Genomic DNA, 1,153,433 nt, shown 5'->3' on the forward strand with positions numbered 1-1,153,433 from the left:
AACATAGAGTCAAAGTCATCGTGAAAAAATCAAGATGAAACTATCCATTCATGGCAGTGCTAAAAGGGTCACCAGAAAGGGACTGCCCAGAGCAGGGCTGCCTTGGGCCAGCCTGTAGTGTGTGGTTCTTGATTTCATGCAGGAAAGATTGCACAACAGGAGTCCAGGTGATTTTGAGAGCACGTTTATTCAAGTTGGGCCAGTGAAACAGAAAGGACCTAGTATAGAAGAAGCAACAGGAGAGAGCTTAGGTAGGGCTGCTTGGGCTCTCCAGAAACTCATAGGAAAGAAGTGAGCATAGGCTGGGCTGTGCTTAGCTGGGCTGTGCTTACTGGAAAGTCAGAGAAAAGGGGCCTTTGGGTTTAGCCGGAGAGGAGCTGACACTGCCTGATGCTCCCCTACTTGCAAGTCTCCTGGGGACCCTTAGAGTTTAGGAAAGTTCACGCCTAAGAAAGAAAAGGCCTGGGCTTGCTCCTGAGAGAGTTGCCCCTGGGCCTTCAGTCTTGAGGCTTTTTATCTCTTCTAAGCAGCTGAAATCTTAGGGGAGGTCTCAGGGGACTGTTTTAGTAGACTACTGTATTCATCAGTTTTCCAGGTGTGTTTGTATTTGTTTTTGTTTTGGGTTTTTTTTTTTTTGTAAATAATAGGTTGAGGTGCCAAAATGAATGCACAGAGGGACCAGGGTCATTTCCTGGTCAGCTTTCCTCTATCTTGGATTTGTTTGGTTTTAATTGTGTGTTTGTTTGTTTGTTATTCTCCTGACTTCATGTGTCCTTGGGTTTGGCTGGCACTAATGGCACTAATTGGGTCTCTGTTATCTATCTCCCAGGGTGATTTAAGCTATTTGCTCTCTGGTTAGGAGTCGAGGTGTAAACCATTTGCTCCCAGGTGTCCTTGGTTAGGGAAGCTAAAATCCTGCAATTTACTAGCTGGCAGTAAATTGCTTGAATTGTTTGGCCCCACTTGTCTTACCATCTGTCTCAGTTGCCTTTCTCATACTTGTCAGAAACTCTCCCAACTTCTAACTCTCCTGCCTCAAAAGGATGGGGTTCAAGGGGCAGAATCAACATTGCCTACGTCCGACAGGGAAAATACAGTTCAGGGAACACTTACACTAAACAATTAGAGAGAAATTGAGGGTTAAATTTGCTGTGCTTGCAAAGAAACATTCAGGAAAATGAAGAAGCAATTATCAGTGAGCGAAGTTTCAGACTTCTTTTGCTCACTGTTTTTGTACTCTTATAATGAACGAGCAGCATTGTTAAGAGCACGTTAAAGTGCCTTAGGATAGCACTGGCATCCAGCCAGGAAATTCTGCAAATGCAGCTCTAAGGGGAATAAAAAAGAAATACAGAAGCAGAATGGAAGTTGCATCTTGTATTCCTTTTGTCTCTTTTGTACAGTCCCAGAATTCTTTTATAAATCAGTTACTTCAGCAATGGGACTCAAATTCTGGATTTTCTCTGCCAAAGAACATAAGCTACCGAGGCCATAGTCAGAGAACGACCTTCCGTGGCTGGTGTAAAATGCACAGAACAGCCCATCAATTACATTTGTCCCAGTTCTGACAACCCCCATAGGATTACACTGTAACAGAACTAACAAATAACATGCACATTTCAAAGATGTTTCTTATTCCCCAGAGAAGGAAATCTAATTGTGATGATATTATAATATCATAGACCTCTTCTTGGAATTATTTGGTGGGTCTCACTATAGTAAGTATGCTCTTTGAGAATAGGTATATGCAATCTTAACATTGAACACAGAGCAAAACTATCTGTGCTGGTGATGAAGCAAAAGACAGAGGAAACTCTAAGACATCAGAGTGCAGACTTCTGCAGACAGACAAAGGGCCAGGTGAAGAAAAAGAGCCAAGTGAGGGCATCCTTTGGGTCAAAGCTGAATGATCTAGTGATGCAAGGGATAGAGGAGAAGCTGCATCCTACACACAACACATTTTTATGAGTTTGAAGAGCTCAGGTAAGAGAGGAAGGATCCTTACAGAGCCCGGTAATTCTGTTTCTCAGATGGCAAAGTTTGGGGGGATGGGAATGCTTAGGATAATCTAGACTTTCCTAGGATTTATATAAATAATCCCTGATGGCTCACATTTCATTTTGCCTAATAATTCTGTTCCTGTGGAGATTGAGTTTCTGCCATGAAGCCAGACCTCTCTGGTGCGTGTTATCACTCTGCATTGTAGAGACAAAGGGGATCAGCTGGGGGTTCTGGAGGTGCTCAACGCTGGCTTATCAAAACATGTAAATTTCTGCCCAGGGCTGGAAAGGGGATTACAGATGTAAGCTGTGGGGAGGAAGATATCTACAGTCCTTGCACAGTGGCAGCCAAGTGTAACCGAGCGCTTCACACAGGGGAGAAGTTGCAGGTTGTGTTGATGCACACATCTGTTTCAAATTGGGAATGAAAGTCCTGAACATTCTTCTGGGAAAAGAGAAAATCAAGCAGGATAAATTCTTCATCACAACGTGTGACTAGCACTAGAAATAGAAAGAGACAACAGGCCACCACCACTACCACTACCACAGAGTTACAGCAAAAATCCAAAGCAATGAGCATGTGGAGAAGAAAAATTAATCCCTTCTCTGATAAGTAAAGTTACAGCAAAAGTGCTGGAAGGGTAGTAACAAACAAACAAATGCACCCAAAAATAAATAAACGACTCTAGGTTGCAAATGATAAACCCAGTGATTAGTGTAGATTATAACAGTAAACTTTCGTGATTCTGAAGGGCATCCAGAATGTCAAAGAGGGATAGACTCTGGAGTGGTTGCTACACATCGCCTCCCTGGAACAATTTCCCACTCACCAAATTGGGAAGCAGGGCAGAATATCCAAAACAGTCTTCTTGCCCCAGTGTAAAAGAGCTCCAAGGGTGAGTGCTCTTCTCTAAAGCTAAAATGGAAGGCGTAACATCTTCTGGGAGCTGAACTGGCCTTTTATCTCCTTACGACTCCACTTGCCAGTCTCGCCTCTCCAACAGTCCATCAGTTCCTGTTTCTGCAAACTCACTCATCTAGGCTGAAAACCCCTACTGCTACAAGGGAGGAGAGAGAAGAAGAGAGCACGAGAGAGAGACTGAATCCTACACTCAGGTCATTTGATAGGTTAACTTTCCTATTGTCCACATGACATTCTTGGGGAGGAGCATGGAGAGAGGCAAGTGTCCAACAGGGTTGAGGAAAATTCCCTACTGATAGAAATGAGGGGGAAAAAAGGCTTCTATGACAAGTGCATAAAGCTAAACTGACTGCTACTAAAACAAAGAAAAAAAAAAGTTGAGAAGGAATCATGTATATGATTCTGTCCAAAACATTTTCAAGAGTCTAACTTGGGTAGTAGGTGCTATAAAATTGTTTATGCCTATCTCACTTCTGCCTTGTATGATAATAAAGTAGTGTATATTTTATTTATAAGTGAGACTTTGGAGTTCCGCTGCCTGATGCTAAGTCCACCAATTATGAGCTATGGGTCCTTGGGAAAGGATGGGTATGTGTATTACATACTAACTACATAATTTGTTTATTGTGGGACTGAAATTATGAATAAATATAAGTGTTATTGAAAGATATACACCTACTTTTGCCCACCCCTGTATACTTAGCACGTAGCAATAATGTTTGCTTATAATGATTGTTGTTTTATTTGGCTATTATTATACTAGAGGCCCGGTGCACAAAAAATTGTGCACTCAGGGGGAGGGGGGTCCCTCAGCCCAGCCTGTGCCCTCTCGCAGCCTGGGACCCCTCGGGAGATAACGACCTGCTGGCTTAGACCTGCTCCCGGGTGGCAGAGGGCAAGCCCAATCCCTAGGTGCTGCCCCTGGTCGGGCTCAGAGCAGGGCCAATTGGGGAGTTGGGGTGCCGCCCCCTGTCATGCACAGAGCAGGGCGGATTGGGAGGTTGCGATGCCACCCTCAGTCACACTCAGGGTAGGGCCGATTGGGGGGTTGGGGCACAGCCCCCTGTCACACTCAAGGCAGGGGTCGATGGGGAGGTTGCGGCGCTACCCCCTGTCATGCACAGAGCAGGGCCAATCAGGGGGTTGGGGCTCCGTACCCTGTCACACACAGAGCAGGGTCAATCAGGGGGTTGGGGAGATCCCCCCTGTCACTCACAGAGTAGGGCCGATAGGGGAGTTGGGGCACCACCCCCTGTCACACATAGAGCAGGGCGGATCAGGGGGTTGGGGCGCCGCCCTCTATCACCCACAGAGCAGTGCCGATCATGGGGTTGGGGCACCGCCACTCTCACACTCAGGGCAGGGCCGATGGGGAGGTTATAGCTCTACCCTGTCACACACAGAGCAGGGCCGATCAGGGGGTTGGGGCGCCGCATGCTGTCACACACAGAGCCGCAGGGCGATCAGGGGGTTGGGGAGCTCCCTCCTATCAGGCACAGAGCAAGGCTGATCAGGGGGCTGGGGCACCACCCCCTGTCATGAACAAAGCAGGGCCGATAGGGAGGTTGTGGCCCCGCCCCGTCACACAGAGCCGCAGGGCAATCAGGGGGTTTGGGTGCTGCCCCGTCACGCTGATCCCGGTGCCAGGAGGCCTCGTGGCTCCGCTGATCCCGGTGCTGGGAGGCATATTACCCTTTTACTGTATAGGATAGAGGCCTGGTGCATGGGTGGGGGTGGGCTGGTTTGCCCTGAAGGGTGTCCTGGATTAGGGTGGGGGTCCCCCCTGGGCTTCCTGGCCAGCCTGGGTGAGGGGATGATGGCTGTTTGCAGCTGGTCACATACCCTTCAGGGTTGGGGCCCCCACTGGGGTGCCTGGCCAGCCTGGGTGAAGGGCTGAGGGCTGTTTTCAGGCTGGGGGGTGACTGAAGCTCCCAACTGCTCCTTTTTTTCTTTTCTTTTTTTTTTTTTATTCTGGGCCAGCTTTAGCTCTGACTCCAGCTCTGAGGCCTCTGCTGCTGAAAGCAGTTATCTGGTTTGTTTGGGTTCTATAATCAAAACTCTGTATCAACTCCAGCTCTGAGATCCCTGCTCACTGAAAGCAGGTTTCTGGGGTTTTGTTTAGCTTCTATATTTGTAACTATGTTTCAAACCAAACTCAGAGGCTGGCAGCGGCAGGCGGGGAACGTTGGAGTCCTCCGTCACTTAAGCAAGCAAGCCTCATGTTAGTTTCAAGCTGCCTGGCTGCCGGCCACCATCTTGGCTGGCAGTTAATTTGCATATCTCACTGATTAGCCAATGGGAAGGGTAGCGGACATACGCTAATTACCATGTTTCTCTTTTATTAGATAGGACTAGAGACCCAGTGCATGAATTCTTGTACCAGTGGGGTCCCTCGGCCTGGCCTGTGGGGTCGGGCCAAAACCAACTCTCTGACATCCCCCAAAATTCCCGGATTATGAGAGGGCACAGGCCAGGCTGAGGGACCCCACTGGTGCACGATCAGGGCCAGGGAGGGATGCAGGAGGTTGGCCAGCTAGGGAGGGACTGTGGGAGGGCTCCAGAGCGTGTCCAGCCCATCTTGCTCTGTCCCAATGGGCCAGACCCCAGCAGCAAGCTCACCTACTGATTGGAGCGTCCGGCCCCTGGTGGTCAGTACACGTCATAGCAACTGGTTGACTGTCTGACCCCTGGTGGTCAGTGCAGATCATAGCGAGTGGTTGAGTGGCCTTAGCATATCATGAGCATATGTCACTTTGATTGGTTGAACGGCCGACCGGTCAACCGGACACTTAGCATATTAGGATTTTATTATATAGGATAGTGATGGAAAGCACCTTGAAATACATTTGTGAAACAAGGAAAGATACAAATAAAGAGAGTGCACACAAATGAAGTATGAAATTCAGCTTTCTTGACAGCTACTCTCCTAAAATCCTAAGATTAATTGACTTAAGTGGTTGTCATTAATATTTTAGCACATTTCTCTGATTTTTTCTATGAATATATGATTTAAATTTACTCACATACCAAAATATATTAGTTGTTAGTGAATGGAAAAGTGATTCCTTTTTAAGATGTAAAATATTTATTCTCATAGCTGTTTTCAATCATGTGGATTTTTCTTAATAATATGTTAATGCAAAATATAACTCTAATTAAATCTTAGCAAACATTTTAAAAATTCTGTATTTGTTTGACTTCCTGGCATTCAGATGAAGGTTCTCTTAGGGGAAAAAACACACACACACAAATAAACAGAAAACGTTTCTTCACTTTAAACGAGTCACTAAAAACACTATTAAGATTTATATTATCTGTACAAAGTAATCACAAAATTTCAATGTGAATTAAATTTAAAAAATAAGACAGGAATGTCTCCAACCTATTGGTATTTTATTCAATCTAGCAAAGTAAATTTTGAAATAGCACTTATTTCCACACTATGTTACACGGACAGATTTATGCTTTATTGATACTGTGACATCTATGTTACTATCTCACTTCACTATTTAAAGATACTTTGTAAACATCAGAATTGAAAAAAAAAAATGGTTTCATAGATACCAGTGTAAATCTTAAAGGTAAATTGGTGGATTTAGTTGAACAGAAGATGCATAAACCATGAGTTCTCAATTGTAATGTACTTATTTCAATATTTGGAAACACCGTTTTGAACACGCTATTCTAGCTAAGCTGAGAAATCGACTCTGATTTTCCACCGAAGTAGAAGGAAAATCAGCCTATATATATTCATCTGCTGAGGAACATGAAACTGACTTTGTGAATGGTGTGTTACCCACAAGTTGGGTACAGATTGTCATTAATGGAAATAAGTGGATGTGGGGAGACGAACCCTGCAGAGAATATCTTTAGCACACGCTCCAGTAAATATACACCTGTAAAAAACTATCATTATGCACACTAATGCTAATATAAAATGAATTCTGTGAAATGCCAGTGTGCTGGGACTTCTCACATGGCTATGAAAAGGACATTAGGTTGGTAGACACATTTTTGTCTTCAAGACTGTCATATTTAGGAGTAAAAATATTAACTTTACCTTTAGTTAGATTAATTTTTTGATTACCATACCACCAATCACTCCTAAAAATAGTTCTTTCATCTATTCCCAGTCATTACTAATTTATTCACTATGGCCTGGGGTATTCATATCTAAAGAAACATGAAAAAAAACAAAAACAAAAACAGAAAGTCCTTGATGGTATTCAACCTGATTATAGGGAAATTTTGCCCTTCAAAGTATCACCAAATGATTTTGTTTAATTCAAAGAAATAATGTTGAGCATGTAAACATCAAGCCATTGGGCAATAAATAATACAAAGGACCAACAACCATATCCTTAGAAGCCCGGTTATTACCATGTTTTAGTGTGCTCCAAAGAAAATCTGGAGTGGTTTCATCCCTTACTTATGCTACAGTCTATTCTATTAAGCAAGTTCCTTACAGGTAAATCTTAACAAATCTGTCGATCAAAATTTGTAATTTTCTCTCAGGAATATACTGATAGGCTATGGACGGTAGGATAATTTGAGTTATAAACACAAAGTTGAACTAAAAAGATTCATTATTGTCTCTGGCCAGGTACTTAGTTGGTTAGAGTATTGTCTTAATATGCCAAGGTTGAGGGTTTGATCCTGGGTCAGGGCTCATATGTTATATACTAGAGGCCTAGTGCACAGATTCATGCACAGGTGGAGTCCCTCAGCCTGGCCTGTGCCCTCTCACAATCTGGGACCCCTTGGGGATGTCGAACTGCTGGTTTTGGCCCGACTTCTGCAGGCCTGCCCTCAGGCTGAAACCGGCAGTCTGACATCCCCTGGGGGATGTATCAGTGCTGAAGCAGCAGGCAGCAAGGGAGGAGCCCAAGCCAGGGCCGGGTGCCGCACTGCCACTCATCCTGACCCCGCTGCATCTGCTGCCACTGGGTAGCGCTGCCACTGAGGCGGGAGAGGCTCCCACTGCCACAGCTGCATTCGCCAGCCATGAGCCCGGCTTCTGGCTGAGCAGCACTCCTGCTGTGGGAGCACACTGACCACCAGGGGGAAGCTCCTGCGTTGAGCGTCTTCCCCTGGTGGTCAGTGCGCATCATAGTGACTGTCAACCGATCCAGTCATAATGGTCATAATGGTTGCTTAGGCTTTTATATGTATAGATGTGACACTAGTTTATGGCTTTCCAAGTCCAGACAGTCATTTTCTTTTGGGGAGAGAGGTATTAGTGATCAGGAAAGAACATGAGAGGGTTTTAGGCACCGGCTGTGTTCATTTTATATTGTAAATTAGAGATTTGTGATTTTTTAATATGTTGCATTTAAATTAAAAAGCATATTTTCTCCTATAGTTGTGTAAATATGCCAAGTGATTCATGTCATGATTTTTCTAGATAGCTTTGAGGAGGACAATGAGTGTTTCACTGAACATGGTTGATGTGAATTCTTTTTTTTTTTTAATATATTTTATTGATCTTTCACAGAGAGGAAGGGAGAGAGATAGAGAGAGCTAGAAACATCGATGAGAGAGAAACACTGATCAGCCGCCTCCTGCACATCCCCCACCGGGGATGTGCCCGAAACCCAGGCACATGCCCTTGACCGGAATCGAACCCGGGACCTCCCAGTCCGCAGGCCGACGCTCTATCCACTGAGCCAAACCGGCCTCGGCAATGTGAATTCTTATTCTGACACTTTCACTGACATGTATATTCCTCCAGAAGCAAGACAGCCCCTAAGTATCTTATATACTTCATCTATAATTACAGTAATTTAAAGTTTCTCTCATATCCAAAATTTCATAGCATTTTCCTAAAAATTTTGCAATCTAACTCTTTATAAAAATCCTCATTATTTACTGCATTCCTAAAAATTAATATAAACATTGCTCTAAAAAGTATATTTAAAATCATTAATCCTAATGTATTTGAAGAAACCACTGAAAGAATCAAGCCATTGGGAAGTTTTAGGATTCAATATTATCCCCAAAGCCATGGAGTAGGCCCAATCATTAAAATATTTACAATATGAAAGCTCATGTACTTTGTCAAGTGCTTTTAACATTTACAAAACAGTATCAGGTAAGCTGAGACAGTTGCCTAAGTGAGCATGATTATATGATGGATGATGCACTAACAAGGCAAATACTTTCCCATGGGTCTAATCTAGCTTCTCCTTGTACTCAGTGGCTAATTAACACGTGTTAATAATTTTTTAAATATTCATCAGAATGGTGGCTAGTTGCATTTGATTATTTAACATCACCAAAGTCCTTTTATCTATCATCTCTAAATGACAGGCATGGCTTGGTTTAGCCAACAAAGTACTCTACTGCCAAGATTTTGACTTGTGATTAATCCAATTATCTCCTCTGCTATAAGGAGAAAAGATTATATTGGATGGTTTTGTTTCCTGCAGCAAAGTAATTTTCTGCATGAGCAGCAATAATGTAATGTGGGAGATTTTAATAAGAGGCAATTATTTTAAAAATTAAACCTTAAACAGAATGCAGATTGTAATAATATGGCAGAGATGGGCACAACATTATGAGTCACTTTAACAACTGTTAACCTTGCAATGTGCTCCAGTGTGAAACAGTACAATAAAGGAAACATAACCGAAACAGAAAAGATTTCTGTCTCCCACAAATGCACATGCAATACTGAAACTGACAAGGTGATATTCTCTTTTTATGGTATTCAGTAATTTAATGAGCTACATTGCTTTCATCTTTGAAATTAAAAACCTTTTTTTTTTTTTTTAAGACAAGGAAACATTATGGAAAAGGCACATGATAATGTTTTTCTTACCAAAGAGAAATGGTCATTTTTGAGGTTGGAAATTGATCCAGGATAAAAAGTGAGCTTTAGCCCTGACTGGTTTGGCTCAGTGGATAGAGCATCAGCCTGCGGACTGAAGGGTCCCAGGTTCGATTCCAGTCAAGGGCATGTGCCTTGGTTTCGGGCACATCCCCAGTGGGGGGTGTGCAGGAGGCAGCTGATCGATGTTTCTCTCTCATCAATGTTTCTAACTCTCTATATCTCTCTCTTCCTCTCTGTAAAAAAAATCAATAAAAAATATTTTTTTTAAAAAAGTGAGCTTTAGTGAAATTAAGTCCCTGAGTGTGCTATGGAAAAATAGAACCTGGACCTCGCGGTGATGGTATGTAAACTGAAATTATCAACGGTGGTGATCTTTGAAGGTTCCCTGGGATCTGTGTCCCCCTCTTATCCATTTCCATGTGTCCCATGAAGAGGAGAGAAAGCTTTCACCAAAGAGAGGCAATGTGTACTAATCTTTTGCAAGTTAATCCTCTTTGAAATATTATTTAATTATATTTGAGGTAATAATTGAAGAAAAAGAACAAGCATAGCATATATAAAAAGCTGAGAGGGAAGAAAAACACAATAAGTGCTTGGTCAGAGAGGAAACCTTATCCATTTACACATGAACTTTTCCCCCATGAGCCTACAGTTGTTTATTTTATTCCTTTATTTCCTCATCCCAGAAATTCTTCCCTACCTCTACTGTCTTCAAAAATTGCTTCAAAAGAGTTAAAATAAATGAAAGTAAAGCTCTGTCATTTTTAAATACTTCCATTCTAACTTGTAAATATATATACTTCACCAGTTTCTTAACTCTTCAAATTTCCATTTGAATGACCCCTTAGTAGTAATAAAAAGTTAACATTTTTGTCCTAGCTTGTTTAGCTCAGTGGGTAGAGCATCGGCCTGTGCACTGAAAGGTCCCAGGTTAGATTCCAGTCAAGGGGGCAGCTAATCAAGGATTCTCATCATTGATGTTTCTATTTGTCTTTCCCTCTCCCGTCCTCTCAGAAGTGAATAAAAGTATATATATAGTATTTTTGAATTTGTATAAAGTTGTGGGTCTTCTGCTAAGTACCCTATATAATAAAAACCTAATATGCAAATATACTGAACAGCAGAACAACCGGTCGCTATGATGCACACTGACCATGAGGGGGCAGATGCCCAATGCAGGAGCTGCCCCTTGTGGTCAGTGTGCTCCCACAGGGGGAGCGCTGCTCAGCCAGAAGCCAAGCTTATGGCTGGCGAGGGCAGCAGTGGTGGTGGGAGCCTCTCCTGCCTCTGTGGATGCACCAAGGACCCCTTGGGGGAGGTCCCCCTGCCACAGGTAGTGGGCCTAAGCCAGCAGTCAGACATTCCCCACGGGGTCCCAGACTGTGAGAGGGCGTAGGCCGGGCTGAGGGCACAGGCCGAATGTCATGCACTGGGCATCTAGTCTATAATAATCTATAATAATAAAAGCATAATATGCTAATTAGACCGGAGGTCCTTCGAACGTTCTTTCTACCGGACAAAGCCACAGCAGATGGGGGCTGTGACAGAGGCGGCAGATGCCCCCAGTCACAGTGGCGGCAGGCAGGGGCAAGGGCCAAGGCCCTTGTACAAATTTTGTGCATCTGTCCTCTAGTTTTATATAAAAGACCACAGTCATGTCTATCCTAGTTGCTACATTCCACTTATGCTCTAAATCCTCCTCAGCCAGGTCCTTCTTTCCACAGCGCCTGTTGACACTTCTGTTCATTTCCTCTAAAATTAAAATATTCTAATAGATCAATGAATATGGTGTTAAATCATTTTAAAAATCACTGATTATATAAACTGGCAAAGCCATCACTAAAACATCATGGTACTGGCTTAAGGACAGACATAGCCAATGGAATGAATTTTAGATCCAGAAATAAACCCATATACCTATGGTACAATTCATTCTGACAAGCATGACAACATTGCTTAATAGTGAAACTATTGTCTTTCCAATAAACGATATTGTAACAATTGGATATTCACATGCAAAAGAATAAAACTGGACTTCTACCTCACACCAACTATAAAATTAACTGAAAATGGATCAATGAATTAACTATAGTCACTGAAAACATACTAAATAATAGAAGAAAACATAGGGTTACATTTCTGTGACTTTAGATTTGGTAGTTAATCCTTATATATAACACCAAAAGATCAGCAAAAAAACACACACCCATAAATTGAATTTCATCAAAATTAAAAACTTTGATGCATCAAAGGACCTGTAATAGTTTGCTAGTGCTACCATAACAACATGTGACAGACTGAGAAGCTTAAACAACAAAAATTTGTTGAAAAGAACAAAAAACAGCCAGCACATGTTAATTTTAAAAAAAAATCTCATAATTTTCTCTAATCTCATATCCCAGATTAATTTGTGATTTGTAATTCAGGTAAAGCAAATGATTTATTTATTAAAACCGGACAAGAGTCACCAACCTTCCAGCCTGTGATACATATGTTTCGACCTCTCACTACTCTGCTAATACCATAAGCCAAGTGTGTCTTTAGGTACTTTTTCTTATAGAGTCACCATGGTCTCTATTTGTGTATGTAATGCTTGGCTGTGAATAACAGTCATAGAAAGAATGGCTTAAACTGTAGAAGTTTATTTCACTCTGACAGTAATATTCACATGCAGGCAATCAAGTTGGCCATGAACCAGGTTGCTTCCCACTTCTTTCTCTACCATGCCCGTTACAGCTCTCATCCCACGTAAGATTATAGCCTTCACATTGGCTCATTTCAAACATCAGTGTAGAAGATTCAAAACTGCATCTGCAGCGCTGCAGGACATTTTCTTGGGATGGGTTGCTATGTAATAGTTCGCTTTTGTGCCTTTGGTTGCATGCTACTCTTCAACTCAAAGCCAGATGAGAAATGTATATTTTATTCCAGTTGGCCTTGATGCCAATTAAACATTAGAGGTGCTGTATGAAGAATAAGGTCATAAAGAGAGAGTAAGCAGTCTCTGCATAAAATATAGTTAAAATTATTGTAAAATATGGCACACTTACTGTTCTTTAAGTGTGCCATATTTTATAATAATTTTAATAATTAATGAGATAAACTTTACATGATATTAGGAGGATGTAAAGGGAGTGTGGGCTCCTGACTTTGTGCTTTCTAAATTTATTTTTTCTTTTACAAATTTTTACCTGTCATGAACCTTCTTTTCTCATTTTTCTTTTTCCTTGCCTTGTCTAGCCACTTTCTTCAGGATGTCATCTTCAGCTTGGAAGCCTGTACAAGTTATCAGGAGAGAGTTGACCAATAACAGACAATGAAATAGCTTAATCTGCACTGTCTAATAGCAGCCACTATTCCTGGCTGATTTGGCTCAGTGAATAGAGCATCGGCCCAAGGACTGGATGGTCCCAGGTTTGATTCCAGTTGTACCTTGGTTACATGCTTGATTCCCCTGCCTGGTTGGGGGCCCATGCAGGAGGCAACCAACCGATGTGTCTCTCACATCAATGTTTCTCTCTCTGTGTCTCTCCCCCTCTCTTCCACTCTTTCTAAAAATCAATGAAAAAATATCCGTGGATGAGTATTAACAACAATAACAAAAAAGGAGAAGCCAGATGCTTTACCTTATATTTATATTAACTAAGTTTTTTTAAAGAAATAAGATATCAGTTTCTGAGATATATCACCCACACTTTAAGTGCTCAACCCATGAGGCTCATGATGGCCATGTTGGATTGCACAAATATAAAACCCTTGTTTTCATTTAGAGAAGAATTGTAAGTTCAATTAGACAGGGCTGAGCTTGTTTATTTAATAGGAGAAGAGGAGCCAAAGAAAGATAAGAGTTCTTCCAGTTTGGAGTTCATGAAACAGCATTTTTTTTTTTTTGCAAAGAATAAAAAACATTTTTTTCATTAATAAAACATAAATTATAAGGTCATGTGTAAAAGAAGATGTAATTGGATTTTTAGCCAAAGGCAAGATTATGGCTTTTTATGTCATTCTAAGTAAGTCTGAATTTAAAATCTAGGCAAGGTCATATTTCTAAAATGTTCCTGCAAGCACGAATCCATGAGATATTAATTGTGACTGATACAGAATAAGCGAAGAACAGGTTCCACAGACAAAATAAATGGGAGAAAGAATTTGCTACAAATATACCTTTTTACTGGGTGGCCATTCACATGATCATATTACATCTCCTAAAAATTACAATCTGAAACTTATTTAATGTATTCTAATACCCAAGGAGACTCTTTGGGTATTAGAATACATTTAAATGATAAGTTTTTCAAAATGATAGATTTTCCTCTTTTGATCAACTAGTAGTAGAACCTAGTCAGGTATAAAGGTTACAATTGTAAATGATAAATCCTATAGGATTCTATGCCAAAGAGGTAGTATTTAACCACAGATCATTCACTTCCAATTATGAAAAGAAAAATAATATTTTGAATTTTTTCTTCCTCCAACAATGTAGTATATGTTTTCTTTAGATATTGTGTTAGTAATTTGTCCCTTTTTGGCCTATACAATTTATTAAATATTAAACCTTTTTAGATGTATCAGAGATCCTTCTAGAATCTAGGTCAATCTGACATGTCAGTTTATCATGCAGATGAAACACCAAGTCCCCCACTATCACGTGGACTCCTGACGACAGCTGTACTAGAACTTGTAAAACTAATCACCTGGCATCACCCTGTTGGTATTGCAGCCCACAGATTTAATAGCTACAATTAAGCTTGTTTTCTTATGAGGACAGAATTACAGATGTTTATTTTGTCCCTGATGGTCCAACTGATTATATTTCCATCGACTCTGAATTTGTTTGGTTATAATCAGAGTTTCCTCAGCTGGCATTTTTTTCCCCAAATTAGTAAATATATATGCTATTGTGACTCCTGGCAACCAATGGATATTAGACCATTTGATTTAGTTGTAGCTATAAGCTGCCTATTTATATTCACTGGTACTTTAAGACATTTTTTTGCCCCCCAAAGGATTTAAAATTAATTTTTAAAAATATTTTCATTGATTTCAGAGAGGAAGGGAGAGGGAATGAGAGATAGAAACATCCTATATAATAATCCTATATAATAAAGAGCTAATATTTAAATTGACCATCACTCCAACACACAAGATGGCCAGCAGGGGATGGCAGTTGTGGGTGATCAGGCCAGCAGGGGAGGGCAGTTGGGAGGGACCAGGCCTGAAGGGGAGGGCAGATGGGGGGGACTAGGCCTGTAGGGGAGGGCAGTTAAAGGTGACTGGGCCAGCAGGAGAGGGCAGTTAGGGGCAATCAGGTCGTCAGGGGAGGGCAGTTAGGGGAGACCAGACTGGCAAGGGAGGGCAGTTAGGGGCAATCGGGCTGGCAGGGGAGCAGTTAGGCATTGATCAGGCTGACAGGGGAGTGATTAGTGGCAATCAGGCAGGCAGGCAGGTGAGCGGTTGGGAGCCAGCAGTCCTGATTGTGAAAGGGATGTCCGACTGCCCATTTAGGCCCGATCCCACTGGGATCCCTCTAGGATCCAGTCGGACATCCCTCGAGGGGTCCCAGATTGGAGAGAGTGCAGGCTGGGCTGAGTGACACACACACACACACACACACACACACACACACACACACACCAGTGCATGAATTTCATGCACTGGGCCTCTAGTCAATAATGACAGGCAATCATTGATCATTTGCCTCTTGCATGCCCCACACTGGGGATTGAGCCCAAAATTCAGGCATGTGCCCTGCCTGACCGGGAATTGAACCATGATTCATAGGTCGATGTTCAACCACTGAGCAACTCTGGCCAGTCTAAAATTTCTTTTTGACACTACTTTACTGAATGTAAATTTCTTTCTTTCATATTTTATTTGCACATATTATTTGGGTGTCAATTCAATGCATACCAACATGCTTTTATAAAGTCTAGATTTCTTTTTGTTGTTATTGTGTTGGCTGCTGTCATTTAAAAAAAATCTTTATTCTAGATTTTTATGCTTATTTAGTAATAAATTATAATTCACATAGTTATATAAAATACCTATGATTCTTAATTATATTATCTTGTAAATACACTATTTTGTTGCATTTTTGTCTTTTTTCTGTTGTGTATAGATGCAAAAAACCTCTTGAGACAATTTAATTTTTCTTTCCTGTTTATAATTCCTATCTGCCTATGAATCTTATTCTGAGAATCAAGAGGTACACTGCTTATGAGAATTATAAAGCATGTATACTAAGAAGTGTGCACATATATGTGTGAATGAGTTAGTGTGTTTATGTGGTGTGCTAAAGCTACAACTTCCACTCATAAGATGGATTACTTCAGGGGATCTAATGTACAGCATAGTTATAATAGTTAATAATAGTGTGTTATATACTTGAAAGTTGGTAAAGCAGTATATTTTACATGTTCTCACCACAAAATAACGGTAATTATGTGATGTGATGGAGGTGTTAGCTAATGCTATGCATTAATCATTTTGTAATATGTAGGTGTGTCAAATTAAATGTACACCTTAAACTTATATGGAATTATACCTCAATTAAGTCTCAATAAAGCTGAAAGGAAATAATATACACTGAGTGGCCAGATTATTATGACCACCTGACGTTTGTAGGCAAATTAGCTATAATTTCCCACTGAAGTTGCTAGTGGGCCAGACCATTATAAATAGGGAAGCAGGTTGTTTACCATGACAGTAGAAGTGATTTGTTTATGAAGATATGGGTAAACAATGTGATTTAACAGCCTTTGAATGTGGGATATAAATATATAAAGCAAGTGTAAATAATAATAATAATACTATAAACTGGAAAATATGTTAAGAGAGCCACATAGTTGCCCTGGCTGGTGTGGGTCAGTTGGTTGGAGCATCATTCCATCTACCAAAGGATGGCAGGTTTGCTTCCTGGTCAGGGCACATGCCCAGGTTGTGGGGTGTATCCTTTGTGGGGGGTATAATGGGGGGAGGGGGCTGATCAATGTTTCTCTGTCAATGATGTTCCTCTTTTCTTCTTCCTTCCTTTCTCTCTAGAATCAATAAAAACATATTTTTAAAGAAAGAAGCCTTAAATATCATCATAATTCCACCTCTAATGAGAAAGGTAACTGTGTACATCTCTCTGGGATAATTTTTTTCATATATAAAGCTAGAAATTATTATACATTTCTCTTTTTCTTTTTTAAAAAATTATTGGCTGATATTGGTTAATGATATTATATAGGTTTCAAGTGTTCAATTCTATGTATATCATCTGTGTATTGGGTGATGGGCACACAATGCAATATTGCTCTTTTTTTAAGATGAATCATTGAAACTATAGTCTCTTAAAAATTCTTCAAAATGTTTTATAGTTAACTAAATTTGAAACTATTTCCTGTCAAATCCTTATGTCGAAGAACCACAACTGAGAAAGACTTCTTTTCTTGTATCTCTTATTAGTAATGCCTGGCAGATTCGATATTTTGCTGGAATACCAACTAAAACTTTGAACAAAATCTTTTAAGGATCACTTTCATATCTAAAACATTATCATTACACTAGCAGAATTAAACTAATAAAAAACAGCCATCTTTTAAAAAATTATTCTTTGTTTTAATTCTTTATTAGATTTTTGAAAAAGGTAAGAAACCTACTATTAACAATTCTTTGCACACTTATCTCACAGCAGCCCAGAGAGTGAACAATGAGCTTCTTTCAGGTGTACTTCCTCTGAAGGATGGTAGGCCTATGGTAATCAAAACTGTCTATATTTTAAAAACTTATAATGGTCTTCACGGAACAACAAACTAACTTTTTCATGCTTCAGATAGAAAGCAACATAAATTTAATTGCAATTTTATAACTATATGAGGTTAATAAATAAATTAAAAGTCCTATAATTCTTATGACTGGGAGTATTTCAGTAGTTTATAAAAGTTATAGGGCAATTAAAAACTCTGCTAAACAGAAAGGATAATGTACAATTGAAACTCATTATTCCAAACATAGTAAATCTGGAAATGTCAAAGATATACACATAGAATTTTGGATGATTAATTCATAATATTTCAGAAAGATTAGACAGCGATCAATGTGCCCCTATCAATGAGGTTGTTCCAGGTATATTTTTAAATAGAATAGAAGAGCTCCCATGATATCACCTTCAGAAGAAGGATATGGAGTTGAATTGGCCACTGGCAATTTCTTATTCCTCTTTTCAACATTCTGATGAGGACTCGGAAATGGAACAGAATAGAATCCACACACACCAATGCTCTTGTATATGTATAACATGATTTATAAAACGTTCTTCAAATAACAATGAAAGGAAATCAGCATATGAGTAATTACAAACGGGATCATCTTAAGGAATTTATAAGGACAGGAAGCCTACAACCCAGAATGAATTTGTCCATCAATAACACAAATAGCACCATGTGAGGATACAATGACAAGGTACAAGGCAGAATGGACTTATTTCACAGAACCTTGGAACTTATCCATGAAAATCATATGCTTTCTCTGAAAGGACATTTAATGTGCATGGAAAATAGGGCCATTTTCATGACAAAGTCCTAAGTGAGAACATTCACGTCATCAAGTATGCTTCCTCTAAAGCTAAAATATGAAATGGCCTTCCAATTTTCTTCACTAAAAAATATATGTGCTCTGTTTCATTTTTACTTTGATGGATTCTTATAATAAAGGCACCTATTTTAACATATTATCAGAAAGTATAGTGATTGTAGTACAGCTGAAAGAATATTAAAATATACAATTGCTGCCGAAACCGGTTTGGCTCAGTGGATAGAGCGTCGGCCTGCGGACTGAAAGGTCCCAGGTTCGATTCCGGTCAAGGGCATGTACTTGGGTTGTAGGCACATCCCCAGTGGGAGGTGTGCAGGAGGCAGCTGATCAATGTTTCTCTCTCATCGATGTTTCTAACTCTCTATCTCTCTCCCTTCCTCTCTGTAAAAAATCAATAAAATATATATTTTTAAAAAAATAAATAAATAAATAAAATAAAATATACAATTGCAAAACATATTCAATATTAAAGTAAATGCCATGAAAATTAAAAGATATAAGCATTACCTTCTATCCTATATTTGGTTACCAATACAGGAATTAAATTAATAAATTATTTTGAGTCAAATTTAGAAAAAAACTTGTTTTTCTTCTGTGTGTCATATTTAAAGTATTTATTTTATATGCTTAGGTCTTGATGAATGTACATGAATAAGTATAGTTTCAGCAAACTTGTTCACTTTAAAGACTTTTAGACATACTTTCTCAAAAATATTCTTAAAATGTCTTTTATGTAGGACTTTATAGCTATTATAACTTCATGCAGTCCAAGTTGCATACACAAAAAGTGAGGAAAAATAAAAGCTTCTTATAAAATGAACTAGTTTCCTAGATTTCTATGTAGTTATTAGGCCTATAACTTGTAGCCATGTCTGCAAACCTGGAGATGTACTTGTCTGTATGTGGGAAAAGGTTTAGATTATAATACTTTTTAACATGGCAAATTACTCTAGATCATGTCATAAACACTTAGCCTTTATGCAGGAAAAGTCCAGAGGAAAATGCAAAGGAGAAAAATAGAGCTACAAGAACTTTGCAAAGAAAAATAAATATATAAAAAGAGGCAAGTAACTGTTTCTCACAATGGTCTGTTTTACAACATATAGAGAATACATGGAAAATATGTCTACTTATTGACTTTTGCCATTAGGAACTGCTATTCATGCACTAGAACAAGGGAATTCATTTTCTCCATAACAATATAACATAATGAGTTTTTATTATGAATTGTGCCCTCAAATTTAGAACTGTTTTCTCTATACATTCACATTTTCTAAGTTTTCATATATTCTGCTAAAAACCCATTTCTGAACCTGCACCTGGTTTTCCATTCCCACATTGATAATGCACATGTCTAAAAGGTACTGGGGCCCTAGCCGGTTTGGCTCAGTAGATAGAGCCTGGGCCCACAGACTGAAGGGTAATAGGTTCAATTCCGGTCAAGGGCACATACCTTGGTTGCAGGCTCGATCCCTGGCTCCAGGTCCGGTGCATGCAGGAGGTGACCAATTGATGTGTCTCTCACATTGATGTTTCTCTGTCTCTTCTACTCTCTCTAAGACAGCGGTTCTCAACCTGTGGGTCGCGACCCCTTTGGCGCTCGAACGACCCTTTCACAGGGGTTGCCTAAGACCATCGGAAAATACACATATAATTACATATTGTTTTTGTGATTAATCACTATGCTTTAATTATGTTCAATTTGTAACAATGAAAATACATCCTGCATATCAGATATTTACAGTACAATTCATAACAGTAGCAACATTACAGTTATGAAGTAGCAACGAAAATAATTTTATGGTTGGGTCACAACATGAGGAACTGTATTTAAAGGGCCAGAAGGTTGAGAACCACTGCTCTAAGAGAAAAACAATCTATAGAAAAATATCTTCGAGCAAGGATTAGAAAATAAGGATACTGGATAGTCTATTGTCATCTTAGAATTTGCTCTTCTTCATTTATTATCTCTAAAATGCATAAAGCCACAGAATTACCAGACCCTTCCATTGTTTCTTTTCTGCCATACCCGGTAAATCACTGCCTTATCTCTGACTTAAACCTGTAGTATATCTTCTCTCCATCTGAAGCACCATAGTCTGAGGCCCCAGCTACTCTGCTTCTCTCACTTGGATCACCAAGCTAGCACTGAATGGATCTCCTTGATCCCAGGATTATCCTGATCCAGCCACATCTTCCAACCTACGGGCCATGATTTTCAACACTGCAGCTATGACTATCTCACCCCCCTGCTCAATAGCCTTCAATGACTTCCAGCTAACTTCAAAGAAATGTTTGCATTAGAGAAAGATGTTAAACCAAAATATTTTTTCCCCAAATACCAGGATCTGACATCATTTAAGGATCCTCTACCTTTAGGAGAGAGGCAGAATTTCATGGATAATGGGGTAGTCCTTACTTTGCTATGAATATCAAGATAGTGTTGCAGTTGTGCACTAAAAGTCCAGGTAATAAAAATAAGCTAAAACCAAATTCTCTTGATGTTTCAGGTTTTCTCAGAGGAGAGGAAGATTCCTCAGAATTCCTAAAGTAGAAATTTTATGTTAGGATCCAAGCCTGGTTGTTTTTAGATCAAATAGTTTTTGCTGTTGTTGTTGTTTGTTTAGTTTTTTAAAATTATTGTTATTGCTCTTTTAATCTGTAAGGCAAATGAAAACATAAGGTTTCAAAGAGTGATCTGCTGAAAGAGGAGAGATAAATGGCTATAATTTTTATAACTGAAGGGTGATGGGAAAAGGAAAAAATGGCAAATATGAAGATGGATCTTGTCTTTATTTTCGGATCTAGCTAAGGGTGAGGTGAAAATACAACTGCTGATAAGACTAGAAGGCTGATGTCTCTCTTTTAACCCTGCAATGTGGAAATACTGCTCTTCTCAAAGAACCCTACAGTTGCTCTAACAATCATTCTAATATGATGTCTGAGTGTAGAACTTATATAGACACGCCTGAGACAGTTCCCCTCTTCCTGCCCAGACAACACTAACATACAGATCACCAAAAATGTCCGATATGCCCCAGTAAGGAAAAAATAACGGAGCTGAGCAATCTGGATGGAAGAATCATGCTGGACTCCACAGTAGGAGAAGTGGTGTGAGGAGACCGCCACATGGACGAAGAAGGGCCACCGCTGGGCTGTAGAAGTGCAGATGCACTCACAGGAAAAGAAACAGTTAAAAAAATAAGGTTTAAAAATTGTGTATGAGAACCCAAAGCATAGGCACCTATCCAGATTTTTTTAAATGTACAAATTGAGCTTAATAATGTTACTTTTTGCATGCAACCCACACTCTAGCTATAACAAATTTCTTAACATGTCTCTGTCTATTGCTGTTATGACAAATTAACACAAATTTTGTAGTTTAAAACAACACAAAGTTATTTTGCTACAGTTCTGAAGGTCAGAGTCGGAAAATCAAGGTGCTGGTGTGACTGGGTTCCTACTGGAGGCTCGAGAAGATGATCTGCTTTCTTGCCTTTTCCAGCTTCTAGAAGCTTCTGTTTTCTTTGGCTCATGAGCCTTCCCCCCAGTACTCTTTCCCCTGCTTCAGCATCACTCCTCTTTTCATCTTCATCACTTTATCTTTTCTCCTTTTATAGAAGCCCTTGGATCAAATTGGGACCGCCATACTATTCCAGTTCAACCTTCTCATCTCATGAATCTTATTTTAATCATATTTTCAAAGTCTCTTTTGGCACGTGATGTAAACATATTAACATGTTTCAGGGGTGAACCTTTTGGGGGCAGGGGGTGGGTAAAGGTATAATAGAGCCTACCACACTCTGCCAGAATTTCCATTCAGATCATTTTAGAGGTGTGTGTGTGTGTGTGTGTGTGTGTGTGTGTGTGTGTTTAGGCTTGGATGATAAAAGAAAAATGGAGACTACATATACAGAATAAGCAAAGGAAAGATAATGGGAAGGAAAGAAAGAAGGAAGGAACCAAGAAAAGAGAAGAAAGGAAGCAAGTTTAGATTATTACAGCAAACAAGAAAATATTTATTGATCAATTATTAAAAATAAGACTGCAGGCTGAAACCGGTTTGGCTCAGTGGATAGAGCGTCGGCCTGCGGACTGAGGGGTCCCAGGTTCGATTCCGGTCAAGGGCATGTACCTGGGCTACGGGCACATCCCCAGTGGGAGATGTGCAGGAGGCGGCTGATCGATGTTTCTCTCCCATCGATGTTTCTAACTCTCTATCTCTTTCCCTTCCTCTCTGTAAAAAATCAATAAAATATATTTTAAAAAAAATAAGACTGCAGGATAGCCAAAATTACAGTTAAATTTTGAAGGGGACATTTCAAATAACCACTTCAACATCTATTTACATGTGCAAGGACATTAACGTTAATGTATTTTAATGCTAACAAAAGAACTTTAGATCTTCTTTGTTAGTGACTTGAAATCATTTTAAAAGCATTCAAAAGTAGTCATATGTTATCTTTACAATATGTCTAAAACAGGCTTTCACTTTGCTAGCACAAAAACTATACTGCTGCCAGCTGGATCACGGAAAATAAGAAATGTAGGATGTTCCGGTGTATTCTTAGCTCCGCAATATTATCTCTCAATTTGTCCTACTGAGTCAGAATTACTGACCCTCAGGGCATGGAGACAGATCTATTACTCTCCCATTTCACAAAGCATGGTGTAACATATAGAACCTATCTGCTAACATAAAAGAACTTCCTTGTTAAACCTAGATATAATGTCTGCTTATTGGATATTATTCAAAGCATGACTCTTGTTAAAGAAAAAGTCATTTATAACTGTGTATTTCAAATACAAAAGGTATAGATAGTCTCTGGCACTAAGTAGGAAAGTAACAGGTTCTTGCTGCATATACTATTTGTTCACTATGTATTTCTTTTAAAAAATTCATGCCATGAAGGTATTCCATCAGTGGCTGTATGTATACAGTTTTCTCCTAATATACAGGGTTTTTTTTTTTTGAAGAAGTCATTTACTGTTGAGATGGTATATGTCTCCGACATATCTCTTTTTTTAGTGCCTCATAGAAAAAGTAGCTCTTCATTTATTTCATTACTGAAGGAGAACCCAGCAAATACTTTAAGCTGATTCATCTTAGCAATTTCTGTACTCTCACCTGCTGTAGAGCAAACCTCCCACATGGACTAATTTGTTCTAATGCTCTTCCTTTCAGAGTTACAGCAATATTTTCAATTACCCTTAAAGCAGTATTTATTGAAAAAGAATTGCATTTTACTTTATTGCCTTCTAGTATTATATATATTTTTGCTTTTTACCATGGGAGAAAGCTCAAGTGCTTCCCAGTGATATATGATGTTTTGGATTTTGCTATTATATAAAGCATTAAAAATGATGTCCAAATACTGTTATTATATTGCCAGTAAGATAACCAGTAAACCACTGTGGATACAAAGGCTCTTGGGGTCATTCTTCAATCCTTTCTAAAACATTGACAAGCTTATCATTTGCTCTGTAAATTTTTTAAACATCCAATTAACCACATCGTTGCCATTCTCTTCAGCTTCTACTCAAGCCTGCAATGGCTTTTTTACTGTGATTTAATTTAAAATTCTTTGAATCAGAGGATACAAGGCTCAAAATAATCTGACTCTCCACTCCCAATTCCCCAAACTAAACTCCTGCCAGCTCCCCTCTTTGTCAGACATTTTGGCCAACTTGTTTTTCAAAGTGTACCTTGCTCTGATCTCTGAGCATCTGCAATTCCCTCTTCCTGGACCACTATTCTTCTGCCCCCAAATGTGTGGAGAGCTTGCTCTTATTTTCCTTTAATAGCACTATCCTTGATCACACTTTTGAATATTGCAAGTCCCTCCCCCCCTTTTTTGCCAGCACCACTAGTTATCTCCTAATATCCTGCATAATAAATGCCTAATATGTTCACTGTCTGGTCGTCCAGTCATCTGGTCCACCAATCCTATATAATAAAAGAGAAACATGCAAATTAACCATCCCTCTGCTGTGCTCAAGCCACGCCCACCAGCCATGCCCACCAGCCAATCAGGAGTGAGTATGCAAATTAACCCAACTAAGATGGCAGTGGCCACGGAGCTGGAGCAAGCAGGAGGCTTGGGTTGCCCCCGGCGATGGAGGAAGCCAAGCTTCCCGCCTGCCCTGGCTGGCCCTCAGCTCCACTCAAGGCTACAAAGTTTCAATTATAGAAGATAAATAAATCCCCGAAGAAAGAAAAAAGAAAGAAAAAAAGGAGAGGCTGGGAGCTTGGGTTGCTGAGGGGAGTGGCCAGCCTGAAAACAGACAACAGCCCCTCACCCAGGCTGGCCAGGTACCCCAGTAGGACACCCCACCCTGAAGGGGCTGTGGTCAGCCTGCAAACAGCCATCAGCCCTTCACCCAGGATGGCCAGGCCCCCCAGCGGAGACCTCCACCCTAAAGGGACTGTGGCCAGCTGCAAACAGCCATCAGCCCCTCACCCAGGCTGGCTAGGCACCCCAGTGGGACCTCCCTACCATGAAGGGGCTGTGGCCAGCCTGAAAACAACCCTCAGCCCCTCACCAAGACTGGCCACACCCTCATGGGGTAAGGGTCCCTGCTGGGGGGCTTGGCCAGCCTGCAGATAGCCATCAGCCCCTCACCCAGGCTGGCCAGGCACCCCAGCGGGATGCCCACCCTGATCTGGGACACCCTTCAGGTCAAAACAGCAGGCCCCCATCCATGCACCAGGCCTCTATTCTATATAATAAAAGGGTAATATGCAAATTGACCCTAACAGCAGAAAGACTGGGAATGACTGGGCACTATGACACACACTGACCACCAGGGACAGACGCTCAATGCAGGAGCTGCCCCCTGGTGGTCAGTGCGCTCCCATAGGGGGAGCTCTGCTCAGCCACAAGCCAGGCTGATGGCTGCCAACACAGCAGTGGTGGTGGGAGCCTCTCCCGCCTCCTCAGCAGCGCTAAGGTGTCCGACTGCAGCTTAGGTCTGCTCCCCGCTGGCAAGTGGACATCCCCCGAGGGCTCCTGGGCTGCCAGAGGGATGTCTGACTGCCAGCATAGGCCCGATCCCCCGGGTAGCAGGCGTAAGCCAGCAGGTAGATATCCCCCGAGGGGTGCCAGACTGCGAGAGGGCACAGGCCAGGCTGAGAGACCCCCCTGAGTGCACCAAGTTTTGTTCACCAGGCCTCTAGTCAAAGTATAATATGCTAATGATATGCTAAGGCCACTCAACTGCTCCTTATGACATGCACTGACCACCAGGGGGCAGACACTCCAACAGGTAGGTGAGCTTGCTGCTGGGGTCCTGCTGATCAGGACTGAGCAAGACAGGCCAAACACACCCTGGAATCCTCCTGCGGTCCCTCCCCTACTGGCCAACCTCCCGCATCCATCCCCGGACACGATCGTGTAAAATATTGTGTGTAAAATATTTGCTCGTGTAAAATATTTTGTGTAAAATATTGTGCCCTCTGGCAATCCAGGACCCCTCGGTGGATGTCGGATAGTCAGTTTCAGCCCGATCTCTCAGGCCAGGCCAAGGAACCCCACTGGTGCAAGAATTTGTGCACCAGGCCTCTAGTATTGTATAAGTAACTTGTTTCATTTTGTATGTAAACTTCTACTGGAAAATAAGCACTCTGAACACAGCAATTGCTTTTATATGCTTGTGTTTATCCCCAAAGCCTAGAACAGTGCTTAGCACAGAGGTAGTCAATAACTGTTAAACACATTTCTACTCTTTTAAAATAAGGGGAGTTTTGCCATCTTTTGTCTGAATTATCAGTTATTTTTAAATTGATTGTGCCACTTACATTTTTATGTCCTTCTAACATCCATTCTCAATACAATAGGTATTTGTGTAAAATATTTGCTCAACCAAGTTTGACAAATGGAGAAGTGGAGACTAAGAGGATGCTTTGGATCTGCAAGGTCTAAGACAAACAGGACATACTGGCAAGAAATGATTCTACAACAAGTGCATCCACAGATGATGGTGCGGCCCAAATTGAGTTTACTCTGTGCATGAGCTAGATATGTACAGAGACAGAGAAATTACTTCACAGGCACAAGATTTGTTTTCAAAGTTATGTTGTTGATACAGCTACAAAGGAAACTGGTAAAAAGGTAGGGAGATTTTGTTGGAAAAAAATTATAAATGTTATCTCTGTAAAATTAGAATATTATCCTTATGTTATGTGAATATCATCTCTAATAATTATCTCCCAAGAGGCAGTGACAAAACACTAACCAAACACATTTTGAAACAGTTGATAAGAGTAAAAAATAACAATATGTAAAAAGAGTGGAATGCCTTTTGAAAATCATAAACCACTAGGCAGTTAGCATTAAGCTAATACCCTGAGGTAATACAAATGTTTCTGGGTGGTTCCAATTGTTTTCAGGCAGTAGGGGGTTTTTAAAATCTTGAAAGCTTCTGTCATGAAGCATAATGCTGCAATGGAATTAGGAATGCTGAAGCAAAGATTAAAAATATTAAATGCTGATGATAATACATTTAATATTGTTTAAAAACCAAATGTTTCTCCTCAGGAATGGTTATGATATGTGTCAATTAGAAGCCAAACCCAATCAGTTATTTTCTATATAACAAATCTAAGAGATGATAGTTCAAAGATGAAAATGCCCAACACGACATGGGACGTTAAATTATATTATGGTGTATATGATTAAATATTAGGAAACTAAGGAAAGTGTATGTGATTTGATTATCTAAAGATATATTTATGTAAATATATAAATATCAATATGTGTGTATATTTTTATCTATAACTGTCTATCTTTGATATGATATTGATAATAATTTAAATACTATTTGTCACCATTGTGGCCTTGAATACAGAAAATATGTTTAATTTATTCCTGCATTTTCCAATTATACATAGGTTTTATTGAGTTGAATTAATTATTAAATTATATTTTATTAATATTCTATTAGGGTAGATATAATTAAACATTTTTTAAATTAGATACACAACATTTAGAAAAGTTTAGTTAATATAGACTTTTTACAATTTATTTTGGCATACATATATAACCTTTTCATAAAACATGAACTAAAAGTGTGTGAACTTTTAAAAATTTACGTTAAATATGTGTTTGATTACAAGTTTCTGTCAGGCATCCTTCAACAAATAAAAGCTTTATTTATACATTTCTCCACTTAGCAGTATGTACGTGTTAAGTATCCACCATGTGCCACACAAATTATACATGAGATGCAATCTGCAATGCACTTATTTTAAAGTTAATTAGAGTTAATAGATGCATAAAATCTGTATAGGTTAAATGTTCACAGGAATTGACATGTTAAAGAAGTTGCTAGACTTAACAATGCAGGATATTTAAATATAACATGAGCTTTAAAGGTGAAAAGAGCCATAGCCGGTTTTGCTCAGTGGATAGAGTATCGGCCTGCGGACCAAAGGGTCCTGGGTTCAACTCTGGTCAAGGGCTCATACCTCAGTTGCAGCCTCCTCCCAGGTGCCAGGCCCTGGTCAGGGCTGGTGCAGGATATTTCTCTTTGTCTTTCCCTATTTCTTCCACTCTCTAAAAATCAATGAAAAAAAATCCTTGGGTGAGGTTTAAAATAAATAAATACATAAGTAAGTAAATAAATAAATGTGAAAAGAATGTGTGTGTGTGTGTGTGTATGTGTGTGTATGTGATTATCTGTAGTCAGAATGCATCCTTTCATTCTATAATCATGTAGTTGAAGTATAACTTCATAACTTTTAAACCATGTCTAATAATGCTGGTTAACATTTTATGTCTTCACATCTTCACTCCTTAGAGAGCTAAGAGCTTTATATTTCCTCACCTGAAAACCTCAAGGGTTACAAAGGTTACAAAAATGGGTCTGGGAACAGTTTCAAGTATTGTAGACATAATTTAAAGACCTCCTTTGCAAGAGTGAAAAAACACTGAACCAAGAGCTAAAATAAATTACAGTTTAAACAGTGTAAGACTTCAACTTCTTGCTTTGTCCCCTCAATGTCTTTTTCTCCACCTATCATCCTTTATTACTCGGAAAGTGGAAAGAACATAGGGTAAATCTCTCTTTTGACCTCTGCACACTGCTCTTCTAACTGGGACTGTTGTAATTTTTCACTTTTATACCATCTGTTATTTCTTTAAGCCCAGTCCCCAATTCCAAAGCTGATGCATTTGTTTAGCCCAAGTGGAGAGACTGCCTGAAGACAGTGTGTCCTTCTTGAGGTCAGAAACCCTAGATAAAGTTGAGGAACTTGTGTTGGACAGGGACCCTGACATAGCCACAAAAGATTCCTTGACCTGATTACATTAGACTTAACTGATGAAAACAGGGCCAAATAACAAATCAGAGATACTTGTTTCTAAGGTTTTCATAAAACTGTGTTTAAATAAAACTGTTCAACCCCAAAGAAAAACATTCTTATGTTCCATTCTTATCAAGTTTTTACTTGGAGCAATAAAACTCAGCCATGCACCATCTTATAAGAACCTCATCTCCATTCCAGCAAAAAATATGTTCTTTGCTTTAACTACCTGGGCCTATTTCCAAGTCATATAAGAATTTGATTCTCCTGTAAATGCATGTGAAACCACTAGATTCTGCTGTCTTTCGAACCTCCTGGGACATTATGTTTCCCATCTTCCTCCAAAATATGCTTTCCTTAGAATGTTTCAGGCTGAAGTCCAGTTTATTATTCAGCATTCTACTCCTTCAGCCCAACCACCACTTTCCCATGCTGTATAGTCTTCTTTGGTGTTGATAGTCCCTTGGAAGCTACTCCAGTCAGACTGGCCTCCCTACGGTTTATTCAACATGGCAGGTATCATCCTGCCTCAGGGTGTTTGTATCTTCTACCTTCTCCGGAGATGTCTTCTGTATTTATTTGCTTGGTAATTGACATCATCTTTTTCTAGATCCTGGGATGCATGGGAGCCAAAGCAGTACTGTAAGACTGTCTGCCACGTGGCGGCCTGAGGGAGATTTACACGTGGCCTACACACAGGTGATACAATAACTGTCCCTTCTCGTGCTAGGGAGATTCCTCAGAAGTGACGGCCTTGGAGAATCACACCTTGTTTATCCAACCATCTATCAAAGAATATGTTGGTGTTTCCACATCTCGGCCACCGTGAATAATGCTGCAATGAACATAGGGATGCATACATCTTTACAAAAATGTTTTCAATTTTGGAAGGAAGATACTTAGAAGAGGGGTTGCTGGGTTTGTATGGTAACTCTATTCTTAATTTTTTGAGTCACTGCCATACTGTCTTCCATAGTGGCTATACCAGTTTACAATCCCACCAGCAGTGAACGAGGGTTCCTTTTCCTCCACAACCTCTCCACACTTGTTATTACTTGTCTTACTGATGATGGCTATCCTAACAGGTGTGAGGTGGTATCTCATTGTAGTTTTGATTTGCATTTCCCTAGTAGCTAGTGAAGTTAAGCATCTTTCCATATATATGTTGGCTATTTGTGATCTTCTTGGGAATAGTGTCTGTTCAAAAGCAAAAACTTACAGACACAGACAACAGTATGGTGGTTACCAGAGGAAAGGGGGATGGGTGGACAGTAGTTAAGGGTAAAGGCAGTAAAATAGCTGGTGCTGGAAGGAGATTTGACTTTGGGTGGTAAACACACAATGCATGCAGTAACAGATGATGTATCATAGAATTGCACATTTAAAACCTAAATAATTTTATTAACCATTGTGACCCCAATAAGTTTAATACAGTTTTTTTTAAATTAGATTTCAAACAGTCAGAAGTAAAATTTTAAGTGGAATAGAAATTTAATGAGCTTATCCTAAGTGCCCATCAACAGATGAATGGATTAGAAAACTGTGGTACATCTACACAATGGAATACTATGCTGCTATAAAAAAGGAATTCTTACCATTTGCAACAGCATGGATGGAACTGGAGAGCATTATGCTAAGTGAAATAAGCCAGTAAGTGAAAGAAAAATACCACATGATCTCACTCATTTATGGATAATAAAGACCATAATAAACTGATGAACAAAAATAGATACAGAGGCAGAGCAGCATTAAACAGAATGTCAAACTGTAGTAGGAAGGCTGGGGAGGGTTGTGGGGGAAAGATATCAACCAAAGGACCATAACCAATGGACACAAGACACTGGGGGGTAAAGGAGGCTGGGGGAAGGTCAAGGAATGGGGAAAAAAGGAGACAAATGTACTCCTCATACTATTTTAAGCAATAAAAAATAAAAATGAAAAAAAGAGCTTATTATTTTGTTGCATAATTTTTGGTTCTTAAGGATAATGCCAACTTTAATATAAATTATTTCAATACTGATGTTTAAATATTACCCCCTTATATTTTCTCTTTAAATATCTTTCTTAAACTGATAAACACACTTGTCCAGAAAGTTGCCTTTAATTGGAAAGGAGCCATATTTTCTAATATTGGAGATTATACTCACAGATGCTTGCATTGTATTCCATCCTATCTAATAAAAGTAATATGCAAATTGACCAACACACAGATGGCCACCCCCATGTGGTCAAAGATGGCCTGCAGGAGAGGGCAGTTATAGGTGACTAGGCTGACAGGGGAGGACAGTTAGGGGCAATCGGGCAAGCAGGGGAGCAGTTAAGCGTCAATCAGGCTGGCAGGGGAGTGGTTAGGGGGTGATCATGCTGGCAAGCAGAAGCAGTTAAGGGCAATCAGGCAGGCAGGCAGGCGAGCGGTTGGGAGTCAGCAGTCCTGGACTGTGAGAGGAATGTTCCACTGCCCATTTAGGCCCTAACCCACTGGTATCGGGCCTAAACAGGCAGTTGAACATCCCTCGAGGGGTCCTAGATTGGAGAGGGTGCAGGCTGGGCTGAGGGCAACAGCCTCCACCCCCCCACACACACACACACACAAATTTCGTGCGCCGGGCCTCTAGTATGATCATAAAATGGAATAGTAAGATAGCAAGATAATGTTCTGGGAGTTAGGGAACCTGGTTCTGCTGGTAAATCATCTCTCTTGGTCATAATTTCCTTAAATTTTCACCTACAAAATCATATCTTTTTTAAATCCACAAACATAATTGAATTAACTTGATTTACAATGAAAGCACATCAAATTTAAATTGGCAGATATCTGACATTTAGAAGTCATTTCAAACATAAAGTATGTCACACTAAAAACACTCTTCATTATGATTTTCTTATTTTTGCCAATGATCTTTCCTTTTAATCATTCTCATTTTAAATTGTGGAGTCAACCCTGACTCTAAGTTCTCATAATTTTACATACTTAATTGCCTAGCTCTGTTGAGTCTTATTCACTAGGACTGATCAGCAATATTTTTTTTTTATTGTCTTTACCAACTCTGCTATAATCCATTTTAATTACAAATATACACAGTCCCAAAATTAAAATGTCTAATGCAATTTTTTAAAATTTCATTTTCTAGGCAATCTTGATAAAATAGCAAACCCCTAACCTAGTAGTTAAATATTTTCACAAGAAAACCTTTTCTAAACTACTCCATGAAGCGGTTATAATAATTATACCTTAATTTTATACTTTGATTACTTTCATTGTCATAATAATAATTTCACAAGGTAAGCACAATTATTATCACCATTGTGCAAATGACAAAACTAAAGTTATAAAACCTGCTCAATGCCAAACTATTATGATCAGACTGATGGTTTGAATTCAGGCTACATGAGTCAAGTCTGCCCTGTTACCTGCATCACAATGCCATCCACCTTAGGTTTTTTCAGGCTCTGAATGCTTATTTATCTCAGTATGTCCTACATTTAACATACATTCTTTGCTCATTACCTCTTATTCAAGAATATCTGTCTTAAAAAAATTGAGGAATCTTTATAAATCTGGTCTTGTTACTTTGCCCACAGTGATCTCTTTCCTCCTTTACATTTTACCTACTGTCTATGGTAGTCTCTTGTTATCACTATGATGCTATCTTCTGTAGGAATGCAAAGTATATGTTGTGTCACCTATACTATGAAGATTGAATGTGTCATATCACCGAAGTGCCAAGTGTGGAGTCTTAGACATAGACCTCTTCAATAAAAATATTTGAATGCATAAACTCACATGTATTCAAACCAGTTATAAAATCTGCACAAAATAAGTTTGACACTATACTATGTCTTGGTGTAAACACAAAGTAAATAACTAGATACTGTATATAGAAACCTTAATATACATTTGAGAATTGAGCACAATTTTCTATCTGGATTTATGAAGAACATTATTTTCTAAAATTGGATTTATTTAGGACCCATAAAAGTCAACCTGTTATTTTGTGGAGCAACAAATAATCATACATCTAGACAGTAACTTTCAAGATAAATTTACACTAAATATTTTTTGCTGATATACTATGGATATTGAGTTTGTCTGAGAATGGTTAATGAAAACTCAAAAACTTTCTTATTTAATATGTTAAATTTATTTACATATTTATATGAATAAACATAAAAAGAAAATATATGCTTTATTAAAAAGAATAATGATGAGTAATTTAAAATAGCACACTCATATACCTTTGAAAAATATTTATAATTTATAAACTTCAAGGGAGTCTTGAATTTTTGACCTATTTATTTTAAATATGAAGAAACCAATTACTGGGAGGTAAAGTGATATGTGCAAATTTACCCACATAAACGAACATTAGCAGAAAAATTCTAACTTAGAAATGCAATTCTGTATCCCAATGTGTAGGGAGCGGCTATAGGGTTAAGCCTCGGACTGACCTGTGGCAGGGCCACAAAGTCCCAGCTTGGAGGGCAGAGCCCTCCTAGCATAATTAACCTTGACCTTATACTAGTAGTCATCCCTTGTTCCTTTCTAGGTAGCTAATGGGCTGTGGGAGGTGCAGCAAGTGCTGCCAAAACAGGGTGAAATTGCGAGAACATTGTAAACATGTTGACCACTTCTCATTTTGCTCTTTGTGCTCTGACTATAAAATAAAGCTTTGGCTTACAGGCTGTGTCACTGTTTCTGCATCCAGGCACAGTGATCCTACCTGGCCCCAGCTGTATTCTCTTGTCCGTCTTCTTTAATCCTTCATTGCCTCTCCTCAGGTTCACCCCTGGCTGTGCTGGACATGGTTCACTAATGTTATACCACACTACTTTCCAAAATTATAAATTTGAAATTATTTTTAAGTTTTCATATTATATATTTTATTTCACTTAATCATAGATTATAATGGTTTTAAAATATAAATAAAGATAGAGCTTAGTGAAAACTAATTAGATACAGTGCTGGTGATTTCAGTGCCACAATATCTAATTGTAATTAGATCATCATTACGGTTTTGTGAATAATTTATTTAAAGACATATATTGAAATTAAAACCATCACTTGTAGCTAATGGATATTCTTAATTTCACACATTAAGAATACTTGAAAGTGCTCTTTCATAAATTATAATTGAATTAACACAATAAAATTTATTTAGAAAAAAAGAAAAGGCTATTACATATACTTTGTGTTTTCTGAATTCTACTATTTTACTTTTTGCTTGCTAATATTGAAAACCTAAATAACATAACTAGACATGCTTTTGTTAAGATTGACTCTTTTAGAAATATCACTCCTTTCTTGTTTTACACAGTGACCTTCACATATATATTCATCCTGTTCTTCAGATGTTTTTAAAAAGTCAATGGATTTATTTTGTTCAATCTACCTTCCATGTTCCATCATGGCTCTCACTTTCATCCTCCATGTCAGCACTAAAGGGGACTGTAAAATGAACCTTGTAGTTAATAATGGTTTTTAAGGTTTTATTTCAAATCTCTTATGTTCATATCTTTAAGTTAACATAGTGGTAGTGTGATTTAGCACAGTTGCTTTTTCTAAAATTCTACATTGCTTTAAAAGTAGACTTCTTAATACCTCTTTTTCTTTGAATATATGAAACACTAGAGTTCAAGAATTCACAGATAAATTTTCCCAAAGAGATAAAAAGAGTGAAAAATGTGGCCATGCTTGAAGGCAGACAGATGATGGGAGCAGGCTGCTGGAAGTTAGTTTTTAATGATTTTTTTAGAACTGCAGATAAGAGAGAGAAGGCAGTGAGTGTACGAGATGCTGATTCAAAGAAATCTGGAGAATACTTGGCATTTAATAAGTTATAGTCAACAGAGTTGGAATGGTAATAGGGACTGCTTAGAACTTCTTTGAAAGAAAGCTTATTATGAAATTACTTTTGTAAAGGTATATGCTGATGTCTCTTCTTTGAGTGAAAATCACGATTTAGCTAATTCTCTGCGTATTTCCATCATTCTCAGTAATCCCTCCTGATCTGCGGAATCAGAGATGCCGATCACTGACAATTTTCTATGGTTCAATCTACAGTAATAAACTAGTTCGTATTTCATATCTGCTATTTTTTAAAAAAACCATCTTGATTCTCTCTGTTAAGTTCCCTAATTCCTATTAATAAATAATCATATTTCTATGACAAAAAACTGGTAGGTCAATCTGAATATATTCCAACTGAGAAATAGTATCACATTTTTAGAAGAAACAGAAAAGGCAATCTTGTTAACACATTGTAGTAATAAGCAAACAAAAACTCAATTGAATCAGATCAAGATAGTGCTAACATATGAATCAACTGAGCCTGTCAAGGTGCTTCTTTTTTGATGTGTGTGTGGGGGGGGGGGGTGGGGGGGGGCGCACACGTGTGTTTATTTAGTACATCAACAGTTGCTCTCAGTGAAGTCTGGAATCTGTTTAACATTCATATTCAATTGCTTCTGTAATCATTTTTTTATTGTACTACTGCTAGTTTATACTTTTCTTATACTCATTCTGCAAATTTCCAGTCCTCTTTCCCCTTAAATAATTTCTAGGCCTTTCATATTTGTTTTCCTTCGCTCCCAGTGGAACTTCTGTCATTATAAATACTAGATTGACATTGTTAGCAAGATAGGCTTCTAATTTTTTCTCCCTGTGCTCAGCAGTCTGAGACTCTTCAAATCATGATAGCACCAGTTGCACCAAGAGAGATAATTTGGGCCTAATTAACTTTTGTTCATTAAAAATGACCTTGTTGCAGTGAAACAGGCCTTAAACAGCCTCAGCCTTCCCAGAGATACAGTTAGAAAAATAGCAAAAACGGATGAGACCTATTGGACTCTTCTAAGTCTTTCAGTCATATGACTTAGAAAATATTAGATTCTGATGGTATTATTAATATTATCATCTTTAACAAGATGATCCATTTGTCTTATGATGCACATACCTGTTTTCTCAGTGAGCACTTTAATATTCCTAAAGATTCACTGCCCTGTGATGCTGCTGTCTGTGCTCCTTCTCGTGACAATTATGTGCATTAATAGGATATGTGAAAAACACAAATTGCTGTAATGCTATGATATGCTGAATTATACTATATTAAATTACAGTGCATTATCCTTTTGACAAAAATAATTTTGAAAATATGGTGATGAAGGGAGAATAGACTTTGGTGAGCACACAATGCAGTATACAGATGATATGTTTTAGAATTTTATTCTTGGAACTTATATAATGTCATTGACCAATGTCGCTCCAATAAATTCAATAATAATATATATGTTAATTTGGGGTGCTTATATTTAATCTTCTTTGTTTATTTTTTTCCATAGGTCAAACACATAAAATATTTTTAGTTTTTTGTTTTAGTTATATTGTAAATCTATCAAAAGAAGCATGACTACAGCAGGATTTGGTAAAAAACATTTCAAAATCATATAATTTACCACCACTAACAGCTCTGTTAATCTGGGAGAGGTTAGTTTACAAAAATAATATGTATTTTATGGATTCCCCTTCAATATATACTTAGATTTATGTCCCACAAACAGTCATGTGTGTGTATATATATATATATATTTATATCTCATTTAAAAGCATGCAATTTTGACTATTATTTCACATTTTTAAATGATCCTCTTCAACCCTTTCACTTTCTGCTATTTTTACCAGTTCTTTCCATACTCATCATAAATAAATGTAACAGACCCATGTATGAACTCTCTCATTTACAATGTGGGTGCACAATGTGATCAATAAATATTAGAATCAAATACTAATTTATATTCAGTGGAAAAAAATATATACTTTATCATTAGAAGGTTCTACATCATATTTAGACATGAAGGTATTTATTTTTGAACTTAATATTTCTAAGACAGTGTTTACTAATTCCAATTGCAGATATCTATATGAAGGTAAAGGAAGAAAGCATATGTTTAGCAATAATATGAGCTTGAATTTAAACTTAAAGCTTATATTTGCAGATCTATGGATAAAGCCATAGAGAATATGATCTTGCTTAAAAGAGGTCTTTCTGACTATTTTAGAAGAAATATTATATTATGAAATTGGTTGGGTCTCACTAACAATTATACCAATGTTCATGGTCACCTTGGGTAAATCATCCTTCTCTAGGGCCTCAGGGTCCCCCATCCTGAAATAAAAGGAAAATACTAGAAGCCAAGTTTTAAAACCTAAACCCAGAAAAACTATCCTAGGAGCTTTTTAAAAACATTCATGCCCTGGCCTAGTCCAATGACCAGAATTTGGCTGGGGTATGTTTGAGCATCAGTATGTTTTAAGTCTCCAGAAGTTTTATAAAACTGGATTGGATGATCTTCAATTATTTTTTTGTAGTTCAAAGAAGTATAAAAAGAGATTAATAAACTATATGTTGATATGATCTAGTCTTTAGAAACCAGTGAAACTAAAATATATCCTTGAAATCTTGAAATGCCTATGCTATTTTTTTCAAAAGATAATTCCTATTCATTTTTTACTATTATGCACCACCGCCTGTGAGCATCAGCATGCGTTTCTACGAATAGCGTCTGCCTGGAGTTTTTAATGACTGAGGCATCCCACACTTGCTATTCATCAAAAACACACACCCTGTGGGTAACCACTGTACAGTTTGCCTTCTTATGAAAAGTAATAGCAATTTGCTAAAGCAGTACAGTGAGTGCTGCAGACCATAAGCTTATTGCTCCAATTACTCTTCAGTTCTTGGAAGGGAACTAGCGAAAATGAAATCTAGTCTTAGTTATGTTTCAAAGACATTTCTCTGCCAAACAGAGGTATATCTTTTCAATGATGAAACAAAAAATTTCAAGGAACCTACCAATTCAACTTCTTCCAATGCATATATTTAGCTACAATGAGTAAAGCAATACTAAGCTTAATAAGGCTGCAACTAGAAAAAAGCATGTAGTTAAAATAAGGAAAACAACCTTTATAAATATAAAAGTATTCAAAACATTGTATTTTTATAAGCTTTAATTAAGCTTTTTCAGTGAGTATCAGAGTATTTATCTTTTTTAGATACCAAGAGATAATTTAAATATATATTATGTATAATAATGTGTATTTATATTTTATACTATAATTATATATAAGTAGTATAGATATACATAATTAAGATAGGTTAAATATTATATTTGCCTATTTCAATAAATAGCCATGCTTCCCACTATAAATTATAAACTAATATATTCATATATTAGGAATTTATCAATCAGCTATTATAGAAAAGAACCAGGAAACAGAGTAGCTTACACAAAGAATTTATTTTGTACTCATATTTGTGTGAGTCAGCTCTGGATCTGCTGAGCTCAACTCAGATCAGCTACTTGACTGTAAGATGTTAGTTGGGTTCAAGTCTATTCCGTATATATCTACATTTTGGGATCATGATTACCTGGGATAAGTTTTCTTGTGGGGGTTGATAGAGCAAAAATGACTAAGACAAGACAGCCTCTAGCAATCTCATTGTGGAACTGGAATGATGTTACATCAACCATATATAGCCATAGAAAATCTTATGACAGACAATGGATTGAGCTCAGTGTTGAGCATCAATCTATGAATCAGGAGGTCACAATACTATCCTAGGTCAGGACATATGCCCAGGTTGGGTTGCGGGCTGGATCCCCAGTGGGGGGCAGGCAGAAGGCAGCCAATCATTGATTCTCTCTCATTATTAATGTTTCTATCTCTCTCTCTCTCACTTTCCCTTCCTCTCTGAAAATCAATAAAAATACATTAAAAAAAAGAGTGGATTCATAATTTGTAAGTAATATCTCAGTTTTCTCCATTAGTTTGTTAATATATATATATATATATATATATATATATATATATATATATATATATATGAAAATATGGCTGGTACAAAACAAACACTAAAGATACAATAGTGAGAAATATACATATGGCTCTTCTTTCATTACATCCAAAAATCAGTGGAACAGAGAAAGATACTAATCAAACAGTTATACAAACACATCTATAAAAATATTTTATAGTACAATTAAAGAAAAACTCTAAGAGCTATAAGGTATATAATATTGAAATCCAAGAACTCTCCCCAGCAAAAATAATATATGAGATGAGAAATATGTTTTATGTTATCTAGCAAAAAATGCTGTGGCAGAGACAAGAGTGTTTGAGGCAAATAAAAGAGTACAGTCAGGCTTCTGTATCTGCAGTTCTTCATTCAAACTGAACTATGAATTGAAAATACATATTTTTTTAAAAATTGTGTTGTGGCACTGGCTGGATAGTTAAATGGTTATATTGTCATCCCAATATGCTACAGTTGTGGGTTCAATCACCTGTAAGGGAACATAGAAGAATCAACCAATGAATGCATAAATAAGTGGAACAACAAATCAATGTTTCACCCTCTCTCTCTCTCTCTCTCTCTCTCTCTCTCTCACTTACATCAATAAATAAAATAAAATAGTTATGTTGTTGCTGATAGGTACTATGCAGTTAGAACTATAATCATTGTGTATGAACTGAGTATGTACAGACTTTTTTCTTGTTATTATCTATATATATAAAAGCCTAAGCGACTGTTCGACCATTTCACCAGTAGCTATGGTGCACAATGAATGCAAGGGGACAGACACTCAATGCACAGGTATAGAAACATGGAACGGACTGATGAATCTCAGAGGGAAAGTGGGAAGAGATTAACCGAAGATCTCATATGCACACTAGAGGCCTGGTGCATGGATTCATGCACCAGTGGGGTCCCTTGGCCTGGCCTGCAGGGATTGGGCCAAAACCAGCAGTCCAACATCCCCCAAGGGGTCCCAGATTGTGAGAGGGTGCAGGCCAGTCCGAGAGACCCCACTGATGCATGAGTCTGTGAACCGGGCTTCTAGTTTCTTAAATAATACAGTATAACAACTATTTACATAGCATTTGCGTTATATTAGATATTATAAGTAATCTAGAGATGATTTAAAGTATACAGGAGAATATGCATTGGTTATATGCAAATACTACTCCATTTTCTATAAGGGACTTGAGCATCCTGAGCATTGTTGGATTTTGGTATCCACAGGGAGTCTTGCATATACCAAGGGACCACTATGTGCAAATATTTTATTATGACAGGGATCATGTTTGTTTGAAAGAAATTTAATTAAGAGAGTTAAGAGAGATGAAAGAGAACGGCATGGGCTAGAACTGTAAAAAGAGGGAGATTCAGACTAATAAAGGTCTCAAATGTTGAATTTTTACCTAAGAGCAACAGGAAGCTGGTGAGTACTCTTGAGCAAACAGTCAGATGTAAAATATTCGTATTTTCATTTAAAATATTATTTTAGATTTATTAAAGATATTGGACTACATAAGAGTGGATTTGGAATTTGTTCACTCAAAGGACAATTTAGCCTGTTCTAGTTTGATACTGCAGAGATAGGGGCACTGGGGAAAAATTTTGAAGATAAAAGTCAACATACTCAGTGAAAATTTAATTGTAGAGTTGGAGATAGAGAGAGAGTCAAAGCTTACTCCTACAATTCAGGCTCATAAAACTGGGTATTTCATGCACTTTTAAAGATAGTTTTGTTTTACTTCTTTTTGTCGTTCTCTTACCTAACTGTTTTAGGTTGCATTGTCACTGGGCCATGAAACTGCATATTCAGTTACACTACTACTCCAGGATATTTTCTTGTCTGCATATTAGAAATGAACTAGGAGGTTTTTTAAGCAAAAACAATATAATCTATCTGAAAATAACAAATATCATCACTAAAACCATCTCAAAACAAACAAGACTTACTATAAATAAAAATTATTGCTAATATTCTTAAAGAAATCACAGATTTACTTAGCTAAAAATCACTACAAATGATAAAAATGATCAGTTCAATGCTTCTCTGTTGAATTAAAGCTATTTTTAATTGGGTTAAAATAAATTATTTGTGTGAACTACTCTGTGTTCAGGTTGTTTAGTTGAATTGAAGTTATTTTTAATGAAAAAATGGACATTCATTAATTTTCAATTTTAGGCCACAATACTGGTTACAAGGGAGTAACATTGTTTTCTACTTTATGCTAATCACTACTTCACTACTTGAGCAGAATTATAGTTTTGCTTCTTCATTTACATCAATGATTTTTTCTAAAATCTATGATTATCCAAGTATATGGGGGAAAACTACTGGTTATTAATTTGGATAATTATCCACATTAGTCATTCCTTTGAAAATCTTTCCCTTCAGTAACTTTTGGAGCTAAAATAATTTATCTGATAATAATTCATAGTTGATTGTATTATTAAATTACAGAGATGATAATTGGTAATTTATAACCATGTTAATGATCTTCTAATGTCCATCCTCAATCTGATGATGTAGCAATACACAGAAATTATTAGATTACTAAAATTAAATGTACTATCTTGAAGGCAAATATATTTTGCAAGTTTTACTGAATTCCTAATACATGTCATGGCCTGTGTGGGAATTGGAAAAACATTAACCTCATCTTCAAGGACTTTAAAATCTAACACCTATAAATGTCTACATATTTTTAACCAATATTTTATTGATTTCAGAGAGGAAGGAAGAGGGAGAGAGAGATAGAAACATCAATGATGGGAGAGAATCATTGACAGTTGCCTCCTGTACGCTCCTCATTGGGAAATGAGCCCAAAACCCTGGCATGTGCCCTGACTGGGAATCTTACTGTGACCTCCTGGTTCATAGGTCGATGCTCAACCATTTAGCCACACCAGCCTGGTCTACATATTTTTATGTTATAGCATGGCTTCTATCTTTTAATACAAAAATTTAGGGCTATAAATATTGATTAATTCTATATAAGATTATATAATCATATTTGTTTTGGTTATTATTGTTCTTTTATTTATGATAATTTAAAGTAGTAAATAATAATTTGAGAACAATGAACTAGATTTCTAAAAAGATGAGGAATTTTCTAATTTAAGCAGTATAGAATAAAAGCTTTTCAGGTAAATTAAATACCTAAAGGATGACATTGATATCCAACAGAACTGAGATACTAGTTTTGTAACTTGAAAAATGACTTCATATCTTTTACTTTTATTTTCATTTAAAAATAATAATTAAAACAAAGCTAACATTTTTAGGTGCTTATATATATGCTAGGCTGAGAACTAGGGTCTTAAATCTATTGTCACCTTACTGAAAATCCTATGTTATAGCTGGCACTATTTTCATCCATCACCTTTTACAGAAGAGGAATCAAACCTAAAATGCACAAACTTCTTAGGGGGCAGAGATAGAAATGTAACTCATGTTAAATTCAGAGCCCATGAAGGTCACGGGTTCAATTCCATTCAGGGCACAATTCTTCAGTTGCAGAATTTGTTTAGGATATTTAGGGTTAATATTTTTTCTCACGTATTGTTTTCCAAATTTTTAATTGTCTGTGTTCTGTTATAACTCAATTTCTTTAAGATAATTATTTTGATTTCACAGATCTGCATTTTTTGAGTCAGTTGCTGAAACTTTGATATTTTGATGCTTTGGTTGGGGCATGTTGCACTGAGTCTTTGTAGATTTGATCTGGGAACTGTGCAGTGGTGGTTGGAGGTACACCTCTCCCAGTCTCATAATTAAGACTGGCTTTGACCAGGAATGATCACCAACTAGCCCAACTTCCAGCCCTCCTCCATGAATTTGCCTAGCCTTGTGCACATACATCATTACTAACTGAAAGTATTTCTTTTTTCAAGAGACCATGATCACTTGCACTCCCTGATTTCTGACTGTTTTACAAAAATACTCCGATGCTGGAGGATGTTTCATTTCTTTCCCTTCCTTTTAGTAGATCAGCCTGGGGTTCTGTGCGGTCTCCCAGGCTCACAGAGCTGAGCCCGTTGCAGCAAGCTTCCCTTTCCTTCGTCCTTAGCTGTCCCCCTGCATCCAAACTATGCCAGTTACACCAGCTCCTTGGGTGAGCCAAAACAGAAACAGATCCTTCAGGCAGCTTGCTAAAAGCTTGGGGACACGGAGTCACTCTCCACGCTTTCCTTCCCCTCAAGAGAGAAGTCATAAGCAGAGGTGATTTCTCCCCGCACTGAGCTGTGCTGGTGTGAGGGAGAAAATGATTTCCATAGAGTAAAAGTGCTCATTATACCTCTTTCAATGTGACTGTTCGCAGTAAAATTTGTGCTCATCTTGGGTACTGCAACCTTTTAACTGGAATCTGGATTTCTCCTAAAGCTATTTTGGACTATATATTATTGTTAAATAAGTGCTCCTATGGGAATAAGGAGGGTTCAGAATTCCTATTTCACCACTTTATTGCCATTATTCTTTGCCTAAACGTTTTAGTTGAGTTATTCATTATATTTGGTTTTTCATCTTTAGTGCATTCTATGAAAATAATGTTAAGAGAGAATGATGGCAAATAACTTACATCCCATTTGCCATTAGTCAGCAGTGGCTGTTTAGTAAGATAAAATAGCGCAGCAGGAAGATAAAGTTCACAGTGAATTAGCAACCTCTGCCATTTCACAGGATGAGGACATAGTAGCACGTATGTCTGATATTTGCTATTTCTATAAAGAAACACTGCCAATTAATATGTCTTGCATATTAACAATGATAATGATTACAACAATAATACAGAAACATCTAGCTCAGTGGTCGGCAAACTCAGTCAACAGAGCCAAATATCAACAGTACAACGATTGAAATTTCTCTTGAGAGCCAAATTTTTTAAACTTAAACTGTATAGGTAGGTACATTGTTATTAACTTAATTAGGGTACTCCTAAGGCTTAGGAAGAGCCACACTCAAGGGGCCAAAGAGCCGCATGTGGCTCGAGAGCCGCAGTTTGCCGACCACTGATCTAGCTGATACTGAATACTTTCTGTGGTGATAAGCACTACAATAAGGATTAAGCTAAGTACTTTACAAGTACTGCCAGCCACATTTACTTCTCACTGTAGGTGGGAATCTATTATACACATTACCCTTGAGATATCTGAAGTTTAGAGAGGTTAGATAATTACCAAAGTCACAAACTGAGCACATTTCAAATGCAGGTTTGTTTTTAACAGGCACCTTGTCACCTGCCAAGTAACAGCATACACCTAGAATCCTAGATGGTATTTTACAGTTTTTAAAGTACTTTCTCATAACCCACCTGATTTGTCATGTAAGAGACCCTTAATGAGGTTGTGGTTGACAGGATAGGTGATATTGCTCATCTGACTTGTCAAAGGAGATAAAAGGCTTTCCTTCAATTGATATGCATGTGGCCTGAGCTAGAACGAACCGGATATGATGAAAAGAATCAGAAGTCGGAGATGTTATTAATTTATTCTTTCATCTTCTGTGCAATACTCATTAATTGTCTTCTGTGATGCAGATGACACTGAGCTTTAATTCTCCTTTGCCTTTGTTTGTCTTCAGGATGTTGGGTCGTTTACTGCATCATGATTTTATAATATAAGAGCAAGGGATACCTATTCAAACAAATTCAGATGCAAATTCCAATTCATGATCTGCCCATTAGAAAAGCACACCATGTACACGGTTGCCATTATCCTTTTGATAACTTTTGTAGACTAAAAAATCTGCATTGATTAATTCTTGGTATTCACTAGATAATAATATAACAACTTTAAAAATAAACACAGATTTAATACCCATGATAACTCTGTAATGAGGTTACTATCATTATTACCTTCATTTTTAAAAATAGTTTTACAATTGAAGCACAGCGAAGGTAAGTAACTTTCCCAAGGTAGAGTTTGGATTGTAATCCAAAGACTCTTGTTTCCAAAGCTTGCTTGCATTCACAATTTATAATGAAACATAATGTTGTTCTGAGGGTCAAATTAAAGAGGGCAATAAATGCAATACACCAAACATAGTCTGAGACATAGTATATATTCAATAAATGTTACTATCTTTTCCTTGTGAGCCTAGGTTTTATGATTTTCATTATATCACTCTGCCTCTATAAATAGTGACAGAAAGGAATGCTGTGTCAGAAAGATTCTAAACAAGGGATCATGTAATTTACATCACAGAAATAGCCAAGGAGGAAATGTGGCTTTCTGTAAGAAAACAATTTCCCTGTAGCCCCTTTCCCTCTCCAATCTGCATTTTTATAAGATCAGGTCATTGAGTATGATTTCAGTGGCTTGTGTTCATACACAATTTCAAATCTAGATAGTTAATTAAACAATACATTATTTAGCTGGAAAGAAAAAGCAAAATATATTCTCAGTCTACATTGGAGCATATCAGAAATAAATAAAACTTTGATATAAGAATTTAAATATTTTCCTTCCAGTTCATTGAACACTTAGAATTATTTTGAATTCAGAATGTACTTAAAAATAGATATGCATAGTAATATAGTCCCTATTCTTTGAAAAAAAGGCTAATTCATCCTTTATTGATCCATTGATTGGTTGATTGAATGAATAATATTTTTGGTCATTGTATATTTACTTCACTACTGTTTGTTAAAGGTCTATTTCCTTAGGGAATGAAAAGCTAACAATTATAACCTAATTCCAAGAGCTACAGAATATTCTCAGGCTATTCCAGGATAGAAACCACATTTAATAATCCAATAAAGACCCCAGATCACTTTAGTAAAGTTGGTAAAAACCAATATTTTTTCATTGTGTTGAGTGTAACAAATTAAAATATATCATGTCATCCATGAAAGTGGAATCAGAGACTGCTTAATTTTTCTAATACATATTTTGAAAGAACCATAATGTTTCATTTCTCTGACTTTTTTCCTACCAAAAAATAAATTAGAATACTATTTTCCTCCATGCAATCTAAAAGCTCCCCCTACTGTTGGAGAAGCTGTTAAGAAAACATCTTTCAATTTTAGCTTCTTCATCAAGTCAAACAACCAATGCTTTGTTCTATTGGTAGGACTAAAACAAGAGGGGGAAATAGAGTTGTGAGGTTCAACCTGCCATATACCTCAAGGATCATATGGATTGAATATGAGAAGGAAGCTCTACTATTTTGTTCCTTCAATCTGCCTCACCTTATGCATATGTTAAATAGTGTGAACATTTCACCATGCTAGTCATTAAAAATACCTCTTTTTAGGATAATATATCTCCTTAATCAAAGGCAGTTCATTCCTCTGATGCTCAAAACAGAATTAAATGACTTCTCCTATGCTGGAGGAAAAAAGCTTATTTTGGATTGATGAGCAAAGGCAAATCTAAATATGAAACTTGACTTATAATTTACAGGGTAACTTTGAGTACCTGGGGTCAGATAGAATTGGTAGAAAAGAGTGGGACCATTTAAAAAGTATTGATGGGACTGCCCTGTTTCTTAGGCTGGGTTCTTTCAGAAGTGGACACTGAGATAATTTGAGTACAAGTAATTAATTTGGAAATAATCTAGGAAGCAACAGAAGAGAGTGGAAAGTAAGGGAAGATAAGAAGAAAGCCAATAAAATGTGCCTCATGGGACTGAAAAGTCCTCCTGGTGAATGAGGCTTGGTTATGGAAGCAAACGCAGAGAGGTAGCACATACCTCAGTGTTGCCTTCTTGGGGCAAGAAAGCCAATCCTCTCTCTGCCATTAGTTGATGGATCCCAAATGTGGCTCAAACCATTAATTCTACCACAAACCAAGCTGGCCTGGAGCAGGTGATGCACACCCATATGCCCAGCAAACAACAGCAATATCAGAGAGTCACAGGTGTTTTCAGTAAGTGGCTTTGTGCTACATTGACTTGAGTTTAAAGGGGACGCAGCCTCAACAATATCAGCTACATCTGGTTGAAAACACACAAAAATTATTCAAAGGCTCTTTCACTCCTTCTATACAGAGCCATATTGTCACGGCAACTTGAGAATTTAACATTTTGAGTTTTTAACAGTTTGTTCACCTGAATTTGGGGGTTCTCAGTCCATTCTCCTCTGGGTATTGAGTCTTTTCGGGAAGCTTCGTGCATCGGGGCATGTGGGGGCTCAGTGGGGCAGAGAAGGGTATTATGAATACTGCATAGAGACACCAGCCAGAGGGTACTTTTTTCTTACGCTGTTTTTTTGCATCTGGGAGATAACTATTTACATGCACCTGGTCAATGCTAAACTGAGGAGACTGAGCCTGTGGACATTTCAGCTACACAAATAATTCCAACAAAGGTAAATTTTCCATTAGAACTTGTCTTTAGACTCTAAGAAGGTTTCATCCTAGTTGAAATCAAAGCAAAGAATATAGACTCTATAAACCAGGCATACCTAGTCTCATTGACTTCTCAAAATTGTCCTTCAGGGAATGTTTGACATTGAGTGTAAGAAAGGTAACTGTCATTGTCCATTATAAATTTCAGTCAGGTCATTTCTCCCTTATCTTCAAGTCAATCTTCACTAAGACGCTATTTAACATGTAATAGGAAGCTTTCTATCAACAGTGTCTGCTAAGGAACAAATGCCAGTCAAATTCCTGACAGCAAACTCCAAGACAAGCCAGTAGAATTCATCTATGTGGTGGCATGAAAAGAAAAACAAAACTGAGGATAGCTTTAGGTACTTATGGGACGATATCAAGGACTCCAATATTAGAGGTGTTCTAGAAGAGAGAGAATGGACATACAATTGATTCAAATAAATAATGACTGAAAATATCCCTAATCTAAGGAAAGACACAAACATCCAGATTCAGGAAACCCAGTGTTCAAAATAAGATGAGTCTAAAGAACCCGCACAGATGCACATTATATTTAAATTGACAAATGTTAAAGACAAGGAAAGAATCATAAAAGTAGCAGCAGAAAACAACTTTATATGCAGGGAACCCCCATAAACAAAAGAAGTTCCAAAGGGAAGTGATAAATACCTACGTTAAGAAAAAAGAAACACCTTAAATAAACAACCTTACTTTATAGCTCATGAAACTAAGAAAAAAAAATAAGCTCAAAACATGTAAAGTAAGGAAACAACAAAGATTAAAAGTGGAAATAAATGAAATAGAGACTAAAAAGGCAATGGAAAAATCAATAAAACTAAGAGCTGTTTTTGTAAAAATACACATTATAGACAAACCTTTAGCTAGACTTAATAAGAAAAAAGAGAGAAAAACAAATAAATAGAATTAGAAAAATTAGGAATTACAACTGGCACCACCCAAAGACAAAGATTTATAAAAGAATACTATGAACAGCCCTAGCTGGTTTTGCTCAGTGGATAGAGTGTTGGCCTCCTGACTGAAGGGTTCCGGGTTCAATTCTGGTCAAGGGCACATGCCGGTTGTGGGCTCAATCCCCAGTAGGCGGCGAGCAGGAGGCAGCCAATCAATGATTCTCATCATTGATGTTTCTATCTCTCTCTCTTTCCCTTCTTCTCTGAATCAACAAAAATATATTTAAAAAAAAAGAATACTACGAACAATTAATTATATGTCAACAAATTGGGCAACTATCAAAAAATGGACAAATTTCTGGAAACATACAACCTATCAAAACTGAATCATGAAAGAACATACAATCTGAAAATATCAATTACTAGTAAAGATATTCCATCAGTAATCTAATACCCTCCAATAAATAAGATTCAGGACAAGTTTTAAAAAGTTACAGAATGAAAGAGCATTGTTCATGATACACTGATTGCTTCAAGTTCTTTGGCATTTTTTTCCCATTGAGCAGTAGAATCCATTTTCTCTCCCTTTGCATGTCAACTAACATGATTTCTTTGACTAGTAGAATGTGGCAGAATTAAATCTATGCAAGTTCTGGGCTGAGCATTTTAAGAGAACTGGCAGCCCTACCCAGTTTAGCTCAGTGGATAGAGCATTGGCCTATAGACCCAAGGGTCCTGGGTTCTATTCCGGTCAAGAGCACATACCTTGGTTGCAGGCTCCTCCCCAGCCAAGCACTGGTCGGGGTTCCTGAAGGAGGCAAGCAACCGATATACAGTGGGGCCTTGACTTACGAGTTTAATTCGTTTCGAGACCGAGCTCGTTACGGAGCTCGTTAAGGAGCTCATTAACTCAAATTACTCTGTCAACTCAATGCAAAAAATCAGCCAAGAGACTGCTGATATCTCAAAAAACTCGTTAGTCGGGACACTCGTAAGTCAAGGCCCTACTGTATTTCTCTCACATCAGTGTTTATCTCGGTCTTTCACTCTCTCTTCTACTATCTCTAAAAATCAATGGAAAAATATCTTCAAGTGAGGATTTTTTTTTTAACAAAAAGAGGACTGGCAGTTTCTACCTTGGAATCTAAGAGGTCATTTTAAAACATTTGACTACGGCGAGAAGGAGAGATTTCATGGTAAGCCCTGATCAGATAGGAGCAAGGGACCCGGCTGGACTGAGCTGCCTATTCACCCTGCAAAGGTGAGAGGTAAGGATGTGATGTCATCTGGGATGCTCCTGCTCAGAGATACTGACAGCTGAATGGTACTACGAAGAAACCTAGCTTACCCCACATGGAGCTAAACAATCCTTGAGGAAAAATCCTGACTCACAAAAATCTCCACATACAGCAAAATGGTATAGTCTAATCCATTAATTTCTATAAAGATTTTTCTAGAATGTAATAAATAACTGGGGTACCGTTTCTCCTATCTTATAATAGAAATTGATTTTTTACTTAGAATTTTGTTGAATTACATTTGAACAGTGTATCACATAACATCAAAATTATGTAAATGTGCAGATTTGCAAACCTGAAAAAAAGCAAAAACCCACACACCTCCATGAAGTAAAATGAATTTTAGTTCTGTATGTTTCTCTAAAAATGCATGTATCTAGGTGCAGTGTGCTTTTGTAGTGAAGGGGGAAGGGGAGAGGGAGGTGAAGACCTTTTTATTAGACCAAACACTTCTTTAAACCTAGCCCAAAAGAATTCCCCAAAAGTCCAGCTGTTGGAACTATAAAACAATTTCTTCAAAAAGATATTTTTTCTCCTTTGTTGAAGGAATGTGTCTAGCAGAAATTCAGCTAACAATCAAATACTGCTCTTAGACAACCAGTAGACAAGATGAAATTTTCCTTTTAGCCAGACACAAAATAAATATTGCAGAAATCAAAGTAAATCATAAAATATATGATAGATTGGAACCCAACATTGCCTGTTCTGTCTATATAACATATATGTCATTGGTTGCCTTCAGAGCCTTTATTATCAACAAGTAAAAAAAAAATTTCTCCTAGGACTGGAGTAGAAAGCCTTTTCTTAGAGACATATAACAAATGCAGAATGGCCATTTTTGCTTTTATGGCAAATTGTTCCCTGGACATAAGCAACATATATTGCATTTTTTTGGCTCACTCTAAAATACAAATTGAATCATCGTCTGTATCCTCAGCCTATCTAGTTATTAGTATAGTGATTCAGACCTTGGCGTCCACCGCTGAACTGCGTGAGTTAGTATCTCAGCCACAATCCCTAGCTATGTGTCCTTGGAGAGATTATTGAACTTTTCTGTGCCTAAGCTTTCTCCTCTGTAAAATACTTACCTCACTATGTGTAAGGGGGAGGGAGAATTTTAGGATTCATGTTAAGCACAATGAGTGGGTTTATGGAGTTCCTCATACTTCTTTTCTAAAAGTAAAATTCTAAACTGTTCAAATATAAAGTGCTTATTTTTTAAATTAAATTTATTCGAGTGACATTGGTTAATAGAATTATATAGGTTTCAAGAGTGCAATTCTGTAATATGTCATTTGTATACTGCATTGTGTCCACAATCCAAGGTCAAATCTTCTGCCCTCACCATATACTTTTAAAATATATTTTCATTGATTTCAGAGAGGAAGGGAGAAGGATCGAAACATCAATGATGAGAGAGGATCATTGATCAACTGCCTTCTGCAGGCCCCACACTGGGGATCATGCCTGCAACCCGGATATGTTTCCTGATTGGGAATCGAACCTTAGCTTCCTGATACATAGATCGACGCTCAACCACTGAGCCAAGTAGGCCGGGCAGTCACCTTATATTGACCATCATATCCTTTTCTACCCATCCAAACCCCTTTACTCTAGTAACCACTGAAGTGCCCTTTGATATATGATTAAATAAAGAAGATTAGGTACATATACACAATGGACTATTACTCAGCCATAATAAAAGATTAAATGCTGCCATCAACTAAGCAAATAAGTCAAACAAAAATGTCAAGAGCCATATGATTTCACTCAAATATGGGATATAAAATTGAAAGCAACAAATGAGCAAACATGCTAATTATATTTTAATAAACTCAATTTGGAGAAATAAAATTCATAAATGATTTTCTTAGAGATTTACAAACCACTTTTCTAAAATAACACCCAATCAATATTTTTTAATGTGTTGTCTTGGATCATAAGAATCAAACTTACCTTGTCAGTTATTTAAAAATCTTACAATAAGCTGCCCTGGCTTGTGTGACTCAGATTTGATTCCTGGTCAAAGGCACATACCTAGATTACAGGTTCATCCCTGGTTGAGGCACATGTGGGAGGCAACCAATTAATGTGTTTCTCTCATATCAATTTCTCTCTCTCTCTCTCTCTCTCTCTCTCTCTCTCTCTCTCTACCTTTCTCTCCCTCCCTTCCACTCTCTCTAAAAAAAATCAATGGAAAAATGTCCTCAGGTGAGGATAACAACAAAAGAAGTTAAAAAGAAATAAAAATAACATAAAATCTTGGATTACAAGTCAAATCTACTAAGCAGAAATGTGATTAGAAGTTTTAGGAGAAGAATCTTCACTTTAAGCCCTGTCCAGGTGAATACAACAAATACAACTCACACTAGAACTTTAGAACTATTGATAGAGATATTCTAAATCTTACTGCTAAATTATGCTGACCAGCAGCACAAGTAACCTGCTCTTATATAGAAACTAGGGGCCCAGTGCATGAATTTGTGCACCTTAAAAGGAACTGTGGGCCATGAGGCTGTGGTGGGCACAAGGGGCAGGTCTTGGCCCATCCTCCACACCCTCACCCGGCCCCTCTCTTCTGGCAGCCCCACTCCTGCTGCTGCTGCTCCCATATGCTGTGCGAATGGCAGCTACTGCCCTGATAATGCCTCAAGAGCAGGGGGAGGTGGAGAAGCCCTGAGGGGCAATCGGCCTGGCAGCCGCTGCTCACACCCGCTGCTGGCGCCAAGCAATTGGGGCTGGCACCAGGCCCCAGCAGTGGGTGTGAGTGGGGCTTGGGCCAGCAGCAGGTGCAAGCACCTGGCAGGACCACGGCGTGCGAGAGCAAAGACTTTTCAGTAACTACCAGAGGCTTGCCCCAATGACAGTGACCGGCGCCCGCCTTGGTCTGGCGGCCCTGCTCACCTCCTCCACCATCCCACTGCAGCTGATGCCCGCCATGTTTCATGCTCTGCTGCCTGATGCCGATGCCCGCCATGTTCCCCGCACGTGCCCCCTGCCCCCTGGTGGTCAGCGCATGTCACAGCAACTGGTTGTTCAGCTGTTCGGTCTATTTGCACATTAGGGCCATATATATATATACATACATACATATATATGTGTGTGTGTGTGTGTATGCTTTCTGGAAATACAATTGTAATTATGCAATTGAAATAACTGAGGGATATTATCATCTATATATATATAAAAGCTAAGCAACCGTTTGACCGTTTGACCATTCAACCGGTAGCTATGATGTGCACTGACCACCAGGGGGCAGACGCTCAACACACAGGCATGGAAACATGAACAGACTGATTAATCTCAGAGGGAAGGGTGGAGGGGTGAGGGTGGGAAGAGATTAACCAAAATCTTATATGCACACTAGAGGCTCTGTGCACAGATTCATGCACCAGCGGGGTCCCTTGGCCTGGCCTGCGGGAATTGGGCCGAAACTGGCAATCTGACATCCCCCGAGGGGTCCTGGATTGCAAGAGGGTGCAGGCCAGGCCGAGGGACCCCACCAGTGCATAAATCCTTACACCGGGCCTCTAGCTGTACATAAAAATCTTCATCCTGTATATTCTAAGAATGGTGTTTAACATGTCACATAAAACCACTAAGGAATTTATTTATTATGAAAGTATCCAGGATTAACTTTCTCACGTCATTAAGAGATTTTTGTTTTCTGAAAAGGTGTTGTAAAAACTTGTGATATTTAATTTAGTACATGTACAATTAAATTTATTTATATGCAAGAGAACTGAATCACATATATACTGTCACCAAACGAAGCGGGGGAAAGTTTGACAACAAACAAAAGAACACATGGGGCAAGTCAATGGAAATGGGAGATGTGTAGGAATTTGTTGTGCTTTATTTCCCCTTCCTTGGCAGGCTGATTTGTTGAAAACTATCAAGAAGAGCAGTTTTCCCTGGAGGAAACTGATTCACTTATAATGGAAAGTAATTTTAGTTATTTATAGGTTCCAGAGAAGCCTTGTGAATTCAATACTGGCTTGTTTATCTGTGGGCGATGGTGTTGTTTTTCCTTCTGCTGGCATCTTCAACTTACTTCAGCCAGAATTGCCCCATTTCCCTCTTTATGATTCCTCAGTGTGCTGATATATTAATTTTATGAACAAGTTATGCATTTTGAAATTTGTTCATCAAGCTCACCTGCCAGTTACAAGTATTGAAAGTTGTAACTGAACATAATTCTCTTTGTGATTTGGCTGCCAGAAAGCTACAAGCTGATTTTGCCATCCAAATTTAAAAACTGTACTGAATGTCACTGCACACATTTCTACGTTCAAGCTCTTACTGGCTTAAGAGCTCTCTATTGTTTCTATCCTGCTGATCTCTATGTTTTTATACTGTAGGTATTTTTGTAAACTACCACCAATCCCTTTGAATATATGGGGACATTTTTTTTAATGGCTACTTTGATAGATGAAAATTTACATTATTATTAGTATTTACTCTCTATTGTGTTTTTTCTTCAACAAGGGCCAATATATGATAGAAAATACTTGTGTTTATGGGCTTAAGTCTGATCATCTGATATAACTGAGATAAAGCTATCTAAGTATAATCTTCTGCTTTTAAATAATAAAAAAAATTCCTGAAGTAAAGAAGCAGAGGCACTATTAAAATGCAGATCATAATTATGGGGCAAACATTTTGAAATTAAACAGAATACACACTCCTAGCAGTAAGTTTTAAATTTTCATAACTCCTTAGTGCTATCCGCTATTGGCAGCCCGATCTTAAAAAGCTTTGATTAAAAATTCTCTGATTTACTTTGAAATCCAAACATGTAATTCAGATTCATCCCCGAGGCATACAATTTGCTTTGGAGAGCCAAGACAGCTTGCCAAAACATTCTTATCACTCTTCTTATGCACTAGTTTGGTGTATTTCATTTCAAAACGTAGCATCTCTTCCTTCAGTGTTGGTACTGAAGTATTTTTCTGCATGTTTTAGTAATCATTTTCTCTCTCTCTCTTTCACAGTACCTGAAGCAGAGGGGTGGTGGGGAGTGGGGGAGTGCGTGGGGGAGTACATAGAAAACATCCTTTTGCTGACAGAATAAGACCATTTGTGATTAAGATATTTCTAGAAAATGACATGATTGTGTATTATAGTGCTTACTACACTCAAAAAGAAAGACAATTTCCCCCTAAACGGAAAATATTTTATTTGACCAATCATCTCTTGTTAACTTATATTCTGTTTAGCACAAGGGGGCCAATCAGATCCCATTGTTTTTAAATGAATGAGGTCTCTGAAAATACTCATTCCTGAGCTGTTAACTGTGGGATCCTGTCAATACCTGGTTTTTATATTTTACAATATCCTGAGCAGATGTCCCAAGTTTAACAGAATGCTGTACAGCTCCTATGGGAGCAGCTCCTGGTAAACGTACTAGCTACTTCATGTTTACTCGTTGTTATCTGGCTTCAAAAGCCTGCTGTTCATTTTTATTTTTTACATGCCACCAAAAGGCCCAACAGTGACTAATAAGGCAGAATTATTTACAATGTAATTCAAAGAGAAGTTGCCAAACTGGTCACCAAATGGAGTTATTATTCTATTTGGATTTTCAGATGGAATTTGAATTATTCACTGAACTCATACTTATGGTCTATTATATGATTAACTGCATTTACTTCCAAGAGAACAATTGGCAATGCAAGTTTGCACTTCATCATCCCTATGGCTCTATCTTATTCTACATTAACTTGATGTGATTTTAGTCATGTTTAATGAGTTTTATCAATTTTGAAAAAAAATTAATTATCTTAATTTTGGTTACTGGTCTTTAGTTACATCCCCAGATATAAATAATAAATCCCTTTCAAAATTATTTCTTGAACAGATGCTTCTCTTTCATTAATATCTTATAGATCTGTGTCAAACCTAGAACTATTCATTGTTTTTAATTAGTAGACAACAATTAGCACACACGTATGCATGTAGATAAACAAATGTGCATCCATAAATATATGCATTGGTTTATATGCAACTATAACAAACACACATGTCAATTAAAGCTAAATTGTTCAATTGAATTGGACTGAGTAGAAATTTAACTTGCATGTTTCAAGTTTGTTGATTCTGTTAAGTGAATATTTTCTTGTTAGAATGGCCTGTTTTCCAATGTTAGTTAAATTGCATAAAGAAATATGAAAGTTTTGTAACTTATGATATTACATCACATTTTTATTTTGGATATCTGAGGATCAGACCAACTACTATCAAAGTCTTTTAAACAATTAACTATTTTCTCTTCCCACATTAGCTAATCCTTAATTGAAGTCAAATTTTAAATCACTACTCTGTTATCTGATAAATATGTATTTAATTATAAAACAATATTCAGATCAAATATAAATATGCAGATTTTTTCATGCTATCATTTTTGGTAATATATAAAATACTTTCAAGTATGGAGCACAACATAAAATTTTATTGCATGAATTCATCAAGCACCATTATTATAAAGGTAATTTTTCAACTTATATCCTATTAATTTGACAAATTAACATTTATGGCAAAATATTTTAAAAATTAGCATTTTAAGATACAGTCACATTGTGAAAAGGCAAAATTCTTATTATATATATTAACTGCACTAAACTTCTAGAGCTGTCATAACAACGTACCACAGACTTGATGGCTTGAAAAACAGGCATGTATTTTTTTTTCACAATTCTGTAGGCTGAAGTCCAAGATCAAGACATCAGCAAGATTGGTTTCTTCTGCGACCTCCCTCCATGGTTTGCAGAAAGCCCGCTTCTCTGTGTCTACAGGTGCTCCACCCTCTGTACCTGTCTGTGTCTTCACTGTCTCTTCTTATATTGGTTTAGGGTCCACACTAATGACTTCATTTTAACATAATTATATCTTTAAGAACCCTATCTCCGCCCTAACTGGTTTGGCTCAGTGGATAGAGCATCGGCCTGCGGACTGAGGGGTCCCGGGTTCGATTCCGGTCAAGGGCATGGACCTTGGTTGCGGGCACATCCCCAGTAGGAGGTGTGCAGGAGGCAGCTGATCGATGTTTCTCTCTCATCAATGTTTCTAACTCTCTATCCCTCTCCCTTCCTCTCTCTAAAAAATCAATAAAATATATTTAAAAAAAAAAGAACCCTATCTCCAAATACAGTCACTAGAGGTTAGGATTTCAGTGTAATAATTTTAGGAGAACATAACTGGGCCCATATCCCTTGTTCTGTGGCCTATTCCATCTCCCAGGCAGTGAGAAGGCACCAAATTCTTCCTGTGCTTTGAATCTCTAATGTTCTCTTTAGCTACCAGCTGGAACAAATTCTGTTTTTAAAAGAGTTCACCTACTTGGAGTCAGACCCACCTGGATAATCTGATTATTTATAGGTCAACTGAATCTAGTCTTTATTTACATCTGTAAAATCCCTTTAGAACAGCCCTAATTTCTGGTTTGGTTCAATGAAAAAGCATTAGGAATCTTGGGGTGAGCTTCATCTTCAGAATTAAGCCTTCCCTGAGCATTTACTACTTAAAAGACTATTAAATCCATAACACCTAAAATTAAAGACAATGACAAAGCAGATGTTATCAATGCCTTTAGTGTATGAGAAAATTGAAGCTTATTAGTTATTTCATATTATTTATTTATTTTTGCCTCAAAGTACTCCATTTAGCTGAATCTGAATTTAATCCCAGGAATATCTGTTTATACACCTCATACATCATGAGGGGCCAATTAAAATCAAATTACAGGTATTGTCAAATAAACAAGTATTTAAGAGGAAATAAAGATATTTAAAGATCAAAAATTCTTACTAAGCTGCAAGGTATGTCTATATTAAAAATGCTTAACTCTAATAAATATTTTCATAATAGAAAAGTGAAGAAACCCAAGACTCTAAAGACATCTTTTCCCCTCACTCCTTTCTATTGTCTGCCAATTTTGTAACCTGATAGCATTTGTTCAAATGCTTAAGCCTTGCTTCTAAGTCTTTTACTTTGTAATTGTGGTTCCTCTCCATGGGTTTTATGTTATACAGGACTAGTTTCGATTTAGTGGTTTGTGACATTTTCAGATTTCAAGCACCCAGTCAGTTTTGAAGGATTAGAAATTTAAGCTTCTTAATGTTTCCTGCAAAAAAAGGTTTTATTAGAAGTAAGCTGGAAAAAATTACTTCAAATTATTTTTAGAGTATAGAACTTAGGTATCTCCAATGTGTAGCAATACGTTTTTATTTCCTTATCTAAATTTTTAGTATGTGGTTTTTAAAATAATTTAAAATATTTTAAATAAAACAAAAAATCACTGAAGTATTTTTATATTTGATCCTTCTTATGCCAAATTTAACTGAAGAATTCATATAAAAATATGAACCAGAGAGGGAGGGCAAAAGAGTTCATTACTAACCCTACTTCAATTTTTCTAAATTTAGTGTTTAGTAGGTTTTGCTGACTAGTTTGTTCAGAAATTTATCTTGCCTTGTATGTGATAGATTGTTCTTTCTTACTTGTTTTGTGTGTGGGGCTTCTTAGTTGTCATTTCTCTTTATTGAGAAATAAAGAAGGTACATGCCAGAAAAGTCATCAATTGTAACCCTGTAATTCTATAACTCTTATTGAATGTACTAGTATGCTGTTTGTAATCATCAACACAATCTAGTATAGAATACATGCATCACCATAAAATTTTCTCTTGGCAGTCAACCCCAGCTCCTATATCCAGTGCCAGGCAACTATAGAACATATATATGTATATATACAGGGTGTCCCCCAAAAATGTATACACACTTTAACAGCTGATAGCTCAATTGATGTTTCTTTCTTTTCAGATTTAAGCCATTGTAATGAATAATTATTCAAAGTGTATATACATTTTTGGAACACCCTGTATATCTGTATGTATATATGTGCATATAATATTTGTATAGATATGAATGAATGTGTGTATATGTGTATATGTGATACACACAATATTTAGCGGGGTATTTTTGTAGAATTTTCATTCAAATGCAATAATGCAATATAGTCTTTCAGTTTGGTTTTTCACTTAGCATATTGTTTTTGAGATTTATGCATCTGCTGGATGTGGTATCTGTGGTTTGTTCCTTTTTATTGTTGAGTAGTATACCACTGTATTAATACACTATACTTTGTTTACCCACTTACCAGTTGCTGATTATTTAGATGCATCCAATTTCTTCCTATGAACATTTTCTACAAATCTTTGTGTGGATATATTTGTTAATATTGCTTGGGTAGACCGCTGGGGGAATAATCCTGGATCATATGCAATTATATATTTAACCTTAGGAAACTGTCTAACTGATTGCTACAGGACCTGTACATTTTAAGTTTCTACCAGCAATGTATAGGGGTTTTGTTTTCTTCACATTCTTACCAACACTTGGTATTGACAGTTGTGGATTATAGCCTTTCTTGTGAATGATAATGCTGTGTCATGTTGGTTTTAATATGCACTTTCCTAATGTAAAATGATTTTGAACATTTTTTTTTGTTAATCCTCACTGGAGGATAATTTTTCCATTGATTTTTTTTTTTTTTTTTTTTTTTTAGAGAGAGAGAGTTGAAGGGGGCTAGAGGGGGGAGTAAATGAGAGAGAGATAGAAGAAGAAGAAGAAGAAGAAGAAGAAGAAGAAGAAGAAGAAGAAGAAGAAGAAGAAGAAGAAGAAGAAGAAGAAGAAGAAGAAGAAGAAGAAGAAGAAGAAGAAGAAGAAGAAGAAGAAGAAGAAGAAGAAGAAAAAAAGAGAGAGAGAGAGAGAGAGAGAGAGAGAGAAGAGAAGAGAAGAGAAGAGAAGAGAAGAGAAGAGAAGAGAAGAGAAGAGAAGAGAAGAGAGAGAAGAGACCAGGAATCAATCCCAAAACACTTCAGTGTGAGGACTTATGCTCTAACCACTGATCATACCAGCCAGGGTGATATTAAACGTTTAATGTAAACAGGCATTTGTGTATTTTCTTTCTTGGAATGTCTACATTTGGTTTGTTTTTCTTCCTATTATCCAGGTGGTCCCAACCTAATCACAAGGGTCTTTTATCAGAGAGAGACAGGGAAAATCAGTGAGAAAAGATGTGATGAAGTGGTGGTGTGACTGGTTCCATTGCTTTGAGGAGACTGAGATCAGAAGAATGTGGGATGCCCTAAAAGCTGTTTTTCCTTCAGCACTGTTTGCCAAACAGTGGCCACATACCATTTGCATCAGAACCATCTATAATTCTTATTTTAAAATGAATTGAGATCCACCTTTAATCTGCATCCCTGAGTTTGGTGAGCAATTCAAATTCTATTTTTTAAAAGCACCTCATCTGATTTTCTTGGACACTTAAGCTGTTCCCACCCTTCTACCAAAAGCTCACTCATAATACGCTCCCTCCAACATGGACCTCAACGTCCAGTCTTGCTGGTACCATTATGCTGGTGAGTGAAGCCAGCAACTGGGGACCATCCTTGGCTGTTCTCTCTCAAATCTTAGATACTCTACATTGTTTTTTCTTTGAGGGAGGGGTTAACTTGACTTCGTATCTCTGATATAACACCTAAACTCAGGCTTTCATTGGGAAAACTGACTACTGAGAATTTCAAGGGAAAAAGATAAAACATGAATTTCATTTTTCTCAGAGTAGCCTTTTCCTACTAGTTCAAATGTGAAGATCCGCTTCATAGTTATGAGACAGTCAACCAAAGTAGCAGGTGTAATTTTGTTTAAACTTTCAAGACTCATCATGCAAACCATACTTTCTCCTAAATTTTAACCTACGTTGTGAAACTAGTTTTTCTCACTGAATGGAATATTCAGAAAAGTGAAAGCATACAGGGTCTTAGTCACACTGGTCAAGGACTGAGTCCATAAAAGGAACAATGATAGGAGAGACAATTTTATTGTGTGTTCAAAAAAACTGTTCTTAAAATTTATTGATAAATGTAATAAGTGAGAGGGCAAGATTATATATTAACTAGAGGCCCAGTGCATGAAATTGGTGCATGGAGGGGGGGAATCCCTCAGCCCTGCCTGCACCCTCTCCAATTGGGACCCCTACACCTTTTTCTTATCTAGCTAACCTCTTCACATTTTAAAAAAATAAATGAAATACCACCTACTCTAGGAAACCCTCTATGAACAAATCTCTTTACAGGCTATATTAAGTATTTTCATAGTATACCATTCTTTTTCTTTAGCAGCAACTTAGAGTGGATGCAATCTGCTTCTCATTCTTGTCTCTGAATTCTTTCTGGTTGCTCTTGTAATAGCGAAGCTTATCCAATTTACATTTGCCCTTCAAAGGCTTAAATCTGGTTCAGTTTCTAGTTGGCTCCCTGCTTCTTTTTAGCAATAAATTTGGGTTGCGATAGTAAGCCTCACTTGTAATCAAGCCTGTAGGTCTCCCTATCTGAATATTTCTATAATACCTATCACGTTAGCATACCAGAGATTGTGTTCATTTATAGAAAAATAACAATAAATGTCACCTGATCATTTGATCTTCTAATAATATTTTATAGCAAGATGTATCATTCTAGTAATGTAACTATTATAAAACTGAGGCGTACACAAATAGATCACATTGAACAATACAGAATGTCTCAAATATCAAAGCATAGTACACTTAGAGCCTCCCTTGTCCTGTGCCTCAATTATCATAGCATAGTACACAGTTCACATGAAACTCAGCCTCCTTTAAAATAGGAAGGGATGCCATACTCATGAAGCAGCTACTTCCACACATATTTTTTTTTTTAATTTAATTCATAGCACATACTCTTCGTACTAATTGTTGGAAAATCACCCTAGCAATTGCCTCTGTTCCTCTCTGTGTTGTTGCCTTAGACACTTTTATCATCCACTTTCTCTAATAAGATTGTGAATTATTTAAGGGCAGAGATCATGACTTGAGCTTGGCGCCTAGATAAATACTCAAGTGCCATCCAGCCCGAATGGCTGTGATGAGAGAGGCCCACCGTTGCTGGAGACCTCTGGTTTTTACTTAAAGGGCCTCACTTGTTCTGGGCCGTTCCAGAGCGGTGAGTAGTGGCTGAGGGAATTTGGGGAAACCAGGCAGAATTTTCCTCCTGTAGATTTTGCTAAGCTGGCTCCGGGGCCACCGGGCAGCTTCTTCGCCTGAGACCACTGAGCATCTGTCCAATTAAAGCCAGACACACAGCAATAACAGAGGCACTGGTCTCCGATGGCTACTGCGTGGGGCTCAAACCCCAGGCTGCAGGAGCTCACCCCGCCCCCTGTGGTCAGGGCCAGGCCGATGGGTGGGCCCGGGCCGGGGCTCCTGACTGGGGGGAGAGGGAGGTTTCCTGTGACCCAAGAAGCGATCAACCGAAACATCAGAGACGCACAGAGAATGATTCAAAAACACGAAAGACAACGCTGGCGATTCCTTCAATCTCCGGAGCAAAAACAAACCAAAACAAAACCCTGAACTTGTACACGCACGTTCGGAAAAACGGGAAAACGTTGCTCAAGGGAAAAGGGATGCAGACCCAGGCAGGAGGGCGGAGGGCTGCGGCAGCACCAAGGACAAAGGCGGGGACTCTGCGCCAGGCCTACGCTGAGCGCCGGAAGCCGAGCTGCGGCCGTGGGGGCCACACACAAAGGCCAGCTTTTCTCGCTACGCAGCGAACATGGCGGAGCGCTCCGGGGCTCGGGGCTGCAGTGCGCACGCTGGGGCTGGGGCTGGGGCTGGGCCGAGGCAAGCGCTTGCCGGCCTCTCCTCCGCCAAGGCCTCCGGGCCGCCACCAGCCCGCCTGCCTGCCCCCTTTTCTCACCCGCAGGGCTGCCCCTCACTTACCGGCGGCTGGCGAGCGCCCGGCTCCTGCAGGGCCCCGAACAGGTCCATGGCGCAGGCTGGTCCATGGCGCAGGCTGGTCCATGGCGCAGGCTGGTCCATGGCGCAGGCTGGCCCATGGCGCAGGCTGGCCCATGGCGCAGGCTGGCCCATGGCGCAGGCTGGCCCGTGGAGCGGCTTCTTCGCCCAGGACCACCAGGCGGCTTCCTCGCCCAACCGGGAACCTAAGGTGCTTCTCCTGGGCGGGCCACAGCCGCAGGCACCCAACCCAGGCTTTGTCCAGAAGACATCCGGTCTAATTACCATCTTTCTCTTTTATTAGTATAGATTCTGCATGACTTAGAATATGTTTGCCTATGAGTGGTCATCAAGATATCCACAGTTTAGACAACATAGAAATTTCTGTCACAACAAACAATCTGAGGATAGATGACATAGGGAAGGTGGGGTGTGGCATTTTAGAGGGACAAGCTTAGAATAAAAATACAGTTTTTAAAAATATTTTTATTGATTTCAGAGAGGAAGGGAGAGGGAGAGTAAAACATCAATGATGAGAGAGAATCATTGATTGGCTGCCTCCTGCACGCCCCACACTGGGGATCGAGCCCACAGTCCGGACATGCACCCTGACCGGGAATCAAATTGTGACCGTCTGGCTCATAGGTCCATGCTCAACTATTGAGCAACACTAGCCAGGCTAAAAATACAATTTTTATTTTTTTTCTCTTTTCTTCCTCTCTATCTCATTCCCCTTCCTTTTACTAACTGAATATGTAATTAAATAATCAAATGTACATATGATCTGGCTAAGATTTTGTTGCAGTTTTCAGTTGACCAGGCAAGAACAAAAAGACTTTTACTGGAGCCTTGAACCTACACACCTGGCCACGAGGAATGGGGAGGCTGATTGATTAGGTCTCAGAAACACTGGGATGATGCACCCTCCTGTTCCGGCAACCAGTAATGAAGACATTTATCAAGAGCCCCAACAGGGACTCAAATTCCAGAACGTCACATCCCCAGAAACCCCTTTGTGCCCTCTGCCCACATCCCCTTCCCTTGACTCCCCTATGTAAGCTCACTTCTAACAAGCTAAAGGGGAAGGTGGATGTTAGGGTTTTCACCTGTCACCTTCCCAGATTTCCAGCAGCTGATATAATTAAATGTGCACTTATCATCCAATCCCTATCTCTATTTTTTGGCTGGCAGGAGAGCCCCAGACGCCATTGATCTCCAGTTTCAGCATCTTGTTTTTAGTGCTCATTTTTAAATACAGCGTTTCCACTTGGAGTTCCATGAAACCCTTTTGAGAGTCAACTACTAAGTCCACATATCAGCTAGCATGAGGGAAAAGAGATTAAAAAAAAAAAACAAAAAAAACAACTCGTTTATTTTCCCTTTGAGAACAAGTTTTATTCACCACTTCCAGTAAAATTTCCTTGACCAGAACTTAACCACATGGTTGAGCTTTTTAAATGCTCAATATTGGGCCATTTATCCATAAAATATTCAAAGACTTAAAAGGAAGAGAAAATGAAGATTGGTGCACAACTATGAGTTTTTATGAAGGCTGTGCTCTTATAATCTTCACTCTCTAAAATTTGTCTTTTATTGCCACTTGATTTAGCTAAATTAAAAATCATATGTGTGATGCATTTGCAATATGTAGAGACATCCTAACCTTGGCTGTGCACTTGGCTTATTTTATTATTTAACTTTCACTTCTGGACAGAATCTTTATAGTTTTTATTTTTAAAAGTAACAGATGTGCTTATAAAACTCCAATAATAGTAAATTGGTTTCCTTTTCAACCTGCATTGCTAACTCAGTCAGATCAAATGTTTTTTAAATGCCAATTATGTCCTGTATGAAGTAGTTACTTTCCCGAGTTTCGAGGAGTTATCTTCATAAAAATCAGGATGGTTTGCTTGCTTTGAATTAGAGTCACTCCCTCAGCCCGTGTTCGCTGGAATTCCTAAGGCAATCATCTTCAAAGTTTTTTTCTCAGCTGGATGGATCGTCTGCACAGCATTGCACAGAGCTGGGGCTCATTCATTCTACATGGACCTAACAAAGTTCTTTCTGCAATTACCGAGCAGGTAGCCTGGAGTCAGGCAGTGGCTTTCCATTTTAAACCTACTGAAAGTTGAATTTTCATTTAAAAACACATCATAGAGCTGCAACTTAATCTGAAACCCACAATACTCTAACCAAAAGAAGGAAAATGAATCAACTTCTAAAGAAATTGGCAGAACAAAGCTGATATTTCTAATATGATAGAAATAGTGGTTGTAATATATTCCTATGTCACACAATTAAGATATGAATCTCTTATGGGGTTTTTTTGTCCTTGTTGGAAGAATGTCTAATCTTTGACAAATGTATTAATAAAACCATCTCTAATACCTAACTGTTAATAAAATGGTTGGTTTTCAATCAAATGCTATTTTTATGTTCTTAATACTAAACTATAAAAGTAAAAAAAAAACATTCTACATGAATTTGGTTTTGATACAAAAAGCTACGTCTTTAAATGTAAAATAGTCACCTAAGTTAAAACACACTAGTTTATTTTTAAAGTGACATAAATACAGGAACCATTATTATGTATGTCTTACATATTAAATTGTCAATAAATGGTTGCTAAATAAGATGCAAATTAATGGATAGCATGTTAAAATTCATAATTTAAACCTAAGACTTTCTCTAAAGTGATAACTGTTTGTGAATTTTAATCTCAACACATTTTACATTTGATTTTGTTAAAATTAAAGTTTGTGTTTGACTTTTATAATTGTGATACACACTGATTTCACTGAATTTAAATGCCTTGTTTTTTACTTATATGCAATATGGATTCTTTAAGCAGTTCACAAGCACTTTTATTAACATAAATAACTATACAGCATTTTTATATTATCTCCGTTTAAGAAATATAATGAAGTAAAACTAGATTAAAAATTTTGGTGAACCCACCAGTGAGAAAAGCATTGGCTAAATCATGAAAAATATAAAAACTGAAAATAATCTATTCATGTAGCTGACTTTAAAAGCAATTGACATCAGCAGGTCATAAAAACAATTAAAGTAAGTTATATAAGCACAATTTTATTTTAGGCAATAACTAGTAGGTTGTAAAGAAAATATATAAATATATGTCCAATAAAAAATCTCATTTGCTTTATTTTTGTCCTATTGAATAAAAATATTTTTCACATGATCTACTTAGCTTTTAGAAACTCATGAATATTTGTTTTTATATTACAAACAGTAAAAGAGAAGAAAATATTTATGTATTTTTAAGGTGTTTGATGAGAACTAAAGAAACAGATGTTTGCATTCTACCTTACCTCTTAGAATTGCCTGTAGTTGAAGGTATTGATTTCCGTTCTCAGGCATAGCTGAGGATACAAGGCTACACCCTAGTAAAGCACAGGACTTAATCTCCTAGTCACCTCTAGTTCTGCTGTGACCCTGCAAACATAGTTACAGTTACTAGCTCCTTGGAAACATACAACCTTTGACAAATTTTAATAAAAATAAATGTTTTTGATGATCATGTCAAGAATCTCTTTGGCAAGAATATGGATTCATTTCCTGCAACAAGTTTTGAGAACTCTGCTACCTCCCTTTCCTTTCTGACACCCTTCAGGATAAGAGTAAATTACTTGCTTTTTTTTTTCTACCAGTGGGAGAATGCATTCATTTTTCCAAGAACTGTGTTCTCAATTTCTGACAGAAAATCAATAACCAATTTCCCTCCAGTTGAATGTAAAATAAATGAAAAATAAATTGAAAAGAGAAAAAAAATGGTTTTGCATCTGTTAAAGTAAAATTCATTTTCTTGCATTTAACTTTTGTCTTTTGTCATACAGTGGAGGATGGGCTTATTACCTCTATTTTTATGTCTCATTAACTTGTGTGTCCACCCATTTGGTCATGCTATACTCAAAATAATTTAGAACATTATGCCATCCTCAATTGTTAATATTCCCCGATTAAAACTCTTATCATATGCATATACTAGTACATTTTGTTAGTTTATCCATGTGCTATGGAATAAAAAACAGAACATAAGAATACATTTGTCCCATGGAACTTCTTTACTGAGAGGTGTGAATTAAATCCATGATTAATAATGTATCTTGAAAGAATGAATGAATAACAATGAAGGTACCCAAGAGAATATAAACATGCATTATTATTGCTTAGAGCAGTGGTTCTCAACCTTGGCTGCACATTAGAATCACCTGGGAATCTTTTTAAAATCCTGATTTCTGGGCCTCATCCTCCGGAAATTCTGTTTCTTTGTTACTAATGTTGTGGCCTCACCCCATCACAAAGAAACAGAATTTCTGGAGGATGAGGCACAGAAATCAGGATTTTAAAAAGATTCCCAGGTGATTTAATGTGCAGCCAAGGTTGAGAACCACTAGCTTAGAGTGACTTGAAAATCTTGACAACTTGATAACAAGAAAAATAAAATAAATGATAAATGAATCCATTTGTATGAAAAAAATTCTAAAAAGTATAGTGACCTGGAAATCACATTCTTTGGAGACACATTCTTCAAATTCCCAAATACTCCTGGGTTGCAAATATTATGCACTAGTGTGAGACACTGTGGGGTTGGCACTCCCACACAATAAAACTATGAAATAATACTGCCAATATAAGACACAAGAGGAGGGATGAAAATCTGTGGAAGAAAGAAAATGAATACTCTATAAAGTTGGACTCTTTTTTTTTTTCAGAGATATGTAGGACAGGGAGTGATATGTGGCAGTGATTGGGGAAAAATCTAGGAGCTATTTTTAAAACAACTTCTACATGGAATGGAAAATGAAATAACCTAGAGATAAGTAAATGATTCCCAAGCTTAGGTATGTCAAGGGGAGACAGAAATGAGATGGAAAGAGCTTAACCATGGAAGTTAATCTAACACATGTCCATATCAGGGTCCTGAAAATTATTAGCTTTGAGACCATGGGGAATCATATCATTTCTCAGTGCCTCAGTTTTCACATTTAAGAAAAAATTAAAGGTTGAAATGTAATAACTAAAAAGTTGATGGAAATACATTTTCCTCTGAGCGAACTGCAAAGTGAAACACGGCATGCATGTTGCAATAAGAAAGAAGTTTACTTTTTAATGTACTGATTTTATGCAAGATTAAAATCTTAAAACAGGATGGCCCACTTCAGAATTCAGGCATCTTTGATACTGAAATAAAGAGATAGGAGAGCACAGGTATTTCTTTAAATTTATATAGTCCTTTGCAAGGTAGAGGATTGGAAGCTTTTGTATATAGATCACTGTTTTGTTACTGCTCTTTTTACTTGGTTTTACTTTTCTCCTTAGAACTGTCACTTAAAAGGGATGTGACTATTGGTATGTTTTGAAATCAGGTTGAGAATTTGTATTTGCATTATGAAATGAGAGGTATTACTTACATGGGACTGTGTACATGAAATGAAAGATAAGCATATCGCTGGAAATGAGCACACTATGTTATTACCAAATGTTTATTCAAGTCTTCTTCCAATACTAAAATGTATATGACTATGTCTCTGAAAATAAGAATTGACTAATCTCTAAGTATTTTTCTAATTTAAAAATTGTACTATTTCTACAGAAAGTTTCTCTAAGCTTGTAAATTATTCATTTTACTTGTATGTAGGCAAGGGACTATTCTTACAAGAGTAATTGCTGAGGCAAAAATGTCACATTCTTATTAGAACAAAAGATTTAAACATATCTGTAATATGCTTAATGTGACTTTATCTTATGTAACTAGTTTACATGCTCCATCATAAGCCTGCATTTTAAGGGTCATTATTTGAGATTCCTCTTCATTTCTGTGTCTTCAGCTATAACATTCAAATGTTGGGCACCTAATATACTTACTTCATTTTATTTTGCATATGACCTTTTCACTATTTCAAGGATTTAAGGAATGTTATAATTCATTTATAAATTGTAATGAGGAATTTTGCTTTGCTCATTTTTTGTGTCCATCAGTTTAATCACTTGACAAAAACGATGACTTTCCCACATTACCTTCCTAAACAATAACTTGGTATACCATACTGTTATAGTTGGACAAATATGTATATAGCACTTATCAAACATCAAATCCTACCTTCACATAATAATCTCATTGGATTAAAGAAATGATAGACCCACCATATTTAATATTTTGAGTGATATAAATAAATGTAAGTATACACACACACAAAGAAGCAAACATTAAAATTCATGCAGAAAAAAACATTATGCTCACAAATGTTACCACTTAGACGTAATGAGTCAATTCTTTGCGAAAACAAACTAGCAAAACTCATACAAGAGAAATAAGTAACCTAAATTTCCCTGTACCTATTAAATTATTTAAATTCATAATTAACTTAATCTATAACTATAAGCTAACAACTTAAAAATAATTTCATCAAGGTATTTAACATAAAAACCCATTTAACAAAAAATCTAACAGCCATTCATGATTTTAAAAATCTCAGTAAATTAGAAATAAAAATATATGTTCCCAACTTGAATTAAAGAATCTAAAAAGAAAAAAAAATGACTATCACCCTGAAGTTTGGGCATGGCAAGGAGGTCTGCTATCACTATTGCTAGTGAACATGTAGTACAATAAGCACATTTTTACATAGAACAAAAACAGAAGAAAAAGAAAAAAAGAATATATTAAATAGAAATAAATAAATAAAACATTTGTATTTGAACACGATATGAATGTATAAAGTCATATCATCTACTAAAAATCTGAAATAATAACAAAATATAGCAAGAACACAGCATACAAGTACAACTTAAACAAAAGGCAATTGATTCCCTATTATCAGCACTAACAATGAAAATTTTAATATAACATTTATAATACTCACCAGAAAATAAATAATTAGTGATAAATCTACTAAATTGTATATAAGTTCTATATGCAGAAAATTGCAGAAATTATGGTAGAATTCAAAGAACATCTAAATCATAGGAGAGATAGTGTGTGTTATAGATTTGAAGACAAATTATTGTTAATATGTTAGTTCTTTCAATTTGATCTATAGATTCTATGCAATTCCTATCAAAATCCCAGCAAGTTACCTGATAGTTATAAACGAATTGGCTCTAAAGTTCATAAGGAAAAGCAAAAATTCTGAAATAACCAAACCAACACTGAAGAACAAAGTTGGAGTACTCACACTCAAGATCTCAAGACTTTCATAAAGCAACAGTAATCAAGACAGCATGATTTTGCAAAAGAATAGACACAGGGAAACAAGGAACTGAATAGAGAGTCCAGAAATAAATCCACACAAATATAAAAGGTCAAAGGAATTCAGTGGAGAATGGAGATTGTCTTTTCAACAAAGTGTGCTGGAACAATTGAATGTTCATCAGCAAAAAAAAAGTGCTTAACACACACAATATAACTTTCATAAAAATTAGCTCCAAATGAATTTGCCTCCATAAAATGGAATGATATTCAGTGATAAAAGACAATGAGCTATAAATAATTAAAACTAGAAATGAAATATTATTACTGATACACACAAAAACATAAATGTCTTTAATTTATATTAATAAGTGAAAGAGTCTGCATGAAAAGGCTGCACACTGTCTGATTCCATTTGTATGATAGTCTGGAAAAGGTAAAACTATAAAGACACTACACATACCAGTGGCTGGCAGGAGTCGGGGAGGGAGCCTTTGAGCACAGGCGATATTTTTTAAAGCAGTAAAACAATTATAGATGGGACTGTGATGGTGGATGCACAACACTATGTGCTTGTCAAAATCTATAGAACTTTACAGCATGAAAAGTAAACCTTAATGTATGCAAATTAAAAATATATAGTTTTAGAGGCTAGAGGATTGAATGGTTGAATGCAGAATGTGGCAATATAATCTGTTCAGCAACAGGATGAAACAAGCTCACTGAAGCTGGTAGAGTGGAAAGGTTGTGACCTAAGTGACTTTGGAAATGAGTAGAGTCAATAAGACTAAAGGAAAACAACTCTGATCAAGTTGTTTTGCATGAGGGTATGAGTTCCTAATTCTGACATACTGTATTTATGTATGCTGAAATCAAACAATTAAGTGAATGAAAAGCAGATATTGGGGAGCAGGTTTCTTAGTTTTGGAGTAAGATTTTACACGTAAGTGGGAGAGAGAAGGCTATACTTAATGATGTGATGTAGTGTGATCCAGGTGGTAATGTATTAGAATTGGAGACGTTAGCATGAACAAATTTTTGTTTAATAAAGTTACAGATGGTTACATATAGAAGTGTGTTTGTATAGAGGTTGGAGTACAGCGTATTTTCTTGCTCTGTTATCTGAGAGGACCTAGAATCACAAATACCTCAGTAGCAAGGAGGACAATTAACATCTAGACCTTTGTCTGTAATACAATTTTTCAATAAAAAGATGCAAAGATTTTATGAGGAATGGCTGATTCTACAAGTAGGGCAGGAAATATACAAGTTGATTCTAGAACTTGTAGTGGCAGATAGTGAGAAGTGCTCAAGGCATATAAGCAAATAAACTGAAAACAAAATTAAGCAGTAATGGGAATATGTATAAGGCACACTTACCAAATAAAATAGCTTTATAAATGAAGTAGTATTGGATTATGAAAAAAGTATACAATACATATCTGAGTCCATATTCAAATAAATGATTGAATAAATAAATGGAAAATAGTGAATTTTCTCACTCTTCCTATGTACATCTCTACGAATCAATCCTGTTGAAGTATTTTGACAGTTATTGCTTAAAAAATAGTTACATGGTTCTCTTGATGCGATGTGTGGTGAGTGTTAATGTATAATCAACCAAATCCATAATACAAATATTTTGATATTCATATTATGTGTTAAGATCTCTATGATTATCAGCTTTATGTAATCAATATGTACATGGTTTAATAAAATTCATGTAATTCTAATGCAACTTAAGAGTCAAGAAGTATTAGAAGAAACTTAGTTAATACCAAGAGCAACAAGTTAATTTTACCAAGAGATTAGAATAGAGGGAGGCTAAATTGTTGCTCCATATGACATTTCCAGTTAGGGATAGAATTTGGTACAAAAGCAATTTTATATTATTTCAAGTGTATCATTGTTTCACTCTTATGTGTTGATGGAATACTTCTTTGAGAACAATTAAAGGTTGCATTTTATAAATATGTCAGTGGCATACATGTGTTAAATATATATGTATGTATTTCTGTGCAAGTAAACATTCAATGTAATTATGAAACTATAGCATAACCATCGTTAATGACCAAAATTTCCCATGTAAGTTCTAAACATTTTTATATTGCTTAATGAAGACCAGTGGCTGTGTTATTATAAATAAGGATTCCAAAAAATTACGTGTTGAAATGTTAATTTTAGTGCTTTTGTAGTGTAAAAAATATCTCATACTTTCAGTTTATAAGCACCAAAGACCTCTTTTCAACAAATCACTCTTATGGTTTCCCCTTGGAGCTGAAATTATTCCTATTCAAGATTTTATTTTCCTCATGTTTATTTGTTTGGTCGCTTGTTGCAGATCAAATAATTTTTAAAATTCTGTTAAAATCTGTGTGCTTGATAGGGGCTGAATTGGCTAGCCCTCAAATTCATATTTTGAATTCCAAACCACCAGAACCTCATAATTGAAGTAAAAAGAGGTTCTGTGAATAGGCTCAGTATGACTGGTGTTACTAAAAGAAGAGGAATGCCATGAAGCAGAGGGAAGATGCCATGTACAAGCCAAAGAGAGCAGGCCTTAGAAGAAACCAAAGCTTTGAACTCCTTGATCTTGGACTTCTTCCCTCCAGAACTAGGAGAAATAAAGTTTTGTTGTTTAAGCCACCCAGTCTGTGGTACTTTGTTATGGCAGCCCTAGCAAAATAATGCAGCGGTGCAGCAAAAATAAAAGATGGGGGTACCTAAAAAAGCTTGTTAGTTTGGAGAAAAGACCCACCAATTTTATGTGTTTGCTTAGTATCTCATTCCTGTGGCTTACCATGACCTGCCCCTCACAGGTTTTCTCCATGCCACCATTTTTCTGCTGTATCCCGGTGTGCAGCAGCAGTTAGATTCTCTCACAAGATGCAAAATGCAGTCATTCCTGGTAAGAACTAGTTTGTCAGCCCTAGTGATCTTGCAGTTCAACCCCCTGGAAAGGCATATGCATCAAATCATGTTGCAAGGAGAAATCCCGAAGTTGCCTTCATTTTTTCTCTAGAATAGTTATCATATCACCAGCTTTTTAAAAATAAATATTTTCCAAACCATATTATACGGCAAATTATTGGGCTACATAAGTATTCTAATGCAGTTCCCAGGGGTGAGACAAAGGTAATGAGGTGGTGAGGGGATGAAAATGAGGTCAACAATTATTCCTAATAGAGACAAGAAGGCAAGTATTAGACACCAAAAAAAAAAAAAAAAAAAAAAAAAAAAAAAGGGATGGGAAATGCAGATTCAAATGGCCAAATTGCCACGGGATAATTATTAGTTATATATTTTGAAGTAAGCACTTAGTAAAGAATAGGACTGAATATAAGCTGCCTAGATTAACTACTTTTCTATTTGTTTTCCCCGTGTGTGAATTTTTATTTTCACAACCTTACAAATATAAATATATTCATAAATATTTCATAAATATAGCTAGATATGATGGATAGATCAGGATGAATCTATACAAATTTTTTCCTATATATAGTTTCAATACTTCTGTAGTCACTGGTATACTTTAAATATTAAGAAAAAATACTCTTACTTGATAGTTATCTGGCTTGTTAAGTACATTTTTAGCTAGTGCACATAGATCATTTGAAAATAGTGTATGCGTATAGTTTGTCTGAATGCTTTACAATTTAATATTTCTTAGAAATCTGTATCAAATTAAACTGTAAAAGTTCTTTATAAAATAGTTGTAGGGATAATTTATATTGAAATTATTGCAGATCATAGTGTAACGAAGCAATTCGGAGCCTCAATAAAATAACATACTCACAAAGTTGAAGTCCATGTTAATAAAATAAGTAAATAAACTGTCCGGCTTTTCGCTTGTGTTTATTTTAGGATTTAGTTATTGGTTTGAGTTTTCTGAAGTCCCTGATATTTTTTGTTTAGTGTTGTATAATAAATACTTTTTAGGAATGCTATAATTCCATCCTGTATTATTTGATATGTATTTTAGTTTATTTAGTCACCACATAATCACTAGCTTATAAGAAATTCTGAGAAGCTATATAATTAATTTATTTTTCATGTTTAAATTAATGGTGCTTCCCCCCACCCCCCCAAATTTTTTTTTTTTCATAAAAACACAACTTAGAGTTTTATCTATGAATGAAGACTTCAATGGTCACTTGTTAAAACCAACCTTCCACACACCACCAGCACAGTATTAAAACAAAACCAATGTTTATTTTAATGTGGAGTTTTAGCCCTGAGGCCTCTCTTTATAAAGAGGGATTTTTAAAAATTTCATTTCTTAAAAGTTTATTGTTTTGATAAAAAGTAACATTTTAATGAAGAGCTTAATATGAAGTAATGGTAAGATCAAACATTGCTTTTAAAATTCAGAACTTACATATAGAATTTAATATCACATATATCTCAATTTTATGAAAGGGTGGGGAAAACAAATGTGTTTCGGCATACAGTTTTAAAAATTTTTGAATTCTAAGAAGATGGAGTTCGGAAAGTACATTTTGTTTTTTTTTTCTCAAAAGGAATTAGAAGTCAGCATGTTGCTATTGCTCCCTGGCATATGAAGACGCTGTCTTTGTTTTCTGTCCTCTGTGTCTCTGAGTCCTGCAATGTCATCACAGCAGAGTGTACTGTACACCACTTTAAATGATAAGAGTTTCAATAGGCACTTTAGTGGAATTAAGAAAAATCTAACACTCTTCCACCATGATGCCACCTAGCTATCTTCATTCTAGGTTGTCATGTCAGTAAATTGTGTTTAATAGGCCTGAGCTTGTCTCAGTGTGTTTCCAAAACAACAAAACCAAACCAAGCAATTACATATAATAGGATTTATCTTGTGTTGGCAGAATAAACCAAAACTGACAATATGATAAATATAGCAACTTGCTAGAAACCAGATACTCAAAGACATCTTGTCCTATAAAGCTGTGGGGGGGTGTGAGTATGTGTGTGTGTGTGTGTGTGTGTGTGTGTGTGTGTGTGTGTGTGTGTGTGATTTCTTTCTTTTTTTTTTTTTCTTAAATTTCTCCTGTTGATATAGTCTTTGCTTCTCCCCTAAGTGACTTTATCAGGATTATAACTCTCTTCTTCGCCAAACATGTCTGCCAAGACTTTAAAGCGGGGGCCCCAGTCTGTCAGATAGTCATAGTCCTGGTCAGCTTCCGAGGTGAGAGAGTCTATGGAGCTGAGGGAGTCTGCGACTGATCCGTTTCCCTCGTAGGCATATGTTGCCAACGAATCATATGGTGGGGCGGTTGGGTCCACATCATTTTCCTGCAGCCTTTGATGAATGAAATCCCTTATGTCTGTGTTATCTTCCACTGCAGGTCTCTGCCGAGGTAAACAGAGGGAGTCTGGCTTTATGTCTCTGCGGATTTTGTTATCTTCAATCACTTTTGGGTTTCTCAGAGCACCAATGTCAAAAGCCTGGGTGTCCTCCTCCCCGCCTCCTTCATCGTCATAATGGATAACGTTGTCTCTGATGTCTTCTTTAGAGGTCATTAGGGTGTCTTTCTTCTTCTGCCTTCGCAGAGCAACATACAGGACCACTATGACTAGAAGACAAAACATGGAAAGTTGAGAATTTGTCAGTTGATCGCCTCATAAAAATGAAATTGATCAGGGCTGACTGATTTTATTTAATAACATACTGTCACTGAAATCAAGAAGAATCATGTCTATGCTTATGTTTTTTCATTGTCTAAACTCAATTTAATTTTAAAACTATAACTAATAAGAAATCATAGCCACATTATTCACAGACTCAAACAAGTATAGCCTTGTTATAGCAAATATAACAGGCATTATATTTAAATATTTTATTGTCTTGTAAAAAGTGTTTTACAAAGATACAAAAAGAAGAATATTATTGCCCAGCCAGAGTAGCTCAGTAGTTGAGTGTCGACCGACCTATGAACCAGGAGATCATTGTTCAATTCCTTGTCAGGGCACATGCCCCAGTTGCAGGCTCTACCCCAGTGTGGGGCGTGCAGGAAGCAGCCTATTGATTATTCTCTTTCATCATTGATCCTCTCTGAACTCAATAAAATATATATTTAAAAAATAAAAGCATTGTTTTTGTAAATATATAGAGAGCTGTATAGCGTTGATATTATGAAATGTGAATATTATAGCTCATCAACAATAATTAGGTATTATTCATACCTAGATTTCCCAATTATGCTAACATTTTTTTTAATGAAATAAACACAAATCTTTCTGTGATAATCATTTTTAAAAGCAATAAATAAGAGATAAAGAGAAGAATATACAATGTAAAGGCCTTAGTTTTATAAGCTATTTATCTAAGAGCTCTAATTATTTAAATTCTGTGTCCTACTATATCGAGATGTTTTCCAAGCCAAATGCCTCGCATCCATATTACCTTCATGAATCATGATCATACTTTGAAGTAGTTAACTAATATACTTTCATTATTGAATACCTCTTTGTTTCTATGTTGACTCATCGCTATCATTAAATCATGTCTCTCTTCTATGGGTAAATAGGCACAGACTCAAACCATGAAGTCAGCACTCAACTTCACTTGTCACATATCCCCTCTTCTCCATAGTGATGGTAATAGTTGAAAGACAAAATGTGTTTGATTTACCACAGAAAAGCCTGGAAGATTCTTGTCATAGGATGATGAAAGCCCATTTATTCCTTCTTCCTCCAAAATTAGAGTTTGATGAATTGAAAAGACGGGGGAGAGATAGGTAGAGCTCCTGCAGAATAGGCTCCTCCCAGAGTTTAGGCAACTTTCAGAACTAAAGGGAGTCTTTATTGTTTACCTGGGGAGTACATGAGAGACTGCAACCTCACAGAGAGGCCTGGCATATAAAATAGCTTTAGCATTGCCACGATCGAGAGGGAGACTAGACAGATGTGCCTGAAGGCTGCCTAAAAGGTATCCACGCACCACAAGATTCTTATGCTTGCCCTTACCTAGGAAGGATATGAAAATGGTTAAGAATAAGCTGGAAGATGTCAAGGAGCCTGACATTAGTTAAGAAGGTCAAACAATGGATGGAATTTTAAGCAGAGCCTATGGCAAGACTAAGAGTGCCAACATATACTGCTGTCTACTAGCAAAGTAACAAATCTAGACCAGTGCAGGTGCACTGGGGACACTCAGTGTTTGGATGAATAAGTGATGGACGGCAATGCATAAGGTTGACCTGAGCAAGAATAACTGCTACACTGTAACAGCAGCCGTGGCCAAAGGCAAGCACCCAGAAGATGTCACGTCATGCTAGGTTGATATGCAAAACTCTATGATTCAAAGAGCTTTTAGAGAAAAAAAGAGTGTGAGAGAGGACTGGTTGATTTGAAGTTAAACACCTAATTGATCATGTTCTATTTCAGATGTGAGAACATTATTTTGAATCTTCCCTTTTAAGGTTTCTGTCATCAGCACAAACAGATGCCAGACATAATTTAACATAAATTATAATGATATGAAAATACTTTGTTCTACACACCAGGGTACTTGTGTGGAATTAATATTTACATCATGTAAATTGGACTAGAACTTTGCCCTCCAAGCCAAGTGAGATTATGACCCAGAAACTGCTCTTCACAAACTATTGTGTAATGCCTTACTCCATCCTTTACCTCCCAGTGTGTATTTTATTTTGTTTTCAATCCTAGGAATAAAGGGCGGTGTCTACATTTGTCTGGATTTTGTGTGGTTAAATAATAAACATCCATATATAAACTGATTCCACAGTGTCTACTGTGTATCTGTTGCAATTTGAATTTAAAATAATGACTAAAATAACCCCAGAAAATCTCTCTTCACTTTTCTTATTCCCTGGCAATAAATTAATTCTGGAAATGGAGTCAGCTGAAGAGTTGATGGAAGAGGGAAATCCCTAACTAGGTTTGTGTTTATTCTCCCAGAGATGTTACAGAATACATTCACTTTGATCCCTTTCATTTGGTGTACTGCTAGATATTTCAGTGTGGTCGCTTCTGTTCCAGTGGAAATGGCTAGAATTTTGATGTGAAAAGATGTGAGAAAAGTGGAATAAAAATCATTTCTGGCTGGCTGTTTGAACAGAAAAAAATAAATTAGAGGTTCCCTTAGTTTATCTCTATTTCTTTCTTCCCCTTCCTCATTTCTTCACTAGTATTTATTAAATTAATGTTTGAGAACTATTATTCATCTGGTGTATTTTTAATGGCTATACAGTATCTTAGGGAGTAATAATCACTAGGATGTAAAATAAGTGGAGAAGCCAGTACAGTAAATAGGATATTTGTTACAGAAAATTTCATTGCGGCAAGTTTCACAAACTGTTATTGTTTGGAAATCCTCTAAGGCTTGAACAAACTTTTGTATTTTTGATTATGTTATTTATTTATGCCTGATGCTATACATCCAAAATAGAAAATTAACTTTCATAAACATATAATTCAATATAAGTAGGTAATCTTCCTTCTAACCCAATATAGCATCTCAGTGAAGAAATGTTGATTTACATTGTAATTTGAGGACATGCAGGAGAGAGAGAGGCAGAGGGAGGGAGAGCAAGTGAGAAGACGAGGAAGAAGAAGAAGAAGAAGAAGAAGAAGAAGAAGAAGAAGAAGAAGAAGAAGAAGAAGAAGGAGGAGGAGGAGGAGGAGGAGGAGGAGGAGGAGGAGGAGGAGGAGGAGGAGGAGGAGGAGGAGGAGGAGGAGGAGGAGGAGGAGGAGGAGGGGGGGGGAGGAGGAGAAAAGAAGAGGGGGGAATGAGGGGAAGGGGGAGGGAGAGGAGGGAGAGAGGGAGGGGGAGGAGGGAAAAAAGAGAAATGGTTAATATTGAAACCCACCTAAGAGTATAACAATGCACAGCAGGATTGCAATCAAAGCCCCAGTGCTAAGTCCTACAGGTAGAAAAATTGCTTCCACATTACAAGACAGGATGGTACCATCAGAGTCACATCTACAAACTCGAATAGTCATTGTGCTAGTGCTGCTCTGGACAGGATAGCTGCTGTCTTCTATCACAACAGGGAGGAAATACAGCTCTTGTTGCCTCCGGCTGTATCCATTTCTTCTGGCTTCAATTCCAGCTGTGTTGTCTACAAAACATGACATTTATGAAAAGATGGTTACTATGAGCTTCACCTCAAAGTGGATTTCTGCTAAACAGTAAGAAGCGCTTTCTAAATTAATGAAATACATCATATTTTAATTCTTTTGTCATGAAAGATGCCAAAAATTAAATTAGTAAAAGTAATCCTTAGGGGAAAAAGAAACATTATTCTTCTCTGGTAAAAGAATTCATTTGCTATTTAGAAAGACTATAATATGGTGTACAAAAAAAGAAATATATGTGTTTACCTATTTATTATGACATCAAAATCTCATAGAGAAAAAATGCTTCTGTGAATATTTTCTCACATGATAGCAGGACAAATTATTAAAAGAATGAATCTGAAAAAAATCTTACCTTACAACCTATTATTTAAAAACACAACAAATATCAAATTGCTATTTCAGATTAACACTTGATTTTCCCCCAACAAATTATGTCTATATATAAACTTTAAAATTTGAATGTTAGAGTAAAATCTAGGAAAATAAAGTGTGTTAATACCATTAAGATTCATAAAATTTTTAAAATACCACCATGAATTACAATAATCACCATTTTAATTACAAAAAATATTTTATTTTTCATAAAATAAATAATAGCAATATTTACTTGGAATAGTCCAAGACAATAGCATTCTAAATATTTAATGTACTGCTACCTGGAATTTGGTATTTCTCATATATGGATTTCCATATTTTATGAATTGAAGTGCTTGTAGGAAAAGTATTGATGTTCTTCTTTGTGTCCTTTTACAAAGTTCCATGGTAACAGGTAAATTTTTATGTGGTACTTACTTCTGAAGTCACGGACTGTAAAATTTGGTTTGATGGCAGCTTCAGGTGATACTCTAAAGGAGAATTGCTGCCCAGCAGGGGAAAGATCTCGGTCAGCAGCACTGACCAACTGAATGATCTGAAACAAAGTGGAGATGAAACTTGAAGTCAGTCGTCAGTTTCAAAGGGAATTTTACATTCCAGGCTAAAAAGTTTATTTAATGAGGCAAGCAAGTAGACAGAATTGACACATTGAGGATTCATATCAGTAAATCAATTATTTACAAATAATTTTAATGTACACATATGTAAACATTGATAGCGTATGGGTTCACTCCAAATCAATAGCTGCATAACTCAAAAGCTTAATAGCATTGTACTCACCAGTAGGCAAAATAAAATTAAAATGTACTTACTTGCATTTTAAATTAGATGAAATAAGTGCTTTTGAACCAAAGTATGAAAATGCTTACTGGAACAAAATCTGTGAGTATTTAAAAACCCTGACATTAGCAAAATTTCAGCATAGTTATTTTGTGAGAATGAGTTTTACTTCATAAATAAATAAAATGATGAGAGAGATAAAAGGATGCACATTTGTTTCTGTTGTTATGTTTGCTGTCCCTCAATGGGTAAAAGTACATTTTTTTCAGGGTTTTTTTAAGAAGAAAGCAGTTTTCATCCAGTTTTAAAGATTTTCCCTAAATTGTCCCCATTGGGTTTTATTGTAGTTAAAATTCTGATACTTCATTAAGATGCCTTTAAGAATTTGGAGATTAAAAATTACTTCTGAGAGCCCAACTATGAAATTGATTAATTCATTTCATAAATAAGCATGTCAGAATGGTTTTGAGGCATTCGGTTATTAATATATCCAATGGCTTTGCCTCAGAATAAATTTCAGGAACTTTGTGTGAGAAGGTGAGAGCCTTGTGCTGGCTTAGTGATCATGCTCCTTAACTTCATCTGAATCCAAAGAAAGACCTTAGATTTAGAATACCACATCCTGGTCCCAGTGGGCAAAGCATGCATCATGTCATCTCAGGTTGATGGCCTTAAACATGTGATTTAATCTACTACTTTTTGTTTTAATTTCATACTTAAAATCCAATTTTATGACTCTGATCAACCTTCTGATGTAGATGTGTGTGCATACATACACACACACACAGACACACAGACACACAGACACGCATCTGAGACTTGGAGTATCTGGTGCAGTATCAGTAATTTGTAATTTGACAAACTCATCCTCTAATGAGAATTCCAGTTCATTGGTTGAGTGTGAATCAGTTGCAGGATTATCATAAGTGAGACTTTAATTATTAAACACCAAAGGTCAGATCATGGAATATGGTAATTTAGCCAAAGAACCACCCTACAGGCCCCGTAAAACTTTAACTTCACACAAATCCATATGCTCAGATCTAGATCTCATCCATAAAATCTAACTTATTGGAACACTAATAAGTTTTTCAAGTTTTGTTTTATTTTCTTTTAACTACTTACAAGTAGCATAATTATTTACTAAATTAAAGGTATGTAACATTAATGCATATCAAGAACATAACTTTTGAATAAAAAAAAGTCATTCAACCATCAAAGAGACATGACAATTAGAGCATAACTGTCACTTACTTGAAATTATCACTTGGGAATAATTGCCCTAAGGAAAATAATTCCCATATAAATCTTTGCTGATCTAATATATAAAAGTTTACTGGTATACACAGCCTCATCTCTTTCTCTTTTCTGTTTCTTATTTTCATACATACATACATACATACATATTCAATTATAATTCAGAAAAGATAAATAGTTCGTATGCATAGTTCCTAGGTGAAGGGAAGAATGGCTGAGGTCAAAGCAGAAGATGCTCATGTACTGCACTCTCCGCAATCCCAAGAGGCATTTCATGGTTACGCTTTGTACATAAATGTATCCCAATAGGGCACACAAGCCCAACAGATAGATATTAGCAAAAGATTCTCCGAGGATACATGTATTTCTCACCAATTTGTCAAGATATTTAAAAAATGAAGTTATCTCTAGTAACTTCCACTACTCCCAAATTTTTAAACCCTTTAATTTACTCGGTAAACATAGAAGCCTTAAGTAGAGCTCTCTTTCCAAAAGGCTTTCATTTAGTGCATTGCAAGTTTCCGATTGATATGAAATAATTAATGTCCCTATTTACTTAAAAATAAAGGATTGACTTTTGGGGATGGGGAGGAGGGATCTGAAAAGTAGAACATGACTAAGTTAAAGTAAACTTATAACTCCCCAACTAACTAAATCAGGTTGTGTATTTATATAAACATTTATGCAGCATCTACTATTTCAGACACTAAAACAGGCATTGGGCTCATCCTATGTAAATTGTGGGTACATTTAAGGTGTTTATCACTTGGGAAAATGTGACTAAACTAGTCATGCTGAAATAAAATTAATAGTTTCCCCTCAATTATCAAAAGAAGGATTAGAGCAGCATCATCCACTATATGTTTCTGTATTTTCCCTGACCAAAATTACAGCTATTCACACAACATACAGCTATTACACACTTGAACTAGGGCAAGCATAAGTCAGAACATGGATTTTTTTTTTTAAATTTAATAGCCCTATGGTAATGGACATCACAGATTTAAAACTATGAGGCAAATGTCCTATACAGCATAGAAGACAGTCAAAATGAAATAAATAATATAGATTAAAGAATGCCCTTTTTAAAAAATACGTTCTTTTTAAATATTAAGATTTTTTCAAGTAAAAATTAAAACTTCATATTTTCTTAAAGGAGTAGTTACACTACTTAAAGGTGTTTTGAATATAGAACAAATTATAGGATACCAACATATTTTTTCTTTTGGAACCTAGGTGCACAGATTGGTTTAGTCATAATTTTTTTTTCATGAAATATACTTATCTGTTTATGCCTGATAACCATTATTGTATTTTACTCATTCAGTCACTCATTCATTCATTTATAACAAGATAGAAAAAAACCTGGAGGCCCATGATCACCAACATAAATCCGAAGACTTTGACAGAAACTTTCATTACTGTGTGTGTACATATTCATGTATGGTCTTACAACCTAAAGCACATGCATGTAATAGGCCTTTATACACTCCTAATTAACAATATTGATAAGATACCTGTCCTGGTTTGGCATTTTCACAAACAGAAGTTTCATGCGGCACAGCTATTTCTGGTGGAAATTCATTGACATCTAGGACATTAATCAATATGCTGACTTTGCTGGTTAATAATGTGTTACCTGTTAAAATATAAAAAGAGAAAAGATAATTAAAAAATCTGGTCAGTTATTGCTTATACTGAAAATAGCATATTTTTTTTTAATTCAGCCTTTATTTGGAATCCCAATGACCCACTGAGGTGTTGTACTGAGTATAAATAAGAAAGAGATGAGTAAATGAGGTACCAATGTTTCATTCTCAGAGAACTACCAGTGCACTACACCAGTGTGTAATCCTGAAACTCACCACCAAAGTAAGGCCAACCTTTTAGCTGTTAGTTTATCATGAGCAAGGGTCCTCAAACCTTTTAAACAGGGGGCGAGTTCACTGTCCCTCAGACCGTTGGAGGGCCGGACTATAGTTTAAAAAAAAACTATGAACAAATTCCTATGCACACTGCACATATCTTATTTTGAAGTAAAAAAACAAAACGGGAACACATACAATATTTGTATTTGCATGTGGCCCGCGGGCCGTAGTTTGCGGACCCCTGATCATGAGGGTCAACATCCGACCAGGGTTAGTTCATAGAACCAATCACCAATAGTAATAGTTTTCACTGGATAAAACACACATTTTTTATGTTGTGTGCCGGGAGCCGGTCCATCCTTGCTGTTTCAAGGGACCTGGCATATATGGCATATTGTTCTTAATATGTTTGCTCACCTTCTTGGCACTATGTGTTTTAACCAAGGTCTCCTCTCTGAGAAAGGTTGTTTCCCCAGGTAGGGATTTTCCCCTGAAGTTAGGGAGGGAATAAAACCTCTTAACTAAGTGCCAGGTGGGTAATTAATCACTTTAACTACAGACAATCGTGCTTAAGCTACATAATCTTTACTCCCTGGAATGAAGATAAGAAACGCCCTAACCTTTGTAATAGAGATTGATAGGATTGAATCAACTGGTATAAATACAGATGCAACAAGACAGTAAGACCCAGAACTTAGAACTCAGAACTTAGAATGCAGAACTCAGAACACAGAACGAAGAAGACAGAACTCAGAAGAAGGAACCTACACAGACAGAACTTCGATGGAGAGAAAATGGCAAAAGATCCTGCACTGAACCTGACTACAGAAATTGGCAAGAGAACCTGACTAGAACCTGGTGACTGAACCTGGCTGGAGAACCTGGACAGAACCTGGCTGGAGAATCTAGCAAGGGAACATGGCTACAGAACCTGGCTGGAGAACCTAGCAAGAGAACATGGACACAGACCCTGGCAGGAGATCCTAAGCAGAACCTCTCTGGAGATCCAGACCAGAACTTGGCTGGAGATCCTGGCTAGCCTGCTGATCAACTGAACGCTGTCTCCATGTCATTCCTTCTTCGCCGACTCCGTCCACACCTTTGGGGACCCCTGGACCTGCTGGGGCAGGACCCCGGCAGTTGTGTCCACATAATTAAAACATTATTGGTTAGAATCATTTACATATTTAAATAACTCTCTCAAAAAGATTTCTCCTGGAAAGAATGATGATAAATGACAAAGAGAATGAAAGAGAGGTGGCTTTTTATAAATAAAAATTAAACAGATGTAAGGATGTAAAAGTAAATTACTTGCTGATGACTCAGTTGGTTAGAGTGCTGTGCCATGCACCAAAGGGTCATGGGTTGGATTACCTGTCAGGGCACATAGCCAGGTTGTGGTTCAGTCCCTGCTGGGGTGTGTTTGGGAGGCAACCAATCGATGTTTCTCTGTCTCTCTCTCCCTCTCCCTTCCTCTCTCTCTAGAATCAATGAAAAACACATCATACAGTGAGGATTTCCCTCATACCTTTCTGTGTGAAAGTATAATGTCTTGCTTATTTTCCATATTAACATTACAACATGCTATTCTTATTGCTAGTTTACCTTGTTTGAAGCCCATCTGATGAATATTTTTTCTTTGTGAACCTTATGCACTGAACACAAATATGTAGCAATAAATAAGTAAATAAAGAAATAAGTAGTAAAATGTCACGGGCACTTTTATATTCATTATAAGTATAAATTTGCTGAAAAAATAAATGTTATGATATAAATATCTTCATTTAAGGTGTAACATTATTTATTTCCCACAAGTACAAAGCCAATCAATTTATTTATTAATTATGAACATATCCATTTGTTGCAGAGTATGACATCCTGGGCATAAGAGACATATATGATGATGTCCTTAATATTAAGAACTTCATACCTGAGAAGATTGCTAAGGTTATTGTGATCATCTATTTTACAAATGAATAAAATAAAATATAGTGCATGATGTCAATAAATTTTCCATGTAAAAATGTTGCCTAGTTTTGCATTCCATTTTTGGTATGTGATGTTTAAGATGAATTTTCTGTATATACCCTTTTATTTAAATCCAAATTTCAACCTTCAGGTGAAAATCTCATCATGTAGTTTAATTTCCTAAGAAAATTGGATACTAATTAAGAAAAAGAAAAATAAGAGTAGCATTACCATTGTATATGTGATTTTGATGGAGCAATTATACTGATTTAAAGTACTGTTGCAGTTTAATTAGGGTAGTATACCATAAGCAGTTGAGTAAGTCTAAAATAAAATATAAGGTATTACAACATAAATTTGAATTCCATTATATTTACACAGCATATAATAGTGGAGAAAAATGGTATCATTTCTAAATTAAGTTTATGATTATATTGGTGTTAATGATTATTATTTCCATGTAAATGATACATTGCAAGACTTTATGAAAGGGTATGAACTTTTACCGTTATATAAATTATATAAATGAAGTGATTCTCTCTTCAAAGTGTTACTCTTACAAGTACTACTGAAATGTTGCCAATACTGTACTAGTATAAATCAAACTTCCCTTTCTTTGAAAATACAAAATAGTTTCATATAGTTACTTGGAAGGGGGGGAGGAAATTACAGAACAGTAGATAAAAAACCTAGACTCACATGTAAAGTAAGGTATCCATGAAAAGAAAGAGAGGGCAATTATTTGAACAATAGAAGGGAAAAAATAACGTTAATCTAGAATTAAAATCAATGGTTATATTAAGTTCTCAAAAGTCATCTGCACTCTAAGAGTTACTATTCATATGACTGATTCCACTGTTTTGCTCCCTAGTCATCTTTTGCAACCTCCACCTGGAGGTTATATGAGAGCACACTTAAATCTGAAGTCTCTATAATTCAGCATAATTTGTATAGTTATAGTTTATTAAAATTCTTTATTTTAGTTAACTTCTAACTACTTCTAAACTTTACTATTCTCAATAATAGACTTCAGTCTTAGTTTTCCATAACCCAAAACAAATAGTGCTTTGCATGTAATATGATATTGTATGAAAGTTTATAAAAACAAATGTATAAATTAATGTTGAGCCTGAAAAATAGTAAGCCTAAAGTTTGATTTTTCTGTACATATGAAAATCATATCACTTGCATTATATTGAATTAAAAAGAATTTATAACAAGATAGATTTATATGCCAAATAGACTGAAAAAATAATTAACTAACAATGCAATCACAACTCATAATGATATGTATACATAGAAAATTTCCTCCAAATATAGTATTTCCTAAGTTAATTCACTGATTTTTGACCTATCCCACAATAACTGGAACTAATCCATTATCATCCAGATAATTACATGACTAAGAAAAGAATTATCTTTGGTATCATCTGTTTATTTTACAATTATATAAAACATGTTCTAGGGTTCTAATGTAATTATTCTTAGTTATATTCCTTAATGATATGTATTATAGTAATAGCAAAAAAAATAGAAATATTTTCATGTTGAAAATTTCTGATAATTTGAATGAAGTGAATTTTTGGAGCTTCTGTCTCTTTAAAAAGTCTCAAGATTAGCATAATAAAAACAGCAAAGTAGTAACGCATAAAAGAATTACTAGAACTCTAATAAAATTATTTGGATCCCCAACTATAGCAACACTGATTAATGACTGCTTTTTAATTAATTGGAAGTTGTTCAATCATTGTACCATTTCATTTCACCTGAGAGTTTTTATAGAAGATACAGGGACTAACATATGCTAGTTCAATCTGCAATAAGGTATATTTATACAATTTTGTTCTTCTTGGCAGGGCAAGTATGGGCTATTTATTTCTCAGTCATTCAGTATGATGATAGTTTTCTGCTCAGCTGGCTAGTTCAATCAATGAAAATAGCCTTATGCATAAGAATATGAATAAAGTTTACTTTTAAACTCTGTGAATTCAAGCAAAATAAAGCCCAGAATAAGCTATTCTTTTTCTTTTTCTTTTTTTAAATCCTCACCTGAGGATGATTTCTAGAGAGAATAGAAGGGAGTGGGGAGGGGGAGAGGAGAAACATCAACGTGAGAGAGACACTTTGATTTGTTGCCTTCTGCATGGCCTTGACCAGGGGTGGGGAACCTGCAACTGAGGTACATGCCCTTGACCTGGAAGCTGTGGGCCAACATGCTAACCACTGAGAAAAACTGGCCAGGGCCACAGTAAGCTCTTCTTATTGCAGAATATTTAATTAATGCAGGGTATGTGTTTAGCCTCTTTATTTTTCACACAGAAATACAGTGTTTACCCCAGCAGACTTATCAAGGGTTCTAAAATCCATCCACACAGTAGTGTTTAAATAAATACTAGACTAGACCAGGGGTAGATAGAGATTTTAGAAATGTTAGCTTACTCCTATATTCTGTATAGATAGATAGAGATGATAGATAGATAGATAGATAGATAGATAGATAGATAGATAGATAGATAGATAGATTGATTGATTATGGGTGTAAGTCACAGTTCTGCATATGTTCCAGTAAGGGCCAACATAATTTATGACACTCCACACACTTGGGTCTCCTAATTTTCATTTAAGTAAATACTAACTCAGTGGGCCAGCATGTGCCCTAATTATATTAATAATATTAAAAATAGCATTCCCTATGTTTGAAAAATCTAAGTCTTTGAGGATCAATGGCCCTTGCTTCCACTATAAGGATCCATAGCCTCCTTGCATTTCCCAAATAGTTGAAGCTCAACACTCTGATTTAGGTGCCAGGCATGCTCCTACAAGTGCCTTATAGCATGATGATGGTTTTATGGCCTGGGTAGCCATTGGGAAGAAAGGCATCCTCTAGAGCTACAATACAGGTGATCAATGCACTATCCACACTTTCACCTGGAGTTAAGGTACTCCTACTTCAAAAAACATGCACAAGTTTTGTGTGTGCATTTATAAGAAGGTTTAGGTTAGATTGGACAGTATCCTAATAGTAATCTATGGATACTATGGCTTTGATGAATAGAAGAGACTGCCTCTGGTCAGCTGTCACTATGTCCAAGTCCTATACTCAATATCTTAGACAACTCATTTTTTCACTATATTGACAAACATCTTAGGAAACAAAAGCTAATGTACAACATGGTTAAACTGCCCCCAACATTCTGGTTGAATGAAGAAAAAGGAACTCTTACCATTTGCCACAGCATGGATGGAACTTGAGAGCGGATAAATACCACAGGATCTCACTCATTTGTGGAATATAATGAACAACATAAGCTGATGAACAAGGACTGATCAGAGACGGAGAGGCATTGATTGGACTGTCGGGACTTGGAGGAAGGGTAGGGGAGGTGGGGGTAAGGGGGAAGATCAACCAAAGGACTTATATGCAGCATATAGCCTAATCAATGGACATGGACAACGGGGGGGTGAGGGCATGAGCGGGGGTGGGGGGGTGGGGGGTAGAGGGTAACGTGGGGACAAGGACACATATGTAATATCTTAATCAATAAAAAATATATTAAAAAAAAAAGAAAGTAATGCAGAATAGCATATGTAACTGTGACAGGATGTGATACTGGAGGGAGGAAAGATGACAAGTGTGAAAGGAGGTTTCGGGGAAAACAAAGAGGATGGGGGCGGGGACTCCAAAGGGGAGACTGGCGGTCTGTTCTGCTGATAATATCTCTGCGCAGACTGGATCATCTGTGTTCAGAGCCTAACTGAGCAAGGAGGGCAGGGGATGGCAGAAGAAGGATGCAGTAGAAGAGTAGCCTGTAATGTGCCTACTTAGCATGACAAAGATGTGTGAATTTCCTCAGGGTCAAGTTAGTACAGCAGAAAGGAGCTGACATTGAAAAATTATGCTATTAAATCACCAAAGAAGACTGCCTGTTCCACAAGGGGATGCTGGAATTAAAAGGCTGTAAGGTCTTCTGCTGGTGGCCATATCAAGTTCCTATGCAGATGGAATGAGAGATACTCCCTCCCTTCCAACCACCACCAGCAGCATTAAATAATTAAAAAAAAAAATCACAGGAGAAGACAGTATTTGGGCAACTGCCTTACTGCCAATCCATTTCAGTCATAGAGGCAGTGGAGACCAAACACTATATGGGGACAGATAAGGGAGATTTGTGCATTTTTATCTCCCTATCTCTTTTCCACTCTAACGGACTAGAGAATCTATTCCCACAAGCAAAGAATCACGGTTCTAATTTATAGTGTCATTGAGTTCTGCCGTTATCTATCTGCTGCGTAAAACAAATGGCCCCAACGTGTAGTTGCTTGAAATAATTACACTTTTCGTATTTCTCACAATTGTGTGGGTAAGAATCTGGGCAGGCTTTGGCTGGGTAATAGATTGCATTTCACATGGTAGCGACAGCAGTTACGTTGCCGTATTCAGCTAGCAAATGGCCTGGACTAGAGGTTCCAGGTTTCACTCACACTTCCAGAACACGGGCAGGTATGGTTAGAAGGTGGAGCTGACCTTGGATGGTCAGCCTGAGCACTGGCCTCTCTAGTGTGGTAGCTTCAGGGTAGCCAGCCTTCTCACATGACAGGTCACTGTTCCAAGGTACAAGGCAGAAGCTACATTGACGTTTCTGTTAGGCTTACCTTTAGTAATTAGAATAACCTGAAGGGAAGGAAATGTGCTAAAGACCTCACCAAGGCCTGGGAATAGGTGTCTGATTATTCATGTTTTGAAGCAGTTGCTGAAGATAAACAAAAGTGTTTCTTATTTACCCCCCAGTGAGCTGAGATTGATCAAAAACCCCTCAAACAGAAACATTCACAGCCAGCTCTTGCCCCCCCTCTCCGCCCCCCGCCCCCCCACACACACCTGAGAGGTGAAATTAGCTGCCTAAGTATTTGTATCACATGAACAAAATTAAATAGGCCTGAAACAAAATGGATGATACTCAGAAGGGATTTCCCCAAATCTTTCAAGAGATCATAAGCAGAAGGGCTGGAAAGATACACTTTTGTTGCAAACGGCTGTACTGATAGCCAGATGGCACCATGCACACCTAATCTGTTACCTTAGGAAGTTGTGATAATACCCTTGATCATCCAGCCAAACAAAGAAGACCTATAATCACTCAGTCCTGGGGATTCTCTTCTGGTCCAGGCAGGAATCAACTCAAGCAGTCATTTGTAACCATCCTTTAGATTCTGAGTGACTCCTTGAAGAAGAATACTTAATACTCCTATGTATTCCACAGTGATATTCATTTACAAATTAGATTCTAATGAAAGCATAGAGAAGGAAGAGGGGTGATTTTTAAAATGCAGTCTTCAATTTCAGAAAATATTTCAGAATGGGTGATTTTATAATTACTTCCTGCTGCCTGGCCAATGAAGCTCCCAATCATATAGGGGGATCTGATGTGGAAGAGAAGTGGGGGGGTCTGGTGAGATTTTGAGGGTGCAGCGGGGAAAGGGATGAGGTCCCACAATGAAATGCAGCGCTGGATTTTCATGCAATCCTGCAAACAGGGCTCGCTGGCAGCTGTCACAACCTCTCCGGACTGACGCTCTGAGGGAAAGGAACAGCTTTCGGAGTTTCCCCAGGAGACCACTCAGCTGTCAGTCCAAAAATGAAAAACACCTCAGCAGGGACTCGTTTAAGAGTGTTAAATCCAAAAGCTGCAGTATAACACCGAGTCCGTCTATGCCATACTTACTAACTTTACGCGCAATTATGGAGAAATTATACTGTGCCGTGCTTTCTCTATCTAGCAATTCATTAGTGGCAATGGTTCCTTCGGTTCCATCGATTGTAAAGTAGCTGTCCCCATCACTCTTCCAGTCTATGAAGTACCTGTATATAAAAAGGAGGAGATGCAAATGCACAATGATTACACATTAATCATAACGGCAGTCAGGCTAACTTGACACAGTTCCTTATTTTTTCTCCCTGTAGCTATTACCCACCTTGCAATAAAGAAGAGTGTAAATGACAGCTTCTTTATTGCAAAGTCAGTATGCTCAAGGGGAAAGGGGAAATAATGAAAGATTTAGTGCTCCTGCTGTTCATATTATTTTAGGGTCTTGACACCTTGAAAGCTCAGCAGAGACGAAAATTCTGAAGCTGACCATGGGTTTCCTTAACCTGCTGAATATTAAAACTTTTTCGAGCCGTAAAAAATCCCTTAATGGTGGCTTTGGGAAGAGCTGGGGGTGGGAGAGACATCTGGAAACAGCTGCAAGGAACTTCGGCCAGAGCAGAAGTAGAATCTTTGTATTCACAGATAGGGAAAAGGGCATCATATTAAGGAAATTGAGAGGACATTTTTAAACTGACAATGTGGCAAATGCACAGAAATCTTTTCCCCAAACACATATAAAAGGGCCATTGTTATTTATTGTTCTATAAATCTGGACACCTTTAAAAAAAACAGTGACCTTGGTTAATACTACCTTTTTAATCTTCTTTATTAGCTAACCTTCTTGGTAATAACAGACACTGCTATTTTAGCTACTGGACTAAAAAATCCAAGAAAAACAAAAAACAAAAAACAGACATTGAATTTATATAAATCTTTAGGTAATGAGAGAAATATAGTGGAGCGCACGCACACACACACACACACACACACACACACACACACACACATATATATATATATATATATATATATATATATATATATTCAAACTTATATTTTCAATCATAATAATAAACATTTTGAAATTTTACCATGTATTTGACATTGTTCCAAATATGTATGTATGTATATTTATTAAAACCCCACAAAAGCCCTAAAAGTGAGTATTATTAATCTTCCCATTTCATATATGAGGAAACTGAAGCAGGGAGACATTAAGAAATTCTCCCAAGTTCACCTAGTTAGAAAGTTTTAGAGCTGATATTTGAATCAGGTCATCAATGTTTTTCCTTATAATTATTATTATAGAGTAGTACCAATTCTAAATAAACATTGTACATGATAGGGCTTTGCTAACCAAAAGGCTCAATGCACCATATATTTATCACCATTATTCTGGCCAGCTGAATCAAAGCAAGGCCACTACAAACCATGGGTGAAAGCAGATGGCATCTTCATAATTAGCCCATCTCAATCACCAGGCCAAAGGAAGTGATCTATTTGTTCATCATAGTCAGTTTGTTAAGGTACCTGTTTCAAAATAGCAGGCAAACTGGTCATTGGAAACTAGGGCATTTGGATGTCATTTTGGTGCTAAATCAAAATTACTTTGCCTTTCTACCGTAGATGAGATTTATAATTCTTGTCAATATTTCTTAGAAACTTATTTCTGAACCAGAAGATAGCTGAGAATTATAGGATCAGCGTAGGAGTCATGCTGTTAATCTGCCTTTGACAATTCTCTTGTTGATTTGAGGGGTGAGAATGCATTGATGTCTAATGATATCAATGTTGTATCCTGTCTCATAAGAATGTTCTCAAAAACCATAAATGAAGTTAAGGCACATTTGAAAGTCAGGGAGTACAGGGTATAATGAGTTTAATTCTCTCTATCACATAATCTTTTCTGGACAAGAGAGCATTTCTCAAAGTAGCCCTTTTCAGAGCCTTTACTCAGTAGAGTCCATGCCTAAATTAAGGAGAAAATTGCTATGGAATCTCTTTCATGACTGTAGCATTTTTGGAAGAATGTTGGTGTAGATTGTGTTCATTTGTACAATTTAACAAATATTTGCTCAGTGTCCACTATGTTTTAGACCTCATACTAGGATTGAGGCATATTATTTTAATAAAGTACCATCCCACCAATGAAGAGTCTTGTTGGATAGACACATATCAACAGATTTCAACATCTGCTAAAAGAACAAAGAAGACATTAGAGAGTGCCACGAAAAGACATGCAGTTCAAGCCTATTGGTTCAGGCAGACTTTCCTGCAGGTGATGTTTGGCTGATATTGGAAGATGGTAAAGGAATTTTTGAGGAGAAGAGTGAGGCAGACAAAGTGAGGAGAGGCAGAAAGGTTTTTCAGGAAGTTTCAAAAGGAGTTTAGCAAAGCCATGGAGTTTGTGTTAGGAAACTGACTACAAGTTGTTGGGAATTATGGAAACATATCTGAGAGGCACAATAACTTGAAAAAAGGTAGGTGATTTAAGTCATGAGTTATAATAAGGAGATGGGCTATGATCCTGTGGGAAATGAACACTATCAAAGGGTATAATTAGGGTATGGATTAAAAGTTAAGGCCTTTTAATGGTCATTGTGGTTATATTTATTTTATTTTTTTCTACTGTGTTTTAAAGATTTGTGAAAATTTAAAATACTGGTAATATCCAGTATAGACAAATGGGCAGTGTCACTGTTTTGCTCCATGCCATTTTGTTTTAACATAGATGAGAAAACAGAATTGATGCCGGCAAGGGCCATGTGTGTGGGGATTTTGCACTTCTCTCCCTGTCTGCATGGGTTTTCTCTAGGTGCTCTGGTTTCCACACATGTCCCCCGTCCCCGGAAGATGTGCCTATGAGTTGAATTGGCCTGTCTAAATTGTCCCAATCAGAAGGAATGTAGGTATGTTGTGAGTGGCTTTGTGATGGAAAGGCATCCTGTTCAGTGTCAGGTGTATTTTAAGGTGACCAGACTGTAAGCATTACCTTGTATACCAGAATCTTGCTGAGAGACAAGGGTATAAAGGGGTATAAAGAGATTGATTCAATGGGTTATGAGAAGTACTTGAAATAACTAGGGATATGCAGGCTGAAAGAAGGAGACAGAAGGACATGCCAGCTGCCTTTGACTTCATAAGGATGCTGACGTAAAGCAGGTGTTAGATTTACTTGTCACATTCCAGTGGAATAGAGATAAGACAGGGGCATTGAATCTATAGAAATTATTCAGATAAATGTAACAAAGACATGTCAGAGCTGCCCAAGGTCATAACGAGTATCCTCAGGGAACAGTAAGCACCATGAGTAATGAAAAATTGACCAAATGCTTGGTGCAGATGGAGTAGAACAAATTTAAGCATGGTTTGAGATTCTGAAAGTACTTGTCAATGCTGAGATGCAATTACTATTACCCATATAGAATGAAACCTATCTCCTTTTCTTTGCATGGAATGCAATGCTTTTCTTTTTTTAAATTAAATATTTTTATTGATTTCAGAGAGAAAGGGAGGAGAGAGAGATAGAAACATCAATGATGAGAGAGTGACATTGATTGGCTACCTCTTGCACACCCCTACTGGGAATCGAGCCCGCAACTCAGGCATGTGCCCTTGACGGTATTGGAACCCGGACCCTTCAATCTGCAAGCCGATGCTCTGTGCACTGATCAGAACCAGTTAGGGCACAATACTTTTCAATTACTGTTTTCTAACAGCAATCTTGTTCTGACCGTTACAAACATACTCTCTCCAAGCACTCCAATAAATTATCACTTTACAAATATAAAATTATTTTTTCATAACCTATTTCAATAATATCTTAGTGTCTGCTCTGGGTTTTATTATATAAAGCTTAACATTGTATTTTTATTCATATTAGTTTAATTCTAGTCAAATATAGAAATTTTATTTCTATGTAGCTATCTTCTATTAAGTATATATGTATACATATGTTTACATACATTTTATCTATATTACATCTATATATTCAAAAGCCCAATAAAACATTGTTATAATTATTGCTGTTTATAATTTTATGTCTATTAAAGCTAAAAAATAAAGAAAAACAAGTATCTTCAGAAGATCTTCTGAGTTCTCTATTCTTTTTTTAAATATAGATTTTTATTGATTTCAGAGAGGAAGGGAGAGGGAGAGAGAGAGATAGAAACATCAATGATGAGAGAGAATCATTGATGGGCTGCCTCCTGCACGCCCCACACTGCAACCCAGGCATGTGCCCTCACCGGAAATTGAACTGCTTGAACCTACTGGTTCATAGGTCAATGCTCAACCACTGAGCCACGCTAGCTAGGCTGAATTTTCTATTCTTATGTTCGTCTTATAACCCTGGGAAATTCTCAGAGTCACTGTTCCAGGCATGGGTGAAGGCAGAGGGTGATTTCCTTTTGGCTTCCCAGGAACTAGCAAAATGGAGTGAGTGATTGGGCCCCATATCATCTGCCTGCCAGGGGTAGAGCCTGTGTCTTTCCAGCAGGGTTGGGTGGGGGAAGTGAGCAGCCCTCCTCCCAACCACACTCACAGGAATTTGTCTGCTGAGACTCAGAGTTGGGGGGATGAGAAACCCTGCCCCGCAGGTAAGATGTTACATCTCATTGGGAGCTGAGGGCAAAGGAGTCATGTTTTCTCAACCACATCAGGCCAGTGTGGGTTTTCCATCCAGCTGAGTTGGGAGATGGGAGTGGGAGGCAGGGCTCAGGTCCTGTGTCATGTGCCGCAGTCTCCTGCCATTCTTAAAATGTTTTAGTAGATTTTCTTCAGTAAATATTTCTTCCATTTACTATTGCTTTTAGAAAATTTCCAGGGACAGTAAATGGTAGATTTTTATTTTTAAATAATTTTAAAAATATAATTTTCACCATTTATGTTTGTTTCACTGGGAAGTGTCTGCAAAATAACATCCCAGATCCTTGGCAACACAGAGATGAATAAAGCTAGTCTCAGGAAATTCAAAGGGCCTTGGGGAAGAAAGACAACCATGTGCACAGAAAGTATATAAACTGCCTTATACTTGCCAAAATCTACCTCAAAATTGAATGCTGTTACTTAAATACTATATTAAGTTCAATGCACAGATTTTATTTTCTCTACCTACCTAAGAGCTAAATATTTCTCCTTCAAAGCAATGCATTTAGGGTTTTAAGAATGTATTCTTTAGGACAATCATCTACTTTTGGTTTCTTAAGGACTTTCTTCGTTTTCATACTGAAAACACTAAATCCCAGAAAACTCTTCAATCCCAGACAAAATTCAGACAATTAATCACCTTACATCTAGTTAATTATAACTTACAGCAATGTTATAATTTACAAAGCTGATTAAAAAAGAAATATATCTTTGTACAATCAATCACTGTACACATGTTATTTTTTATTGTAACTAAGTTTTTCTTGGAAACATTAAAAAATTCATGTATACGTAAAATGCTGTGTCTATTTTTTTAATGCTTCTACACATGTATCAATCCAAATCCAATTATCTTGCAACTTTAGTAAGCAAATTCATGTATTTAGTTCAGTCTAACACTGACATAGAATTTGATTCTATAAATCAACCACCATTGAGAGGCAGTGAAATAACACATAAAGATGCTGACTTTCTGAACAGACAGAACTAGAGTGATATACTAATTCCTTCACTTACCTTGAGCAATCAGGTTAGAAATTTCCCCCTAATGCCTGTTCTCTTTGTCTCCTATAATATTTGGAAAACAATATCCATCAAACTGTGCAATAGTGAGTTCTTGTAGAGATGAAATGAGATAAGAGAAATATGCTTTGGCATAGAATTGTGTGTGTGTGTGTGTGTGTGTGTGTGTGTGAGAGAGAGAGAGGGAGAGAGAGAGAGAGAGAGAGAGAGAGAGAGAGAGAGAGAGAGAGATATGTATTATTTTCTTTCTCTCTCTGTCCACATTATTAATAATGGTGTATGACCTTCCCCCAAAATATTCCTACCATACAAATGTTTGCTTAGTTCTGGAACCAAGTAGGACCATACACAGCCTTCAACTTTAAAATACCTGAGTCACAAAGCTCCCACACAATCCCCAGAAGCAGAAACCATGAGCACCAATATCCAGCCCAATTCCACACTGTGGTGCTTTTGCTCTGCTCTCATTCACTATTTGCTGGCATCTAATTTTGACCTCTGTCATTTTGTGAGGTTTGATACCTTCTTTCCTCCAGATGTTATTCCCCCAGAAAGCTCACTGCCTTTTTCGGGAGTTACCTGAAACTTATTTGAACATTTTCCACTCAGCGGTACATCTTCAGCATCTTCCCACAGCTGGTCAGACTCCAAGACTATAGGTCTAGGACTAGGTCCTGGCATTTTCCTGAAGTCCTGCCTTTATGTGACTCATCTCGGTGCCTGACTGAATGGTAAATGTGAGACAACCACCATTTTTTATTGTGATAATTTTCCCAATATAGCAATGAGTTGATATTTATAAGAAATGATCATCAGTAAATATAGATTTTTATTGATTTCAGAGAGGAAGGGAGAGGGAGAGAGAGAGATAGAAACATCAATGGAACCTCCCTTACATTTCCTGGACAATTCAGAGAATATATGACTCAGTTCTAAAATGTCTAGATAATCTTTAAGATGTATACCTTCAGAGTGAACCACCAATGTGTACCTTGGTTTTGTGACAGTCCACATTAAATCTTAGGGTAGAATGATATTTTAATTAAAACTAATCACCAGAGTATAACATGAAAGCTCTAGTTTGGCCTAACTCACCTGCTTACATGAGCAAAATCCTTAAATACAGACTTTAAATTATACTTATTTGATGAGTAGATGAAATATCAGATTCAAATAAAAAAACAAAAAAAGTGTTCATGACCTATATAAAATGAAGCAAATCTGTAATTTGGAGATGTATGTGTAGTAACTGTTGCTAAGAAACCTGTTTTAACAATTGAACAGAAATCAAAAATTAAAATATTAACTTAATCTGTATAGGCTACTTGACAGAGTACAATTTTATTACTTTTCTATAAATTAGTTTTCAGAAGTGCTTTTAAAAATTATTCTCTTTATTAGGTAAGCATTTCTCTTAATTTTTTTTCCTAATAACTTTCTCACATTTCATGGAAAAACTAACTTTGACCCAACTCAATTCTAAGACACATTTTGTAAAACATATCTGAAGGTATAGTTTTTCTGAAAATATTACATCTCACTCTTTAAAGCTATAAAGATGTAGGAATAATGATTCAGGTCACAGTAGGAAATATTCATTTGTTAAAAAGTGATACTGTTATAGGCACTTCTCACCGACATCAGAGAAGTGTGACTGGACAGGACAGCCCCTTGAGCCAGTGGGAAAGGGCTGTCCCCAACCTTGATGCTCGTCTTCTCATATACAGGAATTTATATGAGAGACCCTGACTGCGTTGTGAAAAGCCAATTTGTTAAAACAATTAAAGCATGCACTTTTATTGAAAAAAAAGCAACAGCAAAGCAAGTGAACCTGTACATCTGGCTTATGAAGCACCGACGGGCTCTCAGCTAATATGAAGAGCAGGCTGGGTGGGGGCCCGAGGCATCATACACCCTCCTGTCCATGATCTCAAAATTCCTCTGCTGACTGTTTGGGTACAGATTAATTCTCAAGGTCCCTTCATTTACTTTGTTGTGGCTTCCCCAGGATTCATGAAACGACCTGGCAACTTTATCTTGCCAAGCCTCGAGACTGCTGGCTTCTCTGCTTAGAGGGTAAAATGGCCCTTTTTTTCTTTCCCCTTCCCCCCTCCCTTTCTGCATTCTCTCATCAGGTAGTTTTGTGGGTTTTTTGTTGTTGTTGTTTTTTAGCTATTTGCTCCGGTGTCCTTGGTTGGGGAAGATAATGGTTTGTTAGTTACAAGCTGGCTGCAAATTGCCCACGCTGTTTGGCCTTGTTTTAACTTTTCTGTGCAGTTTCCATGTTTGTCCTGCCCTGGAATCCTGTAACAGTTCTAGCTGGCTCCAAAGGTCACGTCCTTATTTCCTCCTTCCTTTCACCCCTTGCCCTGTCTGCCTAATCCTAATTCTAACTCCTCTCAATAATAAATGAGGAAAGCTTAAGCAATTGGAGGGAAATAAAAATACAACGCATAATTTTAATAAATATTTGATTCTGATATATTTATCTTTCTTTAGAGATATATTTGAATATTACATCCTTCCAAATGCAAAGTTTAAGAAACCCAAAACAGTAATTCAGGAGAATATATGCAGTCCTATGTTCATTGCAACATTAATTATAGCCCAAATATGGAAGCCACCGAAGTGCCCATTGGTAGATGAGTTGATTAAAGATAGTGGTACATATATATAATGGAATAGGGGGGTAAGAGATCAACCAAAGGACTTGTATGCATGCATATAAGCATAACCAATGGACATAAGACACTGGGGGATAGGGGAGGCTAGGGGACTGTCAAGGGCGGGGGGGAAAAAAAGGACGCATATGTAATACCCTTTGTAATACTTTAAGCAATAAAAAAATAAATAAATAAATAAAAATAAAATAAAAAAGAATGAAATCTTTCCGTATTTGATGGCTGGATGGATGTAGAAGGTATCATGATAAGCAAAATAAGTCAGACAGAGAAAGACAAATGCCACATGATTTAATTTATATGTGGGAACTAAAGAAGAAAATGAGCTAACAAACAAAATAGAAACTAACTCATAGACACAGAGGATGAATTAATGATTGCCAGAGAGAAGAGGCATTCGGGGACCAGGTAAAAGAGGTAAAGAAATTAAGAAGTAAAAACTGGTAGTTACAAAATAGTCATTGGGATGTAAAGTACAGTATACGTAACATGATCAATAATATTGTAATAGCTATGTATGATGCAGGTGGTTACTTGAAACACTGGAGGGGGGGGGATCACTTTGTAAAGGATATGATTGTTCTAACTACTATGCTGTACACCTGAAACTAATACAAAATAACATTGAGTAAAAATTCTACAAGATGAAAAAAAAGGAAATTAAGGGCTGGGCAGGAGAGATCAGAGAAGGGCTATTTGGATTCATTACAACTAACTGAACCCTGCTTCTAAACTCTTTGAATCCTTGATTAATGTCATTGCATTCTGGCTCTTTGCTGTGTGCAGTGATGATAAAATAGTTACATTAGTAAGTACTCAGTAGTATAGAATAGCAGAGTCCCAAATAAACACCTCACAAAATAAGCCTGTGAAAAGACAGTTAAGCAAAATAAAATGAAACAAACAGACCATCTCTAAATATATCAAGTAGTTTTACATTTTGATGCTTATTTTGCACAACATATTTTTACTATCAATCTTAAGTCAACAAACATGTTTTCAGACCAAGAAAAGATGATTCATACCCTGTGTTTCCTCAACTGATGATTCAAGCTTATTGTTTACTCCAAGGACATGGAAGAAAGACAACTTTCATATTGACTCAAAGGCAGTTTTATCTTTGGACAACCCCTCGTGGGGATCCATCTGTGTCTACAGCTTTAGTGAGTCAGTACCCTTTAGAAGGAAGACTGGGGATACTACTTTATTTCACATAAAATAGCACTTGTCAGACACTAGCTCCTGTGACATTAAAAAAAATGGATTTATAGATGGAGAGTTTCTCTAAAATGTAGCTTTCCTTTATTTCTCACAGGAGGGTCTTGACTCTAACCACTTTCCTATATTTGAAAGTGAGTTATGTTCACCTTATCTTTACCGAATGTAAATTTTTACTTATAGACGCTCTGATTTTTCTTTTCAAGTATTAAATTAAATCATAATTTATTAATATTTTGATATAAACATGCTTTATCAGTCCTCAAAAACAGGGCATACAGTAAATTTAAACAACCTAGCATGTTCTCCAAGATAATGTGTCCACTATGTCCCAAGAGTCTCCTCATTTATTGCACTATAGAGAGTTTCAATCCATATTTATTTACTTTCATATTACTTCCTTTACAACCTTCAATATTTCTTCTGCAGCTGTTTATATTCTTGAAAGTACCTGTAAATGTACTTACTGGACATTTCCCGCTTTCATAATTATCAACAGGGGCTTCAGGAACAAGATTGATGAATGACTTAGTATATAACAACTACTAACATGGCAGATTCTTGAGAATGCCCCTACAGACGCTGGTAATAAATATAGTTTCCTGGCATTTAACTGGAAGTGAATCATGTTGGTATATGGACGTGTAGAACAACAACTTGAACCCAATGAGTAAATTAGCCAGCATTCGACTTGACATGTAGGGCACTCAGCAATTGCTATTTGCTTCCCTTTCCCCAAAACAAATGTTTTTTTTAGGGTTCTCTTCTGATCACAGACAGATATGCTTCAAGAAGGAACATATTTGAGCCACTCTGGAGGATGGATTCAGATGAATACAAAGAGCAGATCTTACACACTCTCAAGACATTTCCTGAGATTTTCCTATATGCTATGAATATGTTGAGGCTATGGCTTTATGGTTAATCCATTTTTTAAAATCAATAATTACCCCATGGCATAAAATCTTATTCTATATATGTCCGTATATTTTCCCTATAATAATAGAGTAGTGTTTTGCATTTTTATGTAATACTTTCAAAAATAAAGATTTAAAAAACATAAGTATCCTATCTAATAAAAGAGAAACATGGTAATTAGCATACGACCGCTACCCTTCCCATTGGCTAATCAGGGCAATATACAAATTAACTGCCAGCCAAGATGGCGTCCTGCAGCCAGGCAGTTGACACGAACAGGGAGGCTTGCTTGCTTCAGTGACGGAGGAAGCCAAGCTTCCCTGCCTGCCTTGCCGGCCACTCAGCTGCACTCTAAGCAACATTGTAACAAATATAGAAGCTAAACAAAACCCCGGGCTTCAGCCAGCAGGACTGCAACATTGTTTCAAATACAGAAGGTAAACAAAGGCCAGAAACCTGCTTTCAGCAGCGGAGGTCTCATAGCTGGAGCCAAGCCTCAGAGCTAAAGCTGGCCCAGAATTAAAAAAAAAAAGGAAAAAAGGACAGGTTGGGAGCTTCAGTCACCCGCCAGCCTGAAAATGGCCCTCAGCCCCTCACCCAGGCTGGCCAGGCCCCCCAGTGGGGACCCCCACCCTAAAGGGTGTGTGACCAGATGCAAAGAGCCATCATCCTCTCACCCAGGCTGGCCAGGCACCCAAGCGGGACCCCCACCCTGATCCAGGACACCCTTCAGGGCAAACCAGCCGGACCCCACACGTGGACCAGGCCTCTATCCTATATAGTAAAAGGGTAATATGCCTCCCAGCACTGGGATCAGTGGAGCCGCGAGGCCTCCCAGCACCGGGATCAGCATGACAGGGGGCAGTGCCCAAACCCCCTGATCGCCCTGCGGCTCTGTGTGTGACAGGGGTCGGGGCCACAACCTCCCTATCCGCCCTGCTCTGTTCATGACAGGGGAAGGTGCCCCAACCCCCTGATCGGCTCTGCTCTGTGCGTGACAGGGGGGAGCTCCCCAACCCCCTGATCGCCCTGTGGCTCTGTGTGTGACAGGGTGCGGTGCCCCAACCCCCACCCATCGGCCCTGCTCTGAGTATGACAGTGGTGGCACCCCAACCTCCTGATCCGCCCTGCTCTGTGTGTGACAGGAGGCGGTGCCCCAACCCCCACCCATCGGCCCTGCCCTGAGTATGACAGTGGTGGCACCCCAACCTCCTGATCCGCCCTGCTCTGTGTGTGACAGGGGGCGGTGCCCCAACTCCCCTATCGGCCCTGCTCTGTGAGTGACAGGGGGGAGCGCCTCAACCCACTGATTGGCCCTGCTCTGTGTGTGACAGGGTATGGAGCCCCAACCCCCCCGATGGGCCCTGCTCTGTGCATGACAGGGGGTGGCGCCGCAACCTCCCCATCGACCCAGCCTTGAGTGTGACAGGGGGCGGTGCCCCAACCCCCAAATCGGCCCTGCTCTGAGCCTGACCAGGGGCTGCACCTAGGGATTGGGCCTGCCCTCTGCCACCCAGGAGCAGGCCTAAGCCAGCAGGTCGTTATCTCCCGAGGGGTCCCAGACTGCGAGAGGGCACAGGCCAGGCTGAGGGACCCCCGTCCCCTCCGAGTGCACAAATTTTTGTGCACCGGGCCTCTAGATTTTTTATAAAAGCCTACTTAATGCTTCTTTGGTATGGTCTTGTATACTATGTGTAGGCAGGTGGTATGTGGGCATGTGGCAAGGACTTTAAAGGTAGATAAGAAGCAAAGTTGAATTAGAACAAGTCTCAAAATACATTTCAGGATCAATGTATGAGTGAGGAAATGGGTAAACCCCACCAGGTTTCAGTAGTGCATGTGGAATTTATGGGTTTGAGGGGATGGGGAGAGAGATTTTTACACTTTCTTACTCCATTGATGGCTTTGTTGACTCACTACCCTACAGCCGTATGTCAATAGAAGCTCCTGGCAAAGTCTGGGTTTTGAGAAATTCCATAATTCAACTTATCCAAGGGCTGACTCCAACTGTGCTTCCATCAGCAGACACAATTGTGACAGCGAGAAAAGGAACTGCAGATTGCAAATGTTTTTCAAACACGACTTTGGGTGAAAGGCAGAGACATTAGAAAAATGTATTCAATGCCTATTATATTCCAGTCACTGTAAAACATCCTATCATTAATCATGAGAATCAACCTTTGAGGTTGTATTATTAAATCCCTTTTAGAGATGAAAGTTGAGATCGGTTAGCTTGAGTGGCATGTCCAACATCACACCACTACCAAATGGCATTGCAAGGATTTACTGTCAGAGGTTTTTGTTCAAATCCTATGGCTTTTCCACTAATATCAATGAGAAGCCACTATATTTCCCTGTAGGTTTGGACAAAGTATTTTTTAAATGCTTTCATTTCTTTTTCTGCAGAAAAAAAAAAAGTTGTTTTATCTTACCTAACAGCACTACTGCCCACATCGAGGTCTTGTGCAGTGACGGCGCCAATGATGGTGCCAACGGGGGTGTCTTCGTAAACCTCCATGGTGTAGAGCGGCTTGCTGAAGACCGGCGGCTCCTCCACGTCCAGCACGCTGATCTTCACGGTGGCCGTGTCTTTGAAGGGGCCCGCGGAGTGAAACCGGTGGTCAAGGTGAAGGTTGGAGGCTTCCACTTTAAAAGTGTACGCCTTCTTCGTTTCAAAATCCAATGGCTGTAGCGAGGAGAAACCAAGCGTGAGGAGGTGCGTTCACATAAAAGGCTCAGAGATGGTGGACAAGGCTTCATTCAGGTCGTTTGCAAGCAAATGCAAATTGTACTGTTTTCAATAATTCACTGTCCTTGACACTTAATGGGTAAGGGGATGTTTCAAGAAAAGAATCACCCCCCCTTGTAGAAGATGCTGGGTAACTTGTAAAGATAACCAGTTGCACACATAAATAATGACATATACGTTCACATCCATGCTAAGTAGGGTTTGTTCATTTTATCTGAGCGGTTAAAACAGCAAAAGAGCAACTTTTAAGGGAACTATTTTCTGCTCTTATACAATGCTGACATCTAGTGGAAGTTAGCAGTAATTATAACACAAAATTGAAACTGGGTAATTAAAGATACTCTTTAGATCCCACTTAAAAACTTGGTATAACAATGTATGTCTCTTTTTCTTGGACTAATTTTCCTATTTCGACAAAAATATAATTTTATATTAAACACTTTTAAATGTGTAGATCTTTTCACTAAAAAAGGACTGTATCAAGATTTACAAAACTTGCACAGTGTTAATTATGAAAATAGTTTTAGTCTTTTGTTTTCTCAGCATTGAATATATAATTATTAGACCCTAGAATTATTAGGCATTGTCAAAATGTTTTTTTACCAATAATTAAGCTTTTGAGCATATATAATCAAATGAAAGAAAACTGTGAAATATATTTGGAAGTCATTTGTCACTCACTGATTCTCTATTTTAACTTTATTACTGCCTGTATTCACTTTTTTTCCTGAATATTAGTTTTATGCTCCCAATAACTGAAAATATTTTATTCTAGAAATATGGTGTTGCTGTGGAATTTTATATAAATGAAAACGTTAAGGCCAATGAATCTGACTCCTGACCACCTATGAAAAGTTAAGACAATGTGAAATTAACATTAACTTCAAGATTTACTGGGACCTTTAAAACTTTCACTTTCTAAATTAATTCCTTCTAACATGACTCCTAGGACTTGCTAGACTTGCTAATTGCTGTGTGGACCCATCTGTTCGTTGCCTCAGTACTCCTGGGGGAAATAAAGGAAGTCTATTTCTCTCTTTCAAGGACAAGATTGTTGTTTTATGTGTTTTCTCTAAGGATGGAAAAGGAAAATCTAAAAATTACCGTGAAATCTTCAAAAACTCTCACAATTCCATGAAGGTTATTATACCAAATGGCAATTCCTCTTGGACTTGACATTGTTTTTTTCACAGAAATTTTTATTCAGGATCTGTTTATTTTTCCTATAATTATTCCCTTTGTTTTATTTTATTCATTCATATTTTATTCATATTTTATCCGCTTTATATTTAATGCTTTCTTTTACTTTTTAAGATATTTTTAGTTGCTCACCTCATAACTATTTACATATTATATCAATTTTCTTCCATTTCCATCTCTTTCCTGTTTGGGATCTAGATTTATCTTGAAGCCAATAAAAGTAAGGAATGTCATACTCACATGCCATGGTTGATATTTTAGTTATTGGTTATGTCTTGAAAAAGTAGAGGAGACAATCCTATAATGCTTTTGTTTTGATTGGCCAACACCTTCTTTTGTTAAAGGTAGCAACTTATGAAACTCATATTTGCAAAACAGATTGCAAAACATTATTCAGGAGAAAAACATGAAACTGCCACAAATACAACTGGAAATGTTTAGCCCAGAATGAAGAAGATCAAAGCAAGACAGGGCATATATTTTCACACATTGAAAAGCTATCATGTTAAATCAGGTAGGCTTATTCTATTTATTAGTTTCTTATAGAATTAACTAGAGGCCTGGTGCATGAAGTCATGCACCAGTGGGGTCCCTCGGCCTGGCCTGCTGGAATCAGGCTGTAACTGGCTCTCTGACATTCCCTAAGGGGTCCCAGATTGCGAGAGGGTGCAGGCCAGGCTGAGGGACCCCATCAGTGCACGATTGGGGCCAGAGAGGGACATGGGAGGTTGGCCAGCCAGGGAGGGGCTGCGGGAGGGCTCCAGGGTGTGTCTGGTGCTTCTCACTCAGTCCTGATCAGCTGGACCCCAGCAGCAAGCTAATCTACCAGTCGGGGCGTCTGCCCCCTGGTGGTCAGTGCACATCATAGTGAGCAGTTGAGTATCCTTAGCATATCATTAGCATATTACGCTTTGATTGGTTGAATGGACAACCAGACGACTGGACACTTAGCATATTAGGCTTTTATTATATAGGATAACTATTTAAGTTATTAAAATGGTAACTTCAGATTTCAAAAAGTAAGAATTGTTTAACCATTCAAATTTAATTAATTTTAAAATATTAATGGCCTATGTGGTGGTCACCTAGCCATCTTGAGGACAGTAAGATACAATGACAATTAAGATTTGCTCTCTCTTTGTATTCAACAAACTCAGAGAAAAACATGTTATCTTGTTTAAAGAATGAGTTAGAAGAAATACTAAGTTCCATGTCATTTGAAGTTTTTTGGGGAAATCTGATGAGTTAAAAGATATCTGAGACAGATGGATGTATAAGACAGAGTACTAAGTAATCCAAAGTAAAGAACATAGAAAGGTATATTTGTTTTTGTTAGCTCTATATGGTCAGTGAATGTAAACAACATGATTTTTCTGTTATAATGATCCCTAACTTCTAGGGTAAGACTATTTTGACTTTATCACCTTGAGTCCTTTTGCCTAGAAATTTTTTTGAGCTGCCCTGGTTTCTACTTCCTTTTTTATGTCCCAGAATTAACTTTTATCCTAGAATGCAGGAGTCATTACCAATTGTTCCTCATTACGCTCTCTACTTTTTCCTAGAGATTGAAATGCCTCATTATCTATATGATTAGGCAACTTTTTCCAGATAAGTCCTCAGTTTTATTTACCAATTTGTTTAAAATTCCACAGCTATCTGATGGATTTGACTCTTCACATTAATATATTTTTATTGATTTCAGAGAGGGAGGAAAAGGGAAAGAGAGATAGAAACATCACTGATGAGAGAAAATCATTGATTAGCTGCCTCCTGTACATCCCCTATTGGGGGTTGTTGAATCCACAACTCAGGCATGTACTCTATCCTGAGTGTGTGTGTGTGGTGGGGTGCATGTGCTCTATCCTAAGTGTGTGTGTGTTGGGGTGGGCGGGCAGGAATTGAACTGTTGTGACCTCTAGGTTCATAGGTCGGCACTCATCCACTGAGCCACAACAGCCAGGCTTGACTCTCCACTTTAAAGTCCATTTCAAGCCTAGAAATGAAGGGAGAATTCTCATACCTTTCCTACATTTTTAAAGGGAATCAGACACAGTCTATGCCTTTTAAGATCTCTTTACCTATCACAGCAGGCAAACACTTGGTGGTCAGGGAGATACACAGCGAGATGAAAGAAACTTTCTGTGCATACATGTTTTTATTTTCATTTTTTTTTACAACTGAACACTGATATTCTGAAATGATCAAAGAACTAAAGAAACCATAGAAGAAATGCTACAGTAATATCCTAGAAGGCCTTCCTTCTTCATGACCCTGACCCTTAGGCAATGCCACTTTATAAAAACTGAGCAGTTCAGAAAGAACAAAGACAAGCAACACTGATCTCTCTCTAGATGACTTTATCCAACCCATATCACTGAGTATCCTCCACTTTTTGTGGAGGGAGACATGGGGTGGTGTCAAGGAATGAAATTCATCTACTTTACAATCAACAAAGACTCTGATATTTGAAATAAAAATAGAACAGCCAGGATTTCATTTGCTAGAAAAATAAAATAAAATTCTAAGACAGAACTCTATATTTATAAAGGTGAGCTAATTTACTCAATGTCAAATACAAGAGAATAACTTCCTGAGCTCTTCCAGAATTCATCATGTTTCTAGATGATGTTGAGTGGAAATGCATAGCTAGAGTTATATTTTGAGGAATTGGAAAAACAGGGGCTTAGACAGAATTCCAAGATATCCATAGGATCCCTGTCCCAATGACCTGTACTTTTGTATAATCCCGTGTCCTTGAGTGTGCAAGAGGCCTGTGAATTGAATGGGATATCACCCCATATATTTGCTGTTTTATGGAAAAAATAATTATGCAAATATAATTCAGATTCTTACTGGATGTTGAGTTAATAAAAAGGGAGACTTTACTTGAAAACTCTGATCTAATCATGTGAAGTTATAAAAGAAAGGCACACTACAAGGGGTTTTCTAGGGCTGTGAGTAAACTTGTGAGTGTAGGAGTCCTCCTGGCAACTGCTTAAGGGGTGCCTCTAGGAGATGAAACTGAACCTTGGCCAGTAGCTAGCAAAAACATGCGGACTTCAGTCTTAAAGCCACAAAGAGAAGAATCGACTCTCAACCAGTTGGATGAAGGTAAGGTATAAGGCTCAGAGAATAGCATGACAGTGGTGGAAAGGAGTAATGAGGAGGTAGCTTAACCCATGAAGGAAATATTAACCCTAGTCAGGAGAAGCCAGTGGCTGGGTCATGTTTTACTTTGCAAGGGAGGTCAATGGCAATGGAAGCAGCATAAGAAAAAACCCTTGATTTCTGGTTTAAGGAACTGGAGAGGAGGTGGGGCCTTACCCAGGTAGAAGAAAACATAAGCATGTGTGCTGGTGTTGGGAGAAGAGAGGGAATTCAGCTTTAGACATTTTGAGTTTGAAAAGACTATGCAACACACAGAAATGTCTACAAGGCAGCAGCTAATCTGCCTCCGTTATGTCAATTTGGGGCTAATTTAGAGTTGATGAGACTGAATGAGGAAGTTAGGCAGATGCTAAAAAAAAAAAAGGATGAAGACAATTTTCAAAAACAAGAACATATTGTTTGCAGAAACAAATAATAAACACCACTTAATTTTCTTTGGAATTCTGCATGACAGACTAGCTAAAAAGAAGAGTATTTTAAATTTAAATTCAGGTGTATATCTGCCTATATATAAAAAATTAACCACATGATGGTGCTCTGCTACCAAATCATGTGAACTCACTTTCATGCCATGTAAGACCACAGAAAGAAATGAGTTTTAGTGACTAACAGGGCATAAGGAAAATATAAATGTCCAATGGGATCAGTTGAGAGCGTCCTTATTAGAGTCCTGGGGAAGAGTAAAGTGCTTTATCTCTTATGTTTTTATTTGTTTGTTTTTTAAATATATTTTTATTGATTTGATTTCAGAGAGGAAGGGAGGTAGAGAGATAGAAACATCAATGATGAGATAGAATCATTGACCAGCTGCCTCCTCCACGACCTACAATGGGAATTGAGCCCGCAACCCTGGTAGGCGACCTGACCGGGAATTGAACCATGACCTCTTGGTTCATGAGTCAACCCTCAACCACTGAGCAACACTGGCTGGGCTTATCTAATGTTTTTAAGAAAAAAGAAAATAATTCTTTGTTGGATTCAGTGGGATCACAGCTATGTTTATTTAAAATGAAGTAATAATGCCAAGTAACATCAAGACAATAAGAGTTGTTTTTTATTTCCTAAAAGTTTTATTATTTTAAAATAAATAGGCTATTATTTCAGCATTCTTTATCTTAAACATGATATCATTACTTATTAGTTCCCAATAAATACCTTCTGTAGAAGTGATATGGAACTATTTGAGAAATCACACAAGATACTGATTTGTCCTCTTACTTAATTTAAGTATTCCTCCTACTACTTAATTGCCTAAATTTCTTAATCAGTAACAAGAAAACCATACTGCTTGTCTCTACTTCAGTTTCACCCTAATAAAGAAGCTTTTTCTGGCCATTATGAGATTGCCAACACCCTCCACTATGTTGGTTATCCCTTCACCCTGCTTTAAGTTGTTCAAACCTGAATTTAGCACTGTTGACAGAGCTTTTTAATTTGTTTATTGTTCTCACTTCTTTCACTCCTCCAGTAGTAGAGCTTGACCACATCAGCATTCCTCCATTATGATATCAACGACGCTCACCAACAGTGTGTGAGTTAGATATTTATATTCTCAGAAAAGTCGTAAAAGGGGCAAGACCAAGCCTGGTGGTGATAAAGTTTACTTGTACATCCTATTTTTACATTAATTTTTAATCTACAATTGTAACAATAAAAATTGAAAATCAATTAAACTCTGGTAGACTTTTTAATGATCTAATCAAATTAATAGGCGTGACTGTTTCAACAGAAATATATACCTGTTGAATCACAGATAAAAAGTGCAAGTGGGAGTGAATGTTTTATAAACAACTGGTCTTTTTTCAAAAAATTGAAATATTGCTAACTGAAGGAAAATTAAAATTGTTGTCATTCTCAAGTTTTAGTCTTTCTGTTCTTTAATTGTGATCGAGTAGTCAACTGTCTAAAAACTTGTCTATGTACCTTTTTTAATTTGATGATTCCTTCTTGAGTATCCTCATCTGTGACGATGTCAAACAAATTTCCCCCATCTCCTGGGACAATATTGTATTCAATTTCTGCATTTTGTCCAAAGTCAGGATCCACAGCTCTTATTCTTCCAATAGCTGAGCCAATAGGAGAAGATTCAGGAACTTTCAGATGGAAGATGCCTGGTGAGACATAGAAATTGTGTTGACAGTAGAGTTAGTAAAGTATGCAATAAGATTCCTAGGCTGGAAAAATATACACTATAGGATTTATTTATAGGAAGTAAATCAAATTTAAAGCATATTTGTAAAAAATGAAAGGCAATAAGCTGTCAAGTTAAGGATTATAATTAGGAATAATTGATCCTTTCCTAGAATTTTAATTGGGTATTATAAATAGTAGTGTGTGTTAAAGTTAGTGTGAGGAAATATTTTACATATTAACAGCATCCAAGGTACCTAATATTAATGTGAAGGTGGTAACATCTATGAAATTAAATTGTAATTAATACAAAAGAATGCAGGGTATATTATATAGATGATAGAAGATATACATATATTTAAATATTTATAGAAAACAAAGGTTATGTTTTCTAGCATAAATAAATATGCAATGTATATAAAATAATATAAATATATAATTAGATAGACTACTTACTCAGTTAGGATAAATCATTAAACTAAAAATGGCATGTAAAATGATTATATATCTAGGTAACTGCATTCCACACTTTAATCTATGATGGACTTAAGTAGAGTATATTATAGACTAATATTCAACTTATGTTTACTAAATCTGTACTGGGTATCTGCTAATCACTTTTACAAACTTTTAAAATTAGGATATAGAGTTCTAGCTCCCATATTTTTAGCATAAAAAATCAAATCAAATAAAATGCTTATATTTTTACCACCAGGTGGAGCACTGACATTACAATTAACTTCATACTGAGTCAGAAAACCTAGAAAAATCCCTACCTATATAAAATATACCAGAATCATAAAAATTATAATGTCCCACAAAAATGAAAACATGTATATTATTTAAAAGACTTTTCAAAATTTTGTAAGATATAACATGAAGAAAAATATAGTATAAGCTATTTCACTGACATCTTATCAAAGTAGGTATTAATGAATTAAATAGCAGTCTGTTCAAATCAAAATAAGGGAAAAAGAAACAATCAACAGTTTATGGAGAGTCTGAAAAACAGTTTCTTTTTTTTTCCCAATTATTTTTATTGGCCTTATAGTTCTTTCACAATCAGTTTCAACATTTGGTCATTTCACTAGACCTGGTAGCCCTTAAAATTTGGCATCTGCCCTTCCCCTCAAAAAAAGATACACACCAGTTGCTCTTACAATGTTAAAATTAGCCTTATTTTTCCAATGGACATAACCTCAGTGGGGCATGCAATATATTTAGTCTCAAGAGAGAGAAATATTTACCTAAAATGTCTTTAGTTCCATGTGAAGGACAGAAAGTACATTTTACCATTTTACAGTGGTATAAAATACTTTTTTAACTAACTAATTAATTTAATAATTATTTAATAGTATGCCAGCCTCCAGAGAATGAATATATGAAGAACAAATTTAAGAAATAAACAAATAAGTATAAATAAATAAAAATACTCCACGTGGCAATAATAAAGTGTTATTATAAACATTATAAAATAATTTTGGTGTAAGAAGTTATATTAATCAAACTGGACACTTCTCATAGGCTAGGCTTATATTTTATTAGGTTTTATTCCCTAAACACTTAATACTGTGGCTGTCCTATAGAGACACTCAGTGTCTGAGGATTAAAGTAGGGTTTGAACTTGAGGCAAGCAGAGCAAAGAGAAAGAATAAATCATATTTTACGTTGTCTACAAGAAGACTGAAGATATTCAAAAGGAATTTTTCTTAGTTTAAATAACCATGATTACATAAGTAATACCTCATGTGAATTTTGCAACCAACTTTCTATCGAGCGTAGGTATTTTCAATAGCCATATCGAACCCTGATCCTATAGAAGCACTCCTGAGATATTAGCAAATGTGAGGATGCACGAATTCCTGTTTAATGTTCCAAAAAGGTGTTTGACACCATTATTTTAACTTATACTAAACTTTTCAGGGTCAAATTCCAAATATAAAAGACTAGGCATAAATATGTGGGCTATTTTTGTTATCCCTTTTTCTTCCTTTTTTTTAAATTGATTTCAGAGAGGAGTGGAGAGATAGAGAGAGATAGAAACATCAATGATGAGAGAGTCATTGATTGGCTGCCTCCTGCACATCCCACCCTGGGGATGGAGCCCACAAACCCGGCATGTGCCCTGACCTAGAATTGAACTGTGACCTCTGGTTTCGTAGGTCTATGCTCAACCACTGAGCCATGCTGGCTGGGCCTTCTTTTCTTAATGTCTATTAAACAGAAATATGGTTTATCAAAAGGGTCTCCACATCCTTTGCCTCTCAGTTTGTGATGGTGATAAAGAACCAGAAGAAACACTAAAAACCTTGAATCTATACTATGAATGGTCATGGTCTAATCTCAAGGTACATTAATACTTGTTAGGGAAATACTTATATTTTGCTAATAAAATGGAGCAACTGAGTTCTATGTTGAATAATGGATTGTAAATCCTCCTCCAACAGGATATATAATTAGGAGGCTTATGATGGAATAATTATCAAAGACATAGCTGGCAGGTAGATAGCTGAGAGATATAGAGAGCTGTCATGTCTAATGGTTTCCAGATTTCAAACACAGCCACCAGCAGAACTGGGTAGTGATGGTGATGCCCCCCTGGAGAGGGGAAGAGGTGTGGTTGTGGTGTTGAATGGAATCTTTAGAAAAATAGGGGCATCTAACTTTAAAAAATCATGGATATTTACTCTATCTGATCAAGGGGAAGAATTTCAAGTTACATGTTAGGTTTATGAGTTAGCTTTCTATGAGGACATTTAAAAGCAAAAATAAAAGAATCAAAAGTCAAGGGAGATAATCTTGTCTGGTGTCATCACTTAGGAATTATGGTTAGCGAAGGTGAAGAGTTCAGCCAGAATTGAGAGCCTCCAATGTCAGAAGAATTTTAAAAACTCTGAAAGGTAACCAGAAGAACATTAGATAATACACATTATGGACAAAAGAGTGTCCCACCTTTCCAAGACAATATGCTGAGATATGAACTTGATGTTTTGCAAAAGCACATTTTATAAGGCCAATAAAAATAAATGTGAAGACAACTATTTATTTTGGTATTCTATCACTAGAAGTTCAGCAGTAGGCTTTTGTTGTTGTTGTTTTTTAAGTTGCGAGCATACAATATGCCTGACAATTTCATAATGGCATTGGAAAACATGCTAAATTGAAGTGGTAGCATTGTCCAAATAAATTTTGATTCCATAGTATTCCAATAACATGCCCTACCAAAATTAAGATATAAGAGAAGCAAAACAGTGATTCAACACCTACATCTTTTACATGCATTGGGGTTTTAGTGTTCATGAGACACACATATACAGAGCACTGTACTTTCTGTTCTTTACATAACAGAAATACATTTCAGGAAGGTGGAAGACACATTTATTAAGATAAGAATTTCTCAATAAAATATTGTAGTTGATAAAACACCTACAGAATATGGAACAAGGCAGAGAAACTGCATTAGTCATGTCAGATTGTTTAGGTTCTGTCGTTTTATTTCCGATGACTTGACATTTTATCATTTCTAGAAACTCAACAGCAATAAAGCCGGGGTCATTCAGATTAATTCAAAACCGAAGTAATCTTCCCCTGTGCCAAAGTCGGACCACTTATGATGTACTATGTAATTACACTGCCAACATCTTCTGGGCGCCCTACTTTTGACGCATATGAAATATTTTAATGGCGCTACCTGTACAACACACATTAAGAAATAAAACAGGTGACAAGAAATTGTTCACAGACTCAATCAAAATGTGTACTTACATATTCATCAAATATACATGCTATGCTTAACAAAATAACCCTGTTCCTGTGGAGAAGGAGAAAATTGCATGTAGTAAACTAAGTTGAAATTTAATAAAGAAATTATGTACCATCTTACAAATTCTATTCCATGTTTATTCCAAAGTAAAGGTATCTGTTACTCAGTTATAGGCTAAGTAAGTATCCTCTCAGTATTCATGCTGTTTTAAAAAATCACACTTTGATTTTTATGACTCACTGTGTGTGTGTGTGTGTGTGTGTGTGTGTGTGTGTGTATGTCAAGGGCATGCATTGATACCTAAGGACAATACATATACATTATAGTCCCTCTTTTTTCCCTTGAAGGAATTTTAAAGTTTTGATAAAAGTACCAAAATAGATATATTTACTTAACAAAATATAAATTAATGTTATAATTCACTAAGAAATAAAGATTGTAGAATCTAAAATATAATTTAAGTGAATTAATTATATAGTACTGTAAAAACTTTCAGTGATAAGAATAGCATATAAAAAGACAAAATAATCTATTACAAATTATCTTTTGACATACATTTTATTTTATGCTTATATAGTAACTATTCTAAAATTACTCAAAAGCAATATATGAAAAGTTAATGTTCAACTCCACTTAAAAATTAGCTATAAGACACGTAACTAATTTGGAGGTAAATAGTATTTTAAAATACTAGAGTCTTGCCTGGCCTATGTGAATAAGTGGTTGAGCTTCTACCTATAAAGCAGAAGGTCACAGTTCAATTCCCAGTCAGTGCACATGCCTGGGTTGCAGGCTTGATCCTCAGTGTGCGGTGTGCAGGAGGCAGCCAGTCAATGATTCTCTCTCTATAGCTCCCTTTCCTGTCCTCTCTGAAATCAATAAAAATGTATTTAAAAATATTAGAGTTCTAGAAGTATTGTAATGCTTAATTAGAAATTATTTCAAATTATTAAGAATGTTAAACATTGTTAAGAACTCAAAAATATATATTGAGACCACCTAAATAAACAATTATTTGAAATACAACATTTTTATTAAACTTTAGAAAATAAATGCATATTACCACAAACTGTTGATTCAGTGATTGAATTCAGGCATTAGCTGTTTCTGATAGTGATCCTCCATGTTTGCAAGTGTGTGTCTGAGATTTACCATCTAATTACATAGAAAAAAGCTGCTTTGTTGATATTTTTGGCTTAATTACTAAAGCAAATATAACATCACATGAAATGATTTCACCTTATCCTAAAAAAATTAATCAGGAAATAAAAGCAAAAATGTATCTTTATGAGTAAAAAGTATCTTTGTATAAATGGTATGTATACCTGTTATAATCTCTTATTAGCTATTTGTCTTTAGGCAAAATACTTAATCTTTCTTTTCCTAATCTGTAAAATTGGGAAAATAATAACAAGTATAATTTTATTATAATTTTTTATTAGTATACCTACCTAACTTGTAGATTTGTGTTTAAAAAGTAGCATGCAATAAAATTCAGTAATATCTAATATTGCTAGTTATTTTTTAAATAGTATTTTTGTAGATATCTCTCTAGCTATATATATAAAAGCCTAAACGACCAGAATAACTGGAACAACCAGAACAACTGATTGCTAAGACGTGCACTGACCACAAGAGGGCAGGATATGCCCCCTGGTGGTCAGTGTGCTCCCATAGCCAACCTCCCCGATCTGGCCAACCTTGCAAGGTCTTTCTCCTCTGGCCAGCAGGCCCCGATTGCCAGATTGAACCTCATGCGGTCCCTCCCCACTGGCCAGCCAACCTCCCGCAGTCCCTCAGTCCGCCCCCACCAGCAGACCCTGATCTCCTGATTGGGCTGGTCCTCGGACTGGGATGGAGAACTGGGGGTGGGTTGCGGCAGATGCGGCCCCTTTTCCAGGGGAGGTGAGGGCCAACTTCCTCTTCGGGGCCAGCCGCCAACCTCCCATCCCCCGTCTGTCCACCTGGCCAGCAGGCCCTGATTGGCTTGCTGCCCACCCATTGCAGTGGTGGTGAGGGAAGGAAGCGGGGGGGGGGGGGGGTCAGGGAGTCCTGATCACAGGCCAGGCCTAAGGACCCTCCCCATGCCACGAATTTTATGCACTGGGCATCTAGTATTATAATATTTTCCTATAGGAATGATAATAATCAACAGGAAACTGTCTATAGGGGAATGGAGATGAAAGAAAGGGAGGTGTTAAATAGTTCTGAACAGTCATGCTAATTTTAACTGAAACACTTTCCCATATGTTGAAAATTGAAGGTTTCAAGAATAAAAATATATTGTTGGTTGAAGAACATATTATACCCTCTATTTTCTTGAAAGCCTGAAGCTTTGTGTGTTTTCAATAAGCCTGAATTAAAGTAATAGAAAAATAATCCACAAGGAAGAATGAGTCTGATTTTTAAGAAGTTGGATTCAAGCTGTATTTTAGTCAAGCATACTAAACATACAGTGAATGGAATGACTCAGTAATGGGAGAGAACTCCACTCTAGCTCATAGAATGAATCTGAGATGAACAAATCTGTGGAAGTGTCAAGTATTTGCATCAAGAGTTTTACTGTATTGGCTAAATCACTTCACCTTTATAAAGGTTATAATTTCCCAGACTAGATTTTAATTAAACATGTACATGAATATGAATTACCATGTGCACAATCTCCAACATATTAATGCATTAAGTTCTATAAATTCTATTTAATGATAGCAATATTTCTTTTCTCAGAGCAATGAGAAATTATATTCTTTATTAAATTCTGAGATGCTAAACACAACACAAAAATTTAGGGATAGATATTGCCTTGATCTTTTTAGATTCTTTGGATAGTAGATTAATTGCTAAATCTTCCAATAATTCAGATGACGCATATTTGATTCAACTACAATTTTTAATAGCCTCCTCCATGGAATGATAAAGAAAACTCAAACAAACAAACAAAAAAGATTGTGTTTGCTCTGATGGCATTTCTAGTCTAGTAGGGGAGTGTAATGTGATCTATAATAACATATATATATATATTATAGGTCTTCCTCAGTCCCTGGTTTTTGGTACAGAGTTCCTAAAACCCTATGAGAGCTAGAAAGGTTTCTTTAGTTATGTTAATAAGGTGACTTTTACATCATACATAAGGATGAGGACTAGTTGCAAAGAGACCCAACCCTGTGATTAAAAGGAAGGGGTTCAGCCCAGCATTGCTCCTTGGTTGAGCATAGATCTATGAGCCAAAACCTGCAACCTGGGCATGTGCCCTGACCTGGAATCGAACTGTGATCTCATGGTTCATAGGTCAACACTCAACCACTGAGCCATGCCAGCTAGACCGAGGAATCAATTTTGATCACTAACCTCAAATGCATCTTCAAAATTGGCTACAGCTTGGCAAGAGGGGCTCAGTGGTTGAGCACCTACCTATGAACCAGGCGCTCACAATTTGATTCCTGGGTTGTGGCTCCATCCCCAGTGGGGGTCGTGCAGGAGGCAGCCAATCAATGATTCTCTCTCATTATTGATGTTTCTATCTTTCTCCCTCTCCCTTCCTCTCTGAAATCATATGTATATATATATTTTTAAAAAAAGATTAACTGAAAAATATGCAAACTAGTAAAGGTAACCATTTCATCATGACTCTTAAATTGAACAACTCTTCCTAAACCTCTGTTTTACAATTGTTACTATTACATTTCTCATTTTTGTTGTATATTTCACAGGAAAATATAATCATAGCACATAGAAGATAGCTCAGCTTTCTGAACCTTCAAACCATCTCACATGTGTTACTGTCATTTTACAAAAGCCCAATATGCAAATGTAATTAACAATGTGCTTGTCTTTGTCTCCTATTGTTCTTTAAATTTTCTTCGGTGAGAGTAAGCTTTGTCTTTTCTGCCCATTGTTAAATAATAGACAGTCTGATGTTCAATTTAATTTCCCAAAATCTAGGTTTGGGCATCAGAATTGTTCAGTCTATCATAGTAATCAGTATTTCAATTCTCATACAAAAGTAAGACATCTCCTGTCTGCTACCAATCTCCAAGCCACACTGGGCCAATTGCAGATGGAATTTGGGGTATGAGTGGCTTGGCAGGCTTTCCTCTGTCTCATCCTTTGCTTGCCAGGGTGATTTTGCCTAACCAGAGGAGGCAGCAAAGCTAGGGAACTGGGCTGTTCTACTTTAGTGGATAGTTTTGTCTCTCTGGGACTGACTCTTCCTGGTGGCACCTTTGAGGGGGCTCTTGGAAGCTTTTCCTATTACAGACGCCGACAAAGGCATTCCCTCTACTTTGATATAACGTCCTCCCTAAGCTCTGCATCTCCTCGCCATCCGTTCCACACACAGCGCCTCACTGAGGAAAATCTCTCCGGCAGGTCTTAAAATGACTCTGGGCTGGTTCTCCTTTCTGCTTACACATTTCTAACTCCTTCTTTTGTTGGCTGTCATTACTTTCCCAGAAGGAAACCTGTTCTTCTGTCTTTCTCTTTCTCAAAACACTTTAGCAATTTTAAGCATGAGGCAGGTATCAGTCCATGCATTTTACCCAGGTTTGGGTCTTTATTATTGGTCCATGTTGAAGGGAAGGCTTCCCTCTCCAGACCTGAGAGGCGAGAGAAGGGCAGCCCTAATCCTTATTTTTTATCAGATAAGGGTTCCGCATGGCTTCTCCAAAGAAATCTTTCACACAAAATTTCCCTCCATCCCACACCCCATAAAAAGTGTGTTAAAAGGATACAAGTAGGGTTGTTGTGATAGATTTCTTCCAAGAGTCTAAAGGGCATCCTGACATTTCAATTGAAAATTCGGTTTTGTTCTGGGGCCACACTTGGCTATGTGGTTCCCATTTTATCTTGGCTTCCAGTGGAAACGTCAACATTAATCTATGGTTATATCTGTGTGCCTTCCTGCTCCTTTTCTCCAATTTCAATTGAGATGACCTTTTAGTCTGTTTCCTCTTATTAAACTCCAGCAATTTGTAAGTATCGTACTATTCACTACAGAGTCTATCTTCTCTTCATTCGGTACTTTCTTCTCAAATGAGATACTTCCAAATAGCTGCAAGCTGCTCATATTTGCTCACATTACAAAACTTTTCCCTTGTCCCTACATCTGATCCTAGCCAGCCTCCTGATTTGCCTTTTCTTTTCCAGCAGAACTTCTCAAAGATAGTCCTTGTTACCCATTCCTACCAGATAATCACTCCACAAAGCAGCTTTCATCTAGTATTTCAACCAGCCACTCTACTAAAAACAGTTTCCCCTGAAATCTCCATGACAACCTTGTCCATCAATCCAGTGACAACTTTTTTAGTTGAATTCATTATAAGCAGCACTGGATACTCGTGTGCATTCCATCTTTCCTGAAACACTTCGCTCCTTAAAATCTGTGACACTCTTTCTGGTTTTTCTCCAAACACATCTTCCTTCTTCTTAGCTTCCTTTGTTGGTGTTCGCAAGTAGAATCTGGATAAGTAATTCTAAAATTTGGCTGCATATTGGAATGATGTAGAAAGTTTTTTAAAAAAAGAAATAAAAAGACTGCCCAAGGGATTCTAATTTAATTGTTCCGAGTTTAGACCTGAACAGCAGGATTGACTAAACTGCCTGCTGTTCTGCTTTGCAATCATGATCAGGAACCATTATCTCAGGCTGTTTTATCCAAGTTTTTATTCTTCCCAAGAATTTCATCAGTCCCATGACTTCATTTTTTATATTCATGCTAAGACTTCCTTACCTTTTAATTCTGGCCTGTATACATATTTGAGTTTTATACATGACAAAGCATCATCTGATTCCAGTACTTCACCTGGATATCTATCTCCAAGGCATTTCTGCCTGAACATATTCAAAACTAAGCTCATGGACCTGCTATGCCTCCAGAAGAAGGCCCTTTTTAATATCCACTGTCGCAGCAAGTAACATTACAATCTCTCTATCTCCAAAACTAGAATCCTCTCTTTCAAAGCACATTCATTAAAATTGCTGATTGTCTTACCTCTTAAAAATAACTCAAATCTATCCACACACTGCCATTTCAACCATCTGTGCCACAATCATAGAAGGATTAAATAACTCATAGTTCTTGTCTGTATCACTGCAATTGTCTGCTAACTCTTGTCCAGATGTCTGTTCTTCCCACCCTCCCCTCACCGGCAGTCTCTTCTGCATGGCAAGGGTAAAGGGGTCATGTTTATCACTCTTAATAGAAACTTCATTCCTTCTACCATGAAGAGGACTGGTGGGAGAAAATGCATACACTTTTAGAAAATCAACATGAAAGAACGAACTTTTAAAATAGATAGTACTTTTTAGGTACAGTAGAATAGGCACAATAAGAATAGCAATTATTTGTATAGTGCTTTCTATTTTCCAGGAACTTTTCTAAACACTTTCTCTTAAAAACTAATCTCATCCTCATATGAAGACTGTGAGGTAGATACTATTATTCTCAGTTGGTGATATCCTAGTAAATGTTTAATAATAAGGTCAGAGAGGCAGGGAGGACAGTTGTAAGCCCTTCATTTTAGTATTTATGCCAGTGTGGCATCACTGAACACAGAGTTGGGAGATGTACACAACTGGATCTAAGGTCCTGGTAGAGCCAGCTCCAGCACATCACTCTACCTTTCTACAAATGAAGAAACTGAGGAGCATACAACTGGGCACTCCCAGGCAGTGAGATGAACCAATAGAGTGTCATTTCTGAGCTAACCTGCAATCTCTCATTTGGTCTTCCCATTTCATTTTACTTGGTTTTATTGCCTGAGTGTTAGTCAAATAGAGACAACATTGGGTTCACATAGAAGGTTGTGTGTGTGTGTGTGTGTGTGTGTGTGTGTGTGTGTGTGTGCGTGTTTTAATGCAAGACATTCATTTTTTTTTCTTTTTTTCTTAAATCAGCTATACTAATGAATGCAAATTCCAATTAAGGGTGGATTGAGTGGGTAGGATTTACCTGGTAAAAGTTTCATTTTTCAGTGCTTCTTGAGCAAAATCAATGAAGATATAGAGAAAAGAGAATTAGGAGATCTAAGAGTGTTCTGGGAAAGAAATATTGCCGGGAGCCGGTCCATGCTTGCTGTTTCAAGGGACCTGGCATATATGGCATACTGTTCTTAATATGTTTGCTCACCTTCTTGGCACTATGTGTTTTAACCAAGGTCTCAGAGAAAGGTTGTTTCCCCAGGTAGGGATTTTCCCCTGAAGTTAGGGAGGGAATAAAACTTCTTAACTAAGTGCCAGGCGGGTAATTAATCACTTTAACTATGAACAATCATGCTTAAGCTACATAATCTTTACTCCCTGGAATGGAGATAAGAAACGCCCTAACCTTTGTAATAGAAATTGACAGGATTAAAATCAACTGGTATAAATATGGATGTAACAAGACAATAAAAAGCAGAACCTCTCTGGAAATCCAGACCAGAACTTGGCTGGAGATCCTGGCTAGAGGTCCTGGCTAGGCTGCTGATCAACTGAACACTGTCTCCGTGTCATTCCTTCTTTGCCGACTCCGTCTACACCTTTGGGAACCCCTGGACCTGCTGGGGTTGGACCCCGGCATCTGGTGCCCGAACAGGGACCCCTAGGTAAGCCCCACTCTTGGGATGGATAGGACTCCACCGTAGGAAGAGGGTGGATAGTCTTCGCTGACTCCGTCCACACCTTTGGGAACCCCTGGAACAGGATTCCCCTAGGTAAGCCCCCCCCCATTGAGAACCCCCACATTCGGGACGGATAGGACTCCACCAGGGTACTTCAGACCCCCCTATAGAGGATAAGTAGGGTAAGAAGGTGGATAGTACAGAACTTAGATTGAGAAGATGTGCCATACTGAGTCCAAAGAAAGAAGACTCTGTATTGATTCTTAGATGGAGAAGATGTGCCACACTGAGTCTAAAGAAATAAGACTCTGTATTGATCTTTTAACACATATGCTTGCTAGCAGAGGAATTAAGGTTATTCCCAGTCAGACAGAACGTTTTATACAAGAAGTATGTCCATGCTTTTCTGAGGAAGAAAAGGTAAATGTAAAGGCATGGGAGGAGGTAGGCCCAAGGAGCCTTATCCTTAACCCTACTGCAGCCTTTCCACCCCGGAAAGTGCAGGATTGGCAAGCTCTCCCTGGGGTGATAGATCAGGACTCAGGTAATAGCGGAAAGCGCCAATCCTACTCTTAAAATGGATACAAGAGAGCATTTGGGGTTTTTCTTTTTAATGCCTGCTTTTAAAAAATAAAAAAGGGGGAATTTGCCGGGAGCCGGTCCATGCTTGCTGTTTCAAGGGACCTGGCATATATTGCATACTGTTCTTAATATGTTTGCTCACCTTCTTGGCACTATGTGTTTTAACCAAGGTCTCTGAGAAAGGTTGTTTCCCCAGGTAGGGATTTTCCCCTGAAGTTAGGGAGGGAATAAAACCTCTTAACTAAGTGCCAGGCGGGTAATTAATCACTTTAACTATGAACAATCATGCTTAAGCTACATAATCTTTACTCCCTGGAATGGAGATAAGAAACACCCTAACCTTTGGAATAGAGATTGATAGGATTGGAATCAACTGGTATAAATACAGATGTAAGAAGAAGACAGAACTAAGAAGACAGAACTTAGAAGACAGAACTTAGAAGACAGAACTTAGAAGACAGAACCTACACAGACAGAAGAACTTCGCTGGAGAGAACATGGCAAAAGATCCTGGACTGAACCTGACTACAGAAATTGGCAAGAGAACCTGACTAGAACCTGGTGACTGAACCTGGCTGGAGAACCTGGGCAGAACCTGGCTGAAGAACCTAGAGAGGGAAAATGGCTACAGAACCTGGCTGGAGAACCTGGAGAACCTAGCAAGAGAACATGGACACAGAACCTGGCTGGAGATCCTAACCAGAACTTCGCTGGAGATACAGACCAGAACTTCGCTGGAGATCCAGACCAGAACTTGGCTGGAGATCCTGGCTAGAGGTCCTGGCTAGGCTGCTGATCAACTGAACGCTGTCTCCGTGTCATTCCTTCTTTGCCGACTCCGTCTACACCTTTGGGAACCCCTGGACCTGCTGGGGTTGGACCCCGGCAAAATATAACTCTAAAGATAAAATGACTTCTGTTTCTGCATCCACATTTATTATACCTCTTCTGTCTTTCCAATCCTCTCATCCTTATTACCTAGCTTCTAGCTTTCAAGTACAAATGTGTAAATTCAATAAATACATATCTATATTTCCTTGCAAAATGAATTTCTTTATAATATTTTTCAAGAAATTGCATTGGAAATCCCAATCAAACCAATTACAGATGAGCAAGGAAAAACAACCTACTTATATTACTTAATGAATGCCAGAATGAAAAGTGTTTCTGATTCTCAAAAATATCTATTTTTAATAAATATGATTTATATACTAACCACTCTCCCCATTACATAATAGTAAACATGATGAAGAGTTGGCAAGAGTTCACAACATTTCAAATGCATCAATAGCTTTCCATTGTACATCCATTTTTCTGGCGTACATTTAATATTTCCTTAAAAGCTCCATTAAATATGTAAACTCTTCTTTTGTCCTTGTAGATATAATTTCTGATCTATCTAACAGAACCCAGTAAATGGGTACTTCTCTAGGAGGTGTGAGTGATATTTCCCAATAATTTCACACACACGCACACACACACACACACACACACACACACACACACACACACAAGCCCCGTAAAGCTTTATCTCAAATTATCAGTAAATTTAGCATCTTATAAACTAAGCTCCTGACAAATATTTGGAAGTGAAATACACAAGGTGATATTTATTCACCCAAAGCATTTATTTCTCACAGAAATTTTCCCCATTGATTTTAGAGAGTGAAAGAGAGAGGGGAAGATTTTACCCATTGATTTTAGAGAGTGAAAAAGAGAGGGGAAGAGAGGGGGGAGGAGGGGAAGAGAGAGAGAGAGAGAGAGAGAGAGAGAGAGAGAGAGAGAGAGAGAGAAACCCCAATGTGACTGTGACAGAGATACAACAATTGTTTGCCTCCCAAATGCACCCCAACCAGGGTGGGGATTGGACCTGCAACCCAGGTACATGCCCTTGACCAGGAATTGAACCTGTGACTATCAGGTACGCAGGCCTATGCTCTAACCAATTAGAAACACAGGCCAGGGACTCACAAATATTTTTTGAAATATTATGAGTCTAGAAAAATTAAATTTGGTGGTACAGTTTTCTCTCATAATATTTTGGTTTCTGTTAGCCAAACTTAATTTTTAACTGCACCTAATTAATTGATTTGCAAATTTTATTTCTAAATATTCATCACATATTCATATATTGTGTATGTACACAATGGTTTACATTTTCTGTAATGGCATGTCTTTTATTATTTGAAAGCTCCCTATCTCTTCCAATTTTATTGCTTATGCCTAAAATGATTCATTTTCCTACTACTCCTCATCTCCCTTTGTGCCGGGAGCCGGTCCATCCTTGCTGTTTCAAGGGACCTGGCATATATGGCATACTGTTCTTAATATGTTTGCTCACCTTCTTGGCACTATGTGTTTTAACCAAGGTCTCTGAGAAAGGTTGTTTCCCCAGGGAGGGATTTTCCCCTGAAGTTAGGGAGGGAATAAAACCTCTTAACTAAGTGCCAGGTGGGTAATTAATCACTTTAACTACGAACAATCGTGCTTAAGCTACATAATCTTTACTCCCTGGAATGAAGATAAGAAACGCCCTAACCTTTGTAATAGAGATTGATAGGATTGAATCAACTGGTATAAATACAGATGCAACAAGACAGCAAGAGCCAGAACTTAGAACACAGAACTTAGAACACAGAACTTAGGACACAGAACTTAGAATACGGAACCAAGAGAGACAGAACCTAGGCACAGAACCTACACAGAACGTTCTCTAGAGACAGAAGAACTTCGAGGGAGAGAACATGGCAAAAGATCCTGGACTGAACCTGACTACAGAAACTGGCAAGAGAACCTGACTAGAACCTGGTGACTGAACCAGGCTGGAGAACCTGGACAGAACCTGGCTGGAGATCCAAACCAGACCTTCGCTGGAGATCCAGACCGGAACTTGGCTGGAGATCCGGGCTAGAGATCCTGCCAGGCTGCTGATCAACTGAACGCTGCCTCCATGTCATTCCTTCTTTGCCGACTCCGTCCACACCTTTGGGGACCCCTGGACCCGCTGGGGTTGGACCCCGGCATCCCAGATGCCAGCAGCCTGGCAGGATCTCTAGCCCGGAGTCGGCAAAGAAGGAATGACATGGAGGCAGCGTTCAGTTGATCAGCAGCCTGGCAGGATCTCTAGCCCGGATCTCCAGCCAAGTTCCGGTCTGGATCTCCAGCGAAGGTCTGGTTTGGATCTCCAGCCAGGTTCTGTCCAGGTTCTCCAGCCTGGTTCAGTCACCAGGTTCTAGTCAGGTTCTCTTGCCAGTTTCTGTAGTCAGGTTCAGTCCAGGATCTTTTGCCATGTTCTCTCCCGCGAAGTTCTTCTGTCTCTAGAGAACGTTCTGTGTAGGTTCTGTGCCTAGGTTCTGTCTCTCTTGGTTCCGTATTCTAAGTTCTGTGTCCTAAGTTCTGTGTTCTAAGTTCTGTGTTCTAAGTTCTGGCTCTTGCTGTCTTGTTGCATCTGTATTTATACCAGTTGATTCAATCCTATCAATCTCTATTACAAAGGTTAGGGCGTTTCTTATCTTCATTCCAGGGAGTAAAGATTATGTAGCTTAAGCACGATTGTTCGTAGTTAAAGTGATTAATTACCCACCTGGCACTTAGTTAAGAGGTTTTATTCCCTCCCTAACTTCAGGGGAAAATCCCTCCCTGGGGAAACAACCTTTCTCAGAGACCTTGGTTAAAACACATAGTGCCAAGAAGGTGAGCAAACATATTAAGAACAGTATGCCATATATGCCAGGTCCCTTGAAACAGCAAGGATGGACCGGCTCCCGGCATCCCTTTGCATAAATTATATTTCCCGTTATTTCAATGATAGCTTATAGTTAATTTTTGTTAAATTATTTTATTGTTTTTCATTGCCATTTTTTCACAATTCTTTAATAATACATCTTGCTTTTGCAATGGTCTAAAATATTTTGGTACACATTTGTTCTCACACTGTCTAATTCTTACAGGTTTCAGAAATCAGTGTTGGTGCTATTTCCTTTAAAATCCTCTCAGATCTACTCTGTAGTTATTTGGGTGTCCATCTTATACATTCAAATATCATTCTGTAAATAAGGTTATCACTTATTTTACTTTAGGTAGTATAATTTCCCACCAACTTAACCATCTCCTCATTATACATAGAGCTTCTGGAGGAAAGGGATTAAATTTTTTTATCCCCTTAATGCAATACAAAATATTGATATAGACTTTTTTACATTTACATTTCAATAAAACTAGCAATCAATGCAACATTATTCACTGAATGATGTAATTTATTTTCTCTAGCATTTGTTAATGTGATATATTTCTTATGAACAAAATCTTTTATTTCTATGGTTTTTGGGTTTTCTTATAATTGGTTTAACTCTTCTAAAGAAATGTTTTAGAAGTCCAATTTCTTTTCCTATATGAACACACTAAGACCAGTGATAAGGCAAATATGAAATACAGAAATTTAAAACATTTGAAACAAATGGTGACTTTATGATGCCTTCACCTCTATGATTAAAAATTACCCACCCATCATAAGTTTATGTACAGGGTGGTGCATAGTAGATTTGTAGTTGTGAGTGTGAAAAGCACAGAGTTTATTCTTATATTGTTATTAATTAAGTATTGTATTATTTTCCATATGAATAACTGTAGGCCTACTTTTGCCCCACCCTGCATTTAAGTTTTTACATGGTTAGATTTTATGTTCTCATATCTTTGTTCATTCTCTTCCCTGGATTTCTTTGTATTTAAAATTTAAAGAGAGTTGTGTCTTCTATAATCTGCCTAATTTTATCCATGCCTCAGACTGCACTTACCACTTCTATGTTTATGTCCATCAGAAATTTTTTTTTGATTCAGACTTCTCTTTGAGGATCCCTCTATTTTCAACCATCTCCTGCTCATCTCTACTCAAATGTCATCATAGCAGCTGAGAAACCACCTTTCTCTTCAAATTTTTTTCTTCACAGGCTCTTTATCTTACATATCTCTGAATCCCCTATATGACCAAGTCCTTTCCATTCTGCCACTGAAACATCACTCAATTCTGCCTCTGCGTATCTCCTCAAAACAACTGCCCTGGGTGTGTGTAACATCTACACTCTGCTTCAGCCTTTACCAAGTTATCAACGTTACTTTTCTAAGATACTGATATAAAATATTGCCCCTGTATTCAAAACCACACAGAGATACATAAATACATGTTTCTCTTTCAGAGTTGTGGCAATCTATAACCAATATCGTTTTTTATTGTGAAATTCTTACTGTATATTTCTTTTCAACTTATATGTTATTCACAAATATTTTCTTAACTAGTGGCCTGGTGCATGAAATTTGTGCACCGGGGGGGGGGGGGGAGGCGGGGGTGTCTCTCAGCCAGGCCTGCACCATCTCGCAGTCTGGGAGGTTTTGAGGGATGTCCTACTGACACCTCACGAAGAGCGAGCCTAAGCCAGCAGTTGGACATCCTTAACGCCGCAGCAAAGGTGGGAGAGGCTCCCTCCACTGCCGCAGTGCTCGCCAGCCTTGAGCCCAGCTCAGGGCTTCTGGCTGAGAGGCACTCCCCCTACAGGAGAGCACTGACCACCAGGGAGCAGCTCCTGTGTTGAGCATCTGCCCCCTGGTGGTCAGTGCATGTCATAGCAACTGGTTGTTCTGCTATTCAGTTGATTTGCATATTAGCCTTTTACTATACAGGATGATCCCAGTAGGATCTAATTACCATATCCTATTTATGGCAATAATTATTTTGATCATATTTCTATTTTGGAGTATTATTGCATTTGTAATATAGGTATTACATGTATGTAGATATTTATCTTATAGTTTGCCTTGTATATATAATATATAAAAGATGAAGGAATTTTTAATGTACTATAATATAATTTTCATAGACTGGAAAGATAATAAAATAAATAAGCTTTTAAAGGATACTAGGGAAATTATATTAATAATCAGTATATACTTTTTAATCTGAGTAAAATTGCTTCCTTTCACTTCAGTCATTTTTATATTCATTATAAAATTAATATATAGCAGAAAAAGACTAAGTGGGGAAAGTGTGGATATTTTGCTTTATGTGAATTAAGCACATCACTTAATTGATTTGATTTCATAATGCATAACTTAGATCAGCTTGTTAGATAGTCATTTAAAATTCAAATAATGGAAACGGTCAACATGCTTACTTTAACAGATGGAGACCTGCTACAGATATCTCCTACTAGAGTAGATGGCAGCTTCATAACTTGATGGAAAAGATTTTGCAAAGAAAGTATTTTGCCTTCATATGACTGACCTGAGCTCTTTTAACATGCCAGGTATTATTTATATTGATGAAACGGTATTACTACCCTTTTTATGGACAGTTTTCTGGGATATGTGCAGGATTTTTTTTGGCTAAACACTACCCTCAAAAATTGCCTTCTAAGAAGGAGAGTGATCAAATGTTAGAGCTCAGAAGTTCCTGCATAAAATTAGGTCTTGGTTTTTCTCACCTAGTTGCCATGTGATCTTGGAAAAGTTACTTAAGATTTTTTAATCATATAGCCTTACTGTTTTTTATGTAAAATTGAGCTAGTGCTATACTATTATAATAACAATTAAATGGAAACATATGTGCAAGTCACTTTGCATAGAGCATGACACATAGTAATGTATGCGTCGATATCATTATCACCCTGAGCATATCAAATGTGTAGGAAGTTCTGATATCTCACAAACCATCTATTTTACAACAATAAAAGAGCAAATGATTTATATTTGAATGATACAAATATATATGCTTTTTATTTTCATCTCTAACAGATTTATAGAAAAAAATGAATGCAATGGGTGTTTAACAATGTCACATATGTAAATGTACACACAAAAATCCCAAAATATGATTAGTAAGTGTTAAGAAATTATCTTGTGCCTTTTAAGCAATGAAAAATGTAACTCATGACGTTCCTCTAAAGGAAGATATTTTTTTCAGCGTAATTGCTTAACAGGCATGAACAAATTTAGCTAGTTATTATTTATGGATAGAATATATGTTACCTTGACTTTTACATTCAAAAGGCCATTATTTCAGTTTGTAATTTTATGTCATATATGCAGTTTAATTGCTCCCCGTGAGAAATATTCCTGCAAAAAGAACATTGGCTTCTAAAGAGATGGCTTTCTGTTTATAAATGGATTCTGTCTTTTCCCCTGAAGGATGTAATTCAAAATGACAGCACAGTAAAAAGGGCTTGACACAAAGGCATGTAACATTTCAAGGGGATTAATTTTTTATTCATGCAAAATGTGAATGCTCCTTTTCTTCTCATGATTTAAAAATATCTCTCACCTGTTAAAGTTCAGACTATAGTTCAAATATGCATGTAACACAAGCAGAAAATAATTGATCACAGGGATCTACTTGGTATATTTCTTCTGCCCTCTCTTTTCTCTGTTTATGGTGACAACTCAACATATGTCATGCAACTCTTTTGCAGCTTTGTTCTAATGAACGGTTTTAGAGCAACAGGTAAAAGAAAGTAACAACTTTTTGATTTTCACATTAAGTCAAGTTAGAAGGAATGCAGCGTTCCAACAGGCCCATGGCTTCATCCAGATTCCCTTTCATAATTAAGATTTGGAAGTGACCTTCCTGATTCAGTGGGGCCTTTGCACTCCATCCTGATTTCCTGAGCATACTAGTTCCTCTCCCCTGGAGACATTTCCATTTCCCTGCACCTACGGCCTTCCCAGACTTTGACAAACTGCCCTCCATCCATACCTGCAAGAGCTCTATCCTTTCATTGGCCGAGTTTTATAGTCCTCATCTGATAAAAGCTCCACTATCCTCCTTGTGGATAAGAATACTGACACCCTCTAGGAAGATGTCTTCTCTTCCCTATACTCTAGACTGAACATACTTTATATGCACAAAACCCAAAAGAGGACCCAGGTTCCCAATGCCACATTGTATCAAAAGCAGAGTATCTCCCAAACCATCTTCCTTAATTAGCTATTACAGCTGGTCACATATATGCAGTAGGAAAAAGCAACAACAGCCTTGCTTGCTGGGTTGGGAACATATTCCTTATTATTCTCATGTGCTAGATAATCAGATGCATATTTCTTTCTCCTTTTTTAACATTAATTTATATTTTTTCTGTTTCCCTTAATAGCGAAGTAAGGGAACGTATTGCTCTAAGACGCTCTGTGTTGTTAACCACAACAAATGCTATCCAGTCATTTTTCATATAGATGTGGCATTTGCTAAAGTGTGATGATTTCTAATTGCCACTCATAACATTGGCAAGTAAAATTTATGGTCACTGAGTAAATATATTTCCATAAAAATGGATAATAAATTTAAGGAAAAAATGACAAAGTAGTAAAATATGGAAAACAACATAGCTGAAGGAATAAAATGCCCATTTCATTAAGATTCTCAGTGTTACATAACTTTATTAGATGAACTTAAACTCTGCTTCTGGAGTCAGAAGAGAATCATTTTCTGTTTTGTTTTGTTTGTTTTTTAAACTGTTCCTGCAAATGAGTACCTAGCGATTTGCTTGAATTTCTTATTTTACCAGAAATAGAAACATGTAGTTTCTGTATCGGAAGTCCCAGGAACACTGAACTAATCCTTGAAAAAGTATCAGAAATTGAACAGGTACTGATGGCTGTTAAATGTAACACTGCAAAAGAAAACTAGATAAAATGCAAGTGAGAGGTATTCACTTTCAATGAGAAACTGAGTAATAGAGAAGATATATGTATGAATCATTCTATTATCATTGAAACTATAGCAATGTTTACCTATTGCAAAATCAAAATAAAATAGAATTAAAGTAATGTAAATAGCATCACTTTAATTTCTCTGATAAAAAAAAGTATATGAGGATGATTCAACACATAATCACTAAAAAGACGGCAGAGAATTCTTATGGTAATTAAATGATATAGCAAATAACATGGTGACATATATGTGAAATATGTCTTAATACATTGCAATTGTCAAGTGTATTACCTTTCAGTTAATGAATTAGAGCAATATCCCAATCTATTGTGAATATTTTACTTCCACAGAAATTGATAGCATAAGACTTATGTGTTTTGACTCATTTATGTTATTTTCTATTAAAGTCACACTGTGCATGAGTCTAATGGAAAACTGAAAATCTGAAGTCATTTAATTTTTATCCATTACTCTATGCTTATCAAAGACCAAAAGTATCTGAAAAACTATTGCAATCCCGGTAGTATTGGTTGAAATGTAAGAGCATTTTTCAAAAGCTGCACTGATTTAGACTTAACAGGAAAGAACATACTTTTGGGGAATCGAGGTGGATTGTCATTGACATCGGTGAGGGTGATGTTGACTATGGTCGTTCCGGCTAACCCTCCCAGTTGTCCGCCCATGTCCTTGGCTTGGATGAGGACTTGGTATTGTTCTTTGACCTCCCTGTCCATGTTTGGCAAAGCTGTTCTAATAACACCTTAAGGAAAAAAAATAACAAAAGATAAATATCACAAGTTGTAGTTTCCAAAAGAAAATAGTCCACAACAAGAAAATGATTCTACCTAGATTCACTAGCAAGGACACAACAACAAAAATTATGTGTCTTTTAAAAATTGAAACACCCAAAGTGTGGTTAGGACATAAACATGTTATGGTGACAGCCATATAATGAAATGTGGCACTGTGGAATGTGGTTGAAGAATAATGCGTCAGCTGTAAAAGGTGGTCATTTATTAGTCAACCGGGTCAGTCGTTATTTATACAGAATGATCCTGTCTTTAAAAGAGAATGAAAATGTTCAATTATAGATGAATATACTAAAAACATTAAGCGATTACACTGAGTGAGAGATTTCTAAAGATGACCATTTCTTTCTTCATTCTTAATTTTTTTAGGTTAAATCCATTACCATTTTAAACACACTAAGTATCCCCTTCGTATATTTTATTTTGTCTTTAGAGATTCCTCTTAATTATTTTAGCCACTAGTTTTTTTTTACTTAAGTCTTATGAAACTTTGTTACAGAGACCTTGTCTCTCTTATCACCAAGTTACCTCCCATTTAGGATAGTGCCTGCCATTTAGAAGGAATTCAGTTAGAATAACTGACTAGTTGAAAGATTGGCTGAATAAATGAATGAATCTATAAATAACTAAATTTATGATTATGAATAATATAGTATATACGCATATCCTATTTTTCCACTCTGTGCCCAAGTGTAGAATTAATTTCTATTTCTATTTATTCATAGTGAAATAACTAAAACCTTCTGGATTTGTTGAAATAACATTATAAATAAATTTTATGCCAAATTCCAATCTATAGCCAGTAGTTTTAGCAAAAGATTGCAGAGGATTTATCTTAAACCCATGTGTCTTTGATAGCGTTGTTCCTTAAATAAAGTAGCACATGTGAGGACAAAGATAATATCAACTCTCAGACACAGACACAAAATACAACCTCCGAATCATAAGCTAAATATCAATCCCCATTTAATCTATTTTTTCCACTATCAATTTACCAAATCTTGTTTTGCTGCTAATTCAAATTTAACTACAATCTAAGATTTCTTCTAACCCTTGCCAGGAAATAGTTGCAAAAAAGGCAAGCTCCATTTTTTGCTACTGTTGCTTTATTCATGCATTGGCACTGACTTTTATTCCAATCTGTTTTTCCTCTTTTAATTTCAGTTTTCTAATGTTTCATTCCCAAGTCTCTTAACTAAAAGTTTTCACCTCTGCACCTCAATGGCCTGTCCTACATGCCTTAAGCTATATGACTTCTGCCTGCATTACAATGCTTATATTTTTAGATAAATGCCTGGGTTTTAATTCATATGCATGGTGTGTTGTCCTGTTGTTGACCAGATCTATCTTTACTCAATTCATTCTCAATATGAAAAATGCATATGTATATATTACTCAATTAATTTCTAATATGAATATTTCCAATATGAAAATGTATAAATGTGTTATACACACACACACATATATTAGGTTGTTATTAAAGAGAGCAAGTAAGCATTAACAGACTTACTTAAGCCTAGATTTTTTTCTTTCTGGTGATCTGTGACAATTGCCAACATGACCTCAAACTGCCCCGCCCTCCTGCTCCATCCTGAGTCCGGTAGGGGACCTTTCTGCTCCTTCTAGCCCCACTTCCGGTGTAATGCTGCTCAACCGGAAGGCGTGTTAGAAGTTAGAGAGCAAACAAGGCCCTTCACGTAGTTTCAAAGAAATCTCATTGATGAGTATGATGTGCTTCTGCTCCCCACAACCATTTCCACTGAAAACCCCTGTCCCCGGGAAATAAAATATGACACTGATAGAATTTAAATTTTTAGAGTTGAATCTAGGGATTCAGGCAACGTTCAATGTGAGAAGAGAATCTTGAAACATTGTGGTCCATGGAATCAGCCTGAAGGGAAACAGACCTACTTTTCAAGAAGTTACTCTTCTGGGTACACACTGCTTATTACCTGCTTAACTTTTAAAGCCAAACAAACAGAAGGGCAGTGCGTGCTCTTGAGCAGGGAGGAACCTTGCCAAGGACCGGGCTTAAGTGCTAGTCAAATGTAACCAGCAGAGAGAAATGCTGCATTCTGTTATTTCAGGTCCTAGGCCTCAGTTCATGAGCCCATCTCTATTTTTCCATAGTTGTATATAAAGATGCAGCGACAACCTTCTGTAATAATAGCTGCAGCCTAAAAAGAAAAAAGAAAAAGAAAAAAAAAAAAAACACCACACACACACACACACACACACACACACATGCATTTTCTGGAACAGTATTAGTACTTTGTAGGAGTGCCACCACAAACTTTAATTAATCTGGAATACATCCTATTTATTGGGGGGAAAAAAGAGTAGATAGGTAAATATTCATTGGCTCCTAGTAGGTTTTGAGTGTGTTAAACCTAATAAACTTTCCAACATATATAATTAAGATGGTAATTAGAGTAAAAACAAGAATGAAGAAAATGGATTTTATTTCTGCCAAAATTAATGGAAATATATGGCTGAGGGAATTATAAACTTAAAAATATATATATATATCCAGGAATGCAAGTCTTCCAGGGGATATATTCGCCATCTGCAATCACCACATATTGTATACAAGATCCTTAATCTGGGTGGATATCAGCCTATTTTGTAAAAATGTGTTAAATATGCTGAAAACAAATTGAGATAAAAATAATTCCATACTACATATGAGGAAGAAAATATTACATGTGATAATCCAGGATATTTATATAAGCTTTTCTTGAATTGAGGGTAGGACTGAGACATGCAACAGTAGATTCTGTGACCATTTGTATTAAAATATGCTTCATTCAGGCCCTGTTATTAGGTTTGAAGGTATAATAGCAAACACTCTTTCACTTATTCCCCCAGATCCACTTCATACACTTTCCTAGACCTCTGTCTGTTCTCTGGCTTCTGGTTGCCTTAGGCCAATTGTCAGGAGATGGCATGGTGTAAAGGAGAATGAGGTTGGGGTATTCCTTTCATGGAAACCCCCCTTTTTCCTGTCACAGTCCCTCACCCCACAGTGTCTCCAGGCCCTTCTCATTCCTTCAGCCCCAGTGTGGCTACTGAATGTACTTGTATTCCTCTTCCAGATTCTGGCCTGTCCCCATGGTTTCCCTACAGTCTGCTCACACTTTAATAAAGAGCTCTCTTATTAAATGAATCTCAAATTGCCCAATGGGGTGCCATCTGTTTCCATCTGGGATAATAATTAATACAGTCTCTGTACAAGATTTTTGTGTGGAATGCACATCTAATGGCTATGTGTTCATGTGGGGTGGTGAGGAGGCCATAAAGAAGTACTTAAATAATTAAGCTAATTTCAGATGGTGATTAGTGCTATGAGGAAAAAGAAATCAAGTGCCGTTAAACACAGTGTCAGAAACCTACTCTCGGGCAAAGCTTTAGAGCTGCAATCTCAGAGAAGTGGAGAAAGCAGACCTGGAAATAACATAGGGTAGGGTACCCCAGGGAGGCAGAGCAGGGGAGCACAGCCCTTCAGAGCACCCAGGGAGAGCCCAGGTGGCCACAGCATCCTGCCATGGGAAGGGTGGTATCAAAACAGACCACAGTGGGGGAAGGAAGTCACAGTGCTTTTCAAAGATAAATAAAATTTCTGGGAAGCATCTTGAAAATCAACAAGCAGAACCATATCAAACTAAACAGCTTCTGCCCAGCAAAAGAATCAGTCAGCAAAATTAAAAAGCAATCTATAGAATGGGAGAGAATATTTGCACATCTATCTTTGATAAGGGATTATTATCCCAAATAGGAAAGATTCATATAACTCAACAACAACAACAAAAAAACAAAAAATGGTTAAAAATGGGCAGAGGAACTGAATAACTTTTTTACAATGAGGTTATACAAATGGCCACATGCAAAGGTGCTTGACATCAATAACCATCACGGAAAGTCAAATCAAAAGTGCACTAAGGTATCACAGGTGTAAGAATGGCTGTCATCATAAAGACAGAGATAGTAGTAAATGTTGGAAGGAAGCTGAGAAGAAGAACACTTGTACACTGTGGGTGGAGACGAAAATTGGTGCAGCCCTTATGAAAAATAGCGTGGAGGTTCCTCACAAAATTAAAATTAGAACTACCTTATGGTCCACAATCCTACTTCTGGACATATATCTAGAGAAAATAAATGTAGTAAAAATAAAAATAAATAAAAACAGAGGCTCATAGACTATCTGTGCCTCCATGTTCATTGCAGCATTATTCTCAATAGCTAAAATATAGAAATATCCTAAGTATCCACCTGTGGATGATTGGATAAAGAAGACTGGACACAGAGAATAGAATATTATTCAGTCATGAGGATCAAGGAAATCCTGTCATTTGAACAACAGGATAAAACATTTGCTCATTACTCATCATCTGCTTTAGCATTGCCAGCAATTTAAAGCGCATAATCTCACAAAGCACTACTCTTATTATGGACAGGTACTAACATCTTTTTTATATATAAAATGAATTTTTTTCTTCCTGGAATTCATACCAGCCATTGACAGCCGATTTCTCCAGCAGCACAGAACACGGCTAGTGCGTCTTGTACCTGACAGCTCTCCAGCTTCCTAAAGTCATGTAGCACCTCCCCCCAGAGCACTTCCCTTTCAAGGTCAAATATTCTTAGTTCTGTCTGCTGACGTTCCATGACTTTTGAAATTAGGCAAGTGAAGTTCACACAGAGTTCTCACGAAGTGTGGCAATGGTTCTCACAAGGAAACCATTGTCTGCAGAATGTTTTTAGTCAAGTAATTTTACTACAGATATGCAAAATATTTTAAAATAGCTAACCTGTTTTTTTCATCTTAATACTTGTCTATTCCCCTAACACATTTCCTTCCTTACATTTATCACCATCTATTGTTTTTCTTTTCTTGTTAAGTTCCTATTAGTCCTTGTACGAATGGGGGGTAGGGGGAGAGTAATGATTGTTTTCTGTAGCAAATGCTCTTTTTTTTACTCTTGAAGAGAAAAAAGTTATATCTCTCTCACCAGCACCAACTGAGGTGTGTGAATCCTGTAAGACTTAACTCTGAATTAATATTAAAAAGCATTTTCAAATAATAAAGCACTCTTAAGTATTTATATAGTTACTATAAAATATAAACTCTGGACAGTGCTTTACTTTTAAATGGGGCTCAAAACACCAACACATTTTTATTTTTTTATTTTATTTTATTTTATTTTATTTTATTTTATTTTATTTTATTTTATTTTATTTTTCTTTATTGATTAAGGTATTACATATATGTCCTTATCCCCTGGTGTCTGTGTCCATTGGTTAGGCTTATATGCAGGCATACAAGTCCTTTGGTTGATCTCTCCTTCTTATCCCTACCTTCCCTCTGAGGTTTTAGCATCTGATCAATGCTCCTCTGCCCTGGATCTGTTTTTGTTCATCAGTTTATGTTGTTCAGTATAATCCACAAATGAGTGAGATCATGTGATATTTGTCTTTCTGTGACTGACTTATTTTGCTTCCAACACATTTTTAAAGTCCTGAAAAAAATTATTATTAGTCAGGATATGGCAGAAGGTTTCATTTAGGACAGAGCCTTGAAGATTATAATTCCTGAAATAAAGGTGATAGTCAAATTTAAAAAGCAAAAATCTCAAGAAAGAGTAATTTCTCTCAGCAACCTTTATCAGACTTCCCTGAACATAAGCTAGGAGAGGTTCTCAGAGCACATACCATCAGAATTGTGAATAAAGGACAAAGGGCGGAGGCGAGTATCTTATGCATGGAACTCCATTCTCACTTAACTGTTTTCATATGAAATCTAGAAATATGTTTAAATACATAAAATAAACACTCATAAACACACATTATTTTTGACAATGAACATAATATTGTAAAGAGTTCCGAAGATAGATGGTCATAAAGGTTGCACAACAATGTCAATGTGCTTAATGCCATTGAATTGTACACTTAAAATGGCTAAGATGGCAATTTTATTATGTATATTTTGCCTCAATAAAATTTTTAAAGTTCGGAGAAGTGAAAAATTAAATTTAGATAAATTATATCATAATGTTCTCCCAAGTTGGGGCTCAGATAATTTAGGAAAATACAATATATCACCACATGATACCCATAGTAGCAGTATCTAGTTATCCACATCAGACTAGTTTTTGAAATCATTTAGGGAAAGATTTAAATAATTTAAAATAATCTTAAATATAATTTCAGACATAGGGTACATAATTCATGTTTATTTTCTTCAATTAAATAATTCTATAATCAATTATATGGAGATATTTAACATCTTGATTTCTTACACTATGTAAAATATTACAATGTCTCTTGCTTGATGTTTTATAAATTGTGAATGTTTTTCTAATTAAATGTTAAGTGTAAAAATGTATGTCATATAGCATAACATGTTAATATAATATGTAATAGGCTATAAAATTAACAATGTCAATGTTATTTAATATTTTATAGATTTATCTCTATTTGTGAGTTTTAAAAATATTTAATGGTATTTTAAGGCATATAAATGAATATTTGAACACTAATTCAGAAAAAAATTTTCAGTTAATCCAAATAATGTTTGTCACACAACAGTGTCAATAAAGAAATCTTTAAATATTTTTTCTTTATTTTAAATGAAAAATAAATGGTTATATTTATCTCTTCATAAATCTTAGGCAACAGAAGTTTTGATGAGACTCTTTCTTTAAAAATTGTTTTCAACTGCATCTATACTCAAATGTGGAAACTTTTAAGATAATAGTTTCTCATGCATTTTATTTAATAAGAGCAAAAGGAATCATAAAAGAAAGCTATATGGCTGGAACAAATGGAGACTATTTCTGAGAAATTGCAATTATGCTTGATTTTTTATTTACTCTTATTAACCACAAGGTGATAAATTTGACAAGAAGTCTTCTTAATGGTTTCTGTGCATGAAAACTAGTTATCATTTTATTAATGAAGCGTTTCATCATCCACTCTTTTCCTGTCTAGTGGTCTGAGGTATTGTTAGTATCAAGACTTCTGTCTCCAGTGAAAATCAATGCTTCAAAAAATCTATTCCATAGTTTATGCCAAAATTGTTTCATCTTCAGTTCTAAATAATAATCATTATGTAAAAAATAAAAATACGCAATTATAAACCATATTATGAATATACTACTTTTCTATGATATAATATTTTCTAAAGACATTAGAATTTATTCGAGGTTGGTTATTAACAAGTAAAGTCAAGGGAATGTAAGTGTTTGACTCATATAATTGTATCTGTCTAATATTAATTTGACTTTAACAATTATATTTTTATCCATGCAGTCTGTTTAAGTTCATCTTTGTATGATTTTATCTTACATTTTCTTAAAGATAGATATTGGCTCCATCTGTAGTCATGTCCATAATATCAAGCCCTTCATCTTTCTGCTCCCACATTTAATCTGAGTACATAAACTCACCTAGTCTATAGAGTTAATCACTGCAAGCCAGTAACTATACTCTAATACCTCACCAATCTCTCACCTCTTTTCTCATTCCTCCATCCCCTCTGTCGCTGAGAAGTGCTTCTTAGAGTTTGAAAAGATGTAAGACACATGTATTGTTCATACTTCTATTCCTATTAGATTACCCATTATGGTACATTTAGAAAAGATAGGTAATTATGTAAGAAAAAATAACCCATCATGCTTCCGCCTGATAAAAGGATGTTTAATATTTTAGATAACTTCCCTTCAATATTTGTTGATATATTTCTCCTATCCAGCATGTAAAACAGTTTCTCTCAAAGCATGGGGACCTCATTTTATTTAAAAACAAATACAAAATATTTCTGTCTACCCTCCTGCCCTTTCTAGACTTCCCATAGATTCTTATATATTTGTTTTTGAAAACAATTTAAATGTCTTTACTTAAAAATGAGACTGGTTTTAAAAACAGACTAGTTTGGTGTTTCTAGTTTTCCAACCCTATCTTTTCCCTACTAGAAGCATAAAACTTTATTAATCCAAGTCCATCATTCATAACCTTTGATGAAAATAGCAATAAAAGCTCCATGATCATACCATATGTCAACAAGGCCCAAACTGAACATGATTGAACCCAGCCAAGAAAACCTGAAATAAAGGTCTGTTTTAGCCAGGATAATAAAAAATTTTAAAAAGCAAAGACTTTTGAAAATGTAAAGTAAATCATACAGAGAATTCTAACTAGCAAATGTGGAGTTGACACACATATGTAAGAAAGATTTATATTTACACAAAGATTTATATTCAATCCAAAGGAAATAGTTCTGCAGCAGTGAGGTAAGACCCTATTTTCCTTTGCTTAATTGCAGTGCATGCAAACTTTATTGTAGTATTAGAATAGGCAACTTCCCATGCCAAGATTTAATTAAAGTTTAAATATTTGAAGGTGGTAATGTTATTTCTAATAAAAAATTTACCTGTCTTGGGATCAATAGAGAAATAAGGTTGTCCCTGAAGAATGCTGTAAACGACTCGAGCACTGTTTCCATAGGTTGGGTCATCTGCATCCGTGGCCTTGACCTGGAGCACATATGCACCTGGAAAATAAGAAGATAAGACTCTAGCATCTTTATTTGACTGAGATCAAGGCCATGTACATTATCTGCTGGGCTTCTTTTGGGGGGAATTTGGCATTACTCTGTGAGCATATGATGTCACTGATAATAATTTAGCCATTATAACCAAAATGTTAGGCAATGATATAGTTCGTGCAAATGATGCATGCTTTAAATATCAATTTTAAAAGCTGTGTCCACTTCCAGTAGCTAGATCATTGAACTAAAAGTCATCAAGATAATTTTATTGATTTGTACCCCATAGAGAACATGCCACTGCTTACATGATCTCTTCTGCTTACTACATATGCTTTAATTTCATGATTAGGACATCAATAGAAAAGCTAAAAGGTTTAAAGGCTTATTGAACTTTCAAGGGTGTAAGTAATTTGCAGTTGCAATTTAAAAATCAACAATTACATACCAGCATTAGGGAACCTTTAATTAGGATAGTATTTGAGAAATTGAGGAACCCAAAATAATTGCAAACATAACTGTGAGAGCACCTCTCTGTCTCTAGACTGCATTAACCCAAAGGCTCATTGACATAGAACATTAAAGACAGTCCTAATTATCTGTAGCATTTCTCATCTTTTTTGACACTTGGTCATATTACTTATGTACTAAGAGAAATTGAAGGAAATTTTTTTAGTCTTCTATATTCATAGTCATACTTGAGTCTTTACAAACTTTGTTTGACTTTTTATTAAGTATAGTTGTATACAAACTTATATTGGTTATTTCAGTTTCGAGTGCACAGAATAGTTGTTTGGGATTTTTATACCTTACAGTGTAATCATTCCATTAAATCTAGTAATGATGTGTCACCTTGTAAACTTATTACAATATTATCCATCCCTTCCCTTCTGGTAACCATCCATTTGGTCTCTGCCTCCTACAACTTTTTAAGTGAGTACCTCTTCTTACTGTCCTGTTCAACGCCACTATTCTGACTTGAAATAAAGTAAAAGCAAAAATATCAAACTAGAAGTAAATAAATTAATATGTTGCTAATGAAGGAAGGAAATCTCTACTGAGCATAAAGGAGTAATATGTGCACCTCAAGTTATACAACCAGCAGCACCCCTTTTACCTTTTGGAGGAGTCAAAAGTAACTGCTCAGTTTGGGGAATATAAAATTGCTACTTTCCTTTCAGTTGCTCAGGCTTTTTTTTTTAAAGAAATATTTTGAAACAATGTCCAAATTTTACAATCAAAGTATTGAAGTGCAGTGATGTTAAAGTAGGCATTAATTCATTGATTCATTCATTTCTTCTTTCAATAAACAAGTGTGCAGTGGAGCACACCATGGTACTACTCCGAACATACAATAAAATATATGTTACATAATTACTTACTCTGTCAAATGCCATGTCCAGCATGACAGTTTTATATTCCACTCTTTTGTGTGTGTGTGTGGGGGGGGTATCTTGGGTAGTAAATCAACAAACTTGCTAGAAATACATGGAAAATATAAGTGGATTAAAGTGCATCGATGGCCTGTTTGAAATATCTTTTATTAATTTCCCTGATGAATATAAATATTCCATTTTTTTGCTTTTCTTTTTAAAAATTTTTACTTTTATTGTTGAAAGTATTATATATGTCCTCCTTTCCCCCCCTTTGACCCCCCTCCCCCGGCTTATACATACAAACATACAAGTTCTTTGGTTAATCTATTCCAACCCACTCACACCCGCCTTTCCTCTGAGATTCAACAGTCTGTTCCATGCTTCTGTGTCTCTGGATCTATTTTGATATTCTATTAGTTGAATACATTATTTGCCTTTTCTCATCCCTGCAACTATCTCAGCTGGCTTGCATCCCCACTTACAATTGCAAGGCTGAAAAGCATCCCTAACTTGCTTTTTCCTCCACCTCTTTTTACATAAAGGCATCAGAGTCATTGTCCCATAGCACAAAATCAATCATGGTACTCTCCTTCATTAAAAATCTAATGGGTTTCTCTTCCTATTAAAAGAAAAATAATCTAAACCCATTGACATGCTATGGATAGCATGGCATGAATGGGTTTCAATATCCCTCCCAGAGTATTTTCCAACTATGCTGCCAGGGGCCTCCTGCAGGGACCACACAGACTTACTGACTGTTTATTTGAAGCTCTTTCATTCCTCTGTGCTCCTGCCCAAGAGATCCTGTTACCTGGAGGACATTCACCTCCACCAGCTGGAGAAATCCTACTCACCCTTGATGTCCCAGCTCCACTGTCTTTTCTAGGAATCCTAGTTTTTCTGCAATAAGTAGAGATATTTTCTCCACCCTCTGTACTCTCGTGAACTGTAAAACCATTTACATCAACAGTTCTTCCACATTTACTCTTTGTATATGTGGTGCCTGTCATGAAGTGAGCCCCGAATAAATGTTTATCAATTTGATACTTATCGTGCTCATATATACACACAAAGGACACACATACTATACACACAACACTCTAAACGGGTGATCCAGCAGCTAGTTATGGCCTTTACAGGATTTTAAAACACTAAATTGGGAGTTTAACTTGTCTTGAATTTGCAAATGTATCGATGTTCTCACTTCAGAAAGCAGAACCAAAAATGAGTGACAATGCATTAAAAAACCCCATTGCATAGCCACAATATGCAATGTAAACCTAGGGGATTTAATATAAATACCTTTGTGAATAACATTAACCCTTCACACCGATGAATAAGCAGGAAAAGAGAGAGGAATTTCACATGGCATATCATTTCCTTTTTGCTTTTACTTTATGTATACATTGCATTATAAACAAGAAATAAAACACTTAGAGTTAGATAGAGAATCATAAATACGTAGAAATTGCTTCTGAAACAGAATTTGAAAATATATGTACATATTATTACATAAAAAAGGCATCAACAGCAGAGGAATGTAAAGCATAAAGGTCTTTAGAGCCAGGCCACATAGAGTGTGTGTGTGTGTGTGTGTGTGTGTGTGTGTGTGTGTGTGCATGTATGAGATTCCACAAAGATATTGGAGGTCTGCTAAAGGAGAATTTAATTATAAAGTAAAACTAAGCATAGATGCACAGCAGGTGAGTTTAGTATTTAAAGTAACTGGGTCCTTTAATCCACTTCACATTAGATTTCACCGCACTGCCCACTTGGCTTTTCCTTCTGAGGATTCTCTTACTGCGTTTGCCCCTGAAAGTTGTAAATGATGCCTCTGACCTCTTTGTCTCACACAAGGGCTGCATATAAGGCATCTACAAGGACGAAGAATACCAATTCCTGAGCCCCCATCAGAAAGTCTAATTTAATTGTTCGGGGTGTGCCAAGTATCAGAACTTTTTACAACCTTGGCAGATAAGTCTAATGAGTACCCAGGCCTGAGAAGCTCAGCCCGATATAATTTCTCTAGAAACTTTCCCCAACAGAAGAGGTTGCATTGCTTGCCATTGTGAAAGCCATCTTTGCTTCTGGAGCCCTAGTGCCTAGGTTTGAATCGTACATCGACCTACATCTACCACTGGCCAAGTGTGTGACCTCAAGCTAATTAGTTAACCTCTCTGTTTTAGATTCCCCATATGCAAAAATGTGAAAAAAAATAGTATCCATTTCAGCAGTATTAAATTAGTTAATATTTTTCAGGAAATTATGCATTTTCCACATCGTATGTGCTATTAAATTGTATGTAAATAAAATAAATACATATGAACTCACTTTCTCTTCTCCTGCACCACGCATAGGGTGACAACTCCCAAATGTGTAACACTAGCATGATTCCTATCCTCACATCCCACCCCTCAATGTTCTTATACTGATCTAGACTTTATCTTCTGTATGTTAGAAAATGCAATTTTGAGAATACTTATTTAAAATGTATCAAAATGGAAATGAGACTAGGATGGTTGGATTACTTCCTTAGCGACTCAAGAAAGAAGAGTTTGTGTACTTGTTTTTTTCTTAATTTCTTTATTGATTAAGGTATTTCATATGTGTCCTTATCCCCCCATTATCCCCCCCAAACCCCCCACCACCACTCATGCCCTCACCCCCCTGTTGTCTGTGTCCATTGGTTAGGCTTATATGCTTGCATACAAGTCCTTTGGTGTATACTTGTTAAATTTGTGTGAAATAACCAGAACTTTTAATGATTAGAAAGAACTTCTGTCATAACAATTTCCTAGAATGGAAGTAATGTCCCCTTCAGATGTACTACTAGGATCAGAGCAGGGAACTTGGTTTCTCTCTGAACCCAATTCCGACCCTGTTCAGCCTGGCCTCACAGTGTCCCCCAGCAACCCTAATGCTGTGACAACAACTTATGATTTGTTATTCAGCCCAAGAACCCAAAAGCACTCTAAGGTTATAAAATCTCATCCTAGCTGTGTCCTAAAAATTTTAAACTATACATATTTATACCTTGTGAGTCAACTGTACTTTGATGGATAAGTGAATCCATTTTTATGAGCCTTTTATCTCTCCTTTGTGTGCCAAGAATTCTATACCAGGAACATCAGTACAAATGCTAATGTCTGTTCTCAGTGAGACCTACTGAATTCCGATTTCCAGTGATGGTGCCAGTTGCCGCCTTTGTGCCTAGTGTCATTTGAAAATTATTTTCACAGGAAATTCCATAAAACTCATGATGAAAGATACTGGTTTGGAATTCATTCACTCAGCGGCTCTAAGCTATAACTCAGTAAACTTTGCTTCTTTTTTTTTTCTGTGCAGCATTGTATTCTTGAAGGATAAATAAAGCCTGTCTGATTCAAATGCCTCTAAGCAAGGTGTTAAGGATGGTTATTGTGATTAATTAGCTTTTCTAATACACACCATACATGCCTAAACTTAATTGTTTTTATTTGATTCAAGGATTCTGCCATGTTAAGGGTAAGAAAGGTCTTTCTACCTATTAATCAACCCAAGAATCCATGCATCCATTCATTTATTCATCTATCCCATGTATCCATCATCTCTCTCTCACTCTATTTCCATTATCTATCTATCTAGTTTTAATGGAGGGAAAAATACAAATTGAGTGTATTTGTGTGTGTATGTATGTGTGTGTGTGTGTGTGTGTGTGTAAAAACCAGAAGTCAGAAGTACTGAATCATACAACCAGCTCTGTAATGAAATAAATGATCGTTTGCAAGTTATTTTAATTCTGTAAAGATAATATGATTTCAGTAGATGGTGTAGTGATTGACCCAAATTAATCCCACCTAAGGTTAAAAAGTGTTTATATACATATTCATATATCACTATGCCCCTCACACTTCCTTACATGTTAGATGAAGCTTAACTCTTTTGAAGGTGTTTGGCTCAAGTCTAAACAAACAAACACAGACTTTTTTCTGGCTAATAATGGTTGATTAGGGGGTGTAAATATAACCCATTCCGAGTTAATAAAAGCAGAGATGTTTGCTGAGACCTTCTAAGAAATGCCCTCTTTCTCTTTTTCTCTGGACACAGGTGTGCAAATGTGTGGAACTTCATTACCTACTGCAACACCTTGGGGGAAAGTGGCTAGAGACAGTCACACATGAGAGGCACAAACTTGGGAATCCCAGGAAAAATAAATGCGGACTCTTGATCAAACCCCGATGAAGCTTAACCCCAAGCATTTTGATGATATGAGACCATAAATTCTTTTTGTGTGTGAAATTTTATACTTTGATTTAAATGGGCATTTCTGTAACTTTAAATTAACAACATGTTGGCAATTCACTTAAACACTCTAACCTTCTGTTATTTCTAATCCAAAATGAGAGTATAAATGGTCAGGATCTCATGAAACCCATTTGTGAGTTAATGCATATAAATTGCTTAGTATAATAACTGGCACATAGGGAGCCTGTGTGAAATGGTTGTTAAAATTCTTCTTCTTTAGAAAAAGGGGTAAGATTTCATTGGTTTCCTTCTAATTGCAGTAAATATGTTGTACAAATTGAAACAATATCCAATCTTAACTATTTCCAAAATAACTTTGTCATTATTGCAGATTATTGGTCTGGTTATAGGATTTTGAACATTATCACTGCTCTGTCCAAATTCCTCAGTGCTGTGCCATGAACCACTGCATTCAGTCTGAACTCTTTCAAGACTGTTCGCAGTCTGATTGATAACCATCGACATTTTTTCATTTTACAATTTAACTCTTCAGCTTCTTCAGACCTCCTCTTCAGGGAAATGTGTTGTATCCACTGTCCAACAAACATGGGCAATGAATTTTTGGTGAACTCTGAGCTTCTCATCTAAGAATTGGAAACATATATCTAAATTCCACAAAAGGTTTGCAAAGTATAAACTAAGTACATAAATCGCCTGCTCTGGTGTCTGCATCTCAGTCTCTTCCCATAACCCAGTCTACCCTTGGGAGGACGACAGACAAGCCCATTCACTGTTACACTTTCACAGAGTACTTCCATCTCTTCCTTTGTTTGAAATCTTGCTTTCCCCCATCCTAGTACTTCCTGTTAGCACAGTGTAGGCCCACAACTGTATTCCTTCAACTTCCTATTCCTGCTTCTGCTTCTCTGATCTTTCCTGTTTGTCTTCTCTGGGGGCATTTAATTGGTCGAAATAAAGCTTCTTCTTCAAGTTGCCTCCAACTATGGTTGGTTTCCTCAGCATCATTTGTTCTCAGCTCTCCCCTTTTTTTAGTGATCACCATTTCTTAGTGATCTTTACAGAACCCTTTTCACACACCTCAACTTTTGTCTCTCACTCTGTATGCCCGACTCTACAACCTCACTCATATGCTCCCCTAGCCTAGGGACTGGATCATCAGCTATATTTCCCAATAGTTTAAATCACTAAACTACTAGTTAACTAGAACAAGGTACACTCAATTTCTTAGTTACATTCTAAACTTTTTTTAATCACTTAGGGTTTACACCTTGTCCCATCTCTATTGAATATACATTGATAAATTACGTTTGTCTTCTTCATTCTTTCACTATTTTCCTTTAAAATTTTACTACTTCCACCTGAATTTTAGAGTTATAATATTTAATAATCCCCTGGTTGCCTGTCATAATCAACTACCATCCACCCTGTACACTTTTAGCCATATTTGTCTTTCAAAAATGCAAGCGCCCTCTTTAATGCTCTCTTTGTGAATCTGTCCCTACCTACATTTCCAGGTTCGCCTATTGCCACACTTTTTGTCTACTACTTTCTTCTGCCTCGATAGAGTATTACTTCCCTAAGACACAGTGTTCATTCCTATCCTGCTCTTTGTATGTTCTGTTATGGATATCAGAAATGCTCTCCTTCACCAAAGTGACCTTCAGCCCAAATGAAAGACTGGCCTCAGTAGATCCTCTTCCAGAACGTCATTTCCATATGTTCAAAGAGCATCTTGTTTCACATCTCGCGTGTTTCCACTGGGCAGCAAGCACAGCACACAGAAAAAAAAAAAAAGACTGCTTATAGTTCTCTTTGGAATCCCTGTACCCACTACGGAGCTTGGTATACAAAAGTACTTAACACATGTCTCTTGAATAAGGTAAATTTATAAAAAACAATGAGTTTAGCTTAAATATTTTTGATTAATCAACATTAAAGGTTTATAATGAAGCTTTATGATGTATTTTGACTCAGGCAAAAAGCTCAGCATCCTATCCTGTCAACAGTATGACAGTGATGCTGCTCTGCTGTCTGTTACAGAAATCAAAGGAGCAGCTTCAAATCCTTGAGAACACTCAGTGCCAGTGGCAAAAGAGTACAATAAATCAATTACTAGCATATTGGCAACCCTGACACATCAAGCCATGTGAAGTCTACAGAAGAGTGTACAATTCTACTCTCAGTTCCAAGGAAGGAGACAGACTTTTGTAAAATCAAGGGCTACCTTGAGGTCATATCTCTGGAAAATTTATTATAAGACAGCCTAGAACTTTCTTTATAGCAGTTCACTGGAAGGAAGTGGCATTGATTATTGATTCATTCATAAATTCTGAGACATGATTATGCCACTTGATGCTGCAATATTTGCAAAAGTGCTCACAGATCCACATGTATAATGATAGAAAGCACATACAACTAAGATTTAATAATAACTGTAGCCATTATTGTTGAATAATCTTAGCCAATAGAGAATGTGTGTTGTTTGTGTTTCAGGACTGTGATTTAATATTAAGGTTTTGTTCCTTTTATGTTGCTGTTTTAAATGCTGTAGTGATTGAGACTGAGGTATGGTTTTAATAATTGTTACACACAAAAAAGGACTTGGAAATCTACTTGTTTTGCCAGATTCATTGTAACCCAATTTATCAGGGCAGAACTGTGTTGTAGCTAACAAAATTCAATTACTAGATTTAATATGCCTTCTAATACAAATTCTCCCAATTGATTAACTAATGATATAATAGTTAAGCAACACAATCTGATCTAAAATGGGCATTTTTGAATAAAAACTTTAGGTCCCACTATATGAAAATATTTTTTGATTCTAGACAAAAGACCCTGATTAGTGTGATAATCGATGAAATTAAACATTGATGCAATTTTCAACTTTATTTCACTTTACATAAGTTTCTATCAAATGTTTACTTTATATGTTTCTATCTTGATTTTAATTTAAAAAATGATCACTCTTATGGTGATGTACATTTTCACTTATAAAAATACTTTAAAAGTTATTCTCTGTGTATGTGGTCAGAAGTTATTTGCTTGGGGAGCCTTGTAATCATTGCATCATGGGCTGTGAACATGTTACAGGTTTGGCAAGAGTTTAACTGTCTTTGCCCATGAAGCAAGGAGCCAGAACTGTGGCTATCAGATCCATGACTCAATTACCTCTGGTCATGTATTGTGATATGATAACATCAGTATTTTGTTAATATCAATATTTATGTGACCAAATGTAATATGAAAGGAATAGAAAGTTCTTGGGTAGGATTTTTATACATTGTACTGATTTAATTGGATAATTTTATTTTTTTATTTTTCTAAACTTGACAATATCTGTGACTTTCCATTTATGTTTCTATTGTGCTCCAACTTTATCTCCCCACTTAGAATTTCTTCCTGATAATAATGCTTTGAATCTCCTTCATTTCCCCATTATTTTACCCCTTACTGAGTGCAAATTATAGACACTATTTAGTATGATAGATAAAATATTTCAACATGACTTTTACAATTATTTAATATAGATGGAAAACTAAATGCATAACCAAAATAAAATAAATTTACTATTATGAATAAGTAGCTGAAGGAAAAATTCATTCCATTGTAATAGGCCAGTTAATATTTCTCTACCAGTAAATGTGTATCTTATTTAGAATATAAACAATGCTTTTTTTAAAAAAAAATTCTCACCGGAGAATATTTTTCTATTGATTTTCAGAGAGAGTGGAAGAGAGAGGGAAAGAGAGGGAAATATTGATGTGAGAGAAACACATCAATTGGTTGCCTCCTGCATGTGCCCCGACCAGGGCCCAGGCTGGGGAGGAGCCTGAAACCTAGGTACCTGCCCTTGACCGGAATCGAACCTGGAACCCTTTGCTCCCAAGGCCAATACTCTATCCACAGAGCCAAACTGGCTAGGGCAGCAATGCCTATTAATAATAAATGTAACTAAATTGAAATCATTCTATTCATAAACATTGTAAACTGCTTTTTGAAAATTTAACAATATAGAATGATAAGCATTCAGTTTTTAAATATTAGTGGGTGACATACTTTTAATAAATATACAACTATTTCCAAATAAATAATTATACTATTTTTAAAGCCAATCCATTATTAATGGTAATCTAGTTTATGTTATTAATTACTATTACAAACAAAAAGATAATATATATCCTTGCATATACAAATTGATTAATATTAGATGATTAATTTATTTCTAAATAAGCATTACATATTTAAATAACAAAACATATTTGTTTAAATATTTCCGATAGGAAATAAATATATTTAAGATACTACTCTCATATTTTTAATTAGGAAATGAAAATCTCAGCATACTTCATTGTTCATAAAGTTTTTATATTTTAATTATTAAAATAGTTTTTCAATAAATGAAAGAGAAAAATGATACCAAAATTTTTCAAAAAGTGGAATTGGATCATTGAAAGTACTTGTGGTCTTAATTTCTGAACAAAAAGAAAGTATAAGGGATATTTTCCTTTTAAATATTATTATAATGTCTCCCAAAAAATAGTGGGGAGAAGGAGATTTGGTCCCTGGCTCACTGCAGAGGAATATTGCAATTCTGATCAGGAGCCCCACCACTCTCAGAACACATTCCTGCCGTCACCCCGGGTTTTAGCAAAGCTGCAGCTCCTTGCACCTGGGGGAGCCACTGCCTTTGTGGGCTCATCTTTTGGAAGAAAAATATTACCCATAATATGCTCTGAAGCTCGACTCTGAAGCTGCTTTTACAGAGGTAATGTGAACAAAATACTTTACCTAAAAAAGCTTCTGCTCAGACTATGCTTCCACATGTGTGCAGACTTGATAACACATGTCATCACACAATCACGAAGGCGTATTCTCCTGTCTTTTGCATTCTAGACATCAAAAAGATGTGTTTGTTTTTTTCTATTTTCTCACACTCCGCTATAGGAAGTAATCATATCCATTAAAGCAATACCACTGTTTCAGTACATGTGATGGAGAACAGCTGCCTTTGCCTAAACTCCTTTTTGTGCTAATATCAGAGGCCAGAGCTGCCTTTCTTAGCATATCAGTTACTCCACACTGGCCAGGTTTGACTTTTATTGCCTATGGAATGAGGTGAAGTATCGGAGGCAGTCTAAGATACCAACCATTATAATACGAGCTCCATTTGACCAACAAAATATAAATCTCAAAGCTTCATTCAATGTTTCAGGAAATAGGAGAAGGAAATTTAAGTAACTGACACCTAAATGAATTAATTCCAGTAATAATGTTGCATTTTTCCCTTTGCCAAATTATAGTATACTCTCACATGTACTTGTGTGTATGCGTGTATTATGTGTATTTTTTTATATTTCAAGAGCTAAACAACTAGTTTATTTTACTTAATTGTTTATATTTGTTTTCCTCACTCATCTCCCCATCCCAGGTACATCATCTAGTACTGCAACCACCACAAGTATTTAATGAATGGTTGCTTAAAATAACTGAATACTGTGTGTTTTTTCTTTTATAAATGGAAGTCCTAAATAGATGTATAAAGTCAATTATGTGGTGTAATAGTTCATGGAGATAAGAAGAGTAAAGAAAACTGCAGTCTTTCAGATAATTATTTGATTAAGAAATAATTTTAATTGGTATGCTTCTCATGTGCTTTTACTACACTAACTTACTTTGGGATTCACGCTCAGTGTGGGGGGATAAAAATATTTATGTGTTTTACATTTGTTCATTTGAATCAGCATGTTATGAAATACAGACCTGTTCCACACCCATTAAAGCACAGTTTTAGAGATAGAGTGACTCTACATCTGTAGGCGTTGTAGAAGAGGCGTACATAAAGTAAGAGAATGCTGGTGATTTTATAGTTGAAAAGTCGGATAGCTCAGTAAAGCTCATTTTAAAAAGAAACTGCACCAAATATACAAGGCCATTTTCAAGTTTAGCTTATAAAATAAATGTAAGTAGTGCTATTTAGGGGGAAAAGTGAAAAAAAAAGCTAAAACAGAACTTAAAGTCATTAAAAAATTAGTATAGTTTCATATTAAAGAAAAACAACAAAATGAGGAAGCAACTTGAAAATGACAAAAATCTGAGTTTTACCCATCTTCACAGAAGGTAGACTAGAATTTCAATAAGTGATGGCATAAAGTTCAAAAACTATGAAATGTGTCTATATCTAAAATACTTTCCCTCCAAAATGACTCACCAGCTATATCTTTCATATATCATAATGATAATTCATAGTTTCATATCAAACATGTCTCCATTCATTTTAGGGTAGATAACATCAGATAAAGTAGAACTAAGAGAAGACTATGAGTTCTGGAAAAATGCATCTTTAGGTATTGGATACTATGTTCCAATTCCCTTTATACATTGAAAACAAAGTTAATTTACAAATGTGGACGTTTAAGGCCCAGGCCTATTTTTGGGAATTCAATAAGAAATATTAACATTGGCCTTCATAGACTCAGGCCTTTTGAGCTAGAAGTTTCTTAAAATAAAATCTCTTTTTAGCACTTTCAATTTTTGAAATGAGGAAAACAGCCAAAGAATGTCATTGAATTACACCCCAATGTGCCTTATTACTATGAGTGTTGGGGGACGAAACTAAATCTCTTCATTCTTGATCAATGTTTTTTTCTCTAATATCTTTATTGCATCAACATTTACAAAAATAATTTACTTATTTATTAATTTCTTAGAGAAAGGAAAGGGGAGAGAGAGAGAGTGATCTGCTGTACCACTTCTCTATATATTTATTGGCTTATTCTTGTATGTGCTCTGCCCGGTATCAAATCTGCAACATTGACATAATGGGATGACACTCTAATCAACTGAGCTACTTGGCCAGGGCTCCATCAACATTTCTTAAACGGGCAAATCATGAAGGCAGGTGGATAATGTGGCTAGTGAGGCAAACACAATGGCAATTAGTGATGTTTGCCTCCTTTCCTCTTGGTCCTTTTTATAAAATAACACTCCGCAAGCCTCTCCACGGACTACACGATAATTAGTGGTCAATTGTTGGATTAAGTCATCTATATTTGGATGTGGCCAAAGTAGCTAAATTTATCTTATGTCAAACAGTGAAAGTTTTCTTCAAACCAATCAATATTCCATAACTAGGTTCTATTTATAATTAATTCTTCTTGTGAAATGTACCTTATTAATTATTTGGAAATGAGGAAAGAGTATGTGGATGGATCGAATCAAAACTTTAAAGGAAGACAGGAGGAAAAGTCAAATGCAAATAAGTTGATCTTTTAGTTTCCTATCCTTATTCATAGAATAACTGAAAAACACAAAACTACCAAAATATTAAATAACTATGAGTAAACCTGAAAACATCTTGAAAAAAAATCAACATAAAACTTCTGTTATTTCAAAGGAAATTTCCACAAAATATGAACTGAAATGTTGCTTAATGAGGGAAAAAATACCCTAAAAGACACACACACAAACACACACACACACACACACACACACACACACACACACACACCTGTAAATAAGCCCCATTGGAAGACATTGTCATTTTCAATGACCCCTCAACTGATGGTCAGAGATTTTCTCTGTAAATCTGATGGAGAGACATTTTCACTATCCATCCAGGAGTTGACATTCATTGGTCCGAAGTATTGGCTGCATATGACTCTGGACATCTAGAAAGCTTCTGGCATTCTCAAGCTTATGTTATCAATCTCTTTTATATTTTGCTAACAAAAAGATCTCCAAGTGATGCCTTCTGTTACTGAAGAGAAATGAGGCACAGAATGTCGTTATGTTGAATGAAAATTTACTGACAAAGCCGATCTGAAGTTCCTAGGGACAGAATCATTAGCCAATCCTATATGCCTCAAAGTTTCTCAGTTACCCAAAACTAAAGCTGACAGAGAGAATTGTCAGGTATTTTTTTTCATTGTATTTAAGACAAGTCTGAAACAATCATTGAAACACCAACATATTATGTTAGTTATGAATACATATTCTGCAATAAAAATGTTGTTTATAAAATGTCACAAATATTTCTAGCATAATTTATAAGGTAAAAACTCAGCATTACAAAAACACTTATCAGAACATTTAAAAATAAGTGTAAACATGGCTCACCTAGATCTCATCATTTGCAATGCATTAGACTATATATCCCACTACTCTGACCCTAATCAAATAATTCCAAAAGATTGACTATTTGAGTACTTATATACCATTATTAAATTATAGAACACAACATCATTAAAATGGTAAAGAAAACTGGATAGGTTATATGCTACTTAATGTTTATAATAGCTTTGATATTTTTATTAAAGTCATCAGAAAATTGACATGTTCTTTCTTAATGACACGTGTGACCTAATGTATTAAAAGTACTGGTTCAAATATTCAACAACTTCTTAAATCATCAGAATTAATCAATTGGTTGGTTTATTGTGAGAAGAAATTATAGAAGTAATCCATACTTGTGGTATGAAATATATATTAATAGTTGAAGAAACAATTTGAAGAAGGAAAAAATAAATTTGGTAAGTGAAAAAGCTACCATACAACTTAACTTTCTCATGGGAACACAAACAAAAAATATTGGATCTCAGAGATGAGAACAGGAAAAGGCATTTCTGTGGCTTAACCTCACCAGCCTTTCTCCCACTGTTCGTCTTGTTTTGCAGGAAAACTTTACTTCTCAGTTCCTGCTTCCCTTTCTACCTCTATGATTTAATTTACACTCTTCACCTGGGGGTTCCTCTCTCTTATGCTTTTATATTTGCTGTAAATTTATCCTTGAAATCTAAATTTAAGTATCATAACTGATAACCAGAATGGTGAGCTGAGGGTTTTTTCCCAGGGTCGTGTCTAGTGATGCTGAAGAATGAGATCTGCAGGCCAGAAGATTTAAGCAAAATGTGGAAAATTTACTACAAACAGATTCAGACTCCCCACGGGGAGGGGGAGCAATAATGGGCTCCCTGTGAAGCCTGATACTATAGGGGTAAGTATTGGCTACAAGCCTGCTCTATAGCTACCTGTGTCACCACCTGATTGATTCCCTCATTCTTCTTGCCTAGCAACGGACCTGAACTTTCTCTGTTCCTATGCCTCAGTTCACCTTGTTGCTGCAGGCCCTCCCTTGGTGTCCCATGCCTCCCACTTTGTGTTCAAAAGCATTCTATAATTTCTGCATGGTTGGTTTCTGTGGTAAGGCTTGCTCAAACTGCCTTGTCTGCTATGTTCCACCTGCCTGTGTTTCCCACTGGAGCCCTGCCCTGTATGCCTGCATCAAGCTAACTCTCAAAGCCACCATAGATGTATCTGTGACCTTTCTGGCTAGAGTGAATTTCTCCTCCCTGGTACTTCCACAGCACTCTTTACTTACATTAAATTATTTATTGTACATGACCGTGCTTTACAGATCTTAATGTACAGAGTTAGCTTCACTCCTGGCTTGTACATCGCTTGAAGGCAAGGGCAATCTGGTTTATTTTGCATCTCTCATGATAACCAGAGAACCTGGCCTAGTGCCACCTGAAAGTAGATACTTGATGCAACGTATTAAAAGCAGGTCCTGAGCGTGGTCAATCCAGACCCTAATTGGGAGGCTGGGTCAAAAGGTAAAGGGTTTAACAAAACAAAACAAGCAAACAAACAAAAAACAGACATAGACAACAATGTGGTGATTGCCAGAGTGAAGGGGGGGCTGGGGGTGGAAGAGTGCAAAGAGAGGATAAACGGGGGGCAGAAATAGACTTCGGGTGTTGAGTGCAGGATGCAGGGTGCTGTTTTTATCAAGTCTTCAACCTCACTTTAAGTCCTACCTATAGGTGTGATTTTCCAACAAATTTGAGTTCCAAAGGAACCAGATGTTTACCCTTAACGCCATCTGTTTGCAACTATTACAGGCTTGGCAAATAATATCACAGTCCTTCAGTCATTTATATTCATGATGAGGTTTAATTATTCCCTTAACAATTTTGCTCTATCCGCATATTACTTGCACTATCATCAATATGACTTGAATATCCTATATAATAATCCTATATAAAAAAGGGTAATATGCAAATTGACCCTAACAGCAGAATGACTGGGAATGACTGGTCACTATGACACACACTGACCACCAGGGGGCAGATGCTCAATGCAGGAGCTGTTCCCTGGTGGTCAGTGCGCTCCCACAGGGGGATCTATGCTCAGCCACAAGCCAGGCTGATGGCTGCCAGCACAGCAATGGTGGTGGGAGCCTCTCCTGCCTCCTCAGCAGCACTAAGGATGTCTGACTGCAGCTTAGGCCTGCTCCCTGCTGGCAAGTGGACATCCCCTGAGGGCTCCTGGGCTGCGAAAGGGATGTCCGACTGCCGGCTTAGGCCCAATCCCCCCAGGGAGTGGGCCTAAGCCGGCAGGTGGACATCCCCTGAGGGGTCCCAGACTGCGAGAGGGCACAGGCTGGGCTGAGGGACCCCCCCCACCCCCCAGTGCACAAATTTTTGTGCACTGGGCCTCTAGAATAAATATATCACATACAACTCAATAGTGAAAAAATAAATAATTTGATTTTAAAATGGACAAAAGAACTTGATAGGTATTTTTACAAAGGGGACATACAAATAGCCAACAGGTAGATGAGTGGTGTTACACATCGCTAACCATCAGGGAAATCCAAATCAAAACCACTAAGAGATAACACCTTACACCTGTTAGAATGGCCATAATAAAAAAGGCAAGAGATAGCAAGACTTGGCAAGGATGTGGAGGAAAGCAAACTCTGTGTACTGCTGGTGGGAATGTAAACGGTTATAACCACTATGGAAAACAGTATGGCAGTTCCTCAACAAATTAACTGTAGAACTACCAGAATGGGATTCAGCAATCCCATTTCTGCATATATATATATATATATATATATATATATATATATATATATATGCAAAATAAATAAAATCACTAACTCAAAAGTGATATCTGTATTCTCATGTTTATTGTAGCATTATTCACAAAAGCCAAGACAGGGAAACAACCCAAGGGTCTGTCTATAAGTGAGAGGATAAAGAAAATGTAATACATGCACATAGTAGAATATTATTCAGCTATAAAAAGAAGGCAATCCTGCCATTTGCAACAACAGGGATGAACCTAATAAGCATTGTGTGAAGTGAAATAAGTCAGATACAGAATAACTAATACTGTATGATTTCACTTATATCTGGAATCTAAGTAAGTCAAACTCATAGGAACAGAGACTAAAATGGTGGTTTCCAGGGGTTACAAGGAGGAGAAAATAAGATGTTAGTCAAAGGTATCCTGGGCTCTAATGTATAGTATGGTGACTATAATCAACAGTTTGTATTATAGACTTGAAAGTTGCTAAAAGAATAAATCTTAAATATTCTCATTGCAAAACAAAACACAACAGGGAAAACTTGTGATGTGATGGATGTCTTTACTAACTTTATTGTGGTAATCCTATATATACTAGCACATATATATATATATATATATATATATATATATATATACACACACACACACACACATATCAGATCACATTGTTCACATTGTATACCTTATTTTATAGTGTTATATGTTATGTATCAATTATATCTCAATAAAGCTGGACATTGAAATAATAAAATACCTACCAGTCACTCTTTTATTCTCTTCCCTTTTCCTGCTTTACTTTTATAGCACTTATAACCGCTTTAAAAAAAAAATAAGCTAAGACATATGAGAGCCTTCTAAATTTTTCTTTCTTTCAAAATTCACTGTCTAGCAAACACTGGATTCTCAATATTAAAATTTGGAAGAAAAGAATAATCTGAAGGAGAAAGTAAAACAATAAATAGAAATGAAAGTTTTAAAATCTGATAATATGTTACTATATGCAAACATTTATATTTATAAAATTGTTTAAACTACTAAGCTTTACCTAATGCTTAAGTCCTTTAAAAGACTAGTACTTTAGGTAGTTTTAGAACACAAAGTAGTGTTCTAAACTAGTTTAAGTTAATTTCTTGGAGTAGAATATTTAATGTGTATATAATTAATGAAGCAGACAGGTCAAGGTCTTTTCATAAGATCTGCTGTGCCTCTTAATGTTCTTGACCTATTTATTCATTGAGCAAACTCTTGTTTTTACATATTTAGCAAAAGTTGAAGTTTGTAACGCTCTGTGTCCAAATTAATGAGGTTTTGACACAGGCTTTATAAGATGGCAACACGTTATTAGCCCAGAATAATAAACAGATACTCAAATGAGAGAACTAGACAACTCTGAAGTTCTTCTTGTCACCTTACTCTCCAGGGAAGTGAAAGGTGTTAAGAGGTGCTGAAAAATAATCAGAGAAGAGTCATTTTCTTACTCTGTTGTCTGGCTTGATTTACAGAACGTAACCCTTCAGATTGCATTTTTTCCCAGCTCCCAAAGGAAGATATTCATTTTTACTGTGTTTATTAAATCACAGAGTTTAGGCAGTGATAAGAAATTGGGCCTGACTCTATGTGAGTCCATAGGCAGTGCCAGCGTGTCCTTCTCTTTCTCAGCTACCATCACTGCCCCCACCCCTCTCAGGATGTTCTGTCATCCCTCACAGATAGGAAGTAAGAAATGATGGCTTTGTCTAGATAGAGCCCAACTCTGTGAAAATCAGTTGCAGATGTGGTCAACGGGCTATTACAAAAGACAGCTTTAGTTTTATAGAAATATAACCTATATTGATACTGTTTTTTATTGGGAGACCGATTTTAAAAAGTCCAACAGCATCTCACCATGCCCTACAAAACCTGCAGTGTTGCAGTTATGTTAGAAGATGACAATGTGAATGAAGCATTTTTTAAAAAGACCCAAATTGGGATGGGTTAAACTGAAAATCTTTCTGCCAAAAACCTCTTGTGGGGTTTGTTTTGGGGGGGTGGTGTGAAGATTGGTGGGGGGAGGGGGAGGGGGCTGGAGGGAAGAGAAAGATATGGCAGCTCAAAGCCAGTGACCCAGATAGGAAAGAAAAGGAGAACCGGGCATGATTTCCTCCCTAATCTTGAGAGCAGTGGGTGAGATTGAAGTGGAGACTGTGTGTGGAACTGCAAGGCAAGCACGTGAAATATAATTTGCTGCCACGTTGGCAAAGGGAGGGGACGGACTGCAGGTGGGCTCCGGGATAATCTGCATCATGCCATGTAAGCATGATGGAAATAGCTTCAGAGAAGCGTGTGATTGCTGCAACCAATTTAACGCTGGAAGGAAAATATGATTACTCTGTCTCTGGGAGTTCCTGCCCCAGCCCTATCCCAGGTGGGAATCAAAGAGTAACCACTTGCTTGCTTCCTTACCCAAACCTTAGGGCAGCCCATGGCCTCTAGGTCAGGATACTGGTAGAAATGGGATTCAAAATAAAATCCCTGCTGCTCTTCCTGGCTTAGACTCATCACATTTCAGTAGTATGTTCTAGTATCTGCCTGGAAAAATATCTGCTCAGACATATTCTGCCCAAATACTTTGCATGCCCAGACTACTATCACTTCCTCAGTAAACCTCAGTTTTCTCTGTGATAAAATGGATATAATGATAAGAGTTTTAAGCTCAGAAGAGTAACTGGTGCATTTTAACTGCCCCGGTTAAGTGAAAAATGTTTTACGTGTCCCCTCTCCTACTTGTTGAAAAGATGGATCATTTCTTTGTGTTTCTCTAAGGGTGGCCCTTGGGGTATTCGTGTTGATGGGAAGTGGTGAAATAACTCTGCAAAGCAGAAAGGGCCTTTGGTTACTTTTACTTAAGAGGTCATTGGATGGCAGAGTCGCATCATAGCCCTGGGCAATAGGGAAAGAGGAGGCAGATTAGTGCAGCAATTGGTAATTTAGAGAGACAGAGTTGAAAGGGTATTCTTACAGAGTTAGTTGTCCTATATAATAAAAGGCTAATATGCAAATAGACCGAACTGCGGGACAACTGGTCACTATGATGTGCACTGACCGCCAGGGGGCAGACACTCTATGCATGAGCTGCCCCCTGGTGGTCAGTGTGCTCCTACAGGGGGAGTGCTGCTTAGCCAGAAGCCAGGCTCACAGCTGGCAAGCACAGCAGCATGGGTGGGAGCCTCTCCCACCTCCACGGCAGCGCTATGGATGTCTGACTGCCGGCTTAGGCCCAAGAGGGCGCAGACCAGGCTGAGGGACCCCCTTAAGTGCATGAATTTCATGCACCAGGCCTCTAGTATGTTAATAATTGTAACAGTTATTATCACAGTAATGCTTTGTAACAAATACCCCAAGATTCATTGTCAACTCAATAAGCAACTACTCCCATGCTCATGGCTATGCAGATTCAAGCTGGGCTATTCTGATAGGCTGTTTTAGACTGTGCATCCAGACTGTGGGTCCAGCTGTGCTTGGCCACCTCTATGGGATGGGCTAAGGGCTGATCCACGTGCCTTCATTCTGGGGCCCAAGTTGACATATTAACAGGTATCTGGCAGCATCTGTCTTTGTGGCATTTACAGAGCATGAAAAGAAAAACTCAACTGCGTACTCAGATGTCTTCTTGACTTCTGTCATCTCTTAACATGCCATTGACCTCAGCAAGTCACATCACCAATCCCCAAACCAAGGAGCAGAGATATCTCTTCTGCCTCTAGTAGGACAAAGTCCTTACAAAGGACATGGATATGGGAAGGGGTACTCATCTTTGACACAGTGTTACTCTGGCCTTTTTTTTTTTTAATCATCAATACATTTCCAAAAAAGGCTGTACTGTTATCGAATGTTTCTGAAATCAGATTGTGGGTATAGTCTAGATGTTTGCTTCATGTAACTGTCTGTGAGATCTTCTCCAACGTAGGAGCAGGGCAAAAAGAGTGTGGCCAAAATGGCACATATTTGTTTTACTAGGATTTCTCTGATTTAATCGTTTTCTGGAGCTCAGTGTTGGAGAATTATGTTTCTTTCTTTGCTTGTGCCTGTTATTCTTCTGTATTCTCTTCTCAGAAAAAACAGACCAAATAAGACCTATAAAGAAAACCCCTCTTCTATTGTTCAATCATTTAGATTTCACCTGTCTGAGTATCACCCATCTGAGTCTAAAGAAGCCATAATCCCATTATCCCAGTATCTACCTTTCCTGTTTCTGTCTATTGAATCCAGAATGTGTTGTATAATTATTATCCAGCAATAATTATTCACTAAGGTAAAGCATTTATCCACACCTCTAAGATTGCATCACACTTTTGCTTGTATTTAAGTTATTTAGTTAATGTACCATTGGATATGTACCAGGTTGGGGACTACCCCAAACTCTTCACACCAGGCAGTGCTGAGGGGCATCCAGGTAAATATGATCTATTTCTCAGACAAAAAAGTCAATTTTGTAAACTTTGTATTTGGTTCGCAATTTTGCACTGTCTGGTAGTGAGAGATAAGTTGTCACCCATTACAATTAAAATCAAGAAGAAAATATTTAGCCCAGGCAGTGTTGCTCAGTGGTTGAGCATCCACCTATGAACCAGGAGGTCCTGGATCAGTTCCTGGTCAGGGCACATGCCTGGTTTTCGTGCTCTAGCCCCAGGAGGGTGCATGCAGGAGGCAGCTGATCAATGATTCTCTCTCATCATTGATATTTCTACCTCTGCTCCCTCACCATTTCTCTCTGCAATCAATAAAACTATATATTTTTAAAAATAAAAGAATATTTAGTTGCAATAAAACAATGGTTCCTATAATTTGAGATTTCTCAAACCAGTATCCTTTCATTATCTTTATAACAACAATAACAACAATGCTAATGAAAGCTTGGAGTCAGTAATAGGATTGTCCATGTTTTATTTTACTGTAAAAAGGACAAAAAAGAAAAATAAACAGTGCAAAACTCCACTACAGCTTACAGGTTCGTTTCCCTAGAGATATTTGTAGCCAAAAGGAAAAAAAGGAAAAAGGTTAAGATATATTCTCATGATAAAAGGCAATGTAGCTCATGGGGGGAAAGCATGGCTTTTTCCTGATGCTGTCCCATTTTGTCACCCATTGGTGATATCATCATAGACTGGAACCGAGAAATCATTTTCTTAAATAGTTTCATGTTTAACCTACCCATTTCAAGAGGTGTTGAAATTCCAAATGCTATGAGGGCCAAATGGAAATCTTTGGTCACAGAGAGAAAATAGCTGTTATTTTACACAGAACTAGACTGTTTGAGTTTAGAAAAACCTATGCTTCTCTGCTATTTACTTCCTATAGGACTATGCTTAGCAGTCATTTCCCATTTAACACTCAGGCCACCACTTACCTAAATGAGCTGCCATGTGGAAAATGTGTATGTACTTGCAGGCAGAGCATCCTAGCTGCATTATTCAGAACTCTTCTGGCTACAAGTGATAGCAAATCAACTCGAACTGCCTTAAGGGGGAAATGGACTTTATTGATTCACATAACCTGAAAGTCAAGAATGGTCTGGCTTCAAGCATATCGGATCCAGAGGCTCCACGGCTGTCATCTGGACTCGTGCTTTCCACCTCGGGGCTCTGGTTTCATCTGTGGTGCCCGATTTCTCAGACAGTGACAAGCCTGCCAGTGGCTCCAGGTTAACATGTTGTCTCTCGGCCACTTTAGGAGAAAGGAAATGTCCCTTTCCTACAAGACAATTCCAGTATAAGCCTTAGAATTGGGCCTGGTTGGCTCAGATCACTTTGGCCTGAATTGAGTGCCATCCCTGAACTTAACTGATTGGCCAAATTGGTTTGACCTCTGGAGCTGCCGCTGCCACTGCTGCAAGCCACCACAGAGGAGCGGGAAAAGTGAGAACGAGCCAGTTCCCATGAGAAAAGCAAGTTTGCTTGTTTGTTTGTTTATTTTTTGTTAATCCTTACCTGAGGATATTTTCCCAGTGATTTTTAGAGAGAGAGTGGAAGGAAGGGAGAGAGATAGGGAGAGAGGAACATCCATGGATGTGAGAGAGACACATTGATTGGTTGCCTCCTGCACACACCCTGACAAGGGCAGGGGGTCAAGCCTGCCCTAAAGTACATAACCTTGACCTGAATTGAGCCAGGGACCCTTCATTCCATGGGCCGTCACTCTATCCACTGAGCCTAGCCAGCTAGGGTGCAAAGGAAGAATATTGATTCCTTAAATCAAAGGAAGAATAATATGCTAGGATGCTCGGTAGGTGAAAATGCAGATCCCACCACTCTAAAAAATCTAATTACATAAACCCACCATTGAGGCTTATCTACAACAGAAGTCATTCCTTCTTCTATGCCAAGTGAGAGGCGATTGATAAGCCCTAGAGTTTGCCCTTCCAGAGGCCTCAATAATTCAGATCCCAAAGGGTAATGGAGCTAGAAGACCCAACAATACAAACAGAATTAGCAACTTCTATCTCTGGAATCAAAATGTTCTTGAGGGAAATTTCCTGAAGGCTTTTGCCTAGTTACAGTCTACAAACTAGTAATGTGTTTTGTAGTGTTTAAAAGAAATTATTTTGCAAAGTTAGTTTATTGGAAATGAAAATAACATGTGTTGTCTTCTTCCCCCTAAGCAAGTATTAAATTTTCTCTTTACAAAGGCCTCAGATAGACATAATCAATGTTTCTCTCCACTAATGGTCATTCCATTATTATCTTAGCTTAACTGGTCCTTAGTAAAATCCTGAGCTCTTCATTAAAGTCAGAATCTAAATTCTAATACATAGCAGTTTCAAATCCAAATACATCCTCTAAAAACAAAATCATCCTCAGGCTATAAATTAGAGGTCACTTGATGCTTATTTTAAAAGACTTATTAGAATTCTATAATTATTGATCACTAGTTGACTTTTACCTGAGATTTGATAAAAGAAGGCCTGCTATATTCAATGATACTACAATACTACTGTCAACAATTTTCAAAATTATTATTAATAAACTACTATAATAAGGTCTGTTAGAAGATACAAAAGAATAAACATGTTTGAAGTTATCAAAAACTTATGTTGGAGAGGTTCCTTATGAAAATTAACAAAATATAATTTAAAACTATGAACTAAGGATGCATAATATTTAACTTTGGCATAATTTATCCTAACTACAAGGAAATCATACTTGTATCTATACTTGTATTTCTTTGTTCTTTTAATCACATTCACTCCTCTTGTAAAATGGAAGCAAAATTACTTTATATGAGGTACTATATAACTATTCAAATATTAATCCTTGTGTGTAATACATTCATGCTATATATTTTTTCAAGTTGAATTCAAATTCAAAAGTATTTTTTCTTGTTTTTTCACCTGAAAAAGTTTATAGCTTCTGTGGTCATATTAAATTTGTTTGGAATATGGTGGTTATATTACATGGGTTGGACTACTTTAAACACCCTGATTGCAAAATCTCTTGCCTAACAGAACCCTGAGACTTACAAAGAGAAACTAGTCCGTGCAGTTTTTGTAAAGCTCTCATTGTAAAAGTCAGCAGAATAGCAAGAGAGACTGTTTCCAAATATGTACAGACAAAATTGTCAGCTGCTAGATATTCCAAGAAAAAGCTAAGAAGCAAGCGTGTGACTTTAAGATGGTAAATTTTGACACTTTTTGATTTTAGTAAACATTAGGTACGTTGGACATATGTTCAAAACAAATACTTAGTATGTTTTTTTGAGTGAAAACTAAATAATACACAGGAAAGGAAATGGACTGGAAAATTGTTAAGCAGCCTTACGTTTTGTCCTTGGGACGTCAACAACTCCTATCCTATCCATCAGCTCTGCACTAGGTCATTTCAAACACACCGCATGCTTTTTAGTGAAATTCTTGCTTTCTCAAAGTTTTGATTGAAGTCCCAACGCTAAGAATAAAAGGTGTCAAACTTGCCATATTTGTAAAGTTTTGAAAGGAATTTTGCCCCACAGCAGTGGTTCTCAACCTGTGGGTCGCAACCCCTTTGGTGGCTGAACAACGCTTTCACAGGGGTCACCGAAGACCATCCTGCATATCAGATATTTACATTACGATTCATAACAGTAGCAACATTACAGTTATGAAGTAGTAACGAAAATAATTTTATGGTTGGGTCACAACATGAGGAACTGTATTTAAAGGGCCAGAAGGTTGAGAACCACTGCAGCGTGATCAAAACCAGCCTGCCACAAGTGGACCATCACCCTCCAGGTTTTCTTAGGACAAAGCATTCCCGGGGGTGTCAGTAGAAAAAGTGATTTCAGAGTAGCTCTGCCAATACTGACTACACAGAACCATCATTAAAAATGCTCAGGCCATACCCGAAACACTACATCTCAACCTGTGAGGGTGGAGCACAGGCATGGGCAGTTTTAAGGCTCCCAGGTGAGGGGCTCCAGTGCGCAGCGAGGTCAGAGACCATCCATGCAGTGTTCCAGCTTTTCTTTCTCTCTCCCCATGGTGCTCAAGACAAATGAATACTTTTGGAAAGCTTGAGAGGGCTCAACCAGTACACTGGGGAGCTTGGGGCTCAGAAGGATCGCTGACGCACACCTGAGGAATTTTATAGGCAGGGGGACCAAAAAATGGGGCCTGGTATGAGAAGGAGTGAACTGGAGAACTACTAGAACTGCAGCAGGAAGGAGCTGTACTACCAACCATGGTTAAAGGTGCTGCCGTATGGGAGCTAGACGTGGAGAGCCTAAAATAGAAATATTCTTGAGTTGCTTTGAAAAGAATTTCATTTAAAAAGAATGTCTAAAAATGGTGAAAACTGTGTACGTGGAACTTATAAGTGCCAATGCTAACAAATGGAGCACTGCCTAGGCCAGAGAACGGAGTCCCTATCCCCATTCTCCCCAGGAGATTATAACCTACAATCTCCAATCCCTAGCAGCCCACTGGACATCCAGGGCAGGGGCATCCTTTGGACTTTGAGTTAGCCATACCTAGAAAGCATCTATCAATATTAAAATTATAATCTTCTGTAAACTTTGCATTTCTCCTTGACCTACTCCCCATTCCCAGCGCAGCATTGGAGAGACCAACAGCATGACAGTTAGTAGAGAAAGAGGAAGGATTTTAGATAGAAAGAATAAGGGAGAGGAAACTAATGATATTCCAACTTCTCCAAAGCTAGCTTCCAATAAGACCTGATCTGTGAGCCAAGGAAGATTTGAACCCAGTGAAAATAACATTTGAAAACTGGCCTGTTGAAAACAACAACAACACAAGATACAGTCAATATTCAAGTTGTAATCCAAAGGCAAGAATATTTTAATGGAGCTGTGTGAAGGTAGTGGAGTAGAAAAAAATAAACTTGTTCTATAATTGCAGTCTCCCTGAGTCCATCTCCTTCAATAAACATGTAACTTAAGTTCCTAATGATACTGTGCTTAGCATAAAGGAGGCTAAGATAATTATATGTCTGTGGGTATACGGCTTGTCTGACATACAACACTAAATTTCTTGTAGACAGAACGCACAAAATCATCATCATTACAGTTGATGTGACATTATTATATTAGTGGTAAAATAGCAATTGTCTTAAGATCCAGTATCACTACGCCTAGAAATCATAGATGTTCAAATGATTTAGTGAATAGATCGATGAATAAAGAAATATGCAAATATAAGTTAGTGTATCATGGAGATAATCACTTTTTTATTATGTAGTAGTAGAACATCTACATTTACATATGTTTGCTAGTTGAAAGTATTAAAGTCTTGCTTTCTTCTCTCCCAATACCTCCACCCCTGCCCTGGTCCCTTAACTTGTGTTTTGTTTTCTTTTTTCTCTCCTAATCTATCTTGCCCACTTCTTTTTAGTCTTAAACACACACACACACACACACACACACACACACACACACACACACACACAGTTACAGGGGTGGGTCAGAGTGGTGACGTATGACTTTCCTTGCTCCATACCTCACACCCTTCCTTACTCAGTCCTTTACCCCAAGTAGGGAGCATGCATTTGCTGCTCTTCCACTGATGCGCTTGGTGTACTTGGGAGAAGGGATAATGGCAGGGGCTGTGACCAGTCTTCCATAGGTAATGGCTAAATCTCTCTAGAGCTGGAATTTTGTTTTTGAAAACCTCCCTCTCTGCAGATTATAACCTACAATCTCCAATACCAATTTTATTAGAGACGGATGTGGTATTTTGGTCTCCAAATGCTTCCCTCCTGTGTTTATTCTCACCGGGCTCAAAGTTCAGGTCAGAAGAGGAGTTATTCAGTATTTGCCTTTATCTTTCTCCTCATGTAACTAGTCAGAGCCTAGCAGTTTAATTCCCTATGGTTGTTTGTTTGTTTTCCCTCATCTTCTTCTTGCCATACAGCTATTACTATTGTTATTCTGTCAAATACTGTATCTCACTCAGAATGTGTGACCCCTAAAGTGCTGGGGAGGCGATCACGCTCCTCCAGTCTTTTGCGCAAAGTGCCTGGAGCACTATTGCGCTCCTCTTGCAGTGCCACTATTAGATGCTGGTAGTTCACTCTTTATTGACAGATGGCACCTAAGTGCAGATTACTTATGATGCCGAATGTCTGTAATTCTAAAATTGACCACTGGCATTTATCTGCCTAATTTTTTACAGGTACTACAATTTTATGAAGTTTACTCAGATTTTGTAGCCCTACAGTTTCGAAATGGCATCCAGTTCTAAGTCTGCTTTAATTAGTGATGATGATATTGCTAAATATGTCAATTCTTGCTGTGAAGATGACGATTTTGTGGAAGATATTGGAGAAGGGTGTCCCTCTATTTTAACATTATATGTTTTGTTCAAAATTTTTTTTCTACTAGTATTTTATAATACAATCAGCAAACAATATATGTCAAAGATGAAAACAAATGTAGTAAAGGTTTCCTTAAGTTTTTGAATATGTAACTTCATTTACTTGCGATTCATAATTTTTTCCCCTAAACTGCTGTAAAATCAGCAAAAATACTTTGGCAATTTTAGTATAGTTCCTAGGATATTGGTTGGCACTCAAAGGGTTAAGTAAATTTGACCTAGCCCTTACTAATTTCTAGTCTTTTTTTTTTAAGCTTATGCTGTAAAATATGATATTTGTTGTCCCAAAGACAAATCTAATTATGTTATTTATTGATGAAAAACTTTAATGTCTACTGGTTACCTTCAGGAAAACAATGCCTTTTCAGCTCCTTCCCAGGATGGATTACTCAACCTGCCTTTCCAGGGTTTGGCTCTGGTTCACCCACACACATTCTCTCCACACTGGCCTACCCACCCCTAACAATAACAATCTATCCAGCATTACTACCCACATTATCTCTAAATTTGTTAGCCTTGTAATAATCATACAGTTCAAATGTTTCTCATTCTATAAACAAATACCACTCTTGCCTCCTTCCCAACTTAGAAACAGTTGGTGTGTTGGTTAATTTTATGTCTGAAGTTGGTTAGACTATGGTACCTACTTATTTGTCAAACATGAATGTAGATGTTGCTATGAAGATATTTTGTAGATAGAGTTAATACCTACAATCAGTTGAGATCAGGTCAAAATTTCCTTCAATAATTTGAATTGGCCTCATCCAATAAGTAGGTTTTAAGATAAAAACTGAGGTTTCCTGGAGAAGAAATTCTGCCTGAAGTTTTTCATATCAACTCCTGCCTGAGGTTCCAGCCTGCTGACCTACCCTATAAGTTATGGGTAAGCATGTCATGTGAGCCAGTTTCTTAAACTAAATCTCTCAATAGGTAGGAAAATGGATGGATGATAGATGGATACATTTCATATATATATATATATATATATATATATATATATATATATATATATACATTTATGCCATTGGTATATTATGCCATTGGTGTTTTTCTGTGGGGAACTCTGATTAGCTCTTTTCTGTATTACTATAAAATGTTGCCATCTTCTCAATTATAACACCCATTTATTCCTGTCTAAATTTTATCACTCCTGTGCCTTTCAACTCTTCAAAAATGAACTTTTTGATATCTGCTTATACTAATTTGCATCTAGAACATTCACAATAAATACTTCATTAAAGAGAACATATTAGTGAACCCATCTTAGTTTTCTCAGGTCAGAAGCCCCACTTCAATGTTTACTTTTGTTCATTGCTTTGCTTTTATAAAGAGGGATTGACACTGTATGTTATCTTAAGAGACTGAAAGTGGGAGGAAAGATGACTTCATGCATATTGAAACCTATTAAGTACAACATGCAACTTATTCCCTTTCTGACAAAGAAAGGGCCCAACAACAAATACTAAGAAACTACAGTTTCAAAGTATGGAAATTATGTCACTTGTCTTCTAATTAACATGTGTGAAATATTTTACATAGAAATGTGATTATGGTTTAAAGATGTTAAAACTCAAGTGTTTGATCATATTTACTTAAAGTGTTTACTGTAATACAAGCATTCCTTACCAAAACACAAAGATTCATGTAGATGGTTCAGTTGTAAGCCTATTCTTGACATTTTTTGTTATTTCTGATTTGACAATTTAAAATATATTTTATTGCACAGAAAAACAAAAACACATTAACGCCTCAGTTCTACCTAAAATGTGCCATTATTTCATTTGCCTATTTTGCCTCTTCTTTCATGCAAATTTTTCTTAACTTCTCTTAGAAAAATTGTCAGGCTTTAACCCTCAAAAGTTCCATGTGCCAAACTCAATCTTTTGTAGTATTTATTGGCACCAGTAGATGTCACCACTCCCTTCCCAAAAGCGACCATAGATGGCCTTGATTCACAGAAAAAACAGACTGATAAATACATAATTTATTAAATCTAAAAGTCAACACTGTCTCTGAGGAATCATTTGGATACACTACAATTTTAATTAGTGTTTATATTTACTATTTAAAGATCATTATAAGCCTGTCACATGAGGATCAAGCACTGACAAACATTTTCACAGTGAGCATTGGTTAGAGTTCAGGTTAAGGCTTCTAAATTACTTCCCTGCAATTATTTAAGGAAAGAAATATTTCTACATCTACCACCACTGTTGATGCTTCCAATGATGATATTAAGGTAAGAAATAAATGAGAAGTTATTGAACACGGTTTATTCATTTTACAGTTTCTCATTCCTCTTTTAGTAATATTACGATATATTATTTAAAACACATTATTATGTATACATAGATCGTACACGGACTGCACACACATTCAGATTATTGTATGCGACTTTCATTCACTCACTCATTTGTCTACTCATTCAACAAATATTTATTGATACCAACAAGGCCCAAGTACTGTTTTAGGCACTTGGATTAATTAGTAAACGGCAAAATCTGACCAATGCTGGATTTGGTGAAATGTACATGTTCATGGACATGTAAAAAATCTTATTTATAACAAATAGAAGGGTTTTTGACTGAAGAACAGTGACGTGCCTTTAAGGCAGATATCTTCCATCCATGAGAAGAGGTTTTGAAGTGTTAGAGGAACTTTGAGTTACCTGGGAACTGCCTAGCAGGAGTCCCCAAAGTCAAGGTCACTTTTTGTGACTGGCACAAAAGCCGTGCAGAGAAACAGCGCGGCGTCTCAGGGTCCTACCTATTGTGACAAGTGTGAAGCTGTGTGGTGTGTTCATTCCTCAGCTCCTTTTCCTGAGCATCGGACACTCCAAAAGCATGTAGGAAAGTAAGTGCACGACACGGCAAAGGAACGAGGGGGGGAAAGCGTGTCCCGAGTGTTTTAAGATCACATTTGCTTCAGCAAAGGAAAAACTTCCTCTGCAACAGAGACTGGAGCTACAGATTCTTCCTGATCCTCCATCTGGCGCTCAGGTTTTGGGTACTAGGCACACACAGAAAAACCTCTCCCTCCAAAGCGTGAGCCTGGTCATCTTTCTCCCGTGTCTGTTCTCGAGGAACATAAAGTTGATCCACAGCATTTGTTGAGGACTTTATTCTCAGGAAATGTGAGGAATAAAAAATAGACATTTTTAAAGACACAAGGCCTACTACCCCACATTTTAGAAATACAGAATGACTATAAGGTTTGAGTGCTACTATCTTAAATTCTTTTTTAAAGCTTCACATCATAAATGAGGTAAATGAATGTAGGGTTAGCATTATCTGTGTACTTGTCATAACGTCAAGATGAGTTTAGCACGGAGGAGCCTACATCTGATCCTACAATGAATCTATTCATTTTATTCCTAAAGAAGTAGACCTGCTCATTTTTTAATATAACTTAGTACACCCTAAAGCAATTTCCCTGTCTGTCTTCCTTTGTTTGCTCCTGTGGGACTCTCTGTTGTTGTTTTTTTGTTGTCTTTTTTTCCAATAAAAACTGTATGAGGCCAGAAGCAAGTGTTAGAGACCATTATCATCTCATCCTTGAAGATCCTTTTCGAATTAGTAAAGTGCTTCCTTGAGTCACAGCAGAGTGCACTGGGGTTAGTCCAATCACCAGATGAAAAAGAATCACATCCTCTCTGTCCCCTCACCCTTCAGCGATGCCACTTCCTTTTCCCTTTTAGATATGATGGGAGAAAAAAATCTGCCACCACAAATTTCCCTCTGAGTAGGGTGAACTGACGTTCCGTTTTCCGTGCATTTTGCTGACTTCAAAATGAACAAAATCCATCTCTGAAACTTCAGGGGCATTAAGAAGAGGCATAGAAGACCATTTAAAGCTTTTCCCTGTGGAAAACTGCTGGTTTTCCTTCCGTTGGCATCTGCTAATTTTAAAGCGCTCCTTTATCTGTGTTTCTTCAGACTACCTAACTCATTGGCAGAGTCTCAAATTGTTTTTAACCAGGGAGAGAAAAACACAAGAGTCTTTTCATGCAATGTGCAAACACCAAGCTTGTTATCATACGTTTTTGTACTCTGGGGGATGCCCGAGGTAGACAACTTTAACTGGTTCATTTCAGAAGAGTGTATCATATTAGGGGATGACCTTTTTCAGAAACATTTCAATAATTAAAAAAAAGATACTTGCATCTCATAAAGATTGTTCACTCATTTGGCAGAGGAATAAGGGATAAACATGATTTCTGTATTTCACCAATCATGCTTGGGGGGTGATTTCTCTCATATAATTATTTCAAGTAGTAATATACATTATTACCTTAATACAGGTTCCTGCTGCAGTAGAAATATAGTGGCTACCTGAGTATAGATTGTTTCTTGCAAAGTTGTCTCATACTTAAGCACAATGCTATTCAGAGTGAGATGAATATAATGGTATTCAGAGTGAGTTGAATATTTACACAGAGTTGATGCAAGAGATTGCTATAAAAATGCTTTTGTCAAATATCATCCAATATCACTTCCTTTGGGTATGTAATTGAGATACATCTAACCTTCATAGTTAAATTCACACATTCTAAGGATGGCAAGAAATAAAGAGTCCAAAATCACAAATTCTACCCCTGTATTCACTACTTAATACCTTCTTGAACATGAGGACAATTGCTAAAATTTGCTAAGTATCAATTACCTAATCTTAGCAGATGTAACGATTCATTTATTCACTCATTTGTTTAAAAATATTTATTAAGCCCAACTGGCATGGCTCAGTGGTTGAGCATCGACCTATGAACCAGGAGTTTATGGTTCGATTCCTGGTCAGGGCACATGCCTGGGTTATGGTCTTGATCTCCATTTGGGGGCATGAAGGAGGCAGCCAATCAATGATTCTCTCTCATCATTGCTGTTTCCATCTCTCACTCTCTCCCTCTCTTTTCCTCTCTGAAATCCATAAAAATCTATTTTAAAAATATATATTAAGCATGTTTTCTGTGCAACTTTATACAAACTCTATTTATAACAATGGACTGATATGAATATTAAATAATAAGATAGTTATTATAAAATAAGTACCAAATAACAACACATTATTTTTTATAAAATAAAAATAATTTTAAAATTACAATTTACTGTATATAAAAGCATAAAAGAAAAATGGGAACAAAGGGTCCATTCGCAGGGGACTTCTCAACTAAATCATGCTATAGCCTCACAGTGCAGCTTTTAGATTTTTGCAAGAACAAGGAAGTATGAACTGATATGGAAAACTGTCCACGATACACTATTAATGCATAAATGCAGGTATAAGACATGCTCCTGTTAAAATTTTTTAAAAAGGATACAGGCACAGATATTCATGCATATGCCCACAACGACACATTATACGTGCATTTGTGTATCTTCAGATACGTGCACACGCGTGTTTTCTGGTGGGAAGAGGGGCTTGTGGAAAAGAAAAGAAGCTACCTCCTTCTCTATTTCCTCCCCATTCTTCTTCTTCTCCTCTCTCATCATTCTCTACTTCCACTTATTCTTTCCTTCTTCTTCTTGTCTTCCTCATCTAACTTACTCTTCTAATCATGTTTGGATGGTTTACCATTTATTGCATAAAGTTTAAAAAATTCAAGTGATGGGATCATGGACTAATTTGATATATTTGCTTTCATTTTCTATACATTTCTATACTAAACTATGTGCTAGCTTAATTAAAGTGTCTGTTCAGTCATGGCTTAGCAGGCATTAGCAAGCTTTAAAACTTTACAAATCTGCAAGGGAAGAGCAGGGGAAAATGATTCTTGGTGAAACGAATGCATTTTTGGCGAATAAAAATGTAACATTTCCCTCTTGACTTTTCCCCCCTCACATTTCTCAGTTAATTGAGGGAAAGTGTTTAAACAGTCATAACTCTGTCTTCCACTTCCCAGGTGCTTTCATTCACTTATTTATTCATTCATCTATTTTTCATTTATCTACTTATTTAATTAACAGACATATATATTAAATATATACCTTGTCTCAGTCACTATGCTATGTGATAAGCATACAGCGATGAATAAAGTATAAAGCTCATGCCTCTTAAGAAGCATAAAGGATCCAGTCATTTAAACTAAAATATCTACAAGGTCTGTGAAGCCCTGCAGTAGATGTATGATAATTGTGGAGGAATGGGAGAGGGAAAAATAAGATAGCTAAAGTCTGCTTTTTGTTGTTGCCCGGGAAATCTTAGCAAAAAGGATACACTTCACTAGAGTACTTAGAAATCATGAGGTTTTGTGTTGAGGGCCAGTGATGATGTTTTGGTATTTATTTTCTGGTACTGAAATTGGAATCTGAGGGAATTCTCGCTATTTATAATGATTTTGGTATTGCAAAGTGACAGATTAATAAAGTAATGATCAATCCTTAAGAAAATAAGTTATGGTAATCAACTGGTATGTGAATGGGGTAAATCATTTTAGCAAAGAAAATGAAAAGCATAGCCAAGCAGGATTAGAACAGTCTAGAAGATAGCTATGTCAGCAAGGCAGTGATGTAGGAGTTCCCTGAGCTCCTGTAAGTGCTGAGAATTGTGTGATGAAATGAATGCACAACAGAGAAATGTGATAGAACAAGAGAAGTCCTGGGGGTCAGGTCCTGAAGATGTGATGTTAAAGGGGGTTTTCCTCTAGAAAATGGGAAGCATTTTATAATCAGAAAAATATTGGTTCAAAATTTGACAAGGCAGTAACTTTAGTTACTGTTAACCATACATTTCCTCTAATTAAACTTTTCTCCCCACCCTGACCCTCATTCTGTTTCTTCTCACAAGTCCATATTCAATACCTCAAGAAGTAGAGTCCTTCTTTCTTTTCTTTTCTTTCTTAATTTCCTTCTCTTCTTCCACCAGGTTTGGAAGGAGAGCAAGTGATTGAGTTAAAATTCTTTGAAAAATTCTGGACTATTTTAAATATCTACCTAGTGGAAAATCTAAATACATTCTAATCTATTCCACTCCCAGGTAGATACAGATACTTTAAATGAGCACAAAGATATATTTTGAAACCTGTTCACAGGAACGAAACACTTTATAATAACAAAACGTGGAATCAACTTAATTATCCTTTAATAAGGACACGGATTAATCAGTTTCAGTATGTCCATGTCATAGAAAAGTATACAGTCCTTTACAATATGAGTCAGCTGCATATGTACTGAAAAGGGTATAAAAGAACATCACGTAAGTATATATGTACCTTAATAAAAGTTGTACTAAAATGATAGATTATATATATATATATATATATATATAGTTGAAATATCTCTATAAAATATAAAATCAAAGAAAAGTACTTTGAATATATAGTACATAAAAAGTATAAAAAATTAGCTGCACTTTGAATTTTATGTATTCTGAGTCTTTGAATCTCTTCAATAATATATGATAATCATAGTTTTACAACACTGATGAGTTCATAGGCATAAATATTTTTTAGGGCTTAACAGAACCTTTGCCATATATATATTTCCAATTTATTTCACTCAATGTATTAATTACATTTATTGCCTTATTTTTCCTTATTAAATTAAAGCATTTGCATTCATCATAGAAATTAGTTTTAGATTACAGAAATTATTTTAATAATAATCAAATAATGCATCTCAATTACTAAAATATACAAATAAAGGTGTTGTATAAAAGCAATGTACATAAATACCTATATTTAAGACAAAATGGAAAAATGAAAAATTTTATTTAAGATAAAAATTGCATTTATGTTTTTAACTCTGAAAACCTAAATATCTATTCAAATATTAATTCTAATGACTTACAAACCTTTATTTCTTCCTTGGATATGCTTTGTTAGTTTTTACCCAACGAACCCACATTTTTTCTTTCTTCCTAATAATTAAACATATTTGAGACAAGATATAAAAATAATTTCATATGTACTCATGATAAATAGAAAGATTATAAGCTATATATAAAGAGCTATGGTTTATTGAAAGTCAGTCTTAAATTCCAAAAGCAGGACAAACTTCCTTAGGACTTTGGATTTCATACTGGAGGGAGTACAATTCTGTTTATGCTTAAAATATATTAATTTTATTATCACTTTTTTTTACAAAACTAAAACCTTTGAAATTTATGTTTATTTGGCCTAAATGTGATCCCTTTCTCCCTCTACATCTCTTCCTCTCTCTCTATCCTTCACACTTATTTAAAATGAAAAATCATCCGTCTGAGATTACAACCAGAATTCCAGAAATGTCTGTAAACCATCATTAAGCCTATTTTTCTCCTGGAAACTATTATGCTCCTGAGAGAGTCAGACTCCCCAGTTTTAAATTTTCCCTTCACTTCAAAAGGGATTGAAGTTCTAAATGAACTTTTGTACATCTATTTTAATATTCACCGCTGCCCGCAAGCTAGCTGCAGGTCATTTCAGTTACCAGAGGCTGCACTAATTTGCAATATCTTTCTATGACTGTTGGTAGGTAAAATGTTGCAGGCACCTGCCTCCAGCCAAGCTTTAGGATAGCAGCATAATCTCTGAGAGAAAAATGTGAATTAACCTAATTATCTAAACATCAAAAGGAAATACACCTTACTTGACAATTTTTGAAAAAAGATAATGGTTTCTGTGATTTTCCAACATTTATGAAAATATAGAAATTAAGATAATGGAGTCACTTAACCAATGTGCATACGTAAATCGATCAAATCATTTTTCATTATATGAAAACTTTTTTAGTTCAAAGTTTCAAATTATGAATGATTTGTCAATTTTTGCTGAAACCAAACTTGAAACATGTGACTGGTCATTCCCATTAAGAAACTTGACCCAAAGTCTGTTCCACTGTGAAGCTTATATTAGTGATTGTGTGCTTAGATGCAGTTTAATTAAAATAAGTTTTTGGACCAAAACATTTGCACTATATACTTGGCAAATTGATTGGTATTCTTTGGCTTTGCAGTAACACATAAATTAAGTGACAAGGTATTTAGTAGAAAGATTCTGTGAAGTCTCTCCACATTGAATCAGGATGAACAAAGGGACCATCCTCAAGTTTCAATGTGGAGACTGCTGTGGACAGCTGCATCTCCTAATTTAGTTTCCTTCTAAATAACAAGGAAACCATTTTCCCCTTTATTGATTAAGATATTACAAATGTGTCCTTATCCCCCCAATGTCCCCTCATCCCCCTAATCCTGCCCTCACACTCACCCCCTGTTGTCCACATCCATCGCTTATGCTTATATGTATGCATACAAGTCCTTTGGTTGATCTCTCCCCGTCACCCCCACCCTCCTCTATCTTCCCTCTGAGTTTTGAGCATCTGATCAGTGCTTCTCTGTCTCTACATCTGTTTTTGTTTATCGGTTTATGTTGTTCATTATAATCCACAAATGAGTGAGATCATGATATTTATCTTTTTCTGACTGGCTTATTTCACTTAGCATAATGCTCTCCAGCTCCATCCATGCTGTTGCAAATGGTAGGAGTTCCTTTCTTTTTACAGCAGCATAGTATTCCATTGTGTAGATGTGCCAAAGTTTTTTAATCCATTCATCTGCTGATGGGCACTTAGGCTGATTCCAAATCTTAGCTATTGTAAATTGTACTGCTATGAACATAGGGATGCATGTATCCTTTCTGATTGGTGTTTCTGGTTTCTTGGGATATATTCCTAGAAGTGGGATCACTGGGTCAAATGGGAGTTCCATTTTTAGTTTTTTGAGGAAACTCCATACTGTTCTCTACAGTGGCTGCACCAGTCTGCATTCCAACCAGCAGTGAACGAGGATTCCTTTTTCTATGCATTCTCGCCAGTACTTGTCATTTGTTGATTTGTGGATGGGAAACTATTTTTAAATATGGAAACTGAAGAATACCTATTGTGGTAGACAAAACAATGGTTTCCCCAAATGACCACATCCTAGTACCTGAAACCTGCTGATATGTTACCTAAGATGGAAAAAAAGGATGTTACAGATGTGACTATTTGTGGATCTTGAGATGGAAAGATGAGCTTGAGTTATCTGGGTGGGCTCAGTTTAAGCACGAGAGACTTACGTGTGTAAGAAGGAGGGTTAGCTTGAGAGGGGAGATGAGGGCACGGAAGCAGAGGTTGAAGCAATGTGATTTTAAGATGGAGAAAGGGGGATATAGTTGGTCTCTAGAAGGTAAAGGCAAAGAAGTGGATTAGAGCTTCCAGAATTAAGGCAGCTTTTTATTTAATCTATAAGTCCATTTCAAACTTTTTACCTCCAGCATTATAAGATAATAAATTTTTGTTTTAATCCAATAAGTTTATGGTAACGTGTTACAGCCATAGCGACTAATACAGGTGTATTCTATTAATTTTTTCACATACTTCCTTTTTTAAATTAAGAGAAATTGTGAGAATATGTGTTCATATATATATATAATAATGTATCAATTATTCACATATATGTATTTATATATAAACATAAAACAGATACGTATTTAAAATTCTAAAATATATTGCAAGACACAAGAAACATAACACTCATTTTTATTTGTTTAATGGTGTCTTTTTTTTTTCTGGACATTTATGTATAGTTTATTTGTGATTTGCTAGACTAGCCTGAAAGACAAACAACAACAACAATAAACACACTGGTGTAGGGGCAATGTAAAATCTCAATATTTACTATCAAATCAGCATCAACCCCCACATGACCTTTAGTGAGTTAGCACTGACTAGTGCGAGTGACACATGAGCAGGACGCAGAGTCCATATGTTTCTCTCCCTATATATATATATTTTTTTCATTTAAGGTTAGCAGGGAAAAAAAGCTATGGTAAAAAATGTAAGTAGGCATATATACATAATATTTAATTTATTCTTAAACTAGTATGCAGCCAATTGTTGACATATATTTAAATCCAAACTTGACTTTATTTTTTTTCCTGATAGTGATTTTATGTGTGTGTATGGTACTGCTCTCTAATAATGGTGTGGAGGGAGAATATAGGAACCTAAGGTGTTTATCAATTAAAGTTCTGACTTAACCAAAACACCGTAGTCAATGCCAACACACTAGGTTCGCCTAGGGAGGTGCCATTATTTTAGAATTGCACTCACTAGTGTAGCAACTCGCAAATGAACTGTACTTAAACTTATAAAGAACAGACACAATTACCGAAACAGAAAAAAAGGAGTTAATACTGTAGTGTTGTTTTGTAAAACAAGTTAGAATTTAATAATTAACTGTAGAAATTATTTTCTTAATCATCCCCTTATTAATTTGGTAGTTTTCTAAAGGGAAGTTTTATCAATGAATTGGCATGACCAGCTAAAAAAATGTTTCAGGGCCTAGTGCAAAATTAAAATATGGGACACCTTGTTCAAAAATGATTAAAACATCATCATGGTGACGGCAAAGATTTAACGGAATGCAGGGCCCTTCTAGCACAGGACCCTGTGCAAATGCCCAGGTTACACATCCATAACTGAAGCCCTAAAACTGAGTTAGTCATAAAAGTTTAAGGTTAGGGCCCATATCCATATTTTCATACACAACAGCACACAGATATGTATCAATAGATGTGTCTATATACAATCTCAGAATTAGATTTTAGAGGGATTTTATAGATTATCTACTCAAACCTTGTCTTCTTACAAAGGAAAAAACTGAACCACAAAGCACTTTAATTCTATCAGCACTTGATCTAAGAAAGAAGTAACATTATTCTAAACACACTTAAGCATTTCTCCTGACTGCCAGGTTAGTGCTCTTTCTATCATGGTAGTAGACCTCCCTGCTTTCGATCACTGCATAATTCTACATAATTCAGTGTTTGAAATAATCTTTGAATAGATTGTTTCATGGTGAGTTCCACAGGATAAAGAATGCTGATGACATAAAGAGAGTACAAGAATTTTAAGGGAATTATGTGTACTGATTATTATGCAGTCGTGAAAACACAAAAGTAGAGTATTATATAATTTGTTGTCAAAACTGGGACCCTTTTGAGAGTTGAGACAATAATATGTTGGGAAAACAATGAGAATAGTATTTCACTAAAGTGTAATGACGTTTTTTAAAAGCAGTGCTCTCTTTATCATTTATATTATTTATTTATTATAATTATATATCCTTTTTTTCTAATTCTCATGGTTTGGAATATACAGATTTAATATTTCTATGGGCAATTCATATTATATTGATTGAATTTAGGAATAAAAGGTAGATATGATAGAAGCTTTGTTTTTTGGAGGTTTGATAAAAATCACAACATGATGTTTCTCAAAGCTATGAAAAAAATTATAAGCAAATCGACATCAATTACAAGAGAAAATTCCGAAGTGAGACTGAATTCTGAAACCCTGTGTGTTGCTTATAACTGTCAGAGCATCTGTTTGCTTTTTTATTATAAAACAAGAGAGATTTTGCTACTGGATAAACAACTGATGTTCTGAAGGAGGAAGAGATCAGTTATTAATTGAATCAATGTTTGGCCGGTCTCAGTAGCTTTTACTCTCAAGGTACTGTTTGACTATGATTGTGAACAAAGACTTTATCCTCTATTAAATGCAAACAGAAGAGGAGCAGGAATTTATAAGGAGACAGAGGAAAGCTGTGTGAGTGACATCGTTTGATTTGTTTGGGAGAAGCACTTGCCCCAGCAGACAATGTAATTCACGTCGAGTAAAGCGATTATGCAGTGTGTTCCCTTGTGACATTCATAGCCAAGAACTTTAGCGGCGGATAAATGACTTAGAGCACTAATTATTCCGTTCCAATTATTTTAGGTGTTATGTTGGACTGTCATACATTTAGTTCCTTAATCCATATACAACCTTAAGTATCCCTATTTTACAAATGAGAAAATAGGTGCTTGTAAGTGTCAAGTCACTTGCCTATAGTCATTCAGGTTGAAATTAATGGAGTTAATAATGTCTTAATCAAATGCCAATCTATTTTCACATAAAACAGAGGTTCCAAGATGTTTCTAAAAAAATGAATCATTGTTACTTGGGGGTCCATTTTGTTTCCAAATTAGGACACTTTTTTGTTGTTGCTGTTATCAGTATTCTGCAAACACTCTTTTAGCCCTGCTCTTCTCAGGTGTACTAATCCTTTTTAAAGAGACTTTCCAAAAATTACCTTCACGAAAAATAAACAAGTGGAGCTCCCAAAATAATCTTTAGAAGTATTCCTTCTTTTTCTATTTACCAACTAATAATCTTATTACTGTAGTAAAAGCACTCTAAACTACTTAAGAGCTTTCCCAGGTTTAGAAGTTTTAAACCTGCTTCTGTCATTAGAAATTAACATATGAAGACAACATTTTGCCAGTTGGGTGTGGGTCTCTATTTTGGTTCAGGTGACACACAAATCATATTTTTAAAAAAACTCACAAAACAGAATCTCTATATATTCCATTCATGCAACCTTTTTACAGAGTAGATATCTATTAGAAAAGCAATTGTTCATTCTGGTGTTTAGAATGCTTTGTTGGTTTAAGTATGTACCAGATTACTTTTTTTAAAGAATCAGGGATAAGAAATTTAGGTAGCAAAAGTTATATAAAATTGGATAATTCTAGAATATCTATCCTGACTAATCAGGCAAAAGTGAGAATAAGAAAATGATACTCAGTTTAAATAATAAGTAAATATATTTGACAATGGAAATATAAACATAATCATATGTGTGAATTGGTTCAAATTAAGGCTTCTAGATAAATAGGCACTTAATATTAATTATAAAAATATAATTAAATATAAATATATAATTCATATTATATTATAGAACTTATCTTCTATAAAGATGATACATTCTTTCAGAAAGGGAAGAAAAACAGCTTCTTTTCAAAAGATTTGGGAAAATGGAGTTTCTAGTACTTGTGATAACAATGCTTTTAGTATAAATTATTTCATTGTTAAACAGCATATACTTGACTAAACAGGCAAAAAGAGGAAAAAAGGGCATAAAACCAAGCTTTTAGATATTCAGGCTGCTACCAATTTCTTTCTTGTCTAATTTAAAATGTGCAGTAGCTAATGATATTTTGGCACTTTCTTAGCATCAAAGCATTTCAAAAAATTATCCTATTACATTGTTTTTCCTTATAAGCAAAATTAGCATGGATGACAGTTTAATTGCTATGCTGTCTTTTCCTCTCCAGTGCTGTGGCCAATTAAACAAATTGTATCACATTTTGATATTCTTCTTTGTTAATTATTTGTAAGTGGTACCTTCTGATTTCCTTACTTTCAAGTTTTAGTTTCTTGGTCAGAAATGAAAATAGTGGCAACCTTGATAAACTCTCTCTGACCTTACTTTATGGAACAGCTTTCCTGTAACGGTTATTGTGTAGTGCACGTTAACACTGGCGGTTGTTATTAAATTTGTTTTCAGTAATTTTTCAGTTTTTTCACCACTCATATCAGTGAGGTGAAAGAACTTATGAATCCTGAAAAATCATTTGGGGTAGGAATGTTTCACCCCAATCTGAAGGTTGCCCTCTTTCAATCTTCTTAGATTTAGTTTTTAACTTACACTTTTAATTTTAAAAAAGATATGGTTACATAACTGAAAGAATAATTATATTTTGCAGGGAAATAAAAAAATATTTTATCATGAACTACTACTACTTTAAAACAGCACTTAAGTAATTTTAATAAAGTTAAAACTATTCCTTTCAGGATGGGCTAAATGGAGCATCTGATTTTATTCCTCATGTTATTGTGAGATTTACTTACACTCCTTATTTTATCTCTGTTCCTGTTTCTCTCTCTCTCTCTCTCTCTCTCTCTCTCTCCTCTCTCTCTCTCTCTCTCTCTCTCTCTCTCTCTCTCTCTCTCCCCTGTGTTTTTGAGGAAGTGTTTTCTAGAGTAAACACTTTTTTTTCATAGATATATTATATTGTGGATCTTAACCTCATCTCTGATACTCAATCCACTAACTCATGACTCAACAAATTTTCCTACAAAGGATTAATAGCACACACTTTAGTCTTGTTGCCCACTCTGCCATTATAGTGTGAGAGCAGGCACAGACAATCCAGAAATAAATAAGCCTGTGTGTTACTGTATTCCAACACACACAGGTGTTGTGCTGGGTTTAGTCCATGGAGCATAGTTTGCCCCCCTGCAATAGACCTTTAGAAGGAATGCTTTCTGCGGGCAAGGGTTTGGTCAGATTTTTCTCACTGTTCTACTCCTAGTACCTAAAATTATCTGGTAACTTAGAGGTATCTCATTTGAATCTGTTAGACATCCACCTAGAATAATATCATTGGCAAAATGCAATACTATGTGATTTGGAAAACACTTGGATCCTGTAAAAATCAAAGTTTCATTTTTTTTTCAATTGACTCAGGTGCCACGCTTGATTTTTATTGTGAATTTGGGTAAAATGAACAGATTTCCCAGGTTAACTCCTACACAGATTTTTACAGAGTGGCATGCTCTTCACTGCCTTTGAATTTGAATTCCATGTGCTTGTCATACTGAGTTATAGACAGACACAGGCTTCAAGTCCTCCATCGTGTTTGGGTTAAAGATCTCATTAAGTTAGTAGCCCCGCCATCGTGACTGTCTTTGAGTCTGCTCACTTGATGGACTATTTTCACGTTGATGGCTGGGTGTAATCCACCAGTGTCTGGTTGCCTGAAGTTATCATGTGTAATACCAAGCTTAGTTTAAGCCCATCTTCTGACCTCAACGCAAAGCAGAAACCAAAATTGTTTTGGAAAATGTAGCTGACATCCACAGGGACTACCCAGTACAAACAGCTGAGCCTCACAAAACTCCTATTGCCCTCAGGGTTTATGTAGGTGCCACTGCTCTCCCATGAGCACTTGCCGTAAAGCAAGAGACAATCGGGCCGAGGTAGCCTTTGGCCTGCGTTTGTGTACAGACACTAACCAGAATAGAGCAAATAAGAAAAAACAGTCCCTCGCCTGGAAGACGGCCTTAAAGAAAAATGATGCTCACAGCTATCCTGCCAGTAGCTGGCAAAGCAGTTTTTACAAAACATATTTAATGTTTACAACCGCTTGGAGGCTGGGGAAAGAGTAATACTTTGAAAATATGTTTAATGTTTTGCAGTACTCAGTGGCCAAAAAGCAACTCCTGCTAACATATATTTAACGCTTAGAGTCATTTGGCTGTTAGAGAAAAAAAAAGGAACTTCTTGTTAATTTTTAACATTTATTGCTGATCAGTGGCTGCTAAAGCAGCTATCAGTGTAGCATGGTTTATGTTTGGGGACACACGGTGCTGCTACAAAAACAATTCATACACTTCTCTCCAAGCCATAAAAAAACTGTCAATACCATTACCTTTGCAATTGTACCACTAATAAAATCAAAGGAATCAAACAGAGGAATAAAATGCTCCCTGAACACACAGTCATAACAGCCCATGGCCGGGAAAATAGCTCGGCCAGGCTTGTGGTGTGGACAGCACGCTGACCCTGGAGGGATCACCAGGCCCTGCTCAGTTTCAGCAAAGGCTTTTCAGTGAGTCAGCAGATTCCAAAGCAAAAGTGTCATCTGATAATTGGTGTTTCTTATAAATCAACAGCTTGTCTCCACACATTAAGGTAAAAGAGTGCTCTGTGCCAAAGAAATTTTGAATTGGAATAGAGAGTCTGTTAGGTTTTTGAATAGATTTGGTGGGGTTTGCAGAAAAAAAAACCAAAAACAGTCGTAAATATTGAGCTCCTGTCAGAGGGAGTGACTCTATGGGAAAAGAAAAGGAATAAGATTATTAACTGGGTCCTCTACATCTTGGGCTTTTTGCCATGTAGTTTCTTGAGAATAGAAAAGCTACTGTGCAGCATGAAAAACCAGTATTGCCGGGGAAAAATGGATTGGGGCCTTACCAAATACGTCCTGGGTCATCTTTGGCTCTCACAAAACAACTTGGATAGCTCAACAAATTGAGAAGGAAAAACTGAATGAAAGACCACTGTTTTAAACACCACTTATACAAGTGAAAATACAGTCCAGAGGCTGTCAGTTCTAAGGACACTCCAAGTCCCTTTAAGAATCAAAGGTAACTCCTTCCTCTTTGCTGATCTTCTGGAAAAATTCAGTCTTCAAGCTTAGCAGGTGTGGGAAGAGGTAGGCTTTCATGCGGGCAGACAGATGGGAATGGAAGAGTTGGGCTGCAGGTGCAATAGGCCAGAGCAAGAGGTTGGAGCAGACGGAGGAAGGTGTCAGCAATGGGTATCAGAGACCTGTGGATGCGAGGAAGGCGTCTGTGGGTGGGAACTCAGAGCGCTAGTGAAGTGAGCAAAACCTCCAGTGAGAGAGAGAAAATAGTGGAAACAGCCAGCTCAGAATGTCAAAGCTGGAATGGAGTCCTTGGGGAATGTGCAAGGGGTTTGAAGGGTCAGTGATAATGAAAGATTGGTTATACATGGGGGCTTGATCGAATAAGAAAATATATTCAATATAAAAAGCACCAGATTTCTCATTCTCAGAGAAGAGAGTTATAAATTATAAAAGGAGTGAAGAAAAACTGGAATAAATGATGGTGTTGGATTGGAGTTGGGGTACTGGAATGAAATCATGGTTTTCAATATATGTAAAAAGACACACAAATATCTTCTCTCTCTCTCTCTCTCTCTCTCTCTCTCTCTCTCTCTCATATATATATATATATATATATATATATATATATATATCTAATGATTAGATAGATGCTTTTGTTGTGCCTATTGAAAGGGACTGGGGGTAATGACACTCCAATAGCAAATAGCAAAGAATACATATAGAAACCAGATTTTGGCTTTTAAATATTAGTCTTTATATAAGAGGGCTTCTTGTAAAAATAGCATATTAAAGGACTGGGGCAGGCAAAGTGTGTAAGACAAGTCCAAAACATAGTTTTGGGCTAGAAAGATATAATTAAAATAAATAAGGGAAATATCTAAAGGACCAGCTCAGCTGAGTTAAAACAAAACAAAACAAAACAAAAAACACTGAATTTAGTAAGTCCCCACAAAAAATTACTAACCCAAAAATAAAAGGTATAATAAATTGCAATTAATTTTATTCTAAAGAACCTTGGAGTCATTCGTACTTTCTGATACACAAGGGTTAAGTTTTCATATGAAAATAAAGATCAAATAGTAAAAAAAACACTGCATGAAATTTTCATAATGATTAAATGAAGTAGGGAATGGAAATCTCTATTTAGATCTTTTGGCCCCTAACTATAGCTCAGAAAATGGTAGGTCTTACTACATAAATTATGATTCAGAATTGACATCAATAAAACGTGTCATAGCGACCTGATTTCCAAAACAGCTGTTTCATAATGGCTTACCTCAGGCAGAAGAAGATAATACAAGTATGAATATGGATTTGAAGATGTTAGACCTATCAGTACTCTGAGAGGGAAAGTAACTTAAAACAGACCACACTGATTCAAAATTACCAGATATGGGAGAGGGCACAGTACTGTAACTCACTGTCACTCCAGTGACCTTAAAGAATTAAGACCACATTCATAATACCAAATTTGTCTCTACGGAGTAACTCTGAGTTGGGAATATCTGCATCATAAGGTAATTTCCTTAGGTCATAGTAAAAGCACTTTAACTATGAATGTTACTTCCATGGCATCTTGGATGTCACACAAGTTAGTAACAAAGTGACCTTTCTCTTAAACAATTCATAGATTCACTAGAATTTTCTTAAACTTTCAGGAACCAAATATATTTCACAGTCTTACAGATCTCAAATCCTGATTTTCCTCTGAAATCTTTATGTACCCTGCTCAACACCATTTCCCCTTTTGTACAGTTTTGTTCCTTATAATTTTCACTGTAGTTAATCTTTATTAAAGGTTTAATTGTTCATATTTTCACATGTACACTTCCCTATTGCTAAACAGGCACTTGTATAAGCTTTGTTTCAATATTTCAATATCTCTTGATATTTTATAGTAAAAATAAGAATAGCTATTTTACTATATGTATTTTTAGATTGTGTGATTCTTCTCTTTTATTGAAAATGAAGTGGGAACATTCTCAGTTATTGGGAAAGCATAGTTATTTCCTAGAGAATATCTCAAACACAGTGCATAAAACTGAAGGTGAGATTTACTGAAACAATAGCTGTACTGGCCAATATAACATGGTAAGCTGCATTTGGCCTTGATCAAAAATTATTTTTAAATTCTAAGAAAAATTAAAAATAAGTGTTGGACAAAGTGACTTAGAGCAGTGAAGCATTTCCGTAGGGTAAGAAGGCTATGCTTAGGAATGGAGTTCAGGAGCTCTGGGGACATCGGTATGATGCCTGGGTACGCTGTCAGTTTTGGTTAGCTTTAGGTCGGCCATATAAAAACAAAAACATCAAATGCCACAGATCCAACTGGGTCTCCGGTGCTTTTTGTTATATGTGTATAGGCAAGATTGTGGGACATGGCAAAATTAGTGCCTGGTAGATATTAAATTTGTAATATTTAATTTGGATGTGGTATTTAGACTTTTTAGTATTTATTTGGAATGAGTATATTATGGAGATACAATACAGTTTTCTGTAGCTCTTTCTAATACCTCCCGGAAGCACAGCAAACCATGTCTCAACCCAATAGCATACAAAAGCTATTGTGTTCTCCCTCACCTACCACTTGCCTGATATTTCAGATTTATTTCTCTCTTCAAACACGAGCTGTGAACTCCTTATTTAAGGGCTCAGACTCTGTAGCTACCCCTTATCCTAATTGGCACAACAAAAACCTTTGTAAGATAATTTTCTAATACTGGAGAGAAGTGTGTATGTTGGTTTAAGGATGCTGTTCAGGTAATAAAGTGTCACTGAGGGTCATGAATTCACACAAATATCTCCAATTTTCATGAAGACTGAGCAGGTTACTGGTAAACCATTTATTACTAAAGGGCATTGTCTTCTTAAAAGCCATACTTTTTTTTCTCAAAATATTACCTTCATTCCCCGCCCCCGTAAAATCAAAGCACAATTTTAAGAAATTGCTCTTCCCCTTTTCAGGGTATACTTTTCTAATAAGATTTCTTCCAATTATTTTTCTAAATCTCTAGCAACCATAGCACCACATAAAAGAGGCAGCTCAAAAAATGTAGCAGATGTGGAATAACAGATATGCAGCCTGAGTACACATACAAAACTTTTAAGTCTAAGTGAAGTACTCTGAGCTAATTTCTCAGGTCAAGGAGAGAGATGGTCTTTGAATGCCTGATAAGGTCACAGACACAATTTCAATTGCATGCATTTATGATCAATCCCTGTGACAACTCCTGTAGCCAGTACCCTGCTTCTGCCCTTAGGGTACTCGGTGCAACATTCCTTGTGTGTCTACCATGCCTGTAAGGGCAGCAGAAGCCCCCTGAGGAATGTCAGACTTGGGAAATATTAGCAACAGCTCACATAGGAGTTTCAAGTTGTTACTTGGAAGTGATGAGTGCTTTCTCTTACAAAAGAGCTAGAAACTAAAATTTACTTTGAAATAAGTTGATGTATTGGCAATGGTGACAGAAATAATCGTTATAATTTAAAATTGTCAGTAAATCTGGAACCTTTTACTCATCAACCATAAAATAACTATTATAGGACTTTATCAGTTTAGGTTGTTATTGAAATGTGACTTCATTTTTTTAATATATTTTTATTGATTTCAGAGATGAAGAGAGGGGAGAGTGACAGAAACATCATTGATGAACGAGAATCATTGATCAGCTGCCTCCTGCACTGGGAATGGAGCCCATAACCTGGGCATGAGCTCTGACTTGGAATTGAACTGTGACCTTCTGGCTCATAGGTCGATGCTCAACCACTGAGCCATGCTGGTTGGGCTGATTTTACATTATTATTAATTATAAAGAATGAAGATGATACTAAAAGCTTAATTGCAAAATTACTCTAATACTGACTTCATAATCATATTTGTTTCCTAGGGTGATGGCTTAACCACTATGGTGACCTAAGGCTACAAAGAAAACAATATCACCCTTCTGGGATTTCCAATGAAAGCAACAAAGGATGCAACACACCCCTTTCCGGACCACCTTCAGGCTCAGCTGTGACACATGCTGTGGATAATTTACTTTCAGCCAAGGATTACTATCTGCTATTTGTTGAGTGTGGTGGTTACCTCCAGCTATATAGGTATCTGGAATGGTAATGCCATCAATTTCAGTGCAAAGGGAGGACTTTTGTGAGTTCAGGGAAATGTAAATATGGGAAAGAATGTTTTATGTCCTAGATATTTATTTATCTACTTATATATTTAGAATTCAGCAAAAAGGAAAAGTTAAATAGAAAGAAAATTGGAAAAAAATAAATGAAACTGTTGTATCCTCTACAGCAGCAGTTCTCAACCTGCGGTCGCAACCCCTTTGGGGGGACGAACGACCCTTTCACAGGAGTCCCCTAAGACCATCGGAAAACACATATATAATTACATATTGTTTTTGTGATTAATCACTATGCTTTATGTTCAATTTGTAACAATGAAAATACATCCTGCATATCAGATAATTACATTACGATTCATAACAGTAGCAAAATTACAGTTATGAAGTAGCAACAAAAATAATTTTATGGTTGGGGTCACCACAACATGAGAAACTATATTAAAGGGCCGCGGCATTAGGAAGGTTGAGAACCACTGCTCTACAGTGAAAGAATACGCTTCTGGATTACAAGTAAGATGTTTACGTCAACCTGCAGAAAATAAATGTGAAAAGGTCTTGTAGCATCTGATAGAACTTTGGTTTGTTTACTCACCCACAGGAGACATTTCTGGGACACTAGCAACATATGGTCCATCCAAAAACTTTGGCTCATTATCATTAATATCCTGCACTTTGATGATGAATTCTGATTCAGGCTCCAGGGGCTTCCTGGTTTCTATGTCCACAGCCTGAGCACGAAGCGTGTAGAAAGGTTTTTCTTCTCTATCCAGGCTCCTTATTGCATGAATGTCCCCTGTAGTTTCATCAATGGTAAAAACGGTGCCAGCGCCATCTCCAGAGAGGGTGTATTTAACAGTGCCCTCGCCCTTATCTAAGTCAGAATGGAGCTTTAGGGAGAGAAGCGGAAAGGAGGGGGAAAGAGAGAGAGAGAGAGAGAGAGAGAGAGAGAGAGAGAGAGAGAGAGAGAGAGAGAGAATATGAACACCATTAAAGATAAGGTTCTAGGTTAAAAAATCATACTTGCAGTATAATTTTTAATCAGAAAAGGTAAACAAAAACAATATAATTCTTTTTTTATGTTTTTTTTGTTCACCAACTTTTTAATTATAAACATTTTAAACACACAAAAAAACAAAGTTTGAAAAATATATGGCGAACACCTGTATATCCCAAAGACTCCACCATTCACCTTTGAATCTACTTGACTTCTCACAGAGATACATCCCATATCTGTCCTTCATTCCAGCTTTCTCTCAATCCATCTTATTGCTTAGTACATTGCAGATATCAGGAGTACAGCCCCCAAATACATGAGCATGCATAAATACAAGGATTTCGAACACTTGTATCCATTCGCTTCTTTTTTTTTTTTCCTTTATTGATTAAGGTATTTCATATGTGTCCTTATGCCCCTCATGGCCCCCACTCATGCCCTCACCCCCCTGGTGTCTGTGTCCATTGGTTAGGCTTATATGCATGCATACAAGTCCTTTGGTTGATCTCTCCCCCTTACCCCCACCCTCCCCTACCTTCCCTCTGAGGCTTGATGGTCTGATGGATGCTTCTCTGTCTCTGGATCCTATTTGCTTCTTTTACATACTTTTGTTCTTAAACTCTACATTTTAGTTTAGGCTCAGTAAGATAACATCATCATTCAAATTAATGTTATTAAAATAAATATATCCATTTTGTAAATTTATATTGATATCAAAATTTGCTCTGAAAGTATATATGTATATAAGTATAAGCAAAGGATTTAGACCTGAGCATGTTATCTAATTAAGAGAATGAGAACACAATAAGGGGACACTAGATTTTGATTTTTCTTTGAAAGTTTCTGTATATTTTACTCAAGTCTAAGAAAAATGCTATGAATGATAGGAGGAAGCCTCTCCCCCCACCCCCCGCCCCAATTCTTCATAAACTTCTGTGAAGCATAAGAAGGTTCAAACGTAAAATCAAGCTGTAGATAAATCTTCTTTGAACCTAGGAATTTCAAATTACAGATTCCAACCATACTATTAAAAATATCCAACACATTGGGTATTGCTTTTGCTTTCAAATTCATCTAAAGATATGAGACAGGCAAATGCTCAATGCAAAAGCAATGACTTTATAAACTGTATCCATTTTGTCAACAGCTCAAAAAATATGTGGTAATATTGCAGAAATGGAGTGAAAATTCTAAATAGGTTTTTACAATGTGATCCAAGTAGTTACCAAAAAAATCTTCATTTAGCTCAAATCAGAACCATTTTCTTTTTGAACTGACATAATAAAAAAGCAAATGTGTTTTCAGCTCTCTCCAAAATCCAAATTAAATTCAATGTTGCTATTCCTTCCTCTTCCACCTTTTCCTTTTAATTTAAATCTGAGTTTTGTAGAAATTAAAACTTCAAACAATATTTGAAGGTTTGGGGCAGGGGGTGGGGGCAGGGCAGGCTAGAAGGAGGCAATGGGGGAGGGAGGGGGACATATACTTTCAATGATAAAAATTAAAAAATATATATGTTAAATTTTGAACTGAAAATGAACTTATTTAATGTAAAGCTCTTGAGAAGATCAGAATTTTTATAGTAGCTCATTGCAGGATAATACCTTAAAGGAGATCACATGCAATAACCTGCATTGGCAGGCAATATTCAAAGCCAGTTATTCAGTGCTGATTAAGTCAGGCACATAGGTGTCTAGCTTACACTATAGGTGTTTATTCACAATCCATCTAATATTAAATAAGTGGTGTTCACCTGATGTTGGGAACTGTAAAATCTTCTTCATATTACATATTAAATAACTTGTATAGAGAATGTTATAAACTAAAGTGAAACTCTCTTACTTAGAGATAACTTCTTTAACCATTTTTATACACTTTCAGTTATATCTATTCATGTTAATAAATGTATATGAATAAATACCTATCTAAAATGGTTCACATATATTAACATATTCATATATTTTCTCATGTCTATGTAATTGTTTTCTTATTGTATATACACATATGCATAATTATTAAAATGATAAATGAGTTACCCTAACTGGTTTGGCTTAGTGGATAGAGCGTTGGCCTGTGGAATCGTCCCAGGTTCGATTTCGGTCAAGGGCATGTACCTTGGTTGCGGGCACATCCCCAGTAGGGGGTGTGCAGGAGGAGGCTGATCAATGTTTCTTTCTCATCGATGTTTCTAACTCTCTCTCTATCCCTCTCCCTTCCTCTCTGTAAAAAATCAATAAAATATATTTTAAAAAATGATAAATGAGTCAATACTTTCAATAACAATATATTATAATGATTTTCAGTGTCATTTGAAATTATTCAAAATTATTTTTAAATTTCCATATTATATTCATTTAAGGAAGTCAATGGATTTTGCTTATCTCTTAATAAAAAATATGATGAATGTGTGTGTCCAACTTTTTAGTTCCTCAAAATACAAGGGTAATTTTTAAGATCAAAACCATGATCATTTTTATCAACATTTTTGAATCTTGAATGATTCCAGAAATTGATCTCTATAGATGAATTTATTTTTAATTTTTCAGCATGGGAATCTAATTCAGGCTTAGCTTACACTGCAAAGCTACAGCTTAGTTCATTTGCATGAAGAAGGGAGGGTGCAGAAGGGGAATTCTTGTGCTTTGCCTCATCTCTGAGTTGTGTTCAGAAAAATCACATAATGCCCTTTTATACAGAGGCTTTAAGCTACACATACAGAAAGCTAATAACTCCTTCAGAGCCATTTAAAAATAACAGCGAGCGGATGTTTCTTATTTCAATTATTTTTAAAAAGCTTTTTCTGTGTAGGTGATGACTCTTTACTGACTGACACAGCCAACTCCAATAAAATCATCTTCTAATAATGACACTTAAAATAACATTTGTCCTAGAAACAGAGTTCCATAAATGGTGGATGTAGAAATATGCGGTGTCCAGGCAGTTGTTTTGTGGAAGTGGTGTTGTTATTTTCTGCTGTTTTCCAAGTCACCTCAGATGGAGCGTGAAAATGAGATGCCAAAAGAGGCTTAAAAAAGATACCAAGGTCTAGCGTCAGAGTGTAAGTGAAACTGAACATTAGGGCTTAAAAGTTTTGAGAAAGCTAATCTAAAGTCAAGTACTTACTAGCATATCTCTGATTATATTTTAGAAACCGCTGCACAAAAGAAGGAATTTATTCTTCTTTTCTCTGGGTTGAAAAGTGCACCTAAGAGTATAAAATGTTTTTATATTACCATGTCCAGCAGTGATTTTATTTTCATTTGCTATTTGCCCGGATAGGGGATGGTTACTAGGCATGGGGAGAGAATGGGGTTTGTTGAAAGGAGAAATTGTTTTATTTACATACAGGATGTATTCAGATAAACTTGCAAAAATGAATATAAGGCAATTTTATGTGAGTTTCTTTGGCTGAAAAAAATTCATTATGTATGAAACAAATGACTTTTGCTAGATTCTCCTTGGTGACCTTATAAAATACTAAGTGTTTTTTGTAGTTGCTTAGGCTTCCTGTTAATGCCTGCTCTGTTCTCAGGAACATCACAGTGGCTATTGTTATTAGCTACAGTGCCATTAGACTGTTTTTAACTCCTTGTTTATTGACAAAGGAAGACCAGACCCAAAGATGATTTATAACTCTGTCTGAGTAATGGAATCATGCAAACGTTTTCTCTTTCTGAAGCCACTGAATGCTCAAGAATATTTGACAACTATTCCGTTCTGTTCCCGGAGGGGACTCATTTGTTCTTCCTCGCTTGATTGTTGCCATTCCAGCAAGAGGAATACTACTTTACAAGGTTGGGAATTCCCTTCAACAGCCCAATGTGAGTTGAGAACTCCCCTGCCTGGGTTAGAGACCCAAAGCTATTTATCATCTGGAAATATTTCAACTTCTATTTAAGAAAGTAGAAACCCATTTCAAAAAGGCCCACATTTCCCCAGAGGTATGCTAAGGAGGAGCAAAGAACAAAGGCTATTTACCATGCTTGGGAGCAACAAAAGCTAATGTTTTAGGACATATTACACATCCTGTTGCTAAAAGGAACCAGCAGGCCCCAAGTGGAATCTCTGAGCTGTGCCCCACATCACCCAACCAAGTCAATTAACCTAATTGTCTCAACCTCTCCCAGGAATGTCACCTTTTTAACAAGTCAACCTGGAACTACTTGGTCAGCACTAGAGAGATCACCTGCCAGACGGGCTCCTTCCTTTCCCCTTAGGAGGGTGATCTTGCATGAAGTGAAGAGTACTTTGCTCATCTTTCTTCTGCCTCCTTTCCATCCATAAAAACCTTCTCCAGCTCAGCAGAGCTCCTTGCTCTTTACTGTATGGGAAGCTACCTGATTCATGAATCACTGAATAAGCCCATTTGATCTTTCAATTTACTCAGCTGAATTTTTTTTATTTAACACAGCTAAAGAGAAAATATACTATCCGCCCGATATTCTCTTTCATCCTTCCTTTTGTCCTTGATTATTATATGTGTGGTCATATGTGAGAGGCATCCTGTTATTTTTTTTTTTCAGAGTGTCCTATTTTACAACTTGAGCTCACTCAGATTACATTAAATCATTTGAGAGTGTCACAATATATTAACAGGTATTTCTGCAAAAGTTTGAGAGGTCATTGGCATGGTGCCTGGATTTAGAAGGAAAAATATGGAAGGAGAAGGTTAAAATAATTTTTCATACCTTTCCAAAGCTGTAGAACATTTTTCGCAGAGCCATTTTTTAGGTAACAAAATATTTCCAGACAATCAACTATTCTGGTCAAACCATCGTTAATGGAATCTCTGTTTTTGAAATAAATTGCATTTTATGTATGGTTTTAAATGTGGTTATTTTTTCAGAATACTAGGTAGATTTTTATGTTTTATTCTAGATTTAAAGGGACAAAAATGATGGCTCATTAATAACAATGATACATTGTTATATTTATATATATTATTTGTTAATTTGTTATTGCTAGTATTAATTTCTCCACATTATTTTTATTATTAGCACTTACTCAATATCTGTAATAGTTTTATAAGCTTTATTTAATTCTCAAACTAATCAGTGATATACTAACTAACATGATAATTCCAATCAAAGAGATATAACTAAATTCAACTAGTTCAAAATGTAAAAATTATATTTCAAAAGCTGTATGTTGTACCCTAACCTCTTTGCCTAAGCATTTAATAGCTCTAATACAGCAGTCAGAGACAGATCTTAACTCTAATGTAAAACATAGACTGATCTAAAATCTATGAACCTGAGCAGACAGACATTTGGGGTTAAAATTCCAAACCCATTACTTCTTACCTGGATGTTACTGTGTAAGTTACTAAATTTATGTAAATGTTAGAATCCTCATATGTAAAATATGGATTCTAATATTTACATTGTAAAATTTGGAGGATATTGTAAAGAATTTAACTTCATAACATCAATTTCCCTTCCTTCCTCTCTAAATAAACCCTGTAAAGTCAGATTTGTTTTCAGTTATATTAATTTATATTCATAGACACAAGAAAACTAATTGGATCTGAAATAATGACAGAAAACCCTATCAGGCTTCTACTTTTTGCTAGGCAGTTTTCCAATGGCTTTGAGTCTAAGACCACTTTGCAAATCTAAAACCACTCTGATGTTCAGAACAACCCTATGAGTACAGCTCTAATCTTAGCCCTTATTTTGCGGATACAGGAATCATGGCACAGAGAGGCAAGGTTGCCTCCAGACATACAAAGAGAAAGATACAAAGCTGAGATTCAAATCAGGTAGTCTAACCCCGTGTGTCTTTGGGACTAGCACTAAACCAAACTCATTCAATTTGATTACTATAATATAACTTTTCTTTACTTTCAAAACTAGGTCTCTCTTGAGACAAATTTAAAAAAAAAAAGATCATCAAAATCTTTGGTTCAAGAATTAGATAAACCACAGATGCAAAATACCCAGAATTAGTTTTGTGACATCAGTTTGATTGAGGAAAACCAAATTCTATTCTTATGGATGCATTACTAAAAAGAGTTTAATTCAAAAATGCTTTAAGAACTTGTATGCATAACCCATGGAGACAGACAATAGGTGGTGAAGGCCTGGGATGGGGGTTGCGGTGGGCTAGAAGGGGTCAAAGGGGGGGAAAACGATACCTGTAATACTTTCAACAATAAAGCTTTAAAAAAATTCTCTGGACTGCCCATTGTTGATTCCAGGAGATACTAGAATAGAGATCATAACTTAGTACTTGCTCTCAAGAAGAAAGGAGTACAGTTGGAAACCATCCTATATTAAAAAAAGGGTAATATGCAAATCAACTGAACAGCTGAACAACCGGTCTCTATGACGTGCACTGACCACTAGGGGGCAGACACTCAACGCAGGAGCTGCCCCCTGGTGGTCAGTGCACTCCCACAGGGGGAGCGCTGCTCAGCCAGAAGTCGGGCTCACAGCTGGCAAGTGTTGCGGTGGTGGCAGGAGCCTCTCCCACCTCCGCGGCAGCACTAAGCATGTCCAACTGATGGCTCCTGGACAGCAAAAGGGTGCAGGCCGGGCTCAGGAAACCCCCCCCCCCCAATCCATAAATGTCGTGCACCGGGCCTCTAGTCTGTATATATAAAAGCCTAAGCCTCCGCCAACCAGCTGACCATTTGACCGTCCAACCGGTAGCTATGATGCACACTGACCACCAGGGGGCAGGCACTCAATGCAAGAGCTGCTGAGCTGCAGTGACTCCCTCTTGCAATACAGGACCCCTCGGGGGATGTCAGAGAGCTGGTTTTGGCTGGATCCCTGCAGATCAGGCCGAGGGACCCCACCTGTGCATGAATCTGTGCACTGTGCCTCTAGTATGTATCAACAATAATATTCATTCAAAAAGGTTTCTTTTTATAGTTTTGTGCTTCTCAAATCACACCTTCCTATTGAAAATTTAAAAAGCATATACTATATATTTTAAAAAGCATGTTATGTTTGTGTTTTATTTAAAATACCAATTTATATATTCATAGTTAGAAGTAATTCCAATATATTAGGTGTCAATTATATATTTAGGATAATTAATAGTCACCTAAAAAAATGAACATTTATTTTGAAGAGAATATACTTGCTTTTAAATCAAAACCTTTCAATTGAAACTGTTCTTACTAAGTTTGTACACATTTTTTTAACATAGTTTGCTTTGAAACATATAGAAATCCATTATGTTAAGAACATACTGAAGTAACTCCATTTTTTATTGTTGACATTATTACATATGTCCACATCCAAACCCCCTATCCTACTCACCCAGACCCTCTCTCCCCATCCCTTTGCTCATAACTATATTATTGTCTGTGTCTATGTATTATACCTCTATGTTCTGTGGCTAATCCCTTCACCTTATTTTATCCAGTCCCCTTCCTCCTTCCCCTCTCCACTTAGTTAGAAAAATAGTCACTAACATGTATATTTTCATTCTCACAATTAACTAATGACCTTATAAGTAGATGTGGGGAATGTGAGGATATTTAGGTGTGTGTGTATACATGTTGTATGTGAGGGGGAAAAAAGATGAAAAGAGCTTTTGTGTTTTAACCTGCTCACATATGGACATTTTTTGCAAACTGAAAAAAAGACTATGTAGATATACATACTATAACAATGCTCCTTAGATAACGCAATCTGAAATTCTGTTATCTGCTTATTTTCAAGGGTGGTTTGAAGGTGACCCATTTTCTGTAGCATGCATTGCTGTAGGAATTGCTTTATGTCTTAATCACAAAACTACCTCATTGAAGTCTTTTATTTTCTTTCCTCACTTTATAATAACTACTTTGAATGGATTTTGAAATTATAATATTACAAACACAGAAAAAATAAATCCAAGTACAGATTGTGTTTTTTGTATTATGAGTCAAGCTGTTTTATGTCAAACTTACTGTTAAGTATTCATATCTCTCAGTTTTGTATAAATAAATATTATCTTATTATCTTATTTAATCTGTATGTATTAAATAATTCACTTTTTGCCAAATAGTATGAACGTGAATAATCTTAATGCTAAATTTCAATATGTTAAACAGAAACAGTAACTGCTCTGTATTAGAAATGCAGTAAGTTGAACCTTGTTTCTGAGTGCAGGTTAACCAGAGATTTTTTTTTATTCTAAAGATCTCATTATAGACACATTAAGGAAGAAATAATTCTCAGGGCTCACTTATTTCCCACTAGGGCTAATAGGATTCTGAAGAAACCCCCAAAGAGATAATACTTTGACTTCAAATATAAAGAGAAAAGAAAAATTAAAAAATAAAATAAAAACATCTTTCCCAGGTGCTGGAAGCTCAATTTTGACTGCTTTTCACAAATATATATTATTGGATGCCTGAGTGAAATAAGTTGATTTCAGGCTATTGCATTTATAAAGGTCAAATAAAAAAGAAATTCTGGATTATAAAAGCAGATGCTTAATTTGATATTAATGGAGACCTTAAATCAAAGTTTCATTGTTTTCAAAAGTTACTAAACCGCTTCGTTATTAAATTTTCCCAATAATTCATTGACTATATGGAATTAAGTTGAATATGTATGTGTGAATACATCACACTTTACTAAAGCTAACATATGAATATTATAGGTTGTATAGTTGCATTATTTCCACAATTACAACATAGTTTTTTCACTTAACTCCTTTCACTGCTTTTTATAATTTTCAGGTCCATATATCATTAGCTGCTGATTAAGTTATAGACAGAATTTCTGAGATTAAACAGGGTCCAATTATACTTGATTATATTATTGTAGATCATAAAACTTGTAGTTCATACAGAATTAAATTCAAATCAAATCTTCATTCTTCATTATGATTGTGTTCAGACACAGGGTGTGGTCAGCAGGGTTGTACAATGTTGCCCAGGATTCCGCTCCCCTTGGTGTATATTCTCTGCATAACCCCAGGACTGCGAAGCCTGTGGATTTAACTCTAGGCCTATGTTCAGTGGCACTGACCTAATCACAGATGCCCTTTAAAAGCAAGAGGGCTTTTTCCAGGTGTAGACATAGAAGTCAGAGACACATGCCCTAGCCGGCTTAGGAGCACACAAACACCCATGTGGGGAATTGCGGATACAGAGGGGTGACCTCGAGGAGCTGAGGGCAGTCCCCACTTCACTGGTGGTAGTAGAAAGGGATTCTGTTTCCTGTTTTAGATCAAAGTGAAATATCTCTCAATCTTAACTTTAAAAAAAAAAAAAAATATATATATATATATATATATATATATATATATATATATATATATATATATATATAAAGGGAGAGGGAGAGAGAGAGAGAAACATCAATGATGAGAGAGAGAGAATCATTGATTGGCTGCCTCCTGCACACCCCCTACTGGTGATTGAGCCTGCAACCCAGACATGTGCCCTTAACCTGAATCGAACCAAGGACCCTCCAGTCTGCAGGCCCAGTCTATAGTTGGTTAAATGAGTAAAAATTGATTGTATTCTTTAATGAGTACACGCAGACCCACACTCTATCCACTGAGCCAAACCAGCTAGGCCCAATCTTACCTTTTGAATGAGGGAAATGAATGATCTAGTGTGATGAGTGTAGGATTGAGGGCAGATCTTTCATCATGTAAATTGTTGTGGGAAGTGAAATGAAAGGTGACTCACTGTACAGACCCTTAGGTTGTATCATAGGCCTCTGCTCTGCCATTCAAATAATAACAGTTAATTAAACTTGAATCAAATGCATGGATTCAGTACTTTCATCACACTCCGTGCAGGTATTCTGTAAGCCAGCTGTCCTAAGCATTTCTTTAAACATAGAATTTTCTGTAATGAAAGCTTCGCCGCGACATCATTATGCAAAATATATGTTGAATGAAGCAGGGTCAGTGTGCACAGTTTCTTCCTACTCCCCTTCCCCAATTCAAAATCACAGATATACAGTGGAAAAGGCATCACCATTCACAGAACACTTTTGAAACCCTCTGCTTGAACCTTTCTGAATCCACAACATAGCTACTGCCCAAGTCACTCCCCTACCTTCTGGGTGGAAAGCAATGTGCTAAACATGATTTCTCTTTAATTCCTAGTTTTGATTCCTCTGACATAAAAAATACAAACAATACCATATTTTAGCTTACAACAGGCTTCACTTATTGCCTTATAAAATGTTGAGTACTTTCGCTTCTATGATCCTTCTGTTCTTGAAGATATAATGAACTTGCCATCCCTTTTATCTCCTGAAGCCTTCTCTGAGAAGTTGCCATGTAATTTGTTGGTTTTGAGTACATACTTGCTGCTAATGATGCTTGAAATTTATTGACCCTCTTCCTGGGAAGGAGAATAATGAGGCATTTGAGCAGCCAGCTCAGATATATATCAGTTCACATACAAAAACTGTCTTTAAAAACTGCCCAACAGAGGTGAGGGCTATGTCTTTCTTGTTCTGGAACTATTTCTACCAGGACTCTTGAACTGAGCAATCCAGTGCGTTGCGTAATTAATTCCTGGACTGGAGAGAATGGCCACCCTGGCTGACACCCCATTATGTTGGTCATAGGCATCAATTAAACCAAATTGGGATACCCTGGGACCAGGTATTCCCATCATATTTTTAGTGTGATTTGAATTGTTAGGAAGGGGTATAGATTTAAAAAGAAAACAGTGTCAAAGCAATGGCTTCTGTAACGACATCCGATCAGGCCTTTGGGACTGGAGAGCCCTTGGAGAACATTGTTTCAATTACTTCTTTTCACAAATGAGGAAATTGAGAATCCAAAAGGCTAAGTGATTTCCTCAATATTATAGAGCTAGTTAATTACAGCAATCAAAATAGAAACTGGGTTATCCAACTCTGCCCAGAGTTCTTTCCATTAAACCAAGTAAAATTACCTGCTCCTATTTTGGGGCCACTTGGAATTGAAATCAGCCTTATAATGTTTAATAGATCAAAATATTATTGGCCTATACAATTTTAAAACTTTAAAAATAAAAAACAACAACCTAGTTTTCTAATGGTTGCAGGTGAGATGAATTACATTCAAAGTATTTCATTATGATTTCATATGTAAATGTGTTACAGAATTTATATGGGAAAAAGTCAGTACCACCAAAAGGCATCAGGGACTGAGAACAAATCGATGCTGGCTTACAAATGGCCACATCAATTTCCAGCTCCATTAGCAACACAGGAAAAATAACGAAGAGGAAAATTAGTAGACATAAGCTTTATTGTGTGGGTAGAGAAGGATATATATCAAACGAAATGGGATCATTTGATTATTCATAATTATACTAATCTTTTCTATTTAAATAATTTATAGAGGTGTACTAATTATTTTATAAGTATTGTCTTCTTTGACATCGTTAATAATATTTTTCCTTCTTAGCAATGCCAATGAGGAGCCTGGAGCTGGGGATATTAAAATATTTCTCCAATATATTGCAGCTCGAAAGTTGAGAGACTGGAAACAAAACTCACGTGTCTGACTTAGTCTAAATAATGCACTTTCTCTTTCATGTTTTTTTTTTTTTTCCATTTCATTTTAACCTATTTTGGAAGTTTTCTTTAACAAAAATAAAAATATTTCCCCCCTCATATTTAACTTTTTAAATGGCCCAAAACTTGTAGACATGAAGAGCAAATAATGTAAAATATTTTCTGCACTTCACATTTTTATCACGTTATATTTTGTAGAACATAAAATTTTATGAAACTATAGTTACATGCTTGCAATGGATTTTAAATCTCTCTTCATTTTCTATGTCATGAGTAAGAGTTGTAAACCTGAAAAATTAAAGCTGCAATGTAATTTATCTTATCCATAAATACTTGACTATAGGTTGTGCAATTTTGAAGTAAACAATGATAGATAAGACTAAGAATGATATTTCTCCATGGGAAGCTACCTGATAAATACCTAGAAATGCCATGACATCATTGTAATTATGTCACTTGAATATAGAAAGAAAACTCTCCCCTACCTTTACATGCAATGAATAGTTATGTATAGTTGGTTCAATGAGTAAAAATTTATTGTATTTTTAATGAGTATACAAATCTTTCTCACTCTTCCTATTATAACATATATGAAAATGTCAGATAATGCATATACGTATGTTTGATAGTTGTTTTTCTTTCTATTGTAAATACAAAAACCAAATAAATCTAAATTTTCAAGCTAATGCATTATATGTAAAGTATTATACCTGATTATTTAGAAATACTTATAAAAACTACAGTAATCACACTTCACAATATTGTCTTCAATTTTAAAATAAGAATTTTAAAAGTTATTACATGTTATAAAGTCAGTTGTGGACTGTGGATATATCTCCTTAGCCAGAAACTTGCTATAAAAAGTGAGTTTTAAAAATGACTTTTCTTCTTGTGCACTTTTTCAATCAGGGAGATTGAGCTTATAATACAAGGCCAAGGCCTATGTCTGAGGAGACAGAAAGGAACTTCAATGTTGGGGTATAAATTGTGCTTTGTCCTTCTTATCCTAGATATCTGCTAATTTTCCTTCTCCCTGATCCTATGCGTTTAATCATGATAAGCACTTCTTATCCACAAAGAAAAAAAGCAGAGCAATGATAACATTTAGCCATGTAGCAGCAACAACAGTCGAGGGAAAAGGAACAAAACTAGAAATTTTATTCTTTATTAAATCTGGAGTAAGTTTAAGCTTTCAAAATTAAAAACAAATATACATACTAGTATATATACACACATATATACTCTAGTGATAATGCAATTCTAGTGCCTTCTCCATAAATCATGTATGGTTTGTACTACTAGTAACAACATAAATTTTATTTTGCATATTATATCCCAGGCTGATTTTATGGAGTGCAGAGAGCAGAGTTTCCTGCTTGAAACAGTCCTAATAACTTCATGTCATTAATAACTGTAGCATCAACTCATACATAAAAAAAGTTGTTTCTCTTAAGTATGAGGAAAATTTGCCTACTTACTTGGAATTCTCTGAGTACAGAATCATTGATATTATCTTTTTTTGTTCAGTTGACTTAAAAATCGTTTTATTCAGAGCTCCCTCGTCATCTGTCTCTCTCTGCAGTGACTTGTCAATGTCAGTTTCAAATTGTACTCGTCACACTCTCGATGCTACAGGTCGCCTGCATCTGTCAAATGTGACCAGGCAGAGCTGCCATAACAGAGCATTTTGGATTCAAACAGCTGTGGTACCTTCTGGTCTATGGGTGTCGTCATCCTCACCATACTCAACTGTTCTATCTTTGGCCAGGGGCCTCTTTAAAATGACTCTGATAAGACAGTAAGTCTTTACAAAGTATTTCCAGGGCCAGCATTTCAAGAAGAGTGATAGTGAATATTTTCTCACATTGAACATTTAAAATTATAGGGGCAATACGATCCTTTGTATCATTAGAATGAATATCTTTGGTGAACCACAGTTAGTCTCCTGAAAAGTTAGTCCACCTATAGTACATTATCTGGCACCATTTACATTTTGCAGCTAGACATTTGCGGGAGAGACCAACTTTCATTTACTAAACTTTCTTAGCTGACTCTCATTAGTTCTTCTTCAAGTATCAATTCATGTAGACCTATGGATCCACCATGAAAAATTGTTCAAGAATGTCTAGATATTGCCCTGGCTGGTTTGGCTCAGTGGATAGAGTGTCAGCCTGTGGACTCAAGGGTCCCGGGTTCGATTCTGGTCAAGGGCAAATGCCCGGGTTGTGGGCTCGGTCCCCAGTGGGGGGCGTGCAGGAGGTGGCCTATCAATGATTCTCATCATTGATGTTTCTATCTCTCTCTTCCATTCCCTTCCTCTCTTAAATCAATAAAAATATATTTTTTTTTAAAAAAGAATGTCTAGATGCTTTTTGTCACATCCTTTTATCCAGGTCTTAAAAATAAAGCATGGACATTTAAAAGACAAACTGGAGGCAGCGTTTTCTAACATTCTTATTATGTTTAATATTATATGATTCAAAACACGAGTCTAAGAGCAAATAAAAATGGACTTTTCTTTCCAATTCAGAATACAAACCCATTGAACTATCTCTTCAGGTTTGGAGCCCCATCAGTTCACACTACACTATTTTCACAAGAAATATGATATGATCTGAGAAGAACTGCAGCAGCCTGAAACATATATTCCCAGGACGTTTCTCTAAGAGTACTGCAGCCATTAAGTGTCTTCCATAATGTCTGTGATAAATCTTACTATTAGTGAACAATATCAGTTAAAGGCATCGATGGAACTGCTGCTAGTTCAGCCTACAGGTTCTCACCTGTTATGGAATTTTCCGGTCATAAACGTGGACAGGCCAATCTATTTAGATTTCTCTTAAAGCAGTAGACTCACAGTGGTTCTCAACCTTCCTAATGCTGCAACTCTTTAATGTAGTTCCTCATGTTGTGGTGACCCCCAACCATAAAATTATTTTTGTTGCTATTTCATAACTGTAATTTTGCTACTGTTATGAATCGTAATGTAAATATTTGATGTGCAGGATGTATTTTCAGGGGTCGCGACCCACAGGTTGAGAACCGCTGGCTAAGGCTTCATTTTTATTATTGTTTTTATTTTATGTAGATATAATGTAGGATATCATTTAAAAGCGGTCTTTGGAACTGAATGGTCTGAGTTGGTGCTATGATCTTGGGCGAAATAGTGAACTTCCTATGTGTAAAATTGGAATAATAGTGTTAGCCAATAAGAATGTTAGCTAAATAAGATAATAAAAGTAAGGCGCTTCACACTGAACAAAAAGTAAGCACTACTAAGCCTTAGCTCCTATTTCCTTCCAGCTGCTAATGCCTACTTTCTTGTCCCCATTGTGACTGGAATAAATCTGCTCTTTGCTGTTATTACTGAAGTTTAGTCATGGTCAAACCCTGCCCTCTGCTTCTTCTTATGCTTAATGTTCTTCTGTCCTTTTATTTCTATACTAGAGGCCCGGTGCATGAAATTCATGCAAGGGACTTGGCCCTTGCAGCTGCGGAGGCTTGCGTCGGCCCTGACAGCCCCGGCTTTGTCTGGAAGGTCATCCAGAAGGATGTCCGGAAGGTCTTTTGGTTGTTCAGTCTAATTAGCATATTACGTGTTTATTATTATAGATTGATAGCCTGAGCCCACATCTATGTGTGCTGGGATTTGCCTGAGATCAAGGGTTTTCTGCAAGACAAAATAGATCATGGGGTATGAGTAAATCTTTGAGAGACTAGGAAGACTAGACACAGGCATGCACTTTGAGCTGGTTAACCAAAACCAGAAAGAAAGGGGCTGGACCAGACTTCTTGATTCTTGCTTTGGCAACTCAAAAATCTGTCCATCACCATGACTGTTTCTCAGTATAAAGTGATCTAATTATTGCTGACTCAAATCTCTAGTCATAATGTGCTAGTTATTACTGATTGGAAATATTTCATCAATCAGGAGGACCTTCGCATCTCACCATATAGAAGCAGCAAAGATTATTACATTCCATGTCCAAATGATGGCCAGAATAATGCAGGAATGTTTTTCCTGCCATAGATATAAATGCAGTCAATGTACAATTCATTTTACTATATCGCTCGCCTATAAAAGTATATTAACACTTTATTGAACACCTACTCAGCTTAAAACAGACCTGTAGCTGTTCTTAATCCCAACATATTATTTACTTAGAATTGTTTTCTTACATCATTAGAAAAAATGACAATCAGGAAAATTTCATTGAGAGTTCCTATTTCTGAAATTTTATTCAGTCATTAAAAATCATTACTAATTACATGAATTTTGAGAAAAATGGGAAGTCATTTGATATGTGTGCAGCTACTCTACGCAAAATAATGTGATCCCTCTAAAATTTCTCTTATTGAATAAATTAGAAAATAAATGTCAAGAAATATTAAATATCTTGCCCAATCCTACATAGCTAGAAGATAGGGAGTAAAATGCAGTTATATAATAAATTTTCTATCTTTATCTTGCAGCTTTCAGTAAACTATTACTCCAGAGCATTAAATCACAAAATGCAGTGAGATATGTTATCTACGATTTTACTAAGTCTACCTGAACGTCTATATTTATCAATCCCTTTGACAATATCTCAGTTTGTCTTTTGGATCTGATTGCAAAGTTGATGAGTATGGCAGTCACTGCCAGTGGCCTATTTAATATTCATTTCCCCTTCATTTTTATTAATATAATCCTTCCATAGTGATGGAATCTATTATCAATGGGCTGTGTCTTGGCTAGCAGTTTGCCTAATTAAAATGCTCACCTTCCCATAGTACTTCAGAGCCAGGGTAGATATGGGATTCCATTTTGGCTAAGGAGACAAACATGAACAAAACCTTTGGTGATGTTTAGGAAAATTTTTTTAAATGATCAAACTCATCTGGTATGTACTTTTTGCTGCTTTTCTTTCATTTTTTTCCTCTTTTTTCCTTCCCTTTTCCCATATATTGCTGACATAATGGCTAGATACATAGACACTACTTTATGAGCATAAAGGAGAAAGCAGGAAGTTTAAGGTGATGAATTGGAAAATTAAAATGATATTTTTAATGTTATCTTGGACTTGCTGGACCAGGCCCAAGATATTTATCTCTGGGTGTTTTTTTAATACAAGAAACATAAATCTCTACTTGCTTGGAAGGTAACAGTTTCTAACTTAGTAGATATTTTTCTTCATGCAACAGTATTTATGTCTGTAAAAATTATTTCCAATTCATAGTAAGAATCAAATCTCTGTAAACATATACAAGAGAAAAAATCTTAAACTCATTTAATTTGCTCTATAAATAATTGATAAATATAACATCGACATGTTCTAAACATGTTTGACTGAGCTCTTTGTATGTTTTTCTAAATAAATGTCTCATTAAAAGAAAACTTAAGAGCTCTCTAATCTCATATAATAAAGAGCTAATATGCTAATTAGACCAGATGGCAGAACGACCTTTTGGAACGACCAGTGGGTGGGGGGCAGGGCCGCGAGGCAGCAGGGCCGCGAGGGCCAAACCCCTTGCACGAATTTCATGCATCGGGCCCCTGATAAATAATAAAACAGCTGTTTTGTAAAGAATTTTAAGACATAAAACTTAATGGGAATTATCTATAATGAAAATACAGAGCTACCTTCTACTGCAAATCAGAAAACAGGTCTGTATATTCATTTACATAAAATTGTTTTGAAACTGGTGTTTAATAATGCCATATTTCTTGTTTGATTATATTTTAAAAAATATAATATTTATATTTTATAATATTTTAAAAATAGGTTTTTATTGATTTTAGAGAAAGGAAGGGAGAGGGAATGAAAGATAGAAACATCGATGAAAGAGAAACAGCTATGGGCTGCCTCATGTACGCCCCCTGCTGGGCATAAAGCCTGCAACCAGACATGTGCTTTGACCAAGAATAGAACCTGTGACCTCTTAGTGTCTGGGATCAATCACTGAGCCACACCGACGAGGCAAAATTTATGTTTTAAAATGATAATCAGTTCTTTATTAAATTTCTTTTCCATATCCTTCTGCAATGTAATTAAAATTCTATCAAATCAATTACAAATTATCTAGTTTTAAGCTGTATGTTTGAGCATCTGTATGTAATATGTTTGGACATAGTAATTTTCATTTAGAAGCATGTGGTCAATTACTATAATACAGAATATTATGTAAAATGTGTCCATAACATTTCATGTTTCTCTACTAGCCCAGAGACTCATCATGAAATAAAATATTTCATTAGTGTATAGAAACAAGATTTAGTGAGCACAGCAATATTGAAAAAAATCAATATAATTAACATCACATAAGCTCATATTTTCTGATTGAAGTATGGTTCTGTGAAAGCTGATTCAAAGTGTATACAAATAGAAGTATTTATTTATTGAGCACCCTGAGAAAAAGTTTAAAACACATTCATAACTGACGGGTATCTGATTGGCCTTGTTTGAACATTATTAATTATGCTTTCAAAAATAATATCATAAAGTTGAAGAAAAATATTAAAACAAAAAAATGAGCTTTTGATTTAGTATACATATGCCTAAAAAGTGAGCATTTTTCATTTTAATGGTACCTGTGTGGGAACTACATGAGTGTTAAGGGATCTTACTGCCAGTCAAAGAATGGAATTTGCTTCTATAAATTTATGAATAACCCTTGCCTTATATTATAGATAACATTTTAGAATGATATAGTTATATTAAATATGTATAAAAGAACTGTAATCTTCACATTTTTTCTAAGTATTGATGTGAATAATGTGTTAGTTGCAGAGAATATCAAGGGCTTATTTAACTAAAATTAATAAATGCAGTCAGATTTCACTGTTAATGAAAATATGATTATTTTTTCTTTCATTGCTGTCACATTATCAAAGTAAATAAAACAATCTTAAAAACCAATCCTTAACACTCTAAGTAAATATTCCTTTTACAGGTCCAGTAATTTAGAAGCTAACAATTTCATTTAATCATGATTCTATTGCCAAGGAGAATATGTCAGAATAAACATTGTTACTGGAAATCAACTTTTGAAATAGATTTGGTTGCATTCACAGTGGGTTGACCTTCTGAGCACTATGGGAAATAATAATTTCATTGAATAATTCCAGTGCTGCCAGATCTCCCAATGTGGGTAATTGACACATACATAAAGGAAAAATACCTGACTGCCACATGAAAAATAAATGTGGAAATAATAAATTAAAACATGTATTTAAACAGCAAATCATAAAATCAGTACCTGACCTTCTAGAAAAATTACCATATTGTCCAACCAGCTCAAAATTAGAGTAATAGGTCTAGAATACAGCAACTTTAGTTCTTTTTTACCTGTCCCCCTAAACCACAATTTTGTCTTAGCTATTTAAGGTAAATGAGAATACATTTTAGTTTAGCTTATTCCTAACAAAAGAGTTTACCGATATAGAATTCTGTGAATGCATTTGATTTTATTTTTAAAATTCTGTGTCGGTGTAGTTCAATGCATGTATTTTAAGTAACATGTCATAGTTATCATTTCTTTATTTTGGTACATAGTCCTGAAAGATGCATTTTCTAATAAAATATTCTACCTGGTAACCCATCTTTTAATATTGTATCCTCTTAGCATCTTTGTCCAATCCTTCTAATTCACTCCCATGCCTTGGTGTGTTTGTCTCTATCAACTACACATTATTACCTCCACTATTTATACACAAGTTATCCTTATCTCCAGACTGTGAGTGTCTTAAAAATTTTAAAGGTAATATTTCCCAATATGCATCTTAATTATTTGTACTTAGTAGCTAAATAAATGGTTTTTATTGTTGTTGTCGTTTAGCTTTATGAGTCAATGAATGAATGAATGGCCAGTAGGCCAAAAAAATGATTTAGATTTATTTGAAACCAAATCCAAAAATATAATATTTAATTTCTTTTTGAAATGTATTATTAAAAGCATCATTCTGTGTTCAAACATTTTTGGCTAAGTCATCTTTTTTTCTCCTCTTTTTCCTGAACATTGAAGTAATAAATGCATTTTCAAATGGTAAGAATTTGACTAAGAACCAGATAATCTATTGCTAACACACACACACACACACACACACACACACACACTAACATACCTTGAATTCTGGGACTACACTGAACATATTTATTTTTTTATCAGTGAATGAAAACTACAAATATCCTCATCAAATTCCCCATTCCATTTTTTTCCTCTCCTTTCTTTCAGTACAGTCAATCATTCCTTTCTCGTCTCTGTTCATTTCCAAGCTGAGAACATATGGTCCTGCATTTTCATAAGACACTTGTCAAACATCAATTCTTTTGACACTCTGCCTTTTTGTAATAACTGTGAAAACCTATTGTAATGCCAACTCTCAGTGCATGTGATCCACAAATGGAACACTACTGGAGAAAGGCAAGGACTAAAGTACATTGTGGCCAATATAAATGGCTCTTATTTCACTCAGTGAAAGCTAAATCCTTGTGATAGTTTTCAAGACCCTCTGATTTTGGACCCCTACAGTCCATTCTCACTCTTTCCTTAACCTTGTCTCTAATCAAGCTCCTCTGTCTCCCTGGGTTCCATACACACAAACCTGCCAACTTACAGAACTTGCACTGGCTGTTTGCTTGCCTAGAGTGCTATTTCTAGCTGTCCACATGACCAAATCTTACTTCCTGTAGTCCATATCATTGTTCATATGGCACCAATATTAAGAATCTTGTCAAATCCATCTCAAACACTGCTGATCTTTCTCACTCTGGTCTACTTGTTTATTAAATAACACTGGTCACCTTTCAACATACACCTTTTGTTTGGCATTCATTCATTCATTCATTCATTCATTCATTCATCTTCTTTTTTTTAACCACCCTGCTACACTGTAGTTCCTAAAAGACAGGGATATTGTCTGTTTTATATGCAAATGTGCCCCAACCATTCAGAATACTGCTTTGATCACTAGGATTATTCAAAAAAAAAAATACTTGTTAAGCTAATGAATGCACGCATAATTACTACTCAGAATGCTTTTTTAAATTACCTAAATTGTGCATCTGGTCAACTTGTTCGCCTACTCTCTGCGGTGTTTATTTTAAATCTGCTGAGCTCACTTAGAGCCTCTAGCACATTCCTTTACCTGGGCTGCTCAATATGGTTATCCATGGGCTCAGACTGGCTTAATCCGATGGAAAAGTTTTCAGTCTTCCTCAAACAGCCTTTGATGTTGTTTACCATTTAATTTTTAAAATCGTCTGTTGTTGGCTTTTGAGATACTGCTAGTACACTGACCTGGTTTTCCTTCTCCCCATCTGAAGCTCTCATCCATTTCCTTTCCAGGCTTATAGTTCACCTTTCTCCACCTACTGTGTTTGAGGCCACCTTCTCCTCTTAATTCATTAATGTCATTCACTTTCACAGCTTTGATCCTTATTAATACACTCAATTTAAAATAATAATGTAGGCTCTTTGACTAAGACCATGAAATGCACTAGTGTATACGCTAAGTTTTTATCTTAATTATTTTTCTTTTAGACTTTTGTTCAAGTATGACTTTACCATCATGGAGGGTGGTGTTAGTATTAGCCTAGCATTTTCTGAAATTCTCATGATGCATAAATGTGACTACATCTTAAGCTAATAAAATAAATAGTTAATAAATGTTCCCCTTCCTTTTCACTCTCTTTCCATGCAAGTTTTCACAAAAAGACCTTTTTCTCCTTTTTCCTTTGACCAGGAGAAGGTTGGACTAAATATTTATGGCTGTTAATCCCTGTCCTTTTAATTTTGTGTAGTTCATGAGTCTTGAATTTAACCAGGGTTGACTTAGCAAGGCTTTTATTCTGGGTGAGAGCCCCATTTCACCCAAATCATGAATGCTCTTTGCTTCATGGAACTCTATTGCTTTTTTTCCCCCAGAACCAATTATATCTTAGCTGATCTCTTGCCCTTTTAATTTTCCCCGATAGTTTTCAGAATAAAATGTGCAAACTGCTAATGCATTATTACTCCCACTTTCTGCTTATCCAGTCATGGATAAGGAAACAGAATTGCCTGTCTCTGGTTTATTACAAATTTACTATTCTCATTTATACCCAATATCAAAATTTTCCTTGCCCTGGAACAGCAATGCTCTCTGTCATCTTTGCTATTCCTATAAGTCTCTTTTAATGTACTGTCTAAATTTATACACATATCATTTGATATGTGTGAGTACATCCATCTCCCCAGAGACTTTCATATTTTGTGTCTCTGCTTCAGAATTTTGGGCCTAATTCCTACTCCTTCATATACTAAAGGTCTATGAGGAATGCTTGCCATTGAGGACTCCTTGAAGTCGCTCTGTGAGCAGAGGCGAAATTACCTTTTGAATCATAAATATGTCCTCACCAGGCCCTGGATTAACTTTCAAGTATATGATTGGCAATTAATCCTCAATAACAACTCCCTGCACTCTAGTTCCTTTTCAGGGGAAATAATCACAAACGTGCTCCCATCTGTGTATCTGGGAAGGATAGTGAAGATAAGCAGCATTTAAGAAGGATTGCTTGAAGGACAGTGGGCCAACCTTTTCTTCCAGATACTGGAAATTCTTTTTTAGAATAAGTTATGCCAGCATAGAACACTAATTCTCTACCATATAAAATCTACATCTTATAGAAATGCTTTTACAAAGTGTTTTTAACAGACATAAGGGGGGACATTACAAGAAAATGCTCTTTAAAATTTACCAGATTAGTTATAATCCTATATAATAAAAGACTAATATGCAAATCAACCAGTTGCTATGATGCGTACTGACCACCAGAGGGCAGACTCTCAACACAGGAGATGCCCCCAGCCTGCAGGCCCCGACCAGCAGTGGCGGGGGGGGGGGGGGGGGGGGGAGGTGGCAAGCGGGTGGCGCCAGGCCAGGTAAAGCGGGTGCCAGCAGGGGCCCCCTGATCGCCCAGCCAGTTGCCCCACAGATCGGCTCGCAGATCAGCCCTGATCATCAGCCAGGCCTAGGGACACTACCCATGCACGAATTTCAAGCACTGGGCCTCTACTAAATATATATTTGCTTAAAGTGTCTTAACCACAAGGATATTGGTGATGATCATTGTTTTCATTACTGGGTACCCTCTTCAAAAAGACTAATGGGGAATTTTTTCTTATCTGACTTAAAGGAACAGTTTGTCTTTTTACTTAGCAAAAACAATTGTGTGTGCACATGTGCATGTGTGAACAGCTCACGGTTAACTTCTGGAAAGTCTGAACATATAACTGTGTCAGATTTCCTAAAAGCAGATAGCAATCTTAAAACCTCATGTGAAACCTGCTTTCAGAAAAAAATTTTTCCTGGCTTGGATTTTGTATACAAACTTAATCCATGATTTCATAAACTTTTTCTTACTTTAATTTTCCTTCTAGTCTAATGTCCTCAGTCAATTAATTTTATTTTATTTTATTTTGAAAAAGTATATGCAATTATAAGATATATTAACCCTTCCTGAAAATGCATAAAATAAGCAAATATGCAAAAAAGATTAATAATCTTATGCAATTTAAATCTCATTCTTTCACATACTATCAAACTGCATGCAGTATTTTACTTTTCATATATATATTTCATATATATCTATCTATATATATCTATATATATATATATATATATATATATAGAGAGAGAGAGAGAGAGAGAGAGAGAGAGAGAGCATAAATTTGTTTACCAAATAAAGAAAATTAGAGACTGAAAAACAAAGTCAATATGTTTTGTTTCTTTTAAAGAACTACTAGAGTTTATAATCAGGGTGGTTTTCATCTCAATAAAGCCAAGTCTCTATTTTCAAAATACAGATTAATGGTTTCAAAAGTAATTGTATTCAAAATGTCTATAAATATTGATGTAATTAAAATACACATTGTATTTTTGAAAAGTTATTTTAATTATTAAAATCTGGAGATGTCAGAAAATGTCTGCTTTTTGAGCTTCTGTTTAAACAGCAAATGCCACACTAGATATACAATGACATGTAAATTCCATTTTCCGTTGTTTGTACTATATTTTTAAACATCAAAAGAAAAGAGAAAGATGAAAAGTTTTTAGCATTTTACTGTAATATAGATCTCAAATAGTTGGAAAAGTTCATAGATTTAAAAAATTCATTTCAATCTGACAAGGAGAATAATTGATTTGTGATATGAAAGAGAAAATGATGAATTAATATATTTTGAATACCTATTGAGATATATAAGCAGAATGGAAAAGTTCATCATTGTCTCTCCAACTTACACCATATATTTCTTCTATTTTCAGAGTTAAATTTGTTTGTTTCTCAGTTGACAGCTAGTTATAGGCAAAAAGCTTTTACCCTGATGATTTTCAGAACTGCTAAAATGTCTATGTGCAATTCCATAGAGAATTATAATAGCCCTTAGTGGCATAAAAGTATTAAAGATGATTCTGTATCTTTAATATAGTATACTGACTTCGATTGGGTCATATAACATTTAAAAATAGAGAATGCGGCCTGGACATTGTGACTCAGTGGTTGAGCATTGACCTATGAACTTGGAGGTCATGGTTAGATTCTGAGCACATGCCTGGGTTGCAGGCTCGATTCCCAGTGTGGTCCTTCAGGAGGCAGCGGATCAATAATTCTCTCTCATCATTGATGTTTCTATATCTCTCTCCCTCTCCCTTCCTCTCTGAAATCAATAAAAATAGTTTCAAAAAAATAGAGAATGGGGAGGGAGACAGAAAAATCTTAATTTTAGTGTAGCCTTTGCTACTTAGCTTGATATGTGACATAGAGCAGGTTATTTCATTACTCTCAAACTATTTTCTCTGCGTTGCATGAAAATAACAATGCTACCCTTTTTTCATGTGGGAAATAAACTAATATCCATGAACTGTTACTTGGTTTTAGTTATTTTAAATTCCTAAGTAGCCCTGATCCTATTTTTATATAACAAATGTCACCTGTAAATGCAAGTACAGTGTTTTCCTTATTTGATAGATTTATTCACATGGAAATTTTGCTACAATTCATACCAACTTACAAGGTGTCAGGAGAGGTGACCAAATTATATGGATATGCCAAAGCAAAGTGTTGAAATTTTAAGAATTCATCCAGAGGATCATGCATGCTTGTTCTTAAATGCTAAAATTATAAATAAGTAAACAGACAATGATGGAGTGTAAATCCCAATAAACATCTATGCAATGTTCCATAACACATGAAGTACTTAAGAGTCTCTAGTATTATGACTTCTCATATTGGCTGTGATAGTTATCCATAAAAGGAATACAGGCTAAGTTCCCACTTCTTAGCATTTTTTTTTAGAATAAAGAAATAAAACAAAACAATCAAACAAACAAACAAAAAACTTGGTAGTAAGATCCTGTGAGTGAAAACTTAAAGCTTTTGATTATTGTTTTTCCAAAAACTAATTAATGTTTATATTACAAATATATTTTTGGAGGTGGCCCAGATATCTTTTGTGAATCTCATTTTTAAGTTTCTCTTATTTGAATATACTTCTTTTTTCAGTATCAGCTTCTAGAAAGAATAGTGAAGTAAAGAAAGAAAAAGGATCTATATCTTAAGAAAGGATCTGCCTTAATAATATGCAAATAAAACAAGGGAAGCACTCTGGTCTCATATTTGCTTGGAATATCTCATAATACTGTTATAGGCACCTGCCACTGACACCAGAGAGGGGTTGCAAGTTAGGACAGCCCCCTGAACCAGTAGCAGTGGGCTGTCCCCAACCTCCATCCTTGTCTTCTCATATACATGAATTTATGAGAGACCTTGACTGCCTTGTGAAAAGCCAATCTGTTAAAGCAATTAAAGCATGCACCTTTATTGAAAAAAAGCAAAAGCAAAGCAAGCAAACCAATACATCTGGCTTATGAAGCACAGACGGACTCTCAGCTAATCTGAAGAGCAGGCCGGGTGGGGTTTCGAGGCATCATATACCCTCCTGTCCATAGGCTTCAAAATTCCTCTGTTGACTATTTTGGTACAGATTCATGCTCAAGGTCCCTTTTTACTTTGTTATGGCTTTCCCAGGATTCATGAGAAGCACCAGGCAACTTTTTCTTACCAACCTTTGAGACTGCTGGCTTCTCTGCTTAGGGAGTAAAACTGCCCCCCCTTCTTCCCCTTAACCTTTTCCCTTTCTATTCTCTCATTAGGGAGGTTTGTTGTTGTTATTGTTGTTGTTGTTTTAACCATTTGCTCCTGTGTCCTTGGCTGGGAAAGATAATAGTTTGTTAGTTACAAGCTGGCTGCAAATTGTCCACACTGTTTGGCCTTGTTTTAACTTTCCTGTCTCAGTTTCCTAATTCCTCCTGCCCTGGAATCCTGTAACAGTTTTAGCTGGCTCCAAAGGTCACGTCCGTATTTCCTCCTTCCTTCCACCCCTTGCTCTGTCTGCCTAATCCTATTTCTCACTCCTCTCAATACCATTTATGTTTGGAAAACAATGAAAATTCATTGAGTACATGTTGATTTAAAAATAGAAATGTTCAGGATGTATATATAATATACACATATATTTACATATTATATCTCAGTTATATTAAATGACTTTATATATCTAGGTTTTACATAGAACATGTGTATGTGTGCTTATTCTATTGAATATGTAATAATTGTTGATAGAAAAATCCTTCTGTTATTGGTACAAGTTACATGTAACTGGCTCATTTAAGATAGGTCAGGCCAATTTGTGCTAGATATGGATGGATCGGTGTTAAATAACAGCATGCAAAGAGTCATCCTACAATGCAAACAGAAGCATAGACAGAAACAATTCACAATGTAAGAAAAGTCTATATTATTCATAATATCATTCATTTGCCTTCCAAGTTACCTGGCCTACCATGGAACCATTTATTTTAAAAAATTACAAGAAGCCCATCATGACCATTTCAAAATCTTATGGTATAGTCCCAAACATGTCTATGTTTGATGGTACTGAATTTCAGCAGAAAAAAATGTACAAGATGCATGCACTATAAAATATATCATATTTATGCAGAATATTTCAAATTTTAAATATGTATATATAAGACCGAATTAATGTAGCTGAAGTAAAATGTTATAACTATAAGCTCATTCATGAATATCATGATAACCTTCAATGTAAATTTAAGGAAGCAAAAATAATGGAAAACTTTCCAAAAGCTTAAAGCAGGAGATAAAACTGTAGAAGTGTTTGCTCAACCGTTAATTGTGAATCAATTTGTTTAATTTTCTCACAGTTGATTTTGTTTAATTAGAAGATGACATTAACTAACTGCAGTTCAAGCTCATTGCAAAGATAAAAGAGGGTCTTTGACATACTGTCTTTCCTACTTAAAAAAAAATATTTAGTTAGTGGTTAGTACACATTACTCTGTTGTATTGTTTGCTCTGAAAATAACATTTTAAATTTCAGAATATAGTAGCTTATCACAAAATAGAGATATACATATTGCAGCAATTTTTTGAACGTTAGTGCTAACATAGCATGAGGGAAATGTAATTCAACAAGAGAATTGAAATTTTACATTTTTATCTCTAAAACTGAATAGTGATTCTCTGGAAATGATTTGCATTAATAAAATCTGTCAAAATTTGTTGAATATATGCAACATTTAGACAAATGTCACCATTATCTCTTGCTCAGACATGGTTTGAAGCCCATGTCCATCATGCTCTTTATTATATCATCCATGCATATTAAGACAACAATGGCTTTCAGCTATTCACATACATAATCATGATATAATGTCTGTGGCTTTAAAGAGTCCCAGTAAAATGTTGGATATATTCTTTTTCCAACTTTGTTCTTTCACAGTGAACAGATCATTATACTGGAGATTAAAGCAAATAATCAGTATATACTCATTTAGCTTACAGTATCATATGTAATGCTCACGGATGGTCAAAAAAAGGCAAACTTACCTGAAAAGATCTACCAAATAGCTACAATGTGTGATTAGTTTTTTAAAGGTAAATGGATTGAGGAATTTGTATAATAGCACCCTACTTGCTAGACATCTCCCATGGTCGGCAAACTGCGGCTCGCGAGCCACACGCGGCTATTTGGCCCCTTGAGTGTGGCTCTTCCTAAGCCTTAGGAGCACCCTAATTACATTAATAACAATGTACCTACCTATATAGTTTAAGTTTAAAAAATTTGGCTCTCAAAAGAAATTTCAATCGTTGTACTGTTGATATTTGGCTCTGTTGACTAATGAGTTTGCCGACCACTGACAAATCTCATTATGTGGTAGAGTACCCATTATACAATATTCTCTGTAGAATTATATAAAGATAATTTCCTCTTAAGGTTTGGCCACTGCTAATAGCTAGACTGAATCAGATTAATTGTATATGTCATTATTTTGAAATTGCTGTTCATTGATATTGGGGTCACTGATTATATTGCAAAATGGAAGAACCCATGTACGTTTCCCCAGATTGTAGTATGTGATCTTCCTAGGTGGTCAGTAGTAATGGAGACACTTGTTTAAAAGTGTGAACGGAGCACTTTTGTGATGCTTGCTAATCCTAACAGAATCATTGCAGTCAGGTGCATGTAGGCTTGCACAAGCCAAGTAATTTGCAATTTTTCCAGTTTGCCTTTATAGAACAATTTTTATGAGATGTTAAAAGTTCTCTAGATCAACTGGCATTCAGTGTAGGAATATCTTACTCAGCAATACCTGCATTTAACCAATTCTGCTTCAGTAATTTGCACTCTTCTTTGAAACAAATCTTGCACTTATAGACAACTTTGACTGACATGTCATTGTGTTAGCCAAAGAGGTTAGTATTTTAGACAGTAACTGGAGTTATTGAAAGCACATTTATTGACCTTGTTTACTCTGTGCTGAATACCTTGTTCCTATGAAAATTGACTCGTCATATGCAGAGGAAGGTTCCAGCATCTGTTTCTACTCTAAGACCCACCATCACCAACTGAATGTGCCTGGAGCAAGAGTGGACTCCTGGATCAGTATGGGCTATAATATGCACTTAGACCTAGGCTACCTTGCATGACCCCAGATTCCTTTCTCTTATTCTCTCTCTCCTCTTTTTCCATGTACCACCCTTCTTTTGCAACTCTTTCTCCCTTGAACTTTGACTAGAAACAACCTGGAGAGCTTACAGAAAGAATTGGACCAAAGATCAGACACAAGAGACATCAAAACCTATACAAATTCAATTGTTCCAACCGCAACTTCATTAGCCACTGAAGGTGAGGAAAACTACAACGTGAGCTAGACCATAAGGCCCCATATCTCTCACTTCACCTCACTCTATAAAAACGTTAATCCAGCTGCTGAGGACATAAACTGGTCTCCAGACGCTCCTAACTGTGCAATGAGCTGAATAAAGTCATCAATCTCTATTTGAATAATAAGAACTTGCTTTGAAATTTGGGAAAGATTCTATTATCTGTGAATTTTGGACAAGATCCTAAAGAGACTACTCTCAAGAAATGTCCTTCTATTTAATGGAGAAAATTTAAACGTTGGGGCCAAGAGTACCATGCACTTAAAGAAGCAAATAAAAGAAAGGGTTAAAGAGAGTGAGACAATGAGAATTAACAGATAGGGGAATATCTGAGCTGCTTTGATTTTTTTTTCAACCGAGGACTTTGTTCGCTTTGGCTCTTACCATTATTTAGTCTAGGTTATCTGTTTTTCTTGGATATTAAGAAAGTATTGTGCTTTTTCCAATATACATATTTGCTTCCCTTGGTTAAGCTAGTTATAAGTGCATCAATCTTCAAAATCAAAAGTAACTTAACAGACACAGTTTTGGCAAGATAAGTTGCATCCTACTTTCCTCTTTATGATAAATATTGATGAGTGCTTACCCTAAAAGAGTCTATGAGAGCTCACCCCCCAAAAAGTATTCAGCACATGTTTCTTAATAAGAGGAAATAGTAACATTTTACCTAAACACCCTTCTTAGAACTGCGGATGCAGGCCTCAGAAGCCTGTCTGCTGCAGAAGCCACTATGGAAGCGGCTGAGTCAATGGCCCAGAGAGCTGTGACCAAGGGTTTCTCAGGGATCCTCCTCAGAATCTCATTTTATCAAGTGAGCAAATCACATGCGAAGGAAAGAATGTGAGTAAAAAGAGCAACATACTGGAAAATAGGAAATAAAAATGTTACTGAAATGGAGTACAGTGAGTCAATGGCCTCTGAATAGTGAAAACAATCTAAACCTCATATTGGCTTGATGAATCCTAACTTCAGCTAGACAATTTGGTTCTGTCATTAGAGCAAATAGGATAGCCATGTGGCTATTCACATTAGACATCCTATTAAAAATGAGGATTAGTTTATTATATCATGAATGAAACTGATAGAACAAAGTATTCAATTTGGCTATTTTACTTTTTCAAAAAATAATCTCTGAATATTAAGGCCTATATACCTTCTTTCTATCCCATAATTTTCTTGGTCCCACTACATAACTTTGACTTAAATTTAAAACCAAATCATAGAAGCCACCTAAAAATCAAATGATGTTTTGATTTTTCTCTTCTTTTGATATCATGTATGTAAATTACTCTCAATAGATGCAGTCTGATTTATTTCCCAATAATATGTGGACTTTATCTCCTTGTCTTTTGCTCTATTCCCATCATGAAGAAAGACACCATTATTGTATGCCTAAAGTACTACAAAATGATCCAACTGGTATCTTTCCTTCCATCCTAGCCAGTCTTCTGACAGTAATTTTAAAGAGTGACTAGAGGAACTTAAAAATAAAGCAAACAGCAATTAGGTCATATTCCCATGTCAATAAGTTTCAACTATATATTCAGTAGCATAGCATCCAATTCTCTTACTCTGCAAGGCCATGCATGATCTACCCTTGACTTCTGTTGCATTCTCCCTCATGCTTACAACCTCCCAGAGCATCCAGATCCTAAAAATCAAGATCTTGTCTGACTGAAGCCCTTTACATATGCCTGTCTACTTTGTAGAACTGCTTCCTCACTCACACTAATGAACTTTGGAAAGAATGCTCTCCACTTGGGTATCATTCATTTAAATATCCCATTATTTACGTTTTTAATTATACACGTCAAAATTTGCTTAATAACTGGTACATAGAAGTATTCAAAAAAGTAAGTGTTGAATAAATAAGGAAACAGTTTCCTAGTTTTGGGTATGTATTCCTATGATTAGACAGGGTCTTTGGTTTCCTGAAGCTTTCATTCTCTCCGGGATGTATAGGCGGCTTTCTACAAAGCTAGGAGGAATGAACTAAACACTATGACACTAGAGGAACTTAAAAATAAAACAAACAGCAGACTGCAATAGAAGTCAAGGAAGAGAAGATATTAAGTGTATCATGGAGATAAAACATGTCTTCAGTAGCATATTAAAACAGGCTCGGGTAGTCTTGGCTAATACACTAATTCATAAATATAGGAGGTTTAATACAATAATGGTTTAACTACCAGTCATGTATAGCTAAAGAGTAATCTAGCTTGTTAAAACCAATAGTATTTATTTTATTTTCTCTTATTATTCTAATAATTTTTACCCTTCCTTTTCTCATAAAACCACCATGCCTTCACCCTGTAATCAAGACACAATTTGAGTTTCTGCCTGAATCTGTGACCCCAAATTGCAATTCTTTGATTTCAAATAAGTACTATTGCCTTTCACTTTGACTTTTTCTTTTTAGGTTAACAATTAGTAAACAGAAAATCCAAATGCATGCATTGCCTTGTACCCTATTATATTATTTAAAAATTCTAAAAATTTCAATTAGACATTTCTATCAATTATTTTATTTTATCTTTATAAAAATGCATCTAAAGAATGGAAAAGGGACATATGTGTGCTTAGTGAGTACTCATTAGCAATTTTCCTGCCCATCTAATTGGTTCTAAATCTAAAAAGAAATAAAAAATAAAAATAAATGTTGAATTAGCTATGAAGGCTGAGATTAAAACAGAAACAAAAACAAAATACTACCATAACAGACGTGACTGATCAAGCTTGTATGAAAAGAGAAAGAAAAAAAAACACACCACCAGAATTAATGAAACATGACTGGCATTGACTAACAGAGAATATAAATTTCTTAACCCAAGGAATTTTCTTTCTTGAGTCTTTATAGTGATTACTTGATAAATCTCATAGTTAGGAAGATAGAAAAAATATAAACAATATCTATTATAGATAGATATAAACATTATATGCAATGATTATATGTATCTCTATTAAAACACATATTTAGAATTATTGATGTGAGGCATAAAAGAAGTTTCTGCAGCCAGAGGGTGGCATTATTGCAGGAAATACATCTTGATTCCCTATTGCATGTTAAGTGTAAGGGATTCAATTTTGAGAAAGGTGGTCCTCTTTTTTGCTTATCAAGATGTTACATTAAATGAAGAGATAAAAATATACAAAGAAGGAGTCCCAGTGCAAAATGCTGAGAGCAGAAGTTCAAGGTGCAATAGGGCACATAGGACAGGTGCATAGCCTTGCCATGCTGGATCAGAGGAGAACAAGCAATAAGTCAGGAAAGTAGAGAGACTTTCCCCCCAACCTTTCTATTGTTAAAATAAACACTCTTACCACATGCCATAAGACTATATCTAATGAATATCTTATTTCAAAAAGGGGGGGAGGCAAGGGAGGTTGATTCAAACTTTTATATTCATCAATAACAAAGCTATAATTTTATAATGAGTACAAATGCAGAAATTTTAGCAATGCATTTTCTTACCAAATGCACTGGGATACCTAAATACTGTGAGTGAAATGTATTCTCTCCTGTACGCCCTGCCTCCCACAACCACATCAAAATTACAACTAAAATACAGAACCGCCGGAAAGCTGGCTGAATGGAAGGCCTACAACAAGAGAAGTAAAGAAGGGAGCACACGGAGACTGGCAGGAGGTGCTGAGGCTCGGAACAGGCTGGGCCGACACCCATGTGGGTTGCTTCTTCAATCTGGAGGGAGATGGTTTCTAGGGAGGCCCCCAGAGGAGCGAGGGTTCCCAGCCCCACCCCACACCCCCAGCCCAGGGCCCCAGAGCTAGGAAAAGAAGTCCCTACGGGCAGTAATAACTACAGGCTGTAAAAGCCAGTGCGGATTAGGGCTCAGTGACACAGAGGCTGCAGGAGACCCAGCTGCTGCTCTTAAAAGGCCTGCACACAAACTGAACTTACAAGCTCATGCTTCCTCTGAGCTCCAGTGCTGGAAACTGGACTGTCTGGCATTGAGGCAACAACTCAGGGCTTTCTTCCAGAAGGAGGTGCTGGCAGTGGTCATTGTTCCTATGCTGGGACCTTCCTGGTCTCAGGGCTGACTGGCAGCCATTTCTGTTCACTCCACCCTGGTGATTCCCTGAGACCCCACCCCACCTAATTTACAACCCTACACTAACTGCCTGCAGTAGCTTTTGCATAGGAATGGCCTGTCCTTGCTCAGGCTAAAACCTGTCAAACAAGCTGCTGCTGGGTCGGGGAGCCCCAAACCTATCAATAAAAGGCCCAAGACCTTGCACCAGCACCAGCCTGCCTTACTTCACAGCTGAGCCTCATCTGGGCACTTCTAAACCCAATAAAAAGAGGAGGAATCTGTAGATTTCTCCGTAGCTCCTGCTGGGTGGCCCCAGGCGGTGGCTGACTTTATACCTCCCTGGAAACCCAAGAGCCAGGGTACCCAGTGGTCAGTGTCAGACCATACCAGATTACAACTCTACACATCCATAAGTGACACACTCAAGGGGCAGACTCAGTGAGCACCAAAGCCTCATTGAAGCAAGTCCTGCTCCTTAGGGGTGTCTCCTGTACAGCCGCTCTCCCACTGTAGTCACAGCTGGTCCTCATAGCCAATTGGTCTGAAGGTCATTTCCTCCCAGTGACACTAATAGAAATTGAGGCTCAGCTACAATGAAACTGAGCACACAGCCCACAGAGGGGTGCACATAGAGTGTCCACCTCAGGTGATTGGGGAGGCTGAGCCACTGGGCCTTAAAAGACACCTACTACACAAGGCCATTCTATCAACTCAAGGAGACTTAACAGCTCTACCCAATACACAGAAACAAACACAGGGAAGCAGCCAAAACGAAGAGCCAACGAAACATGTCACAAATGAAAGAAATGGAAGAAAGCAAACTACTGGATATAGAGTGCAAAACCTTAGTGAGAATGCCAAAAAAAAAAAAAAAAAGAAAGAAAGAAAGAGAAAGGTCCAATCAGAAATTAAGCATACACTGACTATAATAAAGAATAATATACAAGGATTCAACAGTAGATTAGAGGATCCTGAGAATCAAATCAAAGATTTGAAATATCAGAAAGGAGAAAACACCCAATCAGAAGAACAAAAAGAAAAAAAAAAGAATCCAAAAATATGAAGATAGTATAAGGAGCTTCTGGGACAACTTCAAACATACCAACATCCAAATTATGGGGGTGCCAGAAGAAGAAAGAGACCAAGATATTGAAAACCTATTAGAAGAAATAATGACAGTAAACTTCCCCTACCTAGTGAAAGAAATAGACTTACGAGTCCAGGAAGCACATGGAATCCCAAACAAGAGGAATCCAAAGAGGACCACACCAAGACATATCATAATTAAAATGCCAAGGGCAAAAGACAAAGAGAGAATCTTAAAACCAGCAAGAGAAAAACAGTTAGTTACCTGCAAGTGAATACCCATATGACTGTCAGCTGATTTCTCAACAGAAACTATGCAGGCCAGAAGGGAGTGGCAAGAAATATTCAAAATGATGAATAGCAAGGACCTATAACCAAGATTACTCTACCCAGCAAAGCTACCATTTAGAATGAAAGGTCAGATAAAGAGCTTCACAGATAAGAAAAAGCTAAATGAGTTCATCACCACCAAATGCTTATATAAAATTCTGATGGGTATTCTTTAAGAAGAAGAAGAAAAATATAAAAAAAAATATGAACAACAAAATGGCAATAAATATATATCTATCAACAATTAAATATAAAAATCTAATAAATAAGAAATTTAATGAACAGAATAAACTGGTGAATAAAATAGAATCAGAGGCATGGAAGTGGAGACTGATGAGTCTGAGAGGAAAGGAGGTATGGGGGGCAGGAAAAGATTAAACGAAGATCTTATATGCATGTATGCATTACCTATAGACACAGACAACAGAGTGGTGAAGGCCTGGGGCAGGGTGGGAACCAGGAGAGGGGAGATATGGGGGGAAAAAGAGGGACATCTGCAGTAATCTCAACAATAAAGATTAAAAAAAGCAATATTTTTAAATCATCAAAAACAATAAAGGCAGTATTGAATTCATTCCCAAAAAATCTACTTAATTTTGAAGGTTATTTGAAAAAGAGATAATGCCTCTGCAATGATTTTAATTTATTAATGATAACTATGATTACCTTATTATTTATTATATTATTATTATGTATCACCATTCTTCTGGAGACAAAATTAACAGGGATGGATATTGAAATATGAGGATGAAGGAAGAGAGAGAACCCTTAGAGTCAGGTAAAATAGTCCTTATATGTAAATGAAGTGGCAAGAATCACTCTCAACTCCCCACCGAGCATGACAGCCCACCTGTGCCCATGCTATTCCTTTACGTAAATGTCTGGATGTTCCCTTTTCAGCCCTTACTGCAACTTGTAATTATAAACATGCATGATGGTTTGATTAATAGCATGGTTCTTCCTATGAATGTAAGGAGCATGAATATTTTCCTACTTGTCTGGCACATTGTGAATTCTCAACATACTAGTACATTTAAATAGTCTCTGAATAAAAGATTAGAAAATCATTTCTGAAGTTAGTTGAATTCTGATTATTTTTCAAGAGTGAAAATGCTCATATTTTTTTTTCTATTTTATAAGGAAAAATTACGTTATTCATAGTGTGTTTGCAAGTGCCCGGAGAAAGACATTCTATGCTAGGAACTGTGCAGACAGATGACCTAAACTGGAGATCCCACAACAAGATCAAGATTCCTACTCCCTCTAGATGCATGCCATGAATGTGCAAAGAATAATTTTCTAGTATCACTCTTTTACATAGAAAGTATATTATTACATATAAAGTACAGATTGGCTAACCCAAAGTAAGCCTTATAGAAAAATCAAACTTTCCTAGTTGAAAAATGGTTTACTGCAATTTTTGAGGAACTGTTCAGGGGGAAAAAATAAGACAACTATGAATTTTCCAAGCAGATAAGAAAAATGTGTTAAAAAGTGAAAAACAAGTTATTAAAATTATATTGGAGGCTAGACTATCACTCTTGATATAGGTAACTTTAATAATCTATAACTTACTGTGTTCTGAATAAGCAAATGATAGCAGATAGTCCATATAAATTTCCCATATCTGCTTATGTATAATTATCCACTAGTGTTTTGGTTCCTGGTTAGACTGTATTCTGGATGTTGAAAAGGTCAGGCTTTCTGCTCTATAAGTGTTTTGGGTCTTGTGGAAAATTGGAGTGATGTGGAATCGCAGTTCTTTTTCTTTAGCACACAAAGAACTAGTCAGACAGCAGAATAAAGTAGGAATTCCATCTTATTAGTCATCAGCAGATCAAGGATAAAGATCCAATTTATATAAATTATTAGATTCATTAACCTTGTGCAGCTAAGTTAATCTGGCCTTATTCATATTGTACAGCATAATATTAACTGCCCTACCAACATTCAATCTTATAAAAAAGAAGTAAAGAACAAGAAGTACTCTAACTGTGGAAATTACTAAGGAGCTACATCATATTTGCTCTTTTATGACTTAATACAATGAAAACAGCAAATGTAATAGGACTAAAATATACCGAAAACTCAATTACCAACAGAAAATCAGATAATCAATCATCAGGTATTCTAGATGTGACCTCAATTTAGAATTAAATATTGATGAAAAAAGGTTTAATTTTTGGAAGACTGGCATGGCTCAGTGGTTGAGCATTGACCTATGAACCGGTTAGGGCACATGCACCAGTTGTGGGCTTGATCCCTGGTGTGAGGCAGGCAGGAGGCAGCAGATCAATGATTCTCTCTCATCATTGATGTCTGTTTCTCTCTCCCTCCTTCTTCCTCTCTAAAATCTCTCTCTCTCTCTCTCTCTCTCTCTCTCTCTCTCTCTCTCTCTCTCTCTCTCTCTCTATATATATATATATATTTAAAAAAGGAAAACAAGGTTTAATTTTTTAAAAGGTTTTACTTCTTTTTTTAGTACTAAAAACACACACAACACACAACCCAGAAGAAGAGTCTAAAAAGCTGATCTTGATTTAACATTATGGAAAACTAAAACCTTTCAGATATGGTAAAAGGAAACTTTACCACTGTTACAACTCCTCACTATATTTATGACACCAGTTAAGCTGTACAATCGCCAGCTGCCAGAATTCATTAGGTTTATGTGAGAATCCTCCTGTGAAGTCTCAGAAATCCATTGTTTGATTCTGAGTCTCCATCATTCCTATCAATTAAGATTAAACTAGTAACAACTACCTCCTTTTGGATAGAGGCAGCTGGCATTGACATGTAAGGGCCATTAACTGGATCCTATTAGGCATTTGTAGGGGGGAAATAAACACAGTATCTTAGATGGTATGACTGGTGCACGGAACTAATAGTGGAAATGCTTTTTACTCTGGCTCACTGTTTATCAGTTGATGCATGTGCTCTTCTAGGAGAAAAAATATCAATTTTTGAGCTTTGCCTTAATACTCCAAACAGCGCCTATTGCTTATGGTGATTGAATGCTGAGGATCATGGAACATGCTGAAGATGAAAGCAGTAAAGGATTACATACTGCTGCATCCAGGGACGGTAGGCAGAGTCACTGGGCAGAAACAGGATTTATTTCCAATATGATATGATAATGATCATATTATGAGCTGGTCCAAGATAGAACCTTGTCAAAACTCAGAAAATGGGAGACTGTTTCAGAAAGCCATAAATTGAAAAACATTTTCTCTAGTGGATAGTCATTTATGGAAGGACAGACGAATGGAATTTGTTATTGGGTTCAGTTTAGAACTATTTTTTATTTGGTTGAGTTATTTTAGAATAATTACTGCATGTAGATTTTTAGAGTCATGACATTGCTAATGAGCCTTATGTATACAGGGCATATTTCTTTGTCATCTGGAAAAAGCAAGTATTATTAGCCTTTCGGGGTTGTAAAATTTAATCAAGCTTTAATTGCTGTTTTAAGGCACTATAAAGTTTCCCCTTAATAAAGATTTCATGTGGGAAAAAAAAGTTAGTTTTCTAAACTAGTATCTCCCAGCCAAATATACCAAAGGACAGCTTTGGGATAACTCATTGCCTTGATTTAATACTGCTATTTTTCCTAACCTAAAAGAATTTTATTTTTGATAATTTAGAAAATGAATATTTAATTTAGAGAAGGGCTATGAGAGGAAAATTAATATTTAGCTATAATCCTCACCTGTAATTTTTGTTATTAAAGTCTAAAATCAAGGATGGAGAGAAATAAGAATACAAAAAAACTGAATTTGGGATGTTGGATCAACACAAATAAATCATATAATAGCGCAGGCATAAAATATGAAAATGCCTGAGAACCATAATCTTGAAAATGAAAACCCAGTATGGTAGGCAAAACAATGAGCGCTCCCTCTCTCTCTCTCTCCTTCTCAAAATGCCCACATCCTAATCCCTAGAATTTGTTACCTTGCTACTTTGCCTAAGCCCTGAATAGGTTACCTTTCTTAGCAAAAGTCCATTTTGCAGATGTCATTAAATTGAGCATTTGAGATGGAGAGATTATTCTAGATTATCAGGGTGGGATCAAAGTAAACAGGTTCTTTATGAGAGTCAAAGAAAGAGATTGGCTATGGAAAAGTAGAACTAGAATGATATAATCTGAGAATGATTGCAGGCAATTGATGGATGGCTGCAGCTGTAAGCCAAGGAATACAGGCAGCCATTAAAAGCTAGAAAACACAAGGAAACAGATTCCCCAGAGCTCTGGATGAAACATTGTCCTCCCAGCACCCTGAACTCAAGTTCAGCTGCTTTTCATTCTAAAATAAATCTCTAATTTGTACTTTTCTCTCCAGGCCTCAAACTTCTTACCTATAAAACTGTAAGATATTACATTTAAATAGTTTTAAACCACTAAATTTGTGGTAATTGTAACAGCAGCTACAAGATAGTAATAAACCCCACTCATTCACTATTATTAGAAAGTAGCATTGCCAATATGCCTAAGTGACCTTTATGACCGGTTGACCAGTCACTATGACAACACACTGACTACCAGGGGGCAGATGCTCAACACAGGGGCTGCCCCCTGGTGGTCAGTGCGCTCCCACAGCCAACCTCCTACAGCCGGCCAACCTCCAGCAGTCGTCCCCCCCCCCCCCCCCCCCGGCCGGCCCTGATTGGCCCCAATTAGGACTGGGCTAGATGGCCCCTATAGGCCTCGATTGCCTGCCAGGCCAAGAAACCCCACCCATGCATGAATTCGTGCACCAAGACTCTATAAATATAAGAGCATGCCTAAACAGAATTTCAAAATTATAAACAATGTTGAGAAACCTATTGGCTGTTTATCTGTTCAAATATCATAGCTACTCTGAGTTGAAAATCAAACAAAAAACCTGGACAATTATACATTTGGATGGCTTGAACAATTTGACGACTACATTCAGTACCTATTTGATAAAAATGTTTGCTTTGCTGCCCCATGGCCATTTAGCAAATAGAAAAACGAAAAGTGGCCCAACAGTACAGCAGTTCTGGAAAAGTGGAAAGACCCCTAAGACCCTAACCCAAACAGCTCCATCCTCTTCCTGAACCCACTTACTTGCTTCTAACTCGAAAAGGCCATTTAATGTTCTTAATGCTGCTTTTTTTTTTTTTTTAAAGTCTGTAAGGTGGGAGTATTACCCTGAGGAATCAACAGCTAAAGTATGTGTGAAAAGCAGCCTGGAAGAGTGGCCCGTGGTTGGAAGATGTTAGACGCCACAATGTGAGGCATTTTCACATCAAATCTGATTCACAGAATCCCCCACACTCCAAGACAATTTTTTTTTTTCTCATGGCTCACCCTCATTTACTTTTCCTTTTACTTTGGGAGGCAGAATATTGCTTTCATCTTGAAAGTGTTTTCCCCAAATTACAGAATAGCTCATCATTTCTGCCATGTAATTTCATGAAGGGGCTAGAAATCCACTTGGTTAAATGTTGGAAGCCCACCTGCTCAGATGCGTAAGCGAAGAAATGGTATCTGAGCGTCTCTTTAGGAACAGCTGCTGCTCCCTGCAACCCCTTCTTAACGGTTTCCTGGCATCTCCCCAACAACTTAAGCCTGAATTCTGAAAGCATGTACTACTCAGACACAGTCCGCAGATCTTTCTGCTCAATAATGTCTAACATTTAAACAACCCGATCCAAGATTTTTGTCTGTCTATTACATGCAAGTATCAATGAAAATTTGAAACCTAAAAGTAAAGACTTGGGAGAAGTGTCTGTTCAGGGTTGGGGGAGGGGATAGTAAAGGCTAAAGGGGTAGTAAAAGGGGTCAAACACACAGTGATGAAAGATTTGACTTTGGGTGGTAGGCACACAATGCAATATACAGGTGATGTATCATAGAATTGTACACTAGGAACTATATAATTTTATTAACCCATGTCACCCCAATGTGTTTAATTACTAAATAAAATTTTAAAAACCATAATGAGGAAATACAAATAAAAGAGAAAATCTTTTCTAAAAACAATAATAACAGTAAAGACTCCCCCCACTCTTTGCCCTAGCTATTCATCGAAATTTTTTCAGTATACCTTTGTGCCAAGCACTTGGTCATGTCAAAGGCATTCAAAGCTGAGTTTCTGCTACATGTAGATGCCTATATACACTTCCTGTTTTCAACTGCCCCTATGTGCTGTTGACTTCCAAATTCCTATCCCTGAGTCTACCCATTTCTTCCAAGTAAAGTTAACCAACATAGCCAAAATTATTCTCATCTCATTCATATTTTAACAGCTCAGTACCCTTCTAACATTTTCTCTTTCTATTGACAGAAGGATAATGTGTGTGAAATAGTCACACTCAATGCCTCTAAGCTACAACCAGTGTAGTAAGGAATGTAGGGTATGATAGCTATTTGGTTTTGTGTTTCTTCCCTATCATCCCCTTTTGCTGAGAGACTTTTGGTTTGACTCTTTAGATAAATATTAATCTGGGGACGATTGCCAATTGGGATACCCTTGTTTTCAGGGCAATAATATGAAACAAACTAGATAAATCATTGCACTACATTCTCACTGGACACACATTGCTCATGGAGAAAACCTAGACCTGGCAAGGAAGAAGTCTGTTTCCTCTCTCATTATATGGCACATTAACTGACTGCAGCTATTGCTTTCTACTTGTAGTGACACATGATTAAGAGAATAATGAGAGGTTCTGAAACTTTTAGAAAAAGACACACAAAATTGAAAGTACTGATGATTCTTGAAATGTTTTAGTATATTCATAATTGTTTAAGGAATATCTTCTTAGTTCAAGATCTAGTCATGATTAATTTTTCCTGGTGAAAGAGTGAGTTATTGACCACAAATAACAACGTAGCCAAAGGAAGAAAAAATGCTGAGTGCATAAAATATAAAAAAATATAAAATAATTGATGATCAAGAGAATGAGAGAGGAGAAATATATAAGAATAGAATCAAGAAAAGAGAGTGTATATTATTATATGGAAGAATTTTGGTTCACATGACAAACAAGCCCAATTTTTTCAGAGCATAGAACACAAACAAACAAGTAAAAAGCCTTTATACAACATATTTATAAAAGTTTCAGAACTACTCAGACAGCATGAGTGAGAACATTATGCAAATAATAATAAGGACCATGAAAAAAACGAATGACAACCCAGCATAGAACTGTGATGTGAGTAGCCTATGCAAGAATGAAGATCTGTGTATCCAGGAGAAAGATGGATCTATTAATATTCCAAACACACTATAATTTTCCATTATTTATGACTTATACATATGAAATATACAATTTATAGCTTGTTGCTTATACTCATGCTTGAATTAACTCTAGGGTAATTTGCATATAATTCTCATTACAGAGTATGGATTCAATCCTTGTCAACAAATTCTTAGGTTTAGAAAATTTATGAATTAAGGATTCCTGGCTGCTATTGACACACATATATGCTGGAGTTAATATATACATATGCTGGGGATTAGTGGTCCATATCTATTACCAACATAACTCCAGTGCCAGAATTTAGCAACTCGTACAAAATGATTTTTAAAAAGTATTTCTGTTGATTAAGCTTTATGTCATTGCACAACTACACTACACATCATGCCAACCAGTAATTCTGTGTCCTTCTGTATCTTCCTCACTCAAGTTCAGCTGCTTTTAATTCTAAAATAAATCTCTAATTTGTACTTTTCTCTCCATGCTAACTGCTAATGTCTTAGTGCAAGCTCTGATGTCTGTGCCAAACTCTTCATGAATTCCCTTCCTCAAGTTCAATGCACATTCAATGTACTTCTATGTTCCCATCATGGAGGCCTCTCAGAATTAATATGTGATAATTCCTCTCTTTTGTTTTAAACCCTCTAGGAAATGCACTTTGTTTTCTATAGAAAACAAACTAAGTGACTTATTGTGTATAGACTAGCCCTTATGAGGTGGCTTATCTGGAACACTTTCACATCTAAAATGTTTTTTGCCTTCCTAATCTCTTAATTTGTGCTCCTTCAGATGCTCTAAACTTCTTAGAGCAGTGGTTCTCAACCTTCCTAATGCCGTGACCCTTTAATACAGTTCCTCATGCTGTGGTGACCCCCAACCATAAAATTATTTTCGTTGCTACTTCATAACTGTAATGTTGCTACTGTTATGAATCGTCATGTAAATATCTGATATGAAGGATGTATTTTCATTGTTACAAATTGAACATAATTAAAGCATAGCGATTAATCACAAAAACGATATGTAATCATATATGTGTTTTTCGATGGTCTTAGGCGACCTCTGTGAAAGGGTCGTTTGACCCCCAAAGGGGTTTCGACCCACAGGTTGAGAACCGCTGTCTTAGAGTTTCGCTGAAGATCTGCATTTGATCCGCTTACCCATGCTTTGTAGACACAGCTTTCTTGGCTGTATCTCCATTTATTTCCTGTCCTCCACAAGTTGATTTAAATACTGAGATTCTATTACCAAAAATTAACCTCAGTTATTACCTTATACATACAGCTCACTGGGTTTTTTCCATCCTCTCCTTCCCCCACCTCCTTTTCAAAATTCTTAGGGCCTCACAATTGTATTGTAATTTACCCATTTCTATAGCTCATCTGTAACCTACATTGCATAACTTTCAACATTGTGTATTGTGTTTATATAACTTCAAATGCATTTGATTATGAGCTCCTTATGATATGTTCTCTGTCTAAAATACAATCTGACACACAGTAGGTGTTCACAGAGATTGGCTTAATTAAATCAAACAAAGTTAGTAATCTACTGGCTAGGAGGTAGTTTTCTAATAGAAAGTTCCAGTTCAACTTTTTATTGTATATCACAACAGTTAAACACTTTCAAACAATCATTACAAGCATTTTCTACTTAGTATGTCAGTTCATCTGCTATCCAATTATCACACTTTTAAGCCGTACACACCTGGAATAATTTAGTCTTGGATCACTGTGACAATTTCAAACTCTTTTCTGTGGCACATTATGAGCAATTGAGGAAAGTACAGTCTGTTCTCAATACTTGGTATTCCATGGAGAGTTTCTGAAAAAACTGACAATTTGGAACCTAAAATTCCCTGGTGGGAGCGCATCCATAAAACCAGCAAATATTGTGAGAACTTCATCTGCCCTGAGTGCACTGATCCTAAAATTAACATCCAAGAGGCGATTTTACCACTAATCAGTGTTTTGTTGAACTCTAAGCTAATACTTTTCAAAGTGTGATTATTGGGACATCTATATCTGATGCATGAGGGTTTCCTGTTTAAAATGTAGATTCCGCCCCATCAGTGTAGCTCAGTGGTTGGGCATTGACCTATGAACCAGGAGGCCATGGTTTGACTCCCGTTCAGGGTTCACATGCACACAGTTGTGGGCTCAATCCCCAGTGAAGTATGTAGGAGGCAGCAGATCAATGATTCTCTCTCATCATTGATATTTCTATCTCGCTCTCCCTCTCCCTTCCTCTCTGAAATCAATAAAAATACATTTTTAAAAAAATGTATATTCCCATATACTAGCCAAAACCCACTCATGCTCTGTCGAGAAGGAATCTGAAAATCGGATTTTCTTCTTCTTAGAACACTTTACTCTAAGCAATTATGATAAAACCTAAGTAACTTCTGCTATAATAAAACCTGACAGCTGTTCAGCAACATGGATGACTCCTCCTGAAGATGGATTCACCTGAAGTTGAATCCTCCCACAGCCCCACTCATGGTATTATTTGAATGCTCTACCTCTAACCTTGTTACATAGGAGCCACTTAATAAATAAGAGCTATAGTTATTCTTTTTCTATATTATGACAAAGTCAATTCTAGGAAAAACTCAGAGTCTAAATAATGATCTTTTAAAAAATTATATTGAGTTGCCGTTGTTATTGAAATACAGTATTTCCTTCTATAAATAATTATATATAGGGATTGAGCCTGCAGTTGAGGTCTGTGCCCTGGACTGGAATCAAACCTGGGCCGATAGGCATCTTCAGTCCGAGAGCAGATGCTCTATCCTCTGAGCCAAACCAACCAGAGATGGGCATTTCTAGTCAAACAAAAAGAGAGTGAGAGAAGAATGGTGGAAGAGAACAAGAACTGGAAACCACCTTTCAGAAAGTGGGTAGGCTGTGGTTTCGAAAGATGTATTTGGGGAAAGCACATAAATGATATGAGAGAGAAACTACTAAGACTTGAATATTCCTTGGGGATTGTATGTTCATTCATTGTACCCGAAAGTAAAGGATTTGAGTATTTTCTAACTTCTCTTATCATGTGGAATTTTTCTCGTCTTTTAACTACAATTCTGCTCTGGGATTTAAACATGTGGGTCATAGCTTCATGCATTTCACAAGCCCTTGCTTAAAATCTTGTGAGTAAAGGAAGCAATGTGCGAAAAGCCTCAGAACTTTGCCTTGCACAAAGCATGAGTAAAACTCAGCAATGCTATCTACGAAAGGTACTTTTCTTCAATTTTTTCTCTCCCATAATCTTGTTTAAAGCTCCATTGTTTCCGCATATCCACACAGCATTAAAGGAATAGGAGTTTGTTACTATTTTATTTTACAGTGTGTTGGTCTCACTTCAACGAGTATAATTGGTAACCTAGACCTATGTTTTATTATCTTCTTCCAGCCATATTTCACAAAATAATGTTTGTGACTATTTTCTTAGAAATCATTCACCTATGACAGCTCACCCAGCCTCCCTCTAATCTCCCTTCTATTCATGAGGCCACTTATCCAGTTGTGTGGCAAAACAGACCTGAAATTTAATTTTGACTATTTTTGTGAACACACATTGAGGTGTCTGTTGTGTTTGCTTGTCTGTTCCACCCCTTTGCATTCTAACAAGAGGATAACATAACAAATTTTACTCATTTGTTTCGATTTGCAAGATCTGTTTTTCCATAACCATCAACAGATTGTATCCAAAAATTGTTTTGACAAATGGAATATACATTTGTTGTTTTCCACATAACTTCTGCTGTCAAGCTTCATGGGGTTGCTTTCTAGGTAAAATAAACATTTATTACAATTGTTCGATTTATCTTAAAGTTTGTTGGAGCATAAGAATTAGTTTTTAAACACTTTATCATGACAGTAAGCAAAAAATAACAATTTAATGGCATAAGATAGAACCAAGGGACTATCAAAGCAGAATTCAAAACCTCTCAGGTATACCACTGTATATTTTGCCATCCAATATTTACGTAACAAGAATGTTTTGCACTTACATTTTCAAATGGATACTGGAAGATTTTTCTTATCTCTAAGTACATGTTTAATGATTATATAGTTCAGTTTTTTTTGTTTTTTTCATATAGGAAATCTGAGAATCTCTGGTATTGGGAGAAGAAATCACCCCAGATAAGTGAAGGGGTATGTCTGAAGTACCACTCTGCACTGCTGACTTGTTAGAAATATGTGGAGTGGTGTCCGGTGAGGCTTGCTGCTCTAAAGCGCTTCATCTCCACTGAAACATAAACTCCCCCACATGCTCTTTTCCCCATAATTGAGTAATTGTGATGTCCTTCAGGCACTAAATTAACATGTGTCTTAAGTTATAGCCCATTCAACATCATTTTTTATCGCCTTGAAAGTTACATCATGAGAATGACTAATATGTGTAAGGCTACATGCCTTCCCAGAGCTCCTCACCCAAACCAGGGCTCATTTGGGAGCCTGCTTTACTCTCTGCTAACGTGCTTTCCATGTCAGAAAGCATACTAAACACGTTCAAATGCTATCCTGGCGAGGCAGGCACATTGCCCACTCTTCTGGTTAGGAAAACCTATTTTTTGACTCAGCACCCCAATTTTATGAGTTGCCCAGGACAAGTATCAGAACTTCTCTACATCTCCAATCTTTACCCTTCATGTGCAGAAAACCATAGCACTCCACTCTTGGAGGTGTTGGGAGAATTAATGAAATAAATGCTGAGTACTTTCCATGCAGAAATCAGAAATTATTAAATTCTGGGTATAACTGTTGCTGATATTATGGCTCAAGTCTAACGTTTACCCTATCACCCCATCTCTCACCGGCATTTTTAAATGCATCCCCTGTTTAAGCCTTGCATAAAAGCCATAATTTCCTATGCCTGAATCCTTACCTCTTAAGTAACATCACAGTAATCAGTTTATAGTCAGTGAGCATGACCTTCCACTGTTATGGGAAATGCTGTCATTTCTCAGAAGCCAAAGTAGTGTCCCAGAGCAACAGGGTTATCAAAGTAAGCTACAACTTTAAGGATCTAGACTCATTTTATTAATTTTTATTCTTTATTTATGCATAATTTAATTTTTTGCTATGAACCCTGGTCAAGAAAATGTATGGTCTACGTTTGCATAGGACCTCTAAGCTACACTAGAGGTCATTTGCTAACCACTAGAAATACTTCTCTGTTAAGAAACTTTTTGAAACACCATCTCCCCTCCATTACTTCCTCTTCCACCTTTTCATCTTATCAACTTTTATAAAAGTTGTAAATAATTCCTAGAGCTTTTGGGACCAGAGAGCTTGTAGTTAAATTCTGTCCCCACATAATATTTTCATATACTTGGTGAAGTTTTGACTTTTACACATTGAAAGCTAGAAATTTTTTAAGTAGAAACTAGTTCTTCCTTCTTAAATAACTAGCGTTTACTTTTGGCCCAAACATTTTCTTTGATCTGGGAAGAATGAATACAATGGCCTACTTTAGTCACACAGATATATCATACAGAATCTTCCCACTGATGTGAGGGTTGCATTTTCTAACAAGACATTGTGGTTTGGCAAAGGTCAGCTTAAATCCTGGCTGATACTAATCTTTAAAATTAGGTTGATTTTGTCCCTATGTATTTCATTTGAAAGTTTATAAAAGAACACAATACTTTTCTAGTAGTAATATGGAAGCTACTCATGTGATTATGCCCAATGTATGTGGAATCCATGATTGAGGCTAAATGATCATAAGACTATCAGGAACCTCTAAGAAAAAAAAAATAATGATCAGGAAAATTCTGTATCAAAACCAAGCGTAGACCCTGGGAGAATGGCATTAATTCATCCTAGAACACAGTTGATTCTGGATGCCCTGCCAATCGACTGCAAAGGGCATGCCTCCAGCAAAATAGCTGCAAGCATGTTGTGGTTTAATAAAGCTGGAACAATATGGTCACAGCCTTTAAAGCCAGGAAGTTATCTAAATGATGTACACATTAAGGTGGTCATATAAATTGTCATCCAACAGGGATACTTTTGCATGTAAATATGGGTGCTATTAAGAATTTCACCCTAACATCAGGAGAAGCACTATATCTGAATGGATTATTGCTGAGAAAAAAAACAGTTTTTTGTTTTGTTTGTTTGTTTGTTTTTTGTATCAGGAGGAGCAGCCCTGGCCCCGGAAAATCAGCAGAGACCTGCAGTGCAAAGCCAGGCAGCACTGGGACAATGACATTGCTGTGCTCTGCCCTTCACTGTCTGCAGAAGCGGCTGCAAGGGAAAGGTGCAAGCCGCGTGGGAAAGGACCGGACACTCTGCCCAAATGGCACATGGGACGCGTTTTCTAATCATCTCAAAAGAGCAAGTAAGAGTGACCTAATTTTGAAGCTCCGCATTATCGAAGTCTAGGACTTAATGGGGAGCAATTTGAATCCTATATTTTTCCTCTTGACAACATCCACTCTTCCTTCCTATATAAGCTTCTGCTTTAGTCATCCCTAAATTCTCATGCCCCTGCTCTTATGCATTTACTTATATACTATTTGTTCTTCTGAACTCTCACCCAGGAAGCTTAGTATATTGAGAGTGTACATAATTATTTTTCTGTAAGTAATAATTTCACTTCATTGAACTGGAATATTCCCTTATTTAGTTAATTATTAACTTAATAACTGCTCTGATTTAAAAAATTACTTAGTGATATGTACTCATAGCCATTAATGAAGGCATCACTTTTGAAATATGAATCTGGCTACACTTCAGAACTGATTAAATAATAAATATTCAATAATTATTCTGAAGTATCTTCAGAACCCTATATGATAACTAAAGTTTGGTACTTAATCAAAGGCTGCATGTGACAGAAAAAATCTAATCAGTGGAAGCAAAAACTAGAAATATACTTGACAAATTAATTAATAAGCCCATGTTTACACATATTAATAAAAATATACCCCAATGAACACTAGCATCCTAAAATATGAAATCTATATTTCTTTCATGAAATGCACACTTTTCAATTTTATATAAATTGCAAAGTTTATGTGTAATTGTTTATTGCAATAAAGATAAAGGAGGCAGACATCATACATAATAAATGTTTAAATCAACCAAGAAAAGAAAATTGGGGTATTTTAAATGTGTTTAAATTATTTTTCTTCACTATGTATATTACCATTTATTTTATACTTAGTGTGCTATAAGACTCTGGTCTTGATTTTGTTCATTTGTTCACATGAATATATTTTGTTTAACCCAACGTCCCCGATACAAACCCTGAATAAACTTGTTTCATCCTTGCTTTGTGATAGGTATCACTGCACTCTCAACAAAGTGAACTTAATGAGTTATAGTAATAATATTCCTACTTATTGTGACTATGTGTTCAAGATCATATGGATGATGTTGTTCTGGTCATATGGATGTACTTAGATAAGGGAGCCAGAGACTGGGACATGGGCATGCTGGGAGATTCTTGGCAATCTCAGGGTAACAGTGGAAATGGGAATCTGTGTCTTAATCCATAGAATATGATAGATTCCATATATTTTTTTTCTTTTCTCAAGGAGTGAGATGTCCATTATGATGAAGCTTAAGAGAAAAAAGAAAGAAAGAGAGAGAGAAAGAGAGAGAGAGAGAGAGAGAGAGAGAGAGAGAGAGGTCATGATTTGTCCACTGGCAAAGCAAGTCAGTTAATTGACAGAAGAAAGTAAATTATTTCTAACTTTACTAAGTCACTACATTATATGATGTTGCTTTCGTAAGTCAACACATGATATAGCATTGGGAGACAATTTTCCATCACCCCTTATGTTCCTGAAGGTCTTACACAGAAAGCAGTAAATGTCTTTTTTAAAAAAACTATGTATACATTTTTGTTTTTGTTTTAAATAATTTTTATTTCTTGAAGTATTACAAAGAGTATTACATATGTCTCCTTTCCCCCCACCCCTTGACATTCCCCCGGCCCCTACCCCCTAGTGTCTTGTGTCCATTGGTTATTCCTCTATGCATGCATGTAAGTCCTTTGATTGATCTCTTAACCGCCCCCCACAAACCCTCCCCAGGCTTCCCACTGTAGTTTGACAGTCTGTTCAATGCTGCTCTGCCTCTGCATCTACCCCTGTTCATCAGTCGTCCCCTTTATCTGTCCCAACGTCACTGGGGCCGTCTTGGCCTCACCGGGGCTGTTTCAACCTCACCGGGGCCATCCCGTCCTCACCGGGGCCCTCTCGGCATCACTGGGGCTGTTTCAACCTCACCGGGGCCATCCCAACCTCACTGGGGCCATTCCAACCTCACTGGGGCCGTCCTGACCTCACCGGGGCCGAAAAAACTATGTATACTTTTAAGAATGTTTTTACATATAGCAAAGCACCTTGAAAAGTTGAGATGGTGTCTTCATCCAAGGCAAAGGGTAGACATACTTACTACCCAGTGAACCAGAGGTAATGTCTCCTTTCCCTCCCAAGGGCAGGAATTATCAGAGTTCCTCTGCCATAATGCAGCCCACTACATGAGCAGCATCTACCTGGGCCCATCCTTTTTGCCCTTATGGTGTGTGGAAACTGACTCAATTACACTGGTGTCATCTGCTTATTGTACTGTGCGTGACAGTGTCCCATTTCTCTGACCCAGGTATCTCATGCCTTCTTCCAGCATTCATGAAACTGCGAAAGACTAACAGTTCTTGATAGTTGACATAAGACAGCATAAAAAAGCAATGGCATTCTTTAATAATGAGTGTGAGTATACATTAAGAGTCTTCTCTAAAGTGGTTACACTGATATATGTTATATAGGAAATGTCCTTTAGGCCATTTCTATAGGAATTTTCAGGAGTAGAAAATGATTGCTTTCATACTAGTAATCTCATGTATTAATCATATTGATTAACTATCAATAGCAATAAAATATGTGGTACTTCATGAACAGTGAAATACATTCAGATGGTACCTTCCATGACAGTTGTTTCACTTTTTCTCAGAGTCAACAATGAGGACTTTTTCTTACAAAATGTACCAAAAGAACCCACTCATATTTCAAGTGTAAGTTTGAGTCAGATAACTGTGTATATATCCAGAAAGTCAATGTTGCTGGAAGATATGAACACTGAATTTTTATTATTTAGGTCATTCTATATCCCCTACTTTTCTGTTACCTTTTCATACAGGTGACCTTTCCCATGGTGCTTCTCTAATAATTCCATTAGGTTAAATCTCTTCTCACCTGGTATAATATGCAGGTCATAGATTTTTGTCAATGTTAGCCTTCAGACAGCAACATTTCCAAGGAATCCAACTAATATTTTATAGAAAAGATTTCAGTAACACACACACACGCACACACACACACACTGAACTGCAATGTGAGGTTTGTGACATATGTGCTTGAAATATTTCTGATGAATATACAACCTGGATATGTGATATCACACTATATTATTAGTGTGTATTAGCATACTTGTGCTTCAGCACTTTTGTGTAGATAATCACTATATAATACTTGGGATTTAAATCAAAGCCTCCTTACTCTTTATTCAACTGTTAAGTAACTATAGTCAAGCAAAATTAATAAATAATACCAAAATATTTTAGAAGAAAAAAAGATTGAAATATATTAGATGTAGGGTAGAAAAACAGCAGGAGGAGGAAGAGGAGAAAAGAAGAAGGAGAGCCGAAACTGGTTTGGCTCAGTGCATAGAGCATCGACCTGCGGACTGAAAGGTCCCAGGTTCGATTCCAGTCAAGGGCATGTACCTGGGTTGCGGGCACATCTTCAGTGGGAGATGTGCAGGAGGCAGCTGATCGATGTTTCTCTCTCATCGATGTTTCTAACTCTCTATCTCTCTCCCTTCCTCTCTGTAAAAAATCAATAAAATATATTTTAAAAAAAAAAGAAGAAGAAGGAGAAAAAGAAAAATATTGCTCAGATATTTTTTAATTATTTTTTTTAATTTTATTGACTTCAGAAAGAAAGGCAGAGGAGAGAGAGAGAAAAAAACATTAATGATGAGAGAGAATCATTGATCAGTTGCCTTCTGCACACTCCCTACTGGGGAATGAGCCTGAAACCCGGGCATGTTCCCTTGTGGGAATCGAATTTGAGACCCTTCAGTCTGCAGGCCGATGCTCTATCCACTGAGTCAAACCAGCCAGGGCGAGTGCTCAAATCATGCTGGCCATGTTATGTTTGAAATGCTGGCTTCAGTAATTCATATACTGACTTAAAGATAGTTAAATTTTATTCAAGGCAGTGCCAATTCAATTAAAGTAAACACATTAAAGCTTTATGGCATAGCTATTATAAAGTAAGCATGCCAAAAGCAGAAAATAAATTGTAAAGGAGAGAGAACTAGAATACAGTGGGCATTGATGATTTGAAAAGTACTATCTTGTATTATTTAGTTGTTCAAGTTCCATTTCAAGCAATTTTCCTTTAATACATATTGCTATCTAGTCATATCAAAGATGATTATTTCAAAGACACCCTGATGTGTGAGAGAAACTATAAAACTCAGGGATATGTTTAAGAACCAAGGTGTGCATTAAAATATCAGGCTTATCTAATGGTTTCTTCTGATGTTTTGCTGCAGAAAGAGCAGGTAGCTAAAGATGCTTTGATCAGCAGCCAGGTCAATACATTTGGCATTGTAAGGATTAAAAGACCTTGATATAGGGCACTTGAATATACTACAAAGGTTCTCAGATATGTAAGTGAGGCAGGAGTCAAGAGGATGTGTAAAGTTTTAAATCTGTATGAGTGTGAAGAATGAGTTGGTATAATGAACCTTGAATATCAAATGAACAGGAATTACTCTGATATTGAATGTTCACACTGTAGGAATAAATTGAACATGAAAACTACATTATGAGCTTTTCTTAAAGCTACGTGACTCACCAAATAGATGGATATATAGATAGATAGACAATAGTTGAGCCATGAAAACACTTCTAAATGTGTCAGTATAACTTTATAATATAATTTGCATTTTTATTGGGTGCAATGGTTATATAGGAGTCAGATTTTTGCCCTAATAGTGTATTAATTTAGAAGACATTTCAGGTAGACAAATTATTTTTGTATTGCAATTAGAGCTATTTTAATAAGCTATCTTACTATCTTTATTTTTCCTTTTCTCTCTTATTCTTTTTACTAATCCAAAACCAAATTCTTCATATAATTATTTTTTCCCTCCACCCTCCCACCCACACCCCCAACCCCACCCGCACCCCCTTCATATAATTATTAAAAAAATATTTCCACTGCCTTGACTTTCATATATATATAAGCATATATTTTTGCTGCTAAATCTCTGTGGAAACTTAGTATTTGTAGTTCCACTCTGGTTGTCATAGACTTCTCCTTTTTTGTATCATTCTCTCTATTCCATCACAATGGCCCTAAAATTCTGCAATAATAAATTGATACAATCATCTACTCCTTTTTCTTCTTTCATACACTGCCTTGATGGTAAAGAAAAGAACTAATGCATTGCTGTTAGTTCCACCACCTGAAAATCGTTAAAAAGTAATTTTTCTTAAATCCTAAGAATCAACCAGCACTTCTTCCTTCCACAAACTGGCCATCTCATCTTCATCACCATCTGACTGGGTCCATTATTTCTGTGAAAGGTAATTGTATGTGTTAATTTAGCTGGGTCAAGGTGCCCAGATAAACATTATTCTGGATGTCACTGTGAAAGTGTTCTTTAAAAAAAATGAAATTAACATTTAAATTGGTGGACTTAGAGTAAAGCAGATTACCCAGCACAAGGGACGTGGCCTCACCCAATTAGCTGAAAACCTTAATAAAACAATTATGGGCCTCTCCCAACCAATAAGGAACCTACCAGCAGACCTTTCAGTTCAAACTACAGCTCTTTCTGGGTCCCTGCCTGTCTTCCTATCCTGAAGATTTTGGACTTTCATGTCCACAATAACATGAGACAACTATACTTAAAATATATATATATATATATATATATATATATATATATATATATATATATAAAATTATATGTATATTCTATTTATTTTGATTTTCTGGCGAACCCCAACTGATACAAATTTTGGTACTAGAAATGGTTATAGAGACACAAAATCTTATGAATGAGTTTTCTTAATTGATTCTGTGGTTTCTGTAACTGACTCTCTAATCTAATTGGGCTCAAATGTACTAATGACTCTGTTTCCAGTAGTTAAAAAGTGCCCATCAGCAGATGAGTGGATTAAAAACTGTGGTAGATCTACACAATGGAATACTACACTGCTATAAAAAAGAAGAGACTTTTACCGTTTGCAACAGCATGGATGGAACTGAAGAGCATTATGCTAAGTGAAATAAGCTAGCCGGAGAAAGATAAATATCACATGATCTCACTTATATGTGGGATATAATGATCAACATAAACTGATGAACAAAAATGGATCCAGAGACAAGGTGGCACTGAGCAGACTGTCCAACCTCAGGGAGAAGGCAGGAGGGGGGGGGGGGGTTAGAGATCAGCCAAAGGACTTGTATGCATGCATTTTAGCATGACCAATGGAAACAGACACTAGGGCAGTGGAGGCTTGTCCTCAAGGGTGGGAGTGGCGGGGAAGGGGTGTTGGGGTGTTAATCCGGGGGGAAAAAGGAGACATGTAATACTTTCAACAATAAAAGTTGTTGGATTTTGTTAAAAAACAAACAAACAAAACAAAACAAAATAACCAACAATGCTGGTAGCCCGCAGTGTGGTCTAGCAACAGAGATATACAAAATGTCACAATTGCATACTCCTAATTAAACAATTATAAAAGTTAAGAATCTGGGTGATCATTTATATGATATGTTTTTGTCAAACTCATGATTATAATCATATGGCTGGTTGTGCCTACTGTCCCTACATGCCTTAGTTTGTTTGAGCTGCTATAACAAAATACAATAGAGCCAGTCCTATATATATAAACAACAGAAATTTACTTTTCACTGTTTTGGAAGCTGACAGTCTATGATCAGAGTCTCCGAATGATCTAATATTGGCCATCTTTGGGATTGCAGGCTTCTGGCTGTGTCTTCACATGGTAGGAGGAGCTGGGGACCTCAGTGTATCTGGTTTATAAAGGCACTAGTACCATTCATGAGGACCTGATCTTGTGTACCTCGTAAAGGCCCTGCTTCCTAAGATCCCTACCTCATGCATTAGAATTTCAACAAATGAATTTGGGGAGACACAACTTTCAGATCATAGTACTGGACAAAGTGTGAAAAGAAACACATATACTCAGGGATTTGAATTCCCAATTCAAGTGCCACAAAATAACCTGACAACCTCTATGCCACAGAACTGAGATTGCTGAAAACAAGCACAGCATCTCATCCTGTGAGTCACTGAATTATAGTGCAAATTGTCTACTTTTAAAGTGAATGCACTGATGGTGAAGGAATGGCATCCTGAAAGTTAGAATGCAGATGTATGGGAACACCATGTTGAAGATGGAGACATTGAAATCATAAATTCTGAGGAGTCTTGTTGGCCAGCAAAGCTGCCTCTCCATCAGCATCTGAGGAGATTAACCCTGAATGCCTCAGGGCCTCCCTTGAGTCAACAACCGTACAAGACTCTACTGATTCATCATGAATCCATCCATCTTTACTCTAGATCTATAAATGCACTCAAGTCTCAGGAGTCCCTGAAAGGTGACTACAAAGTGTAACCCACAAGGAAATGCATCACACACCAAAATAATGACTTGCTTTTTCTAATTAATACAGACAGAAATCCAAAATACACATGTGAGAATAGATATTAAATGTGTGAGCTTGCCCTAACTGGTCTGGCTCAGTGGAGAGAGCGTTGGCCTGTGGACTGAATGGTCCCAGGTTCAATTTTGGTCAAGGGCATGTACCTTGGTTGTGGGCACATTTCTAGTAGGGGGTGTGCAGGAGGCAGCTGATTAATGTTTCTCTCTCATCGATGTTTCTAACTCTATTCCTCTCCCTTTCTCTCTGTAAAAATTCAATAAAATATATATTTTTTAAAGTGTGAGCTATTGAATGAAGAAACATAAAGTTGGATCAGATTGGACTTATTGATGTGGGCCAATTAAGCAAATATCCCTCATCTAATGTTGCATTTAATTCTGTAGTTAATGTTGCAGCTTCGGGGTTAGGAAGTGATTCAACAGTTTGCTTGGCTGAAACATGGAGCAAAAGGTTGCCCACAGTGAATAAATTTGAAATTCCAGACCTGCCTTGGCTTATTGCAGAGGAAGGAATTGCAAAGCTTAGGGAAATTGGAACACTAACAAATCTGTCATTTAAGACCTACTCACCGACTCTGGAGGTGCCAGAGGACACATCTTTCACCATGACTTGGAGAAGCAAGCTTGAAAGGGGAGCTCCTACATCTTTGAAGAGCTCTGTGATGGCTTTTCTCTGCAGGCCAGGACCAGTGAGAACTGATCCCATGGAATTGGGAAATCTACATGCAATCAGAATAATTGTATCCTGGGGTGACAGGGATGGGTGGCAGCATTCAATGGTCAAAGGCAAGGTGGGTATGGTTGCTATAATGGACAGCAGAGATAAAGCAGCTTTCTGAATACTGGGACACTCTGAGACCTATGGCACTGGCATTGTTCCTAGATGTGAAATTGATAGGAAGACTATGAAATGCTTACTTGACCTGTATCAGCAAAAAAGTTCTAGTAAACACAAGTTTAACCCGAATCATAAAAACAGAGAGTTATAGCCCCGCAATCAATTCCCAGACTCAAGTTATAGACCCAGAATCCCTTGAATGGAAAAAGGCCTGGTCTCCTTGAGGAAGGGACTCATTACACTATAAATTATAAAAAAAAAAGTTACAGTTAATCTTTCTTCCAGCTTTCCCAGGAAGATTTTACTAGGGTTACTCTGCATGGGGGAAATGAAAAAAATCAGACCTTTAGGGAACTACTGGACACTGGCTCTAAACTGACACTAATTCCAGAAGATGCCCAAAGTCACTGTTGATCCACCAGTCAGAGTAGGGGCTGAAGGACGCCAGGCTTCAGTGGATTTTAGCTCTCTTACATCTCTCAGTGGGCCCTACATATCCTCAAATCCAATAGAATTGTTTTCCCAGCTCTGGAATACATAGTTGGAATACATTGGAACAAATATACTCCATAATTGTGTGTATATACTTCTATGTATATACACACATATATGTATAATATATATAGTTCATAATTAGAATAACTATACTAAGTTTATCTGTAATGATTCCTTGAGTCTCCAGCCTACCAGCCTACTCTGCAGATTTTGGACTTGCATCTACACAGTCATATGTGACAAATTCCTTAAATAACTCTCTCTCTCAAGGACTCTCCATTTCTCTCTCTCTCTCTCTCTCTCTCTCTCTCTCTCTCTCTCTCTCTCTCTTCCTCTCTCCACACACACACACACACACACACACACACACACACACACACTATTGGTTTTGTTTCTCTGAAAAACACCAGCTAATAGAGTATCTGTCACATCACACCTGGCATATCATAGATCAATCTCTTTCATTTACACTTTTAAAATGTATTCACTGTTCCCATCACTTTCTCCCTCCTTTGAGCTCTAGGGAAAACCATTAAAGTCAATTTGATGAAGGTCACCTCTGGCTCACTAACTGCCCAAATCAGTACAGGCTTTTCAGTCATTATTTAATTTGACTTGTGGAGTTTGACATTATTTGTCATTTCTTATTCTTAAAGCTTTCTTTTAATTTATTATCCATGAAACTATCTAATTCTTCTTTATCTGCTTTGCAGCTGAAAATCAGTTTTCTCACATATTCTCTTTAATTTTTTCTAGGGTGTGTTACCCATTTATGCGATTTTGACTTCCATCTATACACCTATTATTCCTATATCTTTATGTCTACTGCCACAGTTTGGTCTTCTTGAAAGGATGTCAACATTAACATTTCTTCCCTTTAACCATAACAATTGCTGAGGCTAATGTCCACTAAGCTGTTCAGAACCCTCCCACCCCCAGAACTTTCTACATGAATAAATTATTTTATATTTGAACCTAGGGAAATCAAATTTTACTCTCATTAAATAAAGCTCAGATGATGGGAAGTATACAAAGTGATGTTTTCCATAGATGCTCTAATTGCAAAGAAGCAAAGCTAAATTTGAAGCTCAATCATAGTAGTTTGGCTGATTATTGTGCTTAGTTTTTTTGCGCTTGCTTTTTCCTTTATCTCTGTATACTATATTATTTATAATACCGTACTTTTCTACAAACTGTCTCAAAGCCTTTCTAGAAAGAGCAAGAGCATAAATATATTTATATATGTTTACACACATATAATGGCTTAAATCGGTCCCCATGTTATCATATTACTATTCCCACATCTAGAATCATCAAGACAGAGTTAATTAAACTTTAACCATTTTCCATGTAGAAAGAAGATTTTGGCAACGGTTGTTTCATTTACATTAGAAACTCACAAAGCCTCAGAACCCTGGGTTCATATTACAACTTACAGATGTGGGGCCATCTGCCTGTGAAAATGTCTTAATTTAATAATAGGCTCAAAGTCATACTTCTTTCTTTTTAATCTATTTATAAATACTAACTAATCTTGTAAATGAGTTGGATGAGTTCCATTCTATCATAGCAATTACAAAGGTAGAATTCTGGAATACCAAACAAAACTTGCATAAGCAACTCCTAGCTCCATTTTACTTAAGTCCATTAGGAGGTGAAATGCTACTCTATTTAGGACAGACTAGAAGTCGTTTCATTAATTTTTCAACAGAATGTCCATTTTCTCACCTCAAAATTGAGCATCTAAAGGCTACTGAACTGCTTTAATCCAAACCAGAGCTTCCCTTTTCATCAGACATGCACCAGGAACTTCAGTTCCCTGTCTATCTTCTGTCATCAGCACAGTTGGGATAACTGACACCCATGAGGCCGTTTTAGAGCTGTGCTACCCTTTCATTTGTCTTAGATTTCAAAACTCAACCCTTAGATTAAATTAACAAGTTTACCAGCACAATATGAACCTATCTCACCCTAAAAATGTTTTAGTGATTATTATATTCCACAATGATTGTAGGGAGAAAGAGTATAAGTAGAAACAATGTGTAGCAGCACCAGGGGACTTCCATGTTTTGGAGTACTTTCTTCAAGGTTTTCTAAGACTGTTCTTGTGCCCAGGTTTACTTGTGGACAGTGATGCCATCGGGGTGTGGTGCCCAGGGCTGGCCGGGAACTGCTTGGGCCTCCGTGTCCATTTCTCCCATCAGTGTCCGTTAGGCTCTCTCTGACTTCCTCCTCAATTTTGGAGGTCACCAGATACCCCGTGGAGCACCAGGACTGGCCCTAAGGAGCTGTCCTATGGTCACGTGCCCAGGCCCTGATTCCTAGTAGGTGGGAATCCTGTCAAGGACATTGCTCCTGCTTAATGGCCCTGAAGATTTTTGGCAAGATTATAAGAAACTGAATTGCCAGTATGGTACTCAAAGACTGATTTGATGTGACTAGATTTTACATGTACAGAGGTATCCCACAGGAAATACTCGTCTGCGAGCTCATATGCCTCAGGCAGCCTTGGCTATGTCTTCATTTCTAACAAAGGTTTCTATTTAAGGACTTTCTGTACCATCTTATTCAAAATTCTTTGAATACCTTTCCAAAAAATTATAAAAATGTGCTGCAAAACATTAAGATCGTGAATGGATTTTCTTCTTTGACCAAACATTGAAATCATAAGACTCGTTATGTTTATCATTAGTTTAGAATTCCAGAAAGTTCAGAGAACTTTAATGTTCTAGAGACATGCCTTTCTATATATTGGCTACTAATACCCCTCTTACTATGGCTTCCCTTTTCTGTCCTTGGACTTATTTTAAACTCTCTTTACACATATCTGTTTTTTTTTTTCTTTTGTTCAGACCATAGCAAAATCTTTTAGAAAATTTAAAATCAGAATAAAATGAAATATTTAATGTTCCAGAAAAAAATATTTTTTCTAGGGCCATTGATAAGTTCTATCTATTCTAGACATAGGTAAAAATATTTTATTTAAGGAAAATAATAGTACAGCTTAAATGTGCGGAGACATTTTCCATCAACTATTTTGTAGTGAAAAAATGTCCATAAACTTCTAATATGACTAGAAAATATGTGCTGTGCTGAAGATCAATGTGTATGCATTTGGGTTCCAACATTTTTTTCACCTGACCGTAAATAGCTTCACAAATAGCTTGCAAAGCATATAATAAAGAAATTATTTATAAAGCATAAGCAAGCCAAGTCAAATACTTCAGAACCACAATTCTAATTATATGTCATGTTTTTAAGGTGAAGAGGAAGAAAGATGTCGTGGTCATTCAAGGATACCCACAGCAGTTTAGAATATTTATACCTGGTGATTTTTTTCCTTTTTTCTTTCAGAGGTAAACAATTTCAGAATGGCTATGATGTGCTATAATAGCACTTTTTAAAAGACTTTTATATATTTCAACTTTATGTTTAGCGAAGAATGTAAAGAAGAAAAAATATATTAACCAGGGATAATCAAAGTAAAGTTAGATTAAATTATATTCCCAAAAGCTTACCCGGGTCACTGAGTCAGGCAGAAAAAAACAGGTTTCTTGAATGTCATTTCCAGTGTTCAAGTCACTGGTTTGTTCCAACTCCTGCGCCAAACATCCACACACAATACACAACGCATAAGAACCCTTGCTATCAAGGGGTTGTCAAAAGAAACAGGCCATTACCTTTCCCACGTACTGAGGTTCGGAGCCCATGTATTCTTCCAGCACAAAGAACTGGTTCCATACCCAGCCACGTTTAACTCGTTGGAAATGCATTCGCCGCCCTGGCAGTTGGATAACATTCTCTCGTGGCTCTGTGGCTAAAGTTTGCTGTAGCTGCGGTGGGGGCGGTGTTAGGAGGCCTCCATCAAACAGGACCCAGAGAAGCAGGGATAGGCAGTTCCTTGTAAGCATTGGCAAAGGCGTTCCTACAGCAGGGCAGTCAAAACTCCAGCACTTACTGTGGAATTGTGGAATCCAGGTTTGAGGTGTCTGTGGCCTCCCCCTCTTAGCTTTCTGTTTTAGTGCAGAAATGATAATGCAGGCATTAATCCTTTTGATGAAACGGCTTCTGCAGTATTATATTCCATCTAAAGGGACCTATAAAACAGATTAACAGAGATATATTAAATTGCTAAAATCGCATGATAGTCATCAAAACTCTCATTATATCTGGCAGTATTGGAAGAAACAGAGAGGTCTTTTAAAAAATATATTGATAAATGTTCATTGCTATTCAACCTGTTAATTTTGTGAAACTAAGCTTTTTACAGACTGGAAAGGTATTAGTTACAATGGAGCAAAAGGTGTATCATGAACAGAAGCAATATTTTGTTTAATTCAATAATAATTTTAAAGATAAAACAGGGATCACTGTTTTTAAAGGGAACCGAGGGTAAGGTTTTGCAACCTCAGCACTGTGGACATTTTGGGGTGGATGATTCTTTGCTGCTGGGAGCTACCTTGTCCATTTTATGATTTTTTTGAAGCATCTCATTTCCTCTGGTCAACAGATAACAAGTAGCATCCTCCCCACACCCCGTGTGACACACAAAACTATCTACAGACACTATCAAATATCCCCTGGGAAGAACAAAACGGGCCAAGATTGAGAACCACAGATTTGCAGAATAAGAAAAAAGCAGACAATTTTTAAAAAGCAAAAAGTTCCCTAGTAAATAATACAAAGAATAAGACCATTCAGGAAAACAACAACAACAAAAAAAAGATAAATTACTAAATGTAACAGTAAATGATTGTAATAAAATATAAACTATTGCTAAACTGTCAGATGACTTTACAAGCTTTAAGTTTTAAAAAATATGCTCTCTAGCCTTCAATACCAGAAACCCTAGCTATGTGGGAATTATTTTGTAGAGTTTGTCCAGCTCAGAGCAATTTTGGCTCCCTACCAGATGGACAACCTCTACTCTGCATGTAGGTAAAATGAGATTTAAATTTCCCCTTACAGCAAACATTTCCCCCCATTCATTTATTTAAGGTTTACTGAGTATCTACAATATACTAGGTCAGTGATGGCGAACCTATGACACACGTGTCAGAGGTGACACGCAAACTCATTTTTTTGGTTGATTTTTCTTTGTTAAATGGTATTTAAATATATAAAATAAATATCAAAAATATAAGTCTTTGTTTTACTATGGTTGAAAATATCAAAAAATTTCTATATGTAACACGGTACCAGAGTTAAGTTTGGGTTTTTCAAAATGCTGACACACCAAAAGGTTCACCGTCACTGTACTAGGTCATTTGGTATACAGTAGAGAAGAAAACAGAGATAATTCTTGCCTCTCTTAAATCAAGAAACAGCAAACAAATTAATGGTTACAAAATTAACAAAATTGGGTAAATGTACCAATGCTGTAAAAATAGGCAAGCAGAATATCCTGATGGCAAAACTTAAGTTAGCAAATTCAATTTGGTAAAAGCCTGTGATATGTGACAATTATAGTAACAGCTACAGGAATAGGGGCATCCCTGTATTTTGCAAGCAAGCTGAAAAGACATGGCTTGATTCAGGGTGAATTTATACTTGGCATTAGAGGCACAGTGTTCACAGCCTATGAGGTTTTCAAGAGCCAGAAATGTTGGAGGCTGGAAATTACATATAATACTTCCAAAATAAGAGAACTAAAATCAAAATCAATGCCTGTTTAATTAAATGTTTATAAAGAATGGCATTTTGTCCACCTGTCAATTCAGTTCAATACTTATTCAGTTACATATAATATAATAAAAAGTACAATGCACTCTTCACAAATATTGAAATATCAACATTTAATGTGGAAGCAATTCCCCATGCTTGAGATAAGATGTGAGATGAAGTGTTTTACTCTAAAAGCATTCTATAAGGACACTCCAAAATAGGGTATGGCATTTTTTAATAATCTGAATGGATGAGACTTTTAGACAGAATCATAAATAGTATATACTTTATTGCATCTTTTCATTCTGGAAAATTAATGTTCATAAAAAGTTAACTTCGACCTATATTGTCCAATATGGTAACCACTACCCATATGTGGCTATTTGGTTGAAATTTGGCAATTGAGATTGTGACGTGCTCTGCTTTTAAACTGTATACCAAAATTCAAAGACAGTATGGCAACTAAGAATTTAAAATAGCTCATTATTCATTTCCATATTTATTATTTGTGACACACTAATATTATCTTAAATATAAACTGTGATATTAATTTTATCTCTTTTTACTTTTTAATGTGTTTACTAGAAAATTAAAATTGTATTTGCAGCTCACATTTGTGGTTTGCATTATTTCCTGTTGGACAGCATGGATTTAAACAATAGAGTTTAAATTGCAGGCTGTGATTTCTACTTAAGTCATTTATTCTTAGCATTCAAAATGAAATTTCAAACGTGAAACTGTATCATGCCTGTGTAACGATATATTTAAGAGGTTAGAGAATGTTTGCAACTGTTTTCAATAAGCCTGTGTAAGCCCAGTGCTCACATTTCCTTCATCTGTTTTCAAGTTTAAATTGCTAACAAGGACATCCAATATGTTTTAATTTCTTGAACGTTCAGCGTCTTCTATGATTCTTCCTATACTTATGCAGTCCTTGCTCAGGCGTGCTCAGACACATGGGAAGGGAAACACCAATAGAGAAGATGAAGGGTAAGACCTCTACCTTCCAAAACCTAGTCTAGTACATGGAGCACATTAGATTGTATTTCTACCTTTCTATTCCATGAAAATTTTCTCCTCCACTTTTTAGAAGGTGTGAAGTATCAAATTTTAAAGAGCAAGAACACCTAAGGTTATTTCCCTAAATAGGAGTCTTTTTATTTTATAGTAGAGATTTTTGATGTTGGACATCTGGCTATTTTCATCATCACTGTCACCACTTTGATTCCAGCTGCCCTTTCCCCTTTGGAGCCAAAGGTGTCTAAAATATGAGTTTAATTCCCTACTAGAGTAATCTTCTAGAAATCCTAAACTACCCATGGCATTTCCCACCTGTTATGCTAGAAAGTGTGTCTGCAATATGAGGGGATTGACTTACAAATGATTGATAAGTAGACAAGAATCTATAATAATAAATGCATAATATGCTAATTAGACCAGACATTTTCCTGGACATCCTTCTGGACAACCTTCTGGATGAAGCCGGGGCTGCAAGGGAAGCCCGGGTCCCGGGCACCTGCCAGCAGCTGGAAGCCCAGGTCCCAGGTGCCAGAGGGAAGCTGGTGCCAGCAGCCAGGGGAAGGCAGGCCTACTCTTGCATGAATTTCATGCATCGGGCCTCTAGTTTGAATATAACACAAAAAGTATGTTGTTTCCTAAGGTAATTTCCCAGCACATTAAATATTTACATCATGAAAAGCAGAAGCTACACACAAAATATTGTAATTAAGGCTCAAGTTAACTGGAGCCATGGAGGAGTACAGCATGGAACACGATTCCCAGTTCCCTCACACACACATTCTGCTCTCTGCTTTGGCTCTTATTGAACACACTCTACCTCGGCGTGCTGTGTTCTCTACATTGTGTGTGCGTACACTTCCCTCTTCATCTTTCTCTAAGAAGGCTGATCCTTACTTATCCCTGCCACCAAATCACTTTTACCATTTTCCTTAAAACAGAATCAAATATTTACACAAATAGTTATTAGTGCTTTATTCTTGTATGTTCAGTACCCGTGCGACTGCTCTGTGAAGGAGATGGTCTCATTGTACCCATTTTACAGATAAAACAGGAACAGAGCAGTTGAAGGACTTGACCATGGTCCAACCTTGAACACCTAGAGGCAGCTCTGAATTGGGGCAGTCTGCTCGAGAGCCCATCCTCTTGCATGCTGTCCTAGGCTGCCCTGTATTAATGAATGCATAAACAGAAGAAAGCATCAAGGCTTTCAAATCCTAGCAAGACAAGCAATATGAGTTTAAAGACTTGAGTTTCAATATCTGTTTCCCAAAGCTAAGTAGGTGTTTCAATACAGCTTAATTTTTCTTAGACTCATTTAGATCTTGTGTAGAATTAGAGGATCTAATCTATCAGGTCAATAAAGTCCCTCTGAAGTCAGGGTACTCAGGACTCCCAGCACTCAACTTCCAGGATATAAAAAGAGACACATAATTCCAGGCAGAGGTGGAAAAACACACACCTAAAACCAGTAAGTGACAAGGCCAGGATGTTAACAAGATTGGATGGTGGCTGCAAAGTAAGAGACTGCACAGCAGCCCAGCTAATCCACCCAGCAAGGTGCTGGACAGGCCAGGGGACCTGGCATAGGTGCTGCACAAAAAGGAAGGTGAGTGGTGTCCAGCTGTGCAGGCTTCTTGCAGTTCCCTTGGACTGGGGCTGCTGGGCAGTAGTCAGTCAGGTGAGAAGGCGGCTGGTAAGACATCCTTGACAACTCTGGATCTGGAAGTCACTTCCAGCCTTGGTATGCACAAGTCATAATAAAATGCATGAATAAAAAGATGGGCTCTAAAACAAGACAGATCTGAGGAATCATTTCGAATGAATTCACAGCATTGTTTTATGCTCAGTACTAAAATCTGTTAAGCAGCATTTGAATTGTGGGGACACAATCAACAATGCTATGTCTGTGGAGCTATATGCGTGATAAAATAGAACACTTCATATTTCATCACAAATAGAAAGTGTGTGCGTGTGTGTTTTGTAACTCGTGTTATTGCACTAGATCCTAAAATCCCTTCCAAGACTGTAGCACTGCAGTCCCTCAGGGAACAGATGAACAGAGATTATTTCCAGCACAGGACTCTGCTCCCAGAAGATCCCAGCCTCCAGCCAGGTTTCAGCGGGAGCTTTGAAAGGGTTGTATCACAGCAAAAGTCATGCAAGGAGACTGAAGGACTCTTATTCTTAAGCGAAAGGAAAACAACTCCCCCAGGCCCAAAACACAGCCTGACTTATAAGAAAAAAACTATAAAACCGCCAACCTGGGTCCACTTGCCCAGCACCAAAGGTGCTGTTATCAGAGCAAGAATAGCAGACTGGTTCTGGGGTGTCAGCACCCTCGGGGAACATGGGAACCTTAAAGAAGACATATTTGATACCAAGACCATCACCAGGGCTGTGCTTTATTCCATACATTGGGTTTGGGATATAGTGTTTAAATTCGGCCCTAACTGGTTTGGCTAAGTGAATAGAGCATCAGCCTGTGGACTCCAGGGTCCCAGGTTCGATTCCGGTCAGGGGCATGTACCTTGGTTGTGGGCACATACCCAGTAGGGAGTGTGCAGGAGGCAGCTGATCGATGTTTCTCTCTCATCGATGTTTCTGACTCCCTATCCCTCTCCCTTCCACTCTGTAAAAAAATCAATAAAATATATTTAAAAACTAAAAATGTATATTTGTCTGTTATTCCTAAAATTTTGTAGAGGCGAGGTGGCTTTCCAAAGACTTTTCAAATCTGAGTCTCAGGAGTTAAATATTCCTTTTAGCAGAAGGGCATTTTTTTTTTAATTGTCATATACCAAAGCAGGGGATACTTGGGTGTGAAATAGCCTGTGACAGCTTTTCTGTTAAGTGTGCCCAAAGCTAAGAGATATAAAAAGGCTGTGGTTGCTGTTGGTATTTATATAGTTTTGGGTGTGTTTGCTTTTAAGAACAACTTCTGATGAAAAAATCTTATTTCATGTAAATTACACGCAAGGTCTGCCTTTGTTAGATGTTTTCTTAGGCTGACAGATGCGTTAATTATTACAAATGGTCCTCTGTGAAGGGCAACATTCCAAGGCTGCCTGTGTATTGGAGAACTCTTTCAAGGTGACTATGCCTCTGGCCCAGCTATAATGTTTAATGTCAATGTAAAAAAAAAAAAAAAAAAAAAAAAGATTTACCCTCTTCTCTCAAGTGAAAAAAAAGGAGATTTTAATTTGAAATAATGTCATGAAAAAAATATATTTTAATTTGAAATAATGTAGAGAGAGGCCTTCTTTTTCATATTATGAAAATAGAGTAAAATAATATATGTAATCCAAAAATTATTAAAATGTCAATCATAAACTTTATACCTCACTTTATAGAAATGTTTACCTTCTACATATACGATTTACAAGTGATTTAACTATATTTTAAATTCTCTGCTTCATAGTGTATAAGTGCATTATCTTCACTAATCATCTAAAGATTCATGTGATAATTTAAGAATTTGAGTCCTAGCCCTAATCGGTTTGGCTCAGTGGATAGAGCGTTGGCCTGCAGACTGAAAGGTCCCAGGTTCAAATCCGATCAAGGGCATGTACCTTGGTTGTGGGTACATCCCCAGTAGGAGGTGTAGGAGGCAGCTGATCGATGTTTCTCTCTCATCGATGTTTCTAGCTCTCTATCCCTCTCCCTTCCTCTCTGTAAAAAATCAATAAAATATATTTTTTTTAAAAAAAAGAATTTGAGTCCTAGAAAAACTATCTGAAGGTTTTAACAGAGACATTGTGATGTGACATGTTTAACCTTCTTCAGAAATGAAAGCAGTTCTTGGAATGCCTTGGGGATGAACAAACATTCCTACTAAACCTCATTTGGCATTAGTAAACTCACATCAAAATAAAATTTTGCCATCTCTGTGGTTCAGCAAAACCCTAACCCCTGTGGGAAACTGATATAGGGTTGAGCCTCGGACTGACCTGCTGGCAAAGTCACAAACAAGTCCCAGCTTAGAGGGCTCAGTCCTCTTAGCATAATTAGGCTTGACCTTATAACACTCCCCAGATCTTACCTGGGAAACTAATGGGCTGAGGGAAGTACAGGGAGTGTAAACATGATCAAAACAGGTGAAACTCACAAGAACTATAGCTTTGGTAACCACTGCATTGTTTACCTCAGACTATAAAAGGTCAGTGCGGACTGAGCACTGGTGGAAGTCCTTCCTCTTGAGTTGGACTTACCCGCCCGGTCCCCCAATATTTCCAAATTATCTCTTGTCTTTTCTATTTCATTTGTGTGCGGCTCCTCTTCCAGATATTGAACCCTGAACCACTCGGGACGTGGGAGGAAACATTTACGACAACCCCAACTCTTTATTTTATAAATTTGACACTGAGAAGTAGAATAGCAAACAAATTTCTGTTGCCCCTTAGGAGTAAAACAAAGATGCCTAAAAGTGATAATTACTCTATGGTCTTAATTTGTGGCGTTCACTGATTCTTACTCTCTGATTTGTCCTGATCCTACTCTCTAATGCACACACATATACATATATACATGTATAATAGCATATATTACATGTATAATAGTATATATGAGAGGTCTAGTATATATTATACATGTATCATACATATATAACATGGGACATCTTTCCAGTAAATGATGACAAGGGACACAGACAAGAGATTTGAGAGCACATTTGCTCTCACGATAGGAGTTTCACTACATTGTTAGAACACCCTTGATATGGCATTTTACCTTTTTGATCTTTCTCAGAAAAACCCATAACACCAGTCTAATCATCAGAAAAGCATTACACAAGTCCCAACTGAGTGACATTCTGTAAAATACCTGAGCAGTAGTCTTGAAAACTGTGAATGTCATCAAAAGCAAGAAAAACCTGAAAAGCTGTCACAGCTAAGGGGAGCCTAAGAAAACATGACAAATTAAATGTGATGGATGAGATCCTGGAACAAAAAAAAAGAACATTAAGTCTAAGGAGATATGAATAAAGTATGGATTTTAGTTAACAATAATGTATCAACATTGATTATTTAATTGTAACAAATGTATAATATTAATGTAAGATATTAAGTATAGGGTTGGCTGGGTACAAGGTACTATGAATCCTCCTTACTATCTTTTCAATTTTTTCTGTATATCTAAACCTGTTCAAAAAGTAAAGTTTATTTAAGAAAAAGAAAAGGAATACATAGGATTTGTAGCAAGGATTTATTATTATTTTTTAAAATAAATCTTTATTGTTGAAAGTATTACCTATAGTCCTGTTTTCCCCATTGATCCCTTCTAGCCAGACCCAGGCCTTCACCACCCTATTGTCTGTGTTCATGGGTTATGCATATATTCATACAAATTATTTAGTTGATCTCTTCCCTCCCACCCAGCCACCCTCTCCCACTGCCCTCTCAGGTTCCACAGTCCTTTCTATGCTGCTATGTCTCTAGATCTATTTTGATCATCAATTTATTTTGTTCATTAGATTCCACATATAAGTGAGGTCAAATATAATACTTGTCTTTCTCTGACTGGCTTATTTGGCTTAGCATAATGCTCTCCAGTTCCCCATGTTGTCTCAAAGGGTAAGAGATCTTTCTTTTTTACAGCTGCATAGTATTCCATGGTGTAAATGTACCACAGCTTTTTTATCTACTTTATCTACATGGTCTCTTTAAATGACAGAAAACAATTCAGACTTCACTGGATAATTTGTTGATGAATTAATGATTAGTATACAGAAAAACAAGCAAACAAAAGGCAATTATTTATTCTGTGGAAATAAACAAAAAAATTACCACATATGAAATTAAATTACATCATTAAATGTTATATTGAAAAGTAAGACTATAATTTTTGCAAGATTACTTTAAGACATAAACAACACACTTGGGCAAATATATATTTATTAGACATATGTGTTTAGTCAATGCTAGAAAGCAAGACAACAGATTCAAAATGGAGTCACTTGTGCTAGGCCCCATGTCAACAAACCAAGACTTATTTTCAGTTTCAGCATCTCTTTTCTAATGGCTAGATGCAATGCTGCCGATTTATGAATCACTGAACCAAGCCAATTAGATCTTCAAATTTATTCAGCTGAATTTTTATTTTAAAAACCAAATCAGTTCTTAAGAAATTAGAACCCTTTTTTTATAAATTGAGAGATTGTGGTCAAATAAATGAGATGTTTTAAAAATATTTGCTGATAAATGGCTGTTATCTCATTATCTGGAGGCTTGGTTATGGCTAAAAATGGTGCAACCTACTTTCTAACAGATACAAGAAACAATTACATAAAGTAATGGGACAAGAGCAGGAGAAAAACTATGTATAGATTTAGAGTCCTCTTTGGAGATTACCTTTGTAAATGATGGAAATCGGTACTAGGAATAATTCAAGGGCTGAAAGACACAGAATCGCCATTGTGATTACCACTGCACCATGCCTGGAAGTCTACTTTAAGTAGGAAAATGGTTTGGGTTTTTATTCTGCATTCAAATTCTGTATCAACAAAATAAGGCAAAATGCTCCAGCTGTGGTAGACTGAAGAGGGCTTACAGGAAGCCAACCACTAGGGACTGATGGAGAGCTGCTTGGATAATTAGCCTAGAGTAGGATTAGATTAATCCCACTTTTAGCAAAACAGCCAAGACGGTGAGGGATCTTCAATTTCATCACACTCCTTCAATTTCATCTTCCTGAATTCTCAATCATATGCAGTTTAATCAGGGGAGAAGAAAAACAAAAAGTGGTACATTCTGAGATCGGAACTAAAGAGTAGGGTACCGTACTTCTGGAATGGCGCAGTGAGGCATTCAGCAGACGCCCTCCACAACACAAAAGCAATTTTACTGATGACATTATTTAAAAACAATCATTTTAAGTTGCTGGAAATTGTCTTAAGTATATACAGCAAATGAGGAAACACCCATGCAAGGAAATCTATTCATTCTTGGTACGAATTACAAGAGTCTGTGACATTGAACCCTGACCAGCTTCCTTAGGTGATATTTTAAAATTTACACACCCCGGGTCTGTGTTACAGAGCTCTCTTCTCTGGGCAGGTGTAGCCAAGAAGTCCGAGGCTCCCTCTCCCCCCAGTTCCCAGGCTGGAGCTATGCTTTCAGCCCTGGAAGGAAGGCTGGCAGCAATGTTTCTCGTGCTCCCCTCCCCAGCCTGAGTAGCAGAAACCCTATTTCAGGCAGGTGGGATGGAGAGTATTAGACTCCCTTTTTCACCAACCCTACTCAGAGAGTGAAATTCTACTTCACACACACCAGGTAAAGAATACTAGGGCCTAAGCATTCCACTATCTCACTTGTAGGGCAAACATTCCACATGTGTAGCAGCAAAACAAAGACTAGGACTGCTACCTCCCACCACCACCACTGCCCACTCCTAATGAGGACAACAGTGCAGAAGTGAGTCCTCAGTTCCCAGCTGTTTTGCTGGTGCAGACATTCCTCGCAGGAAGAAAGAAGGCCAGAAGGACAGAGAGCCCCACCTCTCTGCCTGGTGGAACACACTTTATTTTGAACAGAATGCAAACTCCTTATCTGGGGAAATTGTTGAAAATAATGGAGATCTTGGTGGAGAGCAATTATGAGGAAGTTGTAGACCTATGATACAAGCAAATGGCACAACAGCTAGAAGCTTAATAGAGAGAACTAGGCAGAAAGACAACCAAGAAGAGCCCTAGGGGAATCAGTAAACTCCGGGGGTTGGGGAGGTTGTGCACATATGCTAAGCTGAACTCCTTCAGTGGCGATCACTGGAGGGGATGAAGCAGATGTGAAAGCATTCTCCAGACCCATCAACACAGGCAGGAGCCTCACTGGCACAAGAGGCTTTGATACATCTTCCAACACTGACTGAGCAATACGCCGCTCTGACCCAGGGCTAACTCCCAGGAAATCAATCTTAAAAATTATACTCATCCCTTGAAGTCTGGGAAATGTGTGTATATCCAACCTTGTGCCCTCTCATAAGCAATTAAAGATGAAACCTTCCAGGTACTTGTCCCCAGCTAAACACGGAGCAAAAGTAAACATAAAAATACATGCAAATTCACTGATCAGTAATAGCATCCTACAATCACATATATTCAATGTTAGAGAGTAAAAATGTAAGTGGCAAAGCAGGCTCAAAAACAGCCATTGAACAATAGGTGGCTTATGCATATGCAGGGTCAATACCACATGTAGCCAGGTTAAAAGGTCAAGTAAGAAAACAATAGGAATGAGGATATCAAAGGTTGCACATTGTGGATGTAATAGACATTTCCAAATGAGTTCATCCAATTCACTGAGCAAATAAATGAGCAAGCAAACAACAAGAACAATACAGAGGGGAGGGAACTGGAGTTTCAATGTCCACTGCTGTTACAACATATTATTTATAAAGTTCAGTTTTCAACAATTATATGACATGCAAAGCAGAAGGAAAGTGTAACCCATACCCTGGGGGGGGGGGGGGGAGGGGAGTCAGAGAAATATGTCTTCAAAGGGGCCCAAATAGTGAACTCAAAATACAAAGGCTACATCAAAATAAAAAGCTTCTGCACAGCAAAAGAAACCATCAACAAAACAAGAAAGCCCACTGCATGGGAGAGCATATTTGCCAATGTTATCACCGATAAGGGTTTAATCTCCAACATTTACAGGGAACTCATACAACTTAACAAAAGAAGATAAACAATCCAATCAAAAAATGGGCAAAGGACCTAAATAGACACTTTTTGAAAGAGGACATTCAGAAAGCCAAGAGACATATGGAAACATGCTCAAAGTCACTAATCATCCGAGAGATGCAAATCAAAACAACAATGTGGTACCATCTCACACCTGTCAGACTGGCTATCATCAACAAATCAACAAACGACAAGTGCTGGAGAGGATGTGGAGAAAAAGGAACCCTCCTGCACTGCTGGTGGGAATGCAGACTGGTGCAGCCACTGTGGAGAACAGTATGGAGTTTCCTCAAAAACTAAAAATGGAACTCCCATTTGACCCAGTGATCCCACTTCTAGGAATATATCCCAAGAAACCAGAAACACCAATCAGAAAGGATATATGCACCCCTATGTTCATAGCACACAATTCACCATAGCTAAAATTGGGAAACAGCCTAAGTGCCCATCAGCAGATGAACGGATTAGAAAACTGTGGTATATCTACTCAATGGAATACTACACTGCTATAAAAAGGAAGGAATTCTTACATTTGCAACAACATGGATGGAACTGGAGAGCATTATGCTAAGTGAAATAAGCCAGTCAGTGAAATATAAATACCACATGATCTCACTCATTTATGGAATATAAAGAACATTATAAACTGTTGAACAAAAATAGATAGAGGCAAAGAAGCATCGAACAGACTGTCAAACTACAGGGGAAAGGTAGGGGAGGGTTGGAGGGGGTGGGTAAGAGATCAACCAAAGGACTTGTATGCATGTATATAAGCATAACCAATGGACACAAGACACTGCTTGGCGGGGGGTGGTGAGGGCAAGTACCTTGGGGTAGGGGAGGCCAGGGGGAGGCCAATGGGAAAAAAAAGGAGACATATGTATTACTATTTGTATTAACTTAAACAATAAAAAAAAAAATACAAAGGCATTAAGCAGCTATACCAATCATGGACTTTTGACCTAATAGCTCTCAGCCTGAAGTGAAGAAATAAAGAACCTAGGGGCCCATTTACAGATACATCTTTAGCATCTTTATATAACATCATTCAATGAAATATTATTTGGTTCTGAAAAAGAAAAAAGTACTGAAATGTGCTACAGCATGAATAGACCTTAAAAACATTATGCTACATGAAAGGCACTAATCACAGGAGACTCTATATGTGGATTTCATTAATAAGTACCCACCACTGCCACTATAGCCTGAGAGAAATCATCAAAAATATGTAACCAGCCTTAGCCAGTTTTACTCAGTGGATAGAGGGTGGGCCTGTAGACTGAAGGGTCCCAGGTTTGATACCGGTCAAAGGCACATACCCAGGTTGTGTGTGAGTTAGATCCCCAGTGGGGGGCATATAGGAGGCAGCTAATCAATGATTCTCTCTCATCATTGATGTTTCTCTCTCTCTCTCCCTTTCCTTTCCTCTTTGAAATCAATAAACATATATTTTAAAAAATGTAACCTTATAGGGGTGGCTCTGGTCTAATAGGACTATACCTTAAAAAATCAGGCAGTACACAGGATTTGGCCAGCAGACCATAGCTTGCTGACCCCTAAAATCAGAGATTTCTTTGAGTAGTACCTTTTGAGAGGTGGAGTGGAAAAATAACTTTAAAGTCGCTGATAATTAGATATCAGCATCATACTTCCATCTCAATAAGACAATTGAGTGTGTTTAATTCTCTTTCAAATACATGAAATGTTTTACAATAAGCTTTGGAATCCAGGGAGGTGTTCAATAAGACATTATGATGCCCAGGGAGTTTCCTCTATCTTTATCCAACACTTATTCTTTGTGAGGGATGAGCTTTCAAATAATATCCCTCTATTGTCATGTAAGGGTAAGTACCATTCAACACACAGTAGGAAACACGCCACACCCCAGAGTGAAGAAGAGACACTAACCTGCACTGACCTAAGTCATTAGAGGCTCTAAGTAATGTCCCCAGTGGGACGTAGGCATGTTCCCTACTCTTGTGATTAATGAATACAGTATTTCAGCAGATGCCTGCTCTGCCTTTCAGCACTTGCACCAGATGGGTGACAGAAAGGAAAACAAAAGCCATAATTCCATGACAGCTTCTAATATTGAATCTTGATGTATCTGGTCTCAAGGAGCAGATCTAACGACATTTCTATCTTTTTATGATTTTTTTTTTCTTCTCTCACCCTGTCTCTTTCTCTCTTAGGACTTGTCATGCTCTTAACATTGGTGAAAAATACATTAACATTGAACTCTAGGAGAGGATGCAGGTAGCTCTCATTCTTACAGCTGGCAATCGAATGATGGGGTTGGGGGAGGGAGGATCTTGGCACCTGCACAGCTGCTATGCTGCACAGACTTTCTCCGATGATAAACAAAGTGTCCTCTACTTGCTGGTGTGAGCACGTAGATGGATATTGACTTGGGCAGGTGCTGAGCTTTTCATATATTGCATTTCATTCCCTCTCAAGTGCCACCAGAGTCTTTCTCACTTCTCACGCAGTTAATCATTCATTGCTTATTAAACAATTAATAAAGTCCAAAATCTCGATTGCTTTACAGATTAATAAATCCATTCAAAATGTCTTGGTAATCCCAGGCTTTAAAAGTCAGAGATTCTGAATGGAAGGTTCTGTGTAAAAGGCAGTAGAAATAACATAGCATTTCTATTTCTTACTTAATCAGAAGGTTATACTTTTCACTTATTCCATATGGTGATTTGGAATTCAATGTTTATTCAAATGCAACACCAGTGACCTATACGAACATGAAGTAACGGAACCATGTAAGTAAAAGAAGTCGCAGCTGCTTGTCGGGTCAAGATTTTGGCAATGAACATAAATTTGTCAAGCTATTGCACTTTGCATCATTATGGTTTGGAAGAAAAATCAATAATGCATTTGTAAGGGTCGTAGTAATTGAAACAAAACATAGAAACAGTCTGTGGTGAGGCCACATTTTAGTTGAACTCACAATGGCATGTTATAAGAAAATTCAATGGCAAACCTACAGCTTTGTAGATTGAGAAGCTAATCAATCAGTTCTCGAAAACTTGCAAGTAGAGACATATAATATAACACCTATATTACACTGGGTATAGCATACAAAATAGATAATTATCTGTTATCTTTGTAAATATATTTAAAAAGTACTTTTTAAAGTTTGGCAAGCAAATATCTATTGCCAGTTTATTTGCAGATGTTTGAATTAGATCATATAAAAATTAGCATCATCATACATGGTTTTGGATCTAAGTTTGGGAAATACTCATTATTGTGATGTTTGCAGTTGGAAAGAGATGCTGCTTCATTTGGAGCCAGATTAAATGAGGGAGGGAGGCAGGGATAGAGAGAGGAAGAAAAGGAAGTTAAAAATTAGCCTTATTAATATCAGGGCTGTCCAAGAAGAACAGTATACTTTGAAAGTCTATACAATCAGACATCTACCTGATAGGGACAGAACTGTGTGTATGTGAAACGTTGAATGAAAACAGCAAATTTCCCTCCAAAGTAAACACCTCAATAAATACTCTCACCCAAAGTAAATGAAAAAAATGGAGCCCCTTGCCTTCTTAAATCATTATTTCCAAACTTTGTGACCTTTAACAATCTAATAATAGGTTAAAACATATAAAGTCATTTTAATTGGACTTTGTAAATTATCTCAGAGGTTTCTCATCTTTCATTACATGTAAGGCCCTTGGTTTTCCTGTATAATTAATTCTGTTTTCGTTTTTGTCCATTTTTCAATGAGAGAAATTAATATGTTATGGCGACTATAACAAAGACCATGAACTGGGTGGCTTCACCAACAGAAATGTATTACCTCATAGTTTAGGAGACTGGAAGTCTGAAAATAAGGCAATGGCAGGGTTGGTTTCTTCCGAGGATGTTGAGGAAGGATCTGTTCCATGCCTCTTTCCCAGCTATGGGTAACCACAGGAGTTTCTTGGCTTATAGATAACGTTCTTTCCATGTCTTCACATTGTCTTCCCTCTCTGTGTGTCACATCTCTATGTGTCCCTATTCCCCCGACTTTTAATAAGGACAACAGATGGGTGGCATTGCGAGCCACCCTAATGACCTCAGTTTAACTTGATTGTCTCTATGAAGACTGGTTTTCAAATAAGGCCCCAGTCTGAGATACTGGGGAACTTCAACATGACTTTTTCTGGAGGGCCACACATTTCAACTTATCACAGGTGAATCAATCTTTTTTTCTTTTTAAATTTTAAGAGCTTTTTAGGTATATATAACATTGTGTTGTAAATATTATTTCTAGGTTAGTATATGAATTTATTAGTTTTTGGATTGTTATAACAGTTTGAATTATAAATTTTTATGCTCAAGTTTATTTTTCTTTCAATTGTATTTCTGAGTTTTTCCACTTTCTGATATTGTCATTTACTACTCTCACTTACTTGTTATGTAACCCTTTGACAATCTTGGGATGCATTTTGACATACAGAATGAGATAGGAATTCAGCTACATTTAGACATAATATCTATTGACCTAATATATTTTATTAATCAATAAATGCAATAATGTTTTAGTATAATAAGAGTAACTATTTATCGAATTTGACTATATTCTGGGTGCACTTCTAAAAACTTTGTTACTAGTCATTAATGCTTACAAAAATGCTTACTTTGTATCATTCCTATTTTACAGAGGAGGAAACTGAGCCACAGTGAGATTCAGCCTGCCTGTCCTACGGGCTCCACATCGCCACTGCTCCTAGTTGACAACAAGTCCAAGAGCTATTCAAGCACCAGAAAAGGATGCACTAAAAGATACTATGTATCCAGGAGATAATTATTTTATGCATATGCATCCCTTTCCTCCTCCTCCATGTGTAATCACACAGTGGTACCGATTTCATATAGTGTATGAAGATGTGACTATTGAAATTATATGCATCCCAGTAGAAATGAAATCCTGAAATGAGAAGAGTAAGATCTCATAGGTGAGCCTTCTGGCACCCGTCAGCTGGTAGAATAGGCAACTGTTTTTTTAGTTTGTTTTGTTGTTGTTGTTTTGTCTTATATCCTCTGGACTTGGTCTTTTGTAGTCCTGATTTCTTCATTTCCTTCTAGCTTCCTATTCTCCCGAGTCCCAGCCTTCTGAAAGCCCAGTCCAAGTGCATGAAGTATGTAAAAGATCGCTTGTAGGACTTGCCACAAGCAGAGCCACATTTCTATTCTTTTGAAACAGATCTTCTTCAGAGGTTTGATAATTTGATTAAATCAGTAGGCACCAGACTAACTTCAATGCAAGGAGCCTGAATCCCATGTGACACCAAAATAGAAAATTTAATTACCTCAGTAAAATAAAATGAAATTATATTAAAGAACATTGATATATAAAAATATTCACAAGAAATTCATAATAGCACACAATAAAAATATATGAAAAAAGAGAGCAAGTGATAATGTAAAGGGTACTCATTCTTAATCAGTAATTATTAAATAATTTTCTTTAATTAATGTGTATACATAATATGATGACCCGTTCTCCCATGGGTCCCTAAGGTGATGGTCATGAAGAATTTTATCACTGCATTGTTGGTGGGTAGCTAATAGAAGTGATACATAGCTATGTATCACTACAGCAGTAAGGATATAAAATCTGTACAGGCATAAGATGAAATACTATAAAGCAATCAGAAGTAATGAACTAGATTTACATGTAGCGACACAAATAGACTTCAAAACCGTAATGTTGAGTGAAAACGCAGAAACAGAAAAAAATTTTGAACAAAAATAATGTCTGCAATATACGATTTAGAAATAAACAAATGACACCACTATTTCTGTGACACTATCTAAGGCAAAGTTTGGAGATAGGATTGGAAGGACACCTATACTCTTGAATCACTGTTTCTAAACATGTGGAGGCAAGGAAGAGAGACAAAAGGAAATCATATAAAGAGTGAGAGGTATTACAATGGGCAATGGTGCTAGTTAGCCATGACCTGAAGCACATGATCACCTCAGTTTTATACGCCTGGGGTCTGATAGAGAGAACAATGGTAGCTAGAGCCTTGTCATGTGGGCAACAGAAGCCCAGAGTCCAACAGAGTGATCAAGTGATTTCATTGCCAGAGAAATGTCACCCTGAGTGACAAATGATGACGGGTGGCAAAAGTCTTCTCTTTAATATCTTATGTCATAACAGGTTCATAATAAATTTGGAGGGGATCTGAAGTATTTATCAATGTTTATTCAGTAACTCCCTCAAGAAAATGAAATTTTGAACACTGGTAGTATATTATTTTTAAAATTAAAACCATATCACAAACTTGAGAGAATTACTTTTAGATTTTAGCCTGCATAATCTAAACTAATTTAAACATTTTACCAGGGAATAAACAGGCTATTTTGAGTCAAATACTGGTAGAGAGACCCATCATTAAAATGTGTGGAAACATTGCCTATTTTGCAAGGGGCTGATTATCATACTTCATACTACTGTTTGTGATATTTCATTTGAGGAATATAACTGTCCATGCACCTCCCATGTTTCTGCAGATCTTGCAAATGAGGCCCTTTTAGATTATCTTTTCAAGAACGGAAGATAGAGATGGGTTATTTCTCTGGAGCAAAGGATAGATCTACTTATAGTCTTGGTAGGCAGAGATTATATCTGCCTCCAGAGCAAGTCAAGCACCCTTACTACCCATTATAAATGATTCAAGTTTCCAAGTTCAGGGGCCCTCTCCTGCCAATCAACTCACTGTGTGTGCAGATGGCCCTTGGTTCTTTTCACATCACCTTATGGGAATCAAGGTTCAGCGAATGGCACAAGAAAATGCTGTAACACAGAACACTGCTGTCACTGTGAGTAATTAAGTACATTGTCTCTGACCATGAGTCCCATGCCTTCCACCTGCACCCCTGAAACTGTGGCAGGCTAATTTGTCAGCTTGCAAGTAGGTAAAACCTCACAGTTTTTAAACAATAACCAAGATAAAAATTTTAAAAAAATTAAAAACAAAACAAAACACTGGAAACCCTCTGGACTCTGAATGTTTGAATCTGTGCCTACATAAAAAACAAACATATTTTATTTATGGAAGCCATTAGAAGGGGCTCCTTAGATTAAAAATGTGTACATCCATGAATTCATCACAGATAGTTAAAATAATTACTCAATTAGATCACATGATCTGAATACTCAGAATGTTCCCTAAATAATTATATTCCTACTATTTTCTCGAATGAGCGGGGGATATGGTTCTGTGACCAATTCTGACTTCTTAGGGGGATTTCCCCCATACCACCAAGCAATTCTGGGAGACTAGCTGGGTGTACTACAATTCAACTTTATTCTGACACTATCCAGAGATGACATCAGACCCCACTGGTAAAGAGTTCAGTCCTTCAAGACTTTACCCTCATACACACTTCAGATACCAGTCAAACCTGTGCTTCTGACCCACTGGATATAGATCAGAGGTTCTAACAAAACCCTCTGCGGGTTTATTTAATTTACTAAGGGGTCTCACATATCTCAGAGAAACATTATACTTATTAGATTAGTATTTTATTGTCCAGCCAGGTGGCTCTGTGGTTGAGCATCAACCTAGGAACCAAGAGGTCAGGGTTTGATTCCTGGTCAGGGCACAGACTAGGGTTGTGGGCTTGATCCCCAGTGTGAGGCATGCAGGAGACAGCCAATCGATGATTCTCTCTCATCACTGATGTTTCTATCTTTCTCTCCCTCTCCCTTCCTATCTGAAATCAATAAATATATGAAAAAAAGAGATTAACAGTTTATCATAAAATGAATGTGGAAAGGGCTCAGAAATTCCATGCCCTGTCAGAAATGCCACTGTCCCTACATTCTTTTAGGTTTTTATGGAGGCTTATTACATAAAATGATTGATTAAAACACTGGCTTCTAGCAATTTATTAAAACTCTATGACTCTGTCTTTCCTGGAGGTCTAGGTGTGAAAGTCTAAGTTCCAACCCTCTAATCACAAGGTTGGTTCTCCTGACATCCAGCTCCACCCTTCAGTGTGGTCTAAGAGTCAACACATCAACATAACAAGAGACATCTTTGTGTCTCTCAACACAGGGTAGGCCAAGTGTGGAAGAAGACCAATTATATATGAAAAATTTAATTTGATCACATAAATGACCAAATATATATTTCTCAGAAATCACAATATTGCAGCAGGTGATGTAGTAAGTGACCCCTTGTCCCTTTCCTATGATCTATTTTCAAGCAATACCACTGTTCAGGTAACATTCATGTTATGACCAAATGTGTATTCACTTATCAAAACATCGATAGAAGGAAGTTATAGAAAAAAGAGATATGCTTTCAAAAGTTATGCTTTATTCTAAATAATTAAAATATTAAAAATTTAGGTAAGAGGAATATGATCGAATATAGCTTTTCCATTTTTACAGAGACCAATCCTTTAGGCTATGATCATAATCCAGAAACAACTCTATACTTAGTTGAATAATGCAATTTGAGTATCACTATGTACTCAGTACTCTTAGTTAGAAGTGAATTTTTCATTGACATAATCACATTCTGCCCACTTAAATATTCCCCGTGCAGTTGCACTTTTATATAATATACTTATTTACCATCTGTCCTCAATTTTTGTCAAGAGATGCTTCATATTTCCCAACACTTTACATGGTAATGTTGCTACCCCAAACGTCATTTTTGTTAATACACATCTTGCTTATGTACTGTCAATAAGACTTCCAGGCTCTTACTAGCTGAAGATGCACTGCCATTGGAAGCTTTATATCCACCTATCAGAAACAGAGAAAGTGCCTCTCAAGTCATCAAATTTATGTAGGACTTGGAATGCATAAACACACACACACAAATACTGTAATGATATTAAGGAACGACTTGAAATAAATGACTCTGGCTGTGTAAACATACATGTGAGTGACTGGATTACACATATTTCATTTTCAATTTATAATGAGATATAAAAATAATTTAATAATACTTTATTATTTACTTTTTTCTTTAGGTTATTCCCCATAAATTTATAAAATAAAATATTAATTTATTGAGCGACTATTCAAGACTGAGGTAAATTAAGCCCTCCCTGCTATTTATTTTTTCTGATAATTTGAAAAGAATATTAAATATACATATAGAATCTTAAAAAAAACAAAACACAAAACACAAGACTCCAACTAGATCGAATGATCGAATTACGTTGCCTAGCTTTTACTAAAAGACATTCCTCTGATGTGATAAATTTTTATAAGCCTGGGAGGGTTTTTCCTCCAGACAAGGATCTAGTTTTTCATTTCAAAAAGTTATATATATATATATATATATATCCTGGTGCACGAAATTCGTGCGCAATGAAAGGGAATTAATTAGAGGAATGTAATTTGGACTATCTAATATTAATAATATGTGAGCGTGAGGCAGTCCACATTTCTGAAATTCAATGACATGAATTTTAGCTATTACTTTGCCAAATAAATGGAATTTACAGATATCATTTAAAAGAGCATTCAGCTTAATATTAAAAACTCTGGCTACCAAGTCAGGTTTGTTTTCAACTTTTTGCCAGCATTGTAAATTGTTTGCAATATCTGCCCATTTGGGGTTGCATATCATGGTTAAGAATAAATCGGGCTTGCCATACTTCGTTATAATTGCCATAGCATCCTGATATCGCTGCTGCATATTTTGGGGACTACCCTCAAAAGATGATGCAAGTATTATCATTTTACCAATCGGCACATTGTCATTTTCAGATCTAGATTTGAGATAATCCATCAAACCACTATATTTTTCAACTCAACTTAGATTGGTTTACTTTGATGAAATTTATCTGATTGGCCTCCATTTTTTAATAGGAATCCACGATAAACTGTTGAGTTAATTTTCCTGCATTTAAAATAGGATTGAACGTGTCCTGCACAGAGAGATGAAATCCATAATACTGCATTGTGTGACTCGTGTCCTTACATTTTGTCTAGTAGTATTGTCGACGACACTGTCGTCTCTGAGTCTTAATGCAAAATCTGTTCCCCAGCCTTTTTCACCGTGTGGAAAAAGAAAAGGATACGTCATCGCATCTAGTGTAGGAAACAGGATATTGATTTGTTTCATTTGAGTGGCATTTGGATTATTGGGATCCGCTTTACAATGAATGAGCAAGTCCCTTTCAAAAGGAGTTCTCCATCTTCGTTTCTGAATATGACAGCAACCTCGGTTACACGGGGAGAATTATATCTACCCGGGTCACTGTTACGATAGTACTTAATCACTATTGTTACCTCTGTGGGAGCAATACCTTTTGCTGCTGCTTCAGATTGGGCTTCCTTTTCTACCGCATGTAGCATCTTGTACGATTTTGTTAATTCATTTATTTCATGCATGAGGATGTTGATGTTGATCATGAGTCTTTCTGGGCAGCCCTGGTTTTCTGGCATTGCTAATCTTTTACTTGTAGCTTTGGCTGTATCCAAAATATAGAGTTGAGCAAACTTCAGAGAAACACCATCTGAAGGATGTAAAGTTCCAGTACGGTGATAAACTTGTCTGTGATTCTAAAACAGTATGGCCCATATCCTGATGGTGATGCAATATTTGCACCCATGGAAGCAAAAGCAAAAGAACTATTTATGAATCGAATATTTTCCATGAAATTTTTATTGTCAGAATCTTCGTTTGTCATTAATCTTTTTAAATATGCCGAGTAATCTTAAAAATGTATATCATTTGGACAGACTTACCCTTTGCTCCAACATCAAATAAATTTCCCATCGGATGGTTTTTCATCAGAGAAATGTAGTGATAGACAAAATTCACATTGAACAATCATTCCACCACAACTATGTTCAAGAATTGAATCTGCATGTGCTCTATTTTTGCTGAGAAGGCAGTTCCTACCAGTATTGGTAATACTTGTTGATGACTGTTCTCCAGACATATTCTGTCATCACCACCGCCTTCTTTCAACTTCAAAGGCACGTTGGTCTTTAGACATTTTCTGTTGATAACGCTGGTGTTTGTTGGCATCAGAGCGACATTTTTCCAGTAGCTGGTGTTCAGATATATATTGTCACAGGTGCCACCTTCTTTTAAGATCAGACGCACACTGCTTTACAGACATTTTCTGGCGATAATGCCGGCATCTTTTCGGCTGCAGAACTATGTTGTATCAACAGTTGTTCTTTGGACATAGTCCCACCTCTCTACTGTCACGGTCTGAGATGCGAGTGAATGAGAGTCCTGGCTGTCAGGCCACTGAGAGCTGTCTGACCAATGGCTGATTCTGGCTGATTCTGTGGGGATGGGACTTCCTCCTCCCTGCTGTCAGTTTCCACAGCTGTGATGAGAAAACTGGGGTGACAGAGGGAGCCGCGCCTTCCAAGCTGCCCTCTCTCTCACTCTGCTCTATGTCCAGTGGTCTCCTGCTCTACCAAGTCCTCCAATCCTCCTGCTCTACTGCTCTCCTCACTGGCGAAGGTCCCAGGAGCCCGTGCATGTGGCTTGGCATGGCAAGCCTCACCTCCTGGGCCACCAATGGTCCCGGGAGCCCGTGGCCGCCTTTGCCTCCTGAAGCACTTGACACCTGTGTATGCAAATTAACTACCATCTTTGTCAGCTTAATTTGCATACTCACTCTGATTGGCTGGCCAGCATAGCAGAGGGATGGTTAATTTGCATGTTTCTCTTTTATTACATAGTAGATATATATACTGTATATATACCCCCCCACAAGCTTGAAGGGTTGTACTCATGCATGTGGGTGCATGCTTTCATGCTGTTTCCGCCAAATTCTCACTCTGCCATCTGCATGGTGCAACTGGAAATGTGATTCATCGGACCACATGACTTTTTTCCAATGCTCGACTGTCCAATCCTTGTGTTCCTGTGCGAATTGGAAATGTTTTATCTTGGTAACTGCAGACAGCAAAGGTGTTCGAACAGGCCTTTGGCTATTTTGCTGATACTCGCTCCAATGGCTCCGAGTGCCAACATCATCCCACACTCAAAGGCTGTTAAATCACATTGTTTAGCCATATCTTCAGAAAAAAATCACTTCTACTGTCATGGTAAACAACCTGCTTTCCTATTTATAATGGCCTGGCCCTCTAGCAACTTCAGCGTGAAATTATAGGTAATTTGCCTACAAACATCAGATGGTCATAATAATCTGGCCACTCAGTGTGTGTGTGTGTGTGTGTGTGTGTGTGTGTGTGTGTGTGTGTATATATAGATATATATATATAATGCACTCATATATTTATACACACATGCTCAAACACTTCTCTTCATCATGTTTATCAGTTTTGACTACTCTTACAAGACACAAGAAGGTACGGATTCAGTTATATTTTCTAATTGGATGATGGTATGAGTCCCTGACTGAAACTAACTTAAATACATAGATCAATAGAGTTATGTAAACCTTACTCTTAAATATTTTGTAATCTAGATTAATTATATGGTCTATCATGGTCTTTTTCCCCTCCCTCAACTATCAATTATATTTAAAAACTTTCAAATACTAAGATTATGTAGATCTCCAAGCTCAGCAAATCTTAATCAACGTATTTACAAAATAATTAGCAAGTATCAGGTAAGCACACAGTTTAATGGTCAAAGCCAAGTTTTGAGGTAAAAACCTGAATTTAATTACCCATTCTAACTTTTTGTCTCTTTAACATCATGCAAGATTTTTGTTTTATTTTTGCTATTTCTTAGGAAATCTCCATAAACATCCATTTCTGTTAAAGGGACAATTTACTAGATATTTTCTGTTCATAATGTTGTTGTGAGAGAACATATGCAAAGAGATCAGCACTGTCCATGACATACAGTGAACTTTCAATAAAGGGTAATCGTGGTTATTTTAATATTAAAATAAAATAATGACCAAAGAAGCAGTTATTCAAATAGATACCACCATAGAATATATTCTCAATGGTTTTAGAACATTTACATAGTTACAAGTATATAGTTCTACTCAGTTTCAAAAATGTATATGATAATAAGATCAGAATATACATTATAAGGTTAGTAGCTATAAAGGTGTCAGAATGTCATCAACTGCTTCATGGGACCATTTTTCCCCTCATTGGCTGTATTTCTGTTTGTATCTTCTGTTCATAAAATAGCCTGTTTAATTTCTATACATTGGCTACAATATTAGGATGACAAGTGTTTTCCTTTGATTTTTTAACCAATTGGAAATGCAGCAAATTTGAAAGCAAGGCTAGCACCATTTGCTTTTTATTGTAATTGTAACCTTTGGCAGTGGTTTTGCAGGTGTGATCAAGGTACTAAGTGGTAAACTTTAAAATTAAGAAAACGAAGATAATACCCATGTACACCATACCCAATTTCCCTTATTACTAATATCTTACTTGGGTATGGGGCAAATGTAACATGAAGTGAATCATCAGTGAAACAGTTAGAGTGAAACCTCACTTCTCTAGTATCTCCAATATCCAACAACGCTGTTCTAGACCAAGTTGTTAAAGGAAAAACTGGACCAGTTGTGGCATAAAACTTCAGATATTGAGCTGACCATCCTTTCAAGAGTTTAACAATATTCAATAGTCTACCATGTAAAAAGGAAATCAAATTCATTATTATACACTGCCAGCACTAACACAACACCCTGTTCCTCATGACTGCGACCACCACCATCCATCCCCCCCCCCATCCAAACCTATATTAAACATCAGCTTCTTTTCTTCCTTGCCAGTATGAGAAAATGTTGAGGAAAAAGTCCCCCTTCAGAAAAAATAAATAAATAAATAAATAAATAAAAATTTAAAAAAATAATAAAATTAAGAAAACTACACTGGGCTATAGGGGCAGGGCCAACCTAAGCATGTGAGCCCTTTAACTCAGATATTTCTTCCTTAAGCAGAAAAGGAAGTTTAAAAGGTATGGTAGTGGGGTTAGTCAGACTCCAAGCATCGGAATAGTTCATACCATTTGGGGCATTAAAATGAAAGGGGAGCAAGTGCCAAGGCAATGGGACATCAGTCCTATGACTGAACTCTACTAACACCCAGTGAGTTTAGGAAGAGAATTTGAGCCCAAGGAAAAGTGTCACCCTAGCTAATACCTTTTAGCCCAGTGATGCCTTAAGCAAAGCATCTGCTAGGCCAGTGATGGTGAACCTATGACACGTGTGTCAGAGGTGACACGCGAACTCATTTTTTTGGTTGATTTTTCTTGTTAAATGGCATTTAAATATATAAAATAAATATCAAAAATATAAGTCTTTGTTTTACTGTGGTTGCAAATATCAAAAAATTTCTATATGTGACATGGCACCAGAGTTAAGTTAGGGTTTTTCAAAATGCTGACACACCAAGCTCAAAAGGTTCGCCATCACTGTGCTAGGCCCTGTTGGACTTCTGTTCTACACATCTGGGAGGTAATAAATGAGTGTTGCTGTAAGCCAATACACTTGGGCTAATTTGTTACAGCAGCAACGGGTGACTGACACAGAGATGGACATCATCTTCATTCAGCTTTCCTGGAGCACCCACAACACTCACTTTAGATGCTCTTGGATTTTTCCAGCATTACTGCTACCTAAGATTTGATTGCTTTTTGTGATTTTTTTTTCTCTTTTGTAAAGAAATAAGTGAAAAGAAAAAATGTTATGGTGGAATGAGAGATAGGAGTGACTCTAGGCTTGTGTCTGCCTTGCTGCGGTTGGCAAACTCACTCAAGGCAGGCAGGCCCCTGCACCACAAGCTCATCACCAGAACGCAAACAGTTAACCCTAATTTTCATGTCAAGGGACAGGGGCTACAATTCTGTGAAATGTTTATTGAGCTTCAGGTATAATCTGAATTATTTTCTAGTAGCTTTGAAGAATATGAATGAAGTTTAAGACACAGAGACAGCTTCCATAGAGCTTATTTATTTTAAGAAACCTAAATAATATATAAAATCCTAATGAATGAGAACATAAAATCAAGTTCTAGAGTGTGCGCCTCAGGATCCAAGGACTATTATATTCCCTAAGTGTATCACTGTTACAGATGATTAGCCTTTGATTTAAAACGCTGGACATAACCCAGTTCTGAACGAATGAGTGGAAATGCCATTCACTTTCAATTCATAAATGTTAATGAGTATTTAAGTGCTGGGCTACATTAGAAAAACAAGGATAAATGAGACAAAACTCCTGATCTTTAGGAGGTTACAGCATGAAAGGTAGACACATATGCACACTAATGAGAGTAACAGCGATGATAATATTAATGCTAATAACAGTAAGTTCCCTTTATTGAGTATTTTATATACCTAATTTTACATATATTATATCACGTAATTCTTATGATAATTTTGAAAGTTTAAGTACCATAATTACCCTGATCTAGTAGATAGCAAAATAATAGCACTAGTGATATAATTAAATTATATATATATATATATATATATATATATATATATATATATATATATATATATAATGGTGAAAAAATTATTCATATCAGGACCCCAACTTAGAATCATGCAGAATCAAGTCATCATCCTGTAGCTTTTTTTTTCTTTCTTTCTTTTTTTCCCTGTAGCTTTTTCAATTCTCTCCTAAGAAACATAGGTCAAGTTATTTAGTAGATGTACTTAGATATACAATCACAAAAAGCACAAATGTTTAAAAACCAAATTCTTGATTTTTAAAATTCAAACTGTCCTCTGTACCGATTCCTATTCATGTGAATGGTACCTACATCTCAGTAGCTGCACATGCCAGACACCACTTAAATTAAGCTTAAGTGAATCATTCTTTCCCACTTCCTCTCCCACCAAATACAATTCCAGTCTAACATCCACACTGCATTTATTAACTTGATCTCTACAATCACCATTTCAAGACAAGTCACAATTACCTCTTGTGGTTCTGACCTAGACCAACACATACCACTTCACAATTAAAGCATTGCAGAGACCTCCTGACAAAAATATATTGAAAAATAAAAAAATTAGAAAGTAACTTCAAAGTCTCAAATAATACATTAACTGTACTCATATACCTTTCAAAAATTATAGTGTTTTTTTTGTGTTTTTTTTTAATTCCCAGCCTTCTTATTCTCTAGGATCCTAAAATGCCAAGGAACTCCCACCATTATACTTCTAAACAATATTCTTTCTCTCCCTTATCCACAAACTTCCGTTGACCTTGTATTAACCTTCTTCACCCGCTAGTACATTATTATCTCAGAACGTGTCATAAGCAACTTCTTTAAGAAATGTAATGCTCCAATCATCCTGAATTGCTTTGCCCAATACAACAAGAAGAGGCTGTATATTTGGTGAGGGGAAAATTGGGTGTGAAGTAGTTTTGGCCATTCGGCCACAACCAAATGTTTTTTTAGGGGAGTGAGCGTGGACAGTGAAGATGATAAGAAAAAGAACAATGTGAATGAGATGATAGTAGTGAGGCTGCTATTATATGTCTTATGGGTTTCTAATCAAGAGAGTAAGCACGGACAGAGTAAAGCTCACTTGCATCAGATGTAGTTCTGGATCAGTTTCAAATCCCCTCTTCTTGGTATGAAGTTGTGAGTATTGAAATTCTTTTTGCCTTCAATGTACTCATATCACTAAACAACAGTGCTAAAAGCCTCCACTTATTTTTTCTTTTCTTTTTTTTTTTTAATATATTTTTTTTATTGATTAAGATATTACATATGTGTCCTTGTCCCCACGTTACCCTCTACCCCCCACCCCCCCCACCCCTGCTCATGCCCTCACCCCCCCGTTGTCCATGTCCATTGGTTAGGCCTATATGCTTGCATATAAGTCCTTTGGTTGATCTTTCCCCCTTACCCCCACCCTCCCCTACCTTCCCTCCAAGTCCCGACAGTCCAATCAATGCCTCTCCGTCTCTGGATCAGTCCTTGTTCATCAGCTTATGTTGTTCATTATATTCCACAAATGAAGTGAGATCCTGTGGTATTTATCCGCTCTCAAGTTCCATCCATGCTGTGGCAAATGGTAAGAGTTCCTTTTTCTTCTTCCTCTTCTTAAAGAATACCTTTCAGCATTTCATATAATGCTGGTTTGGTGATGATGAACTCCTTTAGCTTTTTCTTATCCGTGAAGCTCTTTATCTGACCTTCTATTCTGAATGATAGCTTTGCTGGATAAAGTAATCTTGGTTGCAGGTTCTTGCTGTTCATCACTTTGAATATTTCTTGCCACTCTCTTCTGGCCTGCATGGTTTCTGTTGAGAAATCAGCTGACAGTCGTATGGGTACTCCCTTGTAGGTAACTGACTGTCTTTCTCTTGCTGCTTTTAAGATTCTCTCTTTATCTTTTGCTCTTGGCATTTTAATTATGATGTGTCTTGGTGTGGTCCTCCTTGGATTCCTTTTGTTTGGGGTTCTCTGCACTTCCTGGACTTGTAAGTCCATTTCTTTCACCAGGTAGGGGAAGTTTTCTGTCATTATTTCTTCAAAAAGGTTTTCAATATCTTGCCCTCTCTCTCCTTCTGGTACCCCTATAATTCTGATGTTGGTACGCTTGAAGTTGTCCCAGAGGTTCCTTACACTATCTTCATATTTTTGGAATCTCTTTTCTTTTTTCTTTTTCGGTTGGGTATTTTTTGTTTCTTTGTATTTCAAATCTTTGACTTGATTCTTGGGATCCTCTTTTCTGCTGCTGGATCTCTGTAAATTATTCTTTATTTCAGTCAGTGTATGCTTAATTTCTAGTTGGTCCTTTTTCATGTCCTCCATGGTCTCCCTATACTTATTGAGGGATTCATTAAATTTATTGGCGGTTTCCATAAAATTCTTGAAAAACCTTATAACCGTGGCCTTAAACTCTATATCCAATCGTTTGCTTTCCTCCATTTCTGCCATTTGTGACCTGTTTCTTTGTCTCCGCATTTTGGCAGCTTCCCTGTGTTGATAGAGTGGCCCTGTGCGCCAGGTGTCCTGTAGGGCCCAGTAGCTCAGCCTCCCCAGTTACCTGGGGTGGACACTCTTGGTACACTCTTGGTGCCTTGGTTGTTGTAGAATCACTGGGAGGAATTGACCTCCAGGCCAATTGGCTGTGAGAATCAGCTGTGTCTAAAGTGGGAGAACTTCTGTGCTGAAGACACCCTTCTGGGGCAAGACTTGCTTCAGTGGGGCTTTGGTGCTCACTGAGTCTGCTCCCTGAGTGCGTCCCTTATGGATCTGAGGAGTTGCAGTCTGGATGGACCCCCTCTGACCACTGGGTACAGTGGCTCCTGGATCTAAGGAGGTGCTAATTCAGCCTCTGCCTGAGGCCACACAGCAGGAGCCACGAAGAGGCTCAGCTGTGAAGCAATGCAAGCCGCTGCGGGGACTTGGGCCTTCTCTTGGAAGTTCCGGGTCTGCCTGGCTGGGCTGCAGTTAGGTACATTCACATGCAAAAGCCTCTGCTGCAGCCTGGGTGGGGCGGGGTCTCAGGGAGTCAGAGGGCGGAGAAAGCGGCCATGGTCGATTCTCCGCCCGGAGTCGCGTGTCTCAGTGTCCCGGTAACGGCTGCAAGCACCTCTGAGGGAAAGCCGCCCTCAAGTTCGCTCGCTGCCGGACAGACCAGCTTCTCCCCGTATGAGACCTGGGTCCCCAGAGACTTCCCGGAACCAGAGTTCAGAGCCGTGGGGAGTTTGTGATTCAAAAAGACAGCCGTGTCCTCAGGCGCCACCCCCTTTCCTTGCGCGCGCGCGCCGCTGTACCTCTGCACTTCACCTCCGCAGAGCCTCTGGCTCTCAGCGTGTTTTTCTTTCCTTCTAGTTGTGGAATTTACACTCAGCCAGCCTTCCTGTTTTTTTGGATGATGTTTGCTCAGTCCTTTGCGGTAATTTTCAATTGTTGTATGAGGCGATAATTTCCCGGTGTTTACCTATGCCGCCATCTTAGTTGCCTCTCTTTTCTTTTTTTTTAATCTTTATTGTTTAAAGTACATATTTCATTTCCTAAACGTCAATGAAATAACTTGACTTTGAATGTACAAGCTAGAGGTTCTTGTCACAGTACTTTATGTCTTCATAGTCAAAAAAAAAACAAAGAAGAAAAAAACACACAAGATTGTTTAATAGGATGTCTTATTTGTTCCTATATGAGGTTTATATGTCTCCCTGCTTCCATATGTGTGGGTAATTTTTTTTCAAAATGTTTATATTTTCAAGATTTGAGTTTTGATAAAGCCATACAATTTTTTTGTTGTTGTTTTGCTTTGTTTTGCCTTATCCTGTTTATCCATCTTTTTCTGTTTTTACTCAGTCCCAGTTATCAAGTTGCTTATCATGGACTTTATTCCATTTCTGATCACAATATCTATGGGGAAACACTCCACCATTTTTCCATTCTGGACTTGAGGCTCCAATGTTGAGATGGGTTCCAAGTGAATCATGCCCAGTCTCTCCCCTGGTTGCCATCAGGCCTGGCCTCTATCCTCAGTTCAAGCACATCGGTGAGATTTTGAGATGTTCTCCTCACTTTCTGACAGACTACAATCTCTTCTGCAAAGAAAAGTCCTATGCTGACTTCTTGAATGTTCTTTTAATTTATTCCAAAATGGGTCTGGATGATACTTGTTGAATTCAGGGGTGAGAAGCTGCACCTTTCTCTATTTCAGATTTTATTGCGATATTTAACAAAAACAAAAAAAGTTTGCTTATTTCAGTTTGGGGGAAATAAATTCTACAAGCTGTTTTCATATTATCAACTTATTTTTTCCAAAATCTATATTATTTTTTTAAGTAAAAGATACCAAGGGTTTAAATAAAGCTCATACAGAATTAAAGTATACAGAGATGTGAGTATATAAAGTGGGCATTTGTTAATCTGCATTACAGTAATGGATTGCACTCTCCGCGCACTGCACGCTGCTCCTTGGTGCTGAGTGCAGCACTTAGGGAAATGCACTCAGCCTTCAGGTCGCAGGGACTGGAGATCGTATGAACGGCAACCTGGAGCCATCAGCTCTCTAAGTGGCCCTTCTGTCCATCCTTCTGACACATAAAAACTAATGTGTTCTGCCATGCTCCTCATTTTCTACTGTTAGGTGTTATGAGGCACTAAGAAAAAGCTCCAGTCTGCCTCACATCTTCCTTTGGTTTGAGATGAAAAGAATGACAGAAATTCTATACAGCCTGTGGAGGGCATTGGTGTACCCCTGTCGAGGTAGTGCACATTGTGTTAAATCATCACTTTATCGTGCCTATAAATAGTTCACATATACTTTTGATAAAATATAAAAAACAATTCTATCAAGAAAAAGTGTGCTAAACAAATGTCATGTTCTTTGCAATCGAGCATGTATTTGTTGTGTATGTCTGATACATTTTAGAATTTTTTCTACTTATAAAGTAGGCAATGACTCTATTAGTGAATAGCTGAGGTCTCTCCTGTCTTCAGGCTCACCCCTGCCTCCACCTCAGCTGCCTGCAGAAGTGGCAACTGCATCACAAAAGGCTGATGAAAGGTTTCGCAAGTGCCAAACTGCTAATTGTTAAGATCTCAAAGAAAATGACCATTTTTTGTTATTATCTCCAGTGCCATACCAGAGGCTGTTAAACAGGTTGCCTAATGTTCCCTACACATTGATTCATTCCAGTGTTAGAAAATGAGCCACGGGAAAAACAAAATGCAATCAAACAGAGAATGAACAAAGGAACATGTGTTAAAAAAGAGACTTCTGGCTAATTTCACAGACAAGGATAAAAACTCTCACAGTGTTTTTATGTGGGAAGGGTGTTGTATAGTCATAGCGTTTTACATATAGTAGTTCTAAGCCTATCATTAACAACTGCACTGGGCTGTTTCAAATAAGCACTTGTGAAGGGAAAATACAAAAAGGGAGAGAGTTGTCGAGTACAAGTGAAAGAGAAAAGTAGGTTAAAAAAAAAAGAAATAATTAAATGAAAAAGAGAATTTCAGGAAAAATATGATCAAATACATGAATTAAAAAATGACTTTAGTGTTTTTTTTGAACTGCAGAATACTTACCAAATTCTTTTATACATATATATATATATATATATATATTGATTTTAGAGAGGAAGGAAGGAGATAGAGATAGAAACATTAATGATGAGAGAGAATCAATGATCAACTGCCTCCTGCACACCCCCTACTGGGGATTGAGCCCACAACCCTGGCATGTGCCCTTCAACCCCTCATCGGAATCAAACCCAGGACCCTCAATCCACAGGCTGAGGCTCTATCCACTGAGCTAAACTGGCAAGGGTCAAATTCTTATATTTCTTCCCCTCAAGAGCTTAAAGTTAGCAATATCCATGTCTTTCGCAATTTCCATGCACTCTAAAACTTCAAATTCATCCACACACTTTCAGAATATCTGGTTATGCAAATGAGTCTCGGAACTGGTAAATTTATATTACTGGAGGGTGTCTTGCAGCATAGGAGGCAGTTGTGTTGTATGCAGCCCTGGGAAGAGCATTAAATGAGATGTTATGAAGGCAATATAAGCAGTGATTGTATGTCTGAACCTTGGTTTACAAGTAGAATTAGATATACAGTGACACTTTTTGACTCAGAAATTGCTTGACATTATCATTGTGTATGTTTAATATGCTATCCTTATGGGGATATTTTATGAAAGCTATAGGTTGTGACCTACTGCTCACTACACTTAGTTTCTGGGGTGCCAAAGACTGGTGAAGGCACCAAAGTGCATTGTTGCTCTTTATTGGACCTTTGCATGTATCAGTCATGACTCCAATGCTAACAGCATCTGCTCTTTTGTTAGATTGATGTTCAAGGTTAGATAGGCAGATGAGCTTCTGATCTTGACCAGAAATGATTTCCCCACTGCTAATTAGGAGAGGAAAAGAACAAGGTAGAGGTTGAACTTGTAATTAATAGGCATAATAGATGCTGAGGGTGCATGAGTATTAATAATACTCAATAAGATAATGCACTCTATTCTTCAATTGACAAATTTACATAGCAAAGAGACTTGTTATTGTCAATCACACAACATGTAAGATAGAAAGTTATTTCTGTTAAATATAGGTGTTATTTTTTACATTTAAAAATATCTTTTATTTCACACAGATGAAAAAAAGAAAAAAGTATCACCCAATTATTTTTTAACACATGATCCTTCAGGATAAGTAAATATATCCTCCTATAAGTACATACACTTCACTGGAAATATAAACTCAATATTATGATAAAGAATTATCAATAGAAATGAAACAGAACTGTTTCATTATTTTTTGCTCATTTATACCTCTTTCTCCAAGATAATCTCTCACAGAGGATTTTTTTTTCTCATTTAACCTTCTCTTGCACTGAGAACCACAGTTCCTGAAATTTAGAGGAGGCGTTAGTATTTACAAACAATAACTACTTCTGAACACAAGCACTTAAGACTGTGTTTCACTTTTTTCTCAAGTAAGTTTTCTAAATATGCTCTAGTAAGCACATCTGAATATAAATATGTGCTACCTTCTTTGTGTAAAGGTACATTTTAAGATACATGAAGTATAACATTGCCCTTAAGTTGTTAGGTAGCAGCTTATAAAGACAATAGCTTGTGCACAGATGACCAGAATGTAAGACTTTAAGTGACAAGTGAAAAAAATAAGTTTAAACTGCAAAACCTACTTGGGATGAGGAGGAATAATAAGTTCCAACTTGAAAAGAGCAAATATTTTTTAAAGTAAGTTGTATGAAGGATGAGTCAGATAAGTACATGTATGATCAAGCTAGAAAGGGGGGGGCATACTACACATGGGACAGTGTTTCATAGTGAAAGTGTGAAGGTTTTGCATGTGACCAACTAGATCGATTTTACTACTTGTGTGACTATAGCTAGTTATGCAATATCTCTGAGGTTCCATTTCTTCATCTGTAAAATGCACAAAAACAAATCCGACCTCATAGTATAGCTGTGAAGGTGAAATGAAATCACGGGTACAAATGCTAGGCAGAATGGCCCACAGAACGCACTCTATGAATGATACTTATAATTTTTATGCTTATGATTGTGATCATCATTCCAGAAAGTGAGAACAATCTCAGCAAAAATATAAATTTGAGCAAGCTCTGAGCAAAATTCTTGTAATGGGTTTATCAAAGGGTGCTTGAGAGCAGTCTGTGGGAAATAACATTGACAAAAAGCACTGGTTGGAATGAACGTAGAAGCTCCTTTAATGATAGAATCAGCATACTGGGCATGCTTTTTTATCTGTCTATGCCTGGCCTTCAGCTCCTGCTTGCTGTTTTCCAGTTCTTAATAAATAATTGTTTGGTTGTTTTTCCTTGATTAAAATGAAATTTTAATTGAAAACTGGCAAGCAGATCAAAGAAGCAAACTGAGTTGAGCTTTACTGATATTATTACTTAGCAGCAATATATAGGGTACATTAGAGAAAATAAGAATGGAACACTATTACAATGTTTAAGGCTAATTGTAAATGTAAACTGTTTACTGCAACTATTAAAGAAATATGGTCTATTTGAGAGATACATTCAAATAAAAATCCTAATATTTCACTAAAATACTAGTAAGTTGCATAATATATGCAAGGGAGGAGTTGAATTATATGCCGAAGTTTAAATTTGGGGTTCAAAAGGTCTTGGGTAAAAGATACAGTGTGTTAAATTTGGCACATGATGAGTTTGTGTACAATGGCAGGATACAGCATTTTTCCAGTTAGACAAACTAAAAAATAAGTGAGAAAGATATTTAGAAAGCATTAGCCCATAAGTATTGAAAAAAGCATAAGAAAGAAACTTATCAAAGAATTCTGGATTCAGGGAGGTATTTGAAGAGATCACAGAAAGGTAATAGCAGCCATAATAAGGAACCAGAAGTCAGAGCCAGAAATCTTAAGTCAAGAACAGACAACATTCTAAAGAGACAGGAAAAAAAAGGGGGCAGTTACTGGAAAAGTTGAGAGTCATGGGAGATGCTGGCCCACTAGTGATTTTTTTGTTTGAGTAAGTTGCAATTAAAGAGTAGGGATGAACCTTAACTTAGAATGTAAGAGATGGGATGAATCATGGAAGCAGAAACAGTTAACATCAATTACTACATAAATACATTTTTACAAAAGAAGCCAGGAACCAAAGTAGGTAAAAGCTTAAAAATAAAGTTTCTGTTTATTTTAATATTTTTATAAGGGGGAAATATTTTTAGACTAAAAATTTGTGTATAAAAAGGAGAAGAATACATTTAAGTAGACATAGAAGTTCTCCAGTCCTCCGTCCTACCAGCGCCTGACCACAGGCAATCACTGACCTAGATACCATCACTATGGATAAGATTTATCTTTGCTAAATTGTATATCAATGGTATTATAAGTAGGTATTAATTTGTTTCTGGTTTCTTTATCTCAGCATAATGATTCAAAATTTTCCATGTCATTGAGTATATGAGTCATTAGCTCCTTATTGCTGTATGTATTTCATTGTACTAATAATATCCATTCAATTTATTTCATCCAATTTATCCATTCAATTATTGATGAACTTTTGGGAGGTTTCCAGTTTTAGGCTAATAAAACTACTATGAACATTTTGCACAAATATTTGTGTAGGTATGTTTAACTGAGAGTTTTATGTAATTAAAAATAATAATAATAACAACAACAACTACCTTTTAGAAAACTGGAAAAGTGGGGATCTGGAGTCTAGCCTTGGTTACTGTGTTTAGAGGGGGTAGTATTTTTCCTACTTATTAGACACCATTACCATATGTGCAAAATGTTTCCTCACCAATTCTTTAGGTATGTTGGCTCTGCAGACAATTAATTGTGTGGCGCTGATTGTAGTCCTGACCCATGTTGAGTCAATAGTTGATGGATAGGATAGACTGGTTTGAGCTGCTAGTATTAGTAGTCTTGCTCCTGCATGCCTGTCTCAAAACGATCACAGAGTTTTAGAGCCAGAATGGCAACATTCCTCTCCTGAATGATTAAATGGCTCTACTGCTATTCCAGGTCACTTGCTTCCTTGGTGAGACAGACCCTGAGCCTGGCTCTTTCCTCTCATCCTTGCACAAACTTTCAGCAGCCAAATCTCATTGGAAAGGAACAATGTCCATGGCAGCATGGGGGAGTATTTCTCCATCTGTGTCATGTAACTGCAAGAAGTACTCGCAGATATTCCAGACCAAAGGAAAGAGGAATATGTACACCAATTCCTTACAATTTTCAGAAATATTTGTTGGGTGGAGAGTCCTGGCTAAGAATTAGATCTGGCCTGATATAAAGAAACTAGAGGCCCAGCGCACAAAATCATGTGGGTAGGGTCCCTAGGGCCTAACCTCCTGCGATCAGGGCCATTGTCTGCATGTTTGCCAGTCCCCAGGCTGAACGCTGCCTCCACCACCCGGCTGTCAGGCCGTTGGGATCACCAGCTCATCCCCGGCTGCTCAGGGGGTCAGGCCTGCAGGAAAGCAGGCACCAGCAACTTCACCTCCATGCGCGTGGGCCGGGCTGGCAGCTGATGGAACATACTGCCTGCTCAGGGTCACTCACACGGGCACCGCGGCCGCTACTGCCACTGCTGCCACTGCCGCTGGGGCTTGCGGCGCTGACAGAAGCTGCAGGGTGCACCCATGACCTACCCACTCCATGGTAAGCAGTCATGAGCAGGCAGTGCGTTCCTTCAGCAGCTGGCCGGGTTCACTTGGAGGTGAGGTCGCCGGCACCTGCTTTCCCGCAGGCCTGAGCCCCCGAACTGCCGGGGATGAGCTGGTGATCCCAACGGCCTGACAGCCAGCCGAGTCCTCCTGCCACCTACCCCAATTCCCCTGTTGATCCATCAGAGACTGTGGGCCAGGGGCAGAGACCAAGAGGTCAGCTGTTCAGCCCGCTCACCAGTCCCCAGTCCCACCCTGCTCACAGGCTGGAGAGGGGGAGGGACAGAGAGGTGCTCAATGAACCTCATGGTGACCGGTTGTTTGGTCATTATGGTCATCACAGGCCCTGGCTTTTTATATATAGACTAGAGAGCTGGTGCACAAAAATCTGTGCACTCGGGGGGGAGGGAGGGCCCTCAGCCCGGCCTGTGCCCTCTCGCAGTCTGGGACCTCTCAGGGGATGACCACCTGCTGGTTTAGGCCCACTCCCCGGGGGATTGGGCCTAAGATGGCAATCAGACGTCCCTCTGGCAGCCCAGCAGCCCTCAGGGGATGTCCACTTGCCAGTGGGGAGCAGGACTAAACTGCACTTGGACATCCTTAGCGCTGCTGAGGAGAGGCTCCCGCCACCACCGCTGTACTGGTAGCCGTCAGCCTAGCTTGTGGCTGAGCAGAGCTCCTCCCATGTGAGAGCGTCCGGACCACCAGAGGGCAGCTCCTGCATTGAGCGTCTGCCCCCTGGTGGTCAGTGTGTGTCATAGTAACCAGTCATTCCCAGTCATTCTGCTGTTAGGGTCAGTTTGCATATTACCCTTTTACTCTATAGGATAGAGGCCTGGTGCATGGGTGGGGGCCGGCTGGTATGCCCTGAAGGGTGTCCCGGATCAGGGTGGGGGTCCCGCTTGGGTGCCTGGCCAGCCTGGATGAGGAGATGATGGCTGTTTGCAGCTGGTCACACCCACTTCAGGGTGGGGGTCCCCACTGGGGTGCCTGGCCAGTCCGGGTCAGGGGCTGAGGGCCATTTTCAGGCTGGTGGATGACTGAAGCTCCCAACCTCTCCTTTTTTCCTTTTTCTTTTTTTATTCTGGGATTTATTTACCTTCTATGGCTGTTACTGGAGCTGAGAGCCAGCTCCAGATCTGAGGCCCAGCTCCAGCTCTGAGGCTGCGGCTGGCTGAAAGCAGGTATCTGAATTTGTTTAGCTTCTATAATTGAAACATTGTTGCTATCACTGCTGCTCTAAGCTCTGAGACCGAAGCTGGCTGAAAGCAGGTTTCTGGAGCTTGTTTAGCTTCTGTAATTGCAACATAGTTGCTTAGAGTGAAGCTCAGAGGCCGGCAGCGGCAGGCGGGGAACCTTGGCTTCCTCCGTCACTGGAGCAAGCAAGTCTCCTGTTTGCTTCAGCTGCCTGGCTGCCGGCCGCCATCTTGGTTGGCAGTTAATTTGCATATCGCCCTGATTAGCCAATGGGAAGGGTAGCGAAGTTATGGTTAATTACCATGTTTGTCTATTATTAGATAGGATAGATAAACAATCTCAGATCCTTGGCTGGTTCTCTGTTAGCTGAGGGGAGGTTGGGTTCTTTTGAAAGGCATTATAAACTGGCCCTTTTTCTTAAGCAACAATGTGCATGATTAGCTGGCAGAAAGTTATAGAAAGGAGAATTTAAGTTGTTTACAAAATGTAAAATGTATATCTCTATAGAAAGCCTGGACAATCTTTACAACGTACATTATCTTTAAGAACTTACTTCTTTACAATAGTGCTTAATTCAACCCATCTAGATAGATATAGATAAGATAGATAGATAGATAGATAGATAGATAGATAGATAGATGATAGATAGATGATAGATGATTGAGATATAGATAAATAGATGATAGATGATAGACAGATAGGTAGGTAGGTAGGTAGATAGGTAGATAGATAGATAGATAGATAGATAGATAAATAGATAGATGATAGGTAGATGATAGATAGACAGACATATTGAAAGCCTTGATTATAAGTGCTACAACCCCACTGGATTGTTGGTGATACAATTTTCTGAAGCGGAAGAAAGAGCAAAGCGGGCTTGGGAGACCTGCAAATAGAGAGCTAAGCCTGGGAGCTAGGGCATAGCAACGAGGTGCCTTCCCTACTGCTGTGTTTACATTATTTTTCTTTCCCATTAAACTCCTGGACCACTTACAATAAGCATCTGCAATTTTAAGTTATTGTTGTTTTTTGTATTCTTAGTTCTGTTTCCCTTGAGTTGATGTCGATTTCCGTGACATCTGATCTGCAGCAGCCTGTACAGGAGGTATTGTGAATTAATAGGGAGGAAAAAACAACACATGGATTGAGGACAACAGGAGACAAGCAGCAGACAGTAGTGGTTTAAGGCAAATATTAATGAAGATGTTCCAGACTATTAGCAGGAAAGTCCCAGGGGTGATTGACATTTGTATTCAGATCCGAGTAAAACAAAGAAACAGGACCTGATCCAGGCAACATCTTTTTTTCTCAAATACTTTCAACGAGGAAGACCATTGAAGAAGAAGGAGAGTGGAAGGTACTTAGGCTACATGTGGTTGTCATCCAGCTCAGCTATGCAACTCAGGTTCAGAATTCCTTCCCGGCCACTGATCACACCAAATTCCAAGGGTTCATGACCTTCTATCCAGTGCTTTTCTCAGGGGCTTTTGTCTTGATCAAAACTAGTTTATTTTCAATAATTTCCAAATCCATTCTCAAACAAATATTCTTTCCAGAAAATATTTTCTTATAGAATTTGATAAAAATCTAAAATGATTGTATTCATTTGAGTTTTTTGATGGTCATCCCAAACACATACTAGTACACTCAAATTTAACATAGTTAGAGATTGACAATATATAATATAAAGTTGTTTTGTACATTCATATGAAATATGTACAATAGGTTGCTAATATTTCTATTTAATATTTCTGAAGGGGCGCTAATGCCATTCATGAGGGCTCCACCTTGACTACCTCCCGAAGACCTCACTCCAAATACCATCACATTGGGAATTAGAATGTCAACATAGGAATTATGGGGGGACCCAAGATTTAGTCATTGCAGAGTTTATACATGAATACTCATGCACACACATAACTAAGTGTATACTTTTATCAATACCACAAACAAGTAAAATAAAACCCAACAGTCTGCTTAATCAATTAATTAGGTTATTTAATCAGTGTAAAATATTGCTAATTTTTAAACAAGATAGTTAATGTCACTTTCAACTATTCTCTTCCACTGATAAGGGTTTAAGATATATTTGAAATAGAAGAATGGTTGAGGATGAAGAGCAATCACTTCTTGATAGCATGCCAACAGTATGAATATTTGCATAGTTAAAACCAAGGAAGAATTATCAAAGATAAAAATAATTCTATGTATTACTATTATCTTAAATCTTCAACTCCAAATAATCCTCTGTCTCTTTGTGAGAGCCTACACTTATTTTCCACCAACGCACAAAGTTGGCATGAGCATTTGGACTTCATGACACCTTCAGATTCCATGAACGGGGAGATGACAGAGAATTCTGCATCACCTCTCGCAGGTGAGAAAAGCCAGGTGTCAAGATGCACTGCTCTGGAGGAAGAACAAGGTGAAAAAAGATGACCTGTGATCATTAGCTTGCAATAAACATGACTAATTGTCAAGGCATCAGCTTCATTCAGAGAACTCCAAAGCTCTTTCTTTTCTTAATAAATTATTTTCTAGGATGATGGATGCCGCTGTGGAGCCCACAGGGAGAGCTGAGAAGAGCAGTGTGAAGGGAACTTTTGTCACTGTGGGAAAGTGAGTGAGCAGTGACATTAGGTGGGCTGTGACATTGACTGAAATAGATTCACTCGGAGAGACGAGTTAGATAGATCTTTGATCTTTTTATAAGAAGATGGATTGAAAAAAAATTTAAGCAGGAGGATAGGAGGGACTGGATAAAACTAAATGTCTTTTTTCCCTTTTTGTATTCTTACAATGTCCTGGTTCTTCAGCCTAGAGCTTTAAATATTTTTGAAACTACTTTCTGGAGAGACTGTCATCTTATAGTAATTGTGTGTGTATTGAGCTCCTGAAGCTACGGATGCTTTATAAAGCTACAATGTAGATTTATTTCTCTCCATAATCCCAGTCACTTTCCCTGTCTCCAAGTAAAAGGCAAGAGATGTAACATTTCATTGTTAATTACAGCAAGAGCAAGCTGGCTGCCAGAGAATAAAACTCCCAGCACTTCCCCCACCAACGTGCCGAGATTTCAGCCATTTACTCATTAAACTTATGATGATGATGGAGCTTTTAAAACCTGCTGCTTACAGCGGACAGTAGGCCTTAAAATCTGTCATAAATTGCTCAGTTGAGGATATCAAATGGTAAGGAGAGTGATCCAGTTTAAGAGCCAACAAATTGGGCCATAAAAGAAAGTTGTGTCTTTAACTGAGCTTTCATTTTTACAAAGAATATGAGGGCAACTCTGTGACTATAAGTGGATGCTGAGGGACTGTTTAACTGAGAGTAGTTATCTATAATAATAAAAGGGTAATATGCTAATTAGACCGGAGGAAGGGAAGCCTAAGTCCCAGGTGCCTACAGGTGGCCAGAGGGAAGCTAATCTGGGTCCCAGGTGCCAGAGGGAAGCCGGTGCCAGCAGCTGGGGGAAGGAAGGCCTACCCTTGCACACATTTCATGCACTGGGCATCTAGTTCATAATAAAGGCTAAATGCACAGGGTTGGGGGGACATCAAAGAAACAAAAGTACCCCAAAGTGCCTTTTGGTTTTGTTTTTAAATAATACAGCACGGACCAGTAAGAACAACTAAATCCACTTTCCAAAGTGTATTTTCCTTAACATATTAATAAGAAACTACATGAGATAAAACATGAGAGAATCATTCAAAATGAGTATAAATCAAAGATTTAAGCACATGAGGAAATGTTCCCTTCCATCTAGTAAGAAATTTAGACATGCACATTGATTTTGATGTTTTTCATTTATTTATTCAACAAATATTAGTGATTACTTATTATGGATCAGCTGGTTTTTCCTATGGTCTTTGGAATAAAAGGGTGTACTAAACAAAACAAAAAAATCTTCCTTTGAGGGAGAGAGATAGCAAAAAAAAAAGCAGTAAGCATAATATGTACTTAAGTTAAATGGCCTATTTAAAAGGGATGAGTCATTTTTAAAAATAGGAAAAGTGAAGCAACAGGTGAAATGGGATAAGGTGAAATGGTGGTAGGAGACTAGGAAGATGCAAGTTCACCTAAAAGGTTATGTGAGCAAACATTTGGGAAGTGAGGGAGCTGGCACTGCAGACACTTGCTGGGAGAAGAGCTCCCCAAGTGCGTGGGTCACCCGAAAAGATCGGATTTGTTGAGAAAGCACATCTCCCAGTTTTAATCAATAGAAAAGTCAGTAAAACAAAGAGCAGAGGAGCGGCTGGCTGGGTGATGCCCCATATGAAGCAGTTCTTTTTAATAATTGTCAGGGCTAATCAGAAACTGATCATGCTACCCTACAATATTTATAACCACTAAGCACCTTTTCAAAGGCCTACATATGGCACCACAATGCCATTATAAAGATGGGCTTGTGTCAGAAGGTTGACATAAGCATGGTGTACATACTTCTGTCAATCTTCAATTATATATGCATAACAACAATATGCTATACAAAGCTCATATTCCCATTGACAATGACTTCTGCTCTATTCATGTCAAGAGAATAATTTTTCTACCATTGTATTGCCATACTAATCAATTATTTAGAGTCTTAAAGTTCTGGTTACAACTTTACCTGGGTAATGTAGCTATAAGGTTAGAGAGAAAAAAATACTTTGGTGAAAGCATCATTAAACAAAAATTGGAAAAAAATGTACTATTTCGATACAGGCGGTATCATTTAGAACTTGAAATCCTGTAATCCAATCCAGGCAAAAATAAATGATCCTGGAACTGTATGCAAGAGAACAAGAAATGATCAGTAGCAAATCACTAAAATGACCTGACACCAGTTAATAATATCACAGATTTATGAATCATTCTAAAATCTAATTAACTGTTAGTCAATTAAGACATGCAAGCCTGGCCAGCATGATCAGTGGTTTATCATTCGGCCTGTGTGGCTCAGTGGTTGATCCTTGACCTATGAACCAAGAGGTCAGCGTTTGATTCCTGGTCAGGACACAGGGTCGGGTTGCGGGCTAGATTTCCCAGTGTGGGGCATGTAGGAGACAGCCAATCAATGATTCTCAGGATTGATGTTTCTATCTCTCTCTCCCTAACCCTACCTTTCTGAAATGAAAAAAATATATATTTTAAAAAAGGCATGCAATTAACTATATGTTGTATGAAACTCTCTTTAGCCTGACCTTCCAGTATGATTTGCAATTTTTGAGAGCCTCTTACAAGCCAGAACTTGCTTTATAACTTTTCAAAGAAGCAGTCTTGACAGCAAACACTCAGAGTATGAATTACAGGCTTTGTTTTCATATTTCATACTTTAATTGGCATTCAAGTTTCAATAGTAAGTTCTGTGTGGCCCAGAGTATGTGATTGTGCATGAAAGTTATATGAGGCCAAACAGTAAAATATCAATAGAATTCTGAATCTTTATAGAAGCTGTTTTGTATCTCCTGGGATTGATATTAATGCATATTTTCATTTTATTTCTCCCTTTCTCTCTTTCCCAATTTCCCTCTCCCTCTCTTTCAACTCTGACAGCCTGGGTACTGCTTTAGGACATTTACTAAATATACCACTATGCTTTTCTTAGTGATTAATGACAATTAGGTTTAATGACTATTTTTCTTTATTATAAGTTCCCCTTTACATTTGGGATTTTAATTCTGAAAAATAACCATGCACAGTCATGGCTGTTTGTTCCTCTTAATCTGTCCCAGTAATTTCCCAGGAGCAAATGGTGCAATTGAAATCTTCACCTAACTATTCTCTTTCCATTGTAATTGGTGGCATCCATTTTTGAAACAAGGTCTATTCTTGAGCTATTGTAGTTTGGTAATTTATGAGAACCCTTTGCCAAAAACAGGCACATGGGTTCTATAAATAAAGCAGTCTGATGATTGCTTGAACAAAACAGAGCCGGATGGATGACTGGCAATAAACTCTCATTAAGGTTAGGATACAAATGTGTCTGTAGTTTCTCTGAATAACCATTTTATGTCTCATTATACACTACTATGCATTCCAGAAAATGGTAATTTTGAAAGATACCAGCCAGTTGTTTAAACAAAGATTAAAGAAACATAGTATTTAAGGTATATTTTATTAAGTCACATATTTAAATAAAAAGAGAATAAATGTGCATTGATGAAAATATTATTCATATGGAAGCAATAAGATTTCCACTGTAGAGCTAGAGCTAGTGCATAATTTAAAAGCTTATTCCTTTTGTGATAACTTCTGTTATTTAAATTCAACTTAACCTCCCTTGTCTTCTAAAACTAAAAAGAGGACTTGTGGGCCCTTATTGTTTTTACTCACCTTTTAAACAAAATTAGTATTTCAGTTTGGCTTAGGAATTACAACTTAAAGATTTAAGTTCTAAAGATTGCTCATTTATAAAATGGCTTATGTACCCCATCTGCAATGTGAAAGTTTTAGAAATATAAAAGAAAAATGTGAAAGCTTTGTTATATTTAAATTGATAATACAAAGTATAGGGAGTTTAAACACAACTATATTTACAAATTCATTCTGATATATTTCAGTTTTTGTTGTTGTTAGTGAAATTTTTGTTGCTTCTCCTTCTTAAAAATTGCTCCTAAAGCGTTTTTGTTGATATTTTTAAAATTAAAATTGGAAAAATTAAAACAAAATGAAAATTAATGTGTAACTTTTATATTTAGAAAAATATAACTTCTATATCTATTTCATTTTCTTTGATATCAATGGAAGCCTTTTTAAAATTAAGTTAAACACATTAAATACTTATTTGAATAGGTGTAAGATCAAACAGATTTTGAGCCATTTCTACAGGATCTTATTTTTTAACATGCAAACAAAAGCTGTAATTTAATACTTATTCCTCTCCAACTTTTGATATGACAAACCCCATCTTTTTTTTATTAACTTGTAAATATGTAGGACACATTTATACACATGGAAAGACTAGATATGAATGGGAATCCTGTCAATGAACAAATGTTGCCCATCCCATTAGCAATAATAAACTAAAACCCTACTGACAAAATAGTCAGATAACCAGATACTCTAAGAATTTTCAGTTTTGGTGAAATATGGAATCATCAGTTTCCCCCCAGAATATTATTTCCTTCCACTAAAAAGCAATAATAACAATAAGTCTTGATGGTCAACTCACTATAATTTATTAATTTAATCCTCATGCTTCTTATAGTTATACAAATAATTTTTATATCTAAAATATACTTACCACTTAAGACATGTTCCTATGTAGATGAGTATTCATAGCAGAAAGCCACTAATCAATTGGTAAAATTAGTATCGTTAATTACATTGCTTTAGTTAAGAAGGGCCTGAGTGTTTAAATTGTAGGCTTTCAGGAAGCATGTGTAGGCAGAAGTGTGATCAGGTGTCTGCAGTGACTGTACATTATGCTTCCCTTTAGCTGGTGTCATCGCTCTGTTACTCTCATCTATTCCATAATTTCCACAGAAAGAAAGCAAACCACAACAACCCTTTAAATTCTGGAAATGTATGGCAAACTGTCACTGCTCTGTTACAGAGATGTTTATCTCAGGATTTTCCTGGGCTCACAATTTCTCAATAGGTCTAGCCCTCCTTCCCACATGCAAAGAAAACCCCAGTGATCAATGGGAACTACAGGGCTTATAACATCACAGCTTAATTCCTTAGATTAGCACTGGGCTCAAACCAGCAAAGGGATCCTGAGAAATTACTCTAAGTGTATTTAAAAGTGCCTAACTTCATCTTCCTCCTCTCCGCTGACATATAAGCCAAGGCTACGAGGCTTTATCTTAATCATGTTTGAGCTTGAGAGCCATCCGTTGAAAGCCTGTCTCAGTTCATAGATATGAGAGACTGTAATATTTTAGCAATTCCTACTGCCAAGTTGCTAAGCAATAAAACTCTCTTGGTCCTTTCCTGCCAGTTCACCAGGAAGAACTACTTTAGTTTTGCTTAGTCTCTTGGTGCAACAAATGGGAGGCAGCTGCACCAAGCGGACTTTCAGACACACGCTGCCAAACAAATCCCTGGAACTTTCACCCCTTCGCATGGCTAATTGAGATGGCTTGAAGCAGAGAAATCCTAGAAAAAGCATGCCTTACATAACAGGGATTAAATTTATACAAATTTGAGCTCATGCTAGCATCATGCTCTTTTCCCTTAGTCCCTTTAGCCAAGGTAAACATACATGTGAAGATTCCTCAGCTAAAGATACATTTCTCATTCTCTGTCATGCTTGTCAAGCTATGGACCTTAAAGTAAACACATATTTCTGCTCAATACTTACTTGTGTTTTCAAAGTTTTGATCACATGATGGATGGATAATGTGCAAAAGGAAAGAAGTGTATAATGTAAAAACCTACAGTTCCACTTTCATGTAAGTCTAGTCATGGTATAAATTATTTAGATCTTTCTCTGTGTGTGTGTATGTGCATATGTGTGTGTGTGTGTGTGTATATATATATATATGTATGTATATATATGTAAATGTATATATACATACATAAATATCTATATATGTGTGGATGTATATACATATGTATGTATATATACATACATATGTATATATATATATATACATACATATATATGTTAAAAATTTTATTCTACAAACTTACAGCAAAAATTGACACCTTTCTTTATTACAGTTAGTATTTTCATTAAAATTGTGTCAGATCCGCCGAAACCGGTTTGGCTCAGTGGATAGAGCATCGGCCTGCGGACTGAAAGGTCCCAGGTTCGAGTCCGGTCAAGGGCATGTACCTGGGTTGCGGGCACATCCCCAGTGGGAGATGTGCAGGAGGCAGCTGATCGATGTTTCTCTCTCATCGATGTTTCTAACTTTCTATCTCTCTCCCTTCCTTTCTGTGAAAAATCAATAAAATATATTAAAAAAAAAATTGTGTCAGATCCGGAGTCACCAACATGCCATTATTTACTTTTTCTAAGAAAAGTATGGGGCCACTTCTCATTCCATCCTACACTTCCCATTAGGGCAAGACACAATCAACTCTTATGTGAATTACTACTGTAGCCTCCTAAATTGTCGCCTGTTCCAGCTCCCTAAAATCATTTCTTCCTACTGCAGCCAGTGATTAAAATGTAAATAATATGTCTTCCCCTGCTTGCCACCCTCCATTGACATCCCATCACACAAGGAATAAAATAGAGGGTTTCATGGTACCTGAAGGACAGTGCGATGCAGCTTGTTTTCACATCTATGCATTCATTCCCTTGCTGTCCCCTCTAAACCTACACTCTTGTTCTGCTGACCTCAGTCCCGTTTCCTTAACAGGTCAAGCTCATCCCTGCCTCAGGAACAACGGCTTTGCTCTACTTTATGCTTGGAAAACTCTTTCTCTAAACAGTTTATTAAGGTCCCTGCTCAGGTATCCTCTTCAAAGAAACTCTGTTACTTATTTGACTTTTTTTAAAACTTTTCTTCAGAGCTTTTATCAATACTTACTATAATACTATATCTATGTACCTTACTTGTTTCCTTTATCTTACTTTTTTTTCTCTTTCTGTAATGCAAGCTACTTGAATCAGGATTTGTCTCTTTTTTATGGTTGCATGTACCCCAACATAAATGAATGAGTGACTAAATAATTATGGTTGCTCTATCTTGTGACTGTCCTTACTATTCTCCAATGTGAAAAGGGCAATCTTTTTACATGTTAAGCTATTCTTCACTTGAGACTTTTTTTTAAAAAAAGTTAAATGTACAATTAAAAACAGATATTGCCTTTTTCAAATGGTAATCATTTTTATTCAAATTAACTTAATTCAAATGGCAATCATTTTTCACCTTCCTTATTATTTATGCATTAAATGTCAATTGAAATTATTGTGTTAAGTTCCATGAAATGTGTATTTTATGTCATTTTCAAATACTGTCTGTTTAAATAAACTATATATTCTTATGAATCAACCATGATTATGGCAATCTTATGAAATGTAACTGAATTTCCAGGTATGGAGATTAATTTTCTATGATAAAAAGAGGAATAGAAGTCTAGAAAGAAATGAAGCACTGAAACTCTAAGCTATTAAATTACTCATTCAAAGAGGTGAGGGATTCTGGGGACATGATAACCTGAATCTACTTCAACTCCATGTCAAAAGCCAGTCACCTTTTGAGAGAAAATAGCTATTGCCATTTGTGATAAAATCATTAAAATCACATATACACAATCATATAAATTGTATAATTCTTAATTGTAAATAATTAATACATGTAATTATCTATCTATATAATAGAGGAATATGCAAATTAGCCACGACACAGTAATGTCACGACCAAACAGCAGGGACCTGAGGATGCATGGCACCTGGCCAGAACGGGACCACAGGCCATGCCCCCTGCCCCGCAGGACTTGACAGAGGACCTCAGGCTGTGCCTCCTGACCGGGCGCCTGGCTGGGAGATCTCAGGCCGTGCCACCCACCCAGCGGGGCTTGACAGGGGTCCTCAGGCCACATCCCCCACCCTGGCCCCAGACCGGGGTATCTGAGGCTGCGAACTCCCCCCGCCCCCCGCCCAGAGGGGCTTGATGGGACTGGCCTGGTCTGGGTCTCACCCAATGGGGGTGAGGCCAGCCAGGTCTGGGTCTCCTGCATTTTCTAAGCGCATGCAGATAGTGGGCGGGGACTTGACTCTAGGGTATGCAGCATGACCCAGACTCTGATAGGAGGAAGATGTTCATATACATTTTACTAATTTTGTTTCATCACTGATACTTCTATTATAGAGAAAGGGCAAATAGCAATATTAAAGTATTTCCTCTAATTAATTCCCTTTTAATGTGCATGAATTTTGTGCACCGGGCCACTAGTAATTTATATAATTGTGTATGTAAATATATACGTATACACGTGTGTAAGTATACACATAAAAATATAAACTTAAATTATTAAAATATATTCAAGGCCATACAACTAGTTATTAGGAGATTTAGGATCATGTCATCTTTTAATGAGGTCTCTGTTATTTCTATCAGATTTTTCAGATTGTTCATAAAGAAGGTTCTTAGTTACTATGAAACTACTGTGAGTGATGGTGAATCAGGCACCTTGATCCTGATAGGCGCTCAACGAATTCACTAGTCTCTCAATAAGCAAAACTCTAAAGCAGTCATTCCCACTGAGATGCTTTTGCTCATGATATGCTGTCATGAATACCAATTCTCTAACTCTTCCAAGAATAAATATGCATCTAACCATTTCTTACCCAGTTAGATAGGAATAGAGACAAAAAAAAAGAAAAAGAAGGTGGGGAGTATATGGCGCATAATGGCAAATGAAAATGAGAATATTCAGTCAAGTATTTTATTTCTAAAACAGGGAACTATAACAGGAAACAGTTTCAAGGCAGTCGGACAGTAGGGACACAGCAGGTATGAAATACACATTTGTTAACAGAATGAAATGACGCACTGATGAAGGAAAGAATTATCATGCTCACAGATGAGTAGAGAAAGGAGATGATTTAAGAGTTGAGGTCAAGAGTATTGAAATTTCTGAAGCACAGCACAGCTCAGAAATTCAATCTGAATATATTCCAATTCAGTGCCTTGAAATAGTCATAGTGACTGTCTATCTCGTTCCGTCATACAAAAACAAAACAGAACAAACAAACAAAAACCTCAAAGCATTTAAATGTTTTTCCAGCATGAAAATGTGCCGGGTTGTAGTTTATGTGTGGCCACTATCCATATTATTTCACTGACTTTAGTTTACCATGGATTTAGTTTAATTTTACTTATTCTAATTTTTAAACGTAATTTTCCCCTCCGAAGCAATCCAAAGAGTGAAGAGTAAATATGCAGGGAGACTGCTTGAGCGAAAGGGGAAAAAAAAAAACTGCTTTTAAAGGAGCACAACTAAAAACAATTAAAGTCAATATGTTTAATTACTAGTTTTCTTATTGTATATTTTAGCCACAGAGAAAATATTTTAAAATAACATGTTTCCATTTCACATAGTATCTTATCTAATAGTTTTAAAAACAGACAGTTATGATACAAGAGGTTTTGGTAGTGCACAGGGGACTGTTCTTATGTTTTGGGAAATAGCACAATATTTACCAGTGTGGTTCCATGCTCAGGGAGAGACAGACAAACACACAGTTAACTCCAAGTTCCGGTTACCTCATCCTAAGAACTCTAACCCATGGGCTGTGCGGTGACCAAGTCTTTCCTATCTCTTTCTGGAATTCTCTGGCCTGCCCATAATCCCAGGAGACTGGATCCCAAAGCGAGAACTTTGTCTACATACAGTTACTGATGGACTTCAGAGAAAAGGAAGCACTAAGAACTTTCCAACCTCACCATCCCTTGTTTATCTCCATCCTTAAAAAAAAAAAAGACATTATTTATCAATTGCTTAGTATTTAGCAGAAAATGTTTATCTCTGTTTTACAGAAGTGTGAAATGGTAAGGATGTCAGGATGAAGTGACTTGCCTAAGGCCATAGTGTCAAGTAGGAATTTATATTCACCTTAAAATTTAATGTGCAGATGAATCCCCTACGTTCTTGATAAAATGCAGATGCTGAACCAGAAAGTCTGGGTTTGGGTTTGAAATTCTTCCTTTCTAACAAGACTCCCAGTCACAGGTTCCCTGAGGGTGGCTAGAGGCTTTGCCACATGGCTTCTTTTCCTATTAGAACAGGAACTGGGTCCCTGGGATCTACGGTTCTAAGAAACTCTGAAGGGAGAGGTTAGTGTATTTATGGTCTCTGCCATCAACTTCTTAGTTTTATATTCTCGATTGGAAACTTGATAACCACTTCACCTTGAGAAAACACTTAAACTCTCTAAGCCTCAGTGTCTTCATCTGTAAAGTGGAAGCTAACAGTAGAACCCTTTCATTATAAGGGTTCAAGACCAAATTAGAAAATTTGTGTACATAGGAATATAGTGCCTAGTACATAGGAAATGTTCAATATATATTAACTGATATTTGAAGTTAAGAAATGGCTTAGAAAATTCAAGAAGAAATTCCCTCCACTGAACTTCATCAACTCATATAACATTGTATTGTTGGGCCATTGCCATGTATAAAGCATTGGCATGAATTGAACCACTTAAAACAATCCAAATTTATAGTTGAACCACTTTTATTGGTCAGGAGTCTGGTACATTTTAGCTGGGTGTTCTACTTAGGGTCGTATAAGGTCGAAATAAAAAATGTTACTCAACAACATCCTCACTTGAGGGCTCAACTAGGGAAGGATGCAGTTGCTTACAAAATCCCCGCAGGCAGCTGGGAGAATGCATTTCCCTGTGGGTGCAGGACTGAAGTTCTTAGTGTTTGCTAGCTGTCAGGTGGTGACTGATCTCAGCTCCTTGAGGCTGCTTTCAGGTTATGTCGTGCGGCTCCCATCTCTGCAATAAAAAAGCTTCCCTCACACTGAACCTCGCCCACATCAAATCACCCCGATTCTCCTTCTGCTCCCAGGCACAGAGAACTCTGCAGTTAAAGGTCTCCTGGGATTAAATCATGTCCTATCTTAAGGTCAACTGAGCATCAGCCATGACCAAATTGCTGTAGTAAACTCTGTCATAGTTACAGTCCCCAGCATTATGCAAGGGGTGTACCACAGTGGGAGGGAGATCTTGGTGGGCAATTTAGATTATTGATTACACCAAGCATAATGAGGGCCACTCCTGGTATATGATTGAAAAGCTCGAAACTTTTAACTTCTCAAGTAAAAAGTAAACATTTTAACTTCATTCAAACTATTAGGAAACATGGATAGTTAGAAATTCAGTTTTAAGCAGTCATTAAGATCTTTTAAACATGATACCTTCTAAACATAGTATTAAAGAGCAACTGAGAATATTCTGTTTTTTAGAGAAATAATAATCTTCTTGGAATGAGGAATGATATATTTTGTACATGTTTGGGATTTTGTAACAGATCATTGAACATAAGATGTTTTAAAGCACTTAAAAATTCCTAAAAACAAGTCACATTTTTTACCAAAGGAAAGAAGTTGATATTGGATGAGAAATATTGCATAAGCATCTAGTTAACGTGTTGAAGGAAATATACTTCCAAACAATAGAAGGAAACGAAGGCCACACTGATTAAAAAAAGATTTACAGACATGAGCTGCATGCACTTGCTTTATGGACTAGAACAATTCTCTGCCTTCTGGAATTGGAGAATATGCAAGGGCTCATTCCGCCTTATGGGCATTTCAGAGCTTTTAATCTAATAAAACCTGTATGTCAGCCGGTAGCGTGTCAAAGTCTCATTACCCTGACTGCTCGGAGCTTGATGTGGAAGGTTAAGTCCTTGCACAAATGTACCCCTTGGGGTTCCCTGAGGTGGAGCTGTGCGGGTTTGCATCTGTACTTACTGACAAGAAAGGGGAAAGAAAAGGTAGCATTACGTATTCTGTTCCTGTTTTCACTTATGCATTCACGAAGCACTGGGGATGATAAAAGTGGAGATTCCGTGGCATGGCCTAAGGACTGTGCAGGAGCATGCTCTTTATCTTACTTGTCTCATCAGAAGTCAGTTTCTAACCACATTCCGTAGACAAGCCTGCTTGCTCCCTCTCTATCATAGTATCACTGGGACTTACTCGGAGATCTCTGGCGAACAGGTGCAGCTTAAGTGATGCAAAAGGAAGGTAAATGTAAACTGTACCTTACTGAAAATGGTTATATCAAGACAATAGGTAGAGACTTTTCAAATACAACTTAGTGAACATGAGTTTTACCAATGAGCAGACAACTGGAAAACAGTGTTACTAAGTCCTTGTTTGAATTTTACGAAGTAGCATCTACCTATGCCCAAAGAAGAAAAATATATAAATAAGGGAGTATTTTCTGCCTTTAAATAATTGAGGAAAAAAATTAAGGGACATGCATCATTTAATGTAGTGGAAGAATGAATGTTATCTAAAATCACACAAATTTTACATTTAAAACTAAGAGGTTGGCTGGGTTTTGCTAATGTTTCAAAATTTGAAATCCTTTAAAAAAAACCTCAATGAGCAGTAGAGAACTGAGAAGTTTTAAAGTAAATTTCGAACTGCACTTAATCTCGCATTGTCTTCTTAACCTTTTTGACATTTTAATTGCTGTGTCATTTCTCACTAAGATAGAAAGCATTTTTTTTTACATATGCATAATGTAGTCTGTATAAAGTGTATTGATAAAGTATGATGGAGAGGCAGGATGGTGGAATTTTCCCCACTGCAACCTTATAGAATCTCTCTCTCTCTCTCTCTCTCTCTCTCTCTCTCTCTCTCTCTCTCTCTCTCTCTCTCTCTCTCTCTCCTTTTTACATGGAGAGAAGAAAATGTGTTCTTCAATGTCTCTATATTATATTAACTCTAGTATGGGCATTTATAGGTGAAAAAAATATAGTTCGACAAAGAAAAACTAGAAATGTGTCCTTCATTTCTGCATGGGAGACACTGCAGGAAATCAGTACCTCCCTTTGAGTCTGGTGATCTAGTTGCTTCTGAGAAATTTACATTTCCCTGACAGGCACTCTGTAAGGTCTGGTTTACCTGGGTCACAAGAGTCCACATAATTTGCATCTTGAGTAATTTCTCTTTCCTTTCACCTGTTCCATGAGGAAGGAAGATTGAACCAGGTTATAAAAAGGAGCTCATTATGTCTGGGCTGAGAAGAGTAATTTTGTAGGTGTTCCTAGAGTGCAACAGTATCATATAATGATAACATTTCTCATAGATCCTCAGACCTATCCATACAGCAGGAAATGAAAGTCACACACACCAAGGCATACCTGATGCATTTGACCTGACATTTACCAAAAAATATTGAAATGCCTCATCAAGGTCATTGGTGAAATATGATCAAAAGATGGATATACAGATCATTTCCCAACATATATGCAAGAGGAAAAACATTTAGCTTAGTTTTCATAAATCTGAAAAAAAAACTCCTATATCTTATTCTGTCCTTTAAAAATTTATAAGGTCTAAATGTCAAATAAATACTTATATAATTATACAATAATAATACCTGTATATTTTCATAATCTGTGTAATAAGTTTAGTTTAAAAATAAATAAATATAAAAAGGCAATGCTGAAATATTTTTTAATTAAAAAAAATAAAATACCATTAGTTATAATCGACTCTTTAGTATACCTATTTGAAACTTACCTATGGCTAATGTGAGTGAGTCTATTTGGATATTAATCTTAATAAGATAATTGTCACTGAGTCTAAAAATATAATCTAGTTCAATGTTTTCTCTGCAGGATAAAGATTATAATGAGATCCAAATATTATTAATGTTCATCCTATATTCATGAAAACTAATGTCTGGGTATAGATGAAATATCTTATTACAATTCACTATATTATATTCAAACCTAGTATTTTGGGCCTCATATATAAAATGGAGACTACAATTTTAAATGAGATATGTTGACAATGGTACATAAAGAAGGGAATGAAAGATAAAGAAAATACTGCTTTTCAACAGTAAATATGGTAATTTATTATCTAACTACCACATAATGAAAATGGCCAGTTTTTTTACAATAAAACTTTTTAGGGTAATGGGAATATGTATATGATTATACACATTTTGCTAATAAAACCTTGTTATTTTAATCAGAAAATGGAGCACAGAGGTAATTCTCTTAAAAATCCCTTTTCAATATAGAACCATTTCCCCCTCTAGATATATTCATCAAAATCATATTAACTCCTTTTTCATCTGTATGTATGTGCTACATAGTCCAGATAAATTTTCCCTCTGGCAGTTCTTTGTCTAACATAATCAGTGTTGACAAACACTATTAATCTTTTTAGTGCCCGCCAAGTAAAATTTTTCATCTTAATGCATGTGTCTGCACTGCAGATATTTAAATACTGGATACATACTCTAGCAAAAACTCACCTGGGTTTTTATCTGACAGACAAATCGCTTATCTATTTTGCTTAACCCCATAAACTTAATTACAGCCTACTAATTGGATAGGTGTGAATGCACTGGAATCAATTTTACCATGAAATAAATTAAATTGTTTGTTAATCAGATTAAAATTATTACTCCTTTCGAAAAAGGCAGATTGATGAACAACATGGCCATAGTCAAAAGACAGGGTGTGTGTGTTTGTATGTGTGTGTGTATGTGAATACTTAATGATCCCATAGTCTAATGTGTTAGACAAGCAAACAGTAATAGATGTGATAACAAAAAAATATGAGGGTGGGGCGGCCAAGGTGAGGTCAATGGAGGAAAAAGGAGACCTATGTAATACTTTAAACACTAAAGAATTTAAATTTAAAAAATAAAATCTGTACCAGGTCATAGAAAATTAGAAAAGCTTCACCCAGCTGTTGTTCTTTGGTCCTAGACCTGTGTTCCAGAAGCTCTGTAATTTCTCAAAGAATATTTTAGTAGGGTAGATATCATTTGGCAATGCAGTTAAGATTGAAAATGGGTTCAATCTGGTAGCAATATCTCCACAGAAGGCATTTTTCTTTTTACAGGAAAACAAACAAAACAAATATTTAATGGAAGTGTTTTCCAAGGGACAGTGTGGTATCTCTCTGGCTGAATATTTTTAGCAACTTTCCGTTTTTATTTATTTATTTTTATTTACTATGTTCTTATTGATTTTAGAGAGAGGAAGGGAGAGGGATAGAGGCATAGAAACATCAATCAGTGATTGGCTGCCTACTGCATACCGTCTACTGGGGATCGAGCATGCAACCTGGGCATCTACTGACCTGGAATCAAACCAGTGACCACTTGGTCGACACTCAACCACTGAGCAACATGGGCCTAGTTCTCAGTTTTTATTTTTATATTAAGTAGTCACATGAATGATGTTTAGCAGGAAGAGATAAATCAAGTAAACCATTCTTTCAGATAAGGTAAGTTCCCATGGGTATTGACATGACCTTAGATGAATAGAAAGATTAAATGCCATGAGCAGAAAATGATTAAAGCTAGAATACCCTTGGCAAATGTGTTGGAGAAAATTGGCTTTGTGTGCTGTAAGTCCCTTTTCTGGTCCCCTGTATACATATGACCGCTGGAATGCACATGCTCTGTGACCTTGCCCAAATCCTTAGGTTTTCATAACACTACTCAGGAGAAGATACACAGTGAAGAAGATGCATGTGGAGTTGAGTTATGAAAGAAGCGTTGCTATGTTCATGCTGCATATTCCCATTTGTGTATTTTATCTCTAATAGTGTCTTCAATTTCAATGAGTTCTTTGTTAGCAAGATATGTTATAGGGTTTCCTTGACCTCTTCTGAAAATTCAGGTGGGGAATTTTATATGAATTTCAGGTCCTTATAAAGAAATGAGTCCATTTTGGAAGCCTAAAAAATAAATTACTTAAAAGAGGTTAAGTGTTTGTTAAGCATAATAAAAAAATAGGTTGAAGAAAGAAATCCAAGCACTTCAAGTATATTCATTAACTGAAGTTAGAAATTCAATTTAAAACTGAAATTTCTAAAAGTTTAGATCCTATATAATAAAAGCCTAATATGCAAATCGATCGAACGGCAGAACGGCAGAACGGCAGGTGGATCGACTGGTTGCTATGATGTGCACTGACCACCAGGGGACAGACGCTCATGGCAGGAGCTGCCCCCAGCCCGCAGGCCCCAGGCCAGCCAAGGTGGGTGCCAGCGGGGGGCCCCCGATAGCCCTGCTGGTCACCCCAGAGAGGGAGGTGACCAGTGGTGGTGGCAGGGGGCGTGTCCAGCGAGCAGGTGGAGCAAGGCCGGCCAAGGTGATTGCCAGCAGACGGGCCCCGATTGCCCCACAGATTGGCCCTGTTCACTGGCCAGGCCTAGGGACCCTACCCATGCACAAATTTCATCTATTGGGCCTCTAGTCTATATATATAAAAACCTGAACTAGCTAAGACTGAACGACTGGTCGACTGGCCACTATGATGTGCACTGACCAACAGGGGGCAGACCTCAAAACTGGATCTGTCCCTGGTGGTGGGAGTGCCACTCAGCTGACTGACGGCAGTCAGATGTCGGGCTCACGGTTGTGGGTGTTGCTGCAGTGGCATGAGTCTCTCCTGCCTCTAAGGCAGCGCTACCCTGCACTGGAGGCGGCAGACACAGCAGGGCCAGGATGAGCAGGAGCGGTACGGCGCCTGGCCTGGGCTTGGGCTCCGCCCCAGCCGCCTGCCCCTTCGTGCACTACTGCATCCCCTGAGGGGTCCCAGATTGTGAGAGGGCTCAGGCCAGGCTGAGAGACCCCACTGGTGCACGAATCCATGCACTGGACCTCTAGTCTATATATACAAAAAGGCGAAGTGTCCGTCCAACTGGTAGCTATGATGCACACTGGCCATTTAAAAATAAATGGCACCGCAGACCTGGTGCCAACAAACCAACACTCGGCTTCCCCCAAGTGGGAGACAGGCCCCGCCACCTCTGCAGAGCAACACCCGACCAAATCACAGCCAACACCACCAAGACCCCATGGCACAAATGCGGCCCACAGCCTAGCCCACCCTCGAAACGGTCACTGTGGGCACTGGGTAATGACATCACATAGCAACGCCTGGCTTCCTTCCCCAGCGACTAGCCTCCTTAGAGTTTCTTCAGCCAAGGATCCCAACTTGCTTTATAGAAAGGTGCAAACATTTTCAGTTCAACCAAATGTCTGTGAAGCATTTTCCCTGCCTCAACTCATTTGATCCTCACAGAAGCCCTGGAGTAGCTAGATAGGAGACTTGGTAGAATCCTATTTTCTTTTAATTAGCAGGAAAACAGAGATTTAGAAAGCTTAGAAACTTGACCTGACCGAAAAGAAATAAGAAATGCTGGAACTTGAAAATGACTTCAGGCTTTCTCACTGCACAGAATATAGTCAAACACTGCTAGAGTTAAATATTTTACCCTTTGTTCTCCCTGCGTGATCTACAATAATAATCTGCTTTGTGTTGATATTTACTGCTGTTTTGCTGACAATTATCTGAAAGATACGTTGGGGTGCTTCACTGGGCTGGAAAAAGTTTAGCTAAATCAGAAAGCAGGTCTACCTAATTAAGCAAGTTTGTCTGTATGTATAAAAGGCTAAGTTGATTCGTGCATTCGTGATACATATGAAGCTTTTTGGCACACCTGTGTTTTGACCTGTCACTGTTGATCGTGAATTTAGTTGACACTTCTATTATAAAGGGCAAATAGAGATATTAAAATATTTCTTGTAATAAATTTCTTTTCAATGTGCATGAATTGTGCACTGGGACACTAGTATATATAAAAATATAATGCGTGGTAGCTTAACTATTATGTCTGATTAACAAAAACATTTATGCTATCACAGAATGAGGGAATCCCTTTCTACTAAACTGCTCTTGTCAAAACCACATCACCCCATTCTGAGCCATATCTGACATGATTAAATACCTTCTTCTACCCGGCTGACATGGCTCAGAGGTTGAACATTGACCTATGAACCAGGAGGCCACGGTTCAATTCCTGGTCAGGGCACATGCCCGGTTGTGGGCTCAATCTCCAGTGTGGGGTGTTTAGGAGGCAACCAATTAATGATCATCTCTCATCATTGATGTTTCTATCTCTCTTTCCTTCTCCCTTCCCCTCTGAAATCAATAAAGATATATTTTAAAAATAAATAAATAAATACCTCCTTCTTACATGGATTTCAGTGCAGCACATGCTCTTCACCTCACCTCATAGATTATTCCTGACCATCTCTATTGTCCGTTCCTCCTTATCATTCTGACCTTCTAATGTCTTATCTAAGGACTCAGACCTTGACCATTTATTTACTCTACTTATATATATTTGAATAGATTTAGCATCTAGTATTAGTACTTAAACATCCTCAATATGATGATAACTCCCAAGCATATAACTTCATCCCAGACCACTCTCCTGTCCTGTGTATTTTTGTTAATGATACAAAGACTCAAGTATCTACTTTCCACTCAACATTCACCACTTGGACGACCAACATGAATCTCAAACATGGCATGTATAAAACTGAACTCTGCTCTTCCAACCTCCATACAGAGGTTGGAAAAAAAAAATCATACAGAAAAAAAAAATCAGACCCACAAATGTGAAGTCATTCTTAAATCCTCTCTTTATTCTATGTTCTACACCTATTGCATTAGTAGCATACGGTCTAACATATTCATATTTTGAAATTTTTCACCACTTCTGCTGCTTGCCTGGATTATCAAATCAGATCCCCATGAGTTAGGGAATTGATCCAGCATCAAGCTCAGTAATAACTTCAAGGACACAAGGAAACAAGAGATACGAGCGTGGCAGAGAAATTTCTAGGATCCCCAGCGTGACTCTCTATGTCCATTTTTTATCTTGTAAAATGTACATTTTTCAAGAAATAGATGATAATTCTAATAAAGTATTTGGTCATGTCACTTGAACAGAGAGAACCATTTTTCTCTATTTCATACTTTATAGTTTATAATTTACATCATATTATCCATAGTGTTAGGTCCCATAAATCCATATATTTCAGGTCTGTTTACTATAAGAAATCATAGTATAAGTAAGAAATGCTGCCAACAACTTTTATAGTAAGCACTCTCCTCCTAGCACAACGCATTTAGTTTAATTGCCATGAGGTCTGTCATTGTCATGTCTAATAGGAGATCAGACTTCTCACTGAATTTGTTTCTCTCCCAGGTGTTTTGCCGGGGTAAAGGGAATTAATTAATGGAAGACGTGCTGTATGAACAATTATGTCTCACCTCATAATAGTATCTCTGCTTTCACTCTTATCTCCCCAACCATAATCTGTTCTCCACACAGCAGCCAAAGGGGCCAGTGAGAATGAAGGTTTGGTCAGGTCATTCCCTTGCTCATCATTCTGAAATGACCTACTTGGTATTTCTTTCAGGAAGATAGACTAGTTTCTGACAACGGCCCCATATGACCAGTCTCTGTTTTCTCTCTCAATTCATCCTCTATTGATCCCCCTTAATTTTCTCCTCTGTAGCCACACAATATTCCTAGATGGTCCTCAAATATGTAAGGTGTGTTTCTCTTTCTCAATAAATAAATCCTTGATGATCCTACTTAAAAAATTGCAATTACCTACCCTCCTCTGCCCATTCTCTCTCTCTCTCTCTCTCTCTCGCTCAAATCATTCGAGGTCTATCCCCTTACTGTGTTTTATGTTTTTATCCCTTATCAATTATCACCTTACTTCTTTGTTCTGTTTTTAAAATATATTTTATTGATTTCAGAGAGGATGGGAGAGGGAGAGAGAAAGATAGGACCATCAATGATGAGAGAGAATCATTGATCTGCTGCCTCCTCCTCGCCCCACACTGGGGATTGGGCCTGCAAACTGGGCATGCGGCCTGACCAGGAATCAAACTGTGACCTCCTGGTTCATAGGTAGATGCTCCACCACTGAGCAACACCGGCCGGGCCACTTTTCTGATCTTGTTGTTCTTATTAACTCTTCCCTGTATTATTTTACTAGCATACAAGTTTCAGAAGGGAAAGGATTTTACCGCTTTTATTCACTGATGTATCTATACCAAACACCCACAAGAGGACCTGGTATACTCTATAGCAGACAGTAAATATTTTTGAATTAATACATGACTGCACTAGGAATGACATAGCTGCTCATTTAAATTGGATCACCCCTTGATAGAGGTTAATGTTGTATGCATTCCCATAGCGTATTGTCTTATAGTCCATAGAGAGAACAACTTATCCTAAAATAAACTTCATTTAAAAAACATTTTCTGTTTCTAAAATTGTAGTAATCAAATAACCAAATTAACATTTTTCAAGTATTTTGCTAAAAATATTTGTGAAGAGTAGGTCAATAAGAATAAATATAATCATTTTTACAGTCATGCATTGTTAAGTCCTTATATTGCACAACTTTGCTAAATTATAAAAATATATACACATATTTAAAATATTTTGACAGAGAGAAAACTACACAGTTTAAAACTAATTTAAAATGATTACAGAGAAGAGCTTCATTTTATAGGAATGCTGCTGTTCTAATGTATTTTATTTCAGGAGCATTTTCAATTCAATGTTTATACTTAAAAAATCACTAGCTTTTATAAATGATTGCTTCCTGTAGAGAAAGAATAGATTTTACAATTTTTTAAAGTGAAAATGACTGCCAAAGTCCATTCAAATCTAAAAAATCTTTTAAAAAAATATATGTTTACTGATTTTTTTTTTTGAAGAGAGAGAGGAAGGGATAGGGAGAGAGAAACATCCATGGCCTTGACCAGGAATCGAACTGGTGACCTTTTGGTGCATGGGAGGACCCTCAACCTACTGTACCATGCCAACCAGGGAAAATCTAAGAAACATTTTAATTGATGAGTCATATTATTTATATACTAGGGGCCGGTGCACAAATCCGTGCACTGTGAAAGAAACTGTGGGCTGCAAGGCTGCGGTGGGCACAGGGGCGGGTCTCAACCCATCCTCCGTGCCCCGACCCAGCCCCTCCTGCCATGGCTCCCAGTCACCTGTCTGCAGCAGCCCCGCTCTTGCTGCTGCTGCTCCCAGGTGCTAACAGTGCCAGCCCCACTTGCACCCGCTGATTATGTGAAGAAATTGGGGCCAGTGCCAGCAGTGAGTGTAAACAGGGCTGGCGCTCTCAGTGGGTGTGAGTGGTAGCTGCTGCCCAGATCGCCCCTCAGGAGCAGGGGGAGGTGGAGAAGCCCTCAATCGGGGCTGGCAGCTGCCGTTCACACCCACTGATGGCACTGAGCAATTAGGGCTGGTGCTGGGAGGTGGCAGCAGGTATAAACGGCAGTGGGTGCTAGCGCCTGGTGGGACCACGATGCATGGGAGCAAAGAATTTTCAGTAACCATCAGAGGCTTGCCCCAATGACAGCGCCCAGTGCCCCGCCTTGGTCTGGCGTCCCCGTTCACCTGTTCCACCATCCTGCCGTGACTGATGCTGCCATGTTCCATGCTCTGCTGCCTGCTGCAGATGCCTGCCATGTTCCGTGTGCACCCCCTGGTGGTTAGTGCATATCATAGCGACTGGCTGTTTGGTTGTTCCGCTGTTCAGTCTATTTGCATATTAGGGATATATATCTTGAGGTTCAGAAGAAACTTGAATTGTTGATTCTCAATCTTAATGTTTCATATGGAAATATTTTAGAAAAATATAAGGGAGTGTTAACTACGAAAAATAAACTAGCCTAAAAAATCATAATTTACCTTTTGTAATCATATACCTTTAATAGCATGAAATACACATATGAATGAGAAAATAGAGACCTGAATTTGTGTAGATAGACTCATATCAATCAGCAGGAGAAAACACATATAGAAATGAATTTGGATTTGGTTTGTGAGACACTGTGTTAGAATATCTCCATTTGTATTCTGAGGGCTGCTGGTCACTTGAATGATTTTAAAGCAGAAGAACATATAAATGCCAATCAAGGAAATTACTCACGGGAGTCAATGCCTTTCTGAAAGAAAGATACCCCAGGGAACTAGAATGACCTTACACTGCCAAACCAAAGCAGATTGAAAAGTTTAATGCCCAGACAGATTTCAACAATGGTAACGGTATTGGTGTCCTTGGCTTGTCCCTACTCTGGGGAGTTATAACTTTAAATGCTTGATTTTTGTTTATCATGACAAGTTCTTTAAATATACAGCTCTTTGGACTCAATATCTCTGGCATGCCCCATTTCCCTTCTGTAGATCTGGAATCAACCATAGAAAATAAAAAGTGGCAAAAATGGCAATATCTATAAAGACATCACTTAAATCTGTAATTCTATTTCAGGACTATAACACTACACATTTATAGTGCTATAAACAGAGAATCATATCATAATGAAATCTATATTTTCTCATTTTATATAGGTTTCTCTATTTTCTTTTATGATATATTTTGTATATCACTCCTCTGGGTCTGGTTCATTAATGCCATTACGGTGGCACATAAATATATATCTGACCCAAAGGGTGACATCAACCTGTTTTTTCTCAATCATGTTGATTTTTTTAATCTTTCCTCACAACACCATCAATGAATGGATTCGTTTCCATTGCTTTTAAAGGTCATCATTTTCCTCCTACTTCATATAACTGCCAGGAATGGCACCTGAATGAGGACAAGAGAATTCTCAAGGCACCTGGGGCGGGGAAAGCTGAGGGTGGGCAGGGGGAAGGTGGAAGGTTTTACTTTTATTTATTTTTTTAATATTAATTGTGGGTTCCGCACCAGTATCATCTTTGTTCTGGTTAAGTGTGACTCTGAACTTTGTGGATTGATAGTCCCCTATGTTTATATGCATGTAGATAATGTGCACATATGTAGTTATGTATTAATTTTGAATGGATCACAATTTAAAATTATGCGATTCTTCTCTTCGTGTCCAGTCTTCCATTATGATACCACCAGACTCCTCTAAACCAATTACTATTGTCCATATTTCTGAATTCTATTCTACAGTTGGGAGCTCAAGTTTCCGACAAATGTGATATGTTCTATTTATACATAGTGATTGCTCATATATTTTGCTTCTCTTTGGAAATCTTTAACAGACTTTGCTATCTTAAGCTACTTGAGGGAAAGAGTCATTTAATTTTAAAACAGTTTACTTAGCATTCATTACAGAGTCAAATAAAGCAGATGGATACACATTTATGGTAATCTTAATGCTTATTTCTCTCCCGCTTCCTTTATATTCTATTAAAAAAGTAAAAGCAAAAACAAAATGTGGCTTTTGTTTGTGTGTTTTGTACTTTGCGACTCCTGCCATCGGGACTCTGCTTGCAGCTTGCAGCTATAGACACATGTTATTTGTGTTGCACATGATTCAACTACTGTTTTGATTTACGTGGTACAATGTCTGATATATGTCATGTATAAACATAAAGGGTCTAATATATTCCTTCAAACAATAATCAAGGTAAATAATGTGTGCATGGGGCATACACTGCAGAAATAAATACCAGGAAGAGACAGCAGCCCGTGCTGTGAGGCACACATCTCCCTGGGCCATCTCCCACTGACAACAACTACCCTCCACCAGGGAAGAATAAGGACCCTTTCTTATGTCAGACCAAAGGAAAGGACTACTGCTTTAGATGCATTTTATTTTATTCTTTCTATCTCTCTCTCTGTCTATCTGCATACCCAATCTCTATGTCTCTTGTCTAATTCATCTTTTTTAAAAAAACATCTATTTCTATTGGTTTCAGAGAGGAAGGGACAGAGAGAGAGAAACATCAATGATGAGAGAGATTCACCAATTGGCTGCCTCCTGCACACCCCACACTGGGGATCAAGCCCGCAACCCCAGCATGTGCCCCGACCAGGAATAAAACCCTGACCTTCTGGTTCATATGTTGACGCTCAACTCCTGAATGGGCAAGCTAATTCAACTTTTTAGACTTTGTATGTTTCCCTTTCCTCATGGTATGTCTGTCTTTCCCTTTTTATGCCAGTCTCTGTCGTTCTTTTGTGTCTCTCTCTCTGGCTCTTGATCGCACTCTACTTCTCTGTTTGCTCTTTTCTCCATTTTTGTGTTTGTGTGTCTTTCTGTACGAACGCACACATACACATCTCTTCTCGTTTCCTCTTTTTCATTTTACCTTTTCTCATATTTATATAGAACTATAGGTAATAATTCACACTTTATAGGGTGAACTCATTACTGTTCTGCTCTCTTGCATAGTGAAAATCAATCACACTCACCTACTTACTGAGCCGAAGTTCTTCCTTACAGTTGACAAACCTCCTAAGAGTGTGAAAATGAAGAGTCTTATCCATAATGATGACAGCATGCATTAGACTTGCCTAGTGCCTTTTCAGTCAAATTGCAATACAGCCCATTTAGACCTCTGACTTCATGAATGCAAACAGAATTTTTTTTTAACACAGTGACCTTGACAAGCTTCACTGTAAAGTTTGATTCTGAAATAATACCACCAGGAAGAAAAATAATTTACATCTAGCATTCCCATTCCATGCCTGCATTATGCAGTATAGGTGAAATACGTGATTTGTTGAATGCACATTATTTACTAAACACAATTTTAATTGCTTTATATATAACATCTCATTTTATTGTGTTACATATTTATCTGAGTTATTTTTATTTTATACATGGGTAAACTTAAGTTTTAAGGAAGTAAATTCTGTCATAGGTTTACAAAGTGTATGTTAGAGCCATGGGTACTGAAAATATACATGTCTCTTCTTATTAGTATATATTTTCCATCAGCCCATGTCCAGGACTTCCAAATTCCTATGAGTATTTTATTAAATGAATTTCCTGCTTATTAAAAATGTGCTTACTTGGAATATCCCACTCTTTTATTTGATCATTACAATCACTGTATGAGTATTACTAAATTATTAGTATCTTCTCCCCAAAGCTAGCATATATTAAATTCTGAATGGGTAAAATGCATAGTTGAATAACATATGTATAAGAGTAGAAACCTGAGTGTCATAAAAAATTAGTTAAAAGCATTGTTGGGGAATGATAATAGCCAGCTTTGTTTCACCATAAGGTATTTCACTGAGGGCATTGATATCCAAGAGAGAAAAACACACACAATGTAGTTAAACTTGAAGTTGTTCTGATTTTCTAAGGATGTTAATTTTGAGGCACTGAATACGCTGAATGATTCACCTGGCTTGCCACATTCCATTGCAACTGACATTTGCTGAAAATCTCATGGCTGGGTTCTATTAGGTGATTTTACTTCTCTGACAATTTTAAGCCTCACGGCAATTAATTTAATTGTCAACATTTATTTAATTGACCTCAATTAAATAAATGGCTAAGCTCTCCCTAAAATAGTTTTGTGTGTTCCAAGTTAGAGAAGTGAGAGGTGGTAAGTAAAATGAGGATTCAAAACAAATTATTTTTTTCAAATCCTATAATTTGAACCAAATCACCATTCTTTCCAGTCCACCTCCAGACTGAATTTTGTACATCGAAGGAATATATCTAATTTAGCAATGTACTTTCCACCCACTGGCAGCAGATCCATCTCCTGATAATAACCTTAATAGTAACATTTTTTTTCTAGCTTTCAACTAGATTGAACCATAAAATTAACATTTATATTATTTTACTCATCATCAGTATTTATAGTTAATTAAACTTTTAATTAAGCAGCACTGTAAGTTGTCAGAATTCATGAGCATCTCGAATCATAAGGTTGGTAGATATATGTTTAAATGTAGGTGCTGTCAGAGGCACACAGCACTTATTTTTGCCATTTTTAAGAGTTAAAATTAGACATGCTTACATATTATTTAGAGAGAAAAAAACACAATTTAAGAATATCTAGTTCAAGAACCAACCTGATCCACCTAACAGCAACCTTGACAGGGAATCAGGACTTTGTTTCTATTCCTGGCTCTGCACTGAACCAGTCCTTCAGGTTTAGCAAGTAGCTCACTGGTTCTGTAAGTTCCTGTCATTATCTCTAACACTGAGATAATAACTCTGACCTACCACACAGGGACACACAGGGATGGGTAATGATTAATTGGATAATGTCTGTTAAGTGTTTCTAGCTATTTAGAATACATGCACTATATGGCTATTAGGTGTTGTTATGTATGTTACTCCAATGTAGTATCAGTGACTGACTGCTCCATAATTATGAGGAAAATCACTTCCTCTGATACTATGAGTACAATACATATTGATCTAAAAACATGTTCTTTGTAATGCATTTAGATTTTCTGAATGAGCAAAGAGCAGCATCCTACACTGCTTTTAAGTTGCATATACAATGGAGCTCACTATCTGCCAGACACTTTTATAAGTACTTCCTCCTTATAATATTTCTGTGGATAGATGCTATTTACTCATTTTTTTTTTAAATATGAGGAACCTGGGACACAAACAAATAACTTTCCCAAAGCCACAGAGCTGGTAATGGCTAGAACCAGTGCTCAATGCTTAGAAAACTGACTTCAGGCCACCTGTGCTCCATCACAGAATTATACTTATGTTTACACGAACATTACATTTATCTCTCTAGTCAAGAACTTGGAAGTGTTTGTTATATATCACTCACGTATCTATCTCACTGAAGAGAGACTATGTGAGATCAGTCCAGAAGAGCTACCAGGGACAAAAACTTCAGAACCTACTGCCGTATAAAGAAGGCAAGAGTGGGAGTCAGAAATGTACTAACCTGAGCTTCCTGCCCCATAAAGCCTGCCACTTACTTCCTATTCTTGGGGATAGATATTTTTTTAAGTTTAGTGTTATCTTGGATGTAGGTGTTCCCCATGTTTTTAAACGCAGATAAAATAAAGAAATGCTATATGAAGTTATTTTATAGCACTTGGGAAAGAAAAGGATGTTTTATTCTCTAATATTTTATCAGAATAATTTGGGCAGCAAACAAAATAAAACCCCAACACAATGTGTTTAAAATAAGTGATCTCTCAAAACAAGGAATCCAGAGATAAAGTGGTTTACTTTTGCTTTCTATGAGATAGCATAATATCATTTGTACTGTTTTTATGTAATGCAGCATCTTCACCTCATTAATAAAGACCTAGACTCTTGTCATATCTGTCCTCTATATTCTTCACCCGTGCTTTGACTAACTTTCTTGAATCCCCTAGTTTCATAAATAACTGGTTTCCTGATGCAATTATCATTTTCTTAACAAGGAAGAAAGGGCTGCATTTTGGGTAGACAACTGTATAGATCCTGCTATTAGTTTTATATTTCTCTCAATGTACTTCATTTTTTTTTGTTTCCCATCCTTGATATTCCTAACATAAGAATAAAAGTGTTTAAGTGTAGTAATTTTAAACATGCCTTGATGCAAGTTTTACAAAGCAAAATAACAAAAAGATTCTGTGGCACTGCACTGAACTTACTGTTCTCCTAATTCTGTGACTCTGGGGATGACCCACAACCCATCTTCCTTCAAGTTCAAATGATGACAGTATCCAAGATTCAATAATCAGACCCACTGGCATTCATGTCTGAAGTGCATGTTCTCCTAGATGTCAGATCAACATGTAAAGTTCAACACAGACACACATACAGACACAAACTCCACTTAATCACTCTGTTCATTTCTAGATTCTGCCCTCTGTAATATATTATTTACATTTTGGTTTTTAAATTTTTATTTAGCATAGTTTGGTGATGTACAGTTACACACATACAAACATAAATATTATATATTATATGTATATGTAGTTTATATACTTAAAGTATAAATATACTACTGTTGGAATGGACTTTAGGAACTCTAAGTCTAACCCTCTACAATAGTTATGCCAAATCCTTTGAAGAATTAATTGATGAACACAGCATTGGTTAACACTTCCTTTCTATGAGATAGCATAATATCATTTGTACTGCTTTTTATTATACTGAACATCCACTGTATACTATAGTTATTCATGTAATTATATTGCTACTTCTACTAGACTATAATAAAAAGGCACAACTAACCTTTACATAAGCTATAATTTTCTCAGTATTTTCCATTGTACATTTTTCAGAGCTAATCAGTATCATATGACAAAAGACTACAGTTAAATAAATCTGAAGAACACTAATTTAAACAAAATTGTTGAGCCCATTTAAGTTAATATGCAACATTACATTCCAAGTGGAATGAACATAGTATGCTGTATTTCCCCAATATATTTGACCAAGAATCATTTTTTGTTGGTGTTAAATTTCTAGCAGGGCGAGTGTACTGTAAAATCCATGAGGAAATGCTAGTGCCATGAGTTGTAATTCATAAAATACTTTCAAAATATATTGTATTTAATTTTCACCAAAGATTTGAGGTAATCAGATCAAGAAGTTATATTGCATTTATTCTGTTTAACAAAACTTGAAGTTAAATATAGGTTTCATCACAAATTCAAAACTAAAATGGACTCATAGTTCAACTAAATCCTGTAGTTTGTTCACTGTAGACATTTAACGCATGTGTATATCTCCATTTTCTATGTCCTTCAGCACCTGAGACAGCGCCTTGTACCTTGTAAATAAAAAAAAGTTGATTCAAATTCCATTTGATTTTATAGTAAATTACTCTTAGTAAAAGACATGTGTAATCAAGAAGTATTACTGTGTACTTAATATTCTGTGCACATGTTGACATACAAAATTATTTTTATTTATTTAGTTCAAGATCTATGACATTTCTAAAAGCTTGTCAAAATGAAAGCAGATTCTGTCTTCTTTTCTATCAAGACTACCTGTTTAGAATATAGTGAGAAATCAGATGTAAATCATGAATTATAAAATCTGTTCTGACATAGCTCTTGGTAAGAAATGGGATGATTAAGCCAGACTATAATGAATATAAATGGTGTTCTACCTGCTCTATTAAGTGAACCAGAGGAATTAGTCAATACAATTTGTCTTGAGGACAAGTAACGATGGAGTCAAATGCACCCTTTAAAGGACTATATTATTGTGGATTCATAATTAACTAGCATCCCTACACTCTGATCAATTAAAATACAACAAATATGTTTTCTTACACATATACATCTATAGTCAACTGAGTTTGCAAAGCTGAAAGCTTTAGTAAAATATTATATATTGTATTCATTATAAAATCAACTTAGCTCTTTTATAAATATAGGACACTAGGACCAGCTTAATGCTTTAATGCCTTCATTTACTTTCTTTATTAGTCTTCCCTTCTCTCAATAATGTTATTGTTATAAATGATCTATATCTAATTACCCAGAGTGAAATTGAAAATTTCAAATAATGGTTAATTAAAATGTATATTAAATAACTTATACTTTTCAACAAAAATATTTATGTTTCAATCAGACTTTTCAAAATAAATGACAAAAAATGGCTTTGTAAATTATATAAAAATAAACACATTTCTTCCTTTAAGGGCAAATAAACTCTTCATTCATAACTGGTTTATCAGGTGTCAATATTTTGCTACATATCACACACATGATAGCATTAATTTAAAAATCTGTATAGCCAAATGTTCCTTTTGCAAAACAAGTATTTACCCATTGTCAGATTAATGAAATTTGAATAAATTTTTTGTCTATAATACAAACAAAAATGCAATAGCTTCTATGTCTACAAGGTGGGGGAAAATAGGTTCACAGCTGTGAGTACACAAAGCACAAGGTTTATCTTTGTATTAGTATTTATTAATTATTGCATTATTTCTATACAAACTGCTGTAAACCTACTTTCCTCCCACCTTGTATTAGGTTATTTTGTCAAATTCTGGAGCCACATAGAAGTTCAAGACAAAAGAAAAGTTGACTTAAAAACATTTGGAAATCTGAGAAATGAAATATGCATATATTTCTTTGCCTAATTTCTGAGTTTGGGTTTTCCTAGATATCAGAAGAAAAAGTATATTTTTATAACAAAATTAAAAAGAATATCGTGTTAACCTTTTTTAAAAAACACAGCTAAAGATTTATAGGTTGAATTGAACACTCCTGAAAAAGGAGTTTGTAGAATGGCATCTATGTAGGTCAAATTGCAATGGGAAGTGAAAATGCCAGTGGGAGACTGAAGTCTAATCAGGATGAGGAGAGACAAGTCAGGGTAGCCCCAGAGGCTCCTTTCCCCCTCCCTTTCAGTGACTTTGCAAGCAACTGGTTCAGCACCTGAACTAGTTAAAAAAAGAAAGAAAAAGCAACAATGCGATACTGGAGGCACAGCTCAAGATCTTTCTTCCTTTCACTCAACCAGAAAGCACTAGTTATAACAAAGTTTTCAGATGTCATTGTTCCTTCCTCCTAAAAATCTATCCCCATACTCTATCTTTAATTTTTATTCCTTAGTATTTATAAGATTCTGACATTATACATGCTTACTTATTTCTTGCTTCACTGAGTATAAATGCTGTAAAACAGGGCATTTGACTTTCTAGTTTATTACTGCATCATCAAAAGTTAGCATATTGCAGACTCTGAAGAATTATCCATTAATTAAAGTGTTTATGTAAATCAAATGGTCATAGTATGGCAGAATCAACAGATCCCCAAATTGTATAATACATAAGAACAAACTGAAAATGGGTAAAATACTTAAATAAGTCAGAGAACCATAAAAACCCTAGAAGAAAACATGTGCAGTAAAATTACAGACAACTCTAGCTGGGTTCGTTACATAGAATGTCAGCCTGCGGACTGAAAAGACCCAGATTAGATTCTGGTCAAGGCTAAGTACCTCCTTTGGCCCTGACCCTGGCCCTCGCCCTGGTAAGGACTTGTATTAGAGGTAACGAATCGATATGTTTCTGTCACTTCGATATTTCTCTCTGTCTTTCCCTCTCTCAATGGCAAATTATCCTCAGATGAGAATTAAAAAAATTGCAGACATATCTCAGAGCAATATATTTGCTGATATATCTCCTAGGCCAGTGGTTCTCAACCTTCCTAATGCCGCAACCCTTTAATACAGATCCTCATGTTGTGGTGACCCCCAACCATAAAATTATTTTCATTGTTACTTCATAACTGTAATTTTGCTACTGTTATGAATCGTAATGTAAATATCTGATATGCAGGATGTATTTTCATTGTTACAAATTGAACATAATTAAAGCATAGTGATTAATCACAAAAACAATATGTAACTGTATATATGTTTTCCGATGGTTTTAGGCGACCCCTATGAAAGGGTTGTTCGACCCCCAAATGGGTCTCGACCCACAGGTTGAGAACTGCTATCCTAGGACACGGAAAAATAAACAAATGGAACTGCAGCAAACAAAAACACTTATGCAAAGCAAAAGAAACCATCAACAAAATTAAAAGAGAACCCACTAAATGGGAAAACACATTCATCAATGATATATCTAATAAGGGGTTACTTTCCTAAATGTATAAAGAACTTGTACAACTCAACATCAGGAAGATAAACAATCCAGTTGAAAAAAAAAATGGGCAAAGTACCTGAGTAGACACTTCTCCTAAGAGGACATACAGAAGGCCAATGAACATATGACAACATGCTTAATGTCACTAATCATTGGAGAGACGCAAATTAAAATGACAATGAGGTATCACCTCACACCTGCCAGAATGGCTACCATCAATAAATCAATAAGCAACAAGTACTGGTGAGGGTGAGGAGAAAGGGAACCCTAGTGCACTGCTGGTGGGAGTGGAGACTGGTGCAGTCACCGTGAAAGCAATATGTAGCTTCCTCAAAAAATTAAAAATGGAAATGCCATTTGATCCAGTGATCCCACTTCCAGGAATATATCCTAAGAATTCTGAAACACCAAACAGAAAGGATATATATACCGCTGTGTTCATAGGAGCACAATTTATAATAGCCAAGATCTGGAAACAGCCCAAGTGCCCGTTGGAAATGAGTGAATAAAAAAGCTGTGGTACATTTACACAATGGAATAATATTCAGCTATAAGGAAGAAGGATCTCTTAACCTTTGCAATAGCGTGGATGGTCCTGGAGAGTATATGCTAAGTAAAATAAGCCAGTCAGAGAAAGACAAATACCATATGATCTCACTAATATGAAGAATCTAATGAACAAAATAAATTGATGAACAAAAACAAAACTAGAGCAGCTGTGGGCAAACTACGGCCCGCGGGCCGGATCCGGCCCATTTGAAATGAATGAAACTAAAAAAAAAAAAAAAAAAAAAAAAAAAGACCGTACCCTTTTATGTAATGATGTTTACTTTGAATTTATATTAGTTCACACAAACACTCCATCCATGCTTTTGTTCCAGCCCTCCAGTCCAGTTTAAGAACCCATTGTGGCCCTTGAGTCAAAAAGTTTGCCCACCCCTGAACTAGAGGCATGGATACATGAAACAGACTGACAGAGTTCAGAGAGGGGGAGGTATGTGGGAGGGGGTTGGATAAAAGAAAGTAAAGAGAGTATCCAAAGAACATATATACATAACCCATGGGCACATACAACAGTGTGGTGAAGGCCAGGGGCAGGGGGGTGGGAGGAACTGGGCAAAGTTGTGCAAGGAGAGGAGTGAAATGGGGGATATCTGCAATAGTGTCAAAAATAAAAAATGTGTATAATGCTTCTAGAATCTTTCTGTTTCAAACATAAATGGCTTAGCTTTGCCTTTGTTGTTGTTAATTGTTTTTATCTTTTTAAAAATATATTTTTATTGATTTCAGAGAAGATGGAAGAAGGACAGAGAGATAGAAACATCAGTGAGAGAGAACCATTAATTGGCTGTCTCCTGCATTCCCCCTATTGGGGATTGAGCCTGCAACATTGAATATGTGTCTTGACTTGACCGGGAATTGAACCTTGACCTCCTGGTTCATAGGTCAATGTTCAACCACTGAGCCAGGACAGCTGGGCTGTTTTTATCTTTGGAGTGAAATAAGAATATAATGGGAAAAACAATCAAAAAACTCCTCTATTTGGGGTATGGGGATCACCTGGTAGAATTTGATGACTGAAAATCTTGCCTCCCAGGGAAGGAGAGTGTGAATTCCATGCTTAAATTATGTATCACAGCAAGTAGGTGTAGTGTCAATTTAGAAAACTGCATGAATTCTTTGAAAGTCCAACTACTGAAAGAAAATCCATATTCAAGCACAGACTTTAACTTGGAGTTACTTTTCTGTTGGATCTATGCATACCTTTGAAAGTGATTAAAGCTATATAAAGATTTATTTTGGCATTTAGAAATTAATCACACACATGGCTGGATTGCAGCCATTGTGACTGCTATCCTAGGGCAACCTTGCTCTGTGACACTGAAAAAGTGATTAGAGCCACCCACTTACCACACAGCCAAGCACTTACAGACACGCAACCTATAAGGGGCTTGCTTTATAAATTCGTTCTCTAAAATCATTAACCAGAACTTCCTTTCTTAGCTTTATCAAATATGTATAAGTTTTTACATAGGACAGAGAGATCATTTTGACTGATGAAAAAGTATCTAGCATTCATAATATAACTATTTCAACTCTTAATACCAATAATAAAATAGCACTTTACTATTTCCAAATTATGAAAAAAGACAATAGGAAATGTTGGTATCACTGCTGATAATAAAAGAAAGGGAATGATTTGACTCCTGTACACTGTTCCAGCTACATCTTTCTGGTTTGGTTTGGTTCCACAGCACGCTAGAGGAACACCAAAATGTAATCCTGAATAGCCAAGGCTTTCTCTTATCTCTGTAGGTTTACTACATCATGCCTCTCTGCCTCGCAGAATTTTGACATTTTTTTTTTCCGGACAAACTTCTATTCATATTTCAAAATCAGAGCTCAAAGTGCAACTCCTTCCGATGACTACTACCTTCTTCCCACCCATCCAAATGAGACCCTATCCATAAGAGAGAGGACTCAACTCAAATACTGAGGGTATCCTGACATGTCACCGAATAGTTCATGGGGATGCTATTTGCTCCCAAATCTTGAAAACTCCGAGGTTATTATGAATTGTTTTAATTTCACAATGCTGAAGGGCAAGCCATGTTGTTTTGTGGGTCTTTTACACCAAAGGAAACTAGAAAATATAAAAGAAAGTCTTAACAGCATTGAGTTTGGGACTAAAGGGACTTTCCACTTCTATTTTTTTTAAAATATATTTTATTGATTTTTTACAGAGAGGAAGGGAGAGGGATAGAGAGCCAGAAACATCAATGAGAGAGAAACATCGATCAGCTGCCTCCTGCACGCCACCCCACTGGGGAGAAGCCCGCAAACAAGGTACATGCTCTTGACCAGAATCGAACCCGGGACCCTTGAGTTCGCAGGCCGATGCTCTACCCACTGAGCCAAACCAGTTCTGGCTCCACTTCTATTTTATATATACATATCTACTTTCAAATTTAACTTAATGAATCTATTATATATTAATAGTAACAAATGCACTAAAATGACTTGCATTTTTAAAATCTCTCTAATAGTTTAACTATGAAAAAACAGTCTTGCACAGTGATTAAGATTTTGAGATAAGGGCTTTCTCTAACAGGCCTAAGCTCAAATTCAAGTATATGTACTCAAAGTGTAGTTCATCATCTAGAATATGTGGGTGATAATACCTATCTTCCGAGTGTTCAAAATGATCTGATATGATAATTTTACTTTCTCCATTTCAACGTGGATGACTTTTATCTCTTCTTCTTGTCTGATTGCTGTGGCTAGTACTTCCAGTACTATGTTGATTAAAAGTGGTAAAACAGGACATCCCTCTCTTGTTCCTTATCTTAGGAGAAACACTTTTAGCTTTTGCCCATTGAGTATGATGTTAGCTGTGGGTTTTTCATATATGGTCTTTATTATGTTGAGGTATGATCCCTCTATTCCCACTTTGCTAAAACTTTTAATGATACATGGATACTGGATTTTATCATATGTTTTTTCTGCATCTATTCATATGATCATGTGATTTTTATCCTTCATTTTGTAATGTTGCAGACATAGAGAAGTACCCAGAACATAACAGGCAGTCAGTAAATGGTGACAATGAGGAAACTGATGATGAATGTAGCATGTCAGATTATGCATTTATCAATACAAAATGGAATTCACCTCTATGTGCTTAAACAGCTATTCTTCATGGTATTTTCCTCCGAAGATAATGAATGTAAGAAAGGAAAACTAATTTGAATGTGATTATTTGTACTGTTAGCAAATTTGGGTTTATGACATATTATAGGCTATTCTTTGAAGCAGGTTAATTGCATTTCTCCAATAAGAGAGATGTGATACTATAAATATAAAACAAAGCTTTTTGGAATTTGTCTTAAAAGCATTTAATTAAAATTAAATATACCCTATGATATTTTCACATTACCTAGAAATTAAAATATTTAACTTAAATGTTTCAGAAGTTAATTATTTTAATACAAATATAAAATTCAAATTATAATTCTTCTAAGATTCAATAAACTACTTTTAAGAAACTGTTACTCAATTAAAAGTTGTTATTTTTTTTAATTTAGTTTATGGCACATAGGTCCTATGTGCTAGAATGTTTTTTTTAAAAAGTTTCTAAATTTGATCATATTAGTACTCCCACTGGATTAAAATCAATAGTAGTGCAGAAATAAGTAAAGACACAGGAACAAATCCTATATAATAAAAGCCTAATATGCTAAGTGTCCAGTCATCTGGTCAGCCATTCAACCAATCAAAGCATAATATGCTAATGATATGCTAAGGCCACTCAATTGCTCGCTATGAGGTGCACTGACTACCAGGGATCAGATGTTCCAACAGGTAGATTAGTTTGCTGCTGGGGTCTGGCTGATTGGGACTGACCAAGACGGGTCTGACACGCCCTGGCAATTCGGGCCCCCTCGGGGGATGTTGGAGAGCTGGTTTTGGCCCGATTATGCAGGCCAGGCTGAGGAACCCCACTGGTGCACAAATTCATGCACTGGGCCTCTAGTTCAAAAAAAACTCACACCTAAGTTAAGTGACTGAAAACATTTTTCCTTCCATCTATTGAATGAATACCTACAAACTCCTAGACTTTAGAGATTTGGGGAGGCAATAAGGGTGGGGAAATTATGTGATGTGCATCTTAAAGATTGAGTAGCATTAGTTCACCAAACAGAGTGGATAGTTAATATCAAGCAGAAGAAGCGACTAACATATGCAAACAGAGAGAGGAGTTCAAGGTACAGTTAGACAAACTGTGGTTGTTGTGTGGGAAGCCTGCCTCAGAAAAATGAGTCCAGGCAGGAGGACAGTTGAGGATGGAGTAGATAAAGAAGAGTAGATCCTACTCATTTCACTTATTTATCAAGACACTTGGAAATTCTCAGAGATTTTATATTTCTCGTAACTTCTACTGTGAACATGGATGGCATCATAAATAGCATAAAATGTAATCTAGATTATCAATTATTTACAGCCTAACTTTGCTACTTTTTCTATGTAAGTTATCTTACTGTAGTTCAATGTCCTCCATACTTCTCATTTTCAGCTATATTTTCAGTAGATAACCTTGTCAACTACTTAGGAGAGAAAATTAGATCTGCACATTGAAATTACCTTATTATTCCTTAAATATATAAATTCACCTAAATCTATAATGGTCTTTTAATTTTTTTTTTCCTTTTATGGTAGATAAATCATCTATTCTCCTATGTAGGACAATCTTTTAACAAAGTGTTCAGTATTTGGTGGAAATATTAAATTTTTAATGCAATGCCTTCAGTGCATACAGTGCAGTTAACCACATAATCTATAATAACTTACTGCTTTAGATCTGGTTGTTCTTCCAACTCAAGTTCACATTTTTTATTAAACATTAATCAGCACAGTATTTTGGGCAACTTGAATTACACTTTCTGCCTTTTATATGCCTCACATTTCTTAACTAAATCTTTCCTCTGGGTACATAAACCATTCAAGTGATTTAATTAAACAAACAGACCCTGTAATAGATAGTACACCATCCTCTTCTCCAGAAGAATTAGGTACTCTCTGAATCTCCATCCACTTCTTAATCTCACTAACATTCTTAACTTACTGTAGTTTGACTTCAGAAGCTTATTATTTACAAAATGTTATCCATACAGCTCTGTGGACAAGTCTAAGAATCACTGGCAGACTTTATTTTTGTACTCATAGCCCCAAAGATACTTGATCACTCGCTTCATTCTAAAACTTTTCTTCTCACATTTATCACATGACACTATCCTTCTTCCCCCTCCTCCACGTGGAGTCTTCTCAGACTTATCTTCTACACAGACATTACATGATGAAATTCTTAAAGATTTACCTTTGGCTTTTTTCCCTTTGAAATCTATATTCTCTCCCTATATAATTAAATTCATGCCTACAGTTCTAGTTATTATTCTGTGTCAATGTTTCCAAAATTTATATTTTAATCTTGGTTTTATTTATATATACTTACAATATAAAATTTTCAGTTTTACCCCAAATATTCAATTATTGCCATATGTTATTTGGCATCATCATGTTTTATGTTGTATAGGCACATTAAACCTAATGTACACAAAAGCAGGCATCACCACCTGGCCCTTTTTCTCCCTTCAATACCCAGCCTCTTTCCACTCCCTGATCAGTGAATGGTATCTCCATTCACCTATTAGACATCTAGGAATCACCCTTGAAATATTCCTCTCTGTGATTCCTCTTTTCCCATCGAATCCATCAACAAGAGCCTTAACATTATTAAGCACAAGTTAAAAATCTCCTATAATATGCCTTAAGCCCTGCCACCTCTCTCCATAATCCTTATAATCTTCATATCCCAAGCTATCTTGATCTCTTTCTGTGGATACTTCCATGCTGTCTCCCCGTGTCCACTTTAGTCTCTTTCAATCTGTTTTCTAATCATATCACTTTCCCCCTCTACCCTTAAACCCTTTAACTGATTTCCTTTGAATAAAGAATAAAGACCAGACTTAGCTTTTTACAGCCTTGATTAATTAGTGATAATCTCTTATTTGTTCTCTGTATACTAGCCTTTCATTTTTCAAATTGTCTACGCCCTTTCCTCTTTAAGGGATTTTGTTCAATGTGTTTCCTTTGGATTCCTTTTTTTTCTGACCTAGCTTTTACTACTCTTCAGTTTTCTACTTAAAAATTTCCTTGCCTGACTTCCCAGACTCCTCAGGTCATTTCGGTATATGCTCCTGACATATGCTTGGCTGTAATTTTGTATATGTTTGCCAGGTTATGGATTAAGGTCCCTGTCACTTCTATTACGGGCAGCTTCAGTACATAGCCTGGCAGGTAGTTCAATCACCACAAGTGATCACCTGGAAGAACGAATATTTAATGTTCTGGCATTAAAGGTATTGGAGATACTTATGTGGGCAGGAATGTGCTTAATTTGTTGTTTGTAGAAAAAATAAGAGAATCTGAAGGAGCAGGGTTCCAAAAAAAGGAACATTGGTTAGGATGTTAATAGTCTAGGTCAGTGGTCAGCAAACTCAATAGTCAACAGAGCCAAATATCAGCAGTACAACGATTGAAATTTCTTTTGAGAGCCAAATTTTTTAAACCTAAACTATATAGGTAGGTACACTGTTATTAACTTAATTAGGGTACTCCTAAGGCTTAGGAAGAGCCACACTCAAGGAGCCAAAGAGCCGCATGTGGCTCGCGAGCCGCAGTTTGCCGACCACAGGTCTAGGCTCTTGTGTAGACTGAAGATATTGACTAAGGCAAAGCAGTTGGCTTAAAAAGGAGAAGGTAATACTGAAGAAAAGTATTCATGAAAATGTTTCAGGGCTTGTTTCTGGCTGACTGAGTTGGACCAGAGAAAAGGGACCACAGGATCAAATGGCGGACCCTGTAAGCTATAATCAATTATAGAGGAGAAGGAGAAGTTAGCGGTAATTTCTTAATTATATTTTACAAAGGCAGAGTTAGAGTCGTTTGATATGGAGAATTCTGGAAGAGTATGGAGATAAGTACACAGTGCTCAAAGAAAATAACTGAATGGTGAAGCAATTTGGGAGTCAATGGTAGAGGTAGCAGAGATATGGACTTAACACATAGAGACTGCACCATGCGGACAGTTACATTTTAGAAGGAGAACACACATATTTGAGCCTAAGGACATGAATAAAAAATTAGCTACAAGTGTGGAAAGAAGAGAATTGGTTAATAACAAGCAAGCAAAATGAGACATTCAAGAAGAGAGTGGTGAATCAAGATGAGGACTAAACAAACTCGTGCCCATAATATTTGGTAATGAGAATTTCTTTCTGGAATTATTGAGTGAATCACTATTTGAGTAAGATAGATATAAATGAATCTATTCAAGTTTAAAAGTAACTGCTATACAAAGCACCAGAAGTTATAGTACAAACTACTCTTTAAATAGTTTTGGTTGTAAAGGAAAGGGAGCAATTTTAGAAATCAAGGGAGGTAAGTGTTTTTTTCTACTGAAATTTAATGAAATGAACAACAAAAAAATTACCCTTATATAGTATTTATTATATGGTATTCAAGTCACCAAGGTCCCTTCCTAACCCTGCAGTGGGACGAAAGGGCTACTGCCGGTAGTAATCTAGAGGATCATCAGGGAAAAACTCAGGAAAACAGAATCAGTTAAGCAAAACAGAACTGACTGAAGATCAAGTGAATTGTTAAAAATTCAGAACGCCAAAGGAAATTCTGCAAGGTCATCAAACTGAAAGGATCAAGAATATAGTTAAAAAAATAAAAAATCCCTCCAGCTAAGGAAATGAGCACTCAAGGATGACACTACGTGATGACGACTAGAATAGAAGGAGTTATTAATGGCTTATTTTTATGTTCTGATCTAATATATGAAGGATGACTAACTTGCAAAGGAGGTAAAAATAACTTGGTGCTCAGAAAACCCATTCAGAATTAAAGAGACCTGAGTTATGTGAATCAATAAGGATTTGACTTAAGACAAGTCACTATCTCTTAACTCAGTTTATTTATAAAATGGGCAGTAATGCCTACTCTTAAGATTGCAGAGGGGATTAAATAAGATAATATACCTAAAACGTTTAACATGATAGAGCTGATAAAAATCATTCTTGTTCTTTATGCACTACTAAATTGAAAGGAAATAGTGAATCTGATTGATAAAATTAAGCCTCTGTTTTTGAAACTAAAAATAGCTTTGCATATCCAAAAATAGATGTTCTTTAATTGTCACTAATAGAAATTGCAGTATTCACTTTTTCAATGAACTGAAGTTCAAGGCAGAATAGAATTTCAGAGCCATAAATACTCCTTGCCTGGAGCTCCTGGTTCATTCATTCCTTGAAAGCTAGAACAAGATATTTTCTTCAGGTCTAACATTTTCCACTCCTCGTAATTGTGCATTGCATGGCCCAAAACAAATGAAGAACAACTGCTTTTGATATATGTGAATGCACAAAAATGAACAGAGCAGTTCCTAACTCCAAAAGGAGAGAACTAACTAGAAAAGATCTTTTAAAAATTGCTTAAACATTATGTATTTTTCTCACTTAGAGCCCCAGAACTGCTTTCACATATGCAGAATAAGATAAAGTCAAGGTGTGAGCTGGCCATGCTTGATATCCTTCTGTGAATGTTACTCCCCAAACAGTGACCCACCCACACTCTCCATTTTCTCCATGTGGAAAATTAAGCCAACTCAAGACTTTTCCTTAAAGCTTAGTTTTATTAGCCACAATCCTTGCAAAATAGTCAGTATTTAAGGAACGCTTTTTGGTTGCTTTGTTATTTTATCAAGACTCAGTTTACTATCTGGAGATGTTTACTTACAAATCTTCTTCCACTCTCCTATTCCTTACCAATAAAATATTTAATTTGTTTATCTGTAAAAAAGAACAAAATCTTCCTCGTTGATATTAACTTTATCAAAAATTATAATTATTACCTGATTCTTGCAGGGCACACATAAGCTCTTAGAATGCAACCTGAGCCCTAGCTGGTTTGTCTCAGTGGATAGAGCATCAACCTGTGGACTGAAAGTTCCCAGGTTTGATTCTGGTCAAGGGCACATGCCTGGGCTGTGGGCTCGATCCCCAGTGGGGTGCATACAGGAAGCAGCTGATCAATCATTCTCTCTCATCATTTATATTTCTATCTCTCTCTCCTTCTCCCTTCTTGTCTGAAATCAATAAAAATATATTTAAAAAGAAGAATGCAACCTGAATCCTAAATTGTTTGGAAGAAATAGTTGTGTGCTACAAAAGCAAAAAGATCTTTACTTTGATGTTCACAGTGTGTCTCTTTCCATGTAACAGGGATGATGCTATTTATCACTCTCAAGCATATTTAAGTGCATAAACGAAAGAATGCTGGTGCCTCTATCTCTGAAGGCAAGTGAAGAAACTCCATGGAAATAAATATATGACCATACAGCTATGTTTTTATTTTATACTAGAGATTTGTGCACTCAGAGGGTTCCTCAGCCCGGCCAGAGCCCTCTCACAGTCTGGGAGCCCTTGGGAGAGTGGGCCTTAGACATCAGTCTGACATCCTTAGTGCTGCCATGGAGGCCAGCTTCTGGCTGAGCGGTGTTCCCTTGTGGGAGCACACTGACCACCACAGGGCAGCTCCTGCATTGACCGTCTGCCCCCTGGTGGTCAGTGTGTGTCATAGCAACCGATCATTCCGCTGTTTGGTCGATTTGCATATTACCCTTTTATTATATAGGATTGTAGCAGAAGATTTAGTGATAATCCATCACTGAAATATAACATGAAGGAAGTGTGGCGGGATTGGTTCCGTTAACATTCATTCCACTAAAGAGATTTCTACCTGCATGAAATTGTCTGTGTATTCTAAGGTTCACCAAAGGAAGTATATGTTCTGCTATTTTCACTAAGGATTCTACAAAATCATGTTAAGGGACTTTTAGCAATGATTAGGAGATCTTAATCAAATCAAATGCATTGACAATTCCCAGAACTCTCTGAGGAAAAACACTTGACTCATGTGTTTGGTTCTAAATACACCTGATAGAAATTCCCCTCATGGGAATTTTCTTTCCTTAAGTTCCTGGATAGGAATTCTCTGGCAGAGTAAACTACCAAACATGATTAGGAATCTTAAGTTTGTACTGCTTTCTTGTGCATGAAACATAAAATTTAGGTAAAAGTAACATTTCCTCTCTCAAATTCAGTTTAATGTACATATATAAGAGGAACATTTTTAATGTCACAAACTATTATCATTCACTTTTTTTAGAGAGAGAGAGAGAGAGAATTTTGAAACATAGATTGGCTGCCTCCTGCATACCCTTTACCAGGAATCGAACCAGCAACCCAGGCCTGTGCCCTGACCAGGGATCTAACTGCCAACCCTTCAGTGTACAGGAGAATGCCCAACCAACTGAGCCACATTGGCCAGAGACACTTCTTCTTTATTTGATTTCATAGAGAAAAATTTTGCAGTTCATCACTAAAAATACAAATATTGCTGAAAGAAAATGAAACTCTATTTCTATCTTTTGACAGTAGTGTGAGAGATACAGCAGCCATTCTGTGGACACAATCTATAGCTTTTTACATACCTGCAAGAGACACTTTGAAGAAACAAATTAATTTTTAATAATGCAGTTAATAGAAACTTGAATATTCGTCTCTGAAAACTGCAGTGATATAGAATTTAAGGTATGTTAGAGAAAGTACTCAATAATACAGGGAGCATTAATGAAAAAGAGTCAACAGAGTATATTTCTTGAAGAAAATAATTTTAACTATAAGTTTAAGGATGCTGTTAAGCAACCAAGTTTAAGCATTCCCGAATATTTTACCTTATTTAACATATAAATTTATGAAACAAAAGGGATATCAAAATAAAAAGCTTCTGCACAGCAAAAGAAACCATCAACAAACCAATAGAGAGCCCACTGCATGGGAGAACATATTTGCCAACGTTATATCTGATAAGGGTTTAATCCCCAACATGTAGAGGGAACTCATACAACTTAACATAAGGAAGACAAACAATCCAATCAAAAAATGGGCAAAGGAACCTAAATAGATACTTTTCAAAAGAGGACATTCAGAAGGCCAAAACATATGAAAACATACTCAAAGTCACTTATCATCCTAGAGATGCAAATCAAAACCACAATGAGGTCAGAATGGCTATCATCAACAAATGACAAGTGCTGGCGAGGATGTGGAGAAAAAAGGAACACTGGTATACTGCTGGTGGGAATGCAGACTGGTGCAACCACTGTGGAGAACAGAATGGAGTTTCCTCAAAAAACTAAAAATGGAACTCCCATTTGAGCCAGTAATCCCACTTCTAGGAATATATCCCAAGAAACTAGAAACACCAATGAGAAAGGATATATGCACTCCTATGTTCATAGCAGCACAATTTACAATAGCTAAGATTTGGAAACAGCCTAAGTGCCCATCAGCAGATGAGTGGATTAAAAAACTGTGGTACATCTACAATGGAATACTACGCTGCTGTAAAAAAGAAGGAACTCTTACCATTTGCAACAGCATGGATGGACCTGGAGAGCATATGCAAAGCAAAATAAGCCAGTCGGAGAAAGATTAATATCACATGATGTCACTCATTTGTGGAATATAATGAACACCATAAACTGATGAAAAAAATATATCCAGAGATAGAGAAGCATGGAACAGACCGTCTAACCTGAGAGGGAAGGCAGGAGCAGTAGGGGTGGGTAAGAGATCAACCAAAGGAGTTGTATGCATGCATATAAGCATATCCTAACCCATGGACATGGACAGTAGGGAGGTGAGGGTATGTGCTGGGGAGTTAGGGGGGTCAGGGGGTGGGAACAGCCTGGAAGAGGTCAATAGGGGAAAAAGGAGGCATATGTAATACTTTAAACAATAAAGAACTTAAATTAAAAAACGAAAAACAAAATGGCTATTAAGATTGAGAATGCTATACTAAAAAAAAGGAACTCATAACAATAAATCATTAGGATATGATCTTAAGTTTTCATTTGCTAAGTCGAGATTTCTTTTTTTTCTTAAGTGTTCTTTTTATAAATTATTGCTGTTGCCAATACATGCCTGTGGCTTGGTGAGGGATTATTCTTATGCAAACACTCACACAAATGCACATCAGTCCCCTAGGAGCAATGGAGCTGCCTGGCACCTACACAGATGGCGCTTTAGTTGCTGGCAGGTGATGAAGGTGGGGAAAGACACTTGTCATCTCAAATCCCAGAGACCAACACTTTCAACTCAGAAATGAAAATATCTCACTTATAAATCCCTCAGGCAGAAGAGGCTGCCACAGCAAATCCTCCTAAACCCCGCCTCTACGCTGCATGTCAGTCGAAAGAACATAAAGAGGTTCCCTTTGTTTAATAAGCAACTGCAAGTTTTCCTCTCATGCTTCTCATAGCTCCTGGCATTCACAACAACAGTGGCCATTTCATCAAGATTCCTTTTAAACTTGTGAATGTTAGCTGAATATCTCAAAAAGGCTGAGTCCCTTCACTTTGAAGTCCATTTTGACCCCAAATACATGAATCTGGGCTGCCTACATTTTTTTTCCTGTGCTGTCACGTAATATATACTCCACATAAAATAAAGAACATTGACCTTGAAAGAGAGAGAGGGGAAAAAAGGAGGAAAACAAAACCACAGTTAGCAACCCAGAGCAGAAGGTAGGCTCTGTCAAAGTGATTTCTTATTCCATTTTACCGACGCAGCGTCTTGCTTTATCACCTTGAGTTCGTGTCTTACAGCAGAGGCAACCCACTTGAACCGGTAAGTTGCTCAGCTAACGCATACGTGTGCTATTCAGGTTGTCACTGTGATAAAAAGTGAGAGAGGTATTCTGTAGGTGAAATACAACTTAGATGGGGAGAAGTGGGGCCTAGAAACATTCAGTCCTGGGTAATTAACAGTTCTGACTTTTTTCTGGTCATTTTCCTTTCTTTTAAGGGGTGATGTGCAGACGCCCTAAAGCTGAAATGGGCAGGGTGGTTAGTGTTGAAGGCATTGACTTTATATCATCCCAGGCCCTTCCTCCAAGTCAACATCAGAAATACAAATAGGGAAAACAGTTCCGATCTTTACAGCTAAATGTGACAAACTGTCACCTACCTGCAGCAAAAACTCACAAAACTTCTGTAAACACCTCCTGCCTGTTAGCATGTCAAAGGGCTTTGTGGCCATCATACCCTCATTTTGAGGCTTTGGCTATTTGATTATCCTCAATTAAAACTCTCTCAGAGGCAATACTGGCAAGCATTTACGTATATACTTCCCTTAGAGGCCACAGGGGAGGCACGGATTTTGTAAAGTAGGCTGGGTGCTGTTCTGTGCAGCGTCAGGAGGCGATGCTGAGTAGGAGTAATTCTCTTAATGCGAAGCTATCCCCATTAAAGCATAAACCGTACATGTGGAAAGCGATTTGCTCAGTAGCAGAGAACTAACAGGGCTTCTTATTGTGATTCAGTAACAAGGGAACAGTGGCGATGCAGTGCTGAAAAAGCTCCCCTAACTCTTTTAATTTTGTTGAAATGTAATTTTCTTCTGTGAAATCAATGTGAAAAGTTGAAATCGTTTTTATTACACTTGGAAGCAAGATGTATATACGTTTCATGTAAATTAAAATTTTCCGACTTCAATAACTGTAAACATTCCTTCATTTGCACTTTCCCAATGTGAATTAATAAAAGCACGAATCTATGACAGAGCCGGCAGACACTGAAAGTGACTCCACAGCTGGGTCAAAAGTTGATGTACTTAAAAGTTCTAATCAGTTCTGTGGTATTTTATACACTGCTTACATGTCACTAACAGTTGATTACAGTTCAATAAAGATTTTATGCCAACACGAAAGATTGATAAATATTAATAAATATATTGAATATCAATAGCAGTATTAATAAAATCCTTCCCATATAATATGGTCAAAATCAATAATAGCATATAAATGTAACAGATGTTGAGATACTATATATTATATGATACCAAAGTCAAAAATCAATAGTAGCAATCAAGGATTCTATTTTATTATTTATACTAATAATAAGTAGATGTTTCATCTGTATCGTATTTTATCAGAGATAACATGAATCAAGTAAATGTTAGAAGCCATAAATGATTCTAATACATTTATAAAAACATATTTATTTGTTAAAATTGGTTGGTAGCTCATTTCTTTTTATGGCATTATCCACTTGTAAAAGACAAGGAACAGAAATATCTTCCCTTTTCGTCCGTTTTTAATGGTAGCACCCAGTAGTGAGCCACGTCATTGCCTGCAATGCACACTCCACAGAGGAACTAACAACGACACTAGAGCACACATGCGTACTCTTCGACCCCCCGATCCCCACCCCTAGACCCATGTGCCAAATTCCACCAGCTCCAGTGTGCTTTTCTCAGCCTGCTCCCTTCACAGCTGGTGAGTTGACACTTTCCATCGCTTCACCTCTTGGCAGCAGATGCCTCTCACTTAGGCACAGATGCTGAGTGTTCACCCATCACTAACATTAGCCTTGTGTTCTGGACTAATTGGGCCAGCAAAGTTATAATTAAGATTTGAATGATTAGATAACGGATATGATTACTTTTGTAATTAATCCTCATATTGAGTCATCATGATCTGTCCTGGATAATGACCACTGGTCTATACTTTATGAGATGATTCATTTGAAAAGCAAAGCGTTACTAAAAATATCCCTACCCCTACCCCAGAATGAATGTGTTTTTTTTTAATATGACACTATATATAGATATATGATTTTCATTTTTCAAGTAAATTTTTTAGTGATATATTGGCTGACAAATTATCATTTTAATTCATGCCAACTATTTTTTGTTTGTTTGTTTTTCAAGAATCCCACTTTGGCTTCTGCATTGTCTTGGTACTGTGTGACAACATTTAAAAAAATGTGTTTTTTTTTTCCCGCCTTTCTCACAAAGTTTACAATGACATGAAAGCATAAACATAAAAACACATTGAGAATGAACCCTGTCCTCTCTCTTGTTTGCACGTATCTACAAATGTGTAATTTCACATGGTTTGGCCTTGAGTTTCTCCTCCTATCTCTCTCCACATTCTGTTCATATTTGCATACCAAGTAGTAATATGGTAGAACTCTGAGGCTAAAAAACACTTAGAGTCATTAGTCCAAAGCAGACCTCTTAGATCTCTCTTCTCTGCTGATCTGGCACAAAAGCTGGCCCATCTTGATCTATCTGTTTCTTAGTAAAAACACCACCAGCTCTGAAACCAGTTAATGTCTCTCACCTCTCCTTCTCATGACCATTACACTCCAATCTATCATTAAAAAAATGTTGACTTTTCTCTTCAAATATTTCTTAAGTCCGCCCATTTCTCTCCATCACCACGATGTGGGGAGATCCTGATATATTTCTTAAGTAACGTAAGAGTTGTCCTCCCTCATATTTGCCTCATTTCCAACCTCCTCTAAAATTGTCAGAGTCCTCTCTTATTTGGTTGCACACCTCCACCTCTGCTTTGCCCTCTCTGGTGCCTCTCAATCCTTTGCATACACCAATTTCCCACGTGCCATTGCGTGAACTTTTAGCATTAGCCTGGCACAGTCTCCTTTTCCCCTCCATGCAGTTAACTATACATCCTCAGATCTCTGTTCAAAGATCAATTCTTCCAAGGCTTCTTTGTCTCTCTAAACCAGCGGTTCTCAACCTGTCTTTCACAGGGGTCGCCTAAGACCATCGGAAAACACATATATAATTACATATTGTTTTTGTGATTAATCACTATGCTTTAATTATTCAATTTGTAACAATGAAAATACATCCTGCATATCAGATATTTACATTAAAATTCATAACAGGAGCAGAATTACAGTTATGAAGTAGCAACGAAAATAATTTTATGGTTAAGGGTCACCACAACATGAGGAACTGTATTAAAGGGTCGCGGCATTAGGAAGGTTGAGAACCACTGCTCTAAACTAAGCCATGCCCTTCCTTTCTAGACTCTCATAGCACCATTCACATTTCTTTCAGAGTACTTGCCACACTTGCATCTATATGCTTTTTTTGTGTGTGATTACTGTAGCTTATAGTTACATTCCACTATTTAAGTCAATGAATCATAAGTGGATACTGTACTCACAAAAGGGCCAAAATGTGTAATTAGCAACAAAAGATGGGAAAGGGGAGGACAGAGTTCTTTCTCTGTAGCAGCAGCGTGTGAGCAATGCAGACCAGGTCAGGGGACAGTGTTGCCCAGAGGAGTTGCCAACTCCCAAGAGATGTCAGCGGGGAGAGCCTCACGTAGTAGATGGCAAGAGGTCAAGAGAAGGAAACACAGAAATCCGATTTCCAAAACCATGAATGAGCACCTGGGGAGCTTTCACAAGCAGGTGCAGCGATCAAGTCAGTGGGTCCTGAGCCCTCATAAAGGTGGTACTTGATAAAAAAAAAAAATAAGACTCTATTTTATTATCCAGGCCTAGACATTTGAGTTGTCCTAGGTCCTCCATAAAATTTAATTTTCCATCCTCTGGGTAAACAGAGGTTTTCCTAGCTTGACATTATTAGAGATCCTGGAGGGCAAGGTTGTAGCTGGGTTCAGGGACATGATCCTGAGATCTCTGACACCTAGAGAGGTTGAAAGAGAGGGGGATGCCAGCCAAACATGGGGACCTGGGCCATCCAGTTCATATAATACCCACATCCCAGAAGCCATGTGCCTGCTATGGCCTATCATTCTATAACCACCTCTGAGATCATTAATAGTACCTGCATTCGAGTAGAGAAGGGAACCGGGTCCTTCAAAAGCAGATTTCCCAAAGTTACACAAGTAGGAAGTGGTGGAGTCACCTTGAAAATTCAAACTGATTAACTGTAAAACCCTTTCTTTGAACTGTTACGTCAGCACCCATTCAGGCGGACTTTGCAGTGCTGGATGCCTTCGTGGTGACACCACTGAGGTTGGGAAAGGCAAAGAAAAAAACAGTTATTTTATCTTTGAGAACTTGCTATTCATCAGGCACTATGATGAGTGTTTTCTGAAAGTTCTCATTTAATTCTCAAAACAACCAATGAGGAAATGTAAAAGTAGACTATATGTTATACCTCTTAAACGCCAAGAAGCAAAGAGCTCACTGACTCATTCTGTTGCCACCGCATTCATTTCTTTGAAGAGGGTTTCTCTTCCATAATTCTCTCCAAAACAGCGCATGTTTCGCCATTTTCTCCCCTTACTTTCTTGTTACTGAATTTAGCTCAACACTAGAGAATAAAAGCCTGGGATAAAATGTTCCCTCTTTTTTCCGAATGGTAATACACACACATACACACTCACACTGATATGCACACCTTCACACACCCAATCATGTTTTCTCAAATGTAACCATTAGCAATAACACATTAGCAATATGCATTTATCTTGATGACAAAATTTAACTCACGATGTCTAGATAGGTTTAAATAATACTATGTATAAGAAAATGCTACATCTCTCTTTTCTGCATACTACACAGAAGTCCTGTGGTAATAGTGTGTATGCATTTTGGTGCATATGTATGAATGAATTAAAACTAATATATATATATATATATATATATATATATATATATATATATATATATATCTATGTCTCTCTACACTTTTAGACTTTTCTGAATTGCTTTCTGAATGCTCTATTTCAGTAAGCATCTGACATGCAAGCCACATATATAGTCAGAAACTGCTTACACTAACCTGACCTCAATACACAGCTTTCAGAGTCCCCTTACTTGGTGCCGTAAAGAGGGATATCTGCATGGGACAAGGGATTTTATTCTAACATGCCAGTTGGTCCTAGAGCTACTCCCGAAGCACCCTCAGTCTAGGTTATGCCTTTCCCTTGTTGCCCCTGTTTGTTCTCCCTCAGTGACTGTGAATTGGGGACACAGTGTAGTTGCTTGTGAGGTCTTCTGTCCCTTTGATTATCTCATGCAACAGATCTTTCCTTTATTCCTTTTACCAATGCTGGGTATTCAGTCCCAATTTCTCTACCCCAGCCAATCCAATGAAAACAGACCATGATATTGATTAGCAAGAAATTGCTAGTGCATGTCTAACACGCGAGTCTTCTGTCCCCCAGTTTGAAGGGTGGAAATGTAGACTTTGTCCTGGAGTTCCAGGGAGATACTCTGAAGGGAAGCAACTTTCCCAGCATTGCTCCTGTTCTGTTGAGGCAGCTCCTCTGTTTTATTCTAAATTGGCTTTTATTGTTTTGTATGAAGAGCATGTATTTGTAAAGTGTCCTTATTACAGAGTCCTCATCTAGCATTATGACATTATCACTTTTTCCTGAAGTACATCTGTACAATAAAAAGTTTTGGGCAATTATTTCATTTCTTCTTCAACTGCTCCCCAGATGATCTCCTCACACAAAATCATTACCTTTAAAATTAATAAAGTATCAAAACAAGTATAGATTTTACGATTTATACATTTGTCTGCTTCTCACAGAAAATTCTTACACATTTCTGCATTTCTTTCCCTATATATCTGTGTGCAATCAGTTAGAAGACTATAAACGATTTTGCATGGTGCTCTTGACTTGCATATTGTGGTGAAAAACTTCATTATGATTATGATAACAAAATAAGTATTATTTCCTTCACAATAAAAATCAGTATTGCCCTTACTGGTTTGGCTCAGTGGATAGAGCGTTGGCCTGAGTACTGAAAGGTCCCAGGTTCGATTCCAGTCAAGAGCATGTACCTTGATTGCGGGCACATCCCCAGTAGGGAGTGTGCAGGAGGCAGCTGATCGATGTTTCTCTCTCATCAATGTTTCTAACTCTCTGTCCCTCTCCCTTCCTCTCTGTAAAAAATCAATAAGATATATTTTTTAAAAAATCAGTATCAATCTTATTTGAAAAAAATTATCCTATATAATAAAAGGTTAATATGCAAATCAACCGAATGGCATGGAATGACCGATTGCTATGACATGCACTGACCACAAGGGTGAAGATGCTCAATACAGGAGCTGTCCCCTGGTGTTCAGTGCACCAGAAGCCGGACTCATGGCTGTCGAGTGCAGTGGCAGTGGCAGGAGCCTCTCCTGCCTCAGCAGCAGTCAGACATCCCCCGAGGGCTCCCGGACTGTGAGAGGGCACAGGCCAGGCTGAGGGGATCCCCCCACCACCAGAGTGCATGAATTTTGTGCACTGGGCCTCTAGTAATAAAATAAAGTTCTTAGCTACCATGTGTAATAGATCATTTAAAAACATTTAAAAATAATTCTATGTATGTCTATGTATGCATACATACCTATCACTATCTCTATCATCTTCAATTATCTATCTATCTATCCATCATCTATCTATCTATCATCTATCTATCTATCTATCTATCTATCTATCTATCTATCTATCATTTCCTTGTAATTATCATTGATATCAAGGTGGCCATTCCCAGCAACTCAGAAGCCTCCCTGTTTTACCTCTTCTTAGTCATTCTGCCTATTATTCAATTAAGTGACTCATGCTATAACATTATTATTCTTTTCATGGTATTTTCATTTTACATCATTACTACTGAGGTTGAAACTATGCTTCAAATGTATCTTGCACACCAAGTGAACATCTTTTATGAACATGATGTATCAATAATAGCTATGCTATTTGACACTTTGCCTAGTGGAAAATGCTAGAAATAAGCATTTCTGAAATTCTTCAATATTATTATCATAACTAATGCCAAAAGAGCATAGTGCTTAACAAACTGTTTCTGCTATTTAACGTTCATCTAGCAACCTAAATGCTAAGCTTGCTCCATTCACATGTGTTGTTATGTTCTTGTCAGATTTAGATAAGTAGCTCCAGGACTTATGGAAATTCTAGTTTTCATTACTTCCCAACTTCAACAATTCAGCTATATCCTGTAAGTAGTTCATACACAAAACTCAAGTGCTAATTTTTGAAGACATCTTTTACTTTCATTGTTTGTGGCTCCATGTGGACAAAAAATGTAGTTAATTCTGGAATTTCCTCTTAGAATGCAAAACGTGTGAAGCATTTCAGTCACTGTTAACACTAGCAGGGTCACTCTCCTTACCACCCAATCCTAATCTTAAACTAACCCCTCAAGATTTTGAAATGCTTACCCAGCTTAACAAAGTTTAATTTTTGATGCTGGGTACATTGTACATGAAGCAATAACATGCTGAGGATGCATTGTTTTTTTATTTTTATTGCATAATCTCACTTTTTCATAACCAGCTGAAGGTAGTCAAAGACTATTTGACTTACATGGTTCCAAGGAGTATGACACCTATGAGTACATTGTTCTCCTTATAATGGGAGAAAGTTTTCTAGTCTGGTTTCTTTGAAAAGCAAAACTTCAACTTTACTGCTTTTATTCAAACCAAAATTGTCCAATTCCTTTTTTTAAAATATATTTTTATTGATTTCAGAGAGGAAGGGAGAGGGAGAGAGAGATAGAAACATCAATGATGAGAGAAAATCATTGATCAGCTGCCTCCTGCATGTCCCCTACTGGGGATCAAGCCTGAAACCCAGGCATGTGCCCTTGACTGGAATCGAACTGGGGACCCTTCAGTCTGCAGGCCTATGCTCTATCTACTGAGCCAAACTGGGTAGGACATAATTGCCCAATTCTTGAGTGGAAAACAAGTACAACAGACACACACAAAAGACAATAAATACTCTGTCACTAGGTGTGTAGCTACTTAGTCACAAGAGATAGGTAATCCAAGAGTCTGTGCAAACTGAACTTAGATATAGAAGGGAGTGGGTGTGTGAAAGGGCTAGCAGCTTGGGAGATTGATATGTTGCTCAAGACCAAGCATAATACAATCAGGCTTGGCCAGTGTGGCTCAATTGGTGGAGTGTTCTCATGCACCAAAGGTCACTAGTTCAATTCCTGGTCAGGTCACTTGCTGAGGTTTCAGTTCAATCCCTATTAGGGGACCTGCAGGAGGATGTTTTTCTCTCACATTGATGTTTCTCTCTCTGCCCCCCGCCCCTCTCAAAAGCAATAAAAATAAATTTTAAAATGAATAACGTGAACATCATTACACAAACTTGATTTATTTAAGCAGATCAGTCTGACGTTTTCATTACTTCACCTAAAAGTTTTTGTGTTGTGTGAACTGTTCACTCATTGCTGCTAAACTCTCCCCCATGTCTGCAGACTAGAGCATAATTGGGTCTGCTCTTTATTTCCAAAATATCTTCAAAACAAAGTTGCATAGCATCCAGTAGAAAAAAAAAATCCTGACGCCTAATTGTACCTCTAAGTAGATACAGAATTATGAGATTTTAAAGCTGTTCTTTTTTTTTCCTGATGAGCTGTTTCTCTATTATCTTAACATTATGTTCATCCTTAGACACCAGTCACAGCATTTATCTTGGTATTTTGTTTGTCTCTGCCTTTCAGATGTTTGCCTTCAGGGGCACTGATAAAAAAAACCATTATATTGGGTGGATCTACATTAAAAATCACTTCGTTTCCTGACAAGCTATTTAAGATGTCATTTGTGCTTTGTGAAGGATTTCAGGAAAATGCAGGCACCGAGACCCAGGTGACCCTCCTCTGGCTGCCAGGGCTGCCGTTTCCTTCTGCGGATGATGGTTCCAGGGAAGATGCTTCTAAGTCTGCGAGAGACATACTTTCCAGAGTGAATGCTGTTGCTGACTCTCTATTGATTTCTCCTTCCCCCATATAAAGGCTGAGTAATCAAATCCAGTTTAATAATTGTAAAATTAAATAAAAGAGTGCAATCATTCCTTAAACAGGAGGGGTCAGAGAGTATCTATTTAGGAAGTGCTTGGTGACAGCTGATTCTCAAGTATAGCCGATTTCTGTTGTTTGTTCTGCCAGTTATTTTCTCTAAAGAACTAAAAGCCTAAGAAAAAGAACTAGCAGAGTCCCCTATAGTCCTCTATATCATCAATTTATTATATCAGAAGCCATAAGAGTGGACTTTGAGTTAAAATATGCATGTCCATTGATCACAAATGAATCTGAAATGTCACCTAGTTATTACATAGAGAGGAGCTGATTAAAAACAGGTGACCTTTACCAATGTATGTGAACAAATTTTACTGTTCATTAAAGTGTGAGATATACACATAGTCCAATAGGTGGATATAATATATTAAATATATTAAATAAATTTCAGTGGCTACAGGCACGGCGATTTTTAAAATTACTATAATTATTACTAAATTTTTTGTGTTTTTTGACATTTCATGAAGGTGACTTAGAGAAGCAACATTTTTTTCAGAATGGCAGAAATTTAACTGCTAAGGTGGAAGGAAAAAGCTTATGAATAAAGATTGCTTCTGAATTCAGAGAACTGCATTACTTGCCTCTTTTTTTTTTTGTAAACAAAGGATTTGTATACATTAGTGCCTGTCACTGGGAGCACAGTTGCGAATGAAATAGGTATAAAGTCTGCATCAAAGAGTTTGGATTTTAGCATTTTTAAATGTTGTAATGAGTTCTGTGATTGGAGTTGAAGGACATAAAATGTGCTATGGAAACTGAGAGGGGGAGCATTTCAACTAGACTGGTTGGGGCCAAAAACTATTCTAATAAAGTGACAACTTGAGTTTTGCCAGTGAAGAAATCTTGCATGGAAAATGTCAACTTGATATGACAGGCAGCAATCATGAAACTCAGGGACAAGAAACCAAAAGATGACTGGGAAATAGACTGCTAGAGGGTAGGCAAGGTAAGGGAAGATGCAGCGTCCAGATGTTGCATACAAATGGATACCACAGGAAGGCTTGGATTAGATTCTAACCAAGAGGGGACACTGAAAAGGATGCCTTTAACATAGAACAATATAAGCAAGTTTATGCCGAGAGGGGTCAGTCTTCTGACAGTAGGGGTCACTATTTTGTGCAAAGGAGGAGGATAATAAAGAGACCACCATCAAGTGACTGATGAAGGTGGTATGAACTGTGGGGAGGCAAGGATGAAAATTCATGTGAGAGAGATTTGGAAGGCAAAACTGAAAGGCCCAGAAATTGACTGTATGTGTAGGGCGTGAGAAGTGGTAAGGCAAAGATGATTGCTAAATTTCTAACTTGACCCATTGGGGGTCATGACTGGAAGATTCTTTGATTCCTCTCTTCCTTCATCCTTTCTTTTTTTCTTTCCTTTCCTTCCCTTTCCTTTTCTTCTCCTTTCTTCTCTCTGCCTTCTCCCTCCCCTCCCCTCCCCTCCCCTCCCCTCCCCTCCCCTCCCCTCCCCTCCCTTCCCTTCCCTTCCCTTCCCTTCCCTTCCCTTCCCTTCCTTCAACAAGTAGGTATTACCAATATGATAGACAATGATCTAAGTACCAAGGCATCAGCCCTTAATAAAATAAGGTATGTCTTTTTAAATATATTTTTCTTAATTTCAGAGAGGAAGGAAGAGGGAGAGAGAGGGAGAGAGAAACATCAATGATGAGAATCATTGATGGGCTGCCTCCCGCACACCCCCCACTGGGGACCGAGCCTGCAACCCAAGCATGTGCCCTTGACCAGAACCGAACCCGGGACCCTCCAGTTCGCAGGCCAACACTCTATCCACTAAGCCAAACCAAAATAAGGATTTTATCTTCACAGAGCTTATGGTCTCATTGCAGAACCTATTGTCAGGCAATCAGTATTAAATGTTAGATGAACAGCAAGGAGAAAGAAATGAGGGGGGTGATATTTTGTACTTAATGGTTAAAAAAAATTTTAAAAAAACCCTCTGTGACTAAATTATATCTACTACTTAATTTTAGTGACAATTAACAACAAAGTACTGCACAAAAGAGACAGTTTCTGCCAAACAGAGTAACACTTAGATTTTACTTCTGAAATGAAAGGGTCAAATGTTATTCTCGAAAGAGTGTGAGTGACATTACATTTAAATAGTTCTCCTTGAGTTTGATTATCCAGCAAGAGTAGAGGCAGGTTTGGGATATTTAAATTGGCCATATAAATCATCCAAAATTTGTGTCTGTATTAACGAAATATGATATTTTCCTTAGGGTTTTATCGATAACAATAACATGTGGCTGTTGGAAACAGTAGGTGAAAAAAGTTAGAGAACTGATATCAATTTCCTTGTTGTTTAGTTTTGAGAGAGAAGAAGGTAGTTACACTGACAAACAGCAAAGCCTCAGTACCGCATTTCTAGGATGAAGGGAACTGAAATGGTGTCTGAGAAGTCAGCAGTTTCTGATAAGCTTTAAACTTTGGTGTGGAGTTATCCTGGGTGTTGCTAAAGCCAAAAATTTCTAAACATTGGGAAGTGGGTTTGGAAGAGCAATGATCACTCTGCTCCCATTTAACTGCAAAGAATTAAATTTGCTGGTCATGCTTACCTAAATGTCTTGTTTTCTAAAACATTCAACTATTCTATTTCCAGAGTGGGTAAGTGCGAATCAACAATAGATTAAAACAGCCCTAGCTGGTTTGGCTCAGCGGATAGAGAGTTGGCCTGCGGACTAAAGGGTCCCAGACTCAATTCTGGTCAATGGCACATGCCTGGGTTGCTGGCTTGATCCCAGTAGGAGGTGTGCAGAAGGCAGCCAATCAATGACTCTCTCTCATCATTGATATTTCTATCTCTCTCTCTCTCTCTCTGAAACCAATAAAAATATTTTTTAAAAGAGGGAAAAAACCCCAATAGATTAAAACAGACCAACAAGAGTCTCAATTTTGACCTGGCTCTGAACTTCCCATGACCCTTCTTTAAGGGAGAGAGCATGTAGAGTTTTATCAAGGTGAACTGGGCTGCAAATCTCATATTTGGTAGGTTCTTGAACATTTTGCCCACCCATGGTAACCTTGGGCAGGAAGGGGAAGTGGGGGCAGAATGAGAGCAGCATTTCTCCTTGACCAGCAGCACGGACATACCGGGGATATCGTTGGCCTGCACAATCTCAGGTCCCCCTCCACAACCACTGAACAAGAGGAACAGATAACTTGCTATGCATAACGTGCAGAGTTGCTGTTCGACAGCAGCAATCCTCTACCTTGTTGGCATATTAGAATTACCTGGAACATTGTTCAAACCCTGGTGATCTGGCCACATAGCTGTCTATTCAGATTTCCTCAGAACAACCTGTGTATGCCTCAAGGCTGTCACTCCTGAGAAATTTCCCAGAACTACTAAAATCTGTACTCCAGGTATGAGACCCAGGAACCTGCTGCCTTAAGACACATAGCCACCAATTCCTACATATACACCAAAATATCACAATGCATGGCTTGGAGGAGAAAAACAATGAATTCCATCACAGAAAATACATCTCCACTATGCTTATTAGTTGAATCAATATACAAAATTGGGAATACTTTTGTATAAATATGTATGCACATAGACATGGTAATTATATAGCTATACATACGCATACATATATCTTCATGCTGATGAATAACTTCCAACATTTATAATTTTAAGAAACATCCACTTATTGGTCTAAATGCAATATGTATATATATCAATATATATATATATATACAATTTTTTTCTAAAATTCAAATTTACTATTATAAATACAATGTCTGGAAGTGGTTCCAGAAGCATCTGATAAGGTTCAAGCATGAACTGATTTTAGGGGGAGAGAATGTCCCTAATTTTCGCTACTTGACATATAAGGTGAGAAAATGATAACAAAGTTTCTGATTTATAATAACAACTATCATTTCCTGAGCACTTGATCAATTGTAACTATGCTTTATCAATTAACTCTTTTATGTATCACAACACTACTATGGGATTGGTACTGTCATTAACTCCATTTTAATATTCATAAACACAAAGTTTAGACACATTCACTGATTTGCCCAAGGTCAGTAATCTAGTTAAGTCCCTTAGTGGGATTTGAATCCATGTAGCTGAACCCAAAACCTGAACTTGAAGCAGCCACTATACATATCTGCCCCATCCACTATCAACCAAGACTATGAGTATATATATATATATATATATATATATATATATATACATATATATATGTGTGTGTGTGTGTAATCTAATGAAAGAGAAGCATGCAAATTGACCATACCTTCTCTATGCCCAAGCCACGCCCACCAGCCAATCAGAGCAACTATATGCAAATTAACCCAACCAAGATGGTGGCCAGCAGCCATGGAGCTGGAGCAAGCATGAGGCTTGGCTGCCCCGGTGATGGAGGAAGCCAAGCTTCCCGCCTGCCCTGGCCGGCTGTGGCCTCCTCTAAAGGCAAAAAAGTTTCAATTATAGAAGATAAATAAATCCCAGATACCTGCTTCCAGCCAGCCTCCACTGGGAGCTTGGGTGGCTGGGGGCCGTGGCCAGCCTGCAAACAGCCATTAGCCGCTCACCCAGGCTGGCCAGGCACACCAAGGGACCCCCACCCTGAAGGGGCTGTGGCCAGCCTGCAAACAGCTATCAGTCCCTCATCTAGGCTGGCCACACCCTCATGGGGTGAGGGTCCCCGCTGGGGGGCTTGGCAGCCTGCAAGCAGCCATCAGCCACTCACCCAGACTGGCCAGGAACCCCAGCAGGACCCCACCCTGAAGGGGGTGTGGCCAGCCTGAAAATGGCCCTCAGCCCCTCATCCAGGCTGGCCAGGCACTCCAGCAGGGACCCCCATCCTGAAGGGGGTGTGGCCAATCTGAAAATGGCCCTCAGCCCTTCACCCAGGCTGACCAGGCACCCCAGCGGGACCCTCACCCTGATCCAGGACATATTTCAGGGCAAACCAGCCAGCCAGCCTCCACCCATGCACCAGGCATATAATAAAAGAGTAATATGCAAATTGACCCTAACAGCAGAACGACTGGGAATGACTGGTCACTATGACACAAACTGACCACCAGGGAGCAGACGCTCAAAGCAGGAGCTGCCCCCTGGTGGTCAGTGCACTCCCACAGGGGGAGCTCTGCTCAGCCACAAGCCAGGCTGACGGCTGCTAGCACAGCAGTGATGGCGAGAGCCTCTCCCACCTCCTCAGCAGCGCTAAGGATGTCTGACTGCAGCTTAGGCCTGGTCCCCGCTGTTAAGTGGACATCCCCCGAGAGTTCCTGGGCTGCCAGAGGGGTGTCTGACTGCCAGCTTATGCCCGATCCCCTGGAGAGCGGGCGTAAGCTAGCAGGTGGACATCTCCCGAGGGGTCCCAGACTGCGAGAGGGCACAGGCCGGGCTGAGGGACCCCCCCCTGAGTGCACAAATTTTTGTGCACCAGGCCTCTAGTGTGTGTGTGTGTGTGTGTGTGTGTGTGTGTGTATATATATATATATATATATATATATATATATATATATATATATAATGTTGAGCCAGTTATAATCTTTTCGTTTGTAAGAAATACAGATGTGAATTCAATAGATTAATGGGACTGACACAATAGAGAAAAATGTGGAAAACCAGAAAAAGTCTCACCACTGCATGGCATGTTTGGGATATCACTCAAGATAACCCAGCATCATTGCCTCCTCAAGGGAAAATTCCCTCCTTGTGCTTAGCTATCATGGTGAATAAAAAAGAATGTGGCTCTTCTAATTAAAGGCTAAGGGGATTAGCCTTTTTTATTTCCTTCCTATCAGCCTAATGACTTTAATTTATTCATAATTTATACAGACCACTATCTCTGTTTCTCAGTTTTGACTCCTGCCCATTGACTGCCAGTTATCCATATTTATTCACATTTAAGGTCATCAAGTTCAATATTTGTTATGTAATACAGAGTTGCTGTTAATGGCAGGTGCTTTTGTAAGACCACACGATAGTTGCTGGCCACACTAGAGATGGCTGTCTTAAATCCAGGCACATTCATTTTTGTTCAAATCTACTGTGACCAGCTAGGCCTAGAAACATGGTCATATTTTCTGGGTGAAGAGACCTATGCGTTGTGGACATTCAGCATAATGAGCTCCCCTGTAATACTGTGCTTGTTTTTAAATCTCATATTCATTCTTTTGAAATAGTATTAAAGAAGATTATCTATATATACTTTGTTTTTCTATTACTCATATACACAGCTAGAATAATCCAATCGCTTACTATAAAACCTAGAGAATGGAAAGTAAACTGGCTGATGATTAGATATTATAGACAAATATTTCTTGATTATTCTTCTAAACAAACTGAATTCATTATTTGTAATATCTGGTATATTGTCACATTATCAACACAATAATTTCTAGCAAATATCTGTAAAAGTGGGAAGTTTATATAAAGTGAAGAGAACAAATAGACATTGAAATGTGTTTTAGTCCACTTTCCAACATTCAATTCCAAATGTTAATTTCTTTCCTTTTTAATATTGTGAATGTCTTTTGCCATGATCATGAATTCTCCTTAAATTCCTTTTTACTCTTATTTCAATACAATAACCTCATTGTATCTATATCTATTTTTATTTGATATTATCCTGAGAGTATGTCAACTCCCTTTGGAAAGATGTACATATTAAAGATTCTAAATTTCAGTCCTGAATATCCGTATGGGAGAGAGCCTTTTCTGTCAATACTAATCAGAATTAGCTTGATGCAAGGACTGGAGCACTAACCTCTTTTAGAACCCAAAGTGGCAGTGACATTCACAAATCATTTATTTTGAGTTGGCCAAGAGCTAAACTATTCTGAAGGTAATATAACTAAGCTGTACTATCTTAATAATCATCTTAAAATATTCATCAGTATTATATCAAATATTGGAAAAGGTAACCATAAACAAGGTGATAATGAAGTACAACAAAGATTGTGAGCTTTGGGCACAGCCAGATGTGAGTTTGAATCACGGACCCAGTAACTTTGGTATGCCCTTAGCCCAATTACTTCTTCACTCACCACCTGCATCTCCTCATCTGGAAAACTTCAATGTTATCATTTTGACTTGAAAGTAATACACTCATACATATAAAGTTTAGAGCCTATGTCTGACATTTAGGAGTCATGTTAGACACTGCCTGTCCCCATTGACTTTTATTGAAAGTACCACATACTGAGAAACAGGTTATAAATCTTAAGGAGACTTTTATAACATTTCAGCAGATTTATTTGGTTTACATTTTGAAACCGTCTACTCTTTAAGTGAGGTTATCCTATAAAATGTTTTCTGATCTCATGGAAGTAATAAATTACCATCAAAGAGATGAAAAATGGGATTCGATATAGATTCTAGGTGGCACCTAGCAATAAGTGGAAAAAAAGGGAAGTGTGATTGAGGAAGCAGAACTACCAAATATGAATAGCTCCTAATTCGCACTTGTACACAGAGTTTTCTCCATTCCCTTTTTAGGCAGTATAATGCAAATTAATACAACTACAACAGTAACCTCCTTAAAAAACTTTAGGTACATCTTTTGAATAAAAACTACAGGTATTTTTATATTTTTAACATAAATATTTCATTTTACACTACACATACCTTCAATGGTCAATACATCAAGTAAGTAAAAGTTCATTGGGTATAGGATACCACCATCAATTTCAAATGTGGCTCAAGAAATAGTCCCAAATACAGAGGTGTTTTGAGCAATGTACCAATTTGTGACCAACAAATGTGGCCCTATTTGGTTTATGTTGCCTCTCCCTGTTTATCGAAGTTGCTTAACAAAGGAAAACTCCTCCAAAGACCCAGGGACAGTAACCGTAGTCAACACACTCTTCTCTCAAGGGTCATTGAATCACTAGAGAAACCATTTCCCCCAGAGAAAAGAGAAGTCTCAGTGCAACAGAGGTGATAAATGTCTTCAGGCTTTGGCTAAAAACATACAACCAGCAAGTACATGTCAGCCCCTATGGGGATTCTCAAAATAGTTTATTCCTGTGAGGGAAACAATAATATCAACATCAGCCGGAAAAGCTCCCCAGAGAATTTCAGAGAGCTAGCCAATTAATATAAACCATGTTCTAACATGTTAATAAAATATCTCACCTCAGCATCTCCACAGGAGGAAAGTGGAATCAACATTTCATGAAATAGGAGAGGTCTTTCTATTAAGCACATTAAAGATGCCATGATAAATCTTTACATCATAGAGCAGCTAGATATTTACATAGTGCTTTAGCATAATTGATTTGTTATTGAAATTCAATATGTGTAAGTATGCATCTTAGAATGATATATATTTATATTTATATTTTAAATGATGTTTGTTTCATTGTTTGAAAAGCATTTTCAAGTTCAAGCACTCCATAATAAGGTAAGTGGTTGCTATTATTCACTCAGGTGCTCAGAGTGCTAACCAATCAATTAGTCATTTATAATTATAGTGATAGAAGTATTTTATAATTTTTGATTATGTAGAACTTTATCATAATGTGGCATAAAACCACCAGGCTCTATTTCTATGTAAAAAGAAAGTAGAAAAGAAAAAGTTTAGGTAATTTAATCTAACTTTGGGAGAAAGTTGCTTCTATTCTCTGTAGATGTTTTTAACAAACATGAGAAAAAATGGGTTTAGAAAAAATAATGTGTACTACTTTTCCTAAATTACATAGATGATTGTCCTAAACTATGTAAATGCAAGAATTATCTAATTTCATCTAGTTGAATAACAAAGTGCAACTTCAAAATTCTAATAAACACATAAACTTAACCTCTTGTTGAAGAATTCTTTGCAAAGAAGTTAACTTTCTCTTTTATTAACGTATTTCATAAAATGAATCCATCTCTCTTGGGATGGATTTATAGTATCAGAACTATAAATCATATCAATGATATATCAATTGTTCTTAGTTCATTTTTCTTAATAGATACATCAGAAACTATATCATTTAGATTTTAATTCCTACGTGGACACTTAAAACATTCAAGGAATTAATCCCAGATCCTTAACCCAGCGAGAGCTCAGAAAGCTGCCCAAGATTTCAAACTCTCATTTGCAAAATTTCTGCCCATCTAATTTAACTTCGAAGCTTTTAGAATCAGAGATTCTACCCTTTGACATCAACAAAATACTTCAATCAAAATCAAGTTACCTTAGCACTGCATGGTTCTCTACATTATGAAAAAGGTGAAATTCACTCTCTCTCTTTTTTTCATATCTTCTTTTATTTTCTCCTGATGGAAGGCAGGCTGCTATTATATCAAAAGAAAGGGTCTGAACGCTCACTATCGAAAAGCCCGTTTCACGCTAGGACCCCTGCTTGTAAACTAAGCCTTCCCCACACACACAGTCACTTGCTGCAGTGCAGAACGTCGGCTGAGCCGGTCAGAACTTTCAATGCAGAAACCCAGTGCCATGCAGGCTCCCGGCTCACGCAGCACTTACCTTAATTGAAATATTCCCCGTGAAGGACGTGAGCAGCCAGTCCAATCGCCCGTGCGCGGGGTGGGGGGAGCCAAGTTTGCAATCAGCCCCTCCAAGTAGCTGCCAGGTGCCGCTTGTCCCTGTGTATGCTGAGCCCCTCACTGTCTACGAGGACCCCTTGCAAATCAATAAATCAATGGAAAGGCTGAAACCCTCCGAGGTTCCGGGGAGGGAATGAGGACCGAGCGATGCTCCTGCCCGGGAGACCCTCCCAGAGCGAGCTGCCTTGGCGGGCTCCCTGGCTGCTGTGATGGGCTCCTGCCAGGTCCTGGGAGCCGGAGCGGGGCGATGATCACTGACCTGATTAGCAGGGACGGCGCCCCGCGTACAAGCCACGCGCCCGGAGGGTCGCGGGTCTCCTGGGAATCGGAAAAGGCTCCGAGGCCACTTGGGGAGCTCGTCTTTTTCAGCCTAATGGATGGACAAAACTAAGGCTGTAATGTTGCAAGGAGATTCAGCACAGTGTGGAGCCACGGGAGGACTTCAATAAACGTGCTTTCTTTCTCCCGCTGTTTCGCAAGGTGCATTTGTGTTAGCTATCAGGTACAGTCGACCAATAAATGGGCTGAAATGGGCTGGCTGATGGAGCTGATGTGCAAGACAAGCCGAAAGCTGGACAGTGTTCAGAGCTCTGGGATAAAAGGGATCGCTGCGCTTGTCTTTGCCCCAAGCCTGATACATACTTCAACCTCTGCTTAAGGAAAATGCATTTAAGGGTTTCTCACAGACCCCCAGAGTGCAAGTCTCTGATTTAGAAAAAGGAGGTATTCCTACTAAATTAGCATGTTTGGCAGTTCCTTAAAGACAAAGGACCCCAACCAAGACATAGAGAATGCAGCATTGCTTCTGTAGTTTTGCAAATAGCATTTTAAATTAGCATCACACTGGCAAAGATGTTTGCTTTATGCTATTAACCTGAGTAACATGGAAGGTGTGGGGGGGGGGGGTCTACAACATTACCCCTAAGGGAAACATCTCTTCTATTATCTGTTAAAGTACTAATTATCTAAAAACAAACAAACAAAAAAGCAAGCATATGAGAGAATCAAAATGTCAAACATTTTTAATGTAATCATGTGCCATTGGCAACCTGCTGATATCCATCCCCTGACCACCTTACATTAAAAGTTACCACTTCCCTGAAGAGTGTTCATTTTTACAAAAAGGTCACTTAACTATATGCCAAGGCCCCACATGGTTAGTTTTTGACACCTTTCACTTCTGTAGGAGAAAATTATTGAAATAACATAAAAAAAGACAGATGAGAAAGTCATTTACACGTCTGAGGGTGAGAAAAATCTTCATTCCTATGAAGAAAACTGACAAGTGTCCTCTCACAAAGGTACAGTGTGGTAAGGTCAGCATTTCCGTTTTCCAAGTGGGTCTCACTTGGGTCATATGGCATTCCCTTGCTGTGTGTGTGTGTGTGTGTGTGTGTGTGTGTGTGTGTGTGAGAGAGAGAGAGAGAGAGAGAGAGAGAGAGAGAGAGAGAGAGAGAGAGAATATTGTCATTGAAATATTTTAATATTTGGATTTACTTTAGAAAAGCCCTAAATTTCAGTAAAGGAATGCACAAAACATAATGGAGAATTTGTTTGCCACATGCAATTCCAAATAAAGTTTTAAAAATTGTATTTCATTAAAATATAGGCTTCATGATGGAACTTCTTGGACACAATAAAACTTCAGTGTAACAGATTTGCTGTGACAGAGCAGGCACTTGAACTTGGAACAGATGAACCAGGGAAAAGCCCCAGGAGGGCTGAACTGTGTCCCAGGCAGAGGAGGTCTCTTGCTCCCTCCGCTGGTGGAGGGTGAGAGCTAAAGGTGAAGAGACCTCAGGAGAGAGAGGGTAACTTCTGCAGCTGCCGTGGAGCCTGAAGCTCATTACCCAATTATAAAGTGGCATTAGAGTATTGTAGTAGGAAAGAGGCTGCTTAAATGGAAATTGATGCACATAAATACACTGTAAGTAAATAGTGCAGGAAATGTACCTGCTAATTTCTTCTGCAACGATCCTGACTAGTTGTTAACACAGCACGTGTAAGTGCGAATCTGATGGGGTCCACGTTTCCGTGTTTAGTGGTCAGGCAATTAAAGCACTCTGTTTTGTATTGGTCTAAGTCTCATTCTGAGGCACTTAGACAGTGACCTCTTTTTTAAAAACTTTTTAAAACAAGTGCACTTGAGGTTAAGCTAACTTTAACCACACTGGATAGTTTCTACCTAGAAGCCCTGATTGAATAAAGGTAGCTCTGATGGCCTGGCCGATGGCTCAGTGGTTGAGTGTCAAGTTGAGTGTCAGCCTAGGAACCAGGAGATCATGGTTCAATTCCAGGTTAGGGCAATGCCTGGGTTGCTGGCTTGATCCCCAGTAGGGGGCGTGCAAGAGGCAGCCAATCAATGATTCTCTCTCATCACTGATGTTTCTATCTCTCCTTTTCTTTTCCTCTCTAAAATCAATAAAACTATATATTTTTTTTAAAAAAATAAACTATGGAGCTGAAAAATTCATATCTAGTTTGTTCAAGTTTATCTAGAAGTTACTTCAACCTACTATTTCATATGGTCTACTGAAATTCACAGACACGTTCTTTATCTTACAGAGAAATGTTGTGACCACACTTTTCCAAGGCTTCTAATAAATACTCTCTCTTTTTTAAAAAAATGATAACTCAAATTAAATCAGCCCTTACACATTGCCAAGAAATGTCCCACCTATTATCTCATTGGATTATTACAGGAATCTTATGAAATAGGTTACGATAAGTATTTTACTCATATTTTAATGCAGGGACCAAAAAAAGCAAGTGATTGTCCTTTGGTCTTGGATACTTAGTGGAAAATCTGCTGTCCTCTTTTCCAGGCAAGGCCCATTGTTCCCCACCTTGTTTAACAAAAATGTTCTTGTGAGTCATGTGGTAATCGATAATGAATCTAAATGGATTATCTAAATGGAAGCCACTCTTTCTTCACTTATTTGGTTTTATTCTTAAAAGTGAGAATTGTAATAAAGAAAAAAATCCTGAGCTGGTAGGAAGCTGGAGATTTATAGGTGCAGGGATTTCTTCACTTAGATTGTGCATAGTCTTTCCTTCACCTTGACTATTATATTAAGACAGTAGTTTATATATTGGTCTTAAAATTTTTATATGAATCTCATCTTGATTTTCTATAAACTTCAGGTTCAAATATTGCCTCTCTGTATCTTTCGGTAGTGATTTAATCATCAGGGAAGCAGAACTCCCACATTAAGGCTAATTGTTTTAAATATATCTAAGAAAATAAACTAGCAGCTTAACAAAGTAATAACAAATTGATCTTTCAGCAGCAGCAGCGAGCTAATACTAACACAAGAATGCTTGCTGAATACTAATAGATTCTCATATACTACACATATGTCATGGAAGTGAATGCCTTTGATTGACCAGTCTTTAGGGTAACTTTTCCCATGCTTGAGGCAGCATCACTCATATATATTTATGAATGTGAGATAATACTAACTTCTGGAAATAAAGAAAGCTAGACTCGACATCAGAAAGTTTGGATTGCAGTCAAAATTCTGCAATAACTAGCTTTATCACCTTGAGTCATTTAAAAAGCTTCCAGTTAATTTCATTGGAAAATGTAGAAATTAGACAATATTATCTCTAAGATTTCAGCCAACTATAAAATTATTTGATTAATAATTTGTGATAACCTCTTTACTAAATCAGAAAAAAAAATCAGGCAATCAAGAAGAAAAGCTTTCAGGCAATTATGCTTTTTCTTCTTTCTCATGCCCTATAATGCCCCTAACATTTTTATTTTGTTCTATAAATGAAATTATGATAAAAACATTCTGTTTTCATAGTTCGAGTAATTTAAGAATTAGGCAGAAATCATTGATTTGAAATTGGACCTGGAGTAGATGAAAAAAAAAGTCAAGAATATAATTTTTTAAAGTAAGTGCATCCATTTAAAGACACATAGTTATTATATCCTAGAGCCATGGTCGGCAAACTGCTGCCCGCGAGCCACATGCGGCTCTTTGGCCTCTTGAGTGTGGCTCTTCCTTAGGAGTACCCTAATTAAGTTAATAACAATGTACCTACCTATATAGTTTAAGTTTAAAAAATTTGGTTTTCAAAAGAAATTTCAGTCGTTGTACTGTTGATATTTGGCTCTGTTGACTAATGAGTTTGCCGACCAGTGTCCTAGAGGCCCAGAGCATGAGATTCATGCACTTGCAGGGGGGCGGGGGGTGGGGGCGTCCCTCAGCCTGGCCTGCGCCCTCTCTCAGTCCAGGAGCCCTCGGGGAGTGTCCCACTGATGGCTTAGGCCCGCTCCCTTCGGCAGTCAGAAATCCTTAGCGCATATCCTTAATATATAATATTTAAAAAAAAATTGTATTTGTAAAGCCACAATTCTATTTCAGTAGGCAGTTGTTTTAAAATTAAAAACAAAAATAAAATAAAATGAAAATAGAATTCATAATTAAAAGGAATAACTAGCTTTCAGTAGACATAATTATTTGGCATTGTCCCCCTTTCCTGTTAGCTTGAATTTATTCTGCTTTGTACCTTTAGGTCTGATTACTAAATGAATGCAAAATGAAATAAATAATATAAAAACATTAATAATACTAACTTCAATTTATATCAAATTCACTTAAAGCTACTGAAAATTAGTGATGACTACAATTATGTATATAAAATCCAAACCACACCAATTTTTAGCCACAATTAAACTATGTTACTAAACAGATATACATTAAATACTATTTAATGAACAGTGTTGCTTAATACATAGAAAAAGGGGCATATTGATTCCTTTAGTGAGTAGCATTTTTACCCTTTCTGAGCGTCAGAAAGGAGGGAAGGAAGAGTGAGTGTAAAGTTGTGAAATGTACAAAGATCTGGGAGCATTAATGTGATAAACCATATCACATTAATTTGCTGTTCATTAAAAATTTCTAAGATTAAAAAATCTTAATTTAGGTGAACCTAGTAATTTGAAAGTATATAACTACAGTATATATAATTGTTTAAAGACTTTTTCTACCACCACATACTTATTAACATTCTTAACATTTAAAAAAATATTCCTAACAATTGTCAATGATGTAGAATATCTGTAACTCTCACATGCTACTCATAGAAATATAATATAGTGAAAACACTTTGGTAGTTTCTTAAAAATTTAAACACATACCTATTATGTGATGCAGCTGTCTGACTCCAAGGTATCTACCCCAAAGAAGAGAAAGTACATGTCTATTCAAAGACACGCACACCAACAATTAACTTTATTCATAATATCAAAAAATTGGAAATAATCCAAATGACCATCAACAGGTGAATAAATAAACTGTGCTACATTTATTCAATGAAATAGATTCCAAGGAACAAAACTACTAGGACACTCAGAAATGGAATCACTAGGCCATTATTCTGACTGAAAAAACCCCGAGATAAGTAAAAATATATAATTGATATGGAATCCAAACATGCTGACAGGAGGGAGAAGAGTAGCCGAGGAGGATGGTGATGGGATGAGAGGTGGCAAAGGGGCACAAGAAGCCGTTTGGGAGGATGATTATGCATCTTGATTATGATGGCAATTTCAAAGGTGAAATCTAAAAAAATTTTCTAATTTATACTTTATGTGCAGGAGCTTTTATAAGTTGTGCTTCAATAAAGTTGCAAAGACACACGCCTTCCTCAGTTATCTTTAATAAAATACTACTGTAATTTAATTAAACTGTAAATGCCATATTATATCCATAGTAAGACAACAGTTGGCATACCTCAAACCCTATGTCCTATTTTCTAGAATAACCATATTGAAGATAAAATAAAATCAGCTACTTTATATTTCCAATAGTTTCTTAAATTGTATAGAGCATCCTCCAGTCCAAGTTTAAAACAAGTTTAAACTTAACGTCCGGGTACCTATCGAGATAATATTTCAGCAAAATTTTGTATAAGGATATAAAGACCTATTCGATTAAAAACAATATCCTCTGAGGAATGCTGAATTATTTCTTCATATGATCATATCATTGTCCATTTGTTTAGAGCTTCTCTTTAATGTGCATTGAAATCTTACCATAGCATATCTTTAGCATTTCTGCCACAGCAGGTGACTGTGTTACAGAAAAATAATTGGGCTTTCTCAGTCTCAGGCTGCATTTGACAAGCCTTAAGATGAAAAGACTTTATCACTGCTTTTGTATTGTTACAGAGTGGCTCCAAAAAGAATCTCCCACCTAGTCCTGTTTGTTTACTTACTAATTTGAAGTTTTTCTTTGGGTTTCATGGTGACTCCATTAACTCTGAATACCATGTTTCACTTTATCCTCAGTCACACTGACTGTAATACCCAGTTTCCTCTCATGTCTACTTGCTCTTTTTCACTTTAGGCAAAAGTCAATAATTTTCTGCCATAACATAAAGAATAAGTGATTTCTATCTGTCTTGGTGACTCTATTTCCTCATTAAAAATAATTTAAACTCTCTGCAGTAATACAGGGTTTGAACACATCCCACGCTTTTGGTGAACAGTCTGAAATAAGACTTTTACTACCTTGCATACATCAAATATATGGATAAGTTTTTGGAATAATGGTGCAGTTTTAACAATAGTGAAAAAAATACAGGAAATCTGATGACTCCCTGGGATTACAACATCAAAGAAACAGAATGACAGCAAATGGCAGTTGTGAACTATTGGGCTCTTAGTTTATATACATTTCCCTCAGTTTCTTCAAATTAAAAAGGAGGATAATTATTATGAAATGAGTTCATGTATATATAGAAACTAGAGGCCCGGTGCACAAAAATTTGTGCACTCAGGGGGGAGGGGGGTACCTCAGCCCGGCCTGTGCCCTCTCGCAGTCTGGGCCCCTCAGGAGATAACGACCTGCTGGCTTAGGCCTGCTCCCAGGTGGCAGAGGGCAGGCCCAATCCCTAGGTGCAGCCCCTGGTCAGGCTCAGAGCAGGGCTGATAGGGGAGTTGGGGCGCCGCCCCCTGTCATGCACAGAGCAGGGTGGATCAGGAGGTTGCAATGCCACCTTCAGTCATGCTCAGGGCAGGGCCAATTGGGGGGTTGGGGCACCGCCCCCTGTCACACTCAAGGCAGGGTCGATGGGGAGGTTACGGCGCCACCCCCTGTCAACCACAGAGCAGGGCCAATCAGGGGGTTGGGGCGCTGCCCCCTGTCACTCACAGAGCAGGGCCCATCAGGGGGGTTGGGGCTCCGTACCCTGTCACACACAGAGCCGCAGGGCGATCAGGTGGATGGGGAGCTCCCCCCATCAGGCACACAGCAGGTCTGATCAAGGAGTTGGGGCGCCTTCCCCTGTCATGAACAGAGCAGGGCGGATAGGGAGGTTGTGGCCCCACCCCCTGTCACACACAGAGCCGCAGGGCGATCAGGGGTTTGGGCACTGCCCCCTGTCACGCTGATCCCGGTGCTGGGAGGCCTCTCGGCTCCGCTGATCCCAGTGCTTGGAGGGATATAACCCTTTTACTATATAGGATAGAGTCCTGGTGCACGGGTGGGGGCCAGCTGGTTTTCCCTGAAGGGTGTCCTGGATCAGGGTGGGGGGTCCCCACTGGGGTGCCTGGCCAGCCTGGGTGAGGGGATGATGGATGTTTGGAGCTGATCACACACCCTTCAGGGTGGGGGTCCCCACTGGGGTGCCTGGCCAGTCTGGGTGAGGGGCTGAGGGCTGTTTTCAGGCTGGCGGGTGACTGAAGCTCCCAACTGCCCTTTTTTTTTTCTTTTTTTTTATTCTGGGCCAGCTTTAGCTCTGGCTCCAGCTCTGAGGCCTCTGCTGCTCAAAGCAGGTATCTGGTTTGTTTGGGTTCTATAATCGAAACACTGTATCAACTCCAGCTCTGAGATCCCGGGCCAGCTGAGAGCAGGTTTCTGGGGTTTTGTTTATCTTCTATATTTATAAGAATATTTCAAACTGCAGGCTCAGAGGCCGGCAAGGCAGGCAGGGAACGTTGGAGTCCTCCGTCACTGAAGCAAGCAAGCCTCATGTTAGATTCAAGCTGCCTGGCTGCCGGCCGCCATCTTGGCTGGCAGTTAATTTGCATATCACCCTGATTAGCCAATGGGAAGGGTAGCATACGTATGGCTAATTACCATGTTTCTCTTTTATAACATAGGATAAGATTAAGTGAGTTATTAGACATGGAGAACCACTGTTACAAAGTGAGGGCTCGGTAAATATCAGCACCTTTTATTAATCATGCAATCTATGTACAAGCAAACCATAGACATTGTTATTTCATCTGTGTGTATGTCAGTGTACTGTGTAAAAGATAAGGGCTCAATTCTCTCTTTTTGTTTTGCAACATATTACCACATGGTATTTTCATTGGCTTTACATGACTAATGCTGATGGACCCACCTTGAAGATTTAGTCTAATTTACTAGATTATTGCATTCATGTCCTCACTAGTAGTACCTTAGAGTGTTGACATTATTTAATTACGGACCTCACAAAGACATTTGTTGGCCAATAATATCTTAAGCTCAGCTCCAAAAGCTACTACTTCCATCTACCAACATGTCTTATGGATAGTGATTAAGAAAAACAGCTGAAAATATATTATTACAAAACTTTAATAATTGACATTATTATAAGTCTCTGGTTGCTTATTGAATAAAATGTAAATTTCTTGACTATAATTTAAAATTCTCCTTGATTTCCCAGCATTTCAAAGAGAAAATCTGGTCTCTTTAATTGTTATGAGAATATAATTTTCCATTCGGTATGGTTTTATTCCTGGGGCTTAATCTTTCCAAAATTCAACATGCTTTTATGTTAAAGGACCTATACTATTTTATAGTTCACACAGTGTTCAATGTAAGTATTAGACACAAAATAGGCACTCAGTAAATATTTGCTGAGCACACAGTGTAATGCCCTATTGAACAAAATATTGGTTTTCTGTAACTGGCAGATGTTCACCTGCTCCATCATTTTACTCCGTTTAAAAGCAGCACAGAAAAATCTTTAGGGAATTAGATTTCCAGATGCCTGCGCCCTGCTTGGGAATATGAAAAGCTTCACATCACCACACCAGACTATTTCATTGAGGCCATTCTCTCAAAGGGGCTACAAAGCAAGGACCATTTACCTTTATCACAGAATGTGTTTTTTGGTGTTTTGTTTTTTGTTTTTTTTAAATCAAAAGACCAACAATAGGGTTCTTGACTTCTAATGGAGAAAACACCAGTTATTTAAGATGCCTTTTAGTGTAAGTCATATTTTATAATGACAAGCCTACTTTACAATCTAATTGAATGTTTTTAATTCACATACTTTCGCTGAGTATGTACTCTTCTCCAGGTAAAAGATGAGTTATTTTTTTATTTCATAAGATTGTCCCTCTAAGTTTTTTTTTTGTTTTATTAATTTTTAAACTTAGTGTTATGGATATGAAGACATGAGAATCATATATTATTAATGTTTCTTGAGATAATTGATATCTCACAATTTATATCTTCATTTATAATTAAAGCACACAATTTATTATATTAACGACAGAGGACAAACATACTCGAAGTTAGTTGTGAAATGATGGATTGTAGTAAGTTGTCACACTGCTTTTACTAGCTTTAATTAAGAAAAAAATCACATAATTATGAAACTCGCTCTAAAGCAAGATGACTTAACAACTATTAAATACATAAAATTCTAGTAAGAACAAGAGTAACCCTTTTGTAAATAGTTTGAATAATTCTAATTATTCCAGAATTATTGCAATGCAAACTTTATGTTTTCTAATGTTTACATTTAATAGGAAGACTATTATCCTGTTCTAGTGAACACTGATTGCTTTCAAAGTGAGCAAGCTGATGGAATAATTCAGGCTTTTCTGAACTGGGTTTTGACATATCCTTGAATGGAAAGCTTAGTTAAGAATCTCAATGGAAATGTCCCTCATAGGACCATCTACTCAATTCAGTCTATTTAAGAAGAGGTAGGAACATAGATGGCTGTGAGGTCATAAGTTTGTTAAAATTCTGATGTTTTATGGGTAAACACTTAATGCTCAGTGGGCCTGAAGTTTGGTGGTAATATGAGTGACACAGGGACACAAATGAACCCTGAAGCCATCTGAAGTTGAGGCGTTCCCTGTAGTTGCACTAAGCTGAATCTCTTGAGCATATATAACACAGAGAACAACACCAGGATTTTAGCAGTCTCAGACATATATCTGTGGTCGATTTAGTACAGAAGGGTCCTCTTTATGAGTGATCTTTGCTGGTGTGGTTCTCAGATGAAGCAAGCCTGGAGTGTGAGTGTACCACTGAGGTTGCGAACCAGTATGTGATGTGGGAACATCTGCTAAGGGTTCTTAGGTTTTACATTAGGCCTTCAAACCATTGCTGTTATGTAAGCAAGAGAGATGTACAGTATTCGCACAGGAAAAGGGAATTCTTATAAAAGAAATTCTGCCAAATCAGTGTTGGGGCTTGGCCCACTGAAGCACCGTGTGCAATGGCCCCCCAGTACTCCAGGACTATTGTGAGTAGATGAAGTCAGAAGAAAGACAGATGCTCAAGTTACTATAAGAGGGGCTGAGGGTAACTAAGGCACCTCTGCAAGCTGCCCTGAGAGGCAAAATACTGGCAATGAAAGACCCAGCACCCAAACTGCAGAACAAGATACGTGTAGGGTGTTTTCCAGGCAGCTGAGCCACAAAGAGGGTCAGTGCCATAAGAAGGACGCTCCAGAAGAAGCCAATTGTCATCAGGAGAGTTGTCTCTACCATTGAGCATGAAGGAAGATTTCCCGAGGAGAAAGGGAAGAATTAATGAGGGTCACAGGCAACTACCTAGAGCTGTTTCTCAGTAAGGCTTCAACTCTTATAAAGAACTAAGTTGTAGAAAGTTTACTAGTAAAGCAACTTAGATATATTTATTACCAGGTAAAGTTACTTGGATTAATTTAGGGTAACTTTCCCCAGATCAGCAATGCTAGAAAGTGCCCTGAGATTGAAATTCGGCAACCACGTCAGAGCCTTTTCTTAAAGTCGTCCTATGTGTATTCTGATTCCATAATATATCCATTTATAGTGTTGTATATTTTTCAAAAAGATTGCACATGCATTATTTCCTTTGCAAAGTACTATATGTGTAAGGTAAGAAAAATCATATTATTATGCCCAATTTACAGATGAAGAAACTGAGGCTAACATAAATTAAGTGCATCCTATTTGATGTCACAGAGATAAAACGTTAAAAATAATAAATTACAACTCAGGTTTTCTGACTCCCCATTGACATAGAGGTTGGTGAACTTTTTAAAAAAGAACATAGATAGTAAATTTTCTTGGGATTGTAGCAAAGAGGCAAAATTGAGGATATCTTGTAGGTACTAATATAATAATTTTAAATATAACCATTAAAACATCTTTGTTTGTGGTCTATAAAAATACAGATGTGGGTCTGATTTCATCCTCAGGCCATAGTTTATCTACCCAAACTACATACCAACACAGGTTTGAGTAGTTATGTGCAATAGCACCTAAATTTCATAGTGATGAGTTGAATAGTGCCAAATCTTGTGCACTTCTTTTACTCAACTAAGTTGTGCTTTGAGTAAATTTACATAAATAAACCTCAATTTATGCAGAACACATCTATATAAAGGGCTAATATGCAAAGTGTCCCGTTGGGAGTTTGACTGGGAGACAGAGAGTTTGATCGCTCGCTATGATGTGTGCTGACCACAAAGGGGCAGCACGGAATGAAGGAAGGCCCTGACCAGCGGCCAGCAGCCGGGGAAGGAAGGTCCTGGCCAGCAACCAGAAGGAAAGCCCCGGCCAGCAGCCGGAATGCCCCAATTGGCCCTGATCACTGGCCAGGCCTAGGGACCCTACCCGTGCACAAATTTTATGCACGGGGCCTCTATTTATGAAATAACACAATGACTTCCATAAACTAATAAAATAGCATCTGTTTCCAAAATGCTATTCTATATTTTATATATATTTGCATTTTGATTTCAGTTAAAAAGAACATCAAATATAACCCCTTTAAAAATAAAATTATTATGACTTACAATAAAATAAAATTATATTTAAAATATTTTCTCCATAAGTAAAATTAGTAGATTGAAGTAATCCCATTGTTTATGTTGTAGTATTTCCAAAAGTACCCCAAAAGCGAGCAGATATCTGAACTCTCCACCATGACAATATGGTTGCATACTCAGTGATGTTTCCAGAGAATGATGAGTTTGTGTCAACTCAATTATGGTATTTTCTTAGAATAATGTAGAGAGGAAATCTAAGCTAGTAAACATATATATGAAAGTATAATTCTTGAATACTATTTTCCTTCATTAAGAATTTTACCTGAGCATGTAAACTTCAGAAAAAATATTTTTACTCAGATACAAATAAGTGGGAACTCTTATTAAATATAAAAGCAGGAAAAATATCAATATGCTCTTTCATATAACAATTAAAACCTGTTATTTTGTTCACTATGAATAAACGAGGAATCGAAGATAGTGACAGCAATTACTGGTAACACAACTGACATGACATTTGAAAATCGCTAAAAAGAATTATAGCTTTGCCGCAAGCTTTTAATATGTTTTATCTTGAAACATTCAAAACAATTCCACGGTTTATTAGAGAAAAGCCTATTGACTGCACATTCGTGTAGATAAATGAATGGCCTTTACGTCCTCCTCTGGTTTGTACACTTGGATCACCCAGGGAGAGAAGCGTCAGCTTGTCATTCTGTGGTGTGATATGTGAACGGAAGTAATCTTAGGGAAGGCTTGGAATGTAAGTCTACATGAAAACAGCTTCGCTCAGGAAACCCAGGAAATCGCAAACATTTGCCAAATTAATAGGCTTTGCCTTTTACATCATCGCATATTTAAGGTCATTTTTTTTTTCTGAATATGAACAAGCAAGACACCGAGCAGAAGGAATTGCAGGAATGCGGCACTTTGTGTTTGAGCTGAAGCCATCTTACTCTCCTGACTGTGATCACCCATGAACAGCTCTAGAACGTGAAGTATGAGTTGGCTCTGAACTTACTGCAATGTTTTTCTAAAAGATGCTCGTAGAATGCTATTTGTGTTGTCGATGTCCATCTGATACTGGTGTACTAACCTGGTTATTATTTAACAGGAAAGGAGTGAAAGGGGAGACCGAATAGTATAGCATGCCATTTATTCAGCTTTGTCAAAAGCTAAGTTTAACACTGTCCAAATCGGTTCCCTGCTCGACAGGGGGACTGGACAAAGGCACTTTAGATGCAGTCCAGTAAGGTCTGAGTGACATGGGAGGCTAATTGTCCATCAATCACACCTGGAAACAGGTGTGGCCAATCAAGCCAGAGAAATCTGAACATTTAAACTTCTAAACAAAAAAGTGAGCTCTCTCTCTCTCTCTCTCATGCACTGGCCTTGGGACTCCTGCTGTAGAGGGTTGACTCCCCTCTGCCCACATGGCTCAGGGCCACGTGGGACTCCACACATGGACAGATGGACTTTAATCTGGCCTGAATGCTGAACCACACCCGCTGCAACATGGAACGGGAACGCTGGACACTGCCCTTGTTTCTGGCTATGCCACGACGCTCTACCCACTGAGCCAAACTGGCTAAGGCAATACTTAGTTCTTAATGCTAGTTATAATTAACTGTTATTATTAATAGTTAGCTTTAATAACAAGGAGAAAAATTTTCAAAAAAACAACATGTAAATATTAAAGTATTTGAAAAGAACATTGGCCAAATATAACTCTGAAGTAGCTCCAGAAGATACATGCAGATTTTAGGCCATGGTTGGGGGTATAGACTTTTTTCTAAGAAAATTGAGCTTCACAAAATTTCAAAATTATTATCTTAACATGTGTTACCAGGTACTGTGAGGTCTAATGGAAAACTGAAATTATCTCTATGTGCATAAAAAGTTTTTCCTTTCTCTTCCGGTATAAAGAAATAAATAATAAGTTACTCATTTTTTTCATAAAGAAAGATTATCTTTTACTCTCCTGACCTCTGATAATCAAAACAGGAATATAAAATGATACCAGGTAGCATACATTTTTATCATGAGCTTCAAGAATTACCATTCTGCTCCCATTAATGAAAACATAAGCATGATTTTAATTAGCCTGAATGTGCCCTGGAAAAGCATAAATCCCTTAATCAGCTTTGAGACATGGAGGGTGGTCACCACCTCTACCTGCCAAATTCATCATATCCTATGGGAAAAATCTTATTCTTCTAGTTCTTTCTTCAAATTAAAATGATCATTTCCATTGTAAACATAACAAAGGTAAAATGAATTCATTGAAGAAACACTTTTTGTTTCACTATATATACACCAATTTTAATAGTTATATTAATACAACTGCTTTTATATCTCCTTGAAAGGTGATATATTTTTCTCTTCATAATTATTGGTACTATAATTCTTCAACTGAGTAGATCTACAACCAAAAGTACTACTATTTAGGAGAACTGTACACTATCCAATCCACAGCAACAATTATCACCCCCTCATCCCAACTTTGCAAAGTATTTCTCTTCTTTTAGTGCATTCACTGTCATTGTGAGGGACTTTTCTTTTTAGTAAGGTGATTCCAACTTCCTCGAGTCCTCTTTATAATGCTGCATTTCATTCTCACTTTTTAGAGTGAAAAGACGATTATACCCATTCTTCAAATACACGCACAATTTAAATCTACTTTATTTTCTCTACTTTTACCAAAAAAATTGCTAAGCATCATATCTAAAATAAAATTTGGCTTTGTTCATGTGACATTGAAAGAGCACAAAAGTAAATACAAATCATGTAATTTACATGAATGCCTCAGATAGAATTCCAAGTATTCAGTTAGTTGGTAAAATATTATATTTTGTAATGATATTTATGACGTCAGCAAAGTAATTCCCCCTTGATTTCTAAACTTTCAGGTATGTTTCCCCAAATAATTCTAGATCACCATTTTTTGAAAATACAGAAAGCATTATTTCTTTTACCTTATAGTCCAAGCCCATGTCAGAAATCTGTGCCCTTTAAGTGCTTTTCCTACTTCATCTGCAGTTTATTCTGCAGATAAGCTTTGTGTTTAATCTATCAGTGAGGTCAAGAATGCCAAAGTCTTGCCTGGCCAGTGTGGCTTAGTAGTTGAGCATCGACCTATGAATCAGGAGGTCGCAGTTTAATTCCCAGTCAGGCCACATGCCCGGGTTGCTGGCTCAATCCCAAGTAGAGGCCATGCAGGAGGCAGCCTATCCAATAATTCTCTCTCATCATTGATGTTTCTATCCCTCTCCCCATCTCCCTTCCTTTCTAAAATCAATAAAAATATATTTAAAATAAAAAAGAATGCCAAAGTCTTTCATGCTATGCAAGCTGACCTCTTCTGATTCCCACATATATACATACTTTTCACTATTTTATAGCCACACTATACTATATTATTTCTCGTATTAAAAAAATTGTGTGACATTAGTTAACAGGATTATATAGATTTTCGAGTGTACATTTCTATGATACATGATCTGTATTGTGTGCCCACCACCCCAAGTCATGTCCTGTCACCATATAATTGCCCCCTTTACCTCTTATATTAATATTAAATATATTTTGTTAGTTTTTAATCTTTCCAAGTGACATTCTAAAGGTTAATGAACCGTTCACACTGCCAACTAAGCTATGGAATGATGCACATAAAAATGGACAACAGACATATGAAAAGAGGCTCAACTTCAATAGCTGTTAGAGAAATGCAAATCAAAGGTAAGAGATACCACCTCACACCTTTTCGGAGGGCTATTATGAACAAGACAAGAAGTAAGTGTTGGAGAGGTTGTGGAGAAAAAGGAGCCCTCATTCACTGCTGGTGGGAATGTAAACTGGTATAGCCACTATGGAAAATAGCAAGGAGGCAACTCAAAAAAATTGAGAGTTTCCAACCCCTAGAACTTTTCAAAACATTTATTCGCAAAAATATAGGTATGCAAATGTTCATTGCAGCATTATTTACGGTGGCCAAGGCATGGAACCACCCAAGGGTTCTTTGGTAGATGATTAGATTAGAGAAGTGGTTCATATGGAATACTACTCAGCCATAAGAAAAGATGAAATAGTGGTTTATTGGTCTATCCGACTTATGACTGTGGTAGAAATAGAAACCTCTGCATCCTCATAAAAGATCACAATTTAAGAAATCTACCATTTGTCATAAGAAATATATGTGTAAAATGTGCTGGCTAATTATTATTATTTTAAATATATTTCTAGATTTCAGAAAGGAAGGGAGAGGGAGAGATAAATAGAAACATCAATGATGAGAGAGGATCATTGAGTGGCTGCCTCCTGCATGGTCCCTATTGGGGATGGAGCCCTCAATCCAGGCATGTGACCTTGACCTGAATCAAACCAGGGACCCTTCAGTCCACAGGCCGACCCTCTATCCACTGAGCCAAACCGGCGAGGGCAGGGGTGGGCAACCTTTTTGTGATTGTGTGCCAAAACCAGCAAAATCTCTGACTCAAAATTCTTCTGCGTGCCAACCCTAATTTTTTGAGAACATGTTACGCCTATTTGATATCTCTTAAGGTGTACATATGTGAAGAACCTTGAAGAAATAATAAAATTCATTCGAGCGACAAAAACACAGTATATGATGATGAAAAATACATTTATTTTTGAAGGTATACATGTACACTGATAGTCCGACAGAAAACTTTATGACTCCGTTTGATATTATCAGTGGGACTTTCGCTGCTGCATCACTGATGACAGAGATTTTACATCAGGTTTATATTTCGTGACCTTCAGAGATATGCACGAGCTACTACTTTCATCCATCAGGCTACTTCTATTATGAGACTTAACAAAATTAATCACTGAGAAAAAAGATTCACAAGCGTATGTGGATGAAACCAAAACACTGGTGGGATCTAGGAAGGCAGGGAGAGTTAAGGCAGAGGCATAGAAATTGCTCTTCCCCTCTCTCGTCAATCCATGTCTATGGTCTTTAAGATAACTTGTTATGTAAAATTATTTATTTATCTAAGATGCACCTACATTGAATTTATCTGAAAAATAAAAAAGTCGATATTAAGAAAAAAATTGTAAATGGAAGATTATAAGAGAGGGTTTCGCATGCCAGCAAAAGTTCCTGGCGTGCCATGTTTGGCACACGTGCCAGGGGTTGCCCACCCCTGGGCTAGAGCATGGCTAATCATGGTGTGAGAGCCTCCCTGAGCGACTGAGGATTGCTTCTAATTTTCAAGGAGTATCACCCAAACACTTAAGAGCACTCACAGATGACATAGCTATAATTTGTATCAGCACTTCTTGAGGGGCTGGGCCATATATCCATCAGTTTAAAAACATATCAAATGCTTTTGTTCACAGGCCTGGTAAACAGGAACCTGTCAGGAGACATACTCAGGATGCTATCTGAGCAACTGCTTAACATGTACTACAATAAGGCATGGCTTCTGCTCCAGATATACCTCTCATCCTAATAAGTGCCTACTCCAAAGTCAACCACATCTGTTCCTTTTAGGGGAAAAACAGGGTGGCTTCACGCAAATAAAGCAACTGAAAAAAAAGTTAAAGAAAAATCAGTGAAAAGTAACACATAAATAAATGAGGGTGTGATGATGATGCTATCAAAATGTAGCATCTGATTTAGAAAATCAATTTGAGACAATAATTTGAAACTTCAAAAACATAAAATACTAAATGGCTGAAAAGGATTTGGTTGTTAGGGATAAGAACCTCAATTTATTCACAAGAATATGCAAAAAATCCACACAGGCACGCAAGCACTCACATACAAAAAAAAAAAAAGAACATTGAAAAGAGATGAATTAATGCTCCTTTTTATTCTGTACTTTTCAAGAACAAAAGGCAAATTGTTGATCGGCTAGAAAAGTAATTTACATGAATGCCTCAGATAGAATGACAAGTATTCAGTTTGTTGGTAAAATGTTATATTTTATAATCATGGGGCTACTTTTTGTTATAGCACACTGCATAATACTGCTTTCATTATTTTCCCAATATTCTTAATATTACATTAGAATTGCACAGGTTGCCCTGTTCATATTCTCATTTACTAAAAATGGATCCATGCCAAACCAGTTTCTGTTTACAAACTATTGTCACAAAAGTGAGGGTTCAAAATTATTTAATAGCCAAGATGATTCATAGAGAGGAGACAGCACAAAGCAATTTGCACATCTCCTTTACTTTCTCCAGCCTGTTGCAAGAAATAGGTGGAATGCTAACTTATCTCCCTTCTTAGATTTATGTATAAATAAAATGGACTAATAACAGCTAGTAAGTCACACTGAAATGGTCAGATTAGTGTGTTCTTTTATTGTTTTCAAATAACAATGCCCTATCTTGTGACTTGAGTTACAATGTGCACAGAATATGATAAAATAATATTATATCCTCAAGATAATGACCATGATGACACTGGGAAACTATATATAAAAACAGAACCCATTTCATAAAAACCATGAAATTTTAATCTATTTTACTGTCTATTAGTATTACATATTTGTATGTAATAGATTTATCTGAAAATTAACAATAAAGAGGAAAATTTCCACTTTACAATAGTGATACTAGCTTATAAATCAGAATAGAATTTTGAACAGAAGAACATCTATTCACTCAAACTGGTTCCGATGGGGTCGGTATTTTTAAACACCAATAGCAGAGAATTTAGGAAGAATAGCCATAGTTTTCTTAATTATTTTAACAATTATTTCTTTCTTTTTAATGTAATGGGTATTCAACAAACAGTTCATGAGGGGATTTTATATTTAATCCTACTAATGAAATTAAATGAAAAAGATATATAGTATCATTAAAGTAGGGTGTAAGAAAAATGCTAGTTCTAAAATAGCTATTTAGTAGGTACCAAGAGATGTATATGAAAACCATATTTCATGCTGTAACCCTTTTATTGAAAACTATTACACTATAAGGCATATTTATCCCTTTATCCCAGTAGAGGTGTCAACACAAAGCATATATTTAAAAATAAAAATTATACTCTTTGTAGGATATTAAAAGTGGCATCTCAATAAACAAAATATAAAAAGTTAAAAATTGTAACACTCTACCATATATAGACATAAAAACAAAAATGCTTGACTAGCTTGAATTGCAATGATAAAATCAAGTACCATTATGAATGTATTTTCTATGTTCCAAACTAATTACTAAAATGAATGAAATAAGGAGAGTGATCATTTACATCATACATGAAAAAATAGGCAAATTTCTTGGAAAAGGAAGAACATAAACAAGAATACACCTATTTCAGAAGTTATTTTAGAGACTCCCTAAAATATCAATAAAGTTTTTTTATAAGAGCCCTATAAATATAATCTGTAAGAATTATTCATTTTCATTCTTAAGGACCATGGGAAAAATGTGCATTTCATTATAATGGATATATAAGATTACTTTTAAAAAGTAAAAGGAAAACAAAACATGATTTTATTTTCTATTTGGTTAGTTGATATTTGGTCTGAAAAGACATATATACATCTTTTTTTATATAAAAACAACAGGAAACCCTTCTGTGAATTTTAATTATTTTCTTAAGGGCAGCATGTAACAATGCTATTGTTTTAAAAATCTATATGGAATTATTTTCTATCACCTTTAAAGCAACGTTGAGTTATAAAATCATAGATCTATACACCATTTCCAGGGTATAATGGCAAAATAAAAATTCGAAGACCTATAAATGATAAAAGGCACTCAGTGAATTAAGTATAAAAGCCCTTATGTCTTACCAATTACTGCCTAATGAACAGAAAACCATTGCATTTGGCAATGACCTTTGGGAGGACATCAAGGCACCAAAATAATGGTGATTAAATACAACATTAGAAAAATTTAACACTTGGTTATTTTTCTGTCTACAGAAATTGTTTTTGTATTAAAATATTGTTCTGGAAATGGTCATTTTAATTTCTAGATGATTCTAACACGTTGTAAAAAAAGAGTGAGTCTTCATAGTTGAGAGACAAGCCTCTCTCCTCTCACCCCCATGCTTTCTTTTTCTTTCTGCCTTTTCCTTCTTTCTGGGACACTTCAATTCACTATATATTTATTGAGGTTCTACTATAAAAATACCCAGCCCCTTCTATATGTGGCTATTTTCGATGGCATTTAGGGACCTCGTGGGCATGCCTAAGCGGAAGTTTTGTTCCTGAGTGCTTCCGTCTAACTTGGCCGCTTGCTACCATGTCCAGTACACTGGAAGCATCATCCAGGTCCACAGTTTGCTAATAAAAATGTCATCGGTAATTCAATATTACTGCCGTTTTACTGTTGGACATAAAAATAAAACAATATTAATGTGAGTGATCAAACACCAAATGCCATTTCTTCAGAGTCAGAATGGTATTTTATAGGGACTCTCCTAAGTTACAGTATTTTCTGAACAACATGAACAGCAACATTTTATCAGTGTCATGGTTATATTTTTGATACTGAATGATATAAACTTGGACAAGAAAAACTAGATAAGGCCTATAAATTTCAAGACAACACGCAGAAATGTGACTCATATTTCACAGAACTTTAGGTGGGAACTAAATTGGTTGACACTCTTCTCTCCTATAATCACAGTACCATAAGCCATTTTGAAATGCAATTCAAAGGACATAATTTCATCAATTTATAATAATTATAAATCTATAGTCCTAACAGTACCATTTGCTATTAACTTTGTAATATCAATTTGAATCTATTTATAAAAAAGAAAGTCTATAAAATGTCTACATTTCCTGCAAGCTGATATAAAAAATTTTAAATGAAGAAACTACAAATATCATGACAGCCTTGGCCCGGTAGCTCAGTTGCTTAGAACATTGTCCAGATATGCCAAGGTTGGGGGTTCCATCTCCAGTCAGGGAACATACAAGAAAGCAAGCAATGAATGCATAAATAACTGGTACAACAAGTCGCTGTTTCTCTCTCTCTCTCTCTCTCTCTCTCTCTCTCTCTCTCTATCTCTATCTCTATCTCTATCTCTCTCTCCCCCCCCCCACTGTCCCTTCTTCTCTCTCTCAAATAAATATTTATTTTTAAATATCATAACAGTTACCAATTTCATTAAAATTTAAATTGTGGGTTTTCAGACTCATTGTTCGCAAAAACAACCCTTTACATATCACTTTAGGATATTTAATTACCCTAAATAATACTTACTATGAAGAAAAATATAAAAGTGATACAACAGTAGAAGAAAAATTTACACATATATAGGGAGATATATATATATATATATATACTATTTTGAATCTACATCTAAATATCTATGAATATGTGCATATCTGTGTGCGTTTGTGTTAGTATCTTTATTTTCTATCTACCCATGCTTTTATATGAAAGACTGAAAAATCATATACCATAAAACATAGACAAATAAAGGAATATAAAAATTAAAATCATAAATTAAAATATAAATTAATTTATATTTTAAAATTTAAAATATTTTATCCCATTTGAAAGACAAAGGGTTTTGTTTTGCTCTTGTTTTGCTATATAAATGTTTATAAAAGTCAACAAAGTCTGACAACCCAATAAAATTTTTGGTAAACAACTTACATAGGTAGTACATGGTGTAGAAGAATAATACATTTAAAATGACATATAAACATATAAAATAATGTCTGATCATACTCCAAATAATAATACAATATTATTTACACATACCTGCACTTTAGATAATCATCTTGCATATATGCTATATGATTTTTATTATTTATTTATTTATATATTTTATTGATTTTTTTAACAGAGAGGAAGGGAGAGGGATAGAGAGTCAGAAACATCGATGAGAGAGAAACATCGATCAGCTGCCTCCTGCAGTCTCCCTACTGGGGATGTGCCCACAACCAAGGTACATGCCCTTGACCGGAATCGAACCTGGGACCTTGAGTCCGCAGACTGACATTCTATCCACTGAGCCAAACCGGTTAGGGATATTATTTGTTTTTTTCTAGGTATGGTCTTTTATTTTTCTAAATCTTAACTTTATTAAGACAGCATGGTTATTTCCCTAGTAACTATAAGAAAAAAAAAGTAAAGAAGAGATCATATATGTAGTATAACTGGAAGAAATATTCAAGCATCAATTACTAGTTTAGATAAACTAAATATTAATTATTGGCCCATTTTTGTAAATGCTATCCAATTTGCTTTAATGTCTTTTGAAACTTCACCCCTCAAAAATAATAAGGAAAAAATAAGTACAACTATATACTGTCAAAATACATCAGTATAATATGATATGTCACATGATAATTGCTATATATAGTAAACAGAAACAGATCACTATTTTCAGTAAAGAAACAAATTATTTTACACAAACTTCCTTCAAATGACCTCTTTTGGTCAACATTAATTTTGGCATTATTTTTCTAATTTTAGAATCCTACATTAGAATAAATGAAAGCAGGTATAAAGAATTGATGGGGCCAACATAAAATGAAAGAATAACAGAAAAAAAAAAAAGAGAGTAGTACATATCACATTTAAAGGAATAAAAATGTGCTGGTGATTTGACTTTTCAACTGACATGCCCAAATTGTTACACCTCAGATTGTCCTGTAAAAAATTAAGAGCAAAATCACTGATAAAACATATCGACAAGGTGTGTGTGTGTGTGTGTGTGTGTGTGTGTGTGTGTGTGTGTATAGTTAGTTTGGGAAGAGAACTAACTCTGTGGACCAGAAGATGTTGAAGGCAATATTCTGAACAGGACACACACCACAGAGGCCTTATTATTACATATACTTTTTAAACTTAGTCCTTACATGATTTTCCCATATATAATGGCAGCCTATTATATTGCTCTCCTTAATTGCTGTATTTGTAGGGTAGGTAGACTAGACACAGCAAAAATTACCTCGGAGAGGTTGCTAATGTAATTTCCGAATGATTGACCTTCCCTTATCACTGACATTTGTGCATTTTTGAATCTAATTGAACTGAGCACAGTAGAAGACTCAGGCGTGGAGCCAGTGTTCTTCCTGCCTGACCCTGTTCCCAATGCCAACTCCTGAAGGAGCTTTAAGAGCAGCCCAACCTCGCCAGGCGACTTTGAAAGTAGATTCTGCTTCTGAGAAACACAAAACAGTTACGCACCTGCTGGAACTGGGAAGCCCTGCTTACAGAGTTTACACATGTTAAACAGTTGGCAAACAGTGGCATTTGTCACCTGTATGGGTTTTCCTGGTGAAGCCGGTGGAACAGATTGAGTTTCTTTGGAGGAAGCAGCTGGAGTACTAGTCAAACAATTCATCTTTTTTTTTCGGGGCCTGATAATTATGAGAATTCAAATGGATAATTAAAAATCCTGTGTGTCCCATATACCATTCCAGTAATTCTCAGTGTGAACAAAATCCATGAGAATATTTTTGAGCCCTGAAATAAAAACCTTAATTTCAAAGCAGCTTAAGCTATAAAAGACCTTACTATGAAAACTGTTTTGAATAGGGGGAAGATTGTGGCAAGGAAAGAAAAGGCGTTGGGATACTTTCCCTTGCCAGTACTAAGAAAGGAAGCAAAACTATTTTTTTTTTATCCATTAGGTGTGAAATAAGGTTTTTGTTTATTATAAAAGTTGATATGGCCAGAAGAAGCTCAAATGTACCGAGGGGACTGTATATATATTGCGTGTATTCCAAAATTCATAGGATAATATATTACAGTAAGAGCCCTATTACATGTATTTTCATTAAATTGCACATTTATGGTCATCTTATCCATTTTGAAACGGAGAACTTGGCTACTGAGCAAGCTCCAAATGCACAGTAGTAGCCTAAGACATCGAGTAATGCCAGCATTTTTAGGTATTAGAGAAGATCCTGCTACCTTTTTTCTCAAAATAAGTACATTTTAAATATAGATGGCTGGGAAAAATATACACTTTGTTTCTCTTGAACTCTCCGTAGAAAATATTATTTGGTGAGTGTTAAATGAGATATAAGAATCTTACATAATAAAACCCTGATATGAAAATCGACCGAACAGCGAAACAACCAGCACAATGGCCGATCGTTACAATGCACACTGACCACCAGGGGGCAGAGGCTCAAAGAAGGAGCTTCCACCAGCCCGCAGTCCCCAACCAGCGGTGGTGGCAGGGGGCAGAGGGCAGGGCCAGCAAGCGGGCAGCACCAGGCCAGCCAAGGCGGGTGCCAGCGGGCCCCAACCCCCCCACCCCCGATTGCCCTGCCAGTTGCCCCACAGATCGGCCCTGATTGCCGGCCAGGCCTATGGACCCTACCTGCGCGTGAGTTTTGTGCATCGGGCCTCTAGTGTCTAATAAATGTAGATTTTTGTACTGACTAGACTCAGCATAATAAAAATTCACATTAATTACAAAAATTAGTAAAATGTTGATTCTTCAGTGGGAGCATGACTAAATAGTTCTGAGAATCATCAATATTGCTAGAAAGAAGAAGAATGATCTCTCTCTCTCTCTCTCTCTCTCTCTCTCTGAAACATTACCAACATAAATTAACCATAATTAAATATAAGTCCATTCTTGAACCAATTCCTCTCCAGAAAATAGGATTGATAGTAGACAAAATAATTTGAGAAATGTGTAGTGATAATACACTGAGGAAGAATAAAAACCTTCTGATTGAAATTGCTTTGTATCAGAACTATTATAAGATTCACTTGCAACATAAGTAACTGCAGCTTACTTGCCACCATAGCTACAAGAGAGTTAATTAAAAAGTTATTGATAAATATCTACAGACTAGAGGCCTGGTGCACAAAATTTGTGCACTGGGGGGGGGGGGGGTTGAATGTCCCTCAGCCCAGCCTGCACCCTCTCCATTCTGGGACCCCTTGGGGGAGGTCCAACTACCAGTTTAGTGGGATCGGGCCTAAACTGACAGTTGGACATCCCTCTCACAATCCAGGACTGCTGGCTCCTACGCTTGCCTGCCTGCCTACTTGCCCATAACCACTCCTGCCTGCCAGCCTGATCACCCGTAGCCACACCTCTGTCAGACTGATCAACACCTAACTGCTCCCCTGCCAGCCCAATTGCCCCTAACTGCCCTTTCCTTCCAGCCTGGTTGCTCCCAACTGCCCTCCCCTGCCAGCCTGATTGCCCTTAACGGTCTCTGCCTCGACCCCCACCACCATGGCTTTGTCTGGAAGGATGTCGGACGTCCAGAAGATGGCCAGTCGACCTGGTCTAATTAGCATATTACCCTTTTATTAGTATAGATAGATTATATAGGATAGGATTGCTTAAGTGGGGGGGGGAGCCTTTTTCAGCAGGAGGAGATGCTCTTGGCAGACAAAAACACATAATCCCTATATCTTGACTGATAGCCAGCCATATGTGAAAGCAGAAAGCAGTCATTAAAAAATTGAACCCCTTTCTTACACTTTACACCAAACAGCTGTTGCCCTTAAAACCCCTCCTCAGCCCCCACCTTAGGTTCTGCCTTCACAGTTCACCCAGATTAGGTTCTGACTGGTCACTTTTGATGTCAGTTAGTGTCAAAAGCTCCGCCTCCTAGGCAGCCACTGGCTCCTGGCACGTCATACAGGTTAGGTTCTGATTGGTCAGTTTCTATGCCAGTCAGCATCTCTGGGCCTGATCAAAGAGGTGGGGCTGATTAGCAGCCTCTGCAGAGGCCCAGAGAGAAACAGAGGCCTGGCTGCTGGTGAAGCCCGGAGAGAAAGAGAGAGGCAACAGCTGACCAACAGCTGCCACAGAGGCTGCGGATCAGACCCTGCCTCTCTCTCTGCAGGCTTCTCTCTGGGCCTGATCCGCAGCCCCCTCGGCAGTCAGTGCTCTGTCACCACGGCAACCCAGAACTGACTTCCGATGTTTGGTCAAGCCTTCATAGTTAGGGACCCTGGACCCTAGCTCTTTACATATATAGATACATATTATAGTTTAAACTAATTTCAAACACGTTTATAGCATTTGAATTATAATAAGGAAACAAAGAATACAACTTTTGCATAAATTATATATTTAATTTCTTAAAATTAAGTTTGGGAATATGCACAGTCTTTTTGGAGGGCCCATTATAAATTTTCATAATATTCACATCACATATGAAAAGGTTTAAATATAGTTGTTACCATCATTTATAGGTGCAGGTACAGTGATGAGATCTTCACCAGCATATGCTCACCTAATTTTTAAAAAGTAATCAGTGTCTTTCTATAATAAGCTCTAAAAATAAAACCACTGACAGTATGTTTTATTTGTGTCTATTTTTATCAAACTCACTGTGATACTCTTAATCCAAAAGTACTTTCCTACATTTGTATTAAATATTAATTAATCAAGAAGAGTGTGTTAAAGAGCATAGTGAGGGCACTCAAATGTGAAAAATTATGCAATTATTCCAGCACTTATAAATATATCTAAACAACGCTGGATGTTTAACCCATTTTACCAAATTAAATTTGCACATGGATTCTCAGATCTGCATGCTTGTATTTCATTTACTCTAAAATTCCACTTCTTTCAGTGTTTTTTCATTTGAGGCTATTGTATGAAATCATGACTCTCTGCAGACATTTTATCAAGGGACAGAACTAATAAATTCCAGGTGCTTAGCTTTTCTAATGATTTAACTAATATAGTTGTGTCGGAAGAATAAAAAATGAAGATGTGCATACTCAAATCTCTAATCTCACGTCTCTTCACACGCACAGTCTGTACCAGTGGTTCTCAACCTTCCTAATGCTGTGACCCTTTAATACAGTTCCTCATGTTGTGGTGAGCCCCAACCATAAAATTATTTTTGTTGCTACTTCACAACTGTAATTTTGCTACTGTTATGACTCGTAATGTAAATATCTGATATGCAAGTTGTATTTCCATTGTTACATATTGAACATAATTAAAGCACAGTGATTAATCACAAAAACAATATGTAATTATATATGTGTTTTCTGATGGTCTTAGGCGACCCCTGTGAAAGGGTCTTTCGATCCCCAAAGGGGTCGTGACCCACAGGTTGAGAACAGCTGATCTGTACTGTGATGGGGCTGGAGAGCACTGGTAAACCTTATTTCCTAACTCCCATTTCCTGACTTGGATTGCTTATTTGGCTACAGCAGAGAGAGTGTATCACAAGCAGTGCTATCTGGTTCTAACCATCCTCTTCTCTTAGCTCCATCTGAACTAAACATACGTCCTCTCAAAGACTCCAGTCACATCCAGGATGCTCTTTTCACAGAGAGCTGAGCAACAACTCTGAGGTTGCTTCCACTGAACTAATAGCTTTGATAAAGCCAAGCATTTCTCGTTTTCTCTTCAGTCTTGTCTCCTATAGTAGGTACTTCCTGCTGCAGGCTTTAGTTCTGATTTATCTTCTTTTTTTTTTTTCTTTCTTTTCAGTGGCCCAGCACCTCTAACCTATATTAAATGGTGCCTGTTGATAGATCTTGATTACAGTGCTGTAAAAGAATTTCCCTCTCAAATATTAATCTCAATCTTATATTTTTGTTGAATACATAACAATATATGATCCCTTCACTCATACCATTGCTTTGAATTAGGTGGACTGATATAGAAAAAAATGAAAAGGTAAATGATGGAAATGTTAGCTCAGTTATCATCAATTTGTTCAGTAGAGCTTTTCTAGGAATGGATATTTCAAAGGGACATAAAGAAAGTAAGTTTCTCAAGAAGTAGAAAATCAGACTTGTATAAGAAAAGCATTTGAGGCAGAAGGAACAGTAACTGCAAAGACCCTGGGGCAGGGCAGGTTGATGTGCTGGAGGGACAGCAGTGAGGGAAGGCCTTGTGGCTAGAGCACAGTGTGTGAGAGGAGGGGCCAGGAGAAGACATAAGAGCAGCAGCAAAATGGTTACTATGTCCGACCTATTGGTTACAGTTTGGGTTTTGGATTATATTTCCAGAGAGGTGAAAAGCCATTGACGTGCTTGAGAAGAGGAGGGAGTCATTCCTGTTTAAACTCTAGCTACTGTAAAAAGATGAGCAGGGAGGGTCTGAAATAAAACTAGGTGACATTTGGAGATATTCTCTCCAATAAAAGCTGAAGATGGTTTTGACTAGTGGTCAGCAAACTGCGGTCCCTTGAGTGTGGCTCTTCCACAAAATACCACGTGCGGGTGCGCACGTACAGTGCAATTGAAACTTCGTGGCCACACTCAAGCGGCCAAAGAGCCGCATGTGGCTCGTGAGCCGCAGTTTGCTGACCACTGGTTTTGACTATTGTCAATCTATAGATATTACAAAAAGCATTTTGATTACAGATCTATTTTTGAGAAAGTCTAATAGGACTTATGATGGATTATATGAAGAACAGTAGGGACTTCAAGACTATGGAATAAAATTAGCAAAATTACAACATTTAATATAAAGTGTTAACTGAGTTAGTAGTAAATATCTATGCTAAAACTAGCGGAAATATAATAGAATGAAGACACAGGAAGACTCTTTCTATTAGGAAACAATTTTCACAAGGACTATAATTAAATATATGTCATTACCATAAGCATTTAAGGTACACATTTTTTTTTAAAAAAATATATATCTGAGGATAAAAGGAGTCTTTCATTCTGAGAAATATCCAGTAGGATCCAATACAATCCTCAGTTATAGGTAGGCATTGGCAAGTACATAGATAAATAATAACATTACACCAGTGTCTAGTGCTGTTTTATTATAGAACTGAATAGTCTGCGGTATTCTAAAAGATTATCTCTCTCAAATATTAAGGAGCAAAAATTGGATGTAAATTTAAGTTCTGAACAAAAGAACAGAAGTATATAGACAGGCATATGCTCTAAATTTAGATGAACAAATCTTGCATGGGTCCATGAAAAAGTCAATGCCCTATGTGAAGCCCCAAGAGTTTAAACTTGGCAATCAACCTTTTGTAAGGTAGGTCATTCTAATATCAAGACTATCTCATTTTCAAATTTTGCCTTATTTTTACTTATTAATATTTCAAATCCTAAATACCAAGAGACTCCCAGGAATATTTTCAGACTTCTTGTCCCATTTCAGGGGATATTTCAAATCAGAGAGAGATTATGTGTCTGCAACCTCTGTAGGCCTTTCTTATTTTACACAAAGGGTACATGTGCATAAATTTGCTGAAAAGTCTACTTTCACTTAACTGAGAAGACATGATCAGTTCTGGATCCCACACTTTTGGTGAATCCCATGAATGAAATTTAAAATAAAAAGATAAATTGATATATAGGAACAGAATACAAGAATCAGATATTTTTGTATGTGCACTAAGGAATCTACTAAAAAAATATTTCCAAGTTTTCTTTTTTTATACATTCTTTAAGTTTGGTAGCTGTGTATTAACTATGGCTAAGTTTATAAATTACTGTGAACCCCAAATCTGAACTTAAACTATATGTTTATCAGAAAAGTAAGTGCACATTATCACTAAATACTGTTTCCTTTAACCATTTATATTTCAAATACACAAAGAAAGCTCTCAATAAAAACGTTAGGTTTTGCTGAAATCTAAGCTCTCTTTATTATGCAGACATCTAAGCTGCCATTATATACAACTATACTCAACATTTTATTTTTTCTTTCTTTCTCCACTTTGCCAATCCCTAAATACGCTATTTGAAATGGAACTTATATGAGTAATGGACCTATTACACTCTTTACAATTTTTCTATGAACACCCTACCCCCAATCTATATTGCCATACAATTGTGATTACATGACTGATATCTCTTTTACTGAGAGAGGGAAAAAAATACCAGGAAGTATCACTGAACATAGTGTCGATTAACTTTAAATTCATAGAATAGCTGTGAATCTCAGAGTCATACAGCCCTTCACTAGACCCCTGTGAATTAGCTGTCATGGTAAGGAAAGCATAACCATTTGCCACAGGTATGCCCGGAGTGTCTGGACTCCAGGGAGAGTGCAAGAGAAAATGGAGTAGACGCCAAAGAGTGTGATTGGAGACAGCTGCATGGGGAGAGGAGATAAGGTAGTGGAAGTGGAAGTGGAGGTGAGATGAGAGAGAATGAAAGCATTGACAGCGACAGCCACAGACTGTGGAGAGATTAGGTTTACAGAGTAAGATCTGTATCCACAGCTTCAATCTGGGAGAACATTTCTACACATTAAACAGCCTCAAGGAGATAGCTTACTCTTAGCAACAATAAAATGCCAGTACTGTTATTGCCGCCTAGGTGTCTGAAACGATATGCTTACAATTCATGAATGGAATCACCAACTAACTGTATTTCTCCAAAGGATAGGAGACACAAACATTGCAGAGCTAACACGGCTGCATTTGTTATTATTGTCCGCTCAGGTTTAAGATGCTGAAATTAATATTAGTTACTAAGGTTGACTTTTATTAGAACGGTAAACAGAGAAATTCCTCTATATCATTTCTAAACATATGTATTTTAATTGTAATGAAATGTACTTACAGCTTATTAATCCATTTCTGTATCAATCCAGCATCTACATAGCATTATATACATTGAAAAGATAAAGCTAAGGATGGAATTCTAATGCAAACAGGGGTTATGAGAAGCCCCTTAGAAGAAGCGACATGAATCGAATCTTAAATAATAGCCCTGCTCAGAAAGTGGGGTGTTTGAGAATAATTAATAGAACTTGCAAAAGCCCTGGGTCTGGAAAAAAACAACATAATATTTATAGGGAATTTCAGACAATTTAATATAATTTGATCTAAGAATGCATTAAAGAGTTGTGGATTAGGGTACAGATTTTATGTATATATCCCCATAAAACTTAGTGGCTTAAAACAATTAGACCATTTTCCTGTTATGTTGGACAGGGTTTCGCAGGGACCATTCGGTATCAGCACTCGGAATCACGTGAAGGCTCCCGCAGTCCCGTGCCGTGTAGTTGATGCTGGCTGTCAGCTGAGACCTCAGCTGGAGCTAAGAGGAGAAGCCTTACAGGTAGGTGCTGGGTTCCAAGGATGGCCATTGCTTTTTATCACCCAGCCTTAGAAGTTATGTACTGCTACTTTCACCATATGATATTCATCATAAGTTACTAAATCCAATTCATATTCATTTGGAGGGAAATTAGACCCCGGTCTCTCAACGTCTAATTGTCAACAACACATTGGAAGAAGAGCGCATGTAGGAAAGCTTTTACTCCTTCATTCCCCAGCTTCCTCCAGCTCCGCACATCTCATTCTCTTGGCTGCAGCCGCAGTGACTTCAGTCCCTGATATATGTAGCACGTTTCCTTCTCTCCATAGGCCTGTATGCTTGCTGTTCCCTGTCCTGCATCTCTTTTTCTGAACAACTCTTCTTCATATGTGAAGTCTTAGTGTAATTGTTCCTTTATCCAGTATTTTTTCCCAGCCCTCAGTTACCAAAATTCAAAAGAATAATTCAAACATTTTTTTCATCTTGCACCTTCATTTAGTCCAATCCCTGAAACTATGGTAATTTTCTCTCACACTTATCTATATTAATTATTCAAGCATATTGCCTAAAAGTTTATGCACAATCAGGTTACATTGGACAGTGACAGGTGATTACTAGAATTAGTGGGGTGATAACAATGTAAGGTATAATAATGTCGAATTACTATATTGTACACCTTAAATCAGGGGTGGGCAAACTTTTTGACTCGAGGGCCACAATGGGTTCTTAAACTGGACCGGAGGACCGGAACAAAAGCATGGATGGAGTGTTCGTGTGAACTAATATAAATTCAAAGTAAACATCGTTACATAAAAGAGTACGGTCTTTTTTTTTTTTAGTTTTATTCATTTCAAACGGGCCAGACCCGGCCCGCAGGCCGTAGTTTGCCCACGGCTGCCTTAAATGAATATAAATACTGTAATCCTATATAATAAAAGCCTAGCAACAGAACTGTGGAAAGGCCAGAATTATCAGTTGACCACTTGATATGATGGGCGCTGACCACCGGGGGCAGACGCTCAACACAGGAGCTGCCCCCTAATGGTCAGTGCACTCCCACAGTTGTAGTGCCACTTGGCTGACCAGGATGAGTGGTGCTCTCACAGTGGGAGCAACTGCTCAGAAGGCAAGTCCACAGCCACTCGGCTGACCGGGATGAGTGGCACTCCCACAGCGGGCCCATCCCCACAGGACATGCTCCACACCAGTGCACAAATCCTGTGCACCGGGCCTCTAGTATAGCATAACCATACTTAAGTAAAAATAAATACATAAAAAGAGAAGCTAGAGCAGGACAGGACTACAAAGAGTGACTTCAGTGCAGAGAAAAGCCACACTGCTTCTCAAGTTCATTTTCCTGCTCCAATTCTTTTCAAACAAAAGCACCCCCAACATGTGATTTCTGACTGTGATTCTGACTTGTGGATCTTTGTGAAAGACTCTGACAATTGTAAATGCATAATATACATGTTCAGTGACACCACTTTCCAGTAATGATCTTAAACTTTTTTTTAAAACTTTGTTCTAATTTTTATGTCTCGTTTTTCACTAACCACTATTTCTATCCACTCACTTCTATCTGGAGAATATTGCATAAAAATTCAAAGGGAAAAAGAAGGAAGAGGAGGAGGATCAGGAGGAAGAGGAGAAGGCTAATGAGGAGCAGGAATATTTAGATCTCTGAAATTTATAACGAAAGGTGAATATTACGAAACCCATGAAATTAGAGTCAATATTTTGGAAATCAGTGTAATTAAAGTATGCTGGGAGAGTTTATATAAATAAAATACCAAAATCCTTTGAGCAAAAGAAACAAAAAGGCACAAGAAGATATGTAAAACATTTTAAAACATGTCATTTATCAGGTTATTCACACAGTGCTTTTATGATAAATTATAATTATTTTTATTAAGCTGACAGTTGTGTCACTTATTTACTCAGTTAATTTTAGGGTACATTAATGAAAATTTCCTTATTTTTGCTTAAGAAACTTGAATAAGTAAATGATATAAGATTTTTTTTTATCAGTTATAAACTAAAGCTAAATAATGTTCTTTCTTAAAATAAGGTTACTTTTTATACCATACATCAAATATAAATAAAATATTTCAAATATTATACTTCATTTTAGATATTATGTTATTAAATAATTTTATGTTAATATATCACATCACATACTATATTATCCTAAAACAAATCTCAGAAGTTAGTCAATGTCAGTGGGTTAATTTAATTTGAATATTTCCTCTCCACACACAAATGGAAAATTTTAATGTGCTTCCTTGGATATTTTAGGCAAATAGCACAGGTTATGGTAATCAGTGGACTTGTCTCATTGAACAGTACATGGACCCCAAAAGTGACCCATGATAATTTGGAAATTAGAACAAAAACGAAAAAAATGTCCTTCACCAAGATAATCTGAGGCATACTCATCTAATTAATCTTGACCTTCATTGCCCAGTAAATAATTTTTGAAAATTAGATATATGCATATTATTCATAACCAACAAGTTATTTTTATTATACTCTAAAAAAAGAAGAAGATTTTGATGGAGAAAATATATTACTATAGGCTTTCAAATGTTCTTACCATGTCCCAGTAGATTGTTAATCCTCCATCTGAAGACTGAGTCTGGTCTAAACTAACTTAGTTATGAAGCATAACCTTATTTTCATAAATACGTTGGTTATCACAGATTGCAGAAATACTTTCCTAGCTCTGAAACATTTCAAAATAAGGTAGTGAGAACACCATTAGCTATCTTTTAAACTATGGGCACTTTATCCATCACAAAGGAGCATTGGTTATATCAACACTGTTGATTTTAGGTTTTAGTGTATTGACCACAAGGGAACTACTATTTTTATGGACTCAAATTAAGGATAATGAAATTATCATAAATATAACTAAAATACATGCTATGTTGCTATATTTCTTTCACATTATTCCTTGATGTGCAAGCAATCTAAGATATGCAGAGGACTTGTTTTTACTAGCACTGATGTATGTTTTATGATATTTATTTTAGAGACTAAACCATTCAAGTGTAATTAATTCGGCCTCTGCTGAGGTAATCTTTGAAGTTGGCCAAATTGAGGATACTCAGATGTAATTCTGGCAAATTAATAATAAAACATACACAGAGATTATTAGTAGAAGACCCTAAAGGTGAGCAGAGCTGTTCTTTAACAGATGGAAGCAACAGGGCAATAATGCCATTAAAAATACAGAGACCTAGGCATCATGGCTCAATGGTTGAGTGTCTACCTATGAACCAGGAGGTCATGATTTCATTCCCAGTCAGGGCACATGCTTGGGTTTCCGGCTCAATCCCCACTAGGGGACGTGCAGGAGGCGGTCAATCAATTATTCTCTCTCATCCCTGATGTTTCTCTCTCTCTCTCTCTCTCTCTCTCTCTCTCTCTCTCTCTCTCTCTCTCTCTCTTTCTCTCTGAAATCCATAAAAATATTTTTAAAAAATACAGAGTTAGAAAATTTTCTTCCAAAGTCCATTGTGTGTCCTTTTAAAGCTAGAAATAACCATTGAAGACCATTTCTGGTGGTATAAGAAAATAAAAATGGACTATCCTTTGCAGTCATGTCATAAAGATTTTTTAAAAAATAATCTGTAAAAGGTATCTTATTGTTCAATGTGATTTTTCATAAGTTTGAAATAAGAGGATTTGAGAAAACAACATCCATTCTCATTTAAATGTGTATGTGTGAAGTTTAATAGCAAGACAGTTGTCTAAACAAAGAATAAAACAGGATTATCAAATACTGATTTATTTATCTATTGACACTGATCATTTTGAGAAATATGGCTCCACCCCTCTCTCTAGTGTCAGTTTTGAATTATCTATATATATAAAAAACCAGCAACCAGAACACAGTAACAACTGGAAGGACAGAACAACCAGTTGCTATGATGCCCACTGAGGCCTGCAAAATGGCCCAATCAGGGCGGGGCTGGCCAGCCAACCCTCCTGCAGCCCCACCCCCAATCGCCCCCCACCCCAATAGGGGGCAGGGCCAGCCAGCCAACCTTCTGTGGCCCCTCCCCCCAGTAGGCCCAGCCCTGATCCTCCCAGATTGGGGCTGGCCTGGCTGGACCCCACCTGTGCAGGAATTCATGAACTGGGCCTCTAGTTATGATATAATTGACATACATTATATTTGTTTCAGGTGTGCAATATAATGACATGATAGATACATGTTACAAAACGATCACCACAGCATATCTAATAGACATCCATCACCACATGTAGTTACAACTTTTAGGACCTCCTCTCTTAGTAACTTTCAAATATACAATATACAATACAGTGTTATGAACTGTAATCACCATATTTTACATTACATTCTTATTTTATAACTGAAAGTTTATACCTTTAGACCACATTTGCCTATCCTCTACCGAGGCCCTCCTCTGGGAACCACCAATCTCTTCTCTGTATCTGTAAGTTCAGTTTTGTTTAGATTCCAGATATAAGTTACATAATATGGTATTTCTCTTTTCGATGATTTAATTTCAGTGACCTTGACTAACACCAGATGCCTCAGACTAGGATACAATTTTTACAATCCAAATTTTAAATAATTTTCATTCTGGAAAGAGATGCATAAAACAAACAAATCTCGGGCTACCTATATTGTACCTTGTTTTTTGATTTGTTTGTATTTGCAGTGGTGAAGAAATACTTAAAAATGTAATTCTCACCAGCACAGAGTTAATTTAATTTTTGAATATTAAATTGAAACAAGTCAGATGACAGTTGCTACCCTCAAAGGAAACATTTTAACATCATAAAATATGTAAAAGATCAATAAGACCACTGAGTTAATTCTTAAGACAAGTTAAGCTTGTGCCCTTTAATGTTCCTTTCATTTTTTTTATGCTAAACAGTACAGTGTTTCTGTATTTATATTAAGGAATTCAGGTGCTCCTAATGTATGCATACAATTATAATTGCATCCTTACAATTATTTTCAGATGCTCACATATTAAATACCTGTGCTTAATTATAATATATGAAAAAATTTAATAGATGCTTCATTGTTCCAAGTAAATGTCTTTAGTCTTCTCAATAATTGAGGCCTGAATGTTTTCTAAAGCATCTATACTATTCAAACATTTAAATCAAAATTGTTTGTAGATTTTTTTGAAACTTACTGTATAGAACTTTATAATCACTATATATTAAATAAAATCCATGCAATATCAACCTATTGTTGTGTGCCTTGGGTGTATTATGAAGCTACTCTAGATTTAAGTTTCTTATTTGAAAATTGACAGTTTTCATGAAATTTGAATAAGATGAAATTAGAAAACAGGAAGCATTCTGCTTGGACCATAATGGGTGCATAGTAAATACCTATTCGTTGATTAACATTTGAGAACATTCTTTCTAACTTTAAGCATGATTAAAAATATATCCATTGGGGGTAAAATCAAGTGCTAATAGTCTTATAAACACTGAAGTGTATGTATTTGCTTAGTAATTATTTAAATTTACTTACCCGTCCCTTCCCCAGAGTACCTGGGGAATGAGAACCAGTAAAGGAGAAATTCCTTTGTTGGGCTCATGCCCAGTAGAACTCAAGATTGTGCAGGGGGAGGTCCTTCTACTCGGAGGCATATGCAGTAAGAGCCAAAATGGTGACCATAAAGGGGAGAAATCTAGCCTGGGAACAGGATTAGATCAGATAAGGACATGAAACCCCAGAAGATCCAGGAAAGGAGCTGGATAGGGGGAGGGGCCAGCACAGGCCTGTGAAGAGCCGGGAAAGAGAGTGGCTACTTTGAAAGAAAGCTTATCCCTTTCTAACACAAGGAGGTATCACCAAAGCTTCACAAGGCCAGAGGTTTGCCCCCTTTTCCCACATGTTCTCTCTGTGCAGCAGCCACACAGGTCCAACTGCGGGTCCAAGCACCAGCATGGGTCAGCAACGCAGGCCCACCAGAGCACAACCAGCGGTAGAGACGAAGCTAGCAGTGCGGGACAGAGACTGAGCTAGACTACTGAAGCTTTGGCACGGGCTGAGCTGAACTACGGAAGCTTCGGATGCCTTGGTGATGCGGGCTAATGGCACAGAATCCTGGGCCCTGGCCTGGCCCTTCTTCTGGGCTTGGTGAGAACAAGTGCAGGGTTGAGGCCCTGGAGGCGGAGCTTATCCTGCAGAGAGAAGGTGCTCAACCACCTGGTCCTGGATGAGACATCAGCGCCTGGGGCAGCCTTTGCTTTTGACCAGTAAACCCTGGGACAGTTGCTCACATCCTCTATGTGTGGGTCCCTGACATGCTCTTCTCCCAACTTCACAAGAACCCACGACTGTGAAAGAATCCTATTTCCACAAAAAACAGACCCCGTACAAAAGACTGTGTATAATGTCTTCACAGATGTTAGACTATCCTTCATGCAAACAATTTGGCTTAAAAATAAATATCCAAAAGATTTACTTATCTTCTGAGTTATCTATTTTTTTCTTATTATTAATTAACTTATTTCTTGTCATCATTTATCTTTTTTTTCAGTTCTTGCTCTCCTTTTCATCATTTTTCTTTCAGAATATACAAGTTTTTAATAGCTACTTTCCCTGTATCTGTTCTTTATCAAAACGATGACCAGATCATGCCTACTGCTATGCTACAGTTGAGGTATTGTCAGCATTTTCATAATAAAAAACTGCTCTTCCGAGGTTTATAACTCAACTGTAAAAATTCACACCGGCTCATCTTGTCACATAAGGTCAGAGCCTGGAGCAATTTATTTTACCAATTTTCAAACAGATTAATGTCAGCAAGGCTCTAAGTTGTGCAAACATAAATCAAACACTGAAGAAATGCTTCCCCCCAAAATAATAGTAACCCTTTGGCTGATACATCTTTTAAAATTATTTAGTTCTTGTTAAATTTTCTTATGTCCCACACAGCTGTTGAAAAAAAAAATAGTTCTAGGAGAAAGAGGAGGCAGAAAACGATGGCTTTCCTCCAAGCCACTCACATTAGCATATGTGGCCATAAAATAAATAGCCTTCATGGCAGGTGGCTTCCCCTCAAACACCCCAACTTCTCAGTATTTTATATAGGCTGCTATTTAAAATATGTTAAGGCTTCTTTTAGAGAAAGAAGCTGTCATAGCTACACCTTTGCAAAACCATTTCAAAATTCCTACAAAAGCCAAAAACTTTTTCTCATTTTGTAGAATATTGAAATTACCAAAGCATAGAAAGTTATATATAAAAAAACTATTCCACTGTTTCATATTAATGATGATGCAATTCTCATTCTGTTTCAGTAGATATGTTTCCAAATGTAAAGTCACAAATATTAGTGAGTTTATCACTATGTGGATGAGAAAGGGGCCACGTGCTAAACCTGGCAAGCTCGGGGGAGGCCGTCATGGTGGCCTTACAAACTTAGAGACCTAAAGTAACCACATAAGATGTTCTGAAATTAAAACTTTCAAACTAAAAACAAGTTACGGTGCTTAGTCATGTCCTAGGCCAGTATCTTTCCTGACAAAGGTCAATTTTTGCCTTAATTGAGCCTGTCTATTGTCTTCTTCCAACTTTTTGCATCTACAGTAACATTTATACCTTTGGGATGTCAGGGTAATTTCCTTTTTGCCAGACCTCTCACTGTACCAGAGCAGAGACCACAAAACCCTTCATTGTTTTTGCCATCCATTTAATTATTAAATGTTAGCTATCCTACACCACCTATGTGAAAGAAGTATGTGCCTATTCGTTTTACTCTTTATTCAGTCTCAGAGATTTCCCTGTTTTGCTTTTTCCTGTCTCCCTAATCTATCACCAATGGATTTTATGTGACCACCTGAGACCTCCTCCTCTGATTGTAATGTGTAAAATAAGATTCAAAACTACCATTCTCTGGAGCATTTTCTCAATCTGTTGAGATTTTGCTTCCCTGCAATTGTTCAGTTGGCTCAAATAAACTCATAAAAATTCTCTACAGGTTTAAATGTATCTTACCTTGACAATTACCATGACTGGATCCAGGAATTGGCAAGGCTGTGGGAAGGTAAAGGTTGGATGTGTCTTCTCAAGATACCTCCTTCTAAAATCATTCATAGAGTCTGTAGGCGACTATTGTCAAGCCATATTAATGCTCTTTTTTGTAGAACAACAACAGAATTAACAAAAATAAATAGAAAAAAGATAAGAAGAAGAGTAGAAGAAAATGAAAGTACAAAGATTTTATTCAACAGGAGTACTGCCAATCTGGAAAATTCAGAAGCCATTCACATAGAAAAACTATTATGAAGAGTGTAAGCTGAAAGGTTTATTATTAAATACAATGCAGGCACTTTTATGCTAAAATTCAACTAAAATCTCATCAACCAAATATCAACCTGGCCTTTTTGTAATTCCATTCTATCTGGGAAGTACATGCATTGATGTTTTTATCTGAGATGATATACTTTTTATTTTGATCTTATTACATTCTTTTTTAAAACTTTATAGTGCTTATATAGCCATAATAATGATAAATATCACAATCATAATAATAGCTGGAACTTACACAGTTCTTACTATGTGCTTAAACTATCAGTATTTCATATTCACAACAAATTTCAAGCTAAGTATTATTATTATTAATTCTACTTTATACACAAGAGGGAACTTTAAGTTAGCAAGTTGAAGTAACTAGTCTCATGATTATGAGATAGTAAACCTAGAATTCAAAGCCAGGAGGCAACATATCTACATAATGTGTTCTTCACCACATTATGTTAGATATTTCTCATTTTAATATGTCATTTGCTAGTTGCTTTTTTAAAACCTATTTCTCTAATGTTAGAAAGAATGGTTGTTTCCTGCCGTTTCTTTTAAGAAACCGCATTGCTTTGTAATTTCACATATATGTTTGCTGGTTTTCTATTATTTCCTCAGATTGTTGATTGAAAGTGATATTCCTCAGGAAAAAAAATGTGTACACTTATTTAACAGGTATTTTTATTATGTTATATTTATGAACATAACTATTAATCTATATCCTTGTCAATAAGAATAGGTATGTTTGTATGTACACATAGTCACAGACATACATATTCCTTTCTAGTTGAATAGCTATGAAATGGAGTCTCATTCATTCATTTAATCATATGTGAAGGTGGACGTTTTTTAAATATTTAAATAATGTATTTCCTCACTGTGTTCATAATCTCCATATTGCTGTATTAAGTCTATGTTATCTTTAGTGAGTTAATATGCATTTGTAGTACAATTTACTAGGTTTAGTGACAGCGGCTTATTTTCATAAATACATAAGTTGGGTTATAGAGGTATGAAGTGTCTAGGACATACAAGAAAAGGTCCAAAATTCAATTTGGCTTGAACATTATCAACTAAGGCAGAGGGTAGTTGTCAGAGGCCACTGTTAGGAGATATGATTGGGAAAGATCATGGCAGCCAGATCATAGTCCTACGTGCCAACAGATTTGAACCTTGGAAGAGCTTGAGAATGAATCACACCTTCTTGAGCCTATTAGAGACATAATCACAGCTCAGATCTTACTTGTTTTTTTTGGTTACATTGAGAAAGAAAACTGGTTTTGGCCTGGCTGGCTAGGCTCTGGTTTAGCTTTGACCTATGAACCAGGAGGTCACCGGTTTGATTCTCGGTCGAGGCACATGCCTGGGTTGCAGGCTCGATCCCAGTTTTGGGGCATGCAGGAGGCAGACGATCAATGATTCTCTCTCATCATTGATATTTCTATCTCTGTCTCCCTCTCCTTTCCTCTCTGAAATCAATAAAAATATTACAAAAAGAAAACTGGTTTTGGATGAGAATCTGAATGGGAAGGACTTATCACCCCCTCCCTCAGTCCATGGTTCACATTGGGGGTTCATGAACTTGGGGGGAAACATATACATCTTTGTTCTCACTGACCTCAAACCTAAATTTAGTGTTTCCTTCAATTAAGTATTTTGGCAACAGACACAGCAGCAGTGTCAATCCTACTACATTATCACTAAAACAGTCCCAGTTATTGTCATTTCACCTACAGTCATTGCAAATATCTCAAAATACTATTTAAACTCAATGTAGGAATTATTAGCTCCACCATTAGGTGTTCTTTTTTTTAAATAAATCAAAACTTACATGTAAATATTACTATGTCACATGGTTTAAGTATTGATAAGTATATTCCAGATAAATATTTTTTTTAATAAATATATTTTATTGATTTTTTACAGAGAGAAAGGGAGAGGGATAGAGAGTTACAAACATCGATGACAGAGAAACATTGACCAGCTGCCTCCTGCACGCCCCCGACTGGGGATGTGCCCGCAACCAAAGTACATGCCCTTGACCGGAATCGAACCTGGGACCCTTCAGTCCGCAGGCCGATGCTCTATCCACTGAGCCAAAACGGTTAGGACCAGATAAATATTTTTATCCTAAATTTTTATTTGATAACTTGAAACATTATTCTGAGAAGAATCAGAGCCCCTGAAGGCTGAGTCCCTGAATGAGTGTGTGATTTAACCAATATTCAGGCAATGAGGGCCTACCCAGAATAAAAGTCTTCAGATGGTGGGGGAAGAGATTACACATCATAAAGAAAGCAGAAGAGCTGATTATCTCTCTCTTTGTATATCCAGTCAGTTCAGGGAGGGCAGAGTGAGCATTTTGGGCTTTAATCTTTCATTTCAGAAAGAGTACATCCAATCTTATTTCATGCCCACCTCCCAAAGTCCAGGAGTGTTTTCAACATAAATTTATTTACACAAAGCTAATGATCACTTATGATATTGTGGGTACCAGTGAATGCCCTCTGAGGTATATGATGGTAGATTTTGACCTTGATAGCAATTTGACTATGAGATCATGTTCCATTTCCTTGGTTTCAATATAAGATTTGTTTTCTTGATATCAGAAAAAAATGTTTTCTTCATTAACTGTAACTATTTCTAGTGTTGCTTATGTGAGGCAGAGTGTGAGCTTGCATGGGCCCTGCTGGGAATCCAATCTGTATCTGCAATGTATTATAGGCCTGTCACCCCAAATCATTTATGGTGAGACATTCTTTGACTTATAGACATTTATCAAGTTCATGCTGCTGTAAATGACCCTCAGTTTGGAAAATGAGAACAATCTTCACAAAAACTTTTTTCTGAATAGTTTCTGTTAGTTTGACAGTTTCTTAGATAACTGAGAAACTAGACACCAAACTTTAAGGACAACAAATTAAACCAGTCAAGAGTTCTGGCCAGAGAACAGTGGATGTGTGGGAATTGGTCTCTGACAAAATGCTACATACACAGTATGAATGGGGTATCTGTTATATATAACATCAATCAGCAGAAGGCTAGGATGCTTAGAGGAAATATAAGAGGAAAAGGAAGTTGGAAATAGAAGAAACATAGGGTGTTTTTATTTTATTTTATTTTACTTTTTAAAATATATTTTTATTGATTTCAGAGAGAAAGGGAGAGGTAGAGAGAGATAGAAACATCAATGATGAGAGAGAATCATCGACTGCCTGCCTCCTGCATGTCCCCCACTGGGGATCGAGCCCACAACCAGGGCAGGTGCCCTTGACCGGAATCAAACCCAGGACCCTTCAGTCTGTAGGCCAACGCTATATCCAATGAGCAAAACCAGCCAGGGCAACATAGGGTGTTTTTAAAGCAGAAATTATGATGACTGGTTATAACACAAACATTTTTCTTGCCAATTAGTGTAGAAATCAGGACCTCTGAAAAACCTCAAATAATCAGTGAAGATGCAATTTTGTTAGACTCTAATACCTTTGTTGTAATTTGCTCAATTTCTAGGATACTTAACTGGTGGTTGTAATATTAAAATTTCTCTTTAAAAAACAAATTTTTTTTTTCTTCTCACATTTAGTTTCCTCATTTAGGAAAAGCATTGATAGTGAGAACATCCAGCCTCTTTCGTCTGGCTATGCGATTTTGACAATATTCAATTAACTCACTGAAATCTGTTCATTTTTCAGGGTCCTAAGTTGCAGATGAGAAGTCATGGTTTCTGTTTTCCAGGAACTCTAACTCAAATTAGAAAAGAGTGGATGTGAAAACAATTTTAAAGTTCAAATTAGAAAAAAAATACTAAAGTAGAAATTTACACAATTGGTGTCACCCTTACTTTAAAAATAGCCTCCACTCAAAGGAATTGTTTCCTATCCTAAGCAGTTCTAAGAGAACATAGAAGGCAAGACATTAAAAAAAGTATAAAAGAGAACAAACATGTATAAGAAAAATCAAATATACAGAATTACTATCACTAGAGATTGAATAAGCTTAAAAATAGGACCACATGAAAAACCTCTTAGTCATTGGGTTGACTTAATTTTGGAAATTACATCAATGGTATATTAAATATGTTAATGTACTATTATATCTCACATTAAATAGAATATGTATTCTCCCTAAAAGACATAACATTATGCTTTGTCAACTTTTACTTGAATATTAATCTCAAACTTGCAGTTTAATTTTGTTTCTCATCCAGAACCTAATACTCTTGTTGCCCCTTGCAAAGCTATCAGTCCCTAGGCCTGGTACCCGCAGTGCCTGGTGGGTGAGCACACAGCTGAGAACACTGTAAACTAGTGGGGCCACACATGGCCTTTAAGCAAGACTTTGAGACTTCAGAGACGGCATGGGGTTGCCAGTAAATGCAAGGATACCTCGGGGCAGGAAACTGGCAGGGCCAAGCCTCATGGGTGGCATCTTGTATTGGTGGAGGAATGTGAGGTTCAGTGAGATAGCCAAGCAATGGGGTCCACAGGCAATTGGGACATTGTTGAAAATTATAAAGCAAGAATGCTTGCTATCTAAAAATTGAGTCACTTACTAATTTTCTTTTTTTTAATTTTTTTATTGATTTCAGAAAGGCAGGAAGAGGGAGAGAGAGAGAGAGGAACATCAATGATGAGAGAGAAGCATTGATCGACTGCCTCCTGCATGCCCCACATTGGGGATCGAACCTACAACCCAGGCAATGCCCTGACTGGGAATTGAACCGTGACCTCCTGGTTCGTAGGTTGATGCTCAACCACTGAGTCACACCGCCTGGGCTCACTGAGTAATTTTCAGCTGCAAAAATTATTAATTATAGAATTCAGTATGGTACATATACACCTCTTAAAAATTACTGAAATCATAAAAATCTTTTATCTATAAAATAATTTCAGTAGCCCGTCTATATGTAGGGAATTATCTTTCCAAAATACGGTCCAGCTTTACTTTTCTTATAAATTACAATTCACTTTAGGCTTTAAAATCCCTGAAGAAAATAGTTGAATCAGATTATTTCTTTCTATGATAATTTTCTATTTCATAAGTCACATGGTGTTAGCCATAAAAAATAAAAATTCCTTCTTAATTGTATTAGTGCCTTTCTTCTTTATTTCATGCCTTCCACATTTATTTAACATGCACAATATAGATGTTCAATATGGTGCTATAAGGCTGTAAAAATAATAATAAAGAAAATAGAACTTGTGCTATCATCTTCTAACAATGGGGAGAGACAGGTTGAAATAACTAATAGTGTTTCAGGAACCATTACATATGGCAATACAGCGAGTGGTTATTTGGATACACTATTGTTTTTATCTGGGAAAGTTATAGTTTTGGACAATTTCACACATTCAACTGTAAATGCCAAGATATTGGAAACAGTATCCAACATTTTACTAGAGAATTAAATTAACTTTAACATGCCAAGTCTAATATCTTCTTGCATGTCATTGGTAAATGCACCCACTTTTAGACAGAGGACATATGTAGAAGTCTTAATGACTCACCTTTCTTTCTGGGCATTTAAGCTATACATCCATTTTATTTTTAGAATTGAATGAACATTTGGATTATGGACTACAATTTAATCTGTACATAGAATACCTTTTTTATATTCTACTGATCAATGATATTCCCACTAGAAAAACACTTACATCCAACTAAGATAAAAGTAAAAGCTTCCTTTGCACTCTGAATTGTTTCAACTCACTACATTTCAATTTATTGTAGGAGAAAAAAGAATTTTAGCATCTGAAAATTCCTCTACTTGTTCTCTTTTGACAAACATAATTTGGATTTCTGTGAGTCCTATTTTAGATTGACTGAGATACATGCAGAGTAAACCATACCAATCATTGTTATGCATTTTCCTTTCTAAGCTACACGATTAAAAACATACACCTCACAATTATGTACATTTTTACAATTTTGCAACAAAACATAAGGCACTTGTATTTTAGAAAATCTTAGTCGATTTAATCTTCCCACTCTGTCCTCCAGTGTATCCAAAGCTCCTTCATTTGTAGCATATCTTATCATCACTAATACATAGATAGTGCAATTTGTGTCCGTAGAGAAATGATGGAGAGGTTGGGAAAGCAATAAAGGAGGTAAACCCATTTTTCTTGGAGAAACTACTTGTAATATTGTCTGACTGGTTATAAGTAATCTGTTTTAATTTCTCAGTACTCCAAACCCGCTATTGCTTGTTAGTCAATAGGCCATGGCTTCTTGAATTCAACACGACCAGGAGAAAAATTGAAATATTAGAGAACTGGTTATTTGACTTACAATACTATGAAATCGGACTGCTATGATCTAGACTGCTACAGACAGCCTTCCTTCAAATCCCTTAATACAGGGGTTCTCAACCTTCCTAATGCTGCAACCCTTTAATACAGTTCCTCATGTTGTGGTGACCCCCAACCATAAAATTATTTTCGTTGCTACTTCATAACTGTAATTTTGCTACTGTAATATGTAATTATAGATGTGTTTTCCAATGGTCTTAGGCGACCCCTGTGAAAGGGTTGTTCGACCTCCAAAAGGGTCGCGACCCACAGGTTGAGAACCGCTGCCTTAATACCACTGAATACCATTTCGTTTCAGATCATTTACCCTGCCTGCCAAGTAGTCATCCCATTTTTGTCTTCCTGAGGGACTTCATTCAAAAGGCATGCGCTTCTGAACGCTCCATCAATGAACTCAGAGGAAAATTCTGATTGATATTTGCCAATCATAGTGGTTCCCATTCACGACTCAAGCCAATGAGGGATAGATGGAGAATTTTGCATAAGTTCTTTTGCTCATTAAAAGTAGGCAGCAAAGCCCAGCCAGTGTGTCTCACTGGTTGAACGGAAACCTATGAACCAGGAGGTCATGGTTCCATTTCTACTCAGAGCACATGCCAGGGTTGTGAGCTCAGTCCCCAATGGGAGGTGTGCAGGAGGCAGCCAATCAATGATTCTCTCTCATCATTGATGTTTCTATCCCTCTCTCCCTCTCCCTTCCTCTCTAAAATCAATAAAAACATTTAAAAATTAAAAAAAATAAGAGAAGCCCTAACTGGTTTGGCTCAGTGGATAGAGCACTGGCCTGTGGACTGAAAGGTCCCAGGTTCGATTCCAGTCAAGGCATGTACCTTGGTTGCGGGCACATCCCCAGTAGGAGGTGTGCAGGAGGCAGCTGATCAATGCTTCTTTCTCATTAATGTTTCTCTCTCTCTCTCTCTCTCTCTCTCTCTCTCTCTCTCTCTCTCTCTTCTCTCTCTCTCTCCCCCTTCCTCTCTGTAAAAAAATCAATAAAATATATATATTTTTAAAATAAATAAGAGAAGACAGCAAAAAGAGAAGCATTTTTATTTCCTGAATATCACAAGATCCACCTTGAGGAAGGTATCAAAACACGGAAGAAGATGAAACCAAAAAAAGCTCAGAAAATAGATTTGGAGCCAGGATTGGAATTCCTGTGGTTCTTTGCATGTACAAAACCAAAATCCTTTTAAGTTGCATTTTCGTGTTTTTTTTTTTTAATGCCTATTATACATGATCAATATGGAACTTTCTAGGACCATATAAAGACATACAAGAATCTCATCAATCACTCCTTGGGACTGATTAACATATATGTGGTAGGTGTGAATGGGAGTGTGTAAGGGGGATCAAAGGGACATGAGGAAAATTTTGTTAGAAGTATAAACACTGCAACTGTTCTCTTTGGATAGTCTATTTTCTTCCATTTCTCAAAATATCTAATGCAGAATAATAATACATTGTTGACATCCATAACTATATCTACCCTCTATATATATATAAACTGTCCTATAATAAGTATGTTTTTCTTAACTGCTGTTATACATGGTTTTCTCATATCCATATTAGAGCAATTTACTGCACGATAAAACTAATGTGAAAGTAGCCACGAAGAACATAATGGAATCAAATTCCTTGATCTTAGATTAGAGCAAGGCAGTCAGTTAGTTGACAGGAGAAACTCCAGACAATAGTTCCCATCCTTCACCTGAAATGACACCTTGCTTACAGAATATTATGAGATCAATTACACATCTCCTTATGGCATGCATAATTTATATTTTTTGTATTAAGTCAAAAGTAAAAATGCACCAAATATGTTCAATGAAAAATTTTAAAAAAAGACGTTAGTGCCACATAAATGTCTAGCTCAAATTTGGGACTAATTTTAATTTAAAAAACAAAAATCACCATCTTCAGGACACAAGCACTTACTAGAAGGATACTTCAAATTATTAAATTGTGATTGGTACTGCTTATTTCAGTATGGATAATTGCATACATATTCATATATTTTAAAGTGGGTTTTTTTATTCTATGTCCTCTGACTCACTATTTGCATAAAGGTATCTTGTATATCAAAGCCATCTGTTGGAAGGGCTGCAAATATGGAATTCTGTTTATTGTTTGAATGTCTTATTTCTTTTCTCTGTATCCCACATTATTCATTGACATTCTCATGACATTCTCAATATAGAAACTATAGAATAAGGTATCCTCTTTTCATTGCATTCATGTCTTTCCTTCCCTGTTACTAAAAGTAAAGGAATCCTCTAAATTGGGTTCAAGGATATTTAAGTCTGATATACATTTTGAAAATACTTTAATTTCAATTTTATTTTCCCATATTATATAATAAAAGGGTAATATGCAAATTGACCCTAACAGCAGAACAACCAGAACAACCACTCGACCAGTCACTGTGAGGCGCACTGACCACCTCTCGGTCCCTTTACCTGGCCAGCAAGATCTGATTGCCCAATGGTGAATGGGGAACCAAGGTTGAGTGGTCAGGGATGCAGGCAGTGCCAACCCAAGGCCGCAGCCCTACCGGTTGCCCATTCATGGAGGGCAACCCTTGGGGGGGGAGGGGGCGGTAAGTGGGCAGAAACAGCCGACTTCTTGGTCCCTTCCCCCAGCCATTAGGCTTTGATCACCTGATGGTGAATGGGGAACCAGGGTGGGTGGCGGCTGGGGGATGGGCCAGCTGGGGGCAGCCAGAGAAGATGGCCAGGCCTAGGGACCATACCTGCATGCGAATTTCATGCACCGGGCCTCTAGTTGTATAAAGAGCACACTCTTTGTACTAGGAACACATTGTTCATCACAGTTTTTGTTAATAAGTGGAATTTACTTTTAGATTCAAGACAAGGTTTTCAGTTCGAGAAGCAACTTACTATATGTGAATACCTGAAGCAGTAAATAAACAACAATGCTCATCCCAACTCCTTATGTAGGATGAGAGATCAAATAATACTACAATTGACCCTTGAATAACACAGAGGTTAGGGGCATAGAATCCCCTGCTTAGGCACAAATTCACATATACCTTTTCATGCATTCACAGCTTAATTACTAAAAGCCTACTACTGGCCAGAAGATTTACTGATAAGAAACTATCGATTAATATTTTATATGTCATATGTATTATGTACTGTATTTTTACAATAAAATGAGCTAAATAATAGGAAATGTTATTTAAAAAATCATAAGGAAGAGAAAATACATTTACATTATTTATTGAAAGAAACTCCTGAGAAGTGGACCCACATAATTTACATCTGTGTTGTTCAAGAGTCAACTGTACTTACAGTTCTAGAAATTTTGTGTGTATAATCTCATTAATTAATCTTTCTCTGACTAGGATACGTTTTAGCTTGTATATCTTAATTTGATCAATGAAGATTCTTATCACCCTATTTGAACATTTACTGCCTAAAAGAGAAAAAAGTTGTGTTGATAGAATTGCTCTTTATCTCCACTCTCAAGTAGTGCCAGGGAAATCTCCAAAATGTCTTTCTTCACTTTATTTTTTATAAGCAAAATGGGAAGGCTGATTAGCCTGTTTCCTCACCCTTATCTACCTACTCACATATCTTCCTTCTACTCAAAATTAAAACTTAACAGGGGAAAAAATAAAAATCTATAGTAGTGAAGAATTCTATCTTTTTATATTTAAGTTGTACCAAATCATGGCACTAAAGTAGAGAAATCAGAAATATTCATCAAAAGAATTAACTTGGAACTTTAAACTATATTTTTATTGATTTCAGAGAGGAAGGAAGAAGGAGAAAGAGATAGAAACATCAATGAGAGAGAATCATTCATCGGATGCCTTATGCACATCCCCACCAGGGATGAAGCCTGCAATCCAGGGATGTGCCCTGACAGGAATCCAACAGTGACCTCCTAGTTCATAGGTCAATGCTCAACCACTGAGTCATGCCTTGGCTAACTTGGGATTTTTAAAGGGTATGTGTATATTCTTTGGAATTTGTAACCACATTTATAAATAGTTAAGGCCTCAAAAGAGAAAGATTATAGTAGCTAATATTTATTAAGAATTTGTTATACCAGGCACTGTATTATGTGCATTATGTGTATTATTTCAATTATTCTTATGTGTAATAGCAGCTAAACAATACTACTGAGCAATTATTTAAGTTGTCATAATATGCCATATATTGTGCTATGTACATGCCATATATATTCTATTAAAGTTCATATTTTACATACTTTAGGATAAAGACATGAGCTTTTATGTGAAAATAGTAAATGAGAGTCCATTTGAGTATTTCCAAGCAATTTTACAATCTATAATAATAAAAGCATAATATGATAATTAGACAGGGCATCCTTTCGGACAACCTTCCAGACAAAACCAGGCTGCAAGAGAAGCCCAGGTCCCAGGTGCCTGCTGGCGACTGGAGGGAAGCCCAGGTCCTGGGTGCCAGAGGGAAGCCAGCGCTAGCAGCTGGGGGAAGGAAGGCCTACTCTTGCACGAATTTCATGCATCGGACCTCTAGTACAAATCATAACAAAATAATCATAACAAAATAAATATAATTTTTATAATACAATTTTATTGAAGTCTCCTTATAATTAAAAAAAAGGTTTTACCACATACTCTATAATTTTTACTCTTTAGAAATATCCCTATATTAATATGTAAGATTTACTTGCCAATAAATTGAAATCTTGGCATTATTCTGTTTTAGACTTTAGAGTTGGAATACAATTTTTTATGAGTAGATTTTATGGCAAACAGATACATTAAACATAAATATGTTTATGTATATTATTTTTACTATTTTTGTGTTACTATTTTCAATAACTCAGGCACATACATATCCTTATTTGTCTGCATATTTGGGATATATATTGCATAACCCTAAAAACCCAATGCACACATGAGTCTATGTAGATCATCTGTACGTTGAATGACATAGAACATTAATAAGAGTCTTTTGGTCTAGAGAGAAACTTATATGAGTATTCTAATAAGAGTCAGTAAGAAAAGAGTCAGTTAGTTTAGTGGTAAATTTTACCATCTTACTACTCAAAAGTGAATTTACCTGATAAATTGGAATACAATTCAGAAGTGAGATTTTAAAGTTATATGCATCTCTTGATTTTCATTTCTTGAGCTAAATTTCAGGTGCCTTCTCAAAATAAGATCTAATAAAAACAAACAGCCAAACTTGGATTTTATAGTATATTGTATAAAATCCAATATGAAGAAACCATTTAATAATGTTATTTATTTTGATGTAGTAAATGTGTACAATTAGAGATTATGAAAAGTGCACCAATTTCTGAGTCCTATATCTTGCAATTTCTGATGATAAAAACCCTTCCTTGAATAACAGCCACATTTAAAAAAAAAACACTAAAACTAAGACTCTATTCACTTTTTATGTTTTAGTAAACAAAATCATGTTATAGAAATAGAAAGAAAACAAAAATTATTTTAGCCATAAGAGAAGAGATATATTTGTAATTAATTTTTCATCATGGAAGTTGAGCTTTGGGGACTGCATTACAATATTTAAGATCAGTGTCAGAAGATTTGGAATCAGGTGCTGAAAACTATTCCTAATAGAAGCAGCTTAAATCACTGATCCGTATCCCTTCATTTCAATAATTATGAAATTAGCCCAAGCTCATTCATGTTATTGAATAACTGTAAAGGTGATGGCAGTCCTTTCATTGGGTGGCTTCCATCAAAGTCATAGAAAGAACAATACAGATCAGATTTCCTGAGGCTGGTGATAAAAATGTGACATTTAACCAAAGTTATTTGAAAACTTAAAAGGCTGATTTAGATTAAGAGAAATCACTACATCCAGTTTTTGCCCACTTGGCTCTTTTTATCATGACAAAGAAGCATACTGCAAAGCAAACATATTCAATACTTAAAATTAACACTTGTCATAATGAAAAATGGAGAACTATGACAATATTGTTTTTCTTTTCTTCAATATGACAACAACGAGTCTTGGAATTGATTAGAGAATATGGACCATATCCGTTCCTTGTGATCCTTATCTATGTAATCAAACTGAGGTTGTATTAATCAAGATTTAAGTGTTCTGAAATTGAATAATTTTAAAAAGGTATCATTGTACTTTCTTGCTGGCATTTGAATTATTACCTTCATTCTATAAAGCAGCATTTTTGGACAATAGGACATTCAAAAAACGGATTGTGGGGATGGTTAATAAAAACATTTCATAATGTATCTTAAATCTGAATATGAATAGAAACTTGAGGTATGGGAGAATAACAATAAATCAGTCAAAACAGCATAAGATATGTCTATCAGCTCAAAATATCCTGGAATAATATTCTATGTTATAGGGATCTGATTGGTTATAAATATTGCTGTCAAAAAATTAGTAGTGCATCTACTTGTTATAACCCATGCTCTTGACAGACCACATGTAATCTGAAACACACCATGCATGTGATGTAAACGGAAAGATTCATTCACTCCCCATTAGCAGGAATAATCATGAGCTCTTTGAAAATTAACATAACAGTAGGCAAAGCGCTCCATCTAAGAAAATACTACTACTACTAGAAATTAATAATAATAATAATAATAATAATAATAATAATAATGGCAGTTCCCAAAACTTTCTTCAACCTGTTCTACTGAAGTAGACTTGGGCCATGAAGGTCCAGGCTTGTTTGGTAGAAATTGTGAATCACTGAACATATCCTGGGAAGGTCGGGTGGCCAGAGACAGGCCACTCTGCCTGGAGATTTTATCTCTTAGACATCTGGTACTACTCTCCCTTGGCCAGTGGCTTTCATGACAAACAGATGCTCTGAAAAAATAGCCAAGTAAAGTTGATGCAATATTTGAATCCCTCCCCTCTCCTGGACTTGAGTGAGCAAAACATCGAGTTAATTAGATACTTAAATTTACAGAGAACAGATTCATAGACACAGAGAGTGAACCAGTGATTGGCAGAGGGGAGGAATTTGGGGGAACTGGGTAAAAAAGGTGAGAAATACAGACTGGCAGTTATAAAACAGTCACGGGATGTAAAGTATAGCACAGGAATTTAGTCAATAATATTGTAATAACTAGGTCTGGTTCCAGGTGGGTACTGGAAAGCAATATTAGGGGGAACACTCTGTAAAGTATATGACTGTCTAACCACTCCAATGTAAACCTTAAGTTAATGCAAAATAATTCTGAATGTAAACGTAATTGAAAATAAAAATTAAAAAAAAAGTATTTACAGAAACTGACCTTGCAGAAATAGAAACTGCTCCTCTTCTAATGGTGATCATGGTAAAACTTCAACACAAAACAAAAACTATTGGGGAAAGGACATTTCACTAATAAACGGATGAGCAGAAAGACTATTACTGCATTGCCAAACAACAAATGATAGAAGACTATAATAGCCAGTACTAACAGAAAGAGACACATATTGAAACTGAAAGTAAAATAGATGATTACAGAAATCAGTAATTCAAAAGCCAAGTTACTTTTCATTTAATTGAATAAAGCAAAGTAATAAAGCTGATGAAAATGCTGGTGTGACATTCAAGATTTGAGCTTTGTTGATTTTGCCAACACTTTACAGTCTATTGAAGATTTGTTGGTTCTACCACCTGGCGTAACTATTGAACCTGTGTCAGCCAGAAGGATGGGAAAATGAATCAAATAAATGAGATGATGTAGACAGTGTTCAAATGAGTATCTAACTCTCCCTCTTTGCAAAATGCTGAGTTATACAAATGACAAGACACAAATCACCTGGCTCTGCTGAGAGAGAAGGAGAACATAAGGCATTTTAGAGATCTTTCCAGCCGTAACTTTCTTTTAGTCAGATTTTGGCCCTTGAAAGGATGTTATGTTATCTGAAAGTCATGTTATCTGAAAAATCAACTTATATGGAATATAGTATACACATTAGTTAGCATTCAACAATATCTTAATTCTTTCTAGTTTCATAGATTTGTCTTAATATACATAATTCTGGGTGGATTTTGTAACATGTATCCCACCTTCTAGATGTACCCTACTTTTGAACGGTAAATAACTTTGCTTTCCAAAGAAGAGAGGTAAAGATAGCTGTAGGGGGTCATTATTTAAAGAGACCAATGTAAGCTAAACTACAGAAAATAAATGGATGAGCATCATTCACATCTATCTCTTTGAGTGAGTTTACAAGGTCTTGGAGTGGCTCTCCAAAGACATTGAACAGCACAAGTCACAAATTTATCTAAGTATTTCCACTTCAAATTTCACAAACCTTTGTTATTTAAAATAGCTGGCAAAAAGCTAATCATACAGATTGACAAGATATATATTTTATTCATACATATAGACACATTTTACAGATTTACAATATGTGTAAATATTTATCTGTACTTAAACATTCATAGGTTTTACCACCCAAAGAAATGTTGGCATTACCACTAAGAGCTGGAAAAATGTGAAATACAATATAAGTTGAAGAAGAAGGAGCATTAGCAGGATTTAATGGATGTTTTAGACTCTAAGATGGTTATGACTAGTTTCAAATACTATTTCCAGGAAACAGTGGTTCAAATTTAGTGGCAGGCTTTTTTTCTGTGTTTTTTGTTTGTTTGTTTGTTTTTGTTTTTTGCTTATTTTTTAAATATATTTTATTGATTTTTTTACAGAGAGGAAGGGAGAGAGATAGAGAGTTAGAAACATCGATGAGAGATAAACATCGATCAGCTGCCTCCTGCACATCTCCTACTGGGGATATGCCTGCAACCCAGGTACATGCCCTTGACCGGAATCAAACCTGGGACCTTTCAGTCCACAGACCGACGCTCTATCCACTGAGCCAAACCGGTTTTGGCTGTTTTTTGCTTTTTTGATGAAACTATGTGATCACCTGTGATGGCATAAAATTTTAATTCAAATTTTATGGTAGTGATTTTTGTTTTTTCCTATTAATTTTCTATGAATAAAGAAGAGGTGAATAACTACAAATTAGTTCATTATATTAAGCTGATAAAGAACATTTTTTTTGTGGAGATTGTTTTATTTAGTGTGTATCTGCTTTAAATCTAAAAGAAATGGTAAAATATGTTGTATGTACATGATTAATAACAGGTCTAAAATTCAAATAAACGCTCCTGTTACTTTTAAAACAGTTTTAATATATAAACTGGGTTACTGACTACATTTTTATTGGTTATCAAGGTGATGTTCAAGTTAATTATGAATATAATAAAGAATGAAAAATTTAAACTTCAGCATAACAGAGCAAGAACATTTTCTCCTTGACTCTATCAAACAGATTTTAAAATATGCCTTTAAAATAAATTTATTTTTTAAAAGATTATATGATGAAAAATGCAGCAAGTAGCACAAAAAAGGTATGTATTTGTTATTTATTGCTGCATAAAATATTACCACACCACTAGGGAGAAAACAATACGCAGCTCAAGGTTTCTTTTTTTCTTTCTTTCTTTCTTCTTTCTTTCTTTCTTTCTTTCTTTCTTTCTTTCTTTCTTTCTTTCTCTCTTTCTCTCTCTCTCTCTCTCTCTCTCTCTCTCTCTCTCTTTCTTTCTTTTTTAATTGAGGTATAATTGACATGTAATATTACATCACTTTCAGGGGATACAACTTAGTGATCCCATATTTGTACTTATTGTGCAGTGCTCGCCACAATAATTCTAGTTAACATCCATCACCATTTACCATTTCTCTGGGTTGGGAATCTAGGCACAAATTAATCAGTCCCCTACAAGCTATAATCAAGATGTTAGCTATGCTGTTTTATTTTCAAACTGAACCTCAAGGATCTACTTCTCAGCTCACACACTTTTGGGCACAGTTAAGATTCCTGAGGGATACTAGACTAATGGCCTCAGTTTCCACTTGATTTGGTTGAAGCCACAAGTGGGCCATGTCATGTGGACCATGTAGTGTGACAGCGATTTTCATCAAAGCAGGGAAGCCAGATAGGCAGTAGAGAAAGTCTGCTAGTAGGTACAAATCAAACCTCATCTAAATAATCATGGAAATTACATTCTAAAACTCTTACTAAATTCTATTACTTAGAAAAAAGTCTCTAGGCCAGTCCACATCACAGGGAAAGGATTCCACATAAAGTGTGCATTTCAGTCGGTGGGAATGATTGAGGCAAGCTAGAGCCTGCCTGCCACAGCATAACCACGCCCTCCTTAAGGATTTGCTTAAGTGATGAGACACAGTAGAGAGAGAAAAAAAAGTGGGGGTAAAAAGGAATAAAAAAGAAGGCCAGCAGAAAGAGATGATAGGAAAATAAATAAAATAAAATTAATAAAGGCAAATGTGGATAAAAAGAAGGAATTAAAAAATAAATGGAAAAAAAGTAGAATTAAAGAAAAGTAAAAAAAAAGTGAATCACTAAATTTTAAGTCTACTATTGAGGTTGAAATAGCATGCATTGAGAAATAGGATATTCATCTTACAAGGTTATGAAATAAAGTCACCCAAAATCAATTAGTTCTCTCTCAAAATGGGAGAAGTGGAGAATATTTTATAATTGCATAAACATTCCTCTGCTTGGATAATAATGGCGAAGTATGTGCATCTTTTATACCCATTATAACAATTATTGTAGAAACTGAAAGGGGGAAAAAAAGGGCCTTGGCCATGGTTACATGCATAATAATTTTTTCAAGTCTGTATTTGTTTCTTATTTGCTCCTAGTTCAACCTCAGAAGTTTAGGAGTATCAAGGGCTACATTGTAGGAAGTTCAGGCATGCTTTTAGTTACATAGTTCTTTGCAAATAATTTATTTATTCAATGTAGCTTTGAAACAGCTTTGCTGAGCCTCATTTCTTCAGGTAAATGTGCGAAAATTAATAATTATTTCAGTTATTATGAGCATTAACAATAAAACTACTTAGCACTTTGCTAAACACTTAAGTGATGTCTGTTGAGTTAATGAATAAATATATATCTACTAGAGGCCCGGTACACAAAAATTTGTGCACTGTGGGTGGTGAGGGGGAGGCTTATGCCCTCTTACAGTCTAAGACCCCTTGAAAGATATCCACCTACTGGCTTAGGCCCGATCCCTGAGGTATCAGACCCAAGCTGGCAGTCAGACATCCCTCTGGCAGCCCGGCAGCCCTCGGGGGATGTCCACTTGCCAGCAGGGAGCAGGCCTAAGCTGCAGTCAGACATCCTTAGCGCTGCTGAGGAGGTGGGAGAGACTCCCATAACCACTGCTGTGCTGGTAGCCATCAGCCTGGCTTGTGGCTGAGCAGAGCTCCCCCTGTGGGAGCACACAGACCACCAGGGGGCAGCTCCTGCATTGAGCATCTGCCCCCTGGTGGTCAGTGTGTGTCATAGTGACCAGTCATTCTGAGTCATTCTGCTGTTAGGGTCAGTTTGCATATTACCCTTTTATTATATAGGATAGAGGCCTGGTGCATGGGTGGGGGCCAGCTGGTTTGCCCTGAAGGGTGTCCCACATCAGGGTGGGGTTCCCGCTGGGGTGCCTGGCCAGCCTGGGTGAGGGGCTGATGGGTGTTTTCAGGCTGGTCACACCCACTTTAGGGTGGGGGTTCCCACTGGAGATCCTGGCCATCCTGGATTAGGGGCTGATGGGTGTTTGCAGGCTGGTCACACCCCCTTCATGGTGGGGGTTACCACTGGGATGCCTGGCCAGCCTGGGTGTAGGGCTGATGGGTGTTTGCAGGCTGCTCAAGCCGCCCCCAGTGAGGACCCTCACCCCATGGAGGTTTGGCCAGCCTGGGTGAGGAGCTGATGGCTGTTTTCAGGCTAGCCATGCCCCCCCCCCCCCCCCCCCCTCCGGAGACGGAAGCTACCAGCCTCTCCTTTTTTTATTTTTTTTTATTCTGAGATTCATTTACCTTCTATAATTGAAACTTTGTAGCCTTGAGAGGAGCTCAGAGCTGGCCAGGGCAGGCAGGAGGGAAGCCTCCTGCTTGCTCCAGCTCTGTGGCCACAGCTAGCTGAAAGCAGGTATCTGGGGTTTATTTATCTTCTATAATTGAAACTTTGTTGCTTTGAGTGGAGCTCAGAGCCACCGCAGCAGACAGGGAGTTCGCTTCCTCCATCATTGGGGCAACCAAGACTCCTGCTCGCTCCAGATCCATGGCTGCCGGCCACCATCTTGGTGGGGTTAATTTGCATCTAGTTGCTCTGATTGGATGGTGGGCATGGCTTAAGGCATAGCAAAGATATGGTCAATTTGCATGTTTTTCTTTTATTAGTGTAGATAATAATAAAATGGTAATATGCTAATTAGACTGGACATCCTTCCAGACAAAGCCAGGGCTAGAGGGAAGCCAGCCCAGGTCCCGGGTACCTGCGGAAGGAAGACCTACTCTTGCATGACTTTTGTGCATCGGGCCCCTAGTATAATAATAAAGGTGTAATATGCAAACTGACTGAATAGCCCAACTGTGGAACAACCATCCAGACAGCCTTCCAGGTGTCTTCAGGACAAAGCCTGGGCTGTGAGAACCGACCCGTGGACGAATGTCATGAATTTGACCTCTAGTGGGATTATATAAACCTCAAGTTAAAATGAATTAGAAGGAGAAATCTGGTTTTTATGATTACAGACTTGCCCTAAAGGGTTTGGCTCAGTGGATAGAGCATCAGCCTGCAGACTGAAGTGTCCCAGGTTTGATTCCGGTCAAAGGCGTGTACCTTGGTTGCAGGCACATCCCCACTGTGAGGTGTGCAAGGAGGCAGCTGATCGACATTTCTCTCTCATCGATGTTTCTAACTCTCTATCCCTCTCCCTTTCTCTCTGTAAAATATCAATAAAATATATTTAAAAAATTGAGTCTTGGTATCAAAGTCAATTTTCAGTTGTGAACATGTGCTTTTTAATAAATGAGTTCTCTTTTTATTTAAATGTATACTGAAGACTTTGGGAAGGGTACTAAAAGATTGTCAGATCCTTCATTAACTCAACATTTACTTACTGAGGGTCCCTACACACCAGGCCCTTTCATGGTTCTGAGGAAGAAGCAGAGATGAAGGGAAAAGTATGGCCTTACAGAGATGATTTTCTTGAATGTGGCTAGACTTGCGTGGGATAAACTCATATATACAAAATCTAGTTGAAATTATCTTTATATATTTTGTATTTACTATTATAACAACCTTTATCAATTGTTATTAACCTTAATAAGCAGCTTTATGCTATGTAAATATTCTTATTTTCATTTATAATATACATTGATAGTTATTTATTTCTTGTAGCCTCAGAGATTTCTTTGTGCATATTATCTTGTGCATTGTTTCTCAATTTCTACAGATTTAAAATATCTTAGATGTAATGCTTGTCCAAAACACTATAAGTAGAAATGATATTAAAAATTATTCTCACAAAGACAAATTATGCAAAAAAAAAAAGAAAAGAACAAATGGTATGCTAGCAATTGTCCCCTCTTCAATTAATCAGATACTCAATTGGCTTGAAAAATATGTATATCATCTAAGACAAGCTATCCACCTTGGCTGGCACCTAAGGTATATGGTCCATTCTTTACCTTCTAGCACTTTTACTATATAAACCTAAACGAATAAAATGAAATTCTAGACACACAAGGTTAAAGAAAAGAAGAGTCAGGTTTCATCTTCTGCAATAATGTTAAATGGTCAAGGTTAAGACCCAAAATAATATCCATGTTTTGTGAAATATAAGGGAAATGTGAACCAGAATGTCAAGAATGATGAATATAACAGAAGTCCTCTCATAGAGAGAAGGTTGCCTACACAGCATTTTCCACAGATAAATCACACATTCCTTTTTGCTCTTAGACCAAGCAGTGAGTCAGTAATTTTCAGTAAGGCTTTCCGTGACCATTTGAGTTCTTATGATCACATATTTAACTGAATTTGGTTGTTTAAAAATAAAAATGTTTTTAACACTTCTAACAAAAACCATATATGGTATATATTTGGAGTTTGTAATACTGAGACATTGGGAATATCATGCAGTTTGTACTAGATGCTTTGCCTTTCTATCCCTGAGAGTTAGAAAGACCCTGGGTGATTCAATAAATATAAAAAAACCCACATATTTTTTAAACTTACACTATATAGGTAGGTACATTGTTATTAACTTAATTAGGGTACTCCTAAGGCTTAGGAAGAGCCACACTCAAGGGGCCAAAGAGCCGCATGTGGCTCGCGGGCTGCAGTTTGCCGACCACAGTGGTGGATCAGAGAAGCAAATCAAGCTGGCTGACCAGGAGAGAATAATGAACTAGTGGTACAGACAGCAGTGCATGTGAGAGATAAAGAGCCTGGCTCTGCCTCTCTCCTTTGTTCTAGCTTCCTGACCGTTTTCCTGTCCTTAGTTCCCATGACACATCCCAATATCCTTATAATAATATTTACCTTTTGCCACTTAAGTGTGGTTATTTAGGTGCATTGGTCCTACAGCCAAAAGAGTGCTAAACAACAATAGGTTTTATTAATATTTCCGTATGCGGCCTGAGGTTATTTTCCTAAAGTAACTCAGAAAGAGGATTAAAGTTAATAATATAAATGCCAATTCATATTTCCAAATATAAACTTTGCATAATATGAGCTTAATTTAATAATATCACAATATAGCATTTTGTATAAAATATACAATATGACATAAAATATAAAAATAAATTTGTTATAAGTTTGGGTTCAGATTTTTTTTTTTCCCCCTTTAGTGATTAAGGCAGTGGTTCTCAACCTTCTGGCCCTTTAAATACAGTTCCTCATGTTGTGACCCCCAACCATAAAATTATTTTTGTTGCTACTTCATAACTGTAATGTTGCTACTGTTATGAATCGTAATGTAAATATCTGATATGCAGAATGGTCTTAGGCGACCCCTGTGAAAGGGTCGTTCAACCACCAAAGGGGTCGCGACCCACAGGTTGAGAACCGCTCTATTAAGGTATTACATATGTGTCCTTATTCCCCCATAGCCCACCCCCATCCCCACAAATGCCCTCACCTGCCCTGGTGTCTGTGCCCATTGGTTAGGCTTATATGCATGCATAAAAGTCCTTTGGTTGATCTTTCCCCTTACCCCCACCCTCCCTTACCTTCATTCTTGGGTTTGATGGTCTGATTGCTGCTTCTCTGTCTCTGATTCTTTATAATGGTATATTCTGATGAAGACAGCTATCAAAATGATAGCTATTCATGGGTTTATGAGAAAAACTCTCAGTTTTTTTCTAGGGTATAGCTGATCTTACGTGCAGGCTATGGAATTTAGCATGCTTGGATGTTTATAGAGTATAAACCACTCAACCAGATGAATCCTGGATAGTGCACAGAGGATTATGAGTTAACTTCTACCTAATTATGACCCTCTGGGTACCCTTAGAAATAGTTTCAGACTTTAGTGTCCAATAAGGTGATCCCCTTGGATTCCATGATGAAGATGTTTGATTGTTAGGTAAAATGTAGATGCATTCTCTGGCTCATGAGAACACATGCAGACATGTCCCCCTGTCTCCTAGATGAACCTTATCTGTCTTGACTTGAGGTTGAGGAGAATTAGAAAAAAATCTACAGCTTATTAGAGGACTAAAAATAGCCTAGGGTAAAAATGCTCAATTTATTTAAATTGTCTATGAATATAAGTATACAGCTATAACATATATATATATATATATATATATATATATATATATATATACAATATCCATTTTAATATCTATTTCTATACCTGCATCTCTCTTTTATTTATATTATTAAAGTTAGAAATGGCATGTGATTTCGGCAGCAGAGAAAAAGAGAATAATTATGACAGATTTGAGTGAGCTGCGTTTTGGTGCATAATTGGTGTTTTTGAATATGTTGCTGAGATATAGGTGAGTAGCTATTAGAGAAAGCCTTACTGTTTAATGTCATGTTCTGACTTGAAATGCCATAGGTTATACTAAAGATCAGTTATAACCCCAAGTATTAGAAATACTCCTGTTGTGTTTATGTTAAGTTTTAAAAATACCACATATCCATTCATCATACTGACAGAACCAGTATTTTATAAATAAATAATAAATAAATAAATAAATAAATACATTAGTTATGAAAACACTACCAACTATAACCCAGGAAATGTTTTCAATATTAAAAGCATTTACTTTAGAAAACATGCAGTAGTAATTGCCTTCTCTACCCATTTGAAATACAAATCTCCCAGACTCCTGTCAGTTTTAAAACCCAGGAATATGTTTCTCAAAAGAAGGGGAGCCATTCCTTTGAAATGTAATCATCAAGAAAGATAGACTTGTGAACAATTCCTGCAGAGCTAATGTATCACATGGTGACTACAGGCAATAATACTGTATTATGTACATGGAAGTTGCAAAGAGAGTAGATCTTAAATGTTCTCAGCACACAAAGGAAATGATAACTGTGTGACAGTGTGGAGGCTAATGCTAAGGTGGCGATCATTTTGCAATATATGCATGTATCAAATCAACCCGCTAGACACAGAGGCAATGATTTTCAATTTGTGATGGATACTTACCAATTAGAGAGAAACATTACTTTTTAGCTTTCTGCATCTCCTATTATTAATTAATGTCTAAAGTCGAAAAGCAATTTTGCAAGAACTAAAAATGAAATATTTGTAAACAAACTATGGGATAGACATTAGTTTGTCCTACTTAATTTGATTCCTATATTTTCAAGTACACATGTTATTTATTTGCTTTAGAGAAATTGAGTTTTTATCAATAGAGGAAATTAAATTGTGCTAATCTGCTTGAAGAGTGAAGTTGGTTCTGGTGTAAGAGCCTGCAAGTAATTTCTGTAAACTTTTCTCAATAAACCTTTCTAACCAATAAAAGTTTGCTACCTTGTTCAATAAACAATTAAATACTGAAGACACTACAGCAGGGCTTTACTCCTATGTCTAGTACTATCAGTGTACCCACACAAAGGAAATGGTCACTTTACGAAAGAATACAAGATGACAATGCTCTCTTTTGAAAAGTAATTATCACATATATTTCTATTGTAATTGCAAGGTGAGTTATGTATATACTAGAGGCCTGTTGCATGAAGGGATTCGTGCAAAGCTTTCCCTTCCCCTGACTGCCGGCACCGTTTTCCTCCGGCACCCGGGGCCCAGGCCTTCGCACCAGCCAGAGTCGCCTTAGGTCTTCGTTGCTGCCCAAGCTGGAGCAGCCTTCAGTCTTTGCTCAGCTGCTTCACGCCTACGTAAATTAACTGCCATCTTTGTTGGCAGTTAATTTGCATATCGCACTGATTAACCAATGGGAGGAGTAGCGAAGGTATGGTCAATTACCCTGTTTGTCTATTATTAGATAGGATATGTATGTATGTGTATATGCCTACATGAGTTGAATGACACCATGTAATCGAATTATGTGAAGCTTTTAGAAGAAGATATAAACTTATGCTGCTGTTTGATTATAGTACAATCATAATTCAGTACTTTATTATCTTTGTATTGATTTCAGAGAGGAAGGGAGAGAAACATTAATAATGAGAGAGAATCATCGATCAGCTACCTCCTGCTCACTCACACTGGGGATTGAACCCACAACCCGGGCATGTGTCTTGACCAGGAATCAAATTGGGACCTCCTGGTTCATAGGTAGACACTCAACGACTGAGCTGGGCAGGCCAGGCATAATTGAGTACTTTACATGCATTCCTTCCACACTCATAGATTTGATCTCAGTTAATAATATATATGGCAAGAAAAACAAAACACGAAAACAACAGCACCATGCTTTCTTATTATCTTGACACTGTTTCTATGCCCAATTTATTACTATATATATATATATATATATATATATATATATATATATAGGCATTATAATTTACCTTTAATTATTAAGTAATTTAAAACAGATTAAAGCATTTTGCTAACATTGTATTAGACCCCTCATTTGAAGCTGAAGATTCAAAAGATTTTTAGAATTTCAGATAGTACTTGCTCAGGAGTGCATGCTACTCAAGACATTAGGAGAATAAGAAGAATGTAGATCAACTGTTGAATGGGAATCTATGTACTTAAACAAATGTGTGAATCTCAAATATCTCAAAGCAAAAGAAAAGTGTTCTAGAATGGTGCTTTTTTTAAAGTGCTAAAGTTAGACCAAGGTATGCAGTTTTATTTTAACAGACATTTAAGTTCATTGAAAAGCAGATATTTAAATTCATTGTAAAGATAAGAAATTCATTATGGGTCAAATCAAACATTCCTCTCATGTTATGTATGTTTTGTTCATGTTATATTGGCTTTATTTTAAAAATTGTAGTACTAGTTTCCTTTAATTGGTTTGCATATACTATTTCTTCAATGAATGAGTTATGATTTAAAATATTTTCAAGTGGAGATAGACTGTTGACTTTAAAGTTAATAAATCTGCAATTTCTGTCTTTTATTTTCAAATTTTGAACTAAATCTTTCATCCAGAGATGGGAGATGTCAATTTTTTTAAATTTCTTTATTGATTAAGGTATTACATGTGTGTCCTTATCCCCCCATTGCCCCCCTCCCACCTCCCCATTCATGCCCTCACCCCTCTGTTGTCTGTGTCCATTGGTTAGGCTTATATGCATACATTCAAGTCCTTTGGTTGATCTCTCCCTCTTACCTCCACCCTCCCCTACCTTCCCTCTGAGGTTTGATGTTCTGATTGATGCTTTGTCGTTGATTTTAAAAAATGCAATTAGCATTTGTTGATTATAAAAATAAATGGAATAAAAAGAAAACCTTATTGTTCATTGACTCATGACCACCCTTCCATCACATCTGTTTTCCCATTTTTATAGCCCTATTTGTAAATATAATGGCATGGATTTAATTCATATTTTAAAATATTAATGAGACTAAAAGTTAGAATCTCTACTATCATAACAAGCACTTAGCAATTAGAAATTATCAACAAACTTAAAGGACCTGGTGTTTCTTTGCAGAAGGAGCCTGCCTTTTCCTGCCCTAACCGTTCTGGCTATAATCTTCTGGCGATATACCTATTCATGAAAGGCTATTACACCTCCAGAGAGATGGGCCAGAGAATTTACGGAAGAAATATACCATTCCTAGCACAAGGGTTTTGTAGGATAGAGACGGTTTGATAGAATTAAGATGGTTTTACATATTTTCCCAAATTTTCTAAGAATTAAACCCATTTGGTTATTTCCTCCAGAAATGATCAGGTTCAGGAGACAAATTTAAATTAACCAAATTCTAAAGATTTATATATTTTTGGAGCTTAGACCATTCTGGTAGTACTCAGGCTACTTGTGAACAAATTCATAAAAATTATGAAATTCTGCTGCCAAAGAAAGATGTAAATATTATTATTTAGATCATTATGTTTGGAGTAGCATAATGTAATACCAAGACCTTCTTTAAAGGATCTTGGAAATGTCAGAGTCTTACCATATTTGACATTAGTTAGTTTTGCGAACCTGAGTAAGTCACTGAGTCTCTTTGGCCTCTGCTTTCTCTTGGCTGAGAAAAATTGCCAGGTGAGATTTCCAATGTTTCTTCCAGGTCTAAATTTTTATGACTTTGTGCTCTGATTCAACTCCCTATGCCTTGCTGTTCAAGTTGTTACACAGATAAATCAGTAGTTGTGTTTTACTTACTTTGCCAAAATGCCTTTTGTTGTTTGGGAGAAAGTCATTTTTCATTCCTTTTTTTCCTTTCTTTTCTTGATGCTATGTTAAGAAACAATTTTAGTTTGGTGATAGGTGATGGCTTGGTAATATTTTTTGACAGTCATTTTATTTCTCCTTTTTTGTGTGTGTGTGCGTGTGTTTTGTTTTTTTTGAAAAGTCACATACTCTTCAGAAAAATAAATCCAAAGCAATTTAACTAAAACATACACCTGATTTCCACTGAGGTCCAGAGATACTGAGGCTGGTAATAGATTGAGAGGTTATACTACTACATTTTAAAATGCCTACATTTTCATTTAAGCTAAAATAGATGGAATTTATTCTTTTATAAGTTAGAACAGTAGTAGGTGTGAATAAAAACTTAAGGGAATGATATTTGGATGAAAATAAAATTACTCCCTACAAAAATAGCAATGTCTAAAAGGTGCATTTGCATTAAAGATGTGGACAGCCAGAAGCCACAAAGTAAAAGTGTGGGTGCCATTGGGTCTGTGGTAGGCACTTTGGCTATGTAAAAGCTACAACAGCATTTATTAAGAACCCACAATATGTATGCCCTGGTTCCTCTCCTCGGTGCAACATTTACAACTGGTTCCTCTCGATTTTTTAAATGATTGTCTAATATTAGCCAAGGCAAGTGGATGTTTCTCCCATCTGTGGGTCCAAATTAAATTTCCCCTTAAATCCATTCCTTCCAAAGGTCAACATCATGAGCTACTCTGAGAATTCCCGACCAGGTTATTACTCCTGTCGCATTCAGTGAACTGATGACCAGCCCTACCATCCTCTGGTTTTCAATGGAAAATGTGAATCACAACAATTTTGAAGCCATATGTTTTTAACCTTTTGCAATAAAGTTCAATTCTCAGCGCTACATATTTCATCATAATGTTGTGAAATGCTATAAATCATTTCGTAAATGCAAGAATGTGACCATGAAGAATTGGATATGTGTATTTAGTATGTGTAACGTTGTTTCCATACAGCATCCATAATGGTGATGTAACAAAACTCATTTGTCTCTTAAGCAGGTTTAGTATTGTCCTGTTTCAAGGAGCTGAAGCAGAACTAATGGCATTCCTGACTTTTATCAATTTTCCCCAGACTTACTTGTTAAGGCACATAACTGATACTTAAATATATATACCTTCAATTAAATAATATTTATGCAATACCTTTTATAAGAACCAATAATATAAACTAATATTTTGCATAGGATTAACAGAGCTTTGACATCACGAATTATGACCATAAAATGATAAGAACAATTAATTTCATTTATAATAAGACTTAAAAACTTTAAAAACATTTTATTGGATTTTATAAATTTTATCTTTCATTTCAGAGAATAGGTTCAGTAATATATTTTTGTTGAACAAGATTTTCTACTAGAAACTATTTAAATCCCACACATTCTTACTGAAAAACTGTTAGGTAGATACTAGAATACAGTGACTATTAGGGCCTATAAAAGTATCATCCTTATCCTCAAGAGACTGCTAAGATTTAAATATATATATATATATATATATATATATATATATATATATCCATTTGTCTATCAGTTTTGCAGGCCATCCTGTGCACTTGGGACCTGTAGCTATGCCATGTCCAGAACTGATGTAGTTCTTTCAGATGCGATGACAAGTATAATGAAAAGCATTTACTGCCATCAAATATGTAGCATGGAAGCATAAATGAGAAGACTAAAGCATCAAGTGAAGAAAGTGTCATTAAGAGATAATAAAAAAAAATCACTTTCCACTACAAATCCACCTAAAGTTTAGCTAATGACAAAAAATAGACTACAAAGTTCCAGTGGAACATAAATATGTGACAACACCTCTAGTCTTATGATAGACTTTTTAACTACTTAGACATGTTCACTCACCTTTAGCAGGAATATACATTAAAGTAATTTATTTAAATTAATTAACTGAATTAATAAAATATATAAAATCACCTTGTTAGTTTTCAATGTTATACATTAAGATGGTTATTGAATTTGTAAACAGGGAATCTAGATGGAGATGTCAAGGAAGTAGTTGGAAATGCTATTCTCAATTTTAGGACAGTCTAAGAAATTTGAAATATTCTACACGAAATTCACATCGTTGTAATACTAGAGGCCCAGTGCACAAAATACATGCGGTGGGGGGGGTTCCCCTCAGCCCAGCCTGCACCCTCTCCAATCTGGGACCCCTTGTGAGAGGGGTGTCTGACTGCCGGTTTAGGCCCGATCCCCATGATTGACACCTCTCCAATCATGGGGATCGGGCCTAAACCGGCAGTCAGACATCCCTCTCATAATCTGGGACAACTGGCCCCTAACTGCTCACCTGTCTGCTGCCTGATCACCCCTAACTACCCCCCCTGCAGGCCTAGTTGCCCCCAACTGCCCTCCCAACCAGCCTGCTCGCACCTTACTGCCCTCACTGCTGGAATGGTTGCCCTCAACTGCCCCCCACTGGCCTGGTCACCCCTAACTGACCCCCTGCCATCCTGGTTGCCCCAAACTGCCCCCCCACGCCATTCTGGTCACCCCTCACTGCCCCCCCTGACAGCCTGGTTGCCCCACGCAGCCTGCCACTCAGTCATTTGGTCGCCCCTCACAAACCCCGCTGCCGGACTGGTCACCCCACAGAGCCTGTTTGGTCGTCTGTTCGGTTGCAATGGTCACTTAGGCTTTTATATATATAGATGAGAAATCCTTGAAGGAGTAAAACAAGGTCACACATAGGTTTCTCAATTACATGTATATTCAGAGAAAAAGGAACCAAAAATGAGTGATTTTGAAAATAAGAGCAAAATGAACACTTCATGCAATTATATGAAAGAGGAAAAACTTTTAGGAAGAAATCATTATCAATGTCAAATGTCTAGAAATGTCAAGTCACTTAAAGAATGCACATGTGCACACACACACATGCACATATATGTACACAAATACACACTCTTAGCTAAGATATTGTTGGAAATCTTTAAATACTAATTTTAGGCATTGGAATTAATGTTAACCTGAATTATATATGAACTGAACGTAGTTGAGATTTTGGAGACACGGAGTGTATACTGCTTTTGCCAATATTTGTCTGAGAAGGAAAGAAAAAATAGAAGGAGAGCTAGGGGTAGTAAGTAAACAAAGAGTGAATACAAATATTTTAAGGCAAATATTTTAAGTTAAAAGCATGAAGAGTGTAAATTCGATTTAAATATCAAATAATTATGATAGGAAGACAGCTCATTGAAAAAGGAACATACATATGAAAAAGAATTTTTTTTTTTAAATTTAGGTTCCTTGGAGTGAATTCAAAAAGAAAATTTGTGACAAATTGTCACACAGTGACAAATCTATACTTATTACACTATACAATTCATTTCATTAAAAGCAAGTGTTATCTAGTTTACTGATTATATCTAAATTGAATAATTACTTTTACTCACATTATTTTAATATTATGAATCCACTACCATAGAACACAGGAGAGCTTTATAATATCAAGGCCACATTTACTTAAAAACATTGAAAATTATAATACACAGACTAAATGAAAATAGAGCATATTTCCATCTGGAAAGTGATGACTATAAAAGTAATGAAAGACATGTGAGTAAATATATACTATAAAGATAAAATTTTGCTTGCTGCTATGACAATTTCTGTATTATAAAGTTGGCAGTGACAAAAACAAAACCCAGCATAACTTCACAAAACAATAAACGTATCATTACTAACATTCTCATTATCTAAGTACTCCTAGAATCATGGCTATTTTGAAGAGATTTGTGCCACAGAAGCTAATTCATGACTGACTATCTTATGGCCATGTAGCTTTTAGACCTAGACAACAAGTGAAACATGACATTTCAATTATGTTCAACAGTGTTGAGTAGAGAACACTGAAGCTGAAGTCTGCCAACCCATCAAGTCCTTGTAGTAACTTGTCATCATCATTGAGTCTCTTGCATTGTAGATCAGGGATCATTCTACCACATCATATTTAAGATGCAAAACTCATGAACTAACATATTTTGAGACAATTTTATTTTTAAGTAAAATAGCCACATTTTTTCAAAGTTCATTATAATAAACATGTTATAACAATCCCCAAGGTACCAAACCACTACCACTATTTCCTTCTAGGATTAATGATGTGGTCCACAGATTATAATGATTTTTTAAAATATATTTTATTGATTTTTACAGAGAGGAAAGGAGAGGGATAGAGTGTTAGAAACATCGATCAGCTGCCTCCTGCACACTCCCTACTGGGTACGTGCCTGCAACCAAGGTACATGCCCTGGACCGGAATCAAACCTGGGACCCTTGAGTCCACAGGCCGACGCTCTATCCACTGAGCCAAACTGGTTAGGGCCAGATTAGAATGATTTAATAAAAGGTTTCTGACAGGTTACCCAGAAAAATGATAAGGTAAATTATCAAATAATCTAGAAATACGCTAGGTAAGGCAGCTATATGATTTAATATACCAGCCAAGATACTTTGCAGGATTAAGGCAAGGTATAAATATTTGTGTGGGAGAAATAGGCATGAACCAGGTCTATTCAGGACACACAGTCTCTTGAATATAGATCACATTTATTATAATATTTTTTCCTGTTTTGCTGTATTTAAGAGAGCATAACCGACTTTAATTAATCCTTCCCATCAAATATTTTAAGTATTAAGTGTCTTTTATAGAAGCAAACTCTCCATATCACCTTTCATGGTGAAGGGTATGTGTGTTTATACCTATGTGTATGTGAACACACACAAAGATATCTTCATTTGACTATCAGTAGTAGATGCCTTTTTTGTAAGACACTCTAAAATCCAACTTCAAAGTCATACATGTATTTATCATTTACTTGGCGTATATCCAAAACTATTAACTAATGAAATGTGAAATCAGAAAGGCACAAAAGGGCTAAATTGGAAGCAAATAAGTGTGATGATGGCATTCAGCATTCAAATACGTATGTAGGAGATATGAAGGTGAAGAAACAAACTTTCTTGTGTCTTTTACTGTGTTTATCAATGATATGATGTGAATAATCACTATCTGTTCTCATTTAAATGTACAAGTTCCCCTTGGGCATCAATTATAACCTAACTGAGGACATAAGCAACAGCTAAAACCTGACAAATGTGTGCGTAGAAATCCCCTTGAAACATAATCACTTTCTCATCAAAGAAGAAGCAAGGATATTATAACCAGGCAACTGGGACACCTTGTCAGTTATGTATAAATTGGGCAATAAAGAAAATAGCTTGACATCTGGGATGCCACATCCACAGAGAGTTGCTAAGGGAATGGAATCTTCAGTTCAATTTGGACTTGTCTGCCGTAATTCCTCAACACTAGAAGACGCCAAGTCACATGACAGAATTAATCAACAAATATTCAAACAGCCAAACAATAAAAATATTGCTAAAATTCTGCTCATACTGTAAAAACATTATTTTTTAGTTTTAAATAAGAATATTTGGAAAAATAGGCTTGAAATATATTGATAATATAGAAAAAAAATCCAAGAAATATATTTGAACATTTTTAAGTCTCCATATATATATTTCTACTCATGTTTGCTCCCATATATCTTTTTTTAAGGTCCCATATATCTTTTTTTTAAAGTCCCTAATATCTTTTTACCCCCAGGAGGTCTTCACCTTAATCATCTACTGTTTTCTCCAACAGAACAACACTAAAACGGAATTTACTACTTTTTACCACTTTACCCTTCAGTATTTCCTATTTTGATAAGAAAGTCCAAAATTCAGGTACTTGAGTATTGTCACAGGTTGTGTTCTCTGAAAGCAAATACTGAGATGGTGTTTGAGGTGTGAGTTCTTTTGTTTGTTTGTTTTGTTTTTGTGTGTTTGTTTTTTTGTTATAGAATCATCCACTGTTGGAGGAAGGGAAAGGAGCAGCATTGGGCATATGGGGAAGCATGGAATGCCATTTTGGTAGGTGAAGACTCAGGCAAAGGTCTGAATCTAGAATGGCCATCAAATGGCCCTCAGCTGACTTCAGATGGTTGGGCATTTCCCCTCTTTGATGCGTCATTGGCTGTAGGGTGCACTCTTGAAGGGAGAGGTGCAACTGTGCAGAAACCTGGGGACACAGGACCATGTCAACCACATTCTATATCTTACCCCCATAGCCACACATTCACTCAGTAGGTCTAATCAATGTTGATTTTTATATTTTTCTGCTGCATCTTTTATAGCTTAGCTGTTACTGTCTTAACTCTGGCTGCTTGTCTGTTTTCTAGGTATTTATGCCCTGCTGGGGTCCAATCCCAGCAGGTCCAGGGGTTCCCAAAGGTGTAGACGGAGTCAGCGAAGAAGGAATGGCACGGAGACAGCATTCTATTGATCAGCAGCCTAGCCAGGATCTCTAGCCAGGATCTCCAGCCAAGTTCTGGTCTGGATCTTCAGCCAAGTTCTGTTCAGGATCTCCAGCGAGGTTCTGGTCACCAGGTTCTAGTCAGGTTCTCTTGCCATGTTCTATCCAGGTTCTGTCTCCAGGTTCTGTAGCCAGGTTCTGTCTCTAGGTTCTGTCTCTAGGTTCTGTTGCCAGTTTCTGTCCAGGATCTTTTGCCATGTTCTGTCTCTAAGTTCTGTCTCTAGGTTCTGTGGCCAGTTTCTGTCCAAGATCTTTTGCCATGTTCTCTCCAGCGAAGTTCTTCTGTCTCTAGGTTCTGTGTCTAGGTTCTGTGTCCTGTTGTCTTGTTACATCTGTATTTATACCAGTTGATTCCAATCCTATCAATCTCTATTCCAAAGGTAAGGGTGTCTCTTATCTCCATTCCAGGGAGTAAAGATTATGTAGCTTAAGCATGATTGTTCGTAGTTAAAGTGATAAATTACCCACCTGGCACTTAGTTAAGGGGGTTTTATTCCCTCCCTAACTTCAGGGAAAATCCCTACCTGGGGAAACAACCTCTCTCAGAGAGGTGACCTTGGTTAAAACACATAGTGCCAAGAAGGTGAGCAAACATATTAAGAACAGTATCCCATATATGCCAGGTCCCTTGAAACAGCAAGGATGGACCGGCTCCCGGCAATGCCCATTTCTTTGCTTACATTATGCCAGGACAGCCTGAAAAAACATCTGCTTTCACGCACTGATTACATTTCATAGCAACTTGCCCCTGCCTTCTATATAGGTCCACACTGACAGAAGCTAACGTTAACAATCATTCACTTGCACTTTGACCAATTCAACTGCTGTAATGCCATCTCTGTGCTATGATCTGCAAGTGCTTTATGTTTTTGTTCAGGTTCTCTTTCCTTTATTCATGTTTCCTCTTGCCCCCTTCATATCAAACTGTTAAGCTTCACTGTCACCTAAGAACGCTTCTGCCCACCGGCAGGAGTTTATTTTCTTCCTTGAACCAGCTCCATAATAAGCAAAAGCTTCAGCGCATGATAGCTCATCTCTTTAGCAACAGTAGTGTAACATCAATGTGCACACTTTATAATGAAATGTATGGACACTGGCAGTAGGTTTTGCCTTGAGGTTTAAGAAAAATGAGACTCACAGAGCTTGAGGGGAAGGAGGGAAGGGAGGAGGAAGAGGGACAGAAATTTGGGGATAGACGGACAAAGAACCAACGGGTTAAAAATGAGGTATTTTAAGTCACAGAAGAATTTTAAATAATCTACTTGCCAAATAACCATGTGTGGCATCAACAAAGCTACTTAACTTCTCTTGAGTTTGACTTAAAAATATACAAAATGTTGCTATTAATACATCATAGAAATGAAATGGGGATTCAAGTCAGTTTCTGACACACAGTTTGTGCTCAATTAATTATAACAACTCTGGGTTGTGAGGTGAGATGACTGAGACTTCTGTCTGTTCTGCCTACTGGCAAAACAACCTGTTTTTTTAACAAATTATTTCAAAGATTGTGTGAAAAGTCAAGTACCTCAGTGCTACATAACATACCATGATAAATATTTGGTTAAATATTTAAATACTGTTTTAAAATGTTGGCCACATTTTAATTAGTTAATTTTTTAATATAGAAAAATGTAATTCATCAATGTAAAGTTCTGTGGGTCTTTTAATAAGATGCTATTTTCATCCAAGCTTATATTTAGTTATCCACTAATATAAACACTTTCTGAGTAAAAGCTAGCTGCTTTAGAGAGTGATTCTGGAATCCTTCATCAGATCCATGGGCGAAGCTGATTCAAAACAATTTTCTAAAGAGGATTTGAGTCCTAAATGTGGCCATGCTCACATCACAGCTCACCCCAGATGGCTTTTACTGAGTTTGTTTTTTTAAATATATTCTTATTGATTTCAGAGAGGAAGGGAGAGGGAGAGAGCGCTAGAAACATCAATGAGGAGAGAGAATCATTGATCGGCTGCCTCCTGCATGCCCCACACTGGGGATCAAGTATGCAACCAGGCATGTGCTCTAACAGGTATCGAGCCGTGACCTGGTTCATAGGTCAATGCTCAACCACTGAGCCAGGCTGGCTAGGCAAAGAGTTTTTAAGCCTCCATAAAAATATTATAACCCTAACCCAGCCGTGGGTAAACTACGGCCCGCAGGCCGAATCCGGCCCGTTTGAAATGAATAAAACTAAAAAAAAAAATAAAAAAGACCGTACCCTTTTATGTAATGATGTTTACTTTGAATTTATATTAGTTCACACAAACACTCCATCCATGCTTTTGTTCCAGCCCTCCGGTCCAGTTTAAGAACCCATTGTGGCCCTCGAGTCAAAAAGTTTGCCCACCCCTGGCCTAAACCCACTTTGACTATTCCTAAGGAACATGGTTCTGAATTCTCATGGCTAACTAAGAGATATATTTCCTGCGTTTGCCAGGAAGCAAATACTCAAATCAATGTCAGCCAAAATTTACTGAAATAATTGTGACACTAAATGCTTTTCAAGGATGCAGTCCAGCCTGTCTTTTTAATTGGTTTTATGCACTTGTGATTGTGTGCGTATAGGAAGGTGTCACCAGCCTTAGGTACCTTGTTGCCAAGTCTCTTTGAAGGACATTAGAGTGGCTGAAGGAAAGGATCTGGATGCCTGAGTGCAAGAGATTTCTCTGTTTTCCTTTGGTGCATCCCAAGTACCTAGTGTTTGTGTCTCACACATAGTAGGTTGAATAAATATCTGTGCATGAGTCCACTTGAATACAGTGCCTTCATCAGGAGACCACTCACTATAAGTATCTAATTATTATACCAGGAAGTATCATGTTTTCCCAGGACAATTCCATTATTTTCATATCATGGCCATTTAAGATTGTAATTAAAACGAGTTCCCATTCACATAATTTTCAAAAGTCTGAAGACAAACTTCTATTCCATCTCAAGCAAATTATATATGCCACTATGGTGTTCAGTTTCATCCTAAATCCTAGTGATACTTTATGGTGAAATTTTAATTTCTACATTTTTTTTGCTGATTTTATTTTAGATTCTTTTAAAGTTATTTAAGATGCTTTCTGGCCGAGGCCGGTTTGGCTCAGTGGCTAGAGCATCAGCCTGCGGACTGAGGGGTCCCAGGTTCGATTCTGGTCGGGGGCATGTGCCTGGGTTGCGGGCACATCCCCCGTGGGGGGCGTGCAGGGGGCAGCTGATCGATGTTTCTCTCTCATTGATGTTTCTGACTCTCTGTCTCTCTCCCTTCCTCTCTGTGAAGAATCAATAAAATATATTTAAAAAACAAACAAACAAACAAAAAAGATGTTTTCTGGAATAAACAAGTTATGTCAAAATAAAGAGGGAGTGGAAAGCCCAGCCACATGAAGCTAGCTGAGGGCCAACTGACGGGCCACTGCATATCTACTCCACTCCTAATAAAAACTGAATTTTTTGACAAATTATTACCAAGATGATGGCACCTATATAAAGCACAGATTGAGTTATTTTTAATAAAAAATATATCCTTGAGAATGGGCATGGGATTTTTTAAGGGTAATAGCATTGTTCTAAATTCAGATGACTACAATTCTGTGAATATACTACACATAAATGTTATATTTATGTAAATTTCAATAAAGCCATTTTTCTTTAAAATATTGTTATGGCAGCAACAAGAAAGTAATGCAAGCATATTACCACAAATCTAGTAGCTTTAAAGCATGACAGGTTTGTTCTCTGAAAATTCTGGAGTCAGAAGTCTGAAAGCAATTGCTCTGGGCTAGTCAATGTCACAGCAAGGATGATTCCTCTGGAGACTTCTAAAGGATGATCCCTTTCCTTCCTTTTTCAGCTCCTAGTGACCACTTTTATTCTTTGACTTGTGGCTCCTTCCCACATCTTCAAAGTGCATCACCCCAGTCTCTGCTTCCCTCATCACATCTCCTTCTCGTCACACTGACTTCCCAGGCTCAGCGAGATAATTCCAGATAATCTCCTTAATCTCTTTACCTCAAGATCCTTCACTTGACCACATCTGCAAAATCGCTTTTTGTAAAAAAGGTAACATTCACAGGTTCCAGAAATTAGGACATGGATATGTCAGGGAGGCCATTATTCAGCCCACCAGAATGTCCTAGTGCAAATATTCACACATGCACACACACACACAATCATGTTCTAAATGAGAGACAGATATAGAGAAAGGTAATCAATGATACGGTGTGATAGAATATCTTCAACAATGGAGAGATGCAAGTCACTTAACAAACAAGGTTTACAATACAACACTATAAATCACATGGAAATACCAAGGTCAGTTCCACTTACATTTTGAGTTGGAATCAAAACACAGTTCCAGTAATAAAGAGAGTGTTCAACAAAATACCCCCAGTTCTCTAAAGTTGTTGTGTAAGACGATCAGTTTAGCAAAATCACAAGAGTGTGCATTTTTCTAAATATCCAAAGAATATTGAGGATTCATAGAGGAGCATATATATATATATATATGTATGTATTAGAGGCCTGGTGCACAACATTTGTGCACGAGGGGGGGGGTGGTCTCCTCAGCCCAGTCTGCACCCTCTCCAATCTGGGACCCCCTAGGGGGATGTCCCACTGTGGGTTTAGGCCCAATCTCTTCGGGACTGGAGGACTCCGGCTGGATGAGGCGGGGCTGAGGGGACTGGGCACCACCATCTTTGTGAGGGCGTGACAGTCTATTATCATATTCCCTCTTTATTAGATAGGCTATGTATATGAGTGCCTAAGGAGCACAATTATAGTCAGGTCATGAAAAAAGGGGAAAAAAGAGAGCAAAACAAAAAAACAAAAACAAAAGTAAATAAAAGAATGGATATCTTCAAATATTTAAAACACAAATGTGGTTAAGCTGCCAGATATAACTTATGAGCCTCAGACTGTAGATTGTAAATTTATGATGCTTTAAGGTTGCCACAGGTCATCAGAAGATCCTCATGCCAAGTTTGTTTCCCCAAGGATCAGCAAGTATGTTGTTGTATTAGATTGTCTGTGTAAGTTAACTTTCTTCCAAAATAAATGTCTCCAACAAGATTTTTTTCACTGAAGGAGAGTGAACCAAACGGGAAGCTACCATAAATTCTTTGGCTCCCAAGTCCTCCCATTAATAAGCAAGTAAAATATCAAGTTTTAAAAACAGCCAGAACAAAACCTCAAACACGAAAATATATAATAAGTTATAAGATAGTGGTTCATCTCACCCAAACTTACACTTTTAATTTGATAATGCCCCAGATTGACATTTTTCTTTTTGGCATGCCGAAATTTCCTTTTATTTCAAGCAAGCCTGTCCCATGGCAAGCATCTAATAGAGAGAAAAATGGATCTTGTTATTTCTATGGCCACCTTGAGGGCACATTGCAGCTTGCAGAGCACATGGCGATACTTATGGTGTCAATAACAACGTCTAAATAACACCAGTTTTAATCATAGTCATCTTGTATCGTCATGGGTGCTCCCTGAGCGCTTTTTAATTTGATCATATTGAACTGTGCTGTCCTGATTTTCATGAATTAGGGCAAAGTCACCCTTACTCACCATCTGAAGTCTCAGATGTTGCTTCCCACTCAGTAATGAAAATGAAAATTATTTTCCTTGGCAACTCAGATGATATTCTGGTTAATTATGAGAATGTCATTCTTAGACTATTTGCATATTTGATAGCTAGAAACCCCTCTACTTTATTGCCAGTTTTTTTCCTTAAAATATTAGTTTCTTACTTTACTTTATGTTATTTTGTCTTATTTTAAGAACTTACTAAAGTTGCCTGAAATTCTTTTTGAAACAAAGGAAGACAGTAGTATACATTTAAAATATATTTTCATTTTTATTAATTTTATAATACTTATGCCGGGTCTATACATCTAAATATAATATGTTCCCCAACTTTTATGTTTATAAAGGGCCAGCTTATAAGATGTAAACTAAAACTCATAATGATAATTGAATTAATTATCTTCTGGAACTTCTCAAGGATTGCCCCCAAAGTACACTGAATTTAGAAGTAGATATGTACTTCTTGTCTAAAAAAAAGAAGAAGTTCATTCAGAAATGCATTATTGGCAAAAGATTATATATGTAATTAACAAAATAAATTATATCTTTAGAAATTATGAACAAAATGGATTATTTTGAGTGGCTATGTTATTCAATTGGATGTTCTTGACAATTATGTTGACTTGATTATTGGATGGCTACACGCAGAATGCACTGATATAATAGACTTCTTTCTAAGGTAATTGCTTTCTAATGACAGACTGCACAGCTGGTCACTGGTCAGTGGCAGAAACTATAATTTGCTTTGTGATGACCTCTCACACTACTACATTTTCTTATCTTTCTCACTCTCTATATTAACAATGCTGAGTTAAAAAAAAAAAAATCAGGATGCTGCATATTATTAAGTTCTGCTGATTAATAAATACAGAAAATGTTTAAATCTTCTCATGATAAAAGCAAATACAGATTAAAGCAAATGTATTATTTTAAAAATGTCATGAACACCCTACAATCAAACAAAAGTTTCTCACATTACGTATTGTTTAACTTTACAAATTTAACAAACCCCTAACAAAAGATAATGCCTGATATCTGCCATTTATTGAGGATGGAATTTATTGTATGAGCTTAACAAACACCATTTTATGTAATCATTTTAATAATCCTGTAGACAGTCATATGTTGGAAGATTTTTGAGAAGAGGAGTTCATGGTCATAACAACCATGGCTACACCTTACACATTACCATATACTGTGCTTCCTGAATGTACAGAGATAAACCTATTGGTCTATGTTGTTCCAATAGAATGTAAAAATCTTTGTATGATATTGCTTATTTACTACTGATTAAGAGACAATAAAGATCAGTTTTATATTTCCTGGTATCAGAACCCGGGATTGCAGGACTAATAGTTTACCTAAGGGTGTTCTAATTACATAGCTACTCTAGGTGATTGCCGGGGCCCTGGCTGGCCAGGGGTTCCCAAAGGTGTGGACGGAGTCGGTGAAGAATGGAGCTAGTCTCCGTGGATCTTCCTGTACCTGGCTGAGGCCACAGAGAAAGATCCGGAGGCAGGCTGAGCCTTTATTTTTATAGTCAGAGGTAAATAAGGTAGTGGTTACCAAAGTTACACTGTTCTTGTGAGTTTCACTTGTTTACACTGTTCCTTGTGAGTTTCACTTGTTTTTGTTCTTGTTGCACTTCCCTCAGCCCATTAGCTTCCCATGTAAGATCTAGGGACTGTCATAAGGTCAAGCCTAATTATGCTAAGAGGACTCTGCCCTCTAAGCTGGGACTTGTTTGTGACTTTGCCAACAGGTCAGTCCGAGGCTTAACCCTATATCGGCTCCCCACAGGTGATGAAGAATATGACAGGAAATGTTTAATAAAAAAATGTTACAGATGGCATATCTGAATCTGTGAAATGCAAACTGACTTTAATGAAACTGCACAGTCATGTTTGATTATCTTTATCTTAAACTTTAAAGAAACAGGGTTTCTAGAAAAAACAATCTAGGCCAATTTTATGATCTTGTCTGTTAGCAAGTCCCTCTGAAACGTGGACAAAACAATTCATCTTAATGCTACGGGTTTTCTAAAATATGAAATGACTGTTTTCAGCTTTTGAAATGTTGAATTGTTAAAGTTATGTCATATACTCTTAGAACTGAAAATGTAACAACACAACTTAATGATGGGCTCAATAGTAGAACAGAGATGACAAAACAGAGAATTGCTGAGCTCAAACAAAGAACAACTGAAAAACAAAGAGAAAATAGACGAGAGAGAGAGAAAGATGGGGGGGGGGGCTCAAGATCCTGTGGGGCTATAACAAAAGATCTCACATTCATGTCACTGTAATAGAAAGGGAGGAGAATGAGGGTGAGGTTAAAAAATGCTAAAAAAATGATTATAAAATTCTAACTTTTTTTTTAAGATCACTGATGAGAGAGAACCATTGACTTGTTTGATCTGTTGCCCCTAATACACCCCACATTGGGGATTGAGCCCGCAACCCTGGGAATCTGATTGTGACCTCCTGGTTCATGGGTTTACACTCAACTACTGAGCCACACTGGCCAAACTAAAAACTTCTAAATTTAGCAAAAAGATATAAACTTACAGACTCACTTAGCTGAATGAACCCCATCTCAGATAAACCCAAATAGATCCTCCTGAAAATGCATCATAGTCAAGCTTCTGAAAACTAAAACAAAGAAAAAAATTCAAAAGCAGCAAGAAAAAAAAAAGTATGCATAGGAGAAAACGAAGATGAATGCCAGTGAATTTCTCATCACAGACCATGGGGGCCAGGAAAAAAAAGTGACACTGTTGAGAAGATAATTTGTGTTGTTTAATTCACCGGGTCTGTGGTATTTTGATATGGCAGCCCTAGGAAATGAATACATAAGGTATCTGATGACGTCCCCTCTATGGAGAGTTTACAGATACAGGAGGATGAGTAAAGGGCACTCCAAAATGCATGGGATGGGAAGAAAGGCAAAGGTTGCCTAAGAGGATTGAAAGTTACAGTTGATGAGATGAAAGGGAATCCTAGAGCATGTAAACAACACCCCCAGAAAGAAGTGAAGGGAAATCATAAACAGAGGTCATTACATGAGTGTTTTGTTTTTCTCAAATCACTAATTTTACCTTATCTTTGTATACATGTTTGAATCCTTGAGTGGATGAAAGCAGATGTGTCTGGGCTGTCCTTTTATACAGATAAAAAGATCATTTACCCCTTTATCATGGCAGTAAAACCAGTGTATTCAGAGTTTAGATTTTGTTTCAGGATGATGAGGTTGCTTTTATATAAAGGTTTCTATTCATTTAATAGAAAGAGATTGATGAACCTACAAAGATTAAAAGTGGGAAGACTGGCATCATACTTGAGAGCAAAATACTGAAGTTATTAAGAAAATGTAGTCAACTGGGAAGTCTTACATGTGTATAATATTTAGTCATAAAAATGAAAGCGGAAAGGTTAAGGTTTGAAATAAGCGTGCATAAGAAAGTGATAGATTGGGGAAAAAACTGTGGATTCTATTCTGGTTAAAGAAAAATTACATTTTGGAGGGTTAGGGGGAAAGTTGTGGGGGCAAATAGTTTTGGACTTCTAGGGGAAAACAGGAATATATTTTGAAAAGATTGCAAGTTGGTAGAAGAACTGTAAGTTTAGTAATAAAAAAAATGGTGTTTAGATTTTGTGCTTAAAGAACTGGTGGCTGCATTGCCACACAAATTTTGTAAACTCCATTAGTGAGGTTTGATATAGAAAATAAAATTTTCATTTATTTTATCAAATACTGTTGCAGACTGCTAATACCTCATATTCCATAGTACTGGGTTTTTGTGGCTAAAGGGCCACCCAGCTGAAGTATACATTTATTTTCCTCCCTTATAGCTACGAGTGAAAAACTGACCATGTCCTGACAATAGAGTGTTATATGTGCCACCACCAGATCATACTCTTAAGGAATTGGGGCTCTTCAGAGAGAATATGAATATCTGTAATCACACCAGCCACAAAGGCATGGCATGCATCAAGGATGCCAGACTATTAAACTCCAATTCATTCTCATTTAAGAGAATTCTAAAAAATTTTATAGGTTTAGTCTTAACATCCTATATAATAAAGATGTAATATGCAAATGGTAGTTACATAAGGACCAACCGCTTAACGACTGTATCATGGGTCAGCAAAAGGCTGCTATAAGCGGGCAGCCGAGAGCTACAGGAGGGGGCAGGGAAGCAAGCTATGAGGAGGGGGGCAGGGGGGAACTACAGGAGGGCAGGGAAGCAGGTGGAGAGATACAGGATGGGGCAAGACAGCAAGTTATGGTGGGGCAGAGGAAGCTACAGGAGAGCGGGGCAGCAGGCGGAGAGCTACAGGAGGGCGAAACTGAGGTACTGGTGCACGGATTCATGTACAGGGCTACTAGTATTAAATAACTCCTAAACTCTTTGGGATACAGTTCAGATACAAATTAATCTATCCTATATAATAAAAGGCTAATATGCAAATTGTCCCCTCAGGAATTTGACCAACCAGGAGTTCAACTGCTGGCTATGACATGCACTGACCACCAGGGGGCAGCACAGAACAAAGGAAGGCCCCAGCTGACAGAAGGCCCTGATAGGCCCTGATCACCAGCCAGGCCTTAGGATGCTATCCATGCATGAATTTCGTGCACTGGGCCTCTAGTTTCCAAATAAGCCCCCTGTCCCATATACTGACTCTCACACATACTGTTTAAAAATTATCTACCTTGTACCTTGTAGCTACAGGAGAAGCCCAAAGCGAAATAAGCACTTAGGCATTAAATAGTCCTTGTTCATGCCATTAATAATGCTAATAGTAGAATTTTAATAATATTAATGATGTTATGACATGTCTGTATGCCTTTGCAAAGATAGACTTGATTTTGATACACAAGCAAAGAGGGAAGTTAAAACAGCTGTGAATTGGCATCAATGTATTGCCATAGAGAAAAACTTATTTTAATCAGTGTGTTTGCTCAGAAGTTCACTTCTGTGTTTAGATAATAAGTCCGATAATCCTCCAAGAAACTAAGGCAAATGTTTCATTTTCCGGCCTGTCCGTATAAGTTCTCCTTTCTTCTATCTTAATTTACAAAGCCTGGAATGCCTTAATAGGAAAGAATTGTTCCAGTTGCTTGCAGGAAATTAAAGACCTGAAATCACCTTCTTTTTGAAAACAATCAGTAGCATAACCTCTGCGTGCCAAGCGGACTGTCAAATGAAACCACTTTAGAAAGCAGTCCCCCTGTGTTTAGGCTTCATTAGCCAGTGGGAACAAAGGAATTCTGTTAATACATGTACAGCTGCCTGTTGTGCCTCTTTCACAGGCTGCAGAGAAATCACACGTCACTAATAAACTGGCCAATTCCCTATTTTCGGGCTGCCTCTGACATCAGCAGCTCCTGCTTTTTGCCTTCTGCGAGGATTTACACGCTGCATTTGCTGACCCAGTGTTCAGGAGCTTCTGTGCACCGTCACAATCATACTGTCCACTCAGAATGAAAGTTCATTACCCACCCCACTCCCCCCCCCCGCCCCCAGCAAGTGAAATGTGTTCAGGGAGGCTCTCTTAGTCCTACGTGAATATCACTTATCAAAGTTCCATTGGAAGATTTGGCCTCCAAAGTATAATTTTGTTCTATAACGAATGCTCACAACAGTTTCATGTGTATGGATTGAGGGAACCCAACTAATAGGTGTCAAATTGTACCGGAAGCCATTGTCCGCTCAGCCCTCAGGCCATTGCTGGCCACGCCAGATTTGATTTTTATTCAGCATAGGTCTGCTGCGAGGGACCCGCAAGACCATTCTTCTGATTTGTCTCTCAGGTAGAATCCCTTTCAGTGTGTCTTGTCTGTCCAAACATATGTGCCTGTGCAAGTACATCCGTATATGTACAGACATAGTTCTCAAATGTTAAACTACTTTAATTATTTATACATGAGAATCTTCAGGTCTGTGTACATCAATCATTGAAATATATATTTCCAGGATGAAGAGAGTTCTTGATGTCTTACATACCAATTATATGCTACAAGTCTCTGCTTAGGAAAAGAATTTTTACATTTTTGAGGTTCTAAAAAAATGATCATTTATGACAATCTTATTTAGTATGACTTCCCATAACCTCAGTTTTTAAGAAGAAATGGAACTCTCATCTTATAGCCATTCTGACTTATATAGCAAAGTCATGGGAACACCAAACCTTTTGATTTAAAATGAATCAGGAAATATTTTAGACATGCTAATTCAGCACTGTGAGTTAAAAGAAGAATAAGCGATGCAGATGGGTACCCTGATTATATGAATTAGAACAGAAATAGAACCATTGGTGGTTCTCTAGAAATAGGAGAGAATGCTAGGATGTTGCCTGGCTGGCATGTCGCCTGGCGGGGTGACTGTGGGGAGGGGCTGTGGATGGTGGGCCAGCCTGCCCAACCCCTGAATGGGGTTGGGGGGCTGATTAGGGCCAGCAGCTAGGGGGAGGGGCTGCAGGAGGTTGGCTGTCCGGCCCCACCCCCTATTGGGGTAGGGAGGCTATCAGGGGTGGGGCTGGCTGCAGGGAGGGGGCTGCAGGCTGATCAGGGTGGTGGAGGCCCATTGGGGATGGGGCTGGACAGGGGGAGGGGCCACGGAGGGGTTAGCCAGCCACCCTGCCCTGGATGGAGTATGAGAGGCTGATCAGGGGCGGGGCCACCCAGGGGGAGGGGCCGTGGGGGAGGCGCTATGGGAGGTTGGCTGTGAGAGCGCACTGACCACCAGGAGACAGCTCCTGCATTGAGCGTCTGCCCCCTGGTGGGTCAGTGTGTGTCATAGTGACTGGCTGACCAGTCGTTCAGGTTGTTGGGTCGTAAAAGTCACTTAGGCTCTTATATGGAGAGATGTCCAGTAATACAGGGCATCACAGTCTAACCATGTCGTAAGTTCAGAGAGGGAAAAGAAATTACTCTGAGTAGGTCTGTGCTTCTACATACTAGCTTGCATAAAATAAACCACAATAAATATTCTGACTAAAGGTTAATAATAAAATAATCTTCACTCTGCAAGACTTTAATTTTAGTACAAGGACCAACTAATGATAGCAAACAAAAAAAATTATTACAAAACAGTACATTCAGTGCTAAATGCATCACTACATTCTTTGCAGTTTTATACTTCAATAGCATTTGGTTGGTCTGTTGGCTGAGTTAAATTGTTCATCGTTATTATTATTATTTTTTTTAGTAGCTCAATGCAGGTCTTTTCTTCATATACCCACCCTTCTATAAAATACCAAGCAGCAAACTAGTATTAAAGCAAATGCAGGTTAAGTTCAGAATGAGAAAATCCTCAGGATGATTAGAGGAGAGGAAGAATGTAGAGAGCTCAATTTCAGATCAAAAGGTGTGTCTCCTGACCCGACAGAACAATCAGTCTTTGGCTTTTACACAACAAGCAAATTCGAAATGCACTTCATAAATAGCAAATAAATGAGCAGCCTCAGAGGATCATTTTAATGAGTGTGACTCTCCTGATGGCAACCACACATTCCGTATTCACTGCAGCTTCCTGTGCAGGATGCAAGTCAGGAAAACTTAAAAAGCACTTAAAAACCAGAGCAGACAATGAAAAGCAGAAAAGGCCATTGAGGTTTGCTGAAACAGAAGCCTAACAATATGCCTTCAAACGACACTGTGGAGGCAGCCCCAGAGGAGACGTCTCATAGAGTTAAGGCCGTTCTTGAAAAGGTAAAAATATCAGAAGCAGCAGAGAAAGATCCTTTTAAAAAATACTGGAAGTTTCTTAAATATGTTTTAGTTTTTAAAAATAAATGGTAATCTGCTTTGATGTAATTTTACATTTGAATGCATGAAATACTATTCATGTGAAGGTTAGAACTCTAGAAATATTTTACATCATTATTTACTCTGCTCAGTCGGCTCCAGTGCCAAGTACCCAGTGGGAACTCAATAAATACAAATTGATGATGACGATGATAACTTCTCTGAGACACACACACAGGTTGACAAATCAGTTATTAAGTCCCTATGCATTTTAACTTGGAATTTGTCTTTCTAAAGAACTTGAAATGAGATTTATTTGGGATCTGTCTGCTATATTCTGATGAGAAGTGAAGAAACTGCAGACACAGACTTTTCATAGCGATGATGCAGGGTTTATTTATTAGGCTCATTCACTGGGCAGGTTAGTGAGCTATCCTTTCTGTTGTCACCCACTCCGTGCTGGGGCAATGAGCCCCTGTGACACTACAAACTCAATTAGAGCGTGGATTAATATTTTATACATGAAATTCCACAAGTTATACTTGGTTGAACTGAGTAACTGAATTAAAATATGGCTTATAATTAAATCCTTATCAATCCCCCTGAGAGCACAGCCAATCTGTAGAGCTGGTAGGTCCTCAGTTCTCATTTAAAATGCTGAAGTGACTTTTCAGGTAGTAAGAATCAGTTTTAGGCAAAAGACAATTGCTTGCTGCAATACAGTCACATTTGTAATTGATCAGCAATGGCATGATGATTTATCATTCATGACATGATACTATACCAGGAGGCTTAACTTAGTGGGGTATTCAGGCTCAAATTGGAAAACATTTCAGAATTAGACTAGATCTATACTCCATAAGATATTTTAAGTTTCTTACCTATAAAAATGTAGCAATTAACCTAGGCCTACTTCCAATAATCATATGATTCAGAGTATTAAAATTACATATATATATATATATATATATATATATATATATATGCTTTTGCAGGCATATCATTGGAGTTATAAAAATATTTTTAATTCACTCATGACATGGAAAAATGTCATCCTGGGTCATACTGGAGAAGAGTTACTTATTTAAACTGACTACTTTCAGACTAGTTTTAGGTTCATGAACACTGACTTACTTTTTCATTAAGAAAAAATCAAGTTCAATTTTATCCAGTGGTCTTTTGACTGTAAACTTCTTGCCTATTATCAGAAATCCAAATACAAGATTATAAATTTTATGTTTATTAGCAAGTTATTTAATATAAAGCATGGAAAATAATGATGAAAAGGCTCAAATTTGAAATGGGTTTCTATTGGAAGAATCAAGCAACATATCCCCAAAAGTTGCTCGATTCTTTCTATCCAGTAGAGGCATAAAATAAAGACAAAACAAAACAAAAAAACACAAAATGACATTGAAATAAAGAGACATGGACTTGCATCACAATAAATATGAGACTGAGCATTGGTATGTTCTGCCTTTTGCTTTAAATTATTGAGAGGGAGAGAAGACATGTTATACATCACAGACTAGTTTAGATCTCAAAGAACTGCTTAAATTTGGCCAAATTATTTGTTTTCTTGAATCTCTAATTTCTTTAACTGTAAATGTTAATAATAGTGATTTACTTACCTCAAGTAGTCATGAGACCATTACATTAATAAAGGTGAAAGAAATTTCTTAGTAATTTAGTCCAAATAAAACATGATCTTATTATAACTTTTTATCTACTAGGAAAATTAAATGCTGTTTTACACTTTTTAGGTGTTGAAAGGCATGAAATATATTTATTTTCTTAATACAAAGCATTCACAATAATGACCAGATGTCAGTGAAAACAATTTTTGAAATGATGTCCTTATAATAAAGAAATTTTGTTTAGATGATAGGTCATAAGTAATCAGAGATGCAAACTTTACTTAAAAAGTTTCTAGGGCCGAAACCGGTTTGGCTCAGTGGATAGAGCGTCGGCCTGCGGACTGAAGGGTCCCAGGTTCGATTCCGGTCAAGGGCATGTACCTGGGTTGCGGGCACATCCCCAGTAGGAGATGTGCAGGAGGCAGCTGATCGATGTTTCTCTCTCATCGATGTTTCTAACTCTCTATCTCTCTCCCTTCCTCTCTGTAAAAAATCAATAAAATATATTTAAAAAAAAAAAAAAAAAAAAAAAAGTTTCTAGGAAATAGAATGTCAGGAAGTATTAAGACAGATTGTACCATTTTGTTCAAGATTTTGGAATTTTTATTTTATTGGTAAATTAACACGTGTGTGTGTGTGTGTAAAACAAGACCATTTATCCTTCGTGAGAAAAAGTATCCTAGGACTATGTATACATAAGCGATATTTTAAAATAACCTTGTTTTATAGCATCTCTTCTATGGGGTGACAGTGTACACCTTATAAGTTGGAATGCATAACATAAACTCTGTAAGTCATATTTTAAAAAGTTACTAAATTATCTAGTCCATAGATTACCATTACTAAGGGTGAATCACAAATTTTAATCTAACAAAAAAGAGAGTATATATGAGAAACCACTAAATTTTGACAGCAGAAAATATATGTATAGTGCTAATTTACTTATCTCAAATAGCCAGGAGGCCCACTGAATTAATAAATCCAAAAGAAATATAGTTATATGTATTTTTTTCAGTTTAATGAGGCTTTAAAAATAAATAAAAGGACATAATCAATTATAATTTAATGTTCTCTTCTATGTTTGCTAATAATAGAACATAACACATCTCTTTATCCCAAATCTGAAAATGAGGTTTCGATCACTCTAACCTGTAATCAAATATAATAGTTTATAGAAAAATAAGGAGCCAGTTTACATTAAATAGCATAAACTGAAGCTGGCTAACTGAATAAAGCATCACAGGAAGACCATTATCTGAGTGGGAGGCAGGTTTAATATACTCTGTACCTGTAAATGCCATTCATAGAAAATTGACTCAAGATTTACAGCTACGGGTAATAATTCAGTGTCTGTGAAAACCAGGCACATGCCTCAGCAGCAGAAATTAATCCACAAAAGATGGTAATGTTATATTTCTGGGTAGGAGAAATATATCTGCTGATGACCAAAAAGTGCATCAAAAAGTGGAAAAATTAAAAAAAAATATTTGTTTAAATACCAATAATGTTAAAATAAAAATCATAGCAAAAATATGTCTTCTGATTGCATTCTGTACTGATTTTGTTATGTAGTAAATAAAAGTAATAGTTCTAAATAACAAAAAAAAGCCTAGAAAGTATATTAAAAAGTCTGCTTTTAGAAGGAGAGAAAAGTTTAACTAGATAATATTTGAAATATAAATAACGAGGGTTTTATCTTGTTGATTTCATATAAAACTCTTATGAAAAAATATATTGTATGTAGCAAGTAATATAAATTGTCCTAGACACACTGGATTGTAGAAAAAGAAATAGACATAAGGAAGAAATGTTTCCTTTTCAGTTGTAAAAAATTTTGCATGTAAAATCCTGTCAAATTCTGTATCTATATTTGGTAGTGAAAATATATCAAATATCAAGTCATTTTTCTAACACCATCACTAATATTGATCATATGAAATGGCAAGGTTTAATATTTCAAATATTCACAAGACACAAATGTATACTTCATTTCACTTGTTCCAGCTATGTATACTTATCTCGAAGCCTGATTATGAAAATAATTGTCATATATGCAAAGCAGCAATTTGAGGCAAATAATTTTGTCTATGAAATCTTGTTCTTTATGATCAATAAAAAGAAAAAATATATATGTATACATATATGTATACACACAATATATATACACACACACACACACACACACACACATACACACACATTTGGGGCCAGAAACAAAAACATTTTTTATTAAGTGACAATTTTATGTTATAGTACTTATTTCTCATTTTGTTAGGAAGGACATCACTCTTTAAAGGGCACAAAAGTCTAAATAAAACTGTATTTCCTGGTTGACATGAGACACTTAATACAATATCAATGTCTAATTGGGATCACAGGAGGTCAGATGGCTTTGTCCCCACACTCAGGAACTCTAATATACTTAATTAGAGGCCCAGTGCACAAAATTTGTGTACTCGGGGGTAGGGTGTCCCTCAGCCCAGCCTGCACTCTCTCGCAGTCCAAGAGCCCTCAGGGGATGTCCGACTGACAGCTTAGACCCACTCCCCAAGAGTGGGCCTTAGCCAGCAGTCAGACATCCTTAGCACTGCCGTGGAGGTGAGAGAGGGTCCTGCCACTGCTGTTGCAATCACCAGCTGTGAGGCCAACTTCTGGCTGAGGAGCGCTCCCTCTTCGGGAATGCACTAACCACCAGGGGGAAGCTCCTGCATTGAGCAGGATCCAGCCAAAACCTACTCTCCAGCATCCCCCGAGAGGCCGTGGATTGCGAGGGACCCCACCGGTGCACGATTGGGACTGGGGAGGGACACAGGAGTTTGGCCAGCCAGGGAGAAACTGCAGGTTGGCTCTAGGGCATTTCCGGCCTGTCTTGCTAAGTCCTGATTGGCTGGACCCCAGCAACAAGCTAACCTACTGATTGGAGTGTCTGCCCCCTGGTGGTCAGTGTATGTCATAGCAACTGGTCAACCAGTTAACTGTTTGCCCCCTGGTGGTCATATCAAGAGGTTGAGCAGCCTTAGCATACCATTAACATATTATGCTTTGATTGGTTGAATGGACGACCAGAAGACCGGACACTTAGCATATTAGGCTTTTGTTATATAGGATAGCAGGTCAACATGAAATGTATCTAAACATACAAAAAGAGAAATAGGCTATTTGCATATTAGCCTATATAATAAAAGGTTAATATGCAACTAGACCAAATGGCAGAACAACCGAACAACTGGTTGCTATGAAGTGCACTGACAACCAGGGGGCGCATGCGGAACATGGCGGGCGTTGGCCATGGTGGATGGTGGAGCAGGTGAGCAGGGGCGCCAGACCAAGGTGGGGCACCATCATCGGGGTGAGTCTCTGGTGGTTACTGAAAATTATTTGCTCCCGCTTGCTGCGATCCCGCCTGGTGATCACACCTGCTGCCAGTGCCAGAGCCACCACTCACACCCGCTGCCAGCACCGGTCCCGGTCCCACTCGCACCCGCTGCCAGCACCGGTCCCAGTCCCACTCGCACCCGCTGCCAGCACCGGTCCCGGTCCCACTCGCACCCACTGCCAGCACCGGTCCCAGTCCCACTCGCACATGCTGCCAGTGCCCGAGGCAGGTCCCGACCACTCAGTGCCATCAGTGGGTGTGAGCAGCGGCTGCCAGCCCTGATCACCCCTGAGGGCTTCTCCACCTCCCGCTACTCCTGGGGGTGATCAGGGCACAGCCACTGCTGGCACCCACTGCTGGCACCAGCTCCAATCACTCTGCGCCATCAGCGGGTGCGAGTGGGGCCGGCATCGTTAGTGTGTGGGAGCAGCAGTGGTGGGAGCAGGGCTGCGGGCAGACAGGGGACCGGGGGTCATGGTGGGAGGGGCCGAGACTTGCCCCTGTGCCTACCACAATCTCACAGCCCACAGTTCCCTTCAAGGTGCATGAATTCGTGCACTAGGCCCCTAGTTTTCTCATAACACACATAAAAGTAATTTTTCGTTATAAAAATAAGCAAACAAGTGGCATCTATTAAAAGGGTAATTTTTCTTAGAACTGTCAGTATTTTGTTATTATGTAAAAACTGAGAGTTCATCCAGAGGGCCATTGAAGAAGAGTTAAATATTTGTCTCTATGTGTCTCCATGTGTGAGTCTATTCTATATAATAAAGAGCTAATATACTAATTAGACCGAATAGCAGAATGACCATCGGGATGACCTTCTGGATGACTGTCCGGACGACCTTCCGGATGAAGCTGGGGCTGCGAAGGCCAAGGCAGGCCCGGGCTGCGAGGCCCGGGCTGCGAGGGCCGAGCCTCTTGCATGAATTTAGTGCAGTGGTTCTCAACCTGTGGGTCACGATCCCTTTGCTGGTCAAACGAAACTTTCACAGGGGTCGGCTAAGATCATCCTGCATATCAGATATTTACATTACGATTCATAACAGTAGCAAAATTACAGTTATGAAGTGGCAACAAAAATAATTTTATGGTTGGGGGTCACAACATGAGGAACTGTTTTAAAGGGCCAGAAGGTTGAGAACCACTGATTTAGTGCATCGGGCCTCTAGTGTGTATATAAAGTAAGAGTTTTCTATTAAAAATTGCAATTGCATTTTGGAGACAATTTATACAGAGACGAAGCCTTTCAGTATATTTTCATGACTTATCCATGTAATATAAATTTTTCCTTTGGAGCATCATGGAAGGCTGATCCTAGTTGAAAATAAAGGAATATATATGTTTCTTTTTACCTCTTACTACACCGTTACTTCCTACATCTTGAAAGCATATAAATCTTCTTTGACTTACCATTCTATTTGAGTCATTTCCTGCTTAAAAAAAAAAAAAATCTTGGATCACTCCCCTTTTCCCAGAGTATACATTAGACTCAATTTTTAGAAGCCCTGACTTAAGGAAAGTATGCTTTACTTAAGCAAGGTCAAAAATGGCCTTGTCCTGTGTTCTGCCCTTCAGAGATTTTGCTAGTTCTAATCTGATTAGTAGATTCCAAAAATACATTTCTCTAACACAATTAAATGGATTATAATGGTTTCATATGTTAGCTGGCTATATGTACATTTGAAAATAGATTTATGTACTGTCATGAAAAAGTATAAGTGCCTAAACTAAGAATATGGACAGCATGGCCGATGGAAGGTATTTGCAAATGGAGGTTGGGACACTGGCTTTAGATAGAAATAAAAGAATAAAGGCTTAAAAGGCATTGCTTTCAACAGCCTATTTTGAATTACAAATTGTAGAGGCCCACAAACTCTTTATTTTCTAAACTTCTATTAGAGACTTAAATGATTGATTCCAACTAAATTCATGTTATTTTTTTTCTAAAATATGTGATTAGAATTCATCCTACTACTGTTCATACACAGCTACTAGTTATTGCAGGATGGTTTCATTTATCACTTACAATATATGCTTTAAAATATTGTTTCTACAAGACATATCAGGAATCTAAATCAGGAGCTTATACAGGAATTTATTTGTTCAACACACATTTTTTTATCCTCACCTGAGGATTTTAATTGATTTTTTGAATGCGGGGAAAGGAGAGGGAAAGAGAGAGGAGAGAGAAACATTGATTGGTTGCCTCCCATACACACTCCAACTGGGGATTGGACCCACAACCTAGGTATGTACCCTGACTGGGGATCAAACCCATATCCCTTCAGTGCATGGAAGGATGCTCCATCCAATTGTGCCACACCAGCCAGGGCTAACACACATTTTTAAAGGTAACTCGTAGATGTAACCTACCATTACACAATCCTAGAGAGCCTCACATCCAGTCCTTGATGACTGGGTAACACTTTTGTCTCTGGTCATGTCCCACAAGTAAAATTGAATATTTACATGTGGTAAAACTAGTAACATTTTAAAACATAGCATTTACCTATAATAGGTGAAACTTTATGAGAACAAGAAAAGTGGCTGAATGACATGGTAGCAGATTGAAGAGCTATCTGTGTGATAAAACTATTGCATTTGGTGTCCAAGTAGTTGTAGAAAGGCAAAAAAATAGAAAAATGAAGAACATTTTGAATAGTTAGCTGTGGCAATAGAAACTAGTCAAAGTATGTCCCACTGGGTTATGGGGAGGAAAATAGAGAGAAGATGCTATTTTGGATTTGGGATCAGATCTGTCACGGGCTTTTAAGAAATCTGGATTCAGGGCTTGAATTTTAGGAATTTTTGCATATGGGGTGTTTCAAGGAAGTGTGAGCAGCTACAGAATCTAGGGAAGGAAACTTGAGTCTATTGCTATCTAAATGGCATATCATGATGCTAGTAAAGAAAACTGTGAAGGATCTATGGAGGGCAGATAAACCAGAATAAGAAAAATGAGAATTTAAAAATAAGGGTTTTCAAATAAGGCTGAGTAGTTAAAATATTCCAGGCTTAATGAAGTGACGTTCAATTTAGAATAAAATTAACCTTGATAGTTCATTATATAGTGTGCTTAAATAAAATCACAGAAATTAATGCTAGAGGAAGGTTAAGGAGATATAGTTTAAAAGCAAACAGCATTCTACCAAACTGAGAGTAGGAGTCAGATTTAAATAGGATGGGACTCACAGAGAAGTTGATAAAGTCCTGGACTATAGAGACTCTTCCTTTGAAAGGCTGGACTAGGAAGGGAACAAGAAAGCCCAAAGCTTTGGAAAGTAGAGACACATGTGTGTTAGGCAGAATTCAAAGATGGTCACAATGAGTTGTCCTTTCATAGAACCCTCTGCCCCCAGTGCCTGTGCTTTTTTTAACTAATAGAACGTGATGAGATGTCATTTCAGTAATTATGTATAGAAGACTCTTAGATGGAAGAGGGAAATTCTGTTGGTGTGGAAAGAGTAAGCTGATACATTGTGAGGGGGTCTATGGAGGACCACATACAAGGGAAATAACGGATGAACGGGACCTCTGGGTAGCAGCCAGGAAGCAGTGGCTTCAGTCCTACAACTGAAAGGAAGGAAAATCTGCCAGTAACTACTTGAGCTTGGAAAATGATGTAGAGTTTGAGGCACCATCAAAGTCCTGTGACACTTCCACTGCAGCCCTGTGATTCCTTAGCAGAGGAACCAACCAAGCTGTGTCCCAACTCCTGATCCATAGAAACTGTGGCATAATAAAGTTTTCTTGCTTAAGTCACTAAGTTGGTGGCACAGTATAAAAATGATATAGTCTGAAGAGGAATCCTGTATGCATGTCTGTCTTGAAGATAACAGAGCTAAGTGACTCAACAAACAGAAAATGCTCCTGAGCCTGTGTGGATATCCTAGCTGACACTGTTGTATAATATTATACTTGTCTTGCAGGGTTGCTGTGAAGTTAAGTGAGCTAATTCAGGTTACATGTTTGGCACATGGTAAGTGCTCAAATAAATGCTAGCTATGCTTATAAATCTTTGAATTGGGGTGGCTTTGGTTTTGTTTTTCCTTAAAGAAAAATAACTGATCTAACTTGCAGGGAGAAGAATGGACAGAGGAAGCTAATGATTCATGAGAAAGAAATTGTTAGACTACATAACCCTGAAAAAATATTGGGTCCAGAGAACATGAAATGTGAAAAATGAGGTAAATAAATGTAACTATAAAAAAACATAATCTGGCTTTACTTCATTTTGAAAAGTGAAAATATAGTTAGGTGATTTGAATGAAAAAATTCAAAAGTCTTGGGAGGGTCCTCAAAAAACAAATGAAGGAAAACAGATGGCCAGTATCAGGATATTATTAAGCATCATTTCTTCATTTACATTAAAAAGCAGAAGAATGGGAGATACACATGCATATATACATAGAAAAGACTTTTCATACTTATGTGTTGGGATTCCTTAAAATGTAAACTTATGCCATAATTATTGAGCTTGTGCAAGAAGTTATACATGTATGTTAGTGTATTCAAAGATATCTGTTAAGTCTCTTATTTTTACCACTTACAAGAAGGAAATAAATTAAAATTAATTGACTTGAGTATTTTTATACTTACAGAATATCTTTTAAACAAAAATGTTAGGGATATTTTAACATTATATATGTATATGAAGCATTAGCACACTTAAGAAACATATTTTTCCCTCAGCCTTTCTTAAGTTATCAAACCTATTTTCTTCAGCCCCAAGGGTAGTATGCTTCATACTATTTTCTACAAATACTGTTTATCAAACTGTACTTTAGTGAATTTCATAATCAGAAAATGTTTTTCAAAGGATCTTCATTTATTTGGAGTTACTCACTTATTTACCTATTCATTCATTTATTATCAAACTAGAGGCCTGGTGTACGAATTCGTTCACCTGTGGGGTCCCTCATTCTGGCCTGCGCCCTCTTACAATCCGGGACTCCTCGGGGAATGTCAGACTGCTGGTTTCAGCCTGATCCCCACAGGCCAGACCCCACCCTCTAGTATGCATATAAGATCTTTGGTTAATCTCTTCCCACCCTCCCTCTTCCCCCGTTCCCTCTGAGATGCATCAGTCTGTTTCATGTTTCCATGCCTGTGCATTGAGTGTCTTCCCCCGTGGTGGTCAGTGTGGGTCACAGCTACACTGATCGATCAAACGATCACTTAGGCTTTTATATAGAGAGACTAGAGGCCCAGTGCATGAAATTCATGCACGGGGGGGGGGGGGGTGGCCCTCAGCCCAGCATGCACCCTCTCCAATCTGGGACCCCTGGGTGGATGTCCGACTGCCAGTTTAGGCCCGATATCACAGGGTTCTCTCACAATCCTGGAATGCTAGCTCCTAATCACTCACGTGCCTGCCTGCCTGGTCCCCCCTAACTGCTCCCACCGTCAGCCTGGTCGCCCCTAACTGCCCCCTCTGCCAGCCTGGACACCCCTAACTGCCCGCATCTCGGCCTGGTTGCCCCCAACTGCCCCCCCCCTGCTGGCCTAGTCACCCCTCACTGCCACCCCTACCAGCCTAATCGCCCCCAACTGCCCCGCTGCCAGCCTGGGCTCCCTCAACTGCACCATCCCCCGCCAGCCTGTTCATCCCTCATGGCCCCCTGCCGGCCTGGTCACCCCACACAGCCTGATGTTCAGTCATTTGATCGTCCCTCACTAACCCCCCCCCCCCCCCGCTGGCCTCGTCATAGGCACCCATCTTGTGAGGTGTGAGGTTTAATTTGCATATTACCTCTTTATTATTCAGGATATCGACTGAATGCCTACTATGGCTGTTTTGAGAAATGAAGTCAAATATTCTATAGACAATAATTCTATTATGTATCTCAGTCATGTAAAATTTTCTAAAATATTATAAACTGCTATGGATGCTAGTAGTGAATATCTCCAAGAGCTTTTCCATCTCATTTTGCTGAAGGCTATGTCATGTTTCATTTACTTGTCAGAATGACTTTGAATACTGAACCAACATACTTAATATTTTCCAAGAAAACCATTACTGAGAATCTGTTGTGGTTTTGACAATTCCTTGGTTTCCTTATAATTGCAATATAAATGAGAGATTTTGAGGTGAACTTTTGGGTGTGGATGTTTAATGTTTATACAGCCTGTCATCTGGTTTACAGATATATAAACATTCTATTAATCTATGAAGATGATTCTATTAATCTATGAGGCTGTGTACTTTCTGAGCTTCAGCTAATTAATTCATTTTTAATTTATCAATAATCAGAAATCACAGTATGCCTCTGTTTGTCCATGAAAATAAGCTGATGATTTTTCAATTAAAAAAATTATCAGACATAATAGCACTTTGTAGGATTTGATTAGTTACTGAAAAAACAGGCATGTTTTAGAGCTAGCAAAACTAAAATATAAGAAAGCCTTTGGACTTCTGATAAGATTGTACTGGACATATTAAGATGTGATATAATGACCAAACAACAATAAAAATGACAAAAAAACACATAGTTATCATTAAGAAACTAGTTTAAAAAAAACACAATGACAAATTTTTCTAAGAGCAGGTGTTGGCTTATTGGCTTGCTATCATTAACAGTTCTCATTCATCTCCTGTGGCTAATTTAGGTGAGCAGTAGCTGGGGATATTTACTGAATAGATTTGATAAATATCCTGAGCAACATGATGGATGCTAATATTACAGACAGAAGGTGTCAAAGTCATGCATCCTTATGTATCATTACATCAAACACTGATTTTTTTTCTGTCATCTCTTAGCAGAAGCAAATAAAAGTTCAAATGACATTTTCTACAAAAATATTGAAACCCAATCCTAAAACTCATATGTAACCACAAAAGACCCTAACTTACCAAAGCAATCTTAAAAAATAAAACCCAAAACCTGGAATCACATAGCCTACTTTTAGAGTATATTACATAGCTCTAGTAAACAAAATGGTACGACATTGATATGGAAACAGACACATAAATCAATGGAACAGAATCGCTGAGAGCCCAGAAATAAACCTATGCATATATTGTCAATAAATTTTCAACAGAAGTGTCAAGATAAATGTGAAAAGTATAGTATAGTCTATAAATAATGAAGAAAAACACCACCACCAATATCTTCATGTAAAAAAATGAAACTGTACCCCCTATCTTATATCATACACAGAAATTAACACAAAATGCCCTAAAAACTTGAGCATAATACCTGAAACAGTAAAACTTTTAAAAGAAAACATAGGTACATAGGTGGTATCTCCTTGACATTTGTCTTGCCAATGGTTTTCTTTGGATTTGACATAAAATGCTGTTTAACAAAAGAAAAATATAATTTCAAAAAGTTTCTACCCAACAAAGAAAACCATCCACAACAAAAAAAGGAAACCTATGGTATGGGAGAAAATATTTGCAAAAAGAAAAATTTTAAAAATCCACAAGTGACCCAATTTAAAAAATGGGCAAATAACCTGAATAGACATTTTTCTAAAAAGTCATCCAAATGGCAAAAGGTACATGCACAGATATTTGACACCGCTAATCACCCGGGGAATGAAAATCAAACCCACAATGAGATCTCACCTCATACCTGTTAGAATGACTATCCTTAAAAAGGCACGAGATAAATGCTGGTGAGAGTGTGGTGAGAAAGAAACCCTTGTACACAGTTGGTAGGAATGTAATCTGGTATAGCCACAATGAAAAAAAAAAGTATAGTGTTTCCTTAAGAAATTAAATGGGATATTATCAGTTTAAAAAGAAGAAAATACTGTCATTTGTGAGAATATAATGAACCTGGTGGACATTATGCAAAGTGAAGTAAACTAGACAGAGAATGATAAATACTGCCAAGTACATTGGTGGTTGCCAGTGGGTATGGGAGAAACAGGGAGAGGTTGATAAAAGCATACGAAGTTTTGGTTATGTTGAATAGGGCCTAAGAATCTGACATGTAACATGTTTAGTATAATTGATAATACTGTATTGTGTAACTGAAATTGGCTAAGAGAGTAGAAGTTGTGTTTGTATTACCAAAAAAGATAAATACATGAGGGATACGACATGTTAATTAACTTGATGGTGAGAATCTTTTACAATGTACTATTCATATAACCGATCATCATGTTATACACTTTCAATATATTACAATTTTACCTGTCTATCCTTTCTCAACTAGCAAAAAAAGCATGAAGAGCAACATGCAATTCCAAGGATTACTTTCACTCGGGCATGAAATATGAGATCCTTGCAGAGATGTGTCATGAACCTCACTGATCTTTGTAAATACTTGTAGGGACAACTAGTTCACAAGCTATTGAGCTACCTCATCTCTGAATAGATAATATAAGTGTGTATGTGTGTGTGTGTATCACCCAAACTTAAAATTCTTTTCATCTTTTCCTCACTGAGATAGTTTGAGCCACTTAAATAAGTTATGAAACTTTTAAAATATGATTCTTCCCAAGACTATTCATTTCTGTAACATAGATTTCAAAATCACCAGTGTTCTTAGCAATTTTGATTTTGAAATTTGCAAATTCAAAATAAAACAGATGTTGAACTTACCAGCCCCTTCTAGCACTGATGAGATGAGGGCTGTTTAAAAAGGTCCATGATAATCACTCTTTCATTAATGGATTCCAAATGACTTTATTTAGTTCTTTTTTAATTGGGACATTTATATCATGCCTTGGCTCTCCCTGAGCTTGCAGTCAATTATAGCCCTGTATCTGCAGTACTTTTTTCACAGGAAATGTTGCTAAAAAAGTCCTTTCCCTGACCTTTAACAGTCACCTTGGTCCGTTTGAAAATTAATGTGGAAAGTTCTCATATGCCTTGTTACATAGTGTACATCATCTCAACCTGGAAAAATTTTCTGCAACACAACTTCAAAATCCAAGGCACCAAATTCCTAAGGCGATTTGGGTCAGCTGCCTTTTCTTGCACTTGTACTGCTACCTCTATGACAGTTGCTAATTCAAATGCTACATGCATTATTTAGCATTAATAAATATTAATCTAGCAAAGATATTGTAATTAACCTTAGATTGATGACTGCAATTCTAGTAATTGTTTCTCTTTGGGTATGCTTGCTCAACCAATTAAAATCACCTAATTGTATTATCATAACTTTCCATTTCTTCATTTTTCAGAATAAAATATTTAAAAATCAAGATATATTACATATAACCACAGCAATTTCAAGGTGGTTCACTCTACTAATTATATTCAAAAAAGAGAATGGAACTAACTGTCATGATGTTCTGATATCAAGATTGCCTTTAGTGAACACCACATTGTTTCTTAAATTACATATGTGTGTGTGTGTGTGTGTGTGTGTGTGTGTGTGTGTGTGATGTCATTCTAGAAATTTGCCTTGGATTAAGATTAATCTCAATTGTCCCTAGTTGAAAGAAGACAATTTTCCACTTTTGGAAAGTTTATCATTTTCATCTTTAGGTTTATTTACATAATTTCTTAAATAATTTCTAAAATGACAAGTCTATTTCTCCCCAGACTATTCTCAAATTTATTTCAGGTCCAAATTTAAACAAACAGTTCCTATCATTGAGAGAACACTACCTGACTATAAAAGTGTCCTAGATATATGTCACTTACCACCTGAAAGTATGTGGATGCAATACCCAGGAAATAGATTCTAGGTTTCGTAACACAAAAAATAATACTTCAAAAATTTACTGAAAATATTTAGTGCAGGAAATTTGGTGTATCACAGGAAAGTTGAACGTGAAACATGGCACTCACTACAGGAGCCCTTGACATTGCTTGATAGTTGAAAATTGTTCGGGAATGATTGCCTGCTATGAGCTCTTTTTAAAGGGTTCTATTCATGTACAGTACAACCAGCTGGAAAAGTCAAAACCCTTAAAGTTGCGGAGTTGGGGAGTTTTATATCTTAATGATTCTTTGAAATGTTACTCACTACAGAGTGGAGTGTGTAGACTTTACCTATAGGTAAGAGAGAACCAGAGAGAGAGAGAGAACCAGAGAGAGAGAGAGAGAGAGAGAGAGAGAGAGAGAGAGAGAGAGAGAGAGCGAGCCAGACATGAGCTCTCCATCTCTATTTATGGTTATTTTACTTGAAATAAGATAAAACAAGTTTCCGATGGAATTCCCTCATTTATAAAGTGATCTAATATCTACTGTGATTATATTTCATACTGTATCAATATTTAATGCTATGATTGCTTACTTACAAATTATTTTACGCTTTTGATGGTGACTATTATTGCTTATCACATTTGTAGCATTGTCATTAATATTACTATTAGCATTACTATTAGTTTTACTAGTAGTTTTACTGTTACATTACAAAGCTTTTGAACATCCAGTATGATATAGTCTGCAATAGAAACAGAATTAGGCTACCTCTTTTGGATTTCAATCACTCAGAGTAAGCTTTTCTCAGTGGACGTCATGGACTTGGGTTAAGCATTCGGTCTGCGGGGCGCTTGGCTCTCTTTTATGCTTCATCTTCCAGTAACTGAACCTGAAGCTCATGCCTAGAGAACCTCACTGTGATAGGCAAAAGCTGTTATTATGGTGAAGGCTGTTTGTGCAAAGTGGTCGGGAAGTGGCGTCACAGTTACAGGCAGGAGCAACTACCACAGTTCTGGGAGAGCTAGGACCTGGACAGTCGCATCCTGCCACCCCCAGGACAGGCTCCTGCCCTTTTGCTGAAATAACCACTACAGCTTCCTTAAAGCCGGAGAGGTAAGGAGAGAGAGAGGTGTCCTCACTCTGAAACCTTAGGGATGGCCCTGAGGTTCCTGTCAATTTCCTGAAATCGTGTATCCTGCTTTGTTTATTTCTGGTGTGGGAAATTGTTTTGTCTGCTGAATCAAATTAGCGCAACACTACACTGATTAGCACACAAGAGGACTTCATGTTTACTTAAGTTTTATTTATTATTTAAAGCTTCAACTAGAAATGTATTTTTTTTCATGGAATTATATAGCATGAGAATAGACTGAAAAAATTAAGTGGCTGTTCATTTATAGTTCTTCCATGCATATAAAACCATGAAGAGACTGCATTTTATACTTGAAAGCAAGGATGTTTGGAATCAAAGCATTACTCCGGGATTAGCTAGCTCTATGACCCTTAGTGTTCGGCTTCAGTTTTCTCTTCAGTAAACTGGCACTAACTGCATGAAATCACCAGGATACAGTAAGGATAGAATTAGCTCACCTATTTACCAGATATAGATGGGCTCTTCATTATGCTAGGCACTATTCATTGAGTCAGAATTCAGCAGTAACCAGGAGATACCTTGGACCTTCCATTTTAGTGATGGCAATGCAGGGAGTATGGTTAGAAAAGAGCTTGGCAAACAGCAGGCGCTCAATAAATTCTACTCTCTCTCCTCTGCTCTGGGCCACTGTGTGCAGACACTTCCTAACACAATGGTAATCTCCTTTAGTTAATGATGTAAATCATACTATACCTGAATTTCTATCAAAATGAAATTATAATTTCTTTTTTCTCTATTTATATGTCTTATTCACATTTTAATTCTGTTTATAGAAGTTTGGTTTCAAAATATTAAATTGGCCCAGCTGGTGTGGTTCAGTGACTAAGCATACAGACCTATGAATCAGGGGGTTGCAGTTTGATTCCCTGTCAGGGAACATGCCTGGGTTGTGGGCTCCATCTCCAGTGTGGGATGTGCAGGAGGCAGCCATTCAATGATTCTCTCTCACCAGTGATGTTGCTATTTTTCTTTCCCTCTCCCTTCCTCTCTGAAATCAATACAAATATATTTTTAAAAATGTTAAACTGCATTTTTCTCAGGGAATATAATTCTTACACATCATCTCAATTTCTCCCTCTCCCAGTTCAATATGATGCCATAATCTCTCAGCCTGGCACTCAAAGCATTTGTCAATTGCCTTTCTCACTCTGTCTCTCACTCTGCTCCTATTGCACCAGTCAAGATAGATGGTTTGCCCATTCTCAAATATGTTCTTTACTGTTTTGAAACTTTAACTTTTCAGTTGGATATCACTATTTTAGAATCCATGTCTCACGATAGATCTAGTCTATCCTATCTTTAAAGAATTTTTGAATGAGGACCTCATTAAAAGTGTAATTTCATGAACAAATAAATGAATATGTGCATCTCCTAGTTCTAGACCATGAACTCTTTAAGAGTAAGGGTTTCTCATTTTTTTTAATATACAGGTTCATTTAGCATATGCTTTTATACATTTATATTTTATATTTTATAATTTAGTTGAAATAAATATAACTACTTAGTTCAGTTACATTCGTAATTTCAACAATGGGTGAAATGTGTATAAAAATATGCTTCTAGATATTTGACTTGCTAGGATTTTTATTTTTCTATTAAACAAATTATAGAAAAATTATTACAGATGTTATAATAAAATAATTAAATTTGTTGACTCAAATGCTTAGTGATAAATATCCTTAAAAATGTTTAAAGTTAGAAAAGTTTTTTAAAAAAGAATTTACCCTTATTGTATTTACACATAAATGATAGTTCCATTAATTTAATTGAAATGTATGTCAAATTGGAACTGCACACTTAGAGTAGGATTGCCAAAAATTGTAGTAAATAAACTAAGTAGAAAAACATATGGAAGGAAAAGAGAAATAGGTTAATTCTCTTTTTCTTTTTAAATTGGATATCATAAGATAGTTCAGTTGCTCATTTTAATTGAATATTCAAGCAACATTTAGGGTTTGTTTAATGTATAACTGATTATAAAATAATGTAAACTTATTTACTAAAGAATGTTGGAGAAAGAATTAAATTTATTTGTATCTGCAAAATACTGCTCGATAGTCTCTTTTTGTGTATACAACTATCAATAATCATTCACAGTTGTAGTAATCTGAAAACGCAGGTAGACAAGTGCTTAAGCATGAAGTCAAGACATTTAGTCAAAATGCTGTAGATTAATGTTATATGGAATTTAAGTCTAGTCATTATTGTAGAGTCATCTACTTAACTCGCTTTAGGTTTTACATTTGTACGCAGTGGTGAGGAAATCTAGACAGTGGATGATTGGGTTTTCACAGAACAGAGTAGTAGGTTCTGTAGGCTAGTACCTGTAGTCCCAAAAGAAGCTTTTGCTAACATACATGTAAAACACGTTTTTCATTTAAACTTAAAACAATGGAATTTAGGCAAAGGGTTGGGCTTCATTGAGTAATGCTTTTGGCTTCAACCATTTTAACCTGCTTATACAGTGGTAGATTATATCCAGGTAGATGTAAAATCTCAGTGGGAGTAAAACTACAGAGAAATATTACAGCATGTTCATTATATAAGAGCTTACCAAGATTACATTCTAATTTGTTTGAATGAAGAAAAACAAAAACAACAAAGAGGGAAACAAATAAGGACAGGTCTTTAGGTTCATTAGACAAATAGACAATGGAAGCAAAGATAAAAGGAATAATGGGACTAATGGGAAGGCTTCCAGCAAAGATAGCTAAGAACAAAGGAACCAAAATGGAAGCCCTGCCAAGCCAGTAAGTAAAAAGGGAATAAATAAGCATGCAGTTTCTTCAAATGGTGAGTTGGCTGAGCAGAAATAAAATAAGAATTGGTACTTTATCACATAGCTGTAAACTTGTTTCTTTGCATTTGAGGATAAGAGAGTTGAGTCTATTACTATACTGTTTCAAAATCATATGCCATTTGTCACTTCGAAATTAGTTGATTTAACAAAATGCAATCATACTTTCTAAAATGCAAGTATTCAAGGCTGAGTCTATATACATACATATATCTTACCAATTTATATACATTGCAAAGTCACATTTATAGCATGCATTATGAAAATTAGAATATTAGCAATAGCTTTTTAGTACATTCATATCAAATATCATTTTAAAATATTGCATTTATACAATTCTACTATGGTCTTTGATTCATGGTCCATGAGGGAAGGATCTCTGTCTTCTCCAGTTATTAAAGTCTGTAAACTGCTTTAAATAACATCTTCAATTTAGAAACCATTTATGCATAATCATGATATGAATAAAAAGTTCTAGACTATTTTGACAAATAGCATCTTTCCTTACTCCCAGATTCAATGCCCTAGATACTACTAATTGCAGAGGAAATTAACTCAGCCCACATTTCACTTGGGAAAGAAAGGCAGTTAATTCTCTGAATAAAACAGTATATTTTATGTCACCATCGCATTACATTTTGTTTTTGGTGTCACTATTGACTTTCCAACTTATTAAAATAAAACCAAGTCAATAAAGACTTTCTGTTTAAAGTCCAGTTATATGTTTGGGATCATTTTTAGCCATGTGTTTACTTGGAAATCCAGCAGGCTCTTTTTTTCTAGCTCTCCCTTTACGTTTTCAAAAAGCTGAATTATTTTATACCTAGTATCTGCCAGCAGTAAAATTGAATCCATTCCTGTCTACCAGCCTTTTGTTACTCAGTAATTTGTGTTAGTAGCTGCTTATCCTCTTTCCTCTTTCATATTTCTGACTCTTTTTTCTTCTTATACGTTGCCTAGCATTAGGGGACATGGTGATACTGAAGTTGTAAAAAAATTACTAAAAGAAAAGGGGAGGAAAAAAACCTTACAATATAGAAGTCACTTTCTGCCAGCAATAGAATTACAGAGAAAGGAAAAAGTTGAATTCTGACAGGATTAGCCTGCTGACTTGCTGGGTTTATGAGCCCTATAAAGAATACCAATAAGAGAAAAAATAGAAAATAGGAGACAGTGTTATAAATCTGACCAACTGACTTCTTCACCAAGAGCTGGGAAATAAGATCAAGTTCTGGGTTCCATTAATGGTTAGTATGTCACAAAAAAGAATCAGTTTGCCATCTGCTTCTCTGCTCGGGATTAATAGAAACACTGGAGGTGGAGTTCTTTTGTGAAATAAATATGTGATGTGCAGCAGAATAATGTGCACCCTTTTTCCCCTCTGACATCTGGGCATTATACTAAATGCAAGTAGAATGGGTTATACATAGACATTTAAAAACTGTTGAGGTAGTTTATCTAGTGTGGGAACTAGTAACACAATTCACTGAGGTTTAAAATTAAAAGACTAAGCCTAGATCAAGATATAGAGTGATTATTATAAGACAACCTAATGTGGAAGCTCAAAATTAGTCCTGCGAACCACACAGTCCATATAATTTTGGATGTGCTCAAAGTCGGGCATCAAACAGGCCCTAACTTATGCTAATCAAACAGTGCTTATCTACTTATTATATCAATTGGATGCCCTTTCTAAAAAACACACAACTATATAATTGATTTTTAAAATTTTTTAAAATTTGATGAAGTATGGAATTCCTTTCTGGAATACGTTACCAATGCACAGCCACAAACATTTTCCACAAAATTACAAAAAATGAATATAACCCCGATATCTGCCCAAGAACCTTAATTTAACCATTACGAGGACTTACCTGTATTGTCTAATTTTTTTTATACTTACCAGTTATGATTTACAAGAACAAATACATGATCTTATAAGAGCAACAGAATTATATAGTTCCTAAATGTACCACATTGTGGGATTGGTAAACCATATTATGATCTATTCAAACAGTAGAATTTATTCCACCTTTAGAATTGACATTTTTATTCAATAGGTTAATATTTTAACTGCATAGTTTCTATTACTAGCCACAGTCAAGTTTTAAAATGTGGATACTACTCATTATTGTTATTAAGAAAATATATAAATATATGCAAAATGAAAGTTTCAGAAAAATACACTCTAAAACTTCATAATTATTTTTGTTTATATTTGGTTTATAAATTTTGCCTATCTAAATTACCAAATTTTTCCAAAGTATATGTGTAGAAAAAATGTACTGATTAAAGACATCCTATTTTAGTGGCATATATTTAAACTGCAGATATTTCTGAGAAACATAATGTACCATGTAGCTACAACTGTGTGTATATAGATTGTAAATGGATTGCTTGAAAGAAGATGAAACTAATTTAGGAAGAAATACAAATATAAGTAGTAGAAAAGTTACCGATGCTGAAGCCTTTATCCCATGCCCAACCACTAACATAAAGGGGAGAAAAATATGCTAATTCCCCCATAGAAGTGATAAAATTCAAATTCAAGTCCTGAAAAACACTGTTCTAAGAAGTGAATCTTATCTGAAAGTATATCCTATTCCTGGATTCAGGAGTTCAGAAGAGTTGCTATCAGATTATCAAAGGAAAACCTGGATCAAATTATAGAAATCTCCTACATATTAGGTGAGGAAAAATAGAAATGGGTTTGACAAAATAAGGCAAGAAGTAATTTTTTTTCAGTATATAAGCACCACCACCACTATCACCACCACCATCATCACTGCCTTCAGTGATACAAAAATAAACTTGGAATGAATGAATAAATAAATAAATAAATAAACAAACAAACAAACAAATTTGGGAGTCAGTAGTTTTGAAAAGTTGCTATCTGCTACGTCTAGATGTTTAAGCACTCAACTAGAAGATAGCAGACCATTTCAGAAAGCATAAATAAATTAGAGAGAAATATCAGAAGGACAGGCTACCTGCTCTTGGACCTGACACTAAGCAAAGCTACCGGAAGGTGATTGGGTGTCAACATCAAAGCTAGATATGAACAACAAACAGAGGCTTGACCATGGAAGAAGTAGTGAAAGAGCTGAGTAGTGTTACTCTGTATTCTGTGTCACTGATGAAAGTCAGCTCTCAAGGCAAGACTGTCAGATGAATTACATTGGGGTGGGGGGGGGGAGAATACTTTTTTAATAGGTAAGAAGAAACAGATGTTTACTGATGCTTACCAAAGCTATATAAAAACTGTGTCATCTGCCCATATATCCCAGAGTCCTACATAAAATGAACAAAAACCATCTATGTAATGGCTCAGTAACTTTCAAGCAGTTTTTGCTTGCATGATTTCTTTTGATCTTTATCGCCAGAATTAAGAATATCACTGTTGACAAAGGGGGAGGCTGACACACTAGAAATCTAACTGAAATGATGGAGGCCATCTGAGTTCCAACAGAGCTGGGACTCACACCATAGACTTCTCAGTCTAATTGCCCTATTCAAGCCACGTATCATGCTGTCTTTCATGACCATAGAAACCTGTAAAGAGAGCAATGATTTATAGCCAGACATGCATTTCGAGTGTGATTTATTTCATTAACGTAAAGTGATTTTGGATGCCTGCTCCATTAGGCATCATAATGACTTTCATTACTAAACACATTTGCATTTTGAAGTAGAAATGGGTAATATCTTCTTTTTTGTGGGTAATTTACTGCCAAGAGGGGGATTTTCTCATTATATAGTAATAATGCTCTTAATTAAATGTGCTCTGGCAACACTAGAAATAAGAATGTACTTTGCCTTTAGTGAACTGAATTTGTCACCTAGGAACAGTCTTGGTACTCTGAAGTCCTAAAAAAGAAATTAAAGGATAATAAAAATTGATTAAGTTTTTTTTTAAAAAAATAAAACTTCAAATATTAAATACTGGTACCTACTCAGCCTTTTAATTTAAAAATATACTATCTATCTATCTATCTATCTATCTATCTATCTATCTATCTATCTATCTATTTTAATCCTCACCTGAGGATATTTTTGCATTGTTTTTTTAGAAATAGTAGAAGGGAGAGACAGAGAGAAACACTGATGTGAGAGAGACACATCAATTGTTGCCTCTCACATGCCCTGGATCAGGGCAAGGAGCCTGTAAACGAGTGCCCTTGATTGGAATCAAACCCAGAAACCCTTCAGTCTGCATGCCAACACTCTTAGCCACTGAGCCCAACTTGCTAGGGCTAAAAATATACTATTTTTAAAATTATATTCTTGTGTCTTTTAAAATAAACAGTATTTGTTTAAAATGAAGTAACTTTTCCCTGTAAGTGTTCATTGGCTTTCCCAGGCAAATGTAAAATACTGTCCTGAGAAAAAAGAGCCTGACTCCATATCTGATCTAGGTCATTATGCAGTGCCAAGTCTCCCACAATGTTGGCATTTTTAGCACCTCCTTAGATCCCTTAGGATGCTGTACATGGGTATGAATCAAGCAACAAACACAATACTGTAGGTGCTATGACTATCTATGACTAAACAATAGAAATTGGTGTATATCTTTATATAAAGGTACAGAAATAATCTCTGGAATGGGTTATCCCACCAGTTAAGCTGATGATTAGTCCACATGTCCCACTACTGGTCTATTGAAAATGCCCATTAAATGAGCAAACCATTGATCATTCTTTTATTATTAATTAATCAACTACAATGTAAAAACAATTAGAATGGTCAAACAGACTTTTTCAGCATGGTCAAGTACAAAACCTTTCCTGCCAAAAGCCTAAGAATGATCAGATGTAAATAAAAGCCAATATCAACAATGTATTTGTTTCAATCTTAGCAAAATCAAGGCAATTCATTTGTGTTGTTTATGTAAATTTGGGGGAAGAAGAGAAACACTGCATTCATATGAAAGCCTCTAATAACCATCAATGAAACATTATAGGTTTAAAAACTTTACTTATGTAATACTATAAGTTTGAAAATGCTAGCACACTTAACATTTAGATGAACATGGGTTTCATTATACTGTTTACTGGAATTCAAAGTCAACAGAGTTGTCATTTAAAAATACATTTATCATTCCCTTTCGAATGTGTATACAACTGGCATGTTAACTCAATGTACACAGTCCTTGGGGTTTAAATAGACTTTTCATGAATTATCCACCTCATTTCTGGAGTAGTTCAGGTGTTTACAGTCTGAGGATCAGTAAACCCAATAGGTTTACTGATCCTCAGACTGATCAATTTTATGGTCACTCAAGTTTCTGAATCACAGCAACTGCTGGTCTCCTAATCTCATTTCTATCTCAGTCTTATAGCTGACATGATTTTTTCCATATCAACCCCATTTATCTAGAATTCCAAAACAAACAAAAAATTTTTCATATACGATAGGTAGTAAACTTTACCTATCTGGGGAAATGGATGAAGGCTACATGTCAGAAAAAAAGAAAGTAAAAATTAAATATGAGATTTGTTACTGTTTAAAATTCTTTGGCCATTTTATCATTGACCACCCGTCTGAATTAGTATTCTTATGAACATGTCTTCTACTACATAACTCCAAATCTCTTTACATATTCTGCACTCCATCCCTTCCCCATTTCCCATACCCTTGCTTTGCTCTCTCCCAATGGACTGCCTTCACATCATCACCTGGGACCATCAGAATGGCTTCCCTAAAAATAATTAAGTAAACCTTCTTGAGAAACTCATCCCAAATGTTAAAGTTACCACTTTTTCCCTTGCTATAGACAGACGGTGTTTATCAATATAAAGAACTATCTATATCGAACAAATAAACACATATATTCATAACATAAAAATAGTTATTGCCCAGCCAGTGTTGTTCAGTGGTTGAGCATGACCTGTGAACCAGGAGGTCATGGTTAGATTCTGGTCAGGGCACATGCCCGGGTTCTGGGCTCAATCCCCAGTGTGGGGCATGCAGGAGGCGGCTGATCAGTGATTATCTCTCATTATTGATGTGTCTATCTCTCCCTCTCCTTTCCTCTCTGAAAACAATACAAATACATTAAAATAGTTATTAATATCTACTATCAAGAAATTTTAACATTTAGAAAAGAAAAAGAATGAAGGTAGTAATAACTACTCAAAAATATTTCTCATCTTTAAATGTGTTAAGTACTTTACTTGCATTTTTAAACATTTTCATAGCAATTCCAGACTATTTCCATTATATAAACATAGATACATGTGCGTGTATATATGTATATATGTATTATTTGGGTTATTGGTTCAGGTCATATTGAAAATTAGTGTTGAACCATGATAGACCCCAAAGATATCCTGTACTCCTAACAACTTCAGTGCTATTTTAATTAAGATATGGAATCTCAGATCTTAAGTACCAAATGATTTTCTTACATCATGAGCTATATGTACAAATAACTAAAAACAAAACTGTGTATGTGTCAGTTGATGATCTGAGGGGAAAAATATGCTTTTGTTGGAGAATAATACCAGTAAAAACTAAAATAATTAAGAAAAACAGCTTCAGTGAAGTTATTTTGTAATTATTCTTGAACAATTGGAAGACTTCAGTTGAATAGGACTTTTATAGATATGTATCTATGTGTAGCTAGATAGGTAGACACCATATATATATATATATATATATATATATATATATATATATATATATATGATGAAAGGCGCGCCGCCCGCCTCTCCAGGCGGTGCGGGAGGAGGAGTCAGGCCGCTGGGCTCTGGGATCCCTCCGCGGCCGCCGGCCTCCCCGGAGCGGGTCCGAGTGTCCGGACCGGCTGCGTGGTGGCCGGCGGCGGGCCGTGGGGTGGGGCCAGGCGGCGACCGACCGCGGGGGAGGTCATGGGAGCGGAAGGCCTCACCGCCTGGCTCTTCCCTCCCTTCCCCCGTGGTCGGCTCCCCGCTTGCCCACGCTGGGGCCGGGGGTCCATGCGGCCCTTGGGGCCCGGTCGGGGGGGCTGGGGCCTGCGTGGGCCAGCCGCTGGGCCCCATGGGGGGGGGCATTGGCTCCCTGGCCCACGGCGGGAGCCCGGCGTGGGCTGCCACCCGCCCGCTGCCCCCCGGACCGGGCCCAGTGCAGCAGCGGCGGCAGCGGAGTGGGGCGCGTGCCCTAGCTCGGGGAGGCCGCCATGCTGCAGTGCACCGGCCCCATGGCCGGGCCTGCTCCAAGCGGATGCTGCTCCTCTGGGGCTGGGCCACTCCACCGGCCGCACCCCGTTTGCTGGGCCTGTGCCGCCCAGACGCGCTGGAGTCCCGGTCTGCCCGCAGGCCAGCTGCGGGTGCTGTGCGGGAGGGCCATCCTGCCTTGTGGTGAGTTCGAGCGGCAGCAGCAGGAGCCGGGCAAGGACTGCGCCCTCCATCTTGCCTTGGGTCCTCCATCTTGGGACAGAGCCATGTGCGCCCTCCATCTTGCCTTGGGTCCTCCATTTTGGGAGGGTACCATGTGCTTCCTCACGGGAAGAAGCCGCTGCTAGCCACACCCAGGATTTCTCTGGACTAACCAATAATAATCAAGGGAAGTGCACGCCATCACTATGACCGACTCGCGCCTGGCCAATCAGCGGGGCCCACAGTCCCCTCTCCTGCCCTCAGTCCACCCCCCTTTAAAACCCCCTGTCCCATCAGGCGTCTCTCTCTCTCGGCCACTGGAGCTTACCGTTGCATCGGTGAGTGTGGCAGGGGAGCCAAACCTAGGTTTGAAATAAATGACTCTTTGCTTTTGCATAGGACTGACTGGCTCCCTGGGGGTCTTGGGAACTTTGAATTCTGGGCACAACAATATAATTTGTGTTCTCCTGCATTTTTAAAGAAGACAAACTGATAATATAATTATTTGTGATAAGCAAAGAGTGAGAATGGCAGAAACAGAGAAAAACATCAGAATTACAAAACTGTCTAGGTTGATATTCCCAAAAGAGATGAGTGTATTATTTATTCTTAAAGCTACTGTCAATTATCTCTGATTTCTGGTGTTTACTTATACCTGTTTCTAGGTGGACAGTTGGCAACTATTTTTAAACTGAAATAGTGATAGAGATTGTTTAGATTTCTAAGTTGTCTGCTCACAGTATTGCCTTATCAAATATAAACTCAAGACTTCAAATATCAGATAATATAGTCTGTACAATAATAAATACCACCATGATTGCAAAAAGGAGAGACTCCAATTAATATAAAAATACCCTGCATTTAATGAAGAGAAATTATTGTCAATATATAACCATATTACTCTCTTTCTGTATTTTGTAGAGAGAGGGAGAAAGAGAGAGTGAGAGACAGAGAAAAAGAGAGAGTCAACTGCTGTCATACTAATTCAAATAAAAAAGCCTTAGATTGACCAAGGAAAAGGCTCTTTACCAATGGGATGTATAAGCCAGCATGCAATTAATAAATTTACATTTATTATTGACAGTTAAAAGTTGATCAATTTCTCCTTCAGGTAGAGAGCATACACAAAACTCATATTGCTTGCATTATGAGATAAAGAAGACAAAATAGATGGACAAAGTAGAGTTATAACAGCAGGCTTTATCCTGATAAAATTTCCTTTTTAAAAATGCATATTGACAAATATTCTTAACATGTAAAAATGTAGAATAATTTTGTTTTGTATTTTAATGCATATTACATTAAATATGGTCTTTGAACATATAATCACCATTGTTAACAATATAGCTCTTTCTGTTATGCTGAAGTGCTTTGATAAATATAAACAGAATTAAATTATTTTATGTGCTAGTACACCAACAGTTTCCTCAAGGTGTCTGTATATCCTGCAATGGGTAGACTGTCTTAATGCTAAAAGCAGACAGGCATGCATACCCTGCCTTGAGAGAAACTGACAAAGGTCAGTGTCCTCAGGTCTGTTCCCTGACAATCTGAGGTGTCATGAATCTGGATAAGTCAGCAACACAAGACACATATATAAGCCATGAAAAAAATTAATAAAAATAAACATTCATAATATTTTTCTAATCTGGGGCCTGTTGTTACAGAATTGAATTCGGCTGAAATTGTTTATAGAGAAAGTCCTTTTAGAACTTAACTAAACATGTGATTTGTTTCTGCCTTGGTAACAATAAATAAATTGATGGTAGTTCATATAAATTTGATTCACTAAATTCTAGTTTTATTCATAATGTTTTACAAAAATCCAAACTACCAAACTAGTTATTTAATGTGAGAAATAAATGCACTATTTAGAACAAAACTTTTGTATTCTCATATCTCAACCTTGAAGATATTTGAAGAATAATAACTTTATATAATTATAATAGACAAATAGATGAAACTGTGCATGAGATAAATATATATTTTAAATTAAAAACTTTTAGTGATATGAAGAGAAATAGATAACTGAAGTAAAATAATTAAAATGTAACACTTAACTGAGTTTGTAAATGAATAATAAAATAGCCTTATAAGTTTCTTAAATTTGTTAATATGCCAAGTTAATGGAGAAATGCAGATAGTGTTTATCAGCATATGTCTTCCCAGGTGTATTTAAATTTGTATTAAATATGTTTATCTTAAATGGCTGGTAGTTAACTTGAGAAACACTGAACTTAGGGAATAAAAACTACTATTAAAATTACATGCCAATTGGGCCTATTATGTAGGCAGAGTATAAAAAATATTTGTGTGATGTCTAATGAAAGGCATGAAGATGACATATTTGCTCTTATAAAAAGCCTTTCTAATAGCTAGTCTTTATTGGTTAAAATTATCTTCAAAAGGTAAAACTTTGGGATTTTGTAAGCGCCTTCTTTTGCTCCACCCAACCCTTAAGGTAGGTGGTGTGTGTGTGTTTAATTGATTTCAGAGAGGAAGAGAGAGGGAGAGAGAGATAGAAACATCAGTGATAAGAGAGAATCATTGATTGGCCATCTCCTGCATGCCCCTCACTGGGGACCAAAGCCAGCAACCTGGGCATGTGCCCTGACCAGAATTGAAACTTGGACCCTTCTGCAGGCGAATGCTCTATCTACTGAGTCAAACAGGCTGGAGCAAGGCAGGTGTTATTAAGAAGTTGAAGAACTTGATTGCTGCCTTGCTTAGCTTGGGTTGCTATAACAAAATACCAAAAACTTGGTGGGGCTATCTACAAACATTGTTCAGAGTTTTGGAAACTGAGAAGTCCAAAATCTAATCAGGCAGATTCTTTTTTTTTTTTTTTTTTTTCCGAGAGAAAATGCTGTTCCTGGCTTGAGGGAGCAGCTCAAACAAAACCTAATCATCTATTATCAGATAACACTGAATTAGACAAAGAAAAATAGAGATTCCTTAGTAAATTCCTCATATTCTGTCAATTTCATATTGTTTTTATTAGATGATGTTCATAAACAGTGCCGTATCCTGTGGCTTTAGAGGCATTTCTCCTTCTCCTACCCCACTGAGCTATAAGAGTGTCTGTGGTTAGCAGTAAAGCAAGTGTTGAAGCGGATACGGAGGAAGAGATTTAATACAGCCCAGGGTTAAAAGCTATGATTGTATGGCTTTTTGCCAAAAATATACTGCATGTAACAGAATAAATAAAATATTTAAGTTTGTTTTATTTTGTTTTCAGGACACTGTCCATTATATGTTAGAAGGGTTGGGAAAGGGAACAAAAAAGAAAGAGAAGCTCATGTGTCCTCAATAAGATGGGTAGGAAAAAAGTCTATGCATTAATAAATGGTGTAGCCTAAGGGGTTAAAATAGCAAGCAAAACGATTTCTAGGGGAATATATTAATACAAGGAGACCTGATACACAATCTAATTTTGTATATCTCCTGGGAAATCACTTACCTAGTTTGTGAGAGATTTGTGATGAGCGGTTGGCGGGTGGGATTCCACAGGGAAGACTTTCTATGTGACAATTTACAACAGGAAATCAGGAGGCTTACATTAGAAGAAAGCTACAGGTGAGAATAATAAGTGTTGAAGATTGGGTGGATCAAGCAATGGAATAGTTGTAACATGACCAGGAGGTGGGAAGAAATGTGACTCAGACATCTTGCTACCAAGAAGAGTGCTAGTCACATAGTCACTACTCAGATTGATTAAAGAGTGAATGAATGGATGGATGGATGAACCAACGAATGAATAAATGGTGTCAGAGAACTTTCTAAAAATAATAATGGATCAATTGTACCTTATAAGCATGCCATATCTATATAATACTTTTGTAAATTTGGTCTGTGGTAAGATGGTTCTAACATGAATGTGAAAATAGAGCGAATATTGAACAAGGCTGAACCTGGGGCACAGGTAGTGTTGAAAATAGAATAAATTAGGTTAATAACAAAACTCAAGTATTTCAAACTTTTGTCCACACTGATATCACGGTAAACACACAGCAAGGAGAAAAATCAACAATAGAAAAACACACATATTTGTTCTTTACATACAAACATATTAAGTCACACTTCAAACTAAACTGTGGATTAATGGTATCTATGGCTCTCTTTCTTTAATATGGCTGAGTTTGCTCAACTTTAAAACTCAAATATTTGCATTCACATCACAATAACTGTGCATTTCCCTCTTTATTTATTAATATGTTTATGTCTCCCTCTGGTAACAGATACAGCCATGACAAATTTTCTGAGCATCAGCTTACAAAATTTGGAGGATGCAAATCTTGTTTTTCCTTATTAATGGGTGATAACGTAAAAAATATAGTGAAACTCAGGATGTAATCTCTTTAAATATCTATAGAATTGGGTATAACTGATAAATGCTACCATTCCAGTAAAATTATGTCATTTCTATTCTTTCAGTGGTACATTTGGTTTGTATTATTTAGAAGGCAATTTTGTCACTGACATATATTCAATGCTATTAATAAATTACTTCCAGATGCCCAACTCCAAGATTACATAAGATGAATCAGATATGTATGTCATTTCCAAAGAGCTTATTCTCCCCAGGGAGATAAATGATATACATAAACAAGCATATGATAAATAGAGACTAATAAATGACACAGCATAAGAAAAAGGAAAGAAGTTCTGTAGATGCATAGAGAAAGTTAACTGGCTAGATTAATTAAATCTCCACGTTGAAAGCTATCTTCTTAAAGAAATCCAAAATAACTTTGATTTCAAAATTAATTGATCTACAAAAGTACAACTCTCTGTAGCTATTCTTTTTAACCACTTCCTCACCCCCACATTCCAAAAAAAAAATGATTTGATGTCATCTTCCTGCCAGTTAATTTCAGTTATTCATGGCCAAGTAGGAAACATACAAACAAAAATAACACAAAAAAATTAGTCTAAGCTACTGTATTGATTAGCGGGGGTGGGAAAGGGTAGGAGGGGTATTTACACTTGATTTTATTTAACATGTTTCCAGTGATTATTTTTTTAGTTGAAACAGAAGAAATAATACTCAGTGCATTTATCTAGAAAATCTTTCTGAATAAACGACTTTAAGAAACTAATTTAAGGGGAAAATTAAGCTATTTCGTTTGCTTGTTTGTACATTTTTTTATTTTGTTTTTAATCTTCACAGAGTAAAATAGTTTGTCCTTCCACTGCTTCTCCTTTCTGCACTTCCTTTGCTTCAGGCACCTAGTGATCTAATTGATCTAATTCTGTCCAGATCTTTCCCTTCAGCAATCGGGGATGGGCAGTGGGAAGTGCTGGAGAGGTGAATTGTTGGTACAAAAAGGTAACACAGAGCCAAGAACAGGAGCTGGAGCCAAGAAGAGAAGCATTATCTGTCGGAGATATGCTTAAGTTTTCTGTCTAGTGTATTTTATATTCTTTCATTCTGCATTCCCACAAATATTTAATAATGCATATATTAGTTGGTTATAGTTTCAGAATTGGATTTGCATTGCTTGAAATGAAACATATTGCTAAGTTTGACCTAAAGGCAGATTCTGTGACAGCAGAGAATGCCCAAGGGACCTCATCGCATTTTGGGTTATAGTTTCTTCCATATGTAGTGTAACATCAGAGGTCTCTTTGTTGTCCTATTTCTGTTTGGCTAATGGCTTTATATTTTAAGTTCATATTAGGCAAACACAGGAATCCACTCCTCTCCAAGAGTGGAGATTGTACCCTGGTCTTTTTGTTATTCTAGGGTATGTTCATTTTTTTCCACATACGTGAAGGTTCATCGGTATTTGCAATATTTTTGAAAATATTTTTAATTGATTTCAGAGAGAAAGGGAAAGGGAGAGAGAGAGAAACATCAGTGATGAGAGAGAATCATTGATTGGCTGCCTCCTGCACACCCCCTACTGGTGGTTGAGCCTGCAACCCAGTCATATGCCCTGAACCAGAATCAAACCTGGGACCCTTTAGTCTACAGGCCCATGTTCTACCCACTGAGCCAAACCAGCTAGGGCAATATTTGCAATATTTATATTATGACATATATATATATATATATATATATGTATATATATATATATATATAGTGGGTTCCTTCTGAATCTGAATTAAATACTCTTTTAGTATAACACACTGTATCTATGAAAACAAATAATTCTATAGATGAAACAGATTACCATATATTCCCCCCTACAAAATATACATTTAGATCAGCCTTTTCATTTTTGTCTATGAATTGTCACCAGAAATTAATTATACTCATCAAGCATTGATATTGCAACTACATGAAAAATGTTAAATGTAACTTCTTTAGCCTTTGATTTCTATAAAAACATGTTAAAACAAATTGCTTTATATTTGTGAAAAACCAAATACATGCTCATTAATAACCATCAGTAATTATATACACACTTGAAATTACATTTTACTGTATGGCTTTGACTAGAACTTTTCTTTATTTTTTATTATTATAAATTTATGTTTATTGCTGAGGGTATTACAGATGTCCCCCATTTCCTCTCTCTTTGACCCCCTCTACCTGGAACCCTCCCCATCTGGCCTTCACCTCACTATTGTCTATATCCATGGATTAGGCATATAAGCATATAAATTATTTGGTTAATCTCTTTCCACATCTGTCAGTCTGGCCAGGCTTCCAGGTCTCTGGCATATGCACTAACTTTATTTATGTGGAAAATGAGTATGCATTAGTTCAGGAGAACAGAATGTCCAGCAATAGCTATAGAGCTTTAAAAAAGTTTGGTAGATCAGTACATCAACAAAGTCACCAATGACTCAGTTTTTCTTTGTAAACTGGTGCAAACATTGCAAGCTTTAGTCTAATATTAGCTTTCCTGATGGAGGAGAATGGCTTCCAATGCAGTGAGAGCCAATGCTTCCTTACTTGCATTCAGTGTAAAGGAAAGCAGGGACAACCATAAAAAGTTGTCATGAGCATTTACTCTTATTAAATTAGTTTAACTGAACGTTTCACAACTGCGTAGAAGAGATATGTTACACCCACTAACCCTCCTGTGCCCTTTATTGCCATACAGTCTATATCTTTCAACACCGTGCTTCCTGTGCCAAATTTCTAATGTAATACTCGCAGTTTTCTGTAATAATAAAGTCCTATTTCATTTCTCACTAGAGGCCCGGTGCACAAAATATGTGCACTCGGGGGGCGGGCGGAGGGGCTCAGCCCAGCCTGTGCTCTCTCGCAGTCCAGGAGCCCTCAAAGGATGTCCGACTGACGGCTTAGGCCTGCTCCAGAGCAGGCCTAAGCCGTCAGTCGGACATCCTTAGCACTGCCCTGGAGGTGGGAGAGGCTCCTGCCATCACCACTGAGCTAGCCAGCCGTGAGCCTGGCTCAAGGCTTCTGGCTGAGCAGAGCTCCCCCTGTGGGAGTGCACTGACCACCAGGGGGCAGATCCTGCATTAAGCGTCTTCCCCTTGGCGGTCAGTGCATGTCACAGCGACTGGTCATTCCGCCATTTGGTCGATTTGCATATTACCCTTTTATTATATAGGAAGGAGGAGGATTTGACTACTGGCACTTGTGCCATAGCCCCTCAAACCATATTGGATGGGGGGGGGGGAGGGGGCGTGAATGGCACCTAAATTCCTAACACTAAGAGCTGACATGTACTACATTGAACTTAGTGGACATCACAATACCACAGGTGATGTGTTACACCTGGAAATTCATGCTATGCTGCATTGCTAATCTGCTGAAATTTTTGTAACGATTAATTATAAATATTACTTCATTCACTAATGAAGAAAAATAGTTTTGAGAATACATCTTTTAAGGTTTAGCAAATGTATTTTATGAATAATAACGTGTTCTTTCCCCCCACAACTTGTGCAAAAAACATGCTTAACATTTACATTTTAATATCTTTAGTGCAGATCCTGAATATTATCATCCCATCATGGAACTGTTGTAAATTGCACAGGTGGAAGCACTGGGTATAGAAACAGAATCAGTTGCTCTTCAGAAGCTATTGATATTCAAGACAAAATGCATTAATGTACTGGAAGAGAATCAGCTGAAGGACTTTTTCCTCATTTTCAAAATTCATATTTTTCCTCTGATAAATATAGATCACATATATTATTATAGCCTGCCCAAAAATCACTCCATTGAAAATATTTATGCAGTATTTTTTGGTTTGGTTAATGATGAATGTCTTGGAATGCTACCATTAACTGAAGAAGCAGTATCATAACTCAACTACAATAGATATATATAGCAAAAGTAGTTTTGATAAGTAAGATCACACAGTTTATAGATTTGGAGAAAAATAGAGTTTTGGTTCAGATGGATATATATGAAGAATTATGAATTAGGATTTAAGTCACCTAACATAACCACTCATATTATTTCAAAAAACAAAGGGAGGATTATTTTATAAGTATTTGCACTCAAAACAACGTGTCCTGTGTGTGTTTTGCTGTAGAATGCCACTGAAGAGCGTCTCCTCATTTGAGACACGAATCCTTCCTAGGAATAAAATCAGCAGCAAAACATTTTTGAAAGTTATAATATGTTTTTGGAGAACTATACAATGTTTGATCCAAATTTCCTAGTGTTGAATTCCTACTTAGAGCATAAAACTTTTCTTTATAGGTCACAAAGTGTAATGAGTCATATATGCCTATGTTTACTGCCTGGTGAGCAACTTTTACTTGAAGTAACTTCTAAAGTTAGGCAAATACAATTGAATGGATGCTACTTGCTTTTAATCTAATAACTCCATCTATTGTTTTATAGATATCCATGCTTATTTTGTATCATATTAAAACTAAAAAAAAAAAAACCCCACCCATTTATTAAATTTAAAAGTGAATACTATAAAGAGTCTGAGAAACAAAGACAGTTGTTCAGATACTAGACAAAATAAGCCATGGAGAATTGGAGAATTGTAGAAAAAAATTCACAGCAGCCTTGAGAAAAACATAAAAACGATGTTGCTATATATTAAGAAAAATGCTAAGTTATGGCAAAATAAAACTGATAGAAAGAGATCAAACTCTACGATAAATCATTTTGGGATAAAATTAATGTTGAGTTACTCTGTGTATTAGACAAGGGGGGCACATATAGTCAGTAAATATGAAACTAGCACCTTCACTCTTTATAGCTAGAAAAACAACAGATATTTCCAAGCTTTCCATATCTCAAGGTTTCAAGTTACTGTGAATGGCCAGTCATGATCTAAGTCTGGGTCACCCACTGACATGATTAAGTGACTCATTTGCCTTGCAATAAAAAGAGTGGCAATTGAAATAACAGAAATTTTACTGAAATCAATGTTTAAACACCTGTCCTTAAAAACTATGTTTTCCATTTATCTTCTGTGCAACATGAAGCCTCTGGTCCTAATTTATTTCCATAATAATGTATTGGAAATATTAATGCACCTTGCAAGGAGTTATTGTGAGGCTCTCGTGACAGAATGCGTTTGATATGTTTGGTAAATTGTGAAACCCCACTAAATCTTTAGAAATACTAATTTTACCACTAATGCAATACACAATGCAGTGAAGACATACAGGTGTATATATTAAAAAAGAAGAATAAACTCAAAGAAGAGCTCAGAAATAATGAGACTTTTGAGTTAATAGACTTGGTGGCAAAATTATTACTCCTCATGCAACATTAAAATAACTTGATTAACACTCACTGGGGACTTTTAACATGTATCATACTAATTATTTCTACAGAAAGGCTAACATAGCAACATTTCTTTGTCCCTTCTAAATTATTTATTCTCAATGGCTCTTTTATTAAATATCTCTCTGAAATATCTGAAAATAATAGAATGAACTCACTATATCTTTCTTAATATACCAAATCTGCATGCAGTTTTATCAAATACAATGTTTCAACATTTGTCACAATATTTTGTACTTATTATCCTATATAATAAAAAGGTAGTATGCAAATTAACCCCCATGCTCTCACAAGATGGCTACCTATGACCAGGATGGCAGGGGGGTTAGTGAGGGACGACCAAATGACTGAACAAGCAGGCTGCATGGGGCAACCAGGCCAGCAGGGAGGTTAGTGAGGAATGACCAAACGACCAAACTGAACAGCAGGTTGTGTGGAGTGACTAGGCAAGCGGGGGATGGAGGCTGTGAGGGGCAACCAGGCCAGCACAGGGGACAGTTGGGGGCAACCAGGCCAGCAGGGGGGGCAATAATAGGCGACCAGGCTGGCGGGGGGAAGGGGAAGTTAGGGGCAACCAGGCCGGAAGGGGAGGTGAAGTTGGGGGTGACCAGGCTGGCAGTGGGGGGAGTTAGGGACAATTAGGGTGGCGGGGGGGGCGGGGGGGCTGTGAAGGATGATCAGGCCAGAAGGGGGCAAGGCAGTTAGGGGTGACCAGGCAGGCAGGTGAGCAATTAAGAGCCAGTGGTCCAGGATTGTGAGAGGGATGTCCGACTGCTGGTTTAGACTCGATCCCCAGGATCGGGCCTAAACCAGCAGTAGGACATTCTCCAAGGGGTTGCGAATTGGAGAGGGTGCAGGTTGGGCTGAGGGGATTCCCCACCCCACCCATGCATGAATTTTGTGCACCAGGACTCTAGTTAAGTAATAATATGATATAACTTCAATAAAATGAAATATAAACTACTATATATCTCATAATATAATAAATTATTGTCAGGCATACACATGAAGTATTACACACATTCAGGAAATTAAGCCATTTGAGACAATGTGGATATACCTTGAGAATATTGTGCTAAGTGAAATAAGTCAGATAGAATGGTGGTTACCAGAGGAAAGGGAGTAGGGATAGTTAAGGGGCTAAAATATATGGTGACAGAAAATGATTTGACTTTGGGTGGTGGACACACAATGCAATACACTGATCGTATATCACAGAATGCTACACTTGACGACTATATAATTTTATTAACCAATGTCATCCCAATAAATTTAATAAAAATATCATAAAAAATAAAAACCTGAAAACTTTCCCTAACCGGTTTGGCTCATTGGATAGAGCATCAGCCTGCAGACTCAAGGGTCCCAGGTTCAATTCCAGTCAATGGCATGTACGTTGGTTGTGGGCACATACCCAGTAGGGAGTGTGCAGGAGGCAGCTGATCGATGTTTCTCTCTCATCTATGTTTCTTACTCTCTATCCCTCTTCCTTCCTCTCTGTAAAAAATCAATAAAATATATTAAAAAAAAACACCTGATAACTTTTAAAATGTAAAAGTCATATATATGTTTATTATATATACTAGAGGCCCGGTGCACAAAAATTTGTGCACTCGGGGGGGAAGGAGGATCCCTCAGCCCGGCCTGTGCCCTCTCGCAGTCTGGGACCCCTCGGGAGATAACGACCTGCTGGCTTAGGCCTGCTCCGGGGGGCAGAGGGCAGGCCCAATCCCTAGGTGCAGCCCCTGCTCGGCCTCAGAGCAGGGCCGATTGGGGAGTTGGGAAGCTGCCCCCCGTCATGCACAAAGCAGGGCGGATTGGGAGGTTGCGATGCCACCCTCAGTCACGCTCAGGGTATGGCCGATTGGGGGGTTGGGGAACCGCCCCCGTCACACTCAAGGCAGGGTCGATGGGGAGGTTACGGCACCACCCCCTGTCAACCACAGAGCAGGGGCAACCAGGGGGTTGGAGTGCTGTCCCCTGTCACTCACAGAGCAGGGCCCATCAGGGGGGTTGGGGCTCCGTACCCTGTCACGCACAGAGTAGGGCCCATCAGGGGGTTGGGAAGCTCCCCCCGTCATGCACAGAGCAAGGCCGATCAGGGGGTTGAGGAGCTCCCCCTGTCACTCACATAGTAGGGCCGATAGGGGAGTTGGGGCACCGCCCCCTGTCACATTCAGGGCAGGGCCGATGGGGAGGTTATTACCCTTTTACTGGGAGGCATATTACCCTTTGACTATATAGGATAGAGGCCTGGTGCACGGGTGGGGGCCGGCTGGTTTGCCCTGTAGAGTGTCCTGGATCAGGGTGGGGGTCCCCACTGGTGTGCCTGGCCAGTCTGGGTGAGGGGCTGATGGCTGTTTTCAGGCTGGCGGGTGACTGAAGCTCCCAATTGCTCCTTTTTTTTCTTTTTTTTTATTCTGGGCCAGCTTTAGCTCTGGCTCCAGCTCTGAGGCCTCTGCTGCTGAAAGCAGGTATCTGGTTTGTTTGGGTTCTATAATCGAAACACTGTATCAGCTCCAGCTCTGAGATCCCGGCAGGCTGAAAGCAGGTTTCTGGGGTTTTGTTTAGCTTCTATATTTGTAACAATGTTTCAAACTGCAAGCTCATAGGCCGGCAGCGGCAGGCGGGGAACGTTGGAGTCCTCCGTCACTGAAGCAAGCAAGCCCCATGTTAGCTTCAAGCTTCCTAGCTGCCGGCCGCCATCTTGGCTGGCAGTTAATTTGCATATTGCCCTGATTAGCCAATGGGAAGGGTAGCAGAAGTATGGCTAATTACCATGTTTCTCTTTTATTAGATAGGATAATGGTGAAGTTGCATCTTGTTAAATTAAGTTAGGTACCCCTTACTGTTTTAGCAATTCATGTAATTGCCCTGTAATTTTGAAGATGTGCATAATAAGAATGCACAAATGACAAAAATTATTTTTATGTAAACAGTGTAATACAGAAATCTCAAATTCTCCTGTCAAAGTCAATATGCTCTTAAGTTTGAAAAATCCTGGCTTACTGCCTTGAACAACTTGGAAAATATTAGATAATCAGCTTTTAGTATATTACATATACTCATAAAGCATGTAAATGAGATTCAAGGAGGTATTACATAAGAAATGCTGGAAGATATGATACTGAGTTGCCCTTTTCCCCCCCTCTATGATAATAAAGAAGACAGATTATGACAATGTTCATTTAAATAGGACAAAAAGATAATTGATCTTAGCATAAAAGAATAAAAATTGATGTAGTTGATCACTACTGCAATGTATTCTATCTTTCCCTTGGGGAAAAGTGTCATTCTTAAATATGCTCATCAAAATTGAATCAGAATTTTGTACTTATGGACTCTCTTTCCTCAGAATATGCAAAACTATTATGCATATGTCCAAATATCCAAGCAGTTGTCAATTACAAATCACGGCCTTTGTCTAAAGTTTTAACTTCCAATATCACAAAAGTGTCAAAAGTACTGTACAATGATGCACCACATATGAATGTTGTGTCAGTGACTGACTGCATATAAGGTGGTTGTCTCAAGATTATAATGCAGCTGAAAATTTCATATTGCTTAGTGACATCATAGTCATCACAATGACATAGTGCAATGCGTTACTCATGTGTTTGTGGTGAAGCTTTTGTAAACAAATATAATGTGCAGCCAGTTATATAAAAGTATAGCATGTACAATTATGTTCAATACATAATTCCAGATAATAATAATAAACAATTATGTTACTGGTTTATATATTTCTTATACTATGCATTTTATCATTGTTTGAGGGTGTATGCTCTCTACTTGTTAAAAAATAAAAAGTGGTTGCTGTAAAACAGTATGCTACTCCAGCAGCAGCCTTATATATCTTGATTACCCAAGTCTTTTATGGTATCATTTTACTCTTGTGCTTGACCTAATCTGGTGTTGTTTTGTACAGTAACATGCAATAAAGGCTTGTTGCTTAGGAGAAATAGGCTATACTATACAGTTCACCACCAACCTGATGTGTAATAGATTATACCATCTAAGTGTGTGGATGTGTTCAATGACAAAATCACCTAGTGATGCATTTCTCAGAACATATACTTGTGAAGTGGTGCATGACTCTATTCAGGAAATTTTTTTAAATCCTATAACTAAATATTGTCTATTAATAAAAACTGCATTTCAACCTTTGGGTTGGTCTTTCAGTAATATTTTTCCATGTGAAATTTCATGTTATTTTGGGACATTTTGTTTATTTCTTTTTATGTAATATTTTATTCCTAAAACTTTTCACTGTTTTTTTTTACTGAACCTCTTGTTATTCAGATTTTGGATGTCATCCTGGTCAAACATCCCTTTTCTTTTTTTTCTTCTGTCTTATGATTGGTTAAAATCTAAATAGGAAAACTCTTCCCATGAAGACTATATAACTTCTATTACCATTCTTGGTTTTGGATAGGGAATGGACTTGGGGAATTCAACTTTCAGTATGTTATTATTTAATTTATCCTTTCATTTGTATGTTGGACATCTACTATTAAATATATATGTTTTCCTAAGTCTCAGAAACCAAAGAAACTTCCCCAAAGTATATACTTTCAGTCTTCTGTGTAGACCAGATAGAGACTTTCATATGGCTATATGAATTCAAGGAGAGAATCAGGGAATCTATGATATAAACTTGCAAGTAATTCTCCTGTTGTGAGCCCACTGTCACTTCTTTCTGGAGGCAGTCAATCGCACCAGTCACCGAGTGGTTAGTAGGCCCTACAGGGTTGCAGTATGAGTATTGCAATGGGAGGCTTCTTGGCTTTCTCCTCTGCCATTCATTTCAAGACTTTAATTTCTCGGGATCCAGTGGATAAGTTTTCTTAGTGCATCTACATTTATTCTTCAAAGTTTTATTTTATGATGTATCTTCTCTGAATTTCTTCCCAGTTGCTTTATAACACTAATAAAATATTTTAATGGGTTTCTTAGGAGGTAAGGAGGGTGGTATGTCTTTATACAAACTACTATCTTTAGTCAGAAGCCTTCCTTCATCTTGTAAATGTAATGTCATCAGAATTTAGTATTAGTGCTATATTTTAAAAAAATGGAAAAATATTGCTTCAAAGAGCTGAGACTAAATCAATCTTGGGCTTATATTAATTGCAAGAAAATGTGCTGCCATTACTGAGGATCTGAAAATGAATGAGTCCCTGCTCTCAAAGGAATATCATGATAATTGGGAAGATTTAAAAACTACTTCCAAGTGACTAGATGTTATGAAAAGTGAAGGAAATATCATTATAAATGTGTGAATACCAATCCAATGTACTACATAGAATATGATATACACTTAGAATAATCCAAACGACTTAGTAAAAAAGTGTCAATCAAAATGAATTTTGAGAATGTTAGGACAATTCTCACAGTTAATAGTAAACATGGGAAAGGTCCCATCAGTTGTCCTTAAACCTAAACTATTTTTTGGTTTGTTGCAGTGGCTTTAACTGGAAACAGACCACTGGTATCGATAAGTAGTGGCATTGACTTTGTTACACAATAACCCATTGGCTGCAATCTACAAACTGGATGGGGGTCTGTTATCCCAGTGGATGATGCCTGCCTCAGGACCATCCCAGTTATAACTGGATTTATTTGGGCTCCTTCTGCTCTAAAAGGAGAGAGAGAACTCTAGATAATTTAACTTCTAAAAGAAGAAAAACAAACACCATTTGAGTTCACAGACTTGAACCACTAAAGGGAATTTCTGGGATTCCAATTTGTCTCCAAATCTCTTTTAAAAAACAATGCTTTATAAGAGTCATGGAAGTAACCAGACTACTTCATGCTATAGTTCAAATAACAGAGGAACTAGATAGCTGTCCCTAAAACCATAAAACTATTTTATCAAAGAAGTTCATGAAAATGGATAGGCGGTGTTTCAAAGAGGACAATTGTAGAAATAATTATTCCTATTTGAGGTAGAGTTTATACTGCCTTCAGTATGATTATTGAATACACATTCCTATAGACTTATATTAAATATTACTAAATACTTAAAAAAATCCTGAAACTAAGTAATTTGGCTAAAACTACCTAATAGAATTTTATGAATTCTTTGGACTGTTAAATGAAACATATTCTTGAACTTTAATTTGCATTCTCTTGAACCCTTTCTTAGAAGTGAACTACAAATTCTGATTATAATACTTCTTTTGGTATATGCAGTGTTATAATCCTCAAATGAGTGACTTTAAGAGAAGTTAATGTTCTGTGCAATTTCTAGCCAATGAAATGGCAGAACAAATAATCTTCCAGCAAAGAGAACAGAAAGTCCTGACACAGATACTGGAACAGCAACTTTCAAACATTTATCACATGGCTACTCTATACGTTATACATACAGGTGGGGCACAAGTAGGTTTAGGGTTGTTTGTATAGAAAATATTACAGTGATTATTAAGTAATAACACAAGAATAAACTCTGTGTTTCGTGTATTCACAACTCTAAACCTACTTGTGCCCCACCCTGTACATGAACCAAATCAACAGCTTATAATACTAATAATCGATTCCAAAACGTTTACTTTAAAGTGTGATAGCCTCAGCCTAATGCAACAAACTATTGGTGTTTCAATATTAGTGTTACAGTCACCCAGTCCAGGCTCTAAAACAAATCCTATAAATATCCTCTCCAAATCCTCGATTTGTAGAGATAAGTAAGACAGTTCAATTTGATATTCTTCCTGACTGCAGTAATTGTAGTAAATTTAACTCTGACTAACACATTAAAACAAACAAATAATAAAAAGCAGTTTGACTTTACCAAGAGCTACATGCATCAAAAGAGAGTCACTGCTATAAGGATTCTTAGAAAATAAACCTCACTTTGGGATCAAACTTACAGAACACATAAGAAATCTGAATTTGTTTTAAAAAATTGGTATTCTGCTTCCCTGTGAGTTTTATTTTGTACTCTATAGTATCAAAATATATACAGTAGAAACGTACTATTTTTTTCACCTGTGAAACATATAGATTAAAAAAATCAGAAAATTAAATTCTATTAATTTCTAATAAAGTATTTTATTAAAATAAAAGCATGCTATTTTAGGAGGTGTTTAGTTAGATATCATATGAAAATTGATTTGAGAATAACAAATAATTAAAGGCCAATATATAAATAGTAGAGACCCAGTGCATGAAATTCTTGCACGGGTAGGATCCCTAGGCCTGGCCAGCAATCAGGGCCAATCTGCAGTGCGAAAGGCGGGGCGATCAGGGGCCCCCCGCTGGCACCCGCCTTGGCTGACCTGGGGCAGTGGGCTGGGGGCAGTTCCTGCATTGACTGTCTGCCCTTTGGTGGTCAGTGCACATCATAGAGACTGGTCATTCTGCCGGTTGTTCTGCCATTCAGTTGATTTGCATATTAGGCTTTTATTATATAAGATAATTTCCTGAGATTAAAACACCATTTTATTTTAAAATTTGATAAGAACATTAATCAAGATTGAAAATCCTAAAACAAGGGGAAAAGGGATATTTTGATGTTTGCATTTGTTATTTTTTGATACCAGATATTACTTTTTTAAAAATATATTTTTATTGATTTCAGAGAGGAGAGGGAGAATGAGATAGATCAATGATGAGAGAGACTCATTAATTAGCTGCCTCCTGCATGTACTCCCCTGGGGATAGAGTCCACAACCTGGGCATATGCCCTAACCAGTAATCAAACTGTGACCTCCTGGTTCATAGGTCCCTGCTCAACCACTGAGCCACCACATGGCTGGGCCAGATATTTCTGTATAGACCCCAATTTGAAGCATCTTTTCAAAATTTAATGGCATGTTATATACTCTTGTTATTTACAAAATAAAGTCAATTTTAAAAGTTTTTAAAATTAGAGCAGCTTTAATTCTAAAAAGAATATTACTACCCATATGCAAAATGCTTTTGGGAAGGGATATTAATGTTAACTTAAATATAGCTCTTCTGATAACTCAAAAATGCAATTCAATCGATATTAGGTATTACAAAAGAAGCTCTGAGTAGCTATGAAAATCTATAGCTGGAGGGTTTATATTTATTTTTTGTAAATGCATTCAAGGAAAGGAAATAATACAAGCAAAGCACCCCAACTGGAGTTCAAACAAGTGGCCATCCATTACAGGTTTTTAAAGCATTTTAAACATCTTTTCTTATAATTCTTGACAGCTGAGGGCAAACAAGGTTCTTTGTTAATTTATGTCTAAGCTGATACCTCTAAAGATCCTCTGAGATTACTGTAAGCTCCAACTAATGTCCATTTCCTTTATGCTACATTTGGGCTTTCAAGAGTTATGTCCTCGTGGGTGGCTATCAGTCTCCCAGAGTCATTTACCTGAATACATAAAATGAAAAGTGACGAGCTTCTGGGTTGGACTTACTATTTGGCACATTAAGCTAATTTATTATAGATTAATCTGACCTTAACAATACCACCTCCTTTTCACTTTATTTTACTTTTCAAGAAAGAAAAAATACTTAATGGATAAAAACAAGCAGAAGTAGGTTATATGTGACAAAATAGTTTATGTAGTGCCATGTTTCATACATACATATATTCTATGTACACATAAAACCCTTAGGAAGTTGAAATCATGTACAGTCATGATGAAGCTTTAATTTTAGTTTGAAGACATAGTAGTCTTCATCATTGTACTTAAAATAAATAAATAAATAATATTTTTATTAAAGTAAAAGTTTTACTTGAAATATCAATGTAGGCAAGAAAATAAACACACTCTTTGGTATGCATAAAAATAGAACACTGACTTAAGTTTTATTTATTTTTTATAAAGAAAGTATATGTAAAAAAAAAAAAACCCAATAACTTGTATGCATATATACATAAACCATGGATATGGGCAATAGGATGGTGAAGGCCTGGGGCAGGCATTGGAGGTGGCATACAAAAGGTCAGTTGGGGGGAGGGGAGCAGGACATATGTAATACTTTCAACAATAAAGATTTAAAAACAAATAAACCAAAATAAACAAAAAAGAAACTACGTAATACTATGATTTATAACATGTGATAAATAATGCACTCAAAATCATTTTTGAGATAAAATATGACTATTAAAGACCATATAAAAACATAGACCCAAGCACTGTGTTCACATAGGCACATAGATATTCTAGCATCCTTGGAGACATAAACCATTTAATCCTTTTCTGCATATACCTGTAAGTAGGCTTGCCTACAAGCCTCTAAAATTTTATGGAAAACAGTTATTATGAAAGAAAATGGGTAACATGGCAGTAGGATACATTTATCAAGACTCTAGACCTGCTTACATGTAAATTCAAAACATATTATTAATACCTATTATCAGGGCTCAAACACAGAAATCTAAAAATAAATATTTAAATATATATATATATATACTAGCGGCCCAGTGCATGACATTTGTGCACTCAGCAGTGGGGCTGGGGGGTGGGGGTCCCTCAGCCTGGCCAGCACCCTCTCACAGTCTGGGAGCCCTCGGGGTATGTCTGATTGTGGACATCCTTAGCACTGTCGCAGAGACCACAGAGGCTCCCGCCACTGCCGCTGGGCTTGCCAGCGTGAGCCTGGCTTCTGGCTGAGCAGCACTTCCACTGTGGGAGCACACTCACCACCAGGGGGCAGCTCCTGCATTGACCATCTGCCACCTGGTGGTCAGTGCACGTCATAGTGACCAGTTGTTCTGCCATTCTGTCAATTTGCATATTAGCCTTTTATTATATAGGATGGAGATTATATATATACACACACACACACACACATATATATGATTTCAGAAAGGAAGGGAGAGGGAGAGAGATAGAAATATCAATGATGAGACAGAATCACTGATTGGCTGCCCAGTATCACAACCTGGGCATATGCCCTGGCCAGGAATTGAACAGTGACCTCCTGGTTCATAAGTCCTCCTGATTCATAGGCTGACACTCAACTGCCTGAGCCATGCTGACCAGACTAAAAGTAAATCTCTTCAATTGAATTTATAGTCCATTATTATCCTTAAATAATCACTTCTTAGCAGATAAATTGTGGCTTAACAATTTTGAATTTTCAATAATAACATTAGGCAAATTAAAGGTTGTGCTACCTAACCCTTTTTATTTAAATAGAAAGTAAGTATAAAACCAGGTCTACAATAATACTTCAACTTACTTCAAACTTTTTTCTGTGAAATCATACCAAAATCTGAAGCTTCTTTTATATAAATTTTAAGAAATAAAGTAAAATTAGTCTATATCTGTCTATACCTATAATTTTTAAAATATTGTATTATAGGCATAATATATATATATATATATATATATATATATATATATATATATATATATACATATGGTTTAAAAATAACAAAACTGTGTCCTCTAGTTTCAGGACAGCAGCTGGTTTGACAGTTGCTATATTAACAGTGGGAAGGACAGAATCATGGCCAAGAACAGAAGGGCAAATCCTACTTACATGAAAAGCTGCACATGAGCTGTATACAAATCACTCCAGCATAGTACTTTTAAATCTACTATCATAAATATAAGTTATGCCTGAAGACTCTGGGAACTTAAAATAGCAGCCTTAATATCTTGACCTAAAAAGCATGACTCAAATATTAATTTTGAAAACAAAAAGTTTACCTACTAAAGATTCAGAGTTGGATTAGACCTTGTTTACTTGGGGTGATGCTAAATTCTATAACGGACTTAGTTATAGAGGGTTGCAACTCCATTGAGAGATCTGGGAGCCCTATGGTAGCTCTAGGAACAGGGTGCTGTGTCCTCTATGGTAGAGCTAAGTGCAGAGTGTTGTAGAAGGCAGACATCTATGAACAGGAGTATGTCCTATATGAGGTGACATTCAAAATGAGACCTGAAGGAAAAGTGTGGGGAATCAGGGAAAGTCATTCCAAGTAGTAGAAAAGGTTTCAATCCAAATGCAAAATAAAATTATCCTAAGTCATTTATCATTTGTTAGTAATTCATTTATTCAACAATTATATATTGAACACCAGCTATTTGAGTGCAGATACATATTTAAAAATCTTTATCAAAATGTTAGTTTATCAAGTTTTATTTAAACTTTTTTGAGGCTATAAAAAAAAAAAAAAAAAAAACACAACAAATTTCCTGACTCTTACTCCTCTTACGATTAATAATAGAAACTTTTTCTTTAATGGTGATTAATTGTTATGACCACAGATTAAATATTTTATAACTATATATTAAAAGGGTAAATATATTACTCAAAACACATTGCAAGTGAAATAAGTATATCTCCTAAATAATCAATATAAAATATCTATTTATCACTGATAAAATTTTTTAAAATATGTCCCTGTACAGTTCAGAGCTAGAAATAGGAAATCATATACTAGTAAGGACTCAAATCTATACCCCATATATATTATGGTCAATATATGACAATCAAATAAGACAAATAATAGCAGAAAAACCTAATAAAGAGTGTGTTCCTATTATATAAACCTTAAAATTAAAAACAGGATCAGTTTTCATCAAGCAGCAAGTTCCTGTTTAAATAAAAATAATACTTTGGTGACTAAAATTTGAAAGAATATTTTATATTATATATAACATTATACTAATTATATATCATATTATTATTTATACCAGGAATTTTCAAACCTTTTCATCTCCTGGCCCACATAAACTAATTACTAAAATTTTCAAGCACACCAAAAATATATTTTTTGCTGTTATGACAAAAAAAAGGTGTAATTTTGATTCATTAACAACAACAGCTATTGTTGTATTGGTTGTTGTAATTTTTTTATTTGAAAATCTAAGAGAAAAGAGGTCAGTGCCCCTGACTAAATAGTCAGGTACTTTGTGTTTTTAAAATTTTTACAGCACACCATTTGAAAATCCGTTATATAATAGGACCTGAGGATTCAGCAAGGGGCAGCAATAAAATGCACCCTTATCCTTTCTCTACAAAAGCAATGGAAAAAAATATCCTCAGGTGAGGATTTAAATAATAAATAAAAAGAAGTTATAAGTAATTGATATGAGCTAAAATTAGGTTTCTCTAAAATGTATATGTTGAAGCACTAATTTTAGTACCGGAGAATGCAGCTGTATTAGAAGATAAAGTCCTTAAAGAGGTTATTAATTTAAAATGAGATCATTAGTATAGGCCCTAATTCAATATGACTGGAATCCTTACAAAAGGAAATTAAGAAACAGACTCAAACAGGGATGACCACAGGAAGATACATAGAGAAGATGGCCATCTACCCTCTACAAGCCACTGAGGGAGGCCTCAGCAAAACAAACCCTGCTGACACCTGAACTGGACTTGTAGCACCTACAGCTGCGAGGAAATGCATTTGCATTGTGTAAGTCACCCAGGCTGTGGTACCATTCTATGGAAGCTCTAGCAAACCAAACAGAGATCATTAACATAGATTGTGTATTAACTACATTAGCCACTCTTAGGAAAGTCTGATAAGGAAGAGAGTAACAGCTCAGAGATGAGCACTTGTGGGAGAGATGAGGCGGAATACAGTTATGTTAAGGGAGGCCATCTCTGGAAGCAGCATCACTTATTCATAGCAGCCCAGTAACATGGCTCATTGCCGAGTTGAGATGTTAACTGCTGCTGCACCTCGCAGAGAAGCACTTCTAAGCCCTGCCTCTCAGGGTGGAGCCCTAGCAGGAGCCCAGACTTGCCTCAGGTCTTTTCCCAGCACCTGCTGTGATGAATTCTTAGCCAAACAACAAAAACCAGCCTAGTTTGGATTGCTGCTTCACACCAGCCCCTTTAAAATGATTTCTAGTTACTCATCACAAAATTAGGAGATATGGGGTTGTGAATGGAATCCAAATCATGTAAGTCTTCATGCTTAAAATTTTCATCTGTTAATATGATTGGTGTTTTTGTAAGGCAATCCTCTCTGGATGTCTTCGTGTTTCTGCTTGATCTATACAACTAAGCAACATATATTTGCATGCTATAATGACAGCGAATGTCTCCTCTCTCTTCCCACAGTCCCAGCTGATCTCTGCATTCTAAAGGTGGTAGATGTACGGAGCTTTTTTTCCGCCTTTTCACCAGAGACCTGGGCTCCTTTTCAAAGGATAATAAAACCTTTCTTATCTCTCCAGGAGACAAAGTTTACATTCCTGGTTATAGAATTTCTCCACCTGCCCCAAGAGAAGATCTGTTTACACAGAATAAAAAATATGCTCTTTCTCTGAACAGCAGAGGGGAGGAGGAGATTTGTCAGAACCTGCAGAAGTTTTAGGATTCATAATTTTGGAGTTCGTCTCCTGAGGTGCAGTCCCATTGTACCCCCAGGGTACATTTGGCTTTTATTGCATAGCCCCATGAGGGATTAAGGAATGGGACACAGCAACAGCATTAGGGATTCAGTGAGTAAGTAGGAAGGTTCTTTTTTTTTCTTCTGTCACTGATCAGTATCTGGTGCTTCTACGAATGTGCGTGCGTGCGTGCGTGTGTGTGTGTGTGTGTGTGTGTGTGTGTGTGTATCTTCCAATCTAATTTTTATCTATCATATAGCTATCTATTATCTATCTATCTATCATCTATCTATCTATCTATCTATCTATCTATCTATGCAAGTTAGGGTAACCTCTCAAACTCTTCATGGTTTTGTGACTTGAAATATATATATTCAAATGAATATGAGAGACAATATGTAAGAAGTGTATTAGATTTTTTGAGAATTTTATAGTAGGAAATAAAAACAAAAATACATGAACATAGAAATATTGCAAGCCAAGCCTGCAGCCCCTCAAAACATTCCGTAGGCCAACAAACCTACATCAATATCATTGTCATTTTAAAGCCCTTCAGCTTCTAAAAAGGACATCTGTTTTATTGCCAACATCACATGTGGACAGAGATTATAATGGATAAAAATAAACCTTCCAGAAAAAGGGATCCAGAGGCCACAGAGGACAGAGAAAAAGGGAACTCCTGCCAGAGAGCAAATCCAGCCAGGAGCAGATGGCCGACCAGGACTTAACTATACCTGGCAGTGCAAGGAGTCCTCCTTCCTTCTCGGACTAATGACTTGACTGCCTTGTATTTCCCAGGCTTGCTTTTTCTGAACTGGGGTTATAAATGGGTTGCTCATTACCTCAATACAACTGTAAACTGAATGTGTTAGGGACACATAACTAGAATTTCAATTTACAGGTGTGAAGCAAATGTTTTGACCTACAGCATTTCTTGAATAGAAAATGTTAACACCAACTTCCGTGTTTTATCACAGCCATTATAACCAACAAAAGCTATTAAAAATAAAATGATCTTTGATTGACCCCGCTGTGCTGGAACCTCACTGGCCTGACCAATGAACAAGGACTCTTGATTTAATCATTTGTATGCAGACTTCTAAACTTATTCCTTCCTAATTAGAGAACACCTTTTCAATATCATTAGCATAACTAAGAAGAACATAACATACCTTTTCACCCTATCCAGCTATTAGTCACCTCTAATTTGCACCTTAGTGAATCACTCTGAATCTTTTCACTGGTGTGTCTCCTTGTCTGGCAAAGTAAGTTGTTTGCATTTGTTTTTAATTATAATTTTTTTAATTACTGAAGATTGTTAGATAGAGGTTAGAGTACAACAAAGAGCTATATGTGAACCTGATACGTGGGACTATATATCACATATAGATTTTGTAGGTTGAGTTGGAGCTTTAGGACTTTTTTTTTTTTTTCTCTAGGACAGAGGCTGAATGTGTGCACTAGAAATATGAATGGTATGTCATTATAGTTAAAGTTTCTAAACCCATAGCTTTCAGCAGAAACTTAATATTGTTTTCGCTTCTTTGGTATAATGAAACTGTCAGGTGTTTTTCTATCCATATAATATTTTTTTAGCCTCATCGCTACATGTGGCTATGCAATAAATAAATAAATAAAGTTTTTTAAAAAAATAAAAAGTTAACCAATTTCCAGGAACATCTTTAAATAATCGTATGCCTCTTTGTCCCTTCTCTGACTTGTTCCTTCCTAATGGTTAGAGGCAAAGGAGATGGATATGGTGGGTCAGCAAACTTGGAAGTGAGTTGACCTTGGGAATGGAGGCAATATAATTTGGAACCGGATAAAAGTAATGAATTTTGTGTGTGTACCTCTATACAACTGAATTTCTGCATGAAGAAAACATACTCCTATTTTGTAAACCTATCTGTGATCCCTGCTATCTCTAGTCAAGCTTATTAACTAAGAGATTTGGCAAACTAAACTCTTAGCTATTTTAAACTTCCCATATGTTTTGGACAACACTGGTACTTTTCTTCTATGCATGAAATCTATTCGATAGTACAGCCATATTTTGAAATTTACAGTCACATTTATACTTGCCATATAAGATCTAACACTTAGAGCTACCCACCTTCATCACAAAATTTTGCCCATTCACTAAAACCCACAAAACCTACTTTTGGTTTAAGAATCTTTACTCACTAAAACATAGTTATCTATCACTGATGTCTTCCCACTCTAATTCAGCATTTATACTTCACAGCATGCATTTTTATACAGCACAAGTGGATTATATTTTACAGTAGTTTCATAATATTTTATTGTCATATTTTGACAGTTATGGTAGGAATATGATAGCACTAATTTAAACAACCAATAAGCACTTATTATAGATACAACTTATTGAGGTGGATTACATGCCAGTTTTCAAACTATCACACAAATGTGTTAGTGAGTAGAATCCCTAAAGATATGTCTAAGCCCTGGCTGGGTAGCTCAGTTGGTTATAGCGTTGTCCCAATATGCTAAGATTGTGGATTTCATTCCCAGTCAGGACACATATAAGAATCAACCAATGAATGGCAGGCATAGTGGAACAACAAATATCTCTCTCTCTCTCTCTCTCTCTCTCTCTCTCTCTCTCTCTCTCTCTCTCTCTCTCATATGTCTCCCTTCCTCTCTTTCTCTCTATAAAATCAATTAAAAAAAGATATGCCTAAGTCTTATCCCCTCAAATAAGACTTATTTGGAAAAAATATTATTTTCAGGTCTATCTAAAGTAAGGATCTCAAGTTGAGATCATCACGAGTTAGGGAAGGCCATGAATTCAATGAGAGAGTCCTTATAAGAGTCAAGAGATTAGAAGATACACAGAGACACACATAGGGGAGGGCCATGTCCGACCCAGAGACACAGAAACAGACACGGGAAGGTGGAGGCTGAGATTACACCAATGGCTCCACATGACAAACAATGCCAAGGTTCTGCCAATCACCAGAAGCCAGGAGGAAGCCTGCAACAGTTTTTCCCTCAGACATTTCCAGGAGGATCCTGCTGGCACTTGATTTTCAATTTCTGACCTCGAGAACTTTGAGAAAATAAATTTCTATTGTCTTAGGCATCTACCGAGGAAGTAGGGCACTGTTGTTACAAACCCCTAAATTACCTAAAAATGAAGAAGCAGTGGCTTTGGGTTTTGGCTAATAAGTAGAGGCTGGAGGAAGCTGGAGGTACATGATAGAAAAAGTAACATTGTGAACGTATGGCGCGAGAGCCCAGAAGGAACTGGAGAGCAAGTTTCTATCATCTTAAGGAACACACGTTTTCATGAACAAATATTGGTGGAGATACGAAAGCTGATACGAAAGCTGTCACGAAATCAAATGTGGAGCATGCTATTATAAATTGGAGGGAATGTGATCCTTGTTGTAAAGTGTCAGAAAACTTAGCTGAGTTGTTTTCTACTGTTGGGGGTTCTGGTGTTGGATGTAAGTGATGAGCCTGGATATATGTCTGAGAGATTTCTAAGGAAGGGGATGAAAGAACAGCCTGGTTTCCCACTGTTTATAGGAAAATGTGAGAGCAATGAGCAATGATTCAGTGCCAAGATTACAGGGAGGGGCATGGAACACATTCTCTTTCAGAGCTTCTGGAAGGAACCAACCTTGCTGACACCTAGATTTCAAACATATGACCTCTAAAACTGTGAGTATATGCTTTTATGCCACTCAGTTTATGATAATGTATTATAGTCATGCTAGTAAGCTGTTGTATATTACATGTGGGAACATGGAGCCTTATTAAGTTTAAGTAACCTTGCCATGGCCATATAACTATTAGGTAATAAAGTAAGCTTTTGCACCCAAGCACTCTATTCTACAGAATCAATTATTTAGGGGAATACCTAGAGAGACACTTCACTTTTTTGAGCAGCTCAACATGTAGTCATGGACTGAGCAGATAACCAAGGGACTCATTCAGTTTGTAGTCATTCCAGTGTGCTCCAGAAATAGGTTTTAGGCAACCACAATGCCTATAGAAGCTATAAGATGCCTGGAATCAGAATATAAACCATAGTATGTATCTATGATCAGAACCAAGGCATAGACAATGAAAGATTGCAGAGCAACGTCAGCCATAAATGGCACTACCTTCATAGAATTAATGTGAACCAGCCATGTGAAGACCCAGAGGCAGCATGGCAATTCATCATTTACATTAAGGGCTTAATACAGTTGATGAACTTTCCAATTATGGCAGCATCACCAGATTTTCAGTGCTAGTATAAAATAAGTAAAGAAACTAGGAAATATGTTTCACACTGGTAAGATATTATATTGGGACTTAGAGACCTGCCATTGTTCTGATTCTTAATGAGTCAATAATTAGAGGGGTACTCTAGGTGCATCCTATACCTCACCCAGCCTGAGATTTTGTAAATGACCATTAAATGATAATGACTGTATAGTTAAATATAATACTGCATTCGACTACATTATGCTAGGTGTTATATAGTAACTAGAGGCCCGGTGCACAAAATTCATGCACTGGAGGAGCGGGCGAAGGTGTCCCTCATCCCAGCCTGCACCCTCTCCAATCTGGAGTCCCTCTCACAATCCGGGACTGCTGGCTCCCAACCACTCTCCTGCCTGCCTTCCTGATTGCCCCTAACTGCTTCTGCCTGCCAGCTTGATCACCCTCTAACCCAGCTGTGGGCAAACTACAGCCTGCAGGCCGGATCTGGCCCGTTTGAAATGAATAAAACTAAAAAAAAAAAAAAGACCGTACCCTTTTATGTAATGATGTTTACTTTGAATTTATATTAGTTCACACAAACACTCCATCCATGCTTTTGTTCCGGCCCTCCGGTCCAGTTTAAGAACCCATTGTGGCCCTCAAGTCAAAAAGTTTGCCCACCCCTGCTCTAACCACTCCCCTGACAGCCTGATCGACATCTAACTGCTCCCCTTCTGGCCCAGTTGCCCCTAACTGCCCTCCCCTACAGGCCCAGTCACCCCTAACTGCCCTCCTCTACCAGCCTGGTTGCCCCTAACTACCCTCCCCTGCAGACCCAGTTACCTCCAACTGCCCTCTCCTGCTGGCCTGATCACACACAACTGCCCTTCCCTGCTGGCCATCTTGTGGTGGCCATCTTTTGACCACATGGGGCGGCCATCTTGTGCAAGGGTTTGATGGTCAATTTGCATATTGCCTCTTTATTATACAGGATAATATGAACTTGACAAGTTGCTTCGAAGTTCTTCGGGTAGGCAAATGCTAAGATGTGAGGAAGAATAGGAAGAGCAACTGTAGTACTTTTTAAGAACAATAATCTTAAAATCAATTTTTATCACTCATATTTGCAATACCCAATCTATACTAGCAAATATTAGGAATTACTAAGTTATTAGCCTTAGGAATTTTAAATATTTTTATAATTTTATATATAAAACATGTATTTATGTGTATATAAGTAAATTATATATGGATGTGTGTGTGTATATATATATATATATATATATATATGCATATATACATATGCAATTTAGAAGACTGAATGGCTTTTGAGGACTTGTTATCTAAGCTCTCATTTTGAATTGAGGAAATTCAGATTGGGGGCACAGAGAAGCTCACCTATATACATTATGGTAGAGTTTGGACTAAGCTAAGAATCAATGATTCACACTCTACCTTTTTTATACTACAAACTCCAATATTCATTTTAATTATATAAAAAATATAAACTTGGGTTTCTATTTCCAAGTTTATTTCATCCTTATAATCAAGAACCCTGCCTTATTTGCCTTTTTATATTTTTTTATTAGCTAAAATATATAGAAGCAGTGTCATAGGACATTAATGTGTAAAAAAATGTTGTTACATACTTGCCTAAATTATGTGTTTGATTAAAACTGCTCTAACAGCCATGCCTTTCTAACCAGTAAAATGAGTCTCATGCATCAAGGTAATGACTAGACCTTTCACATGATATATTGCACAGTACAATACCTATAGAAATGAGCTCGGAAAGAATAATTACAAAGGAAGTGTGTGTTTGAGGAACAACTTTACAATTAGATCATGCCGTTATTTCTGTTTTCCCTGCACATTCTTAGTAGCCAATATGTTGTTTTAACAATTGTAAGATATTAAAGACTATTATATATGAAAATGAGTGTTCATCCATGAAGAATATTTTAAAGTTAAATACCTTCCATCACTTTACATTTATGTATCAAAAGTATATAACAATCATTTTGCTTACAAGCTAGTCTTATTTCCTAAGGCTAGTTTATTTATCTTGCTAGCTTCATTGTTTTCATCTCCTCAGTAACTTGATACCATAGCACTGGGAATCAGTACTGAAAAAATATATATTTAAATAAAGCGCTTTTAAAAATAAACAAGACTCATCAGGATTTTTACAATATTATTTCAAAAACAATTAGTTGGCATATCTTTCTGAAACTTCAAAAGCTCTCAAACATTACAACCCAGAAGCAAAGGGTTGGTGTCCAACCAAAATTCTATCCAGCCAATGATAGGAGCTCAGTGGAAAAATCAAAATAACTCGAATCCTAACTAGTGGTTCCTGATATAGAGAGTGGGAAGTAAAATGTGTTTTGGTTTTTTTTTAAAATAAATTTAGTTCCCTAACCGGTTTGGCTCAGTGGATAGAGCGTCAGCCTGCGGACTGAAGGGTCCCAGGTCCGATTCCGGTCAAGGGCATGTACCTTGGTTGCAGGCACAACCCTAGTGGGGATTGTGCAGGATGCAGCTGATCGATGTTTCTAACTCTCTATCCTTCTTCCTTCCTCTCTGTAAAAAATCAATAAAATATATTTTAAAAATAAAATAATTGAATAAATTTAGTCACGCGTGACTTAATAGTGTCAGAAGGAAGTCAACTGTGATAAACAAACTGACTTAATGAATCTTAAGTCCTCAAAAGAAGAGCAAAACCAACCAACACTGTCATAATATTTATTTTTATAGTGTACTTCTATATATTTATACTGTGCCTGTACATGGTAAAATGTTTTAATAAACATAATCTCTTTATTTTAATATTAATCTTTACAAATCCCTATTTGTTTGTAAGTCAAGGGTACACTTTCCTACTTCTTAAATAAGAAAATAAACCATTAGGAAGGAAAGTTGTCTAACTAATACACAGCCCAAGTGCAATGGTAATGAGAGTCATCACTCAACAATAGGTCCGCTCAGTTCCTTAATCTTCTCACTATCCTGATTGGTAGTCAACAATGTAAAAGTGCCACCTACATGGTAATAAAGGTTAATAGATTAATTGTAAATTTCTGAGCTGAAATGTTTCTGAAAGGTTTCATAATATTTGCAATTTTTGAACCTGGGAAATTGTTTAAAACTGAGGCTCCCCAAAATATATTATTATTTTCATTAAACAGAGATTGTTTTTAAGAGCAAGATTTTATGCCAAAAAAAACAACACAAAACAGTGATCCCATAAGCATACTTCAAAGATACTCAGAATAAAGCCTCTAAGTTTAGAGAGATTGATAGTAGCAAGTGTGTGGTAATATAGAGAAATATCATACCTGCTTATTGTGTGTTGATTATGCAATAAATAACCTTTAAAATGTTCATTTAGAAGAAGCAATAGGCAGTAGAGTTGAAAGGATCTCTACCCATAATAAATTTTTAACAAGCATATGAGCATAGGCCTTGAGAAAATAAAGCAACAAATACACACAAACTCATACTGGGAAGGATAGTGGCAAACATAGGAGCATCTAAATCAGAATTAAATGCTATTATTTTCTTCATACATGGCTATGACCATTTAACTAATCCTAAGTAATGAAAAAAATAGAAACTGGCTTCAGTTCTGTACCTGTTTTAGAGACTGCTATTAGGAATGAAAAAAAAAAAATCAGTCTGGGTCTCAGTAGACTTTGCATCTGTGTAAACACATTATACACAAGAGCTTACACCAAGTTGCCTTTCCATATGGCCAAAGTTATGAGAAAATGGAATAGATTAGGAATAGTTAGAAAGACATGTGAGTCTAACACACATAAAAGATGTCTTCTAAAGAACTAAGAACATTAAACTCGGCAATAAATTTACTCTGTTAAAGGGGATTGCTGCTGCCTCTGATTGTGAACAAGTATTCTATATAATAAAAGGCCAGCAACCATAACAACGTAACAACCAGAACGACCAATCGACTAGTTGCTATGAGGTACATTGACCACCTCTCGGTCCCTCCCCCCAGCCCCCAGGATCTAATCGCTGGATGGCAAATGGGGAACCATGGGGAACCAGGGTGGGTGTTGGTGGCAGGGCAAGACTGGGGACTGGTGAGCGGGCGGAACAGTTGGCCTCTTGGTCCCTCCCCCAGGCCTGCAGGTTCCGATAGATTGCCAGATGGCGAAGGAGGAACTGGAGTGGGTGTCAGCAGTGGGGTGGGACTGGGGACTAGCGAATGGGCGGAAGATGGCCCTGATCACAGGGTAGGCCTAAGGATTTTGTGCGCTGGGCCTCTAGTCTAAAAATAATTGGTCAGAAAAGTAAAAGTAAGCCACATAATAGGAAAGAAGATGACAAAGGAGAACATAAAATACTAAACTTCATTTGTAAATATTTATTTAAAATAACTAAAAATATATTAAATATGTTACATAGTATAAATCTTTCTCAATTAAAGATTAATTATAACAATTGACAATCCATATTGCAGTGACTATTACTGCTCATTATACTACTTTAAGGTAGAATTATCACCTCCATTTTATAGGTGAAACTGAGGTTTACTTCTTTTTTTTGGTTAATCTTCACCAGAGGAGTTTTTCACATTGATTTTTAAAGAGAGTGGAAGGGAGGAGGGGGAGAGACACACAGAGAGAAACATCGATGTGAGAGAGACACATCGATTGGTTGCCATACACATGCACCCTGACCAGGACTGGGGACCAAATCTGCAACTGAGGTACACGCCCTTGACCAATATCAAACCTGGGGCCCTTCAGTCTGCGAGCTGATGGTTTATCCACCGAGCCAAACTGGTTAGAGCTACTGAGGTTTATTTAAGTCATTTGCTCAAATATGATTGGTGGGTGGTAAGGGATAGATTTAACACCTTCATCTTTCTAACAGTCCATGAGATCTAGAGATTATCTTGGTAAAATTCTCCATGTAATTTTAAACCACAGCCTTCCCAAGGGTATATTGGTCAGCACAATTTAAACAAAAGATTAGTCTATGTCACTTTATTTCAACATCACTTCTGCCAGAGGACAATTTTAAAAATACGTAAGTTACAGTGCTCAAATCAGCATAACACATTCACTTCTTTTATTGGAAGAGTGTGCTTATTTTTAAACTTACATATTTTTGACCCAAGATTTCTGTTGCTATATTTTAGAAATCTAGACAAGACAGCTTAAATTTACATTACACTTTAATACAATGGCCATCATTCCTATATAGCTTCCTGGGAAAATAATAGCTTTAAGGATAGGTTTATGTGAATTTCCACCAAGTCTATAGGGGAACACCAAATTACTCTATCTGTGGAGGTGACAACTAGGTTAGATTAATAGGATAATTATTTAATTCTGTATTTCAATATTTTCTTAATTGCAACATTTTGATTTTCTTTTCTAAAGGCATTCAACTTATTTAGCTGCCAAGTGACAATAAATAGGTACATTACTGCTTTTTATTCAGTGTCTTTCCTTCATCCCTCACATACCAACCAAAATTTCCATCATTTTCCAAGCAAATATCACAATACCCTGAGCAGTGTTTTCTAATATGTACTATGAATAAAATCCACTAGCTTCAACCATTCTAACCCACATAGGAATAAAAACACATTTCTTGCTGTGTTTTTAAGTGAAATATTGATCATCATGTTCATATAATATTATTATAAAAACATGTACATTACTCAGCCTGGGTCCATATGGTATTGAATTAGAATTCAAAATCCTATTACAATTCAGAAATGTGTGCATATTTTCAGTTTCTTTTATAGGACTACCGACAGTTAATCATTAGGGTGAACCATTACTTTTAGTATAATGCCAAAACAAATATCTATGTGTTTAATAAATATGAGACTTATTAAAAATTAATGTTAATCTGTACCTTGGTTATTTTATCTTCATAGAAAGAAATTCTGGATAGGATTATAGCACATAAAATGATTTGGATAATAAAAATGCTACTTCAAAATATAAACTAAAAACTACACTTTCTTCACAAAAGTAGTCATTTAATTCTGGCTTATATTACTTATAACTCTCTTTAGGATTTGGAGGTTTTCTCTTTTATATAACCTTAACGACAATCATTAAAGGAGGATTACATGTATTATATTCATTATTGGGAAGGAAAAATGTGGCATAGTTAAATGAGAAAATAGTCATGTTATAACAAGATGCCTAGTGTTGAAGATGACAAATCCCTGCCTACTCCTTGGTTGATCAGGCTTTGTATACACAACCATATTTATGTAAATCCCTTTTGTCTTTGAGAAAATGTTGTTCCTTTGTTCCCAAGGCCAGATTCAACACCTTTGTTGTATGATCCTATTTTTTCTTTCCTTTTGTAGGAACTTTGTTCCATCTATAATCCATAGTCTATTGCAGTGATGGAGAACCTTTTGAGCTCAGCGTGTCAGCATTTTGAAAAACCCTAACTTAACTCTGTTGCCATGTCACATATAGAAATTTTTTTAATATTTGCAACTATAGTAAAACAAAGACTTATATTTTTGATATTTATTTTATATATTTAAATGCCATTAAACAAAGAAAAATCAACCAAAAAATGAGTTCGCGTGTCACATCTGACACGCGTGTCATAGATTCGCCATCACTGGTCTATTGTATTTTTAATATTTCCTTCGCTCTTTTCATTAAATTATTAAAATGCTTAATAGTCCTCTATCATCAATATATCATTCAATACTTTATCTGCTTACTTCTATCACTCCTAGCTAGTTGGTAGTTCCACACTGAGAAACTTTGAGGCTGGAAATATAAATTAGAAAATCAACAGAATGGAAATAATTTTGGAGCTATGTGAGTTCAAAATGCCGCCCAGGGATTATGAGTGGCGTGAGAAGTCCAGTGCACTAGAGAGTAGGAACAAAGACAGATATCTTATACTTGTCTAGAAAATTTACAAGGCAACTAGGAAAGAGTGTTAGAAAGGATACTGAGAAATTATAGTTACAAGAGAAAAGATTGTCCAAGTTCTAAAATGCCACAGAAGGGGAAATAAGATTATTTAAATGAAGATGATAGCAAGCTTATTGACAGATGATTCAGTGGAAGGGTGGAGGTAGAAATGAGATAAATACATAGTGAGGATGCAGACACATTGTTTTCATATTTCTAGTTCAATTAATATGTCTGTGATGAAAAATTATAGAAAGATAGTTATGGCATGTGGACTTAAGGAAAAGTTGTGTTTTATTTTAAAAAGCTTTTGCACAGCAAAAGAAACCATCAACAAAACAACAAGAAAGCCCACTGCATGGGAGAACATATTTGCCAATGTTATCTCTGATAAGGGTTTGATCTCCAACATTTATAGGCAACTTATACAACTTAACAAAAGGAAGATAAACAACCCAATCAAAAAATGGTCAATGAACCTAAATAGATACTTTGCAAAAGAAGACAGAAGGAAGGCCAAGAGACATGAAAACATGCTCAAAGTCACTAATTATTTGAGAGATGCAAATCAAAACAAAAATGCGGTACCATCTCACACCTGTCAGAATGGCTATCATCAACAAATCAACAAATGACAAGTGCTGGCGAGGATGTGGAGAAAAAGGAACTCTCAGGCACTGCTGGTGGCAATGCAGACTGATGCAACCACTGTGGAGAAATGTATGGAGTTTTCTCAAAAAACTAAAAATGGAACTCACATTTGACCCAGTAATCCCACTTCAAGAAATATATCCCAAGAAGCTAGAAACACCAATCAGAAAGGATAAATGCACCCCTTTGTTCATAGCGGCATAATTCATCATAGCTAAGATTTGGAAACAGCCTAAGTGCCCATCAGCAGATGAGTGGATTAAAAAATAGTGGTACATTTACACAATGGAATACTATGCTGCAGTAAAAAAGAAGGAATTCTTACCTTTTCCAACAGAATGGATGGAACTGGAAAGCATTATGCTAAGCGAAATAAGCCAGTCAGAGAAAGATAAATATCACATGATCTCACTCATTTATGGATTATAATGAAGAGCATAAACTGATGAACAAAAACAGATCCAGAGACAGAGGAACATCAATCAGACCATCAAACCTCAGAGGGAAGGTAGGGGAGGGTGGGGGTATAGGGGAGAGATTAATCAAAGGACCTGTATGCATGCATATAAGCCTAGCCAATGGACACAGACACCAGGAGGGTGAGGGCATGAGTGGGGGGATAAGGACACATATGTAATACCTTAATCAATAAATAAATTAAGAATAATGATAATAATATGATTTCCTTATATTAGCATACCATGCAGGTACGCACTCACACAAATAGTGTATTTCATACTACCTTATCACTTTTTTAGTATTTTATTGGAGCATTTATTTTTAAGTTTGTGAATTTTCTTCAGAATTTTATGATATGTTAATGTGACTATTCTGGAAAAATAATTCCAAATGAATCTAAATTTTCTGTTTTTTATTGCTAATTTTTGAATGCTTTCTTTGTCTCTTTATATATCACCAGTATTTTGTAGTTTTTATTTTCTATAAACTATTAAATGAAAATTTTCCTAAGTTTGATGATTACTTATATTGAGTCCCCAAATTCAAACAAAATAAGTTATACTCAGGTAATTTATGTATATAATTTATGTGTGTACTTGAGTGAACTTACTTCACATTTATAATTATACTAGAGGCCCGATGCAGGGTCCCTCAGCCTGGTCTGTGCCCTCTTGCAATCTGGACCCCTCATGGGATGTCAGATAGCTGATTTCTGCCCAATCCCTGCAGGCCCGATCCAGACAGGAGGGAGCCCAATCCTGCATGTTGAGTGTCTGCCCTCTGGTGGTCAGTGAGGGTCATAGCGACCAGTTGACGGTCATTCAGTTTTTCGGTCATTCAGTCGCTTAGGCTTTTATATATATATATATATATATATATATATATATATATATATAGAGAGAGAGAGAGAGAGAGAGAGAGAGAGAGAGATAGAGAGAGAGAGAGAGAGAGAGAGAGATACATATATATATATATATACACACATATATATAGATGCTTATATATATATATATATATATATATAAAAATGGATGCATATATATATATATATATATATAGATGCTTTGTTTCAAACTGAAAACATTGGGAGTTAATAGGTAGGCAACAAGATGTAGAATTAATATATTTTAAATATTTCAGCCATAAGTTTAAATAATCAATACAGATGTGACTGAAATGACAACATATTAAAGAAATTTGGCCATTTGGTTTTACACTTATTTTAAAGTCAGGAAGAAGAAGATTGATTTGAGGAAAACAATATTCATCTTTAATCAATCTATACTTCAGTGGTAGGAAGGACTCACTTATTCAAACTCTTGCAATATTATGACATTGCTATTAGAATAAAGGTTAACAAGTTGTATATGACAGAGTTAAGTTCCTATGTTGACTAAAGATTTTACATTATATATCCCTATTTCTACACAATAAGTGATACCCAGTAGCTAAATATATTTTTTTAAAAGTTGCTTGGGTTGTTTAAAATTTTAGGGGGTAAGGTCGAATTGAGGGGTTTTCCTAGAAGTTAATTTTTCAATGTATTTATGAAACATTACTAAATGTTAACATTATATAGTTAAAATTAATAGCCTCACCGTGGTCTTTATTATATAACTGGTTCAATAAACAAACAAAAGGGTCATTGCATTTTAACATTCTAACATTAAAGTTCCAATCAAAATTATTACCTTTCAATGATTAAATTTGGATATCAAATGGAATGCAGTTTATCTGGATTTACCTTTTCTTCCAAAATAAAATTTTATTATAAATAGAAAATGAAGGAAAAAAACCTGTCAGGGTATTTTAAAAGATTTCCCGAGTTGATTAAAATATTCAATAAATGGCCCTAACAGGTTTAGCTCAGTGGATAGAGCGTTGGCCTGCAGACTATAAGGTCCCAGATTCGATTCCAGTCAAGGGCATGTACCTTGGCTACGGGCACATCCCCAGTAGGAGTTGTGCAGGAGGCAGCTGATTGGTGATTCTCTCTCATCGATGTTTTTAACTCTTTATCCCTCTCCCTTCCTCTCTGTAAAAAAATCAATAAAATATATTAAAAATATATTCAATAAATGAATAACATTGCTTCTTAGAGCTATATAACCAGAATGAATCTGCTTATAGAGTAACTAAGACACTGTTTTAGCATTCGCTGACATTCCTCAGATGCACCTATTCTATTACAAAAAAAAAATTATCAACTCATATTCAGAACGTATAAAAATGTCCAATGTAAATATAAGCTTAGTTTCCTAGAATATATGTTTTTATAATAGTATTATCAAAATGTATATGTGCTTCTATATGTATGTATCATAGTATAAATATATGTATAGCACTATATATATACATATGTATGTATATATATGTATATATATATGTATATACATATAATAAAAGCCTAAGCAACCCTTATGATGGAATGACCAGAATGACCATTTGCTATGATGTGTTCTGACCACCAGGGGGTAGACGCTCAATGCAGGAGCTGCCCCCTGGTGATCAGTGCACTTCCACAGGGGGAGTGCTGCTCAGCCAGAAGCCGGGCTCATATCGGTGAGCATAGTGGCGGTGGCAGGAGCCTCTCCCGCCTCCAAGGCAGCACTAAGGAGCAGCAAGCAGAGCAGTAAGGAGCAGCGAGCAGGTGGGCCATAAGGAGCAAAGGAGCAAGGGGTCCCAGAATACGAGAGGGCACAGACCAGGCTGAGGGACACCCCCTCCTCCAGTGCACATATTCCGTGCACCGGACCTCTAGGATACATATAATCCTATTCACTCACCGATCTTAATAAAATCCCCCACTAAGCTGGGAAAATAACAGTTCTTTAGGAATGTGTGATGATCCCAATTACTTCAAATCAAAACTACCTGTTCTTGAAGACTTCAAAGTCTCTCTTCAACCTTAAACCATTTTTTCACATTACATCTTAACTAAAACTCAGGAACAGACCAACCTCTTATCCCTCATGTAAAAAACTTTATGAAAATCTCAGAATCTCAGTAGATTTACCTCTTGTTTAGCCCTAAATTTTCTTTCTGTCAATCAACAATCCACCTTCTTTTAAAAGTCTACTTTAAGCAAACTTCAAAGAAAACTTCTTAGTTATCACTACTTTTGCATATCTTTCAATGATGCTTATTAATTTCTTATTTTTTCATTTCAATTTTTTTCTGTCTACACCATTTTCTTTTTCCACTGTAGAACCATGTATACCAGTATTGTATTCTGACTCAATCAGTCCTTTATAAAACAAAACAATGTATTAATTAATCTATGTAACAAAAACAGTATCCATAGAAATTACTCTTTTTTTGAAGTAGAGGTGTTTCTACTAAGTTATTCATATTGGAATCTACTGAATTTTGTGGTCTTTGCAACATCTATACAAATATATTATGGCAAATTTGCAAGTTACAAGGTTGTATCTGTGACCTTGAAACAATCTGTATAGTTAATTGGCATGTTCAAAGTCATAGCGTACCCAATTAATACTGATGGCCAAATAATTCGATATTAAATAATTAGATATTAAAGACAGAAAGACACTAATAAATACTCAATGGAAGACACCTTCTGTATTATCCTAGGGCAAGGTATTGGTTACAGTACCTATCATTTATCATGATCAAGACCATTTTTCTAATTGCCTTTTATATACCCCAAAGATTATTTTACTACTTAAGAAAATGCTTCAAATAATTGTAATCCTAGTGGAGGAGTGATTTTCTGCTGAATTAATTTGTTGGAAGTACTCTCTCACTGACTTCCACACTCCAGGAAATGAAGCTATTTGAGGGATGCGAATTAGTAGTGTTTCCAGTAATAATGGGATCACTCAAACCTCACAAGGACCACTTGAACTTTGGGGTGCACAGCTGAGAGATAAAAGACTTTTCAGGGTTACAGCTATCAGATAAAGAGAAATAGGACACTGGTGGCTATCTTATGCAAATTAAAAGTACAGAAAAGAAATATATGATATTTAAATATCATGTTTTTAAAAAATGAATAAGAAATCATATTCATTTGAATAAATAGAAAAATTTGGGGAAAATTCTAGGAGTTTTACTTTATTTGCCTGCATTTTTATATTTCTTCTCAATTATTTTGTTTTCTCACTGAGTGTTGTGGTTATTGAAAATCAACTGCAAGATTACAACTGTCTCTTCTCCTATCTTTTAGAGCAAATGTTAACTCTGAATTGGTATACTGCAATGAAGTGTTCCCAAGCAGTTGAGAATCTATACCTGGAATAAGTGGCCATCACACTGTAGAAATGCTGGCACATGGCATTGTTTATCATCATATATATGGGACAGCCAGCAATGCTTTGGTTTTGTGCTTTGTCTACATAAAGCTAAATTTAGAAACTTTTTTTTTTCTTGGCAAGTAGCTCACTATCAAGCTCCTGCTGGTTAAACATTTTCCAGAGGCTTCTTTGTAGTTTGCTGTTGCTTTTATTTCAAGTAAAAGAGAGTGAATGTCAATATTTTCCAGGCATAACAAAATGTGATATTTCTATTAACGAATACGAACATAATAAATTAAGAAAGATTCCTATGCTCATATGTTTGCAATGGCCTTAAAATTATATTTAATATTGTCTCCATAGTTTTGCCTTTTCCAGAATCTCATGCAGATTGAATTATACAATGTGTGCAGCCTTTTCAGAATAGCTTCCTTCACTTAGTTCTATGCGTTTCAGGTCCTTTTATGACTTCCTATCTCATTTCTTTTTAGCACTGAATAGTATTCCATTGTCTGGATGTACCACATTTTATTCACCTACTAAAGTATGTGTTGGTTGCTGCCAAGTTTGGGCAATTTTCCATGAAGCTGTTAAAACATCTGTGTGCAGGTGTTTGTGCAGACATACATCGTCCACTCTTTTGTGTAAATACCAAGGAGCATGACTGCCGGATCACAGGACAAGAGGGGCTGTCCCATTCTCATCCCCACCAGCGATGAATGGGAGCTCCTGCTGCTGCACACCCAGGCAGCATTTCTCCCCTCAGTGCTCCAGGCTGTAGGCTTTCTGAGAGGTGCAGAACGGTGTCTCATTGCTGTTTCAATTAATTTCACTTTCAAGCATATTTTAACAGATGATATGGGGTACTTATCAAATAATTTATTCCTCATATTTTCTAATACATATATAGAAAAATATTTTTTTTTTTTTTAACATCCCTTATATTGCCCCGTAACCCTGTGCTTAACTTTCTTCTCCGACTCATTTCTCTTTATACTTTTTGATGACTTTCTTTTGAACTGAGGTCCAATATTGAATAAGCTCATATTTTCACCATTTTTAATAAAAGGTTTTTTTCTGCAAACACACATTCATATTCCATTCATTATCATTCTGCTGTCTGTGCGTCATTTATCAATTCAACACACATCAACTCAATGGTAGTTTGTAGCTGATACAGTGGTTGTGTTGAAAGTATAAAAGCTAATAGGAATGCATTCTTTAAGGAGTTCACAATCTGATGGATTCGATAGATATGGTAAATGAATCTATAATATGAATATAATAATATTGAATAAAATATTTTAATTTTCAAAACAAAGCTATAAATATATTATGTGGTAGTCTTTAAAAACAAACAATTAGCCGAAACCGGTTTGGCTCAGTGGATAGAGCGTCGGCCTGCGGACTGAAAGGTCCCAGGTTCGATTCCGGTCAAGGGCATGTACCTGGGTTTCGGGCATATCCCCAGTAGGAGATGTGCAGGAGGCAGCTGATCGATGTTTCTCTCTCATCGATGTTTCTAATTCTCTATCTCTCTCCCTTCCTCTCTGTAAAAAATCAATAAAATATATTTTTTAAAAAAACAATTAAAATAATTAAATGCATTCTCAAAAAAACCCACTATTTACTTATTGTCTGGGTGGGAATTCAAACACAGACACATTGGCCAGAGGGTAATGTACTTTAACTAATTGTGCACACAGTTTTACTGTGTGGAAATGACTTTTTGAAATTCAAATTGATTAACAAGTTGTAGCAAGAACATTAAAACTCAGAATTCAGAATCGCAGCCTTTTAAATCCAGAAGGAAATGTGTATCATACCTGATTCCTCTGTGATGTAAAGGAATCAGTTTCTCATACTCTGGGTTCTATAAGTTCCCTCAATTTTCTTGGCCACAATTGATTCTCATGATGTATATAAGTACATCAACATTTATGTGGTAAGCTTGCTTTCGGTAAATATTTTTTCAAAAGGACCAATGAATTAGAAAGATTCATCAGCAACGAATCCATAAATATTGATAGTGCTGTTTAGAATATACAATTTGTGTGGAATGCTAATGTTACCATCATAACTAGCTAGTTATTAATACTGATGATAGCAAAGGAGCAAAGGAAGGTCAGACATGACAATGGTCGTCTGACAGCTTCACCAGGAAGCTGCACTTTCACATTAAGCACCGGGATCCACCAACCCATTCCTTGCCAATCACTAGGGAAAGGGGTCCAAAAAGGCAAGATGAATGCATGTGCAGTGAACCCGGGTGACATGGGGTGGGCGCTTTCCTGACAGTCTAACTTGGAACAAAGATAATTGGCTAGAGGGGTTGGAGCCACCACAACTGTGCAAAATCTTAGGAGGTTTAAATCCCCAAAGGATCTCTCTCTCTCTCTAGTTCCCCTTGCTTTTGCCCCTGCTTTCTTACCTTCCCTGTTCTGTGACCCATGCTAGCCAGCCATGTGGCCCTAGAAGACACATGAGCCATGGCCACAAAGACCACACACAATGAACCGCAGCTGGGAACCCAAGCTAAACTAGCCAGATGTTGCACTGCACTGTGCAAATGTAGAAGGCGGGGGGGCTCTCTGGGCAGTGGCTTTGATTCTAGCTCTGCTGAAGACAAAATGGGACTTTTTCCACAGCTGAACTGAGGGAGATGAGACCTTAGAAACTCTGTGATTTAATTCCATCGAAATAAAGCTTTTCATGATACCTCATCCTCCCATGGGGCCTAGGGAAATTCTTAGTCCCGCAGCACCCCAAGAAGCCCACTTCCACCAGTAACAGATAGAGACATGGAGGGCACCCCACCAACAAGACCAATACTTGTTGAAACATGGATACAGTAGATATGATTTAAGAACATGAATAGAGAGAAGAAAAGGCAAAACAAATAAGAGTTCTCCCTTCACATTTTTATAGTCTGGGTGCTTGGAGTTTGATATTTACCAGGATCTCCTTTACACAATTCTTTCTACCGACACACATACACCTACATCTTCACCTATGTGACCCGATACATTTTCTTCCTCCATTTCAATTTCCTTTTTAGTCCTAAATTGTCCTTCTTTCCCATTGACTGACTAGATATTTTCATTTGCGTATGTCACAGGAACTCAATAAGACACATGCAAAATAATCCTCAACATGTCACTCTCCAAAAGATCTTTTAGCTCTATTCTTCTCAGTTAAATAGGATAATCATCAACATGCTCGATCATAATGCTTTCCTCTCATATTCTTCGTATCTGGCCATTATATTAGCCAGAAAATATCATGGAGTTTACATAATGTCATTCAACATAGGATCTATTATCTAATCTTATTCACACTCCCAAGTCCATTGCCCACCTTTAAATTACTTATTTTCCAAATGAGAAATATATTTGTTTTCCTGTGCTTCTGTCTCAAATTATCTCAGGAGAGTTGTGCTATTTTTTGGCACTATAATTCATTGACTAGAACATATTACTATTCATGTTGGTCTCAGCCCTTTTCTCTCTTCCCTACCAAAATTTTCCAAGATGCTAAAGTTGTTAGTCCATGTTGTTAAGGGAAAAATTTGAAATTTTTTTGGGTTGCTGATGCTGTGCAAAACAATGCAGCTCCATAGGATTTTCATGACAAACCCAACTGGAGCACTATCTGACAAGACGCCCCTGCCATTTATTTAACCATATGTCAACTCAGGTTATTTGTTTAAGAAATAATTATATAATGAAAGTAATTTTTTAAAATAATATAATTACAGAAAGATCCAAAGTAGACTTATACTGAGCCAGTAGTTTAAAAACATGGGAAAAATAAACAAATATCAAATTAAAGTAAAACTGTAGTCTTATAGAATTTTATAGCGGTGAAACCTAAAATATAAATATAAAGGGGTTTCTAAAATCATATTTTTAGAAGTCCATGATGAAAGCTGTATTGCTAATAATCTCCACCAAAGAATAAAAAAGTAGGAGAGAACAGTAAGGGATAGGGGAGAGGAAGGAGGAAAAAGGGAAAAAAAAGAAAACGAAAAGCAGAAGGGGGAGGAGGAAGTAAATGAAGAAGAAAAAGATGATAAGAAAAAATAAAAGGAAGAGTTTCCTATGGTGACAAAAGTTTAAGGAAACAATTCTTAGTTAATATATTTTCCAAGATTTTAATACATAATATTCCAATATAACTAAAGTGTCAATTAATTTTACCTGCCATACACCCAAGGTTAATAATTCTTAGCACACAGAAATTTATCTTTGTCTGCTGCCTGCCGGGATCCAACCCCAGCAGGTCCAGGGGTTCCCAAAGGTGTAGATGGAGTCGGCGAAGAAGGAAGGACACGGAGACAGTGTTCAGTTGATCAGCAGCCTAGCCAGGATCTCCAGCCAAGTTCTGGTCTGGATCTCCAGAGAGGTTCTGCTGTTTATTGTCTTGTTACATCCGTATTTATACCAGTTGATTTTAATCCTGTCAATTTCTGTTACAAAGGTTAGGGCGTTTCTTATCTCCATTCCAGGGAGTAAAGATTATGTAGCTTAAGCATGATTGTTTGTAGTTAAAGTGATTAACTACCTGCCTGGCACTTAGTTAAGGAGTTTCATCCCCTCCCTAACTTCAGGGAAAAATCCCTACCTGGGGAAACAACCTTTCTCGGAGAGGTGACCTTGGTTAAAACACACATCTCTAAGGGGAGCAAACATATTAAGAACAGTATGCAAAAAAAAAAAAAAAAAAAAAAAAAAAGAACAGTATGCTATATACGCCAGGTCCCTTGAAACATATGCTGTGCAGATGTTTCTATCCTGCAGCGACTGTGTCAAGCAGCAAGGATGGACCGGCTTCCGGCAGCTGCCCAATGTGTCTCAGTGGTTGAGCATTAAACTGTGAACTAGGAGGTCATGGTTCGATTCCCAGTCACAGCACATGCCTGGATTGCAGGCTTGATCCCCTGGAGGAGGGAGAGGGGGTGGGGGGGGGGTTGAGGGGGAGTGTAAGAGGCAGCCAATTAATGATCCTCTCCCATCATTGATGTTTCTAGCTCTCTCTCCTTCTTTCTTCCTCTCTGAAATCAATAAAAATATACTTTAAAAAACAAATTTATCTTTGTCAAACCTATTTTTTTCCAAACACAAAAAATCCTTTTTGTCATAAAAATTACTTAATAGAACACATTTTGGAATTGATAATAGTTCAATTCCCTAGATCATTTATTTTTTACCACATAATTTTTTCAGGATGTTAAAATCTCTGAATCTCCAGCAACTAGCAGAGTGCTCAGCAAAGTAGGCTCACTAGATGTCACTTAGAAATGTCTTAATCTTTATTCTCGTCCAAATTAAAATATTTCTTTTTCCAGGAAGCTTTTCCAGACCCATCACACCTGGTCAGGTCTTAAATGCACTTTATACTTTTTTCCAGAGTCTCTAACACAACTTTAACTAAACAATTAATAGTGTCATTATTAACATAATTTTCCCCTATAGAATGGGAAGAGGAACCAATTCTGACTTACTGACCATTGTACCCATAGTACCAAACACTGTTCACAGGACTTATTAGATGCTCAAAAAGAAGCTGTTATTGATTGAATCAAGGCACTGATGTTCAGAGAAGTGATGTGACTATCTCCTATAGAACCAGCCAATGAATAAGGGGCGAGTTCCAGCAAGAGTGCAGATTTAAAACACAAATCACAACTCTTGCTTTTGGACTTAAACCTTGTTTCTTTTAAAATGGTAGCCACAGGCACTCTTGGCTATTTTAATTTGTATTTGTAGTTAAATTAAATAAACTTAAAATTTTAGAGCCTTATTCACACTAACCACATTGCACATGATCAAGGTCTACGTGCCCAATGGCTAGCACACTGAAGAGTGCAGAAGAATCTTTTCATGTTGGCAGGAAGTTCTACTAGACAGCACTGCTCACCCTTGACTCTCTCAAAAATATGCAATACAAAAATAATAAATAGCCCTCATCAAGCTGAAATAATAATTATATTTAATTATTTACCTAGCCTGGAATTCTTTATTCTTAATTATTTTTAAAGTATCTACAAAACTTCCAAAAATATCACTTGTGAAGTAAACTTCAGTTTAGCAGTCAATATATAGTTTAAAATAATATAAATATGATAATGTGAAAATGACAATAAGCCTCTAATTTATCTATGCTGATGACAGTAAAGAATTACGGTCATTTTGATAAGAGAAATTTAATTGAGACAAACAGTGTAACATTGCTTATGTCTACAAAGCACAATGGAGATCAGGTTAATTTAATCATCATGGATAAGACAAACAAATAGAAAGGGTAAAGAAATGCATGATGACCTCCAATATTAATTTTGGATATGTAAATTGACTATTATCTGGTTAATGAAAATAATTATTAAAATTAGTGCAGGTAAAGTCAAGGGTGTTTGGATAGTGACAAAGTATATTATATAGGAAAAAATAATCTGACTCTTTATTTTAGGAAAAACAGAAAAGTGTTACTCTACACTTAAGAACTATCCTTAAAATGTGAAAATGGTTACATGAGTAGAAATGGGTTTAGGTTTTTTGGGGAATGATGAATTTTAAGGAAAGAGTGAACAATTTCACCACTTTCTATGCTACCAAATTGAGAAGTTCTTTAAAAACGGAAAGCTATTGCTCTCAATAGAGGCAATAGAAACATTTTCTCTTCCAAATAGTAAGGCATCCTTCTAAATATAGATCTCAGGAAGTCTTGATCTTAGAATTAGGTGCTCTTGGAAATTGGCATTTTGAATCTTTTGTTCAGTAAACAAAAACTCAGAAAATCTGGGGTCTGTTGCCCAACTGCATACAACAAATAAGTGTGCAGAAAAGTGAACATTCTTCAAAAGTATTCAGGGTGGTGAGTAGGATGTTAAAATACCCACGAAAAAGTCAGTTAGATTTTTCTGAGGATTTGATGATTCCTAAATGAGTCCTGAATTAGGCAGTGTCATCTAGGTACTTTCAGGAAGCTTGATGATTCTTTTTATTAATGATCATGGGGTGATGTTCATAGGACAGGAAGCTCTCTAAGACAAGTAATTCATTGAGTCCTTTTTATTATATACATTTACACTTGTAACTGTCACCACTGACACCAGCAAAATAGTAATTATTAATACAGTCTTTATATTCCCAGTAGTGAGCGCCAAATCTGTATAGAAGCTACAATCCATTATTAGAGAGAAGATAAATTTCAGTCTGATATTCAAGCTTATGAACTTGGTTTTTGTAAGTAGACTAGTATATTGGAAAGGGGTAGAGGACATGTAGAATGACGCCCCACTGAAGTAGGTGTGACATGAAACAGAAAGCAAATAAAATAGTGTTGTTAATGGGGATTCATTCACATGGCAAAAATTGTAGAAAAAGCTTCATTTAGAAGGGGAATGCAGTTATTCCTTGGGCTATATCCTATATAATAAAAGGCGAACATGCAAATCGACTGTACAGTGGAACAACCGGTCATTATGACATGCATTGACCACCGGGGGCAGACAATCAACACAGGAGCTGCCCCTTGGTGGTCAGTGTGCTCCCAAAGGGGGAGTGCCACTCAGCTAGAAGCCAGGCTCACGGCTGGCGAGTGCAGCGGTGGTGGCGGGAGCCTCTCTCGACTCTGAGGCAGAGCTAAGAACCATTTGGGGGATGTCCAACTGCCAGCAGGGCCTAAGCCGGAAGTCAGACATCCCCCAAGGGTTCCCAGATTGCAAGAGGGCACAGGTCAGGCTGAGGGACCCCCTCCCCTCCACCAGTGCACAATGCCATGCACCAGGCCTCTAGTAATAAATAAGAAACTCAAAGTGTGACTTAACATGCAAGGTAATATATGTTTGATTGAAATGTACTGAATGTTAATGCAGGATGCTGGAAAATATATTATCCACAATTAATAGCGACAACCACTGTCCTTTTAAAACTGGACATTGTTATGCTTTTGAACTTCTTTCATTACCCCAGTTAATTCTAGTTTATAAAGTTGTCTCAGTTTTCCATTGTTACTATAATAAACTATCACCAACAGCATGTAAAATGATCACGTTTATTATCTTACAGTACAGAAGCCAGAATTCCAAAATTGGTTTCAATGGACTAAAATCAAGGTGTCACCAGAATTGTGTTCCTTCTCTAAGCTCCAGGAGTTAAAAGAATCTACTATAAATCAGAATGATGAAGAAAAAATGTAAAGGAATATAAATATAATTCCAGATATTAACATTAAAAGATGAATGCTTATCACTGCTTTAATAAAAACAAATCATTTTAATAATGTTTTCTAAATTTCAGTTTAGTTAATATCTCTGGAATATGATCAATAGATTACTTTAAGTGATGATAGATACCACCTAATTTAAGGTTCTAAGAAAATCAACCTGTCTGCCATAGTGAATGAAATCATGGCTACTATGATAAAAGATAATTTATTATTTATCATGGTTAAACTCACAGTTCCACAACAAAACAACACTAAAAGCTTAAACATTTTATGTTATTGGGAAAATTAATTGTGAAAAGAAATGCTTCATATAATTATTACCTTGAAAATTGGCCTTTCTAAATTTTGATAATTTGTTCAAAATTAAGGCAGTTAATTAATAGTTAGTATTCAAATCCAGGCTTGTTGGGGAAAAAAAAGATATGGTCCAGATATATCTTCCAAAGTTAGTGACTTAACTGTCACCATTTCATTTTTTTCTTTGTCTTTACAGAGGATCAGGATAATTTTCTTCTGGCTTTCTAACTATGACATCAAACTCAAGAAATTATGTGTGTTTTCCACAATGTCAAATACAATTTTGGTTATTAAATATTCTTGTAGCAAAATAATTACATGGTACAGAAAAGCAACTCAAACACCAAAAAGAAATGATGAATTATTGCTTTCAACAATTAAGTAGTACTAATATTTCATTGTGCATATTTTTCTTGAGAATGGAACAGCTATAAAAAGTGCGTTTGGATTTTTAGTTAGCATGTAATGAGTTTGACTGTAGTACTGGACATAGAAATATATTTATTTATGCCTTTGGTTAGTGATAAAAATGTTAAATGTTTAGTTTATGGTTAAAATACAAGAGATCCTTTCTCCCAGGAAGTATGAAAAACAGGAGATTTTTTAAAAAAAAAAAATACTATACTAAGTGAAAATTGAATAGCTATATATAAAATGCTATTTAATTTATCTCATAGTATATTTTTCATGATTATATTACCTTCATTCATTAAATTATGAAAGTCTGTGTCAGTGGAGAAAACAACTTGTATATGAAAGAAAGAAACAGAAATAATCTATACTATTACTTCCTCTTAGCATCGGTTTTGCTGACTCTTTTTACACATTTTGAAACTTTCAATTATGTGCTGTCTTTTGCTCTTAAATGTTTACATATTTAATGGGAAATTTTAATACTATGAGGCACGAATCTGGCTGAGATCTCAGTGACCTATATTATCTCTCATTGTGACACTAGAGACTTGCTGTGATCTTCCTGCTTTTCATTCAGTTCATCTTGCTGTGCAATTGCTTGTGTATGATCACAGGATCTAGTATAAGACTACACTCCATTGGTCGCCATCACTGGGGAGAGAGGTTGTGAGGATGAATCACAGAAAATCAGGAGCCTTGAGAGTGAAGAAGGAGCGTGGAGTCTAATCAAATCATAGATTGTGTTTGACTGACTGGAAGTGGCTGAGAATCTAAGAGAAATCAGCTTTCTATCAAAGGGTTAAAGAGCGCTCCTGGTTCCAAACTTGGGTAGGTATAATTTAACTCAATGATTAATCTGATAATTTTATTAAAAAATAAGTTTTTATTGATTTCAGATCAAAAGGGAGAGAGGGAGAGAGAGAGAGAGAGAGAGAGAGAGAAACATCAATTATGAGAATCATTGATCAGCTGCCTCCTGCATTCCCCCTACTGGGGATCAAGCTCGCAACTCAGGCATGTGCCCTTCACGGAATCAAGCCAGGGGCCCTTCAGTCCGAGCTCTATCCACTGAGCCAAGCCAGCTAGGTCAGTCTAATCATTTTTAAGTTAGTTGGGATGTGCTTTCTTTTTAATGTGCAGTTTGACATTGGCACTGTATAGGCCAACTTTAATTCATGTTCTGTTAAGCTGAACATCATTCATCTGGACTCCTTCATTTTGTTGAAGTAATGTTTATGCCCTCAAAATCAGATTTAATGGAGAAGGTTTATGTTAGATAACATCTATGCATATCTACAGATGCAACCTTTTCATTTAAAACAGAAGTCTAGCTAAAGATAATAACTTAATTTCAAGTGATTTTTCCTGTGATTTGCTTCTCACTCACAGACTTTCTATTTAGGCTAACATTGCTAATACTAACATTTCACTAGGTCATACATTTATGAATCATCTTGTGGAGAAGGTTCAAGGCAGCTTTTGCAATTAATAACTAATTAAGTCAAAGGCCTAGGGCAGTGATGGCGAACCTTTTAAGCTTGGCGTGTCAGCATTTTGAAAAACCCTAAGTTAACTCTGATGCCGTGTCACATATAGAAATTTTTTGATACTTGCAATCATAGTAAAACAAAGACTTATATTTTTGATAGTTATTTTATATATTTAAATGCCATTTAACAAAGAAAAATCAACCAAAAAAATGAGTCTGCGTGTCACCTCTCACACGCGTGTCATAGGTTCGCCATCACTGGCCTAGGGTGTCATATATATAATGAGACTGAGTGACTTGTTAACTCCTAAATCTACCATGAAAATAGAAAGTAGCATACCAATTATATGTGTGCTAATACTTAAGGAGTGTCAAATGACAGGTGTCAAATAAGTGACATATTGTGAATGTAAGACTTTCAAGGACGCCTTGCAGCTTTATTAATCCATTGAGTTTCTATAACATCGGACCAAAAATATTAAAAGAATTGATTCCATGTTGGATTTGATTTAAAATATATCCTCAAATTGTCACTATCAGGGATACAAATATATATTGAGTAAAGTTCTATTTATTCCACTTAGATTGTATGCATCAATCACTGGTTATTAGAAAATAAATACAACCTGATTGATTAATACAAGTTAAACAGACATTAACTATAAACTGAGGAGTTTAAAATTGCACACACACACACACACTTAGAATATTATTGCCATATATTTTATTTCTCCTTTGCTGATTCCATGGGGCAAAAATATTAGAGTTCATAGAAAAAAAATTCTTCATTGACAAAGTTTGTTCTAGTTTATCTATCTATATATATAAAAGCCCAGTGACTGGAATGCTGGAACGACTAACGATCTGTTGCTATGATGCACACTGCAGCTGGCCAACGTCCCACTGACCCTCCCCCTGGTCAACCACCCCCACGATTGCCCCCCCCCAATTGGTGGCAGAGCCAACTGGACAACCTCCTGCGTCCCCTGTCCCCTGCTGGCCCAGCCAAATCGGCCTCCATCAGGGGTGGGGGCAGCCAGACCCTATCCGTGCACGAATTCATGCATCGGGCCTGTAGTAGTTGTATAATTAAGCTGATTTATACTAAATACTTACCATATTTATAAAACTATATCCCCCTCAATGGGACTGAATGATATGAAAAAGGAAACCTGCCGTCTGCTTTGTTCCTAAAGATGCAACAATCTATCAAAGTTGCCAATGCTGCCATACAGATTTTAACATTTTTTTTCATATAAAATGTCAGCAAATATGTTTACTTGCCTTTAATCGTCCAGGTGAAAAAAAATGACTTGGGTGGAATGGGAATAACCTATATTTCTCATAAGCCCCACTTATTGCAGTTGCTTAGCAGAGTATTATATTTTGAGATTTATAAACAGAAATGTACTAATGAAAACAAATTTCATTTGAGGAGTATTTAGATAATGATTTATGTAACTATGAATTAAATAAACTATTCTGAATATTATTAACTATTCCTCTTGACACAAAAAAATTAAGGGAAGAAAAACACAATTAAGAAATGTGTTCTATACTATTTGCCTATACATCATCTGCCATAAGCAGAAAAATAATATATTACCAGAAGAGTAGAGAGTATAATGACATTTCTGGGAGAATGTAAAACATAAAAACACAATTTTCTTTTTTTTTTTTTAAGTGACTCATGTTGCTAATATATTTCTATTTCCCAAGATATCACAGACATTATTTTTTCTTTTATAAACCAACAGATACAATTTCGTAAGTATTTTAGTAATCGTACAATGAGTATACTATATTCTCAAAATGAGTTGACTATTTTTTAAAAATATTTGGAAGTAATATTATCTAAAATAATGAAATACTCCATATTGTTTTTTAAGAAGGTATATTAATCAGAGACAACACAATATATCTAAAAAGACAAATGAGTTAGCAAATTAATTTTTGATGTAAAAAATGTAAATTTGCTGCAACAAGAAAAATATTTCATACACATGCCACAAGTACTTTGTGAAATTTATTTAGATATAACATATAATACAACCAACGTACAGTAAACACAAAGAACTGTCTTAGAACTCTCTCTTGAAAATACTTCACTTTGTTTGGAAACTTGAATAGACAGGAACCCTACAAAACACTAAAATTCTTAAACAGATGACTGAGGGCTAAAAGGGAAATTGAACCCCAGGCTTAGAAAGCTCCATATTGATTGGCACTGCCCTGGAGATTTAGCATTGCTATCATGTAGGTATGAATGCACTCTGACGCTTGCCTTTCCTCTCAGGTGGCACTGTATCAATTCTTCAGAGTGCCCCCTCCACTCTAACACCACCTGGATATCTTACCTGTGGTTATGTTGTTTACTTAAAAGTAGGTTTTAAGCCTCTTAGCATCTCAGAGTATGCTCTGAGCGTCTTTCCACTGATGTCTCTGAGCTTTCCTCAAATGAAGCATGGTGTGTTTTCTTCAAGGGTCCTTGGAAAACATCCACCATCCTCTCTCTAAGAAATGCTGGACACGCAGGCACATCCACTCAAGTAACCTCTGGAACAATTACCAGGCCTTACCTCTAAGCCTCGGGAATACTTGAATTTGAGTCTGACATATCTGTTGTGTCCTTGAAGTTCAAGAGACTCAGGTCAGTTCTCCATGCAGACACATCAAAGCTGCTGTCCCTAGGTTGTGGGTCTACAATTAACTAAATCACTTCCGCATTTTTCCACTCTGAATACCCAACTCTCACACTAATTCACTTTTAGACTTTTATAACTTCCAAGGAGTATATATTTCCTACACTTTTTTCAGGACATTTATTTTTATGTAAATTATATGATGTAATAATTTGGGGTCTCTTACTACTGGGAAACAGCACCTGAAATAATCTATTCTGTCTAATAAAAGAGTAATATGAAAATTGACCATCACTCCAACACACAAGGTGGTTGCCCCCATGTGGACACAAGATGACCGCCATAAGATGGCCGGCAGGGGAGGGCAGTTAGGGGTGACCAGGCCTGCAGGAGAGGATAGTTGGGGGGGGGGGGGCAGGCTGGCAGGGGAGGGCAGTAAGGGGTGACCGGATCAGCAGTGGAGGGCAGTTAGGGGCAACCAGGCCTGCAGGGGAGGACAGTTAGGGGCGAGCAGGCCAACGGGGGAGAGCACTTAGGGGCAATCGGGCCAGCAGGGGAGCAGTTAGGCATTGATCAGACTGGCAGGGGAGTGGTTAGGGGGTGATCAGACAGGCAGGCAGAAGTGGTTAGGGGCAATAAGGAAGGTAGGCAGGTGAGCGGTTGGGAGCCAGCAGTCCTGCATTGTGAGAAGGATTTCTGACTGCCCATTTGAGCCCTATCCTGGTGGGCAGTCAGACATCCCTCGAGGGGTCCCAGGCTGGGCTGAGGGACACAACACCCATGTGCTCAAATTTCGTGCACCAGGCCTCTAGTGTATATATATAAAAGCCTAATATGCAAATTGTTTCCTCTGGAGTTCGACAGGGAGACTGGGAGTTCAGTTGCTCCTATGATGTGCACTGACCACCAGGGGGTGGCGCAGAACAAAGGAAGGCCCCGGCTGGCAGCCAGCAGCCAGGGAAGGGAGGCCCAGGCCAGAAGTCAGAAGGCCCCAATCAGCCCTGATTGCCAGCCAGGCCTAGGGACCCTACCCATGTATGCATTTCTGCACTGTGCCTCTAGTGTATCTATAAATGTCTGATGAAGATCATTTTTTAGTAAATCTCAACGGACTACAAAATACAATTGTGTTACTTTCACAACAAGAATTCACATTCATCTCAAATGTCTTCATATCCCAAAAAAGAAACAAAGAAGCACAAAATGAAAAGTAAAACTTAAAGAGAACCATGAGAGAGAGAGAAAAAAAAAAAAAGAAATGTTTCCAGGCAACCATATGTATAATTCCTTGAATACATCCATTACTTTATTCATTTTTTTTTTAGGTGTCATGGGATTAACATTTCACTGTTGCTATTTTATACTAAAATCCAATATAACGTGTGATATAAACAAACAGCATTTACAGAATGAACAAGAGTTTTCAATGATCTCTGAGCAGAATTATATATCCCTTTTACATACAAGTGAAGGAAACCAGAAGCTCCTTGTTTTGAATGTGATATGAATATGCCTTTTTACAGAAAGCACACAAAGGCTTTTCTCCTTTCGTTCCTCACTCCATTAACTCCTTTGACAAAAGGTGCATGCAGATCTTGGGTGGGTTCAAAGTCTTTACTTTGTATGTTTCAGAGAAGCTGAGCTGTAAGAGTGGGGGTGTCATATCAATTTCACTTGGATAACAAGTATATTTCAAAAAAATAATAGTTTCTTATATGTCTACAGAGTCCTAATGTAAAATCCGACAGAGTGTGTCTGACCAACACCAGTGACTAGTTTGAAATAAAAAAATTTTTAAAAATCAGAAAATAACTATGAAAATGAAATGTATTATTCTTAAATGAGACAATTTGGAAACTGATTATTATTAACTTAGAACTCAACACTATGTTATCCTCATTAATGAAGGAAAATTCCAGAATGGTACACAAAATGAGAACTGGTATTATATCAGTTATACAAACACACTTATTTTAACAAGTAATAGGCAATATGGACTATAAACTACTTCTGCAAAATAAAAATATTGGCAATGTCAGCATGGAGAGAAATCAGTGCTACATGAGGTCACTACCACATTCCTTTTGTTCATTGATATGAGCAGTATTGGTTTTATTTTTCTGACAACCTCTCTTTTTTAAAATATTAGTGTTTTCATGTGTCTTTTTTTATTACAAAGTTAGTGTTTATTAACATACAGTTCATTCTCAAAAATTTCCCCATTGATCCTCTCTCCCCTGCACTCACCCCTCCCAAGACTTCATCACACTATTGTCTGTGTCCATGGGTTATGCATATATGAATATAAATTCCCTGGTTTATGTCTCTCTCAGCCCCCCACCCCTACCTTCCCTCAAAATTTTTTAATAGCAACACAACTGCCTGACTATAAAACAGTACAATTATCCTTGAAAGTAAACTGTGCCAAACATCCTTTGCAATTTACTCTTTAATTATAGAAAAAAAACATTGCAGATTGAATCAGCGAATAATGAAATCAGCGAATAATGTTTATAATATAACATGCATTATTTTTTTTATTTCCAAATCAAAGTGTCCTTCTATGTTTGCGGCATGCTCTTACCATAGTTCAGGTATTAGATGTATCCTAACAAATAAAGAGGGAATATGCTAATTGACCCTCACGCCATCGCAAAAATAGCAGTGCCCACAGCCAATAAGAAGGGAATATGCTAATTGACTGCCAAGCCCTCAAAGATGGCAGTGCCCACACCAATAAGGAGGGAATATGCTAATTGACTATCCCGCCCTCAAAGATAGTGGCACCCACAGCCACAAGATGGTGGCGCCCAGTCCCTCAGCCCCACTGGGGCGGCGGGCATGCAGCAAGGCCAGGCCCGCCCCCATGTGGGCACGGCCACTCCATGTGCCTGCCTCTGGAGTCCCACAGTCCCCTTAGCCTCCCAGCCGCCGAGGGCTGGCCCGAGGTGCAGGCAAGTCTCGGATGGCAGCTGCCCAGCTGCCCAGGGCTGCCCGAGGCTCAGGTAACCAGGGCTGCCGAAGCTTGCGCTGCCGGCAGTGGCAGCAGCAGAGGTGTGATGGGGTGTTGCCTTCCCCTGATCGCTGGGTCGCCTCCTACCTCTCAGGGCTCCCAGATTGTGAGAGGGGAAGGCCAGGACCCCCTCTCCAGTACATGAATTTTCATGCACCGGGCCTCTAATATTTAAATAAGCATGTAAAAGCTTAAAATTACCATGGCTAAAAGACACATGTGGATCGACTTTTTAAAGTGTGTTCATCCAAGGTGTTTTCTCATAAGAAGACCCTCCATTATTTACTTGCTCATGATAATGATATAACGGTTATATTTATTCATCTTTTCTATCCTTCATATTGAAACGCAAAAATTGAGGTGGAATGCCCTGAATTCCCGGTTTCTTGTCTCCATGGTTTTGAAGAATGAAGCCATGGGAAAAAGGTGATAGGTGAAAAGTACAGAAACTTTACTGCAGGCAGATGCTACCTCTAAAACCTAATTTTGAATCCTAAGCCTGAGACTCTGTCTCTCCTGGACGGACAGAGGGGCCCTTGAGAAGAGTGACCACTGCTCTCTTTGTCTTGAGGCATTAAATATGCTGCAGTTCTTTATCTGAACCTGCCCCTTCTTATTGGTCATTGTGCTACATAGAATTAGTTTTCAAAGCTCAAAGCCCACGTGGTTCCCCCATCTTCTCTCCCCCTTATCTTGTTGGTTGGAGTCACCGTTGATTTATCTTATAGCTCTCCCACTTGTGTTGGCAGAGAAAGCCTTATCTCATGGCCCTCCCAGCTACTCAGGTCAGGGCTACTTTTGGCCTAACTTATGGTCACTTTAGTGGCTCAGGATCGAGATGCCTTTTGGTTTATGGCTGTCTTTAATTGCAGGGGTCAGATATATTTCTATTTGCCTATTCCATTTCTCTATCCTCTGTACAAGTAAGATAAACACCCTGATGTCTTCAAGTCTCCATTCTGTATTCCTCTTCTATAGACTAAAACTTTCATTCCTAAAACTTTCTAAACCTGCCTAATTAAACCATCTATGTAACCCTTTCAATATCAATTTATTTTAGCATATTTTTCAACTCTAATTTAAAACCATATTTTCACTTTGTCTACTTCTCCCTCTTTCTTAGTATTACTATAATCTTGCACTTGAACTACTGCAATTGTTTCTTAACTTGGCACCCTTCCTCCATTCTTGTCCTGTATTACTCAGCTGATCAAATGATTCTTCAAAACATAAATTACATGATGTAATTTTTCTGTCTCAGAACTATAAATGTTTTCCATCATATTCAAATAAAAATTAATCCTGCCCTGACTAACAAAGTTTGATTTACCAATCTTGGAAAACCTGCTTACCACTATAGATATATATATGACCATTTTGAAAGAAGGTACAATATTTGGTATTGCTATTATAATTTTCATTAACCCATGAACATTTATATTTAAAATTAATACATTGCCCCAAATATTTGACATTTTGAATATAAGATATAATTTTAGAACTAAAATAAGAAGCAAAATTTTAAAAGAAAGGTGTCATTTTTTGGAAATCCTTAAATGAATATTCAATGAAAAAAATATACAGTTGGTAACATATAATTTAGTATCAGAATTCCCCTACTCTCTCATTAAAACTTTCAGTCCATGGAGATGGTGGGGAAGGGAAATCTAAATTTGCCTTTATTTTAGTCATTAGAAATTAAGGAGCTTCATTAAGTTTCTAGCTCAATTTGCATTTTCAGATGAAAGATGACTTCAGCCTTAAAGAACAGTAGTTTTTTCATAAATCATTGTAAAATATCACTTAAGTGCTAATTCAGCAGGGGGTTGGGAGGGACAAAACTAATTAGTCACATTTGCCAATTTTTCATCTGAAACTCCCAGCTTGGTTGAATTCAAGTTACCAACCTGACATCACTGAACAGGGTACAGAGTTGGCAAGAGCTATCTAGTAGCACCTCATTATATAATATTTCTGCCATAGATGTAATAGATAAAAAACAAACTGGAAAACAGATAATAACAAAATGCACTAAAGTAATTAGAAAAAAAAATGTTTGTATCAACTAGTAAATACTCACAGATTATTAAATTTTAATTAATTCTAATAATGGCTGTTTAACATCCACTTTGTAAAGTTCCTAAGAATTTAAGAATCACCTCTCCTGAGACAGAGTGAACTGACTTTTGCATACCACTCCTTACAGATCCAACATTTCTAGTGAGCTTTTTGGAGGTCCTGTGACTCTTAGGATATTTTACACATATTTATTAGCTTTATCTGGCCTGCTAACTTTGAGCTCTTCAAAAATGAGAGTCATGTTATATTGTGTAATATGTATTCTTAAATAGCACAGAACTGAACAGGTAAGAGTTACTCTATAAACAGATTTGTTAGTACATCTATGACCTCTCCTTCTAGCTCTAAAAGTTTTTGAGTAGAAAGAGCATTCTTGTAGAAGACTTTAAAACCTATCAAAGTTAAACCTCATCCAAATTATATTCATGATATAAATGAATTAGCTCATGCAAGTTTCAATTCTGACAATTTATGCAAAATCCTGACATACTGTCTCCAACTTGAGATATATGTCACCTAAGAGCACAGGATGTCTGCTTGGTTGACATTTGCAGGAACGTCAAGGTAGAAGACAAGTGTGGTAATCACAGCAACGTAGATCAAGAGGGGCACAACACTTTTGAATAAGCTTGCGAGTTCAACCTGGTTGATCTGAACTGAATTATTTATGACTTTAATTTTTTTTTGTGGTTGTGCAGAAGCTATTCTTTCTAAAATAAAATAAAAGCAGAATTAAATTATCTCCTGAAAATTCCGAGTCCTTCCCCTGACATGAAAGCTACCAGAGATCCCAGAGATTCTGTAACTTTGAGCAAGAGTGGAATTCATTCAAAGCCAAAGTATTTACCTTTGCCAAACAAGTGCTCCTGTAATTGCCAGGGGATATATTCCAAATGCTCTATGCTTTTATTAGCTTCCTGGGGCTGCCATGACAAATACCACAATCTGGGTTGCTAAGAACAACAAAAATGTTTTGTTCTAAAAGTGAGAAGTCTGAATTCAAGGTGTCAGCAAGGCCATGTTTCTTTGAAATCTTTAGGAGAGAATCCTTCCCCGCCTCTTATTAGCTCCTGGTGGTTTGCTAGCAACTCTTGGAGTTAACTTTGTTTGCAAATGCATCATCACTCTAATTTCTGCCTCTGTTGTCACATGGCTGCCTTTCCTTGTGTGCCTCTGTCTTCTCTTCTTATAAAAACACCAGTCATGTTGGATTAGGACCAACTCTACTGACTTCATCTTAATTTGATTACATCTGCAAAAAACCTATTTTGACAAAGGCCACATTCGCAGCTACTGGGGGTTAGCTGTGAATATATTCTTTGTGCAAACACAATTCAACCTATAGCAACACCTTGCTAAGTATGAGCTCTTTAGTAGAGGAATAAATACTGCTTTGATGTATAATAGATTTGAGATGACAAGCCAAGTTTGGGGAATTTATCTTTTTAAAAATTATATTTTTATTTATTTCAGAGAGGAAGGGAGAGAGAGAGAGCTAGAAATATTAATGATGAGAGAGAATCATTGATTGGCTGTTTCCTGCATGATCTGGGATCAAGTCCGCAACCCAGGCAAATGCCCTGACCAGGAATTGAACTGTGACCTCCTGGTTCCTAGATAGATGCTCAACCACTGAGCCATCCCAGCCAGGCTTGGGGATTTAATTCTTGCACAATTGCTGTTATGAAAAGGTAGCAACACAGACGACATTATCCTTTTCAAATTTAATATATAATGTATCCGTTTGGATATTTTAATTATATATTTTAGTTTACAATTATATTTCAATAATACTTTATACACTCAAATTAAAATGAGAGGCTCAAAAATGTTTCCATTCAATTGCTCTTTTTAATCTATTTCCATTATAGTTAATCATGCTTCCTGTTCATTACAAATTTAAAAATCTAAATGACAGAAAACATCATTTTTTAATCTATTCAAACCTGCTCCCTTTCATGCACCTTGAATAAGTATATCCATTTAGTAGCACTATAAAAATGTTGGCACGATTGTAATGAGATCATTAACTTTATTGCTATAATCGTGGTATGAGGCTAAACTACCCTCAGCAAGGGAATGAGTGTCCAGTAGTTTCAGTATCTGTCTAGGACTTCCACTGTACAACATGGACTCCTTTGTAATTGAAAAATTAATTACCTAGCATCCATGTTTTAGTTTTCCATAGTAAAATTACACTTTATCATATTAGTGCATGAAGCAAATTGTTGTATTTACCCATCTTTTATTTTCCTTTTAGGTTTGGTTGATGGATACAATAAAATGTATTATAAAATTACATTTAATATTTTATTCTTATACAATATTATACGAGCAATGAAAATTGAATATATTTCAACATTAAGATGTATGGCTATGATTTCTTTAATCAAAGAATAAATAAAAAGTTCAATCATATATCATGAAAAACTTGAATTATTGTGTGAGCCAAGACTAGATAAGGAGTATGAAGACGACGGATCTCTCAGTTGATATGGTTCATACATTTCCAATCGGGAATGAGATGCATATGACTGTGATAATAATAAAAAATCACTTTGTTGTAAAATTGCAACATGGAGAGGAGAAAATAATATTCCTATAGAGCACATTAGAAAAATAAAAATAACACAAAATAATGGATTTAAAAGAAAGTAATTATTTTAAAAGAAAGAAATAATACACATATAAAATAAGACAAATAGTATGAATTAATAAATAAATACATGGAAAATGAGGGAAAGCAAATACAGGGAAGAGGTAAAAGTAGAAACAAACTGCAATTGTATGTATATATCCAGTTTAAAATACCAAAATTCTAAGAAAAACATTGGTAACTCTAGAAAAAAAATTGTTTCTTTTGAATGGGCACAAGTGAATAAAAACAAAACCTGTGGCATAATCTTACTTAGTTAATTTTGAGTCTCCATTCAAATTGTTAAAGTGCAGCTAAAAAATAGACAGGTCTTGCAACATAGATACCCACACCTGAAACCTATATGTTCATGTTGACCAATGTCATCTCAAACAACTTCATAAATCCATATAAAAATTACTCATCATTTAATAAATGCAATAAAATTATGGAACATTAACTTTCCACTGATGGGAGAGACCTTTAAGAAGTTTCATAATATCCAGTAATATCAAGAGTGTAAGAAATTAGACTGTTCATAATTTTTTGGCAATCACTTAAATTGCTGAAACATTTCAAGATGGTAGTTGGCAATATCTAGCAGCATTTAAATATGAGAGGAGGTATGCAGAGCTCCAGTCTTGTACCGGCTGCCTGGCATGTGAAGGACGAGTCCGCCTGGAAGCCCTCAGTCTGAGCATCCCTTGAGGAGTGGTGTCCCATGGCTCATTCACATCTCTGCTCAAATGTTACTTCTTATGAAGAGCTTCATGATGAAACCTTATAAGAGTACTCATCCCACTTCCTCTATCACCATGCTTCACATTTGTGTCAGTCACCCCTATCTGACATTATTTTACAACTTTTTGTTAAGGAATTCCCTTTCTCTCCTACCCTAGAAATGTGAGTTCAATGAGGGGAGGGACTGGTCTCTTTTTACACCATATCATCATTGTGTAGAACAATGTCTGGCGCATAGCAGTTGCTCAGTTAATAGTGGTTTGATAAAATGAAAATACGGATATAATATTTAAATGCATATAATATCTGATATGATGTCTAAATAATAGAATGACTAAATATAACTCACATTTGTAACTAGTATTCTCCCATTCCTGCCATCTATTCCATCAAAGACTACCAGGTTCACTTGTATAAAACATTAATGTAATTATTATTCTTTTTTCCCAGAATAACCTCAGTAATTTTATTTTCATTTGTTTTTCTTTTGTTCATTGTGGTTTATAATGCTTTGGGAGGAAATTCATATTCCTCAGTCTGATGTTCTAGGACTCCCACATATTGATTAGTATTAGTCTTCAAACTGAAATGGCTTTGCTTCATCCATGATTTAAGACTTCATACCTCAACAGTGGACACTCTCAAGTAACTACAGATCTCACAGAGAGATCTTTGGTTCATCTGAACAGCCAGAAAATACAGAACTATAGTACACGATATCTAAAAGTCCAGTTAGCAAATTAGACTCTTATGATTTTGTAATAATATAATCATTCTTTCATAGCGAGAGTACTCAAAGCATTGATAACTCACCAACTAATCTTTAAATTTCTTCCTTTAAAGATGCATGACAGTTATTAACTACATAATAATGTATATAATCCTAAATATATATATTCACACATATTCTTGCTAAACCATCTAATATACTTAAACAGGCAAAATATCTTTATGTTTCAATTTGCAGGTAATTCATTCTTCAAATACAACAGTATTTGGAAAGCACAGTAAGAAATCTCCAGTTGTTATTATTAATTGACTAGAGGACCGGCACACTAAATTCATGCATGGGTAAGGTCCCTAGGCCTGGCCTGCAATCAGGGCCAATCTTCCCCAGCTGCTGCTAGCCGGCCCTGTCCCATGCTGCTGCTGCCGCCGCAGGTTGCCCTCTGTGTACGGGGTGACCGGCGGGGTTATCAGGACCCCAGAGCCGCCTACACCCGCCGCCATCCATCCCCAGTTTCCAGTTCCCCATTAGGCGATCAGAGCCTAGTGGCCAGGGGGCGGATCCAAGAGGTTGGCCATTCCCATCCACTCGCTGGCCCTGCCCCCCCCCACCCCATTGGTTGCCCTGTGTGTGTGGGGAGACAGGCAGGGCAATCGGGGCCCGAGCGCTACCCATGTCTGCCACTACCCACCCCCGGTTCCCCATTCCCCATTAGGCAATCAGGCCTGCAGGCTGAGGGCAGCTCCCGCATTGAGAGTCTGCCTCCTAGTGGTCAGTGCACTTCATAGCCAACCAGTCATTCTGCCGTCCAGAATTGCATATTATGCTTTTATATTATGTTTTTATGCTTTTATATATATAGACTAGAGGTCTGGTGCACAAAATTCGTGCATGGGTAAGGTCCCTAGGCCTGGCCAGCGATCAGGGCCAATCGGGGCCTTCCTTCCCCTGGCTGCTGGCTGCCGACTGGGGACTTCCTTTGTTCCACGCCATCCCTGGTGGTCAGTGTACATTATAGCTAGTGATCAAACTCCCAAGGGGACAATTTGCATATTAGCCTTTTATTATATAGGATGACTGGCCTAACCCAACTCCTTCATGAAAATAGATCATACTTCACTTTTAATAAGATGTTTATAAGGTCATTTTGTATTGCATAGTTCTCAATAGTTTTATTTTAGATACTTGTGCTGTCTCCAGTATTATGTATATATACTTAAGCTATAAATTTTTTCAAAAATATATCCTTATTGATTTCAGAGAGGAAGGTAGAGGATGAGAGAAATAGAAACATCAATAATGAGAGAAAATCATCGATTGGCTGCCTCCTGCACCCACACTGGGGATTGAGCCCGCAACCTGGGCCAGGAATTGAACCATGACTTCCTGGTTCATAGGTCAACACTCAACCACTGAGCCATTCCAGCCAGGCTAAAATTATGAAACTTTTTAATATCTATTCATTTTTCTTTAATGTAAAATTTATAGTAAAACACGGTATCTAGCAGATACTTAAACAGATACAGCTATAGGTATATGGACATACACATATATGATAGATCTTTTATAAATACTTTCATATATTCTCCAAAGTAGTGAAATAATTACAATGTATATATATTGGGGATAATTATAATTTTCTCATATAAAACATCTCTTTCTTCTTTCTTCACACATCTGAATTTTTTGTAACTTTATATTAGTGATATAACTTCTAGTACAGTACAATTTTCCGAATTTACCTGAGGATTGGGATTATCTGGAGTACTTAATAAATGTTCTCAATATTGAGCCCTAATTCTTATCAACAGACTCAAAATCTTATGAAGGTGAGGGGCTGGGACAACTGTCATCATCAAACAATTAGGTAAACCCACTGTTGCTAAATGGAATGTGGCTTTATAGACACCTCAAATTATACCCAGCATGAAGTAGGAAGCAAACATATTTTAAATAGATTATCAAATGGTCCTGTATTAGTTTTCTAGGGTTGCCAATGACAAATTACTTTCAACTGAGTGATGTAAACAACAGAAATTTTTGGCTTACAATTCTGAAGGCTGGAAGTCCAAGATCAGGTGTTAGCAGGTTTGGTTCCTTCTGAGGGCTGTGAAGGAAGGGTCTGCTTCAGGCCTCTGTCCTTGCCCTGTAGATGTCGTGTGTTTTTTCCTCCCTATGACTCTTTATATCTTCCCTCTATGCATGTCTGTATCCAAAATTTCTTTTCTTCTAAGTGCATAAGCCTACTGGAATGGGACCCACCTGGTGACCTCATTTAACTGAATATCTCTATAAAGACCCAATGGCAAATAAGATCACATTCTGAGGTACTGGGGGTTAAAACCCCAATACAGGAATTTGGAGAAGATGCAATTCAATTCATTACAAGTTCAATGGCAAATACTTATTTCCTAATATTACACATGTACATTTAACTTAATAATTATTAATAGGTATATAGTCATTTTTCATTTCTCTCTAAACTTTCTTCCTTCTACCATTATGAAAGAATCAGATATCTCTAGAGGCCAAATGTGATCAAGTTTAATGTGTGAAGACACATTCTAGGTGAAGAAGCATAAAATCCGTGCTGTTTAATCTCATAGAGAAATTTGTTAGTTGCTACTGCCAAAACTTCAGAGCTAGGGTAATTCCTCAAAGCCCTGCAGCAATTCTCCTTTCCCTCTTGACATAAATAAGTGAGAAGAAAGTCTGCACAGCTTTTCTCCCCCCTAAGACAAGAGAAGAAAAACTGCTGGTTAACCCTGGCAGAGGTGAAAAGATCAAAGAGGAGGTACAGACTTCTGGCAGGCAATCTTTTGTCATGATGAATAATTAATGAGCACCCCAGAGCAGAAACTGCTGCTTCTGAGCATCCAGCCCCACATGCTATGGGATACAAATCTCAAGATGTAAAAGGATTCTTATTTTATAAGCAAACACCTTCAGAATCTGAGTTTAGATTCTGAAATTTGATCCTATGTAATTAAAAATCTTGGATTCTGAGGGCATAGGCAACCATCATTTTCTTAATTTGAATGGATGTTTATAATTGATAGTTTAAAATGGTTACTCTTATCTCCCTTCATTTTTTTCTACTTTGTGAATAATTGATACAATTATTCCTCTCAGTTTTTAAGGTCTGATCATGGTTCTCAGATTATTTGACAGCTGTGAAGATATCTCCATATTTAAGCTATTAAATCTAGAATATTTCTGAGCCCTCAGCTTCCTTGTTCTTTGTCCCTCCACCATGTTTTACTGGCAAAACCCTAATTCTTGTTTTATCCAATATCCCTGCTACTCTTCATATAGATCTGAACAACCACATTTGATTGGAGAAAAACACACAATCACGGTAACCGTTCTTACTTTAAATTCATCTCCCTGAGGTAGGCCATTAGAGCTACCTGAAATCCAACTCAATTTCCTTAATCAAAGGAGAGAAACCTACATATTTTCTCTTGTCAGGCATCCAATGTACTCTTCCTCTGCTCACCTGATGACTGTTAGGTACATTTTTGCACTCCATTATGCCCTGCTGGGGGCTGTTGCCGTTCCTGGTGATTTTCCTGTTATTCTCATTGTAGATTTCATGATTAATGGCCTTCAGCTTCCAGTGAACTGCCTCACCCAGTTTCCACTGACTGCCTATACCTGGCCTCCACCTGCACCTGGTCCCACCAGTCATTCTGACTGACCTTTACAAGAGACATGAATATCCCGCTCCACCTACTTGCTCTGCTGATGCCATTTTGGCCTTACCCCTTCTGCTAGCTGATGGAACAATACATTTATAATTCTTGACCCCTTTTGGCCTCGTGCATTCCTCCTTCAACAACCTTGACAATGACCTTTCTCTTTATTTTCTAGAAAAATAGAAAGCATTCCAAATAAAAATTGCACACATTTTCCCAATACCCCATCTACAACTCATATATGCATGTCTCTACTTTGCTTTCTATTAAAATGGAAGACCTTTTCATGCTCTTCTCTAAGCCTAACAACTTCCTCCCTCTCTTTTGTTCATGAGATCTTATGTCCGCCCTCCTACTCACACATTCTACTCTTACAACCATCTTCCATATTTATGTCATAATTATTTCATTTAGTTCCTACTGAACCACTACCAGAGTTATAGAAGTACAATATTTTGTAATACCATATTCTATCTTAAAACAAGCAGAATATTTCCCGGATCCCACTCCCCATATAAGGCTATGTCTGCTGCAATTTTAGATAAAACTGTTAAAGAAGGGCAAATCTTCTCTCTCCAATTCATCTTTTGTCATTTTCTCTGGAACAAATTCCAAATAATATTTAATCCCCATTCTTTCAGTTAAGGCCCTGTCTAAGGTCATCAGTGACTTGACATCCCAAAAGGTCTCAGTCATGACCTTGCTTCAATAGCACCAGACAATCAATCCTGCCTTATTTTCTGAAGTGCTTTCTCTACTTAGATTCTAGGGAATCACTGTCCAGAGCCTCAATATCTTGAATTTTTCTTCAACTCTGTGGATTGTCCCATATTGTATTTTATTTTGCTGGATATGGTATAGAAAAAATCATTCTGACACCTGGTAAGAAAGACTTTATTCAAGACTATAGCCATAGAAGTATTGAAATAAAGGAGCAAGTCTGTGCTCAACTCTAAATACAGCAAAGATAGCTGCAGGTTTCTAGCCAAAGAGAGGAGTAAGGGGGTCAGTGGATGGAAAGTTACTAAAAGGCGACATTAAGGTTTCTCAATAACATATAGATCCTTAAAAAAGGAACCAAAAATGATTCTTGCTAAGGCTGGGCTCGGCAGGCCAAAGATAGATTCGGAACCTGAGTAAAGTTGGGTCAAGGGCAGAAACTCTGTCAAATCCCAATTTTCACCAGGCTCTGAATTTTAAGATGCCCCAGGACTTAGTCTTTGGACACTTTCTGTCTCCATCTATATTTATTTACCTACTAGGTGATTTTATCCAGGATTTTGGCTTTAAATACCACCTACATTCTTCATTTTCATTATTTTAGTTTCTACCCTGAATATTTCCCCTAAATTCAGACAGAAATATTTAAATAGCTACTAGACAGCACACTTGGATTACGTATATGAACTTACATCTCAACATTTTCAAAATCTAACCCCTGACCTTCTCCACCAAATGAGCTTCTCTGCCTTCAGTATTTCTTACCTCAATAAATCACATTAAATTCTAGTTATCCTTGGTACTTCTCTTTATGTCATCCCTATATCCATTCTAGCAAAGCTTTGTGACTTCAATCTTCAAAATAGATCCCCAAATTTCCCACATCCAGCAACATAATTTAGGTTCATAATACCTTCAACCCCCATGTAGACTATTACACTAGCCTCCACTAAGTCCTCTGGTTCCCACACTTGTCTTCTTATATTGTATTATTAATTCAGAAACCAGAACAATCCTTTTTAAATGAATGTAATATAACATTACCCCTTTGCTCAATGCCCTCCAGTGACTTTCCATTTTAGAAGGAACTTTGCAATAAAATCCAAGCTTATTGCCATGACTCCTAAGACCTTACAAGATCTGTCCTTGGGATTCTGCTCTATCCTGACCTCCTGCTGCATCTTTCCTCCCCTTCTTACTGCTCTCAAGCCACAATGACTGATGATCTGTGAACAACCAGGCATACACCTGTGCCTTTGCACTGGATAGTCCCTCTTCCAAATACAGTCTCTTAATTTTGGATATGACATATTCCCTCATTTAAGTCACATACCTGCTCACTTATAAATTTATTCAAGAAGCCCAGCTGGCATGGCTCAGTGGTTGAGGGTGGACCTAGGAACCAGGAGGTCATGCTTCGATTTCTGGTCAAGGCACATGCCTGGGTTGCGGGCTCCGTCCCCAGTAGGGGGCGTGCAAGAGGCAGCCGAGCCACAATTCTCTCTCATCATTGATGCTTCTGTCTCTCTCTTCTTCTCCCATCCTCTCTGAGATCAATAACAATATATATTTAAAAAAAGAAGCCTTCCAAAATTCTTTATATAAATGATCCACATCCTGTTCCATTACTATTTATGTACTTACCCTGACCTACATAGCAATTAGCATCTGTTAACATACACTACATTTATTGAATATTACTTGTCTACTGCTATAAGTAAAATTATAAGAAGCATTTTGTCTTTTCTTTTTACTGATATGTCTCAACACTTTATACCTTTCATGGAAAGTGTTAAACACATATTTATTGAGTGAATGAAAGTACAGAGTATTCATCTAAGTGTAATATTTTTAATTTTAGAAAGGAGCACAGGAATAAAACCCTAATGGATGATGATCTAGAAGTAGTGTTATTAAAATTGGGGAGAGAGGAATATAAAAAGTTTGTCATATGTGTGTGTGTGTGTGTGTATTTAAATTTTTTAAAATGATTTCAGAGAGGAAGAGAGAGGGAGAAGGAGAGAAAAACATCAATGATGAGAGAAAATCACTGATTGGCTGCCTCCTGCATTCCTCCTCCTGGGGATTGAATATGAAATTTGGGCATGTTCTCTGACCTATAATGGAACCGTGACCTCCTGGTTAATAGGTGGATACTCAACCACTGAGCCAAGCAGGCCAGGGCTCTTTTAAACTATTCTTTCACCTTTCCCCAAACCCTTTATTCCAAAACTAAAAAAAATTACATTTTAATACTTAAAGACATATATTGTAGTTTAAAAAAAATCAGGAATGAAATATCTGCTAAGAAACAAAACATTCTAAATGTAAATTTCAGATCACTTTTAAATACTACAAGCTGTATTGGCCGTGAATTACCTGGTCTAGCAAAAATAACATTTTATAAATCACACAGGATTTCCTAGAGATTATTTTTCCTCTGAGCCATTAATATACCAATGAAAAATAGTAATGAAAAAAACTGCCTTCCATCTAAATGTTAAATCCTTAGGTTTATATTAGATGAAAACATTAATCACTAAACTGAATATTTACTTTTCAAATTATGCCTATTTTCACATAGCCATTCTACTTGTCTATCTCTATAGACATTTGAAAAAAATGTTGATTTATTATACATTTAGTGGTCTATCTGCTGTCTACCTACCAGTCTGGAAATTCTGCTTATTTTCTTTTTACTGCATTGTTAATTTCAATATGATTCTGAATTTATAATGGACAAATAATACATGCATATCAGAATTCTATAAATTATAATTTTCATTGTATAAATGGCATGATTTGGATATCTTAAAGACAATTAGAAATTTGAGTTTAGGGTGCAAATTAAATAAGATAATTTACTATTTATTAAATGCTATGTTTCATAGTACAATGCACTTGATATTAGAAAATTATTAATCCAGATTAACATGAAATTCATAGCTTAAATAATGTATGGGTTTCACACATTTTGTATTCAATTGGAGATCTTCTCATTGCCCTCATGCATTTAATAAGTCAGTAACACTGCCAATAGTACCTGTGAAATTTATCTCAGTCACACACAACCCTCCGGCACTCCTGCTGCCCTTCTCATTCCCTAACCACACTTAGTATCATTGCAAATTTTCTAAATAAGATCACATCACTGTGAACATGAAAGACACTTTTAATCCAAGTCATGGATTGAGTCATATTACATACCAAGAGAGATTTTCTATTTCTTTGTAATGTGTTTCTGATGAGAGAAAAATGCAATATCAAGTCAAATTTTATTTGAAAATTGTAAAGTAAAACCAAAATTTTTATTGGTATTTACATTTTAAATACTGTAGTCAAGGAATAATTTTTAATCAATTTTGTTAAGAAGCAGTCCAGTAAATAATTAGCAGCCACTAAAGATATAAACAATATCTGAAAGGGATGTGCAAGTTCAAACAGTGGTGTAAGTTTAGCTACCTCTGTCAAAGTATTCAAAAAAATGATGTTAAAAGCACATCTATAATAATAAAAGCGTAAAATGCTAATTAGACCGGACGTCCTTCTGGAGGAATTCGGGCTGCAAGGGAAGCATGGGTCCCGGGTGCCAGAGGGAAGCCAGTGCTGGCAGCCAGGGGAAGGAAAGCCTATTCTAGCACGAATTTCATGCAACAGGCCTCTAGTATATTATAATAGTGCATTGACTTCTATTCTCTGAGCCTAAAATATTTGCTGTGCTTTAATTGTCTAATTACCAGAAGGGCAGTACTGATGGAGAAAAGAAAGTACCATCTGTTGTTAGTTATGGTTTTTAAAATCACAAAGCACATCCACTTACTAATATAATTAAATCTTATATATCATAAATTTTTTCTGGATGTTAATTCCCTTCTTCTGAAAATACTAATGCACAGATACTATCATTTGTATAATTTTGAAAGGTCTTTTCTAATGTAACTGAAGAATGAAAATGGAGGAAAAGCTTTCTGTCTGTTCTTTGTCATGAAGAATGATACTTTCTTAATTTATTAATATTTCAAAGCATTCTAGCATGTTTACGTTTTAGGTTCTTTCTATCCATTGAGTGATTTAAAGGCCATTATATACATGAAAAAGACAAGAAACCAATAAGAAATAGGCCCAAATTTCAAACCTCAGGCCTAGGGGATCAAGTGGTCCCAGGTGTCCCCAAGGAAGTGTTTACACTGAAATGTTCTCTTGTTTCAACTAAAACCTCAGAATGTAATAAACTTTGTTTTAAACATAATCTTCACAACCTGCCCATGATTTATTCTGCCTGTTATTTTAATGACTGATTTGTCATCCTTTTAGTAGAGAAATGGCTTTACTTGAACAACACTGGGTTGAACTGTGAGAGTTCACTTATAAGTAGATATGTTTCAATGAATACCTGTGCTGTTTTCCATCGGCATTTGGGAGTCCTCAGGTGTGGAGGGCTGACTGCAGTTAATGCAGTTAATTAGCACTCTCTAAAATGACAGCTTTCTATGCCTCCGTTTTCTTGTTTATACTTACACATTCTCTCTCCATTATGCAATGGGATTAAATGTGTTTCCTTTCATCTTTCTGCTCTTAATGAACACTTTCAGATAGACTGTAGTGAATGTTTATTCGACATGTTTTAATGCACAAAAACAAACAAACAAAACTCCCCACAACATGTATTAACCAGCTAGTAAGCGCTCAGGACTATGCAAATTACTTCATATAAAATAGTAAGCCAAGGGCATATGTTCTCTGAGCTGGTGGAGCTAACTGTTCAGTGGGACAGGCAGGCACCGAAGAAAGGAAGACACAATAACAGAGCCCACGTTATGGGGACCTGATGTACAGAGAAAGAACGTGAGGTCATTCCAGGGTGGCCTCTCCGGGGAAAGCCCTGTCTGGGGTGAGAGAAAGCCCATCAATGTGTTGACCTTAATAGCCTGGCTGGCATGGCTCAGTGGTTGAGCATTGATCTATGAACCAGGAGGTCATGGTTCGATTCCCAGTCAGAGCACATGCCAGGGTTGGGGGCTTGATCTCCAGTATGGGACATGCAAGAGGCAGCTGATCAGTAATTCTCTCTCATCCCTGATGTTTCTATCTCCCTCTCCCTTCCTCTCTGAAATTAATAAAAATTTATATTTAAAAAGAATAATAAACTAATGTTCTGAATAGAGAGTTGCTGAGTTTACCTTAAAGGTTATTGAGCTGACTTTAAACAGTTAAGACAGCAACTAGGTAGGTATCTATTTATTGGAAAATAGAAAATGACATGTCTCATATAAGAAATTGAAAGTCACATTTCTATAAAAATTTTAACAATTCACTAAAATGTTCAAGATTGATATCTGAAATGAGAATGTTCGCATTTAATTTTTAAGTTCTCTGGTTTACTGGCATTCATGTAATTAAAAGAGAACTAAAATATGTTCACTATGCAAAAACAAAATAAAATTTTATGACAAACATTTTAAATTCTGTCTCCTATGACTCTTCTTGAATAGCCTTGGAAAAAATTACTAATTGCTCTATGACTTTATTTTCAAGTAGTTCAAAATAACAATCTTAGCTTTTATTTAAAATATAATGTAGCTCATTCATTCTATCAATCTTGACAATTAAACTATAGGTCAAAACTTTGAATTTGGGCCAAATTCAGCACAAACTATATTTTTCTTAATTATTGTTCTCACTGGCACTGTGACTCTCAAAAATTAGATTTAAGAAAAGTCGACACTTCAAAATGATCCTTCTGCTTTGTCTTACCGTTATTTCTATGACACTGACTTTCTTTTGAAAATAAAGTTATCCTTCTGCACTAGACAATTTCACTAAGCACCTTTCAATTCATTAAGTATAATCATAAAGTACATTTAAGATAAATGTTGGAGTCAATCTTACCAGTTATGCCTACAGTGAATAAGCTTAAAGCCAACAAAAGTGACCACAGGACCTTGGTGTAGTGTCCCATTGAGCATGCTGCTGTGTCAGCTGGGCAGGGATGAGTGGCCCTGGGAGTCACGGTGAAGATCTGAGTTTCTTTTATCCCTTCTTTCTAATTGCCATGTAATTTTAAAAGTAGTGAATATTTTCCAGAGAAAGATCATTTATGGCATATTTCCTTCCGATTTTTATTAAGATAAATTCTTGTTTAATCTATGTTGGTTATTCATTATTATAAAATTCAAGCTGTTTTAATTTGTAGGTAACATCACCTGGTATTTTTTATGTTTACATGTGGTCGTTGTTTTCAGTCTATTTAAATTCACTAGTTCCTATGATGGAAATAATAAAATAAGTGAAACTCAATGAAGTTCATACAAGTTTCATAAACAACAAATCCTATATAATAAAACCCTAATATGCAAATCGACCGAACGGCAGAACTTCCAGTCACTGTGACGCGCACTGACCACCAGGGGACAGACACTTAACACAGGAGCTGTCCCCTGGTAGTCAGTGTGCTTCCCCCAGGGGGAACGCCGATCAGCCAGAAGCCGGGCTCATGGCCGGTGAGTGCAGGGGCAGTGGTAGGAGCCTCTCCTGCCTCCACTGCAGGCGGGCAGTAAGGAGTGAGGGGTCCCGGACTGAGAGAGGGCGCAAGCCGGGCTGAGGGACCCCCCTCCCCCAGGGCATGAATTTTGTGCACTGGGACTCTAGTTACCTATAAAACTGGAAGTATATTGGGACAATGACTATTTTAAAAAAGAATACATGAAACGTAAAATGATAGAACATAACTGAGAATACTAACTTCATGGATATGTACTAAGCTTTCATATTACAGATCAGAAAACCAATTTCTGAAAGAACCAGGTGCCCTGATTCACACTCCAGGGGACTTCCTCATGCATTTCATGAAGAGATCATTCTCTCTTGACAAAACCACTGTCTGTAAAGTACCTTATAGCATACTTGACATGTTAGCTGATAATTGCCTCTCCTGGCTCTACCTTGTCTAGATTTATGATTAAAAAACAAACAAACAAAAAATCCTCAGCCCTGGTTGGCATGGCTCAGTTGCTTGGGTGTCTTCCCAGACACTGAAAGGTTGCCTGTTTGATTCCTGGTCAGAGCATATGTCTGGGTTGCGGTATCAATCCCACCATAGGGGTGTGCAAGTGGTAGCCAATACATGTTTCTCTCTCTGGGTGTCCTTTTGTCCTCTCTCTTTAAAAACCAATAAAAATATTTCAAACAAAAGAACTCTCCAGTTTTACTCCAAAGCAGTATGCTTTTCTACATGCTTTTATATGGAACAAAACTAGTTAAAAACCAGAAGAAAACATTCTTAAAAGCAAACCAGATATTCCAAATTTATTCCTTATGTAATTTAATCCATTCTTTCTTATAAAATCACCTGTAACAAACAATAATTTTTCATATTTCACAAAAATTTTTACTAACACATAGGCTAGGCAAAATTTCAGTACATTATTATTCAAGTTTAATTTTGTCAGCATGAGTGACTCTTATAATTTGTTCCTTATCAGGCTATTAAATTCCATTCCTCTGAATATTCTTTCCTTTACTCCCTGTCGTATGTCAAACTTATACAGCATCATCAAATTTCTACCAAGGTGATAAATATGATTGTGTCAAAGATTTTCCCAACAAATGCCATTCACCTTGGGAGATGATAAATTGATACATACCCATCATAAAATGTCCAAACTAATGTAGTCAATTCATCCATATGGCCAGCGTGTTCCTTCAGTAATGGACACCCTCTGACAATTTAATGCTTCATTTGCTTACCTGGTACTTCATTCCACTTTCTTAAAAAATTATCTAGTGACTTTCAGGGGTTTATAGCAAGACCCTCATACATATCTCATTTCCAAGTATCACCCTTCCTCTTATCTTTGTTCCTTTGAAGGTATAAACATTTTAAAGTTAATCACTGTAGTTAGAAATGAAAATATAGGTTTTGTAAAGAATTTTTTTTTGAAAAAATTAACTATTAATTAAGAATATGACATGTCAAAACATTTGCCTAATCAAGCCATTCTTTCGAGGACAGGAGGAGACATGCAAATAATATATGACAGTATTGCTGCCTCAGGTTTCTTACAATCTAGTAAGAAACAAAGCTTATATGAACAAGGAAAAGAAATGTACATACAAACATATTTATTTATTCCTCACTGACTATTTATTGAACACTCATTCTGTGCCCGGAGCTGTTTGAGGTATTAGGAATCCAGCAGTAAACGTGGTTACTACACTCAAGGAAATGACTTTCTACTGATGCAAGACAAACTACAAAGCAAAGACAACGAAAGGAAATAGATGGTTGCTGGGACTGTGACTCTCAAAGTGCATGGTGTGAAAGCCTTATGAGATGACAACAAAGCAGAGATCTACATGTAATGAGGGAACAAGCTTCAGTAACCTCTGCTGGGAAATGTACCAGCAGAGGAACAGCAACGTGGACCCCTCAGGCAGAATTAAGCGTGGCCTATTTGGATATAGAAAGTGAGAATGAGTGCATGACAGCAGAAGTTTTCAGGCCATATAAGGCTGGGAACTCCAAATTCAGAAACAAACTTTGATCAACACTAAGGAATTACTTGTATAAGTCATAATTTACCAAAAGAAAGGATAGGGTAGAATGCTGCTAAACTTAAAAAAAATTGGAGAAAGGCATAGAAAACTCAAAAAAATTACAGATCAAAATATTGCATGTTATCCATCATATTTCATATAACAGACATGCCTGGTAATATAAAATGTCAATTGGTTTCAATAACTTATTTTGATACAACATCCATCACTGTAAAGTATTAATGGCAAAAGCAATAATCATGTAATATATTCTAGGAGTGGGAATAATGTGACGCTGAAGAAAGTACTTTGTAACAAAAAGAAACACGCCAATGCAGTGTTCTGATTTAACATGATTTGACACACCTGATCCAGAAGAGTATAGAACCTGACAGCTAGGCAAGACTTCAAACAAAACCTGACAGTACTCTGCCTGCTTTTCCTTCGTTCCTTTTAAATTATTCAGCAAAAGTTATTTAATCATTTAAATCATAAGTGGGAGGCCTTTTATGTCCCATATAGCACACAGATAAATATTTATTTAATTGGAGACAATTTACCTTACCATCATTTCGATGCTTTCACTTTTCCACTGTACTAACTATATAAGTAATAAAGATTTTAATTTACAATTTTTGTAAAGGAAATCAAGTCAATGCAGTTGTATGAACTACACCTTTTATTTTTTCTGTTCTGATGCTTTGAGACCTTGGGTCCTTGCTGACCCAGGAAGGGATGCCCCTCGCAGAGTAAGCTAATTTCTAAAAATAGCAAACTGGCAGGGAGTAGGTTTCACATGTAAGCCAACCAATCAGACCCCATTCCAACAACTATCTTCTTTATGGGGCTCTTCAGTCTGGGCCATTTCCTCAGGTACCAGACAATTAAGCACAGCCCCTGTGAAAAATAGCCTATCGGACACCTGATTCCCCTGCCTCACCCATTCCTTTCCGGGGAAATTACAAGAACCAGTGAAGGCTCTTGCCCAGGTTTCCCGTGCACTCCCTCAACCTCCTGACCAACCCTGGTGCTTCCCCATGTGGCCCTGCATGGTGGGTCAGGGCTCCTCTTTCCAGGGCACTGAGAGTAAGAATTTGTTCCTTCTTGACAGTCATGTCTTGAAGATATGTTTGCATGTCTTACCCTATCTGATTAAAACCTATTGTATTTTTACGTATTTATTTGTTTAGTTAGTTAGTTAGTTAGTTAGTTAATCCTCACCCAAGGATATTTTTCCATTGATTTTTAGAGAGAGTGGAAGCAAGGGAGAGAGACAGAAAGGGAAAAACATCCATGTAGGAGAGACACAAATATTGGTTGCCTCTTGAATGACCTCAACTGGGGATCGAGCCTGCAACCAACATATGTGCCCTTGACCAGAATCGAACCTGGGATCCTTCAGTCCTTGGGAAGATGCTCTACCCACTGAGAAAACTGGCAAGAGCTGAACAGAAATCATTTTAAACAGCATTCTTTTTCATTACTCTGTATTAATTAAAGTATTACATATGTCTCCTTTTTACCCCATTTACCTCTCCTCGACCACTCACACCCCACAGCACATGCCCTCACCCCTCTACTGTCTGTGTCCATTGGTTATGCTTATATGCATGCATACAAGTCCTTTGATTGATCTCTTACCCCCATTCCCCTCCTCCCCTGCCTTCCCTCTGAGGTTTGATGGTATGTTCCATGCTTCTCTGTCTCTGGATCTATTTGTGTTCATCAGTTTATGGTGCTCATTATATTCCACAAATGAGTGAGATCATGTGATATTTATCTTTCTCCGACTTGCTTGTGAGCCAGTCGCAGCATTCTTTTTATAAAATTAAATATTAAAAAAAGGTCATTTGATAATTTTACCATATAATATTCATTTTGCCATATAATATTAGAATTAAAATGACCTTTCTACTATTGACATGATTGTAGTTATAATTTGGATAATGAAGTTCTGGCCACAAAAATAATTTCTGGTTTAAATTTTCATTTGATATTATTAAAAAAATTAGCTGAACTTTTACAGTTCCACATGTAATGACTAGATTTTTAGACTATTTCACAATGCTGTTTGAAATGAAACCCTTTGGCATACACATGTCAAATCCTAATTTCATATTATTATTTGATATTCTTTGAGTCCGCCTATTGAGATACAAAAGGTATAATTTTAAATTATATTATCACTGAATACAATCAGCACGATCATAATGGCTGAAAGAATAATGACAAATATATTGCTTTTACTTTATTTTAATTATACCTGGAAAATACTTTAAACCATCAACTGTGCCTATTTTTTTTTTTAATATTATAATGTACGTTCATTACTCACAGGAAAACTTACACTACTAATGTTAAGTAACACTTGGCTGAAATGAAGGGAAGATTTATAGTATATAAAACCAGAGGCCCAGTGCATGAATTCATGCATGGGTGGGATCTGGCTGGCCTGCCCTGACTGGGACTATCAGGCTGGGCTGGCTGGGGTGCCGCGGGCAGTTGGCAGGCCAGCCCTGCCCCTGATCAGGGTGGTGGTGGTCTTTTTGAAGGCAGGACCAGCTGTGGGGAGGGGCTTTGGGCAGTTGGCGGGCAGGCTCCACCCCCGATTGGGATAGGGGTTGGCGATCGGGGGCAGGGTCGGCCGAGGGGATGGGCTCTGGTTGGTTGGCTGACCAACCCTCTTCCTGGTCGAACTTCCGGTTGAACTCAGGGTCAAGGGGACAATTTGCATTTTTGGCCTTTTATTATATAGGATTAGTATTTATCCCCTCACAATATTGGTTCACACTCCTTCCCTAAGGATCCCCCTTGTGGTGCCCAGATTCAAAGCAATCCATTTTGTCTGTATTTCACAGAGTACAGCTTTCTCTCTATGGAATTGAATAGTAATGGGTTAATCAAACCAAGAAATTCCTGCCTGACAAGACATCTCATATGAGGTAGGATAAGATCAGGAAACAGGAGCACCAAGAAATAAGAAGTGCTGATAAATATCTACTGTGCATAAGATTCCACAAAGACAGGAAATTCACAGACGGGAAGGAGTCAAATAGGACCCTTTGCAGATTCCTCGACTTTGGAATGTCCTTAGCTAGCAATCATTAAAAATGTGGATGAGTCTAGTTTGCCAACTTTTTCGCTACTAAAACATAAGTGTTTAACATAAACCTCACACAATTACTAGCTACTATAAACATTATTTTCTCTCTATGTAAAGTATGTTTGTTTGTTTCTTTCTTTAACAAAAATATAGGAAGGGCATAATGCTAGTCCCTTTGATTACTGAAACTTGCAGGTGTTGTGTTTTTTTGTTTGTTTGTTTTTTTGTCATGTGTTTAATTCAAAATTTATCACAGACAAGCAAGAGAACATTTGATGTGTGTTTATGGAACTGAAGAGCAATATCCCTGATTTTAAAAAATGTTTTTGGTCAGGCTTCTTTCAACTTGAAATACACTCCCCATCACTTTATTATAAATGACATTTAGCAATATGAGGTTTAACAAGGTTCAGCAATTTCTCAAGTATATTTCCACATTTTCACTTAAACTTTGCCTACTTGATAACTGTCTTTGCTGTCCTATTAAACACTTATACACTAACGCATGTCATTTTTGCAGCATTTAAACCACTCTAGCCACGGTCACCACTAGCCTCCTTTTTGTATCATTTTGAGGATTTTTAAAGGTGTTGGGGCAACATTGGTTAAGAAAAAAAATTACATATGTTTTGTATAAAAGCAGTAAAAGCATTGTCATAATCTGTACTGTGAACCAGAGAGGTGGTCAGCTCTGCTCACTCCTGCTTTCCTCCCCTGCATCTGAAACTACCTGGATTCCATTTGCATAGACAAACCATCATCATGACTTACAGAAGTTCATGGGGATTGTGTATTGGTATGTTTTGTTTTTTTGATTGTTGGGACAAAGAATCACAGGACAATATTTGTCTCCTGTCAATCTCTTGGACTGTATGCTCCCACTCACTAACGTTGCTCACCCACCCCAGCCACTCTGGCCTTCTCTTGTGTCCTTCAAGTATGCCAGCGTCGTTCCTTCTAGCTCCTTTCCAACAGCTCTTCCTTCTGCCTGGTAAACTCTCCCTGCATGTGGTCACATCACCAATCCCACTTGGTCATTTACATTGTGGCTTAAAGATCTTACCTCACAACATTTCTCTGACCACCAATCAGGACTCCCAGTCTTCCCATCTGTTGTATCAATTTGCCTATTTTACTTGATTGTGCTTTATTCATTTCTAATCATTTCTTAAAATTAACAATTCATTTGTTACTAATGCATAGATGAATATATTTGAGGTACTTTACTTGGCGTTGAGAATAGGTTTAAGGTTCATGGAGCACACCAACTCAAAGATGCCATCATTACTGAATTAGAATAAAATTTGTAAATTAGATAGAAAAGATTCTGTTCCCCACTTCAACTAAATTATTTTTGCATAATTTTAATTTGGACCTCCAAATATTATATGTTTCCTCCAATATTGTAAGGGATTATCAATTTCTGTATCTCTACCTCAGCTAGCCATAGGATTCAAAACAAGAAATATAAGTATTTGGTAGTTTCAGCAAGTTTAGAAACAAGTTGTAATCACCTAAATTAGTATTGCATTTAGTAGTCACTAACCACATGCATGTGGCTATTGAGCACATGAAATGTAGCTACTGAGAATGAGGAACCGACTTTACACTCTCATTTAACTGTTAATTTAAATGTAAAACTTGGAGCAGGACAAAAGATGTCCTATAAGAACAATTTGAAACTTACTTCATTGTTAATGATATAGTTACTTCCTATTACAAATATTCCATTGTGCTTATATCATGTAATGTGCAAACATATCACTGCATTTGATAAAAGGCCTAAAATTAAGAACTAATACTGTGTGCCTTATTCCTGAGGAAAGCTATAAGGGTCTTGAATGTCCCCAATGTTCCCTTACCTATGGGTTCCCCAGAATAAGCTTCCATAACCAAACAACCCTCCCAATTATAGGGACCAGGCACAGTGCCCGATTATCCCTTAAGAGCAAATATCTGTTCCCTGACAGCCAGAAGGGTTATTCATACAAGATGGCCCCATCCTCCTGCAGGAACTGAGATTGCCTCACCCTCTTGTTATTATGGACCATGCCTGCCAGCCCTGGCTTCTTCCCTCTTCCCAAGGCAAGCCCTATATGGCCATGCATGGCCGAGTGCTCTCCCCGCCAGGCTGGGAAGATATCGGACTAATACATTGCTATTGAACTCAAATTCCCAGTGTCCTGTGTCCTGTGCTGTGTGTTCAGCCATTACTATAACCCTAGGGCAGGAATCCCACCTTCATCAACAAGGCAAAAAGAAGGCAATTAAAACATAATAGCATGTTGATTTACTCAAACTTGTATGAATATTGTTTGTTTATTGGCAATAGTTTATATATGCTCAGAGTATGAATTCAGAACATATAAACAACATTTATTCCTATCAATGGCCTATTTTCAACAATGGATAGTTCTTGTTTTTCAGTGGTTCTCTACCTTCTGGACCTTTAAATACAGTTCCTCATGTTGTGACCCAACCATAAAATTATTTTCATTGCTACTTCGTAACTGTAATGTTGCTACTGTTATGAATCCTAATGTAAATATCTGATGTGCAGGATGGTCTTAGACGACCCCTGTGAAAGGGTTGTTCGACCGCCAAAGGGGTCGCGACCCACAGGTTGAGAACCGTTGAACTGATGATATTTTAGATGCATATAGTTTAAATAATAAAACTTGCCAATATTTAATTATTTTTGTTCTCCTAAAAAAGTAGTTATAAATGGTTGTAATTAATATTGAAAAAGATCTCTTAATGCTAAATTAAATACAAGTATATAGATTGTATTTGGTTCACTGAGCAGCTGTTGTCCAACTTCCTTGTAGTGTTTCTTTAAATCAGGCAGATGCTACAAAGTAATACTTCATTTTCCAGATTCTTTTGAGTCTAGGAATTTATGTGATTTATTTCCTGCCAATAAGATGTGCTGTAAAGCATATAGATTCGTCTAGATTCGAAAGAGAGAGAGAGAAAAAACACAAGGAAGAAGAATTGCCCAGTTTACTGGACTCAAGCCAGCAGGAGAGAGTGGGTCTAAGCCAGTTCTCCCAGTTGTGACTTCCTGGTAACCTGGTTGTAGAAAAGGTCACGTGTTCTTGCAGCTGACCATGCTGTGGTGGATTCGACACTGTCCTGGAGCAGGAGTCCCCTTTCCCGAGTCTCCTTAATGCTCCAAGGGAGAGAATGCTTTTGCTGGCCATTCCTTTGATGATGTTCTGAGTATCATATAGTACAGTACCTGCCTTCTGATCCTAATTAACATATTTAAACATGGATTTCTGTATAAACATTAGCTTTCTGCATAGCATAGAGATTTCTGTTAGCTCTTACTGAACCTTGGATTTTTACTGGTCTGTTGGAGTCAATCAACATGATAATGCATCCCTTGAAACACAATTTGGGGTTATAATGTGACTGGCAATTACTCCTATCTCTCAGCCTTTCATTGCCTCCAGTGATGCAGTGGCTAATTTTATGTGAGCATATTTTTAATCCCATTAAAATACTATGGCATAAGTAATATACTTCTGAACCAAACCTAATTCTTCTGGGTCCCTAAGTCATTGATGATTATACATGGAAACAAAAATTATAAACTGAGCACCTAATACAATGCAATTGTTGCTTATGATTTAGACTCTCCTTATTCTTTTTTGTTTATTTAATATTTCCCAGAATAAGTGTCCAGTGAGATAATCTGTAATTTGGGTAAAATTTTACGAAGTAATTATGGATGGAAGGGGATAAAGCCATTCCTTTAAAGATCAAATAAATAAATAAATAAATAAATAAATAAATAAATAAATAAAATTTAAAAGGGTGGAAAAATAAAAATCTACGGATATCCTGAGCTGGGAGGAAAGGTAGTAATTGAAAGAAGACGAGAGTGACAGGAACACATGGGACTGAGGAGAATAGGCCTTTGAGCACAGTGGAGACAGGGCCTGAGATGAGGTACCTTGAAACTTCCAATTTAATATCAGGATACAGACAAATAAATAGCCAATAACCCAATTTAATGAGATGGGAAAAACAACAACAACAACAAACGAATCGACACAGATTGTGGGGATGATAAAGGCATAAAGAACAAGTGTGAGCAGGAGATGGTCCAGGGTGAGAAGGCATGTGGGTGAAGGTGGTCAGAAAGTGGGTAGCTCTTGGCAGAGTTTGAACACATGAGCACTCCACAAGGGCATAGGACTACAGCTGAGAAATGGAACATTTTGTGGTGTGCATGGTTTACCATGGAACACAGGGTGGAGAGTGGCTCTAAATAAATCTGCAAACAAAGAATGGACCATGAGGAGCCTTGTAAAACATATCCGGTCACAATACAGTTATCACTGGAATCGCCTATTGCTCTGGAAACACAAGGAGTATTCTGCGATAAGGTTGGAGAATTCAATTTAGGGCATAATTGTACCCCAGAGACATTTATATCAAGTTCTAATATTCCCAAGTGTAAGAAGACCCATAATGTTATGGAATTAAATGCCATGATAATTAAACTATCAGAAGGCGACAGCGCAGCATCTTGCACTCTGGAAGGAATACCAGATGCAAAAAGGAAACTCCCGTTTGCACCCCTAAAGAAGCAGTTATCCTAGATCTCACCCCTTCTGTCAGACCCAGGGGATACACGGGACAACATATGTTTTCTATCTAGTTTCAAAAATGTGCTTAGATGACAGGCATCCCTTCGGGGCAAGAAAAAAAAAAATGGATTTCAAACAACATGGAAAGAGGGAATAAATATCATGCTTAAAAAATGAATTTCTCCATCTGTCTCATCATATGCAGCAAAAATTTAAAGGAGCCTACTGCTCTTCATGGAAATATGTGTGGGTAGATGCCAGGGTGGGGGAATTAAAATGTTCATTGAGAATCTTTGAACATCGGCTATGTCACTAAGCTATGTGTATTGAAAAAAAATATTTAAGGCTATAAAAAGAGGATCCATTTTTGTAGATTTTAATTCAGTTAAAAGGTAATGGAGCTAGTACAAGTAATTTAATGTTTGTAAGATTCTGTGTGTGTCCATAGCAGTGAAATGTTGCAATGAAGTACATATGAACAGAGTCTGACAAGTTGAGAGACAGACACAAGCATGCGCGCGCACACACACACACACACACACACACACACACACACACGTCAGAAATAGATGTTCATCTTAAGACATTCCATTAAGTAAATGATGAAGTAATTAGTGGAGCCACTTTAAAAATATAATAGAAAAAGCATCCACTAAGAATATAGTAGAATTCATGAAAAAATATAAACTGAAAATGAATCTTTTAAAAGTCTGCAATGGGAGATAGATGGCTTGAAATGGAAGGGGACGCATGGCTTTCTAGCATCAAAAAGTAAAGGAAAAGGAGAGCATTTTATTTCTTCGATAGCCTATAGCTAAGCAAAGAGGCGCATAATCTATTTATTAGAAACCACTTAAATTGACCTGTTACAAGTCAGACACTGTTCTAAGTATTTAAAATAGTATATACAAATATTAACTTACACGCTTCTTATAACAACTACTCTGTTCTATAACTGTCTGTATTTTAGATAAGTAAAATAAGTCATAAGAAGTTAAATAACTTGCCCAAAGTCAAACCATGGATAAATGGCTATGTTGGATTCATATCCATACAACACAACAGAAAGACTATGCTTGTAACTTCTATAATTTGGTGCCATGTTAAAGACATCTGACTACTGGTCCTGGCATCCTGAGAAGCCCTAATGGAGTAAACATTACTTTTTAATCATGTGATAAATAATGCAATTCATTCTCACTTTGATGACATGAAAAAGGGATGTTTGACTCTGTGCTTACATGCTTGAGAAAGTAATGAAAAATAATATAAATTTATTCTGAGCGATGCCACTTTGTTATAATCTTTCCTTGGGAATTTGCAATGTGTGTGACTAATGTGTTTTTTTATATTGTTGTTGTTTTGTGTGAACTTTGAACTATGAACCATAAGTGCATCTCTATTTGCCTTAAAATAGCATAAAGATCACAATAGTTGAAAGACAAACTGTTATTACATGAAAATAATCTGCTTGCCCCCCAGTATTTTAGCTGCACACTGGCTGGTCTAGAATTTGTGAGACAGTGGGTCCTGCTAAGGGTGCTCTTGAAAAAGAAGTGCAAAGAAGGCCACAGTATAGAACTGTACCAAGCAAGGCTACAGTGTCAGGGTAAGTTGTAGAAATTCTAAATGGTTTTGAAATAAGATAAAAAGTCATATAGAAACTGAAAATTGAGTAAGAGCTGATGAAACTCAGTGTTGCCAAAGGGACTACATATATGATACAAGGGATATTATCTAGAAACTAGAGGCCCGATGCATGAAATTCATGCAAGACTAGGCATTCCTTCCCCTGGCTGCCAGCACTGGCTTCCCTCTGGCATCTGGGACCCAGGCTTCCCTCTAGTCACCACCTTCCCTTGCAGCCCAAGCTTCGTCCAGAAGGTGGTTCGGAAGGACATCCGGTCTGATTAGCATATGACACTTTTATTATTATAGATGACTAGAGGCAGGTGCACAAATTTGTGCATGGGTGGGGTCCGGCCGGCCTGCCCACCCCAATCCGATCAGTCAGGTACAGCCAGGGGGAGGGCACACAGGAGGTTGGCTGCCGGCCCTGGCCCCTGGTCGAACTCCAAGTTGAACTCCCCATGGAGGGGACAATTTGCATATTAGCCTTTTATTATATAGGATGATGCAGGTTTTCTGACCACAGAATATGAAACACAACTCATCGCTGCCAGGCTTCAAAAACTACCAGAAAGGGTTGAACCCCAATTAATCACTTCAGTAGACTAGACCCTTTATGTGCCATTTCACCTTCTGTGGTTTTAGTTACCAATGGTATCTTGCCCCCCAAAATGCTGAACAGAAAATTCCAGATTTTTAAGGAAAGATATAGAGGGAAACACTGAATTAACATAACTTATTTTACAGTATATTGTCAAACTTCTTTTATTTTATGATTAGTCATTGTTGTTAATCTCTTACTGCATATAATTTATAAATTAGGCTTTATCATAGGGATAAATATATAATAAAAAAATACAAGAATATATGTATAGGGTTAGATACTATCCACTGTTTCAGGCATTCACAGGGGGGCTTAGTACATATTCCCAGCAGATAAAGGGGGATTACAGTACTCTAAAGTCTCTATAGGAGCTAGAGTATGACACTAATAAAAATTACTGAAGCATTTCAGGTGCCTTCCCATTCCAACCCCATAGCTACACTGAGAATTTTATAGGATTAGAAGTCATGCTGTGTCCTGGTTATAAACTAACCAGACAGTTCTCTCAGATTTATTATAGATACAAATTGTAACCTTCCCTATGGTCTTACCTTGCTCTAGTTTTCCAAGAACTATATCTTTGCAATATCCAAAGACCAAATGTAGAAACTCTTGTACCTGCTTCTAACTACCTATATTATCAATAACAGATCTTTTAAACTTCATCTACCTGTATTTTCACAATTGACATTTATTAAAACAACATTCAAATGTTATATATTATTTAAGATTTTAATATTAGCTTGAGTCAGTGGCCCCAAATGATAAGAAGGCACTTGTTCTAAGCATTCTTTTTATTCGGCATTCACTGCAATGTCCCAGATTATCTTTGAAATTGATTTAGCCATGCAGTGAGAGTGTGATGACTCTGTTTTCAGAACTGATATAATTTTTCTCGTGAGAAACCTCTTATCTGGTTTAAATTGTTTTAAGGTTCAAAAATTTAAGTCCCCTGTGAAGATTTAGATCAGTATATTTGGGGCATTGTTCAGTCCTTCCCTTCTTACTCTTGGCTTGTATTTAAGATAAAAGGGGCTTATCGACCTCACACATTTGGGATGAAGAGGACCCTGGAACAGGGTGATCCTGCCTTCTGTGTCCCCTTTTTCCCTCATTGACCTCCTCCCACCCCTCCCTCTCCCCAGGCCTTCACCACACTATTGTCTGTGTTCATTGGTTTTGCATACATGCATATTAGTCCTTTGGGTGTATATTTTTAATTATCAGCCACTCTGGATTAGCCACACTAAAGTCTCTCTTAACTAAATTAAAGTATTGGTTACACACACATGCACACACACACACACATCATTGCCAATGGATATTTGATATTAAGTAGGAAATCAGAAACTAGAATCTATTGTGTTGCCTTAATCTATATATATAAAAGCCTAAGCAACTGAACCACTGAACAACTGGTAGACCAGTCACTATGACACGCACTGACCACCAGGGGGCAGACACTCAATGCAGGACCTGCCCCCTGGTGGTCAGTGTGCTCCCATAGGCAACCACCATGCCCCCCCAACCGTCTAGCCCCGATCAGCCCCAATTGGGGAAGGTCATCCTACCAACCTCCTGCGGTCCCGCCCCCCCAGCTAGCCTGCACATATCAGTCCCGGGCCCTGTTCAGGGTGGGAGACAGCCCCGATCGCCCCCGATTGCTGGCCAGGCCAAGGAACCCCACCTCTAGTATAATCATAATTATCCATGAATAAGTGATTTTATTTTCTGTTCTATCCTGTTTATATCAAATTGCCAAGTTCAGTTGTATCATGAGCCTGATATAAAAGAAAACTGAGGAAATTAGCCAATTAGTATTTTTTCAAAGCTTGAAAATTAGATTAAAGTTCCCTATTTCAAGAAAAAATTAAACCTTTTACTGTGTACAATTTACTCACTTGCATCCAAAGACCTTTGATTAGAATAATTTTTCAATATAAATAATTAGTAACAGACCATTTATTTACTAAATGTTATATGAGAGACCCAGCTGTCTGTATCTCCTTCATTTGACTGTTTTGAAGATAGAATTTTCACATGACATTTCACTATTTAAACATGCTTATTATCTAAATAAGTTCTTTGGGGATTGGATATTTTAATGTTATTTTCCATATACTGTCCAGGAAGAAACACATTTCAATCTAAGAAAATGATTAACATTTTTATATAATTTGACTCTACTTTTAATATACCCTAGAATTATATGTTATCACTCTATTCTGGTGTGGAAGAGGCCTACTTTTTATCAACTTTAAAATTATACTCTGCTGACTTGCAAATGGCAGGTCAGTGCTAATTGAGAGAAGCCTTAAAAACTCTTGGACTTTTTCCCTTCACAAAGTTTCCATGCACTCGATGTTCTAATCCTTGGCTTTCCAATATTGCCTTTACGAGGTTAAGAAGATGAATGCTCATTGCTTTTAATCCTCCCCATGATTTATGAGCCTCTTGGTATCCTTTCCCCAGAGCAGCTACAACTGTGTGGTTGTTCTGCCTGCTGCTTAAATTACACAGACATCTGCAAAGTAAATTATGGATTGTTGTCCCCAGACCATAACCGGGCATGCTCTTCCTTTCTGCTGCAGGATTTTTTAAAAATTTTTATTTATTAGTACAAAGACCATGTGCATTTTTACTTGTTTATGAGCTTAAGAAATTGTAAGCTAACCTAAATGATAGCACAGTAACCTAGATTATGAACTGTCACATAACATCAAAGCAACATGACATATAAGCAGGATTACTTTAAAGCTAAAAACCAAAATCTCCCATTTGTTTATATCTTTCTTCTTTGTTTAAAGAAATGTCATCTTCAGCTTCAGAGAAGGAAGGTGACCTCTAAAATAAACAAAAACTATATGCCATAGAATAAATACACATATAAGAGACCTTTGAGTCTCTACTGAGTGTGCAAGACTTTAAAAGCATCTTGTGGCCTATGGATCTTTAAAATAATACTGAGTAAAGAAATCCAAAGTTACATAAAGGAAAATTCATGACATATTAGAGTACATTTTATTTATTTATATATTTTAAATATATATATATTTTTTTAATATATTGATTTGAGAGAGAGGAGAAAGAGAAAGAGAGAATTGATTTGTTATTTCACTTACGCATTCATTGGTTGATTCTTGTACAGGAATGGGCAAAAGTTTGAATGGAAAATAATACAATAACTAATGAATAATAATACAGGAATAAACTGTGCTTTATATACTCACAACTATAAAACTACTTTTGCCAACCCCTGTACGTGCCCTGACCAGGGACGAACCTGCACCCTTGGCATATAGGGATGATTCTTCAGCCAAATGAGCTACCATTTCAGGCTGGAGAATCTTTTTTAGACTTTGTTTTCCTTGTACTGATACCCCTTGCAGTAAGTCTGTTTTAATAATCCTGTAAGCTTGCAGCAATCATGAGTAACTGGAAAAGTCCTTTCTTATGAATAAGAAGCCTCACAGAGTCTAAGTTGAAAGAATTGAGTCCCTCTGCATTTTCCTTTCTCTCTGTGCTTATTATTCTGTGCAGATGATAAATCATAATTTACAATAAGTCCATTGTCACATCCTAACAGGCATACCTCAAATGACTAACCTTTGACAATTACCAAAAATTAGAAATATCCAAGCATTGATTTTCTTCAGATGTGCTAACTGCAACCCAAACAATAACCCATCAGGGAAAAAATGATGCCAACAAATTTACATAACAATTGTTATTAATGCCTTACAAACTACATTTCTTTTTTTCTTTTTTTTAACAGATGGCTCTGCAATTCATTTTTTACCCTACTGACAACTCATCAGGGAGCTGTGAGCACTAACACCAGCAATGCTCAAACTCACCCCTGGTGGAGCAGACCCTGGCTCTCTGGGTTTCCATCAGCTCCTGCTTCAGCCCATCACTGCTGAGAGACTGTGTTCCCCGAGTGTCAGGACTTGATATTCAGACCAATGCCTTGCAGACATTCTTTTTAAATTGTTGAAAACGTAGATACTAGATTTCTTTGCGTCTGTGACAGCCTCTGTCATTTACAAACCTTTCCTTTTGTGAATTCACTTTGCTCCTCGTCATAATGAAATAAATTATGAAATAATTCCTGAAGGATTTGATTTAGTTAAAACCCTAAATCAGCAGTTCTCAACCTGTGGGTCGCGACCCCTTTGGCGGTCGAAAGACCCTTTCACAGGGGTCGCCTAAGACCATCCTGCATATCAGATATTTACATTACAATTCATAACAGTAGCAACATTACAGTTATGAAGTAGCAACGAAAATAATTTTATGGTTGGGTCACAACATGAGAAACTGTATTTAAAGGGCCAGAAGGTTGAGAACCACTGCCCTAAATTATTTAAATATATCTCTAAATAAACAGATCCACCTTGAATACTGATTACATAAATATAATTGTGTGAGAAAGTACGGAAATAAGATTAAATTGGACCTTCCAAAAGATTAGAAAAATATAATTCCCCAATACCTTGCCAGCCATCATTATTTTACACACACATACACATAAGTACACACACATGGCTGTGATTAGTTATTTCTCTAAATTAAAAAATAAACAACAGTCCGGCTGGTATTGCTCAGTGGTTGAGCATCAACTCATGAATCAAGATGTCCCTGGTTTGATTTCCTGTTAGGGCACATGCCCAGTTGTGAGCTTGATCCCCAGTAGGGGGCATACAGGAGGCAAATAATCTATGATGCTTCTATCTCTCTATCTCCCTCACTTCCTCTCTCTCTAAAATAAATATAAATATTTTAAAAAATAAACAATAGATATAGCTCCATATCCTATACAACATAAAACCCATTGCCCAGGTACACTCAAATTTCATTCAAGATTCTTCATCATTTGGACCAGCTGTTCTATATTTATCGACCAACTATCATCATATTTGGTATAGATATCATTCTCTAACATCCCAAATGGTTTAAAATACCCCACACATGTTGTGGCAGTTGTTGTATCTGTGGTTATAGTATAGAGAGAGAACCAATTTATGATTATAAAATATGCTCCTCTTTTATTTGGATTTTTGGATATGTAAAACTTAATTAAGCTTTTAAAAAAAGATCCAAAGTACTGAATTAATAATTATAAGGGCATGGCCTTAATTTGTTATTACCCATACCTGCAACTCAGATAATATTTAGGTTGATGATATCATGGTTTTGTAAGAAGAACAAGTTGCCAGTTCTTAGAATTAAATTTAAAGGCTAACTTCTTTTACCTTATCAGTCTGAGTATATGGTCTGGAATGAAGCCCCCCTCCCAATATTATTCAAGATAAGAATTTTAAAATTAATCCAATTTCCTATATAATGCAAATATTTTATAAAGTAAAAGAAGAAATAGTCTCTATATGAAAAATCTGAATATTGATCAGAATAGATTGAAAGATGAAATGGGTAGATGCCACTGGGGATGAAAAATCAGTGGTATTTGGATATAAAATACTTAATTGCATTTCAAACTTTTAGTCTTGAACAATTTTATCTAAAAATTTCTGTAGTTTTAATTCAGACCTAACACATGAAATTCACTGATAACATTATAAAAGTAGACTCAAGCATAACATTCTTTGAATAAACGTATCACAAATAAAAGTTAAAAACAAAAGAGAATATTTAATTAGTAGTTAGTAACTGTGAGCATGCAGAGAGAGTTTAACAGATGTCGCAGCAAGTTCCATAAAGCCGCATTCATTTAATACGTGTTGGCCTCATCTCTTCAACCTTTTTGTTTCTTAGCCTTTACATCAGTCATTGACCTTAACTGATCACTGACTGGGAATTGCAAATGCGAAGTCTGATTTGGCTCCAGCCTAAGAATAGATGCTACAATGACTAAGCAGGGAGAGTCAAGGCAATGCTTTAATTAGTGTCGCCAGCAGGTTAACTGGGAGCTTTTAAATCTGAGGGTTTTAGATTCATGCTATCAGCAAAGAAAAAGCAGCCTACAGTTGCCTGCCCAAGAAACAAACGAACTCGATTATGCAATATTAATATTAATAGTCAAGAAAATTGGTGACATGGTCGTTTTCTTTCTTGTGCCAGAGCTTCAAGAATGCCTTTGAAATGAGAAAGACCCAAACAATTGAACAAAAATAATATCTACTAATTGTGAAGGAGTGTGAGTGTGTGTTGAATATGTATAATATCAAATAGGAGGGTAAAAATAGGGTAAAAAATAGGGTAAAAGGGAAACCTCTATTTATATCTTTAGAAGCCACACACCCACTAGCTCTTCTCAAATCTGCTTGCAAATTGAAACAGTGAGAAACATACAGTGAAGGAGCTTATAAATATAAAATCCTTGCTAAAAGAAATAGTTCCTTAAGTTTCATGAGTTTGTCATATTTTTATCAACCACCCGTAAATAGAAAAATATTTGAAAAATCTGAATTTTAATGAAATAAGTATCTCAAAAAGTAAAGACATTTTAAATAATTTTGTATTTTGAAGTACTATTAAGAGGTTAAAGGTATATCTTGAATGCATTTAAATGTCTCCTACCTTAAAGAAGTCTGGCATCCTTTAAAATCCCAAACTGTTGGTGAGTTCCAAATGGACTATATTCCCAAATAGAATCAAACACAGCTGGAAAGACAAACATACCCACAGTTGTAATGCCAATTTTTGAAAATATATATTAATTATAGAACATTTTATTTACTTTACAAAAATAGTTCAGTCCTTTTGTATCCTATATCCAGTTTCTCCTATTGTTAGCATCTTACATTGCAATGGTTCATTTGTCACAAGTTTTTATAATATTGATGCATGAACTCAAAGGAACCAATATTGATAACACTGTTCTGATTTCATTAATTTTTCTCTAAATATCCCTTTCTGTCCCAATTATCACATTTAATTTAGTCTTCATATATCCTCAGTGCCTCTGAGCAGTGACAGTTTCTCAGATTTTCTCTGTTTAATGACCTTTAGAGTTTTGAAGAGTGATGATCAGAATGTCCCTCAAGTAGAATTTGCCCCATTTTTTTCTCATGTTTAAACAGAGGGATGGAGGAGTGGAAGGTTGGAATTTTGGAGGAAGACCACAGAGGTAGTGTCATGCTCAGCACTTCATATTGAGGGTGCATGTCACCAGCATGACTTTTGTTCTTCCTTTCCATACTGTGCCTTGCAAGCAAGTCACTAAACACACCCCAAACTCAGGAATTGGAGGTTAAACTCCACCTCTTTAGATAAAAAACAAAACAAAACAAAAATCCCTAAAAAACTACCTACAATATCTATTTGTGCACTCAGCTATTATTTTTGAATTTTGTTTTATAATCTAATACTGCACTATTTATCTTTGTTGCACAAATTGTTTTAGTTTTGCAAATTGATGCAGAGATATGCCCAAGAATGTTTACTGTAACTTTGTTCAAATTTTGAAAACAATTGGCATTTTTTAAAGCATGTGACTCAGAACAAACGCAAATACTATTGCTTGACATAACTATGACAACTATTAAATTAATGGAACTATTTTTACTAATAAATTATTGGAAAATATCTTAAATATTTTGATATCTATATGTGAATGAGTATCTATAATTGTGTGTGGTAGGGGGTATGTGTGTGTGTGTGTGTGTGTGTGTTAAATATGTATAGTATCAGATAGGAGAGCAAAAATTTGTTATATTATAATCCAAATTGAGTATCATACCTAACTTAGTCAAGAGGAACAATCACAAAAACAAATCAATATTATTAAAATGTGTTATGAATACATGGATATTTGAAAACACAGTAGGCCAGTACCGTGAACTTGAATAAAAGTGGACACCATTAGAGTCAGGAGACATAGCATCTGTGGTTAAGGCTCTTAGGTGACAAAAGGATAAGACCAGACATCCATTTTATCAGTAAAGTTGGTTTTTCATCACATTACATATACTTTTTTTTCATGTTCTACCTTCTTGTGGCATAAAGATAAATCCCCTTTATGTAGCTTACCGACTTCGCTGTGGGGCAGTGATAAAAGTGTACAGCAATGGAAACAAATAGCACGAGAAACATGTAAGCAAGAGAAGTGTCAAAAAAACAAGTAACACTTGTGCTTCAACAAGACCCAGGGCACTAGTTCGCAGTAAGCTAGACTGCAGGCGCACAATTCATGAGGGCATTTCAGCAAAGGTAAGGAAACCCGGACTAGTATCAGCTGAGGACAAGTAGATGTCAAAAGCTGGGTAAAAGGACTCACTGCAAAAATCGCAACTTGGGCATAGGCATAGATTTCATTTTCAGTGATCCTACCACTGTGAAAAGGATGTGAAAAAGAGGTAAATGCTAGACCAAGAAAGAGGTCAGAAACAAATCTCTGGCGAAAATATGAGATGTGCCTATTTCAAGAATACGCCGAGATATTTGTAATAATTTCCTTCCCCCGAAAATGAAAGTGAAATCATCTCATCTTCAACCTACCAATATTTATCTTGCACATATAGACTTCCTTGTATCCATTCTCAATAAGTATCTCCATCAAACTATGATAATTGTGAACTTTGTGGTCTGGATGAGAGAGTGTTTAATGTTACATGGAATTGTTGTTTTACTGTATGTGTAGCTCAAACATCCTTTTCCTTATCTATAAAATAGGCATCATCCAGTTCATGGAATTGTGGTGAGATTTAAATGTCATATATTAATTTTATAAATTACAAAATCTGGGATATAGAACACCCAATTCATTATAGAAGTAGCATATCATTTCTTATATAATAAGAGGCATGTTTTTTTTTTCCTTTTCTGATTTAGGAAACATAAAAATATTACTTTTTCAAAGTTTACCTTCTACTATGAGAAAGAACTGAAACCAAAGGAAATTAAATTACATTTTAGCTATGAGATTTGAGGGCAGAAACAAGGGTCTGTCCACAGATTAAAGAAAAAAGTACTTAAGCAAGTTCCCAACTGCTCAACAGGAAAGCAAACAACACAACATGAATAGAGATGATGTTATTTACTTTTTACTTAATTTCATAACAATGTGTTTGCATTTATCTGTACAAAATTGGTATTAATATGATGGAACATTGACATTTCCATAAGGTAGAAATTGGGACATTATAATTTCATAGGTGAATAGGCAGAGATAAAATATGCATGCGACATTTTGCAATAAACCATGTTTTGCTCTTTAGAATTCTTCATTATACATATGGATATCCATTATAATGAATCCATGAAATAAGTTAGCTTCAACTAACTCCAAGAACAATTGTGGAGGTGCCATTGAAACCGATTTACATTGTACTGCATGAAGACTTGTATGAATAATGCAGCCATGCAGTCTCACTTATCCAAACTGACTGAAAGCACAGAAAGAAATATGAAGTCATATTTATTGGAGCATGAGATAGAAAGAGAATGCATAGTAAGGTGTGCAGGAGCTCAATACATCAGGGTTTTAAATCACGATGTCAACTGAAGTGTAAGTAAAACACAGCCCTTCAGTGATCCTACTATTAAGCGAAAGGGGCTTCTTAGCCAATGCTTTTAGACAGACAATGTGGTTATTTGTGTGCCTATGATATATAACATAATAAAATATCTAGCAGCTTGTCAAGAACTAGATTAAGGGAACCTCCATTGTTTTACTGTAGGCACACATAAACATACTGTACTTGGTTTGGGTTAATTATTTAGTGTGCAATTCTGCTGTATGCCTTTTAGATACCTTTGCTCTGTTGCATTATTTTGGGGACAAGTAAACAGGCTTGCTTTCTTTATCCCTCCTCTTTCTCACCAGAGCTAATAGTTCTTTTTCTTGGGAGGAGGTGGGAAGAAGAGAGGGGATGGTGCATTTCATGCCCCTAATATGCTTCTGGTAACATACAGCTCATAAAAAGAAAAATCACTAGAGGATATGTTTTGTTTCCACTTCTGTCAATTAGAATTTTAAACTCTATCTGTGTTGGAAACATAATGAGCAATTGAATGGGTAAAGCAGAATTGTTAATAGACATTAATATTTTATTTTATTAATAATGAATGACATTTTATCTTAGTAATATATAAATTGCATTTTTATACTCATCTTTTTGGTTAGTTCCTTGACACTTTTGAATTTTGCACAGATAATGTTGAACATTTTATTGTTTGAATGTGATTAAAGATAAATAGCAGCAATATTAAAATTTTGGAGCCTATATGTATGGTCAGGTCTTTAGAAAACAATGTAGAAAACAGACATGCACTATTTATATCAACTTCCAGAGGAATTGAGAACCCAGTCCATGTACCACACTACAAAATGGTGGGGATGCCTCATGAATAAATACAAATGCTAACTACTGGATGGTGGCCTATGATATTCACACATTATTTCAATAGACATATTAGTTTATTACCTAGAGTAGAGTCAACCAATCTCTCTGTAATGAGCCAGATTATTAAGTATTTTAGGATTTGCAAGCCATACAGTTTATGTTGCTCTATTCGGCCAGTCAGTGTAAAAGCAGCTACACACAACACTTGAATTAATATAGCTGCATCCCACTAAAACTTCATCTGCAAAAAAAAAGTAGCAGGCCAGAATTATCTGCAGGTCATAGATTACTGACTTTTAAGGTAAAGAAACTTGATGCCTCCTGAAATGGGTTTCCTGCCAAATGTGTGACTCATTTTTTATGAAATATTAATCAATGTCCAAGCCTATAAGACACAACCAAATTGACAAGGACTTAATAGTCATAGTCCAATTTTATGTTTTGTTCCATTAACAATAATTAATAGGGTGTGTCCTTAAGGGCATCAGGAAAATATGACATTTCTTAAATTACTTCTGCTATCAACTGCCTTAGACAAGAAAGCTTTCACAATGAGAGAATCACTGTGTTTGAATTATGGTAAGACACAGTCACCTCCTAAAGATGACTAAGTACTAGATAGCACTATAGTTGGTACACCCTTTATGCACATTCCTTTGTGCTAATAAGACAACCACACAAACATAGAAGTATTATGCCCAGGTTATAGATTAGGAACCTGAAACTCAGCATGACGATGTAAAACTGACCAAACTCACACTGACAGTAAATTAAATCAGAGCATCAGATATTGATTTCTAATCTGTCTGACTCAGAAGCTCATGCTCCTCTTTTACATATTACTCAACTGTGTACATCGGGTACTACAGCTCAATGCTCTATTTAAGTTTTCCTTGGGAAAATTGCTTGCTATTTGTAGCAAATTTCACTGAGCCCTCCTCACTGGTCAGCTTTCTCTATATTCCATTTCCGCTGTCCTCCAAACTCAGATTTCTGCACACCCTCCTGAGGTTCAAGAGTGAAGCTGCCTTCTGTTCAATGAACGGCAAGAACATCTTACAGGAGAGCTTATAACTTCATTATGTTTCACTCCCAATAGCTCTGAAGTGTTTTGCTTTTTTACTTTCTTTTGTTTTTCTCCAAAATAACCTTTCCTATACTTTCCTAAAAGCCTATACATCAAATCTCCTTGATTTTATCCTTTCCTACTACCTCCAGACTCATGCTTCAGCGATGATTTCATTTCTCTCACACTGCTGCTTCCCAACCCCCAGCCGACAAACACATGCAGGCTTCTTCCAGCCTGATCTTAATCCTCCAATCCCTCAAATTATTTCCAACCACTTGCATTTATTTTACTGCAAAACCTCTTGAAAAAAGTCCATGGCCTTGAGCAAGTTTGCCTCTCACTCAAATACCATTTCCTCCAGCACTGTAGCTCTGCCATCATGAGTCTGCTGAAATTGATCTCTCAAGGTTCGCCTGTATTCCTGGGGAAAATCTCTGCTGATTGGCTTTAGCGCAAGGTATATAGATCTCTTGGTGGCAATTCATGTTGTTAATCTCTCTCTTAACTTTGAAACCGTTTTCTTGGATTGCCTTTTTCTCTGTTCTTTCCCTGGACACCATCAGTGATGAACTTTAAATGTCTGCTTTCCTTAAAGGAAGTGCCAGTGTTGAATTTATCTTCTATTTATTCTCTCTTCATATTCCTTTTTGTGAAGATGTCACCTACTTTCATGTATTCAGGTATTATTCTATAGAGGTTCTCTATTTGCTCTATAGGCTTGATGTCCCTCCAAGAATATGTCACTAACCAGTAAAATGTAATATGGCCTAAAACAAACTTACACCAGGCACACCCACAAAGGAAACCAATCTTTATCACCTATGGCTGAAATTTCAGAACTGAACTATTTAACTCATATTCATATTCTCTCTCTCTCTCTCTCTCTCTCTCTCTCTCTCTCTCATTATTCTCTCAGATATCACAACTGCTGCAAGTCAGTCCTGAAGCCTTACCATTTTATTAGAGATTTTATTAACCTCCTCATTTCTCTCAAGGTTTCAACTGGTTAAATGAGGACCCTTCACATTAGCGAGAACAATTTGCTTTACTCCAGTTAATTTCATCCAGAAACACACAGACACACCCAGAATAATATTTGACCCAATATCTAGGCACTTTCAGTCAAGTTGACACATAAAATTAATCATCAGGGTTACCTTTACACCAAGACAATAAATACATTACAGACACTGGCCATCTTTATCCCAGTGACAACAGGCATTGGCAATAGGGAGAAAAATAATGCTTCCCAGTTTACTACAAAAAGATCATCCTATGCCAGGATCTGACAACACAGGGTCAGCATGAAAGGATCCTCCACAGACTCATACACTGCCTACTTAAAGACGGCTCTTCTGGCAACAGCACACCGGGACACATCAAAGATAAAACAAAACATTAAAGGAATGAAATTAAGCTGTTAGGATTCAAGTTCACCATCCACTACAATAACTATTTCTATTTCAATGTTTTTGTTTTTGTTTTTCACTCCTGCTTCATGTTGTTAGCTGTTCTTAAGTTAAAGATGTCAGTTTTAATTGAAATTCAAACCCTCGAGCAATAACAGAGTCCCTTCTGAAGGCTGGCTCTTGCAGGAATGGGATCCTAAATAACTCACCTTGATTCCAGAAAATGGAATTGTGCTAAGAGGTAACTGTAGGAAGATAATTATGAGAGCATACATACTTTTCATTCTGCTTTTTCATATACTTAACTTCCACATTAACCTAGATGAATTGTATATGGATTCATTTAAAAGAAAGGATAAGAAATTATCTTAAAATATATTAAAATATATCAGCTTTAGATGTTTGCAGAAGGGCAGAGTTTAAAGATGTCTAACATTTTGCTGAAAGCATAGCAGTATTCTTTCTTTGAAGAAACTTTGTCCAGTGGAAATACTGCCTCATTAAAATTCTCAGTTTGCAAAGTCTGAACTTTAAAGTGCAATTTTTTTACTTAGTGAAAAAAGAGCTATATTTAATAATCTAAATTAAACTTTTCCAAAAATAAATGAATGAATACCTTAAACTATTTTAAAACTAACTGTGATAAAAAATAATTTAAAAATCAAAGTTTTATCACCAGTGACAAAACACTCTGGGTTAACTATGCCTTCTCAATAATATCTATAGCTGTGTAAATAAAATAATAAATAGCTCCTTTTAAATTTTAAATTATTATCTGTATTGATATATAGGTATGTTTATTATTGGATTGCCAAAGGAATTTCATATTTGCTCATTTCTAAACAGCTGCCATCAATCTCAGCTAAAATTTTTTTGTAAGTCATATTCCTCATTACAGAACTTTCCTATTTCTTTTGGGGACTTTTACTTCACATGAATCCTCATGTAGTTCTCATTAAAGTGTTGTGGGATTTTGTTTGTTTGTATAAAAGTGTTCTAGAAAATGTACCGCAAATTCCTACGTATATAGATGATAGATAGAGCTAGAGCTAGAGCTAGAGATGTATATTTATCTCATATTAGTTCTCTTTCTCTGGAGAATGCTGATTAATACACTTGCCCATTATGAAATATTAAATTATTTCTGCTCTCCTAAGCCACTAAGTTTTAGGGTGGTTTGTTAAAGAGCATTAGATTTTTGTAACATAGAAACCCACACCTATATGATCATGTTGACCAATGCCACCCCGATTAATTTAATTTTTTTTTAAAAAGAGCATTAGATAAGTAAAACGGCAATTAACAATTACATGACTAAGGGGTAATGAATAGTTTTGTTACAAATTTACTGTTATATAATCTCACTACCTTTAATAAATTTTGTAATACACAGTTAATGATTCTTTAGACCATTTTATCACTCCTTATTGCATTTTCTCCCTCATAGACTTGATGATTTTAGACTCACATTCATTAATTAAATACATTTCATGGTGCTATCTTTAGATTTAAAAAACTGAATTCTTCATATCATTATTTTCTGAGGTAAAGGGGTTTGGAAATGTATTAAGTGAAAAATTTCGGTATGCTAATATGAAATTAAAGGAATTTTAAATTATGAATTGAAAAGGTAAACCTTGGTAACTAATGTATTGTGATTTTCTAAGATAGGATTTTCCCACAATTTCTTTGACTGCAGTTCTTCCTAAACCCTCTACAGCATCGGTTCTCAACCTGTGGGTTTCAACCCCTTTGGGGGTCAAACAACCCTTTCACAGGAGTCATCTAAGACCATCGGAAAACACATATATAATTATATATTGTTTTTGTGATTAATCACTCTGCTTTAATTATGTTCAATTAGTAACAATGAAATTGGGGGTCACCACAACATGAGGAACTGTATTAAAGGGTCGCGGCATTAGGAAGGTTGTGAACCACTGCTCTACAGGTACCAGGATGACATTAACTGAGAGACTATGAAAATATGTAACCTTTGCTTTCAAGTTCTTTGTGCTCCCTTTGACCTTAACCCCATCACAACCTTGGGTGCCTACAAACTACCTCTGATTTTGGATCAGCAATCTCATTACTTTTTGTCTTTATTTCTTTGCATCCAAAAAATAAAAATAGTGATCTGTGTATCTAGTTTGTATGGCTTCTATGAAGATTTTAATATAGTAAATGTAAAGAGGTATTGTTTTCAGTGTAAATTAAAATACCAATTACTATATGGCATGTTAACTGTAGTTGTTGCTACTTAGCTGATGCATTTCAATAGATTCAGAAATGGTGTTTTTACAGGTCCTAATTAGTTATTAATTTGTTGAGACTTTGTGCTAATGTGTTGCATCAGTCAACATCATATAGAACTTTAATAAAGTCTGGAGATACTGCTGACTGTCCTGCCTAAAACCCTCCCTCTTTCTTAGGAAGCCTGTAGAATATATAACATAACCCTTGAATTCAAGAAACATGCATTACTGAAAAAAGTAGAGTTAAAACCACTAGAGTAGTGATCACAAATTAAATCTATTTTGGAACGCTGAAGTATTTTTGCTTATTTTCCTTGCAGGTTAATTGTATGAACTTTAAGCTACACATTCCAATGCTTATCTCAGCTCTGAGTCCACTTGATTGCACAAAAACATCTCTTTAAGTTTCTTTTTTATGGTTTTCCTGATGTAAATGGCCTCCTGTGTGACCTATAGAAATAACACTGAATTTTAAAAAGAATATTCGAAATTCATTAAAAAGATTAAAGCAATAACCCTTGGGCTTTGACCCCATCAGTGCTGACCTACTGAGGGCCTTCACTTCCAAATCCTGCAGACCAAATAAGCACCTTCTATTATGACCTTGGGACATGGACATTTCCTAACTGCTCTGTTAATAGAAAGTGAGCATAAGGGCAGGCTGAAACTTTTAGTAATATGCACATGAAGCAAAACTTTAAAGATAATGAGATTAAGTACTGGTAAAGAAATGTTCTTTATATCCAACTATCACCTGGATAAGAATGTGGCTATTAAATTGTGATGTGGATAAAGTACCCACTAAAGATGCCTTGAAGACTAATGCTTGAACTTGAAGAAAGAAATACAATCCACTCCAATTGGTATGGCAGAAAGGTTAACACTAAATAAAATAAGATGTCTATGAAATGTCAAAGGAGATTAAGATAGTGGTATCACCTCTTAAAACTTTAAGAAAAGACTGGGCATGATAGCTGTGTTTATTCATCTGCAATCCAATGGTCGGCAAACTGCGGCTCATGAGCCACATGCGGCTCTTTGGCCCCTTGAGTGTGGCTCTTCCACAAAATACTGACTTCTGCGCATGGGCCGCGAAGTTTCAATCACGCTCTACGTGAGCGCCCACGTGTGGTATTTTGTGGGAGAGCCACACTCAAGGGGCCAAAGAGCCATATGTGGCTCGCGAGCCGCAGTTTGCTGACCACTGGTCTAGTCTATGTGTATTAGTCAACTCAAGCTGCAATAGCAAAATACCATAAACTGGATGGTTTAAATATTTTTTGGATTTTGATGTTGAAATCCCATATCTGGTGTCCCTGGCTTGCAGATGCCCATGTTCTCACGTGATGGAGAGAGATAACAAGTTCTCTGGGGTTTCATCTTACCACCCCACTCATGCCATCAGACCAGGGCACTGCCCTTAAAACCATATCTAGCCTAACTACCTACTATCATATGTTTCATCTTCACACATCAATCTATTGGGAATTAGGGCTTCAACATATGAATATGGGGACACAAACACCAGGGTTTTCTAACCAGGGCACTATGGACATTATGGGCTAACTGGTTCTTTGCTGTAGACTGCCTTCTGTACTGGAGGTGCTGAGCTGCATGCAATAAACAGAATCTAAAACCTGACTCATCTTTCTCACTTCTGTCTCTCCCAGTTGCTGCCAGCACTGTTAGCAGCATGTTCCTAGCCATGAGGGATACATAGGGAGTCATAATAATCTTTCTCCCTTCACCCCCACTGTACCCCATACAGCTCATATTTGATTCCCTTGCTTTGCTCACTACTTTTTCTTTCCTGGTGTAAACCCTCTGTCTCTTCACCCTTAAGTTACTGCAATACTCAGCCAATCTACTCTCTCTAGTTTCACCACATATCACTTCCCTGGCAACTCTTTTAAAATTTTTCTCAGAGACATTCTCTCTCCAAAAACCATTAACACAGATGGTGTAGTCTCTATACTGTAAATCTGAAAACTTTCAAGTTTAGCTTGGAGGCAGAGTTTCTTTCTCAACATCAGCACCACTAACATCAGGGACTGGGAACTGTGTTATTGTGGGAAGCTTTCATGTACATTATGGGATGTTTAGCAGCGGCCCTGTTTAGACTCTACCACTAGGTTCTAGTGCAGGGGTGGGCAAACTTTTTGACTCGAGGGCCACAATGGGTTCTTAAACTGGACCGGAGGGCCGGAACAAAAGCATGGATGGAGTGTTTGTGTGAACTAATATAAATTCAAAGTAAACATCATTGCATAAAAGGGTGCGGTCTTTTTTTTTTTTAGTTTTATTCATTTCAAACGGGCCGGATCCGGCGGGCCGTAGTTTGCCCACGGCTGTTAGTAGCATCACCAGTCTCCCATTTGTCACAACCCCAAACACCCCTAGACACTGCTATAGTCCCTGAGGGAGAAGGGAGGGGGAAATCACACTCATTTGAGAAACACTAGTTCAGATCATCCCTTCTCAAACTATCTGTGATGTGATCAGGTGTGTGTGTATTTATTCAATGTGTTTCAGATTGATAATTTTGTATACATATTTATGCAACACTGATGCTCACCTTATGTCTACTTTATTTCAGATGTCAAAACGTTTAAGGAGTAGCCCTGGACTATCTACTGCATTAAAATTAAGCAGCACAGCCGAAACCGGTTTGGCTCAGTGGATGGAGCGTCGGCTTGCGGACTGAAGGGTCCCGGGTTCGATTCCGGTCGGGGGCATGTACCTGGGTTGCGGGCATATCCCCAGTGGGAGATGTGCAGGGGGCAGCTGATCGATGTTTCTCTCTCATTGATGTTTCTGGCTCTCTGTCTCTCTCTCCCTTCCTCTCTGTAGAAAATCAATAAAATATATATAAAAAAAAAAATTAAGCAGCACAGCACTCTAGTCAGGAGTTGCACTAATCTATTGTATAATAATAAATGTGGCAACTTTAATAATATTACATCTCAAAGGTAGAGATCTGTAAACAGCTCTAAGCAGAATTTGCATATGTAAAATGTCAAGGAATGCATTCCTTAGAAGGGCAAATAAAGCATGAGCATACGATATTTTGTGTGGTACTACACCAGTGTCTGCTTATATTTGCACATGCATTTTTTGAATGGGTGAGTGAATGAGTGGAAAGAACCCTTAGAAGTTTTCCTCCTTGATTCTACACAAAATAGAAGAGTTACATGAGTGAGGCTTCATGGGAGTGGGACTCCATAAGAGCAGAGGCTGTATCTGCACATCACCAAGAACAATGCTGAGCACACAGTAGTAGTTCAATTAATATGTTCCGCGTTAAAGAGTGCATTATTACTTTCATTTTGACCATTTTAGCAGCTAAGGAAAGAATAGTGAGTGAATAAAGGACTTATAGTGTAGATTTTCTTAAAACGTTCATGGAAAATTTTCCTATGTCAGAAAACATAGCGGGTCTTTTTTTTTTCTTGTCCACAAGGTTTGCACTGTCAAGATGATGTATTGCATGAAAACATGTGTCAGAGCTTGGTGTAAATATGTGATGTTTATAAACTAAGATACAGATAAATGGCCAAATAAAGGAGGCGATGCCAAACTTCAACCCCAAGAAAAGTTTGCTCATTTGTCCTTGAGGGTGGACATGAAACTATGTATGAGTGAATGAGTGAGCTGTACGCGTGCAATCTACATAGACGCCTTATGTTCTGAAGCCTCAGAGGCGCACCGTTTAATCAAAGTAGCAAGGCTATAAAAACTGTATCTCTGAAACAGAACCCAATCTTGGTTTCAAATGATTTTATGATGTCAGCTCAACAATTTGATCATATTGCTTGAGTGGTAAAATGTTAAGACAGCAATCAGACTGTTTTTAATTTACTCCCTTGGCCTGGATCCACTCTGGTTCTTGTAACATTCTGTCAGCACTATTTTCCTATTGAATGCCAATGAGATGTTCTACTGGGATTTCTTGTTTTTAAGCCAATATTCCAAGTGAACAACAAAACATGTGCGTGCTGATTGGCAGAGTAAAAAATGTTTATTTTTTTCATCATATAGCAATTTTATACTTTTTTACGTAGCAAATTATCACACAATATAGCCTAAGAATGAGTGTGTGTATTTGTGTGTGTGTATTATGTATAGAGATAGAAATGCTATATAATTTCATTAATTAAATATTATATTTAAGGAGAAAACTACACAACTTATAGAAACTATCATTTATTTGTGCTGAGTTCCAAATAAGCTAACAGTGGTATTTTTTGCCAATAAATTTTTTCCAATAAGCATTATTAGATCTTTGGAATAAGAGCCAGAAAAGGAAGAATATATCTATCACACTTTGAAAGCAGCTGTCCTTACATCTAGTACTTTTATGGTATAAAGACCTTCTTTTGAATCTATTTTTAATGCACAAATTACTATACAGTTTGCAAAAAGCAATCCACTTGTACAATTCAAAGCCTACAGTACTTTTATAAGTGATTATATGCATTAAGAACAAAATGATTTGCACAGGATTACTTTCTGTAGCCAATTACTCTGGTCAAATTAAAATATGATTCCACCTACATTCAGATTTAAATAACACATTTATTGTGTAAATTCAGGTTCACTTGTAAAACCCTGCTACCTGTTCACCAAGAGTTTCAAGAAACTCACTTAATATAGAGACACAAACTTAAAAAAAAAATGATAGAAGTGTCCTGTTAAGCAAAATTACTATATGGTGAGTGACACATCACTTATACATGAATACATGCTCATGAATATATGTATATATTTACCCACACCTGTGCCGCATGATCTGCAGTCTGTATTTTTAATACTGCTCTGCTGAGATGCTAAAATGATCTCACTCTTCCTGGTAGGGTCATCTTGGGAAGTCACGAGCTTCCTGGTATTTAGATTTGTATTTTTAGGAGTTACTAATGTCCTGCGCAAAAGGCATTTATTCCGGGAGGATTAATTGTAGCTCTCATCTTCACTAAGCCACCAAATGCCCCACCTTCTGTTGTGAGAAGTCAATGGTGTCAGACACTTGAGTGGCAGACACTTCCCCTTTCAAAGCATCAGAATGTCCCACCTGGGCATGCAGCTGCCTTGGGGTTTGGGCGGTTTGCCAAAACCTCTTCATTTCATGATTTTGCCCCTTAATTTACACATAAATGTCAGAGGAAGTGCTCAGTGTGCCGCGGAATGATGAAAGCTCTAGCATCTAAAATAGGCATAACTTTAGAATTATCAAGCTGTCTGCTGCGAGACACCATGTTTATTTCTAAAATCTCTAGATCCCAAATGTAATGAAGGTGAGACTATTTGTTCAGAGTTTGGCACAAACTCACTTAGTGCCAAAACCTGATCAGGTGTGAGGGCATTGGAGAGTGAAAGAGTCTCCTTAGTGAGGATGCTTGTGGTCCCCTAGGAAATAATAATGTGTTTGGTGACAGGGTGCAGTCCTACATCTCAGTGGTGATGTTATATAAAATACCCTGTTTGTGCCCTACTATCATTTTAATATCCAAAAAAAGTCTGAATTCCAAAACCCATTTGCCTCCAAAGTTACAAATTAAAGACTGAAGACCTGTATCTTACAGATGTAACCCTGAGGTAGCCAGTGACAAATGAGTAAAAGCAGGGTCTAAGCTTTGAAACTTCCCCAAAGACAAACCTGCCACAATTAGGACTAGAATGAGGATTTTTCTGACTCTTCCAGGACTTGAACCCAGTGCCAACACCCAGTAGCTCTCCTCAATTTTGTGAATTGATTCATGGATATTTGCTTTCATGTTCTCAGGCTGCAAAACCATTAAAGATGAGTTGTATTGCCCTTCTGTTACTTTTGTAGATCACGGTGCTAAGTTTTGAAAGAGGTACCTGCCTTAGAAAAATAACTACAAAGTTACTTTTAAGAGATAGTACTTTTCCAATCATGGTTTTAATGTGTAATATTTAATCAACGTTAACAAGTGCAATATAATTTTTATCTGCAGGGCAGAATAAGATAATATTATTATATCGCTTAGTATAAATCCTAGGTTCTTGCTGACATACAACTTCATATTACATAAACTACGCCTCGTTTTCAAAAGCAAATTTGCGTTTTATTTTAGTAAATTATTATAGATGTTGCCCCTGAAATCCACCTGAAAACTGTTTGCAAAATAACTGGTAAGAAATAAGTGGTAGAGAAGGGAAAATGACTCAGTTCGCCCAATGGATGTTGAATCATTTGAATCATGATTCCTACTAAGTTATTTTAATAGCACAGTCGTAAACCAATTTTAGTGATTTATAATCACTAGGAGAGTCCCCAGAAGTGGCCTTGAAATTAATGATAGGTCTGCATTTAAGTAACCTCCTTTAGCAATGCTTTATTTCGAAGAGGAACTTCCTTAAGAGAAACACTTTGACTTAATTACTGAGACAGTTCATGTTTATCACCTTTGGCTGCAGTGGGGACTTCTAAAAAAAATGAACAGAAATGTGATTCTTTTTTTCTCACGTGGTACAAGAGCAATGAAGCAGTGTAAGTCATGAAGAAAAATCCTAAAAATGGTAACACTTGTCAACAGAAACTAGGACATTGAACTTAATTGCTTCAGTTAATGATGCCTATGATACAGATTACCTCACTCTCCACAAAAGTATGTGTATGAAATTCACAGATGCTTGACTTCGATTTTATGTTCATCGGCATTTATAATTTTTTTACAGGAGCATATAAATAAGCAAATAGCAGTAACTATGATTTGTTCACAAGGCATTTTCCTATGTGTGTCTTTTCAAATAAAAAGACGATTTTCCTTACTGATTTACTTTAAAAGGTCAAAGAACACTCTTGACTATAAATTCCTACAATTCTTCAATTAAGAGGAAAAAGCAGTAAAATTGGAGCCATGGGAATTAGTTTCCTTCTTAACTTCTATATTGAGCTCACTGTGAGGCTTAAGGCAAATAAGGTATTTTTAGCCTTTGTTTAAGTGCCAAATGAGGTTAAAAATACCTATGCCTTATATAATATAGAGTTTATAGGAGGACCGGAAGAGATAATATAAACAAAACATGTAAATCAAAATGAGTGAAGGTGTCAAAAGGTATAAAATCTAGTTATAAGATAAATGAGTACTGTGTATGTAATTTATAGCATGTGGACAACAGTGAAAAATACTGTGTTGTATATTTGAAAGTTGCTAAGAGAGATGTTAAAAGCTCTCACCACACACACACATTGTGTTTATGGAAGGTGATGGATGTGTTAACTAACCTTGCTGTGGTAATCATTTTGCAATATATACATATTAGAGGCCCGGTTCACAAATTCTTGAACGGGTAGAGTCCCTAGGCCTGGCTGGTGATCAGGACTGATCTGCAGGGCGACCAGTGGGATGATCGGAGGGGCCCCCACTGGCACCCGCCTTGGCCGGCCTGACACCACCTGCTCGCTGGCCTCGGCCCCCACCACTGCTAGTCACCTCCCTCTGTGGGGTGACCAGCGGGGCGATCAGGGCGCCCCAACTAACACCTGCCTTGGCTGGCCTGGGGCCTGGGGCCTGTGGGCTGGGGGCAGCCCCTCTGTTGAGCATCTGCCCCCTGGTGGTCAGTGAGTGTCACAGTGACCGGTCATCCCGCTGGTCATTCCACCATAAGGTTGATTTGTATATTAGGCTTTTATTATATAGGATATAAAATCATTACATTATAAACCTTACAGTTATAAAATGTTATATTTCAATAAAGTTGAGGGGAAAAAAAATAAAGACTTTCCTCTTATCCCAAAAGTAGAGGATTTAAAAGAAAGGCATGTGGAAGTAATGGAAAAAGACAATAATGGGACAAAAGTGAGTCCATTTTCTCTTTTCTCCTTTATGTTGTCTCCTAAGCACAACTGCCTCACACTGATGCAGAGCAATATGAGAGTAGACAATGTTCACAAATAGGTTCCTGGTGTTTGAAATCTGATGAAAAATTAAACAGCTGAAAGAATGACAAGAAAATAATTAATTGATGAGAATAGATCGGCTAAATATATAATGAAATTAATTAGTTTGCAACAGCAACTAACTCCACAGAACAGTTCTGGACCCCCTCACTCCATAGCAAGACCAGGTCTTTTCCAGTAAGTCAAGAAGTATAACATAGGTCCTCAAACTTTTTAAACAGGGGGCCAGTTCACTGTCCCTCAGACCGTTGGAGGGCCGGACTATAGTTTAAAAAAAAACAAACTATGAACAAATTCCTATGCACAATGCACATATCTTATTTTGAAGTAAAAAAACAAAACGGGAACAATTACAATATTTGTATTTGCATGTGGCCCGCGGGCCATAGTTTGAGGACCCTGAACTATAACGTTGCAGCCCAGCCAGCGTGGCTTAGTGGTTGAGTGTTGACCTATGAACCAGGAGGTTGCAGTTCAATTTCAGATCAGGGCACATGCCCTGGTTGTGAGCTTGATCCCCAGTAGGAGGTGGGAAAGAGACAGTGATCAATGATTCTCTTTCATCACTGATGTTTCTATCTCTCTCCCTCTCCCTTCCTCTCTGATAGCAATACAAATATATTTTAAAAAGGTACTATCACATTGTCTACAAAGATGACAATGGTATTCATAGAATCTCAAATCATTCATCCTTGAGTGAATACTGAGGGCATTAAAAATACCCTATAGCAGTGGTCGGCAAACTGTGGTTTGGGAGCCACATGTGGTTCTTTGGCCCCTTGAGGGTGGCTCTTCCAAAGCCTTAGCAGTACCCTAATTAAGTTAATAACAATTTACCTACCTATATAGTTTAAGTTTAAAAAATTTGGCTCTCAAAAGAAATTTCAATCGTACTGTTGACATTTGGCTCTGTTGACTAATGAATTTGCTGACCACTGCCTATAGGTATACACATCATAAAATGGCACTTTTCTCTCCCCCCTCAGTGATCACATGATTAGAGAATCTTATGTTCCCTAATGGAAGAAGAAGAAACTACAGGTGATCTTCATTTTTTTCAATTAGAGAAAGCTAAGTGTAAACTATATTTCAATGAGAGGTGGCAACAAATAACATATAGGTCAATGCACATGCACACACAACACAACATGATTTTTTAGTCACACTTCTGTCTGTCTGTGCAACCTGTCATTTCTTTTTGGGTAATTACAAGGTGCTTCTAGCTACCTTTAAGGTGGCTATTTGTGCAAAGAGGTAGGATTAGTGGTTCTCAATCTTGGCTGCACTTTAGAATCACCTGGGAATCTTTTTAAAATCCTGATTTCTGGGCCTCATAGACCCTTAACCCTAATTTGATTAGATCATTATGCTCAGACACTTAGAGCAATGTAGTGGGATGGACATGAAGATGGTGTTAGCTCAATATCCATCAATGCTGGGACCACTTTGCCTGTGAAAAATGTCATCAGGTTAGCCTGCTGTGTAGAGAGAAAATCACTGCCATAGCATTTAAATCAGCTAGGATTATATTAATTTCAGCAATGGCAGGTCATGCTTTTGCCACTTCAGGCCATGAAATTGTTTGAAATGGTATGACAAGAATTAATATACTAACAGTCATGGAGGGTGAGGTAAACACAGGTAAAACTACTATAATATAGATTCCTAGATGATTCATATATGCTTGGGAAACAAGAACAGCAGGGTCATAAACTTTATACTAAGACTGAAACAAGTGTACCAGCACCTCTAATTTGAAGTCTCATACCATATATATTTTTTTCAGTTACAGTTTACTTTCAATATTTTTTGTCTTGGTTCGAGGTGTAAAGTTTGGTGGTTAGAAAATTATATAATTTACATCGTATTACCTTCAATATTTCCAGTTCCCAAGTGGTATCATACATAGTTATCACAATATTATTGGTTATATTCCCCATGTTTTACTTTATATTCCCATGACTATTTGTAACTACCGAGTTTTTCTTCTCAGTTCCTTCACCTCTTTCTACCAGTTCCCCAAGCCCTGACCGCTCTGCAAACACAGTCTATTCTGTGTCTGTGAGCCTGTTTCATTTTTTTGTTCATTGACTTTGTTCATTACATTTGGCATATAAGTGAAATAATACAGTATTTGTATTCCTGTATCTGTCACTTAGCATAATACCTCCAGGTCCATCCATGCTGTCACAAATGGTAAAATTTCATTATTTTTTATGGCCAAGTAATATTCCATTGTATATATGTACCATGGCTTTTCTTATCCATTGATCTATTGATGGGTACTTGGGTTGCTTCCATATCTTGGCTTTTGTAAATAACGCTGCAGTGGACATAGGGATGCATATATTATTTCAAATATAACACTTCCTGATATCAAACTATACAAGGCTATAGTAATCATAAGAGCATGGTACTGTCATAAAAACAGACTAGACTAATAGAACAGAATAGAGAGAGCTCCGAAATGAGACCATGGCTATATGGTCAATTAACATTTGACAAAGAAGGAAAGAACATACAATGGGGTAAAATTAACCTATTCAATAAATGGTATAGGGAAAACTGAGAGACATGTGCAAAAGAATGAAGCTGCAACACTTTCTTACACCAGGTACAAGAATAAACTAAAAATGGTTAAAGACTTAAGTGTAAGAATTCAAACCATAAACATCCTAGAAGAAAACAAAGGCAGTAAAATCTGACATTTCTCATAGCAATAATTTTTCTGATATATCTCCTCCAGCAAGGAAAACTAAAGAAAATAATAAACAAATGGGACTATATCAAAATAAAATTTTGTATATAAAAAACAACCAACTAAATGAGAGAATATATTCATCAATGTTACATATAATAAGGGGTAAATATCCAAAATTTATAAAGAACCATACTACTCAACAACAACAAAAAAAAACAAACACACAAGTAATCCAATTAAAAAATGAGCAGAGGACCTGACTAGACACTTCTCCAATGAGGCATACAGATGGCCAATAGACACATGAGAAGATGCTCAGCATCACTAATGGTCAGAGAAATGCAAATTAGAACCACAATGAAATATCACCTCAGTTGTCAGAATGGCTAGCATCAATAAAACAACAAGTATTGAGAGGATATGGAGAAAAAGGAATCCTTGTGCACTGTTGGTAGGAATGCAGTTTGGTGGAACCATGGTGGAAAACAGTATGAACTTTCCTCAAAATATAAAAAATGGACCTGCCTTATGACCAAGAGATTTCACTTCTGGGTACATATTCAAAGAAACTCAAAAACTAATTTGAAAGAATATATATGCATCCTCAGACCAAAAGGCAATATATTTTAAAATATATATATTTTAAACCATTTGGTAGGCATTCATAAAAATAAAAAGATGTCCTGTAGATAGCATATGTATAATCATTAATAATTATGGTTTAATCCATGAACTCTCTCCTTTTAAACACTTAATATTATGTATAATAATATGTAAAATATAATTATACTCAACTACTTTTTTTTTGCATTTGTTTAACATCTTTCAACTTATATATAACTAGAGGCCCAATGCATGAAATTCATTCAAGGGGCAAGCCAGTGGTCGGCGAACTGCGGCTCGCAAGCCACATGCGGCTCTTTGGCCCCTTGAGTGTGGCTCTTCCACAAAATACCATGTGCGGGTGCGTACATACAGTGCGATTGAAACTTCGTGGCCCATGCGCAGAAGTCAGTATTTTGTGGAAGAGCCACACTCAAGGGACCACAGAGCCGCATGTGGCTCGCAAGCCACACTTTGCCAACTACTGGGCTAGGTCCTCGCAGCCACAGCAGCTTGCCTTGGTCCTCACAGCCCTGGCTTCATCTGGAAGGATGTCCAGAAGGTCATTTGACTGTCTGGTCTAATTAGAATATTATGCTTTTATTATTATAGAAGACTGCTAAAGTACAAAGTAATCAGGTCAACAGAAAATGTATATTGACAAAGAATCGTGAATTATTTTTTGTATTAAATATGTATACGACTTAAATAATAACGTCAGTAACCATTCTCTAGATTTGTTGTGTCATCACAAACTACAATTTTATTCAATATAGTCATGTATTTAATTCTATAGTAAATGAAATAAAATGCACATTAATTATACAAATTATAAAAGCAATAGCAGCAGGAATAATAATAAAAAAAAGAGATTGGTGAAAACTTGCATTTTCAGATCACTTCATTGCATAAATTTCTGTGTGTAAACAAAGCAATCATTTAAATCCCATATATGGAGCCAGTTTACTTTTTAGTTATGTTAAGTAATGCCCATTCGCTAAAATATTATGAGCCCTTGATTGCATACCTGGAGAAATGATTGTTCTCTAAATTTTCAGTTAACTTTAAGCTGGACTCCACCATAAATCACATTATATTAGGCAAAGTTCTGTTACACCCAACATCTCAATTTTACTAGAGTGTGTCACTTCTACATAATCAAGAAGAAAAAAAAAGTAACATGTGGTGTTGAAGAAGTGCCAGAACATACTGAAGATCTATAATCCATATGTACACACGTAGTTAATAATATGTTGAAAGCCTTTTGCAGGAAGTATCAAAGTAAATTTATTTTCCAGGGTTTCACTTATAATCTTAATTTAAATACTTTGTAGTGTTACAAAAGGTAAAGCTATTTATCTTACTCTTATCTCAAGTAAATGCAAAATAAATGAGCTAATCTATTCAATATTTCACCTGATATTTCAAAATTGTGATTTTTAAAATGCTTTAGATGGTCATGCATTAGTAGACAACTTCTGCATTTTAAATCATACTGACTCATCTTAAATGGTGCATTGGACTCTGAGTGGTAAACATATATGCAATACACCAATGATGTATTATAAAATTGTACACCTGAAAACTATATAATTTTATTAACCAATGCTACCTCAGTAGATTTAACATTTTAAAAATAATGGTGCATGCCCATTTTGGGGCTGTTTTATAGAGCATATGGTAAAAAACAGTGTCCTAAAGAAAATTCTTCTAACTCTAAAAAACAAAACAGTTATGTAGCAAAACTGAATAGGGAGAATTAGTATGAAAGTTATTTTTAAAGGTTATCTTGTGAATGTCTAATCCATTAGTTACTAGTTCTCTTTATAGAGAACAATAGATCTGTTACTGTCACATGTACACTTCCGAGTCGATAATACTGACAGGTACAGAGATGTATATTTCTTAAGAAACTAGTAACTCACCTTCTCAATGACTGGCAGGTGACCCAGAATGCTGAGAATAAAAATGCATTGGCGCATTTTGGCTTCAAAGAAGAATGAATTTTTTTTCAAATGTTGCCAGATAATGTGCCATTCTAATATTTTCTTAACTATACCGTTTTCCTACTAGGTAATCTTAATAAACAACACTTCTCTTTTTCATTTATACTACAGGTCCTGTGCAAGAAATTCATGCGGGGGGGTGCGGGGGAGGGCATCCCTCAGCATAGCCTGAACCCTCTTGCAATCCAGGACCCTTCAGGGGATGTCCAACTGCTGGTTTAGGCCCGATCCCACAGGGATCCCTGTGGGATCGGGCCTAAACCGGCAGTCAGACATCCCTCTCGCAATCCGGGGCCGCTGGCTCCTAACCGCTTGCTGCCTGCCTGCCTGATCACCCTTAACCACTCTTCCTGCCTGCCTGATCTCCCCTAACTGCTCACCTGCCTGCCTGATTGCCCCTAACCGCCTCTGCCTCGGCCCCCGCAACGAAGCTTCATCTGGAAGGACATCCAGAAGGCCATTTGGAGGTCCAGTCTAATTAGCATATTACCCTTTTATTGTAGATTGCATCCTAAATTTACAATAAAATATTGATTAATACATCATAGTTTGTTTGATATGTTTTGGTAGTGGGTTAATTAACATTAATTATACAGACAGTCCCTGACTCATGATTGTTTGACTTAGATTTTTTACTTTATAATGGTGGGAATGGGATACATATTGAGAAGAAATGGTGCAACTGACTTTGAATCTCCATCTTTTTCAGAGCTGGAGATATTCAGTAGGATACTCTGTCCTGATGCAAGGCAGTAGCAGTGAGGCCCAGCTCCCAGCCAGGCATGAGGTCACCAGGGCAAATTATGGATACTTAGTGCTCTGTGTTGCAGCATTTTTTGGATATTGTGTCCTGAGCATGTTGAAGGTAGACTAGGCTAAGCTATGATATTCAGTAGACTAGGTGTAATAAACGCATCTTTGACTTACAATAGCTTTAGCAAGACATAGACCCATAGTAAATCAAGAAGCATATGTAGTTTACTCATTGTTTAAATAAGTAACTGCATTAAGGGGATTTATAAAAATGAAGATTCAAAGAATTAAATATACTGAATGAGGTACTGCAATATTGAATGAGCAGTGATTAAAAGTAAGTCTCTCAAGCATTATTTTTCATCTGGATGCAAAACCCTCTAATATTAACCCAAGGGAGGTCATTTTTACAGGCAAATAACTCTATTATATAGCCAAAGTACTGAAATAATTTATTTAGATTATTCTGCCAATAATTAATTTGCTCTTCCTTTGAGATGGTTTAACTATTTTTTAGTTTAAAAATATCTAAGAAATTATATAAATTATTTTTGGTCTTTTCCCCCCTTAACATTCCATGATATAATACGCACCATCATAAGAAGACGTTGAAGTGCTAGGTGGTTCTAGCCTGGATGTTGATCTGTCCCTACACCTCTAGCCTATTCTCAAGGCTTATGCATTCTCCTCCAGCAGAGGTGCGTCTGTGTATATCACTGCATCCTATCTGTTCAGCTCTGAGCAGGATAGCCATCAAGAGGCAGGACACAGTCACTAAATATCCCAGATTCCTTATCACTCAGTGAGAATATTCTGAGGCAAGTTCCACAATTTACCATAGAAGTTTGCCAGTAAAACTGAACCACAGTATCTCACAGGGGTAATTTTTGCGCCCGTTGTCATCCCATGTCTTTGTCTCACTTTCCCATTATCTCATTGTGCTTCCTGGATTGCTTCCCCTCAAAACTATTTGACCCAAAATACATGTCTCAAGATTTGCTTTTAAGAATACCAAACCTATTTTTATTTTGGAGGTGAAGGAATAAAAATGTTACTTTTTCAACATTGGATCTCACAACATTACTATCCATAGGGTATCAAACCCCAATTCATGTGCATCACAGCCAAGACACTTAGTTCTCTTTTATCAACTATTTTTGTTCTTTGAGAGAGTAGAACTGTTTTTAGTTAACTAACAAATCAATGCCTTATGTTCGTCCATTCTGTATATAATCTATCAGTAAAGAAGAAAATATTGATATAAGGCAATAGTTGAAATTCACCTAGTAGTGGCTATGAAGTTCTTAAAAAAAATGGAACTTTCTAATATCGAGAGCTATTTCATAGATGTATACTCTTCTTATTGGTGTCATGGTTAATCTCCAAATGAAAAATCTTGTGAGATAATTGAATATAGATTTCATAATTGACATCAGGTTTTGGTTGACAATCTCTAGATTTTACAAAAGAGCAAACATAGCTTAGCTTAAAAGAAAGATTTTATCAAGTCATCTCAACTGTGGCTCTAATTTCTCGGTTTCTTACACAACAAACATGTTGACAGCTCTCATTGTATCTGTTGCCTCTACTTTGTTGTCTCTCTCAGTTCCTGTCCAAATTGGTGGTAAACTCAACCACTGCACTGAAATCACCTTAAAAGTAATTCATCCACAACTTTATGCCACCCAACTCAATAGTCACTTCTTGGTCTTCCTTTCATTCAACATCTTCAGCAGCATTTTACACAGTCATTGAAACAATGACCCTTGGAATCCATGACTCCCTCTCTCCTTGTTTGGTTCATACCTCAGTAGAAATTTATTTTTTCCTCTCCTGCTTTTTCCTCCTCAGATCAACACAGTTGAGTGAAATATTTTAAGACTTGATTCCTAATCCTTCTATTAATTCAATTCTTAAGTAAATCCATCCAATGATAACATTTTACAGTATTTGTATTTTGAGCTTTAATATCATTAATGATTAACTGGCATTCCTCCTTGCCAATTAACAAATCCGATTGCCTAATAAGCTGCTTAAACTTACATGTAAGACTCAGAAGTCATATTTCCTCACAAAAAATTATCCCTCATCTAAGGTTTCCTCTTATAAAACACTGCTAGGTGCTCAGGATAAAGCCAGGGGGGAAGTCACTATATTCCTCTCTTTCATACACCCAACATTGAACTCCAAAGTATCTCCAGAATTGACTAAATATCTTTAATATTACAACTTGAGTCCAAATGACCATTACATTTTGTCCACATACTGCAAACAATGGTTTCCTTGATATTGTTCCTGCTTACTATAGCCCATCCTCCAGCCAGCATGCAGCACAAGTATTTAAGTGCTTTAATATGATTACAACATTCCCTTCCTTAAAGTATCTATTGGCTTTACTTTGCAATTAAAAGAAAATCCAAGTTCTTCACAGTGGCATGAAAACCCTGCATATGGCTTCTGGCTTCTCTCTACCTCAACCATTCTGTCCATTCTACATTTACTATGCTTCATCCAGGTAGAGATTTTTCTTCTGCCCCCAACATCCAGAAACACACACGTGCACACACACACATACACACACCCCTAAATACTGTCTACATGAAATGCGTACTTAAATAAGAACAAGCTTCAATGATCTGTCATTCACTTATTTTTATACTAAAGGCCCAGTGCACTAAATTCGTGCATGGGTGGGGTCCCTAGGCCTGATCAGGGCTGCTCAGGGCCAGGCCAATCATGTGCATGTTTTTGCCAACTCCCTGCATTCTGCAGGTGGGCGAGGCCTGTGGAGACAACAGAGGCAACAGAACTGAGGGGCTGTGGTTGGTGGACGCTCCTAGGATTCGGGGCCTGCCAGCCGGGGTAGGGACCAGGGGAGGTTGGCTGACCTTGGAAGGTTGGCCAGCCGCTGGAAATTGGCTGTGGGAGTGCACTGACCAACAGGGGGTGGCTCCTGCATAGAGTGTCTGCTCCCTGGTGGTCAGTGCGCATCATAGTGACTGGTTGACCTGTCGTTCCTGTCATTTGATTGGAAAGGTCGCTTAGGCTTTTAAATATATAAACTAGAGGCCCGGTGCACAAAAATTTGTGTACTGGGGGGGGGGGTGTCCCTCAGCCCGTCCTGCGCCCATTCACAGTCCAGGACCCCTTGGGGGATGTCCACCTGTTGACTTAGGCCTGCTCCCCAGGGGATTGGCCTAAGCTGGCAGTCAGACATCCATCTGGAAGCCCGGGAGCCCTCCGGGGATGTCCACTTGCCAGCGGGGAGCAGGCCTAAACTGCAGTCGGATATCCTTAGTGCTGCTGAGGGGGCAGGAGAGACTCCCACCATCACCGCTGTGCTAGCAGCCTTCAGCATAGCTTGTGGCTGAGCAGAGCTCCCCCTGTGGGAGCGCACTGACCACCAGGGGGCAGCTCCTGCATTGAGCATCTGCCCCCTGATGGTGAGTGTGTGTCATAGTGACCAGTCATTCCCAGTCGTTCTGCTGTTAGGTCAATTTGCATATTACCCTTTTATTATATAGGACAGAGGCCTGGTGCACAGGTGGGGGAGAGCTGCTTTGCCCTTAAGGGTATCCTGGATCAGGGTGGGGGTCTCAATGGGATGCCTGGCCAGCCTGAGTAAGGGGCTGAGGGCTGTTTTCAGGCTGGCCACACCCCCTTCAGGGCGGGGGTGCCCACTGGGGTGCCTAGCGAGCATTGGTGAGGGGCTGATGGCCATTTTCAGGCTGGCCATGGCCGCAGGCTGGAAGTAGGTATCTGGGATTTATTTATCTTCTATAATTGAAACTCCGTAGTTTTGTAGTTTTGAGTGGAACTCAGAGCTGGCAGGGCAGGTGGGGAAGCTTGGCTTCCTCCATTGCCAGGGGCAACACAAGCCTCCTGCTCGCTCCAACTCTGTGGCCACCACCATCATAGTTGGGCTAATTTGCAATATCCGCTCCTGATTGGCCGGTGGGTGTGGCTTGTGGGTGTAGCGGAGGTGAGGTCAATTTGCATGTTTCTCTTTTATTAGATTAGATGAGATGGGACTAGTTGCTTGATCTCTTGAAACCATAATTTTCTATTCTATGCATTAGTAGTAACCACCACTATGTTGAGTAGTTACTGTGAGAATTACACTGATACATGTAAACATGTATAATAAGGTAGGCACTTACTAGATGGTGGTGATATTTGACACTATTAATAAGCCAATAATACTGACCCACTGAATTGAATGTTGGAAATTGTCAACCTGCCAAGTAAAGGCAAAGCCAAAACAAGTCTATGTTCACCTCTGAGATACATGTGCTAAAGTTTAACTATATTAGATGTTCAAAATTGTTTTGATTATTTCATTGAATTATAAACTTAGTTATTTTGATAAAATATCAGTACAACATATTAATATGTAGCTTTGGCAAACTACAGTGTATCACATATCCCATAGCTTTAAAATATATATATGTACAGTATATATCTTTGTCTCACGAAACAGTGGTCACTATAATAGGATATTGATGTCTGCTAGCATAGAGTAAGTTACTATTGCTACTGACATCATTTAATTGCATGTAGATATTACTAAATTTTTTATTTTATATGTCTGTGCTGTGATCTGAGCCATTCATCAAAGAGAAAAAATAAAAACAGAAATCAAACCAGGACTTTTAAAATCTACTTAAAACAAGCTCATTGTAGTGATCTGGCTATTACCCTCTCAAGAACACTTAATCATAGTGATAGGACACTATTATTAAAATTAAAAAAAAAATGCTGCTTACCCAGGAAGAGTACATTTACCTTGAGAATGATCTCATATGAATGATATATTACTTACTCTAGCATAGGATACTGCTCCAGTAAACAGATAAAATAAAAAGTCCCACTTGCCAACCCACTGAACTCCTAGTACCAACTTCCTTCCCAACCACCCTGATTAATCTTAACTTTATCTTCTTGTCTCTTCTCTCATAGAGGAACAGAGAGGAGAGGTGGAGAGACTGAAGAAACAGGGAAAGAGAAAGGAAGAGGGTGAGGAAAAGAGGGAGAACTCCATGGCTTTAAATTGATATAACGACACATTTCATATTTTATTTTTATGAGTTAAAAATACAATTAAAAGCAAATAAAGGCAAGAATTTTCTCACAGGAAAACAATACAAAATGCAGACATCCAACAGCTCTTGGTAGAATCTTTCTTTGGATGCTTCATTTACATCATGTCTTTACAATAAACCAACTACACAATGAAAGCAGCTATATGCCTACGGAAAGTAAAATGCCTTCACTTTAAAAATATACTCCAAATGAGTGGTGTGTGGGAAGATTATCAACCTTTTGTTCTTCTGAAAGGATAAAACAATGAAAAACATAGAAACTCAAAAAATAGTGTCTTCTTCTTACAAAATCCTTTTAGAATCATAGACCTTAAATGTAAAATAAATAAACCAGAAATTCTGTTTTTCTTCAATACTTTAGAATTACTTTTCACTTTATGATAATCTTCAATAGCTGACTTTTATAGACATTACAACTTACGTGTATCTAAACCCATATCTCAAGTGAGAATTTCCTCAAGAATATATTAAGTATTCATATATTTAAGATTATTCATATTTATACTTCATATATTATAGAGATTTTCAGGCAGGTTATTGAAAATGCAAATCCTATATAATTAAAGGCTAATATACAAATTGTTCCCTCAGGACTTTGACGGTTCGTTATGATGTGCGCTGACCACCAGGGGGCGGCATGGAACAAAGGAAGGCCCAGGCTGTCAGCTGGAAGGGCCTGATTGGCCCTGATCGCCAGCCAGGCCTATGGACCCTAACCATGCATGATTTTGTGCACCGGGCCTCTAGTAATACTATAATCTATAACAATAAAAGCGTAATATGCTCATTACATTGCGGACGACCTTCCTGATGAAGCTGGGGCTGTGAGGGAAGCCCAGGTCCTAGGTGCCAGAGGGAAGCCAGTGCTGGCAGCCAGGGGAAGGAAGGTCTACTCTTGTGTGAATTTCATGCACCGGGCCTCTAGTAAAATATAAACAACAACAACAACAACAACAACAACAACAAACAAGAAAAATGGTACTAGGAGTTCATATCTTATTATATACTAGGAAAAAATATTTTAGTTTTTTAAGGGAAAAAATGATTTTACACATTCAGTTAAAATATTATATATATATATATATATATATATATACATATATATACATATACATATATATATATATATGTATATATGTATATATATATATATATATAAAATTGATTTCAGACAGGAAGGAAGGGAGGAGAGAGAGAGAAACATCAATGATGAGAGTCACTGATTGGGTACTTTCTGCATGCTCCCTACTGGGGATCAAGCCTGCAACTGGGGCATGTACCCTAACCGGGAATTGTACCATGACCTCCTGGTTCACAGGTTGACACTCAACCACTGAACCACACCAGCAGGGCTAAAAGTTAAATTTTAAAATGTGGTGTAAAACTAGACACAAGGAGAGAGGCAATAGATCAAATTGGCAAGGTCATCACTCAAAGTTTACTTTGATGAAGTCAGAAGGCATAGCAAGCAAATTACCAACTCTTCAAAGCAATTCTTTGGAATGGTCACTGGAAAGGAACTTGTAAAATTGCTGATGTCTAGAAATGCAGGAAATGTGTGTTATTTAAAATAAAAATAAAATAAAACAAAGTTAATTCCAAATACTGGTCGAGTGGAATTTGCAAAATATTTATTAAATAATTATTGTGACATTCACTTTTGATGGGAAATGAATGGATAAATACAACCTAATGAATAGATACTCAATCTTCACAGAAAAGTGAGAAATGTAGTGACACAGAGACCAAAAACATGTTTTCTCATAAACAATCTATGGGTTCCCTCAATTTCCAGTGTATATACCTAGAAATCCTTCAGTCCACCATACTTATCATTGAGAAAACATGTATGGAGAAATCCAGTATGATATTATTCAGCCCCTGGTTGTTTTTAAATTTAAGTAATGAACAAATTCATATATGGTGGTTTTTATATCACTTTTGGTTGCATAAATAACTATTTATTGTATATACGATAGTTGGTTTCAGATCAAAGTTGTTATGATAGAATATTGACATACAGCCTTAACATTTCCCTCGGCTTGCCTAAATTTTAGACAGTTGCTTTCTGACTACAGGCCCTTGACGTCCCTTTTGGAAATTTTGCAACTGTAAATTCTTCTTTGAGATGTACATCTTCTCCCAGCCTCTTGCCAGTGTTATAAAATAAGAATGCATTTCCCAAAGACCCAGGAATCATCCTCCTTAAAGAGACAATAAAAAACAGCCCCTATGACCCAGTCTTTATGGGGGGACGGGAGCCTAAATTTAATAAGGTTCAAGTAGGTAACACAGCCAATCATACTGACCAACCCCCCCAATATCTCTAGGACTCTTCCAATCGCTCACCCCAGAGTTTAAAATCCTCCCACCTTTTGTTTCAGGGGAGCTGAGTTTAATCTCTCTACCCTATTGCAATAATCTTGAATAAAGTCTTCTTGCCTATTTAACTTATTTGGTGCATTTTTCTTTGACAATATACTGTCATGTAACATGTATGCACATGATGAACATTTAAAACGCACATATTTTCACATATCCTAAAAGGACTGAGTTTAAAAGGAGAGATTAATGATTGAAAAGCACATTTTTCTTTGTACGGAAATTTTTTAAAGAGAGAGATATGTAAAAATATAACAATTTCATTTTAAAAATAGGTCGGAATCGTGGTCAGAGTACTTCCTATTCTTCTCTTATAGTCCATGATGGGATACCTAGGAGGTTTGCCTTAATGAAAAATTGAACAATGACTGTAACTTTTACAGATGGCCAAACCTAAAAAAGGCATGTTCAGCTTTTCTGTCAAATAGAATAGGCATTCAAAATAATCATATAAACTACCAGAAAGAGGGTGTGGTGCAATGAATAAGGGAAAAGAAACAGGAACATGAATATAATATATAAAAATCAATTTCAGTGGGGCAATCAATGTTTTCTTAAACTTATAGAAAGCTCAAGTCAAGATCTGCATAACCCTTATTTGCTTTGGGCCTAATTTTAACACCCAAAGTTAAGTGCACAATCAATGAGGAGGAGAAATCTTAATAGATTGTTTTTCAAAATTACCCCAAGTCAATAAAATATCAAATTAGAAGATCACATTATAAAGACTGGTTGATTGGCTTGAATAAAGTAATCGTTTTCAATCTTTTCGTAGGAAAGATAGAATTGATAGTAACTTTTAACTGTGTAACTCTTTATTATTCAGTTCGGAAAGTCAATATTTTTGTCTAAGTTATTTATGTCTTTAAAAAGGCAAGGACACCTCAAGTTTACACTGCTAGACTGAACTTGCTTCCCTTCACGTCTAAGGCTTACTACACTTACAATAAAGGAAACACACTGATAAAAAACCATAATCATGTGGAAAATAAGGAAGAGCCATCAGAGGCAGAGATTTCAAAAAGCTCAGTGGCCAAGACATGCAAAGGGTTAAATAGAGGAATTTTCTGCAAAGCAGAAAGCCTTCTGCAAAGTCTCATAGACACAAAAAGACAACCCCGGTACTATATGGTCTTGCTTATATGTGGAATAACAAAAATGTCCTCTCTAGCACCAGAATAGAACAATGGATGTTTCAGTGACTGCCTTTCCCAGTGCACTTCTCACCCTAGTCTCCTCACCACCTCCCTTTACATCCTCTAAACTCCTAAAGTCCTGAGTACTGGGAAACTAGCTATAGATTTGTTGTTCAAATAAAAATAAATAGGTTACTCTTCTTGCCCTGGTAGTGAAACTGACAGATAAGTAACTTTATCCCATAAAACAACTTAAAGGTCATAGGAACGATTGGCTAGGGAGGTATATAACTCCCAATAGAATGGAAATCAAACAGCAAAAGACAAAACAACGGTGTAATAAAAATTCTTAATTTTGTTGTATTTTAGTCCGTGAACATATATCATAAAAACGCAAACTTAAGTGCATTTTAATTCAAATTATGTAAACCATTTTGGAATAGTGCTATGAATCCTTTTATTTTTATTCCAAAAAAATAAAATAAGCGCCAACCAAACACTCATAAAGGAGAGGCATTTGGCATTGTTATCTGTTTTTAATTGTTTGTAATATTCAGCATGGATAATTTCTCATGTTTTCCTCCCAGTAAGTCTGCAAATTGTAACAGTGTGAAGGTTAAGACAGCTGTGGGTGTAATCACAAAAGAAACATTTGAAGACAAGGCGGCTAGCTTTTGCTCCTGGCATCTCATTATAACTTTTGGCAATGGTGTTTCTAGTGAAGAATTATTGACCTTAATTTTTGTAGCATCTCTAGGCTATGACTCAAAGGAGCTTTTATATTTTTATACTATACATTGCATCATATATAATGGAATCCAAAAAGTTCGCTGAAGCCCCAAATAATATTTGTTTGTTTTCCAAAACCTGAAGTCCTTCATCTTGCAATAACTATGTAGATCCTTTGAGATTTAACTCAGAAAGCTGGACTTAGAAGTGCTATCTAGTACTCACAGAGTTACTAGTTATTCTCCAGCTAACCCCCAGGGAAAAACTGTACTCTTTGTAATAATTCATGTGGATGAAAGTGTCTTTAAACTGGTGAAGTTGTCTTTCAAATTACCACAGTTTTCTTTATTTATATACACATAATTGAAGCATTTTTCTCCCCTCTCACCATATGCTTTAAAAAGTTAAAAACAAAGAAAACAGAACAGTAAAAATAATATTGCAAATGTAAAATTATCTTAGAGGCACATAAAAATATAAAAATCAATTCCTCCAAAAAATCATTCTTTTTTTTTTTAAATTAAATCTTTATTGTTCAGATTATTACATTTGTTCCTCTTTTCCCCCCTATTAACTCCCCTCCTCCCAGTTCCCGCCCCACCCTCCGCCCTCACTCCCCACCCACTGTCCTCATCCATAGGTGCACGATTTTTGTCCAGTCTCTTCCCGCATCTCCCACACCCCTTTCCCCCCCAAGAATAGTCAGTCCATTCCCTTTCTATGTCCCTGATTCTATTATAATCACCAGTTCATTCTGTTCATCAGATTATTTATTCACTTGATTCTTAGATTCACTTGTTGATAGATGCATATTTGTTGTTCATAATTTGTATCTTTACCTTTTTCTTCCTCTTCCTCTTCTTAAAGGATACCTTTCAGCATTTCATATAATCCTGGTTTGGTGGTGATGAACTCCTTTAGCTTTTCCTTATCTGTGAAGCTCTTTATCTGACCTTCAATTCTGAATGATAGCTTTGCTGGATAAAGTAATCTTGGTTGTAGGTTCTTGGTATTCATCACTTTGAATATTTCTTGCCACTCCCTTCTGGCCTGCAAAGTTTCTGTTGAGAAATCAGCTGACAGTCGTATGGGTATTCCCTTGTAGGTAACTGAGTTTCTTTCTCTTGCTGCTCTTAAGAGTCTCTCTTTATCTTTTGCTCTTGGCATTTTAATTATGATGTGTCTTGGTGTGGTCCTCTTTGGATTCCTTTTGTTTGGGGTTCTCCGCGCTTCTTGGACCTGTAAGTCCATTTCTTTCACCAGGTGGGGGAAGTTTTCTGTCATTATTTCTTCAAATAGGTTTTCAATATCTTGCTCTCTCTCATCTTCTGGCACCCCTATAATTCTGATGTTGGTACGCTTGAAGCTGTCCCAGAGGCTCCTTACACTATCCTCGCATTTTTGGATTCTTTTTTCATTTTGCTTTTCCGGTTGGGTGTTTTTTGCTTCCTCGCATTTCAAATCATTGACTTGATTCTTGCGCTCCTCTGGTCTGCTGTCGGGAGTCTGTATAATATTCGTTATTTAAGTCCGTGTATGCTTAATTTCTAGTTGGTTCCCCAATATAACATCGAGGGTCTCATTAGTTTTCTTGTAGATCTCATTAAGTTTATCGGCGGCTTCTAAACAGTTCTTGAGAGACCTTAAAAGTGTGGTTCTGAACTCTATATCTTCCATTGACAATTTTGTCCTGTTTCTTTGTCTCCGCATTTTGTTATGCTTCCTTGGTGCACCCCCTAGTGGTCTTTGTTCGCAGTCTTATAGTTAAACCTTGATTGTTGTAGCTAATTCCAGGGAGGGTTTGACCTCCAGGCCAAGTGGCTATGAGAATCAGCTGTGTCATCAGTGAGAGAACTTCTGTCCTCTAGGGAGGTGCTAATCTGGAGTTTGCCTGAGGCTATCCGGCAAATGCCTCTGTGCAGGGCTTGGGCGGGGCGGGTCGCACAGGATCAACAGGGTGGGCCAGAGAGAGCAGTTATGGCGGATCTCAGTCCTGTCCCCATGGGCTCTGCCTCTCTGAGTCCCAGCACCCGCTGCAAAGCTCGGAGAGAAAGCTGCACTGGCTCTGACCGAAGCCAGACAGTCCCGCTTCTCCCGTTTGAGTCTGGGTCCCTAAAGACTCGCCTGTATCTGGAGCCCAGAGTCTGCGACTCCCTCCCGATTGAAAACGCCAACCGCGCCCTCCGCCGCCAGCCCGCTCTGCGCACTCCGCACCTCAGAATTTGACTTCAGCACTGCGCCTCCTCTGAGTGTCCTTATGCGTTTCTCTTTCCTCCTAGTTGTAGGACTTCCACTCAGCCAGCGTTCCTGTGGTTCTGGGTGACGTCCGTTCTGTCTTTTAGTTTCACTTTTGAAGTAGTTGTTCAAAGCAACAAACTCCGGCGTTAACCTATGCCGCCATCTGGGTTCTCCTCCCCAAAAATCCTCCCCAAAAATCATTCTTAAAGAATGTGATGCATTGCAAAATCAAGTTTTTTGGCTCAGTGGATAGAGGGTCGGCCTTTGGCCCAAAGGGTCCTGTGTTTGATCCCAGTCAAGGGCTCCTCCCAGGCCCGGGTGTGCAGGAGGCAACCAATCGATACGTTTCTCTTACATTGATATTTCTCTCAGTCTTTCCCTCTCTCTTCCACTCTCCTTAAATATCAATGGAAAAATATGCTTGTGAGGATTAACAAAAAACAACAAAAAATTAAATGTTGGTTCACCTTTCTTCCAAAGGTGCTTATTTTACAGTAGAGTGTTTAATAAACTATTGTTTTCTACACATAATATAACACTGTGGATTTTAAGAGTCAGACAATTGTTTTCTTTGATCTTGAACAGCAAATTGAATTGCATGCTTCCTAGAGCAGAATGCTGTTTGTGCATAACTAATCATCTTCTACCAGGTACACAGAAGGGAAAGCTACTTGATATTCTACTGGGTCAAGTAATACCAAAAATGATAGCACTATCTTTCCTCTGTTTGTCAAATATCAAATCATTTTTTTTTGCATTTAAAAATAAAGAAAACCCCAAATTGACAAGAACTTATTTTTAATTCATAGGCAGTTTGGGTTGAAAAAGAATTTGAACAATGGAATTTGTCAATATTTTTATAACTTTTTTAGCTTCAATATACCTTCAGTAAAAGCTGCCATATTTGGAGACAGTCAACATTCAAATAGAATGTGTTATCAGGTAAATTGCATAGAAGTTATGGGTATCTTAGACAAATACTACTCAGCCAGGAAAACTTGTTTTGACCTAGGCACAATCCTTATTACTCAAATATCCAATTTCCCCTCCATCAGCTCAATGGAGAATATTTTAATCTAATATATAATTGTAATTTATTTTAATTTAATTTAAGATAATTAAAATTATATAACTTAAGCAAACTAATTCTGATTAAAGTTAGAGTGTTCTAAAAAGATAATCAATCCATAATCTTTTTTCTTTTTAACCTCAGGGATATGGAAGAAATTTTTTAGCCTACTTTTTAGCCTGGTGGGGATTTCACATAAATGGAAGTTTCCAGAATACAGGGTAGGACAAAAGTAGGTTTACAGTTATGAGTACAAAAACACAGAAGTGCCCAGCCAGCCTGGCTCAGTGGTTGAGCATTGATCTATGAACCAGGAGGTCATGGTTCAATGCAAGTCAGGGCACATGCCCATGTTGCGAGCTCAATCCCTCAACAGTCTTTAAACAAAGTTATTATAGTATTATTATTTATTTATTACCTATTGCATCAAATTTCATATGAACAACTGTAACCCTACTTTTGTCACATCCTCTAAGGCCCCTATGACTTAGTGTATTTTTAAAATACAAATCCTGATATTTATAATAACATGCTGTAATAATGAAAAATAAACATTTTAATGCCAACTTTACATGTTGTTAAGCACATTTCTTGACACTCGTGTCCTATGTCATATATGAACTTATTCTTGCCTTCATTAGTCCCACTTTTTATCTGTGTTAAACTTACATGAACAATAATTCCCCATTCCCAAACCCAGGTAAACTATCACTGCTTACCTCTGTCAGTCCTTGCAACATATACCATTTTTCAACACACTTTATTTCTATATAATATTATATGTAAACTAGAGGCCTAGTGCATGAAATTCATGCATGGGGGAGTCCCTCAGCCCAGGGCCCCTCAGGGGATATCCCTCTCACAATCCGGGACTGCTGGCTCCTAAACGCTAGCCTGCCTGCCAGCCTGCCTGCCTGCTCGCCCCTACCCGCCTCTGCCTGCCGGCCTGATCACCCCTAACTACCTCTGCCTCAGCCCCTGCCACCGTGGCTTTAACAGGAAGATGTCCAGTTTAATTAGCATATTACCCTTTTATTAGTATAGATGTGGAAGTATAATGTAGAAGGCTTAACTTATTACTAAGGCATTGGACAAAATGAATTGTACTTTAGATTCTAATGGCTCTTTAAACCCAATATATATCCTTTTATATGTAAAATGGAAGTGGGGGAGGTAGAAGAGGGTAAAGAGGGGATCAGTGGTGATGGAAGGAGACTTGAAGTGGGTGGTGATCACATGACTCAATGAACAGATGATGTATCGTAGAAATATACACTTAAAACCTACATAATTTTATTAAGCAATGTTACCCTAATAAATCTGATAATTTTTAAATCCTTTTAGAACTTCAGAAAGCTAAAAACCTATAATAATGAGATTTTATTGTTAGAGTCAGCATAAGATTAAAGGCATACAATAAAAATGCTTTTCACTTTAATCTTCCTTTATGCATTTTGTTAAGAACTTATTGAATTTATTTGAGAACCAAGTTGTCAATTGCATGTCCAGTTGCATGCAAGGGTTATATGATTCTTTAAAATACAGATGTGAGCATTTGGGGATAGTAAGTATGTAGAGTAAGCATGAAGATCGAAAGAGATACTAACTCTGTCCCCACTTGAAACTTCCTCATCCTTAGACTTCGGCTATAGTTGCTTCATATACCTTTAAGAAAAGCCCCCTCCACTCTGACATGACATTTTATTTTATGTATTAAATAGTAAATATGTCTGCACCCAAATACAATAATTCCTAAGTGATGTAAGCAACAGAAAGTTATATAAAAGCTCTTAAGAGAAATATTTTTAAATAAATTAAAGGGGAAGATTCAATGTTAAAAGCACACTGGGTCCTAGTAACATAGAGTAAATAATAATAAACACCCGAGGCTCTAATAACTTAAATATGACATCTCTCAGAGGCACTATTGCAAGGAAATGTCACATATTATCCCATCAAGCCCTTCAATTCTAACTTACAGAACAAAACAAAATCAAATTGCTGATAGGTACTTGTATATACGCTGAGATAAAGGGCCTTTTTTCTTTAACACGTAATACTAAAAAACCTAGTGGAACAATGTTTTTATTCCTTGAAAATTTACTTGTCAGACATATACCACTATTAAGCCATTAAATGAAAGGTACTGTCTCTCCTCATTATTTAAATACAACGGGAAAACCTCACACATTTTATTTCTTGCACAAAAGAATGTGGTGGGATGTAATTTTGCATGCAGGGATCCTTTTTTCTCTAATTCCTTTCCCTGAGGATTAAATTATTTTTTACAGGGTAACAAGGTTTTCAAATCCTCTCTCAACTCATTTTAAAATGGTGTCAAAAGCAAGGCTTGTTATATTGGATTTGTAGAAGTCTCAGGTTAACATCAATTCCTTTCAAATATTGATATGTAGAATAAGACATACATCTTTTTTTAATCAATTTATGTGTGAGGGCTAAAACTCAGAATTTCCTTCTTTGATTTCTGATTCTAAATAAATTTGTTACCTCACTTATTCTGAAGAATAAAGCTAGATTAAGAAAGAGTCCTACATTTTATTGGCTGCTCTAATCAACAGACAGTTAGACAAATCCAGAAACAGACCTACATGTCCTCGTCATTCATCTCTCAAGAGACACAGCAGGTAAAGCACCTGTTTTACATCCCAGGACTGTGAGCAGGCATCCATCTATTTTACGTCACCCTCGAGTGATTACACACAGTTTTGAAGACTGAAATGCTTTGTATTTTTAAAAAGAGTAATAAAAAAAGAACATAAAATTGTAATGTTCACTTTGCATCAATGCAAAATGTCCCGCTCCAAGATTCATGAAATGCCTTATTGTGCTGATATAAGAAGTTCTTTAAATTTGCAGTACTGGTGAAAATTAGAGCTAGATATTCCTATAGGAGCCATGGAAAGCTCTTTTATTAGTCTTCAAACACAAAACATAGAGTTTTCTTCAGAAATTTATTTAAATATTTTTTGCAACATCCTCCTCTTACTAGTTAGTGCATTTATACAACAAGAGACATGTGGGTGTGGGTTTATATTTTATTTCTAGTTGTTGTTGCTTTTTTGTTTGTTTATTTAAAATCCAGTGTCCAAGTCTCAAAGACTTCCTGGGCCAGGATTCCTGGGTTTTTCAAGGTAAAATGTGAACGTCATAAATTCCTTTTCCAAGGAGATATCCCCTGATTAAATAAATTACTTGCATTAAATTAAAGTTGTGGAGCATTTAGAAGCGAACTGCTGAGATCTACATAAGGTACAATAAGTGTGTAAAGGAAAAAGAAAACAGTCATGAAGTAACAACCAGAATAATTTCTGACTAGTGTGTATTAACTCAAATGGACTTTCTAAAACTTAAAATTTCAGGGTCAATCATTCAGGGCCCTTTTAGTGTTAAAAGGCTATGATTTTATCTGACTGGACTAAGTATCTTGCGTTATGTATGCGATATATCTTGCTATTTTTTTTTCTTCAAATGTTCATGTTTATTCCCTAAGCTCTTTAATGAACAAAGTGTTAGATAAGCTCCTTGAATCTGGGGATTATGTGTCATCTCCCAGAAATCCACAGCATGAACTTGCTGTGCTGGACTGTGGAGGATCAATACATGCTTTGAGGCACACTACTGCCCCCTAAGCCACTGAAATAGAGTTGCCCTTAAGAAGACACTAGCTCCCCAGCCAAGTGTCTGTCACAAGGAATGGTACTGAGCAGCGCCAGCTCTCTGTGAAGTGCAGAGGGCATTTTTACTGGGATCTTCTTGTGGAATAATATTTGATAAAGCCTGATAAGCTCTACCTTTCCTCTGTCCTCTGGTTACTTTCTTAGAAGCACAAAGAAACTTGCAGACTGACTATCCCTCCCCGATCCCCATATATCCTTCACAGAGGGAAAGCAAAGTCAAGGACAAAGGTCACAAATAAAGTTTCTTAATTCATCGTTTCTACTTAATGTCATAGAAAACCGTGTAGGTAGGAATTAAGTTTCCTGGAAGAGAAAATTATATCAATAAAACAGAAATGTTAATTTCAAAAGATCAACTACATTGTAAAGCCTTCTCATTTTTTCTCCTAAAGTCCATTTTTGTAATATTGATTCCTATTCTAACCTTAGGTAATAGACAGTTTCCTGCACTTGCCTTCACACTGGTTCTGGCTCAACCAGAGAGCTCTCTTCTGCTTTTTTGTTTTGTTTTGTTTAGTTTTATTTAATAAAAAATTTCCTTAATTATGATGATCATGATGGTTATCTCTTTCTGTATGGGCTATTATAATTAGAACAAATATTGTTGGTTAAGTTTAACTGAGGGCTTTATTTCATTTTAAAAATATTTTGAGGATATTTGCTATGTGTTTATTTTATAATAGACTATATTGGAATTTAAGCAATATTTAAAACTGTTTCTTTACTATGATCCATATTTTTTGCCATTTTACAAACTGAAATGCATTGAATATGAAGGTTTACTGATACGTTACCGAATAGAAACATTTTATAACTTTTCAGGATAGGAAAATTCAAACCATTTCTAATCTATCCCCATGGAGATGGTCATAGCTGAGTTTTCTGGGTGTTTGGGCACACACATGTATTTACGCTTATACACTGCAATGACAGTGCATTACACTTAGAATAAAATCAATATAAAGCCCTTCGATGGCCTTAGGAAGACCATGTGATGTGATTTCTTTTTTGAATTCATTCCTTACGTTTCCCCTTGCTCTGTCTTCTCTAGCAAGCCTTGCCTGTGACTCTCCATGGCCTCACCCTGTGTTCCCAGGTCACTGCCCCTCTTCCTCTGTATCCTTCAGATCTTCTGTCCAGGGTCTAAGCGGGGTCACCTCTGCTTAGAACATTTCATGAACATCTATCTTATGTATAATCTATCATCCTGCCCACTTCCACTCTCATTTTCCTACTCTTATTTTTAATAACATATTTTTAAATAATGTATCTCTATCTTATATTGTTTATTTCATTTGTGTGTAACTTCATGCAGCCTATCTTCCCCTCAAGAAGATAAACTTCATGGAGGCAGCAACTTTGTCTTATTAAGGCATTGCCTTCAACACATAGTAGGTTCCTTTTATTATTTCATAAACTAATGAACTGGTATTGACATTCTGTTTATCTCAAATTCCGTGTCATCAGTTTCTTCTATTCTGTGTGTTTCCAATGTTCCTTTTGCACCTATCTCTTAACTTCCTAATTTTGCCTTCATGAGACTCTCTGGACCTACCCATGCCCTTCAACTTGCTCACATGCCATTAGATACAGTCAGGGTTCCAGATGGTGAGTTTCCTAGCCTCTGCTCAGGAACATAATTCTTCTTTTTTTTTAAGATATTTTATTGATTTTATACAGAGAGGAAGGAAGAGAGATAGAGAGTCAGAAACATCGATGAGAGAGAAACATTGATCAGCTGCTTCCTGCACACCCCCCACTGGGGATGTGCCTGCAGCCAAGGTACATGCCCTTGACTGGAATCGAACCTGGGACCCTTCAGTCCACAGGCCAACGCTCTATCCACTGAGCCAAACCAGTTAGAGCAGGAACATAATTCTTAGAGTTAGTGTGCTTTTGTCTAAGATTAGTGTTCCAACACCTAAGGATTCCTCATATCCCTAATATGTAAAGAGCATGTTTGCAACTACAGAGACAAGAACTCAATGCAGATTTCATTTTAAGTTTTGTTCTATGAAAAATTACATCTAATGGCTGTTTCCTGCCCAGTTGGTGCGGCTCAGAAGTTGAGCTTTGACTTATGAACCAGGAGGTTACACTTCAATTCCCATTCAGGGCTCAATCCCCAGTCTAGGGTATGCAGGAGGCAGCTGGTCAATGATTCTCTCTCATCATTGATGTTTCTATCTCTCTCCCTCTCTCTTCCTCTCTGAAATCAATAAAAAAAAAAGATTGGTTCCTGTTATGAAATTCTGAAAACACACACATGCATAGCTATATATGAATAGATATTCAATTACTGGCCAGATCTACCAGGAGCAGAGAGTAAAAAGCAATTGGATGCAGAATTTGAGAGCCCTGGCCCTGTTTGTGGTATGGCCCTTGTGTTTTAGCATGTGACACAGCCAATTATTTATTTCCTGAAATTTGGTAAAATATTTCCTACCATCCATCCCTGTCTCCCTCCCTCCTTCTCTTCTCTCCCATTCTTCCATACATGTGAGTGGATTGCCTCATGTGCACTCTGAACTGGGGATATCACAGAACTGATGGTCAGCTAGTGTGCATCTGTGTGGCTTTGCAAATGACTTCTTCACATTTTGGTAATCACTTCTCGGCATCTTCCAAAGCCCTCATTCCACTTACTGTTCTGGGGACCACTCCCTTCACCATGATTTAGAAACTTAAACTCCAATTGCAATGCCTGTCGCAGCAGGGCCCTGCTTCAGTGCTAGAGCAGGGGAATTTCTGGTTGTGAGACAGCCATGCTCAGCCACCCATTAAAACTCCCACCAGCTGGCTCTGGGCTTCAGCACTGGCTCCTTCCCCAGAGCTCAGAGGGCCAAGCAGTACACTCACCAAACCCCATCCTGTTCAGGGAGGGTAAGTCCCTGGAAGAGTAGGAGGAAGAGAAGGCAGCCTTCATGCTGGGTTTGGGTAAATAATTAAGAGATACCTAGTGCCCTTCTAGGAGCAGAGAAATAAGCAAGTTAAAATTCAATGGCTGCACTGTTCTGTTCAATAGAATTTTGTGCATTAAGTGGGATCGCTAACCTAACCTCGGCAGTTAAAGCAATATCAGAGGAAATTCCTTTTAAGACATACGGCCAAGAAAATTGGGGTGAGCTACAGAGAGAGCGAGGGGAACATCCTGTGGAGAGGCTCCAAGTATGAGCAGGATCCGGATGTCTTGGGGAATATAAATATGAGGGGAGTACTGAGACTGGGGGGGGGGGGGGATGTGGGAATTGGGGGAATAGAAATATAGGATCACGTGTGCCAAGGTACAGATAGTTTCCAGCCCAGCAGTTTGTTCTCTGAAACCAGAAACTAATCAAGTTTCCTGACTTCTGAAAAACGGCTCCATTCACTCCTCATTTCCCAAAGGAGTAAATGAAAGCTTCTATCTGTAAATCATATTTACAAAATGGTACTGAATGTTTTAATTGTGGAAGGATTGTTCTTCTTTCTTCCTATCAACATTTAAACAGCCATATGTTATGGGAGCTAACTAAGATCATTGACCATGGAGGCAGGAAATCTGGGGAGGACTCCAGGTTGTGCCTCTGATTAATTCTATGATATAAAAGTTATTCACCCACTCAGCCCTTATCTGTAAGACACAGGTAATCAGAACATCCAAAGTGTGTAGGAGATTGCCTGACCTAGAACAAGCATTCACTACACGTCAGCAACCATTGACTTTACTTAAATTATAACACTGACAGCAAGGAAATGGCCACAGTTATAAGATTTTTTTTTTCTGAAAAACTATTTGATTGTAGAATAATATCCTGTTTCAGGTATTACATAGTGTGTACAGCCTAGAAGGCAGAAAGTTATAAGGGCTTAATTTACAGTTATCTCAGTCAAGTAAATTAACATATTTTAATAACTTCCTACATCATAGTAATAAGCCTGAAGCAGTCCCGAATGTGTAGGCTGGGCTGGCGAGGCAGCCCAGAAGGAAACTAGATAAAATGTAAACAATTCCAAAGATTATAGGCAGTTAATGGAATGGCGAGGGTAAGATTATATCTTCACTGTAAAAGGACACAAAGAAATAATTTAGGCAAATTAGATAGTTAAAACTGTATCTAGCTAATAAAAAGCATATTGAATCTCTGGTATTATTTCAAGTTGTTTTTTTTTTTTCTTTTCCAAAACCATCTTTACATGCTTATGAAAGAATGTAGCTGATTTATAATAATTAGTGACAAGACCTAAACTTTCTTTTACTGTAGAGAAAACCTGATTGCCTCACTACCTGAAAAGAACAACTCACCTAAATTACAGCTTCACTATGAAGTCCCGAATTCACCTCTGTAAACTCTTTAGGATGCTCAGTATCACAAGGGACACAACTCCAAGCTCATTGAAGTGCATCAGCACTTATAAGAACCCAACAAGCAAATGGTAGCATGCATTGTTTGGCCTGGCATTAGGGAAATGAAACGTCTCTGAAATTTTCTCATTACATTTATTTTTCATTCTCTTCACATATTTCTCTTTAAATGGAGATTTTTCTCTCTGCTTCTTTTTATCTACATCTAATAAAGATCAATGATGCCAAAAATTCTGCAAGATTCAAAGGAAAACTTTCAATAGCCACAGCCAAAAGTATCAATGCTTCCCCTTAAGGTTGTTTTTCATACATGGGTAACTTAAAATCACTCATGTGGCAGAAGGGATATTAAAATTACACATTTTAAGTCTGTGTCACTTTTTCTAAAATCCTGGTATAAACTACTAATATTTTTTTCTTTAATGAAACTGGGGGTGGTGGTGTCTGGTTCTCAGGACATTAGTCCAAGTTAGTTATTGAGCCAGCATTATGCTTTATGTTGTACAATTTAGACTGTGTGTAAGCACTCATAAAACAAGTCTTCCTCTTTTATCGTATACGAGAGGCCCGTGCACAAAATTCGTGCATGGGTAGGGTCCCTAGGCCTGGCCAGCGATCAGGGCCCAGCTTTCCTTCATTCCACGCAGTCCCCTAGTGGTCAGCGCCCATCATAGCAAGAGATCAAACTCCCAGCCTCCTGGTCGAACTCCCGAGGGGACACTTTGCATATTAGCCTTTTATATATATAGATGGCTTCAGATTATAAATATGCCCAAAGGCTCAACAAAGAGCTTCTGGCTATAAATAAATAAACAAACCCGTTTTCTCTGCTTTGTCAGACAATCAAAATCTGTCCTTTCTAATGCCTCTGGATTCTTGTGTGTTCAGAAGCAAAGAAAAATGTATTAACTCTTTCCTGTTTACATTCCTGTCCTCCCCCGCCCTTTTTTTTGGCTATGTATATTCCTTGTATATATATTTCTCCAGAGGGAAGTTCAACTACTATTTAATTTTTAAATTAAATTTATTGGAGTGATGTCATTTAATAAAATATATAGGTTTTAAGTATAGATTTCTATGATACATGATCTGTATATTGCATTGTGTGCCCACCATCCAAGCAAATAATCTTCTTCCACCATATAATTGACCCCCTTTACCCTTTACTATCACCACACCCCCTTCCCTCTGGTAACCACAATACTTTTGTCTGCGTCTTGAGGGTTTGTTTGTTTTCCTTGTTTGTTTGTTTGTTTGTTTTGTTACTTCCAGTTTTGTATCTCACAAATGGCACTGTTTCATTTTTTTCTTAGGGCTGAATAGTATTCCATTGTACATAAGTGCAACATCTTCTTTATCCAATCATCTCTGGAAGGACAGTTCAGCTGTTTCCAAGTCTGGGCTGCCATGAACAATGCTTTAATGAACATAGGGATGAGTATATCTTTGCAAATAAATGTTTCCAGAATTTTGAGGTAGATATCCAGAAGAGGGATTGCTGCGTCATATGGTAGCTCTGTTATTAATATTTTTGAGGTACATCCTTAGTTTGTAACTCCTATGTCCTTAAAATCTTCATACATATAATATGTCTAAGTAGGTAGGAATTATACAAGGGTGCATATCCTGTGATTTTAAGAAGACATCTAAACTTTATATCTTTGAGAGATTTATAATTTTCTTCCAAAAAATATACACATATTCAAAATAAAACTGATTACACAGTAGCAATTGCTACTGTAATTGCTAATTACACTACATTATATAGAAATTTTAGTGATTTTTTTAATAAATTCTAAATAAACAAAGGTAAAGATTAATATTTAAAATTCATTCAAAATAAAGCTTCAACATTTCTTTTTTTTTTTCTTCAATATATTTCATTGATTTTTCACATAGAGGAAGGGAGAGAGACAGAAAGTCAGAAACATCGATGAGAGAGAAACACCGATCAGATGCCTCCTGCACATCTCCTACTGGGGATGTGCCCGCAACCCAGGCACATGCCCCTGACCAGAATCGAACCTGGGACCCTTCAGTCCGCAGGCCAACGCTCTATCCACTGAGCCAAAGCGGTTTCGGCGACATTTCTAATAGATTTACTTATGTGACAAGAATGCTTAAATTATTGTGATTTTTATTTTAGAAACAATACACTAGCCAAGATGCAACCTAAAGACCCATCAATAGGCAATTGGATAAAGAAATGTGGCACATATATATAGTAGAATATTACTCGGCTACTTACCACTGGTTTTTCGGTAGCAATTAAACACCGTTTTAATTTCAGTCCAGCAAGTACATGTTTTCAGCATGTTATCTTAATAAAGGACCTATTTGCAGTTCTGTTCTATTGCACAGTCCATGTTTTCTCCTCTTCTCTTTCTTTCAACTTCAATGAAGTCTCCCTATTGTCTCATACATTTCTCTTGACACTAAGCTATGTACTGTATTCTGTTGGTGGCCTTTCCTGAGGATAATTGTAAAATCTGTCTTTTTCCAATTATGAGAGGTGTTCTATAAATTCTTTGGGGTGTATTTGTCTTGAGATGTGTGCCCATAACTCTCATTAATGTCGCCCATTTAAACTTGATCTAATGCTTTCCTTTTCTCTCTAAGTGACTCCAGTCTAGCGTTAATGCAGCTTTGTTTATAATCTCTAAACCACCCCCTCTCCTACATGCAGTCTCTCCCAAATGCTATGCATGGAGGTCATTTATGAAAGTGTATATCACAAAGCAATATCAAACCAACTGCTTTCCTTGAAAGGTAAAAGACTATTACTTCTTTTTCAGATGCTCTACTGCAATATATAAAATACAATATTTAAGCATGGTAGACTGAGAAAGAGTAATATTGAACTAAAACAAACTTAGCTGTAAAAATAACTTGCTTAGATTTATCAATGAAACAAGGATCTATGGGAATGAAAGTTACAGAAGTTCTGTCCTAAACAATATTAAGAAATGGCACACTCTTCATTTAAACTTGAGACTATATCACTGGTCTGTAATTTCATTTATTATTGTGAATATTTCATAAAGTTCTTTTTGATACACGTTCTTTTGAATGCAGGCAATCTGTGAAAAGCCCCTGATTTCATATCATTTTCTTCAACTTTTATTTTTCAGCTTTCAAAATTCCTCATAATATCCACATTTTCAACATATTCCATACCTTAATTTCCAGAACACAATGCCCTATCATGACAGTAAATTTCAGCCCTATTCCACATGAGTTTTCACATAATGTGTATAGAAAACTTGTCATCACCTAGGATATATAGTTTTAAAAAACTAAATATTGTGTTACAGCCTTTTTACTTCCCTGTGATTTTTTTTCAGTTTTATTGAGAAATAATCAACATATAACATGGCGTAAGTTTAGGGCATTCAGCATAATAGTTTGATTTACATATATTGTGAAATGATTACCACAATAAATTCAGCTAACATCGATCTTATCATATGGATACAATAAAGAAGAAAAAGGGGAAAAATCTTCTTGAGATGATAATTACTCTCATTATCCTTATACCTGACCTTGTCCTTAATGAACCTGTTCTCCCAGTTTGTCACCCCCTTGAAATTCCATTTCACAAGGTATTCAGCTCTAATTCATTGGCTATTCTAACTTTCTACCACAGCCATGTGTTCAAAATAAACCTTGGATATTCTCAATAATTTCATTTCTCAGATCCAGCTCCAGGTAGCTCAGCATTATTAAGGAAAATATTCACAGAAAGACTCCATTACAAACAGGTTTCTAGTTTTCTCTGGATTTTAAAAATATGTATTTCAGCCCTAGCCTGTTTGGCTCAGTGGGTAGAGCGGCAGCCTGCAGATTGAAGGGTCCTGGATTTGATTCCAGTCAAGGACATATATAGGTTGGGGCTTGATCCCTAGCCCTGGTAGGGGCACATGCAGGAGGCAACCAATCGATGTGTCCCTCTTACATTGATGTTTCTCTCTGTCTCTCATCTCTAAAAATAGTGGATAGAGCGTCGGCCTGCGGACTGAAAGGTCCCAGGTTCGATTCCGGTCAAGGGCATGTACTTGGGTTGCGGGCACATCCCCAGTAGGAGATGTGCAGGAGGCGGCTGATCGATGTTTCTCTCCCATCGATGTTTCTAATTATCTCTCTCCCTTCCTCTCTGTAAAAAATCAATAAAATATATTTAAAAAAAAAAATCAATGGGAAAATGTCCTCAGGTGAAGATTAACAACAACAACAACAACATATATATATATATATATATATATATATATATCTCCTATCTAATAATAGAGAAACATGTTAATTAGCCGTACCTCCGCTACCCTTCCCATTGGCTAATCAGGGCGATATGCAAATTAACTGCCAACCAAGATGGCGGCCGACAGCCAGGCAGCTTGAAGAGAACAGGAGACTTGCTTGCTTCAGTGACGGAGGAAGCCAGTGACGTTCCCTGCCTTCCGCTGCCAGCCTCTGAGCTTGCAGTTTAAGAAACATTGTTACAAATATAGAAGCTAAACAAAACCCCAGAAACCTGCTTTCAGCCAGCCAGGCTTCAGCCAGCAGGTCCGCAACACTGTTTCAATTATAGAACAAACGCAGATCCCTGCTTTCAGCCAGCCAGGATCTCAGAGCTGGAGTGAGCAGGACTGCAACAGTGTTACAATTATAGAACCCAAACAAACCAGATACCTGCTTTCAGCAGCCGAGGCCTCAAGCTGGAGCCAAGCCTCAGAGCTAAAGCTGGCCCAGAATAAAAAAAAAAAAAAAAGAAAAAAAGAACAGGTTGGGAGCTTCAGTCACCCGCCACCCTGAAAACGGTCCTCAGCCCCTCACCCAGACTGGCCAGGTACCCCAGTGGGGACCCCAACCCTAAAAGGGGTGTGACCAGCTGCAAACAGCCATCATCCCCTCATCCAGGCTGGCCAGGCACCCCACTGGGGACCCCCACACTAAAGGGGGTGTGACCAGCTGCAAACAGCCATCATCCCCTCACCCAGGCTGGCCAGGCTCCCCAGTGGGGACCCCCACCCTGATCCAGGACACCCTTCAGGGCAAACCATCTGGCCCCCACCCATGCATCAGGCCTTTATCCTATATAGTAAAAGGGTAATATGCCTCCCAGCACTGGGATCAGCAGAGCCGCGAGGCCTCCCGGCACTGGAATCAGCATGACAGGGGGCAGCAACCAAACCCCCTGATTGGCCCTGCTCTGTGTGTCAGGGTGCGGCGCCCCTGCCGGGAGCCGGTCCATGCTTGCTGTTTCAAGGGACCTGGAACATATGGCATACTGTTCTTAATATGTTTGCTCACCTTCTTGGCACTATGTGTTTTAACCAAGGTCTCCTCTCTGAGAAAGGTTGTTTCCCCAGGTAGGGATTTTCCCCTGAAGTTAGGGAGGGAATAAAACCTCTTAACTAAGTGCCAGGCGGGTAATTAATCACTTTAACTACGAACAATCGTGCTTAAGCTACATAATCTTTACTCCCTGGAATGAAGATAAGAAACGCCCTAACCTTTGTAATAGAGATTGATAGGATTGAGTCAACTGGTATAAATACAGATGCAACAAGACAGCAAGAGACAGAACTTAGAACACAGAACTTAGAACACAGAACTTAGAACACAGAACTTAGATTGAGAGAACATGGCAAAAGATCCTGGACTGAACCTGACTACAGAAATTGGCAAGAGAACCTGACTAGAACCTGGTGACTTAACCTGGCTGGAGAACCTAGCGAGGGAACTTGGCTACAGAACCTGGCTGGAGATCCTAGGCAGAACCTCTCTGGAGATCCAGACCAGAACTTGGCTAGAGATCCTGGCTGGAGATCCTGGCTAGCATGCTGATCAACTGAATGCTGTCTCTGTGTCATTCCTTCTTCGCCGACTCCATCCACACCTTTGGGGACCCCTGGACCCGCTGGGGTTGGACCCCGGCAAATGGCGCCTGAACAGGGACCCCTAGGTAAGCGCCCCACACTCGGGACGGACAGGACTCCACCGTAGGAAGAGGGTGGATAGTCTTCGCCGACTCCGTCCACACCTTTGGGAACTCCTGAAACAGGATTCCCCTAGGTAAGCCCCCCTCCCCATTGAGAACCCCCACACTCGGGATGGATAGGACTCCACCAGGGTGCTACAGACCCCCCAGAGAGGATAAGTAGGGTAAGAAGGTGGATAGTACAGAACTTAGATTGAGAAGATGTGCCATACTGAGTCCAAAGAAAGAAGACTCTGTATTGATCTTTACATTAAGAAGACGTGCCATACTGAGCCTAAAGAAAAAAGACTCTGTATTGATCTTTTAACACATATGCTTGCTAGCAGAGGAATTAAGGTTACTCCCAGTCAGACAGAACGTTTTATACAAGAAGTATGTCCATGCTTTTCTGAGGAAGGAAAGGTAAATGTAATGGCATGGGAGAAGGTAGGCCCAAGGAGCCTTATCCTTAACCCCACTGCAGCCTTTCCACCCTGGGAAAGTGCAGGATTGGCAAGCTCTCCCTGGGGTGATAGATCAGGACTCAGGTAATAGCGGAAAGCGTCAATCCTACTCTTAAAATGGATACAAGAGAGCATTTGGGGTTTTTTCTTTTTGATGCCTGCTTTTAAAAAATAAAAAAGGGGGAATTTGCCGGGAGCCGGTCCATGCTTGCTGTTTCAAGGGACCTGGCATATATGGCATACTGTTTTTAATATGTTTGCTCACCTTCTTGGCACTATGTGTTTTAACCAAGGTCTCTGAGAAAGGTTGTTTCCCCAGGTAGGGATTTTCCCCTGAAGTTAGGGAGGGACTAAAACCTCTTAACTAGTGCCAGGTGGGTAATTAATCACTTTAACTATGAACAATCATGCTTAAGCTACATAATCTTTACTCCCTGGAATGGAGATAAGAAACGCCCTAACCTTTGTAATAGAGATTGATAGGATTGAATCAACTGGTATAAATACAGATGTAATAAGACAGCAAGACTCAGAACTTAGAATACGGAACCAAGAGAGACAGAACCTAGGCACAGAACCTACACAGAACATTCTCTAGAGACAGAAGAACTTCGCTGGAGAGAACATGGCAAAAGATCCTGGACAGAAACTGGCCTCAGAACCTAGAGACAGAACCTAGCGAGAGAACATGGCAAAAGATCCTGGACTGAACCTGACTACAGAAATTGGCAAGAGAACCTGACTAGAACCTGGTAACTGAACCTGGCTGGAGAACCTGGACAGAACCTGGCTGGAGAACCTAGCGAGGGAACATGGCTACAGAACCTGGCTGGAGAACCTGGAGAATCTGGCTGGAGGACCTAGCAAGAGAACATGGACACAGAACCTGGCTGGAGATCCTAACCAGAACTTCGCTGGAGATCCAGACCAGAACTTGGCTGGAGATCCTGGCTAGAGATCCTGGCGAGGCTGCTGATCAACTAAACGCTGTCTCCATGTCATTCCTTCTTCGCCGACTCCGTCCACACCTTTGGGGACCCCTGGACCCGCTGGGGTTGGACCCCGGCACGCCCCAACCCCCCACGGGCCTTGCTCTGTGTGTGACGGGGTAGAGCCATAACCTCCCTAACCGCCCTGCCCTGAGTGTGAGAGTGGCGGTGCACCAACCCCCTGATCGGCCCTGCTCTGTGGGTGATAGAGGGTGGCACTCCAACCCTCTACTCTTTTACAAAATGATTTATTTATTTCATCTTAATATTTGAAGTTCATTTCAGGAACACATTGCTGAAGCAAAAAATAAGAAAAAAATAAAACAATAAGGACTGGCTTTCCTCTGTGCTCTCCAAATGTTTTTGAAATTTAGTGCAAAATGTACTTTTCCATCAGCCTGCTCTCAGTTACTGACCCATAGCTACATTGAAGTTACTTCTCATTGTAACATTTTGGCACAGTTTTCAGCTATTCAGTAATTATTCCAAATACTAAATTATTCTCTCTATCATAGTTTGCACAGACAGCTACAACTACCCTAGTTTTAAATGAAATTCCAAATATTACTCAAAAGATGATATTAAATTTTTTAAAAGTCCATGCAAATATAGCATAAAAACTATCACAAACCACATTAATCTACTTTATACACACAATTATCTTTTCTTTATAAAGCTATATTTTTATATAGTGTCGGTTCTCTCTGATATAGGAAATTTATCTATGTAGAATGATCACTATAGAATGTAGGACTCAATATAGTATTTTACTTAAGATCTCAGAAAAAAGGAAAGTCATATCTAATGCATCCTATGCATCTATCCATAGGTCACATCCAAGTTCAATAAAGACATAAAGACATTTTGGCAGATGATCTCAAGGAGATATGTCTGGAATTGCAATAGATATTTCATTGCAGAAATTGATATGCCAGGTCTTGATGAGCCTAAGAACAATTAAATCTTCACAATTTTTTTTTTCATGTATGCTTTCAATCATTCAAACAACATCCAAATAGAGGAGTTAAATTTGAGCTGTATACATATGGTTATTTCATATCCACTGTAAACTTCCACTAGAAAATAACCTATTTAAGGGAAGGCATCATTCCTCATCCACATATATTGCTTACCTAACCCGACACCTGGTGGCATATACGTGCAACATAGGTGTAGCTGTGTTGCAATAAAACAAATTTACACAAACATGAGGTTCCAGCCAGCCTGTTGAGGCCACAACAAAGACCCACAGGATGAGTCACCCTCTACAAGCCCTGTGGCCAGATGAGGGGCCAAGGCTTTAGAAACCTGAGCCCCCACACCCATTTGATGGAGCTGATCTGGCGCTTGCAGCAGACCACAGAGGACTACATCACGCAGCTGGAGACCAGGCACCTGCAGCAGGACCTGGTGCAGGAGAAGCAGAGGCACAGTCAGGACACCAGGGAGCAGGAAGCCAACCTCATCCACAGTGTTCAATCTCTGACACTCTGGGGCCACAAGTAGCCGGGAGCTCCAAATGCTCTTCCCCCCACCCTTTCTCTGGACTCTAGGGGTGATGTAGGAGGTGGGCAGCAGGCCCAGTCATCCAGACAGCCTGACTAAGTAAGTCACCAACTGAGTTATTTGGAAGCTGCATTCATTGGTCATGACATGTGCAACCATGGGATTGACATCTCTGCCTTGTACTACTCCAGCCAGCTAGACTACATGAACTACCAAGGAAGACAAATACTATGGAGACAAGAAGACCTTGGGCTTCATTGACCTTGGTTTCAGTGAAAACAAGCTCTGTATTGATTTGATGACTAAAAGCCTGCCCAAACAGCATGGCACAGTGGTTGAGCCTCCACCTATGAACCAGAAGGTCGATTCCCAGTCAGGGAACATGCTGGGGTTGGGGGTTCAATCTCCAGTGTGAGGCATGCAGGAGGCAGCCAATCAATGATTCCCTCTCATCATTGATGTTTATTTATCTACTTCCCTCTCCCTTCTACTCTTAAGTCAATATATATATTAAAAAATAAAAATAAAAGGTTGAGTCAGAGTGACATGAACAACATTGATGATGCCCGACTGCAAAATTCTGACTGGAGAAGACAAACAATCCTGTGGGAAGAAGTGGCTCGAATTCCCTGGCCTACTACTGCAAGGCACCTGGCCAGCTTGATTCAGAAATGTGGTTTTTCTACGTGGCTGCTGCTCTGTGTTCTTCACCCATGGTCCTGTGTGATCCAGGTGAGGACTTTCTGACCCCCACCCAGTTCTATGCTGGTTTCACCTTTACTCCCACATGAATGTGAAAATTGAGCCGGTTCATGTCCATCTGGACAGTAAGATCACTGAGGTGAACACTCATCCCTTCCAGCTGACTGTGGACAAGTTGGAGAAAGCCCTGCTTCAGGTCAGCCTCAAGGGAAGAAAGACCAAAAGCCTTGTGTTCATGAACCACAATCCTCTGGGAGACATCTACTCCTGGGACTCACTGAAGGAATACCTAGAATTTGCCAAGAGGTACAACCTACATGTGATTACAGATGAGATTTACATGGCAACTGTGTTTGATGAGTCCATCATCACAGTCCACAGTGTTCTGAGCAGGAAACATCTGCCTGACCCCAACAGGACCTGTGTGATCTGGGGCACCGGTAAGGGTTTGGAGATCTCTGGCCTCCATTAAGCACTCTGTACACCCACAACAAGGAGGTGGCCTCTGACGTGAGCTCTTTTGGCTTCCCCCACAGCATTCCTACAATCAACCTGTGTTGGCTTCTCCAGGATACAGAGGAATTGACAACGTGTACTGCCCACTAATCACTCCTGGGCTACAGGCAGCTCACAGGTATAACAATAACACAGTGAAAGCATTAAAGTTCCCTTTTCTCAATCATATCTCGGGCCTCTATGTCTGAATCAACTTAAAAAGTACCTGAACCTATCCATATTTGAAGAAGAGCTGCTCCTTTATCACCCCTTCTTGAACAACTACCTGATACTATCCCCAGACAAGTCTTGCACATGCGAGGAGCCTGGCTGGTTGCATCTAACCAATTTGGATAATCGCCTCTGCCTAAACGTCACCATGCATCGGTTATCTCAGGCACTAGAGGAGCATGGGCAGTACCTGGCAAATAAGCAACCAACGATGCACTGAGGGAATAAGTGGTCTGCCTCCCAACTAGCAGCTCCAGCCAATCACATGTTCAGGGTATCTCTGACATCAGCATCTGGTCCAAAACACTGTAATATTGACCTCTACCTGTGACAGCAAACAGTGGGCATCTCCAGAAATGGACTCATCTGACCCAGTCATCACCCTCCTTTAGCTGAGCATCTGTCATACTGGAAACTTTGTATTTTTTCATATTTTTTGCTGGCCATTTTGTGCTGTGAAATTATTTTAGGAGGTGAGGGAATGAAAAATAACATATATATATATATAGATTATATATATAATCTCCAAAGACATAGAAAATACTTGATGAGATAATTTAATCAATTGATTAGAAAAGGAGAAGGTTCTGAAGAGCTGAGCTGGCTCTCCTCCTAAGCAACTGGATAATTTCTCACTGTGTAAATTTTAGCACTACATTGAAAATTAGGAAACTTGAATTCTAAGCATATCAATAACCTAAAATAAATTTGTGTTCTCTGTGTATGTAAAACTAAGGTTTTTGGATGATGTAATCTTGAAGTTCTATTTCTACTTTAAGATTCTGTGAATGACATGGGCTTCAAGAAGAAAAGATAACTTTGACATTCTTCAGGGAATACAGAGATAAATATGCATTGCCCGAGGAATTTATAAATTTTGCAGTATTTTTGAAATCAAACAAAACTTGCCAACTGGCTAGCATGGCTCAGTGGTTGAGCATCATCAAATAAACCAGGAGGTCATGGTTCTATTACAGGTCAGGGGCACATGCCGGGGTTGTGGGCTCAATCCCCAGTGTGTGGCATACAGGAGGCAGCCAATCAATGATTCTCTCTCATCATCGATGATTCTATCCCTCTCTCCCTCTCCCTCTCTAAAATCAATAAAAATATATTTTTAGAAAACTTGCCAATAATCTATATTGCATTATAATTATAATAATATCTATTGTTTGTATAACACTTTAAGTATAATGTAAACTTTAGTTAGTAGTTTACAAGGTCATTTCACTAACATTATCTTCCTTGACCCTGAGAGGAATATACATATGTTAATATAAATCATCAAAGATGCTATATACTTCCATTTCCCCTCCCCTACTTTTACATCCCCCAAGGTAATTGATTTTTAGAAAACTTAAGTGATTCACTGAGGTGCACACAGCTGACAGTCATTGGCCTTTTTTGAATAAGTCAATATTCTAGGTGACAATGTCAATGCTATTTCCTATTTGGTGCTGGATCTGCCTGCAGTCCAGTTATGCCTTATTGGCTCTCATTTGCTCTTAACTTGAATGACAAAATTCAGTCTGATGTTCAAGATCTCTCTCATAAGATTTAGACCCATCTATGCAACTGCCTACTGGGTATTGTAAGTTGGCTATTCTAAAACTATCCATGGTTCAACACTTTTGAACATGTCTCTCCTAGACCAAAATATTAAGCATACTTTCTGGTACAAAAAACGACACCATTCATTATCCATTTGTTGAACTAAAAATCTGACAGCCATCCTTTATATCAGTCAATCTTGGGTGGAGAAAAGAACACTGATAATAACTGGTAAAGGGCAAGGTTGGTAAGAGAGACAAAAGTACTTGAGGAAATGAAAAATAACACAAAGAAGGGTTAATAACTATCATCTACTTCAAATTGACAATTATTCTTTTTGAGACAGTCCAATTTGAGTAAATTTAATATCACTGAATAGAAATTTAGGCATTTTTTGTAACATTCAATATATTATTTCTTTTATAAGAATAACTACAAAATCAAAATGCTGCAAATCATCACAGATAAAATATTTTATATTTGATTTCTAGCTTAGAAATAATGCCCTTTGGCCATCTCTCAATGAATTCTGATGGTTTCTTTTTGGTAAATAACAGTATAAATATATCTTTCTTTTAAGAAATTTGGCTATGTACCTTATCACTGAAATTTTATTTTCTTGATAACATTTTCATTTCTACTACTTCTGTAAAATAAAACTATTTCTGGATTATTAAAATACTATGAAAATATACCAGCTCAGAGTCAAACACCTCTGGGATTGTATAAATATATGTGATAGAACTACCCCCCCAAAAAGCTTAAATATTGGTCAAGGTGAACATTAGTTCATTGTAACATAATAAATATACTTACATAAATATTAAATGAAATATGCATATCATTTCATTTTCCTTATGATATAGTGTACAGTGACTTTTACTGTTACTTAGTAGGCAAAGAGATTTCAATAGTATTATATGTTGTATATTCTTTTCATGAAGAAAAACACTTCAGACAATGACCATTGCCATAATTTTTGTGGATTATGGTAGCTTCCAGGCACACATTATGTTCTTGGATCTGACTTAAAAACACTTTTTTTCAACTAGCATAATAATAAAAGAAACTTAAACATCATATGAATTTCCCAGTTTATTTCAATAATGAAGAAAATAGCCTCTGGACCCAGAAATTTTGGGTTAAGAAATAGCTGTGTAATATTGGGCAATATATATATATATATATATATATATATATATAATCAATTGAACAATCAGTATGCAAGACCTCTAAGACATATTCAAAGGGAAATAACTATATATGCAAATCACCCATTAAGTAAAGATTCAAAGTATGTTATTTTCCCTTTAATACTAGCATTTGAATAATATGGTCATTTAAAATACTCCTAATTATTTCCAACTATTAAATAATTTATAATTTACTGATGTATGTCAAAATAATTAGCTGCCAGAAAGGAGAAAAGCATGTTTTATTCTGTAAAAGGGAAAAACTTCCATCACCTATGACCTGCTTTGATTATATTGATTCAATAATGTCAGACAGTTCCCTTCAACCAAGAACTTATGTCTCTAGCAACTACCAGGATGACAGACTCTGTGTTCTGCTTAATCTTGCTATTCTACTGAGATTAACCATGTGAAATAAAATAAACCCGACATATCAGAATAATTTGACAATTAAGAAAAGTATCATTATCTTATAAATAACTCAAATGAGTACTGAACAAAAGGAAAGCAAAATGAATCTTGCCTTTTGTTTCAGCACTTGCTTCAGATTCAAGGTCAACTTACCAGCCCCTCATGGTTTTCCTAATGTAATAATCAAGCCTTGCACAGAGTGAAACCCTGGAAGTCAGGAGGAAGAATCAAATGCCAGGTGGGAGAATATTGTGAATAAAATGATCAAAAAGGAATTAATCAGAAGTGTGTGTTTTTTCCAAAATACATGATTCTTTAAGACATGACGGGTAATGTATGCTCATGTCATTATACTAGTAAGTGCTGCTAGCTAAAAGCACTTGCCACTTATGATACATTTTCTCTGGCAGTCCGTGATGCCAGTTCCTTTGGGACTGCAAAAAATATATGTACCCTCATTAACAGTGTGATAAGTATTTGAAAGCTGTGCCAACAGTTAACTCATGTCTGCCAATTGAAATGGGAAAATGTTCTTTATTGATTGGAGAAAGAATCTTGTTTGAAGGTAATTGGCTCTGCGTCTTTCCTTGATAGAATACCACCTCCGAAAGAAACATATGTTCAACTTAGAAAACCAAGGTTAGATGTGAAAGGCTGATCACTTTTTCTTTACTCAAGCCCTGTTCCTGTTGAATTAGGTAAAAATTCTCTCTGCCTGTGAATCAATCGTTTATAGATCATCTGGTATACTTTAGAAGCAGAAAAAAATAAACTTCAAACAAGAAGTTAATAAATAACAAAGCAGAAGAAAGCTAGAGAACCAGGAATCTCTCATAGAAAAAGGTGGGGATGGGGTAGCTAGTTCAAAAAAAAAAAAAAAAAAGACACACACAAATCACATTTTACTGCACTAAAATAATCACCGTGAAAATGTTGGTACAAATGAAATGCTCAGTTTTGGAAAAGTTTGGTTTTAGATGCCAATGAAACATGCAAGTAAAAATGCCCAGTGGCAGAGGAAATAAATCACCTGTTGTTACTCAGTGTTGAGGTGGAGACAGAAATAAACACACAGTCACAAAGAGAAGATGCCTAAAGACGGAGTGCCAGGGGACTCTGAGAATGATGTGGCGGAAATCAGACGTATCAGCAGTAAAAGTGAGAAGCAATGAGAAGCAGTGAGGTCACGGGAAAACCAGAGGGGTGTGGTAGCCCAGAAGCCAAGGGAAGACCCGCTCCGAGGAGAAGGGAGTAATGGACTGTTTACAATGCTGCTGGAAATCAAAACAAGGGGTCACAGAACCAAAGCCATGGTTTCAGGGGGTGGCTGTAATAAAAACACGTTTGTTGAAGTGATGGTATGAAAGTGTGATTTTATAGGGTTCGCAAGATGACGTGAGGTGAACAATGATAGATATTAGAGACAGACAACACTTCCAAGGGCCTTTCTTATAAAAAGGAGCAAGACTTGTTCCACTTACCATAATACCCTCTAGGTCCATCTTTGCTGTTGTAAATGAAAAGATTTGAGTACACACTTTTAGTTATCAATAAGCCACAGAGATGTAGTACACAGCACGGGGAATGTAGTCAGTAGTACGGAAACGACCTTGCACAGTGACAGACAGCTGCTACTAGACTTAGTGAGGTGACCACATGGTAAGGTATATAAATGTCAAGTCATTATTGGTACACCTGAAACTACTCGATGGTCTGCCAACTATCTTTAATATTTTTAAATGAAATATAATTATAAAATTGCAAAAAAAGTCAAGAAATAAATTGGCCAGTTAACTAGGACATGACATTATGAGTGGGCTTTTATGCTAACAGAAATGGTCCCCAGAGGGGTGAGATTGGTCAGGCAGGAGACAGGGATGCTAAAGCCAGGTCCTTGATAAGTGGGAGGCAAGAGGAGCTAGTTCCCAGCTAGGGTATAGGGCCTCAGTATAGAACACAGGTGATTCATTATCGCCGAGGGATTGCCAGAAGCATGCACAGGCCATGTTCTGGAATGTGGAAAATTCAGAGTATGTGGATGGACACATAACACTCACTTAAGCAGGTTACTCTGAGGCAACAGATAATGATCCTAAAGTTACTGGTAGGTGGTGAGTTTTTATAGGTCGTAAATAGCAGCTATTTTTTCAAGCATATGCTGTTTAATGGACTTCCCTACCCAGTACTGTGGCTATTAAGATCAGAAAATCCAGGGCTCTGTTAATTTCCACAAAGCTGTGGTTCTCTTTATTTATTTATTTTCAATTGGATGAATTTGACCTGTAACATTGTGTACATGTAAGGTGCACTACATGTTACTTTGACACATTACATCGTGATATGGTTCTCGTTGTAGTGATATTTACCACATTATATATGCTCAGTGGGACAAGTCAGACAGCATGGTATCACTCATATGTGGAATTTTAAAAAGTCAAATGTGTTGGGGGCAGGGGCGGGAGGGAAGAGAGTAAATGGCACTTACCAGGGATGGGTGGAGGGGGATAATCGACTGATGATGCTTAAGGCTACAAACCTGTAACAAGGGCTAAATAAGCCATAGAGATCTAACATACAATACGTTGAATAGAACTCATAATGCTATACTGTAAGCATGTAATGAAATAAAAGCCATGATTCTTAACCGCACACACTCCTTCACCCAGAACCCACACAGCCAACTGTCCTGAGCTACCAAGAATCCCAGCCCTTCCATGGGGATGCTACTCCTTGTCCCCAGAACGATCAGCAAATGTACACTTTGAAAGGGCAAAGCATTACCGAAAATAATTTTTAAAAAGTATGTTAAAAATTACAAAAAATCATCATCATTAAGAGCAAAGGCTGTATGTGTTCAAAATGAAATTTTAAATGAAAACATTATATTATTTTTTAAAACCTTCAAAAAGAGTAAAACCATCATGATGCTCTCATGTTCTGGGCCACGGGGTCTCATAGCTTAACTTGTAGTGCTTTGGGGTCCACATGACAGAGGGGCACCCCGCTACGCCCGCCCACCCTGCTGCTTAGGTTCCAGTGTGCTCACAGGCACGCCTTGCTCTGGAGGGCTCTCACTTGCTCCAAGGGCACCACTGTACCCAGTGCGGCCACTGATCCTCGCTCCCTTTCCTCCCCCCACATCTCTGGCCAGAACACCCGTGAGCGTGGCTGGAGGTGAGGACACTTCTCTCTTTTCTTGGCTCTTTGAATATTTAGAGGCTGTGGGTTTCCTCTCAGGAAGCTTGAGGACTGTCTGTCTCTCTGTCTTCAGGTTGCACAGGGAGGACAAGGCTTTGTGTCTGCTACAATGTTCTCGAGGGCTGCACAATCCACTCCCTGCTCCACCTCCCACGAACACAAAGCCTGGGTTGTAGTCTCTGTGTTCGTGGGAGATGGAGCAAGATGCGAAGGCCAAGGTGAAGGCCTGAAGGGGAGATGCGAAGGCCTGCAGAAAGTAGAGAGGCCCCAAGTAGGGTTGAGACCTGGCCATGGCACAGAGGTGGCTCCTTTCCTGCTCCCTATAGGCCTGGAGTAGAGGGAAGGCCAGGCCTCTTCCTCCTGAAGCTGGAGTATTGGTGGCTGTGCCTGTGCTTGGCCTCTTTGGTGTACAGTCCCCAGAGGGCTGTGGTGGCTTCTTTATTCGTCTTCTTCTTGGGCACATTGTGGTCAAGGGGCCAGCCCATGAAGTCCTTGTATGTTGGATTGGGTCTTAGATGAGCTTGGCAAGGCCAGGCCAGTTCTAGTGCCTGAGCAGTGTGACATCAGGAATGATTTGCATTTCCTATGCATCACTGCCGAGCCCTTGACCAACAGGCTGACCAGCAAGAGCAGCAACTCTGAGGGGGTGGCCTTTGGCAGGTGATGTTGCAGGCCATGGGTTAAGGACAGGTCCTTGGGAAGGGGCCTCAGAGCATCCAATCCAATCCCAGATGCTCAGTGGGAACAACCTGATGCCTTCTCCCATGGTGGTACAGAGGCAGGAGGCACCTGGGGGCCTGGAAGCACAGGAAGGACTCTCAGCACTGGTGCCAGGCCATCAGCGCCAGGCGAGCAGCACTCTGCACTGTTCCACACTGCCTTTCATTAGTAGTGCTCTCCTTTCTCAGGTCACCCAGGAACACCAGCTTCTCCAAATTCAGGGACAAGACCTAGTTCTTCTTGTTAGACTCACAAGACCCAGGTGATTATAAGCTTTTAGGGGTACTGCTTAAAGCACTGCGGATGCCAGGAGCTCAGTGCACACGTAGTACTGATGCCCCTGCCCCATCTGGGTGAGTTAACACGCTCTCTCAGCCATGGGACACACACCTCTAAACCAATGAACCCCAAGGAAGATAGGCGGGGCGTTACCATGGGATCAAGATGGACCTCTAGTCCATCCAAGTTCTGGGGGAACAAGCAAATGGGGCTGGGGTGCCCTGTCTCTCAGCTTTGAAGACGTATCCAGCCTTTACTCTCTCCAAGGTATCAATATCATCTCTGTTATTATAGTCTTTAGAGTCTCAGTTATTTACCCACATTATGCAGATCCTCTTTAACCACTAGCTCATCCTTATGCACATCAAGTATTTCAGTGATTCACTCATGTCACTCTTTAAGCTGGGAATCGTTTCTTCCTCTTGGCATCTTGGGGAATCACTACAAACAGTAAGTTCTCCTTTTGTATTCTTCATAGCACTTATAACAAACTTCTTTTGCAGCACTAATAATATATACTAAAGTTTCTGGCCTATGTGTTTGCGTTCTCGGCTAGACTCTAAGAATAGCTATTATCTATCATTTATCTTTATATATGCAATTCTTAGCACATTACTCAAAATATGAATGTTCAAAAATACCTGCAAAATTCTACATGTGCAAAAATAGATGTATATGCAGTCACAGAGATACTGTGGTGACGAATGCTAAAATCTAAGCAACTGAAATCAGGCATCCTTTTAAAGAGAGAGCTCTGCCTTTGTTTAAGGGAATGCTTTGATAAGCTGTTTTTGAATGCAAGGTGTAATGCTGAGGTTATGAGGGAAACAAAAGAAAAAAAAATACAGTTAATTCTACCTGAGAAATATGCAGACGATTCCCTAAGTCTTCAGTAAAGTGTGTCATTGACTCAAAGCTGTGCGTCTATTTGAAGGTTAGATGACCAAAATATTGGCTAGTTTAAGGCAGAGAAACAACTTGGAAGAAATGAAATTAGAAAAAGCTACACATAACGAAGATTCAGTACAATGGCTTGTGCTTGTTTTCTTATAGCCTGTTCGATAGTATTCATAATCTTGCAGGTTTAGGTAAAAAAAAATAGGGAAGCCAGTGATAAGCAATTTAGTGGAATGCACCCATAAATTCTTCATGTCACATTCCATACAAGAGCTAATTTCCCATTTGAATTATTAACCTCTGTAATAGGAGACAGAAATGGAAAGTCTGGAACATCTATCACTCGTGATCCTGGCAGACTGAAATGTGACCACTTCAAATAAGTTTTAGTGAACTTCCAAACTGAATTATCAGATAAAGAGATGATAATATGTTTAAATGTAGTGAACAAAAATATTGACATTGACTTTAATGTACCCTTTATTGAGTCTTATGATGTATGAGGAAACAAATGCAAATATTATTTTTAAATTATTGTAGGCCTGTGCAGCCACACAGTGGGTATCCTCTGCCGGCTTCTGCAGAGACATTGAAAGTCAAAATGCCCAAGTGCCCTGACAAGGTTGTGATGACTTATGAGTTACAAATCTTTCAGGATACAGGAAACAACAACAACAACAGTGCTTTGACCTATATACTTGAAAATGCTCAGTATAGGTCTGCAATTGCCAAAACATCTTTAAATGCTGTTTCCAACACGTTCTGTATGTATTTATGCATGTCTTGACTTGTTCCAGAAAGGATTGTGATCAAAATGCACACACGACAAAAAATAAAACATAACGTGGAAAGGATGAGTGTGAATGCAGTGTTCAGTGACATGAAGAGGTGATTGCTTTGATGAAGGGTAGAGGAATATGTTGCCTAAATATCTTCTTTTAATTCACTGGCAGACATGTCTATCACATGTGTGGAAATAGATTCCCAAGATGTTAGAATATAGCTATGAAACTGTTTAGTTTAACATTTTAATAGACTTATTTTACATTTTAATTCAAAAAAGAATATCATTCTTGGTTTTTAAAAATTCTAAAGCTGACATAAAGGAAGTGAGAGTCTGTTTCCTCTCTTGTCTTGCTCTCCACATATTTTTCTGTGTGTGGATACTCATTTAATAAAGTATAAAATGCAGGGCACAAATCAATATAGATTCAATTAGGTTTCACTTATATATTCAACACACATTTATAATATCTCTGTGATACACCAGGCTCTCCATTGGGCTTCTTGAAAAACAATGATGAAGTAAAATCAACTCATGCCCTGCCCTCTGAGAACTAGGAGAGGCCGACACACGTATTGTTCAAATGCACTAATGACTATGTAACTGCACGCTCTGGGTAGATGCGATCCAGGGGAACTGCAGGCTATTAATAAAGCTGGGAACCCGGCCTCCCCTGAGGAGCTCAGGAAAGATTTCCCTATGTGGAGTTATTTTGAGCTGAGCCATCAGGGAGGAGCAGATCAACTGGGTAAAGAAGACAGTGGGGAAAGGGACTGTGGAAACATTATCGCTATGGGGAGACAAGAGTATTGCAAAGGCCCTGAAGTTGAAAAGAGACAATTTATGGAAATCCAATTGGAAAGAGATTAGTTCATTCAGGGAAATCTAAAATGTGCCAGTCTGTATTAAGTGTGGGGGAGACTATTATGAGAAGGAGTTTACAGAGATGGCAGATTTTATGGGGTTGTAGGCACTTTTGCTGCTGGTACCTCCTTGCCTGGCTAATCCATTATAGAATTTCATTTAGATAAACTGTGAAACCAAGACTCTAATCATGTGCAATAAGAATGGCATAACTACCTCATTGTTTTTATTTGATTAGGTCCTTATAAAGTCTTGGATGTGTCTCAAACTAGCTAATCACAGAATTGCTTTGTTTTTTAACCAAAATTAATCACTAAAAAAAATCATTTTTTGCTTCACTGCTTGTGTTAGGCTTAATTGTTTCTATACTATGTACCCAAAGGAAATAATCAGTTATTATATATAAAAACGACCAAAACCCTATCTCACTATATCCTTGGAAATATTGGGAAAAGGAAGTTTTCAACTTCTTGGGAAATTTTGTGTACTAGCAGGGATTTTGTGAATAGATGCTTATGCTCTTCTTTGAGATGCCTATCAAACAAAACTTACTTCACTCTAAGAATAAAAGAGAAAGAGATAGTAAACAGAACAAATAAAAACAAAAAAAAAAGCAAAATAAAACCAGATTAGCCATAGCTGGTTTGACTTAATGAATAGAGCATTGGCCTACAGACTGAAAGATCCCAGGTTTGATTCCAGTCAAGGGTACATGCTTAGGTTTCAGGCTCGATCCCCAGTAGAGAGCATGCAGGAGGCAGATGATCTGATTCTATCTCTCGTTCTCTCTCCCTTCCTCTCTGAAATCAATACAATTATATTTACAAAATAATAATAAAACCAGATTAAACAAACTAACAAAAGAGCACCAGAAAAAAAGCCAAGGTTAGAGGTGACTTAATACTTATTTACTTGCCCTAAAACTTTATCATGAAAAAGAAAATAGTTATTTATTCTGCCTTTTCCATACAAATTATATTAATCAAATAGACTCACTGATAAGGAAAGGCTGTTTCCATAAGACACAAGGTAATAAATATATGGTAAATGGTATCGTTGAATATTAAGTTTTAGCCTCTGAGGGAGTGTATCAAACACATGCTTAGGTCTTGGGATAAAAAATTAGCAAGGAATTAGATATTCACATGCTATCTAATTATCATCTCACTAGAGGCCCAGTGCACGAAGTTTGTGCCCTGAGGGGAAGGGGGGGTCCCTCAGCCCAGCTTGCACCCATGCCAATCTGGGACCCCTCAAGTAATGTTCGACTGTGGGATCGGGCCTAAACCAGCAGTCGGACATCCCTCTCACAATCTGGGACTGCTGATTCCTAAGCACTCGCCTGCCTGCCTGCCTGATTGCCCCTAATTGCTTCTGCCTGCCAGCCTGATCACCACTTAACCAGTCCCCCGCTAGCCTGATTAATTCCTAACTGCTCCCCTGCCAGCCTGATTGCCCCTAACTGCCCTCCCCTGCTGACCTGATCTCACCCCCAAAGGCCCTCCCCTGCTGGCCTGATCTCGCCCCCAACTGCCTTACCCTGCAGGCCCTCCACTGTCAGCCTGATTTTCCCCTACTGCCCTCCCCTGCCATCCTAATCTCGCCAACTGCCCTTCCCTGCTGCCTGATGGCCCCTAACTGCCTCTGCCTGCCTGATCACCCCTAACTTCCCTCCCCTACCAGCCTGATCTCACCCCCAACTGCCCTCCTCTGCTGGCCAATTTGGTACTGATTGGTCAGTTTCTATGCCAGTCAGTGTCAAAAGCTTCACTTCCTAGGCAGCCATTGACTTCTCACAGTTGACCCAGATTTGATTCTGATTGGTCGGTTTCTATGCCAGTCAGCGTCTCTGGGCCTATCAATGGGGCTGATCAGCAGCCCTAGTGGAGGCCTGGAGAGAAATGGAGGCAAGGTTGCTCACCACGCCCAGAGCTAAAGAGAGAGGCAAGTGCTGATCAACTGCTGCCACAGAGGCTATGGATCAGACCCTGCTTCTCTCTTTAGGCCTCTCTCTGGGCCTGATTCGAAGACCCTTTAGCAGTCAGTGCTGGGTCTCCGTGCCTGCAGCCATAGCAGTCAGCGCTAGGTCACCACAGCAACCCAGCGCTGACTGCAGGAATGATTTCTGGTTGGTCAAGCCTCCTGGTCATTGCGGATGTGATGGGCCCAGGGTTTTTATACATTAGGGTAGATTATTTGGTTTTGGAGAAGCAAGGCTTCACAGGGTCTGCTTGCCACTGCCAAGAGCCAATGGTTAGTCTTGGGAACATTATGGGTGGGTTTACAAAGGGTCTGGATGCCTTGTGGTTTGAGACAATATGCAACATACAACTTTACCTGTGAAGCATGAGTGACAAAGTTACTGAAACTGCACTGAGTCAACATCTACTATGTCAAGTTAACTGATCTTTTCAACAAGTCAATGTTAAGAAAAGGAGGAGAGAGAATTAAGAGTCACAGCAGAAAAACATAATCTGTAATCCCTGGGTGTGTCTTGTTTTAAACAAACAAAAAGTGTGAAAATATTTTAGAAAGAATAAGGGATGTTTAAATATAGATTATGAACTAAATAGCATTAGGGAATTCCTGTTAATCAGTTATTAAAATTTAATTGTAAAATAGTGGAAAAAAATCCTCATATTTTAGAGGTGTGTACTGATGTATTTGAGGATAAAATGCCAAGATATCTGAGGTTGTATTTGAAATTTTTTAGGTTAAAAAAATACTCAATGAAACATATTTGGCTAACATTTGATAAGAATAAAATTATATCTATGTATTATTTATATTTTTCTTTACTTTTCTGTGCGTTTGAGGATTTTCAAAATAAAAAAGTGAAAACTATAAATAAAGAAAGCTTAAATGAATGTAAATATAATTAACTGCTAATTATTGGTATGACAAAAAGAAGGAAAGAAGAAAGGGAGGGGAAGGGAAGGGAAGAAAAGTAGAGGAAAGATTACATGTTTAAGGAAAATATCACCTTGCTTTGAAACACCGAACATTTTTGTAAGGCTTTGGCACATAGTGGTAAGCACTTTTGCATTTGAAGTCTCCCCATTACCCCATACATGCTCTGTACGTACAGTCTGACCCATCACCCAATGCTGTTATATCTTTTTAGTACCAGATATTATTTTCAGAACTTATCCTGATAATGACTGACTTCCAGATTCTTCAGGATTGTCCACTAAATAGACTGCCCTTTTTGGTTAGGTCAGAACATGGAAATTAATTCATTTCATGCAAGTAGAACAACAGAGTAGCTGATCCCAACTCAATTTACAGGAAAACTAGCAAACTCAGTTGTAATCAGTGTTTTCTAAAGCATAAGCTTTTTCCTGATATAACTAAAGTTTTAATCACAGGAAATAGTTCTCACTGTTCCCCATAAACTGCCAAAAATAGAATCCACAGGTGATAACAATGGCTAATACTATTGACAAGTAATCAATGTGTTACGGATGCTAAGTTGCATGCATAACATAAATTATGCCCCTTACACAGTTATAGAAACAGAATCTTAAGTCTACCAAATTTCCCAAGGACAATTTGTTAAAAGGCATCTGAGCTGGGTTTTATATTTCAGCTTTCTCTGCTTCCAAAGTGAATGCACTTTTCTTTACATTTCAGAATCTATTTTATGTTAAGAAGAAAATATTTAGTTGCAGAACTCAGAATTGCATATAATTTCCTATTAGAATAATGATTTGTGATATGATTCGCAAGACATAGATGAATACAATACGTTATATAGCACTTTACCCTCATTTACAACTGCAGATTGAGAATAGCTACATCCTTAGGCCAATGTGAGCCTTTATCAGCATATTTCCAGAGGCTTGGCCATCAGGGCTGGAGACCCTCTGATCAGCCTTGCAAAGACCCAGGGCAACCTCAGTCAGTGATGTGCCTTCGATGGCAGTTATAGACATAGTCCTGGGTTTGTAACACTTGGGAACTCAAGGAAGCTCCTGTCAATACCCAGGGCTCTGCTGAGAAAGGAATTGTGGTACTGTGTCTGAACTTTGAATTGTGTGCTGACCTTAATTGGCAGCAAAACTCAGCACTGAATTCTTTGCTGTCTGAATATCACCCTAAGTATTGACCAAGTCTCACATTTCCTGAATATTGAAGTCAGGGGTCAGTAACTGGGGGTAATTTTGCTTCTGCAAGTCATTCAAAGACATGTGTTTAAAAAAATATCTTGGGAATGAAATCATAAAGCCCTTTCTCACTTTCTATTACTGCATCCTACTTATAGGAGCCAGATTTCTAATGGGTCTTCAGATTAGATTCATTTATATCAGCGAGGGTTTCTTTCATTTGTTTTTGTCTCCATGCCTTTCATTGCCTGTGCTACTTTTCAGATGAAGATTATATATTTTATATGTTGAACGTTCCTCAAAACATTGGCATAATTGTTTTTAGGAAGAGGCACAATTGTATGAGAACACATCTGAGCAAATCGCCAAGACCACACAGCCAGTTCTGTCCCTGTGATCCCAATGATGGCAGCTCCTACTGGTTTACACAGAACATTGGCTACAGTCCTAACTAGATGGGTGTCTGGCTTTTCAATTATACTTTTATGATTTTTGTCTGTGAATCCTGACTGCATAATTCTGGTAATAATTTTGTACCTTGTATATTTTGTATATTAATCAAGATTTATACAACTTAGTACTTATATGAAGTACTAGAGGCCAGGTGCACAAAATTTGTGCACTCATGGGGGTGGGCATCCCTCAGCCCAATTTGTGCCCTTTCACAGTCTGGGAGCCCTCAGGGGATGTCCAACTGGCAGCTTAGGCCCATAGGGAGCCTAAGGCACAGTTGGCCATCCTTAGTGCTGCCTGAGCAACACTGAGCGGCAATTCCTTGTGGGAGCGCACTGACCACCAGAGGGCAGCTCCTGTGTAGAGTGTCTTCCCTCTGGTGGTCAGTGTTCGTCATAGCGACTGGTTGTTCTGTTTCGTCTATTTGCATATTAGCCTTTTATTATATAGGATAGATTAAACCTCCCAATCTAAACGCAGATGCAGATATCAGAAGAGTGGATTAAAAAATATACTATTTTATGTTATCAATGACACAAGTTAGATTTTAAAAAACACACAAACAAATATTTTGAATGGGATGAGAAAAGTATGCTACGCTAATGGGAGCCAAAAGAGAATTTGGCTGGTTTGGCTCAGTGGTTGGGCACTGACATATGAACCAGGGGGTCATCGCTTGGATTCTTGGTCTGGGCACAAGCCCAGGTGATGGGGTGGATCCCCAGTGTGGGGCCAATCAATGATTCTCTCTCATCATTGATGTTTCTATCTCTTCCTCTCCCTTTCTCTCTGAAATCAATAAAAAATACATTTTTTAAAAAAGAACAAAAGAAAGCAGAGTGCCTGTACTAATAAAGGATAAAATATACTTAAAACAAAATTTGTTAAAGAGATAAACATATAATATAATTACAAAAATACTAATTAGTCAGGAAAAAATATAATTAAACACTTACATGGAGTATAGCCCCAAAATACATGAAGCAAAAACTGACTGAAATGAAAGTGAAAATAGGCAATTCAAGAATAATACCTTATCATCACACTTATATGTGGAATCTAATGATCAAAACAAACTGGTGAACAAAATAGAAACAGAGGCATGGATACATGGAATAGCCTAACAGCTGTCAGAGATAAGGGGAAGGAGGGGGACAATATGATGAAATATTTTTAACTGAAATTGTGGTGATAGTTGCATAATTATGAATTTACAAAAAAACATCAAATTGTACATCATTGCATTTTACGGTATCTGAATTATACCTGAAGATGTTTTTAAATGTAAAGAAATTCACTGGAATTTTATGGAATTCTACAAGAGAACAAGTTGCATAAAGGGATCAGTTGGATGGATATTTCAGTAAATTACTATTTGTTTTGCTTAGGATTCTGATGCTAAATATCAAAGCTAAAATACATGTTGATTAATTGGCTATGGAGATGAAGGTCACTAAGGTAATCCAGATGGCACTAATTTTTTCTATTTTAATGCTACTTCAACAGCCAGGAATCATATAATCTCTCTATATATAAAAGCCTAAGTGACTGGACAACCAGCCGACCAGCAGGTAGCTATGATGCACAATGACTACCAGGGGGCAGACGCTCAATGCACAGGCATGGAAACAGGAACAAACTGATGAATCTCAAAGGCAAAGGGGCATGGGGGAGGGCAGGAAGAGATTAACCAAAGATCTTATATGCATACTAGAGGCCTGATGCACGGACTCATGCACCGGTGGGGTCCCTCAGCCTGGCCTGTGCCTTCTCACAATTTTGGACCCCTCAGGGAATGACTGACTGCTGGTTTCAGCCCAATCCCTGCAGGTCAGGCCAAGGGGCCCCACTGGTGCATGAATCCATGCACTGGGCCTCTAGTTATTAATAAATAGATTAATAATTTAATGTATTATATTTATATGTATAAATTCAGCTTATGGAATAAAATAAGATATTCTTTAGATGTTTAGCCATATTTAAAATAGTGCACTATATTATTATTTTCCTTTAAAAGTATCAACTTAAAGTGTTTCTTTGAGTAAAAAAAATGTATTTTGTTGTATCAAAAAGAGAAACTAAATAAAAAAAGGTGGGAAAAAATAGATTTACAGTAGTGAGGATGCAAAAAAAGATGTTTACTCTTGTATTGCTATTTGTCAACTATTTTATTTGTATTATAACTGTAAAACTAATTTTGCTCTCCCCTATATACAATGAAATATTATTCAGACATAAAAAAATTGAATTGCCATTTATAACACATAAGTAGACCTTAAGGGCTTTATATTAAGTGAAATGAGTTAGAAAACAAACAACAAATATTGATTGATCTCACTTATATGTGGGATATAAAATTATCCCAACAATTGAACTCATAGATACATAGAACAGATTAGTGGTTGCCAGAGGCAGGGTTTTGGGAAGGACAAAAATGAATGAAGGTGGTAAAAAGGTACAAACTTGCAATTATGAAATACATAAGTCCTGGGAATATAATTTGCAGCATGGTGACTATCCTACATAATAAAACCCTAATATGCAAATTAACCAAATGGCAGAACAACTGGTGGAACGACAGCTTGTTATGATGTGCACTGACCACCAGGGGGCAGACACTCAATGCTGGAGCTGCCCTTAGCCTGCAGGCCCCAGGTCAGCCAAGGCGGGTGTGAGTGGGAGCCCCCGATCACCCCACATCGAGAGGCGACCAGTGGCAGTGGCAGCTGGGGGCAGGGCTGGCGAGCAGGTGGCGCCAGGCAGCCAAGGCGGGTGCAAGTGGGGGACCCTGATGACCCTGCTGATCACCCCACAGATGGCACTGATCGCCAGCCAGGCCCAGGAACTCCACCTGTGCATGAATTTCAGGCACTGGGCCTATGGTAGTTAATAATACTGTATTGTATATTTAAAAGTTGCTAAGAGATTATATCTTAAAAGTTCTCATTGCAAGAAAAAAAATTTAACTCTATCTGGTGGTGAATAGTAACTAGACTTAATTATGCTTAGCACTTCACAGGGTGTACATATATCAAATTATACTGCTATATACATGAAACTAATATAATAATCTTTGTCAATTATATCTCAATAAAAAAAGATACAGATATAATACAACTGCTCATTATTCATAGTAAAACAAGGTAAGTTTACCATTATTTCAAAAGAACATTTATAAATGTTGATATTACAGATAACAAGTCAACTTTTCTGTTAAATGACACTCTATGCCAAACCCAAGCTCAGAAAACCGTTTGTGCCAATCTCATCTCTAGGAAATACCAACCTCCATCACCCTTGAGGGGGATGTCAACTCTGTTACCAGCTACACATTAGCTCTTAAAAATACTTCATTACATTCGGGATAATCACTTCAAAGAACAATGAATGGAAACTAAAGCAGAAAATAAATATCTACTATGATAAGCACAGATGCTGCAAAGTGCAGCACAAGCACAGCACAAAGTGTGCAGTTTTAATCAATGAATGAAGCATGGTAAATTGCCCAGCCTCATTCATCAAAAATGGTGCAGACTGCACTTCCTCTCTCATGATCAGCAGATGATTAAGGATCATTCCTTCATTAAAGCTTCTTGAAAAAAAAAAAAAATCAACACACTGGTATTTTTTTTATTTCTATTTATTTGACACAAAAGCTGTTTGTCTTCTTAATTTTAATAAAGGGTTGCAATCATCAAAGCATATAGACTATACTAATGAGAACTATTCTCCTCTAGTAAGTTACTATGGTATTCAGGGAGAAAAAACTAAGAGCAATATTAACATTATGAACCAAATGGAGTATAGTAATAATTTTTAAACTTCAAGCTTTTTGTTATTGTGATATTATTATTATTATGTTTCTTGAAAATGCCTCTGGCAGAAAATTTTATATTTAAAGAAATAAGACCCAATGAAAGAACCAAGGAGTAGGGCTCAGATTGATACACACACACATGCACACACTGATAAAAATAAATCATGGATCAGTTTCTACGTGTCAGAAACTATATCAAGTTCTGGATTATGAATAGCCCATGCAACAATCATCAAGCAACTGAAAATCCAGTGGAGGAGCGTAGTATATAAATATTATATCTTGATGCTAGAGGTCTGCTCAGAAAGTTACAGAAGTGCTGAACAAGAGTAATGGTGTCAGAAGGCGAGAAGCCGGTATCGTAGCTAAACTACCCATGAATAAGTAGTAGTTAGATGTAAAGAAGATGAAGCTTAGTGGAAATGACATTTCATAAAGTGAAAATAACACAAACCAACGTAGAAGGCTGAGCAGCAGAGCGATGCGTATGGGGGGGAATTACAAGCAGAGCACAGTGCAGGCAGGAAAGGCTGTGTCAATTCACCCCCGGAGTTGGGCACAACCTGAACCTTAGTCTTTTTGTTAGCATCTCTCAGGAGAGAGGATGATATTTCCTTTAATTTTTCTAGCCCCAACATATGATCCAATGTCTACTAGTATATCACAGAGAATCTAATATTATTTTTTCATGTGTCATTTTAATCATCTTAAACATATATTCTCTACATTCCCATAGGTCCAAACTACTTAACACAATCACAATCTTGTTCTAGTTACATTGTTTGTCTCATTCTTCTATAATTTTATGTTCTAATCACATTGGAATATCCAGAATTATCTCATCATGATGTATACATTTTTGCCTCATTCCTGTACATAACATTTAACAACTCATTTTTTGCTGCTGTTGAATTTTCAGTAGTCCAGTTATTAATTTCTATGGGAAATGTCTTTCATTTTTCTCATAAAGCATTAATTGATCATTTCTTAGTATATCAACAATATTCAAAAATATTATATAATTCTTTAAAGAACATATTTTCTTTACTTCTGAGACCCATGTCTTATCAATGAGAAGAACATACAAAACCTAACTACTTTCCATTTTTACCATTATTCAAGCACTGTATGTTTTGCTTGGACAACTTTAAGTCTCCCTTCTCATCTTGTCACCATTTATAGATCCTCAGAATCATCTTTGTAGAATGTAAACCAATCGTTTCTCTCCCAGTTTTCAGCGTTAAAATCCTTTAGTAGCTTCCATTTGAAACTGAATTACAATTATTTATTCTAAAGCTCTTTCTGATGTGCCTCCTGCCTACTGCCCCCCACTTTATGTCACCATCACTTGCTCTGTCTCCGACACACTGGCCTTAATTTATGTCCTTGAAGACCCTGGGTATGCCCTTGCCTTAAGCTCTATGCATTAACCAAGGCTTCCTTTAGGATGCTCTTCTCACCTATCATCATATGGCAGGTTCCTTTTGTCTTTCGATATCAGCCAAAGCAGGTCTCCACAAGGAAGCCTTCCAAAGTCACATGCTCAGTTTGTGATATTTTAAAATTTCTTTTTATTTGTTAATCGGTTTCACTACAGTAAACTATAAACCCAGGAGAGAGGTTCTTTCTCAGCCTTATTCACTGCTGTATTTCCAATAATGAAGGAACTCATACCTGTTTGGGGGTGGGGGATAAATGGATCTTATTTATTTATTTTCAGCAATATGCTGCTATGCCAGGAGCAAATGCAGCCTCCATCTCAGCCGGGCTTTATGCACAGGGTTAGGGATGTAGTAAGATCTCAAATATTTGTCAAATAAATATTGAGGTAAAGTCAATGTTTGTAAGAGAAAAATTCAATATATCACTTATCAATATACATCAGTAATAAAGCAAAATAATGCAAATAATTTCAAATACTTTTCTACAGAATTGATAATGTGTAGTGTATCCTTTCCCCATTCATAAATGAAACATTATATGAAAAATAAGTAATTTAACTTTCATGACTTCCTCTTGAGCTAAATGATATATAAATATTTCATGTCCTTAGGCTGCTGGAATAACACAATTTACTCATTGGTATGAGGATAAAGTATGTGGGGCAGCTTCTTCAGGAAGCACGTTCTCTAAGTCCTTCGGCTTTATTTTCCCTGATTTTTTTGTGATTCATAAGTTCTTCTCTTGCCCATGACCTTGGTATGGCATTCCTTTGAAAAAGTCTAATGGGTTTAGGAGTGAAATCCATGACATTAGTATTGAAGAAAGGTAGCTGACTCACAAAAGAATAAAGTTCATGATATTTATGGTGCCAGGTTAATCTTATTTGTGGGCATGGTGGCTATAAAAATGAGAATGTCAAAAATAATTCGTAGTAATAAAGAAGTTAGTCAAAACATCTAGTCAAAAATTTGATCTTTTTTATATTTTATTACAAGTAAATTTTATAATGAATGTAGTTTACTAAGATTTACATCATCAAAATGTTGTTTTAAGGGTCACTGGAACACATCTATTACTGAACTTTCCAGAGTTAAAAGTTAAGCAATTGCATAAAAACTAGTGGCCCGGAACACAGATTTGTGCACATTGAAAGGAAATTAATTAGAAGGTGGTTGGTGAGGTGGGACTGGGCAAGACCGGCCAGACCACTCTGGGGCCAACCTCCCAGGGTCCCTTCCCAGCCAGCCAGCCACACCTGGGGTGGCACCATGGTGCACAGGGCATCTGCAGAGTGAGCAGGGTCCCTCCAACTGGTGTGGTCCCTCAGCCTGGCCTGTGGGAGTAGGGCTAAAACCGGCTCTCCAACATCCCCCAAGGAGTCCAGGAGTGCTAGAGGGCATTCTGAAAAGTTGCTATCATTCAGCAGCTCCTGCATTGAGTGTCTGCTCCCTGGTGGTCAGTGTGTGTCATACCTACCGGCCAGTCAGATGGTCACTTAGCCTTTTATATCCTATCTAATAAAAGAGAAACATGGTAATTAGCCGTACTTCGGCTACCCTTCCTATTGGCTAATCAGGGCAATATGCAAACTAACTGCCAGCCAAGATGGCGGCCGGCAGCCAGGCAGCTGGAAGCTAACATGAGGCTTGCTTGCTTCAGTGACAGAGGAAACCAACGTTCACCGCCTGCCTTGCCGGCCTCTGAGCTTGCAGTTTGAAACATTCTTACAAATATAGAAGCTAAACAAAACCCCAGAAACCTGCTTTCAGCCAGCCGGGATCTCAGAGCTGGAGTTGATACAGTGTTTCAATTATAGAACCCAAACAAACCAGATACCTGCTTTCAGCAGCAGAGGCCTCAGAGCAGGAGCCAGAGCTAAAGCTGGCCCAGAATTTAAAAAAAAAAAAGAAAAAAAGGAGCAGTTGGGAGCTTCAGTCACCCATCAGCCTGAAAACAGCCCAAAGCCCCTCACCCAGACTGGCCAGGCACACCAGTGGGGACCCCCACCCTGATCCAGGACACCCTTCAGGGCAAACCAGCCATCCCCCACCTGTGCACCAGGCCTCTATCCTATATAGTAAAAGGGTAATATGCCTCCCAGCACCGGGATCAGTGGAGCCGAGAGGCCTCCCAGCACCGGCATCAGCATGACAGGGGGCAGCGCCCAAACCCCCTGATCGCCCTGCGGCTCTGTGTGTGACAGGGGGCGGGGCCACAACCTCCCTATCCACCCTGCTCTGTTCCTGACAGGGGAAGGCGCCCCAACCCCCTGACCAGCCCTGCTCTATGCCTGATACGGGGGAACTCCCCAACCTCCTGATCGCCCTGCGGCTCTGTGTGTTACAGGGTGCGGCGCCCCAACCCCCTGATTGGCCCTGCTCTCTGTGTGACACGGTGCGGCGCCCCAACCCACACACCCCCACGGGCCCTGCTCTGTGTGTGACAGGGTAGAGCCATAACCTCCCCATCGGCCCTGCCCTGAGTGTGAGAGTGGCAGCGCCTCAACACCCTGATTGGCCCTGCTTTGTGGGTAATAGAGGGCGGCGCCCGCCCCCCCCACAGGCCCTGCTCTGTGTGTGCCGGGGTAGGGCCATAATCTCCCCATCGGCCCTGCCCTGAGTGTGACAGTGGCGGCACCCCAACCCCCTGATCAGCCCTGCCCTGTGGGTGATAGAGGGCGGCGCCCCCCCCCCCCCACAGGCCCTGCTCTGTGTGTGCCGGGGTAGGGCCATAAGCTCCCCATCGGCCCTGCCCTGAGTGTGACAGTGCCGGCACCCCAACCCCCTGATCAGCCCTGCCCTGTGGGTGATAGAGGGCGGCCCCCCAATCCACCCCCCCCCCCCCCCGACGGGCCCTGCTCTGAGTGTGACAGTGGCGGCGCCCCAACCCCCTGATCCACCCTGCTCTGTGTGTGATAGGGGGTGGTGCCCCAACTCCCCTATTGGCCCTACTCTGTGAGTGACAGGGGGGAGCTCCCCAACCCCCTGATGGGCCCTGCTCTGTGCATGACAGGGGGCAGCGCCCCAACCCCCTGATTGGCCCTGCTCTGTGTGTGACAGGGGGCAGCGCCCCAACCCCCTGATTGGCCCTGCTCTGTGAGTGACAGGGTACGGAGCCCCAACCCCCCTGATGGGCCCTGCTCTGTCGTGACAGGGGGCAGCGCCCCAACCCCCTGATTGGCCCTGCTCTGTGAGTGACAGGGTACGGAGCCCCAACCCCCCTGATTGGCCCTGCTCTGTGAGTGACAGGGGGTGGCGCCGCAACCTACATATTGACCCTGCCTTGAGTGTGACAGGGGACGGTGCCCCAACCCCCCAATCGGTCCTACCCAGAGCGTGACTGAGGGTGGCATCGCAAACTCCCGATCTGCCCTGCTCTGTGCATGAAAGGGGGCGGCGCCCCAACTCCCCAATCGGCCCTGCTCTGAGCCTGACCAGGGGCTACACCTAGGGATTGGGCCTGCCCTCTGCCACCCGGGAGCAGGCCTAAGCCAGCAGCTCATTATCTCCTGAGGGGTCCCAGACTGCGAGAGGGAACAGGCCCGGCTGAAGGACCCCTCCACCCCCTCCGAGTGCACAGATTTTTGTGCACCAGGCTTCTAGCATATAGATAAGTACAGACAAAATTCTACATGGATAGTTTAATAGTTATACACAATCCCATTTTATCCTTACCTTGCTATTCAAGTTTTTGTCTCTAGAATTTACTTTGCTTTTTGTTACTGTGCACGTGAATGAGATTCTCATTAGAATTTATGTTCAGGATGCCCCATAATTCCCAGAGGTAATAATAGAAAAATAAATCACTTTACTTCACATTGTGCCTATGAAGCTTTTGTATTGATGCTTAAATCAAATTAAAGTAAGGTCACAGAGATACCTAACTCTTCTAGCATTTAAAAAAAAGCACAAAGGAAATGGAAAAGGATTGCAAATATTTAATCATATTAAGACTTGGTGAAATAAATCTAGCATTTAATGGCATCTCCCAACCATTTTCTCAACATTTAAGTCTATATTTTAATCAAGTGGATAGTTTGCGCTGAGATTTTTATCTGGTTTCACATTAAAGTCTACTTCCTATTGTGATATACTTTTTTTTTTTAGTCCCAATTCAGCTTCTGAGTTTTGTGTTATCTGCCTATTATTGATTAAAAAGTTTCCTTTTCCAGAAAGCACTATATTTCAACTAATCAGTAAAATAGTTCATCTGAAGGGTAAAGAGAATTACTCTAAATCTCTTCTAGCCTTTTTCAGAAACACATATATTGGAAACTTACGTGTGAATATGCACAAAATCTAGGTTCTATCTGGCAATGAATTATGGGCAATATCATTCTGAAATATATTCCACACATTCTTGATGATGTTGTAAACAAACAAGTTGATGCTAAGTTTTTGCCAAAAGAATTTAAAGTTCAGCACATTAAGCATTCTGAAAATGAAACAGCTTCTGAAAACTTGTTAAAGAAAATAGAGCAGACCAAAAATTAAATTTAAAATGCTTCTCTGTTTAAAAGATGTAGAAATATATTATAAGAGCCAAAGTCAAGGAGATGAATCACATGTCTTTATGTACACATTCATAAAAAACAAGATGTAGTGAATTATGGAAGTCAAATATTTCCACATAAAACAAGAATATTACTACTTGTCTGTTCTCTAAGAGAAGAGGAATCCTATATAATAAAGCTTAATATGCTAAGTGTCCAGTTGTCCAGTTGGCAGTTCAACCAATCAAAGCATAATATGCTAATGATATGCTAAGGCCGCTCAACTGCTTGTATGACCTGCACTGACCACCAGGGGGAAGATAGTCAACTGGTCGACCAGTCTATATGACGTGCACTGACCACCAAGGGACAGACCTGGGGCAGATGCTCCAACCTGTAGGTTGGCTTGCTGCTGGGGTCTGGCCAATCGGGACTGAGCAAGATGGGCCAGGCATGCCCTGGAGCTCTCCCATGGTCCCTCCCCAGCTGGCCAACCTCCCATGTCCCTCCCTGCCCAGATCATGCACACACCGGTGGGGTCCTTCAGCCTGGCTTGCGCCTTATCTTTTTTAAAAAATATATATTTTATTGATTTTTTACAGAGAGGAAGGGAGAGGAATAGAGAGTTAGAAACATCGATGAGAGAGAAACAGCAATCAGCTACCTCCTGCACAACCCCCTACTGGGGATGTGCCCGCAACCAAGGTACATGCCCTTGACTGGAATCGAACCCAGGACCCTTCAGTCCCCAGGCAGGCTGACGCTCTATCCACTGAGCCAAACCGGTCAGGGCTCGCTTGCGCCTTTTCACTATCTGGGGCCCCTCGGGGGATGTCGGAGAACGACTTTCAGCCCGACAGTTGAAAGACCAGTCACTATGAACGCACTGACCACCAGGGGGAAGATGCTCCATTCAGGAGCTTCCCCCTGGTGGTCAGTGCACTCCCACACGGGGAACACCACTCAGCCAGAAGCCAGGCTCACGGCTGGTGAGTGCAGCAGGAGTGGCAGAAGCCTCCCCCACCTTGGCAGCAGTGCTAAGCCATCAGTCAGATATCCTCCGAGGGCTCCTGGATTGCAAGAGGGCGCAGGCCAGGCTGAGGGACCGCCACCCGGAGTGCACGCATTTCGTACAACGGACCTCTAGTAGGGTAAATAAATGTACAAGTAACAAAAATTAATGAATCAATCATTTAATCATCCTTGTTAGTTTTTATACAGGCCCTAAGAATTAAACGTCAGATTAGCACTCAGGCATAAATTAGTTATGATTTCAAATCTGGAAAAAGAACCACATGAGCAATAAAAAGTTCTGTTATATAACGATGCTCTTATAGTGCTTGGCTACATAACTAAGTTAGCCATCTGGGCCTTACTTTCTTTATTTGCTTGGAGATGATTAACTACTCAATTTCAAAGTATCTTTTAACAACAGAAAGAGAAAACTTATGGGATAACTGTTCCGTTCCTTTGATTCTCAACACACTGACAATAACCAAAGCAAATATTGCTTCAATATTACAGATTGCAAAAAGAAACAAAAACCTGAAATACTTAAATCAGGGCTCTGGTCACCAAACTAGTTAATAAGATGAATGCAAGACAATACAAGTCTCCTAATTTCTGGTTAACTGCCTTTACGGCATACTAAAATTTAAGAAATGGCATTTCTTTGCCAGATTCATTTAAAGAACAGTGCTTATAAAATTGCCATAATATCCATGGCCTAGATTAGTTTATGTTCTTACTAAAATATATAACTCTTTAAGAACTAGTTTACACATTCAATTTAGTATTGCAAATAATTGATCATTTAGGAGAAGTAATAAAACTAATTTTCTGAAACTCGTAACTCATAAACTACTCTTTTCAATTAGCTCAAGAGATGATTCCAAAAAATCACACATAGGAAGCATTAGTGGGGAAATAACTTCATAATATAAATAATGGAAAGGCTCTCATTGGCTTGTAAGTATAGAGAACATGGATTCCTGAAGAAGATTGCCAAACTTAGAACCTCGGCTCTCCCATTTCCAGCATTCAACTGACTTTGGACAAGACAGTACAGTTTTTTATGTACCTCATATTTCCCTTCAGAAAAATGGGAAAATTACCCTGTTACCTCATGTAGGTAATAATTGGTGCATGGTCATAATTCAATAATGGTATATACTATTTTTAATATATTTTTATTTATTTCAGAGAGGAAGGGAGAGAGAGACAGACAGAAACATTAATGATGAGAGAGAATCATAGATAGATCATATTCCTTCCCTTATGCCACACACTGGGGATACAGCCTGCAACCTGGGCATGTGCCCTGACCAGGAATTGAACCGTGACCTCATGGTTCATAGGTCAACACTCAACCACTGAGTTACACAGGCTGGACAATGGTATATACTATTAATGTTTAAATGCTACCTATAACATTGTTAAGCATGACAACATTTTTATTTTGTTATCTATAATAATTTGGTTCTGAATTAGTTTGCCTGGACTGCCATAACAAAGTACCATGGGCTGGTTGCTCAAACAACAGAAATTTAGAGTTCTGGAGGCCAGGAAGTCCAAGATCAAGGTACAAGTATTTCTCTTTATGATGCAAGTTCCCTTTCTGGCTTATAGTTAGCTTCCTTCTCCCTGAGTCCTCACTTGGCCAAGAGAAAGCAAGCAATCTGGTGTTTCCTCCTCTTATATGGACACCAGTTCTATTTGGCTAGATCCCCACCGTCATGACCTCATCTGAACTTCTTTACCCACTACAGGCCTTATTTCCAAAGACAGTCACAATGGTGGTAAGGTCTTCAACACACAAATTAGGGGGCGGCACAATTGGGACCATATCAAGTTCCTACTATATTTAAAGTGCTGAGGTTATTTTCTATTGAAATTGAAATAGTTATTTCTCAACTCCTTCTGAATTAATATTCTATCCACAGTCATTCCCAGGCAACCCCTAAACTCATATTTCTATGGACGGTCTCAATATTGTTTTATAAATGTTTACAAGACATGATTTATAAAAAATCACATATAGGAAGCATTAAATTTTAAAAAAAAATTAAATCACATATAGGAAGCATTTAAAAATTAGCCAATATTATTTTTAAGGTAGATTTTGACTTATGTATATCACAATCTCTGATTAATCAGCATTTTTTTGTAAGCTTGTTTCTAACTCTGAAACCGAAACTAAATATTTGTGAATTACTGGCAATAATTCCCTTTACTATAACAGTGGTTTTTAGGAAGCTTATTTTACCTGCCATCCTAATATAGACAAGACAAATTTGAGAAATACTGATAAAAGTTCATTTTATTTTTGTTTTCAATGTAATTGTTCACCTAAACTATATAATTGCATGACAGAAATAGTAATATAACAGTTGACCATTAATCATATATAAATTGGCTAAATATAATATGCCACTAATCTCTACAGCCCATTTCAACACAACTATTTCCTAGAATTCATTACATATATGAATCTTTTAAAACATAAATTTAATTCACTCATTGTATCTACTTGCTGCTTGGAACTTCTGATCTCCTAGAGGCACACCTTCCCCCAAGTGTCCCTGGCATTAGCAAGTCAGACACACCCAACTAAATGTCACAATTCTTCACACAGTAATCTCTTCAGCTGCTTTTTCAACATCACACTCAGTCCTATTTTTTCATAAAGTAGAACTTTGACATCCCTCAACACTATACAGCAATCTCCACTACAGTGAGTTACAGATTGAGTAAGTGAATTCTCATACATTTCTTGGTCAGGTCTATTATCTTACCACCTACATAGGCATCAAAGGGACTAGGCTCTGGACAAAGTTGTCTACCAGCAATTTCTACTTCAATGTGTAGGGCCTGATGATCTCTTAAGATCATCGTCTTGGATTTAGAAAAATGTGGCTGCATCATCTTTTAGGAGATGCCTTGGACCCTAACCAAAGTCTTTTCACAAACCTTCCCCCTCGGTTTTCACACATGCTCAGGTAGAAATGAAACCTGGCAGTATGATTTAATTTCAGATAGACACAAGTGATGGTGCATGATTTGTACAATGAGTGATGTATTCAGAAGCCAAGTCAATTTCTAGGAGTTGTTTTTGAGGGACTATTTTATCTGTCATTTCAATGCAATACCTCCTGTTTATGCAACAATCAAGTGCACATCATGACAATTCTTTTACCCTTCCATAACAGATCCATGATTTATTTCTCAGTTTAAAAGAATAACTTTTTTTCCTGCCAATTACTATAGCTTAACAAAAATTATATATGAATTAGAAAAAGAGAAAGTAAAAATATTAGTACTTAGATTGTAAACACATAATTCAATGAAATGTCAATTATTAAAATGACATTTTTATTCTCTGATGTGTAAACTGTACCCAATTACAAAGCTCTGTTTAGAAGGAGAAAATGAGACTGGTCAGTGAACAGGGAGAAAAAAAAATATCAAAAAAGCTAAGAATGCGAAACAGGAACTAAGGTTTGAATATGAAATGCCCATAATAAAAATGTTAACTATATTTTATAACTGCCTGAAATGTACCAGGCACTCTGCCAGGCTTGTGTATACAATCTTTTCAGTGTTTACAGCAACCATTATATTATGAACAGGCTTTGTTACTTTCCCTTTCTGTAAAGGGAACTGGATGAATCAACAAAAGGTTAGGTGGTTGCCCAAGGCTAGGAGAACATGCACATAAATGTTTTCCTTTGCCAATGACAGTGTCCTTTTCATGCACTATGGTATAACGTGTGAGAGAGGGAGAGCAACGAGACTCATATTTCTTATAATCAGAGTAAGATAGTAGGGAAGAAGAGATGAGGAACATCGGGAAAACGATTGAGTTTTATCTCTTGTTAAGTGTCACTTGGCACTGTGAAAACTTGAGCTCTCAAAGATAAGAAATACATATGGCATTTAAGTAATTTAACATTTGACTAAATACTGTGATACTATCTTTTTTGACCAAACATAAAGAACAATCTAGGTTTATTTGAAAACGATACGGCAATTCCAAGTGTATACAGTATACGTGTCATGAATTGGTAATGGTGCAAATTTGCAACAATCACTTTGGAAAGCCATTTTGGGGGTGACCTGGTGAAACTGAAGAGGAACCATATGTTTAATCTAAACATTCACTCCTGAGATCCTCAACCCTCACCAGGAACATGTGTAAGGCTGTTTATAGAAGCACTGGCTTAATGCATAAATAGTATAATATATGTATACTAAAGGCCTGGTACATGAAAATACATGCACTGGATCAGTGGGGAGTCCCTCAGCCCGGCCTGCCCCCTCTCAAAGTCCAGGAGCTCTCAGGGGCGGTAGGCGACCTGGCGATCAGGGGAAGGTGATGCCCCCATCACACTTCTGTTGCTGCCACTGCCAGCAGCGCAAGCCTCAGCTGACCCTAGGTGGCTAGGCAGCCACCATCAGAGGCTTGCCTGCACCTTGGGCTGGCCCTGGGTGGCTAGGGGGCTGAGGGGATTGGGCGCTGCCATCTTGTGGCTGTGGGAAACACCATCTTTGAGGATGTGACAGTCAATTAACATATTCCCTTATTGGCTGTGGATGCTGCCATCCTTGAGGGCGGGGCAGTCAATTAGCATATCCCCTTCTTATTGTCTGTGGGCACTGCCATCTTTGCAGCGGTATGAGGGACAATTAGCATATTCCCTCTTTATTAGATAGGATAATGTTTATATATTCATTTAGTTTACATTAGTGCACATGTAGGTATACATCTAAACTAATGAAAGAGAAACATGCAAATTGGCTGCACTTGTTACACCCCAAGCCACGCCCACCAGCCAATCACAGCAACTACATGCAAATTAACCCAATCAATATGGTGGCTGGCAGCCATGGAGCTTGAGCAAGCAGGAGGCTTGGTTACCCCGGCGATGGAGGAAACCAAGCTTCCAGCCTGCCTGGCTGGCTGTGGCCTCCGCTCAGGGCAAAAAGTTTCAATTATAGAAGATAAATAAATCCCAGATACCTGCTTCCAGCCAGCCTCCACTGGGAGCTTGGGTGGCTGGGGGCTGTGGCCAGCCTGCAAACAGGCATCAGCCCCTCACCCAGGATGGCTATACTCTCATGGGGTGAGGGTTCCCACTGGGGCCTTGGCCAGCCTGCAAACAGCCATCAGCCCCTCACCCAGACTGGCCAGGCACCCCAGCAGGACCCCCCCACCTTGAAGGGGGTGTGACCAGCCTGAAAACGGCCCTCAGCCCCTCACCCAGGCTGGCCAGGCACCCCAGCGGGACCACCACACTCATCCAGGACACCCTTCAGGGCAAACCAGCTTGGCCCCACCCATGCACCAGAACTCTATCCTATATAATAAAAGGGTAATATGAAAATTGACCCTAACAGCACAACGACTGGGAATGACTGGTCACTATGACACACACTGACCACCAGGGGACAGACGCTCAATGCAGGAGCTGCCCCCTGGTGGTCAGTGAGCTCCCACAGGGGGAGCTGTGCTCAGCCACAAGCCAGGCTGACTAATGCCAGTACAGCAGTGGTGGCGGGAGCCTCTCCCGCCTCCTCAGCAGCACTAAGGATGTCCTACTGCAGCTTAGGCCTGCTCCCCGCTGGCAAGTGGACATCCCCCAAGGGCTCCTGGGCTGCCAGAGGGATGTCTGACTGCCAGCTGATGCCCCTGGGGGATTGGGCCTAAACCAGCTGTTGGTCATACCCCGAGGGGTCCCAGAATGCAAGAGGGCACAGGCCGGGCTGCGGGATCCCCCCAAGTGCACAAATTTTTGTGCACTGGGCCTCTAGTATTATATAGGTGTCTATAAAACATGGATCAATGTCAACAAAATGTGAACTGTGAATACTTTTAGTAAGGTTAAAACCAGAAACAAAGTAAACTATATATTGCTGAGTGATACACCTATATGATAAAGGTATTTAAAAATGCTAAAATATGTGGATAAAATATTTAAGATGAGTGGTTGCCACTGAGAGGGGACAAATCTGTTTGAAGAGGCACAAAGGGACCTTGTAGGGGAAGGGCTTGTTTTGTTTTCTAAGCTTGATGTTGGGCATATGCCTACTCCTTTTATCATTTGTTAAGCTACATAGAGCATATCTAGTCTTCTAGGACATATTTTTTTTCATAGCATTTTACAAATATCCAATAAAGCAGTGCTTGGAAATATTAGAGACATTTAAACAGAATGCTTAGTAAGTGATCACATTTCCCTTTCCAGGGACAACTGCTTATCAATTCCTTACTCCCTTCAACATGTTTCTGCACACAGAGTCATATGTGTAGATTTGCAAGAGGATAATTAGAAAGATGACATGATTGCTACAGACATTTAGAAGTCGGAGGAAAAGGAACACTTGCTCATTAAGCACTGTACTTTCTCTCCCCGGGGTTTGCCACCGGTTAACCTCTTTCATCTTGTGCCCTCTGTGCATCAGAAAGAGATAACAAGCAGGAGATGATCTGGGCCAATGAAGCATCACTCGGCACACTATCCATAACAGAGCCACTTTACAACATCAATATCAGAACTTCCTGGGAGCAAAGTGGCAAGTTCGTATCAGTCACTGCAAGTAGCCTACAAGCAGAACCGGCATTGTGGTGTTAGCCCATCTGAAGGACAGTCTTTTCCCTGTGTGCTGAGAGGACACAAGTGAGGAGAGATAACTGCTAATAGGCACATTGTATGCCTGTATTGTCATTATTTCAATTAATATTTGCATTTAGGGATTACAATATTTGATATGAGAAAAACCTGGGAGTCACCTTTCTGAGGTGGGGGGTCACCAGACCTGCCTGGGACATTGTGGCCTGCAAGTTGGCTGGAAAGCGAGGGCCAGCCCTTCCTGGTGGTAACACCCTGAGCCATGCTGCAACCCTTGTCTTGGTGATGGAAGTGGACATGGTACTATGTGGGGAACTGAAAAATAATGCTGAATCTCCTCCATGTAGGCTGCGAGATGTTTTGAATGTTTTTAACACTATAACTGCCTACCTTCTAATTTAGAATTTTAATTGGCATGTCAACCAATGAGTGCAAAACTGGACCAACAGGAGGACTGAGGTGCTGACTCAGAGCTCAGCCGATCCTCTCCTGGTCCATCCTGGGAAGGAGCTCAGATTCTGGAAGTTTCTCAGGGGTGTAATGCAGGTGGGAACAAAGAAAATGGCCCCTGGGTCCGGGCATGAAGGGACCATCTCCGTGAGATCCAGGCGATGGCTCCATTGGTCCTGCCCACTATGCTCATGGATGTGTTTGTAAATGTAAAATGCAGTTAGCATTGAGAGATTGTGTGCGCCATCCTATTGACTTATGATTCTCCACAAATAGATATTTTCATAGAAAAAAGTAACAAAAATGTCTTTCTAGAAAAGAAAATTCCTATTATAAGATACTTTACTCAGAGTACTACGCTATAAAGCAGGGGTGGGGAACCTTTTTTCTGCCAAGGGCCATTTGAATATTTAACATCAAAATTATCAGTTTAAAAATTAACCTGCTATATTTGGTCAAACATTTAGTTAACTCACCCCTAATGCCTTGGCTGGCAAGGCCAGATCAAATGATTTCACGAGCCTTTTAAGGCCAGCGGGCTGGACAGTCCCCACCCCTGCTACAGAGAGACTTTGCCCCTTTCTATCAAGTACCACCAAGCAAAACATTTTTAAGAAATTATGAAGGAGGACATTGAGTCTCACTCTAAGTAAAGGCCACAACTAGCTTATTCTTCCAGGTCTCGACTGCAACGTTGCTTCTCAGCCTTCTCTGAGAACTCTATCTGAAATTGAAAACTTACCCTTCCCATCCCAAACCCACACTTCTATACTGCTGCTCTTTACTTCTTTTTTTTCCTATTTATAATACCAGATGGCTACGGGGTATAGGGATTCTATGGGGAAAGAGGGGATTGAAAATAAAATGTTCTAAAACTGATAGTGGTGGTTGCTGTGTAACTGAATATACTGGGAGGCATTGGTTGTACACTTTTAAATGGTACATGCACACTTCTACATGTGCACTTTTAAATGAATTGCATGGTATGCAAATTATATCTCAAAGGTATTTGAAAGGAGATTGTAAAGAAAAAATATCTCTCCAAAGTCTATGCTCCAAGTTCTGAAAAACCATAGGGGAGTCTCTTTCTCACATGGAAGTGTTAGTGTCTTAATTTAAGCTGCTATCACAGATATGTCATAGATCAGGTGGCTTAAATTTTTCTCACAGGGCTGGAGGGCCCAAAGACCTGGTACGGACACTGTTCATGTTTTATACTCATGATGGAAAGACAGAATATGGCAAGATCTCTAGTGTCTCTTTTTATAATCCCAATAATGAGGGCCCTCCTCTCATGACCTAATTACCTCCTGCAGTCCTCATCTCCAAATATATTAGTTTCAATGGAGGTGCGAGGGGCACAGAAATTTAGTCCCTGGCAATTATAACTTTAAGAATTAATCATCAAGTTGAGCTACCACAGCGAAGTCCAAAAGTCGCAAATGATTAAAATCAAGGCTTGGAATGATGAGGATGAAATACATAACAGCCACAAAGTAGAGAAAGACTAAAATGTGAAATATGGCCAAGCCATGAAGACAGGATGTAACAGATATTCTGAGATAAGAGGGTAACAACTTAGCAGTATAGTGAGGACTTAGAGTGAGTAGATGAATGAATTTATTATGCAAATGATCTGCACTGCACTTAAGGGATGATAATAATAATACATATAACCATAGAGCATAATTGCAATCAGCACCAGTGTTTTGCAGTTAAAATCGCATATGATAAATCAAAACAGGAGGCTCCTTCTTGACATTATTCAGCCCACTGTTACCAAAGACTAAGTGGAGCACAGCACCAGAACCACCAGTCAAACTGGGTTACGTGATTTCAAACCCGTTCTTGAATTATGAGATAGTATTTTGAGTAGCCACATTACAGGTCAACTCCTTTTACAACTTCAAATAATTTCACAGAACCTGCTTGTCATTTATTTCCTCTTCCTTCACCACGTTCTTTCATACCATTTTATAGTAACTCTTTAGATGCGCAAAAGAATTCAGTTAAATAAAATGCTATTACATTTAATTATTAATCTTTGTATGTCAGTTTCATAGCTGATATCAAATATAGGATTTCAGTAGTACAAATTAGAATAAAAATCAGGTGTACATTTTGCCAAAAAATTTGTTTGAAAATATATAAGCATTCCTCAAAACTGTATGTTTGCAAGGAATAAATAGATAAACAGCTTTAGATAGGAAAATAGATTCTAGGGGTTTCAGGGTTTAGATAGTAAAAGACAATCATCTGCAAAATTTAAATTTTCCTGAGAAATACCTAGAAAATTTTGTATGTGAGCACATTGAGACTAGTTATTTCATGACAGAAAAGGCTAGAGTATAGGTGGTTGAATGGCTATATGCCCAAGGAAAAAGCAGAGTGGAGTCAAATATTAGATGGAAATTTTATGGGGGATAAATAAACACTTAGCAATGTACTAACTTCTTGTAAACCCACAAATATTCAAAAACTATGCCTTAATTGTAGATAGTAGAAAGAGTGTTATATTTGAGTTAGATTGGGAGATTTTTTTTCCATATCTTATAAATAATAAATAGTATTGTAATAGTCATCATCATTATCTTCACTAGAGCACATGCCTATTCTCATCTCTCTACATATTCATTACCCCGGTCACCTTGCCCAAACCCATGACTTTAAATAACTCCTAAATGTAGTCTCTAATTAATATCTCTAGCCTTGAGCTCTTCATTAAGTTCCAGATGTGTATATATTCAACTACTTTTTAAGATCTTCACTTAGATGAAAAATAGGAATTTAAAAATTAAATTCTTAATTATACCACCTTCCAAACAGCCCTGATCTTCTTAAGGCCCCAGTACAACCATCATTTATGAGTAACTCTGAATAAAAGTAAAAACCGCAGCATTCACTGTTGATATCAATTTTTCTCACAAATGGCAGACTAGTCTATCACCAGTTCTTTTATCTCTACCTATAAATTATATCCTGAATCTCCTATCATCCCCACTACTAACCCCTTAGTCATTCATTGTCATCCTTCACTTAAGATATAACAGTACTTTCCTCATGTATCTATAAGGCAGCCCATTGATGTCCATGCTCCACAAAGTAGCCAGAAAGAAAATAGCTATTTAAAAATGCAAATCAGGTTCTGTCAGAATCCTGTTCCTAATCTTACAATAGTTCCCTATCGGATCATCTGGATAAAAGCCTGTATCTATCCCATGGCCCACAGGTAACTATGAAGTCAGGTTGTATCCTACCTATCCAAGTTTGGCTCATTTTACTCTCATTACTCCATTCTGATCTTGATTTTTTGTTCAACACACTGAATTTATTCTCACCATATTGTCATTATATATTACACCCATGCATACATACGTACAACTCCACAACTCCTCCTGGTTGCTTTTATCCATTTTCAAGGTTTAAAAAATCACCAATGTATTATTTCTAAGCTTTTATTTCCATACAAATACCTCTTTTAAGCTCCAAATAACAATATTCAATTTACTAATAAGTAATTACTCTTGAAAGCTCTAAAAAAACTAACTCACCCCTTACTATTCCCTCATTTCTTGCGAAAAATTGTTTGTCTTTATTCACTAGCACCACAATTAACCCAACTGCTTATTTCACCCCAAAATATGCCACACTGACATACTGATTAAAAAGTTGTAAGGCGTGTACATTGCTAGTGGGAGTATAAAGTGGCAAAAATATCACCTTGTAAAACTGTTTCACATAATCTACCAAAGCTAACTGTAAGCTTACCCTATGACCTGCAATTCTATTTCTAGTATAAATGCAAGAGAATTCAGTACATGTTTGCCAAAAAAAAAAGACTTATTAAAATATTTATAGAAGTTTCATTTCCAATGGACAAAACTATAAACAAGCAAAAAATATGTATTATATACTGCACAAATATAATTTTATATTCTAAAATAATGGATTTGTAAATAGCAATACAATAAACTATTTCTAGATAGCACAGTATAGATAAAACTGTTAATAAAAGTGTCAGAGAGAAAATATGGTGAACCTATGATTCTATTTATATAAAATTCAAAACCAAGACAAAAATCGGAAGAGTGATTACATTGGGAGGAGGAGTGTGTGGAAGCATTGAGGAGAAAAGTGAATGTGGAATGCTTCCAGTGGGTCTCCATTCTGCATCATAACCCAGAGCCCGATGGCATGAGTTTCTACCTGTGTAGCGATCATCAAGTGTTCACTTAAGATGTGTGCATGTGCTGCATATAAATGAACTTGCAATTCTGATAAATATACAAAAAGCAAAGCTCTTGTAAGAAATCAGCCAAAACTGGTTTGGCTCAGTGGATAGAGCGTCGGTCTGTGGACTGAAAGGTCCCAGGTTTGATTCCGGTCAAGGGCATGTACCTGGGTTGCAGGCACATCCCCAGTAGGAGATGTGCAGGAGGCAGCTGATCGATGTTTCTCTCTCATCGATGTTTATGGCTCTCTCTCTCTCTCTCTCTCCCTTCCTCTCTGTAAAAAATCAATAAAATATATTAAAAAAAAAAAAAGAAATCATTGGTTCTTCCTATGTCATACAGTGTTACATTAGGAACTACTGAAGCCCTCTGGGCTTCCAGTTAATGACCACAGGCACATAAATTTTTATTACTCTATTATTTACAGTATTATGATTTAGCTAGTCCACATTTTAAAACTCATTTAATAAGGAAATATTTCTACGATGACAGTTATTGACAACAATTGAATTATATTTCTAAATTTAATCCACAATGACTTATAAAAGAATTTCCCAAAGTATAAACTCAATTTTGATCAAAATAAAGCAAATTAAAAACAAGGAAGAAATAAAATAATTATTTGAGAATAGAGAGAAACGATATTCCATGAAAAAGAAAGCAAGAAACATTATGTCCAATATTTTTCTTAACTTGTTCTTCAAGTATAATGGTTTTTGGTTAGACAAGAAAAATATATTGATTAAACATAATTTTGAAGATCATTTATTGCTTACAAATTCTGAAAGTAAAAAATGAAAGCTCATGATGGCCCAGGCATTGAAAGAGCACCAAGCTTCTTTAAATGAATTCAAATCTCTTGGTCTGAAAACAACAAACATACAATTTAGTTCTTCAGAATGGCGTTAGGATTTGTAAAAAAGTCATTTTGCCTCTGAGTCCAGTAGCAATGTGTGGGTAAAGTTTTTATTTTATGTATCATGTTAGCATTCAATGGGTTTCATAGCAAATTATCATAATCCTCATGATTTAAAGGATAGACATTTTTTTTTTTCCCCTAAGTGTTAAAGAGGAGAGAAGACCTCCAGAACCAGATAGCATGAAGTCAGGTTGTCAGTAGGTCTGCTTTCCTTTCTGGAGGCTCTAAGGAAGTACCCATTCCATACTCTCCAGCCTTTTCCAGCTTCTAAGTGGCACTCCCATTATTTTACCTGTGGCCCCTTCCTCCATCTTCAAATTCAGCAAAGTTGCTTTTCTCTGATCATTTTTCGGTGACCATGATGCTGGGAAAGATTCACTTACTACTTTTAAGGACCCATATGATTTCATTTGGACTAAATAACCCAGGATACTCTCCCCATCAGGTCCTTAGCTTATTCACATCTGCAAAATCTCCTTTGCCATGTAACACACCCACAGATTCTGAGGGTCACTTTGGGGTCACTGCTCTGCCTCCCACACACATATTGAGTTTGGAGTGTCTTTTCAACATCAAAGCAATGTTGTATGTAAGCCACTGATTGCATGAGGCAAAAGTTCAGGGTAAACACTTTGGCCAGGGATCCTATATAATAAAAGGCTAATATGCAAATTGACTGAATAGCAGAACAACCAGTTGCTATGACAAACACTTACCACCAGGGGGCAGATGCTCAATGCAGGAGCTTCCGCCTGATGATCAGTGCACTCCCACAGGGGGAGCACCACTCAGCCAGAAGCCAGGTTCATTGCTGGCGAGCACAACAGCAGTGGCAGGAGCATCTACCACCTCCTCAGCAGCACTAAGCCATCAGTCCGACATCCCCTGAGAGTTCTTGGACTGCAAGAGGGCACAGGCCAGGCTGAGGGATGCCCTCCCCCCCAAGTGCACAAATTTTGTGCACTGGGCCTCTAATATATATATCAGATGTAAATATATGTCTAATATTTTATATACTATATAGGTAGCATTTAAAGTCAGGAGATCAGATGAGACCACTAATAAAGGAAGCATAAATGGAAAAAAAAAAAAGGACTAAGGACCTAGTGCTGGGGAACAGTAACACTGTCAGATCAGGGGATCACTGTAGGAGATAGCTCAGAAAGTGAGTAGAAGAGAAACCTGGAAGTTAAATGCAGTCTCTCATTCAGGATGATAAATGGCCAGCTGTTTCATCAGTCAAGTAAGATGACTACTGAGAATTAATCATTGCATTTAGGAAATAACTATCATATCATTTAAAGGGGCATGTTTCAATGTATTGGGGATAAAAAGGCCAATTTAAAAATGGTGTACATATATAATATTTTTGACTATAATAACCATGTTGTGCATTTGATCTCAAGCACTCATTCATCTTCTAGTTGCAAGTTTATACCCTTTAAAAACATCTCAATTCTCCTACCCCCTTAGTCCCTAGTAAAGACCATTTTACCCTCCATTCCTATGAGGTTGGATCTTTTAGATTCTACATATAAGTGATTATCACACAATATCTGTCTTTGACATTGCTGGGGTCCAACCCCAGCGGGTCCAGGGGTCCCCAAAGGTGTGGACGGAGTCGGCGAAGAAGGAATGACATAGAGGCAGCATTCAGTTCATCAGCGGCCTAGCCAGGATCTCTAGCCAGGATCTCCAGCCAAGTTCTGGTCTGGATCTCCAGAGAGGTTCTGCTTTGGATCTCCAGCCAGGTTCTGTGTCCATGTTGTCTTGCTAGGTTCTCCAGCCAGGTTCTCCAGGTTCTCCAGCCAGGTAAGTCCTCGCTAGGTTCTCCAGCCAGGTTCAGTCACCAGGTTCTAGTCAGGTTCTCTTGCCAATTTCTGTAGTCAGGTTCAGTCCAGGATCTTTTGCCATGTTCTCTCCAGCGAAGTTCTTCTGTCTGTAGGTTCTGTGTTCTAAGCTCTGTATTCTAAGTTCTGACTCTCTTGGTTCCGTATTCTAAAGTTCTGTGTTGTTACATCTGTATTTATACCAGTTGATTCAATCCTATCAATCTCTATTACAAAGGCTAGGGCGTTTCTTATCTCCATTCCAGGGAGTAAAGATTATGTAGCTTAAGCATGATTGTTCGTAGTTAAAGTGATTAATTACCCACCTGGCACTTAGTTAAGAGGTTTTATTCCCTCCCTAACTTCAGGGGAAAATCCCTACCTGGGGAAACACCCTTTCTCAGAGACCTTGGTTAAAACACATAGTGCCAAGAAGGTGAGCAAACATATTAAGAACAGTATGCCATATATGCCAGGTCCCTTGAAACAGCAAGCATGGACCGGCTCCCGGCATGACATCTCTCCAAGCATACGGCCCTAAGATCCATCCAAGTTGTCACAAATGACAGGATTTCCTCTTCCTCTTGACTGAATATTTCTTTGTGTATTTATAGATACCGCATCTTCTTAATACTGTTAGGCATTAATGGACACTTAGGTTATTTGCATATCTTGGCTATTTTGAATAATGCTTACGTAAACAGGGAGAAATATATCTTTTCACTATCTTATTTTCATTTCCTTTAGATGTTACCCAGAAGTGGGATTGCTGGACCATACAGCAGGTGTTTTTTTGTTGTTGTTTATTTGTTTGTTTAGGAACTTTCATACTATTCCACTATATATCTCAAATCATGTTGTATACTTTAAATATGTATAATTGTCTTTGTCAATTAATATTAAAGTGGATTAAGAAAAACATCAGAGGAAAATTGAATTTAATCAGAGCAATCAACTATTGTTTACGAAATTTCCAGCTAAGCTAGTAGAAATGTAGTGACAACTAAAAGAGAAAGGTTTGCCCAGCTGTGGTGGCTCAGTGGTGGAGCCTGGATCTATGAACCAGTTGGTCACAGTTGGATTCCTGGACAGGGCACATGCCTGAGTTGTGGGCTCAATCCTTAGTAGGAGGCAGCCAATCAATGATTCTCTCTCATCATTGATGTTTCTATCTCTCTCTCCCTCTCCCCTCCTCTCTGAAATCAATAAGAAATATATATATTTTTAAATTATTTAGGAAGAAAGTGTTGGAAGAATTTCCTTTAGGATGTCAGTGCTGGCTTTTTGAAAGTATTTGAAACAGCTTCAGATGAAAGCTCAGAAAGTTTATCTATAGCAGTGGTTCTCAACCTTCCTAATGCCGCGACCCTTTAATACAGTTCCTCATGTTGTGGTGACCCCCAATTTCATTGTTACAAATTGAACATAATTAAAGCAGAATGATTAATAACAAAAACAATATGTAATTATATATGTGTTTTCCGATGGTCTTAGGCGACCCCTGTGAAAGGGTCATTCGACCCCCAAAGGGGTCGTGACCCATAGGTTGAGAACCGCTGATCTATAGCAACAAGAGAGAAAACAGAGGAATCAGATGTAAATGCCGCTACATTGATGGATTTAATTTCTATGATAAAGTGGTCAACAAGGCTGAAAATGCAATGGGGAAAAAGCTGGAGATTTCAGAAGAAAGAAGAAGGTGGAAGCAGTTGCTGGAGACAACTTGCTGTACAGTGTCATATATGAAGCTGGAAACTATAAAATTGCATAAGACATAAGAAGAGACAGAGCTTATGTGCATTAATACATTTATGCATACACACCGATAGTTTAGTCCATAGTAGGGCTAATAACTGCTTCTAGGTTGATATGGATGCCCAAAAGAGCTAACTTTATCTTTAGCTGCCTTAATGAGACATACAGCTATCTAGAATAAAGTTGACAACATATTTTGTTCAGTTTCTTGCCAGACTTTAAAAGGATGATGGCTTCAGAGTGAGGCAAAGAAATTAAAACATACAGCTAAGTTAATCAAACAGGTAGGGCATGTGTAGAAGCAATGGAGAATGCATTTTTGGGTTGAAAGTAATAGGATTATTTCATGGCACTTATCTGTAAGACCAATGTGGTTACAATGTCAAGGAATAAAAGAAACTTAGCTGAGGAGCACGGTAGAGATCATTTAGGTAAAAAACTTCTCAAATCAGGGAGCTGTGCCTCTGGAAGGAAGACCGTTGGGTTAGGAGGGATAATCTTGGCTCCAGGCCCTGGTCTGCAACTGATGCCTTCAGTAAAGGTACTGTTTTTGTCTCCCCATTGGAACTACCTCAGTGAGCAGTATGATGTGTTTTCAAATAAAAACAAACACACAAATAAATAAATATGCGTACCTAAATAACCACATACTATCCCTGAGCCTCAGTTATTTTATCCTCATTTAAAAAATGGGATAATATCAATCGCTTTATCTACTTGCAGATAATCTGTGAGTACACTGTTGATGGTAAATCATTTGTGTACATGTTGCTTCCAAAAATAAAATCATACTTTTATTCATTCTGCATTGTTTTATTTCTCTAGTAAAATGTTAGGCTCTGTGCTCTAAAACCTTGATCATATTTCAAAGTCATGTGAGTGGAAATCTCTAGTATCAGAGCTCTTTGAGTAAAATTTACAGCTGCTGATAAGCATGTAAAATAGGACATTTCCAGAATCTCCAGTTTAGACTAGAAAATTCTTTCTAATTTGCTTTCCTTGAATGGTAGTTTACATTTTAAATATAATTTTCTTTAAAAAATAAGAATGATATTCTTTGTATTCATACTGAATTTTGAAGACTGGTAATTCAAGTTTTTTGGTTTTTTTTCCTACTCTTGAGGTTTAAGAAACGATGGACATAGACATGTAAACAACATAAGGATAACAATAAGTAATGTCCTAGAAAACCCCTAAGTTCAGGAAGCTCCCTAAGGGAGCATGACCCTGGTTTATGATTCCCTGTGTATTTATGGATTAATGAAGGGGAAGGGAGTCCTTGAAAATTTTTCTTTTCTTGGCACTGTCCTTCGATTTATGCCCCTGGGTCAGCTCTTAAGAACCACAGAAACAGAACAAACATTTTCTTACTAGTATACTTGTTTTGTATATAGAATTTTAGTCTCTGATTTTAATTTAAAAAGTTTCCTTTTTTCTGTAGGATGTGCATAAAGAGTAGATATATGAGGGATATCTATTTAAATTCACTTAGAATTACAATTCTCTCTAAAAGAGAATGTGATAAGAAATCAGGTATAATAAAACAATGTCCTTATTCCAAAAGAAATAAAGCAATTCTCACCAACCTTGCATTTTAGTTTATGCTTGTATTTGAGATATTGCAAAGGCAGCAAATAGGATAATCCCAGCTGGTCATAGTCTCAAGGAAACAGGACATCCTCACACAGAAGGGAAAAAAACCTCGTGTCTCAGGAGTTCTATTGAATGTTTATGGCCCAACCCTTTAATAAAACTCCTTCATTGCCTTGTCAAGATCTGCTGAATGAGTCAGAGTCAGGGATTAAAAAAAAAAAAATCTCGCAATGTAGCAAAAGTGAGAACTGCTTTTCTCCATAAATTACGTACATTTCGCTGGTGGAAAATGTCTTCCATGATGTTATTATCTCCAAGGCAAAGAATATTGAGAGGTTCTTAAGTTATATTTTTCATTTAGAATTCAACAGTTCAAAGATATCCTATTAATAATATCATCAATTGGGTTAATAGGTGAAAATATCTCGTTTCTTTAGTGCCCAATGGAATAATTTTCACAGTAGGTCCTGGAGTTAAAACACCAGTGGGAATAAAAACAGGATGATGTTTTTAAACAAATATATAAATCTGTTTAATTTTCTGTTGTATGTACCAGGTTTTGTTTTTTTTCCATATGTTGAATGAAAAAGAAACCTCACCATATGGTAATTGTACTGTTTGAAGTGGAAGTTTGAACATTTGCACACACAAAAACACAGAATATTGGAATCTGCATTTGTCTTTACAGTCTACTCCAGCAGTGTATTAGCTTAGAGAAATTACCTAGGTCAAAGCTTACGTGTGACTGGACAATATCAATACCTGACTCACAGTGTGGTACAAAAAACACTTAGAAAATTAGAGAATACTGTGACACTGTGAATTTTCTTTGGTGTTAATAGAAATAATTTTTATACTTGAAGAAACATTGTGATTGAATTTTATAACTTTATGCATACATTGTCTGAGAATCTGAACAAAAAAAGTATTCTTATATATTTAGGCATATAAATGTACTTTTTTCATAATTTCAAATCTAAAGGAAAACATTGCTTATATGGAACAAAAAATAACTGTGTACACTCTACCATTTCACTTTCACCAATTGCTAACTTTTGCAATTTGCTTATCATATTATCTCTATTATCTCCCTTTTCTTCATATCCTATATAATAAAAGGGTAATATGCAAATTGACCCTAACAGCAGAACGACTGGGAATGACTGGTCACTATGACACACACAGACCACCAGGGGGCAGACGCTCAATGCAGGAGCTGCCCCCTGGTGGTCACTGCGGTCCCACACGGGGAGCTCTGCTCAGCCACAAGCCAGGCTGACAGCTGCCAGCACAGTGGTGGTGGCAGGAGCCTCTCCAGCCTCGACAGTAGTGCTAAGGATGTCCTATTGCAGCTTAGGCCTGCTCCCCGCTGGCATGTAGACATCCCCCGAGGGCTGCCGGGCTGCCAGAGGGATGTCTGATTGCCATCTTAGGCCCAATCCCCAGGGAGCGGGCCTAAGCCAGCAGGTGGTCATCCCCCGAGGGGTCCCAGACTGCGAAAGGGCACAGGCCGGGCTGAGGGCCCCCCTGACTGCACAAATTTTTTTGCACCGGGTCTCTAGTGTGTGTGTGTGTGTGTGTGTGTGTGTGTGTATGAATATATATATATGTATAAACATGTACAACACATGGACATACTGTCTATTTATACACACATGCATATATACAAATATATGGAATTTTTTAGGGCTACTAAAATTTGTTACAGACATCATTTACATTTATCCCCAAATATTTTGCTGTGTTCTAAAATTAGAAATACTACCTTTTTACATAACTGCAATTGTATAATTGTGAAAAACAGTAAATTTAACATGATATCACACTATTATCTAAGTCATAGTTAGCATTAAATTTTTGTGTGTGTATTTCAATAATTCTTTATATCTGACCAGCATTTAACCCAGTATAAATGTTTAAAAACACACTAGGGTTAAATGAGTTCATATTTTATTTCACTCATATTTTGAAGTAAAACTCATTGATATATTAGATACATTTCTCAAAATGATTGTAAAAGATGAAAATCTTTAAAAGTCATTTTACAATCACTAACATACAAACTGGATAAACAGAGCAAACACATATTTATGTGCAAATACACATACATAACAAAGACACACACAGAATATACTTAGGAAAGGTCCTCTATTTCAGAGTTACTTTAACTACAAAGTTGGCTTATCCCCAAGTATTTATTACTATGCACTGGCAGGTAAATTATAGAGCAGGACATAGAACAAGACAACAATTCACATGCTTCTCTACAGTAAAACTTCAACCTGGTTTCTTATTTGAAGATTGATACCTGACAGTAATCATTATTTTTATTTTTCTCACACCAGTCTGCTGTGTTAGAAATCATACATATTTGCTACTAAAGATATTGATCAACTTTGACCTAGCACCATCTACAAAGATACTAGAAGTTCTAAGATAATATTTTCATTGGAAAAATAATGATAAAAACCAGGGGGGAAATCTACCAAAATTTAGATAATTTGTTTGCTAACTCAAAAAAGCACAGCAAGATGATTTTTCTCCTTCACCCTCCAATATTATTTTTCCACATTAAACCACTATTTTATCAATTGCCTTAATTTTCTTTAATCCTCAACCGATGACATGTTCACTGATTTCACAGAGACAGCAAGAGCAAGGAGAGAGAGAGAGAGAAAGAGAAAGAGAGCGAGAGCGAGAGCGAGAGCGAGAGCGAGAGAGAGAGAGAGAGAGAGAGAGAGATGAGAAACATAGATCAGCTACCTCCCACACATGCCTGGACCAGGAATAAAATCCACAGCCTAGGTATGTGCCCTGACCAGGAATCAAACCTGCACTCTTTGATGCACAGGTGGATACTCCAACCAATTGAGCCACATTGCCAGAGCTGATTGCCTTAATTTTTAAAAATATTTAGTACCTCATTTACTCATGAATTTCAATATGTTTCTGTTTAGATATTTTTAAAATGTGAGGTTTTAAACAATACCACTGGCTTGCAGTCGCCCTTTAAAAAATTAAATATAATTTTGATGTAGTAATATGTTATCAAAATGCACTGGTTAAATATACTGTTCTCTGGGTAAAAACAGACACATAAACAAACAAACAAAAAAACAAAAAAACAACTCCCAAGTTTTCATTACTTTCTATTAAGGAATTGAAGAGTCTAAATTGGGCAACTTTCTCAATGCTTTGCAATTATATCTCTGTAGACCTTGTATTAGAATTTGGATTTCTGCCTCCCAGTGGGCCCTGCTACTTCTAATGTGCAATTAAAGGAAGCAAAGAAACCTTGTTTATACAAATGGAAAGCTAATGAGATGGTACAATCGATGTGAACACGAGATCATTTCAGAGCCACAACTCCACCACTTAATATAGTTCCTAACAAAAGATTAGCTGCAGTTAAGGGAATACCCCGAATGAAATTAGCTTCTCTCCTGTTTCCCTTTTTATGATCTGGATTGAATGCTAGAATCTCATTATCAGTGCCCACTCCTCTTTTCAAATCACCCCCTTTGTTTTTCTTAAACATTTCAGCAATTATTATTCTGTTTACTGCTACTCTAATGTGAAATTATTTAAAAATTCCCCAGTAAACATTCATTGCAAATGCAGATAATATTTATAGGAAATACTCTTATTTCATTGCCAAATAGACAATAGCGCATTTCCCTCCTTAAAATTTAGTTAAGACTGTTTGCTTTCAGATATTCCCTAGCCACAGATTTAAGATCTTTAAATAATTTTAGAAATCATATAACTTCATTTCTCAAGTTATATACTGACAACCAAAATATTGAATTAGGCTGCTCTGCCATTTAGCATAAGAACATTGGCTAGAAATGTAAATTTCTAGACTCCCAGGACAGACTCATTTTCATATGCTGACATTCCCCAACATCTTCCTCTTAACTTAATTACTACAATTAGTAAATTGCTTCAGTTTATACAAATAAGGAATACACATTTAAAAGAAAATATTTAGTAAGAATTATTTAGTCCATGTTAAAGAGCTAATACTCGCTACTTTTCTTTGTACATGTCCCTGTAGTCTGATTCTGATTATGGATTGGGAATAAAACTAAAAGCAACATGGAATTGTCATTATTATTATTCCCTCCTCTGTTTTAAGGAGTGAGAAATTATTTTTAATTTTTTTAAATGTATGTTTAAGGGATGCTAAGCCATGTTTTCATGAAATAGTTGTCAGCTGTTCCCTACGATGCAATTCTGCCACATTATAAGCACAGTGCACGTGATGTGCTGCAATCGGCTTGGAGAACAAACAAAGAAAAAACAACCCTGATTGCTGCCAATATTTATATATAACTAGATAGCTGGTCACTCTTCCCCCACAGTGAGAACACTCAGATTTTAAAACTCTTTGCAAAGCCTGAGTAAACAACACTGAAAGACAAGTTGGTCTCTGCTCTAAGTGTTACCAATTACAATCTCCTCTTCCACTAAGAAATAGCATGGAATTTATAATTATATTAATAATCCTACAAATATGTGTACAGCTGGAATCAGGTTTTTAGTCTGTGAACCTAGAGAAATTCTAAATATAGAAAAAAGGCTTTATGCACATTCATGCTCCCTTCAACAGTACAATGATAACAATGAGAGATGAACTAAGCAAACAATATAGCATGCTTAATTAAACTATGAGAACCACTTAAAAGACAGAACATAGAAGAAAAAAATGAATATTTATCAGAGAATCATACATAATCCAGATACCTTTCATTTTAATCACTCCATCTTGGACACAACAATCTCACATTCTTCTCCCAACAACTACCTGAGTATTAGTTTTTAAATTTCACAAAGGACACAGCTAGCTCACACAGTGAGACGGGAATGCAACCCATAGTGATGACAAAACACTTATGTCCTCAAGTCACATAGTTCATTATTTCTACAGTTTACCTTTTATATGTTTCAATGCTGTTTTTATCAGACATGTAAATATCCTGTAGGTCGTTACAATGTTTTTTACTATAAAGGTATTAACTAATCAATATTCTCTGTTGAAAATTACTGTATATGCATAAAAGTACTTGTTTTGAGAGAAAGTCTGATGCCTCACATGACTCTCACTGCAGTAATACTTTGTTTAGTTTTAATAACATTTGCTGATTTAGAATATTCAGTAAAATGACAGTTCATCACCTACTTTAATGTGTTAAAATATCCTCAGGCTTCTTTCATTTTAGTTTGTAATTTTGCTGAAGTCCTAATTTCATCCATACAAATTTTTGGATCATACATAATAAGCCACGATATGTTATAAAATTAACTGCTTTTAACTCAGTAAAGACATAATCTATCCTATCTAATAATAGACAAATATGGTAATTAACCGTACCTCCGACATGCTTTCCATGGGCTAATCAGGACGATATGCAAATTAACTGCCAACCAAGAGGGTGGCCGGCAGCCAGGCAGGTGAAGGGGACAGGAGGCTTGCTTGCTCCAGTGATGGAGGAAGCCAAGGTTCCCCGCCTGCCACCGCCCAGCTCTGAGCTGCACTCTAAGCAACTATGTTGCAATTATATAAGCTAAACAATCCCCAGAAACCTGCTTTCAGCCGGCCGACCCTCAGAGCTGGAGTTGAAACAGTGTTTCAATTATAGAAGCCAAACAAACCAGATACCTGCTTTCAGCAGCCGAGGTCTCAGAGCTGGAGCCGAACCTCAGAGCTAAAGCTGGCTCTCAGCTCCAGTGACAGCCATAGAAGGTAAATAAATCGCAGAATAAAAAATAAAAATATAAAAAGGAGAGGTTGGGAACTTCATTCACCCACCAGACTGAAAACGGCCCTCAGCCCCTCACCCAGACTGGCCAGGCACCCCAGAGGGGATCCTGACCCTGATCCAGGACACCCTTCAGGGCAAACCAGCCGACCCCTACCCATGCACCACGACTCTATCATATACAGTAAAAGGGTAATATGCCTCCCAGCACCGGGATCAGCAGAGCCACAAGGCCTCCTAGCACCGGGATCAGCATGACAGGGGGCAGCGCCCAAACCCCCTGATCGCTCTGAGGTTCTGTGTATGACAGGGGGCGGGGCCACAACTTCTCTATCCGCCCTGCTCTGTGCCTGAAACGGGGGAGCTCCCCAACCCCTTGATCGCCCTGCGGCTCTGTGTGTGACAGGGTGCGGCGCCCGAACCCCGCCCCCCACGGGCCCTGCTCTGTGTGTGACAGGGTGCGTCGCCCCCCCCCCCCACACGGACCCTGCTCTGTGTGTCACGGGGTAGAGCCATAACCTCCCCATCGGCCCTGCCCTGAGTGTGAGAGTGGCTGCGCCCCAACCCCCTTATTGGCCCTGCTCTGTGGGTGATAGAGGGCAGCGCCCCAACCCCCTGATCTGCCCTGCTCTGTGTGTGACAGGGGGGCAGTGTCCCAACTCCCCAATCGGCCCTACTCTGTGAGTGACAGGGGGTAACTCCCCAACCCCCTGATGGGCCCTGCTCTGTGCGTGACAGGGGGCAGTGCCCCAACCCCCGGATTGCCCCTGCTCTGTGTGTACAGGGGGTGGTGCCGCAACCTCCCCATCAACCCTGCCTTGAGTGTGACAGGGGGCAGTGCCCCAACCCCCTATCAGCTCTAACCTGAGCGTGACTGAGGTTGGCATCGCAGCCTCCCGATCCGCCCTGCTCTGTGCATGACAGGGGGCGGCGCCCCAACTCCGCAATCGGCCCTGCTCTGAGCCCGACCAGGGGCTGCACCTAGGGATAGGGCCTGTCCTCTGCCACCCGGGAGCAGGCCTAAGCCAGCAGGGCGTTATCTCCCGAGGGGCCCTGACTGCGAGAGGGCACAGGCCGGGCTGAGGGACCCCCCCTCCCCACCCCGAGTGCACAAATTTTTGTGCACCGGGCCTCTAGTATATATATAAAAGCCTAAGTGACCAAATAACCAGTTGACCAGTTGCTATGAAATGTACTGACCACCAGGGGGAAGATGACCAATGCAGGAGCTGCCCCTTGGTGGTCAGTTCATTCCCACAGCCAACCTCCCACGGCGGGCCCAACACCCGTGGTCCCTTCCCCCAGCCAGCTGCCCTCAATCGGCCCTTATCAGGACTGGGCGAGATAGCCCTGATCGGCCCCAATTGACAGCCAGGCCAAGGGACCCCACCCGTGCAAGAATTTATGCACCAGGCCTCAAGTATTATCATATTAAACAAATTACAATCAGATATGCTAAATATTTTGGATATTGTTTGTGGAAACCTGGCTGAAAGAAGGCAAAACAATATATAGGTAATGTTTTAGTATAAAAGGGTGTGTGGGGATGCAAGCAAGAGAGAGTAGCAGGGAGGAAGGGAGACAGAGAGAGAAAGAGAAGAGACAGAGAGAGACAGAGACAGACAAAGGATATTAAATTAAACCCTGAACAGTGTTGGTAGATGTAAAGCACAGACAGTGCCGTGTGTCAGCACATAAATGTTATTAAAAGAGAAATGCTATATGTTATTATTATTTTACGTTTTTTTACCTTTTAAAGATTATTCATGATAGCAAATTTCCAGAGTAAAATTTATAACATTCAATTTTTTGAGTATAGGTTTTTGCCTATTCAGTAATTTTTAAGTAATATGATTACATATAAAACCTCAAACTAAATGAGCAATTATTCATTTTGGTCATCTTTCTAAATTTTAAAATTTGCTAATTTTTTTAAACTGAAGACAGTTTCTTCCATATAGCTTTGTTAACTTGTAAAAGTCACATAAATTACTAGACTTTCAATACTCTCATTTCTGAAGAAGGTAAAACTATGGTACATAAAGTTCTTTAGACTATATTGACCAACATATACTAACAAAATATTGAAAGGCATTAACATATATTTTAAGTCCTAATTTGTTTTCAAACTTGAACAATAAATTTTGAGTTCTAAATTCATTTAATAAATAGTTAACACGCATAGCATGATCCCAGGATTTGGTTATAAACACTGATATCTACTATTAATCATTGTTTTTATTATGGAGATACTATATTTTTCTCAATAGTAATAATAAACAACTGGATGTTTACTTGATCTTCACATAAATTTTCTCTGTAACCACAACTGTATAGTATTGAGATCTTCATTCTACATATAACAATAAAAAAAAAAAAGAACAGGTTAAGTAAGCAATTTGTCCAAGGTTACATAAGCAGATTGCAAACCTAAGTAGTTAGACCAAGTATTCTAGCCACTCTGCTATGAAAATAGTTAAAATACCTTAGATTTCATTTAAATGGATTTAATTGCAATGTAGCTAAATGTCCACATGATATGTCAATATTATTCATGGAACAGTTTATTAGTACTCCTAATTCTCAAGAATACTAAGGACAAAAATACAAAAGACCTAGAAATAAACCATGGCTTTCCTCCCAACCAAATTATCCACCCATCCAGAGCTCTAGGCCACACAATTAGCCCACAAAGATGATGTCTGTCTATGTTTCTCTCAATATATTGATTGCATATGTTTGCTTTAGTCAAGGTTACCATAGGAAAATCAATTTTTCTGGCTGAAAATTTTACTTCCCCAAATCTATGAGAGAAGAATATAAGAGAAGCAGTTTGAGCAAAAATCTGGAGATGACGGGAATATAGAGAGTAGAGCCAGACAGATGGCACACCAATCGGAGAATGAAAGCCTGCACAGCAATACCACACTGAAAGGAATGTCCAATGACCCATACAGTTGTTTGCGTAGGGCATGCAATACACATCCTCTACTTTTTATCTGCTTAAAATTATCAAAAGAGAAATCAACAATGGTTAGCTCTGCCTTTGATACGAGTGGACTTTTGATAGATACCTCACACCAAGTGGAATCATGAAGGATTTGTCTTCCTGTGGCTGGCTTATTTCACTTAGTATTAGTATTTACAAGGACATGGAGGAATTAAACCCCTTGCACTCTATTGGTAGGATTTAAAATGGTGCAGCAGTTATGGAAAACTGTATGAGGTTCCTAAAAAAAAAAAAAAATATAACTATTATATGCCCCAGCAATTCCACTTCTGGGTATATATCCAAAAGAATTTCAATCAGGATTTCAAAGAGACACAAGCATCCACATGTTCATTGCAGCATTATTCGCAATAGCCAAGGTATGGAAACAAACCATGTATCTATCAATAGAGGAGACACACAGGCACACACACAAATGCACACACAATGGAATATTATGGAATATTCATCCTTAAAAAATGACATTCTTCCATCTGTAACACGGATGAACAAGATTTCTTCTTATATGAGCAAAACAAATTCTCTATTGTGTGAGTCACTATGAGTTGTGTCTTTTGTTAGGAGCAGCTGAGCTGCTCCAGATCTTCTATGCATTGATTATTACTATGAAGCCATTTTTCTTGGCCTTTTACTATGACCCTCAACCACAATGTTTGGGTCAGGAGTTAAGCAAAAGATAAATTTAAAAAGGTTCCAAGGCAAGTGAACATGGGTGGGTGATCCTGCAAGTGAAGTCCTGCAGCACTTCTCCAAGGCCCTATACTTGGGACCCGATGCGGACACAGCAGCTTTTTAAAGCCAATTTTTCTATAATAAGATTTTATGATTATCAGAACAACATGTTTAAGAACATTCAGAATACAGAAGTAAGGATATTAAAGGCTCAGTTAAACCATCTAGAAATAACCACTGATCTCTTCTTGGACAGTAAGTCCTTTTGAGCTCACATGACTCTATTCTACATAATATGACAGATCATTTTAAAATACCAATGATAGTTAATGGTTGAAATAACCCCACAAGGGGTTTTATAATTATCTTATATTCAGAAATTGTGGTGCTTACAAGCATTCCCTATGAGAGCTATTCTAAGGTATAGTAGCATAAATATTTTCTTGATATAAATTCAAACTAGACCACACATATTTTTAAGGTTTAGTATACAATTAAAAAATCAACTGTAGTCATTTTAATTTGCTCTTTTCTTAACAAAGTGTCTATTTCCTCCAACATTTCACTATAACACCACTCAAAATTAAAATATTATCATTCAAAATTAAAATATGTATTGTGAATCAAGTGGAATATCTACTTTGATTGCAGTAGCTTTGTAGTTTTCTCTTTTTTTCTATTTTCAAAATTCTTCATCTGGCCACCTTCCACTGAAAAAAGTACCTTATGATACTCATGTGCATATCAACAAGTTTATCTATCTCTCATCTATGTATCTATCTATGTATCTATCTATGTATCTATCTATCTATCTATCTATCTATCTATCTATCTATCTATCTACCTATCTATCTATCTAGTAGCCTTAGGGTTACTACGCTAAACTTAAAATATTTTTAAATGGGAAGGGTAATTTAGACAATAATATTGTGGTAAATTCACATGGTGACAGATATTTATTAGAATTAGTGGGATTATGACATTGCAAGGTATAAAAACGTCTAAGCACCATTTTATACCTAAAAGTAATATGTTTAAACACCAACTGCACTTAAATAAAACATAAATAATAAAACTATTTAATGGTAAAACAATAATAAAAAGTGAAATTTTCACCCAGCCAGCATGGCTCAGTGGTTGAGTGTTGACCTATGAACCAAGAGGTCATGGTTCCATTCCCAGTCAGGGCACAAGCCAGGGTTGCAGGCTCTATCCTCAAAAGAAGTCATGCAGGAGGCAGCCAATCAATCACTCTGTCTCATCATTGATATTTATATCTCTCTGTCTTCTTCCTTCCTTTCTGAAATCAATAAAAATATAAATATTTACTTTTTCTCACAATATTTTTTTAACAGCTGGTATCCGAGTTTATTGGAGACATCTATATGCTGAAGTAAGGAAGACAGAGTAGAGCAGGATTTTCAACCTCAATTCCATTACCATTTTAAATCAGAATATTCTTTGTTGTGGGGACCCTCCTGTGAATTGTAGGAGGGTCACCAGCATCCTAGGCCTCTCCCAGCTAGATTCAAATAGATCACACCCCAATGTAATAATAAACAATGTATCCAGATATTGCTGAATGCCCCCTAGTGAGTAACACCTCCCAGGCTGAGAAGCCCTAGAACAGAAAAAAAGATGTTTATGGGCCAAGCTTCAAAACAGTGGTTATCATTCTATTTCCACCGGCTAAAATTCAAGCTGAGGCAACATCCACAGATAGAAAAGTTTAACTGAGTCAAAGAAAATTATTCAATAACAAGACTCTGTGACTATTACAGTGCCTTTACTCTCTCCAATTTTGGGGGGTATAAACCTTGACATTTCTTTATAAAAATCCTCTGCTTTGTATCTATTTTGCCATAATCACTGTTTCTACCTCCTTTATAGGTTCCATGTAGTTCCCTTCCACTTTCACTGAAAACATTTTCATACATGTAGGTGGAAAAATCCACCTTTTTCTCCTCCAAAAAATGAAGCTAGACAATTGAGCTACTGATTTTTCAAAATCTTATGCATATTATTAAATTAAAGATTTAATTAAAGATTGTCTTTTGTCAATATAGAAGATAAATCTTTGCAATCATGTGTTGCAATACGGATATGTCAGATTGAAAAGAATTGGTCAATGTGCAGTTTAAATTTGTGGGGGGGTCTGAATTTTGCCTATTTCCTTTACTGCTTATTACAACACAATTTTAATCAGATTAATAAAGTCTAAACTTATGTCCTGAGTTCTCAAGGTATTCCAAAATGTTGCTTAGTAGCCCATACTTAACGTCATTTATGAGCACTACCTATAACCCACTCTTAGGCTCCACTTTCTCTCCAAGATAGATACAATTTTATTTTTTTTTCTGACTCTGGACACTGTTTCGATACCCAATTTAGACAGGCATAATCTTCATTTATAAGCCATTCTTTCACATTTCATAAACCCCTTATACGAGAAGACAGTTATCAATGCTGCCCCCTATAGTTTTTCTGAAATTGTAAGTGTACTCAGAGTGTAAATTAGATCACACGTAATGTGATGTTATAATGTCAGTTAGACAATTCCTTTTTAAGAACACTTCATAGTTTTTCTTTAATACAAACTTGACTGTTTCTTTTTAAACAATTGCTAATTTATTGTTCCCACATGTCTATCATAATATTAAGTACAGTAACAATTTTTTGAAAAATAAAACTTCTTCCTGGAATGCTTAATGAATACAGATTATTTGTATTTATATTCTTGTTCATTTGTAAAGGATTGTGGTCTTTAAAAGGCTGCTCTTGGTTACTATGCTTCCTGTGCTATTGATAACTTGATCAGTATTAACTTTGTATCTTTTATATTTTTGCATTCAGTAATGATAAATTTTGAGTGCAGGAACAATTTTAACACAGATTTTATATTAATGTACTTTTAATGAAATTGATTTTATGGCCAATAATAGGCCTTGGAGATGTTTTCCTAGGAAGCTTACTTCTAACTATAAGGAAAAATGAAATGTATAGATTATGAAGGCATCTAATGTACCTAAGTTTACCAGATGCTCCCAAAAGTAGATAATTAAGTGTACTTATGAGTGGTGGCTTTAGAAATTATTTATGTAAGTTAATATAAACTCAGTTTCTAGAGTTTCTGCATCACCTCTCTATCAATGAACTTGAGCATTTTTTATAAAGATCATTTTGAAGATTAACGATAAAGAGGGGGAAAGACAGTTATTGCATACTCATACTCTGAAACTAATTTGAAAAGTGGTCAATTATTGAATGGATATCTCTAAAAAAGGCACTTAACTTAGAACTGAAGTTCATATAAAATTTTTTAAAATGTAAGATTCTCTAGACCAGAATCTCCTATCCAATAAAGCCAGTTTTGTGAGATTAGGTCTACATAGCAGAGAAGTGGGTTTTTTGTTTTGTTTTGTTTTGTTTTGTTTTAAATATATTTTATTGATTTTTTACAGAGAGGAAAGGAGAGGGATAGAGAGTTAGAAACATTGATCAGCTGCCTCCTGCACACCCTCCGCTGGGGATGTGCCCACAACCAAGGTACATGCCTTTGACCAGAATCGAACCTGGGACCCCTCAGTCCGCAGGCCGATGCTCTATCCACTGAGCCAAACCGGTCAGGGCGAGAAGTGTTTTGAGGAATTGATTCCTAATAGGGGCCCTAGTAAAATAACAGCAAAATTCTTTGTGATTTCATGACGATGGAGAGGCAAATACCTATAGATTATTAAAAGCTTATTTCCTTGTAATCAAATTATAGTAATGTTAAAATTTAAGCAAACAAGTTTATATGCCTTGGGAGTACTGAAACTAAATTCATATTATTTTCCTGATTTTTTAAAACTTTATTATTATAGATGCACGTCTTCAGATCCAAGAAAGAACATGAAAAGCAGCAAAGCAGTTTAAGATATGATATCCATTGAATAAGACATATTTAGAGACAACACTCTTTTCATAAATTACTTTATACCAATTTTTTTCATCGGTAATTATTCCCAACAAATTGACACACTCATAAAAAACATGTTCCCAGCACTATGTTGCTTTTGTTGCTATGACATCAAGTATACAATTTTTATAACATGAGATAAATAAGGTAATGTAAACCTGTAAGTAAATTTTAGGCTAAACTCACCAGAAAATTAAATTACTATAAACAACACATTTAATGTTGCCAGGAAAACGTTGTGGTAACATCTGTGAAGATCCTCTCAGAATATGTTCACCATGATGTAACTTTTCTTCAGAAAACATTTAATGACTCAAATCCCCACTTATTTTCAGGACCTTGTAATTGTCTGTGACCCCCACTAGACTTAAGACCATAGTCCAGCCTGGCCCTGTGTTCTCAGTGGTTGAGTGCCAAACCGAGAATTAGGAGGCCATGGGTTTGATTCCTGGTCAGGCACATGGGCAGATTGTGGGCTCTATCCCCAGTAGGGGGTGTGAAGGAGGCAGCTGATCAATAATTCTCTCTCATTATTGATGCTTCTCCCTCTCTCTCTAGCTCCCCCTTCCTCTCTGAAATCAATAAAAATATATATATATATACTAGAGGCCCGTTGCATGAAGAGATTCATGCAATAGGCCTTCCCTTCCTCTGGCTGCCGGCACTGGTTTTCCTCCAGCACCCGGGACCCAGGCCTTCAGTCTTCACTCTGCCACTTCGCCCCTATGTTTATCTTTGTTGGGTTAATTTGCATACTCTCCTGATTGGATGGTGAGCATAGCAGAGGGATGGTTAATTTACATGTTTATCTATTATTAGGTAAGATTATTAGGTAAGATTTTTTAAAAGGCCATCCCACTTGCTGATCATTATATCCAAGCATAGGGTCTTAGACAGACTTATTCAGAACATGCTTACTGAGTAAAGAACATGCTACTCAATGACAATTCTGGCCAATTAACAAGGGGAAACATTCTACTTTATTATTGATAACTCCAGTAAGTACTAGAAATAATAATAAGGTAATGCAGACTGTCTTCAAATGTATACCTTGTTCTAGAATCTAGATGGTACAGAGGCCACATAAATATCCACAGTGTGTTAAGTCCCAAAATAGCTATGTGCATATTATGAGGGCACTTTTTTGAATTTAATATTTTTGGTGGGGGCAGGATTTAAGGGAGAGAAACAACATCTAAATCCTACTAGTAGGTGTATATGCTACTTTTTTAATAATAATAAATAATGCTTTTCACATTGAGAGACTAGACTCCTTAATAGTATGTGCATCTATATACCACTGATCAGGTCTTGATATATACTACAGATTAAATAATCAATTGTTTTCTCCACCTTAGTAATTTTGAAGTGGCTTGGGACACGGTTTAGAAAGAGAAATTCTCACCCAAAAGTAGTGCCTAAAATGATAGCCAAATGCAGCTGGCGGATACAAACACAAAGTAAATTGTTTGAGTGTGACAAATAAGATACTGAATTACAGATTGGTTTTATTGATGCTCCTGACTCTGTGCCCTAACCATAAATGGCTGAGCCAAAAGTTCAGACCTCTGTCTCAAGCTAGGCTACTCAGAGACTGGGGAAACTTCAATGGCGATGCACAGAGAACTGAGAAGTGAGGGCAGAATACAGAAGGCCCTGCTGATGTGGCACCTGATACCCACCCTCACTCCCTCCCTGGCAGAGTCTGCTAGTAATGCCCTGCTCCACTTCCTGCCTGCATACATCTCTGAATTATTGGTGTTTTTTTCAGTTAGCCACAATCACTGGGTATTAGGTTGAATCCTAAACCAATTGTAATGGATATAACTGGTTGAGAAAAACTCTCAATTACCAACATTTCTTGTACCAAAAAATATTCTAATAGTAAATGTGTTTTAGATGGAGTATATAGCAGCAACTTTTGTGCACATTTTCTTGGGAGTGCTTTTACCAATGAAATGTGACCAAACAGCTTCATGAAGCTGCCACTGCTACCTATAAAGACAACAGAAATTATAACCTAATTGGATTATAAACTAATGAAAGCATACAATTTTCCAAGACTGAGATTTACTCTCCACCTCTAAGGATCACATGAATCAATGATTCATAAGGAATGAATTGATGATGTATGAGAACTTGAGTTCTATCCCCGGAAATCATTTCAAGCATGACCATTCTAGATGATGTTGAAAAAAAGGCCTAAAATTAAAGCTGAAAATGTACCTTGCAGTCACCTTAGAAGCCTTTTCATTATTACTTTGTAATAAAAGGGAGCACTACAAAATTAAAAACCAAAAATATATTTTCTAAACTAGATGTGTTTGAACAAAGAAGGAAATGATGATAAACAATCTAACGAGTGTACTTAAATACGGATTCCAAGTGTTAAGAGCTGAATCTTGTAGCCTCACCATGCCGCGTCAAACGGCTACGGTCTCCTCAACCTCTCATTGATTAGTCTTTACTTCAAGCATGTGTAGGACACGAGATATAGAGATCTGTATTCCTAGATGTAACTACATTAAATGAATCCATTATTTTATATTACACAGACATTTTCCATTAAATTAAGAAATCAATATATCTCTGTTGAACTTCAAAGTTTATGGAAGTGCATTTGAGGTTATCCATAGGGCAATCAAACAAGGCATATTCACAGTAATTGCCAGTTATGTGTTGCAATGAAAATCCATAACTATGGTGCCTTAAAATATATGGCTCTAAGCATACTAAAAGCATATGACCATAATTCATTTCCTAAGTGAATACAATGATGTCATCATTCTTATAATAAAATAATAGTTAAATGTTAGGAAATTAGAAGAAAATATACTTATTGGAAAATAAAATTGAAAAATTAGTGAATCAGAATTATTGTCTTTGGGTATTTCCACCAGGTAAAATGTCACATTTATGAGGAAAAAAAATCAGGAAATATACATGCAACAAAAATATCTCCTCTTTCTTCTCTTCCTATAAAGGAAAATGTAGTTTGAAGAAATATAATGTCCTTTCTCTCATAAAATAGTTATAATACTAGAGGTCCGATGCATGAAATTCATGCACTTGGAGGGCGTCCCTCAGCCTGACTGCGCCCTCTCGTAGTTTGAGAGCCCTCAGGGGTGTTCGACTGCCATGGAGGGGGGAGAGGCTCCTGCCACCACTGCTGCACTTTCCAGCCATGAGTCCGGCTCAGGGCTTCTGGCTGAGCAGCGCTCCCCCTGTGGGAGTGCACTGACCATCAGGGGGCAGCTCTTGCATTGAGTATCTGCCCCCTGGCAGGCAGTGCTTGTCATAGCAACCCGTCATTCTGCTGTTTGGTCAATTTATATATTAGCCTTTTATTATATAGGACGAATAATAAAAATTTGAACTTTGCCTTCTCAAAGATTCCCAATTAGCGAAAAAAAAAAAATATGTGTGCCCAGGGGTCAGTCTTTATGAAGATCATCTGCCGGATTAAATATCTAGTGACATATTAATGGCACGTTCTGTTCATAGTGACTGAGCTGCTTTTGGCATAGGACAGATCTTTTGTGCAAATTATCTACATAGGGAAAAATTGTCCACAGAATATATCATTTAATTCAAATTTCAGATGAATTGATAATTTTAATAAACTTTAAATCATGAAGATATGTGAGGCATAAATCATTTGACCTCTATTCCCTAATTATACGAGATGGTGCTATATTTTCTAAACACTACCATCTAGAAGACATTGCATAAATATGTGACTACAGGTAAAATTATGAAGACACACCAACTTAACATATGAAATTGAAAATGTGAGAAACTATTTCTGTTGTTTAAGCTGTTTAGATTTCAAACAAAAGATGTTTTTAATTCACCATGTAGAAGTGTAACCTCACAGACCAGGTCTGTATAGGCTCCAAGCATTTACTGTCTCACTTACTTGAATGTAATAAACACTGAACTAGAAGGCAAACTCCTTTAACAGCAGACTAATAAATAGGTACCAAGATTATCCTATGATAAGGTCTTGCTTAAAAGTATACACTTAGAAGTATCCCCAATTTATAGGGAGTGGAGAGACAATACATAATGTTTAGCAACTACCTTGGACAAACCTGAAGGTGCCCGCTCGATTAACTAACTGTATGAACTGGGTAAATAATTTAATATTTCTCTCTTTTCTTCACTCTAAAATAGAAACACTAATTTTAAATATCTCACATAATTACGGTAATGTAACAAATGAGATACATTAACAGCATCTAACATACTGAATTCAGTGAATGCTAAACAAACCTTGTTTCTATTTTTATTGCACAATTATTGTTGATCGTTATCTTTGATAGTATTTCTGCTATTATTGTTGTTGTAACATGCCATGCTGTCTCTTTTATTTTCAAAAAATAACAGTTAGTTGTCAAGTATTCCTTCATGTAAAAGGGAAAGAAACAAGCTCAGAGTACTTTGATAGCTCATTTGAAGAACGCAGGCTGGAAAACGGCACGGTTTAGAATGAAATATAGTTGCTTAACTCCATTTTTACATCTCCTTCAATAACTCAACCTGAACCACATGACAGCACGCGTCTTTAACAACCACCTTTTTAGGTTATGTGAATTACCATGTTGGCTGATTCAGCAATTCCTACAAAACACACTTAGGCCCTCGCCAGTTTGGCTCAATGAACAGAGCGTCAGCAGGTTCGATCCCCAGATCTGGTCAGGGAGCCTGCAGGAGGCAACCAATCCATGTGTCTCTCTTACCGAAATGTTTCTCTGTCTCTCCCCATCCCTTCCATTCTCTATAAAATATAACTAAAATAAACAAAATTATTTAGGTGTGACATGGTACAGCATTGTCGTTTTGATTTGCATCTTTCAGATGATTAGTGACTTTGAGCATGTTTTCATATGTCTCTTGGCCTTCCATATGTCCTTTTTCGAAAAGTATCTATTTAGGTCTGCTAGCTATTTTTTGATTGGGTTGTTTTCCTTTTGACAAGTTGTATGAGTTCCCTGTAAACGTTGGAGATTGACATCAGTGATAACATTGGCCAATAGGTTCTCCCATGCAGTGAACTTTCTTGTTGTTTTGTTGATGGTTTCTTTTGCTCTACAAAAGCTTTTTATTTTGATGTAGTCCCATTTGTTTATTTTCTCTTTAGTTTCCAATGCCCTAGGACAGCCGTGGGCAAACTACGCCCCTCGGGCATTTGAAATGAATAAAACTAAAAAAAAAAAAAAAAAAAGACCGTACCCTTGTATGTAATGATGTTTACTTTTAATTTATATTAGTTCACACAAACATTCCATCCATGCTTTTGTTCCGGCCCTCCGGTCCAGTTTAAGAACCCATTGTGGCCCTCGAGTCAAAAAGTTTGCCCACCCCTGCCCTAGGAGCTATATCAGTGAAGATTCTGCTTCGGCATATATCTTAGATTTCGCTGCCTGTGGATTCCTCTAATATTTTTATGGTTTCCCATCTTATGTTTCAGTCTTTTATCCATTTTGAGTTTATTTTTGTGTATGGTGTAAGTTGATAGTCTAGTTTCATTTTTTTTGCATGTATCTTTCCAATTTCCCTCCAACACCATTTATTGAAGAGACTGTCTTGACTCCGTTGTATGTTATTGCCTCCTTTAATGCAAATCAAAATGACAATGTGGAACCATCTCACATCTGTCAGAATGGCTATCATCAACAAATCAACAAAGACAAGTGCTGGTGAGGATGCGGAGAAAAAGGAACCCTCGTGCACTGCTGGTGGGAATGCAGACTGGTGCAGCCACTGTGGAGGACAGTATGGAGTTTCCTCAAAAAAACCTAAAATGGAACTCCCATTTGACCCAGTGATTCCACTTTTAGGAATATATACAAAGAAACTAGAAACACCAGTCAGAAAGAATATATGCAGCCCGATGTTCATAGCAGCACAATTCACCATAGTTAAGAATTGGAAACAGCCTAAGTGCCCATCAGCAAATGAGTGGATTAAAAAACTGTAGTACATCTACACAATGGAATACTACGCTGTGGTAAAAAAGAAGGAATTCTTACCATTTGCAACAGCATTGATGGAACTGGAGAGCATTATGCTAAGCGACATAAGCCATTCAGAGAGAGATAAATATTACATGATCTCACTCATTTGTGGAATATAATGAATAACATAAACTGATGAACAAAAATAGATCCAGAGACAGAGAAGTATCAATCAGCACAGCACATCAAACCTCAGAGGGAAGGTAGGGGAGGGTGGGGGTAAGGGGGAGAGATCAACCAGGGGACTTGTATGCATGCATATAGGCCTAACCAATGGACACAGACACCAGGGGGGGTGAGGGCATGAGTAGGAGGCTGGGGGAGCAATAGGGGGATAAGGACACATATGTAATACCTTAATCAATAAATAAAATAAAATTTCTATGGCATCTTCTCACTGTTATAATAAAACATTGAATTAAAAAATCACTTAGGACAGCTACTTAGAGCCTTTTGGAGTTAAATAGGATGTACTGCTCACTCTTTATCTACATTTTTATTCAAATCTCTCTCATCTATTTCTAGAATGGATCCTTTACTCACCTTCACCCTCTCTAAACTTTAAAAGTTTCATCTTCAGAACCGTCACTGTATTTTAATATACACCAAATGTCATATGCCTTTTCTGATCCATAAATACTCTAATACTCCTCTATGAGATAATGACTAGTTTACATTCATTAAACTTTTAGAAATGTATTTTTAAAATTCTGATGTTGATATTTATTACACATGTACAAATATGTGCTTATGGCTATGCACTCAAGAAGAAGGTATCTGAGAAACCCAGTGACTTTAATTAATTACCTTCCTGAATGAACTGCTTGAATTATTTCTAACCAGAAAACCTCTAAAATTATACTTTAACATAAGTGTTATGAAATCATACATTTTTTAACTACTCTGTGTTACAACACCCAAAAACCTTTGATCAAATTGATGAACACCTTAGGTATCTACTTATATGAAAAATACAAATTATATATATATATATATATATATATATATATATATATATATGTATATATATATATATATATATATATATTACACATAAAATATATAGCACATGGATTTTCTTTCTTATTCTAAATGTCATGTTTTAACAGTGAGCATGAAACCATAAATCATTTTAAATTATGGACTATCTTCTGGTAGCCTAAAAAATAGAATAATACAAAAGCATTTTGATAAGTTGCATGCCTGACATAGATTTTCTCAGGTTATTAGTGGAGATCATTAAATGCTGGGTGAGAAGGAGCTGCAAAATAGTGAGTTGTCATATCACCTTCGTTTTAATGAATTTAGGGTGTTATTTTTTGAGGTATGCTGAATATTTAGCGATAAAAGGGGCAATTTGTGAGTGTTTTTGAACTAAACACTAACTTCAACTTTATAAATTATGTAAATGATTCCAAAATTAACATAAGGCACACAGTATATTTCCCAAAGATTTTGCTAAATGTAATAAGTTTTGAAACACTGCAATTGTTTCATATTTTGAGAAATATAATAATTTCTAATGCTAGGTTTTCAATCTGATTTATAGATAGAATTAGAAGGGTGGGTGTTTTTGCTTGTTTTAGATAAGTTTGTGGAAATTTATTCTTAACATATATTTCACTATAGAATGGGCGGGGGGGGCAGAGCTTACTTATAATGGTTCTTTGATTTTGGTTTCTATATCTGACACTATGACATGAAATCCATCAAGCAGTAAAAAGAGGTTTCCAAGCATACACTCATGAACACATAAATCAAACTACAAAATCTACAGTGTTAAGAAAATACGAATCTCTTTATTCAGTAATGGAATCACCTTGAATTCCTTAAATCAATAGTTCATTGAACCTGAAGAACAATTTTCCAGCACTGGCACACACATCATCTGGTTTATGCAGTGAGGTAGATAGTTGTTCAATATGAGAACTGAGTCTACCTGTCACAATAAATGCCTTTACAACACAGACCCCATAAGCACACGATACTTGAAAACATCAAAATGTCTATGTATGTTAATACATCAATTTGTGGACATCTAGATATGTAATAATTCTGGAAGAAGTAAAGAGTTTGGTAAAACCTTTAAAGCATTATAAATAATATTCATTGTACTTAGAGTTAAGAAAGTCTTACTAATATATGCATGACTGTTTTATACTTTACTAAAAGGCTGACAATGCAAGATATACTATAGAAGTCCCTAATATGGTTCCTTGTACAAAACAGAGGTTTTATTCAAATTATAAGTGATTTGCAGCCTTCCCAGAACTCAGATTATTCTAAAACCGCAGAGGAAACTTTCTAGACCTTTTGCAAGTCTAACTTCATTGAAACATTCTATTGTCTATTTTTAAGTATAGTTGGTATACAATATTATATTGGTTTCAGGCCTATAATGTAGTGGCTCAACATATATATTCTTTACAATACGGTCATCTCACTAAGTCTGGTAATCATCTGTCACTGTGCAAACTTATCACAGTATTATTGACTATATTCCTCTTCACCTTTTTCACCCATCCTCACATTCCCCTCCATTCTATCAATCATCAGTTTGATCTCTGTTTCTGTGTGTCTGTTTTGGTTTGGTTTTGTTAGGTCTTTTGTTTTTTTCAAGCTTACACATAAGTGAAACCATATGGTATTGTCTTTCTCTGCCTGATGTATTTTAGTTAGTATAATACCTTCCTAAGTAGAATTATCTCAGCATTCATTTCTCCTATGAAATTCTAATTTTTCAACACTGGAAAATTTTTACTGGAATGTTAATTTAGATGAAAAAAAAAGTGAATCACTGTGTATAGTTTAAAGAATGAATTTACCCTATAGTTCTATTACTCTTTTCAGTAACTTCTATCCCTCAGAAAAAAAAGTATTACAAGTATCATAGTAGATGCTAACTAGTAATAACATTTTGCTACCAACTAAAGAAAAGAAATCATAGCCAGACCTAATATCATCCAGTGAGATGATCTATAAACACAGTTTTTCTATAAAAATGCCACTGAACAACTCACATCGGCTTCTCTTTTTCTACAATTTTCAAACTGTAATGAATTTTTTATTATCTTTCATCCAATTCCATGTTAATTTAATTCCAATTAAATTAATTTCACCTAATTCCATATTCTGATAACCTGATCTATTATTCTCGGAGCCCTGGTAAGGCTGCCATTTCTTAAACAGACAGCACTTATTGGAAATTAAACCTCTACTAATGTATTATAATTATTACTAGAGGGAGATTTGCTGCTCCGGCAGGGAGTCGCAGCCAATGTGAAGGTAACGTTGCTTCCAGGGAACTGTTAATATTTCTTCTTCATTGAAATCCCACATAATGGATCTTGCCTAAGGCTGATTAATGATTTCAGAGCTGGAACAGTGATTTGTAGCTAAATCAGTCCTCACTGGAGGAGATTCCGGGTTATTTCAGTCAATAATGTTAAATAAGTGTAAACAGTAACTTCAGTTGACGCACATGTAATCTAGTAGGTAAGAAAGAGAGAGGCGATAAAAGGAAGTAAATAACGGTAACACCGCGGTCTGTGCATTTCATTTACACGTCTAACAGATACAGGGGAGAAACACACTGCAGTGTCATCAAACCCATTGAATTACTTCACTGCAACACATTTTCTGCATTGAAAAAGCAATTTCCCAAACAAGTAAAAGCAAATTGAGCTAAGTGCCTAAAATAAATCAGCATCTTTCCCTCCCTTCTTTAGTTTATATCCCCTTCCCCACTAAAGAAGAAATTGGAAGAATAACCTGGAATGACACTTTTGCGTGACAGATCTGAACTAGTGGGAAAGGTTCAGATGGTGAACCTTTTGAGCTCAGCGTGTCAGCATTTTGAAAAACCTTAACTCTGGTGCCATGTCACATATAGAAATTTTATGATATTTGCAACCATAGTAAAACAAAGACTTATATTTTTCATATTTATTTTATATATTTAAATGCCATTTAACAAAGAAAAATCAACCAAAAAAAATGAGTTCGCATGTCACCTCTGACATGCGTGTCATAGGTTCGCCATCACTGCTCTAGGATAATACCCTATACCTATATAGGCTTCCAACAGTGTTCATGCAACCCAAGTTCTAGGGATCCCACCTTCTGAATCAACGCAGGGCCTCTAACCATAAAGAATGACCTTGAAATCCCTTTGCTGTAAGGCTTACATGAGGAATGTGTAGAATCAGTACTCTTAGTACTCAATTTAATCCTTCTTTGTTAACACAAAGTCAATATCAATAAAAGGCAGTAATATAACTGCAGTTAAAGACAATGTTATAGACCTTAACGCGTGTCTTCCAACATGTATTTCACTAATGGCCCTGCTTCCCACTGTTCCAATGATTTCTAAACAGAAAACAAGAGAACTTACAAACATCCTGATATGCATTATTTGTCCAAGGTTTCTGGCTTTTGACTAGCAAAATTAAGTAATAAGAATTGAGTCTAAATAACATAACGAGGGGGAGAAGAAATGCTTCCAAGTTAAAAGCTGCAGATCCAGGCATACACTTGTGAACACTGTCATTACAGTGAATGGAAAATGAGAACTGTTGATGCCTTTACTTAGCTAAATGATATAATTCTAGGTAAAACATAAAATATGGCACACAATTTGTTTATTAGGTTTTCAAAAACCTGGAAGAATCTGGACTTAATATCTCAAAGAACATCCGTGCATTTGTGATATGAAAAATTTCCCTGTTACTGAAGGAATGTATATAAAAAGCTACAGGAATTGGTATGTGACTTCTAAGGATATATCTGAGATTCCTTTCAATTTTGACTTCTACAAACACTACACATCCCACACATATACTTGCCAAAATACACACATATCATGACTCAATAGCTTTTAACCTTCCATCATAATCACTACCGAACTATATCACACCCTTCAATCCAGTCAATACCAAACCATATTTCTTAAAGAACACATGAGTGTTTTCAATGATAGATTCAAAATGTTAAGTGCAAAATTAAGTTTGCCAAGGCGAAAGTTTTGACCATCGATGATAAATATAGTAGTTTAGTGGACCCTTTATATGGTTATTGAAGTTAAACTTCTTGGCTTCATATGCAGTTAGTTATTTTTTAAATAGCTTGATTAAATGTAATTCAAATAATGAACATTTCATGCATTTAAAATGTACAATTCTATGTATTTAACATATTCATGGAGTTGTAAAACAGCACCATAACACAATTTTAGAACATTTTTATCACTAAAATGAAACACCATGCTCATTAGCAGTCACTCCTTATCTTTACTCTCCACCCTCAGTTACTAGGACCATTAATTTATTTGATGTTTCTATAAATTTGCCTATTCTGAACAGCTTTTATAAATGGAGTCATATAATATGTGGTCTTTTATGACTGGTTTATTTCATGCAGTATATTTTCAAGGTAAATACTTGTAGCATGCATGCATGCAGCACTATACATTCTTTTATAATGCCAAATTATGTTCCACTGTATGGAGACAACACATTTTTAGTTCCATCCATCAACTGGTGGGCTTTTGGGTTATTTCCACTCTTTGAATAGTATTAGGAGCGATACATTTGTGAGCAATTTTGAAGTAGTTTTTTGTGTGGACATATGTTTTCATTTCTCTTAAGAATATATAGGAGTAGAATCACATGGTCATATGGCAGCACTATATTTACCATTTTTGAGGAGCTATGAAACTGTTTCCAAAGCAACTGCACTTCTTTGTATTCTTATCAGCAATATGTGAGGATTCCAGTTTTTTTGCAACTTATTATTATAGGCATCCTAGGGGGTCAGAAGTAGTGTCTTATAATAGTTTCTTTTTAATTTACATTTATTGTTGAAAGTATTACAGATTCCCCCTTTACCCCTCTTCTCCTTACTCTTCACTCCTGTCCCCTCCCCAGGCCTCCCCCTGCCGCTCTACTGTCTGTGTCCATGGGTGATTCATATATGCATATAAGTTCTTTGGTTGATCTCTTCCCTTCCTCTCCCATTCCCTCTGAGGCTCCCCAGTATAGTTTTTATTTGAATTTATTTAATGACTAATGATCTTATTGTCTTACATGTGATTATTGGGCATTTGTATATTTTCTTTGGAAACTTTGTCTATTTTAAATTTAATTATTTGTATTTTCATTATTGAATTGCAAGAATTATTTTTTATGCTTTTGTATATATTTGCTTTAAAATATTCTCATACTGTGCATTGTTTTTCATTTTCTTGATAGTATTATTTGATGCACAAATATATTTAATTCTTATAACATTCAGTTTGTGTTATTTTTTCACATACTTTTAATATTATGTCTAAAAAGTCTTTGCCTAACCTGAGGTCATGAAGATTTACTTCTGTTTGTTTCTTTTTTCCTAAGAGCTTTATAATATGTAGCTCTTACATTTTGGTCTATGATCTATTATGAGTTAATTTTTTTAGTCCTCACCTAAAGATACGTTTATTTTTTCTTAAATTGATTTTAGAGACAGAGGGAGAGAGAAATATTGATGTGAGAGAGAAAAATTAATCAGTTGCCTTCCATACATGCCCCACGTGGGAATTAAACCTGCAACCTAGGTAGGTGCCCTGAGGAGGGATGGAATCCGCAACCTTGTGTGCGGGATGATAGATACTTCAACCAACTGGACCACTCCAACCAGGGCATGAGGAAATTTTTAGGGGTTTGAGGAAGGGTCCAACTTTATATATTGCATGCAGATGTCCAGTTACCTCAGCACCATTTGTTGAGGAGTCTAATTAGTAAAGTTTTTAATACTGAATAAGATACTTGCTTATTCTGGACGGAGTCAATGTGGGGGAGGGGAATGGAGACATCTGTAATACTTTAAACAATAAAGATTTTTTTTAAAAAGATACTTGCCTATTATAAGCCTCAGTGTATTCATTAGTGGGATGGGGAGACTAATATGAGTCATTTTCAGGACTGAAATCAGTAATACATAAAAAAATCATACTTAACACATAGTACTTGCATTTTCGCTCTTAATAGATTTCCAATATCTTTACCTATTTCTGTGTCTGTATTTTCTCCTCACTCTATCATATCACTTGCTGCTGATATATATATATATTTTTTTTTCTTAAAATGTTCTTTTTTCTTATCCTTCGGCCATGCTAAATAAATAAATAGGTGGACAGATAAATAATAAAATCAGCTCCATGTGACTCAGCTTTCTTAATAAGTATTTGCTGAGGTGATTCATAGATAAAATTAAAGGATGTTTAGAAATAGTGTTTATAATAGAATCATATTGCTTTCATATAGATACAGGCATAGCACCTTAACATTTCTTAACTCTATTTACTTGAGCATTAAAGTTTCCTTTACTACAATGTCCCCTGGTGTGGTCTCTGTCCTGATTTCCAGCACAGAACTCCTAAAACCCGTAGAATTTCCTGAGTGATATGAGATGGGCTCACCTTCTGTTTTAATGAGGTGATCAGATAGCTTCAGAATGAAGACTAGTCACTAAAAAGACCAAGCCTTGATTAGAAGCTTAGAAATTTTAACTTACCCTGCCTCACTCTGGGGAGGGAGAAAGGCCTGGGGCTGAAAAAAATTGCCAATGGACGATGATTTACTCAGTCACACCTTGAAATTAAACCTCCACAAAGCCCCTTAAACAACAGGATTTAGAGGGCTTCTGCGTCAGTGAATACCTGGAGGTGCTGGGGGGGTGGGAAGGAGTACATCAGTAGAGGGTATGGGAGCTCCACACACCTGCCCAGCCTACCTTGACCTTTGCATATTTTCCATTTGGCTGTTCCTGATTGCATCTTCTTTAATAAACTAGTAAGAGTAAGTGAAGCACTTTCCTAAGTTCTGAGATACTCTAGCAGATTATTAAATACTAGAGGCCCAGTGCATGAATTCATGCACCAGTGGGGTCCCTCGGCCTGGCCTGAGAGATTGGGCTGCAACTGGCTCTCCTACATCCCCTGAGGGTCCTGGATTGCGAGAGGGCGCAGGCCAAGCGGAGGGACCCCACTGGTGCATGATTGGGGCTGGGGAAGGATGCGGGAGGTTGGCCAGCAGGGGAGGGACTGCGGGAGGCTCCAGGGTGTGTCCAGCCCATCTCACTCAGTTCCGATCAGCAGGACCCCAGCAGCAAGCTAACCTACTGGTCAGAGTGTCTGCCCCATGGTGGTCAGTGCACGTCATAGCAACTGGTCGACCGGTTGACTGTCTGCCCCTGTTGGTCAGTGCATGTCATAGCGAGCAGCTGAGTGACCTTAGCATATCATTTGCATATTACTTTTTGATTGGTTGAACGGACGACTGAATGACCAGACACTTAGCATATTAGGCTTTTAGTATATAGGATGAGGAAAGGGCCCTGGAAATCCCTAATTTATAGCTGTACACACATACATATGACTCAAACAAAGGTGCAGAAAACCTTTGTAACTTACCAGCTATGTGAACTTGGCAGAATTGTTTTCACCTACATACACTTGCCCATTTAGTTGCGTGAGAGGACCAAGATGTCTCAGGAGTTTCATGAGAATTCAATGAGGTAGTGCATATGGAAATGCTGTCCAGATATAAAGCACTAGATAAAGGTTATTTACTTACAAAACTTAATTTCTACTTCAAAGAGAAACCTGGAGACCAAAATTAAATTGTGGTTTGGAAATGTAAAAATAATGATTTTTAATGTCTAAAATATTTTAATACCTCCTCTGGGTATAATGACATAAAAATATAAACTGATTATAGAATTACATGCATTTTCAAATTATTTTCACAGCTTTCAAATATAATAGTGAACTATTAAACCATGAATTCTTTTTTTTTTTTTTTTGCGACTTTGAATTTATCTTCTGCAAATTGTTGAATCCATTGGCCAACTAATAGCGGACCCCGAAGTACTGGAGCATTTCTGCGACGTTCTTTTGCAATAACCAATTATACCATCTGCCAAGGTGAGTGTTTTTCTCTTCATTGCAGATCAGAGGAGTGTGTAATTATCCCACTGAAAGGGAATTTCTCAAGGAAAAAAAGTGGAAGAAATATTTTCCTGTTGCAATAGATGTAAAGAGGGCCAAAAATGATGGGATGCATTTTTCCTTTATATAAAATCATAATACATAAAAATAAATAAACATTATCAGTGGAGGCATAATGCTCTATGTTATCAATTACTGAAATCTCATATTTTTTGGTCCTAGCATTTGGGTTAGAACTAGATCAATATTAAGAATGTCATCCCTAATTAATTAAAAAGAAGGTATTTCGGTGTTTTGAATAATAACAAAACTGCCAATTAGTATTTATTTACTTTTAGAACAGGTGTTAAATGATTGATTTCAAAGCACAATAATAGAGTCTGCTTTATAACTGGAGCCGCAAAAAATACTCACACCCTAAACTTTTAAAAAGTGTAAAAACAAGGGAGGAGGTGGTCTAGAAATAAACTGCAACAACTGTAATAACTGCATTAACAGCATGGGTGATGTCAGTATTCCACAATGTAGCAGTAATACCTATCTTCTCTTTAGAATGTTCAGCAATATTTTAATTGAACTGAAAAATGTCCTGTTTGCAACTTTTGGAATTGCATAGATTCTGGTGTGAGCACATAAGTTGGAAAGAGAACACTTGGTCCTGTCGGCATGGTTCAGTGGTGGAGCATCGACCTATGGTTCAATTCCTGGTCAGGGCATATGCCCAGGTTGCAGGCTCATTTCCAAGTGTGGGGTATGCAGGAGGCAGCCAATCAATGATTCCTTCTCATTACTGATGTTTCTCTCTCTCTCTCTTCCTCCCCCTTCCTCTCTGAAATCAATGAAAAAATATATATACATATATATGTATGTATTTAAAAAGAGAGAGAGAGAGAGAGAGAGAGAGAGAGAGAGAGAGAGAGAGAGAACACTTTGATAAAATTTGGTGGGAGCTGTTAGGCTTCAAAAGTATCCACCTAGCCATTAGAATATCTCAGCTAACAGTAGAAATGTGCATGCCACATTATAGTTGACGTAAAAAAAACCCCACAAATTTGTTCTTATAGCACTTACAAATATGACATTTGTGGACTAGGTATAGCATATTTCGAGCATTGCTTTGAGGCCCTTTTCTAGCATTATAGTGAAATAGTTATAAACAGAAAAATAAAAGTGTTTCCTATTTCATCAATCTGAAATAACAATATAATAGACTAGAGGCCCGGTGCACGAATTCATGCACCAGAGGGGTCCCTTGGCCTGGCCTGCGGAATCTGGCCAAAACCAGCTCTCCAACATCCCCCGAGGGTTCCAAGATTGTGAGAGGGCACAGGCCAGGCCGAGGGACCCCACTGATTACCTGGACCCCAGCAGCAAACTAACCTACCAGTCTGAGTGCCTACCCCCTGATGGTCAGTGCACATCATAACAACTGTTTTACCTGTCAACTGTCTGCCCCCTGGTGGTCAACGAACTTCATAGCAACTGGTCAACCACTCAACTGCCCCCTGGTGGTCAGTGCACGTCATAGCGAGCAGTTGAGCTGCCTTAGCATATCATCAGCATATTACATGCTGATAGGTTGAACAGCCAACCAGTTGACCAGACACTGAGCATAATAAGCTTTTATTATCTAGGATATTTTCATCTTAGGATAACAAAATTAGAATTACTAGATAACAGAATAAATAGTGTTAAAACTTTGTCATAAAATGAAAAATTGCTTTTGAGAATGGCTGAATTTTCTTTGCAACCTACATACATGATTTTCTTCTTAGAATATCTTTCTACATCCCAAAACCTAATAGAATTTTACCTACACTTAATTATACTATTGATATGGCCTCCATTTTACACCAGAATTTTAAAATTCTTTTACAGTTAATTTTAATATGTTGAAAGAGTGAGAATATTTCTCTAATTCTAAATAATTTTAACATAATTATTAAATATTCTGCTTTTCCCCTATTTCTTTAGATGGTATGTTTATTGTCATATATTCTGTATTCTAGAACTTGGCTTTTATCAATTTTTTGCCCAACAGTGTTTCTATTTCAGCATTTGTTCATTTAAATTATCAAAGAATTATAATGCATTTTCAAATAACTTCTTTGGAAATAATTTTCTATTTCCAAAGCAAGTATGGTTTCCTTAAACCTTTTATATCTCACACTTGATTCACTTACTATTAATATCCTAAATTACTCAGGAATATTAAAATATATTTTGAAATTACTTCTAATACAGAATTAACCTTGGTTGTTCTTAGTTTCTATTTTCTTTTTGACATTTTAAAAATAAATACTAGCACCAAATTTGTATTGAATTTTTATTTTAGACTTTTAAACTTAAAATATATTTTTATTGATTTCAAAGAGGAAGGGAGAGGGAGAGAGAATAGAAACATCAATGATGAGAAAGAATCATTTGATTGGCTGCCTCCTGCACGCCCCTATTGGGAATAGAGCCTGCAACCCAGGCATATGCCCTGATTGGGAATCAAACAATGACCTTCTGGTTCATAGGTTGATGCTCAATCACTGAGCCACATGGGCCAGGCTGTATTGAATTTTTAATTGCAATCACTTAGAATTTAAAAATTAAGTCTGTAATACTAGAAATTTGGATATTGCCTAGTGACATTAAAAAACCATACTATCCATATATTTAAATTTTCTTTTTGGTCTTTAGGAAGATTTTTATATTGTTTCATATGTTCTATACATTTTTGGTAACATTGCTGTTTTTTTTCCTATTTCCTCATGGAGAATATTATGAATTAATTTTTTCCATTCACCATTTTAATTGGCCACAGATTTTTGAATATTAATTTTATTTCCAAAAACCTTACTCAATCATCACTGGTTCTCTTAGCTGGTTTTTAAATTACATAAACTTATATGCAAATAATATTTGTCTCTTACCTCCACAAAAAAAATCTCAATTTTAGTTTTTAAAAAAACATAATTTTCCCCTCTATTTTTATTTCTCTTTGCAACAAAGTACAATAGCATATTGACTTTATTGTGATAATATAAATTCTCTCTTCTTATTAGGAATCAATTTCAAATGCTGTCAAATACCTTTTGGCCCTCATTTTGTGTTAATACATGTTTTTTCTATTCAGACATTTCCATAGACTATACATTATTTAAATCTACATTTTTCTTTTTACATTTATCAGATCATAGACCAGTGCACATGTGCTACTCTCATAACCACAGGTAACTGAATAGTAACAACATGTTTCCTGGTAAGAAATTAACTTCATTTTCTAAGGTGTAGCCATTCATAGGCTAGAATAACCTCTGTTGTCCCTCCTACAATACCAATCAAATTTCAATTCACATTTCAACAGTATCATTATCTCACTTAGTGTTTTTAAAATAATCACTCATGCAGTTTTATTTAATATTCGCCATAATATAGCAAAGTTGAAATGCCAGCTATTCCATTGCTATTGAAACAATTAGCATAGCAGGAAGCCTATACCTGAGCCCTGATGTGGCTGGCACTAAGACAAAGCAAGTGTGTGGCTGTCAAAGAAAAACAAATCTTAACAATAATTCTTCTCTTGTAAAACAAATTTGAGTGATTTAAGAAGAACATTAGATTTGGGATACCAACTTCAAGTCCAGGGTGAGCCCTACATGGCAGTTCCCCCAGGAAATTTCTTCTGGGCACTATTATAAAAAGCGTCATTTGGATGATACATCATGCTACTGTAGTTTTTTTTTCTTTTTCTTCTTTTTTTTGTTAATCCTCACTTGAGGATATTTTTCCATTGATTTTTAGAGAGAGTGGAAGGGAGGGGGAGAGACAGAGAGAGAGACACATCCACGTGAGAGACACATTGATTGGTTGCCTCAGAATGCTCCCCAACCAGGGCCGGGGATAGAGCCTGCAACCCAGATACATGCCCTTGACCTGAATCCAACCCGAAACCCTTCAGTCTGTGGTCCAATGTTCTATCCACTGAGCCAAACTGGCTAGGGCTGTATTTCTTTTTCAAAACAAGGAACGGTAAAGTAAATTATATTAACTTTTATAGAGAAGGGATGATTTCAGTTGACGGTATCGAAGGCTTTGACGCAGAGATGTTACAGGTTAACTGGAAAGCTAGACCCTGCAGTAGGTAAGAGGAAACATGCCTATATCCTGAGGAGCACACATGTTCATCTATTCAACACCTCACTTTTAAGTAGGTCCCAACTGCTTTGACAAAACATTGGTATTATGGACTATGTCCTTTCTGTCCAAATTCACACATTGCAGCATTAATCCCTAATGTGACCTTAACTGAAGATAAAGACTAACAATTAGGTCATAAGGATGAGACTCTAAGCCAGATGGGCTGGTGTTTTTATACAAATAGGAAGAAGCCATGTGAGAATATAGAAAAGTGCTACAGTTTTTAAAGTAAGGAGAAAGGCCTCACCAGAAATCAATCTTCCTGGCACCTCACTCAGACTACCGGCCCCCAGAACTTTGAGAAAATGAATTTTTATTGTTTAAGCCATAAGGTCCAGGTATTTTATGACAGCAATTCCAGCACAATAATGCCAGTGGACTCACTTTACATTTTTGGAAACTATCATATAGGACACACTCTCTTAATGGCCACCTAAATGAAGACTTTTTGCATGAAAACACAGCTTGACTGATTTAAATAATCCTATAAACTCCCTTAGTCATGCTAACATGACTGAAAATACTTTGTGATACTCACATGGAAAATTGCAAACATGCCCTTTCCATGGGTGACTTAAGGGATGAGTCTGCCTAAGTGTCTCAATAAGAATTTTTAAGTTATGCCATTGACATACAAATTATGTTACTGAAAAACATTGCAACTAGCTGTATGCAATCCCCACATGTAGTGATATATATAGTGTGAGAGTGCATATATGTATGTGTGTGTGTCACAGACAGAAGGAGAGAATTAGACAATTATTATAAATATTGTAATTTAAAGATAAAAACTAAATAATACAATTATTATAAATATTGTAATGTCAAGATAAACACTAAATAATAGTTGTAAGCATGTTTTAGCGTAGGAGGAAGGAGATGAGTTTTTTCATTAATAGTTGGATATAGCTCCTCTCTATTTTGAAAATTCAAAGAGTAAAGTCATAAAGAACATGAGAAAAAAGGAATAAAGACCTGAGATTCCCAGATAGTTGTAGCTGTGAAACCTGTATTTCTTTGTGTTTGATGTGCATTTCTTGTTAAGACAGAAAAGTAAGTTGTGTATTCTGTGAACAGAATGCGTGCGGGTGTACTGATCTGAAAATAATTTGTTATATTGCCTCTAAAGCAACGATGCGAACAAGAAATAAAAGGCTGTGAGAACTTACATATTTCTTCTCATGTGCATCAAAATCTAAAAGAGCAATATAAGAAGACATTTATACTTATACATCTGGTGTGTTATTTTTCTTTCACCCAGAGTTCTAGGATAAACCACCCTTCTTTATCTGCTAGACCTTACTACTTATTAGTGATTTAATAATTGAAAATATGTCTTTAAAGTTGTGGCTAGCTTTGTCATATACTGTTTAGTTTTTTATAAACTAGAGGCCCAGTGCACAAAATTCAAGCACTGTGTGTGGGGGGGGGGGAGGTCCCTCAACCCGGATTGTGATGAGAGGGCACAACCCAGACAGAGGGACCCTACTGGTGCACGACTGGGGACAGGGAGGGACAGGGGAGGTTGGCCAGCTGGGGAGGAATTGTGGGAGGGCTCCAGGGTGAGTCTGGCCCATCTTGCTCAGTTCTGATCGGCCAGACCCCAGCAGCAAGCTACCCTACCTGTCAGAGCATCTGCCCCCTGGTGGTCAGTGCACATCATAGCGACTGGTCGACCGGTTGACAGTCTGTTCCCTGGTGGTCAGTGCACATCAAAGTGAGTGGTTTAGCGGCCTTAGCATATCATTAGCATATTACGCTTTGATTGGTTGAATGGATGACCAGACAACTGGACACTCAGCATATTAGGCTTTTATTATATAGGATAATACCAATAAATGTGTTAACTCAATTCACTAGAAAGTGGAATTTAGTATGAAAGGGTTTCCCATGGGTCCTATCTAAGATTTACTAACGTATTAAAATTTAAAAAAGGCTTTCCCATATAAAAGCTCTAAAGTAAATGTGAATTGTAACATTAACAAAAATACAGCCAAACAGGAGGACAGTGGCCCTTGGGGGCAATGCCTTGGATACTAACCAGGGCTATATGAAAACAGTGCATGGCTCTGGTTATGTTTATATAACCAGACCTAAGATGTGGTCCTCAGAAGGGTGCCACAGATGTTGTGCCCAAATACATAAGTATGATCAATCATGTGAGAATTAATACAAGTAAATCAAACTCACAAGTGCAAATATAAGACAGAAGGTGTGATAGAGGCATAGATACCTTTAAACAGAATGTTCCCTTCCCCCAGATATATCCAAATAAAAAGCCACATTATAATCCAACGATTTCCCAGTGACCTTAAATTCAAGTCAAAGTGGTGAGAATTGGGTGAATCACATTACTGTGGATTGTCACTCTATCATGCTATTCTCACGCATGTACGTGAACTAGAACATTCCCGTTGGTGCGTGCTTTTTCTGTGGGGAGTACTAATGGCATGCTGAGAAAATAAATCTTCCAGGGTCTTCCACTACTAACATATTAACCAGTTTCTTTTTCTCTTCCTCTTCAAATTTCCGTGGGCAAATGATTTGGATTGAATGTTCCAGGGTACCTAGCATCTTTCCCCACAGTCTTATTTCCTGCCAGATCTCTAATTTTGTTTAGAAATTCTCCTCCACTCTAACAAAGATGTGAGTGGGGTGTCTGATTGCCGTCCCAACTCAAATAGGACCTGATTTTTCTATTGATATATCACTTTACCTATTGCCAGTGATTAGCTCAAACATGCTTTTGTGATTTGACTCTGGCTCATGAAATACATGGTGAAATAGATTTATTTTTGACATTTTTCATGGGCAATTAGATTCCAAAAGCTGCTGCAAATGCAGATTTCTAAACGTGGAAACTTTCTGTGGTCATTGTCTCCCAGGTATATGTGGAGGCAGTGAGAGCAGAAAGCAGCGGGAACAGAAGCTGCCCAGAGAGCTAGCTAAAGTGCTGTGCAGAGAAATGGGGAGAGTGAGGTCTGGCTAAGGGTGCTACTGCTTTAGAGATCCTAAAATAGCTCAGTGTGCTTGTAATAAAATCCATTTGCTTAAGCCAGTTCAAGGTACTTTCTGTTATGTGTTTTCATCTAAGCCAGAACTCTTTTGAAACACTCCTGAGGGAAAATACATAAAATATTAGGCTTATGTCATTAACACCTAAAGGTTCAACAAGAAATTCTCAGGCAAGCAACTGTGAAGGAGTAAACCTTATTTTAATGCGGATTTTGTGCCACTAAGTAGTAATACACATGAAAGATTACAAATAGTTTGCTAGAATATTTATAACTTATAGTAATAATTTTAGGAAACCCAGAACTACCTGAACTCAGAGGGAGAGGCTATAATATATTTAGTATTATGAAAAAAAAAGTTATAAATACTATTTCCATTATTGATAAAATCTTCCATACCCTATGAACCCACTTTTTTAGGCAGATGTTGAATCCATTTTATCATATGAGTGACACATGCTGTGAATTTCGCCTTTTGAAGTGCTGAATTTTCTACTGTACCTGTTATAAGTTAGTTTTCTTTTGCCTCACATATTAGTTTGGATTCATAAAGCTCCACTTTGCTTATACCATGTACAAGTAACATCTTGTTAAAACTGCAGATAGGACCTCTCCTTGGTTTATAGAAATTTTAAAAAAAACTAATTAAATAAATTATCAATCTTCTTTGTATACTCTTTGCATAATCTTCTCTATCTTTTTATATAAACAATCATATTTATTAGTTCTTTAAAGTAGTAATCTTATTTTCTCAAAATGCAGGAGGAGGAATTGAGATGTAGGAAGTTTAAATATACTTGCTCAGGGCTATAAAGCTAATGAATGGCTGAGCAGCAGGATCTTAATGAGGTCAGTAAAACATGTTCACTGCTTTTCTCTTACAAATCCAAAATCATATCACCTAGCTCTCAGCTTCAGATTCTATGGGAAATTGGTAGCAATATAAACGCTCCAGCTTCCAGTTTGCAATACAAATTCAAAGTAATTTTTCTGGAGAAAAATAAGGGTTACATTAAGAAAAATACACACACTCACACACACACACACACACACACACACACAATTTATACAACTCTAAATAGGAATTATTAAAACTCTTGCAATAGTAAAGTATTTTGGAGAGGAAAAAATAGAAAACATTCCTCAAATTCAATAAATGACACAGCCCCCAAAATAAGGCTATGTATGCCACCAAGGGAGATGATAATTACTTTTTTCCTGTTAATATGCAAATTGGGATAAAGAGATGTAATAAAACAAAAAAGAGAACATTACCACATTGTTTGTATTTAATCATTACTTTTATGTTTGTTAATATGACTAAAATTGATGGAAATTTCTCCGGCATCATTTCTCCCCCTCTCTTAATGGAATACCTTATCAAAATGCTATAATAAGGTGCATATAAATTGTTTCCATACATTATGGTTTACCTGCATTTTTCCTTGAATAATTATCATAAAACCTGATGTGACAAGTGTTATTTGCATCATTTAATTTTGAAGAGGCCTCAGATATCTTTTAAAAAAGTCTGTTACATAATTGGTATATCAAAGCATTAAATGAGCTTTGGGCAAAAGAAACCACTTTAGAGATAAAGTGTCAGTTCTGATTGCTTAGTTCGAGAGTATTAAGTAAATTAGTTCCTTTTAGCTGGCAGGGACAGACATCCATCCCATTTAATTTCTACATATTTTGCATCTTTTACAGTATGTCTACATAGTGTATTTTTAAATGTTTTTATTATTTTTAAAAATATATATTTTATTGATTTTTTACAGAGAGGAGGGGAGAAGGATAGCAAATTAGAAACATCGATGAAAGAGAAACATCCATAAGCTGCCTTCTGCACACCTCCTACTGGGCATGTGCCTGCAACCAAGGTACATGCCCTTGAGTGGAATCGAACCTGGAACCTTTCAGTCCGCAGGCCAATGCTCTGTCCACTGAGCCAAGCCGGCTAGGGCTGTTTTTATTATTAATTAAATTGTTCTAATTTATAATTATTCCCTTGGCTACTTTTAATAAAAGAAACATGTATATTTATATATTTTTAAATTTAGTGTCTAAAAAAATCTAATCTGGTTATATTTAATAAATTATAATTTATATCCCATATTATAAAAGTAACGGAGCTATTATGGAACATACCAGTATACATGAACTGAAGGCTCAAGGAACAAAAGCAAGTCCTATGTAACAAATCTTACTTTTGTAAATGACATATTTTTTCATATCTTAATCATTTTTTCAATGATGTATTTGTTTTCTTTGGTTTTGTATTTCAAATCCAATTTAATATTTTGGCTTTTCACTTAAAGTACGTTCTTCCATGTATTAGAATAATGTTATATATTTAAATTAGAGAATATGTAATGCTTTAACTATTTAATATATCATAGCTACTTAGTCCTTCATCCATGGATAACAACTGATTTTGACTATACTACCATTATAAATATTGCTACAACAAACATCTCTTTATATAAATTTTTATTACATTAAAATTCCACTATTTGAATTATTGAGCCAAAATTTACTGGCATTTTAAATGCTGTTCAGAGTCATTAAAGTCAGAGAAAGGGAGGTATTAATTTTTTTATAATATGTGGTGTCATTTTACCCCTTTGTTTTTTACCGCTATTCTGAAAGGAGAGAAAATCCAATTTTAATATCCCTTTATACTCTGCATAACAAAGTAAGTTTAAGCAAGAACAAAACAGGCTCATTTCAAGAATATTTCCTAGATCCAAGTACCTAAGTGCAGAGTGTCTTTTCTGCAGCTATAACATTTTTCTTGGTAGGGTCCCATTTGCCCTTATCACACATCTGGACCCTCATTTTGGATGCACCACTGTGAATTGGCCTTATTACAACCTAATCACACCCCGCCCACATGGCACAGCAGAGTGATTCAAGAAGACACAACATTAAGCCTACTAAATATGCATAAATCTCTTCAATTAAAACTCCGCAGGATCATTTCCATGTTAAACATACAGACTAATTGTTAATGTCCCTTTACTGCACTAATGTAATTATTTGTGCAAATTAAATTCTACTTCATAATTTTTTCCTCTAAAATTTTCACTGTGCAATACTAACAGGGACTAAGCATCACTATTGAACTGAATAGGAGTAGTTAACTTTAACTAATGATGCACCTTAGTTCAATATTTACCATGCTCTCCAATGTCATATTTTAGTTATTTCTATACACCATCTCCCAGTTATATTCTGCACATTACATTCATTGAAGGAAGATATGGTGAATTTAAGTCTTGGTACCATTGTCAGTGTCATGCACAATAAGAGGAACAATCACACAAAGAACCATCACCTTGAGCAGCCCCTTAAAAAATGACTCTCTTTTAAGGAAACCAATCTTTTCAAATATTCCATCAAAAGCAGTTGGTTCCTCTATTATGATGTGAAATATTGTATTTACTTACTCTAGCCCCAAATCTGAAACCTAATGTACCAATCTTTTGCAAAACTAGAAGCTTGAAGGTTAATTTGAACTTGGCATTCTTTGATGTCACATATTTGATGTTAGATTATGGTTTCCTCTAAGTTGAAATTGGTAAAAAAGTTTATTTGGGGATATCTTTTGATCCTAAGAGTTTGGAAGACACTAAAACAGTCTCTAAATAACACATACTATTTCAGGAAAAATGCAGTCACTGGGAAAATAATCTAGTGTTTCCTCAATTCTAACGTGGCTCTATAACATGGAAACAATAAGGCTCAACCTGTTCTCAATAAAATGACTTGGAGTCTTGATAATATTAGACTGAGATAGCAATGTTAGATATGGTAACGATTATCATCTTAATTGTAAGGAAAATGTTGCACCTTCAAATAGAAAATATCGTCAAGGCCTAGTCCCCCACTTTTTTAGTCAAGTAGGTTATTCACACAGTATTTCATTTATGAAACAGATTTATGTTTGCAGTTTGTTCTGTACTAGGCACTGTGGTGAGTATGGGAGATATAAATTCAGTGCTGACACACAGAGCCCATGCGTTCACAACACTCTTCCTCAAGACAGACATGTGCAACCAGAGAAACACATTCTCCCAAGCACACATAAATGTGAATTAATGACTCTCTACAATCTGTGCAACTGTGCTGAGAAATCATAGTTGTGATTTGATAAGGCAAGGGAGGTCAGAGATGTGTCTTTTGAGAAAGTGTGCAGCACAACCAGGTTGGTGAGATGTGTGAAAGGAAAAGAAGTGCATCCTTAGTCAAAGGGTACAGCTGTATGGGATATGGAAAGACACTGTGGTAGAAGAAAGCAGGACAGTTTTCAGGCCAGTGTGGTTGGAACACAGAGAGATTATGATTCTAGCAATGGGTGTGTATATTGGACTTGATGTTGGCATTTGGTAATGGCATAGGCAAGAGATATTTAGGGTGACATAAATGAATGGAATATATGTATTATAAGTAGAAAAGAAGTTATTCTAAATGTAGACTAGAGTTTGCTATCATCAGAGTATAGCACAAACACAAAATAATCTGGGAAGATTTCTGCTTATGACATAAAAAAGTATCACTTAACCTAGACATGAAAATGAAAATACCTGGAAATGCTGGGTAAACGTATTTATAAAACTGATTTTGCAAGTCAGTTGCTTCATGGATGTCCTCAAGAGGCAAAATGAAGCGAGCAGAAGGTAGAAATTATGGTCACTGGCCTGTATTTATACACAAGGAGCTTGAACAAGGAGAAGGAATGGGGCTTTAATACCAGCCAACAGCATCATGAACTGACACCTAAACACAATGAGGAATGGATTTTTTTAAGCCCAGGTTGGTACATGAAAGAGAAACAAATGTCCATATTATAATATATATTATTTTATGTTTCTATTAGCCAAGTTTATTTCCTAATCAGTATAGAACTCAAATTTATTTCAAAAATATGAAGTGACTAACTCATATATCTCAAGCTCCTAGTTTTGACTTTGAGAAATTAATATGTTATATTTCATATTTAGTTTTTGCTTCTGGTCTGCATTTGAGTGAACTGATAGAAATGTATTTAGGTTTATATAAAGTAAGGGATGACTTTCAAAATAACTTTTATTCATCACATTTAAAATTGCCCTTCCACATGTGTGCTGTTCAGATTTTAACTTAGGGGAAAAGGACACCATCAGCTAGAGGCACTAGGATGGTAATGACTGTGGACAACTGAGCCACATAATGAATTTCAGAATAAGGACCAATGAGTTGGCTTTTGTAGAACTACTTCTTAATGTTATTTATCTTAGCCTTTGGGTGTAAGAATTTTTGACTACTATACACAGTAAAATAATGGCTTTTTCTATCTTCAGATGCAACTGGGATTTAGACATTTGCAAAGGAGAATTCAGAAGAAAAATAAAGCAGGCAATGATTACTACCCTCCCTTCAGAGGATGAAGGCTTTTAAAGTCTTTACAATTAGTTGCTCTTTTTTAAAATATATTTTATTGATTTTTTACAGAGAGGAAGGGAGAGAGATAGAGAGTTAGAAACATCGATAAGAGAAATATCGATCAGCTGCCACCTGCACATCTCCTACTGGGGATGTGCCTGCAACCCAGGTACATGCCCTTGACCAGAATCGAACCTGGGACCTTTCAGTCCGAAGGCCAACACTCTATCCACTGAGCCAAACCGGTTTTGGCATTAGTTGTTGTTTTGTCTATTCTATTTGATAGCCTCATTGGAGAGGGTGTGGTACTTGGGGTTAGCAAAGCTGTAGCTAATTGGATTCTTCCACTTAGAATTATCTGCTTATGCCCTCATAAAAAATAGATTAATGACAACTTCACAGGATAGATGTGAGGTTTAAAAATGATACATTTGAAAATTATTGCCATCATTATTTGCATATATGATTTGCTTCATATTTATTTGGTCATTGCATCATGCACGAATGTGTTGTATTAATTGGACTGCCTAGAATTAAGGGTCTTCATCTTAAATATTTGTTTATCTCTTAGGACATGACTCAGTGTTCTTTCTCATACTACTTTCACAAACAACCATTTGAAAAACTGGATAAATCCCGAAAAAAAAGGTGAATATTAAAGAACATAATTTTTAATAAAGGTGACAATAAAGAAACAACATGTCATATTGTCCTCTGATATATGATAAGGTCAAAGTGAAGTAATAGGAAAATAATGGGATTTTGGGTATTCACATTACTCTGCAATGGATTCAAGACACTAAAACACGATGGAAAATTAAATGGTTAAATATAAAGTCAAGGGTTAATATGAAATACAGGGTATGTGAATATTCCTAGTGACTGTTTGCTATTCTCTATGTAACCTGATAAGGTTTTAGAAGGTTTAGTACCCCACAAACAAAACACACAGGCTTCATTTAGGATTTTGTTCTTAAAGCAAAATTCATCATTAGGAAAAAACAAAACATTATTTAACATACTTTTGCATTTAAGTATTCTAGCAAGTTCACTAACAAGCAGACCTTGTCATAAATCATAAAAATAGTATGTAAATCTGGCGCTATGTTTAGAATGAAGAATCCCCATTAAATGAATCTGTATCCAATGGATTATGGAATTTACCAAATACATAGTCTAATGAAAAAGTTTTGTATTGACTTTTCTAAACAATTTGTCTACTTACTCAACTATTTAGGAAAAATATGTTTGTGAAATAACAAAGGACAAATGAATAGCTGATTAACTGATTTTTAAGAAATTAAGCCAAGAAACAAAAGAAAGACTCATGGTCACAGACAACAGTAAGGTGATTGCCAGAAGGAAGAGGGTGGGGGAGGTAGAAGAAGGTAAAGGTGGATAAATGGCAATGGATGGAGACTTGACTTGGGAAGGTAAACACATAATACAATATACAGATGATGTATTGTAGAACTGAGTATCTGAAACCTAGATAATTTTATTAACCTATGTCACCCCAATAAATTTAATAACACTTACAATACATGCATTGATGGCAAAAACTAAAACAAAAATAACAACTTTGTACTCTGAAAGAAATGTCATTCATCACAAAACTGAATCCATAAGTATCCAAGGGCCACATTTGCTAATATTCACAAAATAGTATGCAACATTTTATTTGTTAATTAAATAAAATTTTATTTTATAAATATTATACATACACATGCCTATGTCTATGTCTATATCAATGTCTTAATCTACATTATTTCAGCAATACAAGCACATAATAAATAGTAAATGCTCAGGAAGTGGTAACATATATTGTTATTACCGTGACAATAATTCTTCCTTCTGTTCAAAGAAATTTAAATGGAAAAGATATTTTAAAGTGGTAAATACAATTATTTTCAATGTTTTGGCATAGAAATGTGATTTCGAAACTTATGCCTGAAAATTCATATATTCATGAATATATATAATATATATGTGTTTGGTGATCAAAGTTGCATACCTTTTATATTTTCTTTTTCATTTAATTAAACATATAAAACACACCTTTCAAGTTTTTCAGAATAAAAATGCTTACTTTTTTTATACTTACGTTAATCTACAAAAGGTCTTTTGACAACCAATCTGGTCGCTCCTAGACCATTTGATAAGATTCCCTGTTGAAACTTTCTGTGCTTCTTTTCTCAGCTCCTTCTTTACATTTTTCTACTTTACAAGAACTATGGTATAAAGATAAGTAATGTTTTGTGATGGCTTCCTCTGTGATAGACACAGTTCTCAAAATATAACATATATCTGTTTGTTCTCATAATAACCTTATGAAGTACACATTAAAGGCCTCTTTATATAGGAGGGGACATTAAGACATACTAAAGTTTATGGTAAGCTTTCAATGCCACAAGGCTAATATGTGGTAGGCTGGGATTTGTACAAAAGAAACTTTCCAGAAAGCATTTTCCAATGAATAAGTAATACACTGCCTCTCCAATGCCACAGAGACCCTGGGAAGAAATAGATATTGTAGAACATATTTAAATAGCTATAAATAAACACTTGGAACCCCATATATAAGCTCCTTTAAAAAGTCTATTAAATTCAACTAGATCATTTACAATCTACTTTGTAATGAGTTCCAGGATAGTGACCAGGAGGTCTAAAACAGGACACTGTGCTCACTTGGTTCACTTCAGAGAAGAACAGTTAAGATCCCCAAGTATGGATCCCAATCCCTGTTCCATAACTTACTGGTCATATGACCTGGGCCAGTTCTTTAGCCTTCTTTTCTCAGTTTCCCCTTCTCTAGAATGAAAACAATAGCGGACATGTCTCTTAAGTCAAGCTTACATTTGGAAAGCGCATGAAAAACTGCCTAACAATATCCACTCCATAAGTGTCTTCAGTCAATTATGTGCTAGAGCTACATCTAACAATATTGTTGATATACGGAGTGTTCTAAAAAAATGTACACACACTTTAACAGCTGATAGCTCAATTTTGAAAATGAAATGTATTTTAATAAACACTGCCTTTATAATTATTCAAAATGTGTGTGTGTGTGTGTGTGTGTGTGTGTATTTTTTTTCATATATTCATTGTTTGGGACACCCTATATATAATGGCTATTTTAGCTACTATATGTATGTATGTGTGTTTGTGAGTGTGTGTGTGTGTGGATTATAACACACATTATTTAATTTTGTTGTTTAGACCTACAATATTTTCCTCCTACTTTTTTTGTTTGTTTGTGTTTGTTTTAATCCTCACCATAGGATATTTTGTTTGATTTTTAGGGAAAGTGGAACAGAGAGGGAAAGACAGAGAAACATCAATGTGAGAGAAACACATCAGTTGGCTGTATGCCACCTGCATGTACCCCAGACCTGGGCCAAAGAGTAGCCTGCAACCAAGGGATATGCCCTTGACAGGAATAGAATTAGGGACCCTTTGGTCTGCAGGCCAATGCTCTATCCACTGAGCCAAACCGGCTAGGGTCCGTCTACATTTTATCTAACTCAGAAGTTAGGTTACTAATCCTGACCTTTGAAACCTAAATTCTACACATTCCATGGCTTCTGGAAGTTCTAGTGCTATCAATTATATTCAAGTTTAGGGGTATGCAAACTTTCTATTCCCACCCATGACACTGAATCAGTATTCTGATTTAGTAATTCAATGCTGGGACAAAATATACCATATTGATGTTGCCCTAGTCCACATTATGTCATTATAGAAATAAAATTCAATTCTTTGCCTTCATTTCAACTCACCAAACGCCTTATTTACAACTTATTATTTTATATTATACATGATTGTTTCTAAAATGCCCTGATTTTTTTTGCTTCAACTGGAAATTGAGGATTCAAACAGTGGTTGGTTTTCCTTTTTATTGATTCCCATTCCTTAGATCTCTAGAACTGTTCAAGCACCTCATTCCACCTATACCATCAGCTGACCCATGTCATGAGAGCCTAAACTTTCTCTCCAAAGAATTTATTAGGGTAGTATTTCCTAAACAAAGTCAGCCCAACATGATGGCAGAGGTTTTCATTAGCTGGCAAGAAAGGGTGTGTCATAGGAATAGGATATCTGCTGCATGGGCAAGCATAGCTCGTCTCATTTGATCCAAAGCCCCTTCCATATATTACCAACTTTTATTATGATATTGATATATTTTTGAATAAAATAATCATAAAATAAGCTCTGTTATTTGATGACAGAGAAGTCAATTTAAGAAGCACACCTTTGCCCAGCTGGCATGACTCAGTGATTGAGCATTGATCAATGTACCAGAAGGTCATGGTTCAATGTCTATTCAGGCCACATGTTCGGGTTGCAGGCTCAATCACAGTGTGGGACATGCAGGAGGCAGCAGATCAATGATTCTCTCTCATCATTGATGTTTCTATTTCTCTATCCCTCTCCCTTCTCCTCTGAAATCAATATATATATATATATATATATATATATATATATATATATATATATATATAAAATTATGCAGACTTTTTGGCTAGATATGATTAGCAAAAAAGGAGGAGAAGGATGAGGAAGGAAAAAATAAGAGAACAAAGTTTAACAATAACTTAAAACTGTGACAATTCATAAACAACTGAATGACCCTGCCTTGTTGAAGAACTCATCACCACCACACCATTCATTTACAGGGGTGGGCAAACTTTTTGACTCAAGGGCCACAATGGGTTCTTAAACTGGACCGGAGGGCCGGAACAAAAGCGTGGATGGAGTGTTTGTGTGAACTAATATAAATTCAAAGTAAACATCATTACATAAAAAGGTACGGTCTTTTTTTTTTTAGTTTTATTCATTTCAAGCGGGCTGGATCCGGGCGGGCCGTAGTTTGCCCACGGCTGATTTAGCAGCTACTATATCCCAATAGGCCCACCTAATATTGCAACAATATTATAAATCAAAAGTTATTCAGTAATCATATTGAGGTTCACTTCTTTCAGGAAAACTATTTCAAAAAAGTACTCAGGTCAAAATAATCTTTTCTATGCTATTTGGAATCAAATTCTAGGGCAGTGATGGTGAACCTTTTGAGCTCGGCGTGTCAGCATTTTGAAAAACCCTAACTTAACTCTGGTGCCATGTCACATATAGAAATTTTTTGATATTTGCAACCATAGTAAAACAAAGATTTATATATTTTATATTTATTTTATATATTTAAATGCCATTTAACAAAGAAAAATCAACCAAAAAATGAGTTCGCGTGTCCCCTCTGACACGTGTGTCATAGGTTTGCCATCACTGTTCTAGGGGCTTAACCTAGACCTTCTTGAGTGCTTGAACAGATTCAAATCTCCTTTTTAGAAAAAATTCAGGTCCCAACCACCCTCTCTTGAGAAAAGTCCATCCCACTCTCAAACGAACTGAATTTTTGTTTGGACAAAGTATAATTTTCGTTTCCAAACTTTCAGTTAAGGTGACATGAACTTTGCCATCCTGCATATCTGCTATGCTGAGCATCCAGATACCTCTGTAATCAGCAGCACAACCACTCAATCACTTATCAAAAATTAAAGCATAAAATCATAATATTACTTGAGACATCTGATATTTATCAGTAAATATAAGAAGCTTGTTAATTATCTATCCCTTTCGTTTCTCTGAGTTATAATTTCCATGAATTATAATTTCATATTATGTATTCACTTTATTGAAGAACAATGTAAATTAATTCTACCTGAAGAATATATCTGCATCCCTGATTAGAGACCTATCTGAAAGTATTACCTATGTCACTTAATCATTTATTCACCAATCACTTACTGTGCTGCAACTTTGTTCCAAATATTGTGATTGAAGTTGGAGCCAATGGAAAGGCATAAGAGAGAGTAACTGTCTCTCAGAGTTCAAAACAGAACACAGAAACAGATTCAGTAAAACACAAAAATGCAATGGATAACACTGAGATAACAGAAGACTAGAAGTGAACACCAAAATACTATCAAAATCAGAAGAGAGATGGGAGATGAACATTTACTGCTAGACTGGGGAAGGGTGGGATGAGGATTTAGGTAACTGGAGTGTGTGTCTAAACAAGAAAAAAATGTACAAATGTGACCCAAAGTATCTGGGAAGCTTAAAAAATGGTAGGTAGGTATATAATACTAGAGGCCCGATGCACGAAATTTGTGCAAGGGGCTCAGCCCTCGCAGCCACGGCTTCGTCCGGAAGGTCATCTGGAAGGACATCCAGAAGGTCGTTCTGCTGTCTGGTCTAATTAGCATACTACCCTTTTATTATTATAGATAAGAATTTATTTATTGGAGAATTTCTGTCTCTTGAATAAATATTTTGATTGTCTGCTAAGTGTAGGTCAGGGGGAGGGGCCACCGACTTCTATTGAATATAAGGAGGCCAGTTCACTATAGCGCTTCCTGTTGCTGTCTGCTGTTTGTCCTCAAGGAACCCCTTCCTACTCAGCCCCATATAGCCCCCTCTAAAATCCTTTTAATCTAGAGCCTTTTGTCTGAGCATTAATTGTATTCCTGACTTTGTACAAAAGATAAATATCTGCATCCACAAGGAAAAATAAGCATATTCCCTAAAGTCTGTTTTAATCGAGGGTGTTCTTCATTTGGGCATTTCAGAAAGCATGTGTGAGTTTAAATCACAAGCAGAGCCCTAGCGATAACTAATGCTTTCACAGTCTGATTGCATTCTACATTTTAAGAATGACTATCTTAGCTAATACATGTTTATTAAATACACAAATACTGTGGAAATTACTCAGATTCATCAAGTATTCAATTCCCATTGTCTGAAAAGAACATCAATTTAGGTCCTTACAAAGTAATGCAAATACCCAGTTATACAATGGAGGTTACAGGAAGCTATAGTGTACAATCCAGTAGTAAGTATTAGGTTCAAAAATCATACCACTCTTTCCATCCACCCCCATATTAACCCCTCCTACTAAAGTGAGAGTTCAAACATTCTGTGGATGGTAAGCACTTTACACACATGTTGAAAAAAATCACCAGACAGATTCTAGTGCTGCTTGTATTGGGAACAGAAGAGAAATATTTTTATTGTTGTAGTTTACATTTCCCCAGCTTTTCTTTTTTTAAAAAAAATGTATTTTATTGATGTTTTACAGAGAGGAAGGGAGAGAGATTGAGAGTTAGAAACATTGATCAGCTGCCTCCTGCATATCTCCCACTGGGGATATGCCCGCAACCCAGGTACATGCCCTTGACCGGAATTGAACCTGGGACATTTCAGTCCGCAGGCCGACGCTCTATCCACTGAGCCAAACCGGTTTCGGCACCCCCAGCTTTTCTTGTTCAGGAATGCAGGCTGATTTTTTAATAGTATTATAAATATGTTTCTCAGATTAAATTAATGGGAGATGGGGTAGTGAAGGATATAGGCCCTCAGTTTCTGGGAGGTGATCTCTAGGTTCATGAATGTCTCTGTTTCACTAGGACCACCAGACAGTCTAACAATGCAAATTGTAATTCAGATTTTGGGACATGGGATATCAGTTCAAATATATAGAGATCTGGAGACTAAAAGTATTAGCCTGAAATTCTGGGAGAGGCTGGGGCTAATGGTCAGCCAAAGAGACAGTATGTAATCCATCTCCAATTAAAACTGTAAATACCAAAGTGGTCCTCTCTGCTTGGCAATACTCTCTGCATATTGTCACACCTCATGATTGGGAAGGGGTGAAACCTTCCATGACTCCACAGAGAGTCAATGACCAGAAGCTGTGAGTTTGGACCTCTCTTGGATTCTGCCCTATCTGCCTCTTCCCTTGCCTGAATTTAACTTGTACTCTTTCACTATAATAAACTGCTAAGTGTAAACATAGTGTTTGGACTGAGACCTTGCAGTTGTTCTAAGCAAATTATAAAACCAAAGGTAGTTGTGTGTCCTCTTCAATTTGTCACCAGCCCTGGGAACCACAGACCAGAGGCTGTTGTCTCAAATGAGGCAGTCTTGTGGAGTCTGATCTTTCAGCTGGGGTCATGAAACCTTCCTCCTGGTGGGAAATAATTTTTGGATTTTCTCTGCACAAGGCATAGGTGGCAAGGTTTTGGACACCTTTCTTGAGGGTGAGTTGTACAGGACAAATAAAAGGAGAAAAACTGGTAATTCTTAAAATACTGTTCACTGTTCTGCTTTCCAGGCATAGTAGGCCCTGCATAGTTTCCAGAAAGATCTGAGATTCTTTTCACCCTATTTATGAGACCTTGAACTTGATACTTAGTCTCTCTTAGACTGTGTCCATATTCAAGTCCATATAAATGTAGTATTAGTATCAATTTCAAATAACTTCTGTGAAGATTCACTGACATAATGTCTATCAATATCTTAGTTCTGTTATAAACATATATAACTGTCCTTAAACTTATATGATCAAAATACCCAATGACTCACCCTTATATTTTCTATTCTAATTATGATAAATGGTGCATAATGTCATAGATCTTAAATCAGGACAGAATCAAAAGCCTGAAACTGATTGATATATTCACAAATTCAAGTGGAACACATAAATTGGGCAGTTCAATTAGGTAAAATAAATCCACCAGATGTCTTGCAAAATATGAGTACACATAGCTGCAGTCTTTAGCTAATTCACACGTATGTCCCCTTGAAGCAGATGCATATCCATATTCACTCAGGAAGTGGTGTGCTTGCATATCTACTATGAAAGAAGAATAAGTGTACAGATGAAAATAGCTGCTCTCTGAGGGAAAACTCTAAAACCGATGCTAAATTTGTGTCTCTGCCCATATGTGTTTATGCACCTTGAGTCGTATATGAGCAAAGTGTGTGATTCTGGTGTTTCTATTCCTGTTGCATCATTCTGGCAGAGTTATTGTAAAACATCACACTAATGAAGCTGAATTGCACCGGGGGCACCCCTTACATATAGCTTGTAAACACTGAAAAGAGCGCTTTGTGTTGCAGGGGCAATATAATTCAACGCGTCTCTATAGTAACTCTGAGGAAGATCAGAAAATATGATGCTACTGTAAAGAAGAGAATTTCTAACACTGTCCTCTAAAAGGCACATAAAGCTTTCATGTTATAGCATTTTTCTTTACCAATACAAGTCTTGTGCATTGAAGAAATTTCCAAACTTCACAAACAGACGGAGGCATAAAGGGATGGAAAGAAAAATAAAATAAACTCACACACTTCCCACACCCCTTAGTCCAGCGGTTCTCAACCTGTGGGTCGCGACCCCTTCGGTGGTCGAACAACCCTTTCACAGGGATCACCTAAGACCATCCTGAATATCAGATATTTACATTACGATTTATAATAGTAGCAACATTACAATTATGAAGTAGCAACAAAAATAACTTTATGGTTCGGTCACAACATGAGGAACTGTATTTAAAGGGCCAGAAGGTTGAGAACCACTGCCTTAGTCCAATACACAGTCATATCAGTTTCACACAAAGCACATTATATGTATTATTTTGTTTGACAAGTTGAAAGTAGAAAGTAACTTTTATTAGATTATACATCTGCACATTTCTAGAAACTGCCCAAAATAAGATTAATGAAAAGTGTTAATTCTAAACCAGGGTCTGATAGTGGACTGAGAAAAGATATATAAGAATACAACATATAAAGCAGCAGTTCACTCATGGGTGAAGAGCTAAGTTGGTTGTAAAGGCCCTGTGAACAGATAATAACAGAAGGACCTTCACACTAGACAGAGATCTAAAACATCCGGGCATCTCTCGACACAGGCATCATTCTCAAAGCCCTGTACCTTGGAAACATTCCGTGTTTGGTTCTAAAGATTGAGATAATAACTTTAAGACGAGGTACTTTAGCCCTGGATGGTTTGGCTCAGTGGATAGAGTGTTGGCCTCTGGACTGAAGGGTTCTGGGTTCAATTCCAGTTGAGGGCACATGCCTGGATTACAGGCTCAATCCCCAGCAGGGGGCCTGCAGGAGGCAGCCAATGAATGATTCTCTATCATCATTGATGTTTCTAACTCTTTCCCTCTCCCTTCCTCTCTCTAAAATTAATAAAAAAATATTTTTTTAAACTGAAAGAATGTTTATTGATTTTGTCTTATAAGCCTTTTTATTCTCTTAAAAATATATAACATTATACTATTATGTATTTATTTACTTTAGTGTCCTCAAAACATTCTTTCCGATACTGTGTAATGTTTACAATACATAATATATTATGTATTACTAAAAATTAAGCAGGAATTTTCAATATAGAAAAGTCAATGAACAAGAACTTGAATAGGCCTATCATAAATGTTTTCATTCGATACTAAGTATAATTACTCAAAACATTAAGTATTATATTATAAACATTATATTATTTGACTGCTGATCAGTCTACTTTAGTAAATATTTTAATTAATTAAATATCTTGAAAGATTTGGAGAATGCAATTTTGGACACCTATTTCTTCTTTTGCAATATCTAAAAAATAAGTGCAATTTACTTCATTTGGTATTGTAACTCATTCTGCCAGACAAAACAGGAAATGAGAACAATGTTTACTGCACCCATAACTTACATACTGTATTTCAATGCAATTTATGTATATAAAATATTATTTATCCAAAGAGTTCTCATTTGGCTTTACCCACATATTTATCATTTCATGTCTTGTGGAATCATGCTTCTAGTATCTTTGAAATAAACCCCACTATTCCTTTATTTTGCCTTTATTCTTGAAGGATATTTTAGCTAGGTAAGGAATTTTAGATTTGTTTTTTCATTTCTTTCATCATACCTAAGATGTTTCATGGACTTGTGGCTCTTTGTTTCCTTTTAAAATATAGTTTTTAATTGTTACTCTGAATGTAGTATACCATTTTATACAGTTTTTTTTTATTCTTTTACTATTGTTATCTGCATTTTTACATTGCTGCATAGTTGTGAATTTCCTTGAATTGATGCTGTTTAAAAGTTGTTGAATTTTTGAATCTATAAATTAATGTTTCATTTATTTCTAAGAAATCCCAGTAATGATATTTTCAAATATAGCTACTACCCCTTTTGTTTTCTTATTTCCTTGTGAGAGTACAAAGAAATCTCTAAGTTCTCATTCTACTTTCATAAATAAATCTTATAAATAAATCTTATTTTCTTAAATGTTTGTATTTCCCTGTGCTTCCTTGGTCCAGATGTTCCCCATTATTAATTATCTTTATTTACCTACTCTACTTTTAAAAGCACTGATTGGATTGTTAATTTCAGTTAATGCACTTTTTTCAGTTCTAGTAATTCCATTTAGCACCTTACTTATTCCATTTGGCAATTCCCCTATATAACATTTTATATTTTGTATTTCTCTGCCACAATTTTTAATCTTGTCATTTATCTGCCAAGTGAACTAAGATAGTGATGTAAAGTCTATGATGATTCTATTCATCAAGAATTTCTCTAGGTCTCTTATAATTGTCCTATTTCTCATTGCTTTCTTCTCAAGTGCTTTATTGAGTTTTATTTTATGTTGCCTATTTTTATTCATAAAACAATTCATAGTAATATCTTGAGCAGTAGCAAAATATTAAAGTATTACATAAAAGCTATGTGTTTGCTTCTCCTAGGAATCTGTAGGCAGCAGCCATCTGGGATCAACTTAACACAGGTTTTATGAACTGTAGGATTATGGGCATTAGGAGACAGATAAAGATTTGTTATGGGATACTGTTCTGTGTATTGTAGAGGATTAAGCAGACTCCCTGATCTCTACTCATTACAAATCTATAGCATCTCCCTTTCCCCAGTTGTGACAACTATAAATATCTGCAGATATTGCCATATGTCCTCTGGAGGAAAAACTACAACCAGTTTTGGTCTACTGGTTTAACCCGATTTCAGGAAATAAAATTCACTGTCACTCCCAAATTGATTGAAGCTATGCTAGAATTCATGATGTGGATGTTTTACTAATTCCAATCTTTTTCCAAAAAAATATATTTTTATTTATTTCAGAGAGGAAGGGTGAAGGAGAGAGAAACATCAATGATGAGAGAGAATCATCAATTGGCTGCCTCTTGCATACTACCGACTGGAATCGAGCATTTGTCCTGATCAGTAATCGAACTATGACTTACTGGTCCATAGGTCGAGGCTCAACCACTGAGCAACACCAGCCCGGCACTAATTCCAATCTTAAATATATGGTACCTGACCTTCAGGGTACCTATTCAAAATGTAGAATTTTACCAGAGCCCAAAGATGGTGGGATCTAGGCTCACTTTTGCTTTCTTTGGGATATAAGGTCGATATGTATTGCTTAAGGTCTCAGCCTCCTGGCTTAGCAAATTTCTCCAAGATAAAAGCATTCCCAAGTGCTGGACTGCTTCTTTAAACTTTGTACTAACAGTTCCTCATTGTCATGTTAGCTTTCTGCATTGTTTTATTTTTGCCACAACAATTTAGCACAAACTTAGCACCTAAAAAATACAGACTGATTTTCTCACAGCTTCTGTAAGATGTAGGGGCACAGCATGATAGAATTTTTTCCCAGTGTCTCAGAAACCCCAGATCAGTCTTGGTGGGGCTATGGTTTTCACCTCAGTCTTGAGATTCTTTCCAAAGTCAGTGATTATTGATAGAAATCATTTTTCCTCACACCTTCTATGTGGCCCAGGCTATGTCAGGCCAGCAAAGGCATAATGTATCCATTCTATTCACGTTTCAAATTCCTCTGTTCCGTGTCTGCCAAAGGACTAATATAAGGGCTCATGTAATTAAATTGTCCTACCTGGATAATCCAGGATAATCTCCCTATTTTAAGGTCAACTGCTTAGTAATCCTAATTATATCCGAACAGTCCCCTGAGCCTTAACAAATGCACAGGTATGATAGCTCATCATACTGACAGTTTCAGCGATAAGGGAGTGAAATCATCTTGGGGCTAAAATTTGCCACAATCAGCAATGGATTTAGGAAGTGAATTTTTTTTTTTTAAGAATATGTTTCTTTTTCTGGTTGCCTTTATCTGAAGCATTAGACTGAATACTTACTCTGCTATTACTGAAAGCAGAAATGCTCTTGGTCAAGCTTTTGTTCATTGCCTTAAAAGTTTGTCTTGCAGCCGGAACAGGTTTGGCTCAGTGGATAGAGCATCGGCCTGCAGACTGAAAGGTCCCAGGTTCGATTCTGGTCAAGGGCATGTACCTGGGTTGCGGGCACATCCCCAGTAGGAGATGTGCAGGAGGCAGCTGATCGATGTTTCTCTCTCATCGATGTTTCTAATTCTCTATCACTCTCCTTTCCTCTCTGTAAAAAATCAATAAAATATATTTTAAAAAAAAGTTTGTCTTGCAATTATTCTTAAAACTTTGAAGTAGATATTTTTAAATTATTATCATAAATGAGACAAATTGCTTTTTCCGGGATGACTTTTTGGTGAGGCACCCACATTTTTTCCAGTCTATAACAATACTTTTATAATGTGTTTTAGCAGAAGACAATGACAAAAATTAATCTTCACCCTGGAGCTACATATATAGAGGATATGGTAACAGTTTTTACTGGAAACCTTGTTGAACATGCTTGAATTCAAGTTGAAATATAATGTTTCAGATCATTCACACCAACCCTCAAAGAAGTTACAGAGTCACACATAATTATAAAGAACTCAGAGGAAAGCACAAAAGGCCATCTGTGAGATGTGAACAGATGCAGCTGTTCCAAATACTTTGCTATTTTCAAAGTTGAGAATTCTAAATTTTAAGTAATTTGTGTTTATGTGAGTGAAAATTAACACTGGGAAAAAATAAAATGTAGAAATTATTTGTGTAATTTTGTTCATTAAAAATTTATCCATTATGATTACAATAACATTTATACATAAAAATAATTCACTACTGGAAAAATATAAATATAATAATAAACAGACAAAAATTAAATCAGAGAAGAAATATTTATGACAAAATAAAAAAAAATATTTGTCATATCTCTTATCAAATGGATCAGTTTTATTAGCCATTATAAATTTAAAATGTTAGAAAGATATGCTTGTTGCAAGTATAATTGGTTGTTAACAGCCTGTATAATAAAAGGCTAATATGCAAGTCGACCGAAAGTCGGAACAACTGGTCGCTATGGAGCACACTGAAGACACTCAATGCAGGAGCTGCCCCCTAGTGGTCAGTGTGCTCCCACAGGGGGAGCGCCTCTCAGCCAGAAGCCGGGCTCAGGGCTGGCAAGTGCAGCAGTGGTGGCAGAAACCTCTCCTGCCTCTGCAACAGTGCTAAGGATGTCCGACTCATGGTTTAGGCCTGCTCCCCATTGGACATCCCCTGAGGGTTCCCAGACTGTGAGAGGGTGCAGGCCGAGCTGAGGGACCCTCCCGAGTGCAAGAATTTTGTTCACTGGGCCTCTAGTGTATTCATATTAGTATAGGTTGAGTTCTTAATCCACCATGACTGGTGGCCTTATAAAAAGGGAAATTTGCCCAGCTAGTATTGCTCAGTGGTTGACCATCAACCTATGAGCCAGGAGGTCACAGTTGGATTCCAGTCATGGAAGGTTCAATCCCCAGTGGGAGGCATGCAGGAGGCAGCCAATCAATGATTTTCTCTCATCATTGATGTTTTTATCTCTCCCTCTCCGTTCTTCTCTGAAATCAATAAAAATATTGTTCTTTAAAAAGTTAAATTTAAATACAGATTCTCATACAGAGAGATTGCTATTGTGAAGATAAACACAAAGATCAAAGTAATGCTTTACAAGGCAAGGATTTCCAGAGATAGCTAGCAAACCACTAGAAGCTATCAGAGTCATGGAATGTTTCTCTATCACAGACCTGGGAGCAACAGTGACTGAAAACTTCAGCACAGACTCCCAATCCTCAGAATGTGAGACAATAAATTTCTATTGTTCAAAGGCATACCAGTGGGACTTTGTTAAAACAGCCCCAGGAAACCAAACCATAACATCCTCTTTTGAAATAATATTTCAACATTGATAAAAGTAAAACAACACATGGTTCAGGTTTATACTAGTAGAATGAATACTTTAAAAAGTCATGAAAAATCATCTGAAGTCATTTGTGTATCATATGTATAATAATTTTCTAATACTTAATATTTAGAATACTTACACACTTTTAATACTTAAAATAATCTTATACTACTTAAGCAAATCAATAAAAAATTACCTGCAAACTTGTTCATCAGATGTATTATGGCAAAACTAGATTTATTAAGAAGTAACTGAAGTCATCCTTATTAACAATCAATGTTAGATAATAAACACAATTTTAAATACCAATTGGCCTTAAATGAACTTTTCAAATTAATGTTAAAATCGCTTACTGCTATTTGAGTTATTCACAGAGTTCTAAATGAGTAAAAAGAAAAATAATTTGCCATTACTGTTTATTTCATTAGCTTTATGCTGTTAATTAAATATTTTCAAAATAAAATATGGTAAAATTTATTTAATTTCAGCTTTTATTTACTTACTAGAGGCCCAGTGCATGGATTCATGCACCGGTGGGGTCCCTCAGACTGGCCTGCACGGATCGAGGCAAAACTGGCTCCTGGGCATCCCCCATGGGGTCCCAGATTACGAGATGTCACAGGACAGGCCGAGGGACCCCAAGATCAGGGCCGGGGAGGGAGTGCGGGAGGGCTCCAGGGCGTGTCCAGCCCATCTTGCCCAGTCCCAATCAGCCGGACCCCAGCAGTAAGCTAACCTACCAGTCAGCTAACCCCCTGTTGGTCAGTGCATGTCATAGGGACTGGTTGTACAGTCAAACAGTCGGACACTAAGCATATTAGGCTTTTATTACATAAGATATCCTAAAGATATTTTCTAAAGAGATCTGCACAAAATCAGCAAAATTCAAAAACTTATTTATATGAACAGAGTCTTTATATTAAATTTAAATTACCATTTTCTTTATGAGTCATTATTTTTTTTTTAGTTCAGCATATTCATCCTGTGTGTCATGTGTTTCATTTCTCCCACCACTTCTTCCTCTTTTAACTTCTATGAACACTGTTTTGGTTCATTAATATGAACCCATGATGTCATATTTTTGCCAACATAACACTTAAATTGATGAACAATACATCGTTTTCATGTAAAGTCAGCCTCTCTTCTTCCCTCATAAGTTCAAGTCTATAAAATGAACACTATATAGCATAGCATAGTCAAAATTACAAATGAAATATAAATGATAATTTATAGGGTATTTTTATTATTAAATAGAGGTTTGGAATGAATGCCAAATAGAGGAACCTTCATTCCAAATTTCTCATGTTTCTTTAGGGGGAAAAATTGTCTTCCAGAAATAGACCTGGCTTCACTGGTTCCTTCTGGACGGGGTGACTTTATTTGATTAGTGAGATTGGTGGAAGCAACCAGGAAACACTTACTTTAGGCTTCTCTGCTTGGTTTCAGAATTAACTAACCTGCAGACAAAGTATTCTAGTTGCTCTTCTGTGATGAAATACATGGTCCTGCCCTGCCTTGAAGGTTGGAGGAGAGCTGGTACCTCCACATCTGACAACACCTACATGGGTTTCCCATTCTCCGTCTAAGGATTTAACAGATATAAAGCTAAATCTTTAAAGACACAGTACCAGACTTTGATTCCTGCCTTGACTTGCTGTGTGATTTTAGATAAATTTCTTAAACACAGTGTTTCTCAGTTTCCTCAATTTAAAATAAAAATGGCACTATGGCCTGCTCTAGTTTTTCATAAAATTTAAATGGGCTAATAAAAATGGAAGGCACAGAAAGTGCCTGGTTGCCAATGAGCATTCACTATTATGCCAGCTACTGGATGGTTTCCCTGCTACTTTTAATTTTTCAGTGGTTGGGTAAAACAGATACCAGTGTTGACCCCTGAATTCCTAGCAGTTTTTAAGCAACATCATAGGGGTTTTTTTTAATTGAAGAGATAAATTTACAAAATCTGTTGAGAAATCCTAATCTGGAAGAAAAAGGGGAAACCCAATATAGACCAATTCCTGTGTTCACAGCTTTTCACACACTATCTACTAAGTGCAATAAAAGCCTGGCTCTTGTCTTTAGTTATCTCAGGATTAAACAATGAGGAAAGTGAGGTACAAATAAAAAAATATATAAAACTGAGATACATAAGATAGCTACAACATAGTATTTTTTATCCCTTTCATGAGGGGGCCATGTAAATTTCTCAGCAGAGCTATGGGTACATGTTAGTATTTTCTAAAGATCAGATATTGTTTTTACTTGAATAAACCCAATTTGTAATTATGATACATTATTTCTTGTTGACTATTTTGGCCTAATTTAAGAATTCAATTCAACTGGTTGCAGAAAGTGGACTTTGCCTCAGTTACATCAGTGTCCTGTTGGATCTGCAATTTACATATTGTGCGCCCTTGGGGAAATTAGTTACATTTTTTAAATTTCTAACATATTTCCCTAACAAAGGTAATATTGCCACCTGTCACAACTAACTCAACATAAGACAATCCTGTGTGATATGGAGTAGCCATGTGCTAAATGTGTAGCTATAATAATGGTAATATTTTTACTTTACTGCTTCACTTTTTCTTGCTGGTTAAATATGCATAATATATGTAAAATCTCATGAGCAACTAGCCTTTTAATAATACTGGACTGATTGTTAGAATGTCTTAGTAAAACAAATATGAGATTATCATGAAATATATATATTTATGATGTATATGGTGTGTACACACATTTCTTTAATAAGCCATAAAATATAAATTTATATTGAAAACATCTGCTGCTTAAAGTATAGATTTTTAATCCACACTTCAATACAGTTTTTGAATTGCAGTTTTAAAATTTTCCAGAAACAGAAATTATATTTCTAGAATAATCTTCTATACAAGTAAACACACATACACTCACACACACACACACATACACACACACACTTCAAGAGAGAGAAATTTTCTGTCCGCAAATCTTACCAAAGAACTAATCTTTTAGAACTTCTAAATAAATTGGAATTGACCTTTCTAGTCCTGTAGAAAAAAAAAAATCAATGGATTTAAATGAATTCGAAGTATCCATGACTGAAAATATTATTTATTTACTTTACTTGAAAAATGAATGTATCACTCATGTGTAAGTTTGGGCTTCTGTATACACACATTTTTTGTTTTTTAAGTTACTGCAAATCAATCTAAAGAAATGTCTATACCAAAACTCATCAGGTTATCTCTAAAAGATTAATAACGGAAGTTCTAGTCCACGTTTGACTTGTTTTGTTAAATATGGATTCAATTTCTGATTTTCGAACAATTCTTTAATAATTTCACTTAAATTTTATAAATTATTTAAATGTACTGATCATGGAATCCCTTGTCTAGAATAGTTTTACTCCAAAGCATGGTGATTATTTGACCCTTTATATATATATAGTACCAGTAACATAATTTGTATTTTTAAAAATATATAATATCTCCTCAAAATAAGATGTGGAAGCTCAATTATATAGTATATATAGTAATTTTAAGTGATTATATAATCTGTTGGTTGAATCCAACAAAATCCTTCTTGCATTATTCGGCAAAATGTATTTACATGAGAGATTATTATATTTAATTTTGCTATTGTCTTTGCCTTTTCTAAGACTCATGTTTTTTAACAAAAAAGTAAATTCTTAATAAAATTCTTAATATACACATACATATTTGTGATATTATTGGAAATAAAGTCTTTGGTCTGTTAAAAATCAGCTTTATTTTTTACTTTAAAATTTTTATGTAGGGATGATATTTTTAAAACACTCTGAATACCTTTTCCTTGTTATACTTAGTCAGCATTTTCACATATGTTTCACATAGGTTAGGGGGGAAATAGCAGTAAAAGCCAAAGGCTGAAAGTTTAAATTTAAGAAATACTAGAACTAGAGAAGTCACAGTTGCCATAGCAATATAATCTTGCCATATTCATATTATCCTTTTCCTCACAAGGATTTTCAAAGCTCTATAGAGTTCCTCCAGCTAGTAAGGGAATGTGGTCTGTGTGCATTTAATATAGGACTTTGAGGCACTGTTAATATAGTCAAGATTCAGTGGAAGAAACAATTTATTTCTAGTTTAATTCAGAAAGTATAAGCATTTAAGGAGATTTTTAGTAATACAATCTTTATAGAATAATGTATAGCTAAGACTATCCTTTTGCTTTTTTTCCAGGAGACATAAAGACAAAACCATCTCATAGTAAAATTGTAGAGTCATCTCAAGGTTTCACTAAGTCTGATTTCTTTTATTTCCCAGTGGCTTAGCAGTGGTTTTTATAATAAAGCAACAGGTATTAAATGTTTTCTTTATCAGTAAATATTGTATATTTTCTCTTAGTCCTAAGTATAGACAAGTTACTTCTAATTTCTTGATGTCCCAATTTCACTTTAAGATATATCAGAAAATTAATAATGTCAACCCATTCCATAGTCTGATTTCTATCTACTTAATCTTTTGCTATAAAATAAATATACACTATGTCTGAGCGTTAAGTTAGTTTTTGACTTTATTTCAAGAATAGACTCACTTTTTCTCAGGTCTAATTAATTTCCACATATCTACAAAATAATAAAAGTTTTCATATTACAAAACTGCCATCAATAAATGCAGTGGATTTTGGAAAAGCTCCAATTCTAGTGTGCTCTTGATTGCTTTAAACAAAAAAAGCTGTATATTGGCATTCATTATTCCTTATATATCTTTTGAGATAGAAATCAAGATTAAAATGAAAGATCAGAGTCAATAAAGGAAACAATATAAGATAGTTTTGTTGGTTAGGTTTAAATAAAAATTTTCATGTGTGATTTTATTACATTTTGTTTAAACTTAAATGTAATTTTCTTTTACTTACGTTAAGGAAAATCTTTGAGACCTATTATCTCCATTTAATATCTATATCAACAGCCACTCATTTTTTTCCCTGCACAAATATTATATTGTAACCTAACTTATCATTTTATAAATAGGTATTTTAGAAGAAAATGAACATATCCCTAGTATTTCTAAACAACATGAGATAAGCACAAGCATCTGTATGGCGATCAAATTCTAGAAATACTATGTAGGCTGCCAGAATGGGCACCTGAGGAATCCTGTGGACCCTCGCTCCAGCAACTTATAAAAATAATTAAAATTATTAAAATATATGAAAAATTTCCTAAAGACATACATCAAAAAATATTTTTAAAATATACTAAATCCATGTGAGAACAGCCAGAGTCAATGGCATTTGAGCCACAACATGGAGCTCCATTGGGGTTTGTGAAGCCATATCAACCCAGGGCTCCCTCTTCCCCTGGCTTTCCTCCAGGGCTGCGGAACTACTCCAGGAGGGGTAGGATGCTCCATTTATCATCATCCCAGGCAAAGGCTCTATTCTAGGCAAGAGATGCTGAGAGGTCTGGGAACTCTTTCTCCATCCCGCCCCACTGCTAGGGTGGAAGCCCCACCTGATAGGCAACAGGCTGAGAATACTGGGCTATCTCCCCCCTCATTCCAACTCACTCATAGCATGAAATTTCTACCTTTGGAGAGGCAAGAAGAAAGACCAGAAGCTGCTGCCCCACGGAGCTTCTTGCTCATAAAGCAGGGCTGTTATTCCAAGAAAAACATGCCATTATCCCCATACCCATCTCTGGAGCAGAGAAACAGAAACTCGATGGGAGAAACAGCGATCAGAAGAGGTGATTATGTAATCTTAAAAGACAGTGTACTGGCACATTCTTCACCCTAATGTTGAAATAATTATAAGAAAACCTAAATATATGGAAATATACCCACTGTTCACAGATCAAATGACTTAATATTAAATTGGTAATACTACCAAATCGATCTACAGATTAAATATGCCCGCCTTTAAAATTCCAGCTGATATTGTAGCCAAACTTGACAGGCTGACCCTAAATGTCATGTGGGATATCAAGGGACTCAGAAAAAGTAAAATGACATTAGAAAATTCCTGATTTAAAATCTTAACTACAAAGCAAGAGTAATCAAGAAAGTGTGTTACTGTATTTAGGATAGATATATAGATCACTGGAATAGAATGTGCTATAAAAAAGAGGGAACTTTTACCATTTGTCACCAAATGGATGGAACTTGAGAGCATTATGCTAAGCGAAATAAGCCAGCCAGAGAAAGATAAATATCACATGATCTCACTCATTTATGGAATATAATGAAGAACATAAACTGCTGAACAAAAACAGATCCAAAGACAGAGGAACATCGATCAGACCATCAAACCTCAGAGGAAAGGTAGGGGAGGGTGGGGGTAAAGGGGAGAGATCAACCAAAGGACTTGGATGTGAGGGCGATCAGGCTGCAACATCTGTCACCCCATTGATCGCCAGGGTTGATTCGGCTGATCTGGCTGGCTAGGCAGGTGTCCCCCTCCTCCTTCACCGAGCCATGTGCGTCCCTCCCAAAACTGCGACCTTCCCCCTAGAGGAGAGGACCAGTCTTTGGTCAAGGGTATATGAGTAGCTGCGCTCCCCTGCTAGAACCTCCAAACAAGCTCTTAAAGGACTTGTATGCATGCATATAAGCCTAACCAATGGACACAGACACCATGGGGGTGAGGGCATGGATGGCGGGGGGGGGGGGGGGGGGAGTCAGGAGGGTGCAATGGGGGAATAAGGACACATATGTAATCCCTTAATCAAAAAAGAAAAAAGAAGACTTATTTTACAAAGTTATTCCTTAATAATTAGGTACATTTCTCCTGACAACTTTTCAAAAGTAGCTACAGAATATCCCTGCAAAAAACAATGGTTGTCATACCAGTGACTAACAGATCCTAGAAAATGAAAAAGAAAAAAAAAATCAGAGACTGTAATTCCTTAACATGTTACAATATCTCTTCAAAAGATCCTCCAGGCATCAGGAATTTGTGAAGGTGTCCAGGTTTATTTTGTTTTCATATGTCTTTTGAATCAATAACAAAAGGCCATTATAAAAGTTTACAAAGCAAGTTGATCAAGGATTCAGCCTTAAAATAAACCAGGTAAAATTGTTTTCGCCAGCTGAATTCCCCAGAATATCCCCCTCACCTATTTCAAGACCGCTATATAATTTTTACTGTGTTCTGAAATTTTAAAATGTTTATCTTTGAAGAATATTACTTGTGGTTTTTTTGTTTATTTGCTTGTTTGTTTGTTTTTTTGGCCTTCATGAATTTCAGTGAGTCTTTGAATTTAATGGCTGCTTACATTTTTTTAAAATTCTTTCTTAATATATATTTTTTTTAATTTTGGCAATCAGATCTGTAAGTCTGCATTTATCTACAGATATATATGTATATCTGTGGCTAATGATCTCCATTGATATATCTATAAATTTCTAAGAACTATTATTTTTTCCCAATTTCCCAAGATAGCCTATTATTTCATTGCTGGACTATCTTTTTGAATCTCACTTATGTATATCTTTTTAAGATCCTTTTCTTTTTCATTTTTGCATTAGTTGTGCCCTAAGAGATCAGATCTGCTTTCACTCTCATTATATTTTCTTCATGCTTATTTTCTTCTCCAACTTTTTTATAAATATAATTCCATAATTATATTAATATACACACACACACACATACACACACATATATATATATAATTGGACCATTTTAATCTATCATCACTGATTGACAGGAAGGCTTTTATGTTGACAATGCTCAATGTTCCAGTTGATTCACTTTGGAATAGTTACATAAGGTGGTATCAACAAAGCATTCTGTCCTCTTCTCACTTAAAATAAGGTTTGTGCTGTTAGGTTATGTTATAAGGAGAAATAATTGACATTAAATTAGATGTCTTTTTCATGAACTAACATATTTTAAGATGTCAAATTTAAATGGAACTTATTATTTTTTAATTAAATAATTTGCTTTTTTGGCAGACACAAATAGGTTCAGATATAAATGATATTAATATTTATTCCAATCTCAAGTAAAAAACAATGTCCTTATTTACATGCATATTCCCTAAATTGCAGTGTAGTCTTACATATTTAGAAAATGAACTAACACTATATTTCTCAGGAAAAGAAGCTCATGTGTCCTAAATTTTATACCACTTATTTATACAATATGGATCTCATTCAGCTATTCTTATAGGGGATATTTTTTGCTTGAATTACTTCATTAATTTGTTCAGTATCCACCTCATTTCCTACATGAGCAGAATATTGGTTTTTTTATATACACACAATCATGTAGTTATGGTGAATATACCTTCTGTACTTAGATAAGAGAAAATGCCTCCCACCTGACTGCTTCTGAACATAAAGACTTTCTGGGTCTTGCCCTAGCAGGCCTCAAACTAGAACCATACCATTGGATCCCCTTCATCTCAGGCTTTTGTACTCAAACTACAACTGGACATTACACCCTGAGTCTGCAGCTTACTGACTCACCCTACAGATCCCAGGACTTGTCAACATCTATTCCTTATATTAAATCCATAAATGTATATAGGCACACATCCTATCGGTTCTGTTTCTCTGGAGAACCTCGATTAATACATACTAACATATATATATATAAAGTTTTACATATTTCTCCTTTTTTCCTGATTGACTCCCCCACCCCTCCACAGCCATTCCTATCCAGGCAACCCCCATTGCCCCAGTGTCTGTGTCCAGTGGTTATGCTAATATGCATGCATACAAATCCTTTGGTTGCTCTCTAACCCCCCCAACCACCTCCCCTGCCATTTGTCTCTGGATCTATTCTTGTTCATCAAATTATGTTGATCATTATATCCCACATATGAGTGAGATCATGTGATAATTATCTTTCTCTGACTGGCTTTTTCCACTTAGCATAATGCTCTCCAGTTCCATACATGCTGTTGCAAATGGTAAAAGTTCCTTTTCTTTTATAGTGGCATAGTATTACATTGTGTATATGTTCCAGAGTTTTTTAATCCACTCATCTGCTGATGGGCACTTAGGTTGTTTCCAAATCTTAGCTATTGTAAATTGTGCTGCTATGAACATAGGGGTGCATATATTTTTTCTGATTGGTGTTTCTGATTTCTTGGGATATAGTCCTATAAGTGGGATTACATGCAAAAGAAAAAAAATGAAACTACTAGGTGTACAAGTTAATAATGTGGATTTTTTTCAATAGATGGAGTTACACATATGTTGATATACGTGATTTGATATATATGCTATTTTGTTGTACTGACAGCAAGCTTCAAAACTTCATATGTCAAATTTGCTAAAGGTGTTAACATCATAGATATTTTTATGCTTAAAAATGTCAAATTTCATGCCAAAAAAAAGAGCATTTGTGGGAAGTTTTAATTCATTACTTTATTTTGAACAAAAAATTATCATATACTTTGGGAAGCTTAGGGTGAACATGCTCCATCTCAAGATACTTGTGAATGCTGGTTTTACTTTAAAAGTGATGATTTTGATGTGAAAGACAAAGAACGTCCAGGTCAACAGAAAAAGTTTGAAGACATTACAAACATTATTGGATGAAGATGCGTGTCAAACTCAAAATTAACTTGCAGAAAGATTAAATGTTGCTCAGCAAACAATTTCCGATCATTTACAAGCAATGGGAAAGATTTTAAAGGAAGAAAAATGGGTGCCACATCAACTGAATGAAAGACAAATGGAAAACCAAAAAGTCATCAGTAAAATGTTGCTTCAATGGCACGAAAGTAAGTCTTTATTGCATCGAATTGTGACTGGCGATGAAAAGTGGATTTATTTTGAGAATCACAAAATCACAAAATCATGGGTTGATCCGAGTCAACCACCAACATCGACTGCAAGGCCAAATCACTTCAGAAAGAAGACAATGCTCTGCGTTTGGTGGGATCAGGAAGGTGTGGTGTATTATGAGCTTCTAAAACCAGGTGAAACTGTTAACGCTGATTGCTATCGACAATAATCAATTTGAACCACACTTTGATCGTAAAATGACCAGAATGTTCCAGAAGACACAGCAAGGTAATTTTGCTTCATGATAATGCACCATCACACACTTAAAACCAGTTAAAGACACATTAAAAGATCTTGCCTGGGAAGTATTAATGCACCCGCTTATTCACCAGACCTTGCTCCTTCAGATTACCACTTGTTCTGATGGATGGCACACACACTCGCTGAGCAGCACTTCAAAACATACGAAGAGGCCAGGGGACTGTCAAGGGCGGGGGGGAAAAAAGGGACACATATGTAATACCCTTTGTAAGACTGTAAGCAATAAAATAAAATAAAATTAAAATTAAAAAAAAAACCATACGAAGAAGTGGACAATTGGGTCTCTGGATGGTTTGCCTCAAAACAAGAAAAGTTCTATTGGGATGGTATCTACAAATTACCTCAAAGATGGGGAAATATGTAGTTAGGGATGGACATTACTTTGAATAAAGCACTTTTGATGTTTCTCTTGAAATGTTCGTGTTTTCTTTGATTACTAAATCTGCCATTATTACTGGTACACCTAGTAGATCACCAACTTACACCATACACAAAAACAAACTCAAAATGACTAAAGGACTTAAATGTAAGATGGGAAACTATAAAAATCCTCATGACTCCATAGGGAGCAAAATAGCAGACATATATCATAGCAATATCTTTATTGACACAGCTCCTATGGCAATGGAGACTAAGGAGAAAATAAATTTGACTATGTAAAAGTAAAAAGCTTCTGCACAGCAAAAGAAACCATCAACAAAACAACAAGAAAGCCCACTGCATGGAGAACATATTTGCCAATCATATTTCAGATAAGGGCTTAATCTCCAAAATTTACAGGGAACTCATACAACTTAACAAAAGGAAGATAAACAACCCAATCAAAAAATGGGCAAAGGACCTACATGGACACTTTTGGAAAGAGGACATAGTGAAGACAGAGAGACATATGAAAACATGCTCAAAGTCACTAACCATCCAAGAGATGCAACTCAAAACAACAAAGAGGTACCATCTCACTCCTGTCAGAATGGCTATCATCAACAAATCAACAAAGGACAAGTGTTGGTGAGGATGTGGAGAAAAAGGAACCCTCGTGCATTGCTGGTGAGAATGCAGACTGGTGCAGCCACTGTGGAAGACAGTAGGGAGTTTCCTCAAAAAGTTAAAAATGGAACTCCCATTTGACCCAGTAAATATATTTTTATTGATTTTCAGAGAGGAAGGGAGAGGGAGAGAGAGATAGAAACATCAATGATGAGAGAATCATTGCTGCCTCCTGGGCGCCCTCTACTAAGGATCAAGCCAGCAACCCAGGCATGTGCCTTTGACAGGAATCAAACCCACATCCTTAATTCTGTAGACACACGCTCTAGCCACTGAGCCAAAAAATACATACTATATTTTAATATACTCCCTCTGTCCCATAATAATAGTAACAGTTGATGAATGTAATTTGTCCCATAATAATAGTAGCAAAAGAAAATAAATATAGAACGCAACATTTATTATCAAAAAACTAGATTAAATTAAACAATAAATTAAAAATAGTACTCCTAATTTTTATTTTGAGTGTTCAGATAGTTTCTGGATTTTTCAATAATTTCATTACTGCATTTTAAACTTGTAAGTAGGATCCCTTGGCTGCGAAGCTTTGCTTTCCCTATATGCGTGAGCTTAAAATTATTGGAGCCATCATTCTTCATTGCTTCCAACATAACTTGTTGAAGTGACAGAAACGTATTATCCAGTATTTCGGGAGAAATATTATCAAAGGCTAATATGGTGTCTCTTCTGCTAAGAGGAATATGTCTAAGTTTTTCAAGTTTTTCTCCATAATCTTTGCATTTACGTCCACAGTTTTGTTTTTTCAAAGAATCAACATTAGCATAAAATTCTCCTTGACAATTATTTTTGGAAGCACATTTCCAAATTCTTGATATGGTCATTCTGTTGCACTTAAATTGTTTTACAGCTAATGTAATTGCAACTTTTCCTTTTTCTTTTGATGCATCAAGAACTGGACAATCACAACTCGATCTTTGCTTGAAAACTCTCTTTTTTTCATCTTATTTTTACAATGGGTTGATATTCAACTGAAATAAAACAATTGATTTCAATCAGCAGATGAAATTAGAAAAATAGTTATAATTTGCAATAATTAGATTAACCTAAAAATTGAAATATGCGTCAAAACAAATGACAGATGTCATGAAACATTGATTTTGATTGAAGGCTTCGCAATTTTGCGCTACAACATAACTTACAGCTGCATTCGCCAATAATTCCCGTTTAAATATTCACTTGCTACTGTTATTATGGGACAGTATTTTTTCATTTATTTCAGAGAAGAAGGAAGAGGGAGAGAGAGATAGAAACATCCATGATGAGAAAGTATCATCAATTGGATGCCACCAGCACACCCCCTACTGGGGATTGAGCCCACAACCCTGCCATGTGCCCTGACCAGGAATCCAACCAGGAATCCTGGGTAATAGATTGATGCTCAACCACTGAGCCACACCAGTGGACTAAAGGTAAAATCTTAGAGAGAAAACTCTTGGGTGCTGAAAGCAGTAGTAACATGATAAACTGCAAAAGAAATGGAGAAACAAAAATGATTGGATATGTTTGTCTTCCACGAGTGCTAATATATAAACACAAAATGCTACTCAGGTAACACTCATCTAACAGTCTCATCTTTAATATTGTGTTTTAAAGGTAATATTGTTAGGAAGACAATATATTAAAGATAATTACACTTGAAACATACTGAATATTTTATTTGATTCACATAGTTACATATTTTTAAATATTATCTATAATATTTTTATATTCTAAATGTTATGTTAACATTTGAAAGATGGCAAGACATTTTTTAAAACATCTCTGGAATATTTATTTTCATCTCTACATCATTAAAAAAATACAAAATTTATATAAAAACTGTCACATGCTTCAGTAATTGACATTATTTCCCACTGACTATGGCTAACTTCTTGTCAAACAGTTTCTGGCTGCCTGAGTATTTTTTAACACGGTAGGTCAGTTCACTAGTTTATTATGTTGGGTTGTTACTGTTGGACATTTTGTTCTTCTAAATGCACTTGTAATACTTTCTAAGAAGTAGAATTTATGGTTCAAAGAGTATGCATATGTTTTAATATTTTTGGCATAGAATGACAAATTGACTTACCAGAATATGTACTGCTTTATATCTCAGCACTATTAAAGACAAGGCTCCCCAAATCCTGTTATTAACATTTTTAAATCCGTTTTTATCATTAAAGCACTCATTAATTAGAATTTGGTTAATTCTTATTTCTAATTTATAAATAAAATTTTATATTTTTGTACTGTTTAGCCAACTGTTCTGAGAAATCATTTTCCTATTGACAAGTGCCAGCTTTTTATAATTTAAAGCAATTGTGTATCTATCACCTTTAAAAGCATGCTTCTCCCTGAAATTTTATAGCCAGCCATACATTTTTTTTCTTTTAAATTAAACAATTCCTATCTCTGCATATGCCATCAGGTAAACATTTAATTTTATTTTTCCAAATAATCTACAATCAAAAACACTTATTAATTTGATTATTTTTTACCATGTACTTGTAATGCCCCCTTCATCATAATATTCAATTAAGTATGTAGTGACAGGAAATGGAGTGTTCTGTCCCTTACTATCTGGCTGACTTTGGGAAACCTCAAAGATGCTTCCTGTGTCTTTATCTATAAATGGAGATAACATAGAATTGTTATGAGAATAACTTACTCTGTGTATGATGAAAACGTGAAAAGTGGATAGTTAATGCTTAATGAACTATGGACTAGCTAAATACATCTATATATTAAAATAATAAATATTTCTAAACATTGGTCTAGAATTGCTGACCCCTCTTTGAATTGTCTATACTTACACTAGAATGAGTCATTATTAAACTTTATTTTCACTTTATGATGTTTGCTAAATGAAAAGGTCAGAAATATCATACCATTCTTATTCAAATATCTCTTCACTGTTCTTCCAGACATGAAAATTAGCATCATTATATCAAGTTCTCAAATGAAGAGTTAAGCAAACAAACAAAACTAACAAACCCCATTGAGACTTTTTAAATTAGGATTGTGACGAAGATCAATGTGTGAAGACCTGACATGTTTTTTAAATCAAATCTTTTCTCCTAAGAACATCAAAGTCATAAAATCTAAAATGCAGTGTTTTGTTTGTCATTTAAGCAACTGAATTGTATTCTTATAATGGCAGAGCAATTTGAAAGGTCAAAAATATTTACAGTCTGTGAAATATAATTGGTCCTTGTGTGAAATATAATAATTGGTCCATCAGTCAATTGAAAGAAACTAGTTTACTATTTAATGATTACTTTCTCCAAAGTATAATTTGTGTATGGGTACAGCATGAACGCAATCTGCATATTGAAAGTTGTATTTCTACTGAGTTCTAGTTAGAGTAGGCGTTTAACTGAAACACAGACTGCACAGGGCATGTCTTCCTTTGCTTAATTGGTCATCAGAGGCTATTTGGAGATATCCTATTATTACTTCCCCAAACCCCACAACTGTAGCAACAATTAAACAAATAATAAGGTCACCTTCCCTTTGTATTAATGAGTAGGGCTAAAAAGTGACATAAGGAAGAAAAGGCAAATATCACTGTTTTATTATGATTCTACCTAGTTTAATAGAGGTTTTTCTATTTGCCAAAGTAGGGATTTTTTGTAGTTGTTTACATTTGGAAAGCTAACAACAAAAACACTTGTACATTGCAGGTGTGTGTGTATCTGCTTATTTGCACCAACTTTTTTCAGAGAATTGCAATATATTTAAAGCAACACGTTATTATTTTCAAATTTAATAAGTGTGTTACGTTTGTCCACTCTTTCTCATTTAATTTCTGATACCTCTTACTGCAATGTATTAAATTGCCAGTAATTATACACCTGTTAACCCAGCATCACAATATATCAAATCAGCATGTTACATAGTTCAGTGCAAAATTCATTTGTAAAATTTTATGGTAAGCTTAAATAATTAAATGTTGCTTCATTTTACAACTCAAACTATGACTACTAAAAGGCAAAAGCATTCATTATATGATGGACACAGACTGTAGCTGCCTCCCAAATACAGCTGTACACAGAATCAATGATAGAAATTTTAAAAATGAGAACTGCACAGGCAAAATGAGACATTAGGTGCTGTGATTTTCACTTCTATATCCATGTATCTACCTTGATTCTGATGTCCTAACTCATATCCCTCAGTACTTCTAATCTTAAAGCAATGTGTACTTTCACATCCTAAATGTGGAACAATTATAAGTTAAAACTCAAAATGCCAGAACACATAAGCAATTAGTACATAAAAATTCTAGCCCGGCCAGGATGGCTCAGTGGCTGAGCTTCAACCTATGAGCCAGGAGGTCAAGGTTCGATTCCCGGGCAGGGCATATGCCCGGGTTGCAGGCTAGATTCCCAGTGTTGGGCATGCAGTAGGCGGCCAATCAATGATTCTCTCATCATTGATGTTTCTATCTCTCTCTCTCCCTCTCCTTTCTCTCCGAAATCAATAAAAATAATTCAAAAATGATAAAAATTCTAAGTATTTTTTTCCAAATAATTTTTATCATAAATTAATAACTTGTGTTTTTCAGATTATGGTAATATTCAAACATGCAAAGAAATTTTCAATTTTCAAATAAATTCATATTGTACTCTAGTGGATATTTTGTCCTCCTTTATACACAGTTTTCTATATAACTGAAAGTTCATATTGAGCTTTTGTGGCTCAAAATTATTCTCATTACAAAATAGGTGACTCTCTTAAGAATTAATTTAAAGTCCCTAATTTTTCTACGTTTGCCTTAATAAAACAGAATCAATACTTTTTTATTAATTGGGATATTTTATCTTTCAAAATTAATTCAGTAATAAATTTATACATAGCTGTGGGAGTAGGGAATGTTTATACTGTTCAAATTCTTGTATTCTGGCAACTCAAGAAACATATCTCCTAAATATATTAAAGAATAATTGTTTCCCATAAAGAGCACACCTTTGCTATAATCAGTGAGACAGAAACTGCTGAAGTGCCAAAGTGAAGATACTTGCCCTGGTTTTGGAGAAATACATGTCTAAAACTTTTTCAGGGAATACATTATTTGAAGAAAAAAAAAATGTCTTCAAATAAAATATGTGTAATGCCAAACCACAAGACCCAAAGAATTTTTTAATGGAACAAATATGTTGATGAGCATAAGTTCTATTTTCTCTATACACCAGATACATTGATTTCTCAGTATCCTGCTGTTTTAAGTGAAATAAAGGAGCCGGTGCTCAAACACTTCAGTACTGGAAGTGGTACTGTATATAATGTGGTGAAATACAAGAGACATAAATGAGTAGACTGGATGCAGCAAAGTGCTCCCAAAATATAGATAACACTGGCAGCCCAAATATTGAGAATCCAAATAAAACATTTGTGAGAACTGAATGGGGGAGGTGGGTGGGGGAAGAAAGCTAAAGATAAAAGCAGGGTCTCATAACCTTGACCTGCTCACTGTAGAATAGTGTGAGAATGAGAATAAAGATGCATTTTGTTTTCTTTGGGGCACTGTTTCTAGAAACCTGATGAAAGACTTGTGCTATCTTTTATAATTTAAAGGGAGAAAACACACTTTTAAGATCTAAAGCAATCTCCTTTATAGAGGATACCAATTTAAAATACAAGTATTGTAACACTGACCCAATTTCAACTATTATATCTACAGAAATAAAGTCCTACAAAAATATCAGTAGAGAGTGTGAATATTTAACTAATGGCATAGAATCTTAAGATTAAATTCACTGTTGTAACGGCCTCCCCCCAAAACTATTATTTAGAAATGCTGTTTCATTACATTTTAATGGTAAAAATAAACTCAAGGATTTATTTGTTTCAGGTTTGATTGAAGTTCATTAGTTACGGCCTTCGGACCAGGCCCAATATGCTCAAGCCACAATATCTGCCCTTGAAATTCTCTGGTTAGGAAACCAAACACAAAGGTTTATCACAGAATGACTATGATGAAGGCATACCTGGTGAGGGAAGAGGATGCAGGATACTGAGTTGGGTTTCAAACAGGTGCTTTTCAGACACCTGCAAGCGGTGGTTAAAGGTACAGTATGTGGCTCTGGTGGGCAAGTTAGAGCACACGGCTGACACATGGGTCTGTGAGCTGTAATTCCCCAGCAGAAGCTGGAAGGATGAGCATAAGCAAGGGCCTGATCCAGAGCGCAGAGGCACGAGGGCCTGGCACTTTCAGGTAATGGAGATAAATGGCAGACATGTCTAAAGATAAGGTGAGAAATTAATCTGAAAGAAAACAGATGGTTAGTGGCAATGTTGGAAAACTTATTGTCTTGAACTTCTTTGATTCACAGAATGCCTAATGGATACCTTGCAAAGCTGGTGCAGCATTTTATATTATGATGAAAGGAAAATAATAAAATTAGAATATTAGATTTCCCCCAAGTGCTCCTTAGAATGCATGATTGTAATGGTCTTGTAGAGCTAAATGCCAAAAGAGGAGCCAGATTATGTAACCAAGAAAGAAATGTTATAGATTTAATACATAGAGAGTGACTTAAATGCTATTAAGTAGAATCAAATTTGTATTACAGGTATGAGTAAAATGCATCTAGCACCCCAAGGCATCCAACTGGGGCAGGCAAGGGATTTTAAATACCTACTATGTATGTCACTATCCACTTTTCTCCAAACACTTCATTAAACAAAAGGCAACTTTGAGTTCTGAGAGAATATGGAAACAGGAACTGAGAAGTAGCTCTCTTGTCCCATATGTGTTCAGAAATGCATGCTTCCTTTCTATTACACCCACGCGTCCTACTACAAATAGTACCGAATCATTATGTTATGGCATCATTATTTTTTAGTTGCATAAACACACACACACACGATTTCCTCATCCTCATTCATAATAATTTTCTACTTCTCACTACTTTATTCACTGCATATTCCTTATCTGTTTTATGTCTTATACACACCCCTCTGATGAAGCATCATTCGTAACATAGTGCACACATTTTTCCAACGAACAAATACATGTATTATTGTATTGCAATGATATATTTCAATATTACAAAGGTTGTATTTTATTTCTGTTCTGGAAGCAAATTGGAAGGTGCATGAGTTCCCCCCACTCCCTGGAGAGATTAGGAAAGCCACACTAGAGGAGGGCTATTTCAACTGGAACTTGAACGTGAGAACCACAGGAAGTGGTACTGAGGAGGAAAGCTGCACTCAAATTGTGGAAGGCCTACATATCATGTTAAGATAAATAGACTTTATACTGTAAGTACAGAGTAGGTTTAGGTCAGTGGTCGGCAAACTGCGGCTCGCGAGCCACATGCGGCTCTTTGGTCCCTTGAGTGGAAGAGCCACACTCAAGGGGCCAAAGAGCCGCATGTGGCTCGCGAGCCGCAGTTTGCCGACCACTGGTTTAGGTGATGCCAAGCCATTTGAGGTCTTTAAGCTAGCGGTGACTGGATCTACTTTCTGTAACACAAAAGTAATTAGATTGGATAGGTAAGTACAATGGACAGAGAATCAAATTAGAAAATCATGGCTATGGTCCAGATGAGGGTATGATAACCTAATTAAGGTAACAGCAATAGAATAAAACTAAAGGTGAAAAAAGCATTACAAGCCACAATATGTGATACAGAAAAGAGTCAACATCCAAAGAGGTATTTCTAAGTCAGAATGAAGAGTTAGTCACTAAACTATATAGGGCCACGTAAGCGATGGAATAATGGAAAATGTACCAGAGTGGATAATCTGGGAAACTGAGGATACCCTTAATGTAGAGATTCAGATTTAGAAGTAGATTGCAGAAATAAGGGGAAAAAACACATTAGGTTGTCAACAAAATGATAGTGAGGTACCAGCAAGGTATGAAGTTAAAGCCATTTGATACTTGGATAGCTGGCTCTGTGGTTCAGAAGAAAGGTCTCAATAGAGTATATAAATTTGTGGTGGTTGACATTTGGTGATATTTCATGTTAGAAAAATATATACTCGAAAAGGTAGGGAGAGAAAACAGGAGGACCAGATTTATCACCCTGGAATAAGAACAAAGGACTTAAAACAAACCTTTGAGTTCCAGAAAGTAAGGATAGTAAATGACTTTACTGAGGCATTTGAGAATAGTCAAATGTATTGAAAATGGAAGAAAAGTAAGGGAAGCAGAGACAAATAAATGGTTTAATTTGCCAGGAAGAGAAATCTGGGTCATAACCTAAAGAGAAAGTAAGATAGAAGAAAATATAACTTCTTTAAGATGGCACTAATCTAAGAATGTTTGTAAGGTGGAACAAGGCAATGCAGTGGTCCCTTTCTGAGAATATCTGAGTAAAACAGACATTCACAGAGATAAAATCATTAGCTCTACCCAGTTTGGCTCAGTGGATAGAGCATTGGCCTGCAGACTGAAGGGTCCTGGGTTTAATTCTGTTCAAGGGCACATCTCAGTTGCAGGCTCAAAATTGGAGGCAGCCAATTGATGTGTCTAGCTGACATCAATGTTTCTCTCTGTGTGTCTTTCTCCCTCCCCTCCATTCTTTCTAAAAATCAATGGATCTTAAGATGAGGATTAACAACAGTAAAAGATAAAATCATTACATCATGACTACGATAAGATTACTACTGTAATCAAAGTACTTGATCTTGTTCTTCCCAAAGTGCATGTTCTCAGCCTCTTTTGGTCATGTCAACGTACTCCTAAGTGTCTTTGATATCCATGACTAAAGGCCCGGTGCACAAGAATTTGTGCACTCGGGGGGGTGGGGGGGTCCCCTCTGCCCAGCCTGTGCCCTCTCGCAGTCTGGGACCCCTCAGGGGATGACCACCTGCTGGTTTAGTCCTGCTCCCTGGGGGGGGGATTGGGCCTAAGCTGGCAATCAGACATCCCTCTGGCAGCCCATCAGCCCTCAGGGGATATCCACTTGCCAGCGAGGAGCAGACCTAAGCTGCAGTCGGACATCCTTAGCACTGCTGAGGAGGCAGGAGAGGCTCCCACCACCACTGCTGTATTGGCAGCCATCAGCCTAGCTTGTGGCTGAGCAGAGTTCCCCCATGTGGGAGCCCACTGACCACCAGAGGGCAGCTCCTGCATTGAGCCGTCTGCCCCCTGGTGGTCAGTGTGTGTCATAGTGGCCAGTCATTCCCAGTCCTTCTGCTGTTAGGGTCAGTTTTCATATTACCCTTTTACTATATAGGATAGAGGCCTGGTGCACGGGTGGGGGCCGGCTGGTTTGCCCTAAAGGGTGTCCCGGATCAGGGTGGGGGTCCTGCTTGGGTGCCTGGCCAACCTGGGTGAGGGGCTGATGGCTGTTTGCAGTTGGCCACACCCACTTCAGGGTAGGGGTCCCCACTGGGGTGCCTGGCCAGACTGTATGAGGGGATGATGGCTGTTTTCAGGCTGGCCACACCCCCTTTAGGGTGGGGGTCCTCACTGGGTTGCCTGGCCAGTCTGGGTGAGGGGCTAAGGGCCGTTTTCAGGCTGGCCAGCGACTGACGCTCCCAGCCTCTCCTTTTTTTTCTTTTTTTTTATTCTGTGATTTATTTACCTTCTATAATTGAAACTTTGTTGCCGTCACTGGAGCTAAGAGCTGGCTCCAGCTCTGTGGCTATGGCCTGCTGAAAGCAGTTATCTGGAGTATGTTTAGCTTCTATAATTGAAACTTTGTTGCTTTCAGAGCTCAGAGCCAGGCCACGGCAGGCGGGGAACCTTGGCTTCCTCCATCACTGGAGCAAGCAAGCCTCCTGTTCGCTTCAGCTGCATGGCTGCCGGCCGCCATCTTGGTTGGGTTAATTTGCATATCTCACTGATTAGCCAATGGGAGGCGTAGCGAAGGTACGGTCAATTACCTTGTTTGTCTATTATTAGATAGGATTATTTTCACATATAAGGTTAACATCACTTCTCGAGATATCACACAAGTTGTTGTAATTTTACAATTAAATTAACCATTTTATCTCTGCAAGATTTATCAACTTCCTTAAAATAGAACAAAAATATAGAACATTATGTTTCCTATGTCCATTAGAAAGATGTTTTCCAGCATTTTCAGTTGACCATTCAAATATGCTTACTGTCAAACCAGGGGCATGTATTCACTCATAATTCTGAAATTATTTATTTGAAGTATGTTTTCCGCTAGCAAAACACATGCAATAACCTTGCAACACTTCACAGTAATGTTCTGATCATATTTTATTCAAAACACTCATAAGATGCTACCATACACATTTATTTCTGTGAGATTATGAACTATCATTATATGTGTATAAACATTATATAATCACAGCTTGAAGACTATTGGAACATAAAAATCTATTTGGATGATGTTCTCCACACAGACAGCCTACAGAGGCCATAATTCTTTTGGGAAAAGTGATCACCTTAAGACTAAACAAAGTCAGCTCACTGATGTGATACTGTTTACTTGTTATAATTTACATCTAGTGATGTTCCCCCAAAAAGCAGCAAATCTAGTATTAGCTATTAAAAACTAAGTGTATTATATTACAGAACCAGCTGCTATTTATTTTGATTTTACTTCACGGCAGGTACAATTAATATTGTTTTAGGCATAGATTTATAAAATTTTCTCCCTGGGTAGTCTCATTAGAGAAAATGTTTGCACTTAAATATCCATGAAGATTATTTTAATATTTGTTAATATAGAACATTACAGGGGAAAAAAACTTAATGTACAATGTACTAAATTAATTAACAGTAGAGTGACTTTCATAATTAGTTTTCAAAGAAACCAAAAAGTATGAAAGCTGTATTAACAATGGTTCTCATAAAGTATTATGTCATTCCTTTGTCTCTTGTTTCTTAAATCTAGTGTCATCCTAAATATGTAACTTTCACCTGACTGGCACAGCTCAGTGGTTGAGCATCAACCTATGAACCAGGAGGCTATGGTTCCATTCCCAATCGGGGCACATGCCCAGGTTGGGTTGCAGGCTGGATCCTCAGTGTGGGGCATGCAGGGCACAGGCAATCAATGATCCTCTCTCATCCCTGATGTTTCTATCTCTCTCCCCCTCTCCCTTCCCCTCTGAAATCAATAAAAATATTTTTTAAACAAATAAATAAATAAATGTGCGACCTTTATCAAGCTGTGACTGCTCTTTGTTTTAAGTCCTGGGGGAAGAGTAGTAAAGACAACAGACACGCCATCCTCCTGGAGTTCACATGCTGCCTGAAGACAGACATTTACAATAACACACTAACACCTGACTACATGATGATTTCTCACAGTGTCAATTTGCATAGAGAAACTTAACACGAGAATAATAGGGATACAGAGGGAAAAGGCCTTAGCTAGAATAGAGCAGCTTTCAAATATCTCCTGAAGAGGTGATGTCTGGCTGAGAACAGACTAACAGGAAAAAGCCAGGCACCCCTACATTCATTGCAGTGTTACTTACAGTAGCCAATATATGGAAGCAGTTCTGGTGTTTATCAATAGATAAGTGGATAAAAAAAGTTGTGGTATTTGTATGTCTTTATATAATGGAATATTACTTGGCCACAGAAAAAAATGAAATGTTACCATTACAACAACACGGATGGACCTAGAGGGTATTATGGTGAGTGAAATAAGTCAGTCAGAGAAAGACAAATATTCAAATGATTTCACTTATATGTGGAAACTAAACAACAAAATAAATGAACAAACAAAACTGAAACAGACCCATAGATACAGAGAACAGATTGATGGCTGCCAGAGGGGATGGTATTAGGGGGACTAGGTGAAAAAGGTGAGAGGATTAAGAAGTAAAAATTGATAGTTACAAAATAGTTACGGAGATGTAAAAGTACAGCCTAGGGAATACAGTCAATAACATAATAACTATTGTAAAAATGGTGCAAGATGCACAGTTGAATTCTCGGGGGAATCACTTCATAAATTAAATAAATGTCCAACCACTATGCTGTATACCTGAAACTGCAATAAAATAATATTGAATGCCAACTATAATTGAAAAATAAATTTTTTAAAATAAAATATTGCATTAAAATATGAAAATACCCAAAGGCATCAGAACATTGGCAGCAGGAAGATGATCTAATATGCTTTAAAAGAACAATAAATATTTTTTGACATTATGTGTTGAGCAATAGAAAAAGAGAAAGTGCAGAAGCCAAGATCACTAATAAAGCATCTTGCCGGGAATCTTAGTAGAGATGAAACAGAAGGCATGGAAAGAAAGAAATAGCTGAAAGATAGATATTTTATAGTTAAGCAGATAATTCCCCTGGATTAATACCCTGTTGGTCCTTTAAATTTTAAAGTTAAATTTTAACTTTAAGAAATATTATTGTCTTGGTCCTTACAAATTTTTAGAAAGAATTTATTTGTTAAGAAAAGAAAGAAGAAATCAAAATGTCTATTATCTAACTTGAATCCCTTCTGTTGCAATTAGATGTCTATTTCCTCATATTTTTCCTCTTAATAAAAAGGAGAACAGCTGTTCACCATCATCCATACATTCTTTGTATAAACTTCAAGTCTATTATTAAGCGGTCCTTGAGTTTGTGATGCCTAATTCAATGTAATCATCCAGATTGACTTTTTGAAGTCCAAAGCACCAAATATGATTTAGTAGTCAGTGACAAAAATAACCTGAAAACAATACATTAAGAATCAGTAAAAAAAAAAAAAAAAAAAAAAAAACAATAAACAATGTGAAAAATCTTTAGAAATATGACTAACACCACCATTATTTTGTGCACCAGCTGACAAGAAGGAATGGTCACATGTTTTCTAAATGAGTACTTGTATTGTTCTAGAAACTGGGGTAACAACTCAAATCAGTGTATCTGGCTTATCGATGCTTATAGACCAGAGTGGGATTTGGATATCTGAATAGACAAAAGCAAAATAGTATGGTGAGTATTCCAGACTGTGGAAAAAACAGGGATTATGGGATTCTCTATGGGAACAGGACGAATCTAGGTGGTGGTAATTTCTGTTTTGTTTTGTTTTTCAATTATAGTTTAGACTCAATATTATTTTTATTAGTTTCCAATGTATAGTATAGTGGTTAGACCAGGGGTCCTCAAACTTTTTAAACAGGGGGCCAGTTCACTGTCCCTCAGACCATTAGAGGGCCAGACTATAGTTTAAAAAAAACCTAGTCGGCTGCTAAGCAACAGGCAGCGGCGGCAAAAACACCGGCGGGCCGGATAAATGTTTTCGGTGGGCCGCATGTGGCCCGCGGGCCATAGTTTGAGGACCCCTGGGTTAGACAATCATATCATTTATAAACTGTCCCCTTGATATTTCAGGTACCCACCTGACACTGTACATAGTTATTACAATATTTTGACTATATTCCTTATGCTGTATTTTATAATCCCTTGACTACTTTGTAACTTCCAATTTGTACTTCTCAATCCCTTTACTTTTTTCACCCAGTCCCCCGATCCCTGACCCCTCTGGCAACTCCCAGTCTGTTCTCTGTATCTATGAGTCTGTTTCCGGTTTGTTCATTTATTATGTTGTTTACAGTCCACATGTACGTGAAATCATTTGGTATTTGTTTTGTCTGCCTGACTGATTTCACTCAGCCTCTAGGTCCATCCATGTTGTAAACATGGTAAGATTTCACTCTTTTTTAACACTACTTTCTTTGTTATGATATATACATTTTAAAATCTTTTAATTATACTTTTTACGTGGTGGTGATTCTAACATAAGACCTGAAGGAGGAGTAGAATTCAAGGAAAAGTGGAGGCCAGAGGCCACTGGAAAAGCTGAATGCAGACCAGGAAACAGCAGCCACACAAGGCTGCCAGCCATGTAGAAAGATGCCCTCAGAGGAAAAGACTCTAAAGTCACAGAAACCAGTTAAGAGTTTATAGCATTAAGTTGTATATCTGTATGAATATTTAAATTCTATTGTTTTACTTGACAACTTCTACTAGATGGGGAGGGGAGGAGGAGATCAGGACTCTGCATTGTGAAGATAAACGCCCCATTTCGCTAAGTCGCATTTTTTCTACTTAAGCTACAGAGGATAATTTCCATCTACCAGAAAACACTTAGTGTGAAATTAGATCTTTCTGGAATAAGAAAATATGAACCTAAGGTAAGGTATCTAGCACTTTTTTCTAATGCCTTTTGCTGTACATATTCTTTTCTCTTGGAGGTGATAGGCCACACATGTAACTTCTCTTCTCCCTGAAGATGTGAGGGTGGGCCCTGGGCTCATACATAAAGCTGGTGGAAGACAAACACTACCAGCCCAGGATCACTCTCCTCTAAACTGCACCTTCAAAGGTACCGTTTATGCTGTGTAAATATTTGCATCAATTACAGGAAAGAGAATATTTATCTTACTTAAATGTTAGGGGTTCCTTTGTTATAGCAGCTTAGAATGGACATGAACCTTGGTAAAGAAAAACATAATCCCTGATGTCCAGGATTACCAATAGTATTTTAACTAATGATAATATTGTTTCACTTATTTTAAAAATATGCTTTATTGACCTGAGAGAGAGAGGAAGGGAGAGGGAGAGAGAGAGAGATAGAAACACTGATGAGAGAGAAGCATTGCTGCTACCTCCTGCATGCCCCACAACCCTGGCATGTCCCTGACTGTGAATGGAACCAGTGACCTCTAGGTGCATGATTCACATGGTATGCAACTAATTGAGCCACACCTGTCAAGCTTGTATTGCTTTTTGATAAAAATTGCTCGTGGCTAGTTACACATAGTATTAAAAATTTATGTGATTATCAAGTTATTTTCTTATTAGCTACTAGAGGCCCAGTGCATGAATTTCCCTCTGCCTGGCCTGCAGGATAGGGCTGAAACCGGCTCTCTGACATCTCCCAAGGGGTCCTGGATTGCCAGAGGGTGCAGGCCAGGCTAAGGGACCCCACCAGTGCACGATTGGGGCTGGGGAGGGACATGGGAGGTTGGCCAGCTGGGGAGGGACCAAAGGAGGGCTCCAGGGTGTGTCCAGCCCATCTCACTCAGTCCCGATCGATCAGCAGAACCCCAGCAGCAAGCTAACCTGCTGGTCGGAGTGTCTGCCCCTGGTGGTCAGTGCACATCATAGCAAGCGGTTGAGCAGCCTTAGCATATCATTAGCATATTATGCTTTGATTGGTTGAATGGATGATCAGACTACCAGACACTTAGCATATTATGCTTTTATTATATAGGATTTTCCCCGTCCAAGTTTAATTCTCTAATTCAGACTATCACTTAAAAAATATAGAGACTGTTTCCACTCATTAATACATTTTTATACCTCTGTTATCTTTCCAAATCTTTTCATGCCTTTTAAAAGCATATAATGTTGAACTAACTATTAAAATGTGTAATTCACTGGCAAGTGCTCTGATAATCCTTGGTGACCTTGGATTTTCAGCTTTGTCAACCTCTCAATAACCGCTTATACGAGTTAGAAAAAACTGGTCTCTCAAGAAATCCTTTAAACGAAGTAAATTTTAAAATCCTTTCATGCATTGCACTGCCAATCACTGGTGGCTAATCCCATTCAGGCTCCATAATTAGTATTCCAAGGTAGGGATTCCCACCTGCACCAAGTTGTACAACATCATGAAGTGAGGAGGGGTGTGTGAAGAGAGACTCCCTCGAGACCTCTCCATGACAGAATGTGTAAATCAATTTTAATTAATTCCTCCTCTTTAAGTCTGTCTGCTCTTTAGGAGAGATCACAATCTGCCTGTGACACTAAGGCAAGATAATTAACAGAGCCACTGCTGGAGACCGATAGCACAGGCGGCAGCTGATACCTGTGGCAGGACCTCCCTGTCATCCGAGTGCCATGGAACTGCGAAGATGAAGGACAGGCCGTGCAATATTAACATCACTAAGTAAGTGCATTACTTATCACACATTATAGTGGTTGACTTATCCGGCTTGTAACAGAAATGCAGAAGATTGATTCTAAAACCCTTTCAATTGCCCTGGTAACTATCTCAGAACACACTGGCAAACATCTCCAAACACGGCCGCCCACAGTCCCTGTCATTGGCAGCAGTAGCGTGCCTATTGCCCTCTTCCCACCCCACAGAAAACCAATCAAACAAAATGTATGCCTAGATGAAAAAAAAATAGAAGTTGTGAACTATAAAGGTAAATATTACATATATATTACATTCTCTAACCTCCATTTAAGATATGTTTTTTGTTTGTTTTTGCCAGAATCTGGTCTCTTTTCATGTTACCATAAAAATAAGAATTATTTTTATTAGGGAGAAGTGAATAGCATTAAACAAATCAGAATAAACTATGTTTGCTTTAACAATACTAAAATTTGACTTTATACAAATTTTAAAGATTTGTATAAAGTCAAGATTTGCTCAACCATTTAATTAAGTCTTTCAAGTTGCAATAGCCTAATTTATTCATTTACTTATTAATTTACTTCCATTGGTCAATGGAAGGGCTACAAAATGATATACTAAGATACTATGAGAACAATAGCACGGTTCAACTAATTATATCTATATTCAACATTTCAGCCACTATTTATTAAGAAATTTATCATCCTATTGTTTACCCCAAATATCCATTCCATCATCATTCCCTTAGGCATCCTCTGAGGTGTCATATATGTAGGGTGTGCATTCTCTATTTTTATTATTGAGGAAATAAAGGATTTTAAAACTGAATATGACCTTAGCCAGCATACCATAAGGAAGGTGAGTAAACTCATGCTCCTGAGACACTAAGGGACTTTAGACCTAAAGTTAGTGAGAGATGGAATCCAAGCTGGCAAGCCAGGCTTCTGACTTGTGACCCAGGAGATATTCTACTCAAGTGAGAGACTATTGTATAACTTCAGAACAACATCAACAACAAACATAGCCTGATATCAAAGAAGCCTCAACAAATGGATTCTTCATTCCAAGGCCTTCTTTTACTGTTTCTAATTTATTTTTCCCCAAATTCTGGTATCTGGTAAACACATATATACCTTAGAACTGATATGACATACTTTCCTGTCCCAATTCTAAATAATTCTGGAAAAACTTTTTTTGTCCCTGGTCTTGTGCTTTCAAAAGAGAAAATACTGGGAACAGGCAAGATAACTTTGCTGTTTGCTCCTGGAGATGTTTGCTCTTTGAAGACTTGGAGCCAACTGCAATAGCATGCCTATCAGGACTAGCAGCTCGCCTATCGGTACTTGCTTGTCTCAATACCGTCTCCTCCGCACATCCATCAAGAGCTATTAGGCCAGTAGTTCTGTCCAACCCCCAGTAGTTCCTTGAGTTGCAAGAAGTGACTAAAAATTATCCAGATTTATTAAGAAAGCATTTCACGAAACTCTTTCATGTATGTCCCAGCTCTTCCTTCTGAGATACTCTAACACAGTGATGGCGAACCTATGACACGCGTGTCAGAGGTGACACGCAAACTCATTTTTTTGGTTGATTTTTGTTAAATGGCATTTAAATATATAAAATAAATATCAAAAATATACATCTTTGTTTTACTATGGTTGCAAATATCAAAAAATTTCTATATGTGACACGGCACCAGAGTTAAATTAGGGTTTTTCAAAATGCTGACACGCCGAGCTCAAAAGGCTCGCCATCACTGCTCTAAAGACTCTTTCAAAATGGTGTTGTCACTGGTGTTAGTCAGGGTCTCTAGCACAACAGTTCCAGTAGAATTTTTACATGTACAGATAAATTTATTTTAAGGAATTGGCTCATGTGTTATGGATACTGGCAAGTTCAAAATTTGTACGATAGGCTAACAGTCTAACAACCCAGAAAAGAAATGATGTACAGTTCAAGTCCAAAAGCAATCTGCTGGCAGAATTTACCCTTCCCTGGGGATCAGTAAGTCCTTGAACTGTTTCAGTGAGGCACACCTATATTATAGTGAATAATCTGCTTTGCTTGAATTCTGATTTAAATGTCAATCTCATCCAAAACACCTTTGCAGCAACATTCAGACGTGTTGCAACACACAGCTGGGTACTGTGGTCTAGTCAAATTGACACACTAAGCTAAAGATCACGTCTCTTATCGCAGTCAATTAAACTTAGTTTTGCTAGATCAACAATTTTTCTAGTCGGCTGTCAACTTTTGACAGCGGACGCATGGTTTATAAGCATCAGGCCTATGTAGAAGTGTCATAACTAATAATACACTCCAGTTTCTTGGTTAACTCCAGAACCTACACAGGAGATAAGATTCATGCAGAGTTTGAGTTCTTTTCATTTGGCTAATTGCAATATTAGCAGGACCTAAGCCAATGTTTAACAAATAAGAGGTATTCAATAGATATTTGGAAAATAGATGAAAGGAAAAAAAATAGATTAGTTAGTCAGATATTTTGGAATATTTCTTTGCAGAAAAGGAATGATATTTTCAAAATGATATCATTATCTAAATATATGTACTGTGGAAACTCCTAAAAGTCAGTACTTGAAATTTAACATATACCAAAAATATGATTATGGGATAACTTTACATGTGTCTAACACAGATATTCAGACACACAATACCCAGAGGAAACATTTCATGATTTTTTATTATAATTGAAAATCATTTGTTCCATATGGGAAATTAATTTTTTTAAAGTTTTCCTTATTCATTCATTCAGCTGCTTTGGTGATGTTTTGCATCCTTATATTGTTTCACAAACAGTACTGAAATATTTTTTATTCCTTAGATATCACTGTCTTTTTTTTTTTTATACATCTCCTTAATACTTTCTCTAATTTCTTAACAAACGGCACTTTAAAGGTGCCATTCTTATCACTTATATTCACAGGTCTTCATCTTAAAAAGCTCTAGGTGACAAAAATACCTGAGTACCAAATTGATGCTATTATATTCATGAGGATGGCAAAAGTATTCTCCTTCTTGATTTATATCTTGGTTTTTATTCTCATATCCTTTCATATTTTAAAAATGTCTCCCATTTGTCACCTCCTAAATCTTTATAAAAACCTTTGAAAGCAACTCATTTTTCTTATTTCAGTTAGGAACTGCATTTGCCTGAAGAAGGGGTCCCATGAATAGTTTGTGCAGGACATGCATCCCAGGGAGTGCCACCTAGGGCTCTGTAATCCCAAATGAATGACTGCCTACAATGTTAAGTGCTATGTAAACGCTTGTTACCCGAACTAAACTTCCTAGAAAACATTTACAAAGACTCACTGTACTGAAACCTTCTGTACCTTTGATTACACAAGGAAATTATATTTTGCTGGGTCTGTCAATCTGAACATTAAGAAATGTTCTAGTGGCCCATAAAATGAGTATAAACAATGTCTTCTCTGTACCTTAGAGGTGAAATCTCCCATAAAGTCACTACTCAGAATAGGTTTTACTGTCTACACCTGACATTAGATATGGCTGCAAACTGATAAATAGCTTACTGTTGATTCACAAAATTCTGTAAACCAGTTTATCTACACCAACAGTTAGCTCATCTGGGAAAGGATCTCTGCTATCAGTAACATTGATGTCTCCATTGGTCATTAAAAAGTCTACATTATTCCTCTTAATGAATTCCTTTAGTTAACTCTAAAGAAAATTTATCATATAGAATACAAGCTGAGTTTTTTCATAAAACTATTAAAATACAGATAAAAACTTATATGTGACTCATCATACCTTAATGACAATTGTGCCTTAATCCTCCACAGAATATCAAAAGTTATAATTTTCTAAACACACATACGCACACATAAGCAAAATCTATCTTTACAATATGCCAAGAGCAAAAAAGAAAGCATTAGAAGTTTTAATGCTCTAATTTTTCAGCCAGAAAAATGGTGTGCTCAGCAAAGTAAATTGTTTCAGGTCCAAGAGCCAGTTAGTGGTTAAAGTGGTAATCAAAGTCAATAGTATCTTACTCCAAAATGATGCCTATACCTCAATAATTACTAAATGAGTGTGTGTGCATACATAAGTGTATATGTGTTTACCCTAACTTTTTAAATATACATGTACATAAAGTGCAGGGTTCTTATGTAAAAAAGTAATAACAATTGTAGGAATAGATCCTTAATAACAGATAAGGTATTTTCTGTGGCATTAGAAAAGAGGAAATGTAATTTTATTATAAAGATTTGTTGGAATTTATATTTCCTTTTTGGCAGTGGTTCTTAAAAATAATATTTCATCTTTGTGTTTTTAAGTCTGTTTTTAATAAATTATATGATAGAGTGGCATTATTTCTTAAAAGTAACACTAGTGAATAATTCACTTTACATTAAAAATTACAATGATTTATCACTCTGAATGATTTACATTGCAATATAAATTTCCTGAGTGGGACAGAAATTTATATCGTCACCTTTTCAGAAAGAGAACCATTTATAACCTTGAAAAGTAAAATGAGACCACTTGAATCTACATAGCTTAAAAATCAGGACTGAACTAAGTTCATTTGTGTCAAACAGACATTTTCTTTTTTGTCCAGGACATTCTTTTCTAGGAAGTTAAGTGTGTAAACTAGTAAATTCACTGTTCGCTTCAAGAAATACCTATAAAGAAATTTATCTGGACATATTTCGTCTTGTATCCTGCAAATCCTAATTATTTTAATAAATTAGTTACATATACACTGAATGGCCAGATTATTATGACCAGCCAGGTTATTATGACCATCCCATCAGTACTTCATTGACACTTCCAAAAATACTGAATATTGAAAACTTCCTAAGCAAATACTCTCAAGGTTTTATTATTATTATTACTATTTGCATAACTAATTCACTTCATTGTACCAATGGGGTGGTCATAATAATCTGGCTGGCCATAATAATCTGGCCACTCAGTATATTTCTGTGATAATCTGAACTTAAACTTAGATGAAAGGGAGAGGTGTAGATGAAAGCAAAATGTCATGCTAGGTGGACAGAAATGCCTAATTAATATGTAGGATCCACAGACAGTTATCTGTGCAAAGCCTACTTAAGTCTTCATATATTCTATATGTGTTCATTTGAATGTTCAATCTCAAAATACTTCACATAGTACTAAGAATACTGTCTGGTGAAGACCGTAAGAATACTATTACCTGGAGAAAAGCCTAATGACATTTAAAGATGTTTGTTTTTAATAATATTGTGGATTCAAAGGTAAATTCAGGCTCAAAAAACTGTATGCAAATAAAATATTAAAAATCAATTATGTTGCTTATTAGTTATATATTGCATATATACATATAATTATACTGCTAATAAATTATATATTATATCTATAAATGTCAGTATAGAATATATATACATACGTATCATACGTATGTGTGTGTGTGTAATTCCCATGTATAATTATTGCTCCAATGAATTACTAAAATGAAAAAGCACAGGTTTTCCTCAAGGTACAGTGAAATCTTTATTTGGTTATGCATGCATGGATCAGCTTTGATAGCAGGAGGTACATTATAACCTTAAAATTTACCATTGTTACATAGAAGTTACAGGTTAAAGGATGACACAGTCAAAAAAAGTGTCATTTGTGAAATCAATATGTCACTGACACAAAAATCACTCTCCAAAACACGGCTTTGGGGTCATGGTGGTTCGCAATGATACACTTTAGTATCTCGTCTCAGGAACAGGGAACATGCCTGAGTCTGCTATGCACTGAGCCAAACTTAAAAGTGTATTTTAACCAACCTGATATATTCATATTAATGTGAGTCAGAGAATTAGAGCATCAAAATAATTAGAGAAAAATCTTGGACTAAGACCAGGATAGTTGGGCAACAGTGAACTGTGGATAATAATCACACTGAGATAACTATTACAATTCCTTTGTTTGGTGAGATTAACACACATTGTGTAAATTGGCCTCATGAGATCAGGACCAAGGTTAGGAAGGAAAAAATGGTAAACGGAAATGTCAGTAGCATATTCTACATTTGCTACAAAGTGCATATATAATTGTTTTTATATATTGCCCCATTACTTCTTCATAATCATCCTGAGCATTTTATAAATATATTTTTGATTTCAGAGAGGAAGGGAGAGGGAGAGAGAGATAAAAACATCAATGATGAGAGTGATGAGAGAGAATCATTGATCGGCTGCCTCTTGCATGCCTCCTACTGGGGATCACATGTGCCCTTGACCAGAATTGAACCTGGGAGGCTTCAATCCACAGGCTGATGCTCTATCCACTGAGCCAAATCAGCTAGGGCCAGAGTATTTATTATCTCTAGACAGGCTTACATAAATTCATGGACACTCGGCAAGTAAGTAGAACAGCTAGAATTTATCCAGATCTTTAACTCGGTAAAAACAAGAATAAGCCATCAAATCCACCACCAATAACTATAATAATAATATAGCACTGGGTAGTCTACCACTTTAAATTATTATATCATTTGATCATTTTTGTTTCATAACTCATTAAACAACATTGATACTTAGCATCTACTATTTATGAAACACTTGTGATACAGGTATATATGACCCATGTCCATCTCACAAGGAGCTCACAGCCTTTGTACATGTATGTAAGTGCCCATGTGTGGGGCTGAGACAGGCTCAGATAGAGCAATAAGAGTACAGCATGTTATTGATTATGGTATTGCTTACACAGTGCTCTATATGCTCCAAAGAACATATTTCTGGCCATCACCCTCTGGTGGAGCAGTATTTTCTGAAATATATTCTAAATTCAATGGAGGATTTTTCTAGAAAAATATAAGAACAATATGGTGCTTATGAGAAACTTTAGAACTTTAAAAAAGACAAGAGTATTTAAAATCAGGGAAAAAAATTGTGACCCATGTATTAAATTTGGTAAATACATTATAAAATTATCTTACTGTCCAGTTAACATTTTTCCAGAATGGCTTTTTTTTTTTTTCCTACAGGCATTTTCATCCACTCAGAACATGTACTAAATTAATAAACTAGAAGAATTGATAGATATTTTGACATTATAGCTTCAGGCAAAGGCATAATCTCCAATTAAGTTGAGCTTCTAATTAGAAATATCACATGGAACACATTTTAATTAAGTACCACCTTCTACACATAACGTCAAACATGTGACTTAGCATACACATGTAAGCCAAGGGAAGAGGAAAAGGCTGAAGAATTGGCCTCTTCTACAACACCTTAATGTCCCACGTTTCCAAGTATTCCAACTCTCTAGCTTTTAATGTACTAAAGGTGTGTGATAACTGTGTGTTTATGTCCAGTTTAAGTTCTAGTGCAGTGATTCTCAACCTTCCTAATGCCGCAACACTTTAATAAAGTTCCTCATGTTGTGGTGACCCCCAACCATAAAATTATTTTCGTTGCTACTTCATAACTGTAATTTTGCTACTGTTATGAATCATAATGTAAATATCTCATATGCAGGATGTATTTTCATTGTTACAAATTGAACATAATTAAAGCATAGTGATGAATCACAAAAACAATATGTAATTATATATGTGTTTTCCGATGGTCTTAGACGACCCCTGTGAAAGGGTCATTCGACCCCCAAAGTGGTCACGACCCACAGGTTGAGAACCGCTGTTCTAGTGGGTCATGTGTTACCCCGCTGCCCCCAAAAGGAAAAACTGATGAAGAAATACAGAAAGAGAAAAAAAATCTAAAGATGATTCTCTTTCTCCTTCTTCCACCAGATGCTACCCATTAAGTTTTCCTCCTTTGATGAGTAATATAGCATTCACTTATTATCCATAGTTATGTCTTTGCCCATTACTTAAATAAACATTTTTGTTCAATGAATATATTTTACTGTAGAGACTATTCCAGTGCTTTGGTTAGAATAGACACATAATCTTTCTCATTAGAAATTATTGAAATATTCTCTTCAATATTTGCTTCTTGTTTAGGGTCAGGGTTATATGGGATGCTATTACTATTAAAGGATAAACACCTGTTACTAGTGAAGCATGACTTTATTTAAATTAGTTGAATCATTGCATTAAATTTCCAGTGGCTGAGTGAACACCCCTCATTTGCTTAATGACTATGTGTGGTTTTTTATGAAATGCCCATTTATGTTATTTGCCTTTTTCCTAGTGGTTGAGGTTCAAAAAAGAATGGCATTCTCTTTTTCTCAGTTTGGGAGAAGTTGTTGGGTGCAAAAAAAATCACTACTTCTAAATGATTTGAAAATGTATTTTTATCAACTGTTGTTTTCCCTTTAAATTAGTTGAGGTATATTATACCATAAAGATAGTGAATAATTTCCTTGCTGAGTTTCATTGCATGTTTTGGCAAAATTTGTACAATTCTAAATTTTTAAAAACATGTATATAAGGATATTTTCAGTTAGCTTGAACTTTATTTAAATTTTTTTTATTGTTGACACTATTACAGATGTCCATATTGTCCCGTCTTTGCCCATCCCCACCCAGCCCTTATACCCCCTTCCCTCTAGCCATTACCACACTGCCATCTGTGTCTGTGGGGTTTGCATATATGTTCTACTAATCTCTTTACCTTCTTTCATATAGTCCTTCCTCCCCCCATCCCTCTGACAGCTGTCCGTCTGTTCCATTTACTGTTATTGTTGATGTGATGTTGATGTTGAGTAATGGAAGTTAGGTCTTGCAGACTTGAGGGCTTGCTACTACCTCCACAATCCCATTATTTAACTCACATAGTAAAAATCAACAGAAGAGTTCACAAAATAGATGTCTTTCCCATGGAGACCTGTTCTTCACAGCAAAAGAGAAAGAAAATGTCCATTTGTTGTAAGTAGATACAAGAAGTTATATCTCTAAAAGAAAGTAAGGAATCATCTATACTTCTCCTACCTCTGGAATCATTCTAATCCACCCTTTAATCATTTCTTTTTTGTTGATAAGAAGGGGTGGGGAAGAGGCCAAGGTTGTTACCTCAGAGAAGTCAACTCCATGAAGAAGAGGCTCACCATTCAAATTAACAATAGTGAAAGCTAATAAAGATTAGAAGTGGATTGAACTGCATAAACATAGTGTGTTTGCCATCAAGTGTAATACATTTCTCTTTTTTAAAATATATTGTAATGATTTTTTACAGAGAGGAAGGGAGAGGGATAGAGAGTTAGAAACATCGATGAGAGAGAAACATCGATGAGAGAGAAACATCGATCAGCTGCCTCCTGCACACCTCCTGGGGATGTGCCCGCAACCAAGGTACATGCCCTTGACCAGAATCGAACCTGGGACCCTTCAGTCCGCAGGCCGACGCTCTATCCACTGAGCCAAACCGGCTAGGCTGTAATACATTTCTAAGTGAAAATATTTGTCACCTTTAAATTTTACTAATTTCTATTTTTATTCAAGGAGATAGGCAAAAAAAAAATGATAGGCCATTTTAATCAGCATGTAAAATCAATCTCTACTCCCAAATTAATTTTGCAGGTTAAAACCTTATAATCATTCTCGAGAGAGCTTGCACTTTAACAGATTTTACTGAATTGAATAATTTGGTTACAATGTCATTTTCCTAAAGGCAACAAAAGTTCAAAACTAAAGTACTTAAGAGTACATTCCTAAATCTGTTTTTTTCTTTTTTCAGTCTTCTTACTTACTAATATATTTCTCAACTGTTGAATGGTCACTAAACGGTATATTTACCTTTAGAACAAAAATGTTCATTTAAAAAAGTGTATTTCCTAAGCAAAAGACAGAAAGCTAGACCAAAATTACTCTTCATTAAAATAATATACTATACCTATGCTGTTTTAAAAAATATATTAAGCAATCTTTCGGTTTATCTTATGCTTTCAGTCTTCAATGATTTATATGTATTTCAAATCCTAAAGGAAGGTTTTATAACAATATACCTTGGGATCTAAATGTTTCTATTTTTTAGCAAATGCCCTTTGATGTTTATCAAAGCCATCTACTTGAGAAAGAGTAAGCAAAAATGGCAGAAATGGTTGTCGCCACATGATTTATATTTAAATATGTTTCAGACATATGGGAGAAAATATTGTCAGTATAAATATTTTCACAAGGGACATTTCTTATGTTTGACAAGCAGACATTTAGGTCATGTATACCTAAACAAAAATATAAGTTTAATTAATTTTAAGGTATCAGTTACCTATTTCACCAGATAACTTCATTTAAATATTAGAAAATCTTTAAAAAACTTAATACATTAATTAACTCTGTCATTGAAGTCAGATATTACTTTTTCCTCTTTATATCCCCAGAGCCTTACACAGACTTTTGATCCTAGTATATAATACACAATCAATACATTTTAAATTCTAGTATCTAGTCAAAATCTACCTTCTCTTTAATGAAGTAAAATTTGCTTATCGACAACATATAATGCTGGCTTTTGGCTTTTAAAATGTGTAATCTATGCCCTAGCCGGTTAGGCTCAGTGGATGGAGTGTCGGCCTGCAGACTGAAGGGTCCCAGGTTCGATTCCAACTAAGGGCATGTACCTTGGTTGCGGGCACATCCCCAGTGGGAGGTGTGCAGGAGGCAGCTGATCAATGTTTCTCTCTCATTGATGTTTCCAACTCTCTATCCCTCTCCCTTCCTTTCTGTGAAAAAATCAATAAAATATATTTAAAAAATAAAATAAAATAAAATAAAATGTGTTATCTATGAGCAAATATGTGTTTATAATTTTACTAAAAGTTTTTCACATACTTTTGGTAGAAACATTTGTTTTCATAGCTTGTAAATAATTTTAGCAGTAGTCAAAGCAGTTCACTATCGGCTTATATACAATCACTATTGACACAATAAGCCTTTTTTGGGATAAACAAACACTACGGAACATTAATAGTTCCTATAAAATCCTCTCTCTTCACTATGAATGTGTCATGCTGATGAAAAGAGTGGCTATTTGGATGAACGAAACATAATCAGGATCGTCATCTTATTATTTCAAGTACCTAATTATTTCATTTGTAAATATATTTTGAACCCTCTAAACATGTAAAGAATGCACTTCAATTTTGTATGTTATACAATGTAATCGTGTTCACAAAATGGGGGGAATGAAGCTTGATTTTTCTAAGCAAAACCTTGCTTCTGAAAAGTGACAGGAAGGTTGGTCACATTCAATCTCATTAATCATTCCAAAGATGAAATATTTTTTGCATGAATTGATACAAGTCTTCTGGTTCAGCAACAGGAATTGAAACTGAAAAACGCTTGGGGCACAGAGTAAGTGTAATTTATATAATGAGGCTCTTTGCCAATGCATCCTTTCTTCCTCCTTCTGGTCTATTTCTTTCCTTTGTCTCTGCAGTTATTAATCTAACATTCTTCAAATCTCTTCCCACCAATGGATGCTTCATTTCCCATTCCTTCCCATTGACTGACCTATTTTCCTCAATTTTACCTCCCAACCAACAATTTAAAAGCTTTGTTAACTACATTCTCAGCAGCACTGGGCAGATTTCCTTTGGAAATAAGTGAGTCCCCAAATAGACTCTACGCTTTTTAGTTCCTAGTAATTAAGCCTATTAAGTTCTCTTGTTTCTTGGGCCAGAACGCACTTCCAAGAAAGAATGGTGAGATGGAGGCAGGAACCAAGATGGCAGCATAGGTTAACGCCGGAGTTTGCTGCTTTGAACAACCACTTCAAAAGTGAAACCAAAAAACGGAAGGGACATCACCCAGAACCACAGGAACGCTGGCTGAGTGGAAGTCCTACAACTAGGAGGAAAGAGAAACGCATACGGACACTCAGAGGAGGCGCAGTGCTGAAGTCAAATTCTGAGGTGCGGAGTGCGCAGAGCGGGCTGGCGGCGGAGGGCGCGGTTGGCATTTTCAATCGGGAGGGAGTCGCAGACTCTGAGCTCCAGATCCTCCGGGCGAGTCTTTAGCGACCCAGACTCAAACGGGAGAAGCGGGACTGTCTGGCTTCGGTCAGAGCGAGTGCAGCTTTCTCTCCGAGCTTTGCAGCGGGTGCTGGGACTCAGAGAGGCAGAGCCCCTGGGGACAGGACTGAGAGCCGCCATAACTGCTCTCTCCGGCCCACCCTGTTGATCCTGTGCGACCCGCCCCGCCCAAGCCCTGCACACAGGCATTTGCCGGATAGCCTCAGGCAAAGGCTAGATTAGCACCTCCCTACAGGACAGAAGTTCTCTCACTGCTGACACAGCTGATTCTCATAGCCACCTGGCCTGGAGGTCAAACCCTCCCTGGTATTAGCTACAACAATCAAGATTTAACTATAAGACTGCGAACAAAGACCACTAGGGGGTGCACCAAGGAAGCATAACAAAATGCGGAGACAAAGAAACAGGACAAAATTGTCAATGGAAGATATAGAGTTCAGAACCACACTTTTAAGGTCTCTCAAGAACTGTTTAGAAGCCGCCGATAAACTTAATGAGATCTACAAGAAAACTAATGAGACCCTCGATCTTATATTGGGGAACCAACTAGAAACTAAGCATACACGGACTGAAATAACGAATATTATACAGACTCCCGACAGCAGACCAGAGGAGCGCAAGAATCAAGTCAATGATTTGAAATGCGAGGAAGCAAAAAACACCCAACCGGAAAAGCAAAATGAAAAAAGAATCCAAAAATGCGAGGATAGTGTAAGGAGCCTCTGGGACAGCTTCAAGCGTACCAACATCAGAATTATAGGGGTGCCAGAAGATGAGAGAGAGCAAGATATTGAAAACCTATTTGAAGAAATAATGACAGAAAACTTCCCCCACCTGGTGAAAGAAATGGACTTACAGGTCCAAGAAGCGCGGAGAACCCCAAACAAAAGGAATCCAAAGAGGACCACACCAAGACACATCATAATTAAAATGCCAAGAGCAAAAGATAAAGAGAGACTCTTAAGAGCAGCAAGAGAAAGAAACTCAGTTACCTACAAGGGAATACCCATACGACTGTCAGCTGATTTCTCAACAGAAACTTTGCAGGCCAGAAGGGAGTGGCAAGAAATATTCAAAGTGATGAATACCAAGAACCTACAACCAAGATTACTTTATCCAGCAAAGCTATCATTCAGAATTGAAGGTCAGATAAAGAGCTTCACAGATAAGGAAAATCTAAAGGAGTTCATCACCACCAAACCAGGATTATATGAAATGCTGAAAGGTATCCTTTAAGAAGAGGAAGAGGAAGAAAAAGGTAAAGATACAAATTATGAACAACAAATATGCATCTATCAACAAGTGAATCTAAGAATCAAGTGAATAAATAATCTGATGAACAGAATGAACTGGTGATTATAATAGAATCAGGGACATAGAAAGGGAATGGACTGACTATTCCTGGGGGGGAAAGGGGTGTGGGAGATGCGGGAAGAGACTGGACAAAAATCGTGCACCTATAGATGAGGACAGTGGGTGGGGAGTGAGGGCGGAGGGTGGGGCGGGAACTGGGAGGAGGGGAGTTATGGGGGGGAAAAAAAGAGGAACAAATGTAATAATCTGAACAATAAAGATTTAATTAAAAAAAAAAAAGAATGGTGAGATGAGGGAGATTCAAGCTTCTAGGAATACTCTTAAATGGCAGGCAAAGGATTGGGGGAAATGTTGAAAATGATTTTTTGGAAAAGCTATGTTTTGAAAAAATGTGTTTCTTTGCTCCTTGAAATATTCTTATCAATGACCTAGGTTACCTATTCATTAGAAATCCAAAACTGGATTGCTATTTGATATCTGCCTATGAAATATAAAATTCAGGGTTTGGGGTTTTTTTGCTTGTTTCTTGTCTGTTCTTATTGGGAAATGTATGTGAAAACTATGGATTGGACATGGTGGAGCATCATGTACAGACAATGTGTTTAGAGGTCTCACTTAAGTCTTCACAATGAAATAAACAAATGGGGAACTCAATTATGTACTTTAATTCACAGAAATTGAATAGGCACTCCATTTACTTCTGTGTATCCTCCAATAATATTCACTTACATAAAATGATTACATCTGGATCTTTTTATTTAAGTATGATATAAAATCAAATTGAGATAGAATTAGATGTCATTTTTGTATGCTTTAAAACTTAATAAATACTTGGCTACTTTATAATACAATGAAAAATAAATAAATTTGGGCTGGGCTGGTGTGCTCAGTGGTTGGGTATTGACCTTTGAACCCAGAGGTCATGATTCGATTCCTAGTCAGGTCAGGGCACATGCCTGGGTTGCAGCCTCAATCCCCAGTGGGTGGCCTTCAGGGGGCAGATGATCAATGATTTTCTCTCATCATTGATGTTTCTATTTCTCTCTCTCTCTCTCTCTCTCTCCTCTCTCTCTCTCTCTCTCTCTCTCTCTCTCTCTCTCTCTCTATATATATATATATATATATATATATAATTTTTTTTAAATTAAAATTTGGGCAATTTGTTTAATCCTCACTCAAGGATATGTTCATTGATTATTAGAGAAAGAGGAGGGGGGGAGAGAGGGGAAGGGGGAGGGAGAGGAACTGATGTGAGACAAAAATAATCGATTGTCTGCTGTGAGCTTAAATCAAGCCTACGTTTTGGACATTTTAAGCATTGAAACATACTCATAAATACTAGTATACATCTGAAACTTTAAATATTTTATCAGGAGTAATGTTCATAAAAGTCAATCCCAGTGAATTTTACCCTGAGGTAAAGGCACAACTGTGAATAAGTAAAGATTAGTAGAAATGAGTTCACCTCAGTTCCACAGACCTTTGCTGAGTTCCATGACACACTCTGGATTATTAGCTCATGCAGACAATTGAGTAAACACAGGCCACATCAAAACCAGATGATTCACTGAAAACAGTTTTCTAAGGTAAAGGAGTTAAAACAATAATATCAAAAAGTGTTCCGTAGGTATAGAATTGATAACTCAAGCCAGATGATTTCATTTCTTGGGAAAATATAAAATGCATTATGAGAACAGCATATGTTGTTATTGTTATTGTTAATGTAATTAGTTTAATGTTAGAAATGTATACAAATATGCCCAATTTGCTAGAAGAACAAAAGAAAGAAGCACAGCAACACATCCAGGTCCACATAAGACATTTTCAAACAATATATGTGTCTGTGAAATAGTGTGAAGCAAATTAATTTGACAAGTTGGTCTCAAAACTTCACCTGAAAGAGCAAAATTTGTGCCACAGTGAGGGCTACCTCATCTTATTATTTTATGGTATTCTTCCTTTTTGCTTTTGTCCATCATAACAGAACAAGTTCTCTATTGAGAAATCACTCCAAAGACTTTAAAATTTATTTATAGATCATTCACTAATTTTTTTTCTGTTTTATATATATTTGGGAGGGGGTCACTCTTAATTGTTTTTCTATATATTTTTGTTATTAAATATTTACATCTTATGTTTTCTTACTCATATATGCTAAATATATCTTTACTTAGTATACCATTTATTTTTTTCACCAGATACACCATTTAACTTTTGTAAAATACATTCTATAAAGACCAATGTAGTTTTCTTTACTCATTTCCTGTACAGAGTGTTATATTACTGGCCAACTTATGGCTATGATTTAACTATAACCTACTTGCTTCTTTCTTTAGCCTTTTTCTTTTTTTTAATCCTCACCCAGAAAAATTTTTCCACTGATTTTTAGAGAGAGTGGAAGAGAGAGGGAAAGACAGAGAAACCCATCGATTGGTTGCCTCCTGCATGCATCCTGACCAGGGCCCAGGCCGGGGAGAAGCCTGCAACCTAAGTACGTGCCCTTGACTGGAATCAAACCTGGGACCCTTCCTTCCACAGGCCAGCCCTTCATCCACTGAGCCAAACAGGCTAGGGCTCTTTAGCCCTTTTCTTAAATCAAAAAGCCTCTGTCTTAACTTCAGGACTCATGTTTCTAGCCTTATACTCTATTTTGCCACTTTCTAGTTCACATTTATACTTTCTCTTTCCCCTTAACCGTCTCCACTTCATGAATTTCCTAGCCTGGACAAAGACTCCTCTACCCAACTACACTCTTCTCTTGCTCACCAATCTGCCCTAATTAAACTGGTCACCATCAAGTATGTCTAATTTTTTCTTTCTAAATATTCCTCAAATTTCTACTAAAACTTCTCTAATATCATCACTTCTTACCTGGATGAAAAACTCAACATGGACCAGTCTATGCTACTTAACTTGAATCTATTCTCCTTACTAGACTCCTTATAATCTGTGTCCAGATAATCTCTTTTGTTTTATTTTCCTGATGTAACAGAAAGCAGGTTGTCCGTCTCATAGGCCTGGGCAAGCATGTAATTAAAATTTGAAAGTGGGGTCTCAATGTATACATTTTGGGCTATACCTTCCATGTATGGTAGTGATATGATGTTTACATTCACGGCACTGTTTTAAAGTTTTTATGGAAGTTCTTATATACATTTTAATGCAATTCTAAAACTGTAAGTAAATAATAGTTAAAATAGTATGTAGTTTGAGAAACACTTGCCTATGAGATAAATTCCATGATCCTTGGAAAGGTGGAAACAGCTTTTGATTGTTTCTGTTCAGTAATGGGTTATTCTTACTTTTTGAATTTTCTAAAAATTCTCAAATGTTAGTGCCATAGATAATAACTTTGGTTCATGCTTTAAATCTCTTTTCTTTATTACGTATGAGATGACAAATGGCAAGTTGAGCACATTCTTGATTCTTAGCTAGACCAATGTAATTAAATTTTTAATTAATAATTTTTTTTATTTCCTACTAGTTCTAGTTGTCTGCCAAATATTTTTCTGACAGTTGAATGAACAGAACCTCTGATAAAATAATTCTTAACAGATTATTACTTATTACCTCTTACCATCTATTGATTATGATCAGAGTATAAAGGTTGCTGAAAGTAGGACTTTAGGTTTAGAAGAAGCTTAAGTCAACATATGGAATAGTCATTAATATTTCCAGGGAGGCTTTGAGAGAAATAGTTGTCTTATTATATCACCATTGCTTGACGAGTGTCATCTCTGAATAACAGCATTGGAATAAAATTTACTATCGCTGTCATATCTATTTCCTTTATCAATCTTTTATTTTCTAAGGGTGTTGGATAATTTATTAAATACTTGTTCAAGCCACTCTGCTTTTTTAATGCAGGGGTTGGTAAACTTTTTCTGTAAAGGGAAAAGCAGTAAATTTTTTAGCTTTGTGGGCCATAAAGTTGCTACTGCAGCTACTCAATTATGTGGTGGTATCACAAAAACAGCCATTGACAATACATAAACAAATGGATGATGCTGTATTCCATTAAAACTTTATTTATAAAACTAGGCAGTGGTCCAAATACAGTCCGCAAGCCACAGTAAAACAATACCTACTCAAAGAGAAAGCATACATGAATATACTGTCTATTTTGAAAGAGTGTTGGGCCCTGGCCAGGTGGCTCAGTTGACTGGAGCCTTATCCTGTGCAGTAAAAGGTTAGGGATCCAATCCCAAGTTGGGGTGTGTATGGGAGGCACCTGATCTATGTTTCTCTCTCACATTGATGTCTCTATCATCTATCTATCTATCTATCTATCTATCTATCTATCTATCTATCTATCTATCTATCATCTATCTATCTTTCTCGCTATATTAAAATGAAAAATTAAAAAAATATATCCTCAGGAGAGGATTAAAAACAAGTGTTGGTCAGATATGAGCCTCATGAACATTGTCATAGAGCACTGAGGTGAAAAGGAAGGTAAGAATGAATACCCATCATAAGAAGAGCTGTAAGAATCTAACACAGCTCTATCTTGAGGTGTAGAAGATGAGAAATTAAGTGAAAGTTCAGAGATGAAACATGGATTTAATTCACTGGGGACATAATATTATTATGGGTCTTTTCATGTCAGGCATGCTATGAAGAAAAGGTCAGCCATTTTCAAATGTGCTAATGTATGGACATACTGTGCCGTAAAAAGCTAACACAGCAGTCCTGAAGGCACTATCTTCAAAGAGCCCATCTGGGGGTTGGCCCTTGGCTGGCTGTTAGGAACCTGGCTATTTTAGCCACCCTGGGCTGCTAAACACCTGCCTTCCTTCTTGGAGTCTGAAACTTCACTAGTTATTGCTTCTACGTGAACACTCGCCAATAAAAACCTTGGAATCTGAGTGTCAAGCAGGCTTTCTTGGGCCACACACGTTGCTGCATTTTGCTGTGAGATTCAGGAGTGCATTTCGTGTGTGTAGTGGGAGTGAGTGGAGAGGGATATAGGATGTCTGGGCCCGGATTCCTCCAGACTCAGCTTGATCCATCTGTTCCCCTGTTGATTGTGTTAGTAAAATATAGCTGTGAGCACAACTGCCTCTGAGTACTGAGAGTCCTTCCAGCAAATCACTGTGTACATGCTCTTAGGACCTCTAACACACACACACACACACACACACACACACACACACACACACACACACATACACATGCTACTCATCCCGATTACTTAAAAAACAAGTAGATATTTTCTATTCTGTTCTCTCCTACTGCATTTTCCCCTTCCACTTCATTTCATTTTCTAACACTCACTTCTAATGTTAATCCAATCAATTCTGTTATATTTAAATTAAAAGCCATTTGTACCTTACTATATGATTTTCTAATCCACTAATGCGGCACTGTTCTTGGTAGCCTGCTGAGCTGTCATCCTAGCCTATCTACCCTATTTTTTATTTCAACCATTTCCAACAAAGCACACAGAATCTTTTCTTTGAAGGAGTTTAGTGCTTATCTATGACAAGAAAGACATATAGTAATAGCATGTCAGTTAGCCATTGCTGTATAACAAATTGTCTCAAAACTTATGGGCTTAAAACAACAGAAAATTATAATTTCACTAGAGGCCTGGTGCACAAATTCATGCACCAGTGGGGTCCCTCAGCCTGGCCTGAGGGATCGGGCTGAAACCAGCTCTCCAACATCCCCCATGGGGCCCCAGATAGCCAGAGGGCACAGGCCAGGTTAAGGGACACCACTGGTGCAGGATTGGGGTTGGGGAGGGATACAGGAGGTTGGCCAGATGGGGAGGGACCGTGGGAGGGCTACAGGGTGTGTTTGGCCCATCTCAGTCCCAATCAGCCAGACCCCAGTAGCAGGCTAATCTACCAGTCAGAGTGTCTGCCCCCTGATGGTCAGTGCATGTCATAGTGAGCAGTTGAGCGGCCTTAGCATATCATTAGCATATTATGCTTTGATTGGTTTAACGGCCAACCAGATGACCGTACACTTAGCATATTAGGCTTCTATTATATAGGATAGTTTCTATGGGTACCTCTGGCTCTGGGTCTCTCATTATAATGCAATCAAGTTTTCAGCTGTGATTACAAACATTTCAGGTCCAACTTGCATCTAAGTTCACTCACATAGCTGTTGGCTGATTCTCATTCACTACTGTCCAGAGTCAACAGTCCTTGCCACTTGGGCATCTCACAATCCAGGACAGCTGGCTCCCAACCGCTCGCCTGCCTGCCAACCACTTCCCTGCCAGCCTGATCAACGTCTAACTGCTCCCCTGCCGGCCCAATCGCCCCTAACTGCACTCCCTTGTCGGCATGGTCACCCCCAACTGCCCTCCCCTGCTGGCCGGGTCACACCTATCTGCCCTCCCCTGCCAGCCTGGTTGCCCCCAACTGCCTCCCCTACCAGCCTGATCACCCCTAACTGCTCCCCCTGCATGCCTGGTCTCCCCAACTGCCCTCTCCTGCAGGCATGGTCTCCCCCAACTTCCCTCCCCTGCTGTCCTGATTGCCCACAACTGCCCTCCCCTGCCGCCCATCTCGTGTCCACATGAGGGCGGCCATCTTTGACCACATGGGGGCGGCCATCTTGTGTGTTGGAGTGATGGTCAATTACATATTGCTCTTTTATTAGATAGGACTGTATCCATTAGAGACTAGTCAGTAAAATCAGTCACACTCTAGGAATGGGAATTACACAAGGGCATAAACAACAGAAGGCATGGGTCACTGAGGACAAGTTAGACTCAGCTACCACAATATGAATAAAAAATGGTTTTATACTGTTTTGGCTTACTATGTATGTATGTCCATATTATTTACGTATATGTGTGTATTATTTATATGGACACATTCTACTTTTGAGGAAAGCCATTATATTGTTTTTACAGATAAGAAAACTAAAAATAAATGAGGTTAAGTTCATTCTATGCACACTAGAATTTCATCCCAGAGAGTCTAGCTAGGAAGAGCACGTTTGTAATTCCATCATACCTCCCTATGTGGATTCAAACATAGAGGGAAACATTTATCATTTCTTAAAACTCAATTAATAAACATTTTAAAAATATAAATAAATGACTATGTCTTCTGTGCATATGTCAGGAAAGCAATAAATATTTGTTTGATGAACAAATTAATATCATAGTTTATTTAGGGTTTCCTGGAATTACCTAATGTTTAAAGGTCATAAATTAAGCCTTTGCTTTACATACGAGAGTTAGAAAAATGAAGAAGGGAAATAAAAAAGCCCAGCTGACATGGCTCAGTGGTTGAGTGTCAACCTATGAAACAGGAAGTCATGGTTTAATTCCCAGTCAGGGCACATGCCCAGGCTGCAGGCTCAATCCCCAGTGTGGGGTGTGCAGGAGGCATCCAATCAATGATTCTCTCTCATCATTGGTGTTTCTATCTCTCTCTCCCTCTTCCTTTCTCTTTGAAATCAATAAAATATATATATTTAAAAATTATTATAAACATGTAATATACATGCAAAAAAGGCACATATCATGTGTACAGTTCAATTAAAAAAAAGAAATACAGAAAAAGAAAGAGAGAGAAGGAAGGAAGGAATGAAAGGAAAAAGGATGGAAGAAATGGGAGAGAAAAACAAAACTCTAGGGAATTTTATTTTTAGCTTAATATCACCCTTAAGGAATCAGGATGGATTTTCACACCAGTTTTATGTAACATATTGTATACAGTTAAAGTGCAGCACAATGAAATCCTTTGAAGTTAAGAATTAAATTGATATAATAAACAACAAAAGCTTATACCATAAGATATAATTATACATAACCCAGGAAACCAATATTTGTGAACACAAATTAATCATGTTTGTAGTTTAAAAATATAGTAATGATGTGTGATAAAAGTTATTATCAGTATACTAATGTTAATATGAATTTTTTTTAGTTAAAAGAGATAAATTTAGGGTTATTTTACTAAAGTCTGCAGGGTTCCTGAACACAGTAACTTATTGGATTTAATATATTTCTCATAAAAGTGTCTCAGAAGAATTAATTTCATGCTTGACATAATTTTTCATAGACTTTGTGATTTTATATCTCTGATTTATAATAGGCTAGTTTTGTTGGATGATAAATTCTCAAATTGCAGAAATTTTAAAACTGAAAGATTTTTTTTAAATATAACGATGAAGTTTGGTTGGTAAAATATGAAATATGAACCTTTAAGTGAGTTCATTTTACCAATGGTAATATAACTACAATAGCTATATATTTCTTTGTAAAAATAAAATATAAATTAAATAAGAGATTTTCCATTTTAGTTTTTCCCCACATAGTGGGCTAATTTATAATAGAGTAAAACCTCAGTCAGCAAAATACTCAAGAATTTGGTGAGCCTTACCCTTTCCTATCATATACAGACACAGACTGGCATAAAATAAATAGTGGTTGGTTGGTATAAAAGCAGTTTATAAACTTATAACAAGCATATAACATAAAGAGGGGGAAGCATGTTTTAAAGTCAAGTGATGATATCATTCATAAGAGAGGTACATCTTCCAAATGAATTAATATGATGCTAAAACTGTTGTAAAGTAAATGATCAGTTCATTGAAGGAAGAAACAAATCGTGTTCTGTTGGGCAGGTGACATTCAGGAGGGGGTAGGCCTTAGAATATAAAAAGAAGGAAGGGCAGGGAAGGAGGGAGGCTAGTCAACTTGGTGGGAAGTGATAGCAATGAATGAAACAGATGATAGAATCAGTGATGAATTAGATATTCTTATACTAATATGAACTAACAATTCTTACAATTCTCCAAGAGTATTCTACCTGCCAGCCTGGATTAGCTAGTGCAAAGGCTTCTACTCATAAAAAAAAAAAAAACTAGTACTTCCAAGTGAGGATCATAATCTAGCAAAATAATTCCTGTAGCTTACATCCTATCAAAGCCTTTTCAGTGCTGTAATCACCGCAATTACAACAGTGCCTAGTACCTAGTGCAGTGATGGCGAACCTATAACACGCGTGTCAGAGGTGACATGCGAACTCATTTTTTTGGTTGATTTTTCTTTGTTAATATATAAAATAAATATCAAAAATATAAATCTTTGTTTTACTATGGTTGCAAATATCAAAAATATTTCTATATGTGACACGGCACCAGTTAGGGTTTTTCAAAATGCTGACACGCCGAGCTCAAAAGGTTCGCCATCACTGACCTAGTGTGATGTTCAATACATATTTGTTGAATGAGAGAATCCAATGTTTAAACTCCCTTTATAGAACTGATCTTGAGACTCTTCGCATTATATCCAAGGACAGTATTCCTTTACTGTGGCAGATAACCTGATTACTGAGAGTTTTAGCTTAAAATTTTTCTTGTTATATAAACCAAGGATGCTCTTTAAAGAAAATCTATCCATCCATTGGTTTCATAATATGGTACTCCTTGGAGGTATGTGACATAGAAATGAATCCCTCGATTGTCTGGCAACCTTTTAAATATTTGAAGCAAGCTATTTTAAGGAAATGTTACAGAGGTATTAACTTATGATTTCTTTGTCCTGTCTTTCCAACCCCACTGACTGACCCCACACCCTCTCTCATGATATTAGCTAGATTTCTGTAGAGTTTGCAGGACCAAACAAATTTACCTGAAAACCTTTTATCTTTTGTAAATACCTAATGAACTGAGCAGCTATGTGAAGTGTCAGAGACCATGTCCCCTGTCTGAGGGAAAATGATTGGCACTGGGCAGGAAGATATCACAGATCCAGTGTGTTTTGCCTGGCATGGGATAAACAATCAATTTTCTCAATGATCACACCAGCGTCCCCAGAGAGAACATTCATGGCAAACATGACAGAATAAATAGAAGGGACGTTTTACTCTTGAATAGATGCTACATAAGTGTCTTGACTTATATGATCCTAGAGAAGAAAAAGCTCTAATTATGCCCAAGATTAGTTTTCCTTCAGTCCTCAGGAATAGTGGCTATAGGTCTGAAGGAACTTTAGCCAAGGAACATAAAGAAATGTGCTATCTTGCCCATTTCATTCGGAAAAAATATGTATCAGTGACATGTAATTGCATTCGCCTTAAAACTTATTGAAACTATAAGTCTAAGCTTCCTCTGATTCCACTCCTTGCCTGTTAGTCTATAGAGCAATATGAGATAGTCAAGAGTAGAAGGTTCAGTGCCAGAAAAAAAAAGATTATAAGCATATTATTTAGGAAAATATTCTTCACCTAGTCTAAGATTTTACAGGTATAAAACAGAAAGAGTGATGCCATTAAGCACTATTTTGGATACAATCATGGGTTACCTCCCACCGAAGAAGAGGAATATAGGTAAATTGCAACACTGTCTGAGAGTTCAATCGATATTTAATGCTTTAGAATTGAGATATGGAAATTTCCTTTAATTTAACAGCATTTCTTCAGGCAGGCAGGACTATATGTAACATATTTCATCAATTCTGGGACACCCCATGTTGTTCATATTATAACATTTCTAAAATTGAGGTGCATTTTCAAATCAATAGCATGTCAGAATTACTTGGGGACATTTCACTTAGCATAATGCACTTTAACATTTTTAATCATGTAAATAGTGGTATCTATAGAATCCCTTTTTGGAGATGAGACTATCATAAATCAGCGTGTCTATTGTGATTTTATGTCAAGTCTAGACCCATAAAGGTGATGGACTTATCAAGCTACTTTCTTTTTACAATTCAATGTATCATGCATATGGTGGCAAAATATGTTGGCCAGAAAACAGATGCCTGGCCCATTATTAATTTTAGTGTTAGTTACTGTTGTTTGCTTGTTTTCTCCTCAGGACTATTGAACTGCCAAATAGGGTAAAATCTGACTTTGTGAGTTTGGCAAACCTAAATAAGATCAGAAAGGTATATCCATTTTTATTGTGCAAATCAAATCCATTCTCTGGCTGAGTGTGCAGTTGGGAACCATAAATTGACTCATCAGAGTAACTACCAATGATGGCCCTTGAGTGACAATCAAATAATGTCTCCTGATGCATTGCCTACATTATAGTTTGTGTGTAACAGAAGAAATAACTTCCGTAACGCAGTTATGAAGTGTTCAGTACCTAGGGGGCCCTCAAAAACTTTTATTCCTCAAGTTGTCATCCTCTGAATATATTCTAATTGTACCAACCACCTTTAGCTACGGTACCCAGAACTGACAAGACTCCTGTGTGCCTATCATGTCTTCAATCTGGTTACTGTATTTCTGTTCATGAAATATAAAATCCCATCAGCTCTGTTAGAGCTACATCATACTATTGATTCATATTGATCTCACTGTCAAGTGAAACCCACAATCTCTTCCACACACACTATTGTTAAGTGATCCTAGCCTTTGTATGGTTGGCTTTTTGGACCAGGGAGCAAGACCTTACATTTATGATTTTATAATGCTTCTTAGTTTGGCCCTTTACTCTTTGTTGTCCAAATATAGTGGATTCTCTATTCTGTAATATAAAGTACGGGCCAAATTCCCCTTCCTTTTGTCATACTCAAATCTGCTGTGAATAACTGCTTTATAGTAACTTGACTGGCTACAACTACCTAAATGATTGGAATAACTTTAGATCCTGGAGGAATGTGCTAGAACCTTCTCCTTAGACTAATGCCTTTTTACACTATCCTTTACCTAGTTATGAAATCATACCTTCTATCATCAAGTTCACATTGATACGTCCTAGTCACCAAAACTTATGAGTAATGCTTTAGTTAAAACCAATGTACTGCATTTCTTTGATCAGTTTGTCTAACATTCTTATTTAAAAGAAGATAAAAAGCTGTGACATAGTCTTAAAAAAAAACCTTGCTGAAGTCTAAGAAGCACAATAACACCTGAACTCAACCCTTTACTGTTACTTTTTTTTGTACATTTCAATATCCATTTATGAAACCACCAAAACAAAGCCTAAAGATTCCAGAAATTCCTCCCTCCTTCACAGGGATTATATCCTGACAATACCTCTTCTTAACAACTTGTTGCCCTTACTAAAATGTGTTTCCCACCACTATTAATGCAGTTACTCAAGAGTAGCTAAGACCAGAAGGATTACTGATAGTGAAAATCCCTTTAAAATAACTTACAGTGGCTTCATCTTACGCTTAATTCCTACAACACATATGTAATAAAGAGTGTGTCTCTTTTTTTTAAAATCTTTGACTGGACTATTGAGACAATGATTAAACTCTCTACATATGTTGGGTTCACTGAATCAGTGAACTTAAGCATTTTTCCTGTGTGTGTAGAAAATTAATCTGTAAAGAGAACAGTTCTTAACATTTGATAAAGCATTTAGAAAAAATTTCATGAAATAAAAAATATTACAAAAACATTACAAATCGTACAGTAATGAAATACTGTAATGTTCTTTCCTAAAATGATTAGGTTAGTTCAGAGGTTGCTGATATAAAAGCATTGCAAATAATTTGAAATTTCTATCTTCATAGTATATAGCACTTTCAATATATATATTTTTAATATATAAATGTGTTTATATTAACTTGTTAGAGTTAATGGGTTGGAAATTAATACACTATATTGGGCAGAGAGGAATAGCTGTTAAACTTTTATTTTCCACTAGGGATGACAACATATTACAGTGAGAGAACTTTAAAATGAAACACCATTTTTAAATACCTTTGCTCTTTAATTGAGTTATTGCAATTCCAGATTACTATCTTATTGAATGAATTATATTCATTAATCATAAGGTACTAAAATTTCATCCATTTAATGAATATTTATTGAACACTGTGAATAGATATTTTATGCTAGGAAATATACGTTTGACATAGTAGAATTTATAGACATTTACAAAACATGAAACAACACAGGCACGTATCAATAGCACAACTTCTACTCTCAGAACTTCAGGAAACATTGTATTAACTAGAGATTTCTTAATAATAAATACACGTTTATTGTTAGTAAATTTTAATGCAATTAAGTTTCAATTTATAATACTATTTAGAGGATTTTTATTGTCAGGCAGCACATCACTGGTAATTACACAATAATATAAATGTTAGGAGAGGGGTCTGGGGAAGGTTTGGTAATCACCGAGAGGGTAGTAGCTAATTCAGCTGGGAGGACTCAAGGATTCAGAGCTTGCTGAAGAAGCTATATTTGTGCTTTGTAAACCACCTGTTATAAATGCCAGTATAAAAACAATTTCAATTTTGACTTGTATGTTTGTTTGGGATTTTTTTTTCTGCTGTTACTAATATGGGAAAACTATAGCAGCATCAGCAACAATAACAACAAATATACTATTGGTCAAACTACATTGAAATTTCTTGATTAGAGGAATTTGTTTTCTTTCTCACTGTTTAGAAATAGCCGGTCAGGATTCTCTTGGTTTTAATCTCTATAGACTTAGTTGAAATAACCATACATCAGAGGACTGGGCCCTGTGGGTAGCTCCTTGGGCAAAGGTATTTTTTAACAATGCAACTTTGATCACTTGAGCAACACTCCAGGTTTTAGAAGCCACTAGAGATTTTGTATGAACTATTCAGGTCATCAACTTTAAAAAAGAGGATTTTTTTTTTTTAAGTCAGTGAGTATTTTGAGTATTTTATGCCTATTTTAGACTGTTTTCCAGTTCTCTCTGATTTGCTATGGCTGGTGGGTATATTGTCTTTTAACATTCTGCAGTGCTGTTAATATCCTGCTTCTATTTTTAATCTTTGCAAACAATACCTCACTTTCTGAGTAAAATTTATAAATAGAATTACCTTCCCCGAAGTTTGCTATATATATCTTATCTACCAAGGTTGTTTAATGAGAAAAAGACCTAGGACTCCAAAACTTATTCCTGCCTTCAAAAAAATAAGAGGAGTATTTAAAATACTAATGCTTTGTGCCATAGTTGGGTTTTTTGGTTGGTTTGGTTTTCATGAATATGTTTTTGAAGGCAGGGCGGGGTGGATGGGAAGAAACCAACCAACGAACTTGCATGCATATATGCATAACCCGTGGGCACAGACAATGGAGTGATGAGGGCGATTAACTTTGGACAACATGGTGGCAGGTGGCATTTATATTATTTTATTTTCTGAAATTTCAGACATTCTTCTGAGTGCATACATGCACATATTAATGTTTATGTATATTTAGACTATTAATCAGTTAAGTAAATCTCAAATATAAGAAATAAAAATGGAGGGAGTCTTTTCCTTGATGCAAATATTTAAACCATATAGATGAAAAAATTCTGCCTCAGCATGTATATATGATACAATAAAAAATAAAAGAAAATAAAATTAAAATAAAAACTGAATTGGCTAGAAGACTCCACACAATTGTTTAGAGTGACTCCCCATTATCTAGAGGAAGAATTCTTCTGCGTGTTATAAGAATTAATCACATTCATGCTATCTACTTACTTGTTTCCCAATTCAATACTGAATAGTCTGGTAAACACAATGAAGTCAGTTAAAGCAGAGTTAAATGATACTTTAGAGACCACACTGTCTGTTTTACAAACTACCTTATTACATACTAAATGGATTCAAATCATGCTTGATGAATAAGAGAAGTGAATGATATCCTTATGGTCTTTTTCCAGGGATTTTAAAAGGCTCACTTTGCTGAACATTAAAAAATAAAGTCAAATGAGATTTTAATAGACTGACTTTAAAAGCAAGCAGCTTGCTTTAGTATATTTTTATTATTACCCTATTATGGAACTAGAAGTAAAGAGAAAAGGCAGCAAGTTAGCTACTTTGTTATAAATATCATAACCTTATATACATATACTAACAGGTAAATCTTCACAAAATATTCAACTCCAGATTGAATATATATATATTAGTTTTACTGATTGTTTTGAAATCAGTAATTGCACTGAGAAATATGTCACACACAAAAAACAGAAATGCTTAAACCATAAGGTAAAATAAATTCTTCAAATCCATCTGATGGAAAGGAAACTGTTAAAAAAAATTCTGCAGATCCTACAATTATGTCATTTGATTTTTCAGATTGAAGTAATTTTAATTTGAATGACAACTTTTTAAATATATTTAAGAAATTTCAATATTTTATTCCTGAAGCATATCAGTTGTCAATTGCTATTTGGAGAAATTTATCACACATTTATCTTTTTTTATTACAAGAATCAGTTATGTGATAACACAAACAAGAATATTTTGACTTCTGAATAGAGAATAACTTTATGGTTATTCTCGGTCAAGCCTAACAATATAAAAATGTAAAATAAGGGAATCTTACAAAGGACAAATTCTAGAAAGACACATATGTATATAAATAAAATATACAACCCTTGAATAAAATAACTTAAATATATGTGTGTATATATATTTTAGAAATATACATATTCATGTATTGCATGCTCAATCTAAATAAAACATTAAGTAAAGTTGAATATAGGCAGGCTGAGGTGGATAAAAATATCTATTTCTTTAAAGAAACTAAAAAAGCAGCAATCCATTTAACAGACCAAAATTTAGAATCTATGGCTCTAATTTTCTCAAAAAAAAAAAAAAAAAGTTACAGGACAGCACTTGCTTAAGAACTAAGGTAAATATTGTTGTTTGAAGAGATTGATTCTGATATTTGAAAACATATGACTTGCTTTTATAAAAGCAAAAAAAAAAATGCTTCCAAGGACTTTAATTACTTGGTGTCTTTTAACAGAGCAGAGATTGAAATATTTCTATAAAATTACTAGTGAAAAATCTACAAGTTAAAACAGTAAAAGAAAATTGTAAAACAGTTCAAATGTCCCATGCTAAGTTTATCAAAGTAAATATGTCAACTCAAGAACATCGAGAATATATCTCTTATCTTGAACTTTATACTGTTATACATTATTTGGTATTACAAAACTCATTTGCATTGATAGATTGAATTAATAAATACTCATATTTTTTATAATGGATATTTTAATATACTATATATTATGAGTCTTTATCTTTAGTTTAACACAGCCAGGATGAACCAAATGAAGTTTGTTCTGAAGTCATTAGCTTTTATTTATTCAATGACAGTGGTAGACAAAATTTTGAAACCCAAAGGGAAATAACTAGTGATACAAAAATCTCACTGATCATCACTTTAGTATGTTTCACTCAGCAAGGTTTATTAAGTACTAGAGGCCTGGCGCACAAAAATGTGTGCACTGAGGGGGGGGGGGCGGTCCCTCAACCCAGCCTGTGTCCTCTCGCAGTCTGGGATCCCTTGGAGGATGTCCACCTGCTGGCTTAGGCTAGCTCCCGAGGGGATCAGGCCTAAGCTGGCAGTCAGACATCCCTCTGGCAGCCCGGCAGCACTCAGGGGATGTCTACTTGCCAGTGGGGAGCAGGCCTAAGCTGCAGTCGGACATCCTTAGCGCTGCTGAGGAGTCGGGAGAAGCTCCCACCATCACTGCTGTGCTGGCAGCCGTCAGCCTGGCTTGTGGCTGAGCAGAGCTCCCATTGTGGGAGCACAATGACCATCAGGGGGCATCTCCTACACTGAGCATCTGCCCCTGGTGGTCAGTGTGTGTAATAGTGACCAGTCATTCCCAGTCGTTCTGCTGTTAAGGTCAATTTGCATATTATCATTTTATGATATAGGATAGAGGCCTGGTGCATGGGTGGGGACCGGCTGGTTTGCCCTGAAGGGTGTTTGCCGGATCAGGGTGGGGGTCTCACTGGGATGTCTGGCCAGCCTGGGTGAGGGGTTAAGGGCTGTTTGCTGGCTGGTCAAGCCCCCGAGTGGGGACCCTCACCCCATGGGGGTATGGCCAGCCTGGGTGAGGGGCTGAGGGCCATTTTCAGGCTGGCCACACCCCCGTCAGGGTGGGGGTCCCCGCTGGGGTGCCTGGCCAGCCTGGGTGAGGGGCTGAGGGCTGTTTGCAGGCTGGCCACACCCCCTGCAAGGTGGAGGTCCCTACTGGGGTGCCTGGTCAGCCTGGGTGAAGGGCTGATGGCTGTTTTCAGGCTGGCCAAGTCCATGGGCTGGAAGCAGGTATCTGGGACTTATTTATCTTCTATAATTGAAACCTTGTAGCCTTGAGCGGAGCTCAGGGCCAGCCAGGGCAGGCAGGAAGCTTGGCTTCCTCCATTGCCAGGGGCAATCCGAGCCTCCTGCTCACTCCAGCTCCATGGCCACCGCCATCTTTGTGACAGAGTGAGGGAGTGACAGTTGATTTTCATATTACTATTTTATTAGATAGGATACCTAAAGATCACCAAACTGTGAGAATTCTTGATTATACATAGAGTAATGAAAAACAGTCCTAAACATCAAGGAACTTCAAAGCTAATAGTAAAATGAAGTTAGATGCACAAATTGATTAGGGTTGCACTACCAATTATTAATATGATTGTTCATTGTGTTATTTCTCCCATCTTTTTTTTTAACATATTCCAAGGCACATTTTTATTCTCACAGTGAAACTAAATCAGAAATAAAAATTTAAAGAGCACTTCAATCTAACTAAGAGAAGTCATCTTTACTCTGCAGTATTTTTACCCTCTAAATCTAAAACCTAAAAAGAGGAGTGAGAAGATGGGGGAGAGAGTGGTAGGTTTACTTGGAGAACCATCAAGTGCAAAAGTACAAAAACTGGAAGAGAGGAAGAGACACTTTAGACATAGGATAGAAGAGCAGACAGGGAATTGTCTTGAGATTTCAAAGTGGAGAATCTGCCCTCCACTGTGTTTGGTGACTTGTAAATCCGCCTATAAACCAATGTCATGGTCCCTAGCTATGCTATATAGGGATTGTGAACAGAAAGAGAGAGCGTAGGATTCTGACCAGATTAGATCAGAATCAGCGGAGGAGTTTCATTGTGAACCAGGGACGACAGACACACTGCTATTGTTACCATGCCGCATTGTGGGTATTTGCTCAGTGATAAAATAGAGGCATGTGGGAGGAATGCTATTGAAAAAAAGATGAAAGTGATTTCTGGTACCTCAGGGGTGGTGGTAAAACCGGGAAATGCTCTCACTGTTTTTATAGAAATAGTTTTAAAGGAAACTATTGTCCCAAGGTGTAGATACTGGGTCATCACATTAGGTACTGAAGGAACCTGGGCCTGGTAAAAACAGGACTGTCACAGACTGAAAGTGATGAGAAAGAAATTAATAAAACCTAGAAGAGCAGAATCATGTAGCAGCCACTTAGATAAGGCGATAGGCCAGTGACATCTACGGAAAGAGGCACAGAAAAAATAACAAGCCCCCCTTATCTATTGTCAGGTCTGTCCCTGGTCATACTCAGTGGGGGGATAGAGGGGGGGGGGGCGGGGAGAGAAGACAGTTGAAGTAATAAAGATAAACCTTGAATAGAAAGTGACAGAAAGGTAGAGTGGCTCTTAAGGGTCAAATGGAAAGGTATTCATCCTAACCCACTGTTTTTGCTGGGCTGGATTTTAAGGAAAGTACTTCTAAAATGAACTCAGGTTCTCTCAGGATAAGGAAAGATTTAACACTTTGTGGGTGGGGTATATAAGGTTATGAAAGCATGAACGTGTATGACATCCTCTGTAAATTTAACCAAACCCCAATCTTCATATGAAATTATTTGCAGAGATGTTAAGGCATGCTTGAGTATTTGTTGACTTGGCCATTAAAAATAAATGAGAATGGAGACATATCCTTATATAATCTAAGTACACTGAGTATTATAAATGCATGGCCTACAGAGTACCAGATGGAGATCTACCCAGAGAATGCCCTATCAGTCAACTTAGAATGCCCAAAATAAACATATGTTTTAGTCACACAGAAATATGCCTCTACTGCCTCACCACCATTATTTAAATCTAAAATAAAATTTTCATAACAGCTATATATTTAAATAGAGGAGTAGTGACTAAGAATTCAGTGCTTGCTATTTCAATCATTATAGAAATAAAGATAAGAAAATTACAAAAAGATTCATCAGGTTAGAGGTATCTCTGTTTTGGCTTTTTATAAGACAATTCATAAGAAAAAAATCCACATTCATTAATTCATAGATCCAGTATTTATCAAATAATTTATTTCAATAAACATAAAACCAAACTATTTTTATCAAATGATTTAAGATAAGGGAAACAAAAACTGCAAGAAAAGAAAAAGCGTCTAAAGGTAATTTAGTTTTATTCATAGCTAAACATAATTATTTTCAGCAACTTTTTGTTTATTGTAGGTATTGCTGTGTTTTCAGAATACAGCCATTGGCTATTCTCAGATTTTTTTTCACCTGGTGTCACTACAGAGATTTAGTGTTTAATTTTATGTGTCTAATATGAGAACATTCTGCTCACAATGACTAGTAGGTCATTTATATAAAAGCCCAGCGACCAGAATGGCAGAATGGTCATGGTCGGTGGCTATGATGCACACTGTGGCAGCTAACCAGCTTAACCCAGGCCCTGATCGTGCACCCCTGCCCGCCCTCCCCTCCCCACACCAGCACAGCCCTCGATCAGCCCCCAACACCCAAATCAGGGACAGGGGCGGCCGGACCCCACCCATGCATGAATTTGTGCACCAGGCCTCTAGTTTAAATATATGAATAACATGAAGTTTATGTATGAAGGAGTGGCATTGATGAAAAAGGCAGTATGTTTCTAAAGATAAACAGTATAAAACCTCTGCAAATTATACATGATCTTCTGCCAGGTCAATTTAGGGGATAAATAAAGGTTATAAAAATAAAATATTAGAAGTGTTAAGGTTGTCAGAAAATATTAACTGTACACCTAGTGTTTCTGGCATAGAGAAGAGGGTCTCACTACTGCTTAAGGAGAAGAAAATGGAAGCCAAGAGGGAAGGGTTGGCACTGGATCCTGAAATAAGTTGGCAAGAATCGCATTCAACTTCTGCTCCAGCCAGCAGATACCAACACATAACAACACTACTGAAGCTGGTTTCAAATAAGGCAACCTCCTAATCAATGGTGAAATTTGAACAGAATTTGTAATGTAGTAGTTAAATAGATTACTCTTTCTTTGGCCACTATCCGACATTTAAGTGTCTATTATCTGAGAGGTTTTAGCATGAAAACCAGAGATGCGAAAATGAACATGACTTGAGTCTTTCCTTCTATGTAATTTATAATAGAGGAGATACAACTTTAATAAATAATTACAATTAAGAATGATGAAGATTATGAGGGGATATAGGAAAAGTGTATGAACAAATTACATGGAGATGTTCTTCTTAAGAAAGACCCTCTGAGGTTAATAACTTAATAAACTGCAACATGAAAGAACCAGAAGAAATTAGGCGGGTCATCGTCTTAGGGGAGAGACAAACTGTGTTCTGGGCTCAGAAAAATGATGTGCAAATTATGAAAGGGGTTAAAGGACTTGAAGGAAGTCCTGTATGCCCAGAGCTTACAAAAGGAAAGACAGTGACCATTTTTTAACTGTAATCTTATTTTACCAGGGATTTTTCATATAGAATAAAATCAGCTTCATTGTCAATATCATGCGTCCGCAAGTGAACTTCACTTTTCTTCCTTGCTAACATTACTTGAAAGGCACTTTCTTATTTTAAAATGTGTTTAAAACTGAGAGCCTTGAACAAAATTGAATTTTACTGCTTTGTTATGGGTGGTTCTGTTATTATCTCCAAGTAATAGAAGAAATTGAGGCTTAAGGAAATTAAATAGTTCTCCCGAGGAGGTTGCCCTGACAGGACTCAAACCAAGGACTTGCCCATAACGTACACAGGCTATTTCTTCCTGGGATGCAGAATTCCTTTCACAATCACTATAGCAGCTAGACTTCTTAGCTGCAGAGAGCTTGCCTAATCACTGAGGCTGAAAAGGCAAATGGGGATATTTTAACAAGCAGCTCAGGAAAGATCCATTTGTCAGTTTTGACATGAACCATGGAGGGAAGCATCTAGTTTTCTTGGGCGATTAAGCCGATACAGCAACTAGAGAGCAAAACCATTTACTTTCTGCCATGCAAAGTAGATAAATTAACATACTAATTTTTAAGACTCTTTTAGCATTGATTGGATGTGGTCCAAGACAACAAATTGACAAAATGTTAGCGAACACAGCTACGGCAGAGCCTTCCTCAGTCCAAGTCCTTGAATGGATTCATTCTGCCTCATTCCAACACATACTTTAAGTCACTGGAAGGTAAACTTCTGTCAAATCAATCCACTGCTATTTGAGTGAAGGATGTTCATTCATAATAGCAAACTAATATAAAAATCAAGCATATTTCTAAGTGTTTGCCACACACACACAACAGTAGGAAAGAAGCAGATGTTATTAATGATTCCTGTAAGGAGCACATTTTCATACCAAATTTTAATCATTTATTTTCTTCTACAGGCTCAACATTTCTATTTGGAAGAAATAATTCTCTTCTAAAACTAAAGTTATTTAATTCACATCTAAATTGATCTCCCCCAAACTTTCCCATAGCCTCTTCCTAAGGTGGTCTCTATTCAAAGAAAATGATACTACCGATCATTTAGCTTAGTTTTCCAAATTTATTTTATTCACATTAGAAACTGGTGACATAATAAGCCTCCTTATTTACTACATAAAAGCTTTGAAAATAAAATGATACAATTAAGTTTGATAGACTGAATATTTCCTTCAAATTCAAACTAACAATTCTAATAATGCGACTGACAGTTATCTCAATGACATAATAGTATAATATTTGTTAATTTAAAAAGTATAAAAGTATATAGCCTGCAAATATTTGCCAGTTGACATTTTATAAGTAATCATTAAATTCCTAAAATAAGGTATATTGATTTGATTATTTAGCTACTCCATCTTTGGCTCTAATAAAAAATCTAAATTCAATCTTGACTTTCAAAATCCTTCATTGGGAAAAGTATAAAAACTGTGTCATTATGTAAACATAAATCCTTAGTTCTTCACAAACCAATAATTATTTGACTAATATACATAAGTTTCAAAAATTAAAGGACTTGATGCATTATTTCAGGGAGGTAATATGTGTAGTCATAAAATAAAACCCAAAAAGTCCATGTATAAAAATTATAAATAACGCATCAGACAACAACTTTGAAATATTTTGAAATTTAAAGCACCCCTCTCATTTTCCTTCAAATATGTTCTGTTAAAATATTTGTGGACACATTTGATGATATTAATGCTGGAACCATTTATAACGTTGGTAGGATTATATGATATAGTTTATTAAGGGCTACATTAATGTTAATGATCACTGTGTTACAGGACATGAATAGCACCTTCAATTTTGTGTAAATCATTATAGTTTGTTGAACCTATTCATTGGCAGAAAACTTTTGAGGACTGAGCCAACAATCACCAATCCTGAAAGGAGTAAGAATAATAAAAGAGCAATGAAAATCCATGTTGGTAGACATGTTGCCTAATACTTCTGTGAATTCCATGATGCCTCTCTGTAAACAGTCTGAAAACATTTTATTTTGAAGTAGTAAACATTCTTTCTCTTTAACATAGTGATACTTTGTAATTGTAAAAACAGTACACCATGTTATGTAATATACAGAGACTTAAATACAAAAATCACAACCCTCTTTTAAACAAGTACAATTTGAACAAATGAAATATGATTTAAACTAATTTATTGAATTTAAATCAATATACCGTATACATATTATCCTGTTCTAGGTGCTAATTCTCACTTTTAAAGATTTCATCATCTTAGGTGAGTAACTGAAAATTTTAATAGAAAGAAAAAATGCTGTGTCAAATTAAGCTAATGTTTCAAATTGTTTTAACAAAATAAAATGAATTTTAACAATACTATTTATTCATTGGTTCAGAAAATTCTATGTTCCTATAGTTCCTCAAGTAGAAAAACATTGATTTTAATTCTAAAAACATTAACCAAAGTCCACATGTAATGTTTGTATGTACCTTTAAGTTATATAATCTGAATAAACTTATAATCACCTGAGAAGAAATAGCCATATATTATGCTGAACAAGTTCCTTATAAGTATAGTTATTAATGATTTATAGTATATATAAAACTGTATTGCTTAATATCATAACTCATGTACAAAAGGAATTGTAAAGCCCAGTTTGGTATTATGAATTTTAGGACTATTCATCTTAAATTCATTGCAGGCAGTCTGCTAGTTATATTCTAAGTAAACCCTGAAATAGATTTTGTGGACCATGAAAAATGAAAGGTATTGAAGAATGAAAAGTGGAAGGATTGTGTTGTATGTGGGTTGTCCTTAAAAAATAGAGCATAAAAATCAAACTGCAGCAAAGCGTGGTATATACAATGCCTTTTAAGTATCAAGAAAGTAGACTAGAATCAAAAACCTTCCTCAAAGAGCCATGCGTCTCTTCCAAAGTCACATTTTCCATTGCACTAGACTTGCTGTCCTAGTGAGGCTTTGCGAATACACTGTAAAGCAGTCATTCAAACCCAATGCAAAGGCAGGCCTAGCATCTCTCATTCTCTCACATCCCTAGTGAGCTTACTCTACTGTAAGGCTTTGCTCTATCATAGTTTCACTAACAAATGGTTCCATTCGTTTCACACTGTGTATTATACATCAGAGCTTTTCTCCAACCCACCAGCACTGTCATTGTTCATTCTCGTGTTCCTTGTATCCTTTTCTCTTATCTCCAAGGATGCTTTTTATTGAAACGATTCTGCTTAATTACCCCATCTCTCAAAAGTAAATAATATGCAGTATTACATAGTGAGAAGACATTTTGCTTCTCCTGAGAGGTCTTAAACTCTAATTTTGTATGCACCTAGTAATATACAAAAGCAGTAATTATGAAGAGATATATGTACAATTATACATTCATCCATTCATTTACTTCTTCACTCATTTATTCAATAGCAATTTTTAATATTTACTAGGAGCCATATGCAGTTCTAGACATTGATGATATAAAAAGAAATAAAATAGAAAAGAAATCCTGTCTTTATAGAGTGTGCGTGTATATATATGGAAGGAGGAGACAAGCAATGTCTGGGAAAGATTTGATTACTGTGGGCTGGGGGTCAATTTTATATAAGGTTATCAGGGGGAATCTTACACAGAGCATGAATACAATATATGAATAGAGATCTGAAGAAGGTTAGAGGGTAAGCCAAGCAAGTATCTAATGAAAATATGTTCCTGGCAGAGTTCATAGCAAGTGCAAAAGCCCTGAACTGAGAGTTTATATGGTTTAATTAAGAAACATTAGAGGCTAGAAGTGAGTATATGGGCCAGTGAGTGAATCAGTGCATGGACAGATGGATGAGTGGATGCATGGCTGGATGCATGATGGATGGATAAGCAAGGGCAAAATGAGATGGAGGTTAGGACAGAGAGAAAAGCAGGCAAGTGTAGATCACACAAAATCTTCTAAACAAGAGGCCTATACTTTAGACAATTGTCCTATTATTATTTTAAATTTATCTTTACTGTTGAAAGTACTACTGATACCCCTCTTTTTGAGGGTAAGGAGAACACAAGGAAGACTGTTTTAGAAAATTATTGAGTTCAGTATCCAAATACAAATATTCAACACAAAGGAAAATGAGAATCATCCTGAGAAATGAAATAAAGCAGCAAAGAGATGTAGGCCTGTGTGTATTTCAAGTGAGCCTAGAAAAATTGAATATGGAAAATGAATATAGAACCTATATTTAGGTTCTCAAAATTTACTCAATATCTGACAGAAAGTAAAATGAGGGGCCCAGGTGAAAGGGACATGGCTAATTCCTCCTGGATAGACTATACTAGCTATATCTCCAAAGATGAATTATCAGAACAGAAAAAAACAAAACACAATTAAGGTGCAAGCAAAATTTGCAGGAAAAAGAATTAAATCCCACATAAAAACAAAGGTAAATAGGAATATATTTGGAAGATATGTAAAATTTAACTTATCTAGTATTGGCAACTGACTAGGAGGGGAACTGGAGGAGAAGGAGTCTCCCAGGCTTCAGATTTGCATAGCTGGGTGGAAGATGTTATTACTGACTGCAGTGAAAATAGAGGCGGCATAAATCATTCCTAAGAGGATGAGCTTTGGCATCAGACACAACTGACTTCCAGCCTCAGCTATTCCACTTAATAGTTTGTGCCCTTGCCATTAAATTTATCTCTTTCAGACACTTGGTGTCATCGTATATTAAATGGAAGATGTAATACTTCAGAGGGCTATTGAATCATCAATTTTGATAATATATGTAAAGTATTTAGTATGCTACCTGACATTGAGTAAACATTTAAAATATTAGCCAACATTTCTGTAAATATTGGGAATAAATATAGGAGTATAGGAGTCACAGGTATATTTTCATGTCTTAAGAAAGTCTGAAGTTCAAGGAATTCAACAGGACTTTATATGTTCATTTGGTAATATTTAGCATATACATGTTCATTAAGATTATTAGAGTGACTAGAGGCTGGGTGCATGAAAATTCATGTACTGGAGGGGGGTCCCTCAGCCCGGCCTGCCCCCCCTCTCACAGTCCAGGAGCCCTCAGGGGCAGGAGGCAACCTGGCGATCAGGAGAAGGCAACGCCCCCATCACACTTCTGCTGCTGCCACTGCTGGCAGCGCAAGCCTCGGCCAGCCCTGGTTACCTGAACCTTGGGAGGCCCTGGTAGGCTGGGCAGCTGACATCTGAGGCTTGCCTGTGCCTCGGGCTGGCCCTGGGAAGCTGCAGGACTTAGGGGACTGGAGGACTCGGGGGGCAGGTGCGCACCAGGGGCGGGCCTGGCCTTGCCACATGCCTGCCGCCCCGAAGGGGCTGAGGGCACTGGGTGCTACCATCTTGTGGCTGTGGGCACTGCCATCTTTGAGGGCAGGACAGTCAATTAGCATATTCCTTCCTTATTTCTGTGGGCACTGCCATCTTTGAGGGTGGGGCAGTCAATTAGCATATTCCCTCCTTATTGCCTGTGGGTGCCACCATCTTTGCAATTTTGTATTTCCTCTTTATTAGATAGGATTTTTATCAGAAGTAATATATTAGGGTAAGACAAGCAAAGAGGTGTGGGAATTGAAGGTTTATGAAAGTCTCAATGGGAGACAACTATGAAGGAAAAAAAATTTGTGTATAAGAGTGAGGAATTATTTATTTTTAAATATATTTTTATTATTTCAAAGAGGAAGGAAGAAACAGAGAGATATAGAAACATGAATGATGAGAGAATCATTGGTAGGCTGCCTCCTGCACGCCCCCTACTAGGGATTGAGCCTGCAACCCAGGCATGTGCCCTTGACCAGAATCAAACCTGGGACACTTCAGTCCACAGGCCAATGCTGTTCCCACTGAACCAAACTGGCTAGAGCAAGGAATTATTCTTTTTAAATGATAGTGTAAAATGAAATCATAGCAAAATATTCTAAATATATTTGTTACAAAAACAGGATTTAAAAGAACACATTTTCTTTCCTTTATTCTGTAATTCATTTTAATCCTTGACAAGTATGTGGTTTTGCAAGGGACCTAGGGACAATTGTGGAGAATGAGAAGGAGCAAACATCTCAGTTACTAAGATTAATTTTTTTATAAAAATACTATTTTTGGTCTGATAATTCAGAGGACAATAATGTCCTAATTAAATCTATGACAATAATCCTTTCACATTTGATTAACATATTTAGTAGCATTCAGGGTTTGTTTTTTATTTTAATTCCAAGATCATTGTTTATTTTAAATCAGCAAATACATTATTCTCAAAATCCAGTTTACACTTGAAAATACATCTGTCACACAATCTCTCTACACCAGTAATTCTTTTAGGTTTCACAAGATTAATTTTTCCCATAGTCTGGATGATCTCCTTTTTTTAAATATATATTTTAAAATATTTTTTATTGCCTTCAGAGAGGAAGGGAGAGGGAGAGAGATAGAAACATCAATGATGAGAATAATTGATTGGCTGCCTCCTGCACACCCCGTACTGGGGATAGAGACTGCAGCCCCAGTAGGAATGTGCCCTGACTGGGGATGGAATCCTGACCCATGGGTCAAAGCTCAACTACTGAGCCACACTGGCCTGGCTGGATGATCTGCCTTTAAATGATTGCCCAAATACATATCTGATGGTTTAGCTTGTATTTTCAACTTTAGCTAGAATGAAGATGTCATACCTCACAAGACCTACAAACGCAGCTCCTTGAAGCAATGTAACAAGATCGAGAATATTGTCTAAGTTCCTGAGGATGTCACAATTCACTTTGCTGGTAGGACACTGACTGGAGGTCAGTTCAAAAAAAAGTGAAGATAAAACTGCATTCATTGTAATCTCTTCAGAACAGAGCACAGTGCTTGTCACTAGTTGAGGCTTAATGAACATGCCCTGTGAGTCACAGATTTTGTGAAATAAAATGCAAATGACTCAAGACTGGAGATGTGAAAGTCCTATTAAACAATGACAAATCATCTTTCGGATAAAGAATTTATCATCAATTGCCTTATTACAAACCGCATAGCCAATAGTTTTATTTAATTATCAAGAACTTGCCCTGGCCAGTTTTGCTCAGTGTATAGAGCATCAGCCTGTGTACTGAAGGGTCCCAGGTTCCATTCAGGTCAAGGGCACATGCCTGGGCTGTGGGCTCAATCCTGAGTGGGGAGACTTGCAGGAGGCAGCCAATCAATGATTCTCTCTCAATTGATGTTTCTATCTCTCTCTCCCTCTCCTTTCCTCTCTGAAATCAGTAAAAAATATATTTTTAAAAAAAGGCCCTGACCTGTTTGGCTCAGTGGATAGAGCGTCAGCCTGCAGACTCAAGGGTCCCAGGTTCAATTCTGGTCAAGGGCATGTACCTTGGTTGTGAACACATCCCCAGTGGGGAGGGTGCAGGAGGCAGCTGATCGATGTTTCTCTCTCATCGATGTTTCCAACTCTCTATCCCTCTCCCTTCTTCTCTGTAAAAAATCAATAAAATATATTTTTTAAAAAAGACCTATATGCACTCATACAAGGCATATAAGCCTAAGCAATGGACACAGACACCAGGGAGGTGAGGGCATGCGTGAGGGGGGTTGGGGGGGATAATGGGGGGATGAGGACACATATGCAATACCTTAATCAATAAAGAAAATAAAGAATTTGCAACTGTCAGAGTTGGTACATATGTGAAAATGTTATTTCAGAAAACACAGGAACAGTAGATGAGACTATCCCAGATTTAATTTATTCAAAACTCTTCAGTATTTGAAATGCTCTCTGTGGGACTAACTCAATCTTTCAGGGACATATAATTTGCCAATATAGTTTTCTTCATTGTAAGAGTCATAATGTATGTCTCAATGGTCATTTGAATAAATCAAGACACATTATGATGCACTGAAATCCCATCATCACTTTTGCAAAATTACTTTTCTTATTGACCAAAGAGTCGATGCTGTAATACATGGCTATTTTCATTAATCAAACAGAGCCATCAGAAAGTAAATTTGCACGAAAAACAACTATTTCACATAAGACACACAATCATCCTTAGTTTTGTTTTAAACCAAAGGACACGACCCTCCATTAACTCTGCACTCACTGTTTCCCCATGAGATATGCTGGATAGCATGACTATCAGATGTTTTAGTTAATCATCCTTGACCTTCTACAACTGGGCACAAAGTGTTTTTGCTGTGTCTACTGCATCTTTATTTTCAAAATTCTTCCTTCATTCCTCCTTGTGTTTAGTGGTCCCACAACAGTATCATTTCTACTGTGCCTAGTTAGGGAAGAGGGAAACAGAGGTAATTTATTTTTCCCTTAGGTCCTCTTTGTTTGAAAACCAGAGTGGTGATTTTTCAGAGAGCACAATGAGAGAATAAAGTAAATTACTACTTTATAATAAGTATAGGGAAGATCAGCAAAAAAATTTAAAGGATATTTACTGAGAAAATTCAAGTACTTAATTAATTTGACCTCAACACTAACAAAAATGTTGCCAAGTATACTCTCCTAGGTTTATAGTAATTAAGTACTTTGATTGTAATGAGCATACTTATTACAAAAATGAGGTACTCTTTCACCCTGATTTGAAAACAGGTGTAGTTTCAAAGCTCTTTTCCAATCTCATTTCCTTTCAATACAAAGTCAAGAAAAGTTCGACATGGCCCTAAGTCAAGGAAATTATACACATTTTGTAGAAATCACATACTCAGTAAATCAAATATCCTAGAAGGCAACTATATTATTATGATGTTTTAAAGATATTATAAGAAACTACAATTATTTTTAACTACATACCATATCAGATTATATTAGCAAGTATTCTAAATGATATTTTTACATAGTGTTGAAAATAATGAGCTATTTGTCATATACTAGGAAAGGGAGGGGAAGAGAAAGAAGAGAAGGGAAAAGCATTATGGTAGATTGAATATCTCCATCATGTTCATCATTTAAAAATGTATATTTTTATTGATTTTAGAAAGAGAGGAAGGGAGAGGGATAGCGAGATAGAAACATTGATGAGAAAGGACCATTGATCAGCTGCCTCCTGCATGCTCCCTACTGGGGACTGAGCCTACAACCCAGACTTGTACCCTGAGTGGGAATGAAACCAGTGACCTCTTGGTTCATGGGTTGACGCTCTACCACTGAACCACATTGGCCAGGTTTGTTCATCATTTTATTTCCAGTGTAGAAAGAGTGACTGGGAAATAGTAGGTGCTTAATAAATAAGGATTGATTACATAAAAAAAAGTTTACTGTTATTATGTTAATAAAACAATACAGTAGACATACAAATAAGACTAAGAAATATGCTGAAAGAATGGAGATAGATAGGGACAAGTGATTTCAAACATAATTTAAAAATTAGGTGGGATTTTTAATAAGAGATGAAGGTATTGAACTCCTTATAAGATAGAATTGTTCACTGTATGGAAAGGTGCCTTAAAGGAAACAAGTTTAACTGGGATAACAATCATATGATATAAATAAAATATATTATCTTTATTATAGGGGTTTTAAAATACTTTATTTCAAACAAAAAATCTAGAAGGAAGAAAAGGCAGGAAGGGAGAAAGAGAAGAAGGGAAGGGAGTGAGGGAGGGAGGGAAGAATGACTATGGAATATAAGCTTAGCATCAGCAAATGAAAAAGCATTAAATGTGCTCATAAAATAAAGAGCCGCACAATCTTGTAATACAATTTGCATTTCTATTTAGCAAAATACTGCAATGAAAGGAATTTTGAAGCTTTCTCTTGCAAGAATTTGTTAGTTCTCTGTTAAAATGCACAACTATTTTAGAGGCACACGCAATGTGAATCTAATTATCATGTTATTACTATTCCTATATTCCTACCCATACTCTAATCACATGGAACATGTTTCATTTTTGATTTTTCAGCACCAAAATCCTTAGGCCTGTTATATGTTCTAGTTCTTGAATGGAGAAAATATTCTGAAAATGTAAAATAATAAAGTGGTTAATAGATTTATAAATTATTAAAAGCTAAAATGTCCTAAAAAACAATTACAGATGGGAAACAGTGTTATGAAATACATTAATAATTTCAAATATATTGTACTGTTTACTTGGGGAGTGAAATATTATTGGAATATTCTTCCCATGTTAGGATTAAAAATATAACTAAACATTCATTTGTTCTTTGCATTGGGGTTAGATCAAGGAAATTAATCTTGCTAATAAGGAGAAGTGTTCATTCAGAGATCACTCATTAGATGGCATTATCTCTCTGTGAATCTAACAAGTTTTAATGGCATTACTTTACCAGAAACATATTTCTGGAAAGGGGATTGCATTGGTATTTACTATAGGATCTTTCATTAACAGGTAGCCCCACCTTCCTTCACTGTGTAATTATATATTTCTCACTCATAGTCAACTGTGAATCTGGGCAAATCTCTAGGGCAGCTATCTCAATGCAGTGGCTCATTTCTGCACTTTCAATCAGTCCATGCTTCCATATTTGCTGGTTGACATGACAGTAGAAGGAAGGTTAAAGAGACAAAAACCCAGAAATTAACTTCTATACAAAAGCCATGGTCCCTGTGGATTCAATTCTATTTGGTAAACTAAGTCAGAGGCCAGCTAATGTCAATGTTGTTGAAATTATAGAGGGCCCTCAAATAAAATCGTTTCACTCAACATCATTTTGTTATCATGTTGATGAAAAAAAAAAGAAATCAATTCCTGGTAGGGCACCTAGCTATGTGGAGTTTGCACTTCTCCCATGTCTGCCTATGTTTTCTCCTGGGATTCCAGTTTTCTCCCACATCCCAGTGAATAATCATGTCTAACTTGTGTGTGTGCGTGTGAGTGTGTGTGTATGTGCATGCGCGCACACACACACACACACTACAATGGAAGGGGGTCCTGTCCAGAGTTGGATCCCACCTTGCACCCTGAGCTGCCAGGTGTGTGTGTGTACGCTACAATGGAAGGGGGTCCTGTCCAGAGTTGGATCCCACCTTGCACCCTGAGCTGCCAGGTATGTGTGCGTGTGTGTGTGTGTGTACACTACAATGGAAGGGGGTCCTGTCCAGAGTTGGACCCCACCTTGCACCCTGAGCTGCCAGGAGAGGCTCAGGCCACCTGAGACCATAAAGTAGAAAAAGTGGATTGGAAAATAATGATCTTACCTATTTCTATTTATCTTTCTTAAATGTATGCATAATTCATCAGTTTAATATTAGAAATGTTTTAGGTCTTTATTTAGTAATTTAGTGAGATTTTTGTAACCAGAAATGTACCATAGGGACTTAACTCACTTTTATAAATAAGCCTATGGAAAATCGGTTTTGTTTTATGTCAATTGGCTTAAAGTCACAGTTTCCAAGAATCTATAGGTGGCATTAAGTGAAGACTTAATGTATAATCATTTTTAATTTTCAGAAAGAGGGGATGAGATGTTGGTCAACTGTAACAATGTCTACATAGGAAGTGTACTATTCTTCCCTTCAAAAGAAGTTATGGAAGGGTGCTTTGTGCAAAAGAAAACTTCAATGTAGCGAGAATAATTGGACCAAGAAGATATACTTAATTTAAAGAGACCCATGCCCTGGTCTCATGGCTCAGTTGGTTGGAGCATACACCAAGAGCTTGCAGGTTCGATTCCTGGTCAGGGCACATGCCCAGGGTAAGGAGTTCAATCCCGTCAGGGTACATGTGGGAGGCAACTAATCTCTCTCTCTCTCTCTCTCTCTCTCTCTCTCTCTCTCTCTCTCTCTTTCTCTGTCAATAAAATTACATATATATATATATATATATAGAGAGAGAGAGAGAGAGAGAGACCCATTATATGAGCTAGGCATTTATCCAAAGGTAATAGAAATTTCATGAAATGCATATTTTAGCCTTTTATGCAAGTTTATCAGTTAAAAGTTTGTAGGCTTTTGTTTTATGTTAACATCATACTGTTTACTAAATATGTTTGGCTCTTTCTTTGATGGTTTCTTTATTATTTATCTTGTTTTTTGGTGTATCCTAGAGTCTTTGTGTGACAGGGGAAAAAAAAAAACTAGGCCTTAAATGTCATACTAAAATATGTGTAAATGGAAGATATTTGTGATTCATATAAATGGACATAATCTTTATAATTTAAATTTCCCTTCTCTTTGTCTGTCCCTCTCCCTCTTTCCCCTACTTTCTTTTTCTCTAGATGTGCACATATAAATGTATGTTTCTATGTCTAGTTTACACTTGAATTGACTTATACCACTGGGAACTTACAAACTTCAATTTGCTATAATAAATCTGTGTAACAAACACACATACACACAAGTGGACCCTTGTTTGCAAAAATGAGCTCATAAACATGTACTCCCACACGTTCACCTTAGTTTGTAAATGGCCATACACTAAAAGTCTAAAAGGTAGTCTATAAATATGAGATGCAAAAAGAGCTTCAGGTAGAGTTAATTTGTACCTTGTTTACCCTCCATTGTCAGGAAAAAGGAATCTCCCAAAACAATTAAGTTAAAACTGGTTTCAATTTATAAAGTACAATTGAAACCACAAAATTATAGCCACACACAAACAAACCAGAACAAAGTAAGTACTGTAGCTGTTTCATTTCACAGCCCGAAAAATTCAACCACATTTCTCTCATTATAAATATTCTACAGGCCCGATGCACAAAATGCACGCAAGAGTAGGCCTTCCCTCTGGCACCCAGGACCCAGCTTCCCTCACAGCCCCGGGCTTCATCCGGAAGGTTGTCCGGAAGGACATCTGGTCTAATTAGCATATTAGGCTTTTATTATTATCGATATAAGATGATTTACATTTTTTTATTCCTTTATCAAAAAGTATGTATGTGTGTTTATGCTAATATATGGTTATAACACACCAAAGTAATATAAGAAATCTGGAGTGATATGGTCACATATATATTTTTTTTATTTATGAAAATATAGCAAGTACTTATTGTGTGCTACTCTTCCAAATACTAATCTTATCTCCTGATATATAGCAGCACACAAGATATAAAGATCCCTGTTCTCCAAGTGTTTACATCCCAGAAAGAAAGGGAGAAATAAACAGTAAGCATATTGTAGGAAAGTAAAAATGTGGAAGTGAATTAAAGAGGATTGTATAGCCTGAAGGTTTTGTGCAATTTGCACTAATAAACAGAGGACTGAGGATAGGCCTCAAAGAGAAGGGGCCTTGAACAAAGACACTTGAAGGCAGCTGGCCAAATAGGTATCTGGTGAACAGCATTCCAGGCAGAGAATGGCTAGCAAAGGTGGAGTAAGCCTCATGGAATCCTCCAGGAGAAGCAAGAGGAGTTATGAAAGCAGAATGGGAAAGGAGAAGAAAATTGATCAGAAATAAAATTAGGGGGCACATCACACAGCCCTTGGCTTTTCCTGGGAGGTAAATGGAAAGCCATTAGTTGGTTTTGAACAGAGGGGTTGCATGATCTGATATGTTTTCAAAGGATGATCCTTGCTTTGCAATTGAGGCTAAAGTTTGGAGAGCTACAAGCTATGAGACGAGTTAGGATGCTAATGCAATAATTCAGATAAGCAATTATTACTACTAGACTCATGATAGAAACAGTGAAACTGCTGAGAATTGGTAAGCTTCTACATGTACTTTGGAAGTATTTCCTGGCAGATTACACCCATAATGCAAGAGAAATAGAGGATGTAGGAGAGTTTGAGAATGTTTGCTTAAATAACTAACAGGATGGAATTTATCAACAGACATGGTAAAATCTGAGAATAGAATATAATTGTGAGTGAAGACCACGAGGTCATTTTGGATTGTAAATCTGAGATGTCTATCAGGTATCCAAGTGTACCATATTCAAAGAAAGCAGTTGGGTAGAGATTAGATTTGGGGAGGTCTGAGCTGGAGATATATATTTGAAAAATGTCAACAGATGGTGTTTAAAACTATGAACTTGGATTAGATCACTATATGTGTGGGTGTAGACAGGAGAAAAGAAAGCTGCTTCAATATTAATGGGAGAGGAGAAATCATCAAATAAAACTGAGAAGGGATTGCAAGTGAGGGAAAAAAGTAAAACCAAACGTGTGTGGGCATCTGGGAAATCAAGTTTTAAACAAATTGTGTTAAGGAGAGAAAAATTAACTGGGTCAAATAAGTATTAAATAAATTGAAGACAGAGACTAGTCTTCTATATATATGTGCATTCATCAGTTGGCAGAAAGTTTCTGGAAGAATATACAGGAAACTGCTGGTGTGAGCAGAACACTCTGGGAAGTGGGACAGTGGGTACGTAGAAAGGGAGATGAAGATTATAGTTTAATACATTCGACAATACCTGATTTTCTTCACCATGAATGTAACTTACATTTACAGTAAAATATGAAAACACACATTTAAAAAAAAATAGCAGTCACCATCTAGATGACAAAATACATCAGATGACAACTGATGAAAACACCAAACAGGTTAATGTTGAAAACAAAACAAAAATCTTCAAAATAGCATCCATGGTACTGTAATGGAGTCCCAAACTCCATTAGTTTTTACTTGGATTAAACATTACCTCCAGATGGCTTCTTTTAAAATGTAAACATGACAGCATTTGGATTGTTTTTTTAAACAAGTAAACCTCTCATTGTTTGCAACTAAGTGGTGTTTGTAGCTTTTTTATCATACACTATACTTTTCTAACTGAGTTGTCCTACATGCAAGTACATATTTTTAATGTTGTCTGCCTTCTATGTTGTTTCAGTAAGTTTGCTATTAAAATGCATGAAACTATAAGAACACGTAAATACATACAGAAATAAAATGTCAATATGTCACCTGAAATAGATACTATTAAATAGGTAATAACAAAAATAGTTAGATGGCAGATGGCTATAATTATTACATGTACATAGACAGCTATGCATGAGCTATATGCTACATAAGCAGTGGTTCTCAACCTTCCTAATGCCGCGACACTTTAATACAGTTCCTCAATGTTGTGGTGACCCCCAACCATAAAATTATTTTCATTGCTATTTCATAACTGTAATTTTGCTTCTGTTATGAATTGTAATGTAAATATCTGATATGCAGGATGTATTTTCATTGTTACAAATTGAACATAATTAAAGCATAGTGATTAATCACAAAAATAACATGTAATTATATATGTGTTTTCTGATGGTCTTAGGCAACCCCTGTAAAAGGGTTGTTTGACCCCCAAAGGGGTCGCGACCCACAGGTTGAGAACCGCTGAACATAAGGGAGAAATGTATGTTCTATGACTCTGTGAACATAGGTATAAAGATAGGTAGTAGAGTTCAAGATGGGAAGGGCATGTAATCCATTACAGTGTGGCCTTGAGTTACAGTTTAATTCGTTCCATGACGGAGCTCGTAACTCAAAGTACACGTATGTCAAATCAACAGTGAATGAGTGAGACACGTGATGCTGGGCTGATGTTGTGGCATTCACTGTGACGTTCGCTGTGCCAACTAGTGGTGGGGTATCTGAAACTGGCTCATAACCCGAATTTTAGCTCTCAACTCAAAGCAAAAAATCGGCCGAGAGACAGCTTGTATCTCGAAAAACCCTTAGTCGGGACAGTCGTAAGTCAAGGCCCCACTGTATCAGGTTGTCCATGAAAGACATGGCCCATAAGAGTTTTTAACAAGGAAGTACTGAAATGCCATTGACTATTATGGAGGCTGACACCAAAGCTAAGGTCAAGTATTAACCAATAAGGCATTAACATTATAGGCAACGGGTCCATGATAAGTCAAGAATAAAGCCAGATATCTCTAGAATAATAAATTACAAAGTCAACCCAGAACCAATGATATCATCTATATATATAAAAGCCTAAGCAACCGGATGACCGGATGACTGGATGACCAGCTGGTAGCTATGACACCCACTGACCACCAGGGAGAAGACACTCAATGCAGGACTGCCCCCTAGTGATCAGTGTGCTCCCACAGCAGGAGCACCGCTCAGCTGACAGATGGGTGCCAGAACCCAGGCTGAAGGCTGGCAAGCACGGCTGTAGCAGCGCGAGCCTCTCCCAACAGCGGCTACAGGAGCAGTGGAGCCTGAATGAGTGGGAGAGGAACAACGCCCAGCCAGGCTTGCGCTCCTCCCCTGCTGCCTGCCATTTCACTCACTACTTCGTGCTGTTCAGGATCAACACAGACAGCGGGCTGGAGCCCAACCAGCTGGCAGTAAGGCCAGGCTGCGGCAGCGTGGAGTCCACTGATCCCCACAGGCCAGGACGAGGGACTACACTGGTGCACGAATCTGTGCACCGGGCCTCTAGTTCCATAATAAAATGGGAAATGTTAAGCTACCTGGGTTTCTTAGTATGAGAACAAAGTTGAAAAATATTCAACATCACTAATCACCAGAGAGATGCAAATTAAAACTACAATGAGGTATCATCTCACACCTGCCAGAATGGCTACCATCAATAAATTAAGAAACAAGTGTTGGTGAGGATGTGGAGAAAATGGAACTCTAGTGCACTGCTGGTGGGAAATGTAGACTGGTGCAGCCACAGTGGAAAACAATATGGAGTTTCCTCAAAAAATTAAAAAAATGAATTGCCCTTTGACACAGCAATCCCACTTCTGGGAATATATCCTAAAAAATATTCTAAAACACCAATCAGAAAGAATATATGCACCCCTATGTTCATAGTAGCATTATTTACAATGGCTAAGATCTAGAAACAGCCCAAGTGGCCATCAGTAGATGAGTGAATAAAAAAACTGTGGTACATTTAAACAATGAAATACTATGCAGCTGTAAAAAAGAAGGCACTCTTACCCTTTGCAACAGCATGGATTGAGCTGGAAATTATTATGCTAAGCAAAATAAGACAGAGAAAGACAAATATCACATGATCTCACTCATATGTGGAACAGAAAGAACAAAATAAACTGACAAATAAAATTGTTCCAGAGACATGGATGCATAGAACAGAATGATACATCTCAAATGGGGAAAGATGGGGAGGGGCAGGATGAGATTAATCAAAGAGCACATATGCACATATACATAACCCAAGTATACAAACAATAGTGTGGTAAAATCCTTGGGTGGGACAGGGTCTGGGTGGAGAGGGGGAAAGGGGGGAAGGGAAATGGGGGACATCTGCAATTCTATCAAATATATATATATGAACTCTGATTTCTTTCATTATAAAATCTGTCAATGCAGTTTTCTAAGTGAATTTTAAATCTACACTAATAAATGAGAAACATGCAAATTGGTGTCACTCTGCAACACCCACCAGCCAATCAGGATGATTATGCAAATTCACCCAACAAAGATGGAGGTTAATTTGCATACACAGGCACAGAGCAAAGACTGAAGGCTCCAGCGGAGTGAAGACTGAAGACTGAAGAGGCTTGGCTTCTCCACTGCGGCCGGACCAAAACTAGTGCTGGCAGCCAGGAGAAGAAAGGCCTATTGCACGAATCTCTTCATGCAATGGGCCCCTAGTTATTAATAATAAGCCAGAGGAAAAGTAAGGAAATGCCTTCACACATTTTGTACCTGTTTTACTTTCCCTTAATTTCTATCAGAGAAAGACAGGTACATCCTCTGTTTGTTTGCTTTTCCAAAAAGGTTTTTGGCTCTACCTTTTCAGCCTAAAATTATCTCTTTACTTTCATGGCTTTTAAAACTTTCTTTGGCATAAAAAGAATAGAAGAGTTAAGTGCACTTACATAAATTGGTTAAGTAACCATTAATGAAAATATCTTGGCTCTCTATTAAAGTTATTTATCACAGCTTTGTGACTGGAAAGCAAAATATAATAATTTTTCTGGGTAGTTCTCTGTGAATTCAAAATACTACGATTTTTTTTTCTCAACTCTATTTGTAAAAACACTCATAACTTACCAGTTTTACATGGTGACATGAACTAATGGACCATCTTTAAATAAATTCACTAGAGATCCAGAATATGGCACAGTACTCTTTTTCTGTAGTGCTGTAAAATTAGCATCAAACTCAGAAAACTTTACCATTCTTCACTTCCCCCATGGTTGTCATCTCTACACTGTAAATCACAGAGCAAGAATAAATGAAGTTGTTTTTCTCCTGTCATTCATATTTCATAGCTTTCTCTATAGTGTAGATGTATTTCATTTTTAGGAAGGATTAATGCCAAAAGAGTTTATTGCCTTCTATCAGAAACATTTAGCTAGCTGTAGAGATTGTACTGAAGAAGTTGCTTTTAACATTTGTGTGTGTGCATGCACATGTACACATGGGAATAAACATGAAATATGAGAGCATCACACAAATACTTTGAAAACACTTAAAGTATATTTCTAGAGTATTTACCCTAATTTTCAAGATGTCTTAGCACCGAATATGCCTCTAGAGAGACTGCAGATTTAATGAGAAAATAGACATGTAAAGGAAGCAATCACCATGTTGGAATTATAAAACAGATTTTTGGTTCCTTGTTATGACATTTATAGCTGATGTAACATTGCTTAAAATTATGGACTGATTTGTCCACCAGTCTTATCTCTTTGTGTATACATGTTTGTGTATTTATTAGAATATATATATATATATATATATATATATATATATATATATATACACATTCACATATATATGAAGGAATAAAAGTAGACGGTAAATTTAAGCGTAATTTTGATGGTGCCTAGTTATGAAAACATGCCAATGAGTTGTCTCTCCTTCCTCCAGAAAATGAAAAAATAAAATAAGAGAGAGAGAGAGAGAGAGAGAGAGAGAGAGAGAGAGAGAAAGAGAGAAAGATAATGCCTGCCTCTCTGTTCAAAAAGTTGCCCAGATAAACTCTGAATAAGCAGCCGATGTTCTCATGGAAAAACTGGTTCTTACTGAAATTTCATATTCTTGGAAAAAAAATAATGATTTCTGTGCATTATTAGGCCAAAAGCTTCATGGACATGCACCCTAAGATTTCTTGTAATTACTTGGAAATCTACAGGCACAAGGGAAGGGGCCTGACTCATTCTTTGGATGTGATAACATGACTCACATGAATGTTAAGGGATAATGGGCAACTTAGTTCACTGCAAATCAAACAGCTCCATGATCCATCATTAACCTAAGTGAGCCTTCTCTTTATTGAAGTAACCCTCTAAATGAATAGGTCACAGCGATTTAAAAGCTCACAGATTTGTTAATGTTCCAAGGACTTAGAGTCTATTAGATCAGATGGCCTGAGCATGTACAAAATCGTAGGCACGTTGGATAGCTAAATTGCTTTGGTGTGTGTATAAATATTTTAAAGAATATTCTTTGAAACTTGGTTTAAACAGAGCACGCTACATTTGTGACATTATTCTGCACAAATGTGTGCATGTGTCAAATTGAAAGGAAAAGAAAGGACTCTGTAGAGAAATACTGCACAAGAGGAAATAAGCTCCCACTCTAAGCTGACTTTCATAATGCAATTAACTCCATTAGAGAGAAAGGAATTTTGAATACTGTTCAAATTAAGGCAGTGCAGTTAGCAGCAGCAGCAATTCAGGAAGAATTAGCAGTGCCCTTCTGTAGAGAGCTACTGAATTAAACCTTGGAGGGTTTTAAGATTAAGCCATTTAATTGTTACTTCAGGAGCTCTGGACTTTGCACAGACAGGAGTCCAGGTGTTAATATGGATTCTCCTCTGTTACCTTCAGATAACAAAACTGAATCTCAGAGCCAATTAAGACAAATCTTTAAAGGCTTTCTATCCCTTTTCAGTGTATCCTGAGAGGTTTATTTTAATTGTAGACACCATGGGGAACGGGGACATTATACATAGTGAGACAGTATTGAATCTGGAGTTGAAAAGATCGCAAGTACTCATGCAAATTATTCTGCCCTAACTTTAAAAACAAAATATGTTTTTGTAGGCTAACACATTTTACTCTTCTTATTCCCTTAATCATTTTAACAGGAGAACACTGTCTCAATATCAAATACTAATACAAAAGCATGGCTAATTAATGATTATTACATTTATAGGCCAAATTATATGCATGAAGCTATTACATTAAAAAGGCATATAATTCACAAATATGCCTCACTCTCCTCTCTAAAGATAACTGCCCTTAACATATCATCATGTAAATTGTTCAAACCCCTTTTATATGAATTGTATGTTTAGGTGAATATGTGCTCATATTCATCCTTTCATTCATTCATTTATTCATTCACCAAACACTTATTGAGGATTCGTATGTGCCAGGCATTATAGTAGGGCTGTCCTCACAAGGTTTGCATTTTCTGTTGGAAGACAGTAGGAAGTAGGTCCTATTTAGAAAAAAAATAAATATGTGTAAAGATAAAGATAATTATTCAGGGGAAGGAAGTGTTCCTTACAGTGGTTAGAAAATGTAGCTTTGAACTAATACCATTTAAACCAAGATCTACACAAAGGGGAAAGCTGAGTGAGTGCAACGTCCCTGTGGCAGGAGTAAACTTGGCAAAATGAGAAAGGGAATGGAGGGGCCAGGCCAGATATTGGCTTTACACCATGGAAAGTACTTTGCTGATATTGGAGAGTTTATATCTGACTACTGTGGCACTGAATTGGGAGTAGGGGTGGATAAAAGTAGAAAAAGAAAGACTAGTTTGGAGACTGACAATAGTGGTTGGAACAAAGATAACTCCGGTGGAGGTGAGAAGTGATTTGATTAAAGATATATTTAGGAAGGCCGGGGAGGGTTGGGGGGCAGGAGGGAGGGGGGTAAGAGATCAACCGAAGGACTTGTATGCATGCATATAAGCATAACCAATGGACATAAGACACTGGGGGGTAGGGGAGGCTAGGGGACTGTCAAGGGCGGGGGTGGGGTGGGGTAAGGACACATATGTAATACCCTTTGTAATACTTTAAGCAATAAAAAAAAAAGAGAGAAAAAAAAAACTCAACACACACACACACACACACACAAAAGATATATTTAGACAATAGGGCTATGAATCAGTAGACTCAATATTGACACTGACTGTGGGGAGATGGGAGGCAAGCAAAGCCTCAGAGCTGACCCTAAAATCTTAAGATGTTAAATGAATAATTATATAATTCACTGAAGGAAGACTAGGAAAATGAGTACATTTTGCTTGTGGTGAGGAGGGGCAGAGACCAAGAGTTTATTTTTGAACAAGTTGTGTTCAGAATGATTAGTAGATCTTACTATAGACTATACTGTGCCAAAATTCACAGGCCACATACGTTGAATCCCTAGCCCTGTTTTCTCTTTTTCTCTTTGTGTCTCTGTCTCTCTCTGTCTCTCTCTCTCTGTCTCTCTCTCTCTCTCTCTCTCTCTCTCTCTCTCTCTCTCTCTCTCTCAGCACTAAGAATAAGACATGAGAGATGATGCTCTCAGTGAGAAGATGCTGTCTACAAGCCAGGAAGCATGTTCTCATGAGAAACCAAATCAACTCAGCCAGCCAACATCTTAATCTTGGACTTCTGACCTTCAGAATTGTGAGAAAATTAATGTCTGTTGTTTAAGACACTCAATAGATAGTATTTTGTTCTGGCAACTTGAGCAAAAAAAATACTGAGGTTCAAGTGGGAATACTCAGTAGTCATTCTGATACTGCAGTCTGATACTCAGTACAGGGAATGGAGACAAAGATTTGGAAAGACACATTCACATGGCATTGAAACCCCTGCAGGTGGCTCAGGCTACCTCTTCAGAAGTTTCTGTACTGAGAGGTGAGTAGGACTGCATCCTGGGATACCCTGTTTCTATTTATAGCTCTGACATGGGAGAACTCAGCAAAGGAGAATGAGAAGCTGTGGTCATTGAGAGAAGAATAACGTCAGGAAACACTGGCAAGCGTATTTCTGCAGAAAATAAGCTAAGTATTCAAACTCCTGGATTTCGTATTTTGATGGATACTGCCAAGTATCCTTTCAAAAAAGATGGCATATTTTACAATCCAGCCAAAACTCTTTGAGATGGGCCTATACCTTTGTGCATGATTGTGTTTTTGAACATGTGTGACTTTATTTTTTGTCAAATGTAACAACCATTTAACAAAATCACTAGCTAGAGGTGTGTTTAAATTTTAGGACTGGGGCAGATCACATGCCATATGTTTTCATTTATACCCTTGTTTCCCTCATCAATGCTGCTATATACCCATAGGCACATAAACTTCCTTGTTCAATAAACATGTAAAATACTGAGTATGTGTTATAAATGTATTATGGATAAATATCCTTTTAATACTGTTAAAAGGTATATTATGTTTAGTATATGCAGAAATTTGCTGTACTTGCCTGATTACTTGACACAACCCTAATTCTGATTGCAACAGATAGAATTCTAATACATACTGGACTTCCTTCTATGTTAGGATCTAACAGTGGTGACCATCTTCTGGTCATGACTTCAGTTTACTACAAATAGTGGATACTGATTAAGATAACTAGTGTCTACCTGTGAGACACTCTGTGCTTCAGAAAATTATCCTGGCCTTCCACTTTTGCTAAATACTTTTATACCAAAAACGTTGACAAGAGCTTACTTTTCATGTTTTACTTTCTATCCTGTTACTAGTCACTAGGGAACAGTATAGTAAAACCCTTTCTTTTAAGTATGCCTGAAATCACATCCCTTAGAGCACTGGTTAAACTTCATGGAAACAAATATTGACTCACAAAGATGGAGGAGGATGTTTTGTTTTGCATATATTATTAGTTGCTTGTTCCCTCAAGCATTTCTAAAGTTTCTCCTTAAGTACAGTTTTAAAAGCATCACACCATTTAGTGTTAATGATAGCACTACAACATTACTTTTCATAGGGAGAGTCTAATAATGTTAATTTTTCTTTACTTCTCAACATTTACCAAGCACTTGGATCTCTTTCAATTACACATAAAAGTATTACTTGGTATAAATTAATTAGCATCACATTCTGGTCATTTCCTAACAACTCTTTTTGACATTCAAGATATTTTAATAAATGTTGAAATGGCAGCTAAAATTATTTGATAATTTATTTTTAAATACTATTTCAGTTGCATTATTAAAATTAATGCCATCTAATTGTATCTTCCACCTCTGCTCTAGATAAATTTCATATTCTCTCTATTAGTTTGCAAACTTGGGAGCTTCCCAGGTAAAATCTGAAAATTGCTTGTACACAGAAGGCAAGGACAGACTGAAGAAAGAGGCAAGCCACTCCAGGCTGTCTAGGGCAGCTGCCTGGTGAGTAGATATTGACATCCACCTACCAGAACCTTAAAAGTTTTTACAGATGCCTTAACAGGGTTCAGTCTCATATTCAATCCAGATGGTCTCAAAAACAAATGACTCTCTCAAGACTGTGTACTTGAAACAGCAACCAGTGTTGGAATGGTGAGAGGAACAGACATTCCAGGGAGCCATGATAGCTCAGGTGCAGCTCGAGGGTCAGCAGCAGGTGCATCCTTTTAATGACCTTCTCTAACAATCTAAGACCTTGGTTATCATTTATGTATTTCCCTTTCTCTTTCTAATGACTTCCATCTCATCTATTCCAATGTTCAAGTTTATATTAAAAAGAAAAATAAGCCGCCCAGCCAGTGTTGCTCAATGGTTGAGTTTTGACCTATGAACCAGGAGGTCACAGTTCCATTCCCAGTCAGGGCACATACCCAGGTTGTGGGCTCAGTTCCCAGTGTGGGGTGTGCAGGAGGCAGGCTATCAATGATTCTCTCTCATCACTGATGTTTTATTTTTCTCTCTCTCTCCTTTTCTCTCTCTCTCCTTTTCTCTGAAATCAATAAAAAGAAACAAACCAATCCCCCAAAACTCTGCGCGCTCGCTCTCTCTCTCTCTCTCTCTCTCTCTCTCTCTCTCTCTCTCTCTCTCTCTCTCTCTGTCATTCTATCCTATTCTCCTCTTTGCTTGATTTCTAAACCTTTTGAAATATGGTGGTAAAGGTTTCATCATAATCTAAATTTCACTGATGATTCCTTAAACTATCAGAAATTTCCATTTCTTTCTATTGAAAACAACTTGTAATTTTTTTATTTTTTATTTTTAGATAAATGACTGGAGGACCAATTGCATTCTAAAGTGAATGAATTCTCTCATAACAATTCCTGACCACCAAATGCTTTCATCCAACCCAGTGGGCCAGGTCTTTACAAATCTAGCTTGATATAGTCATGGAAATCTAAAATGAGAAAGACTTGACCATTAGTACATGTTCTCCGTGGGATAAAATCATACTAAATCAAAAGAAAAAAAAACACACAATTAACAAGAATAATTCTCAAAATTCAAAACATTGTCTGCCCCTCAAGTTTTTATCTTTCCACATTTTTGTGCAGGCAACGAGTCAGGACTCATCTTTCCATGGAGAAAAACATTTGTGTGTGTGTGTGTGTGTGTGTGTGTGTGTGTGTGTGTGTGTTCTAACAATGTTTCAGCAAACAGAAGTTCTGGAACCCGTTCATTATATGGCATTCGTAAGGTGTTATGATCAATCATACTTATAACTAGCATACTACTATGCCCTGATGTTTAACTACTTCTTTGGTACCTGGTACTAAGTTTACATCACTCAGTCATTTGATTTAGGAGTTTATAAGTAAGTCCTGAATTTCTCTAGTGAGCATCTGTGCACAAATTGGGGACTCACCTTCTCTCATTAGAATCTTCCCACATATATGTATATGATGCACATATTTTACAAAGAATTCTAAATTGTTCAAATGTCAAACCCCTCATATCAAGGTAATTTAAATCCATTTATAGCATAATGACTTAGATATTCACAGAGCAAAGGGGATGAAAGAAATCTGTAACCCTTTAGTGAAAAAATAACTAAAGCATATTGAAAATTTAAATTATCCATTAGTGCCATGATCTATCTATCTATCTATCTAAAAGCCTAAGCAAATGAATGACCAGAATGACTGGAACGACCAGTCGCCATGACACACACTGTCCACCAGGGGGCAGACGCTTAACGCAGGAGATGCCCCCTGGTGGTCAGTGTGTTCCCATAACAGGAGCACCACTCAGCTGACTGACCCATGCCAGCAGCCCACCAGCCTGGTGGCAAAGAAGGGGTCAGGCACTAACAGATCAATGCCACCTCTGGCACAATCCTGACAGCACTACCAGCCTCCTGGAAGTCGGCCTCGGGCACTGCAGCCACTTCCCCTCCCTAGACGCTCTGCAAGGAAGAAACAATATATAAGCGGCTGCCAGGTGGATCCTGACAACCAGCGCGAATGTCAGCAGGACAGATCTGGATCTTGGGCCGGCAAAGATGTCCAATCTCCTGCCCAGAGGGCCAATCGCATCCCAGACCCCTCCCACCCTCCTGGGAACCCCACCAGTGCACAAATGAGTGCACTGGGCCTAATAATAGAATAAAGTGATACAAAACTGAATGGGCCTATATGTATAAAAATAGTAAACATAGGCCCTGTTTTCCTTTGCTTAGCAGGTGCTTATTACATTTTTAATTGATAATTGAATAAATGGATTCTTATATTTATCCAGTATCTCACAAAAAGTAGAATAACATTATGTCAAGTTCATCATGATTTTTCAATAGTCATGACTTTCTATTAGTCTTATCCAAAAACTATTTATGCCATATTATTAGTTATCTTAACATGTGATGCTTAAAAATAATTTTGAATAACCACTGTTTATGCTATTCAACAAGGCGGCACTCTTCATATTCACATGCACATACAATTTTTCTTTAAAGTTTGGTGATAATGCATCAGCCTTTTAGTATAGTAATTCAGAAAAAGAAGCAATTACCTTAAAAACAAGTATTACAATGCTTTAAATTGTTCAATTATCATGTATTAGTAAAAGTTCTCAATAAAATCTAAATTTTCCCTTATCTAATGATTAAGTTTATTTTTCTTGATGTAAATTGAACCTATTCATAAAAATAAAACTCAATCTTTGTTAAACAGGAAAGGTACAATAATTTCCACCTATAGTTTAATATAAATAGAATCATGAATTGGTGTCACATTATAAGCAAAATATCTATTGATGTGGTAACTGACATAGTAACACGGGACATAATTACTATAAAAATAGCTTTAATTTCTTAAAAGACTAAAAGAATACTATCTTGCCTTAAATAAAACTCTGTAATCACACTTTTCCTTTGAAAGTATGGAGACGTTTATGACCCAGTCTACTAGTAACTCATTTTTTTTCTATAAAATGATTTTTTAAAATATATACTTATTGATTTCAGAGAGGAAGGGAGAGGGAAAGATATAAACATCTATGATGATAAAGAATCATTGATTGGCTGCCTCCTGCATGCCCCCTACTGGGGATCATCGAGCCCACAATCTGGGCATGTGTCCTTGACTGGAATCAAACCCAGAACCCTTCAGTCTGCAGGCCAATGTGCTATCCACTGAGCCAAACCAGCTAAGGCTAGTAATTCATTTTATTACACAAGTCCTTATATTTGATATTTTTACATAAAAATATGCCTCACTTCTGAAGAGAACCATCACCCTATGCATCTTCCTATTACAATTATTAGATTTAATGGTATGACATCTGAATGACATAGGTGTGCAAACACAGTAATATTTCACATTTTATTTAAAAACAGTTAAATCAGACTATTCCAAGTTCCATTTTATTAACAAGAGTTGATGTTCATCACAGGGTATTTTAAAATGTAGAAGTGACAGAAATTTTTATCAACCACTAAATAAAAATTGATTTCAACCAATGTCACATACTATTATATTTTATACAGGTCACAAAAATACCAGATGCAAACGATGCTCAGTGTAAGGACAGCAGTTTTGTGCTCCATCCTTAAAGAATGCAGTCAGGTTGAGGTGGGAGTATGTGTCACGTGACTCACTAACAGGGATTTTATTTTCACCATAAACTAAGCACTGGTTTTCCTGTGATGAGAACATAATATGTATCATACCACATGTAGAACAAATGGCATCTCCCCTCCCATAATAATTCTTTTTGTGGAAATTATCTCAAATGATCACCTCACTAAGCAGATCAGTGGAAGAAATGAGGTCCAGTAGGAAAAAAATGATTCCTGGCCTGAAAACTTCCCCCTACTGACTGAAAATGGTACACAGCAGAAGTTAAGAATCCAGCAATGGGAGATTTGCTGAACACAATAGAAAAGAAAATGAGGGATATGCTTTTATGGGGAAGGGGCTGAAACTTGGATGTCAGTTTTCAGGGTAAAAACTATTAGTAAGGGGAAAATACCTCTTGGAATTGGATTTTCCAGTTAATATGAAACCCTTTGTTTTATTCCAGTAGTTTCTATAGCAAGTGGAGGACAGCCACTCAATCTTGTTACTGAACAAGCCTGTGTGCTGGTGAAATTAGTACAGTGCAGCTCCTACTCTGTGCGTAGCTAAGCTCTTGAGCATTCCAAAACAATTTGTCAAGCACCTGCTGATGGCTCAGGGCCAGTACCCACCTGCCTTTCAATTCTGAAGAGACCTTCAGCTTAAATGAGGGGGGGTGGGGGGGAGAATGTAATATAAATCTCTTCAATTAAACTCCTTTCTAGAAATGATAATAAAATATATAAATTGAAATGATTCTCAAATTGCTTAGGATCATTTAATGAGTAAACAATGTCACTGGATGATGAGGTTCAATATATCCAGCTGTGTGTCTGGATATCATTTTATAAATCTTAAAACTGATCAGGTGTGCTGAAAGATTAAGCAAACTAATACCTGCTTGGCATGGTTGGATTATCATGTTTTTGGTCATGTAGAGGGTAATTTAAAACTGTAAACATGTTTTCAGAACCTACCCTATTTAAATCGTTTTCCCCCTCAGTCAGTAAGAAGTAAGGTAATTTTCCAGCTGAGCAGTTTGTGAATGAGCTTCAAAATACCTGGTGAGAAATTGAGAAGTATGACATGGTCACAGAATCTGCCAAAAGTATGTCAGTCCCCTCTCCAGAGAGTATAGAGAAAGCTGTCTGTGACATCAAGCACTATGAACTACAGAGATTCTGAAGTCACTGTGATTCCATGTAGAAAGAAAGAATGATGTTTTAGGAGAAAAATATTTATAAAATGCTGAAGGTCTCCTTGAACAATGGCTTGCTCGCATGTTCTATAGTGCACATATGTCTTACTTTTCAAATGTACCACCAAAGGCTGAATACCCTTAAAATAATTTTGAAATGCATATTATATAACCCACAGTGCCCCGGTCATCTATTTCCCTTCCACTTCTTCCAAATTAGTTTTGTAGTACCTAAGTGAGGTAGGTGTACACTGAAAGACTAGCTATTAAAACCTTTAAACTCTTTTTTTAATGAAGGGTGAAGTTGTAAAATGTACACGGAGAAGGGGTTTTGTATTTTAGCAAGAATCAGCAGAGACGGGTATTTACAGAAGCTGTTTAAAAACAACGCATTGCATAGTTTGCCGTAAAAAAAAAGAAAAAGAAAAGAAAAAAGAAAGAAATAGGTAACAATAAAGCCGTTTATAAAATAACCTAGCATACCTAATTATTGTCATTCGAAAATCCAGCCATGCTAAGAAATGCACATCGGCAGCTAAAATCTTTCCTTCCCTCCCCTTTGAATGTAACCTCTGGCCCTGAAGACTGGAGACTGACTTGTTTAGAACTTAGGGAAGTTTCCCAAAGCCCAACCTGCACCGGCTCCTAATTCCGATGCCAGATCGGTGTGCAGCCTCGCTGGGCTCCTGACGACGCCAGGCAACACTTTATCAATCACGTATGGATGTCGGTGCGCGTCCCCCGAAGCGATCCCACAGGAGGCGATCCCCAGCGCAGGGGGAAGCCTTACCTGATGGCAGACGCCGCGGCACCGGCAGCAGCAGGAGGCAGCAGCCCAGCGATGCACCGAAGGCGAGACCCTCCTCCGTCCCCCGCTTCTCTCTGTCTCTGCCTCTCTTTCTCTTCCTTTTAAATCACGGGAGCCACACACTGCCTGGCATTCGCTTCCCTCTCATCCCCAGAAGGTTCTGCCCGCGGGGCAGCCGGTGCACACCACTTCCTCCCTGGAAGAGGCAGCCTCCCGCGTCAGGAGCGCCCGGCCCCCTGCGCGTCGCTCCCTCCGGTTCCCCGTCTGATCAGTGATGCTCTCCCGGCGGCCCCGCACAACCGCAGCGGCGAGCGGCCAGCCAATGGGGGCCCGGCGTCCCCGCGGCATCTCCCCGCCCGCAAAACAAAGCGCGGCGTGCCTCGGACGCGTCGCTGAGTTGTGAAAAGTAATTGAATCCCGCCTTTGAGATGGATCTTGTTTGTGCCTTTCCCCCCCGAGCGTCCATTGTCTCGTGTTCGGGTCGCATGGAAGGACTCTGTAGCTCCCGGAACACTCGCTGGAGGAGCCTGCGGGCGCGCGAAGGTTCTGGGCTGCAGAAGTGGGAGCAGGTGTGGACTGTTGAAAATCTAAGAACTATCCGCTGAGAAGCCAGAGGCTGGGATTCTAGTCCTCAGGCTGCCGCTGAATAAAGTCCGTTTTACCAGGAAGGCTTCTGATTCTCTCTAAACTTTGCACCAGAATCGGGTGCTAAATGGTCATAACCTTGTCCAGGCACTTTCTACGGATTCATTCACCCGTTTCTTTGCCTGCTGAACTTGGTCCAGATTCTGTGAGGAACTAGTGTTCAGACTATACGGATTGATCTAGGTTAATTAGTTTTGGAATGTTAATATATTGCAAGATTTTTTTATTAATATTCAATGTCTGTTAGTTAGGGGGTTTGTTAGTGATTCTCTGCAACTTTATAGGATAGTATAATGATTTTTAAATCTTATCATAAAGACTAATACTATTGAAAGCAACAATACTACTTTGGCCAAGATTGCACAACTACAATGCATGCTTTATCCGTGGTGGCCTTGCTTTACATTTCTGTACATGGAGGGCAAAGGGAGACCTAAGAGGCAGAGCTTAAGATTGGTAGATGGCAGGTTTTAAAAGTCGGATAATTTACAACAAACCAGCCTGTTTGGGCGCTGCACACCTGCTCATGAGGATACTAAGGGTTTAAATAGAGGTATCACCTGTGTTCAGACACGTAACAGTCCTGATGATCTCAACAACAAGCACCTTTCATGTTCAAGGCTGCTAACTTGCAGAAGCCTCCCACTGCAGAGTGGTGAGCAGAATGCACATTCCGCCCTCAGGAGATGGTGAGGAGCCTGTGATCGCCCTCGCCCTGCCCTGGTCCACTAGTGATAATGTGCTCCATGATCTCCTCCAACGATTTTACTAACGGGGTACCAAATAGCAAATAAAAATGTATTTAAGTGCATCAGGAATCATTTCCTTTCTCTCCAAGAATCTGTCACTTTATCATTTATACATTAAGAATGCAGCAATATTTGGGGTAATCATTTAATGTATGTCAAAAATCTTGACTACAGAATCTCTATGCAGTTTAAAATATGGAGAAATAAAAGTAGGATTGGTAGCTTGAGCCACTGCACAAATAAGAATGTGTTTTTTCAATGTCACTGTTGAATAAGAATAAAATTAATGTGTCTTTCTAAAATCTTTTTGTTCCACTGAAATAATACAAATGGATTGATGCATTTAGTGTAGCGAAGCTTTGTGTGTCCTGACAAGTTGAAATAGCTTGGGGACACTTTGCAAACAAAACAATTTTGTTACCTGTCCATCATGTGACAGAGGCATAGAAATGTGCAATATTTACAGCACTGTATGCTTGTCACTATACAAAAAAAAGAAGCACTCAGTTTATTATAACTCACTCATGTAGCCAATAAAATTCTATTCAGCACTTTCTCTGGCAGAGTAGAGTCACCTGGCTTTGGTGAAGAAAGGAATATGCTAATGAAATGGGAAATATAAACATTAGCTATTGCTTTCTAAAAATTTTTATTGATTACTGAGAGAGAGAGAGAGAGAGAGAGAGAGAGAGAGAGAGAGAAAGAGAGAGAGAGATGTTGTTTTATTTATTTAAGCATGCATCAGTTGATTCTAATACGTGCCCTGTTAGGGGATGGGACCCAAAACCTTGGAGTATAGAGGCAATACTCTAACCAACTGAGCTACCCAGCCAGGACCCATATTTATTTCTTAATTTTAAAATAGTGTATTTATTGATTTGAATTCACAAATAACAAGTCATTGAATACAGAACACTGTCTCTGTTTCGTTGGTCAATGGTTTTTAATATGCGGTCCCCAGACAAGTAGCGATGGCATCACATGGGAACTTATTAAAAAGGCAACTTATCAAGCCCCTCCCCATTCCTGTTGGATCAGGAATTCTAAGGTGCTACCCAGAAATCTGTTAGATGATCCCAATGCACACATGTTTTAGAATGATTGCTCTAAGGAAGGGATTTGCAAACTACTGTTACGGACCAGCACCTACGTTTGTAAGTAAAGTTTTATTGTAACACAGTCACAACCTTTCTTTCCTTATTTTCTATGACTGCTTGTGCACCCCAATTGCAGGAGTGAGTAATTGCCACAGGGATCTATGACCTGAAGCTTAAAATGTTTAATATCTGTCACTTTAAGAAATATCCGTCAACCACTGTCTACATTACAAGATGTGTTATGTAATTAGTACAAATGGCAAGAGTTCTGAAAGAAATAGCATTTGAAAATGGGGTGAGAAGGTTTAGATTAATGAAGACAACAGAATTTGAAATAGATTGAAAGTGATCTGGTAAATTATATCTATGTGTGTTTTTTATGGAATTTTGCTTTTCCACCCTGAGGGAGAAATATACTTCTCTTTAGTCTTGGTATATTACCTGCTTTAATAGGAATGAAAGATAACATCACTTCCAAGCAGAATATTGAAGAACAAATATAAATCTGTACCTACTTCATGTAGAGAGAGGCTTTATTCACAGCTAGATTGTTGAATGAAGAGAACATTGGAGTCTTAGCTGTCCCAAGATGAAAATGTAGCTTAAGAAGAAAATAAAGTTTTGATCTGCAAGCCATTGAAGTTTTGGGGTCATATAACCTAGTCTATCCTGATTAAAGCACATAAGAAGAATTAACATTATTAGAGTTAAGAAAATAAGCGCTAAAATGAACAAACATGCTGACTAGGACAAGGCAATTAACTGGAAACTAAAATTCATTTTTTTTTGGGGGGGGGGGGATAAAATGAGTAGGGTTTCTTTAAGGAAGGAATTCCCTGAAAAGTAGGAAACGAATATTAAAAATAATTAGAGATAATTAAGGCTAAGAAGCTAGAACTTAGTTATATAGCAATGGGAAACCATAGAAAACTGTTTAGAAAAGGAATGACATCATCAAAATCATGCTATTGTAAGATCATTATGTTGGCAAAGGAGAGCTAGATAGACAATAAAAAAAGAAAAATTCACCACAGGCTGTGAAAAATTAAAATATGATGTAATATGGGCCATAACTCAAGCATTGTCACCTACTTTCAATGAATCAACAACTGCCATTAACTTGACTGCCTAAATAATATTAAGGCATCATTTTATCATTTATTTTACCCACAATTATAATTGCTTTGCTTCAGGCTCTCACCTTTTCTCCCTGGATGTTTGTAGCCATCTCTTAATAAGTATCTCTGTCCCCTTGACCTGTCTATTGTGGGTCAAGTGTAGATTTGCTTCATAACTTCTTTAATCCAAGATCCTCCCTGGTTGATGAGACATTTCCAATCTCATAGAGGAGAGAGGAGAGACATGGAAACCAGATCTCATTCCAACAACACATTTCTCAGAAGTGATAAACATCACCTCCACTTATATTTCCTTGACCAGTCACAGACACATTACTAAAAATGATGCCAATGTCACAAAGATGCATAACCTTCCTAAAGGAAAATAAGTATTAGAAGGGCTAGTGATGATATTGAAATAACAAAATCTAATGCATTCTCATCTGAGCTTAAAGCAACAAAAAGTTGAGATTGCCTACCAGTGGTCGGCAAACTGTGGCTCGCGAGCCACATGCGGTTCTTTGGCTCCTTGAGAGTGGCTCTTCCACAAAATACCGACTTCTGCGCATGGGCCACGAAGTTTCAATCGCACTGTACGTGCGTGCCCGCACGTGGTATTTTGTGGAAGAGCCACACTCAAGGGACCGAAGAGCCGCATGTGGCTCGCGAACCACAGTTTGCCGACCACTGGCCTAGCCGGTGTTTTGCATGTCTAGAGTAAATATCACATGTTCTTCATTTTCGTTTTGCCACTTCAGTGTAGTATTTAACATTATTTAACAATAATAATGTTAATTATTTAAAAAGGAAAAAGAAATGTAAGAAATCCCATGAGATTAAGTAAAAGTATTTCATTAAGCCATGGGTGTAGATAGTAGAAAGAAGAAAAAAATAGAATGAATACACGGAATAGTGTTTTAAATCTTGGAGATCATGCATCCTTGCTTGTATTACCTTTAAAGCGGAGGCTGGATCAAAGGCCCATGCGCACAGTTTAGGTACCAGCTGACATCCAGAACCAGCGTAAAGGCACCTGACCCAAGTGGCTCCTGTGAGTGGCATGGCTTGACTCTACTGGGATTTCCAGAGAAGTATATGGAATGCCGCCAAGAATTTTCCAATCAAAAGGCCAGCAGCTGCCTTTCCTTATTTATCCAGACTGCCTCCTTTTTTGGAGGGAGAACTTTACATTTCCAGGCACAGTGACTCCCATCATTGTTTTCAGTGTAAAAGTAGCCTGAGGGCAGTAAGCAAAGACCAGCCATACCCACTTGTTCCTCATAAACAAGGAAGTCAATTACATCCCCATGGATTTGCCCCTGTAGGCTACAGCTAAAAACAGAGGGTTCAAGAAAAGGTTAACTGTCATCTGATAGCCTAAGATAACATTTATGCCAATAACAAGGGGCAGAAGGGGAAGATAAATTCACAGTACTGTGAGGTCACATATTTTGGAATTTAAAATAAAGTAAAATATCCAGATTTTCTAGGGTGAGCTGATGACTTGAAATAAATGAACAGAACCAATTGCCAGAGTGTAGCAGGATATGAGATTTGACCAGTCATCATAATAAAACACTATAAAACTATTACTAATAATAAATGGATTAGTGTTTACTGAGCACTAACTGGATGTCTGCAAGGGTAAAATATTTCACATACATTGTCATGGCATGTGTGAAGGCGATAGTATTATTTTCTGCAGTTTGAAATGAGGAAACGAAGTACTGGAGAAGTTAAATAACGGATAATGGTCATAAACATAGTAATCAGTGGAATCTGGATTTGCATCATGGCAGTTGAACTCCAGAGCCTATTTTCATAATCACTAAACTCTAATGCTTGAACCTAATATTTCTTTACTGCCATATGAATACAAAATCTAAACATAGCAGCTTTTTAATGCTTGATTTCAATGGCAGAAAAAGTCTTGATTATTAAGAAACAACATTTTTCCATCATGAACTGACTGGTATTTTAATAATTCATTAAACAAATAATCATTGAATTCTACATTGTACATTGCTTTGTGTCAGAGGTGAATGCAAAACAGTAAACATTTCGGGATCAAGTGGGAAGTTTTTGTTCCTCAGGCAGCGGTTCTCAACCTGTGGGTCGCGACCCCTTTGGCGGTCTAAAGACCCTTTCACAGGGGTCGCTTAAGACCATCCTGCATATCAGATATTTACATTACGATTCATAACAGTAGCAACATTACAGTTATGAAGTAGCAACAAAAATAATTTTATGGTTGGGTCACAACATGAGGAACTGTATTTAAAGGGCCAGAAGGTTGAGAACTACTGAATTATAGCAACTATATATTTTACCACTAACTATGTACAAACGAAGTAATCTTACAATGAAATATCATTTTGTCCCAAGATCATCAATGTATCTCCATTAGGAACAGAAACAAACATAATATTTTAAAAGAAAAAGATGCAACTAATAGAAGGCTTTGTCACAAAACAGTGAACTCTAGACTCAGCAAGGTTGCAACAGGTAGAGATCAGACCTACTTCAGTAATGTTCTGACTTGATCAGCATTATATGGAATAAACAAATTTTTAAAGACCGTGCATGTTTTAAATAAATACTACCTCATTTAAATGCCAAACAAGAATGTAAGAAGATATTTATAGTTGCCATTTTATAGGTGATATAACTGGGGCTCAGAGGAGAAATATCCTTTTCTCAAGGTCACTCTGACAATAAGTTTCAGGATTCAGAATCATGATTCATACTCAGAGGATCTCATTCTAATGTTTCTCTCTTTTTTCTCAAAATGACACCTACCCAAACTGAGTTATCTAATTTAGCACCACCAGATAATAAACTTTCTCTTTAGCCCAGGAGCTGCCATCAGTCAGTAAAATCCTAACTCTCACCTTCCTACCACCATAATGGGGAAAATTCTGATTAGGTATCTTTTGGGGACAGCCATAAGTATTAGTAAATATGTGGAAAAAAGGAACACAGGATATATAAACAATATTAATGAAACAGGAATTTGGGGAGTAAAATAGGACAGGTTTAGGAAATTTTTGAAATTTTGGAAGTTAAGGGGACCATGGAGGAAGCACAGGGTTGCAGAGCAGCAGGAGGTATATTTCCATAGAATGGGGGAGCTGAAAAGCTGCAACAGGTAATATTTCCATAGAATGTGGGAGCTAGAAACAGCACAAGGTCTATATTTACAAAATAAAGAGAAGGAAGTCCTTCATCCAGAAGGAGAGGAAGAAAGCCCAAAGGGAATAGAAAAACAATAAGGAAGATTCGACCTTTGAGACCAAGAGTTACTATATTCACCAGTCTAGGGAAATAGTGACCAATCAAGGCACCATGATCTGCAGCCTTTATAAGCCGTAGGGAAAAGGAAGGTGGGACCCTTTTCCCCCTCCCTACATGGGAGTCCATTCTGTGGGATCTTTCCCTCTCCCCATGTGGGAGTCTGTATTTATTTTTCAGTAAATCTCCACCTTTGCTATACCACTTTCTGTCCATGAATTCATTCTTCGATACTGGCGGACAAAGAATCTGGGTTCCAGTCTAATAATTCCGTTTCATTAATATGTTGTGAAATATTGCGGAAGATCACAAAATATAGCTGGGATTAAACTCGTGCTAAAAGACAAGTACAATGTGGATGGGTAGGAAGATTCACATATTCAAATTTGAAGCCTTTGTAAACTAGCCTGGTTGGGGTCTAGGTCTAGGACATGTGTTATAGAAATTTAAAATTTTTTTGTCATTAATCCTCACCTGAGGATATTTTTTTTTCCATTGCTTGTCAGAGAGAGTGGGAAGAAGGGAGGAAGGGGTGGGGGAAACTGAGAGAGATATATCAATTGGTTCCCTTCCTCACATGCACAACCAGGGCAGAGATTGAACAACAACCCAGAACCTGAGACCTCTCAGTCCTCAGGCTGATGCCCTAACAGTGAGTAACACCAACCAGGACTTTTTTATTTTAATAAAAATATTGTCATCAACATATATTAAATCAATCAGAATATTAAGTTTCTTATTTTTTAATTTACTGAGACTTGAGGAAGGGGAAACAGTATGAAGCAAATATTATTCTGGGATGGATAGGACATGGATTAAGATACAAAATAAATAAATGAAAATGCATTTTTGAAATAAATTATAAGATACCAAGACTTCCTGGATACAGATGATAATGCACAGAAGGATGACAGACATTAATCTGAATTTTCAAGTTTAAATAACTAAAGAAATATTGTTATCCTTGACTGATGGGAAGTTTGGAGTGAGCATTACTAATACAGGAAAGATAGGTCCAATTTATTATAGACTAGAGGCCCTGTGCATGACATTCATGCACTGGGGGGGGGGGGGGGGGGCAGTCCCTCAGCCCGACCTGTGTCCTCTCCCAGTCCAAGACCCCTTGGGGGATGTCTGTCTGCCAGCTTACGCCTGCTCCCCATGAAGCTGGCAGGCGGACATCCCCTGAGGGTTCCTTAGCACTGCCGCGTAGGCAGGAGAGTCTCTCGCCATCGCCACTGTGCTCCCCAGCCATGAGCCCAGCTTCTGGCTGAGCAGCGCTCCCTTGGTGGAAGTGCACTGATCACCAGGGGGCAGCTCCTGTTTTGAGCATCTGCCCCCCTGGTGGCCAGTGCGCATCATAGCGACCGGTTGTTCTGCCGTTTGGTTTATTTGCATATTAGTCTTTTATTATATAGGATTTTTACCAGAAAAATTAAAGAATAATGTTTGGCAATCCATGATAAATTATACAACTGGATGTCAACTTCATGGCAAGAATAATAACACTAACAACAACAAATTAATAGTGTAAACAAATTATAAAACAAGTATATAAAATGCAGTAGATTTCACTGCTATCAGTGTATATGCACTCTAGAACTTCAAGCATATGTTAATAGTACATCATATACCTAAAAATCTGAATATTTTTTGTACTTGACACCTTTATATTTCTGTGTGCCTGTATGTTATATCTCTTAAAAAATGTAAAAGATTTACATTTTAGAAACAAATCTGATATAAACTTTTGATATAGGAAATCACATTTTTAAATTAAACATATTTTATACTTTTTTCTATAACATGTATACAGAAATAAACTTTTATTAAAAATATGTTTATGGCTCTGGACAATTGTTTAGTTTGATGGCATTATCATCTTTTGGATATTATGTTGATTTTAAAACAAAGTCTACTTATTTCCCAATTAGTAACTTTCATAATATATCTGATATCATATTATTTAGAAGTATAAATACTTCAAATTGGAGCTACTAAAAATAAAATACTAAAACATATTTTATGTAAATATCCTATTTTCCATTTTAATAGTTTTAAACTCCTTTTTCTATGTATTTTCATAGTCCATTTATTTTTTAATATATTTTTTATTGTTGATAGTATTACAGATCTCTCCCATTTCTCTCCCTTTTTCCCCCTCCTCCCAACTCCTACTCAACCCCCTGATAGTCCATTTATTTTTAATTGGATTGGCACATTATTATTTGCCTTCATTATTTCCCTCTTTAAAAAGATACCTAAATTAAAATCATATATGTCAGTGCTTGTTAGGTTTTTGTTTTTGTTGTTGCTTTGAAATATATATCTTTATTGATTTCCAGAAAGAAAGGGAGAGGGAGAGAGATTGAAGCATCAATGATGAGAGAGAATCATTGATTGGCTGCCTCCTGAATGCCCCACACCTGGGCATGTGCCCTGACAGGAAATCAAACCATGACTTCCTGGTTCATAGGTCGATGCTCAACCACTGAACCATGCCAACTGGGCAAGTGCTTGTTGTAATGTTAGGTTTTATAGTCAAATGTCTACTACTAAAATAGAACAATCAGAATTGGGTAAATTAGTGTGTGTGTGTGTGTGTGTGTGTGTGTGTGTGTGTGTGTGTGTTTACACAGAAATATATAAGCAGGAAGAAAAAAAAAGGAAAAGGAAATGAAAAGAGGTTGCAATATATGATATGTGAAAAGAGGCTATGTATCTCACTTATTTGCTCCTTCAACTCTTTCTAACTCTGAATGATAGAATTAAACAAATCTGGAGTGTCTCCAGTCTAAAGAAGCCAAGAGGTGTGGGAGGAAGTCATCCAGAGCATGTGAACTCCTGTTGAGCTGAGAGCTGGACCCGGAAATTAGAGGCTCCTCACCCCTCCACTGTGCTTGGAAAGTGCTTTTAGTCCACAGCTCCCACCGCAGGAGTGGTTTTTCAGGAAGCAGCCGGGAGCGTGTAAAGTGTTTTTGAGTCCATCAGGACTGTGTACGTGACTGTACACTGGTAAGGCCTCTATTTAACCTCAATGCTCTGGCGGGTGGTGTGGAGATCTGATAGGCTTGTGTGGCCCAAACAAATCTCCTGAATCCCCTTGCTTATTAAACCTGCCACCTACCATTTGGACAGCTGTCCCTTGACCTCCCAGGTCTTAGTGGCTGGCCTGTTTCGGATTTCACCAGGGAAGAGCCCAAGGTTCCAACCCAACTATGGCTACTCTTGGATAAGGTTACATTTATAAATACAAAAAATATGAAGGTGAGTAAGTAAAGGTCATTTCCCTTATTTAGTGACATTATACGCTCAGCATTATGTTAAGAGAGCTAAGCCAATGTCTCAAGACTACTCTTGAAATAATGAAATCTTGAAGTAGGGAGAGATGGGTAAGAGTGTCTCATTAAAAAAACAACAACATGATAAGGCCATAAAAATAAACCAACACAATACAAATATGGCTGTTGTACCATCATTCTATTTAGTCTTAGACTGGACATCTGGATTTTTATTGGAACAAGACAATATACAAACTCACTCTTCTTTGAGCTATTTAGGGGGCTCCACATGATAAATAGCCCATTCAAAGTCAGCTTATTTATCAAGGGAACCCGTGGATAGGCAGAGTTTCTGATAAATGGCCAAGCAGATTTCATTCCATTTGCAATAAAAAGATGATTAGAGCAAACTCTTAAGGGATACTGGAAATCATTACATTGCAAAATGACAAATTTTAGGATGTCAAATTTCTTTACTGCTGCTTAACTCAAATCTACAAGTCCTGGGTAATAAAGACCTGTCTAAATAGCATCATGCATGAGTATAAATGAGAGTTTTACTTCCCTATAAGCTCAATATGATTAAAGTAAGATATGACTGCCAAAAAAGCTGACAATTGAAATGGTTGAATAGAAGTATAGTCAGATAAAAAGAAATATCTCTTCAAAAAGTTCCAAGAGTTAACGAAGAACTTGGGGAAAACAGTTGAGACAATAAACACTGTTATTTGCTCAGTCGGCATGGCTCAGTGGTTGATCATCAATCTATGAACCAGGAGGTCAGGGTTTGATACCCAGTTGGGGCATATGCTTGGGTTGTGGGCTCCATCCCCAGTGTGAGGTATGAAGGAGGCAGTTGATCAATGATTTTCTCTCATCATTGATGATGTTTCTAGCTCTCTCTCCTTCTCCCTTCCTCTCTGAAATCAATAAAAATATATTTTAAAAACAAAACACTATTAATTTACCTGTGTTCGTGTGTAATAAACATCTGACTAGGAGTGCTTGGTTTTAAAGGGCAAATTTGTACTGTATTTTACAGTACAGAAGTTACAGCTTAAAGTCAACCTTTCAATAACTGGAATAGTTGAAAGATAAAGTCATCTGTATGTAAATACGTAAAGTTTCTCTGGTACTAGAAGTGCCCAAACAATATATACAAGGTGGGGTGCAAAAGTAGGTTTATAGTTGTTCATATCAAAATAACACAATAATTAATAAATAATAATGCAAGAATAAACTCTGTTTCGAGTACTCACAAATGTAAACCTACTTTTGCCACACCCTGTATATGAAATGGAACAACTTCATACCGGCAGAATGATAGAATGACAGGAACGGTTAGAATAATTATGCCAAAATTGACATTGCAAAAGGAAAAAAAATCATATTCTCTATTGCTCTGTTATGCATGGTATGAGCAATGGTTGGTTTTAGAGGAGACAAGCTTGTTTTTTCTTCCAATATCAAATCAGTAACATATGCTAATACCAGTTCTCATTTCCTTGACAGTTCCATTTTTTAAAGTCTTCATTGTTCAGATTATTACAGATGTTCCTCTTTTTTCCCCCCATAGCTCCCCTCCACCCAGTTCCCACCCCACCCCAGGCCTTTGCCCCCCATTCTCCTCGTCCACAGGTGTAAGCTCTTTGTCCAAACTCTTCCCATACCCCTCACACTGCCTCCCCCCTCACAATTCCTTATATTATTTATTTTCAACATCTTTAGTGAATTATAATTTATGGTCCATAAAATCCACCCATTTTAAATATACATTTTAATGCGTTGTAATACACAGTTGTGCAAGCAACACCATAATTCAATTTAAAACATTCAAATCACTCAACCTGATCCTTGATGCCAATTTGCAGTCAGTCAATCCTCAGTCCCACCCCAACCCCAAGCGACCACTTAGTCCATCTCTATATGTCGAACTGCTGTACATTTAATATAAATGGACTCAGACAATATACCAGTCCTTTGGCCTGAGTTCTTTAAATTAGCATAATATTTTGAGCTTCATCCATTTTGTAACATTGGTAAGACATTCCATTTATATTGCTGAATAGTATTCTATTGTTTGTATATACCATATTCTGTTTATTTGTGCACCAGTTGATAATCATATGGATTTTTTCTACTTTTTAACTTTATGAATAACACTGTTGAGTGTTAGTGTAAAACATGTTTTCATTCTCTTTGGAAGATTTGTAGAAATGAAATAACTGGGTCTTTTTTAAATATATATATTTTTTATTGATTTCAGAGAGGAAAGGAGAGGGAGAGAGAAACATCAATGATGCAAAGGAATCATTGATTTGCTGCCTCCTGAATGTCACCCACTGAGGATCAAGACCACAACCCAGGCATGTGCCCTGACCAGGAATTGAACTGTTGCCTCCAGGTTCATAGGTCAATGCTCAACCACTGAGCCACACCAGCTGGACACGTATTAATTTATTTTAAAGAAAGTACCATACTGTTTTTCAAAGTGACTGTACATTCCCACCAACAATGTAAGAGGATTCTTGCTGGGGTTCTTGTTCCAGCATCTAGAAGGGTTCAGCAATCTGGAGAAGGGCTGTGTGTAACTTAATAAAGAGTCCAGAGATGAAGCATAATTTTGAAAAGCATTTGGGGGTCAGAGGAGTCTAGCTAAAGAAGCTAAGTTCTCCTCATCTCAGGACCCCTTGCTTTTTATTAACACAATTTATCCTAAGGCTAGGGGGAGATATACACTTCAAAGGGTCAGGTTTACTATAAGAGTCCATTGTAAGATTATCAGGTTTTAGAGAAATTGCCTTTGGCTGTTCAGGTGTTTGGCCAGTAGGAGATAATAACATGTAGATTAAGATGCCCTGAACTGTCTGGCAGTAAGCCATCATCCCTTTTTAGGTTTGGGGACATGCCCTTGCCACTCCAGATGATTCAGCCCTGCTTTCATGCTGGAATTGGTTCCTGGAAGATTCTAGTTTTTCATACCCTTTCCAATAGTTTGTATCATCTATCATTTTTCTTTTAACTATTTTAGTGGGGAGAAGTGGTTTCTTATTGTGGTATGCATTTGTATTTCTCTAATAATTAATAGTGTTGAACATGATAATTTTTCCATGTTATTCTTAGCCATTTATATGTCTTCTTTGGTGAAATGTCATCAATATTTTTGCTAATTTTTAATTGGGGTTTGTCTTCTTATCATTGTAACATTGTTCTTCAGATTCTGAAAATTAAGAGATATGTGATTTGCAAATATTTTCTCCCAATATTTTAATTTTCTTAATGGTGCCTTTTGAAGTGCAAAAGTTATTTTGTTTGTTTTTTAATTTTGAAGAATTCCAATTTCTCTTTATTTTTTCTTTTATTTAAATATGACTTGGGCTTTTGCTACTGTGTCTCAAAAATTTTGTCTGGTCCAAGGTCACAAAGATTTTCTTCTGTATATTCTTCTAAATGTTTTATTGCTTTAGATATTAAATTTTGGAGCATGATGCATTTGGAATTTAAAAATTTGTATGATATGAGGTAAGTGCTATCTTCAGCTTTTTACATGAGGGTATCCAATTTTCCCAGCACCATTTGTTGAGAAAAGCTATTCTTTTCTCATTGAATTACCTTGCCACTTTTGTATAAAATCAATTGAAGTGGAAGATAACAACTTCATGAATATGTTAGCATCATTTTTCCTTAAATATAAGCCATATCTTTCAGGAAAAAAAGAATAAAATTCATGAATGAGAAATATTGTCTCTTATACCCATAGTTCCTCTAAGGCAGCGGTTCTCAACCTGTTCATCGCGACCCCTTTGGCGGTCGAACGACCCTTTCACAGGGGTCGCCTAAGACCATCCTGCATATCAGATATTTACATTACGATTCATAACAGTAGCAACATTACAGTTATGAAGTAGCAATGAAAATAATTTTACAGTTGGGTCACAAAATGAGGAACTATATTTAAAGGGCCAGAAGGTTGAGAACCACTGCTCTAAGGCATAGTAGCCCAGAATTTATGTACAAGCCTGCATAATCAAAATTTAGTGTATAGTTATTTAGCATTAATTGTTTGGTGAAGAGAACAGAGAACATTATTTGAAAGGTAATTTTCAACATCTTAATTTTTAAACTGTTCTTTTTGAATATTTGAAGTTCCCCTTGTTGCTTTTGTTGTTGTTCGCTACTGCGGTGTTTAGAAATAAAACATATTTTTATTAAAATGTCTGAGTTCTTACTATATTTCACTACATTTCCTTCCTGCACTTACCATTTAGTAGGTTAATTATGTGTTGACACAGTTTGTGATAAGAGCTGTAGTCCATATTGTAATAAGAGGACAGGGTATAATGGAAAGTGCTTTTTAAAATATTTTTGCTAAGAGCTGCTACTTATGGTTGCCAAGTGTGAGATAGTACCCAACTTAAGGTATTCCTCAGGGAATGGAAGGTGATCTTTAATATTACAGGCAAGAAAGCTGACTCTGAACTACTGTTATAGCAGCTTAATGGTTCCCAGTGGGAGATAGTTACAGGATTTATTTCTTACATGATGATTTGGGAAATGTCATCCTTGTACCCATGTCATGTAGAAAAAACTCATTCAGAATAAGCCATTCACTGATACAGAGAGTGATTTGGATGCTATACATAAAGTTTACTAGAGCGAGAAGTAAAAAAAATTCTTCCATTGGCTGAAAACTTAGTGTTCTAACCACAGGGGGAATACAGATTTACATGGGAAATCAAAGGTGACGATTAAATCAGTAAAGAAGGCAAATACAGCTATGGGAAACCAGAAGGTAAAATTAAAGCAGGAATGAAGGAAGGAGGGAGGGAGGGAAGAAGGGAAAGAGGAAGGAAGGAAGGAAGGAAGGAAGGAAGGAAGGAAGGAAGGAAGGAAGGAAGGAAGGAAGGAAGGAAGGCAACTACAATGATTGTGACTGTGGTAGATTGTGGTAGTCATGCCTTTTGTTTTGTTCAGATCTTTCTTATCCACTCCTTCAGTGGTGTCCATCCACTGTTATTGTGTTGGACATGTGAGAAAATATATCCAATAGTCAATAGCAAATATGACACAAGTAATTTCTTGTAAGTACTTGAACATTGGAGCTTGCCCACTTGCTGTTCTTTGGGCCACTGCCAACTCTTTCATGTGCAGTGTTGTGTGTGTGCATGTGTGTGTGTGTGTGTGTGTGTGTGTGTGTGTATTTAGTTTTCTGAAAAATAGAGGCATGAGGAATATATATGCCATCTCGGCTGAGCCATCTTAGACAGCCATCCACAACTATTGCAACGTTGTCAATAATCAGCTAAGTCTGGCCAAGGCTAGAAAAAGCAAAAGTCCTCTAATTTACCCCAGAACAAATTTCTAACTTACAGAATTGTGAGCTAAACAAATGGCTGTTGTTTTCAGCCATTATAATAATTAGGCATCTGTGATTTGTTTTGCAGCAAATGCTGAGTTGTTGTTTTTTTAAATTTTTTGTAAATATGAGAGTATATTATAAATTTTCTTAATCCTCACCTGACGATATGTTTATAGAGAGAAAAAGTGACATAAGGGAAACAACAATATAAGAGAGAAAGATGGATCAGTTGCTTCCTGTAAGCTCTCCAACTAACTAAACCAATCGATCAGGGTTGTAGGTATTTTTAAAGCAAATGCTCAGTAACTTATATACATTTATGCTGAGAAATTATAATTTTTATTCTTACCTATGTGGTTGATGACTTGATTATTTTAATATTGACTGCTTAATATAGTATGTCAGTATGCAAAGAACCAAAATTAGCACTTTTAATTTTAGACCATTTTTAGCTTCTATATACATAGGACCAACAATGATTTAATAATAAATAAGCAATCATAAGATTTCATGCACAACAAAATTTCTTAAATAAAAATCTCCATTGGCAAGCTTTAAATACATGGTCAAAAACAGTAATGATAAGAACTAACTACGTAGCATGTTGAACCTTTTTGTAAGTTTCAAACATCAACTAAATAATATTCAGCCTGAAAATACATCATTTTCATTTTTATTTAATCATATTCTGATACACATATCGAAAAAGGAAGTTGTTACTTGAATTTTCCAGCCACTTAATAGAATTATATAAAATTTAATTATTTATAAAGTTAGAGGGAATGGTAAAGAATGACAGTGTGTATTTGGTCTAGCAGTCATTTTAGATGTGTAGAATAGAACCAAAACAAATAATCTGTTTGCATATTATGAAATAGCAGCTATATTTTTCTCAAGTCTGATCACGTTCTGTCTAGATTTGTACTTTGGCAATAAATCACCTTCCTTTTTCTTTCATTTTCCCATGGTACTTACATTGACTCAGAAGTGCCTTCTTGAAAATCATTTCCAATCTTCTAAATTTTAGAGTAAATTTTACCAATCAGCTATTAGCTATCTGAAAATACTTGTGGAATTTTTTTAATTTTTATGCATTTATTGGTTTGAGAGAGAGAAGACTGGAGAGAGAGAGAGAGAGAGAGAGAGAGAGAGAGAGAGAGAGAGAGAGAGAGAGAGAGAGAAAGAAAGATTTGTTCCACTTATTTATGCATTCATTGGTTGATTTTGTATGTGCCCTTACTGGAGATCAAAGCCCCAATATTAGGGTATCAGGACAACGTTCTAACCAACTGAGCTACCTATCCAGGATTATACTTGTGGAATATAATAATTTTAGGAAAATATAGTAAAAAAAAAAAAACACAGAGAGAGAAAACAGAAAACAACAACAACAACCAGAGACTGAAAATAAAAATCCATTTATTTTTGTAGTATTTGAATAGAAATATAACTGATTACTAACTAAATATCCACTCGTTGCAATCAAAGCACTAGAGGTATAAGAAGCAGAAAGCTGGGAGATGTGAAAAGAAGAGAGTCCCTGAAAAGGTGTAATTCAATGCAGTGTTTACTTGTTTTTATTTGTTTGTTTGTTTGTTTGAACAGGCAATACAAGCATATAGTGCACTATTGAAAGTGCACAAAATGGTGTGCAGGGGAAAGACATTCTCTTCCAACTCTGAATTCAAATATTCAGATTTCTCTCCCAAAAGGCACCAAATGTCACTATCTTTGATATTATTTTTTAGAGAGATGTCTGAGTTCCTATAGTTCAGATTTTCTCCTTATATTCTAAAGGATAGTTTTCTGTGCCAAAGAAGCCAAACTTATGTATTTTTCAGTAGGATTTTGATGGAACAAAAATCACAGGACTTCTATGTTTTTGATCTAATAGAAAAGAGGGGAAAAATGAGCTTCTCTAACATTCTCAGTGTTTATAAAATCCATACAGAAAGTCCCAGAGCCCAATAAGGAATCTATATAGCTCATGTCATTCAATTGTTGACCTCAAGAACTAAAAGAACCCTAGAAGCTTTCAAAATAAGTTTCCCTTGAAGTCAATTCAAGACTTTTGGTTTTAAATGAATTACTTAAAATAGTTTCTCTTCCTTTTTAAGAATAAACATTAAAAATATAAAATATCCCATGCATTAGTAGTATATCTTTAAATGAAGCCATTTTCATTTGGCTTTTATGAAAGTCTATGTGTATTTTTTTTATTACTTGTAAGAAAATTGTTCCAAATCATTCTTTACTCACCTGTCAGATGATTACACATCTCTTTCCACTGCCATATGGCAAAAAGTACTCCCTGTGGGAAGAATCTACCTTGCCATACCATTGATATTAGGCTTGGTCATGTGACTCTTTTTGGCCAGTTGGGAAAATCACATATTTATACCCTGGGTCTTCGGTCTTCCCCCTCCTCCTGAGAAGCATATCACTAGATCCATGTGGGCCTGTTTATTCTGTTTTTGGTTTCTGACTTTTAGACATAAACTGAGTTATAACCAACTCAAAAGCAACTCAGATATACCACTAAATGTGGAATGTGAATATTCCACTTCTCCTACTATCAAAAAGCCCTCGACTTAAAAGTTTTTCTGAAAACAGAGTGAGGGATTTTTATCCAGTGATAGTGTGGAGTAAAGTTTAGCAAACATTAAATCCCCTCTGCCTCTTGTAAGTGAATGGTGTTTCTTTTGGGGCCATGTGACTTGGGATGTTAACAAATTTGATGCAAGCATAGGCATAGGCTTGCAATGTGCTTGCGCAAGGGAGCTTGTCCTGTGTTTCTACCACTGTCTTAAGAAAAACACAGTCTGAGAGTATCAAGGGCACTTCTTGAGCCCTTATGAGGATTCCATTCTTGACCAAACTTCACTCAACCTCCTTTAAATCCTCCTTTTTACCAGGCCTTCTTCCTTCTGAGCCCAGGTTTTTTTTGTTGTTGTTTTTTTGTTTGTTTGTTTGTTTGTTTTTAAGAATCCTGCTAAGGGAGTTGATGGAGGATCTCTCCATCTTTTATTTTCAGAGAAGCTTTCTTACTCCACCGTTGATATCTAATCAAGTTTCTCTTCTCCCTCACTCTTAATACCTAATCAATTTTCTCATAGTAATTTTCTATTGATTGACTCTTCACTTTGCCTGTTGGCTATACATCATCAGTTGCCTATGTGTGTTTAGAGCAGCGGTTCTCAACCTGTGGGTCAACCCTAAGACCATCAGAAAACACATATATAATTACATATTGTTTTTGTGATTAACCACTATGCTTTAATTATGTTCAATTTGTAACAATGAAAATACATCCTGCATATCAGATATTTACATTACGATTCATAACAGTAGCAAAATTACAGTTATGAAGTAGCAACAAAAATAATTTTATGGTTGGGAGTCACCACAACTGAGGAACTGTATTAAAAGGTTGCAGCATTAGGAAGGTTGAGAACCACTGGTTTAGAGTTTAGTTCACTCTATCTTCCTTGTTGTAGTGGTGTTGAAGAAACTCTTCCTTGCTTGTTTAACTAGTCTGGTGGAAATTTTATCTTGCAGTAGTCCCTGTTAATGGGGAAAATATAGAACAGAGACATCTCACCCAAACAACAGGGCTCCAGCTTGAAACTGAGCCCCCCGATGACATGCACACCTCCAACCTGAAGATTTGCTGCAATTTCTCCACTGACCTGTGACTATGAAAGAGAAAAACAACAACAAACATCTGTTATATGCCACTGAGTTTTAGGAAGGGGGGTTGTTGACCACTAATGGCTTAATTACATAGACATCTGATACATTGATGATATAAAATACACAATTTTGCTTCTTGATCAAAATGAAATTGAAAAAAATCATACTAGGCATTTCCATATGAAATTATATTACAAGGAATAATCATTACAGTTACATTAAGATACTTATGGATGCCCGCAATGAATAATATTTCTGAGTAATGTTTGTTTAATGAGGACTACTAGGGAATTTTGTCTAAAGTCTTTAATTCTCAAAAGTTTTGGATGTCCCAACATATATTTTATAAGATAGGGTCTTTTGATGCATTATAATATTGAACATTTAACTAGATATGCAATGCAAATGGTTCTTTTGAAGTGTCTTATGTGAAAGGTATAATTTATTTGAATTTTATTTTGGTAAGAGTATAATTAATCAGATTACAAATAACTAATCTTGAGTAAATACCTTAAACTTATTTGATCTTGGGATTTTCTTTAGTCAGAAAATTTGAACCATATTATTTTATCATTCTTACCAGGTCAATGAATTTATGATTCTTAATATTTATTATGCATACATACTGAGTACAGAATCATAGATTCTACATAGATACAAAGATATATAATCTCTAATCCTTCATTCTACCGCTAGTCTATAAAAAACGTATTAATACGTGTCCCGCGCTCTACTACCTCCAGTCAACCTAAAACGTATAAATACGTTTCCCACATACAATGTGTTAAGAGTTACAGTATCACTAGGGAAAAGCAAAAACAGATATAAAGTAAAAAAGTAATCATAACTACAAAAATTCTCTGCATTCAGTTTAGGAAACTAAAATAAGAAAAGCTATGGTGAACTTAGCTGGCAGGAAATTTTCTTTACATTCACTCAGGGTTGATATTATACGTGGAATTTTAATATATCTGTCAAACTGCATTATTGTTATGTCTTCTTAATAAGTTGCCCTTTATTGAGAATCCTACTTCATGTTCTCAGGTCAAAAGAAAGGTAAGTTCTTATATTTCAAAAGCAATTCTTATATTTTCTTCTAAAAACTTGTTAGGATCACATACTGCTTAATAAGTCAAAAATAACGAGTTTTAATTTTCTTCTGTGGTTAATTTCTTATGCAATTAGTTGTGAATCATTTTTCTATTGCATTTATTTTTCTCACAACATAAGAGATATTGAGGAGACTAAAAAGTCATTGATGAAAGCTAATATTTTGAAAATATTGTTACTTACAGTATATATGATAAAAAGGGTATTTTATATTTTTATTGTAAAATCTATACTGGGAAATTAATCTAGGATATTGATAAATGTTCACCAAAAAGAAAGAAGAAAATGAAAGTTGCTACCTATGATTTTGATTTTTACATGTTAATTTAAGGGACAAAATTTCCTTAAATATATAGTTTTAATATTCACTTCTGTTCAGTTCTGCCACATTCTCTAATGATTATTTTTTCATATGTCAGAATTCAGTACTAAACTTTGTATTATCTTAAATGTTTACTGTATGTTTATTGTTAAATGTGATTTAGAGGAATGCATCCCTTCAAACACAGTGTGAGCCATAGAGTACATAGAGTAAACAGACAGCTTTTTAAACGCAGTGAAGATACTAACAAGTTTAATGTTTTAGACACATGTAGGAGACTTTAACACCTACATCAAAATTATTTTCATATGCAGGTTACTTAGGTAATATTAATTAGGCTAAGGGTGTTTCATAAATTATTATTTTAATATATTTTGGAAGATATTCCCAAATCCAGACACTTAACAATCATTCTTTCCTGATCCCATACCTTTAAATATTTATGTTCTATTAGCAATTCTACTTCTTTCTCTCTAAGCACAAATCCCCTTTTCCTAACCTATTGAGCTTAAGGAATTTTTTCTAATTCCAACATTTATTACTTTCCTTATTAACCTAAATTTTTCCACTGTCTCAGATCCTAGGAGGTCCTTGTTCTCTTTCTCCCTCATTAAGTACATTGTCTTATTAATTGTAATTATACAAATAAAACATGAATCCATAGCCTTAAAACATTACAACCAATTCTGTTTATCCTAACTCCCAAATCCCATTCACTCCATTATCAGAAACTATCAGTTTTCTGATCATTTTATTACTGATCTTTTTTCCAATATGGTCTTAAAAGTATACCATCTTAACTTCTTCATTAGTCTTCCTTGAATAGTATAATAATGTAGATATTATTCTTCAACGCTTTTTCTCTCTTGCAATATATTTTGGAGTCCTAACTTGGCAGCACAAGTGTAGAATATCCTTCTATATGTGAGTATAGACTATAGCTGTATAACTATTTCTCTAGAATATACTATATTTATGGCAAATGCATAAGTTATAAACTTGGAAGGGGTCTTTTTAAAATATATCTTTATTGATTTCAGAGATAAAGGGACAGGGAGAGAGAGAGAGAAACATCAATGATGAGAGAGAATCATTGATTGGCTGCCTCCTGCACACCCCCTACTGGGGATTGAGCCTGCAACCCCTGCATGTGCCCTTGACTGGAATCTAACCTGGGACCTTTCAGTCTGCAGGCCGAAGCTCTATCCACCAAGCCAAACCAGATGGGGCAGGAAAGGATCTTTTAATTAATGCATTTTATGTATGCACTAGAGCAGCCGTGGGCAAACTACGGCCCGCGGGCCGGATCCGGCCCATTTGAAATGAATAAAACTAAAAAAAAAAAGACCGTACCCTTTTATGTAATGATGTTTACTTTGAATTTATATTAGTTCACACAAACACTCCATCCATGCTTTTGTTCCGGCCCTGGTGGTCAGTGCACATCATAGTGACTGGTCGACTGGTCATTTGGTCAACCGGTCCTAATGGATGCTTAGGCTTTTATATATATAGATAAGTGCAGTTGTATTGCTCTCCAATGTAACATCAATATACAGGGGTGAGCAAAGTAGGTATATAGTTGTGAGTATGCAAAACACAGTTTATTCTTGTATTATTTTTTATTAATTATAATATTATCTTCCATAAAAACACTATAAACCTATTTTGCCCACCCCTATACACTGTGACTACTTCTTTTTGAGAATATCCACTTTCTCACCATATTGTTAATATTTGATATTATCAAACATTAAAATTTTCTTATGTGATGTTTGAACAATGCTATTTCTATTGCTTTAATTTACTTTTCTCTATTTTTTACATATCTTTTTATTCATGTTTTGCATTCTTATTACATTGTCTAGGCTATGATTAGAAGTAAAATATTGTTGAAAATTTAATCAAAAAGCTTATAATTTTTTATTAAAAGATATTATTTATGCTATACTTTTCTCATAGATATAAAGTTTATCAATTTTGATAAATGTCCTTATACTTCTGCTTTTTAACAGTCATTTGTTTGATTGCTTGTTAGGTATAGAATATATATTGTACGGCAAATGCTATTTTTTGGCATCAGTGGAGATGATCACATTGCTTTTCTCCTTAACTTAAAATGGTGAATTACATAATGTTTGCTGATATTGATCTATCTTCACTTCCTTAATGAAACTTGACGTGAAATACAGGTTTGCAGGGTATCTGTCTTATGTTTTCATATTTATTATTTGGATTATCTTATATCTTCTTTGGTATCTAAACACATAAGTGATTCTGGTGAATATGGACATGCAACACGCAAACCCCCCTTTCTTCAACTCTTTAACTTGATGCTGGGAGTGATGAGAGCAGTCTTCAGCTGTCATCCCCTTCATGGATCACCACTGCTGCAGTCAAGGAAAGAATCTTTCCAGGAGTGAGGGGTGATGATTGTCCAATTACTGCTGGTGGCCTGAGTAAGAAGGCCATGCCATTTGTACCAATATGGGGTCACTGCATATCAGGCTGGAATTGCGGAGTATAGATGGTGGTAGACTTTCTTAGTGGAAAATTGGATGGTAGAACTTGGGAAGAAATACAATAATTGGAGGTACGTACCAGAAATATGACTAGTAGGGGGGATATATTAACTATAATGCAATGGCATTGGATGAACACGGAGAAACTGAATTGATAATAGTAAAAGAAAAAAAAAACACATGGAAAGCTAAAGTAATTAACAGGCAATTGTATATCAAGTGTGAAAGCCAAAAAGTCTCAGTACAAATTGTCTCTAATCTTCAACTTTCCTATGGGGAGAAAGCAGAGAAACTGAGGATTAAGTTCAAGAGTTATTTTCAAATTATACTGTATGCCGAAGCAAGTTTGTTGTGCCAAAGTCAACAATCTGTTGAGTAGTCATGGGACTCTGATACATGGGATGGCTATATCAAGGTTGATGCCCTGAAAAATCTTGAATTTGCAGCAACAGAAACAAATACCGAGTCCTGAAATGGCAATGTTCTTTGAGGAAACTAATTGACTGTAGATTGGTGAGTTGACTATATTGAGCTCTGTTTACCTTGGAAAGTCAGTGGTCTCTTCTGTAAGTAATTCACAACTTTACTAAGTATGATTGTCTTTACTGACTGCAGGGTCCTAGTGGGCACCATATTGGAAAGTTTTCAAATGGTTTATTTTATTGGAACAGGATCCTACATTACATAGCATCAGGGATACAATTTTCAGGAAAGAAAAAAAAAGAGTAGAAGTAAGTCCAACACTATGGGCCCCATTAGCTGTATCCCCATATCAACCATCAAAAAGCTTCCAGTCTAACAGAGTGTTGGAACAACTCTAGTGTTATTTCCTTCCTTGTTTATTGCAATGGTTTATGTTTTATCCTTTAATTCTTACAACTTCTGTTGTTAAGTCTACTGTTGATCTTCTCCTCCTTAAACTAAGTTTATTAGTGTAGCTCATCCTTGCACTTTAATTTATTTGGAGGTATGCCCTCTCTGAATATATATAGCTTTTCCCCACTTTGTATTGTGACAAGCAGAAATTCATTATATTTTCATGTTAAATAAGTTCTACGTTGATTTCCTTTTTAAGGTAACAGTTTCTTAGTAGGGTTTCCCTAATTCATAGATATTTTAAAAGAGGACATTTTTCTTGATACTTACTTTATTCATCTGATCAATCAATGCAAACTATATATGGAAATGATTGTTTGATTTTTTTTAAGATTTAATTTCAGCCAACTATATGGCCAAATTACATAAAGTGAATGTTTTTGGTGTGTCTGTAAATTAACATTCCATAACTTGTTTGATATCTAAGTACTCATTGTGCTAGTTTGAGATTATTACATATATTTCCAACCCTATGAATTCTTAATTCTTTTATCTGTTACTCTTAGAGAGGGATTGTTAAGGACTGTTACCACAAAAATGGATTTAGCATTTCAGAACAGAGAATTCTTTGTCCCTCTGGCCTTACTGATGGCAGCGGTTGCCTTCAGGTGTCAAATCTTGATTGGCGCCAGCTTTAGATGGCTGATGAATTGCTAAACAGTGGCAGGCAAAAGTTTGACAGTTTTGTCCCTAAAGTGAGTTTTTTCTATATAGAATCATTTCTGGCAAAAGGAATTATAACACCAATTATATTCACTGGGGATAAGTAATTACCATAAACAGGAAAAATCCAAAGATGAGAGGCAGCAACCAAAGATGGGTCCAGCAAGAGAGGATTAAGAAAAGGAAGAAATAACTTCATCATGATGTCAAATTTTTCTAATAGATGCACCCAGTTCCACGGGTAAACCTTCCAAAAGGAACACTATAGTAAGAAATGGTTTGAAACCAGGAGTGGAGCTAACTTCCAGGAAAAAAGGTGGAGGATACACTGGAGGTTGGATAAAAGATCAGGTACAGATGAATTCTTCCAATGAGTTTTTGGGCACTAGAGTTCAAATTTATATTTATTTATTCCATGGGCATCTTACCAGTGTTTCTCAAATTTTAATCTAAATATAAATCACCTGGGGATCTTGTTAAAATGCAGATTCTGATTCTGTAAGTATTTCTGTAAAAGCCTGAGCTTTTAATCCCTAAAACCCTCCATGGGATTTCTGTCTTGCTGGACTCTGAGAGGCAGGACACTCACTGCACTCCCATAATTTGGAAAAACTTAACAGAAATGTAGAAAATCAGGAAGGGGTGGATAAGAGCAGCATGAACCCAGGGGGACAGAAATATTAACTCATAGATTCTGAATGCTGACATTTTTGACATTGGGGAAGAAACTGGGAGACATGCTGGCAGGATTCTTCTGACAAGTGTGCTGTTTCTCATTTCTATGTTAAGGAAAGACTGTGGAATCAGAGGCAACTCTCCATCCCACCCACAGAACATGTGTTCCTTTGAATGAAAGGGAGACTTGAGCTCTGTATTCCTCAGTTGTAGCGTTAAAAACATCATGCTCTAAAAAAAACAAAAACAAACAAACAGAAAACCCTAAAATAAATGATTGTGAAAACAAAGTGCTGTTATTGGATCCAGATTCTTTGTCTCACAAAGTCAAAGAATTGTTTCATGGACAAAGAAGGTAAGTGAAAGCAAAGTTTATTGAAAGATAGACAGACTATATTTTTAATATGTTTTATTGATTTTTTTACAGAGAGGAAGGGAGAGAGATAATTAGAAACATCGATGAGAGGGAAACATTGATCAGCTGCCTCCTGCACATCTCCTACTGGGGATGTGCCCGCAACCTAGGTACATGCCCGTGACCGGAATCAAACCCGGTACCTTTCAGTCCGCAGGCCGACACTCTATCCACTGAGCCAAACCGGTTTCGGCAGTTATCCCATGTTTTTGAAAAAAATTCTTTGCTAAAATTATCCAGACAATATGTTAATAATCTCTTCTTTAAAATGAACATACTTTTAAAACAGTTTAAGGCAATTAGATCACTAGGTGTTTGTTTTAAATCCTCACCTTATTGATCTTAGAGAGGAGGAAGGAAGAGAGAGAGAAACATGGATCGGTTACCTCCCACACACGTCAGGACCGAGATAGAACCCACAATCTAGATATGCGCCCTGACCTGCAATTAAACCAATAATCTTTCAGGGTACGGGATGATGCCCCAACCAACTGAGCCACTTGGTCAAAGCAAGGTCACTAGAATTTTTATATGAACCATAAAACTTTACAATAGCATAGTGAAGCATATCTATAACTCAGCATGCGCTAACTATACACATAAAGCTCATTTTCTAAAACATCCTTCAAGGTGGGCACTAGATATTTCTAGGTGGGATCACTTTGTAAATTATACAAATGTCTAACCACTATGCTATATATCTAAAATGAATTAAAACAATATAAATGTCAACTGTAATTGAAAAAAATTAAAATTAAAAATGTGGTTGAAAAATAAAATGCCCTTTATTGTCTCTTTCATACACTGGGCTCCTAAATTAGGGGGAGGGCATTTTTAATGACAATAATAATGCATGCTGTTCTTTTGTTGAGACCCTTGCAAGAAGACTATATATAGCAACCTTCATTTTACTAACAGAATTTGAAGTGCATTTATAAAGAAATAAAATGACACATTTAAAACAGCTCTGACATCTATCCAACAGAAATGCTTCCTAAAGACACTAAATTACTTCTAAAATCCATAGATGCCTTGCTCTACAAGAATCATAGTATCTGAAGAGGAACTTTAAGGTAGCATAGTGACTCATGATATTGACACCTCAGCATGCTGGGCTAATCTCCCCAGACATACACCTGGAAATCTACTCCCTTTTCTACTTTACTGTGAGGCTGGGAGAGAATCTCAGTGCTTCAGGTACCTAGAATTAAGTTTCCCAAACGGGACATATGTTAAATACTCCCAGAGTTCCTTCCCTCTGAATTGCCATATGACCCATACAGTGAATATGTTCACCTGTTCTTCATCAGCCATCACAAGAACTCCCAAATATTATTTAATCCTGTATGTGAGAGAGAAAGGTGATGGAAATGAGAAGATATAAGGTCCTCTTTGATGAACACGTGGTTTCTGTCTCAAAATGTATCAAGTTTATCTGTGGATAACTTTTCTTTTATACCTATATTATTGATTTTACAGAGAGGAAGGGAGAGAGATGGAAAGTTAGGAACATTGATGAGAGAAAAACATCGATCAACTGCCTCCTGCACGCCCTCTTCTGGGGATGGAGCCCACAACCAAGGTACATGCCCTTGACCAGAATTGAACCCAGGACCTGGTTTTGCTGGCCAAACTGGTTAGGGCTGGATAACTTTTACTTATCCTATCACTCTCTTGTTTAGGCTTAGTGCTTTGTTTTCCCAAAATGATTATTTCAAGTCAATTCTTTAGCTGTAATATTAATATTGTAGCTGTCTGTTTTGTAAAAACAACAACAACAAAATCCAAACAAACAAAGACCTTCTTTTGCATTAATGTTAATTTGATTTCAGGTAACTGCTGTCTTCTATAATTTCACTGAAGTAGTCTGCCAGAGTAGAAAATGAATCCTAACTCTTTTACCGATTAGTATGTGATAGGTAGAGCTATTTAATTGTTCTCTGCCTGAATATCCTCATTTATAGTGAGGATAATACTATTTTTCTCATAAGATTTTTGGAGGACAAAATACAGTAGGAAAATATTAGTATAGAGTTGGTGCATTATCATAAAGTCTCTTGTCTTTCTGTTGTTGAAAAATGTATTAGAGCAGTTTTTGCAAATATGCAATCAGAAACCTAGGTTAGGTGAACTCTCCGAAGATAGGAATCTAGGGCCTTCATAATGAATATTTGGTGGGTTAACATAAACTTCAAACGTTTATTTAATTAGATTATTCTATAGGACTAATTCAGTTCAGCATTATTTTTTTGAACAAAAATATCAAATTAATCTGCTCTTTAGTTCTCTCCAAATCTTGAAACTAAGTCAGTGCCAAAGAGTGAGACTTCCAAATGTTAAGGTTTATAAAGACAACTAGAGGCCCAATGCAGGAAAATTCATGCAAGAGTAGGCCTTCCTTCCCCCAGCTGCCAGCACCTGCTTCCCTCTGGCACCCAGGACCCCAACTTCCCTCCTCCGGTGTCCGCAGGCATCTGGGGCCCAGGCTGGCTTCCCTCCAGCCTCGGCTTCCTTAGGAAGGATATCCTGAATGACATCTGCTCTAATTAGCACATTACCCTTTTATTATTACTGATGGTGATATCTATACTTGTCACATTAATGTATGCATGTTCAAAAGGGGATATGTTGCCTTCTATTTCCTATAGAGATCTAATAGGATGAACAAATGCAATAGAAATTGATCAATGGCCAATTGGACTGTTTTTTAACTAATGCCTTTTCTTTAGATCATTTTATTCACTTAAAGTATTTTCTATTCAAATGTAACTCAATTTGACTTTAAATCAAAATCAACATGCATTTAACATAAATATTGGTTTTACACTCTCTCTATTAGGATTAGTTAATACATAAAGGACATCAAGGCCCAATTTTAAAATATGCAATTTTTATGAGATTTATTGAAAATGAACACCAGAGGGCACACATACTTAGAATTGAATCCAATGAGGGCCTCTTAAAAAATTATTTTCATACTCCCACAGAAATCAAAAGGACCAGTTATTGATATCTCCAAATTGTTGTATGAAAAACAGTAATCTATAACCAGGACATCAATAGAAATATTCCCATTGTTGAAATGAAGTTCAATTTCATCTTAGTCAAGGCTTCTCTCAAAAAGATCACCAAAACAAAATTTTTGTTTTTTTCTCCAATTCATGTTATTACTCTGTTCAGAATATTTTCTTTGGTTGGTGGGCACATGGTGCAATATACAGATCTTGTAACATAGAAACCCACACCTGAAACATATATGATCATGTTGAACACTGACACCCCATACATTTTAATACAAATAAAAGAATATTCTCTATCGTTACTCCCATTATCTTTTTGTGTCCAACTTTCACACAACTAAAGCCATGGTTTATATAAGGCTTTACATTTTCTAAAGCATTTTAGATGAGTTTTTTTCAAGTATATTTTCTTGTGCATCAAAAAGCATTATAGCTGGATTAATCTCCATCATTTTTCATTCCAGTGAGGTGACTTAGTATGAGAAATTTGAAAAACAGATTATCCTATGCTAAATAATATAAACAGAAAGGATCACTTTACACGTCTTAACATAATTTTAACTGAGATATACATAGAGATAGTCAGGATTAGAGGCAGAGACACATAAAATACAGCAATTAGCTAAGTTCTTAAAGTAACTAATAGATAGATAGATGATAGATAGATAGATAGATGATAGATAGATAGATAGATAGATAGATAGATAGATAGATAGATAGATACTAAGTCATGAGATAAAGTGAATCAGATTAGAAGGGAGCCTATTAATTGTGTGGAGGGTAGGTCAGAGTACAGCTGAGTCACCTTAACAATGAAGCCCTAGATTTGGCAATAAACAACCAAGCTGCTCAGAATAAAGGCTTGTTCCTTTTATAAAAATATAGCCCAGTTCCTCCCGAAACCGGTTTGGCTCAGTGGATAGAGCGTCGGCCTGCGGACTGAAGGGTCCCAGGTTTGATTCCGGTCAAGGGCATGTACCTGGGTTGCGGGCATATCCCCAGTGGGAGATGTGCAGGAGGCAGCTGATCGATGTTTCTCTCTCATCGATGTTTCTAACTCTCTATCTCTCTCCCTTCCTCTCTGTAAAAAATCAATAAAAGCCCTGACCGGTTTGGCTCAGTGGCTAGAGCATCGGCCTGCGGACTCAGGGGTCCCGGGTTCGATTCCGGTCGGGGGCATGTGCCTTGGTTGTGGGCATATCCCCAGTGGGGAGTGTGCAGGAGGCAGCTCATCGGTGTTTCTCTCTCATCGATGTTTCTGATTCTCTCTCCCTCTCCCTTCCTCTCTGTGGAAAATCAATAAAATATATTAAAAAAAAATCAATAAAATATATTTTTTTAAAAAAATAAATAAATAAAATTAAAAAAATATATATAGCCCAGTTCTTGACATTATGTTATGTCATTGAATTATGATTTGATTGTTGAAATCATTTCCCATCTTTCTGACTTTTCTGTGCAATCTAAAATAAGCCCTTATTAAATAGGATAGTGAGAGCTTGTCTCTGTTCCTAAATACTTGAAAAAGAATGCAGCATGCTACCTTCCTCTGAAAGTTTTTCTGATTGCTCTACACCTCATCCTGTCAGCACCATTGTCACAGTTGTGTTACTGTTACTTATTGGATTCTGTGACTCTGTACTCACCTAAATTTTCTTCCTACCTTACTGGGCATTTGTTTTTAATCTAGTTTGCTGGTATATCCTAACATATCTAGTAGAGTTAACTTGCTGAAATATCCTGCTCTATCAGACTCCACGAAGTGAAGATTTCCAGGGCTTGATCAAGGACTGGATTATCTTTTCAATCTACATTCTATTCCAGGGGGAGCCCATTCACCAAAATGGTCTTCATGTCATGGGTGTCGTGAAGAAGCCAATTTATATCTCTGGGGAAAAGCTTTCTTGAGTTATGCTAGGAAGTACCATATGAATATCCAAATGAATACGTTATAAGAAAAATTTGATCCCTGAGTCAGTTTCTTCCCTTTCCCATTCCAAACCCACAATCCTTCTGCTCTGCTGTTCTCAGAGAGAAGCGTTTGCTTCCTTTCCTTCATCTTTCCTACAGCTTCCTGTGCCAAAGTCCTCTCTTGCCTGATGAACTAAAATAGCCAGCTAATTCCTATACTCTTCCCTCCACTCCAACTCATCAATATAGTAGCTGGAAGCATATGTAGTAACTGTTAATCTCATCATTTCATTCTATTTAAAAAACAAAAACAAAAACAAAAAAAACACATATTTTTTAATCCTCACCTGAGGATATTTTTTTTCAATGATTTTTTTAGAGAGTGGAAGAGAGAGGAAAAGACAGACAGAAATATTGATGTGAGAGAAACACATCAATTCCTTGCCTCCTGCACGAGCCCCAACCAAGGCCCCAGTCAGGGAGGAGCCTGCAACTGAGGTAGGTGCCCTTGACCAGAACCCAACCTGAAACCCTACAGTCCACAGGCCGATGCTCTATTCACTGAGCCAAACCAGCTAAGGCAAAAGAAAATATTTTAGTGCCTTCCTTTTGCATTTTATTTTAAATATATTTTATTGATATCAGAGAGGAAGAGAAAGGGAGAGACAGAGAGAAATATCAGTGATGAGAGAGAATCATCAATTGGCTGCCTCTGCACGCCCCACACCGGGGATGGAGCCCACAACCAAGGCATATGCCTTGACCGGGAATTGAACTTCCTGGTTCATAAGTCAATGTTCAATCACTGAGCCACACCAGCTGGGCCCTTTTGCATTTTAAATGAAACAGAATTCTTACATTGTGATCTATATGGTCCTATATTATTTCCTCCTGCACACAGTTCTAAGCTCATTTTGTCACATTGGTTGATCACTGTAGTATCAGTTTCTGGAACACTTTAAGCTTATACATTCAGGGCCTTTGCACAAGCTTGTCCTCAGCCTGTAAAATTCTTGTCCTAGAAATTAGGATTGCTTTTGCATGCCAATTTTGCCATAAGCCTTTTCTTACTCTTCTACTATTATTGCCATATTAACTTGATTTTCCTCCAATTATATGCTGTTATAAAAGCTTTCTTCAATGTTTCTTAGAATGAGGCAATTGATAAAAATGAACACAGATTAATATGCCTTTTATAATTATTTTTCATTATATAGAGAGAGATAAAGAGAGAGAGAGAGAGTGAGTTTCTCCCCTCCAAAGTTTATACCATATTGAGAATAACTCCTTCAATTTTTCAAGGGCATATATCACACAGGTCAATATGAAAGATTCCATGAGCTTGAGTTGAAGGTGTTCTAGTATTGATCATAACCTAAACCATAATCCTTGGCCTAAACCAGAAAAAATAGTGACTAAAGTTTTCTTTTAGTCAGATCACCAATGTGCCCACAATATATAGCTATGAATGAAAGGACCTCAGGATATTTTTAATCCCCCAAGTTGAGACATGTACTTGTTGAACTTAGTGACTAAGTACACCAAGTGAAGCAGTCTTACCAGCATTCTCATCAGAGCCATCCAGCTCGCCAAAGGGGCCTATGACTCTTAATCTATTGTCAGCATAGGGTGCCAATATTATATAACCAAATATCATTTGGTTTATTTATCATCCTAAAAAACACACATTATTACCAATATAACATTTGGTAAAGCAGGGATTAGCAAAGTTTCTCTGTGAAGGCCTACGTAGTAAATATATTAGGCTTTGTGAAACAGGCTACTTCTGTCTCAACTACCCACCTCTGCTATTGAAGCATATAAGCAGCCATACACAATATGTAAATGCATGGAAATGGCTATGTTCCAATAAAACTTTATTTACAAAAATGAATGGCTGAACAAAGGGTCACTGTTTATATTGAAGCATTAATTAATTCCTGTATTAAGAATATGCAAACTCGCCGAAACCGGTTTGGCTCAGTGGATAGAGCGTCGGCCTGCGGACTGAAAGGTCCCAGGTTCGATTCCGGTCAAGGGCATGTACCTGGGTTGCGGGCACGTCCCCAGTGGGGGATGTGCAGGAGGCAGCTGGTCGATGTTTCTCTCTCATCGATGTTTCTAACTCTCTATCTCTCTCCCTTCCTCTCTGTGGAAAATCAATAAAATATATTTTTTTTAAAAAAAGAATATGCAAACTATGCAAGGCAATAATATAAAATAATAAATATATCAAAGGTAATTAAAACTTAGAAATGTTTGTGTCTTGTCATTTGAGTAGGATACATATGTCTATTCTCACAATAGCCTTAGCTCAGAACAAATTTTGGACTACAGATTTAAAATTGAAAAGAGGATCACTTTATGATCTGTTCAAGAAAATCTATTTCACTACTTTATAGTAAGTACAGCTACATTTGAGGCAGAAAACACTATTACCCAGCTTAATGGCACATTCTTTTATCCAAAATTGGCTAGAGTGAAATTGTCCAGTTTCCAAAAATAAACCCTACCATGGGAAAATAAAAAGTAATTATTATTGAATCTCCAAAAGAGATGTTTCAGGTTAAAATCAATTCAGTGTGATTTAGAGTCACATCTTGTTTATCCCCCATTTGCATACAATCAGTTGGAAACAAAGGCAGTACATGTATAGCTATTTTCATGGTAAATGTTCAAAAAAGTATTGTTCATATTGATAATGCACGGTTAAAGTATCACATGGCTTGTTACTGTGATTGTAAAGGTTATGAGAAAAACAGCCAAAAATTGCAGAATAAATGCAATTTTCCTTTTTTTTCCTATGAAGGAGATTTTGAGTAGATTTGTCATGGTTTAATGTCTGAACTGGCAAACGAAAGAGTTGAAAAGATCCTAAAGATATTTAAAGGATTTCAATATCAGAGAATTATGTGAAAACTTAGGAAGAGTTCATAGTGAAACACGTGAAGAAAAGTTAGTTTGGCAAAATTGATCTTTACTAAATATCTTTATTTTATGAGAAAGCACCTTGCTTATGGCTTACTGATTCCCTTAAAATTATTTTCTGAGTTCTTTGGGTTTCAATTATTTAAAGAAATGATTTGATCATTAGCAAGCTTTCCTTGATAAAAAATTGAATTTCTTCCAGCTTCCCACATTTGTAACATATTTGAGTTGATAGTTTTTATTCAAGAAATATTCCAATGCATATTGTTGTTTCTAAAAATGGGGAAGTAGAAGGAAATTCTAAAGATAAGTGAAAAAATATATTATTTTTCAGATTTTAATAGCATAATCTTAGAGATTATATACATGTCAATTAAATTTTGATCCATAGATATATTCTATTAGTGACTGCAAGATTAATGCCATCTTCTTTTGCAGAGCCAGAAACCACACATAGTATATGTTGTAAAAGATATTTGAAAAGATATTTTTATTCTCTCTAAACAAAAAACACACACAAAAAAATGAAAACAAAAAGAAATAAACAAAACAAAAATCTCATGATGATTTTCTTTGATAGAAAAATTGATATTTAAAATAAACCTCCAAATTATGTTTCTCATGCATGGGATACCAAAACAAGTCTCAAATTTTTCTCTCCTTCTGTGCTCCATTTCAGTAGATTTATGCTCAGCCAGAAAAATCTCTGTGTTTTTTTTTTTTAAATCTCTCTCTCAGTATTGTTCTCTCTTAGTAGTCTCTAGTCAAAGATACTCCACTCAGAATATTATATGAATTTACACTCTGATTCCAAACGCTTTTCTACAACATGACTGAAATTCAAAATTCTGTTGGACCCCACAACCACAATCCCAAATCTATGACTAAATAATTAGGTTTTATACTTAACAGACTATAGCTATAAGTCTGTTGTCTGTTTCACTTACTATATCATAGGCTCCCTTATGATCTCATGCCTTTTTAATATTTTCAGATTTTTCCTATACATTGTAGGAAACATTCACTATTATTTATAACCTACTCCATAAAACCTGCCACTAAAGGAGGATTTTAAAGAAATATTTTCACAAAGTGGTTAGGAAAAGGCAGTGTTTACGTATTTCCTGATGAGGCAAATATTAATGTTCGCCACTTAAATCTGCCCTGCCCTATTAGTGATTGAGAATTTAAAGATTTTTTTTTTTGCAAGATAAGACAGTAATATCATCTTACTACCTTAAAGACACCCATTAGTCATGTCCCAGGCAAATTGAAATTTATGACTCAGACATAATTCTTCCAGATATGCCTGCTATTTATAAAAAGGCAGAGATATATGACTCAAAAATAACACTAAGACAGAAATAATTTTGCACTTCACTTTGCCACATTGACTTTCCTGTGGAATGGATGGCAAAATCTCCATGTTTTATGAATAGGCTTTTGTCAATACTGTAGATGTATATTTCCAACTTCTAAGTCAAGCAAATCCCCGAGTCAAATAAAACAAATGATCAGCTCCAGCAGAGGCAAGGGGGGATGTGTAGATAAGAACTATGCATTAAAGATTGATGGAAAGCCATACATGTTTTTAAATGTGCCACTGGTGACGTGGACTGTGCCTTAAAGAGAAGGTTAAGAATGTCACGTATCACTAGAAAATGACTAAGTTGCTCTACGCATCTGACAGCCTCTCATTCCATATGATCAATTGTGGAGAAATAGCATGCATTTTTGAGGGATGGTGGGGAAGATATGGGCAGAATGTAGCACAGATAAAATATGTATTTCCCCCCAAATCTGTACAAATATCGTCAAGAGCATGGGAAAGAACCATGCTTTCTATACACTCATTGCTCAAGATAACTTAGTACAAAATGCTCAATATTTTTTATGATTGACAGTAATAGAACTTTCTTTTCTCTGTAGACTATCATGTATTTCAACTTAAATTATTTGGGATTTTAGCAAGCATGAAAGATGTAAATTAAATATTGTCTCCAACGTGTATCTTTGCCCTTGAAAAATGATCAAGTTCTACTCATTTTTATAAATTAACATCAAATACATTTTCCAAAACCCCAGTGGCAATAATTCTACCCTCTTCTAGTCCTGTCTTTTTAAATCATCTATAAGAATCAGAGATACCAATTTTTCTCCCAGTGGAACATAAGCATTGGGTTAGGTGAATATTAAAATGCGAATCTTAAAATGCACAGGTTTTTGTTACAATTAAGTGATTTTCTTAATACCTCATGTCAGGTATTGTCCAAAGAGAATTATTTTGTTAGAAAGAAAAACAATGAGCACTTATATGTTCTGAAAAACATCACCAATTTCTAATTGGCATATTTATATTATACTCTCACTATGTTTAAAAGTAAAAGAAATTTTGTTCTATTCCAAGAATTCCAAGAAAAAAATCCACATTAAAAAAGTAGAGAGGCATTTGTTTTCTGAGCACTCTTCTCTTCCCTGTTATGATGGATAGGCTAAAAAAGTTGTGTTTTTATCATGCATTTCCCTCACAAATTTTTCCAGAAAGTTTAAAAATTGGGTCAGATGAACAATCAGGAATATGAGGGAAGGTTTTGTCTCTGTGTAAGCAGATTAGATGAAACATGAATTCGGTCCCATGTTACTAGCTGTGCAATATCCACCTTGCCATTGTGAAAGAAAGTGTGCATTGTAACTTTATTTGCTTTTAACATTGAATATAATATATTGGAATATGATTGTCATCTAATATATTTATTCTCCTGCAGTTCTTGCTTAAAGATCCCTCCCTTTATCTAGGCTGACAGTGTGCCCAAACCGCATATGATGAATGCAATATTGTGTTATGTCTTCGTCAATAATGACAGTCCTATCACTTGTCAGTTCTTTAATTTACCCAACTCCTTTGTGGTTTGATGTGGAGGGTGACCTACATATAGTCCATGAGATATGAGGGGAATTCTGTTGTGTAGATCCTAGGAAAAAAATAGTTTTTCTAATAAAAAGGGACAGATGATATTTGGTGATATTCATTCTCCAATTCATTGAACAAAGGCTCAAATGATGTCTGAAACTGTAAGCCCCATGTTCCAACTCTGAGGTCACCTGCATTAGATAAAAGTACAGCATAGGAGCCCTGGCCAGCTTGGCTCAGTGGATAGAGCATCGGTATGCAGACTGAAGGGTCCCGGGTTCGATTCCAGCCAAGGGTACATGCCTGGGTTGCGGGCTCAATCCCCAGTAGGGGACGTGCAGGAGGCAGCCTATCAATGATTCTCTCTTATCACTCATGTTCCTATCTCTCGTTCCTTCCCCCTTTCTCTCTGAAATAAATAAAGAAATATATATATATATATATTTTAAAAAGTACAGCATAGGAGAGTGGGAAGCCAGATAAAAGTCTCTGTGTCCTGACAACACTGTTAGCAGCTATACCACTGATAGCACCATGATCTCTAGATTTCTTTCAAAGTAACAAAAATAACACTCCACTAATTTAAGCTTATTAAGTAGATGTTTAGTTCCTTGCTGTAATAAGCATTCCCAACTCTCACAGCTCTTAGTTGGAAACCAAAACAAAATGAGGTTTACATAAAGGCAGTCATTAGAGAATTAAAAACAATGGTAATCTTTATTTAGCACGGGTGTTATCATTTTGTATCAGATTCTTTTGGGTTCTTGGGACCAAATCCAAGGTGTGTGTGTGTGTGTGTGTGTAGATGGGGCTTCCCACACAACACCAAGCAATTCTCTTCGAAGAGAATAGTAGGTTTTCTGAGAATTCAACTCAATTCTGACACTGTCTACCTTGAGATAGTATTTGATTCCACAAGTTAAGGGTTCAGTCCTACAGACTGCCCCTGACATGCACACACACTTCAGAAGCCAGCTACAAGCTCAGGCTGTTACCTATGCTTCTGATCCACTGGCTATAAATCATAGATCCCCATGACCTCCTGCTGGGGTTCAATTAATTTCCTGGAGTAGCTCACAGAACTCAGTGCAATATTTTACTGACTACATCACCAGTTCATTATAAAAGGACATAACTCAGGACTGAGATATGGAAGATATGCATAGGGCAAAGTATGGAGTAAAGGCACTGAGTTTCCATGCCCACTCCCCAAATCTTCATGTGTTACCAACCCAGAAGTTCTCCAAACTGTGAGCTTTATGCAGGCTTTGTTACATAGAAAAAATTGATATAATGACTGACCATTAGTGATTGCTTCACCTTCCAGCCTCTCTGCCCTCTCCAGAGGTCAGGGGTGGGACTGAAAGGTCCAGCCCTCTAATCACAGGGTTGGCTCCCCTGGCAGTCAGGGCCTATCCTTAGGTACTTTCCAGAAGTCACCTCATCACATAACAAAAGTCACCTTTACATCACTCATCACTTAGGAAATTCCAAGGCTTTTGGGAGTTGTGAGCCCTGAACCCTGAAGGAATACCAAATATATACATAGTAGAAGCTCGGTGCACAGATTTGTGCACCAGTGGGGTTCCTCGGCCTGGACTGTGGAGAGTGGGCCAAAACTGGCTCTCCAACATCCTCTGAGGGGTCCTGGATTGCGAGAGGGTGGTTCTCGGGTGACGCACCCCAGAATCAGGCTCCCTCCTCTCTAGTTCCGGGTGCGTCACCCAAGAACTACAGCTGCCAAGTGACCACAGCTTGGCAGCTCCTGTGTTGAGTGTCTGCCCCCTGGTGGTCAGTGCTCGTCATAGATACCAGTTGGCTGGTTGAGCAGTAAGCTAGTCGGACCGTCACTTAGGCTTTTGTATATATAGATATGTAGTCATCTGAATATTTCTTACACATCAAAATATAACACATATATTAATTTTTAACTAGTTGTTGCCTCTGTCAAAATATTAAATCATGATATGCAAAATTATTTCTATTTGAAGCCAAAAATAACTTATAACATTTGTGTATCAATAATATACTTATAGAAATTAAAAATGAGGTAAGATTGGATGTATAAGATGGGTGACTTTCAATACTTATAATAAAGTTGCATTAAGGGTTAAATTTGCATTCTTTGTATTTCTGTGTTTTCTAAATTAAGTAATTTAGTTATTGAAATTCATTAATTTGTTAATATGAATTTTACTTTCATAAATAATTCACCATAGACCAGAAGCATACACACAATTCAAAGGGACTGAACAAGGCTCCAAAATGCTATAACACTTTATTTATATTAGAGAATGATGTAGGATGTGTTGTCCTGAATATTATGATAGTGTGTGTACATTTGAAGACTATGAGTAATGACTTGTCAGTTGGAGATAGGTATTTAACACAGGGTATATTATGGAACACTATCTTTCCATCCCATGTAAACATACTTGATTTCTCAGTCTTTACAGTTCAGGATTCTTGTTCTTAAGAAATAAGCCTCAAGGATAAAGAAATGGATAAAGAATAGAAGGCAGTTAGAAACAGATAATCTATATTAAGTTATCATCATATAATGTCAAGGAGATTCCATATATTAATAAATCAAAAATTAACTCCAAATTCTTCAGTCCCCACAAGGTCATGGATAGAAGAGCAAATAAGCAGGTGACCACCTTGGGAAGTCTAATGGCATATGCACTGTCCACATATAATTTTTATTTTCATCCTTTTTTCAGTGCTTATTCATGGAGCATTTCCTAGTAATAAAGATAAAACTTGTCTGGGACACCAAAACAACCCAGGCTATTTTTTGAGCTTACTATCACTAACAGGCAGTCTTGATTACGTTTTGGATGCGTTTTCACCCATACCTCTTGCTATGAGAAGAAGCATCTGTTGACTCGGTTTGGGTCTGGCTGAGAATTTTTTCTTTATCTCTCGGAGTAGTGAGATAAACAAACAAACAAAATACAAACATTAACAAAAAAGACACCGATGCTTTGTTTACCCTGATGTCAGATGAGAGAGAGCAAAGATGACACCTTTAGTATGTCCTTACTTCCAAGTTTTAGTAATCATCCAGAAGCTCTTTCTCTATGTAAATATACCAGTCCTATTGGGGCTCCACTATTATGACCCATTAGTCATAATTACCTACTAAAAAACCCTGTCTTCAAACACAGTCACATTTGAGGGGTTAAGACCTCAACATGTGGGTTTAGGGAGGGGCACATTTTTCAGTCCTTAACAGTAGTTAGAGCTAGAAACTCCTATTTGAGCGAAGAGCTGCAATATTTCTCAATGCCAGGGATATAGCAGGTTCCCAATAAAATCTAGTGGAAGAAATGGAACAGATACAGAGGAAGAGTAAACCCATAAATGTGTACTAAGCAGTTCAAGCACTTAAGTAAATTGGTAAATTTCTGGAATCTAAGTAATATTTAAAAAGCATTTATCTTTAAATTAGAAAATTACAGTTATACTAAAATTATATATGTAAAGTGAAAATGCTATAAATTTTGAAAGTTCTTTTGTGGTTAAAAGCTCAATATGAGAAGGCAGAATGACATAGAGCTTGGAAATTAGTCAATATAGAATCAATTGGACAAATGATTTCCATATCACAGGAATCTGGGCCTTTTATTTGTATTACATTTGAATAAATGTTAAAGGCTAGGGCAGTGATGGCGAACCTATGACACACATGTCAGAGGTGACATGCGAACTCATTTTTTTGGTTGATTTTTCTTTGTTAAATGGCATTTAAATATATAAAATAAATATCAAAAATATAAGTCTTTGTTTTACTATGGTTGCAAATATCAAAAAATTTCTATATGTGACACGGCACCAGAGTTAAGTTAGGGTTTTTCAAAATGCTGACACGCCGAGCTCAAAAGGTTCGCCATCACTGGGCTAGGGGGACTTAGCATAGCCAGTCAGATCTCTTAAATGGCACGGGACGATAGATGGCACTTGGTCGAGAGCTGGTTAATAAGACTGAACTCTAGCTGATTACAGCAATACCGATACGCGAAGCTAACTGCCAATCAAAAACCAAGCCCCTCTTTTAGAAACACCCATTTTGCCAGAGTTGACAGATGATTCTCTGAACTCATCTCAATGTCCATGTAAAAATGCGCTCTGCTGGAGCACTTTCTATACTGTGCTTGACCCAAGCTCTTGTCACTGAGCACTCAGGTAATTGTGTACTTTCTATGGTTTCTCTGCTTCTAAAAGTCACAGTAAACCTTGATCGGTGTAAGTCAGGCCTTTGGCCTCTGAGGGATGAACAAACCAGACTTTCCATACTAGGAAGCAACGTGGAATAATTTTTTTAAAAGGGAAAATAAAAAGGACACGTGGAATATCTAATCTGAAATAGAGGAGGGAAAACAGAGAGATGATACCTTTAATTATGAAAGGGCTAGTATTTGGAAGAAAGAACTGCTTCATAAGACAGAACTGAAAACAAGAGTTGGAAATAAAGAGGCAGTTTTCAGCTCAATTAAGGAGGATCTTTCCAGTGGTAGGGTTATTCATTAATTTAATGATCTGCTTCATAATGGGAAGAGTTCCTGATGTGGGATATTCTCAAGCAGAGGCCAGATGACAATTTATTAGAAGAGGCTCATAGTGGGTTGGAGTTTAAGCTAATGGACTTTGAAATTCATTTCTATTTATTCTGAGTACTCACAGTGACTCAAAGAAGGCTAACGCACTGCCTGAAAATGGCCATAGGGAACTAATGGATCTAACATTTATTGAATACTATGTTCTAGGACAGTGGTTCTCAACCTTCCTAATGCCGCGACCCTTTAATACAGTTCCTTACGTTGTGGTGACCCCCAATTTCACTGTTACAAATTGAACATGATTAAAGCATAGTGATTAATCACAAAAACAATATGTAATTATATATGTGTTTTCCGATGATCTTAGGCAACCCCTGTGAAAGGGTCGTTCGACCCCCAAGTTGAGAACCGTTGTTCTAAGAGATACAAAGAAGTGTATGGTAAAGTATAAAAAAATTATTTTCATGCCTTTGGTAAAGAGGTTACATATAAAGTAATTTTTGCAATTAACTTGAATCTTAAAAATAGTGATTTATTTTTACATATTTTAAAACCCATATGCTCACATAGATTTTATAAGAAATTTACAAAATTTCTAAAGAAATATGTAGTAATCAAAGATACAATTCAGTACAGTCCTCTAAATGTTTTAAATTCTGAATAATTGGGCAATGCATTAATATATATTAGACAACAATCTTTAATAGCAGAATAATATCTCTATTTCTTTTTGTATTTTTAGCATCTAGCAAAATACCAGGCTTTTCATTGATGCTCAATAAATTTCATTTGAATTGAACTGAAGTAATACAGAATCTATATTGTTTCTTGAATAGATATAATTTCTTTTACCAATATTATTAACAAAAATAACAAAATAGAATCTGGCATACTAGAGCTCCACACATGACCAGCAGAAGTATTTTATGTCATATAACTGGTAAAAGTTAGGCTGACCTTTGTCAACATATTATTAAATCTGTAGGTATTGAAAATAGCTGCAGGCTGAAGAAAATACTTTACCCTGAAAAATAATGGAGACATTTAAAAAAAAAAAGACTATCAGGAAAAGAATAATTTTAGCTCAAAAACGAGCAAACAGTCATTCAAAGAAGTTACAGAATATCTGAAAGCAGAATAGTACTTATATATTTATTCTCTGTTCACTTATATTTGGTTGAATCGTGTTTCTTACAATGCATGTGTGCATGGCAAAACCTACTGACTTTTAGTAGCAATGTTTCTTTCTTGCTCTCATAAACTGTCACACAATTTAGCTATATTTCCTGTTGCGGCATTCAGGATGTTTTCCATAGTACCCAGTTACCATCACAATTGCATTTTGAGCCTGGTAAATCCTCAACACCCTCAAGGCAACTTATTTGGCTGGAGCAGCAAGGTACACTTACAGCTAAAGAAAAAAAAATATTTTGGTAAATCCTCACCTGAATATATGTTTTCAGTGATTTAAAAGAGAGAGAGAAATGCATTGATGTGAGAGAGAAACATCGATCGGTTGCCTCATTCCTCCTGTAAGTGCCCTGACTGGGATGGAACCCACAACCTATGTATGTGCTTTGACTGGGAACTCAACCCACAACTTTTTGGTGTATAGGACGATGCACCAACCAACTGAGCCAACCAGCCAGGGGAAAAATATTTCATTTTTTAGGTTAAAAATGAAAAACAAACAAACAAAAAAGCTCATGCTAATCATTGATACGAAGAGGTATAGTATAGGAAAGAAAAATAAATCTCTGACGTGACATGTAGTTTAAAATAAATGTTTGGTCATTACTCAATGTCCTAAATGAGCTCCTGATGAGATTTGAAACTTTATTTGTAGTCATTTTAAAAATGCAAGTAAAATGTTCTGTTGCAGAAACGAAGAAAAAGGTACAATGAATAATTAAGCTCATTTTTATTTTCTTAAGAAACACCTGTTTCTTACACAAATGAGGAAGATTGTTTTGGGCAACCTTTTCTTTCCAAGTGCCGTCATTTTTTTTTTTTTTCGGACTAAGCAAATCTCTAGCCAGGCAACCATATGTTGTCCAGGTTGGCCAGTACATACTTATGCACACGACTGTAAGGAAATCAAAACAGGTAGGCTTCCCACTGGTAAGGATATTCATTTTGAGGGCTGCCCTATCAAATACCACACTGGATGGAGTAAACAACAGAAATTTATTTCTCAGGTTCTAGAGACCAGGAGCCCAAGCTCAAGGTGCTGGCAAGTTCGATTTCTCTTGAGGCTTCTCTCCTGGGCTTGCAGTTGCCTGAATTCTCACTGTGACCCCACGTGGTCTTTCCTCTTTTCCTTACAGCCCTGCTGTTTCATTTTGTGTCTCAATTTCCTCTCCTTAGGACGCCAGTTAGATTACGGTTCATGCCATTGGCCTCTTTTATCATAATCTTATCTTCGAAGGCTCTTTCGTCCATGTAGTCATATTCTGAGGTGCTGTGCTTCTTTCAACAGAAGAATTTTTGAGGAACACAATAAAATCTATAATAGTGAGCTACCATATTTTAGCAGGAAAAATCTGGTTAATCCTTATGTTTAATACCTTTATATAAGCATGAAATTATACACATTTAGCCATGAACTAGAGATATTCTCCAGAATAAAGACTCAAGCAAGAGAGCTAAAATAACAATTTGTAGAGTACCCAAGGATGCTCAATGAAGAATTCAAAATAGTATCCTTTTCATTTTAGAAGTAATGAATAAGATGGACTATATGAGGAAAATAAGATTTCTGTATCACATGATATTCTAGATTCTTTATTTTAAACTAGCATCCCTTTGCCTTAATTTGTATATGACATTTTAATTCTTAAAATTTTTCCTCATAATATAATTAGAAATCTAAAGAGAGAAGGGTGTGCAATGCCCCCAGACTTTTAAAGAATAACAATACACATAAAGATCTAAGAAATTGAACTCAATTACTTGGAAATGTGAAAAAAAGGCATGTTTCCAGGGCTCTCTTAAATCAAGCCAACTGTGTATGTCAGGAATTCCAGTCAGATAAGAAGGTCACCAAGGTGTGTTCCCAAAAGATAAAACTTAAGAAAGTAGGAAAACTTTACATTTCAGAGTCTAATCTACTCTATCCCAATTGCTAGGTGCTTTATTCCCCTTTGAATACTGTAGTGTTCATCTCATTTTTGTCCCACACTTGGAATAGATGAATAGCACACCAAAAGCAACAAGAAAGAACATTATACAATGTGTCCCTTATGAATATCTATAAAAATGCCCAGTGTCTTGAAGCACAGTCTAAGTGGAATATAATGAGTAGAAACAGACAATGCATGCACAATCTCATGAATATGCCATTTTGGAGGTGGAAAAGGGTTCTCGGCTGGAAACAAGTGTAGGCTTGACCCTGTTTCTCCTTAAGCCACAGTTCTATTCCCTACCATATAAGAAAGAAATTTATATTCACAAACATGTGCTATACGCCCAATGTTTCTGTTCTTAAAAATGATTATTTTGCAAAAGGGATTATTATTAATGTCTATACATGTACGTATTCAAGAAGAATTATTCACAAAGTTGTAAGACAGCTAATGGAATTTTTCCATAATCAAAATGTCTTATTTTCACCATTATACTATACTAGAGGCCCAATGCATGACATTTGTGCAAGGGGCTCGGCCCACGCAGCTGTGGTGGCTTGCCTCAGCCCTCGCAGCCCTGGCTTCATTGAGAAGGTGGTCTGGAAGGACGTCCAGAAGGTTGTTCGGCTGTCCGGTCTAATTCGCATATTATACTTTTATTATTATAGATTATGTTGTTGGGTGAGTACATATATACATCTAATCTAATAAAAGAGAAACATGCAAATTGATCACACCTCTGCTATGCCCCAAGCCATGCCCACCAGCCAATCAGAGCAACTATATGCAAATTAACCCAACCAAGATGGTGGCCAGCAGCCACGGAGCTGGAGCACGCAGGAGGCTTGGTTGCCCCGGCGATGGAAGAAGCCAAGCTTCCCGCCTGCCCTGGCCAGCTGTGGCCTCTGCTCAAGGCAACAAAGTTTCAATTATAGAAGATAAACAAATCCCAGATACCTGCTTCCAGCCAGCCTCTACTGGGAGCTTGGGTGGCTGGTGGCCGTGGCCAGCCTTCAAACAGCCATCAGCCCCTCACCCAGGCTGTCTAGGCACCTCAGCGGGGACCCCCACCCCGAAGGGGCTGTGGCCAGCCTACAAACAGACATCAGCTCCTCACCCAGGCTGGCCAGGCACCCCAGGGGGGACCCCTACCATGAAGGGGCTGTAGCCAGCCTGCAAACAGCCATCAGCCCCTCACCCAGGCTGCCCAGGCACCCCAGCGGGAACCCCCACCCTGAAGGGGCTGTGGCTAGCCTGCAAACAGCCATCAGCCCCTCACCCAGGCTAGCCAGGCACCCCAGGGGGGAACCCTACCCTGAAGAGGCTGTGGCCAGCCTAAAAATGGACCTCAGCCCCTCACCCAGGCTGGCCAGTCACTCCAGCAGGACCCCTACCCTGTTCCAGGGCACCCTTCAGGTCAAACCAGCCAGCCTCCACCCATGCACCAGGCCTCTATCCTATATAATAAAAGGGTAATATGCAAATTGACCCTACCAGCAGAACGACTGGTCGCTATGACACACACTGACCACCAGGGGGCAGATGCTCAATTCAGGAGCTGCCCCCTGGTAGTCAGTGCACTCCCACAGGGGGAGCTCTGCTCAGCCACAAGCCAGGCTAACAGCTGCCAGTACAGTGGTGGTGGTGGGAGCCTCTCCCACCTCCTCGGCAGCACTAAGGATGTTTGACTGCAGCTTAGGTCTGCTCCCCGCTGGCAAGTGGACATCCCCCATGGGCTCCTGGGCTGCCAGAGGGTTGTCTGACTGCCAGCTTAGGCCCAATCCCCTGGGGAGCGGGCCTAAGCCAGCAGGTGGTCATCCCCCGAGGGGTCCCAGACTGCGAGAGGGCACAGGCCTCACTGAGGGGCCCCCCTGAGTGCACAAATTTTTGTGCACTGGGCCTCTAGTGTGTGTGTGTGTGTATATATATATATATATATATATATATATATATATTCCTGTTTTTCATATAATGCTCTTGTAGATATTAAAATAATGCTTCATTATCTCATATTTCATCTTTTTTTGATGAATGGTTTAAGGTCATTCTGACAATCATTAAATTTAGTACAATGAGATTTATGATTTATAATCTTCTCTTTATCCTCAATGTCACAGAATATCATGAAGATTTATTTTGTATATGTTTTTCATTAATTTAAGCATGGTCCTGGGAATTCTTTTTCACTCCAAATAATTTTTATTTATTCTGAAGTGGTTTTTTTTAATTTTAAAATATTTTTTATTACTAAGAAGCCTATGAAAATTTTGTCTTGTTTTGGCTTTGCTGGATTAATCTTGATTATCTATTTAGTTTTTTTCTTAAATTTTTGTTTACTTATTTTTCTCCTTTCTCTCTATTCTGGAATCTTTTCTTTACCATTTGTTAACTTTTGTTGAATAAGGGTGGTGAAAGCAGACATCTCTGTCTTATTCCTATTCTTTGGGGAAATGGTTTTAGTTTTTGCCCATGAGTATGATGTTGGTTATAGGTTTGTCATATATGGCCTTTATTTTGTTGAAGTATGATCCCTCTATTTCCACTTTGCTGAGAGTTTTTATCAAAAATGAGTGTTGGATTTTTGTCGAATGCTTTTTCTGCATCTATTGATATAATCATGTGATTTTTGTCTTTCAATTTGTTTATGTGATGTATCACATTTACTGATTTGTGAATATTGTGCCAGGCTTGCATCCCTGGAATAAATCCCACTTGGTCATGGTATATGATCTTTTTAATATATCTGATTTGCTAATATTTTGTTGAGGGTTTTAACATCTATGTTCATCAGGGATATTGGCCTGCAATTCTCTTTCTTTGTAGTGTTAGGATAATGCTGGCCTCATAAAAAAAGCTTGGAAGTGTTCCTTCCTCTTGCATTTTTTGGAATAGTCTGAGGAAGATAGGTGTTAGTTCTTCTTTGAATGTTTGGTAAAACTTCCCTGTGAAGCCATCAGGACCAGGGCTTTTGCTTGCTGGGAGTTTTTTTACTACTGCTTCCATTTCATCAGTTGTTATTGGCTGTTCAGGTTTTCTGATTCTTTCTGATTCAGTTTTTTTTTTTTCTACTTTAAAAGCAATTAAATCTTTATTGTTGAAAGTATTACATAGGTTCCCGTTTTCCGCCATTGATCTCTTCTAGCATACCCCCACTCCCTATCCCAGGCCTTCACCACCTAATTGTCTGTGTCCATGGGTTATGCATATATGCATACAAGTTCTTTGGTTGATCTCTTACCACCCACCCACCCTTCTCCACCTTCCCTCTGAGATTTGACAGTTTGTTTCATGCTTCTATGTCTCTAAATCTATTTTGTTTATTTTGTTCATTAGATTCCACATATTAGTTAGATCCTGTGGTACTTTTCTTTCTGACTGACTTATTTCACTTAGCATAATGCTCTCCAGGTCCCTCCATGCTGTCTCAAAGGGTGAGAGATCCTTTGAAATATTTTTATATTTGTCTTTTACTATAAATTAAGAACACCATACTAATTTTTATTATTATGAGAAAATACTGAGGCTATCCATGCCATTTGAAATATTACTAAACTCTGTTGAGTATTCATTGAAATATTTACACATTGCACTAAAGGGATGGGATAAATAGTGTCAGTGTTATGATAAGTGAAATAAGTCAGAGAAAGACAAATGCCATGTGATTTCACTCTTATGTGGAATTTAAAACAACAGCAACAACAAAAGCAAGCTCTTCGATACAATGAAGAAATTGGTAGTTGCCAGGGGAGAAAGGTAAATAAACAAACAATTTATTAAATAATAGATTAAATTTATGAATGCTGTAAATGCATAGGAAGTGGGAAAGAGTTAGGAGGGTATAATGTTAGAATATGTCCAGAGGTAGAAACAGAAACATACATCCTTTTTCTGCCTCCTCCATCCTCTCACTTTGCCAATTCCGAGCCTGGGACACAAGGTGGAAAGCGAATACAAGTTTTAAATTTAGAGCATTTGTGTCTGAATGAACTGTTTTTGTTTCTATTTTTTGTTTTAACCAATAGGCATGTTGATGATGGTGAAGGGCATATCTATTTTTATTTATTTATTTTTAGATATTTCATGGTAGACTCTGCATTTCCCTCTTCCAATCCTGAGTATATATTCAGGAGTGAAAAAAAAAAAAAGGTTGGCAGGGGGTTTGCACTCTCTCTCACTCAAAGTTGCAAAAATAAGAATTTTATGCTTTTATTTCTAGGTTAACCATCTTAATTTCAAGGTTTTAATAAATCAGCTTAGCTATAATAAAGCTTCTTAAAAACATGTCTCCTTTTCACTATTGTGATATCATTCTGTATCTGATTTCAATTTTATAGTGATTTATATTATTATTAAAGCAATTTTATCGAGTGCCAGCCAGGTGACTCAGTTGGTTGGAGCATTGTCCCATATACCAGAAAGGTTGTGGGTTCCTTCCCTGGTCAGGGTTTGTATAGGAGTCTACCAATTGATGTTTTTCTCACACATCAATGTCTCTCTCTCTCTCTCTCTCTCTCTCTCTCTCTCTCTCTCTCTTTCTCTCTCAAATCATGTTTTTGTGTGCTCAGTTATTCATTGCTCAAGCTAACAAATATCAAAGGTAAGTTATGTTATGCGCATGCACACCTACGTGTGTACGTGAGCATCAGGCAACTCCTTACTCTTTCCATGTATCAGAATGTGTTTGATGCCCTTCAGCTGCTGTCTTAATTCCTAATCTTGCGTGTTCTTATTCGATTTGCCTAAAGTACTATCATGGTATGAAAGTTGGCTCTTCATTCATTCACATGAAAAACATTAGTCTGGGTAAGGAAATATTGGAGAAAGATAAAGGAATAACCAATTTATTAAGTATTTTATGGAAACTAGCCTTATATAAACACCACATCTAATACATAGAAGAAATGCAAGTTCAGCATTTAATGATGCAGTGGCAAGGCATATTAATGTGAAAGTTTGGTCAAGTTAAACAAGACATACTTAACCTCTGAATGGCTCATTAACCCACAGACTAGAGCTCTGACGTGCAATGGAGACATTATAATACGCTGCAAAGTAAACTCTATCTTATCCGCTATCACAGTATTACTTGTGCCTTAGCTTAGGACAGCAAATAAATTCACAGCAGGCAGCATTCCTGGAGGAAATAATGATAATTAGACCTAACTTTTTATAGTTATAGGAAATACTGAAATCTAGAAAATACATAACCAAGAGAATAGTTAATAATTATTGATACATATCCCATTTACTTTAAAGGGATTATTGCATAGCCTTAAGACTATAGAAGTTAGTGTCATTTTGATTTAACTCTCACCATTTTGATCTGGCTTTGTCATCATCGTACACTTAAAACAAAACAAACAAAAACAAATAAAACCAGGATAGCATTGAGCTAGGAACACTGTCTTTGGAAATTTAGACCATAGGTTGAATCCCTGTTCCATAATTTTCTATCTCCGTAACCTTAAGGATGTTACTAAGCTTTTCATAAATTCATTTATATATATATATATATATATATATATATATATATATATATATATATGTATATATCATCATCATCATTAGTAGGTGTGTAGCACATAGTATTTGTGCTACAAATGGGCCTATTACAAACCTTTGATCTCTCACCTATGACAGCTCCTGGGATTTTGAGTAGCGCCTCACCTTTTCTGCCTCAGCTATTTTTTTTTTTTTTTTGGTAGGGAGATTTCTTTAAATGTGCTGCATCCAGGAAAAACTCAAGGAGTAAAGATGGGGTGGACATAGGAGTAAAGGTTAACCCCTAGTGCAATTTCACCTCCCCTACTTAGGCGATACAATTCTACATGATTCCTCATAGAATCCACAGTAGGATTGAGCCCCAGTTGCCCACAGTTCAGTAATATATCTGCAATTTTCTTTCCTCCTCCTTTGTCACATCATTTTCTACCTCTTTTGCCGGGGTCCAACCCCAGCGGGTCCAGGGGTCCCCAAAGGTGTGGATGGAGTCGGTGAAGAAGGAATGACATGGAGACAGCGTTCAGTTGATCAGCAGCCTAGCCAGGATCTCTAGCCAGGATCTCCAGCCAAGTTCTGGTCTGGATCTCCAGCGAAGTTCTGCTTAGGACCTCCTGCCAGGGTCTGTGTCCATGTTCTCTTGCTAGGTTCTCCAGCCAGGTTCTGAAGCCATGTTCCCTCGCTAGGTTCTCCAGCCAGGTTCTGTCACCAGGTTCTAGTCAGGTTCTCTTGCCCATTTCTGTAGTCAGGTTCAGTCCAGGATCTTTTGCCATGTTCTCTCGCTAGGTTCTGTCTCTAGGTTCTGAGGCCAGTTTCTGTCCAGGATCTTTTGCCATGTTCTCTCCAGCGAAGTTCTTCTGTCTCTAGAGAACGTTCTGTGTAGGTTCTGTGCCTCCTAAGTTCTGTGTTCTTCGTTCTGTGTTCTAAGCTCTGTATTCTAAGTTCTGTCTCTTGCTGTCTTATTACATCTGTATTTATACCAGTTGATTCAATCCTATCAATCTCTATTACAAAGGTTAGGGCGTTTCTTATCTCCATTCCAGGGAGTAAAGATTATGTAGCTTAAGCATGATTGTTCATAGTTAAAGTGATTAATTACCCACCTGGCACTAGTTAAGAGGTTTTATTCCCTCCCTAACTTCAGGGGAAAATCCCTACCTGGGGAAACAAACTTTCTCAGAGAGGAGACCTTGGTTAAAACACATAGTGCCAAGAAGGTGAGCAAACATATTAAGAACAGTATGCCATATATGCCAGGTCCCTTGAAACAGCAAGCATGGACCGGCTCCCGGCACTCTTTTCTACCTCATTTCCATTTCTTTACTCCTGCTTTTTCTCAGATATTCTACAGGCATCCAACTGCTTATCCCAGCTTCTGGTAGATTCATATTAGAGAGTTGTTTTTTATCATGATCTTCATTGTCTTCATGGACCTTGTCTGGATCATCATCATAATGACAACCATCACTGTCATCATGATTATTTGGTGTTTATTTCCATGTTTCCCCATTATTATAGAAAATATAAATTCCTAAGAAGACATGGAGATTTCAGTGACTGGTATATTTATTTGACACATTCGAATGCAAGGAAATAAGATGATTTTAAGAGATATACAGCCCCCTTCTTATTATTTTGGATCCATTTAACATCAAGCAGAATTTACATAATGTAGATTTTATGACTTGGTGAACTATTGTCATATTATTTTTCTTTACTCAATTTAGCCTTACTATAACTCTGAATTATATCAAATGGTTTTTATCAGAAGTATTTTTAAAAGTATGGAAATGGGCAACATCATTTTCAAAACACTAAAGCACATAGGGAACCCACATTTTTATAAAACCAGAGTAAGGTTAATAATTTTTATCTACTCATCAAATATTCATAAGTAGTTGAGCTCAATGAAAATATATACTAGAGAAGATAAAATTATATGCTATAAAGTATTATGTAACTTGAAATATTTATTAACTCAGATAAGTCTTCCCCAGGATTACTATATTTTATCTGCTCAGCATATAGTGACTTTCATTTTGATCCTTATTGCTTTAAAAAACATTATCAGTTCAGGTTAGATTTAAATTTAATTGTGTTCAATAGAATTGCTTGCACAGAGCTATACTGTAATTTTTTAAATAACTGAGGCATAATAATTTCATTTGAATCATTTTATATATGAGATGCAATATTTTAGAATGAGAAGGCAAAGCTACATTATAGTAATAGCTTTTAGATAGTCAAGTTTTAACATATAATAAAAAATTTTGTTGTATAACATATTCAATACTAATGTGTAAACATAAAGAACATGAACCACTTAAAATGTTATTGCTGTCTATTCAATAATTTCTCACACAAGGAATTTGTACTGTGCTAGTACTAATCTAAGTTCTGTGGATCAGCAACAAATAAGATAGAATTACTTCATTTTAGAAGACCATAATCAGTTAGAGAAATAAATAAAAACAGTTATAAGTTTGTTTTATAAATTATTATATTAATGAAAAATAAAAGTATGAATATTTGTGAAAGGAATGAATATCCTATGTTAGAATAAGAAGAGACCCAGAGATAATAGGTCTCCCCTAGCAGCTATATAGTAAAATTCAAGATATTCCCAAGTATTCTCAGACAGCAAATGTAGATGAGAGCTGAAATTTTAGAGTCACTGGGTATCATAATCAATGGCCAACATTGTAAGAGTCAAATGATCCTATAACATAAGCAATGAAGATACAAACATGAACTTTGGCTTCAGACAAAAGTAGGGAGATTAATCAAGAAGCCAAGGAGAGGACAGCATGAAAAACAACACTCTTAAGTTTAGGAACCCCTTTGTCACTTTCAATGAAAAAACATACTTTCCCATAAACATACATTTTAGAGAGGTAGAGATAAACATTTGCCATAATGACAAGAAAGTTAAAATATCTGACTATATACAACTATGTGACTTTCTGAATCAAAATTTCTTAATGGGATAATGGCATAATGACAATGATGATGATAATGACAATGACGATGATGCTTTTAATTATGTTGATTATCTTATTAAATTGTCATGGAAAGGAGATGTTTTATCCTATATAAAGTGCCAACAAAATTGTCTTTTGTTTTTGTATCTAACAAATATTTCATATGTTCTACAGATTTTGTCAGAAAACAATACTCTACAATCTTTCTGTTAAAAGTCATCCAGGAGCATATACCATGGCAATAACTCTTTGTTGGCTTCAGTTAGAAATAAAACCAATCATTAAACATTAAAACCACTCAGTTGACTTAATTGCTGTACTTACATGATTTCTCATTATGTTTGAGTGTCTAGAGACATTTGCTGATGGAGAAGGACTTTTCTCTTTATATCTGTTCATCACCTGCTCTGAAACTAATTTGGATTTATGGGGGGAGAAATGGCATTTTTATAGTCTAATTCTCTCCAAGTATAGTTTGCAAGATGATTAGGATATGAACTGCCAAAAAACATGCAAAGTTGTGCATTGCCATAATTTTAGACTATTATAAAGAATTGAAGACAAGATTTTGGTTTACTTAATAAATACTGTTTTCATAAACACTTTTTACAATGTTTTTACTCCCCAAACTTGAAAATGTATAATTTCAAATACATTTTCTAATTTAAGAAGGTTCCAGTTATTTCATATTTCATTTGCATTTTGAAACTACTTATAACCTTATAATACACATGTTCAGAATTTTATAACTCAGATTGCCATAAATTATCATTGCAATATAATTAGAAAACAGTGCACCCATGCATTCTCATTTTATTTTTTTACTATATATATTTGCTCATTGATTACTTACATATTAGCAGAAGTTAGTGGATGCTTCATGTTTTGCTAAGGAACATCAAGACTTAAATAATCCTAATGGTTATTATTTAAGGGTATCCTAAACCTCTACTTTGTGGAGTGTAAAATTATGTTGAAAATACCTATAGAGAGGCTATTTATGCATGCTAAGAGAAAGCTCACTTTGGGGTTGGTAGACAAATTAATGAGTCTACTTGAGTCTTGAAGTTAATATCAAGTTTTTTGACAGTTTGGAAAAGGAATCACTTAAAACATTTAAGAGAAAACAATACCTAGCTCCTCACCTCAGGGATCAGAATTGCAGAAAAAGTGATGATTGTCAAATGAAACAGTGATTGTACAAGTTATGGTGGAAATATACAGTAGCTATTTTTTGGAACAGAAAACTAGTTTCTGGAGAGATGATCTCAAATATTTGAGATTTCTTAGAACATTATTCCATCTCATACCCTCCATAGAAGGTATCTGTTTGATTTAATGTTGTATCTTGACTTTCTTCATTGAGCCATGTTAGGCCAACATGCTTACCATAACCACCTCAATTACAAAGATTGATCCATGCAGTGAGAGTAAGGGTAGCAAGCTCTCGGAAAAGCTCATGGGCATTGGGAAGAATATAATTCAAGAACTGGACAATATAAAAACATTTTTAGGGGAAGTGGGATAATAATAATTAGAGAATAAGGAGAGGGTGCTGGGATTTTAAAAATTGAGTTCTAAATATGTACTATACTGGTTGTATGAACCTTAAAAACTCTATTATTTAATCTTTGAAATAATCCTTGCATATTAGGTAATTCAAAAATTACAAAATTTGATTGAAATCTACTCAATCAGACCTTACCAGAGCTAGAATATTATCATAGATTTTTCTGGTTCCAACTACCATTTTCTTTCCAATATGCAACACTAACTTAACTCTTACTAATAGCAGCCATACATGGTCAGGAAGCAAGTCGTAAATCAGAAGTGAAATAATATTATTCAGCCATGTAAGAATGCAGTGTTACAGAAGAATTAGAAGCACACTTTCTGGAATCAGATGGTATTTAAGAATACATTTTGTTCCAGGGAGGACTAATGGTTATTGATTACACTTAATTAGTAAATATTTTTAGTGTGAATTTTTGACAGCTCCTCCTCCCACACCCCACTCCCCACCACCAGAAATGTCTCTAGAGAGTTGCCGATAGCAATTTGTTATGAATATTCAAGGAAAACGCTTTCAAAATGTTTGAGATTTTTTAAAAAAAATTTAGTTTTTACATCTTATGTTTCAGGGCAATAATAAACAGAATTACTATGCTGTTGTTGAAAAACAGTAACATATGACATTTAACAAAAAATATTTAAAATAAATTGAAATCACAAATTTTACAAAGAAAATTCTATAGAATCAATAGAATGACCTGAAATGTTCCCTACATATTTGTCCACATCTTTGTCTGCATAAGGTCTACCCTATGGTTAACTTCCTTATATGAATTTTAATCCAAACTGATTAATGCACAGTTAGAAAATGGGGCAAGTCTGAGCTAAACACATGTTAACTCCAATGTGACTGAAAGTACTAGGCAGAGTGAAATGTTAACAAACAGTTATCAAAAGGTAAAATCTTGACTGCATGGCCTGAGGTTACATTTCAATGATGTATGTAAACTGGGTCATGAAGTTAAAAAATGATAAACTCAGCCATTTTAGAAGTACCTAAAGAGTAACTCATTTTTAGTTGTCAGCTCTGGCTGGGTTCATGGTCCATGTAAAGTATTTTGGATCATTTTTTGAAATTAAAAGCACCACATATAGATCACATTGATTTAAATATTACCACATGACTGTATAAATCTGTTTATAAGTTTGCATTTTTCATTTTAAAACAAATATTGCCAAACAACATAAAAGGATAAGTAATTGCTGCATAATAAAACTATAGAAATGAGAGTGAGCTACTTATAGTCACTAGAGTTACTCAGTGAACATCAATGTTTCATAGGGTTTTTCTTGCAAACTATCAACAAAGCAAAACAAAATCACTTCATATGTGAACCTCATCGTAAAAAAAGTCATTTAAAAGGAAATATAATCAACAACAAAAGGAAATGGCATTTAAATGACACTGCCTCATGGAATATAGCAGATTAAAACACAAGAATGTCTTCACTTTTGGAATGAATAATATAAACACCAACAGAAGCATAAAACAGACAAACAAACAAAAATACCTTGAACAATGAAGTAAGCATGAAGTTAGGACACCATAATTTTTGGAGTGTCTTGATTAAGCCAAGGAAAGAAATAACATCCCCACCACTGAGAATAGTAATATTGGTGAAAAAAACTTTCAGATTCTACAGTCAGTAAGTGGAACACAAAGAGAATAAGGAGTGAGTGGGAGAGAAACATAGACAAAGTTCTAACACTTTAAAAATCTTCTAATATATAAGTATTGAGGATGTAATTCAATTTTAGAGCTTCTCAGCAGAAAGTAAAGGAAAATAATTGTTATGAGATTATAATGACTTATATTGAAGGTTAAGGGAGAAGTTTCCTCTTCCAATCCTTTAAAAAAATAATATTAGACCATCTTCAATAATAGAGTCTGAGTATCACAGAAGTAATTAAAGCCTAAAAGGTAAAAAAAAAAAAAAAAAAAAAGCTTTTTTTAAAGTTAAAGGTCTGTTTTCCTCCCGATATCCTCCTGCTTCCTTGTCTTTTGATCTGTACTTATACACTTTAGTTACTTCTGGAAAAAATAGCTGAATTTACACTTTTTAAAATGAAATAGAGTTGAAAAAAGTAAAGCAAATCAAACCTATTGAGTTTTCCAGCAAACTAATTTGTTATGTGAATGGTGGGAGAAAAGCAATTATTCTTCTACAACTTGTTTAAATAAAACACCCATTTTCTCTAAAGTAGCACAAACAGTGCAAGAAGCAAAGTCTTCGCACTTAAAAAGATCAAGGTTTGAATCCTGCATCTGCCTCTTTCCAACTATGGGATTTGGGCAAATTAATAGTCTGAAGTTACTGTCTGTGAAATTGGGAAAACAATAGTTACATTTTAGTTTTTGCCATCCTGAAGAAATAGTCACTTGACTATCCATATTTTATAATCTGTGACATGATAATAGAAGTTTGAGAGCAATTCGGAATATGTCAGTATTTGTTTGGTAGCTGTGAATCATAGACTGGCTCATGTGCAAATTAGTAAGAGGATAACCCCAAAGGCATGGAATCATTTTCATTTGCCTAAGCATTTACCCATTGTTTAAACAGCCTTGAAATTATTGTTTTTGTGCTTAAGATATCTATGTTTGTAGCGAAAGTCCTTTGACAACTTTATTTTTCCTACCAAATAATCATTTGGTTTGTTTGGTGCTTTTTTTTGTTTAAAGTTTATATTTAAAACTTGACTCAAGACTGTTATGTGTGTTTCAAAATAATTTACATGTGATTGAAATAAACAATGCATATTTTACAAAATAAAAATGTATGATATGAGCACTCATTCTTCCAGGTACATAAACTCACTAGAGGCCCAGTGCATGAAAATTCATGCACTGGAGGAGGGGTCCCTCAGCCTAGCCTGCCCCCTCTCACAGTCTGGGAGCCCTCAGGGGCAGGAGGCAACCCAGCGATCAGGGGAAGGCAATGCCCCATCACACCCTGCTGCTGCCACTGCCAGCAGCACAAGCCTTGGCCGGCACCGGTTACCTGAGCCTCAGGCGGCCCTGGGTAGCTGGGCAGTCACCATCTGAGGCTTGCCTGCACCTCGGGCTGGCCCTAGGCGGCTGGGCAGCTGCCATCCAAGTCTGGGGGACTGAGTGGACTGGGGGACTCTAGAGGCAAGTGCCCTAGCGGGGCTGAGGGTACTGGGTGCTGCCATCTTGTGGCTGTGGGCGCCACCATCTTTGAGGGCATGGTAGTCAATTAGCATATTCCCTCCTTATTGGCTGTGGGCACCACCATCTTTGCGATTAGCATATTCCCTCTTTATTAGATAGGATGTAAGTTCAGATAAACTGTTCTCTTAAATTCCATTGGTTGTAGATAGCATCAACACTTCAAGTGGCCCTACTTAGTTTCAGTGATTCTGATACAGAATCAAAGTCTCTCAAAATATTTATATAGCATGGTAAAAAAAAAAAACCTTGAAAATAAAAAGGGTTGAATTTGTCTCAACTGCTAATAAATTTGAAAATTTTGTCTTGGGCATAAGGCCCAAGTCTGGGTCAATTGGATATTCAATTCAATGAGCCATCTGCTAGATATTTTTGAATCTGATAGTGTATAAATTTGTATTTAAATACGTTTTAGTCCTCAAATGTTCATACCACAAAATCACCATTTTGATTGGCATTGATTAGAACCTTTGTCTGGCAGTTCCTGCAGAAAGTCCAAGAACTGAATATAGTAACAGTGCAACTCAATTAATTGTCTATGGTGATGGACATCTAGGGCAAAATATTCAAAGGGCATCGACTATTTCTTCTTCTATGATGGCAGGTTTGAGCTATTAGTTTCAAGTAATTCATGCATTGTCAATCCTGTTTCAACAGAACAAAAGGATGTCAGTGGAATGCCTTCAGAGGTAAGAGGGTTGAAGAAAAGTTATTTCTGCTATGGCTAAAATGTATGGCACCAGCCATGTACATGAAGAGACTGCCTCTAGTGGTTCTAAGATGAAAATCTGATTTTCTAGAACAATTATATGTTTGAATGTAGAAGAACTACAGAGGGATTACAAAATGTATTATTTTGAAGCATACATTTAATTAATTGCATTTAGCCTTATTTTTAGTAAGATGCCATAAATATAAAAAGTATAAGAATGTTGTTGTGTATGCTATTTCATGATTTGTGCAGATGAAAAACTTAAAGTAGAAGTTATGTACTTATTTTGCACAAATTTTTATCATAATTCTCTGTTGCAAACACTAGCACCAATTTTCTAATTGTGTTTCTATGATAGATACAGGACTTTATTATGTTATGCCCAGATTTCAAGATTCCCAAGAGCCCACCAGGGAGCCAGCGAGTCCGATGCAAAAGCAAAGAGTCTTTTATTCAAACCCGGGTCTGGCTCCCCTACCCTCCTTACTGACACAGCAGCAGATGGCAGAGAGAGACCTAGCCCGGTGTGAAGAGGAGTTTTATAGGGGGGTGGAGTAAGGGGAGGAGAGGGGACCGTGGGTCCTGCCAATTGGCCAGGCGCAAGTCAGTGTCTCATTACACAGGATGTGGTCATATCGATGGCGTGCACTTCCCTTGCCTGGGTGTGACTAGCAGAGGCTTGGGCTTCCGAGAAGAAGCCTTGCCGAGCACATGGCTCTGCCCAAAAATGGAGGATCCAGGGTAAGATGGAGGGCGTAGTCCTCGCCCTTTCAATTATATATCCAAATATTATAAGATTTCTCTAGCCCAGTCAGCGTGGCTCAGTGGTTGAACTTCCTATGAACCAGGAGACCATGATTGGATTCCCAGTCAAGGCACATGTCCAGGTTATGGGCTTGATCCCCAGGGTGGGGCATACGGGAGGCAGCTGATCAATGATTTTCTCTCATCATTGATGTTTCTATCTCTCCCCTCTCTCTTCCTCTCTGAAATCAATAAAAATATATTTTTAAAAAAAGATTTCTCTAAATATTTGTTCTAAGTGGTATTAAATATTTTAGAGCCAACCTAATGAAATCATTTGGCAAAGATAGTAAACTTAACCAAATTTTTCATTACCTATTTCATTACTTCTAAATACCTTCTAATTATTTATTTAAACAATTAGGAGGTTGCTATAAAAGTCAAATGAGAGCATATACGTGAAAGAATCTTGAATATATGGCTTTGAGACCCTTTCTAGTCTTACTTCAATCTGTCTATCCCAATAGATACATCTCCCCCAGGTAATTTGTTCTAAATAGTGATAATGTTAGCACTGATGTAAAGTACAGAAAACCCAGTTAAATTTCAATTTCAAATAATGAGCATTACTTTTAGTATAAGTTTGTCTCAAATATTGCAAGAAGCATGCTTACACTAAAAATATTAAATAGAGTGGAATGAAGTAAAACAGAGTATGATACTAGTCCCATAAATCTTGAATGTATCTAAATTAAAATAATCACTTATAAAATATTCAACTTTAACTAGGTGTTTGATACTTTTATTTACTAAGTCCAGCAACCCATTCATTGCTAATTAGCTTATGCTTGGAACTATATTTCCCAGTGTCTCTTTCACTGTATATAGATTAGACCAAAGAGGACCTTGCTATTATTTTATTTTATTTATTATTTTTTGTTATTGATTTCAGAGAGAAAGAGAGAGGGAGAGAGAGATAGAAACATCAGTGATGAGAGAGAATCATTGATTGGCTGCCTCCCTCATGGCCCACACTGGGGATCAAGCCCACAACCCAGGCATATACCCCAACTGAGAATCAACTGTGACTTCCTGTTTCATAGGTCAGTACTCAATCACTGAGCCATGTTGGTTGGGCCCTTGCATATAATTTTAAATTATGGAAATGAAGCGGCCACTGTTTCTCTGTGGGTCTTTGAAGTCAGATATGGTAATGGTCACAGAATTGCCTGTTGGGCTTCCGATGAATTTCATTTGTTTGGGCTCATCCTTAATTTCTACATCTTGACTGCTGATATTAAATTAACAACAGTGCCTCTAGAAGCTTGGTTGTGGCAAGGGTCTTTACAGACCTGCCAGAAACTGTCAGGGACAGACTTGGATCTCAGCATCCTCTGTAAAAGCTTCGATTCACCCATCTGTATTATGTTTCATGAGGACTTGTTAGTCTATCTTTGTGCCTGCTCATCAAACTGATATTTACTTCTCAGCTCTTCAATTATAAAAAACCTAATTGTGACATTATCCATGAATTCTGTCATGATCATTAGTTCTTTATCTCTGACTAAATTCAGATAATTATAGATAAGAGAAGAACCAACAATCTTATCTGACTAGTTTCATCAATATAAATTGGCAAATTTTGTAATTTTCTTAGTATGTATACCCACCTCCTATGAGTCACATTTTGCAGCTAAGTAAGCTTTCCAATCTATAGTCTATGTTACCAGCATTTCCCTATAAGAACATTTTATTGTTGGTTTTTGTAATGTTAATCTTTCTAAAATATTTAGTAAACTTATGGAACACGTCACCTATAGACATACAGGAAACCTTATTCACTGCAATAGCATTGTGGACAGCCTTGCCACTTTCTATGGAGTCTACTTTATAGCAAAGGAAGAATAATGGAATTTTCTGTTATTAACCTCTGACCTTAACTACTTGGTTGTAACTATCACGAGCCTGAAGAAGCTGTGGATGGCATTAGACAATGCCTTGTCGTGTTAAGATAATATATTCCAAGTTGCAATGTATACTTTGAATCAGTGACCAGCATATTTCTTCCATTCAGGCATGTGAGAGTCAAAGGGGTAAAATGAGAATGAATTTTCTTACTAATACCCCTAGCAATATCTAGGGTTTTCTTCCTATTTGCAATTTGACTGCTCTTTTACAGATGTTATTTCCCAGTGGAGGAAGAATTACTCCAAAGGACACAAAAATGTTAAGGAAAAAATAAAATTCTCTTTAAACAGGTATTTGAGACTGCCACTTGGCAGTATTGGGATCCTCATGCCAGTTAACCAATAGACAAAGAAGAAGGTTAACAGCTTGGTTGGTTTGCCCATCCCAAATGCTAGGAAGCAGGGCAGGTTGTTCTGAAGCTGCAGTACAACCAAAGACTTGGAGTTGGCCGAGACAACTTTTTGGGGAAGAAAAAAAGCCTTACTCCTAATGGGATGGTTGAGGAGAGGACTGGAGAGGACAAATACCACACAAATGTTTAAAAACAGGGCGTGAATTAGTAACAGGTAACATATAAGTCTAGGGGGATAGCAGAGACCATATCACAGGAGTCTCTACACAAGCAGTTCTCAACCTGTGGGTCGCGACCCCTTTGGGGGTCGAATGACCTTTTCACAGGGTCACCTAAGACCATCGGAAAACACATATATAATTACATATTGTTTTTGTGATTCATCACTATGCTTTAATTATGTTCAATTTGTAACAATGAAAATACATCCTGCATATCAGATATTTACATTACGATTCATAACAGTAGCAAAATTACAGTTATGAAGTAGCAACAAAAATAATTTTATGGTTGGGGAGTCACCACAACATGAGGAACTGTATAAAAGGGTCACAGCATTAGGAAGGTTGAGAACCACTGCTCTACACACTGTGGCTGTTGAATTTAATAGAATTCAACAGCACACTGTGTCACTTACATATTTTCCCTATGGAAACAACATGGATAGAGTTTAAGGAGAAGAATAAGACTTATTTCTGTCTTGAAAAATGGATATATAATGTGCTTTTCAGATAATAGGAGAGAGGAAAAAAAAGATTTAAAGAAAAATGACCAAAAAAAGTCTATAACTTTTGAACACAGAACCATTAACGACTGTTTTAAAGACTAATAAATATTTCACTAAATATTAAATAGATGATAAGCTATTTAACATGGAAAATATTTATAATGGACCCGTCTTCTATTACTTTGAAATAATTTACAGAACTATTTTAGAGATTTATATTTTGTGAAGTGAGTTTAACAAAAACAATTTAATTAGGTCACCCTGACTGTGAAAATTCATTTGATCTTGTAAGAATAATATTAGACATGTAAGTGAAGAATACATTTAAATGATGCTGTCGAAAACAGTTTCCTGCATTGAGTTCTTGTCCTAGTGATTGGTCGTTCTGCTGTTTGGTTGATTTGCATATTATTCATTTATGATATAGGATTTTCTGTGTTTTGGTTTTCTGCAGTTTGAACAGGTTTTATAATTGACTTACAGTTCTTGAAGAAAGCAAACTTGATGTGACTTTTTTTTAATCCTCTGCTTTTGTCACATCTACCTATATTAATTGACCAAAACTACTTTCACAGCTGAGCCTAAAATATAGGGCAGAGTGGCTTTCCCATGGAGGAAGGGCACAATAATGTGGTACTATAAAGGAAATGAACGCAAGAAGTAGTAAAAAGTTATTTTACCAAGACAAGGAAATAACCAGAGGGTCTTCTCTAGATGATTGAAAGGGGAAGATATGGTACATTTACTTCCACCAATTACTATTCAGTCATAAGAAAAGATACAATACTGCCATTTGTGACAACATGGATGGATCTTGAGAATATCATGCTAAGAGAAAACAGACAGAAAAAAGTCAGGAACCATAGGATTTCACTCATATGTGGGATATAAAACTGGAAGCAACAAATGAACAAACAAGACAAACAAACAGAAACACATAGACATGGGCAATAGCATGGTGGTTACCAGAGGGAAGGAGTGAAGGGGGTAGTAAAGAGTAAAGATGGGCAAATACATGGAGATAGAAGATTATTTTACTTGGGTGGTAAATTCACAATGAAGGATACAGATGATCTTTCACAGAATTGTATACTTGAAACCTATATAATTTTATTAACCAATGTCACCCCAATAAATTTAATAAAAAATAATTTATGTCATTATTGCAATTTCTCACAGATTTCATTCTCCATGATAGCACTCATTCTGCAGTCTACTGATATTTCATGTAATTTGGACTCATCACTTTCTTGGTGTGCTGTCAAGATTCAATCATGGACTGATGTCTGTTTGTCCTATCTCCTGCCTATACATCTCTTTTGATTTCACTGTCATTTTCTATAGATTAAACCCAAAGTAGTCCTTCAAAATATAAATGTATCTTCATTTTATTTTATCTTTATTTGATAATTAAGCTTTTTTATGATTTTACTTTGTAAGTCATTTCCTTTAGAATTCAAAGTGGTTTTTTCACCTTCTTTCAATTTTGAAGTTTCTGATGAGAAGCATAATACTATTATCATTCATTTCCCTGTATAGATGAACTGGATTTCTTTCTTAAAGTCCTTAGGCCATTTTCTGAAACTGGGGATTTTTAAATATTACCAAGATACATTAACTACAGGTATCCTTTTCTTATCTTTTTAAAAAATTTCCCCTCATTTGTTTTAGCACGTACACTTATATTCTTGATATTTTTATTTTCAGAACTAATTTTTCCTAGCCTCTTGTTCTACTTTGTAGGTAAAATATGATTGAATATGGTGACACTGTAAACATTTTAAAGCCATCATCATGTTTTACTCTCTGAATTGTTTTACTAAATATTTCATTTTTTAATATCTTACACTGAATTATCTATTTTCTCCTCCAGAGTGTTATGATCCTTGAATGCCTGTGTATCTTTAAAATGAGGAAGACTTGCTTAAGTTTTCCTAAGTAGATGTTTAGACTTCTTTGCTATTTTATATGTATATCTATTTTTTTTCAATAGTTGTCACCCACGAGTAGACAAATAAAATAATTGGAAAGTCTTTGCTGGATTATGCTACAGGGTTGGTAAATGGGAGAGAGAGACTTATGAACAGGATTTACCTAAGACTATCATGATCCATTTCTCAATCTTATGAGAATATGCTCAAGTAATTTTATTCCCAGTTATAAAATGAAGCTGTAAATAGATGTTTGGGGTAGAGTTGGCTTAGTTGTTGCAGAGATAGGCATTCACCAATCCCCTATTTCTAGCCTTTAATTTACTTCCAGCTCTTACTACTTGTATTATATTCAAATTTCCCCTACACTTCTACTTGGCAAAAGAGTTTCCTCCTCTTGGCTTCAGTTATTCTGGACTATGAATTCATTTACTCCACCTCAGTGGTCATCACCCTGTCACTATCCACATATCTTCCAGAAACTTGATGTCTACTCTCACATTCTTTCATTCTCGTGATCTTATTCTGTTAATTATTTTTCCCATGTAAATAAGATCTCAGAAGGAAGAGAAAAATGAAAGCATTGGCTGTATGGAATTTGGAGTCAGTGTGATCTTTCAGTTTTCAATTAGTTACGGAGCCTGTAGCTGTTTAAGGGTTTAATTGTTTAGCACGACTGCCATATTGGCATTTCCATCAATTTAACATGGCATTACATTTCTTTGCCTCCCTCATTAGTGATTTTGAGCCGCTGCCTAATTAGATACAAAGAATGTAACAGTAGGGTGCTGTGCGTGTGCTTTTTTTCCAGTCAATAGGCATTTATAAAATAAAGGCTTTGTTTCTATTACAGTGTTGTGTCTGATGTAACAGTAACAGATTATATTTATTATTCATCTATTTGTCTATTGCACTAGGTAAAGCCCTTTACAAATAGCACTTCCTCACATCACCCTTTTGAAGTAGATATTATTATTTCTCTTTTTCACAAGAGGACTCTAACATTCGCCCAAGTTGGTTCACCCATAAATGGCAGAGCAGGGGAGAAAAAACTAGTTTTCCTTTCATCCAGACTGTGTTGTTATTCAGTTTCAAAATGTTCAGACTTTGATCTCAAAGAAACAGAAATATGAACAACTAACGTAATAGGAATGATGTTTATTCTTCTGCCTTTCCTAATTTCTGTCCCTATGCTGATATCCTTTTAGTTCTTAAAGGAATAGGGAGTAGCGTTTGGCTCCTAAAAGCAAGAAGCACCCATGTTTCTAATTTTAGTCACGTTGCTTAGTTAGGAGAGACAGAACCAGAGAGAAAGTCATGCATTATTTTCTTGAAGACAGGTTTGTACATGAATTTCACATCAGGAATTAGCATTTTTTCCCCAAAGAGGAACATGTTTTTTCATATTACAATCAAAATAAACCTCTATATTTTATGGTGATAAGACAAATACTCAGAAATGGGATTTAATAGGACAGAGTGAACATAGTCCCCACCACATTTCAATAAAAAGGTTATTTGTAATCATTTTAGTACATGATAGTGGGGTGGAAGTACATTATCAGACCAGTTATTTTGATGCATTTTGGGAAAATGAAGAGTGGAAGTGATTGGCTGGAATTCAAAGCAGAGATAGTAAAGAGGCCATAGCACAGCGCATTCATAGGTGATGTTTGTAAAACATGGGAATAGGGAAAGAAAATATTTGAGTTGAGGTAGACCGACTTTCTGCCTCGTTCCTACATCATAAATAAAGCATGCCAATCACACCGAGTTTGCAAACATTGAAACCTCTGTCAAAACTCCCAAGCTGGGCAGAGACTCGCTGAATAAACTGATCAACACACCTGCTGAAGGTATCCCCACAGTTCCCTCTGTTAAACATTTTAAGTTTTCACTCACAAATATGAATGGGCAGTAAAATTATCAAATATTTAAGGGAAATCAAAGCACAAATTTAAAATTTAACAACCCAAATGAAACATAAAGAATAATGTTTATAATGTAGAAACAAATCAAGATATAGAAAAATGATTTAAAGTTTTGCTAATTAGTAGTTTCAAGAAGATTTAATAAGACATTGGATATGTAAAAATGGAATAGCTATTATAAAAGAAGAAATTAGACTATGAATGAGCTCTTAGATATTGAAAATATGATTATTTCCATATATAATCATGTGTATATAAACATATACTTTATATAACCATACATATAACCATAAATAACTATATATGTGTGTATATATATATATATATATATACATATATATATATATATATGAGAGCAAGAGAAAAATAAATCAAGAAAATCTCCCCAATGTAGAACAAAAATCAATAGAGACGAGGATATGAAAGAAATAGAGATGTGAATCATTAATTTAGAAGTTTAACATTTATCTAAAAGGAACTGCAGAAAGGGAGACCAGGGGAAATAGAAGAAATTTTTCAACAAATTGATAAAAGCAAATTTCCCAAAGGTGAGACATGTGACTTGAAATTGCTGCCTGGCTGGCATGGCTAATTGGTTGAACATCAACCTATGAACCAGCTCATTTCTCCTTCAGGGCATGTGTCTGGTTTGCAGGCTAGATCCCCAGTAGGGGCATGCAGGAGGCAGCCAATAAATGATTCTCTCTCATCATTGATGTTTTTTACTCTCTCCCTCTCCCTTCCTCTCTGAAATAAATAAAAATATATTTAAAAAAAGAAATTTTAAGACCTCACCTATTAAGGGGCCTCTTTACCTAAGGCAGTGGCCCAGTGAAGGGATATCATCTCATCTGTCAACACTGGCAACTCTGTTCCCTAGCAATGTGCTCTAGCAACAAGGACTTTTGTTTTGTGCTGGCAGCTGGATATCAGCTCTCGGTGGCTAAAAAAGACTCCCCCAAGAACCAATTTTTAGAAAGATACACCTCAAGTTAAATTTGGAGTTTATTTATTTCATCCCCCCCTTGCCTGAAATAATAGGGTAATTAATCTATCATTGATTTAGAGTATGTTCTTTCTTTATGATCTTATTAAGAGATACTATCCTGTATGTATAGGCTTGTGAATTTATTATAATTCCTGTGGTGAACTTGTGTTAACTAAATTATTGGCAAGGCAACACCAGTTTTTAAGCATAAATTGCCCTCAAACTAAACAAGTTGTAAATGTTACCTCTTCCTTTTCTCAAAATGCATTTTTTATTATTAAGACACTAGAGGCCTGGTGCACGAAATGCGTGCATTGGGTGTGTGTGTGTGTGGGGGGGTCCCTCAGCCCTGCCTGTGCCCTCTTGCAGTCTGGGACCTCTTGGGGGATGTCCGACTGCCGGCATAGTCCCTATTAGGGCCTAAGCTGGCAGTCGGACATCCCTCTCGCAATCTGGGATCCCTCACTCCTTATTGACCGCCTGCTCGCTCCTTACTGCTCAGCTCACTGCTCCTTAGTGGCAGGCTCCTTACCGCTTGGCTTGCTGCTCCTTAGCACTACCATGGAAATAGAAGAGGCTCCCACCATTGCCACTGTGTTCGCCAGCAGTGAGCCCGGCTTCTGGCTGAGTGGTGCTCCCCCTGTGCGAGTGCACTGACCACCAGGGGGCAGCTCCTACGTTGAGCGTCTGCCCCCTAGTGATCTGTTTGCATCATAGCGACTGGTTGTTCTGGTTGTTCCCCTGTAACAGTCGCTTAGGCTTTGATTATATAGATAAAATGTAGATTATGTGCAGAAAATAGTGCCAATGTATTTTACAAAATGGTTGTACCAACATTTACTGAGACTCAGGTTTCTCCTTATATTGCTATTTTTTCTATTTTTGTCATTCTAGTGATTGTGAACTCATATTCCATTTGAGTTTGATTTTGCATTTCCCTCAGGCCTCATGATTTTATGTACCTTTAATTGGCCATTTTGGATCTCTTATATTGTGAAGTCTGGTCTGTTCACTTCTTAGATTTATTTCTAATTATATCATTTGTCTTTTGTCTTATATAGTTATAGAAGGTATTTATACATTCAGGATTTAAGAAAGTCTAATTTATCAATCTTGTTCTTGAACCTTTATATAGGTTTTTGTGTCCTTTTTAAATAAATCTTTGTGTCTCCCCACAAATTTTATAAATGTAATCTATATAACATACTAGAAGCTTTATTGTTTTAGCTTTTGCATTTAAGTCTAAAATCTGCCTGGATTTTGTTGTTGCTGTTGTTTATTTGTTTTAGGTATGGATCAAGATTTAGTTATTATTATTATTAATTATTATTAGGATATGTAATCAAACTTTTACTCTTTATTTCAAACTCTATTTAGGTTGTCTCCCAGGGCCCCTTCTTTTTGATAGAATTGGACCATATGTTTGCTTTCCCAGCACAACAGAGCTGTGAAAAATACTCCTTAAGCTTCTGATCTCTGCTTGGCCTCTGAACTTCTTGCCCCTGACCTTAACTCTCATCATAAAGCATTGCTATCTCAGCAGTATACATTTCCCAAGCACAAATGAACCTTGATTAAAAGCACTGGGATGCCCACAGAAATCTGGAAAAAGTGTCAATGAGCTCAGCATATGAATACTATATGTAAAATGAAGCTAAATTTATTTGAAATATATCTATTTTCCTAATTTAACCCATTGAATTGAAATTTCCTAAGTTAAAAAAAAATCTGACATTGTCATTCATTGCAACGTCAATGCCAGTGATTGTGTAGTTTAAAAAAGAAAATCAGAAAGGCAGTAAATAGGACAAAAATTGTGAATTTAATACTATATTTAAATTAATTTTTATTATCACCTGAATGTCTTTGTTCTCCCAAAATGTATATGTTGGAGTCCTAATCCCCAAAATTCATGATAAAAGGAAATGAAGCCTTTGGGAGGCCTCATGAATTACATTAGTGCCATAATCAAAGGAGCTCCAGAGAGACGCCTTGCCTCTTCCATCAGGGACACAGCAAGAAGGTGCCAGTTATGACCCAGGAAGAGGGCCTTCAGCAGAAGGCAATCATGTTGGCAAATTGATCTCGTGCATCTAACTTCCAGACTGTGAGAAATAATGTTCTCTATTATGGTAACTTGATTAGAATAAGACACTTTTCTTGTATTAAGCAAATCATTCCTATTGTATTCATATCACTGGTCCTCACATTTTGGTGAACAAAAATATCACAGGCTATTCTTGTTGAAAATATAGTAAATTATACCATCCCTTCAAAAAAATTGATTCAATGAATCTAAGGAGGGAAGAAGGTTAGAAATTAGAATTTGTTTTAAGATATGTACCTGGGAATTCTGCTGTATTTTACTTTTGGACTATAATTTATATGGCCTACAGAATCTGGTCTACTGGTCAGTTACCATGGAATATCAGGGTAGAAAAATAGTAATCAGTCAGTAAACATAAAGGGCATTTCTGGAAAGTTAAATCAATGTGCTTCATATGCAAATTTCAAGGGTCTGTCAAGTGGCATATTCACTATGCACGAGAGTATACAACAAGCATTCAAAAATGCATGGAAATTTTAAGCAACGATACAGTTTTAAACACTTAAATATACTACATCTGAGGCTATATAGGGGTCTCACCTTGAAGTCACCTCATTAGCATAAATTTAGGTATAATCAAATGTGGTTTGTTATGAATATCACCTCTATCACTCAGGAAATTCAGAGTTTTAGAAACCCTGTGTCATGAAATGATAAAAAAAAAACAACACCTAAGTATTATAACAAAAGTTGCTTCTACCACCTTTGTCAGGAAGTTTTTAGAAGCTCTGTGCCAGGAACTAGGGAAAAGACCAAATATATATGATATCTTATTATATTACTAGAGACCCAGTGCATGACATTCGTGCACTGGAGGGTGGGGTCCCTCAGCCCGACCTCACAGTCTGGGACCCCTCAGGGGATGTCCAACTGCGGGAAGAGGGACTAAGCCAGCAGTGGAACATCCCCCAAGGAGTCCTTAGCACTGCCGCAGAGGCAGGAGACGCTCCCGCCACCACTGCTGCTGCGCTTGCCAGCCGTGAGCCTGGCTTCTGGCTGAGCGGTGCTTCCCCTATGGGAGCGCACTGACCACCATGGGGCAGCTCCTGCATTGAGTGTCTGCCCCTGGTAGTCAGAGCACATCATAGCAACCGGTGTTTCCACTGTTTGGTCAATTTGCATATTAGCCTTTTATTATATAGGATTTTTAACATTAATATCTTCCAATCCAAAAATACAAAATGCTTTTCTATATGTTTGTGTATTTATTTTTTATTTCTCTCATTGGTGTTTTATAGTTTTCAATATATTAGTCCTTTACCTTATTAGATAAGTTTATTCATAAGTATTTTATTATTTTGGTGCTATTTTGAATGGGATTGTTTTCCCAATTTCCTTTTCAAAAGAGAGTTTATTATTGAAGTATAGAAACATATCTGATTTTTATGTGTTGATTTTGTACCCTGTAACTTTACTGAATTTGTTTTAATTCAAACAGGTTTTTGTTTGTTTGTTTGTTTTTACTGGAGCCTTCAGGGTTTTCTATATATAAGATAATGCTATTTGCAAACAAGGAACATCTTACTTTTTCCTTTCCTATTTGGTCTGGCTAGGACTGCTAGTACTTTGCTGAAAATAAGTGAAAAGAGTGGACATTTATGTTAAAAATTCTCAACAAACTAGGAATAAAATAAAATACCTTAATATAATAAAGCTCACAGCTAACATCATACTCAATGGTGGAAAACTGAGTATTGTAAGTGAAAACTTATAAAATAGTCTCAAATTTATAGTAATAGTATATTCATCCATAAAATACGTACTTCTGGAAAACTTCTAGGGCACCAGTAATCCCTCACTGATATTTGAGGGATTGAGATAAATTAAACCTAGTCGTTAGTCACTTTGAGAGTCAGACTACCTCCAGTTGGTTGCTACTTTTAGGCTATTACTACTTGCAATCTCAACTGAAAGCAAAGAGTATTTGCAGGTTCTTTGTTAGTAGCCTTGGACTACAGTTTTTCCACCCTCATCCCCATCAGGGAGAATAAATCAAGTGAAAAGAAGGCCAAGTGCAAGATTTATCTTCCTTAGTTTGCCTTCTTTCTTTTAGCGCTATAATTTTTTGCTGGTTTATTAGTACTTTTATAACTTTGAATGGGTTAAAAATACCATGGCTAAGTTATCACTGTTATCTCAGTGGGGGGGAGGGGGTGTTCTTTCTCCCTCTGAGTTAAATCCTTAGTAAAATTTACTGTTATATAAGATTTTAAGATAAGACAGATACAATTTTCTGCTCTGAGAAAACTACAGCACACAAATTAGACCAAAGTATATTAAAGGAGTTAACTTAATTTTTCATGAAGGCAAGGTCATAAAAATGAAAAGAAGGCAGAAGAATTATAATGAATTGACAGTTGATTCTGATGCTGACAATAATGTGTGTTTGTTGTTTCTTTCTCGTCTCTATGGATCTGAAGCTAGTGCCCAGTTTTTGTAATCCCAGGCCACATTTTGTGAATAGGATCTCTATGATGATATTCAGGAAACAGAAGTGGGGAATAGTATATTGGATTCCTCTTTCATGTATATATTAAAGACTAAAGATTACATTCAGATTTGGTGCAGATTCCATCATTACTCGCTTAACTGCTGTTGAATTACCATATTTTAAAACAATATCTTGAATTCTGATACCCATTATTTCAGTCTCCACTTACGTTAAAGCCATATATATATAGTTAATAGCATGTGTTTGGATGGTATTTTAAAAAAATATTTATTTGAAGGGTTTTAAACAAAAATTTAACAGTAAGATATATAAATAATGATGCATATTTGTATTTCATTGACCTTAAGTCCTAATTGAGATTCTGCTCTAGGAATAAAAGGTTTTTCATCTTCCATTTCAAGCTAGTCCAAAGCATTGAATTGTGTTAAATGATGTGCAACACTTTCTCAGTTGTTCTTTGTGAACTAACACACTTTCAGAAATTCTTTATTTTAGATGCAAGATGGAGCCATGAAAACTTGAGGTTATTGCTTTGAAGTGTAGGAAACAACTTTTTCAAAATGAAAAATAATTTCTCTAAGATATCTGGTGAATTAAAACATAAATGTTCTACATCTGAGCTATTCCTTATTTTTGAAAGACATGGATTAAAGCAATTTGTGTGTCAAAATTATACATCTTAATGGGCATTATAGAACATAATGCTATATTTTGCAATAAACCCATATTCAATATATAACAAATTTATCAGCAATTTTATAGTTTTTACCTCACTTCCTATCTATATTATTATATGTATGCTATTCAGCGACTGGGATCTTTCATAGGAATTTCTAGAGTAGGAATTGTATTATCTTTTTACCACTGAAAACTATTATTAATATTCACAAGAATAACTAATATGAAACCTCACTTATTTGGGGATAGTTTACTTATATGCCCAATACTATATAGATTCTAGTCTCAGAATGTAAAAGTATGTGATATTAATGAAAACTATTAATACACCATTTGTCAGAGCTAGTGTTTTATTCAAGAGGTGTTGTGGAGAGGGATTGCTCAATAGGTAGTTTAGGAAGGAATACTTGAAATGGTAATGTTGACACATTAATTATGCTGCTGAAGTATAAGCAGGAAAAATTAAAACTCTGAACAATGTTAACTATTGAAAAACCTACCTTAAATGCACTCTCATTATTCTTTCTAGGTAAATAAAGTTGAAAAGGATTTGATTTTTGATATCTAATTCCTGTGAGCAACCACATTATCAGAGACTTTATATTTTTCCTATAAGCCCTGAGTATTCTTTTTATTAAACTAGAAGTTTAGCATGTGGATCTTAAGAACCTGAGAGTCACCATATAACTTTGGTACATTTAAATGCATATCTATAATAATAAAAGTGCAATAGGCAAATTGACCAAACAATCGAACAGTGGAACGACCATCCAGACCGGACGACCTTCTGGACGAAGCCGGGGCTGCGAGGGCTGAGGCAGCCACCGTGGCTGTGAGGGCTGAGGCAGCTGGGGGCTGCAAAGGCTTATTCTTGCACAAATTTTGTGCATAGGGCCTCTAGTTTTTAAAATAAAATGTTCGATGGTCATGGCTAAATACACAGAAGACTATACACTAGATTACACAGGAATGAGTATTTGAGGAATCAAGAGCTTGCCACTTCTGATCTAAATCATACCAATATATAGCTACAAGGTATCAAAGTAAAGGAAAACATCACAACAAAACAATTGCCTATCTCTCTATATTTTCCCAACCTTGCCATATAACTTAAATTTCTTTATACTAGTACTAGTGTTAAGACTTAACATTCATGTAATTAAATTGAAATATTCTATTATTTAAAAATGCAATGTAGCTGAATACATCATGTAATAAATTAAAAGCTTACTGCAGTAAAGTCCTTTGTGCTCACATATCTTAAAAATCACACAATGAAAACAAAGCTTAATCCTAGAAATAATTTATATATGGGCTACAGCCATATACATAAATAACATTTCCATCTGTTACAGGCTGGGAAGTTTCTTGAGTTTAGCAATGACAATCCAGCTCCTTAGAAGAGTTTTAAATCTTCCTTAGATAGGTCTGGTCCTGGGAATGACTCCCTTACCCTGTCATAGATGAAAATTTATACAATATATTGTTGAAATCACCTATTTTTTTTCTTTTTGTTAATCCTCACCCAGGAATATTTTTCCATTGATTTTTTTTAGAGAGAGTGGAAGGGAATGAGGGAGACAGAGAGAGAGAAATATCAATTGGTTGCCTCCTGCATGTACCCAGACCAAGGCCAGGGATGAAGTCTGCAACCAGAATCGAACCCAGGACCCTTCAGTCCACAGGCCCATGCTCTATCCACTGAGCCAGCTAGGTCCACCCTACATTTTTTTTTTTTTTTGGCCTCAGCTATTACATCCATTGACTTTTAATTCAGAATATCACCTGATAATTTAAGTAATATAGGAATAATCAAACCACTCAGAAAGAGAGACTAAAGAAAAATGAAATCATAATCTGTTGAAACACTACAGAATAAAACAAAAGTAATTCAATACAGATATAAGCACTGTGGATTTCCCTGTAAGTCCAAGATTGTTTTCTTTCCTGCTGAGGGGTCAGTTCGCACATTCCTTCTCACTCCGTAGTTCCATATTGCCAGGAGCAGAGAAAGGATAGGCGATGACGGTTAATCTGAGGACAGTTACCTTATGACGTCTACTGGCTCCAGTGGAATAAATGTGCAGGTGGACTAATCAGAGCAAAAACCTGGCAACGGCCTTTTATTGTTCAAGGGGCAGTGTCTTATATCTGGCCTCTGCTGGAAAACTGTGAATAGAAAATTAAAATAAAAATACATGCCAATTATTGTTTTTATAGTAATGTTAATTCAAAATGCTTAAGGTACTCATTCTGATTTTGAAGGCAGTCATTTATGTTGAAAGAATAAAAGAATGTTACAAAATGCACAGGCCCAGCTGCCAGGCCTAATTGCCTGTTTTAGCTCAACTCCCCAGGCTCCCCCCCCCCACTAGAGATAGGAGCAGAGGGAAAGACGCCCTCCCTGAGGAGGTTCCAGGAGATAGCCCCAACAAAGGGCAGGCTTCAATCAACCATTGAGATAAACAGGTTGTAAAAACACCAAGCGGGAGTGCCTTATCCCTATCAAGACACAAACCAGACCCCTTTGGAATTCCTTTGTTCTCCTCTTACCCTCCTGCATGCCACCCCTCCCTGATGTGTGATTTTTGCATATAAAAAGATGAAAAACCCCTGACTGGGCGCCCATCTCCTCTGCTCCTGCGTGAGTATGAGCTGAGCCCCAGCGCGCTCTGGAATAAAACCTCTTGCAGTTTGCATCAAGGGACGTCTCCTGCGGTTGATTGGGGTCGCCGTCGGTCGGTGGGACGGAGTGGGTTCCCTCTCCGGGGTTCTCACAATGTCAATTTCACAAATTCACCTGGTACTTTTTTTTCCCCCCCAGGTTGCTGCTGACAACTCTTTTTATGAATGAAAATAGGGGAAAGTCCTGTAGATGAATAAATTAAAACCACATGTATTTAGCCATTGTGGTGGAAAAAAATTTAAATATGGTGTCAAAATTATTATGCTAAAACTTACCTATAGCTGTGCAAATTTGAACCAATAGTACCAAATATAATAAAATGATTTATTTACATTTAAATAAGCACTTGGACTGACAAAACAGGTTGTATCCTTTTATAGAGGATAGTTTATAGTTCAAATAGTTTAGAAGTAAAACAAGTACATTTGCTAGTTGAGTTTTTAAATTTCTAGTAATGATCACATTCATTTAAAATATAGTGCTTAATCAAATGAACAAATAATGGGTAGGGGTGTTCCAAAAAGTGACTTAAGGTTAGATAAATTAAGATAGTGTAAATACAACTTTGAAAACTTACTGGACTTTATTATGCACAAGATTTCAAATTGCATAATATGATTTACATGGAGGGCTTTTTAAAAAGAACCTTTATTTCATTCTTGTTATGTAATCTTATTAACTAAGTTTACTTAACAGAATTAATTTTTTATTATTTTGAAATAATCCAAAATAGGTATTTATTTTTAATGAGCCTGATTCAGTGATACATTAACAGCGGTTCTCAACCTGTGGGTCGCGACCCCTTTGGCAGTCGAACGACCCTTTCACAGGGGTCGCCTAAGACCATCCTGCATATCAGATAATTACATTATGATTCATAACAGTAGCACCATTACAGTTATTAAGTAGCAACGAAAATAATTTTATGGTTGGGTCACAACATGAGGAACTGTATTTAAAGGGCCAGAAGGTTGAGAACCACTGCATTAGAAGGTATATCAAATATATATAAACATATTTAAATCATAAACCAGAAAATTACTTGATTATTTCAGTTTATTTCCTAAGATTAAGTATGTTGTTATTATTATTTGCTGTAACTACAAGTCAAAATACATTATTTTCAGAATAGGTGAGACTCATCAGGCTAAAATAAACGAGTTCCAAAGAAACTTATAATTTAACTATAAAAATACCCTTGTACCTTTATGTCTCCCAGACTACATTTCAGAATGTTTTAATCTTATATATATGCTAACTCATTTCCCTCTGGAATCAAACCACAAGTTTTCCTTATGAGAAGTAAACAAGGATATGTGTGTATGTGTATACATATTGTAAACAAATTTTGAAAAATTAATGGACTTTATTATGAGCAAAGATTTCAAATCACATAATATGATGTGCATATAGGGCTTTGCTGAAAGAACTTTTATCTCATTATCTCATCTCCCACTGCATACTTTTTCCTGCAGATGCTGATGTGATGAGTGGTCTCTCCTGATTTTCCCTCAAGCAGAGTTCTTCCTAGATTCCCAAGTTATTTGTTCTTTATGTTTTATTTTTCAGATTTAGTCTTTCCTTTTTTTGATTCATTGATAATAAGGATCAATTCATTGAACAAATTAAGATGCTGTCATATTAATAAATATCTTTGATTTTATTTGAAAGAAAAATACTGTACACAGAAACAAGAGTGATATAATCAAGTTAATCTTTCATAGCCTACCTTAGACTGTGAACAGATGTTTTAATTAAATTTGACTGTGAAATAAATTATCCCTTGGTGTGACTTAATAAATAGCCATTGGTACAATAAATTACAATACAAACGTTTACTTGACCGTCATTGCTCTACTTGCTTATTGCAATGAAGACTGCATTAGCTTCAGTGCCATCTTTATAATCTTTTTGTAAGCAAAGAGAGACTATTTTTTTCTCTTAACAATGTGCTTTTCTATTCATCAGCTTCTTAAAAAGTCTGTGATTGTCGGCTTTATCATCTGTTTATTTTCAGTCCGTAAATGCTCAGTTATCTTTCTGAGATGAATGGAAAAACGAAAGAGACCACTAAGGCTAATAATTTTTTTTCTTCTGGAAATACGATAAAAGAAATACTTCTTCCTAACACTTTATTTCAATTTAGATTTTTATTGCATTGAAATGTTTACAGAAGACTTTCATTGCTTGTGTTAGAGCTTGTGTGCAGCAGAGGTGGGTTTGTTTGTCAAAGTTTTACTTTTTTTTTTTTTAAAGAAATACTTATCTAGTGATGTACTAATTCTGATAACACTAATATAAAAATATATTACTGAGGACTATTTTTCTATGTCAAATATAAAGAAAACCATAAAATTCATTTTTCTGTAATTGCATAGAGTTAATAAGAATAATTTACTAGGAGTTCTCTGGAACAATATCCTAAATCAATGTTTATCTGTAAGACAAAGGATGACTTTATATTAGAAGGAAGTTTTGCTTACTTAGAAAGTTTAGAAGCATTGTACATTCACCTGAACTATTGCATATTCCTCTTTAATTTTGACTAAATCCGTACACATTTTATGTCAATGTTGAGGTAGTTTGTCATTTTTCTTTATTTACTTCACACCCCACCTCTTTTGTACATGCCATTAATTATTTGTAGCTTGCTTTGTAAAATATGTTTCCAAAGGTTTTAGAGATTACTTTAATTTTGGCATTTAAAAGAAAGCCCAGAATAATCCAAACATGAATTTCAGGGATAGGAAGGATTTATGAGAATTTTTCTATGGTAGAGTCATATGACCCAATTCCAGCATGTCATAATTTCAAGAGTTTCATCAAAAGGTTGATGAGACTTGGGGACTCAACAGGGTTGAGTCACACATGTAGTCACCTGTTGGGAATGGCCAAAGGCATTTCCCCAAACCTGAATAGGATACATTAAACTTATTGCTGACTGCCAGACAGTTAAAAGGCATCTTAATCTACATGTTATTGCTCCTACTGGCCAAACACCTGTACAGCCGTAGGCTAATTCCCCCATTCTGACAATGGACTCTGTACCAAACCCTGACCCTTTGAACTGTATATCTCTGACTTGCCTCAGGACAAATTGTGTTAATAAAAAGCACGGGGTCCTGGGGTGGAGGAGAGAACCTAAGACCTTAGACCAGCGGTTCTCAACCTGTGGGTCGCGAAGAATGAAAATACATCCTGCATATCAGATATTTACATTACGATCCATAACAGTAGCAAAATTAGAGTTAGGAAGTAGCAACGAAAATAATTTTATGGTTGGGGGTCACCACAACATGAGGAACTGTATTAAAGGGTCGCGGCATTAGGAAGGTTGAGAACCACTACCTTAGACCTAACATCTTGGATCTTAGCTACTTTAGCTAAGCTCCTCTAACCCACAATGCCTTTCAAAATTATATCTCGTCTCCGGACTCTTTATTAGTCTCTGGATTCCTATTAAATCTACGCACAGCCTTCTCCAGATTCCTGAACCCTTCTTAATGCTGGGACAAGAACCCCGGCATAATAGCTTGAATAAGACATCCTTTCTTACCCTAAAATGTTTTCAACATAAAACTTAATTTTATTAATGTCACTTTTATTTTTAATGTTTCACATAAATTTATCAATTATTTTTGCATTTTCTCCTCTTTGCATTATATAATTCATTTTTAAAACATGATATCACTTCCTACGAGTTACAATCTTTATGTAATTACAATGAAACATAATCCTTTTAAAAATATTAAAATAAACAAAATATTTATGTATAACATTGATTTTGCTGTAGGTTAAAAAAATATACTATGAGTACTTATTTTGTTTAGTTAGAAAGATAAAAGCATAGCATATGTTTATAAATGCATGTTTTCTTTCTGCTATCACAATCATATTCCTAAACACTAAGTAGTCCCTGAATACTTTGATATTTGCTGGAGATTTTCATGCAGGAAAGTGATTTTGGATGCTCCCTTGGAGGTGTTATGAAAGAAACAGGATTGGATAGAAGGAAAATTTCTACTATGATGCAGTTGCATCCAAGATCTCAGTTCAGTCTAAGGGAGCAGTGGATCTAGGATGGCACTTAATTATCCTTTCATCCTGGGATAAGGGAGGAGGGATTTACACTACATCTCCACATCATCCAGTTATTGGATTACAGCTGGCCTGCGAATCTTACCTTATTCTTTAGGTGGGGGAAGTCCAATGGTTGGATTCAGCTAAGAGATGGCATTACTTCCTGAAGCTGGGAGGATTGTCTCAGGTATTTGGGATTGAGGAACTTGGGTGGCATTGCATTGCTTTCACTTATATGCATTGCACTGCAAAGGACTAAGTAAAAAGTCATTAAAATCTCACAATATTTTTTTTAGCTTCCTCTTCTATCAACATTTGCTTGGGCTTTCGACCTTTTGAATTCATAATAGTTCCACTTCTATTCATGTGCTAACAATTCAAAGTGTGTGGGTCAGCAAATATCATAGACTTGCCTACTATTTTTACCTTTTTTGAATAATTGAACCTCATACCATTATCTATTTTACTGTAAGGAAATTTGAGGAAGTGATTATTAAAGAATAGAACCATAGCCTACACAAATAAATTAGACTTCTCTTTATAAGGCAGATGTAGAGAGTGGTTATTGGCTAGGCTGTTAAGATAATTTTATCCTTTCTTTTAACGTTTTAGATGTTTATTTGCTAAGTAATAATGCTCTTTCATAAAGAGTTTAATTTTGAAAAAAATGACAATAATCTTTAAAACTTTTCCAAGGACTATTAAATGTATATACCATGAAGATATTTATTTTCCACATAATATATTTCCTCTATGTAATTATTTAAAAGAATTATTTGACTTTCTTATTCATATATCTACCATTCCCATTAAATTCTTGGAGAAGTTGAGTGTCTTCAATGTCTTTGATATTGTCACAGCATGCTATTTTTATAAAGAAGGCCAAATAATTAAGAGGGTTGGGGGATTTCCAAGGGACCTGGCTCTTTTACAAATATACAGAGAGCTCACACAGTTCTTCAAAATGATTAGGCATTTAAAGTTCTTTCCCAGCCAAGATACAAACAAATTATGATAATTCATGCCAGTCAGTTTTTCATATCACATTTTATAGAGCAGAGAAAGAAATCTTTGTCCAACCTGAAGATATGTACTTTTATAAAGAAATTATTACTTTTTCTTAAGTAAATGTATATTAATGTTATGTCTTTAACATATATCTTACTTTGGGTATCACATCTACTATTTCCTTAAGAATTGCTGATCTAGTAAACGCAACCTGATTTACTTTGTTTCCTATATTTGTATCAAATTACACAAAGAATAATTTCATTGGTAAATTTGGGGAAATAATTGAGCATAAAATCTGTTAAGAGTTAAGGGCTTTAAAAAAAGAGTTAAGGGCTTTTGTGTAATATATATATATATATACTTTTTAAAAAATATATACTTTTTGCAATAGTATCATTGTTATAGATGTGCTACTTTTTAAATGCCACAATTAAATACAATAACTCACAATTTTCAGGAATTCCTTAATGTTGCTTAAACACCAGATACTACTCTGATGAACATGTCTTTCAAATTTAAAGTAGATAATGTGTATTAATTAAAGTGACTATCAATATATTTTATAAAATAAAAGTTTTGGTAGTAAAGACTGGCTTTTAGTATCTATATTTGCCTCTTTGCCAATATAGCTTTGTGAACTTTTAAATGATTTATTTTTTCTGATTTAAAAGTTATAATGAAATTGTCTTGAGAAACATGGCTCAGTATTTTAAATTCTGACTGATATTCAAGTTGCTTTCTCATAAAGAACATTTTGCATACTATTCTTTTTTTATTATTATTTTATTTTTCAGAGGGAGGAATAGAAATTAAAACTGCAGGAGTGGCACAGTGGTTGAGTATCGACCTATGAACCAGGAGGTCATGATTTGATTCCACATTGGTTTAGTTTGATATGAAAATTTGAACTTTCTTGTGTCTTTCTTTTGGCTGCAAACATACATTGCACATAATCCTACACCTTAGGATTTTATTAATATTTATATGTGGTGTCTGAAGGGAAAAAAAATGTCCTGGTCAAAAAGATAAAATAAGCTTCCAAATTTATTAAATAAACAATTTGTTTGAATCAAAAAAGACAAATGCATTTACTAATGAAATACATGAGATATCTTTCAATGTTTGCACTACGACAGTTAACATATCCAGATTTCAATCTCAGTTTGCTTATGTAACCCTTCCCATATGGCAAAACTTTTTTTTGCTATTTCCCAAATAAACATATTTTTGTTAAGATCTCTCAATGCCTGGAGGCGTATTTTTTTTTTTTTTTTAATTTTTATCACCATAGAAACAAAACATTTCTATGGTTGAGATATTTTTATCTTGGCTCGTTTGTTTATAAAGACTAGAATCTAATTTTAAGTTATACTAAGTGCTTGGAATCTGACCTCATTTTTCTGAATTTATAGCTATAACTATAGATGGGCTGATTTTTAGACAGATAGATATTATGTTAAAATGATCCTTAATTTGATGACATATTTGTTTTGATATCAACATGTAAAGGTAAGTTTAAATTCCTTAAAAACAGACACTGTTCACTCTCGCCTATTGTTCCTTGTTGATTACGTAGTAAAGTGCCTGACAAATCATTGATATATGTAAAAGGTTAATATGCAAAGTGTTCCCTTGGGAGTTTGACTGGGAGACCAGGAGGTCAATTGCTCGCTAAGACGTGTGCTGACCACCAGGGGATGGCACGGAAGGAAGGAAGGCCCTGGCCAGCAGCTGGAAGGCCCGACCAGCCCTGATCGCCCGCCAGGCCTAGGGACCCTACCCGTGTGTAAATTTCATTCACTGGGCCTCTAGTAGGTGATAATTATATGTTAGATTGAGTGATAGTATTTTTGAATGAGAGTATTCTCTCTCTTCAGAGTCATTACATATATCCAGAGAGTATATTGTAAAAATAAGGCATATTTAAACAAAAATTGGTTCAAAAATCATTCCACATATCTAACACTTAATATATGAATGTGTACAGGTTATTTCCATCAATCTGTGCTTTGCCCATTATAATCAGGATGGTGATAAATATTACCTATCTTAACACAAAATTTCTTCCTCAAAGGAAAGAGACACAGTGCTTCAAAAGCTATTTGAATTTGTTTTACCATCTTATTTATTCTATCATTAATAACTGAGTTGAGTAAAACCTTTGATAGTGTTCATTTTTATGATTCTACTAGTAGCCCAGTGCACAAAATTCATGCACATTAAAAGGGAATTAATTGCCCTAACAGGTTTGGCTCAGTGGATAGAGCATCGGCCTGTGGACTCCAGGGTCCCGGCTTCGATTCGGTCAAGGGCATTCGGTTGCGGGCACATCCCCAGTGGGGAGTGTGCAGGAGGCAGCTGATCGATGTTTCTCTCTCATCGATGTTTCTTACTCTCTATCCCTCTCCCTTCCTCTCTGTAAAAAATCAATAAAATATATATATTTTAAAAAATGGGAATTAATTAGCAGAGATATTTTAATATTGCTATTTGCCCTTTCTCTATAATAGAAGTGTGAGAGATGAAAGGAAATTAGTAAAGTGTATATGAATATAAATTTATTAGTAAATAAACAGTAACAAAAGGATATAACAACAACAGAGGCATGATATAAAAATGACAAAAACATGATATGAAAACAAAAACATGATATGAAAACAAAAACATGATATAAAAACAACAGTGATGCAAACAATGACTGATAAAGTGATTAAACTTATTCTAATATCTCCCTGTACTGATTAAGAGTGAAAACACTTTCAGAGTGCTTGACTAATTTAAGAGTAAAAACACTTTCAGAGTGCTTGACTAATTTCCCTTGTGATGAAGTATTTAGAACTTTAACTGTAATGTCACATGCTCTTTAAATTCGAGAGAAAGTAACGTATACCTAACTGACCATGTGCAAAAACGGGTTCAGGTAGGAATATGCCAACTTTGTCTAGAGTTTGTCCTTCTGATTTATTAATAGTCATCACAAATGCTGGCATCATGGGAAACCGTCGTCGAATCAATTTAAATGGGAGGCCAGTGTCAGATGGGGACAAATTAATTCTTGGAATCAGAACAACCTCTCCCTCTGCAGATCCTGTTAATACTTTAGCTTTGTTAATATTAGGTCGTAATCTTTTGATAATAAATCTGATACCATTACAAAGATCCCATTTACTATTGAGATTTCTCAATAGCATGATGATTGCACCCACTTTCAATTTTAATTTATGACAGGGCATTCCTGAAGGAGTAATACTATTAAAAAATTTGATGGGAAAATTTTTCTTATAAGCATCATCTGTGGAATCAATGGAATCATCACTCAAATATGTGTGAACATCTCCATCAAGTATATCCAAAATTTCTTCATTTAATTTTTGAATTGCTCATTTTTTGGACAAAGAATTGCATATTTAGATACATTTTTAATATTATCTATAGATATAGTATTTCCAAATGTAGCTTCAATAATAGATCCATTACAAATCATTTCACTTCCATGCTCCGCTCTGAGGGCGGGTTCTTGCCTAAAACGTCGCCCTCCAGGAAACAGCTTGGGGAGGGTGCAGCCATTTCCAAGACAACCCCTGCAGGACTGACTTCCTTCTGGTTGGTCGTGGTTCTGGCTGTGAGGTTACACCTAGGGTTCTTATATAAGTAGATTAGAATCATTTTACCTTTTACATTTTACTTGGTCACTTTACCAGGTCCTACATTTCTACATCTTAGATACAAGGCTGGAAACTCTAAAAAGAAAAACTATAAAATTGATTGATATGTAGTCAACTACTTTTGGGTAACATGAAATTTATGAAATGTAAAAAAAAGCAGACCTCAAAAATGCAAAGTAAATAAATGAACCTTCATGCCATGCATGGCATTGCTACAAACTTCTAATGTCTGATACTTAATGAAAAACATAGGGAAGCAAGATTAGACAGTTCTGAGTGAGAAAGACACATATTCAAACTTCAGTCAATAAAATTAATCTAGATCAAGGCATTTAGTTCATAATGGAGAGACCAGAGATAAGAGGTTGGAAATGCCTCTAGTAAGAATTATATTCATTTGCAGTTACCAAATTTACCCAGGAGTATAGTTTAAATTTTGTACATTTTGACGAGTTGCTTGTTACTTTTAATCACATCTCTCTAATGGCACCTTTACATAAAACATATCATATTCCTGAACATTTTTAGCACATAATTACACTCGATTATCATATTTAAAAAAAAAAATCAGAAGCTGAACTAGGCTTATTAGTAAAATAAAAATGTATATTGAAAAACTAGCTAATTAATAACCTAAGGAAAGTAGAAAATATACAGAAACACCTTTGTTTTCACTCTCATCACATGTTTGTTCACTGATGCATGACTGGCACAGCAGAGGAGTCCCCAATTCCCCATTTAATCAGAGATCCTAGAAAACACATCCTGAGGAAAAAAAACAAACAAAAAACAAACCCAGCATCATAGGATTATGATTTATTCTGTCCTGCAAGATAAAAAGTGACTTTACATTTGGTATTGGTCAATGGAGGCTTGATCTGTATTTACTTGGAAGATGCCAATCTGTACTTTTTTTCTTTTTTGTAAAATATTTTTTTAATGATTTCGGAGAGGAAGGGTGAGGGAGAGAGAGATAGAAACATCAATAATAAGAGAGGAAGTCATCGATCGGCTGCCCCCTGCAGACTCCACACTGGGGACCGATCCTGCAATCCAAGCATGTGCCCTGACCAGGTGACTATTGATTCATAGGTCGATGCTCAACCACTGAGCCACACCAGCCAGGCTGCATATTCAATTTAAATACCTACAAGCAAAGAGACCCGCAGAAAACCAACTTTTAATTTTGAGTCACTATATGAAGAATGCAAGTTTTGACTGATTAGGTGCTGCAAAAGAAAATCAAGGATGCCTATGAATTTATTTCTAACTTAAAATCCAAAGAATCAGGGCTCATGGGAATTTTTAAAACATTTTTAAAAAGGGGAGTTTGACATAGATTTACTTTATGGATAAGTCTCCAGATTATATAATTGTGATGTAGGTTGAGAGCAAGCAATGTCTTCTTTTTATCAGTTGGGCAGCTAAGGGATCACATGGTAAATTATTTTCTATAGGTCACTTGATATACACAAGAACCTCTCAATTTCCATTACTAGAAAAACAAACAAACAAATAAAAATCATGTATTATACTCCTAGCTATTCCACCCTCTCCCAACAAAGACTCTCAAAACTCATTATTTAAGGTAAAATGATTTTACTCATTCACGATTAAAATCCAAGTAATTCAGTATTTTACATTAAATGATTGTCAAAATTATTTAACTATTAATAGTTTGTATTAATGATATTGTATGTCTGTTGAAAATATGCAACTGAAGTGCTGAGTTTCTGTAATATGTGGAATGGTTTATTTTATGTGTCAACTTCACAGGGTATGGGGTGCCCAGATTAAACATTACTTCTGGTTGCATCTGTGAGGATGTTTCTCAATGAAGGTAGCATTTGATTCATTGGACTCAGTAAAGAAGATTGTTCTTCCCAATGTGGGTGGGCATCATGCTGTCTATGAAGGGACTAAATAGAACATAAAGCAGAGGAAGGTGGAATTCACCTTGTTTTTCCTGCCTCATTGTATGAACTCAGACATTAAGTCTCACCTCATCTTCTGCCCTCAGACTAGTAATTATACCACTGGCTTTCATAGTTCTCAGGCCTTTGGACTCAAACTGAGTTATATCACAGACTATCTTGGGTCTGCAGTTTGCAGATAGCAGATCACAAGACTTGTCAGCTTCCATAATTACGTGAGTTCATTTATCATATTCAATCAATTTATATACCTGCAGAACCCTGACTTACATAATATTACTGTGACTAAAACTAATCTCTATGTAAATGTTTTCAATCCTTTTTAAAAATATAATGAACTTACTTATTTCTTTAATACAATAGCATACTTATTTCTCTAACAAAGATTTTCAACTCAATTTTAAACCACTTCATCTATATCAGCGGTTCTCAACCTGTGGGTTGCGACCCCTTTGGCGGTCGAACAACCCTTTCACAGGGGTTGCCTAAGACTACCCTGCATATCAGATATTTACATTATGATTCATAACAGTAGCAACATTACAGTTATGAAGTAGCAACAAAAATAATTTTATGGTTGGTTCACAACATGAGGAACTGTATTTAAAGGGCCAGAGGTTGAGAACCACTGATCTATATATATAAAAGCCAGTGACCAGAATGGCAGAACGACCAGAACACCCAGAAGAACTGGTGGCTATGACCAGTACTGCAGCAGCCAACCACCCTGATCCAGGCCCTGATTGGCCCCCACCACCCTGGCTGGCCCCACTCCCAATAGGCCCCCAACACCCCAATCATGGGTGGGGCTGGCCGGCCAACCACTTGTGGCCCCTCCCCCAGCTTCACCCCCAATCAGCCCCCAACACCTCAATGGGGGGGCCAGCCAGCCAACCTCCCAAGGCCCTACCCCCCACCGGCTCTGCCTAATAGGCCCCCATCAGGGTGGGCTGGCCGGACCCCACCTGTGCAAAAATTCATGCACCAGGCTCTAGTATTCTATAAAAAGTACATATTTTAAACTAATAAATGATGAATAAAAAATTTTACTAGGCAATATTAGAAGCATAAATCTATATCATTATTCTGTAATTAAGGACAGAAAAAAAAATAACAACTCATAAGTTATTTCAAGAACCTGCAAATAGAGAAATGTTTATAAGAAATAATCCATAGAGACCAGTAAAATATAAATCTACCTCACACATTAAACACTTCCAATGCCATCACTATACTGAGGGAATTATTATATATCAAAAGACAAAACTATATACTGGGGATTCACTCATTCAAATACACATTCTTGTTTTCTTCTTTTGAAGGTAGGAAGTTGGGCAATGAAGAAATATGCTGACTAGCAGCAGGGATGTTATTGCTCATCCTCCTGCTCTATGTAAACAATTTTTTTAAAATATACATTTTTATTGATTTCAGAGAGGAAAGGAGAGGGAGAGAGAGATAGATACAACAATGATGAGAGAAAATCATTGGTTGGCTGCTTCTTGCACACCCCCCCTACTGGGGATTGAACCCACAGCCTGGGCATGTGCCCTTGACTGGAATAGAACCTGGGACCCTTTGGTCTGCAGGCCGATGCTCTATCCACTGAGCCAAACCAGCTAGGCCTGAAAACAATTTTTTACTTAAAATTATATATTTCAGGCAAATTGGCTCTTAAATGTGGGAAGGTGAAATTGTCATTTCTCTGATAGAAATCTTTGCTTGGCAAGTATAGTGGCCACCTTCCACTGAGTTTCTTAGATCCTTTCACGTTTACCTGCCTTCAGCCTCCTGCTCCCACTCCAGCTTCAGTGGCACCCTCACAGGCATCTAAGTCCTCTGGGCTCAGTTGAAAGGATGGTGTAGGACATGGAGTTTGGCTTTCCGGCAACTGCCAACGGGGCCAGTTGATGTAATCCCAGAATAGTCCAGTATTACCTTCTTCATAAAACACTTTGACTAATGTCACATTGGGATTAAGAAAAATATCAGCAATATATTTTCCTCACTCTGTAGGATTATTTCAAGTCATGATTTTTCCATGTAGTCGGTCTTGCCATGTTCTGTAGCTAAGCAGATGAAAGTATCAGGCAATTGTCTGTGTCTCTTCAAGTCTCAACAGGAAGCAATAGGGTATCACCTAGTACTCACTTTCCAGTCTAGCCTGTCTTGTGCCTTTCCCTTCTCTTTTTGGTACTGATATTATTCTTTAGTAATTTAACATTATTGGTAATTTTTAATCTCAAGGTCTGTTTTCTGGGGAATCTTGGATAAAATAGCATATAATTCCTGGATCTGAGAGATCCAACATCTTATCTGGAGCTTCACTTGCATGATTTGTGGGTGTAAAGCATTTGGACTATGACATGGGAGGTCATCTCTCTTCAAAAACTACATTCCTTTGATGCAAAACTATCTCTGTCTAGCACAATTCCATAGCTAGGCAGAGACGCTTGGCCTCAAACATGGTTAAAACAAACAAACAAACAAACAAACAAACAAACCCCCCCCCTACATTCCTAATTCTGCCATTTCTCATTATTGGGCTTGAGTAATAAAATCAAGAGTCATATATTTATTCACCGAATATTTATCGAGCACCTGTGCATGTCAGGCACAGTTCTAGATCTTGAAACACAAAAATAAAAGAGGTATGACCCTAGGACTCAGAGACCATGCCTCCAGCATATGGCTTTATATTTTTCTAATATAAGAACAAACAGTGGCGCTGATTTTTCCCTGAATTTTATTTTATATTTAATAAAAATGAAGGCTACATTTGATCAACTAAGGGTGTCCTATGAATATATACTTTGTAACATTACCTTGAATTTGCTCAAACATATAAAGTAAGTTTGAGTTGTTTATGTTTAGAAATTGAGGAACTTGGGACCCAGAAAAGTTGTGAGTTGTCACATGTCACACCGACGGAAAGAAGCAAAGCATGCAGATCTTGTCTGATCACAAATTCAAACTGTTTTTTATTTATTTATTTTTTTTATTTTATTGATTTTTTTACAGAGAGGAAGGGAGAGGGATAGCCAGAAACATCGATGAGAGAGAAACATCGATTAGCCGCCTCCTGCACACCCCCCACTGGGGATGTGCCCGCAACCAAGGTACATGCCCTTGACCGGAATCGAACCTGGGACCTTTCAGTCCACAGGCCGATGCTCTATCCACTGAGCCAAACCTGTTACGGCTCAAACTGTTTCTATAGCCACTCCTTTTCACCCTCCTCATGATATCCCCACTTAGAATTTCTGCTGAACTGTCACCCCTGTTTCAGCTACGATTGGAACAGAGCTCACTGTTCATACATGAAGTGCAGTAGTGCAGTGCTTCAGACCACACTTCATCTTCCAAAAGGAGACGGAGTCTTCCAGTGCTGCAAGGAATATTTTCTTTTCTTTCTGGAATTTTCAAATTCTACAAATAGAAAACACTAATGTGATTTTGAATGCATATATTTACATTTTAATAATTATCTAAAATTAACACAGGCTTATTCTGGAATAAGGAAAAGCATTGACAAAGCCTTGCCAATGTGTGATTGCATTTGGCATTGACAATCATGTAGTTGCCAGGAGTATGTTAATTGTAGAAAGCTACAATTAGAAAATAACAGAGGAAGTTGGCAGACTTCATATTACTTAATGGCAAGTGAAGGCTATTAAAGGAAGAGGTCATCAATCAGAATCCGGGGGAAAAAATGAACAAAAACAAATTATTTCTTCAAAATAAGAATGACCTGGGCTTAATAAGATAGTCTCATTGAACAAAGCAAAACCCGGATCCCATATAGAGTTTTTAGAAAGGTTGATTTCAGACAGGCAGTCTTTCAGAAGCATATTTGGGGTTGGTTGACCTCAGCAAAAGAAGGATGTGACTAACCCAGCTAATATGGCTTAGTGGTTGAGTGTTGCCCTGTGAACCTGGAGGTCACGGTTGATTCCTGGTCAGGGCACATGCCCGGGTTGCAGGCTCAGTTCCAAGTGTGGGTCCTGCAGGAGGCAGCCGATCAATGATTCTCTCTTATCACTGATGTTTCTATATGTCTCCCCTCCTCTCTGAAATCAATAAAAATATATTTAATAAAAGAAAAGAAAATTTAAAGAAAATTAAAAAAAAGCATAGCAAAGCAACAAAAAGAAAAGGAAAGGAAAGAAGCTACTGTCTAGAAGAGGCTGCTGCTAATGGGCTGCTGGTAAGGGTACCGTATGTGCTTGTCACTTATTAGCTAGCTTTCAGAGGTGTATGTTGAAGGCTGGCACTGATTAATTGAGATGGGTTTAATACCAGGTCTGGTGGTTAGCTGTTACCATGAGTAATGAATAATCAGTCATTCTCATTCTGGAAATGAAGTACAGACGTGTTTTTTCACTACCACCCCCTATTTTTTTTCCCCTAGCACTAGGGATAGAATGTTATTACTACTGTTGACTCTCTTTTAAGTTGATGTCTCTCTTGAGGGTGTCTGGTTTTCAGTTTGAGTGCTGATAAGCATAATTTTCATTCTATTAATATTATTATTAAATTATTTGTTGACTCATGTCTGATAGGAGGCTGAAGATCTTTTGTCATTTAAAAATACAATTTTATGGGTAAACTATTATTTCTCAATACATTGTAAACCCTTTTGTAAAACCTCAAAGCCTTCCAATTACAATATTAACCTTCAGGGTAAGCTTTTAAGGCTCTGCACAGCGAACAGTCAATGACTTTGAGACATATCACAATGACTCTTAATGCCGGGGTCCAACCCCAGCGGGTCCCGGGGTCCCCAAAGGTGTGGACGGAGTCGGCGAAGAAGGAATGACATGGAGACAGCGTTCAGTTGATCAGCAGCCTAGCCAGGATCTCTAGCCAGGATCTCCAGCCAAGTTCTGGTCTGGATCTCCAGCGAAGTTCTGGTTCAGGATCTCCAGCCAGGTTCTGTGTCCAGTTGTCTTGCTAGGTTCTCCAGGCAGGTTCTCCAGGTTCTCCAGCCAGGTTCTGTAGCCATGTTCCCTCGCTAGGTTTTCCAGTCAGGTTCTGCCCAGGTTCTCGAGCCAGGTTCAGTTACCAGGTTCTAGTCAGGTTCTCTTGCCAATTTCTGTAGTCAGGTTTAGTCCAGGATCTTTTGCCATGTTCTCTCGCTAGGTTCTGTCTCTAGGTTCTGAGGCCAGTTTCTGACCAGGATCTTTTGCCATGTTCTCTCCAGCGAAGTTCTTCTGTCTCTAGAGAACGTTCTGTGTAGGTTCTGTGCCTAGGTTCTCTCTCTCTTGGTTCCGTATTCTAAGTTCTGTGCGTAGGTTCTGTCTTCTGAACGGACACGGACAGGATTGACAGATTGATAGCTCTTTCTCGATTCCGTGGGTGGTGGTGCATGGCCGTTCTTAGTTGGTGGAGCGATTTGTCTGGTTAATTCCGATAACGAACGAGACTCTGGTGCCCGAACAGGGACCCCTAGGTAAGCCCCACTCTTGGGATGGATAGGACTCCACCGTAGGAAGAGGGTGGATAGTCTTCGCCTACTCCGTCCACACCTTTGGGAACCCCTGGAACAGGATTCCCCTAGGTAAGCCCCCCGCATTGAGAACCCCCACATTCGGGACGGATAGGACTCCACCAGGGTACTTCAGACCCCCCTATAGAGGATAAGTAGGGTAAGAAGGTGGATAGTACAGAACTTAGATTGAGAAGATGTGCCATACTGAGTCCAAAGAAAGAAGGCTCTGTATTGATTCTTAGATTGAGAAGATGTGCCATACTGAGTCCAAAGAAAGAAGACTCTGTATTGATCTTTAGATTAAGAAGATGTGCCATACTGAGTGTAAAGAAATAAGACTCTGTATTGTTCTTTTAACATATGCTTGCTAGCAGAGGAATTAAGGTTACTCCCAGTCAGACAGAATGTTTTATACAAGAAGTATGTCCATGCTTTTCTGAGGAAGGAAAGGTAAATGTAAAGGCATGGGAGGAGGTAGGCCCAAGGAGCCTTATCCTTAACCCCACTGCAGCCTTTCCACCCCAGGAAAGTGCAGGATTGGCAAGCTCTCCCTGGGGTGATACATCAGGACTCAGGTAATAGCGGAAAGCGCCAATCCTACTCTTAAAATGGATACAAGAGAGCATTTGGGGTTTTTCTTTTTAATGCCTGCTTTTAAAAAATAAAAAAGGGGGAATTTGCCGGGAGCCGGTCCATGCTTGCTGTTTCAAGGGACCTGGCATATATGGCATACTGTTCTTAATATGTTTGCTCACCTTCTTGGCACTATGTGTTTTAACCAAGGTCTCCTCTCTGAGAAAGGTTGTTTCCCCAGGTAGGGATTTTCCCCTGAAGTTAGGGAGGGAATAAAACCTCTTAACTAAGTGCCAGGTGGGTAATTAATCACTTTAACTACGAACAATCATGCTTAAGCTACATAATCTTTACTCCCTGGAATGGAGATAAGAAACGCCCTAACCTTTGTAATAGAGATTGATAGGATTGAATCAACTGGTATAAATACAGATGTAATAAGACAGCAAGACACAGAACTTAGAACACAGAACTTAGAAGACAGAACCTACACAGAACCTAGAGACAGAAGAACTTCGCTGGAGAGAACATGGCAAAAGATCCTTTACTGAACCTGACTACAGAAATTGGCAAGAGAACCTGACTAGAACCTGGTGACTGAACCTGGCTGGAGAACCTGGACAGAACCTGGCTACAGAACCTGGCTGGAGAACCTGGAGAACCTAGCAAGAGAACATGGACACAGAACCTGGCTGGCGATCCGAACCAGAACTTTGCTGGGGATCCAGACCAGAACTTGGCTAGAGAAACTGACTGGGCTGCTGATCAACTGAACGCTGTCTCCATGTCCTTCCTTCTTCGCCGACTCCGTCTACGCCTTTGGGGACCCCTTTACCCGCTGGGGCTGGACCCCGGCATCTTAAGTACTGTAAGGAGGAACGGAAAAGTGCTTGGCAAAAATGCTTCAAGATTTCTCAGGCTTCACAAAGAAGGGAGGCCCTACAGCCTTACCAAGACTATCTTGGTAACCAGGTTATCTTCCACTTTTGCTTATAGATTTTTAGTTTAAGTAAGAATTGACTGTTCTACTCATTGGTGGGGTTAATCCAGGCATCATATGAAGTTTAGCAAGTTTATTTTATTATCCATAATGATTCAAGCATAGGAATTTAATCAGTTATGTGACCCTGGAAAGTAATAGATGGTTCCAAATTCTGCTAAGAATAGGATTGACTTCAGTTCATAATCTCAGGTAAGAAACTTCCCAAAGACTTTCTCCTTTTCTTTATCAAAAAGATAGCATTGTAAACTGCATTTGATTTTTTTGAACTATATGTCTTTTACATAAACAGCAAATGCCTATGAATAATAGAAAATACAAGAAAATAATAGAGGATACCAATTTGGGGCATTTTCACTTATTCTTCTATAAGTGCCTTCTTACATTGTGAAAATGTGGTATAAACTTCATTTTCTGTAAAAGTTCTAAACTACAATGCAAAGTAATTTACATAAAAGACAGCAGGTACGAACATTTTGCAGCATATTTTTTTTCTCCATACAGGAAGAGAAAGAGAGAAGGAAAGAAAAGAAAATCATCAAAAAGTTTATGAGGTCGTATCTGAAATGAAGTCGACATTAAAAAACAGCCCTTGGCTTTTGATGGAAAATCACTTAAAGTCATCCAGGTTCCATGGAATGCATTTAAAGCAATATAGCAGATGGGGCTTTGAGTAACATCTTGAGTTAATTTATTTTTGAAGTACACAATGAGTTTTTTATAATATAATTGAATTAGAGTCAGAGGGAGTATCTCTTGTTATTTTATAGTTACCTTACAAAAGTATCAGAATATTTGGGGGATTACTTTTAGATATGTAGGCTATACTCTTAAATGAACATCAGACATATAGCTTAAAAATGTTCTTTTTAGTTTAATTCTGAGAAGTTGCAAAGATGCAGTATTATAAAGCTACTCTTGTGAAGCTGAGCCAACCAGCTTGTGTGGCATTGAACAAGGTCTTAGTTGATATTATATAGAATTTGAATTTCTTATTATATTCATCTTATATAATAAAAGCGTAGTATGCAAACTGTCCCCTCGACCAGAAGTTGTCCGGGAGTTCAACCAGCGGGTGGGGCTGGCCAGGGGAAGAAAGGGAGTACACGGCCAGCAGCCAGCATCTGGGCCTCTAGTATATTAAATAAGAAATTAACTTGATTTTTTATAAAAAGGCCTTTAATCTGTTCTCCAGCTTCTGCTGCATAGAAATAGGAAGCCATACTTTAAGTTCAGAATTAACTACTTACAGCAATTTCATTAATAAAATTAAGAGTGTGTGCGTTGTGCTTAAAATCTCAAGGGTGCCTACATTCTCTTTCATTTTCGATATGAAAAAAATGAAATAATAAATATGAATAAAGTGACATGAAGCTGACAATCATTTTACTTATGGCTTGTCATAGTATACTTCTTTCTGTAGTTTTTAAAAAATATCTTTATAATTTGAGAAAGCCAAATAATACTGACCAAGTATAACTTGAGAAAGGGTTTTTTTTTTTTTCAAATCAAACTTCCCATTTTCATTACACTTAGAAGAACATAAAATCATATATTTTCTTAAAATACATTATATTAAAATTCTGTAATCCGTTTGAGGAATCTTGGAAGCCTGAAGAGAAACTGTGAAAAAAAGAACATACACTGCTCTTTTCTGTGTTCTGTTTTAATATCTCCTAAGAAGAGACACTGTAGCAGAAACCCTGAGTGTTCCCTGTTCTTCATCTGGAGTCCAATTTTCTCTTGGCTTTCCAAGGACATGAGGTTCTTTCTGGCGCAGAGAAGTTATTGTAAGACATCGCGTACACAGAGGCATCCATCATAAACTGCTTGGTAGATCTGAGGATGACAGGTAACTTGTCAGCAGGCACGTTCCTTGCCGTCCTCTGTTGCAGCCTGGCAGCTGCTCTACACTCTATATTGAGCTTTCTTTTGGCAGACACGTTCAGAAAATAGAGCAATCTAATCAAAGCGTCCATGAGACTCCTGACAGAACATGTGCCACTTTGGAGACATTTGCACTTACCATATGGCAAGGGCATCTTACGCTCTGACATGGTGATTATTTGAGTTTGATTCTTTGAAAAGCATGCAGTATTTATAATGGTGCAAATGCACCCGTCTTAAGACAATTTATAAGTTGCACAGTTACATCAAAGAGAAGTTTGAGTGTGAATTCCATGATAGTATAGAAATGCATTATCCCATTCAGTCCTCCTCCTTGTCCACTTAAACTATTCCTAAAGTTATAATAAAACTATTCTAACGTTTTCAAATTTCATATCATATAAGTTTATGCCAAGGGATGGTGCAGTAGAGACAGTGATGATAAAAAAACAAAAAAACAAAAACACCACAAAAAACAAAACACAAACCATTGGCTTAAATAATGGTGCTTAATTTTTCTTTCTTTTTAAATACGTTTTTATTGATTTTTTTAGAGAGAGGAAGAAGGGAGAGGGAGAAACATTGATGAGAGAGAAACATCGATCTGGTGTCCCATGCACGCCCCCTACTGGGGATGAGCCTGCAACTGGGCATGTGCCCTGACTGGTGCACAGGACTATGCTCAACAAACTGAGCCACACCAGGCAGGGCTGATGCTTCATTTTTCTATTAATTATCTGTTAATGGTGAGTCAGTTGGCTCCATGTCAGCTTTACTCTAGGATGCAGACTGAAGATTGGCACTATCTGGAACACAGTTTTCTGGAGGAGAAAAAGGAGATATCCAAAGGATCGAAAACTGACTGAACTTCTATTAGGAAATGGTACTCATTATGTCTACATGTAATTGGCCAAAGTAAATCACAGTGCAATCCTGGTACCCATCAATGTTGCTCAGATATTTCTTCTTCCAAAAAGAAAGTCAACTAACACTTATACACTTATACAGAAGCACAAGGTCCATGGAGGAGAAGTATATACCAATTCCTGGAAATACATATATTTGAAGGTAGGCCATTAGGTATTGAAATATATATTAAGCAACTTACGTCTGATTTTGGACTTCAGTTCTGCTATTGATTTATATTATCAGATGTTCACTTGGTAATAAATTATTAAATTATATGAATATAAGCATATATATTTCCTTCCCTATTTTATTTTTGAAAGCAAAGGAACGTTACACTGTTTAGAATGATATGCCATTGCTACACTTTACAGGGATCGGGCCTAAACTGGCAGTCAGACATCCCCCAAGGGGACCTGGATTGAGAGAGGGTGGAGGCTAGGCTGAGTAACGCCCCCACCCCCCCTTATGCACGAATTTCATGCAGTGGGCCTATAAAATATATGGCTTAAATCCCAGAGTATTATTTTTTCTTGGGATATTTCTGTAGTGTTTCCTAATATTGAAGAGTAGCTTGGCCATGCATTATATTTGTCAATGCTTTACTTTTCTTTTTGCTAGCTTAACTTTCAGAATTAGAGGCCAACATCACTTCTTTATTTCACTTGATAAAAGTTATTGTTCTCTAGGAACAAGTAATTACAGAAATTATCTGATGGTAGGAGATATTTAATTAACTAACCAATGTAAAGAATACTGTAAACTCTGAAATGAGAGATAAATACAGAAGATTAGCATCTATTCTAAGATAAATGTGTCTTCAGACCTTGAACAGGTGTTACCAGGTGTATATAATTTTCCTTGGTCCTCCAAATCAAATTTCAGAGCTATTCCTCTGGTTCTTACCAGTACTTACAAACAAATTCTTGTAACTCCTTCAGTGTATGGCCTGTTTTCACATTATCAGGCCCAGCATGTCAATAGGTGGCATCTACTATGACCAAACCCTAAGAGATGGCCTGGTGGGCAGAAAAAGAGGAGAGAACAGTTTCTGAGGGGTTTCTTCTTGCCTCGAAGGAAAGGGTCTCTGCAGCATCTTTCAACATAGTGGAAGTGCCATCTCTTAATAGGGGAGGGTGGGCCAACTCTTCAGCTTCTGTTAATCCACAGAAGAATTGGTGGGTGTCTGAAGAATCAGCTTCCACAAGGGCATTTCTCCAGCTATTCTCATCCCGTGTTTCAGAGTACGAGGTTTTCCCCAACCAGAATCCTGACGTCAGTGAGACTGATCTATGTTGGCTAAGCATTCCTACATTTCTGGAGCTCCAGGCCTCTAATGACTTGTCCTTGAGCCAATGTCACCTACCAGCTGAGTCCTGCAAGTTGTAGAAATGGATCTGCCTTGGTATCCTGAGAGTTGTTTGCCTTTGGCTGAAAGCATCCTATGGAAGGTATGGCCTAGGCATGAATGTGATGGTGGATTCAGAGCATAGGCACTGGGTCCATATCAATTATGCTTCTTACAGAGGGAGAGTTAAGTGACATATTGTCATGGCCTGTCTTCTGGGGGCCATATAAAGGACTGTATCTCAGGGCAGGGCTGTCAGCTCCTGTCTCCTATTTGTCTGAGATTCTCTCCAGGGGTGTTAACTTCCCACACATTTAGGTTGGATATGCGTGGGTGCCCACAGTGTTTCTTGGTGTCACGTGCCTTAGCAGCCACAGGGCAACACTAGTGTAGTGCAAGCCTGAGGCAAGGGGTTGTTGCTGTAAGCTGGTGTGAAATTGGTCACCATGGAGGAGGCTGCACAGGGCACATGCAAAATTGCTTGCTCTAAAGCTGGGTCAGGTGAAGCTGACAGTGTAAAGTGGTAGTTCTGTCACAGCATTCCCTGAAAATGGAACACTGAATTGTGTAAAACAGTTAAGTCTATTCTCAAGAATGTAATAAATTTTATCTTCTCCCATTCTAGTAACTCAAACCATAACTATTATCATATCTTAATCAAAGTAAGTATATTTCTCAGTGGATCTAAGCTGAGATTAATTATATCACCTGGTTTATTTTTAATAAGCAAGCTCAAATATTTAAAAGATCATATATTCATTGGAATATTTTAATATGGATTTTAAAAATAAACCCCTAAGGTTTACTTTGAAAAATGTTTTAATCCTTCTAATTTAGTTGTGAATAAGGAGTGACCTACATCAGATTATATATTTTTTCCCTAATAGGCGGTAGGAGAAATAGAACAGCATGTTTAGTCTGAAAATAAGCAGCCTGGTATGTCCGAATATATTTATAGCTGCTACATTATCTTTTGCTCTTTATGCTCGGAAGATTAGGACTCAATGTATTTTGAAGGAGAAAAAGTAGAACTACCCTGGGAAGTAAAACTATTAAGAGCAATGGACTTTCCCACCATGAAACTGTACAAAAGACATACATATCGAGACCTATCAAATGTGCCTTTAACTTCTGCATAGGGGGTAGAAGGCTAACAGAGAAACAACACAGGCTGTTCCGAAAGTAGCCTGAGACCAAGGTCAAGCTATCAAGTATGAAATGGTCGAGCTTATACTAGTTCCAAACAATTTCACACTGCAGGTGGAATGAGATCTAAGAGATGAAAGCAGTTAAGACGAAAGATTCGAAATGGAAAGATAGGAAAAGCAAATGTCTTACCTCCAACTAAATACCATTGGCTTCATATCATTTTAAAATATCCTCATGTACGTTTTCACACCCAGGATCACACGTTTATATTTACAATAAAGGTGCATATCTTTTTGGTGCTCTGCCTCCCTCCTATTAAAAAGCCTCCATATCTGGATCCCAGGTCATCAGTTTATGGTGCTTAGTGTTCCTTTATGTTGTAGGACATCTGCTGGCTGCTGGTCAAACCCCTGAGTTCTTACAGATTTCAGCCCTGCTTTATTATTATTCTCTCCAGACGATTTCTGTCTCAGTTCTGTTTGGTTTTATTATTCATAGACATCAGCTTCCCACACCTGGGTATCTTGATTCCTCACATTTTTCTCCTCTATGCCCTTTTCTATGCTGCCTCCACTATTTTTTTCCTATAATAGTTTTGAACCCCCCCAAATGATACCCTTATAATCTGCTTCAAGCATCACACTCTCAGTCTGATGTTCACCCCCTCATCTTTCTCATTTGCTCCCTCTTGCTCTGACTTTAAAAACATCATTAAACCTCATGAGCACCTACAATGCATTTAACCCATGGTTGTTCAATAACCCCTTTATGCCCTCATTTACTTTATTTAGCTTAAATGTTATAATCAGTTTCTAAATACACTCTCTCTTGCCCTTCTCTCACTTTTTGACATGTTTTAAAAAAAAACAACAAAAAAACAAAACCCAAAAACCGTATTTAAATTCAATTATTTATCTAATCCAAGCCTGCATTCCTGTAGCTGGGTGGAAGGAAAATATCATTCTTACTAGTTTGTTTGTTTATATTTTTATTTATTTCAGAGAATAAGGGAGAGAGAGATAGAAACATCAATGATGAGTGAGAATCATTGATTGGCTGCCTCCTGCATGCCCCACACCTGGGATTGAGCCCACAACCGGGGCATGGACCCTGACCAGGAATCAAACCATGACCTTCTGGTTCATAGGTTGATGTTCAACCACTGAGCAACACTGGCCATGCCTTACTAGTAATATTAAATCATATTTTGACCATTATATGACCATGACTCTCACTTGGAACCCTAATGCTGCCTAGCAATTTCATTCCCCTTTCTTCTAGAAAATGATGTCATGTTTTTTCCTGGCTCTTCATACCACCAATAAGACCTGTCAATCTCAGCTAATGATCTAGTTTTCGATATGACCAAAATGAGAGAAACATCTAGAAAAGAGCCTCTGGGCATTCCTACCATTGGGGCTGTCTACCAACATATACACTATTTGTTGTTTTTTTTCTTCCTGCTATGGTGGATTAACAACTCCTTTTCCTCTCTGAGGCCAAATACCCCTCCCCCAATCCCACTCCCTTTTTCATTCAATTTCATTCTCGTGTGTCTTACATCATCAACATTTCTTCTCCATTGACTCATTTCTCATTCCAAGAGCACATTGGCATGATATTATTTCTCCTCTTTAAAAAACAGAAAATAGAAAAAAGAAAACTTTTTTTTTTTTTTAAATTTCCACTTCCCTTTCTAGTAATCTATCTTCTCTCTGACATGGAAAAAAATCCTCAACTGTGTTTCTGCATACATTCTTTCCAAATCTCCCATCCTATTCTTATTCACTCTTTGATCAGTCTCCAGTGTCTACCCCATTATTAAAACTTCCCAGTCCCAGTTGATAAATTTAATATTCATCTTACTTGACAGATCAGCAGCCCTTTTGTCCCAGTTTCTTATTCTCTCTTCCTTAAAATAATTTCTCCAGTGTTCAGGCTTTTATTATATTTCCCCCCTCATGCCTCTCAGTCTCCTCTGCTAATTCTTCCTCATATCTAGTGCCTCCTAATAGAAGAGAGCCTCAGGTTCAATTTGGAGACATCTTTCTTTATATTTTCTCCTGTGGTGACCCTATCTACTCTCATGGTGGTAAATATATTTTATTCTATGAAATTGACAAATGGCACTTGTCCATCCTACTTTTGATTCACGCTCTTGTTGAGGAGAGGGCATTGGAGAGAGCTACCCTGCTAACGCTTTTAATGCCTTATCCATCAACTAGTTGTTCTGGTTAGTATTGGAGCTGCCCTTTTCTCTTTGTCTTTCTCTCACTTTGAGCTTATCCATGAGAAAATTCTGATGGTTCCACTTTCAGTGTATCAAGAACGTGTCCATTTTTCACTGTCTCTATCATGACTTTTCTGGTCAAGCTAGTAACAGACCATCTCTGAATGAATGCAAGGGTCTCCTCTTACTACTTCCAACCTTTTCCAAAGATTTCACTGATATTTGTCAAGGAATAATCAGACTGTACAATCAATTTGTACCAAGGCTGGAGTATTTTAGCTTTCCAGGCAAGAGTGTGTGTCACTATGAAATGAGATGATTGAGTCTATCTGAATGTAAAATATGAGGGCAAAATGGAGAAAAAACCTATGATTAACATAGATTTCTGAAAGTCTCCTTTTAGTTGATTATAGGGGATTGAAAACTTCCTGAGGGTCAGTGATTATTGCATAATAATATCATTTATGTGGGTAGCAACCAGGGCACAATTCCCAATTTTTAGGAGTAGTTTTTTTAAAGTTCCCACAACTCCAGATCATGCAGTAAATAGATGCTGGGCACATGTACAAGGTTCAAGCAAACATTTCCTTGATCATATTTAACCTTTCTTTTTTTCATAAAATTTCAACTATTTATTTTGGGCCTTCATTAATACCCTTAAATATTAGAATATATTTCCAGCACTAAAAAAGAAAATAAAGATGTCTTCCACAAATTGAATTTTAAATTATAGAAAATTGTATACTTTGGGAAAACAAAAGTTAGCTATAAAATTCAATTGGTTTGATGCTAAGAAACTGTCCCCAGCTGCCTAGTGCAGAATTAGATAAGAGGTAAGGAAAAGGACTCAACTTTTTTCAGTCCCCATATAAACTGCTTATCTGATCTATTCCATTAGCTCTCCTTAGAACTTACTGTTAAATCCTAATGTCTGTTTAGCACTATGCTGGTGTGGCTGAAATGGTTCCATTGATATCATTTCTGAGGAGCAAAGCATTTAAAAATGTGTTATTGGAAATTAGTTCTCTGTAAATATTCACCTAAACTGAACATCTCTGCTACCACTTTTTGAGTTTCCATTTAATGACGGCTGCTGCAGCTACGTTGGCTGCTTAGGAGAGCACGTCTGTGCCAAAATGACGCTAGCTCTAAATGTATGCTTCCCCAGGAAAGGGGCCAACAGGAAGTTTCAGTGGGTTGTTTTCAGAAGGGCTGTGGGAGGGCCCAGGAGCAGCAGTGATGGCAATGGACATGCATCTATTAGAACTGGTTGCGTGAACAAAAGGGAGGGCTTCGGGACCTATAAGTGTTCTTGTGAGGAGCATATATTTTAGGGATATGAGTACTCTTGTAACACATTTTTGAGAAAAACACAAATCTTTGTATCTTTCATATTTTGCTTTTGTGGAGCTACTTTACTTTATGCCTGCCAACATCTCGGCTAGAAATTCCTAATGTGCTAACGGAGCTAATCTCTGAGATTCCTCCAGCTTCAAAATTCTACAACACTGTGGCAACTAGTACTGAAAATGTACTCATGGTTATAGTTTTCTTCCTAAAATAAGAATGGCATAAAACAGATGAAGATCCAGGTGCCACACGAAAAGCAAAATGACTAACTGTATCAACATGAGGTACATCTTGTCCTCATTGCTCAACTGCAAGGCACATTTTATGGAGTAATTTGGATCCTTATATACATGTATCCAGTGTGCGGAAAAATTAATTCAGCCAGAAAATTAAAAGCATGTTAGTCAAGAAAGTTATGAAGCTGGTAACTTTGGTTATTGTATTTTATTTTCTCAACTATTTGTCAATAAACATTTCTCTATCAATTGAAGATTATCCAAAAATTATAGGTACTTGCTATTGAGAGAGGTAAGGTTTATGCAAGTGAGCCAGAACATTAGGTATTCTATTAGTACACTTAAAAAGTTGATGTACCATAATGGTTGTATTTTTCATCAATAAAAAGTATATAATTCAGGAAAATAAATGAACATAGATATGAAAAATTTCAGAGGCAAGGATTTTAAAATGATTTTAAGAGATCTTGATTGCATAAATCTTTGACTCTAGACTTTCCAATCATTGAGAAAACCAATGAAGTTAATGCTTAAGAAGTAAATGAAGAAGTTCGATGTACAATGCAAACATGACAAGATGTTCAAATAAATATTTAAACATAGATCAAATTGTTTTGATTTTTTGTAATTATAAAAGGAAATATAGAATCAAACTATTGCCAATAGCTCTATACACCTAAATGAAAAAGCATCAGCACAAATAGAATGGTATCTTAGCGGCACAGATATCTTAAGCATGTCATTTGTTTTATGTGGCAGATGGATGCTAACGCTTGCTTTCCCCATTGGTTCAAGTTTCTCTTTCCCAAGTGAGGGCACATTTTAGGCATTTAGATGATCCTTAGAGGTCTGACTGTGCAAATTTAATTACCCTCTAGAACAGAGCTTCTCTCAGGGCGGAGGGAAGCTGCAGGCAGGGGCAGTGTAGAGAACATCTGAATGCTGAGTGTGGAGAGGCAGAGAACACTCCAAAAGATGATCAAAGGCTGAGGATCTGAGTAGGATGTGACTTTACCAAATGAACTTTAGCTTCAAGACCTGTAAGTGCCATGTTTAAGGTGTTACTCCTTGTTAGGAACACAAAGATTATTAGAATAAGTTTTTTTTCCACAGTATTTTAAGGGACTGTTGTTTTTTTATGAAAGTATGGTTGATTTCATTTAAAATAATCAGAGAAACAATAGAATATATAGACACTGAGACAGGAATCCTAGTTAATGAGTTTCATATGGTGAATAAAACTTTGAAAGATATGTTGTTGTTTTTTTCCATGAAATAAGGAGCAGGGTCAAAGCTGAAAGTGAGTATCCGTTGTGGACAGAGGATAATGTATGAGATATCGGTCTAAGAGAGCGGATGAGGACAGCAAAGCACCATTGTTGAGCAGTATAAAGGCCCTCTTGAGATGAGTGATAAGAGAGATCAGTCTGAAGGCTCTTAGTAGATAAAGCTGATAGAGTAGATAAAGTTTTAGTCAGGGCTGAGATTTCAATAAGAATGCCCAGTGAAGCAAAATAAGGGCCAAAAATGAAGAGAAAGGGGGAGATGGCATTTGTTGATTTGGGAAGTGAAGCTCTAATGAAGAAAAGTGAGGATTCCAAGGGGGTAAGGCAGAGTAAAGATGTCATAGGATCAATGAATTATTATTTCCTCTGGTAGCAAAGAATAAGTAGAGATAAGTAAGCTAAATTGTGAAAATTAGAGTCTTGTCAGTCTTTGCCAGAGTTTATAATTTTTTAAAAATATTTATATTGGTTTCAGAGAAAGGGAGAGGGAGAGAGAGAGAGATAGAAACATCAATGATGAGAGAGAATCATTGATTGGCTGCCTCTTGCACACTCCACACTGGGGATTGAGGTCATAATCCAGGTATGTACCCTGACTGGGAATTGAACTGTGACCTCCTGGCTCCTAGGTCAACTCTCAACCACTGAGCCACACTGGTCGGCTTATAATTTGTTTCTGAGGTTTACTTTTTCAATTTGATCAGTGGGAAAAGAAATATAATTTTTAAATACAATACATAAAATGGATTTTCAAATAAAAAATGTATTGGGAAACAGGTAGTAAGAGAATATAGATATATAAGAGAGATAGGTAGATAGAATTTAGATAGATAGATAGATAGATAGATAGATAGATAGATAGATAGATAGATACAGGTAGAGAGATAAAGTTTTAAATAAACTGGAACTAAATAAAATAAATCTATAAATAACACAATTTTGTTGAATCTTCAAGTTTTGGAGAAAAGAAACAACCATATGATTTGTTTCTGCACAGCCTCTCTGCCTTGGGTCTGTGAAAGATCACATGTCTGATAAATAATGAAGCAGTAGCCAATTTGATTCTGAAACCCCAGGAATAGTACTGGCTGCTGACAAAGGAATTATATTCTCATTTTCACTAAGCCTCTAAGATGTTCTCTCAAATAAATATTCTAACTGTGATAGCAACAGACACAGTAATCCATGAAAGGAAAGACCAGTAGTGAAAAGTAACAGAATTCAGACAAGGAAAGTGATTGCACTAAATGCATTTAAGCACCACATTATTGATGACTTTTGGCAATGAAATTTAAAATGGAACTGTGTAGTCATTTAACATTATCAGTTTCAGATATAAGGCAAAAGTGAATAGTGTTAACTTACAAGATTAAACATTTTATTCTTCATTTGAAAAAGTAAATGGATTAGATGTTTTATGTTGACAGACTATGAAAAGGGAAATGCAATATTTTTTAAAATTTAGTAGTTGAGCTGGTTAAGCCTTTTTATTCCCTTTTAAAATTCTCATTATAAGTGATTTGACATATCTAGGAATAAATTGTGATAAAATTATTTGATACTACAGTAATTTTTTAAAAAAATATAACTTTATTGACTTCTGAGAAGAAGGGAGAGGTAGAGAGAAGTAGAAACATCAATGATGAGAGAGAATCATTGATCGGCTACCTCATGCACACCCCACACCGGAGATTGAGCCTACAACCCGGACATGTGCCCTGATCTGGAATCTAACCTCCTGGTTCAAAGTTTGATGCTCAACCACTGAGCCATACAGGCCGGGCAATACAGCGAATTTTTAAAAATAACTTCCAAGTAATTTCTGAGTTTCTATTCTTATGGGAAAATATGCATAATAAAGCATGACATAATTTGCATTTTACCAATATAGTTAAGATTTTAACTCTTACACACAACATAAGAACTGTTAATTGGCATCTTTATTACTATTGTTCAGGGGCTAACTGCTGCAATAAAAATGTTTGCTATGAAGATGAATATTTTTCTCTTGCAATAAATAGGAGGAGAAGATGCTATTTCAAATTGTTATCCTTAGTCTTAGGAAAAATAAAATCCTGTGTTATAGAATGAATATGCAACCAACATATTGTCAACTAAACTTAAATTCTTCCCAAAAAAACACCAAAATATGGAACAGGTTTTTGGAAGATGGTCATTAAATATCAAGAACATAACAAGAGTAAGAACCTGTGCATGAAAGAGAAGAAACAGGGAAATGGTGATATAACTTTAACAGGCATTTGACTAGTTTATTTATGTTGAATAAATAATTTTTAAATAATCATAAGTTCTAAGCGTAGTCCTCAATGTAAACACTTGTGTTTTAGAGATGAGTCTTTGCTCTATTTTGACAAATCAAATTGAATGTGAGGAAGAATTTTAGCTACTAGCTATGTGATGTAGGCTAGAAATGAAAATCCCTCAGTTTTAATTTTATATTCTGCAATAAAAAGCTATGACACAGACATATGAAATGATACTTATTTTATATTTTAAAAAATATCAGATTACCTATGGGGGTTGAAAACTGACAAGGAGTTTATTTATTTGAATTTTAAATTTCTAAAGAGATCACTATTTATTCTGTATATATAAAACAAAATAAATGGAATGTTATCATTAGTATTTAGTGGGAAGTTTTATTTATTTTTTATTACTTGCAAACAGATACTTGATTTTTATTATGAGTGGAGCAAAGGCAAAGTGTGTCATGGAAAAATATGTCAAAGCCTTTAAGCAGGTCTAAAAAAGGTAAAATCAGTGAGACCCAGGATTACTAATTTAACTTCATTCATAGATAAAAGTGATATAACTGTAAACTTTAAGAAAGAGAACATGTCCTATTAAAAATGATGGCAGACTGTTTTGGACTGATTATTTATTCTTTTCCAAGTTCATATATTGAAAAGCTTCCTCCCTTGCCTGGCCAGTGTGGTTCAACAGTTGAACATCGAACAATGAATCAGGAGGTCACAATTCAATTCCAGGTCAGGGCATATGGCTGGGTTGTGAGCTTGATCCCCAGTAGGGGGTATACAGGAGGCAGCCGGTCAATGATTCTCTCTCATCATTGATGTTTCTATCTCTCTCCTTCTCTCTTCCTCTCTGAAATCAATAGAAACATTTTTATTTTTAAAGAAAAGCTACCCCTCAATATGATGGCATTTGGAGAAGTGGCATTTGGGAGTAAGTAGGTGTAGGTGGGGTTCTGAGAATGGGCCTTTAAGTTACAATTAGTGCCCTTGGAGAAAGAGAGAGAAGAGCTATCCCTCTTTCCAGGCACACTCATGGAAGAAAGGCCTGGAGTCACAATGAGAAGGTGGCATCCATCGTCAGGAAGCCTCTTCAAAAACCTGTTAAAAGTCTCTTAAAAGGTTAAACACAGCTCCCATAATACCTAGCCACTTCACATCATGGTATTCACCTAAGACAAATAAAAATATCCTATATAAGGAAAGGCTAATATGCAAATAGGCCAAATGGCAGAACAACCAAACAACTGGTTGCTATGACGTGCGCTGACCACCAGGGGGTGCACACAGAACATGGGGGTGTCGGCCGTGGCGGGATGGTGGAGCAGGTGAGCGGGTGGGGGGCGGGCGGGGGTGCCAGACCAAGGCAGGGCGCTGTTTGCTGTCATTGGGGTGAGCCTCTGGTGGTTACTGAAAATTCTTTGCTCCTGTGCACCGCAGTCCTGCCCAGCACTCGCACCCACTGCTGGCTCCGGAACTTCTGCTCGCACCCGCTGCTGGTGCCTGGTTCCAGCCCCGATCATTCAGCACCATCAGGGGGTGTGAGTGGCAGCTGCCAGCCGTTATCACCCCTGAGGGCTTCTCCACCTCTCCCTGCTCCTGAGGGGTGATTGGGGCAGCAGCTGCTGCTCGCACCCACTACCATCACCAGTCCTGCTTGCACCTGCTGCTGACGCCAGCCCCAATCACTATGCGCCATCAGCGGTGTGTGTTGGGCCAGCACCTTCAGTGCGTGGGAACAGTAAAGGCAGAAGAGGGGCTCCTGGCAGACAGAGGACTGGGGAGCCTCAGTGGAAGGGGTCAGGTGGGGGCATGGAGGATAGGCCAAGACCCATCCCTGTGCCCACCACAGACTCGCAGACCACAGTTCCTTTCAAGGTGCACAAATTCATGCACTGGGCCCCTGGTATATCCATAAAAAGACATGTGCAAGTACGTTATAGCAGTCTTATTTGTAAAAGCCCAAATTGCACACAACCGTAGTATCTGTCAACAGTAAATGGATATAAATATAATGGAAAAAGCTGACACATGCAACAGGATGGATAAAACTCAAAATCATTAGGCCAACTGAGAAGTATCAGATAAAAAAGAATACTAATTTTATTATTTCAATTATATACAATTTTTAGGGAAATTAAGTTATAATCACAAAACAAATTATTGGATATTTAATATTTGTCCCAGAGGCTTGGGACAAAGAGATGATTACACTGTAAGGAGATACATGGAATGTTTTGGGGATGAACAAAATAATCTGCATATTATTTATGTAGTTGGGTTTCAAGCTCATAGTTTGGTATCATTCACTTAATAGCATATTTTAAATATTCAAAATGTACTTATTCCTCAATACAGTTGATTAATAAAATAAAATACAAATTGGAGGTACAAATCAAAGTTTCCTTTCTCAAGTACTCATGTAACTTAATAAACAGAACTTGTCAGACTCAAGAATTTGGGAAAAGAGCTAAATAAGCCTATGGAAAATGAAAGAACATAATTAATAAATATAAATGTATAATAACAATTAGAATATACAAATGCTAGTGTTGATAAATAAATTCAATAGCTAATACTTTGAAGGAAACTAATTAAATAGGTAAACCACCAAATAGGTAATCTAACCAAACAAGAGAATAATCACTAATTATAGGACAGCATTTTACTCAACTCTATTCAAATAAGTTTGAAAATTCACTTCAAATTCCCAGAATATATAAATTACTAAGAGAGCAGAAATGTAAACAAACCAATTATCATGGTAGGATTTGAGAAAGCTGTCAGCTCTTCGCCAAAATAAAATGACTGATTTTTCACAAGTGGTTCTATCAAACCTTCCAGATATAAATATTTCTAGTGTTATTTAAATGTTTCCAAACAGAGAAAAGAAGAAAAGTTTCCTCTCTCTTTTCCACCAACCTCCCTTTTTAAGAAGTTAACATAACCTTCAGTTATATGCTCTTAGCCTTCTTTAAATGCTTACGGATTTCAGTAGTGGGCTAGGTGAGTTAGGGTAACTGCCATGGGGTTTCCCTGGTTGTGTAGGTCGAATTGCTTCCGGTGGCTTCCCTTATCTCTATTGGAAGATTGCAACCTCTGTGAAAACTGATGCTTTACCTCAGGGAACATAGTCTGGCAACTGGCAAATCAGGCTTGGGCACCCCACCACTATTAAACTAAGAAAATATTTTCTCTGGTAGTAAAACAACAAAGGATTGTCACTACTGAGTGGGACAGCTATCCTCTTTCTACCTTCTGCTGTTCTGGACGGGACTGACTCTATGTTGGTTATAATTCATATAATTCCCTTTCTAACTATTTCAATGATTACGCTAACTCATTTTTTCTTATAGATTGGTCTGAGTAATTCATTATTTAAATAGCATGAACCAGTTGACTTTTATTCTACATAAAATATTTTACTAATTTCTCTCTATAATTTTTAGGGTTTTATCTGCTAAGAGAAAACATTTCCAACCCTGCCTACCTGAAAGCAATTATAATTTGACCTCTGTTGAAAAAAGGAAATGAAAGATGAAATTGAACCCTAGTTAATAATGAATGATAGAATATTTTTCCAGTCTTTCTATTGTGGTAAAATATACATAATGTAACATTTACCATGTTAACCATTTAAATACATGTACATTCACATTGTTGTGCAAAAATCATCATCATCCATCTCTAAAACTTCACTAGATATTTTAAAACATAAATACATATAAAACTTTATTGATCTACTTAACCTTTTCTGTGAGGTAGGCAGATAATAGCAATATTTAAAAATTGTAGGAATTGTCACTTGCCATTTACACATTAATAGTCTTAACAATCAACATAGCTAGTTCTACATTTTAATGATAAAATAGCTGAAAATAGATATCACTTTTTTAGAAATATTTTACCATTGTCAATGTACTGACTATTCAGATATTATCAGAAGTAATACAACACCTCACAATTCAGGTTTCATGTATGAATATTAATTATAGAAAAAAATCAATTCAAACTTTCAAACAAAATAATGTAAAATGACTCATTCTTTCTGCAGATGGTTTCTACTTCAGAGTGAATTGCTGCCAAGACTCATATAAAATTTTAAAGTAAAAATCAGTGTATGTAATTTCAAAGTTTTCTGAATCTTTGGTTGTTATTGATGAAATAAGAATTACAAATTGCCCGTTTCATAGACTTAAATTGATATATACATATTATATATACAAATTTAGTATACAATTAAATTTATATATAATATATATACATCCTATATAATAAATGCATACTATGCTAAGTTTCTGACCTTTTGGCTGACCGTTCGATGAGTCGCTATGATGTGCACTGACCACCAGGGGGCAGACACTCCAACTGGTAGGTTAGCTTGCTGCTGGGGTCTGGCAGAGGCCGAGGGACCCCGCCAGTGCACGAACCCATGCACCGGGACTCTAGTGTATATAATGATAACTTGATAACTTTTAATGTGTGATCTGAAATTCCAGGTTTTAAAATAAATTATTTTATTTTTGTTTGACTTTCTTCTGCAGTATAACTTTCATATTTTTGACCTGTAAAATACAGCACCTATATTTGAATTTCACTTTAGAAACGTATATATATTTTACTTCTCTAAAAGTAAATGTATTTTACATAAATATTGTTTTTTGTAAACCATAATTATAATGAGTAGTTTCTTTCTCATATTTTAGTAATCTTACACAAATCATGGATATTTTAAATTCAAAGTGTAAATGCTGCCTAAAACACTGAAAAAGAGCGATGTTAATGTCCCTAACCAATTGACAATGATTTGGAGCATTGAAAACTATTCCCCTCAAATTATTTGCTTCTTTACAATTTTAACCTCTACTTGTCTCAAAAACTGATTTAAGGTTTAGTAAAATGATTGCATATTTTTAAAGTTGAGATTGCAAAGTAGCTCTTCAAAGTGTAAAGTCCCTCAGCATGAATGTGCATACTTCTCCCAGTATTCCCTGCATCAGACAGGTTCACTGAGAGAAAGCGACTACACTCTAGGTACAGTATTTCAGGTGGTAAAGGACTGAATGCAGGTAATTAGTTGCTTATACAAGCATTGGAAGACCTGAGTAGAAAAGGTCAAGGAGGGTTTGAGGAAATACAGTGCAAGTGAACTGTTCTTGAAGATTTCATCTGCCTCAAAGATTGAAATGGGTGTTTTTCTCTGAAGACAGAAGGGAACTTTTGGTGAAGCTTCAAATTGGCTGCTGACAATATCCGTGAGCCTGCTCACAGCTTCCACTGGTGAATAATTGCTTAGGATTCTCTTCCAACTTACAAATTTTGCATGAGTGTCTCTCATTAGGAGACTCAAAACTGGAACCCTGTGAATTGGGCATTCTGGGAAATTTAGACCCAGGCTTCTCTACTAAGATAGGAATACCTAGTAAATGCAGAAAATACAGAGTTGCTGAAGGCTACCTGAGAGAAGCACGGGCACCCTTCTGAGAGAAGTGGGAGAGGAATGTGTGTAGAAGTTAGACATAAAAAACCTTCCCTACCCTGGCCGGCTTGGCTCAGTGGATAGAGCGTCAGCCTGCGTACTGAAGGGTCCCAGGTTTGATTCCGCCAAGGGCACATTCCTGGGTTGCGGGCTCGTTCCCCAGTGGGGGGTGTGCAGGAGGCAGCCAATCAATGATTCTCTCTCATCATTGATGTTTCTATCTCTCTCTCTCCTTCTCCCTTCTCCTCTGAAGTCAATAAAGAAATATATTTTAAAAAAAAAACAACCTTCCCTGAGCTTTCTAAAGCAATGTGATACAATCTTAGATTATCATCAACTTACTTGAATTGCTCTTTTAATTGATAGTTGAGAAAATGTCTAAGAATGCTGGAAAGCCAATTCTATTTCCAATATTATTAGTATTTCATACATTCAGAATAATTGGCAGAATGTACCACAAGCATTAAATACACAAATACTTCAGAGAGTCTTGTAGGTGGTAGAGATAGGAAAGTAATAGAAATGTTACAAAACAACCACAAAATGTAATTTGCCACCAAATGAGTCAGATTTCAATATTATTAAGATAATGAGGCTGATTTTGCCAAATAAAACTTAGTTTTACTATATTCAGCTCAAAAATGAACTGATTTGTACCTAGACTTGCAATCACAGACACAGCCTCAGTTTATATAGAAAGGTAGGCATTTCCAAGAATAGGAAATTAGGAAAATTCAAAGGTTTCATTGATTACTGCTTTATCACCTAGCTTAGGATCTCAAATCACTTTACTAGCCCTACTAGCAACATTAATGAAATACTTCTTATTCTCACTCAGAAATGTAATTATTAGTGTGCTACACAAAGTAGAGACAGCCATGTAGAGTCAGGATCAACAAGCATTAATAGAGCAACTATGATGGTCCAGAGTTCCCATGACTTTGCCACCACAACCATTTGATTCATTTGACACCAAGAACAGTATACAGAACTCAATGTGTGCACATGTATGTGTGCACATGTGTGTGTGCTTGTTCTTGTTTTACCAACAGAGTGCTAAGACCTCTCTCTGCTTCTCCTCTATGATGGCTCCTGAGTCTACATGAAATTAGGTTTCCTTTTTACTTTCTAAAATCTGATATTGCAGCTATTTCCATTTTACATTTCAAGCATACATTTTATACTCCAAATTGGACATTCCAGGTAGCTTTTTAATACTAATAAAAGGTACATTTTCCTACATCAGAAGTCCTATGATTCTTAAAATTTTGTACTTGTTCAATTTCATCTGAGTCCCCAGACATTTTATAAGTTAACAATATCCCGTTGTTCTCATTATCAATTGAATACTTGAGAGCCTATAGACCTCAGTCTATATCAGGTCATCACTATGAGGGCTATTACCTTAGATTAGGTTCCCTAGAAACAGATTCTGAGACTGGGGAGCTGGGTGTAGAGTTTTATGGGGAAGAGCTCTGAGTTCCCTGTGAAGAAGTGAGGAAGACATGAATTTAGGGAGACAGAGCAAGAAGCTCACTTTTGAAACCCACGGGGAGATCTGGTGCTGAGTTAGCCTTTTCAAGGAATCTCAAATTGAGCCATTTGTATCCCTACATTAGCTAATCATGATGGGAGACTTCCCACATGTGTAGAAAACTGTCAACACTGCAGTCCTGGCTGCCATCCTATGAAGGACCTGCTTACAAGTCTGGCCTTTGGCTTAAAAGGTTGGCCTTTCGCTGACATTCAGGAACCCGGATTTCAGGATGGCTACCGGCACCTTGGTTCCCTGCACCAACATTATTTATGCAAATAGTATGATTTATGCTGATTACCTGCTTTACTTTGGGGAGTACATGCAAAGCAAACGATACCTACATGATCAGTCCCTGAGAAAAACTGTGGACCCTTAGTTTATAATGAGCTTCCCTGGGTGACAACACTTCATACATGTTGTCACAACTCATTGCTTGGGGAAATGAACATACTCTGTAATCCTTGGGGGAGGATTCTTAGAAGTTTGTATGTGGTTTCTTCTGGATTTTCCCCATGTGTTTTTTACTTGTGCTGATTTTGCTTTGTATCCATTTGTTGTTATGAATCATAGCCATGAGTATAACTACGTGCTGAGTCCTATGAGTCTCCTGAGTGAATCATCAAACTTGGGGGTGATGCTGAAGACCAGAGTACACCACAGAAGAGAGCTTTACTCAAACACAGCGATTCCCTGTGGCCAAGGACAATTCACAGGGAAGAGTAAGCTTTGAGCCATTTGCAGCTGTTATTTCCAGGTGCCTGGAACACGAGTTGGTCAGACTCAAAGAGGGGATTCAGATGAAAAACAGTTAATCTAATAATATGAATACTTGTGCCACTCAGATCCACATGCTTTTTCTATTAATTGTGCCTCATCTGGGAATAACATCTTCAGATTTCTAGTTAGTGTTTTTTGTTTTTTCTTGGAACACTAACATGAGACAGGTTAGTATGATGGGACTATAGCCTCTATTTCTGCAACATAACTAAAATTCATCAACCACTGCTCCCTCCCTTTTCTAAGGTCCCTCAAACCTTGCTAGCACTTTTGCTTGTCTATGCAGTTTACCTGGAGATCACCTTGTGTTCATCCCTAAGGGTCCCAAATCACTTGGTAGTTTTTAAAACAGTATCTCCTTAAATATTAATGGATCTTTAAAATGGGCATGGGATCACCAAAAGCATTGATTGGTGCATCACTTGAGCTCCAAAACTACTCTTTTTTTGCTCTTATTATATAATAGCAATGCTCCATCCTCATTATGATCAAGACCAATTACCCACATCAGTAAGGCAACTTTTTGTCAGCAGGTCTCTTGGAATAAGGAGCCTGAAGTGACAGGTGAGCAACTATAACTTAAAACTCTATAGAACTCCTGCTGTATATCCAGGCTGAGAATTAGCCTTCTGGGAACCAAGATGCCTCATCTTATAGAGCCCAAATTTAAGGGGTTAAAAGTACAAATAACTCAACTGCATCTCTAGGAGTTATGACAAGTTAACCCCTATATCTCTATCCCTTCATTTCCAAACCTCTACATTGTACCTCTTGCAGGTACTGAGCCATACACTATGTTGATTTTAGTGTATACCACATCCTGATAATGCCAGGATATGATCTTATATCTCATACCTCCAACTGTATCCTTTAGAAGGTATTCCTCTAGTCCTGTGGTCGGCAAACTGTGGCTCGGCAAACTGCGGCTCTTTGGCCCCTTGAGTGTGGCTCTTCCACAAAACACCAACTTTTGTGCATGGGCCATGGAGTTTCAGTCGCACTGTATGTGTGCGCCTGCACGCGCCTGCACGTGGTATTTTGTGGAAGAGCCACACTCAAGGGGCCAAAGAGCCGCATGTGGCTCGCGAGCCGCAGTTTGCCAACCACGGCTCTAGTCTTATTAAGCTGGTAATTTCAGAGTGAACCAAAGTGGTGAAAATAGTGGATATCAGGTTTATGGCAGTTTGTCACTGCTCCTTTATATAAAGTGGATCATTATTCCTGGGCAATGTTATATGATAATTTATGCCAGCGTATGGAAGGCTTTAAGTATTCTCATGGTTATCCTGTCTATGGTCCCGCAGGCAAGAAAGAAAAACCTATGCTGGGAAAGTATGTCAATCCCATTCAAGGTGAATTGCTGTTCATTACAGAGTAGAAGCCAAATATAATTAACTTGTCACTGAATGACTGATTGTTTTTCTTATAGCATGGTTTCATATTGGAGGCTCAGGTTGGTTTGTTTCTGACAGGGCACATAAGTGGCAGTAGCTAAATTAGAGTGCCTATGCCTAGCAACCATCTCTGCCAGTATAGCTTTTCCATTCACATACTCGTTGTTTCAGCACTGGGTGGCTAATGACAGCAGTGACTAAAGTCAGTGGGCCAAGTCATTCTATCTACTTGGTTGGTTAGTTGTGGGTTCCTTCTAGTAGTGTCAACCATGACACAAAGATCTTTACTTTGTCCACGCGAGTAGATTCATACCCATGCCTTTTCCTCAGAGATTGTCTATGGTCTTCCAATTTTTCTCCTTCCATGTCTAGGTTCAGTAATAAATAAATGTACAGTTATGTAGTCCATAGTTGGTTGACTGACCAAATACAAAACTGCTGATAAATAGATTGATGTTAATTTGCAAGAAAGTATTTAAACACATGCTAACAGAGCCTTTTCTGTTCCACATTTATATCAGTTCCTGGAACAGAGATGGCATGATGAGTGGATTTGAATGTGGAACTAATTTAGAATATATTAGTAGTAAGTATATGAGATGGCAGAATAGGATGAGAAAAATATTGATGAGTTAGGGGGACCAGAGCAAATTAAATGAAATGTAATGAGAAAAAATATAAAGTATCAGGCTTGGCTCCAAAGAAACAACTGCAGAAACATAGAATGAGTCTTTACACCAGCATTTGTGAAAAAGATATATGCGTTCTGGGTGACTGCAACTTTTATATGATTCTGTTGCGTGGTGTGAAAAATGCAAATTTGATCTTAGACTATATTAACATAAATGCAGAATACAGAGTGGGGAATTGTATGGTCCCACTGTAACCTCAGACCAAAAAAGCAGTTAGGGTAAAAAAATCCAATTTGCATGCTAAATTTTTTTAAAAATGTCATCCAAAAATAGAGTACATTTAGAAGAAAATGGCCAGTTTCAGAGAATGCCTTACTATAATAAATAAATAAGAAAAGAAGCTTTTATAAGTATTTAAAGTATCTTGCTCTAGAATGATGAATATTAGATGTACATCACAAAATTCCAGAGGGGGAAAAATGGTGCAATAAAAAGAAAATATGAGTAGTGGTTCCAAATAAGTATAGAAAAATTTACAAGTTCAAGATGCTACTGGGATGGGTTCTGTGTTTGTTTGGGCTTTTGGAAAGCAGACAAAAAGTTTTAAAAGAATGTATGAGATTTAATAGGGGAGATGCCTATGAAAGATAATGGGAGTGAACACTCAGAGCATGTAGGAAGAGTAAACAGTAATGCAGGTCTGAGTCCTCTGAAAGGGGAGGGGTAAAGAAGGAGACTTGAGTTGCAGTGTTGGTCTTAGAAAATCTCAGCCTTGTGGAGAGCAAATCCCAGAGTTGGAAGAGCAAGAGAAGAGTTGCATTTGGGAAGATAGGTCAGGTCTCTAGGACTAGGTGCAGCCCTCGTAGGGTGTGGTTTCAATATGAACACAGTCTTGATGTATAGTGCCAGACACAGGTTCACTTATATTCCGTTGTAAAAAATTCTGACTCTATCAAGGACTGTGTGCATGCTGACAGCATTTTTTTTAAGACATGTAACTTTCTATTTCAAGGGCCTGACCTTGACCTAGAATCCCATGGGTTTCTGCTATGCTCCTATAGTAGGGCTTACTATAGACTACACAGTGCATCTTTTGCTACCACTGGTTCTTCCAACACCTTACATACTGCTGGAGGGTCTAGGCCTTAATCAAAGCTAATAGCTTTCCATCACACCTGGTATATAGGTGAGGACATTATTCTTTTTTTTTTCTTTTTTTTATTGCTTAAAATATTACAAAGGGTATTACATATGTGTCCATTTTATCCCCCCGCCCTAGACAGTCCCCTAGACTCCCCTATCCCCCAGTGAGGACATTATTCTTAATGGTGGAATATATCACCCACCTCCAGTACCTCAAGATTCCTACTAGGTGTTATGCATGGTTCTTTATGATAGAAAACACAAGATACAGCAATTTGCCTTTTATTTTAGGTGTAATTTTTAACTATTTGGACCCCCTGAAGATTGTACTAAAATGGCACATCCTTGATATCCCTCGGGTTTATTTTCCGTATTCTGGAATTCATATATTTTGTTAAGGACTCTATCATGCCAGCCACCTGTTGATTCTGTCCATTCTTCATGATAACATCAATATATTGGATCAATGTGATGTTCTACTCAAGTATGATTCCATGATTGACACACCATATGCTTTTGAGCCACTGCTTATGATCTTGTGGTAGTCTATAAAATCCATCTGGTTTTAGCAGGGGCCAGACTTGTGAATGAAATGGAGACATTATGGAGACCCTTTCCTCTTCATTCTTTAGATCTTTATTATTGTACTAATCTCTACCACCCTGATACACCATGCATTATTATTTTTATTTCCTACCTTATCTAATTTGACCTACTAAATGCTGTATTTTGGCAAGGTTTTCATTTTTACCTGAACCAGAATTTATGGGGACAGAAGGACATAATACTTCATGTGTCTGAGAACCAACATCATCTTAGACCCTGTGTTCAACAGAGTTTAAGTTGTCATATAATTTTCTTTGAACATTGTACTGTCATCCAAGCAAATATCTATAGGCACTTGGAAAAAACTTGGAAAAATAAAATTACTAAAGTATATTATTGCTATGATGTTTCTGGGTCCTTCTTCCTATTAACCTGGACATCTCTTCAGTTACATGTCCTAAGGATCAAAACTATGGAAACTGTATTATGACTATTACTGGGTTACTTCTCTTGACCTCCTTTTCTCTCATTACTGCTTTATTAAATCATATATTACATTCTGGTGTTATAACATAGTATCTTTTTAAACTACCCATCTCTTTTGCTCCTGGAGATGCCATGTTTCATTATCAGTTTCCATAACACCCTGCGGCTTAAACTTCTCTTGGCTGTCACTCTGATCTTGACAGTCATTACAAAAATCGCATCTCCCGGAGGTTTCTGGTAGTCCTACCCTTTGCTATTAATTAGCCAAGCTGTGACCTTTCCTGCCTTCAGCTTTAACCTCCCAAGAGTTGCTACTGAACGTCCTAATGAGGCTGGTGCCACTCTTACCAGTGTATCCTTGATGACCTTGGTAAATGGTATGTCCCTTGGGTCTTTTCATGAAACAAAATTATCTGTTGGGTCTTGTGGCCTCATTTAATATATCTATTCTAGCATTCATATTCCCCACACTTGTTTTTCTTTTTCTTCTCCTCCACCATCTGCCATAGCAGTTAAAGCTTTTTAGCTTCATTCATTCTGGGCACTCATTTCCTTCAGGTTTCTAGGAGCCAACTTGGCAGTGAGTCTGCACCCACTGCAGCAGTCCTTGTTAGGTTGTTAAATACTATATGCTGAGAGGATTTTCTTACAAATGAGGTAGGCAAACAGCAAGGTATGAGGCAATAGTCCCCACTAGACTATTCTCACTTCAGACACCAGCCATGATTTTGGAGGTTCCCAGGGCCTCCCTTACTTCAGACTAGCTGGTTACAAATGTGCAGGACCCAACACACTCCCTTAGGTTCAATAATTGACTATAATGACTTACAGAACTCCTTGAGAGTTATCAAACTCATAATCATGCTCATAACAGCTAGAAAGGCGCATCAGAACCAGCCAGATGAAGGGATAGATAGGGTGGCATCTATGAGGATCCAAACTTGGTAACTCAGGGACATGTTACCATCGCAGCATTAAATTGTGAACATATCCAAAGAGTATCACCAACTAGGGAATCTCATCCAGGCCTTCAGTGTCCAGAGTTCTTGTTAGGGTTCAGTCACGCACTGTCTGTGTCTGAACGGGAGTCTCCAGTTCCACCTCCCTAACTCCTTCTCCCAAAGGTGAGTCACCACTCCCTCTAGAACTCTGAATTGGTATGGCATGGCTCACAGACCCATTATAAATCACATTGTTGGGTTATTCCAAGGCCGAGCCTCCAGGAAAAACCAAGACACTCCTTCCAGACAGGAGACTCCAGGGTACAAGAAATTATCTAACAGTAGCTGAGGGCAAAGGCCGGAACACTCAGTAAATAAAATTCTTCACTATACACCCCATGCTGCTAAACTCACCCTACATCTGCCTTATAGTCTGGCCTCTTTGACCGTGCACACTCATAATCCAGGCCCATGGGTACTTCATGGCTCTAAAATGCTGGCTGCTGCCAGTCTTTTCAGTTCCTGTGCGAACAGTCCCTTCTCTTTCTTCTCTGGTCTATCCTGTCTCAGACTGAGGAATACTGAGAATTAACACTAGCTATTAACCAGAAAGACAGGAGGGAAGGTAGGTGCAGATATTTAGAAGGAACCCTATTTTTCTGAAAGATCCCCCCTTCATAGGTGGGGGTGTTAGCTTCTAATAGGAATAGGCAGGGATGAGCCACATATGCAGTCTCTGAGGGTAGTTTGGAGAACAAAGTGTCCCCACATAATGTACACAGGTTTTCTCAAATAGTGTTCTAACATTATATGAAAAACCGTCCTCATTTGAATGTTCAATAACCTTTAAATTTTTTCATCTCCTTATATAGAAGAGAAAGGCCTCTTTGTAAACTGTCGGGGCTGATCAGCAGACCTTGAGCGATAGATGAATGATAACTCTGACACACATTTCTGTGAAAGAGAGGGCTAAGGGACTGCCTGGCTAGAGGAACCAGACAGCCTCATTCTCCTTGAGAGTTATCTTTAGGCTTTTATTATAACAGCAGTTTCAGGTAAAGTTTAACTTTTAGATAGAATCAGTAGGGTAAGCATTCTTGGAAGGACAGAGGAGTCACCAGTACCCTTAAGCATAAAGATTCCAGTAAACATCCGAGGGTCCGCATGTACACAGACTTGTTCAGAAAGGTCAAGGAACAATTAGGGGCGGTTGTCTTCAGCCAGCTCCCCTAGGAAATTATTTCAGAATTTCCCCCTTACTGACTTTCCAACCAAGTCTCCCATGCTCCCCCACAGTAAACAATCAAACAGGTCTTCTGGTCTTCACCCTTAGTTTCTTAGGCTCTAGGTTTTCATATCTCACAAAAGGGTGACAGTGCAACTTTATAATAACCATCCAAATACATTTCCCAGCATACTTTGCTTTCTGTGCTTTGCAAACGTCAGAATTATTACACTGGTTAGGGAGTTTTCCTAGCAGAATGTTTTCCTAAGTCAACACCAGTGAAAACATTACAGATAGGGCACCCTTGTGTCTGAGAACTACTTGTACCCTGAGCTGGGGTTTTCAGTGTCTGCTGGCCAGTGAGTGAAGTGGCTCCAAAAACACTTCTTTCCGCTGGCTCATGCAGGCATCACTCCCATTACCATTATGTCAATCTGTTCCTTGGAGAAATAGTCTTTTAGATTAAGTTAGAAGCTATATATATATATATATATATATATATATATATATATATATATATATATATATAGTAAAGATTAACATCTGGAAAATGAAAATGAAAAAAGCAGGATTAAGCATGAAAGCAGCCAAAACATGAGATAGGAATGACAAAGACTTTATCAGCCAACAGGGAGTTACAGAGAAAATAATTTCTACTTAGAGGAGTCCTACATGGGGGAGAGTGGCAAGGCCCTTGGACTGCTACTAATTGTGTGGGAGCATCCTACAGAGAGCATGATCTTGGTCAAAAGATCTGAAGAGGCAGACCTGCAGGAATTAATAGCTCAAAGCTATCAGCTAACCCCACTCATCCAACTCCTTCCTGGAGGAGCATCTGAGTCCCACATCTCCATACCTATTTAATTCCAATCACATCATGTTGGATGTGGTGGATTTACACTAACTTTGGTAAGACTGTTCTTTTCATAGTGTGCTTCAATTTAAAAAACAAACAAGAAATCTTATAAACAGTAAAATTGGATAGCACAGTCTATACCATTTATGAGTTAAAATATAATAAACATAAAAATATTACATACAACTCTTAAAAGTATAATGTTAGTCATATAAAACATTGTATGTGCCAAGAAATAAATGCCATAAAAATATTAACTAGGTTTGCCTTTAAGAGGTAAAAGTTTGGGGGGTTGGAATATTGAAGTTATTTTAATATATCTCATTCTTTGTGGACTTTTGCAGCTTTTGCAAATATCTAAATATCTTTTAGATAGATAGATCTATATATACCTCTCAACAATATATTGGCTCCTAAGGCAGCATACCCTCTGAAGCCAGACATTTTGTGTTCAAGTCCTCCCACATTTGCTGTGCCACTTTGATGAATTACTTAACTACTCTGTTCTGTTTTCTCATTTATAAAATTGAGATTATAGAAAATAGTGCTTAATGAAAATTTATTTTATGTTGACTACATGCGTTAGGAACTTCTATAGTCTGGATTGACTGCAGAATATTATTACTATTTTGGCAACTTTTTAAGTACAAAAACTGGATGAAATGATAGACTTTTGGAGTTTTTAGGCCACAGTTTGACCTGCTTCTTAGATTTGTAACTTGAAGGAAATAAGCTAATACCTATGAATCTTTATGCAATATATTCAAATTGAGAATAATTATGTAGAGTTTGCAGGGGTTTGAAGAATGTTGAATAAATGAATACACGTAAGTTTTTGGAAAATGCAATAATAAGCCTCTGCAATAATGATGATGAACATTTTTACTTGAGAAATTTATGAAGTGAAATGTCTCTTATAGCAAGTAAACCTCATGGAATCTTTTCTTCTCAATGAACTGGAACTTAAGTCATCATCATTACTACCATCATCTTCAATATTATCAACATTGTTATTTTCATTCTTAATTTTATACTTTTAGCCAGACTTAACTAATTCACTTATGCAAGGGATTTTCTGAAACATACAAATCAATTGCTTTTTACCAAGAAAACAAACAAACATAAAACTATATTCTTAGCTGTTCCTTAGATTATTCTTAATTCAAAAAAGAATACTCATGTTTGAAACAATGTATTCTGGCCTTATATTACAGTTTTCTTTGCATGTGTTTAATTTTCTAACTTTAAGTATTCCATTGGATCAAAGAGATAAGAGAGATAAAATATAGTCAATTAGCTAGAAGCTGTGCACACATATATTTAAGTGATTCAAGTAATTATCATTTTTATATTTAGCTTTAGAAATTAATACTTCTAAAAAAAGTGGAAAGTATTAATTAACTTGATTACATGAAAGATGTCATTACTAGAATAAGATCAGGCAATGTTCTATTGTATGGTTTGCTTACTCCACAATACATTAACCACTTTTGGATTCATCTTGGACATCTAAAGAACTAAAAAAAGGTGACTGTCTTTACAACAAGAAAATGTATTATTCAGGCAGCAAATGAATGATTTTTCAAGAACTCATATGAGAAAAGAGGTCAAAGGACAACTGAACATTTGCTTACCTTGAGCAGAAGCAGAAAGAAACCATAAAAGCCTATGAGACCATTAAACTAGAAGAAGTGATGAATTGTTGGAAGCCGTGAGTTTATATGAGAGTGTGTAGCTCCTGGGGGCTGCATTAATGGGGGCATATCACCCATTTGCATGTCTTTTCCTCTAGAAAACACCAGGCTTTCACAAAGAGGATCCAGAGAGATGCAGAGGAAGCTCTCTGCAATGCTGGTTGGAGAGAAGAGCGGTGACTGGAAATACATCCTGACCACTGCCCTATGCAACAAAGGCTTCTTCTGCAAGGGACGGTGAAGGACACAGGCAGAGTGCTAAAGGGTACTTGCTGGGCTGGGGAGGGAAAGCGGAGCAGGAGAGGGTGTGACATGCAGCTTAATTTCAATCCATGTGTTTAATATAAATTCACTTTCAATTATATGATGTTAGTAGCTATACATTTAAAAAGCTGAAAATAGTGTATTTTTGTGTATGTTAGGATATATTTACCTTAATAGTAAAAACTTTTCTATAATATTTATAATATTTGTTATTGCTATTGCATTTGTCCCATTTAAACATCCCTATCTAGATTTTGCCTCTTCTGTTTCATTTTTTAAAAAATGGCACACAGTATTTCTAACAGCTAGATTTAATTCCTAACAGGCTAGAAAATGTGAGCCATAAATTTGATAGTCAGAATATACATTAAAATATTTATACAGCTTAGCTTTTCCAGTAATGAGTGCTGTTCACACCTGGGAAATGACTCTGCGCTGATCCACCGTGAAGAATCTGTGCTTTGACAAGCGCTTTGCAGCGGGTGGATATTAGGTCTCCCTACTGGAAGTTGGATAGCGCACTTATCCCAATAGTGCAGACTTATTTACTGACGAGATGCTTCCATTTCAGAGAAATTCCTAGTTTCATTTTAAATTTTGGGATAGGAGACACCAGTTACATTTGCGGAGAAATCGCTACTAAGGTCTTCAACACATAAATAGTTGATACTGCCCCCAGTAGATTATTACTTACTCCTTTACTTCCTCTCAGGGTAGGAATCTACTATTTGAAGCAAGATGTAAGTGTCTTACAGCCCTGGGAAAATATTTTCAGAAGCAATCTGTAATATTTAACATTTTAAGCACCTACTGATGCTGTAGTGTTAAGGATCAGTGTTTCCCTTGGGTGTTATTTGTGATCACAAGTGACCATCACAGTCTGGCCTCTCCCGGGCTTCCTGTGGCACCCAGATCTGGGCTATGGGAAATTAAATACGTGAAGTCCCATTTCTGATTTCATCCTTAACCATTTCGTAAGGAAGAGCTATAATTTTTAATCAACAAGTGCCTATTCCCTAATATAGACACACACACAGTTTTGGAAACATTTCAATGATTTCATAGGTTATGGGTATCAGATGCTGAAATGATGTTAGAAGTCATGTCGTCTCACTCTTCTGTGGTAAATGAGAAAGTGAGGGTGTGTGAGGTTGCATGGGATGCCTGTAGTTCCAGACAATGGCATCAGACTGTTTTCTTTGGAAACTCATCATCCCCCTTGTAATGTATTTTCTTTTCTTTTTTTTTTTTTTTTGCTACTTCTTTTTTTTTATTTTTATTTATTTATTTATTTTTTATTTTTTTTAATAATATATTTTTTATTGATTAAGATATTACATATGTGTCCTTGTCCCCATGTTACCCTCTATACCCCCCCCCCCCCCCGCTCATGCCCTCACCCCCCTGTTGTCCGTGTCCATTGGTTAGGCCTATATGCTTGCATATAAGTCCTTTGGTTGATCTTTCCCCCTTACCCCTACCCTCCCCTACCTTCCCTCCAAGGCCCGACAGTCCAATCAATGCCTCTCCGTCTCTGGATCAGTCCTTGTTCATCAGTTTATGTTGTTCATTATATTCCACAAATGAGTGAGATCCTGTGGTATTTATCCGCTCTCCAGTTCCATCCATGCTGTGGCAAATGGTAAGAGTTCCTTTTTCTTCTTCCTCTTCTTAAAGAATGCCTTTCAGCATTTCATATAATGCTGGTTTGGTGGTGATGAACTCCTTTAGCTTTTCCTTATCTGTGAAGCTCTTTATCTGACCTTCTATTCTGAATGATAGCTTTGCTGGATAAAGTAATCTTGGTTGCAGGTTCTTGCTATTCATCACTTTGAATATTTCTTGCCAGTCTCTTCTGGCCTGCATGGTTTCTGTTGAGAAATCAGCTGACAGTCGTATGGGTACTCCCTTGTAGGTAACTGACTGTCTTTCTCTTGCTGCTTTTAAGATTCTCTCTTTATCTTTTGCTCTTGGCATTTTAATTATGATGTGTCTTGGTGTGGTCCTCTTTGGATTCCTTTTGTTTGGGGTTCTCTGCGCTTCCTGGACTTGTAAGTCCATTTCTTTCACCAGGTGGGGGAAGTTTTCTGTCATTATTTCTTCAAAAAGGTTTTCAATATCTTGCCCTCTCTCTCCTTCTGGTACCCCTATAATTCTGATGTTGGTACGCTTGAAGTTGTCCCAGAGGTTCCTTACACTATCTTCATATTTTTGGAATCTCTTTTCTTTTTTCTTTTTCGGTTGGGTATTTTTTGTTTCTTTGTATTTCAAATCTTTGACTTGATTCTTGGGATCCTCTTGTCTGCTGCTGGATCTCTGTAAATTATTCTTTATTTCAGTCAGTGTATGCTTAATTTCTAGTTGGTCCTTTTTCATGTCCTCCATGGTCTCACTGTACTTATTGAGGGATTCATTAAATTTATCGGCGGTTTCCATAAAATTCTTGAAAAACCTTATAAACGTGGCCTTGAACTCTATATCCAGTCGTTTGCTTTCCTCCATTTCCGCCATTTGTGACCTGTTTCTTTGTCTCCGCATTTTGGCTGCTTCCCTGTGTTGCTAGCGTGGCCCTGCGCGCCAGGTGTCCTGTAGGGCCCAGTGGCTCAGCCTCCCCAGTTACCTGGGGTGGACACTCTTGGTGCCTTGGTTGTTGTAGGATAACTGGGAGGAATTGACCTCCAGGCCAATTGGCTGTGAGAATCAGCTGTGTCTGAAGTGGGAGAACTTCTGTGCTGAAGACACCCTTCTGGGGCAAGACTTGCTTCAGTGGGGCTTTGGTGCTCACTGAGTCTGCTCCCTGAGTGTGTCCCTTATGGATCTGAGGAATTGCAATCTGGGTGGTCCCCCTCTGACCACTGGGTACAGTGGCTCCTGGATCTAAGGAGGTGCTAATTCAGCCTCTGCCTGAGGCCACACAGCAGGAGCCACGAAGAGGCTCAGCTGTGAAGCAATGCAAGCCGCGGGGCCTTGGGCCTTCTCTTGGAAGTTCCAGGTCTGCCTGGCTCGGCTGCAGTTAGGTACATTCACATGCAAAAGCCTCTGCCGCAGCCTGGGTGGGGCGGGGTCTCAGGGAATCAAAGGGCGGATCAAGGAGCGTCTGCCTGGGCTGCAGTTAGGTACATTCACATGCAAAAGCCTCTGCCGCAGCCTGGGTGGGGCGGGGTCTCAGGGAGTCAAAGGGCGGAGAAAGCAGCTATGGCCGATTCCCCGCCCGGAGTCGCGCATCTCAGTGTCCCGGTAGCGGCTGCAAGCACCTCTGAGGGAAAGCCGCCCTCAAGTTCGCCCGCTGCCGGACAGACCAGCTTCTCCCCGTATGAGTCCTGGGTCCCCAGAGACTTCCCGGAACCGGAGTTCAGAGCAGTTGGGAGCTTGTGATTCAAAAAGACAGCCGCGTCCTCAGGTGCCACCCCCTTCCCGCGCGCGCGAGCCGCCGTACCTCTGTACTTCACCTCTGCAGCTCCTCTCAGCGTGCTTTTCTTTCCTTCTAGTTGTAGAATTTACACTCAGCCAGCTTTCCTATTGTTCTGGGTGATGTCCACTCTGTCCTTTGCGGTATTTTTCAATTGTTGTGGGAGCGGCAATTTCCCAGTGTTTATCTATGCCACCATCTTAGTTTCTCCATGTATTTTCTTAAACGTTTGTTGTATTTATTTACTTTCACGATTTCTTCTTCCTTTTTAATTAGTTGATACGAAATTTTTCTTCAGTTATTTTACTCCTCACATTTGGCATCATTTGTCTATCACTGTGTGAAGTAATGTACCAGAATAAATATTTATGAGTCCAGCTTTCTGAACAACCAAGATAAGAGATTAATATTTTTTATTCTAGCTTTCTACCATTTACCTATTATACACAGGAGAATGAAAATACCATGGAAAATGGAAATTAAAAAAGAAAAATTTTATTACCCATAGAAAATCTATGTAGGTGATTATACTCTGTCTTCACAGGGAGTGAACATAAAAGGGAATAATCGCCCTTATCCCCAGGCAGTCAAGAAGAATTCTTTGGCATTTTTCCCCCCCAGATAAGTAGCTCAACGCTCTATCAGAGGAGCATATAGCTATTCAGTTAGAGTGACTCACTCAAACTGGGCAAATTTGTTGAATTCTTTTGCAGTGTACATGAATAGATAAGGATAACACAAATTTACATTTTTAATTCATGAGATAGAAATTGATATACTTTATATAAAATGAACACTTTTGTCCCTTCAGTGAAATGTATTGTGAATTCTTATTTCTTGCAATTTTACAACTCTCTACCTACTTGAGAAATTAAATATCAATATGTAGCTTTTGACTAAAATGGCTAACATAGTCTTTATTCACTCAAATCTTTTCAATGTAATCAATTCAATAGAAACATTAAAATGCAATCTGTTCAAAATATATTTCAATATATAACTAATAAGAAATATTTGAGACTCAAATTTTAGCAAGAATAAACATAATTTCTATAAATGAATTCATCTAAGTAATAGTCTGATCTCAATTTTACATTAAATAAAATACTTTTCTAAAATTATAAGGAAAATTATTATAATAAATTTCAAAATTCCAAAACATATGAAACTTGATCCCAGGGAAAGTGAAATAATTTTAAATTGTTTGATATTTTTACAAATATTCATTTGTGAAGGGTGTACGTGATCTATTCTCCAGAGGTTTGCTGAATACACTTTTCCAATTACTACTCTAGAAATAGTATCAAGTTTTTCAAACATCATAGAGTATAAGATTAGAGAAATTTACCTCATTATCAGTTTAGGGTTTTCAGATTGCCTATTTATTTTTCATTTCAAAATTGCAGTATGGAGAAACTAATTGAGTGGGGGTATTTCTTATCAACCCAGTCAGCGTAAAATGATTCCTTTGCTTAATGTTAGTGTAAACTTATTAATGTTACTGGAAGAAAATATTACACCACTGAACTAGAAATGATGATGATGACGATTCAAATAGTGGAAAATACAGCAGTCAAGAAATGTTTGACTTACCCAGGATTTCTCTTTCTATGGCTCTTTTTGGGAGAGGTGGCATGAAGGCACTATTAAATACTGAGAAGTGCATTTCAGACTGCTTGTGTCTCTTTATAAGCCATTCTAGTTTCTAAGTGTTCTTGCCTATTCATTGTATTGACTACATAAGATATTTGTGTAATTTTTTTTTCTTTTTATGATAGCAGGTCACTCCTCTATTTCTGACTTTTACCTGTTCCTTAAGGTATGTTAAGTCATGAACAGGGGAATGAAAATAGGCTTGTCATTGACACAAGGTTCAAACCAATGGTGGCTAGATACAGGCAACGCCAAAATAGAGGTAGTTTTTCTATCTCAACCAGCACTGTTATTGTGTCTTTATCAACATCCAGGATTCAATACTTTGGCTCAGTAGACTTCAGGGTATTGTCTTACACTCCTCAGTTTAACTCCATAGGTTCTTTGCCATGATACACGATCCAATTTTTGAAATGAACTCTTCAATTTTACCCACCTCTTTCTTAGGCATTTGAGTATTCCTCCTCCTGCCCTCCTTGTATCTCCTGTTTTTGAGCCTCTCTCACAAAACATATAAAGAAAATCATAGTTACAGGTGTTTGTGAAGTTTGTATAAATGTATTATTTTACCCACTAAGATGAGCTTCCTTTAGCCCCTGGAACTGAATCCACTGTTTAGTCTCTTCCACAGAAAGTGTTAAGCCTTTGTGGATGCATTCCATGACAGGTTTAAATTCCTCGCACTGCTTTAAAGGTATTACTAAAGCCACACTTCATTGCCTTCTAAGATGAGATTTTTAAAAATTTTATTTTCCTGTATTATTATTTTCTTAGCAAAGTGCATATTCTGTATTGGAATTCTTGGTTAAAATGCAAAGCTTTAGGCTTATTTGTTTAATAAAATATGGGATCCAAGCTGGTGGTTGATGTATTTTCATCTAAAATATTAGTTATATTATATATGCACAGCTTAATATGTGCATAATTGTATAAAGATATCTCTACACATAAGAGTATGGCAGGTGTTATGATGCACAACTCAGATCCTCCTTCAAGCTGAAGGGCTGCTTCCAAAGGTTGATCAGGATATTGCTGGCAGAAAGACCTCAGTTGTCAGCCTGCTTCCAAATTATCTTGGTTAAAGAAAGGTCGTACTTGTACTTCTCAATTCTTCCACCTTTCTTGCCCATAGTCATAGGGTTGGAAAGCATAGGAAATATAGTCAATAATGTTGTAATAACTGTGAATAGTGTCAGTTGGATACTGGAAATATCAGGGGAAACACTTTATGTAAAGTATATGATTGTCTAACCATTGTGCGGTACACCTGAAATTAATAGCAAAAAATATATTGAATGTAATTTAATTGAAAAAAAATTAAACATTAAAAAGAAGGTCATATTAGATCCTCTCTGGGAAACCTGCATACCATGACAGATTATAAAGGACAATCAAGGTCTGACTCCCTTGTTCCTACTGGGGACATCTCTGAGGACCATTGAAGCTACAGAGGCTCAGCTAGGTCTCCATAGATATTGAATCTCCTGCAAACTTCATCTGACCACGCCTCCTTCTTTTCTTTCCTTTCTAGAGATTTTGATCCTAAAGCCCACCCTAATAAACAATTTTGCATGCTAATAAAAGTCTCAGAGTCAGCTTCCAGGGAATATAACCTCCAATAGTCACGGGCAGACAGATCTATATATATATATAAAGAGCCAGCATCCGTCACATCCAAAATGACCGGAGTCTCAACCTAACGCCCAGGCTGTGCTCGCAGCAGGCTCTGGTGGGTGGGGACTTGTGGCAGCAGGGATGGGGCTGGGGGAGGTGGAGCCGGCACTCACACTCACTCACAACCACACACACGCACAGACACACACAACGCCCACCAGCTCACAGCCTTTTCTCCCTTTCTTTCCCTCCCTCCCAGCTCACTCTTGGAGCCTCTCTCAGAATGAGACCCCAGGGCAGGCATAGGGTAGAGATGCCCCCATGGCCCCGCCCCCTCCCAGCCAGGAAAGAGGAAGAGGGAGAGAGGGAGGCTGGGAGGCCTGGAGGACTGCTGAGAAAAACAAAGAGAGACAGAGACTGGGAGAGACTGGGATGGAGAGATGAAAACAAAATAGCAATATTAAAATATTTTCTCTGATTAATTCCCTTTTAATGTGCAGGAATTTCGTGCACCGGGCCACTAGTATATAGATAAACAGCTGAATACTTAGAGAACAATTACATAGCACCCAGCTTGAATTAAATTGGGACCTTCTACCAACATATGTTTTCCTCAGATGATTATATATATATATATATATATATATATATCTGTCTTATATTATGGAAATTTTAATGTGTGTCCTGATTCTACAATACATATGAATTGTGTGAACTGGGAGAAGCTATTTATCTCCTGTAAATCTCAAAAACCTTATCCATAAATATTGTTGCAGTTAAAACTCAGTGAGACAAATCATGCTAATCAGTAAACATCTTTCCTGAAATGCTCCACATTTATTTTCTATTTTATTTTCTAAAATTATATGAGAATGCATTTTTTTGATGCACAATTTGAATATGGTAGTCATCAAAGAGGTAGATAAAGTCATAGCATGGTGTGATATTTCCTACTAGGCTTTCCCCTTCAGAGGAAAACATGAACACATTTAGAGCTATAGTTCAAATAAACCCTTTACCTGGATTATAGTTTAATTATGCTCTTGAACAAGATGTGATTTGTAATAAGCTTCCTAAAGGATGATAAAAAAAAAGAAAAACTTATGACAGTAGGTTGGGCCATATATACAAACATCAAGCTTCAGAAAATTGTCTCTTGGGATAACTTTTTTCTTCTGCTTTTACACAATTGTGGTGGAAAAAAATAAATGGAATGTGGGAGAATAATTAGATATAACGTCAGCAGACTTGTATTGCTTCAAAAAAATAAAAGATAGGGTTTTGCAGTGGGGATCAGAGTATGTAGCTAAATTTTAGTTCAATAGGGTCATACATATGCTATGCTTCTTTTGATCAGAATAATATTCCTTTTGATTTTTGGTTGCTAGAAAATTTTGCATATCACTGGGAGAGGGCATGGTGCCATTTTACACTATAAAATACATCTGGGTAACCTAAGGCAAGCTATTATAAATCATAAGGCCAGTCGGGTTTATTGAATATCAGATTTCCATTAAATCACATTCATACACAAAGAGACACTTCAAATTGTAATTGAAGTTGTCAGCTTTCATTCATCTTACAGAGGATTATTCCAGCTACACATTACTCATTTTTTTGTACTTTCAGTCAATTTTTCTGAGTCTGCTTGCTGTAAGAAGATAAAAAACAACAGGCTGGGTATTGTTGTTGTTAATTCTAACACAATAGTTGTTATTTCCTAATCACAAAGACAATATATTTTTTTCATTAAAAAATAAGTAAAATAGGCCCTAACCTCATAGCTCATTTGGTTATGGCAGTGGTCGGCAAACTCATTAGTCAACAGAGCCAAATATCAATAGTACAACAACTGAAATTTCTTTTGAGAGCCAAATTTTTTAAACTTAAACTATACAGGTAAGTACATTGTTATTAACTTAATTAGGCTACTCCTAAGGCTTCGGAAAGGCCACAATCAAGGGGCCAAAGAGCCGCATGAGGCTCGCGAGCAGCAGTTTGCCAACCACGGGGTTAGGGCATCATCTTCATATACCAAGGTTTTGGGGTATTTTTTGTTTGTTTGTTTTTCTGTTCATTCAACAAGCTTTTATTCATTGCTAAAATGTGCAAAACACTGTGCTAGTGCTGCTGGAACAGAAATGTTAGCTGTTACACTAATGTTTTTATTTACAACATAATGATGAGAACTACATTGATTTGGCATAGTTTTTGATCAACAGCCTTTATACATTTCTTAAAACTCTGTTATTTTATTTAAAAAACTTTCCATAAGATTAACTAATTGTGGTTGTGGGTTTGATCCTGGTCAGGGCACATACAATAATCATCCAATGAATGCATAGATAAGTGGAACGACAAATCCATCTCTTTCTCTTTCTTTCTCTCCCTCTCTCCCCCTCTCTCTCTCACTTTCAAATCAATAAATGCTTTTTAAAAAGTAGTTCATTGAAATTTTAAACAAAAAATAAGTGAAATATTTCCATTTTATGTTTCACCTGTAATCCATGTTAAAAAAACACAAAACAGTTAATAAAAGTGATGTATCACAATAATTTAAAATGAAGAAATGCCAGTCCCAGGAACTGTCTGGAAAATAAATTATTTTTAAATTGAGAAATTATTAGTACAGCACAAAATTATGGAAGTACTTGAATGATTCCTAATAAATGCCAGCCAACTTTTATTCTGATAAATGCAGGCTTCCTATGAAGTAAATATAACAACTTTGAAGTTTGGTGAGAAAAAAATTGCAAACGTTTTAAAAATGGATCTTAACAAAAACAATTGAAAAAAGTTTTCTTATGTTTAACAATTTCTAAATTATATCATTATCATATCTATATCTATATCTATCTATCTATCTATCTATCTATCTATCTATCTATCTATCTATCTATCATCTATCTATCTATCTATCTTAAAACCCTAATATGCAAATAGACCGAATGGTAGAACAACTGAACAACCAAACAACTGGTCGCTATTACGTGCACTGACCACCAGGGGGCACGCGCAGAACATGGTGGGCATTGGCCACGGTGGTGGGATGGTGGAGCAGGTGAGTGGGGTTGCCAGATCAAGGTGGGGCGCCAGTCACTGTCATTGGGGTAAGCCTCTGGTGGTTGCTGAAAATTCTTTGCTCCTGCATGCCATGGTCCCACCCAGTGCTTGCACCTGCTGCAGTCCCCAGAACCGCCACTCGCACCCGCTGCCAGCACCTGGCGCCGGCCACGATCGCTCAGTGCCATTGGGGGGGTGGGCAGCAGCTACCAGCCCCAATCGCCCCTGAAGGCTTCTCCACCTCCCCCTTCTCCTGATGGGCAATCTGGGCAGCAGCTGCTGCTTGCACCTGATGATGGTGCTAGCCCTGCGTGCGCCTGCTGCTGGCACCAGCCCCAATTGCTCTGCACTGTCAGTAGGTGCAAGCGGGGCCGGCACTGTCAGCACATGGGAGCAGCGGGAGCAGGGCTGCTGGCAGACAAGGGACTGGGGGGCCGCAGTGGGAGGGGATGGTGGAGGCACGGAGGGTGGTCTGAGACCCACCCCTGTGCCCACCATAGCCTCATGGCCCACAGTTCCTTTCCAGGTGCATGGATTTGTGCACTGGGCCCCTAGTAAAACTCATTAAAGTGAATGAAATATTGTCATTAAAAGACACATACCATGCAAAGTACATGTAATTTACACATACAGCATGAACTTTTTAAATGTTGCTTCAATGAGACCAACCACAAAATAGTATAAATGAATTATAAGCTTACTAAGGAAGTCAAAGACACTCAGTTCTTGTGTAGTGCAGAAATAGAAGTATCCAAGTACCTTACTTGTTTTTCATTTTGTTTTTCCTTTCACTGTAAGTCTATTGTATAATTTTCATTTTGTATTAGCACAAATATTTCAAATGAAAGCTGACTTAAACATTTAACGCTTTCAAGGTCACATGCTCTTGGAGGCCATTCGAACCATGCATGTTCCTGACCAATTTATGGAAGTTATGACCCCAGTATGAACACTAACATGCTCTGTCTGCCTCACTCAGTATTCCTGATGCTCTGAATAGACTTGCAGTCCTGGTCTCCTACCTACTTATCTATCTTCTAGCTACATCATTCATTCATTTGTCTGTTCATTTGCATTGATTTATTTGTTCATTCTCCAAATATTTATTAAGTCTTCATTGTGCAGTCGGTGCTATGCTAAATCCTGGGAATCTTATATTTGATTATTTACAGATTATATATTGTCCTTGTGATTTACCTCTAGCTGTGGAGATAAACATGAGTCAAATAATCACACAAATGCAAATGTATATTTTACAGTTAAAGACCCACCTATGATGAAAAGGAAATCCTATGTTGAGAAAAAAAACCAAAAAAAACATGCAACAGTTTAATTTGGTCGGGTCTAAGGGAATCAAGAAAGTCTTTGTCCTTTAATGTGAAAACTGAACAGACACTAACCAGAGGAAATGTGAGAGAATGGGCAAAGAGAAAATAAAATACATTTCTAACATGAGGAAATATATCTGTGAAGGTCCTGAGGATTAAGTCACTAATTTTAAAAGCCTGAGTAAATAAGTCGATTGGCATGAGATTAAGTAGAAGAAATAAGGAAGATCCTACTAATTTTAAAATGCTATTTCTATAGTTCCTATGTGGTTTTTTGTACTATTACTATGTATGTTGTTTAGTTTCTGTTCTGTTACTACTGTTTAACATAATTTTTAAAGTAAATTGTTATTTTAATCCATTGCCTTGGTGAATTTTCTTATTGTCATATTTTTAGTTGATTTCCTTAAATTCTCTAAGTATAAAAACATACAATTAATAACAGTTAATTAGTCATGCCTCCTTATCTTCAAAATATAAATAGAAAGCTAGAAATAGATATGCATTCTGCCCTCTCTTTAATTACATTTGTAGTAATTTCAAAACAATATTAGTGATAATGGTGATAAAAATTGTGTTTTTTCTTGTATTTAATTTAAGATGCTTTAAGAGCAAACCTTGGTTAATTTTATTCAACAAACATTGATTTAGTATGTCATGTGTCAGGCACTGGGATAAGGGAAACAGATCAAAAATCCATGTCTCATGGGCTTATATTTTAATAAGGGTGTGCATGTATATGTATAATCAATTTTCCTGTTTAGCATTATTTTATAGGGGCTTAATTAGTTGAGAATAACAAATACTAAATATCTAGCAGGAAAGCTAAGAGATAACTTTTTTTAAAAAATTTATTGCTTAAAGTATTACAAAGGGTATTACATATGTGTCCATTTTATTCCCCCGCCCTAGACAGTCCCCTAGCCTCCCCTATCCCCCAGTGTCTTATGTCCATTGGTTATGCTTATATGCATGCATACAAGTCCTTTAGTTGATCTCTTACCCCCCTACCTCCTGCCCCCCAACCCTCCCCGGCCTTCCCGCTGCAGTTTGACAATCTGTTTGAGGCAGCTCTGCCTCTGTATCTATTATTGTTCAAAAGTTTATAATGGTCTCTATTATCCATGAATGAGTGAGATCATGTGGTATTTTTCCTTCATTGACTGGCTTATTTCACTTAGCATAATGCTCTCCAGTTCCATCCATGACGTTGCAAATGGTAAGAGTTCCTTCCTTTTTAGAGCAGCATAGTATTCCATCGTGTAGATGTACCACAGTTTTCTAATCCATTCATCTACTGATGGGCACTTAGGCTGTTTCCAGATCTTAGCTATGGTGAATTGTGCTGCTATGAACATAGGGGTGCATATATCCTTTCTGATTGGTGTTTCTGGTTTCTTGGGATATATTCCTAGAAGTGGGATCACAGGGTCAAATGGGAGTTCCATTTTCAGTTTTTTAAGGAAACTCCATACTGTCTTCCATAGTGGCTGTACCAGTCTGCATTCCCACCAGCAGTGCACAAGTGTTCCTTTTTCTCCACATCCTCTCCAGCACTTGTCGTTTGTTGATTTGTTAATGATAGCCAGTCTGACACGAGTGAGATGGTACCTCATTGTTGTTTTGATTTGCATCTCTCGGATGATTAGTGACTTTGAGCATGTTTTCATATGTCTCTTGGCTTTCTGAATGTCCTCTTTTGAAAGGTGTCTATTTAGGTCCTTTGCCCATTTTTTGATTGGATTGTTTATCTTCCTTTTGTTAAGTTGTATGAGTTCCCTATAAATTTTGGAGATTAGGCCCTTATCAAATATGACATTGGCAAATATGTTTTCCCACACAGTGGGTTTTCTCGTTGTTTTGTTGATGGTTTCTTTTGCTGTGCAGAAGCTTTTTATTTTGATGTAGTCCCATTTGTTCATTTTTTCTTTAGTTTCAAGTGCCCTAGGAGCTGTATCAGTGAAGAAATTGCTTTGGCATATGTCTGAGATTTTGTTGCCTTTGGATTCTTCTAGAATTCTTATGGTTTCCTGTCGTACATTTAAGTCCTTTATCCATTTTGAGTTTATTTTTGTGTATGGTGTAAGTTGGTGGTCTAGTTTCATTTTCTTGCATATATCTGTCCAATTTTCCCAGCACCATTTATTGAAGAGACTATCTTGGCTCCATTGTATGTTCTTGCCTCCTTTGTCAAATATTAATTGAGCATATTGGTTCGGGCTGATTTCTGGGCTCTCTATTCTATTCCATTGATCTATATGCCTATTCTTGTGCCAGTACCAGGCAGTTTTGAGTACAGTGGCTTTGTAATACAACTTGATATCTGGTATTGAGATCCCACCTACTTTGTTCTTTTTCAGGATTGCTGCAGCTATTCGGGGTCTTTTTTTATTCCAGATGAATTTTTGGAGAGTTCGTTCTAGATCTCTGAAGTATGCCGTTGGTATTTTAATGGGAAGTGCATTGAATTTATAGATTGCTTTGGGTAGTATGGACATTTTAATGATGTTGATTCTACCAATCCATGAACACGGTATGTTCTTCCATCTGTTTATGTCTTCCTCTATATCTTTTTTCAACGTCCTGTAGTTTTCTGAGTAGAGGTCTTTTACCTCTTTAGTTAAGTTTATTCCTAGGTAGCTTAATTTTTTTGGTGCGATGGTAAACGGGGTTGTTTTTATAATCTCTCTTTCTGAAAGTTCACTATTGGTGTATAGAAATGCCTCAGATTTCTTGGGGTTAATTTTGTATCCTGCTACATTGCCAAATTCATGTATTAAGTCTAGTAGCTTTTTGATGGAGTCTCTAGGGTTTTGTATGTATAATATCATGTCGTCTGCAAATAAGGACAGTTTTACTTCCTCTTTTCCAATTTGGATGCCTTTTATTTCTTTTTCTTGCCGAATTGCAATGGCTAACACTTCCAGTACTATGTTGAACAGGAGTGGTGAGAGGGGGCATCCCTGTCTTGTTCCTGTTCTTAGGGGAAATGGAGTTAGTTTTTGTCCATTGAGTATGATGTTGGCTGTGGGCCTGTCATATATGGCTTTTATTATGTTGAGGTATGATCCTTCTACTCCCACCTTGCTGAGAGTTTTTATCAGAAATGGGTGTTGAATTTTGTCAAATGCTTTTTCTGCATCAATTGATATGACCATGTGGTTTTTTTCTTTCAATTTGTTTATGTGATGTATCACGTTTATTGATTTGCGGATATTGTACCATCCTTGCATCCCTGGGATAAATCCTACTTGGTCATGGTGTATGATCTTTCTGATGTACTGCTGGATCCGATTTGCTAAGATTTTGTTGAGGATTTTGGCATCTATGTTCATGAGGGATATTGGCCTGTAATTCTCTTTCATTGTGTTGTCTTTACCTGGTTTTGGTATTAGGGTGATGCTGGATTCATAGAATGAGCTTGGAAGTGTTCCTCCCTCTTGAATTTTTTGTAGTAGTCTGAGGAGGATAGGTTTTAGTTCTTCCTTGAATGTTTAGATAACTTTTTTTAAAAAAATATATTTTATTGATTTTTTACAGAGAGGAAGGGAGAGGGATAGAGAGTTAGAAACTTCGATGAGAGAGAAACATTGATCAGCTGCCTCCTGCACACTCCCCACTGGAGATGTGCCCGCAACCAAGGTACATGCCCTTGACCGGAATCGAACCTGGGACCTTTCAGTCCGCAGGCCGATGCTCTATCCACTGAGCCAAACCGGTTACGGCAGAGATAACTTTTTAAACATAGGTCACAGATTACCATATAATTATGTAAAAGAAAATGAGCATTTTATTTATCTAAATGACATAAGTGATAATGCTTTGTTTACGTAGGTTTATAAGTGTATAAGGATATCTGTCCTTCTAGGAGGTGAATGTATATCCACTACTTCAAGGCAAGTGGAATTTCGGAAATCATGAGATCTAATAGAATTGCTCATTCAACATGTACCCCCAGAAGTTTTGGGGGCCATTGGGATGGAGGAGGCTGGCATACTTATGAAGCATTTTCATTTTTTATTCAGGAATCTGCCTTCATTGTTAGACATCTCTCAGTGAAAATTTTTTGAGAAGAGTGATTACATCTTACATTTACACACATCTTTTTTCTCCAACGTTAGGTGTAAAGATGAAATTCAAGTTCCTCCAATTGCTATCATCTTGCCCATCCAGGTGGGCTTCTTGAACATACTCTGCAACAACCCAAAGCCAGTTTTTTTCTCGTGAGGATGACCCACACTTGATCCACAGCAAGTTCTGACCCATTTTCTCATGCAAAAATTCCTGTGGGTCCTGGTCACCCTTAATCCAGCCGCTTCTCTGATGGTGTGACATCAACTTAATTAGTAGCACCTTTGGGTTCCTCAGATGTGAATTGGGCAGTACCCACTGTGCCCCTCAGTCTCCAGAAGAAATATATTTTGTTTTCTGAACTGTACATATTTTCCCTTAACGCTCCACTTTGCTATAATTTCTCCAGTTATTGTTGGTTTCTCCAAACTCAATTATAAACTGGAGTTGGATTGTCAGATAGAGGTAAACTCTCTGCGTTGGTCATGTACTTTGCAAGCCTGCATAGAGGTTACATATCTCACTTTAGATAATGGCACACAGAGTAAGTAGAAAGCTTCTATCGTAGACCAAACCATACCTGAGTTATGATTTGCATTGAGTTTTAAGTACATTAATCTTGTGTGACCTTTCTTTATCATAATTTTAACAGCTACATAGAGGGTAATAGTTCACACACTGGATATATGCCAAATCTCTTATGAGCTTCTCATTTCAAATATAAGCAAGGTCACTGAAAGGTTCTACTAGGTTTAAAAGCTCCTTAGATAATTTCCCTTTGATGGTCTCAGGTCTGAGAGGCCATCTTCCACTTTTCCTTATAGAATATATATGTTTGTATCCTTTATAACCCTTTAGCATTGCACTTAAGTGCTTTACTTTATATTACTAATCAACATTTGATTATTTTATTCACTGTTATTTGTGTACTAATTTTTCCTCAGTTGACTCTGAACAGTGACTCTCTTTATTCAGGGCTTATATTGTAAGCACCCCAATAGGTAATTTCTAAGTGAACAAACTGATATTAAATTACTAAATGACAATATTAATTATATAAATATTAGAGGCCCAGCGCATGAAATTAATGCACTTGGGAGGGGTCCTTCAACCTGGCCTGTGCCCTCTCTCAGTCTGGGAGCCCTCAGGGGATGTCTGACTGATGAGGAGTGGGCCTAAGCCGGCAGTCAGACATTGTTAGTGCTGCCATGGAGGTGGGAGAGGCTACCACCACCGCTGTGCTCGCCAGCCTTGAGCCTGGCTTCTGGCTGAGTGGCAATACCCCTGTGGGAGCACACTGACCACCACGGGCAGCTCCTGTATTGAGTGGGATAGGGCCAAAACGTGCTCACCAACATCCCCCGAGGGGTCCTGGATTGCGTGAGGGAACAGTCCAGGCTGAAGGACCCCACCGGTGCACGACTGCCAGTCCGGAGAGGAACCGTGGGAGGGCTCTCGGGCGTGTCCAGCCTGTCTGGCTCATTCCCAATCAGCTGGGCCCCAGCAGCAAGCTAACCTACCGGCTGGAGTTTCTGCCCCCTGGTGGTCAGTGCACATCATAACAAGCAGTTGAGTGGCCTTAGCATATCATTAGCACATTATGCTTTGATTGTTTGAACAGATGATAGGACGACTGGACACTTAGCATATTAGGCTTTTATTATATAGGATTATACTTTAATATATTTAACTACCACCCTAATATTGCACTTATTTTCCTACAATTTTATATTATTAATATTTTGAGGATCTTCTCAAAATTATTTTTTGTTTTTACCTATAATTAAATATTTTAAATACTTAAAATTAATCATTGTTGATTTAATACATGCTTTTAAGATTTTTAATACGTTTCTCAGAAGCCTCAGTAACACTGAGAGTTAACTTTTAATTTTTTGACGGTTTGGTTGGTAAAAATATCAGCTTGCTATTTGTTAATTTTAATTATTTGGCTTCTAGTAAAGTGTATGTAATGTTCTTTGTTTTGTTTATTATGTTTATATAACATCATTATCAAAATTTGTTTTAGTAAACTGAATGTTTATGATCTTTGTTGACCTTTGCTATTTTTTTACTGATTTAACAAAACTATTTCATGTATTAATAATATATACCCTTTGTATATATGTGGCAAATGATTTCTTAATCAGTGTTGTAGAATTATAATTTTTATGGTGACTTTCAGTTACAAAAATTGTAGTATTCTGGGCAGTCAATTCTTAATATTTTGTCATTTAGTATCCTAAAAAGGCCTTTTTTTGATAATATATTTAAATAACACGTGTCATTTTCTATTATATACATGTTTTCCTTAACTCTTAAATATTTCTTCTAATTACCATATGCTTATTACATGCTATGGATACTGAAATGAATTTATAACTTAAAACAAAACAAAAAAACACACAGCCATGAACTCTCTATTCCTTTATGTTTTATTCACCTTCATTAAATTAATCTGTTTTTTATCATCCTACCAAGATTTTAGGCTTTAATCACGCTTTCTGTGCCACAAAACTCACATATTGTTTTGGAATACCAGGACACATACTACATTAGCCTATCACACACTGTTTTGCATGCATCATTAACTGAATTCCCATTCATCTGTTCATTTTAGGTTATGACCTAAATTTATGTACATTGTTATTTAGGATCAAGCCTGGCCAGATGACTCTTCCTGTTCACGTTCTTCATTTTTCTGGTCAGCTCTTCCTTACTTTGTTTTTTCTGAATTTTTTTTCTGTGCAACATTTTGAGATAATACATATATAGTGCTTCCATGACTAAGGGAGAGGATGGCGAAGTATATAGTAGTACAGGCCTTAGGGAAAAAGTCTGATTGATCAACTATTCAAAATTTCATCCAACAGTGTTTAGTAAGTGCCAGACAGTGTTGTTTGCTATTGTTGTTGTTGTTGTTGTTGTGTGTGTGTGTGTGTGTGTGTGAAATATGGTTGTTAATGCGCACATAAAACCTGCCCTTGTGAAGTTCAGATTCTAGCAGAATTTGAGATATCATTGGACTTGGTATTCTTATTCAGCCACCGCTTAACAAATATTTACTAAGTTACTGTTGTACAAGTGAGCTAAAAGTACTTTCCTTACGAAGTTTAAAATGTAGGGTGAAAAAGACAATAAGTACTTTTTGTTTTTACTACAAAACTAGATAGTAGCTATAAAAGAGGTGAAGCAAGGTACAGAAAAGAGCAATGCTTAAGTCAGCCAAGAAAATGACCCTGGAAAGCTTTCCCAATAGAGGTGACATTAAGATGCACTTTCCAGAAGATGTACTTTTTATTTCTGGAAAGAGAATTGAAGAAAGCAATTCTGCATGTGAGGAAAGGCATACTGTTGTGGGACACAATGGCCCATATGAAAGCACAAAGATCATTATGGCAGATGGGAATGAACTGTGCACCTGTCTCTTCAAGTAACTCTCCCGTTATCTCCTTTAATATATATAGTCCCACCTAACCTTGACTTCCCAAAATTTGCAGCAATTTTTTTTTGTATCCATGATACACTGGAAAATAATTTTTACTTTTTCAGACAAATTCCTCATTTAAAAACCACTTTTAGTTAATAGCACCCCTTGAAAATTTGGAAAGCTCAAACAGGAGAGCAATTTTTAGGGTCTTCTAAAGTACATATGCTTTGTGATCAGTTCCAAATATCCCATTTTTGGAGATATTTTCCACTTGTTTATATTTCCCAAATCACAGAAGAACTTGCATTTTCACATGTAAACCAGACACATTAAGTTCTGTCTAAAAAAGAGCTTTTCTCCAGTTGAAGAAAGTGGTGAAAGACATTACAAAAGAAAGAAACAGAGAAGAATTGTAGCGTTTGAAGCTGCTTAGCTATTTGAAAACTGTCGACTAACCCAGTGTCATGGGGTGGGTGTAAGACATAATCAGGCATCTGGCAAGACACATCAAGAGCACATTGTAAAGGGAAATTTTGGGCGCACTAAATACATTTGTTTTAGATCTAAAATCTGAGTCAGTTAAAACTTTTGAGTACTAAAAGTCCTGGTTAGGGCTACTGTCCTGGAAATGTGCATTTGAATCAGAGATAAAATATTCAGGCTTATGTTTAACAAGCCTCCAAGGTAACAACCTTGAGGTATATGTATGCAAGAGGTATGGGCACCATTCTGATTGATAGTGGTAGATGTAAGCATGTAAAGCTTGGAACTCTATTAAAATTTGGACTGCTATACTTGACAGTAGGTTGAATTATTATTACTATACTCAACAACACTATAGGTCTTATGCTCTCTTTTGGTTAAAAACAAAAAAGAAAAAATAGAATATATAATGACAATTTTACTTTCCAAAATAAAATTTGTAAACACAACATAACTCAGCACACACAATAGTTGAAATAAAACAATATCCTGAAAACACAGCCTATATAAACAGTTGCATGCCCTGACCGGTTTGGCTCAGTGGATAGAGCATCAGCCTGTGGACTGAAGGGTCCCAGGTTCAATTCCGATCAAGGGCATGTACCTTGGTTGCAGGCACATCCCCAGTGGGGGGTTTGCAGGAGGCAGCTGATCAATGTTTCTATCTCATCGATGTTTCTAACTCTCTATCCCTCTCCCTTCCTCTCTGGAAAAAATTAATAAAATATATTAAAAAGATAAAATAAACCATTGCAGGCATGGAGGGTGGGGGATTACTGAATATATGAAACAGAAGTAAATGAAAGAGTAGCTGAGATCCAATTTCAAGCAGTTGCATCCAGAAATTCATAGAGTTGCTGGGCAACATAACCCCATATCCCCAAGCCCCTCACAAAACTCCATATATTTAAAAAGCATAATTAAAATTTATGCTTGTACACAATTCAAAAAAATAAGTGTGCACTTTGACAATACTAACTTATTAATTGTATATTAAGCCAAATTAAATTAAGAAGAAATTCTTAAATAAATTTAACTTTCATCTGGTTATGTATAAATGAGTAAAGTGACTTTTTAAAAAATCCTCACCCAAGGATATGTTTTTATTGATTTTTAGAGAGAGAGAAAGAGTAAGAGAGACATAGCCAGGTAAGAATGAAACATATATCTGTTGCTTCCTATATGTGCCCTGACTGGGAATCAAACCTATAAACTTTTGGTGTACAGGATATCACTCCACCTAACTGAACCACCCCGCCAGAGCAATAAACATGACTTTTATATCTATAGCATCAGAGTCAAAATAATATTTTAGGTATTACACTTTGTAATAATCTGGAAGTGGAAAATTTAGATTTATACTGAAATTTCTAAATTTTATTAGAGTAGGATCTGTTATACAAGTAATGGGACGAAAAAAATCCTAATGGTTAAGAAGTGGGAGAAAAGCACTATATTTATTTCTTAAGCTGATAATTAGAGTTTTTGACATAAATTGCAGACACTCAATTTTTTTGTGGATTGATGAAACTAAAAGAACTGGAAGAGAAAGAAATAAGATTAATTGTAGAACAGAAGCAATGTTTAAAAAAGATGTAAGTGCAAGAAGTGACATTATACATTTACCAAAACATCTTTTGTATGTATCCGATAAAATGAGAATATTTATGTTCAAATGTTTAAAGTTGCAATCTAAATAAAATCCAAAAATATTACAGTTTAAAATAGAATAAATGTAGAATTAGGATGTAATTTATTTCTTGTTCAAATAAACGGAATAAAAACTTTATAAGAAAAACTTTGAAGACAGCAAGCAGTTTCTCAGTGTTCATCAAGGACATGCAATTAGGACTAATGGGAAGAAATTTAGGGTAGTGCAATTAAGGCCAACACTGTTGGTGAGAACTACTGGGTAAGAGTCTGGATTCTCATAGAAAGAGAAGGAATACCCTCCCACTGGGCATATAATGGCAAAGTAGACATTACACTAAGGGGCTTATTAGAAATAGTTTTCCTCTACTTGCAGGGAAATGGACTCAATGGTCTGATTCCCACGCTTGTTCCCTTATATTCAATGAACCTAGACCCATAAGGTCTGATTTGCCGTTCGTTTAGATTCAAAGAACTGAAAGAGTTCTCAGAACCCCAAAACTCAAAAATGATTCTTTTCCCCTCTATGTCCTCTATTTGATATATCAAAGAATTACTTGAGTTCTGGTCGATGTATCTCAGAGGTCAGAGTGTCTGGCCCACTCACTAAAGGGTCAGGGGTTTGATTCCTGGTCAAGGGCACATACCGGGGTGGGAGGCAACCACTCTCTCACCTCTCTCTCTCTCTCTCTCTCTCTCTCTCTCTCTCTCTCTCTCTCTCTCTCTCTCTCTAAAGAATCAATGGTGTATCATGAGAAATCTAAGATCATCCACACCCTCATTCATATTCTCAATTACTGTGTGTGGATGCAAAAGTTGAAAAGTGAAAAGGCTGATAAGAAAAAAAAAAGTTTATTTGAAATATGGTGTTGGAGGAGAGTTTTGTGGATTCCCTGGACCATGAGAAAAACAAACAAGTGGGTCTTAGAGCAAATAAAACTTGAAACATCGCTGGACACAAAAATGACAAAAACTGAAGCTGTCCTACTTTGGGCACATCTTGAGAAGGCGGGGCTCTTTGAAACAAACAATAAATTCTGGGGGGGGGAAAAAGGAAGCTGGAAAAGAGGGAAACTGCATATGAGATGCACTGACTATAAATGATGCATAGGCAGGAGTCTACAGGAGTGGAACAGGGCTGTTGGGGACAGGACACTATGGCTGTCACTCATTCATAGGGTCTCCAGGAGTTGGAGCCATAAGGGAACATAATACACATCTGTGTGTTAGGCTTTCTCATGCTATTAGATTATGATTTCTTTCATTCAATAATGCCTTCTTCTTTTCCATTTTCCAAAAACGAATAGATAGATGAAGTGAGACATAAATAGAAGAGGACATTTTAAAATGAAATCAATACGTCCTAACATGGTTTAAACAAAATTTTAGTTTTATTAACTGTTTTAGAGGCTGGAGCAGTAGTAACACATTGTTTCTTTATTTCTCACAAAGTATAATTATCATCACCAGGAAAAAAGGAATCTATTTCTTGTAATTTGCATAAATTTTTATCAGATCATCATTGCTGAAGTCCCATAATAAAATACTAAGTTAGAATTTTTAAAATCCTAATATAGAGCTTATGTAGAGTCATCAGTTATTTAACTAGTTAAAATATTTATGAATACCCTCCGAATTTATGAGGATAAATGTAAATTTGTAAACATACCAATAAAATAGTTTGTATTTCATTTAACATAGGAATGTTTGCTTTATGTATAGAGTTGATCATTGAAATAACATTTCATAAAGCTCTTCAAAAATGAAAATACCCCTTATGAAAATGTGTTAAGGAAGCATGATATGAAATGGATTTGGAAAGACATGAAGAGAGCTCTCATGCTCTACCCTCTCTGCAGCCATAACCAGTAGAAAGAAGGAGGATTTCCCTTTTACCCTAGCAACAGCAAGCTGCCCTGGCCCACAGCCAATGAGAAGCTGTACCACTTCAAACTTTTATTTTTCTCCAATGAATTTTTGTTCAAAACAACCCCTCCAACTTCTTCCTTTCCTTTATATATAAAAAAGTGCACTTCTCCTTGGTTCTCCAGACTTTCCTATGGTTTACCACAGTTTGCTTGTGCCAAATTGCAATTCCTTTGCTATTCCTAAATAAAATTAATTTTTCTGGTAAAATGTCTTACCATTTTAATGTAAAGTCTGACAATCTACAGGCCAATACTTAATATCAATATATTATGGTATAATAAATACATTTATAAGAAAAAAGACTAGCTCTAGCTGTTTGGCTCAGTGGATAGAGCATCAGCCTGTGGACTGAAGGGTCCCAGGTTCGATTCCAGTCGAGGGCATGTACCTCAGTTCCAGGCTGGATCCCTAGCCCTAGATGGGGTTTGGGTGGGAGGCAACCAATAAAAAAAAAAAAGGAAAGAAAAGAAAAGAAAAAAAGAGTAATGCTCTAATAAGACCATCCTAATTTAAGACATTGAGTAAATCCAAATATTTTTAATCTACCTTAACTATTAAACACTTGCCATGTGCAATGCTATATTTCATAACCTGTAAATAATATAAACAAGAGAATAATAAGAAACAGCACTGCACTGGAAAACTAGTAATATTCTAGGTTAATAAGACAAAAATTCCAACATTATGAGATAAAATAAGAAATTTTTCAAAAAATATACAAATTCCTATGAGTTTTTAATTAGTACCCAAATTATTCATATTTTAAGTTTGACAAGGATTTAAAGATTAGGTAGAATTTTGATTGAATTAAAATATTATTGTCCTAAAAGAAGTTAAATATCTATTGAATAAATGAATGAAGAAATGACATGAACTAGAAAGAACATTTAGGATCCAGGGAAGAACCATTAGCACAAAGACAGAGAGTGAGCTGTAAAAGCAGAGAGCATATTCTATTTATCTATCCTACAGAGTCATTATAGAGGATAAGATGAAAAGTTTGGAAAATATAGATCAACATTGTTTCCAAACTAAAATGCACAATGAGGATTTGTGGAAATTAATGTTAAAATTATTTATTTTTTTTTATTTTGGAAATTTTAAGCTAACAGTGGGAAGAAAGGATTGGGGTGAGTAGTGCTAGGAATCTATAAAACAATGTAAAATTTTCTTGGTAGTCATCATCTGAGAAGAACATAGAGGAGAAAATTTCAGAAAAGTAGGACCTGTAAAATTGTTTAGACACTGGATATGTAGGATACACCTTTCTCTCTGCTGCAAGTAACAAAGGACCCATATAAACTTGCTTGTATTACAAATGAGATTTCTTGGCTCACATAACTGCATGGTCCATAAACAGTTATTGCCAGATTCAAGCAGGATTTGGTGCTATAGCCCAAAAAACTTCATTATCATGTTTCTAGCCCAACACTCTGCTATATTTTCATAAGGCTGGCTTATTTTCAGGTTATAATTAGTAACCCCCTACCAGAAGCTCCAAGCTAGCATATTTTTCTATGTCCCTGACACATTATATATATAAGTTCTGAGCAATAGCTAGGATTCACATGCTTGCCTTAGCTTGACAGAAATACCCTTCCCTGGAGTAGATTCTACAGCCTAAGATAGAATCATGCTGATTGGCTAGCGGTGGTCATGTGACCCTTTCTCAAAACTGGGGTGTAACTAAACATGGAAGAATAGATAGATAAAATTTTCAAAAGGATAAGGAATGCTGAGATTTGCTGTAGCAAGAATGGTGACTTTTTAGACATTTGGATTTATCAACTTGAACTGAAAGGTAATCTTCAACAAACAGTCTCAATATAGTAGCAACTGGAGAATTTATTATTACAGTTTATAAACAAACTGTGGAGAATAGTAAATGGTAAAGCAAGTGTATATGCATTTTTCAAAAATGAAATGATAAGTGAAAGGGGAAAAATTATTCTTCCCTAATATATATTATACAAGATCCTTACTTCATTAATATGTCCAATCTTTACCTTCTTTTTCCTTCAGTCTCTCAACAGCTTCAGATTTTCGCTCTAAGCAAGCTGACTCTAAATGTGCTACATCGGAATGGCTCTCTTGGAAACATTCCCCTACACTGATCTTTATTCTATCCTTCCCTCCACTGAGCACTTTAGTCTAATCAATCCAGATATCTGCCTTGTCCTATTTGGAGTAGTGAGCATCAGTGAGGAGACTGTAACATTGTGAGATTTAGAAACTCCAGAGGAGACAACCACGCCTCTCAGGAATAGCTTTTGTTTCTTATCAGCTCTTGAAAAGACCTCACTCTTATCAAATACTCCAGCTCCATAGACCTTTCTATCAATAGATTACTGAGTTTCCTAGTTCACAGGTGAAATTGGGTCTGTCAAGTAGATGAAATTAAATACTCGTAATTTCCGTCTTCCCATCTTGTTATAGCTATTGAGGTACAACTCTTCTCAGGAATCTTGGCACAGATACTTAAAGACTAGTCTAAAGTAATTTATGTGCAACTAGGAGAGAGACAAAAAATCTATATTATAAAAGGCAATGGCCATAACGTTGTAACGACATAACGACCAAATGACCGGTCACCCAGAGGTGCGTGGAGCACCTCTCGGTCCCTCCCCCGCAGCCCACAGGCTCTGATCACAGCAAGGCAGGTGGCCGGCAGGTGGGCAGGGCAATGGGCAGGCATGGCAAGGTGGGTGTGGCGAAGTGGACATGGCAAGGTGAGCGCAGGTGGGCGGGGCTGTGAGTGCAGTGGGGCAGTGGACAGTTGGGCGGGGTGCATGCAGGTGGGCGGGGCCATGCAATTTTGCGCACTGGGCCTCTAGTGTAATTATAATAAAGTGATGTGCATGTTATGTTAGGGGTTTGCCAAAATGTTCGAGGATCTTTGCTCATCTTGATTCAGAAAAACACACTTAACCTAAATTTTAAGGACAAATTGTAGTTGTACTGACTAATATAAATATATGATAAATAATTGCAAACAGAGGATCAGTCTGCTTAGTTTTCAGACAGAAAGTATGACTGAATACTGAGGATTGTGGACATTTGCTTTTAACCAAAGGCAGGAGCAGAAGTGAGAGGTGGCTACAAAAGCATGAAGATAAATAGGAACAAATCAAGAAAAATCTTTTCTCTTTAGGAAAACAAAGGAATGTGGACGGGCCAAGCAATAAAATAATAAATAAAACATTTCTGAATTCATCTACCAGGAGGCAGCGGTTGCTTTGGCAATGAGGATGTGATGGAGGCAGAAACCAGGTTACCTGGAATAAGGAGTTAATGGGAGAGAAGGACATATTTACAGCAGGGACCATAAAATATTCCATGAGCTTTGTTGATTAAATAAGAATCAGATTAAAATGGCAGCTCTTTGGGAATTATAATCCTATATAATAAAAGGCTAATATGCAAATTGACCAAATGGCAGAACGACCAGTCGCTATGATGTGCACTGACCACCAGGAGGCAGATGCTCAACACAGGAGCTGCCCCCTGGTGGTCAGTGCACTCCCACAGGGGGAGCACCGCTCAGCCAGAAGCCCGGCTTACAGCTGGTGAGCGCAGCCGCAGTGGTGGGAGCTTCTCCCACCTTCACAGTAGCACTAAGGATGTCCAACTGCCGGCTTAGTCCCGCAGTTGGACATCCCCTGAGGGCTCCTGGGCTGCAAGAGGGTGCAGGCCAGGCTGAGGGACCCCCTTGAGTGCACACATTTTGAGCACTGGGCCTCTAGTGAGATATATTTGTCTGCCTCTCTCCCTTCAATTAGGGAGCCACATTTTTCTCTAAGCCATGCAGGGCAGGTGTGTGGACTGTGTAGCCCATGTAAGTCAGTCAGATTACATTTTTTAGGGAATCCATATGTACTTTGGGATAGATCGATTTTTCTCCTATGAAATTTGGGACTATAAAAACTTAGTATCTCTGAATCTCCCAAAATTCTTCTTTCCTACCATCTGGGGAGAGATGGCAGGTATCAAAGAAGCACATACACAATGAGAGTTGAGAGAGAAAAATGAACAACAAATTGCTTACAGCAGAGGTGGAGCATCTGACATCTAGCAGAGCCGAAATGCAGAACAATGTCTAGATTTAGTTAGAGAGCCAAAAATTTGCATTGTGAATCAGCTAGCCGGGCATGCATTTCTGTTGTAGAAAACTAAAAAGATTCCTGCTGAAAACAGATATTCACATTCCAAAGAAAATTTTATTAAATGGTCAAGAAGAAAATATCTCCTCTATAAAACCAAAACTTTTACTTTTGCTAAAATCCTTTTTCATTCCATCTTCCCAGTGAGTCTGACCCACTAGTGGTTTTGTTTGTTTGTTTCCTTTTATTTTACTTTAGCACTAGTTCTATTGAAATATAACACATATTAGGAACAAAACATAAAAGCACAGCTCAATAACTCACCACAATGTGAACACCCTGTAATCTTTTCTTTTACACAAAAGTTCCCAGCATGCTGATTTTCTAATATATTTTATTTTGCTTTATTTTTAACTTTTTACAAAGGGAGTACACAATATGCATTCTGTGTGTCTGTCTATTAGTTATTAGTGATGCAGCTATTGGAGATACTTCATCTCCCAGTTTCCATGCAGCTGGGACAATTCTGGCCAGTGAGTGGCCATCAGAATATCACTTCTGACCGGAGCCTGTAGTGAAAACGTGCTACAGCTCTCTTTTGCCATGGACCGGTGAAGGCCACACAGCACGCACAAGAAATAAACGTTGACAAGCCACTGTGGCTTAGAGTTGTTTGTTATTGCAACATAACATGATCTTTTCTAAGAGAAACATAGTATCTTTTATTTTTTAAAAGTTCACTTTAATATTGTTTCCTTTTTCTTTTCTCTCTTCTTCCTTCCTTCTTTCCTTCCTTCCTTCCTTCCTTCCTTCCTTCCTTCCTTCCTTCCTTCCTTCCTTCCTTCCTTCCTTCCTTTTTTTCTTTCTTACTTTTTTTCTTTGCTTTTTGTGTGTGTGTGTGTGTGTGTTACTCCTCACCAGATGATATTTTTTCCATTGCTTTCTGGAGAAAGTGGAAGGGAGGGATGGAGAGGGCGGGAGAGAAAGAGAGAGAGAAACATTAATGTGAGAGAGACATCGTTGATTACCTCCCACAGGCACCACAACCAGGGCCAGGGACTGCACCTGCAACAGAGGTGTGGGCCCATAACTGGGAATTGAACCCACAACTTTCGGTGCCCGGGCCAATGCTCTATCCAGTGAGCAGCACCGGCCAGGAATAATATTGTTGCTGTTTTTTAATAGCAAAATACTGGAGAGAAGTGAAATGTCCATTAATACCTGGACATCAATACATCAACCTTAAATTATACTTCATCCATAGTATAAAACACTATGTAGCCCTCAGATATTGAAATACTTGTGCTGCTTAGAAAGAATATTTATGTCATATTAACTGAAAAAAAAACCCAAAAAATGTAAAGTACATATGATCCATTTTAATAAGACTATAGATATGTTTATATGCAGATAATTAAATTTACATATTCACATTTTCATAAATACAGAAACAAAAAGTAAAGAATGCAAACTAAATTATGAATAGGGTTTATTTGTGTGGCTGAAATAATACTTTTTATTTTTGTTACGGTGAATATATAAGAAAAAATAAAAATGCAGTGTGATGCCTACATAGCAGCCTATGAGATTGAGGATGTAGGGATGAGAGCATGGTGATTAGTTCCACTGGTGCGTGGGTGGGTGGGTGGGATTTGGGGGTGGTATTGCGGAATGCTCAAAAGGGATGATGGAGCTGATGAATCGGGAGCAGCATTATCACATGAGATAAGAAAGATTGAAAGGGGAGATAGGTACAGTCATGGAGGACTGTACTCATTAAGATTTTTCACAACTACTAGTATATCTTATAAAGTAAAGAAAGGCAAGGAGGTATACAAAAGCTGAGGTGCAAAAGAGCCACAGTTAATTTGACATATCTGGAGCTTTGACATGTGAAGGCTGGAGAGGCTGGAGTGAGCCGGAAAACCAGGAGGCACCCATGGGTTTCAGCATGATAGTAACATCAGCTGGGGAGGGGGGTTAGCGAGGAACAAACCTGGAAGCTGAGAGATCAGCTAAGCAGTGAGACATAATAACGACAAACTAATTAGTGGCAGGTTGAAAAGGAAAGAAGATGGATGTGAAAAATAGTTCAGGGGAAAAGACATGGGATTTGGTGATTCTCTGGATGTGTGTGAAGAATGAGAGAGGGCTGTTTTGCCTTTCAAAACTTTAGGTGGGGAAACTGCATAGATGGCGATGTTTAACAGAGGGTAAAGCAAACTTGTGACGAGAAAATGCAAGAGGGTGAGAGGAAATAGAAATGGCAATCTGGTGGTGACTGTGGTGGGTTTAGTAGTTTAGTTTTGAACATGTATTTGAGGTGTCCATGGGCCATTAAGAGAAGCTGTCCAGTAGGCAGTTGGATGTGTAAAGACTGTCAGTCTGTAGAAATGTAGTCAGGCACTGTTCTAGGCACGGCTGAGATGTATGACAGGCATGGTTCTCGGCCTCCCAGCCCTGAGAGCCTAGTGGAGATGCTGTAATCTGGAACTCAGGGGAGAGGTCTAGGCTAGAGCTCTTAGCACAGTGGTTCTCAACCTTCCTAATGCCGCGACCCTTTAATACCGTTCCTCATGTTGTGGTGACCCCCAATTTCATTGTTACAAATTGAACATAATTAAAGCATAGTGATTAATCACAACAACAATATGTAATTATATATGTGTTTTCCGATGGTCTTAGGTGACCCCTGTGAAAGGGTCGTTCAACCCCCAAAGGGGTCGCAACCCACAGGTTGAGAACCACTGTCTTAGCATATAGGATTCAAAGGTATCATTTACTCTGAGCTATATGCAATGCATATAACCCCATTTAAATTTGACAACATTCCTATGAAATGCTATAATGTTACAGATTAGGAACATGAAGCACAGCGAGTTGAGACTCAGGGATCACAATCTGGCCTTTGGGCTGAATTTTATTCTAAGTGCTGTTTTGCTGCGGAGATTTAAAAGTGCCTCTGGATATGTTCACATGATCTATTTTGTTACTTTCTCTCATTCTTCACTGTCTGATGTCACATGTGTTCACTCATAATCTTTCTGCTCCCTTCAGGCACATGGCTTTGTTCTATGTGGTTTACTAAGTGCTGGTGGTTACAGTGCTAGAACATGGCTGACTGGTACTTGAACCCAAGTCTAGGGGACATCAAAAGAATGTGCTCTTTGCTGTTACCCCATTCTTCTGTCGATGGCAGGTATCCAGACCTCCCCCCAGCCCCAATAACAGTTAACATTTGTCTTAGTTTCAGGTGTACAGCATTATGTACAGAATATACTTTACAAAGTGTTCCCAGCAACATTTCCAGTACCCACCTGGCACCATATAGAGATTACAATATCAATGACTATATTTCCTATGCTGAAATATACATCCCCAGGACTGTACATCCCCAGGACTATTTTGTTACTATCAATCTGTACTTCTCAATCCCCTCACCTTTTTCACTCAGTCTCCCAATACTCCCTCCCCTCTGGCAACCATCAGTCTATTCTCTGAGAGTATCTATGAGACTGTTTTGGTTTTGTTTGTTCATTTATATTGTTCTTTAGATTCTACATCTGAGTGAAATCGTGATTTCTCTCAAACTCCCATATTTGTCATTTCTTTATTTTGCCTGAGGCTCTCTTAATTGTCCTATTGTCAACAAGTTGTATTTCCAGAAAAATCTTAAAGATTTAGACGACTTTATGTATAACATAGCAGAATGATAAAAAACAAACAAACAAAAAACAAGACGTTTAACCAATTTAACTTTATACCTGCAGGTAAGACCTCACAATTGCAAGTGATTAAGTTTTAGCACTCATGAATATGTGCCTTGAGATAAAATTTTAAAATAACACTGCCTTAATGACCTGCAAATAATGTTATGGATACAAGTTTTCAGAGATAACATATGTAGTTTCTTAAGAAACTTAGATGACAGTAAGATTAGAAGCCTTGGAGGGGGGGGGCAGAGGTGGAACACGAAGCTTTGGAAAAATATTACATGATATAAAAATTAGTGCTAGAAATAGAAGTCAACATCAAAGATTCATGTAAAGAGTTTGTGTTAAATATTGATATGAAATGTGAGAACAAATAATATTGCTAAAGTTATATATGTGGTTTTATATACAGAATATATAGATGATCTAATTTTTTAAATCATTGTCATTGATATTTGTCTTATTAACCTATTTTCCTAAAAGCTTATTAATCAATGTGCCCTAAGACTTAAATTATTCTATTGAGAAAATGGAAAATCAGCTATCTTCTGTTTAGATCATTGTTTATTCAGAATGTATGTTAAATGCATTTTTGTACTAAATGCAACTTTGACTTCCCAGATTGTTTACTAACATATAAAAAGTATATTGGGATTTTTATCAATCACATGCTTGTTTTTATAAAGAGTAACAATTCTCATAATAACCAATCTGAATGTTTTTTTCTCTCTCGCTAACTAAAATTAGAAAGGAGAAAAGGTAGAGAATATGGCTATTGATTAGGGATTCCTAAACAGAGGAATTAAGAGTTTCCACTGTCCTGGAAAGGTGATGATGTGTTAGCAATATTGTTTTTGTAAATTATAGTTAGAAAGTAATATATTGGTCTTTCAATCGGTGTCCCATTTGTAATGATAGAATTTCTATCTCTTTAGCTAACTTGAGTGATCCTCTATGGAGTGGGATCTATCAAATCTGTAATTTTAAACAAATACCAAAAGGTATCAGAAATGATACTTGTCTATAAGAAAAGCATTTTCCCAGCAAATATTCTCAAGGTGTGGCTGTATGTGTTCCATTTGGAGCCTCATTATGAAATTCATGACTTCTCTCTTCAGGAGGTCAAACGCCCTCTAACACATCAAACTTAATCAGGTGTACATGTTTGATTAGTCCCACTGCCATAGCTGCAGGCCATCTACCTCGCCACCACACGGCCAGGAACATGCGGGTATCATACAGTTTGTCCTTTAATTCTTTCTGTGCTGTGACCTCGCTTTTGCCTCTTGGGGAGTTTAAAATAGCAATGCAACTGCCTGAGACTTCTGAAATAGCAACGAGTTCTTCCACAGTGGGTGTGGTAGTATTCCATTACAAATCATTTTAATATGACCATTTTTTTCTGTGTATAATTATTCTGCTGGCTTTGAAAACAAGAAATTAAAAAAAAAATCTTAACATATCCTTTTGCTTTTTGTTTTCAAAGTGCTGATTTGGTGTGACATAAATTTCTCTCATTTCTGTTTTTTGGGAATGTTTCTATTTTGGACATATCAGAATTATAGCTCATAAGCATTTGATATAGCATCTCGATTTTCTGAGAAGTATAATTTTGCCATTCACTTTGTACCAGGTTTTCTTTCTGCTTATTTGTGTGTGGCCGGTCCTGTGTTATACAGGTGAACCTTGAACAACACGGGTTTTAATGGCGTGGGTCCTCTTATACGCACATTTTTTGTCAATAAATGACTGCACAGTTTTGGATCAGTGGTTGGGAGTCTGTGGATATGGAGGGCCAATTATGTGCATTGCTGTAAGCCATTTTATCAAGGGTACTTGAGCATCCGTGCATTTGGGCATCTGTGTGGCTCCTGGAACCAATCCCCCTTAGCAGTGAGGGAATCATTAACTGTCTCTGGAGTCAAACGTTGAATGCAAATTTTGACTGGGGGCTACTAACCCCTGCGTTGTTCAGGGTCAACTGTATACTTCTGCTTGATCTCCTCCTCATGTCAGGTCTCTCATCTTTATGACTTAAAAGATGTCATCCACCTAGTGGTCAAGTTTTTATAGATTTTGTGTACAATTTTTAATATAATATGATGAACAGTTTCTAGAACACTATTAAAATACACACTTCGTTATGCCTGTATTCCAAGACATTTAATTTTTGTAATTGCAATTCTGTTTTTGTGAATCTGTAAGTAACAATATGCAGAAGAGTCACACAGATGTCTAGCAACCACAGAGGTTGGATGATTGCGGTTTTCATTCCAGTCACATATTCTGTGACTCCTTCTTTTTTGAAATATTTGGCCAGCATGTAACTTGGGAGGACTTCATTAAAAATATTTACACATGAAAGATGTGCATTGTAAGTATTTAGAAATGAACACATTCACATCAAATAGAGCAACGTCATTATTTTATATGTGCATGCTAATTAGCTCTAGATAATATCACAATTGTGACTCTTTAAACATATATATATATATATAACTATGTTTCTATATACAGGATCCAACATTATAAATCTTACAAATAAAACTATACAAATTAAAAAAATATTAAAAATTAACTCATGACCTAAGTATTATCTTAAAAGATTTGTGGAGTTTTATTTGATATACTCCATGTTGATAGGTGAGAATAGCAGCATATGATAAAGTAAAAAAAAATGTTCAACAAAGAACAGTAACTAAGGAACAGTGCTCAACAAAGCATAGTCTGAAGGTACAGAACAGAAAATACATTTTCCAAAAATTCTCGTGAACTTTCATGAACAGTGAGTGACCCTCCCGTGGTAAATAGAAAAGAATCAGGGACACCACGTGCTACCAGGAGGCTGTCTGTTTGTTTTGATTGGGGTGTTTTGCTATTTGGCTCACCAAATATTACAATTACAATAGTAATTACAAATAACCATCTCAAGTCTTAATTATACCAAGGACATAACTTTGTACCTCATACATTCCATTGAAAAAATCCAATCAATTAAGTCTAGTTTACCCAGAATTTATGCTGCAGACACACTGTTAACCTCTTAGAAGCATTTAAATAAGATCTGTGAAATACTGATGGCATTAGAAAACAGTTAAAGGAAATGAAAAACCTGTACTTTTGTTGGTAGGAACAATAAAAGAATACTGGTAACCAAGGAGAACATTTCATCTACCTCAAAAAAAAAAATACTTTGTTGTCATTGTTTTTGAGCAAGATCGTTTTTGTTGCATAAATCTAAAAGTAAAATAAATAGCAAAAAATAAAAAGCTTGAGTCCTTATCATTCAAGCTCATCCAATTCTCATTCACCACCTGAACGTTCAAAGAATATAAAACATAGTCTCCAATTTGGGGAGATAGCTAAACACAACTTGCTATCACAGATGATAATAAGAAAATGACAATTTCCCATAAATTTAACAGTATTTAGCTTAGACACCATGAAAACTGAGATAATCCTAGCTCACCTTTTCTACTTTGATGAAACAAGATAGATATCAACAATATTAGCAGCTAAATAAGAATTATAATTGGAGTCATTTTTCAAAAATCCATGAATATTATCTTCTTTGATTCAAAATTACTCAATATCAAAGATATTTAAGTGACAAATGGTATTTAATATGGATGCACGTTATCTTATGTTCATAAAATCCATAAAAGGTCTTAATGCTGAATCTAGTTTAAAGATTGTTCCAGAGGGGATTCTGTTGTGAGTATAAAAAAATGCAGCATGTCAAAAATATGCTAAATGGAGTTTTAAATTTCTATCATATTACTGCCTCCCAGGCAGTCACAACATTGCTACATAATTGAATATTTTCGTCGTAGTACCCAAATTATCATTTGAAGCATAACCTACAGAGAAATGTTATATGTAGTATCCTAGTCTCTTGTATTAGCTATTATTGCCAAATATAATAATGGTAGTTTAATAAAGAATGTCATAGTTTGTAAAATGAATACACATAATCTTTCTCTCCTAAGAGCATAAGATTCAAGGACTATTTTTAACACAGTAAAGATAGCATCATCTTACCTCATCACGTTGGCTAAAGAGAAACTTTTATGGAATAAAAGACTTCAATTTATTATATGGCTGATGAGAAGGTATTTCACTCAAATTAAGTTTAAATTATATGTATAATGCTTTTAAACTTGACTGTTAATGTGCCATTATTTAAAAATTGATAATCAAAATCAATTGTAATTATGTTACTCATTTTATATTATGCATTGTTTTAAAAATGAAAGGGGTAAGGCACTTAAGTCACTTAGTCCAATAATATTGACCTACCTATAAAAATCCAACTTAAGTCACTTTTATGAGACACAGAGTTACTCAGTGCACAGGACTACTGGAAACATGCCTCTTAATTTCTAATTGAGGAAATTAGGTTAGGTGATTTGGAAGCTGAACATAAAATATGTACAAGAGAATGTGTAGGAGACATGAGGAAGGGTTACAAAATCATGCGAAACTTGTCTCCAAGACTTAGTTACTTATTGATTGGGATTGTGGTAGACAAAATGAATATCCCCTGACCCCCCCAAAAAACCAAAATGCTAGAATTAAGATTGATAATTATCTCACCTTGAAATAGGTTGATTATCTTTGATTACCTGGTGTGCCCAAGGCAAGGGCCCAACCAGTGGTAGAAGTTGTCCAGCCAGTGTTACTCAAATGAGTGTGCATCGACCCAAGAACCAAGAGGCCACCAGTTGGATTCCTGGTAATGTCACATGACCAGGTTGCAGTGTGTGTGTGTGTGGGGAGGGCATGTAGGAGGCAGCTATTTCATAATATTTCTCTTTCATTGATGTTTCTATCTCTCTATCCCTCTCCCTTCCTTTCCCTCCAAAAAAAAAAAAAAAAAAAATCAATTAAAAAAAAAAAAGAGGTAGAGGAGGCATAACAATGAGAACCAGAAAGACACCAGTGTCAGAAGAACCCAGCCCACTCTGTTGGCTTTGAAGATGGAGAAAGTGCCACAAGCCAAGGAATGCAGGTGGTGTCTAGGAGAGGGAAAGGGAATGGGTTTTTACTGTGGCACCTCCAAAAAGGAGCTCAGCCATGCCAATACCTTGACTTTGACCCAGTAGGACCCATTTTGGACTTCTGATCTCCAAACTGTAAAGTATGCTAACCTCAACCTCAGCTAAATGCATTTTCTTAATTTCTCTGAATGTACTAAAATGTCTGAGAATGTAAGTTCTTAGAAGCCTCTCCCCCAGATGCAATTTGCATTTCCTAATGTTTGTACTTTTTATAGACTCAAACAATGATTCCTTTTGTAATTAGACTTTCCCAAGGAAAACTTTTCTCAGATAAAAAACATTCTATTTATTACAGTATACTTTTATCAACATATTAACCTTAGAAATTACTCTAAATATAAATTAAGATATACTTAGAATAAAAAAAAAAGTAGAGCTGAATAGGCCTATAAACTAGTTTGACCAAATTTATATTTGTAAATGATAATTACAAGAAACTGTTTGACATCAACATAATAGCATTTTTAACACGTTTTTTGAAATCTTTTATCAGCTAATAAGTAAGACCTCTTTACTTATTAAGTGAAAACCAAAACACTTTAATAGACCTATCCCCGCCCCCGCCCCCCTTAAAAAAACATTAAGCTATGGCAGTGCCCTCTGTGAACAGACCCAGGGACGCCTCTTCTTCCAGCCTCTGACCCCCTCCCCCAGCATCTTATCCAGTCACCACTTTTAGAACCACCTCTGAGACCAGACAACACACCAGTTTTTTCCTACCTTCACTCCTTATTGCCGAACAACCATGAGCTCCCAAATCCATCAGAATTATTCCATCAGGTGGAGGCTGCCGTCAACCGCCTGGCCAACCTGCGTCTGCGGGCCCCACACCTACCTCTCTCTGGGCTTCTGTTTCCACCTGACCATGTGGCTCTGGAGGGCCTGGGCCCCTCTTCCGAGAGCTGGCGGAGAAGAAGCCGAAGGCGCTGAGCATCTTAAAGATGCAAAACCAGTGAGGTGGCCGCCTTCTCTCCCAGGACGTGCTGGAGCCTCCCAGGATGTCAGGGAGGCCGCCCTGGCCTTGGAGAGGAACCTGAACCAGGTCCTCTTGGAGCTGCAGGCCCTGGTTCTCCCCGCAGACCCTCCTCCCTGTGACTTCCTGCAGAACCACTTCCGGGGTGAGAGGTGAAACTCATCAAGAAGATGGGCCACACCTGCCTCATCTCCGCAGGCTGCCGGCCCCCAGCTGAGCTGGGCGAGGATCTCTTCGAAAGGCTCACCCTCAAGCACAGCCAGGAGCCTTTGGAGCCCAGAGGCCTGAAAGGGGCCCCTCTGCACCCCCTGGTGTCTGGCATTCACCTGACCCTCTCCCCAAAACTCCTAGCCATTCTCTAACCAACCTGGAGCCCTCTCCCATGCATTGACCAAATGAAACAATAAAGCTTTTTGCAGCAAACAAAAACAATAACAAACATTAATCTACAAGGATTGATGGAGATTATTATACCCACATTATTGTACTTCAAGGTAAGAAATTATATTCAGAGAATTTACCATCTGTCCACTTGAGAATTGAAACTTAAAATCAAACTAAAACCAAACAAAATATCTTTGAAACGTATTGAGACATGCTCTCTAGCTGCATTACCCTATTGAAATATAGAAAGTTGAATTATATTTAAAATTAGTTTTCAAAGTGTAAAGATTTTTGAGTGTGTGGCCGAATGAGCAATTGCCTTCACATTGAAAACACACTATATGCTGAGTGAGAGATTACAATTCGGAGAGCTTTGCTTGTGTGACAATAACATAGAATGGATAATAACTGAAATGATTATTAGCTTTGCTTTCTCCACTGAGGAAAAATAAGGCATGGAGAAGGCTATGTTTTCTTAGTATAACAAAATGAATAGAAGCCTAGGTGTGCTCAGAGACTAACCTGTATTTGCAGCACAAAACAGGCCTTTATTAGCTGAATGATCTTCAAAAATGTGCTCAATATCCATCTTATCACCTATAAAATGGGACCTATAAAATCAACCCCATCTACTTACTGTGAGAATTATATGATCACATACATTTAATTACATCAACCTGCCATATTGTCAAAGATATAACAAATGCTCACTATTACTGTGATCCTATCTAATAAAAGAGAAATATGGTAATTGGCGTAGGACCGCTACCCTTCCCATTGGCTAATCAGGGAGATATGCAAATTAACTGCCAGCCAAGATGGCGGCCGGTAGCCAGGCAGCTTAAACTGAACATGAGGCTTGCTTGCTTCAGTGACGGAGGACTGCAACATTCCCCGCCTGCCTTGCCAGCCTCTGAGCTTGCAGTTTAAGAAACATTGTAACAAATATAGAAGCTAAACAAAACCCCAGAAACCAGCTTTCAGCTGGCTGGGATCTCAGAGCTGGAGTTGATACAGAGTTTCGATTATAGAACCTAAATAAACCAGATACCTACTTTCAGCAGCTGAGGCCTCAGAGCTGGAGCCAAGCCTCACAGCTAAAGCTGGCCCAGAATAAAAAAAAAAAGAAAAAAGAAAAATGGAGCAGTTGGGAGCTTCAGTCCCAGCCTGAAAACAGCCCTCAGCCCCTCACCCAGACTGGCCAGGCACCCCAGTGGGGACCCCCACCCTGATCCAGGACACCCTTCAGGGCAAACCAGCCAGGCCCCACCCATGCACCAAGCCTCTATTCTATATAGTAAAAGGGTAATATGCCTCCCAGCATCGGGATCAGCGGGACAGGGGGCAGTGCCCAAACCTCCTGATCGCCATGTGGCTCTGTGTATGACAGGGTGCGGGGCCACAACCTCCCTATTGGCCCTGCTCTGTTCATGACAGAGGAAGGCGCCCCAACCCCCTGATCGGCCCTGCTCTGTGCCTGATAGGGGGGAGCTCCCCAACCCCCTGATCACACTGCGGCTCTGTGTGTGACAGGGTGTGGCGCCCCCACCCACCCACCCCACGGGCCCTGCTCTGTGTGTGACGGGGTACAGCCATAACCTCCCCATCGGCCCTGCCCTGAGTGTGAGAGTGGCAGCGCCCCAACCCCCTGATTGGCCCTGCTCTGTGCGTGACAGGGGGTGGCGCTGCAACTCCCCATCGACCCTGCCTTGAGTGTGACAGGGGACGGTGCCCCAACCCCCCAATCGGCCCTACCCTGAGCATGACTGAGGGTGGCATTGCAACCTCCCAGTCTGCCCTGTCTGTGCATGACAGGGGGTGGCGCCCCAACTCCCCAATCAGCCCTGCTCTGAGCCCGACCAGGGGCTGCACCTAGGGATTGGGCCTGCCCTCTGCCACCCGGGAGCAGGCCTAAGCCAGCAGGTCGTTATCTCCCAAGGGGTCCCAGACTGCGAGAAGGCACAGGCCAGGCTGAGGACCCTCCCCCCCCCCCCCCGCCTCGAGTGCACAAATTTTTGTGCACCGGGCCTCTACTTACATAATAAGATAGTAACTTTCAAAAAATATATACGTATTCACTTACCTTATATACATACATACATACATAAGAATTCCATTATTTTAATTCTAAAATTTAAAATATATTTTGTTAAAAAGGAAAAATAAGCTATATTTTGTTAGTATAATTACCTTAATAAATCATTATAGTAATATTGCACAGGTTTTTATAAGGATTGGAAAAGTGCATGCCTTCAGAAAAATGTATCTTTTGTGAATTTAATTCACTTGTCAGGGATGTTACCTGACTGCTTTTACAAAAGAAGTGTTGAACCCATTCTATTGCCTGTTACCTGACTGGGACTCTAAAAAAGACGGGTTCTTCCTGTCACAAAGATAGTTTGATTATTATTTAGAAAAAGAAGAGTTTAAGTTGGGCATTGGATTAGCAGAAAGACATTGACACCTACAGGCTTTAGTCAAATCTCCAATTGGCAAAAACAGCTAGAAAATTAGAACACTAATAGAGCAACTGGGCTGATTGAGAGCTGGCTTGCAAAGCCTGATTAAATCAACCCATGATTCTCACAAAAAGGAACAGCAGCAAACAATCTGAGAAAGTCAATTGTTCCTGTAACAGTTTAAGGTGATAGTTAAATTAAAAAGTCAGTAGACTCTAAAGTTACTGGGGATTCTATCTTAATTATTTGTTGTATTATTCTCAGATTTTAGTTTAGTTAAATCAAGTTGAATTTATTTCAATGAGTTAAATGTTCTGTGCTTTATAGACATTGCCAGCTTATGGTAATGACCTAGAACTACACCTCAGAGCTCCTTGTTATCAAGATCCTTCCTGGTTATACAGAGATATCAGCCAGAAAGGAGCCAGATTCAGAACTATTAATTAAAGAGAAAACCCTGTGGAGAATTGAACTTTCCCTCAATATGTTGCACGCACATGGAGAATGAATTTTTTTCTCCCTAAATGTGTCTAAATAGATATGAAAATGGGGAGGTTATCCACAAACAAAATAACTTTTTATTCATATATGAAGTATTGAAATCAATTATTCATTGTTGTTTTGAACTACTTGTTTTTAAAACTAATTTTAGTTGATTATGTCCAACTGGATTATATAGGGTGTCCCCCAAAAATGTATACATAATTTAACAGCTGATAACACTTAATTTTCACTCCTTTTCAGGTTTAATTGATTTGAAATAATGAGTGAAACAAGACTATTCTTTGAACAAAGAAAATTTATCCTAAAGTGTCACTAGACTTTTTTTTTATGGGATACATAAAAGATAAAGTTTACAGTACAAAACTGACAACAGTCAATGAATTGAAGGCTCACAAATACCAAAGAAAATGATTCTTGATGTTTGAGATTGCATTGCTTCGTATGTTATCAGCAGTGCCTGGACCAGAAAGGTCATCAGTTTGAAAACAGACATTGACCTAAAGAATTATTTATTTCGGGAGAAACTAAGATGGCGGCATAGGTAAACACCGGGAAATTGTCGCCTCCCACAACAATTGAAAATTACCGCAAAGGACTGAGCAAACATCATCCAGAACAACAGAAAGGCTGGCTGAGTGTAAATTCTACAACTAGAAGGAAAGAAAAGCACGCTGCGGAGGTGAAGTGCAGAGGTACGGCGGCTCGCGCGCGCTAGGAAAGGGGGTGGCACCTGAGGACGCGGCTGTCTTTTTGAATCACAAACTCCCGACTGCTCTGAACTCCGGTTCCGGGAAGTCTCTGGGGACCCAGGTCTCATACGGGGAGAAGCTGGTCTGTCCGGCAGTTGGCGAACTTGAAGGCGGCTTTCCCTCAGAGGTGCTTGCAGCAATTAGCGGGTCACTGAGACCCGAGACTCCGGGTGGAGAATCAGCCATAGCTCCCTGATCCGCCCTTTGATTCCCTGAGACCCCGCCCCACCCAGGCTGCGGCAGAGGCTTTTGCATGTGAATGTACCTAACTGCAGCCCAGCCAGGCAGACCCGGAACTTCCAAGAGAAGGCCCAAGGCCCCGCAGCGGCTTGCATTGCTTCACAGCTGAGCCTCTTCGTGGCTCCTGCTGTGTGGCCTCAGGCAGAGGCTGAATTAGCACCTCCTTAGATCCAGGAGCCACTGTACCCAGTGGTCAGAGGGGGACCATCCAGACTACAACTCCTCTGATCCATAAGGGACACACTCAGGGAGCAGACTCAGTGAGCACCAAAGCCCCACTGAAGCAAGTCTTGCCCCAGAAGGGTGTCTTCAGCACAGAAGTTCTCCCACTTTAGACACAGCTGATTCTCACAGCCAATTGGCCTGGAGGTCAATTCCTCCCAGTGATTCTACAACAACCAAGGCACCAAGAGTGCACCAAGAGTGTCCATCCCAGGTAACTGGGGAGGCTGAGCTACTGGGCCCTACAGGACACCTGGCGCGCAGGGCCACTCTATCAACACAGGGAAGCTGCCAAAATGCGGAGACAAAGAAACAGGTCACAAATGGCAGAAATGGAGGAAAGCAAACGATTGGATATAGAGTTCAAGGCCACGTTTATAAGGTTTTTCAAGAATTTTATGGAAACCGCCGATAAATTTAATGAATCCCTCAATAAGTATAGGGAGACCATGGAGGACATGAAAAAGGACCAACTAGAAATTAAGCATACACTGACTGAAATAAAGAATAATTTACAGAGATCCAGCAGCAGACAAGAGGATCCCAAGAATCAAGTCAAAGATTTGAAATACAAAGAAACAAAAAATACCCAACTGAAAAAGAAAAAAGAAAAGAGATTCCGAAAATATGAAGATAGTGTAAGGAACCTCTGGGACAACTTCAAGCATACCAACATCAGAATTATAGGGGTACCAGAAGGAGAGAGAGGGCAAGATATTGAAAACCTTTTTGAAGAAATAATGACAGAAAACTTCCCCTACCTGGTGAAAGAAATGAACTTACAAGTCCAGGAAGCGCAGAGAACCCCAAACAAAAGGAATCCAAAGAGGACCACACCAAGACACATCATAATTAAAATGCCAAGAGCAAAAGATAAAGAGAGAATCTTAAAAGCAGCAAGAGAAAGACAGTCAGTTACCTACAAGGGAGTACCCATACGACTGTCAGCTGATTTCTCAACAGAAACCATGCAGGCCAGAAGAGAGTGGCAAGAAATATTCAAAGTGATGAATAGCAAGAACCTGCAACCAAGATTACTTTATCCAGCAAAGCTATCATTCAGAATAGAAGGTCAGATAAAGAGCTTCACGGATAAGAAAAAGCTAAAGGAGTTCATCACCACCAAACCAGCATTATATGAAATGCTGAAAGGTGTCCTTTAAGAAGAGGAAGAAGAAAAAGGAACTCTTACCATTTGCCACAGCATGGATGGAACTGGAGAGCGGATAAATACCACATGATCTCACTCATTTGTGGAATATAATGAACAACATAAGCTGATGAACAAGGACTGATCCAGAGACGGAGAGGCATTGATTGGACTGTCGGGACTTGGAGGGAAGGTAGGGGAGGGTGGGGGTAAGGGGGAAAGATCAACCAAAAGACTTATATGCAAGCATATAGGCCTAATCAATGGACATGGACAACGGGGGGGTGAGGGCATGAGCGGGGGGGGGGGGGGTAGAGGGTAACGTGGGGACAAGGACACATATGTAATATCTTAATCAATAAAAAATATATTTTAAAAAAAAAAACAAGTGAAAAAGCAAAAAAAAAAAAAAGAATTATTTATTTCTTTCGATTCTTTTGCATTTTGAAAATGAACTAAATATTAATAAGCATCATTCAAATTGTGTGTACATTTTGGGGAACACCCTGTATTTTTACTGAAGGAAAGGGCCTTTTTGTTTTTTCTACTCCATAGAGTGCCTTCTATATTTTTAGAATTCAAATATTGGTAAGTATCTATAAATTCTTTACCAACATTCATATTCTTGATTGTGAGCAAATAAATACCACCAGGGAAAGATAGGACAAAAATTTCATGATATTTTCAGAAGCTGATGTCAACCCTTGTATATTTGTATCATCATTCTTTTTTTCCCCACTAATTTTCTAACTATTTCAAACCATCTACACTCACCAAATTTTTAGCCGCCTCATAGGGATCTAAATCTCTAACAAAAAATGTCTCTAGTAATCTCCCTCTTAATGGGCTCTCTCCCTACGATAAACATACTCAACTCTCCTCTTAAAAGTTTAAACTTTCTATCACCCTGTTTCTCTCACCAAACAAAGCTTCCTCCACATGTCTTGGGGATGTTCTTTATTCTATGACTGCCATGCTTCATCTCCCATGCCCTCCTTAACTCACAGTACTTTCACTTTACCCTCATCAGATTATAGAAGTTGGTTATAAAAAGATCTCAAATACCCACCATGCAGATTAACCCACTGGAGATCTTTAAACAGACAGTCCAGGGCTTATTGGTCGTGCTTCTTTTAGCTTTTTTGAAACTATGGTCTGATGGTTTTTCTTGTATCTTGGATTTTATATTCTATTCATGCTGTACTCTATATTATGCAATACAGAAATTTACTCTGAAAAGAAGTTTCATTTCAATTCATCTAAAATCTTCAGAAAGCAGAATGACATTTACCTAATATAATTGAGAATAATAAATATTTAGCATAATTTGAGGGAATGTGATGAAATTATATGCCATGATTGTTTTGGCATAAAGAAAGAGAAAAAAATTAAAGTAATCATGTCACTGTCAGATGATGGGTCCCACTCCAGAAACTTTAATGTTTCTACTAATATTTTGAAACAGTTTCTTAAGAATTAGCAATTACCATCTCTGTCATTTCTAGTCATCATGCATTAGGTGGACATTTAGATATTTCTCAGTGAAGCTAGTTGCTTGTCACCCATTGTAAGCATGCTGACAGCATCAAAGAAACATTTCAATTTTTGAGCTCCTTTTCAGCACTTGAAAGGCCATAGATGTCTCTTGATATGGTCACATTCTCTGCTAAGAAAAAAGAAAATAAACTGGCTTAAAAATAATAAAGGAAATCTTGATATTCTTTATGCATATGGAACATTGCTGGTTTTGCTCCTTGGGTGAAGAAATAAGCCCCAAACATAATTCACTAATCTCACATCTAAGAAATCATCGTGATCCCCCAAAAAGTCCCATCTTCTATTATGAAAATAACCAAATGATTATCTATAATAGAAAAGTAACATTTTTAAAAAGGTTTTTAAAAATAATGGATTAGGATTCACATTCTATCCAACAGATATGTGATTTTAAAGATAATAAATATTCCAGTGCTTGACTGAACTTGAGGCAAGTCACTAGTTATTATTTTTGTGGTTAAGTTTCTTTGAACGAGAGAAAATTAAAACTCAAATCCAGCATCATTAAACAAACAAACAAAAATGTTTCTTTCTTGGTTGACAGGGGAAAAGCATATATATTTGTACATGTGAATAGATAATTTTTTAAAAAAAATAAAGGTCCTGAACTCACTAACATGAAATATTAGCTAAAAATAAGAGTTTGCTAATTGCTAGCAAACTAGCAGAAAAGAATGAGATAAATGAATATGTGGATTTTTTAGTGCTAAGAGGAAGCAACCATGCACACAAAAGTTCAGAATAATAAACCTTTGCTTTCCATGAAAATAAATCTGTAATCACTAGGAAAAAATGAGGAAACTCTTCTGAAAGTTCTTTAGAAAGACTTAACAATAAAGAAACATATTCTTAATCTTTACCACGTTGAAACAACTAGTATAAAAAAGGCAGCTGATACTGAACATAGCCTGAATGAACTGAGGACAAAGAAAGAAATGCAATGTGAATTTAGTGCAAACTGCCTTAGAGAATTCTGATACTCGAGGTTTAAATCTGGTCCATGGAATTATAGGGGAATTGCTGCCATTTTATATATTCTTAGTATTATCAAAATATAAAAGTTAAAATTGATTGGTTCAACAAATGATATACTCATTGCCATGATTACCTCTCCAAATGTCAATTTCAAATCAGGCCTAAACAATAGTAGCCTTCATTTTGAAATTAAATCTGAGCATAAATTAGTTTATTTTCTATGTAAACTATTTAGATTTATGTCTACAGATCATACATTTACCTTCAGTAGAATTGAAAAATAATAAACATTATATATGATATATACATAACATACATATTTATTATAATACTAGAGGCCCGGTGCACAAAAATTTGTGCACTCGGCGGGGGGGTGGGGTCCCTCAGCCCGGCCTGTGCCCTCTCACAGTCTGGGAACCCTCGGGAGATAATGACCTGCTGGCTTAGGCCTGCTCCCGGGTGGCAGAGGGCAGGCCCAATCCCTAGGTGGAGCCCCTGGTCGGGCTCAGAGCAGCGCCGATTGGGGGGTTGGGGCACCGCCCCCGTCACAGTCAAGGCAGGGTCGATGGGGAGGTTGTGGCACCACCCCCTGTCACGCACAGAGCAGGGCCGATCAGGGGGTTGGGGAGCTCCCCCCCTGTCACGCACAGAGCAGGGCCGATAGGGGAGTTGGCACACCGCCCACTGTCACACACACAGCAGGGCGGATCAGGGGTTTGGGACGCCGCCACTGTCACACTCAGGACAGGGCCAATGGGGAGGTTATGGCTCTACCCCATCACACACAGAGCAGAGCCCGTGTGGGGGGGTGGGGTTTGGGGTGCCGCCCTCTATCACCCACAGAGCAGGGCCGATCAGGGGGTTGGGACGTCGCCACTGTCACACTCAGGGCAGGGCCAATGGGGAGGTTATGGCTCTACCCCATCACACACAGAGCAGGGCCCGTGTGGGGGGGTGGGGTTTGGGGCGCCGCCCTCTACCACCCACAGAGCAGGGCCGATCAGGGGGTTGGGGCACCTTCACCTGTCACGAACAGAGCAGGGCCGATAGGGAGGTTGTGGCCCTGCCTCCTGTCACACACAGAGCCACAGGGCAATCGGGGGTTTGGGCGCTGCCCCCTGTCACACTGATCCTGGTGCCGGAAGGCCTCTCAGCTCCGCTGATCCCGGTGCTGGGAGGTATATTACCCTTTTACTATATAGGGTAGAGGTGTGGTGCACGGGTGGGGGCCGGCTGGTTTGCCCTGAAGGGTGTCCTGGATCAGGGTGGGGGTCCCCACTGCGGTGCCTGGCCAGCCTGGGTGAGGGGATGATGGCTGTTTGCAGCTGGTCACGCACCCTTCAGGGTGGGGGTCCCCACTGGGGTGCCTGGCCAGTCTGGGTGAGCGGCTGAGGGCTGTTTTCAGGCTGGGACTGCAGCTCCCAACTGCTCCTTTTTTTCTTTTTCTTTTTTTATTCTGGGCCAGCTTTAGCTCTGAGGCTCCAGCATTTAGGCCTCCGCTCCTGAAAGCAGGTATCTGGTTTGTTTCGGTTCTCGAAACTCTGTATCAACTCCAGCTCTGAGATCCCAGCTGGCTGAGGTTTTGTTTAGCATCTATATCTGTTACAATGTTTGAAACTGCAGGCTCAGAGGTCTGCAGCAGCCGGCGGGGAATGTTGGAGTCCTCCATCACTGAAGCAAGCAAGCCTCATGTTAGTTTCAAGCTGCCTGGCTGCTGGCCACCATCTTGGCTGACAGTTTATTTGCATATTGCCCTGATTAGCCAATGGGAAGGGTAGCGGTCGTACGCCAATTACCATGTTTCTCTTTTATTAGTGTAGATGTGGGAGTAACAGAAATAAATTTCTAATTTAGGATATATGTGTAATTATATAATTTTCCTAAATAAGGGAGATTTACCTTTCAATTTTAAAGCAATCCATGTTCTAGTTAGGCTTAAGTCCTATTATTCCAAAAATTGCTCTTCTCCAAAGAAATGTCCTCACATTTACTACGTTTTCATTTCTGACATTGATTCCCTCAGCTTCCATTACAAAATTTCATTCAAGCCATTACTTTTCCCAAGAAGCCTCTGAGGACCCCCCATTAGGAGTTCTGTGTTCTTCCCGCATGCTGCCATTGTGCCCCCATATATCTGCCATCAAACACTTGCCACCCCACACTGCATTGCCTCTTTATTAACCTGCATGATGGCCTATGAGGTCTGTACAGTGAGAATACATCCCTCTAATGCTCATGTATTGGAGACAGCATATAGCACAGCGTGTTCCATATACTACGTGGTTACATGTGTGCACGGCCGAGTTGGAGTTGAAGTCTCCCAGTACTCCCTGCTGAAACAGATGGTTTTCAGTATTTGGATTGTATCTCCCTACTGAGAACTTAAACCTCCTATGATAATATGACTTAAGTGTCTGTTCCAGAAAATTCTTGTTCAGAAAGATGAAATGATCAGCTAATGAATAACTGCTCTTTCCTTCAGTGAGTGCCTAAACTTTTCTGGGACAGCTGCTTGCTTATTTGGCAACTATTTCCCAGTAAAGTTTGGCTTCAGGACCGTGGACTCACTGTGTTTGTTGATCATAATCTGTTGTGTCATAAACTTCATAAACTTTGCTCGATGCTTACCTAGTTCTTTGAAAGATGCACCTCAAACTATTGGAGTCCAGACTTAAAAAGTCAATAGTTAACTTTTTCAATTCCTTCTTTTCAGAAAATGTCAAAATGATAACCTCACATGAGGCAGTACATTGCATTAACTCAGCTTTACTCTGACCAACAGATTGTCCTATTAGCCTTTGTGAGAAGTCAACAGTCAGCACTTTCAAAAATTCAAAATTCCTCTGAGAAAACTCCTATACTACACTTTCCTGTATTTTATTCTTTGACTTACGATGTGCTATACATGATCATAAACAAACTGGTTACCTGAGCTGTCTGAATGCTTCTATCAAAAAGTAAATAATGTACTAACTATTTCAACCTTTTTTTTTAAATTGTGTTTTATTGCTTAAAATATTACAAAGAGTAATACATATGTCTCCTTTTTTCCCCCCCTTGACCTTCCCCGGCCTCCCCTACTCCCCAGTGTCTTGTGTCCATTGGTTATGCTTATATGCATGCATATAAGTCCTTTGGTTGATCTCTTACCCGCCCCCCTCCTGCCCCAACCCTCCCCGGCCTTCTTGCTGTAGTTTGACAGTCTGTTCGATGCTGCTCTGCCTCTGTATCTACTTTTGTTCATCAGTTTATAATGGTCTTTATTATCCATAAATGAGTGAGATCGTGTGGTATTTTTCTTTAAAAGACTGAAAATTGTGTGCCTTTCTCAGAGATAGGTTATGGCAGACCGTAGGTGTCATCTGAAGCATATTGTGTTCCTGAATCTTCTTGAGTCTTGTTTAGTTCTTTTCTCTATGTTTGTGAACATAAATAAACAAACACCAGGTTTAAGTTGGGTTAATTTTATCCAAGAGTATCCCTATGTCTCATACCAAGGATATGAGGATATTTTAGGATTTGTACCTAATTGCCATTACAACTTTTGCTTTTCTCTATATTCCAGTGCAACATAGTGTATATTGTGTTTAAATGGGTAGGTGCAGATATTCCTAATCAATTTTATGGTGAAAAAAGTAAAGTAAAATCTTGATAATTATCTTTTTTTTTTTTAACCAGCAGGTATTAAAAGAAAGCTATTCATTTATGATCTCAATGTTTTCGGAAAGAACTGAAAAGTTTCCATTTTGGTTATGACATTTTTTTGTAGTAATACTAACTGCTAAGATTTATGACAGAAAAGGATACAGAGCAAAAACAGCAAGAAAATGATCTGAATCCAAAAGGAGTCCCTAAGAGGTCCAGTTTAGGCTTCAGAAAACATCCTTGTCTGAGGCCATCCTTGTCTGGCTGTGAACTACAGGGACATGCGTGGAACGTCTCTCCCCAGGGAGACCCAATGACTCTCAGGGCCCAGGACTTTTATTGGGGTGGGGGGAGGCTGGTCTTAGTTGTGATTTTTTTAATCTAATTTATATGCTATAGTGCAATTGGGTGCATACCTCTCAGCAAGAAAAAATAAGGGAATGAGTTTGTAACTAACCCATCTGTTTCATTTTACAATAACATACACATGATTTACCAAAAAAAAAGTGCCACTTAGAAATATCATACCGTTTATATTCCTGGTCTTATTAAAGCTCTATGCCTTCTGTGCCAAAATAAGGATGAACTTTCCGATGACAGAAACCCTATCTGACTTTCTGAGGATCGGAGTGACTGCAGAGGTCAGGATCCTACAGAGATTCGAAAGGAAAGGAACAAAGATTCTGTTAGAAATAAAACAATGGAAAAATCAGGCAGGGACCATGTAGAACTGCAGCCAGGTATGGGATCTGGTGCAGTAATTCAGCTACATGAGAGCCATCCTAATTGGAGCTTGAAGGCTAATGCATGTAAACCAGGGGTGGACAAACTCTAAACCAGGGGTGGGCAAACTTTTTGACTTGAGGGCCACAATGGGTTCTTAAACTGGACCGGAGGGCCGGAACAAAAGCATGGATGGACTGTTTGTGCGAACTAATATAAATTCAAAGTAAACATCATTACATAAAAGGGTATGGTCTTTTTTTGTTTGTTTGTTTTATTCATTTCAAATGGGCCGGATCCGGCCCGCGGGCTGTAGTTTGCCCACGGCTGTTCTAAACAGTCTAGCCCGAGACAGCTCTAAATACAGAGCTGTCCTTCATGTTTTCCCTTGTAGCTACTAGTCCTGACTTGCTTGGTCCTTCCTTTTGGCAGCTCACCTTTTTGCCACCCATCTGATTCCTTTTACATAGGGTCTAATTTTGACTTCCACAAGTAACTGCTAACTTCCTTGATTTAGATCTTCAGCCCATCTATTTTATCTGAATGAGTTCTAGACTTAGCTAATATTTTCTGATTCCACCAGGTGATGTTTTGTAACTTATGTTGATAACAAATAAAAAAACACAGTTTTTGAAGATATATATCATTTCTGACACTGAAACTGCATAATGAAACAAAAAAATTAGCAGACATAAGAGCTTTCAATAACTTTAAACTATATCTGTTTATTATTGTCATTATTATTATTACTAGAGGCCCATTGCAGGAAGATTCCTGCAAGAATAGGGCTTCCTCAGGCCTATTCCTGCAAGAATAGGGCTTCCTGAGACTGGAGCGAAGCAAAGAAGGGAGCGAAGCCCACACTTCGCCACTTCGCACTCAGCTCCCTCCCATCTCTGCCTCTTCGCTACCTCCCTTCTCCGCCGCCTTGGCTCCCTCCCTTCCCCACCGACTCGGCTCCCTCCTTTCTCTGCCACCTCGCTCCCTCCCGTGTCTGCTGCCTCAGCTCTGCTCCCATCTCTGCTACCTCTGATCCATTCCCTTCTCCACTGCTTGGTTCCCTTCTGCAGTGCTTGGCTTCCTTCTACACTGTCTTCAGTCTTTGCTGGGTGCCTATGTACCACTATCTTTGTTGGGTTAATTTACATACTCTTCTGATTGGCTGGTGGGCATAGCGAAGGTACAGTCAATTAGCATCTTGGTCTTTTATTAGTGTAGATTACTACTACTACTATTATTGGACACTGAACTGCAATAGTACTTTGCTATTAAATGTTCATAAGTGCTGGATATGAATTGAGTGTTTTTTTTAAAAAAGTATAAAAATAAATAAATGCATTATACTATAGAACACTGACATTTTAGTAATTCAAATGTGCTATAATTTCAAAATTATTTATGTTATTATCTAATCATCCTTAGATTCAGAAAAAGCAAAACATTAAATCTCAAGTTATCAGATGGTGGTTAGGGATATTAATAAGTGGAATTATTTTTAGAAGGGAAACAGAGTCCAAAATCCAAGAAATCAGGCAACAGAAATGAAAACTTCTCATCAGGAGAATAAAATACACAGGATCTGTAATGCAGGCGGCAGTGCTGACTCTGGGAAATCATCTGTGTGAGAGGAAGTCAGGCTTGAGGGGACGGAGGTCTTCCGGAGCCGAAATGCTCTTAGAATAGGGACTGCACCCTGACTCCTCCCTTTGCATCACAGTGGAAACCTTGGTTCGGGGCTAGAGTCCTGAAGTCGGGGAATGAAATACCTAAGGTATTCTCAACAAAGACACTTGCAAATTGTGTTTGTTTGAACTCACTCTGAATCAAAATCTGCTCATGTACCAAAAGCCCCCAAAATAATATGAAACCTCAAGTTTATATAGTTTAACTAGATGCAATTTTTAAAAAAGTAGTAAAATTGAGTAAGAGTACATGAGATGAAGTAAAAATAACTATTTAAATTTTATGAAGTAACTTGTCCAAGATTTATGTTAAGAATTCTTTATTGATATTTTCTATTTAAACAAACATTTGTCTCCATAGTAAGGAAAGTAGAAGAGACTACTGACTATATGATAGTTTTCTATTCTAAGAAAGACGTCTTTATTCATTCAGCCATTTGAATAAACTTAGAAATATTTGTAGATATGTATATAGTTAGACTATACAACTTTGTTTTCTTAGCATTACAAATACAATTCCTATCTGTTAAGATTGTAAATAAGCATATTAGATTTAAATTTTTTATATATTTATAAACAAATATCACCTATATTTTAAACTTTTAGACTTTAACTTAGAAGTATAGAGATTTAACATAGGCTCCTGTTAAGATTCCATAATTCTAACTTCTTAGAAAGAATACTGCCTTGCATAATAATGGAGGGAAGGACAGAAAGGAGCAGTGTTGAGGGTGTGGGGATGGGAGAATGGAGAGAAGAATTTTAGTATTAAAAATTTCAATAAGTTTGAAATGTATTTTTTGACAACTACTTTCACATTCCTTTAGACCGACAGAAGGGTCACAATAATCTTACAGAGCATAGCATGCCCCAGTTTCACCCCGGCATCAACATGTTACGGTACAGTGGTATAATTGTCACAGTGAATAAACCAATATTGATTTGGTATTTTTATTTAAAGTCCACATGTCATTAAGATTTCCTTAGTTTTGACCTAATGTCCTTTTTCTGTGTCAGCATCTCACCCAAGATATTATGTGACATTAGGCTATCATGTCTCTTTCCAAAATGTATTTTTGTAATTTTTAAATATAGAATATAACAGAATGCATTGCACACCGGGACTGCCAAAATATTGAAACAAAACAACCATGTTTCAGAGGTGGAAAATGGATTATTGAGTGCTAATACATCATAGCACATAAATAATTCATGCCCCATATCTTCAAGATTACATTGGAAATCCTACATATTGAATAATATTGAGACTCGAACTAAAAAGAATATGCTTTCAAATATCCAAAGGTAAAGTATTGCTGAAATTGGATAAAGTAGTTTTTACAGACAGGATATTTTTTCAATTTTATCAGATAAAATAATATTCTAGTTTTGAGTAGAATATTGAACTGTGAGAAACACTAAGATTTTGTTTGCATTCAAAAGTGAAATGTTTCCAAATGAATTTTAAAAACATTGTGACGTATTTGCTTGAAGACAATAGTGTAATAAAAACAATTGTCCTCAAGTTTTCTCATCAGTGGAAATATAACCAAAAAAAACTAAAGAATGCACTTATTTCTTTTTTCCAAGAATTTTTATTTTTATTATATTCTTTAATTCTCACCCAATGATATGTTTATTGATATTCGAGAGAAAGGAAGGGAAAGAGAGAAAGAGAGAGGGAGAGCAAGACATCAATGTGAGAGAGAAACATATGTACCCCAGGGATCAAATCCACCATCTATGTATGTGCCCTGACTGGAAATCGAACCAGCAACTGTTTCGGTGCATGGGAGAGATAAGCAACTGGGCCACCTGGCTGGGGTAGAATGCACATTTATTATGCTATACTATAGATTTTGCATTGGGCCATTAAATTTTTATGTCAGCTGCTAGTTTATACCATAACTAGAAAAATTTTAGTATCTAATAATGACAATCCTATCAGATTCTTAACTATATGCCAAACAATTGTAGATAGTCTACAGGTTTTAACTCATTTTATCCTTACAAATCCTCTTTAAGTATAATTATTAGCCCCATTTTTAGAGACAGGAAAACTGATAAACAGTTCCTGGCTCTAGGAACATTGATCTTAATCACTACATTCTATAGCAGTGATTCTCAATCTTCCTACTGCTGCGACCCTTTAATATAGTTCCTCATGTTGTGGTGACCCCAACCATAAAATTATTTTCGTTGCTACTTCATAACTGTAATTTTGCTACTGTCAATAATCGAAATTTAAATATCTGATATGCAGGATGTATTTTCATTGTTACAAATTGAACATAATTAAAGCATAGTGACTAATCACAAAAACAATATGTAATTATATATGTGTCTTAAGTGACCCCTGTGAAAGGGTCTTTCAACCCCCAAAGGGGTTGCGGCCCACAGGTTGAGAACCGCTGTTGTATAGCCTCATATATAGGAAATACCACAGTACCAAATTTCTAACAGTTGTAACTTAAGTTTTGAGTCTCCTTAATATCTGATAAGGGAGCAATCCATACTATTTCAGAGAAGTCTGAAATGTATAATGGACCTGGGCACACATAAACCATGCTCCACTGTATGCTACATAGATCCCGATAATACTGTATATTTTGTGATAGATTACAGTAGCAAAAATGTTTCTGGTGTTTGAAGAGTATTACTTTGTTGAAAGTAAACTTTTCCATTTCAGTGGAGTCATTCATAACTGAGAATTACAAGACATTTTATCATCTCAAGATTTCCTGTACAAAGCTCCTGTGAACTGCATTTTATCATTCCTTAGGTTTCAAGTAAAACAATCATATATTTGAGCAGGAGCTATGACATGACTTCACATATTCCCCATAATAACACCGGAATACATGGAACATTATGAGTTTTTACACAGTTCTTTTAGGCTCCCCTGATATTAAATTTAGAAAACCGAGTGCTCCAGAAATGATATTTTCCCTGCATTGTATCACTTACTGTGATGACCACAGGATGGCTGAACTTTCACAGTTGTGGCATGCAAATATCTAACCAACATGACAACCTCTTCTTTGCTAGTCACGCTATTAATTGTTTGAGACACAACAGTGAAGAGTCCGGACACTCAGGAAATGAGCAATCCTTTGGGAAAGATTGATAAATAGTATCATTAATATGCATGAGTAGTAAAGTATGACAGTACGAAGATGCCATCTCAGTCTCATTGAATTACATTCTAATCTTGACCCTTTACTGAGACTAGTGTGGTACCAAGGAAACAATGCAAAGTACACATTTATTTGAAACAAAGAAAAAATTAGTTGTCACTCAATCTAGTATGTCCATTATATTGTCTAGTCAACATATAATCATTAGGGAATAAAAAATTTTTCATGTATTTTCCCTTCTTGTTTTGCTACTAAGATTTTAAACTCTCCTGTCTAACTAAGCTGTCTCCTTTCTGACCAGCCTCATTTCAAGGACTCATCAGCAGTGGGGAGCTTGAGACAACTACAGAATCTCAGCCTTGAACCCAAGCCTCCAGAGTTTTAACCATATCCTCAGGTGATTCATGTGCACATTAAAGGTGAGGAGGACTCTTCTGAAAGAGGGCACAAAAGGAAGACCTGAGGGAATTCCTATTGGAAAGTTGGCAAAAACTGCTCTGCCATCTAGGCCTACAAGCCTCCCTCATTTTTTAGAGTTCACTTGTAATTCAAGGAGACGGGTTCAAAATAATAATACCTACGGAAATAGGTGAAGGATTTCAGAAAGTGCTCTCAAAGATGTTTACAAGTGTCCTTCAAACAAAGGTCTTTGGAAATTTTGTGAAGCCATCTTGACATCCATGCCAGAATGCAGTTCTCTGTGTGTATTTATTTTGTACTATCATATTTCTTTTTCAGTAATTTTAGGTTAATTTCTTTGATAAGTATATATCTTCTGTTTGGACAAGTGTGTTTACAGAAGAAATTATGCAGCAGATAAATAAACTCAGTGTGCTGATTTAACTGTTATCCACATATTAGATTTTGCGAATAATTCATGACTTCAATGACACAGTTCTGAGAACAGCTGGAAGTTGAGTAATCAATTATAGATGCAGCTCCCCCAGGCACCGGAAAAAAGATGGGAGTGTTAAGAATTTTTATTCCCTCGGCTACTGTGTTTTGTCAAATCACATCTTTGAAATGGTGACCAAATACCGGGAGTTATGGCATGTTGCTCACTGGCATAATCAGGCAGTCAAATTTTCATCTGGGTGATGCTCTTGTGGCTAGTTATCTAGTTAAAGTGAGTCCAGATATCTTTTAATGAAAAAGCAAATAGAAGTTCAAAGGATAAAAATAGTTTATCATGTGTCTTCTCTTCTAGTGTCTGTTACATCAATGGTTAAATGAAATACTACCTAAGGACATGGACTTTTGAATCAGATTGGCCTGGGTTCAATTCCTGACTCTTTCACTGCCTAAGCAGATCCTGGCCTGGGTTCAATTCCTGACTCTTTCACTGCCTAAGCAATTACCCTAAGCAGATCAAATAGCACCTCTGAACTTCCTTCTTCTGATAGTTATAATAGAGATGATCAATGTTACTGAAAGGAGTTTTTAGGGGTGAGATAGGCAGGTTTAGACATTTTACGAATTAAGGGGTCCATGGAAAAAGCACAGGCTACGGAGGTGTAAAGGGTACATTTCCATAAGATAAGGGAGCTGGGAACTGCAGAAAGGTATACATTTACAGACTAAAGGGAAGGAAGCCCCTCGTTCTGAGAGGGAAGAAGAAAGCCCAGAGGCAATAGGGAAACAATAAAGAAGAAGGAGGGAACCTCACGTAAAGTTTGAGCTCTGGAGTTGCTATAGTAACCAATCTAAGGGGATAGTGACCAATCAGAGGGGATATCAAGGCACAAAGATCTGCAGCCTTTAAAAACTGTGGGGGAAAGGGACTCGGTGGGACTCTTCCCCCTCCCCAGTGGGAGTCTGTGCTTGTTTCTCAATAAATGTCCACCTTTTGCTATATCACCTTTCATCTGTGGTTTCATTCTTCAACTCCACCGGACAAAAAAACCAGAACCATCCTGCCCAGAGGAACACTGTGTGTTCCAGTCCAATTTTCCCGTATCATTACTTATTTAAAAGTTAAAACATTAGCCCAGCCAATGTGGTTCAGTAGTTGAGCATCAACCCATGAAGCAAGAGGTCACCAGATTGATTCCGGGTCAGGGAATATGCCCAGGTTGTGGGCTCGACCCCCAGTGGGAGACATGTGGGAGGCAGCTGAAAGATAATGTTCCTCTCTTATTGATGTTTCTATCCTTCTCTCTTGCCCTCTCTCTAAAATCAATAAAGACATATTTTGGGGAAAAAAAAGAATTAAAACATTAAAAGTGTCCATATAATAGCTGCTTGGCTAGTGGTTCCTAAATCATATTAGATTTTACAATATTAAATTATAGGAAAGAAAGCCTCAGCTTGTTACCCATTACTGTTACTAAAAGAGAAAGCCCTGATAATAAAGACTCCCAGAATTATCCTCTCTTTTGAACTTAACTCTAAAATACATGATTCTGTAGCCCTTGCAACAGTAAGTAGCATATTATCATCAACATCCGTGGCAGCTGCAGCCTAGAATATGTAGATCAGGCATGTAAAGCCCTCCAATGATGGTGGGTTGCTCACTGTGGGCAGATGGATGACCACAAGAGACTGAGAATTAAGAGGACCTGAATCAATATTTCTTAGTCCATGAAACACTTGTCCAGAAATATACCAATTAATAACTTTCCTGGAGATCAAATTATCTATACTAATAAAAGGGTAATATGCTAATTAGACCAGATAGACCGGATGTCCTCTGGACGTCCTTCTGGACAAAGCCGCAGCAGCTGCGAGGGCCGAGGGCCAGTGGCGCAGGAGAGGTGGTGGCACTGGAGAGGTGGCACCACGGCCCCTTCTGCAGAGGCAGCGGGAGGGGGGCTGCGCAGTCCCGGTCCCAGTGCTGCCCCTTCCCGTAGAGGCAGCCACAGAGGTAGCGTCGTAGGCCTGGTCCTGGTGCCATGCCTCCACAGAGGCAGGACAGGGTGTGAGCTGCTGTGCCTCAACATCCTACAGCCCCACCCCCAGCCATCCTGGCCCCAGATTGCCCCCCACCCACCAGTGGGCAGGGTGCGGGGCCTGTGCTAAGAAGTGCTAAGAAGCGAGGGCTGAGGGCCAACAGTTGCGGCAGCTGGCAGTGGCAGCAACTGCAGGGTGATGGGGGTGGTGCCTTCCTCTGACCGGCCCTGTCGCCTCCCGCAGAGGAAGGCCAGACTGCAGCTTAGGCCCGCTCCCACAAGGATGTCCTAAGCCATCAGTAGGACATCCGCTGAGGGCTCCCAAAATGTGAGAGGGGGCGAGCCGGGTTGAGGGACACCCCCCCCCCCCCCAGGGCACAAATTTTTGTGCAAAAGACCTCTAGTCTTACATAATAGTCTATTCACATAGGCCAATATCTTTCTTATTAGTCAATCATTTTTTTTTTTTATCAAGATTCACTTTAAGTTATTCACCTCACCCTACCCACTAATCCTAAAAAGATGTATGTTGTGAGCTTTACCTAATTTAAGCCAATTTGACATTTTTTTTTAAACATATGTTAAACCACTTGAACCTGGACCAAAATAACTTATCATTATCTCTCTAGTAATTTCCCCTCTTCTGAAACTGCTAAAATTCTCTTAAGATGGTATCTTCTGTTATGGTTGTAAGTTCTAACAAATGTAGTTTGGTATATTTACAAGTTGCCTGAGTGATATTTGGGAGAATTTAACTGAAACGGTCTTTTATAATGGAAAGAGCAAAAGACATTTTAATTGGAGATCTTGGTTGGATTCATTACTCAGACTCCAGCTAGCTGAGACACATACAACAAGTTACTTAATGTTTTTGTGAATGAATTTAGAATATTGGTACTTTTTCTTCCTGCATCACCAGGTTCTTAAGATAATACAATATAAAGATGAAATTAAAATACTTTATAAATATTGAATGATTATACGTATGAGGCTTTGCTTAGTAGTGCTATAGGTGTACATAAAATTGATTACCCATGCCAAGAACACTTTTGAGAGTGAAGGTGGAATATTTATGGATGACTGGGATACTCGGCATAAAAGGGAACTCTGCCAATTCAGTTATTTGTATGAATTCAGGTATTGCTTTCATTTTGTTGGTAGTAAAACATATCTCGTAACCTCCACCCCACCGCTACTACCACCAGCACAACAACCAACAACGACAACAAAACAGTTCTTTCTTTTGGAAGAATCTCAGGAAAACTATATCTGTCTCAGTTTGGGGCCACAAAAAGGATACAAATAAAGCATCAAAAGAGTTCTGCCTCCTGACTTCTCAGGGCTTCTTTGTTTTCTTCCTTGTATCTGGGGCCAGTGAATCAAATAGATTTACATAGAAAATTTAGCTACAAATTTCCTGTGGCATTTGGTTGTACTCTGCCTCTCCACAGAACAGCTAAACAGAGAAATTAAGAAATAGCTAAGTGTAATAAAATACTCAAGTGAGTGTGAAAAAATGAGTAGAAAGAAATGGAGACATCTTCCATAAATGATTTACATCCTAGATAGCAAGTCTCTGACCAATAGAATTTTCATTTTATTTAGTTTTCATTATTTCAATGTGCATAATTTAAAAATTGAGTTCACTTTCGCATACAACAGGACACTTAATCTTTAAAATGGCATTGTCATACAGTAGCATATTTCAGGTGGAAGCTGAAACCAGTCAACTGAAAAATAACATACATCATGGAAATGTTAATCACAAGGTATTTTCCAAACTCCAGAATTTAAACTGTATGCTGCTAAAACAGTTGTTATATTCTGATTCTTTTTCATATATATAAATATATATATATATGTGTGTGTGTGTGTGTGTGTGTGTGTGTGTAATTGACTTCAGAGTGGAAGGGAGACAGAGAGAGAGATAGAAACATCAATGATGAGAGAGAATCATTGATTGGCCATCTCCTGCATGCCCCCTACTAGAGATTGTGCCCACAACCTGGGCATGTGTCCTTGACGGGAATTGTCCCCAGGCTGACACTCTATCCACTGAGGCAAACCAGCTAAGGTTGATTCTTTTTCATACCCCCGTATTTTTAATCAATTCAATGGTTATATTTTCTAATAATTCTATATTATACTTAATTGCTAAACATAGGATTTAAGTTGGATGATAAAAATAATTATACAGAATAAAAAGTCAAGTCTCTTATTCTTTTTATTTTGCAATGCTTTTTAGAATTGATAAGTTAGCAACAAAGTAAACTGAAGTACATAAAGTACTTGTCAGCAATTACAAATATGTTAAGGGCAAAATACATTAAAATAAATGATAGCAGATATGGGTTAAGATAGTACAATTAATAAAATCATGTCATAAATATTCAAGCTATTTAGAATACTCTATAAAATTTTTGTGAGGTCATTAGCACCAAAGCTAAAAAGTTACTAAGGAAAACATTTCAAGAATCTATTAAAAAGATATGAAGAAAACTTAGATTAGTGTGTGTGTATCTGTGTGTCTGTGAGTCTGTGCGCATGTGATTAAGAGAGAGGAAGAGTGAAAGATAAAGAAGCTACTCCAGGTGTCAAAAATGATCAAAATGTGATAAATATTAATTAAATAATATAATAAAATAAGCTGATTTACTATATTTAATAATAATTTTTGTTTAATGATGAAATTACTGAAATGAATCATTTTTATATTAGACTTAAATATGGTATAAAAATGATCTCCCCCCCAAAATATGCTTTTCTATACATTTTACTGTTTAACTCCACATTTTTGTATCAAAGTGGAATGAAGTACAGACTTTGCATATTATTTGAATTTTTTAGTTTTTATTTATATGATTAATGAAAACAAATTTATTGTTATTTTTGTTTTTCCTTTCAGCAAACCAACATATCAATTCTTCCTTTAAAAAAAAATCTATTTAACATTCTAATATCTAGATAAAACAATTATTTAGTTAAATGATGTGTACCTACAGCATACTATTGAATAATAAGCAGTATTATTTAGAATGCTAACAATTACTACAAAGTTTACTTAATTACTAATAGATTATTGAAAGTCTAAGATGCAACTCTAATTAATTTAGTGATGAAGCATTTCACTTTCCTTGTTTGATTTACTGACAAGACTTTTCTAGAGAAACTAAAATGCAGAGTAAAATTATGTTTTATAGAGTAAAACTACAATTTATTCTAACAATGATAATCATATTGTTCACTATATGAAAACCAGTAAGAAAATGAGAATGAATTTATTTCATTTTTTTTAGTGACAAAAAAATAAGTAAAAACACAATTATACAGAACACTGGAAAATGTACTACTGTGGACATGTCACTGGAGAATTTAGGCTTTAAAAACCATTCACATTTTTTAATTGCATCATATTATAAAATTCATTCATAAACAGATTAGAATTAAAATATGAATTTTTTGCTTTTTACTGGTTTTATTTAAAAATTACCTTCCAAAAAGAAAGCAAATAGCCCTTTTTCTCTATAAATTATTTTAGAATCACAAAAATTCTTGAAATTTACATTTTAATTTTAGGTTAGACGAATTCAATTATTTCTTAAAATAAAAATATAGTTTAGAAGGAATAAAAAAAGCTTTCTATCTTAAAAGTAAGAAGTCGGCATCTTCTCATGACCCTGCTTGCGAGAATAACATGGAAGGGTATTCATGAGGCTTCAAGTATATGGAGCTGCTCTGAGCAGCAGCAGCAGCAGAAAATGTGGGAAGGGAAACTCACGCAAAGTGTCAAGCATACTCAGTGCATGAGCATTTTCAAAAAGGGATGCACGTGCTGTGAGGTAGACAATGGCACACCAACAATATTACTTGAAAAATGTGTTGGTTGTTACTTCCCAGTAACTAGGGATTAACTCAGGGCCAGGAAAATTGTAATGAGAACACGGAAATTCAAGGGAATTCTGGAAAATACAGCATTTCGTACTTAATTATGAAAATATTCATAACTGTCAGTAGAAACTTGATAATTACCTTTCTTTGGATTGTACAAAACTCATAACTTATTCAGATATGGATAATTTTAAACTTTAATTGTGACATTCAGCTTGAACTCTAAAGTTTTATGTTATAAATACTGATTGCTAAATCCAATGCATTGTGGTTATTACCCTTATTTTCCTGCAGAAGCTAGCAATTGTTCTGAAGGATTTAAATGACAAATTCTATAGAGTGATCCAACTACATAATTTCACTATGAGATCTTTTATAACTGTTGCTATTTATTCAGAAATATGGTACAAAGGGGAAAATGTCACATGCTTTTCTTTCTGTATATGTTCATAATATGGTTTTCTCACTTTTACTCCCTATTCTCAATATTATAAAGTATGGATTTTAAAGACTTAAATAAGCATGTGTTGTGTGTCTGTGCAGTTTTCATTAATACCTAGAGCCCAAATGTATAGAAGTTCTGGGTAGACACTAAACAGTAGTGGATTCCTGAGTTTTGGTATCTGCTGACATCATCATTATGCATCATCATTATTACTACAAATATGTTTATTTAGATGCTCTTGAAATTATGCTTCAAGGTTTTGTTACTGTAATTTTAATGCCATTTATTGTAGCTAGAGTCATGACCATTCTATTCTATTTGGTGTCTAATGCATGGACCCCTGTCACCTGCACAATAGTGAAAATGCTCATTCTGTGTGCTAAAGATAATTTATTTTGTGTGAGATGGTAAAAAACCTTACCCATCAAAAGCTGAATGGTTATATACCTATGGATTTAATTCCAAAGTTGATTAAACACATATTTTTAATAATTATACTGCCATCACCACTGTGCTGCAAGCATAAAGAGATGAAGACACAGTCCCTGATGTCATACAGGCCATGGGGTAAGACACACAAATAAAGTAGATATAAAATAACATGATGATTCAAGTTAATTTTGCCTGTTTTGCACAAGCAGGGGACCTTCTTGAAAAAAGAAGGCTCATGAAGTGTATAACCTCCATCTTGCTAGTAAATTAATGCTTGACTTTAAAGAAAGGAGTTGCGATGCTATGGAGGCCCATGTAAGAAGAAGTGAAGGATAGCCTATAGACAACAGACAACTAGAAACTGGGGCCCTCACTCCAATACCCAAAAGGAACTCAATTCTCTTAACAACTGTGTGAATTTGAACATTGATCTCTTTCCCATTGAGCCTTAAACTGAATGCCGCCCTGGTTTATGTCTTGATTACAGTCTTGGGAGAGACCTTGAACCAGAGGAATCACCTAAGCCGGGCCCATACAAACCATGAAATGTTGTATGTGTGTATGTATTTCTAATTTGCTAAATTTTCAGTCATTTGTTATGCATTAATCAATAACTAATACAGTACTTTCAAAAATTAAAAATGGAGCTGCCATTTGACCCAGTGTTCCCACTTCAAGGTATATATCCTAAGCCTGAAACACCAATCAGAAAGGATATTTGCACCCCTATGTTCATAGCAGCACAATTTACAATAGCTAAGATCTGGAAACAGCCCAAGTGCCCCTTAGTAGATGAATGGATTAAAAAACTGGTATATTTACACAATGGAATCCTACGCAGCTATAAAAAGAAGGATCTCTCACCCTTTGAGACTGCATGGAGGGAACTGGAGAGTATTATGTTAAGAGAAATCAGCCATTGAGAGAAAGACAAGTATCACACAATCTCCCTCATATGTGGAATCTAGTAAACAAAATAAACTGAACAAAACAGACCCATAGGCATTGAAGCATGCAACATGTATTTCAGAAGAGGGGGAGGGAGTGCATATATGCATAGCCCATGGACAAAAAATAGTGGGGGAAGGCCTGGGAAGGATGGGAGTGGGGTGGAGAGGGTCAATGGGAAAAAAGGGGGGACATCTGTAATACTTTGAACAATAAAGTTTTAAATATATATATATATATATATATATATATATATATATATATATATAACTAATACAGATTTTTATATAATATCAATATTGATTGAGATGTTGAATGAATGATGGAATTTACTGATAGGAATAAATATTTAGAGGAGAATAAAGCCCCATGCATTTAGTGAACAAGGCAAGGAGATGAGAAGCAGCAATATTCTTACAGGGAATTGCTAGTGGTTTATGCTGCAAAAAGTTTCAGGCAGAAAGAAGGAGGCAGCCAAAACCCAGAAAAGGTTATATATCACTTTAGGGGACTTGAGTTTTTAATCATTCTTGTCATATAAACGTGTCGATAGAGCAGAGGAGAGAGAGGTTTGAATGTGATTTAGATAGATAACAGTTATAAAGAGAAAAAATTTAGGACAGGCAAGATTAGTAATATATTAGTAATAGCTAATATTTATCAGGCACCCTTCCACCTCATTTAACATCCACAGCCCCTTTCTTAAATTTTAGCTGTTATCATTTCTAATAAAATAATGTTGAGGTATAGTCAAATTATGAAGGATGCAAGACCAATAAATTGCAGAGCCAGGAGTTGAACCCAATCAGAGGTGCCCCAGAGACCATCTCCATAATGACTATTATGTGCTGCCCCTCTGTGGCGGTTTTAGAAACTGCCGCAGTGCTAGCCGATCTTACTTTAAAGGAAGCAGATAGGAATAAACATCCTTTCAACTTCCAACTTTCTGGCTCCACACCAAGACATCTGTCCCCCTCCTTTGTGACAATGGGTGCTGCCCTATTTCCTGTCCCCACTTCTCTTCTCAGTATTCAGTCCTCAGTATTCGTTCTATTAAACTTCTCTCTTGCCTGAACCACCAAGTCTTTTCTCTGTTCTTCCTCTTTCCATTAGGTTTTAAAGTTTAATTTGAATTTCATCAAAACTTTTAAAATCTTATTTGAAGAGGAGTAGCAATAACTCGTCTTTATCTTCTCCCACCCATGCTCGTCCCTTTCACTGGACCACACTCATAAGAGATGAGCTGAAAGAGAAAAGAATATGAACTGTGGCTTGCCTATTCCGTAGTGTTTCTTCCATGCATGCCTGCCCACACTATCAGGAGGTAAGACAAAGAGGAGGGACATTTAAATGTAGACCCAAAGGGAAGTGGGCCAAAGGCAGCTTGTCCAGTGTTGTTTTATAATAGCCCACTAGGCTTTTTTCATTGATTAAGCTGAGATCAAGCTCCAGGAAGCTCAAAAATATCCTATTAAAAGTATCCTGTTGCTGTTCATTGCTTTTGTTTCCATTGTTGCTGTTCCTAAATCTTTCTCATGGCACTAGGTGGGCCCCCAGGATTCAACTGATAGATCTACTGCCTGCACGCCCTGTAGCTGTGAGTAAATTCCATGTTCTTTCCCTCAATTTTGTCACCTCATAGTAATGCCTACCTCATAGAGTTGAAATGATAAAGTGCAAGGTAAGAAAGACTCACACCAAGCATTCAAATATTAAAACTCACAAATGTATTAAAACTTGCAAAAAAGTGGCAAAGTTTCATTCAATATGGAGCTCAATTGTTTTAATAAAGTTGAGTAGTACTAATTACTATCATCTGGTGTGAGCCCTAAACAGGTAGATTATATATTTTAGAACATGTTTTCTAAAAATCAAAAGCATTTTTTAAAGAAAACTAACACAAGAAGTTAACTAAAATGAGTGTTAAACTAATTACAGCACATTATATTAGTTGCTCTGAAAGTTGACCATAAACTGAAATCACTGTCAATATCATTTACTATTATTTAAAAAGATCATTAAAACATATATTCATGTTCCCAACTATTTTCACAGGGATTATTTTTATTCTGTTGTGATAACTACAGAATGTTTGAAGATAATTCTATATTATGGTGATTATATTAACAACAGGATTATTTTTTCAAAATTGCATATAGTCTATATATACACGATATATTTTTCTCAGATTGATTTTATGATCTGTGCAATATCCTTATTCTTGACTTGGTAATAATTTCTCCCATATTCAACTGTGAAGCAGAATTACATGAGAATAAAGATAATGAGTTAACACTATGCTATGTTTAGCACCCATATTTCAATGATTGAACAGAATAAAATGCACATTAGTCCTCCCTTACATGCAGGGGATATGTTTTAAAACCCACTGCAGATGCCTGAAACCACAGATAGTACTGAATGTCATATAGCCTATGTTTTTTTCCAGTAGATACATACCTATGAAAAAGATTAATTTATGAGTTAGGCACAGGAAGAATTAACAATAACTAATAATAAAATAGGACAATTATGGCAATGTCTACACTAATAAAAGAGAAACATGCAAATTGGTGTCACTCCGCTATGCCCACCAAACAATCAGAGTGACTCTGCAAATTAACCCAACAAAGATGGTGGTTAATTTGCATACACAGGCGCAGAGTGAAGACTGAAGGTTCCAGCCGAGTGAAGACTGAAGACTGAAGACTGAAGACTGAAGAGGCTTGCTTGGCTTCTTTGCTATAGCCAGACCAAAGGCCTGGGTCCCGGGTGCCAGAGGAAAATCGATGCCAGCAGCCAGGGGAAGGAAGGCCTATTGTGCGAATCTTCATGCAATGGGCTTCTAGTATTGTAATAAAAGTTATGTGAATTCTCTCTCTCTCTCTCTCTCTCTCTCTCTCTCTCTCTCTCTTTCTCTCCTCTCCCTGTCTCTTATAATTGATACAGAGCCTAACTCTATGTGATAAACTGGCAGGTAGTATATCACATGCAGATGCCAGACAAAGGGATGATTTAAATCCTGGACAGGATAGAGTGGGATAGCATGAGATTTGATCACGGTGCTCAAAACAGCAATTTAAAACTTATGAATTGTTTATTTACAGAATTTTTCATTTAATATTTCACACTACAGTGTACCACCATTAACTGAAACCACATAAAGCAAAACCACAGATAAGGGGGTACTCCTGTATTTTGCAAAATCACATCTGGACCTGTGCAAGAATTATACTTAACTGAGAAAAAAACTTACCACAACCACTCATTGTAGAAAGAACTGTTTGTAGTAAGGGCTCACTCAAAAGACACTTCAACTATAGCTTCAAGGTATCCAGCCACTAGTTCACTGATTCTGACCACAGCTGCTTCAAGTATCATGGTGATCTTTTACATCCCACTGTAAATTTTCTCAAAAGCCTCAGAGTCTCTATTGTTAAATGAGAAAAATAACTGAACTACATTATAGAGCTATGAATAAAATTTAATCTTGCAGTATATGATGTGTTTGGCATAATGCCTGGCATAAAGCAAGAAAGCAAATAACTGTAATTTTAATCTGGACACATGCAGATAACAGTCTCAATTAAATGAGATATCCCTCTAGTCTTATAAAATAGAAAGCCAATGTGTTTTTCCTATGTTTAACAACCTACTACAATGCCTTATGAATAAAATTCAGCCACTGAACAAAGTGAGGGGAGAGTAAAATGGGCTGAGAATGAGCATAGATAAAATTATACCTTAGTTAGAAGGATTAAAAAAAAAAATGTATCTGGCCCTAACTGGTTTGGCTCAGTGGATAGAGTGTGGGCCTGCGGACTGAAGGCTCCCAGGTTTGATTCCGGTCAAGAGCACATCCCCAGTAGGAGGTGTCAAGAAGCAGCTGATCGATGTTTCTCTCTCATTGATGTTTCTAACTCTCTCTTCTTCTCTGTAAAAAATCAATAACATATATTTTAAAAAATAAATTAAATAAATGTATCTCATTGGGAGATACGACATTGTTACCTTTTCACAGTTTAGGTTTACATCTAACTTTTCATGCCTCAACATTTCTGTGTGTGTTTTTTAAAGCATCATGAAACACCTTACAACTAAGTGTATAAAAGCACCATGCACACAGCTATGATAGTGTGAACTACTTTGAAGTTTAAAACACCATGTGTGGGTAAGCCCCATTTCACTTAGTCATACAATTCTTTAAGATCTTTCCTTCTTAAAATGTTACATAATGTGTAAGTGGTGCTCTAATCTATCAGAAGAAATGACAAGTCTTTTCAGCTAAAAATAAATACATAAGCGAAAGAAATCTCCCTGTCTAGAGATGACGAGCAAAGCACTGGATATAGAAACATTAACTAGTGTGGCTGGCAATGTCTCAGTGAACAAACTAAATATTATAAAATTTCTGGTTATAAAAACTGTCTAAGCACAAACCAACACAATATATATATCACAGGGGTGAGCAAAAGTAGGTTAATAATAATAATAAATAATAATATAATAATAAGTAAACAATCATATAAAAATAAATTTTTTGCATACTCACAATTGTAAACCTCATTTTGCCCATCCCTGTATTTTAAGCCATGTTTTATTATTAATTGAATGCATAGTTTACCCATTTTAGATCAAATAGCTGCCAAAAAAGAAAAGAAAAAAAGGTGATTCCTGCTAAGCTTAAATTTAATTCAAAGCATAGAAATAGTACCTATAGTGTCATAGCTGTCATCTTGATTTGTAATTTATGTTTTAAGTGCTTTCTTTATATTGTCCTACTTTCTACTGTTGTTTTTAATGCCACCCGACATTCTGCACATAGTGATTTGAAAAACAAAAAACAAAAAACCAAAAACTTCATTATACTTTACCAGTACTTATATTTATACCTTTATGTAACCCTATTCCTCAATTTGTTAAAGTCAAGAATTTGAAAACAAAACAATATCAATGTCTCCTTATGAAATAAAGTATTTTTCATATTTATAATTCCAACACCTGCCTCTAGGGCACATTTTTGTTGTTGTATAATCATGAACCTTTGTTCACAGCTTAAAAAGTAAAACTAAAATGATAAAATAAATAATTATAAATATTATCTTACATGGCCTTATATATTCATCTACTTATCATTTTGCATTCTTTTGTAGCTGTATTTAATTCAGTGATTTTTATGTTCAAATGATTCCCATGCTCATTTTGAAACCCATTTTAATAAAACTTTCTTCATGTGGATTCTTATCTTAATAAAACTCAGAATCAAGTACATTCTGCGCTACAGGAAAAAAAGACAGTATAGGAAAGAAATAAACTTAAGGGATGGTGTTCAAGGAAGCAGCATTTAAGCTACAGCTGATGAAAAGGAGACAGACATGGGATGAGTTATGAGAATGGAGTTCTGGGCGAAGAAATGAGTCAGTCTAGTGCTTTGTCTTTCCCTGTACCAGACAAAGCAATGGAATAAAGGTGCACAGGTCAGCTTTGGCCTCGTTTCAAGACAGTAATCATGCTGGGTGGTGTGAATTTTGTTTCTTGTGCTTAGAAAAGCTAACAAAGTTTTTGTTTGTTTGTTTTTATAGACTTTATTTTTTTAAAAAAATATATTTTTATTGATTTTTTACAGAGAGGAAGGGAGAGGGATAGAGAGTTAGAAACATTGATGAGAGAGAAGCATCGATCAGCTGCCTCCTGCACACCTCCTACTTGGGATATGCCCGCAACCAAGGTACATGCCCCTGACCACAATCGAACCTGGGATCCTTCAATCCACAGGCCAATGCTTTATCCACTGAACCAAACCGGTTAGAGCAGACTTTATTTTTGAGAGCAGTTTTAGATTCATTGAAAATTGAGCAAAAGTAAAGACACTCCCCATGTATCCCCTGGCCCTACAAACATACAGCCTCCCCCACTATTAAAATCCCCCACCAAAATGGCATATTTGTTACAATTAATGAACCTCTACTGACACATCATTATCACCCAAAGTCTGTGGTTTCCATAAGGTTCACTCTGAATGTACATTCTATGGGTCTTGCCAAATGTATTTGGCATATACCCATCATGAAAGTCGTGCAGAGTAGTTCCACTGATGTAAGAATCCCCTGAGCTCCACCTATCCATCCTTTCCCCCCTAATCCCTGGCAACCACTGATTCTTTTACTGTCGTCATAGTGTTGTCTACCAGAATGTCACATACTTTCAGGTCAGCTTCTTTCTCTTAGTAACATGCTTTAAGTTTCCTCAGCATCTTCTCATTGGTAGTGAGCTGGAACACCCTTGCCTTGTTCCTGATCTTAGCAGGAAAGAAAAGTTTTTCACCATGAATTTTGATCTGATACTAACTATGTGTTTTTGGTAGAAGTTATGTATCTTGTTGAAGAAGATTCCCTCTGTTTCTTGTTGTTGTTTTTCAGAGATTTATTATTAATGGGTGTTGTATTTTGTCAAATGCCTTTTCTTTTTTACCCAATAATATATTTTTATTACATACTGTATCAAAGGCTCTTTTTTTTAAGTACTCACAGGAGGATATTTTTTTTTCATTGAGAGAGTGGAAGAGAGAAGGAAAGACAGAGAGAAATATTGATGTGAGAAAAACACTTCGATTGGTTGCCTCCTGCCTGAGCCTGACCAGAGCCCAGGCCGGGGAGGAGCCTGCAACCTAAATATATGCCCTTGACTGGAATCCAACCTGGGACCACTCAGTCTGCAGGCTTATGCTCTATCCACTGAGCCAAACCAGCCAGGGCTCAAAGACTCTTAGTTAAGCTACAATGATAGCAGTACTAAGTACAGTTACCTGGAGTGCCTTTAAAAAAAATCTTTATTGAGATATAGTTGATATACACAAAGCTAAACACCTCATCACAATCAAGATAATAGATCTGTCACCTCCAAAAATTTCCCTTATTTCATTTTATTTTATTTTTAGTTGTGTGTGTGTGTATTGGTTTGCATCTATTGACATGATCATGTGACAATATTTATTTAACCTATTGATCTTATGTATTACACTAATTGATTTTCATAATCTAAGCCATTCTTGCTCAACTTTTATACCTGGGATAAATCCCACTTGGTCACAGAGTATAATGACTTTTATAAATGGTAGGATTTGACTTGCTAATACTTTTTGAGAATTTTTCTATCCATCCTTATCAGGAATATTGGACTATAATATTATAATGTCTTTGTCTCGGTTCAATATTAGTGTAATTTTTGCCTCATAGAATGAGTTACAAAGTCTTCCTTCTGAATCTATCCTGAAGGGTTTAAGCAAAAATATATAACCTCATTTATCTGTTTGTTTGTTTGTTTTTATTAAATTGACACAGGCTGCTGTTGAGTAGGGATTAGAGAAGGCAAATATAGAAAACAACAAGACCAGGTCAAAGGCTTTTCCCTGGCTACTGCAGAGGTGATGATGCAAGAATAAGAGGAACTAGAGCAAAGCTAATGGCTATTAGGCATATTTTGGAAGTAGAACCAATAGGACTTGCTCAGAAATAAGTTGTATAGAATGAGCCAAAGGGAGGAATAAAGGTGACAGCATGTTTTCTCATTTGACCAATTAGGACAATGATGGGTCAACTACTGAGGTGAGAAAGGCTGCAGAAATACTAGGTTTAAAGGGTGAATCAACCTGACTTTGCAAATCTTAATTAGTTTAAAGTCATAAGTACATTCCTCAATTAATCTCCGTGACTAGAGTCCTAGTTTAGAGTGATCCATCCCTCTAATGCAGCGGTTCTCAACCCGTGGGTCGTGACCCCTTTGGCGGTCAAACGACCCTTTCACAGGGGTCGCCTAAGACCATCCTTCATATCAGATATTTACATTATTATTCATAACAGTAGCAACATTACAGTTATGAAGTAGCAACGAAAATAATTTTATGGTTGGGTCACAACATGAGGAACTGTATTTAAAGGGACAGAAGGTTGAGAACCACTGCAATGGATAGGCCAAGTCAGAGGACATTGGTGTAATATTCCCACATGTCTTTTCTTTCATTTCCACTGGAAGGCTGATTTTCTAATTCACCATTGCCTTTAGTCACATTTTGGGGAATATTTTAAAAATACATATATTTTTAGATGCCAATGACTAATTCTTGCAACACAACCCTTCCTGGTGAATGGGTGGCATGGATTAGCTCTGGGTGTCCTCCATTTGGATGTAAGTTTTACTAAATATATCATAAATTTATTATAGCATGTGGTTGTTGCTGTTATCTAGCTTCAGTGTTAATGAAGATATATTTTCTTTTTTTAAAAATATTTCAGAAACCAGCCAGCATAGCTCAGTGATTATAAACTGGGCCTCTAGTTTACATACATAAACGTCTACCTATGAACCAGCAGATCACAGTTTCATTCCCAGTCAGGGCACATGCCCAGGTTGCAGGCTTGACCCAGTATGGGGCATGCAGGAGGCAGCTAATCAATGATTCTCTCTCATCATTGATGCTTCTATCTCTTTCTCCCTCTCTCTTCCTCTAAAATCAGTAAAAACATATTTTAAAGTAATAAAATAAATAAAAGTATTTCAGGGATCTTTTGGAGAAGATAGTGAATTAGAAGCTTGTTCTGATCCTGGAATCTTTCCCTTAAGTCCCAAATGTATACTTATGAAATATATTTGTGTATGTACTGCATTTCTGACTTCAGGGGTATGTATAAGAATAGAAGTTTTGTATAGGCCATATGGCAATGAAATTTATTTGCCATAAAAATTCATTTTAAAATGTCCATTTTGAATTATGATTATGAGAATTAATTATGTGTAGCAGAACTGAAGTTAGAATAGGCATTAAAGAGCTTTTGTTTAATAAACTGATTAAATTTTAGATTAAAAAATATCTTCACCAGCAGGGTGTTATGCAGCCCAAAGCACTCATTTTAGGGTTTAATAAAATAAGTCCAAGGGATTTTTCCTTGTTAAAACATGTTTTATAAATAGATTTAATCTTCCTAATTTAAAATAACTGTATAAAGGCTAAAAATTAGAATGAAATTACACAAAACCATTTTGAGAATATTTTCAGAAATTGTATGCTCTCTTTTCATCCATAAGACCTTACATAGTTTAAATAAAAAACAAAAACTGAGTATTTTCACATTTAAGAAATGATAGTGCATCCTGATCCCAAAAAAACTTATGATGTGATTTTCCTATTAACTTGGTTTTGAGTTACAAAACAAAAATAAAACAAATTCAAAAATCCATTCTGGTTAGTCTTAGTGGAATAAAAATAATCAACATTTGGACTTTTATTCTTTCCAGTTAGGAATTATCATCAGCAGAACACTCCGTTTCAGAGGAAGGAACCTAAGCTATATTGAGTGCCAGACTTTGTGCCAGGACATCTATACGTATATCTAAAGGCTAAGCGACCATTATGATGGAACAACTGGAACGACTGGAGCCACGAGTCACTATGATGCGCACTGACCACCAGGGGGCAGAGGCTCAACACAGGAGCTGCCCCCAGCCCGCAGGCCCCAATCGCCAATGGGGCCTACCAGCCAATCTCCAGGTCCCTCCCCCTGGCTGGCAGGCCCTGATAACCTGATTGGGGCTGGGCCCCTGGGCTGAGATGGGGAACTGGGAGTGGGTGGCGGTGGATGCAGCCACTTTCCCATGGGGGCCGAGGGCTGGCTCCCTCCTTGGGGCTGGCGGCCAACCTCCCGGGTCCCCCTCCCCATCCCTCCCACCTACTGGCAGGCCCCAATAGCCTGATCGGGGCCTGCCAGACAACCTCCCAGTCCCTTCCCCCTGGCTAGCAGATCCTGATCACCCATTCAGGGCTGGACCCTGGGCTGGAACAGGTAACTAGAGGTGGGTGGTGGAGGACTCCGCTGCGAGGGAAGGAGGCAGGGAGGCAGGAAGCAGGGAACCTGATGGGTCCTGATAGCTGGCCAGGCTTAGGGACCCCGCCCGTGCATGATTTCATGCACCGAGCCTCTAGTTTACATACATTTCCAATTGAAATTTCATAATAACACATCACTTACCTATACCATATAGGATATAAATAATGTACAGAGAAACAGACTAACCTACGCAACCCAACAAAGCTTAGCTATTACAAAATCCACTTTACTTCATAACATCAAGTTGGGCTAATTGTGCTGAAATGCAACATTAAAGGTTAATTGTGTGATATCATCATGCATATATTTTATCAAGTCGTTGGTCATAATACTGTTTTATTTTTACAAAGATAGCTACCTATGACCAGGTGTGATCTTTAAGCTAGAGTATATTATAAGACAACTATATTACATAAGCAATTATTTCATATTTTAATATATTGGTTTTCTTATTAAATCAGAAATGGTAAAGTGAAAATTTTATAAGCTCAAAATAAATTTCTTGATTTTAAGTTAATATTTAATATGTTTAATTATATTTTATTTAAAAATCTGTGGTTCTCATAAAGGTCAGCAGTAATTATACCCACCAGGTAGAAAATAAACTGTTCTAAAGGATACCTGATAATTAAGTTATTCAACACAATCACAAGATAACCCAATTCAGTAGTTCACTTGGCTCTAGTGAAAATATAGTTTTTCCTTATATTACGTTGGAATATATTTAGAGTTTTTAACCTAGTTTTGCTTACATGAATCAAAAGCTCCTAGGAAAACAGAGCCCAGAGAAAATGTTTGGAATCTTAGAATTTAATGCAGGGGATTTGTGGCTCTGGTCATCAGCCAAACAGAAGCAACACAAAGATCAAAGCAACTACTGTTAACTGGATGCCCAAGAGGAAGAGATGATACTCAATTCCAGGTCCGGGGTTAACTGGTAAAATTGTGGGCCAAGAAGTCCTGTCTTCCTTGGTCAAACCCAGCAACAACCAGCTGGCATGAGGGATTGGAAAGTGTAGCTGGGAGGGTCTCCCTACCTGAGATTCAGAGTAAGCCAAGGAAAGGGAGAGAGACACATCTGAGGCAAGAGATCAGGGAGCAGTGAGGCTAGTTTCTTACTGATGAAGAATTATGTTTCCTCTTTAAAAACATATTTTTAAAATTGATTTTAGAGAGGAAGAGAGAGATAGAAACATCAATGATGAGAGAGAATCATTGATTGGCTGCCTCCTGCACAGGGGATTGAGCCCGCAATTTAGGCATATGCCCTGACAGGGAATGGAACCATGACTTCCTGGTGTATAGGTCGATGTTCAACTACTGAGCCACGCTGGCTGGGCTTATGTTTCCTCTTTATTGTACAATCATAAACACATTGAAGTAGAATTTATATTTTTTAAAAAAATTAAAGGTAATAAGTTACAGTATTTTCAGCAAGTCTTCATAAAACATTGTCCAGATATTTCCATATTCTCATTTTCTGCCTATGTTTTAGTTAGTCTTACCTTTACAAAATGCAAGATCTCATTCTGAATATAAATTTATTGTAACCATGTAAAAATAATTAAAATTCCGTAAGATGAGATCAATTTTATTCTCAGAAAAAAAAATAGTCCAAAGCACTTTAAAAGATGGAATAATAATAATAATGCAATTCAAAGATAATGAAACAAAGTAACCCATATTCATTTTTCAGCAGGATTTAAATATGTACTGTTTTTCCTAGAAAGGATGTAGACTAATATAGGTGTAAAGGTTAGCAAACTGAGGACTGTGGGCCAGATCTGAGACCAGTTTTATAATTATGTTTTATTAGAGAAAAATTATTCCCATTCATTTAAGTATTGTCTTTGGACATTTTGGCTTAAAATGGCAAAGGTGATGAGCTGTGACATAGATGACACAGAGCACCAAAGCCTAAAATATTTACTAATTGGCTCTTGTATACAAAAAGTTTGCAAGTTTATGAGATAGATTTTAGGGGCTTTGTTTCTCTTCCCTGGTATTATCAGCAGAAGAGCCTATTTTACTCATATCATCTGGGAATAGCAGAAAACAACAATCTCCAAACCAATGATATGCCCCTCAAATGCCCACAACCAAATATAGGCGATAGATTTCAAATCTATATAAGGAAAATTTGTTTTATCACTAGAGCCATTTTCAATACCCAATTAGGTTATACTGTAATTGTGCTGAATAACTTAAATATCAGGTATTCTTTAGAAAAGTTTAGTCTTGTGTTTCTACCAGGTAGATTTAATTCACATTTTTATCTAATAGGAACTCATTCAGACTGTAGCTATGATTGCATTTATTTGTTTTCACAGTCATCAGTAACACAATAATTACCTAATGACTTTAAATTGAAATTCTCAGGTCTTCATAATTTAATATAATAGTTGCATAATATAAGTTTCACAAGCAAAGTTAATTATTTTTAATATGATAAATATTTTGTTTACTGATATAGTTATGATTTTGAAAATACTTTAGTTTTGAATTCTGTTCTAGGAATATGGATATATTATATTTGAATTGATAATAGGGTCATATGTTAAATAGTGAACATTTTATCTTGGACATAGGTAGAACACAAGAACATTTCTCAGGATGTTTTAGCCAAAAATCAATCTCAGAATGTTTGATTTTTAGGAAGCAAGCTGTTTAAAACCATAAAATAGACAAGTTACATATTGCGAAATCAAGTTCTAATAATTGCAGTAAAACTTCTCAGTGAGACCAATTTTTTATTTTAGTCCACAAACATTTATGGAATGTCTACTGTGCAGAAATCATTGAGTATACTAGTACACAATAAAATAGTTCAATTGCTATTTGTTTAAGGAAGCAAAAAAAAAGAGGAATAGAGAGTGATTTTTTAAAAAGGATATATTGTGATGCCAATTAAGTAGCATACATCTAACTCATTTCCAATGAGGTATCTGAATTCCTCGCAAATTATATTTAACACGGTTAACTTGATATAAAGCATACATTTTACTTAACATGATAAACAACTCAATATAATACACATTAAAAGACATGACACTTGCTTTCTTTACATGTTTATTTTTTACCATAAAATTAAAAACTGAACTCAGCTGTAATATATCATTTGTTGTTCTGTTTTGGTCTAAAACTTCCTGCAGCCTGAAGGGCAGAACAAAGGAGCAGAAGTTTGTGCCTTTCTGAGATGGAATTTCAGGCTGGGGCCTAGCCAGGTCTCTTCAGCAGACAGAAGCCCACAGTTTCTCTATCTGCTGTTTTGAGACCACCTCTGCTGCCACCCAAATGAACTTGAGTAACGTTGATGGCCTTGGCACTGACTTCAGTGTTTGTTGCTGTCTTGAGCCACCAATGGAGAGTCAGAGCACCACCCTCTGTTAATGCAGACAGCCTTCTCCTGCCAGACACATACTTTAGTTATGAGGACCAGAGAGCCTTCGTATTATTACTTCTAACATTATTACTTCTTAGCAAACTCTCAATTTGCCAAAAGTCCCATCTCAATCCAATGTAGCAAAAGTTCCATTTGGGGCCAAATGGAGAAAGAAATCAAATGTCACACTGAAAATGATCCACCTTAAAAATACTCCAATAAAGTTCTTGGAGAGGTTTTCACAGCTCAACTTGTTTGGGCTTTAAAGGGAGACCTTTCTCTATTTCTCTATGTCTGTTTCATTGTAGGAAGTAGTGGGCATCTGTTGCATCTTTTCCTTCAATATCATGTCACATGTTGCTGCGGGTGACTCACCCAAAATTGCCTTGCGGAACCATCCTTTTCTGCACAGGAGAGTTCTGATCCTTGGGTGGGACTGTAGGCCTCGCCCCAGGGTGGAACATATGACTCTATTGAATCATCCAGTCTATTTCAATCTGCACACAAAGTAGTGACTGGTTCAGGGGATCAATGTTGTCCTAAGTTGATCCAATCAGAGGGATAGCTGGGACTGTTATTTATCACAAGAAGCAGCTCTCTTTGCATGCTGACTTTGAACTGAGGAGGCTATTGATCTGGTAGGCACCATGTAAAGTGAGAGAAAGGATACACCATAAGAGTCAGGCTTAGAAAATCATAAAAATTATGCTCTGATGACAGTTTTAATCCTAGAAATAATGGTGCTTGAAACGAAGACTAAACATAGATTTCTCAGTTTCTGAACAAATACGTGTTTGTTTGTTTTTTCGTGTTTTGTTTTTTTTCTTTTTTCTGCTTAAACCTGTTTGCCCCAGGTTGCATGTCATTTGAAATCGAAAGACTGTAATACAGATATTAACACATACATTTGCCTCTTGTATAGTGATCCCTGGAAACCCTCAAGCATTCCATTCCAACTAGTGTGGCCAGGAAGGGCTTCTTTGTAGCATAAACCAAGTACTGTAAAGATAAGTACTTATAAAATGGCCAATTTCAAATGACTCACATGATGTCACTAAACTCCGATTTGGGGAGAAACGCGCATGATTGATTGCTGTGAACCACAAGCCACCATGAACACACGTAACATCCTCATCTCTCCCTGGCATCCTGTACTCTCATGGAGGTTATGCAGGGTTTTTAAATTTAGTAGAGGGACTTCGGGTGTCCAATCTGGCATGCAAGGAGCTTAGAAGTCATCACTCCATCCTAACAACAAGTAAAAAGCTAAACTTACTGAAAAATATCCACCACTTTTCTTAGATTAAGAAAAGAAGTGGTCATAGGACAATAAGCCGATGTCCCCCAAATTGAGACTGACAGGCAGATACAGAGAATCACAATTTACCGGAGCAGAAACCCCCACACGAAGTCTCCCCAGGAACCAGTGCTGGGGTAGGAAACCCTGAATGGTGATTGATGAATTGCTGGAAGCCCTGGGTGCATAAGTCTGACTGCTAAACCTCCGGGGGGACCCAGTCCTGGGGCCTCCCACACTTCCGTTAGTTTCACCTCCAGGAGCTCTACCACGTGGGCAGAGAAAATTCTCCCCGTGCTTCTGGCAGTGGGAGGGGGAAATAAACCGTTTTTAAATACTCCAGAGCATGTTTTAAACAAGGCCTGTGCTCAGAAGAAACTATTTTACCAGAGCCTAACCTGTCGGTGTTTTTACGGGAGACTACACTAGCTGGGGGAAGGGAAATGCCCAATTCCAGGCCCCTCCAGGAATCCGGCGTCTCCCAAGTAAAGGGAAAGAAGCCCTGAGAAGCACTGGTGGAATTCACAACCCCAGGGTCAGACTCAACTAAAGACAGACCTGATCATAGGCCTAAAATGGTATAGAATAGTGTGGTCACCATAGTGTAGACCAGTGATGGCGAACCTTTGACACGCGTGTCAGAGGTGACATGCGAACTCATTTTTTCGGTTGATTTTTCTTTGTTAAATGGCATTTAAATATATAAAATAAATATCAAAAATAAAAGTCTCTGTTTTACTATGGTTGCAAATATCAAAAAATTTCTATATGTAACCCAGCACCAGAGTTAAGTTAGGGTTTTTCAAAATGCTGACACGCCGAACTCAAGAGGTTCGCCCATCAATGGTGTAGACCATCATATCGAGGGGGATACATATGTACAGGCATTCATATATGCAGGGTGGGGCAAAAGTAGGTTTATGGTTGTATGGGAAATAATACAATATCAATGAATAGTAAGATAAGAATAAACTTTGTGCTTTGAGAACTCATAACTGTTCACTTACTTTTGCCCACCTTTGTATATCTACATAAGCAATGAATGGGCTTGGACTAGATGACCTATGGACTCCGCTTTCTTCACTCTTAACTACAATCCTCCCAATAATGTTCCAGATTGCCCTGTCATCAGAGCCTTGTTTAGTGGCTGGTAAGGAATCAGTATGTTTTTCATGTTTGATATAATCATGCTGTTAATAGCTACATAGGAATTCTTGCTTGGAAACATAAGCAAGTTCTTTTTACTTGGCAAAGACAGAAACTGGAAAACTTAACTGATCCTCCCAACCTAGGTTTTTCATTAGCAGACAATACATAGTATATTTGAGGATATCTAATGCATATCTTAGATCATGAAATTATTACTAACCTGATGTGGTACATTCTCTCTCCTGTCAGAAGGGTTGTCATCAACAAATCAACAAATGACAAGTGCTGGCAAGGATGTGCAGAAAAGGGAACCCTCGTGCACTGCTGGTGGGAATGCAGACTGGTGCAGCCACTGTGGAGAACAGTATGGAGTTTCCTCAAAAAACTAAAAATGGAGCTCCCACTTGACCCTGTGATCCCACTTCTAAGAATATATCCCAAGAAACTAGAAACACCAATCAGAAAGGATATATGTACCCCTATGTTCATAGCAGCACAATTCACCATAGCTAAGATCTGGAAACAGCCTAAGTGCCCATCAGTAGATGAGTGGATTAAAAAACTGTGGTACATCTACACAATGGAATACTACACTACGGTAGAAAAGAAGGGATTCTTACCATTTGAAGCAGGATGGATGGATCTGGAGAGCATTATGCTAAGTGAAATAAGTCAGTTAGAGAGAGAGAAATATCACATGACCTCACTCATTTATGGAATATAGTGAACAACACAAACTAATTAACAAAAACAGATCCAGAGACAGAGAAGCATCAATCAGACTGTCCAACCCCAGAGAGAAGGTAGGGGAGGGTGGGGGTAAGGGGGAAAGATCAACCAAAGGACTTGTATGCATGTGTATAAGCCTAACTAATGGACACAGACAACAGCGGGGATGAGGGCATTAGTTGGGGAGGTTGGGGGTGTTATGGTGGGATAAGGACACATATGTAATACCTTAATCAATAAAGAAATTTAAAAAAAAAGAAATTATTACTAACCTAAGTCAACTTTCAGAATGTTGCAACAGGGCTACATAACAATAAGACTTTTTTTTTCTTTACTGTTTTATTTTACAATCAGACACCATATGTGAAGGAATGTTTTCAATTTTGAAAAACCTGTTTGGTTACAATTCAAGGCAAATGCAATTCTCACTAATTGCTTTAAACTATTCCACAATAAGGAGACTTTAAAATGTTGGTCCCAATATGTGTTTAATGTGAAAAGTTAAAATGAAATTTTAATATAAGATATTTTTATGCTTAATCTGGAAATAATTATCCCTTGATATTTGCAAGAACCAAACATAATTAACCCTAGACACAGTTTCAGATTTGAAAAAAAAGAATAATAAAAAAGGTAGTATTAAAAGCAGTAAATCAAAGCTAATGAAGCAACATTAGCACTTTTATGTTGTAGGTTCTAATTAGAAAGTCTGTTAATGAAATTGGCACATTTACTTAATTGCTGTGAACAATTATTTTCAAATTAAGTTTGGCAATTAAATAGCATGATTAAGCTCAGAGTAGAAGATTTAGGTAGGGGTATGTTAACTATTTTGTATGCTGTATTATGTATGGCGGTTTAAGCTCTGACTATCTGCTGATTAACGAATGTAAATGGCAGTAGTACTTTTTGGTCTTGGCAATTTATGCAAAGAAATGTCTTATTGCTTTAAATGCTGTGTCTTGCACGGTAACTTGAACTACTGGAACCCCAACTTCCAGCCTGATCCATTTAAACATATATATTTTTCCTTCCTGTAAGTGTCAATCTTCCTGAATTATGCTTCTGCAGTTATAGGCTCCATTTGCTCCCCTTTCATTTAGCACTAGAACTCCTTCTTCAGTACCAACACGAACAATACCAATTGTGCAAAAATAGAGGTTTCAAATTGTTGCAACACTAGTAGATTGTTTCATCTTTAGCAACAAGCTTTGCGATGGCTACTATTAACATTTCTATTTTCTGGATAAAATTGAAGTTCAGAAATATTTTTTGAAACCCTCTTAAAGATTCACCATTGCTAAATGGCAGGATGGGGATTTGAACATAAGTTCACTTACTGTAAATTCCATTTCTTTAAAATAGAGCTCCCTCTCATTATGTCTGCTAACACGGTTTCTTCCCATTGAAATGTGAAATACAAGTCTCACGCTACTGGATTTTTCGGTATCTGATGCTGCTGACCACTCTCTCATTTTGAAAATTCCTTGACTTCAAACCACCATTTTTTCCAGTTTCTCTTTTCTACCTTTGATGTCTCTGTTTTATTCGTTTTGCTAAATTGTCTTCCTTGTTCTAACACCTACACGTTAACAATGCTCCCTTCTCAAGCTATATTTTCCTTAGTACAAAGTCCAGGGATGCTGCATCATCTTATCCCGTGGAGTTGCCATTTATCAAATTATTATCTCTCTGATCCAAATGTACCCTTCACTTCCTCCTCTGAAAATAGAGCTGGGCCTTCAGTTATTTGTACTTTGCTGCCTGGCATGATTTTAAATGTTGCCAGTAAAGGGTACTAGAGGAGCAGTGAAGGCAAAGTAGGTATTTAACTGCCATGGTATTTCTCTGGCCAGGCTCCTGCAGTACAGTTTCTCTGGCATTTATCTCCTTCAGTGAATAATTTTTTCAGCACTTGGTTCTTGCAATGCAGGGTAGCACCAGCTAGTTCAGCAAGACCTCAGGTGGCTTTGCTAAGAGTTCCAAAGTGTGACACTTACTTGTGGACAGCTTATCACAGAGGACCAATTTCCAGCAGGTTCTTCCATTCAGTGAGCCGGGTTCACGACCTTTTGATTGAAGTCTGGATCTCAGGTCTGGGGTTGGGGGTGGGGGGTGGGGGTGGGGCGTAACCCGAGAGTGACTTTTCTGTGAATGCTCTGTCTGGGTCTGGGTGTAATGATGTAATGATTGCTCCGCGCACCCCCTATTTCAGTACTCTTCAGAGTTCTCTCTTCTTCTTAACAAATCCCCTATGAATTTCAATTCCCTAGGGTAAATAATAGTTATTTATATTAAACTTTCCCTGTTCAAAATATGGTGTGGTTTCTGTCTTCTAGTAGGACCATGAGTGATGCATCCACTGACACCTAAAACATCTTCACAAGTTCAAAAATTAACTCATAACCCAACCTTAAGGGAGTTGGGGTTTCTCCCCTATTTCCTATATTTTGAGTCATCCAAGAAAGAAGTTTTGAGTTGATTTTATTTTGTTTCCTCTTAATTAAGCCATAGGATCATATAATACACAGGTCTGTGCATATACACACACGTTTACACACACATACTCATTGACTCAATCTTAAGATTCTGTCAATTACATGATAACATTTTCAGGATAAGTCTCAAGTGTAATACATGTGGCAGAAACTACAGATCATCATTTTTTTAATGATTACTGCCTTGTTATTTTTTCCCCATCTGAATCACTTTTGTCAACAGCTTGTCTCTGTTCTGTGGTCAAACCATTTTAGTAAATCCTATCTTCCTGGCATTCAAGAACACTACCTTTTCCCATGACTACAGCTTAACTTCTGAGTGTTCCTGAGAAAATCACACAATTGAGCAGTGTGGTACAAAAATAAATTATTGCTCATGAAACTTGTGGGGCTCCCAACAATTCAATTCTAGTCTCATATTCACCACCATGAATTTTGAAAATGTTCTGCACAATTCTCAAATCTCCAGTATATGCTTCTCTTCCTTCACCTCTTACCACTTCTATAAAATAAAATCTATTTGGAGAGAGTACCAATATGTTACAATCTCCATGGGATTATCAGTGAATGATATGTCCTCAACATATTTTTTTTTATTTTATTGATATTGTAGTTGACATATCTCAGTGTTATATTCTTATGCAATAAAACCAATATGTTTTATAGCAAAATTTATTTCCTTTTCTTACCACTTCAGTGTCTCCTTCTGCACCCACTCCTTCCCATCAGCACTTATATATTTTCAAGTATATCACATAACAAGAAAAAAATAACAATAAGCATCATCACCCATAGAATACTAGTGATCCTTTTCATCTTTCTTACTCTCATTCAATATTCCCTTTCTCAAAAACACCACTAACATCTAACTTGCTGATCAACCCAAAAGTCTGGAATTCCTTGAACAATTGCAGAGACTCTTTATTCTAAACTTTTCTTTGATCTGTTTAATTCTCTTTATTTCCATACCAACATAAAAGTCATCTTTCATCAAATTTTATCTGGATTTTTGCAAGCTTCTTCTATTCACTCTTAGCTACCATATTTATTTTTGTGTCTTTATTTAAATTGCCTTAATGAAAATACTAATTATTAGATCATGCTAATTTCAGATTAGTAGCCTTATATATTTTCATGATCCTTACAGAAAAAAAATTGATTAGTATCCTTAAAAATTTCTTCTGAACGCTTTTAAAATATCTATCTCCCCAAAATTTCCCAATCAACTTTCTCCTCTCCTCTTCTTCTCTACTTCAATGGACTGCATTCCATTCTCCATATTCCAGTGTTTCTGAATATGTGATTTTCTCCACACCTGGATATTTGCAAACATGTGTCATTAAGATCGTGTTTCCAAAGGTGATAATTATATCTACTTTACTTTGTTTCAATAATAAAATAAATTTCCACTTTAAAATACAATGGTATGAAATCTGAGTGAGTACTAAATGAATCCCTATTATATAAGGGTTTGTTGACTTCAGATAAACTTCTTAATGACTCAGCCAACAATTCATTAGAACTGTTTTATTATCTGTGTCACTTTTTATATCAGTTTATTTAATGCTTTCTTTTATAATGTATTTAATTTATTTCCATATTGAACTTAGTTGAAGATAGAAATAATAAGCAACAATGGCACTGAATTATAATGTTATTAACAATTCTGGAAATAGACAATAGTATGACTATCATTATATCTATACTAGGGGCCCCGGTGCACGAAATTCGTGCACTGGGTGTGTGTGGGGGGGAGTGTCCCTCAGCCCAGCCTGCCCCCTCTCACATACTGGGAGCCCTCAGGTGTTGACCCCCATCACCCTCCAATCGCAGGATCGGCCCCTTGCCCAGGCCTGACGCCTCTGACAGAGGCGTCAGGCCTGGGCAGGGGACCCTCATTTCCCCCCATCACTGGTTCTGCCCCCAGCCCAGGCCTGATGCCTCGGCCAGAGGCGTAAACCCCCATCACCATCCGATCACCTGATCGGCCCCTTGCCCAGGCCTGACACCTCCGCCAGAGGTGTCAGGCTTGGACAGGGGACCCCCATCTCCCCCCAATCACTGGCTCTGGCCCCTGCCCAGGCCTGAGGCCTCTGACCCAGGAATCATGCCTGGGCAGGGGACCCCCATCTCCCTCTGATCGCTTGCTCCACCCCCCGCCCAAGCCTGACGCCTCTGACCCAGGCTTCAGGCCTGGGCAAGGGGACCATCATATCCCCCCAATCCCCAGCTCCGCCCCCCGCCCAGGCCTGATGCCTCGGCCAGAGGAGTTGACCCTCATCACCCTCCGATCACCAATCACCGGATTGGCCCCTTGACCAGGCCTGAGGCCTCCGGCAGAGGTGTCAGGCCTGGGCAGGGGACCCCCAGCTCCCCGCTGTTGCAAGCTCCGCCCCTGCCCAGGCCTAACGCCTCTGGCCTAGGCATCCGGCCCGGGCAGCGGGGACCTGCAGTGGCAGCGGGGGGCGCCGCGATTGTGCAGGCTCCGCCCCTGCCCCTGCGATCATGGGCTTCGCTTTAGGCCCAGGCAAGGGACCCCTAGCTCCTGGGACTGCCAGCTTCGGCCGTGCCCAGCTCCCATAGCTGGCTCCACCCCTACTTCCTGCTATCACTGGCCAGGGCGGCAAAGGCACCTGATTCTCCGATCATGGCTGGGGCGCAGGGCAAAGGCGGCCCTGGGGCCGCCTTTGCCCTGCCCCCCAGCTCTTAGCTCCCCCCTGGGTTTCTGATCACTGTCAGTGGCAGGGGGCTTCTTCCTGCCTTCCCTTTCGCCTCCCTGCATTGTGCCTACATAGGCAAATTAACCGCCATCTTGTTGGCAGTTAACTGCCAATCTTAGTTGGCAGTTAACTGCCAATCTTAGTTGACAGTTAATTTGCATATAGCCCTGATTAGCCAATGAAAAGGGTAGCGCCGTACGCCAATTACCATTTTTCTCTTTTATTAGTGTAGATGTTGCCTTCATATTATTAAAATCATGTACATCATGTCAAGATGTCTCAACTTTTAAAACTAGTGCTGCCCTAGCCAGTTTGTTCAATGGACAGAGCATTGGCGTAGGGACTGAAGGGTCTAGGGTTTGATTTTGGGTTTCAAGCTTAATCCCAGTCCCTGGTCAAGATAGTGATCATATTCATATATTTTATACATTATACATGAGGTGTTAACATGCTATTTGTGGTTTTAAATAATAATAACATCCTCTCTACTATCTCATTATTTAGAGGCAAAATCTAAACATTATTAAGATAAACACTCATTTATATTAACCAAAAATATGTAAAAATACAAGCAACTGCTTATGAAAGCATTTTATCTATATTAGGTACCATAAAAATAATTATATTTTAGTCTACATTTTATTGTATCCCCATGCCTACATCTTCCTTCCAAAAATAATCAACATACAATATATAATTCATATATTTATCTTAAATAATTTTTAAAGTAAACAATATGCTTTTATTGTTGCTAAATGGTTCCAAGTTGCTTATCTAAAATATGTATAAAGATAGTGTATTTGTATTGCTGTAAAAGATTTTAAAACATATCCACAATACAAACTAATTAAAAATAAACTTCTGTTTAATTTATAATGTACCACATAAAATTCTTAAATTCTTAAAAGGATTTATATGATTATATTGTACTATTAAAGAATTCCTTTGACCTAAAATGAACAAGAGTGAATTACTCTAAAGGAACATGTTCTCTCATGCCTTAGGGCTTTCAATGATTATGTTTCCTCCACTATAAAAACTCAGCTCTATTCTCCTTTCAGGCTTTCTGCTTATTTTCTACACCCACATTATTTCTACTTATTTGGTCTAAGTACAAATATCACTTCTTTCCAGTCTTCCTTGATTCACCAGTCCTGCTTAGGTTACCTTGAACTTCTGTTTTAAAAATACACTGAATTATTTGTTGCTTATCTGATTTTCTGGAAATTTTTTAGGAACCAGGAGTTCAAAGAACTTACTTGCTTTTTTTCCCTATGGTGTATACCCATCATCTAACTGGGTTTTGGAAGGATGGGGGCGGGGGGTGAGGGGGTGTATGAATGAATAAATGGCCCCTTGAATTTTCTATTTGCCTTCGAATTTGTCTTCCTCAAATTTTTTCTCTAGTAACTGCTAAAGTCATCAATCAAAAATGCTAACTGTTTAGTCAATGGCACTAGCTTACTTACAGCTGAAGTTGCACCATTCTGTCTGTTTAATTGAGGATTCGCGCTGGGGATTTAATTACAGTAACAGTTTCTTAGTTCATGCTCCCAAGGGTTCTGAGTCTATGGGCAGAGGGGAGCCTATGTGATTTTCTGGCCAATCTTTAACAAACACTATTATACAGAATAAATATTGGTTCCTCTCAATGGTATGTAATGCCCACTATTTTTTCACCTATCATTCATTTATCAATGCCACTCTATACAACTGCTGTAGTTCATAAAAACCATACACTTTCATAGTTCACTGTTTATACTCTTATCCTCTTTAAAAAAATCAGAAATTTTATTTCAAAATTGAGGTTAAACATAAGCAATTGTCTCCACATTTTTTAAATTGATTTTCATATTTAAAATATTCCACATGTAGAAAGGCCAGGGAATATGCTCTATGCTAGTGGTCGGCAAACTGCGGCTCAAGAGCCACATGCTACTCTTTGGCCCCTTGAGTGTGACTCTTCCACAAATACTGGACATGGGCCAGACTTCTGCGCATGGGCCACGAAGTTTCAATCGCATGGTACATGTGCGCACGCACGTGGTATTTTGTGGAAGAGCCATACTCAAGGTGCCAAAGAGCCGCATGTGGCTCGCGAGCCGCAGTTTGCCAACCACTGCTCTATGCAATATACTTATGTTTGCACACAATTGTGTATGCTCACAGTATCAGACCACAGCACCTATTTGTTTGACGAATGTTGTTATAACCTCGGTTTAGGGTAGATTCCACTTTGCAAGATGAACCACCTGATATGCCAAGCTATTTATTTTGGCATGCCTCTGTACTTAGTGTATTATATAGACATCTTTTGTCTCTTGCGGCTGCCCCAAGTGAAGTAAGTGTCCCTCTAGTTTAGAAACTGTGTTTTATTCATCTATTTATTCTTAACATTGAATGAAATACTCAGACTTTCATAGGACTCCAGTTACTACACTAAATACTTGCTACCATCTATCACTTTTACTTTAATAAGGGCTCAAATAAGCAATATTCATATAGCATCTCCCTCATGCCTTCCACCATCAAGGTGTTCCCAGATAAGAGATGGGACAATCAGGGTTCAGAGATTTAAATTATCTAAGTTTAAATAGACAATTAGAATTAAGATTCTAAATAATCTAGCTATAAAGTCTAAATAGCAAGTAATTATAGAAAATCGCTAACTCTTTATGTAATGGGCCACTTAATTAGTCAGCAAGCCCTAGGTTACATGGGCACTTAAAAGAGTTTGTGCTTCTCTTAAATAACCTAATTATTACCAAAGGCTCTTCTACTTTAGGTTGTAGTATTATTGGTTGTTAATGTAATGATTGACTCCATTGCAGTGCTCTGTCCTGCAGCATAAGTCTAAGGGTTTCTTTATGTCAAACTTTCTGAAGCAGCGAGCAACCATTTTAGCTGTAGGGCAAAAGTTAGTTGTAAGAGTTTAAGAAGGATTAGGTCAGACAGTGGGGCAGAGGATTTCTCTTGAACTCTAATGAAAAGAGAAATGAAATTACCAAGAACTGAGTGAAGAGAACCCAGTGGTTACATTTTTCATACCATAAAACTTCATTATATGCTTTTTTAATGTTCTTTTTTGACTAGTCAATTTATTATAAGATAAAAATTAACCATCACTGCCTTTATGTACAATTGCTTTTTTGCTCTCTATATTAAAATTATTTTAACTACTTCTAATCATAATCATTTGGGATACTATAAACCTTCATAATAAAATAAAGCCATTATAGTTATTATAAACTTGCATATTGAAGGGGTCACACATATCTTCAGTAGATATGGTTAGAATACAAATTAATTTTCCCAAGTTTGTTAATATTCAAAACAAAGTGCATATGGCCAAGTCTAGATCTAAAACAGTAAGCAGTATTTATTATGATACTAAATGCTATATGCAAATGTGTTTCCAGCTTAAGATATGTTTAAGAAACTACATTAAATTATATTACTTTGTTTTCATAAATGTTAGAGTAATTATGCCATTAAATTTATGTAGTCACTTTCTCTCTCCCTCTCCCTTCATCCCTCTAAAATAAATAAAAACGTATTTATAGTAAAAGGAGAAAGGAAGAAAGAAAGAAAGAAAGAAAGAAAGAAAGAAAGAAAGAAAGGAAGGAAGAAAGAAAAGAAGGAAGGAAGCCCTGGTTAGTGTGGCTCAGTTGCTTGAGTGTCATCCAGTGCACCAAAAGGTTGCTGGTTGATTCCTGGTCAGGGCACATATTCAGTTGAAGGTTTGATACCAATAAGGGGCATGCAGGAGACAGTGGATGAATATTTTTCCCACATTAATGTTTCTCTCTCTCTCTCTCTCTCTCTCTCTCTCTCTCTCCTTATCCTTTCCTCTCTCTCTAAAATTAATAAAAATATATTTTTGGAAAAAATATGTAGTCATTGATATTTATTTTCATCTCCAAGTTTTTTCTGAGTCAGGGAATATGTTGAAATGTCCAGTGGATATCAATTTTTCAGAATTTTAGAATAATTAACATTTTGACTCTAAAACCAAGTTCTCAACATTTATTATTTGAGAGTGATTGATCATCCCATCTATATTCTGAGTCTCAATTTCTTTATTTGTAAACTGAATGTAAGAGATCAAAGGAAAACCTAATATCAATCTTCATCCTGAAGGACCACCATGTGTCCAGCCCAAAGCTGAGGGCTTCACGTGTTGCCGAATCAACAATAAGTGCATGTGCCCCTCTTGTGGCCCCAGTTTGGAGGCCAGGAGCATGGACTCTCAAGTCAGAATTTTGGGGGATGATAATCCCCCAGGTGCTGGTCTTAACATCATTAGCTGTGAACTGGGACATTTTAGTTTAGTCTCCGGATCTTAGAGCGTTCATCTTCAAAATGGGGTAAGAATAACAATACCTCATAAGGATGGGAAGGTCAGTGAGCTAATACATGTAAAAATGTGTATATCATTTTTATTAGCAATTTTATATATTAGCAATTTTTGTGATGACAAAAGATATAGTATGTTGCCGGAAGCCGGTCCATCCTTGCTGCTTGACACAGTCGCTGCAGGAAAGAAACATCTGCACAGCATATGTTTCAAGGGACCTGGCGTATATAGCATACTGTTCTTAATATGTTTGCTCCCCTTAGCGATGTGTGTTTTAACCAAGGTCACCTCTCCGAGAAAGGTTGTTTCCCCAGGTAGGGATTTTTCCCTGAAGTCAGGGAGGGGATGAAACTCCTTAACTAAGTGCCAGGCGGGTAGTTAATCACTTTAACTACAAACAATCATGCTTAAGCTACATAATCTTTACTCCCTGGAATGGAGAAAAGAAACGCCCTAACCTTTGTAATAGAAATTGACAGGATTAAAATCAACTGGTATAAATACGGATGTAACAAGACAATAAGCAGCAGAACCTCTTTGGAGATCCAGACCAGAACTTGGCTGTAGATCCTGGCTGGAGATCCTGGCTAGGCTGCTGATCAACTGAACACTGTCTCTGTGTCCTTCCTTCTTCGCCGACTCCGTCTATGCCTTTGGGAACCCCTGGACCTGCTGGGGTTGGACCCCGGCAGTATGTGAAAATGTATGTCCTCTTAAAGAAAGTTAGTAATCACTATTTAAAAGAAGGAGGCAAATGCATATTGGCAACAATTGTCCATGAGTCTCCCCATTCCACATCTTATGAGCAAAGGCCTTTGATTCCAGGTTGCCTTTCAAGAATTTTGTAAGATAGAATAGTATCTCCATCGACAGCAAAAAGCAGGTTTGTTTATTGTCTAGTATAATAAAAGTAATGTTTTTCAGAACAAAGGTTGAATAGGCTCACCAACCATTATTAAAAAATTCACCCACTTATGTTTGGGGTTCCTCCCCTATAGGGCCACCCACTGCTTTAGAGCTTGGGGAATGCTACGTTTCTGCTACTGCTATTTGTATGTGTAGTAAACTGCTCTTTGCCTCTGATTCAGAGGTTTCATGCTTTCTGCTAGCAGCCATGAAATCATAACATGCTAACTTGTTAGTTTTCAAGCAGATCGTCTCAGATCCGTCACAGTTTTGGACAGTTTAACAAACTAATAGAAACATGGGTTTCTGTGCTGGGAAGGATAAGAATTTGGGGCCAATGATCAAGATTTGGGGGTATGGGGCACAGCTACAGTGTTTTGGGCAGGTTCAAGCCTTGGACTGAGGAGAGGGCACAGTCCTCTCATTGCCATGTGCAAGTCCCAGCTGGAGGGCAGAGCCTTCCCAGCACAATTAGCCAACAGCTGTAGCTGGAAGCTGGAACCTATGGTCCAAACACGTGGCCCCACGTGCCTGTGTGATAGAGTTCAGGTGCATGTAGTTGAGTAGGGTTGAAACCAATGAGAATGTTGTGAACATCTTGATCACACCCCTACTTTGCCTCGTGGCATCTGCTATAAAATAAAGACACAGCTTGTGGGCCCTGGTGCTGTCTCCTCATCAGGGAGCAGCATCCCACCGAGACCCAGCTTTCGTTCTCATTCTGTCTTTTCTCAATCCTTTCACCACCCCCACTCAGGGGCACTGAACCAGACTGAGCTGGCATGAGTATGCCATGGCCGTGCTGGCTCCCCACATATGGTGCCCGAACAGGGACTGAGTTCTAGGACCAGGGACTGAGTTATGAGGAACAGGGCCTTTGTTCTGAGGTGGGTCTCTTGCAGACAGCAAATATATGGGTCATGTTTTCTTATCCATTCAGCTACCCTGTGTCTTTTGATTGGAGCATTTGCTCCATTTACATTTAATGTTATTATTGAAAAGTACTTGTTTGTGGTCATTTTTATTCTTAATGTTTGTGTTTCTTTTTGTCTTTCTGTTTCTTCTTTTTACAGCAGTCCCTTTAGCATTTCTTGCATTGCTGGCTTGGTGGTAATAAACTCTCTTAGCCCTTTTTTGTCTGTGAAGCTCCTGATTCCACCTTCAATTTTGAATGATAGCCTTGCTGGGTATAGTATTCTTGAATTCATTCCCTTGCTTTGCATCACTTTGTATATTTCATTCCATTCCCTTCTTGCCTGATGTGTTTCTGTTGAGAAGTCAGCTGATATTCTAATAGGAGATCCTTTGTAGGTAATTTTCTGTCTCTCTCTGGCACCCCTTAAGATTCTTACTTTGTTGTTGGTGTTTGCCAATTTCATTATGATGTGTCTTGGTGTTGGTCTTTTGGGGTTCATCTTGTTTGGCACTCTATGTGCTTCTTGGACTTGTGTAGTTTTTTTCTTGCTAGTATCAGGGAAGTTTTCTGTCATTATTTCTTCAAACAGGTTTTCTATTCCTTATTTCTCCTCCTCTCCTTCTGATACCCCTATTAAGTGAATGTTGTTTCGTTTTGCATTGTCCCAAAGCTCCCTTAGGCTCTCCTCTGGCTTTTTAAGGTTTTTTTTCCAGTTGCTCCTGTTTTTGTGTGTTTTTTTCCTACCTTGTCTTCTAATTCACTGATGCGGTCCTCAGCCTCTTCTACTCTGCTGTTTAAGCCTTCCATTGTGTTCTTATTGCAGCTCTGTCGTTCTTCATTTCCTCTTGGTTCCTTTTCATGTTGGTGACATTCTCATTCAGCTCCTTATAATTCTCAGTGAGTTGTGTGTATTTGTCACCCAGCCATTTGAGCATCCTTATAACCATTACTCTGAATTCTTTCTCTGGTAAGTTAGTAGCCTCAACTTCATTTAACTCCCTTTCTGGTGATTCTTCTTTTTCTTTCCTTTGTGGATTGCTTTTTTTCTTCCCATGTTTTGCTGTAATGTTTTAATTGTAGCTCTGATTGCTTTGCTACCCAGTTTCTTTTGGGTATGGTGCTATTGGTGTGACCTCTCAGGTCTCCTGGGCTTGGTAGTCTAGTATAGCTCCCTACTTGAGCTATTTGGGTTCTCTTGATGTAGGCCTGCGAACTGGAAAGGCGCAACTGAGGTGTCTAGAAGTCAGCAGCCGTGGAGGGGGTGTCCCAATTTTTGCTGTCTTGTGCCCTTGGTTGAAATCACTCGTGCCCAGCGGGGACTCATAGTGGCACCCAGGAACCGTCTGTTGGGGTGGTGGGGCTCAGGAGGCCTGCGTTCTGGCAAGGCGTGACTGTGGTGTCCAGAGTTTTTTAGTTGTGGGGTGGGCAGACTCAGCTTTTGCTGCTGCTTCCATGGTTGGATACACGCGATCCCAGCGGCAGTTCACAGGGGCACCTGTAGTGTGTTTGCCAGCAGGGAGTACTGACACACTCTGAAGGGCCCTGGCACTGAAGCCACTAGATTGCAGTGTCTGTGGGCAGGTATCCCAGAAGAGGGAATTCAGCGTTTCGACAGCTCAACAGTGCACCCCTGTTTAAGTGCATGTCCAGCAGGGCTCACAGCGGGGCCCCAGGGCTGCCTGTGGAGCAGTGGTCTAGGGAGACCAGCATGCTGGAAAAGCATGCAACTGTAGTGCCCAGAGTTCTGCAGCTGTGGGGTGGGGAAACTCAGTTTTTGCTGATGCACCTGTGGTGGAGAGGCACATGTTCCTGGTGGTGGCACACAGGAGCACCCACAGTGAGGTTGCTAGGGCAGGCACACTGAAGCACTCTGAAGGGCCCTGGCATGCTTAATCAAGGCGTCTTTGGGTAGGTATCCAGGGTGGGTGAATTCAGAATTTCTACTGCCCAGGGGAGTGCGTCCCTATTTGTCCAAGATCGGACCCAGTGGAGGCTCACTGTGGCTTCCCAAAGTGCCCTGTGGATAGATGGGCTCAGGGGGAGTGAGCAACTGTGGCAGCGCTGAGCTCTGATGCACTCTGATGGACCCTGGCGCTGAAGGGCCTTGGCGCTTACATTGCACAGCTGGGTGTGTGTGGGGTGTTAATCAGGCAGAGGGAATTCAGAATTTCTACTGGGGGGCAGTGCGCCTGTGTCTGTACAAAATCACACCCAGCTGGGGCTCATAGGGACTCCTAAGAGAAGTCTATGAAGAGCTGTGCCTCGGAGACCTGCGCAGGGGAGACTCGCCAATGCAGAGGTCTGCCGCTGGGGAGGGGGAGGCTGCACTTACTGCTGCGGGCGCCCTGCACCTTCGGAGGTGGAGATCCCAGGGTCTGCGAGTGTGCGTGTGGAGAAGCAGGATTTTGGCTGGAGTGGCTGCTGGGTCGCGGGCAATTTTCCAGGCCTGTCTGGGTGGTGGTGCTGATGAGTTCCTAGAAGAGGCCACTCTCCCCTTTAAGATGGCGTGGGCTCCGTGGTGCTGAGTCTGGCAGACGGGGGAGTGCCCGCAATGGTGGTTGTCTCTCCCTGTTCCAGAGAGCCTGGTCTGCCAGCCTCTGCTGCTCCTGCCGGATTTAACTGTCCCTCCATCACTCACACACACATCACACACATCCACACACTCTCCTTTCATCCACTCACTCACTCACTCCCTATCCCTCACCTCTGTCCTGCCAGCCGCCATCTTATTTTCTCCTTTTTTTTTTTTTTTTTTGCCAGAGTCTATATTCCTGGGACTATACTTCTTGTGTAGTAGGCAGGTATTAACTTGCCTCCCTTCTAAAAACACTGTGACTTGCACCTTAAGGGTAAATATAAAAGACCTACACATTTTAAAGAAAATACTACCAGTAGATCATGTAGCCCTCAAGAAAAATACATAAATTTATTCAAAAGCAGACTACTTTCACTTACTCAGGGGAGCTTCCAGAGGGATAACTGACTCTATTTATGGGCATGCTGTGGAAAGTCTTCCCTGAGAGGGAGTCAGACAATCAGAACAGATTGAATGAATTTTTTTTCTTGACTAGCTCAAAAGATCAAAGACACATCCTTGTCCCTGGAAGATGTAAGACACTACCTTGTCCCTAGAAAATGTGAAGCACTACCTTGTCCCTAGAAGGTGTGCAGGTCGTCTTCAACTCACTGACCAGTGTTGTTATAGATGATGGGATTTTGTTAGATATCCTGATTGCTGGGCAGGGTAGAGTCTATATAATTACTAATACATCCTGCTTAATAGGTTGGGCCAAGTGAAAAATCAATATAAAACCTTAAGGAGAAAGTCACCTGGTTTATTAAGGTACACCCTCATGGTTTGTGATATTTATTCAGTTGGTTGAATGCACTTCTTTGGAGGACATGTTTGCGGTCAATATTGTGCATTGGCTTCCTTTTTACTCTTTGCAATGTTACTGTGATACATTTAATTACATAATTTATGAGACAATGTGAATGAATTTTTCCACAACTCTGTTATTAAGATTAATCAGAGAGACTAAAGTAATTGTGGGAAAATTCAATAGAAACAAAGATGGTGTAGAAACAAGAGGTAGGTAGTGTTGGGCAATGCCTTTTCATGGATTTCTCATGTTTCCATTGCACAAATAAAACTTTATCTGACTGTGTTGAAGACTATCTTTTCAAGGTTGGCTGTTTAGAAAACTGGACTGGGTAATATAGTAGTTTTCTATAGAAAAAAGGAAGGTTTTCTTACTGTCTAGTATAATAAAGATAATACTACCCCTTGGGGCAAACGTCAGACAGGCTTATGTCTGGTGTAAGACATCTGGTTCCCTAAACCAGAGTTTCTTTCCTTTTAACACAACCCAGTGGATATATACATACCACATGGCCCTCTTTGTGTCACTCCATAAGAACTGAGGCTCACACAACCAGTGCAATGCTGATACTGTGGCTACTATTTTTTCTTTGAGTAATAGATTGTACTTTGGTTCTGACTCAAGATTCTTGTGTCTTCTTCCAGCTCCCAATAAACTGTAGAAGGCTAACTAGTTAACTTGCAAGTAGGATAAGACTTCCACCCTTCACAGTTCTTATAATATCTACAAAGTGTGAGCTGACACTCTCCTCCTTCACCTTTTAGTAGAGCATAGTGGTTACCAACATGGAATTTAAATATAGATGCCCAATTCTGATTTCTTATTAACTCTGTGATGTGGGGCAAATTAAACCTCCTTTCTTTGTCTTAGATTTTGTGGTATTCAGGGATCTAAGTTGGACCTCAAGAAGATTTCTGCTCCTGATATGTGCGTTCTCTAAAATCTCCTTCACGACTCTTCAATATCATGGGATCGTATTCTCATGATTAGGTCACTAATCAATTGTCTTTAAATTAATCAAAACATGGGTCATCCTTACCTAAGGAGGTAAACCTATTTTTTTAATACTTTTTTTTTAGTCCTCACCGGAGGATATATTTCCATTGATTTTTAGGGAGAGTGGAAGAGAGAGGGAAAGACAGAGAGGAATATCAATGTGAAAGAAACACATCGATTGGTTGCTTCCTGCACAACCAAGACCCAGGCTGGGAAGGAGCCTGCAACCTAACCCAGGACCCTTTGGTCCACAGGCCAAGGCTCTATCCACTGAGCAAACTGGCTAAGGCGAGCCTTTTTACAAAAAGTCAGAATAAGAAGTCTGACAGAGCAGCAGTAGAAATAAGAATTAATGAATTATAAAAAGAAAGAAAGAAAAACCCAAATCAGAGCAGCAGCAGCAGACATTTCCTTTGGGCCTGGTGGAGGACATGCACAGTTAGTTCTAACCTGTGTCTGTGGAGAGGCATGATCTCTAAAACCCCAGGGCCTCAGCCCTGCAACCACACGCCACAGAACTCTGTCAGCCCCTGAGCAAGCTCCACAGGGTGGCGACACCTTGATTTCAGGCATGTGAGTCTCTGAGCCGTGGAGCCAGCCAAACCCTGCTAGTCTCTGGGCCTCAGAAAATGGGAGATAAATAATGTGTATTTATTTTAAGCTGCTAAGGTCATTGCACTGCATTGAAAACAAATGCAGTGTCTTGTTTGTAGTCTGAAATGTGGTTAAAAAACAGTATTTACCTCATAGGTTCCCTAGAAGGAGAAAAACAGTAAATATGCATTAAAATGATTTTAAAAGTGCTGGCACATAGTAAGAGCTAAGTGAAGGCTGGGTCTTACTGCATACAATTGTAGCAAGTTTGCAAACATTTGTATGTGTATCCTAATAATTCTAGTTTAGGGCACCAGGATATAGCAGTTGTTCAGTGATATAAGAAAATAACCGTAACTCTTAAATCTTATAATACACTGTGTAGAAGTTTGGCTGCAAGTTTAATGTTAAGTAGAAAAACTATTTTTGCCTCTTGCAAGCTTCCAGGAACTCTCCAAAGTACGCACATGCCCAGTGCAAACTGTGAAGTAGGCAAAGCTGCTCCTTTAGTTTCCAGGCCTCCTCATTCCCTCACCACCTCTTAAAGCTTTAAAATGCACACGCACACACACACACACACACACACACACACTCATAACTATATATATGTATTCCCATACAATTGCATAATTTAAATCTGTGCATAAATATGATAAAAATACACGCTTTCATTGCAGTCTAATTTAGCTCTTTCAGTTTGGGGTCTGTATTTCTCTCTTTCGCTTCACCTTCTCCCCTAAATGACTTCACCCTCCTCATCCTCATGTTCACCTGCAACCACAAAGCAGCTAGTGTGTTTCCTGCTGCACACACACACACACACACACACACACACACCATGTTTCTACAAATGTGTTCAAACTATGCCTATGATACATTTTATTAAGAAATGTAATTTATGTGTATATATGTGTGTGTGTATATATATGAATGTAATTATGCATAGACAGACACACATTTGTGTGTATGTGTTTTGTGAATTTGACATTTCTTGCTAAACAATGTCTCATGAAAATACCTTCATGCACCTTCATACCTCGCTTTATATTCCATTTTTAATGTCCATCACTCTCCTACCACCAAAGAGATTCTGTCCTTCTTGCTGGGGTTTCAGTGAGGAGGTGGGTGGGGTTGCATCTTGGGAGGAGGAAGAGAGTGGGAGGTGGTAGAGGATCAGTGGAGCTCTGTGGGCTGCCCTTGCATCACACCGCGGGGATGGCAGCAAGCGGCTGCCTGCAGAAGTAACCGGGGAGTTTTCCACCCAGAAGCTTGGGGTGCTCTGTGGGTGTTCTTTAGACAGCTGTCGCCAAAGCGATGAAGTGTTGCAGGCCTGAGTCTCTAGATGCCGTCCGTCAGTGGCTTTGATATTTAGAGCTAACCACTTCTTGGAGTGGAGGCATGGTTTCCCAGTAGCACCTGTCAGAATAAAAGCAAAAGGCAGAGCTGCATTTGCATCAAAGCTGGGATATCAGTACGCAGAGATCAACTTTCTGTTTCAAGTCTTTTTTTTAAAAAAAAGTGATGTTATGTAGAAATAACCAATAATTGTTGCTCACATGGCCCAAGAGAGACAACTCACAAGGAGAAGGTGAAGGTTAGCATTGAATAAAGATCTTCATCTTAGAGCAAGAGTCAGCAATTATTGTGGATTGGATTGTGCGCCCCCCCCCTCCCCTGCCCAATTCATATGTTCAAGTCCTAATGTCAAGTATCTCAGAATGTGACTTTATTTGGAGACAGGGTCTTTATACATTCGCTAATCATTTACTTTTCAAGTTAAAATGAGGCCAGTAGGACAGACCCTACCTATTCGATATGAGGGGTGTTCTTATATAAAGGGGGCATTTGCAGGCAGAAATGCACACCGGAAGAACACTATGGAGAGGGACACAAGGAGCAGACAGCATCTACAAGCCAAGAAGTGAGGCCGGTAGACAACAGATCCTTCCCTCACAGCCCTGGGGAGAAACCGAACCTACCTACACCTTGACCTCAGACTTCTAGGTCCACAACTGGGAGAAAGACTTCTGTTACTCAAACTCTCTAGGTTGTGGAACTTTGCTACACAGCAGCCCTAGCAAACCAATATCACAATGTGTGGCCCACAGGCTGGATCTGACCCTCTGCCTGCATCTGCAAATCTTTTTATTGAAGCATAGCCACAGAAATTGATTGACATTGTCTGTGGCTACTTTGGGATCCAATAGGATAATTAAGAAGTTGTGAATGAGACTGTGGCCCTAAAATATTTTTATCTGTCTATTTACAGAAAACGTTTGCCAGCCCCTGACACAGAGGTGCAATCACACCTATTCCCGTGCCTGAGAAGTCCTAGCTTCTCAGGTCATTCGCCTTCAGCCAAATTCATACGCCCACATCTCATTGGATAAGATTCAATTGCTCCTCAGCTCCTTCTCCATAAGTCTTTCAAGATACATTCTGGATCCTGTTGCTTACAGTTTAGAACAACCTTCTGTAAGGTCAAACCCCTCTCTGAATCTCCCTGTATCTCTTGTACAGATGGCCAGTTGGTCATGTCCCATCTAGCTTTCTCATTTCTTTCTCAATTAATGAATGTGTAGTATATACTACACAGTGTACTAAGTAAGCACTTTGCATGTATCAGGGAACTTACTGTTCACCAACAGTTTATGTGATAGGTATAAGTATTATTTCCAACTAACATATGAGAAATCTGAGCCACAGCTTATGTAACACCGACACTGTCACACTGTGTGATGAGGCCAAGCTACAAACTCAAGCACATAGTATGCCCATGAGGCTATACTCTTCATTGTTTTCTTGTATTTTCTCTCATTTTTCCTCTTGTGACATACATAATGCAGGGTCTGGAGGTAGGACTGTTATATCACCACCTTCCTTTCACCAGAAAATTATTTCTTTCCTTATCTCACAAAATGATGTATCCCCTACCCTCCTTATGATTTACATACAATTAGACTATATCACTGCTACCCTTCATATATTCTGCTGTCATTTGACTTCCTTGTGTCTTCTCTGAGTATACCTTTACTAATGTGTCCTTGTGTTCCTAGATTAACCTTACCTAGTGAAAATCTATGCCTGATTAAGCCCAACTCTCAATGCCTCTGGTGCCTGCAAACTCATCAGCTCTCCAACAGCCTCACCCTTGATCCCTGGATGAGAGAGACCTTTCTTCCTATTGACTGAGGAAATATAAATCTATTTGAAGGGACCTCATCAGCTTTCCACCACCAAATCCACTGACATACCTGCATCTGTATCAATATATGGCGCTTGGTGGAACTGACACGTGTGTTCTCTAAGACCCTGACTTCTCATTGTGTATGGAACCCAGCACTTCTATGCTTGAAGCCTTAGAGGCCACAGTTATCTTTCTCTTGAGGACTGATTTTCTCTTCTTTAATGTATCATTTCCATAACCATTCACAGATGTTGTAATACCTACATACCCAGCTTAAAAGAAAAACACCTTCTTTGAACTTATGTCTTTCATCTATCAATCAAAATGTTATGGCCTCTTTGAGAGCAAAATTCCTCTGAGATTCTCCCTAGATTTTTGCTTCAAGCATGATAGAATAACTCTTACCACAGAAAACAACTGAAACATGAAAAACACATGGGACAAAGGTTTTCAAGTGCCAAGGTAAAGATTACACTGGGCAGAGTGAAACAGAAGAGGAAAATTTTATTATTCAAGGCTATTGCAATAGGAGAGAGACAACAGAACACAGTCTGAGCTCAACTCTACTGACAAATGGCCATAGAGTTATTAAGAACTGAAGGTGAGGGGGCGATCTTAGGTCATTTGTTTTTGCCAACCAACTTTACCCAAAGGAAAGACAAACTCTGTCTACCTTTACAACTAAGAGCAAGGTGCCTGCCATACCCCCCAGAAACATGGCTTCTCTCCTCCGACAGAGACAGAGAGATGGGACACTATCTTCCTTGATGCTTGCATTTGAAAGAAAAGGCTCCCAGGTCCTGGAGAAAGGCATTCCTGGCTTATAAAACTGGCAAGAGGCTTTCAAAAAGGATTTACATTTCAAAGGAGCGGATGAAAGATGTAGGATAACAAATTTAAGATTCTAAAGCTTATGCTCTAAGAAAAGAAAGCACAGGACCCTGGAGTCAGAAAGAAACCTGTCTAAAATGTAGTCAAGCTGAGGGGACTGTTATGGTCCTCTGGGGCACAGGCTTTCAATAGCACAGGGACAGCAGGAAAACACCAGGAAATAGCCCCTAGTAGCCTGGTATTTGGAGGGGTCTATCAATGCCAGAGTCTCACTTGGTTGATCAGGCAGAGATGCCCGGCACTGCCTATTCAAGGAGCTGTAATTTGCAAGGCAGGGTAACTTAAATGATAGGACTGCACAGGGAGCTGATAGGAAGGACCGAGGAGTTTCAGCATTCCAGAAGTCTGTGTGACATCACCTCAGCTACTTGGCTGAGGGCTGGGCTCAGCATGCACAAGATAAGACTGTGAAGCCCAGAAGAAATCACCCGCTAGGACAGTGAAACCTTTATAGTGAAAACAGAGATAGAACATACCTGATGCTATTACATTTCTAGCCCAGTGGAGTGAGGGATTTAACCGAATACCTCAGGTACTCAGGTGAGGCCCAATAAGGCCATATAACAGGACAACTGTAGCAACATTGCAACCCACATGGGCCTGCCCTAACAAAGAATAAAATCAGGTCTGCTAGTACCTGATTGCAGGGGCAGGCCTGTTGGCATAGATACTGATGAAGGAAGGAAGCAAGGGGAATCAGACATTGTTGAACCTAATGGGCTGGGGAGCATGAGCTTGTTTGCTTCACCAGGAAGCTACATACTCATTCACACATGCCAGGGGACTTAATTCTCTGAGAGCAGACAGGAAATCTCCCCAGAAGCACTGCCTGCCCTACTATACCATCATCACCTGGTTATTACTTCCTGCATGTATTTTCATGGTAAAAAAACATTAGCTAGGAATGTGCTACTGCTGCTCTCCATCCTAAATCGGGGTTGACCCAGAAAGAGAGTGCTGGTAGAAAATGTTCCCAGTGATCACAACTTTGGGTAATACAGCTAAATGTGCACTTAGAAGATATGACCTGGCCCTCACCAGGTGGCTCAGTACACTACAAGGTTGAGAGTTAGATTCCTGGTTAGGGCACATGCCTGGGTTTTGGGTTCCTACCACAGGGGTTGGAACCCAAAACCCTCTTTCTCCCTCTCTCTCCCCATGTCTCTCTCTCTCTAAAAAAAAATCAATAAAAATGCATATTATTATTAGAAGAAGAGGTGGCTTGATTTGTAGCTATATACTGATTCAGTGATAGCTGAAAGGTTGGCCAATAGATCAGGAATTCAAAAGAATATCATTGGAAAAATTGACCAGGAGGTGCATGGGAGAGAGTAAGTTTATTCTGTAGATCAAGCATTTCAAACTCAAAGGCTAACATGGGCCAAATAAACGAGGCATGTGGCCCTCAGGCCATGAGTTTTATATACTTGCTGTAGATGTTAGTAAGCATCTTTCCTTAACTAATCTAGTGCTATCCCAAAGGGCTCATACCCAATATGGCTTGGCTGGAAGGAGATGGAGGCTATAGATCCACCCAAATTGTCCCTTTCCTCATTGAAATTGACCAGCCTTCAGCCAAGTGCTGAGTGATCGACCTCCCAACAGCAGAAAGCAAACCTAAGCTGTAGATATTAACATTGCAGATACTTGCTAGGGTGGGAATCTGAAACTTTTTTCTGTAAACAGCCAGTTAGTAAATATCTTAGGCTTTGTGGGCCATATTGTCTCTGTTGTAGCTACTGAACTCTGCTTGCCATCATAACCTGAAGAGAGGAAATTAGTAAACAAATGGGTGTAGCTGTAATTCATAGAACAGAGATTGGACCCAAGAGTTGTGGTTTGCCAAACCCTATCCTAAGGGAATCATTCAGCAACCTGGTGCCCTGTCCCTCTCCATCATGGAGCAGGCAGTGTTCTCTTTAAAGAGCAGATAACTAAGTCTCATGTGCATTTCCCTCTCCACCATGCAGTGCTTTTGTTAACTCCAACATTTGTGGAGTACCCTGGCATTTCTCTCAAAATAACATTTGACAGTTTTTTTAAAAGGAAGGTTGTGGCGCAGTGACTGTGTGGCCAGTAATATCATATGCCCCGTCACACAGAGGCAGCTGCCTTTTTAAATGGAATTGGAAATGCAATGCAATTAAAACAATAAATGACTACAAATCCCCAGTGGCCTAAACAAACAAACAAAACATTATTTTTTTCATCAGCATCTGATTACCTGTGTATCTGCAAATCTTTGTTGGGATTTTTGGGCTTAGCTGGGCTCTTGTATTGAACTTCTCCCCATGTTTCTCATATAAAAACCTGGGATGGAGAAATAGAAGTTACTTTGTGCACGGTCTTCTCGTGGCAGGAATATAAGGAACTGAGAGAGAACACACAATACCTTTTAAAGCCTCTGTTCTGCTCAAAATTGGCACACTCTGCTCTATTCTACACATTAACGCAAGTCACTGAGTTAAGCCTAAAGTAAGACGGGTGGAAAAGTACATTGAGCCTGGGAGGAGGGAGAGATTAGAGAAAACATTGGAGAGAATATTAAATATGTGCTGAAAGAATTCAATCTATTCAATCTACCAGGGGCCTGTAGAAAGTTTAGTAGCAGTACTAGGGCATATTGCTATGAGTGTGAGCCCTAGAATTTATAAAATATGCTCTAAGCTAGTGTTCAATTGATGGCCTCATTTCTCCATAGCAAGATTGAATGGATCAGGGAACCAAGCAATAGAATCAACAGTCACCACTCCCCTCACATCTCCAAAGGATAGAGTTTAAGTATTTTTGTTTCTGGTCTTTAAGCCTTGGGGTCAGTCACCTGGTGGACCACAGTGCCAAAGAGAAGACTTCTCCCATCAGAGAACCCAGTCAGTGTCCAAAGTTTCTATTTCATATTAAAGCCTAGTCTTTTGGGGCACCTGTGGCCTACTGTGGGTGTGGTAGCTGCTAGACCAGCATGGTGGGTGTTCCTGGGTGGGAGAGCAGGCAAACTAATGGGCAAGTCTGTTACAGGATGGGCAAGGCAGAGAGAGGGAGAGAGGAGAGAGAGAGAGAGAGAGAGAGAGAGAGAGAGAGAGAGAGAGAGAGAGAGAGATCTTTGTTTCCCTGGGGTTTTATCTAGGAGCTTTTCAAAATAACCAGTTATCTGCCCAAGCTTTCTCTGGACTGCATTGACCCTCTGGTAGTCAATGATCTTTTTCCCAGGTTTGACTGACAGGCCTCTATGGCCAAGCACCTCCGCTGCAGCATTTTCACTTCTATTGAGCATGTGCTCACCTCCTTCTTTCTTGGATCCCTTCCCAGTGATCTGCTAGAAATGGACTGGTGATTCCCTGGGGGGAGTGTGAAGCAGCAGCTTCCTGATGAAGCAAAAGGACCTCTGCTCCCAGCTTACCAATGTCTGCCTTCCCTTGCTTTCTTCCTTCTAATGTGTAACTAACTACAGTAACTACGGTAACAAAACTCCTTCCTATCATAAAGCTATGAAAAATGGGTTTCTCCTTTGGCAAGAGCCAATTAGCTAACTACCAAGTGAATTGAAGATAAACTATATGTGACAAATGGTGTCAAGTCATCTTATTTGGGAGCTGGTTATGGTTTATTTTGAGAATATGTCTCTGCAATCCATCAGCGGATTGTCTTGTGTATCACATCTCAGTTTAATGTCCATTCAACACTTAAACTTGTCTTCCACTTCTACCTTTGTGGCCATGTTTTCTGAATTGGGAGGGGATTTTTAAAAATATTTTTCACCCAAATGACCCTTTTTTGACCATATTTTAAGGAGCTGGAACTATATACTCTTCAGCACAAAGTCTCCAGATCCATACAACAGCATGAACAGGTCAGTTCCTGGGATCTTATCTTCTGAGGGCAGATCACAGAGAAGGTTGCACAATCCTAAACACGTTGCGTGTCCAAAGCTTATCTATTTGGGAGCATTTGTGCATGTGCAGGCATTTTCTTATACTCATGAGAAAATTCCAACTGCTGGAAGTAGCCTGGGTTTAAAAAAGGAGGTAGGCCCAGCTGGCATGACTCAGTGGTTGAGCATTGACCTATGAACCAGGAGGTCACAGTTTGATTCCTGGTCTGGGCACATTCCCAGGTTGTGGGCTCAATCCCCAGTGTGGGGTACGTAGGAGGCAGCAGATCAATGATTCTCTCTCATTATCAATGTTTCTATCTCTCTCTCCCTCTCCATTCCTCTCTGAAATCAATAAAAATAATTTTTAAAAATGTTTTTTTTTTAAAAAGGATGGTGGGCCATTGCATGGCCCAGACATGGCTCTCTATCCTCTGCCATGTTCTAATTCCTAGCTGCAGGAGAACTCTAAATCCAAACTCAACCTTACAGTTTCAAATTCCTATAAAAACCAAGAAAGGGTTCCCACAGGGCATCTAGTAGTCAGATGTTGTCTGGCCTGTGACTTGAGGCGAGGAGAAACCAACACAGTGATTTCTGCCTCTGAGCACTGATGTCCCTGAACGCTGGGATAAAGGAAGGTTAGAAATAGAAAGAGCCCCCCCCCCCCCCCCCACACACACACACCCGGGGTGAGAGACAAGGAGTGTTTATCCCAGGGTTTTTCTAAGTGGTTGGAAAGGAGACTGAGGGAGCTTGTGGTGTAGTCTGTTGCTTTCCACACGATGTCTTATTTTGTCTTTGTGAAGACATATTTATCACAGCAGGAGGAGAGGACATAATATATTTCCCAGTCACTTTCTTCATTTAAAATGTTTAACCATTTGTACTTAATGGTGAAAGGGATGTGATGTGTTCCTATTAAACAATAAGAACTGGCTGTTAAAGAGAACCGTTAGACAGGGGCAGCCATTCTCGTGTGAAGCAGAGCCTAGCACATTGCTCCCTGGCCCAAGCCTTCCGGGGTTTCAGAACCATTAACCTCAAACTAAAAAGTCAACCTGGGAGGCATCAAGCGTTTATTTGAGATCAAAGAATAGCTATCTGGGAAGCAGAGATTCAGGCAGAAACCCAAATAGTGCTCTGATCACGGGGTAAAGGCAAGGTTGGGTTTGTTTGTTTTTAAGGAGAAATTAAAGGAAATATATGACTAGAAAAATCTCTCTTGATGCTAATAAGCAAAGCTATTCTGGTCAAGATATGTACTTTCCTGTTAGATTTGCAAACAGTTATTTGGAATGAAATGTTGGTTTGGATAAGTCCAAAGGTTCATTTTGTGCAATTCAGGCATTCCAAAGTTTGAGGAGTGAGACAGGCAAGAATTTCCTCTGGAATGGCAGCCCCAGCTCTAGTTTAAAATGGCCCCACTTATGGTACCTTTTCTCAGAAGCTATAGACCCTCCCCAGTGAAGACACTGATGGAGGAAAAGCATGTGGTCCCTGGAAGTTGTGTGAATATCAAAGAGCTGGCGCCTGATTACTTGTCTGTAGATTTAAGGAGACACTTACGTTATGGGGCATAAGAACCTGAGGAGAAAAGAGTGACTAACCCATGTTCCCACACTTCCAAACCACTCTGTGGTTATTTGAGGGCATAGAAAGGCTCAGCTATGCCAGTGTCCACATGTGAAGGAGCCAAGCATCTAGATAAGAAAGTAGACAGGGAGCACCACTCAAGAGACTTTTGACAAAGATGCACCAAGCCCACCAGGAGGGGAGTTATGTACTGATGGTGAGTTGAAGACACCCTGTATTGTGTGCTGACAGTGAGAGAAGCAGCTAGGACAAGGTGAACATGACCTCCCAAACCCACACACCCACGCTGTTGAGAAAACCTGAACAGCCTCAGCAACCAGCAGCAGACAGAATAAATCCCATGAGGCCAGGACTCCCCTCCCCTGGCAGTGGCTACCTTACATAAGAAAATCTTTGCCTCCCTTATCCTACCTTCCTGCCCCTTCACACTGGAAATGCTTAAACCAGTGAACAGGGTGGGGGGGGGGCGGGGGGGCGGGGGGAGGAAATCCCCTTTAGGAAAAACACCCTGTCTTGTGCTTGATAAAGTCCTGGAGTGTGAGGCGTGAAAGCACAGGCCATACCCTTCAATGCCCTTTAGACACCTTGTCCACAAATTAACTCCGTCCAGAGAGTACCGGAGAGTACATTTCATAAACAGAAGTTACTATGATGCTATTGAACCTGCCAAGAGAATGAGTGGACAAAAAAATAAATAAAAATGAGAGAGAGAGAGAGAGAGAGACTGAGATTCTACAAAACACAGTTAAAATTAGTAACCTGAGAAATATAAAACCAATATATAATCACATAAGCTAAGAGACCTCAGTAAGACAGAAAGGGATTTTATATTTATAAACAATGTCACACCATTGCTTTTCTGTGTTTTTTACACATTTTTCATGTTAATAAATGTTAGATTTCTCTAAATTTTCAACTCTAGGGAAAATATATTCTTAGATTTTCCTAGAAAATGATTCCTTTCAAAGTGATTTTCATTTTTTACTGCACTTGCTTTACACTTTCAGCTTCTAGTGTGATATTCTTACATGTCTATTTCTCTCCTATGACCAAAGAGGAATATATTTCTACCCACCTACATGATATCTCCTCTTAGAGAGTATTATTACTGCTAACTCAACACAGTCCCATCTCCTGTCTTCCAGAAATCGCTATTCAACCTAATATCCCATTTCTGTGAGAAGTACTGCAATTCCACTATCAGGCTAGTAATAAAGTCACTTTTGACACTTGGGATTCTTTCAATCTCCATAGATAATGTATCTCCAATATCTTTTTACTTCAATATCCTCAAATATCTTATAGTCACACTTTCTCAAACTAACCACAGCCATAGCCACAACAAAATTCAGAAATGAAGGATTTTTTTCCCGTATTTATACAGATCTTGCTGTTGGTCTAGCCATCTTATATTATAGTATAATATATCATTTGAAAGGTATCTGAAGCTGGCCCTGGCTGGTTTGGCTCAGTGGATAGAGTGTCAGCATGCAGACTGAAGGGTCTCAGGTTCAATTCCAGTCAAGGGCACGTACCTTGGTTGCAGGCGTGGCACCTGTCTGGGCACGTGTGGAAGGCAACCAATAGATGTGTCTCTCTCACATCAATGTTTCTCTCTGTCTCTTCCCCTCCCTTCCACTCTCTGCAAATCAATGGAAAAATGTCCTCCGGTGAGGATAAAAAATAAATACACGGTATCTGCCCTGGCTGGGGTAGCTCATTTGGTTGAGCATCTCCCCATGCACCTGAGTAATTCCCTTACCAGACCCCTCAGGGCACAGTCTCCCACAAGTCCCCAAAACCACAGAACCTCTCATTGTTATTTTGTTCCCCTACATACCATCTCTATGTGCTATAAATGTTAATCATTAACTATCATATACCCATCTATGTAAAAGAAGTATTTATCTCTTCATTTTACTCTTCATCCAATCCCAGAGATTTCCCTGCTTTGCTTTCTTCCACCCCCCTAATATATCACCAATGAATTTCATGTAACCCACTTTCCGCCTCCTCCTTTTATTGCAATGCATAAAATACAGTGCAAAACTGCCATTCTCTGAAGCATTTTCTCAATCCATTGAGATTTTGCTTCCTAGCACTTGTTGTCACTTTGGCTTAAGTAAACTCACAAAAATTCTTATAGCTTTAGACATTTCTTACATTGACAACTACTACTCAAAATAGCAGCCATTCTCAAGGTAAAGAACATTAGTTTGGTAATGCTGAAAGAAACAGGGAGCAAAGAGCCTTCTAGGTCCTAGTATCATCCCCTTTTAGAAGAACCTTTGGTTGAGTCAGTTGACAGAGGAGAAATGTGATATGGTGAGTCCCAGGCATAGTATCCCAAAACAGTACAGAAAGGTGATTTTACAGCTATGAGAAAGTTGCTATATAACCTGTACACTCATTAAGCTTTCAACACACCAGGAATATTCACACTGAATTATTTATTGCCTATGTATTTAAATTTTTATTATTGCTTAGAAACACAACTCACAATGCCAAATACAATATTTTGATTATACCTCTATATTTAGAAACATTACAAATTTTTTAAAAATTATAGATAATAATTACATGTTCATGTTAAGCTGGTGATTGACAAATTGACTTAAATGCATAGTATATTTTTCATGCTATTTCGTGAGTATTCTTTAAGTTCAGTCGCTCCCTAAAATAACTCTCTATACAAATTGATTATCTTGACTCCATCAGTTTGAATGGTCCAAGAAACTGCATTACAGCTTCAACTGAAATCAGGTTTTAAAAATTATTCCAACAGTATGTGTATCAAAAATTAAAGCTGTGTCCTTACTGAAGATTTCTAGATTTACCATCTACACTACTCTCAGCACATTTTAACATTTTGTATTACTGTATATTCAGCATTTTAAAGCCTATCAGGAGTGTATGCCCATAGGAAATATATATTTTAAGATGTAGAATTTGATTATTTTAGGCAATAAAATTATATTAATGTTCTAATGAATGCATTAAATGCATTAAATGTCTTCATTTGCCATGACTGCTCTCTCTCACAAGTTCATGTAATCATCTTCCAACAAACTGACATAGTGTCATTTTATTCTACCTCGTATGTTTGGTCCAAAATAAACAATCCCAAATATGGAATTTCCTCCCAAATCTAAGTGGATAAGTCAAAGCACTACATAATTTTATCTGTATATTAGTCAGTTTCTTTAAAGAACCAATTGGATATAGAACCAGATTTATTATAAGGAATTGGGTTATGTGTTATGGAGGCTGAGAAGTCCCAAGATGTGCAGTCTGCAAGCTGGAGACGAGGGAGAACTGGTGGTTTAATTCTGGTCTAAACATCAGCAGGTTCCAGATCCAAGAAGAGCTCATGTTTCAGTTCACATCAAAAGGCCAGAAAGATCAACGTCCAGGTCACGCATCTGGACAGGAGGAGGTTCCTCTTATTAGAGAGTCAGACTATTTCTATTTAGGTCTTCAACTGATTGGATAAGAGCCACCCATATCTACTACTTAAAATGCTAATTTCTTCTAGAAACACTCTGCATACACACCCAGACATAAAGTTTGATCCAATATCTGGGCAGCCTGTGGCCTAATGAAGTTGATATGTGTTATGGAATAAATGGTTGTTTTCCCTAAAAATAACTATGTTGAAGTCCTAACTCCCAAGGCGAAGGTATTTGGAGATGGGGCTTTAAGGAACTAATTAGGCTAGGTGAGGTTATAAGGATGGGATCTCATGATGGGATTAGTGCTCTTATAAGAAGAGACACCAAAGAGCTTACTGTCTCTCCACCATGTGAGGACATAGCAAGAAGTTGGCCATCTGCAAGCCGGAGAGTTTTCATTAAGAACTGAATGAAATGGCACTTTGATGTCCATCATCTTGAACTTCCCAGCTACCAGACTGTGTGAAATACATTTCTGTTATATAAGCCACCCTGTCTATGGTGCTTTGTTTCAGCAGTCCGAACAAACTAATACATAAATTAGGCATCAAAATATGGAATCATATGTAAATAAGAAGGGGAAGAAAAAGTGCTGAAAACAGAAATACTAGCAGCGGTTCTCAACCTGTGGGTCGCGACCCCTTTGGGGGTCAAATGACCCTTTCACAGGGGTCGCCTAAGACCATCCTGCATATCAGATATTTACATTACAATTCATAACAGTAGCAACATTACAGTTATGAAGTAGCAACGAAAATAATTTTATGGTTGGGTCACAACATGAGGAACTGTATTTAAAGGGCCAGAAGGTTGAGAACCACTGTGCTAGAAGGTTCCATAGAAAGGGAAACTATTAGATAATCTAGAAGATGAAAAAGTAAGCTTGCTTAAGGTTTTTAAAGGGAGAATTTACTAGTACAGATGCTCTTTCCTGCCTCAACAGAAAAACCCCAAGCATTAAATTAAAAGTTATAGATTCTGTTGGTTGTAGACTTAACACAATTGAATTTGAAACCCTATGGAGTTATTGATTCTGACATATTCTGGACTCACCTGAAACAGATACACTAAAAGGGGGTGGGTGTCATCATGAAACCAGGATCCACACAAAGAAAATGAGAACTCTGCAATGTGCCCAAGCTTCATTACCAGGATGTCTGCAAATAGATTTATGCCCTAACTACATTTCCCAAGGCAAGAGATTAAAGAATTTCTTTCTGTGAAAGCTGACTTGCCAAAGGGAAAGAACTCCAGAATATTACATTTGGAGTCCTCTATTAAAAAAGTAAATCCCCCCAGGCTCTCAAAGTGTGCAATTAGCATTTTAGTCTCTCATTGTTAACTATGAAGGTGTAAGGGTGCGATGTTTAATGTTTTCATAAACTGTTTTGTTTTTTCTCTCCTGGTACGTGGTGGGATTGTATTTTCCTGTTGATTGAATTGAGGCATAACCATTGCTTTGGTCAATAGAATGTGAGTAGAAGTGGATTTTTTTTATTTTTTCATTTCTGGACAGAAACATCAACAGCTTATTTCTGTCATAGTATTGGATATGACCCACTACTGTCACTCCATCGGCCAGGGTCACGGAGTGAACATTATGGTGACACAGAACAGATCCCCAAAGCAAACTTTGATGAACAGATAGCAGGAGACATAATTTAAACTTTACTTTATTGGCAAGATTGTGGAGACACTTTTTTATTTCAGTATAATATAGTTATCCTTACTGATATAACAAAAAAAAATCCCAAGATATTTGAGCAAAGTCTCTAATAAAAGACATATTTCAAAGCAAATAAAAGAGAAACAGATAATTTAGAGGGAAAAAAACACACACATTTACTTTGAGGGAAAACTTTAACAAAATAGCAATTTTATTAGAGTCCTAAAGAGGATACAGAATGATGGGCAATGAAATAAAGAACAATCAGATAACAATGAGTATATCTTTGAAAATTAAATTTAAGAAAGAATAAAAAAGAAGATAATTAAAATATAAGATATAAGTTGAGGAAGTTTCCAATGGACTAGAATAAAATATAGGTAAAGATTATTTGAAATGTAAGAGTAACACTATGAACGTTAGCATTCTCCAACATCATAATATGAGTTGCAGGAAACAAACAAAAAAAAAAAGAAAATATGAGGAAATGAAAACTAAATAAATTAAGTAAGGCAACTTTCCTAAATTTAGAAATACAAATTACTTTATATTGAAATAAAATAACTATTCAAGAGTAAAGGGAAAAATAAATTTAGATCCCCATATTAAGACATACCATGTACAATCTAAAACTGTAAAGACAGGGAAAATTATTACTAGGAGACTGTTTTGATTTTTATTTCAGAAGCCTCTATGTTGTTTTTTAAGCAAAGATGACTGATATGTTTTTTATTACTTTTGTTGTTGTTGTTACTACTCACTGGAGGATATTTTTCTATTGATTTTTAGGGAGAGTGGAAGAGAGAGGAAAAGACAAAGAGAAACATCAAAGCAAGAGAAACACATTGACTAGTTGTCTCCTGCAAGAGTCCAGACTGGGGAGAAGCCTGCAATCAAGGTACGTGCCCTTGACTGGAATTGAACCCAGGACCCTTTGGTCCACAGGCCAATGCTCTATCCACTGTGCCAAACCGGCTAGGGCCTTTTTATTCCTATTAAAGCCCATCTCTCAGACATGTAAAGGCTTATCTTCCTTGCTGTTCTGTATTTCAGTTGTGTTCCTAAGAAATTTGAAGCCCCTTTGAGTCCTGCATGTATAATGCAGCATCCCGATTCTTCAGCATGAAGGGGTTATTCCCAGCTGCTGGGAGTGAAGCTGGATCACAGGCCTTGGCTTCCAGCCCTCTTTATGTATTGCCCTTCTGGAGAAAAAAAAGTTATTTTTCCACTTTCCCACCCATTTATGCATTGTGAAAGTCCAGAGATTTGGCTTCTTGCAGCACACAACACATCCCTGAAGCATCATCTAGCTTTCCATATCCCATCTGAGTCAGCTGAAATTTTATTTAAAGTGCATTGCAATTTATTTTTTCTTTCTGTCCAATCATGCTTTCTCTTTTTCCACAGAGAAGTTGATCTTTAGAGCACTTGCTAGTAATATAAATATACCATCAGCTCATTTTCATCTCACATTGTGCTTCCTGCGGAAACTAATAGTCAGCGATGGTTCCAGAAGTGGGCTGAGAAAAGACACTGAGAGAGGATGTTGCAGCTGAATCACTACATGCAGGTTGGTCATAAGGACCCCATCACTGGTGGGTCAAGTGCTTATCCCTAGCATGTGTTAGTAATGTATTTGTTAACATTTTCATCAGTGTGAAATGTGGTTTTATGCCATTGGAAGAACATGCACTAGCAATGGTACATATCAATCATTTGAGAAATACAAATAGTAATTAAAAGGACAGTGGAAATGGGCCACTGGAGGAGAACTACAGAAAAGGCTGTGAATGATTAATCATTAAGTGAAGGCTTATATAATAGCCAATGATGAAGTTGGCAGCTTAATAAGAGACATTCATCTCCATCAGCTAGAAAGCAAAGTTTAGGTCCAGGATCACAAATTAATCATGGGACGAATTGAGTTCTATAGAAGTTTGAATCTCAACCTAAGTATAAATGTTATACTGAGGTCCAGGGCTTAAATAAAAAAGAATAAAACCCTGTCATAAGAGATGGAGAGATATGAGTTAATACATTCAATATTTTTCAATCCCCCAATTATTGGTGACTCCTCAGAATTTCAAGTATTGGCTCATTCCTTCTTTTCTTGAAGAAAACACAGACTATGTTTATAAGTCAAAACATAGTCTCCCCAAGATCTGCTTTCTCCCTCTCTCATCTCTTCTTCCTCTCCCTCCTGTCTCTCACCTTCCCTCCCTTTGCTTCGGTAGAAATATAAAGGAAATAATAATATTTTATGCTGCTTGTTATTGTTTTTTTTTTGTTTTGTTTTTACTGATCATAAATAATCTCTTTAGTAGTCTATCAACTAATTGTTCTCCAGGTGTGGGCAGCATCAGTATCACCTGGGAGGTTTTGGAAACCTGCTCCTCTCCAAAAACTGCTCCTCTCCAAAAATCTGCTCTCTCTCTCTCTCTCTCTCTCTCTCTCTCTCTCTCTCTCAGAACCTCAGGCCCTTCAGTCCGCAGGCCAAAGCTCTATCCATTGAGCCAAACCAATCTGCACTCTTCTCTCTTTTTAAGGGGTTAAGGCAGAGGGTTTTGAATCTGTACCAAAAGGAGGGAAAAACCACTCTACTTGGACACAGAGTAGTCCAGGTAAGACCCCAGAGGCTTGAAAGAGTGTACAATTCAGGAATTATGATGTGTTCCAAGGATGGAAGTATTGGTTTTGGGTGAAGATCCAAATTATTGTGAGAGAGCAAAGTTCACTCTTACACCTTTTTTTTCTGGTAAATTCAACTAAGACCACTTGTTAGGTTAAAGCACTCACATTTGCTTCTTGTTGATCACTGAGAGAGAAAGAATTCTAGAGCGCCCCTGTAGTTAAATTGTGAAATCCCTACATGAGGAGAGATAAAAGAAGAATATATCATTTTTTCCCATGTCTCTAATATTCAGAAATATTCCCCTGAGAAAATTGGGGAGAAGAGACAGGGAATAAGGTTATGTGTGTCTAGCTGCTGATAAGCCTTCTCAAACTTTGAAATAATAACAGGATAACTCCCTGTGGACTAAAAGGCATCTCTGGTCAGCCTCAGTCTTGAAGAAAGTCTTGGCTTAATAGTCCTTTTCCACAGAGCAGGTTGTCTAACTTAGTGAAGAAGTTGCACCGTGTGTATGTTTTCCATCCCATTCCTCTAACCTCATCCTCTTAGATTTCTTCTCTGCAAAGCCAATTTAACAGTTGTATCTCAGACTCAGGGTCAAAAACCTCTTGGATGAGTTGTCACACCTGTATACTACTCCCACCTCACCCTAGCATAACCACGTGTACATGTTTATCTAGATGAAAAGATGGTGAGAATATCAAGAGAGCATATTGGGAGAGCTATGGGTATATTGACTACTTCTTATCTCATCCTAATCTCTAATTTATTATTGCAGTTCTTCCAGAACACTAGATTTTGGTGTGCTTTTCTCTGAAGTTTTCCCTGCCCCTTTACTTCACCATTGACTGCACCCACTCTATAGGGACTGTAATGTGTTAAAAGCACAGTGTAACTAATAGAAATAAAGAGTGAAATGCCCCCTACCTAAGGTACTCCTTCTAGATGGAGTCTCTCACTGATGGTCAAAGACAAGCAACAGGGTAGATGGATGGTAGAGGGTTCAGTTGGAATGGGTAGCAATTGGAGAAACAAAACCTTAAAAGGGGAATCCTTTTTCTTTCCCCCACCTTCCCCTCACACCTACACATAAAGCAAAAATGCAGTCATGTGATTTGTCTGGAAGCAGCCATTCTCTTACTTGACCCTGTCTTCTTGACTTATAATGGAATAAGAAGAGCACTTGACTCATTCGGGACCTCTCATGGTCTCCACAGTGATTGGATCTGGGATTGACACATGACCCAGCCTGAGCCTACAAAATACCTTCCCTTGGATTTTTCAAATTTGAGCTATAGGTTAATACCATTTTCTTTCTGCTCAATAAGCTGTGTAAATGTGTACTTAGATCTGCAGGCAACAAAGTTTCTGTCCTCATGGAGAAACTAAACCAAAATAATGAAGTGAACACCCAGAAAGAAAATAGCGAGAACATTGTTGGTGTTTGATTTCCTGGTTCCATCTACTCTAGGGACAACCCTAGCTTTGTCTTTTCTCTGTCCGATTACATGAACCTATAAATTCCTCTTTGGACTAAACAAGTTTAATTATATTCCTATTACCAGAAATCAACGAGTCCTAAAATAAAAGTGACATGATCACAACTACCAGACTGTTTATCTATGAATCTTAGCCCCAGCAGCACCCCACCTATCAATTGTTATAAAAGTTATTTTCCCTAATATCATACCTCTAGAAAAAAATGGCTTTGTAATAATTGAAAATGGTTGACTCTAATAGTTGCTGTATGACAAATGGTATAATTCACTAGTTTGCAAATAACTGGGTGATAATATTTGTTCCAAATTTTTCAGGCATAAAATTTATACATTAGTTTAGTAAGATATGTGCAATGAAGATCTAACATTTTTTTTTTTTAAGGAGCTGCCTCTTATCAGGAGCTTACCATTACATTTGTCCTTAACCCCTATTATGTACAGTTGTGACAGGAGCTCTGGTTTGCCTTAGTATGTAAAGAAATTGGGAACTAGCAATATTGTATTTCTAACAGTGCCTATTCTTAGTTATATTATTGCTGGTTCAACTTCTCTCTCTCTCTCTCTCTCTCTCTCTCTCTCTCTCTCTCTCTCTCTCTCCGAACCTGGAACCCTTCAGTCTGTAGGCCAAAGCTCTATCCACTCAGCCAAACCAGTCAAGACTCTTTAGATGGAAGTAAAAACAACCTCAAAAAGAATGAGGTAGAGGATTAATTTCCAGAGCATTCACAGATGCCATTTCAGTACAATATTGTTAGTTTAATTGAAGTGCCTATTTTAGTATACTAATTATTATTTGTAACTCTATATGGATATGTAGAAACTTCAGCCATGATGATTGTTTTTACTTAAAAACATAAATGTGAATGATTTATAACAAATGAACACTTAAATTATTAACTATAGCTGTATAATCATTTTCTTGGGTTGTCATTGTTAATCAGTTATACTTAACAGAACCACTTCTATATCTTACAGAAAACTTTGTTATACTAGAATTACAGGGCCAAAAATGCTGTCTGTGTGAAGTTTTCCTTATGATGGATGACATTAAAACTGGATTAAAGACAAATTAGGTGTCTTGGTGTGGTCCTCTTTGGCTTCCTTTTGTTTGGGGATCTCTGTGCTTCTTGGACTTGTAAGTCTATTTCCTTCACCAGGTAGGGGAAGTTTTCTGTCATTATTTCTTCAAATAGGTTTTCAATATCTTTCTCTCTCTCTTCTTCTGGCACCCCCATAATTCAGATGTTGGTACTCTTGAAGCTGTCCCAGAGGATCCTTATACTATCTTCATATTTTTGGATTCTTTTTTCTTTTCTGGTTGGGTGTTTTTTGCTTCTTTGTATTTCAAATCTTTGACTTGATTCTTGCGATCCTCTAGTCTGCTGTTGGCTCTATGTATATTATTCTTTATTTCAGTCAGTGTATGCTTAATTTTTAGTTGGTTCCTTCCATATCCTTGAGGATCTCACTAAATTTATCGGCGGTTTCTAGAAAATTCTTGAAAAACCTTATAACCGTGGTTTTGAACTCTATATCCAGTAGTTTGCTTTCCCCCATTTCTGTCATTTGTGACCTATTTCTTTGTCTCTGCATTTTTTATGCTTTCCTGTGTTGATAGAGTAGCTTTCTGTGCTAGGTGTCCTATAGGGCCCAGTGGCTCAGCCTCCGCAATTACCTGAGGTGGACACTCTTGGTGCACCCCTTTGTGGGCTTTGTGCACAGTCTTGTTGTAGTTAAGCCTTGATTGTTGTAGATATCACTGGGAGGAATTTACCTCCAGGCCAATTGGCTGTGAGAATCAGCTGTGTCTACAGTGGGAAAACTTCTGTGCTGGAGACACCCTTAGGGACAAGACTTGCTTCAGTGGGGCTTTGGTGCTCACTGAGTCTGCCCCCTGAATGTGTCCCTTATGGATCTGAGGAGTTGTAATCTGGATGGTCCCACTCTGACCACTGGGTACACTGGCTCTTGGATCTAAGGAGGTGCTAATTTAGCCTCTGCCTGAGGTTACCCAGCAGGAGCTACAAAGAGATCTGCAGATTCTTCTTCCTTTTTTGGAGTTTGGAGGTGCCCAGATGAGGCCTAGCTGTGAAGCAATGCAAGCTGCTGTGGGGCCTTGGGCCTTCTCTTGGAAGTTCTGGGTCTGTCTGGCCCAGCTATAATTTGTTAGGTAATTTTCAGGTTGCAAAGGGCCAGGCCATTCATATGCAAAAGCCTCTGTGTACAGCTTGGGTGGGGTGGGTCTCAGGGAATCAACAGGGCAGAGAAAACAGCTATGGCTGATCTTCAGCCCTGCCCTGAGGCCCCGGGTCTCAGTGTCCCGTGGTAATTGCTGTAAGCACCTCTGAGAGAAAGCCACCCTTGAGTTCCGCTTGATGCCAGACAGTCCATTTTCTCCCGGTATGAGTCCGGGTCCCCAGAGACTCGCCTGGAACTGGAATTCAGAGCAGTCAGGAGCTTGAGACTCCCTCCTGATTGAAAAAGACAACTGTGTCCTCAGTTGCCAGCCCTTTCCGAGTATGCCTCAGTACCTCTGCACTTTACTTCCACACCTCCTCTGAGTCTCAGTGTGCTTTTCTCTTTCCTTCTAGTTGTAGAATTTCCACTCAGCCAGCCTTCCTGTGGTTCTGGATGATGTCTGTTTTGTCTTTTAGTGGTAGTTTTGAAGTGGTTGTGCAAGGCAGCAATTTCAGGTGTTTACCTATGCCGCCATAATTAAAATGCCAAGAGCAAAAGACAAAGAGAGAATCCTAAAAGCAGCAAGAGAAAAACAGTTAGTTACCTACAAGGGAGTACCCATACGATTGTCAGCTGATATCTCAACAGAAACTATGCAGGCCAGAAGGGAGTGGAAAGAAATATTTAAAGTGATGAATAGCAAGAACCTACAACCAAGATTACTTTACCAGCAAAGCTAAAAGATTCAGAATTGAAGGTCAGATAAAAAGCTTCACAGATAAGGAAAAGCTAAAGGAGTTCATCACCACCAAACCAGTATTATATGAAATGCTGAAAGGTATCTTTTAAGAAGAGGAAGACAAAGAAAAAGGTAAAGATAAAAATGATAAGCAACAAATACATATCTATCAACAAGTGAATCTAAAAATCAAGTAAATAAATAATCTGATGAACAGAGTAAACTGGTGAATATGATATAATCAGGGGCATAGAAAGGGAGTGGACTGACAATTCTTGGGGGGGAAGGGGTGTGGGAGGTGGGGGAAGAGACTGGACAAAAATCATACACCTATGTATGAGGACAGTGGGGGGGGGGTAAGGGCAGAGGGTGGGGTGGGAACTGGGTGAGGGGAGCTATGGGGGAAAAAATAGGAACAACTGTAATAATCTGAATAATCTGAACAATAAAGATTTATTTTTAAAAAAAGACATATTAGGTTGCCAATAACATGCTATTTGCAGTCATGCTGAAAGATGGGCACAGGACTTCTGAATTACAGTGAGTGCCATTTGGTCTAGCAATTGTAAATGCTCCACCTGAGAAGTCTGAAGAAGACAACGAGGGACAGATGATAGAATCCCTGTGTGCAAGCCAAGGTTTGCATTAGCATATGCTGTTGAAAGCTTTCTCAGAAGTCTCCTACCTAAGCACCACACATTTGGAACAGAGTGTTGATAGACCCAGGCACTGAAATCCCTTTGGAAGCTTTGAGTGTCACGCTCCAGACAGCTAATGAATTACAGAATGAGATCTGAGTCCAGCATTGGAAGCGTCTACTTTTGAAAATGTCTTATTAATCATTTTTAGACTTCCACAGTTTCATCACTGTCAGAAACAAGCCATAGTACAATTAAATGAAAAGCCAGAATCATCAAAAGGATATAAAATTCATCCAGCTCGCAAATGAAAAAGACTTGATGTCAACACAGCATGATGAACTGAACCTTTAAGAAACCTTGAAAAAGATGTGGGTAAAGTATCTGGCAAACAGTGGTTTTAAACCATAATAGGAACAAATATAAATCAGGAATTCGTATAAACGGAGATCCCCAGGATCCAACTCCAAAGATTCTGTTCTGTCTGAGACCCATGCTCCTCCATTACCACTTTTATGGTACCCATTGCTACCTGTCTTATTCAGGATTTCTGAAAACAAGATTGCTTTTCTGTATGAAACTCCTGATAATTGACATGGGCAATAAAACTGATAAAAATGTATGATATTTGGAAAGGGGAGATTTTTGTCTCACATAGAACATAGTAGAGAAGGGGTCATTCAAGAATAGGCATGTAAATTTAAGAGCTATGACCAACAGAGATCTTTGACCATTAGCCTTTATGAGAACTTATAGGAGGAAAGCATAGAAGAGCAGTGAACTAAGCCCAAAGTCCAGTCCTTCAAAAGTATAAGTTCTACCAAAGAAGGAAGAAATAGAAAAGAAAAAGTTATAATAAATAGCCATTGGAACAGGAGGAAAATATGGTGTTAAAACAAATGTTTTGTTTTGTTTTAAAAATAGCTGTTCTGGGATGTACAAAGAGGAGAAAGTCTCTTACAGTCAGTAAATGGGTGTTTTCTATTAGATAGAAAATTTAAAAACTATAATACTCCTGTAAGAAAAAGTGCTGATCCTTTCAAAAAATAGTTTCTACCGATTCCCTCTGAGCAATGCATTACTAAAACACTAGACCCAGTGCATGAAACCCCTGCACAGGTAGGGTCTATAGGGATTGCCAGCTGCTGGCTGGGGCCTTCCATTATTCCGTGCTGCTCCCTTGTGATCAGTGCATGTCATAGCAAGCTATCGAACTCCCAGGGCAGTCAACTCTGGAGGGAACACTTTGCATTTTAGGCTTTTATATATATACACTGAGTGGCCAGATTATTATGACCACCTCATCAGTACTTCATTGGGCCACCTTTTGCCTTCAATACTGTGGCGATTCTTCTTGGCATTGACTCCACAAGATGTTGAGTGGTGATGTGAGGAATCTGACACCATGCCTGATGAATAGCACTGTCCAGTTCTGTGAGATTTGACGGTTGTGGAACCAGCTGCCTGATGGTTCTTTGAACTTCATCCCACAAATGCTCTATTGGATTGAGATCTGGTGATTGTGGGGGCCACCTAAGCACAGTAAAGTCTCCCTCATGTTCTTGAAACCACTCCTGCACAATACGAGCACTGTGGCATGGCACATTGTCTTGTTGGAAGAAGCCATCTCCATTGGGATACGCCATCAACATGATAGGATGAACTTGGTCAGCAATGATACTTAGGTATGTTGTGCTATTCAGATGTTTATAATGCTGGCCCTTCAGCAACTTCAGTGGGAAATTATAGCTAATTTGCCTACAAACATCAGGTGGTCATAATAATCTGGCCACTCAGTGTAGATCCACTATGGAATAAATCTGTAGAGGTGCGTTTGACTGGAGCTGAAAAGCTTTACTAAATTTAAATTTTAAAAAATTGTAACACAATAGGGTTAATCAAGAGAAATTTTATAAGGGAATTTTTGTATAATTGCATACTGATAAAGTAATAACACCATTATTTATTTTTTAAATTACAATATATTACACCACCTCTAGATGCTTAAAAATTGAACCTTATTTACTTGCACTCAGACACAGCAGTTTTAGGTAAAAATTAAAATCATAAATGTTTCTGATATATTGAGAGAATAAGTCCAAGTTTATTACAGTACACACACCATGATGCAAATATTACAAAAAAACACACATATGTATGTGTCTTGTGTATACACAGACACATGAACACATGCAGAGTTTTATTTCTCTTTAATTGGCCTTTCTTGCCACAACCCCAAAACCCAGATTTAAAAAGTTCATGTTTTAGTTCTTGGCTTTCCTGCTTTTTCCTTTTGCTGATGATGTACACTTTTTTCATTTTCCAATTCCCTTCAGAGTCCGGCTATCTAATGTACAAATATGGTTAGTGGTCGTAAATGCAACCAATTGTTCTCTGTTAATTCATTAGCCAGATAATGTGCTACCTCTCCAAGGAAATGCAATGCCTAACTCTCTATATACATCTCCTATAAAAAGCACACTGGGGAAAGCACTAATGCTGGAAATTTAAAAAGATCCAACTGGGAGTTAATTTATTCAAGGGAGACGTCTTAGAGTCCTTTAAATCACATTAATAGAGTGGCTGCCTGCTCTATGAATGCATAAATCAGTCTTAGGTGCTACAATTTCCTCAAAAAAAATGGGAATATGTTCAGTTTGATTTTTTTCTTAGAATGACAGCAAACAAAATGCTTTTTGTTATTATTAGTGGTAATATTTTTCACTATCAAGGTTTTAATAAATAGTATTAGATTTGAAATTTTAATGATATGGTAGATTTGTAGAGTCCTTTTTTATAATAATGTGATGATCTATGCATAGTGGCTAAATAGGGAATGGAAAATAATCATATTTAATTGAATATTTAATTGAATTTTGATTAATAGGTAACCTATAACCATTCTTATGATCATAAGACTTGGCTATATTAATTATTATTTGAAAAGAATGGGTGAATACAAGGAAGATGCTTATATTAATAGTCTTATTTTACTGTAAATATTTTCTAATTGCTGTATTTCCTCTACTCTCAAAACTTCAATCATCATCTCTATGCAAATGATCTCTCATCTGAGTTCAAGGCATTGTTTTTCCAAATTGTACCTGGATACTTCACTTATACTGCTCACCAGAAAATTATATACAACATGTATAAAATGTATAACATCATGATTTTTTTTAAAAAGCTTTAGTTAGCATACCAAAAACATAGAAACACAAGAAAAACGTTACCTAGTATAAATATAAAAATAGTGTTTTTAATGTAAACCAAGTGTTTAAAAATGTGAAATATTATAATAAAATACATGCTATTTACACAGAACCAAGTTTTGAAAGCAGCCTCCACAGTTATCATATGAGATCATCATGATCTTGAAGTCATAATTAACAACGAATCAAACACAGCATCAGTATTTGTATTGTTCAATAGGAGAAACTAATTTAATTTAAACGGATACAATTTATTGTGACATACAAAGCAGGGAGGCAGAAAGTGCCAGTTCTAGGATTCCAGACACAGCCGCTGCATGTGGAGAGAGGAAAACCATTCCAGTGGACACCTACCAATTAGCCCATTCTTTCATTTAAATGCAAACTGGCTGTTGATTCAATTTAATTTCTGCTTAAGAAAGGTACTGAATAGGTCTGCAAAAATAAACCTTTAGAAGAAATGATCAAAGTGCAATGATCAAATATCACAGTACATATCAGTCTACCCCTCTTCTGTCTGCTGCTTCAAAGAAATGTTTAACCAATTTAAAGGATCTGCAAAGAAATTGCAGACAAGCTATAACTTTGAGTGCTTCAACTGGACCATTATTAAGAATGTCAATTCATCAGAATTCTGGAGGACAGAAGTCACAAAACGTAGTATCAACACTCAAAACATTTTACGGCAACTGTGTGGGAAAGGTTCCAGTTGAGACCATGGTGAATTTTGAGTGTAGCAGAGAGAGTTATTGACAGACCTAGGACAACAGGAGCCCAAATCACAAACCTGAAAGAAAAACAAAGCTGTCAGATCCAATCACTGCCCAGTGATGACAATGATGACAGGACAAAACTAATGGAAAAGAGAGATTTTTCCTCAACCTGGTGTCCACTGGAAAAGTAGAAGCAGCCCTAAATGAAAATATCTGTAGTAGAGCATGAACTTAGAAGCATTCCATCAGAGTCAGAGTTAAATATAGTTCCATTGTCAAGAAAGGCCTGAGTGAAAGATTCGTTTGGTAATTCCATTATCAACACACCTCTAAAAAGTCACAAAGTGATTTCTCAAGAAACTTCAGTAGATCTTATATCTTCATGCTGCTAAAGTTCCTTGGACAGCATCATTTTAAAACTGTGCACATATACCAGTAGGAACACTCTTGTGGCTATTAATAGAGTCGATACCTTTTTGTTTAGATTTTACCTAGATACAGGTAGAAGAACCAGAAAATGACCCTGTAGGGATTACTTTAAATTCCTCTGATCTACCTAAATATGAAAGGTGCAATGGCTGAAAATTACCAGTAGTGTTTCTTCAAAGGATGTGAGCAGTTTATCAAAAGCTGAGCATGCAACTGCAAATGAATATGGAGGATAAAGTTTGGAATAATTGTACAGGAACAAATAAGTTAGCAAATTTAGAGGAACAGTATATAATTTTATTTTTTCAAAATGGCCTTGATCCTCAAGCAAATATGATATTTAAAAGTATCATTACTGAAATTGGTGTAAAAAATAATGTCATTTTTTTTTCCAAAAATTCCCTTTGAAGCATTGCCTGTGTGACTCAGAGGTTGAGAGTTTTTTAAAAATATATTTTATTGATTTTTTTATAGAGAGGAAGGGAGAGGGATAGAGAGTCAGAAGCGTCGATGAGAGAGAAACATTGATCAGCTGCCTCCCTCCTGCACACCTCCCACTGGGGATGTGCCTGAAACCAAGGCACAAACCCTTGACCGGAATCGAACCTGAGACCTTTCAGTCGCCAAACCGGTCAGGGCAGAGGTTGAGAGTTTACCTGTGAACCAGAAGGTCACAGTTTGCTTACCAGACAGGGCACATGCCTGGGTTGCTGGGCTCGATCCCCAGTAGGGGGCGTGCATGAGGCAGCTGGTCAATGATTCTCTCTCATCTCTCTCTCTCTCTCTCTCTCTCTCTCTCTCTCTCTCACTCTCTCTCGCTCTCCTTTCCTCTCTAAAATCAATAAAAATATATTTTAAAAAAGTAGTATAAAATCATCTCTCTTATAAGTGAATATATTGTAAATACTATTCTTAAAGTTAATACATTGCTATTTTGATAGAAAGTATTTTATAAACTTTTAACTATGAAACAATAATATTCCCTGATATTAATTTATTGCTGTATTCTTTGAAAACATTTTCTGAAAAAAAGCCTGTTTGTTTCTCTCTTAAAAGTTTTGTTAAATTGCAGATTAAATACCAGAAAAAAAGAAGAGATGCCAATTTATCCAACACCAGTGCTCTAAAACCCTAAGCTTCCTAAATCAGATGATGTTATCTTTGACTATATTGATCCTAATGGTTAAATGTAGGCTAATTATAAATACGTACATACATACATACATACATACATAAATAACACTATATATCCAAAATCTTGAATGAAAGAAAAAAGCAACAGAATGAAAGGAGTGAAGATGGTTTAAAAAGGATATGACATATCATTTGAGCTGAAAAGTGTCCTTAAGTTCCAGGCATCATTTGCATTGGAATTTGTCGTATTTACTGAAATTTTGTAACATTAGATTATGAGATGCAGTACATAATCATTTTTGTAATTAATATTAAATAAATCATATAATTTATATTAAAATGTTTCAGGTTTCATGGGGGATCAAGTTTTACTTGTATAAGATGCTGATAATAATAACATTAATGTTAACAACAATAATAAAATATTCAGATGAAGGAATGTTTCTGTAGGAGAAGGTAATGATGCATATAATATCTTTCTCCATTTTAAAATGACTGTTTCATGTGCTAAAATTGTTTTTTGAGTCATTTATTTATAGATCTGTGAACCTACTTATAAGAAATGCACCTTTTTTTTTGTTATAGTGTGAGTTTAGAAGGCACCAAGTTTATATTAGGTCCACCGAGAACTGTAAAAATAAAAATCATAAGCATAATATTTCACCTAAGATTACCTGCATTACAAAGCAAATTTGGCTTACAATGTATTACTTTCTCAAAATCTCCCTCAACATGCAATAAACACCTGCTAGCTACATTTATTTCTATGTACTAGTGCAAAAGGATGAGAAAACATTGAGGCCATTAACACACAAGCAACAATGACAAAAGCCCTGCCTCTTTCTGCTTTCAGATATGTGGATTAGGAGCTATGTCATCTGAAATATACTGTGGTGATTTGTCAGGGACATCATGGCTTGTACCTACCAGAAAGCTTAATGTTTCAATTTCCTGTGCTTTAGCACCACCTTAAAGATGTCAAATACCAAATGGTTCACCTGATTCAATGAGTTACTGGCATTTAGAATGTAAATGTGTGTTCAAACACTAGTTTTGTACTGAAGCTGATGACTTTTTAATTTTTTCTCCACATTAAACATTGTAGAAGCAACTACTCTAGATATTTACTAGTGAATTTATTTCTACCTATTTCACCAGTAACATGGGTCAAACTGACTTGCTAGGGCTATACATCCATTAAGTAGAAATGTCTATTAGAGGCTGATGATGACAACCATGGGCATTGTCCACTCAGAGAAATTAGGAAAATGTGATTTTGTATGTGAGCTCTATGCACATTTATAGAGAATCAAACATCTCTACTTAATGGTCTGTGCTGCAGAATTCTATCTCTGTCCAAAACTACAGAGTGCTAACACATGAGCATAAAATTTAGAACCTAAAAGTGTGTTAGGCTGCAGCTCCCATTAGAAGACAGCTCAATGGCCTCACTCAGTGATCAGAGCAACTGTAAGCACTAGTGAATTAACCAATACCAGTAACACATACTAATTTCATTATATTTAAATTTTAAATAATTAATTTGAATTTATTGTGATTAAATTAAATATTTCACTTAGCTGTCTATAGTGACTTAACATGCCCTTCCTATATGCCAGCCATTATGCAGATTACAAGCATTATTTTAGTTATTTTTTATACAATTATATCGTGTAAGTTTTTGTTACTGTTATTACTGTTAACATTTTACAGATGAAGAAAAGAAGGATTAGTCTTTAGTGGTCATGCATCTGATAAATTGTGGTTTCAGGCTTCCAGTTACACTATATGGCCTCTAAAACAGATTGATTGTATTTCCAGTACTTCTTAGAATACTCTAGTAAGATCTAATTATATGTTATCTATTCTATCAGTTACCAGAAATATTTTTATAGCATATAAGTTAAAAAAAAAACAATGTATGTGACCTAATTGTAAAGTTTAAAGCTATATTGGGGTAAAACTCAGTAATAGCTTATTTTATTTAAAAAGTTTGTATTTAAACAGAAGTTGTAAAAATAGTGTACCTACATATGCACAATAGAACATTAGGTTAAGGCAGACAATAAATGCATCCAAACTACCCTGGTTTTGAAGCACAAATGTATTAAGATAGCTGTTCATAGTTTCCTTCATACTTATCAAATCTCTAATATATTATAGTTATATTTTTCATTATTTTGATACTTTTTATTTTATATATATATATATTTTAGGCTAGTCAAGTGAAGCAGTGGGAGTGGAGAAGGAACAAAGAAATCTGTAACTCGCTGTGATCAATTAGTTGTAAGACACCACTGCACTCAGACCAGCCTACTCATAAATATTGTATAATAAAATTTTATAACACTTATGGAATGTCAGAACCTGTAAAAACAAGCATTCTAGAGATTCTTGTTTCACATATACTTCACAGAGCCCATGTGTATGCTAATTATCTTGATATCTATATCTATATGTATCGATTAGGTTGTGGTCTGAATGTTTATGTCTTTCAAAATTCCTATATTCAAGTCCTAATGCCTGATGTGATGGTGTAAAGAGGTGAAGACTTCAGAAGGCAATTAGATCATGAGGATGAAGCCCTCATCAATGGAGTTAGTACCTTTTTAAAAGATACTCCAGAAGGTTCTCCCTCCCCTTCCCCTATGTGAGGATAAATTGAAAAGACAGTATTCTCCAATCCAAAAAAGAATTCTGACCAGAAACCAACCATGCTGGCATCCTGATCTTGGAATTTGAGCCTCCAGAACTGTGAGAAATACATTTCTGTTGTTAATAAGTCACTCAGTGTATAGCACTTTGTTATAGCAGCTGGAAATAAGACAATGGCTATGTATATTCAGATATAATGCCTGCACAATAACCTAAGACTGAATTTCAGTACAATACGTAAGACAGCCCATCCTATCTAATAATAGCCAAACATGGTAATCAACCACACCTTCGCTGTGCCTCTTATAGGCTAACCAGCGAGATATGCCAATTAACCACCAACAAAGATGGCGGTTAATTTGCATACATAGGCAAAGCAGAGGGGCAAAGACTGAAGGCAGCGCTGGCTGGGGCCAGGAAGGCTTGGAGGTGGTGCCGGTCAGGGCCGCGAATGCTTGGAGGCAGCGCCGGCCAGGGCCGGGAATGCTTGAAGGTGGCTCCAGCTGGTGTGAAGGCCTGGGTCCCAGGTGCCGGAGGAAAACCGGTGCTGGCAGCCAGGGCAAGGGAAGGCCTATTGCACGAATCTTTTCGTGCAACAGGCCTCTAGTATTATATATAGCTAAATCGCATGACTCAATGTGCTTCAACCAGATTTAGTCTCTCTCTCTTAGGAATCCACAGTTGAATTGACCATGAATGGAAGGCAGTCCATGATGAGTCACTCTGACCGCAGCAAGAGCATGTACACTAATTTTTTTCTCACACAGTTTTTATATTCTTCCTGAGACATGGTACAATACAATGTATCTACAGTCTTTGAAGGTTTTCCTATTCTCTGTCATTCCAATATATTATTTTCTTCTAAAAAAACCCCACATATTTTCTATTACTTAAACCCAAAGCATCCCAACTGACACAACATGCCACAGAGCACAATCTTATTATTTTCACTTAAATTGTCCTCACAATTATTCAATTGATGCTTATTGAGCACTTACTATATAGACAAAACTATAAAATAGAAACTCAGCTTAAATCTATAAATAGAGAGGAAAGTATAAGACTAATATGCAAGAAACTTGCAATAGGAGAGGTTGCATTTAACTAGTCAACATGAAGTAATTTTATTAACAAATAATTATTAAACCCATATTTTGTGTCAGTTATATATTTAATGTACATTTTTGTGACAACACAATTTATGTATAGAACTGACGTTTAATCTTAAGGGCTAATCTAGAAATAAATGACTGTAAAATTAATGTGTTCAGATATAGATCTAGTATAGTTTCAGTCAAAAATTACATTATTTCAACAGCCATTCTTTAAATACCTATTATATATTCCAGAATTTTAAATGTAGCTGATATTAAAACCACACTGGTAAGTCCTGTATTATATTATTAATTTGATTGTATAATGAAAAAAGAATGTCTCTTCCATAATACTATTATGCTTCCCAGATCAAAATATAGGAACTATGTATATATTATCTTATCTCTATATTATAATTTTATACATTTGACTTGCAGCGAAGAGATAGCCCCTAATGGAGCAACTAAAAAATACCATACTCTGTTAACCACACCTCAATTTGAAGTTGTCAGGGTGCTTTTTTGTCTCCAAAATCCTACAGATCCATTTCCTAGAGAGAAAGGGAACCAGAGACTTGAGGCAGCCTCCTGGAAACATTTTTGCATTCAAAGGTTTTTCTCTGAGAAGTTCCCTGCATTGAGAGACTGATTAATTTACTGGAGTTTTGGACACTTGCATAGAGTTGATGAGAGGATACGAATAAGAATTCTGAGAGGAGCGGCCCGGATTACACGCCAAATTTTCCTTTGGGACCTGAAGAGATATGCCTTAAATCGGGTGAACAGAAAACAGTCCAGCTCTCACAAGAATGGAAGCCAGGTCCTGACACGGTCAGCAGCAGTTCAGGTTACCTGCCTTAGTTTAATTGACTCTTAAAGCAAACATTTTTGGAAGAAAAAACAATTAGGGTTTTAAGTTGCTATGTAATGTCTCATGCATAATTCTGGGTTCTAATGCAAAAATAATCAGGCATGCAATAAGAAAATAGCTAAAAGCAACCCAAAAGAGAAAGAAAGAAAAAAACAGAAACAGAAGCATCATAGTAAAACAGCCAAAAACAAAGACAAAGAGGAAAATTATGCACACAGCCAGAAAATAAAAGAAGCCAGAAAAAAAGGCATATTCCCTTCAAAGAAAGACACTTCAAAAGAACAATAGAGACAATGGACTGCAGACAATGGACTGGAATCTTTGAAATGCCGATCTAGAATTCAATACCCTGTGAAAATATCATTTGTAAATGAAGACAATGTGAATTTTCAGAAAGACAATAACTAGAAGTCAGCTTTGTAAGCCTCTGATTAAAGGAAATGTATAGGAATATTTTCTAACATTGGAGACAATTACAGATAGAACTGTGAGGATAAAGGAAAGCATGAGATGCAATGCCTTGGGTAAGTAAATGTGAGGGTAGTTTAAATGAAATTGTGACATTAAATACATATATACAGAGAGACAGAGAGATAAATTAAAGCATATATATATATATATATATATATATATATATATACAGTAAAGTCAAAGGTATGGGAAAAGGATTGCAGACAAAGCATTCTAAGAATTCTAAGATCCTTGCAATGTGGAAACATTCTAATTTTATTTTACCTTTAATAAGTCAAAAGATCATCTTATAAATTTTGACATGAGTACCCAACTGAAAGTAAAACAATGAATAGCTAACAAGTTATCAGAAAGAAAAAAAAAAAATCTGTAAGAATGGAGGAAAGGAGACAAATTATAAGACATTTAATAAGATAATATGTTTTAACACAAATATATCAGTAATTAAAGTAATTATAAATAAATTGAGCAACCAATTAAAAGATGTAATAATGGATTTAAAAAGAAAGCAGTAGTGTGCTGCTTATAATCATGACAACTTCCATATGACATTAAATAGGATCAAAAAAGTTTACAAAATGAAATCACTAATCAAAATAGATCTTACTTAGTGATATATAGAAATACACTGAATTAGCATATGGCAAATACTGAATAAAATAACAACTATTTTTTTTTCTTATAATATGTATGGTACACCTTGGGATTTTATTTTTCGGTTTTTCTCTTTCACACTTTAAATGTACAAAATTTCATACAGTGCTTATTTCAAATTTTATTATTATTACTAGAGGCCCAGTGAACAAAAATTTGTGCACTCGGGGGGTCTCTCAGCCCGGCCTATGCCCTCTTGCAATCTGGGACCCCTCGGAGGATGTCCACCTGCTGGCTTAGGCCTTCTCCTTGTGGAAGTGGGCCCAAGCTGGCAATCAGACATCCCTCTGGTAGACCAGCAGCCTTTGGGGGATGTCCACTTACCAGCAGGGAGCAGACCTAAGCTGCAGTCAGACATCCTTAGTGCTGCTGAGGAGGCAGGAGAGACTCCTGCCACCACCGCTGTGCTGGCAGCCATCAGCCTGGCTTGTGGCTGAGCAGAGCTACCCGTGTGGGAGCACACTAACCACCAGGGGACAGCTACTGCATTGAGCATCTTCCGCCTGGTGGTCAGTGTGTGTCATAGTGACCAGTCATTCCCAGTTGTTCTGCTGTTAGGGTCAATTTGCATATTACCCTTTTATTTTATAGGATAGAGGCCTGGTTCACAAGTGGGGGCCGACTGGTTTGCCCTGAAGGGTGTCCCAGATGAGGGTCCTGCTGGGGTGCCTGGCAAGCCTGGGTGAGGGGCTGATAGCTGTTTTCAGACTGGCTACACCCCCTTTAGGGTGGGGGGTTCCCACTGGGGTGCCTGGCCAGGTTGGGTGAGGGGCTGAGGGCCGTTTTCAGGCTGGCCAAGCCCTCTGGCGACAGAAGCTCTCATCCTCTCTTTTTTTTTTCATCTGGGATTTATTTACCTTCTATAATTGAAACTTTGTAGCCTTGAGGGGAGCTCAGAGCCAGCCAGGGAAGGCAGGAAGCTTGTCCTCCTCCATCGCCAAGGGCAACCCAAGCCTCCTGCTCCGTGGCCACAGCCAGCTGAAAGCAGGTATATGGGGTTTATTTATCTTCTATAATTGAAACTTTGTTGCCTTGAGTGGAGCTCAGACCTGGCCGTGGCAGGTGGGAAGCTTGGCTTCCTACATCACTGAGGCAATCAAGCCTCCTGCTTGCTCCAGCTCCATGGCTGCCGGCCACCATCTTAGTTGGGTTAATTTGCATATCGTTGCTCTGATTGGCTGGTGGGCATGGCTTAAGGCATAGTGAAGGTACGATCAATTTGCATGTTTGTCTTTTATTAGTGTAGATAATTGACTGGAGGCCTGGTGCACAAAATTCATGCACTGGGAGCGGAGGGTTCCTCAGCCCAACCTGTGCTCTCTCGCAGTCTAGGACTACTCGAGGGATGTCTGGCTCCTGGCTTAGGCCTGCTCCCGTTGTCAGGCTGGCAGTTGGACATCCCTCTCACAGTCCTGGACCCCTCATTCCTTACCGTCCGCCTGCTTGCTGCTCCTTACCACTCGGCTCACTGCTCCTTAGCGCTGCTGCGGAGGCAGGAGAGGCTCCCACCACCACTACTGCGTTTGCCAGTTGTGAGCCCAGCTACTTGCTGAGCGGCAGTTCCCCTGTGGGAGTGCACATCATAGCGACTGGTTGTTCTGGTTGTTCTGCCATAATGGTCATTTAGGTTTTATTATATAGACTTTAAAGAGAAGAAGAGAGAAGGGGGAAGAGAGAAACATAAATGTGAGAGAGAAACATGGATAGGCTGTCTCCTGCGTCTCCCCTATTGAGGATCTAGCCAGATACCTGGGCATGTGCCCTGACTGGGAATCAAACCAGTAACCACTTGGTGCACAGGATAATGCTGAACTTATTGAGGCACACCAGACAGGGTTCACATTGCTTATTTTAGAATTTTCCACAATTATCTGACATTGATGATATAGCTGACATATTTTTTAGGTTTCTGCATTATAATGCTTCATAAAAACCCCCAAATCTCAATGGTTTATAGTAACAGGTGTTTATTTTTACTAATAGGTACTTATTGGATTTAAGAGTGCCCCATGATTCACTCATTCAGAGATTTGCAACAACCTGGCTTTGCTTTTTTTTAAGATAGATGTAGGAAGACAAGAGCTAAGCTAAAGCACAAAATTAAAGCTATAAAAGCACATTTTATGCAGAATCAATATACAGCTGATGATTTCCTACAAAGATCTATATGATTTAAAGAGTGAATGTTGTGTCACCTTTCTATAATTTATTTCTTTGTATTTGAATAATGTTTAAATTTAATGGTTGCCTTCAGAACATGGTGGATATAAAACTAGATCTCAGTTAACTATAGATTTTTACAGCCCCTTTAGTCTATATTTACGTACTTCTGAGATTATTCTATTAGGCCATCTTAGACTCCTAGCTTCGTGAGGACAGGAACTGGGTGTGCTTCCTGCATGACTGCATTTCTAATGACTGACATAGAGTCTGGGGCTCAGTAAATATTTATCAGGTGGTTAAATTTGGGTGCTTATGTCAGCATAAATTTAAAAATCCTGAAATTGCATATTCAATATTCTTGGATGTTAAATACATTTTTAAAATTCAGGAAATTTGCATGGTAAGACTTGCATTTATATGTTTCTTATGTATTTTCATTTTATAAATATTTTTATATATTTAAAAATTTTTACTATATGCATTCTTGTTGCAGCTGTCAGTAATGGGGTGGTAAGGTCTCTGGTTGACCAATCAGAATACTACTGACCTAGACAATTTAATCACAGAAAACTGACCAGAATAAGAACAAAATACATTTTTAACACATATTACTATCCTATCGAATAATAGACAAACATGGTAATTGACTGTACCTTCACTACACCTCCCATAGGATAATCAGTGTGATATGCAAATTAACTGCCAACAAAAACGGCGGCTAATTTGCATACTGCAGACAGGGTGGGGCAGCTGCAACCCGCCGGCCCGCCCAGCTGCCATCCATGCATCCTGTGTGTGACCCAACCTGGGGCGGTTGGGCGGGGCAGCAGTGATCCGCTGGCCTACCTGGGCGTCCCATGTGCGACCTGACCCAGGGCGGCAGGGTGGGACAGCGTGGATCCTCTGTCACCCCAGCTTCCTCATCACAGCTCCCTTGGGGGCCTAGGCCTTTAGTTGGACATCTCCGGAAGGCTCCCTGGCTGCCAGAAGGATGTCTGACTGCAAGCTTAGGCCTGATACCTCAGGGAGTGGGCCTAAGTCGACAGACCCCCAGGGGTCCTAGACTGCAAATGGGCGTAGGTCGGGCTGAGGAAACCCCCCCCCCCACCCGAGTGCACACATTTTTGTGCACCAGGCCTCTAGTCCTATATAATAAAAGGCTAATATGCAAATTGTCCCTCGGGAGTTTGAGCGACTGGAGTTCAACCACTCGCTATGATGTATGCTGACCACCAGGGGGTGGTGCAGAACAAAGGAAGGACCCAACTGGCAGCCAGCAGCCAGGGGAAGGAAGACCTCGATTGGCCCTCATTGCCAGCCATACCTACGGACCCTACCTGTGCATGAATTTCATGCACTGGACCTCTAGTAATCCTATATAATAAAAGGCTAATATGCAAATTGTCTCCTTGACTGGGAGTTCGACTAGGGGGCAGGGAGGCCAGCCAACCACCCACAGCCCCTCCCCCTGGCCAGCCCCTCCTGGGTTCGGCCCCAACTGGGGCAGGCCAGCTGGACCCCACCCATGCATGAATTCATGCACCGGGCCTCTAGTTTATAAATAAATCCTCAAGTTGATTTTAAAAATAAAAACTATCTAACAAAAAAGAGAAGAATTATAAAAATAAAGTCTATATACATGGAAACCTGAATTTCTAATAAACCTATAAACAAATTTCCAACTTAATTAGTAATCAGTAAAATGTCAACCTTAAAAATGAGATATCATTCCATATCAGTTACAAAAAAATGTAAAAGTCAGTCATAAGAAAGTTTTTGCAAGCTGTGGGGAAGCACGGGATTGGTTGGAAAGTCTGTAAGGAGGATTCTCCAAAAAGTCAGGGGCCTCTAGGGGGACCTTGTCAAGGTGGCAGCCCCTGCCTTGACTTTTCCAAACAGGTCCGAGCCCTTGGGTATTTTGCTGGAATTTCTATGTTTAGTCTTTAGACCCAGCCTTGTAGAAGCATGTGCTTTCTCAAGGATACTTACCCTGCTAATAGTATCTAGAGATTAATTTTAGTTCAAGCTATTGCTACAATAGAAGCCTAAGGAGGCAGGCAAACGGGGCCATCCAGTTCCTTTAGCCAGGCAGTCCCTTAGCCCTCTCTTTCACAGAAATGTGTGTCAGAGTAATCCATTCATCTGCCACTCAGGGTCTGCTGGTTAGTCCAAGCAGTAAGCCTGTAGCAATGTGAATTGTCATATATTGATTAAAGCATAAATATGTACAATCTAGGAGGTTTATCATCAGAATTTGGTGAAGGTGAATTTGTTCACTTTTTTGATACAAGAAATCAAGATTTCTGATATACAAACTTTTTATTGTATCAATTTCTATAATAATAAAAACATGAAAACAACTTTAAAAAGTAATATAAAATTATTCAAAGGAATAGATTAAAGCTGAAACACACAAAAGTGTGAACAGAATTATGTAATATGATGAGATAAAGCAAATTGATCCCTGTTGGTTATTTATATCAAGTTGGAAACTATGAATAAGCTTGTATAAAATAGCCATATTAAAAGTTTCATAAAACCATGCAGATGAAATTGTGAACAGCTCTCACTTCTGAGTCCTGTGAGAGGTGAAAAACATCAGAGGAACCCAAGGAGCTTACAGTCTCTACACTCTCATAGTTCAACAATCAGTAGCAAGTATGGTGAGGACCACAATTAAATAAAACTATGTTGGGTTGATCAGTATTACTGGTATACTCTTCATTCCAAATTTTAGATAAATTGTTAAAATGTAAAGAAAAATGTAAACGCTTATATAGCTGCTATGTGGTAGGAAAAGACTAGGGATGAGGATGGGATCTTGTTCAAAAGAATATCATTCTAAATAGAAGATTGTGCTTTTCTTCAGACACCTTTGTCAAATAGATGATGTATCAAAATACCATCACACACCCACAATCATTACCACCACTAGCACATTTCCAATAACTTTATGATAAAAGCCAAAGGAAGTTCTGAAATGCATTATTAAGCAGAAATCCTTAGCTGAAGTTTGCAGTACCCAGGTGTGGTGATTGTGTTACTGAGGATTTTATCTTCAGTTCATCTGTTGTGCCACCAACTGATTAGTTCATAGTTCCCTGGAAATGAGTGTCTTTCTCTGTGTGTGCTTTGCAATTTTTGCTGTTCATTTAATCTCTCACAAGGCTTCTATTATCCTCTCTCAACTGAACTTTTATTTCTCTAATTGGCAATTTATAATTCATGTGTAAGTCTGAGCATCTTCTCTCCCCTACTCCAGTTTCCAAGAATTTAAACTTAACTATTTTGTTTCCTTTTCCATAATAAAGATAATTTAATAATCTGTCAATACCTATATTTATTTATATTAGCATAAATAACATTTAAATTATATGTATTCATGGTCAATCTATAATAATAAAAGGATAATATGCTAATTAGACTGGACATCCTTCCAGATGACCTTCCAGACGAAGCCTGGGCTGAGAGGGAAGCTGAGGTCTCAGGTGCCAGAGGAAGCAGGTGTCAGCAGCTGGGGGAAGGAAGGCCTGCTCATGCATGAATTTCGTGTTTTGGGCCTCTAGTAATATAATAATAAACAGATTTTTATTTTTTACCAGTGAAGATTTGGAACTGTTACATTAGTTTTGTTTGTATTGGAGTGTTAAGTATAAAAAGATTTTCTTCAAATATCTTAGGTCAGTATTTAACAAAGATGGGTCAAAATGTTCTAGAATATAGAATATTTTGAGGTACATACTTTCATAGTCAGGTTTCTTAGACCCTGTCCTGGAGCATATAAATAAGAACCTCCTAAAAATGCATTTCCTTTGCTGCATTTTAAAGCAGCATCCTCAAAAATCTCTGGCCACACTAAAGATTGAGACAATTGTCATGTTGTACATTTAAATTTTTATAATACCCTGTGTATTCTTTTCAAGTTACATTCACAGGCTTTTATTGATAATTATTTTTACTATTCTGCCACATTCACTGAGATATTCACATAATTTACTATTACTGGGATTATAAACACATTTCTCTCAGCATTTTGAAGAGATTATATTTTCAAGGAGATTGCTATTTCCTGGGTTTTCTTAATTTTTATAATATTCTTATTATATTAAGGTGGCAAAAATTTCAAATAGCTCCTTAAATGTGTATTAATTAGTTGTCACCTATGTGGCTTTGAAATAAATTTTCAATAAAGTAGATTTACTGTTTGTACATTTTTCTTCATTATCAAATCAGTTTGATTATATTTATTGTGTTTTTTAAAGAAAATGAAACAAAGAGGACAGTAGCTCCAAAGTATTATATACTACAGTATAAATGCAATTCCTAAATTAGCCTAATAGAATCATAGCAGAGAAGATGCAATATTTAAAAGATAATTGCTCTGAAACCTAAGTAATCTTATTAACCAGTAAATTTAACTAAAAATAAAATGATAAAAAAATAATTGCTCAAAATAGCCTGTAGAAAGAACAGGGAATGATGTAGAATGGTAGGGAAACATAAACTGCATTTGTTCTCTGTGAGTGTGTTGTGTGTGTGTTTGCATGCCTGAGTTTTAATTATTAGTACATTTCTCTGGAAGTTTTGGTAGGTTATAACAAAGCAGCATGGCCATATGTCTAACAGAAAAAAAATATACAAAAACATTCCCATGGAAAATGTATTTAAGCATTATATAACATTAACTTTACTAATATTAAAATTAATACATTAATTTCTATGAATTTTTTGTTGTTGTTAATCCTCACCTGAGGATATTTCTTTTCCCCATTGGTTCTTAGAAAGAGTGTAAGGGAGGGGAAGAAGACAGACAGAGAGAAACATCGATGTGAGAGACACACATGGATTGGTTGCCTCCTGCTTCAATCAGAAATGGAGTCTACAAGCCTGCAACCAAGGTACTTGCCCTTGATTGGAATTGAACATGCGACTCTCCAGTCTGCAGGTCGACACTCTATAACAACTGAGCAAAATTGGCTAGGGCAGTTTCTATGAATTTTAAAGTTATTGGTTATTAGTGTCCCTTCTTCAGTATAATAATTTTACCTTTTGTTACCAATCATCATATAATATAAATGATACCAAATTTACATTTCATAATTGTAAGCCTAAAGAAGTAATTAAATGTTTGTGTGCCTGTGGCAGGTGGGCACATTTTATTTTGCTGGTCCCTCCTCATTAAAGGTGAGAGTGCCTTTGTTAACCTGGCACTAATTTAGAGAATTAGTCCCTTCTCTTCTCTAAATGTACATTGTTACTAGCACTTCTCATCCTCTCCTAATTTAAAAATTTATGCTGCCCATGACTTCCCTGTTTAAATCCCTCCAGTAACTTCCAAACCTACACAGAATATAAACCAATGATTCCTTGTTCTGGTTTAAAAATTATTGCACAAACCCGAAAATCATTTAGCTTTCTGGTTCAACTTTCACCACTCCCTCACTCTTCTTGACATTACAATCTCACTGCAACTCTTTCTTTCTTCATCAAGGGAAATTTATTTCTACCTAAGGTCCTCCATATTGGATCTACTTCTTTAAAATGTGCCTTATAAATAAATAATAAATAAATAAATACATACATGCATACATACATACATAAAATGTGCCTTTCCTGACCTTCACATTCCTATCTCCTCCTTATCATCCAGATCTCAGTTTAAAAGCCAGCTCCACAATAAAGCCTTCCCTCACCCTCCTATCTCCTATGACTTCCTAGTTGATTAGCATCCTAATGATTTTAATTATCTGCTAAGAATTTTACCATGTGGTGTAAGACATCAAATTAAGGCTCATGAGCTGCTTTGACATCTGGTAAAACCAGGAGTGCTTTGAATGACCCAATTTCAAGTTCCTTTCCCCATTCTGCTTCCAAGGATAAGGTTCCTCTGCCAAACAACCTTCTTATTGAGGAGACCCAGACTGTTTCAGCTGAATCCTGAGCAGTGGGTTTTACTTCCCCACCATCTACAGAATTATTCAACAAGACAGTCACATTCGCCCATGGAAATCAGGAGGCACCCCCCCTCCCCTTTGTGATAATACAAATCCAGCCTTCTATGGTTCCTTGTTCACTCTGTTTCTGAACACAACCTCTGTGTGTGACCCTACATGGCATGAGGTGTCATGTGGTTTTATCTGTGACCAATAAACTGCCATGGTTCTCATCTACCCAGTGTTTGGCCATCCTAATAATCATGTAGTGGGAATCCCTACCACACCAATGGGGTGAAGAAGAGATAAATTATATATATATATATATTATATATATATATTTTTTTCCTTTTCCTTTTTGCTATATTTATTAATTGATGAACTATATGCCTGTCACCATAGAAATATCCATATTAAAAAAAAAAAAAACAACTTCATGTGTCATCTCATATCTCTGGACCCTTCAATAATTTAGCATTAATAAAATTTTGAATAAGTGAATGATTCTATAGATTTCTATTTCTACCTCAAATATTTAGAAATTATTATATTTATAAACACACACACACATAATATAGGTTTGTAAAGAAATATATCCAGATCAATGCCAAAACAATAACAACAACAAAAAACATGAATGACTCTAGTCTAGTAGTAAATCAGAATTCTGAAAAATTTTGAAAGAAAACACTAGGTTAGTGTGGTTGGTCAAATTTCTAAATTGTCAATGAAAAGATTTTCCATCCTAATCCCCAGAATCTATGAATGTGATGAGGTACAACTCCCATGATTTGTGTTATTATGTTACTAGAGGCCTGGTGCACATAATTCGTGCACAGGTAGGGTCCCTAGGCCTGGCTGGTGATCAGGGCCTATCAGGGCCTTCTGGCTGCTGGCCAGGGCCCTCCTTCCCTGCCTGCTGGCTGCTGGCCACTGGCTGGGGCCCACCTTCATTTCGAGCCACCTCCTGGTGGTCAGTGCACATCATAGTGAGCAATTGAACTCGCGGTCTCCTGATCGAACTCCCAAGGGGACACTTTGCATATTAGCCTTTTGTATATATAGATATGACATGGTTGGACATAAAATAGATTATCTTGGTTGGGCCCATTGCAATAACTGGAGCCCTAAAAATAGCAGCGAATTTTCTCCTGCTGGTGGCAGAAGACAGGGTCAGAGAAATTTGAAGCACAAGAACAATTCATGGTACCAATACTGGGTTTGAGGATGAAGAGGGTCATGACTCAAGGAATATGGTGATCCCTTGAAGCTGAGAATGACCACACTGATGTGCAGTGAGGAAATGGAGGCCTCAGTCCCAAACCTCACAGAACCACATGCTGCCAACCTTTGAATGGGTTTAGAAGCAGGCTCCTCCAGAAAGAATATAGCCTAGCTAACACATGTATTTCAGCCTTGTGAGTACCTAAGCTGAGAACCCAGTCCAACATACTCAGACTTGTGAGGTGATAAATGGATGTTTTAAAGCTTAAAGTTGCTCAGTATATGACAACTTGTTATGCAGCAATAGGAAACACTACGCCCCGATCTATGTAGAAAATCACTCTGTAAATCATGCACAGTAAAAGGAAATATAGAAAGACAGGGTCAGTTTCACATGCACATGGCTTGGTAGTAGTGGATACAGGATCAGCAGTGTGCTCTGGGGCAACCATCAGTATTTACCTGGGCATTGAAAATGGAGCATCTAGGTTATCTGGCCTTATTTTAGACCCTGTTCTCACGGCTAGAGCACAGAATACACGTAATACTTGCCATAGTCTCAAAGAACCAATATGAATTCTTGAGCTAAAGAGTCTGGGGATTTTAATGGTTGGAAACTAGCAGGAAAAATAATGTACCTGCATCATGCCAACAATTAGTCATGTTCACACTCATCATGTGAATATGACATACTTCTAATTCTGTAATCAGAAAACAAGCACTAAGTTGAAACATCTCAAACTCAAAGATAAATATAAAGCCATAAATAGTAAGCCAGCAGTCACCTTAAAAAAGAAACAGTAATTCTCCCTCCATACTCAAACAGAACTATGATTAAAGGAAACATCAACTGTGTCATTGTCTTTAATAAATGATAACTTTAGATCAGTGGTTCTCAACCTTCCTAATGCTGTGACTCTTTAATACAGTTCCTCATGTTGTGGTGACCCCAGCCATAAAGTTATTTTCGTTGCTACTTCATAACTGTAATTTTGCTACTGTTATGAATCGTAATGTAAATATCTGATATGCAGGATGTATTTGCATTGTTACATATTGAACATAATTAAAGCATAGTGATTAATCACAAAAACAATATGTAATTATATATGTGTTTTCTGATGGTCTTAGGCGACCCCTGTGAAAGGTCGTTCGACCCCCAAAGGGGTCGCAACCCACAGGTTGAGAACCGCTGCTTTAGATGAATACTAGAGAACATTGCATCAATACACATGTAACAGGCTGTAAGAAAAATAACTAATTAGATAGAGTAGAAATGATTTCCAGAATCAAAGAGAAAAACACAAACAAGTAAAAAAAAGCATTTGAAGCGGAGTGGCAGGATGTTCTCAGAAACAAGGTTAAAAACCAATAATTTTATGTTCAGCCAAATTATGCTAAAGCTTCAAGAGTAACAAATAAAAGCAGCAGATGGAGAGAATGCCCATGAAGATGTATAGAAAGAAGAGGGGTAACATGTATTCCCTTGTGGGAGCCTTCGTGGGAGCCTTTGTGGGTGCAGTCCTGGAGACCATGTAATGACATTTTGTTAATTGCACAGAAACAATCACCTACAGAATCCTCTCTCCAGCATATATCTGGAAAATGCCTCATATGACATGGATGAAATTAACTAAGAGCCAGTGCCATTCTCCATCTACCTTATTTCCCTAGAGTTGGAAAAATCTCAAGGTGAAATTGTTTGTTTGTTTTTTGAAATTTCAGCCAGGCTGATGATTCTGCTAAATCACTGTCACTTCCCAATTAGCCTAGAAAAATGCTTCTGCCTCTATGTAGCTCTTTCCCTGTTAAGCTGTACATGATGGATATTTGGTCAGTGCAGAATGTGCTAAAAGACATCAGTCCTGCTGGGGCACTTCTGCTATGGCCTCCCATGCACACTGACGTCTTCTACACCACAAACATAGTGTGTGTTTGATATGAAACTGTTTTTTCTAAAACAAATTTTTGGCTATAGACCTAGTAGGAAATTTGGGGGTAAAAGTCTATATTTTTTCTTAGTTTTAACTAGGATGCAATAAAATTGAATTTATTTCCATTCAACATTAAGTTGATGTAATACATCTATTCATGCCTTTGTTATGCTGGAGCTATAGGCTAACTGAAAACAAGGAGGTTTGGAGTAGATAATAGTACCCTATTTACTCCAGTCATAGTAATGAGCAAACATCTCATGTAATAAAGATACTTATAATCTGTGAATGAAAATATGACACACACAGAGAGAGAGAGAGACAGAGACAGACACAGGGAGACAGAGATAATTAGGATTCAAATTTGCCAAAGCTCTGAAAAAATTATTAAAGGACATATCCCAGCAAAATAAAATACAACATGTGAAAATCGGACCCAAGAAGAAACCATGAGATAAGTGAAATGGGATAAAGCAGACCATTAAAACTAATAATGCTAGCAAATAGTATTAAGAAATAACTATCCTATATAATAAAAGGCCAGCTACCATAATGACATAATGACCAGAATGACAGATTGACCAGTCGCTATGAGGTGCATTGACTACCTCTTGGTTCCTCCCCGCAGCCTGCAGGCTCTGATGACTGGATGGTGAACGGGGAGCCACGGGGAGCCAGAGTGGGTGGCGGCAGGGCGGGACTGGGGACTGGCGAGCAGGCAGAAGATAGCCTTGATCACAGGCTAGACCTAAGGACCTTACACGTAATGATTTTGTGCACTGGGCCTCTAGTTACTCCATAAGAAAACCCAGCCTACTGAATGGTGCTTACAAGCCTTGCTTGGTTTCTTATCTTGCTCAGTGGGAAGATGTTCATGTTGATTCCCATTCAGTTTGACTTCTATATTTGCACATTTACCTTACAAACAAGCAAATCTACAAGATATGCACCCATTTTTGTTTTTTCCAAGTTTTTACAGTTATAAACAAAATTTTGATGCATTCTAGTTGTATTTAATTTTAGGTTATTTATATAGAATATGTATTTCCAAATCTATTTACTAGGTGAGATAATATGTGTATATTTCACGGTTATGCATGTTCAGGAATTTTGAAGATACAGCTGGTTTCAGCTAACCAAATACAACTGTGAGCATGGCATATTTTGGCATTTTCCTGACATCTAACTTTCTCCATTTTCTGTTTATAAGAAAGATAAGTCATTTTAAAACATAAAGACTATATGCCAAAGTCATTTTCAAAAACATAAGAATTCTTTTGTTTGTGTGTTTGATTAGAGCACATTTTTTGTAACATGGAACATCTAAAAGCTATTTAAAAACTACTATATAATGAATTTTTAAAGTTAAAACTTTAGAGAATGAGAGAAAATATTGATAATAATTTTGAAAACGAAATAATGAATGAATCTGAATATATAAAAAGCTAATATGAATTAGTAAGGTAATACCCAAAGATGGGTCATGGAAAGTCATTTCACAAAAGAAGAAAGACACATGGCAAGTAAACTGATAACAAAGATGCTCATATTTACCATAATCATAGAGTTTAAGTTAAGACAAAAGCACACAACAGTTTTCTGTCACATCAGCAAGTATTATAGAGTCTGATAACTTCTAGAATATATTACAGTGATGATAAAGAGCTACACTCATGCACAACTGATTGGGGGAGGAGTTTAAAAATATTTGGAGTAGAATTTATATAACAAATGGAAATAAAGTTAAGTATACTCATTACAATAAAAAATAATAATTCAAAAGAATTAGATGCATATATGTATTAGCGATCTGAAATACATTCGTTGTATACTGCTCAAAGGGAGAAAAAGCTTCTGAAACCCATGAAGAGCACATTTTATGTTATTATTATCATTTTCTATGCATGTGTGTATAGTTATAGATTTATATAGAAGATTTATTTATATATGAAAAAATAGTTGTTTATGTAGAAAATTATTTAACTGTGGATGATTCTGGACATTAAATTAAGGAGCAAAACATGCTGAGGCACAGATTTCTTAAAAAAATTATTATTGTGGCCCTATCTGGTTTGGCTCAGTTGATAGAGTATCAGTCTGTGTACTGAGGGGTCCCAGGTTCAGTTCCAGTTGGGGGCACATGCCTGGGTTGCAGGCTCAATCCCCGGTAGGGGGCATGTGGGAGGCAGCCAATCAAAGATTTTCTCTCATCATTGATGTTTCTATCTCTTTCTCCCTTCCTCTTTGAAATCAATAAAAACATATTTTAAAAAATCATTATTGTGTACATTATAATAACTTAGTCTTAACATTTAAGTCAAATATTTTCATTTTATTATTCTACTCTAATATAAATGAAAAAACACACAATGTAAAGCAGTTCTTTAAAAATGAATATCAGAATATTTGGCTTATAAAAAAATTAATTATAACATTGAATGTTTCTTCTGCTTTTTCACTTATTACATAAACTAGAGGCCCGGTGCACAAACATTTTTGCACTCAGGAGGATCCCTCAGCCTGGTCTGTGCTCTCTCGCAGTCTGGGACCCCTCGGGGAATCACCACCTGCTGGCTTCGGCCTGCTCCCCTGGGGGATTGGGCCTAAGCTGGCAGTCAGACATCCCTCTGGCAGCCCGGGAGACCTCAGGGGATGTCCACTTGCCAGCAGGGGAGCAGGCTTAGCTTCAGTCGGACATCCTTAGCGCTGCTGAGGAGGTGGGAGAGGCTCCCACCACCACCGCTGTACTGGTAGCCATCAGCCTGGCTTGTGGCTGAGCAGAGCTCTCCCTGTGAGAGCACACTGACCACCAGGGGGCAGCTCCTGCAGTTAGTATCTGCCCGCTGTGGTCAGTGTGTGTCATAATGACCAGTGATTCCCAGTGGCTCTGCTATTAGGGTCAATTTGCATATTACCCTTTTTAATATATAGGATAGAGGCCTGGTGCATGGATGGGGGCTGGCCAGTTTGCCCTGAAGGGTGTCCCGGATCAGGGTGGGGGTCCCGCTGGGGTGCCTGACCAGCTTGGGTGAGGGGCTGATGGCTGTTTGCAGGCTGGCCACAGCCCCTTCAGAATGGGGTTCCCCACTGGTGTGCCTGGCCAGCCTGGGTGAGGGGCTGAGGGTCGTTTGCAGGCTGGCCACACCCCTTCAGGGTGAGGGGTCCTGCTTGGGTGTCTTGCCAGTTTGGGTGAGGGGCTGATGGCTGTTTGCAGGATGGCCAAGGCCCCCAGTAGGGACCCTCACCCCATGAAAGTGTGGTCATCCTGGGTAAGGGGCTGATGGCTGTTTGCAGGCTGGCCACAGCCCCCAGCCACCCAAGTTCCCAGTGGAAGGTGGCTGGAAGCAGGTATCTGGGATTTATTTAGCTTCTATAATTGAAACTTTGTTGCCTTTTGCCGAGGCCACAGCTGGCCAGAGAAGGCGGGAAGCTTGGCTCCCTCCATCGCCGGAGCAACCACGCCTCCTGCTTGCTTGAGCTCTGTGGCTGTCGGCTGCCATCTTGGTTGGGTTAATTTGCATATAGTCGCTCTGATTGGCTGGTGGGTGTGGCTTGGGTGTAGCAAAGTTATGGTCAATTAGCATAATTGTCTTTTATTAGTGTAGATGGTAAGCTTTTGCATAGTGATTGTATATTTTGGCTCATATAACAATGTAGAAGCTTAGAGAAGAAAAGTTATTTCATGGACAAGGGAAGAAAAAGAAATAGATTTGATTGACAAATTCAAAGTCTATTGAGATAACACTTCCTTTAAAATAAATTAAGTTCAGGTGTTTATAACTTCACTTCAGGCAATAGAACAAATGAGAATGCTAAATCTACATCAACTTAGAGGAAAATACTTAATAACCTTGTTTAGGTCTGGTAATAGCCTATGAATCTTGAGATCAAAAGAAATTTTAAAATAAAAGATAACTCGAGTTGTAGATATAGGTATTTGATAAAATAAACTGTATGCATGAATATATAAGTTTTCAAATATATTTCCAGTTACTTTATATCATAGCATTTGAAAAGAAAACAAATTGAAAGAGAAAAATAAGGCCGAATTTTGGCCAGATTAGTTTTCATCAGTTCAAAGAATCTATGCACTTTGTAATTTAAAATAATTCAATTAGTATGTTTGAAAGACTGACCTTCCAATATTTAAGGTTGATTGTATTTGAACTTCCTAAATCACTGAAAATATAATTTCTTGTAAGCTATTTATTTATATGAAGCCAAATTGTTATGGGATTCCTCATGTGAAGACAAGCAAAATATATAACTGGCATACAAATGAGGTTATCTATCACTTAGTCCTGTGTTAAAGAATCAGCCACAACTTTATAAGTCATTGTTTTCATGTTTTAGAGAACAAAACTTAATTACTGTTTCTTGCTTGAATATCTTCCAGAAATAAATTTTGTTCTTTAAGATTTACTGCAGTTTATTTCTTTTCTTATTTTTCATATAAAAATGTATTAGATTTATAAACTTACTTGACTACAATGGGGGGTAGGAGGGAGGGAAGAAGGGAGTGAGGAGAGAGAAAGAGAAGAATTTTGTTAAAGCAAATAATTGAATATCTTAATACAATTTTAATGAATAATTTAGCAAGTAAACCCCTTCTATCATCTCTCCTCATTTATATCATTTAGAAATTGTTTAAGTTCAGTTTATCTTTTTCTAGTGTTGTAGCTTTGATTGGTCTTTGTAATCTCACCTTCATTTCCAATTCTGGTTCTAAAACTTCTGGATCATTTTCAGAGTCACCCTCAGAGTGTGATGTCAGCTGTCACACTAGCTAAACAATCAATGCACTTTTTTTCTGTTAGTCTTTCACTGGAAGGATTTTGATGCCAAGTTTGCTCTTCCATCTCTGAGAGGATTCATATATATTGCTGTAGCTATTCATTTTTATTTTGAGTAATACTCATAGTCATTTGAGCAAACCTTGCAGCTATAGCGTCGTCATCACATTCTTTATTCCTTTATTGCCTTTTTCGTAACCGAATCTTCATTTTCTCTAAAGCTCTCATCAAACCTCCATCTTTTACTTGCTCCAGAATAACATACACACATGTACATATACACATACAGTTCCTTATTGTTTCTTTGCTTTTCCTGACCTGAAAACTTTGTAGAATGTCCTTTAATGAAGGTGTATGTTGTGTTTTCTCCTGATTGTGTTATGTATTTTTAGTAAGAATACTGAAGTGATGGTTTACCACAGAAGGTGGATGTTGTTCATTTGAGTCATTACTAGTCATATTAACTGTGTATGCTTGGTTAAGTTGATGACTGACAGGTTTCTCAACTGTAAAGTTGTTTTCCCCTTTATAATTAATAAGGATTACATGGCAATAAACTTTTAAATTATATATCTATACTATTTTTATACTTTGTGCTAATGTTGGCAAACATTGATCCAATTTTTGTTTACTTTATTCTTGCTTGAATATGTTGAAATCTTTATCTCTGGACATTTATTTCATGTGATAATAAATTCAATAGAATAGAGCAATATGTTCAAGATAAGTGAAATGAAGGATATGGTTTACGGTTTTAGACAGCTGCAAAGGGCATGGCTTCTCAGGGTATTTTAAAAATCTGCTTAAAATAGACAATAAAGAATCTTGCATAAAGAGAATAATGATTTGGAAACGTCTATTGAAAATAAGGTATTCAGTAGTTGTTATTACAGGAACATTTTTCTCTACTAATGAATATAGAAATTGAATAAAGGAAAAGATGCCAGATTTTGCATGTACTTTAGCAGCATTAGAAAAGAAAAGAGGTTTTAAATTGATCTGAAATCTTAAGGTCTAGATTTATGCTTTAGGGCTATGATCACACATTAAAGATGGATGCCAATATAACCGAAACTCAGCAGAACAGCTGAAAATGACCCAATGCACGTTTGCCCTTAGTGATAATATCCTTTCAGAGAGAAATTCTAATTGCAACTTTTAACATTTCTCACAGTCATGGAAAGGCATGCCGAGCATACAACTCAATCACTTTAATTACCATTAATTTTTTTCATCTATATTCTATCTTATTGAAAGCAACTAAGAAAGTTAAAGTGTCCTTGACTTCTTTATGATCATTGGAAATACAATGATCCATCTTTTTCCCTTTTACTCAACATTGAATAAATCAAATGGGGTTATTTCTTCTACCTAAGACTAACAGATTAAAGGAGGCACAGGCAGTGCAAGGCTTTTATAAATTATTTATATATTTTTTTGGAAGCCCAAAGTAGAACTTTCAGCATCTCATTTCAGGTCAATGGCTTGAAGCAACAGCATAGGGGCTCTAAGTCTTATGAGTAGTGTCCTTATAAGGAGCATGAAGTACACAAAAACACACACAGGAAGACAGTTTGAAGTTGGAGGCAGAGGTTGCCGTTATACTGTGATAAAGACCAAGGAATGCCTGGGATCACCAGAACTTGGTCATTGCACGTCATAGCGACCGGTTGTTTGGTTGTTCAGTTGTTCCGCCATTCAGTCTATTTGCATATTACGGTTTTATTGGACAGGAAAACACTTTGAATGTGTAAGAGACCATGAAGTATAGTCAGCATTTGTCAAAATCAAATAATATAGGGAGAGATTCTTTATCCTATTAGGTTGGTATTAACTTACATTTATTGTAATTTCTCTTTAAATAGAGCAATCATAAGAGTAATATGGTCTCTAAATACATGCATCACATATTCAACTACTTCTGCAGTTAATTATAATTTAGATTTACTAAATCATTTGCTTACATTTCTTTCTTGTTTTCTTCCTTTTGGTGAAGTACATGGTTAGACCTTCTTTCTGGGAGGATCTGGAAGCCGTTAGTGTCTTTGTTTTTAATGTCTTTACTTCGCCATTACTTTAGACTGTTAGTTTAGTTGTCCTTAGATTTCCTGTTGAACAGTTACCTTATTATTTTGAATGTATCATTCTATTGATCTCTGCCACTTATTTTTCTGGGTTAGAAATCTACTCTTTGTTATTTCATTACAGATAACCTGTACGCATGCCTTGTGGTTTAGAATTTTTAAAAATATTTTTATTTATTTCAGAGAGGAAACGAGAGAGACAGATAGAAACAACAAGATGAGAGCGAATCATTGATTAGCTGCCTCCTCCACACCCCCTACTGGGGATTGAGCCCACAACTTAGGCATGTGCGCTGACTTGGAATCCAACTGTGACTTCCTGGTTCATAGGTTAACGCTCAACCCCTGAGCCATGCCAGCCAGGCTGGTTTAGCATTTTCTTCTATTTTTCATTGCATTGTTTTATGCTAGAATTTCATTTACGTATTTAATTCTATTTGTTTATAGATACAAATTTTAATGTAAGGATAGATGGATTTAAAAATCTGGTGGGGGAGATTGCGAGATGCCCACCAAAGCCTGTTTTATTTTCTTCAATGATACATTGTGCAATAAATTATCCATACTTGACATTAAATACAGCCGTGTGGCTAATATAATCAATCATGAATGAACAGAAAATGCAAGCACAACTTTCAGACCTTGGCCATCAAACCTTCCAGCATTAATCACTTTACTATGTCCCCTCCTGTCAACTTAATAGATGCACAAAGTGAATTTCAAGGCATGTGTTCACTATGGCAAGGCCCCAGTATAAAAAGATGCTTAATTTCTGAATCACCAATAGGAGGTGGTGATACAAAGGAAAGTAAACCTATTTTCAACATTAAGAAATAACCCAAACTACAGCAGGAAGTCTGGGGAGCGTTGGCGGCGGGGGGGGGGGGGGGGGGGTGTGTGGGGATGGGGGGTAAGAGATCAACCGAAGGACTTGTATGCATGCATATAAACATAACCAATGGACACAAGACACTGGGGGTAGAGGAGGCCAGGGGAAGGTCAAGAGGAGAAAAAAAAGAGACATATGTAATACTCTTTGTAATACTTTAAGCAATAAAAAAAAAAATCCCCCCCTCCCCCCCAAAAGAAATAACCCTCTTTGTTTTAACCATTAACCATTTGCTATTTATGGCATTGACTAACATTACTAAGCACAGTTCTTTCCAGTAGTCAGATTGTATTTATTTATTGACCAGGAAAGGCATTTTCTCAAATGTGCTTAACTCACAAGTTGTCTGGAAGTTGCAGTTGAACATATATTACTATACAATCTATTTTTTTAAATGTAAAAAAATTATAAAAATAAAAAATATATATATTAGTGCTGATAATTGTAGACATTAAACTCTGACTCATTATTCTTATTGTACTTTTTTAACCCCAATATTAGGATATTTTTACCTGCTATACAGCAGATAGTTGCACCCATTATATCACTGATACATGTACTTACTGTGTAGTGATTTATATGTTCATTTTATTGTTAGTGTTACCGGTAAGAAGACAAGACCTCTCTGTTCTTGTCTTCTTGAAGGAAATATTTCAGTCAGGAGAAGACATGCAACAAAGCCAGCCAGAATTTATTGGCCACAGCAAAAAACACACGTAGGACAGTGAAACAAGGAAGGGCATAGAAGAAGCAACAGGCTAGCCCAAGGGAATTTTTCCTCTAGTGTGTTATTTGTTTTATTTGTTCTAAGTGATGTTGATATATAGTTCTCTAATTTTTTTGGAGTCAAATTCATCTATTTTTCTTTGTATGATAAACTGAATCCTATCCACCCCACATGTAATTTAACTTTGACCTTTGTCAGTGCTTCTCAACATTTTCTACTGATGTATCAGCAATAGTGCAGGAATCTCAGTGTTTTATCTTAGAACACTGAGAAAGGGTTTGGATACTAGCAGGAATAGTAATAGCTGGCACCTGAAAGAACTTTAATTAAATTTTCTTTAAACCTTAAGAAATATGCATGCATTTGTCCTTGTACTCCTTATTTTACCTTACTTTTTAAGTTTAAGGGAATATTTAAATGCCTCCTCTAAAGATTCATTGGCACTTGTTTTTCAGATTTAAAGTTACCATAATATCTTCCTGATTGCAGGTAGTTATATGATATGGCTAATGAAATTATTGAAATGGGTTGTATACCCAATTCATCTGTAATTCCTGTTGGTATGGGTGTCAAGTAGGGTTTCAGAAATAACCCACTGTGTGTGTATGTGTGTGTAACAGTCAATTCTTTTCCAACTGATTTCAGTATACATCCTTTTGTTTCTGGTGTTTTTAGTCTCTTTATACACTTTAATGAAGTATCAAAACATTTAATTTTATAGCTACCATTTTAATAAATATTATAAAATATTTCTGTTACCCCGGAAGGATTTTTAAAATTATCCTCATGCTTTGCATCCTATTCTTCAGCCTGAGGTAACAACTGTCCTACTTTCTCTGATTAAAGATTAGTTTTGCCCATCTTCCTATGAGTAAGATCATAGAGGTTATACTTTTATATCTGGCTACTTTCAATCAGCATGCTGTTTATGAGATTCATCTTTTTTGTGTGTTTAATAACATTTTCTTCCTTAATATTACTAAGTATACATTACAATGTTTATTCATTCACTTGATTGATAGGTATTTGTATTGTTTCTAGTTGGAATTTTATAAATAAAACCAATATGACCATTTGTGTACAAGTCACTCTATATATACAGTTTGCATTTCTCTTGGTAAATACCCCAAAATTGAAACTACTTCATTATGTGAGCAATGCATATTTAAGTTTATAAATTTCCAAACTCTTTTATACTCTAACTAGCAATGTATGAGATAAGTTACTCCACATCTTCACCAATACTGGACAAGTCTTGATTTTAACCATTCTAGTGGTTGTGTATTGGCATTTCATTGTGGTTTTGGTTTTGTTTTTTAATACTCACCCGAGCATATCTTCCTGTTGATTTTGAGAGACAGTGGAAGAAAGAGGGAAAGACAGAAAGAAATATCAATGTGAGAGAAACACATTGATTGGTTGCCTCCTGCATGCACCCCTACCAGGGCCTGGCCCAGCCAGAGCTTATAACCAGGGTACTGCCCTTGACCAGAATTGAATCTGGGACCCTTCAGTCTGCAGGCTGATGCTCTATTCACTGAGCCAAACTGGCTAGGGCTCATTGTGGTTTTAATTTGCATTTCCTTGATGACTGTTAATGTTCTGTCTCTTCATATGATTACAAGATATTCATATATTTTCTCTGGGCAAGTGTTTATTCAAATATTTTCCCCCTTTTTACTGGATCATTAACTATCTTGAAGTTGTAGAGGTCTTATGAAGTGTGTACCCAAGTCCTTTGTCTAATAATCTATGTCAAGTATTTTTTCTCCATATAGTGTTTATATTTCCTTTTTAAAAGGTGTCTTATAGAGGATGACTAAGAAAGTTAAATAAATTATATCATACTTTTGAACACAATACTTTTTGGGTCCTATCTACAAAATCCTTGTCCAACTTAACATTACAAAATGTTTTTCTAAGTTTTTACACCCCTCCCCCCAAATATATTTCTTATGTTTTTCTATATTATTTCTATCTTTCCTATATTCATGGTCTCTGTATTCCACACCATGGATTTTATTTCTATTCTTACATATTCTTTATATAGTTAGTATAGCTTAACAGGGAGTCTTTAAATCAGGCACTGTAATTCCTCCAAATTCCTTTTTCAAAATTATTTATGTAGTTTAGATCCTTTACACTTAACTATAAATTTTAGAATTAGTGTCAACTTTTCCAATCCTGCTGAGCTTTTGCTTATATTGCATTGAATCTATGTAAATTCACTTGGAAAGAATTGACATCTTAACAAGATTGAAGATTATAATTCTTGAAAAAAGGTTTATCACTCCATTTATTTAGGTCATATTTCATTACTCTCAGCAATGTTTCTTAGTTTTATGTATACAGTACTAGCATAAATACTGATAACTATATGGTTCATATTTCTGGATCATATTGTCAATGGCATTGATTTTATTTTCTATTTGTTAATGGCTATTGTCTACAAACTGGACTTGATTTGGTCTATTGATCTGTTATCTTATGAATTTGTTAAACAAAATTATATTTTCCAATACCTTTTATAGATTTATCACGATATTTTAAACATGCAATAATATCTTCTGTGAACAAAGAAAATGTAGTAATTTTCAAAAAAGTATATATATAATAAAAATTATATATTTCTATATTTTCCTTCTGTTAATATAATGAAATTCATTACATAATTTTTAATGAAATGTTAAACCAACTTTATATTCTTAAAATAAACCACAGTTGTTTATTTGGTGGTCATGGAAATACACTGCTCAAATCTTCAGAAGGGCCGGTCTCAGGGAGTTTGGTTGATTAAGCCTCAGCTGACAACTCAAATTTTTGATGTGCAAATTTCCATCTTTTCCCAATGACTGCTGCTTCAAGTTTTCTCCTGAGTCTTCTTGGTAAGACCTTCATACTGCTTATAACTTCACTGGTAATCAAAGTGGTCCAGACTCATCTTGTTCATGTTCTGTCCCAAACATAGAATAAACACATGGTTTTTATGGGAAGCCCTGTTTTTGTGTTTCTTTTTTATTTTTATTTTTTTGGTTGAAAATGATATATATCCAGACCATAGTCTGTACACTAGCAGTGATCTTTGACACTGTATATTTCTTAGAAGGGGCTTCTTTCACTGTTTCTAAGCATTTCCATGGACAGTTACAGGAAATGTATTACACAAAAAGATTTGTGAATTTATACTAATATTTCCAAATAAAACTTAGGATAACAAAACTTTAATTTAACCCATTTTATATTGTATCTCTATGTCATCTTTTACCCACCCAGAACCCTGGTAGACAAAGGTACCTGGTATGATTAAATGAAAATATTATTGCATTACTAATTTTCATTATCAGTCATTAAACACAAATATTTGTAGATGAACAATGTCCATACCACAAATAACATGCTCCACTAGTATTTTCTTCAGAGAAACCTATGCGAGAAGGCCTTTGTTGTAGTGTGAGTATGGTAAGTCAGACACTACTATGTCTTTGGGTACATAGGCAAGTTCAGTTTGGGGGTACAGCTCCTGAGAGCTCTTGTTAGCCTTGGCTTTGAAATTTAGCAAATCTAGATTTTCCAGTAAATAAAATAATCATTTTAGTTCAAGCTTCAATTCCTCAAACAGAACACAAAACATAGAGAATAGTGGTATAATTAGCAACTTCAAATCCCCAAAATAAATAGCAGCTTTGAAGCTGGAATATATTCAAATGTTAATAGTGAAGCTAAAAGCCAAAAACTGAGAGCCAGATGTTATTTTTTTTCGCTTTCTCTATATAGTTTTCTTTTCATTTGTTTTATTCTTATGAGCTATCTACTTAAATATAATCTTGAAAAATTTCAAAGGAAAAGGAAGAAATATGATGAAATACCAGTGCTAAACTAAAGCTTTTATCTTTAAACTAGAGGCCTGATGCACAAAATCCGTGCAAGGGGCTCGGCCCTTGCAGCCCTGGCTTTATCTGGAAGGTCGTCCGGATGGTCATTCTGCTGTTCAGTCTAATTAGCATATTAGCTCTTTATTATATAGGAAGGAGTTTTTAGGGGTGAAATAGGCAGGTTTAGGAAATTTTTAAAAATTAAAGGGTCCATGGAAAAAGCACAGGGCTACAGAACTGCAAAAGGGTACATTTCCATAAGACAAGGGAGCTAGGAGTAGCAAAAGGTCTATATTTACAAAATAAAGAAGGAAGAAGAAAGCCCAAAGGGAATAAGAGAACAATAAGGAAGAGGAAGGAGGGAACTTCAGTACTTCCCCTGAGGCTTAAGCTCAGGAGTTGCTATAGTAACCAATCTAAGTGAATAGTGACCAATCAGAGGGGATATCAAAGCACAAAGATCTGCAGCCTTTATAAACTATAGGGAAAAGGGACTCAGTGGGACTCTTCCCCATTCCCACATGGGAGTCTATGCTTGTTCCACCTTTACTATACCATCTTCCATCCGTGGTTTTATTCTTTGATTTCGACCCCAGGGGACACCCTTCAGTTCCAGTCCAGAATTCCCATATCATCTTCAGGATCTCGTGCTACGCCCACCAATTTGTGCTTTGCAAGTTATGCGATTAATCATCAAGGAGGATACATCTTGTCAAGGGTTGCCAATTGCCTCCAAACTAATAAGAATGTGTGCATTGCTGCCCCGACCTTGCTGCTTTATCAACCCTCCCATGTTTACTTTTTGTCAAGTTTCTTGTGACTCTCAACTTTACACACTGTATTTCCTCTGCCAGAAGCAGCTTTTCTGAGTTCATTCTTTGATTAGCTTCTACTTGGCTTTCAGCACTCAGGTATATGCCACCTTTTCTGAGATGGTTGGGGACTGTCTTAGGTCATCCCATTATACTCTGTATTTGCATCCACCTCAGAACTTATTTTATTCTATGAAAATCAGCAGTTAACTTTTTTATACCTAGCACTGCGGTGTGAATCCCTTGAAGAAAGAACCATACTTCACATATTGCTCTATCCAAATTGCCTGAAAACAAGTTTTTGATAATTATTATTTTGATAAATAATTCAAAGAAACAAGTTTTCTTGAATTGGCAACTAATATTAAACAGTGAACTTCATGTTGTCAATGGCCTTGTCTTTATTTGCCCCTCTCTTTTTATTCCACACCCCACCAGCCTCGTCCTTCTTCATGATATAAGCTCTACCTGTATGGTGTAAAATTCTACTGAATTCACACCAATCACTCTTTCTGAGAGCAGTCCCAAATCACCTCTCCCTGACTGCTTTTCAAAACTCCCCTCTCATATTCACGGTTTACACTGAATCCTAAGATATAGTACCAAAAGTACATTCTTCTAATGACTGAGAATATATATAGGTACCACGATTATATTTCATTGAGCATTTAGCATTTTATAGAATATACAACTTGACATTTATCTTTACTTTGAGTTTATATCAGAGACTTATCCTTGAGTGCTAAATAGAATTTTTAAAAAAATATATGTATTCACCTATAAAAATTATGTTTTCTATATAAATTATAATTTAGCAACCACAAAACTATATAAAGATCAAATGTATGTTTTATGCCTTCAGCATAAAAATAAGAAAGTATTATTTCATAGACAAAATGCGTACTGAACAAAACAAATTACACTTTTACACACAGTGATTCACCAGAATGTGATCTTCCAAAAAAAAAAAAAGGTCCATTAAGACATATCCTACAAGTGCACTGAATAAAAGTATATCTAATTTGTATAGCCAGAAGCAAAACCTACAATGGGGAAGAGATCCATGCATTCTAATGAGAAGTCATATTAACACTGACTCTAGCTTTTTTCTGTGTCATTTCCCTCCATCATCAGAGGACATCCTTGAAGCTCACTGCAAAACATATGAAGAGATTAATATTTTCACCTTTTTGAATGCATATCTGTGTGACATGAATCATACAGTAAGGAAGAATATTGAAAAGAATAAAAGTGATACTGTTACAATGTTGGCACCAGTTGTTGCCAGCAAATTGACCTTGATTCAGCAATCTCAGTTCTTAACTTCTGGCTAAGAAAGAATTCAGAGGCAAGACTCAAATGCAAAATAAGTTTATTTAGAAAGCCAGAGAGGTAGAAGTGAACCATAGAAGAAATGGGCTCAGGAAACTACAGAGGCAAAAGGAGTGCCTTGGAACTTAGTAGAAAGAGGGAAGCAAGGAAAACACACCTGAGGGAAGGGCATGGGGAAAGGTGAGGGAGTGGTCTGGAGAGAGAGCCACTTGGCTTTTAAGGGTGGGGACTTTAGGGGAGGTCCCAGGGGAGGACCTCAAAAGAATATTTATTACCTTTCTAGGTGTGTCCTTCAAGGCCATGGTCTCCACCGATAGGTTAGTGCTGGGCAGGGGACAGTTATCCAATACAGCTGGGGCTGCTTGTTTGATTTTGTTGTTTTTCTGGGTCTAGAGCTGAATCACAACTGATACCTGGATGTATTAGATGCAGCTCAGAACCTCACTGTCCTGGAGGCTTACTGAATAAGGGCTATTCTCCTCACCTCCTTGTTTGTTCCCCCTCTAAGTGGGTCAAACCCATATGACTAGCAATATGCCAGGGGAGGGAAGGTCAGGGGAGAGTCTGAACAGCATGACCAGGGATATGAAGGGGGGTCTATACCACACGACCAGCGGTATGCCTGGGGAGGAAGGGTCTCCCTGGGTGTGAGGTCCTTGTTTTCCCCACTGCTAGGCACCTGGGGCTTGCTGCCCTGGTGACCTTCTATACCTGGCCCCTCATCCTTGGTCTGGTTATGTCTGTCTAACTGTCTACCTCGTAATACTTCACAAATGTAATTTTACTGAGATCAGCCTTTGTTCTCACTAGGTTACTATGCTGTGCATCTTATCCTGAAAACAGTCAAAGTTGTTCAAAATGGAGTTTCTCAATATTGACCTGAATCAACAAGTTTGCTTTCTTTTCATGTCTGTGGATATTAAGGTTCCCAACTTGCCTCCAAAATTCCCTGATGCTATAGCACAGTATTTTCCAGCTGAGAGACACTATTAGGACACTTACTTCTATTTTCATTATTTCATCATTTTACAGTACATTTTGTGTGATTTAAAATTTACATCATTGCCCTGGCCTGGTTGGAGTATTGTCCTGCATACCAAAAGGAAACACTATGAATTACACACACAACTATGGATATGATTGTCCTTAACTCTACCCTTAAGGGACAGAGACTTTTAGCTTGTGGATTTTGATCAAAAAGAAGAGAATTAGTTGAAGACACTTCAAACTATGTAGTTGGAAGATAAGCATATGCCTAAGAAACATTATTTTAAAATGTAATATCATTCAGGAGGGTTTCAAGTTTAGATTTTAGTACTAGGTATCCTCAGTGGTATGGCACACTCAGATGAGAATATCTCCTTAGATGGATACAAGAATAAATAAAAAGTACCCAAATTCAAGTTATCCCGAAATTAAAATGTGTGCTTATAAACTGCTGATAGTGTGCACTATCAGTTCAGCATAACTTAACATAAACTGAGTGATATAAAAATAATTTTATATCTCCCTGCCTAAAATTTAAAAATTTATTTTATTATTTCTGCAGATTAACTTTCATTCTTCTGCCATATGATTATAGTGGTAAAGGTTTTCAACATTATTTTATATCTAATTAAAGTCAGTGGAGGATTTTAATGGGGAACTATGACAGGATCATTTTTACATTTTTATAGCAATCCCTCAGACTGCTCTGTCATAAGAGATGGAAAAAGGAAAAAAGTCTAAATAGTAAAATCTGTTAAAAAGTCAATCCAATAAATTATGATCAGAACTTGGTTCATATTAATAGTAGAGGTTACATTAGAGGATATGGTAGAAATACATTTTAGAATTAGAATGTACAAAAATCACTGCTAGATTATGTAACTTTCCTTCTGCCAATACTTCCTAAATTAGGATCCTGCTATCTGAAGATTGAACGTACTGACAATGGATGTATTTTTATTTAATTCCTTATCTCTGAACTCATATGAATTGCAAAGAGAAAATAGACATCCAGCTATCCCAAGATCTATTTTTTCATTGACCACAGTACTTTATTTGGATAGTCCTAGAGAATGTTACTTATATTTATTTCAGTTTCTTAGTAATTGGCTTACTTTTTTTGGATGTCTATTGTGTATGTCTATTTTTTGGTATAGCTATTGTGGGCCTGACTTTACACAGCAATGGATATTTTGGTGAACTTGAATTTCTGAGACCTATCTTTACAATTTAATTTATCCAAATTCTATGTAAATTTTCTTAGCCAGGTTTTTGTTCTGTTTTGTTTTAATTAATAAAACTTAAGTACTATGGTAGGTGGGTAGGATAAAAATGTAGAGAAAGAAAATTCTTTTCAAATGTTTGAAAATATAACATTACAAGTTTAGTTTATGAGACTAGATATAGCATAAAACCTAAAGCCTTGAAATTATTGGAGTTACATGTGGCATTACTTGTTGAAGATTAACACAGTTAATAGATTGTCTTTTAAAAAGGGAGTTTTACAAGTAATGAAAGAGTTGATTTGGCATTTCTCATGGCTAAATGCTCTTTTCAATAGACACAAACTTCCTAAATGTATCTTTTAAAACAGCAAAGGAAAGGCTGAGTAGTGTGTATTCAAAGTTCCAAATAAGAACTGGTCTGATAAAGGAACTTGATCTCTTTATTTAATTTGCTAACAGCAGTGTTGTTCATGCATATCAATGTAATTTGTTTCCTTTTGCTAGTAGCATATTTCCTTAAATAAAATCAATTTACTATTATAGCATTATTTTATCAATAAAATATTTTCCCAGCTGTTGTTGCTCAGTGGTGGAGCATCAATTATGAACCAGGAGGTCATGGTTCAATTCTTGCTGAGGGCATGTGCCTGGGTTGTGGGTTTGATCCCTAGTGTGGAGCATGCAGGAGACAGCTGATCAGTAATTCTTTCTCATCATTGATATTTGTATCTCTCTCTCTCTCCCTTCCTCTCTGAAATCAATAAAAATATATGCAATAAAATAAAATATTTAATGCACTGGACATATTGCTTCAATAATCACACTATCATTACTTGTAAGAGAGATAAAAAGTTTGAAGGTAATCTGATTTACCAACAATTATGCTTCAAATATGTTCCACAACTAGGGCAGAACTTAAATTTCCAGTAACAAATAAAATAATTTTACTAAATGGGTAAATAGCTTTTCTAAATATTTTTTTTAAAATATATTTTATTGATTTTTTACAGAGAGGAAGGGAGAAGGATAGAGAGTTAGAAACATCGATGAGAGAGAAACATCGATTAGCTGCTTCCTGCACACTCCCTACTGGGGATGTGCCCGCAACCAAGGTACATGCCCTTGACCGGAATCGAACCTGGGACCTTTCAGTCCACAGGCCAACGCTCTATCCACTGAGCCAAACCAGTTAGGGCAAAATATTTTAATTGGTACATAAAAATATGCCAATTGAAGAAAAACTGAGGGTTGTCCTGAAAATTCTAAGGAGCCTCTTCATGCTGATTCATTTTCTTCATATTTTACCATCTTCCTTTTCTATGTAGATAAGTCATTTTAAAATGAATAACTTGTAATTTTACTTGTTTATTCAAATTATACAAATGTGCTTAAGATTGATACATTTTTATAAATGGCAATTTCTATCATAATTTATAGTAATTAATAAAAGTGTTTATTCTCATATGTTTATTAACAAAACATTAATGGAAGTCTTAACATGAGCCAAGAACAGTGTGTATTAGGAGCATCCATGTTACCCATTTCTGCACCTGGGCATAAACATTTTAGTGAATGCCCTGGTGTGTTTTCCCCTAAAGCAGTAAGTGTGATCCTATATAATAAAAGCCTAATATGCTAAGTGTCCGGTCAACCAGTTGGCCATTCAACCAATCAAAGCATAATATGCTAATGATATGCTAAGGCCGCTCAACCGTTTGCTATGACATGCACTGACCACCAGGGGGCAGACGCTTCAACAGGTAGTTTAGCTTGCTGCTGGGGTCCGGCCGATCAGGACTGAGCAAGATGGACCAGACATGCCCTGGAGCCCTCCTGTGGTCCCTCCCCGGCTGGCCAGCCTTCCGTGTCTCTCCCGGGCCCTGATTGTGCATTGGTGGGATCCCTTGGCTTGGCCTGCATCCTCTTGCAATCTGGGATCCCTTGGGGAATGTCAGAGAGCTGGTTTCTGCCTGATCCTGCAGGTCAGGCCGAGGGACCCCATTGGTGCATGATTTCATGCACCCGGCTTCTACTTTTTATTTATTTATTTATTTATTTATTTATTTATTTATTTATTTATTTAATAATATATTTTATTGATTTTTTACAGAGAGGAAGGGAGAGAGATAGAGAGTTAGAAACATCCATGAGAGAGAAACATCGATCAGCTGCCTCCTGCACATCTCCTACTGGGGATATGCCCGCAACCCAGGTACATGCCCTTGCCCGGAATCGAACCTGGGACCTTTCAGTCCGCAGGCCGATGCTCTATCCACTGAGCCAAACCGGTTTCGGCGGCTTCTAGTTTTTAAATAAAAAAATATGATGTTTAAATAAATTACCTATGCTAAAGATAAGATTTAAACTTATTAGATCATTGGGTAGTTGCAATTTCAAGAATTTTAATTAAATACTAATAGATTTTCAATCACAAATAAAATAGGAAAGAAAAGTTATCACAGAATAGATATATGGGATCAAAATCCTTCTAACAGAAATAAAACATACACATAACAGATGATGCCAATAATGTCAGCTTTTAAAAAGAAGCCAATTTTAAATTACTAGATAACAAATTGTGTTCTTTCTGCAAAGCACAGGTTTTCATTTGGCATGAATGTTTGTAGGAGGTGGCATTCAGAAAGCATTAAATTGAAGTTCCATCTGCCTGAATTTATAAGTTATTAACAGTGTTAAATTTTCTTATCACTCTGGTTTAGAAAAAGGATGTATACACCTGTGCCCTGGCTGACATTGTTTTTTTTTTTCCGAAATAAAATTATGGATGAATTGTCACTAATAGAAATCTTCCCTGCAGAAAACAGAATGTCGCTGAGTGCACCAAGGCATTCACTCCTACCTATCAGAAATGTAAAATATCACTCCAGAAAATGCCATTTTAATGTAGCATAAAATAATGCAATTTAATCTCTAAGCAGGTGTGACACTAATGGGAAGTGAGCATAGTTACTCCTCTATCTCATTCAGTCAACAATCTCTATAATATTTACTTTATTGTGAAATTGTTATTTTATGACATGAGCTGACTCATTCATTTATATGTCTTGCCTTTTCATTTCCCTATAAACTGTACAGCATATTTTCAATTAAGGGAAAAAGTGTTTGACGAATAACCCTTTTTCATACATTAAAATGTTGAGATGGCAAATAAAAACATCTTGTACTAACTAGATGGTTAAAATGGACGAAAGAAGAGCTTCCTCTGAGCTAGCTGAGGGATGCCACTCCTGAAAGGACATACTCGGCTAAATGGAAGTTTAAGGCTTTATTTTAATATGTAAACCAGAATTAATTTTAGACTGTAGTAAAAAGTAGAAAGCATTTATATGAGCAAAAATAACTGCATCCAGTGAGGCATGGGTTTAGGTGACAACCTAAACTGTGTTCCACCAAGACAAAACGGAGGCTGCTTTTGCAGCAAAAGCTCCCACCCAGGTTCTCAATTAAGTCTGTTTTATGTAAATTAGGTATCCAAATTGTCCGCTTCTGATTTGTTGGTATAGAAACAAGTGAGGATACAATTTGTATAGTTCTGATTGGACAGGGCAGATCTCACTCAGTCCAAGGAGGAAACCAGGGTGTGTTTTTTTGGTGGTTTTGTTGGTTTGTTTTTGCAATTGGTTGACTCAGAAGGCTTATAATAGCGGGCATAATTTGGGAAGAAGAGAGTTCAGTCTGAGGTTCTTTCAGGAATAGAGTACTTGAGAAGCCCTGACAGCAAATGGCCGCTAGGCTCTTATTACTTACAATATTTGGGCCTAGTTTGTTTTCAGTGAAAATGAGGTATCCACCCCTGGAAGTTGGGTATCCCTTTCCCCACTCGGTGCTGAGGGTTTGAGGCCTTATGATATCTCGAGAAAAATACCTTTTTGAGACTTGCACGAGAGGATGACTCATTTTTATTTGCATGGAATTACTAGTATATCCCTGGGTTGCTAAATGCTAGTATATCCCTGGTTCCATTTAGCAACCCAGGGATATACTTAGCCCACTCTTCGAAGGTGTGTAGCTGGGGATTCATCAGATCTAAAAGCAAAGCCAGTGTCCAAAGTTTCGTCCCCTGGTGGAGCTGGGTCCGGATAGCAGTAGGCTAGTTTCAATCCATCAGTCCGTGAGGTAGGGTCCACATGGCTGTGAGCCACATGGGCGAGTGCAGGAGCATGAGAGTCCTGCAAGCCAGGAGTGTGAGCCAAGAACGCAAGAGCACAAGAAAGAAAACTCTTTTGTTTAGGAGATTAAATATCTCAACTCTTTCTGCCTTTGCAGGGGCCATGCCTCCTCTGGCCAATGACCTGTTCCCAGGTGTAACTGACATGGAAGTACCTTTCCTATGTTACCCAGACTCTACTGGGCATGTGTCTATACTGCAGTTTCCTGGCAAAGTTGCACAAATGGCATGCCCATAGCATGTGGCCTTCCCTTTGCTCCTTTCCAGTTATTCATAACCAGGTTAAATTACAACAGTATCAATTTGACTTTGGTGGCATTCATCTCAGCAGATATATTCCTTCTCATTAAATATTTTTCTTCTCCTAATGGTCCACAAATATGTAAAACTTTGGGGTAGATGAATTATTTTCTTTAATATTGAGCCTGTTGCTGTGTGTTTTTGTACATATTTTATCAAACCAATGTCAGAGAAGAAAAAATTTTCCTCTACTCTTCTAATTTCATCTGGCTGGTCTAATAATCAAATTGACATGAGGCAAAGTTTAATAACATATATACCTACTGTATATATGGGACAGACTCAAGAAAACTGAGTAAATCCATAAAATGAGTAAAGCTACCACCTTAAATGCCATTTTCAGCTAAAGAAAAAAGATGTTGGGGGTGGAGAATCAGTTATGGGAGGCGACCAGGAAAGGTAAAAGGGACATTGTTATGCAGAGTTAAATCCTGCCTTCTGCATTGAAGGCAGGCTTGATAACATTAAGAAAAACACCCTAACAAAATATAAATATGTTTTAACAAATGGTAATTTCTACTTGGGTTTCAGAGCTACACCCAGGTCTCCAATGGCCCTCTGTCTCTTGAAGATAGGGAGAGCTAGTTCATAATTCCCATCATCAATATCCCAAAGAGGCATAAACTCTGAGTTTCTCTCATTTACTACAACACAGTGTACATGCAAACATTTATATGTCTATCAGATCTCTAAATGAGTCTCAGGGCAAGGGAATCTGATGCAAACATGCCAATGTTTATGATGCTTTCTGTGCCATGAGTAATATAGACAGACCTTTGCCTCTCACCTTAAAGTCTTCCTCACAGAAAGCTGTATTGGACTACATTGTTAGCTGCTGGGGTCCAACCCCAGCAGGTCCAGGGGTTCCCAAAGGTGTGTACAGAGTCGGCGAAGAAGGAATGACATGGAGACAGCGTTCAGTTGATCAACAGCCTAGCCAGGATTTCTAGCCAAGTTCTGGTCAGGATCTCCAGCCAGGTTCTGTGTCCATGTTCTCTTGCTAGGTTCTCCAGCCAGGTTCTCCAGGTTCTCCAGCCAGGTTCAGTCGCCAGGTTCTGTGACCAGGTTCTATCTCTAGGTTCTTCAGCCAGGTTCTCTCGCTAGGTTCTGTCTCTAGGTTCTGTTGCCAGTTTCTGTCCAGGATCTTTTGCCATGTTCTCTCCCTAGGTTTTGTCTCTAGGTTCTGTGTAGGTTCTGTGTCTAGGTTCTGTGTCCTGTTGTCTTGTTACATCTGTATTTATACCAGTTGATTCCAATCCTATCAATCTCTATTCCAAAGGTTAGGGCGTTTCTTATCTCCATTCCAGGGAGTAAAGATTATGTAGCTTAAGCATGATTGTTCGTAGTTAAAGTGATTAATTACCCTCCTGGCACTTAGTTAAGGGGTTTTATTCCCTCCCTAACTTCAGGGGAAAATCCCTACCTGGGGAAACAACCTTTCGCAGAGAGGTGACCTTGGTTAAAACACATAGTGCCAAGAAGGTGAGCAAACATATTAAGAACAGTATGCCATATATGCCAGGTCCCTTGAAACAGCAAGAATGGACCGGCTCCCGGCAGTTAGCCTGAAAATAAGTAAGATCTTAGATCCTTCACAGGATTGACTTTGTCAATGAGGATGAGACACTGACAGAGCATGGCTTTCAGGAAGAGAAGGGCAATGCTCTGAGGCCTGGGTTCAGGGGTATAAATCAGTTTTCTGGGACTTGTTTTTGAATAATCTCACCTAAGTGGAAAGTAGGAGGGGCAGTGGAGAGGTGGCCTGTAGGCTCCTCCATTGATGTATCTATAAATGACTAAGAGTTAAATTAATGTAGAGAGGCTGATCATGAGAGGTATGATTGAAATGTGCTGTCCAAAAGGTGCCTTTGGTTTCTTTTACTCTTCTCTGGGCAGATAGAGGAAAGTATGTTATGGTAACATTGGGTTAGCAAGCTTATTGGCCCAAACCAAAGGCAAAATGACTATGGCTATTGACTCAAAGAGAGTCCCAAACTGGAATATATATTGAAGGCTATTACTAGTTAATAAGACTTTGAGTGGATCAAAACTTTAAAAGTTTATTTGGTTAAGATATAAGTAGTCTATAGGCAAATAAAAACTGAAAAGAAATGTGCAGTGTCTATTGGCATGAAGCCCCTTTCTATCCCTATATTCTCTGTCTGATGCCTCCATTCCTTCCTAACACACTCTCAATTCTTTAAAGAAAAAGATTACTGAAGTGTGGACAAGCTCTCCTTGTCCTCAAAAGAGACAGAAGGCCAGACGCATCCACTTGTACACTGGTGAGTTTGAAGAGGGGAATTGAAATTGTCATAACTCTATGGAGTTACAGGTATCAAAGTCACCATACAAGCAGGTCATATTCAAATCCAAACAAGGGGAATTGGATGAAAGGCACAGTGGAGAAGGAAAGCTAAAGTGACTTTGTAAATGTGAATTCGAGAGCAAATATGATCTAGTGTCATTCTAATTCTGCTGCGGAATATACTGTTGGCATCAATGTATTAGTGTTTGGATTTTCCATGACTTAAGTAGTAGAGAGGACTTCCCATTCAAGGACTGTCACTTGTAGAGAGGGGCTAGTGAACGATCACCCTTGATCCCCAACTCCCAGCTCACCCACCCCAGCTTTCTCCCCATTCCCTCTCCAACGGTCAGACAGGAACTAGATAGTCCCCGGGACATAAGAGATGAATCAATGCTTTATTTAAATTAATGGGTCCTAGAGTACTGGGAGCCATTTCCCAGTGCAACAGTGCCACCCATTGGACAGAGACGCCATTGACTACACAGCGCTTTAAAAGAAAAAAGAGATGTGATAGGCAAGCCTGGCCTTTGTGGCTATTTATTTATCTATTTATTTATTATTATTTTTTAAAAATTATTTTTATTGTTGAAAGTATCACAGATGCCCCCTTCCCCCCCCCCCCCCCTTGCCTTCCTCCTCCCTGAACCTCCCCCACTTCATCATCCAGGCTTATGGCACTATCGTCTGTGTCCATGGATTATAGTTATTTAGATTTATATGAAAAAGTAGCAGCTATCTTTTTTTAATTTAAATTCTTTATTGTTTAAAGTATTACATGAGTCTCCTTTTTCTCCCATTGATCTCTCCCCGGCTGCTCCCACCCCCTAGCACATGCCCTGTACTCTCTGTGTCCATTGGCTATGCTCATTTGCTTGCATATAAGTCCTTTGGTTGATCTAGTAACACCTATCTTGTTGAGAGAAACTTTTATATCCACTGCACTTCAAGAATTAAAACCACTGGCTCAGTAGAGCTCTTGATTCACAGAGGTTCCCCTAACTACCTGGGTCTGGCTGACTGGTGGCTTACCTTAGCTGAGATGCAATGTTATCTATGGGAATGTTGCAACTATTCAACTTCAACACCAACTAGACAGAGCCAAAGATTGATTTGGATGTACTGGTAAAAGGACAGAACTTAAGTTCATTTTTCCTCGTCCTGGTCAATACTCCATTGGGCAAACCCTTTTATAATTTTACTGACTCAGGTATTACCATTGCTACTTGTTATTCTGTTATATGGAAAACCACAGGCTGGAGGTGAACACTGTGGAAAAGATCATTGCTTCTGACTGAACTATCTGTGTCACTTTTAGATGTCCATGATAAGGGTCATTTTCAAATGAGATCGACTAGAATCAAGTTGCTGTGGGAGTCTGCATCGCGCAGGTTGTCACTCTTGCTGATACTGGACATGGCAACATCCATCGCGGTAAAGGACTGTGATTCTGATGCAGAGGGCACCACTGTATGCCAGAATATTGACACCTGCCAAAAGTTGACCATTGATCTTTCATTGACAGATTGTTTTCTCCAACTTTGGCAGTCTTTGACTTCCTCTCAGGACTCTTATTGGTAACTTCCCAGGTACTTTTGCAGGGTTGGTGCTTTATTATTATTTTTTCTACCCAATCAGCTGACTCTAATCACAGCCCTCTGGCGCTGGCAGCTTAACTGTGTCATGATTTTTTTTTTTTTAGTTCTTCTAATTCATTTTATTTTATTTTTTTAAATTTTACTTTATTGTTTAAAGTATTATAAAAAGTAGTACATATGTCTCCTTTTTTTCCCATTGACCTTCCCCTGGCCTGTGTCATGTTTTTGACTCTCCAAATCATTTGCAGCATGACTATGGTATGTCTTTTCTTATAAAAGCCCCTGAATGCAGGAATACATCTGATACTGTTGATGTTCAGAATCATCCATCAGCTGCCTCCTGCATGCCCCTCCTGGGGATTGAGCCTGCAACCTGGGCATGTGCCCTGACTGGGAATCGAACCGGTAACCTCTTGGATTATGGATCTATGCTCAACACTGTCTGGGCTTATCTTTTAAAGTATTTTTAAAGATAATTTTCTAATTGTGATATTTACTTTAGGGAAGAGGAATTGCTTCTTTCCCGTATGCTAGTATTGTTACTTGTAATTAACTCTGTTGCACATGTTTAATGATAATAAATCATGCTCTGTTTGGTGTGGATATGATTTAATAAATCGTTTTGTGAGGAGTAGGGGGAGTGAGATTGGACTTATTGCTTTCACATCTTGTCCATTGAACAATATTAGATATGTAAGGAAAGGCTCAATCACCTCTGACAAGAATTGCTCACGTGATCACATGGGTCAGTTTTAATTTTCTCGGTAGCAGGAATGTTCTAAGGGGAGCTTGTTTTTGTTGAATGGCTGCTGATTATACACTTTGGATCAGTGAATCCATGGGCTATATGGGTTTGCGGGCACCTAGGATTGAGAACAGAATAACCTACAAATTAAGAGAGAAGCTTTGACGTAGAGCAATTAAATCCCAGTCTGCAAATTAATGTCCCTATCATTGTAAACACGTTATTTAAGTATTACTATAAGCCCCGGCCTTAATAGAAGCAACCCTTTTCCCTGTTTGTTTGTTGTTGTTTTTTTTTTTACTAAAACTATCGAAAACTGTGGTTTATTACAACAATGCAATAATTCCCCCAGTAACTGTTATACGGCAAAAGTAATCAGATAAAGTGCACCACTTGCTATAATACAAGGTAGCCAGGCTTTATTCCGATATGAAAGAAAATGTATGTCCTTTTATCCTTTTCAGTACCCAATTGGATTAAGAAAAAAAAGTCTTTGTCATTGCCCTGCTGCTTCTCCTGGGTGATTGGAATGTTTATTTCGCCAGCATCCTTTTTTCCAAGCAGGTGAGCATTCATCAGACTTTGCCATTTAGTGGAACAGGACTCATTGAAGAACTAAAACTTTCAGACTGTTTTCAAACGATTTCATCTAAAGCCAAACATGACTGAAAATAACACATCTTTGACCCCAGCAGAAGAGCCCAACTTGTGTATGTTCAGTGCCGTTGAAATGATTACTTGAGTGTTTAAAAACCACCCACCTGGATGGATAACGAGGGAAGAGTGAGAAAAAGGCTGATTGTGCACTTCAAACACCATGTGGTGACAAATATATTTCCTTAAGGGAGCATAGAGAGCTGCAATTGAATATTATTTCTGACTTAAAAGAATAAAAATAACTTGCCTAAGATCCAAAATGTAGTTCGCAGTAAAAATGTGTTTGATAGAAATGCAGCAGGAAGAAGAATACAACTCTGTTGTTTTGTCCCCTGAAGCCAAAAAAAAAAAAAAAAAAAAATCAAATCAATTTGCTTCCATGCTAATTGAGGAAAACCATCGGCAATCAAGCAGCGCTATTTATATTGTGTATTTTCAACTGCAAGGAAAAAAAACACAGATAAATAATACAGCATCATTCTATCTCAACATATTCTGAATTATGTTTACCAAATGACTGATGAAACCAGATGTCATCAAGTCATAATGTTCTCTAATTGTTCACATTATATAAATATATGTGTATGCATGTGTGTGTATGTGTGGGCCTCCGTAGCTTTGTTCCCAAGTAAGATGAAAAATACCATTTTCTCTGAAAATAAAATGCAATTTCAATATAGAAACAAATGATATAGCTACTATATATATAATTTTCCATATTGTATTTTGAGGCAATAAAGTGAGAAAACATACCCTGTTTTTTTTCTTTTGCTACCTAGCCTAAATCTTTATAATAGTCAATATATATTTATTTTAATACTTGAAGGGGTGCTTAAGCAGGCTTTCATTAATGATAATTTGTAATTTATGTTTTTTGAGGACAATTTAAATAGCCTAGATTAAATCAAATTTTGGATTTAACACTGAAGAAATATATCACTCATTTTATTAATTTTAGAGTTTTAATAGAAAAATAGTCTTATATAGTAAAATGTTTGCAAAACAGAGGATTAATAAATTTTCTTTACTAGAGGACTATGGCATTTGTTTCCTATTGCGTCTGTAACAAATTACCAAAAATTGAGTACCTGATTCTTTCACTTACATATAAGGAGCCCTGAGATTGCACTGGGCCCCTCAGGTAATCCAGGACAATCCTCCCTCTAAAAATCCTTACTCATGTCTGCGGTGCCGTTTTGCCATGGATCTTGAGAATATCATACTAAGTGAAGTAAGACAGAAAAAGTCAAGAACCATATGATTTCACTCATATGGGGGATATAAAACTGAAAGCAACAAACTAACAGACAAGAATAACAAACTAAAAAAACCCCATAGACACAGACAACAGTATGGTGGTTACCAGAGTAAAGGATGTTGGAGGCAGGTAGTAAAAAGTAAAGGGGGTAGAATACATGGTGACAGAAACTTTTGATTGTAAACACACAAGGTAATATATAGATGATGCATCATATAATTGTACACTTAAAACCTATGTAATTTCATTAACCAATATCACCCCAATACATTCTAAAAAGTAGAAAACTAAAAAATCCTCTACTGCAAACTCACTATTCCTTACACATTCCTTACACATTACAGAGGCCAGAAAAATCAAATATCCCCTTGTGTAACTTTTACACATAGTGGTGATGATGGGACTCAGTTCTGGAGAGTACAAAGCAAAGAATCACTGGTATTAAGAAAGATTAGATTCTCCTGATAAAAATAAAAAAAAAGTAAAGCAAAGGTCTACTCTACATGTCTTTGGATCTCTCATGAGGACACGGCACTCATAGCGATATAAACATGCTTTGAACTCTGAGAAAGTTAAGAAACTCAGAGACATGATCACAGTTCCCTGACTTGTTGAGTATAAACTGATGTCAGCAACCACAACCACATACCTACACACCTGGTATTATGTGGGACAAATAAAGCATTGTTTTTCCCAATGTGCTAACTTTTTTTTCTGTCATTTCAGCCTAAATATTTTAAAATTAATTTTTACGACTCGAATATGCACAATGATTTTCCTACAGTGGGAAGAGATAGCAAATTAGGAAGGTGAGAATATGTAATTCCAAATGTAGTTACTAATGAAATACATTTTTTGTGACTCATCCCTACTGGAAAGAGACAAATGTTAGAAAATGCCATATCAGATTCAGACAAGAAGGTTGAGAATTTATCTTGTTATAACATTTATGACATATTGAAACTCGTAACCTTCATTCTTTTTAAAATTTATGTTATAAATTCAATGAGCTAATCTATCACTATAGAATTGTTATAGAACTCATTGATGTCACTCAAAGTTATTATTTTGATGGTTAATGTATTTTTTTGCTTTTGTTTTATTCACTGGAAAATATATTACCTATCTTAAAGCCTGAGACAAATGTATATCATTTAAATTAGAAGCACACCTACACGAAAAAAAGAAAGGAAAAAGAAAAAGCACAGAAAGATAAAAGACAAAAGAAAGAAAGAAAGAAAGAAAGAAAGAAAGAAAGAAAGAAAGAAAGAACAAAAGAAAGAAAGAATTGAGAAAGGAAGAACGAAAGAAAAAAAAGAAAGAAAGAAATGAGAAAGGAAGAAAGAAAGAAAAAAAAGAAAGAAAGAAAGGAAGAAAGAAAGAAAGAAAAGAGAAGAAACAAGGAAGAGAAATACACCTTCATATAGCAAAGAATTGATAAATTTTGGCATTGTGTGCTTTTAAATTTAATATCAAATTCTTTAATAATATTTCAATGAGAGTTAAAGGATTGTTGGTGCCTAATTGACAGTTTAGGCACAAATGATGCTATCTATGTGCCTTCCCAGCTGTCCTGAAAGCCCACACAGGTTCTGGCCCAGTCTCATGGAATGCTCTCCTGCAGGAATGTCCTGCTCCTTGTCAGAATATGGTCCTCCCCAAATCACACATGTAGGCCAGATTTAGGTGCTACAGTGAGATACGGATACAGATAGAGATGAGCCCAGAAGACTGATATAGGATAAAACATATATGGAGATTCTAAGAAGAATTCTGATGAAGGGGTGTGTGTGTGTGTGTGTGTGTGTGTGTGTGTGTGTGTGTGTTCTGCAAAATTCCATTTAAGAGACTCTCCATATATAATTTATTTTTACCCACAAACTGTGGATTTTATTTGAAATTATGACCAGTGACCCAGATGGATCATTATTTAGCTCAGGCAGCTTCTGTTTTCTTTCAACGGGTAAGCTTAGTGTAACACAAAGAGTATATAAATTACAGGGTCACTCTTAGGCTAGGTCAACTGTCCATCTTAGTGGCAGTAAAATGATTACTCGCTCAGTCAATGAAGAGCAGCAGCTGATCAAGAACAAGCGTCAGGGAGAGTTTTCAGACTCATTCCAGCTGGCAAAATGAAAATCTATATTGGGACCCCTGGGACATGAAGAGAGAACAAAATTGCTTTGAGGCACTGTGGTGGTTGATAAATGGCACAATAAGAGAAAAACATTAGTCTCTTTACCCACCTGCCCAAGTCTAGTGAAATTCAAAGAAAATATGTACCTCACTGGCATTCAATTGAGTACTTAATTTATTCCCTTTCACCAGCACAAATACTCTGGAGTTCATAATTCATTGCACATTTTAAAAGGGATAAAATAATGTAATTTACCAAGGTCATGTATTAACTTTTCAAGTGTTGTATGTAAAACAAGAGCATAAGCCCATGAAGAAAATGTATGTTAATATAAGTAACTAGAGGCCTGGTGTATGGAAATTCATGCACTGGGGGAGGGGTCCCTTAACCTGGCTAAGGGACTCTCACAGTCTGGGAGCCCTCAGGGGATGTCCTACTGATGGGGAGTGGGCCTAGGCTGCAGTCTGGCCTCCCTCTGCATCAGCAACCAGGCGGGCCAATCAAGGGAAGGAGCCACCCCCGCCACCCCGCCACTGCCGGCCTCCCTCTGCAGGGGGCAACCGGGCAGCCAAATCAGGGGATGGCGCTGGCCGGCATGGGCCCTGCCCTCATCGCTCCTCTGCTGCTGGTGGTCACTGCTGCCTCTCTCCACCCCCATCGCCATCCTCTTCTTCTGCCTGCTGGCACATGCCTTGGCTGGCCTGGCACCAGCTGCTCATCAGCCCCGCCCCCCACCACCTGGTCGTTCTGATGTTTGGTAGATTTGCATATTATGCTTTTATTATATAGGATTTTTCAAAGACAGTTGCTCATAAATTAAATATTTTGAAATTACAGAAAAAGAGTAATGCTTGATCTTTTCAGAGTTTTTAGAGGTATACAATACAAAGAAGAACTAATCAGGGAAATATCTTAGGTCATATTCAATCTAGGATTTTTTATATTTGCAGTATGTACGTACATTAATCTTCCAATGCCATTGGACAAATAAGTTGAAATCAGTCAGAAATAGTCAAATCAATCTAAATAGTAAACGAAATTAGACATTTTTAAAGAGGTAATTCAACTATAATAGTGTAATTTAGTCTCTGATTATTATTTTCAATATAAATTTTGGCAAGGATATAATATAAATATGTAACAGCAGTTAAGAATATTTATTTTCTTGCATGTAAGCTTAAAACATAGAAATGACAAAGAATATTCTTTTTTTTCTATTGACCACTCCTATTATCTAATATTTGGAAAAAAATAGATCAAATAATTAATGATTAAATAAATTTTTGAAAAAGTGGGACACGAAAGATTTGAATTGGAATATATGAGACTGTGGAAGTTTGAATGAAATTAATCAGTTCCAGGGCAGAAATGGAGATTTTTCTTTTTCTTTTTCTCCCCAACTTTAACATATCCAAAACCAGGGGAACTTTCATTCTTTGATTTTATTTTTCATTAGAAAAAGGATGTCTATTAGATATAATTAAAGCAAGACGTTTAGTTCTCTTTCTAGATGACCAAGGTTGAATTAAGACTAGGCTGTCTAAGGACAACCTCTCCTCTCATATTTGCAAAACTACGCACATACGCATTTGTAATGGCAAATGCTGCACACAAGGTTCATGGCATGCATCACCTACGATATCATTCTTCCACCTAGTCATCATGACTAATTTGCTCTTCATTTATAGCTGCTCATTATCACAGGCTCTCCTTGCCCTTCCCAAGTATATCAACGAATAGAGCAGATGACTTATTTTCCCTGCTCATGTGATCAAACCTTAAAATCATGCTTATATTTGTATAAAACCCATATGTCATCCTTCTCAGTCCCCATTATAACACATTAAGGCATTTTATATAGTTCATGAAATTTATTACTAAGAAAGTAATATTGATTTGCTTCAAAATGAAATGAGTAGAATAAATATCAAGAATTATAAAACAGGCTGGGAGCTTATCTGAATTAAAGATTATCCCTTTTGAAAACACCAATAGAGCCAAACTGTTGTACATATTAACACTAGAGTCCCAACGCCAGAAAATTCATGCACTTGGGGCAGTCTCTCAGCCCGGCCTGCCCCCTCTCACAGTCCGGGAGCCCTCGGGGGATGTCCTACTGATGGGGAGCAGGTCTAAGCTGCAGTCTGGCCTCCCTCTGTGGGAGGCGACCATGCAGAGCCCACGGCTGCTGTGAGCGGATGGCTGCCTGAGCCCCGGGCCTCGCAGCTGCCTAAGCCCAAAGTGGCCTGAGCCCTGGGCCTCACAGTCGCTGTGGCTTTGTCCGGATGGACGTCCAGAAGATGTCCGCCCTACTTAGCATATTTTACCCTTTTATTAGTATAGATTTTACCCACTTTAATTCCTTCACAAATTGTCACCTACTCAGAGATGTCTGTTAGCTTCTATCTCGTAAAAACCTCAGCTTTGTAAAAACGGATCTTTAAATACATACTACAAATTCAATTAAAGCCAGAAAGATTCTCATCAAGGACATGCATTTTTGAAAATATTAAGTAGTCTAAAAGAAAGTTCCAGCATCCTTTGAATTATGTAATAAATAAGTCACAATGACCTTTTCTTTGTTCTTTTGTTTTATTTGAATAACCCATCAAATGGACTTCTGTATCATTTTCATAGTAATTTCCTGGCTAAAGTATTCAAATCAAGGAAGGGGAAGCAAATGACTAAAGGCCATGTCTTAAACCTGCATATAAAACAGCCCGTCAGCTGCCTAAATTATTTTCAAGAATTTTGGCACATCTCTATGTAAAGAATTATTATGGTTCCAAGGGTTTTCTGGAGATAGAATCATTTCTCAAACTGTAACAAAACTTTTTTGATTTTTTATGGGAAAGTCATGAAGCTGAACTACAGAAGTCACTTGCACTGATCTGTTGGTTAAGAATACCAAGGGAGAGCTAATATGTCCCTATCCCTGTACAAGTGTAAACATATGTGCATACTCAAGACTGCATTTTAAGCACCATTAATATGAATAAAGGACAGCACGACAGCCATTTTTCATGAGGGGTGGTTTCATTGATGCAGTTCCTCTGAACCACCCTCTCCAGCTCTAACTGTTCATGTGCTGCAGAAATAGCTCAGTATGTTCATTCATCATTTGAATGATAGGTGGTAAAATCTCCAATCCTTTGTCTCCTGCTGAATTAGTGTATTTTCAAGGACTGTGCCTTTTAAGCTCATTAATAGCAGCATTCTTTGCACAGTTCCCTCCAGTTCTCTCCAGGGCTGCTGCTCACATCATAGGAGGCAATAAAGGCAGGAGGTAGAATATGGGAAGGGATGGGACCCCTGGTTGATGGGGGTGAATGAGGCCACAGCCAATCACTTTGCATTATGGTTAATAAGCCAACAAATGCACAAAGGGAAGATGAATAGGATGAATCACCTTTGAGAAACAAATAACATAGCTAGCTCTTGTGTCTGTCTGTCTCTCTCTCTCTCTCTCTCTCTCTCTCTCTCCCCCCCCCCCCCGCCCCCTCGTCTCTCTCCCCTATCCCTCTCTTTGAGTACAGTGTAGCTGCCATGTTTTCTGTAGCACAGAAATCATTGCAGGTGGGACGTTATTTTGAGCACTCACACTAGATCGTGGCAATATGCTCTATTTGGATTTCCCTTGGAAGACCTCCCAGAAGCCTCTGGTACTGCAGAGTACAGCTGCTGGCGATCGTTAGCATAAATAGATTTGGCTTAGCTGGAAGCCTAAGGCTTGGAAGGAAAACATATATCTGAGCTCAACTGTTAATTCAAAAGCTCAGAAATTAAAAAGAAATAAAATAATGAAGTATTCAAATGTTTATATTGTACATTTTTCAGATAAAAGACTCTGTTCCTAAGATGAAAAGTAGACTTTTTAGGGAAGGTGGAAATTGTATGTAATGTTTTCAGTCAGATAGAGCATTCTTTAAGATTGTGAGCTCTCCTGTCACATTTGAGTGTGTGTGCATACATGTGCATGTCTTAGATTGAGTTAAATATGACTAGAAATTGGCAAAAAATGGTAAATCAAAATCACTCTTAGGAAAAGGAATATGTAATATTATTTTTAAATTACACTAAAATGAATAATGCTCGTGTAACTAAAAGTGAATTACCAAAGAACACTCTATTCTTTTAAATCTTTCATTTTGTTTGTTTGTTTTTTCAAATATACTTTTTATTGATTTCAGAGAAGAGAGAAGAGGGAAAGAGAGAGACAGAAACATCAATGATGAGAGAGAGTCATCGGTTAATTGCCTCCTACTCGCCCTGTAGCGGATTGAGCCCTCAACCCAAGCATGTGCCCTGACCAGCAATCTGACCTGACACCTCCTGGTTCATAGGTTGATGCTCAATCATGTTGGCCAGGCTAAGTCTTAAGTTTTTAAAGCAGATCATATAAAATCAAATGATTTCCTAGTAAAAATAGTACTTAAAAAAATTTTAAGGTTGGATATAAAAATCCCCAAATCTTTAGTGCTATTGATTCATTTGCATTAAATTAACTTAAAAATATGTAATTAATATTTAGTGCTAGGTGGATATTAAGATGACTAATGCTCAAAATTCAAAAGCACAGACAAAACAAAGTATAACAACTTATCCTGTTTTTGCAATGAATGAGATTAAAAAACACACAAATGAATTCCACATTATGAAATGTCTAAGTCTTCATTTAGGAACTACAAAGCACTAAGGTCCTCAGACTATCTGCAACATCTGTACTCAAGGTCTTGAGAACAACTTAACCCTTAATTAAATTGTAATTTGACCAGTCTATCTATTCCATTAGATTGTGACTATTTTTTAAGAAAACATTTTTTTTATAAATATATAATGGATCCGACCCATAATTAAAAATAGGAAAAAAATGTGGGTAAAGTCTCAAAATTGATACTCAATAAATCTAAGTAGTAGAAAACAAAAGATGTCTCCAGAAATTGCCGGGGTCCAACCCCAGCAGGTCCAGGGGTCCCCAAAGGTGTGGATGGAGTCGGCGAAGAAGGAATGACATGGAGGCAGCATTCAGTTCATCAGCAGCCTAGCCAGGATCTCTAGCCAGGATCTCCAGCCAAATTCTGGTCTGGATCTCCAGCGAAGTTCTGGTTAGGATCTCCAGCCAGGTTCTGTGTCCATGTTCTCTTGCTAGGTTCTCCAGCCAGGTTCTGTCCAGGTTCTCCAGCCAGGTTCAGTCACCAGGTTCTAGTCAGGTTCTCTTGCCAATTTCTGTAGTCAGGTTCAGTCCAGGATCTTTTGCCATGTTCTCTCCAGCGAAGTTCTGTGGTCTAAGTTCTGTCTCCTAAGTTCTGGGTCTTGCTGTCTTATTACATCTGTATTTATACCAATTGATTCAATCCTATCAATCTCTATTACAAAGGTTAGGGCGTTTCTTATCTCCATTCCAGGGAGTAAAGATTATGTAGCTTAAGCATGATTGTTCATAGTTAAAGTGATTAATTACCCGCCTGGCACTTAGTTAAGAGGTTTTATTCCCTCCCTAACTTCAGGGGAAAATCCCTACCTGGGGAAACACCCTTTCTCAGAGACCTTGGTTAAAACACATAGTGCCAAGAAGGTGAGCAAACATATTAAGAACAGTATGCCATATATGCCAGGTCCCTTGAAACAGCAAGCATGGACCGGCTCCCGGCAAATTCCCCCTTTTTTATTTTTTAAAAACAGGCATTAAAAAGAAAAAAACCCAAATGCTCTCTTGTATCCATTTTAAGAGTAGGATTGGCGCTTCCCGCTATTACCTGAATCCTGATCTATCACCCCAGGGAGAGCTTGCCAATCCTGCACTTTCCCGGGGTGGAAAGGCTGCAGTGGGGTTAAGGATAGGGCTCCTTGGGCCTACCTCCTCCCATGCCTTTACATTTACCTTTCCTTCCTCAGAAAAGCATGGACATACTTCTTGTATAAAACGTTCTGTCTGACTAGGAGTAACCTTAATTCCTCTGCTAGCAAGCATATGTGTTAAAAGATCAATACAGAGTCTTCTTTCTTTGGACTCAGTATGGCACATCTTCTCAATCTAAGTTCTGTACTATCCACCTTCTTACCCTACTTATCCTCTATAGGGGAGTCTGCAGTACCCTGGTGGAGTCCTATCCGTCCCGAATGTGGGGGTTCTCAATGGGGGGGGGGGGGGCTTACCTAGGGGAATCCTGTTCCACGGGTTCCCAAAGGTGTGGATGGAGTCGGCGAAGACTATCCACCCTCTTCCTACGGTGGAGTCCTATCCATCCCGAGAGTGGGGCTTACCTAGGGGTCCCTGTTCGGGCGCCATATGCCGGGGTCCAACCCCAGCAGGTCCAGGGGTCCCCAAAGGCGTAGACGGAGTCGGCGAAGAAGGAAGGACACGGAGACAGCGTTCAGTTGATCAGCAGCCTAGCCAGGATCTCCAGCCAGGATCTCCAGCCAAGTTCTGGTCTGGATCTCCAGAGAGGTTCTGCTTAGGATCTCCAGCCAGGTTCTGTGTCCATGTTCTCTTGCTAGGTTCTCCAGCCAGGTTCTGTCCAGGTTCTCCAGCCAGGTTCAGTCACCAGGTTCTAGTCAGGTTCTCTTGCCAATTTCTGTAGTCAGGTTCAGTCCAGGATCTTTTGCCATGTTCTCTCCAGCGAAGTTCTGTGTTCTAAGTTCTGTCTCCTAAGTTCTGGGTCTTGCTGTCTTATTACATCTGTATTTATACCAGTTGATTCAATCCTATCAATCTCTATTACAAAGGTTAGGGCGTTTCTTATCTCCATTCCAGGGAGTAAAGATTATGTAGCTTAAGCATGATTGTTCATAGTTAAAGTGATTAATTACCCGCCTGGCACTTAGTTAAGAGGTTTTATTCCCTCCCTAACTTCAGGGGAAAATCCCTACCTGGGGAAACACCCTTTCTCAGAGACCTTGGTTAAAACACATAGTGCCAAGAAGGTGAGCAAACATATTAAGAACAGTATGCCATATATGCCAGGTCCCTTGAAACAGCAAGCATGGACCGGCTCCCGGCAAGAAATCTGAATTGAATCTGTTTTGTCAGATTGAACAAAATTATAATATTCCTATCAAGCCTCTGTGGGTTTTAATTGAGAGACAAATTAGCAATGAGAGGGATTCATTATTAACCAAAATATTTATAGTATTTGCATTGTAATAAATCCCATGATATTGGTCTTGATTCAATACCATCACCACTAAACAACAATATAAAACAAACCAAAATTGATTCATATACCATTTCTAAGGATTATAACAAATGATATATGTTGTTTTCATTGAAAAACATTTGGAAAGTTTTAATGATTATTTTCCTTTCCAATGTTCTTAAGGCCTTTACGTGGTTCTTAGCTAAAAGAGTCTCACCATAGTCAATAGTCCAGGGGCTATTAGTTTATTACTATTTAAATGTTGGCATTTCAAAAATTCATGCAAAAAACACACCTTCTATTCAGTTAAACATGTAAATCTTTTTACTTTTAGTTCCTTAACTATTAAATTATATCCCAACCAAATTAACCTATCATTAAAAAGTAAAATTATGTTTTAAATGAAAAATTAAACATCTTCATTTTAGCTATGATTAGCATAAGGATCTTAATTTAATTTTTCCCTCAAATTTCACTAACATGTTTTATTTAAAAAATGTTCTGGTTACTATACTCAAATTATGTCTCATTTAATTATGTACTACAGTATTCATTTTTAATATCATATGTATAGATTTTTGTAAAATTTTAGTTAGAAACAAATTAATCTTACATTAAACACATAGAACTGTGTTTTTCAAATGTTTATTTCTTTTCTTAAAATAATAATACATATTCTAACTTTGGGCCAAAGAAAGTTTAAATTATAAGCACTTAAAAATAAAAAATTATAATGTTGAAATAAATTCCTCTTGCAAATATAATTAAAAGCTCTAAATAACTTTTCAAAATTATTCCAGAAGACATAATCATTTGTATTGTTTTGAGGTTGAAGAATAGAGATAAACCTGAACAAATGAGGACAGTGTATTTTTCTATAAATCTCTCAAATAAAAAGACTAGAGTATTCCTAAGTATTAAACTAATAGATAACAAGAAAGGTGATATGCATAAGGTTTGAAACAATTGATTCCATAGAGGATCATATTATCTAGAATATTTTAGCAAATAATTAATAATTGAATGAGTTCAATCTTGTATTGTATGAAACAATTGCAGTTTAGTTTTATATATGGAAATGTTTCATCTCTCTTTAATAAAATCAGTTTTAATAGAAACAGGATTTTTATTCACAAATCTATGCAAATTAGGCTTAGCACACTTTTTTTTTTTTTCAGGGAAAGAGGGCTCTTAATGAACACTGAAATTATGACTCCTAAGATTTTGTGTGGAAACTGTTGGGTCATGTTTGCTCACCAATGTTAGTAAGAGAACTAATTATGATTATTAGTTGACTAATAAAATCTGATGATTATAAGAATATTTGAATCTATTGTCCAACAAATATCCTATCTAATAATAGACAAGCATGGTAATTAACTGTAACTTCGCTCCCCTTCCCATTGGTTAATCAGCGAGATATGCAAATTAACTGCCAACCAAGATGGTGGCCAGCAACCAGGCAGCTGAAGCGAGCAGGAGGCTTGCTTGGTCCTGTGACGGAGGAAGCCAAGGTTCCCCGCCTGCTGCCGCCCAGCTCTGAGCTACACTCTAAGCAACTATGTTGCAATTATAGAAGCTAAACAATCCCCAGAAACCTGCTTTCAGCCAGCCGGGATCTCAGAGCTGGAGTTGCAACAAAGTTTCAAATACAGAAGGTAAACAAACCCAGATATCTGCTTTCAGCATCCAAGGTCTCAGAGCTGGAGCGGGCTCTCAGCTCCAGCGACAGCTATAGAAGATAAATAAATCCCATATAAAAAAAGAAAAGAAAAAAAAGGAGACGTTGGGAGCTTCAGTTGCCTGCCAGCCTGAAAACGTCCCTCAGCCCCTCACTCAGACTGGCCAGGCACCCTAGTGGGGACCCCCACCCTGAAGGGGGTGTGACCAGCTGCAAAAAGCCATCAGCCCCTCACCCAGGCTGGCCAGGCACCCAAGCAGGACCCCCACCCTGATCCGGGACACCCTTCAGGGCAAACCAGCCGGCCCCACCCATGCACCAGGCCTCCATCTTATATAGTAAAAGGGTAATATGTCTCCCAGCACCAGGATCAGCAGAGCCTCAAGGCCTCCCGAACCCGGGATCAGTGGAGCCGAGAGGCCTCCTGGCCTGGGATCAGCAGAGCGGTGAGACCTCCTGGCCTGGGATTAGCGGAGCCTCCCAGCACCGGGATCAGCGGAGCAGTGAAGCCTCCTAGCACCGGGATCAGCTCAGCAGCGAGGCCTCACTGCCCCGGTGTCAAGCGAAGCCACGAGGCCTCCCAGCACTGTGATCAGTGGAGCCGCGAGGCCTCCTGGACCCTGGAGCAGCGTGACAGGGGGCAGCGCCCAAACCCCTTGATCGCCCTGCAGCTCTGTGTGTGACAGGGGGCGGGGCCACAACCTCCCTAACCGCCCTGCTCTGTTCCTGTCAGGGGAAGGCGCCCCAAACCCCTGATCGGCCCTGCTCTGCGCCTGATAGGGGGGAGCTCCTCAACCCCCTGATCGGCCCTGCTTTGTTTGTGACAGGGTGTGGTGCCCCAACCCCCCCATGGGCCCTGCTCTGTGTGTGATGGGGTGGAGCTGCAACCTCCCCATCGGCCCTGCCCTGAGTGTAATGGGGGGGTGCCCCAACCCCCTGATCTGCTCTGCTCTGTGTGTGACAGGGGGCGGTGCCCCAACTCCCCTATTGGCCCTACTCTGTGGGTGACAGGGGGGAGCTCCCCAACCCCCTCATCGGCCCTGCTCTGTGCATGACAGGGGGGAGCTCCCCAACCCCCTGATCGGCCCTGCTCTGTGTGTGACAGGGTACAGAGCCCCAACCCCCCTGATGGGCCATGCTCTGTGCGTGACAGGGGGTGGTGCCCCAACTCCTCAATGGACCTGCTCTGAGCCCGGCCAGGGGCTTCGGGGCAGGCACCTAGGTATTGGGCCTGCCCTCTGCCACCCAGGAGCGGGCCTAAGCCAGCAGGTTGTTATCTCCCGAGGGGTCCCAGACTGTGAGAGGGCACACGTGGGGCTGAGGGATATCCTCCCATCCCCCCTCCACCAGTGCACAAATTTTTGTGCACCGGGCCTCTAGTTTAATGAATAAATCAAGATGTGTCCTAGAATTTTTTTTATCAGATTCCAATTTTTAACAACTGATATGTGTTCTTTTCCCAAGATAGTAGACTATCTTCAACAACCTCTGCTTTTTCACTGATTTGATTCACTAATTTAAGAAACTGCAGGCTCATGAAATCCCAAGGAAGCTTATTTGTTAAGCTTCAACATCTTACTAATAAAACAAACATCTAGCATACTACTGCACAGTTTAGAGTAAAAGATGCAGGATCAATCCTAAGCAAAATGTAAGTGGACAAGCTGCATATGAGTTTCACTTTATGTACAAGTCAAAGATAAATTTATACGTTTACTTAGTTATGCATTCCTAATCTAGCAAATTGGCCATATCACCAATACACACACACATAATTACATTATAATGACAATTCTGGAAAACAAAAGTTTATGTTGCGCTCTTTGGTGAGAGGAATCATTGATACTTTCATAGAAATGCATAAAAATTGAGCCTACCTGAGGGTACACAGGCATTAAGTTAGTGGTTCTCAACCTTCTGGCCCTTTAAATACAGTTCCTCATGTTGTGACCCAACCATAAAATTATTTTTGTTGCTATTTCATACCTGTAATGTTGCTACTGTTATGAATCGTAATGTAAATATCTGATATGCACGATGGTCTCAGGCGACTCCTGTGAAAGGGTCGTTCGACCGCCAAAGGCGTCGTGACCCACAGGTTGAGAACTGCTGCATTAAGTATTTGCTTTCTATTAGTCAGGATAGACTTGCATACTTGATACGTATCCATGTGAATGTTACCCTTGAATTCAATGAGTGATGTTTATAATGGGGAAGGCTATGTATGTGTTGTGTTTAGGGGTTATATGGGAAATCTCTGTACCTCCCTATTAATTTTGTTGTAAACCAAAAACTGAAAAAATAAAACCTTAAAATAATTATAGTGTCTATGTTATGTGCAGATATCTGTATATATTAAACCCAAATATGCAAATAGACCAAATGATGGAACAACCCAACAACTGAACAACTGAACAACCGGTCGCTATGATGTGCGCTGAACACCAGGTTGTGCATGCAGAACATGGCAGGCATTGGCAGCAGGCAGCAGAGTGCAGAACATGGTGAGTGTTGGCCGTGGCGGGATGGTGGAGCAGGTGAGTGGGGATGCCAGACCAAGGCAGGGTGCTGGTTGCTGTCATTGGGTTGAGCCTCTGGTGGTACTGAAAATTGTTTGCTCCCGTGCTGCTGTCCTGCCTGGAGCTTGCATCTGCTGCTGGCGCCTGGCGCCAGCCCCCATCACTCAGCACCATCAATGGGTGCAAGTGGCAGCTGCTGGCCCCAAAAGCCACCCAAGGCTTCTCCACCTCCCTCTGATCCTGAGGGGCAATCGGGGCAGCAGCTGCTGCTTGCACCCACTGATGGCATTGGCCCTGCTTGCACCAGCTGCTGGCAATGGCTCCAATTGCTCCACACTGTCAACGGGTGCAAGCAGGGCCAGTGCCATCAGCATGTGGGAGCAGTGGTGGGAGCAGTGCTGCTGGCAGACAGGGGACCGGGGCCTGCAGCAGGAGGAGCCAGGCAGGGCACAGGATGGACCGAGACCCACCCCTATGCCCACCACAGCCTCTTGGCCCACAGTTCCTTTCAAGTTGCATGGATTCATGCACTGGGCCCCTAGTAGAATAATAAATGTGAATAGCGTGCATTAGCATTGCAAAGGGTTTCTTATGTAGTGTGCAAAAATGGTAGTAGTGAATTTAAAAAATTAACTAATTTGAAGTACTTTAATAGTAAACATTAATCTCTTTTAAAAATAAATAACAGTTATACCAAGTAATTGCGCGCACGCGCGCACACACACAAGCACACGCACACACAAACATAATGATGGCAACATGTTAAGAGACACTGAAGCAAAACCTGGAATAATTTGAACAATGATATATGATAAAGTAGTATTATATTACAACCCAATTTATAAAATAAATATCCAGGAATTCATACTGATTTAAATGATTGATTGAATGAATGAATGAAGTGAACTAATTTTCCATAGAGAAAAATTCAAAATGATATTTGGAGATATTTTATCCTCAGCATATGGAACAGAACCCCCCACTTTTTAAGTGTGGACTACTAATAATGATTTCATTTCAAAGAGGGGTATGGAAACAGAAGCAATGAATACATTTCCAGTGAAGAATCTTGACAAACACTACCTAAGCCAGGTGAAGGTGAGCAAAGTTAACATCAACATTGGTAAGTCATGTCTACAGTAAGCACCATTGATATGATGTAATTAGAGTTGCACATCATCTTTGTGTACTTTCTCCCCCAAAATATAAGTCCAATCTAGTAAAAAAGGAAAACACCAAAGAAATTTAAATTAAGATACAGTAAATAAAATACTTTTTCAGTACTTGCTATAGATTGAATGGCGTTCTTTCTAGTTTTACGTTTTGAAGCCCTAATCCCCAGTGTGCCCATATCTGGAGATAGGGTCTTTGAGAGGTAATTAAAGCTCATTGAGACTGTAAGGGTAGGGCTCTGGTCCATTAGGCTGTGGCCTTATAAGAGAAGGACGGAATCTCTCTCCCCCTCACGTGAGGACAGCTATCTACAAACAAGGAAGTGAACCCTTCTCAGGATGTGTCCATGCTGGTACCCTGATCTCTGACCTTCAAACTTCAGAACTGGGAGAAAACAAATTTCTGTTATTTAAGCTATGCAATACATGGTGTTTTGTTGTGGCAGTCCTAGAATATTAATATAGTACTTCTTGATAATGTCAAGATTATAAAAACAAACAAACACAAGAAAAATTTGAGAAACTGTCATGGCTGAGAGGGGCCTAAAGAAACATAAGGACTACATGAATGTGATATCCAGGATGGAGCCCTGGACCCCAGTTAATAATAAAATATCTATAGTTTTCATTAATTGTGACAAATGCGCAGTGTTAATGTGAGGTGTTAGTAACAGGGGAAATCAGATATACAGTGCATATAGACTCTCCACTTGAAGCTTAAAACTATTATAAAGTACAATTTTATTTTTAAAGTAAATAGAATTTCACCTAATTTATGTATAAATATGTGCTCATAGAGTCTCTGAAAGCTCTTCAGTTAATCACTTCATAAATAATTATTGAAGAAATCTCAGGAAAGTTACAGCAATGAGGCTGGAAATTAAAGGTGAAAATAATGTCCTTTGGAGATCTCACAGTGTAATAAAACATAATTCCCATATTTTACTGCATAATACATTTTATTACACAATTTCTAGTTTAGCAGTATTTCTACCAAATGCATCTAAGATGCATTCTTTGACATGTATTTTACAACTCAATTAGAGAGGAAAGGTGACTATATCTACTTCAGTTTATTCATTTGTAAAATTGGACGGTTTGGTAGACACAGATAGAATGTCTACCTTTAAATGCTGTTTTACATGATTAAAGAATATGAAATAAAATTATATGATACAAATGGGTTCATATTTTTACTTTTATTTTTTTCAGAAGCCAGCAAACTTAGTAATTTGTATCATGTCTATAGCAAGCATAGTTCTGCATATAGGAAATCTTCAGATAAAAGATCTTTTTAACATGCTCTCCCATGGGTCAGAGTAGTATAAGGAACCTTTCTGGTCCAAGAAAATAAAGTTATGAAATTTTCAAGCTTCATATATTTTTAACTAAAAAATGTACTACTTTCTCTCATATGCATTGCATTCACTGATAAGCATAAAAATAATCATTTAAAATGTTACTATCTTTGAAGTATATTTCATATTTAATTATAATAAGTTAAACATATTACATGATTTGTATAAGTCTTTATCACAAAATGTTTTACCTCATTTCCATTAAATTTGAAAACAATGTTTAAGAGTTTGCTGGCTATTTTCAATTAATCAGGTGGAAAAGTGTCATGGAAGCTACCAAGATGCCCTGCAGCAAAGGTCAATTACTTGTTTGTTTTTCCCCCTGTAAATTAAATAATCATAGATTTAGAAAAGCAATTTATAAGGACAGTTAAGTCACTAATATATTGTAATGATCTCCTAGCCACTGTGTCTCTAGAACTAATTCATATTTGATAATCAGGGAACCTCTGGATTAATAAATAAACATCCTTAAATCCAGCTACTGACAAATTTAGGAGAATTGATGGCTCCCTCCTTTGATCAAAGAGAAAAAGTAATAAGTTTTGTAGCTATGTGCCTGAGACACTGATGTTGGCTATTTTTCCTAGACTCAGAGAGGTAAAGATAGCATGTGTTTTATTTTAAAAACAATTCTTTTTCAATTGGAGTGTTGGTTCTATGGTTAATGATGTGGGAGGTTCACAGTAATTCCAAGTGGAAAAGTAGGGAAGTGACTTCTGGATTTAAAAAGTCTTCTATATCTAAAAACACTAAATCAAACACTAGCCCTCCTCTCATATATACTGTATATATGATACATATACATACTGTATATAATATTACATATACCTTAACACACCTATTATAAATATTTTATATGTTATATACATTATATACATCATATATTATATATTATATATATTATATATATATTATAGAGAGGGGGGCAAAAGTAGGTATAGTTTTGTGAGTACACAAAACACATTTATTCTTGTATTGATTTTTTAAATGATTGTATTATTTTCCATATGAACAACTATAAACCTACTTTTGCCCCACCTTGTACATTATATATTATATGTAAACAATAAATGTTATTCTATATAAATATACAAATTACATGTAATATATTTCATATGCACCTATTATATGTTTTACATATTAACATGTTAAACTATTTATTATATTACATATAATATATTAATTGTATATTATATACTACTTATAAAGATACCTTTATATCTATACCTCCATATATACCTTTATATCTATACCTTTACATATATATTCATACCGTTCAATTTTCAAATATTAGAGAGAAGAGAAACTACCATTAAGAAAAGGACTGTTAGATCCATCTACAAATGTATACATCAGGAAGAAAGAACAGATCTATTTACATGTATAGCCTCTCAAAATGGTACTTTATTTGCAAACTAGAGAGGTCCAGTGCATGACATTTGTGCACTGCGGGGGGGGGGAGGTAATCCCTCGGCCCAGCTTGTGCCCTCTCGCAGTCTGGGACTCCTTGGGGGATGTCTGCCTGCCAGCTTAGGCCCACTTTGGGCTGAGCTGTGCTCCCCCCTGTGGGAGCGTACCTACCACCAGGGGACAGCTCCTGCATTGAGTGTCTGCTCCCTGGTGGTCAGTGCGCATCACAGCGACTGGTTGTTTGGTCGATTTACATATTAGGGTTTTATTTATATAAGATAGGGTCTTTGCAAATGGAATTAAGATGAGTTCATTAGGCTGGCCTTTATTCAATAAGACTGGTATCCTTAAAGGAAAAGGAAAGCACCATCTGGAGATAGAGACATGTAGAGAACATACAGCAACAGTCCCTTAGATCAAAGTGCTGCCACTGAAAGCCAAGAATTACCTGGGAACCACCATCAAATAGAAAGAGACAAGGAAGCCTTCCCCTCCACAGACTTCAGAGGGAACATGCCCTGCTGATACCTTGATTTTGTCCTTCTTGACTCCAGTGAAACAATACCAGAACTTTCTGTTGTTTTGCTATCCAATTTGTGGTACTTAGTTATGGCAACCATCAGAAACAAATAAAGCAGATTAAACGGGTACAATTTGGTATACTAATTGGTGCTCCATCCTCCTGTAGTACTTTTTTTTTTTTTCACCATTTGCTGGATAAAGAGGCAGAAACTGTTTCTTGGAATTGGAGACTATGAACCACTCCAAGATAAAATTTTCTTTTTCCCAATGAGGTTTTAACAGTTGCTAAACTTTGAGAAGTGTGTGCATGTTTGTCTATATGGATCTATCAGTGGGTTTACTAGTGACTTTCTACTATTTACTTTTCAAGGTGGAGAATAATGAAAAGATTAGTTAAATATATACCAATCCAAATTCCCAAGAGATTGGTAGAGTAATATATAGTGATATACACTGAGTGGCCAGATTATTATGACCACCTGATGTTTGTAGGCAAATTAGCTATAATTTCACGGTGTAGTTGCTAGAGGGCCAGACAATTATAAATAGGGAAGCAGGTTGTTTATCATGACAGTAGAAGTGATTTTTTTCTGAAGATATGGATAAACAACGCGATTTAACAGCCTTTGAACGTGGGATATATTTGAATGTGAGTTGCCAGATTATTATGACCACCCCATCTGTACTTTGTTGGGCCACCTTTTGCCTTCAATACTGTGGCGATTCTTCTTGGCATTGACTCCACAAGATGTTGAAAGATGATGAGAGGAATCTGACACCATGCCTGATGAATAGCACTGTCCAGTTCTGTCAGATTTGATGGTTGTGGAACCAGCTGCCTGATGGTTCTTTGAACTTCGTCCCACAAATGCTCTATTGGATTGAGATCTGGTGATTGTGGGGGCCACCTAAGCATGGTAAAGTCTCCCTCATGTCCTTGAAACCACTCCTGCACAATATGAGCACCGTGGCATGTCGCATTGTCTTGTTGGAAGAAGCCATCTCCATTGGAATACGCCATCAACATGATAGGATGAAGTTGATCAGCAACAATACTTAGGTATGTTGTGCTATTCAGACATTGTTCCACACAAATTAAAGGGCCGAAATCATTTTTTATAATGCTCAACTGTCCAATCCTTGTGTTCCTGTGTGAATTGGAGATGTTTTATCTTGATAACTGCAGACAGAAAAGGTGTTTGAACAGGCCTTTGGCTTCCATATCCCATACAATGCAGTGTATGGCTAATTTGCCTACAAATGTCAGGTGGTCATGATAATCTGGCAATTCAGTGTATTGTGTTAGTTATTTCCAGACCATTTTTGTTTAATCAAATTGCTTGGTACATTATAGCAAAGTATAAAATGAACAATAAATATTCCTCTACTAATCTCAAGTCTAATTTGATATTAATCATGTGTTGTATTTTGGGTTTTATACTTATAGTTACATCCTTTGGAAGAGGGATACTGTTATTAATTTCCAATCATCAGCTGTTAATATGGAGCACAGCAATATTAGCAATGCAAAATATTATAGTAAATGCTTGGATAAATGAATGAATACATGAAATATAAACAGATTACATTTTGTGCAATGAGGCTCAGTTATAATTATAATCACATGAGAAAATGTAGTGATGTTACTCCTATTGACAGAGAAAATCACCATGGGGTGGGCTTGTATAGATAGACCTTGAGTTTTGTTTGACTTTTCAAAGTATGAATCTATTGTTGCAGGGAACTAATTTCTAATTTTCATAGTCATTTCATTAATTATCCAGCATCCACAAAATTTACTTCTTTTGGCCCAGTCTGGTCATCCACAGCTAATACCTTTGTTTCATAAATCATTCATTAGATAGAAGCTGAGAGTTCCCAGCTTCAGACTTCAGATAGAAATGCTAACAGTTTTCTCAGGATGTAGACTGACACGTAACATCATTAAGAGGGACCTAGAGGACAGAAAAGGGATGTTCACATTTGGATCCAAGGCTCTCTGTTCCACTATATGAAAGACATGCAGCCATCACCCCCACCACCCCCACTCAAGCCCCTAATTTACTTGCCATCTTGGAGAGAAACAAGAGGAGGGAAAATATATTTGAAGGACATACTTATTCAAGAGAAAATAAACCATAGAACTAAACCAGATGGAACCTCTGTCAATGTTAAGCCTTCTTATATCCATGCTATACAGAAAAGTCCTAACTTTTCCATGAGAAAAATTAGTCAAATAAAAAGAAAACCTATGTTTCCATTGTACATCTGGATAATAAGTTATTGCTTTCTACCTGGGGTTCAATGCCCATGCTTCTTCTAAGCATTAACTGCACACATCATCATCTCTTCCTTAAATGTCCTTCATTCTTTAGTACTCTACACACTGACTGCACCATTCAATTGAAAATTTTCCTATTACCATCAATTGTGACCTTAATTTGGTAAATTCAGTAAATAACTTATCAGTCATCTTTCTCAAGTTTACTGTAGCCTTTGTCAGAAAAGATTATACTTTTCTCCAGGCTTCTCTGCTACTCTGTTCTCCAATTTATTTATTTTTATTTGTTAATCTCTCAGTATATTGCGTCCCCTTCTCTTTGTTCATAATTGCTCCACTACTTCTTGCCACAGTATGAACACCTCACATCCTGACCACTTTTGTTCTTTTACAGCATCTCTCTATGTAATCTCATTAATTCCTAAGACCTAACCTGCCCTTCCTAGTTAGTGGCTCATTGTTTATGGGCTGTACTTCTCCTCTGCCTCCAGAGGCATATTCCAAGCCAATCACTTAACTTTTCCATTTGGATGATTCACAGAACATAACCTGCCGGTAATGAAACACAACATAATATGTCCAAACACAACTTGTTCAGGTGAATCTCTTGATCTAATTCCATCCACAATTCAATTTTTCCTATAACATTCTCTACATTAATAGATTCTTCTTCCACCAGCCACTCAATCTGAAGTCATGAAAACATTGTTTATCACTCACCATTACTTAAACTACTAGATGCAATCCATCACAAAGTTTTATAAATTATAACTCCTATATATATCTCAAAGCTGTATATTTCTTTCCAGCTCTGTGACAAACACATGAGTTGCAGGCAACATCTGTCAGATGGATTACTGAAAGAGTTTCCAAATTGGTCTTTCCTTCTCCACTGTTTACTCTGGGAAAAAATATATACATTTCTCAGCACAGCAGCCAGAGTAATCCAAATTAGTTTCTTGCTCTCCTCTCTGATTAGGATAACATTTAACTTCTATAAATTCTGTATTTCTGTCCAGAAGTTCTTACATGATTCAATCCCTTCTCGATGCACTTGTCACCCCGTCCTCTTCTTTATTCCATTGCACAATCCTTGCTTCTTCTTCTTGAAATGAATAAGAAAAAAACATGTCTGCTAACCATGTTTACTTTTTTAAAAAGCAGGTAATACACACATGCACAAAAGAGGATGCATTTCCTCCCCATCATTCAGCTTAAAATAGAACCACTGAACTTTTTTGAAAATTCTTCCTAATTTACATCCCTGGCTATGCACTACTTCCTATTGAAAACCAACATTATATCAGCAATTCCCTTACAAACCTTCATATTCTTACCACAAATGTACAAGCCTGTAAAACGTATTGCTTAAATTTGTCTATTTTGTCTGGTTTTGTCTTCCTTGATGGAGTCATATAAATATATTTTCCTGTTACTTTTATTGCATTTGATGTCAGGTTTTTGAAATTCATTTATTATATCAAATTGTAGTTTATTTATTAAAAAAATAAATATATCTTTATTTATTTCAATGAAGAAGGGAGAGGGAGAGAGAGAGAAAAACAATGATGCCCCACACTGGGGATGGAGCCCACAATCCGGGCATGTGCACGGACCGGGAATGGAACTGTGACCTCCTGATTCATAGGTCGGTGCTCAACCACTGAGCTATGCCTGCTGGGCTCAGTCTCTCTAGTCTAACACTTCTGCATCTAGTGGTATTTGTAATCAAGGTTTCCCTTTTACTTTTTGTTATCCTTGTGGTCTCATTTGTAAGTTTTTTTTTAAAATTAGTTTGCCTCTTTAGTTGTCTTGTGTATTGTTTTTTTAGTACATGACTACATGAAAGATGCAGAAACATAAACTCTTGTGTTTACTAAAACCTCAGAATGTACAAATTGAGCTCCAAGTATCCCTTCGGTTCCCAGGAGAAGCAGGTTTGGGCAGTGAGCTCTGCACTGCTCTTTGGCATTGGAAAGGAAAAATACGTGGGTGTTATTGCTTGAGGCTAGTCAATTACCATTATTTTCTGCAACTTTGGAACAGACCAAGATTTCTGAGTTACTTATCTGGAGTAAATTTTTGCTAATGCTGTTGCTTTAAGCAATCAAGGTGCAGGCATTAATTTTCTCAGGTAGATGGAGTCTTTTATTCTAATTTGTCCCCCAAGAATTCTTCTGCCTGCCTTCTCTCCAGATGGAATTAGTCTCTTCCATTCCAATAAAACACATAAATTCCCTACACTGTTTTCTCAGTTTTTGTAGCTGTTTTCAGACTCTTGGATGTTTCACCTTTAAGCGTGAATTTAACTCCATGGTGACTGCAGCCTGGCCAATTCTCCGCCCTTGCAAAAACTTAAAAACCTCAGCCAGCCTTGTATTATTATTGTTCTTGTTATATTATTTTAAATGTAATAACATAGCACTTTCTCCCAACACGTATTCCAACTTCCTCTGAGCAAAGAAAATACAATCAGGCCTCTAGGATCACCACTTTTTTCTCTGTGTCTATCACATTAGCTAGTACTTATTAACTGCTGGAAAATAAATTATTTAATAAATGAATAATTTATTGAACAAAATAACCCTCTTGAGATATCATCTATTCATATTTACATAAAATACATGTTCTATTTACATATTATATTATGCATTTTCTCTAGCTGCTGACTACAATCTGTTCTTGAAAGTGAGATATAATCAGGCAGACTTTGTTATTATAAAATCTTTATATTCTCTCCATAAATATTATATAAACATTTAAATGTATACTATTACATTAGTTTACATCCCCTCTGGATGATGAGCCTATTAAAGTTGGGAGCAATTCCTCATTTAACAAATGAATAAATGGACATAAAATATTTAAGTTTCTCATATGCCACTTACATTTTTTTTATTGATATGATTCTGCCTCAGTCCTATCTTCGATGAAAGCATGTTCTGTGAGGGTAGACAACCATGAAAACTAAGACTGATAAATAATAAAATGCTGAGAAATGAAGATTGCTTCAATGGGAACAAATTTAACTGGAGAAAACAGCAATGGCCTTGTTATGAAGATTTAACTAACTTTAAATGTTTAGCTGGCCATACTGCAGTCCAGAGAAGAGATCCATTTAAATATTTAAAAGCCCATTAAACATAAATCAAAAATTAAACTAGAAAGGTATAAAGTTATAGATGATAATTGGTTCTCAAAACTCTCATGTCTGTTTCAGCCTAGAGAACAATGCTAGCTCGTTACCAGATTCAGTAGTTATAGGAACCAAATATTACATGGACAAGTGACATAAATGTAAATGCAAGTTAAAAAATAACCACAGAAATGTAATTTTAAAAAGGAAGGATATAATAGAACTTTTCAAAAAAATATTTTGAAAAAAGATTATTTAGTGAAATTCAATAGTGTGTGACTCATTTCTATGCTTCAAATGATAACCATTGAAATTTTAACTATTTACCATAGTGGGTTTTAGAACCTTAAGACATAAGATGTACTGCAGGTGCAAAACTATACATTTTGTTAGATAAGAAAACATATTTAAACAGAAATATATGTCCAATAATAGATTATTCTCTGTTCTTTTCTAGCATCTGGTTTTTAATTTATTTTTAAGTAATTGGCATGTATGAATCTGGAAAGTACACCGTAACTAGGGACTCTGCCTTCACTCTACTTTCACTGAGTGGAAGCTATTGCTAATATTAGTAAATAATGATTTTTCTGCTTTATTTGAGGCTGAACAGAGTGTGGGGCATTATAGGCACCATTCTTACTGCTGAGAATAGCTAAGTCCACAGAAGTCCTTATTTTAATGGAGAATAGCTTCTACTGAGGAGACAAAATAATTAAATCAGAAAATAAATATATAACATGTGTGATGGCAAAAAGGGTTAAGAATAGAAATAATTCAGGGTAAGGGGAAAGGGAAGGATGGGGAGGTGCTGTGATGTGGGTAGAAGAGGCCTTTCTCTTAATATCACTCTGGATAGAGACATAAATGCAGTGATGGAGAGACACATTCTGGTGGAGGTGATTCCAAACAGGGCTAGCAGCAGGAGAATACCCCAAATCAGGATGTTTTTGATGTTTTGAGAAACAACATAAAGGCTGGCATAGTTGGAGCAAAATGATGAAGCAGACAGAGCTACATGAAAAGAGCAGGGCGGGGGGGGGGGGGGGGCGGGGAGGATGGGGTTGTGGGCGGAATCCTGGAGGGAGATGTAAGTCATCTGAAAACATCATAAGGAAAGCCTGTGGATAGTGACAAAACATGTTATTTAACTTGTACTCAAAACAATACAGAGAAAAACAATACTGGCAAAAGAACCCATTAACCTACAGGGGGAAGGAGAATAGGGTATAGGTATGTGAAATCAGATAGCTACACGCTTAGTGCAGGTGATAAATAACATTGGCTTTGACTAGGGCAGTAGGTAGAGGACATATAAACAGATTCTAGAGATATTTCAGGGAAAGAGAAAACAGGATGAGCTCTTAATGAAGGGTAATAATACCCAAAGTCTGAACAACTACAACAAATCTTCCTATTTGCTAAGGGCTACATTGAAGTAAGGAAGAAGTGGATGCATCCAGCCAGTAGCTGGGTAACCGACCAGTTCTTAAATATGTCAAGGATCAGACTTTTATTCATATGAGTATATCTTAAGAAGACCACCTCTTCTCTAAGAATTACTTTCTGATCATCAGGGAAGAGTTAGGGAGAAGAGAATTCATGACACTTAACAATAGAAAGGGAAGATAAACCTTATATTAATATGTTAGCTAACTCTACAACACATGCTTATAGCATTCATTTGACAGTGCTCATTCTACTGTAGAACAAGTAAGACTTCATAAAGGTTCACTCCTTTTCCTCAGGGACAAAAACATCAAAGAGCTGTTGGTAACAAGTTTCCCAGAGAGCCCATATGATTCCCAGCTGTTGGTATTCTTGCCATTATGTAGTCCCCTCTCATACTGTATCTGGGTCAGTTTGTGTTATCCACAAAACACAGGCTTATCACTTCTGAGTCCAGGTCAACACCATTATATTCATTTTCTCTCTCTCTCTCTCTCTCTGTTTCTCTCTCTCTCTCTGTGTGTCTTTGTCTTCAGATAACTCTCCCTGGGAAAAGGCAATATTATGAGGACACTCAAGTAGCCCCCTGGGGACCTCAACAAAGCAGTCAACAAAGAACAATGGCCTCTAGCCAATAGTTATGTGTGTGAATCATGTCTGAAGCAGTTTCTTCAGCTGCAGCTAAGCCTTCACACACCTGGTGGACATCTTGACTGCAACTTAATAAAATCCCAAGTCAGAACCATCTTGCTAAGCCACTCCTGAATTTCTCACCCACAGAAGCGGGACAGCTCAATATTTATTTCCTAAGCTGTTAAACTTTGGAGTAATTTTTTATTCAACAATAATTAAGCAAGACACATTTTAGGATTGAGACTGCCATGCTGTTGCAACAAAAACTTCATATGTGAGGCTGGCTTTAGAACTAGAGAGTGAGTGGAAGCTGCAAGAACCTTGAATGAGTGTTGATGAAAGCTGAAAAGGCTTTTCATAGATGGTTTATAACAGTGTGTTGGCATTTCAGGGTGTTTTTAAAATAAAATGCTGGCTTAAAATAGCAAAAAAAAAAAATAAAAAATTAGATATCCTATTGGAAATCAGACATCTAAAGAGATTGGAGAGAGAGCTATAACTGTAGCCAGAATCAGATCTGTCACTTTCATCTCTACACAGTTAGTGTCCATAGCTAAATATTTCATTTGCTACAGTGCCCAATTCCTACTTGCTAAAAACATTTGTCCAGAAAGAAATTTCAGGGCTTTCTTGTACTACTGATACAACTCTAATACCACTAAGTTGATGAGGTAGAAGGAACTTGTTCTTAGAACCTGATTTGTATTCTAGCATTAGGCTGGTCCCTCTATTGGCTCTTTAAGATTACAATGTTTCTTTTTTTGTAGTTTTTATTAATATGAGGTCAGAAGTGTGGAGGACTGGGGAGGGATTTGTTAAAGTCTGTCTCCTTTACCTGGATGCCTTAATGAGAGTATCTTGCCATTTTGAGACAAGGAAAAATCATTAAGAACACCTTTCCCCTAAATAGTCAGTTTAGACGTCTATCCTATATAATAAAAGCCCAGCGACTGAAATGGTGGAACAACCAGAATGACCAGAAACCAGAATGACCATGGCCCCTCACCCCAGCTGGCCCTGCCCCCTAGCTGGGACCCCATAACGATGCGGGGCCCCCATCAGGGCAGGCCAGATGGCCCCCAGCCATATACCAGGGCTCTATCCTATATAATAAAAGGGTAATATGCAAATTGACCCTAAGGGCGGAATGACCAGAGTGACCACTTGACCAGTCACTAAAAGGCGTACTGACCACCTCTTAGTCCCTTTCCCCGGCCAGCAGGCTCCGATAGCCTGATGGTGGATGGGGGTCCAGGGGTGGGTGGCAGAGGATGTGGGTGACACCAGGCCAAGACCCCCTCCCTGCCAGTCTCCCCACACACAAAGGGTCACCCATGGCAGGGGCTGGGCCAGCAGGCTGGTGGGAATGGCCGACTTCTCAGTTCCTTCCCCCTGGCCAGCAGGCTCTGATCACCCGATGGCGAATGGGGAACCAGGGGTGGGTGGTGGCAGGGAGTGGGGCCAGCTGTGGACAGCCAGGGAAGATGGCCCTGATCATAGGACAGGCCTAGGGACCATACCTGTGCGCTAATTTCATTGCCGGGCATCTAGTGTATATATATATATAAAAGGCTAATATGCTAAGTGTCTGATCATCTGACTGGTCACTATGATGTGCACTGACCACCAGTGGGCAGATGCTCAATGCAGAAGCTGCTGCGATGTGCACTGGCCATTTTCAGAGAAATGGCACCACATACTGGTCCCCACAAAGCAACACTTGTTATCCCCCAAGTGGGACACAGGTTCCACTACTACCCCAGAGTGACCACCAAATTGCAGCCAACACTGCCAAGACCCATGGCGCAAAATGTGGCCCACAGCCCAGACCAGCCTAGAAACAGTTGCTGTGGGCATGGGTAATGACATCACATAGCAATGCCTGGCTTCCTCTCCCTAGTGACTAGCCCAGGGGTGGGCAAACTTTTTGACTCGAGGGCCACAATGGGTTCTTAAACTGGACCGGAGGGCCGGAACAAAAGCATGGATGGAGTGTTTGTGTGAACTAATATAAATTCAAAGTAAACATCATTACATAAAAGGGTACGGTCTTTTTTTTTTAGTTTTATTCATTTCAAACGGGCCGGATCCGGGCCGTAGTTTGCCCACTGCTGGACTAGCCTCCTTGCAGTTTCTTTAGCTCAGGAACACAACTTGCTTTATAGCCAGGTGGAAACATTTTACACTTTAACCAAATGTCTGTGAAGTATTTTCATGTGTCTCATCTCATTTGATCCTCACAGAAGTCATGGAGTAGGCAGATAGGAGACTTGATAGAATTCTATTTTCTTCTCATTAGTCAGTAAACAGAGATTTAGAAAGTTTAGAAACTTGACCTGACTGAAAAGAAGTAAGAAATGGTGGAACTTGAAAATGACTTCAGGTTTTCTCCCTGGGCAGAATATAGTCAAACACTGCTACAGTTAAATATTTTACCCTTTGTTCTCCCTACATGATCTACAATGATAATCTGCTTCGTGTTGATATTTACTATTGTGTTGCTGACAATTACCTGAAAGAGAAGTTGGGGTGCTTCACTGGGCTCGAAAAAGTTTAGCTACATCAGAAAGCAGGTCTAATTAAGCAAGTTTATTCTATTTATTCTTTCTAATAACAGACAAACATGGTAATTAACCGTACCTCCGACACGCTTCCCATTGGCTAATCAGCGAGATATGCAAATTAACTGCCAACTAATATGGTGGCCGGCAGCCAGGCAGCTGAAGAGAACAGGAGGCTTGCTTGCTCCAGTGATGGAGGAAGCCAAGGTTCCCCGCCTGCCACTGCCGGCCTCTGAGCTGCAGTCTAAGAAACAGTGTTGCAATTATAGAAGCTAAACAAACCCCAGAAACCTGCTTTCAGCCAGTTGGGCCTCAGAGCTGGAGCTGCAACAGTGTTTCAATTATAGAAGCCAAACAAACCCAGATACCTGCTTTCAGCAGCTGAGGTCTCAGAGCTGGAGCCGAGCCTCAGAGCTAAAGCTGGCTCTCAGCCCCAGTGACAACCATAGAAAGTAAATAAATCCCAGAATAAATAAAAAATAGAAAAAAAGGAGAGGTTGGGAGCTTCAGTCACCTGCCAGCCTGAAAACAGCCCTCAGCCCCTCACCCAGACTGGCCAGGAACCCCAGTGGGGACCCCCACTCTGAAGGTGGCCATCCCCTGAGGGGTCCCAGACTGTGAGAGGGCACAGGCCGGGCTCAGGGACCCTCCCCTCCCACCCGAGTGCACAAATTTTTGTGCACCGGGCCTCTAATATGTATATAAAAGGCTAAGTTGACTCATGCATGCGTGATACATATAAAGCTCTCACTGGCGCCAATACTATGCATGTGTTTCGATCTGTCATTATTGATCATGAATTTGATTGACACTTCTATGATAGAGAAAGAGCAAACAGCAATATTAAAATATTTCTTCCAATTAATTTTCTTTTAATGTGCAGGAATCCGTGCACCAGGCCACTAGTATATATATAAAATATGTGAATAATGAATGGGTTCTTGCAATCAACTACATTTTACAAAAGATCTGGTAAGAAATTAGTGATGATTTCGTGATAGCATAATTAAAAGAAAGAAATGTTTATGTATATCCATTCCACATTTTTTCCTCATATTCTAGACTTCCACTTCTGTGCGTTCCCTATGAAAGGTGCAATGTGTTTTTTCTCCTCTATCTGTGCATTCTGGATCTGTGTACCATCTGCCATGTCTGACATGATTGCTGGATAAATACACCCTTTGCTGTGGTGATGAATGCTGTGTTCCACACTTTCTTTTGGTGGTAGAATCAATTTCTGTTTGGACTTAATGATTTAAATGGAATTCTGTTTTATGCAAGGTTGTGACACTTCTAAGCAACATCCATTTACTTTCAGACATCCTTAGGTCAGAAAAACAGGAATAAAAGTATTCTTACAGTAAATTTCTTGAACCTTGCAATTCAATTTCTTTTATGCAGAATGTACTTTCTTTGGAAGATATTGCATTTAATTAATTTGTTTCTATTAAATATATGTTTATGCATATGTTATCTTAAAATTTTGTTCCAATATATAAAAATGTTATTTAAATACTATTTGTAGAATTTTCAGAAAACTCTAGAGTATTTTCAAGCCTTTGTCTTGCTGGGAAAAAAAATACCCAGTGTGCTCAGTAATATTCAATTGACACTGAGGCAGAGTAATAAACGAAAATGGGGAATATTTGTAGTAAAAATGTAAATGAGCAGAATTTTAAAAAGAGTAAATTAAATTGGAGATGTATGGCTAACATGACTGAATTCCAGGTTCTTCACTTTAGCAATTTGCATGGAAAAGTAATAGAGCATTAGCAAACTATCGTGCAATCTGGTGTAACGGCGGCACCAATGTAACACATGCCATGCCATGGATGTATTTGTGTACAAAATAATCACAATCCTGGCATAACAAAGAAATAAAACTTTAAAGCTGGATTTTATGGGACAGGGAAGAGAAATCAAAGAAATTATGAACTAAGGTAGGTTTTTTACTCTCTTGTCTTCTTGCAGGAGCTTCCAGCTGTTATGCTCACACAAACAGATTAGTTGAGCAATACATTAAAATGTACAAATTAGGTCTTTACAGTGAAATTAATGACCAGTTCATCCACCATAAAATATAATTTTACAAAGGAAATGCTGCATCATTAAAATTAGCATTTATGCATCCCAAACATGCAGAGTAAAATGACAGCAGCTTTCTCAAAATGGTGCTATATTCCACTAAAGTGCCTATCATTTAAAATGAAGAGCAATAACATGACTCCACTCTTTTAAGGAGGAAAGAAGGATGCTGCTAAAGTCATTCATCTTGTTCTAAAAAAATGAGAATTTTAATGGTCTTTAAAATCTTAAAACAGAGCACAGTTTTGCTGTACTGTTGTAGTATAAGACATCAAAATTATGCATTAAAAGGCAGTAATGATATGGTAGATAAAATAAAATTGTTTAATTTTGAGACAAATTGGCATGATCATATTTAGGTAATTTAATTTCTGAGGTATTAAAGTACTTTTATACCTTTACAAAATTGTGAAGTTTCACTGAGTTCGAAAGAACTGGACTTGAACCTACTATAATATTCTATATCTAAGTGAGTCAGCGCTTAGTGAACCACCACCAAGTCAATGTTTTCAACTTAGAACACCTATCTATCATGAAGTATGGGAGTTTTATAGCCAGTGTATTAGGGAACTTGAAATAGAAAATGGGATTAATCTTTTGCTTTATATCGGTGCTCTAACATAAGTGCAATAAGAGTTGCACCTACTTATGATTACATTAAGCCTTTTTATAGGGTCAAGTGATTCTTCCATTAGTTTCAGGGAGATGGAACCCTTTCTTATTTGTCCTCTTGCCATTTCACTAGTCAGATATCAGAAGCATGAAATAGTGCTTTTATCTGTACCTATGCTTTCCTATCTGTTGGGAGGATGATGAAATTTAAATGTATTTTGCATTTTGACACCTGAGAAAAGAAGGCAGTTTCTAGATATGAATAGATGAGTAACATAAAACGTATTTGATTACAGATTCAAAGAAAAAGGCAACGATTATAATATAAAAACTGATTACACTGGCCCTAGCAGGTTTGGCGCAGTGGATAGAGCGTTGGCCTGTGGACTGAAGGGTCCTGGGTTTGATTCCAGTGAAGGGTGCATACCTCGGTTGCAGGCTTGATCCCTGGCCCTGGTCAGGCATGTGCAGGAGGCAACCAATCCGTATGTCTCTCTTACATAGATGTTTCTCTCTCTTTGTCTCTCTCCCTCCCTTTCTCTCTCTCTAAAACTCAACAGAAGAATCCTTGAACTTGCATTTATAAAAAATTCTTACAAAATGCTGTGGAATAATCACTAAATCAACACCTTTGTTTTTTGCAAGATTCAGATTCCACAATTAATTATTACATACTTCAAGTGTCAGATGCTGAGTTAAGTGATCTCAGACACAAGCACTCATTTACTTGGGTCAACAATCTTTTGCATCATCCTCATTTAATATAAGCAAACTGACAGACAATGAGGATACCGAATACTAACTTCAACTGCACATAGTTAATACTTTGAATCACATTCAGAATTCTACCTAAACAAAGTAGTATAACATATAGTGGGAAATAATGAGGCCAGAAGTAAATGCAGATTACGTTCCAGAATGGAGGAATTATACGGGTCTTGAATTTGAGAAGTGAATGAGAATTTAGACTCTGAATGAAAAATGTGCATAAGCATTCCTAAATAAAAAATTCTCATTCAAAGCAGCAGTTTGGAATGTGAGAGATATATCCCATCCCCCAATTCCACTTGTGCTGACCTTAATGATCATGGGTCTCATCAGGAACACGTTCATTATTCATGGCTGAGAGTCACCAGTAACATTCACTTGTAGAAAAATTGTGTATGTGTTGGCTGGGATAAGTTTGTTCTTTAAGCAGGGTGTATTAGTTTTTATTTTTATTTTTATTTTATTGCTACACAAGAAGTTACCACACATTTGGTGGATTCCAACAGCACCCACTTCTTAGCTCATAGTTCTGTAAGTCCAAATATTCACTTGGATTCTATGCTCAAAGCATCTCCAAGCCAAAATCAAGGTGCTGACCAGGCTAAACTTTTATCAGGAAGTTCTGAAATAGAGTCTATTTCCCAGCTCATACAGGTGAATGGCAGGGTCCCATCCCTGTGCAGCTATAGGTCTGAGGTTCCACTGTCCTTGCTTGTGGACCACGCACTGATCTCTGCTAACAAAACCCTCCTGTAGTCCTTCTCACATCACCCATTTAGTTCTCAAAGTCAGCAACTGTGTGTTTAGTCTCACACTTCAGGTGTCTCTCATTTCCCCTTCTGCTACCGGCTGAAGAAAATGCTGGGCTGTTAAAAAGCTCATGTGATTACATTAGGCCAGGGTAATTACTCCAATCAGAAGGTCAACTGATTATACACTTAATTACATTTGCCACATCCCTGAGGTGATGTAAAGTAACATATTCATGAGAATGCTATTCATTATATTAACATTCCCAGGGCTTATGCTGAAAACTTTGGTGGAGGGCACTTTTTAAATTCTGCCTGCCTCGTAGGACATATTTCGTTTTTAGCCTCTTTCATCAGTCAGCCCTACCCCTTTGAGAATGAAGTTGCTTATTCAGAATGACTTTCTTTGCGATCTAAATACTTAAAGGCCTTTCACTTGACTTCACTAAATTATGTGATACTTTTGATGAACTCTATATTTTCTGGATTTTCACAAACCTATTTTTTTCTAATTTAATACATCTTTGACCACATTTGGGTTCACTTTTCTTTATTGTTGCTTTGCGTGTTCATTTTTTTCTGTTTTCTTTTTGTTGTTGTTAATCCTCACCGAGGGATATTTTTTCATTGATTTTTAGGAAGAATGGGAGAGAGGGGGAAAGACAGAGAGAAACATCTATGTGAGAGAAACACATCGATTGGTTGCCTCCTGCACAACCCCCCCACCAGGGGCCCAGGCTGAGGAAGAGCCTACCACCAAGGTAAGTGCCCCTGACCAGAATCGAACCCGGGACTCTTTGGTCCGCAGGCTGATGATCTATCCACTGAGCCAAACCGGATAGGGCCATTTTTTTTCTTGTGGTTTTGCTGTTGTTGTTTGTTTTTCCTTTACCAGCCTTGACATGTCCACGGATCCTCTGGAATACAATCTTGTCTTCCTCCTGTTGAGCATTTGCTCTCATGGATTCCATTATCACACTTTAACATGTATTACTAAGCCTGCCTTCCTTGTCGCTATGTAGTCTTTGGCTTGTATTTGAAAGAGGCTGTTACCCTCTTTCACTTCAAATGTCCAAATCCTTTCCTTTCCCCCCCAACACGTTTCAGTTAGAAAAATCACAGCATACCCAGGAATCCCTGGCAGAAATTTCAAATGTAGTGTTTCACTTTTCCTTTTTCTCCTTTCTGTCTATTTGAACAACAACAACAAAAATCTCTTGAATATGTATCATTTTATTACTCATATCAGAAATTACATTGTGAATGTATTACCCATACACTTAAATTGTTCATGAAATTTTCTTACCTAATTTTCAAGACCCCACTCTGTTACCTTTATACTTCATGAACTCGAGAGATTTTAGAGTTGTTAGAAAGTCAAGATATCTGTAGATTATGAACAATGAGTAGCTACAATTTTATATTCTTCTAAGGTAATAGAAAATAGACTTTAAGTATTTAAGAAAATGTACAAAGAAAATGGGCAATAATTTTGTCCATACCCACTACACTGAAAAAGCTCTCATTAAAAAAATAAATCATACTAATTTTTTTTTTAAGTTGGGAAATATCTGAAGGTTGCCTCAAACTTTTTTATGATTCATGCCTAAAAAAAGTAAATACTTAATCTCTTTTTTTTTGCATTTTAGATTATATTAAAATTGGTAAGGTAGATTCTGGGTTTGTATAATGATAATTTACTGGAACTGCCTTTTGGTAATATTGGTAGCTGATAGCTCAAAGATGAAATCCTCCTAGGAGATTCCCTTAGCCCAGTCTTTGGCAAACTGCGGCTCGCGAGCCACATGTGGCTCTTTGGCCCCTTGAGTGTGGCTCTTCCACAAAATACCATGTGCCAGTGCGCATGTACAGTGTGATTGAAACTTCGTGGCCCATGCACAAAAGTCAGTATTTTGTGGAGGAGCCACACTCAAGGGGCCAAAGAGCCGCATGTGGCTCGCGAGCCGCAGTTTGCTGACCACTGCCTTAGCCCAAGAGAGCTGCCTTGCCCAACCTCTTGCCTGATTCTAGGCATTGGCTTATATCCAGTGACTGAGAATAAGAAGTCATAGAGGCTCAGTACATTTGCCTCAAAGCAGAATGTTTCTGAAGGGCCATCCATATTCTATTGTCCGAGTGATCAGCTGTGGCCTTGGTTGCAAATACAATGTCAGTTTACAGTTTAACAAATCCCTCTCACCAAACCAACACTTTCACACTCACATAGATGGTAAGAAATTTTTGCTACTATTTTGGTGATGCATTTAAATGTTTTAATTATCAAATGATATGCTATAACTTTTCTCTGACCATCTCAGGATACCTATCTGAAAGAAATCTATTTCAATGCAAGCTGCTAATTTAGTTGTTTCTATTCAATTACCATAATCCTCAGAAATAGTGATTCTAAATTATTTTCAACAGGACTGTATAATTTATGGTTTTATTTTTTAAATGTTTTGACACAAAACATATCTAAGTTACGCATCACTTCCAATAATGGGTATCTAGACTATGTTCTATTCTATGTCTCCAAGATTTCAGTTTGTGATTTTCTCAAAAAAATCGATTCCCCAACGCAAGCTGTTTAACAGAATCACCATCTGCCTGCCCTAAGGTTTAACATCTCTAGAGGAAGGCAGAGTCCACTGGGGAAATTCTCACATAGATTTCAGTTGAAGAGATAAGGATTCCTAACCTCTTGTCTTTTGTGCTTGGGGAAATGGAAGACCACTCAATACTGCTGGCTACAGATTCAGCTGGCTGATTCTGACCTCCTGCTTTCCGGCCAGCAGCGGGCCAAGCTGTGTTCTGCCACCAAGGGACTTGAAAAGTTCAGGCATGGTCTCATGTATTGCCAGTTCCACCCTAATTATCTCAAGCCTCAACGATCCGGTCCTAATTATCACAAGGTTTTTTCCACTGGGATAACTGGGGTTTCATTTCCTCTATCAAATCTGTAGAATTTATTCATGACTGATAGATTTTTAAATGAATGTTTTGGGTTCCAATTTTTATGAATTCAATCAGTATATAGTTAATGTTTTGTATTTTCAAAAATAAAGCACAATCTAAAAACTTTTTCTTTAAGAAAAACAATAGTTAACTGTATGCTATAGTTAGCAAGTGATTTTTGGAACTTTGATATCTAGTTAAGAAGTAAGAATAAAAGAAAGACATGATTATCTCCAATTTCATCAAGTTTAACATTTTTCATTTACATTTTTTACTACAAGAATCCCCTAAATATTCTCTGTAATAACTACTTTAAATAAGAAAACATACTACATGCTTTTGATTTTTTTAAATGTTTTTTCAGCGAATGGGCCACTTACATGGGTTAAGTAACTGGAGAAGCCTATACAGTTACTCAGACATGAGGTTGTTGTAAAATATGTTGAAGAAAGAAAATTGTATTTGTTTGCACTATTATTTTTTTTTTTTTAAATTAGAGGCCTGGTGCATGAACTTTGTGTAATGGGAGGGGGGTCCTTCAGCCCAGCCTGCACCCTTTCACAGTCCGGGACCCCTCGGGGAATGTCCGACTGCGAGCTTGTGGCTGGATGGCCTTCTGCTGCTACATGGCTTGCTGCTTGAGCTTCAGTAGCTGCTGCACATGCATAGGCTGGGCCACCACAATCTGTCCTGCGAACATCATTGAGTGGGTGAGTCAAGCATGGAGTCAGGCTCACCCTGAGTTCCCTGTGCTTCCATGAGTCACTGAGTTGTTCAGACTGACTACCTTCTACAGAGAATGGCACCGGGATCCGGCCTAAGCCAGCAGTCGGACATCCCTCTCACAGTCTAGGACTCCTTGGGGGATGTAGCAGTGTGCCAAGTGGCAGGCAGCCAGGGAGAAGCCCGCATTGGGGCCAGGCGCTGCGTCACTTGCGCTCATCCCATCCCGCTGTGCCTGCTTGGTAGTGCTGCCACAGAATTGGGAGAGGCTCTCGCTGTGGCAGCTGCACTCGCCAGCCATGAGTCTGGCTTCTGGCTAACTCGGCACTCTCTCTGTGGGAGCGCACTGACCACCAGGGCACAGCTCCTATGTTGAGTGTGGTCAGTGTGCATCATAGCGACCAGTCATTCCGGTCATTCCACCTTAATGGTTGCTTAGGCTTTTATATACATAGATACGTTTGGTAATTCATATTCCTGAGTTTTTCTGTTTCTTAAAGCATTTCCATAATTTTTGCCCCATAGCTTTTTCTCGAATATGTGTGTGCCACTTCTCCACAAGGCAGAAACCACTAAAAAATATGACTTTTCCTATTTTTTTGTTATTGTTGGTAGCAGCAATGCAAATGAGCTTACTCTTTCCTGCTGTATTTGTGTGACCAAAACTATCATTGAGTTATATTATGAAGAACAAGAATGATAACAGAATCCTGTGTGCATCGAACCTCTTACTTTGGAGGAGTTAACTCCATAGGCTACCATAGTATGATATCTGAGTTTATTATTTTATCTGAATACACTAATGCACTAGCTGGTGAACTAACGGAGATAATAGGCAGTTGTTATCCATTTAATTAGATAAAACAGGGTCATATTTTGGTCTTTTTGTTTTTGGGGAAAAAAAACTCATGTTGTCCATGTATTACATAGAGTTTCCCAAGAAGCAAATTTGTAGATATAAATTTGCATGTAAGAATTTTGTTGAGGAGTGTCCTTGGTATTAACACCTCTAGAGGCATGAAGAAATTAGGATTGGACAGAGAAGGATTTGAACTTTGGTGCATTATCAGTGGAGGTCTGGGTCAATCCCATGGACAGCTGTGCTGGGATGGCCCTTCAGAATATCCCTCCTTGTGGAAGGAGATCAGGCATTTATACCATCACACCGAGTCATTAGTTGCTGAGTGCCCTGGGGAGACAGTGTCCCCTTGGGTAAGGCACTTTTCCTTGACAGAGGAAAATTCAAAAAGTGAACTCAGTATAAAGTTATCACTTACCAAAACATTCAGGTAAAGTTTGGTAGCACACCAGGGCAGCCATTCCAGTCCGCCTTTTGTTCTCTTCAGCTCCACATACTTTATATAATAAATTATGGAAACTCTTCCTCTTGGATTCATGCTGTTCATATTTCCTAGGGTAACTTGCAACAGGAATAGACTTCAGCCTCACCTCCATAGATGATCTTGCAGCTGTATCCGAAATCAACCTTTTGTTTTTTTAACCAAGTCTAGATTCACTTTAACCAGAATCTTCCCTGTCTTAGGAATTATGTGGTGTGTTGACCCAGAAGTTCTTCCCAATGGGACCTGAACTCCTGGTCATCATGCCCCTTTCAGCCTCCTGCACTGATGCATTCACATCAAACTTGGGTGAGGAAATACCAAGTGATATCTCAGAGGATCACATAGGTGCCAAGCACGTTGTTTCCTGTCCTTGCATAACGACATCCCTGCCTGCTCTGATGATCAAGATCAATTACTCCTGCTGAGATAATGACACATTTAATTGATTTTTAGCTTAAAGTTTAAAAGGGCTCTTGCTGCATATACTGGTGGAAGTCTTCTCACTCAGGAAACTCAGATCGCTAAAGCTAAAAAAGGAGAAATAAGCAAAAATCCTGTAAATTGATCATTAAGAATAAGAGTAAACAGGTTGAATTTTGCTTCCAAACCTCAGTTCTCAAATCCATTTTTCTACTTTTTTGGCACCATGGTATCAAATGAAGGTTGTTGATTTTAAGAATAATTGTATCCTGGAGGATAGCACTTTAACCTAGCAAGGTATTATCTGCAAGTTGGCATATTAGTTGCACTTTCCGAGTTGGTAAATTTACATTTTATACACAAATCCTCAAAAATAATGGTGCAGGTTAGGCCCTGTCAGCAGAAACAGCACCTGGAATCAATTTTGATTCCAGTTGGGAAGAATTGTGTCATCTTCTAGTGTGGGAGGACTTCATTGAAATTAACTTGCCACCAAGAGGCCAGGTGATCTCTTCACGCATTATGCCATTTCAGGGATTCATTATTGAACTTTGTGCTTGAAGTAGCAGCATCTAGGTCTAAAGCTAGCCTCATGCTGGATTGGACCTGGCCCCAACATGGAAAGGAAACTCTGGAAACTGGATCTGATTTTAGCTCTACTGAAACCCCAGCTACACTTCTTCTATGACTGGATTAAGGGAAATGGCACTTTGGAAACCCAGGGATGGAATTCCATGGAAATTAAGCTTTCTACCATATTTCATCCTCTGTGGGGGCCTCTAGAAATGCTATTCCAGCGGTACCCCAAGAACCACACTCCACAGGCAACCGGGGAAGATGAGACAAAATGTCTGACATTTGTCCGATGTTACTCTATTAGGTTGTTTAATACATTGTCAGTGGTGCATGCTTTTTGTTGGCCATCGTCTTGCACTATGAATATCATATAGTAAACCTATTCCCATAGGTCCATTGACATACATATTCCCAAGACATCTTTGACCCTGATCTGGTGATCTCATTTTTGATTGTTGTTTTGCTTTGTTTTGTTTTCATACTTTCTACAAACCTGCTACGCCATCTGCAGCTGCCCATGAGTCTGTATCTATTCTTTTACTGGCCTGTTTTTCCCCCACATAATGTGAATGACCTAAACTTTGTTTGTTGGGAGGATTTCTTCTCTCTTTTAACTCTCAGGGCTATGCCAGCATGTGGCTCCAATGAAGCTTTTATTGGAGGGTGACCAAATACTCAGTCTAATCAACCCAAAGTCTGAGAAAGATAGAAATTACCAAAACCAATTCAAGAAAAAAGGACAGCTCAGACTAAACATGTTGGTAAAAGAAAGTTAATTTGGAATTAAAATCTTATCCAAAACATTAGTGCCTCCTACCCCAAGAAAGGAACAACAAAAACAGAAGACCAGCCAGATAGCTTCCCTGGTAAATGTTATCAAATATTGGCGAAGCAGTCAAAGAAGCCAAGATTCATGGGGAGAGGCATAAACCCCTCTCTCAAGCTGAAGGAGGTCAAACAACCTTAAGGCCATGTTAAAAATTTCTACAGTGTGACTGCAACAAAATTAAATCTACTTCTGAAAGTATTCTGGGCAGATGTCATCATGTTAGAAAGGCACACATAATTTGATATAATATATTCAGATCATGAGGAGTTTTCTTTGATTTTTGAACTTACATTGTGCTCTAGCACATTGAACAATCTAACCACTCAGGGTAGAGACATATATCAGGAAAGACACTTACAGAAATCCTACATGCTAGCAAAGCTCAAATAATACATTGAGCTATATTCCAGGCTAAATATAAATGCCCTTTCTTTGTTAAAGTCTCATAGAGATATCTAAGTCAATGTGAAATTTTCTCCTATTTTTGGCAAAATCCCAACTAAATTAAAGTACATAACTTTGCATCTTCATGTTTGTGTTTTTCTGACACGCTGCAAATGGAACTCAGTCATTTCCCCCTGAGAAAAGGAGGGGTGGGTCTGGGTTTCTTCTTTGACAGTCTTGACAGTCAAAGCTTCTCCAAGAACTCTGAGACTAAATAGAGTTGAATGGGTTTGCTGAAGATGCTATAAATTAAATCTTCTCATGTCCCAGTTTTCTCAAGTCTCAAACAATAAATAGGACAACTAAGAATAGCATCTCATTAGGAAACAATTCAAACATAGCTGGCAATGCAGCATATTCTATCTTTCTTTGCTGTTGCTAGTCATATGTATGCTCCTACGTATGTATATGTGTGTGTATAGTACATATATATAAAATTTCCATATCATTTTCAAGTCTATGTCCTTTGGTCCAGTGTACATAACTGTGTATTTAAAATTAATTGAGAGGCTATAACAAAAAAGAATATCTTACCTTTTGCAACAGCATCGAGGGACCTGGAGAGTATTATGCTGAGCTAAATAAGCCAGTCAGAGAAAAGTAAGTATCATATGACTTCAATCATATGTGGAATCTAATGAACAAAATAAAGTGATAAACAAAATAGATCCAGAGACATAGAAGCATGGAACAGACTGAGGAACCTCAGAAGGAAGGCAGCGTGGGTTGGGGGATGGATGGGGAGAGATTAACCAAAGAGGGAACTTCTATGCATGTACACATAGCCCATGGACACAGACAATAGGTGGTGAAGGCCTGGGATAGCAGATGTCGGGTGGAAGGGGTCCATGGGAAAAAGTATCACATCTGTGATACTTTCAACAATAAAGATACATTTTTAAAAGGTAATTGAAAGGAGATAAACTGACCCCCTTGAATCTGTAAAAGGAGGCTGAAAGAGAGTTAAAACATTGTCGCTCTGATTTGCATGCCAGTTATGGGCGGTGTTTGAAGAGATCTGAATGAGAGCTCTCCAGGAAAAAGGTTTTTAACTTGGCATGAAAAGAAAAGTAGGGAGTGTTTTCGTGACATCAGTGAGAAGTAACAGTTAGTAGTTCTGAGGACTTGTCCTTCCACAGAATCAACCCTCACCCCCCCCAAACAAAATGAGCAAAACCATTCAGAATCACCTTTGTCAGAACTTTGGAAAATAGTCAAAAGTTTACAGCAAGCAAGGAAGCACTGACTGGAGAATTAGTTGCTTAGAAATCCTGGGAAAGCTCTGCAGCATTTTCACTTACTCGTGCTCCTGGCCTGCTCCCCATCTTGGCCTCAATCTGAGGACAGCAGCCTGTTTCCCTGTGCGGGACCCTGCGTCTCTGGGCCCAGAGAGAGAGAGAGGGCAGACCTTGCTCTCTAGGACCTGAATCTGTTGGCTTGGACCAGTTTGGGGTCTGCCTGAAGGACTAAGCAAGGATTTGCATTTATTCCCCCTAACTTTTCAGTCTCTCAGCAGTAGAAAAGGAGCGAGGTACAGAGAATTCTTCAAAAACTGTGAAAGGCAAAGTAATCTGCTGCTGCCTGGGGCAAAGATTACAATGGAGACAAACAATCAATATTTTTGAAAACCTGGGAGGAAAAGCTGGGGGGAAAGTATTTTTGGAGAATTAGAGCATTATAAAATATCCCTCATGCACAACCCAGAAAAGGATGCATGCTAAAAACAACAACAACAAAACCTTAGAAGACTTCATTTTCATCTATGGCTGATCTTAAAAGCTGGGGCAGGTTTGTAAATAGCATGCATGGCTAAGCACTGAAGAAGTGTTTCAACACAGAGCCAATCTACAAAGATAGAGTATTTGTATTTATTTTTTTGTTCCAGGCATTCAAGAAATCTCTATCCAAATGTTCTATCCATTTACATGGTCACAATGTAAAAAAAAAAAAAAAACACCACAAATACAAAAATGCTTCAGAGACTTCATGTGACAAATGATAGTCTTTAAAAATAGTATATGAAAGTTTCTAAACCATCCAACAACTCCACCTCAAATGCAAAACACACACACACACACACAAACAAATTGCTGAGGAGGAGAAAGAATCTGATTTTCAGAGTTAGCAAATTATAGTATTTAAATATACATTATTTCAACAACAATAGCAAAATAAAGCTTTTGAAGAAACAAGAAAGTATGGCTCGTTACATTAAAAACTGTCCCTGAGGAAGCATAGACATGAACAGTCCCAGACAAAGACTTTAAATCAACTGCCTCCTCCAAAAAGTTAGACAAAAAATATGTTGCCACTTCCAGAAGTTAAACAAAGCATTGTCATCATGTGACCCAGCCACTTCACTCCTAGGTATAAACACAACAGAACTATAAATAAGTATTCGAATTAATACATGTACACAAATATCCATAGCATCACAATTTATAAAAGCCAAAATGTAGTAACAACCCAAATGTTCACCATCAGAAGATGGATAAACATATGCATAATGAGATCTGTCTTCCAAAAATTTCAAGTGCTAACACTTGCTACAACATGGATAAACCTTGAAAACATTATGCTAAGTGATAGAAACCAGGCACAAAGGCTCCGTTATTATATGATTCTATTTAAATGAAATATCCAGAGTAGGTAAATTGATGAAGACATAAAGCAGGTTGGTAATTGCCGGAGGCAGGGTGGAGGGAGACAATGAACTGACTTAAAGAATAGGAGTTTTCTTTTGGGGAGATGAAGAGATTTGGAAGTCAATAGAGATGGTATTTGCACAACATTCTGAATATACTAAATACCACTGAATTGTAGTCTGTAACATGGTTAATTTTATGTTATGCAAATTTCACCTCCAAAAAAGAAATTTAAGAAAAAATGATGGGAGATCTCTGCCCTGAACTAGGATATAGTACAGTGATGGCGGATCTTTTGAGCTCGGCATGTCAGCATTTTGAAAAACCCTAGCTTAACTCTGATGCCATGCCACATTTAGAAATTTTTTGATATTTGCAACCAGAGTAAAGCAAAGACTTATATTTTTGATATTTATTTTATTTTGATATTTATTTATTTTATTTTTGATATTTATTTTGATATTTAAATGCCATTTAACAAAGAAAAATCAACCAAAAAAATGAGTTCGCGTGTCACCTCTGACATGCGTGTCATAGGTTCGCCATCACTTATGGTAGGTAATCCGAGGCTGATGCTTTACTACAAGAACTAGAAAAAAGTCACAGACATGACAAGCAATATGCTTTGGTACTTACCAGAGGTCTGTAGAAGTAAGGAGGACTAGCTGAATAAACACAGCCTAGAAGGACTTTTCCGGATAAAGCTGAGTATGGTTAGTCAATTTTTCTTAATCCGGGGATACATCAAATCTGGAAAGACGCTGAAGAGAAAGTTTAGCCAAGGCAGAGGTCACTGTCAGGGGGAAGAAGCCACAAATTTGTAAGCGCTGAGGAGGGCTGGAGGGAAACTCGAGGGCTTCCTTACGTATAGTCGGGATGACCCACGGTCATTTCCTGAGTTGGGGAGCACAGCAGATGCTGAAGAGTGGCCAGAGCTTCAAAAGGGCAAAATAAACCCTGCAGTCCTTAGGTGCCTGGAAAACAAAGGCTTGCTGTGGAGTGGTGCTCCCTGCAAGTTCATTTTTGTGTCTTTTGTTAGATATTTGGATTTTCCCTGGTGTGAGCTGAAAAGTGGAGCCATAGCTTAGGGATGCTAAGGTTAACCTCATGGCCGAGGTTAAGGATAACGTTGTACTTTAAGTCGAAAGTGTGGAGGGTGACATTCTGAGAAGAGAGCACACCAGAGGTAGCTGGATTTTTACTGAGGCTGCAAGCCACCCTAACCCAGCTCCACGTCTGAAAGGACTGAGACAATCAGTCCTTCCAGCTGCCTGTGGGAGTCAAGGTCTTAGCCATTGTGATGATAAGAACTGGAAGAAAGGATTTAAAGCTGTCATTATGCACAGATTCTATGATTGTGTACTATGTATAGTCCAAAAGAATCTGAAGACAAATGATAGAAATCTGTAAGTGAATTGTCTAGGGTTGCTGGCACAATGCCTGTATTCACAAAAACACATTTAAAAAATAAACCATGGGCTAAAAAATTTAACTGGAAATTAGAAAATATTTTTAAGTGACTATAGTGAAGATATTCATATAAAAATCATGAGCTAAAGCTAAAGGAATTCTTATAGGATAATTTATAGTCACAAACACTTAAAATAAAATAAAGAAAAGAAAGACTGAAAGGAAATGATTTAGCTTTCCCAACATGGCAAGCTAATTCTTAAACTCCTGTGATAATTCAAAAGGCAAAAAAGAGTCAGGGCAGTGTTAAAGAAAAAACAAGGCAGAAGGACTAAAACACAAAATATCAAACTAAGTAATAGCACACAATTAAAGTTCATAAATAGACCACGGTTACCCAATTCACAACAAAGGCTACACTCTACTACCATGGGGAAAGCACAGTCTTTTTAATACACAGTGTTGGGTGGACTGGATATAGATATGTGAAAGCAAGTTTCTGTCAAACCCCTCCTCCTCCAGCAATGCTACTCTGGGGGCAGACACTGACCAGGAAGGAAAAAAACACACACCACAAAACAGTTTTTTTCACGCACACGCACACATGCTAAGTACATGGTACAAAAGTATTCACAGCGGTTTTATTCATAGTAGTCACAGAAAATGAACCTATTCAGATGCCTATTTACAGTGCATAAGATAATTGAGTTATATTTACAGAATGTGACACAAACACTAATGAACATAATGGATGAATTACACAATAATAATATTGAGGGGAAAACCTCACACATGAAAGACTACTAACCCATCTGATTTCATTCATAGAAAGTCCCAGGGCAGACAAAGTCAATCTGGGCTGTCAGAGCTCAGGACAGGGGACGAGCCCCTTGTTGGCAGTGTACAGAGGGGTGGGGGCACGTGGACAAGTCCTGGGTCTTGGTGCCAGTTGCCCAGATTGGTTCAATGTGTTAAAATTCATCAAACTTTACGCTATCAGGATGTTATGTGCAATGTGCATTGATTGTACATTAAGAGTATATACACCTTTCTATATGTATTTTAGACTTCCATAAGAGGTCATAAAAATATAAATATGTGTTTACTTATGCTTCCGAATGGTTCTTTCCATATTTTAAGAATATCGATTTTTACTCTGTATATGAAGAAGCCCAATTAGAAAAAAGAAAAAAAAAGAAAAAAATATAATTTTTAAATTATTTTTTACCAGTGATTCTTATCCAGGGGATATTTATCCCCAAAAGGGATATTTGGCAATATCTAAAGTTATTTTTAAAATTTTCTCTACCACAGAGGGACAGGGGAGATGTGCATTAGTATCTAATGGTGAAGGCCGGTGATATGGCTCATTACAGACAATGTACACAATGGCTCCTACAAATAAAGTATTTGACCCAAAATGTCAATGACACCAAGGGCGAGAAACTCTGAGTTAAACAACATGCTTTTTATTAAATGTGTGTTTAGTAAACAATGAGGCTTTCCTTAGCTCCACTCTGTTGCTGATGGGAATTCCCGGGATGCAATCTTTTTTGAGACTCAGTGGATGTCACATGCTTCTTGCCATATGTTTCTTGACGAAAATCTTGCCTCCCCTCAGCTTTTAATTCCCCAAACATTAATTAACCTTCTCAACTGCAAGTTAATGTCAAATATGCATTAACACCACATTTCCTTGTCTCCTTTCCCTGACCCGACTTTATCTGCTAGAAGCTTATCCTTTTCCTCAGGCCCAAATGAAAGTCAGACTGAGGAGCCAAGCAAGCAACATTTTGTTCAAAACAAGGTAAATAAGCATGGAGGCGTTTCTCCGGTATCAGCCACTTACAGTACCAACATCTTCTCAAACTGCACCCCCGGGTCTGTAAGAGTAGGGGAGGGATGGGAGAATAATATTTTGGTTGTTGTCACTTGCAGTCCCCTTGTCTGAACCCCAAGAATAAGCCAGAGGGCCTGTGGACTGATGCTTTGAAAGAAAAAAAAAAAGGCCCTATCCACAGAATGGGGCAGAGAAAGGTGAAAATATCTAAGAAAAAACAAATGCAGATTAATAGCCAGTACATTATGGTTATTATGTTCTTCTAGGTTATAAAGGCATAATATTACATAATGACATTTTCATCAATATAGCTCACTGTCACAGTGAATATCCAATTAGGACAAGACCATTGAGGAAAAAAGAAGTTTAAAACACTGGATTCTTGTGTTTTTTATTCCACTGAAAGATCAGTCAGAATAAATATAGTATGTTGCATTTCCATTATTATAGGGAATACCATATGCAGATAAAGGTTTCAAGAGGCAAAAAAATAAATGATTCATAGTGTGTGTCAAATATAAACAGTTAATCTGCAACAACAAATCATTTCACCCATGACACTGGAGTGGTCAAGGAAATGTGTGAGAATGGTTTCAGCTTCAATTACTGGATGTGTAAGAAGGGAAAGGCTATTTTTCATCCTGAAGTATGGCAAGAAGAGTAAAATGTAGAATTTGAAGTTAAATATTCTTAAATTACTTGCAAATTTCATATTATCCTACTGGCATGCCTATAAAGAGATTTTTCTTAAAGATGACAGTAGAATATTTGATTTTTAACATTTTATCCCAATTAAATCTTTAAATTAGAAATTACTAGAGTTATTAAAGAATGAGAGGATGGGGATAGAAACAATTGTAGACATTTTTTTCCTAATTTTCAATACTCAATTGCTAAGAACTCATTTCCCAAATACTAGCCTTTATCCTATTGATATAATTATATCAAATTATACTGACATTTACTTAATAACAGAAATGATCAAATTTTGACATTGTGTTACTTTCCTATGATTCAATAACTTTTGTGATTTGAGAGATATAAATAAAATTCTGTTACCACCAAGATCAGGAAAAGAACAAAACCCTAAAAACTCATAGAGTGACACAAATAATTACATAAGCTACTAAAAATAAAAATAGCACTGGGAGATAAAATGACAACTCGATGAAGTCCAACAACTTTCTGATTTAAAGCGATTGTTAATGTCTGTACAACTCATTGAAAAGACATCAATAGTTGTGGACTATTATTCAAGGCGTTGAAGTGATAAGAAACTAAATCACACTCTTCATCTCTTTCATCTGTAAAAATCTAAGGTTGCTTCAATTTAAAATATGTCATCAAGGAAAAAAGGTAAATCTAGCATTTCCATTATTTTCTTGGCTTCATTTTCATTACAAGTTTTCATGTAAATTCAATTTTTCTTGAAGTATAAATATTATTGCATTATTTGCAGAAAAAATGCGCAAAGTAATTTTAAATGAAACTTGCACACTCTCCTCACTTCCGGGGGCGGGGGGATGAAAGCTAAATTATTAAAGAAAATAACACTAAAATATATAATAGTATTTTTTAAAAACTAAGAGTATAATCTGATATCTAACTTGAAAGAAGCTGAAAAAGGCAAGAAACCATTCACTAAGATAGAAAAACACACCTACTATTTTTTTAAGACAAACTGAAGAATTAATAAATAGTAACCATTATAAACAAATAAAATAGCATGGAGAAAGTATCCAAAATTATCAGTAATCACAGTAAATATAAATTTAGGTATTTTGCCCATTAAAACAGTAGATATGTTTAATAGATAAATGCATATGTATGATCTTTGCCAGAGACATATTTATTTACAAAAAGAGAAAAGTGTTATTCAAGATAAGTATGACAAATTTTGATTAAAGAGATAAATTATAATTTAACCTTAATTTTTTCAGATATGAAGTGCTTAGAACTATTTGCAGAATTTTAAAATTATAGCTCTCTCTCTATAGATTTATATTCTCTCTCTCTCTCTCTCTCTCTCTCTCTCTCTCTCTCTCCTCTCTCTCATTTTTATACCTTGTGTTTTCTTTATCCATCTGCCCCTCCTAATATACACATTTCTACATGGAAATTAGCCAACCATAGTTTAAAGTACTTCTGTTAGCCAGAAATATCAATGACAATGTCTATAATCGATGGACCAAAGCCAGATCTTCGGTTATCACATTACAGCTACTGTTTGGCTGATCTTCGATTATCACACTACAGCTACTGTTTGTATGATCTTCGATTATCACACTACAGCTACTGTTTGGCTCCCATGCATTCCTGAGCTTTGCTTTTATTGTTGCTTTCTTATTTGATTTTGACACATATGGGAAAACTGAAATTTCCCTTCTTTATCAGTCACTAAAGTGAAATTATTAAGGGGAGTGATTCCCCTTATAAAATTGTTAACAGAAAATCCCCTCATTTCTTTAAAAAGTGACAGTATCTTTGCCTGGCTAAAAATAACTCATTGATGTGAGGAAGATTTACATAGGCAGTGAAAACCATTATTTCCCCAAGGTTATCTAGATGATAGCTGCTTTATTGTTTCCTGGCAACAGAACACTCCCAAAGTGCTATAGCAAACACTTCAGGTGTTAAATAAACTGTTAACTGCTGTTCTACAGCTGATTTCTAGATGCTCTTCACTGTAGTGACAGGATGTATGCTATCATCTATATGAAAGTCTGCTGAGAGATCACTAATAGTGAGTCATTGCATTGTTCTCTTTCTCATTACTGTATCTTGTTATCTGTTGCTGTAAACACATGCACACATTCTGATGGTCTATCTCAAACAGTAAAGCAAAATGTTTTAAAAATATGCATCTGCTTTGTAATACTAAGTGCCTCATCAATGATGCAAGTATGTAACCAAGAGGAAGCAAGCTGAGAGCATTCAGTTCTCAACAGCTCTTGTGTTATGATGAAACGAAAATGGAATCCTAAGAGGCTGAGTAATAATACATGCAGCCTTGCCATTCTATTTACATATTTTTCTAAAGAGTCTCCAGAAGTGTTAATACCATAGTACATTTTCTGCTTATTTTCCTTAACAAAAACTATATACACATTTTTTAAACTAAAAGTGAAAATGTCACTAAGCGTTTGCAGAAGATAAATACATCTTCCAAATGTACTGATGGCTTATTTCTACAATTCCAAAGACATTTCATTACATCCTAACCTCTTGATACAATACATAACTATTGGGGTTTTCATCAGTAGATTTCTAAACCTAGCAATTTCCAGGGTAGTTAAGTCAAATCTGTAGCATTCAATAGATCAGTCTAGTTAGAGGACTAGAATTCCAAAACCTCTCCACCATCCACACCAGTAACACTGATATATTTTTTCACCTCTATACTTGCTGCATATTCATCAGAATATGTATTCACATCTAACACAATAATATATATATTTGATTGCTATGTGCCCATATATGCCCAATTTTCATGAGACACTGTGGTAATGTACCCCGTGAATCACACAAGGACGCCTCAAGAAGTCGAATTAAGGAGTCACATTTATTGCAAATCCTGGACTACGAGGGGGCATTTTGCTCTCCAAATCTCGCAATAATTACCTAGCCCAGTGGTTCTCAACCTGTGGGTCACGACCCCTTTGGTGGTCGAACAACCCTTTCACAGGGGTCGCCTAAGACCATCCTGCATATCAGATATTTACATTACTATTCATAACAGTAGCAACATTACAGTTATGAAGTAGCAATGAAAATAATTTTATGGTTGGGTCACAACATGAGGAACTGTATTTAAAGGGCCAGAAGGTTGAGAACCACTGGCCTAGCCCCAACACCAGATTTATATAGGCAAAAATCACAAAGGTATTGATTACATCTCAGCGTTTGGAATGAGGAACCTGGTTTGCAAAAAGGCAGTTTACAGAAGCAGAATTGAGTGAGTTAGTTAAATTATAGTTTTGGGTCTCCAGATCACTGAATCAATGGAAACACATTGCCTGGAGCCATGGGTCTTGGGATCACTGAGTTGACAGAAGCACATTATCTGGAGCCTTCGGGTCTTGGGACCACTGAGTCAACTGGAACGCCTTATCTGTAGCCACTGAGGCCATTTAGGATAATTGTGCTGTCTTGGTTCCCAGATACAGAAGAATGTGCTTTCTAAAATCAGTATGACCACAACCAATGGGGTATTCACATTACAATCAATAAGGTATTCAATCGAATGGGATGATTTATATAATTCAGAAAATCAAAGTGACTTTTCTATTATTTTAGCAAGCAAATAATGACAGAAACCAAGTCAGCAGGGTTAAAATATCAAACATTTACCCAAACATGGTTGCTACCATGCTTCAACAGGAACTTTGTTGTGATAACCTTCTTTTATGAAGCTGTTTTCAGAAGTTCCAGCTAACCACTTTCTTTTTTTTTTCCTTTTTTTTTATTAAATCTTTATTGTTCAGATTATTACATTTGTTCCTCTTTTTTTCCCCCCATAGCTCCTCTCCACCCAGCTCCCACCCCACCCTCTGCCCTCACCCCCCCCCCACTGTCCTCATCCATAGGTGCACAATTTTTGTCCAGTCTCTTCCCGAATCTCCCACACCCCTTTCCCCCCAAGAATAGTGTGTCCATTCCGTTTCTATTTCCCTGATTCTATTATAATCACCAGTTCATTCTGTTCATCAGATTATTTATTCACTTGATTCTTAGATTCACTTGTTGATAGATGCATATTTGTTGTTCATTATTAGTATCTTTACCTTTTTCTTCTTCTTCCTCTTCTTAAAGGATACCTTTCAGCATTTCATATAATACTGGTTTGGTGGTGATGAACTCCTTTAGCTTTTCCTTATCTGTGAAGCTCTTTATCTGACCTTCAGTTCTGAATGATAGCTTTGCTGGATAAAGTAATCTTGGTTGTAGGTTCTTGGTATTCATCACTTTGAATATTTCTTGCCACTCCCTTCTGGCCTGCAAAGTTTCTGTTGAGAAATCAGCTGACAGTCGTATGGGTATTCCCTTGTAGGTAACTGAGTTTCTTTCTCTTGCTGCTTTTAAGATTCTCTCTTTGTCTTTTGCTCTTGGCATTTTAATTATGATGTGTCTTGGTGTGGTCCTCTTTGGATTCCTTTTGTTTGGGGTTGTCTGCGCTTCCTGGACTTGTAAGTCTATTTCTTTCACCAGGTAGGGTAAGTTTTCTGTCATTATTTCTTCAAATAGGTTTTCAATATCTTGCTCTCTTTCATCTTCTGGCAGCCCTATAATTCTGATGTTGGTACGCTTGAAGCTGTCCCAGAGGCTCCTTACACTATCTTCGTATTTTTGGATTCTTTTTTCATTTTGCTTTTCTGGTTGGGTGTTTTTTGCTTCTTCACATTTCAAATCTTTGCCTTGATTCTTGTGCTCCTCTGGTCTGGGAGTCTGTATAATATTTGTTATTTCAGTCAGTGTATGCTTAATTTCTAGTTGGTTCTTTATCATAACATCAAGGTTCTCATTAGATTTCTTGTAGATCTCAATAAGTTTATCGGCGGCTTCTAGACAGTTCTTGAGAGACCTTAAAAGTGTGTTTCTGAACTCAATATCCTCCATTGACAGTTTTGTCCTGTTTCTTTGTCTCCGCATTTTTTATGCTTTCTTGGTGCACCCCCTAGTGGTTTTTGTGCGCAGTCTTGTTGTAGTTAAGCCTTGATTGTTGTAGTTAATACTAGGGGGATTTGACCTTCAGGCCAACTGGCTGTGAGAATCAGCTGTGTCTGCAGTGGGAAAACTTCTGTCCTCTAGGGAGGTGCTAATCTAGCCTTTGCCGGTTGCTATCTGGCAAATGGCTCTTCGCAGGGCTTGGGCAGGGCGGGTCGCATGGGATCAACAGGGTGGGTGGAGGGAGCAGTTATGGCTGCTCTCAGTCTTGTCCCCAGAGGCTCTGCCTCTCAGAGTCCCAGCAACCACTGCAAACCTCGGAGAGAAAGCTGCCCTCGCATTCCGACCGATGCCAGACAGTCCCGCTTCTCCCTTTTGAGTCTGGGTCCCTAGAGACTCTCCCAGAACTGGAGCTCAGAATCTGAGATTCCCTCCTGATTGAAAACGACAACCGCGCCCTCAGCTACCAGCCCGTTCCGAGCACCTCCCCACCTTTGTATTTTCCGTACTGCGCCTCCTCTGCGTCTCGAATGCTGTTCTCTTTCCTTCTAGTTGAAGAATTTCCCCTCAGCCAGCCTTCCTGTGGTTCTGGCGATGTCCGTTCCATCTTTTAGTTTTATTTTTGAAGTGGTTGTTCGAGGCAGCTAACTCTGGTGTTTACCTATGCCGCCATCTTGGTTTCCCCAGCCCAGCTAACCACTTTCCTGATAACCCAGTGAAAAAGTGAATTTAAAATGGGGCAAATTTGTTTTGTTTTGGTACACCATAGTCACATTCATTTGGATCAACTCTAATTCTAACTCTAATGTGACCATAGTCAAATTCATCTGGCTTAACTCAGTTCTGTTGAGGCTCATAGTGATAATGTCACCTCAAGCAACCCTTTGTCTTTTCACATTTTATCACAAAGCTTTTTTTGAAACCATAAAAACTTGTTCATCTCAGAAAAGCACAGGTTAGTACTATGTGGAACTTATCCTGAAGAACAATTATTTTTTAAAACAATATGTTTTTATTAATTTCAGAGAGAAAAGGAGAGATAGATACATCAACGATAACAGTGAATTACTGATCGGTTGCCTCCTGCATGCCTACACTGGGGATTGAGCTTCAACCCAGGCATGAGCCCTGACCAGGAATTGAACCATGACCTCCCTGGTTCACAAGTAGATGCTCAACCACTGAACCACACTGGCAAGACAAGACACGATTCTTTAATTAATGGATGCCAGCAGTAGGTGAAATGCTCCAGGATTCTGTCCTTGCACGTATAAAAAGGGGAGATTTTCAGCACCATTCTCCAGTAACACAGCAGAATGGGACCCCTAGCATCATTAACAGTGACCTTGAGTTGAACAATTATATCGGCTTTGCTTGTTTACTCTTTTCTAGGATTGCCTAGATCTAAATAGTCTGCCAACATCTCCATATCTTGTCTTAATCTCTGCTTTGACAACAGAGTTAAAGTGTAGTTAGTTTTTTAGATCTGGAATTTATTCTTGACTTAACTATTGCAGAATTCATGATTGCTTTCTAAATTTTTGATTCATGTGTAGATTTTTATTAAATGTGAAATAATATTAGTATTTGTCAAATACTAGTAATGAAGATCATAGGGAAAATTCAAATAACTAAGTCATGTTAAATTTTTATAAACTCAATGTGGGTTACTAGTTGCTAAACTTTTTTGCCAGTCTTAAGTGAAATTGTTTTCCATGCAATATGAATTTGGTTCATAAGAAAACAAAATCAGCATATCAATTGAACAGAAGGGCATTGAAGATTTCCTACTTTATAGCTTGACATTTAAATTAGAAGCTATGCTTCTTGTTGAAAAAAATAAATAAATAAATTAGAAGCTACAGGTTTCCATTTTAAATCGAGAGGGTGTATGTGTGTGTGCAATCAATCCCTATATTTTAATAAAACTTAAATGACATTAGAAAAGAATAAAACTAAAAAGGTCTTCAGTATCATCATATAGTTTCAGAGCTAACATTATGTATCATGATCCAAACAAATAATTTTCTCTAATATAAATGTGCTCTCACAGCTTCCAGTCATTATTGAGAGATGGTAGCAAAATTTGTATGCCTTCAATAACGTAGTCTTCAATATTTTTAATTTGAGCATTATTAGAAAGAGGCATGTCACTTTATTTTGTTTTATTTTTTCAGGTAACTTGGAGAAGTGACCATATTCATCCACATGGAATTTCATGACCTAATTTGTTCTTTATATGATGCAAGTGAAGCATGAAACATTATGTAATATTAACTGGGTACTTTATTGAAACTCTATACAAATAAAGAAAATGGAATATTTTTATAGTACACAATTCGGGAACCTTTTACCTAAAATTGGATTTGGAAATTAAGTTCTGCAATGCCCGAGCAAGTCACTTCTCTATAGCTATAGTACCATAGTCGTCACGTTTATACACACAATGACTAGCAAGTTTTAAAACTTTTGCAACTTTTTTATTACTTGCATATGTCATTTGAGTAGCATTTTCACGCAATCTTTCCTAGCTATGTAAGTTTGTAGTTCAAGTCTCATCATGTCAAACTCTAAAAGCAGTCCATTAAATATGTGAAAACACATTCTTATTTAAATATTTCAAGTTGGGTATGGAGACAAATGGTCTTCAAATCCGTTAGTAAACAGTTCTCTACGTTCTCTTCATGCGTTGTGAGCAGAAACAATGCCTATCTTTGGTTTGGGCTATTATTTCAAGGATGTGGACAATATATATAATATCCCCCAATAGAGCAAATGATAGGCTTGTTTACTGTCACATAAAATAAAGATAACACCTCCTTAGGGGACAATTCATGCAGGCTAACAGCCTGGTTAAGGTTACTTTATGTATCAACTGGAGTAAGCCACGGGGTGCCCAGATATTTGGTCAAACATTATTCTGGATGTGCCTGTGAGGCTGTTTGTGGCTAAGACTGACATTTGAATCAGCAGATTGCCCTCCTACGTGGGGGTGAACCCTCATCCAACCGGAGACCAGAACAGAACAAAATGATTGATTCTTCTGAAAGTAAGAGAGCATCCCTCCTGCCTGAAAACCTTCAAACTGGAACATTGCCTTTTTTCTTGCCTTTACACTTGAACCTTGGGATTTCTCTCCTGACATTCTCTTCCCCGTGTGTGCTGATATCAGTTAATCCTCTCCATGTCTTGCTTAAGGAATTGGAACTTGAGGAGCTGGTACGAATGCTGATACCGTGTCTATTGCTGTGCAGTGGTAATAAAGTCATTTGTCTCTGACTTAGAATTCCCGTGTCTTCTGTCAGTATTCATGATATTATAGAAGCAAACTGGTTAGTTTGCAGGTATGGAAAACAATGTAGACTCCTTCAGACATTGTGATAAAATTTTACTTGGAATGCCCACTTCTATAATAACATTAAGAAATAGAATCAAAATACCCATTCCCAGCTTATGTACATATATGCAACACATCATCACTATTTTGCAACCAAAAGTTTTACATTTGAACTTGACATTTTTATAATTTCTACTAGAGGCCCAGTGCACAAAATTTGTGCACAGGCGGGGTCCCTAGGCCTGGTCAGCGATAAGGGCCGATCAGGTTCTTGGCCTCCTTGCCTCCTCCTTCCCTCACCCCCTGTGCACCGCCACCCACCCCGGATTCCCTGCCCCTGCCCGGGGGGCCTGGCCCTGATTGGGAACTGCCAGCTGGGGGGAGGGACCAGGAGGTTGGCTGGCAGTCCCCATTGGTGATTGGGGCCTGCAGGCTGGGGGAAGTTCTTGCATTGAGCGTCTGCCCCGTGGTGGTCTGTGTGCATCATAACGACAGGTCATTCTGGTCGTTTGATTGTTGCAGTGGTTCCATCCTAATGGTTGAGTAGGCTTTTATATATATAGACAGTACAATGTTCACTAACCATATTAACTGCAAAAGAAAAATTAAGTTATTTATCTATTTGTCATTGACCAGTAGTTCAATCAATTTAAGAGAATTTATTATCTTAGCTACATTCTCTTCTTTTCATGTCTCACCTCTGTGCCACAAGGTGATGTGAGGCAATGGAGATAAGACTGCAGTAGTCACTATCCTTATTGTCACACCAGAAAGCTAGTTGCAGTGGGCAAAAGGCAAGAGGAAGCAGGGCATCTAAAATTCCCTAGAGTTTCTCACAGTTTAGTGGCAGTCCTACAATAAATGGCCAGGATACTTGTTAATAATAACACTGATTTGCCTGGCCAGCATGGCTCACTGGTTGAACTTTGACCTATGAGCCAGGAGGTCATGGTTCAATTCCTGGTCAGGGCACATGCCCAGTTTTCAGACTCAATCCCAGGTGTGGGGCTTGAAGGAGGCAGCCAATCAATGATTTTCTCTCATCACTGATGTTTCTAGCCCTCTCTCCCCCTCTCCTTTCCTCTTTGAAATCAATAAAAAAGATATTAAAAAAATAATGACTTATTTTTAAAACTTTATTTTATTTAAAAATTTAGAACATCTTTAGATTTAAATGATTATTGTAAAGACAGTATACACAGTTTTTGGGTAATCAATGCCATTTCCCCTATCATAATTTCTTAAATGATTATGATAAATTTGTCATAATTAATAAAAAAATATTGCTATATTGTTACCTTATTAATAACTAAAGTCCATACTTTATTCAAATTTCCTCAGCTTTTCCCTTAATTTCTTTTTTTCTTCTTCTTTGGGATACCAACAAAGATAGCACATTACATCACATTTAGTAGTACTGTGGCCTTAATCTCTTCTTGGTTGTGACAATTTCTTAGGAGCTTTTCCTGGTGGTGTTTTTTTGTGTGTGTTTATTTTAAATAACCTTGATGACTAATATATTACTCATAAAATATTCCTGAGTTGGGATTTGTCTATGTTTTCATCATTGTTAATCTTTATGCAATGCATTTATTAATGGCCATCCAAAGATTTCAAGTCTTAACCACTGGAACCTGTAAATGTCACCTTATAAAGAAAAACATTTTTGCAGATATGAGCAAGTGAATGATCTTGACATGGAAAAATTATCTCAGCTTTCTTTAAATGATAAGAAAAACTCACCAAAATGTATTAATAAACAGAATGATCAAGTTTCAAATATTTTATAAAGAGTACTACTTTATGTTTTTAAAGGTAGATGGATAAAAACTATAATTTTCTTGTTATACTTAAGAAAAATAAAAATAATAAATATCACACACGTGGGAGTAGGTGAGCAGGTTAGGAGAGTGAGAGGAGAGCATAGGGACATCACTCCTGTATTCATTCTCTTGTTTGAATTGTGGTATAAATTATGCTTGTATTCAGGAAAGCATATTTTTTTATTTATTTATTGCTTAAAGTATTACAAAGGGTATTACATATGTGTCCATTTTCCCCCCCACCCTAGACAGTCCCCTAGCCTCCCCTATCCCCCAGTGTCTTATGTCCATTGGTTATGCTTATATGCATGCATACAAGTCCTTTAGTTGATCTCTTACCCCCCTACCTCCTGCCCCCCAACCCTCTCCGGCCTTCCCACTGCAGTTTGACAATCTGTTTGAGGCAGCTCTGCCTCTGTATCTATTATTGTTCAAAAGTTTATAATGGTCTCTATTATCCATGAATGAGTGAGATCATGTGGTATTTTTCATTCATTGACTGGCTTATTTCACTTAGCATAATGCTCTCCAGTTCCATCCATGACCTTGCAAATGGTAAGAGTTCCTTCCTTTTTAGAGCAGCATAGTATTCCATTGTGTAGATGTACCACAGTTTTCTAATCCATTCATCTACTGATGGGCACTTAGGCTGTTTCCAGATCTTAGCTATGGTGAATTGTGCTGCTATGAACATAGGGGTGCATATATCCTTTCTGATTGGTGTTTCTGGTTTCTTGGGATATATTCTTAGAAGTGGGATCACAGGGTCAAATGGGAGTTCCATTTTCAGTTTTTTAAGGAAACTCCATACTGTCTTCCATAGTGGCTGTACCAGTCTGCATTCCCACCAGCAGTGCACAAGTGTTCCTTTTTCTCCACATCCTCTCCAGCACTTGTCGTTTGTTGATTTGTTGATGATAGCCAGTCTGACAGGTGTGAGATGGTACCTCATTGTTGTTTTGATTTGCATCGCTCGGATGATTAGTGACTTTGAGCATGTTTTCATATGTCTCTTGGCTTTCTGAATGTCCTCTTTTGAAAGGTGTCTATTTAGGTCCTTTGCCCATTTTTTGATTGGATTGTTTATCTTCCTTTTGTTAAGTTGTATGAGTTCCCTATAAATTTTGGAGATTAGGCCCTTATCAGATATGACATTGGCAAATATGTTTTCCCACACAGTGGGTTTTCTCGTTGTTTTGTTGATGGTTTCTTTTGCTGTGCAGAAGCTTTTTATTTTGATGTAGTCCCATTTGTTCATTTTCTCTTTCGTTTCAAGTGCCCTAGGAGCTGTATCAGTGAAGAAATTGCTTCGGCATATGTCTGAGATTTTGTTGCCTTTGGATTCTTCTAGAATAGGAAAGCATATTTTTGTTTCAGAGAAATATCCACAATAAACAAGTAGCCAAAGAACAATGAGAGACATTTATTGAACTTGACCAAGAGCCAAGTATTGCTCCAGATGTTTGGGGCACAATTATATAAAAAAATGGGGAGAAGAAAAATTAGGTCTTTTGGAATCAGGGCTTTATTATAATTAATTTATGCTTTTTTTATGCTCAATATTTTAAAATCTTTTTAGCCAATATTTTAAAATCTTTTTTTCCCCATTTTATTACAGAGTTTCAAAAATAAAAAAGAAAACCCACCTTTAAACTAGTTATTCATATGATGAAATGTTTTGAGAGGCTGGGTCTAGTGATTACCTATGTGTGCTATTTATGGTCATTCTTTATTAATCTAAATAAAACAATGGTTAGATTTGATTTTTATTAAAGAGATATTCTCTCCTTTCCCTCATGTGTGGCTCAGCTTCCCAAGTTTGCATTGACAAGAATGAGAAATATTTCTCACTGACACATCATGCACCTGAAAAATTCAATGAGGAGTGATGATCCTGAATTTTAATGAGTGGCTTTCTATTTTCCATGGACCACCTATATATCACGAATTAAGAGCTATAAAGTGACACAAGAAGCACAACAAACTCTCCATTTGACTAGTGAAATCTGAACTAAATAAAAAAAAATCTACTATGAAAAGTCATGCTACAAAGGGATTATAAATTTGCATATTTTTGAGACAAGAGCTTCACAGAAAAGTATGCTTCAAAGGATAAAGTTATTAATATTGAAATATGTCTATTTTATTGAATACAGCACAGTTTTTAATCAAATTTATAAAAAATGTATGCTCTTATCCAAAGTATTTATGACACAGTCTTACAAAAATTAAGGAACTTGATCCCTAACTTCAAGTAGCATTGGGATTACTGGAGTGTGATTATTCTCATCTTTCTTTAGTTGCAACTCTTAAATAAGCTATGAGGATGTGAGAACATGCACCTGTGTCCTTAGCTTCAAGAAATACTTTCTTTTTTCTTCATTATCTTTTTCAATCAGAGAGGTAAGGATGTAGATGAGATCACATTTTATAAATAAATAAGCTTTCATGAGAAAAAAAAAAAAGGATGTGGTAGAGAAGGGTCAAAGTTCTGAGCTCTAACTTTTCTTAAATCATCACCCAACTGTCAGGTAACACACCAGCCTCCACTGGAGATATGTTTTAGTCTGGGGAGAGATTTTGAGTAAGAAATTATTCATCATGTTAATTCATTCAAACAAGTGAGCCTTACATATAAAATACCTAAAAAGTAGAAAGCATTAAAAAAATGTTTTTATCTTATTTTGTTGCAAGTGTGTGTACTTATTATTTTTTAAATCTTTGGCTATATGAATAGGGGAATATACATATCTATAATTATAGGCTATACTTTAAATATATTTTATTGATTTTCCACAGAGAGGAAGGGAGAGAGATAGAGAGTCAGAAACATCGATGAGAGAGAAACATCGATCAGCTGCCTCCTGCACATCCCCCACTGGAGATGTGCCCGAAACCCAGGTACATGCCCTTGACCGGAATCAAACCTGGGACCCTTCAGTCCGCAGGCCGACGCTCTATCCAGTGAGCCAAACCGGTTTTGGCAGTATAGGCTATACTTTAAATCACAGTTGTCAATTGTGAGCTAACTGATACCTGAAGCAAATTATTATCTGCTAGAGGCCCAATGCACAAAATTCATGCAAGAGTAGGCCCTCCTTCCCCCAGCTGCTGGTACCTACTTCCCTCTGGTATCTAGGACTCAGGCTTCCCTCACAGTCCCAGCTTTGTCTGGAAGGTTGTCTAATCTAATTAGCATATTACACTTTTAATATTATAGATAAATCTTACAAAATATAAAAAAAAAAAGCTTTAGGGCTTAGTAGATTCAAATTCAATCTATCTTTTTTTTTTAAATATATTTTATTGATTTTTTACAGAGAGGAAGGGAGAGAGATAGAGAGTTAGAAACATCGATCAGCTGCCTCCTGCACATCTCCCACTGTGGGGGATGTGCCCGCAACCCAGGTACATGCCCTTGACCGGAATCGAACCTGGGACCTTTCAGTCCGCAGGCCGATGCTCTATCCACAGAGCCAAACCGGTTTCGGCTCAATCTATCTTTAAATGAAAACCCTATTCCAATTCAGTGAGAACTTGCTATAAACCAGGTGTTATTTTAAGGACTGTTGGGGAAACCAAAAATAAAGAAAACATCATATTCCTTCTTAACATATTACCTAGTAAAATAAAGAATATCATTAAGTAAAACTTCACTTACACCGCCGAGACCGGTTTGGCTCAGTGGATAGAGCGTCGGCCTGCGGACTGAAGGGTCCCGGGTTCGATTCTGGTCAAGGGCATGTACCTGGGTTGCGGGCATATCCCCAGTAGGAGATGTGCAGGAGGCAGCTGATCGATGTTTCTCTCTCATCGATGTTTCTAACTCTCTATTTCTCTCCCTTCCTCTCTGTAAAAAATCAATAAAATATATTTAAAAAAAAAACAACAAAAAAAACAAAAGAAAAACATCACTTATACCTTTTAGTGTTTTTTTTTTTTTTTTGCTTCATTCTTTCTAACATCAGTAAGCATGTTTTTAAACTTACAATTGCTAATACCTTATATGTGAGGTTCAAGTTCTAAGAATTTTAACTCATTTTTAAATTAATTTTCTAAGTATTTTTCTACATTTTAAGAAAATCTGTACAATAATGCTGTCGCAAACTTACTTTGCACATTCTTTTATGTAGCTGTTTTACATTAAGAGTAAGTTTCCGTTAGCTCAGTTCTCTTGCAGTCCACAATGAAAATATGCAGTGAGCTGAATTAAACATCTGCTTTCCTCACATCCACTTTCTGTGTGTAGAAGAATTATTTCTCTTGCAAAAACAAAGACAGATTAATGATCATAGACCACTCCACTGGGAGAGGAGAGATGGGCAAGTCTGGGAATGGAGATTCATGAGCATTCTTTTCATCTCTTTTCTAACAGTGTCCTCAAATGACCAACGAGTACGTGAAGATATTAAATATCCTTCTAGCCCTCACCTTCTAAATCTCTGCTGTTGGCCAAAGCAGGGACTTTTTCTAAGGAGGAGAAAAATTATTACTCCCAGACCTAAGTATTAAAGGCTTTAATTTCAAATGCCATTTTGTAGAACATGTTGAATAAATTGTTACTGCCCTAAGGTATGAATGAAGGCACTAAAGTATGAATACATAAGGGCGATATCGGGTAGTTATCCCAAAAGACATGAAGTGACGAATCAACACAATTTGGAGACCCATTAGGTGTGGAAATTAAGGTAGCTGGTATAATCAAGTACAATTCATGTTTCCAACATGGCTTATCACTTGGGCAATGTTATTTAGATGCAGAATTTTAAAAAGTGGAGATATGTAAACATTATTTGTTACAAATGCTTATATAGTATGTCTATATGCTTAGTAAAATAGTTGCTAACATTTTCTAAATATGTATTGAATGCCTACTATATACCAGGCACCAGTTTTGGTTTGGAGAGTAAATGCATAACTGACTCATAGGCTCTCTTCTATTTAAATTGCTTGTACTTCTGGAGAGTGATGGGGAGGGCTAGAAAGGATCAGTGGGGGGGAAGTAGGGAACATGTAACACTGTCAACACGAAAGATTTAAAAATTCTATATAATAAAAGGGTAATATGCAAATAGACTGAACATTAGAACAAGCAAACAACCAATCAAAGAGTAGTATGCTAATGATATGTTAAGGCTGCCCAAATGCTCCCTATGACATGCACTGACCACCAAAGGGCAGATGCTCTGACCCGTAGGTTAGCTTACTGCTGGGGTCTGGCCAATTGGGACTGAGCGAGATGGCCCAGACACACCCTGGAGCCCTCCCGCAGTCCCTTCCCCCCTCGATTGTGCACCAGTGGGTTCCCTCAGCCTGGCTTGCACCCTCTCACAATCCAGGGCCCCTCAGGGGCTGTCAGAGAGCTGGTTTCAGCCGGATCCTGCAGGCCACTCGCCTTGGGAGGGTTCCAGATGGCTGGTGAGCAGTGCTGCAGCAGCGTGAACCTGTCCCAATCAGGACTGATTGGGTGTGAGCCTGCAACAGGCACAATGGGGTCGGGATGAGCAGGAGTGGCAGGTAAGAGCTGCAGGCAGCGTTGGACTGCGGGTTTCAGCCCGATCCCTGCAGGCCACCAGAGGGACCCCACCCGTGCACAAATTCGTGCACCAGGCTTCTAGTAAATAAATAAAATGATTCCTTCACATGGAAAAAAAGGAAAGAACAGACATAGCAACCTGTATTTTTGTATCATAGAGTTCTTTAAATTTTTTGTTCTTTTTATATTCCCACATATAAAAATATGTTTACATTCATTTTCTAGTATCCCTGTTTTCAAACCATAGTTGAAACCATTAAAGGCAGTTTCATGATCAGGGTGAGGAAATTAAGCATTATTCCTGCCATCTAATTTCTCTTCCTGCTGTTTTAGAAACATATTTTCTCAATCATTCTGACTTCTACACCTGCTGCTCAGATAGTAAGCACTCTTATACATCAAGGTGATTTTAAAATGATTAGGGACTATCTCTCCAGTGAATAATAAGTTAGGTCATTTTTGAGACATAATAATGATAAATATAAACTGAATGCATTCCCCTCGGTGAATCATTTAAGTGGTGATGCTGTGTTTCTGCCTCATTCAACATGAAGGTTATAGGGGGACCTGTTGTCAGCTTACACTGAGTAATGGAAAAATGGCTTTCTTCTTTTTCTTACAAAGCAGTCTGTGACAAATAAATAGAGCAAATAATTTCCCATTAAAATGTATCTGATGATGACTATGTAGTTATTGTCACTGAATATAAATACAACTACCATTTTTAGTTTTTAGAATCATAGAGTACCTCTGTATCATCATTTCAACTCACTTCCCCCAGTACTCTTTTATCTCCAATGGCAAAGTCTTTCATGCTTATCCAATGTTCATATTAACACAGCCTATCTCCAGCGCATATACTTTTGCTTAGATTGGTAGAGTATATTTCTCCAAAATGATATTTTTTTTATTTATTGTGACAGCGGTCAAGTGTGAAATCTTTTTATTTAGCTACATGGTAATGTATGGAGTCCTTATTTATCATTTATATTTTCCCTCTCCTCTTGTTAAATTGATTTTTAGAAGTCCATATGTAATATAGATTACCTTTCATCCCTTCTAAATCAGACAAACTGTGATTAGACATACTGCTTTCACATTTATACTGGCCATGGTTAATTATAATATAAAGTTCATTATACATTGGATCAGTTGAAATCATAAATGCAATTTAGAGAGTAAATAATTTCCAGATATTTATATAATGTCTTATTTCAATGAAAAGGTGATAAAAACAATGATATTGGAATCATACTGTGAATCTGAAGCTCTAATTCTATAATGTATACATTCTCAAAAGACACTATGATTACTAAAGGCTCACGAAACTATGACAAATGTGTTATGCTGGAATAAAATATGTTCCTTCCCAGAGATAACAAGAGAATTACTAGTCACTGGCAATAGAATGAAGCTTCTATGATGGGTCAAGGAGACCTTTGGGAAAATGATAAAAATGGTTACAAGTGCAGGACAAAGAACTACTGAAGAGGCAAGAGTAAATTCAGTAAATTCAGTATCAGGAATAAGTCATTGTAAGATGAAACTCAAGAAAGACAACATAACTTGTTTCACAAAGGAAAAGTATTCAGAAGGTAATGCTGTCTAACAAAATAAAATGGTGTCACATTGAAGAATAAGGGATGACAATTGTTTAAAAATCTTTCATGAGGAAATATATAATATCATTGGGAGAAGATTTTAATGTGAATATCCCCGAGTATTTTCTCATATCATCAAACGAAAAAAAAATTATAGATGAAAGTTACATTTATAACCCAGAGTAGACACACACTATTAGCTGACATGTGTCAAATAAAAAATTTTAATAGATGTCTCTCCTAGTGTCATTTTTTCCAACTAGTCTTAGGTCATCACATTGTGACATATCAAGCAGAAAACTTATTCTTGTTTACTGATTAAGAAAGTCTATTTCTTAGTTAAGTTCATAAGTGATACATTTTCAGTAATGCTGGTATAGTGATGTTTAATGTCTCCCAAAAATACAAACCCAAAGTATATAAATATATAATATAAATTTCTGGGATTCATATAATTTATATTTCTTCCAAGCGGTATTAGTACTTCTTTACTTTGAAGGATAAATAGTTATATTATTTGACTTCATATTTATAAATTGGAAGTTCTTATTTTCTATTGTTTACATGTCTGTTCATTGAGAGCAGAGCCTTTCAATAGTGAAAATAGCATTAAGAAAAAAAATCTCATTGGCATTTCATTAATATTGCAAAATAAATTTGCATTTGATTATGATAAAATTTTATTTTAAAAATAATTTCTATTATTCAGTAATTATTTAATTTTAGGGGAAAACAATAAAGTGTATATTAACCAACAACAGATTGTATTAATTTTTCTTCAATTTTAAACTTTACTGTAGAAATGCTGTTAGTTATCTATTGATATATAACAAATCATCCTAAATTGAGTGGCTTAAAACAACAGCATTTATCTCATAGTTTCTGTGGGTCAGGAATCCAGGAACAGCCCTGCTAGGTGAGTGAAGTTCATGATCTTCACCAAGGTGATAATCAAGGTGTCAACAGGGTTGTAGTTGTGTCAGGCTCAATTGGGGAAGAATTTATTTTCAGGATCACTCATCTGGCTGTTAGCAGACATAAGATATAATTACGGTCTTAATGTTTATTTGACTCTACTATATCACTCTACCAACAAAAGTATATAAACATTGAATTTTAAAATATGGTATACTATATGAATACTTATTTTTATTACTATTTTATGTGAAGCAATTCAATGCACCTGAATTGCTGTGCCTCATCTTAATTGCTTCAATTTCTTTTTTGAAATTTCCTCATTTTTAAAAATATAAAGTGGTTCCATCCACCTGAATTGCTGTGTCTCATCTTAATTGCTTCAATTTATTTTTTGTAATTCCCTCATTTTCTAAAATATATAGTGGATTCACCCATCTTATGAAGTATTAGGTTTGAAGTGATTATTGTTGACCATTTATGAAATAAATTTAATCTAAATCCCAGATATTATGTTGAAGCTATTTAAAATTTATGGCAGAATATTGGCTATTTTATGTTCATAAATTCATTTTTATATGCCATGTTATCTGTACAACGCTACTTTTCATTATAAAAGTGATTCATTTCTAATTCTGCAATATGAGATGAACGCATTAATGTCATAATCAACTATTGTAAAGAAAATTAAAAAATGTAAAATAATACATAGAGTTATGTTTTTGCATTTTATATTCAAAGTGCATATGATAAGAATCACTCAGTCAGATATAATGATTTCTAAAGTAATCTCTGTGTTGGACATTTACATATATCAGATTATATTTTTGAATAAAAGTGTCCTTGGTCAAAAAGAGTTTCTGTAATGTAACTTTTTAGCATAGAATCATGCGTGCTGTCATGATGTATTTAGTTTTCACTGTTTAGATAAGTCCTTTGATTTATACATGTATGTATATGTGTGTATAGTCCTATCACATACATATAATTGTATGTATAGATTTCATTCTAAGTAATGATTTAATTATTTATACATTTAGATATACTAATGAAAAAATCATTTTGTATATTTTTGGTTTGAACTGAAAGTGTATAAAAATTTCTTCAATATTATGAAATTATCTATATATATAAAAAGAAGTAATATGCAAATGAGGTCTGGACTCAGTAACGGTCACGACCAGCTCAGGAGGAGGGGCCGGCATGGCCCTGAGCCTGAGAGAACACACAGGTGTGGACCGGAGCCTGAGAGATCAACACAGAGAGGTGCCTGCTCCTAGCCTCTGTGGCATGGCTGGGGTCAGGCCCCCAGCGGACACACACACACATAGACACACACACACACACACACACACACACACACACACACACACACGGCGCCTGCTCTGAGCCTCTGCAGCCAGACTGTAGGACATCCCATGAGGGCTCTTGGACTGTGAGAGGGGGCAGGCTGGGTTAAGGTTAAGGGACACCCCTGAAGGCTAAGCCGTCAGTAGGACATCCCCTGAAGGCTCCTGGACTGTGAGAGGGGGCAGACTGGGCTTAGGGACCCCCAACCCCCAGTGCATGAATTTCATGCACCAGGCCTCTAGTCTATAATAATAAAAGTGTAATATGCTAATTAGACCAGACAGCCAAACAACCTTCTAGATGTTGTTCCAGACAGCCTTCTGGATGAAGCCACAGAAGTGGGAGTTGAGGCAGAGGCAGCCGCCACTGCAGATGGGGGCCAAGGCAGAGGCAATTAGGGGTGATCAGGCAGGCAGGTTAGCAGTTAGGGGGTTATCAGCCAGGCAGGCAGGTGAGCAGTTAGGAGCCAGTGGTCCCAGATTATGAGAGGGATGTCCAACTGCTGGTTTAGGCCCGATTCTGCAATCAGGCCTAAACTGGCAGTCAGACATCATCTGAGGGGCCCTGGATTGTGAGAGGGTGCAGGCTGGGCTGAGGGACCCCCCCCCCTCCGTGCACAAATTTCATGCACCAGGACTCTAGTGTAT

At 37.3% G+C, this 1,153,433-nt stretch overlaps 1 protein-coding gene and 2 pseudogenes across 2 annotated transcripts; 2 read left to right on the top strand and 1 right to left on the bottom strand.

The window, feature by feature from the left end:
• Window positions 1-73,322: 73,322 nt before the first annotated feature.
• CDH12 (cadherin 12) lies at window positions 73,323-797,297 on the bottom strand. Of its 2 annotated transcripts, XM_036310943.1 has the most exons (13): window positions 797,040-797,297; window positions 555,557-555,640; window positions 249,400-249,816; window positions 188,815-189,109; window positions 139,650-139,769; window positions 131,005-131,172; window positions 109,571-109,758; window positions 102,963-103,216; window positions 90,119-90,255; window positions 82,077-82,198; window positions 78,940-79,057; window positions 77,877-78,128; window positions 73,323-74,615 (listed from the first exon to the last, which is right to left on the bottom strand). In XM_036310943.1, the coding sequence occupies exons 3-13, from the start codon at window positions 249,628-249,630 to the stop codon at window positions 74,116-74,118; spliced, it is 2,385 nt and encodes a 794-aa protein (XP_036166836.1). In that variant the 5' UTR covers window positions 249,631-249,816; window positions 555,557-555,640; window positions 797,040-797,297; the 3' UTR covers window positions 73,323-74,115. The 2 variants fall into 2 exon arrangements, with proteins under 2 accessions (XP_036166836.1, XP_036166837.1); XM_036310944.1 differs by lacking the exons at window positions 555,557-555,640; window positions 797,040-797,297 and adding an exon at window positions 353,446-353,673.
• Window positions 595,933-609,326, top strand: LOC118655961 (annotated as a pseudogene).
• Window positions 797,298-1,040,585: 243,288 nt separating the features above from the next.
• LOC118655962 lies at window positions 1,040,586-1,041,677 on the top strand (annotated as a pseudogene).
• Window positions 1,041,678-1,153,433: the final 111,756 nt, after the last annotated feature.

The sequence above is a fragment of the Myotis myotis genome, unplaced genomic scaffold, assembly GCF_014108235.1.
Source record: "Myotis myotis isolate mMyoMyo1 unplaced genomic scaffold, mMyoMyo1.p scaffold_m19_p_5, whole genome shotgun sequence".
Classification (NCBI taxonomy): domain Eukaryota; kingdom Metazoa; phylum Chordata; class Mammalia; order Chiroptera; family Vespertilionidae; genus Myotis; species Myotis myotis.

Coding starts and splice junctions, on each gene's coding strand:
- CDH12 (XM_036310943.1), bottom strand. CDS start 249,630: ATGCTTACAAGGAACTGCCTATCCCTGCTTCTCTGGGTCCTGTTTGAT. Junction 109,759..131,004: donor TCCACCTCGATTCCCCAAAA/GTATGTTCTTTC, acceptor ATGTCTCACCAG/GCATCTTCCATCTGAAAGTT. Junction 78,129..78,939: donor TACAGTCCGTGACTTCAGAA/GTAAGTACCACA, acceptor CATGTTTTGTAG/ACAACACAGCTGGAATTGAA.